A 1153433-nucleotide genomic window follows, 5' to 3' on the forward strand; every position below is an offset into this window, starting at 1 on the left:
TATTCCAGCTTACTCCTTGAGGCCTCTCTCACCATCCCAGCCCACAATGACCTCTTTTTCTGATTTCCTAATTTTAACAATTTATTCTTACTGTGTTCTTAATTGTGTATGTATATTGGAGGAGTGGGGAGAGACACTTTTAAAGTAACAAGACTGGTTTCCATCACACACAAACACACACACACACACACACACACACACACACACACACACACACCTTGAGGGTAGAAACTATGACTTTATTGCTAATGCCAAACACCAAGGCCAATATGGATTAGATACTCAATAAACATTCTTTGTTTTCATGATGATGACAAATCAGACTAGGACTTGTACAGGGCCTTCAGCTTCAGGATCTTGCTTCTGACACCTGAAAAAAGACTGAAAGCACAATGTTTTGATATCAACCAGCAAAATGGTTATAGAAGGTTGCAGAGCTTACCCAAGTCTTAAAAATCTATGACTAGGGCATTACTGTTGTACAAAGTCACTTATTATTCTTGGTTTTGATCCCTAAATTTAACATGGCTCACTTTTTCTTTTTTTTTTTAATATTTTTTCCAATTACATGTAAAAACAATTTTTGACATTAATTTATGAAAAATTTTGAGTTCTTAATTCTCCCCCTCCTCTCCCCTCCCCACCTCTGAGGAGACAAGCAATTTGATATATACTATACATATTTCAACATGGTTCCTTTTTCTTTTTTGGCATTAAAACATTTTCTCTACTGTATTCTCTTGCATGAGGGACAAAAGAACATTGCTTTATTTTTCATTTAAAAAGATTTATCTAAATTAGTTTTCAGGTCCACAGGGGTATGGAGGTCAAAGGAGAGAAGAGAGAAAGGATAACTGTGTCCATTGCTTGGGTGTGGCATTTAATGGAACATTGTTCACTTTCAAGTGATTTTGTGATTTTAGTTTAAAATTTTTCTTTAAAAGGAAATTACATGCTGGTGAGTACTTAGTGAGGTATTACTGAGTTAAATTCATCTCACTTTAATGTTAGCAGGAAAAAACCCTTTCTATCCATGGGTCTTAGCTGCTAGCTTTGATTGATGCATAGTGCTAGTGCTATATTTTCAAGATTTTTTCTTTTGTTTTGTTTTTGAGGGGTGGGAGTTTAAGAGGGGAATATATATTGAAGCGTGCCAGTTATTACTGGTTTGAGCCTTGAATATGTTTGGTGTTTATAAAGCTATTTTCTGCCCTTGTATTAACCTATTTGATTAGCCCTTAGCTTAGTCAAGAATCCAAACTTCTATAATTTGAATTGAAAAAGGTTAAATAGAAAGACCTTCATTTAGGTGAGCTTTTGCCCATTTTTTCATTTATTGAAGTACTCATTGTAAAGTTGTCTTCCACTGTGATGCTGTAACTATATTTGCTTTTGTCATGCATTCTGCCTTTGTCAGTTTAAAGAATTACAAATGATCGTATTTTTAAGCATACAGAATGAAGCTAGGAATGCAGAATACTATGTCCAGAATCACAGGGCAGATGGGAACCTCAGGATACCCACACCCTGAAGGGTTATTAGGAGAGTCTATGCTTCGATATGGGACAGAACTTGGAGAAGACTCTATGTTTGGTGAGTGTATGCCAGGCATCTTTGAATAGCTAAGTTTATCTTTTCCTGGGAAAGATAGTATTATATTGCTTTCAAGTTAATGCACACAAATTTGAAACACTGAAGGTAAGCAAAATTGATTTTGAAGGCACATCAGTATAGTGTATTAGTGTATTGTCTTTAGAGTTCATATGCAATGCAGGTAAGGAATGCAACGTAACATACTTTGTGGTTAACAATTTATATTTGTTGATTTTTAATGGTGTTTACACATTTTTTTTAACATGCTGGCAAAACTAATGGCACAAAACTTAAGTATGGTTCATACAGATTCCTTAACTCTTTGGTTTCCCAAGCAGGGTGTACCAACCCTATAGTGCATGCACAAGATGAGCCGTGGGAATGTGGGAGGTCATTTCCCTTATTAACCCCTCCTTTCCCTCTCAGTGGCTTTGAAAACTAGGAGGAGGCATATAATGCATGGGAAATCCTTGGTAATTCACAGAGGGGCTGAATATGCTTAGAAAGTGGGGCTGGTTTGGGCTATAAGTTGCAAGCTTTTTATACTGCCTAGATTCCATATTCACTTTGTTCAGATGGTTCTGGCAATTTCATAAACCTGGGCTGGCCCCTAATTAAGCAGGATTGTTTGTATCCATCTCTGCCTGCCTCAGTGATAGAAGGAAGAGATCTGGATCTAGAATGGTTTCCTGGTCAGAGCTAGATGGGCTTGGCTCCACATGCAGCTCTTGCTGGCTTCAGGTTGTTTGGTCCACCCAGCCCTCTGGCTAGAAAGCATACACACAAAGTTGATTTGCAGCCGCTAGGTTCTGAGGAGTTGTGTCTGATTTGAGGGTAAAAAAAAAAAAAGGGCTTGTGAAGTTTCTGGATATGAACTACATTATGAAAACCACAGCTTCCTTGGGTACATGCTGTCTTGATCACTCAGCACTCCCCTTCTCTCTCCCTCACTCTGCTCAGGCTTCAATTCAACATGCTTTTATTTGAGCCCCTACTATTATGTGTCAGATACCTTAGCTTCAAAGACAAAATCAAAACAATTCCCAGGAGTTTACTTGGGGAGGAGGACAAAGATCCATTTTAGCTAAAAATGACTGTAAAAGACTAAAGGATCGAAGATAGAGCAGTACGTTTTATGCTAAATCATAAACTAGTGGTCTCTAGGACAGTAAACGGTATGAGATGTGATCCATGTAGGTAAGGGAAGAAAATAAGAGAATTTCTATTTCAGATCAGTTTTTAATCTCAAAGAAGAAATTAAGGTTTGTTGACATTCATGATTGATCCTGATGCCTTCACTTAATCTCCATATGTCTTGCGATCATGTGTCACATTAGGTGCCACCCCCCACCTCCCCTCTTATTTCTGGATATATGAAAACAGGTAAGTCCTGTGCATAATAAAGAAGGGGATATAAAAAGATAGATGCTTCCATTTTACATTCTAATTTTGTGGGTGGAGAGGAGGCTGCAGATGGAGTACTAACACCAGGGCCATCTAGAAAAGCCTCTTATAGGAAAGTGGTACTTCTAAAGGATTAAGTTACTTTTTTTTTTTTTAAGATTAGGAAGTATGATATGGAGAATAAAAACAATAGTTTTCTCTGTACCAGCCACTATAATTACCTTTAAGAATAAATCTTTTATAGGGAACTATATAGTCTGTAAATCCTTCCCATTTCAGCTCTGGCAGCCATTAAAACTAAATGTTGAAATAAACTTTGAACCAGAACTTGTAATTGCCATATCACAACATATTATTACCCATATTCATATTGATTTTTATAAAATTATTATCTTTTTAGTGTGACAAAAGAGTTTAGATGCTGCTAATAAATAAAATTGAAAGTATTTTTAAAATTTCATTTTCATCTCATTCTTTCAAAATTTTTTTCATTTTTGTTTCATATGTATAACATTGGTAATTAGTACATATGCATGATTTACAAATTAATTTGTGTTTTGAGTATATTTGCTCAAAAAATGTTTTGCTGATAGCAGTGTATGATTAAGAAGAGTTAGGGGACCACTGCCCTACAGCTTGTGAGTACTAAAATCCTAATAAATTTAATTGCATTTGAAACATGGGAAAGAAGCATCATGTTCAAGAGGGGAAATACTAGATGAACGCAAGCTCTCTATTTCCATTTTGTGCTCCTCTGTCACTGATTGGACATAAATCATGTGATTGAAGAGGGTATCTTGCTTCCATCTGGGAGAGAGAGAGAAAGATTACAGGAAGTTCATAGGATTTAGAGCTAGAAGAATCTTAAAGACCAGCTGATCAATAATAACCACCTAGTGTATGTCAAACACTTTGCTAGGCACTAGGATACAAAGAAAGGTAAAAGGCAGTCTGTGTACTCAAGGCGCTTACAGTCTAATGGGGGTGACAACATACAAACAACTACATTAGACAAGCTATGTACAAGAATAGATGGGAGCTAATCACCAGAGGGAAAGTACTAAAGACTGGGAAGGGCTTCCTGCAGAAGGTGAGGTTTTAGCTAATTCATCTAATTCAACACTGTCATTTTGTAGAATTAGAATATAAGGCTCAGAGATTAATGTGCCACACCAGGAAGTAACTGTTGGAATCATTATTCAAACCCGTGTCCTCTGACTATACACCTTATTCTTTCTACAACACTATGTTGCCTCTTTAAGAGAAGGAAATTTAGCCTCCCATAAAAAGTGCAGTTTGTGGGTTGGTTATAATGGAAAAACAGGCAAGTTTTAGTTTTAAATATGAACTGAGATCTCCACTTAATGTCAGGACCTCATTTAATTGGGGAACACAGGCAGAAAAGCAGCCCTGTTTGCACTCAACTGTAGAGAGGGAAGGGCACCAAGAGAAGAAAACTAAGGGAAGAAAAGAGGAGTCATTTACCTAATTGAGATTGGGCACCTTTGTACAGGCTAGGTTAAAGCTAGTGAAGGAGAAAGGAAGAATGAGGCTTTTACACTTCAGGAAGGATATGGACATGCCCATTTGCAAATTAATCTAGTTTTAGGTGGAGCAGGCCTTAGGGACTTAGGAGTCAGATGAGAAGTGGGCTCCCTTTCCAGTAAGTTGAGGAAATCCTTATTTAAAGAACCAGCACTGATATCCAATGAATAATTTCCATTTTGATTCCTTCAGGGCAAACCTGGGAAGGAGAATTGGTCCCTGGGAGAGAGAGCACTGGTTTGCTCAGAAACATCAGCTGCACAGAAGCTGAGATTATAAGTTTAAAAATAGATGTCTGGATGAATGTCAGACAACACGCAGGCTATTTGAAAATGCTTACTGCAGTTTAGCCTTTTGAAACTTTCTGCATAATGGGGAAAAAGAATATTAACCCATTAAAAGCACCTGTTTGACCTTTGTGTTTTGTGAGTTTGCCTGTTGCTCTGTTTAATTCATAGTCATTTTTGGATATATTATCCCTCTATTCCTACAACATCACCACCAAATGAGGCCTTCTTTGTAACAAACATAGTCAGATAGATATGTGATCTCACCGATATGGAAGTGCCCCTCCACAGATGCACATCACAGCAGCAGTTGCCGGTCCTGTGTAACTCCAGTGCATGTTCTTCTGAAAGCTCACCACCAGGTAGTCTAGCCAGTGTGCTGGAGTCCTCCCTCCCCTCTTCCTGACATCACAAAGGCATAGGTAGAGCACCCCTGCTGTCCATATTTTCATCCTTTCTTCTTGTGTGTGATCAGCTCACCTTCTCTTGGTATCATGTAATTCTTTGATGACATTCTTTACTTCTTTTTTCCAGAGTTCCTTGGTGCTTAAATGCTGTAGACTGCTCACACCCACCACATAACTCTCATTCACTTTTCTGTGTGATACTTATCATAAGTTTTTATTCGGGTGATCTAGGTCTTGAAGCCATAGGGCAACACTGGTAAAATGTTAGTGTTGAAAAGAAGGGCCTTTACTTTCATGGAAGGCTTGGGGCTAAAGGGCTTTTCAATTTCTCAAAAGCAATTGAGCCTACTTGCCTTCTTCCTTTTGAACTCTGGAACCATCTATACTGTTTGGCCCAGATATACTTAGCATTAGACATGTTATATTGAGTATACATCCAAATTCATATTGAAATCTTGGCAGTAGGCAGTTTTTTTTCAAATTAAATTTTACTTTTTCAAGTTAAAAAGCACTTTTTTCCCCTCAGCCAACCTTTTTCCTCCTCCCACTAAAACAAAAAGGAAAAACAAAGCCTTCGTAACAAATAAGCATTATCAAGCAGCAAAACAAATTTCCAAGTTGGCCATGTCCAAAAATGCATGTTTTAGTCTACGTAATAATCTTTTACCTCTCTGTCAGAAAGTGGTAGCTACCTTCATCAGTCTGATGGAATTATAATCAGTCATTGCATTGCTTAGAATTCTTAAGTCTTTCAAAATTGATTTCACATTGTGGATGATTATAGTATAATTTTTTTCTCCTGGCTCTTCTCACTTTGTTCTGTATCAGCCCATTGAAGTCTTCCCAGGTTTTTCTGAAACTGTCTCTTTCTTCATTTCTTACAGCGTATCATCATTTCATTACATTCTTAAACCATAATTTGTTAAACCTTTTCTAAATTAATGGATGCTCCTGCTATGAATATTTTTGTATATATAGGACCTTTCCTTCTTTCTTTGATCCTATTAGAGCGTAGGTCTAATAGTATTGTTGAGTCAAAGGGTACGCACATATCAATAACTTTCGGGACATAATTCCAAATTGCTTTCCATAATGGCTATACTTTTTACAGTACTACCAATAGTGTATCAATGTGTCTGTTTTTCTGTAGTCCCTGTAACATTTGTCATTTTCCTTTCTTCCAACTTTGTGATTGACTATGAGCTGTAACCTTACAGCTTGCTTTAATTTGCATTTCTCTAATTATTAGTTACTTGGAACGTTGTTTTTCATATGACTATGGGTACCCTAGATTTTTTCCCTTGAAGACTATCTTAATGTACTTTGACCATTTATGAATTGGTGGGGGGGGGATAGCTCTTATTCTTGTAAATTTGAATTTATAAGAGAACCTTTTATTGGAGAAACTTACTGTAGGAGCTTACTTATCCTCCCTCCCCCCAAAATTATCTGTTTCCCTTCTAATCTTGGTTGCGTTGCTTTCATTTGTACAAAAATTCCTCATTTATCCATTTGGAGCTTATCTTGGTGTACATATGGTATGATATTTTTGATTTAGATCTGCCAGATTACTTTGCAATTCTATCATTGTTTTTTTTTCTTTTCAAATAATGAATCCTTACCTCATTAACCTGGAATCTTTGGGTTTGTTAAACATTTGGCTAATTTTTTAACCAGTACCAAATTGTTTTGATGAGTACTGCTTTGTAGTAGAGCTTATGATCTGATACTGCTAGACTTTTTCTTTCCGCTTCCCTTTCCCCCCTTACTTCCCTTGAGATTCTTGATCTTTTTGTTCCTCCAGAAGACTTTCCTTATTATTACTTTACTACTATAATGTTATCCTTTGTTGATATGGCATTGAATCAGTTAATATTTAGGTAGGACTGTGTTTAATACTTCAAAGGTTGTTTTACAATTGTATTCATATAGTTTCTTTTTTATATCTCGGCAGATAGATTCCTAGGTAATTTTATACACTATAGTTGTGTTAAATAGAATTTCTCTGTCTGTCTCTGTCTGTCTGTCTCTCTTTCTCTTTGTGTGCTATGCAGAAATGATATGATTAGTGTGCATTTAATTTATATCTTATAATTTTGCCAAAGTTATTAACTTTGTTAACTAAGTTAAATTGCCTTGGTTTTTCTAAGTACACTATCATATCATCTGCAAAAAGTGATAGTAGGGGCAGCTAGGTAGTGCAATGGATAGAGCACCAGCCCTGGAATCAGGAAGATCCTAGTTTAAGTCTGGCCTCAGACACTTGACACTAGCTGTGTGATCCTGGGCAAGTCACTTAACCTCTATTTCCTTGCAAGAAAAAAAAAAGTGACAGTTGTTTCTTCTTTGTCTATTCATATTCCCTCCTTGTTTTTCTTGTCTTAACCCCATAAACTAGCATTTCTAGCATCATACCAATTGCTGTTGGGGATAGCAATAGGCATTTTTCATCCACTTGGTTTTTTCTGAGTGGATGGACAATGCTTCAGACCCCTTTGAGTGATTATAGATCTCTTCCAGGAGGCTTTGCAGTCAGTGTCTTACAGGAGGAAATAGTAGACCTCACCATCCACAGGGAGTCCTCAACTTGAACTCTTTGTTGGCTCTCTTCCATTAGAGGCAAATATCTTTGGGGAGCATGTGGCAGCTAGGCAGCACAGTGGATAGAATGCTGGGCTTGAAGTCAGCAATACCTGAGTTTGAGTTCTGCCTCAGACACTTAATAGCTTTGTCACCCAGGACAAGTCACTTACCCTCTCTAAGGGACAGTTTCCTTATCTGAAAAATGGGGATAATGATAGCACCTCTTTACAACCCTGTGAGAATTAGTGACATGACATATGCTGTAAAGTCCTGTTCAAACCTAGATGCAGGCTATATTATGCCTTTTCTGGTGTTTATTATCTGAGGGTCACTGAACGGGGTTGTTGCTACATTTTCCAAGGAATCTTGAATGATCTTATTGCATGGATGGCATTGAGTAGCATTTTGCTCTACCAAATCAAATGCATTTTCATAATCAGCAAACAATTCAATCCAATAAGCATTTATTGAGCACCTACTTTATGCCAGGCTCTCTATTTTATATTCTCTATATCTTTTAGTTAACTGTGAGATGATAAGGATCTGGTCCTCCTCTGTTGACTACCACTTGGAAAAATCTGCTTATTCTCTCTTCTTACATTTGTTAAGAATGCCTTCAATTCATATATATATATATATATATATACACACACACATACACACATATGTATGCATTTATATATACATATATATCGTCAAGATTTTGTATAGATTGGAGAGGAGGCATTTAAACATGGTACTTTTTGATGTTCTCTTGGTTACTGTTTTTTGGGAAGGGGGATATTAAAAAGGTCCAATATTTTTTTCCATCCTGTTGGTATCTTCCTGTCCTTCAGATAATTTACAAATTGGTCCCTAAATATTTTCCCAATTGTATTGTCTTCAGTATAGATCTCCACTCTTTATACTTGTTCCAGTCTGACATCTTTATCCATCTTTGTTTGTTTTGTTATTCTACCTCTTTACAGCACATCAAACTGAGGTCTATTAGGGTCCACGTGTGGTGGTTCCACTGTTCTTTGTGTATTAAATGGTCTGTTGTAATGTTTTATTTTTTTAAACAAATCTTTTTCATTTTTCTTTCTGTTATACCACACCCTTCCTCCCCCTGCCTTATTTCCCTTCCCCCCCTTTCTTGATTGTTATCCTTAAATACCTTTAGTATGGCTTTGTTCGGCTAATATCTTGCCAAAAAACAAAGGGAAGCACTGAAGGATAAAAAAAATTAAAAAAAGTTCAACAAGATTTCTTAGATATCAGATTTTTATTTGAGTTATTTGATAACAAAGATTTCCCTCTTATTTACATTTTTAATACTTTCTGCACTAGTTTTATTCATGTATAAGCCTTTTAGTTTTTTGCGGTTTAAGTTGCTTATTTTATTTTTGTGTTCTCTATCTTGCATTTGACTTAAGAATTTGCTCTCAGGTATAGTCATGAAAGGTGGCTTCTTCCTTTCTCCTCTTAATTTTTTTTGACATTTAGTTTGTGTGTCTCCCTGAGGCTTAGGCAGTCGGCTGGTGAGAGTCAGTTTTCTGCCAAACTTTTCCAGCATCCTATTCGTTCTTGTTGAACAGGAAGACTTTCCTCCAATAATGTGTCCTTAGTTTTGTCAAACATGAGATGACAGAGGTCAGTTAGTTTTGCTTCTTACTCATCTAGTCTGTTCCATCAATCTTTGGTGATTAAGGCTTTCTTTTATAGTTTGAAATGTTGAAAGCGTTACGCCCCCTTTGTTATTACTTTTCTTTCGTCATTTCCTTTGGGATTCTAGACCTTTTATTCTTTCAAATGATTAAAAAAATTGTGGAATTCTACCAAATGATTCCTTGGTAGTTTTTCATGGTATGGAATCTACAATTTAGATGATGCTGTTGTTTTTGTTGGTACGGCACCATGCAAAGCTACAAATATCCCTTTACTTATTTAAATTTTTCTTTATTACTATACAGTGTATGTAATTATTCATATAACTCCTAATTGTGCCCTCATGTATTGTCTAAGATATTTGGTGCATTTTGTAGTTATTTTGAATGGAAATTCTTTCTAGCATTTGCTCTTGGTTTTTATCGTTGCTAAATAGAAATGCTGATGATTTTGTAGATTCATTTAGGTTGCTTTTTTATTGAAGTGCAGAGTCTAATGAGTTTTCTCAGTAAGCCACCTATAAAAAAGGAATAATATTGCCTTCACAATTTCAGTGTTTATTATACTGCCTGTTTTTTAAGTGTTAACTTAGGAAAATAAAACAAAATGAATAAGTACTAGTATAATGTAACAAACAGAATGAGTGCTTAAATCCAAAGTTGCCCTGCTATAGCATTTCGTATGATCTGTGGACATTCAGCAAATATTAGGCAAAATATAACAATAGATAAGAATCTTTTTTATTTCGGGCTATAAAGCACAAAGTCTAAGAGTAAGCAATATGCATGCCACACAGTCAGCCCGAAACTCTTTTTAAAGGACAAAATGAAACAGACTGTTCTTCTCTGGGAACCCAGAGAACATTCATTGCTGAGCTGACTCTTTCTTTTCTCTTCTCTTAGGACAAGCATTGTTAGATTTTGGTGAATCGATGACATTGATGGCTGACGTGAAAGACTCTCTTCATATCAATGTGAAACAAAACTTTTTTGATCCACTACAGTTATTACAAGAGAAAGATCTAAAAGAGATTGGGGTGAGTTCCTGAGCAGGAAACATGGATTTATTTTAAAATGATGTTTTCATTTAAAGTCATTAACTTTTATTTAGTAGGAACTTGGTCAAAATATCATTCTTTCAAGTACCTAGTGGCAATTCAGTCAAATCGAACAGTTTTGGGAGGAAGGTAAACTTGAAAAAAAAAAACTCTTTGTAGGCATAGAATTAAGTCATCTAATAATCTAACAAACAAAACCCTATATCCTAGTCTTAGTGCCCTACTTGGGGCCCATTTACCTACCATTTTAATATCAATCCTGTTGGACTTTCCTTATCTTTATATGGTGTTGGCTGCTTTTCAAGTGTTGTTTCTCATTTGTTGTTTGTGTAGCATAAGATTAGAAATGTATTAGAAGGAAATATATATCATTGCTTCTAGCTCTTTAGGTCCAGCTGTTTAAACAATTCAAAGTGTACCTCACAACTCTATTGTAGCACACATTTCTCTTTATCCTTCTCTTAAGAAGAGCATTGCATTGCAAAGATAGCTAAACAATACATGCAGTATTTAGTATGCTTTGCTAAAATATAGGTAAACATATCCGTAGAATTTTCCTGATCTATCAGTCTCATAAACTTGTTCCATAAAGTAAGTGAAGTCAAAATGGAATCAGAATAAGAGTTAAGCAGCCCTGCCTTCTCACTACCCTCTGGTACAATAGCTCTTTCCACTTTGAGGAGTGTTTCCATCCCTTTTCCTTTAAATATAGCTTGAAATAGCCCCCGTTTGGGGTGTTCTCGGCAGAGACACTGGAGGGGTTGGCCATTTCTTTCTCCATTTCATTTTACAGCTGAGGAGACTGAGGCAAACAGGGTTAAATGACTTGCCCCAGGGTCACACAGGTAGTATGTGTTGGAGGCCACATTTGAACTCGGGAAGATGCGCCATCTAGGCTCTTAGGCTTTAGGAATCCTCCAATCCAGACTTATTTTGTAGATGAAGAAACTGGGGTCTGAAAAAGCTAGGCAATTTTAATTTTTGATCCAAAACTAGCCTTGGTCTCTTGACTTTATCATTGTGATTATGACTTACTTGTACTCTGTCATTTTAACCTGATAAGAATTGAACAAATGAATGCCTAAATTTCATTTCAAATCAATTAAGTACATGTCTGTTAAGTTCTTACTGTTTCCAAATCACTATGCCAGGCACTAGTGGTACATAGTCTAAAACAAGGCTGTCCATGCACTCAAAAGCCCTTACATTTTAATGGAGGGTACAACATGTACACAGATCAGTAAGTCCAAGATAATGTGAGGAGGGAGAAATGATTAAAAACCTGAAAGACCAAAGAAGGCTTCATGGAGGAGGTGGCAATCAGAGTCTTGAAGGGAGACAAAGGTTGAAAGAGGTGAAAGTGATGAAGAAGTACATTCCAATGGGGGAAACTAATAATCTGGATTTTTCAGGTGCACTAGAAGAGCCCTGAATTTGGAGTCAGAGGACCTACACACAAATTCCAGCACTAACACTGCTGGTGAGACTAGGAAAATCACTCAGTCTCTTTGAGACTCAGTTTCTTCATCTGTAAACAGAGAGGGTTAGATTAGATGACCTTGAAAGTCGCTTCTGTCTCTAAATCTAGTCCTGCTTAATGATTGGCCCAATATAATATTTAACAAAAATGTTTCAGTTTTTAATTTACTGTGCTTATTTGGTTAGTAATTATCTAGAGTAAAGTTTCTGCATATCAGCAAAACTGGAAAGAAATGAGAAGCCCTCAAAATAGGATCTCTGGACAAGATTTTCTCAGATGCTCCACTTTTGTTGGATGCCAAAAGAGTCTAGCTGCTTGTACTTACACATACATATTCAATTATTCCATAAGCATCATTGTCCCCTTTGTGCGTTCCTCTATGCTAGGCATTGAAAGGGAAGGATCATGCCATCTGTGGTTTAGACTTGGGAAAAATAATTACCATTTTCACAGAATTGTAAAAGCAGTCTTATAATTCTCTAATTTTTCTCTCAGTTTCACTTGAAAAAGCTGGAAGGCCGTCGTTTGGACTATGATTATAAAAAGAGACGACTTGCTAGGATGCCACGTGAAGAATTACTAAAAGCAGTAAAGAAATTTGAAGAGTCAAGGGAGTTGTCTAGAAGAAACATGCTTAATTTGTTAGAAAATGATGTAAGTATGACATTCTAACTATTTAAAACAAACTAAGGGACTCTTAAAACAATAGAATTTTAATCCTCATGAACACAAAGCATATAGTACATGTTGGTGGTTTGGGGTTATTTCTCTCCTGTGATCAGTTCTTGTAACTTCAGACTTTCAAGAAATCAGAGTATCTTTGGAAGCCCTTGCTCAGAAGCAAGATTATATTAGATATCTATTCAAGGTCATCTGTAGGAGGTGAGAGCCAGGGGAAAATCACCGTGTATTCCTTTCTCATTCTTCTGTCTCTAGTTATTTATGGATAAAAAGAAATTAAAAGAAGTTCTAGGGGTGGCCTTAAAAGGGAAAAGAAGTTACTGAAAGTCAATTTGCTACTTGAGAGAATGGACAGTTCCACTATGTTTGGGTTGGTGTAGACAAGAGCTTCAGGCCCCCTCCTTTGTCTATTCATGGCCACCTGGAGTCATTGCATTACCCTTTCAACTAGCGCTAGAAGTTGAGGATCCAAGGTGTTGTACCAGTTCTCCAAAACCGAGAATTTAGAATCTCTGGTTCCAATACTGTGTGTCCAGTTTGCTTTTAGATTTGTGGAACAAGTGTTTTTTTTTTCCCTTTAGGATGTATAGAAATGCCATTTTTTGACATCAGCATTATACCATCAGAAATGGAGCATTCAAACAAAATGATTTATTTTATTAAGTCAAGCCAACAAGCATTTATTAAATTCCTACTCTGTTAGACACGGTGCTAAGTGCTGGAGTTTTGTAGAATGGCTTTGCCTACTGTTTGGACTACTGTCAAGTCAGGAATCTTATAATGAGTAAGCCAAGTTCATATAAATCCATCACGTGCCAGGAAGGAGAGCACCCCCTTTATCTTTAAGGGACAAAAAGACAACTTCCTCCCCATGTCCTTGTTCATCAGGGTTTCATGTTTTTGTTTTGGATAACAATAGTAACAGCTAATATCACTATAGCACATTGAGGTTTTACAGAATACTCTTCTTTTCCATATCCTGTGTGATATGTAATACGAACATTACTATTCCCATGTTACCGATGAGGAAACAGGCAAGTACTGCAGTGTCAGATGGAGACAGCAGGGTGTAGTAGATAGAGTACTGGATTTAGGAAGACCTGAGTTCAAATCCTAATCTCACCCACTTACTTAGTCTTTGACCCTGGGCAAGTCACAACCTCTCTGTGCCTCGGTTTCCTCATCTGTAAAATGATGGAGTTGGACTTAATGGTCTCTAAGGTCCCTTTGAGTTCTAAATCTATGATCCTATGTTTTCAAGTCCAACAGTCCTTTTTCAGTCGGTTACTGTATCACCTGTCCTCCATTAAAAAGTAGCTTGTATTGTGTTGGACCCAGCATACAGAATGTTTCATTTTTGTTGTTCACTCGTCTGACTCTTCATCACCCTGTTTGGGGTTCTCTTGGCAAAGATGCTGGAATCATTTGCCATTGCCTCCTCCAGCTTATTTGACAGATGAGGAAATGGAGGCAAGCAGGTTTAAGTGACTTGCCCAGAACCACACAGCTAGTAAGTATCTGAGGCTGAATTTGAACTCAGGTCTTCCTGAATACATAGCTAGCATTGTGCCACCTGCCTGTCTGGAAAATGTTTCATATCACAGAATTATTAGCTAAGGTTCTTGACTTGGGAAGACACGTTGCTTTATAAATGCTGCCATCTAGCCTGTGTTAGGGGCAGGCCCATTTAAACAGAACAGTGTATGAATTATCTTCTTCAGAGAACATCATTAGTGGGTTTTTGCAAAGGCCTGCATTTAAGATACACATAGTTGGTCACTATTAAATTTGGCTTGGCAATTAGCTCAGCCTGTAGAATTTCTTCCTTAATTATCAGTAAAAAGCCAGAAGTGGTTGTTTCATTAACAAATTTAGTCATTCATTTGCAGTTTTTTGAAAATGAAGTACACTGCTGTCTGAGACAGGGAGAATTCCCTTCCCCACTGTGGACTTGTAGCTCTCCAGATTGGTTTCTGGTGAAACCCTCCTTGAATATTTATAGGGCAGCCTTAATTTCTCTTTTTTGACTTCTAATAGAGAGTGAGTGATAAGCCCTCAATTTCCAGTACTTAGGCCAGGTAATCTAGGTTTTTCCCCATTTAATTTTTGGCTTACTTTCCTTTACTGTAACCTAGGGACTTTGACACTCTCACACCTACTAATGTTGACTCTTTCAGGCGGGCTTATCCATAAGCTTCATTAGAACGTATAGAAATTGGATCTCTCGCCATCCTTTGTCTGGTTTCTTTGAAAAGAGAAAAACCAAAACAGAGTAATTACTACATAGCCACTTAATGGCAGGTCTGGAACTAGAACCCAGGGCTCCTGATCTAGTATTGCTTCTCCTAAACCACCCAGTTCATCCATTAGAAGGAGAAAAGTGAGTTGTTAATAAACGTCAGGGGTATATGAACCTTCTTTCCCTTTCTTCTTGATCCCAGTGCATCCTAAATAGAGGGCTTTCTAGGCAAGCCTTTCTTCTTCTTAGAAGACCAGATTAGGGACATGATCTCCAGGCTTCCCCATTCCCATGGGGGTACTTACCTTGTCTTACTCTACTTTGTCCTCTTTGGCCATGTTTTCCATTTCTGCCACTATCTATTTTAGAGAGCCTTGGACACGGGAGAGCTTGGAGGAAAACCTTTGTTGGGTTATGGATGGTGTTTGATGGGGGGATATAGGGCATTGCCCTTTTGTCAGTTTGTTTTGTCCCTTTCAGCTTTCCAAAATAAGATCCTTGTCAGTTGCTGTTGGTAGACCTTAAGAGAAATGCCTGTAATTTCCCTGTTACCTATAAACATTTCTTTTATGAGATGATACACTCCATATTATTCAAATCCAGTTTATCAACCAGTGAACATGGCTTCATTAAAAACAGAAACCAAAAAAGATCTACTCTCAATACTTACCCTCTAAACACAAATTGTAGGAAGAAAGACATTTCAGTTTCTACTATAAGGATACTAGAACTTTGATTGATAAAAAAAAAGTATTGGGGGATTTGGGGACACAAAAGGGAGATATTCTGAGGTGGACAATGATAGGAGGCAGAAAAAGGGCACTAACATTTTAGCACATCAGAGACCTTAATGACAACACAATGCTTGAGTCCTGGCTATTGATGCCATTTGAGCTACACTGTTGAGACTGGCTATTATCTCCTCAAACCCATGCAGCCCAGGGTTTTATCCTTATCGTTGAAAAGCAAGCTATTGTTGGAGGAAGGTAGGCATTCTGTCATTACATTTATAATTGAGAAGTAGAGACCCTGCAGGGTTTTTTAGCAGAAATTTTTTTTTAACTTTTTAAATTATTTAACTTTATTACTGTTGCACCATTTATACAATTACATATAATTTCAATGCATCCATTGTACATTTCGTTTTTTTTCTTGTTTTTTTTGTGTATTTTTTTCATTTTCCAATGAGTGGTGTGTTGGTGTCTGTGACACAGAATGGAAGAGAAACTGGAACTGCAATGAACGCAGATTTTTTTTTTCATTTCCACTGACCAATAAACAGAACTACAGGTGCACCCAACCACGGACATGCATTAACTCGTCATGAGAAATCTAGGTAGGCTAAGTAGAATGAGAATGTTTGTTACTCCCAAAAATATCTGGAGAGGAAGAATGGAGGATTGGCATTGAGAAAAAATGTGGACAGCTAAGTGGGTACTGTCTGAAAGTTGGCATTCATCCACAGCATTAAAAAAATATCAAAATAAGAAAGGCTGTAAATAAAAAAAAAACCACAGAAAATACTGCTTTCATAAAGATCTGATTGCCTTGGCACAGGCCCTGTGGGCAGAATCAAACACATCACTCCCAAACCCTATTACAGAAGAAGAAAAGAGATTTTGATATATCGGTGGAGTGCATCTAATAGCAGTTCAGGTACAAAAGATGTATTGTACTTTCAGACATCCATCTTTAAAATCCAGGACTTATTTGTAAAGTTGACTGAAGGTATATTAGATATTTCCCCACAAAAATACTATTTGGATTCTCTCCCCCACCCTCTCCCTCCCTCCCTTGATGGGAATATCCTTTTTTGGGGGCAATACATATCGCTATTTCAGATTTGAAACAAGTTAGTATAGCTGGGGGGAAAAAAGAGAGAGAGAGAGACACAGGTTGTTTTTAAGTGATTATTATTAATTATCATCATCATTATTATTATTACTTTTTCACTAGGCTGTCCATGTTACTCTTTCACTGCTATGGTTTGCTCCGAATTCGCGGTCGAAGCCTCAGAAGGTTTAACCTCTTCTGCTGGGGCTGCAGGTTCCTGGGCCTTAGGTGTAGAGCTAGGGGCTTCCGCTGCTGCTGGGGTCTCCTGGGAAGAAGACACAGCTTCGCTGCTAGGTTTTGAGTCTGAAGCCGGAGCCACTTCACTTTTAGTTTCTTGGGTGACGGGAGCCTCAGTCTTTTTGGCTTCCCCTTCCTCTTTGCTCTTGTCATCTACTTTACTAGTTGCTGTGGCTTCTGAAGACTGGGAGACCTTTGCCTCGGTGCTAGATACCGAAGTCTTAGAAGCATCACTACTGGCCGCCGGGGCAGAGGCAGGAGCCTGCTCCGGCTCAGTATCCTTCTGCGGCTCCACCTTTCCATCAGGGACAGCCTCTTGTTTCTCAGGCTCTGATTTCGGAGCCTCTTCTTTGCCAGCTGCTGCATCTTTCTCCACTTCCTTATCTTCAGTCTTGTTAACAGTGACCTGCGAATCTTTATCGGCCTTCTCCTCTTTGCCCTCCTTCACGTCTGTGGTCTCTGCCACTGTCTGGGCCTCATCATTCTCCTTGGGAGTTTCTTCTTCCTCTGCACCGGCTCCTTCAGCCTTCTTGTCTTTATCCTTGGCTTTCTCATCATTAACGTTGTACCCCTTCTTCTTCTTGCTGAGCTTGCCTCCCATCTTTGGAGTTCTGGATTTGTTCTCTTTTCCGCCCCCTCGGTGTATGTGAGGTGCGCCCTGGTGTCACCAAGAGAGCTTCGGGGAGCCTAGGGTCTGCTCGGCTGGGGCTGGGTGGCGGGATGTCTCTCCCGGGCTCTAGAGCGGAGACTGGAGTGAGGGGAGCCTATTGGAGCAATGCCGCCGCTGCTACTGCCGCCGCCGCCGCTGCTGCCTCTGCCTTTTAGCAGAAATTTGACTCCACTTCCACAACTACATTTATCATAGAGGGAGATAGTATTTTTCAGCCATGTTACTCCACCACATATCTTTCCCTTCCTGAAAAAATTCAGTCTAAGAGCTTCACCAGCAAACTTAAGATCATGACTTTGGGAAGAGCCAGAAAAGTTGAGGTACGATGAGATCTCATCTCACTGTGCAATCTCAAGAAACCACCTGGAACTTCCAGGTTTCCAAAGAGGACTCTTAGATTTTTTTCTTTCAGTACCTTATACCTTACTTCTGATACTTGGGTTCTTTCAGTCTGTTGGAAGGAATACTGGACCTGATTTTAGTTCCATTCTTGCCAAGAACTCTTTGTATAGTCCTCTGGGCAAGCTGCTTCTATCTCAGTTTCATCATCATCTGTAAAACTGTCTCTGCTTCATAGAGATGCTGTGAAGATCACAGAAAAGAATGGAAATGCAAGTAGCACAAAGTACAAAGTGAATTGGATTGATTTCCTTTCCAGAGTAATTTTCTTGAGTCACCTATGGTTTACACCTGTGAGTTTACGATGTAGGAAACTCTGATTAGGAATCTCCTTCTGCTGATGCCCATTAACACCTGCTACCCCTAGTCTTAGAAAGTTGCAGAGGTTATCACTTTTCCAGTGTCATACAGCTAGATGTGTGGAAGGAGGAAGGATCTGACAGAGGTCTCACTCACCTGAAGCTAGTTTTTTATTAACTATGCCATACTGCCTCTTTCCCAAAGACAGAGTTTTAATTTAATACTTGACTACAAACTACTATCTGATAGCCTATCAGCAGACTCCAGTGTCATTGGAGATAGCTGGTGTCTTTTTGCACGTTTTTCAGAGATATAGTTTGCCCATAGGCCAACCGATATTTCTCCTTTGCCTTGAAAATTATATTACATTTAAAAATTGATGTTAAATGAATTGTTAATGGATAATAATAATGAAATGGATATTGAAAGACATTTAATGGATAGTCATAAAATGGATATTGAATTAGAATTTAGCTAAGGGCATGAATGTAGTTTCATTTTAGTTTTTAAATCTTTTATATTTTCCAATTACATGTAAAAGCAGTTTTTGACATTAATTTTTAAAAATTTTGAGTTCCAAATTCTTTCCCTCCTTTCCTCTGCTTCTTTCCCCCCTCACTGAGAAGGCAAGCAACTTGCTGTAGATTATACCTGTGTAGTCATGCAAAACACATTTTTCCATATTAGTCATGTTGTGAAAGAAAACAGAACTCCCCCCCCCCGAAAAATAAACAAAGTTAAAAAAAACATACTTCAGTCAGCATTCAGGCTCCACCAGATATTTCCTTGGAGGTGGATAGCATTTTTTATCGTCTTTCGGAATTGTCTTAGATCGTTGTATTGCTGAGGATAGCTAAGTCATTCACAGCTGATCATTGTATGGTATTGCTATTATTGTGTACAAGATTCTCCTAGTTCTGGTCATTTTACTTTACATCAGTTAATGTAAGTCTTCCCAAGTTTTCTGAGAGCATCCGGCTTGTCATTTCCTATAGCATAATAGTACTCCATCTCAATCATATACAGCAACTTGTTCAGCCATTCCCTGCCTGATGGGCACCTCCCCAATTTCCAGTTAGTTGTCACCACAAAAAAGTGGCTACAAATATTTTTGTACATACAGGTCCTTTTCTTTTTAAAAAAAATCTCTTTGGGATACAGACCTATTAGTGGTATTGCTGGGTCAAAGGGTAACGTACAGTTTTATAACATTTTGAGCCTAGTTCCAAATTGCTCTCCAGAATGGTTGGATCAGTTCCCAATTCCACCTAGAGTGAATTAGGGTCCCAGTTTTTCCACATCCCCTCCAACATTTGTCATTTTCCTTTTCTGTCTTATTAGCCAATCTCATAGGTATGAGGTGGTACTTTAGAGTTATTTTAATTTGCATTTCTCTAATCAATAGTGATTCAGAGCAGCTTCAGATAGCTTTGATTTCTTCTTCTGAAAACTTGCCTGCTCATATGCTTTAACATAAATGTAATTTTATGATAACAGTAGCCTGTAGAGAACCATATAGTAAATTTTTTCTGTCTGTATCTCAGGGCAATGGAGCAAAAACTTCTCAAAATATATCTATAGAGATGAGTCTATCATGAGCATCTTATAATTCAAATATGTGGGATTGGCAAGATACATAGAGGCCCAAGCTCTGAAAATCAAGAAATTCTGCTGACTTTGTGGGTTGAGAGGCCACATTGTGTGTTCTTTTTTAAGGTTTCTGGAAATTTGAAACTTGACTAGGACAATTTTTACAGTTTTTTTTTTTCAAAAAAGTAACTAACATGATATTTTTAAATTTTGCATCTTCTGAATAAGTTTTGTCATTCATGGAATACAATTACCATCTTCCATACATGTTGAGATCCAAAACTTAGGAACTATTGGTAATGTAGTTGTAGAGTCAATGATTAATAATAGCAGAAAGGGGAAGGGGAAATTAAGGTATAGGCAACCAAAGAAAAACTTTTAGCAGAAAACGCAGACAGGATGGAGGATCAGTCAAGCAAAGAAATACAGGAATGGCAGGACAAAAGAAGTGCTGAGAATGTATAAACGAATACACACACATGCATACATATGTATATGCATATATACACATGTGTCTATATATGTGTGTGTATGTACTTTTTAATTTAAAAAAGCCTAAAGAGAAGAATGAAACAGGAAGGCCTTAGACTGTATAGGATTCCAAAGTGGAAGTTGCTGTCTAATGATAGGAGGAATTATGGTGAATCTTGGAATATCTGAGCTAGAAGGGGCATCACATCCCACTCCTTCATTTTACAGGTGAGGAAACTGAGCCCAGAGGAAACAAAATTCTTTTTTCCACAGTCACACGGTTAATTAGTAGCAGAACCAGAACCAGAGTCTTCATCCTCCTGATTCCCAGTAGATAAAGAATTGTAGCAGCATGTTGTCTAATAGGAAAGATTAAAATACCAGAGGTAAATAAAGAGAAGTACTGAGTATTAGGGATGCAACTGAGAAAAGGCTTCTCCTTACTGAATCTAGACTAGCTACCACTGCCTAATTCGAATCCGTTGTTTATTCATTTTCTCCTCATCTCTAAATCTACAGTGTAAACATCGAATAGCCTTTACAAGTCACCTGATTTACAGATCATTAGTAACATTTTTATTTTTCCCGATAAGCTTGATTGTGGCTAAGCGAGAAGGGGAGGCCAGAGGAGTTAAGATCCCTAGGGTTAGCAGATACTATAACTTTGGAACATTGCTAAATTAGGGCATTATTATTAGCATAAAATCTTTGAATTGGAAGAGAGGTTAGCAGTTTTTTAGTCCATTTTCTCACTCAGTGTGGAAATGAGTATCTTTTACAGAATCCCTAATAATGGTTATCCAGCCTCTATTTGAAAATTCCTATGATGAGAAGTTCATCATTTAATCAGGTCTATTAAGTGCCTCATTGCTTAGTCGTCCCCTTTTGGGATTGCTACAAAGTTCTTACTCAGAAACCAAACCTCCCTCAATGTAACAGCACCACCTATTGGTCCTAGTTCTGCCTTCTAAAAAAATTTAAAATAAGTCCATTTTCTTATATATGACAACTACTTAAATATTTAGTGACAACTTTAATGCTCTTCCTAAGTGTTATCTTTTCCAGGCTAATCATTTCCAGTTTTTTCAATTGTTGAGTGTGTGACAAGATTACTTGCCATTCATCTTAGTAGTGACAAAGTGGGTGGTCTCTAGTATGTAGTATGTGCCAGTGCAATGAATGTACTAACTCTTGAAAAGGGGGAGAAGTTGGGCGGTTAAATTCTGTTCATTTCATTTAGTTGTACCAGAAAAAATATGTCATCTCCATGTCCTAGGGACCATATGGATGGGACACCCATGAATCTCTTTGGTCACATAATTTTTCATATTTCCCCTTTTCTATTTGAGGATAGGTTAATATATTTTGTTCCTGCTTCTGCTTAGACATTAAGTACCTGTAGAGAGACTTACAGTATACATCTCCTTTAGCAAATTTAAATAGCATTTGTAAGCTGGAATGCCTTTTCATGCAGTTATGTCCATGAGGTTTATAGATTAGAAACCTCCTGAAAATATCCTCTAATTTGAAAAACAGGCATTTTGTTGGGTTTACTATTAAATTAAATTCACAAATCATGAGTGTACTTGAATATATCCTTACAAAGTAACCAGGAATTGTAAGGTATTCTAACCCAGACTAGTATTTAGGGCTGCAGGATGATGTAAGATATGCCTGAATCATGCTGATTACCTGATGGGTTTCCTTTACAAATCATTGTCCTTTTTGCTAGTCTGATCATTTTCTGTTCTTGTCTCTGAATCTGATATACCATAAGACTCCATGAATAATTCTTCTCTTCTGCTACAGATAGAGCAAGTTAGTCAGTTGGCAGTATTTATAGAAGCCTTGCTAGACTACCACAAACAGTCCACTGACATATTGCAGGAGCTGCACAGGAAGTTACAGCACCGGTAAGAGCTGACTAATTAGTTAAAAACCTAAAGCCTAAGATGTGCCACTTTTTTTCTTTTTCAATATTTTGTTATTTTGAGAAATAAATATTTTCATATGTGGTGGAGAGGGGAACCCTTTTGAGAGGATCTGCCCCATGTACCAGAGCTGTTCCACTTGTTCCTTTTTCTACCTTGAGGGTATCAGGTTGTCCATTTGTTGCCTCTCTTCCTCATTACCTGACCAGGCCCACTCTAGTTATCCAGAGTCTCGCTGATGTCTTTATTCTTCTTGCACATGTCCTCTATTCTAGTAGGCTAGTCTGCTTTTTAAACCTAACACTCATCTTTTCGTTGCCTTTCGATTTGTTTGTAATTTTTATTCTTTCTTAAATATTCCACTGTGTTCCATGAGTTCTAGACATATGGTCATTACCAGGATGTGATAATTGTGATGATGGTGATGATAGTAATCAATCAGTAAGTATTTATTAAGCACTTACTATATGCCAGGCAATGAGCTAGACACTGGAGATAAACATATAAAAATGAAATAACCCTTACTAGCAAAGAGCTCATGTTCTAATAAATTTTGATGTGGATATGGTACTTTATAGTTGTATGTGTGCTTTTACATATATTATCTCATTTAACATTCTCATATTGGTTCTGAATTTTATGTGGTTAACTTTCTTGGTTGAGTGGACTGAGAAATGTACCTGTGGCTAGAAGGACTGGGGAAAGGGATCTGAAGCATACCTCCTCCCCCATTTTTTCTTTTCCTTTTTTAATTAAGGCTGTTTCACCACCTAAGTGTCTGACAAACAAACACAAATTGCTTATTCTTTCTGCTCTGGATTTGAGGTACCTTGGTTCTATTCCTAACATGGTTGCTGACTTGCAAAATGACCTTAAGCAAGACATTTAACCTCTTGGGGATTTAGTTACCAAGTCTGAAGAATGGGGAATACCTTCTCTGGGGAATGTTAAGAAGACTGAGATGACATTTGGGAAGTAGTTTGAACTCCAGAGAAACTAGAAAGATATGCCTGATTTTTGCCAATAGAATAATATTATATGTTTATGAAGACGATTCTGGGCTCCTTCCAGATTCTGAAGTTTCATCAGAATTGCCCACCAAAGATTAAATACAGTTTGGTGTAGCATTAAATATTTTTTGTTTCTTTGAAAATTAGTGATCTATGTATAATATATGTGGTGATTCTCAATGAAGTCAAGTCTTGATTAACTACAGCTCTTCATTGTTGGATCATGTTGGATAACAGGAAGCTACTGATGAGTCTATTAATGGGAATTTATTAAATATCTGTTTATTAAAATCACTTTCACTCATAGACACAGTGTGTGTGTAACTATACATATTGTACATATATATGCATACACATAATGTATTTCACTGCATAATTGTCACAGATTTTATCCCAACTTTTCCATGAAAAAGTGGGGTGCGACCATTATGTGAAATGTTAAAAAATTCGTGCCGCTATTACTTGTCTTTTAGTTTCCGCCAATCTTGCACCAACTCTTTACTCACTGAAAACTGTCTTTCTGCAGCTATGTTTCCATGCTGTTCAGCGAACACAGTCACTTTCAGCTTGAAACCTGAAGAACAGTTTTTATATTTACCCATAATCAGAAAGAAATGCTTCATACATTAATGTGTCGCTGGCAGATGGACAGGACGATGCAAGTCTTACCATACCACATGACTTGCTCATGGTTGCTTCACCTGCCTACTCCCCTTACACCTCAGCTTTTCATTGGGTTGAATGACAATACCGTTGGTACTGCAGCACTCTAAACAAACCTTGCAAGTTGTCTTTCAGAAATATACTAAATTTGTATCCACATGCCACTGGTGAATACATTGCTGCTCTGATTACCTTTTAAGCGGCATGGTGAACAGAGATTGTACTATGAAAAATTATAAACCACATTTTTGGACTTTTAAAAAATGGTGCGACAACGATTATGCAGTGGTGACGATTATGTGGTGAAATATGGCACATACAATGATTGTGTATGTGTTTATATACATACATATACACAGTTTAAACACAATATAATTTTGGGGGGAAGGAACTCTTCAAAAGATTAAGAATAAATTTGAGGGAATTTCTACTTCAAACTGCATCACACAGTAAAACATTGATATTTTAATTATTGACTAATTTAGGAAGTACCTTCTTTGAGAGACACATGGTTCTTGTTAACTTTTAGTAGTCCTGCCTATTCAGGAGACACTCTTTCTTTAAAGACCAGTATGACCTAAATGAATTCTGATAAACAGTAGAAAGAACAAGCTTTGGAATTTAGTGTCTATGAACCCTGTCAACCCAGCTAACACAGATCATTGGAGGATAGCATTGGTTTTTCAGAATAAATTTGCCCAATCTTTTCCTGCTCCCTACCTAAATCTATAATTAATGTCTGAATAGAATTAATATATTCTTAAGGTCCTCTGTTTTCAATGATCATATGTTTTATATATCTTAAAATATATGTTACAGAATACGTATATCAACTACTTTCTCTAATTATAATTACAAGCCAAAGACTGAATTCAAGACTTTTAAAGTTGGCGATAAGTACAATCAAATTTCATTCAATTCTCCAGCAAATTCAGGTAAGGATGCAATTATGCTTACCATTTGGTTAAGTCCAGAGAATAAACTGTGTAAATGTTAAGCAATGCTTGCTTTATTCTTTAAGTCTTAATATGGTGGCTGAATCCTTCTCATGTCAAAGGAAAATATTTACACATTTCTTCTAGTTTAGAGGTTATTATATGCTTTATATACTATATACCTACTATATGTATACTACATACTCACACACAGTTATATACTTTAACAAATTAACAACAGGAGGTAGGTCTTAACTTATAGTGCTCTGGGGCCTTTCGATATAGAATAGACATCAGCTTTTAAAGTCAGGCATACAAACAAGGGTATTGTTTACATTTGACCTAGACTACAATAGTAGTGTTTAATTTCTGAGTTCTCAGAAGACATAGAGGATTTCAGAAACAGAATCTAGGGAAAGCTATTCATGTGATCCCAAGGTTCAGGGAAGGGTTACTAACTCTCTATAGCAGTGTGTCTCAAAACAGATTATGCTGCAGACCAGTGAATTATCTCAGTTCTTTATTAAATTCTTTGAATTGAACTCTAGCCTTTTCATTCTCAGGGCCAGGGCTCTCAGCAGCTCAGAGGACAGAGAATGTGGAGAAAGAATGGAGATGCAGGGGAGAAAAGAAATAGGAAGAGGAGAAAGATTGTAAAAATTGTATAGAGGTTAAGAAGTAAGGACCTTTGCATATCTGTAATCCCTGCTACCAGAGAGACAAGTTGGTGGATTTCTTGAGTTTAGGAGTTTTGAGCTGCAGTGGGCCAAGCCAATTGGATTTCTGCATGAGGTCAGCACCATTTTGGTGAGCCTCCAGGAACAGGGGGCAACCTAGCTCAGGTCAGAAGTGGAGCAGGTCAAAGTTCCCATGTCAGTCCAGTCTTGGCAAGATCAGGAGACCCAGTCATCCTCCCCCCCCCCCCCCAAAAAAAAGGGAAGACAAAGACATCTAATAGTAAAGACTTTTGGACCAATAAAAACTTTCTACATACTAATGGTTAGAAAACAATGCTTTATAATCCTGTACCTAGTGTCAAATTAGGGGCATCTTAGGAGGATATACCATCTGACCTATGAGCTTGGCCAGGACATAAAGTCCTTTGAGCTTCATTGCAAGTACAACATGCACTCAAGCACACGCGCACACAGAATAAAGTAGAACTTGGTGCCCCATAATTCACCAATTTTTCATCCTTATCTCATTAAAAAGCAAAGCTGTTTTTCCAGGACACTGCTAAAGGAAGTTGTAACTAATGTATACCAAGGGGCCTTCCTCAGGTGGTTGGAAATAAGCTTTTTTCAGAGAACATTAGATTGCTGAGTTGAGGGGAGGCCTTGTTCTGCTTTATGGCCCCAGGCAGATAGAGATTGCACTGGAAGTAGGCTGTCCAGTGCTTCTTCACAGAGACCACAGTTGACATTGTTTTTATTACCTAGATTCACTGTGCAAGGGATTATTTTTCAGGAGGGCCTGGGGCCAACCACCAGAATCATCATCTGCTATCTTCTGCCCTTCTCTTATGTACCTCGTTTTGTCCTATGACTTTAATAGACTGCCTCCTGAATCGCCCTTGGCAATGGCAACCATTTAAAAACCAGCACATTTCACATCCATTTCCATTGGTCACGGCTGGAATGTGTGAGGTTGAAGGGGGCCTGTACTGTTTGTTTCTCAGGAACAGTTTCAGATGAAAATGACATTTTATAGTCGGCTTTAATGGGAAATTACTTTCCATTAGGATTCTGAATGATTTCCACAGAATGTTTATAAAGCAAAGAAAAAATGTCAAGCATTTCACTAACAATTCAAAGCGAAGCTGATGGGACCCTGCCAGAAATGGACTCCAAGAACATTTTCCTCATCATTTCTTCTTTCTAAGGAAAGAAAAGAATGTGGCCAATTAGGCAGTATGAATCCATCATTATAGCGAGATGGGATCATTGATAATATGAGTAAGCAGGACTGAAATGAAGCCTCCGTGTTGGTTAGATTATGAAAATGAACAGAGCATGACAAAAAAATGGAGAAATCACATCTTGTAATGATGGATTGCAGGCAAAAGACCAGGTTAGGACTTGGCTAGGAAAAATGACCTACTGTCCAGACTCTGAGAGCGTACAGTCATGTTTGCCTCATCAGCATTCAGGAGGATTTTTGTGCCAAACTTGAAGAGAAAAGGGGGAGGGAAAGCTATTAAGGTGTAATGGCTCTTTTTGCCCTCTCCCGAAAGAGCCCAGAAACCCTGTGTTTACTTCTCCTTCTACCTAGGACTTTAGAAAAGAAAATAACTTAGGAGCTTGTGGACTACACTTCCCTTATTCCACAAATATGTAGGTTTTTCCAGGCACTTCAATATTCACTTCCCATATTGTAAATTTAGAATTGAGTCTTTGTGACACAGTGGAAAGAATACTGAATCAAATCAGAAAACCTGGCTTCAAGCGCTGAGCCACTGATTAGTGGTGAGATCTCGAGTAAATCACTTTATTTATCTCAGCATCAGCTTCCTCATCTTCTTACCTGTCTATACCTTATAGGGTTGTTTTGAGGTGATATATAGGAAAGTGCTTTGAAAACTGTCAAGCCCTTTACAGATGTAAGGTATTATTGGTTATAGGATTAATCATGCTTTTTGGTTAGCCCATTTGTTCTCAAAGTTTTAAATGGTTCCCAGAATATATCATCTTCACTATATCTTAACAGATTAGAAAAAACTGACTAACTCGTATGACTAGTAAATCAAACATACTATATGAGAGGATAAACATTGGGCTCTTAAGTGTGTGTGGTGGAGTGAAAGGAATGCAGAACTTGGAATCACAAGGCATGAATGAGTTCAGATCTTGACTCTGCTATGTAATGCATTTCTGAACCTCAGTTTCTTCATCAGTAAGATGAGTGGATTAGACTAGATGTCCTCTAAGCTCTCCTCATGTTGTTATTCTCAGAAGATTTACATGGTAGAAAAAGAACCAACAATACAGTGAAGGTTTAGAGACGTTACAAACAAATCATAATTAGGTTGCAGAATAATTATAGGATGAAAGAGGTTTAAAAAGATTAAGTTGCTATAAACTGTTTAGTTTAAGAATATTCCAGCTGGAAAGGCTTTCCTATATGTGGCAGTCTTGTAGGTCATCTGAAAGCAGCATGGTATGATGGAGAGAGCACAGCACCAGGAGGTGGGGAACTCTGCCTTCTAGTCCTCTCCCTGCCACTAACCAGCTGTGTGGCCTCTCTGCCTCAATGCTGCCTCCCCTAAAGTCAGGGAGTTGGCCTGGGTGATCTCTGAGGTAGTTTTCAACTCTAAAACTAGATGATTCTGTGTCTGTCACAATCAGATGCTTCCCAATGTTACTAAATATTTTTTTGGCCCTTAATTTCCCTGCCTTTCTCTTCTTCCATTTTTAAACAGTGGAATTAATTGTTCATTGAGCTATCTAAATGAGCAAATTTCTAAAATATACACTTAATAACATATATTTATACATAAGCTATAAATATGTGAATATGCATTCATAAAATACATACTTTCTTTTTTGTTAGGTGTGTTTTATGTGGGAAAAGATAATTTATTGAACTTTATCATTCCTAGTAGCTAGCACAATGCTGGGCACATGCACTACTCAATAAATAATCGTTCAGTGATATTTAAAATGTGTTGTAGACTTGCCTAGGTAAGTCCCAGTCATGCAGCAGCACTACTGTGGAATAAGCTCTGAATTTAGAGGGCCTGGGTTTAAATCTTGCCGGTGCCATTTACTACCTGCGTTATTTATGGCAAGTCCTTTGTTTTTTTCTGGCTTTAGTTTCCTCCTCTGTATGGTGAGGGAGTTGGACTCTATGTCCTCTGGGGTCCTTTCCAGCTCTGAGGTCCCATGATGTGGTGGCCTCAGAGATCTCTTCTAGCCTCAGAGCTATCATTTTATAATTGGCACACGTTTGTTCTATGGACTACTTAGGGACCAGTATATATCCCCTCACACTCCATCACTTTCACACTTGTGGTCTGTTCATCTCTTCCCTGCCCCTGGAAAACTGAGTACTCGAGATTATGCCAGTCAGATGTTTATCTGTCTGGCTCTTCATGGTGCTCTCCAGTGCCGATCTGTAACCCCTGTGAGGACTGGGAACTGATCCACTCTTATCCTGTGCTCCCACAGAGCCATAGGCCCAACTCTGAGTCTGCCAAACCTAACAGGTTTCACACCATCCACTTTTATACTCACACCAAATCATCAAGCTGGTCTCACCTGAACGACACTTAAGGGACATCCTGTCAGTCTCACTGCCATATCCAGACACACTGGCATGTGCAACTTCAGGGCTTAAAACATTACAGTTTCCTATGGGCCACAATTTCATTCTCAACATTAATCTCTCAGCATTCACACTGACAAGAGACACAGTCTCAGATTGACCACACAATGACGAGCTTCCAGGATTTCCACCAGCCGTCCTCTGTATTCTGACTGTCTTCCCACAATGAGAACAGATAGCACCCCCCAGAGACGCACTAACAACACATTCAGCATTCTCCATGTCACAGAGACTCATCATTAGCTTGTTCCCAGGGCTTTAAACTACTTCTCCTTCTAGTTAGGAGCTTCTCTTCCCTCGAGTTAGGGCATCATTCTTTCTCCCCATTTTGGCCCCTTTTAGAAGAATTTACATGGTAATAGCTAGTCCAAGACTAAGCCTGCTATAGAATCTTCACATCTGCTCTCTTCTTAGATTGATGTGGCAACAAGACAGTATGTGTAGTACAGAAGAACCTGGGAAATGGAGCCCAGCAAAGTAGGAGGGGAATTATGATATACAAGTCTCTGTGGGCAAGGGTTTAAGACCTGGGAGATCAGTTTGGGCCAAGAAAGAATAGAAATATAACTCTAGGCAGTGAGGTCAGCGTTAGAAGAGTGGCGCCAGCAGGGGACAGAAGGCATTTGTTCTCTCTCCTGTTATATACCTTCCTGGCTATAGGTTATACCCTAAGTATTGACTGTAGGCAGAAGGATCTCACAGGTTTATAGGGAAATCTTGCCAGAGACTGAGGTAAAAACAAAGATGGCAGGTAGTATTAGCTCACACCTGCCTGCATTTTGTTAATTCCCTCTGACTCGGTAAAGTATTTGTCTTTTTAATGAACACTTTTTATTTCCATACAACTTGGACAGGTCCTCCGATTCTCCTGGATCACCCATGCTGTCGTGCTCTCTACGACTTTATTCCTGAAACTGAAGGAGAACTTGGATTTAAAGAAGGGGACATCATTACGTTAACCAGGCAAATAGATGAAAACTGGTATGAAGGAACATTCCAGGGGCGATCCGGATTCTTCCCCATTAACTATGTCTCTGTGCTAGTGCCTTTGCCTTAGTAGATTTGTTGCTCTAGCTGTGGACCTCACCCAAGTGTTCTCTCAGTGTGGCATTCTGTGAAAGCCCTGATATATTTGACCGACTAAATGACTTTTGTATGTGTGTCCTCTTTTTAATGAGTTTTGTATTTGTATAAATATTTTACCTTTTTGGCCACTTGGAAGTGCAATTTTCATTTTTTTTTTTTGCTTTGTCTCTTCAAGGTCACTGGTTAGATGTGTGTGGATCCTGTTTTGTTTTTTTTATATTATATCCATTGCAGAAACTCTTGCTGGTTTTCATTGTCTATTAGATGCAGTGACTCTTAAAAACATAAAATATAAAGCTTAAAAAACCAGTGTCTCCAAGTTACTGAGGTCATTGAGTCTTTCATACATCACGATGTAGCTTATCTGTTAACAGGCTAATAAATATTCTCATTCTGTGTTGTCAAAAGTCAGAGTTTGATGTCCTCAGTACTAAGATGCTTTTGTACAGAATATAGTCTTCAGGTTGAAGCCTATTGTAGCTTACTGAGGCTGACCCACTTTAATAAATATTAGAGAAAACAATGCCTTTTCATCATTTATGTAAGTGCTTTTAAATGATTTTCATTTGCAGATCCAAGTGGATTTGGGAATGCCTGTGGGTCTTTTTTTTTTTTAATCACCCTTTACCTACCTAATCCAGTTATTATAACTTTTTCTTTATACTTTACAGTGAGTGAATGGGGAAAAGGCTTCCAAGTGAGGCATCCTGAACTGGGTATTGAATGGGCTTGTGGGCAGAAGTGTTGGAGTGAATCAAATAATTGGGCGCAGATGTAGTTTACCGAGGAAAGCTTCAGGAGGGGAGGGGTGTCTTAAGCATGGATTTGAATGATAGACAAGAATGTGGCTTAGCACAGGAAGGCAAACTCAGTGTCCTAAATATTGGAGTAAATAAGAAGTAGGGAAGAGTACAAAAGATTTTTCTCATGAAAATAGAGAATTCAGACGTTGTTTTAAGGGGAGATAAAGGTTTTGGAGTTAGTGGAGCTGAGGAAGGGACCCAGTTCATGGAGGACCGGAGGTCCAATCCAATGAGCGCTAATGATGCAAGAAGCAATTAGGAATCCCTTTAGGTTTCTACCATGGAGTGGCATGATCAAAACATTTTTTATCAGAGGTTCTTAACCTGGAATCTTTGAATAAATTTCAGATTTTCAGTTAATCCATGATTTTTTTTGTTTAACATTTTGATAACTTTTTCAGTGATTATTTCCTTTGTAATCCAGTATAGTTTATACATTAAAAAAATATTCTGAGAAGGAGTCCATTAGTTTCACCAGATTGCCAAAGGGGTCAGTGAAACAACAACCAAAAAATGGTTAAGAACCCCTGGTTAGCTGATTATTTAACCTATGTGTAAGATAAATTGCAATGTTGAGAGATTGGAGTAATGTAGTAGAAAGGGCTCTGCTCCTTCCTGCTTCTTTGATCATGGGCAAGTAAGACACTGGCCCTGCTGAACCGCTGTTTGAGAGATCTAACATCTCTGTGGTCCCTTCCACTTCTCTGTCCTATAAATATTAGTGTGTACCCGCCCTGCCCATCTAACAGGGTCTTGGGGAGCATCAAATAAGTTAATGTAAATGAAAAAAGACCCTGCAAACTCTGAAGACAAACCAAATGTCAAAGGCATAAAAGGTTATGACAGGGAGGGGTAAGCTGCAAACCCATTTAGGAAGATGTGAGAGACTGATGCAGTTACGATTTATCTTCACAGAGAGATGAAATGAACTTGTATCTTTTCATTTTTAAGAGGGGAAGAGATTGGTGAAGGGAAAAACATTAGTTTTCTTAGGATGCATGAAACACTCATTTTGATTTTTATGCCTAAGCTGCTGCAATTCATGAAGCTTCACCGTCTGCCTTGGTTACCTATCTGTTCCCTATGCCATCTAGTTGCTAGCTAGCCAACCCAAAAATGTGGGAGAAGAAATACCACTTTTTTTTCCAGCACAGCTTTTGGTTCTGGCACTGCCAACTGTCGACTTCTTCCCACACCTAGACATTTCCACATTTGCGGGTGGTGTGAGACAGATGGCTACAAGTGTACGTAATGGAAGCCATAGCAGTACTGCTGTGGAATAACAAGGAAATGGACTGCCTTCAACTTCACACTTGCAAAAATGCCTTAATTTCTTTGAAATGAGATGCTCCAAATCAAGTCACAGTTCACACTTAAGATGCTTGAATTGTAAAGGTTTATGCGAACTGTCTCAAACCAGTCCGCATCCTCTGGGAGCAGAGCAAGACTGCAGGCGACTTTCCCATGCTTCAATATTTAAACTTTTCTTCTTGACCTGGTTATATTCTTTATGGCAAGTGGGAAAAAAAGATAGGTAAAAGACATGGCTGTCAACACAGACAGCCCAAATGATGAAATGTTTCCTGATTCATATTTAATCTAGAAGAGTATTTGCATCTGCACCCGCTTTATAACCTTCAGCATCAACAACCAACTACATGAAGAAGTCATCGATGACTAAAATGCTTCCTCATTACTCCATGTGATTGCAGGAACATCAAGCCCAGAAATGGTTAAAGAAATAATTTGTTCCTTAGAAAATGTAGATGAGTTTACATTAGATAATAATGAAATTTTTATTCTAGTAATTTTAAATTGAAAACCTCAAAAAAAAACAAAGCTCTTCATTTTTCATGTGGTATAATGAAAACGCCTTACCAGGGGGAAGGTGGCCCAAGCCAGTTGAACTCTCTGGATCTCTTCTTCACCATCTGTAAAATGGATGGGTAGGACTAGCTTGCATGAAGTCCATGAATTTATTTTTTAAAATTGATTTTGAAATATGTGTTTCAATACAATTATTTTCCTTTGTATTCTTACACATTTTGTTATGCATTTAAAAAGATTATTCTAGAGAAGGGGTCTCTAGGCTTCACCAGATTGCCAATAGGGCCCATGACACAAAAGTGGTTAAGAACCCCTGGACCAAATGGTCTCTATGGTTCCCATGCTAAAATCTATAGTTATAACTATGAATGTTCTCAACATTGAACAACTACTACAGATAGCTTTGTCATGCTTTTTCATGCCAACCTAGTTTGTTATTTCTGGATTTGTTGCTCATGTAACTCTATGCTATTTAACATTTTTATAAATAATGTGAAAGTGAGTTTGAAGAGTCCAGTATCTACTTTTCCAGATGAATGGCTAAGGTCTCTTGGGTAGTGAAATGTGAAGTCGATGACGATATTCTGCAGGATGATCTCACCAGGTAATGTGAGTAGGCAAAGAGTAGATGAATTTCAGTATGGATAAATGTGGTATGATATGGAGGATTTGGAGGTAGATCTGAGACAGAATCCTGCTTCTGACACTATCTCTCACACAATTTGAGAGTTGAAAGAGATCTGAGAGCCCACTTAGTCCAACCTATACTCAGAAGGAATCTCCACTATAGCATACCCAAGCCTCTGCCAGAAGACCTCTAAGGAGAGGGAACCCATCGCTTCTCATGACCATGGGCAGGTCACCAAGTCTCCGAGCCTCAGCTTTTTCATTTAATCAGGGAGTTGGACTAGGTGATCTCTGAAGAGGACCCTTTGCCTGTCCAAATCTTATGATCCTATGAGTATGAGGTAATGCATTTTGGGGAAAAAATAACATAAACCCCATTTGCAAGATGATGGGCTCTGGATGACTTTAGGAAACTAAAGAATCTAGGAGTTTCTGTAGGTTTCTCTAAGGACCTCAATTAGCCTAACATGCAACTATTCCCCTCCTCCCTGCCAAAAAACCCCAAAATCAGAATTTGGACATCATGAAAAAGTAATGAAAAGATAAGAGGAAAAGGGTATCTTAAATTTTCACAAAAATTTAAGTCCAAAGACCTGTGATTTCATGAGTATTCCCACCACCAAAATTGATCACAGCCCACCCTCACCCCTTGTTCTCTTCCTTTCCTTCCAATATATTTTATGCATTTAAAAACATTTTTCTGAAAAGGGGAAAATGGGCTTTATCACACTGCCAAAGAACAATTTCTTTTTCCATAATCTGCAAAAAGTTGAGATCCCAAGGCTAGAAGTTGCTCTTCCAGAATGCCATGGCTGAAAAATATATCACTCTCTGGACAATCTAGTGATCTGTTTTTGGTTTTTGTTTTTTGTTTTTTGAACTTGGGCTAGTCCTGAAACGACAGACACACCAATCCTCATCAAGACTCGGAGCTCTGAGCTCACATCCAGCTAGCATAGCCTTGAAGAATCCAAGATTACTACCACTTGATGCCACCTCAGTGTAGAATTAGGGGGGGGCATACCAAGTAGAAATGGTCAGTCTTAAGAAACTTCTGTTCTTTCCTTCTAGAAACACCACTCTTTTGGCTAGGTTAATCATTGCAATAAAGCTGCTAAAATATATTTAAAAGGAGAGACAACATACTTCTAAGTTGATCTCTTAGATGGCGAAAAAAGGTCATAAAGGTCCTTGGATCACTGGGGGAGAATATTGCATTTTTTAAATGACTATAATCTCCCATCTCTCCCTGAGCCATAATTAGGAATGTTTTCACTCAGAACAAAAACAGTTTTTGGTTATTTTTTTTTAAAGGAAGGGGAGAAGGAAGATGGGAGACAACAGAGCCCAATCTTGGATTCAGTAACATAAAGACAGGGGGTGATCTACCTGACTTTCAACTACTCAGAAGTTAGTGGGGAAGCTGGCACCCCAGAAAAAGGAAGCTCATGGGCTGTAGTGGTCCCTGGTGTGCTTCCTTGTGGTGTGAGGTCCGCAGCAGTGGACTGTGACCAAATCAACTTCCAGATGTTGGTGCCCGTGGGGCACCGACTGTCCTCCATGCCTAGAATGCATTTCTACCTCAACTCTATCTCTGAGAGTTCTTGTTTCTTTTGAAACTGCTCAGGTGACACTTTCCTCATGAAGTCTTTCCTGAGCTCGCTCTCTCTCCCTGCACCGCCTCCCCACAGCTGCTAAAGCCCTTTCCTTCAGAAAAAATTATTTTTTAAGTTTACAGTTATTTATGGCTTCCTCTATAGAATGTAAATTCCTAGAGAGCAAGCATTGTTCCACTTTTGTCTCTGTATCCCCAATTCTTGGAATAGGGCTTTGCACATAATAGATGCTTAATAAATGCTGATGATTGATTGGGACAAAGCTGTCAGATATTCTAAATTTTCTCCTAAATGGAAGCCTCGCTTCATGGAATCCTTGTAAAATCTCTGGTTGCCTGTGCTGGCTTTTTTTTAATAAAACATTTAGGTTTGGGTTTTTTTTATACTATCCTATTGGTCCTATAATAGCAAAGATAACAATACTTTTTAAAATAGCAAAACTTGAAATGTAAAGGAACTTAGGCTAGTTATATGTAAACAAAAAACTTTTTGCAAAAAGTGCTAGTGTAATTAAGTTTTGTTAAGTTATAGTAATATGACCTCATTTTAAGAAGGGTTTTGCCTTTTACTTTCATTATTCGGACAGTATTTGCACATCTTTATAATAAATTCCAATGGATTATTAAGACTCTGCAAGTCACTTTAGCCCATAAAAAAGCCCAATAAATGGAAATTATGCCCAAGTAGAATATGTAAGAACATTAATATTTTAAGTTCCAGGGGTAATATTTGACAAATATTTGTATTCTCAATCAATCAACCATTCCATGGTTTTGAAGTATAAAGAAGTTTATTTTTATACACTGTTATATGCACACTGCAGGAAAGGTGGAGAGCCACCGGCCCATGTTCTGGATTGGCACTCAGCTTAATTTCATCTAATTTGTGTAAAGTTTTTAAAATTAATTATCTCTTGGCTACCCCTGCCCCTCACTTTTTGAGATCAACCAGTACAGTCATGTAGTTTTGTCCTTGTAGTATTCAATCTATGAGCATTTATTAAGTGCCTATGGGCTTCTGATAACTTCAGACTCCCTGCCTCCCTGTTGACTCTTCCAAGTTATGGTCCTCTGCTGATCTTTGGCTGCCTACTGAATCTAGTCTGGATCCTACCTTTCATTCTGAGCCTTAATATGGCTCCCTAGATCCTGATTTTTTTACATGTGTCTGTGACCCATTCCTAATAGTCTCATCCTCATAGCCTTTCTGTCTCCCTCCAACTGTTTTGGTATTTTCTCCCTTTTTCATTGTGTACAGGGTATAAACTATTTGTGTCAAAGGAAGGCAGCATGGTGTGATGGAGTACATGGAATCAGGAGTCCAGAGAACAAGGTTCTAATCCCAGCTCTGCTAGGACCTTGGGGGAACGTCACTGCTTCACACAGGATCGTAGATTTAGAGCTGGAAGGGACATTAGAGGCCATCTACTCTGACCTCTTCACTTTATAGAGGAAGAATTCCTGGGCTAGAGAATGATTTGGTCAAGACTACGAAGACAGCAAGAGGCAAAGCTGGGATTCCACCCAAGTCCTCTGACTTCACTTCCTTCTCATCTGAATTATATAATCTCTAAATCATATGCCAGTTCATTGTTTATAAAACAATCTTTAGTGTGGGGCCTTGTCCAAGAATTTTTAAGTCTATGTCCATTGGCTTCTTGTTCCTATGTTTTATTAGTGTTCTTCGAAAACGCTGATCTACCAGTTAAGCAACATTTACCCTTTGAGAGATGGTTTGGCATCCTAAAATGCAGAGCACTGGCCCTGTAATCAAGACAAAGGTTCCAGTACCACCTCTGACATTAACTGTGTCAAAGTCACCAAGCCATTCTGAGCCTCAGTTTCTGCATCTGTAAAATTAAAATTAATAACTCAAAAGTTTGCTATGGTTTCAGGAGATAATGTATGTAAAGTACTTTGTAAAAGCAAAGTAATACAAAAATGCCAACTATCATGTAAGAAGGGATATTATGGTATTTTGTTTTGCTCCCACAGAAGTTGTTTGGAGATAATATCTGTGAGGAAGCTCACTTACTAAGACAATGGCCATCCTGGCTAGGCTGGGACAACCAGTTCAAACCCAAGGGGTCATGCTCTGGTCAAGTACTCTCACTACCATGCCTACCTAATCTGTATAATCTGCACATGTAATCTGCATAAGTTAAGAAGGGAATGTAAGGAAATGAAGAATCTAATCCTACCTCAAGCAAGGAAGGTAGAACTGGTTAACCTCACTCCTGCTTCTGTATCCTCACTACCATGCCTATGTACACTACATAAGTTAAGAAGGGAATGTAGAGAAACGAAGAATGTAAACTAACCCTAACTCAGACAAGGGAGGTAGAAATGGTTAACCTCACTCCTGCTTCTGTATTGGTGTGGGTGTTCCTAGTGAGCACAGCACCCGCGCTCTCATGAGAAGTGTGAAACGATTTCCTCTGCCCACTCTGTTTCTGATTTCTTTTGGTGAGAGGGGGCTGTCACATGGATCTTCCTAAGGTTATGCAACCAGGAAAGCAATGAGCTTCGAAAGCATGTCTCAGGCTTTCTTCCTGACTCTGTTTAAGGAGTCCTGTGATCCCCACAGCCATGTTAAGGGGCTGTCATGTGGGTCTTCCTCAGGGTCTGACCCTGCCTAAGGAGTCCTGTGATCTCCACAGCTGTGTTTCTCACAATCATCATTATTATGATTGCTAATAGTTTATGGTATTGGAAGTGATCTTCCCCTTGATTTGAAAATGACAAACTTTTGATGAGACTTACTAGAACTGGAATCCACTGGAGATCATGATGGTGTCAAAAGTGAAAAGCACTGAAAAGATACCAAGAATTTTGATCTTGGTTAAAAGTTAATGTAAATGCTCAGATGAAAACATCAAAATTATTTGTTTATCCTAGGCTACTGTTTACCTGGTTTTACACACCAATTTTTTTTAAATAAAAGTAACTTACTATGAGAACATGATTCAGATGTGTCCCTTTTAATGGAACAAACATGTCTTCCATCCTAAGTGCTATTTAGTCTGTGGTATCATGAAAAGGTTTCTATTCATATTCTAACATTACCTACAAATTTGGCTCTTAGAATTTAAAGTGGAAAACATTTTGTCCACAGCACACTTAAATATGTATGTATTACATACTTGAGGCAGTATGGTATAGTTGATAAAGGCTTGGAGTCAAGGAGGCTTTCATTCAAGACTTGACTCTGAGACAAATTAACTCTGTGACTGTGAGCAAGTCACTGAGCCTCACGCTGTCCTGAGCAGCTCCTTTAAGTGACAGACAAGTCCTGGATCTTCATGAGTACAGAAGTGTCTATACTGATGAAATCACAGGTTTATACAGATCTCTTCCCTTCTTTGTGTTCTCAGATTTGGGGAGTTTGTTTTTCAGTCCAAACCTATGTCCTCATTTAGAAATAACATAACTTGCCAGGAAAAGTGCCATTTTCATATTGCAAAGAATATGTTTTTATTTATTCCAAAAGATTATACTTTTCTATGTTCAGAATCTCTATGTATCACTCTTGAGTAGTAGGCTCTCATATTTTTCCTGCTTGCCATCCTGTGAGGATTTGTGAGAAAATCCACTTACAAGTTTCTGATAATGCCTTCAGATTGTTCCATCCCCTACTCTGAGAAATACTGCCTGGGAGTGAAAAAAACTTACTAAGTGTGAATTCAGTTTCCTGGAAGTAAGAAAGCTAATGGGTCATGTGCATTATGTCTCTCTTTGTAAATAAGGAATAAAAGTGCTTTATTGGCCATCAGCTATTTCAAGTGCCTGAGCTGAGTGTTTTAAAATGGTAATGCATAGAAATGTTTTTATTGAATTAAAATTTGAAAACACACTTTTCAAGTATTCCTTTGTGGTGCTTCCAACCCAAATATTGCAACATTGAGGGCATAAGAAACAAGTAGGAAGACAGACTAAACAGACTGACTTCGTTTTATGGGCCAAATTGAGTGACATGCGAAAGAGGAACGGGATAAAATTTATTCTAAACCTTGTTTTTTAACTGAACGCCCATGTAAGACAGTGCGATGTTTATCCCAACAGGATCCCTTCTGTATATAGTATCCTTTCACTTCTACTGCTGCGAATGATGTAACACAACAGTCAAACCCCAGTCCGCCAGAAACCCTTGGGGAAATGAGTCATTTGGGAAGGCTGAGTTTTCCAGATAGTTGAAGGCTTTTCTCTTCAAGCGCCAAACTATTATTTTTTTTCTTTTATTGGGCCTTAAGAAAAAATCAGGATACTCTATTTGGTCCCTTGTTTTTTGTTTTTAGTCTCTACACCACCGTCTCCCCTCCATTTGCTTATTAGTTTAACAATCAGATTGCTCTTGTGAGTTTGTAAGTTTTCTCTCTGCAGGGATCATTTTCCCTCTGGAAGCATGTTTTTAATCATGAATAAAGTCCTTTCAAACACCTTTAAGGTGTTTTTTTTTTTAAGTTGGAGAGGAGGGAGGTGGGTGAAGAAACAGATTTTTCTTGGGTTATACTTTTATTTACAAAGAAATTATTTCAACCTCACAAGTAGTTCACTTAATTCTCCTTTCCCTAGGAGTGTGCTAGACATAAATTTAATGGGTAATAATGACGGCTCACATTTCTATCATTAATGTTTGCATTATCTCATTTGAGCCTCGAAACAACCCTGTTAGGTAGCTGCTATTATCTTCATTATACTGATGAGGAAACAGGCTCTGAGAGGTTGTGACTTGTCCAAAGTCACTTAGCTAGTAAGAGTATGAGGCAGGATTTCAGGTCCTTGTGATTCCAAGGTCAACAGGTTCCAGCCACTACGTAATGCTGCCCCCAGGCTCCTCGGAGAATAGCTTTCTCCATCTCTGTTGCCTTATGCAAGCCTGGCCAAAACAATCTCCACTTACCTATTTCGGCTTCCATCAAAGGGGCATTGCATGGGAGGTTTAGGGATAACAGCGGTTCTACCAGTGGGACGTACAGTTAAGTAGTGCAGACAATGGTGTACATCGTGACACAGCTACCATCCTGTCCTGTTCCTTTATCTCTCACTACACAAATTTTGTATTTGGCATTCTCGTACATACCCTTGTGTTCTGCTCCCTCCCTTTATTTGTTTTGTTTTGCTTTTTGCTCATGCTATTTATTCCCCTTGCTTCTCTAGTAGTGGGTGCAATTCAGCTTGGCGAGGAGTGGGGAGTTCTCTCATTCTTTTAACTGGGTAAGCCCACAGTAGGATGCCCAGAGAAGAACATGATTGAGTCAAGGCACCGGAAAGAAAACGGTACCTGGCACCTAATAGATACTTAATAAATGCCTACTGACTCATTGATATTAAGAAGTAAACAGAAAAACTTCCAAAGTGAATAGGGGAACAGAGGGCTCCTATCAGTTTCTTTTCAACTTAATCATTTTTAGAGTTGCTTCGGGCACAGAAAGTTAGACTTGCCTAGGGTCAGGGGCAGAACTTAAACCCAGGCTTTCCTGGCTCTAAAGTCAGCTCTCTATCCACCTAGCCACCCTGCCTCTTAGTAATGTAAACACACAGCTACAAATGAAAAACCTTCACAACATCTGGCAAAGAATCCCAGACTCCGTTTAACCATCTTTTACCTTGTTTATCCGGTCCACGTCGCAAGCTGACTCCTCGGCCAGCTCTAGGAGTCTTGCTCGTCCATCCTGCAGCCCAGTTAGGAGCATTTGTTCCACTAGAGAGCGCTCGGTTCCTAGCTAATAGGGAGGCTGTGTGCCCTCGCGGAAGTGTGAGCAATTTGGAAAAGTTTCCAACTCAGCATATTTTAGCAAGCCCTTCATCGGTTATGTTTAGTTCATACTTTCAGTGCACATGGCACACGTACAATAGCAAGGGGTTTTAACTGTCCTTGTCTATTTCATGTACTCAGTGCGAGTGTCCTCTGGGCTTTCAACAGAAGGACGAGGGGAAGGTAAAGGTATTTTAATAGGCTGTGCCCATCACAGCCAAGGGGCTGGATAAAAAGTTAGCCACTAGGGCTTTCGCTGTTTTGGATATTATACCATGGCATAAAGCTCTAAAGTTTTACAGGCACAAGACAGATGTTAAAGGTAAAATTCTATCCATTAAACCTCTGTGCGGTACTTGAGTATGTTTTGATCTCTGGATTTATTATTCCAGATTCTACCTTGCCCTGAATGCAGCAAGGGCTCTGAGTTTGTTTTGCAACATATTCCTCCTCCCCACCCTTCCCTCGCATGCTGGTTACGTTTTGTAACGCTGCAGCATTTCCACCATAACAGCCCGGGGCTGCAAGCCCTGCCTTTGGCACGACACCTGGCAGGAGGCATTGGGCGAGGAGTGACTTCCAGCACACTCGGACTAGGAGGATTCTGACCAAGTCTCCTAGCCTAAGGTATCTTATTCACTGAGCAATCACCTGCCCCCAGGGAGAGCAGGGCCTCTGGACAGTTTTCCCTAGCTCTTGGCGTGTTTGCCCCTGCAACTGACTGCGTGTGATGGAAGGAGAGATGCCTTGGTTATGCGAGGTCGTCTTGGAGGCCAAGCTCCATCCTGGGGCAGTGGGCAAATGGGAGGTGGGGGGAGGTCTTCGGTGGGGGTAGGGCGCGTGGACCAGTGCACTTGCTCCGGTGCTACAGGTGGCGGCGCGCGCGCTCTCCCGAGTCTGGCTCCCGCAAGTGCTCCGCGCCGGGGCAGTCCCAGGAGTGGGGATATGAGCGGAGGGCGGGGGTTGGGGGGGGGGGGGGTGGAATGGAGAGGTGGGGCAGCCTCGGCTCCAGCACCATTTAACATCTTGGCGGCTGCGACGCCGCGGGTTGGAGGCCGACGTGCAGTAAGGTCATGCTTCTCTGGGCTCCGAATGAGAAGGCATCATCCCCAGTGGTGGTGACGGGATCGCAACTGCTCTCTTCGGTGCCTCGAGCGGAATTGGAGCGGTCTTTGGGTGGAAGAGACAGAGTACAGGTCATCGGTGCAAGGTGAGTACAGTGGAAGTCAGGGCAAGTGGAAAGGGCAAGGGAGCCCGCCTGGGAGGGGAGCGAAGGCTTCGGATTCTGGTGGCACTAAGGTAAAGGCCAGAGCTAACTGAGCGGCGGACTAGAAATAGCCAGGCAGAACAGAAGTTGTCATCGCAGCATGTTAGGGGACTGATTTTGGCCCTAAGGGAGGGGGACAGCATGCCCCATTTATGACATGAGTTGAAGAGGGACGGGCCCACCCGAGCGATCCCGAGGGATGGTATACAGAACTGTCACCCTGCCGGCTGCGGCAGCTTTCTGGAGAGGAAAGGGAGTGTGTGTGTAGGGGTGCAGGTTCGAAAAAACTGGGGCCCATTCAGGGGGATTGAGCGAATGAGTGTGTGTGTGTGTGTCTGTGTGAAGGGGGATGGGGGATACGGGTGACGAGCCACTTGCTGGGGCTGTAGGCTACTAGACAAGGAGAGAGCACGGAGCAAGGGGTAGCGTCCCGGGGACTTTGCATCACTTCGGCCGGGCGCTGGCGCAGAGAAGTCGCGACAGGTCGGAAGAAGCAGCACATTTGCGGATCGCATTAGGTCGGGTCCCGTTAATGCTTTCTCCAGATGAGTGCAAAGCCATCCATCCACCCACGGACAGAGCGGCTCTGCATCGGCGGGGGCGCTGCACTTCCCAGCTCCGCGAAACAGAAGTTAGGAATGACCACGGTCCATTACAACACGCCACTTCTTCAACGTCATCCTTTGCCTATTTCCTGAAACTGAAAGGAAAATATGCAAAAAGACACCCATCCGTAAGCTGCCCACTCTCTTCTCCAACTCCCGGTTGTCTGAGATTCAGGGTCGCTTCGACCAGGCGCAACTCCAGGGCAGACCAAAAAGTTGGGGTTGCTTTGGCTACCTCCCAGTTTCCGAGTACCTGTAGGCACTCGGGTCCCGGGGGCGTCCTTAGCTTGGCACGGGCGGACGTACAGGTGCAGGGCCTTGGGACTGGGGAGACAGGAGGGAGAGGTGGCTCTTCTTCAGGAACTTCCGGGTTTGCAAAGAATCCCGCGGCCGTGGCAACTGGCCGGACCCTTCGTCTGTTCGGACGTCGCGCCTGGGTAGCTAGCTCCAGGAGGACTGACTTCTCTGGACTCCTCGTTCTGTTTCTGGACGGGTTCCACGTGGAACCTACACCAGAAAGCTTTTGGGCGGGCACGTGCCAAGCCTTGGCTGGAGCGTCCTAAGATATCTGGCCTCTGCGTTGCGCTCCCGGATTCTGCAGGATTGGAGCCTTGGAGTCGGTCGGGCTCCAGTGCAGTCAGAGGCTGGCCCCCGGGGCAAGGCGCCTCGCGGCCCCACCCTGCCGAATGGGAATGGGAGAGGTGGGGCGCCCGGGCGCGGCAGTTCTTCACACGTACACGCACGTGCGCTAGCAAAACTTGCAAATACGTATCTTTTCCAAATTCTATGTGCACACACTCAATCCGTACTACACATACTTGCTACACCGAGGCTTTGCACTTTGGCCGGGTCCAGACTGATCACGGCATGCTGTGCCCTCAGTCAGCATCTCGGCCAGCACAAACCTTTGTTGTGTTTGGGTTGCTCCGAGTCCAGTGTCCAAGTTCTAGGCCGAGTCGGGCTGAGTCACCAAGCCTCCAGAGGGGTGAGGGACGGTAGGGCAGGAGCATTCATTTGAAACCGTTGTTCTCTCCGACAGGAGGAAGTCAAGCCCTCTAAAATCAGGAACTATGGTCCTGTCAAAGACCTTCTGGTGGTTGGGCATCTGGATTGCCGTCCTCTTCTGTACAAGCTTACAGGTAGGTGGCACGAGGCTGTGGCCAGGTAATTCTTTTAGTACCATAATTAAACAATAACATCTCCAAACCTTCTGCATTGTTACGTATTTTGAAGAAAAGAGGATCACCTAATGATGCCAGCTGGTATTCTAGTCATAAAAAACAGCAAACTTTTCCTTCTGAAAAAGTGGATTTTAAACAACCTTGTTATTTCTTTTCTTTTCTAGTTAGGATAGATTGTGTTCTGGAGATAGAGTAGAAACCTGTTATTCATCCATGCATTTGAAAAACAGTGAATTGTTCAAGATAGTATTGTAGGTGCTAGAAAAACACTAAAATCCAATGGAAGACATAAACTTACAAATAACCAATTTGAAATAGAACCAACAGATTGGTGTAGTAGAAAAGACAGAAATTTGTTTAAATCTTTAGCAAGCTATTTTATCTTTCTGGGCCTCATCTATAAAACGAAGGAGCTGTATTAGACTATTTTGGTAGCTCATTTTAGCTGTAAATCTCCTAATTCTATGAATATGTGCAGTGAGAGATATTGCAGTCTACTAGAACCAGGGAAATCTTCACGGAGGCCTTAGAGCCTAAAGATATAAAATGGAAAGCATTCCAGGCATAGACATCTATAGGTGAGAGAGGGGAAATTCAGGATATTTGTGGAGATGCTAAGTCGTGTTGTTGAAATAAAAAACAACAGTATTCTGTGTTGAGATGAAGGAGAGAGAATAGTCATAGTTATCACCAAAGGTAAAAATAGGGAAGGATGGTGTTATAATGGACAAAGATGGGTAAATCAAAAAGAAAATAAGGTATTGGCAGTGAGATGTTGAATTATGTTTTAAACACATTGGGCTTACAGTGTCTGCGGGAGATGGTTGACAGATGGAAAACAGCCTGGAAAGAGGCTGGGGCTAGGTTGACAGATTTGGTAACTATCTTGAATCCAACCTTCTCACATTTGCCAAATTGATACTCTTCAGGTCTGGCCAGGTTTTCATTGTTGTTGTGCAGCCGTTTTCTGTTGTGTCAGACTTTTTGTGACTGCATTTGGGGTTTTCTTGGTAAAGATACTGGTGTGGTTTGACATTTCCTTCTCCAGCTCAGGCCAGGGTCAGACTTTGGCAAAAGAAGCTTTGCTGGCTCCCCATTTCCTTAAGGATAGTATAGGAGCACCTCTGTTTAACATTTAAAGCCGTTTACAATCTGACTGAAATCTACATTTCTAGGCTGATTACACATATACTTCATGCACTCTTATTTTTCAGCCACTGGCCTACTTGCAATTATTTTCATGTGACATTATCTCCTGCCTTGATGGCTTTGCAGAGGCTGTCTCAAAAGCTTGGAATCATCCATCTCCCTCCTTGCTGCTACTTCTTATAACTCCTAACTTCTCTTGAAACTCAGCTCCAGTGTCACCTGCTTCAAGAAACCAGTCTACCCCAGACTATCCCATCTCTGTGTATCTAATTTTTATATATTCTGTAGCACTTTGCAAACCTATATACAGACTAAATATTTTTATTATTATGTAAGTTCCTCTAAGGCAAAGACTGTTTAGTCTCTGTATCCTCAGTGCTCAGCATGGTGTCTGGTACAAGGTAAGTGCCTAATAAATACTTTTGGAGTACTCTATTCACCTGAACATGATTAATCAAAATTTGAGAATTGATGTGATCCCCCAAAAAGAGAATATGTGTGTGTTTATGTATATGTATATACATGTGTGTGTACATATATATGCATAGATATGTATATGAAGGATTGAGGACAGGTATTTAGGAAATTTCAATTCTCAATTAAGGAGCAAATAAAAGAAAGGCCAGGGAACAAAAAGTTAGAAGGTAAGAAACAGTATTGCTGGAGTCAAAGCAATCAGAAGGTCAGAAAGTAATCACTAGAGTCTGTTTACTGAAGAAATTAGAATATATAACAAAAAAACCAAATTGGTCCGCTTTTCAAGAGACATGTGTTCTAGTCTGAACTCTGCCACAAAGAGGCAATTACTTAAATTCTGTGAATCTTATTTTTCTTCAACTGTAAAATCAAAGGCATGGATGATATAATGTATCTGAAATCTTTTCTTGCTTTCCAATTCTGTTGTGTTCCATTCTGTTGTTCAGGGCAAACTGTGTAAGAAACTGCTGGCCTCTGGAGAGATGCAAGAGTAATCAAGATATGACTCCTGTTCCTCAGGAAGCTTGCACGTCTAGCAAGGGAGATAAAACACATAAACAAAAATACGATATTCATCACAGTTAAATTCTGTAGAAAGTAGTGTGCTAGGGGCAAGTGGAGGGGAAAAGTTGATTCACAGAACAAAATGGAAACGTCTTAGCTTGATGTCAAGGAACTTGGGTTGTTCTACTGGGAGCGTAGGTGTATATAGAGCATGGGCTGAGTTTCACCTATCGGTGGGGATATAAAACATGTTGACAGATTAAGGAGTGAGAAGGCACTAATTGGGAAGGCAAGGGAATTAGGGAAGGCTTCTTGGAAGAAGTGGCCTTGAAAATGGGGATTCAGAGAAAAAGCAGTGAGGATGTTACACAATCCAGGCATTGTGCAAAGGTAGAACCAGGAGATGGTATGAAGAGTATAGGGAGTAAGTCCAGCTTGCCTAGCCTATGTATAGTCTGTGTAAAATTGAGGCACTTCATCTTACAACTCCAATATGTAGTTTTTTGAGTTATTTTTATTCTCTTTCAACAAACTAGCACTAGTAAGTTTATAGTTTTTTCCACCAAAAAGTGTAATTTCACTAAATTTTATTTCCTTGGCCGAAAAAGAAACTTTATTTTAAAATTTTTACCTGTGCATGCGATCATCTTGAAGATATTCCTCTTAGGAGGAACATTTTGTTTTTAACTCTTAGTATGGTCACAATTTAATATTACCATGAGTACTTTAGTTGTTTTTTTCCCCCGTTCTAGTGACTCTCACAGCTCTTTTGAATGGATATTGCCATCCTGTTCAAAGTAACAGAAAATGTTACTGGAAAAGGAAATGATACTGATGCTTTCTACAATAGGATTAGAGCTAGTATTGGGGTGGAGAGGGAAGACTCAAAGATAGCTAAAGGTATGACCCTCAGTGATGGGGAGAATTACAATAGTTCCAAAAGAAATACGGAAATTTGAAGGACAGGCAGGTTAATGGGATGGTTTGTCTGGAATGGTAGGTTGGATCCAGATTATGGAGGCTTTTAAATGCTAGACTGAGGAGTTCATAGTTTATTTTAGAAACAGTAGGTTTAGGATCCTATGATTTCATTTCTATAAGGAACTCCCAAGCTAGGAAATTCCTATGAATGCAGGTTACCATCTTCTTTGCGATTTATAGGTTGGAAGAGTTGCCTAGAGCACACTGAGAGGTTAAGTGATTTGCCCATTGTCACACAGTCGGTATGTGTCAGAGGCAGGGCTTTCTGACTCTGAGGCCCCCCCCTCTCTTCATTATGTAACACTGCCTCTGGCAGGCTAGATACATAGTTAGGTATCTGACTCTGAGGAGCTATGTGGAAGATGTATTAGAGAAGGGAGAGACTGTAATCAGGGAGACCAGTTAGGAGGCTGTTATAATAGACCAAATGAGGGTTGATGAGGGTCTGAATTAAAGTGTTACTGTGGGAGAGGAAAGAAGGGGACAAATATAGAAATGTTTGGGAGATAGAATCAAAAATGATTTTGCAACTGGATGAGTGGGAGGAGGTAAAGGAGAGGGAAGATTCAAGGACAGCTGAGGTTAAACATGGTGAGGAGAAACGTGATGTTATCAATAAAATGGGGAAGTTTGAAGAAGGAGTAGGTTTAGAGGCAGAAGATAATCAATGTTTACTTTTACACAAGTTGAATTTGATATATGGATGGAGCATTCAAGAAGTGACATTGACATTGAGTACAGAAGGTGAGAATGTAGGGACTGAAGTTCGGGAAAATGATGGCAAATAAATAGACATACACACAATGCAATATGCATATATATCCACATACATCTGTGCGCACGTATATGCATACATACATGCATAATATACGTATAGACATGTATATGTGCATAGGTATGTATATGTGTGTATGTATAAGTCTATATAGAGAGATTTGGAGGATTATACGTAGAGATGATTCAAGCCATGAAAGCTATCAAGATCACTAAGGAATAGGGTTTAGAATGAGAAGACGAGAATCTGAAGACAGAGCCATGGAGCACGTGCATACTTAGTAAGTAATGGATGATGATCCAATAACTATAAAATAATTATACAGTAAAGAATACAGTATCTGTAAATGCAGAACAGAATATATAGGAAGATGAAAGACACAATGTGAGTCCAGGGTAGGGGAGATTATTCTCAGATGGCAAGAGGGAAGGCAAGGAGGAGGAGAGGGAAAAGCTATACTGAGGAGCCAGACTTCAGATTATGAGTAGAATTTCAAAAGGCAGAAATTTAGTTCAATTCAACAGATGTTCATTAAGGTTTTACTCTGTGGAGAGAAAACTGTGTAATGAATTGAATAGAGACCCAAACTTTATGTGTGATGCAGTTTTTAGCTGTTATAGAGCTTACAATCCAGTGATAATGGGGAGGGCATGCTAGTTATAGGTAACTGTGAGCAAAGTCACGGTGGTAGGAGTGTACCAGATGTGGACTAGGGACAGTGAGTAGTCCAGTTTGGCTGAAACAAATATTACAAGTTTGGCATGAGAGAAGGCTCGTAAGGGGGGGCAGCAGGTTATATGGGACCTTAAATGCCAGGTTATGGAGTTTGGGCTTTATTTTGGTGGGTAGTGGGGAGCCTTTGCAGAGTTTTGAGCAGAAGAGTGACAGGAATAGATCTGTATATGAAGAAGATGAACCTAGCAGTTATAAGAATCATAGTGTAAGGGAGGATAGATTAGAGAATGTGGGACTAGAAATTGCATTACATGAGAATGTATATTTAAAATAACTCCAGACAGTATAAATATCTAGGAGTACACCTGCCAAAACAAACACAGAAACTATATGAACAAAATCATAAAAAAACTTGTTTACAAATAAAATTAGATTTAAGTAATTGGAGAAATATTTGTTGTTCATGGATAGGAAGGGCCAGTATGACAAAAATGACAATTTTACCTAGACTAATTTATAGTCAATGCCATCCTAATTAAATTACCAAAACATTATTTAACTGAGTTAGAAAAAATAATAACAATTCATTTGGAAGAATAAAAGGTTAAGAATATCAAAGGAACTAAGAAAAGAAGTACATGAAGTAGGTTTAGCAGTACCAGATCTTAAACTACATTATATGGCAGTAATTATCAGAATTATCTGGTACTAGCTTAAAAATAGAAAGGTAGATCAGTGGAACAGAGTAGACGTACAACTTGCATCAGCAAATGAGTGCAGTAACTCTGTGTTTGACAAGTGTAAAGATTTAAGTTTTTGGAATAAATTCATTATTTGGTGAAAATTGTTGGGAAAGCTGGAAAACAGTCTGGCGGAAATTGATCATAGACAAATGACTTACACCATTTACCAAGATAAGGTCAAAATGGATACATGACCTAGATATAGAGATATTACAAGAAAATCTGAAGAACATGGAACATACTGTCTATCAGACTTAATGGATAGGTAAACAATTTATGAATAAAAAAGAGAGAGTAGTGTGAGGTATAAAACAGATAGTTTTGATTATATTAAATTAAAAAGATTTTATACAAATAAACGTAGACAAGATCAGAAGGAAAACAGAAAATTGGGAAAAAGATTTTATAAACAGTTTTGCAGATGAAGGTCTCATATCTCAAATATACAAAGAACTTTGTCAAATGTATAAGAATTTGAGACATTCCCCAATTGATAAATGGTCAAAGATATGAACAGATAGTTTTGGAGAAATCAAAACAATTTATAGTCATATGAAAAATGCTCTAACTCATTTTTGATTAGAGAAATGAAAATTAAAACAACCTCGAGATATCATGTTATATCTATCAGACTGAAGGTGAAAGCAACAAATATTGGAGGGCATGTGAAAAATTGGGACACTAATTCACTGCTGGTGGAATTATGAATTGATCCAACCATTTTGGAGAGCACTCTGGAATTATGCCCAAAGAGTTATTAAACTGCCTATACCCTTTGACCCATCAATACCACTACAAAGTCTGTTTTCAAAGATGGTTAGGGAAAAAGGAAAATAATCTGTGTGTTCTAAAATATTTATAGCAGCTCACTTGATGGTGGCAAAGAACTGGAAATTGGGGAATGGCTGAATAAGTTATGGCACAGGATCGTGCTGGAATACTGTGCTATAAGAAATGATGAGCTCGATGACCTTAGAAAAACATGGAAAGACTTGCATGAAATAATGAAGTGCGAAATGAGCAGAGAACCAAGAGAACATTGTCTATAGTAACAACAATATTGTTTTAAGAACTTAAGTGACTAAGTCATTTTGACTCTTATAAATACCCAAATTAACTACTAAGGACCTATGAAGGAAGATGCTATCTGCATTCAGAGAAAGAACTAATAAATAGAAGTATGTATAGAATGACTTTACATATATGTGTTTGAATATATATGTATAGATACATGTGTGTCTAATGCTAGCCATTTCTAGGGAGAGGGGGAGGGAAGAAAAAAAGGGAAAAAGAAAGTTACATGATAACTTTTATATATTTAAAAGGAATAGCAAGTTATACAAAATAGATTTGCAGTTTGATGTACAAAAAAAGAGAGAAAGTATATCACTGATGGGGACAGAAAATGGAAGTGTTCCCCACCCTGCTAGAAATCTCTGGTGCCTAGTGATAGATTTTTCAGCTTCATGTACAACCATCTTTTAAAAATTACACTATGTTATGGAAATGTTCGTTCTATTCCATAAAGTAAAAATAAAATAAATTTTAAAAAAGAAAGAAAGAAGTCTCTGGTGTCTTGGAGAAGTTGGTGTTAGGGCAGCCTCCAGTCTTGGAGATCAGCTTGGTAAAGCTTCGTGATCTGCCAGTAGATTACAGTCCTATTGATGGTGGAAACGCTAAAGGTTTTTGCTTGGTACTGTGACCTGATAGAAGCAGTGTTTTAGGAAGATTAATCTCATCTCAGCATGGTGAAATGGACTGCTCACTGGACTTGGAGGTAGAAAGACATGGGCTTGAATCTTGCCTCAGACAAATGTGTCACTGTGGGCAAATCATTTAACTTCTCTGTACCTCAGTTTCCTCATTGGTAAAATGAGAGGGGTGGACTTAATGACCTCTTTAGGACCTTTCCACCTCTACCTCCATAATTCTGTGATTATAGGGCAGAGGACTTAGGAAAGTAAAGGGTCTAATTGATCTTTTGCAGTTATCCAGGTATGAGTTGATGATGGACTGAGTTGGTCGAAGTGGGAACTCCTAGGAAGAAGAGATAGATGCAAAGAACTTTAGAATATTACGTGAGTTACAGCATCACTTTAAATGTCATTCTGGTGCCTGCATGTGAGATTGGAGTAGACATATGCTCTGGGGAATGCTCTTGTCACTTTTATGCACACTCCCTGTGAAAGCAGAGAGAAAACAGTGTGTTTGGTTCTCATAGAATGGAATCTGGCCTTGGCGTTATGCCCTGCTTTCCACGTAGGGTTCGATCTTGTTCTCTTTATGGGATGTTTCTATTTTTTAACATAGACAGGTTGAAGTAATCAACTAGTCATTGTGAGGAGGTTCCTGAAATTTTTACAGTATGCCACATTTGGGGCCCCCAAAACTTGACCTTTAAATGTTTTTTATTCTTATGCCGTATAAAGCCTTATTGTCTTGACCTTAACTACATGGGAGGCCTGTGTGCTTCATTTATTGATTTTTTTTGTAGTCTCAGATGAATCGTATTATCTCTAATGTGATTTGATTGCAGTATTTTTGCATTCTTGGAATCATTGTATCTTCTGTTTAGCTGGTTGGGGAGATAACCCATAAATAGCATTTATCCCTAGTATATGTACCGTAAGTTGCCTAACTTTCTGTTGCAGAGTGTTCAGTTCAGTAATTTTTTGAGAAGCTGTGTGTTAGTGTGATAGGTATTAGAGGTGTTAGAGATATAAATATAAAGTCAAAAAATAGTCTTTGCCCTCAAGGAATTTGCATCATACTGGGAAAAAACAGTGAGTATGCAGATAAGCAAAATTGTATGTGTATTTAATGCAAAGAGGCAGGCAGGGAGGGAAAGCGGTACTTGAACTGTTGTGCTTTGTGGAAAACTAGGGTTTTTACGCAAGGGTTTTTCAGATGCCTGGACCTTTTACTGAGTGGCATTTGGAAACAGTATTGTAAGGCAGTGGCGTGTCCCTTGGGAAGAACGGATTCATTTTACTCAGAGAGAATAACGTAGGAAGGAGGAACCCTGCAGTATGGAATACATTAAGAAAAGCAAGCTGTTACTTAGAAAATTCATAAGTTATTATTTTTTTGCAATTGAGAAAATTCTCTCCAACTGTTTCTGGAAATTGGATGTTTCTATAACTTGACAACATTCGATTCTGATTCTCATAAGATTTCATTATCATATTTCAGTTTAAATTTGAAATCAGCTGAATGAGATATTTAAAGGATGGGCTTTTGTGTCAGGGAGCACCTTGGGATTATGGAAAGTGCTGTACTGTTTCCTAAATGCGTTCTAGTCTGCTCTCTCCCTCTCGTTCAATATGTAGCACCACTTACTGTCCAGCAACAGTAACTGTCCACAATATACATGGCAGCTGAGTGGTATAGTGGACAGAGTGCTTGCCATGGGATCAAGAAGACTTGAGTTCAAATCCTACCTCAAACACTTATTAGCTGGATGACCCTGTGCAAGTCACCTAACCTGTCTATCTCAATTTACTCATCTGTAAAGTGGAGATGATAATAGTACCTACCTCCCAGGGTTGTTGTGAGAGTAAAATGAACTAAAAATTGTAAAGCATTTTGCAAACCCTACAGCCATAAATACTAGCTATTATTCTGATCCTTATTTGTTATTTATGAACTGCTCATCCGGCTCCGTGTTATGAGCAATAGACATTCCTCTGTCATTTATTTTTTTCTTCTGTGGCTTATTAAACAGAACTCTTTTGAATGGCCCTGGTTCTCATTGAGAAGGTTCTGTAGTATTCCAGATCTTGATGTAATTAACACATCAGCCACAAACTGAAGCATCTGGAGAATATAACCATCTGTAGGGAATTTCTTTTCCATTTGGACTTAATGCAGGGCGTTCTTTGGCTAGCATCCACCACCCTATTTTATGCTTCAATTGATAAAAATTATCAGAGGATCCTTGAATAAATCTTTTCTCTCTAGGACCAGTATTTTCTCTGATGCCAGGGCAGCAGAGAGAGGCCAGGTGGGCATAAGTAGGCAGCAGCACAATGACAGTAATGACAGCTTTCACCAAGAAGTGGTGTCTGAGATACCATCCGGGAAATGTGTGATCAGAAAAGGAGGTGGGTTGCTTATGTAGTGAGGGATAACAGATAGGTTTTCTGAGTGTTACACTCATACCCACACAATGTGAAAAAGACACCCCCCAGCACCTTGGTTAGAGCCTCTAATGCGGAATTATGGGGGCAGGGAGCCTATAGATGAGAATTGAACTAGATGAGAAGTCGTATTAGGATTATCATCTGCACTGTTGGTGGGGGAGGGGGATGAATACCCATATTAGCTGAGATCACCGAACCATCTAGCTATTGAAGTCGAAGGCCATAAATATTGCGTTAATGAGTCCTCCATTTCTAAATCACAGAGAATTCTAAATCACACAGAATCACAGCTAGCTTCAGTTATAAAGAAGCTGATGAGAAATTAGGCTTAAGACTAATATTTTCAGCCTTTGCTCCCCTTCACTTTGGTCTGGACAGGCCATAGTGGATAGAAAGCTGCAGTTGGGGTCAGGAAGACTAGGATTAAGTTCCTGCCTCTGACTTGTACTAATTGACCATGAGTAAGTCATTTATTGTCTCTGCTTTGACAGCTCCTCATGACTGTCAGTTACAAAGGAGTTATCTCTCTGCATCAGTGGAGGGATTTCCCCACACTGATGATATCCCAAGTTGGACTTAAAAATGGAACAAAACTGGTCAGTTGATGTAGCACTTAGTAAACTTTAGAGCACTATGTAACTATGAGCCATCATGATTAGCACTGAATTCATGAGGCACTTAGATGTATCCGTATGAAGTAATTAGTATAGCAACCGAAGACAGTACCGTTCCTGCCCAAGCCAGCTCCTCCCCATATTCTTGTCTATCATAGGCACCATTTTCTTATTACCTAAACTCAACACTTCAGGGTTGTCTTATACTCCTCCTGTCTCCCTCCCTCCTACAGCCATTCATACTCCAAATCCTGGCAATTTTACCTCCAACATACTCCTGGGTTCCATCCCCTCGATTCCGTTCCTTGTTACTACCGTCATCTTATACTTGAATTATTATTGTATTAGCCTCCTAAAAGTTCTCCCCACTACTAGTCTCTGGTCTGCTCTATGTATTGCTCTCAGATTCATCTTCCCAAAGTTCTGCTCAGATCACACTGTTTTCCTCTCTCACACCTTTATTCTTTCCATCACCTATACGATTAAATCCAAACACTTTATTGGTTTTTTCTTCATCATCTTCTAGTCTTCCTCTGCATTTCCATCCATGTCTTCTCCCTTTCTCCTACATTAGTATACACTTCAGACAAATTGGATCATGCACTGTTACCTAAACATGTCCTGAGATTGTCTTCCTTCTACCCACCCTCACCCCTCCTTACTCCATCTTTGTTCAATCTGATTCCTGTGCCTGGAAAAACCTCCTCCTACCTCTGCTTGTCAAACTAACAATTCTTCCGTATTACCAGTTTAAATATTAACTCTTTTATGAAGTTTTCCTTGATCACCTTAATCAGGAGGCAGTGTGGTACAGTGGAAAGAGCACTGGCTCTGGAACTATGTTTTAGATTTTACTCCATAGTTACTATTTTTCTAAAAAAAATTGAATTTTTATTTATATATTTTATTTTTTTCATTAACTTCATTTCAGAATGGATCCTTGCACTCTCCCCTATCCAATAAGCTAACCCTGGTAACCCACAATCCACAGGAAAAAGAGACCCAAAAGCAATTTAGCAAAGCTAACCAACTTCCCAAATCCAGCTCGACAGTACATACAATGTTCTCTATATTTATCCTTTTCTTAGGCATAGTGTTGTATACATTTCATTACATTCATCCACTTCACTTTGGTTAGCGACTCCCTAAATGATGAGAATCTATTTTGATATCAGTTCTTAGCTACCAGAAAAGTACTGCTGTTAGGAATATTTTGATGTGGGGTTTTCTTTCTGTTTTTCACTTCTTTGAGGCATATACCTACCAGTGACATTTCTGGGTCAAATGAATCACTCTTTAAAAGAATAATTCCAACTTGCTTTTCAGATTGGTTGTACCAATTTTTTTCCCATTTTATTTTATTTATTTATTTTTTATTTAAATTTATTTTTAGTTTACCACACACGGTTCTACATAATTTTGAGTTCCAGATTTTCTCCCCTCCCTCCCCTCCCTCCCCCCTCCCTCCCCAAGATGGCATGGAATCTCATATAACTACCATGTATAACTTCACATTGAATTAATTTATACACTAGTCAAGTTGTGGAGAAGAATTATGACCAATGGAATGAATCATGAGAAAGAAGAGACAGAACCAAAAAAAAAAAACCCAAAAACAAAAACAAAAGAGAAGAAAAAAGGCGAGCATGTAGTACGCCTCAATCTGTATTCAAACTTCACAGTTCTTTCTCTGGATGAAGACAGTATTCTCCATCGTGAGTCCCCCGGGGTTGTCCTTGTACCTTTCGTTGCTGAGAAGAGCGAAGTATGTCAGGGTTGGTCCTCACGGAATCCATATATCTGTGGTTGTGTACAATGTTCTCCTGGCTCTGCTCCGCTCACTCAGCATTATGTCATGTAGGTTTTTCCAGGTTGTTATGAAGTCCGTATCATCCCCATTTCTTATGGCACAATAGTATTCCATTACCTTCATATACCACAGCTTCTTAAGCCATTCCCCAATTGATGGGCACCGCTTTGATTTCCAATTCTTGGCTACCACAAAAAGAGCCGCTATAAATATCCTTGTACATATGGGTCCTTTTCCCGCTTGTGTGATTTCTTTGGGATACAACCCTAGAAGTGGTATTGCTGGGTCAAAGGGTATGAACATTTTTATAGCCCTTTGGGCATAGTTCCAAATTGCTCTCCAAAATGGCTGGATCAGCTCACAACTCCACCAGCAATGTAACAATGTTCCAATTTCCCCACATCCTCTCCAGCATTTATCATTATCTTGTTTTGTCATTTTAGCCAATCTAACAGGAGAGATGTGGTATCTAAGAGTTGTTTTGATTTGCATTTCTCTAATCAGTAGTGATCTAGAGCATTTTTTCATATGCCTATAGATAGCTTTAATTTCTTCCTCTGAAAACTGCCTGTTCATATCCTTTGACCATTTCTCAATTGGGGAATGGCTTGTATTCCTATATATTTGGCTCAGTTCCCTGTATATTTTAGAAATGAGACCTTTATCAGAGATACTAGTTGCAAAGATTTTCTCCCAATTTTCTGCTTCCCTCCTAATTTTTGTTGCATTGGCTTTTTTTGTACAAAAACATTTCAATTTGACATATTTAAAATTATCCATTTTGCATTTTGTAATGCTCTCTATCTCTTGTTGGGTCATGAATTCTTTACTTTTCCATAAATCTGATAAGTAAACTATTCCTTGCTTTCCCAAATTACTTATAGTATCAGCTTTTACTCCTAAATCATGAACCCATTTTGACTTTATTTTGGTATATGGTGTAAGATATTGGTCTATGCCCAGTTTCTGTCCTACCATTTTCCAATTTTCCCAACAGTTTTTGTGAAATAGTGAATTATTAGCCCAGAAGCTGGCCTCTTTGGGTTTATCAAAGAGTAGATTGCTAAACTTGTTGATTTCTCCTACTTGTGTACCTATCCTATTCCACTGATCCACACCCTTGTTTCTTAACCTGGTTGTACCAATTTACAACTCTTCCAGTAGTATATTAACATGTCTGTTTTTCTATAGCCCCTCCAACACTGACTATTCCCATTCTTTGTCATCTCTGCTTATTTTTTGGGTGTAAGATAATAACCCAGAGTTGTTTTGATTTGCATTTCTTTTATTATATGATAATTTGGGACAGGCTTTCTTATGGTTGGTAATAGCTTGCAGTTCTTCTTTGGACAACTATTAGTTCATAACCTTTAACTAGTTTTTCCATTAGAGAAAGGCTCTTTGGTTATATGTTTTTGTTAGTTCCTTGTATTTCTTTGATAGCAGACCCTTATTAAGGATACTTGTGGCAGAGATTTTTTTTCCCCATCAAATACCTTTTCTTATTATTGTGGTAGTGCTGAGTGTGCTGATGCAAAAGCTTTTCAATTTCATGTAATTGAAAATTTTCTATTTTAGCTGTTGTTATTCTCTGTTTTTTTTTGGTTTGGTTAAGAATAGGCTCCACTATCCATAGCTGTGAAAGTAAGTGATCTGGTTTTCTTCTGTGTTATTTTTTAAAAATTTTAAAAATTGGTACGACCTGTGTTATCCGCATCACGTATTTATTTTGAGCTTATATGGTGTATAAGGTAGAATGTTGGTTTAAAAAACTCATTTCTGCCAAAAATACTTCCTAGTTTTCCCAGCAGCATTCTTCTCTAATACAAAGTTCTTTCCTAAATAATTTGTCTTCTGAGATTTATTGAGTACTGGCTTATTAGTTGATACATTTCTGATTCTTTCTTATCTAGTTGGTTCCACTGACCTACTTTTCTATTTTTAGAAATGAGATCTAAATAGTTTTGATGATTTTTGCTTTTTAGTACAATATGAGGTCTGTTACAACTCACTCTTTCCTAAAAATGAAATACAGTAAGTCAGTGAGGCCTTCTGTTTTGAATTCTTTTCATAATACATTTTGCAGTTTTGCTTCTAGATTCAATAAACAAACACAGGTTTTAAGAAGGAAAGTATGAGCAATAATTTGTTCTTTAAGCTGTTTGACAGTGGTAATTGACAACATATATTTACTGCGGTTGCCCAGCACAGACTCATACCAGAGACCAGTTGCATAAAATAATTTGTGAAGGGATTGCTTCATGTTTCCATGTTATTTATGATATTTAACATTTTTAGGAAAAGTAAACAATTACAATTATAATCTTTGAAATGTGGTTTCCAGGAAAGACTAACTTGTAATACTTTGAGTTTCATTAAGAATCGTATTCAACAGCGCCCACTTTAATTTTGTCTTGGCATAAAAAAATGGCACACAACATAGTCATGTACACAAATGTTGTGGGAAGCTAGGTGACACAGTGGATAGAGCGTCTGGACTGGAGTCAGGAAGCCCTGAGTTAAGATACAGTCTCAATATACTTACTAGCTGTGTGACCTTGGACAAGTCACTTAACCCTGTTTACCTCAGTTTCTTCATCTGTAAAGTGAGCTGGAGAAGTATCTTATATACTTCTTATATACTTAAGTATCTTTGCCAAGAAAATCCCAAATGGGGTCATGCAGAGTCAGACAGGACTGAAAAATGGCCAAATGGCAAATATAAATGTTGGACATACCTCAAGACTAGAGTTCCAGTCTTGGCTTTCTAAGTTAGTGGTTATGTGATCTGGGGCATGTCACTATGTCACTGGGCCTCAGTTTCCTTCTCTGTAAAATAGGGGTAGTAAACGTTTGAACTCTGTCTAGAGCACACAACTGTAGTGTTCTAAGAATCAGAATGATTGCTCAGTGCTGAAAAGAGAGGTATTTGCTAGATACTTTATAGAGTCTGTGTTTGATGTGGTATGGACCTTAAAATATTTAACTGCCCTTCTTTTCAAGTAAATTTACATATAGATGGCACAGAATGAACTTGAAAAGCCGATCATCCCCGGTTGCTTACATATGATTTCCTCTCATACTCTAAAGCAGCTAGGTGATACAACTGACAAAGCACTGGACCTGGAGGCAGAAAGATTCGAGTTCAAATGTCACCTCAGATACTTACTAGTTATGACCTACGGCAAGCCATTTAACTTCTGCCTGCCTCTGTTTTCACATCTGTAGAAGAGGGATCGCAATAGCACTTAGCTCCCAGGATTATGGTTGAAATAAAGTGAGATAATATTGGTAAAGCACTCTGTTACTGCTAGTTTTTATTTGTTAGTTGTTGTCCATAGTCCAGCCAGTCCAGCCTGCTTGCTATTCCATCTGCATAATTGTCCATCTTCCACCTCAGTGCTTTTGCATAGACTGTCCCCTCCCCTTGGATGCTCTCCCTCCCTCATTTCACCTTAGTTCGTTTAGCTCAAATGCTTAGCACCTTTAACTTCAAGAGGTATTTCGGGATTCCCCCTCCCCCCTTTAGCGCTCTCTCCTCATTTCATACTTACTTTTAGTAACCTTCAACTTGGACTGCTTCCACTGGAACTGGTAGATTGGGATGCTAGACGGTTGTTGATTATTTCCTATTTCATGTTCTTTCTTTAGGTAATCCTGAGGGATTGAGGTTTCTAACATGTTAAAAACACATAGATCCAGGGTAACTTCTTCATTCTTAGCCCTAAGAGTATTATTTTTTTTTCCATATCAGGGATCCTACCCAGTTTGTTTTGGTATGGTATCTCAGTCGGATGAATTGTTCCTATGCTCATCTGGGCTAGTTCCCTGAAGGATGTACTAGTCCTGGCTAATGGATCCAAATACTGCTGGGCTGGGTCAAGCAGGGCACTCCTTAGGGCTAGGTTTTCACTGGAATCAGCTCTGGTTGTTTCTGCAGCCAGATCTGGTTGATTAGAGGAACTCCAGTGGCTCTTCCAACCTTTCAGAGCTCATGAGGTTGCAACTTGCTCAACTCCATCTCCAGATAGTCTTTCACAGACTGTAAAAAAGAATTAACACAAAGGAGACAAAATGAACAGGGGCACTATGTGTACATGTATGCCTAGTGGCTGGGTAGGAGACATGATGAGTGTCCTCTCCCCCAGCCAGTGGCTCACCTTAATTCTCTGCAATCAAAAACCATCAGGAAAAAGAGAGGTTTGCTTAAACCTTTTAAAAGCAGTTCCTATTCTGAGAAGACTCTGTCACCATGGTGATGTCACCTCAGTCACTCATTGCTAGCCAGAAGGCTTACCAAGCCTCTATGTGTTGGATTGAAATCGGACAGAGAAAATTACATGTACCCTGCATACCCCACCAGGAAGGGTAAATCTACACGTGCTCTAAGAGCTGGGACCTCATTGGTCGGTCCCCTCATTCTGTTTATATATCTTGTACTTACTTATCTATGAACATGTTATGTCCCCTCGTAGAATTCAAGCTTCAAAAGTGCAGATTTGGTGTTACTTTTGTGTCTATATCTCCAGTACCTTGTACCTAGAAGGTTCTTAATAAGAATACTATATATTGATTGATTACAGAAAGGCCTCCAGCTTTGTTGGACAGCTGAAGAAAATGCTGTAGAAAGTAGTGATGAAAATTTAAAAAAAATAGCGATGAAGGCTGGCAGTGGCCAAATCACAGTGGCACGAGTGCTGTATTTTCACTCAAAGAACCTGAGGTTTTGAGACCTAGCTGTTACTGACTTTGTGACTCTTCTACATAAGTCACTTCTCTCTGTGCATGAGTTTCTTCTTCTGCAGAATAAAGGGTTTAACATGGATGACTGCTAAGGTTCCTTCCCAGCTCTGTATTTATTGTAGGCTATACGAGTGATTTGGGTATGGGCTTTTTTTTTGGAGGTGTTCTGTGATGACCTGTTATTGTGGAAACCTTAGTTGACTGAAGGAAAAAATCATTAAGTCCTCTCTTCTACTTAGAGATTTTAGTATTAAATATAAGCACAGAAAAGTAGAATGTCTTTAAGGCCAGGGACTCTTTCTTTTTCTGAGAAGGGAGTAGCATTTCTAGCATCTAGCGTAGAGCCTGGCACATAGTAGGTGATGAATAAATTCTTGTTGAATTGATTAGGAAAGAAGAGGATCTTTAGATCTATAAAGAAACTGGTTTAGTAAAGCAGACACTGGCTATATAGGTTTCTGCTAAACACTCCTGGCTACTGGTGAACAATACTCAAGAAGTTAAGGCCTCTAATTGCTGTTTGATGAGATGTCTCCTTCTTTCCTTTCCTGGCGTATGAAGGGAAGTTGGTATCCTGAGGCATAGGTGGCTGACCTTAGAATCACACCACCAGAGTGATCCAACTGGCTGTTAACTATGTGGTAAAGATGGACACATTTCTGAAGAATGCTTCGGCGATGAAAATCGAGCTCTAGTCTTTAGTCTCTTAACAAGGTGTTAGGAAAAAAGAGAAAGAGCTGGTGCCATTGAATACCTTGAATTCCCAGAAAAGTAGGTTCAAATGCCTTTATTTTCCCTGGACCCACTCCCTCCAAATTGAACATACAGTACCTTCTACTCAGATATGTTTGACTCATCTACCAACCAGTAGGGGAGAAGGGAAGGGAATAAGCATTTATATAATGTCTATTATGTGCCAGGTGCTTTACAGATATTATCTGTAATCTGTTTGATTTTCATAACTGAGGTAGGTGCTGTTAATTATCCCAATTTTTACATTTGGGGAAACTGAGGCAAACAGCTACTAAATGACTTGCCTAGAGTCACACAGCTAGTATGTAACTGTGCTGAGATTTGAACTCAGATCTTCTTGATTGTAGGTCCAGGGCTCTATCCACTGCACTCTCTCCCAGCACTAAAATTAAGTCCTTCTGTAGTCAAAACTAGATTCATGTATTCCTTGGATCACTAATGGGAATAGGTCTCTCTGGTCTCAGGAAGAAGTACTGCATGTACTAGGGGCGTATTTGGAGTTTCTGTGAGAGATGATCAGTGTCGTTGAAGAGGTAGCTATGACTAGATTAGTGTATTCAGACCCCAAATATGTTCTCAGAGTTTCTGCCTTGATTGAAATAAGTTTTAGTCTCTTTGGAGCATCTTATGTGAATGTTAGGATGACCCATCCAAACCTTCTGTGCTGATGTATACAGTAATAATAACTGGCATTTATAGAAACACTTATTGTGTGATAGCCACTGTGCTCAGTATTTTACAGATAGATCATCTGGTCCTTACAACAACCCTGGGAGGGAGGTGCTCTTATTATCCCCATTTACAGATGGGGAAACTGAGTCAAACAGAAGTAGAGATTAAGTGACTAGCTCTAGGTCACACTGGTAGTAAATGTCTGAGACTGGATTTGAACTCAGGTGTTCCTGACTCCAGGCCCAGCAGGCCATCCTTTACCCCCTTTAGTTGCCTCATAATAGGTAATGCCTTAAGGTTTGCAAAGCACTTTATAAATATTATCTGATCCTTACAACAACCCTGAGAGGTAGGTGCTGTTCTTATCTCTGTTTTCCATATGGGGAAACCGAGGCAGGCCATGGTTAAGTGACTTGCCCAGAGTCAGACAGCTAGGGAGTATCTAAAGCTGAGTTTGAACTCAGTTCTTTCTGACTCCAAGCCCAGTGATCTATCCACTGTGCCACTTAGCCTCCATTTAAGACATGTAAGAAATAAAGTGCCTTAGGAAATAAATGGAAGAGGCCCCTGAAACATTTGTCTTTGGGATCTCTAAAGTGCTTAACAAAGATAAAATCAACGAATAAAAATACCCCCAAAACTCAGTGCCTGGAGCAGGGGTGTTTTCTGTGAATAGAATATAGGAGGAGGAAGATAAGCCAGACACCATATCTGACTTCATGATCCTTGACTCTTTATAAAACGCTGGCCCAAGATTTCCCTCAGAAACCGAAGATCCAACAAATCACATTAAGGAGTTAGGGATTAAAAGAAAGATTATGAAGTCCTTTAGTTCTTAGGCATCAGCTGTGATGTTAATGATACAAAAAAGAGTGGGGAAATTAAAATATTTCTGGACTACAGACCACTAAAGGAATCGGAATGGTCCCAAGCCTCACATTTGGTGTTAGGTACACAGTGGGCACTGCTTGACTCCCAGAGCAGGTGAATTCAAAAGGAATTTCCTATATCCAGGGGCTTCAACCGATCCGAAGTATGTGCCTCCAAGAAATCTCAACAGCCCCTTGTACCCACCATTCAGAGCCTTAAAGGGAAGAGGGGGCAAGGACTCCAACCTGTTTTGAAGTTTTGATCTACTTGGATAATCTCGTTGTGTTTAAGATGACCAAACAAATAGCAGGTGTTGAAGGTAACAGATAAGTTTGAAGTTGTGTTTGGGATGATACTATGGGAAACACAAGAGCAGCTATTTTAAAGCTGTATGTTAACAAAAGTCTAATCTGTAGATTTTCTTCTAATTATGTAGGTCACCTAGTGTCTCCAAAGGGAGATAAACACTGACCTGGAGAGAATCGTGGTGCTGAGCACATGACCACATCCAAAGTAGTATAATGGACTCAGACTTTCCCCAGGGTTTACTAGATATTACTGAAGGTTTGCTCAGAGTTTTGCTACTATCACCGAATCCCCAAATGAACTTGCGTGTGGATACCAAGTTGGAAGAAGACAAAAGAGAGAAAGGAGAATAGGAAACCAAAGCTCAGACAATGACAGGTGAGGAATTCTGATGCCTTGGAACCAGTTGGAGGCTGCTGGACTCAGAAGCGTGGTCAGCTTTCAAAGGCCTTGTTCGCTGTCCAACTCACATACCGGTGCTCATTTTTGCAGACCCAGACAAGTCCTTTGTGTTGTACTTAGATGCAAGCCTGGATTAGTTGAGATTTATCTGATCCATGCCAAGCTCCCTACCTGAAGCGCGTCAGTGAGTTTAGGACTTCCTGACAATGAGGTCTGTTATCCTGGCCACAGGTTGGAGTATTTGGCACAGAGATAGGTAGAGTTAGAATGGAGAGTTTGAGTACTAAGTCCATGTCACTCAATACACATTAGTTTTACACAAGAAAAGTTAGAGCTCCTTAACTCTTACTGTAATATGTACTCTTTTCTCTACTACCCCTTGTAACCAACCTTCACCAAGTATAGTCACATACTCCCTAGCATTATGATGGATTCTTCCTTTTTTTTTTCCCTTTGGGGACGAGGGGCATGGTAGGACAGAGAAGGGAGATCTTTGTTTTACGTGTTTCCCTTCAGCGATTCTGACACTTTCTTTTTTACATTAGATTACTGAAACAGAGAATCTAAGAGTTCAAAGGTTCCTTAGCAGCTGTCTAGTCCAATCCATAACTTCAAAGGATTCCCACCGTGCCTGACAAGTAGTCATTTAGCTACTGTTCCAAGATCTCCAGTGAGGAGGAATCTTCCTCCCCAAGATGCCCATTTCACTCTTGGACAGTTCTAATGATATTTTTTTCCTGGCTTCAAGCCTCCATTTTTATCTTTTGGTAATTTCTACCTTTGCTCCTGGTTCTGCCACCCAGAGCCAAACAGGATGAGTGTACTATCTTTTCCATATGACAGCTGTTCAAATACTTGAACACAACCATCATCCCAGCTTTCCGAGTTATACAGCTTTATATATTTATTACATTACAGTATATTATACATGTCATAGCGTCTTATATAGCACCTTAAGCGCTTAACAAGCAACATCTTATTTTATCCTCAGAACAACCCTAGGAGGTAGGTACTAATTATTATCTCCGTTCTACAGATGAGAAAACTGAGGCGGGTAGAGATTAAGTGACTTGCCCAGGGTCACACAGCTGAGTGGCTGAGGCCAAATTTGAACTCAGGTCTTCCTCACTCCATGTTTAGCAGTCTTTACACTATTTTTCTCCTTGTCAGTCATAACATTCCAAAATCCTTCAATCAATCCTCCTCTGACGTGGACTCGAGACTCCTTACTATCCTTTGGGTGCTCTACAACTTACCACCATCCTTAAACTGCAGTGCCCAGAGCTGAGAGCAGTATTTCAGGCAGAATCTGAGTAGAGCAGAGTATGTCTTCTTCCTTGGAAGCTGTGCCTCTCTATGTTGTCTAAGTTTGTGAGAGGTTAGCTTTTTTGATTCGAATTGATGACTTGTACTGAGTTTTCAGCGCCCTAAAACCCCCAGATCTTTTTTTTTTTGGTTGTTGTTGACAAACTGCTGTCTGTGCTTTCCCCTTTCTGAGCTTGGGAAGTTGATTTGTTTTTTTAACCAAAGGAAGGACTTTACACTTATCACTCATTCATCTGATATTTTGGCTTTTGACACTGGCAAAACTTGCCTTGTGGCCATGGGAACCATCCTTTGGTAAGCCTGAGTTCTGTAATGTTTTTCTGAGTATCTTTGGAAGACTAAAACCCTTTACTTTGATCTCAACGATTTGATGCCGTTGACCTAATTTTTGCTCTTGAATGATATTCATGGCATAATAAGACAATGGGAATGAGTCCCAGCAAAATCAATCTCATATGATTAATGTGTAGAGTTTTGTAAAGTTGTGTGCTTGATGGTGAGGAAACTATAAATGTCTTTTATTTAATGCCAGGAGCCAAACATTAAATACATCTTTGGTCCAGTGGGATTAAGTTGAAAAATTAGAGAGCAATTAACTTAGTGGGGAAACACAATTTACTTTGTATTGTGAATAGAACTTTAAAAATCCAGAATATTTTAAACGATAGAAAAAAGAAGAAAAAACTCAACATTTTTTGAGAGTATAAGAAAAGAGAGATTGAACTTTAAAAACAATGGGAAATATATGCAGTATTTTCATTTAGTTCTCTTAGCAGAATTAAAAATGAGGAATATAAAAATGTGCCATATATAACTTGATTTGTTCCTCAAATGAACATTAGCTATATTTGAATATGTGGAGGCCCAAAAAAGGAACCATTAAGATCCTTGGGACAAAGGCTTTTTTCAGAGTGTTTGTCCTCTGGTTCTTCACTTCCTAATCATGACACATACTGTGCCTTCCCTCTCTACCTTTAGTTGATTTTTTCACATGTAAATATCTTCCTGGTTTCTGGGAGATTTTTGTCAGTATTTCTGTAATCTACTTGACATATATTTATTGGGGTGGGTGGTAACAGAGAGAAGTAAATATCTAGTCTGTACTCAAAGAATTTACAGATTAGCTAGGGAGGTAGGATTTAAATATAGGAAACAACCAGATCATCCAGATGGTATATCGAAAAGTGTTAAAATGTAGCCAGGGGGCTGCTCTCCCAAACTTCTTTGGAACTAGTAGACTAAGTTATCAGACTGTGGCTACTACATCTCCTCAGGGCTGTGGAAGTAGCCCTGAAAAATTGGGGTATGGTTTTCTGTTGTTTTATATTGCATAAGCTTCAACTGATGTGCTTCCTGCCATGACTGATGATTGTCAACTGACTTAGTTAGCTAGACTTAGTTGGCTTTTGGAAAGGAGTTTTTATTGAGGTGGTCTTATAAAATAGTCTCCCAAAATTTTATGAATACTCTACCACAAGTATATCCAGTGTCCCAGGGAAAATAGGATCAAGCTTAGAGAAGACATGGTAACTCGTAGCTCCTCAAGATGTCTGCTCAGATATGGTAGTTTCCTGGTGGGCTCTTGATAGAGTTGTGAATTTATGTCCAGTCTATTCTTGGCTCATCATACAGATAGCTGATCCAAGGATGCTTCTAGGGTGGTATTGGGAAGATGGGAAGTCCTACAGACCTCCAGCGTTCACGAGGTACTTCTTTTGGTCATGGGGTGGGAAGAGAGGAAAACAAGACCGAAAACAAATCCCAGAGCTCTGCTCCTTCCCCAATTGATTCCTTTTCAGGATTTTTAGCTAGAATGTTCTCTCCTTTCAACGTATTTGAATCTCTGAGCAGGGGGGTAGAGAGATAGAGTAGATTGAAATCGGATAGCATAAATCAGCAATATGTTCTTCATCATCATCTAATAGTGATTAGTAACCAAAGAACCGAAATGTAAAGATTAGTCAGTAGGGAGGTAATATAGGGTTAGTTATTGAGGCAGGGGCCCAGCAGAAGTTCATGGCTTACCAGGGAGCCAGAGGTGCCCATGAAGTCTAGTATATACAGCCAAAGGGCAGCTAGTGGCCTGAGTGAAGTGGGAAAGTTTGTGTGATCAGAAATCTGGGATGTAGGTTGAGCTGGGGTTGCTGGAGAGATGCTAGGTAAGGATGTTGGGGTTAGATCTTGAAAGTAGAGCAGGGTCTTTTTATATTTTCCAATTTTTAAAAACATTTTTACTTAAAGTTTTGAGCTTCAAATTCTAACCCTCCCTTCCTCCCTCTCTCCCCATCCCTGAGGCGGTAAACAATCAGATATAGGTTATTTTCATGTTAGTCATTTTGTACAAGAAGACTCAAATAAAAGAAAAAAAATGAAAGAAAGTGAAAAATAGCATGCTTCGGTCTATATTCAATCAATATCAGTTCTGTCTTTGGAGGCAGATAGTATCCTTCATTATTAGTCCTTTGGGATTGTCTTGCATCATTGTATGAGCAGGATCTTTTAATAAGAGGTACAGGGTGATGCTGCCTTTTGAAGATGGAAATGATGTTAGCTGAAGAGGATAGAAAAGTTAAAGACATTTCACTTCTACCTTTTCTTTAAAAATTTTTTTTTACTGATAACTTATTTTCGTACTACCCTCATTTGGTAGTCTATCCCTGCCATTGTATCTTTCAATTGATTCATACTTTGTAACAGAATAAAAAAGAAGGGAAAAAAGTAATGCAGCAAACAGCACAACAACCAGTCTGATGGTATACCATAGTGTTCTAACCCATAGTCCCTCACCTCTGTAAAAAGGGGAAGGGAGCGGATTTTCTTATGTCTTTTGGGGAAAAGTTTTATCATCATAATTATACAACATTCAATTTCTGGTTTTTGTTTTGCTCTTCCCATTTAAATTGTAGTCATTAAGTATATTGTTTTCTGGATGCCTACTTGTTTGCTTGTTTCTCTTCATAGTCATCATTTCTTATGGTATAGCAATATTCCATCATTTTTTTTAAATGGTAAACTTTCGAGGATAAAGTTAAGAAGGGTTCTTATTATTATTCCTGACTTGTCACCTCATGAATATGTTGCTAAAAGAGATGAGCACGCAAACTACATGACTTGTTCATTTCAATGTCTGTAATTCAAACTTTGTATGTGTGATTTTTGGATATAGTGAGAGGGACTGAACCTCGTATAGGGAACTCCTTCTACACATGCCTCTTGATGGATTTTCCCCAACTTAGAGTCTTCTTTGAGACCTACCTAGAGCCCTGAGAGGTTGAGTGACTTGTCCTAGGGTCATACAGCCAGTATGTTTCAAAAGTGGGACTTGATCATAGCTTCAGAGGTCTTCCAGTCTTTAGTACCAGCTCTCTAGCTAGCACACCACACTGCCTGTTGAGATTTTTTGATGTTATAAATTGCAAAATGTAAATGAATTTGCTGATTTACAAATTGAGTTGCAAAGTACAAATAAGTGTGCTGATAAAGGGTCAATTCTTGATTATCCTGTCTGTTGTTGGAGTGGAAATCCAGGGTGCAATGTGTGGGAAAAGGGACTAGTATGGTTTTGTCAGTCGTAGGAAATAGGAAATGGTGTATGGAACTCAGAGGAAGAAAGCTTCCCTGGGTCCTGGCGGGTTCTCTGAGTACTCCTCCCATCAAACTTCTTGCAGAACAAACAGTAACAACACTGTCAAACAAAAGCTTTTTTTTTTTTTGGAATCCAAACCTGCCCTGGTGATGGAGCATTGGAGAGAACAAGAAGACAGTAACACTGTGTTTGCTCTCCTGCCTCATAGCCTGGCCTGCCTCCAAGGGCATTCAGGCTTCTACTTGGCAGCCTGTGGGATGACCTGCACTTTTTATACTGCTAGAGGAGTGAGTCAGGAGGGAGGGAGCAGGAATGGTTTGTCACCCCTGGAAACTCTGCCTCGTATCATGGCTTCATGGGAATTTGCCTGACTTGTTTTGTGGAGGTCTTTGGATGCTAATTCTGTTCTCTGTTCCAGACTATGGCTATCTTCCTAGTGCATAGTTCTAGCTGGAAACAGGCACCTAATAAATACTTACTGAATTTCATGGAAAAACTTCCATTGTTAGATTGAGGAGTGTCAGTGTATGGAAGAGTGCCCATGAGGAAAGGCTAATGAAGGTGGGGCTACTTAATCTGGAGAAAAGAATGCTAAGGTGGAGCCTCATGATTGTTTTCTCATATGATAGAAGTTATACTTTTATTCTGTTGATTGAAAAAATATAGGTAATGAACAGGGTATCTCTTACTTATGTGCCCACAGGTCCTAGGTACTCTGTGGACCATGGTCCTCCCTAAGCTATAACTCATGAGCCCCCACCAATGTGTTTACTTTTAATCATTAGTCAGAGGGCACATAGTTCACAACAAAGGCATTTAATGAAATAGTGTAACAACAGAACATTTTCCCCCTATAAACTCGGTTTGTATTCTCCTCCAAACAAACTCAAAGGAAAAAATGAGCCTTTATAGTAATCATAGGTACATGTGGGGGAACACCTGTGGCTAGGCTACTGACAAGAAGAAGAACACACAGAGGGAACATGTGGCACATACACACACACCCGCTATGAGTGAAAATTCCAATGACTTCTAGCAGTGTGATCAAGCTACTCTCCAGTAGATCTTCTTCCTGCCAGGAGTTACATAACTGGTATCTTCAGGGTCACCTAATAACTTAGCCCAACCTCCACTAAGAATGCATCGGGGTGTAGGCCTGTCCACCAAAGCTCTTAAAGCCTGATTTTTTAAAAATTTTACTCTGACATTTACTATGTCATAAAAATTTACTATGTCAAAGGCATGGTAACCTTTATCTGAGGTAATATCTTCAGAGCTACTTGCTACTCTGTCCTCCATCTACTAGAAGCACTGTGATTATAGTAAGTCTCTTACATACAGAAGAGGCTCAAATATTTTGTTAACTATGTCAGGTACTGTCTGTGAAGTTCTCTTAAGCTCTCCAGAGTCAGTTCTCTTGGCTAAGAGGCTCTCTTGAGATCTCCACAGGCAACCCTTTTAGCCAGCACCTAAGAAGCTCTTTGACTAAATTAAGCTACAACGGGGGTGGGGTGGGGGAGTGGGGACAGACCTTCCTCCCTTACTCCTTTCTCTTTTTCTTTTTCTTCCCAATCCCATGGAGTTATTGTGGATTTGGGAAAGTGTTGGATTTGGAGTCATAAGCCATGGGTTTGAATCCTGGCGTTGTTACCGACTAGCTACATGAGTTTCTATTTCCTTACTTATAAATTGAGGACAGTCGTATTGGCATAACTTATCTCACAGAGTTGTTGGGAGGAAATTTGTTTGTATACATTAAAGTACTATAGAAATGTGAATCATTACAATTTTTCCTCTCCTTCCCTTCTTTGTTGGTTTGTTTCTTTTTTCTTCTTTATGCTTTTCTGGACCTGACATTGGTTAATCTGTTTAGTGGCTGTTGAGGGAAGACTTCTGCAATGAGTGATGCAAGAAGCGCCTACCAGGAGTAATTTAAAGTACAAGGAAAAATCTGGTTCACTATCTGTTTACTTTTACAGGGAGATGAAGTAAAACTGTGCTGTAAATATTGCTACCTGGCTTTTCCCCCGGCTTGAGGGAATCATTTAATTTTATTATGGCGGTCAGCTGGCATCATGCGATGTTTCTGCAGCTGTTAGTTTTCTTATAGTGGAGTTGTGTTTATTTCTTCATATAAAAATCTAAATGATAATTTGTCTGTTTATGACCCTTGTAAAATTTGAAGGGAGTCCCACTTTCTTAAGGTCAGTTTTTATCAAGTGTCACCGAAGAGCGTTTTCTCAGGTGTGTCAAAATGTCTTTGTTGGCAAGAATATCTCTGAAGTGCTGTGGAGGTAAACATTCAGACCAGCCCTTAGAGCTTGCATGCTGTTTGTATGAAGGCTCGAAGCATGACAAACATGGATATTTATTTGGAAAGTATTTGTTAGGGTTTCTTTTTTTTTCCTTTTTCTGCCATGAATGAAAGTTGAAGCACTGTTTTCAATGTTCTTCCATTGAGTATTAGGGAAATAATAAATCTAGAGTCATTAAGAAGAGAAACTTTATTAAGCGCCTTCTGCATGCTCGGGCATTGTGCTAGGTGCTGTGGATACAGACAAAAAAAGCCAAAGTTTCTGCCTCCAAGGGGCTTATATTCTATTGGAGGACAGAACATATACGCTGAAAATTAAAATACAGGCTAGGGAGCAAACAAAATCTCTGGCATGGAGCTTTGAGGGTGAAGAACAAATGCATTAATGACTGGTGGTGGGCTATAGGAAGTCTTCGCATAGGAAATGGCAATTGGGAGATCCTAGAAGGAGGATAAGGAATATGAAAGGCAGGAGCAAGGGGTAAATGCATTCTGGGTTTGGGGGTATGGCTTGTGACAGTGCATAAAAGCAGAAAATGGGAAGTTCATTGGGAGTTCAGGGATGAGTTACTGGGCCACTTAGGCTGGAAGGTAGAGTATATGAGAGAGAATAATTTAATAAGATTGTAAAGAGAGTTTGGTGCCAGATTACAGTAGGGACTTACTCAATGTCCATGACATTATTTATGACTATTAAAATGGTCAATAGTTAATGCAATTAGGGTTTTCAATTTGACTAGTTGCTTTTCCAAGATAGCACATCGAATCAAACCAGCAAATATATAGAAATGCTTATTCTTTTCCTAGTACTGTGCTAGGCACCCATATGAACTGGGGCCCCTTCCTTGATGGAGCTTACAGTCCAAAAAGGGAGATAAAATATCAGTATGAAGATCTAAATTCCAATACAAGATTTAAACAACAGTAGAAATGATCAGCACATGATTAAATATCAAGTAAGGCTCATAGAGGTTCATTTCTGGGCTAGAAGATGGAGAGAGGGAGTTTTATGGAGATAAGATCTATGCAAGATGTGTCTATAAAGTAGAGATTCAACCTCATGTTTGACTCTTGGCTATTGGTTTAATTATTTTGTAGGCACACCACAAACAAATAAAATTTATATGACAGGACATTTTACATGATCAATGTCCAGTGGGTATATGGACTATGAGAGTTATGATATTATGGGAAGGAAGTGATTACTTCAGGCTGTTCTAGTTGCCCAGGAAGTAGGTGAGCTATCAGTGAGGTTTAAAAGTTTGGGCAGGATTTTAATATCTTAAAGGGAATTGTACATTTTATGTGGTTTGATTTCTTTTCTGAACTTAAGAGGGAGTTTGGGATAGATGCTGTCTGAGGTTCCTTTTGGTTCTTTCTTTCTTTCTTTCTTTCTTTCTTTCTTTCTTTCTTTCTTTCTTTCTTTCTTCCTTTCTTTCTTTCTTTCTGCAGGGCAGTTGGGGTTGAGTGACTTACCCAAGGTCACACAGCTAGTACATTTGGCAAGTGTCTGAGGCTGGATTTGAACCAGGTCCTCCATACTCCAGAGCCGGTGCTCTACTCACTGTGCCACCTAGCTGCCCCAGTTCTATATTTATGTATTTATGGTCCTATGTTTAGAGATGTAAAATTTTTTTAAAAAACATGAAGCTGATGGAAAAATATTTCATGTGTGTTTTTGGGTTGGGGGTAGGACTCGGGGGGGGGTGGGCCTATGAGGGTATGTTGGGCTATGGATATGGAAATTTTAGGGAAAATTGTAATATGAGCAATATTTTTAAAGTACCTTCTTTAGCTCTAAAAAGTCATTTATTTGTTTTGAGAACGTAATAATTTATTATGTATAAATTGGGGTTCTGGACTTTTGTAGAGGTTATGGCCCTGGGATTTAAAAGAGGCTTTGCAGAAAAATTATCCTATCCATTCAAAGCAAAGGAGTGAACTTTAACTGGAGACACCTAAGTTTGGGAGCATGAAGGAAGATTAGGCGAGGGCAACAACAAGGGGAGACCACTAGAGTGGTACATGACACCTCCAACACAAAGGATAGAGAAGGCTATGGAAGGTGCACAACCAAGAGCCTCAGGACATGGTATGAGAAGGAGGAAGTCCAGGATGATCCTATGAAAGGTAGCTTCCTTAACTTGGCACATGCATGATTAGAACAAATTCTCAATACCTCTTAAGAGGGGGTTAGAGGAGAAGCCCAAGTCCTTCATTACTTGCTTTGTCCCAGTTGCTTGGTAATGCTGCAGGAACCCTAGGTGTTTTATATCAAGAGATGAAGTCTTTTGATTGGCTTCCCACTCTGAGAGTCATAGGCAAGGAGCTTGCAGGGCTATACTATGGATCATGAAAGATTCTAGTGTGGAAGGTAGCAGGCATGGAAGATTCCATAAAAGGGAGAGGGTGCAATCCAGAACAGAGACAGCTCATCACAAGGAAGATGAAGAGGACTTAGCATTAAGATGGTAGCATGAAAGGTCATAAAGAAACAGCACTCATATACATATATATTATATATATATATAGTAGCAATTTGGTACCACTTTGAATTATGATAAAGAAATCCAAAGAGAAACATTACTAAGTGCCTTCATCCAGGCCAGGCGGGACTGCATAAAAAATTAGCCAGAAACCACTAGTGTTGAAAGAAGGGCCCTGCCAAGAAAGCCAGAAGGAGCTTAGCTAAACAGGTCAGAAGCCAGTAGCAGGGACTTGACTGAGGAAGTCTGCAACAGCATCTGGACCAAGGAGGCCTTGGGGGAGGGGGATGTGTAGAGGGCTGAAGTGGTGCCATGACTGAAGACAGCTAACCACCGAACTGTAATTAAGAACATTGGACATTTCCAGGGTTCTGAGCATATAAGGGAAAATAAAAACTAGTAGAAGGAACTAAGGAAACTAAGGTCAAGACCAAATAGGTCTGGCCTTCGCACAAAGTCCCAAATTAGAAATTGAGGCTGGAGATATGAGTAAACAGAGGAAGACACTGAACACAATGCAGAAATATTATGCATGAAGAGATGCCCAGGAGGTAAACCCAGAGGATGGTAATTCCACAACAGTAATAAGCAGAACTTCATTTAAAAAATGCCTTGGTCACAAGAACTACAGGAGTATCTGAAAGGAGTGAATCAAGAGATAATAAATGAAATAAGAACTCTAGAGGGAAAAGATGGAAGAGTAATAAATAGTTGAGAACAGAAGGCAGAAAACTTTAATTAAAATAGATCAAGTAAGACTTGATAACTACATGAAACAAGAATTATTATGAAAGAAGCAAAATATTACAACAAAAAGAAGAAAGTAAGTCAGGTAAGACAGGGAGCCCAACAAGAAGGCTACTGAGTAGTCCAGGCTGGAGGTGATGAGGTCCTGTGTCACAGTGGCAGCTGTGTAAATGGAGAGAAGACATATAAGAGAGATGATAACTCAATCCATGAGATATAATATAGAGCAAGAAAAAGGCAGGCCCAGAAAAGAGCTTTGGAGGATACCCATGTTTAGTGAGTGTGATCTGGATAAAGATCTAGGAAAAGAGATTGAGAAAGAGCAGTGAAAAAAAAGGCATCCACCTGTCACCTCCTGAAAGAAACGCCAAAATGAAAACTCCTGGTAATGTCATAGACAAAGTCCAGAGCTCCTAGTAAAAGAAAAAGATACTGCAAGGAGTGAGAAAGAAAGAAGTCAGGTAACAAAGCAGAACCACCCAAGGCTTGGCAGTAACTACTTTGAAGAAGAGAAAAAAATTTGGAATAATACATTCCAAAAGCAAAAGATAAAGACTTGCAACCAAGAATAACATACTCTGTAAGTTAAGCATTTCTAATGAAAATATAAGTACTAAATAGAAATTGACTTCCATACACAGGAGTCAAGGGAAGCGTAGAAAATAAATGAAATTGAATAGTTGTAAGACTTTAAACAATGAAGTATTTATATTATAGTGGGAAGAGAAGGGAAAGGTTTTTTTGTCCTTTTTTATATTCTCAGAGGAAATAACAGGAAGGGGAAATAAACTGATGTAAATTGATGCAGAACAAAGTAAGCAGACTCAGAGGAACACTTAAAATTAAAATATTAATAAAAAATGACAAATTTTGGAGACTTTAATCAGATGAAGACAGAACCAAGAGACTATTTTATACAGTAACAGCAAAACTATAAAGATAACTTTTGAAATCTGTAAGATCTATAATGACTATTTCGACCACCCTTGATTACAGGGGATGATGAAACATTATCCACCTCCTTGAACAGACGTAATGAATTTAAGGTACAGTGAGACATTTTGTATATGAACAATAAGGGAATTTGTTTTGCTTGACTATGCATATTTGTTACACAGAATTTTTTTCTTCTTTTTTTTTCAATGTGGTGAGGGGGGAGAAAATGAATTTTATTAATTAACAAAAACAAATAAAATGGAGAGATGGGGATGTTACAGATGTAGAATATTGCATAACTGTGAGGTGAGATCTCTATGCTATTAATTTTACTTGATTGTTGTACTTTTTAAAATAAAACAGAGTGGGGTAATCTGTAAGTGTTTGTCATATAAAAACAAAGCACATCAATAAAAAAAAAACTTTAGAGAGAGGGGCAAAATTTAAATTCAGGCCTTCCAGACTGCAAGTCCCGAGCTTCATCCACTATCCCATCTAGCTGTCTTGTTTGTAGACAATAGGAAAAGTCTTGGCTTGTTAAGAAACATACCAATCAATGAAAAAATGAATCCTCTCTAATGAAAATAGAATTCTTCATAATAACCCTAAAATATAAAATAATTATTAAGACTTCAGTACCTTTGCTTGACCTTATGGGGCCTGCCTGACCAGACATAGAATTCTGAGACCACAGAATCACAGTTTGATGAGTTGGAAGGGAACGCAGTGGCCAGCTCTTACAGCGCACATCTGAAAAAGATTCCTCTCTTCCACATCCCACCAAAAGCAGCACCTGGCCCTTAATGTGGGAGAACTTGTGACTTCCTAAAGTAGACCATTCCGCTTCTGGATAACTCTTCTTGCTAGGAAGCTTTTTCTTGCATGGAGCTAAATCTGTCTTCCTGCAGTTTTTACTTATTGCTCAAAACAACCTAAATCAAATACCTAAACAAGCCTTTCAAATACTTGAAGACAGCTATTATCTCCTCCCACTCTGGTCTTCATTCTTTTCATCAGGAATATCTACATGCTAAATGTCATGATCTCTTTATCCTTTATCATCCTGGTAACACCCCAGCTTATCAATACTTTCTTTAAAATGTGGTGCCCAGTGCTGAGGTCACAGTCCCAGATGTGACCTGACCAGCGAAGAGTACAGTAGTACTGTCTTCTCCTTAGTCCAGAATTCCAAGTCTTTTAACGTAGCTGAAGGTCTCATTAACTTTTTTTTGGCTCCCATAGCGCGTTGTTCAACATATTGAGCTTGAGGTCCATTAAAATCCCCAAATCCTTTTGAAGGGAGTTATATTGTCTTCCCCTTCTTAATTCTGCTCTTCTCTAGCAAGATATCCTCAGTTTTTTCCATTAATCATCATATTTTATGACCTTGTGACTCTTCACCATCCTGAAAGAATATTTTCCAAAGAATCAATGAATGTCCTTTCTAAACTTTGATTCTCAGTCCAAGAGGATCAATAGGAATTGTGATGTTAGTAAGCCAGTGCTTTCCCGTTTTCCATCTGATCCCTTTTTAGTAATTTATTTTGATAGATGTGGATCAAGATGAAACATTTCTGCTCATTTAGAAAGTTCCTAAGTAGCATTTTGTAAGTGATCTATGGTGACCATCAAATTGGCAATATAAAACTGAGAATTATAAGAACTTAAATTTCTATAATCCTGTGATAAATTTGAGATTTCAGAGCCAGCCCAAGCAAGGAGATTTTGTTTTTCCTAAACACTCAGGTTTTCTTCAGGGATGGAGAGGTGAAAACAAAATAAAAAAATATATATTAAAAGATAAAAATAAAAAATAGATTAGGACAGGATCTAGCCACTGATATTTTATCCTATAAATATTATAAACATTAAAAACTAAAGCTAATTTTCCAATCACCAATTGGTAATTAACATGAAAATGAGATACCATTTAAAGTGAGTAAATCTCAGTACTTTACCAACGAGACTCCAACTTTTATCACTGTTGAATCTGACTTTTTCCTCTATTCTGTTTTCTTCTTTCACCTGTTTATAAAATATATCTCCTGCTAACTAACACCAGGCTATCTTAAAACAGAATTTGGCTCTGTGTGTTTCAAAAGGCATTAGGTCTAAACAAACATTACAGCTTGCTCTTTGTTTTATTTTGTGTTTTTTGGCAGTGTTAATCTAAAATATATTACTTACTGACTGCTTAACTATAAACATAAAAAGGCATGAAAAATGTTCGCTAGACCTTGTGTGTGTGTATGTGTGTGTGTTTGCATAGTTAACTTTGTCAAACAAACCCCATATGCTCTTTTGTCTTAGGGCTCTTCCAGTCTTTGCACAGCCCCCAGATGCTTCATTCATCCTGTTTCACCTGTTTGGGACTTGGTTTTAAAAACCCATAATCACCCGCTTGCACTTTATTCCATGGAAGATTGTTGCCTTCTGGGCATTCCCCATTTAGCACTCAGGACTTCTCTCATCTCGTTTGTTCAGAAAGAGCAGCCCAAGCAAGGAAGAGATCCTAGCTTTGATGATGTTTTCTTTCACTTTCTCATGTCTGTTAAAGCCCTGAGATGTTAGGCAGTAGGTAGCACAGTAGACAGCTCTCTGAGCTCACACTTAGGAAAACCTGAGTTCAAATGTGAACTGAGATGCTTACAAGCTGCGTGACTCCGGGTGAGGTGTTTAACTTCTGTCTGCTTCAGTTTCCTTAACTGTAAAATGGGCTTGGTAGTAGTAGCACTGAGCTCACAGGATTGTTGTGAGGATGAAATATGATAATATTTGTAAAAAGCACATAGCACATAGTCGACAGAGTCGGCACCATGTAAATGCTTATTCCCTCCCTGATGATCTCCTTTTAGTCAGAGGTCACTTTGGCACCCAGATGGACCTCATTTCTTCTTCCACCGGGACTTTGCCGAATTTCCATAGGCTGAGACTTTGTTTTTGCTGTTGTTCAGTTGTGTCTGACTCTTCATGACCTCATTTGGAGTTTTCTTAGCAAAGACACTGGAGCGGTTTGCCTTTTCTTTCTCTGGCTCATTTTCCAGATGAGGAAACTGAGGCAAACAGGGTTAAGTGACATGCCCAGGGTCACACAGCTAGATTTGAACTCAAGTCCTCCTGACTCCAAGCCTAGCCCTCTATTCATGGTGCCATTTAGGTGCCCAAAGGATTCTTTACTAAGCACAATAGTAAGCGTCTGACTCTTAGTCATCCATTTTGGGCAATTTTTTCCAAGGATGCTTCTCAAATACGCTTTAAAAAATTAAACAGAATAATTTTAAATAGGGATATATAAATATATAGACATTCATTCCTTCTAATTTGAAGCCCTCTGGAATGTGGGAATGATGATGATAATCTGTTATTAAGGATTACTGGTCAAGAACTATCTACAAATGGCTTAGCAGTTATAGTCCAGAGGTTTTCCAGTGTCAGAACAGGTGCTGTTATTAAAGGAAAGATCAGGAAACAGTTTCATGCCTGAGGCTGATACAGCTTCATAAATACAACATTGATCTTGATTTGTGGCTTCTTATTCAAGAGGGACAGTTTCATCAATATGATAGCCTGGTGGGTTCAGCTTCAGTTTGCAATGAGAATGTTTGTGTTTTCTGATGCATTTGTGGCTGGATTAAAGCCTTTCACCCTGCCCTAAAGCCGAGGAGCATTTTCATTAGGTTTGTGTAGACTTGTCAAATGTTTAGGAATGGGTGACCCTTCTCTTTGATAGATGGAGGCCTTATTTGGCTTTCCTAGCCATAATATTGTCCATGGAAGCAAAACCAAGTGTTAGATTTTCCTAGGCCATCATTTACTTATCTAAAGGCAGTCTTAGAAACTGGTTACCTGGTGAGACTTCACCAGCTAGGGGTAGTTATCAAAGACTTCAGCAAAAATCACTTGTCTTAGACAGATCCCAAGCTATTTGGTTCCTCTCCTCAGTTTTAGGGAGACTTGAATTCAGATCTTACTTTTACCTCTTGCTAGCTGTGTGAGCATGGCAGGTCGCTTAACCGGCTGCTTAGGCATGTGTAGCACAGGTTACCTTTAGCTGGTTTCCTCTGTATCAGGCACAATTGGACTGAACTGAATTAAGTCCCTCCTCCACTCCCTCACCCTTGGGAGGAGGACTGAGGCAGCACCTTGGAGTTTAATTCTCCCCTAGTCTGGACAGAGGGAAGGGTAGGCCCTCCTCCTAGTCCTCTGACAACAGGTCTCATATCGTTCAACTTTATTCTAACAAAAGCTTAGCTTAACTAAACTTTAAGTGCTACACAAATAAACTGACTTGGTCTATCCATTGTTTAATTTGCTCTTTTTAAATCCCTCAAAGTAGGTTTTTAGATTAGGAGGTCAAGTTATCATGTGGTTTTTATATTTTGAAATTTGTACAATTTAGCACCGAAATTCTGTGCGTGATAAATTTGGGGCTGATTTTAGAGTGCTAAGCTGCCCAACCTGTTTTAATATCCCTTGTGTCCAGCGAGCGGTCACCCTTTTAACTACTTAAGACCTTTTTTAATGGTTTATTTCTGGAGTCTTATTTCAGGCAAAGCAAGCTTCTTTTTTGTGCAAGCCTTTATTGTTAAGCCTGAAATTGAAGCTTTATTAGGATTAAGTGTTTAATGGTATAATTTGCTACATCTGTTGCAAGCTGAGCTCTTTTTGAATAAATCCTCCTCAAAAATAAATAAATCATTGTTTTAATTTTACATGGATTTACATTCAATATGTTGTTATCTCCAACTAAAGGAGATTATAAAAAAGGGTTGACAAAGGATGTTTTATTCCCTGACCTCCATTCTTTCAAACTTTTCCAATTCAAGGTAGAAAAATAAGGTTGTTTTTTTTTGGCTGGAAAAAGAGCCACAACATTGCTGTACTAATTTTTGAAAATAAGTTATGATAGCTTAGAATTGACCACATTGAGCATTTCTGAATTCATAAGAGTTGGTATTCTGTTCACTAGAAAGTGGTGTTTTTCACCATCATCTTGCTGAAATCTGACTTCCTCTTATGGGTTCTAGTTAGTGCTGCTGGAAAGCTACCTTTCTCCATTTCTTGGCAAGGACATGAAAAATTATCCCTTGATTTGCTTTCCCCAATAAATGAAAAAACTATAAGGTGCCTATGGCTATGTTTTTGGATTTTGAAGATATATGCTTAGCCACATGTACTTAAGGAATCAGACTATGGTGGTACATTTTTGCTAGTTTAGATCGTTTCTAGGTACACTTATATACACGCTTGTGCACCTTAATTCCATGGATAATTACATCTTGCTCATGTAAAGGATGGCATAAAATATGGTAACTATTCCGTATGATTCTAAGTACAGCAGATACTCATGCCCAAGTTGTACACAAGAACGGAAATCAATTGTTTCTGCATTTGAGGATTTACAGACCTTTCTTCAAAGCCCAACAGCTTGTGACCATATTGGTAAAGATTTGTAGCTAGTTATGGGACTTTCTGATGAAAGAGCTGTACATCTGAGGCAGTTACTTGAATTAGAAACCTTTTCATATTGTTTATTTTTTTAGAATTTAATCGTTTGTGTAAGAGGTTTTCATTGACTGCCATGGGTCTAGTCATGGCATAAACAGTGGCTTGAGAGATGAACAAGAGCAAGGGCTAAAACCATGGAACACAGTAGGAAAGACCGAGTAGGACCAGAAGGGACCCCATGGCCATCAAGCTCAGCTCCCTAATTTTATAAATGAGAAAACCTAAAAACCTACTCTGAGGGATTTAAAAAGAACAATTAGTTAAACAGTGTGTAGTCCAAGTCAGTTTATTTGTGAAGCACTTAAAGTTTAGTTAAGCTAAGCTTTTGTTAGAATAAAGTTGAATCATATGAGACCTATTGTCAGAGGACTAGGAAGAGGGCCTACCCTTCTCTCTCTCCAGACTAGGGGAGAATTAAACTCCAAGGTGCTGTCTCAGTCAACCTCTTGGAAGGTAGGGGAGAGGAGGAGGGATTGAATTCCGTTCAGTCCAGTTGTGCCTGACGAAGAGGAAACCAGCTAAAGGTAACCTGTACTATACCTGCCTAACCGTGTAGAAGGTTAAGTGACCTGCCATGTTCACAGAGTTAGCAAGAGGCAAATGTGATATCTCAACACAAGTCTTCCTAGAACTTCCACACATCAAAGTCCGGAGAGATCAAGTGACTTGCCCAGGTCATTTCTTATAGCACAATAATATTCATTTACATTCATGCACCAAAATGTGTTTAGCTATTTCCGCAGACAACGGATATCTACTTGTTTACTATTCTTTGCTATCACAAGTAAGGCTGCCATAAATATTTTGATATTTAATATTCTTTTTTAAAGTAACCTCTTTGGAGTATATGCCTAGCACTGGATTCTTTGAGCCAAAGATATGGATGTTTTAGACTCTATTTGTATAATTCCATTTGAATGTCTATATGAATTCATAGCTCCACCAACAATATTTTTAGCATGCATGTCTTTCCATAGTCCCTCCAATACCGACTAGGTGCTATTAATTATTAATTATTAATCATAAAACATTTAATAAAAGGAATACAAAAGCAAAAATAAATATAACAATAGCTCATCCCTAAACGTGGATCATATTCTCCGTGAATACACACAGTATCCATGAAGAATGTGCCCAAACTTAGAAACCCATAGCATGGAGGCAAACAAGTCATGACACCCAGGTACCCAGGATAATTCCTGACTCTGGACTGCAGACCTTGATGTTGTTGAACTATTCAGAGAAAAATTGGCACCAAAAGTTACCAGCTAGGTAGGGTATCTTTTCTTCTGGCCACTCTACTCAAATGTTTCTTCGGCTAGAGTTTAAGATGGAATTATGCCCTTTTAACAAAAACAGTTCCCTTGAGCCTGGGATCTGCAGACTATTTAAGTTGACTCAGCTGGACTCTGAGGAGTTTGCCTGTAAAACCGTAGGTGGAAGTAAAAGGCACGGCCTCTCTAGCCCGTTTTGGTCTTCGGTCAGCTCCAGGTTGCAACACCTTCATTCAACACAATTCACTTGACTTTTCATTTAGCTTACCTCAGAGCAATAGAGGCTAAGCCTACCTCCTTCCGGTGAGTCCAGGGTACAGCGGCAGATGTAAAACTATATCTTCTTCCAGGAAACGATGCAGGAGGGGGTAATGCAAATCCCAATCTCTTCTCTCAGTCAGTTACTTTTCAGTGGTCCGTCATTTCTGCTGAACTTGTCTGAACTCAGCATTTTTTCAAGCAGCAGGGGACAACCTCAACTCTTCTGTTTTAGTCCCTCCTTCCTTGTCATCTCTTTTCTTTTCTTCTGGTCACAATCTAATTCTTTTATTGCTAATTGACTCCTGCTTCAAAGTAAAGTCTCCTTGTGAGAAGCGATGTGACTCACCTCTTTCTTAGAATGAGAAACTGAAATTTGCATTTATGCCAAGTTCTTAACAAATCGGCAATATACAATTGTCTCATGATTATCAAAAAGTTCTAATATCAGAATTTCATGAGTATCGATATCAAAGTCTTCATAACAGTCTTATGTAAACTAGCTGTTGGGAAATGATACATTTTGGCTCTCTTTACCTCCTTTGAGTACTTCTCTCTGAGGGCTGATTCTCTCAAGTCCTCTTTCAACAATGTCTTTCCCCAGGTAATTTTCTCTTTCTTCTGCTTTCTTAGAGGTTCTCTCAGAACTATCTGTGTTACTGCTCTTTTCCAGAAATAAAGTCATCCAAAGCTGCAAAGCTGCATTTTGCATTGGGAAGAAGGGTAGACCTGAACTCAGCAAGAGACTTTGCTGACTTTTTGCTTTGTTTTGGGAATCCTTCTCTACTTACAGAAATGATGATTATATGTATATCTATATATCTATATCTATATATATATATCTATATATATCTATATATCTATATCTATATCTATATATATATGTATATGTATCCAGAGCAGGCAGCAGAAAGCTGTTCTAGAGTTATGTGCTGGTTGTATGGTGATATGGAGTCATTTGCCCATACTGTATCTTGTCTAGAGCTCTCTTTTCCCTATTTGAACCATGAGCACTGACCCTAGCAAATACTTGGATTCTACACTTCTTTATTCCTGTTCCCACCTGCCTCTTTGAATCTCTGGATACTGACCCTATGTGGCCTACTCATATTCTATACTCCTTTGATTCAACTTACGCTGTAAGTTCTCTGTTGTAAGCACCATAAAGGTAAGGGCCATGGTTTATTATTATTATTCTTTTTATCTTAGTGCCTAGTACAGCCCTTTGTACATAGTAGGAGCATAATAAATGATTTCTGAAGAAGGGAAATATCAGTTCTGCCCTTATGGCCCATGGCTCATCTTTCTGAATTAACTGATTTATGGGTCTCAGTTGTGACCTTTTGACTGCATTACATTTGGCTGTTCCATGTCACAGTGATCTAGTCTGACTTCCTGCTACTTGCACCACCTGCCCTGTCTGTCACTTTTCAACCCAGTCTAGCACTACACCAGGTTATTCTGACAATCCATCAAAGTTTTATGAAAACAGGAAAGAGTGGCATAGATGAATGTTTAGAATGTATCATGAGCATGGGACTGGGATTTAGGGGACCTGGGTTGGAATTCCAGATATGCCACTAAGTATCTGTGTGGCCTTTCCTCTTCCATCACTAGCTGGAAGCTCTTAGGGCTGTAATTTCCTCATCTGTAAAATGAAGGGGTAGGATAAAATTTTTTCTAAGGTCCATTCCATCTCTAACAATGTATAAATATATTAAGCTGAAATAAATGAGTATTGAGTAGATATGAATAAGAATGAATTCAAAAACCTAGTTAAATTCAAGGTAGAATGTATAGAGAAGGAGGAAGGATGTTAATACCTCCAATGTTAAGTGGTGAATTTTTAGTAATTTTTTTGGAGTGATTGTGTATTTTTGCCTAGAGGCTCCCCTTCCTAGAAATATAAATATAGATATACATATCTATATACATATATACACGTATACGTATATGCATATATATATACACACATATACACATACACACATACATATATATATATATATATCTTGCTATGCAATAGAGGTCTTAACTAGAGAGAAAATTTTTTAAAAATACCTTACTTTGCTTCACTTGTTAGGACCAGTCTTATATAAATTAGCTGTTGGGAATCTACCGTCATTCTTTCTCTGCAGACAGAGATACAGTGGGTTTTATGGAGGTGAGTTGACATCCTCTCCTGAAACAGTATCCCTATTCCATATTCCTTTACATTCTTCTGCCATACTGCTGTAGATGCCTGCCCCCTGCAGGTAGGAAAGAAGTTGAGCCTTCTTTGACCCTTAGTTGGCTTCTCCTGGAATGTGATAAGAAGGATTTAAGCCAACTGAACACAGCTTTGTTCAGTGATTGCTATATTCAAGACTTTGTGTGGGGCCCTGTAAAGGATCCAGAGATGGACAAACGTATAGTCTGTGCCCTCAAGAAACTTACAGTCTGATAAAAATGAGACACGGACACAGTTAACTTCAATGTAAGTCTTCATGTAATTAATGCCAGGAGAGAAGTACGGATTCATATGGATGGTAGGGTTATAGGTCTAGGGCTAGAAAGGACCTTTTAAGTGATCTATTCCAATCCCCTCATTTTACAGATGAGTAAATAAGGAAGTAAGTTACTTAAAGGAGCATGGGAAATAAGTGGCAGAACTGACATTCAGAGACTCCGTATTTGTCACTCTTTTCACTGCTCCTTGCTGCCCTTCCAAACAAAGAACAGTAATACGTGTCTGTGTGGTGGGGGGCGGATCAGGGAAGGCTGTATGGAGGCAGTGGCAATTGAGATGAGCTTTGAAGGATTGGTTGTTGTAAAGAAAGCACTTTATGAACTGGAAAAGTGAGCTGCTATTAGAGTTATTTTCATCATCTAGGAGGGGCATATAAGTTCTGATCCTCTAATGATCATTCACGTATGAGGTTGCATGAATCAGGAGACATACATCAGATGGATGGCCATTTCATCTATCTGACTGATCGACAAATTGTCCAGCAATCAGTCTTTCTGCGTGTGTTTTTCTTCTAGCATGTATTGCTAATGCTTGGGAGTTTTAGGTTTCCGTAACCTGGAAACCATAGGTATCAATCAGCCCAAAGCTGTAGGAATTGCCTTGGAACATATGATGAAATAATTAGGTTCATCATATACATATGCTTCCATTCAGTCACCAAGCTGAATATTTAATCACCGGTTTGAAAACTATGTTACCATCTGGATGTGATAGCTATTTTAAACGGCTTTCATCTGTATGTGACAGATATGATGAGGAGCTGCCTGAAGGGAATGCCCCCCTAACAGTAGATATTGTTCCGCGCAATTGTTTCTTAAAAACATGGAAGACAAAATACGGTAACACCTCATTTATCTGACATCATCTGGGAATGAGTTGTACTACGTAAGTGAACTTTCTGTGTTGCTGAAGCCTATATCCCTTGGCGCTGAAACTTAAAAAAAAAGTGTCCATCTTGGATGAGGATCTTTCTAAAATATATTACATAACAGTAATCAACATTTATATAGTGCTTTAAAGTTCATGAACCACTTTATGATAATTATTCCATTTGAGCCTCCCAACAATCCAATGATGTAGGGGCTGTGGATAGTATTGTTTTACAGATGAAGAAAGTGAGGCCCAGAGGGTGAGTGACCTCATATCAAGTGGGATAATATTTATAAAATGCTTAGCACAGTAACTGGCACATAGTAGGTTAATAGATTAATAGCTTAATAGATGTTTGTTTTCTCTATTTGCACATTCCATCCTCATGGTCACACAGCTGGTAATTGTCAGAGGCTGGATTTGAACCCAGATCTTCTTGACTCCAAGTTCAGTATCCTAACATGATATACTCAAAGTGTATTTTCAGAGAAGAAAAGAAAAAAGAGCTCTCTGCTCAAAGCAGCTCTATTTGCAGTCACGAGGAACTAAACAGCACTAAATATCCAACAGCTGGGGAATGGCTGAACAGGCTGATCAGTGTGATGGAGTAGCCCTATAATATAATTAAGGATGATAATGTAAGGGTCATCAATGTATAGAGTTTTTGCAGAAATATGAAGCAAGTGGATAAAGGGACACAGAAATAGGAACAAATTAGCCGTTGGGGATATCTGTAAATAGAAATTCTTTGTAAAAAAAAGTTGTAAATGTGTATTTAGTTTTGTTATTTTTCAAGGCAAATTTATAATAAATCATTAAATAAAAATAAAAGGCATTATGTGTTTTCCTGCCTCCTTAAGCATAGTCATCGAGGCAGAATAGAAAGATGGATTGAGGACACTTACTCTCAGTGTGGCCCTGGGCAAGTCTGTTAATCTCTCAGAGATTCAGTTTCCTCATCTCTAAAGTGGGGATAATCATTAAGCCTACCTTTCAGGGACATAAACCTTAAATATTATGCTCTATAAATATTAGCTGTTATTATTATCATTACGAATATCTTGGTTTCATAAGATTTAGAGTTTCAAGCGGGAGATCATCGGATTCGTTGCCCCTTTTCAGTTGTTTTTCAGTCATACACGACTCTTTGTGACCCTATGTGGGGTTTTCTTGGCAAAGATACTGGAGTGGTTTGCCATTTCCTTCTCTAGCCCATTTGACAGATGAGGAAACTGAGGCAAACAGGGTTACATGACTTTTCCAGGGTCACACAGCTAGTAAGTCATATTTGAACTCACATCTTCGGCCTACATCTACCTACTGTGCAACATAGCTTCCGTCGAGTGTTATACAATTCAGTAATATTACAGTGATGGCTTCAGAACCTATTAAGAAATGTGTATGTTCCCTGTACTGGAATTGTTCCAATTATAGTGGACTTTTTTTTGACTTTTGGACTTTTTTCTGCTTTTTGGAGTTTTTTTTTTTATCTTTTGCCTTTTTGTCAGGGAATCTGAGGTCACTTCCCACTATTAATAGTGTACCTGCCTGCACCAGATCCTTTGACCTTACCTAATTGGGGGCTTTAGGCTAGAAAATGAAATGACCATAATGCATTGTATGCAAAATAAGACTGAATGGGGGCTTGAAGGGCCCCTCTGGGAGTAAGTTGCCTTAGCTTTGCTACAGTCTTTGTGACATTTGCTTAATTTCTAGTCTTGATTCAACCAAGAGTTATTAAATGCCCACTCTGCAATGTTTTTGTTGTGCTAGGCACTGGCGAAAATAATAATCATTAATAACAATATAATTAAACTTGTATTATTAGCCATACGGGATAGCTAACTAGCAAAATTATTATTCCGCCTTTACAGATGAAGATACTGAAGCTCTGAGTGTTTAAGTGTATTTATTCCTCATAACCGTGAAGCCCTGGGTGTACTATCAGGTGTACTGTAGTCCAGGAAGAGTTATGAAATGTGCATGTGTTCACCACCAGATAAGTTCTCTGAGATCAAATCAGTAAGGACACATTTCCAGCTGGGGACATCAAGGAAGGTTTCACAGGGAAGGTGCTCTGTTGGATTCTGGACAGGCGAGGCTGCTAGATAACGTCTTCTAGATAACTGAGATACTTCAGTAATCGGTTTCTATATGGAACTTTCATACCTGGAAAGTAGCATGAAGACTGAGGTGTATGTATCTTGTGGTACTTTCTCTGGCAAATAAGGAACCTTCCTCTAGGAGTGGGTCCCCTTTCACTCAGGCCACTTCCTCCCCAGCCCTTCCCCCCTTTACCCCCTTCCCTCACTCTCAGTATAGCTAATGGGAATGAGTAAGTTGGGGGGAGGGGGGAGGCAGTGCATCCTTCTATGTAGCAGTAAAAAGAATAGTGTTTTTCCCCTTTTATTCTTTAACTTGAGATCATTTCAGACCGTGAAAGGAGCCCCTGCTGTATTTTTTCCCCCAGTTAACCTTGACTTTATGAACTCTGTTGCCGCTACTTGCAAGACATTTGATCGGGGCATTATCATTGTTGTGGAAAGGCAACACCAAACGAAAACGGCAGGAGTTAAAGACACAGCTCAGTTTCCAGCTGCCTTGGGAGCTGTTACTAATCTTCACATCTGTCTCCAGACACCCACACAGAATGAGCACATAATGTGCAACAGAAAGGTCTTCCACATGCAGATGGGGGTGACTGCCAACCCCAGATCTTGGATGTGGTGGCCAATTTCCTTGGTTTGTGTCATAGTACATACTTACTCAAGGCAATCTGGCTTGTGTCAGTTCTTAGAATCAGGAAGAACCCCTGGTGGGCTGCTAATTGGTAAGTAATGGAATCCTAGATCAGCTTTTCCTGCTTACGCTGTAGGGCCGTAAATAAGGACACATATTAAGCCTGTTGCTCATTCACTGCTGGTGATCAGTGTTACCCACCAAAGCCTTGGCCCATGTCACCATCCCGAGCCCGAGTCCAACACGTCCATAATGAAGTTGCCAAGCTCACCACAATAATTATAAAAAAAGACACATGATATGTTACAAATGCTCTTCAGCTATCTGGATACATTGGGTGATACATTGCCCTGTTATTCTAGGTACCCTTCTCCCTAAAAGTTTATAACATCCTTTTTGCAGGAAGTGAACAGTAGAGTGTAGTCAGAAAGCCTGGAATCTAGTCAGAGAGAGTGGTGGAAGTTGACTCATCAAATGTAGATAAATCAAAGATAGGAACACTTTATCAGAGTTGGAAATGACACATAAAGTACTAATCATTCATACTAATGGAGAAAAAGGATGATGGAATTCTTCCTCTCCCCCTTTTTTTGGCCAGCTCTGTGATTTTCTTAATATGGGGAAATCTTGGTGAGGATAATCTTACCCATTGATGATCTGTGGTTTTCTTGCAAGTCATAGTCTTAGAATTGAAGTGACTTGTCTAGGACCAAATAGCCGGGATGTGTCAGAGTTGGAACCTGAAAAATAATAACTTTTAAATATAGTTTTATAGGAGCAGCTTACTACAATAGGGACCATTACTTCCTTTGCTATTTTCTATTCATGTAGCTTAAGGTTGTTTTAGCTTTTTTGGCGACTTATATTGTTGACTCACGTTGGGTTTGCGGTCAGTTCAAACCTTTAAATATTGTTAATATAGGTTACTGTCTCATCATGGCTCTTTTAGTGACTGAGTTTTTGAGCCTAAGTGCAGGACATTGACATTTATCCCCAGTTAGTGCCGTTGTGTTAGATTAGCTTATTTCCCCGGCCTGTGGAGATCTTTTTTTTTCCGATTCATATTCCGTCATCCAGTTCAGTTCCTTACTGCATCGTGTCATCTACACTTTTGAAAAGTGTGCCCTGTGTGTCTTCAATCCAAGTCATTGATAAAAATATTGTACAAAATAGGGCTAAGGACAAAGGTGTGTAGCACACTACAAGGGAGGTAGCAAGTCGTGGTTCAGTAGGAGGAGAACTGGATGTGGGATTATAAGACCTTTGTGACCTTAATTAAATCACTTCACCTGTATGCTCTATAGTCCCTTTATTTGTAAAACAAGGGGACTAAATAACTCTAGGGTCCCTTCTGCTTCTAAATTCTAATGTACCATGACCCTAGAGTCTTCTCTCCAGATCAGTATTGATCCATTACTCAATACTTTAAGTATTTTCATTCCATTTCAATTCAGTACAGCATATTTGCATTAAATAGCAAGACGCTGTACATTGAGGATAAAAGGGGAAAAATCAGTGTTTTGGTCCTCTTGAGCGGTTAGTGGGGGGAGGGGAGAAAAACACAAGATGTACAGAGTACATATCTGTGTGTGTATGTGTGTGTGTGTGTGTGTGTGTGTGTGTGTGTATGAGGTAATATAAAGTAATTTGAATAACAATACCGGAGGAAGGGGGGGGACAAGAGAAATTCTTGGGTAGGAAAATATAACACCTAGCTGTGTTTTGAAGGAAGCTAGGGTGTCTGTGCAGTGGAAGTGGGGAAGGAGTGCATTCCACATTTGAGACAGTACTTGCTTAAAGTCATGGGGGTGAGAGATGGAATGTTGTTTATAAGGAATAACTAGCAGGCCAGTTTCACCAGGATGTAAAATGCATAAAGGGGAGTAATATGAAACAAAGCTGAAAAGTTAGGTGGGAGCAAGGTTGTGCAGTGCTGTGGGTTTTGTATTTTATCCTTGAGGCAATAAGAAACTCTCGAAGATTTTTGAGTGGACGGGCTAACAGGGTCACATCTGTATTCCGAGAATATCAATTTGGCAGTTTTATGGAGGATGTATTGAAAAGAAGGGAGACTGGAAGGAGGGGGAGGCCATTGAAATAGTCCGAGTGATTGGCAGGGAGGGGCTGGACTTGGTAGGGTCTCTGAGAGTGGAGAGAAAGGGATAGATGAAAAGGATGCTGTAGATGTAGGATTGTTAAGATGTGTTTGCTGATTAGATGTGAGGGTTGAGGGAGAGGGAGGTATCCAGAATGACTCTAGGATTGTAAACTTGAGTGACTAGAAGGGTGGTAGTGCCTTCCACAGAAATGGAAACATTTGAAGGAGGCATGACTTTGGGGAACGATTCGAGCTTAAGTTTGAATGCTTACTAAACACTCCGGTAAAGATGTCTAGCAGGTGGTTTGTAATACTGAACTAGGTTTCAGGAGAGAGATAGAGACTGGAATGTAGATTTGGACATCACCTTCACTGATGTGATAATTGTCTTAAAAGCAAGTCATGGGAGAGAGTATAGAGAAAGAAGAGAAGAAGGTCCAGGGCAGAAGCTTGGGAGACAATGATGCTTAAGTTTGGAAGAAGAAGATCATGAGCCTGTGAAGTAAATAGAACCAGGAAAAACAGTATATGATGACTGTGAGAATGTAAAGGGAAAGGACATTAAAATAAAGCCAAAGGCTGGGTGATTGTAATGGTCAGCTTTGGCCCTGAAGAAGGAATGAGGAAATGTACCTCCGTCCTTTCCTTGGAGAGAGAGAGGTGGGGAGACTGTCTGGGTTCAGAACTTTGTGTGCAGTGTTGGTTTTATCCTTCCCTGTCTTAATATCATTCTCCTCAAAAGAGAACTTAGTCAGTCCACTTCCTATTTACCTGTCAGCCTTATACCATCTCCTCAAAATATCCGTACCATTCTTTCCTTGTTTTGTTTTGTTTTTTTTTCTAACTGGAGAGGCAGCATGGCAGAGTAGATCAGGAGGTAGCCTTGACTTCGGGGCTATCCAAATTCAGTTTCTGCTTCTGTCACATACTGCCTGTGTAACCAACCATGAGCAAGTCACTTAATCTCAGTGCCTCAGGCAACTCTCTCAAACCACTTGTCAGATAGTTACAGTGGATATCCCTTTTGTGTTTAGCTTGGATTAGATGGCTGCTGCTGTTCCTTCTAAATCTCAATTTTTTTATTCATTGTGGTGGTTGCCAATATGCATGCATTGATAGAGTGAGCTTCCAAAGACAATAGAATCATAGATCTTGACCTTCCTTTGCAACTCTCTCCCCCTACCCCAATAACTCAAATTTGTACTGCCTTCTCTAAATTGTTATAAGGAAAGTATCTTGTAGATCCTCCTGTACTATATAAATATAAATTGTAACTTAAAGGAAAACCAAAAAACTTTGCTATTTGTTGTTTGGCTGGCCGTATCAGGCCTAAGAATTTCCAATAAAATTTGCGATTTCTTGCCCCCTCCCCCAAATCCCAACTTAAACGTGAATTTAGCAAACCATTCTGAGCTTTAGATCTCTTCACACTATTCTTACATGCTTATTTCCTTTTCTTTGGTATTCGTCCTGATTCATCATATATCAAGGCAGCACAGTGTAGTGGAGGGAGTACTGTAGATAAGGGTTCCAGTCTTACTTCTGACACATAGTGCCAGTGTGACCCTGCAAAAGAACCTCCCTGGGTTCTAATCATCTCTCAAAGATGATAAGTAGTACAGCCAGTGCAAATCTGCCCTGAAGGAGAGAATCTCATTTAGGACTTCCCCTGTAACCCTAAAATTGCAGGTCCAGATTCTTATCTTGTTTATATATCCCTCCTTCCATTTTGTCTATCTGTCTTCTAAAAATACGAATTCGTCAAAGAGCTCGGTGTGTGGTCACATAAGTCTCTTTACCTGCCTTCCTCCTTTCTTTCTCAATGGGATAATTGGCAGTTTGTACCATCATAGTTTTGCTCTTGATATCTTTCCAGCCCCCTTGAGCTGCAGCTCAGTTATTGAGTTATAGCTATCGCCCCTCTGAACTTTTAGGTTGTACTCACCTTATTGTTAGCAGACACAGCTGTTGACCTGCACTTTAAAGTGGGTAGGTTCTGTTGGCCTAGTTAGCACTTTAGCTACCTCTCTGGACCCTGACTACCTTGCATTTAACCTGGATTCCTAACTACCTTGAATGCATTTATTTGTATTTATTCCCTTTGATTTATTCTCTATACACTTATATGAGAGACAGCATGGTGTTGTGGATAGTGAGCTGTCCTTGAAGCCAGAAGAACTGGATTCAAGTTCCATGTCTGACACAGAGACTGTGTGATCCTGGGCAAGTCACTTCATCTCTCCGTGTTTGAGGCAATTCTCTAAGACTACAAGTTGCAAAGAAGGTATAGACCTGCATTAGTAGAGGGAATGTCTTCCCCTAGGAGTTCTCTACATCGCTGAAGTGGCAGATCCAGTCTCCAGTACCTATTCACTTATACAAGGTGTCCCCAAAGTCTTTTGTGGAGTTCTAAGTTTTAATAGCTTAAATTCAATTTAAATAGCTCAGTTCAGTATAGCCTATGTGACTGGGGGCACAAAGACAAAAATCAAAGTCTTGGCCACCGGGGGAGTGGGAGGAAGGGAGAATGACACCGTATATGGAGTTAAGCAAAAAGTATATAGATGAAGTAAATACAAATCAATTTGAATAACAATATCTGAAGAAGAGGAGGGAAATCCTTGAGTAGGAGAGGGCACCCAAGCTTCAATAGCTTAATGCTAAACAAAGAAAGCAGGAATTGTTTCATTCTTTGTATTTGTATTTTATTGCTTGGCACATAGTAGGTACTATGTCAGTTGATCAGTCACATGCAGAGAGCCCTAGAAGAGGAAACCGAGCCATCACTGTAACTGCCTACAAAATGTGTGTATCTCTGTGTATGTATATCACAACACATACGTATATGTACACATACATACATACACACGCACTTATCCGCATGTGACTTTATGTTTTTGAAGACACAAAATCTTTTCCATCCTCATAGATCTATAAGCAGGAGAGCAAAGTTGACCAGCCTACAAGGGCCCAGCTGGCTCCACCGCAGAGCATTTATAAACGTCTGGCTTTCATAAGAGCTCCCTCTGCGCAGCACCCCATATAGGTCAGTTTGATCAAAACTATACATTCCAATCTGTACATCTGACTCTTCTGAATATCTTGGATAACTGAAGGTCTGAGTGGAAATTTTGGTCCAGCTGTTCCCCAGTACCCAGGGATGCTTTTATTCTGGCCATACACAGCCACACTACTTATATTTCTGCACCTTGCTATGCTTTTTCTCTGATGATTCTGCGTTGAATATTCATTTTTGATGTGGGTGCAGGCACAAAGAAATTGACAAGACCAGGCTATGGACTAATTTCTATAAAACCCACTAAGTGAGCAAACATATGCTTAATCTATAGTGTAAATGCAATGTCTTCTTTCCTGAGCTTTAAAAAAATCATTTTTTTTCAAAGAACAAAAATCTGTTTCTCTTCTTCCATTCTCTCCCCTCCCCTTGGCAAAAGAAAAGAAAAAAAATCTGTGTAACAAATATGCATGGTCAAGCAAAACAGATTCCCTCATTGGTCAGGTGTAAAAAATATGTTTCATTCTGTACCGTGAGTATATCAGTTCTCAGTCAAGAGGAGAGTAGCAAGCTTCATCATTAGTGTTTTCAAGTTATGGTTGGTCATTACATCAATTAGAATTCTTAATTATTCCTTAGCTATTTGTCTTTGCACTATTTTTGTTATTGTGTAAATTGTCCTCATGGTTCTGCTCTCTCTACTTTGCCTAGCTTCATTCATACAAGTCTTCCCAGGTTACTCTGAAGTTGTTGCTTCCATAGTTTCTTATAGCAAAGTAGTATTCCATCCATATCGTATATCCCAGAGTAGGTTTTCATTGATACTAAGCCATCTGTCTTACCTCATATATTTTTGTTTGATGTCTGGAGGGATTCTCTTTCAGCTCTGGTTGGTACTTTGGCTCACCTAGATTGTGTCTTTGACTTTAGGTTATCTTATGTGAACTAAGCAGATAGATGTGTTCAGTAACCTCTTCTGCCCTCACTAGAGGTCTCCCTGGCTCCATCCTTTTAGAATCCTCACTTGCCCTGACCCTATCAGGGTCATTTTGCATAAATGAAATTCAACCATTTTTGCTGCCCCTCCGCCCTCCTCCACCAGGGCTGTGTAGGCAGGAGCTTCAAAAGGTTGAGAAGATTTGGGCAAATGATGTTAAAAACCAGAGCGAAGCTGAAGGCCATTGAGTAAAGAAACCCCATAAAGAAGCTGCCTTGATTTAAGCTAGTTCTCTGTGTTCCTAGTTCTTAATTTTCCCAACCCTAACCTTGGGACCTTTGTATGGACTTCTGGTTTATTGAATTCAAATCAGATACCCAATTCAAACATTATTTTAAATTATTCCTGGACTTCTTGGCTCGAGGAACCTACTACTTTCTGTTAACCCATTGGCTTATCCTATTGGCATCTTTGGGTCATAATTATACTTTGTTGATGTGTTTCTGGTTTAAACCATAGGCTCTGCCCTTTAAGTGAAGCTTGACTTCATCACCTTTTGTTCTAAGCTAATAGCTTTGTCCAGTTCATGTTTTCTCTTGATGATCTATGTCCTTGAGTTTGTCAGCATTGTCTGCTTCTTCTCTACCCTACAGTAGACCGTCTTCTTTTCAGGTTCAAATCCAGCATGCCCTATTGTACCTCCTACTAAATTCTCCCCAGGGTCAAGGATACCTTGAGTTCTCAGCTCATTTGCAGAGAAGAGATCAGGCTGTAGACAGGTTTGAGTCTAGAGAACAGTTTTTCTGCTCCACTACCATGTAATTCCCCAGAATGGGGCTCATTCTTCAAAAGCTCCCCATTCCTCCAGAGCCTTGATACTACAAGTTTAACAGAATAATAAAAATAGGTAATTTTCACTAACAGAAAGGAAGGGTAATTTTTTGGCAATTGGTTACACTTGCCAACCTTTGTCTGTCCACATCTATCATAATATACAAGACCAAAGCAAAGGGAATGGATTGGTTACACTAGCATTACAGATATCCTTACCTGAATCCATTTCTTTGATGAGTCTTTCCTGGTTTGGGGTTTCCTGCGATAATCATTCTGTTCCAATCTAGATCTTTTGGTTAGGATTTGTTATCTGGCTTTTCCCACCCAGTTTGCTTGATCTTTCATGTATTGACCTCAGTATAAGTGTTTTAAGCCTGTTTCTTGCCTATTGGTACCCTGCCTCCTCCAAGTTGCACTGCACTCACAGTTTTCTTCCTAGGACGACTGAACTCTTAGCCATGACTTTGCTTATATAACAACTAAGGATCTCTAGTATCTGCTAACCTAACTGGACTTATGAAGGTAGCTTCCCATCCCTGTGGTTAGTCCTGCTTTGTATCTGCCCATGATTTAATATTTAACAGTCTTAAGCACATGACAAGGAGTAGCCTCTTGAGACAGATCCTTCAAGTAGCCCTTCCAGTTGGAACAGGAGACCTTTATCCGTGCCACATAGCTTGAAAACAATGATTAGAGAGGCAACAGGAGATGTAGAGAACAGTAAGAAGCTAGGGAAAAGGGAGATATTAAATAAGTGGGGAAAAAGAGGGGAGTAAGTGTGGTTAGGGGCAACTAGATGGCACAGTGCGTGGAGTGCCAGGCCAGGAGTCAGGAATACTTAAGTTCAAATCTGCCCTTAGACACTCACTGTCTGTGCCACCCTGGGCAAGTCACTTAACCCTGTTGGCCTCAGTTTCCTCATCTGTAATATGAGCTAGAGAAGGAAATGGCAGACCATTCCAGTATCTTTGCCAAGAAAATCCCAAATGGGCTTACAAAGAGTCGGGCATGACTGAAACGACTGCACAACAAGAAGTGTGGTTAACCAAATGAGAAATAGGATCCAAAATGATGGTCAAGCCAGGAAGATTAACAGTGGAGGTCAGAAAACACAAAGAGACCAAGATTAAACCACAAGTAGATGGCAACCTATCTATTCCCCCTCCCCACTTTGATCTTTCATACTTCTAGTTTTGTTTCTGGAGAATGCCGGTCTCTGCTTTATATTCCTGTGGGCAAAAGCACCAGATTTGGAGTCAAAACACCATCCTTCAAATCCTCCTCTACTACTTAAAGAAATACCTCTTTTGACTTTGAGGAAGTCACTTTACCTTTCTGGAACTCAGTTTCCTCATATAAAATAAGTGGGTTGTTCTAGGGCAGGGGTTCTTAAACTAAGGTCTGTCAGTTGTTAAAAAGATTTGGATAACTATATTTTATTATATTCATTTAAAAACACTATTCCGAGCAGGGAGGCCATAGCTTCTGTCAGTTTGCCAGAGGTTTCCACAACACACAGAAAAATTAAGAACCCTCAGTTTAGGTGATCTGCTAAGGCCTTTCTAGTTCTAAATCATGTGATCTCTCATGAAGTGTATCCCTTTTTTTCCATAGGAAAGTACCTAAGCCTTTAAGATTGAGTTCTTAAAACAGTGCTTGTTTAATTTTTGCCATTTTTCTCTATGTGATACCTTTGTACATCTTCCTGGTTAGTGATAGACTGAGCTGCAGATGGCACAATACAAGTGTGTGAAACACTGGTATATCTCACTATGGAACTTCTTTTATAAGAGGAAATACAGACGCTTTGATTTAAATGGAGAAGGGGCCATGACAGGTAAGATTTACTATGTGGTTGGCAACTGAATAGTAGCTTGGTGACCATATTCTCAATTTTCCTCTCATTTTGTAAATATCTCATCCTCAAAATCCTCTTTTTTGTAAATAGGAAAATTGAGACCCTGCAGAGTGAAGCAGGTTGCCATGCTTGGGCAGGGGTCACACAGCTAATCTTTACCAGAGATGTGGGGAAACTAAAGCCTGTGATTACTACAACAGTAGCACTAAGAGCTGACAATTATATAGTTCATTAAAGTTTGCAAAGTACTTAAGAAGTCATCTCATCTGGTCTTTACAACAACCCTGTGCGATAGCTGCTGTTCCCCCATTTTACAGATGAGGAAACTGAGTCCAAAAGAGATTAAGTGACTTGTTCAGGGTCACACAGCAGAGTTATCCTGATCAAAGAGGCAGAGCAGTTGATATGTGGGACAGTAAGGCAACAGCTGTTTCTAGTAGTCCTTAAAATGGGACCAACCTTTCTCCCACTTTGGGACCATCCATAGGCAGCAAATACAGAGTAAGGGAAGCAGAGGCCTCTGCTCTAGTATTTAATCTGGATCTTTATAACATGATGGTAAAATTGTGGAGTTGTGTGTTTCGGAAGGGAGTTTGGTTACCTCCATGGTTTCCCTTTTTTTTTGGACTCTCTGTAGAAGCTTCTGAAGATAGTCTTATTCCTTGGGCTGTGCCATAAGTTGCCTGGGGTGTAGAAAACATCAAAGGCATTTGTGACAAAGTTGGTTTTTTGTCACAGGGTCAGTGACAGCTACGTTCTTGAAAAGACCTCTTTTCTCTTAGGTGTTCCATTCTCGGTAGCCATGGAGTGGGTCCTAGGACACTGACAGTCATTATTCTATATATTCACTAAATCTGGTAAAGTGCATTTTAATGTTAAATCAACATGAAGTAATGTAAATTACTGTTAAAAGCAACACCTGCCCCACCCCAACTCTAAAGGAAATTAATTTTAAATTCAGTATGAATATCACATTAAGGTTGTGTCTCAAAACCAAAACCATAAGGACATTTTAATTCAAGAATCTCATGTCACCCCTAATGGGTCCTTCTTGGAATGAAGAGTTATAATTTTCTTTCTAAAATGTAATAATTTTTCTTCATAATGTGCTTTTAAATGCACATTGTATTTTATTGATATTGTATTTTGGTAGTTCATTTAATTAATTAAATATTAAGTTCCTATCATGTGCATTGGATTATTTTTGGTATAATTTTAGCTTCTTTATAAATGACCATGACAACAATCATAATGATGATCCATATTTATTTTTTTCATTTTTTTGGGCAGGGCAATTGGGGTTAAGTGACTTGCCCAAGGTCACACAGCTAGTACATGTGTCAAGTGTTTGAGGTCACATTTGAACTCAGGTCCTCCTAACTCCAGGGCTAGTGCTCTACTCACCTCACCACCTAGCTGCCCTGACAATCCATATTTATACAGTGTTTTAAGGTTTCTAAAGATGTTACCTTTTGCATCTAAAGAATCTTTCATGTTGGGTGATAGGCATGAGGACATTTTTGATTCTGTGCAGGACAGAGAAGTTTCCATTAGCTGTCTTCCATATGTGAAAAATAATGCTCTGACTCTAAAATTAGTATCTTACAGTCTTACTTGTTGAGGCACTCTAAAATGGATGAACTTCAAAACTGCAAGTTTGGCATAGACTAAAACTTGTTCTTACTGAAGATTTCCTGCTTTGCTAAGCTTATAAAAACAAACTAGCTTATGATTAATATAGCTGTTGGTATGTGAAGATGTTTTTCAGAGCCTGTGTAAGCAGAATATTTCTATCTTTTTCTTATCCTGGCAGATTACATAATTTAAAATCTACACAATTGTATCCACTCAGATTAACTCTATCCTGAAAGAAATAAGGTCATGCATGAGAAAAACCTAAATAGAAATGAATACACTTAGCAGAATGACACTGCACCTTTGCCTGGCCCCTCATGCTCACTTGGCATTAAGTGTTCCATTGATAAATATGGGAAGGCTTGCTTATTTTCCACTGCTGATAGAAGATAAATTTATAAGTTAGGAAGCATCAGTTTAACAGCTACTTAGCATATCCATTTGATCTAATTGTGCTTTTAGCAGTTCTTTTTCATGATAACTGGAAATCCTTTCAGCTGTATCTATTTAATCACATATTCCGTGCATTATTGTTGAGTGCCTTCTATGTATAAAGCATTGTTCTGGGAGCTGTGGGAAACATAAAGAAGAATAAATAAAGCATGGCTTCTGGCCTTAAGGAGCTTGTAATCAGTTATTACAGGGTATGGGCAGCCACAAATGAGAATTGAATAGGAGGGGCCAGGATTAGGGGCACAGCTGGCAGATGCAAGGTAGAGAGTAAGATGGATGGAAACCAGCTAAATAGGTGCCATGAGTTTAAATAGGTGCTATGAGTTTAAACAGGTGGGATCCGGAGTCTAGGAGGTTAGAGCAAAGCAACATTAGCATGCAAAGCTGATGACTTCTGATCTTATGGGGCATGCATTTGGCTTTCTGCCTCAAAGAAAATAGAAAGAGCAAAGGACTTGAGTTCAAATGCCACCTCTGACACCTTCTACCAGTGTGACCATGGGCAAGTCACTTAAACTCCTGGAACCTCATTCTCTTCATCTGTGAAATAAGACGGTTTTACTAAATGGCTTCCAAGGTCTCTTCCAGCTATAGATCTATGATCCCACCTTTTATATAGAGTTTAGACTGTGAAGTATGGGATTGACTGATCTTACAGATATTAATTGCAGTCAGAGAGAGCTAAGAAGACTTTAGATGAAGCCTCAGTCTGATTGAGGCTTAGCTGTGATCCCATTAGATTCTCACTCAGTCTGCTTTGGGAGATGATAAAAGGAGACGGTTTATGATGTTAACTGTGAGGACCAGACATGATGGTGCAGTCTAGTGGAGAGATCACTGAACTACAAGACTTGAAAACCTAGGTTCAAACCTAAACTCTACCGTTTTGTGAGCTTGGAGAAGGGCCTTAACTCCTGTGCATTTCAGGAGTTCATCTGTAAAAGAGGAAGTTGGATCCTTCCTGTTAAATAAAGCAGTGACTCAATGTAAGTGTGTGCTGTGAAAGAGCAGAGTAGGGAAGAGACAAGATGGTGGGTCTGAGTGGTCAGGGAAGACTCCGTAGACATGGGGAGGGGCCACTGAAGCACGGTGTTAGCAGGATCTTTGGCAGCAAACGTAAGGAGGAAGCAATGAATTTTGGTGTGTTGAAAAGACAAAGATAAAAACAGCATGATTGTCATTAAGGATTTCTGAAATTGTAGGAAGTGATGTTTGAAAGATTGTAAGCTCCTTGAGGGCAGAGACTGTCTCACTTTGTTGTTGTATCCCCAGCACCTTCATAGTTTGAGTGGCAGCATGAATAGAGAGCCAGCCGTGAAGTCGGGAAGATCTGGATTCAAGACTTGCCTTCCACACAAACTATTGTGTAACATTGGACAAGTCACTTAAACTCTCATTGATCTAGGTTAGAGGGGTAAAGCACTCAGCTCACATGCCTGAGGGTGGCCTGAGCCAGATAAAAATGTAATTGGGAAATATTTAACAGAATAATTAAAAACAGAGTAAAACATAGACGGCAGCTAGGTGGTGAAGTGGACAGTGCATTGGGCTTGGAATCAGGAAGACTCATCTTTATGAGTAAACCTCTTTTTGTTAACTGTTCAACAACCTGCAAGTACTTTATTTCATCCTAATATCAAATTGAACAAAGAAAGTGCTGTCATTAGAGTCACCTCCGTTACCTATTCTGGCACTTAGTTTCCCCATCTATGAAGTAAGGCTTCTTGGTTAGATAATCTCTAAGGTCACTTCCATCTCGAGAAATTACAATCAATCCACATCTCATCCCGGGTGATTCTTATCCATGTTTTCCCATGAATCCTGTAGATCATTTAATGTGCTGGAATACTTCCTACAGTTTGTTTCCTATTTCAAACCTGTTTATCATTTGTCAAATATGTTATACTAGGGATTCCTGCTTCGATCAGGGACTGAAGCTGATCATGTTGAAAGGATCCTTCTAGCTCAGATGTTTTTCTAACTCCTTTCTAATGAGTTTGGAGAATCAGAGAAACACTTGAGTTCAATTATGCTTCACTTTCCTTAATTTTCTTAAAGGCTCATCTCAAGTGTACCTCCTACATGAAGCCTTCCTGATTCCCATACACCCTCAGCTGTAAATACTCTCCCTGTCTAGAAATTACTTTATATTTTACTTGTCTGTTTATATTTACTAATCTGTATACATATTGCATTCCCACCAAACTCTGCTAAGCTATTGAAGGCAGCTGGGTGGCACAGTGGATAGAATGCTGGGCCTGGCATCAGGAAGACTCATTTTCCTGAGTTCAAATGTGACTTCAGGCACTTACTAGCTGTGTGACCCTAGGCAAGTAAGTTAACCCTGTTTGCCTCAGTTTCTCGTCTCTAAATGAGCTGGAGAAGGAAATGGCAAACCACTCCAGTATCTTTGCCAAGAACCCCCCACCCCCGCCTGCCCAGAAGGGATTATAGAGTTGGACACAACTGAAATGACTGAACAACAACAAAACAGAGATAACATTACATTTTAAAAACTAAGCCAATATGAATACTGCAGAGATTGTTATGTACAGTTTAGTGGACCCTATTTCTGTTTGAGCTTGATAACACTGATCTAGGCAGCCTTCTATGACTACAAGATGAAGAGAGAGAACTACGTCTGGAGGAGTTTCCTTATCTGGGAATTCCCTATACCAAGAAACCATTAGTCCAATCTCTATCCCTAGCAACAACATAGTGCCTGGAACATAGTAGGCACTTAGTGAATGCTTACTGATTAGTTGACAAGTTGGGACTACATTGTAGTTTTTAAATGTTGTGCTTCAAGTGATGGCGAGTAGAATTTTCTGGCAGGCATTCACAGATATGAGACAGGAAGGCAGAGTGAGAAGTCAAGGTGAGAGATATTAATTTGGGAGCTGTCATCTGCATGGAGGTGATAGCTGAAGCCATTAGAGTAGATAGGGTCTCCAATGGAGACAGACAGGGTTGAGAGAGATTGACACTGTGTCATTATGTGACCTTGGGGTAACAACTTCCATGGGCCTCAGTTTCCTCATCTGTAAAATAAGAAAGTTGACCTTCTGTGATTCTTTCCATCTCCGAATTTATGATCCCATGATAGAGGATGTCTAAACCCTGAGTTTAAGGGGATAGTAGGATGAAGAAGAGGAGACTTTGACCAAGATCATGTCACCCTTTTGATTACAAATTTTCAGTCTTGAAGCTTTCCAAATAAAATCCAAAAATCTTTGCCTAACTTTCCAGGCTTTTCACTTTTCTGACCATATCTCATACTGTCCCCTTCACTGCACACAGACTTCAGCTAAAAAATATTACTTGTTGTTCCCAGAATATTCGCCATACACTCCTTCCTTGTGCTTCTCTTCTCTCTATCTGGAATACCCTGCATTCCTCTCCCTCAGGATCTGCCCAATGCCTACCCATCCCTCAGAGCCCAGTTCCAATGCTCTCTCCTCACTAATGGTGATAATATATTTTCTAAGGCATTTTATAGTTTGCAATTGCTTTTTTTCACAATAACCTTGTGATACATGTAGTGAAAAGATATAATCTCCATTTTACAGATGGGGAAACTAAGGCTTGTGACTTGTATACCATCATGCTTATAGTGAGTGCTAAAACTGTGTCTTTAGCTGACATTATCAGACTCTAGATCTTAAAGCCACACTTGACTCCACAATCTGAAGCAGCCTCTCCTCTTTATCTCAGTGTTTTGTGTCCTTTATTGCATTTTCAAATTCAATTTTGTATTATAGTTTTGTGTAGGTCTCTTATTTATCCTACTACCAAATAGCAAATACCATGAAGGGATTATGGCTTCATTTCCTTTGAATTTCCATCAAACTTAGCACAGTGCTTTATGCATTATGATCCTCATTGAATATTTATAGAATTTTTGTTGTTTGAGGTCAAAGAAGGAGTGATCAGAAGGCTAAGAAAGAGATTCAAGATAGTGTAGCATTATGTAGTCTGAAGGAGGTGCTTATTTCAAGAAGGAAGGGACGGCTAACAGGTTCACCTTCCATAGAGAGGTTAAAAATGACGGCTAAGGAAAGGCTACTGGAGTGGGCAAGTAAGAGATGAAATTGATGACATTCCAGAATGTGCCTTAGTAGAGTCCTTTTAATGGAAACTGGATGTGTTAAGAAGTAAATGGGTGGTGAGGAAATGAATGGAGTAGGTTTAGCTCACTCGTTTTGGGAGTTTGATAACGAAAGGAAGGAGAGAAATAGCACAGTAGCTTGAGATGCTATCATGATAAAGCAGATAGAAAAGATAGAGGTTCTTGTGAAGGTAGAGAAGAAACCAGTACAGATGTAATAGTGGAAGGGGTGTGTGTGTGTGTGTGTGTGTGTGTGTGCGTGCACCGCATACACACACACACACACAGAGAAAGAGAGAGAGAGAGAGAGAGAGAGAGAGAGAGAGAGAGAGAGAGAGAGAGAGACTATGTTGGACATTGGGGAGAGCCATTTCTTGGAGATACAAGCATGAGTCCTCGGAGACTGACAGGAAGTACTACCAAAGAAACAACTCTTGCTAACCTTGTGATACTGTCTCTTTGATATTCTCTATACCCCAGTCCTCAGTGGCAAGGCCAAAACACACATTTTCCCTGGGGATAAATATAATAAAGAGAAGACAAATGTATACCCAGGTAAAATCATGTAGGAATATTCAGCCTTTATAGCTGTACTGTGCCGTGGTGATGAGGGCCTATTTGTCTCATTCTAGTTTCAGGGAGTTCAATGCTTGGGGAAGGTTTACCATCATCTGTTCAAAGCTATTAATTATCTTTGACATTTCTTTCCTTTCTTGCTGTAATTTCCTTTAACATTAAACTTTGTATCATTTGTTTCATTTTAGGTATTTTTGTAGTCCTTCTGGCTAGTACATCTGTGTTTTTCTTTTTGAGGCTCTATTTGGAGTTTTTGTAGGTTCTTCCTCTTTTTTCTGGGTTCATTCCTTGAGCTTCTCTTAGTCCATAGTATTTCTTCATGGTATTCTGCATTTTCTTCTGTTTACTTGTATCTCTACTCTCAGTTTCTGGATTGGGGTTTTGTGCTTGGGTCAGACTCTGCTCTCTCCCACACTCTTGAATAGTGTGGCAGTAGATGTAGGTCCTTCTTGGTCCTAGATTCAGAGGCTGTGTAATGAGGGTCCACTTGACCATCTCTCATTCTTTCCTCTCTTAGGAAAAACTCTGTGCTGGCAGTATGATTGACTATCCTTCAACCACAAGGAGAATGTTTCCCCAAGCTGTTGTTTATTGACTGTAGAAAGCCTCAGTATGGGTGATTGGTTAATGCCTCCCTCAAACCCACTGGCAGAAGCTGCTGAATTCATAAAGTCATAGCTCAATTGTTGTGATGTAGGTAGCAAGAGTCCAGGAGACTACCACTACTTTACTTTTTTAGAAGTAGTATCATATCAACCCAACTCCTCCCTCTTCCCCCACCCACTTCCTTCTCCATCCCCAAATGCAGGGAGAAAGCCAGAGGCAGAGTAGGAAATGTGTTAGAGATTAGCAGACCTATGTTTTAGCCAGGGTATAATTGGAAGGGCCCTTAAGTAAGTCAATAAGCTGACATGGTTGTTAAGTATGTAAACAAGCCAGCTGGGATAAAGTGGCTTCATACATAGCCAGGGAAAGCCAGAGAATTCATGGAGCAAACTTTAAGGTGGGCACAAAGTCCAAAGCCTGAAAGGCCAAAAAACCAGGTACCAAAGCCAGAGGCTAAGTAGGAACACACTTTCAAGAGTTGAAAAGCAGTGGGTCAAGAGTTAGGGGCACCAAAACTAGAGCAAGAACAGGAAACAACACAGGAGGCAGGTGTTGAGGACAATTTGCCTCACTCAAAGAAACAGCTCAAGGCAGTTGACATTTTTTAATGGCAGGCAGCTGAAGGAAACGCAGATGTGGGCTTGGCTGGGTTGGTGCTTCACAACCGTGTTCTCTGACACCAGTCTACCCAGACCTGGCTAAGAATAATTCTTATCACCCAGCCCCAAGTCAACTGAAAAAAAAAAAAACAAGCAGTGATTAAGCTCCAACTACGTGTATGGCACTGTGCTCGGTGATGCAGATACACAAAATTAAAAAAACAAAACAAAACCATAGTTCCTGCTCTGAAAGGGCTTCCATTTTTCAGGAAGTGGGGACATGTCATTATATGTATACAGAGAAGAAAAGGGAGACATCCAAAATGTTGTAGGGACGTTTTAGAAGGGAGAGATCACTTTCAGAAGTGGGAAAGCTACAGTGGAAGATGTGGCATTTGAGCTGAGCCTTAGTAGAAGAGAAGGCTTCCGAAGGGTGGACTTAATGAGGGATTGTGTTGCAATGAGGGGAGATGGCACAGAGTGGGAGATAGCATGTCAGGTTTAAGCAATGGTTAGTAGCCCAGTTTGGCAGCAACATGGTGAATGGAAGGGAGAAATCTGAAATAAGTCTGGAAAGGTAGATTGGAGCCAGATTTAGAAGGGCCTTCAATGCCAGTTTAAGGAGCAATCAGAAGTAGGGCCTCTGAAGGCTGTTTGTGTTTTTTGGACCAGACCTGAGGTTGCAGTGCCGTAGGGGAGGGTTACATTGCTGTAGGAAATACCTTGGGAGGAAACGCCCTCTGCTAATGGTCTGCAACTTAATCTTAAAGAGTTATTTGGAACTCTGAGAAGGGAAGTGATTCACCCAGGGTCATACGGCCAGTCTTCTGGAGGTGTTGGGTGGTGCCACGGGCATGCCTGTGTCTTATGGAGGATTGTTTTTGGCTGCTCTGTGGAAAATTTTTGAAGAGACAGAGTACAGGCAAGACTGGAGGCATGATCTTCAGTAATTCGACAAGCTCTGGACCTGCTTCTAATCCTGCCTCCTCTTGTACAGAAACAGATAATCAGGATCCTGCCATTCTCTCCTGAGTACTGCAGATGTCCCATGAACCAGTGCCCTGCACACTGGCTTGTAAGGAATTACATAAGCTCACAACTGAGGTTGTGTTCCACAAGGAAGGCAGGACTGGTCCCTGAATGTTGCAGGGGTGGAATTCTTCAGCAGAAGGTGCAAAAAGGGTTCATGGATGCTGTTTCACCTAGAGGTTATTTGTCCATAACCTGGAGAAGACTCTTGAGCTGAGTTTTATAGCTTCCACCATAGAAGGTTCTGGGTAGAAGGTATGACTCCCATGGGGGCATATTGTGAAGTGGCCTTTATCAACATCTGAAGCTATGTACATGGGCTCATGAATGGAGGTCAGCAGCTCAGAACCATTGTAAGAATCTCTGGCCTTTGAGGAGAAGAGAATGAAAGGTAGTCCATTCAAGGAATTGTGGGGTAGTGGTCAACATGGTCCAAGCAATCAACAAAAATTTATTAAGTGCCTCCTGTATGCCAGGCATTGTAGTGAAATCTCCATCTAAGCTAAGTATCAGGAGAATGGTTTTTCCACAATACTTTGCTTGGATCTCTCTTTTGGTCACATAATTTTCTCCCTTTTGGTTGTGGTTGTTCAGCTGTTTCAGTTGTGCCTGACTCTTCATGACCCCATTTGGGGTTTTCTTCATAAAGATACTGGAGTTCTTTGCCATTTCCTTCTCCAGCTAATTTGACAGATGGGGAAGAGAGGCAAACAGGGTGCAGTGTCTTGCTCAGGGTCACGCAGCTAGGAAGTGTCTGAGGCTGGGTTTGAACTCAGGTCCTCCTGACTCCAGATCTATCCTCTCCACCACTCTGCTGCCCTTATGTTTCACTTATTTATCCATCCTATCCCTGCTAATAGATTGGAAATTCTTTTACAATAAAGAATATGCCACTGATTTTCCTCTTTGTATGTCCTGCACCTTGTTTTGTTGTTGTTTAATAAATTGTTACTGAATGAATGTCACTATATTTAAGAAGACTTGTCTATTTAGAGAGTTAAACTCTAAATTCTTGAATGACTTCATATAACCCAGTAATTTTCAAGCCTACTGAGGCCATTACAGCTTTGCTATGCTAATGACAGAATAACCATTTTTACTTTATGTAAACAATGTTACTAAAAAGGTCCCATCATCCTCAGAAATAAAATCTTGTTCATTGATTATGATGTGATTTGGCTGTGGAAGAGCCCATTCATAACTGTGTGCTATAGATGCAGCATGTCTGCGGCTAGTCATGGACTTGGTGCCAGGAAGACCCAAGTTCAGATGGCGTCTGACCACTACTAATTGTATAATCCTGAGAGAACTGTCTAATCATTCTGGGCCTTAGTTCATCCTTTGTAAAGTGGGGACAATAGTGTCCAATTTTGAGGTTTGTTAGGAGACTTGAATGAGATAACTTATGTAAAGTGCTTTGTAGACTTTAAAAGGTTGTCTCTCTCCCTCCTTACTTCCTCCCCCACCTCTTCCCTTCCCTCCTCCCTCTCTCCCTTCCTCCCTTCCCTTCCTCCCTTCCTCCCTCCCTTCCTTCTCTTCCTCCCTTCCTTCCTCCCTTCCTCCCTTTCTCCTCTCCTCCCTCCCTCCCTCCTTCCCTTCCTTCCTTCCTCTCCCCTCCCTCCCTCCCTTTTTTCCTTCCTTCCTTTTTTTTTCCTATTACTAAATGATTCCTAAAAGAGTTAATGTGCTTAACTACTTTAAGGAGTCAGATACTGAACTGATACTGGGGAACAATTCTGAAGGGGGGATGTCTGTTTAAAGTTTTCCTGTTTGAAAAGCAGACAAACTGTCAAAAAAACCCCAACAAAAACAACTCTAAATATTTTCTCACAGTATTCCACGTTTGTGTTGTTCACCCAATACCCACTTTAAAAAGTCAAGTTATTCATGAAATCCATCTTTTTTCTTCAGTTTCTCTTCAAGGTATTTTGAGAGAAGTTTTTATCTCTGTGGCATTTTACAAATTGAGGCTCTTTGCAGTGGGAGAATTTTATTTCAAGGCCTACCAAAAATGAAATCTTAAATAAAATTGTTAGGGAGAAGGCTCAAGGGGGAAAATAGCTAAACTGTATATATTGGCAGGGGAAGTCTGTCTTTCCTCCATCCATACAGAGTAATAGTCTTGTTTTTAAATAATCCATTGTGAAATGCCAACATTTTATTCAAAATTACAGCCAAAACATTTTGGTCTTCCTGTTGGAAGAGAGTACATTCACATGTCTCTCATGTCAAGCTACATGTGGAAGGCGGTGCCTGCTTCTCTTAGGTGGTGCCTAAAGAAAGGTCTTGTTGGACGTGATTTAATTCCTCCAGTTGTCTTTTTTCCCCTTTGCAAAACAAGATGAGCTTTCTCCTCTGGCTACTAGCCTTTCACGGGAGAAGTTTAAGCTATGTTTTCCATCTTGGTTCTACCTACTCATACAAGTTTAAAATGTGTGTGTTGCGGGGTGAAGTTTCCAGGGCAAACGGCATAAATAAGCACAAAATTCCTTTTTGTTAAAAATTGGTATTGAATGTGACAAGTTTGCATTTTAGCAAAGACTTTTAAAAAAGCAAACAACTCATTTCCAGGGTGTAAAAAAGAGGAACAACTTAGGGAGAGAAGTGTAAGGCTCAGGTGCTCATATTTCTTTTGGAAATTTGCATCAGAACTAAGGTGAACTTTTTTAAAAAAAATTCCTTCGCATTTTGGCTTTGCTGTTGTAGAGGTCTTTTAGTGAAATGTTAAATGTTTTAGCCAAACTATATCAAGAGAAAATACAATTAGTCGTTGATAAATATCCAAAAAGTTAATCACTGGGATAAATTTTTTAAAAGTTCAGAAACATTTTAAGATTCATTTGATCTTCTGCCCACAGTACCAGTCCTGCCAAAGAAAATGTGTTTTATATTTATCAGAAACATATATTTTTTAAACATAACTTTAAAAAAACCCTTCAGAGTGACGACAGTGCACTTGAAAAAAGTGAAGTGGAATGTTTCTTTTTTAACCTAGGTTTCAGGTTTAGGAAATGAAGCGTATGTTATGTCTTTTGGAGAAGAAAAAGTGTTAAGTAGCCTGGTTAAAAATAATAATAAATGACTAGATTTTCCTTAATGGATACAGGTGGGTGCTAGCAGCAAACTCTCTTGGGATTGATTGAGGTGGAGGTTTTCTTAGGACCTTGCTTCTTTTAAGTCCAGATCCAGAAAAGGCTACATGACTACTGCAGAATGTGCCTAATCCAGTAATTAACTTTGGCTGGAGAGTATGAACAGTCGCTCTGTCTAGAGCATGATCAGCATGATAGCATAGGTGCTTTCTCATCTGGAACATACCCTGGACCATGGTCCCTTTATTGTTAGGGCCCCATAGTACCTAGGAGGAAATACAATCTGGACTGCTAACCTCACAAATCTCTGTCTGTCATGTGATGACATGTTATAGCGCCTGTAGACAGCATAGAGTTTGGAGTTGGAAGGGACTTTGGAGATCATCTTGTCCAACTTCCTAATTTCACACACGAGACCCAGAAAGGTTATGTCACTTACCCAGAGTCACTAAGTGATAGAGCTGGGACGTCAAACACAGTTTTTCTACTATTACTACATGGATTACTTACATTATCTCTGGATCCAAAGATGCAGCTCAAGTGTCTGCCTGTGCACATTGGGGTGATGAGAAGAATAGAGCTAGTTATAGGTTATGTATAGTTGGAGGGGATTTTAGGGGCCTCTCACCTCACACAGGAATTCCCTCCACAATAGTCCAACAAAATTATCCAGCCTCAGCTTCAACACTTCCAGTGACTACTTGGCTCGCTATTTATTCTAAGTGGCTCATTCCCTTTTTGGATCCAGAATAGCAGAGTTGGAAGGGACTTGAAGGTCATGGAGTCCAAACTCTATTTGAACAGGATTCAGCTGAAGCTCTACCTGCACAGGAATTGATGAGAACAGACATTTCTAACTGTTCAGAAAATTTTAACTTCTATTGAGTCAAAATCTGCTTCATTAGGATTTTGCCCTATTATTCTTAGTTCTGTCCTCTGGAGCCACATAGAACAAGATTACTTCTACACCACATCCGCCTTTCAAACATTTGAAGACATAGAACATGCTAGGTTTTCTCTTTTCTAGGCAGAACATTAACAATTCTTCCAGCAGTATTTAATATCTTTCTGAATTCTAATAATTAGGAGTCCATCAATGTCTTTTCATCTGAGGATGAGAGGAGACCCACAAGGACTTGATGACCTGGCCATAGTTCTCTTCAGCAGATACAATGCCGAAGAGGGCTACAGACTCTGTTTTTAAAAATTTTCTAAGAGCCTCTTGTTCTCATATTTGACACTTGTATATGGAGAAGAGCATATTCCTTTTTTTCTTTTCTAAATTTAATTGATATCTTCTGTTTTTTACATCATCATAGTTTTCCATTGTAGTCCTCCCCCTCCTCTTTCCACTGAGTCATCCCATATAACAAATAGTATTTTTCAAAGGGATAAAAGAAAATGAAGAGGAAAAAGTCAATATAGTGCAATAAAAATTCTGAAAATCTGTGCAATGTGCAACACCTGTGGATCTTCCATTTCTACTAAGGGGTGAGTTGGGGGTGTTCTCTGATATTTTTTCATGTTCCTTTTTTTAACAAAAAAAGCATTCTTTTTATTTCTTCTACCTTCTAGGAAATGAAATGAAATTGTTAGCAAGGAAAGGTCAATTATTTATCTGATCCTTTAATTGTAGTAGAATTAGATTTCCATAAGATGTAAAGATGATTGAAGTTACCATAATCTCCTTCGTATCAATTATTTTTTCAGTTTTATGAAAGCATCATCTACATTTTCTTTCTGGTTGAGTGGTCTATAGCAGTGGTATCAAACTCAAGTTGAAACAGGGGCTACTAGTCCATACATAAGGATACTTTAGTTTTAAAATACAATATTTATCTATGTTTTTTGGCAGCAAGGTGGTACGGTGGACAGAGTGCTGGGCCTGAAGTCAGCAAGACTCATCTTCCAGATTTCAGATCTGGCCTCAGACACTTGTTAGCTATGTGACCCTGGGCAAATCACTTAATCCTGTTTGCCTCAGTTCCTCATTTGTAAAATCAGCTGGAGAAGGAAATGACAAAGCACTCCAGTATCTTTGTCAAGAATACCCCAAGTGGTATCACTAAAAGTTGGATGCAACTGAAACAACTGAACAACAAGAACAATTATCTGTATATTATTGTATTATTGTATATTTTGTTAAATATTTCCCCCAAACATTTTAATCTAGTTTGAGCCATACTCAGGAGTGTTGTGGGCCACACGTTTGACACCTCAGGTCTATAATATATTCCCATGAAAGTATCACTTTTGTTTGTCCTTTTACCTTCACCTAAACTCTACCATGCCTTTGTTGTCAGACTTGTATATATCTATGCTCGTATCTACCTTCTTACTTATCGATCAATCAACAAGTATTTATTAAGTGCCAGACACTGGAGATGTAGTGGAACCACATCATCCCTTCAACTAGATTTATTTCTTTTAAATGAAGCACCCCTGTGGGTGCCATTTTGCATCCAATCCCACTAACTCTTGGTTTAATATATTTACCTCCTTTAAAAGTTAACTTCTTGTGATAATAACATTTGTAATAACTTTATGTAAATAACCTTTACAAGTTACCTCCTTGTGATCACATTTCAACTTTTCACTCTTTGTTAACTTATACTGGGGCAGCTAGGGGGTACCCAGCCTCAGACACTTGACACACTTACTACCTATGTGACCTTGGGCAAGTCACTTAACCCCAATTGCCTTGCCTTCCCCCCTCCAAAAAAAACCTTATTGTTTATACTGTGTGCACTGACATCTAGATCCATAACTCTCCTCCTTCTCTGTCTCCCAGTGGAGCAATGTCATCTCTGTAGTAGCCTTGCTCTTCAGGATTGGGGAGAAAAAAAGAGAAAAATAAAGTTAAGCTGAATGAGTACACAGTTGTTTTCCTTCAGCAGATGTATGCTCTAATGGTAGTAAAGAATCTGCCAGAATTGAATATGTTCACAAGCATCCTTTCTGGGCGTGGTTCACAAACTCTCCAACTGGGGAACATTGTGTGTTCAGCCAACAGTTAGCCTTTATTCACTGCTAAATTGGGGTGGTGTTTGTTCTGGTTTCAAAACAGAGTGGGATCTGGGAAACAGCTGGCATCTAAATGCTAGAGATTGATGGGATGTGAGAGGTCATCTCCTTCACCCTTCTACCAGCGCAGGAATCCATTTGAGGGAATGCTGTACAAATGATCTCAAACAATGGAATGTAATAGGGGAAATCTCTAATGGCTATTTGCTTAATTTTGGCAGTTGTTGGGGTGAAATATCACAGAGGAAGGAATAGGTACAGGTAGTATGTGGTCATGGGCCAGAAAGAACAGTTGAGGAATTGAGGACTCCAACCTTGCATGATATAACTTACATGTTGCTATTCTTTATGAGTGCTTATACTTTATTCCATTTTAGATAAGAGTACTTGGTTTTAAAATAGCTGTTTTGTGGTAGGGCATAGAAAGGCACGTTGAGACAGTCACATCACTAGGAGACAAATTTCAGCTCATATAAGAAAGCGCTTTCTAAAAATCAGAGCCTCCTAACAGTGGAATGGGCTGTTTTGTGAAGTGGTGAGCTCCCTGTCACTGGAATTGGTAAAACAGTCTGGATGATCTTCTTTCACAGATAAGGTAGGGGCAGCCTGTGGCCTGCAGTACCTTTGACTACAGCCTAACCAGTTTAAAAAGTAATTGGGAAATATTTAACAAGATAAACAAAATACAATAGAACATAAATGATATTAATATATGGTTTTCTAAGTCACTATGTATCCCATAGATGTCTTTATGTATGGTTTCATGAATTTGACACCACTGATGCTGAATACATTCTTGAATTAGGAAGTACATTGGCCTATATATGACTTTTAAAGTTCCTTCCAACTTTGATTCCATCATTGTATGTACTTAAAATTAACTACAATGGATTTGGAGCCAGCTAACTTGGATCTGAGGATCATATAGCTTGTAAGTGACTGAGGTCACATTTGAACTTGAGTCTTTCTGTCTCCTCAGCAACTCTATCTAACCTACCGCCTAGCTGCCCCGATGAGTTGTAAAATGGGAGTATTGGACTACAAGACCTTTAAGGCCCCTAAATGGATCATCTTATTTGTGTAAATTTAGCACCTGAATACTTGTGAATTTTGAGAGGATCCTAATTAGAAGATAATTTAGACTTGAGTATCTTCATTGTTGTGGTGGAATTAGACATGCAACAAAATGAGAACCTAAAGGACAAGGAGCTGAATGCCTCTGGTCCTAAACAGAGGAGGCAGGATTTCTGTGCATCTGGGATTTAGAGAAGGCAGATTGTCATCCCTAGAATTACTCCAAATACAGGATTAAGGTTATTACAGAGATAGCACCAAACTGGGCCTTGAAGATTAAGGGCCAGGGAGAGTTCCAGCGGTTGGTAAGAGCAGGAATGTGATCAGGTTCTAAGCTACAGTCTTTGCCAGGGTGGTCAACCTGGAGCATAGGGAGGGAGTTGCCGCCAAAGACGCCAAGAGGGAGTAGACCAAATTGTTCATCAGAAGACTCATCCTGGGATTCAGGAGCCTCAGGGAAGTCAGCAGTTTGTTGGGACCAAATTTTACTGGAGTTTGCAAAAGGCAAAAGGACTGTTCTGCTTTTGTTTTCACTTGGAACCCACTGTGGGTTATTCATGCTCCAACTACACAGGGTTGTACTTGTCTAAAAAACCCTGGGGCAATAGTTAGACACAGAAGGTGATTAGAGCATGGAGTTGAGAGGAAGTTCTAGAAGGAATTCATTATTTCACAAACAGTACCAGGTTTAGTGCAATCAAATGTAAAGAAAGTTAAGTCCATTAATTAGTTAGAAATAATTTAAATTAATTAATCAGAAATAAATGCAACTGCCTTACTAATACAGAAATGGGTTTTAATTACTCAGAGGAAATGTGGTGGAGAAAGTACACCAGATGTAGTACACCTGGGATCTAGTCCTGACGTTGCAATCACGACTTCCTTGGGCTTTTTAGCTTTTTTGTCTGTAAAATGAGGCTGTTCTCTCAGTTGTCATCCCTCTATAAAACTCAGAGGATCTGTCCATGATCTTCCTTCCTTCCTAGCTCTTACGCATGTCCTTTGATAATATGGGGCCAGATTTGAGATCATGTGACCTGGCTTTCAAGTTCACCTGTGCCACTTATATGGATTAATATGGGCAAGCCTCTTCATCTCTCTGGGCTTCTGTTTCTTGATCTGTAAAATTAAGTACTTGGGTCCCTTCTATCCCTAAATCCATGATCTTATGATCATATTCTTTCTTATTTGCCTACTTCCATCCTATTTCCTTGTTAACCTGAATCTTTGTGGTTAAGGTTAGCTTTCCCTGAACATTTCTACTACTGCATACTTCTTATGACATGTATTCTCTGTAGAACAAAGATTTATTAACAAAATAGGAAATGTATTGAACAGGAAGTATGTGTTCTAGTCAGAAGATACAGTCTCTTGAATTGAATATATAATAAACAGTGATCAGGTTTAATAAACCAATGGTTATTTTCAAGGCAGCAACGGGATTTTCTTATTTTAACATTATACACTGGACAAATATATTCTTCCTCTTTCATTCTTTTGGGGAAGAAATTCAAGTACCATGTCATGTTTATTTTGCATATTTTTCACCTAAATATTTCATCCATTCACAGTTTTGAGAATTTAAAAAATACTCTCTACTTATTAAAAAAACATTCCTTTCCTACTTTCCTACCTGGCAAGGTTGTTATTCATAACACCACCTTGACAGGATCTTTGACTTTTTGTAATCAAAACTGAATGTGATAAAGTTGGAAAGGCTGGGAGGAAGGAGAACTGGGCTGTAGTTCAGACTGTCACTAATTAGCTGTGTGAGTCATGTTAGATTCTATGCATCAGTTTCCGTATCAGTCATGTCAGTCATCAAGCATTAAACATCTGCTAACTAAGAGGCACTGTGCCAGGTCCTGGGGATATGAGGACAAAAGCAAAACCTGCCTGTCCTCAAAGAGCTTACCTTATATCAGGGGGAAGCTATGCACTATATACTTTGTGCCAGACAGATGCAAGGTAATTTGGAACAGGACAGTGCTAGTAACTGGGAATGGGTAGGAAATGGGTCAGGAAAGAATTCATATAGAAGGTGTTCTTTAAGTTAAGAATCAAATTTTGAAGAAACTATGGATTTTAAGAGGTGCAGGGGAGGAAGAAGTGCATTCTAGATACTGGGAATGGTCATGCAAAGGCCATGGGGAATGGAAGTGTTATGTGTTAGGAACAGTTAGAAAGACAAACTGACTGGACCATAGAATACATAAAGGGAAGAAATGTGTAATAAGACTGGAAAGGTAGATTGAGGTCAGGTTGTAAAGGACTTTAAATACCAAATAGAACAATTTATGTTTGTTCTTAGTGATATTAGAGAAGCATTGAAATTTACTGAATAGGTCAGTGACATAGTCAAACCTACACTTTAGGAAAATCACTGTGGCAGCTTTGTGTAGGAAGGGAGACCAATTAGAAGATTATTGTTGTGATCTAAGTAAAGGGTGAAGAGGGCCAGAACTAGGGTTGTGGCTGTATAAGGCTGTGAGAGGTGTTACAGAGTTAGAAATAATGAAGTTAGGCAGTTGAGTGGATGTGTGGGGTGAGGGAGAGGAGGGAGAAAGAGATGGAGAAGTTAAGGCTTAAACTAAGGGTATAAATCAGGCTTACTGGGAAAAATGGGGGTGCCCTTGATGGTAATAGAAAGGGGGTAGGTTTTGAGAGAAACACACTAAGTTCTGTTTTGGACATGGTGAGTTTGAGATGCCTGGGGGGCATCCAGTGTGAGGTGCACAAGATCCAAGATCAGAGAACCTGGATTAAAATTCTATCTCATGTTTTATTTTCACCTGTGTGGCCTTTAACTTTCACCTTTAACTTTGCTGGGTGGGCTTCAGTTTCCTCATTTGTAAAATGAAAGAGACAGAGGAGAGACAGAGACAGAATGCATCTCTTAAAGAGCTCACCACCCAAGGTCCTGGCTTGTCATTTTGCTATGCTTTTTTGAAGTGTTTATTGGTTTCAGGAGGATCATGACAAGCTTTGCAGCCTGAATCTCTCTCCTTCCACCCCATAAGGTAAGGTTAGTAAGGTAGAATTGTAGGACTCAGACCTGGAAGGCATCTTCAGAATCACTTGCCAACCCCATCATTTTACACATGATGAAACTGAAGCTCTGAGAAGTGGTCAAGTGACTTGCTTAAAGTCACAAATGGAACAAGTGGGAGAGCCAGGGAATTGAACCCAGATCTCTCTCATTCCCAAATAAGGGCTCCTCTCAAAACACCGTGGTAGTTTGCAAAAGCAAAAAAAAAATCATAAAACCATAAGACCAGGGCTCTGTTTAGGATCTGAGTGTTTTATAGGCCAATTTGTCTAGAATGTAAAATGGAAAATAAAAAGAACATGATGCTCACTGCAAAGTTTAAACAGAGTTAGAGATCACCTTTTCAGAATTCAGCACAAATTCATGGAATGCTGGAAACGACATTTTATTGATGCTACACAAGAGAGTACAGATGGGAAACCATAAAGATGAGTGAGAATGTCTTATGTAAATATAAAGTATCTTTCTGAAGCAAGACTTGACTGTTGTTGTATGGGGTAGTTATCTCTGGTATTTGAAGGCATTACTGCTTATGTTATTTCCAGGATAAAAGACATAACTCCATGACCATGTTGATGGTAGGGATTGGGACGTGTAAAAGCCACCCTTGATGTCTTACTTTATAAGTTATAGAGTAGACAATACAGTGTAGGGGAAGGGTCATTGTAAGAAGAATCAAGAATCTTGAGTGCTAGTCTTAAATCTGCTTCAGTTAGAAGTTTTCTGGGCCTCCTTCACTCATTTTAGTATTTATGTCTGTGAAGTTAAAGGCTACATTCATTAAATGATCTCTAAGGTTTTTCTGAGTAGTTTGATGCAATAAAAAACTAGTCTCTAACTAGTTACAGCAAAGTAATTGCTAACGATTTAGCTGTTCTCAGTAGCTGAACTTCAAAATGTTAGTTTGGAGATGGGAAAAGAGGAAAAAAGGTATGTGCCACTGGAGGCTATAAAAATTCTCACTTTTTCCTCCCTTAACTAAAGGTGGAAACAGAAAAAAAAAACCTATTATGAGGTTACTGGGGAGGAGAAAGGAGAGTGCTTATTGCTGACATCAGCCTGACCTCAACCTGGTCAGTGGATGGATACCTGTTATTTTTCTGACTTTGGAAATCCAGAGGTTGTCTCCTGTTGGACAACTTTGAGGTCCATGACCCCATATGGATATGCCGTCTGCCTCTCTTCCAGTCAGCTGCAGATGGGGATGCAAAAACGTAGCTGTGAGGCCAAGATGAGACTTGTCATCATTGGTTTAATGTGCCTGCTTTGCAGGTGAGAGTAGGGAGTGTCCATGCTTCTTTGCCCTGACTACTGAGCTTCATTTCACCGTTCAGGGATCCCATTTGATAATCTCAGGGGTACAGAGAACCCCAACTAAGGACTATGTGATTCATAATTCCCACATCAGAGGACCTTAGTTTATATCCCACTGCTACCGTTTGCTATCTGAATCAATCAGTAAACATTTATTAAGCTCCTACTATATACCAGGAACTGTATTAAGCACTGGGGATACAAAAAGAGGCAAAATGCAGACCCTTATTGGGGGAAACAACATGAAACATACAAATATACAAAGCAAGCTACATATAGGACAGATAGGAAATAATTAAGTGAAGAAGGGTCCTAGAATTAAGAGGTGTTGGGGAAAGTTTCCAGTAAAAGAAGAAATTTTAGTTGGGACTTAAAGGAAGCTAGGGAGTTCAGTATACAGAGCTGAGGAAGGAGAGCATTCCAGGAATGAGGGACAGCTAGAGAAAATGCCCATAGCTGAGAACTAGAGTCTTGTTCATAGAACAGCCAGGAGCCCAGTGTCACTGGATTGAAGACTACATGCCAGGAAGTAAGCTGTAAGAAGACTGGAAAGGTAGGTGGGGGCTAGGTTATTAAGGACTTTGAATGTTGATCCTAGAAGGAAGAGGAAGTCACTAGAATTTATTGAGTGGAGTGGAGTGACATGGTTGGACCCATATTTTAGGAAAATAACTTATTATTATTATTTGACTAGACTTATAGTTTTATCAACGTAGGGAGCTCTGTGTGAGGGATTTCTCTTGCCAGTAGGGAAAGGCATTTGCTCTACAATATACGGACTTAGATCAGGGGTTCTTAACTCTCTTTGTGTTATGGACCCCTTTGGCAGCCTAGGGAAGCCTACAGATCTCTTCTCATAATAATAGTTTTAAATGCATAAGATAATAGGATTGCAAAGGAAATCAATTACATTTAAATAGAATTATCAAAATATTGAAAGTTCCAAGTCCATGGACCCCTTGAGGGTTAAGAAGGGAGGGTAGATTGGAATGAGGAGAGATTTGAGGCAGGCTGACCTAATGCAGGAATCCAGGCATAGGGTGATGAGGACCTGTATCAGAATGGTGGCAGTGTCGGAGCAGAGAAGGGGGTGAATTCGAGAGATGTTGCAAAGGTGAAATCAAGAGGCCTTGGCCCCAGATTGGATATGGGGAGTAAGAGATAGGGAGGAGTCCAGCATGGCTTCTAGGTTGTGAGTCTGAGGTACTGGGAGAATAGTGTTATCTTTGACAGTAATAGGGAATGTGGAGTAGGGAGGGAGAGGGTTAATGGGGGAAGACAATGGGTGCAGTTTCGGATATGCTGAATTTAAGATGTTTACTGAACATCCAGTTTGAGTTGTCCAAAGGGTGGACGTGCGAGATTAGTAGTCAGCAGAGAACTTAGGGCAGGATGGGTAGATTTAGGAATCATCAGCAAAGATGCATACGTTGGTAGCTTCTATGATCTTGGGCAACTTATACCTTCCCTACTTATATTTTCTATCTGCAAAACGAGGGATTTGGAGTACACGGCCTCTGAGGTTTTCTCAGCTCTCGATCTTTTATCCAGTCACTCTTCTTCTTTCTTCCTCCTCCTTTCCCCTTGTTCTTTCAAGTTGAAGCTACGGGAGCTAACTGCCTTTCCCACTCCTCTTAGCCTCAAGATCAGTGTTAATCATGAAAGAGGTGGGTATAGGAACCAGTGTGGTAGAGCATAAAGAACGTTAGAATGACTATCAGATGACCTGAGTTTGAATGCTCTCCCCTCCCTTTACTACTTGGTATGATCTTAACCCTTCTGTTTATTGAAAATACCGTTAATAAATTTTTGTGGATCTGTGATACATCTGGATGACTGTGGAGGAAAGGGCTTGATTTAGCATCTCAGGAAAATGTATGCATAACCCACTTTTAAGTTTAATCTGAATTATTGATGCCTTCTTAAGTCTAGACAAATCAACAAAGGAGTAAATCAAGCCCCAATTCCCTAGGTGTAAATGCTCACACTAAAAATTTAACAGTTTACTCTCCAGAGCTGGTTAGAACTGGCTCCAGCACATCCCTGATTATTATTATTATTATTATTATTTGACTAGACTGTTGGTTTTATCAGTGTAGGGAACTCCATGTGAGGAACTTGCTCTTCACTTTACGGACTTAGATCAGGGGTTCTTAACTTTTTTTGTGTTATGGACCCCTTTGGCCACCTAGTGAAGCCTATAGACCCCTTCTCAGAATAATGGTTTTAAATGCATAAGATAATAGGATTACAAAGGAAATCAATTAATTTAAATAGAGTTATCAAAATATTGAAAGTTCCAAGTCCATGGACCCCTTTGGGGGTTAAGAACTACTGTTTTAGAAAGTTGCCTGGGTCACTGAGAGAGATTAAGTTACTTGCCCGGGTTCATTTGGTCAGTATATGTCAGGAGTGGGATTTGAACCTGACTCTGAGGACGCCCTTTAATTGACTGTGCCAGCCTGCCTCTCCTTGTTTTTGTTTTTAAGTATTTGGAGAGTGGCTTGTGGAAGAGGGACCAGGCTTTGCTTAGGCTTAGAGGGAAGAACTGGGGGAAATGAGTGAAAATTGAAAAGAAGCATTATTAGACGCAACATAAGGAAAACTTTCTAACAATTAGAAGTATTCCATAGTGAAGTGGGCTGCCTCTGACAAGCAGTGAGTTTCCCCTGCTTAGGAGTCTTAGGGATTCTTGTTCAAATATATAGATTAGACTAGTTGGCTTTGGAAGTATTTCTTCCAATTCTGAGATTATAGCAAGTAAGATATAAACATGAAAAATAATTACAATTTGAGGCAATGGAAGAAAAATACCAAATGAGTCCTGAGTACTTTCATGAGGTAGAGGAAGGAGTAGCCACTACTAGCTTAATTCTAGGGCTGCCCCCATGCCGGGAATGCTCTCCCTCCTTATCTCCACCTACTGGCTTCTTGGCTTCATTTAAGTCCCAACTAAAATCCGATCTTCTACAGGAAGTCTCTCCTAACCCCTCTTAATTCTTTTACCTTTCCTCTTTCAATTATTTCCTCTTCATCTTGGATATAGCTTGTTTATACATGTTTGTTTGCATGTTGTCTCTTCCATTTCGTTGTGAACTCTTTGAGGGCAGAGACTGTCATTTGCCTCTTTTTGTATTCTCAGCCCTTTGCACATTGCTAAATACACAGTAGGTGCATAATAAATGCTTATTGACTGACTAGACTACTCAGAGAAGGCAATGTAGGAGGTAAGATTTTTGCTGAATCTAGAAGGATGGATGTTGAGAACCATATCCTGAAGAGCTTTGAATGCCAGATTACATGGTTTCTCTATAAGTTAAAATATAAAGATTTTTAAACAAGGAAATATGGGGACAAAAGTGTTGTTTTAATAAACTTAAAACAACCAAATAGATTAAAGATGGTCAGGTTCCCCATTTAGGAGGCAAATGTAATGGTCTAAATAAGAAGTAGAGTGTCTAGACTCTGGTGGTGCCAGTAAAAATGGAATGGATGGGAGAAAACATGTGGAGGAAAAATTGGCAAGATTTGGGGAGTGATCAGATAATGGAATAATGGAGAGGAAGGAGTCAAAGATAACCAAGATTTTGAGTTTGGGTCACTGGCAAGACGATGGCAGCCAGCCAATGAGATCCTGCTTAGTGCTGCTGATTTAATAGAATAGCTTTGGAAATAAAGTGACTTGCTGTTTGATTTCAAGCAAATCAGATTATCTGCAGACTTGGAAACCTATTTCATTGAGCATATGAACCATCCAGAGATTAGAATGAAAACCATAGCAAAAAGAACTAATGTTAGGCAACAGTGCAAAATTCATTGGAGTGGCGGGGCAGTGGGGGAGGGTTGAGGAGAAAAATACCTCTCTGATCTGAGTCTCTGAAATCGGGAGTTTGGAACAGAGGCACCTTCTCATTCTGACAGTCTGTGAGCTTCTAAGTGTGTTCAGAAGACAGTCTGTTATCAAGAAAGGGAGGGTGGTAGAGTGCAATAGTGTCACACTCAAACAGATCCCTGCTTGCTGTGTTTTGACATAGAAAGCCACAAATTAACATTAACTATATTGTATTATACTTTTAATTTTTGTTAAACATTTCCTGGTTTCAGTACACTGGGTCAGGGAAGGGAAGGAAGTTTGGGAGATGCTTTTGGTGTAGAGTACTGAACTCAGAACCCTCTGAACCCAGGAACACCTAAGTTTCTATTACACTGTGACCTGGATGAGTCAATGAACCTCTCTCTGTCTTAGTTTCTCTATCTGCAAAATTAAACTGTTGGACCCAATGGCCTCGCTAAGGTCCCTTCCAGCTCTGAATCTATGATCTCAGGATCCAAGTGAAAATGACTAAGTGCTGGGAGATCAGAGGAGGAATATATTTCTGGGAGCAGCAGGTCACAGAAATATTCATAAAATTGATAAACTGGAGATAGGTAATAATAATTATAATTGATATATATATACATAATTGACATACATATATATATACATATATATACACTAATGCTTGCATAATGCTTTTAATACATTTTCTCGTGTGATTTTCACAACCTTCTGAAATAGGTACTATAGCTATTATCCTCCCATTTTACAGAGGAGGAAACAGTCTCAGAGAGATTAAGTGATTTGTCCATGGTCACCTAACTAGTAAGTGTCAGAGGTGGAATTTGGACCTCGGTCTTCCTTACTAAATATAACTCTGTTGCAACTACTCCATCCATAATGCTTCTCAGTAGTGTTAGGATTGGTGGCCTAATGACTAATCCAGGAACAAATGCCCTCTCTGCTTATCTTCCTGCCCTTGTATCAGCCCTGTTCATATTGACATCAATTCATTCCTGGCTGAATTTCCTACTACTCCTCTCTGTTGTTCTCAGACTTGACCCCTATTAGTTATACAGCATCCAGGCCCCCGTTCCCCTCCCGTGACTCCAATCCACTGCTTGCCAAACATCCCCTCCTGCCAACTAATATTTGACTCCCTTTACTGTGTCTGATTCTCCCCCCGACTAGTTCTCCTATCCTCACTTTGCTCCCTGTTCATGAGAGAAAACAATTTTCCCCTCATTCACTCCCTGCCCATTCAGACATGTGGTGCCCCTCTCCCTCTCAGCAAGTGACTGTCAGGAAAAGATTGGGGTTTGTTGGATAAACAAGTGACTAGAGTTGGGGGAGGGGTAGAGTTTCTTAGGTGTTAAGTAGGAGGACCAATGTGGGAAATGAGACTGTGTCAGCAGGGAAGCAGACTAAGGGAAACATAAAAATTTTAGGACATAGGAAATTAGAAATTTGGAAGGGAACATAGGGGCCATCAAGTTCAACCCCCTGATTTTAGAGACAAAGAAACTGAGGCCCCACAGAGTTAAAGTAACTGATCCAAGGTCATCTAGCTAGTTAGTGGCAGAGCCAGGACTGGGATTTGTTAAGCCATCAGTGAGGGCTTGCAATGGATCATCACATAGTCATCTAGTGTTTTGCAAAGACGTAGTTTATTGTACAGCATTTAGCACAATGCCTTATCCGTAGATGTTCAGGAAATATTTGTTTTATGTATGTATGCATGCATGCATGATTGAAAGATGCTTCAGACTCTTTTGGGGGTGGTGGTGGGGAGAGAGTCCTTTATGTATGTATCATTCAATTCTTTGTCAAAATGACAGTTCCATGTTTATAATAATCATGATAAATCATTTTCAGGTTTATAAAATACTTTCCACATAATAATCTTGCAAAGCAGTTACTCTTAGAATTATTAGTTCCCATTTTATTGACGAGGAAACAGACCCAGAGAGAAGTGATTTACTTATCGTTCCCATGATAAGCTTCAGAGCAGGGCGTCCAACCCCGGTTCCCAGATCTCTTGTGGCCCAATGGGAAAGGTGAGTCCCCTAGTAGCACAGGGAGTCTCAGGAAGGAGGCAAGCCAGGAATCAGGAGACTTGTATCTTTATCTCAGTTTGATGGGAGTAGGCTTGACTTGAGTATCAGCTTTTTTGTAGCTTCTCCCTTCTGAGAAAGTAAGACTTTGTATTTCCTTAGCTGTAAAGTATCTTTTATCCTCCAGTAGAATGTAAGAGACTTGAGGGCAGAGATTATTTTTTGGTATCCAAAGCATGTATCACAGATGCTTAATAGGTGCTTATTGAACAACATTAAATTGAGTGAAGTTAACCCTGTAACTTCAAGTCAGGGCTGGGCCACTTCACATACATAACCTCTCTTTTGCATTCAGACAACTGAGTAGGCTACAGAAGTGAAAAAACAAGGCATTGGAAAATGATTATCAGGAGGCAAGAAACTGGATCCTACTGGAAAAAAATTATGGGTGGCTGAGTTTGGAAGATCACTGTAATATAGGCAACGAGTAGTTTTCATTTTTCTAGGCTCTATAATGTTTAATTTCTTGGAGATCGTTTGCCAGACAAATGCTATGCCTGCTTTAACCGGGAATCTCATTACTGCCATCTTGTGGCTGGCAATGAAAATCTTCTCTCCTGTTTCCATAGAGCCTTTCCACTTAAAGGCATCATCTATACACGATTCATTTTGGAATGTCTTTTCCCCATGTTTCCATCATCGTTCACATGGGTGGTGTGATTCTTGAAACTTGAATGTGACTGGGGTGATCTTTTCCTTTAGGTAAGAGCAGAGAAGTCTCCAGGGGCATACTTCCTGCCTGAATTTGCCCTTTCTCCCCAAGGAAGTTTCCTTGAAGATACAACGGGGGAGCAGTTCCTCACTTACCGTTATGATGATCAGGTGAGTAAAAGATATAATAATAATTGGACCTGGGTTGATTGTGCAGGAATTGAAACTGAAAATAAAATCTCCTGCAATAAATCCTACTTTTCTAACTTCTTCTTTCTGGTATAGTAAGGACCCTGCCTGATACATTACCCGAATCATGGAAAAATGGAAGATCATTTGTTGTTGAAATATTACACAAACTTACATTCATATATGAAAATAATGTGTGAAAAGTCATTTAAAATATTTTTATTTGGGGCTGGGGGAGGGAGAAAGAATACTTCTATAAACAGATTAAGTAACCCAGTTCACATTTTTTGAAATGTGTCTGCCTGAATAGGGTGCAGTGGTTTGTTACACAGCCGGGAACCTTTCACCATGTTGGAATTTTACTGGTGTTACAATTTATAGCTCTAGTTAATCCAGAAATCAGTGATCCTACACGTTTTAATATGAGAACTTCAGAGAAACTAATTGAGAGGGGGAGTAAGGTATAAAATTGGGTGTCTGGAAAATAACAAGTCATGCATCTTATAATTAAAGAGTGGTAATGACTTCTCCAGTTCTCTACAGATACATTATATTTAGCATAACAACAATATAAAAAGATTTTTTAAAATGAGAAAGAAACCCCATTAATCCAGGGGAAAGGGGCTAGTGCAGAGCTGGAAAGTGTGTGGCATACAGTAAAAGTTGACTCAAAGCACATTGTTTTCCAGAAGCCCTATTGAACACCATGTGTGATCTACTAGCATGACATTCATAGGTCCTTAAAATATGTTTCTTTTAATTAAATGAAAGGAATAGGGTAAGTCTCTCATAGAACCAGTGAGTAAGAGCTACAGCCCCAAACTTCAAAGAAAATATTTAAAAGATCATTTTGCCCAACCAGGTAGACCTGATGTATGTGGAAATCAGCAGTTAAGTTACTTTTTTAAGTGGAAACATTCTAAGCAGATACAGAGAGAGAAGAAAGGTACATATTTGGGGTTGAGAATTTTACGTCTTGGGAATCTTTGCCATTATAGGTCCCCCAAGCTTCTTTTATCTTACTCCTCCATTCACCACAGAAAACTGAAAATCCAAAATTCATGATAACTCCTGGATGCTACTCACAGTTTTTTGGGGAAGCTGGAGAGCATTGCCACATATTACAAACAATGATATTTTGCCTTCTCAATCTTATATGATGGAACTACCATGGCACAAAGTTTAGTCCTTGTCAGATCCTGTAATGGAGGAGGAAAGGAAATATATCCTGTATGATCTTCCAAGTGAATGGGGCATATTCAGGTGATGGTTTTATATAAAGAATGGCAGTTATATTTTCCAAATTCAGATACTCAGGGAAATATACAGAGATGTGGGTACCAGTGACCCTGCTGGACCTAAGACAAAGTGGACATGCACACCAGGGGATTCTCTAGCTCAGTCCCCTTATTCTGTTGATAAGAAAAATGAGGCTTAGAGTGTTAAGATTATTTTGAGGTTTTCAGGGGATTTTCAGGTTGATTTCCCTAAAACTGAACCATGGCCATTAGGAATACACAGAGGAGCTGTGATTTCATATGTATGACCTCCCCTTATGAATGCGTATCTGCAGCCTGTGACTTAGTAGATAAGCCCAAAGGTGGTACTGGGGGCAGACAAGGTAAAGTAGTTTGCTTAGGGCTTCAAAGCTATTGAGAATCAGAGGCAGAATTTGAACTTGACTCTCTCTAAGTGGTTACTGTATCCAGTTATAACATGCTGCTGATTGATTTATCCCATGGAAGAGAAATCGTAATGAACCTTCAGTTATTCCAAAATGAGATAAAGATAACATGGGACCACAATAGGTGCTGTTTAAGATGATAACTTGTTTGTATAAGCTCATGTCTGACAAAGAGTATTGGTACCAGAGGTATCTCTGAGCTAACTCAGAGGATGGAAGCTTGGTAGGGGTTCCAGAGACAAAATTCAAGGAAACCTGCCTCCTGAAGAAGCTTTAGGAAACAGGAAAGCGTTCTTTAGGACTGACAGAATTAGGTGGTGGTTTGAAGTGTGAATCTCATTGGCCAATAAACGTTCAAGCTAGAGAGGTAGTGTGGCTTGGTGGGATAGACTGAGTTTGTCAGGAGACTTGCCTTTGTATCCCAGATAGTTGATAGCTCTGTGGTTATCAGCAGTTTCCTAACCTCTTAGAACCTTGGTTTTCTCATCTCTAAAAAGGGCATAATAGTACTGTACTACCTTGCCTATAATGCTGTTGTGAGTAAAGGACTTTCCAAATCTTAAGGAACCACATGAATGGGAGCTATTATTATTTAGTATGGTATAATGGGGAGAGCATGGAATTTGGTAAGGGAACTGCTCTAAGTGTCAGCCCTGACACTTAGCCATGTGACAAGAAACAAATCACTTGACCTCTGTGAGCCTTCTCCAGGTCTGTAAAATAGATGTGACATATTCCATCACTATCTACCTCTTAGCATTTATGTGAGAAAGTGGTTTATAAATCTAAAGGGCTGTGTAATTGTCTCCATCATGGCACATTAGAACTGGAACCTTTGAGATTATCTGGTCCAGTCCCCTCAATTTGTTGATAAGGAGACAGGCTTAGAGTGTTAAAGCTATGGGAGACCTAGTGTTTAAGTGGGGAGTGCTGAACTTGGACTCACAGGACCTTAGTTTGAATCCATTCAGTAAATACGAAGCACCTACTATGCGCCAGGCACTGTGCTGAATGCTGCATATACAAAAGGAGGCAAAAGGCAGTCCCTGCTGTCAAGGACCTCACAATCCATTGGAGGAAACAATAAGCAAAACAAGCTACATATAGGAAAAATAGGACATAATTTAAAGAAAGAGGAGGGCTGTAGAATAGGTTTCTTGTAGATGACAAGATTTTCTTTTAGACCTAAAGAGATCAGGTCATCTACTAACCTGTGTGACCAGAGACAGCAAGGTACAGTGGAAAGAACACCAGGTTTGGAGTCAGAGATTTAGGGTTCCAATCTCATCTCTGGTATTTACTAGTTGTGTGACTCTGGGCAGTTCACAGACTTTCTGGCTTTCTCAGCATCTCTCACGTAGGTACCCCTCTTTCTACCCTCCCAGGAACAATCCCAGATCCAGCTGTCTTCCCTTCTTGCCTGGACTTTACACTAGCCTCTGAATTGGTCTTCCTGCTTCAGGGCTCTCCCTGCTTCAGTCTATTCTCCACACAGATAGCTGCCAAAGTGATTTCCCTAAAGTGAAGGTCTGACAATGTCAATCCCCAACTTAATTAACCCCAGAAGCTCCCTGTTACCTCTAGTGTCTTTTGTCATATAAGGCCCTTAAAAATCTGACTTCATTGAGTCACCTAACATTTATTAAATACCTGCTACATGCCAATATTATGTTAAGTGCTGAGCAAATAAAGAAAAGCAAAAAGCAGTCAGTCCCTGCTCTCAAGGAGCTCACCATCTAAAGAGGAGAAAATATGTAAAAAAAAACACTATGTTAATTTCAGAGGGAAGGGAAAGTCCTTTGAAAATGATCAAATACTCTGTACGTGTGTTGGTTATTACCATCACATTGTTCCTTCTTACTATACAGTCTAACCAAGCTGACCTTTGTATCATTCCTTAAACATGATACTCTACTATTCATCCCCCAACTCCATGCCTTTGTACCAGACATCCCCCTTGCCTAGAATGAGCTCCCACCTCATTTCCACATTGTAGAATTGGCTTCCTTCAAGACTCAGTTCCTGTGTTGTCTGATCCTCCCTCCTATGGGTACCTTCCTTCTGGAAATTGCCTTGTATTGATTTTATATATGCCTATATACATGTATATGTTGTCTCCCCAATAGAATGTAATCCCCTTGAAGGCAGGGACTGTTTCGCTCTTTTCTTTGTATACCTAGCACCTAACAAAGTGGCTGGTACATAATAGGCACTTAATGCTTATTGATTGACTGACACATTAGCTACAAAAAGGAAGGGGTAGGATGAGATGGCCTCTAAGGTCCCACCTAGATCTGAATTCAATTATCTTGTGATCCACTGAAGTCACTTCGCTTCTCAGAGCCCTCAGTTTCCTCAGCAGTGAGATAAGGGAATTGTACTAGATGACTGCCCAAATCCTTTCCTGCTTTAGTTCTGTGATCTGCAGTCATTTGCCTAGGGCCACACAAGTGGGTTAGTGACAGAGCTGGGAAAAGAAACCTAATCATATCATACTAAATGAGAAGATTTCCATAGCTGTTCCCTTTGACTACAAGAAACTTTCTCAACCAATATATGGACACTGCTCAGGTTGTAAAGGTGTGTCTATCTGGCTGTTAGAAGAACAATTTCATTATGGGATTTAGTCACTAACTTTAAAACAGAAGGTAACTGAGGAGGGTTTCTTGGAACCATCCCAGCACCAGAATTGTAATTTGTTGCGAAGAAAAACAATTAGAAAGTGTATTGATATGCTTTGTATGCATATCTCTTAAAGAGTTTTAAGTGTTTTTTTCATAAATGCATTAGTGAGAAGACATTCAGTTCATCTCAGGATGTCTCCTAGATTAAACATCTGGAAAACTAATAGCGTAAGAAATAGTAAAACACAGCTGCAATGTGGGCTACATTTAACAAGACCTATAAAAAAAGCCCAATACAGATTATGCTTGGGGGTGAAGCAGTTTCTGTTGAAGGAAGCATTTGTTGAACCTAATTGAATAAATCCAAGCAGAATATTCTTCATTACAGAGTATTAATTGGATGATTTTTCTTTACTAGGATAGCCTCAGTGTGTTCCGGCTCATTCATATAACAAAATACTTGAAGAGTAAATGAATTTCAGTGCTGGAGAAAACCTTAGCAATAACCAGGTCCCTCTGCTTCTTAAACATGTGGAAACTGTATCCCAGAGTGTTTAAGTTTCTTGCCTAAAATCACCCATCTAGTTAGTGGCAGAGGTGGGATGATAAGTCAGGATTGTAGACTTTACTCTGTTATACTTCTTTCCTGCATAAACAAATTGAAGTCCTAAATTTTCTTTTGTATAAAATGAATGCTATGTGTCCTATTGTCTAAGAAAGATTTGAAGATTGAAGAATAGTGGACTACTTTATTGGGTTATTCTCAGCTCCTACCTAGAATTAGGAATCATGTCAATTACAGATATTCTGAGAATTATCCAGACATATTAATCCTCCTACTCTAATTCCCATTTTAAAAATGTTAGGATATTAAAATTCAGTATTAATTATGAAAGTACTTACTTTCCATGAAATGAACATACACTTTGAAAATTTAATCCATTTAGTACCTAGTAAAAGCCATTTCAGTGAAGTGCTTATAAATTTCTTCCTTGACTGGTGCAGAATTAAAATGACATTTGGGTAAAATAGTGGTTTGGCACAGAATCAATAGATTTTTGGAATTGCTACTAAATTGAGATTGTTCTTCCATTAAGGCTGCATTTATAAGTAAACAGTTGAATGTTGGTAGACTTAGAAACTCTCAAGTTCAGAATTTTATTTTCTGTTCTGTTTCAAATTAGAAAAGTATTATTATGGGTAAGCTTTCTAATGGTTCACTCTCCATTTTTGTAAACTGAGATCAGTGGGGGTTTTCTTCAACTAAGATGATCTATTTAAGGCCTAAATTCAAGTTGATAGGAATAAATGTAAAGTATTACACCTGGGTTCAAACAATCAATTACACATCTACAAAGTGAAGGAGGCATTGTTAGAAAATAATTCCTGAGAGAAATGCTTTCAGATTTTAGCAGACTGTAATTTCAACATAACAATGGTTAATAGACTCTCAGGCTACATTAATTGAAGCATAGTGTCCAAAATGAGGGAGGTGTAGGCTAACTGTGTCCTGGTTAGATCACATTTGGAAAATTGTGTTCAGTTCTAGGTGCTACATTCTAGACGCCACATTTTAAATAGCACATTAACAATAAACTGCAGGTAGTTCATAGGAGGGAAGAAGAATTTTGAGAAGACTAAAATCTCTGTCATACAGGGATCTGTTAAAAAAAAAACTGGAGATGTTTAGGCTGGCAAAGAGAAGACGTTTGGGGGGTGCAGGGCAGGGAGAGGGAATGACATGATTGTTTTAAGTATTTGAAGGGCCGTCATATGGAAGAGGGATTAGATTTGTTTGGTTTGGCCCCAGAGGGCAGAAATAGGAGTAATGGTTGGAAGTTTCAGAGAGACAGATTTTGGCTCAATATTAGGAAATCTTCCTGAAAAATTAGAGCTATTCAAAGATAGAATGGAGTGTCTCAGGAGGTAGCAAGTTCCATATCACTGGAAGACTATGAATACAGTCTGGATGATGACTTGTCAGAGAAGTCATAGATAGGATTCATAGTTTTTCCAGGAGGTTTGATGACCTCTGAGGTTTCTTTCAATTCTGAGATTCTGTTATTCTTCTGTGTTTCTTTTGCTTCCCTCCACTGTACCTAGATCAAGCCTGGGTAAATAGGTGTTTAGGCAGTCTTTATTAATTGATTGGGAGTAGAGCAAAGGGGACATTATTAAGATTTGGAGCTGGAGGACCAGGGATCAAATTTTTGGCTCTGATAATTAGTACTTGTATGACCACAGATAAGATGCTAAATTTCTTTGAGTCTCAAGTTCCTCTTTAAGTTGAGGATAATGCTTATACTGCCTGTGCCACAGAATAATAGTTGAGAAAAATCAGTTTGTTAGTCGTAACACATCATACAAACGTGTCACCTTTTTATTTTGATTATAAAGACTTTCCTGATCCCTGTGTTATTTCACTTTTGCCTTTGAAATGACTTTGTATTTATCTGTATACGTGTTGTACCCCTTTGTTTGAATGTAAGCCCTTTGAGGGAAAGGATTTTTTTTCTTTGCATTCCCAGTTCCCAGCATATTGCTGTGTATATAGTAGACACTTAATAAATGCTTGTTGTTAAGTTGAATTATAGCACAGTTTGAGATACTTTATTTTTTTGGCAGTGTTCCTTTATTCCTCTTCATCTGGTGAAACTTACTGTTTTCCTCTCATTACTGGATACCTGTTCTCTTATGGCTATTCATTACTCATAAAGTTTCACTAATCCATATGCAGATGTTCATTATCAATATCATAAGGATCATAGGATTTACAAATAGAAGAGACCTTGAAGGTTGTTTAGATCAGCCTTCCATTTGAGGAAACTGAGGCTCTGAGAGGTAACATGACGTGCCCAAGGTTACACTGGTAGAACCAGGATTTGAACCCAGACATTCTACCAATCCATTGTGCTTTCCATAGTACTCTGCTGCCTCTTAATTCTGTATCTCCAGTCCTAACTTCTGTTCCATTCTCTTGTCCCACCCTGTACTATAAATGGTCCCATTGTTCCCTCCCTCCTACCTCCTGCTTACCTTTTCCCCTAACAATTCATCATCTTCTTTCCCACCTCTATTATCAATGCTACCAACCTTTGAATGATCCACTATCGGATCCATGGAGACAAGTAATCCAAAGCAATAGTTCTGCTTTCACTGGCCTCTATGCTTTTGTCTAGGTCTGTTCTTTGTCCTCAACTGCTCCCTAGGCTACGCTACCAAACTTTGTATGACAAGCACTGGATGGGGCTCAGCACAATGTAAGTTCTTAATAAGTGCTTGTTGACTGACTCATTGACTGATTCCATATAACCACTCACATCCCACTTTTCTCTACATTTCCCAAATCTTACCTCTCATCCAGGTTCTCTCCTTCCTTTTAAACTGTTGTCACATGTTCTTTGCAGTCTACTTTCTTCCCATCTATTTATCCTGTGGTACATCCTAAATTTGGTGTCAAAAGAATCTAAAATGCTGCTTTAATTTCATCACTTCATCATTCACCCCAATATAGAATCAGAGAGTTGGAAAGGACTAGAGTGGTCATTAGTTCAACCCATTCCTGAATAAGAATTCCATCTAAATTATTATCCAACATGTAGTCATACAACTTTTGTTTGTATACTTCTAATTTTATGAAGTTCCCCCCACCCTCTTACCTCTAGATTACATTTGTGTCTTTGCAACTTCCACCCATTGCTTCTAGTTTTGCCCTCTGTGATCTAACAAAAACTAGGTCATCATTGTTCCAAGTGAACTCAGTTGACCTCTCCCTTGGTCAACTCTGAAAACAAAATCAAGAAACTCTTATCCTTGGCTTCAAGGAGTTTTACCAGCTTGTAATAGCCCATTTCAGAGATCTGATTATGGTATCATGGAAAGACCAATGACTCTGTAGCAAGAAGGTCTGGGTTCAAAAGTCACCTCTGGCATTTCGTACCTCTTTGACCTTGGGCAAATCATTTAACCTCCTTGGGTCTCATCTATTACATAAGGAGGTTGAACTCTGACTTCCCTTCCATTCTAACTAGTTGCAACTTTGTTAAAAGCATCACTCCTTAAAACTTTGTCCACATTCTCTACAAGATCTAGTAAAACAAGTACCCGAGTTTCTCCAGTGAAACTTTTGAAGGCCAGTGCTATTTTTAACTACAAGTCTTTTCAGCATTGATCAATAGAATGCTTGGCAGACTGAACCCCACTGAATAAACAGATGATTTGGCTGACAAAAGAGAAGGAAAGAAAGATTTAATGAAGAATAATAAGTGCATGAACTTTCAGGGAAATTTCTAGCCCAGTACATAACAAAAATCAATCAAAAATTAAAAATGTAATCCTTAACAGTAACCTTAATGATAGAAGACACACAAGCTTCCATATAAATAGGGTGGCATTAGATTACCTCTTCTAGGACCCGTGGAACCTCAGTTGATATGAGGCCACATGAACTCCCCCACTCTAAACCAAGCCAAGAGTGTTGAGGGATAGAAGGGTGGAAGGGTAGGAGAGAGAGAGATCCAGAAAGCAAGGGAAACTTGGTTTTGAGTTCTCCTCTGCCTATAAGAGAAACACTCCTGCCTAATCTGTTGACATACATTTATTAAGCAACTACTATGTGTAACACAATGGTAATATGAAGACATATGCAATAATTCCTTTTCTAGGGTACCTTACATTCTCTCAGGGAGATAACGTATAAATATATAAGTATATCTTCATGTCTACATAGGGAGAGAAGGCATTATCAACTAATGACATCAAGAAAGACTTCATGTAGCCAGCAGGGCTTAAAGATAGGTTTTCTAAGCTCTTCTAGGGCAGCTAGGTGGCCTAGTGGGTAGGGTACCAAGTCTAGAGTCAGGAAGACTCATCTTCCTGAGTTCAAATCCAGCCTTAGATACTTATCAGCTGTGTGCCACTGGGGCAAATCATTTAACCCTGTTTGCCTCAGTTCCTTATCTGTGAAATGACCTAGAGAAGGAAATGGCAAAGCACTTCAGTATCACTGCCATAAGAAAATCCCAAATGGGGTCACAAAGAGTCAGACATGACTGAAAAAATGACTGAAGAACAATAAAGCAAGCTTTTCTGCTGGCTACTTCTAATCTAGTCAAGCCATGTGTAAATTATTTTCCTTCTTTCTAGAACCTGCTTCTCCGAATCTCCTGAGAGCTCAAGGAAACATCATACCTCATGTATTCCAAACTCTGTTGCCAGAACTGAGGGTCAGAGAAGACCCTCAGGGAGTACTGTTTCCATTTATGAACACTCCATTTTAAGAGGAACTTTTAAAAGTCATTGAATCCAGAGGAGGACCCTTATGATATTGAGCCTGGGAGGCATCTCATAAGATCAACAGTCAATGAAGCTGATATTTAGCTTGGAAATCTTAGGGAGACATGATTGGTATCTTCAGCTATTTGAAGGGCTGGCATTGGAAGAGACATTAGATTTCTTCTACAATACATGGGTCTGGTGAGACAGAAATAGGAATAATGGATAATTCACTGGCCCAGTTTAAGGAAGAACTTTCTAATGATCAGAATTGCACAGCAATTCTGATTTTTGCTTTGTGAAGTATTGAACTTTCTGTCACTGCTATGATTTAATAAATGCATTAAATTGAATTCATTTATTAAATTAAGTTTAATAAATGCCTCTTGATCTAGTGATCATTGCTACTAGTATGACTGGACAGATATGTTATAGAGAGATTTCTGCATTGTATGGGAAGTTGAACTCACAGTATGGTTTAGTACAGGAGTGGGGAATCTGCAGCCTTGAGGGCACATGTGGCCTTCTAGGTCCTTGAGTGAAGCCTTTTGACTGAGTCCAAGTTTTATAGAACAAATCCTTTTATTAAGGGCATTTGTTCTGTGAAGTTTGGATTCAGTCACAGGGCCATACTTGAGGACCTACAGGGTCATATGTGGCCTTGAGGCCGCAGTTTTCCCACCCCTGGTTGAGCAGATAGAATCCTAGACTTGGAGTGAGTAAGGTTAGAATGCTTTTTCAGACATTTTCTATCTGTGTGACATTGGGCAAGTCATCTGACCTCTCAGATCTTTAATTTCATCTTTAAAAGTGACTCTTATGAATGACTACGATTGTCCTCTCCCATGAAACCTTTTTGAACTATTAGAAATTGGTTCCACCAATCATTTACTTTTCTACCTTTTTTACAAGCCATTTATATTCCTTCCCATATAGACATATACATTTTTGTATCTGTGTATGCGTGTCTTTACTCATATATTTAATCGCTAGCACTTCTGTAGCGCTTTAAGGTTTGTGAAGCACTTTGCAAATGTTATCCCATTTTATCTTACCCACAACCTTGGGATATAAGTCCTATTATTACACTCATTTTACAGATGAAGAAATCGAGTCAGACAAAGGTTAAGTAATTTGCCCTGAGTCACAAAGCTAGTAAGTGTCTGAGGCCAGATTTTAACTCTTTCTTTTTTACTTTAATCACTTATGGCCTACTGTCCACTCCTTTGTGGGGACGATTTTGAATTCCCCACTTAGAATGTAAGTGTCTTGAAGTAGAAACTGTGTCTTTTTCCTGTTTTTTTTTTTTCCCTTTTCAGTTTGAATGCTCACTCCCCTAGTGCCAGAACCATACCTGCATAGGTACCTTGACGCTAATGATATTTTTTCAAATACCTTGTCCCATGACTAGCAGATGAGAAATAGCAAGTTCAAATTGCATATGAAGAATATGGTACTTCCTGAGGTTAGTAAACACCGGAGCAAGAAGTCAGAGATCTTTAAATCTAAAAGAGTCTGAAAAGGTTTCAACATCGCACTGCTTGGAGGCAGATATCTGGGATTGAACTAGATAACCTTTTCTGTGTGTTTTGTGGCTTTGTGAGTTGTGTAATCACTCTGTTCTTGATCTTAATTTAAATGCTTTGATAAGAGGAGGAGTTTAAATTTTGACAATGAGATCCGATGATATCTTATACGAAGCTGGATCCATGACTTCGTTGAAATTTCTTCAGTTTCCTCATCTGTAAAATGGGGATAAATAGCACCTATTTCTCAGGGTTGTTGTGAGGATAAAATGAGACAATATTTGTAAACTTCTGTGACGACCTTAAAGTACAATGTTAATATTATTATCAATATCATCATCATCATCATTATTATACATGGGCACTCTTTCCATCAAAGCAGATTGCAACCTCTCCGCAGCCTTCCTTTTCTGTGTCTCTTGTCCATGTTATCCTATATGGGGGGGGTGACCTGAGACACTGGAGGCTGTTTACCGCCTCTCTTGAACATGGCATGGGTACCACTAGGGTGGATATGTTGTCTGTTATTTTGACTAGATTCATTCATTCAACAAAATTTATTGAGCAGCTATTATGGACAAAGCACTGAAAATACACAAATAAGATACAACTCCTGCCTTCAAATAGCTGGCTATCGCGTGCAGGAGGTAAAATAATTATACAAGTAAGAACACCACAAAATATAATAGGGAATGCCATATTTTAACTTGATCAGATCAAGGTTCAACCATTTATTATTATTTTCCTAAATTTTTAAAGTTTTTTTTTCTTAGACTTTTCATGATGAATTCAAGTTTTCATTTTTAATGATTGATTTATAAAAGGAAGAAATATGAATACATTATTTTGCAAGGTAACTTTCTTAGAACTTTTCATGAGTGTCTTGGCTAGAATGTGCAGTTTGGGCTAAATTGTTGGCAGACATCAAACTATTGCATGAGTCTTCCAAGTTATCTGTGCAATAGTTTATGGCTTGCCCTGCGTATGCTTACTTCTGACATTTACATTACAGGAAGCTATATGCAGCCGTACATTCTCCAATGTGCTGTCATCTTCCCCACCATCTAAACTTAGCTTCTTTACAGATTCCATACATAGAAATGTCTCAGTGTTGTTTTTGGCCGATGCCTATGATAGTTTCAAGCAGCGAGCCACTTGAATCTGGCCCATTCATTCCTTTGTTAGTGAGTAATCTTGCTCAAACGGAGTTATGCTTTTTAAATATTCAAGAGCCTTAGACATCTAAAAAGACAAGCTCACAATCTGACATGAGAGACAAGTAAATAGTAATTGTAACAAATTGATTTCTGCTCCTAGCCCAGGCACATACATTTATATTATATATGTCATACAGTACATTTTTTCCTAGTATGTCCCATAGAAAGATTCACTGAATTTCATTCCCATTAAACTTGTTCCAGATAGTTGTTTCTTGGGCAGAGATGAGACACAGTCAGCTCTGTTATCAGAGCCCAATTACCTAGTTATTTTTTTTAAACTTTTGAGACCATTTGTTGCTTTTATTCTCTTTTAATTAATTAATTAATTTTTTGGTGGAGGACTTTGGGACTTATAATTTTCTATGCCAGAGGGGGGGAAAATTGGGAGGAGACATGCAGTAACAATTACAGTAACACATTTATACAATGATTTAAGATTAGCAAAACTTAAATTAATGCATTGGGCTATTTGTTTGCCACTTTTACAAATAGTTTAATAAGGGGGGAGATTGAAGCTGTTAGAAAAAATGAACTCTGGGGTTATTTGGGTTTTCATATATTCATGCTTTGGGGAGCATCCCATTTCTGTTGAAATACCCTTGTGAGAGTATCCCTCTGGAAATCTTACAGCCAAAGACCAAATTTTGTCTGATGTCAAGACTAATTACAAAAAGCTCTAACCACCAAAGAGCAGTATGACTTAGAATAGTAGTTCTCCACATTATTATCCCTAAATTAGCTCATAAAAAACAATTATCATCACTTAGGAGGTTTGAATAAGTTCAATTCATTCAATAAATGAGTCAATAAACATTTATTTAAATGCCTACTATGTGCAAGGCATTGTAGCAGGAAAAGCAAAAGACAGTTCCTGCCCTCAAGAACTTAATATCAAATGGGGGAGACAGCACACAAAAGAAAAGTGGGGGATGGTCATGGGAGGTTGGGGTGGCAGGGGTGGGGGGGGGGAGAATCCCCAGTAGGGAGCAGGATGGAGCAATGGAGAGGAGTGCAGCTGGGTGTGGGAAATGAGGCCATCACTCTTCATTAGTCAGGCAATATCTACTTTACCTACTTTGCATTTTAGCTGTAACAGTTACTTGCCAATAAACAATTTATCATTGCTAAAAGGAGGGAGTAATGGCATGAAGAATCTAAAATGCAGCATAATAACATGCCATAAACACTATTTATTCTTGATTTTGGAATTTGTTATCTAAATTTTTGTCGTATGATATCCTAATTATGTTTGGTCTTAGTTCCTTTAAAAAAATTACAGTACATTCTCTGAGTATGTACCAAGTTCTGCTAGAAGAATGTTGCCCTAAGAAGTAAAGGAAAGGCAGCCTGGAAAAATAATTTGCTTTGGGTATTCTACACACAGATAATTAAGAGTTGACTGTATATCACTCTATTGGAATTTTTAATGCAGTAGTTTGTAATTTTACAAGGGATTTTTTAAAAAAGCAACTGTATATCTAGTGAATTTTTTTATGGGTAGTTGCACAGTTATTTTTTCCCCCCTAGAATTCTTCTGTGTTCTCAATCTGGAGAAATTTAAAGTCTGTCAAAGGAGACAGAATTGAAGCATTTAAAAGTTAGTTAGACCCAGGGTTAAGTGAAGTGTTTCACAGAAGAGGCGGTTTAACTAAATTGCGGCACCTATATGTTATATAAAGTTACACCAGAGTTATCCAGATGTCAGATTTCCAGCAACCCCAAGTCCCTGGAATGATGCCGAGCCCTTGGAGGAAGGGGGAAGAAAGGAATGAAAGCTTCTTAGGCAGCAAAGAGGTGGCTCCTCAGCATCCAATACCAACAGAAAATAGGCAGGAAGAGACTCAACCTCAGAGATTATGCTTGATATGCAAAGATTGTCCATTCTGTTGACCAGAAAGAAAGGAATCACCCTCACTAGTTGACAATGACTGTAAAAAGCCAAATCATTAGGTGAGATAACTAGAAGTAGGTGAAAAATAACAGCTGGAAAAGAGAGAAGAGGAGAATGAAAAGAAAGAGAATCACAAGCAGAAGCAGTCAGAGTGGTTAGGAGTGGCAACAGGGATGATGAGTGCCTGACATTTTGACAATAAAAAGGAAGAAGCCATCTGTGCCCACATCGCAAGAAGTCAGTCACATTATACTCTGCACCAGCAGTATCACGTCTGTTCTATTCTCTTCTGTTCTGGGTGTCGCTTGTTGAAAGGGACAGTAAGAGAATGGAGCATAACTGCAGAAGGATTGTTGTTGTTCGTCCTTTGGACCAATGACACCACAGGGTGATGTCCTCACTGATGACTAAAGTGGTGAGAGGTGTGACAATGACATGACACAAGAGGAATAGTTTAGGGAACTAGAAATGTTTAACAAGGTGTTGAGAAGTCTAAGGAGAAATATGTCTTAAATCTATCAACAGAATTCTTCTCTATTTATAAAACTAACTACTTAGTTCAGGCCCTCACTACCTTTTGCCTTGGTATCCTAATTGGCTTCCCTGCCTCATCTCTTCCTACTCCAGTCCATCTTCTACACAGTTTTCAATGTGATTTTCCTCAAGTGCAAAGTGTATTTGACAAAGTCACTCTCCTATTCAATAAACTCCCATGGCTTCCTGTTGTCTCTAGGATTAAATATAGAGTCATCTATTTATCTTTTAAAATCCTTTACAACTTGGCCTCAAACTCATTCCATCCTTCTTATTCGTGAGTCTTATTTCTGCTCTTTTGGGTACAACTCAGCTGGCCTCTTTACCGTCCTTCACACGTAACCCTTTACCTCCTACCTCCACGCTTTGCAGTGACTGTTTCCTATGCTTAGAGTGCTCTTTCCCCTTATCTCCATCCGTTGCAATCACTTGTTTCCTTCAAAACTCTGCCCAAAAACCACTTTCTACATGAAGCTTTTCCTGATTTCTGTTTTCTTGCTTCCCTCAGCTGCTAGTGCCCTATGCCTTACCAAAAAAAAACCAGCATAAATTTATTTTGTACATATCTTATTCTACATACTTATTATTGAAAGTTATGTAAAAGAAGAATTGGAATGGGGATAGATGAGGCAGGGAAGCCAATTAGGATACTGTGGCAATAATCAAGGCTTATGATGGTGAAGGCCTATGCAAATATCAGAGCAGCTAAGTGGTGCAGTGGATATAGCCCTGGGCCTGGAGTCAGGAAGACCCAAGTTCAAATGTGAGCTCAGGCTGTTGCCATCTGTGTGATGTTGGGAAGTCTCTTCACTTCAGTTTCCTCGGCTTTAAAATAAGGATCATAATAGCACCCACTCTTAGAGTTGTGAGGATCAAATGAGATGTCTATAAAATTCTTGGCACATAATAAGCACTATGTCAATACTATTATTATTATTAATGATCGATTAAGCGGCTTGCTCAGGGTCACATAGCCAGCATGTGCTAGGTCTTCCAGAGTTAGTAGGATTATGATCTAGAATCCCTTCTAGCACTGACTCAGGCATGTTAGTTTGGAGCTTCAAAGGCATGAGAACCATTCCTCCTCTTTGGGTTCTAGGGGTAACCTTGAAGAGTTTGGGCTTCTGATAGTACCTTCTAGAAGCCCCTCTCTGGTGTACCACCCTCCAGGATCAATCAACCAGTTACACTCTTGGTTTCTAGAAAGGGTATTTACTAAGAAAACATGGCAAGAATAGTAGATATAAAAAATTCCCCCAACCTGGGGTCATTTCCCCCCTTGCAGACCCCCTAGGGTGAGTGGGCTCAAATTGAAATTACAAAGGGTGTGAGTCACGCTCATAAAGAACACATGTGGCCAAGGGGTACCTTGTGAATCCTAGATTCAGAAATCTATTTTCCCTTTGTGAAGTCCTCATAAGGTTCCCCTTAGGTGTAGTTCTCTGCCAGGCTCCTGGGATCAGTACCTGCCTATGGTTCATAGACTTCTTGGTTAGGATGCATCACAATCACTGAGGCTACTGCCCTCATCAGGAGGCAGGCTTTCCACCTTAGTATGCAGGCCCTTCCTGTGTTACTGATCACTATCCCTCTGGTGGACTCAGCTACCTACTGACTAGGGTTTCTGGTGACACCTTTCTGATGACTTGTATGTATTTCCTGAACTCACTAGTGGCCTGAGCACCCTTACCCCCATCTTCTTAAGTACTCACGCATGTACTAGAATAAATACAAAACAAACAGAAGAGGCATTAACTTGAGGGAAGAGGGAAATGGCTTGCTTCCCCAAACTCTACAGGTCAGAGCAGTCATTACTCAGCTGCCCTCAAGGAAGAGCCTGAGACCTCTGCTGGAACCTTTTGTATGCATACTTCCTCCAGCTTGGCTTTTTCTGGGTCATCAGTCTTTTTTAGCTCTTCCACCAACCAACTAGAAGTCTTTTCCTCATCACCATTTAGCATGAGCCCCTCAGTTTCTCATGTCCACAAACAGACTCAGCAAGCCTCTATGCAAGGGATTGGAATGAGGCAGGGAATATTTGTGTATACCATAGGAAGGACATCCAAGCGTGTTCCCAGGGCTGACTTCTCATTAGCTAGTCTCTCCATTCCATAGGTTTAGATGTAGATTGGTCCTTGGAGCCATCAAGTCAAACCTACTCACTTTACAGATGAGGAAAATGAACCAGAGAAAGTTTAAGTTACTTTCCTAGGGTCATGTAGAATAGCAAATGTCTGAAGTGGGATTTTAAATCCAGTCTTCTACACTTCAATTTCAGGGTCCTCTCCAATATACTACATTCTCTGATGTAGCATTCTATGGTGTGATTTCACATTGAGCAGTAAATACATAGAGTGTTCCATAGATTGTGCAGTTTTCTAGCACTGAAATACATTCATTTGTTAAAAATGTTATTAAGAAGTTTCTTCTTGTATACCTTGGCATGTCATACTGTACTGTAGGTGATGGCATTCCCAGATCTTGACCTTTCTCTTAGAACGAGAGTACATCTAGCCTAAGACATTGTCTTATGATTTAGATTACAAATCTCAAGTGAACATGTTAGAAGTTGCCTTTGTCTTCCTTGACTTCCCCTTGTCCCAGCTCTGCTCTGGGGTCATTGCTGTGCTTTGGTAAAGCTGTACGGGAGATATAGTATAGTGGTTTGGTGGGATGATTCACTCACTGTACAGGAGTGGCAAATTAAGTCATAATATAATAGACTGTTATAGAGATTATATAAGCAGCAGAAGAGAGGTAGATGTATCATAGAAACCATCTGTCCTAGGCAATATTTGTTCTATTTAGTCCCTGGGTCCTAAGGAGTCGAATAGGCCATGTGGAATTAAAGATTTAAAGTATAAATGTGGATAGGCTGAAGTCATTAACGCCTACCTTGTGATGAATTCTACATAAGTTAATATTGATAAGGAGATTTAATTCTTCCTATCCTATGGACTTTTTATTCCTGCAGAGGTTCAGTTATGACCACCCTGAGGGCATCCCCTTGGGTGGGGACCTGGAAAGACATAGTTTTCAATGTATGTCATTGCCAAGCATTTGTTATAGTAAAAGAGGCTTTGGTTAATTTTTACCTCATAAATTTGACCCTGTACTTGGGACAGGGGTTTACCTGGCCAGAGACACTGTCTTATCATGTGGTTTACAGACCTTGTCAGGTGGACAGATGAAAGATTAACTCCTTCTCTGGCACAACTGTTCCTGAGAAGTCAGAGTCATATGATGATCAAATGTAGTTAGTTGACTAAGCTATTTGTATTTTTAGGAATGGGACTTAGGCATTTGAAAATAAGATATAGAATTAGAACTCTAGATATAGTTGGATGTCAAGTAACAGATATTTAGTAAGTGCCTACTATGTGCAAAACACCTTACTGGATGTGGGGGGAGGGAGGTGATAGAGAAAAAATATTCCTGGCACATAATATCCCTGTCTATCTAGGAGCTGTGGGTGATTAATGGTGAATAATATCTTTTTGGAGAACTCATTTTTGAGCCCAGTCTTCTCCCCGTACTGATGTATGACCCTGTAGGATGTGGCCAGCATTCTGAGAAATAAAATACTGAACCATATATTCCTTGAACAGATTGATAGGGTGGATGAAATGGTTTTGTTTTGGCAAAGCATAATTCACTTCTAGTTTAGTACTCGCTGATGAATCAAGCCCTCCAGGGATGTAAGCAGAGTAAGGATAGCCCAATTGTCCTCACATGTCCTAATGCTGTGGGCTTCCATAAAATAAAATGAGAAATTGGCAATTATCATCGATCGAGAACTTCAAAAGAAGCAATACCGTTGCTTACAAAGCACAAAGTAATACATGGATAGATGGCTCTTGGAGACAATCTGACGTAATGGAAAGAGGTTTGGGTCACAGCCAGGGGAGGTAGACCTTGAATTTTGGCTCTTGGGCAAGTCAATTAAATCTCAGACCTCAGTTTCTTCATCTGTCAAGTAAGAGGATTGGATTGTTGGACCACTAAAGTTCTTTCCAGTTCTAAGTCAACAGTCCAAAAAACTCCTTTTTTCCCCCTTGTTCAATTGTCATTTGTACATTTAATGAAACATTTCAGGATATAGGCTTATTTTAAGCACAGAAAAAGTATTTTGTTATCAGGCAACTTTAGGGCTTTACTGTGAAAAAATGCTATTAGAGTATGGAAATATTTTAATCATATTCCTACTTTCTAGTGTCATTTCATTGATTAAAACTATAGACAACATTCAGAGTAAGAAATGTTATTATAAAAGATTTCATAAATTAAATTTTAAAAATTTTACAAGCATTTAGTATGTTCTTACCATGTGCCAGGCACTGTGTTCAGCACTTTTACCAATATCTCATTTGATACTGACAGTAACCCTAAGAGGTAGGTGCTATTATTATTCTCATTTTACAGATAGGGAAACTGAGGCAGTTAACTGTTGAGCAACTTGCTCAGGATAACACAACTAGTAAGTATCTGAGGCTGAATTGCAGCTCAGGTCTTCCTAACTCCAGGTCCAGCACTCAGAACATTGGTCTTGCCTTAGAGGATCATGCAAATTCCCGTCCTTCTTTCTGTCTTTATGAGAGAGATCTAAATGACCAGAATACTGTAACTTTAGGGTTTTACTTAAGAAAGTGAGTTTCAGAAGGAGTCATTCTCTATTCATCCCTTTTGATTCCAATGGTACTTTCTTAGTAGAATAACTGAAGTTCATAATAACTCCAAATATTAATGATTTTAATTTTGAAAAGCTAAATCATGTGCAGCATACTTTTTAAGAAGGCAAGGAAGTAGATCGTTGGTTAAAAAATATGTCCCTCAAAAGTCTTATTCTGAGCTCCATCTTGGCATCATTATGACAATAGGGTCTTGAAACTACATTTTCAATCTTGGACAAGTCAAGGCCTCACGTTTTTCTTCTGTGAAATGAGGTGCTGGACCAGATAACCTCTCAGGTCCCTTCTAGCTCCTAATCTGTGAGCTTGTGATCCTAAGGCTACAGTTAGAGTTCGAGTGGTGACAGGCCTTAAATTTTTTGGAAGGGCTTTCCTTCTGGGCCTAGTGATGACTGCATGTTTATCCAAGGACCAGCCCAACTAAGTTCAGAGAGGCACATTATCAGAAAGTTGGCCACTAGGTGATGATTTTTTTTTCCTATGGCAACTCAGAAAAACCACTTAACATCTGGAGAGGCATGGGATACCCCACACCAGTGAAATCGTGGATCTTTGATGTATTGGGGTATACATCATGGCCAAAATACCAAGGGCCTATATGGCTTGCTTGGTTGGGGGGAAAGGTACATACTCAGACAAGAATCCATCTATATAAGTCATAGTTTTATATTTCTAAGACTCAGAAAGATTACAGAACTAGTAAGTTTCAGAGGAGGGATTTGAACCCAGGTCTTCCTAGCTATAAGACCAATAAACTATCTGTAAGGCTTTACTGCCTCTACTATTGATGCATACTTCAAAAGCCAAATCTACAATGAAAAAGCCAGTGCTCAAAAGGTTAAACTTTGATCAACTGAAAAATGAGCTTATCCCAAGCACTTCATTCCCAATGATGCCAGATATTTGCAGCATCACTGTGTCATGTTCTAAAAATCCCTTTGGATCAGTGTGGCTTCTATATAGTTTATATGTTGTGCAGAATTTGGCATATCATAGAAAGTTCCTTTTCCAGTAATTACAGGACTTGAAGAAAATGCTAATTATGATTTTATTTCTGGAATTTTTTGAAAGAAAACAAAGGAATTTTTTTTCAAAATACAAAGTATACTTTATAATAACAAATGGAACATTTCTAAGTTTGGGTAGATTTGGGGTTGGGGAGTGGAGAGCCAGTTGCTTTTTTACCCTTTACCTGTAACTATAAGAAAATCATCCCCTCCTCCAACTACAAATAGTACTGGAAATGTTTCTTGAAGAATTAAAATGTTTTCTGCCACTTGAGCCTCTGCTTCCAAGTCTAAAACCGTTCCATATGATGGCCCACCAACGAGGACAGCGCTCATAATGGATTTGGGTGAATTCTTCTCTTAATCCCTTCACTGTTGGATTTAATTCTAACAGAAAAACAGCGCTAGAATGGTTACTATTTTTCCTTTTTAATTAGAAAAAGGCAAGACGTTTTATAAGATTTCTAACCCACATTTTTTCCCTTCCAAGAGGATATTTGAGTAGAAATAACTGAGTTGAGTTGTTAAGTCGTAGATTCCCAGAGTGTCAGAAACTAGCTTAACCATGCAGAGAGAAACAAAAAATATTATCAATTTATATTATACCAATAACACACCTCATTTTTAGATTTATAAAGTGCTTTCCAGCAACAGTCCTCTAAGGTAGATAAGGTAAATATTATTTTCATAGATCAGAAAATGGGTGCTATTGTGGCTGTTATAAAATAAGAATTTGAACCCAGGTCTCCTGATTCTAGGTCATGTGCTCGTTCAGCTATACTGGAGGACAGCTAGATGTTGCAGCGGTTAGAGCCACAATGGGATCTGCAGTCAGGGAGACCTGAATTCAAGTTTGGCCCTAGACGTTTACTAGCCGTGTCACTCTGGGCAAGTCACTTAACTTTTGTCTGCCTCAGTTTCCTCATTTATAAAATGCGAATAATAGCACCCATATCCCAGGGTTATAAGGATGATATTTGTAAAGGGGTATGTAAACCTTAAAGTGCTTTGTAAATTCTAGCTGTTACTATCACCACCAGCACTACTGCTTCATTAGTACTTACTATACTGTAGTGACTCTATCTTAAGAAATTGACTTAAGTCAGAGTTCACAAACTTGGTAAAAAAAGTTCTTATCTGCATAAGGGATAGATAGGGTCTCTTTAATTGAGACAATTTGTATTTGAACTTATTTATATCTGAAGCCTTTTTTTCTTCTGTAGGAATATGAACTCAGTGGAAAAACAAATATTCAAATCAATAAACATTTTGTTGTTGTCAGTCCTGTCAAACTCTTCTCTAAGAGGAGGAAAATGTGTTCTATAATCAAAGTTACCCCAATTATTCAGTGTTGCTTTTATTTATATTATTGTAGTCGTATACATATGTACATTGTATATACGTGCATATGTATACACTTATATGCATTGTATACATACATTGATTACTATGCATCTGTTTATAAAGGTTTTCTTAAACTTCTTTGAATTTCTCGTATTTCTTAATTCGTATGGCAAAACATTCCATTACATTCACAATCCATAAGTTTTTGAGCCATCCTAAGCTGTGAGCACCTACTTTCCCCTCCTAGTTTCCTTGCTGACATAAAAAGTGCTGCTTTGAAGATAAGGTCTTACCGATTCTGATCTGCCCTAAAGAGATTGCTGGGACAAAGGTTATAGACGGTAAAATAAACTTTCTTATAATTCCATGCTACTTTCCAGAATTATTGGACTAACTTATAGCTCCTCTAATATATCTCTTCCCGCAGGCCTTCCAATATTGACTTTTCTGTCTTCTGTATTTTTGGATAGTTCTGATCATTGGGAAGTTTTTCTTGATATGAAGCCTTAATCTATTTTTGTGAAATTTCCACACATTACTCCTACTCCTGCCCTCTAGGGCAAAGTATAATAAATTTAATCACTCTTAAAAATAAATTAAAGTATATCAAAACATTTTGTTTTTACATCAAAGTTCTTTTCAGATTTAGCTTCTCACACTGAATCCTTCATTGTAATAGAAAAAAAAATATTTAAGCACAACCAACCAATGAAGTGACAGTGTCTGATATTGGGTCAGATTTGTATCAGAAAAAAACATCAGATTTACAATAAACACAAAATGTGAAAGGTTAGTTAGCATATTGGATAGAAATTAGGATCCGAGTAGATCTTAGCAGACTTTAAGCTTAATATAATAAGAAATTTAATAAGAGCACTTGTAAATAATCTTATGTTCCTGTTTAAAAATAAAAATAGCTTCAAAAGAACCGGATAGAGGAAGTGTGTCTAGATGGTAATTTCCTCGAAAAAGATGTTGCACTCTTAGTGGACTTCCAGCCAAAAAAAAAATCAACACTATGATATGGCAGTGAAACAAGCTATTGTAAGCCTAGGCTACATTAAAGGAGGCATGATATCTAGGAAGAGGGACATGGTAGGCCTCTCGTCATCTGTCTTGATTAGACCACATCTGGAGGCATAGTGTTCCGTTCTGAGCACCACATTTTCAAAACAACATTGATAAAGCTGGAGAGTTTCCAGATGAGAATATCATAGTAGAGAGAGTGCAGGGTCGAGGAAATTTGAGCACTCATCCTAACTCAGAAATTTCTCGGTTATGACCCTTGGCAAGTCAAATCAACAAGTTCCAGGCACCATGGTAAGCACTGGGCTACAAAGAAAGTGCAAAATAGTCCCTTCCCTCAACAAGATTATATTCTGATGGGGGGGTGGGGAGGAAGGACAACTATGTACATGCATATAAGATTTGCACAAGGTGAATTGGAGATTATCTCAGAGGAAAGTCACTGGAATGGAGGAGAAATAGGAAAAGATTCTTGTAGCATTTGGGATTTTCTCTCAGACTTGAAGGAAACCAGGTCATATAAGCTTTGGATGCCTGGGTTTTCTTTTCTGTCAAATGAGAAATTTGGACTCTGAGGTGTTTCTAGCTCTATTCAATTCAATTCAAGAAACATTTATTAAGGCCTGATATGTGCCTGGCGATGTGATAGGTGCTGAGGATACAAAAAAAATGCAAAAGACAGTTCCTGCCCTCTAGGAGCTTACAATTTAAAGGCTGGTAGACAACATGCAAACATATATATATATAGACACATACAAAGCAAGCTGTATACTGGATAATCAGAAAATAATTAAAATAATTAAAAATTAAAAGAAAGCACTAGAATTATGAGGGCTTAGGGAAGGGTTTCTGTAGAAGGTAGAATTTTAGTTGGGACTTGAAGGAAGCCAGGAAGTTTAGAAGTTGGAATGGAGGAAAGGGAGTGTTCTAGGTATGGAGGACAGCCAGAGAAAATGCTTGGAGTTGAGAGATGGAGTATCTTGTTTGTGGAATATCCAGGGGGCCAATGTCACCGGATCGAAGAGTACACGTTGGGGAGTTCGGTGTAAGAAGACTGGAGAGGTAGGTGGGGCCTAGAAGTAATAGGGAACAGCTGGAGTTTATTGAGTAGTTGGGTGACATGATCAGACCTGCCTTTTAAGACAATCACTTTAGAGGATGAATGGAAGATGGATTAGAATTCGAAGAAACTTGAGGCAGGCAGAGGCACACCAGCAAGCTTTTGCAGTAATTGGGGCAGTGTCAGAGCAGAGAAAGGAGAATATTCAAGAAATGTTGCAAAGGTGAAATGGGCAGGCTTTAGCAAGAGATTGGATATGGGGAGATAAGAGATAGAGAGGAATTCAGGATGGCTCCTAGGTTGTGAACCTGAGGGACTGGAAAGATGATGTTTTTTCCCTACAGTAATAGGGAAGGTAGGAGAGGTTAGGGTTTAGGGGGAAAGATAGCAAGTTTTGTTTTGAATATATTGAGTGTAAGATGTAAAGACATTTGGAGATGGTAAGATTAGAGTCAGAAGGGAAACTGGGACAGGAAAGGTAGATTTGAGAATCATCAGCACAGAGATGGTAATTAAATCCATGGGAGTTGGTGAGATCACCAGATAAAGTAGTATAGAGGGAGAAGAGAGAGGACCTAGAACAGAACCCTGATGAGTACCTACATTTAGAGGGCATAATGTGGAGGAGGCTCCAGCAAAGCAGAGAGAGGAGAAGCAGTCAGAGAGATAGGAGGAGAACCAGGAAAGAGTCATGTCCTCAAAACCTAGAGAGAAGAGAGTATCAAGGAGGAGTGATTAGCAGTGTCAAAGGCTGTAGAGAGATCAAGGAGAATGAGGATTGAAAAATGCCATTTAATTTGGCAATTAAGAGGTCATTGATAACTTCGGAAAGAGTAGTTTTGGTGGAATGATAAGGTCAGAAGCCAGATTGAAAGAGATTAAGGAGAGAGTGAGAGGAGAGATAGTGGAGGCGCCTACTATAGATGCCCTTTTTGAGGAGTAGTGCCCAAAGGGCAGAAGAGATAGGACTAAGATGATGAAATACACACATGTACATATATGTATATGAATGAAATAAACAAGTATTTCCATAACATATATAATACATGTATACTATATTTAAAAATATATAATAAAGTTATCATGCAAATTTCTTTTTTTCCCTTTTTTTTTCTTCCCCCTCCCTTGCCCCAGAGATGGCTACCATTAGACACAAATGTGTATATGTGTAAAATCATTCTATACATGCTTCTGTTTATCACTTCTTCCTCTGAATGCAGATAGTGTCTTCCCTCATAGGTCCCTTGTAGCTAATTTGGGTATTTGTAATAGTCAAATTAACATTCACTCAAAGTTGTTCTTAAAACAATATTGCTATTAGTGTATACAATGTTTTCTTGGTTCTGCTCATTTTGTTCTTCATTATTTTGTGAAGTCTATCCATGTTTTTCTAAGATCACTGAGACCATCATTCCTTATAGCACAGTACTATTCCATCACAATCACAAACCACAACTTGTTCAGCCATTCCCCAACTGATGGTCATTCCTGCAACTTCCAGTTCTTTGCCACCACAAAGAGAACTGCTACAAATATTTTAGAACATATAAGTTCCTTTTCTTTTTTCTCTAATCATCTTTGGAAATCTGGATCTTGAGATGAACATACCCAAATGAGAACCATTTGGAAACATTTATCCTAGGTATTTAAGACTAACGAGGGAATGTGACAGTTCTTTTCAAGTACTTGGAGGGCTGTCATGTAGAAGAGGGATTAAATCTACATTTGAATACTTTGAAGAACAAATCATTAGCCCCAAATCAATCTACAGCAAGCTTTTATTAAGTGCTGGCTACATGTTAGGCACTGTGCTAAGTGCCAAAGCAACCCAATTAAGATGAACATTATGTTTTTCTTGTTCCCTTTAGAATGTATGTTTGTGAGGGGAGGGGAGGGCCATGGTCATGTCTGATTTGTTCTACTTTTTTGCCGTGTGATTCTAGCACATATTAAGATTCATCATATTTTAATTGGTGCTAAGAATGATTTGAAAGCTACACTTTAGAAAATCGTTTAGGCTTGATTAATAAGAAATTTCTTTTTTAAAATAATATTTTATTTCCCCCCAATCACACCTAAAAACCATTTTAAACATTTTTTTAAAGTTTTGAATTCCAAAATTCTAGCATTCTCTCCCTCCTCTCCCCCCTCCCTGAGATGGTAAGCAATCTGATAGAGTTTATACATGTGCAATCATGTAAAACATACTTTCATATTAGTCATTTTGTAGAAGAAAACTAGAACCAAAACAAATGAAAGAAGGAATGAAAATGAAAAAATAATGTGCTTTGGTCTGTACTCAGAAGCCATCAGTTCTTTCTCTGGAGGTGGATATCATTTTTCATCATGAGTCTTTTGAGATTGTCTTGGATCATTGTGTTGCTGAGAATAGCTAAGCCATTCACAGTTCTTCATTGTACAGTATTGCTGTTACTGTGTACAGTGTTCTCTTGGGACTGCTTACTTCATTCTGTATCAGTTTATGTAAGCCTCTCTGGGTTTTTCTGGAATCGTCCTCCTCGTCATTTCTTATAGCACAAAAATATTCCATTTCAAACATGCCACAACTTGTTCAGCCATTCCCCAATTGATGGATGTCACCCTAAGAAGCAATTTCTTAATACTTAATAGTAGCTGGCACATATATAATGCATTAAGGTTTGCAACATGCTTTACAAATATTATTTTATTTTATCACAACAACTCTGGATAATATCATTATCTTCCTTTTACAGATGAGAAAAGTGGGGCAGACAGATTAAATTCCTATTGCTTAAGACAGTGCATGATATATAGTAGGCACTTAATAAATGCTTATTGACTGACTAATTTGCCAGGATCATACACTATGTTCTGATGTAGCTCATTCAACTCTTAGGAAGCTAAGTGGCATGGTAGTTGGATCCCTGGACCTGGAGTCAGGGAAACCTGTCATCATTAAATTAATCACACAACTTAAGAGGTGGACGGAACCTAGGAAGTGATAGTAGCGTAGATTTAGAAGTGGAAGGGACTGCAGAGACCAATGAGTCCACTTTATGCATTTACAGGTGAGGAAACTTGGACCCATATAGGTCAAATGACTTGCTTAGGGTCACACAACTATTAAGTGTTTGAGTCAAGATTCAAATTCAGATCTTCCTCATGTAAGGTCCAGGACTATATCGATAGTACCCCCTAGGTAGGTCATCTAGTCTTATCTGCACCTGACAAACTTCTTTATTTTTATGTGTTCTATTAAATAACCTTTGGGAGGCAGAAGGAACCACTTCCTTCCAGTTCTTGAGTCTGCTGTACCTCCCAGTCTTTGGGGGTTCTAGGATTCCTGAGATCTTCTGGGCTTTATCTTAACATTCCAGCAAAGGTGAACTTAGTAAAATAATTTCAGTTTTGCTCTAGAAAGGTATTTAATGGAAGTCATCAGCATGTATGTTATAGGGAAATTCTTAGCTCGGTAATGAACATAGACATCTATTTATAGTTTACAAAACATTTTATACTAATGATCTATTTTGCTCTTCAAGCACACAGACCATCCATTGAATCATTAGCTCAGCAACATACACATTTATCAGTAATGACTTCTATTTAACAAGAATAGAATCTTAAATCCTCAGAATATAATACATATAAATGAGGTTGCCATAGATTATAATCGATACCTGTCTTAGCCTAGCATCAACTGCCTGGATATGAGAGCACCTGGATGTATCAGCTCAGATGTGAGAAAAAGGTGGAAGAGAGGAAAAAGCAAAGGAAAAAGCTGTACAGTTGTACAGCTAGGCCTCTGCCTGGTAACTCATGGCCACTTGGAAGGAAAAAGAGGCTGCTGATTTTATCCACAGGCAGAAGAGGGTTAGAGAATAGCTCTTGGGGGGCAGATGGGCAATGAACAGAAGTACGTATGGACTAAAAGCAAAACTTCAGAAACCCTGTCTAGAAAGCAGCTCCCTCAGTTCTGTGTGTAATTGAAGTTTTCTGTACTGGCAGCAGCTAGGTGGGGAGGGGTGGTGGATCCTGCTGCTTTCCCTCAATTGATACAACTATACTGCCAGGAAGTAGGGAAGGGGGAGGCAGGTTTTATTTACCCCTCTTCCCCTCTGCATTCAGGTAAGCTAGCAAGAGAGAGGGGGGGAAGGAGTAGGTTATTCTGCCTTCCCATCACCAACTGCAATAAAAAACTTTAGAAAATGTTAGCTTTCTTTTATAGTTTTGGAAGGCATAGCGATGCTGAGACACTGCCATAAAGCATCAGATATTAACTATAACATTAGCAAAGGATATTAGGATCTGGCGACACCTCGTAACATTCCTCCCTCCCCATCATTGGGTGGAAGATAGAGATTGTTAGGCCAACCACATTACCATGTATAGGAGAAGCTGAGGACATGCTGGAACAGTTCTATCTTAATTCCTTATTTTAATTGAAATACTTTCCCCAAAACATTGTCTGGCCTTGTGCCACCATCATTTCAAATCTGACACATCCAAAACTGAATTAATGAATATGCACTGACAAACCGGCTTATCCTCCTGACCTCAGAGTTTTGGTTACTGGCGCTTTTATTCTTTTTGTTACCCAGTCTTAAAACCTGAGAATCCTCTTCTGAGTCCTTCCTCTCCTGTGACCCTCACACACAAGCAGTTGCCAGATTCTGATGATTATTCCTTCAAAATGTCCCTCCTCTTCATCATTTTCTTTCCATGCCCACTGCCAACATGGTAAAGGCAAGATTGGTAAAGAGCAATCTGTGGGACTGTTGACTCTTGGGAAACCACCATGTTGCTACAAGTGCATAAGCTTGTATAACAAGGAAAGAAAGATTTTTTAGACCGAATAAATAATACATCTCACACCTGCATGTGTCACTGTTTTCCAAATGAGGCTGATGGTGTCATCGATAAAATACAAATTGGTTTGTAATTCAAACTCTTGTGAAAATCAATGCTGAAAACTAAATATATTAAATAAATTAAATAAACTAAAAAAAATGTTATTGAATCCATTTTAGCCTTTTGTTCTGATGCATTTTCTTAGTAAATGGTAATTAATAGCACACCTACAGTCATGTGAGGGTTTGCAAAAAGGGGTATTTTTAGGTAATCTCACTGGTCTCCCTCACTGGTCTTCCTTCAGTCCATTCTGTGCAGCAATACCACTAAACTAGTCTTTTTTAAAATAATATTTTATTTTTTCCCAATTGCATGTGAACACAATTTTTCACATTCATTTAAAAAAATTTTGAGTTCCAAATTGACTCTTTCCCTCCCTTCCCCCCTCCCTGGGATGGTAAGCAATTTGATACAGGTTATACATTAGACTAGTCTTTCTTAAATACTACTTTTATATAATTTCCTGTTCAAGAGTCTTCAAGGGCTCCCCATTTCCTTCTAATATTTAAAGCTCTACACAACCCAATCCCAGCTTACTTTTCCAGTTTTGTAGACATTCTTCATCCCTCTTCCTTCCCCCGCCCTTTGATCCAGACAAAAAGGCTTTCTTTCTGTTCTTCTCATACTGCACTAATGTGCACAGGCATGGAACGTACTCCTTCCTTACCGCCACCTCACAAGGTCTCTGTCTTCCTTTAAGATGCAACTTGGGTACCATCTTGTGTATGGAGCCTTTCCTGAGTCCCCTAACTCCTCCTAGTGACCCCTTGCCAAATTATTTGATGTTTAATTGCTTTGGAAGTGTTTATATTTATTTACTTTCCACTTATTCTGCATATGCTGTTATATGCTACATGGCTGTCTCTCTCGTTAGAATGTAAACTCCCTGTGGGTAAGGGTTATTTCATCCTTTGTACTAATATCCTCAGCACTTAGCATAATCAGTGGTACATAGCAGGCACTTAATGAATGTTGATTTAAGAGGCAGCTAGGTGGTGCAGTGGATAGAGCACCAGCTCTGGAGTCAGGAGGACCTGAGTTCAATTCTGGCCTCAGACATTAGACATGTATTAGCTGTGTGACCATGGGCAAGTCATAAGAACTCTGATTGCCTCACCAAAAAAAAATGTTGATTTATTGATTGATAAAGCACAGAGAGCCCAAACCTTGCACTATAAGTATAAAAAAATTTTGTGAGTCAGCATGTGTGTGTCAGATATAATCCTTATACTGACCATTTCTGTCTTCTGTCTGTGTTGAATTCTTAGACCTTCTTGTTTCCCAGTTCTGCAGTCTCTGGATTCCTGGATCCTGCTGAGTACATTATGCTTTCCTTCTGGTCCTGTGGCATTTCTGTCAACACTTTATAGATTTAGGATGGCGATTTCAGCATTCAATTATTTATTTCCTCTTGAAGCTTCAGCCTGTAATTTGAGGTCTCTGCTGCCAGGGTATGGCCATGCAATCTGAATAGCCAAGCTTTGGCTAGGAACTAGTTAGCAGGGAATAATTAGTGGATTTTTCCAAAATGTTTTTAAAGATACAGAAAAATTCTTATTAGAATAACTAATACTTAATAAATAATAATATATTTTAAATGGAGAAGCATTTATTAGAAGAAACTTTTATTCAATTCAATACCTAGGTATAATTTGTTACCTTAATAACTAATCTTTAACTGGTATCCACTACAATTTATTTTAACCGAAGTTCTTGCCAGGCTTAATTAAAATATGTTATTAGAAGTCACCTTGGAACCTTATCTTAGAGTCTAACATTTTCTTGACATTTCTAAGACTTTAGGTCATTATGTATCAACTGTTCTTCTGCGTAGTTTGCAGTTAAACTAACAACTCAGTAATGGTAATCAGGTCAGGATTTTTTGCTGTTCTTCTCTTTTGGGGTGCTAAGGCTATCAAGTGTGTTTAATGAATCTGGCTTTTGCTTGAATGGGGCCGGCAAAGTGGGATCTTTTTGTCTTGGAGTGTTTCTCAGCACTAAGACAATGGGGAATCATCGATTGGAAACAATGTATACAAGATGTGGTACTAGTGATTGACTGACTTTCCCACACCTTGGTGTTAATGATTGAAGAACTAACTTTCCCACACCCTAAATGCTTAGTTGGCCCCAACCCTCAGGGTCCTGAACAGGGTATAAGTGCTCTGAGGTTGGCGTTTGACTTTTGGGGGTACACTCTTTGAAAGGATGACAAGACTCTGGGCAAGGTTGAAATAGCACCCCCGGCTTTGATAACCCAGATGTTAGTGCTTCTCTGGTGACTATATATTGCTATGGATAGACTGGTTTGTGTTATTTGATCTGTTTATATAATGTATATGATTTGTAATTTCTATTTGTATTTGTCCTGAAGTTCAGGGGGCTGATCTTTTCCTCCCGAACTAAATGAATGATGTTTAATTAAACTGATATTGTCAATCCCTTAAAGTTGTTTTCCTTAGAAAAGCAGATCAAAGAATCTGTGCTAGCAGCCCTCCTGTGTTGTTCATCTTGTTGTTCATCTTTTACAGCCATGGTAGCTGCTAGCCAGATTGTCTAGGACTGCCTTTAGCTACCCTTCTTTCAATCAATCCAAGTATCTCTGTGTCCTTTTCTGCCTACCTGTCCAGGTCAATTAAGTGAACCTTTATCGAGCACCTAGTGTATGCAGGGGAAGCACTGTGGTGTGATGGACAGAGGGTTGGTTTTGAAGCCAGGAAGTCCTACGTTAAAGTCTTGCCCCTGACAAATATGTAACCCTGTGTGACCCTGGACAGATCTCTTAAACTCCCACTACTCTAGGCAACACTTCAAGATTGTCAGTCACAGAGAAGGTGCCAGCCTGTGTTAGTAGAGGAAACTTGGTCATTTGTGAGTTCCTTATATCAATGAAATCACAGGTTCAGTCTCTATTTCCACCACATACAAAGGTATCAAGTAATATTATGGATAGTAAAAAGATGAAGAATCATTCCTGAGTCCAAACTGTAGGAGAAACACCACAATAAAGAATAGCATGTGAAAAAACTGTAGAAGACATTTTGTCTAAGTCTAAAGGGAATTCAGAGGAGGCAGATATATTTTGAACTAAGGCAAACAGAGCAGCTTGCGTTGAGGAGACAATGGGAGGATCCATGATTTCATCAGTTGGAAGTATAGGATAAGAGAGTGCCTCCAAGGTATTGGTAGTACCTATATAAAAACAATAATTTTTGCTAATAAGCAAAAATCCAGAAGTAGGAAATTGGAGGATGTGTTCAGTGAGTGATGAATAGTCCACATGGGTTAGAGCATAGGTTACATTCAGTTCAGTTGACACTAAGTGCATGCTATGTGTAAGGCAGGGTCAGCTAGGTTGTGCAGTGGATAGAGTGCCACTCCTGGAGTCAGGAAGACTCATCTTCCTCGAGTTCAGATCTGGCCTCAGATACTATTAGTCGTGTGACCCTGGGCAAATCATTTAATCCTGTTTGCCTCTGTTTCCTTATCTGCAAAATGAGCTGAAGAAGAAAATGACAAATCCCTCCACTACCTTTGCCAAAAAAACTCCACATGGGATCATAGAGAGTCAGACATGCCTGAAAACTAACCAAACAGTGAGAAAGGTTAGAGAAATCATTTCCTGCTGGCTTCTTTTTTTCATCTAGAGTAGTGGACAGAGAGCTGCATCTGAAGTCAGAAAAACCTGGCTTCAAACACCACCTCAAGTACTTCCTAGTTGTGCGACCTTAGGCGAGTCACTTCACTTCTGTGTCTCAGTTTCCTTATTTGTAAAATGAGGGGGGTCAGACTTGATGGTTTCTAAGATCCCTTTCTGCTCTAAGTCTGTGATCCCACAGTGGCAGCAGAAAGAGTTTGTAGTTGTTTAGCATGAGGAGAATGGTATATAACATAGTGGAAAGATCACTACACAAAGTTTTAAGACCTGGCTTCCTGTACAGGCTCAATAATTGCTTTGTGATCTTGGACAAACCTTAATCTTTCTAGACCTCAGTTTCTTCATTGACAAAATGAAGGCATTGAAAAAAAATGTTCATTCCAGACGTTACATCCTCTGATGCTAAGTTCCAGGTCTTTGTGAAGAGCTGCTTCTGAATTTTACAATCGGGAAAGAACTCTGTTCCATTGTCATCGGAGAAGGAAGCCTCTTTCCCAGGAGGAATCTAGGTATCAGCTGTGGTGTTTACTGATAGCTGCACCCAGTGCTGGTCTTTTCAAATAAGGAAGTGAAGTCCCCTAGCAAGCATCCTTATGACCCACACTTGTTCACTGTCTCTTTCACATGATCTGATATACCCTTTTTCTTATGTCACATTTATGTAATACTTTGTGTAGTTTTGAAACCATGCCAAATATGCCAAAACATAGTTTGATTTTTACCAATATCTTTCATTATTATATCACTTTCATTTCCATATATGTACCTCCCCTTACCTAGAGTGCCATTCCCTGTAGTAAAGGATTAAAAAACAGAAAGAGAACTTAATAGCTTAGCAAAACTAACCCATACATCATACAGGCCCAACAGTATTTCAGTGTGCTTATATATTCATAGTCTCTACCTCTGGGAAGGAAGACAGGAGGTATATTTTCTCATTTTCAGTGCCAGACTTAATCATTACAGTTATACTGCATTCAGTTTCATTTGCAAAGCATTCTTAAAAATTTAAACTGAAAACTTAACAAAATTCAAAACAGATTTACCATATTTTCATTGCAATGAGTCATAGCAAACATGATTTTTTTGTTTGTTTGTTTGTTTGGGGGTGGGTGAAACTAAATTAAAACCTTACAAGGTGTTGAAAATCTGTTCAATTTCTAGCATTCATTCATTGTTTTTCCAGCGTTGAATATTTCAAGGACAATAGTATATTTAAATTTTTATTTATATAATTAATTCTCATGTAGACAACTATTATAAAACATAGTAACTGCGGCATAATAGTAACTTGAAAATTAGCTTAGAGTCTAAAAATGTCAGAGTATTTCTGTATTTTTGGGGGGCGGACATCTGTTGAACTGGTAGAACTTGAATTTGGTTATTATTACAGAGAGGTTTCCGGTGAGGTAATCATATTGCATGACAAAGCTAGGGCCAGTATGGCTATTGGCCCCCATGCCGGGGGTGGGGGGGTGGGGGAGAGGGGTGTGTCTACCCCACTGATCTGATAGAATTAGGTAACCTCTCAATGTAACATTTGAGCCAGTTCAAGGATTCTTTTGATGCTTCTGTTCCTAGCACCTTCTCATTGCTCCCAAACCCATGTCATTAGCTCCCTTGGAAACTTGGATCCTGCCCGGACTATGGAAGTCTGACTTTAGTTACCCTTTAGGCAGCTGGGGGCACAGAGAATAGAGGGCTGGACCTGGATTCAGGAAGGCCTGAATTCAAATGCTGCCTCATGCACTTATTAGATGAGCGACTGTGCAAGTCACTTAACCTCTTTGCCCCAGTTTCCTCTTCTGTAGAATGTGGATAATAATGGCACACAACACAAGAATTATTGTAAGGATAAAATGAGATATATATTTAAAGCATTTTGCTAGCTAGAAAGTTCTGTGTAAATACTAGCTATTATTACTGGCTTAACCTTTTCCCTGGTATATGGCTCCACCTTCCCCAAATTGAGAAGAAATGAGACATTGTGGAAAGAGAATAGAACCTGGAGTCAAAAGACTCACATTTAAAACTTGACTCTGACATTCTACAATCCTGGGGCCAATGTGTTTAACTTCTCTAAAATTTAGATTTCTCATCTGTAAAATGGCAGCAATAAAACTTGTACTGCCTAGTGGAAGGAACACTTGATTTAAAGTCAGGGGACCTGTGGTCCCATCTGGGATCTTCTGTGTCCTTCCTGTTTGCCTGTGGGTGGGGCCCCTTGCCTGCTCTCCAGCTGAGCTCCCCCATATGTAAAATAAGGAGCCGAACTGGATGGTCTTAGAAGGCCCTTCCATTGCTTCGATTCTGAAATCCAAGGCGATGCCTGGAGTTGTGAGTAAAGGGGTAAAGAAATGGGAATGACTACTTTCTGTTTTTCCTTTCTGTCCCTCACATTTAGCACAATGTCCAGAAAAAAAACCCAAGCATTTCATAATACATGCTTGTTGGTTGGCAGCTACTCAGCACAGTGGATAGAGTGCTGGATGTGGAGTCAGGAAGACCTGGGTTAAAATCTAAGCTCAGATGCTTCCTAGCTTTGTGACCCTAAATAAGTCATTTCATCTGTCTGCCTGAGTTTCTTCAGCTGTAAAGTGAGGATAATAATAGCATCTACCTCTCAGGATTGTAGTGTTAATAGATGTAAAGTGCTTTACAAACCTTAAAGCACTATACAAATGCTGGTTTCTTCTCCTCCTCCTCCCCCTCCTCCTCCTCCTCTTCCCCTTCCCCTTCCTCCTTTTTTGTCTCCTTTTCCCTCTCCTCTTCCTCTTCTACCTCTTCCTTCTCCTCCTTCTTTTCTCTCTCCCTCTCCTGCTCCCCCTCCTCCCCCACTGGCTTGTTTCTCTTACGTAGTATGTATGGTAGATAGAGTATTCACTAGAGCCAGTAGTCCTGAGGTCTGAATCTTTCTCTTGCATTTAATCACTTCATCTCCTTGGGCCTAGTTTCCTCATCTATGAAATGAGGGGTTTGGACTTGATGATTTCTAAGATCCCTTTCAACTCTAGATACGGGATCCTATCATTGATCAATGGTTTTACATGGCTCACTAAAGCCGTGGCTACTGACTCTTTCTGTTCTAGGCGGCTGGTTGCCTCTCTGTCAGCCTCGGTGTTCTCCTCCAGCCTTGTCAAGGTATCCTGTACCAATAGAGATGGACCATTCTAATGAAACTGCACTTGAGTTATACAGGGGTTGGGCTAAGGATGTAGAGAAACATGTCCTGCCTTCATAGTGAGTCAGCGGTTACTTTTCACGCACTGCCTCCACTGCCCAGAAATGTAAGCTCAAAATACATGTGGCCCATCAAAGTGACCTCTCTAGCAGACAAAAATAATTGAAATTATTCAGAACGCCTACTGCAAATATGGCAAAAGTCCATGAAAAGGTTACTCTCGGGCATTCTCTGAGGTGATTTTTGAAAGGGCAAATATTGAATGTGGCAGACGGCGTCTCGTCCTGGTATAATGAGACATTATGGATGCTTATTTCTAACTTACTGACGACACTTTTTTTTGCCACTTAAAACATGCATTTCGTTCCACATTGCTTTAAAAATAATTGTCAACATTGCCAGAGAATCTGATTTATTTCCACTGGCTCTGAGTCTCCAAGAACTATTTGGCCACGAAGAAAAGGATTACATATGCTAGTTACAGTTCTTGGCGGCATGTGCTGAAACACTAAACAGAGATGCTTTAGTGGGCCCTTTCCTTTGTGAATTAGTTTAGAGGTTGTTGACAAGTGTTTGTAAATGCTGAAAATGTGAACAAAGGGGCTAAAATTACAAGAGGCACCAACAGTTGCATTCGGCATCTTTCAGGCCAGTCATAAACTATACCCAGGTTTTGGCAATGGCAGGGTTCGATTCAAATTAACATATTAAAAATAGGTTAGTTTTGTTTTTCTTTGTATCTCATCCTAAAGGAGCTTTCCCTCTCTTTCCCTTCTGCAATTAAATAATAATAATGCAGCAATATGTGAAACAGCTTACTGCCTCAAATTTGACCCAGTTTAAGACATTCCCTGTTGGACTTAGAATGCCACAAACTTAGTGAAAACTTCTAATTAAATGGCTTAAAGCATACTTTCCTAGGTTGGAAGACTTTTTTTTGAAAAGTTCCATATTTAGCATTTTTATGTAAGAAAATGATTTTATTATTACATATATTGTTATTACAGTTATAATAAAGTGAAGCTTAAAAGTTAATGAACAAAACATTTTGGTCTTTTAAAAGTTCAAATGATGGGCACGCTTTTATTTGCATGAAGGGAAAATCTTTTGACCTTCCATCTCTGTTAATCAGTTTTTTAAGGGCTGAGATTTATGTTTAGAAACAAATCACTAACAATTTAAGTTAATAGGGTCAGAGGCTTCTGGGGTTGGCACCATTTTTAGAAACTATACAATATTTTAAAATGATTGTGAGAAAGAGGCCCTGCTACTGCTCTTAACTCTTGCTTGACTGAGGGCAGTCCCATAACTTCAAGGTAAGGCCTTCTGTTAAAGGTGAAGGCAGTTTATAGATTCTTAACCTTAAGTGGTGCAAGACTTTTTTTCTTCACTAAACCCATTTCTTAGGCCTACATTCTTGTTACCACAGTTCAAGACGATCAAAATTTGCACACCCAGGTTTCTCCCTATCATCATTAACTGAGAGTACCTTTCTACTTATCATAACATTTTGCATTTTCTTTATATGAAAATTAAATTTCTCATGAAATATAAAGCTAGAACTCTATTCAATAGGACATAAATGTAACCAAAACGTCTTCACCATAAAACATATATATGACATATTGCTTTCAAACCAATCTGTCCTGGCATATATAATTTTTCTTACCCTAAAATTTACTTTCACAGCCAAAATAACCTTATTCTCAAGCTTTCTTTCTCTTCATCTTTAGGATTTATTTGTCTTAAACTTCTTTCTTTTTCATAACCCTTATATTATTTAAAAATATTTAAAAGCTTTCCCCCCTTTTTTGTATCACCAACACTTCTCAGTGACTACCTTTTCTCTTCCCCGACCCTCTGATTCCCTTGCTTGGAGTGTAGGGAAGCAGAACAAGTCAACACATTGGCCATGTTTGACAATGCGTGCATCATTCTTTGCTCTTCCATCACCTTTCTGCCAAGAAGGAGATGATAATGCTTCACTGTCAGTCTTCTGAAGTCATGATTGGTCACAGAATTGACCTCCAATCCATCCTTCACACAACTAGCAAAAGAATTTTTTTTTTGCATAGCTTTGACCACGCAAAAACTCTATTTACTCAAAAATCTTCAGCCCCTCACTACCTTTACAGACTTATTTCATATTATACTCCTTCACATACACAGCATTCCATCAAAGCGGAGTACTAGCTGTTCTCTAGGATTGACATTCCTTTTCTTTCCCTGGAGCTGGGTTGACCTGATTGGTGAGGTTTCATATAGCTAGCTGGCCCCAGATTTGTACCTTTCTTCTGGGAACTGTAGTTAATCAATACAACCATTGTTTCTGAAAGGAGTGGATCACCTTACTCCCCTATTGTTCCACTCATCATCCCTTTGATTGCCTAGACCAAAACTCCCTTCGTTGGGCACATTTCCCTCTGTGTATCATGAATTCCTGTTAGAATGTAAGTTCCTTAAGAGCAAGGATTGTTTCATTTTGAGTATTTGTGTACTAAATGCAGTGACCAGCACATAGTATACACTTAATAAATGTCCATTCCTTCCTTCCTTCCTTCCTTCCTTCCTTCCTTCCTTCCTTCCTTCCTTCCTTCCTTCCTTCCTTCCTTCTTTCATTCCCATCTCCATTCCTTTATGCCAGCTGCCCCCAGTTCTGATATGTATTCCTTTCTTAGCTCTGCTATTCAGAATCCTTATTTTTCTTCAAGGTTCCACTCAGATGTCACCTTTTCTGAGTGCCTCTTGCTCATCCTCCCAGTTGTTAATGCTCTATCTTCCCTCAAATAACCTGTTTTTTTCTTAAAATCAGTACACATGATATTTCATGTGCCCCTCCCCCACCCCACCCTGTAGAACTCTAGAATGTAACCTTCTGATGCCAGGAATTGTTTTGTTTTTACCTTTCTGTGTTCAGTGTCTAGTTTGGTTAGTGGCTTACACATAGTAGTCTTTAAAAATATTTGAATTGAATTGATAGAAACAATATAATTCAATTCAGTGCTGTGAAACAAATGTTTATTGTACTCTGCACTTAGGATGTAGTAATGAAAAAATGATACAGTCTATGCTCTCAGAAAGCTTACAGTTCAATAGGGGGCTTGTGCCACGTCCACAAATGTTTTAAGTATTAGGCAAGGTAGAATAGGAAAGGGGCAAAGGGACTCTCCATACATAGCGACACCGAAGAAGCTGGGTGGCACAATGGATAGGGCTTTGGACCAGGAGTCACAAACACCTGAGTTCCTATCTTGCCTTAGTCAGTTCCTTAGCTTTGTGACCCTGGTTAAGCACCTAACTTTCTCAGCCCCAGTTTCCTCTGGGGATAATAAATAATGGTGCCTACCTCCCAGGATTGCTGTGAGGATCCAGTGAGCCATTTGTAAAGTACTTCTCAAACCTTAAAGCCCTCTGTAAATGCTGTCATCATTGTCATCATCACCACCACCACTAGCACTACCACTACCATTATAATTCACAAATTTTAAGGAAACAGAGATTACTTTCAGCCTGAAAGATAGGGAATGATTTATGAAGGAGGTGGCCGTTAGCTCCCCAAGCCATGTTGCTGTTTGGGTCTTCCTTTACCATACATCATTTAGAGCAGGGTTCTTTAGCGTTTTTGTGTCCCGAACCCCTATGGAAGTCTAATGAAGCCTAAGAACCCCTTCTCAGAATAATGTTTTTAAATGCATAAAATAAAATACCCAGGATTACAAAAGAGGTTAGAGGTTAGTAAAAAGAGAGATATAATTTTTTTCCATCCAAGTACATAAACCCCTTGAAAATTATTCATGAACTTCTAGGAAGTCTGTGAACTCAGGTTAAGAACCACTTCTAAAGAGGGTTAGGGTTGAGACATTTAATTTTGCTTCTCAGGAAGCCTTATTACCCACCCCAGCCTGACAAAGCCAGGGAAAGAGGATGCATAGCACTATATCCAGTTCCCTGGATAGAGGTGTGACCTTGCCTATACAAAGTTGTAACTTTGTAAATCCTCAAGACCTGCTCCTATGATGCAGTGCTCCCAGGTCTTCCTGTCACAACCCTTGTCCCACATCACAAAATCACTCTCCTGTAGTAATTGTTTCTAACTTTGTCCTGCTTTTTTGTTCATGCACCTCATTCAGTAATTTCTTTGCAGAAAGGGTATCAGGAAGATAGATGGAGAGAGCCTATGTATTACTATGGTGATCTTTGTATGGGTATTTGGTGATTGGTTTTGGGGAGTCCCGTAGCCAAGCCCTAAGGGCCATCTTGTGGTGGTTGTTTTTTCTCCAGTGCATCTGTTTAAAATTGTACATTTCCATAAAAACAGGTGTAAGAACAGATGTCTCCTGTTGGCCTGATAATTCTTGGGAACTCACAATATAATCATGGAGCATAATTGAGTCCCTTTTATTAGTTCCTCTAAAGGTGGCAATGAGCTGGGCCCACCAGCTGGGGGTGTGGTGTGGCCAGGGAAGGATTGATGAAAGAAGTGGCACCTGAGTTGGACCTTGAAGGAAGAGAAGGGGAAGTCTGTTCTAGATATGGGTAGAAGGGGGTATCAGCATAAACAAAGGCACAAAGACAAGGTAAAGTTGGATAAGAGGACAGGCAAAGTATAGTCTAATTTAGTTGTGAAATAGAACATATGAATGGTACTAATGTGAGATAAGCCTGGACAGGCAGGCTAGAACTAATTGGGCTTCAAATGTCAGAATCAGGATGGTGCTAAGAAACAACAAGTGGTTCTTCATGTCAGATGCTGAAGACAGGTCAAGGAGAATATGGGGATTTTAAAAAGGTTATTGAATTAGTCAGTAAGGAGGTAACTGGTGAACCTAGAAAGAGATGTTTCAGTAGAGTACTGAAGACAAAAGTGAGATTGCAGATAGCTGAAGAGAAAATTGGTGAGGAATTGGAGACATTGTGCATAGAGAACTTTTGTTGGGAAATTTAGCAGTAAAGAGGAGAAAGATAGGAGAGACTAATAAAATCAAGGAAAAGGTCCCCCCCCACCTTAGGCTAAAAGGAGGCTTACACATGTTTTTAGACTGAAGAGAATGTTCCAGTAGAAATGGCAACATTGAAAATGCATAAAAGAAAGGAGGTGATTGATGCGAGTGAGTTCCTGGGGGAGATAGGAGCAAATAGGATTAGAATACAGATAGATGGGGTATTTTGGCAAGGAGGAGGGCCACTTCTGAGACTGGAAGGAAGGAAGAGAAGATTGAGGCTATTGAAAAGTTTAAGGGAGCAGAGGAAGGGAGTTGAAGGCCTCATGTTGAATGGCCTCAGTCTTCCTTGTTAAGTAAGAGTCAAGGTCATCTGCAGACAGTGAGGGGGAGGGAGTTGAGGTGGAGGCTTGAAGAGAGAAGTCATTAGTTACAAGCTCCCTCATCCACTTTCCTCCTTTCCTCCCTACCTCAATTTATGTTTGTCTTCATCCACTCTGTCTTCCTTTCTTCTTGTCTCAGAGGAAGATATATCCTTTACTTCCAAGACTAAGCCTCTGCTACATCCTCTATAACATTGTTCCCTCAGTTATTCTTTCTATTCCCTGCATTTTCAGTCCTTACCTCTCCACTAGTTTCTTCTCAAGTCAACTATCTTCAAAACCCTCAAAATAATTTTTGATTTCCTTGTTTCTCAGTCTTCACATTCAAGCAGTGACCAAATTTTATTGCTTCTCTCTTCACAATGTCTACATTATCCATTTATGTGTCCTATCTTTTCTGTTCCTTCTACCATTAAAGTATTTCAAACCATTGTGGCATCAAGTTTAGAACATGTTCAGTCTCTTCTCATGTTCATCTATACATTGCATGCACATTCTTTAAAATCATTGCTTCCACCATGTCACTTTCTTATTCAGAAATCAAAAGCCCCCCCATTGTTTCAAAAATAAAATCTAGACTTAGACTGCCATGCAAAGCTCTCTAAATTTTGACCTCTATCACTCCTTTATAGCTTCATCTCTAACTTATAACTTTTTATTCTTTTCTCTGTTGTAGCCCAAATGCTCTACTAAGAACCCCTGAAGACATAGCTGTAACTAGAGTGAGGAGTCTGGGCCTTTATTCTGTGATACTGAAATTTAGGTGCCATTGGCAACATTTGCAGGCTTTCCACAGAGTAGAAATAAGTGAGTTAGTACCCAGTTAGAAAGAATAACTAGTTAAAATAGGAAGCTTCTAGATGGTGCCCTTGCTTCCATTGGTAACTACATCTGAAGTGAGAACCTTCCCACCCTGGCTCTGACCTGATTTACCTTTTTAACCAAATTTGACTTAATTTTTTTAAAAAAAACTTTTGAACTGCATTATTTATTTATTTTTATGTTCTTTAAAATTTTTTTTTAGTTACAAATTCTTTCCTCCATCCCACCCTCCTCCACCCACTTAGAAGGCAAGCAGTGTATCAGTTATGCATATGCAATCATGTAAAACACATTTCCATATTAGCCTTGTCACAAAAAAGCAAGAAAAATAAAGAAAGTGAGAAAATTATATTTCAATTTGCACCCAGAGTTCATCAATTCTCTCTCTGGAGGTGTTTAGTATATTTTTCAGCATGAATCCTTTGGAATTGTCTTGAATCATTGTTTTGATCAGAGTGGCTTAAGTCTTTCATGGTTGACCATTTCTCACAGTATTGCTATTACTGTGTACAATGACTTCCTGAGTCTACTTACTTCACTTTGCATCAGTTCCTATAGGTTTTCCCAGGTTTTTCTGAACCCATTGCCTGCCACTCCTTCCCCCAATTATTTAACAATTAACAAAAGGAGCTGTACTAAGCTATATAAGGGGAAGGCTAGTCAACAAGATATGCATCAAGGACTCTCTGAGTTGATTCATATGTGTAGCTCCTCAGCATCTGAGTTGCCCCTGGTGGTCTAGCAGCCAAGCATTAAAGTATGCATGGAGATCATCTTCTCTGTTCTATGTTCAGGTAACTAGGAACTGATGTCAACAGCAGAACAACCCCCTTAAAATATGGGAATGTATGATGTAGTGATGTTAAACCATGATTACTGAGTACATGAATAGAAAACATAGCATTACTAGTGCTTCTTATAGCTATTTTGGCAAAAAATTCAGCATCCTAACTTTTTTTTCTCTTTAAGAAATAGTTGATGATGAAGATTTGGGGGGCATGTTTAACTTTTCTGAAAAATCTGTATGAATTCCTGCCTGACATCTCATTAACTTAGTTTGTCAGTGTACGAGTATGTATGTGCATATGTATGTGCCATATGTGTATACATATGTGTTCTCTCTATCTGTACACCTTGAACAGGACTGCAGATGGACAACAGTCAATCCAGAATTGAATAGGTGGAAGAGATTAGGTTGCATCACATCTAATAAATTATATGGTAATTTTAGCGGCCACAAACTTCTCTCTGTTTAAAACCAATATTTTCTTAGGCATGCCTTATTGTTATAGAATATCATGATTTCAGTAGAATAAAAATTACACATAGCTAAAAGACCAATGCCTGGTGGTATCAAGAACCATGTGAATGAATGGTTCTACTAGTAATAAGAGGAGAGATAGGAAATAGCCCTGTGATTCAGCTTGTGTAAGGAACTCCTTAGTGAGGGAGACTCCCTCTTCCAATGCAGAATTGCACTTTATGTGTAATCTTAGAGATCAGATTTATTTATGGGAACTTTGAAGGATCATCTTTTGGGTATAAGGCAAAACCTTTGCATGTTTTAATTTGTGTTTCTCTTATTAAGAGGCAGTGTGGCATAGAGTCAGCCTCTGAGCCAGGAAAAACCAGGTTACATTCTACAAAATTCCAGTAAACAAATTTCAAAGAAATTAGAGCAACACTCTTTTTTTTTGTAATAGCATAGAATTGGAAAGAAAGAAAGTGCTTAATGATTTGAGGAATGGCTGAAAAAATTTATATATATATGTATATATATATATACATATGCAATGTAATATTATTGTATCATAAGAAATTGTAGATATGAAGGATTTAGAGAAATTTTGACACATTGGCATGAATTAATGCAAAACCAGGAGAATAATTTTACTCCTTAGATAAAGGGTTAGTTTTATTTGAATAAATATAATTTGCTTATGCCACTTGTTTTTGCAAATATAGTTGAGAATCAGAAGAAAGAGGGAAAAGACCTTCAGGCAGTTAGCATTGAATATTTAATAACTCCATTAAGTCAAGTTCATGTACTTTATTGACTACTTGACTATGATTTTATAGATGCAATTGCAATATTTTTTGTGATCTCTTTTCCCCGTCTATACAGGTTAGAAACCATTAGAAATTAGGAGGTAGAGGAAAGTCTTGGCTTTGACAAGAGCAAGAAGTAAGGTGAGCATAGAGTGTGCATAGAAAGAAGTATTTTTAAAAAACCCAAAACATCCTTTGAAAATGGCAATGGTCTTGGGTCATTTAGTGTAGGACCAAAGAAATCTGCCCAGTACGATAGCCCCCAAGGGATTTGCTGGAAAATTGTTCTAGAAATGATAAGAAATGTAACTTTTGTGAAATAGACCGTTCCCTTAAGATTGGAACTCTATTTCTGTGTGCTGTCTTTGTGGGTATTTGAGATCTTTTTCGCTTCTGACATAAGTTTTCATATTTTTATTTCTAAGTCCTGAATGCCTGATTTTTTCATATTGAAGAGATTAATTTCCTTAGAAATGGAAAGCTTAAGATATACTAAATGGGATTTCAGTTAGACTATACTGAACACAGGTAATAGCTATTGTCATGTTATACTTGATAAGTGTCTTTAATGAGGAAATGTCAAATTATGATATGTAAATTACCTCATATGTAAAGTGAGCCTTGTGTGGATTGAAGAAAAGCCTCTTAGAACTTCCAAGCTGGTACTTGTTACTACTGGCCCCTTGAGTGATTCTCCCCACTGGTATATTTTTAATTTGTTGAGATTTTAAAAGTTTTCCTTCCTTCTTTCCCTTTTTCCTTTTTTTCCTTCTTTCTTTCTATCTTATAACTATGTAGATATAGATGGATATATACATATATAAAAAGAGAAGAATAGAAGCATATACATATATATGATGAATGGAATGGAAAATGTGTGAAGTCTCTTTCAACCTTTTTAAAAATTAAACAGCCTAACTCAACAGAGCTTCATTTTAAAAATGATAACTGTTTGTAGTTTGTAGGGGAATATTGTTACAGCCAGCTCATAGAATTACAGGTAAAGATTGTATAAGGATGTAAAACAAAATCAATGTTGGAACACATGGCTTATTTTCTAGGACCAACTGTCCTATAGCAGTTCAAGGAGGTGATAATCATGCTGTATTCTGCCCTGGTCAGTCAGTTAGAAGGGGCACATTTTGGCAAGGACATAGGCAAGCTATAGCATATCCAGAGGGTATGACCAGGATGATTAGGAGACTGGCTAAATAGATTATGGCATATGAATGTAACGGGAAATATAAGTAGAGTGTATGGACTGATGTAGGGTGAAGTGAGCAGAATTAGGGAGAAATGTATACAGTGACTACAATATTATGAAGGAAAACAACTTGGAAAGGCTGTTCTAACATGACTCCAGAACACTTATTATGACATGATTCCTACCTCTTCACAGAGGTGATGGATTAGATTTTCAGAATGAGAAAGACATTTCCAGACCTGACCCATATATGAACTTATTTTGCTTAAATAAACTTAACTTGTTACAGGGTGGGGGGATATATTTTCAGAGCAGAAAGAAAAGAGCATTAATGAAATATTGAAAGAAATACACAAAACAAAGTAAAAAAGAGTTCAGTAAGGGATACAGGCAAGTAAGGCAGGTTGGTGCTACCATATTAAATTTAATATATACTTTGATAAAAAGATGTATATAAAAGACTCATGGTTTCTTTTGTATATTGAAATGTTCATGTTTGTTGATATCTGTCAAGTTCATATTTTTTTAAAAAGGAAATTATGTAATTATTTTTAAAAAAGGAAATTATGTAATCTAGTAATTGGAGGTCTTCAAACTGAGGGTGGATGACCTCTTATCAGGAATGTTTTCAAGAGGATTTCTATTGAAATATGGATAGGATTAGATTACCTCCGAGGCCTTTTCCGACTCAGAAACTCCATGATTCTGCTGATTATGATAACTATTCCTGGATGTACTTTTAAAGTGTATAGTTTTAGGTAGTTATGCATATGTCTAAATATGTATAGAGGCATTCTGTACTTTTCACCTGGTGAATTCTTGAAAAGTGTATCATAAAACAGTTTTTCCAGAGGTTTTCCTTTTCAAGTCCAAAGAGGGGTTGTTGTAGAGGGGAGAGACAATGGTCACATAGCATTAGTAATAGGAGTGGCATTGTTTATAGGCTGATTGTATGACTTTGATCCTGTGCCTCCTTGAACACCAGCTGGAGGATATACCTCTTCTCCCAAATTCTCCTGCCCCTGAATACTTAACATCAGTAACAGAGCTCCTGTGTTGGAATCCAACTATTTGAAAGTTGATGGGAACATAAAGTCAAGTATAGCTATTTGTCAGAGCCTGATAAATGGAATACTGACGGACTGCTTTTGCATTGAGAGACAAACATCCAAATCCAGATGAATGAACTTAATGTGAAGTAATCTGTTTTCTGAATCTCCTATGACCCATTGTTCTTAACTCATACACTGCATTCACTTAACCTCTTGGTGCCTCAGTTTCCTTATCCATAAAATGAGTATGTTTCACTAGATGATATATGTAGTCCCTTCCAGATTTAGAACTATGATCCTATAATTAGATTTTAAAGCATTTAAGTGTTTATATGTGCTAACTCCCTGTGAACTTTCCTGTTCATCCATCTTACCTCTGTTTACTGTATGTCTGAGTCCATGACATTCTTTGCTTTTAGTAAAAAGCCTCGTGAAGATTTCTTCAATTCATTTTGACAGACGTTTATTAATTTCTATGTGCTGGGCATGGTGGTGGCCATTGGGGATGCAAAGACAAGAAAAAAAGTCACTTTCTTTCCCCATGGAGCTTACTTTGTTCTAGGAGAAACATACCATGTCCTGAGATAAGGATAATACAAGGTAATTTGAGGAGGGAGAGCACATGAAAAACCAAGAGCAATCATGGAAGTTTTCATAGACAACGTAGCGCAGGAGATGAACCTTGAAGGCACATAAGCATCCTGAGGGATAGAGGTAAGGAGGGAGTATGATGCAGCTCTAGAGAGGATGACTTGTAAACAGAGGCCAGAGTTAGAATGTCAAGGTTCAGGAGCAGCTTTTGGTCCAGTTTGGTGGGAATGCAGAAGAAATGAAGAAGAGGAAGGTGGTGAAATAAAACAAGAAAAATAGGTTGCAGTCAGATTGTGGAAGGCTTTAAATAACAGACTGAAAAGTTTGTATTTTATCCCAAAGACAATGGTGAATCATGGAAGACTTTTGAGCATGAGAGTAATGGGTCCATTTTTAGAGTTAGGAATATGTTATTCTGATAGTGATAAAGAATGGATGAAAACAAAGAGAAATTGCTGGCCAAAAGACAAATTAGCAGTCTAGGACAATAATTCAGGCAAGAGGGGATGAAGGTCTGGACTAGGGAGGTGGTCATATGACTAAATTGGAAGAGGACTGATGTGAGACTTGTGGAGGTATTGTTACAAACTTGTCAACTGATTGTATGTTTAAGGTAAGGAAAAAGCATGACTCCAAGATTACAAACCTGGGCAAATGAGAGTATGATGCTATTCTGAACAGAAATAGGAAAATTTAGAGGGGAGGGTGGAGTAGATTTAGAGGAAAAGATGATGAATTCTGTGTTGTGTATGTTGAGTTTGAAATACTGATGTAACATCCAGGTGTTGATATTCATCAGGCAATGCATGATACATAGGACTGGAATTCAGGAATTAGATGAGGGCTGGATCTGTAGATTTTGAAGTCATCAGCTTAATGATAATTTAATCCATGGAGCTGATGAGATCACTGAAAGAGAGAGTATTCAAGATCATAGGATCAATAGGCAATTTATCTTCCATTTGGACCATATGCTGGGCATCCCCCATGACTGGCAAATGCTTTTGGCAAGCACACATCTTCCTCTTTCGTGCCTTGCTCGATATTTATGATCAGACATCCAACAAAGCCGTCTCTCGTGTTATATCTTTCAAGGAATCTGTAATGGCTTTAACACATGCATGGGAGATACCTTGTTGGAGAAGAACCTTTAAGGATATATCTTTCTCTACCAAATCAAATGCTTTTTAAAGTTCAGAAAACAGTAATCACAGTGGGATCTTGTATTCTCTGCTAGTTTCAGAAAATCAGAAGTGGAATTTGTCACTTGTCACAGCCTGCCACTTCCTGTCTCATACCTTTATTAAGTATGCACTTGATACATAGGTAAATTTTTTGTTGTGATTAAAAACTAAATCCGTGGGCCAGTAGTTAATATTTTCTCAGTTTCCCCTTTCAATAATAATAATGTTATTTATGAACATTAATTAGTTCGTGAAATGCTGAAGTACTTGCAAGTACAGATGTCTGGTTGATTGAATTTGAGGTAGGAGAGAAGTGAATCAGTGGTGCATCATTAGATTGCTGTGTGCTGTTAGGGAGTTATCTCTTGTAAGAACCTGAGTGTAGATTAAAAATCTTCCTTTTCTTCACTGCATATTTAGAGAATGGCCCTTTACTGACTCCTTCTCCTCTTTACTTTTATGCATCAGGAATATGGTATATAAATTAACATGCCTTTGGTGCCAAGTTTATACTTTAAAACATCTTTGTTTAATCAATTATCTCTTCCTTTCTTTCTATTTTTCCTTTTTCTTCTTTAATAATGCAGTTGGCTAACTGGCCTTTCTATACCTTGGAGGCTGCTTGGTGGATTTTTTACAGTCCTATGCAGACATTTAAAATTGGAGTCCAATTCTCTTCTTTAAATACGGGCTTTGTTCCCATTGTTGAGAGTCTTACCTTGTGGGAGACACACAGATGGAAGAAGGTGGTTGTAATCCTTTACTTTGTAGATGCTACAACTGGATTCTAGAGTGATTGATGAAGAAAACTACTAGAGTTAAGAGATAAGTTCTAAGGAATTTCTGCCACTGACCTGCTGTGGCACTCTGGGAAAGCTACTTATTTGTGTCCAACTTAATTTAAACTTGTGGTTTGTTGATGGTGTTCATATTTCTCAGAATAACTTCCTATTTTTCCTATTACAGAGAAATTTTATTATCGGTATTTAGGGTAAGGAAATATGATTGGCATTTGTCACTGTGTAGGCCAGAGAGATAATGTGGCTAGGTGTGATTAATGCACATTTTGTAAATCAGGGAGAGATTTGTGAGGCCTGAGGGCTTTAAAAACTCCTTGCGGTGCTTCCCTTAAGTACGTTACAACCTAATGCAAGAAACCCAAATGACTATGTCATATTTTCAAAGTCTGCTCTGATGGAAACTGGCCTATTGTCAGGAGAGAATTGTATGGATTAAATTTACAGTGGTATGATTTAATTTAAAATTAACTTATGGTTTGTTGACAGTGTTCATATTTCATAGAATAAGTATAGGGTGGAAGATTTTGTATTTCCTATGAGTAAAAATTATTAATTCTGACATCTGTTTTTAACACTTTCGCTCATATATTTGGCTTTGTTTCCAGTGAAAGCAGGAAAGTGACTAAGAGATCAACTCAAGATGGCCTCAGGGCCCATTCCCAGCTGGTAGCACATCTGGAATGTTATATAAGGGGGATACATTCAGAGCTGCAGTTTAATAAGATTGGTATTCAGGCATTCTGCCTACAGCAGAGGAAAGGACAGTTCGGCTGACAACATGCCCAGGGAATAATATGTCAAGGTGTCTGAAATATAAATTATTAGAGTTTTACTTTTATTGTGGATGACCCTTTTCATAGTTAGATATGTATTCTGCTAGTATCACTTTAGATATAAAAGGCTATGAAGTCATCCTGGCAGAAAGTGCAGACTTTTATCTTCTTGGTAGCAGTTTATGATACATCTGTGTGGCTTCTTTTATGGAAAAAAAGTGTTAAAGTCCAATTTTTATGAGTTGACCCAAAATAATTCTCCCCGTGGATCTGTCGGCTCAGGGTGACTACAGCCATTAGTGAAGATTTCATTGAATCATATATTATACTCATTTGAGTTTGGAGGCAGCATTCATATGTTATCAAACTTACATGATTTGCAGCATAAAAATAGATTGGTTTATTTACCTTTTCATTCCCAAGCTGTCCTCAGTGGATTTCATTTATGTTTATCAAGTACATAGCTGTGTCATTAGTCTGACTCCTGAACTTGTGCCAAATAGTTTCCCAAACAGCTACATTTAATAGTCTGCAGTAATTATCATTATTAACCATTGCGTATTGAAGCTATATGATATACAACAGTTAAGTATTTATTAAGCACCTATTATGTGCCCTCAAGGAGTTTACTTGGGTGTGTGAGAAATAATATACACAGAGGAGTCAATACTACATATACACCAAATAAGTAAGGAGAATTTTTTGGGAGGGGTATTTGTGGGAAATGTGGACAACTGGGGATCCACAATAACTTTGTAGAAGAGGTAATAGTTGAGCTAAGTGAGACTTAAGGCTAGGGATTCTAAGAGAAGGGGTAAGGAAGTAGTATATTTTAGGAGTGAGGTCAACCTATGCAAAAACATAGAGGTGGGAGATGGAATGTTGTGTATGGGAGTCATAGGATCTGGGACTAGAAGGGACTGTAGGTGACTCCAGTCCCTTATTTTACATATGAAGAAGCTGAGGTCCACAGAGGTGAAATGACTTCCTCAAGAACAGATAGGTACTAAGGGGATAGAGGAAGGATTTGAATTCATATCTTCTGACTTAAGCGCCACTGCTCCTTTCCCTGTACCACAGAGCATCTTTGTTGGCCAATTTGGCTGGAACCTAGAGTATATGAGTGGGGGGACGTAATGTGAAATCAGTCTGGAAAGATAAGTTGGAGCCAGATTGTGAAGGTCTATAAGGGCCAAACAGGAGTTTACATTTTGTCCCCAAGCCAATACAGAGCCACTGTAGGGAAAAGAGCCTTGGCATTTTAGTCTGAGGACTTTGTTTGGAAGGAGCTTCTGCTCATTATGAGCTCTGCTACCTATGGCAATTACTCAATTCTCCCAAAGCTCACGTTGTTTACCTATAACCTAAGAACTGTGATGCTTGCGTTATCTCATCTCAATGGGTTGTTTGCAGTTTTGAACTGGAAAGTGCTAAGTAAAGGTCAGTTATGATGACTGTGATATTTTAAGGTCAGATTATCCATTTCTCCTGATTACAACTGTCCATGCATTTATTCCACAGGCAGCTTTTAAAGGAGATGCTCCACTAATACTCTTCAAATTAATACGTGTGAGAATTCAAGCACAAACTGATTAGAGAAATTTCTCTGAATCCACTAAGTATAACTTAGTGTAGGAACTTAGAGCTGATGTAGAAAAGTAGTTGATTTTTTTTCTTGGAGAATAATCATCTAATTTATGGATTAACTAGGTCTTTTGCTTCTTAAAGAATTGTAGAATCATAGGCTCAATAGAGATCATCTATTGTAGTCCTCATAAAAACTCATAAAAATTGAACTTTAACACTAGCCACACAGATGTGTCATGTGTAATCCCTCTACCTAGGATGGGCATTTACCTTGGGGCTTTAGGTAGAGAGAGAAGCAGCTTCATGTCAGGTCTATATCTGCATCTGTTGATGCCGTTAGCTTCTAAAGCACATTAGAGCAACTGATACCCAATATAGAATTTCTTCCACTGTATCCTTAGCATTTATTCAGTTTCTTCTTGATTAAATACTCCCAATAATAGGGAGATCATTACGTTTTAAGACAGTCTGTATCTCTTCCACCATATGCTTAGTTGCCATTTAACTACTACTTAGTATCTTCATCAGAAAGGAGGTTTAAAAAGTAAAGCAATAAGGTAAAGTTCAGATATGTTGGATTTTCAGCTCATTAATACCACTGGTAAGAAGGTTGATAGTATAGAATAATTTGAGTTCTGTAGAGCATTTGTAGATTTCCATTATTCATCCTCTCCCTATGTCCCTTGATAGACCATTGAGTTGGCTGTAGAAGAGGTAGTGGTGATTTACCTTCCTCTCATCCCTTTTCTTAGAGCCAAGCTCATTATGGAGCAGGAGATGACTCTCTGAGGGGCTGAGTGTTGTATCATTACATACATTTCCTGAGATACAGGGATGGCAGCCATACGGCCTATGGCTAAATCATTGGAACTGTGTATCCCATGAGGTTGTGTAGGCTGAAAATATAAACACTATTCTAGAATTTCAAGAAGGTGAATGATATACCTTAAAATTCTGAGCCTTTGGCAAGTGGGTTCATACTCAGTGACTTAGAAGGTGCTCTGTAAACCTTTGATAAATGAATGAATGAATGAAACAAACTGTTTTTTCCAAATTGTGTAATAATAATAATTCACATTGCTATAATTCTACATAAAGTTTTAGGAACTCTTACTTATATCTCTTGTACACATATAGTCTCCACTTGGATTCAAATATCTGGCTCTATGTAATTGGTACAGCCAGTCTCAAATTTATCCTTGTGTTCAATTTTTGCATTTTGTATATTTCATGGCATCCATTGAATTCCTCTCATTTAGCTTGCATTATTGAAAGTTAACTCACAGATTCTGACCTTGTCTGTCTTTGCTAGCTCTTCCTTAGTTCCTGAATTAAGTAGCACCACACTATAAAGAATTCCTTGTAAATAATCTAGTACAAATCTCATTTTATAGATGAAGAAAATGAGATTGAGAGGAGTTACTTGCTCAGGGTCATTCAAATAGTAATTAAAAGAATGAAGAGTCTTCTTCGAGGTTAAGACCTGTTAAAATGCACCAAACATTTAGACCTGTGATCTTTTCAACACAAGGTAGATCAAAGTCCATCTATAAAATCTCCAATCAAACTGTGGGTGACCCATGGGCCAGTGGAGTGTGGCTATAAAGAAGCAGCCTTTTTAATTATGATATCTTCTTGCACACAATGATGTCTGGTTCATCAGAAGTAGAATAAGAGTGAAGAACTGTTCTAATCTCTAGCAGTATTTCTGCCAGTGATATAGATCACAATTCACCTGTGCCTATCTGTCCATCCAGATTTTTGTCCATGTCTTCCCTGAATTTACCACAAGATCCACTTGACATTTTGGAGAGCTTCCTCTCTTTTGCCTGGGATCACATGTTGATTATTAAAATTTTTTTAAAAGGGAAAAAAAGCATTTGAAACCCTAACATAATGTCTTTCATTCATGCATAAAAATTATGCATGAGCCTTGTATCTTATATGATACCCTTTAATCCCTGCTACTGGAGGAGACTGAGGCAGGTTCTTTGAGCTTGAGAGCTCTAAGCTGCATTAGGGTTAAAGCTGACTGGAGGTCCACATTAAGTCTGGCCACAACATGGTAAGCCCCTGTGAGAGAGAGCTGCTAGATTGCTTGAAGAGAGGTGAATTGGCTTACATCAGAAACAGAGCAAGTCAAAGCTTTTTTCATTGATTGGCAGTGGGATCAGGCTTGTGAGTATAGGGAAACCCAGTTTAAGAAGGAACAAAGGAGGGAAGGAAAACCTTTTTTTGATGCTCTGATCATTAATATTAGGCAAGACATTAACCGGTAAAACATATTCTCACCAAACACATTCACTACTGTCATGAAGGAGAGCCATTGCCAAATCCAAATTTAAGAACATTTCCCTATAGATAATGGGGTCCTCCAGATGCTCCATTTTGTGAATGACATCCGCCAGAATGTTATAGAACCTGAAAGAGATCTGAAATCAGTCAAGAGATCTTCTGTTACAGTAGGGGAAAAACTGTCTGTAAATTTTAACAGAATTAGGTGTACCTACTGCCCTCTCTTTGAACACCTTTTTTGGACCTATTCACTTAATGTTTTGTCAAACATTAGCCACCTACTATGTGCAAGGGACAAATTGCTCTGAGTATTTATGGCAATGACAGATTTTCTGTTGAGGTAGTTAATTATTTTAAAAAGATTAGTGGAAAGTGTTTATATCACATGTGGAACAATTTTACATTGGTAGCTGATCTGAGGAGGAAAGATGCTATCCAGGGAAAAACCTTTGATCTTTAAGCCTTCAAGAAAAGTTCTAGTTTTAAAAGAATGCAGATTTTTTTAAAAAAATTGAGAATATAATCAGTGTTTTAGCAGCTACGTTTTTAGAGAAACTTTTGGTTAGTGTTCATTCCCTACCTATATGCTTTCATCTGAACTTGGAGCTGATCTACCACTTAAAGGCCCATGGCAGTGCAGCGAGCAATGTGAATGATTGTTCTGGGGTATTGTGTCTGTGGTGGTGTTGGCTCGCTGGAGAGGTAATACAATAAGGTCAAATTATACTTCTAAGAGAGGAGGTAGAATTTAATGTGAATGTCTCTATGACGTTTTCCACTGGTTATATGATATCTTACATTTAGAGTATCTTTCATCCCAGGAGGTCTCAGAACACTTGTAAAAGTTTATCACTCATATGGAATCATTGGATCCACCAAGAGAAATGGCGTCAGCCCAGGAATGGTACATAGCAACTGTTGAATGACAACAGGGTACTGTTGTCTGTAGTGTTAAGTGCTGGTCACTTCTGTGGGAGGCACATCTCCATCATGCAGGACTCCCCTTGTAGGGAAAGCGAGGATTCATTTTAGAACTGGAGGGTATCTTGGGGACCTAGCCCGGCTACCTCCTTTTGCAAATGAGGTCCACAGAGGTTTGAAAGGGACTTGCTAAAGGTCACACAGGGAACACTCATAGGTATTTCAGCTCTAAACTCAATATTCTATCCACTATTGTGTGTGTGTGTGTGTGTGTGTGTGTGTGTGTGACCTAAGTATAAGAAGCGATAGTGGAGTCCACAAAGCAATGGATTTGGAATTAGGGGTTCTGGGTTCAAATCCTAGGCCTATAACTGCCTAGCTTTGTGACCCTGAACAAATCCCTCCACTTCTATGAGCCTATTTCCTCATCTGTAAAATGATAGTATTGGATCAGATGATATCTTGGGTTCTTTCCAGCTCTAAATTTATATTCCTTTGATCCTACTCAGAAATACATTCTTTGTATGTGAAAACTGACCATGTATTTTACCTCTCTGCATTTTGTTCTCAATCTGTTAGATCTAAGTAAAAACGGAGGAATTAAGAGGAAATCAGTTATTCATTCTCTTAGTTCCTTCTTTGTTGACAAGCAGTAGAAAAACCCTTCACAAAAGTCTCCCTCCCCAAACAAACCAACCTTCCATAAAATCTAAACAGTGCTTTATATGAATCATTTCATTCTTTTCTGTAGTGGGCAAGGGAAGGTAAGAAACCATGATCAAAAGCAATAGGGAGGTGACACTGAAAAGGTGTGGTGTCATTGACCATGACTACCTCCCTTCTTTTCCCCCCACCAACAGATACATGAGGTTTCTTAATTCACTGTTATCCCCACTTCCATATTCCTTTCCATCCCACTTCTTGGCTTGAGTTCATTTAACTTTGCTTGCAGGTGAGGATACATATTTTCCCCTTTTTCCCTGCTCTGCTCCCTGAAAACAGAACATCACTATTCTTTGAATTATTATGGATTTGCCTAAGTACTACAAGGACACAGGGCCTTAAAATAATAGCCAAATGAGGAAGTGTATGAAGTGATGCAGTCCTCAATAGTGATTGTGAAATTTATATGGAACTAGGTCTTAGTCTTGTTTGGTTCTTTCTTTCTTGTCTAAATGAATTTCTTTCTGATTTTGCCCTTAAGAACCAGCCCTTCTGGATTCTACCAAATGAGATAATGTTTATAAAGTGCTTAGCATAATGTTTGGCACATAGTAGGTACTTAACCATCCTCCCCACCCCATCCAGTTTTATCTCTGAGTATGAGAACATTAGGCAGGCTCTTTCTTTTCTCTCTCCCCACAGATTATTTCTAACCTTTAGGCCACCAAAGGCCTTGCTTTCCTCATCCTTGATCTTGTTGACTGAATCCTTTCATACTCACTCCCTAGCTCACTGAATGATAAGAAACCTTTTCTGTTGGACCTCTAAAAGTTGTTCCTGGGCAGTTGACTTCATCACCTGATTACAGAATCTAGAAATGTCAGAGCTGGAAGTATTACAGAATCAAGAAATGTCACTCAAAGTCAATAAACATTTATTAAGCTGCTACTATGTATCAGGCATTGTACTAAGTGCCTTGTAGATCATCTGGCTCAACCTATGGTTTTTCATATGAAGAAACTGAGATCCTGGGAGGTCAGATTGCCTAAGGTCATGCTACTAATTAGTTGCACACCAAGGATTTGTTGTCACGTCTTCTGACTTCCCATCCAGCATTCTTTTTGCTCTGGCTTTTTTCTGGCTATCTTAATGAATTCAGTCCTTGGAATTTCTCTCTCATGCTTGACCCTTCCTTCGCATGCACAAAGTGTTGCCAGAATCAGCTTCATTGGCTGGATATTATGGTTGGCTATGCCATTTAAATGAAGTTTTGGTTTCTCTGACTGGCACCTGGGCCCCTGTAACAAATAAATCCTATGCCTCCACCATCCCCATCCCCTTTGAATAAGAGGGGAGCATTGGGGTCATAGGGCAAAATGGGAGACTGGCTTGAACTGTAATCTTCTCCAGGGAGGTTGCCCTGGCTGGAGATCCTGGTTACTTGTACCTCATAGCTTCTGAACCCTGGTAACCCATCTTTACCTCCTTCTAGTGTTTATTCCTACATTTCATTCCTCCCAGACCTCCCTGGAATCTCCTCCCTGGGTCAAAGGATCTATCACCTCCAGCATGAAGCTGGAGGAAATCCTACTTTGCCTTGCAGTTGAGGGGTGGAAAGGAGTTCATAATCTCATCACCCCCCCCCCCCTCCATGGGACAAGGAAAGCAGAAGAATAGCATAGTTTCTCCCTAACCCAGACTGGAACCCAATGTATTTTCTCATAGAATTAGTGTTACACTTGGTGGTTATTTCTCTACAAGTTGTGCTGTCCGTCCCCGTCCCCCCCACAGCCCCCATACATGGATCCTGGTGCATATATACTGGCAAGCAATTGATGCATTCTGACATATGTCAAAAATTACAAATCTGCTGGTACGTTGTATATTTTGACTCTAATGGATGTCCATCTGGGGCCTTACAGACTTTTCCCTATAGACTATATCTCCCCAAAAAAAACCTTGTGGCAGAGAAACCTGGGGGCCATGGAGGTGATTTCTCAGTCATCCGTGTGCATGGACATCACTACGTGCCCAGCCTTACAAAGTGAAAGGCAACTAGAACTAGACATACTCAGACACACAAGTGTGGCAGCAGTAAGAGGGGATTGTACTATCACTTTCCATTGTCCCCAGCAAAGAGTTGTCTCGTTTTTCTAGTAGACGTGAAGAGCAGAGTAAGCCCAGTTCCTGTATCTGAGATGATGAGGAGCAGAACAGAGAGGCAGTTGGTGGGGTAGCAGGGCTGGGAGAGATTGAAAATTCAAGGAGTCAGCCAATGTGGAATGTGTGAGTGTCTGATACACATTCCCCCTCCCTAGGCTGGCCAGAAGTAGAAGGTTTCCATGAAGCACCTGAACAGCTGTAGTCTTCACTCTGAAGCAAGAGTCATGGAGATGGTCATTTTGCTCTGTGTGAGTGGGAGGAACAAGATTGCTGCCTTTTTCTGGGATACATGTCTGTTGCTTACATTTTATTATTTTTCTTTCTAATATAATTAAACTTCCTACTTGGATAGTGAAACTTGTATAGTAGTTGATTGTACACTCAAAGTCCTCTGAAGTAAGGAGTGCCAAGTAGAAGGGGACAGAGCTGAGTGATTGATTGATATACATACCAATAGAACAGGGGAGCTTAACCTGGAATACACAGAACACCAAAGAATCCATAGATAGATTTCAGGGGATCCATGAACTTGGATGGAGAAAAAACGAGAGCTCTATTTTCACCAACCTCTAATTGAAATTTACCATTTCTTTCTATTATGAATATAGGAAACAAACATCATTCTGAGAAGGCGTCTGTAGGCTTGACCAAATTGCTGAAGAAGTCTAGGGCACCAAAAAACATTTAAGAGACCTTCCTATAGAACCACAAAGAAGAAGCATAGGCCCAAGATGAAATATGAGAAGACACCTATCCTTCTTGTTTTCAGAGGTGTGAGGTCCATGAAGGTGGACTATAGCATATATTTTCAGACCTCTTTAATATATCTTTCAATTTTCTTTTTTTTTCCCTTTTTACTCTTTTTTAATTTAAAAATATGCTTTGTTATGTGGCATGGCTTTCTGTGAAGGGGGAAGCAAAGGGATAATGGAAGAGATTTAGATGGTAGAAAACAAAAGCTATCAATAAAAATTTATTGGATAAAAGAGCCCCTGCCCTACATGATAAAAGAGACATAGGAAGCCGGAGCCAGGGGCTGGTTATCAGTTCTTATTCATATGGGTTCTGCTGACTTGAAGCTAAAGTTGAGCATAAAATGAGGTATGGATGGATGTTTCAAGTTCAAATAGCCTTGTTATAAAACATCTTTTTATCAGAAAGCTCCTATAAATCAATAACTGGTATGAGTTCAATGATGGGATGATATAGTTTTTGTTTTGTTCACTGTTTATTTTGGTTTGGAGTTTTTACTCAGCTTCTTACATTGTAGTTCAGTTATTTCCTGTTTCTCTTCTATGACAACACAACCCTTCCTTTCCATAGTAGACAGTTTTTGTGAATTGCCTTGAATATATGTGTGTGTGTGTGTGTGACACATACATATACATATATATATTATACACACACACACACACACCTACTAGTGGCTAACTTGGGTGATAAACTTCTCCAAAGGTAACTAGGCTATTCCCAAGTATATTTGTAGTCAAAGTAACTTGGATAATTTATGAGTTAACTAGAATTCAGTGGGCTGACCAGAAGATCACCATGTAAAATGTTGTTTTTGTGAAAGAATGCATTCCAAGCCCTAAACAACTGACTGATAAATGTTATTTTGAAATATAAAACTAGAATCTGAGCTCCTTGAGAGCAGAGACTTTTTGATTGTTGTTGGCCCCCCTCCCCCCGCATTTCTTTCTGTCCCTAGCACTTAGCATCTGGCACGTTAATAAATGTTTATTGACTTAACGACCCATTTTTAAATTGGGCAGAGTACTTTGCTTTCTCATTCCACACACAGTTCTCTCTGCCACTTTTTGTTTTGCAACTGATTATTTATCCTATCAAGAATAATGGAACAATGGACTCCAGCCATGCCCATGTTATACTTAAAATTTTCAAGTCCTGTTGTTTGTAAACCTTCACTGAAAGAATCCTGTGTTGTAGTTAGGGTGGAGAGTGGAAAGTGGGATTTCTCTCCAATAAGTTTTTTCATCAAATAAATGATAGTACTTTCACCTCATCCCTCCAGGGTATATGAAAGTTTTGTTATTAAAAAAAATTCCCTAAGACATGCTTTTACATATGATTTCACAGATAGAACCAGTAAGTGCAGTTGTAGGAGCATTGAAAAGCTCTAAAAACTCTTGGTTTACATTTTCTTAAATATTCAACAAAACTCATATAAGAAGTTTTTCAAGGCACTAGTTCCGGAAAACTCAATGGGAAAGCTCTCAAGGAGAAAGGAACTCTGGGTAAAGAAGGGGAGGGTTGAGGACAGGGAAGAGGAAAATTAGGAGATGGAATCTTTGAAAGTGCATTTTATTACAGATATAAAAGCTATAACCATGCAAAGGTTAGCAGCATGAAATTTAAATAGTGATGCTAGATTTAAGAAAATAATACCTCCTGTTTCTATCGCCCTCTGTGATATTCAGAGCTCTTTCTTACACAGCATTTCGTTTGACCCTATTAAGACTGTGAGGCAGGAAGGGTGGATGGAATTATTTCCATATTATAGAAAGAGAATCTGAGGCTCCGAGGGACGGAGAGCAATGCCCAATGTCTCCTAGCCACTCAAAAGTGAAACCAGAACTAGAATGCAGGAGGTCTGGCCCCTGGTTTAAGTCCCCTCTCCATCACCCCATGCAGACTCCAACCATTTTCCCCACATATAGTTAAAAACATATTTTGCAACTACAAAAAAAAAAATCAGGTTTTAAATTATAGTTAATTAGCAAAACATTATGTTGGATTATAGGTTTATGGTATTCACATGTGTGTGGGTATATGTGGGTAGGTGGGTTGGTGTGTGTGTGTGTGCGTGTGTGTGTGTGTGTGCGCGCGCTTTCTGTTCATGGATGTATTCCAGATGGCTGAAGCTACCACAGGTCTGGCTTCTGGAAAATCTGACTGTTCCTATATCTGTGTTCTTTATGTTTTGCTAAATGGACATTAGAAAATGGAAGGTTATTTTTTGTAAAAGGAATTCTTTGAGCTTATATGGGGTAATGAGAGGCAATATGGTATGGTGGAAAAGATTCCACTACAGACTTGCTGTGTAACCTTAGGCAAACTGCTTCCCTTCTCTGGGCCTTGGTTGCCTCATCAGTAGAATGTCAAAGAGAAGACTGATGAATGTCTGAAAAGAAAAATGGTGAATATGACTGGCCAGCCTGGCTTCATTAAGAACAGTTAGACCATATCAACCTCATTTCATCTTTTGGCAGGCTTACTAAATTGATAGACGAAGGGAATGCTGTGACTCTATTTTCCTTACATTTTGGGTAAACATTTGATAAATGTGATCTGAGTCTTGTGGAGATGGAGAGATTTGGATTGGATGGATATAGTACTGGTTGGAAGACCTAACTCTAGAAAGTTATTAATGGTCCATGGTGAACATAGTATGAAGGCCAAAGATCTGTATGAATTTTTTATCCATGATTCGTATAAAGACAGATGGCATATTCATGATATGACATTGAGAGGGGAAGGTTAGCTAATAGATTCTTGTATAGAATGTAGCATTGAGCTGAATCTAGCAAGGTGAAATTCAGTAGTTGTTCAGTCATTTTCAGTCATGTCCAACTCTTCATGACCCAATTTGGGGTTTTCTTGGCAAAGATACTGGAGCAATTTGCCATTTCTTTCTCCAGCTCCTTTGACAGATGAGGAAACTGAAGCAAAAAGGGTTAAGTGACTTGCCCAGGGTCACATAGGTAGTAAGGGACTGAGGCCAGATTTGAACTCAGAAAGATGAGTCTTTCTGACTCCAGGCTTGGCACTCTGCTGTGTCAACTAGCTGCAATTTCATTAGGGGTAAATGTAAAGTCTTACACCTGGGTACAGAAAAAAAAGTCAGTTTTGTAAGTCCACAATGAGAAAGGCATGGTTAGAAAGCAGTTGTTCTGAAAAGGATGTGGGGGTTTTAGTGGAGTACAGGTTCAACATGACTCAGCAGCGTGGTAGGGTGGCCAAAGAAACACACATGAGCTTGTGTTGCATTAAGAGAGCTGTAGCTTCCAAGAATTGAGAGCTGATAGTCCCACTGTCCTTATCAGACCTCATTCTAGAGAACTGGGTTCACTTCTAAGCTGTGTGTATTTTTATAAATCAAACAGTGGGAGAGTGGTGAAAGCAGGGCTTCTTAACCTTTTTGGGGTTATGGACCGCTCTGGCAGTCTGATGAAAACCATGGACTCTGTCTCAGAGTAATTTTTTTTTTAAAACAAATCTTTAATTGAGGGAAATGCTAAATTTCAGTTAGAGATTAGTGAAAATAAAGATGCCGGTTTTCCTACCTAGGTTAACAGACCCCCTGAAATCTGTTGGAATCCACGGACCCCAAGTTAAGAATTCATGATTTAGGGAAGGCTACCAGAATAGTGAGGCATGGAGTCCATGCCATATAAAGATCATTTGAAGAAGAGAAGACTGGGAAATCAGAATGTTTAAAGATGTTTCATGTGGAAGAGGGAGTACATTGGTTTTGTTTAGCCTCTGAGAACAGAACCAGGAGCTTTGGTTTAGGATTGTTGTCAAGGAAATCTCCCTAACAATTAAAACCGATCCAAGAATAGAATGGGCTGATTCCAAAGGTCAAGGAGACCTTTTCTTGGAACTCTTCATGCAGGGGCTCATAGGGCTATGTTTTAGTGGAGATTCCTTTGGTTAAGATCTACATGGCCTTCTAGCTCTCAGATTCTGTGAAAATGAAATGAGCTTCAAGGTCTTCTTCTCTAGCTCTGATGTTCTATGAGTCTGTAATGTGATGTTTCACAAATTAACCGTAACTGAAACTCTAACTCTTTTTTTTTACTTGCAAAACTGGCTAAATGTTTTCAAGATATGCAGGGTAAATGATTTCCATCAATAATAGCGGAAAAAAAGAGTTGCTTGCAAAAGCCTTGCAGAGATTCTTGGGAGAGACTGCCTGGGGTGATGGGACATGTACCATGCTAGGAAAGGACAGCCCTTTGCTCCTCAGTAAGCCCAGAGGCCGTGGGTCTCTTACAAACTATAATAATGGCTTTTTACAATGAGGATGAGTTATTACTTCATAGATTGTTAAAGCTGGAAGGGAGTTTGGATGGGTATTAGATGGGTATTTCCCAATCCTCTTATTATACAGATGAGGAATCTGACACCTAGGGAGGTCAAGCATTGTGCCCAAAGTCACACAGGGCCAGGATTCAGTCACAGATCTCCTGACTCAATAATAGTGATAATAGCCGATATTTACATAGGACCCTCTGTGTGCCAGGTACTGTTCTAAGTACCTTGTAATTACTATCTCATTTGAGCCTCGATACAACTCTGGAAGGGTAGGCGCTATCATTGTCCGTTTCACAGATGAGGGAACTGAGGCAAACAGAGAAGTCACCACAGCTAGTAAGTATCTGAGGCTGGATTTGAACTTGGGTCTTCCTGTCTCCAGGCTCAGTGCCCTATCCACTGTATCACCTAGCTGCTTGTTAAATGTTTTAGTTTTTCACTACTAGGTTACCTTGTTATTACTTTACATTTATTCAGCAGGTTACAGTTTTTATATTTCCCTCCCAATAGATTGTAAGCACCTTGAAGACAGAGGCTGCTAGTTTTCAGTCTTTATCTCTCTAGCACTTCACACAGTGCCTGGCATCTACTGGGTGCTTATAGTCAGTCAATAGTCAATAAACACTTATTAGGTGGCTATGGTGTTCCAGGTGCTGTTGCTAAGCACCGGGGATATAAAGAAAGGCAAAGGATAGTCTTTGCTCCTAAGAAGCTCACAGTCTAATGAGGGACTGTGTGTAATGTGTATATAAACAAGAGATGTAAAGGATAAACTGGAAATAATCACCAGATGAAAGGCACTAGCATTAAGGGGGATTGAAAAGGATTTTTTTGGTGGAAGGTGGATTTTACTAGGACTTGAAGAAGAGGAGCCAGAAGAGATGAGGAGGGAGAGAATTCCAGGCATGGAAGACAGCCACAGAAAAGGCCTGGAGTCCAGAGATGGAGAGTCATGTGTGAGGAGTAGCAAGAAGACCCATAGTCATGGGATTGCAGAATATGGGGTGGGATGGGGTGGGGTGGGGTGGGGTGAGTAAGGTATGAGAAGACTGGAAAGGTGATGTGTGTGTGTATGTGTGTGTGTGTGTGTGTGTGCGTGCACATGCGCACTGTCTTATGTAAGTAAATGTAGTAAAAATGCAAATGTAGCAAGTATTTAATATAGTAAAAAATGTAGTAAAAGCTCTTTCATATCCATTGTCTCATTTGATCATAACAAGAGGCTTTGGAGGTGAGTTGGACAGGAATGATAGCTAGGTTTAACAGATGAGGAAACTGCCTCAGATTTTCAAAGTAACTTGACCACAATCAAATAACTCGAAGGTGGCTGAGCCAGGATTTGCTTTTGCATACATCAGAAAAAGTTAAATTATTGGGAGTACACACCATTTAAGAAAGCAGGAAAACATGTAACACATATGAAGGAGATTTCCTTCCCAAATATCTAAGAAAGTTTTAGCTCTTTAAGGGACAAAGGAAATTCAGTTATCTGGAAAAATCACCAAGGTAGAGTGGTTTGTTCCCTAACAATGCTGAGATAAACGAAGTGTTCCTATAAAAAGATGGATTTGGAAGCATTCTTAAATGTTTTTATATATAGATTTATGTTCCCTACAACCACAATTTATTTTTACCACACTCACAATTGTTAACCTTTTTTTGTTGAAAGCAGATTTTTTTCCCCACTAAACTAACATACCATGGATGATAGGTAACGAAGAATCAGATTTCCAGGAGGCTTGACCAGTGAGTAATAATGGTAAAACCTTCAGATACCAGTTAGCTGATTTGGCAGCTGGACTGAAAAGTACTGAACTTTTATATGTGTATATGCCTTATAGTAGGACAGCTCTTAATGTTTTTATGTGTTGTCTAGTGGGTAAATTTTTTTAGTATGTGAGGCTGTCTGGATCCATTGTAAGGTATGAAGTATGAAGCTAGGATGGTAACGCCCCATTTATCTAGCATCATGGGGGAATTGTGTGGTCTGGATGAGCATCATTTCCAGGTAGATGAAACTTTATTCTTTAAATGCAAACTTAAAAAATTTTTTTGAATATCTTTATGGAACTGGAATTGGAACCCAGGTGCTTTGAATCCATATCCACTGCTTCTGCCACTACCCTCTGCTTGCCTATAATTTAACCTTCTTGTGATTATGGATAGCAGTTATTATATGAGGCTGTAATACAGTGATTTCCTTAGAGATTATTTATGTATACATGCATATGTGCATGTGCATATATAAATAATCTCTAAGGAAATCACTGTATTACAGCCTCATATAATAATTGATATCTTTCTATATCAATATGCACATATACATACTGCCTAGAAATTCAGAAGAGATGGACTGGATGGGTTTTATTCTGTACCACAGCAGTGAGGTGAGGGACCACCTGGTCCTGACTCCCAGGAGTCTGGTAGTCTTGGGGGCTGTCACTTGCTCGGGATGTCCTCATTTCTTTGCTTCATCATCAGAACCCTTTATTTGCATGCTTTCCCTCTGCTGAGTGCTGTTAGCTCCTGGCCCTGGCTTCCTCACCAGTGATGCATACTGTCCTTTCATTGTCTCATCCTCCTTCTGCCGTTGGTTATTTCTGTGAGGAAGGAAGCAGAGGTGACGGAGGAAGTGGTGATTTCCTCCATTGGGCAGGTAACTTTCCTATAGTCAAACATAAAAAGGCTGTTACCGTATTTGCCTTTGAGCTCACCCGGTCACAAAGCTGCTTTGTTCTGCTGGTAGCAAATCTTCTCACTAAGACTGTATCTCTATATGTTCCATCCTCTCTATTCCAAAGTTGTTCCACTTGATTGTTTTCTAATAATTCAGGGGGATGGGGCATCATTTCCAGGACCTAGGATTTCATTGGTATAGAAAAGTCTCCCAGATAAGGAATCTTTCTTTACTCATACAGTTCTCTGAATTTCCCCTTCTCTGAAATTTATGGTATTAGAGAGTGGCCTGCAGTCTCTGAAAACTTAAGTGACTTGCCAAGAGACACATAGTCACTGTGTGTCAGGTGTGAGACTTGAACCCGGTTCTTCCTGGCTTTGAGTGCAACTCTTTGTCCACTGTACCATGTTGCCTAAATTGTTAGCAAATTGGAGAGACAACTTGTCATGAGAAAGGACTTAGACTAAAGAAATAAGCCCTCGGTCAATTCCCACTTCTGACCCTTCATACTAGTATGGCCTTGGCCAAATCATTGACATCCTTGGGTCTCAGGTTCTCATTGTAAAATGGGGTGATTGGGACCACGCACAACAATCCCTAGTGAGCTATGTGTAGGCCATATCCCCAGAATGAGATCTCCTCAAAAGGAAGACTATAGGAAGATACATATTAATAAGCAATACCAGTTACGGGCCATACTTGAGTTTAAGCAACAGTTTGGGGGAAAAGTGCTGCCTTTACATGGGCCAAGCTTCAGTTTAATTCAAGAAGTGTTTCTTGAACAACTGCTACTGTGAAAGGCATTGGGAATATGAATACAAAATTTTAAGAAGTGCCTTGCACATTAGCATATAATAATGCGATGTAATAGCATAAAAACAGTACAATGAAATACTTGTAGAATTAAACTGAATCTTAGTCCAAGTAAAGACAGCACTTCTCTGCAAGTTCTGACTTCTGTGAAATCTGATTATGCTATCACTGATATTATGTAATTGGTAGTAATTATTTCTACAAATATGGGATAAGAAATTGAAAAATGTCTTTGAAAAGGGTACATGTACAGTGGGGCAGAGGAAGATATCCGGGTGTACCATCCCTTCCCCAAAACTAAAAATCTGTTTGTAAGTTCTCTTTTCTCTTTCTTTGTGATTCAGGGAAGAATCCCAAAGCCTTGTTAGGGAGAAAAGTTCTCTCTCATCTACAATAGTGATTTTAAGCCCCGTTCTGTGGCAGTCCAGAATCTCAGGGCTGGGGTGGGGGGTGGGGTGTGTGTGTGTGCGCGCGCGCACGAAGTGAATAAATCCTTAAGGCCAAATAAATTTAATTTTTAAAAAATGTAAAATATAAACATATGCCACAAAGACCTTTAAGACATAAACATGTGACATAAAGGGCAAGGCTAAGAGTGGCCCTTGGGTTTGTCATAAAATCACACAAATAATGTTAATGTCATAACTCCAAATTGGTTGTGAAGTACCATACTCAACAGATGTTTCTCTCATATTGGTACGTTTCCTCCAGAATCATCTGTTTTCAGTGACCTTAACCACAAGCTTTTCTCTTTTTAGCAAAGATCAACTATGATCATCTCAAGGTGTTATAACTCCAACAACAAAAGAGGCCCCTGAGTCATAGGCTCATGAGACCAGAAGGAATCTTGACAGTTTCATTAGCATTTTCGTTTGTATTCAAGCGGGGCTACATCTAAACCATGACCAATGGCTGAAAAGTTAATTTAGTGTCCTGATCCCTACGACCTTCAACGATGATTAATTACATTAGCTAATTTTGGAGCCTGCTCTAATGTGTTGATATTCTCACCATTAAGCAAATTATTTTCATATATATAGCATCCTGTTCTAATGAAAAAACAAACAGCCTCAGAATCAGTAAGACCAGTGTTCGAATCCTATTTCTGAAAAAAAAAAATTAGACATTAAGTGTTTCATCCCGACCATTTCTATTTAAAGGAAATACAAATGACATAAAATTACAGAAATGGGTTATAAAATCAGGCTACTTGGGAGGGGAAAGAAGCTTTTTTGCTATTTGGGGTAGGCATCTGTGTCTCAAATGGTTTATGCTAAAGCCCGTTGTTTTTCCTGTTTCTGATAGCTGACATTTACATAGTGTTTACTGTGTGCCAGGCACTGTGCTAAGCACTTTACAGCTATCACCTCATTTCATCCTCACAACAGCCGTGGGAGGTAGGTACTGTTATCATCACCATTTTACAGATGGGCAAACTGAGGCAAATTGATTAAGTAATTTGCGCAGGGTCACACAGCTAGCATCTGTGTCTGGATTTGAACACAGGTCTTCCTGACTTGAAGCCCCACACTGTGCACCCTAACTGTGAACTCTAGGTTTCTGCATTTCAGGAAACTGAAGCTAGAATGGGGGGGGGGGGTGAACAGAGCCTAACCTGTGATGAGTGTGATCTTTGAAACATGTAAAAATGAAATGTCTCCTATACATACAAATGCCTGTTGGTGACACCTAGTATCCTCAGCTTTGGTGGTGGAAAGAACAGTGAAACTGCAGCCTGTTGGAACTGATCATTAGCTATGTTAGGCCATTTTTCTAGATAAGGAAAATGGGACCAGAAAAGTTAAATGACTTGCCTTATGTCATACAAGAAGTAAATGGCCAAACCATAAATGGAATCATGGAAAATCTCTCTTTCTCTCTCTCTCTGTCTCTGTCTCTCTGTCTCTCTGTCTCTGTCTCTGTCTCTCTGTCTCTCTCTCTCTCTCTCTCTCTCTCTCTCACACACACACACACACACACACTAAACAGTTTTAAACTTTTAATATATTTTGTTGAAATGTCTTTTAAAAACTATTTTGGTACCCTAAAAAAAAGTCTGATTATGAGGAATCCCTCATTGCTTTGAGATGATTTGGGTTCCTGAAGGCTATTCCTGGAGAACATAAGTGCTGAAGGTGAATTCTGTCTGTCTTTTGAAAACCCACCTACCTATTTTAAAGGAAGCATATCACCAGTCCCTTAGCTATTAATCCATTCTGCTTCTTCAGATGTTCTGGGGTGGTTTTTTTAAACATCTTTTTGTGCCATCCAGCAGCTTGTAACCTCTTTGAAGGTGAAGGCAGTCGCTCATTTGTTTCTGTATGCCTAATTCCTAGTGCCTTGCACATAGTAGGGGTTTAACAAGTGCCTGCTGAATGATATTGAAAAGGTTCACCACTAAGTGATTAATGCTTTTTGGCCCCTTAAACTTATGAAACAATCTACTGAGACTCGTGAGGATTACCATCTGCCTTGTCGATGAAAGGGGTACCCCTTTGGATGAAATCACAGCCTTTTGAAGTATGGAAATAAGAACTGTGCTCTGGTATCACTAAGGTTTTTGTTAACTCCAAGCTGTAATCCAGAGCAGATGTATCTGATCTTGTATGTGTGATGGTTGCCATGGAAATGACTCTATGTTAATTTGATTTCACACTGTACCCTACTAAACTCTGTATCAAGAGAGAGGGGAAGATGCTTGGAGCATCAGTCCCCTTCCCATACTGTTTCTGCTCCCCTTCTTTCCTCATTAAAGTTCCCCAAAATGACAGTGAGGAAGCCAGAGGAGAAGCTAGTCTGAATGCCCCTGCTTACTACAGAGAAATTTATCAAGAGGGAAAAAGATGGCATCAGCTCAAATATTCTTACAGAGCTTGTTTTTAAAGGACCTGTACTTTGCAAATCATCCTCTAAAGCCCTTCCAGATCCTAAGAAGACAAATAAAATTATTGTTTGTTAGATGTCTAATTATATCTAGCAACCATATTAATTTTGGGTCAAATTTATGCTATAGGTAATAGAATTTTTTTTACCTTCTGCATGAATTCTTTATAATTCACTGGGGCCCCTTGTAGAATCACTGCATATAGGACATGTAAGCCTTTTTTATGGGACTTAGAGCATCATTTTACTATATTTAGAGAGTAAAGAAGTTTTTAGCTGTTGTATCTTTGCTTTGATGACATTCTGTTGGTTATATCTATGATTTATGTGATTGGTCACAAACTCGAACCCTCATGATACTCTTTATTCTTTGGGGAAATTAAAATCTGCCTTCTGTTGCAGTTTCCTAGGACACATTCATTGTTGCAAAAGGTGGGAACAGCCCATTGAAGGGTTAGTCATCCTGGCAAAAGTTTGTTTAACCGTTTTAATGAAAAGATCTGTTTTAGTTTTTTTTCTTTAAATAAGCACAATTGAATGGAAAAGTCTGGTAATCTTTTTTTCTCACTTAACCATGCCGATGAGAAACCCAAGTGCTCTATGAGGCTGTAACCAAAGTGAAAGAGAGGCCATGTGGTAGAACATAAAGAACAGGGAATTTGGAGTCTAAACCTATTTCTCTACCACAGCTAGTTCTGTGACCTTGGACAAAGCATCAGTTCTTCTTCAACCTCAATGTGGGTGAGTTCTCAATTTTGAAAGGTGTGAAATGGCATGAGACTTAGAGCCCTTGGGTCTAAATCTTGACTCTAACCTCTGCTAGGTATGCAACCTTGATCAAGTCACCTAACATCTTTGAATCTCAATTCCCTCATCTGTAAAATGGGCATAGACAAGAATCACCCAGGAGGAGACTGACTAGGTGTCCATCTACACCAGTGAATAGAATTACAGCAATCAATACCTATTATAGAACAGCTTGTTTGAAGGCTAAGCCTTACTAAATTTGGAGGAGCTAGTTAGCAGAAAAGGTGATCACCCCAGGTGATGATTTTTTCCTTAACCAGTGCAACACATGAAGAAAGCTAAGGTATGATGAGTTTGTAGTCGGTAAGAACAGATTGAGTAACCACTAATGAAATCATAGACCTTTGGAGTATGAGCTGTTGGAGTAAAACTATCCCTCTAGTAGCATTTTACCCTAATTACCAACCAAATGCCTGGCAGAAAGTGAATGAGGATTGGTAAATGTCACAGCTATCTAGCCATGAAGTTTTTAAGAGTCCTTTTGGGTAGACTCTTTGTAGAAATCTGGAGAAGGAATTCTGGGACACATAATCCAGCATCATTGTGTTTAATTTCACTGGGACTGGGGTCACCATGGTAGAAGGGAGGGATTGGAATTCTGTAATGACATTTTGACAGTATGCAGAGTCCTGGGACAAACTAGGTCAGGATTCACCAAAGGAACCTGGCAACATAGATCATAAAGAAAACCACAGAATGGAGCCAGGAGCCAAATGGCCACTAGAAATGAGGATCCCTGTAGCAGGAAAAATACTGTGTGTGTATGGAGCCAACAAGGGGGTGAAACTGCCTGGAGCTGCTCCTCATCCCTTGGACTTCCTTAAGATAAGAAAAGATGTGCCTTTCTCGTTGGTGTTGGTAGTACCTTGATGAAACCTAACCTTTGACTGTATTGAAGGAGTTGGACAGAGAGCCAGTATTTATATGGACTGAGCCAATTGTATTTTAGGAGTATTGAAACTATACATAGGAAAGAGTGAGGGAGTTTCTGGAACTTGGAGTCTTGGCAGTTGTATGAAAAGAAGCAAAGTCCATTGTGAAAATTAGTGCCATGTGAATACTTGGATCAACAGCCCTAATGGGAGTACTAGGGGAATAAGTGTTTAAAAAAAAGTTTGTGTGGCAGAAGGTTGGGCTATAATCTGTGCCCTAGTCTGCCTACCTGGATCCCCTGTCACTACCAGCTTTGGGGATTAACGTTGAATGCTCACCAACCAGATTTGGTCTTGTGCCATTATATTAGAACCTGAATTTTTGAGCCCCCTAAACTCTCAGCATAGGAAAAGAGAATCCCCTTGGGGTAAGGATTCAGGTAAAAGTGAGCTCAGCTTCAGAAGTGAAAGCATTCAAGTAGGTCACTGACCACAGGGTCTGTAAGTGCTGAGTTGGAGTGTCAGGGAAGGTCCGGAACTGAGGGTGAATGAAATACAAATGTTTAGGAGCAAATACTGGCCTGGTTGGGATGAACTGTTATTCCGCTCCAAGCTGTGGTAAATGGATGCAGATTTTCCATCCATGCTGACCCTCTCTTCCCCCCATGGGGGCATAATAAGCCAGCTGGCCCAGGCTGCCTTACATTTACAAACTAGTAGAAATATATAACACTTTTTGGTTACAAAGCACTTTCCATAGATTATGGCATTTGAATTTTACATATTTTGTTGTTGTAGAACAAATTTTATTTCTAATAATGTTATTTTCATCAGTTTTTTTAAAAAATCTCTCAAGAAGAATTGGTGTTTCTATCACATAATACAGCCAGTCTGCAGTTCAAAATTGTTCCTTTTTTTTTAAACTCACCTTCTCAAAACCTCTAATGGGTCTGAGAATCAGACTGGATGTTAGTAAATTCTGATTTATCATCCCTTGTGGAATAATATGGAACAGTGGGATCACAGAAAGTAAATATTTGCTGCACTGGTATTAGAAAACACCCAAATTGAAGTTAACTCTTTGTGGTAGCGCAAGATATAGTGGAAAGGGTAGTGAGTGACCTCAGAGTCCGAAGACCTAGGAGTGAGTACTGACCATCTGACCTTAGATGAAGCACCACTTGGATCTCAATTTAACGTCATAGAAATGAGGGATTAGAGTGTCATCTGAGAGGTCCTCTGACCCAGTGCTTTTATTTTGCCAATAATAGGCCTATAGAGGTGAAGATCAAAACCCCTTCCCTTTTCTCGTCCAGCTAACACTTTAGTTCAGGTTTTTATAGCCTCACAACTGGACTATTGCAATAGTCTCCTACTGTTTCCTTGCCTCTCTTGGAGGCAGGTGGGTAGCACAGTGGGTAAAGCACTGGACCTGTAGCCATAAAGACTGGAGTTCAAATTCTTCCTCAGATACTAGCTATGTGACCTTGGGCAAGTCACCTAACCACTATTTGCCTCAGTTTCCTCAACTGTAAAGTGGAGATAATAATAGCACCTACTTCCCAAGTTTGTTGCAAAGATCAAATGAGATGTGTCCAAAGAGCTTGGTATGTAGTAGGCACTTTACTGCTTTTTCTGTCCTCTCCAATCCATTGTCCACACAGATGCCAAAGAAACTTTGCTAATGCCAAGATCTGACCATGTCACTCCCCAGTAAACTCCAGTGACTGACTCCCTTTTTACTCTAGTATAAAATCACAAATTCCTCTATTTGAATTTTAAAGCCCTACACAACCTAGCCCCAACTTCTCTTTCCAACCTCATGAACCTACTTCCCCTCTGTGAGTCAGCCAACTGGCCCTTCTCTCTGTTTCTCAAGCATGGTATTCCGTCTCTTGTTTTTATGCTCTAGCTCTGGCTGTCTCCCAAGCCTAGAATGCACTCCATCCCCACTTCTGCCTTATAGAATTCTTGTTTCCCCTCAAGGTGGAGTTCAAACACCACCTTTTCCATGAAGCCTTTCCTAATCCTGTCCTTCCCCAACAACTGCAATGGCCCCCTTCTTGACCTACCTGAATTTAACTACTTACTATCATTGTCTGTATCCTTACATATATACCTCTTGTCTCCCCAGATAGACTTGAGAGTAAGAATTGTTTCACTTCTTATTTTTGTATCCCCAGCACCCACCACAGTGGCTGGCACATATTGGATGTTCAATAAATGCTTGTTGATTGATTGATTAAGCATCAGAGCTGGGATTTGAATGTAATTCCTCTTATTCTTTCCAGAATATCCTCTATAAAATGAGGATGCTGGAATAAATAATCTTCAAAGGCCCCTTCCAGCTAAACCACTTTATGGTTCTTTGACCCTCTGACCTGGCTCATTGCCTCATGGCAGACCTATGAGAATACTACTAGAGCTCATGGATATTTATTCTTGGGAAAAACACGAATGACAACTACTAAGCTGCTCATTATGATTCCCCAGGTACAGAAAATCCCTAGAATTTGATTTCACTTTACAAATAGAATTTACATGTAACCTAAAACCCAGATAGGTTAGAAGTTTTAAAAAGAGAGGTAAGAAAAACATTCTTTTTACCTGTGGGCTGTGGATAATTCAGACTGTCCGTCTGTTAAAAAAAAAAAAGGTTCAATGTGCTTCTCTTGACTTGCATCTCCATTAACTGCTGTCCCCCTCAAGTTGGTTCCTCTACGGGGGATGTTTAGGCTATTTCAGGGTTTTCTTCCCCTTTCCTACATTTTCCTTTAGCATTCCTTCCTATCTATCCTGTTTGGCTCCTCTGAATGTCCTCACATCCTGCACACCTTTCATTTCCTCTCTCTTCACTTGGACAGAATGTTGAAATAACATTTCAGTCTTTTGGCACCATGAGTCAGCAGTAGAATCTTCGCTTTAGATTAATTCTGCCCTGGCGAGGTTGAAAACTGGATGACTTATGGAGAAAGTTTTTCCATCTCCAATTCTTCAGATTTCCTTTTGGGTATTCTGCCAGTTGTGGTTGACCCCAAATCTGACTAAAAGTGTAAAAGAAATGTCGGAAAATCATCTGAAATGCTATATATTGTTGCCTTTCTTTGAGTGATTGTAGAAATGTGGCAAAGAGTCATCCTGAAGGTGGTCAGTTCTTCCCCATTCCCTTGCAGAGCTGGCTTTTCTGCTTTCCTCTGAAAGATGCAAGGGTTTATCCTGCCAATTTAGGAGACTTAAAAGTTTCCCAGAGTTTTAAGGCTTTTCTCCAAGCCATTCAGCCTTGGCTTTTGTTGGCATTTCATTTTGATTAATCAAAAGGCAAGTTTTTTAGTTTAGCTTTGTATTTTGAGTCTAAAAAGTTGCCTCCCTTTGAGATTCTACCCTGTTCTTTAGATATAGACTTGAATATAATCTTCTTGAAGTCATTTCTGTCTCTCCCCTGAGCCTCCAGAACTGCATGTGTCCTTTCCTTTAGCTGATCTTGTAATTTCTCTTAACTGCTTATTATATTTTAATTCATTAGGGTCATAGCTTTAAAACTGGCAAAGATCAAGGAGTTCATCTAGTCCAGATTTCTGATTTTACAGGAGAAGAAACTGAGGCCCTGAGAGGCTGGATGATTTTCCCCAGTTCACACAGGTAGGAGTAAGTTTCCGAGCCAAGTTTTGAACCTTTAACTCCAAAGTCAGCCATTGTTAATGTTGATATACATCTTAAAACCCCTACTAGATCATTAGCTTCACCTTCTGCTGCCCTGTTGTACCCCTCTCTTCCTACCTTTGTACATATCAAGTAATTAATAAATGTTTGTCTAGTAGAATGAGTAAGTGATTAAGTCCAAGCACAAAGACCCCATTAGTTAACTTTACATGGCCTCTTTGTAGGGAAAAGCAACAGTCTAGATTGATCCATGGCCACCAATGCCTTAAAACGTTCCCTTCCCCCAGATCTAGATTCATGGTAATTGGTTCATTAAGTTATGTTTTTCCATTGATGTTTTGAAACAGGAGAGTTAACTGGGCAAAAGACTAATGGGCTCATTCAGAATGGTGATGGACACAAGTTCAGACCTGAGAACAAAGGCCAGAACCAGGACTAAGATTGAGATTAAGTGGAGTAGTAGATCTGTTAGTCACTACAGAACAATATTGGCCAGTGTTATTCATTATTTTTTGTGAAGAGAAAATGTTAGAAGAAATATCAAAGCGGACAGTTAGTTCTATGCAAACAATTTTATAGATGGAAGAAAAATTCCTAAGTAACAAAAAGGCCTATTCAATCTAAGATGGGAGAAGGGAAGATGACATTCTATTTAGTTGGAAAATACCCTTTCCTTTTTCCTTTCTGGAAGCAAGAAGAGAAAACCCTAAGCCTGCACAACTACCATTCTCTGTTTGTTTGAACTTGCCCCTCCTCACTAATCCAGAGGGCACAGTGACTCTCCAAGGAAAGATAGGGGAGAAAGGACACAGTGGAGTTTGATTCTGATGCATTAGAGGGCTCACTGTAAAAAGGCACTATTATGAAACAACAGCATTGCTTGGCACAAAATGATGTAAAGTATATTGGTAGGTATGCTTGCAAAAGACCAAGAAAGTGTCACTTGCTGGCCTCATTGACTTCTTTGAACAAAACTCTTTGTCAGTTGACTTCTTTCAGTGTTCTTGACAAAGATAACACTAACCTCCTCCTCTCAATCCATCTTCAGTTTCAAATCTGCCATGAGGGAAGGTTGATTCTTAAAGATCTCTTCTTTCAGAGGGGGATTCCATCATGATATTGACTCAGACTAAAAGTAAGTGTTTTGAATAATGGTATTGTCAATAATAAAAATTCAGTTAATTTTATAACCTCATAGGGGTTGTACATTTCAGTCTAGAAACTGTTCCCCCTAAATTTCTCCTTTTTTGATGCCCATCTTCCCTCCCTTCCTGATGCTCATAAGGGTCAGGGCTAGGATATGAACCCAGGGATTTTGTCTCCAAGTCCTTTGCTTGTCCCATTATACAGTGCTGCTCTGCGAACTTGGACAAGTCACTTGTGTTCTCTTACCACACATGACCTACTGAACACAGTTCTTGTGAGGAAATTGCTTTGCAAACCTTAAGACAGCATAGAAATGTGAGTTATTATTATACCAGGTATCTCTTCAATATGACTTTCTAGTTGGTCACCATTTTGCCTGCACAGATTCAATTTCCCATGAGTCTTTCTGAGGTTAAATTCCCTATTGCTAGTCATTTTCTTCTGGTGTTCAGATTGAACTCTTGGGTCAGCTGTGTAGTCAACCTAACCCAGTAGTAGTTATTGAGCCTCCTTTTGACAAATCTGGGGAGGCTATTTGTCCTAATTTGAAAGTCCCTTCAAGCTCAAAAATCTATTGTTCTCTGATCCTCTAAATAAATGGTGATCAGTGATCTAGAGAAAGCAGAGGATCAATCACCTGTAGACACTAAAGGTGAAAGCTGACCGAAAAATCTGGCCTTTGGGTTGCTCTTTTCTAAGTTCCATAGGATTCCAGGGGTGAGATCACCATGCATACAGGAAACTGTGCTGAGACTACAGAATGAGCCAAGGATTGCAAGGAATAGGGTTTTTAGCATGAATGTTGAAGCTGAGCCAGGCTGTGTATACAAACACCAGCAAGGATTAAGATAAGAAATGGTGATGCCCATAATTCTTGAAGCTTTAGGGGGTGGGAGTGGAGGAGGGGAACATTTTTTTATTCTTTACCTATTTTTTAAAAATGGAAACCTTCACAAGGAGAAGGCATTGATTTCAATAGAATTGCAATAACCCCCAAAGTTTATATATCGGAAGGATTACTGCGATCCACTTTTCCTATTTTCACATAAACCGATGACCACCAAACATTTCATGTAATCAGTGAGAAGAAAACAAAAGTTACATTTATAACTGGCTGTCTGAAGATGGAGAAATGGCTCCAGTTTCAGAGCATTTGTCATTCTAGCTGGAAGAACGGAGCTGGTTTAGCCGTATAATCATTAGGTCTGACATACCTAGACTCCCTGGCACCACAGGTTCATAATCCAGCAATGGTCTGCTTAGTCCTTTTTCTGCTCTGAGGGAGATAATTGGTGCTGTGTATAGTTTTCCACATGGGGAGCTTTCATTTGAGATCTTAATAAAAATGTGGGAAAAACACTTTGCATGCTTTTCACAGGGTAAGAGAGGCAGATGGCACCTTCTCTGTGAATAAGCTCTTCTCTTCCATGCCTTCCTCATCCCCCTGATAGTGTAGAGGAAGACTTTTATCCCTTTCTTTTTGGGAAAGAAGCTTTCAGAGCTTTAGGGGAGGCTGAATACTCAGAGAAGTTTTCTTACATCATTATAAAAAACAAAGAATAATCTTTTCTTGTGTTCAGGGATGCTGCTCTAGGCGCTAAGGTTAGCAGTATGGTGTTGTGGAAAGAAAAGCGGACTTTAGAGGCAGAAGAACTGAGTCCAGCTACCATCTTGGTTACTTATCACCTTTGACTTAGGGGAAGTCATTTCCTCCTCTGAACATCATTTATTTCATCGATGAAATGAAAAGGCTAGACTAGAGAATCTCTGAGGTCCTGCCCAAATGTAGATTTCGTAATCCCATGAGATATACATCATTGTCCTTGCTGTGAAAGAACCTAGTTTAGACTTTCATAGACTCCTTGCCTAGATTATTGCAGCATCCTCCTAATGGAGCCCTGGAGTATCAGCAAATCAATAATCACGATATAGATGATATTTGTCAAAATGCCTATGTGGTTCTGTATTGCAAAATATATGAGGCTTTCCATATGGAAGGTAGAAAAAGTAAACCATTTATTCAGTCACCAGATAACCAGATCCCAAAACCAATATGCCCAATCCATCACAGCAGCAAAGAATTCAATACACAGCATTATTAATGGATGGGAAAGATCTTCAAATCTAAATTGCTCTTACAGACCCCCTGCCTCGTCTCTCCCTACCTGATTCCATCCTGCACACGGCAGCCGGAGTAATCTCTCTTAAGAGTATTTCTGACCATGTGACTCCTCTATTCAGTCAACTCCAGTCACTTCCTCTAGAATCATGTGTAAACTCCCCTGTTTAAATTTTAAATGTCTATATAATCTGGTCTCAAAGCATCTTTCCAATTTCATTGGATATTATACTCCCCTGCCCACATTTTGCAGTTCAACCAACTGGCTTTTCCTCTGTTTCTCACACACAACCCTTTATATCCCTCCTATATTTGTGCCTTTGTGATGGCTGTTTCCCAGGCCTGGTTTGTACTCCCTCCTTACTTCTACTTCAGAGTTCTTCTTCCTTTAAGTTAGAGCTCAAACTCCACAATCTACATGTAGTCTTTCCTGCTCTCCCTATCTGCTAGGACCCTCTTTCCCAAACTACCTTGTATTTAACTACTTTTTTGTGTTTCTTTTTTAACTTTATATTTATGCCATGTATATTTTATATGAACTTGTCTCCTTTATTAGAACATATATTCCTTGCAAATATGGGCAGTTTTGTTCTTTATATGTGTATTACCAGAGCCTAGTACATTGCCTGTCATACGGTAAGCACTTAAGAAGTACGTTATGAGTGATTGGTCTTCTTTCCTGAAGTCTCCCCCAATCCAATCTCCATATAGCCGCCAAAATGATTTTTCCAAAGGGAACATTTTTCCTTGTCAACTCCCCTCCCCCATATATATACCTCATAAACTCTTGTGGTTCCTTATTGCCTCAAGGATCAAATATAAATTTTTCTGTTTGACATTTAAATCTCTTCATTACCTGGCCTCACTTTACCTTTCTAGCCTTCTTATATATTACTCTTACCTCCACACCTTGTGGTCTAGCCAAACTCATCTTGCTTTTCCTCAAATGAAACTTCACCTTCCCTCACTATGTCTTTTATTTGGCTATCCTCCATACCTGGAATGCTCTCCCTACTCAACTCTGCCTTGTGGAATTGCCATTTTTTTTTCAAAACCTAGTGCAAGCATCACTTTTTACACGAAGGGAAAGGGAAGGGTAGGGAATGAGCATTTATGTAGCACCTTTGATGTACCAGTCACTGTGCTAAGTGCTTTTTATAGATACTGTCTGATCTGATCCTCACAACAGCCCTGCAGGGTAGATGCTATTTTATTTATTTATTTATTCATTCATTCATTCATTCATTTATTTATTTATTTATCTATCTATCTACCTATCTACCTATCTATTTATTTATTTATTTATTCATTCATTTATTTATTTATTTAGTTGTTTATTTATCCCCATTTTATAGTTGAGGAAATTAAGGCAAAGAAAAGTTAAGGGACTTGTCCAGGGTCATACAGCTAGTAAGTATCTAAGGTTAGATTTGAACTCATCTTCCTGATTCCAGACCCAGTGCTGTATCCAATGAGCCACCATCTGCCTCTGTCCACATAGGAAAAAAAATGAAGACTGTGTATTATCCAGACTATGAAAAAAAACACCACCACTGAATTGAAGCCAGAAGACCTGAGTGTGAATCTTGACTGTGCTGTTTATTATTAGTGTAATCTTGGACAAGTCCTTTAAATTTTCTGGGCCTCAGTTTCCCAATCCTTTAAGGATAAAGTATTTAAGGACAAGAAGTGGTTTGTTTCTGCCCCTAAGCAAGGCAACTATGTGCTTGTCAAAGGTGTTGGCCACTGTCATGGGAGTTCTACTAAAGAGATTCCCTAGAGATGGTGAGGTCCTTCTTGATGTTCTGATGATGGCAATAATCGGTGGAACATTGCGAAGTCTCCTAGATCAGACTTGTAACCATTCAAAAGGATTTGGCCTATCTGGCCATGAGGAAAAAAACCAACTAGATGAAGTGTGTCATCTAGGAAGCACAATGGGTAGAACATTGGGCCTGGAATCAGGAAGAGTTCAGATTTGGTGTTCGATATTTACTAGCTGTATGACTCTGAGCAAGTCATTTAGAACCTCTGTTTACCTCAGTTTCCTCAACTGTAAAATGGGGATAATAATAGTGCCTACCTTGCAGGGCTGTTGGGAGGATCAAATTAGATAATATTTGTTAAAAAAAGAAGAACAAGCTTAGCACCATGCCTGGGACAAAGCACATGCTATGTAAACACTTATTCCTTCCCTCCTTCCCCTTCCCTTTATCCAGACTGTGATAGGCGGTTGGATGGAGAGTTATACTATGTAGTTGTCACTACACAATTCCAGAAAAGACATTGCAAATGGATGGTGACCTAGGTTTAGAATTGTATGGCTGTGAGTCATGAAATACTACATCTCCAAAGAATTAAAGAAGATTGAAGTCACTCAGAGGACGATACAGAGGTTAGTGGTGGAAATAAGTGAGCAGTAAGCCATTACAAATGAGAAATTTTGCAAAAGAAATGGTGTGAAGGATGCCAGCAGACAGATGAATGATTGGGGGAAAATTGATGGGCCACTCATTGGGGAACAAACAATGGACAGCTCCAGTGGTATTGACCCAGTATCAAGAGAACATGATAGACTCTTCTAGAACACTGATTGGATTGACTTCCTTCTCTTGCATTCTTTATGGTGAATCTAGTGGAAAACATTGATGAGAACACTGTAGGATAAACTTCCTTCTCCTGCATTCTTTATGTTGAATCCAGTGGAAAACATTGATGAGAACACTATAGGATGGGTAGGCATGGACAACTTGCAGTTTTCAGTGTCAGAGGGAATATATCAATTAGCCTACCTAGCCCATGACTTTGAAAATAAGCAGTTAATAAATGTTTATTGAATTGAATTTTTTTTGAGGGAGTTTGTAAAATTTGTTGATCACTAAGGCCCCTTCTGGTTTTAAATCTGATGAGTTTTTAAATTAATAGAGGGCTTAACATAGCCTTTCAAAAATTGATGATTGATGGATTTTGTTATTTTAATCTGTAACATGGGAAGTAGGCATTTTTAGAGGCTAATAAAGCTTTAACATTCAGCGATTCTAAGTCAGGGACATCTGTTAATCTGGGCATATTAAACTTAACAAAGACCATGGGGAAAGAAATGAAGGATAGTGTAATATGAAAACAATGTTGTTTTAAGGTCCTCTTTGGTTTGGATGTTCATTAATTCTCTCCAAAAACTGTCTTATATTTCTATGCAAGTATCAAAACAATTGCTTGTAGGTGGCCAATTGATGATCCAGAGAGAATCAGATTATTACTAAGTTCAAGTAGTGAGAGTCATGGATCACTTATTATAGACCTGAGGGGGGAGGTGGGTTATTTTCTTATTCTTTTCAAGAATATCCAGTAACTCTTAACCCAGATCCAAAGAAAAATGAATTCATTCTCTTTACTGAACATGGATGGAATGCCTTTATCACCACTCCTTTTTAAATACTAATGAAAGCAGGATTAACACAGGGAAAAGGGAAACTTTGCTTTGAGGGTCCATTCTCTGCAAGGTTTAGTGAAAACTGAATTCTCTCTCCTAGGGACTAACAATCATAGCTTCTATTAAATGAAAACAAAAAATTTACTTGAAAATTAGGGCACACAGCCCAATGTGGAAGAATTTTCTCTTCCCAAATGGCACATACAATAAACAATTTGGAGAAAGGCTGTTTCTTGTGCAATAAAGCATTGAATCAAGACACATCAAGATTTGTTCTTCTGGCTATCATGGGGATTAGGCACATTTATCAATGTAAGTATAAACTTCATTGAATCTCAGGAGTATATTTATTTGCTTTTCTGCCAGAGGGAGGATAAAGTGAAGGCTTGTTTGGCACTACTGCATAGCAGCTGAAGTTTCCTCTTGAACCTCCATGAATTTGGGAATATGGGAGATGGATGACTCCATGGATGAGGCACAGGATCCAAGACTTTGACCCATAGGTCATTGAATCAATTCCTGTCCTACTTCACAGTGACTAAGAATTGTCATAGACTACCTTATTTAACATGTATCCGCCTGAAAGAAAATATTAATCTGCATTTAATTTTTAGTACTGAGCAATAGGAGAATTATAGGCAGGTCAGGTTAAGGTGGCACTCAGGGCTGCTGAGTTGGCAGAGCCTAGACTAATACTTAGAGAATTATATTCCTTTATTTTAAAATCAGCTTAAAATGTGGCCCCTTCAGGGATAGGATTGAGTACTGTGGAGAAACCTGGCCTGGATTGTGGCAGTGATTTGCCCCTTTTGTGAATAAACAAAGACTCCATTTTCCATTTGACATTTTTATGAATGCTACCTTCACTTAGAACGATAAATTCAGGGGGAAGAGATGAGGGCTAGAGATAGGGATTTGGGAGTCATCTACTGAGAGGTGATAATTGAAGCCATAGGAGGGCTGAGGTAGCCAAGGGAAAGAGGGGAAGGTATGGAAGTGGGGAAACATGGGAGAAAGATCCATTTGGCTGGCCATGCATACCAATTCAAGCATTTTGTTCTAGGTCTCGCACTTTAAAAAAATTCCACTTAGTCTTAACTGTGTAGGAAAGCCAAATTCTAGGTGATTCTTGCCAAACAGGCTTTCAGATGACATAAGACTGGTGTGGCCATGAATCTGTCCATCTCCCTTGGCCTTACTTTCCTCATTTGTGAAATAGGAGGGTGGCAATAAATGATGATCTCCTAAAGTTTCTTTCATAGGGACTAGCTATATCCATTTTTCTCAAGAACTTGCCTTTATGAAAAACCAGACTGCTCTGGCCCCACAGTTAGAGCCCACTCAGCTAGGAAGATGCTTAATAGAGCTGCAGGTTTGAGGAAAAATTTATAACTGAGTAGTGAGGACACATGGTATGCAGAATGGTGTTACTGATTACAATAATCTTCTGATTAGCTTTCCTAATTCCAGTCTCTCTCCCTCAATCCATTTTGCCCACTGCCACATATAACATTTTCCTAAAACGTTTTTCTTCTGATGTTACTTCTCTGCTTAAAAATCATTACAGGCCTATGGGATAAAGTGTGCTTCTCAAACCTGGGTTCAAGCTCCTGCTTAATTTTGTTCCCATCCTGACTTATTTAATATGGTGGGAATAGCCTAGAACATATAAATTGGAAAGCGATGTAGTACAGTAGAAAAAATGCTGCATATTATATGACTGTAAATCATGGAATAACATAAGATCTGAAGAATCAAAATTGTGGATGACCCAAAGGGCAATAGAGACATGTGTGGCTAGTATAACAAATAGCATATTATGAATAGTAATTGTGATTATTAACAGCATAAAATATGTCACAGAGGAATACAATATTAGGAAAGGAGGTAAGAGTGAGAGATAACAGATAGTCTGCATCCTAAAATGGTACCCTCCAATGTCAAGAGATTATACCAAGTCACCCAACAGATTGGATAAATCCCCTGTGGAACATTTTTTTGAAGACATGGACAAAAATACAGGGCAAGAAGATGTGAATGGGTTGCAATCTGTATGACTGGAGAGAATATTTATCTCATTGAGATCACAGCTCCAATGACCTACTAAAATATTCTTCTTTTCATGTAGCCTAAGTTTGCTTAAGTTTTGTTTGTTCGTTTTGGCTTCTAGGCCACACTGTTGATTTATGTTGACCTTGCAATCCACTAAAATGTTCAGGTCCTTTTCACTACTATTACAACCACTATTATAATCCTTTACCTACTACTTGTATAGTCTATTTTTAACAAAAAAAAATTTATATAAGACTTTTAAGGTTTGCAAATCATTTATATTATCTCTTTTTATCCTTTAAAACAATTCTGGGGGGTAGGTGCTCTTATCACACTCATTTTAGAGATAAGGGAACTGAGGTTGACTTGACCAGGATCAAACACTTAGTAAGTATCCAAGTAAGGATGTGAACTTGGGTCTTCCTGACTCTAGGTCCAGGCAATGCTCTATGCTCTCTGGCTGCCTAATACCCAAGTACAGAACTTTAACTATATCCTTAATATTTCATCTTATTATATTTAGCCTATCTTTTAATGAAGATCTTTATGAATCCCAAGTCTGTTGCCCAGCATCTTGCCATCCCTTACAACTTTGTGTAATCTTTAGGGCTGTTAAACATGCCATCTATTTGTTGTCGTTTAGTCATTTTTCAGTTGTGTCCAACTCTTCATGACCCCATTTAAGGTTCTCTTGGCAAAAATACTGGAGTGGTTTGCCATTTTCTTCTCTAACTCATTTTGCAGATGAGGAAACTGAGGCAAGCAGTGTTAAGTGACTTGCCCAGAGTCACGTAGCTAGTAAGTGTCTGGGGCCAGATTTCAACTCAGGTCTTCCTGAATCCAGGCCCTGCTCTATCTTCTGCACCTCCTAGATGCTTCCATCTATACACTACTTCTACTCCTTCAGTAAAATCACTGATAAAAATGTTAAATAGAAAAAGAGACAGATCTCTGTGTTGTCTCACTATAGCAGGAGTTCTTTTTAAAAAAATAATATTTTATTTTTCTCCATGTACATGTTAAAACAATTTTTAAAACATTTAAAAAAAGTTTTGAGTTCCAAATTCTTTCCTTGTCTCTCTCCCCTCCTCCTCCCTGAGATGGTAAGCAATCCATTATAAGTTATATATGTGTGATCATGTGAAACATTTCCATATTAGTCATTTTGTATAAGAAGATTCAGAGAAAGGAAGGAAGGAAGGAAGGAAGGAAGGAAGGAAGGAAGGAAGGAAGGAAGGAAGGAAGGAAGGAAGGAAGGAAGGAAGGAAGGAAGAAAGAGAAAGAGAGAGAAGAGAGGGGGGTGAAGGAAGGAAGGAAGGAAGGAAGGAAGGAAGGAAGGAAGGAAGGAAGGAAGATAGCGTGCTTTAGTCTGCATTCAGACAGAATCAGTTCTTTCTCTGGAGGCGGACAGCATGCTTCATCGTGAGTCTTTTGGGATTATCTTGGATCATTGTATTATATAGCAGGAGTTCATAATCCTCCTTGGAAGTATATGGATTGATTTCAGGAGGTCCATGAACATGGATGGGAAAAAAATTACATCTTTATTTTCATTAACCTTTAACTAAAATTTCCAGTTTTCTTCAAGTATTTAAAAACATCTGAGAAGAAACTCATTGACTTTACCACACTGTCAAAGGAGTCTGTGACACACAAAAAGTTAAGAACTCTGAATTAGAGAGTCTTTGAATCTTTTCAGTTGACATTGATTCATAAAATTACCATACTTGGAGTCCAGCTGTTCATATGGTTCCAAATTCACATAGCTGTACCATCACCAGGCAAGCATCTCTCTTGTCCGTTATGCTCTCATGAAAGACTTTTTTGAATACATTACTGAAATTCATTTATGCTATGTTTTTTAAACTTTAAAATTATTGATTTCATTAAATATTTCCCAATTACATGTAAGAGAATTTTTACCAATTTTTAACATATTTTATATTCCACATTCTTTCTTTCCCTCCCTCCCCTCCTACCTTTTTCACAAGGCAAGAAATTTTCTTTCAGTTATACATGTGAGGTCATGCCAAACATATATCCATATTAGCCATGTTGTAAAAGAAAACACAAACAAAACAAACCAATAAAAGTAAAGAAAGTTTTTAAAAAGTATGCTTCAATCTGCATTCAGAATTCATTAATTCTCCCTCTGAAGGTAGGTAGCATTTTTCAGCTTGGGTCCTTTGGAATTGTCACGGATCATTGTCTTGATCAGAATAGCTAAGTCTTTCACATTTGATCATCTTTATAATATTACTATTACTTTGTACAGTGTTCTCCTGGTTCTGCTCACTTCACATTGATAAATCTTTCCAGGTTTTTCTGAAACCATCCTGTTCATCATTTCTTATAACACAATAGTATTCCATCACAATTGTATACCACAACTTGTCCAGTCATTCCCCAATTGTTGATAAACCTATGCTTACTTGTAGAAATCACACCTTTCCTTTTACTCACAAAGTATTCCTTCAATAATGTATTACAGAATTTTGCTAGGGAATCAAGTTAAGTTACCAGTCTATATATACTGAAGAATCTCCACCTTCTTCCTGGTTCTGGGTTGTGGTGGTTTTTTTTTTATTAGAACCATTTTCCCCATCTCTGGTCCAGTGACATTTCTCTCATTTTCTGCATCTAAAAAATACCTATTGACAGTGGCTTAGCAGTCTCATTCACAAGTCCTTTAACTACCCCTGAGTGATATTCATACAGATGTGGTAAATTTATTAAATATAGCTAGATGTTCTTTTATTATCTCCCCACTTATTTTGGGCATGAATTCTTTGTTGGCCATTTTAATTTTATCCTTTGCATTCTGAAAGTCATTCCCTTTAGTTGATAAGCCAAAGGCAAAATAGATGTTTGGTACTTTGGCTTTTTTGCTTTAATCCTTTATTATCATGAACTTTCTTTTGCCCCCAAATAATTCTTCTTCCTCCTCCTCCTTTTTCTTCTGCTTCTGCTCCCCCATCTCCTCCTTCTCCATCTCCTTCTTCTTCTTCTCCTCCTCCTCCTCCTTCTCCTTCTTCTTCTCCTCCTCCTCCTTCTCCTTTTCCTCTTTCCCCTTCTTCCCCTTCTCCTCTTTCCCCTTCTTCCCCTTCTCCTCCTTCCCTTATCCCTTATTACATATTAAGAGCCTTTGTTCCTTCTGAGCTTTCACAATCTTGATGGTATTCTCCCCAGAGCATGCTATCTTTTTTGTAAACCTCAGTCACCTACTTTTGTTCCCATTAGTAGCTCTGATGTCCCCCAATATAAATCTTGAATATAGTGTTGGGCAGAGATACTCAGAGATTATCCTGGAGCTTTAGATAAGTTACTTTGATGTTTTGGGGAAATTAAATGACACCACTCTCTCTCAAAGGAAATAGGCATGAAATGACTAACAATCAGTTTTGCTTTTTCCTATAGAAATCTACTTATCACTAAGTAATATGAAAATTGTTTATTAAAAGCCTTTCGAAATCTGAAGGTATGTGGAGTATCCTCATATAAAGGGCAATGAAATAATACTGTGACTTCACTGTGCTTTTGCCTCTGATATTTTAGCCATTTGACAAATCTACAAAATAACCCTGTGTGGAAAGCTTATCCCTGAAATCCAGCACTTCCTACATCTTCTAGACCCTCCCCTCTGATGACCAAGAAACTTTTAAACTATCCCCTTTGTTTTCCACTTTAAAAAATCTTTCTTGCAAAGTCATTTGTTGACCAGCTTACCTGTTTAAACTTAGAAAGATAGTCTGTCACAGAATCCCATTTGGGGAAAAAAACTCTTTCAAAATACTCTTAAGGTGGTAACAGTTAGCCGTAGCTGGCTTTAATGTTGGCAATTTACAACCAATAAACAGTTCATTTATTTTTAGTTCTTTACAGTCACAAAGGTAACTTTTCATAAAGGTTGGCGTCAGATGGAAAACAGTCAGAAATTTCTCTTCTTACCTGGAATGATCTTGCCAGTATCTTCAATATACAGCTTAATTATGGCAATGAAGAAAGAGCCCTCATTGCTTATGGGAAAGCCAAATATTGAAGCATAACCATTATTTATAAATATTTTTGAATGAACCAATTAATGCAAATTCAGTCATTTGTTCTTTTCTGTTTCAATAAACCATTACTGTTAACCATCAGATCTATAAAAATCAATTACTAGAAACAGTACAAGTTACATTACATACATCACAAAAAGGCAGGGCCTTTCTGAACTTGTTGAGTGGAAACACTTCTTGGTTGAAATATTGGGTGCTCTTGGACAGGGTGGAACCCTGGTCAGAGAAGGCAAAATTTACTTGGAAAAAGGGTACTGGATTGTTTCCTATGCCATTCCCCTCAGCATATAGGAAGGAGCAAAGGCATGACAAATATCTGTCATAGTTTGAAAAGTGTGCCATTTTGGTGTTACTGCCTATTATTGCCTTAACTCTAATGCAAGCGATTTCTCCTCAGACCCTTACTAGTTTTATGACCCTGGGCAAGTCATTTAATCTCTATTTTCTTCAGTTTTGTCAACTGTAAAATGGGGACAATGAGGTAGGGGGCACCTACCTCAAAGGATTGTTGTGAGGATCAAATGAGATAATATTTGTAAAGCACTTAGCATTGTATCTGGCACTGCATAAATGCTAGTTGTTAATATTACTGTTATTATTATGAAATAAATGCTTATGCACTCCAGACAGCAGAGTTTTCTTGAATAAAAAGTATGTGTAGGAACAGATACTGGAGCTGTGATTTCATTGGTATAGGGAACTCCTGGGTAAGGCAACTACCTCTACCAATTCAGGTTGGCACCTTCTCTGCAAATTATAATCTTAAAGCGTTTAGAGGATTAAGAGGTTAAACAACTTGTTGCACCCCATGTCTTTCTGTCTTTTTAATGTACATTTACACAAAGTAATATTAAGTATCTCTCATAGGAACACATGAGAGGAAGCACTATGGTATCAAGGAAATAACATAGGGCACCAGACTTTGAGTCAGGAAGCCCTGGGTTTGAGGTAGACAACCCTATGTCAGATACTTGTTAGCTGTGTGACCCTGCAAAAATCTCTTAACTTCTCTGTGCCTCAGTTTCCTCCCCTGTAAAATGAGGAGGTTGGACATTATAGCCTCTTAGTGGTCTTCCAGTTCTCAATCTGCGTTCCTATGACTTTTAGAACTGGAAAGAACTTAGAGGTGATTTCATCTACTTCTCTAATTTATAGATGAGGAAACTGAGGCACAGTCAATAAACATTTACTAAATGCCTACTTTGTGCCAAGAAGTACTATGTGCTGAGTACACAGAGAAGGGAAATTCCTTGCTTAGGGTCATTACAGTTGTGGGTTAACAGAGCTGAGATTTGAAGCCAGGTCTGACTCTAGACCTAATGCTATTGTATCATGCCATTTCCTTGAAGTCCCCCTGAATGTCACATTCTTGGCAAATCTTGCTTGCTTACCCCCTGGAGGCATCTCTAAGAAGGGGAAACCTTTTGGAAGCAGGCTTGGTATATACTGACTACAGTCCCAGTGAAGGATAGACTTTTGGTTGGGAGAGAATGATTAATTCTTGGGAGGTAGAAAGAGATTAAGGACAGGAATTCATGATTCGGAGACTCTGCCATCAACTCCTCTGCAGCCCCTGTCTGTTTCAGTGTTTGCCTCCTTGTCGAAACATTTTCTCATATTCCCTATTTTTTCTAAGGCTCAGCTGTGTTATGAATCTGGAACTTCCGCCTCTCATTTTCACTCCTTTCCTTCTCAGCAACAGGTTTCCTTCTTATACTGTCACTGAATTAGGGTTTTTGTATTAATGGGTGAGCTGACTTAACATAGGGCTTTGCTTCACATGTCTTGGATTTAAGGTGACGCATATGGTTACTGAACAAGGAATCAGGCAAGACAGATGGCCTGAGCAATGGTTTAGTAAGGAGGATTGATGCACAGAATGGTGTGAGGAAAGGCAAGGGGCCAGGTATCCTTTTGAATGTAATCAAGAGGTAAGATATCTCTCTGTTCTGTGGGCAGGAGGCCAGCGATCTCTCCTTAGCATGGACAAGATGCCAGGTGTCTGTCCTTAGCATCGAGGAGAGGCCAGGTATCTGTCCTTAGGGTGGGAAGAAGACCAAGGATCTTTCCAGAATGTAGGCAAGAGACCAGGGATATGTCCCAGGGATGGGAAGAAATCCAGGAATCTGTCTTAAGTGAGGAAAGGAAGGCTATCCGGAGGGGGCAGGAAGGCTGACCAAGAGAGAGCAGCACGTTCCTACTACAGGATAGAAAACACTTTGACTCTAACACAGACTGTACCATGTCATGTGGAGTAACAAGTTCCATTCATTCATTGCCTGGTTTGTAATTGCTCTTATCTTATTGATGGTTCATCCTGCCATGTTTTTACCCTTGTCTTATTAAGGCAAAGTAAATTACAACCCATGCCTATTTACTAGAATGATCTCACTCACATATGACCAGATTACTGATCTGCTTTCTTTTGGAGAGGTGCAGAGAGACAGAGAGAGAGAGAGAGAGAGAGAGAGAGAGAGAGAGAGACAGAGAGAGAGAGACAGACAGAGAGAGAGAGACAGAGAGAGAGAGACAGAGAGAGACAGAGACAGAGAGACAGAGAGACAGAGACAGAGAGACAGAGACAGAGAGAGACAGAGACAGAGAGACAGAGAGACAGAGAAAGACAGAGAGACAGAGAGAGACAGAGAGATGGAGAGAGAGAGTCAGAGACAGAGAGACAGAGAGAGAGACAGAGAAAGACAGAGAGACAGAGAGAGACAGAGAGACAGAGAGACGGAGAGAGAGAGTCAGACAGAGACAGAGAGACAGAGAAAGACAGAGAGAGAGAGAGAGAGACAGAGAAAGACAGACAGAGAGAGAAAGCACCTGAGGATTAAATTGACTCACCCGTGGGTTTCCTGTGTTGTCCTGGCATCCTGACCAGTACTGGCTTGACTCTTGTTTTGACTTGTGACTCTGGTTTTGGATTCTAATTCTGGTACAGCTGTATACCTGGAATCTGTAACTGTGGTTGCTACTTGTTTCATTACTTAAAATAATAATAATAATAATAATAATAATAAATAATCATAATAATTCACATTTCTATAATAATGGTAGCACACATGTCTGTAGTACTGTAAGGCTGACAAAGTACTTTTCTTACAACAGCCCTGTGAGATAATGAGAGCATATCTCTCTCCTTTTTATAGTTATCCCATTTTATAGATGGAACTGTGAGGCTCAGAAAAAGGAATCAATTTGCCAGGAGTTATAAGTCTAGTAAATGCCATTGCTGGCATTCAGCCACAAGTCCTCCGAAGCCAAGTCCAATCATCTTTTTTTCCTGAGTTTTCTTTGATTCTTTCTAAACATGGACCTCTGTCATGGACCTTGACCCAGGTGTAACTATTGTTCTCTGGCAGGGTCTCAGAGGTCTCTGGCCCTCATTCCATTTCCTCAGCAGTGCCCAGCTGTGATCCTTGGTAGTAAAATATCCATTCCTTTTGATCTGTCCTATCTCCCTGGTGTCAGATTCTCATGAGATAAAGGGCCTGCACAGCCTGCGAGAGGATTCCTTACTCTACAGGCTTGGTGTCCTGACTCAGGCAGCCTAGGATAGGCATGTGATAATATCCTGTACTGAAAAGGAACCTTTGCCTATAGCCAGAGAGTTCATTGTATTATGGAAAAAAAAGGGAAAATTTTATTGAAAGACCAAGGAACAACACAAAGCAGAGCCTAAAATAGAATCCTTGGGAAACAAATGGAAAAATGCTAGTGAACAGCTTTCTCCCAAAGACATATTCCCAACTCATATTCCCAACTATGTATAGTCTTCTCTCTCTTTAATTCTAGGTTAGTCCCCAAAGATGTTTCTTGGTCCTCCATCATTACTCCTCCCACAGGTACATATTTTTCCCAGCATAAAGTTCTTCATAGCATTCAATAGGGGTCCCAGGTACACTTCTTGCACTTACTCTTATGTATCCTGTAAAGCTTTTCTGCCATTGAGCAGAAAGAGTATGAGACTTGGAGTCAGGAAAACATGAGTTGAAATTCGCTCTCAGATACATACTAGCTGTGTGACCCTGGATAAGCCACTTAACCTTTTTGTCTCAATTTCTTCATCTGTAAAATGGAGATAATAACAGCAATAACCTCCCCAAGGTTGTTGTAAGGCTCAAATCATATCATATGTGCAAATGACTTTGAGAACCTTAAAGTAACCAATAAACATTAGCTTATTATCATACCTTTTATAATTTGATCATCATGAAGTCATTATGAAGTTGGTGGTGTTTGTATGATGTCCACTATTGAGATAAGGAAACATACTAAGACCATTTGAGCAATGTCTAGGGCACACAGCTCAACAGTGGCAGGGCTGGTTTTCAACCCAGGATTTTAGTCTTTGAAGACAGTAAAATTCACCATCTATTGTCCACTCTGGGTAAGGTACTGTATTATTCTTTTTTTTAACCATGATAAACAGTTTTTATTCAGGCAATGAAACATGAAAAAATATATTGGTACTTACAATAATTTCATTTGTGTAAGTATAACTCTTATAAATATTTACTTGACATATAAAAATGGAAATTATTATACATATAAAATTTATGTAGAGGATAATTACATATGCAGTGCGATCCTGGTAGGAGTCAAGCAGCTTTTACTCCTCCCTGTGGGAGGGCAATCAATCACTCACTGTATGGCAGTCACAGGGGCACAGAGGAAGCAAGTGTGCAATTAGGGTGGTCACTTGTTGGCGCCTATGTTTCTATATATGGAAATCTATTGGCAATGTACTTGAGGCACTGTATTACTCTTGCCACAGTTGGGGAGGTTAGGGCAATTGTTTCATAAGGTGACAAGAATGAAAGCTTGGATAATGAGAGAGAAGAAAGAAGAGTCAATGATGACTTTGCCATTTCGGATTATGGGCAGCTCAGTGAATCATGATGCCACTGTAAAAGATAATAAGTTCACGTTTGTTCATGTGGAGTTTGAGTTTGGAGACATCCAAGTAGAGATATCCTCCAGTAACTTGAGAGATACAGACCTATTAGAACTCCAAAGTTAGGGCTGAAGATACAGATTTGGGAGTCATCTGCCCAGAATAATAATAGCCAACACCTATATAGCATGTTAACGTTTGCAAATATACTTTACATACATTATCGAATTTGGTCCTCACAATAACCCTGAGTCATGGGGGCAAGTATTACTCCCCTTTTAGAGATGAGAAAACTGAGGTTTGCAGAGGTTAAGGTGACTTGATTAGGGCCACCTAGCTACTAAGTGTCTGCGGCTTTCCTGACTGCAAATTCTAGCACTCTGTCCACCATATCACATACCAGCATCCACTATAGAGGAAGTTGTTGGAGCCATGGGAGTGAATGAGAATGCCAAGTCAAAGGGTGTAGGCTGAGATCTGGACCCTGGAGATCTATGATGCTGTGTTCCTTGTTTTAGCGGTAGAGTGCAGCTAGCAGTCCAAGGAAGAAGTAAGGAGGAGAATCAGGAGAGTGTAAAGCATCTGTGAAGTCAGGGGAATGGGCAACAGTGTCAGCTGTTGCATAGAGGTCAGGGAGGATGAAGAATGGATAAAGGCCACTAGATCTGGTGATTCATTCACTAATGATCTTTGAGAGAGCAGTTGTAATAGAGTGACAGTATTGGAAGTCAAATTGAAAGGGGGATGAGGAAAAGAATAGATGATAGAGAAGTAGCAGCATTGGGGGTAGACAATTTTTTTTCCAGAAGTTTGTCAGTGAAGGGGAAGAAAGAACAGAATGATAACAGGATGGATGAGAAGGGTCAGGGAAAGGCTTTTCCTTCGAAGCAGATGGAAGATCTGAGATTTGCAAAGGAGCACCCAGAGGGAGGAGAGTCTACTGTAGACATAGGGGACATCATGAGCAAAGGCAGAGAGTTAGTTAGGATGAAGCACATTTCTTTCCCTTTGTCTTCTAATTTTACTATTATTTACACATTTGGAGATTTCTCTGTGTGCTGTCTCTTCCACATTATTTATGAAATTGCTAATTAAATAAGACACGTCCTAGCATTGGTCTTTCACTCACATATATTTTTTTTCTTATGGAGTATTTATTTATCTTTACTCTTTATTTCCTGTCTCTAAGTCAGTTCCCTAGCCATTGCAAAAGAGATCTTCAAGCCCAAGCTGACCCCATTAAAATAAGAAGTCTTTGTTTTGGAATTTTGTCAGTCTTTTTGAGAAATATGTGTTCTGGTGCTGCTTTATCCTCATGCTTATTTAGAAAGGGAAAAAACACCTCTAGATGAAGAAAGTATGATTTCCCCTTGAAAATCCTGTTGCTTTTTCCTTAGTGCCTCATGAACCTCAGGAGGCACCGTCAAACGGGAAAAAGTGCTGGCTCTGAGGTTAAGGGATCTGATTTGGGATCGTTCAGGCTTAAGACCTGTGTAATGTTGGGCAACATGCTTAACCTTCCTTGGCCCCAGGCTTCTTCTTTGTAAAATATAGGGGTTTGAATTAGATGGCCTCTGATATTCCTTCCACTACCAGGTTATAGATACTTCATTTGACCCAGGTTTAAATCTAGGCTCTCTTGCATACTATCTGTGGGCTTTTGGTTGAGTTGGTTCATTTCTCTGTGAATTGAGGGTGAGAGAGAAAAAGTGGTTGTTCAAAGATCACATATGTGTGTATATGTCTGTGTGTATGCACACAGGCCCACACACACATATCTATCCACACATATATGTGTTTGTATGTATCTACTGCCTATTGTCTCTCACTGTCTCTGCCTCTCTCCCCCCTTCCTCTCTATCTCTCTTTTCTCCCTCTCTCTCCCCCTCCCTCCCACCCTCCACCCTTTCTCTCTCTGTCTGTCTGTTTCTCTCTTCCCTCCCTCTCTCTCCGTCTCTCTGTCTCTCTGTCTCTCTCTCCCCCTCTCCCCCTCCTCCCGCTCCCCTTCCCCAGCACCCCCCCCCTTTCCTGTATATAATAGAGCCAGGACTAGAATAGAGACCTCCAACCAGGCATACCTGTGTGTGCTGGTAAACTGGATCCATGCACTATTCAATCTATGCATTCGCTCATCATAATTGGGGCAGTATGTAGCAATATAAGGATATATACTGGATTCTCGTGAGTCATCTGAGTACACTTTTTACAGAATTATATGGGTAAGGTCAAGGCCTAGGAATCAGGCCTCCTAAATCTGGTTTTGTCACTGACTGACTTTTGAGCTCTGGGCAACTTTGGGGAAGTTATTCACCCTTTCATTTGTCTTTGAATAAAAGGATGATAGTACGTACTTACCTTCCCCTCAGAGGACTGTGTTGGGGTCCTGCTTAAGAGGAGATCCGAAACACTTTTCTTGAATTTGAAGCGCATTGTGGAGGGGGAACAGCTGTGCACTGCATTCATTCTATTAGCATACCTATTGGTTTGCCTTTTGAAAACATATGGATGGACATTTTTTCCCCCTCCACTGGGCTCAGAACTGATGAGAGGGTACTTAGAAGTACTTTTTCTACCCTGGTGGTTTAAGCAGCTGCCCGTGCTTCAGAACCCCCAGCCCCCCTTCCTTGCCTGGCTTGGTAACAACCAAGAAGTAGCAGGAGCTCAGCGACACCATTCCCCGGCAGGAAACCAACCCAGTCTAAAGCCCCTCCAGAAAAGCTAACCCCATGACTCCAAGGCTCTTTCCTGAGCTGCTAAGGTAGCTGAATAATATAAAATATGCCTTACATTTTCACTGCTATTCACCTTTAAGTGACTTTTCAGCTTTTTCCATTAGGAGCTGCTGTTTTCATTTGGCTGGAGAAACCTACTCAAACTGAAACTTGGCATTCAAGGGCTCAGCCTGGCAGTCCTTCTCTCTTTTCCGTTCGTTCATTCATTTTTAAAATTCAATTAAAACCAAACCCAACCAAATTTCTATTTGGTCCTTCTGGAATTGCTCTCCTCCTTCCCAGCCCCTATCTTCCACACTCTGCCCCACATACAGATGCACACACACGTGCACACACACACACAAGTACACATATACATACCACCACTAACACTACCACCACAAGTACATAGAATGGTGGAAAAAAAACATACTTTAAAATGTTGATTCCTTTTAAAATTTATTTTTATACCAGTATTAAGCCACATATTACTTTCTGTTCCAAATTTTACCTTCACTTTAGTTAAGTGATCGTAAGTGCCTAAAGATATTATAAACTATATTACCCCTAAAAACTTCACTATACTCATTAAAAACTCTCTGGAAGAAGTGTTGATGTTCGTATGGTCAGCCAAAAAAAAAAATCAGTGTCCATTCCCTTGGGAATCCATAGTACCAGTTGTGGTGAGGGTATTTGTACCTGGCCTGACCATTGTTCTCTTGGGTAGTTGTTGGCCTAGTTAAATGTGAGCTTTGGAAACTTACACAGATAATAGTGGGTTGTGGTCAGCAGGAGTAAGCCAATTGCTGCTGAGGAAGCAAATCCCTGGGCTGAGTCCCATCGGAACTCTTCAAGTTTGGAGTGAGTGAGGGGGCCAGGTCCAGCTTGGATCTGAAGAGTCTGCAAAGGAAGCTTTGTTTATAGGGTTCTGTCTGCAGAACCCTTCCCTCCCCCTCCCCACCCCCAACTTTCCTTTATTAAGCATACTCTGGCTGGGTAGCAGGAAACTTTCGCTTTTTATTACCTATATTCTGGCTACAGGAAGCCCTTTTTTCCCCTTTCTTGCCATTTTGGAACAGATCTTTGAACGCAAAGGTTTTAGCATCTGGCAGAGTGGCTCACCTGACCTGTCCCACCCACCTGCTGTTTTCAGTTGTATGTCACAGACTTCAGGAAGCCTGGCATTCTCTGAAGCACCTATGGGAGCGTGTCCAGACTTGGAGCTTAGATTCCTCTGGATGCCAAACAGTCAATCAGTCCACAAGCATTTATTAAGTACTCGTGCTGGCTCTGGTATTAGCACCCTGCCTTTCTTTCCAAGATGTTTATATTTGGTCGTGCCTCCAGTAAAGCACCAAACATAAATGACCACAGGTCCATTTCTTACATCCTTAAGTTTATCGCCAGGTAGATACAGCCAATTTTCTGTGACTAAAATGAAGGATTAAGTCCTATTTGTTTTGTCCACTGATGCCCAGTTGTTAGGAATCTCTTTCCTGGGATTCTGACCTGTCTCAGAAAGCAAATTGCTAAGTGAAGCCTATGTATATTCTTGTAAAATAAGTGCTGACGATCCAGCAATTTGGGCCGTGGCTTTTCTACCGTGGATTTTCTTACGGAGATTCAACTCAGTCAATTACTATTTTGTTTTTGTTTTTAAGGTAGAAATTTAAACTTCATAAACATTTTAAATTGGATTCCAAATAGCATCTTGAATTTTTCCTATTTTTTTTCTTAACATTTAGAAAAGGGATTCTGTATTGAAATATTCAGTGCTTCAGACAGACATGGACCATGGGGTAGAAGTCACAAAGAGACAAATTTAGACCTTACTCCATAAGTGCAACAAGCCTTCTTTTTAGGGAGTTGGCTCCCTCCACTGGAGGTCTTTAATTGGAGGCTGGAGGACCACAGGCTTAGAATTCAGTCCCTTTTTACCTCTGAGTAAGAGTCCCCTTTGAGATGCTGCTCAAGCATCTTTTTCTGCATGCAGCCTTGTCTAATCCCCCCAGCAGCTAGCACCCTCCCTCTCAAATGACCTTGTACTTATCTATTTTGTATATATTTGTATTAATCAACGTTATATTTATGCTGTATGTATTTTATATGTACTTGTTGTCTCTTCCCTTTAGAATATGAGCTACTTGCCAAGAGAGACTGGTTGGTTCTTTGTACTTGTATTTCCAGTACCAAGCACAGTACCTGGCACATTGTAGGTGGTTAATAAATATTTGCTGATTGATTTTTTTCAGGTATGTTGTAGTGTAATTCTTCTGGGTGATACAGTTCAGATTCAGTGGCTGCTGAGGTCCCTTCCCATTCTGAAATTCTATGATCTTGCAGGGTTTTTTTTTATCAATATGGATACTCAATTTAACAAGGCATATTGTGATGTTAGCAGATGGGTTCGTGAGTGGCTCTTGCCAAAAATATATATATATATTTCACTGGGGCTACGTTAATGACAAGCTTCTCTGAACTTAGCTAGCCTTGTTCTTGAATAAAATGTCATTACTGGGCTTATATTTGACATCTTTCCAGTTTATTAGAACATTGGAACTGTTGGAAAATTAGGAACCCATGAGTGGGAATTCATTGGAGGATGTTTTTAATATAAATTTATATTGGTTTTCTCCTAAAGGCCAAGCCTCAGTTGCCTGAAGAAAATGCTATGGGCATCATCCCCAACTTAACAATAGTCAGTTTGTCCCCAACTATCAAAAACCAACAAACCATTTAGCCTAGATTTATCTGCCATTACCTAGGGAGATGATTGCTGGGTCCCTTCTTCTCCCTACTGATGGAACCAATCAAGATTCTCCTTCCTTCTCTTCTATGCTTCAGTACTACTTGTTTGCCAAGGCTTTTTGGAAGGCTGGGTAGGTGGATTTGGGAATTACCCTATATCCTCAGCCAGATGGACATCATAATTGTTATTTCTATTACCTTTTGTGAACAGGCAGTACAGTAGCACTCCTGGGGACAGAAAAGGTGGATACCAAAAAGTTCTGTTCTCCTCCTACCTTAGGTTATGTCTCCTCACTGTTGATCAGGGTCTCTTCATTCTAGCCTACTATAGATATTCCCTTGTTTGGGGATTAGACAGTAGTCAAGGGCCCTTAGTCCTCCTAACTTTACTTCTTGATGAGGGTTTTGAATCACCAGTCACACAGAAGACAGCATAAGTCATGCTCCAGCCGCTAGACTCTGGCTACAGCCTGTATCGCTGAAGCTTGACTTTGAGTAGTATGAGGACCTTGGGACCCGAGTCCATCAGTCCAGTTCCAAATATAAAAGCCATGAAGTTCTTGTAAGGCCTGGGTGGAGGGTCTGAGCATTACTTTCACCTGGCTGAAATCTGGCTTTCAAATCAAGATTATAAAAGAAAGAGAAACTAAATTCTGAGAGAGACAAACTCAAGTAAACAAGCATATAAGACAAAGATCTGTTTCCAAATAGACAAGTGGTCATAGTTAAAAAAATTAACAACTATATAGAAAAAAAATGCTTCCAAAACATCAAAGTACATATAGAAGTTTGGCTAGAAAGGTTATCCTCTGTTAATTGAAGAGAAATAATACTATGCTCTTTGGGAAATCTTCATAGTCACCCCACAATGTCAGCCAAACCTATTTATGAACATAGCAGCTTTCTAGAATCTGTCCTTTTGGTCACTGCCATAGTGATTGGCTTTATAGATTTGGCTGACACCATCCATGTCCCTTCCTGACATCCTCTCTAAAACAGCTTGTACTTAGATCCATATGTTTCTGTCTGGGAATCCACTTAATTAAAAGCAAATGATCTTGTTTATATTTGAAGATCATTTTCCCTCAATAAATCTTTCCTCTGCCTGTATATCCTGTGACAAAATTAATTAGAAATGACAAACTTAACATGAAATTCAATAGGGTGGAGGAAAAACTGTTTAGTACCTATAGTCTCTAGTTTCATAACCAAATAACCTTCACTGTGGACTCTTTGTGTGCTTTATCACCTAGAAAGGAGAGGAGGTGCCTTTCGTTTAGGCCAGTATTGAGCATTCCTCTGTTCTTTTGACTTGTGCTATTTGCCTTTAAAATTCAGTCTGTATTATTTCTTCATTTAAATTTTTTGGGTCGACTCTGATGGAGTCATGTTTTTTATTAAAATTCCATTTAACTCCAGCCAGAAAGTCATTGTGTTTCGTAATTGTAAAATTGTTCCTTTACATCTTCATCATAATGTTGTGTATTTGACATTAAATTAAAGGGTAAATTTTATGGCACATTTGCTCACTTTTTTTTTTTACAGTTTATTGGGGTAGAATTGAGATAAGAAAGTAATTTATAAGGTAAATAATTTTGAAAAGGAGCTTTAGGAAGATTTTATTTGAAGAGTTAGTTACCTATCAATTGGGGATATAGGGTAAGTCAGCCAGCTTGTTCCAGGGACTAGCTTGTAGGTCCACAGAGCTGGACAGTGTGTAGATGGATCTGAGCAGAATTCTCAGGGGAGAGTGATTGCTTATAGGCTTTATAATGGAGGCCTCACAGCCCAAAAATAGTCAGTGATTTTGCACCAAACTTGCATATCCTAAATATGAGACACAGGGGAACACAGGTGCCAAGGTCCCTCCAACCTCTGACACTGGCAAACTCAAGAAGGTAAGGAAAGTTTAGAAGGTGGTGTCCAGATTGTAGCTGTTACTAATCTTATAACAGAAAATTATTGTTTCAAACCCTTGCATTGTTTCTGTTTTTTAAAATTTTCCCATGCTCAAGTCTTGGGGCAGTTTAAACCATGGTCTGGCATATAAATCTTTGGGGCACATAAAAAATAAAGGAACAGAAACAGATACACAGGGAAAGACATCCAGAAATACCAGATGCCAATTCTATTACCTCTGTGCTTCCATTTTGCCATTTATTTTTCACCTCTTTTATCTCTTATCCCTTTTTAAGCACAGTTTGTAGCAACAATTCAGCTAGCAGCTGCTGTTGAGGTGTAAGACCTACCAAGACCAGCAACAAGAGCTGCTAGCACAGGTTCTTTTGATTTGCTTTACTAAGAAAAGTAACTTTAAGGGGTTAACAGTCTCACTTTAATCCAACATACAAATATCATTCATTTAGTTCAGGAGGAAAAGCCAGCAACCTGAACTTCAGAGCAAATACAAACAAATTACAAACATACATTATAAACAGACCAAATACAAACCAGCATCTGGGTTAGCAAAGCTGGGGGGTGGGGGGTGGCAGTTACAATGGCTTGCCCAGAATCACTTGCCACTTTTCCAATGAGTGAGAGGTACTCCCTGCCCCCCACCCCCCAAAACACCAACCTCTAAGTTTATTTATCCTCTTCAGGGTCAAAGGGTGTCACAACATGCGACTCAAACCCATGTGACCTAAAAGCTTCTGGTGTCACAAACATGTGACTCAAACCCATGCAAATCAGGCTTTCCCTTGAGGCAAAGAGATCATCAAAGACTCCTGATCCAATCAAAGAAACAAAGGCCAGACTCTTCAAGGGCACTTGATTAAATAAGTGCTAAAAGAGAAAACAGTAAAAGAAAAGTCCCACCTTAATTACTAATACACAGTTCTGTAACTACAATTTAATAGTTTAATCTAGAACATTATCCTAGAGTGTTGCAATTCATTACCTTTGCCTACAATCAATAGAGTGGGTAAAAGGCCATTGTGCCCCTGGTAGGGCTGTTGAGAACAGTTGCTTACTTCTTGCCTTCACAAATCAATTGTTCTGCTTTCTTGATTTTGTTGCCAGTAGACTTTAATGTGGAAGACTTACATGTTCATGCTCATTTGGAGTGGATGGGGAAAATCCTGTTTTTGCCACATTCATGTGTTTTCCTTGACTCTTTAGAAGTTTTTTGTTGACAAGATCAGACCCATAGACAGTGTATCTGATTTTCTCTTGGGGGAATAGCTTCTCATCTATGGGTTCAATTGTCATATATGTGCAGATGACTCATTTCTATGTATTCAGTCCTAGTCTCATTCCTGAGCCTGCATAGCCCATCACCTATTAGATGTTTTGAACTGGATGTCCCAAAGACACCTACCTCAAAATCAACTAGTCTAAAATAGAACTTATAATTTCTCTTAAACCTTTCTATTTCTTTAGAAGGTGCAACCATCCTTCCAGTGACCTAGGTTGCAGCCCAGGTGGCATCCTCAACTCCTTACTGTTACTCCATATATCTATTCAGATGCCAGCCTTTGCCATTTCTATTCCTCCAGTATTTCTTTAATGTATCTCTTTCTCCCCATTCCTATGGCCATCGCGCTAGGTGAAAAGTGATCATCATACCCGGACCACTATACTAGGTTCCTTTTTTATCTTCCTACCTTGAGTGTCTCCACTCTCAAATCCATCCTTTACACAGCTGTCAAAATGACTTTTGTAAAATATAGGTCTAAACATATCATTCTCCTGTTCAACAAACTCTAGAGGCTTCCTTTGCCCCTGAATCAAATGTAAACTCCTCTGTTGAGTTTCCCAGCCTATTCCTTTCCTTACCATTCCAATTTCCTTATCCCCTCTCTCCTCCCCACACTGTATTTCAAACATATCGACCCATGTGGTATTCCACATATACAAGGCTCCGTTTCCTCTTGCTGTACCTTTCCACTGGCTGTCTACTATGATTAGAAAGCTCTTTTCTCACCTCTCCCTCTTAGAATTTCTGGTTTCCTTCTAGCTTAACCACCATCTCCTTATGAAGTCTTTCCTGGCTCTCCCAGGTGCTTGGTGGGTTCCCTTTCCCCACACTACCTGTATTCATTTTGTGTGTATTCTGTATTCTCTCATATGCATGTGTTGTCTCCCTTATTAAAATTTGTAAATTTCTTGAAGACGGGGAATGTTTTATTTTTCTTTTGTGCCTTCAGTGCTTATCACTGTGTCTTGCATAAAGTAAGTGCTGGATAATCAAATGTTTGTTGATCGATTGGCTTCTGTCTCTGCTATTTCCTCACTTTAAGAACTTCTGACGTGGAAACTCCCTCAAATCTGAAACTCAGCTGAAGCTTATGGTCTTAAAGAGGGGGAACTGATAGGTTAAACTCAAACTAGCGTTTGTCAGAAATGGAATTTGAGTCTTCATTACTCCTGTGTCAGTAATCTCATTGGGGTATACGTGGTCCCGGTAGTGGGACCAGTGACTTAGAGGGTATTCCTATTGTTACAGCTCCACTGTATAATTCTACTTTGCTTTCCTATAAAGTCTGGAATGATTTGCTACTCCTCTGGGGGTATAATAACATTGCATGAGCATTGTGTTTTCTTGTTTATGATTGTGTCTAATTTGATGGAAGAGAGAATCTGAGTTTTTAATATTTCCATTTCTCAATCTTTAGAGGTTTTGAACATTTCCCATATGGTTGTTCACATCTGAGAACTGGCTTTTTATATTTTTGGATCACATTATCTGTCAGAGAAGAGTTTTAAATTTTGTACCTATGGGTCAGTTGAATTCAACAAATGCTTATTAAATGCCTACCATGTTCAAGATATTGCCCTGGATTCTGTGGAAACAAAGAAACAGTAATAGTAAAAAAGGCCCACAATCAAGGAGCTTCTGCTTCACTACGAAATGCAACATGTACATACATAAAAGAATATAGGAGTGCTTCAGTCTGAAAAGAACACTAACACCTGGTGGAAGCAATCAGTCAATGAACAAATCTCTCTCTCTCTTCCTCTCTCTCTCTCTCTCTCTCTCTCTCTCTCTCTCTCTCTCTCTCTCTCTCTCCACACACACACACACACACACACACACACATATTTACACACGTACACACACATATGCATCCTTGTGATCTAGGTGATAAAGCACACAAAGAGCCCACAGTAAAGGTTATTTGGTTATGAAATTATAGACTATAGGTACTAAACAGTTTTTCTTCCACACACATGTATGTATACACACACACATATGGATCCTTGTGCCTTTCTGTCTCTATACTTACCTTCTGTTCAAGGCTCATCTATTCTACAGTGATGCTCCCTCAATTATCCTTTCTCCAACATATTCACTTTCTCCCATTCAACTTTTATCCAAGTCTAACTACAAACATCTTAATACAACTTCCACTTATTCTCACTTACCACTTCCAACTGTACTACCCTATTTCTCATCTTCCTTCAACAGCCAAATTTCCTAATGACCATGGCCATTATTTATTTTTGGTTTCTAATTAGAGTTTTTAATCTGTTGATTTTCCAGTTTTTTAGTTGCATGTTCAACTTGTTGATCTGTTCTCTCTTTTATTGATGAAAGTGTTTAGAGATATAACTTATCCTCTTAAGGATTTCTTTGGTTGCATCCTTAAAATTTTGATATGTCATCTCATTGTCAATATGTTTGATGAAATTATTAATTATTTCTATGATTTGTTCATCATCCCACCCATTCTTTAGGACTGAGTTGTTTGGTTTCCAATTGATTTTTAATTTTTCTTCAATATTTTTTTCATTTTGGTCTGTAAAAAATGCGTTTAATATTTCTGCTTTTCTGAATTTATTTGTAAGGTTTTTATTCCCTAATACATGGTCAGTTTTTTTGTGAAGATGTCATGTATATCAGAAAAATAAGTGTATTCCTTTCTATTCCAATTGAATCATTTTCAGTGGTTTGTCATATGTAACCTTTCTGAAATTATATTAATCTTCTTCACTTGTTTTTGGTGTATTTTGATTAGTTACAGCTAGGTCTGAGATAACTAAGTTGAGGCCCCCCACTATTACTGTTTTCTTGTCTATTTCTCATTTAACTTTTCCTTTTAAGTGTTTTCATACTACGACACTTGTTGCATGTGTGTTTAATATTGATATTAATTCATTGTCCATTGTACTTTTTAGCAACACATAGTTTTCCTATTTTTCTCTTTAAGCCTATGTTTATTATTACTTGTTTGAGATTGTGATTGCTGGAGCGGGTAGGTGGTACAGTAACAGAGCACCGTCCCTGGAGTCAGGAGGACCTGAGTTCAAACCCGACCTCAGACACTTACTAGCTGTGTGACCTTGGGCAAGTCACTTAACCCTAATTGCCTTGCCTTTTCCCCTCCAAAAAGAGAGAGAGAGAGAGAGAGAGAGAGAGAGAGAGAGAGAGAGAGAGAGAGAGAGAGAGAGAGATTGTGATTGCTACTCCTGCCTTTCTTCCTTCAGTCAAAGCATAATAAATTTTGTTGCTGTTCTTTATTCCTGTGGTCTTGCCCAGATTGGAAGTTCCAGCAAACTACTGCTGGTCTCAGCCCCTTTTAGTAGCTAGAATGTTCCTGCAGGTTTAGAGTCACAGAACTGCAGGCTCCTCTTTGGTCTTAGGTTCTTGATCTAGTTGTCCTGCTGCTGGCTTCAGGCTGGGCTGGAGGCTTCAGCTGAGACTCCATTCAGCTCCTGAGATCAGATCTTCACTCTTTGTTTCTGAACTAGCTCCATGTTCAGTATTTGGCTTAGAGCCCATAGGACCACTCCTCACCTGGGAATGCCATCCCTAGGTGCAGGTCTCTTTCTCCTTCTGCCCTAGATCTGTGACCTAGGACTTGAGGGTGAATAGCAGAGCTCCCAGTTGGCACCTCTTCCTGCATCCTGGACAAGGTTGGAGTTGCACTTTATGGGTCTGGTACCACTTTTCACCCTGGGACATAGTCTTGGTCCTCTTTCAGTTTCTAAGTAAATGCTCAGTGTCTGTAACCCCGACTAGACTCCGTCCCTAGTGTCCACAGACTTCTTTGTTTGTCTCCTTATACTGATCTAGGCTGGTAATATGACTCACTGTGATTTTTTAAATTGAATTTCCCCATTAGAACTCAGTATGGGGCATTTTCTAGATCTTCATTAAGGAATTATGTTGGGAAGTTGAGCTGTCTTTCTGCTGTTCAGAGATTTTAGCTCTGCTTCCATGTAATTCTGTAAGTATGCTATTTGTATTTTAACCAATGTAGTTTAAAATGTACAAATTAATTTGGAAAATGTTGTAACAGTGACTATATAAGCTTGTCCTCACTTTTGAACATTGAACATCTTACCAATTATTTACTTTCTTATACAAATAAAAATTTTTCTAGAGATGAATTTGTATGAGCCCTTTCGGTATGTTGGTAGGGTAATTTAGGGATCAATTATGTAGTGATGATAACTGAATCCTTGAGAGCTGATGTTGCCATCTAAATTTATTGATAATACATAGAAATGGTGATTTGAGAGGAGTGGGAGAGGCAGCATATCCTGCTATTTTGCTTATTTCTATGATTTGATTAATGTTTTTGGTGATTCAGTTGATTTTCTAAATAAATAAAATACTATTCACAAATAGAAATGACTTAATATTTTCTACCAAATCTTTTTTTCCCCTTTACTTTCCTCTTACTGTATTACTGCTATTTCTTTTTTAATACTGTGATGAATAAAAATGGTGATAATTGAGTCAAGGGAAAGGGAGCCTTTCTTAACCTCTGTTCTGAGTTAGAAAGGCTATATGGTTTTTCTTTTACATATAGTGCTGCTGCTTGAGTTTGAATATTTGCTTCTATTAACATTAAGGAAAAACCCCTCTTTTCTTGTGACTTTTACTATTTCTAACATAAATTGGTATTGTATTTTATAGAAACTTTTTTGTTTATTGATATAATTATGTGATTTTCATTATTTTTATTGTTATATTATCCTTTCACTTCCGGTATAAATCCCACTGGATCATAAGAAATAATTTTATATACTACTGCGTTCCGTTTGTCAGGATTTTATTTATTTTTTGCACTAATATTCATTAATGGTGTTAATTAATAAGTACCCAAATACAAGCACAGGATTATTAGGCAGTAGTTAATGTGAGAGAGACCTTGGGACTTCAGTGGAATATAAATAAGCTTAATAGAATTCATGTGACATAGCAGCCCCCCCAAACTAAAGCCATCTCAAGCTGCATCAGTAGAACTCTGATGATCAGTTCAAGGGAGGTGACAGTCCTGGTGTATTCTTCCCTCATTAGCCTACCACCAAAGTATTGTGGCAGATTTGTGGTTCCACATTAGAGGAAGAATATTGACAATCTGTACAGTACACAGTGGAGGGCATGCAGGATGATGAGAGTGAGGCAAAGCTTTGTTAGCATTGCTTTGAGGAGCTGGAGGTATGTAAATCAAAGAAGAGAAGACATAAAGGGGATGTGATTTACTATCTTTAAGAATCTGAAGGATTATTATATGAAAGAAGGATTAGATTTGCTTTCTTTTTTTTTAATCTATACGGGTAGAATTAGAAGCAGCAGGTAGAAGTTGCTGAGGATATCAAGAAAAACTTCTTAATAAATAGAATTGTCCAAAAGTGGCCTAAGTTGCTTCAGTAAGTAAGAAGCTCCCCGTTTCTTCAGAAGACTGGATGACCTTTTATCAGGGATATTGTTATGGGACTTCCTGTTTGAGTATGAGTTAGACTAGATGTCCATGGCCATTAGGAAGTTAGTGGTGAAATCTGGCTGTTGATGGAAGATGAGAAATAGGGTAGTAGCTAGAAGGGGTCAGTGAGATCAAGTTGAAGTTGTATTAAGATGTTTGGGAAAGTTGAATGGGAGAAATTGAATATGTTGCCGAAGAGATAATTGAGGACGCATCACTGTTTTAGAGTAGATGGGATAGAGAGTAAGGTAGTGGGATGAACCTTTAAAATAAGGAGAAGATTGAGTATAGAGACAGAATGGCACAAAGATCCACATTTTTAGTCTCTAAATTGTCAGAAAAGTTCAAGATAAGATAATCTTATGAAAGCAAGGCATGTGGAGATGGGATGGGATTCTTGAAAACAGTAGAGAAGGTCTAAACCATTTTGCAAGAATGTGCTGAGGGAATAACCAGTAAGAGATGAATAAAAGCATTTCTGATCAGCTATAAGGATCGAGTTGAAGTTGAAAGTTAGCATGAATTTGTAGCCTAAGGAATTTGCAAGTTTTCTAGTTTGCTCTCAAGTAATATTCTGCAACCTTAGAGTAGTAACAGAGAAAGACAGTTGGAGTAATCCAGGGCTATGTATTTGATAGAAAGTCAGTAGTCCAAAAGAATCAGTGGTTTTTAACGTGGGCTATTTTGAAGTGATTCCATAGAATTCAGGCTGGTCAGGGAGTCAAGTATAGCTAGGAGAGTTGAATAGGAAAGAATTGTGTGATAGAGAGCTCTGGTTAAGGGCTGAGAATTTGTTTGGCCAGGGTGCAGAAGTAGGAGAGAGGCAAGCTAAGGACATTGGAGAGTGTTGGGTCTGAAAATAAATTCCTAAAAGTTCCAACTGTTTGTTTTACCCACACTGAGTAAAAGCTTCAGAATTTCATGACAAACAAAACTTTAATCCCAAACCTTTTTATGAGTAAATGCTCAAAAAGTGAAAAAGGACTCCTGATATTTGAGAACAAACTTTAGATAGCTACTCAGAATTTGAAAGAACTCTGATAAGAAATTCTTTGCAGCTTATAACAATATTTGGATATAGCTTCTTAACTGTAACTAAGAAATTCAGAAACTTATCTTTAGAAATATTTCTTAGAACCCTTTATATTATAAAGTACTAAACTAGATCAATCAGCTTGCACTGATATTTTTTGACGCTACCTCCACACCAACCTGGGGTGTTGGGGTGGTTAGGGAAAGGGATATGTGTGACATAAAATGAAAAGCAGAGATTTCAGTCCTCTGGAAATTAAGCTTCCTTTGATAGCCACTGATAACATTGGGACTCAACAAGGTTGAAGAATTTTTAAAGAGAATAAATAACTAGTTCCCGACACCGTCACTCTGGCTCACATAAAGCCATATAGAACGTAATTGTCCAAAAAGCTCTAAGACTCTAAATCTGTGATTACAAAACATTAATGTCTAAATGAGACAATAATTATCTAACAGGAAAATCCCATCTATGTTTTAGTAGTTGAAGTGAGAAGTTTCAAGGCTTTATGCCAACATTGCATAGAAATTCTGAATATAAATGGCCCCCACTTCTTTTTCTTCACCAAGCATGATATGCCATCAACCAAAGCCCCTGTTGAGTGAAAATCTACAAGCCAAAACACCAGAAGTGGAGATATGAGATAAAAATAACACACTGGGTTATTTCATTTCTTCATTTCTTTGCTGTCAGAGACTATTCCTTGCAGGAGCTTGTTTAAAGACTTTGCCCTGAAATTTTGGTCTGGGTAATGTTCTTGATGATTTTTTGGCACCAAACCTGTATTTTTCTATGTTAAATAGCTGACCTGGAATGGGCGTAAATCATAACGAAAAGTCAAGAGAATTTTTTTTAAAAAACTCCCTATCATTAAACTAAAAAAAAAAAACCCCGAAAACCCAAGTTTATTTTTTTCCTTAGAAAGAAAAGTTCACTGTGGATTGTCATATATTAATAGTTTAAATGTGGTTCAAGGTATGTTTAATTTAGAAGGACTTTCTAAAGAATTAATCGTCCTCAATATTGGGCAGGTCTGGAACAATATATGTTAAAGCCTAGTAAAAATGTTTTAAAAATCTCATACAAATAATTGCAAGGTTTTATTTTGATAAAATGCTGTCTCTGCTCGTGGATAAGCCAGAGAGCATTATTATAGCTTTGTCTAAAGAACAAAGTTTATAATCACTTTTGTTGTTGTATGTCAGTTTAGAAAACAGAGATCGTTGACCTGGAATGCAACTCATTGCAGGGGGGGAAAGGCAGTTTTCTGTCATATACATACAATCATTTTAGAATGTTTTTGAGCTTTTAGGAATCTTAAGGGTAGAAGGGAACTTGGTATTATCTAGCCCTAATCCCTGGCAGTAGAATTTATTCTTTAAACTATAGGTCACTTTCCTGGAATCTATTTATAAATCACCTTCTAGGGGGTGCCAGTCATTGTGTTGGTCTTTTTTTCCACTCAGAATACAGGGTACATGTTGCACAGCAGGCATTTCAGGGTGGCAGAAAGCCTCCTGGTCTGTACTTGAGAAGATCTCTAGTTGTTCTGAGGTTTGGGGTCATAGCAGACTTGAGTAGTCTGACATCAACTTTGTGGATCCTCTTTGGATCTTGCCTAGCTCCCTGTCCCCAGAAGAGTATGATTAAGAGACCCCAAACTGTATACATTATTCTATCTGAAGTCTTAAATAAAAGGATTACTTGAAATTTATATTCTATGTTCTTTCATAAGTTGAAATAAGGGAAAAATAAATACATAATCTTTCTTTTCTCCTCCCTCATTCCCTAGATTTTGCTTTATGGAAGGTCTGAAATTTGCTATCACCTTCATATTCTTTCTTCTGAATTATGTTCTAGATAGAATTCTTGAATCCATTAGTCAATAAACATTTATTAAGTGCCTAGTATGTTCCAGGCACTAAGCTAAATTCTAGAAATGCAAAGAAAGATAAAAGACAGCCCTGCCTTTCAACGAGCTTATAGTCTGAAGCAGGACACAATACACCAATAACTCTGTACAAATAAGCTATATACAGGAGAAACTGGAAATAATCAGCAGAGGGAAGGCACTAGAATTAACGGGGATCAGGAATGGCTTCTTACAGAAGGTGGGATTTTATTTTTTTTCTTTTTTTATTTAATATATTTAGTTTTCAGCATTGATTTTCACAAGAGTTTGAATTACAAATTTTCTCCCAATTTCTACCCTCCCCCCCACTCCAAGATGGCGTATATTCTGGTTGCCCTGTTCCCCAGTCAGCCCTCTCTTCTGTCACCCCACTCCCCTCCCATCCCCTTTTCCCTTCCTTTCTTGTAGGGCAAGATAAATTTCTACACCCCATTGCCTGTGTATCTTATTTTCTAGTTGCATGCAAAAACTTTTTTTTTGTTTTTGAACATCTGTTTTTAAAACTTTGAGTTCCAAATTCTCTCCCCTCTTCCCTTCCCACCCACCCTCCCTAAGAAGTCAAGCAATTCAACATAGGCCACATGCGTATCATTATGTATAACCCCTCCACAATACTCATGTTGTGAAAAACTCACTATATTTTGCTCCTTCCTAACCTATCCCCCTTTACTGAATTTTCTCCCTTGACCCCGTCCCCTTTCGAAAGTGTTTGCTTTTGATTACCTCCACCCCCATCTGCCCTCCCTTCTATCATCCCCCCTTTTTTATCTTCTTCCTCCTTTTTTCCTGTGGGGTAAGATACCCAATTGAGTATGTATGGTATTCCCTCCTCAGGTCAAATCTGATGAGAGCAAGATTCACTCATTCCCCCTCACCTGACTTCTCTTCTTTTCCTACAGAACTGCTTTTTCTTGCCACTTTTATGTGAGATAATTTACCCCATTCTATCTCTCCCTATCTCCTTCTCTCAATATATTCCTCTCTCATCCCTTAATTTGATTTTATTTCTTTTAGATATCTTTCCTTCATCTTCAACTCACCCTGTGCCCGCTCTCTCTCTCTCTCTCTCTCTTTCTCTCTCTCTCTCTCTCTCTCTCTCTCTCTCTCTCTCTCTCTCTCTATATATATATATATATATATATATATATATATATATATACACACATATATATATGTATATACACACACACACACATACATACTCACATATACATATATATACATAAACATTATATATATATGCATATTACCTTCAGCTACCCTAATACTGAGGTCTCATGAATCATACACATCATCTTTCCATGTAGGAATGTAAACAAAACAGTCCAACCTTAATAAGTCCCTTGCAATTTCTTTTTCTTGTTCTTTTTCTTGATTACCTTTTCATGCTTCTCTTGATTCTTGTGTTTAAAAGTCAGATTTTCTATTCAGCTCTGGTCTTTTCACTGAGAAAGCTTGAAAGTCCTCTGTTTTATTGAAAAGTCATATTTTGCCTTGGAGCATGATACTCAGTTTTGCTGGGTAGGTGATTCTTGGTTTTAATCCTAGCTCCATTGACCTCCAGAATATCGTATTCCAAGCCCTTCGATCTCTTAATGTAGAAGCTGCTAGCTCTTGGATTATTCTGATTATGTTTCCACAATACTCAAATCGTTTCTTTCTGGCTGCTTGCAGTATTTTCTCCTTGATCTGGGAGCTCTGTAATTTGGGGACAATATTCCTGGGAGATTTCTTTTTGGGATCTATTTGAGGAGGCAATCTGTGGATTCTTTCTATTTCTATTTTGCCCTGTGGCTCTAGAATATCAGGGCAGTTCTCCTCGATAATTTCTTGAAAGATGATATCTAGGCTCTTTTTTTGATCACGGCTTTCAGGTAGTCCAATAATTTTTAAATTATCTCTCCTGGATCTATTTTCCAGGTCAGTGGTTTTTCCAATGAGATATTTTACATTGTCTTCCATTTTTTCATTCCTTTGGTTCTGTTTTATAATATCTTGATTTCTCATCAAGTCACTAGCTTCCACTTGCTCCAATCTAATTTTTAAGGTAGTATTTTCTTAGGTAGTCTTTTGGACCTCCTTTTCCATTTGGCTAATTCTGCCCTTCAAGGCATTCTTCTCCTCATTGGCTTTTTGGAGCTCTTTTGACATTTGAGTTAGTCTATTTTTAAGGTGTTTTCTTCAGTGTATTTTTCAGTATTTTTGGGGGAGTCTCCTTTAGCAAGTCCTTGACTTGTTTTTCATGGTTTTCTTGCATCCTTCTCATTTGTCTTCCCAATTTTTCCTCTACTTCTCTAACTTGCTTTTCCAAATCCTTTTTGAGCTCTTCCATGGCCTGAGACCATTTAATGCTTTTCTTGGAGGCTCTTTGACTTTGTTGACGACTTCTGGCTGTATGTTTTGGTCTTCTTTGTCACCAAAGAAAGATTCCAGAGTCTGAGACTGAATCTGGGTGTGTTTCCGCTGCCTGGCCATGTTCCCAGCCAACTGACTTGACCCTTGAGTTTTTCAGCGGGTATGACTGCTTGTAGAGTTAAGAGAACTATGTTCCAAGCTTGGGGGGATGTGCCAGCTCTGCCACACCAGCACTCCTCCTTCCCCAAGAACCCCCAACCCAGACTGGACTTAGGTCTTCAGCAGGCTCTTCACTCCTGCTCTGATCCGCCACTTAATTCCTCCCACCAGGTGGGCCTGCGGCTGGAAGCAACTGCAGCTGTAGTTCTGTAGCTGCCCCACCTCCACTGCCCCAAGGGTGGTAGCTGAACCGGGAACTCCTTCCACTCCCGCAGCTTTTCCCACTAACCTTCTCTGTTGTCTTTGGTGTTTGTGGGTTGAGAAGTCTGGTAACTGCTGCAGCTCACTGATTCAGGGTGCTAGGGCACTCTCCATCCGTCTCCTGGTCTGGTTGGTCTGTGCTACCCATGCTGGGCTCTGCTCCACTCTGAGCTCCATGTGGGATAGACCTCACCCAGAGACCATCCAGGCTGTCCTGGGCTGGAGCCCTGCTTTCTTCTGCTATGTTGTGGGTTCTGCAGTTCTAGAATTGGTTCAGAGCCATTTTTATAGGTTTTTGGAGGGACTTCGCGGGGAGCTCACGCTAGTCACTGCTTTCCAGCTGCCATCTTAGAAGGTGGTATTTTAGCTAGGACTTGAAGGGAAGTAGGGAAACCACAAGGTGGAGATGAGGAGGGAGATCATTCAGGGCACGGGGTAAGGTCAATGCAAATGCTTGGAACTGGGGAATGGAGTTATCTTATTTGAGGAAAAGCAAGGAGGTCAGTATCACTGGATTACAGATATGCATGTAAAAAGGTTTAACAGGTAAGAAGACTGGAAAAGGAGTGTGTGTGTGTGTGTGTGTGTGTGTGTGTGTTTGTGTGTGTGGAGGGGGAAGGAAAGCAGGTTATGAAGGACTTTGAAGGCTAAACAGAGGATTTTATATTTGATCCTGGGGATGATAGGGAACCACTAGAGTTTACTAAGTGGAGGAGTGAGGGGTGAGCATTTGGAGTACAGAAATAAGATTATTGCATTTGGAGCCAGAGGGCATGGATTCGAATCCTTGTTCTCCCATTAAACTATCTTTGTGATTTTGAACAAATCATTTCGTTTCTCAAGGCTTCAGGCTCCTCATCTTTGCAAGGAGAGGGTTAGGCTCAGATAATCTCAAAGGCCCCTTCCAGTGCCATGTCCTATGATCCCATGACTCAGAAATGATCATACTTTTGGGGGTTTTAGGTGCCCGTTGTCCCCATTGATTCCCTTAGCTTGCTCACCCACCAGTCATTCAATCAACTAACACGCATTTATTAAAGCCTTTCTGCCTACTGTTTGCCAAGCAGGCACTTTGCTAAGGATAAAGAAAGGTGAAGACATGGCAACTACCCTCCTGGAGCTCAGGAATTAATGGGGTGGAGAGTGAGGAGGAGACAATATGCAAGTTACTATTTACAGTATAAATGCTAATTTTGGGTAAGTAGGACCCTAAGGTGTCTGTGTCTGACACTCAAAGAGTGTCCTGAATTTCTTAAAAAAAAAAAGAAAAGAAAAAGGCATGCATTTGTAGACTTGGGCAATAGATTTAGATGGGTTTTTGCCCCTGCCTTCCTGCTTGGAAAGCCTCAAAGACCTGAGACTTCATAAAAGGCCATGAAAAGAAAGATTTTCCTGAGGAAAGTGCAGTGGAATTGAATCAGAAGAACCGAATCCACATCTCACCTCTTTTATTTACTGCTGTGTGTGACCTTGGGCACATCACCTGGTATCTCTGGGCCTGTTTTCTCATCTGTAAAATGAGGCTGTTGTATTGGATGGTCTCGAAGTCCCCTTTCACCTTGAAATCCATGGTCTTATGAAACTCTCATGTCATCCTTTCAGATTGCCAGTATACTTGCCAGCAAATTTTAGCTTTATCTCCTTCACCTTCTTAGCCTGTATTCCCTGATTGTTTTACTCTATTAGAATTGTAAAAAACTATTTTATGTATATGACTTTTTCATATTTTATTTTATGAAACACTGGTGGGCTTTGCTGTGGAGGGTTGGCTCATCGGCACTCAATCCTTTCTGCTCCCTCCTAAATTTTAAAATATTTTTAATATACCTTTTCAACATGTAATATATGCATACACACATATTATATCTTTCTTTATGTCTCTATCTCTGTCTCCCCTTGAGTGCTTCTAATTGAATCCTTCGAAGCTTGCATTTTCCCCAAATAGATAAATAAAATAAGAAATAGTGAACGAATATGAACAGCGAACAAAAGTGAATAACAGTAACTTCCTGTTTGTTAAAAGAAAGAGCAGATATGTGCTATTGTTTTTTTTTAATCTTTCTTTTTAATCTTCTTTTCTTTGAATTTGTCGTTTGTTATTCTTTATGAGGTGATAATGTTGCACTACGTTTGTATGCCATTGTTTATTTAAATGTTCCCCAGTGATTAGGGATATAATTTGTTTGCTTTTTATCCTCTTAGAAATAGGGATGGTGATCCCCACCCCGACATATAGATATGTCTAAATGTTATTAATACCTCCTTTGGGGAGTAAATTAAACAGTTATATCATTGGGTCAAAAAGTAAGAACAGTATCGTAACTTGTTCTGCATGATTGTTATCCAAAGAGATCTGACCAATTCAGAGGGCCCCCAGTAGTATCCATCCTTGTCAATGTGCATTTCTCCATCTTTTAATATCTTTGTCAAAATGGTGATGAAAGTGATGTGATTTGCATTTCTCTGATTATTAATATTTAGCATCAGTGTTTATCAGTGTTGTTATCGTGTAGTTCTCTTCCTCTGTGACTCAGATATCTTTCTTTGCTGTCACATATGAAGAGATGTCACTTTTCCTTGCAAAGAAAGCCCTTCTTTTTTCCGTCTCCCGTTCCAAGTGATTCCATTCCATCTCATCTTCTCCAGATTACCTCCCTCTATCATCCCTACTCTCTCATTTATTCTCAGTCTTTTCATATCTATTGACTGCTTCCCTATTGCCTACAAACACGCCCTTCCTCTGACTTTCCCCACAGAACTACCTTGATCCATCCACTCTTGCTGTTATCCTATATTTCTCCTCTTTTGTGGCTAAACCCCTTGAGAAGGCTGTCTATGATAGATACCTCCATTCCCTTTCCTCACACTCTCTTTGTAACTCTCTGGAGTCTGGCTTATGACCTCATCATTCAACTGAAACTGCTTTCTCCAAAGTTACAAAATGATCTCTTGCTAAATCTAGTGGCCTTTTCTAAATTCTTGTCTTTCTTGACTTCTACAGGCTTTGACACACCAGGTCACCCTTTTCTACTTGATACCATCTTCTCTCTGTGTTTTTTGGTGCTTGGTTCTCCTTCCATCTGTCTGACTACTCCTCCTTTGCTGGATCTTCATTCAGGAAGCCCCCACTCACAGTGGATGTTCCCCAAGGCTTTGTCATTGGCCTTCTTCTCTTCTCTCTAGAAACTATTTTACTTGGTGTTTTCATCAGCTTTAAGTTAGAATCTCTATGAAGATTATTATCAGACCTCTTTATCCAGCCCTAACCTCTTTCCTCACCTAAAGCCTCATGTCTCTAATTGCTTATTAGACATATCAAACTAGGTGTTCCTCAGTTATCTTAAAATGAACATGTTAAGTTCCCGAATGGAACTAATTATCTTTTCTTCCAACTCTTCTCTACTTCTTAACTTCCTTAGTTACTGTTGAGGGTACCACCATCCTCCCAGTTACCCAGGCTTGAAACCGAGGTATCATCCTCAACTGTCTCTCTTACCCCGTGCATACGGTGAACATTGTCAGGGCCTGTCAGTTTTACCTTTTTTCAACATCTCTCATATATGTCCCCTTTCTTTCTTTTGACACTGATATCATCTTGGTACTCATTATCTCAGAACTGAACTACTTCCAGTAGCTCTCTGGTTGGTCTTCTTGCCCCAAGTTTCTCCCTACCCCAGTCCATTCTCTACTGAGCCGTCAAATTGACCTTCCTAAAGCGCAGATCTGACCACATCAACCCCCTACTCAGTAAACTGCAGTGACCCCCTGTTACCTCCCAGATCAAACATAAAATCCTCTAGCTTTCAAAGTCCTTCATAACTTGGCTCTTTCCTGCCTTTCTAGTCCACTTAAACACTTTACCCTCACCTGCGCATGCTACAATTAAGCTGTATTTGTCTCATTGCTGTTCCTCAGATACAGCCTTCCATCTCTTAGCTCAGTACATTTTCCTGGCTGTCCCCAGGCCTAAAATGCTCTCTCTCCTCTGCCTCTGGCTTCTTTGAAATCTCAGCTAAAATCCTACTTCTCCAAGAAGCCTGTCCTAGTTCTCCTTAAGGCTAGAACCACTCTGTCTATACCTTATATGTAAATAGTTGTTCGTACGTTGTTTCCTCGATTAAAATGTTCACTTCTTGAAATCAGAGACTGGGTTTTTTTTTTTGCCATTTCTGTGTCCCCAGTACTTACCCCGGTGCTTAGCATGTAGCATGTAGCACTTAACAAATACTTGTAGACTTGGCTTTCTTTTACTTTTCAAATCAGCACCAAACAGTTTAGATGATTAATGATTTATGATATATTTTGAAGTCTTGAGATGCTATTTCCCATTCATTACTCCATGTTTCACTTTTCCCCCTTTAGATTATAGATCTTTTGTTCCTCTAATATTTTTATTATTATTGTTGTTTCCAAGTCAAAAAGACACTTTCTGGGTAGTTTGATTGGTAGTGCATTAAATCTGTATTTTAATTTAAGTAGCATCTTCATTTTTATGATATTGGTGAAGTGCGACAATGAGCAGGAAAGTACCTTCCAATTATTTTAGTCTTAAATTTTGCTAAGTCTTGAGTATGCCTTGGGAGATTTAATCCCAGATATTTTATCTTTTTCATAGTTATTTTTAATGAGATTTAGCTTTTCCTCATTTCCTTTTGGCTTTTTATTATTGTCATAAAGTATATGGTACAATAACAAATAGCTATATATGTATGTCTATTTATATATATATACACACTTGTACTTCTGTGATTTTATGGTTTATTTTATATGTTGCTACTCATCAAAGCTATTAATTCTCAGTCAGTTGCTGTTCTTATTCTCTGTCTTCTGTAAGTAAGCCTTCACGTGCTCTGTAACAGGGACAAATTTGTCTTTTCTTTGCCTCATTTTCAGCCTTAATTTTTTTTCTTGTTTTATTACTATTGTTAGCATCTCTTGAATTATTTCAAATAATGGTGGAGAGATAGGACATCACTACTTTTCTTCCCTTTATTCAGACAGCCTAAATAAAGCAGACTTTTAGACTTAGATATATAGTTTTATCATATTAAAAATGACTCATTCATCCCTATGCTTTTTAGGGCTTGGTGACTTTCTAGAGAGGCCTTTTTCTTTGTGCCCTGTCATCCTCAGCATCTGCTAATAAAATAATAATAATCTGCTTTATTATTTGGTGTTCAGGATCAAGAATGTTTGCCCTCCTTTAAATGTTCCTTTCATTCCTGTTATCGGAATCATTATGTGCATTGTTTTTCTATATTATGAACTGATTAGAACTAGAAAACCAATATATATAGGATCTAAATTAATGGAAGTGAAAGGAGTACTGAAAAAAATAAAATGTTCTACATGCACCCTTTCCCCCTCTCTCAAAACCCCCTCATATTCATTTGTCATATATTCTCTATATCCTTAAATAAATACGTGCCATCCCACTTGTTAAGCTTCTTGGGGCAGGATCTGGTTTACTTTTTTTGTCTTTGTATCTCCAGTGCCTGGCAAATAGTAGATGTTTAATGCTTTTACAGAGGAAGGAATACTGGCTTTGGGATCCAAGGAGTGGGGTTCACATCTTACTTTTGATGCTTACACTTCTCTGATTTTATTTTATATGTTACTACTTCTCAAAGCTATTAATTCTGTGTAACTTTGGGCAAGTCACTTAACCTTCTCTATGCCTTAATTTCTTTATCTATAAAATGAGGGAATTGGGCTAGATAACCTCAGAGGTTCCTTTCAGCTCTCAATCTGTGGTTCTAGGATGGATTAAAGCAACTGCGGATGTTTAGCATGAGACAAGAAGACTCAATAGGGTGACGCTTCCCAAAAGTAGGGTGGGCTCCTCAGGAGGTAGTGAGTTTTCCTTTCAGCTGAGCTCTCCAAATGACCACCTGCTACATATTCTGTGGAGGAAATTCTTGTTCAAGTACAAGCTGAGCTTAGCTTCTGGGGTCACACCAGTCCTGAGGTCCTGTCATGCATTATAAAAACCAAGGAGATAATATGATATTAGAATATCTGAGATTTGGAGACCCAGAAAAAAATATGCTCCCACCTCACTTATATTAAATTTGACTTGAGTCACCACTCCAGGCTTCAAGCTCTCTAGAGATTTTTAATAAGAACACTGGACTAACTAAAGGATAAATAACTAATGGCCTTTTCCAGTTCTCTCATATTTTAGGATTTCAATTCTGTGGTTCTGTGTTTTCATAATTAGTAAACTATAATATGCAATGTGTAGCTCAACCTGAAGGCTTTATGCTATTGATGTGAATGATGGCATAAACAATTAGATGTGAACCAAACTCAGTTACTCTGGTAATAAAGAGTAAGTTGTGACCAGTTTCTCTTCCTGCGTTTTAGGGACCTGTGTTGTTTCATTCATATTCACCCTGTCGAGTTGTGTTTATAGAAGGCCTCAAGATGTATCATGTTCTAATACCAGGGACCACATATCAATCATCTTACTACTCCCACAGGGGCCTGCAGTTATATATCAGTGTCAGTGTCAGATCTTTTTTTCATCTCTGTTTTGTGAGTGAGATCTTCTTTTCCATAGCACCTTATTTAGTGGACGTCTCTTAGGCACATCCCAAATTAAGTTCGAGGCTTAAGCAGTGTTTGTGGATTGCCCACTAAGAATAGAGTACAGTCTTTCCTTTTGATTTCTCAAAGCTGGGAAGGACCTCAGAGAATCTCTAATCCAGCCCATTCGTACTAGATGTGAAGAAATAGAGGGATCACACAGGTGGAATGGTTTGCTTAAGGTCACACATCAAAATAGTGTTAAGGGCTGGTGCTAGATGCCAGGTCTCTTTGTTCCCAGGCCTGGGCTCTTTTCGCAGCATCAGGATGGTTGACTTGTGAAGAGGAAGTTATCATGAAGCAAGGAGGATGGAATAGATGGTTTCTGAAGTCTCTTCTAGCTCTTAATCATCAACAGATCTAGAAGGAAATCTCTTCTGCCGCTGGATCTCTGTCCAGGCCGGCTGAGACTAGCATGGTGCTAGATTGCCACAGACACTAACTCCAGTCTAGAATGCCCCTCCCCCAATCATTTTATGATCTGAGCCATGATCATTGTTGAGTGGATTTAGTAACGTGCAGACTGTAGGGAATTCCAAGGTGGCGGAAGGAACAGTCTACGTTTCAGTGCTTCATCATAAGAAATCATTTTTCCAAATATAATTACTTTATATAAAAGAGTAACTATTTTTAAAAATCATCCTGGTGTGGTAGAAAGAACCCTACACTTAGAGTCAGAATACTTGGGTTCAGTTTCAAACTTGGAGACTTTATTAGCAAAGACTCAATTTCCTCATCTGCAAAATTGGGCACAATGATAAAGGTACTACAAGTGCCCTGTAAATTTTTAGTATCATATAAATATGAATTAGTGTTATGATTGTGAATTTTTTTTTTAATTTGGGGATTTTTATGTTCAGATAAAGCCATTGCTGAAATCTGAGAAGAGACGTTGCTTAGTTGCTTGACACCCCTACTGACATTTGTTTTTGCTCGATCTGGTTTTGTTTTTGACCTGTCCAACAATTATGACTTTGGGGATTTAGGAAAGAATCCTCAATGTACCTCCAAAATTAGACAGCAGCCTATGAAACTAGGGACTTTCACAGTCAGTGAATTCATGAATAGATGTTGTGCTAAGTGTCCATGGAACTAGATGTGAATACACAGTTTGCCTGCTTCCTAGGAAGCTGATTTGAAAATTTTCAGTATGATGATATCTCACTTAACACATTTTGTAGGAATGAAATGCCTTTGTAGTAAGTAAAAGGTTTTTTTTAAAACCATAAATTGTTCAAAGGGAATAATATGTGTTTGAAGCTGAATGACAAAAATATCTTCTTGCTTCTACCCATTTACCTGAGGCGTCCCTGGAAAAATAACGTGGTCTATAACCTGAGGGAAAGGATGGTGTAGTGGATATAGTGGTATACTGGGAGTCAGGAAGATCTGGGTTCAGCTCTTGCCATGAGTTCTTAATAACTCTGTAACTATGGACAAGTCACATAACCTCCATGAGGCTGTTTCCTCACCTTGAAAAAAGTTATTATGATACTGATGATACCAACCTTTCAGGGTACTTAGAACAGAATGACTTAAATGAGATTTATGTAGACAGAGTGCTTTGTAAAACCTACATAAGTGTCAATGCTTATTATTGCTTATTTTGTTTCCTTTCCCCCATACTCCCAAGTCTTCCTCCATCCCCTCCATTTCAGATGCCCTGTACTTTCCTATTCTCAATAAATTCCTCACTATGAAAACAGGGAAGAAGCTGATATTAGTTGTTTGTACTTGTCGTAAGAAGGATTACACATTCATCCTAAAGTATTACCTCAACAATTCATTTAAATCTTAAGACTTTTATCTGTAAATATGGAATCAAAGGTTTTATCTCTGGCTAAAGCGATTTTAGACTTTAGATAAAGCAATTCATAGTTTTAATTTTAATTGATGTGGTATTATATGCTGAATTATATTGGAGTGTTAGTTTTACTTTTAGACGCTGCCCCCCCCTCCAAAAGATCATCTATGTAGTTGTTCACATTTCCTTTGATTGATTGGAAGGACTGGATAACATTTTCACTGCTTGACTGTATTTGTGAGATTCCCGGTCTGTATTTTTGTCTTCTGCAATCTGTCAGAGTTTCCCTATTTATGTGTTCATTTCCTGCAATCTGTTGTCTTTCCAAGTAAAGCCCAAACCTGGCTCAGATTATGCTAGACGATGAAGGTTTTTGGTCCATTCTATTTGTGGTGTTTCTTTAGTGGAAGTGAAGTAAATTATTAAGTGACAATCTGGGTCCTGTCCGTACCACTCTATTAAAATTGCACTTGAGAAAGTTGCTGATCATCTACTTGTCAAATCCAGTGATTCTTTCCTTTACACTCATTCTTCTTGACTCCTCTGTAGCATTGTCATATATGAACCACCCCCTCCTTCTGGTTACTCTTCCTTCTTTGACATCTCTGGTCTAACACTCATCTTCCTATCCCTCGTAAGGCAATTCCTCTGTTTCTCCTCCCTCTTCCCTTTCTCTAAATGTTGATTTTTTGCAAGGCTCAGTTCTTCCCTTCTTGCTACACTCTGTCCCTTAGTGGTCTCATCCACATGCACAGGTTTAATTATTAACTTGAATGTGAGTGATTGAAATCTTTATCTCTGGACCAAATTCTCTCCTATTCAATCTTAATTCCCGTTGCTGGCCTCTGCTTTCCCATATTTACCAGCTCACTTTTATCCCCACCACAACTCACTTCACATGATCTGTATACCCTCTGAGGACAGGAAATATATTATTTTTAAAAAAAATTTAAATGTATAGCAATGTACCTTGAACATAATAGATGCTTAGTAACATGATTAATACATGATCCTGTTTAGAAAATATTACATGTATAGAAGAAATAGAACAATAGAAAAAAGCCCAAAGGAGTTATGAAAGGAGGGATCCTTTCTAGCTTTGAAGATCAGAAGGCATCCTGGAGAAGATAGCAACTGCTCTGGGCTGTGATGGAGAAAAAGTGTGTCAATAGACAACGATGAGAACGGAGTGGAGAGTTCATTACAGGCATAAGGGGCAATGTATGTTAGTAAAAGGAAGCATGAATGGGCAGAATGAGATCAGAGAACAATAGAAAGGGAGAAAGATGATGTAAGACAAGTCAAGCAAGATAGGTAGAAGCTACATTGGGAAATACTTTGAATGCCTGGTTTCCTTTAGGCTGTGCAGAACCACTGAAGATTTTTGGCCAGAGGAATTCTATGTTTAGAATTGTGCCTTGTGAAAATTGCTTCAACATCTCTGTAGAGGATTGGTAAGAAAGACTAGCAGTAATGAGATCAATTAGGAATCTATTTAAATACCTTAAAAGAATTTTGTTTTTTTTCTTTAGGCAGTGGGAAACTCCTGAAAGTTTTTGACAGAAGAGTTCCATGTTCACACCTGTGCCTTATCAAGATTCTTTTAGCATCTTCGTGAAGGATGGGTGGGAGCAACTACAGGTGCTGAGACCATTTAGGAGGCTCCTACAATAGGTCAGGCCTGAAGTAGTATAACAGGGACAGGAGTAGGAAGAAGAAGACAAATATAGGATACGTTTTAGGAGTAGTATCAATGTTGTTGTTGTTGTTCAGTCACATCAGAAGTGTCCAACTCTATGACCCCATTTGGGCTTTTCTTGACAAAGATAATGGAGTAGTTTACCACTTCCTTCTCCAGCTCATTTTACAGATAAGAAAACTGAGGCAAACAAGGTTAAGTGACTTCCCTAGGATCACATAGCTAGGAAGGGTCTGAGGCCAGATTTGAACTCAGGCACACTAAGACTCAGCAATTGATTGGATATGGGGGGGTAATAGAGAAAAAAAAGCAAAGAATGACTTTGGCAGCTTGAAAAATGATGATGTTGTTAACTGAATGAAGAAGTTAGAAAAAGGACCAGTTTTGACACTCACTTCTGTTTGAGACATGTTGACTTTGAGGCATCAGTATAACAGCAAGCATAGGACTGGAGCTCTACTAACAGGACTGGAAGTCAGGGGAGAAGTTGAGGCTACAAAGCCAAGCTCTGCCATTAACTAGTTGGGTATGACCTTGGGCAAATCAACTCTCTACTCAGAGAGAGTTAGACATGTTGGTCTCTAAGAGTCCTCTTAACTCAAACATGCTATGGTGAGATTGCTGATGGAGTGTGTGTGTGTGTGTGTGTGTGTGTGTGTATGTGAGAGAGAGAGAGAGAGAGAGAGAGAGAGAGAGAGAGAGAGAGAGAGAGAGGGAGAGGGAGAGGGAGAGAGAGAGAAGGAGGGGGAGGGAGAGGGAGAGGGAGAGAAACCAGAAGGGGGCTGATTATAGAGCCATATAGGACTTCCTCACTTAAAGGGTAGGAGGAGAAAGACAATCTAGGGCTCAGCAAGGGAGAAAAATGTCAAGAGCACAGAATATGAAAGGTAAGAAAGAAGAGCTGAAGGGGGGGAAAAACCAAACCAAAACAACCTAGGAGTGTTAGCAGGGTCACAAATGTAAGTCTTGAAGTTGCCAAGGATGATGACAGATGAAAGGGAGGAGAGGAAAATTCTAAGCCAAGAGCTGAAGTCATTGAGGAAGGTGGGAGGGCATCTTGGAGGTCAATAACTAACGGTGACAGGGATTGGGAGATGGTTATATAATTGGATTACATAGCTTTCAAAGGAGAGGTAGTGGTGGTAGAAAGGGCAGGGAGGATGGAGTTGACAGTGGGGAGCAAGAGGTGAACCAAAATCTCCTCTCCTGGGCCTAGTTCCTAATCTGTCTTCTTCACAAATTTACTGCCCCCTCCCACCAAACACCCTGCCCTGCCTCCCCCACAGTCCTTTCCTCAAACCCTTGATTCTGTTCCTATTCAAAATTTTATCTTTGATCTTCTTCCCATAGCTTCGGTAATGACTTTTATGTGGCTGACTTCTAAATCTCTCTCTCTTGAACTGTAGACCATTCTTAATCACTTCTCAGACCTCTACCTGGATAGTCTATACTCATTATGTCCAGAATAGAATTTACAATCTTTTCCCCAGAATCTACTCCCCTCTCTGACTGCTCTGCTTCTCTCATTAACCTTTGGCTCTTCTCTGTCCCCCAATCTCTATTATCACCTATTCTTTTTTGCTAATTCCTTTAAATCATAACTCCATAATATCTCTTGGATCAAGCAAGTCACCTCCTTTCTACTGTTCCTATGTGGCTGGCGTAGACTACCATAACCATCTTCCTGGACGTGACCTTTTAACTGGGCTTTCCATTTTTATGTTCTCCCCCTCCAATGCACTCTTCACACTACTTCTACTTTTTTGTCCAAAGTTTTCAATGGCTCCTCCTTAACTACTAAACAACGTCTAAATTCTTTAGCTTCTTGTTCAAGACCTCCTATAATCTGTCAGCATTCCATAGCTCTAGCCTCAAATCCCTACTGTCATCCATATGCTTTAGGTATTGGCCAAAACGAACTTTTCTTTGACCCCCGATTGTCTTAGCACAGTCCCATTCCTCTGCCTTTGCTCATGCCAGTCATTCCCTGTACTTGGAGTATCTCCCATTTATCTCCATCTCCTTGATTATTTCCACCTCTGATTTCCTGTGCTCCCTTCCCCATTTCTGAATTTCTCCTTTTCTTTTATGATTTGCTTTTGTTAACTCTATCCCTGAACTGTAATTGCTACTCTGACTAGTACAACCAGAGTAATGTTGCAGGAAGGGCCAGAGTTCCTTCATCTGACAGCCAAGCTCACGTGATATATACTTAATAAATACATATTGGTTTAATTTTTTTCTCTTTGCATGATGAGAGCAGTGAGTTTTCCAGTCTATGTGGAGTTTTCATATTAATATCCATAAAGTACATGTGAAGGAAAATAGATGTCTTAGACAAATTCTGCTTTTTAAAAATCTCTTTTGTATCCTGTTTAAAACCTTTGGTTGGAAGTCCCAATGGAAGAAGATTTGACAGTTTCAGTTTAATTGTTTTGTTTTTCAGAAATAGCTTAATCTGGCTTTAGCTAGGTCATTCAGTCATGATAGCAAACAGCTTTCATTCTTTGCCTGGACCCCTGTAGAGATTGCACATACTGAATGGGGAATGCTATCTAGGATTAGCAGACATAAAGGAGGAGGAATTGCTGCTTGATTTTCTGTCATATTAACATATTCTATGCCTGACAATCTGAAATGGACGTTTTTGTACAGAGTATCTAAAGTCTTGTCTTTAATTTTTTTTTTAAATATCGGAATTTTTGCCTGTAAGTGAATGTTTTCACTTTGAAAATAGTCACCTCAGGGGGCTTTATGCTTCTTTAAATGATTTTACCATAGCTCAAAAACATCATTAGGAAATGTCTTTAGAAATATTTAAAAGGTGGCTGCTTCTTCAGCATGTTTAATCATTGCACTTACTACTCATCCTTGAAGTCTGAGATGACAGTTTGAAAACAGAAATTTCTCATGGAGCCCTGCTACTTGGTGGAGAAGACAAATAATCCTTAGGGTTTTATTTAGACATTTAGATACATATTATTATTTTGTTTCTGTTTAAAAGAATCCCTTTTGTTTCACTGGTAAGTAAAGTAAGATTTGATAGAATGTAAGTTCCTTGAGGGCTGGGAAAGTTTAGTATTTTATCTTTGAATCATTACTGCCCAGCACATGACAGGAGCATAATAAATGCTTGCTGAATCATTGTTGCTTGGCATTCAATTAACGTTTGCTGTTTGGTTTAGTCACTGATTGATGCTCAGTTTTAAAAATTATGGTGAGGAAATTCCTTTGTTCTATTAAAACTAAATATGTGCCTAGAAAAGGATTGCTTTGAGGATACTGCACTTGTTTGCATAACTTGATTGGCTGAATATTCTCATCTATCAAAGGATGAATTGAATTTTAGAAATTCCTAAGTTTTTTGATGGGGAGGGGGAGCAGTGTTATGCAGTGGAAAGAACAGTAGGCTTCAAATTTTAAGAGCATAGTAAAGTCTTGGCTCTGCTACTTACTAGTTATAATATTATTAATTTTTATGAGGTCTCTTTCCAAATGTGTTGATGCTGTGGTTGGTGGTCTTATTACTAAATTGAAGATTTGTGGTTGCTAGAGAAGTGCATTTCTTAATGCACAGCTGAAATTGCATTCCTGAGGTGAGTTCTCTTAAGGTAGTGGCTCCACCCTTGGCACTTTCCCCATACAAATGGATTAACCCATAATCAATCAGAAACTTTGCTTAATATTGGTTTTCTCTAAAGTAACAAAGCTTTAAAAAAACAAAAAACAACCCTCAAATCCCTAACATACCAAACTTATTTTGCAAAATGGATCTTGTCATTCAAAGTTGCACCCTTGGGAGACTGTATACTTTTTCCGACAATGTCACCATTGCTCAAAACATTTGGAAATCCTCTTTAGAATCTGTCTTTGGAGTCTGTTTCTGAGTTTCACAAGAGAATTCTTCATTACTTTTTAGTTTGTTTGTGATTCAGGTGGCACATCCTAGCTTGATATATTAAATTTTAGTAGTTCTTTGTGGTCAGCCTTTGCTATTTATCTCTTTTGGTAGCAACCCAGGGAGACAAGTAGCCCTGTCTTACAAAGAAATTGAGGGGCAGATAGGTTAAGTAACTTGCCCAAAGTCTCACAGCTAATTACTAATAGCATTAGGGCTGGAATCTAGGCTTTTAACTCCTAACACAGTGATACAAGCTGTTGCCTCAGGGACTAGTTGATTATGATAGTACTATATAACATTGGGTTCCATTCCTCCTTAAGAGGAATGAATTATGAACTTACAGATGTTGAGGAATGTGTTTCACCTTTCAGATTCTTCGAACTCTTTGTTTTCCTTTCTTCTTTTTCTGTCCTTTTTATCTTGCCATGTTCTCATTCCTTCCCTACCTTCTCTTTACTTTTTGTCTCTATTTCCCAATCTCCCCTTTTATTCTTCTCTCTTTGTCTTTTCCTCTTCTATTTCTTACCCTAGAGGAGAGGCTGTTGCCAAATTTTGCTAAGGGGCTCAGAATTTAAATTTAAGCCATTTATCTAGTATTTTATACTGGCAAAGAGAAGGTTTCAGAGACACATATGATAGATATCATCAAATACTTGAGTGAATAGCACATGAAATATTGCTTTGGATGACAGCTAGGAAAAATATGACGACTGAATGGTGTAGAGAGAATATTGGGAATGTTGTTTCAAAAATCCGTCTAGCAGCTTCTGTGGGGGGTGTAAGATCCACCCACAGCCAGCACCCAGAAAGCTGCCAACAGCACAGGTTCTTTTGATCTGCTTAACTAAGGAAAGCAAGGTGAAGGGTTTGGCAAACTTACTTTAATTCATCACACAAATATCATTCACTTAGTTCAGGGGAAAAATCCAGCACACTGAACTTCAGAGCAAAATACAAACAAATCACAAACATCAACAGACAGACCCAATACAATTCATAGTTACCAACATCTTGGTTCAGCCCGGGAGCTCAGAACAAGGGCTGGCCCAGTGTCACGCTCACCACCACTGCTGTGGGGAAGAGCTCCAAGGAAGAGGGGGCCAACTCCTGGTTTTATATCTTTTTCAGCGTTGGGGTCACACATGCGACTTACCCACGTGACCTAAAATCGTCACAAAGAGGCGACTTAAACCCACGTGGTCTAAAAGCCTCTGCTCTCCCAGACATGTCACTCAAACTCATGTGTAAACTAGGCCCTCTCCTTAGTTAGCCCCACCTTGGGCCCCACCTTAGTTGCCAATCCACACCCACATAGGTTTTACACCTAATAGGGGTTTCGGCCTGGGGCTTAGCACTTAGTAAGACTCAATGAAACACACTGAATTACTCAAAGCAAACAAAAGCCAAACTCTTCAAGGGCACTTGTTGAACTAAGTGCTAAGGAGCCCATTTTGCTTACCAACACAAATGTCAGTCTATCAGGAGCATTTATCGAGTAATCAAGTAAATCAGGTGATAATAGCAACAACAACAATAACACTGAGGTTTGCAGTTTGATTTACGCATAGTATTTAAACCTCATAACAACCCTGTGAGTTAGGTACTATTATTCCCTTTTTATGGATGGAGAAACTGAGACAGCAAAATTAAGTGACTTAGAGTCACACAACTAAATATCTTAAGCCAGGTTCAAACTCAGGTATTCCTGCCTCCAAGTCCAGTACCTCTACCCCCCACCCCCCACTGTGCCACCGAGCTACCTCAATGGGTGTGTTAAATACCTTGAATGCTTAAATCTAGTTTATAAATACTTTGTATGATTACATTTTTTCTCTAGTAAGAAATAAGTAAGAACATCCTTATGTGGGGAAGGATGGTGTATTTCCTTTTTTCCTGAAGTCTATATAAATCTCAAAAAAGAATTCAGAGATTTTCCAAGAATGAACATTATGACAAGCCAAATCTTTATCATGCAACATTTAAGAGCTGAAATGCAAAACCTGTCTTTCTTAGGAAGGAATACATACATATATATATGTATATTTATATATAAAATATATATATATATATGTGCGTGTGTGTGTGTGTGTGTGTGTGTGTGTGTGTGTGTGTGTGTTATATATAAAGAGAGAGAGAGAGAGAGAGAGCTCCCAAGCAATAAAGTAACGTATGTGATATCTTTTTATCAACGGGGCATTTTTATTGATTGCAAGATTTGGTTTTCATCATTAAAGACCTTACAGTAGTTATAACCTGTAAGGATGTATTTACTATTAGCAGCATCTGGGTCATTTGTGGTTTCTTTAAACAGCTTTTAGTGGTAACTTTGGCGCAAACTTTTATTTGATATTTGGGAGGTAACATCCCAGTGGAACTTTATTTTCCTTTGGATTGTTTTTAATACGGGGCTGTTAATAGAGCATTTCCATTAACTGACCTTCTCTGTGAGATCTGCCTTTAATTACCGGTTACTAGTGGTGAAACTGACATAGTATAAGCGTAGCAGAACTGTACTGTTTATTATGAGTCACAGGTTTAGGCAATTGTCAAGAAAATATTTTCAGATATGATTTATGTGTGTGGATACAAGTAAGGCAATAGCTACACCAATCTTTATGAGATGGTGAACACACTTAATCTTACAATATTCTTGGCTTTAGCGAATGCTATTATATAATAAGGAAACAATGTCTTTTTTGTATTTTTCATCCAAAACATTCCCCAGTGAGAAATCTACTTGGCAAAACATATAATTTCCTATGAATAGATCTTTTTTTAAAACAAACTTGATTATTTTAGCCAAACTATACAAAGTATATTCAACCTCCCCAACATGTTTTTGTAGGTATCTCTTAAATATACTTTTCTGGCGTTTGGTATGAATTTGGCAAGATCTAGCCAGAGCTATGGTGCCATATTTCCCATTCTTCCCAGCTTAACCTGCCTACCATCCCCACTTCCACCTGCAGGCCCTGGGCAACACACACCCAGAGTTTGGCTCCAGTGCCAGTAAAATGTGTGTGTATGTGCATGTGTAGATACACATATATACATAAGACCGACTTGTCTGATTTCTAAACCCGCTGTCTTGCCTTGAACTCTGGAAACCCTATTCTCTGCTTCCTGACTAGAGCTGTAATGACTCGACAATGGAAAGGCAAACAAAACGGGAGATAAGCTTTTCTTTTTCCCCCTGAAGACTTTTTCTTCTTGCCTAAGTGGAAAATTCTGTAAATTTCATTTCCTAAAAGAAGTGCAGAAAAGTACAAATTACAAAAGCTATTTCATCATATATGCTGCCTTCAAGAGGAAGAGAAGGTAAAGACTAAAATAGTACAAACTCTAATATAATCTGTTAAGGTGGAATAGCAGTGTTTTATGAGCATTTGGTAAGATGCTCTTCAAGAAAAAGTTCAAAAGGATCATCTTAAAAATAGCCAGGTGCCTCCTTTCCTTCTTTGCAAAATCTGGGGACTATAGTTATAGAACACTATATCTATTGTCAGACGTTTTTGATATGTTGGTTAATTTTGCTGTATTCTTTTTTCTTTAATTTTAAAATTCTTTGTTATAAGGAATGACTCTCTGGGAAGGGGAGAGGAAGTGATATATTGGAAAATATGGATGATATCAAAACAAAAGATAGCAATAAAATTCATAAATTTACAAGTCAGGTTGGTAAGGAATATTTTATTTCTGGGGTCAACCACAGATCTTTGAATATTGTAAACCAGCTTCTTTAGGACTTAGAAAGGACATAGGAATTAGAAAGTGCACTTCCATCCAAAACTGCTAGTCAAGTATCCTAGCTGTTTTGTGAATATCTCTGCTTATGAGGAAGCATAGCAAGTAATGTGAAGGACTTCATTGAGAAAAACTTTCTCAGCCGGTTCTTTCTGCATCAAATCTCTTGCCTCTGAGGTTGAAAGAAGACATGTAAGCACTATTTCAAGATTTGAATGGTTTACAAGGAATACACTTAAGACATGGAGTTAAAAGGATACTTTCAAATGCTGCAGAATTAAAAAAAAACTTCACATCTAGAATAGTTCAGTCTCTGGTGAGGGGGTGGAGAAAGGGGAGAGAGGAGGAAGAGAGAGAGGGGGAGGGAGAAAGAGAGGAAGGGAGAGAGAGAAAGGGAGAGAGAGAGGGGGGGGAGGGAGAGAGAAGGGGGATAAGGGAGAGGGAGAGGAAGAGAGAGAGAGAGAGCGCGAGCAAGGGAGGGAGGGAGAGAATGTCTCCTCATCCTGGAAAACCCTCATTTGATTCTTCCATCCTCACTAGGTATCACCAGTCTCACAGAGGTGCAGTGGCTAAAGCACTCTTTCACTTATTTTCAATCTCTTCTCCTTTACTGGTTCATTTCTTAACTGCCTACAAACATGCCCATGTCTCCCCTATCCTTGAAAAATCCTCACTTGATCCTTCTTTCCTTGCTAATTATTATCCTATATCTTTTCTGCCTTTAGTGGCTAAACTAAACTAAAATACCCTCTGCAATAGATGCTTCCACTTTTCTCTTCTCTCACTCTCTTACAATCTGGCTTCCAGTCTTATCATTCTACCAAAACTGCTCTCTCTCTCTCTCCAGTGATCTCTTAGTTGCCAAATCCAATGGTCTTTTCTCTTGACCACCCAGCAGCCTTTGATATCATTGATCACTCTCTCCTTCCTGATACTCTCTTTTCTTTAGGTTTTCCAGACATCACTCTCTCCTGGCTCTCTTTGCAGGTAAGTGTCAGTAGAGACCAAATCCCAAAACCTGAAATAGTTTTAGAAAGAATTTTATTAGGTCATTGGCAAAGGAGAGAGCTGGGAAAAGGTATGGCTCTTTCCTCAGGTCTTTGGGAGAATACATATAGAATTCAGACAACAGCCTAAGGATATTTGCCTAGTTGGCAGCATGTAGGCAGTAGGCAGTTTTCAGAGAAGGGCAGTGAGATGAATAGCAGCAGGTAAGTATAAACACTCAAATTTGGGGAACCTAAAACACAAGCTTTGGATGGATCCAAAACAAGACTTTCATGGCATCTAAGCATTCCCTGCAGCTACAAAGCTTACCCTGGAGCAGGGGTGGTGAACCTGCAACCTCAAGGCCACATATGGCCTTCTAGGTCCTTGGATGTGATCTTTTGACTGAGTCCAAGTTTTACAAAACAAATCCTTTTATTAAACTTATTTGTTCTGTGAGGTTTGGATCCAATCAAAAAGCCTCACTTGAGGACCTAGAGGGCCACATGTGGCCTGTAGGCTGCAGGTTTCCCACCCCTGGGTTACAGTAAGCAAAAATGCTTACGGTTTTTGGGATCAGCCATGATGAAAGTCTGAGCATGGAGAGCAGAGGAGAAGTAGACAGCAGTGGGGAGGCCTCTCCTGGGCAAGAGGATCAAAAATGAAGATGTTATCAGCCATGAGACAGATGGGCTCAAGACTTGCTTGGCTGAAGAGGCCTGCTGCTTAAGGCCTGTCATTTTTATCCTCCTCTTACCCCAACAGGGAACCAATCCCTGAGTAGGAGCTTCCTGGAAACTCACAGGTAATGCTAATTGAAAACAGGTAGAAAGTATGGAGCAGACCCAGAAACTGTTCCTGACAATAACCTAGATGTTAGTTCTATTTCCTGAAGCTAGCGTAATGGAGGGGGTCTCCTGATAACATGGAGGCCTGTGCTGCATTTCTATAGAGGAACCCTGTCATTATAATGTGAACATCAAAAAAACTTCAGGGCACTGAGGATATTCAATTTAGTTCTGTAAAATCAAGTCTAATTGTGTACCTGTGGTTTTGGTCTTCTGTGAGTAGAATGTGATACACATTTTTGACCCTTCTCATACCACCTTCGACTACATGCCAAAATAGTGCTGTAACTGTTTAAAATACAGGTATGCGCATACAAACAACATGAACTAAGAATGGCCAGAAAGAGAGAGAGACACGGAGAGAAATTTTTGAGGAGAGAGAATATACAGCTTCTAATAATCAGTAAAGACTGAAAACCTTGGAGACTTCTCACAGATCTATGCCTGGGAGGGAACTCGAAGGCCATTTCATCTTATTTTAGAGTTAAGAAAACTGAGACCCAGAGTTGATGTGACTTTTCCTGAGGCCACACCGGTAAAGACAGGCAAAAGTTGGGAATACTTGTTCTTTACTACAAAGCAACCAGGTGATGTGGTAGATAGAGCACAGAGATAAGGAAGAACTGAGTTCAGACCTGGCCTCAGACGCTTACTAGCTTTGTGACCCTTGGCAAATCAGTTAATCTCTGTCTTGGTTTCCTCATCGATAAAATGGGGATGATAATAACAGGATGGCTGTGAGGATCCAGTGAGATAATATTTGTAAAGAATTTAGCACAGTGTCTGGTGCACAGTAGGTACTTCATAAATACTTATTTCCTTCCTTTTCATTATACTGTGCTGCTACTGGAAAACTAATATAAAAAAAAATTAAGGTTTTTTTCTCCCCTGGAAAAATTCCTGATTTGTAGTTCACTGTACTTTCCAGTTGACCTTTTATGACCCCAACTATTTCCATTACAAAATTTATCTCTGTACAATTGAAGATAAATAATTGGAACCAAGGGGAAATGGATGAAGTTTTTAAAAAGGTTGATGCAGTAGATACCTTCATCCCCAAGCCATAGGATCATTGATTTAGGGCTGGAAGGGAACTTAGAGGTCATTGCATCCAACCTCCTTGTTTTACAAATGAGGAAACTGAGGCATAGAGAAATTCGAGCAACTTGTCCAAGGTCCCAGAGCTAGCAAAGGTCTGGTATAATATTTGCACTCATACATTCCTAACTCCAAGTCCCACTACAGCCGTGGCTGGGCTTGAGTCAGCTAGAACAACCTAGTCATATTCGCCTTAAATCACTTCTTCTCCGGGAGAAACCCCACCAAGTCCTTTAGCTATTCTTCATATGACATAGCTTATAAGCTATACATTTTCCTGTGGGCCCTCTAAGGTCTGTCACTGTCCCTCTTAAAATTATTTTGCTATCGTGCATCTAAAATTAGGACCTCTATCATACAGAAGTCCTTCAAAGACTTAAAAGTCTGTCATATCCCCCTTAGATTTCTTCTCCAGGAGAGACACCATTAGTTCCTTTACCTATTAATTATAAGATACAGCCTCTAAACTGTGCATGGCATTCTCCTATGGACCTTCTAAAGTCTATCAACATCCCCCTTAAAATGATGACGTCCATACGGCTTCGATGCAGTTTCCGTCCATCATTCCATCTTTTGAGATGTTTTTGAACCCTGATACTTTTATCCAATGTTTTTGATACCATTAATTAAGATTCTGCCTCAGAGCAGAATATGAAAACTGAGTGGATGAACTCCCTCAGTGAGGGGCTGGGACATGAGGTATGGGAGGAGGGTCTCTATTTCAGGTACAGAAAAAGGGGGCATCAACAGGGCAGACAAGATGTCTGTACCACATGATGCATGGGCATTAGCATAATAAAAGACTTTTGCTTCTCCAATGTTAATAACTATCACTAATGTTGAAAACTGTTAAGCCTCCTACCTCTGTTTTTCTTTCTCAATCTGTTTCACAGTAGCTGAGGGTTCCTATGAAAGTCGGCCAGTCTGTAAGTTAAATATAAATTGATAGATAGATAGATAAATAGATGGATAGATAGATAGAACTTTTATTAAATGCTTAATATGTGCCAGACACTGCCTTAAGCACTGGGAATACAAATAGAAGTAAGCAAGAGAGTTTCTGCCCTCAAGGAGTTTATATTCCAGTAGGTAAAGAAAATGAAAGACTGAAAAAGCATTTTTAAGGACATATTCTAGGCCAGGCAGTGACTCTGGAAACAAAGGACTGGGTTCTGAATCTTATCTCCTTTATGACCTTGAGCAAGTCAACTCAACCCTGGGCCTCCATTTCCTCTTTAAAATGTGAGGACTGGACTGGATCACCAGTGAGGTTGTTTTTAACCATTGAGCTATGATCTTAGAAAGACAGCCTGATACACTGAGTGGATAGAAAGCTGGCCTTGGAGTCAGGAAGGTCTGGGTTTAGATTTGGCCTTGGACACATAGTGTTTTTGTGATTGGAGCAAATGGCTTAACCTCTCAATTCTCAAGACAACTCTCTAAAACTATAAATAGAGGAATATGTGCAAATCCCATTGGTAGAGGGATTTTCCGTACTGGGAGTTAACTAATCCCCAGGACTTTTCCAAAATCCAAGAAAAGCAACAACCCAAACCACCATAAATGTTATTAGATGTGAATAATCGGAGGCCCCTAGAATTCTCAGCTTTTAGTAGGTATTGAATGAATGTTTGTGACTGATGGTTAACTTTGTATTTAATTTCAACAGTCAATTCTCATCATGGATAATTAAACTTCATTGTGGCTCATGAGTCATGGCACTTGGCTTGTGCCTTTAAAACAAAATTGGAGTGGACATTAAGAAAATTCTATTGCATTATGAAGTAGGATCAATATATTCATTCATGACTTCTATGAAGGGAAGGGAAAGGGAACAAGCATTAGTTATGCACCTATCATGTGCCAGGTACTGTGCTAAATGCTTTATAAATATTTGATTCTTACAGCAACCCTGTGAGTTAGATGCTATTCTTATCCTCATTTTACTGAGTCTGAGTGAGGGATCCAGTGACTTGCTAATAGATGTCTGAGGCCAGATCTGAACTCAGATTTTCTGACTCCTAGTGCTCTATGCACAGCTTCAATTAACCACGAAGATATAGAAGACAGAAAACATATTTGAGATTTGTGGATGAAAGAAAGCTGGGTGGGATAGCTAATGTGTTGGAGAAAAAGAATTGGATTCCAAAACATCTCAGCAGGATGGAATGATGGACAGAAACTACAGTGAATCAGTATGGATATCATAATTGTAAGAGATACATCGATAGACTTTAGAAGGTCCATAGGAGAAAGCCATGCACAGTTTAGAAGCTGTATCTTATAATGATTAGCTAAAGGAACCAGTGGTGTATCTCCTGGAGAAGAAGATATTTAAAGGAGATATGGATTTTTAAGTCTTCGAAGGACTTTTACATGATAGAGATCATTTGATCCACCTCCTTTATTTTAAAGATGAGGGAACTGAGGCCCAGGGAATTTAAGAGATTTGGTCTAGATCATGCAGCTAAGCTCAGGGACTTCAGGTCAAGCAGTCTTTCCATTGAAACATGCTGCCTTTGAATTTAGAAGGAGGTAGATGCTATTCACTATGAGGAAGAACTTTCTACTAACTTCTTCTGTCCAAAATGGAATGGATTGCCATGCAAGTAATGACCTTCTCATCACTGGAAATGTTGAATACATATTAGAGTGGTTTGTTATTTCCTTCTCCAGCTCATTTTATAGATGAGGAAACTGAGGAGGCGAACAGGGTTGAGTGACTTGCCCAGGGTCACATAGCTAGTACGTGTCTCAGGCCAGATAAGAACTCAGGAAGATGAGTCTTCCTGACTCCAGGCCTGGCACTCAGCCACCTCGCTGCCCCTAACTTTAAGACACTGTGTTTATAATGAAATTGCCACTTGTTAACTTCAGTCATCAACATACTTTTGAGAACTATTTTCTTCTCTAGTTCATGAAAATTAAGCTAGCCAACAGACTCATGACCAGCTAATAAGTCTTGATGAAACTTTCTTACCATAGGCCCCAGTATTAAAAGAACAGTGTTGCCTGATGATTGAAACTGGCCTGAAAACCAAGATGCAACTCTGGAGAATGGATGAGGAAAAGGAAGTACAGGGTATTCCAGATAAATCTGTACCATATTCATGTACAACGATAGAAGAACATCTTTAGAAGAGTACATTTGGATGGACCACTTTGTCTCTAATTATTCAGATACTGTTAGTTGAGGCATTTGTGGAACTACTGAAAGACCCATTAGAAAAGAAGAAAAAAAATCTATACATCTACTCTGTAAAAAAATAAAAAGCTGGATTTTACTCTAGACCTTTTAGTGAAGAAAAGAAGAAAAATTATTCTAAAGTAGACCTGATTGACACAGCAGTTCAGTTTCTAGCTATAATAGAAATGAAAACAAATTAAAGCCATGTTATAAACCACTCTAAGTTTTCAATTTTAAAAGATATTTGAGAATATTTTTTAAACTATCATCTGGGTGAGTGTACATAACAGTCCACTTAGTGAAAATAAATTATTCAGCATCAGCTTTATATATTTGATACTTTATCTCCATGATTGGCAAGAACAATCCAGAGTCAAATCAATTTAATAACCTACTGATTGTATGTTTTATGAACGAGAGCTCACTGTTTCATGTTGTTCAGCATGATAAATCTGTAGGATGCAGATATGTTGGGTATAGTGCTGCCAAATACATATAGAAAAACTGAAGGGAACGTGGACCTAATTGGAACAGTAAGCAGTCTGGTTTTAATTTGTCTTTATTGCTGATGACAGACTGGGTGAGCTGCCAGGTACTGATGCCTTACTTTCTGTGACTTGCCTTATCATGACGTTGATAGAAGTATTGTGATCACGTGGACTGCTGACTGTGTGATATATCTGGGCATCTCAGGTTCAGTCTTCAAAACCCAGGGACTGAGGGGAGCATTGTGGATAACATGCCACTTTTCATCTTTTTACTCAGATATTAAGATACCAGGTCCCTTTGAAACTAAGGAAAGAAATGAAAAAGAAGTGAAAATGCATGTTAAGGCCCTTTTCTACTCACCCAGCTGTTATTCTTTGCTACTGACAGTCTCCTCTGGAGGGACGTTTATGGTTGGTTTTTAGTTTTTTTTCCTTCTTCCCTTCCCTCTCCTATCCCCTCCCCTCCCCTCCCTTCCCTTCTCCTTTCCTTTCCTTCAACTTAGGAATGAGGTTAATTGGCAAAGGAGAATATAGAAACCTGTGGCCTGAGTATGTAGTTCACTTGCTGTGGTTTATTCTTCTGTTACACTTTCCCTCATAAACCAACTCCTAGATTCTCAGGAGGTTGGACTTGAGGTTGGACTTGAGCCACCAAGTAATACTTCTTCCCAACCCTCCCTTCAAAACAAAACAACCCACCATCCTTTATAGAGAGGGTCTCAAATTTGGTATTGATTCTTCACAAATTAGGATATCTTAAAATGTCAGAGTGCCAACAGGGTTAGGTGCCATTTTAGGTTTAAAATTAATAGATCTGATTGGGGAAATTGGCTAGGATTGTGATGAGAACCGAAATTACTTGTCTGAAGTTTTAGGATCATAGATATGGAATTGAAGGGAGCTTAGAGATAATCTAGTCTGCCTTTTATTTTACAGATAAGGAAACTGAGGACCTGGAGAAATTTAAGTGATTCCCCCCCGCCCCAGATGTTAAATGTCAGGGGCATGGTTTGAGCTCACATTTTCAGACTTCACAGTCAATTAATGTTCTTTCAAATATGTCATGTTGCTTTGAATCGTGGGTTGATTATTTTATTTGTCATCCTTAATTCAGTCAGATGCTCTGCAACTACTGGGAGGTCACTTTGTTTTTGTTTCCAGTTCAACAGAGTTAATTGCTAACAGTTGAGATGGTGTCATGCTGGGGTGTGAGCAAAATGAAATAGAACTGAGTGGGAGAATCCAAGAAAACTAAGAGTTCTCCCAGGAAGAAGTAACAAATATCTCCTGTGGGCATATTAGGGGTAAAGCACAGGTAGGCAAAAACAAGAAGACAGGTAATTATGGGTAAAAAGTAATAACAACTGACATTTGTGTAGAGCCTTAAGGTTTACAGAATGTTTTACAGGAGACTCACAACAATCCTGTAAGATAGATATGGTTTTGTTACACTAATTTTGCAGATTAGGAAAATGAGGCTTTGAGAATGTGAGTTTCTCAATCACACAACTAGTATATGTTGGAGGCAGGATTTAAATCCAGGTCTGCCTGACACTAAGGGCAACCTCACGAGGAAAGTGTGCCATCATAAAAGGCAGAAGGTGGATCGGGCGGGAGAAAGGAATAGTATTCTAGTCAAGGAGAATAATGAATCCTGAATATAATTCCAGTTCATTTATACGGTGGAGAATGAGGTATTGAAGAAGTTAATTTTTCAAATAACAGAAGCATAATCTTCAACTGTCAAAACCTGTTTTATTTTACCCATCTTTATGGTGATTTCTCCCAAGTATATTACATGTCCCTGCCTTCTTCTACAGAGTTTAAACACGAGCTGCTATTGTAAGTGAACTTTCCCTTGATGACTCAAAGTCATCATTATGAATGTTACACATTGTTCAAGCAATTCTCCATTACTACAGGTATAGGCAGCTTTGTAAGGACCCTAAACATCAAAATGATGTTAGTTGAATTTGATTTTTCCACTGAAGCAGTGTTTTGGTAGAGGGTTTTATTTCTGGCAGACTGCTTGATGCCTAGCTACTCAATCAAATAAATGTCTGATTTATTAAACACAAATTATGTACACATATTACATATATAATACCATATAGTATAAAGTTTTCACACACACACACATACACACATGTATATATGTATATGGAGAGAGAGAGAGAGAGAGAGAGAGAGAGAGAGAGAGAGAGAGAGAGAGAAAGAGAGAGAGAGAGAGAATGTGTGAAATGAAGGGGTTGGGGGGGATTTCTTCAATATAAGGAATTTCTTTTGAGGAAACTCTATATCAAAGCAAACAGAGGATAGCCCTGCAACTTTATAGCTTCAGAAAATCAGCTAGGAGCAATGGGAAATGTATATCAGAGGTGGCACTCAAATCGAGGTCTTCTAGCTCTGAGGTGGATCCTCTATCAATTAAACAGGTCAATATAACAATTAGTCATTTGATTCATAATGCATTAATTCATCAAGCACTTGAGGGCTATTTTTTGCAAGGCACAGTGCTACTATAAAGTTATCTTCCTTCTTTTGACTATGTCAGATTGGAAAGCGAAGGAACACTTTTGTCAGGGTCTTGGAATTCAGGGTTTTTTAAAGGGGTGGGGGTAGTATTGGCAGGTGTTTCTGAGGAAACTTTTCTGCAGGGGAGATATGTGACTTTTTCCAGACTTGGTGAAAAATTCATGGGATATTTGTTCTCTTACCTTTGTTTTCATTGCAGATTTCTCTGTTGCAAGGATGAGCATTATTACTTATTGGCTTTCTGCTCTGTCTGAGATTGCATCCATTTCCTCAGAATTGTCTGGAAGACATAAATTGATTTATGTGTAGCCTGCCTAAATATCCTAAGTAAAAACTGTGGATGGAAATGGTAGGATTCTGTCTGTGAAATCACCTTAAGCTGAGGATTACCTATCCAGGGGAGGGAACCTGTGGCCTTGAGGCCACATCTGGCCCTCTAGGTCCTCAAGTTCGGCCCTTTAACTGAATCCAAACTTCACAGAACAAATATAGTCAAAGGACTGACTACACTTGAGGACCTAGAGGGTCACATGTGGCCTTGAAGCCGTAGGTTTCCCAACGCTGTGATGCCCTTGAGACTTGAGTGCTACAGGGGCTCTTTAATGATCCTAGTCAACCACAATTTTGTCCATGAAGTAGGGAGAGACTCGAGTCCAGGAGACCAATTAGGAAGATATTAAAGTTATCTACTTGTGATTAGCTTCAAAGCTAAGGTGGTAGCTATATGAGTAAGTGAGAAGGAGCTGGAAGCAATCGAAGCTGTGAAGGAAGAAAGGGCAAGGTTTGGATTGGTCATGTCAGGTACGGGAGAGTGAAGAGACCAGGATAATGCTGACATATGAACCTGGGATACTAGAAGGTTGGTTGTGCCTTTGACTGAAAGAATGAAGTTTGGAAGGGGAGAGGGTTAAGGTGGAAGTGTGGGGTGGAGAGAATAAGTTTAGTTTAGACATGTTGAGTTTGACATGTATTTGAGACATACAATTTGAAATGTCCAATAAGCAGTTGGTGGTATAGGACTGAAGCTCAAGGGAGAGGAGGTGGTCTGTATAGCTATATGTAACCTGAATCCATATTTGATCTATCTATGACCAAATCTATATCTTTATATTCTATGTGTATATATATATATATGCATGTGTATATGTACACATGCATATACACACTGTCTCTGATATATGTGTGTATACATGTATATATGCATATATATATATATATATACACACACACACACACACGTGTATTGGAGAAAGAATTATGTACATATACAGCCCATCTTCTCTCCCATGTTACCAGTTGCCTGATATTTTGAATTTTATGGCTTGTAGTCATCTCAAACTCAACATTTCTAAAACTAAACTTATCTCCCTGCCTCCAAGTATATATATATATACACATATACATATTCATATGCATATGCCTATACATATGCATATACACATACATATGTGTGTACGTGTGTGTCTGTGTGTCTGTGTGTGTATAAATAATTTGCATATAGTGGATTACATGATGTTTCTTTCATCAGACTATGAGCTATTTGATAGCAGGGATTGGGGGCTGGATTTTGTTTTCTCTTTTGGGGCTTTGCTTCTCCAGAACTTTGCACAATTCCTGGCACAGAGTAGACACTCATTAAATGCCAGTTGACTGATGACAACTTGTTAGTACCCTAGCAACTAAACCTATAAGTTGAAGGGAACTATCCCATTGGTAGAGGGCCTCTATTTCAGAGTTCCATAGAGAAATGAAATAATATGCCAAGTCCCTATCTGTCTCATTTGTCTGCAAGCATATTTTGGGAAGGTTGAAATACGTATAAATTGAAGAGGACAGGTATTATTGTAATAAAAATTATGATGCCCATTCTATAGTGATATATTTGAACTTTGGCACACATTAAGACTAGAATATCTGTTTTTATAAAAAATTTCAACAATAAATATGTTAAATCTATTACAAATAGAAAAAACCCTATTTTTAATTTCAAAAAAAAAATCTAGACTTAGAATCTAGGTCTTAAGGATCTTCTATTTTGTAGCTCACTGTGCCAAATTTACTTAGTATTGGAAGGGCCATTTTATCTGTCCTCAAACTTCTTTCTTCCCTCTGTGAGCCTGTCCTCTGTGTACAGACTCCTAGAAACAGTGAACTGAAGCCATTAAGCTGGAATCAAATGAATTCTTTTGGTGTAAGGTCAGCAGTGTCACCAGGCATACATAAGGGCTTTTTAAAATCTGCATTGTGCAGTGGACTCATTGATGATTACCTCTTTGACTAATTCATGCCCTCAGTTAATTCTTTCTACTTTCATCAGAACTCTTAGTCTTTTTTTAAAATTAATTTTGGACTTAAGTACAAAAAGACACACCCAGAAAAGAACCTTTCCATGTACACAGCACAACATAAAGAGGATTCCTGTATAAAACCATGAATTTCCATTTCACACTGTTTACTTTTTTTTGAACTATGTAATAAATACTATTCATCATTTTCAAAGCTACCCTGCTTTTCTGTGTTCCCTTCTAAGTTTTCTTTTGTTCTCTGCTGTACTTCTTTTTAATCCCTCCCTCCTAACCCTGCCCTAGAGAAGGCTACTTTTAGACACAAATATATATACATACATGCATACATGCATGCATGTATGCATGTAAGTATGTCTGTATATATATGTATATATATATGTAAAACCATACTATACATACTTCTCTTTATCAGTTCTTCTCTAGAGGTGGATAGCATCTTCCTTCATAGGTCTTTTGTAGTTGATTTTAGTATTTATGATACTAAAAATGAATTAGTCATTCAGAGTCATTCTTATGACAATATTTATGTTGCTGAGTACTCCGTTCTCTTGGTTCTGCTCATTTCACTTTTCATTATTTCATATAAGTCTTTCTATGTTTTTCTAATATCAACCAGTACAGCAAAAAGCTCTCAATCTTTCAAAGCGGGGTGGTGCCTAGAGAGAGGTCATTGAAGAAGCAGCTAGGTAAACCAAAGTTAGTAGAAGAGGCTCTTGTGGAGAAGTCAAAGGAATTGAGATGATTAAACCTGGGGAAAAGAAGGCATATTTCCCCCTCCCCCTCCTTTTTTTCTGTCTAGATATCTTATTTTGTTGGTGTAGTAAACTCCATACGATTTTCTACTGATGAAGATTGGCAGCTGGCCCATAACTTAGAGTTTTGGAGAGTTTCTTAGGGGCACTGAGAGTGGTCACACACCAGCTATCTGGTGTTAGAGAAAGAACTTGAACCCTTGCCTTGCTGACTCTGAAGCTAGCTTTCTCTCCTTGTGTATGGGAAGGGTTTTTTTGCTGGTAGGGGGTAACTGCTACTATTTTTCTTTTTTATTATTTCCATTAATAATAAACTGAAATTTTTGCAGGAGCTGAGGGTTAAAAATAACTTGAAATAGATGATGCCAAATATTAGAATGCGTTAGCAAGAGAGGTTCAACAGTTGCTTTCCCGCGGGATAAAAATCATCTGTCCACAATTTACTCAGAGTAGTGGACCCAATTGAAGTGTGCGCCTTCCTAGAGGCAGGCCACCACCCTAGAAAGTATTCAGCTTGGCTGCTCTAGTGACCTATCCCTTAACCACAGTTGACATCAGATCGGCAAGCATGTTGTTCAGACTGCTATTTCCAAAATTAGCAGCCCCTTAATTTTTTTTTCTAGTTGATGAAGAAAATTAGGCCCAGAGAGGTTTGTCATCTTGACAGTATCACACAGCTACTTAAGAATAGTAACTAGGTCTCTTCTAGATAAGTGTTTGTCCTGTGACACCTGTACGGACTATAACTGCTAAAATAATTCAGAGAAAACCAGAATCACTGGGGATGCTATCTCCTGGAGGAGATGAGCCTTGATCTTGGTCCTTTAAGGAAGTGTAGGATTTGGATAAGCAAAGAGAGGAGGGCATTCTAGGCAGAGGGACTAGCAGAAGTGTTGTTGTTTGTCCTTCATTCTTGAAGATGATCAGTGACATCAGGAAGGTGATGTCTTGACTTTCACATGAATTAGATTTAAGTGAGTCAGAGCTTAGCAAAATCTTTAGCCTCAGTTGCTCCTTCAGAGGCATTGAAGTCCAGTGGCAAAGAGTCAAGACAACTACCACCAAACTATGAGGCAGCATGGTGTGGTTGAAGGAGCACTGGTTCTCTGGTCAGAATATCTAAGTTGGTTCAGGGGAGTGAGGAAGACTTGAGTTCAAATCTGGTCTTGGACACGTAATAGCTGTGTGACCTTGGACAAGTCACTTAGACTCTGTCTCATTTTCCTCCTCTATAAAATGATGATAATAATAGCACCTCCCTTGATGGGTTTGATGGGTTGTTATGAGGATCTAATGAGATAATATGTGTAAAGCACTTTGCAAATGTTAAAGCTCTATATGAATGCTAGCATTGTCATCATTATGGTTATCATTGCCCTGCCTCTGACACTACCTATGTAAACTTGAAGAAAAGCATTTTACTGTCCTGTGCCCCAATATCCTCAGTTATATATGAGGGGGTTGACCTAAGCAACCTCTGAGATTCAGATCTTGGGATACTATGGTGTGTGTGAACTACTAGGGAAATAAACTTTACCTGCTTGGAGGGTCTGTGTTGGGGATCGATGGGACATAAGGTTGTACAGGTAAAATGGGCTGGTGGTGAATAGCGTTGAAGTCCAAGTTTAGGTGTTTGCACTTAGGAGCACACGGTCAGGTAAAGTAAGTTGCACAGGGCTCTTGGAGCTGCTCACACCGGGATATGACATGATGAAAGAATGAGTTAGCCTGGCTGCAGTGTGCAGGATGAGTTGAGGCCAAGTTGGAGGACAGAGGGAAAGACAAGAGTGAGGGAGACCAGTAAGAACCTGTCATCCATTGTTGCATAGTTTGAAAGAAATTATGAGGTTGGGAAAGAGAATTGTTTTGGAAGAGAATTTTTGTGGTATTTTAAAAATGCCAATGGGAAGAAAGAAGAGAGAGAATGTCAAACATTTCAAAATCAAGTAATGATATTAGGTAAATGAGACTCCTTTCATTTTAAAGTATTGCTAGGGGACAAATAGCAGGATTCTCACTTTATGGTCAAGAAATAGTGAAAATTAAAATGCTGTGTTTTAGTCAAGAGTCAGAGGCACTCCTAGAATACAAAATAGGTCTATTTGTACACATCAGAGTGTATGTAGTCTGTGAGGTAGCCAAGGTGGCACAGTGGATAAAATATTGGATTTGGCGTCACATAGACCCAAGTTAAATCTTGCTTCCTACCCTTACTTAGGATCCACTTCACACTGAGCACTTCACTCAGCCTCTTTCAGGGTGTATCCTCATCTGTAATGTCACAGTCATGTCAGTTATGTCTGATTCTCTCTTGGTAAAGATACTGGAATGTTTTGCCATTTCCTTCTCTGGCTCATTTTATAGATGAGGAAACTGAGGCAAACGGGGTTAATGACTTGCCCAGGGTCACACAGCTAGTAAGTGTCTGAGGCCAAATTTGAACTCAGAAAGATGAGTCTTCCTGACTCCAAGCCTATCACTCTGTGCACTATGGCATCTCCATCTGTAACAGCAGGAGAATAATAGCACCCATTTCACAGGATTGATATGATCGGGTGAGGGAGCTTATGTAAAGTACTTCGCAAACCTTCAAGTTCAGTGTGAATGCTATGTATCAGTAGCAGGAACGTTTGAAGCCACTTCTATCCCTACAAACAGACCTATTTTGTATTCCTGACTCATTGGACTTAGACACATCATTTAAACTTCCTTGACTTTAAAGTAGATATTTTGTTATTCTCTTAAGAACACTTTTAAATGCTAGTGGCCTTATTCAGATAACATAATTAACTTTAAAATGTGGAGCACCAGAGCTCTTAAAAGGCATTGTATTAACTTAAGGTATTACTATTAACTAACATCAGCAGTCTTCTCTATTGGATTTGTCTTAAGTTCCCTGTGGTTACTGTGGGTAAAATTCTTGGAACAGGCAGATCGATGCAACAAGTAATATATCACAGCCTGGACAAATCCCCAAGCTCTGAAAACCTACTGCTCCAAAGCTGAAGGCCACACCCTGCTCTTAGCCTGCTGAATGACCCTCGGCATTTCCTAGAAATAGCCTCAAGACACAAAACTGGGAGGGATAGTTAATCGGCTGGATTACAGGATAGAATCAGCATGCCGAAACATTTCCGAGGCCTGGAATGATGGACTAAAACTAACAAGAGAAAACTCAGTAGGGAAGAATAGAAAACCCTGCATTTGGGTTAAAGAAAAATTACACATGACCTTTAGCTTAAGTTAAGTCTCTTGAATCCTGAGACTTAGTTTAACTGCCACTCATCTGAAAACAACATCAGGGTTTTAGTTGAATAAAAGCTAAAGTCATTGTGAGTCAACCACTCTGAACTGGTTGAATCTAATGAGCAGCCAGAACGATGGAGGTAATAATGTACAACATCTCCCAAAAGTTTTGATGCAGTTTTATTTTTTAATAGAGCATGAAAGTGCCAGCCTACCTTCCTTTTAAACTGGAACTCCCTTCATTGGGTCAAATCAGACCTGAGTCTCATCTTCAGTCCTGCCCCCCCCCTCCCCCATTTTAAGGAGGGCATTGAAAAAGCTGGAACAAGTTTGGTTTATGAAAGATAGTAATGCCCACAGGGGTCAAGACAGATACCTTCACCTTTTTGCAAGGTTGTCTTGCATAAGACATTCTTTTTAGCTCTGGAACGAAGATCAGGATGCAAAAGTACACAGGAAGGATGATTTACGATTGTCCCCAAAAGAAAGGATTGTTTTGTGTGATGTGGTGACCTCCTTCTGTTCAGAGGCATCCTAGATGGGGACCTTTCCTCACATGTGCATGGAATAAGGTCCCTATCATTGGATAAATTATCCAGCTATTTGAATACAGCACTTAGATTTGCCCTGACTCTTTTATTCAGACTAAATCAATCAACAGGCATTTACTAATCACCTATTTTGTGATCCATAAACTGGGAAAGAACAAACATTTTTGCTTGGATTACTCTTCAGATGCCTTCCCCCTCCATTAGAATTTCTTTTTAAAAATTGTTAATATCTTTTGTTGTTATAATACCTAAACTTCTCCCTATATTCCTTCCTCTCTCTTCTCCTAGGGAGCCATCCTAGAAAACAAGAATTCTTAAAAAGAGAAAGGAGAGAAGAAAAAGCAAAACTGACTTAGGAATCTCTAAACTCTCTTTAAGCACAGAGAAAGCGGTGGTCATTGGCATGGGTCTGCTTTTGGTCACTAAACTAGGTCCCAATTGAGGGGCCTTCCCAGAGTAATCAATCTGAGGGCTACAAGTGTCCCTGAGAAGAATTCACGTGGCTAAGGCAGTTATGTGGATAGCCTTGGATTCCTTGAAGGGAATCTGGTATCCTTTGGGGAACTTGGGCCCATTTCATTTCCCAGATCTCTGTGGTCAGCCTGGGCAAGAGGTAGACCCCTGTCATAGCTCAGTGAAAGATGAATGAAAGCAGGTGCTCCATGCTGTCCTTGTTCAGCTTGAATTGATTAGGGTTTATTAATCAGATATTAATCAAATTTTAATCAGATAATCTTTATAGGCTGAGCAGGACATAGAAAACTGAGCCAAAGGTAAGTCCAGTGTATTGGTGTGTCATTTGATTGACACAGGATGGCTAAATCCATAAATGCTCATGGATGAATTGATTGCCCAGCATCCTAGTATATAGTGATAAAAATGAATCTATTCTTCATTCAGCCATTAAAGTGATGTTCCTAAAATGCAAGTTTGATCATGTCACCTCAGCCCCTCCTCCCAACCTCAGTCCCCCCCTTCCCAGTAAACCCCAGTAGCTTCCAGTTGCCTCCAGGAGCAAATACAAAATGCTCTGTTTTGGCACTCAAAGCCTTTCATAACCTACTCCCTCCTCCCTTTCCAGTCTTCTTACACCTTATTCCCCATCACATACACTTGGATCCAGTGACACTGGCCTCCTAACTGTTCCATAAATAGGACACTCCATCTCTCAGCTCTGGGCATTTTCTCTGGCTGTCCTCCATGCCTGGAATGCTCTCCCTCCCGGGCATTCTTTAAGTCCCAACTAAAATCCCACCTCCTTCATGAATTCTTCCCTAACCCTTCTTAATTCCAGTACCTTCCTTCGGTTAATTATTTCCTATTTATGCTGTATTTCACTTGCTTTATATATGTATTTATTTGCATATTCTTTCTCCCTCATCCCCATTAGATTGTAAGCTCCTTAGGGGCAAAGACTGTCTTTTGACTCTTTTTGTGTCCCTGGAGCTCAGCACAGTGCTTGGCAAGTTGTAGGTGCTTAATAAATATATATTGAATTGAATTGGATTTCAGGAGCACCTGTGCTTGTGTGTGTGTGTGTGTGTGTGTGTGTGTGTGTGTGTACTTTGTTAAAGAGCTGTAACTCTGGGCTCCTGCCCTCCTCTAGATTCCTTCCTCCATATGTCTATCCACAGTATTATGTGGGGGCGTGTTCATATTTAAAGAACATAAACTGATGCTATTTTCGGATTTTGGTAAGGTCTTTCAGGAGGTGGAGGTGGGCGTGACACTATCTGCTCACAGGAGAAGCTAACCTTGTTTTGATCTTGTAACTTGATCTGATGGATTTCCAAAGTACAGCCTTGAACCTGGGACATGCAAAGCTGGGGTGATGGCTTGGGGGAAAATTGCCTTCTTGAATCACCTCACCTCCCTCCTTGACCTCCAGGGAGCATTCGCAGGGGAAGATCTCCGTAGAGCAGGTAGGGGGTGTGAGCACACTGTACCTGCTGATTTCTCCCACCTGTGCTCCTTGTCATACTTGGGTGATGGATTCCCTGTGGCAGTCTTGGGGCCAGAGTCCCACAGGATGAGCAAGCACGTAGGGGGTGTGAGTTCCATTGTGCATGTGTGTTTGTGTGTGGGGAGCTTTTGAAGTGATGAGATCCTTTTGGTGTTTCATAGCAGGGAAACTGGTGCCAGCTCTAACTCTCCTCTGGGCCAGATAAAAGGGAACATTTCATCTAGTTCGGCTGATCATCACACACATGCAAGATGCTTCATTTATTTCAGATTCCTCCTCCATTAGCCCTGCCCTGGCTTTCTGCACCACCACTCCTGCCTAGCCCCTCCACAGTCTCCTAGCCTCAAGTCTCTCCACCCCAATCTATCCTCCACTCAGCAGTCAAAGTAATCCTCCTAGGGAGAATCTGATCCTATCACTGCTCTGCTCAGTAAACACTAGGTTCTCCCTACTGCTTCTAGGATCAAATGTAAAGTCCTTTGTTTGGCATTTAACATTCTTCACAACCTGACCTGCTGTCCTTTTCCAGTCTCATAGCCATACTCTCCTCCTTGCTATGCCTCACACCCCTTGCTCCATCTTTTATCTTTGTACTTTTGCACTAACTGTGCCCTAAGCCTGAAACACTCTCTTTCTCAACCTCCAACTCTTAGAAACCCATCCTTTGAGACCGCTTAAGCACCACCTCCCCTACAGGGTCTTTTCTGCTCCCACCCCATCTGCTCATGCCATTTCCTACTTCTAAGGTTACCTTCCTTCTACTCTATATTTATCTTGTAGGTTCTGATTTCTATGTGTCTTCTCCCTCATTAGACTACAAGTGTCTTAAGGGCAAGTGCTATTTTTACTTTTTCTTTCTTTGTATCCTTGGAGCTTAGGATTGTTGTCTGGCACACAGTAAGTGATTAATAAATGCTCGTTGATTGATTGCCATAATGACAGCATTGCCAGTACAAAATTCCTAAAGAATGCTTGAAACAACATAGGATTTTATAAAGACTAATGTGTTTGTTGAATTTGGGGGCATGCAGGTGACTTGACAAGCCAGGAAATTAATGGCGTGTCACATTTCCCATTGCTAGGAATTCTTTCTGTTCTTACCGAGAGGGCATGTGCTGTCATCAACCTCTTGTACCTATTTTCCTCATCAGATTCACCCTCCATTTGAGGTTTATGCTGGTTCCATACATGGCCATCAGCTAGAGCCTCCTCTGATTTCAGGGTAAGTGTCATTTGGGAAGGTGAAGCTCACCAGACATCTGGCCCCAGACAAGCCAAAGTCCAAGGCAAATGTTGCTAATGCAATTTTATTTTTATTCCATGAACTATCCCAGAGTACACGTTGGAAAAATCTCAATTTAGGCCCCCTGGTTTACTAATTCCAATTTCCATGGCTTGGTTGATTTAATTTACAATTCTGATGCCCCTGCGCAGCCAGTTTTTAAAAGCTGTTTTTATTATGGTGTTATTATTAAAATGTTGAAGCAGTTAAATCTACAAACCAATCCAATTTCAGAAAAACCAAGCAACCTGGCGAAAACTACATCTAAATGCAGGGATTTGGGGTGGGGCCTGGGGGTGGGGGAATGGGCTCTTACTGCTACTGGCAGAATTCCATTAGCATGGCCTCCATTCTTCCTAAGTCAGCCAAATGAGTCCTCAAGCATGCAATTGGTTCAGATTCTAGCGTCAAAGAATGGGAGACAGTTGGTTGTCTCCCCTGTTGGAGACATTCTAGAGGAGGAGATCTCAGGGCTTCCTTCAACATTTAATTATTCTTTTAATTAACCTTACTATCAATAAGCTTCTCCTTTTATTCTTGGATGGACCATAAGTTTCTCCTTAGGAAGACACTACTTTACTTAAGATGATCTAATCCCAATTGAACTTTACCCAAAACAAGAAAATTCAACTGTCCAGTTAGTATTTTGATAAATAAAGGCTGTAATCGGTTTTTATTTTAACTTGATCTTTCATTAATTCAAGGTGTTAACAAAGTAGATTATTAACTATGGGGCTTTGCAGCTGCAGTGTTCATAATCTAATATCAACAATGAACAAGCTAAGTCTGTAAATTGTGAAATTGTGAGCTTGTATACATTCTTTTTGTTCTTTTAATGTATCTGGCTTTTATCCAGCCATGATTTAATCTAGTATGATTATGAAGCTTTCATTGTATTATCTTTTCTTTTTTTTTTTAAGCCAGTCTTCTTGGGACAAGGGGAGAAAGGGTTAAGTCAGCTTTTAAATAGAATGTCAGAATCAGAAGAGGATCTGAAGATCATCTAATGAGCCACTTTATTTTGAAGCAGAGGAAACAAGGACCTGAAGAAGGCACTCAGCCACAAAGTGGCACTTCTAAGGCAAAAATCCCAGGTCTCCTGGTTCCCAGTCTAGTCCTCAGCATTTATGCCCCTTCTTTCCTATGCAGATAGATCCAAGAATGACACTAGTGAAAACTGAGGCACAACTTCTCAGTGTCTAAGAAAAGCCACTTTGAACACTCCCCTGACCCTGAGAGTCTCTGCTAAGTGGAACCATATTAATGTGTGTTTAGGTCTAGAAGTAATTCTCATAGGTACAATCAAGATAATGTGATGGAAGACAGCAAAAGGGAATGATAGAGATGTTCATTTATATAAGGGAAGCTACCTCTCACGCGTGGTCAAGGGAGTTCTGAATGGGAAATAGTGAGGAGAGTCACTGCTAATCATTAGCAGCGCAAGTCTTAGAACCCACATCTCCTGATACCCACTCCGATCTTTTTTTTTTTTTTGGTGACCATCCCTTATGATGTACTTTGACTGTCACATGTTTTTGGTTCCTTCTGGACTGTGTTCTCTGTTTGTGGGTCTCACTCTACCATTAGTACAAAGGAGGATCATCATTTCCAGTACAGCTTGTGCTCTTGTAACAGAAAGAGGAACCAATTTCCTTTCCTTGGATGAAAAGAAGACCTGAATTTGAGCTTAGGAAATTGTTTGTTCTTTCTTAGGCCAGGTCAAAGGTGAGATGGATCAGTAAATGAGATTTGGCTAGGGATGTCTCCCAGAACAACCAGTACGAACCTGTTCTAGTATTGTTTAGTATCCTCATTATATTTGCTTTGGAATGAATTGGGAAGTTGACCCACAGAGATTCTAAGATTTTTTTCTAAGGATTGAATTTTGTGACGGTGAAAATTGCCAGGACAGACCTCACATAAAAGGGTTCTAGAAAATTCGTAGAATGGACCAAGCAAACATCTTATCCACCCTTTGTCTCCCACTCTTTCTGCTCATGTGCTTGATGGATGATTCACTGTTGCCTAAATGTGTCCCCTTGTTTTCCATCTCCACACTTTTGTTACCTATGTGCCAGTATCCTCTCATCACCTCTGCCTGTGGGCTTCCTACCCATCCCTTGAAATTCACCTTAAATGGCACCTGCCCTATGAAGTCTCACTTGATTCCCTTATTCCCTGTTAAATCTGGAGTTCTTTTCTTCTGATTGCAGAGCACTTGTACACTTACCAATTTTTCGTTTGTATTGTAATATTTATTTGCATAAGTCTTATCTCTCTTTCTAGATTCTAAGCTTCTGGAGTCCAGAACTGTGTCTTATTTATCTTAATATCTCCTCCAGCTCCAAGCACAGCACATTTATCGCACATAGTAAGCGCTCAGTAAATGTTTGAACTTATGTTCTCTGGCCCCAATTCTTGGGTATTATAAATGCATGATTAAAGTGAACTACTGATTGTTTTCAACCTAGATTTAGAGCAGTATCTCTGCCAAGAGTGCCGATTGGAGGTACTGTTTCCTGTGTATATGGTTGGTTGTTGTCCTTCATTCTCAGAGTACCAAAATGATGTCACTGTGTTGGGGTCAAGGTACAGTGTGTCTGACTGTGGTCTATCAGACCCATACAAGCTCAGAAGGCTCTACCACAGGTCAGGCACAAATAGTCCATATGAACATTTGGAGTGGAGATGTCTCTAAATTTGCATAGCGCATGTTTCTTTTGTTCTTTTGAATGACTACAATTCCACTTTGCTCATAGAGCACAGCACCTTCTTTGATGCAAGCACACCAGGCTGGGCCATCCTGTGCCAGTGTCTCCCATATCTCACAATCAATTCCAGAGTTCTTGAGAGTGTCCTTGTATTGCTTATTCTGACCTCCACGTAAGCGCTTCTCTTGCGTGAGTTTTCTGTTAAATAGGTTTTTAGGCAAATGTACATTTGCTAGGTGGCACAGTGCTGGGCATGGAATCAGGAAGACTTGTCTTCTTGGGTTCAAATCTAGCCTCAGACATTTACTAGCTGTATGACCCTGGGCAAGTCACTTAATCTTGTTTGCCTCAGTTTCCTCATCTGTAAAATGAGCTGGAGAAGGAAAAGGCAAACTACTCCAGTATGTTTGCCAAGAAAACCCTAAATGGGGTCACAAAGAATCAGACACGACTGAACAACAACATATACATTTCTATATAACTGCATACATCCTATGTACATACAAAGCAACTATTTGTTGCTTTCAAACAACTGGTTTATTTGATACTCCCTAAATTAACGATTCTTAAATTGTTGAGAGTCAGTTATATCTAAATAAGAAAGATATGATTTTGATTTTTAAATTCTTTATAATATTCCAGAGGTGAACAACATATTTTACAGGTGAGGAAACCCACTACTGAAAAGGTTAAACGACTTAAACCAAGATTATTAATGACTTATTTAGCCAGGATTGATGATGATGATGATGACAACTGATATGGATAGGTCACCTGACTCTGAAATCAAATCGTCTTTTGTTAAACATCACCTAGAAGAGCCTGATTTCCACCAGCCAAGTCTGTTCACTCCCAAATTGTTGTTGGCCAGGACTCTTGAGATCTATTTAAGCCTTGGTGAGAATGTACCTATAAAGGTGAGCCCTGCAAAATAATGATACAATTTTGCTATAGAAAGAGAGATTGTCTGTGAGATATCAGCACATAGAGAAACATTGTAACATTGTAGTGTAATGGATAGAGTTGGTATGCCCTGGAGTCAGGGAGACTGGAGTTAAACAGTGTGACCATAGGCAGGTTACCTGGCATCCCAGTGTCCTAGCCAAGTCTCTTAGACCGTTAAGTGACAGATGAGTTATAGATCTATATTGGTGAAAAGAGTTTCCATACCAGGAATTCTCTCCGCTAAAGAAATCACTGGTCCAGACTGCTTTCTACCCTCTCCCAAAAGAATTAGCACATAGACTTTAAGGAATTCTCAGCTCAGTAATGAACATACCAATCCAGCTGAAGCACCACTGCCAAGTACGTGGAAAATAAGGGGAACTATTAACTCAGTAATGCATATACAGATCTAGTAAAAGTTGAACTATATAATGAAAATAAAATTCTTGACAGTAATCCTAAAAATATACAATATACATGCATTAGTCTGTTGCAGCTTTTTTGGGGGGTGGGGGGGAAGGTTGGGGAGAGCACTTAGAGATTTCCACAGAAGAAGCAAACCAGCCATTAATGCTTAAAAAAAATAGCAACAATCCTTTATTTAAATTGCCTTGAGCCAAAAACAACAGAAAATAATTTGAAATACCTGGAGGAGGGGGAGTGTGAGAACAGGAGCAAGGGAAGAGAAGATTTCTTGGGGGGTCACAGGTACCTGAAAGATAAAGCTACAACTGAATGTCCAGAGGGGCTGGATACATCTGTAACTTTATCAATAGGAGAATGCAAGCAGATGATCTGGAGTCTGTGGTTGGAAGAGGAGGATTGCAGACCATATGAGAGGCACTGTCTGGACCAGGCGTCTCCAGATTTTCATTACTCCTTCCTGAGTTGTTGCAGGTAGTCCTGGCTCACTCCCACAGAACTGAGCTGTTTGAGAAGAGAGCCTGGTGAAATATATATATATATATATATATATATATATATATATATATATATATATATATATATATATATATATATATATATATATATATATATATATATATACACACACACACACACATATATATATATACATATATATGTATATGTATATGTATGTATATATATGTATGTATATGTATATATATGTATATATACACATATATATGTATACACACACACACACACGTAGGAAAGCTTTGGTGTGCAGGCTGTCTGCTGTCATATTACAGATAGGTAGGAGGTTTTAGACAGGAAGTTGAAAGTGCCCAACAAGGAGAAATCCACAAACGAGGAGTGGTCTGTATGCCTGTGTTTGTTTGCATCTTGGGATTAGGAAAATGCGAATCACTTGTACTAGGTGTGAGCATCTAGAACGATAATAAAGGACATCATCAGAGATGTGTGTGATTGAAAATGATGATTGGCTGGTCACGCGACAAGAACAAAGATGACTAATGGACAGCCAGTATGTTCCACAGGTATTCTTATGAAATCAAGAAAAAGGAGGAGGGTGACCCTGGCATCCTGGGTGCTCCCCTATGATGAACATATGGGAAGACATGTAAAAGAATAGTAGAGGATGGGACAGTGAGGGTGGGTTGAAATCTGCTTTGCTGGTGGTTACACCCAAATTAATAAGCTACTTAACTATTAGCAATGAGTGCTGAGCCTAGATTGCCTCATAACACTTTACACAAAACCACATTGACTTACCAAAAGGTTACTTAAATGGTCGGAACACCTCTTGAATTTAATTTTCGGCCTAAACAGAAACAATTTTCACCCGTCTTCAGATCTAAATCTTACTTAACAAAATATAAACAAAAAAAATTTTTATATGTATGACATTGATGGGAAACAGGCCTTGAGCTAAATCAGTTAATTTCACTGTTCCACTGTTTTCTCATTTCCAAAATGAGATTTAATGAGCTTAGCTTCCTGTTTGGTGTAGGTGGTATAGTAGAAAGCATGTTGAGACAGAAAGACCCTTGGGTTTGAATCCCATTTCAGATACTTATCTAACTGTGTGACCCATGGCAAATCATTTATCCCTCCAACCTCAGTTCCTCATCTGTAAAATGGGGATAAATGTAGCACCTATTTCACAGGGTTTTGTTGTTGTTGCTGTCCAGTCATGTCTGATTCTTTGTGACCCCATTTGGGGTTTTCTTGGCAAAGATACTAGAGTGGTTTGCCTTTTCCTTCTCCAGCTCATTTTACAGCTGAGGAAACTGAAGCAAACAGGGTTAAGTGACTTGCCCAGGGTCATACAGCTAGCAAGTGTCTGAGGGCAGATTTGAACTCATGAGGATGAGTCTTCCTGATTCCAGGCTCGGTGCTTATCCACCTGGCCCTTGAAGGGTTTTGGGGAGGGTCAAATGAGAGAATACATGTAAAACACTTTGTAAACATTAAAGTATTAAATAACTTTAACAATTGATATCATCATAATATTAACTATAATAAATGCAGTAGTTATAAATTATAATTGTAACCATAGTATAATAACATGATATTATGATGTATTATAATTAATATTACTGTTATTTATTATCCATGATTGTCTCTATGTTGAATGCTTGGTAACCGCAGGTATCAGATTTTCTCTTCTCCCAGCCCCACTTGAAGTTAGGGCCAGAGACATAGGGAGACTGGGAACATTTCATTATTCTGGCAGAGATGTTATGGGCCCTAGTTCTGTGGACACTAAAACTAGAAAGAAAAAGAAGATCACCCACCAGACAACCTGAATTCACAAAGGGTCGGAGGCAAAGAAGTAGGTGAGAGAGAGAGAGTAAATTGCCTAGAAAGGGCCAGAGGCCAAAGACTGCTCATGTTATTATGGTGAAGTTGCATCGATAACCTCTTAGGTCCTTCCCAATCTACAAATCTACAAATAGGATCTGAAAAAAGGGAGAAGTAGTCCAAGGTGAAAGTAAGGGTCAGCAAAACTGGGGCAATGGGCAGGTCAGAGGAGGGCCTGAGCCTAGACCTAGACAGAGTTATGATTTGTCTGGCTCCATGAGTGGACACACCTGTGGCCTTTTAAGCCTAGGTGTGTGGGCTAGTCCCTGCCCCCAGATGAACTACAGCTGGGATCAGCTCATGCTCACCTCTGCTCCCTCCAGGATGGGAGACAGCTGTGTTGAGATGACAGCGGACCCAAGCAGAAAGTGGGCTTGACCTTTGGAAGAAAGAACTCCAATTTTCTTAGTTTAAATGGTTATCAGAATGAATGAAATCCATGCAGACTTCAACAACACCCATTCAACATATGTCACTGTTTAGGTAATACTGAAGCACTTACTTCTGATAGAGTTTCTATATTTTGTTTTGGTAGAAAACGAATTTTGATTGTGTCATGTATTTTTAGTTTACCTTGGAAATTGTAAAAGGTGTGATGCAAACCCTGGTTATATATTTGTCTGGGGGCCAGGAACCACTTAAAAACTTCTTTCTCGAAGATCCACAATGATCCAAATCCTATGACCTCTTTTTTTACCCTGATTCTCCTCAAACTCTCCAGAGTTTTAAACTGAACACACCCTCCTTTCTGAACCCAACCCCCACCCTCACCCCACTTAGGGAGCAACTCAGCCTCCTTACCTCCCCTCCCTCCTTCAGCATGACAACCATTCAAACATCTGGAGATGCTATTTTGTCTCCCTTTAGTTTTCTTGAAGCTAAACATCTCCAGGTCCTTTGGTCAATCTACTAAGGATTCTAGCCTTTTCCCCACCCTAGTCACCCTCTCTAGACCCATTCTGTTGTAGCAAACATTTCTTATTGCCTTAAGTATTGTCTCCCTCCTCTGAACTCTTATAGCAATATCTTTGCCATTATCTGCCAAATATCTGTAACATCTCTGTCTACATAATTCATTTGGCAAACACTTGGCTTTTGTCTTTTTAATTCTCTTGAACTACTAAATTCCTGTGTCTGTCTTTTCTCTCCAACTAGATTGCAAACTAGGTCACAGGGGTCTTTGTCTTATACTTCTTGGATTTTCTCAGTGCCTAATATGGCGCCTTGATAGTAATATTGTGTGGTCCAGAAAGGTTTCATAGACAAGGCAGAATTTGAACAGTGTCTTTAAGGGTGAATATGATTTATTTTGGTAGAAGAAGGCATTCTGGGAAAATGGAATAGTCCACACTCAGTGAGCTTAGTTTGAGGGGAGGGGGCAACAAGTAGCAGTGGCTATGTGCTGTAGTTTAAAGAGTGCTCCACGAAATGAATTGGACTCCCACTGCAAAGACCATCTCAAGGAGAAGCCCTTTGGCTGACCGCTGATGCTAGCCTAAGTATCAATAATCCCAAGGCCTACTCTCTTGCCAACACTATATACTTTTCCTTATGTGTGGTAAGAAGTAAGACTTCATATTTTTCTTTAGGATCAGGCACATTCTGGAAATGAGCAATGTGCACCCCAACTACTTGCCTTCTTCAATTATATTGAGTGTAGCCCAGAGTCAAAAAGGAGAAATGACATTTGAGCATTTAAAATAAAGAACATGAAATCCATGCTCTACAGCTGCTCCTCCTCTTGGCTTTTGGGGGCACCTTCAGACTCTTGCTTAGAGCTTTTTTTCCCAGTTAAAGTCATACACATCTCTGCCAAGCTTAGAAATCATGTTCCCGAGTCCACGGAAGATTAGCAGCAATGCCTTAAAAAAGGGAGGACAACTAAATGTAGATGATGGTATATTAGTAAGGATGATATTACTGATTTCCTGAGCCTGTACTCTTCAAAGAGATACTAGAACAATGAAAGCAGCAAGAGATAACAGCTGGCAGCCTAATAGCAAGGGAGAAGAGAGAAAAAAAACCTCTAAAAATCAGAAACAATTCATAAAGCATAATAACCCGGAGCATTTCCTACAGGGTAATACACCCCATTTTGTAAATTTGTCTGTGAATATCTCACAAAAATAATAATTGATAGAACTGTAGAATTTTTGAGCTGGATATGTACATTGGTTATTCTTAGTTGAAAAGGTTAAATGATGTTCGCTATATGCTGAAAGGTGGTATAGAAGAGTAGTGGATAGAGATCTTCAAGGTCTGGAAGTCCAGTCTCTGATGCATACTGGTTGGATGATCCTGGGCAGGTCACCATCACTCAGTACTTTAGATGAGTAGAAAATAGAAAGAGTGGGCCACATGTTGACTTGTTTTTCTGTTGTTTCAATTTCATCTGACTCTCTGACCACATTTGGGGTCTCCTTGGCAGAGATACTGTTGTGATTTGCCATTTCCTTCTCCAACTCATTTACAAATGAGGAAACTGAAACAAACAGGGTTAAGTGATTTGCCCAGGGTCACACAGTTAGAACATGTCTGAGGCTGGATTTGAACTCAGGTCTCCTTGACTCCAGACTCTGTGCACCACCTAATTGCCCTTCAAGTTGCTTTAGGAACCCACAATTCAACATTATTGTATTTTAATTTGTTAAGCATTTCCCAATTACATTTTAATCTAGTTTGGGCCAAATTCTGGAGTTTTGTGGGCTGTTTCTGGCTTGCAGGCTATGAGTTTGACTCCTATGATCTATGCAATTCTCTTAAGACTATAAATTGCCCAAAAGGTGCAGACCTGCATTGGTAGCATTAGTTCCTCACCCTACATTTCTTCCCTGTATTGATGAAACCCCTGGTCTAGCCCCTATCCTTTTATCCGCAACCCTCTACGCCAGGAAGCCAGAAAGTGTAGACTTCATGGACATAATTCATAGATTAAAACTAGCAGAAAACTCAAGGGTCATCCAGTTTTGACATATTGGGAAAATTGAAATGCACAGACACTAAGTGACTTGTCTAAGGTCACACAGCTACTTATGTACAGACCCAGTTCTTGAACCTAGATCCTCTGAACTGCAAACTCCACTACCTCCCCCACCACTCTGCCTCCTCATTTCCATCTAAAATGATTAAACTGAAACAAATCCTGGTGCTTAAAGGGGTAAACTTCATTTGTCTGGAAAATTCATTCCTGTGGAATTTCCATCCCCAGTGGAGATGGAAAAATGAAATGTTACTATGTTTTATTTGGGTCCAGTGTTTTCTCCCTGGGGAACACATGTTTGAAATTACAATGTAAATCTCTGGGTGGCAAAGTATAATGATGCCCTTTACAAAAATTCATTTTACAAAAAGCTCCAAGGAGCATATTTCTTCAGTCAAATGAGGTACACCTATAACACCTCTTTTTTCCTTCTTTGCCTCAGAGATATGTTCTAAGGGAAAATAATTTGGCCTTAATCAAATTATACTACTCATTGCTAGAACGCCCCTAGGTTCTGATAGTTATTTTCTGCCGTCATCCTCTCATGAGAAAATAATCATTTTAAAAGTTAAACATTTCAAAGATGTTTCACTTCCTTTGGATACCCATAGGAAAAGATGGGAAGGGCGGGGAGGACCCAGAAGACTTGAACATATTTACAGGAATTTTACATTCTATTCCTTGTCCTTTTTTGCCCTATTTGTAGACATCAAGAATTACACGGTCAGATGAAGAGAAGGATGGTGGCTGGGATGCCTGGGGTGCCTGGAGTGATTGTTCCCGGACCTGTGGAGGAGGAGCATCCTACTCTCTGAGGAGATGCTTGAATGGAAGGTCAGTAGCAGGAATGAAGTTTCTTGAAAATGAAATGGTAGTGTCTTAGGAACACATTAGCATATGTTGCAAAATCAAATATTGTAACTCCACTATCCCGTGCCATCCAAAGGTCTGTGTAATTATGATGCAATTCGACAGACAGTTATCAACTGTCTACTGCGTGCAGAGCACTGTGCTGGGTGCTATGAAATGGAAAGATGAATATTACGTGGGCCCTTCACTTAGAAATTTTCTAGTCCAGTAGAGAGAGGAAAAGATATTGTCCAAGTAACTAAAATGAAAAATCAAATGTGATAGGTGAGAGTGAAGCATAATGTTAGACTTGAATCAGGAAGACCAAGGCTCAAGATTCCTCCAAGCTCTGTTAGGATGGGCAACTGATTTAATCTCTCGACCTGAGTTTCCTTATCTGTAAAAGATGGAAGTTAATCCCTGTACTAGGTAGTAAGGGCAGCTAGGTTATACAGTGGCTAGAGTGCTGGGCCTGGAGTCTGGAGTACCTGAGTTCAAATGCAGCCTCAGATACTTACTAGTTCTGTGACCCTGGACAACTTAACACTGTTTGCCTCAGTTTCCTCATCTGTAAAATGATCTGGAGAAGGAAATGGCAAGACACTATAGTATCCCTGCCAAGAAAACCCCAAATGGGGTCATGAAGAGTTGGACATGATGAAACAGCTGAGCAACAACATAGTTAACAAAGCACTTTTCTCATACCAACATAATGAAGTTAGTGGTACAAGTATTATTCTGCCCTCCCCGCCCCCATTTTACTGTTGAAAAACAGGTGAAATAAAGCTATAAATGCACATTTCTGCTGACCTTGAATGATAGACAAAGGAATTTGGCTCTTATTCAGTAGGTAGTATGGAGCCATTGAAAGGGTTGGAGCAGAGGAGTAATATGATTAAAGCATTATATTAAGATTAGTACTTTGGCATTATTGTGTTAGATGCATTGGAATGTGGAGGTTTCCAGGTGGTGATAGTGAACCACAAGTTAATGATATGTATTTAAATGAGCTCTGAATCCAAGACCCTGTGGCAGTTGTCTCTGTCTTCCCAGGAAGCAAGGGATGCAATGATGAAATTGAGGCACAGAATATTGAACTGACCTGCCAAAGTAGATGACGGTGTTAGTTGGGAATTCAGGATTAGAACCCAAGTTTCCTGAGTCTTCTTCTTGGGTTCTATCCATTGGAATTAATTTCTTATTAAAATACTATGAATGACCCATTTATTGGAATAGAATACACTCAAGGTTTGCCAGAGAGAAATTAACAAGATTGTTTTTCCAAGTTTTTTTTATATATTAGAAAATGTAAGTCTTTTAAAACATAACTCTAGAATGTGTGTGTATATATACATATATAAAAACTTGTTTTTTTTAAATCTCTTAATTAAAAATTAAATTATATTTGCAAAATATGAAGTTTGCTCTTAAATTTTTTTGAATTCTTAACTAGGCTTTTCAAGTCCCATAAAAATAGATTAAAAAGGGATTTTGAAGAGACACAAAATATAATTTAATGCTCCATGGATTTATTTTCATAAAGTTAATGTTTCAAAGATGTATGTAAAGGAAGGAGATGATTGGCATTGCTACTTGTTGCAGAGACAATGAGGAGGAGAAATATTAGCAAACACCATGGGATTTGATTTGATTACGGGAGGGAGGGAGAGAGGGGGAGGGAGGGAGAGAGGGGGAGGGAGGGGGAGAGGGGGAGGGAGGGGGAGAGGGGGAGGGAGGGGGAGAGGGGGAGAGGGGAGGGGAGAGAGGGAGGGAGGGGGGGAGAGGGGAAGGGAGAGAGGGGGAGAGGGAGAGAGGGGGAGAGAGGGAGAGAGAGAGAGGGAGAGAGAGGGAGAGACAGAAAAAGATAGAGAGAGGGAGAGAGAGAGAGAGGGAGAGAGGGGGAGAGGGAGAGAGGGGGAGAGAGGGAGAGAGGGAGCGAGGGAGCGAGCTAGGGAGCACTAAAATGGGACTCAGAATGCAAAGGGTTAAAAAGGGAGTGGATGGTCAGGAATTAGAAGCAGCTGAAGGGATTACAGATATGATACCCTAGATACATGGAGTGGGTGGGACCACTGTGCTGGTCCAGAGGAAGCTCACAAACCACCTGAACCTTTTTAGCTGACAGTTCTATCTACATTTCTATTGGATAGATTGCTTGTAGTGGAAAAGAGCCTTTAAGGTGGGAGGGGGAGATGTCATAAGTTCTAGTTCTGGTTCTCCCTAAACTAGCTGTGTGACCTGGCTCATTTTGTCTCACTGAGACTCAGTTTCCAAAAGCATAAAATGATGAGGATGATCAGGCAGCCTCTGAAGTCCCTCTCAGCTCTAATACTTGATGTTTGTGTGACCCACATTCACCATCCCTGCCCAGCTTGACCAAGCTTCTGACTCATATTCCCTTAGCTCTCTTTGGACTATCCACTTCAGTTTAATCTCTTTTCAGTCCCCAGCTTACAGTTACATTGATTCCACTCTGGTATGTGGTTATACTTGTCTTCCTCATCAGAAAGGGAGAAAGCAGTGTGGTCCCCTGAACATAGAGTCAGAAGACCTGTGTTCTGTCACTTGTTCCCCCTATGACCTTGAGCAGATAATTGGACCCCACCCTCACCTTTCACCACCTCACTTCTTCAGCTGTAAAAAGAGTTTGAACTAGGTCCACCTGGCTCTAAATCTCTGAGCCTGTGTGATGCAGTGCCTCTTACCAGAAGACCTTTCTGATCCACATTAATGCTAGTGCCTTCCCTCTGTTGATTATCTCCAGTTTCTCATACAAACTTTCTTTTTTTGGTACATAGGTTTTTGTTTTTTGTACATAGCTGTTTGCATGTTGTCTCTCCCATTAGACAGGGAACTCCTTCAGAGAAGAGACTACTTTTTGCTTTTTTTGTATCCCCAGTGCTTAGCACAGTGCCTGGCGCATAGTAGGTGCCCAGAAAGTGCTGACTGACTGACCTCCAAACAGATGCCTGCCTTCCTCAATACTTTGCTTCCCCTGTGGTTTCCATACTTCCTGGACTGTCTGGGCCAATCTCTTCCTGTGTTTTCCGGTTAGTTGGGCTCCACTGCTCTCTGCTGGTTTCCATAATGTTTGCAGGGTAAGCTGACCTCTTGTCACCAGCTGAGGATCTTGATAAAAATAATTTATTTAAAAAGTTTAGCAATGAAAGGGAAATGGGATGGTGGTAAGAGAGAGACAGAAGTCAAGTGAAGGTTGTTTTAAGGGGAAATCTGAGTGTTTTTGTAAGCAAGTGGAAGTGGGCCAGTGAAGGAGAGAAGGAAGATTCAAGAAGAAATAAGGAAGGGAGCAAGGTCCTGAATGAAGCAGCAGGGAGATAGATGAGAACAGAGGTGGGAGAATTCTTCTTAGGAAGGAGAAGAACTACTTCTCTTTCTCCTTATTTGCACTTTGTTTATATAACTTTATCCACTGACTTAGGTTCCAGAGAGAATGGAGGCAGGTGGGCTTCTACTGAAATAGTGGTTGTGTATGTTTGATGAAAACTGCCATAAGAATAAATTAGGGACCGTAAATTGCTGCTTTCACCTTATTGTAAGTCAACCAAAATAGATACATTTATGGTTTTGATTTATTAAAAATTATACTGACTCTATCCAGAATGTACTTTTCCTAAGTGCTATATATGCTTCTGGGATTTGGTCCAACACCCCTTCCAGACTATCCAAGTAGCTACCTAGCCTTTAAAAGCTAAAAAACCACTGACTTCCGATACTAGTGACCTATCTAGGGGAAAGGTAAGACTTTTGCCTGATGAATAAGCCACTCCCCATTCTCCATTCCCTCCAAACTGTCTAGAAGTGGTAAATTCATATAACTCATTTCTGTTTTCCAGTGGGTCATTCACTCTCACTTCATACGCTTCTGGCCTCATGGCTTTAGTGTGCTAGGACTGGGATTGAAACTTGGATCCATCAGATTCACATATGGCTGTCTTCATAGCGAAACCAGTATTTTGGGGTTCTTGCCATGTGCTTAGTCATATACATTTGGCAAAGCGTATAAAATAAATTTTGGAATTGATGCACAGAAGCATAAAATATTACAACTGAAAGAGAACTTAAGATATAAATGATAAGTTTTGGTTGTTTACGTGATTAAGAAGGTGCCCAGTGAGATGAAGTGAGAAATGCTAGGATCATACAGCCAATTTATGATGGAGCCCCAGTTAAAATCCAGGCTTTCTGACTTCTAGTCCAGTGCTCTTCTCACCATACTGGTTCTCTCTGCCTGTTTCCATATTCCTGTTGGGTGACATGTTGTCCATGGGAATTCCTATAGCTCTAAGGTAAATGTTTTTAAAAGGCAGCTAGGTGGCAAAGTGGATAGAGCACTGGACCTGGAGTCAAGAAGACTCATCTTTCTGAGCTCAGATCCAGCCTCAGATACTTACTTGATGTGTGACCCTGGGCAAGTCACTTAATCCTGTCTGCCTCAGTTTCCGCATTTGTAAAATGAGCTGGAGAAGGAAATTGTAAACCACTCTAGTACCTTTGACAAGAAAACCCCAAATGTGGTCAGGAAGTCAGATGTAACTGAAACAATTGAACAACAACAGATGTTTTTAACTTTTTGTATGTTGTTTCCCCCTTAACAGTCTGGTGAAGTCTAAGGACCAATTTTCAGACTAATGTTTTTGAATGCATAAAATAAAATATATAGAATTACAAAAGAAACCACTTATATTGAAAAACAGGTATCACTTTTTTTAAAAAAAAAAGTAAATAAATAATCTTCAGGTTAAGAACTCCTTTTCTAAGGCTATATGAGTTAGACTAATAGATGTTTTCTACCCATTCCAGAGGACATTGACTAGAAGTGGTATGGTTAAAAAGCAGTCAATCAACAGTTGGATTTTTTTTGTTTTTAATTTAGTGCCTACTATGAATCAGGAGACGGCTAGGTGTTAAGTGGATAGATTGCTGGGGCTGGAGTCAGGATGTTACTAGTTCAAATCTGGCCTTAGACACTTACTAGCTGTGTGACCCTGGGCAAATCACTTAACCACTGTTTTCCTTAATCCATTGGAAAAGGAGATGGCCAACCACTCCAGGATCTTTGCCAAGAAAACCCCATGGACAGCATTGGCAAGCTATTGTCCATGGGGTTATGAAGAGTCAGACATGACTAATGTTCAGTCGAATATCAGCAACACGTGTCAGGCACTGGTGCTAGACACTGGGAACACAAGTACAAAGAATGAAACAACCTCTACTTTCAATGAACTTACATTCTAATGGGGGATACAAGTACATATAGAAATATATAAATGTAAAATGAATAAATAGAAATTTATGCAAAGTAGTTAAATACCAGTTTCTTTCAGAGGAAGGGCACTAGCAGATGGTGGGATCAGAAAAGGCTTCATGGCAGAAGGTGGAGGCTGGAACTTCATCTCAAAGGCAGAGGGGGCTTTGGGGAGGCAGAGGTTAGGATGAAGTTTCTGAGTGAGGGAGGAGAGCTATAGGATGGCAGCTTGAGTATATGGTAGAGTCTAGTGAAAGTTTTAAAAAAATTAAGGATGATGGAAATTTGGGCATGGTTGTAGGAAGTAGAGAAAGCACTAGCAGAGGTTCAAGATTAGAGAAAGAGAGGGGATGGTAGAGGATGCAATGATCTGACATTACAAATTTGTAATGTGCCCAGTCGGCTCATTAGAGACTTTCTCCAGCTTTGTTCAACAGTTTTGTCAGTGAGGTGGAGGTGGTAAATGGAGGGGGATCCAAGGAAGAGAGAGACAAGAGAAGTGGGGCAACAGGACAGGAGGGCACAAGGCATTCAAGAAAGCGTTGAGTTGAAATGGCTAATTCTTGGTTTGAGGTGGGAGAGGAAGGAAAGTATAATCAGAGTAGGAGTAATGGCCTAAGAAAATAACAAGGGATAAAGAGAATGGAGATCTCAATGACAGCAAAAAAATAAGTGCAGGAGGGTGAAGCAAAGGAAGAAGTAGAATGAGTCTAGGTTCAGCAAGTCGATGTCCCTCCCTTCTTCCACAGGGTAGCTGTTGTAGGAGAGGGAGGCCACAGTCCTCCAACTAGCAGAGGGCACAGGTTGGGAGCCTGAAAATAAGGGAATGGCTTCCTGGACTTAAGTCAGAAGTTTGAGGGTTGAATCCCAGCTCTTATATTACTAGCTGCATGAACCTTGGGAAAATCATAATACAATCTAATTCAATAAGCATTTATTCAAATATCTACAAGGCAAAACAAAAACAAAACCAGTTCCAGGCACTGAGGAGCTTAGATTTTATTGGAGATTGGAGGGTAGGGGTGGGGATAAAACACTTAAACAGATAAATCAATACAAAACAATTTGATGAGGGAGAGAAGACTGGCAAAGGGGGGAATCAGGAAAGGTTTCCTGTAGGAGGTGCCATCTGAGCTGTGCCTTGGAGGAAGCTAAGGATTCTGAGAGGCAGAGGTCAGAAGAGTGCATTTCAGGGAAGGTTGTTCAGTCCTCTTCAGTTGTGTCTGACTCTTTGTGACTCCCTTTGGTGTTTTCTTGGTAAAAAATACTGGAGTGGTTTGCCATTTTTTTTCCTATAGCTCATTTGACAGATGAGGAAACTGAGGCAAACAGGGTCACAAAGCTGGTAAGTATCTGAGGCTAGATTTGAACTCAGGTCTTCCTGACTGCAGGCCCAGCAGTCTATCCACTGTGCCACCTAGTTGCTCTTTAGGAAAGGTGGAACAGCCTAAATGAAAGGAAGGTATAGTATATGGAATTGCAAGTTTGGAGAACTCCAGATAGACCCAGTTTGGCTGGAATATAGAGTTTATGAAAGAGATTATTGCAGAAAAAGTCTAGAAGGGTAAGCTGAGGCAAGGGTGGTAAAGATTTTGAAATACCAAGCTAAGGAGTTTCTACTTTATCCTAAAGGCCATCAGGAGCAGTGGAAGACTAGAGAAGGAAATGATATAGTTAGACCTGTGTTTTGGTGAGATTATTTGGCAGCTGTGTGGAATATGAATTGGAAAGGGGAGAGACTGGAAACAGGAAGAATAATTAGAAGGCCTTCAGTTGTGTGTGTGTGTGTGGGGGGGGGGAAGTGACTGTGAGTGAAGAAGAGGAGATAGATGAGACAGATGTAGAACTACAACTACTGGGGCAGCTAGATGGCACAGTGAGTAGAGCACTGGCCCTGGAGTCAGGAGGACCTGAGTTCAAATTTGGCCTCAGACACTTCACCCGCTTTTACTAGCTGTGTGACCTTGGGCAAATCACTTAACCCCAATTGCCCTGCCCCACCCCCAAAAAAGAACTACAACCACTAAGACTTGCTAACTGATTGGATATGGCCAGGACAGGGATAAGAGAGACTGAAGAGTCAGGATAATCCAAGTGAATCTGGGTGACTGGAAAGCTGGTGGTGCCCTTAATAGTAACAGGGAAGTTGAAATAAAGGAGAGTTGAGAGAGGGTCAGTCATGGGTTACATCCTGGACATACTGAATTTGAGGTGCCAGTGAGATATCCAAGCCAAAAGGTATGGCAGACTGCTGACGGTGTGAGTTTTCAGTACAATATAAACTTTTGAAAGAATTACTTTATTGAGCCTCCTCAAGGAGCCTTGAAGAGATAAGAAAAGATTGGAACAGCTTCTGTGCGGAGATCAAGAGAGAGATTAGGGTTGCAGCTGCCTAGAAATGATAACTGAAATCCATGAAAGCTGAGCATAGCCATGGGTATCGAGAATAAGAAAAGGGCCCAGCATAGAAACAGTCTTAAAGTGAGCCAGGGTGAGAGGGTAAGTGCTGGATAGGGATGATCAAATAAAGCAGTTTGATGAAGAGTGATGAGAAAGGTAGGAGAACTGAGGTGAAAACTGGGTTGGGGCGGGGTGGAGAAAAGACCTTTTTATTTAACATTTAAGGAATCTTTTAGTTATCTTGGAGAAAGCAGCTTCAGTGGAGTGTCTGAGTCAGTAGATACACTGCAAGGATTTGAGAAGAGACAGGTGAGGAAGGCAACCATATAGATAATTTTCCCCCCTTATAATTTGACTGCAAAAGGTTATAGTTTAATAGCTTGAGAGTCTGGCAAGGTTAGATCAGTTGTTTTTTTTTTGTGAAAGACTTTTGCAAGTAAATGATTGGTTTTGTACATAAGCAATAGAAGATGAATTAGTGGATAAGAAAGGGTTGAAAACAAATTATAGAGGATGATCAAAGGAGTGCATTCCCTTAGGTGATATGAGGAGAATGTAGTCAAATGCATAAGTAGGATTAGAGGCTTAGGGCTAAAAGAGGTCTTAGCAGTGACCTAGGCCAACCCAGTCATTTTAGTGCTGGGAAGATTAAGGCCCAGAAAGGTTAAATTGTATGGCCAAATTCACAGAGGCACTAATTGGCAAAGGTGGGATTATAGATTGTCTGACTCCAAATTCAGTGCAGTTTCCATTGAATCATGCCTTGGCAAGAAGAGCCATTCTTGGTCAGAGGCTATAGCAGAGATGAAAAAAATTGGGAGATGTGAAGGGTATGATGGAGAAAGGAGGAGGGCTAGAGGGAGAACAGAGTGTAGAACAGACAAGAAGAGGGAGTTCAAATAGCTAGGAAGTAAGAAGGAAGTTCCCCTTCCTTCCTTCCTTACTTTCTTCCTTCCTTCCTTCCTTCCTTCCTTCCTTCCTTCCTTCCTTCCTTCCTTCCTCCCTCCCTCCCTCCCTCCTTCACTGAAAGAGGGAACCAAGGGGTTCCCTATTTCAAAAGGGAAGGGATAGGAAGCTTGAAGAGATAAGAAGTTTGAAACCACGGCTGTGAAGAGTGTGAATGTTCCCAAAAGAATAAAAGTATTGCAATATAGCAGGGAGTGCTCAGTTGAAATTACATGACATGAATTTGCACTGAACCTGGTCAGCACAGTTGAATAGCTCAATTGGAAAATACCTAATTTAATTGGAAATCTCCTAATTTAATCCTCTTAAAATTTTTTTTACATGTGAAAGAAAAGAAATTGATGCCCAGAGAGAGTAAGTAAAATAAAGACAATATTTTTGACCTATCTACCTCACAAGATTATTATGAAATTATGATGTATATAGCTTTAGAATTTATAGAACACATTCATGCCCATTACTTCTAGACTACTGAAGAAATGTGTGTGAGCATACTTTGTAAATTCTAAAGCAATGTAGATATATATGTTATTATAGTTATTAAAACATCCAGTGTCTAAATCTTGTCATTATAAGATGCCAAGATATTCCTCTGAAAGTGATTAGAGAATTCGATTCAACAAATACTTAATAAGCACCCTACTGTGTGGCCAGTCTTGGTCCAGCACTGTCAGAGTTACAAACTAAACAGGGCACAGATCTGCCCCTGCCAGTATGTGCTTACTTTTATTTTTTTAAATTAACTCCGCCACAAATAGGGATTGTTAGACCCAACTGGTATTGGAAAAGTTGGATTTGGAGGTTTTGGAGTTAAAGTATTTAAATGCGCTGGGTAAGAACAGGAAGTGTAGAACAGAATGGGACAATTAAGTAAAGAGAGGAGCCACATGAGAAAAGAAGCTCAAGTCAGGATTTAAATCCTATTTCTGTGAACAAGTGGCAGCCTGGTTGGGCCTCACTTAACCTCCCCTACAAAACTAGGGTTTTGGATCAGATGGATAAGAGTGATTTTTCTCTGAATTTAAAGAGATTTGATAGTAGAGGGGTGGTGGATGGAATACAGGAGGAATTACCTGCCTAGTTGTTTGCCTTATGTACTCTATATGGGGTATGTGGATGGAGGACTAACATCTCTGGTGTGAGGACTTGCCGAGCCGTTTTCAGGGCTGCTTATCCATCTTTGGTGTCTCCAAGAAGCTGTGGCATGCCCATCAGCGATACTCTAGTAAAACTATCTTGGGCTAAACTTGAGAAGATGGGCTAAAGCAGCTTGAGGGTAACCAACAGGCCTCAAACCTGTCGGTGAGTTAGTGGGGTGTCTACCCCAAGTACACGAAGACTTCTCCCACTGGAACGGGTGGACAAGAACAATTTGTTCTAGCAGCCACGAAGGCAGCTGAATCAGGTGCTTTGGGGCGCTTAGAGTTTGGTCAGACATCAAAGATGCCAAGGTCATCCACTGCATCCCGGGCCATCATCAGTTGTCTTGACTTTTGTCTTGTCACTGGACTTCAGTGACTCTGGGAGAGATGAGACTGACGACTTTGTGCAACTCTGCCTCACTTGAATCCAATTCATGTGCAAGTCAAGACATGTGATGTCACTGGTCCTCTGAAAATGAAGGCTGAACAACACACAACAGCAACATGTAATATAGATAGCTGTCTAACATAGAAAAACTGGTCCACATGTAGTATGGACTTTTATTTAGATAGAAAGTGTCTGAGACTTGGCCACCCTGACTCTGGAAAGGCAGCTGGACTTGGAGTCAGGAAAACTTGAGTTCAAATTTGGCCTCAGACACTTACTAGCTGTGTGACCCTGGGCAAGTCACCTAATTTCTCTCAGCCTCCCTTTCCTCATCTGTAAAATTGGAAGTAGTAAGAGCACCTTACCTCACAGGGTTATTGTGCAGATCAGAATAGGTAACATGTGAGGTGTTTTGCAAACCATATAGCATGATATAAATGATAGGTATATTTTTATAGCCGGTGAACCATGGATACCACCACCTAGTAGAAGAGGGGCAAGCAAAATCCAAGACTTTGGTAATTGGGCTGACATTCCTTCTCTCTCTTAGTTACAAGTTGGTTTTGGGCTAGAATTATATCTATTTACTACACAGGAGATAGCTGGGTGGCTCAGTGGATAGAGCACTGTGCCTGGAGTCAGGAAGACCTGAGTTCAAATCTGGCCTCAGACACTTACTAGCTGTGTGACCCTGGGCAATTCACTTAACCTCTGCCTTAATCCATTAGAGAAGAAAATGGCAAACCACTCTAGTATGTTTGCAAAGAAAACCCCATGGTAGACATGGTAGACATCGAGAGTCAGACATGACTGAATAACATTACACATCAAGTATTACTATATCTATGGTAGTAGAAAGAGGGCTGTTTTTGGAGGTAAGAAGACATTGGTTCAAATCCCATCTTTCAGACACACTGTGTGACCCTGGATAAATCATTCAGCTTCTCAGGTGCCCTGGGGAAGCATTCTGAGACTATAAACTGCAGAGAAGATTGAAATCTGAATTGATTGTAGAAGTGTTTCAGTGGAGGCTATCAATGAAATCACATTTTTATCACATTTTTTTTATATTTTTACATGCTCATTTTAAAAAAAAAATGTTATTTTTGGTTCCCTAACTCTATCTGATTTTTTTTGATAGAGAGCAACAATATAGGATGAATTTCTTCATTTAACCCCCACTAATGAGAATACATTTTAGATATATAGAATTCCTAGCTTAATTTTCAGGTACTGCTTCGGGAGACTGATTAATGAGTTCCTTATCAATTGTTAAATAAGGGTACCAGGGTCCATCCTCTCTTCATTGCCTAACACAGGACAGAGTGATTGGTAAGGAGATTTATCTTTTAGGTTGTTGTTATTCATTTAATCATTTTTTACAGTCATATCTGACTCTTTGTGACCGCATTTGAGGTTTTCTTTGCAAACTACTGGAGTGGTTTGTCCAGCTCATTTCACAGATGAGGAAACTAAGGCAAATCAGGTTAAGCAACTTGCCCACAGTCACATAGCTAGTAAGTTCCTGAGGCTAGATTTGAACTCAGGTCTTCTAGACTTCAGGCCCACTATTGAGCCACCTAGCTGCCCACTTTTTTTTTCCTTTGGATTGCTGTTGGATTAAATATCTAAGACCCTTTCCAACTCTAAAGTCTACAATTCCATGACCTCTTCTTCTGAGGTGAACTCATCTAAGCCTCAGTGTCAGGACACTTACCTATTCCTTCTGAAACTATATAAAAGCTCTTCAGAAACCATAAAGTATTCTACAAATGGAAGGTATTATCATCATCATCATCATAAAACAGAAGTGTGGTCTGGTGGTTAGAACAAAGACCAAGAATGAAGAGACTTGGGTCCAGTGCCTGGCTTACTCAGAAACATGCTGAAAGCACGTTGGCAGATCTCCTTGTCTCGCTGGGTCTCAACTTTAGAAAAGAAGGCCTCCTTTTTGCCTGGGTAGGTTGTTGTATGTATTTGCCTAGAGTCAAAGACTACTAGAAATAATTGAGCAGGATGAGCCCTTAATAAACCACAGTGCCTAGCTCTCCACCTTTAGATATGGTCATATTTAAATTATTCCAGACCCATTCCAGTGTTTAACAACCCTCCCTATAAGTCTGGGAAGTGCTTTGAGATGTTGAAAAGAAACCCAGAGTAGTATCACTTACTTCTTTTGGAAATCTTATGGCTGCTCTCTATCCCTGAACAGCCTCAGAGACTTATAAAGCCTTTATAAATCTTGAACCCTTGTGGTCAATCCCTTCTGGAAGAAGGGTACTGCTTGGGAAATTACATTCAAAACAAAGACGCCCTAGAACTTTAGAGAGTATGTATGTGCCTCCCTTTAAATTCAACATTTGGGGAATTTGGGTAGATATAATTTTCACTTGTTAATTTCTTTGTGAATTGTTATTTTAAAAATTCAATTACATTTAATACCTTTTGGCTAGTTTGTGTTTTGTACAGTAAGCCAGCCAAAAAAATCCCTTTCTCTTGAAGAACTTGTAATGTGATACTCTAGGCAAGTACCAGCAATGAAAAATACAAGGCTTAAGTTAGCTATTATTTTAGAAGTTAATATCTTTTTCTTCTACAAAATATACACTAGATCTTTAATACACTAATATTTGAGTCAAGGTACACTACCAGTATACTAGCAATTGTGAAGTGACCGCTATAAATTGTAGCAGTATAAACTCCAGAGCAATTTTAATAATATTTTTAATGTATTCCCATGTGGAGACAACATATGTTTTCTATGCACTGATAAATTTATGGTTTCAAAAGTATTCTGTATCAGGTTATTATGATTGTTGTAATGAGTAGGAAGTACATAGTTGTGAAACAACATTTTCAGATTCTCATATACCCTAAGAATCATTAGCTTTCACAGTCATTGGAATGAAATTATAAACGTGAAGGCAGTACTTTTGTATTTTGGCTACCATGGGTCAAGGGAGTTATTTCTAGAGTAAGCTGGCAAATTCCTGTATAGGAAATTTAGGCTCTCGTGTCCTTAGCTTTTAAATAACTTGCATTTCATTTTGTGCCTGGTTCATAAAGTGGTTATTTATGTACATGTTAAGAGACTATAGCATAAGCTTGCCATACCAAGTGAGGCCAGCCAAGGGATTGACTAAGTGTTGAATTTGAAAAAGCCTGTGTTTTAACATAAGCAAAATGAAGTAGTGAAGAAGAAGAAATCTTCCAGAACATTTAAGGGTAGAGAGAAAAACCCTTTCTATTGATACAGCCAAATTTAAAGGGCATCCTAATATACTTACTGGGGGTTATATTGAATAAATTTGTCATTTGATTTGTTGTATAATTTGCTGAACTCTCTCTCTCTTGGTTAGAATTTGAGTAGTATTTGTTTTAGTGGTGAAGCATTGCTTTGTATTTTCACTTGTTTAAATTCAGGACTCTGTTTTATTTTTTTCTTTCTCTACTCTTTTTCTTATAGTTAGGACAAGCTGCCATTAAGTGGTGATGGTACCTGAGTTATGGTAATGTGGTCCAATTAATAAGCTTTTGTCAAAGGCATACATTTATCTGATAGACAAATTAGCTTCATCTTCCTTTAAAAAGTATTATTAAAGTAACTGAACTCAAAGCTATATAACAACAAAAGTCTTTGATATAATTTAGTACTTTTCTCACTTTTAGCTAGTGTAGTAACTGCCTATTCTCATTTATAAAGCTTAAGCAGACAACTTTCTTGCAAATTATCATGATTCTATTAATTTAGAATTGGTGGACAGGGGTGGGGGAGGAACCTCTAAAGGACCTGCAGAATTTCATCAGTTCAGAAAGGAGTCCCAAGTTCTTGCATTTCAAAACCATCATGTGCCAACAACTTTCTAATTCTGGAGAAAGTATCATTTTCTAACTGTTCTGAACTGATAAGAAGACTTTGATTTGCCTTTTCTCCTTCCTTCTTAGCCTTTTACTTTTCTCCAAACATGAGACTAGGTGTTTGACATTGTTACGCATGGGTATCTGCTTTCTTTTTGATTGGAAGGGAGAATTTTCAGAGAGAATGAAAGAAAGAGGAAGAGGAGAAAGAGGAAGAGGAGAAGAGGAAGAAGAAGATGAAGAAGAAGAAGAAGGAAGAATAAAGGATGAAGAAAGAAAGGGGAGAAAGAGGAAATTTAGTTGTTAAAAGTCTAGCTGTTTTCCTTGAAATTCGCATGCAATGATTACTTCTAATGCAACTTCAAATGAAGTTGTAGCTATTGACTATATAGAGCTCTACATTTCTAAAAACATTATATATTCATCAGGAAAAAATATTTTAAAACAATAATTTAAACATTTAACAAGTTTTTAAAGCAGTTCAGCCAAGGCGATTTCATCACAGTTATCCAAAAAAGTAACTAGATTTTTGTGACTTGTTCCCTTACAAGAGGATGTTTTACAGGGTATTTTTTTCTTGTTGGATGAAAAAAGAGACTAGTTGATACAGCTAGATAATACAGATCTTCTCCGGAGGGAACTAAGTAAGCCCTGTGCTTTCAGAATAGCCAGGATACAGAATTTAGAGTCAGAAGTTGGATTTGAATTCCAAATCTGCTGCTTACTTGGACTGTTAATTTAAACCTTTCTAGATTTTAGTTTTCTCATATGTAAAATGAGTAGATTGAAATTCTAAGGTCCTTTGCAGCTCTGCATCCTGTAATCTGTGACCTAGACTGAAGCAGAGTAAACTTACTTTACTAGGTTCAAAATAGCTTTCATTTATCCCTGCTACAGTGCAGGGGTTAGGGACTCTGTGCCCCTGTGATCTAGAAAATCTACGTAAAATTTTTTGTCTCTTCCTTTATTACCAGAGAAATCTGAATTTTTTCTTTTTCTTTTATAGGGGTGTTCACAGTATTAAAAAATAAAGTATGTTGATATTATACAATACTATACATATAATTTATGCATTTTTGAGTATCTAAATTTTTTCCTGTGTCATCTGCTGGCCTTCATGTATGACAAGCTTCTGTAAAACTACCATTAATTTCTTATGCCAGCCTGCGATATATCAAAACTGCAATGGGGAAAGTTGTGACATGGAAGGAATGACTGTATATAGCACTCTAAGGTTTGCAAAATGCTTTACATTATGTTATCTGATTTGATCCTCATAACAACCCTATGAAATATAGATTCTATTATTACATCCATTTTAGAGATGAGGAAACTGTCCATGGTCACACAGCTAGTAATGCCTATGATGGAATTTGAACTTGGGCATTTCAGATTTCCAAGTCCAGCACTCTATCCACTGTACCACCTAAAAGATCATTTCTGATGAAAGTTATTGAAGCTCTACATTTGGCTTTTGCTCAAGTTGAAGACTAATATGATATGTATATGCAATGTATGTTGGGATAACCTTTCCATTGTTCTAGACAGGTAATGTAAATAAGATATAGATTTTCAGGTTTAAATGAAAGAAAAAAATAATTCTTGTGTTACTTCTACACTAGAGATATGGGTTCTGATAAGTTATGACTCTTACATTTGCTTGCTTACCTCTTATAGAGAGGTGTTGGAAGGAAAGTGGCTAAAGCCCAAGAGAGAATTAAGGAAAGCGAAGAATAAGGGAGAAAATTTATGAGAATTTGTGATCCAAAGGATCATAAGAGAAGATTGAGGAATAGTGAAAACTTCTGTTTATATATTTTGTTGTTGAGTTGTTTCAGTCATGTCTGACTCTTTGAGACTCTCCATTTGGAGTTTTTTCTTTGCAAAGATACTAGAACAATTTGCTATTTCCTTCTCCAGCTCATTTTACAGATGAGGAACCTGATGCAAACAGGGTTAAATGACTTGCCCAGGGTCACACAGCTAGTAAGTGTCAAGTGTCTGAGGCCAAATTTGAACTCAGGTCTTTCTGACTCCAGGCCAGGTGTTCTATCCACTGTGCCACCTAGCTGTGCTGGTTTATATATTTAACATCTATTAAATTCCCAAAGATAGTTATGGTGGTTTCATCCCTAGACATGTGTAGAATGGGTACACCTGAAATACACTGGGGTTAATCCTGAGATAGACTGGATGTGTTTTTAGAAATCCCTCAGAACTGTGGTTATTATAATAAAAATCAACTTATTAATTTAAGAGAGAATTTGCAAGGAAATGTATCAAGTTCAAAAAACACCTAGAGCTTCATTATCACATGTCCCACTATAGCAAGATACTCACCTTAATGCAGAATCATCTTGGGGCCTATTCAGGAAGTTTTGTTACCAGATGATCCTTTCAGCACTGGTCTCACCTATTACACAGATTGTCAGCCTATAGAATGGGCTGGGGAAAGAGGTAGGTGGAGGTGTATATAAGAATTTATGGGTTAAAAATGCAGGCAGATATCTTAGAATTTCAATTGATTTCAATTATTGGATGAATTTGTGAAACCTACTTTGTGTTTCCTGGTTTAAAATAATACTTTGGCATAAACTTGATGTGACAACAGAAGAGGAGGAGTTTTGCCAACTAGAACAGACCATCAAAATCCTACCCTGACAGAAACCCCACTTTCCTCTTGAAACCTTCCTCCCTGTGTCTCCCCTTTCCCTTAGTCTTCTGACCAGATCTGACCTTTCTCTCCTCTGAACTCCAACAGCACTTCCTTTCTACTCTCAGACACAGAGTGGAGTCATGAATTGAGGGAGCCTTGGAGTCAGGATTTTGTGGTTTCAAATTCCATCCTCGGACACATACTGGCTGTGTGAGACTGGTCAAGTTAGTTACCCTCTCAGTGCTTCTAAGTCACTTCTCTAAATCTTAGTGTTGAAACAGTTGCCTGCATTAGGAGAGGGAGCTTCTTTGTCTGGAATCTCCCTTTATGGCTGAAATCACAGGTTGAGGCTTCCCTCTCCACTCCTCCAAACAGACAAAAAATATGGCACTTAATTTCTCCCGCTTTGTATTATCTCAGTATTTACATATCTCATATCACCGCAAACTATAAGCCCTCTGAGGTTAAGGATCATTCCTTAGACATTTTTGTGCCTCTCTAAGTCATAGAACTATGCCAGATAGACAGAAGGACTTTATTAATTTTTTTGAATGAATGAATAACATCCTTCCCACTCATCCACCCCCAAGTTCTGCCTTTTAGGTGACTGGCATGTCTTTCCATATACTCCAGACTAAGAAATATTTAAAATTATTTGAAATTGTGAAGAATTTTAAATGAACAAAATGGGATTTAAGACAGAAAACAGTTCCAGCCCCTCCCAAACAAGCAGACTCGTGGTTTCCCTTGACCCTGGGTTTTCCCTGGTGAAAGCAATGCTCTCTGAGATGTGTTTGGCCAGCCGTCAAAGGAAAGGGAGAAGCCAAAGAGGACAACCACTCACTGCTCATTCCCACTAAAGAGGAAGGAAAAAAATAAAAGCTTGGCCACATCATCCACTTCTAGACAAGGTTTACATCATAATGAGTGACATATTTTAGAGCATGCACAGAGGCAGAGAGAGACCTTGGACCCCTTGAGTTCCCTTCAAAACAGGATTTCTTAACCTTTGTTGTATTATGGCTCCCTTTGGCAGTCTGGTGAAGCAAAGAGCCCCTTCTCATAAAGATGTTTTTAAATGCATTTACTAAAATTCATAGGATTACAAAAGGAACCAATTATATTGAAATAGTTATCAAAATACAGGAGGAAAAAACCCACTAGTTCATAGGCCCAAAGTCAAGAATCTTTGCCAAAAGAATTATAGGATCATCCTGTCCAAGACATTAGAGAGAAGGGAATCCTCTGGGGGGGAAAGGTCTTAGGGGACACAGAAAATGGAAGATATTCTATTTTTGAAAGTCTTTAGTGGAAGTGAGATGCTGTGGAAATAGATAGGTAAGATTTGTCTAGTGCCATCTCTAATCATACCTTCTTTAGTTCTCACCATGAAGGAATTTTCATATTTATTTTGTCCTGAATAGTATCTCCTGCTTCCACTAAATCTTACTCATCATGGTAAATTGGTGGCTGTGTGTTCTTGAAGGTTATATCAGTCAGAAGAGAGTGAGTTCTGATAGGCCTTATACAGACTGGAGAGGTTTTAAGAGTGGATCCAGTGACAGGTGGTTGCTCTAAGATCAGAAAGTCTTATTGGCAAAAGACTACCACTATGTAAGGAATTTTTTGTCCATGTAACTCATGATAAAAGACTTCAAAGTCCCTGAAGCCAAGTTTTTGTCTTTGTATTCCCATCCAGTACCAAAGGACCCTGCATATGTGTGTTGCATGGCACCTCGCATGTAGTAGTGGGCACTTAATAAATGCTTGTTGAATTGAATCGAAATTGAAACATCTACTGAGTTAGGGAAAAGCTATAATTTTCCTTAATGGAGGGCATACTCATGTCAGAGAAGTCACAGATATTCTCCAGGATTGGAGCAACAGTGTGGGGAAGAGGGTAAATTTGAAGTCTGAGAATCAGGAAGACCTGGCTTCACAGAACACCTCAGAAACTGAGTAGTTGTGTGAGCCTAGGAAATCAAAACCTCTTTTAGCATTAGTTTCTTTTTTAAATTTAATTTATTTAATATATTTAGTTTTCAGCATTGATTTTCACAAGAGTTTGAATTACAAATTTTCTCCCAATTTCTACCCTCCCACTCACTCCAAGATGGCATATATTCTGGTTGCCCTGTTCCCCAGTCAGCCCTCCTTTCTGTCACCCCACTCCCCTCCCATCCCCTTTTCCCTTCTTCTCTTGTAGGACAAGATAAATTTCTACGCCCCATTGCCTGTATCTTATTTTCTAGTTGCATGCAAAAACTTTTGTTTTTGTTTTTGAACATCTGTTTTTAAAACTTTGAGTTCCAAATTCTCTCCCCTCTTCCCTCCCAACCCACCCTCCCTAAGAAGGCAAGCAATTCAACATAGGCCACAGGCATATCATTATGTAAAATCCTTCCACAATACTCATGTTGTGAAAGACTAACTATATTTTGCTCCTTCCTAACCTATCCCCCTTTATTCAGTTTTCTCCCTTGACCCTGTGCCTTTTTGAAAGTGTTTGTTTTTGATTACCTCCTCCCTCTATCTGCCCTCCCCTCTATCGTCCCCTCCTTTTTTATTTCCTTCCTCCTTCTTTCCTGTGGGGTAAGGTACCCAATTGAGTGTGTATGGTATTCTCTCCTCAGGTCAAATCCAACGAGAGCAAGATTTACTCATTCCCCCTCACCTGCCCCCTCTTCCCTTCCTACAGAACCACTTTTTCTTGCCACTTTTATGTGAGATAATTTACCCCTTTCTATCTCTCCCTTTCTCCCTCTCTCAATATATTCCTCTCTCATCCCTTAATTTGATTTTATTTCTTTTAGATATCATCCCTTCATATTCAACTCACCCTGTGCCCTCTGTCTATACATATACATATATATATATATATATATATACACTTACATATATACATACACACACACACACATATATATATGTGTATGTATATATATATATGTGTGTGTATGTATATATATATATATACACACACACACACATATTCCTTTCAGCTACTCTAATACTGAGGTCTCATGAATCATACACATCATCTTTCCATGTAGGAATGAAAACAAAACAGTTCAACTTTAGTAAGTCCCTTGTGATTTCTCTTTCTTGTTTACCTTTTCATTCTTCTCTTGATTCTTGCATTTGAAAGTCAAATTTTCTATTCAGCTCTGGTCTTTTCACTGAGAAAGCTTGAAAGTCCTCTATTTTATTGAAAGTCTATATTTTGCCTTGGAGCATGATACTCAGTTTTGCTGGGTAGGTGATTCTTGGTTTTAATCCTAGCTCCATTGACCTCCAGAATATCATATTCCAAGCCCTTCGATCCTTTAATGTAGAAGCTGCTAAATCTTGTGTTATCATGATTATTTTTCCACAATACTCAAATTGTTTCTTTCTGGCTGATTGCAGTATTTTCTCCTTGATCTGGGAGCTCTGGAATTTGGGGACAATATTCCTAGGAGTTTTCTTTTGGGGATCTTTTTGAGGAGGCGATTTGTGGATTCTTTCAATTTCTATTTTACCCTCTGGCTCTAGAATATCAGGGCAGTTCTCCTTGATAATTTCTTGAAAGATGATATTTAGGCTCTTTTTTTGATCATGGCTTTCAGGTAATCCAATAATTTTTAAATTAATTTAAATTATCTCCAGGTCAGTTGTTTTTCCAATGAGATATTTCACATTGTCTTCCATTTTTTCATTCCTTTGGTTCTGTTTTATAATATCTTGATTTCTCATAAAGTCACTAGCTTCCACTTGCTCCAATCTAATTTTTAAAGTAGTATTTTCTTCAGTGGTCTTTTGGGCCGCCTTTTCCATTTGGCTAATTCTGCCTTTCAAGGCATTCTTCTCCTCATTGGCTTTTTGGAGCTCTTTTGCCATTTGAGTTAGTCTACTTTTTAAGGTATTGTTTTCTTCAGTATTTTTTTCCATTTTTGGGGGGTCTCCTTTAGCAAGTCCTTGACTTGTTTTTCATGATTTTCTTGCATCCTTCTCATTTCTCTTCTCAATTTTCCCTCTACTTCTCTAACTTGCTTTTCCAAATCCTTTTTGAGCTCTTCCATGGCCTGAGACCAGTTCATGTTTTTCTTGGAGGCTTTTGATGTAGGCTCTTTGACTTTGTTGACTTCTTCTTGCTGTATGTTTTCGTCTTCTTTGTCACCAAAGAAAGATTCCAAAGTCTGAGACTTAATCTGAGTCCGTTTTCGCTGCCTGGCCATGTTCCCAGCCAACTTACATGACTTGAGTTTTTCTTTGGGGTATGACTGCTTGTAGAGTAAAGAGTACTTTGTTCCAAGGCTGAGGGGATGTGCCATTGATTTCAGAGCTATTTCTATATAGCCAGCTCTGCCACACCAGCACTTCTCCTTCCCCAAAAACCACCAACTTGGACCTGACTCACATCTTCAGCAGGTTCTACACTCCTGCTCTGATCTGCCACTTAATTCCTCCCACCAGGTGGGCCTGGGGCTGGAAGCAACTGCAGCTGTACTTCTGTAGCTGCACCACCCCTGCTGCCCCCGGGGCAGTGGCTGAAACAACTCTTTTCACTCTGTCCCCTGCAGCTTTTCCCACTAACCTTCTCTGTTGTCTTTGGTGTTTGTAGGTTGAGAAGTCTGGCAGCTGCCACAGCTCACTGATTCAGGGATCTAGGGTCTTTACTGCCTGGCTCCTGGTCTGGTTGGTCCTGCCGCTGCCCACGCTGGGCTCTCCTCCCCTCTGCTCCCAGCTCCGTGTGTGATAGATCTCATCCAGTGACCATCCAGGCTGTCCTGGCCTGGATCCCTGCTTCTCTCTACTATTTTGTGGGTTCTGCAGTTCTACAATTTGTTCAGAGCCATTTTTATAGGTTTTTGGAGGGACCTGGTGGGGAGCTCACACAAGTCCCTGCTTTCCAGCTGGCATCTTGGCTCTGCCCCCCAGCATTAATTTCTTTACCTGTTAAGCTGGACCACCTAACTTGAAGGGGTCAGGAGGATTAGAGGATGTAATACTTGTTAAGTGACTTGCAGACCTTAATATACTATATGAAATTGAAAAATTGTTATCATTATTAATGACTATTACTTAGAGTACTTATAATAATCTTGAATTATTTGATAATATAATACTTAAAATAACATTGAAATAAAATCTCTTCATGCACCTAATTTTATGTGATAAAAATGTGCTAAATGAGCATACTATTTATGTTATAGGTATACTTGCAAAGAAATAATATTGCATGTGTGTGCAACCAAAGAGTTTATTATTGATGTAACAGATTAATTGGAGAGCAGTTTATTTTGGAGATAAATATAGTGGCTGACAAATAGAGCATTAAGGTTTATGGAGTACTATGAATACATTGTTTCATTTGATTTGGTTTTGGCCTCCCCAGCTATTAGTGCCTTCTCTTCAAAAGATACCTTCCCTGAACTCTGTATTTATTTTCTATATAATGAGCTATGTATCCGTTATTACCTCCAATGGAATGTAACCTCCTTGAGGGCAGGGACAAGTTTTTGCTTTTACTTTGTATCCCCAGTGCTTAAGAGAGTGCCTGGCATATAGTAAATGTTTGTTGATTGAATGACAATGTTTAAAGCTAAAGTCTTTGAAAAGTGAAGTGAAATGGGCTGGTAACAGGATTCTAGGAAGAAATTAAGGTAGAAAATAAGCATTTATTAAGCACCTACTATATGCCAGCCACTGTGCTGAGCACTTTACAAATATTATCTTATTTGATCCTCACAACAACCCCAGAGAGTAGGTACTATTATTATCCCCATTTTATAGTTGAGGAAACTGAGACACTCAGAAGTTAAATGGCTTGCCCAGGGTCACACAGCTACTGTCTGAGGCCTGACTTGACTGAGGTCTTCCTTGGCTCCAAGCTCAACACCCTATCCACTGTTCTACCAGCTGTCTTATATATCGATAGAAGAGTATGGTCATAGATTTAAAAGTGGAAGAGGCCTTGAAGATCGAGTAGTTCATCAGTCTCATTTGAGAGATAAAGAAACTCATGCCTAGAGAGATAAAGTGACCTGTCCAAGGCCATGTAGGTAGTTTTTACAGAAAATCGTTATCTGGTTTTGCTTGTGGATAATCATGACTTCTTTCAGAATCTTTATTCTCTTTTCTCCACCTAGGAGCTGCGAAGGGCAGAATATTCGATACAAAACCTGCAGCAATAATGTAAGTCTTGTAATGTAAAAAAAAATTCTAATGAAACTTTAAAAAGACATATTATTGTGGTATGTATTTGAAAGCTAATGGCACATAAATACTCTTTGCTCACTCTCTTGTTACCCATTTAAAGAGATTTGACTGTTCGCCTAATTGACCACAGATTTAGAATTTGCCCTTGGTGAATGTGTGCCTTACTGCCAAATTGGATACAAAATATTTCATGTGAATTACAAGGAAGTTACACATTTGGGGAGAATTCGTAGGAACTTATCCTAAATTGTTCAACATTAAGATATTTTAAAAAGATGTTTAAGACTTCCTTTTACAATTTTTTAAAGCAGTAAAGATCAGAAAGGATAAAAGCATATCTATCCTTCACACAATCTGCTCACCAGTTGAAGAGGATCATTTGACTTCTACTACTTAGATTAAGATGATAATTTTGAAAACTCTTCAGTTACTTTCTGTTTAGTCTGGAGTTGTGGGGATACCTTCATTCCAAATGGAATTTGCTAATACAAGCAGTAAGCTTAGCAGAGGTTGAGGCTATGACAATAAGAACAGAAGAGAAAAAAAATTTCCAAACACGTGTAACAGGCAGTGCTTCTAAAGTTGCTCTTGCTAATTGCTATTGTTTTTTGCATGAATTCTTCAGAAGTTCTAAAATATCTCCATATTTGGAAATATCTCCACATCTGTCCAGGACAAAAACCTTGACTAAAGCCACACCTATGTAAGTGTGGTTAAATTAAACCAAACGAAAAAATTCATCCTGGATTGAGCTACCTTCTTACAATGGGCTGGGACATTTTTCCTCTGCCTGGCCACAGAATAGAGTGTTAATAATGAAGTGATTTCATAAAATGAAATGTGACTTTTTTTTATGATTAAAGAGACTTGAAAGAAAAAGCAAAGAAAATAACTTTTCAGGAATCTTTTTGCAACTGCTGTTTTCTCCACTGTCTCCTTAACCAGAAAGAGTCACTTTTCCTTAGGTGTAGAGATCTAGAGACTGCTAAGGTATAAAAGAAGACAGAGAACATTCACTCATCCATTCAGTCATTCAGAGAGCATTTATTAAGTATCTTCCATGTAACAGCTACTACTACTGTTCTAGGGGCCGAGGATATAAAAGCAAAATTTGAAGCCTCTGCCCTCGAAGAACTAACCTTCAAATGAGGGAGTCAATATGAACACATATTAGCATTATTAAATATATACACAATAAATGTAAGGTAACTAAGGGTGAGGGGAAGACCATGATAACTGAGGGAGTGTCAGGGAAAGCTTAAAAAGGTGGCAAATGAGTTGACTCTTGAAATCAACTAGGAGTTTGACCAAGTAGGAGTCTATTGCAATAGTCCAGACTTTACTCTACAATCAGGCAACCTGAGATAAGTTCTGCTTTTTGATACTGGTACTAATGAAAAAAATAAACATAGGATTTTAAGGAATAGATTGTCTTGACTTCCAGAATCTAGTTATTTCTCTACACCTTGCTGACCTCCTGATTGGGGCCCTTAGGAGCCCCTTGGCTAACTGTACTAGATCTTGCTACAAGACTGTCTTTTGATGCTGACTTGGCTTGTGTTCAGCCACAGCAGCTGCCTAACCAATGCAGTCTTGTTGCTGTTCCACGTGCCAGCATGATAGAATCTGAAATTTCCTGTGCTCGAAACCTAGGAAGCTGACAGACTATCAGAAATCCTACTAGTTTCCTTTTGAGTGGTTTCTAATCAATCAATCAACAAGCATTTATTAAGCATTTACTAATGCCCTGGAGGGTAGTTAGAAGGCACAGTGGATAGAGTACTGGAGCTGAGGTCAGGAAGATGTGAATTCAGATCTGCCCTTACATGCTTACTAGCCGTATGACCCTGGACATCATTTAACCCTGTTTGCTTCAGTTTCCTCATCTGTAAAACAAGCTGGAGAAGGAAATGGCAAACCATTCCAGTATCTTTGTCAAGGGATTCCCAAATCAGGTCATGAAGAGTAGGACACCACAGAAAATGACTAAAATAAACATGTGCCCTGTACTAGGCACTGGGGATACAAAGACAAAAAATATTGGAAGTCCCTGCCCTCAAGGGACCCCAAATTAAAATATCCTAAAGGCCATTGATGGTAAGCAGTTATCTCCATCAGTTCTGGAACTATGGACTCTTTCTACAAGTTACATCCACAGTGGTTTGATTTAATTCATTTATTATTTATCGAGTACCAATAGCCTAGCATGGTAAGGAATACAAAAGAATTATATAGCATCCTCTCTGGATCACCTACTAGTGCTAGGCACTTTGCTGGGCGGATGGGAAACAGAACTCCCCAAAATGAAATAGTTCCTGCCCTCAAAGAGTTTACAATCTATCCACAATAGTTATATCCACAAAGCTCAATTCAGTTCACCGATTGCTTATTGGGTACATAGGCTTAGTACAGTGAGGAATATAAACAGATCATATGAACACAATTCATGTCTTTAACTACTATCTCCATGTGCATAGGTAGAAGAATACATTGCTCCAGTCCTGACTTAGATATCTATCTCTTGTCACCAATTACCATTAGGATATTTTTACTTTCATGACACATCAAAATCACCCCAATCAGAACTAATCTTTCTTTTCCTTTTGAAGCTTGGTCCCTTTCTCTATGCTCCCATTTCGACAGAAGTCATCGACCTTTCTCCTAATCAAAATCTAGGCGTAATCCATGTTCTTCTCTATCCATCATCATCTCTATCTTATCTGTAACTATTTCTGTCAAGTGTTCATTTGGAATATTTCTCTGAGATATGTTCTTCCTTTCACTCCATTTCTACTCTCACTATTTTATTCTAGAAGACTTATTACCTCATGTCTTGACAATAATCACCTCCTACCTGGTCTCTCCCGGAGATTCTTAACCTGGTGTCCTTAAACTTTTTAAAATACATTTTGATAGCTGTATTTCACTACAATTGGTTTACTTTGTAACACTATGTATTTTATTTCATGAATTTATTACCATTATTCTGTGACCAGGTTCACAGGCTCCATCAGCCTGCCAAAGTGGTCCAAGGACACAAAAAGGTTAAGAGCTTCTCCAGAGTCTAGATTCTAGAGTCAGTGGCTCCTATCTGTGCATACTGTCATCCAACTAACCTTTCTTAAACAGTTTTCAGCACGTCACTCTCCAGTTTAAGAACATGCAGTTGCTCCAAAATGCCTATTGTCTTTTTACTCTCTATTAATCACATTTGCTTAACTGTTCTCTCTTCACCAAAAAGGAGAAGGTCTGGACATGTTTGAAGGCAGAATGGATAAAGACAGAGAAAAGGAAGAAAGAGTTTCTCCATATTTCTAATGTTGTGCTTTTAGATAGAATTTATTAAGGACCCATTTTGTGCCAGCCATTGTGCTAAAGTCTAGGCTCTGAAACAGTTGTTGTATTTGTTGTTGTTAAGTCATTTCAGTCAGGCCCAACTCTTTGTGACCCCATTTGGTGTTTTCTTGGCAATGGTTCTGGAGTGGTTTGCCATTTCCTTTGCCATCTCATTTTACAGATGAAGAAAGAGGCTAAGGAAAACAGGATTAAGAGACTTGCCCAGAGTCAAACAGCCTACTAAGTGTCTGAGGTCGAGTTGGAACTCACAAAGGTGAGTCTTCTGACACCAGACCTGGCAGACTATCCATTGTACCGCCTTGCTGTCCCATTATAATATTATTTGTTTCATTGTATTTTTATTCATTTTGTTAAATGTTTCCCATTTACATTTTGATCTGGTTTGGGCCTCACTTGGGAGTGTTATGGGCTGCATACGGTCAGTGACTAGCTTGATTCCTCTGATCTAGGTAAAAGGTAATGAGGGTCTGAACTAGGTTGGTGGTTTTGTGAGTGGTGAGAAGGGGATAGTTATGAAGTTTTGTGGTAGAGGTAGAAACAACTAGATTTGACTATAATTAGATAAGTGGGATAGTGAAGAAGACTGAGGAATTAAGGATGACTCTGGTCGTAGACCTAGGTGATTCTTGGCAGAAATAGGGAAGTTTGGAAGAAAAGAAGAAACAGGGAAAAGATAATGAGTTCTGCTTTTGTTGCATTGATTTTAAGAGGCCTATGGGACATCCAGTTTGAAATACCTGGTAGTTAAATTGGTAATGCACAACTGAAACTCAGGAAGGAGACTAAACCTGAAACTTTGGGAGGAAATAGAATTTACTTTTGTCATATATAACTACAACTCCATTGCTATGGATGTCGGTGGGGCTCTTGTACACCCAAATGATGTGCATAAAAAGGGAGGAGGGAGAAGTATGATAAAACTTGAATGAGGAGCCATTCAAATTTGTTTGTTCAGTTTAAATGCATGGATTGGTCTATAGCAAATATAACTGATATGGGGTTTTTGGTGACTTTATTTTAAGAATATGACACTTTTCTTAAAACATACAAAGCCAAGAGATTCTTCATTAGTGTGTGTAACACATACCAACATGGCCTAGTAGAAAGCACACACTTGACTAGGACTCAGGACATCTGAATTCTAGGTGCTTAATTACCTTTTTGCTTCTCAATTTACTCATCTATAAAGTAAAGGTGTTAAAGTAGTTAATCTCCCAAGGCCCCTTTCAGGTCCAAATCTTATGAACCTTTGATATTCCATTAATTTCGTGTGACCTTGAAAAAGCTATTTCCCTGGTCAGGCCATCAATTTCATCATCTGTGGATTTATGGTGTTGGATTAGGGCCATGCTTCCCAGACTGTTCCATGGAGCCCTGGTATAGTGTGAATAGGGATTCTGAGAAAATTTGGAGGTTAGTGATACGTTCCCATGAAACATTAAATGTAAAATTATATATTTATACAAAATGCTTATAATGTGCAACAATTTCTTGGTATGAAAATAAGCTTAATTTTCTTTATATTACTCCAAAACTTCTCCAACCCCATTTATCCTGGCGTTGTTCCAGACCCCAAGACTCCTCAGACCTATATTTATGGGTTTCATCAATATAGGTCAAGTTCCAAAGCTTTATGTGGCCAAATTAGTTTGAGAAACACTGGATTCTAAGGTCTCTTCAGGCTTTAACATACTATGATCCTCTATGATTCCATTAACATACTTAGAGTGACGGTCAATCAAACTGCAATATGTAAATCCTCTTTTCCCCCCTCTCCCTCTACAGGAAATATTTTGTGGTCTGTTTGTGCAACCACAAGTTAAAGCTATAGGTACTATTTGTGATTTAAAAGTATATGAAGTAAAGGTCTTCAATAAGAGTTGACAGTTTGTGTTATACAATTTTTAAAAGGAATTTTCAGAGGTCAAGAAATTGGTCATTAAAATGCATAAGTTTTACTCAAATATATTTAAAGACCCTCAGTACTTGTCAAGCTATGTAAGTCTCTTTAGCTTGAAAAGTGAGTGTATTTCATCTTATATCCTGTATATGTAAGGCTTGTTTTAACCCCTTGAAAGATGCTGGCTGTTTTTGTATAGCCTTGTACACGAGGTGTCAGAAATGGACTGTCTGTAAATGTCATTTTGCCATATGATCCATGCTACCTCTGAAGCTTGTATCGAGTACAGATGAAGCACGACTTCATATGTCACTTCTATGAAAAGAACAAGAGTCATTTGACCATGAAATTGGTTTCATCTGGATTTGTAATCGAATAGCAGGAGGTTCAACAAGTTTTAGCTAAGTAGTTCTCGGCACGATATTTCAGGCAGAAACGTGTAACTCAGAGTTTCCATAAATGAAAAGCATGTGAATTTTTAATCTGTGATTGACCTTTTTAATTTTGTGAGGCTTTTTTTAAAAAACCACAATTGTCTTGGTTCTGATTTTATAAAAGGCAGGCATTTCATAGGTTTTCATAAACACTTTGAAAAAATAAACTGAAATAAAACATTAGATCCTTCATATTTTTTCTATTAAAATTTTTCAGGTTTTCAAAGTGTCCTCTACCTTACATCTGCTTCTTTCTTCAGCTCTTTCAATCACTCAGTCAGTCAAGCAATAATCATTTGTTAAATGCCTACTGTGTGCCAGGTACTATGCTCCTCAATAGCTGGGAATATATAGCTTTTCTTTTTTTCCCTATTCCTCACAGTCTCCAAACACCCTGTACATGAACATTGCTCAGTATTATTTGGTAGGCTATTAATGACATTCAGATGCCATGCTGCTGCCCTCTCTAAAGAAATAAGAGTAAATCATTGTGCAACAGTTAAGTTTTCTCCTATTCTATTCTATTTAAAACATTCAGAAGGAAAAAAAAGGAGCCTGGCTCTTTTAAGCAAAAGAAGCAAATCTCTGGCGGAGATAAGTTTGTAAACTGCTACAAAGCCTGCTATAGTTGTTAGTTTGCATAAAATTACATGCCACACAACATCTAACTTCTTCAGAGTGTAGGGAATTAGGTGGGAGATGTGGATTGCAGAGTGAGAATATCTTCTGATTAGAAAGACTGTCCTAAGAGTAGGATCATTAGTGTGAGGTACTATGGATATGCCTCTGATGTTCCCCCCCACCCCCTCTTGGTTAGTGGAGCTATGTAGAGCTGAGAAAAACCATGTGGAGCTAAAACCATGTGCTCTCTATAACCAATAAACATTTATTAAGCATGTACTATGTGTCTGCTACTAGGTCAGATGCAAGGGATGCAAAAGCAAAATTCAGATCATCTTTGCCATCTAAGAGCCTGCCTTTTGTCAAGGAAGATGGCATCTACATGTCTAAATCCAAGGTGATTTATTGGGGTGAGTAGGCACTAATAGCTGTGGTTAACAAGAAAGGCCTCATGTAGAGGATGAACTTCGAAGCAAACTAGCAATATTAAGGCAGCTAGGTGGCTCAGTGGATGGAGCACTGGGTCTGGAATCAGGAAGACCTGAGTTCAAATCCAGCCTCAGATAACTTACTAGCTGTGTGACCCTGGGCAAGTCACTTAACCTCTGCCTTAATCCACTGGAGAAGAAAATGGCAAACCACTCCCAGTATCTTTGCCAAGAAAACTCCACGGACTTTATGGTCCATGGGATCACAAAGAGTCAGACATGACTGAACAACTGAATAGTGACAACAAATACTGAGAAGCAGGGAGTTTATGTCACACAGAGGAACAAAGCCTGTGCAGAGACACAGAAATGATATGTGCAGAGCACCAAGAAAGGCCAGTTTGTGCCAAAGAATGCATGTCGGGGAAGTAATGGGCAATGAACCTCCAAAGGTAGGAGGAAGCCAAGCCATGAAAGGCGTTAAATGCTAGAGAGAAGAGTTTTTAGGTGAACTTCACAGTTATCGAGTCACTGAACTTTTTGAGCAGAGTAGCCACATGGTTATGTCAGAATTCAAACCCAGGCCTTCTGACTACAACTCCTGTATTCACCATGCTGCCTCATTAGGCTAGTTTTATAAAAACTTTGAGATTATTCCCTTAAGACCTCATTGTACAGGTACAGCTATTTAAACGATTATTTAATATTAAGTCATTCAATTCAAGTTTATCCTTCCTTTATTTAATGATTGCCAACCAATATCAACTTAATGGGTTTTGAATCTCCTAGTATTTTTATTACTCATAGGTTCTTAACTTTTTAATTGTCAGAGTGTGAACATTTTCTTAATTGGCTTCAAGGAAGAATCCTTATCTATGAAATTTTTATTGTTGAGTAGTTTCAGTCATACTGGATTCTTCATGACCTCATCTGGGTTTTTCTCAGCAAAGATACTGGAGTGGTTTGCCACTTTCTTTTCCAGCTCATTTTACAGATGAGAAAACTGAGGAAAATAGTTGTGACTTGCCCAGGGTCATACAGCTAGTAGATGTCTGAGGCTAAATTTGAATTCAGGAAGATGAATCTTCCTGATTCTAGGACTGACGTTCTATCCACACACTACCTAGTTACCCTATCTGTTAAATTCCATATATCTTTTAGAAGGAAATGCTATAAAGCCATAGTCATCAAACCCACTTGATATGGGTTAAAACAATACAGAAAAAGCTCAATGAAACAGACTAGACCAGGGAGAATCAGAAATAATGGAATTCAATAGCCCAGTGTTCATTAAACTAAAATACATAAATTACTGAGGAAATAATTCCTTATTTGATTAAAAACTATGGGCAAAACTAGAAAGCATTTCTGGCAGAAATAAGACTCAGACCAGCATCTTATCATTTTCCACAAAAAATTCTAAATGGATATGTGACTCTAATATTAAAGATCATACCATAAAAACATTCAAAAAGAAGCAGATAATATGCCTTTTATAGCCATAGGTAGAAGATGTATTCTTAACTAAAAAGGGAATAGAAGCAATCACAAAAGATAAAATTGGTCATTGATTGGATGAAAAAGAACTTCTTCACATGCAAAATTAACACACAAGGGAAGTAGTCAAATGGGAAGGTCAAAAGGGTTTGGTATCCTAGATATATACGACTAGCAAATATGTGGGTGCCTATGTGTGTATGTGTGAGTATAAGACCAATAGCTATTTTCCAATAGACAAGTGTTCATATCAAGATATGAACAAGCAGTTCTCAAAAGAATTACAAACTATTAACAGCCCTATGAAAGAATGCTCCAAATCACTAATAATAAGAGAAATGAAAATCATAACAACCCTGAGGTTTTACTTAGGTCAGTCCAGCAAATGAGCAAAGATGAGAATAGCCATTTGTTAAAAGGATTATGGGAAGATAGGCCCGTTAGTGCACTGTTGATGGAGCTGTGAGTTAATACATCCATTTTGAAAATCAATTTTTAATCATGAAATAAAGTGACCTTTGACCCATAGGCACTACTGGGTATATACCCCAAGAACATTATTGATAAGAAAGTCCTCGTATACACCAAAATAGTCATAGTAGCGGGTTTTTTTAGTAGCAAAGAGTTGGAAAGAAAATAGATGCCCATCAATTGGGGATTGGCTAAACAAATTGTGGGACATGAATATAATGAAATATAACTGCAGCTGAGTGGTGCAGAAAGAGAGCTAGGCTTAGAGAATAGAGAGCTAGGCTTAAAATCAGGAAAGGCTGACTGTAAATTAGACCTCAGACAGTTGCTAGCTGTGCAGCCCTGGGCAAGTCACTTAATGCTACTCAGCCTCTGTTTCTCCAGCTATAAAATGGAGATGAAAATAGCACTTGCTTCACAGGCTTGTTGTGAGGATCAAAAGAGTCAATATTTGTAAAGTGTTCAGCCCAGTGCCTGGCATTCCCTTCTTTCACTTATGTATAGTACATCCTTATTCAATTATTGTGTTTTCAGTGTTCTTTCATTGATCAGTAGAAAGTGCCAAAGAAAAAAAATATATTAATGCTCATAACATAGTAGCAATTTAGTCTCAAATCTTCTAGAAATAATTTAATTTAACATTAATCTGTATCCAAGCCATTTCTGTCTTGGAAAGAGATGTGAAAACTGGCATAGTCCCCCATGCTGTCCTACATGACTCTGCCCCCAAAACAATTTCAGATTAATACTTGTAGGAATCTTGAATGAGGAAAAGATAACTTAAAAGTTCAGTCTAGATTAACGTTCCAGAATCCAGCAGCCATATCTCTATCATCCTTCCTCCTAGGCTACTCTCTTCAAGGAATTAATGAGGTTACTCCTACAGTGTGTCTTAAGAATCTAAATTGAATAAAAGGTAATTTGAGTGCCTCCCCTTAGATGGAAGCGATTACTTCCCATGGGATGAAACAGTTTAATCTCTTCAAGGGACAGAGAGAAGAGAGGACCTTTAGATGGGTTAATATCAAGTCATATAGGGGGGAGAATGAGCGAAGTTCTTATCTAGTCAAGAGATTTTTTTTGCTTAGTTTCTTGTTATCACCTTTGATTTATTTCTGTAATGAAAAGCCATTTTTCCTTTGATTCTGACCTATCCCACCCACTTTTCCAAGGGGCTTTTCCCAGGGGTCTGGAAAGACTTTAGAAAAAATTATTAATTCTTATAGAAAAACAAAAATTATGTTGTTAATATGCTTCCATAATAACTTAATATTTTTTCATTCTGCACATCCTTATTAAACATTTGTTATGTGCAAGGCTGTGTACCAAATAGATTATGATGGAAATGCAAAAGTGAATAATACATGGGCTCTATTTTTATTGAGCTTGTAGCTTAGTAGGGAAGGGATAAGGCATATACCCGAATAAGAACTCATGTTTTTATGGTCCTTTAAGCTTTCCAAATTACTTTCCTCTTAACAACTCTTAGCAGAAGAAGGTATTAGCATTATCGCTCCCCACTTTAGAGAGTAATAACCTGGAGCGATCAATCCTTGGTCTTGTGCAGTTTAGCATTTCATCAAGGGCTTACGTAAAAGCATAGAGATTATGCTTACCCAAGTAGCAGAGGAAACAGTAGGAATGACAAAATCAAGGTTCAGTGAAATTGTGGTAAGCTAAGAATAATGAGCGGACTCTAACGAGATAAAATTTAATAGAGAAAAAGATAAAATCTTGCATTTTTTGGTTAAAAAAATCAGCTTCATGGGTACAAGATGGGCCACCTGTAATTAGAGCTGTGCTTATTCCATGCCTGCTGTCCCTCCTTCTGGAGGCTAAAGCTAATGGATTGCTTGAGCTTGGAAGTTCTGACCTGGAATAGGACTACTGTTAATTGGGTGTCTTCACTAAGCCTGGAACCAATGTGATGAGCCCCTGGAGGGCGAAGTGGTGGCCAGCAGGCTTCCTAAGGAGAACCAGTCGGGGCCAGAAACAGAGTAGGTCAGTGGTCCTGTGACTGGCTGCAGCATATCAGCCGGGGCAAGATAGGGAGATCCAATCTCAAAACAAAACAAAACAAGAAAACAAAAGAAAAAATCCTAGATAGGTTAGGTTAGTTAGATTATAGTTTATTAATTTTATTATAGAAAAAGATCTGGAGGTGTTAGCAGACCCTGCACTCATGAAGTCAGTATACAACAATAGTGTGACAAAGCAGCCAATGAAGTTAATGTGATCTAGTATCCAGAAATACAAGATGATGCTGTAGCTGCCCTGTCCCCAGATGAGATCACATCTGGAGTATTGGGGATCTGGTCTGATTTTAGGAAGAACATGTATATGCTGGAAAATGGACAGAGGTAGTTAGCCCCTGTGAGTAAGAGCCTAAGTAAGATTAATTGGGAATATTTAGTACGAAGAAGGGGAGACTTAAAGGAAGGATGATAGCTGTCTTCAGGTATTCTAAAGACTGTCACATGGAGGAAGGGTTAGCATTGTTCTGTTTGATTCTGGGGGGCAAAATTAAGAATAAAGGACAGAAGTTGCAAAGAGATAAATTTAGACTTGATATGAGAAATGCCTTCCTAATAATTCAGTTGTTTCCATTGTGTCCAATGCTTCATAATCCCATTTGGGGTTTTCTTGACAGAGATACTATAGTGGCCATTTCCTTCTCCAGCCCATTTTACACATAAGGAAACTGAGGCAAACAGGGTTAAGTGACTTGCCCAGGGCCATATAGCTAGTAAGTGTCTGAGGTTGGATTTGAACTCAGGTCTTATGACTTCAGGCCAAGCACTCTATCTACTGCACCACCTATTGTCCACCAAACAGAAGGAGAATCGGCTACCTTAGGAATGGGTTTCCCTTCATTAAAAATCTTGAATCACAGGCTAAATGACCACTTGTTAGCTGTGGTATAGAGAGAATATTTGTTAAGATATGGATTGGATAAGATGGCCCATGAGGTCCTTTTAAATCTGAAATTCTGTGATTCTCAGTGGTGTAGTGACTTGTCCAAGGCTATAGAGAAATGACAATTCCATGACTATAAACCTTGTTTTCTGACTTTAAATTCTTTCCTCTGTCTGTGGCATCATGCTCTTTCTCAATAATCTAATGTAGAATGGGGAAATTCTGCAGATACAGAGCTATAGAGTGCTGTGTTGGTTGAGAGAAGGGGAAAACCACATCTGGTTTCAAAAAAAGAAATCCAGATGTGTTGCTCACCTCATTGGGGATAGTTTTTTCCACCCAATTTGAAAAAGTGCTATAAAATGCACTGCCCTTTTGACATCTGGAGCGCGTTCATACAGTGGGGCCTGAGCAATTACCATGAAGCAGTCAGTGGGCAATGACAGTCCCCACCTTTGAGCTTTCTGTATCGAGGTGAGAGATGTTTTGTCTCGGTATCAGTTCTACACCATGATGAGACGCAATCTAGAATCATTGCATCGGAAGAGACGTAACAGATGATCCAGTCCAATGTCTCTTCATTTTACAGATGAGCCCTAGAGAGGGCTTAATTGATATGTTCAAGGTTGCAGAACATACACAGCCCCAGGGCTTGATCCCAAGTCTCCTGGCTCTCAAATTAATACAGCTTGAATGCAGCTAATAAAACTTCAGTCTGCATTCAGACTTTTGGACTCCCTGTGTACCTTCCACAACACCCCAGTCCGGCTGCCGTCTGCAAGTGAATGAGTCTTTTCATCGTGATAATTTGGACACTAAGAAGTTTAAGCATAAAAGGGGGAGTCTTACAAGATCTAGTGGATTCCAAGTTACATGCTTGCTGGTGATTTATGACTTATATGGGCCACATCACTTGGAAATATAAGTCACATACGTTTTACAATTGCCTAAATTAAGACAGACAGTGTGGACTTTAAATTGAGGGATCTGGGTTTGAATCCTGTCTCCTTCTATGACGTCCTGGCTTTGTGACCATGAATAAGTTGGGTAACTATTCTTTGTCTCAGCTTCCTTCTCTGTAAATATGTGGGCACTGGACTCAATAGCCTTTAAAGTCTCTTCTAGCTCTAACTCTATAAGCTAATGACCTAAGATCATAAGTGTATGATTCTCTAATGGTCATTTAAAGTGACAAAGTATGAAATGGGCAGCTAAGTGGCTCAATAGAGTGCTGTGCCTGGAGTCAGGAAGACTCCTCTTCCGCACTTTAAATCTGGCCTTAGGCACAAACTAGCTGTGTGACCCTGGACGCATCACTTAACCCTATTTGCCTCAGTTTCCTCATCTGTAAGATGAGCTGGAGAAGGCAATGGTAAACCATTCCGATACCTTTGCTAAGAAATTCCCAAATGGAGTCATGAACTAAACAACAACTAGCATGAAATAGTTTACTGGAGAGATGTGTTTATAAGAACCATTTGTAAACCTCTTCTCTGTTAGTTCAAGTCTGTGAGGAAATGGTATTTTAGCAGCTTCTGCTGGACTGTCCTACACTGAGATCTGGGCCCCCCATTGTTCCTGCCTCATTTTCCAGCCCTTCTAAACAGAAAGCAGTGTCCTAGATCATCAGTGCTAAATGGTGTTGTTGAACAAGTGTTTAGTGTTCAGGATAATCGTAGGGTGTGTTAGATCCTAAAGGTACTTTAAAGCTCATCTGAGAAGCCCCTTGCTTGGAATTTCTTCCCTTCTCCTTTCCACCTTTTGGAATGCCCAACTCCCATTCAATGCTCAGCTCACATAACATAAAAGGTCTTTCTTGATAACCCAAATGGTATTGTTCTTCCTCCCAAAAACCTTTCCCCCCAAATACTTGGTATTTGCTGTGTGTATATATTTTGTAATCACTTCTCTGTGTGCATGTAAAGTCACCGTTGGAAAGGTGGACTTTTTAGGGTGAGGGAAGATTTTTTTCTGTTTTTTTCTATTCTTAGCACTGGACACTTAGCAAGTGTTTGAGCGCTCACTGGATTGAATTGGAATGGTTTGGTTTGAATTGAATTATAACTAAGGCCCTAGAAAAGGGGCCCAAAATCACCCAGCAAGTTAGTGGCTGAGGCTGGGCTTAGAACTAAAGTCTTCTGATTCCTACCCAGTTCAATGCTCTTTTCTTCTGTTATCCATTTATCTATGAGGGCACTCACATTTTCCAGCCAGGAGTGAAATCCTGCCACCTGAAGGGATTGATGTATCATTCAGGTGCAGCCTTGTAGTTTGCCACTTAGTATCCCAAGAGTTTAGATGACATATTAGGGTCTTTGGCTTTTCTGTCCAATGAAAATACAAGCCAGTGTTTGTTATAGTCCAGATGTGAGACCCATGTGTGGACAGAATTCTGGGAAGACTGTGCATTCCATCTTGCACTGAGACTATTTGACATTGGACATACTTTCCTTTGTAAGTAGAGTCTTTAGTATGTCAAAAATTGATGTAGTATATCTTTTGTTGGGGACTCATAAAAGTAACTTTCCTGTAGAAAAAAAAACCCTAAGAAATGCAGGAATGTTTTTAGAGGGATGCATCACCATCCCTGTGCTTAATTTAGTGTTTAGGGTTAAGCTTAATTTTTGATGGAAATTTTCACCTGGAAAACTAAGATTTTAAGAAGCTTCTTGTTTCAGCCACTTTCTCCAGGGAAATGTTGTCCTTCTACATGAAACAGGAAAGGGCTTTAATTTTAGGGGATAAAAATATGCTAGGCTTATCTGTATTCTGGAACAAAACCAGAAATAGAAACAAAAGAGTATAACAGATTAAGAAAACAGTTATTACTTTTTGCCCATACTTTACTTCCCATGGTTAATAAAGTATCTGTTCCCAACATTTGAAAGTCTCCTTGATCTTCAGGTGGAGTTAATTTAGATCAAATAGAAGAATGACTCAGTAACCCTCACTTCCATCAACCTCACTTATCCAAAACATTGCAGAAACCAATGAGTGAAACATGATTTTGAGTTATCAAAAGGTTCATGCATTTTATTCACAAGGAGCCTCTCAAGCCCTCACTCAAATCCTTTTTATTATTAGTTTACACACAGTTATGACAAGTTTACCATTGAGTTTCTCAGCTCACTGTAGTGCAGAAGCAACAGATTAGAAAGGAAGGGCCAGTTAGAGGCAGGCACACTGACAAAAATAAGAAGTGACAGCTGACAAAGAAGAGACATAAAGAAAAAAAACCCAGAATGAAAAGGCATTTTTAAACCACAGCATCATTGTGGCATTTTATTGTAGAGATAAATAGCCCTATGCCTTTAGTAGCTCTAAAGAGAATCGCTGTCATACAATTTAGTACAGGGGTGGGGACCCTGCAGCCTTAAGGCCATAAGGCTGCAGGGTCCCCACCCCTGGTTTAGTATAGTCATCAGGAAAATACTTAAGCCTGTTCAATATATTCTGGAGCTAAGCGGCTAAGAGAGCAGGAGCTAAGAGAAAGCTTGTTGGATAGAGTGCTGGATGTGGAGCTGGAAAGACCTGAGTTCAAATCTTGCTTCAGACACTATCTGTGTGACCCTAGAAAAGTCATTTAGCCTGTCTCAGGAGGTAAAATGAGGACAGTGATAGTAGCTACTTTGCAGGTTTGTTGTGAGGATCAAAGGAGATAACATTTGTACAACACTTTGGAAACCTTGAAATGCCATAGAGGTGCCACACTACTTACTTATTGCTCATGCTGTTACTTTCATGGTTACTACTACTATTGTTTTCTTCCTGAGAAGTCAGGCGAGTATAAAATGCCTTTGGAAAGGGCTTTCCAGTCAGAGTGGTAAAAAAAGCAAGTTTTAGAGTTTAATGGGGGTAAACTTCAGATGTCTTGAAAGTTCATTTATGGTGCCCTTCCTTCGGCGTGGATGATGAGTAAGTGATATGTTAGAGTATAGCATATTGCTACCAGTAATCAAAGGTCAAATGGATTCTGGTAATATCTCATTTCTGTAAGAAGACTGACAGGGTAATCTCCTTGGAAAGAGGCCCATATGCAGTAGCAGGCCTTTCCAAAGCCCCCTGAGATTGTAAACTCCTTGAGGGCGAGGACTGTGTTTTGCCTTTTTGTATCCCCAGCACTCAGCATAATGTCTGGTAGACTCTTAATAAATAAATAAATGATTGATTGATTGATTGATTATAGATTCAGGAACCTAGAACTAGAAAGGATCTAAGAGGCCATCTAGTCCAACTCCCTCATTTTATAGAAAATGAACCTGAAGCCCATTGTGGTTAAGAGACTTGGTCAAAATCGTAACAGTAAGAAGTGCCAGAGTAAAGTTTCAAACTTGACATCCCAGGACTCCAAGATCCCAAGACCAGTACTCCAGCATGCCCCATTATCTCGAATGAACCATCTTCATCCTTAAGTGTACCTGTTTCTCAAGGGAATGACATGACTCTTTCATTGATTATAGGACTGCCCTTCTGATGCTGGTGATTTCAGAGCTCAACAGTGTTCAGCCTATAATGATGTCCAGTACCAAGGACACTACTATGAATGGCTTCCTGTCTACGATGATTCAGCGGCACCCTGTGCCCTTAAGTGCCAAGCTCGAGGGCAAAACTTGGTTGTGGAATTGGCACCCAAAGTTCTTGATGGAACTCGCTGCAACATAGACTCCTTGGATATGTGTATCAGCGGCATTTGTCAGGTGAGCCAAAATTCTTTTCTCTGCCTCTCCTCCTTGATTGTATACTTTATAAGTGAAAATCCTTCTTTATTCCCTATACACACCCTGTCAGAGACAAACATCATTAGTTCAGAGGACTATGCTAAAAAATAAGGTTTGGATGTTGTCCCATCAGCTGTCCCCATCTTTTTCTAACTAAAAACAGTGTCTGTATATACACGTGCAGTTTAAGGCTCTCTGTCACATGGAGAGGCAGGGGAGAGTAGAATCTCACTGCTGACCCTGTCATAATCAAATATTTTATTATTTCCATTGCTTCTGATAATCTTTTAGATGGTTGACTTTGGCAAGTTTTCTGAGCAAAAGTATCCCCTTTTGTATTATGCATAAGGGTCTTGTTCTTGAAGCTGAGCCAATAACATGTTTTGTTTTGGGCTTTTGGGGGGGGATGTATAAAAGGGCACTGACCTATTTACTGATAAATCTCACTCCTGTAGTGTTCCATCACCTATTTTGCTGTAGCCACAGTAATTGTTGAGTTTTGTCACACTAGAGCTTTAGAAGGAGGTGGGACTAATGTGTGAGTCCCAACTGTGTGTCATGAAGGAGGGTAGTGGATGCTAAGGGCTTGTGAGTATTTAGAAGATGATTGGGAGATAGGGAGCAAGGCTCAGGGTTCAAATTCACTGACTACTGAAGGGGTGGCAAAGTTGTGTTTATAAGTTAGAATGATAGAATTTCAGAGCTGGAAGGAACATTGATTCAAGCCCCTCATTTTATCAAGAAGAATGAGGTCCAGAAAGGAGAAATATTTAGAGGGTGTATATTACCATGGAGAATGTGCTTATTCTTACTGTTTTGAACATACATACTTGCCACTCGTTACCTGGGGACACCACTAAAAAACTTGAATCTCTTCATATTGGATATGGGGTGGGGGTGGAAGAAGAGAGGAACTCAATTTGCCACGCTGGCAATATTTTGAAGTGCTGAAGTAGATAAATGAATGATGCAAAATGACTCCAGAAGTATTTCACATTCTGTGCAATTCTCATGAATCTTCCATAGATGATGTAGCAAACGACAGCAGTGATTCCACTTGCTTGCCACTAAGTACTAATGATACAACGAACATCATTTTAAGAAAAACATGATATTCCAAGCCAATTTGGAAGAGATCCACCATTTTGTGGGAAATGAATATTCCTAGCATGAAATTCCTAAATGTGGCCTGCTGGGAAACACTTAAAGGAAAGCCACCAGACTCAAGAATATGTATGTCATTCAAGGATTGATTGAAGTAACTGGGGATATTTAATCTGAAAAAAAGAAGACTGGGGAGGGTGGGGCATGAGAGCTGTCTCTGAGTACCTGAAGGGCTAGCAGAAGGATGAGGGGTTACATTTGTTCCGCTTGGCTGCAGAAGACTGAACTAGGGCTGGTGGTGGAAGTTTCTAAGAGGCGAATTTAGACTTGATATGAGAGAGAAGCTTTATAATAATTAGAGCACTTCAATAGTGGAATTCACCAATCAATTTGTAGTTTAAAATACTGAAGATGGAATGAAGGATAAAAATGAAGACATGCAGCATAGTCTCGTTTGGCCAGTATAAACTGAGAATAGCTGAGGTTGCCCAAGAGAGATTAAGAACGTGTGTGTGTGTGTGTGTGTGTGTGTGTGTGTGTGTCTGTATTAGCTATATTGAGGGAAAAAATAGAATCAAGAAGAGTAGAACCATTGCTTAGGTGGATAAGTCATCGTTAATTGATAACAGAGACAGGGCAGAGTTTCTCAGTTCTCTTCTATTTTCTCTGCCAAGGAAATTGATCTTTGAAAAGAAAGGATAAAAAAATGGGTGATTGATACCTAAGAAGAGCTGGGAGAAAATAAGGAAAGTGCCCAGATGTCCTGGATGCTAGCTGATCCAGAAGAGCTACATCTTCGTACACTAACAGAACTGTCAAATGAGAAGCTACGCCACTGTCAGTGATCTCAGAAATATCTGAGAGAAATGGAGTCTGCCAAGGATAAACCAATGAGATGGATGTCAATACTGTCACAATTCTAGAATATATTACTAAGGGAATGTTATTGTGCATCTAGAAAAAGCAATAGTGGTCACTAAGGGTCAAGCAGCTATGTGGCTCCGTGGATAGAGTGCTGGGCTTGGAGGCAGGAATTTGTTGTCGTTCAGTCATTTAGTTTGCCCAACTTTTTGTGACTCTGTAGACCATAGTGCATCAGTACTGTCCATGGGGTTGTCTTGGCAACGACACTATAGTGGTTTGCCATTTCCTTCTCTAGTAGGAATCGGGAGCACTTAAATTCAAATCAAACCTCAGACACTTCCTAGCTGTGTGACCCTGGGCAAGTCACTTAATCTCTGTTTGCCTTAATTTCCTCATCTGTAAAATGGGGCTAATAATAGCATCTACCTTCCAGTGTTGTTGTAAGGATAGGGGAAGACAGGTTGTTATTATTTATTATCGTGACTTCCTCAAAAAGAAGTCATGCCAAACTAAAATTTTTTAAAAAATAGGGTTACTAGAATATTTAAGTTCTATAGAGGAATTCTGTAGATATAGTTTCCCTAGTTTTTATCAAAGCATTTGGAAAAGTCTCACTTGCTGTTCTTTAGGGAAAATTAGGATAGCAAAATTAGATTGATTTGGAACTGATTGAGTGCCTAGATTTAGTGTGTAGTCATAAAAGGTTAACTTGGAAGGAGGAGCCCCCTGCAATGCTGAAAAGATCTGGCTTGGCCCTGAACTCTTTAACATTTCTGTCAGTGACTTGGTTAAAGATATAGATGAAATGCTTATCCAGTTTGCAGAAGACACAAAGCTCGGGGAGATAATTAGTATACTAGATGACAAAAATTGGGGTTCAAGAAATCTCGACAAGATTCAATTCAATAGGAATAAAAGCAGTTATTGCATTTAGTTTCAAAAATCAGCTTTACAAGTACAAACTTTGAAAGAAGTGGTGGTGTAGTACTTCTTTTTTTGCGGGGGGTAGGCAGGGCAATTGGGGTTAAGTGACTTGCCCAAGGTCGCACAGCTAGTAAGTGTGTAGAGTGTCTGAGCCCAGATTTGAACTCAGGTCCTCCTGACGCCAGGGCCAGTGCTCTATCCACTGTGTGACCTAGCTGCCCCTGTAGTAGTTCTTAGAAAAAAGGTTTTGGAGGTTTTTGAGAATTACAACCTGGTGGGTTGACAGTGTGATATGGCAGCCACAAAAAAAGCCACAAAAAAGTCCTACATTATGTTATAGGAGGCATCGTTGCTAGAATGAGGTACATGATGGTCACGCTATTATTGTTTGTTCTTCATTCTGGATCCCTTTGAGTACTTCCTGAGCTCTCACTGTACAATGCTCTGGTCAGACTACATTTGGAATATTAGTTTTAATTCTAGTTACCACATTTTAGGGAAGACATTGATAAGCTGTAGAGACAGTCAGCTAGCATTTATTAAGTGCCTACTATGTGCTAAGTGCTGAGGATATGAAGGAAAACAGAAACAGTCTCTGTTTTCAAGGATTCCGGGGTTTAGTATACTATATATATATATATATATATATATATATATATATATATATATATATATATATATATATATATAGTACAAACAAGACGTACACTGGATAAATGGTGGTAAACTCAGAAGGTAGGCACTATGATTAAGGAGGACTGGAAAAGACTTAAAAAGTTGTATTTTATTTTTTCCCATTACCTGTAAAGACAATTTTTAACATTTATTTTTAAAAGAAAATTTTGACTTCCAAATTTTCTCCCTGCTTTTCTCCCTCCCCCAGGATAGTAAGCAATTTTATATAGGATATATATGTGTATATATATGTAATATATATACACATATACACACATATGTATATATACACATATATACATATAATACATATATAGACATATATGTATATATCTATACATATTATATGTGCAATCATGTAATATACTTATTATTTGTTATATATGGCAATCATGTTAAACATATTTAGGATAGACTTCTTATCAAAGGTGAGACTTTGCTGAGACTTGAAGGAAATGAGGGAAGCTAGGAGGTAGAAATGGAGAAGGAGAGAGTTCCAGGCACAGGGAACAGACAGTGAAAATGCCCAGTTGGGAGATGAAGTGTTGTGTTCAGGAAGGAGGCCAGTGTCACTGGATTGTAGAGTAATTGGAGTGGAGTAAGATGTAAGACTGGAAAGGTGTGCATTTAGGTGTGGGGGTGGGGTAGAGGACAGCTTATAAAGGGATTTGAATGTCAAATGGAGCCATTAGACCTTATTGAAGGGGAAAGCGCTATGGTCAGACCTGTGCTTTAAAAATATCAATTTGACATTTGAGATTGTGTAGAAGGTAGAAGGCAACCAAATCAGTGAGGGGCTTTGAGAGCATGTCATATAGAGGGATTTAGCTTGGTAAAGAAAGACTTTGAATTAACATGATACCTGTCTTCAAATATGTGAAGGACTAACCATCATGTGGAAGAGGGTTTACATTTGTTCTCTTTGGCCCTAGAAAGAAGAAGTAGAAAAAGAGACAAACTTGGGGCTTAATGGATGGGGAGAAAAATTTCTCAGGAATTAGAGCTTTAGATGGCATCTTCAGTGAATTCCCCCTTACTGGAGGTTGCACTGCTTTTAAACAATCCAAATCTGCTACCTGGTACAAAGACCTATTTTCCCCATAACACACTTTCCTAGTATTATTGTATCTATGGCTATTAATCTTGGACAATCTCTAAGAATTCTAGGTTTCAAGAGACCCAAAGGGCAATAGAGAGACACATAGTGGATGTGGAAAGAGTGTAGCATATTTAGGATGATGACCTAGGCTCAAGAAGTGATCTAACAGACTTTATAAATAAATACCTGATTAGACATTTGGAAAATGAGAAGTGGCAGGGCTGGTCACATGTTAGAAGTGAGAGGTAAAAGAGGAGTAACTTGAATATTCCATTGGTACTCTAAAATATAAAAAACCCTAGAACAGAAGAAGCTCTTTATTTTGAGATCCACAGATAGAGTCCATGGATAGATTTTAAAGGTTCCATGAACTCGAATGAGAAAAAAAATCTTTATTTTTGCTAACCTTTAGCTGAAATGAAGTATTTCTTTTAATTAATAATAATAATAACAGTCTCCCACAGACTGCCAGAGGGTTATAACAAACAAAAAACCCCAAATAGTTAAGAACCCCTTTCTTGGAGAGTCTTTTTGACTGTCTACAACATTAGGTGGTTTTTTATTAAACACCTGCCATGTTTTTCATAGCACCTTGCTAATCATTGTAGGGAATACAAAGAAACTCCTGTCCTCAAGGAGCTTATCATTTCCTTGAAAGACATAAAAAGCAAACCAACTATACAAGAGTTTCTTGGATTCTACCCCAGGCAACTCGTCCTTCATTAGAAGGGCTCTTCTAAATGGATCCCTGTTCTTGGAAAGCAGAAGATCAAATAAGGTGTTAGTGGGCAGGGCCTCAGACTTAATGACTTCTGGTTGGAAGACCACTCACCTTCCTAAATTTGGCCCTGGAACTAGAACCTTCTTTAAGCGGACTGACATAAAGTACAATTTCCATGTAACTCAATGATATTAATGTCTTGGTGGAATTTAATGGGCAATGATGATTTGCGGCCATCATTGAGTGCTTTTTTGGCCAGGCCACTCCTGTAAAACAATATTAAAAAAGAGTAGAAGCTTCCTCAGAAGCTGACACAAATGCTTCTCCGGGGCAGCTCAGAATCTTGCTCTATGGAGGAAACAGTTCCCATAAATTCCCTTTCTTGTAAAATGTGGCTACACAGTCAGCAGCTGTTAGGATGAGAGAGTAAACTTTGTGATTACTTGCAATCACCATTGCAAAAACATCAGTCTTTTGAGCTCTGACATTTACTTGGCATGGAGTATAACGAGTTTGGCAAGTGTTTTCCTGGTTAACTCATCTAAATAAACATGTTGCATTGTTCATGTGGCTGCCTTTCCACTTACCAGAGAGCAGTAGAGAACTCAAGAGGAGAGATCCTGTCTGATTGACTCTTGCTCTGGGTACTGCTACTTCAGCTGTTTTTTAATTTTATCTAAAGGAGGCCCTACTTGGTAACCAGCTCTTAGCCTTTAAAAACAAACAATTTGATCTTCATATAACATTGTATCCCCTAGGGGTTATGGCTGTGGAAAATCTACCTTGTCTTTTGTTTAAAAAGTTAATTCCCTCCTCCCACTTAATAGTATTTTATTTTTTCCAATTATGTGTAAAGATAGTTTTCAACATTCACTTTTATAAGATTTTGAATTCCAATTTTTTTTCTCTCTCCCTCCTTCCCCTCCCCCCTCCCCAAGATGGCAAGCAGTCTGATGTAGGCTATACAGGTATAATCATACTAAACCTATTTCCACATTAGTCCTGTTGTGAAAGAAGAATCAGAACAAAAGGGGAAACCATGAGAAAGAAAAAAAACAAAGAGAAAATAGTAAGCTTCAATCTGCATTTAGACTCCATAGTTCTTCCTCTGGATGTGGATAGCATTTTCCGTCATGAGTCTTTTGGGATTGTCTTAGATCATTGTATTGCTGAAAAGAGCTAAGTCTATCACTGTTGGTCACTGCACAATGTTGCTGTTATTATGTCCAATGTTGTCCTGGTTCTGCTCACTTCATTCAGTATCTGTTCATGTTAGTCTTTCCAGGTTTTTCTGAAATCTGCCTGCTCATAATTTCTTATAGCACAATAGTATTCCGTTATATTCATATACCACAACTTATTCAGCTATTCCCCAATTGATGGGCATCCCCTCAATTTCCAATTATTGGCCATCACAAAAAGAGCTGCAATAAATATTTTAAAAGTTAATTTCTGATTTAACTGAGACTGGCAACTGGAAAAGGGAAATGGTCCCTTTAAAAGAAACAAGTTCTTTTTGGAGAAATTCTATATCTGGAACAGGCAAATTGTCTGAGAGCTTTGGTTGATAAGGGGACCAGAGGTATCAATAGAGGCTCTCCCCTTGCATGGAAATATAGGGTAAATAACCAAAAAGGAGAACCAGCCAGATCGAAGGAAAGAAGGAAAGAAGAAGAGAAAAAAGGATGGAAAGATGAAAGGAAGGAAGGAGAGAAAAAAGGAAGGAAAGAAGGAAGGAAGGAGAGAAAAAAAGAAGGGAGGAAGGAAGGGAGGGAGGAAGGAAGGAAGGAAGGAAGGAAGGAAGGAAGGAAGGAAGGAAGGAAGGAAAGAAGGAAGGAAAGAAGGAAGGAGGGAAGGAAGGAAGGAAGGAAGGAAGGAAGGAAGGAAGGAAGGAAGGAAGGAAGGAAGGAAGGAAGAGGTTAGGAGGCATCCTGCTGGTTAGAGAAACCCCAGTTATGAAACGCACATTGAGAAATATACCCAAATGTATATATTCCCTCTTTCCCTCCCTCCTGCCCCCCATCTGTCTCTGTTTCTATATCTCTCTCTTTCTCTGCCTGTCTGTCTCTTGCTCTCCACCTTTCTCTCTCAGAAAAAGGTGGCATTTGGGCTTAACCCAACATGACTTTGAGGGGAAGTCATCTCAGGAGTCTTCTCTGGGATTGGCAAAAAGCAATCATAGATAAAGATCTACAGTAATGAAGGGAACTACAGAAAGGGGACCATAGTTACAAGTGAAACCAGAACCCCATAGCAGGCAGACTCTGAGCTTTCAGCACTAAATTTAGTCAAGAGCAGAGGTGGGGGGAAGGTCGGGCTATCTGTCCGTTGAATTGGGGTACAACAGAGAAAATAAATTGGCCTCAATGATTATCTGGTAGCATGTTCCTTGTCATTCTGCCCACTGTTTTGATTCAGGTAGCATGTTATTGTGAAGACGAAGAGATTTCATGTGAAAGTTCATCGTATAGGATTTTCAACCTTATTAAATTACTGCAAATGTAATTTAAATTTTTACTTATACCTGGAATTTTGCTAAAAATCAACACATTGAGGGGGAAATTACAGGAAATCCTTGTCTTTCAGGGTTTAACTCAGATGCCACCTTTAGTTTTCCTCAGTTCTTAATCCCCAGCCTCAGTTGGCTTTATATTTACTTATGCATGTGCTCTTTCTCTCCCTCTAGAAATTACGCTCGTACAGCACCAGGACTGTGTAATGTTCACCTTTGTTCCTGTAGTTCCTAGCAAGGGACTGTGTACATAGTAAATTAGTAAATATTTGTTGAATTTAAATGAATTGAATTTGTGACGTGATGTTCCATTTGTGCCGAATGATGATAATGATGATAAACTTGTAAACTTCGTAGCATGTACTCCTCAAAGTAGCCTACCACAATTCTTGAAATTGGGAGAGATACTTCTTTTCTATACCTCATCTACAGACTCAGATTTAGAAAGATAAAGGGGTGGATCAGTCAGTCAGCAAGCATTTATTAAAGATTATTATGTCCTAGGCATCATGTTAACCACTGCAAAGAAAGCTAAAAGCATGACCCTGCCCTCAAGGTGCACACATTCTAATGGGGCAGACAATCTGCAAAAAACTATGTATAATCAAGATGTATACAGGGCAAACTGCAGTCAGTCACAGAGGAAAGGGCAACTTCAATCTTATAATGAAGTGGCAATGGGCCACTTGTTAGTGTTGCAAAAACCATAGATATCTTGAATAGTGCTAGCAAGTCAATATGACCATCGACTTTCTACAATGCAGGAAAGTCACTTGGAAAGAAATGGCTTCAGTCTTTCATTCAGTGATTAGTTTTTTATTTTTTTTCCAGAAAGACAGCTGTGCTAGCCTACCCAGTAGCTTTATGTAGCTCTACATCTCACACGTCACTTCATGAGAGCAATATAAATAACCAGGAACTAACTAGCATCAGAAACACCTGAAAGTGAGTTCCAGTGCATTTTGGGGGATCATGAACACATCTGCAACATGTCTGGAGATAGAATATCCCCCTTTTTTGAGCCAAAATCTGGCCCTATGAAGGGGAAGGTTGGTTCTATTAGAAGAAAAGACATTGCTGATGATGAAGTCTCTGAGTAAGAGGGTAGGGCGATCTTGCTGCTGAGAAGGGAATTCCAGTAGGCTAAGAAGGTAGTGGAGAAGAGAATGGATTCTAACCAAACTTTTTCATTTCTCAATTGATCCATTATATCAGTGTATCCAGTCCCTGCCTATTATTTTCTCTGTGTACATCTACATTCATATCATAAAACAGTCAATGATAGCTATAATATTGACCCGTAAACACTAAGAAAGGGTTAAACCATCTTTGCTGTACTATTGAGTAAGGCAAGGAAGCATTTAACCCATTTTACAAAGTTTCCAGGAAGAAGATTAAGTTAATTGAATAGCAAACATTTGTTAAGTGCCTAATAAGTGATTTTCATCTCTATATTTTCTCCCTTAACTATCTCATTCCCTCCTACATATTTAATGATAATAATGAAAATAATGTTGATAATAAGCTAGCATTTACGTAGTGCCTATCATGTGCCAGGCACCGTACTAAATACTTTCCAAATATCTCAATTGATTATCACAACAGTACTAGAAGATAAGCACTATAATTCTCATTTTCCAGTTGAGGAAACTAAGGCAGAAGTTAAGAAATTTGCCCAAAGTGACATAGATAGTATCAGAGGCAGGATTTGAACTCAGGTCTTCCTGACTCAGGGCCCAGTACCCTGTCCACTGTACTGCTAGCTACTTTAACACAAATGACTTCCATATCTCTGTCTCTAGTCTAGCTCCGACTTCCCTTTTGAGCTCCAGATCCATATATCCAATTGCCTACAGGACTCTCTAGCACTTCAAATTCAGCATATTAGAAAGCCTTTATTACTTAGAGCTATGATTGGCATCTCCAGAGCTTCTACCCATTGCTCCTAGTTCTGCCTCCTGGGGCCAGGCAGAACAAGTTTAATCCATATTCCACAAGAGAATATTTGCAGTACTTGAAGCCATCTGTCTTTCCTCCTTCCTGTAAGTCCTCTTTTCTTCAGTCTCGAAGTCCCCAGCATTTCTAACCAATCATCATATAGCATGAACTTGAGACCCTTATTGTCCTGGTTGCCATCCTGGGGACACTTTTTAATTGATCAATCTCCTTTTTAAAATCTGTGGGCCATACTATGTAAATAAGTTCAATGCTGTAGAATCTATATCGGATTACATGCCATCTTGGGTGGGGGGAGAGGGAGAGAAAATTTGGAACTCAAAAACCTGTGGAACTGAGTGTTGTAAACTAAAAATAAAAAATAAATTAAGAAATAAAATAAAATATGTGGTCCAGAATTTAACATAATAACTCTGTCCAGGGCAGAGTCTCTGGGCATTTTCTCTGGCTCTCCTCATACCTGGAATAATCTTCCTCCTCATCTTCACCTATTGGCTTCCAGGTCCTGCTTTAAGCCCCAGATAAAATCCCATCTTCTATGGCAAGCCTTTACCAACCAAGCCCTCTGAATTCTAGTGCCTTCTCTCTCAATTCTTTTTTTTCCTCCTGAACATAGTTTGTTTGCTCATCTTCCCCATTAGATCATGACCTTCTTGAAGAAAAGAATTGTTTTTGCCTTTTTTTTTCCTGGTGTCCCCAGCACTTAACACAGTGCATGGCACATAGTAGGTACTTAATGAATATTTATTAACTGACCGACAGGTTGGCAGGACTATCACTTCCTTAGTCCTGAACACAAAGCCCCTCACAGTGCAACCTAACAGGAATGTTCTAAGCCCTTGTGGATTGATTGATTAATTAATATTGTTTTAAATCCTTATCATCAAAGATTTTGTCCTCAGAAAGAGGACTTGAAATGGTTCAGACAATCCAAGTGAGTTATCATTAATGGTACTAGGATTCAACTGATTGAATTCAGTCCTCAGTTTCAGGGTCAGTCTGATTTAAACCACTCAAGCACAAGCCTACTGGGAGTTCACAGCTATTACTTATTTCTGACCTTTTTCATGTACTGCATTTTGGCTGTGAAATTAGCAGAGTGAGCTGTGTTTTTTAAAATGTGAATTAAATATGAATTCATGGGGTTGAAAACTTTCCAAGATCTTTTAAGCCTATAAAAACCCTTCAGAACAAGCCCAACCTAAATTCTAAGCTCACACCCTTCCTGGCAAAAAAAAGAAAACAGAGGAATGTTCACTTTCATGAAATGTTAATTGGTAGGGGATGGTGAATTTATAAGGACACAACTTGGCCAAGACAGTATATTTTGCTAAGTAATGGCAGAATTACCTCTGTCGGAGAAAGTTGCTCTAAGGACAGGTAACCCATGAATCTAATTCCCAGGATTTCTTAAATGATTATTTTTTAATTAACATAAATCCAATTTCTTTCCCTCTCACCTCCATCCCATTGATAATAAACAAATAAATGTCTTGTAAAATATACTTAGTCAAGAAAAACAAAATCCTCATTTATTGTGGTTTTTTTTAAAGCTTATTTTATACTTTAAATTCATTACCTCACTGTCAAGAAGTAGATATCATGCTTTATCACTGGTTTTATGGAAACATGGATGGTCATAGAAAAAATTACCTATCATTAGATCTTTGGATAGAAGAAAGGTTACTTAGCAAATAAGAGATAGAGAGTATAACAGAAGATAGAGTGGAATTTTCATTACATAAAATTAAAAAGATTTTGCATAAGCAAATCTAGTGAGATAAGATTAAAAGAGAAAACAAATTACTGGTGAAATATTTGCAATATGATAAAGGTCTCATTTCCAAACTAAGTAAGGACCCAATTCAAATTTTTAAAAATTAATTAATTTATTTATTTTTAGTTTTGGTTTACAACATTCAGTTCCTCAAGTTTTTGAGTTTCAGATTTTCTCCCACTCTCTCTTCTTCCCCCTCCCCACCCAAGACAGCATGCAATCCAATGTAGGCTCTACATGTACCTTCACACTCAACATATTTTCACAATAGTCAAGTTGCAAAGAAGAACTACAACCAATGGAATGAACCATGAGAAAGAAGAAACAATATAGAAACAAAAACAAAAAAAGACAGAGAGCAAATAGTTTGCTTCAATCCGTATTCAGACTCCGTAATTCTTTGGCTAGATCTCTTTGACTGAATCACTTTTCCATCATGAGTCTTTTGGAGTTGTCTTAGAACCTTGAATTGCTAAGAAGATCCAAATCTATCAAATCTATCAAAGTATCAGAAATAACCGTGTGTCTTCAATCATGTATAATGTTCTCCTGGTTCTGCTCCCCTCACTCAGCATCAGATCACATAAGCCTTTCCAGGTTATTATGAAGTCTGTCTGCTCCTCATTTCTTGTAGCACAATAGTATTCCATTATATTTATATACCACAACTTGTTTAGCCTCTCCCCAATTGATGGGCATCCCCTTGATTTCCAATTCTTTGCCACCAAAAAAGAGCTGCTATAAATATTTTTGAACATACAGGTACTTTTCCCACTTGTATGATTTCTTTGGGATACAGCAGAAGTGGTATTGCTGGGTCAAAGGGTATGTACATTTTTATAGCCCTTTGGGCAAAGTTCCAAATTGCTCTCCAGAATGGTTGAATCAGTTCACAACTCTACCAACAATGCAGTAGTGTTCCAATTTTCCGACATCCTCTCCAGCATTTATGATTTTCCTGTTTTGTCATGTTAGCTAATCCGACAGGTGAGATGTGGTACCTCAGAGTTCTTTTGATTTGCATTTCTCTAATCAATAGTGATTTAGAGCATTTTTTCATATGACTATAGATATCTTTAATTTCTTCCTCTGAAAACTGCCTGTTCACATCCTTTGACCATTTATCAATTGGGGAATGACTTGGGTTCCTATAAATTTGACTCATTCTCTGTATATTTTAGAAATGAGGCCTTTGTCAGAGACACTGGTTGTAAAAATTCTTTCCCAGTTTTCTGCTTCCCTCCTAATCTTGGTTGCATTGGCTTTGTTTGTACAAAACCTTTTCAATTTAATGTAATCAAAATTATCCATTTTGCATTTCATAATGCTCTCTACCCCTTTTTTGGTCCATAAATTCTTCCCTTCTCCATAAATCTGACAGGTAAACTATTCCTTGCTCTCCCAGATTGTTTATAGTATCAGCCTTTATTCCTAAATCATGAACCCCATTTTGACTCTATTTTGGTATATGGTGTGAGATATTGGTCTATGCCCACTTTCTGCCATACTGTTTTCTAGTTTTCCCATAAGTTTTTGTCAAATAGTGAGTTTTTATCCTAGAAGCTGGAGTCTTTGGGTTTATCAAACAGTAGACTACTGTGTCTTGTGTAACTAACCTATTCCACTGATCCACCACTCTATTTCTTAGCCAGTACCAAGTAGTTTTTGCTTTATGATACAGTTTAAGATCTGGTATGGCTAGGTCACCTTCCCTAGCATTTCTTTTTATTAATTCCCTTGATATTCTGGACCTTTTTTTCTTCCAGATGAATGTGGTTATTATTTTTTCTAGTTCTATAAAATAATTTTTGGTAGTTTAATTGGTATGGCACTAAACAAGTAAATTAATTTAGGTAAAATTGTCATTTTTATTGTATTAGCTCAGCGTAACCACAAGCAACTGATGTTTTTCCAATTATTTAGATCTGACTTTATTTGTGTGAAAAGTGTTTTGTAATTGTGTTCATATAGGCCCTGGGTTTATTTTAAATGGAATTGTTCTTTCTATCTTTTGCTGTTGGGCTTCCTGATACAAATTTATAAGAATAAGAGCCACTCCCCAATTGATAAATAGTCTAAGGGGATATGAACAATCAGTTCTCCAGAGAAGAAATACTGGCTCAGTATTTTGTATATGTCTTTTTAAATCCTACCTCTCCACTTTAACAAGCAAGCAAGCATTAAATTGAAATCCTGCTTTGTTCAGGGCACACTGTACTTGGGCTAGGAACATAGAAATAGCAATATAATTAAGAGTTCCTGGTGTCAAGAAATTTACAATCTTGGGTGGGGGAGGGAGGAACACATGTTTACAAACAAACATAAAACTGTAGACTGTAATGGGTGCTTAAGGGTGAAAAGTGCTGTATAAGAAGATGCTGAAGAAATCATTTTTGGTTCTAGGATTTTGGAAAGATTTCATGGAAAAGATATCATTTGACTGAGACTTGAAGAATTGGTAAAATTCAGTAGGAAAAAGATAGGCTATGTTGGAGGGAGGGTAGTCTGGGAATGAAGAATATCATGAGAAAATATAGTCAGTCATTCAGTCAGGAAGCATTTGTTAAGTGCCAAGCACTGTGCTGGGTGCTGGGCTTCCAGACATAAAGGTGAAAACAATCACTGCCTTTAAGGAACTTGCAGTCTGGCTGGACAGATAAACATATACATATATAGATATATACAAATATGTATAAAATAGAAGTAAGGTGATATTCAATCAGTGGTGAATAATTGAGCTTGATTTGAGCATAGACTTTGTAGGAGAGAAGAATGTGCAGCAGAGCTGGAAAAGTAGGTGGGAGCCAAGTTGTGGAGAAATTGAATTTTAATCTAAAGAATACAGGCTTTGTTCAGTAGGAAATGGGAGGTTATTAGTGTTTTTTTGAGCAGTAGAATGAATGGTATGATCAGGGGTTGCATGTACTGAAGAGAATTTAGTATTTTCCTCATGATTCAGCATCATTATTATGAACATCATTCATTATAACATTGCAGAACATAGTGTGTGCACACTCTTTCTTCTCTACCACTGTCTCCCTAATATGCTGCAATATCATGATTCATATCCTCTACAAGATTCCAGTTTTAACCATTACAGTTTTTTTTATTTTGAGCTTATTCAGCTATTCATTTGATTTTCCTTCTCCTTGGAGGAGACAGGCTTCATTCATACATACTCCACATCACTTTGCAGCGTTCCAAATAATTTTTGGATGAGCTGGTTGTCTATAAGATTCCCGTGGAAAGTCCAACAGAACATCATTAGTGGTTTCCCTACTGTTTCTTCACAAAAGGTTTTAGGGTTTTTTGTGCTCTCAGGAAATATGTAGAGCTTTTTCTCAGTGATTGACTTGTTATGAACAGTAAAAGTAACTGACAACTCCATCCCAGGTTGGGATCAGGAAGTAGAATATTCATTTAGGAGTGAAGACCATTTATATAAATTTGTGTAAATGGCACTTTCCCCTATCAATCTGCCCTCTAATTTCATGTAATTTTTATGTTGAAAAGGATGAGCATACTCCAAATACACAATGGGAGAAATGCATCAAACTGGTAAGTGCAAATGGAATGAGCACATTCCTAAATCATGGAAGGCATCATTGCAGCTCTCCTTAGGCTGAGCTACAGGAAAAGGAAAGGAATATAAATATGTGTGCTTCCCTAGGGCCTCAGGAATCATTTCTATCTCTCCCTGGCACTGTCTCTGTGTGTTGGGACCATGAGACAGTTCTTCCAGCTGTCTGGACAGGACTGGAGCTTTAGGGCCACAGCCGTGGATTATCTAACACTTTTCTTCCTCTCTATACTCTGCACAGATGAGTTGGAAAACTCATGAGAACAGCAAGTTTTGAATATTTTCTCTTTGTCCTGGAGGAGGAGGTCAGGGACACCATGAGAACAGCCTTTGGCACGTTCACTTCTGGGCCCAGCTGGAAACTGGCCGTGGGAGGAAACTTCAGAACATTTATGATTGTCCATTGGGTTCTGAAAATAGGCAAGGGTTCAGAACATTGCCTTGATTAAGTCAGTATACCCTTTTTGTTAAAGAAAAACTAATATGGGAAGATTAATGTATACAGGTAGTTCTATATTTTTATGATGGGGAATAACATAGGTGGTGGTCAGTCTTACTGAAGCTTTTCTTTCCATCAAGATGTATTTAGAATTCTGGATGCTGAGAGGATGAACTGGCAGATACATGAGGGCTTAATCTTGGCTTAAAGGCTGTGGTGAATGAGTGGTATATTAGGTGTTATGCTATCTATGTCCATTTAGTTGTGTACTAGGAAGGGCAGAAGTGGTGGGAAGGCAGCAAAATCAGATGAACAATAAGTTTATTTTTGTGCAAAAGGAGGGAATCGAGTTACTTTGAGCTTTTAAAAACCACAGTAACTCTTTTTTTCTGTTTCTCCTTTCCTTAGACCTTCATGCTCACTACTATCTGACAATTCAATTTAGGTTGCAGCAATGAAAATGATTCCCAGAAAAGATGTATAATCCTCATTGTTCTACTCTCATTGACTTCCTGTATTATTCTCCACAGTGACCATCTAAAACTTTTCAACATAGTATAGTAGGAAGAGCTCTAGATTTTGAGTAAGGAGCTTCATCCATTCCCTCCACCTCTCCTCTTTCACAGAACACTTCCCTTGTACTCATCATGAATTATTTGTATTATTTTTTTCTGTATACATCTATCCGTTTAATAGTTTATGGGCTCCATGGGAGTAGGGACAGTATCTTATCTGGGCTTAAATTCCTGGCAAAATTCTAGATCGTTTGATAAAAAGGGATTCATGAACATCTTGAAAAAATAAGTGATCTCAGAACAACAGTATGGATTTATAAGAATATGTCATGCCAAATTAACCTTATTTTCTTTTTTGACTAGCTTACCAAATTGTAGATTAGGGGAATGATAGATGGAGATATTGTTCTCTCTAGAGTTTAGGAAATCATTTAATGAAGTTCCTACTGGAATTCTTAGAGACAAGATGGAGAGAAGAGGGTTAGATGACAGTCCAGTTGGTTCCTTTTTAAAGTTCCTTCATTTATGTGAATTCAGAACTGTCTCACTAAATGTCTGATTGCCTTGGAATATGAAGCTATCAGACTGCCCTAGGTATCTGGTTTTTTTTAGCATTTTTTGTCAATGATTTGAATAGAATTTATCAAATTTGCAGATGACACAAAACTTGTGAAGATAATTAATACATTGAGGAATAATTCAGAGAGATCTTGACAGGCTGGATCATTGAACTAAACAAATGAGGTGAAATTAAATAGAGATAAGTGTAAAGTCCTATTGTTGGGTTTTAAAAAAATCACTTCACAAGTAAACGATGAAGTAAATGTGACTAGAGAGCAATTCATCAGCAAAAGTCCTGGGGAGATTTTGTAGATTACAAGCTGAATATAAATCAGGAGGGCAGAGTGGCTTCTAAGACAGCTAATGTCGTCGGAGGCTGTATTAAGAGTGGAATCAAGAGGTAGTGGGATTTACAATGAACAGACTCCATCTCAGCTATTGTGATCAATGCTGGACTGCGCACTTTAAGAAGGATGTAGATACACTGAAGAGTGTCCAGAGGAGGGCCTTGAATTTGTACCATATTTGAACTGGTTGAATAACGGAGGGAGAGGTGTTTATCCTGGACAAGAGAACATATAGGTAGGGCCTTGTTGGCTGTGTTTCAGTATCTAGCAGGCTGTCCCATGGACTAGGGATTAGACTTTTTATTTCACCCCAGTGGGCAGAACTAGGGACAACAGGTTGAAGTTATAAAGGAAAAAAAATTAGGTGTGATGAACAAGAAAACTTCCTAACAATTTGAGCTATTCCAAAATAGAGTAGGCTACTCAGTTGAGAGTTTTATATAGATGTTGGATGGTCATTTGTCAAATACGTTGTGGAGGTTATTTTTTCGGTAATTATTGAACTAAGATGAGGGTTGGTAACATCTGTTTCAGCTTGAAAATTCTGTGATTATGGTCATCACAGGAAGACACTTCCTAGGCTGGCATTGTCCGTGGCAGGGAGAAGCATTTGTGGAGCTAAGTGGAGAGGCCCGGAGAGGGAATAAAAGAGACCAGTTCAGAGCTTAGAACAACTCAGCCTTTTGTGAAGCCAAGTGTGCTAGGCAGCAAGAATGGAGAGAAAGATGGCCAAGTCTAGGGCTGGGCCAAATGTAGTTAAGCTGAGTACAAAACATTCTGGATAGCCTGAGACATGGGGGAGGGAGAGGTAAAAGTGGGTGCCATACAGAAACCTGATGGAAATATTGAGCACAGAAGAAGGGTCTCAGCTGAGGCATGCTGGGTAGGCTGGTCTGGTTTCTGATGATTGACTAAAAGAGAACAACATTAAAGCAGAGTCCACTGTTGTTAAAGTGAGATTTGTTGATAGTTTGCTAATGACATTACTATGGGGGAAAAACACTGGACCCCCAGTTAGAAGATCTGGTTTCTAATCCCAACTCTGACACTACTTATATGACCTTGGGTAAGTCATTTGACTGCTTGAATTCTAGTTTCCCCATATGTAAGATAGGAGTAATGTTACTTGCAGTCTTTAACTTATGGGTTTATTATGAAGAAAGCATTTCGTAAACTTAAAGTACTATATAAATGTTATTATCATTAATAAACAGTATTGATTGAAACAGTGTTATATTGGGTATGAATGTAAAATATTGTAAGAACTGGCCTGTGAACATAAATCTGAGGACTAGATGCTTCATTGATAGATGTTCATGTGTTTTCTGCCTGGATATAATAGGTTCTATTTTCAATTGTTCCTCTCAGTTTGCAAAATTAAATATTGAGATTAAAATATGAATGAATATGATAAACATAATGTCCATCACATGGATCTAGAACTCTCTGATATATGACCAAGGAGTCTAGCTTCAACGAAGAGATGGGAATGGAATTATCTTAATATACGACATTTTAAAGCCTTAACGCTGAAAGAATCTTAGAAGTCATCTAGTCTACCCTTTTACACAATGTAAGAATTTTTTTCTTCAAGATTCATTGAAATCCAGCCCCTGCTTAATAACTCCATTGATAAGAAAGTCTTTAAGATTACCTCCCTTTTTCAAACATTAATCTTATTAATGTAGCCTAAGATTGTATAACTTTTTTTGTCGGCCATGTTACACTCTTGGCTTATACTAAACTTTTATGGTTAGCTACAACCATCCTGTTGTCTTCATGTGAACTACTTTCAAGACCAGGTCTTGCCCACTCTGAAATTGCACAGTTTATTTTAAAGATAGAGCCGAACTTCACGTTTCTCCTTATTAATTTTCATCATATAATTTTAGATTGTTTATTCTAGGCTCTTAGAATTTTTTTGAATCCCAGATGTTGGCAGGCACATTACCAATATCCTACAGATTTGTGTCATCTCTACATTTGATAAGCATGCCAGCTACATCTTCATCCAAATTCTTAATGAAAATATTGGTTAGATCAAGGCCAAGTAAAACAAACAAACAAAAAAACCCAATTCTATGGCATGCTGCTAGAGCAGGGATTCTTGACTTGATATCTGTAAACTTGTTTATTTATTTTTAAACTATTTTGATAAGTGTATTTCTCTGTAATTGGTTTCCTATGTAATACTCTATTTTATTCTATGAGTTTAAAAACATTAATCTGAGAAGAGATCCCATAGATTTCACCAGTCTGCCAAAGGGTTCAGGATACACAAAAAAGATTAATATGCCCTGCACCAGAGATTTCCTTCTATGTTGGCATCTAACCATTAAACAGCATGCATATATATATATATATATATATATATATATATATATATATATATATATATACACACACACACACACACACACACACACACATATATATATACATATATATATATACATATATATATATACATATATATATGTAAATACACACACACACACACACACACACACACATATATATATATATATATATAATGCTGTGTGACATTAGGCAAGTCACCTTACTACTTCATTTCTCCTCTAGTGTATTCTTTATTATATGTTGTACCTATAGCCACACATATCCACAAAAATCCCTATTCCCTCACATGGAATGGAGTGGGTCCTGGCTTCTTAAGGATTATGGCAACATAACACAAACTTTGCCAAGTTCTACCAAATTGGAAAGGGCTCAGGGAGGAATTTTTTGGCTTTGGTGGTGACTAATAAAACAGATAATAATATAAAATATCTTTCAGTCACCTGTGACCTCTGACACCTTCTTTTGGTTCTATAGTGGCAGTGACAAACTGGTAGGAAAGGAGGCAAAAAGTATTGGGAATCATATAAGTTTTAGAGTATCTACAAACATTAATTTAGCCACTGTCACTCTTCATGTATGACTTTTGTCCATTATCTGGTGAGTTTATGTATTATTGGAGAAAGTCAATATTATTAACAAAACCCATCAAAAAGAAATAAAATTCATTTGAAATGACTACAGAATGTATGAAGTAGCTGGGGGTACAACTATCAAAATATACTTGACTTGTATAAATACAGTTACAAATACTCATTACAGAAATAAAGAAAGATTTAAATAATTGGACAGATATTAATTGCTCATGGTTAGGCAGTATCAACATAAAAATACAAATGCTACCTAATTTAATTTTGTGGATTTAATGCCATACTGATTAGCTTACTAAGGGATTAATAGACATAAAATAATAACAAAATACATCTAGAGGAACAAAAGAACCAGAATATCAGGAGAAATAATAAAGAAAAATAGGAATAAGGGGACCTAATAGTAGCAAATTTCAAAATATAAAACAATAATAATAAAAATAATTTGATCCTGGTTAAAAAATAGAAAAATTGAAATAATCAAGCATTTATTAGGGGCCTACCACGTGTAACAGCCAAGCCAAAACAAAGTCACTAAGATGGCAGATAGTGTGCTGATTTGGTAATATTGATACATGGAGGTGAGAAAGGTTGAAACCAGAATATGCATGGTTTTAAAAGGTAAACAGAGGAGTTTTTATTTGATCTTAGGCAAAAGAAAGCCACTGGAGTTCACTGATGCCATGTCACTAGGAGTGATGACATGATCAGACCTACACTTAAAATAATTTTGGCAGCAGTCTGGAAGATAGATTGGAGTGAGGAGGCACTTGAGGCAGGGAGTCCAATTGGAAGGAGGCCATTTCAATAATCTACATTAAAGATGATGAGAGCATGAACTAAGGTGGTAGCTGTATGAGTAAAAGGAAGGGCTCAGATGCCGTGGATGCTATTTATGGAGGTAGAGACAGCAATATTTGTAACTGATTGGATTTGAGGAATGAAGGGGAATAAAGAGTTGAAGGTAAGACTGAGTTAATGAATCTGGGAGATGGGTAGTATGGTAATATTTTTCACCTCCATTGAAGAAATTAGGAAGTTTTTAAGAAGTATGGGTTTGGGGAAAAAGATAATTAGAGTTCTTTTTTGGACACAATGAGTTTGAAACATTTCTGAGATGTCATTCGAAATGCCCAATAGACAATTGAAGTTGTAGGACTGAAGTTTGCAGACATATTGGGCTTGATATATAGATCTATGAGTTATTTATGGAGTCCTTACTCCAGTAATTGGTATTTGGGTTTCTCAAACTTAATACTACTATGTTCAGTCACTTCTGGGTCTTGGGTACTAAATTTATCCCTTGATCAACTTTTGTACTTTACACTGCCCTCCCCTCTGTTGGATGCTGTCTCTTCTCTGGGTTATTATAACACCCCTTTCTCCCTCTGTCTCTGTCTCTGTCTCTGTCTCTCTCTGTCTCTGTCTCTGTCTCTCTCTCTCTCTCTCTCTCTCTCTCTCTTTCTCTCCTCATCCAGTCTAACTACTCCTCCATTTCCTTTCCTGGTTTATCATGCATATTACACTCCCAAGCTGTGGGTGTTGTCCAATGCTTTGTCCTAGGCCCTTGGTGACCTCATCCATTGTCATTTTACAAAAATTGCCTGGAAAACTAGAAAGCAGTCTGGCCAAATTTAGCACCAGGCAAGCATTTTATGTTATATACTTTAATAAATATCAAATGGATAAATGAAATAGATATATCATATCATAAAAAAATTGGAGGACAAAAGAAGGACAACTCTGGCTTGGGGTGAGAATGGGGGTGAATTCTTATTTAAATGAGCAATAGAGATAATCACAAAAAAATAAAATGGAGAATTTTGATTGAATAAAAGTTTGAAAAGCTTTTAAACAAGCAAAATACAGTTAGAATCAGGAGGGAACAAATAACTGGGGGAAAAATCTTCATAGCAAATCCCTCTGATTAAGGTGTAATATTAAAATCAAATAGAGAATCAATACAAACATATAAAAATAAGAGTGGATAAGTGGTTATAGAATGTGAATAGGCATTTCTAAATGAAGAAATCTTAGCTATCAAAATATGAAAAATGTTCCAAATTAATAATAATGGCTGATCAATGCTATATAACTTTAGAAGATTAATGATGAAGCTTGATCACTACCCCACCCCACCCCAACCCAAGAGAGAGTAAAGAAGTCATAGTCTACAGGTACATAATGAGACGTTTTCAGACACAACTAATGTGTTAATTTCTTTTGTCTAACTACACTTATTTGTTACAAAGGACAGTTTCTATTTAGGGTGTGGGAAATATATGTGCCAGGAGCTACTGGTTAGTGGTAGTGATGGAAAAGAAAGAAAAGTGTTAATGAAACATTTTAAAATACATAGAGACAGTAGCAGGAGGTTCAGAAGGGGACATAGACAAGCAGAGCTGTTTTGTTATTATTTTTTCAAATTTAACATATACTTTAAAAAACAACCTTTACCTAATAGAAATTTCATAGATTAATACACAGTACTATTTTCTGCTATTGGTCCGATGAAGTATTAAAATTTGTCATGCTTGTTAAGTTCATATATACATACATATACACAGTGTATATTTTTTTACACCCTTGTTGTCTCTCCCATTAGCTCCTTGCAAATAGAGATTTTTTTCGTTCTTCATACTTTGTACCTAGCATCTAGCAAAGTGCCTGGCACATGGGAAGCATTTAATTAATACTTTTTAATTGAATTGCAATTTAAAATTTTTTTTTAACACTTAGCATCTGATGACTTATTTTGGGTCATCATTTGAACACTTCTTTTCTATGTGATTGAGGGTAGGTAACAACCTCTTAAAGATTATTTTCTCATATTTAAAAATGGAACATGGCTTCAAGTATTTACTTCCCAGGGCCTTGTAAGGAAAGTACTTAATAAATTGTACAATGAAGTATAAATGAGAACTGCTGTGGAGTCAGGCTGTGCCCCATTTGGGCCTGTTGCAATACTATAACAAATGGATGTCAGTTGAATTTGTAAATGAAAGGATGACATATATTGAAATTGCTCAACCATCCATTTTGCAGCTGGGCAGATTTGGGGTGGGGAAGACAGACTGTGTGAGGTTGCACCAATTGCATGTGATTAAATATACATTTATGGTTTATATAGTCTTTATTTAAAAAAAGAAAAGGACTCCCAAGGCTGTATTTTCAAATGAGGACCTCATGTGTAGTTGCCAAGATCATTCTACGTGCATGCATGCATTCAGTTGTGAATTTTGAGTTCATGTAGGGTACAGTGTAAGAGAGGAGAGATCCAATTCGCAGATGCAAAACAAGATCCAGATGACTGGAGCATGAATGAATAGTAAATAAAATTTAATTCAATTTCTTTCCTCTTGTTTTGCCATTTTTTTAGATGTTTGAGATGACCAGTACTAAGGAAATGCATTTGTCATATCCTGCTTTTATTGGCAATATTAAAATTCTAATTCTTTTTGTCACCTGACATATTGTTTTTGCCATAGCTGACCATATAATTTTTTTTAAAAATTCCATATTGAAGTATAAAACAAAAAAGGTAATCTTGGAATTTTACACTGGCTCTTCAAAATAGCCAGTGATTAACAGTAGCATTTAAATCAAGAGAAAAATTTAAAATATGGTCTAAAAAATTAAGCCTTATTATCTTCTAGTTATCAATAGAAAAACTGATACTAAAAGATTTTTACTTCCATAGTGACCATGACTTTCGTATTGAATAGAATGTTCAAGATTAGAAGAGTAGCTTGGGAGAGTTGATTTAAGGCAACAATACCAAAGTTAGTGATAATTTGAGCATTTTTAATACTTTTCACAAGCACAATACTAAAAAAAATGGCTAAAAGATTTTGTCATGTAACAACTTTTAGCATGCTCTCACTCATGGTAAATAGATATAAATAGTTTCACTTTATTTAACTTGTATCAACTCCTCTTGCTTTCAAGTCTCTATGCAGAGGAAAGAGAAATCTTTGTTATTGTGTTGTCTCCTGGTAAAACATAATTCCCTGTGTGTCACTTAATAACTACATGTTTACTTTTTACGAAGTGACACTTTCATTTTGATTTTAGCCTGTGATAACATAGGTTGCACAGTATAGTGAAAAGAGCACCGGATTTGGAGTCGGAAGACCTGATTTCAGTTATATGTGCCATTTGTTACCTTTGTGACCTTGCACCAATCATTTTAGATTTCAATTTAAGCAGCATTTATCTTGTATGCTTTGCACTCTGAAGTGTGAGGGATTGTATCACCGATGAGATATGAGCAGCTGCTACGAATATGCAGATGTATTTTAAGGATCGAATCGCCAGATATAATAGGCACTCCTCACTCAAGACTGAGCTGTATAACATTTATTCCGTACACTAATGCCAGACAAGATATCATTATGGAAATACAGGAGAGCAAAGCTTAACAGGGCAACAAAAGTATTTACACATATTGCCATCTCAATTTATTTTCACACCCCGGAGGCTCCTTGATAACAGCTGCTTAAAAAGGTCTTAAGCTAATTATCGTCCTGGTCCTTCCCATGGGCTAGTCCCTCCTCCCGACAGTCTCTGCCCTTCAGGGAGTTTTGCTGCAAGTCTTATTAAAGCTCAGTTGCTCCATGTTCGTTTTTCTCTACACTCTTTATATATACAGTTCTACTTGTCATCTGATTGGCTTAGCGAAGAGAGGCAAGAAAGCCCACCTGCTCAATCTCTGCAGGGGTTGTCAAAGACATCCGTGATTGGTGGGGTATGGTCACATGAGTCGATTAGTGGATGGGGAAGATCTTCCTATTCCATTAACTCTACAGGTACAGGGAAGACTTATCTTAAGGAGCTTATCTTGTACTGAAGATCAGGATCATAGATTTAAGACTCGAGGGGATTTACCTGTTTGGGGCTTGTATCCCTCTTGTATAGAAGGAAGAGATCAAGCTAGATGTCCCATAAGGTTCCTTCTAGTTATAAAAATCCCAGGATACTAGACTAGTCATGATAAACTTAATTTATCCGACATTGTTGGCTTAGCACGTTGCCTGGCACATAGTTAGCATTTTAAAAAGCAGTGCATAGAATTAGTGAGATGCAAAGTGAACTTGGGCAGCTAAGTGGTACAGTAGTAGATAGAACACTAGGCTTGGAGTCAGGCAGACTCATCTTTCTGAGTTCAAATCTGGCCTCAGATGCTTAGTAGCTGTGTGACTGTGGGCAAGTCACTTAACCTTGTTTGCCTCTGTAAAAAAAGGATGGAGAAAGAAATGGTAAACCACTCCAGTACCTTTGCCAAGAAAACCCCAGATGGGGTCACAAAGAGTTGGACATGACTGAAATGACTGAATAACAACAACAGCAAAGTGAATTTGGAGAAAAAGGGAAGTTATTTCACATTGTTCTTCATACATTTAGTTTACTGGGTGCTCCCCAAATTCAGCATTCCATTTCCTGTCTCCCGTTCAGTCTATATTGCTGGAATTCATTCCTCACCTCTACTTCTTCCAATCCCTAGCTTCCTTTAAGGCTCAGCTCAGGTTCCCAGTTCTCTGTGAATCCAGTCTTAATCACCACTATTTTCAATGCCTTTTTTCTCCTTAAATTACCTTATTTGTTCTTATTGGCATTTTCCTCCTAGAATGTAAGGTACTTGAGGACAGGGGATATTTTTCTTACTTATCTTTGTATCCCCAGCCTTTGAAAAGTACCTGGAAACACAGATTAGGCACCTAATTGCCTACCCAATAAATACTGTTTTGAAAATACAAATGCATAATGTAGTTTCATTTTTGGTAACATGAATCAGGAGCACAAAAGCAAAAAAAAATCACTTAGCAGCAAGTGGAAGAAATTTTTAATGAATTTGAATTCAATTCAATTTGAATTGAATGTATTACAAACTACAGTAGTATCCCAGACTTATAAATGATATTAAACATTTTATTAAAGTTGTTTGTTTTGTTAACATGCCAAATGCTGTTTTCCAAAGGGATTCTAGAAATAGTTCCAGCATGTTTTCCTTTGTTTTTAAATAACTAGAGCTACAGTTGGAAAAATATTAACTGCTCATTGGTAGGCAGAGCCAATATAATAAAAATGACAGTTCTACCTAAATTAAATGTCTTATTTGGTGCTATACCAAACTACCAAAAAATTATCTTGTAGAGCTAGTAAAAAAATAATAAAATTAATTTGAAAGAATAAAAGGTCAAGAATATCAAAGGAATTGATTTAAAAAAATGCGAAGGATGTACCAGATCTCAGACTATATTATAAAGTGGTAATTATCAAAATAATCTGGTACTGGCTAAGAAAATTGAATGGTCAATCATATAATATTATGATTATGATGTTATAATAAATTAGGTATATAATATTATAATTATAATTATCATATTATATCATAATAAATTAGGTACACAATATATTATGGTAAATGACCATAGTAATTTCATGCTTGGTAAACCTAAAGATCCAAGCTTTTGGGACAAAAACTCATTATTTGACAGAAACTAGGTATAGACCCTATACCAAGATAAAGTTGAAATAGATACACGATTTAGACATAAAAGGTGATGCCATAAGCAAATTAGGAGAACAAAGAATAGTTTACCTGTCATTTCTATGGATAAGGGAAGAATTTAGGACCAGCCAAGATACTGAGAGCATTAGAAAATGTAAAATGGATAATAATTGTGATTATATAAAATTAAGAAGTTTTTATACAAAAAACCTCGGTTCAACCAAAATTAAAAGGAAAGCAGAAAACTGGAAAAAAATTATAGCAGATATCTTTGATAAAGGCCTCATTTCTCAAATATATAGAGAACTGAGTAAATTTATAAGAATTTAAGGCATTCCCAAATTGATTAAATGGTCAAAGGATATGAACAGCCAGTTTTCAGACAAAGAAATCAAAGCTATCCATAGTCTATGAAAAAAAATGCTCTAAATCACTGTTGTTTAGAGAAATGCAAATTAAAACAACTCTTAGGTACTACCTCACACCTATCAGATTGGCTGATAAAAAAGGAAAATGATAAATGTTGGATAGGATTTTGGAAAACTGGGGGACTAGTGCAGTGTTGTTGGAGTTGTGAGCTGATCAACCATTCTGGAGAGGAATAACCCAAAGGGCTATGAAAACTGTGCATGTCCTTTGATCCAGCAGTACCACTGCTAAGTCTGTATCCCAAAGAGATTTAAAAAAGGGGGAAAGAATCTATTTGTACAAAAATATTTATAGCAGCTCTTTTGTGATAGCTAAAAATTGGAAATTGGGGGGATACCTATCAACTGAAGCTGAAACAATTGATGGCTTAACAAGTTTTAGTATGTGATTATGAGGTAATATTGTTGTGCTATAAGAAATGACAAGCAGGATGATTTCAGAAAAACATTGAAAAACTTACATGAATTGATACAAAGTGAAGTGAGCAGAACCAGGAGAATATTGTGCATGTAACAGCAGTATTATATAACGAAGAATTGTGAATGACCTAGCTCTTCTCAGCAATATAATAAATAATGCAAGACAATCCCAAGGTAGTCGTGGTGAAAAATGCTGTCTCCAGAGTTCTAGTTAATAGCTCTAAGACTTTTTACCAGTGTGACCTAACCTTGAACAAGTTACTTCCTGTCTCTGGGCCTCTGTTTCCTTGGCTATGAAATAGAGAGTAAATAAGATGATCTCTACTTAATAGTTTAATTCCCAATAATACTTTATGGTTCTGTGGTTTTAAACGAACCATAGAAATTGAGCTCAAGTTTGCACTACCTCTCTTGTCAATACAGGTTTAACCAAACAGTGAGTTTGGGCTGTGAAAAATAAAGGAATACTCCATGTCATAGCAGTTGCCCAAAGAAATTATCTTCCCTCTACATTTGGAAGATGTTTTGTGTGAGTTTTGTATGATAAAAATCATATGAAGATTAGATTTTGTACCCCTGGATTTACTTATAGCTAACAAATCCATGTAGCTTAATTTAGATACAGTGCCAAATTATTCATATGAGCCCCCCAAGGTAGCACTTTTTCCTCTAACACCCTGCTTTTCTTAGACTGAACTTATTTTTAAGGTGGCCCACAGGCTTGGCTGATCATTCACACAGCCAATGGCTAGCCACCCTAGAATAGCATCAGGTTCCTAGGGTTGATTTAGGAACTTGTTTGCACCTTCTTTACACAGGCCCATCAAAGTCTGAAAGGGATAGACCTGTACAAGCTCCAAATGGGACACAATTCTGAATCTTTTACATTCTTCCAATAGATAACTCAGGGTTTCATGCTTAATTGCTCTGTAAATGAAGTCACCCAAAGGCAAAACCTTAATACCTAATTTACGGTTTTCTTGTATCCTGTAATTTCAGAAGCAAGATGCTTGGGGGAACTTGTTTGGAGTTTATCAGAGATGCTTTGAACAGCATTCCACCTCACAATAATAATCCAATTTCTACAGTCCTTAATAGTTTTGAAATGCTTTTCTGAAGATAATCCTGAGGCATTGTAGCATTGGTATTATATGTTTATTTAACAAATGAAGGAACAAGTTCAGAGAAACTAAGTAATTTGTCTGCGGTCACACAGCTAGCAGAGTGTTAGTCCCAGTCTCTCGATTCCAAACCTAGCACTATTTCTTCTATACCATTCTGGATTTTTTTTTCTTTATTGAAACTTTCCCTCCTTCATCCTTCAGTATATACCAGGTGTTCTAAGTTCACAGATGTTTCAAATATTCCAAAAGCCTGGGAAACACCGATCTAGGGAATCATTCACTCAGAGGATGTGATAGAGTTCTGAGGTTCATCAAGGAAGTGCAGTAACGTTACTCATAAGTAGTTCTGGAAGGAAGCACAACTTCCAAATGGATTTGGAATGCCTGTAGTGTAGTAAAGAACCCAGCTGTAGTGTCCAACACTTACAGAAAGTTATGGTCACCAAAAGCCAACATCAGCTTCTGAATAGCAAGAGTTGTTATATTGCCAACAAGAAAGAACTTTCTGACAATTATACTTGTCCATAAATGGAATGAGCTGCCTCAAGAAATCATGAACTCCCTATCACTGCAAATGTTCAGGCAGAGGGTGAGTGATTGCCTGTCAGGGATGCTGTTGAGGGGATTCCTGGCCTGGGCGGGAGAGTGGACCAGATGACTTTGGAAGGCTCTTTCCCACCTAGGTTTCTCTGAGTCCATAGTTCTAAAATTCAGACTCATTATCGTTTTTTCCTGACAATATCTCCGGAATCACGTCAATATTCATTAGGGAAATTAGTTAATAGACATACTAGGGGAGCCTGGAAAGCTCAGACATCAGTTCTTGGAATGATACAGGAGAAATGAAAGACAATCCTTTACAATCTAGTTGGAAATAGAAGACATACACACACAAAGCAAGAGGAGAGCATACAGGTTGTATATAGCAAAGTCATGGAGACCAATTAAAGACACTAGTGATATTTTAAATATAGCCTATGAGGTAGAACTAGATTTGGAGTCAGGAGACATGAGTTGAAAACCTGACTTTACCATTTACTATCTATGTCACATTGGGCAAATAACTGGCCTTGGATTCCACATACAGCTAATGATCCCATTTGGGGTTTTCTTGGCAAAGGTACTGGATTGGTTTGCTATTTCCTTCTCCAGCTCATTTGACAGATGAGGAAACTGAGGCAAACAGGGTTAAGTGATTTGCCCAGGGTCACACAGCTAGTTAGTGTCTGAGGCCAGATTTGAACTCACAAAGGTGAGTCTTCCTGATTGCAAGCCCAGTGCTCTATCCACTGTAGTACCTAACTACCCCTCCTTCTTACAGTATACTCCCCTCCATCTCTAGTAACCCTGGTCTTGCTGGTCTTCAGACACAATACTACTCCATCCTCTGACTCCTCTTTTCACTGGTTGGCCCTCATGCTGGAAATGTCCTCCCTTCTCACTTCTGCCTGCTTTTTGGCTGCCTTCAAGATTCAGCTCAAATCCTGCCTCCTGCAGGATACTTTTCCTCTCCTTCCTCTCACCACCCTCCACTACTGAAGCCTTCCTCCTAAGATCATCTTACACTTCTACCTTATATATCATATCTGCGTAGTTATTTAGCTACAAGTATTTAGTGATAAATCATGTAGCTTTATTAGAATAGAAGTTCCTTGAGGCTAGGGATCATGTTTTTGCCTTTCTTCCTTATGTAAGCAGATAGTAAGGGCTTAATGAATGTTTGCTGACTGACTGACTAGAGGGGAATCCAGACCTGTGATTTCTTTGGTACCAAGAACTTTCAGTGAAGAAATTCTATGTACCCATGAAGGCTTGCAACTATTCTGTAGTTTTCAATTTTGAGGTTTCCTGGGGCAACTGAGAGGTGAAGTGACTTGTAAGTTTAGAGAGCCTGGTTTCAAATCTTGGCTCTGCTACTCCTTTTGGTGACTTCGGGCAAGTCATGTCTTCTTCCAGGGCTGTTCTGTCATATGTAAAATGAGGACATTTTACTAGATTCCCAAGGTACCTTCTAGCTCTAAATCCTATGATCCTATCTTGTTGACATTTAAAAAAAAAGATTTTGGCTTACTCTAATCTAATGAGAGCTACAATTCAAAGCCAAACTCCTTGAGTTAGGGAAAGCGTGAACCAGCAACAAGTTTGTACAAAGCCCCGCTCTGGCTCAGACTAGTCCTTTGAATTAATCCACAATCTATTGGGAGTAGAAAAGAATATAGTTAAGATGGGAAAGTTGGTGAGTCAGACCTTAACAAGATGATTTCAATATCTTGTTTAGTGCTGTAAATCTTATAACATCAGAGACATTCATATTTAAGTATAAATATAAAGCATTTCCAAAACCTAATATAAGTAATTTAGAAATTAACCATACCAGAGCCCCTGACCTTTAGCTAGTATTATCAATATTTCAATGCAGGACTAACAAATTGAAGAGATCAGAGATTGAAAGATAAATCTGAGTGAAATGGGATTAATCAGGGAACACTTCCTGGAAGAGATACAATTTGAGCCCTATGTTGAAAGAAGAGGTATAGCCACTGAACTTGTTAAAATAGAAGTCAGGCTGTGCTTATAGTTTGAACGTAGTGTGCATATGAAACATCATTAATTATGGCATAAATGATGGGTTGGCTTTAAGGGGGCTAAGTGATAATAATAAGAATAACATATAATACTTTATAATTACAAAGTGTTTGGATCAAAACACCCTGACAAGGTTGCAAATTATTACCTTCATTTTACAAATGAGGAAACCTAGACACAAAGCTCGGAAGTGACTTATGTATGCAATCCAGTTTTACAGGGGATGGGAACCTGAGAGGGCACATAGCCCATAACCTTCATTTTAAAGACGAGTAAGCTGATGATCAGAGAAATATGGTGACTTACCCTTGGTGACACAGCTAGTAAATAATAAAGTCAATTAATAACAAAGTCAAGACATATCCAGATGCTTCCTTATTATCCAAGTCCAGTAATCTTTCTACCATCTCACACCATCTCTTCTAGACATAGAGCATGTGTAATTGCTGTGTTTAATAGCTTTTATTTGTAGAGAATCATGGGATTTAGAGCCAGAAAAGACTTTAAAAATCATTTAGGCCACCTTTCTCTATTTAAAAATCAGGGAAAGAGGAGGTTGAATGAATTTAGCATTTGTTAAGAGTTGGAATGTGCCAGCCACTGTACAAGGTGCTGGAGTTATAAATACAAAAGTGAGACAGTTCCTTCCCACAAGAAGCTTAATAGGGAGAGACAGTCCATATTAGAGAGTAGTAACTGATGAAGGGCGTTTTGGTCTGGGGAGGTACTAGGATTGTTATTGTAGCTATAGGGCAGTGTCTGTTGTCACAAATTCTATAATAGCAGTGATAGTATTGGGTTAATTACTGTTTCCAGAACAGGCAAGACAGGGGTAGGGAGATAATATGTTCATGCTTGATCCAGGCAAGGGGCAAGATGTCCGATAGACTCGGGTTTCCTGGGACTTGGCTGGATGCATACAAAGCATGGTCTGGGGATTACTAGATTGTGAATTAGGTGAACTGACACTCACTCACCAGTCAGCACAGCTGAAGTCTAAATGACTTACCCAAGATCACATGAGTAGTCAATAGCAGAACCAAGATTTAAACACAAATATCTGACTTCAAATCCAGTGTTCTTCCAAATATAGTACACATATATTTGGTGTGTACAATATATAAAATATAAGTATGAAAATTCATGTGTATGGATTGCAGGATGATTGATGTAGAGCTGGAAGGAACATAACAGACATCTAATTCAGCGCCGCCATTTTATAGATGAGGGAACTGAGGCCCAGCAAGGTTGAGTGAGTTGTCCAGAGACACACAGATCATAAATGGAAATCCAAGATTATCTGTGACTGAAGTTTAAAGATAGAATTACAATATTGTATGTACCTAGGAAGAGTCACTGTTTGACTCTTCAAAGAGAAATTCACATTTTACTCCAAGGTTAGATCATAGACTCATAGGTTAGACCGTCATTTTATCTATAGATCTCATACCATTTCATGTATCATTTTGTACCTGTGGAAGGAATTGTACTTGACCACAGGGTTTCTTTTGGATGTCAACTCATGGATGAAAGCCAGAGAGAGACCTCCAGCGCCCAAGAAGTGTGGTTATCCCAACCATTCACATTCTCTTGAGAGTAATATAGCCCCTTCTGGAATGGGAAAAAATAACATGAAGCAGTCCAGGGCTCTGCAGCTGTTGTCTTATAATTGTATGGGTGGGAGTATGTTTTTCGGCTGCTGCCCATTTCCTAATAACATTTAAATGGACATATGTGCTTAAGAACTGAAGGGTTTTGAATCTAACATTTTAAATTGACCATGTCAAAATGAAATTAGACTTTCTCTATTCCTGTTTTTCATTTAAATCTTGTTCCTTGGCCAAATACAAAGCACAGGGAGCAGGAGTGATGGAAGCATCTGTGGAAATGTCCAGAGTGTGAGATGAATGTTTGTGAGATGTTTATGGACCTCCATCAGCATCTCTTGGAATCCAGTGGCAACCTTACCTTTCCCCTGCATGGATGGGTCTGTGTCTTCCACCTAGAGGAGCGCCACTGCATGCTCCCCTCTGTTTCAGAGTCTGCTTTTCATCGTTCAGAACCTAGACTATGACAGTTTGTCCAGAGATGTTCAGTTTCTTGTGCTTTGGTTCATAAGAATTACATTTTGTGGATGAGGAAGCTCAGAGCCAGAGCAGGAACATGCTAGAAGTCACCAAGTTAGTAAAGGCAGAACTAAGATTGAAATCCAGGTCCTCTGACTCCAAATCCAGTACTTTTTGCACACTGTACTGTGTGCTTTCCCAAAGCATGAGAGGCTCTTGTAGGTCTGGAGCTGGCATCTAGACCAGCTTCCTTATTCTACAGAAGAGAAAATGGAGACCCAGAGAGATTAAGTGAATAGCCTTTGGAAGCAAAATTCTCTCACATTCCACATGTTTACTTTCTCTTATTATTCATTGTATTATTCATTCATCATCATATTATTCATTCATTATTGTTCATTAAATTCAGTTAAAAATGAGGAGTTGTGAGGTTTCCCAAAACCCTAAGACAACCTCTCTTTTTGCAACCCATTCATTTGTTCATTGATTCATTCAACAAACTTAAAAAAATAAGTACTGAGCCCAGGGGAAGGAAGAAAATATAGATAAGACTTGGGCATGGCTCTCATCAAGCTTACAGTGGTGTGATGGGGCAGGAAGATATTGCTGAGGCTGTCTAAGCCAACTCATTAATTTTACAGCTGGGGATACTGAGGTACACAGAGAAGATGTATCACACAGGTAGTAAGTAGTAGATATAGGGTTCAAACCCAGGTCTCCTGACTGTGATCTTTTCACTAAACCACAGAGTATTCTCCCTGGCTGTACATACCCCAGATCAAGAATGATTTCTCATAGCTAGCTGATACCAACCCTTTTTTTTAATCACTAAAGTAGGTAGGGATAGCTAAGTGGCACCATAGTGTACAGAGAGCTGGGCCTGAAGTCAGGAAGACTCATCTTCCTGAGTTCAAATCTGGCCTCAGACATACGCTAGTTATATGACCCTGGGCAAGTCACTTAACCTTATTTGCTTCAGTTTCGTCATCTGTAAAATGGGCTGCAGAAGGAAATGGCAAACCACTCCAATGCGTTTGCCAAGAAAACGAGGTCATGAAGTGTCAGACACAACTGAAAAGACAGAGCAACAACAAAGTAGGTAGACAATCTTTTGAGACTATCTTAAGGATTTTAACTGTTAATAATGAGGGAATAGAATAGTGATAAAATGGCAGTGGAATTGTAGATTGATAGAGTGATGCAAAGCTTTCATAAGCCTCCCAGAATTCTCTTTGACCTCTTCCTTGTGTGTTCCACTCAGCCCTGTGATCTAGCTTAACTACTAATGAGGAAACTAAAGGGCATGGTGGCATAACTAATTGGTGGTAGAGTTGGGGACAGGACTCAAGTTCTACTGTCCAGGAGATAGGCACAGTCATTCTCATCCCATCCTTATTTGGGGAAGAAGGAATTACCTCCTTGGCAGGCACCAACACACAAATGTTTTTGTGCTGGATTTTCAACTGCATTAGGGCTGAAGTGTATTCATTTGGATAGAAGATCTGTCTTCTTGGAGTCTCCCAAAGACAGTTTATGCTGGGTATTTATCTGACAGTTCTCTCCTAGTATTTGTTGAGGGAGAAAAAAAAAACCTAAACAAACACTTTTTGCACTTTGCTTTTGTGATAACAATCCCAATTAATCCACATTTTACAAATAGAGGGACTGAGGCTGAGAAAGTTAAAGTGAATTGCCATGTGTCATAAAGGTAGCACATGTCAGAGCCAGGATTTAATCTAAGTCTTCAGACTCTAAGACTACAGCTCTCTTCACCACTCTGGGTTCTAGTCCTGGCTCTAAGACCAGCTGTACAGTTTTGAGCAAATCACAGAAACTCTTTGGGCCTCAGTTTCCTCTTCTGTAAAAGGTAGAGATTAGACCAAATATTCTCTAAGGTCCTTCTTAATTATAGGATTTTAGGTGTCATGCTGCATTCAGTATCTAATTTGTCTGAATGCAACAGGAATTGAGTATGACGTGATACTTTGTGAAGGCAGATTCATAGCTTGTTGTCAAATTTTCCCCAAATATTTTAATTAAAAATTTCCATATCCTGAATATTCTACTGTAAACATTTTCTGAAATGGGAAAAATGAGTCATGCCATCTCAGATGCTGTTGTTTAGGAAGTCAAGCTTCTTGTATGATCTACTTATTCCCCAACCTTCTTCTCTCAAATTTACTATTTTAGTTTTCTGTTTAGGAAAATCATGCGCTATAAAGTTTACTGACTCTATTCATTTAAAGTTACCTCTGAAATTTGTCTTATGGGGTTTCTCTCAAACTAACTCAGGACATTTCAGATTCAGTTCTAAATTACATCTTTTTTCTGTTGTTATTTTTCCTTTATAATGAGAATTTAGCGTTAGAGACAATTTCTGTCTCTGTCTTCCCCATCTCTGCCTCCTTCTCTTTCTCTCTCTGTGTCTCTGTGTCTGTTTCTGTCTGTCTGTCTGTCTGTCTCTCTTTCTCTCTGTCTCTGTCTCTCTTGCTTACATTCTCTTCTCTCTAATTTTTTTTCTATTTTCTCTCTCTCTAAATCTAATTATATAAAAAAAAACCTTCCTGTCCTTCCAAAAGGATGCATGGATGAAATTGGCATGTGTGGGCAGATGTGAGGTCATAACTCCATTTGATGACTTGAGTATGCCTAGACCTAATTCTGTGGCCCTGGGTAAGTTACTGAAATACTCAGTTACTCTCTAACACTATACATTGTAGAAAAGTGGATAATCTGTTTTGTAGAAGTTTTCTGAAAAAAAGAAAGAAAAATAACAAATTCTAAATTTCTCAATCAATCTAGTAATGTCACACCCCCCCAATTAAATCCTGTATATGTTTGGGGAGAAGAGGTGACAGGAGAAGGAGAAGTGGGGACAGGAACAAGACCAGACCTAGGATTTTATTGTTGTTCTTCAATTTAGAGAATTTCTGGGAGCCCTAAAAGAGATTAGGGGATTTGCTCAGGGTCACATAACTAGTATATATCAGAGTTAGTACTTGAATCCATGTCTCCTAGCCTCTAAAGCTGCCTTCCACAGTATCTGTTAATATCAAAGTACGATGTAAATGGAAAGAGCACTGGACTGGAAGCCAAGAGATGATAATAAAAATAGCTAACATTTATATAGTGTCTACTGTGTGTCAGGTGCTGTGCAAAGCACTTTAAAATATTAACTCATTTGAGCTTCACAATAACCCTGGGAAGTAGGTGCTATTATTATCCCCATTTTATAGATAAATAAACTGAGGTTAGGTGGCTTGCCCAGGGTCATATGACTTGTAAGTGTCTGAGGCTGGATTTGAACTCAGATCTTTCTGACCCCAAGCCTGGCCCTCTATCCTGGTACTCTACTTAACTGTCCCTGGATTCTAGTCTTAACTCTGCTACTACCTCTGTGACCTTGGACAAGTGACTTCCTCACTCCATGTCTGTTTCCTCATTTCCAAGCTAGTGGTTTTTGAGCAGTCCTTCTTTAAGGTCCCATCTATCTCTGACAGTCTAGCATTTCAGTGTAATTAGTTTATATCTGAATGCTATCTACTGTTTTGGATATTTTCCTAGTCTATTTATAATGATTGGTTCCTTTTCACTCTGAAAAGAGCTGTCAGTGGGGAGGCTAATAGCCTTCATGCTGTCTTCATCAGAAAATCACCTGGCTAACTGCAGCAGAGACCAGAGATCAGAGCATAGGGAAGCAAATGGCCAGAAGTAAGGGCTGTCTCTTTACATGGTCCTGAGCCCTGTTGTATAGCTGGCTTTTGATCATTTCTCATGCCCTTCTTCAATCTGGAGCTTGTTCACATAAAATGTTACCAGAGTAAATTAAGACTTGTCGTCTTGGGCCCTGAGATAAATGCCACCTCATGAATCAGTCAGCAGAGGGTGCTCCATTGCAAGAAACTGCCCTATCTTTAGCCTAGAGCCTATATATCCCGTATGGGAGGCAGATGCCAGCACTTGCCTGGAACATAATCATGAAATGTATCCAAAGGAATGTTAAAGAAGACTCTCAGCTGACTGTTTGCCTTATTATTAGCTAAAGTTCAGCATAAGCCTCACCTTCTCCATAAGGCATTTCCCAATCTGTAGCCCCTCCTGCCCAAGCAGCTAGCATATTCCCTCCAAAAAAATGCTGAATTTATGTATTTATGTTGTATAGATTTTGTGTATACTTACAAAAAATACATGCAGTCTCTCCTATAGAATGTCAGCTCCCGTAAGACAAGGGCTGTTTCTCTTTCCTGGCATATAGTAGGTGCTTAATAAATACTAGTTAATGGGTTGAGTATCCTCAGTGCCCAAAGGTATTTATGATTATTTTGTCCCCACTATGTTAATGGGATATCCCCTTAGATAATCTATAGAATGAACATCTTTAAGGATTGGTCTCAAGGTCCATATTCAGTAGCTTAGCTGTTCAGTGGTACATTCAGAGTGTTCTGTGTATCAGATTTAGAGTGTTTTTAGTTTTGTAATGTGGGGTTTGTAAGGAATGGTATCTTGTAACCTATAGCCAAATACCTTTGCTTGATTCTTTGCTTCCATTACTGGAGAAAACAACAGCTCAGCCGTGTCCTCATACCAGCCTCCTCTAACCACATATAGAGTAGGGAGAGATTCCCTCACCTCAGTTCTTTATTTGAACAAGGAATATGCATAAATAGAGAATTTCTCTTAAATTAAAGGCTAATGTATCTACACACACAGTCTTCATGTTTAATTTTAAGCTATGCTTTAGAAATGACAGAATAGGATGTGAATCAGCTTCAGTGGTCCACCCAGGAAAATATCAGGGCATGTGCTATTATTAATCTCACCTTTATCATGGTTGTGACTATAGTTTGGGCCTCCTATATATAGACATAAGTGCAGAAGTTCCAAGGAATAGGGTATGGAAGAGTGGAATTTCTATTTAGCTTTTATTAACCTATAGAGAGATCCACACCCCCCCCCCAGGGGCTATGTTAGTTTAGTTTCCAAAACCTTCCCAAGAGGTTCAGAGGTCAGGCTGCTATAAATCTATGGAGGAAAAAAAAAACTTCACCTATATTGTTTGCTTTACTTGAAATTCTCTCTTATTCCCTATCCTACTAACCTTCCCTTTAGGCTCCCCTGTCAAAATCCTACCTGCCATCAAAGGTCCAAATGAACCTTCCTCTAAGATGATTTCCCAGATTTTCCCAACCAGAGATCATCTCTCTTTCTTTTGCAACCTCAGCGTACTTTGTATCTCTTTTATAGCAAACGGGACATTCTATCCTATACTATAGTTACTTGTATCTGTCTTATTCCCACAAGAAATTACAATCTCCTTGAATTCAGAATACATGTCTTATTCATCTTCAAATCTTCCCCATTGCCTAGATCAGTTCTTTAATAAATGTTTTTTGAGTTGTTGAAATCCAAAGATTTATAGAAGTGGGCTTATGTCTCTTCTCTCCTCAGGTAGAGTAAGAGATTTTTGTTTACAAAGAGTGCCTGCTGTAACTAAATGATCCTTTTTTTTCCTAAGATATACCGTGTTGGAGTTGACCTTGACCCTTTCTTCTCTCTTCCACCCCATATCCAATCACTTGCCAAGTCTTATCTCCTTATTATTTCTTAACTAGTCTAGTCACTTTCATGACACAGCTCAAGCATCACCTTCTATATGAAGTCTTTCTTGATCTCTACAACTGCTAGGGCTCCTCCCTCACCTAAAAAACCTTATATTAATATTGTTTACTTTTCTAATATATCTATATATGCCCTTGCTGTTTCTGCTGATCTAATGCAGCCTCCTTGATAGCAAATGCTGTTTTCCTTTTATCTTTGTAGACTAACATATTACCTGGCACATAGTAGGCATTGAAAAATGATTGATTGTTGACATACATCCTCTTCCCTCCCCTCATAGCCACTATCCTACTTTATTCAATTGATCAATAGAAGTTTATTTATCAAATACCTATTATGTACCACAGTACTAGTAACTGAGGCTTCAAAGACAAAAATGAAGCAGTACCTGCCCCTCTTGGAGCTCACATTTTCATGATTTCTCACAGAGACTTGCAGAAGCCTTGTTGCTTTCAGGGGCAGCTGGGAGGCGCAGTAGATAGAGTACTGGGCTTAGAATCAGAAAGACTTGTTTTCATGAGTTCAGATCTGGCCGCAGACACTTATCAGCTGTATGATCCCAGGCAAGTCACTTAACTCTGTTTGGCACTCACCTGTAAACTGAGCTGAGGAAGGAAATGGCAAACCACTCCAGGAGCTTTGCCAAGAAAGCCAAAAGTGGGGGTCACGAAGAGTTGGACATGACTGAACAACAACAGTGACAACCTTGCCTTCAGTCTTTTCTTTCTTTCCCAATCCATCCCTCAAGTACCTACCAAATTAATATTCTGGGGTTCTTAACTTTTTTTGTGTCCCTTATGCAGTCCAGTGAAGCCTATGGGGTCTTTCTCAGAATGTCTTTAAATGCATAAAACACAGAGAATTACAAAGGAAATCAATTATCTAAAAATAAAGTTATCCCCCCATTTTTTAAACTATGTTTATGGATTCTTAGCTAAGAACGCCTTTTATAGAGATGTAAGTCTGATAATTTGACTCCCCTACTCCAAAATCTTCATTGTCTTTAGGATGAAATGCAAATTCTTCATCTTGTCTTTGGAAGCAATATACAATTTTGCCCCTTTCTACCTTTCCAGACCTCTCTCTCTCTCTCTCTCTCTCTCTCTCTCTCTCTCTCTCTCTCTCTCTATCTTTATCTCTCTGTATATGTATCTATGTGTATATATATATATATACACACACATATATGTATATATACATACATACACATATATATGTATGTATTTTAAAATCTCTCCCTCCTCTACTAAATGTAACTTTGTTCATTTCAAGGGCTGTATAACATTTTATGTTTGTATCTTCAGCACCTAATAGTGCTTTGCACATTTTAGATACTTAATAAATGTTCGTTAAATTGAATTGAATTGTGCCAGATGCAGAGGTGATGACAAGGTTTCCTATACCTATGCTTACATTAATAAGGTAGATAAAAATTTTGACCGTTTTTTCAGTGCTTCAAGATAACTCATCCTTGTGGTTACTCTTTCCATATAGATTCATGCAAGTTGCAACCTTCCAGGTCTTTATAGTTAGTTCTATGAATTGCTCTGGTTTAAAAAAATCACCTGGTAGCCAACCATCTATTATCTTCTTCAAACTTAACTAGACTATTGCTCACAGAGCAGACATGCAGTCCATTACCAGGCCGTAATTTGAGGTAGCACCATCTCATTAAGATTTGACAGAGTTTTTACTTTGCCATCACATAGTCCCTTAGAATCCAGAGTTACCTGTGGCAGTTACTTAGCCAAGGTTGAAGAAGATATGTATACAGATTCCTATAAAACGTTCATGGCATAGTAGAAGGAGCATGAATTCTAGGATCAGAGCCCTCAGGTTCAGTTCCTCCTCTTATACTACCTTTGCAACCTTGAACAAGTGGCAACTTCCATCGGCTTGCTTCCTTATCTGTAAAATGAGGGGTTTCAATCAGGTGGCATCTGAAGACCTTTCCAATTCTAGATCTATGATCCTAATGGATTAGAATGTGATTATTTTTATAAGAAACTTAAAGAAAATAGCCCCACCTGGTGTCATTAACTGAATCCCCAAAAGCATGTTATTAAGAAAAACATCATTACAAGGAATAGTTTGTTTCATAGGAATGGAACCAGAGGTGTCAGAGTAGGGAGTATTCAGCCAATGGTGCAGGGAACAGGAGCCAGCACTACCTGGGAAGGTGAACCAAAAGACATTATATTGGGATTCAGGACATGATGGTGGCATATAGTTACAAGGTGTTAATGATGTTATTGCAAAGCAGTGTTGGTCAGGGCAGTGTTATTCAGGATATGCCTGTATAAACAAAGTGCTAAGAGAAGGCTCCATGGAAGGGGTGGCATATAAGCTGAATCCTGAAGGAAAGCTAGGATTTTAAAAGGTGGTGAAGAGGAGATAAGGTGTTCAACAGAATTATATTCAACTGACATTTATTAAGTGTACTGTGCTAGGTGTTAATGATACTTAGACAGAACCGATGATCCCTGCCTTCAAGTAGTATGCATTCTATTGGAGAAAGAAAACACGTGCATAAATAACTATAATACAAGGAAAATTGAGAGGTGATAGGAGGTGGGGAGAGAGAGAATGAGAACTAATACTAACCAAGGAAGACTTCATGGAGGAGGTACTGCCATAGTTGATCTTTGAAGAAATCATAGATCCTGAAAGGTGATGATAAGGAGTGAATACATTTCTAGCATGGAGAATAGCTTATGTGAATGTACAGGGGCAGGCAGGAGCATATTGAGTTCAGAAAATGGCTAGTAGTTCAGTTTGGGAATGTAGAGTTTATGAAAATTTGTAAAATATGAAATAAGGCTGAAAATTTAAGGTTGGAGCCAATATAGAGGGCTTTAAATGCCAGGCCAAGAAGTTTGTATTTTTCTCTATAAGTAACAGGAAACCAGTGAAGATTTTTAAGCAGAGAATTTACATGGTTAGTTGTTTGCCTTCAGAAGATTATTTTGGTACTTTAGGGAAGCATGGATTGGAAAAGAAAGAGAATAGAATTAGGAAGACCTGTTAGGAGTCTAGGCTAGGCTATGGCTAGGTGACACAGTGTGTAGAATACCATCCCTGGAGTCAGGAGGACCTGAGTTCAAATCCAGCCTTGGACACTTAGTAGCTGTGTGAACCTGGGCAAGTCACTTAACCCTGTTTGCCTCAGTTCCTCATCTGTAAAATGAGATGGAGAAAGAAATGGCAAACTGTTCCAGTATCTTTGCCAAGAAAATCCCAAATGGGATCACAGAGAGTTGGACACAGCTGAACTCAGGACTCATCTACAAATAGGAGGCTATTATTAGTAGTCTAGGCCAGTCCTTTCTTAAACTATGGGCCATGACCCCATTTGGGGTTGCAAAAAATTTGGAAACAGTAAAAGGTTTCTGAATGTTCAACGACCAAAAATTAATTAAAAATCAAACACATTATGATTCCAAGGTGTTTCTGGCAGAACTTGCTGGTGTCCCATCCGGCAACTTCACTGAAGCCTTGGTTCTGAACACAAAGCATGCACATTTTGCACTGCACATGCCCTCAGGCTACGCAACACCAAGGAACCCTTTCAAGTGGAAGAAGTTTAAGAAGCCCCAGTCTAAGCAAATGGTAGCAAAGGAGGGTGGTGGTTGTATGAGTAAAGAGAAAGGTACGGGGGCAAAAGGTGGATGGACTAGGGTTGTGCTCTGTGAATGAAGAGCATGATATGTGACATTGGAAATAGTAAGATCTAGCAACTGATTGAATAAACGTAGTGGGTATGGTAAAAAAGAGAATCTAGGGTGACTGGTTGCAAGGTTACAAATCAGGTTGCCAAGAGGATCATGGATTTAAAGCTGGAAAGGATCTTAAAGATTATCTAGTCTGACAGTCTGATTTTACAAATGAGGAAATGTAGACCCAGAGAAGTTATTTGTCCGTGGTCACGTAACTAGTAAGTGGCAGAGCTGGAATTCAAATCCAGATCATCTAACTCTAAATTGAGCATGTTTTCCACTGTACTAGAAAAAAAGGAAAATTTAGAGGAGAGCTGAGTTTAGCAGGATAAAGATTGTTGGTGCTATTTTGGACCATTCAGTGCACCAGGAAACAGTTATTAGGTACTTCCTATGTTCCAGGCACTGTTGAATATGAGACATATTGAATGTGAAATACAGGTCTTTCAGGCAGTTTTGTACAAGCAAGTCATAGAGGTGGTCAGTAGTGGGTCAGATTCAGGGAAAAGCAAGTAGCCCAATTCCAATGGCATATAAAGAATGTCATATGTGATGTTGCTTCATAGGTAGTCATTTTGGAGTCTTATTGTAAAGAGTCTTGAATGCCGGGTTACAGAGTTTAGACTTGGTTTCGTAGGTGATGAAGAACATGTGAATACTTTCGAACAATGGAGTGACATGATCCATACATAAGGAAAATACATAAGGTTTCAAGAATGGAAGACCCAGAATAGTGATACTATTCACTGAAATAGGATAGTTAGAAGGAGGAACAAGTTTTTAGGGAAACATTAATTCAGTATTAAATATATTTGTGATTTAGATTGCAGTAGGATTCAGGGTGATAACAAATGATGATTAAGCAGTTGGTTGAACTAGAGAAGTAACAGACAAGAGTCACAAAATCCAGGTGGAAAGCTAGAACAGTAGAGTAGGTATGAGATGCAAGAGCCTAAAATATGATACGGTAGCTGTAATGGGCTTAGAAATAAAGAAATGGCTAGATTCAGGAGCTGTCGGGGAAGAAGAAGAATACACAGTACTTAGCATCCAGTTAGAGAAGGAGGGGAAGGGAGATGAGGATGTGGAAGAATCAGACATTACTCTGAAATTTTTAGGTTGGATGACTGGGAGGAGGATGGTCCTGTCAAAAGAAACAAGTTTAGGGAAGGGTCAGGCTTAGAGGGAAAATACAGTGAACTTAGATTTTTGTATGTTGAATTTGAGGGACTGGTGAGATAAGTGGGTTAGAAAAGTCCAGCAAGATTGAAAATACTCTCTAGAGTATCTGGATTAGAAACCAAGCCTTGTGACACCTAGTCCATCACTATTTCCACCATAGCATACCACCTTCTGACATGCCTCACAGTTCCTTTTCCCTGAAACCCAACTGGTTCAGGGCCATGACTTATTTCCCATGGCAATGTTCCCAGCTGTAGGCGGTAGGCCTGCTGCATCCCTAAGCCAACTTTGTATATTTTTAGGCATTTTAAAATTATCTGTAGTAACGTCAGTTTCCATTTATGCAAATATTCAAGAGTTCACTGTGTTTTTAATTATTTTGTGAATTGAGAGGAAGAGTTTGAGTCATCTTATAGGAAGTGACCTTGATATCTCGTTAAATTACCTGAATATGTCTTATATAATTTATTTTCTTTATATTTTGCTTTAAATGAACAATGTTCAAATTCAAATCACTTATGCATCATGTGCCCAGTTCCCAATCCCCAAACACATATACACAGATTGTACTGTTTAGAATTAGAGCAAAGCAGTGCAAGGAAAACAATCTGAAAATGAAAACATGTTTTCCTTTGTTCCTGTACGTGAGTAGTACACTCTGAAGTGCTCTTGATTTCCTTCTACTTTGATTTTTTTTTAATTAGTCTGGTCCACACTGTCATAATATGGTGGCTGAAACTGGCAGACTGTTTTTAGTCGAGGCCTCACATGTTGCTACAATTTTTTTGGTTCCTGTACAAGCCCAGGATCTGGTATGAAGGAAAATAAGGTCAAAATTACTTTTTTTTTATCAGTTCAGGACGAATTAGATTCTGATTCACTGAGACTATTCTCTCTCTCTCTGTCTCTCTCTGTCTCTGTCTCTCTCTCTCTCTCTCTCTCTCTCTCTCTCTCTCTCTCTCTCTCTCCTGACTTATAGACCAGAATTCCAATTTATGTGCCAGGTCCAAAGACTCGGTCTAATTGTTTGCCCAGGGCACTCCCTTTTTGGTGGATAGGCCCACTTAGAAAACCAATTTACAGACCAGATGGTCCTATACTGAGTGAAAAATCATAGCATATGGTCTTTAGAGAAGAAAAGGATGAGGAAGTGTTTCAATAACCTAGCTAGCAGCTGCTGTGGGGTTGTAAAACCAACAACAATCAGCACACAGAATGCTGCAAAAGCCTAGGTCCTTTTGATCTGCTTTACTAAGGAAAGCAACGTTAAGGGGTTAACAATCTTAATTTAATCCAGCCTACAAATATCATTCACTTGGTTCAGGGGAAAAAGCCAGCACCCTGAACTTCAGAGCAAAAACAATCGAATTACAAACAGACCAAATACAATTTGTAGTTACCAACGTCTGAGTTCAGCTGGGGAGCTCGACAATGGCTGGCTCAGAGTCACGCATCACTACTGCTGCAGCTCAGAGCTCTGAAAAAAGAAAGCCAACCCCTGGTTTTATATATCTTGTTCAGAGTCAAAGGTGAGTCACACATGCGCCTCACCCACGTGACCTAAAATCGTCACAAAAAGCGACTTAAACCCACGTGGTCTAAAAGCCTCTGATGTCACAAACATGTCACTCAAACCCATTTTGATTGTCAATATGGGAAGTAATAAAACAATATGTTTTCTCAAGATAGGGGAGGTACACATTTTTAGAAAGGTAAATTCTGTAGAGAAGTAAGGAATAAATTTGAAATACAATTTCCCGAAAGATACAAGAAGGGATAGGATGCAGGTCACAGGGTTTAGAGATAGAAGGGGCCTTACTCATCATCAGCCCATTGTAGAGATGAGGGAACTTGGAGCCCCAAAAGTTAAGGAAATAAAATAACAGAACTAGGATTCAAACCCAAGCCTTTTGACCCCAAATTCACTTTTTTCATTACACCATGATAGAGATGAATTCTCAGAAAGGAGGAAAGAAGGAAACAAGCATTCATTAAGTGCTTCTATATGCCAGGCATTGTGCTAAGTGCTGTAGCTACAAAAAGAGGCAAAAGAGAGTCCCAGGAGGTAGATGCTATTAGTATATCCATTTTTTCAGTTGAGGAAACTGAGGCAGATAGGTTAAGTGACTTGTCCAGGATCATATGGCTAGTTAGTGCCAGTAGTTACATTTGAATTCAGGTCTTCCTGACTCCATCTGCAGTGCTTTTATCTGACTGTCTTTGGAATGCTTCTTTTAGGACTAATCAGGAAACTGAAGAATTATATAGATTAGGCAAACCAATATTGACATGAGAACAAGGGTTAGTGGCAGAATTACCATTTATGAGCAAAGAAGCTTGTCTTTTAGTTTTCATGGGCTAAATTTTCAGCAAAACATTCTATGTTGCAATAGCCCCATTGATATATTTTAGTACCCTAATTGACCGGCCTTGACCTTTCACTCATTTAATTTGCAGTTCATGTTGTGCCTCAGTTATGTTTTCTGACAGTCTTGAATCAGTCTTGTACTCCTGCAATTTTGTTTCTCTCTCAGAGCTCCAACTGAAATTTGCATGCATACTCTTCACATAGGGAATGATGATAGGGAAAAGATTAACAGAGAATTTAAAGCCAAGATAAATGAAGAACTAAGACGAGAACACCTAGCTATTTTCTCAACAGTGCTGGCCCTCTGGACCAGAGATCATTTCCTGGGACTCTTAACTCTTTTAGCCCTGGAACTCCATCCCTCCTTCCCACCCCCCAATCATCCTGATTGTTGAGTGCTTTACATGGCCCATTACATCTCTCTAGTCCCTTGAAATTATTCTTAATTTAATACCTTCTTGCCTACATGCTCAATATGCCTGCCCCAATCTCTCACTCTTACTTTCCAACTCTGGAATCATAACATTGCTATTGGAAATGAAATTTCAGTGTATTTCCTTATGGCTTAAGCCACCATCCCTGTATCTTTCCAAGCCAAAATACCCCATCCAGGCCACCATTCCCCTATCTGTGGTTTCTCCTATGTATGCTTCTTGAAGGTAGGAACTGTCTAGATATTGTATTTATATATCAGTAAGTTAGCACCATGCTTATTATCACATAGTTAACACTTTAAAATGCTTTGGCATTCATTCATTAATTCATTCACCAGACCTAAACAAACTAAAATCCTAAGTACTGGTGAAATTAGTGGGTATGATTATCAAACCACTATCAGTGATCTCTGAAAAATTGAGAAGAATGGGAGAGATGTTATTGGAGATGGGCACATTTTATCAGACTTCTAAAAAGTGGGAAGAAAGTGGATTCTTTAAACTATAGGCTGGGAAACTTGACATCAAACCCTAGGAAATTTTCAGTGTATTTTTAAAGGAAAGATGGTCTCTTGGGAAGAAAAATGTTGACCAGTAAAAGTCCGAATTAGGTCATTAAAGACAGGTTAAGCCAAGCTGTTCTCATTTTTTCTTCCTTTCTTTTCCTTTTTTTTTCCTATAAGGTCACTGCTCTGGGATATCAGGGGATGCTATAGACATATTGTGCCTAGAGTTCAGCAAATCATTTGACAAATAACTTACGATATCCTTGTGAACAAGTCAAGATGTTCATTTTATTGGAATACAGTTAGCTGTTTTGGGAACTTTTGAATAACCGCAACATTTGAGTAATGTGTGAGCAAAATGTTAAACTAGAGGGACATCTTAACTTGGAGGGAATATCCCAAGGATCTCTCTTTGACTGATAGGGGTAATTTGGTATAATAGTAGTCAGTGAAAGAATCAGGAAGATGTGTGTTCATATGTCACTCTTGAGACTACCTTGCTGTCTGATGATAGGCAATTCACTTAATATATCTAAGCCTCAGTTTCCTCATCAGTAATATGATAACAGCATTTAGAGTGCCTACCTCACTGGGTTGTTGTGAGTCTAAAATGAAAAAAAATGTATACTATGTACTTTTTAAACTTTAAAGTCCTATACGAATGTTAGTTATTATTCAGCATGTTATTGATTTAGATGAAGTCATAGATGGCATGCTAATCATTTTAAAATATTCTAAAATTCAGTTTTATTTTGTTTTTAGTTCCAACTGTTTTCCCTTCCAATCCCCCACCCATTGAGTAGGCAAGAAAAACAAAACTCATTACAAATATTCGTAATCATGAAAAACAAATTTCTGCATTAGCCTTGTGTGTGTGTGTGTGTGTGTGTGTATGTGTATGTATGTGTGTGTGTGGGGGAATACGTTTTCATCTGTACTCTCTCTTAGCTCTCTACTCTCTATGTGTAGGTGGATAGCATGTTTCATCATGAGTCCTTTGGAATTGGGATGGGTTATTATCTTGATGAGTTACTAAGTCTTTCAGAGTTGATTATGTTTACCATATTGCTCTTACCCATTTTCTTACATCCCTCCAGCATTTGTAATTTTCCTTTTCTGTCATCTTAGCCAATCTGATGGGTGTACAATGGTACTTCAGAGTAGTTTTAATTTGCATTTCTCTATTAATTAGTGATTTGTAAAATTTTTTCATATGGCTATTGACATTTAATTTCTTTCTCTGAAAAGTGCCATATCTTTTGACTATTTATCATTTGAGGAATGGCTCTTCTTGTAAATTTAACTCAGTTCCCTATATATATTAGAAATGAGACCTTTATCAGAGAAACTTGCTGCAAAATTTTTCCTTTCCTTTCTTCTAATTTTAGCTGCATTGGTTTTGCTTGTGCATTTTGTTGTTGTGGGATTGACTGAATATGGGGGAGGTAGAGAATGAAAGAATGCAAATAATTGAGGATGAGATGGTGATACCTTCAATAGAAATTGAAAAGTTAGGAATAGAGATTGGTTGAGGGGACAAAATAGTGAGTCTTCTTTTCAGCATTGAATTTGAGATACCTATTGAATAGCTAGTTGAAGATAACCTAGCAGGTAGTTGGTAATATGGGACTAGAACTCAGGAAAAAGATGAGGGGAGGTTATGTAGATTTGGGAGTGATCTGCATATAGGTAACAAGTGAACACAAAGGAAATGATATAATCAAGAGAAAATATAGAAAGAAAAGAACTCTGGATCTAGGGTTCCAGCTAAAGGCATAAAATAAAAAATAAGACCATAGAACCGTAGATTTAGAGCTGAGCAAGACCATTCAAGTTATATTATTTAACATTCATTTACCTATGAACACACTGAGGTTCATAAAGGTTAAATGGCTTATACAGGGTCACATGGATAGTGAGAAAGCCAATGTTCAAACTTTGTTCTTCTTACTCCAAATTTCAACATTCTTTCCACTGTGCCACACTGCCTGCCCCCAACAGAAATCTATACATGAGTTAGTCAGGTCATAGGTAGAAGAATCTTAGATGCTGAGAGAAAAATAGTCTGTGACACTTCATCTGTGGCCACTTATCTACTATTGGGATTTCAGGAATTTGAATAGTAGATCTTAATTTCAAATGTATGAAATATTCAGTATGCAGAGCCCCAGACCACATACTTGGGAAGTTGCCAAAATGGGAAATATGACTGTTGTTCATGTGGCAAGGACTAAATGTTATAATTACTTTGTCTTTATTAGTATTCATTAAGCAACATGGTATTATTAGCTTAAAGAATGGGGTGCCAGACACCCTGAAGTAGTGACACTGTGTTCAGGACCTTAGACAGATGCTTTCAGAAAAGTGTTCTTCTGTTACCCCCAATTTCTATATATAGCATAATCGTTCCCCATAGGTTACTTGATTGTTATTTAACTTTGATTTTCCATATTCTTAATTGATTTAAGAAAATAGAAAGCCCTAAAGCAACAACTACTTATTCTGGATGTTGTAATGTCGTAATGAAATGTTTTCGGTTGATTGCCCCTATACAGCCCCAGATGGCTTATAGGAATTAATTTCTTTTTTAAAGCCCCAAAACTTAGATTTGAAGGTTTTATTTCCTTTTCATATATTTTTGATGACTCAGTTCTGGAAGATGTTGCTATATTATTTTACTAAAGCAGACCATAGAATAACTGACATAAATTAGGTAATGTACTAAATAAACATTTATTGTACAGTAATAGTCTGGTTACCAAATTCTCTTGATACAAAACTCCTTCACAAAGTTTTTGACCTTAGAGTGTGTCATTGAAACAAGTAATTTTTATTTATAACCATAGTGGTGGTTTGTAATTTCTTACAAATTAACCTTTTAAGAATAAAATATTCAAGAGAAAATTTACCCTGCTTCTCTTCCTAGTGAAGAGTTTAGTATTGGAATTTGGCCATTTAAGCATTGAGAAGAATAAGGAAAACAATTCTTGAATATTGGTGCAAAAATACTTTAGTATATTTAATCATTATGACTTTTTCATGAAAATCATGGAAATGGCATCACACTATAAAATTTTTCATGGTTCAGAGTTATAAAGATGTATGCTGAACTAACAAAAAAGAGAAGGATAACATCATAAACAAAATATTTCAGAAACCTGACCATGTCTACTACAGCTTTGTCTTACCTCTGACTGATGTTGCTGTTGGCAGGCAATAGGATGTGATCGACAGCTTGGGAGCAATGCCAAAGAAGACAACTGTGGCGTCTGTGCGGGAGATGGATCAACATGCAGACTTGTGAGGGGACAGTCTAAGTCACATGTTTCTCCTGAAAAAAGTAGGTTTCAAGATTAATCTGATGTTCCATTGTAACAGTATGTTCTTTGCAGTGTTGTTAATATATCACCAGCATGTGCTTAGTCTTTTTTGTTTAGCGTGCGCATACAACACCACTGGGTTCACTTCTTATTAAGATGCTTCATAGAATATTTAGACTAGATGGAACTACTTGAATTTCAAGAAAGCTATCCTACTCTGGGACATAAAAAGGAAAGAGTTAAAAATGTGCATCCTATTGTTGGTGATAAGGTTGTTTTGCCTCTCTAACAAACTTAGGGATCTGCATCTTATTTGAAGGGAAGTCCTTCTTTGTGCTCTAATTTTGTTGCATAGTTTTATAGCCACATCTTTTAGAATCTGGCTTGCACAAATCAGTTGAATGCCCTTTAAATTATATGGCTAATTTGGCAAGTGATTTGTTTTATTTGAAATCACTATGCCTTGCCCTCATAGCTCTCAAAACAGCAAACTTCCCTAGAAAGAGCAAGCTAGTAAGTGTTTGGGGTTTATCCCATGCCCAGATGTGGCATCCGCTGAGCTGCCTCTGTCTGACATCTGTGAGAGAGGCAAGAGACTGCCTCACAGAATCATTCAGGTTCTGCTGGATTTGGGATGAATGTAAAAAAGGATCTCTGTGGTTTAGCAGTGCTTGTAATGCCCTGGGCAGTAGGAGATGACAGCAGAGGTAAAACATGTGGGTTCCAGTTTGTTTCATTCCTACTGCCTGCCTAGCCTAACAGGCAACGCATTTTGAAAAAGACTCCCCAAAGACATGTGTTAGGTCTAATCTGGTAGCCAGAGTATTTCGTACTGATCTCATGATTTGAATATGAACATGACTTGTACAAAGTATGTCTCCCTTGTGGATTGCAGACACATTTCTTAACATTTTTTTTAAATTTTAGGGTTAAAAAAAAAACTTCAGTATGTGATAAGGTAAATTGATTTTGGGAACAGTGGGCCAAAAAAAGCCCAGCTATTTTATAGCGATTTTCTTTGTACATTGTCATTTTCTATGTATCCAAGGTATACAGTAGTCATATTTAATTAAGCTTTAAGGCATAGTTTCATGGAATTGAATAATTGTTTAGGATATAGCCAGATACTAGAAGGGTATTATTTTGTGTATGCCAATGCACATAGGCAGAAACAATATCTGTTTCTTTCAAAATTCAGTTCAGGTGCCACTTTGAAAGTAACCTTTCCCCATCCTTCTACCTGATAGTGTCCCACTACTCCTCAGAAAGTCCCCAAAACTCTTATATTTATTTTGTACATATTTTGAATGAGAAGCAACAAGGCATAGTGAAAACCTGCTTTCAAGTCCTGACTCTAATGTAAGGCAGAGGGGTCTTGTGGACTGAGAGGCAGCCTTAAAGCCAAGAAGAGCTGAGCACAGGTCTTACTTTTGACTGCCTAAGTGACCCTGGATGAATCACCTAAGTTCTCAGTGCTCCAGGCTACAGATGTCAAACATGAGGCCAGCAGGCTACCTGCAGCCCAGACCATTCCTTGATGTGGCCCAAATCAGATAAAAATCTTATGGGAAAATATTTAACAAAATAAAAATACAATAGAGGATATATAATGTTAACATATGGTTTTCTAAGTGATCATATGGCCAGCAAGTATATGGATTTACTTGACCTCCTTTCTATCTGAGTTTAACAAAAGTGCTTTAGGCAAGTCTGTAAGAATTCAAGTTTCACAGAAGGTGCCAACTTACACTGGAAGGAGTTTGTTCATTGGAGAGTTCTGTGTAGTAATGAAATCCCAAGTCCAGTCCCTATTTCTCTATTTTGAATATACTTATATATATGGTATCTTCCCTGGTAGCATGCAAGATCCTTTCAAGGATAAAGTTTCATCTGTCTTTTTACTGCCAGAGTCTAGCCCAGTGTCTGACTAAATAGTAGATGTCTAATAAATGAGTAGCGATTGATTGTTTGTATAGTTGCACAGATTATTTGGTGCCTTCCTCACAACACATTTGAATACAGTTTTCTGTGCCAGGAAGAGCTGGCCCAGACCTTAGGAATCATCATTTCCAACCTTCTCCTTTGATAGAAGGAACTGAATGCTATAGAGATGAAGAGATTTGCCATGCTAACACAGTAAGGGAGTGGGGCGAGTGTCTATATCTGGATGAGAGAGTATTCTTCTTTTGGGGTAAATAGGCAAGTAGGTTATAGGTAGGGTTATACCGTTAGCAAGGACCTCAGAGGCCATATAGACCAACCTCAACATTTTACAGATAAAGAAACTAAAGGACACACAAGTATTAATTAACAGTCAAACTTTTTAACCCAGGATTACTGGAATGCTCTCTCCTCCACCCTGCTCTGGCTTTGATTGCTGACCTCCCTGGCTTCCTTTAAGTCCCAACTAAAATCTCACCTTCTACAAGAATCCTTCCTTAACCCCTATTAATTCTAATGCCTTCCTTCTTTTAATTATTTCCTATTTCTTCTCCACATCCCTCACTCCCTTAAATCCAATTTATTTGCAAGTCATAGCATCACCTTCCTGATGCTGTGGTCCTCTTCTAGAACAAAGGACAAATGACAGCAACAACATTTATTCTATATAAAGCTTTCTTTGTGTATATTTGTTTGCGTGTTGTCTCCCACATTAGATTGTAGTTCCTTGAGGGCAGGGACTGTCTTCTGCCTCTTTTTGTACTCCCAGCATTTAGCACAGTGCCTGGCATATAGTACACACGTAATAAGTGTATATTGATTGATTTATTAAGAAGGTAGTTATAACCACTGACTGACTACTTTTTAATCTCTACAATATATGGGGAGTGATCTGTACATATATTGAGGGTATCTTTGAAAATATAAGAAAGGAAAAGAGAGTCTGCATAAACAATATTTTACTACAAACTGCCCCTTCATAAAATCCGGTGCTTAATACAGTTCTTGGCACATAATATGTGCTTAATAAATGGTTATTGACTGACTGATAGGTACAGAGAATACATGTTCCTACCACACTTATTGTTTGTGAATTATAAGAAAATAATGTGACATGTAGCAAAATGCAGCCATAGAAGACCTCCTCCAACAAGGTATCTCCCAAGAATACTCTAAGACAGTACAGGATTCCCTGAATGATAACTGTAAATATTACTTTGCTCAACAGTTATTTTATTATTAATATCAAGTCATAACACATGGAAATTCATGTTGATCAAAGAATGCTCATGATCATGAAGAATGTCTATGCCAGGATCCAGATGGACAAGGAATTCTTTATTCTTGGGTCCTGTCCTCCAAATGTTTATTTTCTTGGTTAACATTGTGTTGTGTACATATCAAGTCCTAGTATATCATCACAGCTCCTAACTGAGGCCAATAATCTCTCCAAATTATTTGGCTAAAAACGAATATATAAATAATGTGTTTTACAGACTATGATGTCCAGTTGATGGATAACCCATTAGGCTAGTCCATAAGTTTGTATTCCTTAGAAATATGGTGCTGATGAACAATGAATTAGGCCCATAATTTGGTAGGGGAAGAGAATAGGGTGGAGTTTACTTGGGAAATAGAACTTTCAGCCATCCCAAAGCCATTCCTTAAAATGAAAATGCATCTTTTTATGAAACAATGAAATAGTCTGTCAATCACCATTAATTACAGGTATCCCAAGAGGCAAGGGAGAGAACATGATGGTTGGAAATAAGCTGATGCATATTGCCAGTGATGACTTGCAAGCAAAGAAATGATATAAAAGGAACCTAGGAGATGTGATTGGAAAAGGAGGTGAGCTAGTTGCATAGAAAGGATGAGGATAAAAAGGATAGACAGCTTAAGTGTTGCATTTTTCTTCATGTGATTTTAAAAGACCTGGTGAAGGCCTCTAGCATGTTGGGTAGACATGGGTAGGAGTTGCACAGTGTAGGAAAATGACTTTGCGCCATTAGAGGGAGAACCCACACCAAAGAGACTATAGATCCATTGATATAATTAAGTATTCAGATATGCAAAATATTTATAATTTCATCAGCATGAAGAACTCCTAACATGGGAACTCTGTCCACTAACACAGATTGCAGCTTTTCTATGACATAGTAGATATCTTCTAGGGAGTTCCCTGAGCCACATAGAGCCTAAGTGACTTGTTAGGGTCACACAGTAGTCATATTTAATTAAGCTTTAAGGCATAGTTTCATGGAATTGAATAATTGTTTAGGATATAGCCAGATACTAGAAGGGTATTATTTTGTTTAAGGGTATTATTTTGGGGCAGCATTTGAACCCAAATCTTTCTGACCTTAAGCTCCAAACACTATCCATTATGCCATGGTGCCTCTTAATACTGCTAAATAAAATTTATTCAGCCATTCCCATATCATTTGACATAAAGGCTTTTCCAGTTTTTTTGCTCTCATAAATAAAATTCCTCCTAATGTTTATCCCCCCCCCCTTCTAATACATTCTTTAGATGCAGTCCTGGTAGTAGGATAACTGGGTCAATAAATATAAGCATTTGTAATTCTTATTGGATATTACCCAACTATTCCCCCAAAAGATTGTACCAGGTCATAGTTCCAACAGTGCAATAGTATTTACTTGTTGTTCTACAACCCTGCCATCACTCAATTTTATTGTTTTTAATTAACTTAGGAATGGGCCTATCTCATACATTTTACTAGTAGAAATCCTGCACATTCCTCAAATATCTCTTCTATAAACCTTCCTTGATTACACTATGCCTAGCAGAAGAGATCTCTCCTTCTGATAAATTCCCATTTCTCCTTTTTGGAACCTCTCTCATATACTTTGACCCCCTGTGTTGTATTTTTATGTAAACGTGTTGCATTATATCTTTATATAAATATTTTTATTCTTTGTACCAGACTATCATCTACTTAATGGCAGGGAACATACAACTTTGTATATCTATCAACACCTCAAACAGCAACTTTTCACATATTAGGAATTCAGTAAATGTTTGTTAAATTGAATTAAGACCACGTGAACCCCTCACTGTGGTGGTCCTTCGGCAGCTGTCCCTTTTGGCTAGTGAATAAAGGGGCTCTGTGTGGAAACCCTAATGAATCTGCTGTCTTCATTAGCACTGAGGTTCATGCCTACAGCATTGATCCTGTTGGAGACGTTGACTGTGTTAGGTTTGGCCCTAATTTTTGGCCTGTAGTCTCAGGAGATTTCCAATCTAAAGGAAAAGTTGAGGGGTTCAGTCATCTGAGCTCTCTGCATTTTTCACAGTAACAGGCTAACCTCCAAAGACTTGGTAAGATCCGTAAAGTTAATTTTCCTTCAGTAGGGTCTATGGGGCTTAATGTAAAATACCTAAGGTGAAGTTTTTTGCTTTGTCTAGACCTATGATTTTCTCAATGTGAGGATCTTTCCAGTGTGGAAACTTCTTCCAGCGCAGATCGAATGATTCCTCTGTAACTTGCAGTCTTAAAGAGTTGTTTGGGGGTACTTAGCAGTTAAATCTATAGTCACACAGCTAATATATGTCACAGATGAAACTTGAATATCAAATTTCTGAACCCCAAAGCCTGGCCACCCTCTACTGAACCATGCTACTTCTCACGCTGGGACCATAAGCTAGCATATACCTAGGCCCATCTACTGTTGCCACTTTGCTTGGTAGATATAAGATATATCCTTTTAAAAAAATTAAATATAGATCTATGCTTCAAGAGAGACAATCTGTTTATCTGTTTAGGAGTTATTTGCTTCATTGTTCTATTGAAAATCTCATAGAAATGCACCTAGTATGGTCCCTAGTATGCATTCACATTTCATTGTAGGTCTACAAGTCTCAAAAATTAATGGCGTTCTTTTATGTGACAGTGTTAATTTTTCATAAGGGTATATTATAAAGGTAGTCTGGTGTGACAATTAAATGTGGAGGCTGGAATCAAGGAGATATGGGTTCAAATCCTACTACTTCCCTACTACTACTACTTATGACCCTGGGCATGTCACTTAACCCCTGTGTGTCTCAAGAAACTCCTTAGGATTTAATAGATAAACCTATGTGGGTAGATCTTTGAAGTTCCCACACTGATGGAGACTCCCAGAAGGAGTTTCCTACAATGATGAGATCACAAGATCTCCTATCCACATGTGTGTACAGTTACAGGATGAGAGAAATAACACTTCCCCCAGGTAGGATGTAATCTCCTGCAGAGCATATGCCAGTTTTTTTTTGTCTTTGCATTCCCAACACCTAGCCTGGTATCTTGCATAAAGTAGGTGGTTAATTTTTTTTGTTTGCTTCTTGAAGACTAGAGGGATATTAGTCTTGGATATACCATAAGCTAGGTTTATGGTCTTAAACAAGTCCCCTGTAAGATAAATGATGTTAGACTGTATGATCTTCCTGCTATAAAATGGTACTACTCTCAGAAAAGAAGATGCCTCTTTTTTGACTAGTTTGAACTGTAACAGCACACAGAACAATCTTTAATCGTCCTCCCTCAAGTGTGTGTGTGTGTGTGTGTGTGTGTGTGTGTGTGTGATAGAGGCAATCCCAGTGGAATATGGCTTTAGACCCATGAGAGGGAGGAAAGGGATTTATTTGAGCCACTTGCTAAAAAGAAATACACAGCCTTGTGTCTCTCTGTCTTTTTGTTTTTTTTTCCTCTATATCTCTCTGTTTATGTCTCTCTGTCTGTCTTTCTGTCCATCTCTCTCTGTATTTCTGTCTCTCTGTCTCTGTCTCTCTCTTCAAGACTTCTCATGAGGGTGGGAATGGATTCCTCTCATTAGCAGCTATGGTGGCTGCTCACCCATAGAAGTTAGCCTGGGTGTTGCTACCTCAGAATGGACTTTATGCTGCCTCTTCTGATTATGCTTCTTTCCTCGGCATAGGAGACCAAATAATAATCCAGTATTGGAAGTTTCTGTCCTCAGAGGCAATTTTGTGAGTTTCAGAAGTTTAGATCTCCTGTCTCCTTTGATCAGTGCCAGCTGCAGTATGGAAAGTGCTCTGTGCAGTTAGTTAAATCCCATTTTTAAGAGCCTACTATGTGCTAGGCCCTGTGCCAAGTGCTGGGGACAAAGGCACACACACACACACACACACACACACACACACACACACACACACACACATAAACACTAAGCCCTGTTCTCAGGGAGTTCATAGGCCAATGGAGGAAACACCATGTCAACAGCTATATATGAAATGAATTGGTAATAATCTCAGAGAGCGGCACTAAAATTGAGGAGGACTGAAAAAGGCTTCTTGCTGAAGGTGACATTTTAGCTGAGATCTGGAGATGAGGAGGGAAAACATTCCAGGCATGAAGGGTGGCCATCTGAAACATTCAGTGTCAGGAGACAGAGCAGTGTGTCCCCAGATCACAGCCTATGTGGAAGAGAGTGAGATATATGAAGACTGGAAAGGTGGGAAGGGGCCAGGTTCTGAAGTACCATTCAGTTACATCAGCTCTTCTCAAGAGAGTTGATAAGATGAGCCCAGCCATGTTCAGACTTTCCAAAACACTACTAGTGTGGAGCTGAGGTCAGAGGTGAAACAGCTGCTTCCCAGTCCCACAAAATGTATCATGTTTTGATATTTTAAGTATCAACCTCCCAAGACAGTATAATAGGAATTATGGTTACTGTTTCATATTTTTAGTCTTTCACAATGTTCATTTATGAGCCTTTTGAGTATTAGGCATTTCTTTTGTGTGGATGAATGCTGTCCGATATGGGATTTACATTGTACATTGAGTATCTTCCTATTCCCTTTTGGGGAAACCCTAGTCATGAGCCAAACCAAAGCTTTCTTTAAGTGGATTTTCTCAAATCATTAGAGAGTAAAGAGCTAGAGTATGCAGGAAGTGGGAAAGGGGGGAAAGAGCCTGATCCTTCTTTTTAGAGGCCAGGCACACCTAGGACCAAACCCCAGAAATAGAGCCCCTTAGTGAAACAAGGAGTCCCAGTCACCCTCCCCCCGTCCATGTCAGGAGGTTTATTGCTACAAAGGGCATCTTTTTATTCTAGTAGGTGAGACATCTTATGATCAGTCCATATAAATGAAGGTGTTTGTAAATATACACAAGTTCATTCATTAAATGAATGAGCAAGTATTTATTGAGGGCTTTATATGTGACCAACACTGTGCTAAACACCAGGAATACAATTTCAAAAGTGAGACAGTTTCTGTTGTTGTTGTTCATCTTTTATTCTCGAAGAGGATACCGCACCACACCAGAAAGGAGTGGAGAGACAATGCATATGTGCAATACATTTATTAAATGTTTCCGATATCCAGTAAATGTTTTTCGGATGTATGTAGATTGTGCTAGGCACTGGGGGAGATTAGTGAAGTTTAGCCAAGAGCAGGGTCCCATCCTTCACTGAGCTTACATACTGGTAGAGGCATAAGACATAAACCTAGCTCCAAATACATTGGAGAGTTACAAAACCAAGCCAAAGTCCTTTTGAAGTCAGAAAGAGAAGATCTTTGCCGACAGGGATTCAGGGTGACTTTGTGGGGATTGGAAGAAGCCTTTCACTTAGGCTTTAAAGGATAGGTCAGTAGTTGAAGAGGGAGAGTATAGGCATATTTAGGACAACATGAACAAAGGCCGGAAGGCCTGAAAATGCAGGGTTATTTCAAAGAGCAGAAAGCGGTCCATTTTTACAGTAGTGTAGAGCTGTGATAAGGAACATTATATTAAGTCTGCCATTGTAGAGTGTTGCCAAATTCTGGAAGTCCTTGAATGGCAGACAAAGGAATTAGCACTTTAATTGGTAGGCAAAAAGTAGTCCTTATACGATTTTTGATTAGGAAAAGGACATGACTTGATCTATGATTAAAGCATTCTTAATGGATAAGCCATCCCCTCAGAGTTTATTTTGGAGGAAGTTCCACAAGGAATGAAAAACTTGGACCCAGAATCTGGGAATGAGTCACAGAAATGTGAGTAACAAGGACAAACCAACCCTTAAGAAAGTTTAGACTAGGAGTAGGAGGAAGACAGTGTATGGTGCAAAAGGCTAGTTTGGGAAGACTTTTTGGTAGAGAGAGTAGAGGGGAGGTCAAATAATAATCATCATAATAATAATAACTGACATTTATATAGTGCTTTAAAGTTTTCATAGGGCTGTTGGGGAATTGCATGGAATTACATTTATTCCTGAACCCTAAAGCTTGTGCTTAGAGAATATGCCAGAAGGGACCTCGTTTTATCCAGGGCCAAGAAAGAGAACTCTAGCTGGACCTAAGATAGAGGGAAGGAGGAATTGGGAAGAGAAAAGAAACTTCTTGGAGAGAGAAGTAGGGTGAAAAAGGGGCTGTACCGTATTGCTATACTACCTACCTATGAGTCACATACCTGTTTGTAGATCCCCAATAGCCAGCTGAGTGGACTGGGACTCTTGACTTACTTCTGAAGGATAGAAACAGAAAAAAAGAAAAGTTTTAAGCAGGAGTATGCTGGGGTCAGCTTTAATTAAAGCCTACTGTTAAATTTTCAGTATGAGCATTTGCACATCAGAAATCTTCAAATGCTTTAAATCAGGGATCGAGTTATTGTTTTGTTGATTTTTCTAGACATAAGAACATGATGGACAAAATGTTAATAGTGCATTACATTTCAAAGTGTACCTTGTATACATTTTGGGGTGGGGGAGAGCCAGTTGTTAAGCATTTACTAGTACACTCCTCGTTTCAATATCTAGAACTTCTTCAGGAAGGAATGTCCATAACATTGAGTAATGTCTGCAGAAGGGACTTTTGGCAAGAAGAGAGAGTGTCCTGTTTTGGGTGCTCCTGGCATTCCATTAGATCTTATATGCATGTACCTGAGTAAAGGCTAAAAATAACATGAATCTGCTACTTCTATGAATATAGAGTGTTCCCATTCCTTAATTTTTAATATGGTTTGTTCATGTCTCTGTTTTTCTTGCTCTGAATCTGGCAAGACAAAATCCATATTTGGCTAAGATTTTCCACATACCATATGGAAGCACTTCTATGTAATCATGCTCTGTGTGAATGAAATGTGGAAATGAAGCCATGTCTCCCTTTTTGATTGTGTATCAGTAGTGCCTGCAGAATAAGTACCGTTTTCTGGGTAAAGGTTGCCAAGTGATTGTTCATATCTTAACTTGGATTCATACTGAGTCAGTGTCGAAATAAGACAGTATTGGCACATCCCTTCTCAGGAGAAAGTACACAAGGTTGTGAACAGGATATCATTTCCATCATATGCTGAGGCAAATTCAAGGTGCAAGAGTACAGATCCAAGATCTTCACTATGAGAAAAATGAGACAGTCGTTCAGCTGTAATATGCAAGTGTTCTACTCAAAGAAGGAGGAAGAGAGAGAGGCAGAATTAATAAGAGCTTTCCATGGGTGATTTGGAGCGAAAGCAAAAGATGCAAAAGACATATATGTACTAATGAGATTTAAAAAAGCAACAGATGGACCATATTCTTGCGACACAGACAAAACAGCTAATTGAAGAGTTGGGCATATATATTTAATTTTATTCCTACTGTGCCACTTATGGTCATATTCACCTAAAGAAAATGGTGTTGGGGTATAGTGGAACCATGGATGGGTTCCTTAATCCAAAAACCAGTGCCCTTACTATTACGGCTTCTTCCTAGAAAACTACTTTGACACCACTGTCAGAAACATTATACCTGGAGGGGTAGGCCATCAATCTGCCTCAAATAGAACTTCTTGTCTCCTAAGTGGCTTGGTGTTTAGAGGGCTGGGACTAGAGTCGGGAATGCCTAAGTTCAGATCCATCATCAAACACTTATTAGCTGTGTGGTCCTGTACAATTCATTTAACCTCTGTCTCCCTCAATTTCCTCATCTGTAAAATGAAAATAATAGTAGCACCTATTATACGGGGTTCTTGTGAGGATTAAATGAGGTAATGTTTCTAAAACAATTGGTACAGTCCCTGGCCCATCGTAGGCATTTGATAAACACTTGTTCCCTCCCTGCTCTCTCACTCTCTCTCTCTCCATATGTGTGTGTGTGTGTGTATATATATATATATATACACACACATATATATATATACACATATATATACACATATATATATAACTGGTTTCTCCTTTTTAATATAAGTATGAAGAAATCAACAAAAAAGAACTGAAAGCTACATAAACAACATAATCCAATCAGATGTAGTAATGTTGCTGAAATTGTCTTTCTAACATTAATGACCCAATATTCATCTCCTTTTGTATTCCCACATTGAATGGAAAAGGGTGGCCCCACCAGGAGTGTGGTACATCAAAGTATATCCAGATCAGCTACCTGGTTCATTTTAAAGGTATCTCAACATTTATTTAGTTGAGCTCAATAAGGAGGGCAACATGGTGTAAAGACAAGGAGTCAGGAGACCAGAGAGCTGAGCCCCATTTCCAGCTCTGGTATTGTTAACTACCTATGTGACCTTGGGTAGGTCACCATATTTTCACTGTACCTTGGTTTTATGATCTCCAGCATCCATTCTAGCTCTAACATTGTATAAATACATTTGTAGTGAATTCTTGGACTTTTTTTCTCCTTCTTTTAAAAATAGGTATAGAATTGAGGTAAGCTCAAAGAAAGAAGAGCTTCTTGAAGGATTCTCTGTTAAGTTCTTAATAGAGCAATCAGACAGTTAATAATTGATACTTTCTTTTTTGTGTGCTAGAACTCTCAGAATATCCAAAGAGGCTGTTCAGCACAGGCCAATTGCCAGGAAAAGAGGTTCATTTTGGGACAAGTATAGGATCTTCTGTTATTTATTAGAAAGGATAGTAGAAAGCCCTGACATGATGCTGTCATGAACAGTGAAATGCATTCTTAACTCTTGGAGTCATAATAACAACTCACATTTGTTTAGCGTTTTAAGGGTTGCGAAAGGCTTTCTTCATAACAATCTTCTCAGATACTAAGTGCAAGCATTATTACCCCTGCCTTACAGACAAAGAAACTGAGGCTGAGGAAAGTTAAGTGACTAGCCCATGGTCATACAGGTAAATCCTGGGACAGGATTTTGAACCTAAATCTCTTGACTCCAGGTCCATAACTCTATTCAGTATGCCATTGAATTCTACCCAATTTAGAGGTTGCCTCTTCCAGTCTGTGTTGATGGGTTCACTCTCATTGCAGCAGCTCCACATTGTCTTGAGCAGATTTTTCTCTTGGAGTGCCCCCTGGGTTCTTCTGTACTAAGTAAAGGCAGAATCCACCTAAGAGCCGTATTTCCCTCCCAAACACAACTTCAAATGGAGCAGCATTGAATGGGGGCTAGTTACAATTATCAGTAATGTCATAAGTGGGAAATGCCTTCCTGGCTAGCCAAAATTTAAACTATAAAACTGAGGTGAAGCGTCGAGAGATTATAATTTTAATGGTAACATTGGCACTCCACAGCTTGCTACTTCCTTCCTGTACATCTCGGGGTTTCTTACCTGATGGGTAGGGATAAGAGGAGCTGCCAGAGACTTTTTCTTTCAGGCTTGGGGAGAAGCATCACAGAACATGTTGCACTGGGTTCTCAAAGCCTCATCACATCTTTTCAACTCCCTCCTCTCTTGTTAGCACTGCAAACTCAACCGCTCTGGCTAGTTCTGGGCTATACTCCTAGAGTCAAGTCAAGTCATGTCAAGCCAAGTCAACTAGCACTTGTTAAGTACTAACTATGTACCAGGCACTGTGCTAAGCACCAGGGATGAAAATACAAACAGAAAGTCTCTGCCATCAAGAAGTTTACATTCTAATGGGAGAAGGCAACCCACAAAAGGGAACTTGGAAAGGGAAGTAGGTAGTGAAATAGAAGGTACCAGCCTCCTGGGCATTGAAGAGAAAACCCAGGAGGGTCAGAATTGCAGCCTGCAGAGGAATTAATACACGGCTGCCCTGGGGATCCTCCTTAAAATGGAGATTCAGGGAGGAAACAGCTGACCAGAGACAAAGACTACAGAGGCAGATGGTACTTCGTTGTGTGCAGTCCAGGGGTGGAATGAGCTTCCAGAGTAAAGAGGTTTCTGGGGCAATGTAGAGAAATTCCAAGAGAGTTACTATGCTAGGGCCTTTCCACAAAGAGGAGATCACCACCTTCTTGAAATTGGTCTTAGCAGAGATTCAGTCATCTTAAGACAAGTATTTGTTATAAGGTATTCATGACATCCTCTTTGATGTCAAAGAAAGTTTGACTGGGGCAGCTTTTTGTGGGGTCAAGATGCCCAGGGCCACATCTCATTAGTCATCCTAAAGAAGAAATCAACACAATTTGAATACTTGTGGTTTAAAGGGTTTGCTTGCTTTCTGTTTGGTTCACTAAGCTCACACTTTTACTTATTCCTTCTTGACAACAGCACTGAGTGTAGTCTCATGGGCATTATTTTCTTTAGTCTGTTGTACACCTGCTTTAAGCTAGGCACTGGGCATCAAAAAAGGGTCCCTTCCCTTGGGACTTCAGGCTTCTTAGGGAAGGGGTGACTTACACAGAGATTAGTAACCACAGCAGATAGCAGAGGCTAAGTGTCAGATGAGCATTTGGGGCAGTAAATGTTCCAAGAGGAGTTTGAAAGCCTCTTCCTCAGTTAAAAAGGTCTGGGCCTCACCCTCTGGGCTCCCGGCCAGACTCTGATCAACAGGAGGGACTCATCTCCTCTACTTTTCCCTCACCAGCTTTCTCAGTCACTAAGGGAAGGGAAAAAAAGGGAAAAGAGGACCCAGCCAGATGTAGAGTTCTATCCTTTCTGGGAGTGTCAAACCTCTTGTCTAGCTTTTGCCAAAAAGAGGTTTTTTCTACCTTTTTGCTTTTTTGCTTCTCTTCTCTAAAAAGGGAAGAAATGTTCCAGATCCCTCCCATCTGCTTATGTTATTCTAAAGCTGACTGGCTACTTTTTCTTTTTTAAAACGTACAGTGCTGGTTTACTAAATTAACAGGCCTGCCTGGAGGTTCCTTTAGAAACTGCTTCAAAAACAAGTTTAAAGTGTCAGTATCTTTTACAACACCCCAGAAAATGAAACAGACTCCTGGAGAGAAAAGCAGCTGCTTCACTCCCAGCTCCCTGTATGGTGTATATCTTAGATCACTTATTTCTTGGTGTGATGGAGATGGTATTATTTATTTCCACTATAATAAAATCAGTCAAAAACTTTCTTAAATAAGAGGGCACAACATTGTAATGCCAAGGTTAATTTGGGTCACAGAGAAAACCAAAAACTTTTAAACACTCAAATTGAAGGATTATAGTGGAAAAGCTGTCTCTTATCAAATATTGGCAGTTGGTGTGTTTTTAGTGTTCTAATTAAGTACGGCAGTGGTTTTTCCAGCACGCAACTGGCTATTTTGCATTTTCTCCACTTCCTATGTCTGAAAAAGGTTAGGGGAGTTTCCTGGGACTGGGTGTACCAAAGATTGGCAAGTGAAGAGGCTATGCTGGCAGGAGAGATTATCTCCTCGATATCTGGGGCAAGGTGGTACAGGAAAACGAAATACTGCTGCCAAGGTCCTGCTGATAAGTTGGGGCAGGAAATAAGTTTTAAACTTATAGGCCCTGGAAATTTACATCTCTTGTTTGGGTTAATAGGATTTAGAAGTGAAAAGAAAGCTGAAGATCATTTAGTCCAACCTCAGATGAGGAAACTGAACCAGAGAAGGGAATTGATTTGCCCAAGGACACCCACACAGTCATTCAAAACTAGGTCTTCAGGTTTTCCATCCAAGTTCTTTCCATTACACTACTCTCTCTGGGGTGAGTGACCTTGGATTCTTATTTTCTGGATAAGTGGTGCTTTCTGATGGTCACAAGGCCACATTCATGATCTGTAGGCCTCCTTGCTTTACCATTTGCCTTTATCATGTGGATTGGCTGGATTTCTAGCTGGATCCCTGATATGTTTCTTCCTGCGTTTTTTTTAAGTTGTATTAGGTGACTATAGTACCTGAATGACATAGTATGAAGACTCAGTTTACCTGTACAGAATTTCATGTTGTGATCAAACAGAACTTAAAGTTAATTTGACAAGAATGTAACAATATAGGAAACTTAGGCCACATAAATTTCATAGTCAGTAGAAAGGATACTACCAGGGTACCCAGGCAGAAGACCTGGGTTTGAACCGAGACTCTGCCTCTTTTTAGCCTTGTAGTGTTGAATAAGTAATGTTATCATTCATTTAAAATGTGTGTGTATGTATGTATGTGTGTGTGTGTGTGTATTCAATTCCATTTTATTTTCAAGTCTATATTCTTTCCCTCTCAACTTTTCTCCCTCCCCCTTTCCCTTTACTGTACTTTAAATATGGTAGCCACTTAGAGTTTTTGGATAAATAAATGAATAGCAGACAAAGTTGCTGGAGGGCTCCTGGATCATTGAAAAGCTCCCAAATAGCTCAAAGATGAAGCCAGGGATACTGTCCTGTTATGTCTATCAAAAAAAGTTTTAAGTATCAAAGTTTTGATTTTAGTTAGACTAATACGGTCATTATTTTCATTCTGGATTCTGGATCCCTGGGTCTCTCAAGGATCCACAAGACACCATTTGGAATCAGTTTTCTAGTATGGTTTAGTGCACTGAACTTAGAGTCAGGAAAACCTAGTTTTGGACCTTGCCTGATAAATGTGTGATCCTGGGCAAGTCACCTAACTTCTGTACCTTAGGTTTCAAATCTGTAAAATGGGGAAGGGCTGGAGCTGATGGCCTTTAAGATCCCTTCCAGCTCTTAATCTATGATCCTATGACCCATAAACATAACTAGAGAGAAGAGTTTAGAGACCACAGACACTCCTGAAATTCTACCAAGGATTTATTCATTTGGGTTAACATGAAAACACTCCTGGGAAGTTTAGGGGGTGGGAGTAGAAGCTATCAAAGAATCATGCCTAAAGGGTAGTACTAGGCTATTAGACTAATGTGGGTAGTCCCTCCACTAGAAAAGCAGGTAATCCAATTAGTGTGGCCGTGGCCAAGTCCTGACTCTGGAATTAGAGGGCCTGGGTTTAAATTCTGCCTCTGGCATGACCTACATGATTTTTGGATAAATCATTGGAACTCCTTGGACCTCATTTTTCTCATCTGTAAAATGAAAGAGTTGAACTAATTGGCTTTTTTTAGCTCTTGATCTAAAATCAATTTTAAAAACTAAACTAGAACTAGAGAAAGGCTTGAGTAGATCCTCCATGAAACAGTTTTTAAAAGAAAGGATCTGATCAAAGAACACACAGGATGAGGAAATATACTTTCATCATAGCCTGCACTAGCAGAGGGAATATCCTCCATGGCTAAGATCCATTGGAGGGTCAGAGTCTAAATGTTTGTTGAATGAATAAATTATATAAACTAAATACAACAACTAGAGAACTTCATGAGTTAAATAATATTTCATAAGATAGAGATTGCATATGAATATTTCATAAGATAGAGGTATTATATATTCATGCATCCTTTTAAGTAATATATAAATGTCTCCACAGGTTGCATGCTATCTTCTAGTTGATTTCCTTGCCGATATTCTAAATATAAGGTCAATCCTTAATTTCTAAAGAAGAGTTGAACAGTAAATCACCCATTTATCATCTTTCCATCATGCCAATTAGAAAACGTTTCAAGCATCAGCTATCCGTGAAATCTATCGAGGTTTTTGTTCAAATATGACAGGGATCAAGTGATAGCATCCCTTGCCAAACTAACACCTGAAATGGTTAATTACATCGTAGTAAATCATGACCAAGACAAATTAATGTTCTAACAAAAACATATCTAAAATGCAGTTACTAACCTTGTAAAGTTATTTTTTGTTACTCAGATATTAGAGAAAAGATTTCAAGAGGTCTGTTTATTTCATCCCTCTACCAGCAGTGACAGTTATGTTCATGTTCCCTCAGAGAAATGGAAAATTATCTTAGGTTTTGCTTGTTGTTTTGTTTTTGCTTTTTCCAAACTGAGAGGGGAAAAAATCCATATATTTATGGAAAAGGACTTGTGCGTTTTCTGATGTAACCAGAGCCCTTGTGCTGCTCATTATTGACCTTCGGAGCCAGAACCACAGAATGACAGTAAATGAAAGCAAGCTTTAACTTCACTCTTGAAGGATTTCCCCTTCATATGGCTCTATGATAAAGCAGCAGCTTTAGTCACACTGTACCCGGGGAATTACTGGAAATACCACTGTGGTTATAGCCTTGAAGGGAGTTTAAATAAAGTAATTTAAGTTGGGGCTGTAAGGCATGCAAACCCTATGTGTAGGAAATATAATACATAGCATGTGCTTCACAAGTAATAGTCAATATATGTCTATTGAATGACTGAGGCACCTACTGAAAATGAGGTACAGTACTAGGGATACAAAAAAGATACAAAGATAAAGTCCATCCCCTTCTTCAGGGAGCAGATCAGATGCTTCCCATCTCAAGAGCCTTCTCCAAATCCTTCCATCCCCCTTTCCCTAGGTGAATCAATGAGCAAGCATTTATTAAGTGCCTACTACATACCAGCCATTATTCCAGGCACTGAGATTATAAGAATAAAAATGAGAAAATCCTTGATGTTAAAAAGTTTATGTTTTTCCAGGGAAAATGCTATATAAATTTAAGTATATTCAGAATAAACACAAAATAAATATATGGTAGTTTAGGGAAGGACACCTTTAGTTGGGGGGAATCGTACGTAGAAGGTGTTACTTGACCTGAAGGATTCTAAAAGGTAGAGGTGAAAAAAGAATGCATTTCAGGTGTGGGCAACAGCCAGTACCATGACCAAAGTGTGCTGAGAGTAGGTGGAGTTGAATCAGCAAGAAGACCATTTTGGCTGGATTATAGATTCCGGGAAAAAAAGAGTACAGTAAAGTACAAATGAACAATCTCTTCATCCTTGAATTTTTCATTGTGTTGCCTGGACTTCTCTCCCACATTTATTTCACTTTTTCTTGTATCCTAGCTATTTGTCTTTCCTCCATAGTGCCTCAGATGAAGAAGTGCCCTGTCTTGAAGTGAAAAATGGTGCCATCACTGTCCTCAAGAAGTTTATAGTCTAATAGGTAGAAAAAAACACATATGAAAATAGCTTTGGTAATATAATAGAAAGTTAATAAATCCATAGATGAGGTCAGACCAAGCATCCTGAGAGATTCAAGGAGTGAGGGATGAAGCTTTTACTCAGTGTGAAGTTTTGCAGCTGTGGTGCTGCATAACACAGTATTATGAGATGCTGTGTACCACATCTAAGGGAATACCTTTTTGACACAAGTTAAAAAAAAACAACAAAATAAAAAAAAACAACAAAAAAGTAAAATCAGGCAGTTTGTCACTTTAGCAGAGCCAACTCTGTTTTGATGAATTGACTGGCTCCAATTAAGACCTTTGTTATTAAACAAATTGTCATATTGAGAACAGCCTTGTCAGCACTGCCATAATCTGCTAATCACTCATGACAGTTAATTAGTCCTGAACTTTAACTGTGCAATATCTTCAACACCATCCTATGGCAACTTATGCCTAAGGACCAGTTTTCAGTAGCAAGAATGTGCAATGTCATAGGAACATAGATCTAGAGTTGGGAGATGCTTCAGGAGTCAATCTATTTCAACCCCCTCATTTTACAGATAATGAAACTGAGGCCCAGAGAGGTTAAGTGACTTGTGGGAGGTCAAGCAGGTAGTAACATTAGAGGTGGGATTTGAACTCAGGTTCTCTGACTAGAGCCATTGCTTTCTACTGAGTTCCTCTTCCAAGGGGGCACATTTACCTCCAGATTGACTTTCAATTATTGCCACAGTCACAGCACCCTTCTCAAAACTTATAAAACAAAGGTCAAAATTATGGTCACCCAGTTAGAAAGGTTACCAGTCCCTATATTATACATTCATGAAATTCTTTCCTAAACAGACAAACTAAAAGCTATTACTTTTTAAAAAGAAAAATTATTTTACCAGGATTTCTTTCAAAATGTTTCTTGGGGGTGGGGATAGTTCTTTCTTTGTTCCTCACTTATTTTTAGTCATACCCATAGTCCCAAGAGCTAGAAAACAGGAAAATAAGGAGTGGGTTGAATGAGAAAAAAGAGCATGAAAATCAGCTGAGAGAAAGCCAGAATATGAAAATGGGGCTAGGTCTGTAATAGATCAGAGTGAGAAAAATTCAGAAATGTTTCCTTGTTTGGGTTAACTTTATACAGGTGGAGGTAGTTTCAGGGTGCATGCAAGGCAGGGTTTATTGCTAGGAGAAATGGCCTGACATAAATTTCTAGATCTAAACCAAAGCATAATAATTAGTTAGTGTTGTGTGGGTGATTGATTTCCTATGCATCTTGCTACTTATGCTGTGATCTGTGACGGGAAATGAGGTATTGGGCAAAATATGATGGAACAGCTGGACTGGTTGCATTTATGTGTGGGAGGGAATGGAGTGAAACAAACTAAGCAGATCCATGAATCAGTCCAGAGATTGCAAAATAAATTCAGATGGAATCCATAGAATATAAATATGTAACTAATTTGTTCTTGATATTTGAGTTATTTGAGCTTATAAAATTTAATTTCCCACTACTCAAAACGACTTCCAAGGTTGTTGTTGCTTGTGTGTGTGTGTGTGTTTCCAAAACAACTTCATTGCTTTGACTGTTAAAATGGGACTAGTTGTAGAATGATGATCTTTGAGCCAGAAGATGTGGTTTTTCTTCTTACTTGTCATGTGACCATAGGTAAGTGCACTTTACTTCTCATTTCATTGTCTCTGTGTTTGACCCTTATGACCTTCAACTCACTGAAGTCGAACAAGGGGACACTCCAAAATATGCGTACGTGTGTTATCTCTCCCAGTAGATGAGGTGAGGAACCTGCACGCTTGAGGCCATGTGTGGCCTTCTAGATCCTTAAGTATGCCACCCTCAAGGCCACAGTAAGTCTCACGAGGGCAGGAAGCCTTTCATTCTTGTCTTTCTTTCCTCCTAGGTGTCAGTCAGTGCAGGGCACATAATAGGCAATGAAAAAATACTTAATTGCTTGATTAATTATTTTGGAATGAAATATAATGAAATGGAATACCACAAAAACCTATTTGAAGTTAAAATGTGAAACCCAAGAATGAGTTTTTGATTAAGTTTTGTGTTTTAACATTGCTATCACACTCTGTTCTTACCACAGCTCTCTTGTTGTTTCTTCCTAGGGGAAGAAAATGTGATTGCCGTTCCACTAGGAAGTCGAAGTGTGAGGATTACTGTGAAAGGACCAGCACACCTCTGTAAATATCTCATTTATAAGATGTGCGCCTTGTGTTTATTTCCCAACCAGAAGAGAATGAAATCCCTCTTTAAAAAAACCCACACCCTTGTATTATTTACATCTGTGGAATATAAAGAATGCTTTTCGTAGATGTGATACTAACCAGTGGGGGATGTAGAAAGTAAACAAAGTCCTTGGAACCATTCTAAGAATTTTCCATCCAGATTTGTTGTGTTGGAGTTGGAATCAGATCCTTAAAGTATCTCTGGCTGCCACACTGTGAGCCTAAACCCCTGATGGAGCACAGGGCTCTCTTTGTTTTAAGGTGAAAAGCAGCTTTTCCACATTGCTTCACTAATCACAAGAGTATAAAGTATGCACTTTAAAAAACACAATTAAAAAATGTGGGGCTATATATATTAAGTTTGCTAGTCTGCTAGCAAATTGATGAGCTTCTTTCCATGACAGGATCTGTTTGTTCTGGTAAGCATTACTTCAGAACTTCAGGGATCTATGATTCCATCAGTGCTGATGAACCCTTCATGGACCACAACCTGTCTCCTACAGGAGTAGCTGTGGAATCCTGGCCAAGTCACTTCATTTGTCTGAGCTTTGACTTCCTCATCTAAATGGGGATAATAGGACCTACTTCAGGGTTGTTGAGAGGCTCAAATGAGTGAATGTATATAGAGTGGTTTTCAAATCTTTATAGCCCTATATAAATGTCAACAAGTTAGTAGCAACGGTGGTGGTAAAAGAAGATGGTGAAGAAGTGAGACCAAGAACAAGATGATGACAATGATAATCCTCAGTAGGTTTAATAACCAAAAAATTTCATCACTGGTGACCAACCCTTCTGGCTAGAAGCCACTGTGAATTTAGACTGGTCCTGGGAGAGGAAAAGCATAAAGGACATTGCTAGGTACTTATCTGAAGCCTTTTCAGTTTGGTAGCAGTTTCCAAATTTGTACTAGCCTTTGATAGTGCATGGTAAGGGTGATCCTTGTTGATTGAGAGGCAGAATGGAACATTGGAAAGAACACTAGATGTGGCATCAAAAGACCTAGGATCACATTCTTCCTCAGTCCCTTAAGTGACTTTGGGCAAGTAATTCAGTAATCATTTATTAAGCACCTAGTCTGTGCCATGCAGTGCGCTAACTGGACCTCCTTAGTCCTCAGTTTCCTCATATGTAAAACAAAAATGTTAGATTCAATATCTGATGTCTGATAGACTACTCTTACTGTTATGTAACATATAATTATTAGGTAACATATATTATTGTATAGCCCTTCTGGGAAAGAGGCTTCTCTTTACTCTCAAAATGAACACCTCCAAAAATATATCAGGACCTGTCAGAGATCCCAGGGAATGTTATAGTATAAACATCATAGCTCTCTAGTCTCCTTCATTTTCTCTTCATGGAATGCAGAGCCTTATAGACCCTCAAAGGAGCTGGGGCGGTTAGGACAATTTCAGCCCAAACAACCATCCTCAGAGTTTCAGTCCCTATTACCAAGAGGAAAAAAAATCGCCGCTTCGGGGTTACCCACATTTCATTCTTAGGGATGAGGAATCATATTCATTTTTAAGTAAGAAGTCCTGTAGTTAAGGCTTTTTTTCTGGGTCATCTTTTATTTGATTTTATTTTTCTAAGTAACTTCTTACAAGGAGGAAAATCCTTGGTTGCTCTCTTCTTAGTGCCTTCTAAATTCAGTGGGATTTTTGGAAACCGGGTTCAACTTCTGAAAATAGAATTGCCCTTTGTCAAAGGTTTCCATTTAAAGTGTTTCACTTAAGGTTCTCCCAGCTGCGATCCCGTCCTTTATTAAAACAGTAGGGAATTGTTAGAAAGCATTTGAAGGCAATAATGAGGCAGTTAATGAACTGGAAGAGGACTTAAGGAAATCCTGTATGTGGTATAATTTAAATTTGGAAAGCAAGAGAAATTTAATGATGCTGGCGGCGTGAGCAGTGAATGGACCAGAAATGCCTTTCACACCTTTAGTTTCATTAGACAAACTGTTATTATAAAGCCATGCAGTTGCTTTTGTTAAACAAACAAAATTCAAACTTATATCCAAGTAAGTATCGTTGCTCTTCCAGGAAGTCATCTTCAGAGGCTATACATGCTTATTCTGTTGATTCTACCTTGTAATTGGTCAAAGCATTTCCGGAACTCCCTTTTGAGAATTGATTTTAGAGGCTAGAGCAGGCCAGTATCCTCATTGCTCTTGGAAATAGCCAAAAGTCATTTAGAGACAAATTTATCCAATGAGAGGAGGCAGTAACTATTAACTACAATCGTCTGCATTCATTTAAAACAGTAAAGTGATGCTCCCAATCCTAGAAGAGCAATATAATTATCCCATGTGCATTGATTATTTCAGAGGTCCTAATTACTTGGAAGACAGTATGGTCTTGTGCTGGTCCTGGACTCAAGATTGATCTCTGACATTTGTTTCAGCCATAGCAGGTCACCTAATCTCATCTATAAATTGGAGATAGTGATACATACTGTGAGTTGTCTGTCCTGAGGCTGAGAGAAGATAATGTATGTAAAGTGATTTGAAAAATTTAAAGGGCTCTGTAAATGTCAGCCAAAGTTATTAAGAATGCACAGAATAATGTGCATTTGCATGTGCAAACATAAAGTATTTAGGGGTTAAAATGCAAAGTGTGCCTATAAAGTAATGAGAGATTTTCTTGTGGCTTGTAAACTGTAGAGTTCCTATAGAGAATCAAGTAATGCCCATGACATTGAAATAAACATCTAGCCCCTTAAGGTGATTATTTTGAAGGATAAAACTCATTTGGATATTTATAACCTCTTATGTTTGTCTGCTGTCTCAAGCAATCTCTTTACCTTGTAGTCAGATGCATTTGGGTTATACTGCCCTGCACACAAGGCTCTAAAATGTTCCTATTTCATAGCCCGAGAGCTGAAATGGAACTCAAAAACCATTTAGTTCAATGCCTTCATTTTATGGATGAGAAGACTAAAGTCCCATTGGTGACTTGCCCAAGGTCATATGGATGGTAAGTGTAAGACACAGGACTTCCAACTAGATCCTCTGACCCTAGAGCCCATGCTGTTCCACTCTATTGCCAGGGGTGACAGTTAGACCCCTTTGCTTAAAAAGACCTTTGTTGTGGCTTATCTTGCATTTCCCCTACAAATGTTTATGGATATTATGCTTTGGGGAATACAAATAATCTGCTGTATGAAATGGTTTAGAAGAATTTCTAAACTTCTAAATAAAGGAGTTTTGTTGTTATCATTGAGTTGTTTTACTCATATCCAACTCTTCATGACCCCATTTGGGGATTTCTTGACAAAGATACTGGAGTGATTTGCCATTTCTTTCTCCAGCTCATTTTATAGATGAGGAACCTGAGACAGACAAAGGTTTAAGTGACTTGCCCAGGGTCACACAGCTATTAATAATAATAATAGTAATGATAAGTGTCTGAGGCCAAATTTGAACTCAGATCTTCCAGACTCCAGGGCTAAAACTCTATTCACTGTACCACCTAGCTACAAAAAAAAGAAGGAAAGAAAGAAAAAAGAAGTAGGTTTTTATTTATTAAACTTTTTTTTAGCATTCATCTCCACATTCAGTATTTCTTCATCTTAATTTATAGATGTAGTTTTTTGTGAAGTTAGCAGCTGAGAGGTTTGCTTCTGTGTGACTTAGCTGCTGTCCCTTTAATTAAGAGCAATGCTTCTCCTGGAGAAAATACATGATTTTTGCACATGGGTCAGCATGGATCTATAGAACAAACAGTGGCTTTGAAATCTGAGAATTGGGGGTCAGATTTTACCTTTGGCACATACTGTATGCATGATCTTAGGCAAGTCACTGCCTCGGTTTCCTTGTTCAATGAATGGATTGGACTAGATGGCCTCTTAGGTCCCTTCCAGCACTAGATCTATGATTCTACAATGATTTCTAATAACAGCAATAATATTATAATGTTGTAAATCATAATATTATAATTATAATAGCAATAATATTGCTCTAACGCCATTTGCCATAGAATGGGTTTAAATATGAGGCAGTACCATTTTGAGTACCAGCAAAGAGTGTCAATTACTCCTAATGATGTTCATATAATCTCACAAGAACTAAAAAAAGGTCCCCAAGCACACTGAGTAGAGCTCCTATGAAAATTTTTTGGAAGAACATGTATAATAGGTAGGAGAAAAGGAAACAGATAAATTTCAGCCGGTATTATTGGAGACAGTTGCTTACACTGACTACATCACAGATCTATCAAAGTAAGTATTGGAGCACAGTTACTGAAAGGCTTTGTTTTAAGGCAGATCCCTTGTAACAACTAACCAGTGTATAGTCAATTCTTCTCCACCCTCCTCCCAAGCACATTGCTTAAAGAGAGTCACAAACCATAATCTTTTCCATAGGAATACTATTGAGAGAGGCCACATATCATGGTGGATGGAGATCTGGCTTGTTGTCAGGAAGCCTTGTGTTCATGTCTTTCTCCTGATAAATAGTGGCTGTGTTACCTGGATAAGTCACCTTAATTTCTCAGTGTCCCAGGAAGCTCTCCAAGACTAAGTTGAGTAGCAGTCGTGGACTGCATTGGTAGAGGGAGATTTCTCGCTGGGAACAACCCTAATATTATCCTCGTTTTGCAGATGAGGAAATTGAGAGTGAGAGGAGTTAAGTGATTTACCTAGGATTATATAGCTAATAAATGTCTGAGGCAGGATCAAAACTCAGGTCCTCCTAAGCCCAAATCTAGTACTCTATCCATTGAGTCACCTAACTACTCCAACACTAAATAAATCATACAGTCGATATTATGAATAATACATCATTAAACCAAAGGGGCAATGATGATGTGCCTGTGTAATCATCTATACCTTCACTAAAGTCCTACTTCTATTCCTCATTGTGGGTTTGCAAAGACCGCATCAATGGAGCACAAAGTCTGACAGGTTCCACAAAGCTGGAAAGGATTTGAGTAGAGGCACAGCCGTAATGTTTGAGGACCAGCCCAGATAAGTCCAGAGAGCCTTATGAACAAAAGGCTACTCAATGATAAATTTTCTTGGCTATATCAAGTACTCACAGAGATGACCTACTAAGGCCCCCAAATGAAAACCTCTAAGTTTGTTTCCCTAGCTTTTCATTTTTCTTTTTCTTAGCAACTCAGTGCCAGGATAGCCTTTTGTTTTCCTTCCTTCCTTCCTTCCTTCCTTCCTTCCTTCCTTCCTTCTTTCCTTCCTTACTTTATCTCTCTCTCTTCTTTCTTTCTTCACAAAATCTCCAAAGAAGAAAAATAAATTACATTCTACCAGTCCTAAAATGTCAGAGCTAATAAAGAATTTTGAGATCATTTAAAACAATTCCCTCATTATACATAAAAGTTACCCTCTGTGTTGTTGAAGGTAGTGCCCACACCAGTGAGCCATACGTCCTTGATGAATTTAAGTAATGATGATTTTGGAGGCAGCGTGGTACATAAAAAAGCACTACTGGCTTAAAATCCAGAGGATCTGGTTTCAAATATTCATTAGAAAATAAATAAGATTATCTAATTAGAAACAATTTTACTATAATCATAGAATACAAAAAGGCCTTTTGGGAAGGATTTGTCTAACCCATTTCTCTTAGCAAAGTACTATGTACAGCAAGTTTGAAGTGATAATTTCTTTGTCTCTTTATAAATAATATCTCTACAGCAAGGAGAGGCCAATTTAAATTATCCCATTTATCATTTTTTAAAATGCAGCTATTTCAGCACATAAATATTTGGAAGCCTAACTAGGGACTTCCTTGAATTTAATCTTCTAGTTTCTCTTTTTTTTCTCTCTCTGTTTTTCTCACCTACTAGTCCCCAAATCCCTCTTTCAGCAACACCAAAGGTAGCAAGGGTGAAAAGACCTTGTGAAAGGGAAACCTGAGAAGTGTGGATAGGGGGTAAATGGAGGCGTAATCACTCATTTGCCTACTCAGGGGAATTTATGGGCTGATTTTATGTGGATTTTTACTTCTTGATATTAGCTAGAGAGGCTGTGTTCAGTTTGCCCCTCTTGTCATCTTCCCAAATCACTACCTGGCCCCAGTAACATAGGTCCTTGACTCTGGAAACTAGCTAAAAAGTGAACATGGGGGTGAGATTGGAAGCAGGGACATTAATTGAAATATAAAGCCTGGGAAATTCGGGTGTGCCTGGATCTAGTAAAGTAGAGCCTCTTGAGTGTAACAGTAATCTCTAGGTCTTCAATTCAGATTTATTATAAAAAGCAATCTCATTATTAATTACAAGGGGCTAGGGATCTGCAAAATTGCCACCATTAAAACATATAGTCATAGGAAATCTCATCTCAGCATCTGAATTGCTTTAATTCCTAGTGAAATGGTTTTATTGAGCTGAATTGCCTGAGTAATTTGCATTCATGACCTCAGTCTGAGAGAATCTGAACAAATAATTTCACCCTTTGACTCAGCTTATTCATGAATATAATTGGGAATCAAAATTCTACTGCCCTTTACCTAATATAGAGAGCATGAGAGTTTTCATGGATGGAAAACTTTGGGGTTCTTTGGCACGGAGATACTTCCCTTCCACCCCAACCCAATGAGCATAAAGCAGTCCAGTGGTCTGTGCCACTGATGAAGAACAGCAGTGTGCCTGTCTGCTTGTCTCTGCTTACCTAAATTGGGAATGTGCTTTAGTGCTCACAATTTCAATCAATTCTAACAACATGCATTTATTAAGTGCCTACTATATGCCTACCAGGAACTATGTTTGGCACTGGGGCTACAAAGAACAAAAAGAAATAGTCTTTGCCCACAAAGAATTAATGAAGCCAAACAATCAAGATGAAACAAAAACTGGACTTAGGTTACAAATTTCACAGCTCTTTTCTCCCTACTCTTTAAAGCACCCCCTTCACATACCCTCAAGTAGTGACTTAAGGGGTGTGTGTGTGTGCGTGCGTGTGTGTGTGCACGTGCATGTGTGTGATATAAAAACATTCAGTGAACTCAGCAAAGTACGCAGTCTGGATGTTGTCTATCACCTATTTGAGTAGATTTTGGCTGAGTCAACAACTGAGTATTTGCACATTTTGTAATTCTAGTTAGATACCTAATTTTGTCTGAAGGCTGTTTTCTCCTATAACCTTTTTTCCTTTTATGGACATTCTTCTTTATTAGCCTTTTCCTGTTTTTTTCCCCTTGAACCTAGTCTCTGTATTAGCTTTTCTCTTATTACATTTTCAACTAGTAGGGTGGTATCACAGAAGGGAGGCAATCTTTATATTCAAGTCATTCCTCTGACATTGATAGTCCTGTGACTCTTGGCAAATTTTTAACCTCTAAGGCACCCTAGGCAACTCAGTGAGACGGTAAGATACAAAGTACTCCATGCAGATAGTTTCTGTATCCAGACTTCTCCACATCTCTGAAATCACAGGTCTAGAAAAAAAAACCCAAAGCATTTTAATGTCAGTTAATTGTCTTTTAAAGATAAGAACATATTTTTGCATTTTGTGTTTATTAATTGCCTTCCCCTTTCCCCTGCCCCAATCTCATTTGATCCTCACAACAACCTTATGAAGCAGGTAGTACAAGTATGATTGTTCCCATTTTAGAGATAATAAAACTGAGATTCAGAGCCAGGTCCTCTATCACTAGATTTAGAACATTTTCCACTACATACATCACCATTGCCTTTCAAGGAACCTCATGGGAAGTAGGAAAAAAGTACATTGTCTTCTACTTTTCAAATATCTAATATGGTCAGGGCTTTATTCCAGACTTTGATTTCAAGGTCATTGCCTCAAAGCAGCTGGTTCTTGTGTGCTTGAAAGTAGCCAGCATACTTCATACCCCTCTAATAAATTCTCCAAATCAGTAGCTCACTTCTACCCTTGACTTTTCCCAGAAACATTCTCTGCCTTTCTGTCAGTGATAACCAGCGATGCCTGCAAAAGGTTACAGTCTTTTATGGATTTAGCACCAAGCTCTCTGGAATTCCTGCAGCAGCCACAGTAGCAGAGAGAAAATCCAACAAAAGAAAGAAGTATATAAATGCAAAACCTTTAAGACTGTATTCCCATCTTTTCACTTTTTTGTATCCTAGCAACTTAGTTATAGATGTTAGACTTGGTATTTTTTTTTGTCAAGATCTCTAAGGAATAGCAAAATTACATTCAATCAGTCATAGAAAGTCAAAGTTAGAAGAGAGTTCACTTATTCCAATATGCTCATTGGAAGCCTTAAGAGGTCATGTGACTTGTCCAAGGTCATGTAGCACATTAATGGCAAGAGCTAGAACTGGAACTCAGATCTCTTGGTTCCAATTCCAGTGTTCTTTCCCCTACCCCATACTACCTCTCTCAACTTTAGTCCATATCTATGAAGTGAAATGAAATTAAGAATAATGGCAATCATCTGGATGAGAAAAAGCAAAAGTCCTCTTTCTCCACAATTTCAGGCAATTTCAGACAAAAAGCTTATTCTGGGCTGATCAGTCTAGGTAATTAAGCTTATAAGGGTGTGCTGAATAAATAAATTGTTGTCACGTCCAACTCTTCATGGTCTCATCTGGGGTTTTCTTGGCAAAGATACTAGAATGGTTTGCCATTTCCTTCTCCAGTAGATTAAGTCAAACAAAGGTTAAGTGACTTGCCCAGGGTCACACAGCTAGCATGTATCTTGGGCCAAATTTGAACTCAAGTCTTCTTGACTCTAGGCCCAGCTCTCTATCCACTGTACTACCTAGCTGCCCAAAAGTTTAATAATCATCTCTACAGGAGGAAAATGTAGTGGGACACACTTTTAGATTTAATCTGCTTTATTAACACTTTCTCCAACACTTTGCAGTCATCAAAAACAAAAAAATCAAGCCCTGACTTGTAGAGCTGATTTCTAAGGCATAAATACTCACACTGAAAATTTTAACAATCTCTTGAACTACTTTGAGCTGACTCTGGCACATCCCTGATGGCATCCGTGACCCAGATTTAACCAGGTAAAAGAGAAGGGTTCATAACTGAAAGGCTGCCCCATTTGGGATGCTCTGCCTTTTTGTCTCGTCCTCCACCACCAAATGCTCCCTAAAAGTAGCTGTTGAAAATCTCCTGCATTTGTGTTCTCTGCACAAGTGTTGTTGAAGGGAAGAAGTTGGTATATTAGTTCATCCAAATGCTATGTTATATTATGTTATGTTATGTTGTATGTCATGGGCAATAGGTTGAACTAGAGGAAATTGACAGGTACTTGGTCTCTTGGGACAGTTCTCCACATTTTGCCCTTTTCTATAGCAGATCTCCCTGCATTTATCTAGACTAGGGTTCTTCACCTTTTTCATGTTATGGACCCCTTTGGCAGTCTGATGAAGCCTATGGATCCTTTCTCAGCAAAATGATTGTTTCTTCCGTCATAATTTAGTGAAATGCTAAATTTCAGTTGGGGTTAGTGAAAATAACAACGGATAGCATTTATAAATCCCTTTAAGTTTTCCAAGTGCTTTACAAATATTATCTCATTTCGTGCTCATATCAACCCTGGGAGGAAGGTGTTATTATTATCCCCATTTTACAGGTGAGGAAACTCAGGCAAACATATTGTTACCTGCCCACTAAGCATCTTAGGTGTGATTTAAACTCATGGCTTCCTGACTTCAAGGTCAGTGCTCTGCCACTTGGCAGTATTTCTGCCCCCCCCCCCCATCCAAGTTCATGGTCTCCTTGAATTCTGTCATTCAGTAGACCACAGGATAAGAATCCCTGCTCTAAAAGCAAGTTCTAGATGGGGTATCTAGAGCATTTTCCCAGTCAGTCTGCATCATGACTATTACATCATAACCTTGTTGCAATTATTATTATGATTGTTATGTTATTTATGGCCATGTTCATCATATGTATATAATATGTATGTACATACACCATCAACACACTACACTGAGCAACACATTATACTGACCTCTTCCAGTGCTTATTGACAAATTAGGTAACAGATATCTCTAAAACAATGAACCAACAAATAGACTTCAAAGAGGAAATTGTTCACGTATAATCAAAGGAACAAACCCCCCAAAAGACCAGAATATACATATTTATGGGCATGGCACAGCTCAAGGTTTATGAATGTGTAATTATTTTCTGGATAATAACATAATCTCACACAAACAATTATTAATTGCTGTCACTATGCATAAGAAGCCATTTTAAAACAATTTTAAAATCATTTGACTTATTTCAATGTTTTCTTTTTAGTTATCGAGTCAAAAACCCTTCAAGGAAGCAAAGGAGAGCACAGTTTTGCTGCCCCTGGAGTTTTTGTTATAGAAAACACTACAGTTGAATTTCTGAGGGGGTCTGACAGGGAAACTTTTAAGATTCCAGGACCTCTGGGAGCAGATTTCATCTTCAAGGTAGGATGAGTCTATTTGTGAATGTCTCAACATAGTTAAGGCACAGTACTATATATTTTGGAATGTCAAGCAACAAATAAATCTATTTGAGTTGATATTACATGTCTCTGTACATGATCAGTCTGCTTTTGTTACTTGTCAGCTTATTCCTATGGAAAACCAGTCAACCATATGTATTTGTTTAGTCCTAAAGCCCTTGTGGACTATGGGCAATTTTCTGTTATAGGGAATGATTTTTATCAAACACTGCTTTTTGATTTCATGTTCAGTTGAATCGCTGTTCTTATTGTAGTGAAAATAGGTTAGCATTGACTCATTCGCATAACAGACCTTTAGTAAGTATCTAATGTGATGGCTGGGCTGCTAGAGGAGATACAAAGTTTAGATGAGACCCAGTCTGCTCTCCTGGAGTTTATCTTTCAGTAGGGAAATGAGACACAAACACAGGTAATTTGAAGATATAGTATTATATGATAAGTTAATTAGAGAGATAAAAAACAAAAGGAGGTCAGTGTGAAAAGGAGGGTTCAGGAAAGCCTTTAAGGATGAAGTACTATCTGAATTATACTTTAAAGAATGGGCAGAAAGTCAGTGGCAAAGAGTGGAAGACTTTTAAAAATAGTTATCCCTTCCACATCACGACTTTCCCTATTACGGTTTTGATATATTGTGGATTGGCATAAGAAATTAAATGGGAATTTCTGGGAAGTTTTGTGGAAGCCACAGATGATACGTGAAGGCCAGTAAATGATGCAGAAAAAGTTTAAAAACTCAGAAAGGCATAAAATATATGTGTAGTATTGTATAATATCAACCCAAATTTTACAATAAGGTACTGTAAACACCTCATAAGAGAAAAAGAAAAAAATTCAGACTTTTTTCTGGTATGAAGGGAGGGCCAAAATATTTTGCACAGATTTTCCAGATCATGGGGGCACTGCATCCCTAGCCTCCATGATGTAGAAGGGATAATTGCATATATGTTTATATGTGTATAGATATATAATACAGATATCTCTGTAATGACATAAATATATTTTTCCTAGATTTTAGTAAAGCATTTTATAAATTATCTCACACTGTTGTGGAAAAGACAGAAAGATGTATACTAGGCAATAGTGTTGTTAATCAGAATCCAGACTGGTTAAGTGTCTAGTTTCAACTTGAAAAGAAGTCTTCAGTGGAGTGTCCTAGAAATCTGTCCTTGTTCCTGTGCTATTTAACATTTCTATCAATGCTGTGGACATGTGATGACATGGTTATCAGATTTGTTGATGATGCAAAGAGGGTAGAGCTTGGTAGTACACTCAATAGGAGAGTCAAGATCATTTGGTCTTGACACATTAAAACATCTGATCTAACATATTATCTTATCTAATAAAACAAATTTCAGAAGGAATACATGCAAAGTCTTAATTCAGCTTGAGCTCATTGAAGGCATTCGGAAAATCCAGGTGGCTACTTCTTGGTCTTATGATAGAGGTGTTTTTCAGGTGTGGATTGGGCAGATGATGACAGAGGTCTCTTCCAACTTTAAAATTCAGGGATTCTTATTCTGTGTTTTTTAGAAGATATCCCAGTTACAATATAGGGAAGAGCAAAAATAAAGGCACAGGAGCATGAGATTGTAAGAAATGTTGAGGGGGTGGGGCATATGGAATAGAGTAGGTTTAGTAATACAGGTTAGCTAGCATGTAAACTATATGGAAGGGAGTAGTATGAGATAAGTTTAGAAAGATAGACTGAAATAGGGGTAGAGAAGGCCTTAAATACTAGGAAGAGAAATTTGAGCTTTACTTTGGGAGGTGTGGAGCCAATGATGATTTTTAAGCAGAGGAGTGACAAGATCTAAGAAAAGATTATTCTGGCATCACTATGAGAAGTAGATTGAAGGAGAAATGAATGAAGGTAAGAATATCTATTGAGAGACTATTTCAATAGTATAGGTAAAGTAGTAATCAAGGTCTTATTTGAATGTTGGCATAAAGATGGGTACATGTCACTGAAGTACAATTGACGGGACCTTATAATTGGCTATATGAAATGAGGGGAAAAGGAAGATTCAAAGATAATTCCCAGGTTTTGAACATCAGAAACTGGGTGAATGATAGTGACATAATGTAAATATAAAAATCATAAGGGAAAAATGTAATGAGTTTGGTTTTGGATATGTTGAATTTGAGATATACGGTGATTGAGAGGCGGCAATGCTAGTAGACTTTTGGAGATATAAGCCTAGGAGTCTAAACTGTGGTCAGGACTGAAAATAAAGATTTGGGAATTAGTTAAAGAGGTAGTGTTAGTCAAAGATGTTGAAGTCAGTAAGGTAGCCATGTGAATGAAAATAGGAGAGGGCCAACCATTCCCCAGTACATAAGTGGCCCAAGTACATGAACAAACAGAACTCAAAAGAAGAATTGCAAACTATTAACAGCTATGAGAAAGAATGCTATAAATCACTAATAATAAGAAAAATATAAATCAAAACAACCGTGATGTTCTGCCTCCTCATACCTTGAAAATTGGCAAAGATGACAAAAGTGTTGGAGGATTCATGGGAAGATAGGCACACAGTGATGCATTGTTGGTAGCACTTTGGATCAGTACAACTATTTTGGAATGTAATTTGGAATTAGGCAAATAAAGTAGCTATAATGTTCATGCACTTCAGCTCAGAGATTCCATTTCTAGGTTTATACCCTAAGTATGTCATTGATAAAAAGAAACTCTTTATACCAAAATATTTATAGCAGCACTTTTTATGATAGCAAAGAATTGGTTATAAAGCATATACCCATCAATTGGGAAATGATTGAACAAATTGTGGTACATGAATATAATGGAATATTACTGTGCTGTAAGAAATGAGAGCTGTAATGAATACAGAGAAATGTCAAACGATCTGCATGAACTGATGCAAAATGAGGTAAGCAGAGCCAAGAAAACAATATACGCAATGATTATAACAATATAAATGGAAAGAACAACCACAGAAAAGTGAATAATTCAAAATTTTAACAAATAAGCATGGTTCGCAAGAAGAGACATGAGAAGACATTCCTACCCCACTCATCTGCAAAGGCAGGAGGTCAACAAGTGTTGTACATTGCATATACTTTCAGACTTTTTTATAATTAAGATTTTTTATTTTTAGTTTATAATGCTCAGTTCCACATAATTTTGAGTTCCAGATTTTCTTCCCCCCCTCCACCCAAGACGGCATGGAATCCGATATATCTTCTACATATAACTTCACATTGAACTTATTTACACAATAGTCAAGTTGTAAAGAAGAATTATGACCAATGGAATGAATTAGGAGAAAGAAGAAACAAAACCAAAAAAAAAAAAAAAAAAACAAAAACAAACAAAAGAGAAAAAAAAAGGAAAAAAAAGGAGAGCAAACAGTGTGCCTCAATCTGCATCCATACTTCATAGTTCTTTCTCTGGATGTAGATTGCTATCTCCATCATGAGTCCTTTGCAGTTGTCTTTGCACCTTGTATTGCTGAGAAGAGTGAAGTCTATCAAAGTTAGTCATCACAGAATACATATATCTGTGGTCGTGTATGATGTTCTCCTGGTTCTGCTTCTCTCACTCAGCATTATATCATGTAGGTTTTTCCAGGTTATTATGAAATCCGTATCATCCCTATTTCTTATCGCACAATAGTATTCCATTACCTTCATGTACCACAACTTGTTCAGCAATTCCCCAATTTATGGGTGTCCCCTTGATTTCCAATTCTTTGCTACTACAAAAAGAGCCGCTATAAATATTTTTGTGCATACGGGTCCTTTTCCCACTTGTGTGATCTCTTTGGGATACAACCCTAGAAGTGGTATTGCTGGGTCAAAAGGTATGAACATTTTTATAGCCCTTTGGGCATAGTTCCAAATTGCTCTCTTGAATGGCTGGATCAGTTCACAGCTCCACCAGCAATGTAACAGTGTTCCAATTTTCCCACATCCTCTCCAGCATTTATCATTTTCCTGTTTTGTCATTTTAGCCAACCTGACAGGAGAGATGTGATACCTAAGAATGGCTTTGATTTGCATTTCTCTAATCAATAGTGATTTAAAGCATTTTTTCATATGCCTATAGATAGCTTTAATTTCTTCCTCTGAAAACTGCCTGTTCATATCCTTTGACCATTTCTCAATTGGGGAATGACTTGTATTCCTATAAATTTGGCTCAGTTCCTTGTATATTTTAGAGATGAGGCCTTTATCAGAGACACTGGTTGTAAACATTTTCTCCCAATTTTCTGCTTCCCTCCTAATCTTTGTTGTATTGGCTTTGTTTATACAAAAACTTTTCAATTTAACATAATCAAAATTATCCATTTTGCATTTTGTAATGCTCTCTATGTCTTGTGTCATGAATTCTTTTGCTTTTCCTTAAATTTGATAGGTAAACTATTCCTTGCTCTCCCAAACTGCTTATAGTATCAGCCTTTATTCCTAAATCATGAACCTATTTTGACTTTATTTTGGTATATGGTGTGAGATATTGGTCTATGCCCAGTTTCTACCCTACCTTTTTCCAATTTTCCCAGCAGTTTTTGTGAAATAGTGAATCCTTAGCCCAGAAGCTGGATTCTTTGGGTTTATCAAAGAGTGGATGGCTATAGTTGTTGACTACTGCATCTTGTGTACCTAACCTATTCCACTGATCCATGACTCTGTTTCTTAGCTAGTACCAGGTAGTTTTGATGACTGCTGCTTTATAGTACAGTTTAATATCTGGTATGGCTAGGCCACCTTCCCTAGCATTTCTTTTCATTAATTCCCTAGATATTCTAGACCTCTTGTTCCAGATGAATTTTGTTATTATTTTATCCAGCTCTGTAAAATAACTTTTTGTAGTTCGATGGGTATGGTGCTGAATAAATTAATTTAGGTAAAATTGTCATTTTTATTATATTAGCTCGGGCTAACCATGAGCAACTGATATTTTTCCACTTATTTAGATCTGACTTTATTTGTGTGAAAAGTGTCTCATAATTATGTTCATATAGGCCCTGGGTTTGTCTTGGCAGATAGACTCCCAAATATTTTATAGTGTCTACAGTAACTTTAAATGGAATTTCTCTGTCTATCTCTTGCTGTTGGGCTTTGTTAGTAATGTATAGGAATGCTGAGGATTTATGTGGGTTTATTTTATATCCTGCAACTTTGCTAAAGTTGTTTATTACTTCAAGTAGTTTTTTACTTGATGGGGAGAGCACTTTTTCAAGAAGTTCACCAGCAAAGAAGAAGAGACGGGATAATAGCTTGATGGGCTAGAATGCTGCCACTAGATTTCTGCATGAATTGATGAACTCTTTCTGATTCTTGAGAAATGGAGCTCATGTGCTTGCCTGTGCTCATCTGTGGCTGAAGTTTAGGCACTCTTTGCCTCCATTCATCATTTCTGATTAGTCTGGTATATTACAGAGACAAATCCAAATGAAAAACACATTTATCATCATGCAAGCTGTTCAGCCTCACATCTTATTCATTATTCCTTTTCCTTATTCATTAACCAACAGAAGTTGTCTAAAGATGAAGTAGTAACAGAGTCCACACAGAGGAAGCGGGAAGGGAGACCCGCCTTGTCTTTGTTGCATTAATTTGTGTTAGGAGATGCCAGAAAGGGCCCAGGCACAAGTTCTAGCAGATATTTCTTCCTTTCATCTGGGGAGCTTGACAAATGAACTGTTGAGAACTATGTCTCACTTGTTGAGGGAGCGAGGGACCTTACCAGAGCACTGTAGATACTTCAATTAGACACCCTGAGAATAGAGAATTTATCTTCTTCCGAATACTCTACTTAGCAATAGAATAGAGATGAACGTGAAGGGGTCAGTGCAGCCTCAGATCAGCTTGTTACTATAGAGTCAATGCTCAAATATATTCTTAGTATTAATAACCTCCTTTTCCAAGAAAGGAAAATAACTGTGCAAATACTTGAATTTAAAGATGTGTATGTTGTGTGAATAGGTGGAGGCATTTATATGTAAATGATTATTAGAAAACAAATTTTTGGGGCTTTCCTTTGGATACTGCCTCATCAATTTCCCAGGTAATTTGGGGGGTGTTTTTCCCCTCTTGAGCAGAAGGGCTGTATTTCATTTGATCTTTTCCTTCTTGCACCAAGATGAAATTAGGACTATCTTTCTTCAGTTCGATCATTCATGGAAACTATCATGTCTCTTCCTCTCTGCTCCTGAGTTTTCCTGAATGGCTCATGTGTTTCTCCTGTGATGCTTCACAAAGCTCTCCTGAGATTAGCACTTAGCGGAGGAGTGGGGAGAGTTTACCGCTGTAGTCACTGCTCCGACAGTGTGCATACGCTGCTACCAGATAGCCAAGAACAGGCCAGCAGCTTGAGCAACAAAATATCAGTAAGGCAGTCAACAAGGATTATTAAAGAAGGACCAGGCTTGTTTTGATGCAAAAATTTGCTTCGTCCTTCTAGTTATTTCCAAATTTCAGCTCTTCCAGTGTTTTAAACGTATTTTAAACATGTCCAGGCACTGTGCTAAGGAATAGGGATTCAAAGAAAGACAAAGACACAGCCCCTGTCCTCAAGTGACTGGGGAGATGACATACAAATACCAATAGGCACACATGCACACACACACGCGCGTACGTGTGTGTGTGTGCACGCGTGTGTCCGTAAAATCTCAGAAGGAAGGCACTAGTGGTAGCAAGGTGAAGGTTGAACAGGAGAGGCCTCCTGCAGAAGGTAGTATTTGAACTGAGTCTTGAAGGAAGCCAGGAAAGCCAGCCAGGAGGTGTAGGTGAGGAGAAAACATTACAGACATGGGCAACAGCCAGTGCAAATGCATGGAATCTGGAGGCAGATCAAAGAGTACGTGCAAGGGAGTAAGCTGTATGATACAGAAAGAAGGGAAAGGGCCAGATTGTGAAGGGTTTTAAAAAGCCAAGGAGAGGATTTTATATTTGATCCTGGAGGTAGAAGGGAGTGACTACGGTTTATTGAACGTATGTGGGGGAGCAGAGGGAGGTGATGTGGTTAGACCTATGCTTAGGAAAATCACTTTGACAGCCGAGTGGAAGATGAATTGGAGTTGGAAGAAACTTGAGGCAGGGAGCCCAACCAGAAGGCTATTGCAATACTTTAGGAAAGAGGTTATGAGGGCCTGGACTAAGGTTGTGATTGTGTCAGTGGAGAGAAGGGGATGTATATGAAAGATGTGTAGAAAAGACAAGATTTGGCCAATGACTGCATATTTGGGGTGAGTGAATGAGGACCTAGCTGAGTGGGGGGATAGAAGTAGCATTGACAGAAACAGAAATGTTGAAGTGAGGATTTGGAGGGAAAGATGAATTTTTTAATATGTTGAGTTTCAGATGCTTATAGGTCATCCAATTCAAGATATCCAAAAGACATTTGGCTACCTTGAACTAGAGTTTAGGAGAGAGATTAGACCTGGGTGTGTAGATCTGGGAATCAAGAATAGAGATGATCATTGAACCCACAGGGTGTGATGAAATCACCGAGTCAGATAGTATATAAAAAAGATGAGGACTCAGGACAGAGCCTTGAGGGGTACTCATGGTTAGTGGGCATACCCTGGATGAAAAGCCAACAAACAAGAAGGAAGAAGAGCACTCAGGAGAATTGGGAAGGAACATCTTAAAACTACTATGACTTCAGTAGTTGGTACAAACATCATCTTAGTATGATATGCTTTAGAGCCTAAATCTGATAACATTTCCTTCTTTGAAGTCTGTGCTATCTAACTCAAAATGACATGGCATTAAACTCAAAATACTGTACCTACATGGTTGGCAAGTCTCATTGTTTTCCCCTCCACAGTATCTCTCTCACATCCGTTCACTTTTCTATCTCCCCTGCCCCTCAATAAAGCCCTTCATCTTTTCTCTCCTAGACTGCTCCGAATATTGACTGGTCTTGTCTCTCATCTATGAACTTCATTGTTTGTATGGCTGAGTTTTCTCCGAAATGGCATTGTTCAGTCACTTCAGTCTTTTACCATAAAACTTTGTTGATTCCTTTACCAAAGAAAGAATAAATTGCTGATCATGGTATCCAAGACCTTCCTCCATCTGCCCCCAACTTACCTTTTCATTCTTGTCTCATACTCATACCCCTTAAAGTTCTCCACCTTCTGGCTTAACTGGACTACTCTTTAACTCTTATCCTGAACCTTCCAACTACTATATCCTGCCTAATCCTGTGTCTGGAATGGAATCCCCTTCTAACCTCCCATTTCTATCTACTGAAGTCCTTCCCTTCCTTCAAGACCCAACTCTAGATATGTTAAATCTTGGTTCTGTCTTGTGGGTACTCTGAAGAACACTGCTATTTTATTTTATCAGTTGTTTTTTGAAAATTCTGAGGAAATTACTTTCCTAAGTTCTCTGGAATATCCTAATGTTGCTGCATTGCAATCTGTCCTCCAAATCTGTCACTTGGGTATTGTCTTCCAATAGTTTGGATAATTGATTTTTTTGAGGCTACATTATTACCAACTTCTCTGTGTCATGTGTAATTTTGCTTTCCACTATAATAATGTCTGCTGTTTTTCACTTGAATGGATTTAAAAAAAAAAGTTTTTCTATATATCAGCCATCTTCATTATTTTCACTTCTTTTGTTTATGCCCTTTAATTCTTGACTAATTTTCTTTCATTCTTTGAGCTGATCTTCTGTTCGGCTTTGTGATTTTCGTAGTATTTCCAGTGCTTAACTAATGACTCTGACCCTGGCTTTTAGGCATTTTTCTGATAGCTCTGAGTATCTTTCCTATCCTCTGTGGGGGCTTCTGGGGGTTTCAGCTTATTTATTTGTTGTACTGTGTTTTTAAAATCCCGTCAGCATCCTTTGCTTTGATCCTCTTGGGGGAGGTGTAAGAGTTTTACTTTCTTTTGTGTGTGTTTTGTTTTCTGCTATTTCTTTTCAGTGTTTCTGTTTATTCTTGATTGCTATTGTTGCTGTTTAGCAGGGTTGCTTCCATGAAGCAAGTCTCTTCAAGGGCTATTTCTTGTGCTACTTCTTCTATGAAGCCTTTCCTAAGCAGCCACTCTTTTGCACAACTGAAAGTGATACCTGTCTCATCAGATTTCTCATAGCACCTCATGCTGCTCACACTCTCCACTCTCCTGTGTGTCATTGTTATCTGCAAATGTCACTCCATCTCCCCCCTCCATTAGGTTGTAGGTTCCTTGCATTCATCCTATATCAGAACATACCCTGTATCTGTCTTGCCTAGCAGGGTTTTGCACACAGTGGGCCCTCAGTAAATGTGTGGAATTAAATGGAATAAAATAAAATAGGAAGTGTTTTTTCCCCAAATTTAATACATTATTTTTTTTCTAATTAACAGGCATTTATTTTCTCTCTCTTCCATTTCCTCCCCATTGAATAAAAAGGAAAAGAAAAACTTTATAAAAAATCTGTATAGTCAAAACAAATTCCTACATTTGTCTTGTCCAGAAATGTATTTCTCATTTGTCATTTTAAGTCCCTCACTTCTCTTCAGGGAGGTTGTGTAGAGGGTTTCGTCTTTGGAACTTTGAGGCGCTGGTGCATTGATCAGAGTTCTAAAGTCTTTAAAAGCTATTTTCTTCACAATGCTGTTGTCATGTTCTGGTTCTACTCACTTCACCCTGCATCAGTTCCAAAAGGTCCCCAGTTGGAAACTGCCCAGTTCATCATTTCATGCATTTCATCATATTTCACTGTATTCCTAGTTTGTTTAGTCATTTCCCACAGGTGGCTACACCTTTTAGTTTCTAAATACCACAAAATGAGCTATTCAGCTTTGTTTTCTCCAATTTTTTATTGTCCATAGTCTTAGACTTTTTTTATTTTAATATCTATACCCCCATTTAAAAGAAAGCTTTCTCTTCCCTTTACACATATTATAATACTTTATATCAAACTTAAATTGTGTCAGATCTTCCACTTTTAGGTCTATTTTCTATTCCTATATTCAGTTCCCTTCTTAGGAAATCATTTGTTGCTGACTTGGGCATATTTCTGATTCTCTCACCCAGGAGAATTCTCTGATTCATTCCCTGGTTCCTTCCAGGTAGTAGATCTTATCTTTCTCTAATCTTTCCTAACTAAAGTTCTAATAGAAAAAACTCCCAAGTTTTTCCAACCAAAGGTATATTTTCCAGTACTTTAGAACTTGGTGTTACATCACTTCTCAGAAACTCAAAACACTGTGTCTTAACTTCCCCTAATCACAGGTTGCCTTCATTTCTTTATCCGTTGCTTTTGTTTTTGTTTTTCTAGAAAGAAAAGCCACTTAACCCTTCTCATCAGAGTTCTGACCTTTTTAAAGATCTATGATGCTGATTTGATCTGTTTTCACTCACTTGGCTTTAAGCACCCACTCATGAAATCTAGGAAAATGTATGCAAGGTATAATAAAACATATTGAAGGTTAGCATACTGATACTGACTTGAAAGAATATAATTCACAATATTAGAGAAAAAGTATACACTTTCTGAGTGATCAAGGAAAATAAAATATATTCCAAAAATAGAACATTTAGAAAACCTAAACCCCTTGATGATGCTTTATTGGAAGGCATAGTTCTAGGGATATATCTTCCTTTCACTAGGACTGTTTCCCTTTTCCACCCGCCCAATTGTCCTTGAGCTACACAAAGCCTTGTTTAGGGTTTAGAGGCATGTCATTTTCAACCTCCAGGAGAATTCCCATCACTAACTCCAAATTCAGCTATGTTATAAATCTTGAGGCTCTTTATCTCTGGCAATTTGAAAAAGTATCCTCTATTCTCCACATGTTCAGGGATTGACAGCACTCCCCAGTTTCTCCCTAATATTCTCTTTTAAGCCACTGGGTAGGATTTTTAGAATTATCCTCTCTATCCCTATCTGTAAAATTAGAGGGTTGGATCTCTAAGAACTTCAACAAGGAGATTTTCAATACTATACTCCAAGGTGGTTAATACTGCAGGTATCTGTTACCAACCTTGTCTAAAGTGAAGTTCTGTTGTTTTCATCTCCTCCAGCCCTGATTCTAGGACCCTCTGATCCTGTAAGCCTGGTCCATAAGGCTTTGCTCAATACTGTTTATTTTGGAAGAAACGGAAGGAGAAAGATCCTAGCACCTGATATCTCGATTTACATTTACCGGTTTCCACTAGAAACTGCTTTAAAATCTTGAGAGAAAAGTTCAGGGTCCTACAGCATCTTAAGTGAAAGACATTCTGATTTATTCCCCTTCAATAAATTGGAATATCTTTCACTTAAGATGCTGTATAACTCTGAACTCTTCTCATCAACCTCAATAGAAGAAGCATTCAGTTTTTCATTATCCTGTCTTCTTATATAATCTCTTTTGTTGTTCAGTCATTTCAATTGCATCTGACTTTTGTGACCCCCATTTAGGGTTTTCTTGGTGAAGATTCTGGAGTGATTTGCTATTTCCTTCTCCAGATCATTTTACAGATGGGGAAACTGAGGCAAACAGGGTTAAGTGACTTGTCCAGGGTGACATAGCTAGTAAGTGTCTGAGGCAAGATTTGAACTCAGGGAGATAAGTCTTCCTGATTCCAAGCCCTGTGCTCTATCTACTGAGTGACCTGGCTGTCCTTATATAGTCCCTATAGAGAAGTAACTCACTATGACTAAATGTTTTTAAACTATTCACTTAACTGTGCATTCAAATAGTACCTGTAGCATGATGATCACAGAAACAAACTTAGCCTACTTATACTAAAGGCTAAAAATAAATAATTATAAAATAAAGTTTTCTTATTAAATAAGTTTCTGTATAGGTAAAATGACTAAAAAATTGGGTAGATTGTTTAAATATGTAACTATTCTAGTTAGCGCTATATAAGGTGTCCCAAAAGTCTTAGTGCAGTTTTAAGCTTTAATATCCTGACATATCAAATTTAACATATCCAAAACAGAATTACCTTTCTGCCTGGACCTGCCTTTCTTCCTAATTTCCCTGTTTCTATCAGGGGTACTACCATACTTTCAGTCATACAAGTTCACCACTTATAAGTCATTCTTGACTCTTCCCTTTACTTCTTCTCTTGTATCAAATCAGATGTTGCGGTTCTTATCCATTCCATCTGCATGGCTTCTCTTGCATATGTCCCCTTCTCTACACTCACATTCAGGTGCTAGGTTATGCTCTCATCATCTCTCAGTAGATTACCTCCAGGCTCCCCCTTCTCTATCCCAAGTTTCTGCTTGTGCACATAAGAGATGCCTTCTTTCCTGTCTTTTCCTATTCTGTTTGTTAGTATGTCTGGTTATCTGTAAATATTTAATCTGTTTGAGAGGCTTCCCATTGGGGGTGGGGAGTTTATAGTTGGTGGTTTGGTTCCAGTTTTTCTTTCCCCAGAATTGGATTGAGAAATCACATGAAGAGTTTAGATGTACATCTTGACACCCTTTTCTGGAGAATTGGCTCAATTTGTGTTTGACTTGTAAACCCAGCCGTCAGACAGTCATCATTGTCACTCGCATACTCAGAACTCTTCAGTGGTTCCCTGTTTACTCAAGAGTGAGATAAAAACTGCCTCTTATTCAGTCATTTTCAGTTGTGTCCTACTCTTTGTGACCCCATTTGGGGTTTTCTTGGCAGAGATACTGGAGTGGTTTGCCATTTTCTTCTCCAGCTAATTTTTACAGATAAGGAAACTGAGGCAAACAGGGTAAAGTGACTTTCCCAGAGTCACACAGCTTGTAAGTATCTGAGGCAAGACTTGAACTTAGGAAGAGGAGTCTTCCTGACTCCAGGCCTAGCACTCTATCCAATACATCACCTAGCTTCTCTGCTACTATAACTACAAAAGTTTCTTAATAATGAATGTCTGTTGAATTGAATTCATGGCCTTTTAATATCTCAAAGCCACAGAGTCATAGAACATTAGGGATGAAAGTGACCAGATCATCTCATTCAACTACCCCATTTTACAGATGGAAGAATAGAAGCTAAGGGGGAGACCAACCCTTTGTCCAAGGTCACATGAGCTTGTTAGTTGCAAAGCAAAGGTTAGAACCAAGGTCTCAGTCCTAGTCAAAGGCTCTTGTCATGACACAGTGTCTGACAGTGTCCATTGTCAAAGGCATAGTGAGTTTAAGAGGTTCAACTATACCTATACAAACTCCATGTTAGATCTTGAAAGTTACTTCTTCTCAACCTCTCCAATAAATTACTGATACCACCTTCTTTGGTTCTAGCTTGTAAAAACTGGTTTGTGGAATTTGAGATTAGGGAATGGGGGAAACTAAAACTGCCAGTTATTTATGTTGTCAGGTTATTTGGATGCTGGATAAATGGTAGTTTGGCATATGATTATTGAAACAATTTGAAAGTAATTTTAAGACTTTTTATTGTTGAGTCATTTTTCAGTTGTGTCCTACTCTTTGTGACCCCATCTTCCAAGTTTTCTTGGAAGAGATACTGGAGTAATCTGCCATTTCCTTCTCCTGCTCATTTTACAGATGACAAAACTGAGACAAATAGCGTTAAGTGACTTGCCCAGTCACTGTCTGAGTCAGGAAGATTCATCTTCATAAGTTCAAATCTGGCGTCAGACACTTACTAGCTGTATGACCCTGGGCAACTCACTTCACCCTGTTTGCCTCAGTTTCCTCATCTGTAAAATGAGCTGGAGAAGGAAATGGCAAATCATTCCAGTATCTCTGCTAAGAAAACCCCACATGGGGTCACAAAGAGTCAGAAATGACTGAACAATAACAATTATGCTCTTTTACATGAACATATTGTAATTTATTCAACCTTTCTATAGTTGTTGGCTATATTGGTTGTTCCCTATTGCTTGCTATTATAAATAGGAGCATCATGAATATTTTACATAGATTTTTGTATGTGGAATTAAAAGTCCCTTTATTTCCTTTTTCTGTTGGGCTTTGCAGATAAGCAATTGCATGGTTTGGTGATTAAAGAACAGGCCTTGGAGTCAGGAAGAGCAAAGGTCAAGTGCTGCCTCTGATAGAGAGTAACTTTGTGACTCTAGACAAGTCACTTAACTTTTCCATGCCTTTAGGGAACTCTCTTAGGCCAGAAGTTCTAAAATAGTTGTTGGTAGAGAGCATTTTCTCACTGAGAGTTACCTATAACCAGTATAATTCTGTATATAGACCAATGTTTTGGAAATGGAATACTGGAAATGGAGCCACTGGGCTGCAAGGAATTATTTTTTTGTGACTTACTGAATATTACTCTTCAAAATTGCTCTACAAATGTTTGTGCCAGTCTGCAGTCTCAGCAGTAATCTCTTAGAGTGGATGTGTCCTCATACTCCTGCCAACATTAGATTTTATCTTCTGTTTCCTGTTTTGATTTGTATTTCCAATTCTTAAGGAGTTCGAGCATCATTTCATGTGGTTATTAACAGCTTCTATTTCTTCCTAAGGAAATTATTCATGTCCTGTGACTCAAGTAGGGAGTGTGTATTTTTAGTCCTATGTGTCATTTATATATTCATTGTTGATTTTTAGAAATCTTGCTAGAATTTCTTGCTAGACTGAATTTTTCCTTCATTAATTTTACTGTAGTATTATTAGGAGCAAATACTGAAGATCGACATAGTCTCATAAACTATTAGCATAACATCATGCCCTTATCACTTTTAATATTTTCTTATTTGATTTCAGCTTTGGCTGTCTGACAGCATTAGACAGCTTTCTGTCTTGACAGAATTGGTAGCAGCAGTACGTAGCAGTAGCAACAGCAAAAGTAGTCATAGTAGCAGTAATAATAAACTCTTACATCCATATGGAGTCATAAAGTTTATAAAATGTTCTTTTCAGAATTACACCATGAGGCAAGTGTTGCAGGCACAATCACTATGACCACTGATACGGAAACAAAGTTGTGATAAGCAAAATGATTGTTCTAGTGTCACATAAGCCATTGAGTGTTTCAGGCAAAGTTCAGTAGCCTGGTAAATTTTAGGTCGTTCTTTAATATTGAATCTGTTTAGGTCCTTTTGGATTAAAAGTGTTTTCTATAAGCAGTATTCTTGAATTCTGCTTTTCAGTCCACTCCATAACTGTTTAATTTTGTTGGAAAGTTTGTCCCACTTATATTTCATATTATAAATATTAAGTTTATGTTTTTGGAACATTGTCTCAGAAAGGAATTTAGCTTTCTTATTCATTTTATTTTCATTATTCATTTAAACAGCTGAATCCTATAAACAAAGTTTCTTTGTCTTACATTAATGAATCTGTCAGTTACTTTGGGCTTCATCACTACTCGAGATAGGAGCATTGCCTGCTGTTTTTCTTCCCCAGCTTGTTTTCCCCTCCTCTCTTTCACTGAAACACCCTCATAAAATAGTGACTTAGTAAAAAGTTCTCACACCATGTTAACAACTGTTTCTCTTAGTTCTTTTTAGTACTTACTTTTCTCTTGGGAGACTTTGTTGTTGAAGACTTCCTCAGAGGGATAGTATGAAGCTAATATTTGAAAGTCAGTTTCTCAAAAATTTATCTCCTATATTCATTTTTGTAACCTTGGAGTTTAATTTTGATGCAACTGAACTCAAAAACCCCAGAGTTTGTAATTGTCAGGGTCTTCTTAATTATTTCTATTTACATCTTTCTTGTTTTCACTGAGAATCTCTTTTTCCTTTGGGGGGAGGATGGATAATAACACATTCAATTTTTTTTTACTAGCTAACTTATGATTGATGCAATATATTCTTTCCTCCAGGACTCTGACATGGGTATGAATATTTTCTAATATTTTGACCAATACAGTAATTTTTTTGAGTCTCAATTCTGACTTCGCTACATTATGTGTAATTATAGCTTCCACTATTCTACATCTACTGTTTCTTGCATTCATGGTTTTTTAAAAAAATATTTTTGATTATGTTTTCTGTGTTGATAATTTTTATTAATTTGACTTGGATTTTTTTAAAAAAAATCTTAATTTCTTCATCTGATTTCCCACTTTCTTTAAGCTTTTTATTTGGTCTTATGATTTCCTTGACATCTCCAATTCTTGCTTGTTTTCTTTGTTTTTCTATCTTTTGGTATCTCTTGGCATACATTGTATAGCTTCTTTTTCTACTTTCATTACCCTGGTTATTTCAGTTGATTCACTTCTTCTAAGGCTAATTTTAAATGTGTCCAAACTTTAGTTTTTGTTTTGGTTCATTGATATTTTTGTATTTTAAGCTGTTCTGCTTCTCCTTGGTGTTTTGATTGTGAAGATTGTGAAGGTTGTGTTATTATGTAGATAATCACCTGCAAAATCCTTCCTGTTCCCTTCTCAATTTTCATCAAGGATATACTTGATACAGGCTATATGTAGGTCATTCTCATAAAGATTTTATGAAATTGATAGAAATCATGTCATTACTAGTTGCTTATATCTTCTTTTGTCTTCTTGGGGGAGATAATATGTTAACTATTGTCATTAAAATTATTTTGGAATCTTTTAGATATTTTTAAAATTGATCCCTTATAGTCCTTACATTTACATCATCTATAGTATGGATTCCCTCTCTCCATGGTTGGTTCTGTCATCTTTTCTGACTTCATTTTTCTGAGTTCCATTCCATGTCTTCACGTAATGTATTAAATACTAACTTAGGTGTCAGAGACCAAATTTAGCACTTTTACTGTCATCAGTGATGTTGGTAGACCACTGCATATATCCTGGCTGATCAGTTTCATTTCAAATATATTTGTTTATCTTCCACTGCCATTTATAAGTACTTTGGGAATGGTCTGGATTAGTTGGATCTCACATTTTCCTCTCCTGCTTTTCTACTGCATTATATAGCTCATTAAAGATTGTGAGGTTGGAGTTCCAACACAGTGGATAGTGATGGAGAAAAGAGTTAGAGTTGTTTTCTCCGTTGTCATCATCACCGTCATTGTCATCTCATTCTTCTCCTCCTCCTCTTCCTCCTCTTTCTTCTCTTCTTCTTTTTTTCCCTCCTCCTCCCTCTTTTGCTTTCTCCTTCTTTTCTCCTCCCCCTCCTTTTTCTACTTCTTGTCCTCTTCCTCCTCCTTCCTTATATTCTACTGTCATATATTTCAAGAACTCAGGGTTACATCTAGCCTACTCTGTATTAATAGGGTGGGACTTTGTGCAGGACAGTAAAATTTATTAAAAGTATAATTTATTCAGAGAAGCAGCATGGCCTAGTAAATAGAGGACTGGCCTAGGAGGCAAGATGGCCTGGCTTCAAGTCCTACTTCTGACTTATATTGACTGCATGACCTTCATTTAACCTCTGAGTACTCCAGGCAACTCCACAAGACTATAGGTTAGAAAGCAGATACCCCCACCCCCAGCATTGACAGAAGTTCCTCACTGAGAACACCCTGCCCAGAAGAGTCAAACTTGTAGCTCGACCATGAGACAAGTAAAACTCAAAACAGATTAAAGTGTAATTGAGAAATGTCTAACAAAATAAATAAAAGTACAGTATAACCTAGATAATGTTAATTTGTGGTTTTCTAAGTGAATGGGAGGCCCCCACAAGGATCCTTTCTTTTTGAGTTTGAAAACTACTACCCTATTCCACTGAAATCACAGGCCCAGCTCCTATTTTTATAATTTAATCACTTGATTATTGTGAATTTGCCAATTGGATTTGATCTTAGATGAATTTTAATTTTTGTTACAAATGGAGCTTTAAGCTGTTGAACTTTATGGAATCCATTATTCCTTATGTTTTTTGCCAACTAATGAAAAGCAGGCACAAATTTGAGATCAGAGACACCATCAGCTTAAGAGCAAAACAAAATCATCAAGTTTCCCACACTTCACAGTGTCAAGCAAATACACAAAAAGTCACTTATAAAAGGAATTAAAGAGAAAAAAGAAGAATGTGGAAGAAACAAAATTCATGCATAAAACCCCAAACTTTTGCCATATAAATTAGATGAATTTTGTTTTCCTGTCAGCAGTTTCTGCTTTGTTTTTGCCATCTTTATGAGGATTATGGAAACTGAAAACTTGAGATGAACTTCTCTACCCTTTTGTGCATGTTTATTTATAGATCTGGTAAATTTCTCCATATACACATTTTGCAGAATACAGTACAGTAGCTGGAAGAACTAAAAGCAGGTGAGAAGCAAGAGGAGTCCAAAGTTGTGCTGTACAAAATCCTTCCTCAATGTCACAGGAGCTCTTTGCTTGGTAGAATACCAGCCTGCCATCCTGGATCAAGCAGCTAAAGAGTTTCTTTTTCTGCCACATTTTGAAAGTGCTTTCCAACACCAGTCCTCAGCATGCAATTTATTTTGTAATACAGTCCAGCACAGTGGCAGTACTAGCACTGCCTCCATCTCAGTCTATGCTGTCTGGCTCATATTAAGAAAGTAAATGGATAGCTGAGGTCTGCAGAAGACATTCTTATGAAGTATTTTGTTTTTTCTTGGGTATCTGAGGATCTTCAACTGACACTGCTTCTTAAATAGAAGTTTTGTTTTTCAGTAAATGATGTCAAAGAATGTTAACAGTTCACCCCACGCTATTTTATTATTGTCTAACTGCCACTCCTTCATGCTTGTTGTCGTTGAGTTGTTTTTCAGTCATGTCTGACTCTTCGTGACCCTGATTTGCCATTTCTTTCACCAACTCATTTTATATGTGAGGAAACTGAGGCGAAACAAGTTAAAGTGATTTGCCCAGGGTCACACCTCTATAAGTGTCTGAGGCCAGATTTGAACTTAGGAAAATGAGCCTTCCTGACTCCAAGTCCATCACTGTGCCACTTAATTGCCCGCATCTCCTTCACACTGGGCATTCTTTATGTATTTTAAATGTTCCACAACTTTTTTCATCTTTTGGAAAGTGTCCCACTTTCATGGGATGGCCAACATTTTGCCATCCGGGGATCATTCATTCATTCTGTCCCAGCTTTTACCCAGGTTGATTGTGGTATTTGAATTGTTAGTCTACAGAGAAAATGTTTTCCTACTCCCATTTTCTGTAGGACATTGTGTCTTATAAGTGATTCCTCTGAAAATTATCTCTTTTTACTGTGTTTTTTAGTGTCTTACAATTCATCTCTCTAAAATTCGTCTCTTTCGCCTTATTGTAGTACTTCAGTTTAATTAAAGTGACTGTTGGAATTCTCGTTACTGCAAAGTTTATGCATCTGAAGGGACTTGCAAAATATACTGCTGCAATGATTCTTTCTTAAATATTTAACTTCATTATATCTTTGCATTCATGAATACAAAGGACATACTTGCACAAAGATTGTCTGCTGGCCAACCAGTTTGATGGTTTTTTGTAATTTAAGCCAGCATGCATTTTCAGTTATTGACAGATGCCATCCAGTGGAGACATTTTGTCCGGAAAGAAAGGCAACATGACGTTCTATATATAAAAATGATAATAATACATAACAACAACTAGCATCTATATGGTGCTTTGAGTTTTGAAAAGAGCTTTACAAATATTAGCTCATTTTATCCTTACAAAAGCTCTGGGAGGTAGGTGCTGTTATTTTATCCACTTTACAGATAAGGAAACTGAGGGAAACAAAAGTCTCCATCATTGCTTGCAATATTTGGAAACTGGAGGGTGTTGGTGGGGCACCCCCTTGTGCTAATGATGAAGAAGGCATGAACAGGACACTTCTTACCTGAAAGAGCGTGTTTGCTCATCCTAATAACATTTGGAATTTTATGCTTCATTGGGCGGTATTTGCAAATCACATATCTTTTTTTAACCCCTCAGAATCATTTGCATTGGGAAATTACTTCCATGTGTTAGGATTTAGTCTTAACATTTTATTGATTTAAAGAAATGTAGTTTAGTGAGCAAGCAACTTGCATAGAAATACTTACTGAGAGCATGTGAAACCTCTCCTCAAATTAACTCTTTCTCAAGCCTCATCTGATTACTTGGCTAGCTAATTTTGCTATGGAGCACTGGATTGGTAGGAATTCAGTTGTGACTTCATGAGTCATGAAAACTCCCTAGAGAAGCTAAAATAAAGTTTAATATTCTGAATTTAGAATAAAATTATGTCTTAAATTTCTACCAAAAGGTACAGTTTCCCCCATCTTCATCATGTTACAGGACTGAGAAGAGCTGTTTTCAAATTTCTATCTAGCTACAAAACCTTTTAACTTTGATCACTGTCAGCCCCGAGCCTTAGATTCCTAGATTTAAAACTGAAAGGGAAAAAAACAAAACTGAAAGGGATCTTAGAGATCATCTAACCCAGCATTCTGATTTGTGGGTGAGGAAATTTAAACCCAAGGATATTAGAAGCTTTTTCCAAGGTCACGCACAGAGCCAGAATTCAAACACAGGTCCTTTGACTCCACATTCAGTACTCTTCCCAGTGGAAAGAGAAAGAGTTTCAACTGAAGAAAAAGAAGAGCAGTTGTCTGGAGAAACAGAAGAGAAATCTAGTTGTGGCAGATATAAAAATGTGAGACATTGGAGGAGACAGTGAAAAGGACAATGGAGTAGAGGGAATTAAGGGAAAGGAGGCTGGTCCTATAGAGGGAAAGGGAACAGGCCCCCATGAGGTGAAAGTGAATGCTTCTGTTCCAAGGGAGATGGTGTGAATCCATAAAGGGTATCACAAAAGAGATCATTCGGTAAGGACCTAAAAGAGAAGAGAGCCATGATGGCTGGTGATCACCTGATGAAGAGCTATTTTTAGTCTACCCATCAAGGTCAATGTCTTTTGTGATCCTGGGGCAGATATCCAGGACGTGATAAAGAATGTCCAGCGTCTTGTCATCTCTGCTAATTCATGTGGGGACGTATGATCCTGTCAGAAGGAACCCAGGTACAGATGGTAAGGTCTAGAGCAAGGACCAAGTTTCTGTTGGTGCAAAAAAGATGCAAAGTGTAAACAGTGAAGGATAAAATCTGTTAGAAGAGACTTTGTTCAAAGTAGAACTGAGGGAGGAGTGGGTCCAGAAACTTCAATGGAATAGGAAGGTGGAGGATATGAACCATTGACTGGAGAGGTTGAGGTAGATAGGGTGGAGTCCCTAACTCTAATTGTGTTAGGGAGAGATAGGACAAGGAGAGGATTTTGTCTTAGCCGGTCTTGACTCTAAATCATAAGAATAGGAGGGGCAGGGAATATATTAGCTCCGCATGAAAATAGCCATCATGGTAAGACCCCTCAAAGTCCTTCAGTGATTGAACTCATAGTCAGTGAAGACCCTCAGTGTCTCTGACTCCCTGAAACCAGGACTTTTTATATTTGGCTTACATACTGTAAAGCAGAGTTATCAGTCACCAGTTTGTGGGACTCCAATGCAGCAGAATCAGATTAAAACATAAGTAGGAAACATTTGACAAAATAAAAGCACAATAGAACACATATGATGCTAACATGTGGTTTTCTAAGTCAATATGCAAAGCTACAAGGATCCCTATGTAAGGTTTAGTGCCCTCCTTTCTATATCAATTTGACACCACTTTTATAAAGGACTCAGTTTTATTTATATCTCAGGAAATTTCCTACTGATCATATCCATCTCAAATGCTTTTTTCTTCCTAGGGAAAACCCATATTGAGTCATTTGTTATTACCTTTAGACTTTGTTTCTTTTAAATTTCATGTTTGAAGATTATTCTTTTTAACTACCATATAGAACATTCCTTCAGGCAAGAAAACCAATCAATAAATTAGTAAGCATTTATTAAACACCAGCCAAGCCTAGGAGTTTATAAGTGAGGAGGAAGAGCATGACAGGCATGGGGAACAGTCTGTGGAAAGGCATAGAATTGGGGAACTTGTATATAAGGAACAGCAGGTTTGGCTAAAAGCAGGAGTTCTTAACCTGGGAGCTAAGCCATGTTTTTTTTTTGTTACACATTTGATAACTGCATTTCAATATAATTGGGGTCCTTTGTAATCCTATGTATTTTATTTTAGGCATGAAAAGAATTAATAGGCTTAGTCAGACAAGCAAAAGGTTCCATTACACATACATACACACACACACACACACACGTGCACAACTGCAATTAGCCTGGAAAGATTGTCGCCTAATCGTGAAGAGTTTTAAATGGCAAATGGAGGAGTTCGTCTTTTTATCCCAGAAGTAATAGGGAATCAGTGAAGCTTCTTGAGTTGGAATGATATGGTCAGACGTGCTTTAGGATATCTATTTGATAACTGTTTGGAGGATTGATTAGAGAAAAAATACCAGATGGAGGAACTCTAGTTAGGTGACTGAAGGGAATGGTAAAAGTATGGACTAGTTTCTTTGTGGTATGATTAAAGAGAAGGGGGCAGATGAGAGAGATGTAAAAGTAGAGTAGGAAAAATTGGCTATTGTTTGAATATGAGAGTACATCAAGGATATTAAGTTCTGTTTTGTATACATTGAATCTCAGATGTCTATGGGACATCTAAGTGGAGATGTCTATCAGGCGATAAGTGTGGGACTGGAACTCTGCAGAGAGATGAGAACTGAAGAATCGTGTGAATAGAGATTAGAATTTAATTCATGGAACCTGACAAATTAACTAAGAGAGAATGTATAGAGAAGAAGAGATGAGGGCCCAGGACAGAACATTAGAAGTAATCTGTAGAAAGGGGATAGAGCATGCATGATAATACTTCAGAGGAAACTAAAGACTGGTTCAGTAACTGGAAGGGAAGTAGAATAGAACAATGTCATGAAAATTCAGAGATGAGAGAATGTCCAAAATGATGGGGTGCCAATGTCAAAAGTGAGAGAAAAAAGAGACATAGGATAATAACCAGAGGTAATGGTAGACTCAACTGAAGGTTTTTTAATGGATGTGGAAGTACTGGGCTTGTTTGAAGGCACCAGAGATGGAACCTGTGGATAAAGAGAGATGGAAAATTGGTGAGAGAAGAGGGATAATTGAACACGTTGGTTTCTCAGAAGCAGCAAGATGACATAGGATCAAAAGTAGATGTAAAAGGCTTGGTCTCATCCTTCAAGATTAGATCAAAGTGGTGAAGGACAAGGGAGAGAAATGATTCTGAGGTGATTTGAAGTCTGGAATTGAGGAGGACATGGAGCTTGCTATAGGAGACCACAAAATTTTTAGTGAAACATGAGACATGGTCCTCTGTTAAGAGAGGGGTGTTAAAATGGGAATATGGGTGACTTCAGAAGAGGAGGTTTGGAACAGCCACTCTGGGTACTGTAGTACAGGAACAGTGAAGAATAAAAGGACCAGGCAATTATTTGAAATCTCAAATCCCATCTCTAGTCACTCCTCTGAATTGAGGAGTTGGGGGCCATTTGGGGGCCATAGCCCTACTGCTGCAAGCCAGAGGAAGGAAGAGGAGAGGGATGTAGGACATCTGGTCAGGTGTAGAGGATGCAATGCTGCCCACCTCACAGCAGTCAACATAGCAGCTTCCTGAATTTAACTCTGAGTGATAAATATAAGCAGTTATTTCTTAGAGAAATGTTTGTTGACAGTAGCAATTAATATTTCCAAATTTTAAAAAATGTAAGGTTGGGAGAACATTCAGGAATTTTTCAGGGAAAATATTTTTCTTTGTTTCTTTCTAAAGTATGGAGAGAATATTAATTCTGGGCATGGGGTTGGGATGTTGAGGGAGAGGAGGTAGAATATACATAAATAATTCAGTTGTAGCCTCATATGCAGAATAATTGGGATTTTATAAAGAGACTGAATAGAGGCTGGCAAAAAAAGAGACTGGCAGATGCTCTCAATTGTCCCCTACCATGTACACTTACCAACCTTGTTACCACATTCAAATTTGTATAACTATTCATATATATATATATGCATATATATGTATATATACACATACACACATGTGTATAAGATATATATATGTATATATATATGTGTGTGTATGTATGTGTATATATATATATATACATATATACACACACACACACACGTACACACGCACACACACACACACATCTCTTCCTTCCTGGATTATAAACTCCTTGAGGGTAGGGACCAGGTATGTTTCATCTCACCAGCACTCAGCATGTCATACACAGTAGGTACTTTAAAGTGTTTAATTAAATGTGTATGTCCCTGTTGCACTTAACTACTTAATGTCTCTTGTGCTTGAATATAGCAGGTAGTAAATAGTAATTTTCAGTGAAGTAGAGTGGAAATGATTCATCTTTTCATTGAAATATAGTTAGCAGTTATGTTCTTAATTTGTTCAATGAATGAATATGGTTGAGCTGGATAATTTGTCACCAAAACTCATGTTTCTTCTAAATTATCCAGGTAATTTAATCCAAAGTAGACTGAATTGTCTAGAAATTATAGTTTGTAAAAAATTATCTCCAAGATGATAGTAATATGGTTGAGAAATTGTTTATGTGTCCATAGTAGTTTTCTTTTCCCAGCACAATCACTCCTAGTGATCTGGAAATTCTGTAAGTGATATATGAAAGTTGTGTTCTTTTAAGTATTCCTGAGCTGATAATACTTTGAAAATGACAGTTCATGATTAATGACTGCTCATTGCGTTGTTTGTTTCTGTGTACTATAATTTCTTATCTATGAGTATGTGGTTCGCATAAAGTACTGATGCATATCACTTATATATTGAAACATTGGGAGAGTATTGACATAAGTATGCAAATGTGTTGTAATGAACATTTCTTTAGACCAGGTATACCACCTCCAGAGACAGCGTGGTCCAGTTCTTCTTCTACCAACCTATCAGTCATCAGTGGAGACAAACTGACTTCTTTCCCTGCACTGTAACATGTGGAGGAGGTGAGCACACATTCACCCGTGAATTAGAAATGGCCAGTTTGCATGTCTAAAATGGTGAATTAAAAATTAATACAATGAAATAAATATGAATGTGAGAAATATAAATTTAGTAAAAATTAATACAATTAGAAATTAATACAACTTACATGAGATGCCTTCACAGCTATGAGCTACCCTCATGGTTATTGATTCATCTGAGCTTTAAAACAACTGTGTGAGGTAGATGATATATATATTAGCATCCCCATTTCTGTTTGAGAAAATGAAGGATCACAAAGGTTAGGTGACTCATGAGAAATCATAGAACTAGTAGTTAGCAGCTGTATTCACACCCAGGTCTTCTGACTCTAAGACCATGATGCCAAAATTCCTAATTTGTAATTGTATCATTTCTTACTCTCATCACTATAGATATACTATGGGTTTTTTTCTAACTCTTGAAAATGAAATTAAAGCTTAGATTGAGAAAGAAATTTTTTTTTACTGAGAGCTTGGGATCCTTTCATGCACGTGATTACTCTTTTCCTCTATAACGTCTCAGTAAGGCATGAGTTCATATCTCCACGTTCCCCATAGAAAAGCAGAGAAAGTAAGAGGCTTTCTCAAGGCTAACAAGTTAATGGATGAGTTAGGCAAAGCAGCAGATGTCCTAATGCCCTCTCCCCACCCCCACCTTATCCGCCAGTGTTCTCTCAGATAGACCATGCTGTCTCCTTGGACAAATCCTTCTAATTAGAAAATAATAGCCAGCATTGCTAAAGTACTTCATAGTTACAGAATGTTTTACTTCATTTATCTCATTCGATCTGCATGAGTATTATGATCCCCATTTTTATACATGAGGAAACTGAGCCTGACAAAATGTTAGTGACTTGCCTATGCTCATGTGGATCGTGTCAGAGGTCATATTTAAACCTAGGTCTTATCAAGGCCAGTGCTCTTTCTACTAGACCATGCGGCCTCCATGTTTGTGCTTATTAGAAGATAGCTTTCATTTATCTGCCTCTTGAAGAGATTTGAGTTTGTCTTGAAAGCATTTCCATCGCTCTCCACTCCCTCTACCCTCCACTTCATATTTCTCTGTCTGGCATTTTAAATTACATTAGTATAATTTCCAGCTAAGCCCTCCAAATTCTTGCTTTGGGGCCTGTCTAATAAGCTCTTGGATCTCCTTTTAGAGTTTATTCCATTCTAACTGCCCATGGTGTAATACTCACCATCCCGATCATGTGGAGAGTATATTCACCATCCCCATCACGCTGAGGTGCCTTAAAATAAATTTTCCAAAGCTCTTAAGTTAACCTTGTATTCTGTAGTTTAATGGTCCGTGCTATACTTTGTAAGTTTTCTTCAACCAACTAGTGAATTTATACTCTTTAGGTTGAGTGAAATATATTTCTCTTGAACCAAAAAGACTTTTCTTCATAACAAAAGGCTGAAAGAAGAGTGAAGCAATCAATGACTGGAACAATTCAGGCAAAAGAATATTCATTCTGAAATGCAATTTAGAAGCAAGAGAAATAGCGTGAATCTAATTTCAAAATGGGGACCATGATTTCATTCTTAGAATAATTCTTTAGGGAACATTTTTTTTGAATTGTCTAGATGACTTCTTTTACCTTTCCCTAAGACCTAACAGGTAGGCTTAGGAGATAGTCTTTATTTTTTCTTGATAGGGTCATGAGGAGGGAGGGAAGAAGGTCCTTGATGCAGGCTAATTATGTCAAAGAAAGGGAGCAAGGATCTGTGCAGATAGACAGCTAGAGTGAATGGGGAGTTATCTTGTGTGTGTGTGTGTGTGTGTGTGTGTGTGTGTGTGTGTGATTCCAGCTCACTTTGTCTACCTTAATTTAAAATCCATTAGCTTCCCCTGCCCTACACACACATATATAGTCCATTCAGGCCTGGTGAAGGCCAGTTGCTAAGCATTTATCTACCCATGACATGCAAAATCGTCATTTGTTCAAATCAGATCAAAGATGGGACTTAGTGATAGAAGCAGAGCATAAAGCTCACACCTGCCTTCTACCTTTCTGGTAGGAGTACTTATGCCCACTAAGCTTATTTGGGCTACCAGTAAACTTTAAAGTTGGATCCAGGAGCAGCAACCAGGTGGTACAGCGGATAGATAGGTCTGGATTCAGGAAGACCTGAGTTTCAGTCTGGCTCAGACACTTAATAGCTGTTTGACCCTGGGCAGGTCTTTTAGCCCCAGTTTGCTTCAGTTGCTCACCTGTAGAATAACAGTAGCACCTACCTCCCAGGGCTGTTGTGCAGATCAAATGAGATGATAACGTAAAGTGCTTAGTGCAGTGCTTGGCACGTAGTAAGTACTATACAAATTTTAGCTATTATTATTTTTATTATCAACTGCTACTGTAAGTATGAGACTGTAATAGCAAGTTTTTAATATAGAGCTTTTTGGTTAGGAAAGTGCTGTATATAGGTTATCTCATTTGATACTCACAGTAACCTTGGGAGGTAGGTGACAGTATTATCTCCATTTCATGGATGAGGAAACTGACACTGAGTGAGGTCACCCAGGATCATATAGCTAGTGAGCATCTAAGATAGAATTTGAACTCAGGTCTTCCGGATTCCAGATCTGCCACCTAGAGGCCTCACAGTATTCTTTCAATTCTCAAAAGCTGGCCACTATACCCGTTTTATCAAACAAACAAACAAACAAACCCTCTCACACACATATATAGTGTTTAACATTCCACCGTTGGACTTAAATTACCTTGGGTTAAGACTTTACCCTTGTCAAATATCTCCTTTCAAAATGCAGACACCCTGGGGAGGGGGAACTAATATAGTTGTACCTGAGCTCCTCCACCCCAGTCCCCCTGACTGGAACTGTACATTGGTATAGAGAAGTTTCAGCGAAGAAACCCTCACTGTCAACACAGATCAAGGCCTGCTCTGTAGTTTTAAAGTAGCCTGGGCTCCTTTACTGGTTTGGGAGGTTTGATCAGGGTCTATTCCAAGGCTTCATTCACTGCATTTCTGCAGTTAGTAGGACCTTTTTATCAACTGGCTATGTGCAGTGCAGCTTGCTAGCTTTGGATTAATTCAGGATACCTAGCTTCTGGACTTGACTCTGCAGCTGACTCACTGCATGAAATCCTGGGCTAATGACTTTCTCTCTGGGCCTCAATTCCCTAAGTTAAAAGGATTGGGCCAAATGGTACTAGGGACCATTCCAGTCCTAAAATTCTGGTTCAGTGGGGTATGGCCCTTCAGCTGGAATCAGAAACATCCGAGTTTGAATCTCGCCTCAGACACTTATAAGCTGGGTGACCCTGGACAAGTTGCTTAACCCGTCAGTATCAGTTTCTTCATCTGTAAGATAGAGAGAATAGTACCCTGCTCACAGGGTCATTGTGAGGGCCAAATGAGGTCGTGCAGGTGAAGTGCCTTACAAAAGTGCCTTATAAAGGCAATATAAATTCAGTTATTGGTGTTACTGTTGTCATTCTAGCCTACATAGGAAACATCCACCTCCATCTTTTCTGTCTTCCTGAGTTTGAGAATCACTTGCTCATATCACAGCATAGCGCTGGATTTGAAATCCAGGGACCTGGGTTTGGACCGCATCTCTGCTGCTAGCCTGTGGGAAGCTTGACAGGACATGTAACCTGTGGGCCTGTTACCTCATACCTAAAATGAGGAGGTTGAATAAGATGACTTCTAATTAGTTATAAATATATGGTCAGCCAATCAAGAAACATTGATTAAGGACCTACTGTGTGCCAGCATTGTGTTAGGTTCTGAGGATACAAATACAATGACCTAAGGTATGAATATTTGTTTGTGGGGCAAAAAATTACCTTTAGGTTTTTTTTTTAAACTATGGACTCCCAAGCATACTGCAAGGGGAGGTCTTTAAAATATAGACCTCTGTCTGGACTGTTTTAGACAGCATGCTGCTTGGAGGCTGGATCAGATGAGTCCACAGATTCCCTGCTAGTTCTGTGATTCAGAAATTCTCAGGGCCAAATCTCTTCCCTGAAATTAATACTCAGAACTTTATGCTTTCTCGTAAATGCTGATACATAGTCAGCAGATGCATAACTGACCTAATCCCCTCAGGTCCGTCCAGGCTCCTGGCATTCTTCTCTGCGCCCAGGACAAGTTACCAGATGTACTTGGGTGTGACTCACTGGCCTGCCATAAAGGAATTGTTTGCATAAATTAATCATACCTACAGATTTGCGTGTCCAAGCTTTGCACATAACAGAACCTCAGCATAAATCTTCTCAAAGTACCATGATCCATGATCAAAGTTAAGCAAAGGAGATGATCATATCCTTTGAAAACAAAGGAATCACTGGCTCTAGAGCTGAAAGAGGCTTTAGGTATCAACAAGCATAGTCTCTTTTATAGGTGAGGGAATTAAGGCCTAGAAAGGTGAGATAATTTACTCAAGGCCATATAGCTAAGGGTCAGGGGCTAGGATTTGAACCTAGGAACTGTCTGCTGCAGATGTACCATGCTACATTGCCTCACTGTGGAATGTGTGTGTATGTGTATTTATCATTCTTTTCTAGCAGGAAAACTTCTCTTCCCATTCATTGCATGAATATGCACTAAGACCCTGTTAGGTCAGTCAATCAAGAAGGATTTTTAAGCACTTATTTATTATATGGCAGGACGTAACAAAAATGCTACTTGCAGCTGCTGTGGAGGTATAAGGCCAATAACATCAGCACACAGGAGGGCTACTAGCACAGGTTCTTTGATCTGCTTTTCTAAGAAAAGCAACTTTAAGGGGTTTACAGTATCACTTTAATTGAACATACATATATCATTCACTTAGTTCAGGGGAAAAAGTCAGCACCCTGAACTTCAGAGAAAGCACAAACAGAAATTACAAGCAGAAATTATATAAACAGAGCAAATAACACAAATCAGCAGACAGGGCTTCTGTTTGTCCATAGCAATACATACATAGTTACCAGAGAGAGAAGCACCAACATCTGGATTTTCAAAGCTGGAGGTGGAGGCTCCTTAATGGCTACCCAGGGTCTCGTCTGGCCAAGTCCCAAGAACATTCTTCCAATGAGTGAGCCCCCAAAGCAAAACGCTAACTTCTGAGTATATATACACTTCTTCAGGGTCAGAGGGCATCACAACCATGTGACTCAAACTCATGTGACTTAGGCTTTCTTATGACTTAAGCAGGTCATCAAAGATTCTTGATTCAATCAAAGGCAAGACTCAATCAAAGGCACTTGATTGCCTTAGTGCTGAGAACTAGAACTCCAAAAGAAAAAACAGCAAAAAGTCCCACTTTGCTTGCCCTTACACAGGACCTATGCCAGGTAAGATACAGTAAATCAATAGTAACTTTCACATTTGAGAGTTGCACTTAGAAGTGGGATTTGGCTAATTACTATTAGTTTGATTCCAAAGACGGTTCCTAAATTTACTTGTTAAGTCATAAAAAGTCAGCAAACATTACTGAAATCTTAGAAAGGAGCATGAGCATCCTCTAGGGCTCTTGCTGCAGAAGCTAGTCATCAGATGTGCTAAAGGTTATGAGATTGTTATGTTAATAGAAGGGGATTGTGGGCTACTCTCTGTACAGCTTAGGGAACATTTGTTTTTCCTTTTTTGGTAGAAGGATTTCATCTTTAATCCCTTCCATATTTGTATTAGTAGCAAGATTTTAATACTATAATGTAATAGCTTATATGTCTATGTGTGGCTTTGCATTTCATCATACTATTTCTCACATTCATATGGTGCTTAAAGTTTTATTAAAAAAACCTTATTGCACTAGACTGTGAACTCCTCAAGAGTAGACATTGTCTTTTATTTTCCTTTTCCCACTCTGTGCTTAGCACAGAGTAGGTGCTTAATAAATGCTTGATTGACCTTGTCTCATTTGATCCTTATAACAGTCCAGTCAGATAAGTACTCTTGCTAACCCTGTTTCACAAATAAGAATACTGACAGTCAGTGAAGTAGTGACTAGTGTCAGAAGCTAATAATAATAATAATCTAGAATACCAAACTAGATATTCCTGACGCCAAGTCTAGCACCCTAGCTACTGTGTAACACTGCCTCTGACTGCTGCCTTCACAACAATCTGATAAGGGATCCAGCTCAAGTAGGAACGTCCCCATTCGATAGATAGAGAAGCTCTGGCTTTGGAAGACTGCACGAGTTGTCCATCTCCATATGGCTAGTGAGTGCTAAACCTGGGGCTTAGATCCAGGTCTTCTGACTCCCCAGTGCAGTGCTCTTTCCATTATTCTTCGATCCTTACTTTAACTATATATGGGAGGGTCAACAAATAGATTTCACATATATATATATATATATATATATATATATATATATATATATACACACACACACACAAATATACATATATATACACATACACATATACATACACACACATACACATATACACACATATGTGGGTGCATGTATATATGTATATATGCATATAATATAAACATATATATTAGCTATTTAACTCCTAAAACTCTTTATAATTAATGAGAAAAAGCAAAGACAATTTCTTTCCTCCAACCTCCATGCCACTTCATAAACATACGTGTGCTCCCTTTCTCATTTTCTTATTTGTGTTTCCCTTTAGAACAAAGGTACTTTCTTTCCTGAAAGACCATAAACTCATTTAGTGCTTTGTTGTTTTGTTTTGTTTCTGAAAAAAAAAAACCAAGTATGATTGTTCTTGTTCTCTAGTTTACATGATTCGTACAAATGGCATTTTTCTGGGTCCCTTGGATGATTAAGAAAGTTAGCTTATTTGCCTCTGAGGTGCCAGAACCATTTAACTCAATTTTATTATTCCTGCCATCCAAAAATCAATGTGGGGATGCTCTTGATGAGCCAAGGAAATGGGCAGAGGTTGCCATCGATATCTGATATTTTAGTCCTTTCAGTAGATACTGGCACTAGTACCACAGTCATATTTTATTGACTCCATTTGGATTTTCATTCTTGTGGTTTCTACCTTGTTTTTTATAATGCATACCAGTGCATCCTTCTCCACTCAGTTTACATCCAAGCCATTGCTCATGAATGCCTTTCCTCTCTTTGCCAAGAAAGCAGCCCAGTGGTTTATAAAATCAAATTCACTCTCAGTAATCAATCCTTTAAATAGAATTTTAGACCAATTAGATATGTTTGGGTTTGGGGCCTTTTTGGAAGAAAAGGGGCTGAATAATTGATGATGTTCATGAAAAATTACTTTGAAAAAATGTTTAGCAACACAGCACTTGTGTAGTTGGAGGCAAACTGGGCCAAACCTTCCCAGAAATAAAAGTACCACTTTTCTTCTTTTTCTTCATTTGCTCTCCTCTGTTTGGATTATACCTTCCAGGCATTTGCTTTTCTCATATAATTAGTTAGTTTGCAAATTATTTCCTCTTTTTAGGATACTGAATCTCCAATAGCATACTGCCAATATATTTACACCCCCCGTTGGGCACTCTATTGTAATTTTTCAGTTACAGACTTGCAAGGTAAAATGATGAGAATGAAAGGCAGCATGGCCCTAATGGATAGGGTATTCTACTTGAAAGACACCAGGTTCAAATATACCTCCGATACACAAAGACTGAGAATGTGGAGATATCACTTAACCTGTCAGCCTCCATTTCCCCATCTATTTAGAAGCAAACACACAAACAGGATAGTGACACAGCTGGTAGCTCCCTCATAGAGTTGGTTTGGGGCTTAAATGAGATAATCTTTGTAAAGCACTTTGCAAACCTTAAATTGCCATAGAAATATTGTTATTGTTATCTACAGAGTCTGGGTAGAAGAATGGCATTGGGAAGGGGAGTATAAAGGAACTTTTTTGACAACTCAAACCAGCCCTAGCAAAGATGACTTCTGAGACCCCTTTTAGCTCCACATCTACAAAAGTGATACCATTCGTGTACTTTTATTTTTTCCTACAAGGGTATCAACTCAACTCTGCTGAATGTGTGGATGTTCGCCTGAAACGTGTTGTTCCTGACCACTATTGTCATTACTACCCTGAGAACACGAAGCCGAAGCCAAAACTGAAGGAGTGTAGCATGGATCCTTGCCCTTCAAGGTTTGTGTGCGTTGCTTGCGTTGTTACTTGTTGAGGAACAAACAAACCAGTGTTAGCTGATACCGATTGTTCATTTATCCTTGAGCCAGCTTCTTTCTTGATTCTTGCCTTTGGAAGAAGAAACGCTGATGTTTGGCGTTGTTATATTTGCAATTTAGGTCTATCTATCTCCTTGGCCTTTAGTAAGGGAACTTAAATGTCTACATGGCAGGTCAGGATAACCTCCTCATCTCCTAATCATGGTCTGCATCTACTTTTGATGTGGCTATTAAAACTCATGAACACATGAAACCTGGCCAGATGCCTCTGCTCCGTGAGGTGCCATATATGGTATCAAGGATTTCTTCCTCCCGAGTTTCCAACTTAATTTATCCTTCTGCCAGTCACAGACTGTGAAAGTGGGTCACTTATTAGCGTGTCGTGGCTTGAAAAGTAATCATATTAAATGTGGTATGAATTGTAAATTTGTGCAAAGAACTACCAAGTGTTAATGCCGGAGTGTAGAGAAGCCCTGCAGAAACTATAATGTTGCACAATTTAGAACCAGCTTACTTTTGGACTGCTTGAAGCGGTTTCCTGGCAACATTACAGTATCTTAAAATAACATCACAATATCAAGTCCCAGAACCTCACATAAATATGCCAGCTGGCGGAGGGAGAGTTATAGGCAAGTGGAAAAGGAAACATTCTCGGTGGATTTCATTTCCTATAGCTAAACTGTCCATTTCCTTTAATCCCCGTTGGACATCACCATTAACCATGACCTTTACTGAGCACAAATACCTGAACTAAAGACCCAATTAATAGGAGAGTGTGCTATAATGGTTGTGTATTTTACCAGAGTAACCTATAGTAGCAGGCACGTGACATGACTAAAATTTTCTCTAGAGGAGAGCCCGTTTTGCCTGCCAGAGGCCAAACACACCACCTTTTGGTCATGGAGGATAATTTGTATTTTTCATCATCTAACTTGCCCGGGGTTCTGTGAAATACATTCTCATATTCGAAATGAGGTTAGATGGTAGTTTGTGTCAGGGATGTTTCTGAAATGGAGAAAAAGCAAGAGAAAACCACAGAAGATTAAAGAGATGAAGTTGGCAGAACACTTGGGAAATAGGAGTATGTCACACTGAGCTGTCATTGGAAAAAGGGGGGCTTCTCTTGGGAGGTTTGTGCTACCTGAAAATGTCATGATGTCAAATGTATCAGTCATCTAAAAGATAAAATAACATTGTGCTAATTATATTATTCATAGTGATGGATTTAAAGAGATAATGCCCTATGACCACTTCCAGCCTCTTCCTCGGTGAGTTCTGATTACTCTTAATTTTATTTATTGTTTATTTTCATTAAACACAAGTAGCTTGTTGGGCACTGAACAAAACGTGACCAGTACCTAATATAGGTGGTTGTTGGGATCAGGTTTGCCACTCATTCAGATGTTCTCATGTAGCTTAAACATATCTTCACCAATAAATCAGACACTGATATTGATTAAATTCACTGGACGTTTATAAAAAAGCACTTTCTCTGTGCAGATTACTGTGTGAGATGCCAGAAGATATACAAAGATTAAGACATGACCTCAGCCCTTTTTAACTTACAGACTAATGGGGAACATGACACATATGAATCTGATTTCAAATAGAATGCTAAAAGTCTGTATATGCTAAGTACAAATAAAATACTATGTAAGGTTTGAGAAAGAAATAATCATGCTCTAGTATTAAGGGAAGCCAGGACATTAATTCAAAAATCCTGATCTCCCCAGCTCATTTTACATTTTAGCACTCCTGACACTGCTTGTATTAGTCGATGCTTCACTTTTGAATTTATCCTTTGTTGTTATTGTAGTTGTTTAGTTGTTTCTGAGTCATGCCTGACTCAGCAGTATCTTCACTGCTTCCATCTTTTGCACACCTTTTTAAAATTGGAGTTGGTAGAAGAGCTCCTCCTGCATCCGCATTGGTCCATTCAATAGCTTCTACTTTCATTTTTTCCTTGGAATTGTTTCTTTTTTGTGTCTTCAGAATTTTATTTTTGAGCGCTCCCATCTTTTATAGGCTGACTTCTCCTTTAGAATTTTCGAGCATAGGATCCAATTTATCTTTTCTCCCAAATCTTGGAAATCTGCTCTCTCAAAACTTAGGGTACGTATCTGATTATACCTGGCATTTCTTTCCTTCTTAAGGCCACTACTAAGTGGCACAGTGCATAAAGCAAGGGATGTGGAATCACAAAGATCTGAGTTCAGATGCAGCCTCAGACACTTACCAACTCTGTGATCCTGGGCAAGCCACTTAACTTTCGTCTGCCTTAGTTTCCTCAACTATGAAGTGGCAATAGTCATAGTACCTACCTCCCAGTGTGATTGTGAGGACCGGATGAAGTCCTCTTTGTAAAAATCATCAGCAGAGGCTGGCACATAATAAGTAATTATTAGACAGCTAGGTGGTGCAGTGGATAGAGTACCAGGCTCAAAGTCGGGAAGACTCATCTTCCTGAGTTCAAATCTGGCCTCAGACACTTACAAGCTGTGTGACCTTGGGCGAGTCACTTAACCCTGTTTGTCTCTTGGTAAAATGAGTTGGAGAAGGAAATGGAGAATCGCTGTATTATCTCTGCCGCACAAACCCCAAATGGGGTCCCGAGGAGTCAGACACAATTGGAAAATGAATGAACAGCAGCAGCAACAACAAAACGCTTATTCTCTTTCCCTTTCCGTCCCTTTAGTTATAAACTCTAAGACAGAAAAGTCACATTCCCATTAAGTTCCCATTATTTTTATCCCAGCAACCAGTTCTTCCTTTAGGATGAGAATACGACAGAGGATAGTAATTCACTCCTATCTTCTTTGCCTTTTAAAGGATAAAATTTTCGTTTAAGTAAGCCGAATCATTGCGCTGGCAGAAGGAGTGTGCCAGCTGAGTGCAGATAACTGCGTTTTCTTGTCACTGTTATATTATACCTTTGTGCCAGGTTGTGGCACTGAATAGTTGATGAGCCTCTAGATAGATAGCATTTTAAGGTTTGGAAAGTGCTTTACATATGTTATCTCACTGGATCCTTACAGTAACCCTTGAGGTAGGTTGCTAGTATTAGCCTTGCTATTTAGATGAAGACCCTGAGAATGAGGGGTTAAATGACTTTCCCAGAGGCACGGTAATAGAATCACTGTCCGCTGCGCTACCTACTTTGCCTAATACTATTGTGACAATGTTACTTCCATTTTCCTTTGCATATCTTTTCTCCCGAGCTCAGATCATCCCTTTGCTCTTGAATTTTCTCACGTGGGCATGCCTTCTTCTATTCTTTCATCCCCTCTTTCAAAGGCATGGCCATGGAGTGGGGAGGAAAGCCAAGAAACTACCTTCTTCTGGCCAGGCAATTAATCAGTTTTCCCCAAATTCCAATGGCTTAGATTTTGCCTGGGAGAGACTTCCCAGAGTGCCTCAGACCTTATATTTGAAGAAGCAGACAGAAGCAATGCAGTCAGGTAACCTCTACCAACATGCCAGTCGTCTCCTGGTTGTGCCTCCACCATTCCCTCTTATGTCTGACTCTTAGATGTTTACCATATCTTCACACCACCTAAGACCCAGAGTAGCAAGGAGAGATAGAAAAGAACACTCTGGGTAGTTTTTCTTAGACCAAGTCCAAAACCACAAGAGCTTAAGGAATCTTAAGAACACCACCCATTCGGTAGGACCTCGCTTTGTGGGTGGGTGGGTGGGCCCAAAAGGCAGGTTACAGTCTTAATATGTGATGCTTTTCTCCCTTTGTACCCCTTCCTTTTAGTGTATTTTGTTCCTTTCCAAGAAAGTATACTCTCTGAGAGCCAGATTTCCCTCATAGATGAAATCCTAACACATCTCAGTGATGGTTTGAAATCGAATTTGTGATCTCCTTTTGAGACTGAAAGTATACAACTAAGAGTCAGGAGGTGATTGCTTTGTGATAGAGGAATCATGTGCGTTCCACTTAGAGCACTAGATGGATCTTCATGAAATCGGGGGGCTTAGGCTCAGATCTCAGCTGTGCCACTAACCGTGGTCAAATCACTATCTCCTGGGCCTCACTTTCCTTGTCCATAAAGTAAAAGGGTCAGGTTCAGTGCTTCCTAAGGTCCCTTCTACAGTTAAAGAGTTAGCCTATATTAGGTCTCTGCTTGCAACACAGTTTCTGTTTCAAAGCAAAATAAATAGATAAAGTGAATGAGAAGTGGGCATATGGATTGGTGTATGAGAGGAAGAATAATTTCTTGATTCTACTGAGGATGACTAGTACACTACTTCAAATATAGTAGCTGCTCCATAAAGACTTTTCAATTTTTTTCATTTTCATTAATAGTGATATCATTTTCATGAATATTGATGCTAGCGCGTTGTTAATACTATATTGCACTTATCAGCACTGATGGGGGGGTGCTTATAGATGCAATCAGGTATCTAGTTGGTATGGTGGATACAGCACTGGTCCTGAAGTCAGGAGGACCTGAATTCAAATTTGGCCTCAGACACTTACCAGCTGTGTGACCCTGGGCAAATCGCTTAACAGTGTTGGCATCCGTTTCCTCATCTGTAAAATGAGCTGGAGAAAGAAATGGTACGCCACTCCAGTATCTTTGCCAAGAGTACCTTAAGTGGAGTTGTAAAGAGTTGGACATGACTGAAATGATTGAATAAAAACAGCAACAGTGACAAGAAATAGATTCAGTAGAGGGAGCTGGAGGAGAAATATTTTCCTGGAGTAATTGGGCAAGAGTTTAAAGAAAAAGGGAAAGGAAGAAATGTTTAAGAAATAGACATACCTACACACACATATATGTGTGTGTGTATGTGTGTGTGTGTGTATAATGTGTGTTTATGTCTGTATTTGTGTGTATGTATATATTACATACATATGAATTCATGGAAAGTGATGTGTTATAGTGGATAGACCACAAGCCTTAGGGACAGGAAAAGTCCTGCTTCCGATGCGTACTGACTCTTTGACCCTGGTCGAGTCACTTAACTTCTTAGTGTCCCAGGAACTTCAGTGAAGTTTTCTATGACTCGATCTATAAAATTCATTAAACCTTCTATTTTTCCTACAAAAAATGTTGAACAAAGAGCCTACAAAAAGACAAGATACACTTTTTGTGGTTAGATAATTTTAATTTAACTCTGGACATGCTTGGAGTTGATTAGAATGGGTTAGGCAGCACTTACAGGTCTTAAGAATATCCTATTACTTATAAACCAGAACATGTTTTGAAACAAGTTGCATCAGTCTCGTGGTCATTCGAAGTTGGCTTAAGAGGCTTTAGCAAGCTGATTTATGCATCTTTCCATTTCATCATATGCTTGGGAATAAGTGAAGAGGCCACTTGGAATATGTTTCTCTGATCTTTAATATTAGTTGTGATGGCCTCAAGTATGAAACTACACTCTTGAGATGTTTAAAAAAAGTAACATCTTCTTTTTAAATTGTTTTTGCTCCCGAGCTGGGAACATAATCCTTGGACAGCATGCTCGGTGTCCTGTGGTGGAGGGATCCAGAGGCGGAGCTTTGTTTGTGTAGAGGAGTCCATGCACGGAGAAATATTACAAGTAGAAGAATGGAAATGCATGTATGCCCCCAAGCCCAAAGTGATGCAAACTTGCAACCTCTTTGATTGTCCCAAATGGATTGCCATGGAGTGGTCTCAGGTAAGATTGCACGGCATTCCTTTTCCTCCCGATATCCAGTTTTTTTGGCTCTATAACAAGGGGATTATGAAAGTAGCATCAAGCCATGGTCTACTGCTCCCATGTAACTTACAATGTACTTCAAGAGGCAAAAAAACAACTGAAATCCAAGATACTGTTGAGTGCCAAAATGTGGGTGGTACAGACAGTAAGTGTTGTGTAGGGTTTGGGAATGACCAGAGTTTAAGCATGAGGAAACAAGGGCTATGCCTTGGCACCTGGGAAGGATTTAGAAACATGAAGATATTATTGGCAGGAGATATAGGATAAACAGAAGTATGACTGTGGGAACAAGCCTGACATTTTTGGGATAAAGGGAATAAATCAGTTAGAGGAGAAGTATGGACTTTCAAATAATAAACAACAAAACTGGACAGATAAGATAGAATCAGACTGTAGATATTTGAATATTCAGCAGGAAGGTATAACAGGTTCTCCATTATTGGAGCAAAGATATAGAAGTAATATTCCTATAAGATAAATCCGGTACTGCTGTACAAGATGAATTATTGCAATACTTCGGGTATGAGGCCTTGAAAGCCTGAACCATGGAGGAAGAAGTGGGAATAAACAGAAAAGAATGAATCTGGGATAGATGGTGCAGTCGCAGAATGCCATATTTAGAGTCAGGGGATTTGGGTTCAAATCCCAATTCTTTATTTTCTACGTTTTGTAACTTTGAACACACATCTCTCTCTCTCTCTCTCTCTCTCTCTCTCTCTCTCTCTCTCAAGCCCAGCCTTACTCTCCTTTTGTATAAAATGAGAAATTTGGACTCTAAATGACCTTATGAGTCGACAAAATAGCTTAATTAATTAAATCCCTCTTTGAAATGAATTTTATATATCCACTGGCAGAATCTTTGGAGAGTCCATGGAAAGTTGAAGCTCTACTAGGATTAGCAGAAATTGAAGAACATTATTTTTTAAAATGTCCTATGGGCCTTAGTCTTACTCTCACAATTCTTAAATAATTTTATATTTAATTTTTATTGTATAATACATAGTGGAATATAGATCCTATATCTCATTGTGTTATGTTAGGTATTTGTATAGTGAATTACTATATTAATTTACTAAATATCTTAGTGTCTTCTTGAATGAGATAATATGTATCATATATAAAAATGGTTAAGTCTGATCCAGGCAGATTTTTTTTTACCAAAAAAAGTATTGACCATCATAATTCCTTATAAAATACAAGGACTTGCCTTCTATCTTGATTTGCTATTTTTTTAGTAAATGATTGATAATATTAGTTATTATTATTCTAGAGGATTTACTAAATGTAAGGTATGACTCTAAAATTCACTTTAAAATAAACATCAGAATTTACATAATCATGTGACAGTCATCCTTCAAAGAACACACCTTAGAGGCTGTGCATGAATATGTTTGGACTTAATTGTTTTCATGGTGGATGTTCTTACTCCAGATATTTTTAAAACCCTCTTGAGAATTACCTTCAGAGCCAATTTACAAGAAAGCCCCTCTTATTACTTCACAGACACCCTTTGTTTTTGATCCAAAATTATAATAGCCAATAACTGACCTATTTGTCCTTGATTGACTTTTGGCTATTTCCAAAAAAAAAATCACATCCTTTTTCAAAAGACAAAGATTAATCACTGCCAGGGATATTCTAAAGGGATATCGATTCTCTCTCATAAGTTACAAATTACTGTTTTTTTGTGTAACCTTTCTTTTCTTTTTTAAAGTGCACAGTGACATGCGGTCGAGGGTTAAGATATCGAGTTGTCCTTTGTATCAACCATAATGGACAACATGTTGGGGGCTGCAATCCACAACTCAAGTTACACATCAAAGAGGAATGTATCATTCCAGTCCCGTGTTATAAACCAAAAGGTAATTTTTTTTCTTTTTTATTATAATTCTCTAAACTTCTTAAGTCCTGCATGAAGATACTTTTGGTTCTCTTCCAGGGTATCATGGATAATAAAAATCATCCGTGCCTTGCACCCTTTGCATAGATGTTTCTCAAGATTCTGTCCTGGACTTTCTTCCATTTTTTCTCCATATCCACCCTTGTTGATCTCATAAGTTTCTAGGAGTTCAGTTATAAATCTCTTATGTAGATGACTCCCAGATCTCTGTATCCACCCCAAAACTCTCTCTCTTGAGCCCCAGTTCTATATCACCAGTGCTTATTTGACATCTACAAATGGATACTTCACAGACATCTCACAATCCATATGCCAAAAAAGAATTCAGCATCTTTCCCTGAAAAGGCTCTCTTTTTCCTAGGTCACCTATTTCCATCGATGGCCCTACTGCCCTTCTACTCACTTAGCTAAGTTCACAATCTCCCAAGCATCCTGGACACTTTCTTCTCCTATATTCAGTCAGTTGTTCCCTCTTATATCTTCTTCCTCCACAGCTTGCTGTGTGACTACTGTTCTAGTTTAGGACTTCCTCAGTCTTCCCTGGACTATTGCAGAGGAGCCTTCTCATTGGGCTCCTGGCATCCAGTCTCTCTTTCCTCCCTCTGATCTGTCTTCCACAGTTACCAGAATGATCTTCCTAGAGCATAAATCTGGCCATGTGATTCTCCTGCTTAGGGGCTTTTAATTATTTCTGTTGCCTCTAGGACATGATATATGCTCCTCAGCTTGGCATTTAAAACCCTTTTCTATTAGCTCCAGCCTCCATTTGCAGGCTTGATTGGCACTGTTTTTCACATACAAAATTCTAGCCAAACTTGCCAGTTTGTTGTTTGTTGAACAGGACATTCCATACCTGGCCTTCATGCGTTCATGCATGTCTGGGATGCACTACATCCTCACCTCAGCCCCTTAGAATCTCTAGCCTCTGTCAAGGCTTAGCTCATGGTCTGCCTCCTTCAAGAAGCCTTCTATGATACCCCAAGTTGTTAGTGTTCTACCTCCTCAGTTAATCATGGATAGTTTTACAAGCTTATATATTGTATCCTCCAGAAGAACATAAGCTTGTGGACAGGACCTGTTTTATTTGGTCTTTATATCCTCAGTACTTTATATCCTCAGCACTTACATCCTCAGTACAGTGTCTCACACAGAGTAAGTGCTCTATAAGTGCTTGTAGGGCTAGTTCAGATTAATCAGGGGTAGGGAACCTGCAGCCTTAAGGTCACATATAGCCCTCCAGGTCCTCAAGTGTGGCCTCTGAGTCAAAGGGTCACATGTGGCCTTGAAGCTTCAGGTTCCTACCCCTGGATTAGATTTTGATTTTGTCATTCAATGAGAATTCATCAGTATTCATCAACTTTTGTACTGAAGAATCCAAGTTCTCTGCAGCCTTGGTATTTTTAATATACTAAAATAAATGTAATAGCAATGTCAACTGAGATGCAGTCTTGAAAAATACATATACATATATATGTATATGATTTTCTCATTTAGGAAAAATGAGTTCATTTTAATAAGAGGAGTATATTTTCATATGTTGATTTATTGATTCTTTGATTTTGTAATCTCTGATTCTGTAGCGTATATCCTGTAGAGGACAAAAAAGGAGCATATGACAGAACTCCTTCCTTAAAGATAGTTATATATTTGTAATAATTAAACCAATTTTTAAAAACTTAATGTTGAATGGGATCTTAGTGGCCATTCAGTCCTAATACAATAATTCTTTGTACAGCCTTCCCTGCCAGAGATCATCCAGTCACTGCTTAAACACTTTGCCGTTCAATTTAATTTAAATCAACAACCATTCATTGAACATCTTCTCTGAGTAAGACTCTGTGCTAAATGTTGACATGTGACGTCAAGAAGCTTGACTCAAGACCGTGTCCTCAAGAAGCTTGCATTCTGCCGGTAGCCATGGTGGGGGTGAGGGGCAGAATGCAATATGTGTACAAATAAGTAAATACAAGATAATGCAAAATAATAATATCAGATGGAAGAGAGCAGCTGGAGGGATAGTTGATAGTCAGTAAAGACTTATGAAGTGCCTTCTACATACCAGGAACTGTGCTCAGTGCTGGGGATATAAATTAAAAAAAGAAGACAGTCCCTGCCCCCCAAGGAGCTTATATTCTAACGGAGGGAGGGGGGAAGGTGACATATGGGGAAAGACCTTGCTTTGAAGGAAGCCGGAAAGTCTATGAGGCACTGAGTGAAGTGCATTCATTCAATCAACATGCATTTATTAGGTGCCTACTATGTGCTCAGTCCTGTGCTAGGTGCAGAGACAAAAATTAAATATATCACTTGCCCTCAAGGAGCTTACTTTTGGTGGAGGGCTTGGGAGGGCAAGAAGGGGAGATGAAACACCTCCTATAGATGTAAGAATATTCAAAAAAAGTAAATGCAAGGTCATTTCAGTGGGGAGGTCCTAGCAGGTAGAGAGATCAGGAAAAACTTTTGGAGAAGGCGTTGCTTGAGCTGAGCTTTGAAGGAAACTAGGAATTCAAAGGAGAACATTCCAAGCTGAGGGTGAGGAGGAATGGGGAGACAGCCTGTCCAAAGGCTTAGAGAGATGAGATGGAATGTCAGGTGTGAGGAGCAACAAGGAGGCTAGTTGGGTTGGAGTGTGAATCATGGGAAGGGAGTAATATGTAATACACCTGGAGAGGTGATCTGGAGCCAGATGGTGAAAAATGCCAAACCAGAGTAGATATTTGATCCCAGAGGCAATAGGGATCCAATGGAGATGGTCCAAGGGGGGAGTTACATGGTATGATATGTACTTCAGCACTGTCCCTTTGGCATCTGGATGGAGGATGGAACAGACATGGGTATGACCTTACAAAGGCATGGAGGTGGAAGGCCGAATGTTGGAGAAGGGAACAACCAGCTGGACAATGTGACCAGAAAAGTGAATGCCAGTAGGAGAGTAATACAAAATAAGACTTAAAAAGCAGCTGAGGGTCAGATTGTGGAGGCCTTTTAATACCATCCTGAGGAGTCTGTAATTTTCCTTTTAGTTAATAAGGAACTACTGAAAATTTTTGAGAAAGGGAGTGACATGGTCATAACTGTGCTTCAGAGGCATCAGCTTAGTAGTATTTTAATGATAGGGAGCTCAGACCCTTAGGAGGTAAGTAACTCTGTTACTCTGTTCTGGGGCATTGGGATTGTGGGAAAAGCCCTGAATTTGGAGTCAACAGATCCAGGTGTGATCATCATAGTTAACTACCTCTGGGCAAATTACTCTGCCTCTTTGGGCCTCAGGTCTGTTGTCTGTAAAATGAGGGTGTTGGCTGAGATGAACTTGAAGCTCAGAATCACTGATCCTTCCTAATTATTACTTTGAGTAGTAATAACTAAAACCCTGCTTCTCCAGTGGTCTGCTTGTACTTTCTGGAGCAGCATGGAACAAGCCCTACTTCCTGTTGCCTATCACCTTCCTTAAAATGTATGTGTGAGACAGCTCAGCTAGACTGAGGGTTAGTGTGGGGCAAGTCTCCTCCAAGTCCTGGTCTTGCCAGGAAGTTCACTAATAAGGGAAATGGGCCAGTGATAAGTATGAAGAAGGGAGTGAGTGGAGCATTACCAAATCTGAGTGAGAAGCTTTTGCTGGATTCAGTCCACAGCATCAGCTGGGGAATACTTATGTGTCAAGCCAAGATTAGACCAGGAGTGTGAACCGATTTGCCAGACAAAAGTCAAAAACCCCCCAGAGACAGGGCAGAGGAGAGACTGCAAAGGTGCAGGAACCAAGAAGATAATTGCTCACCCATATATCTCTTCTTCAAGCCCACCTCACCTACAGAGGACTGATGGACATCAATGGTCAGGGACATTGTAGGAAAGTTAAATGCCATTATTCAAGCCTATGCCTAACAGTTCCTTACTTTCTTACTTTTTGCTCCCAAAAAGCTCCTTGGTGCCCACCTCTTCTATTTCCCATCTTCCATTTGATTTGTCCTGCTGATTATGGGCCATATAGGGACTGGACCTATGATCTCATTGATACAGGAAACTCTCTCTGTAAATGCAAGTCAGCACCTTCTTTGCAACTTAGGGTCTTAGAGAGTTGCCTAGGGCACAAAGAGATTAAATAACTTGCCCAGAGTCACACACATAGTAAGCATCACGAACACAATTTGAGCCCACATCCTTTGATCCCACAGACAGTGATGTTTCCATGGTACCAGCTACACGAGATCACAAACCCTTTGTCTATAAGATTACAGCAGTGTCAAACTCAAATACAAATAGATCTTTACAGGCCACATATTGACTTAGAAAACCACAAATTAACATTATCTATGTTTTATTGTATTTTACTTTTTTGTTGTTGTTATTAAACATTTCCCAATTGCATTTTAATTTGGTTCCCTGCACTTGGGAGTTTTGCAGGCTGATTGCAGCTGTGGCTGTGAGTATGACACCTCTGTCTAAGAAGATGGTCTTTGTAAGTTACTATTGTTTTTTTTTTAAATTGTCTTCTAGGAGCCAACCTTCTAGTGAGGAAAATGAGCTTTTGCTTTCTAAACTTAGCTAAACTGGTCCTTGGATGACAGACACAAAGTCCATTGCTGAGCCCATATTCAAAGCTTTTCCAGCTTGGCGGAACTTGCCAAAGCATACAATCTCCTGGCATAGCCTTTGAGAATCCAGAGTCTTCCATACACCACAGTGAATGCCCCATCAGACTTTAGTGGGGAAATGATCCTGAATAACTAACTGAAAATGCAAATGTTGGAAACAATACCAAGAGCTGATATCACATTTTAGAAGACATTTTATGGTAATTCAGGGAGTATATCTAAATATTGGCCAGAGAGTTTTCTTCCCTGTTTTGCTAATTTGTTGTTTAAAAAAAATACAACTGAATAGAATTTGAGCTAATTTTTACTCCAGAAACCACTTGATGAGCTGTGTTTAAGTGAAACCACTTGAGTCTACACCACTTAATCTATTCTGGTGAAAAAATTAATAGAAAACTTGTGTATATTGAATATGAATCCTTAATGAATTAACAATAACCAAAGATTGTTCCTATCCTAGAAAAAAATCCAGTGGAAGCCAAATTACCGTGGTTTAAACAAGCCCAGGAGCTGGAAGAGACCAGAACAGCAGCATCAGAAGAACCAACGTGAGTTCATCATCTTTTATGAGCCTAGAAGGGAAGCAAGCTCTTCAGTGGGCCTCTATCAGTTTTTTCTCATTTGGGAGTCTTTTGCAAGAGTGATCTGAATTTTTCAGACTCAAAAGATATCCCAGCTGTTGTCAACTCTTCTCTTTTCACAACTCCTCAACATGCCGGTTTGGGCATCTGTCTAGGGGAGCACAGAAGATGGCAGTTTGTTTATCCTAGGGCAGGCCAAATGTCAAATTATGGTTGCAACTTGGTTCACCTTGTAGATTATTATGTATTCCTTGGCCATAGGCGATCCCACTGTTTCTTAGATAAACTGATCATATCAAGGTCAGTTCTTTTTAAAAAAAAAAAGCTAAAGTAATGGCTGATCATCACATAGTCAATATAATTCAAATATTTAAAAACTGAAATAATTTGAACTGAGTATTTATTGAATTTATTTCTGTACATAAACAGTGGAGAAATCTGAAACTATGTCCAGACATGGTGACACACAGCTGTAGTCACTGCTGTTGGGGCAGCTAAGGCTAGTGGAATGTTTGCACTCAGGAGTACTGAACTGTAGTGAGGACTAAAGCCAATTAGGTGTCTCTACCAAGTCCACCACCAATATGGTGAGCCCCCAGGAGCAGCGGAACACCAACATCCTTAAGGAGGGGCAAATGGACCATGTCTCATGGTCTCTGTGTCAATCAGCAATGAAATTGAGCCCATAAGAGGCTGCTGGACTTCCAGCCTGGGCAAGATAGGGAAACCCAGTCTTCTCCTTTCCACCTAAAAAAATATGTAAATCGTGGATTTTTAAAAGTTTACACACAAGTCTATTTAAAATGGAAATAATGAGTCACCAAGGAATTGGAAAGGGAGGGGAGGTTTTTTCATGGTAGAGAACTAGTTTAGAAACAAGGGAAAACAGGGTTGGGATAAATCGCCACTTTTGTGGGGAACATGAATGATGAGGTCACCTAGTGGACATTGTCAAGACCACTTTTGTTCAAGGTTTTAAAAAATTAGCTACTTTTACAAGAATCCTTTTCTGATGTCTTTCCATGAAAAAGAAGAGACCTTGGGTTCTAAACAACCCTCCTTGCCAGAAACATAATATTGCATTGGGTGACCTATTAGATTAGCTTTTAATTTCTTATGGATTATGCATACAGAGTTTTCAGCGAGTAACAAACTCTCCCAGACTATAATCTCCAGCATCATTGCCAATTTGCGTTGCCTCCTTTTGTATTCCTAGCTCTTAACACAGTGCCTGGCACATAGTATGTGCGTAATAAATATTGATCAATTGATCAGTAGTAGAAGGAGTTTCCTCATCAAAAACACAGGTCCAGACCCATCCTCACCAATACCTCTCCCCTTGTCCCTTCAGAAAAAATTCTATCAGTGAGAATATGTTGCTAAAAATCTTGGAAAAGTATAGTATTACAAGAATTATATGTACATGTGACTCAAAGAGGAATATCAAGACATATGGTACATGTAAACAAGCTATAAGATGTTGATAATGTTGATAATTTACATGTGAGAAGGTCAAAGACCAGAAAATAACACAGACCAGTTAGGGGCCTGATAACATGATACGCCAAAAGTAATTCTGCTCTTCCCAAAATATTAAAATAACCAGAGGAAGGCCTCCAGTGGTTTAGGTGGATCCTGAAGGGAGGATTTACAGAAAGATGCTGATCAGAAAAGGCAAAGTTGAGAAGACATGGGTGGATTATTCTCAGTCCTGCTGGAGGGAATACTCATACCAAGGTGGTCATGGATCCACTGACTTGTCAGAGAGATGGAAGGAAGGAAGGAAGCAAGCAAGCATTTATTAAGTGCCTTTTGTATGCCAGGTACTATGCTAAGCACTTTACAGATATCATCTCATATCCTTATAGCAACCCTGGGAAGTAGGTGCTATTATTATCCTCATTTTACAGTTGAGGAAACTGAGGTAGACAGAAGTTTAAGGGACTTGCCCAGAGTCCCCTGGCTAGTAAGCGCGTGAGGTAAAATTTGAACTCGAGTCTTAATGACTGCAGGCCTAGTGCTCTCTCCACTGCATCAGTGAGCTGCCGTGTTAATGACCCTATTGGATCAAAGCTGTGATGATCATAGACAGTGAGGTGATACATTGGATAGAGCAGGGCTGTCGAAAATGCGGCCCGCCTACGAGCATAGAAATTTACATAAATGCTTTAGTGAACAAAGCCGCGCTACTGCAGAGCTCTCACTAAGATGGGAAATCAAAATATATCATCTGTTGTTTCAATAAAAACCTAAGGTTGGGCAGCCCTGGGATAGAGCACAGGATAGAGTCAGGAAGACCTGAGTTCAAATCCCGCCTCAGATACTCCCTATCTGGGCAAATCAGTCTCTCTGTGCCTCAGTTACCTCATCTGTAAAATGAGGGTATTCATAGCACCTGTTTTACATCATTGTTTGTGAGGATCGAATGAGTTAACATATGTAAAGTGCTCTACAAACCTTAAAGCTCTCTGTCAAGACTAGCTGTTAGCTATTTAACGTGCAAACTGCCACTATATTAAGAAAAATGCATCATGGTGAAATGTTTTGTGTTACGTAGACACAAAATCGTATCTTGATTTCTCTGCAAGTGAAACAACAGTGCTCCAAATTCTATCTTCTTAGGGGTCATCACTTGTATGAAAAATCTTTGGGGAATCCCATGGATTACGTGCTCAATATAATTTAATAATCTGACATGAGAGATTAAAAAAATGAATTCAGTCCTAATCTACATTACATAAGACAAAACAAGGACAGTGATGGATAATCCTACTGACCTTTTTCTTGGTTCATCCACATCAATTTTGAGCAGTCCTGTATACCACATTGTAGGAAATAAGGCTAGAGACCAGACCAAGTTGGAATCAACTGAAGGAACTAAGGATGTTTACCTTGGGCAAGAGGATTAGGGGGTGAAGGACGTGATCATTTACCTTCAAGTATTTGAGAGGGATGTCATGTGGAAGGGGAAGGAATTAGATTTGTTCTACTAGTCTTAGAGGACAGAGTTAGGAGGAAAGGGTGGAACTAATGGAGATGTGGGCTAGACAATTCTACTTTAGTTGCATTCAGTACTAGTTGAATCACAGATACAAAATAAATGTAAATAGATGTTTCAGAATCTAATTGAAATAATGGTTCCATGGCTTATTTGGAAGGATTGTAGTGGGGTATCCGGAGGATATGTACTTAGTCTTGTGCTACATATTTAAAAATTTTTTGTGAAGTTTGACTAAAGGCATAGGTCACATGCTTATCACATTTTTCAGAGAACCCAAAGGTAGGAGCAATAGCTAACATATCAATGATAGAACTAGGTTGCACAAAAGATCCTAGCAGACTAGGACATTAGGCCAAATTGAATTAGATGGATAAATATAAAGTCTTATAAGTAGATTCAGAAAATTAATGTCAAAAGTACAAGATGAGGGCCGATTCATTCAAGATGAGCCAACAGAGCAACGTGACATCTAGACAAGCCAGCACCATTTTGGGCTCCATTCGGAGAGTACCACGGTCCAACAGCAGGAAAGTGATAGGCCTTTTCTCTTATGCCCTGGTTAAAGCACAGCTACAGAACTGTGTACAGGTCACCTTTTAGAGCATGGAGAGGAGGGCAGCCAGGATAGTGAACTACTTTGGGATCATACACCATTGAGACTGAAGGAATTAGGGATGTTTAGTTTTAAGAATATTAAGAATAAAAGTGTTTGAAGGACTGTCATGTGGGATACGTTTGTTCTGTTTGGCCCCAGAGGGAAGAACCAGAAGTAATGAATAGAAGTTACAAAGAGGCGTATTTAGGCTTGATTTAAGTACAAAGTTCCTGACAATTTGAGTTTTCTAAGAGTAGGTGAGGCTGCAACAGTAGAAAATAGATTTCCCCCTTCTGGGAGATCTTTAAGCTCAGGCTGACTGAGGCTCACTTTGGGAGCATATTGTAAAAGGGAACAGGTTGAACTCTCTGGAGAGCTCCTAAGGTCCTCACCCTCTTTGGGCATCACTTTCCTCATCTACAACATGAAGGAGTGGGACTAAGTGATTTTGGGGGTTTCTGACAACCCTTGGAGCTGTAATCCTCTGGTCTTTTCCACCTCTGAGTTTCTCAGATTCTCTCAAGTTGCAGAGACTTTGTGCTTGATTTCAGAGCCGACTTCCCAACATGGAAGTTCTAAGTGTAATAGACTTCCCTGGGAGGGAGCGGATTTTCCCTCACTGTAGGAATTGCAGCAGAAGTGGAATGATCGCTTTTCAGAGAGTTTGTTGAAGCAATTTTTATATGAAGGAGACAGGAAGCCACATTGAGAAGTTTATCTTGGGGTATTCTAGAGTTACAGGGATAGAGAAATGAACTGTGGCAGTCTGCTGTGCACTCAAATTTTGTAATGCTTCTTTTTTACCTTAGTCGAAGTTAGCTGGTACAGTAGATAGACCAGTGGACCTGGAGTCAGAAAGATATGGCTTCAAATCCAGCCTTATTCACTTGCTAGCTGTGTAACCTGGGGCAAGACACTCAACCTTAATCTGCCTCAGTTTCTCCATCTGTAAAATTCGGGTGAGAATAACACCACCTTCCCAGGGTCATTGCAAGGATAAAATATTTACAAAAATGCTTTGCAAAACTGAAAGTACTATAGAAATGCCTACTATTATTATTATTAATATTATTATTATTATTTATAGATTGCAACCCATCCACATCTTTTTGTCCTTTGAGATTCTTGTCTATATCTTCTCAAAAATCCTTTTGTTGTTGTTCAGTCATTTTTGTGATCCCATTTGGGATTTTCTCACAGAAATTATGGAGTGGTTTGCTATTTCTTTCTCCAGCTTATGTTTACAGATGAGGAAACTGAGGCAAACAGGGTTAAGTGATTTGTCCAGGGTCACACTGATAGTCAGTATCTGAGGTTGGATTTGAACTCAGGAAGATGAGTCTCCCTGACTGCAGGCCTGGTGCTCTATCCACTACACCTATCCACCTAGCTGCCCCTATAAATCCTTTATAGATCTATTTCATGTAACAGAGGCCTTCCTTTAGGCTTTCTAACATTTGCAGGGTTACTAGTTTAGCACACAGACTGTATGTCATACCTTGCTCTCACTGCAGACTTCTTGCCTCCTCTTCTGATTATACATGTGCTGAATAATATATCCCTGTGCTATTTCTTCACAGAATCACATAGTCTCAGAGTTAGAAGTGACCTCAAAGTCACCTTAGAACAACTTATACCTGTATAATTATCCCCTCTACAATATCCACCAACAGTGTTCATCAGACCTTCACTGGAACATCTCTGAAGAGGGTTAGCCCACTTCCCGATCAGCCCATCCTACTTTTGGATAACTCTGATTTTTAACAAATTTTTCCTAGTATCAAGCCTCTTTGCCTTTTCTCATGTTCCTATTATCATTGGCGATATTGTAGTCAGCTTTATCCTCCCAGATTCCGTTTCATTCCCCTTTGGTTCATCCACAACTTTTATTCTTCGGAAATTGTGATGTTTAATGATGTGGCACTGCCAGGAGTATATTAGTGTTTTTAAAAATTTCAAGGAGTTGTTTGGGATCATTGAAAGCACTGGTAAATTTCCCAACTGTTCTCATGCCCCTCTTTAAATGATGTGAGTATGGTTCACCCAGGGGCCTTTTTAAATGGATAAATTGGACATAGCTCTTTAGATGTGGCCTAATCAACACAAAGTACAGTGGGATCACTACTTCAGGTATCTAGACATTAATGCTATTGATGTAACCTAAAATCGGATTAGTTTTTTGGACAGCCACATCATCCTGACAGCTCGTGTTTAGCTTCTTGTCAGCTAAAATTCCTAAGTCTTTTCCACATGATCTGCTGCCAAGCTAGGTTTCTTCCATCTTGTATTTATATAATTGATTTTTTTAAAAGAATCTAAATACAAAACTTGTACTTGTTGCTGTTCAGTTTCATTTCACTAATTTCTGCCCATGGGCCCAACCTGTCAAGATGATTTTTAATCTGGATTCTGTCACATATGGTAGATGAGCTGTTCTTACTTTGATAAGTAGGCCTTTCTCTGTCTTTAAGGATACCATATTTTTCCCCATGTGCATTTTTCCCAAATTAAACTTATTTTGAAAGGCTTTCAAGTATGAAAGGGATTTTTGCTCCTGAGGGCAGCATTAAGACATGTGATCAAGACTTTTAAGGAAAGAGATTTCAGAATAACGTAAGAAAGAACTTTCTAACAACATCTGTTGCTGTTCAGCTATGGAACAAGATGTTTCATCACGTTGAGAGGTCTGCTGCATAGAAAGCGCTGAAGTGTTACTCCTGATTTATAGGAGGTTGTAATAGATTACCTCTGAAATTCCTTCTGGCTCTTAGGATTCCATAATTGGATACTCAAATATTCAAGAGAATCTGGGATCTCATTGGTTTGGCTTGCCCATCCTATGTAACTCTTGTCCACTCTTTTAGTTGGCCAAGAGCATTACAGTGGAGCACTCTGGCAATCTACCTGTGCCTTCACCCTTGTCATGTGACAAGCCCATCTTCCCTTCCTGTCATACAATTTATTGATGATGCCCATTACTCCTATTCTTGACAGTTCCTCATTCGTTATATGTTGCAACCAGCTCCTACCTCCCACATCTTTCTTTATATTATTATTTTCTCCAGATGTATTTAACATATGCATTTTGAAGTGAAAAAGTTTTCTAAGTGTTATATGCCCTTAAAGGGCCCTTTTCCTGGGCCTTTCTACTTTTTTTCCTGTTCAGTATCCTTGGTTTAGACATAAAAGCCTTAGCTGTTGTTGAGTCATTTCAGTTGTGTCTGACTCTTCGTGACTACATTTAGAGTTTTCTTGGCAAAGATACTGGAGTGGTTTGCCATTTCCATTTCTAGCTCATTTTGCAGCTGAGGAAACTGAGGCAAACATTGTTAAGTGATTTGCCCAACATCACACAGGTACGGAGTGCCTGAGGCTAGATTTGAACTCAGGAAGATAAGGCTTCCTACAGTAGTAGGTGGAGTTTGATAAAAATCATAACACCTCTCCTGAGTTACACAAGAAACCTCCTGCCCCACAGATGTTATACAATTCTTCAAGCAGCTACCAGACTGATGAGTACAGCCGAATGTCATCCCTCTTGTGAGAAATAGCCTAAAGTACTAGACCGATGGATGTCAGTGTGGAAAGATCAGGTGTTGCCAAAACAGACCATGCCCATCTGCGAAATGGCACAGCTCTAGCTGGCATTCATGCCATCTTTTGTGCTGCTCTCCTTTGCCTTTCAATAAAAATATAGCTCACTTTCACATCCTTAAGGCAAAAAAATGAATATTGCCCCGTCCAAGGAAAGTCCAAATTACTCAGTAAGTTTACAATTAGTCAAATCTTTGTGTTACTTAAAGTAATTCCTTAATAGCCCCTTACATTTGTATAGAATTTTAATTTAACTCAATGGATATGTTTTATTTTTACATCACCCATATTTCCCAATATATTCTTCCCACTGACAGAAAAATCTCATAATAAGGAATAAAAAGAGAAAAAATCAATTCAGAAAAACTAATAAATATGTTAAAAAGGTGTGACATAGCATGCAATATTCCAGAGCTCTAGTCCCCTAACTCTGCAAAGAAACAGGGGGAGGTACTTTGTCATATCTCTAGGGCAAAGTTCAGTCATAAAATTTTCACAGCATTCAGTTTCAATTTTTTGTTCAGCTTTGCATTTATCTTTTTATAATCCTTGAAGGTATAGATGGTTTCCTTTTATTTTATCTGCACAGCCAGTGCCTCACACAGTGACTGGCTCATAATAGGCACTTAATAAATAATGGAATTTACTTGATTGACAGTCATTGTATTCATCTCTTTCCTGATTTTGCTTATTTCACTTTGTATCTGATTGTATCTTCTCACACTTCTCTATCTTATATTCATCATTTCTTATAACACTGTAATATTTCATTACATTCATCTACCACAATTTATGTATACATTTCCTGATTGATGGCATCTGTTTTGTTTTCATTTCTTTGCTACTGAAGAGAAGGAGGACTTTAATTTTTAAAAGAACTTCCAAACATTTAACTCATTTGATTCTATGAGCTCTATGAAGTCTGTAATCTGAGTATTAATTGGAATCTAAATATTAATTTTAGTTGAGGAGTGTGGTATCTGTACCTGTGGCTTTATTAGTAGACAGATCTCCTTGAGTGAAAACTTGCTCAACCTATAATTAGAGGATTGACTGATGGAGAGATTTAATGGCTTGTCCATGGTCAGTCAACTAGTATTTAATAAGTGCATTCTATGTGTGAGGCACCGTGGTATGCCTTGGGTAGCTCATTTATTATGTGTCCAAGGTAGGATTAAAACCCAAGTCTTTCTGATTGCAAGATTTATCCTTTGTCCATGTCCTGTGCCATGATGTTTCTCTTCTTGTTTTACAGAGAAGGAAATCTTTAGGGGTTAAATAACTTGACCACTCTCTCATGGTGGGTAAATGGTAGTAGTAGGACTGAATGAAGGAATGAAAAAATAGAGCATTTATTAAGCCCTTACTATGTACAAAACACTGTTCCTTGGTGGGACTCAAAGATAGGTCTTCTGATTCCCAGGTCCAGGGCTCTTTTTCCTGTACCAGGTTGGCTCCATAAACTTTTCTGTGACTCCTTAGGAGTGTCAAAGCACTTTTATAGACATGATTTCTTTTAATTGTTATGTAGTAAAAAGATCCCTAAATTTCATCTGGAGTTAGATTCTAGAATAGCCCCAGCCCTACTGCAGACTAGCTGTGTGACTATAGGCAAGTCATTTTCCATCCCTGGTCTCAGTCTGTGCATCTGAGCCATTAAAGAGTTGAGCTTGAAGACCTCAAGCTCTCAGGTCCTTTCCCACTCTGAAGAGTATATAAGTAATAAAATTCAGGTCTGGTTGAGGTTTCCGTGCCCTCAGGTACTGCTTTACCTCCTGAGATTTTTCTATTGAAAGTCGCCTCAACTTTCTTGCCTTTTTTCCCCTTCTCTTATGCATATAAGCAAGCAGAGCAGCCATTCTCTTTGGTCCTTTAAGGATTCAGCATCTTTGCTACAAAGCCATGTAATATAGTGGGAAAAGCACTGGCTAGGGCAAATCTGGGTTGAAATAACTCTTCTGCAATTGATTATCTATGTGGCTTTGGTCAAACCACTTAACCTTTCCAAGCCTCGGTTCCTTCATCTGTGAAATAAGGCAGTTGGACTAGATGAACTCTAAGACCTTCTCATCTCTCAAACCTAAAGACCCTGCTACCTCTAGTCATAAGAAGGAAAAAGCTATACTCCTCCATCTGAGGCAGCTAGATGTTATGGTGGATAGAGTGCTGCCATGGAATCAGGAAGCATGAAATTGACTAGCTTTTTGACTCTGGGCAAATCAGTTTGCTTGTCTATGTGTCAGTTTCCTCATTTCTCCAAGGGGGATAATAGTAGCATCTACCTCATAGGGTTGTTATGAGATTCAACTGAGATAATATATGCAAAGTACTTTGCAAACTTTGAAGTTATATAATATGCATACATACACTTACGTGTGTATCTATATGTATATATGCATACATATAGCTGCACATATGTTGTTATTTTATTTGCTTAGTCATGTTCAACTCTTCGTGAGCCCTTTTGGGTTTTTCTTGGCAAGGATACTGGAGTGGTTTGCCATTTCCTTCTCCAGCTTATTTTACAGGTGAGAAAACTGAGGCAAACAGGGTTAAGTGACTTTGGCCTAGGGTCACAGATCTCATAAGTGTCTGAGGTCACATTTGAACTCAGGTCCTCCTGACTCCAGGCTCAGCACTCTAATCACTAGTTGCCCATGCATGTCCATGAGTGTATGTGAATATGTATGTGTACATATATGTACATACACATACATATATACATATGTATACATATAGTCTCTTTTATCTTTATCATCATCATCTTTGGGTAAGGAGATAGGGGAGTTCAGAAGATGATCAACCATGTATAGTAGGAAACTGCTTCTCTCCCACAAATGTAGACCCTTTCCTATCCTGGCATGGATTTGATTTTCCTTTTGTAATTCATGTTGCCTAACAGTCTCTGGCCCACTTCTGGTTAGTGTGGGGTTTACAGTTTCCTTGGTAGGCTGCCACAACGTTTGACTTTATTCATTTCCTAGTTTTCCAAACAAAACCACAACATATCTCAGCTTCTAGTTCATCCTTTTATTACAACTGTCTTCTGTGGCTCTGAGCTGCGTGTTAGTTGATAATGAATAAGGGAATAAGTGTAGCTGTGTTTCAAAACCCCTAAACACAGGCATGCCAAACCAGTTTGTGGAAGATAAATATTTCAGCCTCTGTGGTCTACCGTGGCTGGGGTTCTGAATTTACATAGAGGGTGAATGTTCAAAAGACATTTTTTTTATTAGGAAAATAAAAAATTACAGCGTGTCAAGCTAAGCCAAGAAAAATGTAGGTTTGGCCTTTTGAGTTTTCAATTGTGGAATGTGATGACAGTTGATACGCATCATCATTTTAAAAGTTCCTCCCTGGAGCCATCTGAATTTCTCTGGGATTCTCAAAACTTCAGCAAGGTTTTACATCACCATTGCCATCTTCTCCTTTCTTCCTTACCTTTTCCTTTTTGTTTTCATCAAAGGACCAAAGAAATTTTATGAATTTAGAATGCTTGGTATGTTCACTCTAACTGACACTTAAGCCTTTTCCATTTATGGATATTTAATTTGTTAAAACCAAGTTGAAGTATGATATTTCAGAGATTCGTAACCAGGGTATTTCTGACCAGTTTTCTCAAGAACCATATAACAATGAAAAATTATGTTCAGTTCTTCATCTTACAGTTTACAAAGGTCTTCCTAAAAATGTTGTGAGATAGGTAATGGAAAAGTAATCTCACTTATTTTATAGAAGAAGAAACTGAGTTTCAGAGACATTAAGAAGTTACCCATGAATACATAGATAATAAAAGTCAGAGCCAGAATTCAGAACAGTCTCCTGACCCTGACTAACACTGACTGATTCTAATGCTCCACTAACTCTTGGATTACTCTTCCCCATTCCATTTAATACATCCATTTCTGTTTTTACTACAGTTCTATGCTGTTTTCTATTGGTACAATGCAAAGCTGGTGGTCTTTTCAGAACCCACATGAGAGCCTGGGCTTGGTGGACTTCTTTTAGTGCCAGAGTTGAGGAGGCCAGGAGACCCTTTTGGGGCCATCAAAATCCATCTCCCTTCACACAGCCCACCGTGAGAGTTAGCTGCTTCATAGGATTCCCTAGGCAGCATTCTGAGCCTCTGTTCCATCCTGGTCCATATTCCTTTATGACCCATGTTCATCCTGACTTCCTGTTTCATACCTCAGTTCTCTGCTTTGGCATCCTGTCCTTCTTCTGACCTGACCCCTTGCCTTCCTAAGAACTGGCTGACAGCTAGATTCTGCTTTACTTGACCCTTATTTAAACTCATATTCCTCACCTCTCTTTGAGTTTTCCACCGTTTTTAGTCCTCAGCCTTCAGGAGTGACAATAACCTCATATGTCTGCTGACCCTAGCAATCACCTAGTCATCATGGCTGCTTCATTACTAGCCTCATTTAACCTCTTGGATCCCAGCTTCTCTTTGCTTTACAGTTGGTCTTTCCTTATTTTTCAATGTTATTGATACAGTTTTGGATAGCTTTCATTACTCAATATACTTGTAATAAATAATTTTTTAGAAAGTTCAGCAAAGCCAATCAATACTTCCACTCATTGTAACAGCGTATATAATATCCCACACTCATAGTCATCCACCCACATAAAGAAGAGAAGAAAGTGTTTTCTCATCTCTTCTCTGGAGCCAGACTTGGTCATCATAGATTTTGTTTGTTTCCATTTATATTGTGGTCATTGTGTACCTTGTTTTCCTGGTTCTCGTTACTTCATTCTCCCTCAGTTCATATAAGTCTTTCTATGCTCTATTCTCTTCAACATTTCTTATGCTATATTCCATTATATTCATACACTGCAATTAGCTTAACCATTTCCCAGTGAATGGACATCTACATTGTTTTGCTACCACAAAATATACTGCTATGTATATTTTGGTATGTTGGGGACCTTTTTTGTCTTTGATCTCCTTGAGGGATACCCCTAGCATTGGCATCTGTGGCTCAAACTTAGGTTTTTTCATGATGGAATTGGTTTTTAATGATATTTGAAGTTCTGGTATGGTCCATCTTTCTTCATAATTGTTCGTCATTAAACAAGAGCAAATATTAAGGACCTTTTTCCACAGTATGTGTGGAGCACTCTACTACACATTCAGAAGTGACAGAATTTAGATTGTCCCTGTGCTTAAGGAGCATAGGTTCTAACAGAGTGATAAGACATGAATACAAATATTCATAATATTCATTATAACCTGATAAGTTATATCAAAGAGATACAAAACAAAAGGCTATGTGTGGCTGGAGGGCTACGATCGTTGACCAGAGAAGGAGACCTTGATGGCATTTGAAGGATGTCATTGGAGTTCAGATGGATAGAAACTCAACTAAGCATTCTAGTAGGAAGCAGTCCAAACTAAATAAGGCAGAAAAACAGCTCAGAAACCAGAAATGCAACATATACCATTTAATAGTTGTAACCATTGTCCTCATACTTATGAAGAATATGCCCATTAGCTACTTGAACCTGTATTCCAAGTTTTTTTTTATTTTTAATTAAGTATTACAGATTTAGAGAGGCAGAAATGAGGTAAGAGGTATTTCCAGTAAACCAAATGACTATATTAAAAGTGCCAAGTTGGGAAAGTGGAAGGCATGCTAAAGATACCATAAGAAAACCAGTTTGAGCAGAATTTATAAAGAATAGTGGGAGTGAAGTACTATCAAATTCTGATTGTTATAATCTGGAAATAAGTTTTTAGGAACCTTCATTAGTTCAGAGCAGATTATATTGCCTTGATTTTTTTTCTGCCTAGCTCATGACTCTTCCTTTTTTTCTCTGTTTCTTCTCCATTATACTGGGATGTAAATCCTTCCTAGTTTCTAGTTTCCTGGGTATGGCTAGAGCTCCCCACTAAATTCCTTTCCCAGCTTATTTTTAAATTTTACATCCATCACCAAAATATCTTTGTCTTTCTCTGATGCCAGTTCTCATGAACAGGAAAGGAAAGAGGAAATATATGATGAGGTGGTAAGATCACTGAATTGAGCATAATGAGACTGAGGTGAGAGGTGGTAAGGGCCCGAGCTAGAGGGGTGGGGGTGGCAGTGGGAATGGAAAGGAAGACTTTTTTATGGATTCTGCCCATAAAAAAGGATAATATAATTTTCTTCGGAGACTGCCACATATACACACTATACTCTTTCATATCATAAAAATGAAATACTTTGGGAGAGGCTCTATCTTGAGCCTTCTTGAGTTCTCTACTGTTTTGTTTGGTACCATGAGTTCACTTATCATTGATATGAGGACCACTCCCACATTTGCATATCTATCCCTAATCTCTTGAACTCTAGTCCCCCATTACGCCATCTCAACCTACATGTCCTGTAAGTATATTAATCTCAACATATCTAAAACAGAACTCATTTCTCCCCAAATCTGTCCCTCCTCTAAACTTCACTATTTTATCTGCTGGCATCTTGCCAGTCAACCAGTTTTACAACCTTTGACTTGTCTTTGTCCCTCAACCTCCATATCCAATCAGTTGCTAAATCTTGTAGCTCCAATCGCCACATCTCTCAGATCTCTTCTCTACACTCATGGGGCCTCTGCTGTAGTTAAACTTACCATATCTAACCTGGACTACAAAGTAGCCTTCTGATTGACCTCCCTGTCTCTCTTTTCTGACCTATCCTTTGCACAGCTGACAAATTGATATTCCCAAGACTCAAATCTGACCCCATCGTTCCTACTCAGACATCCTCAATGGCTTCCTCCTTATGCAAAGGACAAAATATAAAACTTAGCCTGGCATAAAAGTCTTCTACCTACCTTTCCAAGTATTAGTTCATAGTTTTCCATTTCATGCAAACTCTGTTCCAGTTAAAATAGCCAAATAGCTGCTTCCCATACATGATATTCCATCTCCCACCTTCATGCTTTTGTATAAATTTTTGGAATGCACTCCTGCTCACTTCTGGCTTGTAGAATTCCTCCAAAGCACAGCTGAGGTACCACCTCCCTACATGCAACCTTTCCTGATTCTTCAGTTACTAGTATTCTTTCCTTTTAAAATTATATTGTTTTTATTTACTAATGTATATGTTGTGTCCTCACTCTACCAACCTTATCCTCCCAGTAGCACATAAGCTCCTTAAAAGCAGGGATCATTGAGTTTTTGCCTTTGTATTCCCAGAGTCTAGCATAGTACTGAACTCATAGTAAGCATAGTAATTAAATGACCAGGTGAGTTACTTGGTAAATATCTTTTATTAGGTTCAACAAACAGTAATTAAAAACCTGTGTGCAAAGCACTGTGGTAGGCATTGGGAGAGCTAGAAAGTTTAGATAAAACCGTGCTTTCATAGAACTTACAGTTGAGTGAAAAGATAAGACACAAAAGAAGAAAAATATGTATCACATTATTTTATAAGTGTATTGGAGTGGTACAGAAAAAAAAGTATTATGTGAAGTCCAAGGAGAAAGGGAGTTACTGGCAGGTGGCATAAAGGTAGACTTTATGGAAGAAGTATTTGAGCTAGATTTTTAAAAATGGGTAGGAATCCAGCCTGTGAAAAGAGATAGGGTAGATATTCTAGGCACAGAGAGCAGTAGAAACAAAAACACAGAGACACAAAATCGCACACTATTTTTGGGGGGAAAGTCCAGTTTGGTTGGATCAGAGGAATAATATTAGATGAAGATGGAAAGATAGAGTGGTATGTATCATGTAGCAGTTAAAGTACTGGACTTGGAATCGTTAAGACCTGGAATAAAATTATACCTCCCAAAACTTAGTGTGATCCTAAGCAAATCAGTTAACCTCTTTGTGACTCAGTTTCCTTATCTGTAAAGTGAAGAGGCTAAATTATATAACTTCTAAGTTCTCTTCCATCTCTAAGTCTGTGAGTCCATGATCCTGTGAAATTGTGAAGGGCCTTGAACACTAGGCAAAGAGTTTGAAATTTACTTATTGGGTAGGAAAGAGGTGTTGAAGATGTGAACAGAAGAGTGATGTGGTCAGATTGGTAGATAAGGAAGATTAATCTCTCATTGGTATGAAGGCTGGACTGGAGTGGGGAAAAAGTAGTAATGAGAAGACCTACTAAGCTATTGTAAAGGTGGCCATGAGAACAGAGAAGATGATCAACACAAGAGATGTTTCAGGAGTAGAACTGATAAGATTTGAGAATCGGATATGAGAAGTGAAGATGAGGGAACTCTCCAAGGTAATCTTAAAGTTTTGAACATAGGAGGTTGAGTCTCACTGATACAAATTGTGAAATTGGAAAGAGGAGCACATGGGGTAAGATAATACAATCACTTTCAGATGTGGTATATTTCAGGTGATGATACTGACATCCACATGAAGAGATACTGGAGGCAGTTGGGTAAATGGGAGCTCAGAAGAGGCTAGGGCTACAGACAAGATTTGGGAATCATTTGCACACAGGTGGTCCATGCAAGGGAATGAGGTTACCAAGAGAAGGAGGAAAAAGAAGGCTGAGAACAGAGCCCTGGGCAGTAATTGAAAAGAGGAGGCAAGCTTAGTTTTCTCACTTGTAAAATGGAATTTTTGGATTAGAAGACTTCTGATATACCCTCCAGCTCTAAATCTGTGATCCTATAAGGATGGTATATGTGAAATACACAGTAAATTGTAAAACATTATAAAAAGAGGAGGCAAGGCCAGCAGTGGAGACAAAGAAGAAGCAGTTAGAGAAACAGGAAAATAATTCAGAGAGTGCAATATCACTGAAGCCAAGGAAGGAGTTAACTGGTAGGAGGGAACATCAAATGGTTTCTGAGGGGTCAAGAAAGATGAGGTTCTGAAACAGAGCTCATCAAATTTGGATGTTAGGATGGTAGTGGCTTGTGAAGACATATTTAAGCGTCCCCTGGTGATTTGGAAGAGTTAATTGACCTCCAGGTGAGTACCCAGCTGTCTCTAATTTTTAGGATCAGCCTTAGGTTCCCCTATCCCTTATTAATAGCCTTTGTCAATGATTCACTGGAACTCAAGAAAGATTTTCTCTAGAGAAGAAAGCAAATAAATTGGGCCTGGAAAGTGCATTTAATTTTAAGAAATAGGAGCAACATCAATTTCTGGGTTTTTTTTGTGTTTTCATCCTTGGACTTAAACTCTGTTTCAAGGTCAATTTTCCATTCCTGTAAAGCCATTTGGGACATTGGAATTGATCAGAGGACTAAAGGATCCAAGTATTCTGTGGATTCTAATGCTTTAAGGAAATAATAAAATATCTTGTATCGTTGTGCTCTGAATGGTATTCCATGAGCCAGCAACTGGAGAAACTATGGCGAAAGTCTTCTTCCCACACCAGTGTTCTTCCTTTTCATTGCTTGCCTCCTGTTACTACATGCTGCTGCCTTTTTGGGGAATAGGAAAGGATATAGTGCAAGGAACAAATAGAAACATCCTGAAGTTACATAATTCAGATTCCTAGGAGATAGGTGTCAAGTCCCAGTTCTCTCTCTAGCCATTGGTATGACTGGATAAATCATGTACAGGGAGTCCCTAAAGTCTGGACACATAGGCAAAAATGCATATTTTGAAATATTTGGAATAAAAACAGACCTTAGCCCCCTTGACTTCTTTTTCTGGGGTATGCTAAAGGAGAAGGTGTACTCAATGAAAATCAGATGCAACACACTTGATTGAACGCATAAAGAGTGAATGTGCTAAAATTGATGGCAATATGGAGCTATTGCATCAAGTTCACGTGAATCTTGCAAAGTGCATCAACCTTTGCATCACAAATGATGGAAATCATATTGAAGATGTTATTTGTTAATATTCCAATTAAATAAAATGTTGTTGAAAATTTCATTCATTTCATTTCTTGAAAATAGGCATTTTTGCCTATGTGTCCAAACTAAAGGGAACACCCTGTAGTTTCTATAGGCCATAGTTTCTCCTTAGCTATAAGATGAAAGAATTGGGCCCACGTTTTTCAGTAATTTTCTGTTTTCTTTCTAGATGAGCATATTACACTTTATAAGAGTAATAATAGCTTAATGTCATTGTAACTGGTAATATTTACATTATAATTTAAATTGAAAGTCACTGAAAGTTGTTGACTGTCTTACAAAGCACACAACAAATACCCACTTTTTTCACACACTTATTCATTTACATATTTATTGAGGAAGTAAGTGCTTATGTTATATGTTGTGTGAAAATAAAAAATGAATAAGATTCAAGACTCTGACCTCAAGGAACAGGAGATACATTATGCATGAGATAGAATGTGATAAATGCCACAAGAATGCTACAGGAGTTCAAAGAAAAGCAAAGTCAGGTCTGGTGAGAGGATCAAGGGATGCTTCCTGGAGGAGGAAGCACTTGACTTTGATAACCTTGAGAAATGGGTAGAATTTCAGTAAGCACACCCCGTTTAGGGTCAGGAGAAACTCTCACCTAACCTTTGCCTGTTTCCTCAACACCTTGGAGAGTGCTCTTCACATGGTAAGCATTTTAAAAAATGGATTGAATTGGGAAGGAAAGAAATCTCAAGAAGGAAATGTATAAGCGAAGGCTAGTGGGAAGAGAAGCTTATGAGCTGTCTAATGTGATTAAGTTTCGTAATGCATAGGGCAGATGATATTGTTTATTATAACTGTCTGTGTGTGTGGCATATATATTTATTAAAATATAAATTTGTTGAAGACAGGGACCATGTCATATCTACCCCTAGTGCTTAACATAGAAGGCAATGAATAAATGGTTGTTGAATGAATTAGTATGTCTTTACCAATTTCTCACATGAAAATAACATACAACTGCTAATAGAAAAATATAGGAAAAAACACTTTATAACATAAAAATGCTATTTTCTGTATTCCTCTATTGATTGGGTATATAGTACTTCTTTGATTTTAATGTTGTCTGGTCCCTACTAGTGTTGTTTTTAGCTCCATTTGAAAAACAACAAAAAACTTCCACAATAATCTGTATAATAATGATGATGATAATAACTTGTCAATGGATTAGACGTATATCCAGAAAGTGAGGAATTAAGGATGACAATACAGTTACAAATCTGAGAGGCTAGACAGATGGGGTGCCTTTTTCTTATTTAATATTTTATTTTTCCCAATTACATGTAAAAACAATTTTAACATTCTTTTTTTCTCAAATTTTGAGTTCCAGATTCTCTCCCTCCTTTTTTTCCCTCCATTGAGAAGGCAAGCAATTTAACATTGATTATGCACGTGTAGTTATGAAAAGCATATTTCCATGTAAGTTATTCTGTTAAAGAAAACAGACCAAAAAAATCACAAGAAAAACAAAGAAAGTAAAGAAAAAGTATCTTTGATTTGTATTCAGGTTCTATCAGTTCTTTCTCTGGAAATGGACAGCACCTTTCATCCTAAGTCCTACAGAATCATCTTGGATCATTGTATTGCTGAGAACAGCCAAGTTATTCATAGTAGATTGTCATAGAATATTGCTGCTATTGTTTAGAATGTTCTCTTGGTTCTGTTCATTTCACTTTGCATCAGTTCATGTAAGTTTTTCCATGTTTTTCTGAAAGCACCCTGCTCGTCATTTTTTAAAGCACAGTAGTATTCCATCACAATCATATACAACAATTTGTTAAGTCATTCCCCAGTTGGGACATCCCCTCAATTTCTAAATCTTTGCCACCACTAAAAAAGCTGCTCTGAATATTTTTGGACACATAGTTCCTTTTCCTTTTTTGGAATCTCTTTGGGATACAGACCTAGTAGTAGTATTGCTTAGTTAAAGGGCATGCATGGTTTTTGTGCCTTTTTTTTTACCATTTGGCTTATTCTGTTTTTTAAGGTATTATTTTCTTCGGTATTTTTTGTACCACCTTTACCAAGCTGTTGACTCTTTTTTCATGATTTTCTTGCCTCACTCTCATTTCTCTTCCCATTTTTCCTCTACCTCTCTTACTTGATTTTAAAAATCCTTTTTTAGCTCTTCCATGGCCTGAGACCAGTTCATATTTTTCTTTGTGGCTTTAGATGCAGGAATTTTGACTTTGTTGTCTTCTTCTGAGTCACCATAGTAACTTTATATGGTCAGAATTTTTCATTTGTTTGCTCATCTTCCAGCCTATTTCTTGAATTTTTCCTTTATACTAAAGTGGGGCTCTGCTTCCCAAGTGGAAAGTGCACTCTCCCAAGCTTCAGGTTTTTTATGCAGCCATTTTCAGAGGTAATTCTGGGGACCTGTAAGTTTTTGACTCTTCCAGGGTAGTCTGATCTAGGGAGATGTGTGTTTACTACTCTCCTGTACTGCGTACTGGTTTGTGAACTACCGCAAGTGCTCTTTCCAACTCTAGAACTGTGACCAGGGTCCCTATTCCCCTGTGGCTGCAAGCTCCACCGCTCCTCCTCACACTTAGACTAAGACCCAGGACTGTGACCCAGATCCAAGTGTAGGCAATGCAACAGAGTCCTGCCCCTGGACCCCTGTAAATCTCCTTGTCCAATCCCCTTACCATCCGTGAGCTGAGAGGTCTGGAAACTGTCACTGATTCAATTAATTGCTCAAGGCCTGCTCCTGGTTTGTTGGAGCTGGCACAGCTTGGGCTGGATTGCACTCCTCTCTCACCCTGGTGCATCAGATGTTTCCTGCCAACCTTCTAAGTTGGACTGGAAAATTGTTTCACTCTTGTCTTTTTGTGGGTTCTGCCACTCTAGAATATATGACATAAGATAGACATGACATGAGGTACATGAAATAGAGAGGATCACAAAATTTAAGAAGTTTAGCATAAATCCAATCTAAATAATACAGCTAATATTAAAAGGAAAATAACTGAATGGGAAGACAATCTTTGCAGCAAGTTTCTCTAATAAATATCTCATCTCTAATGAACTGATTCAGATTTATAAGAATTAGAGCTGTTCTCCATTTAGTAAATGGACTAAGAGAAGAAATCCATTTTCATATTGCCATATGAAAAAATGCTCCAACTGCAAAATAAAGCAGTTCTGAATTTCCGCGTCATATACATCATTTTGACAAAGATGCCAAAAAAGGAAAGTAAATTCTGAAGGGACTGTGGGAAAACAGGCCTGTTGCTGCACTGTTGGTGAATCTAACAATGGGTATAATCATTCTGGAAAGTAATTTGGAATCACAAAAAGTTATTAACCAGTAAATGCCCTTTGACCCAGTTATACCACTGCTTGATATACTCACTAGAGATCAAAGTAAGAGTATGAAGTCATATATATACAAAATATTCAGAGCAGCTTTTTTGTGGTGACAAAAAGCTGGAAACTAAGGAGATGCCCATCAGTTGGGGAATGGCCAAATTGTGTTGCTCTGTAAGAAACAGACTAGTAGATGATTTCAAAGAGACACACAAAGACCTGTATGAACCAAGGCCGAATAAAGTAAGCAGAGCCAGAAGGACAGTTTGTGCTATAACACCAATATTGTAAAAAGGAACAATTTTGAAGATGTTACAAGTTGAGAAAGAATTAAATGAAAAGAACTAGGAAAACTGTTTTTATAATAACAATGCTGCAAAGACAAACAGCCTTGAAACCTTTAAGAACTGTGATCAGCACAATAACTATCCCTTATTCTAGAGGACTGATGATAATGCATACTGTATACTTCCTGACATAAAAACGATGGATTCAGGGTGAAGAATAAGATATACACATATACTTACATGTACACACAAATATATTTATGTGTATGTGTGTGTGTGTATGTGGCTAATGAGAAAATTTGTTTTGCTTGACCATGAATACATGTTCTAAGGAATTTGTTGTTTAATGGGGAGAGGTAGGAGGGAAAGAAAATAGATTTCTGTTAACTAAAAAATAAAACTTTACTAAAACGAACAGTTTCTAAAAATATAATTAATACTTGTGTATTTGTGTAAGACAGAATTACATGATCAAAAGAATACTGCACTTAGAATCAGGAAGACTTGAATTCAGATCCCACCTCTGACACTTATCAGTATGTCATCTTAGGCAAGTAAATTAACCTCTGCGTGTCTCTAACAATTCTCTGGAACTTGTCTACTACATCACAGACAGTGGAGATCTTGCCCTCTCTGGATGTCTCAAACTGAAATACTAAGTGTTATACAGGTTCTACCTTCCTCTCAAAAGCCGTACTCTTTGTGTTTTATCCTACTAGATAATGTTAGGGGCATATTGATTGATAAGAAGTATATCATTGGAATGCCTGAATTCTTATACAACCCATGAAATTATTATGTACATTGGTTGATCAAACCTTATTTACTCATGCCAAGTGTATATTCCTCATATTTATTTTTTTAAACTTTAATTTATTTAATATATTTGGTTTTCAGCATTGATTTTCATAAGAGTTTGAATTACAAATTTTCTCCCCATTTCTACCCTCCCCCCACTCCAAGATGGCGTATATTCTGGTTGCCCTGTTTCCCAGTCAGCCCTCCCTTCTGTCACCCCACTCTCCTCCCATCCCCTTTTCCCTTCCTTTCCTGTAGGGCAAGATAAATTTCTACACCCCATTGCCTGTGTATCTTATTTTCTAGTTGCATGCCAAAACTTTTTTTGTTGTTTTTGAACATCTGTTTTATAAAACTTTGAGTTCCAAATTCTCTCCCTTCTTCCCTTCCCACCCACCCTCCCTAAGAAGGCAAGCAATTCAACATAGGCCACATGCATATCATTATGTATAACCCTTCCACAATACTCATGTTGTGAAAGACTAACTATATTTTGCTCCTTCCTAACCTATCCCACTTTATCCAGTTTTCTCCCTTGACTCTGTCCCTTTTCGAAAGTGTTTGTTTTTGATTACCTCCTCCCCCATCTGCCCTCCCTTCTATCATTCCCCCTTTTTTATCTTCTTCCTCCTTTCCTGTGGCGTAAGATACCCAATTGAGTGTGTATGGTATTCCCTCCTCAGGTGAAATCTGATGAGAGCAAGATTCACTCATTCCCCCTCACCTGCCTACTCTTCTCTTCCTACAGAACTGCTTTTTCTTGCCACTTTTATGCGAGATAATTTACCCCATTCTATCCCTCTCTTTCTCCCTCTCTCAATATATTCCTCTCTCATCCCTTAATTTGATTTGATTTCTTTTAGATATCATCCCTTCATCTTTAACTCACCCTGTGCCCTCTCTCTCTCTCTCTCTCTCTCTCTCTCTCTCTCTCTATATATATATATATATATATATATATATATACACATACATATATACACACATACACCCACATATATACATATATATACATACACACAGATACACAGACACATACACACACACACATATATATATATTATATATATATATATATATATATATATATATATATATATATATATATATTTATATGCATATTCCCTTCAGCTACCCTAATACTGAGGTCTCATGAATCACACACATCATCTTTCCATGTAGGAATGTAAACAAAACAGTTCAACTTTAGTAAGTCCCTTGTGATTTCTTTTTCTTGATTACCTTTTCATGCTTCTCTTGATTCTTGTGTTTGAAAGTCAAATTTTCTATTCAGCTCTGGTCTTTTCACTGAGAAAGCTTGAAAGTCCTCTATTTTATTGAAAATCCATATTTTGCCTTGGAGCATGATACTCAGTTTTGCTGGGTAGGTGATTCTTGGTTTTCATCCTAGCTCCATTGATCTCCAGAATATCATATTCCAAGCCCTTCGATCTCTTAATGTAGAAGCAGCTAGATCTTGGGTTATTCTGATTGTGTTTCCACAATACTCAAATTGTTTCTTTCTGGCTGCTTGCAATATTTTCTCCTTGATTTGGGAGCTCTGGAATTTGGCGACAATATTCCTAGGAGATTTCTTTTTCGGATCTATTTGAGGAGGCGATCTGTGGATTCTTTCAATTTCTATTTTGCTCTGTGGCTCTAGAACATCAGGGCAGTTCTCCTTGATAATTTCTTGAAAGACGATATCTAGGCTCTTTTTTTGATCATGGCTTTCAGGTAGTCCAATAATTTTTAAATTATCTCTCCTGGATCTATTTTCCAGGTCAGTGGTTTTTCCAATGAGATATTTCACATTGTCTTCCACTTTTTCATTCCTTTGGTTCTGTTTTATAATATCTTGATTTCTCATAAAGTCACTAGCTTCTACTTGCTCCAATCTAATTTTTAAGGCAGTATTTTCTTCAGTGGTCTTTTGGACCTCCTTTTCCATTTGGCTAATTCTGCCTTTCAAGGCATTCTTCTCCTCATTGGCTTTTTGGAGCTCTTTTGCCATTTGAGTTAGTCTATTTTTTAAGCTATTGTTTTCTTCAGTATATTTTTCAGTATTTTTTTGGGTCTCCTTTAGCAAGTCATTGACTTGGTTTTTCATGGTTTTCTTGCGTCCTTCTCTTTTCTCTTCCCAATTTTTCCTCTACTTCTCTAACTTGCTTTTCCAAATCCTTTTTGAGCTCTTCCGTGGCCTGAGACCAGTTCATGTTTTTTCTTGGAGGCTTTTGTTGTAGGCTCTTTGAATTTGTTGACTTTTTCTGGCTGTATGTTTTGGTCTTCTTTGTCACCGAAGAGAGATTCCAAAATCTGAGACTGAATCTGGGTGCATTTTCGCTGCCTGACCATGTTCCCAGCCAACTTACTTGACCCTTGGTTTTTCAGCGGGGTATGACTGCTTGTAGAGTAAAGAGTGCTATGTTCCAAAATTGAGGGGTTGCGCTGCCACACCAGCACTCCTCCTTCCCCAAGAACCCCCAACCCAGACTGGACTCAGATCTTCAGCAGGCTCTTCACTCCTGCTCTGATCCGACACTTAATTCCTCCCACCAGGTGGGCCTGGGGCCAGAAGCAACTGCAGCTGCAGTTCTGTAGCTGCCCCACCTCTGCTGCCGGTGGCCGAACCGTGAACTCCCTCTTTCACTCTGTCCCCAGCAGCTTTTCCCACTAACCTTCTCTGTTGTCTTTGGTGTTTGTGGGTTGAGAAGTCTGGTAACTGCTGCAGCTCACTGATTCAGGGCGCTAGGGCACGCTCCGCCCAGCTCCTGGTCTTGTTGGTCCGCACCGCCCACACTGGGCTCTGCTCTGCTCCACTCCCAACTCTGTGCGGGATAGACCTTACTCAGCAACCATCCAGGCTGTCCTGGGCTAGAGCCCTGCTGCTTCCCTCCGCTTTTTTGTGGGTTCTGCAGTTCTTCTCTGTTGTCTTTGGTGTTTGTGGGTTGAGAAGTCTGGCAACTGCCACAGCTCACTGATTCAGGGCGCTAGGGTCCACTCTGCCCAGCTCCTGGTCTGGTTGGTCCAAGCTGCCCACGCTGGGCTCTGCTCTGCTCCGCTCTGCTCCCAGCTCCGTGCGTGAAAGACCTCAGCCAGCAACCATCCAGGCTGTCCTGGGCCGGAGCCCTGCTTCCCTCTGCTATTTTGTGGGTTCTGCAGTTCTAGAATTGGTTCAGAACCATTTTTTATAGGTTTTCGGAGGGACTTGGCAGGGAGCTCACACGAGTCCCTGCTTTCCAGCTGCCATCTTGGCTCCGCCCCCTATTCCTCATATTTAAAATAGTCCCAATAGTAAAAATAATGCTATGTACCACATGAGGTTGTTCTGAGGAAATTGTCATATTAATGTGAACCACTATTACCATCAGTGTTATTTGAAGAGAAGCATTTTAGAGGCCTTCACTAATTCAATCTTTTTTTTCTCCCCTGCTTTAATTTTTTTTAACCCAGTTCCTGACTTTTCTCTTCATTGCCACTCCTACTGGGATGGACACCTCTCCTTGCCTTTCTCATCCTTGTTTCTAAATATAGCTAAGGCCCACCAATATAGTCTTTATTCATCTTATTATTTTATTTCCACCACCAAAGTACTAATTCCTTTCTCTGCTGCCATTTGTAATGAACGTCAATCAGAGAGGCAACAAAGTGTAATATGAAAGTTCTGGTGTGGAGACTTGGATTGTGTTATGGGCTCTGCTCCTTACTAGCCATATAATCCTGGGTGCAGCACTTTATCTCTCAGTATCTCATTTTCATTATCTGTAAAACTAAAAGGATAGACCACATATAACCCACAAACAGCCTTTGTGAGAAAGATCTGGGGTTTTAGCAGATTCTAAGCTCAAGGTGCAGTGGTGTGAGATGATGACCCAGAAAAAGCCTGCATGATCTTCAGTTGTGTTAAGAAAGGCTTGGGTCCAGCATAGGAAAAGTTCTCATCCCTGCCCTGCTCTGTATTCTGCCCTGGTAACACCATGCCCATGCCTGTGAAGCATTCTGTTCAGTTGTGGGCTCCTTATTTTAAGAAGGGCATTGATAAACTGGAGTACATTCAGAAGAAGTAATGTGTGAGCCGAGGCATGGAATTGAGGAAGCACAAAAAAGGCGAAAGGCCAGCAGTGAGAGGGTTAAGGAGGCATAGTCTAGAGAAGACAGAGTGTGGGCTTCCAGGGAGAGGGGGCACTTCAAGCATGTGAAGGGCTTTTGGGTAGGAGGATTAGTCTTGTGTTCTGCATAAACTCTGAGAGCAGACCTAGGAGCAATGAGTGAAAAAGCTCCAGAGATGCACATTTAAGTTCACTTTCTAACAGCTCTTTGAAAATGGGATGGCATACCTCTGGAGATGGTGAGTTACCTAGTACTGAGGACCTTTCAACCAAGACCACATAATCACTTGTTTGACGGCAGCTAGGTTGCTCAGTGGTTGGCGTGAAATCAGGAAGACCTAGTTCAAATCTGGCTTCAGAAACTTACCAGCCGTGTGACCGTGGGCAAGTCACTTAACCTCTGTTTGCCTCAGTTTCTCATCTAAAATATGAGGATAAATAATAGCACCTACTTCCCAAAGTTGTTGTGAAGATCAAATGAGATATTTGTAAAGCACTTAGCACAGTGCCTGGCATGTAGTAAGTATTATATAAATGTTAATTATTATTAATATTGTTAATATTCATAGTGTTTAAAATTAATATTATTAACATCATTAATCAATATATTAATATAACTGTTAATTATTAACATTAACTATATTATTATTAATATTAATATTGTTTAATATTATAAATATATGAGATTTCTCTTGAAGTGGATTTTAAATTTAAGTATCAGCAAGATGGACTCAGTAACACTGAAGTTGCTTCCAGTCCAGAGATTCTATGACCAGTAAGGTCACCTTATACTCTAACATTCTGTGATGCTTTATCTAACTTAATCAGAGGAAAATCCCTAAGTAGGGGAGGAGGAGTGATTTTGGCCTCCTGAGAAAGCTGAAAGTACAAATTTAAACTATAATAAGAATAAAAAGTATCCTGTTGTTGCTATCTGGTCATCAGGTTAAATTCTTCTGTTTCTGAATCAGCTTCTTCATTTTGTCAGCTGTTGAAATGAGAGAGGAGCTACAGAGAAGCAGATGTGGTTCCTATTGACAGTTTACATATAGAAAATCCAGGGGTTAGAGGGAAGGGAGTATTGTATCAGGGCCAGAAAGAATAAATTTACAGTGTTGAAGGAATTCTGACCACCAAGGAAGAGGTAGAAGAAAAGGGGAAGATAAAAGCCTACCTGCCGTAGGATAGGACCAAAGAAAGATTTAGGGGGAAAAGAAACATGGATTCAAATCAGAGTAAGGTATTAGGATTGAAATGGAAGAGGGCTGGATGGTTAGCAGGAGAAACATATGCTCAGAGTGGGAAATGAAACAAGATTCTCAGCATCTGGCCTACTGAGTAGAATCGGGGATACAGTATAGTATAGAATGGATGAAACTTAGAAATCATGACTGATGTTCACAGGAGTCATTTGTTCAAAGCATGTTTTAACCGGAAAGAAGTTACTGAAGAGTTGCTGCATCCTGCAAAGAGTCAGGCAGGTGTAAAACTTTGGGTTGCCAGGGTCATTTTTGTCCAAATTCATGCTTAAGCAGTGGCAGAGAAGGCTCAGACTTTGAGTCCAAGCAGATCTACAGTGTTGAAAGGGCTGGGGACCTGAATAAGGGAGCAAGGCATTCAATTATCAAGTCATATAGGGATGTTCATACGAAACTGGGAGATCAGAGAGGGAATGCAGAATGTTCAAAACAATTCCAAGGTTCAGAATGTCAGTCTGAGAAAAGGTATGGCAGGTAGTCAGTGGAGGTACAAGCAAACAAGTTAGTAGAGATAATCCAGCAATAGGTGTCAGGTTCTCAATCACAGGGAGACTAGGGGTCAGGAGCCCAGCATGAACCAAGCCACTGAAGAACTAGAGCAGAGAACAGCAAACCCCATGACTGGGGATGTGGGTACAACTCAGACCCTGGGTACTGAGAGACTGCATAGGCACTTCATCACAAAGGAACTGGGAGACAAGGGCATGAGATGAGAACAGGATCAGCTCAGAGTTTGCTTCTGGCTCTCTAGCTGTGTGACCTTGGGCCTGGTACTTAGCCTCTCAGTCCCTCAGGCAGCTCTTCAAGATTCCAAGTTATCAATGACTCTCCTGACCCTGGAAGTTCCCCACACGAGTCCAGACCAAAACCTATGATACCAAAGCCACCTCCATTAAAAGTCACTCCCATTTACTTACCATTTTTAGTACGTCTTCTACCAGAAAAGGATTCGAGGCAGCCTACTAGTTAAATTCATTAGGACAGCGAGGTGGTGCAGTGGATAGAGTGCTTGGCTTGAAGTCAAGAAGACCCCTCATCCTGAATTCAAATCCAGCCTTAGACACTAGCTGTGTGACCCTGGGCAAGTCATTTAACTCTGTTTGCCTCAGTTTCCTCATCTGTAAAATAAGCTGGAAAAGGAAATGGCAAACCTCTCCAGTGTCTCTGCCAAGAAAACCCCAAATGGGGTCGTGAAGAGTCAGACATGACTGAAAAACTGAACAACAATTAGTTAAAAATATTGTTAAGCTGGGACATTTAAGGATAGAAACAGGAGAGGGACCACTTGAGGAACACAGAAAGAGTAGAGGCTACCACATAATAGAGATAATTTGATTATTATAATTAAGTTTTAAATTTGAGGCTTTTGATGGGCTAAAAAGGGAAACAGATCATATTATAAAATTTTTATTTTCCAACAAAAGAGAGCAAAAAAAATTTCTCTACAGAGACAAACATTTTCCTGGAATTAAATTTCATCAGGAATTTAGTTCTGCATGAGTCCTTTTCTGAGCGACATTAAGCCATACAGCAAGATAATATTCTCAAATACAATTTTTTAAAACTTATAGAAATCTTATTTAAAGAGAATCCTTGCCCTATCCCACTATAAAGGCAAGGGATATCAAATTCAGTTGTAAGTTGGTGACAGAGATGTTAGTAAACCACCAATTTATAAAACCTTGACAGTCTCGGATTGGGACTTTTAAATGCCATTTGCAATTTTTTCATTTTGCCATTTGAGATTTGAAAGCAGATACCAATGTTGAACAGGAAGCCCTAATTGCAGTATATAGGTCTGCTATAAGTCAAAGAAAACTGCTTATGATTTTTGAGTTTATTAATAAATCTGTGGTACACTTTAGCCTTTTCTTCCAAACCAAGGAATAAAAGGCTTCAGAAGAATGCACCATAAATTATTTTTGGATGCTCGAAAGAATTCATTTGGCTCTATACAACAACAGGTCTAATTTCTGGTATGCTGCTATCACACTTGAACCAAACAGGCCACTTTTTTTGGGCCTGGGTATACTATTAGGATAGTAGCTTAAGGGATTTTTTTAACTCTAAAAATTCAGAGAACTATTTCACCAATTATATAGACTGACAAAAGAATTAATGTACTTATACTCAGAAATTGTATAATGATGATGCTTCAAGGTTTACAAAGTGTTTTTCCCCCTCTCTCGGTAAGCCTAGGCAGTAGCATTAATTCTTTAATTTATAGATTAAGAAACTCTGGCTAGTAGAGGTTGAGTTCAGAGTCACATAATGAATGTTGAAGACATGAATTTTAGTGCAAGCAGTTTTATAGGCCAAAGGAGGTTTAATGACTTTATCCAGGGTCACCCAGATAGTTGACAATTGGGATTTGAATCCAGGTCTTCTCACTCTGACTAGTATTCTCTACCCCATACCATACTGACTTGAATTTTCTTGTGTATAAAAAATCAGTATTTTGTTTGCGCTTTCTATATAATCCCCTTTGTCATATTGTTGTTAACCAGTCTTCTGTGAACAAATCTTTTGAGGGTCGTTACTCTTGGAATTTTCCTACGCATTAGCTGGTAGAATACCTGGGGAGCTGAATGACACTAAATATGCACATATTTTGCATGTACAGGTAAAAAAAAAGAAAAAAAGCATTGCATGAGCATTTCTCAAGCATATGGACTTAGAGAGGAAAATTCTCATTTCTGTGTTTTTTCCAGGGTTGTCCCTGGGCCAAGAATGTATTTTATCCTTATCTCTGCCTCTAAGAATTCTTTAATTCCTTCCAAACTCAGATGAAGTGGGACTTCTTACTTATCTTTATCTCTCCTCCACTTCTCCCCCAAAAAGTACCTTGTGTCTCCTTTGTATACATGTGTCCAAGTTCATTCCCCCCAAATAGAATGTAAATTCCTTGGAGATGGCAATTGTTTTGCTGTTTGTGTCCCCAGTGCCTAGCCTATCATACTCTCTAGGCTCACTTTCCCAATAGAGAGTTACAATTCCTGTAGACAGTTTGGATCCCCAGTTTGGATCCCCTGTTAACCACTTCTCCCTACTGGATTCTCAGGATTCCCTGCAATGGTAGTGTCAAACTCAAATAGGAGTGGATCTCTGGGGCTGCATATGGACTTAAGAAAACCACAAATTAACATTATTTAGGTTGTTAAATATTTCCCAATTACATTTTAATCTGGTTCTGACCCCGCTCTGGAGTTTTGCAGCCTAGAGGCTGCAAGTCTGAAACTTCTTACAAAGGATGCAAATAAGTTTTTTTTCCACCTTTAAAAAATTTTTTTAGATTTTTTATTTTTAGTTTACAATACCCAGTTCCACAAGTTTTTGAGTTCCAAATTTTCTTGCCCTCCCTGCCCCTTTTCCTCCCCCAAGACAGCATGGAATCCAATATATGTTCTACATACACCTTTGCATTAAACTTATTTACACAATAGTCAAGTTCTAAAGAAGAATTATGACCAGTGGAATGAATCATGAGAAAGAAGAAACAAAACCAAAAAAGAAGAGGAAAAAAAAGAGAGTGCAAATAGTTTGCCTCAATCTGCATTCAGACTCCATAATTCTTTCTCTGGATGTAGATGGCTCTTTCCATCATGAGTCCTTTGGAGCTGTCTTTGAACCTTGTATTGCTGAGAAGAGCCAAGTCTATCAAAGTTAGTCATCACAGAAACAATATGTCTGTGGTTGTGTACAATGTTCTCCTGGTTCTGTTCCCCTCACTCAGCATCATATCATGTAAGTCTTTCCAGGTTATTATGAAGTCCGTATGTTCCTCATTTCTTATAGCACAATAGTATTCCATTACATTCATATACCACAACTTGTTTAGCCATTCCCCAATCGATGGGCATCCCCTCGATTTCCAATTCTTTACTACCACAAAAAGTGCTGCTATAAATATTTTTGTACATACGAGTCCCTTTCCCACTTGTGTGATCTCTTTGGGTTATAGCCCTAGGAGTGGCATTGCTGGGGCAAAGGGTATGCACATTTTTATAGCCCTTTGGGCATAATTCCAAATTGCTCTCCAGAATGTCTGGATCAGTTCGCAACTCCACCAGCAATGTAATAGTGTTCCAATTTTCCCACATCCTCTCCAGCATTTATCATTTTCCTGTTTTGTCATTTTAGCCAGTCTGACAGGACAGATGTGGTACCTAAGAGCTGTTTTGATTTGAATTTCTCTAATCAATAATGATTTAGAACATTTTTGTCATATGCCTATAGATATCTTTAATTTCTTCCTCTGAAAACTGCCTGTTCATATCCTTTGACCATTTCTCACTTGGGGAATGACTTATATTCCTATAAATTTGGCTCAGTTCCCTGTATATTTTAGAGATGAGGCCTTTATCAGAGACACTGGTTGTAAAGATTTTCTCCCAATTTTCTGCTTCCCTCCTAATATCTGTTGCATTGGCTTTGTTTATACAAAAACTTTTCAATTTAACATAATCAAAATTATCCATTTTGCATTTTGTAATGCTCTCCACCTCTTGTTAGGTCTTGAATTCTTCCGTTTCCCATCGATCTGACAGATAAACTATCCTTTGCTCTCCCAAATGTGTCAGCCTTTATTCCTAAATCATGAACCCATTTTGACTTTATTTTGGTATATGGTGTGAGATACTGGTCTATGCCCAGTTTCTGCCCTACCATTTCCCAATTTTCCCAGCAGTTTTTGTGAAATAGTGAATCCTTAGCCCAGAAGCTGGATTCTTTGGGTTTATCAAAGAGTAGATTGCTATCAGTCGTTGACTACTGCATCTTGTGTGCCTAATCTATTCCACTGATCCACCACTCTGTTTCCTAGCCAGTACCAAGTAGTTTCGATGACTGCTGCTTTATAATACAGTTTAAGATCTGGTATGGCTAGGCCACCTTCCCTAGCATTTCTTTTCATTAATTCCCTAAATATTCTAGACCTCTTGTTCTTCCAGATGAATTTTATTATTATTTTATCCAGCTCTGTAAAAGCAAATAGTTTTTAATGCTGACACTGATGAGCCCCCACTACCGTGTTCCCAATTGATTTTCACTTGAGATAATGCCAAGGATGGAAGAATAGACAGGTTCCTAAAACTGTCCAAGATCATAAAATCATATATTAGAGCTGGAAGAAACCTTAGAAGCCAACTTCTCATTTTACAGATGAGGAAACTGGTTAAGTGACTTTCCCAAGGTCACATAGGTAGAAAGTGTTAGAGTTAGTATTTGAACCCAGGTCCTCGGACTCCAGGTCCAGCATTTTTGTACTACATCACATTACCTGAAATGGCAGCTGCCTTCTGTTTCTTTCATTTTACTGTAAGAGTAAAAAGTCAAGATATGTGGATATAAGTTTAATTCTTCTAAGCATCCAAAAGTTAAGATGTTTACCTAAACCTAACATAACTAATTAGGTGCACCACAAAATTTATATTCTGATATTTTATTGGGCCTTGGAAATGATCCTGGATTCTCAAAAGCCTATATATTGGTTTAGCACAATTTCTAGAATGTTCTTCCAAGCTGGAAAACTTTAAGTATATGTTTAATGATGGACTGAGAATGCTTATTGAAGACAAACCTACTTAAATATAGAGAGGGTCCTGGCCAGCAGGTTGGCCACTAGGTAATAAATTTTTTGGCTATGGCAGCCCGTGAAACTAAGCAAAATTAAAAGCAACAGTCAGAACCACAAGACTTAGCATTGGAAAGGACCCTAGAGATCATCTCTTCCAAATCCTTTATTATACAGATGGGGAAACTGAGGCATAGACATAGTAAGTGATTTGTCCAGGTAGCAAACCGAGAGAGGATTTAAACCCAAGTCTTTCGAGTCCAAAACTAGTACCCTGTCTGCCCTTCTTACACTGCTTCCACCACTATAGCACACTGTAGTTCTGTGTTGTCTCCTTTTATTTTCACAGCAAAAACACTATGGCAGTAAAGAGAGAGGGTGCTGAGAATCACATAGTTAGATTGGTATGTGGTACACACTGGCAATCCTTGCTTGCTACCGTGGAGACTGAGACTGGTGGATCTGTCGAGCATGGAAATTCTGAGCAGCAGTATGGTCTATAGCTGATCAAGTGTCTGTGCTAAGTCTGTGTAATATCAATTAAGTTGGGTGTCTTTGATTGAGTCTTACTAGGTGCAAAACCCCAGGCCCAAACCCCTATCTACTAGGTGCTAAGCCTATGTGAGTGTGAAGCCCTCAGGGTCCTAAGGGGAGTTGGTTAAGACCAGAGCCAATGGTAGGAGCCTAAGTTCTGTTTGTTCAGATGACGTTTGATGGCGGCTAAAGAGGGTATAAAAAGAGAGAGCAGAGCTATTTGCAGGGGGAGGTGGGTGGTCTCGTTCTTGGAGGTGTGCTGATGTGGAGACTCTGGGCAGCTGTAGTTAAGGGCCTTCTAGCTTATAAATCTGGATGTTAGGACTTTGTTAAACTCTGCTAACTATGCATTGAGATTTGAATCAGACAAGGTCTGGCTGTTGATGTTCGTAATTTGTTTGTACTTGCTCTGAAGTTCAGAGTGCTGGCTTTTTCCCCTGAATTAAGTGAATGATATTTGTATGCTGGATTAAAGTAAGATTATTAACCCCTTAACGTTGCTTTCCTTAGTAAAGCAGATGAAAAGAACCTGTGTTGGCAACTTTCTGTGTGCTGGTTGTTGGTGGGTTTTACACCCCTTCAGTAGCTGCTAGCAGATTGTTGCGACAGTCTCACACCAATATGGTGAGCTCCTGGGAGTGGAAGGCTACCAGGCTTCCCAAGGATGGTCAAACTATCCCAGGTTAGAAAACGAACAGGTAAAAAAAAACTCCCACACCAATCCAAGCAATATCAGGCTCATGATATTCCTTGCACTGTCAAGCCTGGGTGAGATGAGACCCAGTCTTTTCGGTTTTAATCACTTCATTTTTCAGATTTCCTATAAATGTTTATTTAAATGAAGCCATTCTAAACGTGAGATCTTTGTCCAATGTGAAAGAATTTGATGTACTACTGGAGAAATAGAACTCCATTTATATTGATGTTCTTGCTATAAATGAAAGACGTAAAGAAGTCACCGCTAAATAGAAGGATGGCTCAAAGACTCTTCTGGGCAAGGCAAACAAAGAAGTTTGTTGCCAAAAGCAACATGAAATATCATTTAATAAGATACTTGATCATCTTGTCTGGCAGGGTGCATGATGAATAGGCTAAAAGAGACCACCATGAAGGTATTTTAAGGTTCTGTGCCAACATCTGTTGTGGAGGGTGAAGAAGTAGAGAAATTCTAGGAAGAACTTGACCAGAGTCTCCAAACTTAGTCAGTAGACATTACCACTCAGGCCTTTTTCTCAAATACTAGGTCATTTGTTGAATTGAGTGACCAATGGGCCAATGATAATATAGAATTACTTCTATCAGAAAATTACCTGGGAGCAAATCTCCTCTGCACCAAGTTGGCCTGAGCTTAGAACAGGCCAGAAAAGTTCTGGAGTCCTCAATTCTGACCCACTGGTGACCATGGCTGACAAAAGGAAAGCCGTGGCATGGCAAAGGGTATAGAACTCTTGAGAGGAGTTTAGGCCTGAGTCCAGCAGCTCTTAACTCAGAGTTCATAGACACCGCCCCCCCCCCCACACACATATCAGTGTGGTCTATGGGTGGATTTCAGGGAATCTATAAATTTGCATGGGGAAAATAATTGCATCTTTATTTCCACTGACCTCCAACTGAAACTTAGCATTTCTTTCAATTATGGTTTTTAAAACATACACATGATTCTGAGAAGGCATCCAAGGCTTCCCCAACTACTAAAATAAAAAGGGACTCAGTGACACAGAACAGGTTAAGAACTTTGAGCTCAGGTAAGTGTTGCCCTATGGGGGCATGCACAGCCCCACCCAGTGGGTTCCTAGAAGGTATTATCTGTGATTTTACCCTGTCCCTGGGGGTGTCTCTAAGCAGGATTAGTCTAGGAGAGGTTGAGAATCCCTCATGTAAGTTGAGAGCAGTAGGGAGCCATAGCCACCTCTTTTGGGGGAGATTTTTATTTTCCATAAGGCTAGATCTGAACGTGTCCCTTCCCTACTCCATCAACTCCAGTGGTTCTCTATTGTCTCTAGGATAAACTATAAACTCCTATTTTTGTCTTTTAAAGCTCTTCAGGACCTGATCACAACCTATCTTTTTAACCTCATTACTGCCCTTCCTACGCTCTAAACTCTCTGATTTATAAGGTTTTTTCATACTCTAATGTTCTGTGATTCACTGTAGTCAAACTGGTCTTCTCTCTGTTCTTCAAATACAACATGCAGTCTCCCATCGCCGTGCTTTTGCATTGGCTGCCCCCAGCCACCATGCCTGGGATGCACTCTTTCCTCATATTCCACTCATAAAATCCTGCTCTTCCTTTAAGATGCAACTCAAGAACTGCCTTTTACATGAAGCCTTTCCTGATTCCTCAACGGCTAGTGTCCTACCTCCCTAACTACAATATATTTATTTTGTATGTGCTCATATATGTATGTATGGTGTCTCCCAGTAGAATATGAACTCCTTGAAAGTAAGAAATGTTTCATTCTTTGTCTCTTTATCTCTAGGCTCTATTACAATGTCTGGGAAAGAGTGGATGATTAAGAAATGCTTGCTAGTTGATTAGTTGATTAAAGAAGGAAAAGAGTGCTTGGCTAAGGGATGGGGATCCATGTCCTAGAATGTACCCCTCTTCTTCCAATATTATTTCCATCTCTGGTAGTGACATGTATGATAACAGTACATTATTGAAATGCATTTTTGGTTAATAGTGGTATCACTATATCTACATTTCGATAATGTTTTTTCTCATCATTATTTGGGGATGCAGCCCAGAAGCTTACCTCTTGCTTGTTCTGAATTGTTGGCTAATCTTTGGACAAAGAATTTCTTCCTCCTTGAAGAGCCTCTTGCTAATGGCAGGTGAGATGAAGGAGGCTTTTTGGCAGACTAGCCAGTCCTAGAAAGGAGATTATGGTGACTACTTCCATACATCGTTAGCTTCTCAGGTTAGCAATAGTCCTTAAAGCAACACAAATTTTGTTTCTTCTAGGTTGCATCAAAATGCCAGAATCACAAAGACTTAGAGATGAAAGGACACTTAGCATCTAGTTATCTTCTTCATTTTACAAAAATAGAAACTGAGGTTCAGAAAGTTGATATGACTTGACCCAAGCTCCTACAATTAATAAATGGCAAGACTAGAACCCAGGTGTCTTTATTCCCAGGCCAGTGCTTTGTGTCTTGCCTCTAATATTTAGCAGATAGCCCAAAACAATAATAACCTAGTCTACAAATAGCTAAACCTGTGCTTTCTCTTCCATTTCCTCGGTTACCATTTTCCAAAAAACAAACTGTTTTGACCATTGGTTTTTTTAAAGTTTAGGATTTAGTTTCCCTCTTTCCCTAATTCTCCTTCCTCCCATTTCCCCTCATCCCTACTTCATATTTTTTTGTTTTTTTTTGGCAGGGCAATTGGGGTTAAGTGACTTGCCCAAGGTCACACAGCTAGTACGTGTCAAGTGTTTGAGGCCAGATTTGAACTCAGGTCCTCCTGACTCCAGGGCCAGTGCTCTACTCACTGCACCACCTAGCTGCCCCACTTCATATAATTTTTAAAATTGATGTTTGTTTCTTTGGCATCAGAACAGTGATCCTCCTTTGGTTAGAGAAAAAGACAATTTCTGATGCTAAAAAAAATTTAAACAATCATTTCTGGAGTGTTGGCAACCTTTCTGAGGCACACTCCTATTATCCCATTACTATGAATTTTCAGTTGTGATGACTGACTTAGGTGTATATTAGTGTCTTATGAAATAGCTTGATTCTACCTGTTTTGTCTATTTTAAAAATTCATTGCTTCTAAGGCTTGAGAGAGAAAATCTTAATAAAATGACAAATCATTTATTCAGCCAGAGTATATAACTGTTTTAAAGGACTGAAAAAAAAATCCAGGGACCTTACACCTTTGTCTACTGGAAGCCAAAAAAGATACCTCCCACCATCACTTAAAGTTTAATTTTTAGAACATTTTAGTAAAATGGTTTTAAAATCCTCTTCTCTCTGTGAGAACATGTCAGTCAAGAAGCATTAATTAAGTTCCTATTGTGTGAGGCATTTTGCTAAATAAGCACTGGAGATACAAAGAAATATTTAAAAAAAGGCAGTCACTGTTCTCAAGGAGCTCACATTTTAGTGAGGAAGAAAACATATGAACTAGGTACACATAGGATATATATAGAGCAAATGAGATAATTTCAGAGAGAGGGCATTAAGATTAAAGAGGACTTAGGCTGCTTGTAGAAAAAAGCTGAGGTTTAGAGGAAGTTAGGAGGTGGAGAGAGGGGAAGGAAAGTCCTATATTATTGTCTATTATTATTAAATCTTAACGTAAAGCTTCATAAAGATTTATTTTAAAGGGCTATAAAACAGAGCTTCAGTAATCAAATGGCCATTTTCTATGGTGGAAAATACTCCTTCCAAGCAGCCCTGCTGCTAATGTGATGTCGGTACAGTGGTTAAATATAGCAAATCATTGGCAAGACAAATTGAGAGGAAGTCCATTAAATGAAGCTGGCTATGCATTTATCCTCGTTTTTCCTTATTCTGTATATTAAAGGCATTTTGGTGCTTTTCCTATATGTCTCGACTGAATGTCTCTCCCCCCGCCCCCGTCCCCCTCTGGCACATCTCTTGATTTCTGTAGGTTTATTCCTGAGCCTTGGTCAGCCTGCAGCACCACCTGTGGCCCAGGTATCCAAGTCCGAGAGGTCAAGTGTCGGGTCCTGCTTACATTCACTCAGACAGAAACAGAGCTGCCTGAGGAAGAGTGTGAAAGCCCTAAGCCATCCACAGAACGGCCTTGCCTCCTGGAAGCATGTGATGAAGTCCCTGCTGCACGTGGACTGGATTCCTCTCGGCATGAAAAGGACAGTGAAACGATTTATGATTGGGAGTACGTTGGTTTTACTCCTTGCTCAGCTACATGTTTGGGAGGTATTTGACACTTTTCTTCTTCTATGGTGCTTATTTCTTGGGTAGCCAAAGCCATGTGAAAAATAACTTGGTATAAATTAGAATGGGATTGAAAGAAGTTCTGCCAGTGACTTAAGAGATAATTAGTAAAATACTCTGCCTTTTAAATCTCTTACTCACAAGAGGTAGTGCAGAGAGAAAGAGATGCCTGTGTTCTCTGAGCCTAACAGTGTGGTCAGCAGGAGTAGGTAGTGCCTATGGGGGAAGGAGGAGAGGGAATGTGAAAACAGGGAAAGTCCCCTCAACTCTACCGTTTAGGACCTTTGTGGGCTTGGTGAGTGATATCACCTCTCTGCACTAAAATTTCTTTCTTTGTTAAATGAGGGAGTTGACTGGGGACCACCTTGGGAAAAATGTAAGAGGAGCAAAGGTGGGTTTTGTAGCCTGAGAAGAATTTTTGCAGGAACTCATCCTAGAGACTAAAGGGACCCTCTAGATTTCCAGTAGTCTAGCCCTTGATTTTATAGATTCCTTGAAGGGTTTTATTGGATGCAGCAAAGCCTGCTTCTTTAATACATTTTAACATAGGACTACGAAGTCATCCTCCAAAGATTGACTTTCTTCTTTGTTAATTTGAATTTTGAACAGTATGTAAGAATTTCATAACCTGACTTCTGGAAAACAGAGGATTTCCATCTGAAAAAGGTTGGCAGCTGTAGTAAAAAGCCATGCTGAGAGAAATACAATTTTCCGCTCTTAACATTCATGGATCAAAGTCATGTCTCCCATGGAGAAGAAATATTGAATATAAATTAAGAATTTAAAATAATCAACCCCATTGCTTGGCATCCTTGAGATTTTGTTTTAACCTGTAAGCTTGTACATCCATCATATATGCACAGCCCAGCAAAATTGTCAATGGGCAAATTATTTAGTCTTTTCAGCATTGACACATTCAGAAGTTTAAGTGAATCTTCTCTCATGTCGGTGTGGTAACCACAAGTTAACCTTTCTGTCTGCTGATCTTTCTGCAATCATTAAGGAGCCAGACACATTCTTTTTTTCAGCTTCCAGAGCAGATAAACCAGGGGAGTCAAATCTGTATCTTTCAGGATGCATGCATCTCTCAGCTGAATTTCATCTGACCTGTGGGAAAACCTGTGTGGCAAATTTTTAAATCAAGGGTCTTGTTAAGCTCTTCCTCCCTACGTTCGAAACTTATTTTTGCCTCTGTTTGGCAGCTATAATTGTGAAATGCAACACCTTTTAGCAGAAGTATCTTAAAAATTTAGTAAGTAAGAGATATTACTCCATCAAGGAAGACCTTATTCTCTTCAACTGAGCTATTATTCATGTAACTAGAATGAGAAATAACAGATGAGCAGACCAATGACACATTAGCCTTTAGAAGGAAAGGCCCTTGTAAATTGTAGTGTTCTCTAAATGTCAGTTATAACTATTAAGAAAATAATTACTCAAAGACCTTTATGTTACTAAGTAGATTCCTGATGAGGGATTTATGGAAAAACATGGACAAGAATTGCATAGAGTGACCATGTGAGGATTGGGAGCAGCATGAGTGAAGAGGCTGCCCTCATCCATGAAATCATGGTTCTATCTAAGTATGATTCATAACTCAGTGAAATTTACCATCCTAATAGGAGAAGGAAGACTAAAGAGACAGATACTATTGATCAGTTCTTGAAAAGGCAATTGTCATAAAATGAAGGTATTCCGAAAGTTTGAATGGTAGAATTCATTCACAAGAATTCTATAAACTACTTAAAAACATCTCTGTGATGGTACCACGGCTTAACTCCATTCTATTCAAATATATTTTAAGTTTTTAATAAGACAAAAACCATATGCCCAAGAAACAAGTTGTCAAAAACTGTTCAATACAGGGCAGAGTATAATTAAATAACCACTTTCCATGAAAAGTAATTGATTGATTAAGCAATCTTACAACTTTCCTTCACCACTGATGTAAATCATTTTCTTGTACATTATTTCTCATCAATGTACGCCACTTTCTCATTTTCTTGGGAAAATATTGCTTTTAGCCCCTTGCTGATGAATCTGTGTCCACAATGAATTGCACGGAAAAGTTGAATCCTTTGCGAACCAGTGTCCAGAGTAATGTCTCCACAAGCCATTTAATTCAATTTAAAAAATGCCTACCATGTGTAACATGCTGTGTGAGGAGCTAGGGATGTAAAGATGAATAAGAAGCAGTGTGGGGAATAAGAGAGGGACAGAAAGTTTTATAATATAAATTATTTTATTACATGTTTTATTAGAAACTTAACATTGAACACCTAAAGAACTAAACTTGTCTAGTAATTATGCACCATTTAGTGCAAATAATGAATCCTATGAAGTGGTCACATGTATTCAAATTTAAACTATTCGAAGTTGTAATAATATAATTTATGATAATTGGGTCCAGCCCAATTGATTCTGCTTTTTTCTCTTTGCATTGTTTTATGAAGATATTTCCAGGTTTCTCTTTATTCCTAAGACTTGTAGGTCTTAATTGCATTATTGCATTTCATCAATGTACTCAATTTATTTAACTGTTCCCTACAACTGCAAATTCTTAAAGGGGTTAATGCTCTCATTGGCCAGACATTGGAAAATTAGATTGCTTCTACAGTCCCATAGGTTCATAGATTTTGGCTAGATCTTAAACGTAACTATTTACTTAGCAATGAAGAAAAATAACATCATAGACATTCCTATATTAAAATAAATTTTAAAATATACATTACAATCCACATATATACATGGGCCACACTCACCAATGTACTCGCTGTCTGTGGTGAAGAGTAGACACGCACTTGCAGAACCTGGCAAGGGAGCATGTGAAGAGCAAAATCCTACGTGCTTGGGATTACTTACATAAGGAACGTAGGCTTTGATATCATTGATCCATTAAAGAACATCTAAACTAAACAAAACTGCTTCTCTGTTAACTGTTTGTCTTTTGGTCCTTAACACTCTCCAGGTAGATAGAGCCTCTTCCCCTTTTCTCTGCCATACGCTTAACCAAACACAATTTCTTTCAACTTACAATCACCCTTAAAAGGCAGTTAGAAACTACCACCCCTTAATGTGAAGAAACAGCAGTCCATTTTAAGCCAAAGAACTACACAGGTCATCAGCCTAGGTATCTGGTCTATAAGGACCAGCCCAGCCCAACTAGTCCTCACCCAGATGACCAATCATAACAGAGGTCACACACACAGCAAACGACTCAGGTTGACTCTGGACAAGGAAAACCAAAACTAACCAGCTCTTTCTAGAGAGCAGCTGAAGTATCTGTTTGTCCTCTTTCTTCATTTCCTTCTCAGGCCAGAGGAGACAGGAAAGGACAACATATGCTTCTGAGGATTTCACCAGTTAGAAATCATAGAGCTGAAATCTTCTGAGAGCTGTCCACTCTTGCGGTTGGTCTCTTCAAACTTCTCCAACAAACTGGTTTTTCCAACCCTCAGCTATTTCTTCCATCTTCACTTCTTAGGTTCCTTCCTCCCATTTTTCTGCCTCAGCCTCCAATTTCTTATCTCTCCTATACCCCTATATCTTTCAGTGGATTAAATTAAAGCCTCCCGGATTTTGGTAACTCACCTTTCACCACTTGTCACTTTTCTTCTTTGAAATCAATAGCCCTTCTAAAATCACATCAACGTCTCTCCATATACTTATATGAGTGATTTTTGAAGTTTTTTTTTTCTTTAGAGACAGCTAAGTAGAGTTAGTGGATAGAACACCAGGACTAGAATTTGTGAAAAACTTGAGTTCAAATCCTGCCTCAAATGTCTATCAGCTGTGTAAACCTGGACAAACTACTTGATGACTGCCTCAGTTTCTTCTTCTGTAAATTGGTGATAATAATAACACTTACCTCTAAGAATTATCATCAGGCTAAAGTGAGATAATACATATATATATATATATAAAAAATACTTTGCAGACCTTAAGGTGACATATAACTATTAGCTATTATTATTATTGTCATAAAACAGTTCTAGGCAAATAAGATGAGGGACCATAATATTCAACAAAACATTGTCTCCAGGGGCAGTTAACTGATTTTAGATGTTTACCATTATTCTGTGGGTAGTATGTGAATGTGCGTGGTCCTAGAGTGGACCTTGCATGGCTGAGTCTGCTACTTTGTCAAAATATCCATTTTCATTCTTTTTATTGTCCCTCTCTACTCCTGACACAGCTGTCACACTGACAAACACAGGTCTGACCATATTGACATGTCTACTAAAAAATCTTTGATGCCTATTGCATGAAGGATAAAATATTAAACCCTCAGGCTAACCTTTAAAGCCCTCCACCACCTGGCTCCCCACACCTACCCAGGCCTAGTAAATTTTGCTCCCCTAACACGTTCTCTTCTCTGTTCTAGTCAGACTGGCTTGCTAGCTCGTCCTTGGCACTACACTCCATCTCCTGCTTCTGCTCCTTGCATAAGTGGTGACCTGTGTTTAGAAGGTACCTCTTCCTCTTAGGGACCCTACGGAGTGTCCCCTCCTGCATAGGAGAAAGCCCCTGTCTTAGCTTGGGTGTCCTTACCTCACCTCAGTTCCCTCAGCTAATAAGTACCCATCCAGACGATGGGCGTAGCCTCCTTAGGAGTCTGGGACCTGTGCCACATGGACTGGCTCGTGGGCCTGGCTAGGGCATACTTGTAGAAACTGCTCCATCACCCCCTTCTGCAAGATTGCCTCGGCCCTAGAGGTCTCCTTGCAGCCGGTTCCTTACTGATTCCTCTAGGGCCCTGACCATTTCACATTCTGTCTTACCAGAGGCTCCTATGTGCTCCTAAGACCAACTTTTCCATAGGAAGTTTCTTCCTTCACCTGAATCATATCAAAGACAGTCTTTCCCATCTTCTGGTAGAGCATGTGGCTCTCTCCACTCCCTTAGGAGCAGAGCTCTATGCCAGTGTGGAGGCCTATTGCCAGGTAATTTATAAATTCCTAAAGAAGGAGAGGGACTTGGCCCTGAGAGCCTTCTTTCCTTGACATTCCTATAGCACTTCATCTGAATCACTTATATTAAAATGCCTTGTATTTTTATTCATATTTGCAAATGTCTCATCACCTCTCCTATATTTTAGGGCAAAGACTGCTTCATCCTCCCTTTGTATCCTGTTTGGCACCTAATAAAGTGCCCACCATTTAATGGGGGCTTTTACTTGTAGAATAAACTAATAATAATTTTTTTAAAAAAAAACCCTCCCTTTATTTGAGATAGCATCCATGAAGATAATCAGATTTAGAGCTAGAAGGAACCTTAAAAATCATCTAGTCTAGTGCCTCCATTTTACAGATGAGAAAAACTGAGGCCTCAAAAGACCCAAGTGACTTGGCAAGGATCCCATGCATAGCAAGCAGCAGAACCAATATTTGAAGTCCCACGTTTTTGCACTGTACCTTGTATTGTCACCGTCTTTTAAAACAAATTCATAAATCAAAGCCCTGGGGGTTAAAGTGACATACTTAAGGTTACCACATATAAAATTATAGATGGAATTCTATTTTATTCAGCTTCCAGCTATCCATCTTATCTTTCAGTTGTAGAAAAATCTGAATAAGATGTCATTCGTCCTTGCACATCCTCTTTGCATTTTAATTGCTACCAAACTTGTAAAAATTATCAGGTCCGCGTAGGAAGAGGACGGATGTCTACTTACGTCCCTTATTCTCATTTATTCCCTTCTGCCCTGAGAAGTCAGGTGGTACACTGCTCTGCGAATCAGAAGACTTGGGTTCCAACTGGCCACGTGACTGTAAACAAATTACTTAACCTCAGTGGGCCTAATTTGCTTCATCTATAAAGTGAGAATAACAAGGCTTGGATTATTCAGTTTGCATGGTTGTTGTGGGGAAAGTGTTTTATAAATTATAAAGTTCTATTTAAATATGATCTATTATTAGTTTAACCATTGTTCTTTTAGAGACTATCTAGGCACACAGTTGAATGCTAGGTCACAGCTGTTGTTAGGCCAAACACAAACACATACGTGCACACACACACATAACATTCAGCCCTTTTCAAACCTAGTCAAAACAATTTTACAACAGAGCCTTCCTGAAATTAACCACTTGGCTTATGGTACCTACTGATGCTAAGGAGAATTCTGGCATCCAGGATGTAGGTACACATCCTGTCTGACTGTTAAGCACGTTACATACAAGGACATTTAATATGTTTGAAACAACATGATTAGGTCAGGTGTCAGACTAATGGAAGATTGCAGCCTGATTTTGAAGAATCCCAGATATTGAATGCAATTTTTTTTTGGTTTGTAGTGAGAATGTCCAAAAAATTACAAGGATCTCATAGAGGTTTCACAGGGACATAGAGGTAATACACACATTCAAAGTAGTGCACCTGAACTAATGAGCAGCGTGGAGGGCAAGCATGCCTATGCTTAGAGTGATGTTTAATCCAGGAGTCTGCATTTGGGGCAGGAGGCAAATGGTGATTTTAATACAAAGACTAGAGGAGAAGGCACTGTGGTTTTGTGGAAGGAGGATTAGGTCTCAAGTCAGAAAATATGGGGTCCAAATCCCAGCTTTATTACTTTATTTGAATGACTTTTATTGTACCACTTAAAAATTAGACCTTAGCTTCTATATCCTTTGAAATGAAGGGGCCAGACTAACTCTCTAATGTTTCCAGTGGTAGATTCTGAGATCCCATATGGTCAGGTATTGTGCATGCTGGTCACTTCAGAGAAAAGTGAAACTAATAGTAATACTTTAAACATTCACCAAGACACTCCAAAGCAGGAAGGAAAGATCACAGAATGGAATAATCCATAGACTTCCTTCAAATTCTGGTTCTATCACTTACTTGCTGTGTGGCCTTGAGTGACCTCTAGACTACATTTTCCTTATCTCTAAATTGAGGGGATTGAACTGAATCATGGCTCAGGTCACTTCCAATTCTGACCTTCATGTTTCTGGGCATGAATGAGTGAATATTCATGACTGAATAAATGAATGAAAAAGAATTCATTAAGAGCCTGCTAGGAGCACAGGACTGTGCTAAATACTGAGAATACAAGGGGAAAGGCAGAGACAGTCTGCCCTCAAGGAGCTCACCTGAACTGGGGAGACAATCTGACCTCGGACACTAGTGACCCTTGAACAAGTCATTTAACCTTGGTTTGCTTCAGTTTCCTCATCTGTAAAATAGGGTGAATAATAGCACTTACCTTGTAGATTTGTTGTGAGGATCAAATGAGATAATATTTGTTTTTTTTAAAAACTGTTTAATACAGTGCCTGCACGTACTAGGTGGTTCTGTATACATGCTTATTCCTTTTCCTTCCCTCCCCTCCCCTCTCTTCCCTTCCCCTACTATTCCCAATGATCTTGAGCTCAGGGTCTGTAGTGTTAATGTGATTGAAGATCTTACCCACCCATCAGTGGGCCTCAGGTGGAGCCCGTTAAGGGAAACTTGATTAGATGAGGTTTGTTTTGTTGGAAGGCCCATACTTTTTGCTAATTTCTAATTAGGCACTGGGTCATGTGGGTTGTAATGCCCTCTGGCTCTGAAGAAGTGTATATATACTCTGAGGTTAGCATTTTGCTTTGGGGCTCACTCACTAAAAGAGTGTTCCCTGTGATTTGGCCAGATGAGACTCTGGGTAGTTAAGGAGCCCTGGCCCTGGCCCTGGCCCTAGCCCTAGCCCTAGCCCTGGCCCTAGCCCTAGCCTTAATGTTGATGCTTCTTTCTCTGGTAACTATGTATGTATTACTATGGTCAGACAATTAGAAGCCCTGTCTGTTGGTCTTTATTTCTGTTTGTAATTTCTGCTTGTAATTTCTGTTTGTATTTTCTCTGAAGTTCAGGGTGCTGACTTTTCCCCTGAACTAAGTGAATGATATATATGTTCAATTAAAGTAAGATTGTTGACCCCTCTAAAGTTGCTTTCCTTTAGAAGAGCAGATCAAAGAACCTGTGCTGGCAGCCCTCCTGTGTTCTGGTGTTATTGGTCTTACATCTCCACAGCAGCTGCAAGTAGTATTGTTGTTACAGGGTCCTGTCTCCTTTGGAGAAGGAAGGCAGTCCTCAAGATGGTATCAGTGGCTTAACTCTCCTGCGCCAGGAGGCCACCTCTTTCTTCTCCCTCAGAATGCTTTACCACCTCAGTTAGACTAGCTCGCCTGACCTTTGCATGTAAATTGGTCAGTGTGCTCTAGGGACAGATGCAGTTGCCCCTTTCTTCATTGTAGTTGTTTCCATGGATAAAGGTTTTGGATACTGGGTTAGAAGCAAGACTGGTGAGGGAGGAAGAAGGGAACAGTCCCATTCCCAAGACTCTTGGGCTTACCTTCCCAAACAGGCAGTTGGCCGTTAGCATCATCAACCTGAGAAACCATTTTCAAATGAATTGTTGTGTTAGTAATCAACAGTAGTTGTTGAGTCAACCATAATCAAAAGTTTTAAGCTGTTCGTGGTTACAAGGTTTATAAAGTTCCAAATGTCACGATCCTTTAACTGAGTCAGCAAATATTTATCAAGTCCTGACTCTATTCCAGTCATTATGCTAAGCACTGGGGATCCAAAGAAGGTCAGACGTCACAGTTTTATCTTCAAAGAGCTTCCATTCTAATGGGCGAGATAACAAGATATATAAAGAGTAAATTCTTAGATGTCAAAAGGAAAAAATGTCATAGCTAGAAAGAGAGGTCCAATAAAGTCCCAAGCAGGCCCACCTGCTAGGGTAGGTCATCAGCAGAGCTGTTAGGGGAAAAACCTCTGGAGAGCAAAAAAAAAAAGTGTTGGGGCAAGGCAGGAAAAATGCAAAGGGAGTAGAAACAGAGGAAGTTGCCCCGCCCATTGCATAACTGCAGAGGAGACTGAACCTGCCCACTGAGTGTGCAATGAAAGAAAAAGCCCCTTGGGAGCTGCTTTCTACAGGGGTAAAATGAATCATTTTTTTCTCACCACCATTTTAAAGATGCTATAAAAAGTTGATCCATCTAGGACTCTGTACTAGTGTTAATTCAGATTGCTTGTCCTTTCTCACTGGTATTCTGAAAGTTATTTTCTAGCTATTAAAGACAACTAGGTTGTGCAGTGGCTGGAGCACTGGGCCTGGAGTCAGGAAGACTTGAGTTCAAATTTGGCCTCGGACACTTACTGTGGGACCCTGGGCAAGTCACTTAACTTCTGGCTGCCTCAGTTTCCTCACCTGTAAAATGGGGATAATAATAGCACCTACTTTCCTGGATGGTTGTGAGGAAAAAAATGAGATATTTGTAAGTGTTTAGTACAGTGCCTTGCATATAACAATGCTGTATAAATGTTATAGTAGACTTGAGAATCATTCAGAGCCTTGGCTCTGGGGGGACCTTTTGCCCACAACTATCTGGATGTGTCTTCCTGGATAGTTTTTCCCCGGGGTGTGGGCCAGCTAGTCTATCCCCATAGGCCAGATTATCCCCTGGTCTTTCTGTGGATAAAAGAGAGAATGAAAATGCTCTAGTTGAGCATTTTCTGAATATCACTATCTGTTGCCTTAAAGGAAATACCAGGGCCTGTCTTGAGCTGACTTATTTTCTGAGACAGAGGCAGTGATAAAATGTGTGTTTTAGCCTCCATTAAGAGACATTGGTGAAGTGTTTTCTGAGGTTTCCTCAGGGAAAAGAGTAATGAGCATAAATACAAGTATTTAATTCAGCTGATGCAGCTGAGAACTAAGGAAAAATCAAAGCAAGAAAATTAAAAGTATGCCAACCGTGTGCTAAAATCATACTACTAAGGGTCTGTGTACTCTAACTTTATACATAATTCTAACAAGCTTGATTAGTCCCACAGAAGATCTGAAGTAGATGATTAGAATGGAGGAGAAGAGTTACTATCACCAGACCTAGTGACAAATGCTGAGATGTTACAGGTGGCACTCCAGCAAGAGAGGACACACATGCGCGCACGCACACACACACGAAAGAGAGAGAGAGGAAGGAAGGAAGGAAGGAAGGAAGGTAAAGGCAAATAGAACTGTATTGTGTGGTATAGAGGAATTTTTTTGTCAGAATGCTAGAGTTCAAATTCTGACTTTGCAACTTCTGTGACCTTGTTCAAATAATTTACCCTTTTCAGGCTTCAGTTTCCTTATCTGTAAGATGAGGGTTGAACTAAATGACTTTCTAAGAGCTCTTCACTTCTAAGCCTATGAACCTATAGACTTCAATAATTCCTGAGTTTATCTCTGTTTAAGCCTAGAATAATACCTGGTATTGATAGTGATCAAGTAATGGTTAAATTATGACCAGTGTAACCTGTGTAAAAAAGTCAGGAAAGTATATGATGCCATTTAAAAAACTGTCTTTAATAATATTTTTTAATATTTAGCTAGCTAGAGACCTTAACTGGACAGAATATTAATTCCCTAAGAGTTCTGGATGGGTAAGGTTTAATTGTATATTTTAAGGAATTCTAGTTACAAATCAAAATACACATAAATATATATTTATGTGCACATGTGCATATAGACATGTACATATATGTATATATATATATATACATATAAACTTTCGCATAAGAAAATAAATGTAACTGGCTAGGAAAGGAATGTTTATAGATATTGCAAATGACTAGGGGAAATTTTACATTTGAAAGCAAGAAGCAGAATTAGTGTGTTGTGACAATATTTATTCTTGTGTATCAGGTGAATCAGTTTTTATTAAAGGTTTATAATTAGCTGGCATTAAATTTAGCACTATGTATTACTATCATTAAGCATATGAAATTGCTAATGAAGGCAGCAGGGGCATTACAGAAAAGGCAGAGGAAAGAGTTGGCCTTTGTAAACAAATATTATGTATATACAATTATCTCCCTTTTTTAAACCATTACTTCATTGGAAAACTGCTGGGCTGAAACATAACAAGTGTTTATTTTAGAAATCCACCACACCATAAAAAAGGATCATGACTCTTTCATGTGAAATTGAATACATTTTTATATTTCAGTGTCTTCTTACTCTTAAAGCTTTTACCCAACAGTTTCCAACACTTTGTGGTAATTCTCATGTTTAAAATTTTATCTTTTTCATTCATTCAATTCATTCATTCTGCAAGCATTTCTCAAGTACCTACTATATGCCAACCAGTGTGCAAGGTACTGAGGTACCTCCAGAAATGACACAGTTCTTGCTTTTAAAGGAACCTCCCGTCCATTGGAAGATAAACATTTATAGTGATAAGTAAATATGCCTCTGTGTATCTGTATATCTATAGAGACATGTATGTACCCACATATATCTATACCTGTCTATTTGAGTCTATGTAAATATGCATATATGTACACATACATATACAGATACATGCATATATACTCTATATATACATATATATATGTATATATATGTATGTATGTATATAAATATATAAATATTTATGAAGTGGAAAGCACTAACAATCTGGAGAGATCCACCAGTTTAGGAGATCACACTTAAGCTAAACTTTGAAAGAAGTTAGGAATTCTGTGAGGTAGAATTGAGGAATAAATACATTCAAGCCATAAGAGAAAACCCATGTAAAGGCACAGAGAAAGATGGGAGGTGGAATGTTAAGTTTGGGAAACAACAAATTTTGCCTAAAACATCGAGTCAAAGAAAATCATGTCCAATTATCCACAAAGGTAGGCTAAAATCCAATTATAAAGGGCTCTAAATGCCAGATGGAAGAGTTTATACTTTATATTAAAGGTAACAGGGAGCCACTAGAGTTTTATCCTCTATCTGAAATGCTTTAGACTTTCACTTTAAGAATATTCAATTGGTAGTTGTTTGGTGGATGGATTGGAGAGGGTAGAGATTGACAGTGGAAACCAATTAGTAAACTATAGCAATAGTCCAGGCTAGAGGTAAAGAGGACCGAAATGAGAGTGGTAGCTGTGCAAGTAGAGAGAAGGGTTTAATGGGAAAGAGATTGTAAAGATAAAATTAAAAGCACTTGGCAATGGATTAGTTACGGAGTTTGAGGGAAAGGGCAAATGAACAGCAACTTAGAGGTTGTGAACCCAAGTGACTTGTGGTAGTACCCTTAATAGAAATAGGGAAGCTCAAATGAGGGGCAGTTTTGGGAGAAGAAGTAATGAGTCCTGTTTTGGGCATGTTGAGTTTGAGACGCCTCCTTGTTGTACAGATGGAAATGTCAGAGATTCAGTTTCAGACATAGCTCAGGAAAAAGACTGCACAAAAGTGCTTCTGTGAAGGCACATCCATTCTCCTTTGCAGAGGAGGGACTATGAGAATGGAACACGGCATTATAATGTTGGACTTCTTCCATGTTTTGATTAGTTTCACTAAACTACTTACTTTCCCCCTTTTTTAAACTCTTGGTCCTAAGGGATAGTTCTTTGGGGAGGAAGGAGGATATATTGAACCTAGCACTATAAAAACAAAAGATAATTTAAAAAAAAATTCTCAGGTGCTTCATGGAAGTAATTCTGGGTTCTTAAAGGTTAAATCAACAGAAAGAAGGTTCTGGAAGGCTCTACCAAAGTGGAAGGACTAAGAGTACGCAGTCTGAGCAACAGGCTGAGTTTATTATTCAAGAACCCGACACACAGAGAGACTCACTATCAAATTAGCTACTAGGAGGTGAATTCTTTGGCCAAAGTGACCTGAAAGTAATAAAGAGAGAAAATAATAAGTTGTCCTATGCAGGACCTTTCCACTTCCACAGTGGTGGAATATTGGGAAAAGTAGGAGAGAGCACTAAAAGTCACCTAATTTTGTGCTGTCTACAAATAGAAAATTAACTGCTGATTCTCAGTATGTGAGTCCTTTATGCAAAGAACCCTGAGTACCCACTAATACTCATGACTATCAGCATCCCACTGATAACATGACTAGAAAAACTGAACCATATCCCTATTGATAATTTCACTATAAAGGAAACCAGGAATCATAAAGTTGTAGCCAAATAGAAACTTGGCTCATAGGTTCTCCCCCAAGAGAAGCTAAGAAAGAAGTCTGTTAAATTAGATTCATTATGTGCAGCCAACAGCAACAAGAAGCATCCTTTCATGAGACACTTGATCATTTCTCTTTGCAGTGGTTATTTTAAGTATTGAGGATCATAGTTAAAATAATTGCAGCACATGTTCAAACACCTGTTGCAGAGGATAAATATGTAGGGAAAAATCTATTTCTGTAACTTGATGAGATCCTCTAAATTAAGTCAATATTTACCCTGATACCTAGTGACTTCAGTGTGAAGGTAGACACAGGGGAGGATGCTGGGACTATTTTTGGAAAATATGGCTCCAGATCAAAGATTGAGAGAGGCTACAGGCTTCTAAACTGCTCAGAAACCTCACATCTGTAGATCACAAATACTCTCTTCAAAGAGAGAACTCAAGGTGCCTGGAGTGGAGAGAACACTAAACAATATCATAAAAACTGAAATTGATTGTATCTTGACAGGAATTAGCTAGTTATGCATGATGTGGGAATAATTTTCCTGTTGCTCCATAGTCAGACACAGTTAAAGAAAATAAACACTAAATTAAAAGAAAAGATAAAGATGAACAGACATTATGTGATTTCAGTGGCTCCAACTCAACATATTTCAACAATTTGTTTACTCTGAAAGATGGGAAATGTACCAAAGTAAATATTTTAACTCTCTCACTATTTTTAGAAGAGTTTAACTGATAGAAAATAACCTCCAAAAGAAAGAGGTCAAAAGACCCCAGAAACCACCTCATCAGCCAGTAAATATTTCTGAATCGCCTTGATAAGCAGAGAGACATGGAAGCCAAGGGAAACATCACTTTAGAGTATAAATTGATTGTAAAACATTATAGGGATGAAAGGCTTAAAAATGTGAAAAGCATCACGTCACCAAAATCTGAAAAGCAGAGGACTAAGGACTACCTAAGCCAGATTAGGTGAAGATCAAAGGAAAACAACAAGTACGTATGAAAAAGAACAGATTTATTGCCATTTTTCAGACAGTATGTTATCCTCAGTAGTAAATGTGAAGGCCTTACATTTTTTTTCTACCTCCTTGGTTTCCAATATACTATATGTAGAAGTTAAAATGATAAATGTGAAGTTGAAAATGGAAAATTCAGATGGACTATATGAAATACACACAAAACAAATTAATACTGACAGAAACACAATTTACAAGGCATTTGAGATCAATTTTTCAGTATGTTTCAAAAAGATAAGTGTTGCGAAAGAGTAGAATAGATCACGGATGGTGCTGTTACCAACTTTTAGCGGTGGGAGGGTGGTGTGGCGATCAGCTGTTCAAGTACTCCTGTGTGCCTCTCACCTTGGTACTAACTCATTGTCCAGATGTGTTTCCTTGTATAAACTCTCCTTCTCCACTCTAGGAAGTAGTATCAAAGGATTTTGAAATTCTCTTTATCCTTTTATTGGTAACAAGCCCCCAGTCAGAGACAGCGATTCTAGCAAAACACTTCAATGTATTTTTGTGTCTTTTCTCTGGGGACGTATCCTCTTCAGTTGCTTTTTCCCACCTGCATTTCTAATAAGTACACCATGAGTAGCAAAGGCCTGTGGTCACCGCTGTTTATAGACAAATAAATGTCTAAAACAAAGAAGCCTTTCCCTATGTTCAATGGGTAAGGTTTTAGTCTTCCATGAGAGAGACTAAGAGGAGAACAGAGATACAGGATTACCATCTTTGGGTCTATAATCTGTTAAGCAGCAGAGCATTTTTCCCAATATTTCATGTGCCCAGGTGATCCAAGCAGCTTTGTTCCCAAGCTCTAAATCAATAATTTTGTGAAGTGTCCTATGTTGTAGATGTATTAACTTTTCCTTACTAACCAGACTCAGATATAAGTCATCTTATATGGTCCTTTGACATGTCTTGAGTTATGTTGACTTTAAGTTCAGCCACTGAATAGACTCAATTGCTTAGAGGGGATAAATTGAACACCTCTCAAAAAGAACCCAAATAATAGTAGCTGCCATTTATATAGTGCAGTAAGGTTTGCAAAGTGTGTTACAAATATCATCTCGTTGTATTCTCACAACCACCCTGGGAGGTAGGTGTTACTATTATCCCCATTTTACAGAAGAAGAAACCAAGGCAAACAAAGGTTAAGTGATTTGCCCACAATCCCACAGCTAATAACGATCAGAGGTAGAATTTGAACTCAGGTCTTTCTGACCTCAGGACCAGCACTCCATCCCTTGTGTCACCTAGCTGCTTCAGTGAGCTGGAGTCTAATAGCAAGAGGAACATCTGAATGAGGATAAGCATAAGTCAGAAAGAGAGTCATAGAAAAGTCTCCAAGAGTGGGCTTAGGACCTTCTGGGTTCCAAGTTTCACTTCTAGGGCTCTGAGTTACAATTCTAACACCGATGAAAAGTATCTTAAGAAGAAGGTGGTAATTGTGTAATGTGGGGGACCACCCAATAAACCATGGGGACAGATTGCTTCAGATAGCTACTCTGGAACTTTGACCTTTGAGAGCTCTGGAAACTGTGCCAGTCGGTGAGTGAGTCCCCTAAATACTTTAGTGGGGAATTCTGAAAGAAGGTCCTTTACTTCATCTAAGAGAGCAGCATTTTTTTCAACTCTAATGCTAAAACAAAACTATGAAGAGACTTTGTCATTTCAATACATACATACATTCATATGTGTGTTTGTATACACATATATACATACACAAAAATACATACAGTGTGTGTATAGTTGAGTCATTTTTCAGTCATGTCCAACTTTTCATGACCCCATTTGGGGTTTTCTCTTAGCAAAGATGCTGGAGTGGTTTGCCACTTCCTTCTCCAGCTCATTTTACAGATGAGGAAATCAAGGCAAAAGGGGTTAAGTGCCCTCACTTTAAGGCTCCATCCACTTGGTGCAGAGGAAAGCCCCAGTGGAGCTTTCCCCTGTGGAATGGCTGCCACTTCCCCCCACCCAGGCAACACCATTTCAACTAGAAACACGCATACATGTCACTGGTGGCTTCTCTGACGTAGCATCTTGGCTTTACTCAAGACAGATGATGTCTAGGGTCCCTTTGCCTGGCCTAGCATTAGCATTCTTCATCTTAGGTAGTGTGATGGCTAGAACACTGACTCTGGAGTCAGAAGGATTTGAGTTCAAATCCAACTTCAAACACTTAGCTGTGTGACCCCGGGCAAGTCACTTAACCCTGTTTGCCTCAGTTTCCTCATCTATAAAATGAGCCAGAAAAGGAAATGGTAAACCATAATAGTATCTTTGCCAAGAAAACCCCAAATGGGGTTTATGACTGAAAAATGACAAAACAACAATCTTTACATTCATACAGTTGACTAGGGGAATATAAAGAATATGAAATTCTGGTATGCTTGTTGTTCATTACAGAAATTAATTTCATTTGATGGAACAAATCATAACCTTAAATGCTCTCTTGCAACTAGGTATCTCCTCTAGATGTGTTAAGATTATACGCGATTCCATGATGGATAGTCATAATGATAGTTTTATTTGACAATCCCGTGGGTACAAAAGTCAAGTGAAGCGTCACATGAGAGACACATGCTCACATTGATGTTTACCACTTTCATAGAGGATATTCTGGCCAAAATTATTGACTCATAGAGGAGTTTCCTCTTGAGAGAATTTTTCAGCTGCTTCTGTTTGCAAGTGATATATGCCAATTGAGTTGATCTCTGTCACACTACAGGTTATTCTAAGTAAGATCTATGCTCACTCAAAAAAAATAGGCTTAACAGTCAATTTTCTGTTATAAGCCTTACTTGTATTTTCTCCCAACTGGAAAACTAGCCCTCTTCCACATGGAGGTGGATCCCAAGGTTGAATCTGAGTTGGGTCAATACTTTAATCAAATTTGTAAATCATAAAGCTTTGCATAAATCTGACATAATCAATGTAAGCTAATTTAACAAATTAAATTTATAAATCATAAAGCTCTGTATAAATCTGACATGAGCTAATTTAACAAACTAAGAGAGAGAGTGAAAGAGAGAGCAAGAGAGCAAGAGTGAAAGAGAGAGGGAGAGCAAGCACACGTCTACACGCTAAAAAAAAAAAATAGGAAGATGAAAAACACTTTATTTGAGGTGCTAAATTTTCCTGGGCCTTAATTTCCTTATCTGTAAAGTGAAGGAGTTGGACCAGATGACCTCTTCAGTTCCTTCCAGCTCTCAAACTGTGATCCTATGAACATATTGCCTGCGTTATGATATGTAGTCATACAGTGCCTATCAGTTAAATTTGTTTACAGGCAATGGATAGACAGTGAGATGGGTCCAGGAATAAATAGAGATGGAGATTAGAATGAATCCCAAACTCCATTTGGACTTCTCTGATGAAATTTCTCTCAGCTTTAGACTTTCTTCATTGCCTTATCCTCTTACTCACTATGTAAATATATCTGTGCCCGTAATTTACTGTTTTTTAACATCTTAAACATAGTAGACATTAAACAATGTTTTTGTATTTATATGTTATTGTGTCTTAACTCCTATTTAACTGGTTTTCTCTTTGAATGGTAAACTCTCTACTCACTTCTATTTCTTTTATATACCCTCCCCAAACCTAGTATATACCAACCATTACATACACCCTGTAGATAGCTTTACATGTTTCTGGTTACCTGAAACAATATAGATTTTACTGTTCAACAAGTGGAGTGCAGAAGTTTACTATTTCCACAGATTTTCTTTGCCAGCCAAAATACAGTCATTAGATCGGGAAATACTGTTTTATTTTCTCTTTACTCTAGTCTATAATTTACATCTTATGTTTTAGGCCAGGATTTAAATTCCAATCATTCAGTTTTTTTTTTTTACCTCAAATGAAAAGTATGTTTATAAAAGTTCATATTTAAGTCAGGAAAAACCAATGCAGTGAAACTCTAAACAATAATTAAAGTTGTAATAATATGTAATTTATAATTAAGTTTTAATGGGACATAATTTAAATTTATAAATGCAGTATATTCCACACTTTTCCACTTCATAGTATTTATACTAATGAACAGGGAATACTCTTTTCCCAACCTCTTCCTGTATAAGTCTGACCCAGCTCAAATACCACTTTCTCCATTAGACCTTTATTGATACTTTTTTCCTTCATTAGACTCAACATTGCACTTGTACTAGTCTTATATGCTAGACATGTTCATTTTATATTGTAGTTATTTGCATGTATATTCTATCACCTCATTCTAGATCAGAAGTTCTTATTTTGTGTTGTAAATATCTTTGGAAATCTGGTGAATTCTATAAACACTTTCTCAGAAAAAAAATATTTTAAATGCATAAGACAAAATAAGTAGGATTAGAAAGGAAATCAATTAATTAAAATATAGTAATCAAAATTAAAAAATAAGTTCACGGACTCCACATTAAGAATCCCTGTTCTAGTTGGTGAACTCTATGATTGCAAACTCAATGTATTATTTTCAGTGTTCCCCAGAGCCTAATGGATAGTAGGCACTTAATAAATATTGTCTTATTAACATTTTTTTGCTACCAAGCAGAAGCAGAAATGCAACTTCATACTGCTCTACTAAGTTGTTTAATTAATAAGACTTTCTTTTCAAGGGTGTTTAGTTTTTAATCTCTTGTCTGATTTTATTTTTTCACAGCAAATTCCTTTATCTCATTTATGGTTTGGATATTTTTTTTAAACTAGGCAAACAAGAAGCCATAGCTCGGTGTCTACACATCCAGACACAGCAAGCTGTCAACGACACACTGTGTGACGAGGCCCATCGTCCCCCTGCAATGACTCAGGGTTGCAACACCGATCCCTGTCCTCCAAGGTATGTGTAGGATGTGGTACTCCTGGGACTCATATGTCTGGGTCTTAATCTTTTGCTGTCATCAGCCCTCAGAAGCTTCTGAAAGCAGCAGTAATGGAGCTGGGGTTTGGGTGCCTGCATACAAAAGCCGGCATACAGTCACACTGAGAAAGCCAAGCCAGTCTGACTGTTTTACTCTCTAGTCTAGGGTCTTGTGCTTCCTGCTTGCCTTATTGGCACCTAGAACTGATTGAAAGGTATGGTGAACACACAAGGTCAGCTTTTTGTACTGCATACACAGAGCTACACAGGACATGAAGTACTTTTTATACCTGATTTCTGTTTACTCCTCTGGCAGATAGAGGTAAACAGGGCCAGTGAAATGTATTTCCCATCTCCCTTTTTGCTCCTCCCCTCCCCCCTTTTAGGGTACATCTTCTTTCCCCTCAGCCTTCTTAGGCTCCCTGTACTTTCCTGTTCTCTAACCCTACATCCTTATTAAAATAGGAACATCTCTGATGTTGTGGTTTTTAATCTGAAACTCATATGTACACTTACTAAACTCTCCCATTGTAAACCCAATAAATGGCTTTCTCTACTGTTGTATGAAGTTTAGGCATCATTGAACAGATAGATAGGGGAAGCATCTCTTTGAGCAAGAGACCTTTATTCTGACCCTAAAATCATAATCTCTGCCTAAGCCTAATTGGAAAGGTAGCCTGCCTCAGTGAATTTAGGGAGCATGGGTTGTGGGGAGAGTTGGGTAAGAAGGGAAGGTAGGAGGGGTTCCCTCACTCCATCACATCATAAAATTATCATCCACAGTCACATATTCTCTGTGTTCTCAGAGAAATCAAGAATTCTCTTTCCTAAACTGCAAAAAAAAGCTTAGAAAATACCTCCATTTAGATGTGTTGTAGCCTTTTCTCAATATTCTTTCTGATGGTCCTTGTGCTGAAGGGAAGAAGGGACTCCCTAATACCCTTAATAGATCCAGCTAGAGTCTAACCATCACCCCTACCTCCCTTGAAGATGAGGGCATACACCTGTCCCTCCTTTCTCATTCAACTGTATAGCATCCTCAGGATCTGATACCCTAATACTGGATCACTAGATGGCATGTCGTATATATACCTGGCCCGAAGGCAAGAAGGCGAGATTGAATACCGCCTCACACACTTGCTAGCTGTGTAACCCTGGGCAAGTCACTTAACTTTCCTTAGCCTGCTTCAATTTGCTCATCATTAAGATATGAAGAATAATAACATTTAGCCTCACGGGGTTATAAGAGTCAAGTGAGGTAACAATGTAAAGCGCTTTGTGAGCTTTAAAGTAATATCTAAATGCCAGCTACTACTGTCATTATTAATTCCTCACTGCCCAAGGGAGACTGGAGTCAATCTGCAGCCTGGAGAGAAATGTACAATAATCCTGGAAAAATAGATTGGAATCAGATGGCAAAGAACTCTGCGTTACAAACAGAGAAGTTTGTACTCTATTTTCGAGGCAGGGAATCGCTGAAAGTTTTTTAGCAGGGAAGTGACATGGTCGCACCTGTGCTTTGTGAATATCAAGCTGGTAACCGCATATAAGATGGAGTAGTGAGGAAAGAGCCTGGAGGGTAGGCAAAGGGTGATGATCGCTTGAACTAGGTTGGTTTCTGTGCGAGTGGACAGAGGAGAACCCACATCGGAAGGGTGGCGGAGGTAGAATTGATGAGAATGGACTGGATTTTGGAGATGGGAAGAGGGACAATTTTGAAGTTAGTAAAAAGGGAAGTTAGTAAAAGGAGCAGATTTGTGAGGAGAGATGATTTCTGTTTTGGATAAGTTGAGTTTAGACGACTACAGGATATTCAACTGGAAATGTTGGAAATGTGGTTGGTGATATAGAAGTGAAGTTTAAGCGATTACTTTGAGAGCATAGATGAGAAAAGGCCCACAACAGAGGCTTAGAGGTGCACAACCTGTGTGTGTGTTGGGGGGGGGGGGCGGTAATGGGACATGGCTGATGATCCATCTAAGGAGACTGAGAAGGAATGACTATACAATTAAGAGAAGAACAAGGATAGAACAGTGTTAGAAAAACCCAAGGGGGTGAGACTTTCTGGAAGGAGAGAATAATCAAAACAAACACTTCAGAGAAGTCAAGAAGGATGAGGCTTGATAAAAGACCATTCTGTTTAGCAGCTAGGTTAGTAATCCTTGAGGGAGCAGATTCTCTTGAGTGATGAGGACAGAAGCTGCATTTTAAGGGCTTGAGAACTGAGTGTGATGTAAGAAAGTAGATGTTGTGAGAGTGCACAACTCACAACTTTATCTGAGTTTGGCTATAAAAAAGAGAGGTATAAGATGATAGCATGATGAGTTGATAGGGGTCAAGGGAAGGATTTTGTTTGTTTTGGGGTGAGAAAGATGTGGGTACGTTGACAGGGATCAGGGAAGGAAACAAGAGATAGAGATAGAAAATTAGAGAGAGATACAGGGGGAACAATTGTGAGGACAAGGTGCTATTGCTGGGTCAAGAGAACAAGGAGAGAAAAGTTGGCCTTGGCAAGGAAAAAGGGTCACTTTATTCATCAAAGATTAGAGGAAAGTAGGAAAGGACAAACTTAAAACAATATGGCCAAGACCACCTGTAATTGTAGTTTAATGGATCATCCTCACCCTGGCCAAGATGGCCAGTGGGCTCCTACAAGCTAGATGGTTCACAATAGAAGTTGTTAGGTCTCTAAGCCTTCCTATACAAAAGCAGAAATGAAGCTTAAAATTCATGTCCTCCTTCCGATGCACCCAAGCATAATTTCTCTTAACTGTATTTCACCCCTTTATATTTCACCACTGCCAGCATTTTATAGGATTCTCTCTGTTCCCTAGCCCTTCCAAGAATAGTTAACTCAATACACCCACCTGTGTTTCCATACCTATGGAACAAACCAAGATGTGGTCACCTTCCCAAAATAGAATTAGGTGATCATTGAGGAGAGTACTCATTCCCAACTTAGATTCTTTATTGCCTAGTATTGCCATAAATCTTTTCTTTCTGCCTTATGAAGTCGTATGGATTTGTTCCTTGTTTAGTTTAGTAGGCAATCCTTATCCCCTTATGGCCAGATTGTCATTTATCATCTGGTATATTAAGTATGCACTAATAACTCATAGATCAAAAGGGTTATAGTGATAAGAAGAAAGGACTGGTGGGTAAGAGTGCATGGGCAAAGATTAGGGAGACAGCCTTGAGATATGGATAGGGAAAAGTGTTTGGGAGCAAAGGAAACTTAGTTGTTAAAAACAAGGTCCAGAACTATTTGGTTTTTAAATGTATGTGTTTATGTTCTTATATATGTGCACATGGAGATGGTAATTAAAAAGTATTAGGAAAAACTCATTATTGAGGTAGATTCTACATGCTGGAGAGCTAAGATAATGAAGAGTAAAAAACTAAGAATTTGTTGAGTGAGTTTGAGTTGTTCGTATCTGTTTCTTATTTTGAGAATTTTAGGGTAAAGATCCAGAAGGGTTGAAAATCCAGTGCAGGGTTGAACTTAGTCTACACTGTGGGTCTTTGCTCACCAAGTCAAATCCGGATTTAATAAAGAGCCAGGAAATTGTTTCCTAATGATGCTGAAGAACGTTTTCATTCTGTCTCTTGTAATAACTTGTTGGTTTCCTCTTGTAGTAGCCTATGTGGAGTATCTACCTCAATACATCTCAGCACTAGACCTTCTAAGTTATCCTTCTCAGGAATTCCATATCCTGGAGCCCCGGAGCTAGGAATAATTGGGCAGTCAGAATGTGTTGATTTCTTTGGGAAACTGATACTTTGTTTTTGTACAGAGGGAAATATTATGCCTCATTTCAATGATGCAGATTTAATAAACTTTTTCAAAGAGTAGGGATTCGATTGGAAAAAGGACATAGTAGAGACAAAGGTTGAAGCCAAAACAAAGGTAAGTTTACGGAAATGTTTGAGGTTCTAAAAACTTGTGGTTGTAGAAATAACAGGAACAGGGTGTTGGATAATATTTTCCGTACAAATATTGACTGGCTCCAAGGGCAATGGCTCTAAAACATCACCCAAGGGTAGGGCTCCTTGCTGAGATTGTGTTGCACATCCAGTGGGGCTGTTTTTACCCAAAGGCAGCTTTCTTTGGTTTCTTTGCTTCAGCTTTGCAAGGCTGAGAGCTGCATGTTTGATTCACCCTTGCGGGTTCTCTCCTGATGGATGAAGATCATCACTGCCAAGTTTCTACCTCTTCCTGGATTACTGTCTCTGGGATGGAGTCAACTGTTTATAAAAACTTGTAGGTGATGTGGTATATGATGATTCCTGAGGGTCTTAGAGGAGCCCTTTTCTCAAACAATCTCAGTAAAGGGATAGAGAAAGTCATTTGCCAGGTAGGAAGAGAACAAGAGGACTGGAATCTTCACTGGTATTGCATATTAGTGTCTTGAACCACTTGGACCAGTAAGCCAATAATAATAAAAAATATTATTACCAGTTTCCCAAATAAAAGAGCTCCCTTACTCAATCTAGTGTTGCTATAGTGATTCTTCTGGCTGCCCTCTTTCTAGAAAAAAAAATAAATGCCCTGCAAACACTCAAAATTGAAAAGATAAATTTAAACTGGATTGCTTAAATGTGTAACACAATCTTCCAGTGAATTTATTTATAATCCAACTTCTATCAAAATACCCTCTATTGCCTTAAAATGAGAATTTCCAAGGCAACAAGTCAGGTAGGCAGGTGAAGATACGGTTTTGATGTGGTTGTAGATGAAAGTGATGTACCATATGAGCTCAGGTAGGCTATACATGAAGTAATTGTCCCTCCTCTCTGCCATATTTCTCTTTCTTCATCACCTCTCAGATGCTTTGGATATAGTAAGTACTTAATGAGTAGTTTTGGAATGAATCGAGAAAATGTTTTGATCAAGGTATAGTCCTCATCAGTCTTTATAGGATTTCTGCAGTTGATCTAGAGTACACCCTCATCCAGTTCACCTATTGGTTCTCATTAAAGACCTAGAGGGAGGGAAAAAAACAAACAAACTAGTATCGTCAAACAGAGAGGATGTTGGAACATGCATTCCAACCCCTTCTTTTCATGGATAAGAAAATTGAAATCTAGAATGACCAGGTGACTAGTTAAAAGTCGTACATTGTGTTAATGGTAGTAGGAGGACTAGAACTCAGGCCCTCTGGCTCCTTATCCAAGGACATAACCACTTTTGTATTGTAGAATCATAGCATTTTAGTGTTTTAAATGACTTTAGAGACCATCTAGTTCAATGCCCTCTTTTTTGCGGATGAAGAAACTAAAACCCATAGAGGTTAAGTGACTTATCCAAGGTCAGACAGATAGCAAAGGGCAGGACTGGGTCAGAGTCAAGTGTTCTGACTCCAAACCCAGTACTCTTCCCCCTGCACCAAATGGTCTCCAAGTCCCTAATGTGACTCTAAAAGTAGCTTGCTTACTCAAACATCCCCAAGAATGCCTTCAGGAAAAGCAGTATGATAGTCTGAGTACTTCAACCATTTCTTGAGAGCATTTACATCAGTAACTGAAGTAACATGGAAATAAGTAAGACATCTGAAATTTTGTCAGCATTGAGAACTATTTGTGTAAGAACTCTCCATCAAGGCAGATCCCAGCCCTTGCAAACTTCATAGGAAAATCCTAGAGAGTTTCTGGAGTCAGGGGTTAAGGTTAATGTCATATAGCAAGCAAATGTCAAAAGGCATGACTTGACCCCAGGTCTTCCTGATTCCAACCCTAGCACTGTGTCTACCACACCATTTTCCTCTTCTAAACAAAAACACTGATATTGAAATAATAATTGAGGCTGACATTTATATAATATTTTAAATTTTACACAGAGATTTAAACTATATTATCTTTCTTGGTATGTCACAAATGTATTTCAGAAGCACTGCTAAAGAATAAGTTTGCTTTAGTAAGAGCTTATATTCTTGAAAGTTCCATTTGAGAGAACCGGCATTCTTAACAAAAATTCTAGGAATCCAGAGGCTCCTCAGAAATATGAGGGTCACCTTTTCTGCCTGACCCTTTCGGTGATGTGGGACTTAAATCTTTGTTGATAAAGATCCTCATGCCAGTCATGTGTAATGACCTATTCATGTGATGTTAGGTACCAGAAAAGCAGGAATCAGGCTCCATTGGGGTGGATCCCTAAGTATATACAATTACTGTTCTTATACAGCCACAGATATAGCCCTAATTTCTTTTTGTCTTCTTGATCTGCCCTTTGTTTTTATTACTGTAGCTTATTCCTAACCTTTCTCAAAAGCCACTCTCATAACCAGGAGTGATTCCTACTGCGTGAGATAGACATGCAGAAAAAGATACTGATATTGAAATAACCTGAAATAAAGCTGAAATCTCATTGAGGGAGCTAGGCAGCACAGTGGATAGAGCTCCAGGCCTGAAGGCAGGAAGACTCCTCTTCCTGAGTTCAAATCTGGCCTCAGATACTTACTACCTGTGTGACCCTGAGCGAGTCACTTAACCCTCTTTGCCTCAGTTCCTCATCTGTAAAATGAGCTGGAGAAAGAAAAGGCAAACTACTCCAATATCTTTGCCAAGAAAACCCCAAATGGGACCACGAAGAGTTGGACACTTCTGGAACAGACTGAACAACAGCAACAGCTTGTTACCAGGAGTCAAATATAAACCAGACTTACATAATCTAGTAAAAGACTGAGCAAAGACTCTAGGGTTTTTGCCTTTGGGTGCTGTTGCTTAGTTTTGTGCTCTTTATATGCCCAAATGTGTGTGGAATACTCGACCTTAGAAATCGTAGCTTTAATCATCTGCCTCTCAGATGGTTGAATGTCCATTTGACTAAGCTTGTTTATGATTTTACTGGCCTGCTATCAAGCTAGAGAAGAACATGTGCCTAACAGGGAAGCCTGTTCTGTTTTGTATTACATATCCCATGTTTCTGAAGAGAAATTCAGAGGGTGGAATGTCCTCATTTTTACAAATTGCTTTAGATTTCTATCCTAACCTTATTTTATTAAAAGTATTTTGATATTTGAGTGTAGGATATTTAGGCTGCAAAGGCCAGATCATAACTCTTGTTACTCAACTGGATATGAAATTACCATTCAGATGCCTAATAGCTTGGTTAAAGTTTTCTTCATCTTCAGAGGTTTAAAAATTACTCCATCAAATCATAAAATCCCAGACTTGGAAGTAACATTATTTAGGTAAGAGGGCTTACCTAGTCTGACCTCTTCAGCAGTGTATGAATCCTTTCTGTGATATCCACAATCAGTAATAACCAATAAGCATTGTTAAGTGCCTGTTATGTGCCAGGTACTGTGATGGGTGTGGGATGTAGATATGGGGGAGGGAGTTGGAAAAACTATTCCTTCCTCTCAAGGACCTTTTCATTCTTAGAAGGAATCATCCAGTCTTTTTTCAGCAACTCTGTTGTTGCTCTATTATCTCACGAGGCATCCTGTTCAGTTCTTGGAATATCTTGCATACTTGGAGATAAAAATCTTCCTCCCAATTATTTTTGTCCATTGGTTCCAATTCTGCCCTCTGGAACTCCACAGAGTAAGTTTCATCTACCACTACTTCGTTATTTGAAGACAGCTATTCTGTCCCCACCTGTTAGAGCCTTCCTCCCCACTCCAAGCTAATATTCCTCTGTTCCTTCAGCCCATCTTCACATCTGGTAGCCTTTACCTTCTTCACATTCTGGTAGCCTCACCACCTTGGCTGTCCTCCTTTGGACATCCTTCAGTCTGTCAGTGTTCTTCCTATAATGTGGCACTCAAAGCTAAATATGTAATCTAATTAAAGTCCATCCTCCCTCATCCTAGATGCAGCTTTTATTCTTGCAGCCCAACATCTCAATTACTTTTTTGAAAGTTTTGCCACTTTGTTGAGTCAGTGTTTAGCTCAAAGTCAACTAAAACCTCCAGATCTTTTTCCCATCTGGTACTAATGATATCAAGCCACCCTTACCTCCTTATCTTGTACTTATCTTTGTCACATACATCCTTATCAGATATCTTTTCTTTATCCCACAGCCAGCGTATATGGAATTGCATACATACCTCATTTAAGAGTGTTTTAAAATCATTTTCCCCCTCAGAAAACATTCTTCCCTATCTAGAAGTTTGTCTCCCAAGCCAGAAATAATCTCTCCCTTTTTTGAACTCCAATAATATTTTGTTGGCATGCCTTAAGCACTTTTTTCCACATTTTACCTTTTATTCTAGTTATTTGTAAATATATCTTATATATACCCTAGACTGTAAGCTCCTGGAGGGCAGGAATTATATCTAATTTATTTATGCTTGCCCCTTAATGTCTAAGGAAATATCCTATTCATTGCAGATACATAATGAATGTTTCTTAAACTAAATTTGTAGAAATTATGTCAAGGCTAAAGTGTCTTTCCCTCCCAGATTGATTCTTTTATGAAGGCAAACTAGGCCATCTTTTGCCTCAATTCTTACTTATCCTTTAATTATTGAATGGGCATTACCTCAGACAAACCAAGACATGGGAAAGACCTGAATTTAAAAAGGCCAAGGTCCCTCACTGCATCCTGGGCCATCACTAGTTATCTTGCTCTAAGTCCTGCCACCGGACTCTGATGACTCTGGAGGAGAGAGTGAGGCTGAAGACTTTATGGAGTTCTGTCTCACTGAAATCCAGTTCACTTGCAAGTCAAGACAACACCCTCTTGACATAATTGATCCTTTTTGAGAATGAAGGACGAGCAACAACAACAAACAACAGCAAAGTACAGCAAGTACAAATTTAGCAGAGCTCTTTATTTTAGTTACTTGCTTTCTAATTCTATAGGCTTCCCTTTCCTATGACTTTTAGGTACACTATTTTGACATAAAACATTAGAGAAATTCTATTATACTTTGCATTGACTATGAAAATATGTTCATCCAACCAAAATATAGTTTAGCATTTTGAATCTAGATACATATAAGTTTCTGCTTTGTTTGTTTCTAATAGAGAAATATAATTTCTTGCAGTTCATTTGTGAATCTCAAGGTCAAAGAACTAGGAAGATGTTAGGATTCTAGGATTTAGAGCTAGAAAGGGCTTTAGTTGCCACCCGGTCAAACCTTTCCATTTTATAGAAAAGAAAACTAAGGAAGTAGACTAAAACCCCTTTTTCTCCAAAACCCTCTCTGCCCTGATGCATTTTAGTAAGCAACATAGTGAAAAAAATATGCTCATAATATCTATGAAGATGAATGAATGCTACTGCCAATCTCCTCAACGCTCCCAGCCTATGGAAGCTTAGTTGGGAAGATGGGAACCTCTAGATTATAAATCACCAAAAGGATTCTCACAAACCAGGGCAGCACTACATCTTTCCTTCTCTTGTGAGAATGGCCCTATAGTGGAGCTCAAAATGCATCCTGCTTTAGAACAGGGCCTGTCCAAAGTGTGCAGAAAATGTGATTGTGAAAATTGTGAAAGCTAGCTTTCCATCAAAATCATACTCGTTGCATAGCATTTAGAATTTGTTTGGGGGAGTAAATACTAGACCAAATATATATGAATGCCATTCCTTAAAATTTTATTTATCATTCTAAAAATGAACACTACAACATTTTTTGGGGAAACGAGAGTCCTTGGGAAATGACAGAAAAAAAACAAACTGTTTTTTCCCGAATCTTTCCGTTTGTTTTTTTTTCCCCAGGCCTTCACATCTCTATTGCCAGTTTCCCCTCCTTGGATTATGCTTGGTAAGCAGCTGTCCTGGTTTTTCTGTTTATTTGCAAATATTTTTAAAAATATATTTCATAAGAAAGTTTCATTCACCCAAGGTTTTACCTGAATTAAATCACATTGACCTAATTAATGCTTTATATATGGTCTCACCATAGGAGGAGAATAGTTTTGGAGTAATCTAAGTGAATTAAGACATATGCCTGGAAGATTTCCTGAAATGGGCTTTTTAAGCATTTAAAATTGCTTTTAACAATCATACACATCATCCTTATCTTTGTGTTCTTTTCAAAAGGAAACAAAAGCTTCATTAATTATAGGCTAGCCAATCAGGACTTGGCGTTTTTCTTGTGTTTTTCTTTTGTCTTTCTGAAGGGCCCTCCTAAATGGATGGGATTCTTCATTGAGAAGCATCACAGACATTTCTTGTATTAAAAACAATCATTCTGTATTTTGTGTGTGTGTGTGTGTGTATGTGTTACTTTTGTTTATTGAGATTTTTGTGGCTCTTGAGATTTTGCCCTGAGGATGAAGTGTGTCAGACAGGTAAAGAGAGCTCTGAAATCAGGAGAACTCCCATTCACTGTTGCCCCTGGCATCTGAACATCATTTCCTAGAACATGCCTGTATCCCTTTATGTTTTGGCACAGGTGGCAAACAGGGTCGTGGAGGCCATGCTCCGCAACTTGTGGTGTGGGAATACAGACCAGAGACGTGTACTGCCTGCAGCCCGGGGAGCCCATTGTCCCTTCTGAAGAGTGCAAAGATGAAAAGCCTCATGTTTTGCAAGCTTGCAACCAATTTGACTGTCCCCCTGGCTGGCACATAGAAGAGTGGCAACAGGTACAGCAGCAGACCCTTCGCAACACGCAGGGTGGTTACCCCACACGAGAAGACAAATGCAAAGTCAGTGATGCTGGCCTTACCCATTTTCCCCTGCCCCTCTCTCTCAGTGTTCTAGGACCTGTGGTGGAGGAACTCAGTATCGGAGGGTGACCTGTAGGCAGCTCCTGACGGATGGCAGCTTTCTGAACCTGTCAGATGAGTTGTGCCAAGAACCTAAAGCATCTTCCCATAAGTCTTGTGCCAGAACCGACTGTCCACCTCAGTTAGTTTTAGGAGATTGGTCCAAGGTTAGTGACCTATACATAGTAAGAGGATTTTTCATACTGTATTTTTGCGTGAATATTCCAAGGAACTTCTAAAAACAAACTAAAAAGGCTTAGTAGTGTTTTGTACAAAGAGGAATTCTACTTCATGATATTAAGTATATTTCTTTATCACGTTGAGATTGGCATATCATATTTCTTTCAACTACCTGGTGAGGTTGGCACTAGAAATATTATTGTTGCTTTATACAGGTGGGGAAACTGAGGCCCATAGTTGTCCATGGTCATAAAGCTAGTAAGTGTCCTAGATGGGATTTGAACTTTGATGTTGCTAGAGCAGGGCACTGAGAGAGTTGGGAGACAGGGCAGGGCTTATCTCCCTCCCTTCACCACAGGGTAGTAAGGCCTTTGAGAAGATGCTGGAGAATCATGTCTCCGGATGCTATTTCAGGAAAGTCTGTTCAGGTATGGCTTAGAGGAGATCACTTCTGAGATCCTTCCAGACTGTGTGGTTCCATGGTTTAGTGATTTTTCCACCAGCTAGTTCTCTGGCTTTGTTTTAAGGGTCTCCCCAGCTCCTTTCTAATTACCTCCCTCAGGCAGTATCTGAATGAGAGACTCAGGAAGACTCAGCAACCTGATTTTTCAAAGGCAGCAGATTATTTTACAATACACAAAATGTTCACTCACTCTATATCATAAATTTAAGAAAAACTGGCAGATGCTGTGAAATACCTCTATGTAGTAGAAAGAACATTGAATTAGGAAGTAGGAAACATGGGTTCTAGTACCATCCCAGCGTTTACCACTGATTAGCTTAGTGGACCTTGGGCATGGTATTTTATCCATGTAGGCCTCAGTTTCTCCTGTAAAATAAGGGAGTTTAGATGACCTTTAAGGTTCTTTGTTGAGTTATCTGAGACCTCATTCTGTATCATTCCATAGCATTCCATTTGTGTAACATCGTTCCTCCCAACTAATTCCTCTTGTCTATTTAAATCTGACTTTTCTTTGAAGGCCCAACCATTTCCCCTGAACGGTTTTCTGTGACTGCTCTAATTCTAATTCATTCTTATTTTCTTTGAATTTCCTTAGCTCTTGTGTCTATACTCCTCATTTTAGCACTCATAGTGTATGATCTAAATTGTAAGCTACTCTCTTGAGTGTATGTTTTGTCTTCCCAACTAGACTGTAAGTACTGATAGAGTAGAGAGCGTGCCTTTCCCTTCTTTTGTGGCCAACACAATAACTTGTACAGTGCTGAACAAGATACAGGTACTTCAACAAGCAAATGCCTAATTAAACTGCATTTTATCAGGTGGAAGTGAAACCTATCTAGATGTCTTGCGAGCCACTTAGGAAAAGGAGATTTTATGCACAGAGGCAAAGTGACCTAATGGCCTGGGCTCTTGTGGTCTTGGTTCATGGGCTTCAGTTTCCACATTGACCAAAAAGTCAGGAAATGTACTGGAGTCATTTGTGAAGTCCTTTGCAGGTGCAAAGTGTATCTTAAACATAAGCTAAGTAGAGGGTATATCTGTAACAGAGCTGCAACCTGCTCCTGCAAAGGAGTTAAATCACTTTTGGTGTGGAATTTAGGCTGCACACTTTTATATTGAAAGCAAACCAAAAAAGGCTCTTAACCTACCTGAGTTTTTGGTAGGATAGGCTGGTTGCCAAGACAACAAAATTCATTAAGGTGCAAAGTGAGCACCCAGGTCAGCCTAACCCCATCAAGACACTCAACCAGGCAGACCATATTTCTATGTGAGACCATTAATAGGGTGTGAGCAAGGGAATTGTATACATATGATTTCAATTTCAATCTCTCTTTCAAAAACAAAATTCTTACTGGGGTTCAGAAACAACAGGATGCATATGCAGCTGGTAGGAAAGGAATTTAACATTTTTGTAGCATTCTTGTTTTCTCTTTTCTGCTGAAATTTCCTCTCATTTTGAAGTCGTTTTTCTTCTTCTTTCTTTGGCATAGAGCTTGACACCTAATTGCTGCCTGTGTCTAAGGCTGGGTGGGTGCCTGCCAAATCCATGTGCCAAGGGAGTTCTCACCTTAAAGGCAGCTAGCTATTCACTATAGCTTCTGAATAGCTCCATTGCAAGATTATAGCAAACAGTTTAGACCTGTGCATTCAAAGGTTAGGAAACAGGTGATGGGTGTCTGCCCTTCTAGCCATGACCCTTCCCCAGCCTGTGATCACCCTACACTCACTGAAATTGGCTTCATATACCAAAAGTTTCTTAGAATGCTAGCATTATAAAGGCTCTTACAGAGCATCTAACTCAGCCTCCTCATCATTGAGCTGAGGAAACTTCATCCCAGGAAGGGGCAGGGGGTTGAATAATATACCCAAGGCCATACATGTCAACTCTATTTCTTTCAGCATTGGTAACTTGAACCAGTACTGATAATAACTCCTATTCCTTTAGTACTTTACAGATTATAAAGTTTCTATCCAGTAAACTGGTGAGATAGGTAAGGCAAGTGTTATTTCCACTTTACAGATGAGTAAACTAGAGGTCAAATTAGTTAACTGATTTAAGCAAGCTCATAGAGGCAAGATGGAATGCCAGGTCTTCCACCTCTAAATACAGTAACTTTTTCCACTGAATTTTGTATATCTTACAGGAAAGAGAAATAAATGTCACTATCAAGTTTCTAGATTCCTTTTTGGAGTTAATAGATGAATACCTATGTTTACTGCATTTATTTCCTCACCATCTATGAGAGGCAGTGTGGTATTGTAGGAGGTGTTCTGGATTTGAAATCTGATGACAGGTTTGAATCCCAACTCTACCCCTCACTGCCTGTGTGACCTTGGGCAAATCACTTCTCTAGGCCTCAGTTCTTCATCTGTAAAAGTAGGGGGTTGGACTGAATGGTCACCGAGGTTCCTTCCAGCTCTAAATCTAATCTGACCATCTTCTCCCTTGATGTCTGTACCTTCTAGTCTCATCCTAATGAAACTCCCACTTCGTTTTTTCCACCTCTAGTGAATTTGCTCTTCTTCTATCCAACTGCCTTTTCTCAGTCTTCATCTCCATTACCTTTCTGCAGAATTTGACATTGCTGACCACTTCCCACCAGCTGCTCTTGCTCTCTCTTCTCTACCCTTCTGTGTCTCCTTTTCTAGCTGCTCCTGTTCACTCCCGGAGGTTTCCCGGAGGCTCAGTCTTTGCACTCTTCCTGAGTCAACTCTCATGGCAGTTGCTGTCACTTCTGTGCTTATTGTCTCTGTCTCTGATTTAAATAGAGACCACTTGTCACTGTTCCTGGCTTTTTCATATGTATATATCCAGACAGGAAACTCCCAGAGATCATAGACCATGACTTATGTTTACTTTATATGTTCCTCATTGCCTATCAAGGTATTAAACACATATTTGGAACAGGGTCTGGACCAGTGATTTCATTGGTATAGGGAACAACCAGAAAGAAAACTTCATTTACCCATACAGGTCTGCACTTAGAGAACTGCCTGATTAGAGCAGCAGTTCTTAAAATGTTGTCCAGGAAACCTACACACCTCTCTCTCTCTCTCTCTCTCTCTCTCTCTCTCTTTGTCTCTCTCTCTCTCCCTTCCTCTCCCTCTCCCTCTCTCTTCCCCCCTTCCCCCCTCTCTCCCTCTCTTTCCCTCCCTCTCTTCTCTCCTCTCTGTCCCTGGCTCTCTCTTTCTCCCTCCCTTTCTTCTTCTTCTTCTTCTTCTTCTTCTTCTTCTTCTTCTTCTTCTTCTTCTTCTTCTTCTTCTCCTTCTCCTTCTCCTTCTCCTTCTCCTTCTCCTTCTCCTTCTCCTTCTCCTTCTCCTTCTCCTTCTCCTTCTCCTTCTTCTTCTTCTCTCTCTCTCACACACACACACACACACACACACACATAAACACACACACACACACACACACACACCCCTCTCTTTTAGGGACCCATGGGTTTAAAACCATTTTCATACCAACACTAAGACATTTTAATATCTAACACGGTAAATGTTGCTAGATAAATTGCACATAAAGAAAAGCTCTTCGGAATCATCAATAATTTTTAAGAATGTAAAGAGACCCAAAAGTTAAGTTTGTGAATGCCTGGCATAGAGCCCTGAGAGAATAATACTGGTAATTAAAAGACTATAACAATAAATATAATGATTATAACAATAAATAGTAATAATAATAAACACTTCTGTAATGTGTTAATATTTGTGGAACACTTTCCATGTATTATTTCATTGGATTGTTCCAGCGCTCTGAGTATCATCATCCGTGTTCTCTAGATGAGGAAGCTGAGTCTGACAGAAGTTAAGTGCAGCTAGTATCTGAGACAAGATTTGAACTCAGGCCTTCCTCCCTCCAAGTCCAGTGTGCTATGCTGCCTCACAGGTTAAGCGATTTTGCCTAGGGTCTCACAGCCAGTCAATGCCAGAGCTGGTACTTGAGCCCAGGTGGGTGCAAGACCTGATCTTTATCTACCACTCGCTGCTACTCACAAGTTGAGTTGTTACTGAACAGATGCTGAGACTTCTAAAAGTCACTCCGTTCTTTATAGTCTACTTCTTCCTAGACTTTCATTGATGAAAGAATCACAAACTTTTAGGCTGAAAAAGATTTTAAAGATCCTCTGATTCGACCCCTTTGTCTTACAGGCATAGAGACTGTAGCCCAGAGGTGAAGTGATGGTGTGTGATTTGGGCTCAGGACAACTTGAGTTTAAATCCCTACTTAGACACTTCCTGTCTTTGTGACCCGGGACTTTGTGACCCTCTCTTGTTTAAACGCTCTCAACCTCCATTTCTTTCCTCTTCTATGAAATGAGAGGCGTAATGGTATTATTACTGGGTCAGTGAGGCTATTGTATGGGGTAAGTGAAGCTCAAATGAGATAATATAGGTAAAGCAATTTGCAAAGCTTAAAGTGCTATATAAACTCCACTATTATTATTATTATTATTATTATCGTAACTACTGCTGCTGTTTCACCAGTTACCTTAATAGTGACACACAGAGGCAGAGCCAAAGTCTCTTAACTCCCCATCCATTGATCTTGATCCCATTCTGTCTACATAAGAAAAAAGTAAAACCATCTTGAGTAAAAGTTACTTGAATGCACTTACTTTAAAAATAATTAGAAGCCAATTATTACTATGTACAAGGTGATTCCCATGACAGAAGCCATTATGAGAAAAAAAAATTGTGAATTCTGAATAACAAAAATCCAGGAAGTGGCCCACTCACTTGAAACCTTACATTTGTGAAATTCCTATACATCTCTAGAGTTTATACCTCCCATAAAATTCACTGTAACTGGGTTTGACATGGACCAGATTAGAATCTTATTTGACTCCATTGCCTCATCCCTTTTACAGTGTTCTGTAAGTTGTGGTGTTGGGATTCAGAGAAGGAAGCCCATCTGTCAAAAGCTGACCTCCAAAGGTCGCAACATCACGCTCAGCGGGTCACTGTGCAGGGGCCAGCTGCATGCCCCTCTCGTAAGATCTTGCCGGATGACGATGTGTAATAGTAAGTATGGTACTACCATGCCTTTGAATGAAATGTTTAACCTATTGCTCTGAAATATTATCTCAATATTAAAGTACAGAACTTGTGTAACCACCAAATGATTTTTTTCTCCTCTTATCAGCATATTTCTAATCAATGGATGAACCAAGCCCGTTAAAGTCGAGAACATTCACAGAGATATTCCATGCTAATGGAGTCTATAATGCTGCAGTCTGTTATTAGCTTTCTTGTCTTTTCTTGCATTTACAGCGGCTGCCTTTTGGATTTTGTTATTTTTTCCAATTTTTAGACGCCCCCCCCCAAATGATTCCTTTCTTCCTGGTTTTCTAATATTTGGTGTTTATGAATGTTAATTATGTAACTGATGTTGAAATTTTTCCTATTTTACTTCATAGGATTTAGTGCTGGAAGGGACCTAGTGAGTAACTAGTCCAACTCTCATTTTGTAGAAGAGGCCTAGAGGAATAGAATCACTTACCCAAACCCCACAGGCAGTAAAGAGCAAAGCTGGGAGTAGAACTCAATTCCTTTAACTCCAAACCTAATGTTTTTACCACTATGCTCATAACATCGTAATATTTGTGCTGTTAAGGGAAGAGCAAAAGTTTAGTGTTTTTATTACAGTGGACCAAAGTCAGAATTGAGTTAAAAAGTGAAATGTTCCTACATTTAAAAAAAAATACAAAATTTAGTTTGAACAGCTCTTTAGTTAAATAAGATAATAAACTTGTTATAACTTCTTAGAGAGATGTAAAGTACTGCTCCTTCCAAATGCTCAAAACAATAACAAAACTCTAAATACACATATATTTCAGGTGAGGTTATTTGAGTTTAATGCCTAGAATTTAATAATGAAGACACAGGATGATCCTGGGAATATATTACTCTGCTGAAAGTCAACGGTTTCTCAGATCTCTTCCTCACTCTCCTACTTCTTGATACCTTTATATCTTAATCTGCAAAAAAAAAGTGGGTTTAATTATATTAAGGTCCCTTGTGGAGGATACTGTTAAGAAAAAAGTCATTATAAAGAGAAATTTAGTCTGATAAGATGAAAGGTTTGGTTAATGCTATCTAAAATCGTCTGCTTATACATAGCTTTCTCAGTCACTCAAAAAAACAAAATAAGAAATATAGTAATTATTGGTTCATGCATCATTTGAAACTTCTTTTATTGCACGTCTTATAAGTTGACATTCCAAAAGTCTGAGGTTCCAAACATCACTTAAATAAAGCCCCAAGGAATTCTGGAATGTCCTTGGCATGTGGTATAATAAAATATTTTGAGCTGCATATTTATCTGAATTTTATTAATTGTGGATAGTTACATAGCTGTGTGGCTAGTCTGTAAACTGCTTAGAGGAGAGTCTTGTTAAAGTAACACTGGCAGCTTCCACTAAAATAATATCGGGACAACATGTGGGAATCTGTAGTAGTTATTAGGGCATGAAATGGGGTACAGGGAGAAATTATAAGTTAGCAAAAAAGCCTAAGTAAATGCCTATGCAGATTGTAACCCCCCTTCAGCTCTGCAAACCATACTCATCATGGAATCAGATAAAAATGTGCAGTCTGTGTCTAGAGAGAACTCCATGCTGCTGTTGTCATCCCCTCAACACTGCTCCAATTTCCCTGGCAGATCAGACTTTATCGACAGACCCTCATCTTGTGTAGATAGAGCAGCTCCACTAAAATCAGCTTTGTGGGTCACAACCAGATGGAGTGGACACCTTGAAAAGCTTTAGGGCTTATTTCCTTGTCAAATATTTGATATAGAAAAAGCTATAACAAAAGATAATAAACTATTTAAATCTGAGAGGTTGCAATTCCTTTACTACTTTTTTTTCCTGAGGAGGGTACTTTTCTTTCCCAAAAACCTGTCATAGGATTTAGAGCTAGGAGGGACCTTAGAAATTCATCTGGTCCAACCCTTTCATTGTACAAATGGAGAAACTAAAGCCCAGAGATGGAAGTGATGCGCCCTAAATCAGTCAGGATTCAAGCCGATGCCAGCACCCACTGCTATTTCCACCCCACCACACTGTCTCCCAGGGGGCAATACCTGGGCCTGAAATTAAAGTATCTAAAGCACAGTAAAGGATGGGATCCTGTCAGGGCTGGAGCAGGTTTGCCAGCTGTTTGTACTCCTTTCTGCAGGGAATTTTAACAAACTGTGGCAGAAAAGGAAGTGAAGAGGCAGCTTTGCAGAACTCCTGTGAAAAGCTTTATAACTCTCCTGAGACTAACATGAACTGATGCATAGTGAAGTGAACAGAACCAGGAGAATGTTGTACACAGAAACAGCAATATTGTGCAATGAAGAACTGTGAATGACTTAGCTATTCTTAGCAATACAATGATCCAAAATCATCCCAAAAGACTAATGATGAAGCATACTGTCTACCTCCAGAAAATGAACTGAAATTGTTTGAATACAGACTGAAGCATGCTCTTTTTCACGTTCCTTCTTTCATTTTTTCCCTTTTATTCAAGTCTTCTTGTACAAAATGATTAATATGGAAATGTTTTACATAATTGTACATGTATAGCCTATATCTGATTGCTTACTGTCTCAGGGAGGTCAGAGGGGAGGGGAAGGATAGAATCTGGAACTCAAAACGTTAAATAAAAATATTTTTAAAAATTTCCTGATTGATCCCAAGTATCAGTTGAGCAGCACCCCTATTCTACCATAATCAGGATTTCAAATATTTCTGACCTGAGACACTTTCATTGCAACAAATGTACTGGACCGTAATTAAAAAGAAAATAAAACAAAAGTTACTATATCAGTGCCTACTCTAATTTGTATTTTATAAAATGATGAATTTGAAAGCCATGCAAGTGGATAGAACTGTTTACTTAGGAACTGGGTAAATGAGGCCAAGATAATCCCATGAGTCAGAATGAGTTTCCCCTAACCATAAAATAACCACTGTAAGCATTTCGTATCTACTGAGCCCTAGAGGCATTTAGCTTCCTGTCTCCTCCACCCAGTGTTTTGCAGTATCACTTGCATGTTTGTTCAGTGTGTCTTCTGACTTGGGTTTTCTACTGCTGAAGTAGTGCATAGGACTTGAAATGTATCCAAACACTGTAAAGATGTACACTAAGCCTGGAGGTTATGCCACCTGTCTTTGTGTATTTGCAGGGTTGTCATGTGGGAGATGGATTAGCTTTGTTCCGCTTGGCTCCAGGGCACAGAACCAGGAATAGTGGGTGGAAGTGGCCGGAAGCGAATTTGGGCCTGATGTAAGAAAAATCTTCCCCACATTTAGAGCTGCCCCAAAGTGGAATTAGGCTGCCCTAGGAAGCAGTGAATTCCGTACACTGTTTTAAAGCAGATGTAAGATGACCACCTGTTGAGGAGGATAAAGAGGAAAGGCTGAGGTTCCTTAAAACCCTGAGATTCTATGGTTTTATGATTCACCGGTGTTTTTATCCATGTACTTTAAAAAAGTAAACTAAAAAATTAAATACATATATAAAAATTGATAAGAATATTTCTGCTTTTAAAAATTGTTTTGTTAATTTTTTCTATTGGTTTTTGGGGGTTTTTTTGCAGTGATAAAGCCAGAGGTTATACCAAAATATGGTGGCCAAGGTCCTCAGATCCTTGGCATCCAAAGAGTCTACATTCAGACAAGAGAAGAAAAACGTATTAATTTCACAATAGGTGGAAGGGCCTATCTACTTCCCAAAACATCTGTGGTCATCAAGTGCCCAGTAAGAAGGTTCCAAAAATCTCTCATCCGGTGGGAAAAAGATGGACAGCGTTTGCAGAACTCCAAAAGGCTTGGCATAACCAAGTCAGGTTCAATGAAGATTCATAGTCTTGAAGCCAGTGACATTGGATTGTACCGGTGTATTGCAGGGCCTGTGCACGAAACATTTGTTCTTAAGCTAATTGGTACTGACAACCGACTCATAGAGCCCCCAGCCTTCCGAGATCACCCCTTTGAACATGGCAGAATAGACCCTAATGAAGCCAATAGTTTGGGAGCCACATGGCATAAAATGAGACAAATATGGAGTCAACAAAATGAACTCTTCCTGGATGATGGTCAAGTTAGCGACCAGCCACTTTTGAGAGCTCTCGTACACCATGGCAGTAATCCAGCAGAAACTCCCAACTCCTTAGAATTCAAGGATAAGTGCTTAGAAGCAGCAGTCAAACAAGGATCCTACAGTATGGACACTGTACAGTTTGAAGAACTAATAAAGAATATGAGTCAGCTTATTGAAACTGGAGAGGTGAATGATGACATTGCCTCCCAAGTGATCTATGAGGTGGTTGCCGAGTTAGCAAAGGTACAACCTACAAGGGAGAAATGGAAAGGAGCCCAAGTGGAATCTTCCACCACAAAATTGAATATGAAAACTCAAAATGTGTCTAGAGGTTTCAGCTCAAAAAACCCAAACAGGCCAACCATCAAGCAAAAAGGACTTGCTCTTATGAAACAAAGCAAATTACCCCCAATTTCATTGAATAAAACAATAAATTCGAGGATTGGAAGTCCAGTTTTTATTACCCAAAGTACTGAAGTCATCAACTTGTTCTGTGACCTTGTTAAAACTAATGAGGCTAAATATGAATGGACCAAAGATGGAGCAGCACTACAGCCTTCAGAAAAGTGAGTAAAATGTCTATCTTAATTTAAGTAACATGCTACTAATGACTCTTCAGATAGTTTTGACACACTTTCAGATTCCTTCATCTGAGTTTAGGTTGCCAGTAGGGGAAAAGATGGTACTATCAGTTCTGTTTTTAATATATGTCAGTATCAATGAGTTCTTTATATTGTCAGATCCAAGGATGGAAAATGTTCTTTGGGCAAAGCAGTGGGGAAGATGCAAAGGTAAACCATGGTTCCTATTCTCAAGGATCAAGATAAAATATGTCCCCCAATAAATATAGAGCACAAATTCCAGGGTGATATGTGCACATAGGAAGTACAAGAATCATGTGGAAGAAATCACTTTGGGGTAGGAGAAAGACTTTATATAAGCAATTGCCTTTGAACTAGGCCTTGAAGAATGGGTGGAGGGTTACCAGGTTGACGTGGTTGGAGTGGGTACTCTAGGCACACATAAATATGCCAGTGGTCTGTGACTTTGTCCATCAATGTTAGATAGCAACCCTTTTATGACTTAGTAGATCATTTGGAAGCAGTTGCCTGAGGTACTCATAGACTTTGAGAATTAGAGACAAGTTAGAGAGCTAGTAGATGTCAGAGATAGAATTTGAATCCAGATCTTTCTGACTCCAAGCCCAACACTCTACCTGCTCTGCCATTCTGTCTTCATTACTCAGGGCATAGAGTAGAGTGTTAATCAAGTGCCCTCATTGGTGTGGCACCATATAAAAATGGAGCTTCAACAGGTTAAATCCTTCTACTTTTAGAGCCTAGATTCGAAAGCCCTTATGAAATGGTCACCGTCTCTAGTTTTGTGCCTTTGTTTTAAGAGATAAATTATGATTCAGTAGGTGATATTAGCCCCTTTAAGGCTGTCTTACTAAGATGAGAATTAGATCCAAACTTGGAGAAATGTCTCAATTTTCAAAAATGAGAACAGTTTGCAACTATAAGCCATTAGTTCTATGATACATTTTCAAACATGAAAAAAAACTAGACCCAAACATATAGCAAAGATATCCCTATTCTAGCAGCATCTTCAAAGTCCCTTATCAGACCAATGAATGTGAGTCTTGATAGCCTAAGGGGAGATTAGTGGAAGTTGGAAATCAAGAGTTCCAGGCACTCTCCTAATCTTAGGGGAACTGTATCCCTCTGGGAAATTCTTGAGGAGGAGGCTTCCGAACTCCCAAGAAGCTTAGCCCTGTGGAAACTGTATGTGTGTTATAAGTTAGTACCATTCACCCATAAACACCTTTTCCTTATAGTATTAGTATTTGTGTCTTATATTTCAATAGATCCCAAGTTCCTTGGGGGTCATGCACACATTAGACATTTAATGCATATTTATTGATTAATTAATTGCATATGAACGATAAATGTAACATGTAACATCTAATAAAATTAACAAAATAATTGCCCATTTGGTCACTTAGTTGCCTTTTTTTAAAAAATACTAAGTGATTTTTCCCTTTATCTTTGAATCAGTGATAAGTATGAAAGTGCTTATCAGCATTTCAAAATCCTCCTTAAATGTATGGTACTGTTATTGTTACCGTGTTCTCATGATCTCTTCCAATGACAATGCAGAAAGTAATTTAGAGCTTTCTCTTACTATGCCCAATTATTCAGCGTAAAAAAACCCTAAAGGTTTGTGAAATTTTTTATATTCTTTAATGTCTCTAGCTCTTGCCATTTGTGAATAAAAGATTATAAACTACATACTTAGCATAAATTATTCTCAGAATGTTTCACATGGAAAGAAAAATAACAATGATTATTTTTTAGGAATTAAAAGAAAGGAATATATTAGTCCCTTGCCATCCCCTCAAGCTATCCTCTTATATCTCTCCTCCCATAGCCAAACTTCTAAAAAAAAAAAAGCTGTCTCAACTCCATTTTCTTACCTTCCACTCACTTCTCAACCCTTTGAAGTCTGGCTTGTGTTCCTACCACTCAGATTAAATTTTCTCTTTAATGTCACCAATGTTCTGTTTACTGCTAACCCAGTGGCCTTTTCTCATTCCTCTATGTAGCATTTGCTGCTGTAAACACCTCCTGAATTTTCATGATACTGCACAGTCATGGTTTTCTGCCTTTCTGGCTAACTTTTCTTAGTCTCCTTTGCTCAGTCATTATCCTTGTCTCACCCCCTCTGTGTACATACCCCAGGACTCTATTCTAGTCGATATTTTTGTACCTCCATCTATCTCTTACTGTCTCTGTGTTTCTGTCTCTGTCACTTTCTCTTCTTTTTTCTTTCTCCTCCTCCTCCTCCTTCTTCTCCCTCCTTGTCTCTCTGTGTCTCTCTGTCTCTCTCTCTTCCACAGCCCCCAACTCTCCATTAGCTGCATTTTAAATGGTTATCTTCAATTAGATATGCCACAGGTATTTTAAACTCAAGCACATCTGAAACTAAACTCGTTGTCTTTCACCATAAACCCAGCTGTTCTCTCAATTTCACTATTTCTGTTGAGCACTCTACCATCTTTCTGTAACTCAGTTTCATAAACCTGGAGGTTTTCTCAACTCTTTACTCAGTCACCTTACGCAGCTCCACATCTGGTCAGTCACAAAATCTTTTTATTTCAACCTCCATAATAGCTCTCCCATCTGTCCCCATCTCCCCAGTTACTCCGCAGTCACCCTTGTTTGGGGCTCATCACCTCCACTCACTGTTGAGGTCCTCTCCTAAAATCCAGCTCCTTGATCCACCTTCTTCACAGCTGCCGAATTGATTTTCCTAATGCCCACGTCTGAGCGCATCCGACCCCTGACCTGGAAACTTCATTGTCTCCCTCTTGCCTCTAGGATACTCAGACTGACATTAAAAGTCTTTCACAATCTGACTCCAGCCTAGCTTTTCAAGCTAATTACACATTATTCCCTCTCCCAAGCTCTGTTCCAGCCAAAATGGTTCTGTGTGGTTCTTCATTCTGTTCCCCACCCCTTGCCTTGGCTGTCCTTCATGCACATGTAACAGATGTGTGGGGTTTTGACACACGGTAGGGCCTCACTTCTCACAGGCAAACACCTGCTCCCTCTCTAGGCTGGTTCACTCACTCCATCCTGCGCGCATCCCACTGAGAAGTATGTTTCATGTAGAGCCCTGAGCAGACAACTCAGCACCAGGCTATTCCAGGTAAAATGGCAAATATGTTAATGAATGGTACTTTACACCTGGAATCCTCCTTTTCCTCACCTGGGCCTCTTAAAATCCTCAGCTCTCAGCTCATGTGAGGGTTCTTTCCTGATTCTACACCTGTCTCCTGCCTTAAATCACTTTGTACTGATTTCACATTTGTCTTATATGTATTTTTTCTGTACATAATGAACCCCTGCAGTAGAATTTAAGCTCCTTGAGGGGAAGGATTGTCTTGTTTTTGCCTTTGTATGGCCAGCACCTAGCATAGTACCTGGGATATAGTAGATGGCTAATAAATATTTGTGGAATTGAATTTAATTGAACAGGAAATATGAAAAAATGTTTTTCCCATCTTTTGATTTCCTCATGCTAGACATGTATTAAGAAAATATGGTGCTTCAAATAAAGGATTGGAATTGTAGAGACAGAAAGGACCTTCTACATCCAGTTTCTCATTTCATTAATGGGGAAACTGAGGCCCTGAGACGTAAAGTGACTTACCACCTGGCTAACAGGCACTCAACAAATACTTGCTAATAGGATTTGATTTGCTGGCCCTAGGAAACCACCAGGATTGAATTAAAGTTAACTTCCCAGGCTGGAGTCTCGAGGAATTATGATTTGGCCTTGAATTTTGAAGGAGAGTTTCTGAGATTATAATGGCTTATTTGGATGTGACTCTACATACTTCAGTGATTAGCACCCTTGCCAAAAAATAAGGTCATTCTGTGTGGCTATCAAAGTGTTTTAAATAACATCCTTACAAGAATTTAGAATGATTTTGAAGTCTCTCTTACTACTGCCAGTTATTGGTATCACGTAGAACATACTTAATTTGCCATTAACTGTAGTTTTCCATGATTATAATCTCAGTTTTTATCTTTAGATCTGCTTTTTCTGAATTACTTAAATCTTTCAGGTCAAATAAATTAGAAATTATTTAATTTTGAAACTGAGAGAAGTGTTGGTCATTATCTAATCCAATCTCCTCATTTACAGGAGAGGACACTAAGGTACAGATATATTACGTGACCTGCCAAAGGTCACACAGCTAGTTAGTTTAGTTGCTAGGAAAGCCAGAGCCAGATCTGGCCGGTTTCCGATTTCCCAAGTTCAGGGGTCTTGCAACTGACATTTTCCCTCTTATAATCCAGGAAGCTAGAGAGAGTGAGCTAGAAAAAGGTTGTAATAATGCCTCACTTATCTGAAATAGATTCGTCTTACAAATGCAATTATTTAGAATAAAATCAAGAATCAGTAATTAAACAATGAAAAAGTCTAAATATATAACATAAAATTCATACACTAATGTTCATGTATTGAGCACCTCACTCAGAATATATTTATTGCTATTTTACAAGAAAATCTGGATTATCAGGTACCCTGCTCTATGATAAAAACAGTAATTCACATTTCTATTGAATTTTACAGTTCATAAAGCACCAGCTATCAAAAATTGCTCTAATTAGCTATTTTTTCATTTTGTTTGTCACATGTATTGATCATAAGCTCCTTTGAGGATCAAGACTTTTGTAACCAGACAGCCAGTGTACATGCCCTAAATTTTCATTCAATAAAATTAATGTACATGCTTGATTTCAGTTCAATTGAATGCAATAAGCATTAAAACTCCTACTATGTGCAAGGCATCAGAACTTTAAAAAAAAAAAACAAAACGATTTTTGCCCTCAACCAGGGTCCCTGCCCTCAAGTAGGCCCTCTGCCTACATTTTCTTGGAAGATGTAATGTATACACAAATAAGTAAATTCGAAATATACAAAGTCATTTCAAGAGCAAGAGAATGCTAATATTCTCTCAGGAAAAGCCTTGTGTAGAAGGTGTTGCTTGAGCTTTAGGGGAAAGAGTGAGGAGGGAGTGCATTCCAGACATAGGATACCACTAGTATGAAGACACAAAAGAGGAACATAGATTCATAGACAGAAAATGGCCAGTGAATCTGTTTGACTGGAACAGAGAATGCAGAAAGGAGAGTGATAGGAGATAGGATTTTGAAAAATATGGTGGAAACTGTGTCCTGGGAAACTTTAAATGCCAGACTGAGGAGTTGTCCCACAGGCAACGGAGAGCCACAGAAAAATTTTGAGTGGGAAAAGGACATGTTCAGATCTGTGTCTTAAGAGTATCAGTTCTGCAGCTACGTAGGGGGTGGATCTGAGGTAGGAGAGATTAAAAGCAGTCAGACCAATTAGGAAGCCTTTGAAATAGTGCAGGAGAGAACTGGTTAAGAGTCCGGACTAGAGAGGTGTTTTAGGTATTTTTGTCTGGCCAGTGAGATGGCTGCAGTGTTGAGCAAAAACTTCAACTAAAACCCAGGACTCTTCTTTCTTCTTCCTTTTCTCACTCCACGCTGATACAACCTCAACCTTTTATTTTGAAAGGATGGGCTTGCTTTAATATAAATGATGAAACAAGAAATCTAGTTGTGCCCAGGGAGAAATTACATAACCACTGGGAAAAAAACATTGAAATGACTTTCTGCTAGAAACTCAGATTTGCTAAGAAAACATCTAATGTAATTCTACATCTCTTAGAACTAGAGTAATTGTCAAGCCTGATTTTTAAAGATTGAGCAATTATCATTTGTACTTCAGAGAGATTCTTGACATTATTCCATTTTTGGAGTACTAGGAGTGAGGGAGAAACAGCAGCCTGTTATGCCATAAATTCTGTCTACTGTCCAGGATCATGGGAATGTATCTGATGTATTGTAATAACCGATTGAATTTTTTAGATAGATAAGATTAACGTGCAGTAAATGGGAGGGCAGGAGTTGATAGGTTTTAAAATGGTGGCAGTAGCCGGGCAGCAGAGGCCTTGTTTAGAGATGGTCATCAGCTGGTTACCCTCAGCCGTGGCCAAAGTTGCATGTTGGGTATGAGGAAGGGAGGGAGAGATAAGAGAGAGAGAAACCACATGAAGATATAGAGGCACCTAGAATCTAGCCAAAGGGAGGGAGGAAGCTCAGGACCAAATCACTGAGGTACTTGACAAGGGTCTGAGGTCGAGGTAGAGTCCCTAGTCAGCTGGGCTTAGCAGGATTAAGTCAGAGAGCAAGAATGAAGAATAGGTCAAAGGTCAGTTTACCAATTTGCAGTTCAACCTGTAGGGTGTGAGTACAAAGGAAAGCATACCTATAGCATGTCAGAGAGAAATTGAAGACTGAAAGGGATGGTCTAGGACTCTGGTTGAAAAGCAAACAAAAAACCAAAAATTTACTGTAGAAGAAGGAAGCCTAGACACCCCAGAATAAATTGGGTCCAGGAGAAGATGAGAGATAATATGATATATTGGACATACCACTAAACGTGGAGTCAAAAGATTGGAATTCATATCCCTTTTCAGACATTTATTTGCTGTGTAGCACTGGGTAAGTAGCTTATCAGAGCCTCAGTTTCTTTGTCTGTAAAATGGGAATATTAATACTTATACTTCTGTGGTAAAAGTTGTCTAATGGTTCATCGATTAAGTAACGCTATCGGTCACCAAATCAATGATTCAGAGATAGTTATCTGCAGAGTTTTATTATGCTTGGAGCTCATCTTGTATATGTAATAATAAAAAGTCAGAGAGCCCAGAGCATCAGCTCCAGCAACTTTATGTAGAATGGGAATATGTATACGACACAGTAAGATGGAATTTTACAGAAATCAGGAGGGGAAGATAAGAATGTACATGTCCAGAAACAAGTAACAGAAGGGGGAAGATAGGGCCACCTGCCAGGCTAGTCAAAGCAGGATCTGTAGCTTCTTTCCCAGCTTTGATTCTGTAGATTTGGTGACCTTCAAGCATCCAGGAACAACGTCTGGAAGCTCAAAATTGCGACTGGACAGTTACCTCTTCTCATGGTAATGGCAAGAATGAGCCAGAGTCTGTTTCATTATCACAGGTTTTCTCTTCTCCTGGTGGCAGCAAGAAGTCTGAGCCCCCAATTCTCTTGCCGCACTTTAGGTGCAATATAAATGTGAGCTGTTAGGTTAGATATTAGAAAGGGAAAACATTGAAATAAGCAAAAGATAGAAAAAAAAAAGAATTGTACTTAACAATCGACCAGTAAACATTTACTAAGGGGCCAAATGCTACACAAGGTGCTTGAATTCAATACACAGTGATTACCTTAAAGCTCCTTTGGTCAACCTTTAATTGTCACATCATATGATATAATTTCATTAATATAATTTTTGTGCATTTAATTTTAAAACACAAACAAAAATAACTAAACATACATTCACAACTTATTGACATTTCAAAAATTCATTTCAGTATACAAATTGTAAGTTTGATGTTTCCTCTATTTTCCTTTCTTCTTTTTATATATTCACCTCTGTATTTGTGTATAGATTTCTCTTTTTCCTAGCATCTATATAATCTTTTAGTTCTTTTCTCATTTTCTAGTTTTGTTGTTTGGTTATTTCAGTCATACTGACTCTTCATGACCCCATTTGGGGTTATCTTGGCAAAGATACTGGAGTGGTTTGCCATTTCCTTCTCAAGCTCATTTTATGGAAGAGGAAACTGAGGCAAACAGGGTGAAGTGACTTACCCAGAGTCCCACAGCTAGATTTGAGGCTAGATTTGAACTCGGGAAGATGAGTCTTCCTGACTCCAGACCCAGCACTCTATCCACTATGCCATCTGGCTACCCATTTTTACACTACTTAGTTGTCAATATATTACATTTTTAAAATTTCCCCTACATTCTCGATATTTGTCATTTTAATAACAGTATTATATTCTATTATATAAATCATTTACAGACTTAGATATGGAAAAAAACCTTCTAAACTCCTTAGTATAATTCCCTCCTTTGACAGATGAGTAACTGAGGCCCAGAGAAGATAAGTGGCACTTATCCAGGGTAGTGAAGTAATAGAAGCAGAATTCAAATACATGTCCTCTGACTCATTCAATGTTCTTTCCACTATATCATTTTTTCTTACCAACAGTTGAGTATTTCCATTTCTTTGCAATCACAAATAATGCTGCTATACATGGCTTTTAACAAATAGCTTTGATTTTTATGACCCTCTGTTTATTCCTAATAAGGGGATTTGGGGGACAGAAGATTTGTTTATATGTGTTATTCTTGTTGCATATTTCTGAGTTGCCCTCCAAAAAGGTCCTACCAACTTTCAGTTCCACCAAGAATGTATGAGCAAACTTGTTTCTCCACAACTTCAGTAGCTCAAAATTTTATCACATTTACTTTTAGTACCTGTTTGATAAGTATAAAATGGTACCTCAACTTTTTTTGATTTACATCTTTATTATTCTGATTATTTAAAATATTTTAAAGTAATTCTTTACAACATGAATATCTTCTTTTGTAAATTGTCTGTTAATATCCTTTGGCCATTTATCCAATGAATAGCAAGTATTCTTCTCCCTTTATTTTTTATTTGATTTTAAATATTAGATGTTAGGTTTGCATATGTTGACCACAAATATTTTTTCTAATTTGTCAATTTTCTTTTTATCTTGAATCATTTTTATTATGCAGAACTATATTTTATATGATCAAATTCATCTGCCTTACGCTCATAATTTTCTCCTGTTTGATTAAGAGACAACAGATCTTCCCTCTATAATTAAAAGGAATGTATACCATTTTCTTCTGACTTTTTATATTTCAACTTTTACATTTGATTCTATGATCCAGATAGAATTTATTATGATACATTAATGTAATATGAGGGCCTACATTTATTTTTGGCATATCATCTTACAGCTTCTCCAAACAATATTTTATATTATAATGAATCCTTTCCCAATGATTCATTTTTTATAAGTTTATCAAACAACCTTCTTTTGTATATATTTGGTTCTATTTCTGGTATATCTGTTCTATTTCACTTGTCTATTTTTTAACCTAGTTATCAATATTTTTTATAATAATTACTGTATAATATATTTTGAAGTCTAGGAATGTGAGAATACTTTGATCTACCTTTTTTCAAATTAACAGTTGATATTGTTGCCAGTTTTACATGTAAATTTTGTTATTTTATTTATTTTTATAAAGAAATTCATTGAAACTGTTGTAGACCCATTTGTTCTAACTTCCTCCTTAAGCTTTGGGTTCACTTGGACTCTTTTTCTCCCAGTTTTCCCTACGATACATTCTCCATAATCTTGCCAATCGGGTCCTCAGCAATGTGCCATTCACTTGCCCAGAAGAAATCAACATCTCTTATCATTTCACCACCCAAACTAGTATTATTATCTGGGAGGACACTAGAACCCAGAGTGTCCATCACAGACTGGACTGGATGGGCTACGTTATATCAATCTCAGCTATGTCCAAGTACCCACTTTCTCCCTACTCCCTAAATCAAGCCACATGTACAGCTTTGAAGGGCTTCAGTTCCTGGACACATCCATACCTTGATCCTTCTTTTCTTACGTTCCCACTATTATTCTCATTCTAGCCCCTGTTCACTCTGATTGCTGTTGGTCTCCCTTCCCTTCTCACCCATGCTTCTGCTTTTCACTAAGTTATTTTGGCCACGATGCCAACTTGTCATCCCCTCATTTCTTCACCATAGCCTGGGGCTAATTTCTCCCAGTCATGGCTTCTAAAGCATCAGTGTCAAAAAGAATATCTCAACACTACTAATTAGCTCACAGTATTGTGTATGGCCATAATTGTAACATGGCTTCCTGGGCGGAGGTTTCTGACCTTTCAACCTTGAGTATCCCCAGAGTATAAGAGGTACTTTTATTCATGTTGCATTCAATCTGTAAATTAATCCAGTGTATATTGGCATCTTTTACTCCTATTTTTCTTCAGGGTTCCTTATTGATTACGTTTCAGCCTACTCAAGTCCACCATGAATCTCTCCATTGCTTTCCATGAGATTCTTCTGAGACCATTTATCCTATGTCTCACTGCCAGACAGAAACACTGTTTGAATATTGGTATTAAGAAGACAAAAGCTTTAAATGTCAAGCTGGAATTTATATTTTATCCTGAAGGATAGGATCTTAGGGAACCAGTGGAGCAAATTAAATACTGGGGTCACTTAGTCAGACCTATGCTTTAGTTAAATCACCTTGGTGATTCAATGGATGAGACAATTAGAAGGGGAAAAGATTAGAGGTAAGGAAATGAGTCTCTGTCTACTCTAATCCATCCAATATTTAGATTCCGAGGTAATTAGTTGGAGCCTATTATAATGGTCCAGGCAAGAGGTGATGAGGGCCTGGACCAGAGATGTAGCTGTGTGAATGGAAAGAAGGGAACATATATGACATCATTAAGGGAGCTTTGTACCTTCCCAAAGGCAATCTTGTCCTCTCTCCCCATCTCCTGGTCAACTTTAGGCCCAACTTGTCGTTATATGCTATCTTTCTCAAGTATAAAAGCAATGGATGTGTTCCTTAAGTTGGCCATCCAGTTGCATGTGGTAATCTGGCAATAGACATTCTTCATCTTTTTTTTGCCCTTTCTTGTATGGTTAGGCTAAAGTCCTTTGAGTGATCATGAATCTCTTCCAGGAAGCTCTAAAATGTTCTAGGGCTTGATGCATTCCGTGCAGTGTCGTTCATAAATAGGAGCATCTGAAGGACCTCACCAATCATAGGGAATCCTTCTTCAACTTGGATGATGTTCTGAATCTGTCCCATTATTGTGGCAAATGCCTTTGGCAAGCATAGAGAATGTGGTGTTGTGTCATGGAAAGAATGTGGGACCTGGAATCAGGAGAGACTGTGTTCTAATCCTACCTGTGACACAGATTAGTTATATGACACTGGGCAAGTTGTTCAACATCTCTGAGTCTCAGTTTCCTCATCTGTAATATGGGGATGGTGCCTATAAGTACTTCATAGAGATGTTGTGAGGATCAAATTTATGTGTGTGCACATGTGCGTGTATATCAGGCCTGCACAACTTGTGGCCCGAGAGCCGATTATGGCCTTCTGGCTGCTTGCAGTGTGCCAAAGGTTTTTGGGCAGCCTGTGAAAAAATGTAGAGGAGAATATCCTTGTATGTAAAGGAAATCCTTTGGTGTGCTACAAGCAGCCTCTGGGCTGCAGGTTGTGCATGCCTGATGTGTATACACACACATATATGAAAACCTTAAAGTATAATACAAATGTCAATTGTTATTGCTAATGGCTGAACAATGTGTGGCGTATTAATGACATGAGGTATTTTTTATACTGTAAGGAATGCGAATATGAGAAATTCATAGAAACACAGGAAGATATATGAAACTGATACAGATTAAACAAATTAGAACCAGGAGGAAAATAAACACAACTGTAGTGATGTAAATCAGAGGTGTCAAACTACACACCACAACACTCCCAAGTGTTTCAGAACCAGATTAAAATGTAACTGGGCAATGTTTAACAAAATATACAAAATTACAGTAAAACGTAGGTAGTGTGAATTTGTGGTTTTCTAAGTCAGTATGCAGCCTGGCAAGATCTGTTTCTGTTTGAGTTTGATACCACTGTTATAAATGATGTAACAATGATCAATGTTGAGTCTGGAGAAGTGCTGTTGGAAAATACATCTTTCCAGTCTTTAGAAAAGGAATGAACTATAGTTGCGGAATGTTAGTTATTCTTGTTACTCGTGGTGACTGTATCACACAGTTTTTGTAACCATTTTAGCTTGTTTAATTTTGTTGTTGTTTTGTTTTATAAGGAAAAGTATGGGAGTGATATTGGGAAGTGAGTGTGGTCTGAAAAAGTACATTTAGAAGATGTATTTTATCTTTTATTTCAAATTTTACCAAAGAGGAGAATAATCTTAAGAGAAAAAAGGGCAAAGGACAGAACCTTAGAGAATGCCTGTGTTTAAAGGGTAGGAGAAGAAGAACCAATGTAGTTTTCACAGATAGATCTGTCAGAGGAAAAGAACAATTTAGAGGATGGTGTTAGGGAAATAGGGAAGGAGAGAAATTTCAAGAAGCAAGGGCTAATTGAGTATCAAATGGAACAGATTATTGAGAAAGATAATGGAGAAAAGGTTAATAGATTTGACAGCCAGAAGGTCACTGGTGACCTTAGAAAAAGCAATTCCAGTAAGTTGGTGAAAGTAAAAGCCAGAGTGCGCAAGGCTGAGATATAAGTAAACTAATACTTTTAGCATTTCAGCAGTGAAAGGAAGGTGAGATTTGGGACATTTTCTAGGGAGGATCAAGTCTGGGGCAAGGTCAAGAGTCCCAGAGACTCACTGGGGTTGGTCCATGACAAACAAACATGGTAGAAAAGTGCCAAGAGAGTAACAAGCAGAACAGTGGCGTAAGTGATTCAGCCAGGGCTCTGAAGGCCAGGGGGCTGGAATGCTAGGAGGGTGCCAAATGAAGGTGTCTAAGGGTGAGCCAAGTGAACCATAGAAAGGCAAGCTGGCATCCCAAAAGGGGTGGGTAGATTGTGGAAACAGAAACCCAGGAGACAGGCAGAGTAATTCAGGAACTGATAGTTAATCATCTGCTCCCCTTTTTGTATAGCTACACCTCCCCCATCTAATCTTCATTTGATTTTTAAAGGCATGAGCAATGGGATAGGAACCTGAGAGTAAAGGGGACAGAGAGAAGTGTTGTTGTTATGGCTGTTGGCTAGGAAAGCAGAGACTTAAACATCTTTGTAGTCAAAGGGGAAAGGAGCTAGTGGGAAGGAAGAAACTGGGTATATTGGAGAAAGGAAATTAATGAAATAAGAACCTAATGAAAGTGTGAGGAAGTGGTCAAGGGTACAGGCAGAGATTATTGTTGAGATGAAGGATGATTCCATCCAGGGTTTACAACTTCAGAATGACCCTCAACTCCACTCTCTCCCCTTCATTCTCCATGTCTGATCACAGCTGCCAAGTGTTGTAGATTCTACCACGACATCTGTCCACCCTTGCACCCATTACTCAAGTTCAGGTCCTTATCACCTCTCTCCTAGACTATGGCAACAATCTTCTAATTAATCTTGCTTCTAGCCACGCCCTCCTCCAATTCATCCTCTGTCACTACTAAATTAGTAGCCTTAAACTGTAGTCAATTATATCCTTACTCAGAAATCTTCTGTGGCTTCCTAGAAACTCCTCAGCTTGGCATTTAAGGCCCTCCAGAATATGGTTCTCCTACATTTCCAGAATTGTTGCTCATTAGTATCCTTCATGCCCTCTGTGCTGTCATCAAATTAACTTATTATCTATTCTTTTAACTTGACAGTTCTATCTTTTTCCCCCAGATAAATTGTGTCCTCCATGCCTAGAATGCTGGGGCACTTCTTTCAATCCCTAACATTTTTCAACACCCAGCGTCCCCTCCTAGGGAAACATTTCCACCCTACTGCCCCATTGCAATTGTTCCCTCTCCTACCTAAAATACCTTCTTATTTACCTGTCTATAAAAAAATTATATCTTCCCATTAGAACATAATCTCCTTGAGGGCAGGGAGATTGAACTATTTTTTGTTTTTGTATTACCAGCATCTAGCACTTGGTTAGTGCTTAATAAATGTTTCTTAATTTGAATTAAACTGTTTAGGCAAGAGGTTGATGACAGCCTGAAGTAGGGTAAGTGAATGAATGAATGAACAAATGAATTTTAAAAAAAAATGATTAAGTATTTACCATGTGCCAAGCACTGTGCTAAATGCAAGCGATAAAGATAGAAAAGCAATGCGTTCACTTCAAGTTCAGTAAATTCACATTCTAAGTGGGAGAGATAACCAATATAGGATGGCTAAGCTTCAAGGCAGATGAAAGGGTTTGCTGTCCCTAAAGGTACAGCTATAGAGGAGAGATGGCCACCCAGAGTTCTTTAAATTTAATTGGCAAATAAAAATGTCAGTGACTTAGAATCTAGAGGGCATAGTTGTAGGACAGATGGTAAGTTTCTCTTCCCCTGCCCATCTCCTTTCTTATGAGAAAGATCCCTGATTCCCTGCTTTGGCAGAAAAGTGAGGGGGTGCGGTAAGGAGGGCAACTTCAGATGCCTAATTCCCATTAGGCCCACGGAGACCCACATTAATGACTCAGTAAGAAACAGTGTGGCTTATGGACAGTGATCATGGAGGGGAAAAGCAATTTAAAGAAAGTTTGGGGAGGGAGGAAGAAAATTTGGAACACAATTTTTTAAAAGTTAAAAATTATTTTTGTATGGAATTGGAGAAAAATAAAATATTGTTTTTAAAAAAGAAAGTTTCATAAGAGATACCCCCTCCAACTAAAGTCATCCCAAGGATATTTAAGGATGAAATTGGAAAGCAGACAGCAAACTGATGAAAAGTGAAAAAGATGTACAAATATTTTTACAACAAATTCTATTTACCATAAAGTGAAATCACTCATTTAGATTCTAAGAACACAATCCCAAATGAGCTCATAGGGCTAATGTAAATGGCTTTGAGATCAATAAACAATGATAGGAAAAGCAACTAGACTAAACCAAATATAGCATGGAGGAGCTGCATTCTGGGGGCGACAGCCTTCATGATATTGAGGGATAATTTCTCAAGGTATCTGAAGAGGAAGATACCAAAAGTTTTGAAAAAAAAATTAAAATTCTTTTAAAAAAGGTAATGTAGAGAATATCAATTACGAATCCATATGCCTAGTTTTCTATCACATAATTTTTGAGAACAATTTGCACACGTTTTTAGAGCATCCTTGATGTAAGTATTAGAAGGGAATATTTAGGCTTTTGAAAGGATATTCTACAGCAGACTATATATTGACATATCACAACTGATCGAAGAAATAGACAATACAAGATACCACTGTTTTATTGCTTATTAACTACAAAATTCATTAGAGCAAAATGCTGCCTTAAAATTTCCCCTCCAACATGTTTCTCATGATATGCTAAAATAATAAAGAATTCCATGAGAAATGTGACAACAGAACTATTTGCTTCTCTTTTTTCCAGATTGTCCTTCCCTTTTATGTGTTTGCATTCCCAGTAACTTAATTCTCTCTTTAGTTTCTTTGGTGAAATTTGCCACTGTGGATTGAGGTGTTTTTTTTAGTCTGCCAATTATTTCTGCTATGTGATCCATAAATTCTGTCTTTGTAATTCTCATTTCTCTTTTAAACCATTTGAAAATATCCATGATTTCTTGGGAATACACAGGGTCCTCTACCTCATCAAATGTTGATTCATTTTCCTTTGTCTTGAAATATTTATTTTCAGAAATCTGGACTTTTTAAATTGATGTGGAGGCCTTATTTCCTTTTGTTTTTAATATCTTCCCTATTAGATTATCTGCTTATGTTCAAAATTTTTAATTTAATCTCCTCCTGAGATCTTTGGTAATTTCAGTCATTTTTTTTCTCCTTTGATAACAGTTTTTGTGGGCAGGAGACCTCAAAGCCACCTCAGTCTCATTCCATATCAGGCAGTTCAGATTTCACTAGCTTGGTCTCTGACCCAAATGACTTTGGGGAGGGGAGGAAGTGGAGAGACCTGGCCCCAGGTGGATACTGGGCTCTTTCCATCAAACTTAACATGGTGCCATGCAGTCATATACGAATGTTGCCCCATTGCCCATTGTTCCTGTTCTCTGCTGCAGCACAGAGCTGCTATCCCAGCCCAAGAAAGCTTCTGCTTTTTGTTTTTTCACAGTTAAAATGAGTTCATTTGCAAGTCCATGGGTCAGCTTGTGCAGCCCTGCTATAGGAACCCGATGAGCAGTAGGAAATGGGATGCTGAGTGAACATGTTAAGCGTTAAGGATTAGCTTTCTCTGTTGTTAATTCATCAGAGTTAGGGGGTTCTTGGTGTCCTAGATTGTGGAGAGAGCTAAAATTGTTTTAGCACTTGTATATAATTCCTATTCTGTTTGAGAGGTTTAGGAATAAGAAAAAATATCTGGTCCTCGATCTTGTTGAAGATGGAAGTTCATCATAACAACACAGATACCCTACTTTGAATACCTTTTGATCATAAACATCAACTGAATCATTTAAGAGAAAAACATAATAGCCAAAAGTGTTTGCTACTCATTAAAAAAACTCTACAGAGTCCATGTCAGGGAGAAATTCCCCAAAGATAGTGAGATTCTTAAGATATTTCATATATGGTGTTGAATTAATCGAATTAAGGAACATTGGAACTGTGTAGCCCCTAAATGAGGTCCATAATTACTCAGATGAGTTTGGCCAAACTATCCATGTAGAATAAATCAAGTTGATAAAAAATGTTTGTCTTTGAGGCTGATATGCAATTGCACCAGAAAACCTAGATGTAGTGAAAGGTACACATATATCTTGTTCAGACATTGCATGTTGACAGCATGTTGAGCCCAAAATTTAACAGGAACGGGAGAGTAGGCGGATTATCTTTGGGAAATTTCAAAACTCTTCTCTTGACCAAAAACTCCTCCCAGAAATAAAGAACCACCTTTTAAATATTAGTGATCTTCTGGTATTGTTGTATGGCTACAAGTTATGGAAGACTATAATCGATGAAGAATTTAAGTTGAGGATTACCCAAAGGGTAATGGAAATGCACATATTAAGCATCAGCAGACTGAAACCCCATACAAAGAAGGAGCAAAGAAGGAGAAATAGAATAAATAAACGTTAAATTATGTTAAATAAATATATGACTTAAAAAGATGGACTGGTGACTTGGCCAAAGTAAAGCACAGCTAATAGATAGCCCCTGTGTTCCACTGGCATTTTCACAGTGCTGAAAGAAAGTAAGGAATGCTCCTGCCATATTGGATTGACGTCCTGTGATGCGCTAATGGGAGGACATGGACTAGGAGTCAGCAAACCCAAATTTCGGGCTTGGTTCTGATATTCACTTCCTCTGTGACCCTGGGAATATAATTTCACCTTTATGAGACTCCATTTGATTAATGATAGAACTGAACTAGATCAGAGATTGAGAATTGAAAGGGAGCCTTAAAAGTCATTTAGTCTAATTACCTTGTTTTTCAGGTGAGAAAACAAGCCCAGAAAGGTGAAATTATTTGCCCATGGGGCACAGATGGTAAATGGCAGATGGATGATCTCTTAGGTCTCTTAGAGTTTTAAAAAGCCTGTGATCCTACAACTACAAGGAAAGGAAGGGGAGGTTCAGGCAGGGACCATAGACAAGGTAATCCCTCGAGGACTCTTCTCAGAGTCCTAAGCAGAATAAATAGGGCTTTGCTCCAGGGTACCAAATTTAGAGGGTGATGACAAGCGCTTAATTAGAAACAAAAGTTAATTAAAATATTAAGCTACCAGATGGAGGACTGGAGTAAGCTCCTTCCTCACCTCCCAGCAGTGGTTCTCACACTAGTGTCCCGGGGGGCTTTGTCTCTCACCGCATTGTACCATTTCCTTTACCACAGTTTGTGGTACTTGCAACAGACTCAAAAATTCCTGGTCATAGGCTTTTTTATTAGCGTTAAAATTCCATAGTCCAACATTCTTAAGTGTTATATATGGCTTTCCTTAGTAAATATATTTATTGAGTGAATACACCATGTTTCTTACTGTTCTACAGAATAATACTGGATGGCACCAGAAAAGTACAAATTCGGAATCCTACAAGGGAAGAACAAGGTGTATATGGATGTACTGTGGTTAATCATCTTGATTCAGAAACAAAAACTTCCTCAGTGTTGTATGCAGGTAATGCCTAGTGAAGAATTTGGAATTTTTTTCCCTCTACAACTAATTCCATATCTTGCTTCCTATGGAAATATGAAATCATTAGAGTTGTTTAACGTGGCTGCGCTCAAAGGTGGTCTCTAAAGCAGCCTTCATCCTAATTATGGATATTTATTTCCTACATTGCTGAGTTCATATTTAAAGTCCCACTAAGCCAGAGAAGGGGATATTTTTAAGACTTGTCTTTTTTTAATACCATAATATATAACTATCTGCCTCATTAAGAACACTTCAAAGAAGCTTGAACTTAATATAGCTATGCAGATGTTTTATGATTTCATAAATCAAATCATATGAGGCAACTGGGTAGCAAAATGAGTAGAACGCTGGACCCAGAGTCAGAAAGACCTGAGTTCAAATCCAGCCCCAGATATTTACCAGGCAAGTCATTTAACTTTTCTGCCTATTTCCTCAACTGTAAAGTGGGGGTAATAATTGTAAAGATAAAATGAGAATGTTTGTAAAGTGGTGGTGTTATTGTTGGTCAGATTGTCCAACTCTTTGTGACTCCATTTGGATTTTTCTTGGCAAAGATACTGGAGTGATTTGCCATTTCCTTCTCCAGCTCATTTTGCACACGAGGAAACTGAAGCAAAGAGAATTAAATGACTTACCCAGGGTGACACAACTAGTAAGTGTCTGAGGACAGGTTTGAACTCAGGGCTTTCTGATGGCAGGCCCAGAGCTCTATTCATTGTGCCGCTTAGTCAAAGCATCATATAAATGCTGGCTGTTATTGTTTCACAGGCACGTATAAAACACTCAGGGGAGGGGAGTGGGAACTGTCTTATTTTAAGTAAAAGTATTTTAAGGGAATATTCTAAAGCATTATTGTTTTATCACATAGTTGCCTGGCTTTGGAGTCGGTAAGACCTGAGTTTCCACCCTGCCTCTCATACAAAGTAAATCTTTGACACACTTAACCCATCAGTGTCCGTAGCCAGCTCTCTAAAACTATAAATTACTGGAGAATTACATTGGTGGGTGAAGTCTCCACTCCGGGAATTCATTGTGTTAGTGAAATCGCAGAGGAGAAAAAATGTTTTGTTAAAGTCTTTCTTATTTCAAGCATGCAGAGATGAAAGGAATTACCACCAGCACCAGCAGTGGTTTCTGTTACTGCTTCCCCAAACCACAAGTGAGAATCAGATGTAGGGATTCCAGGGTGGGTGGGAGGGTGGGAAATGTTTGCAAAATTGCTCTTTGGGGAAAGGTCACAGCCAAGTGCAATAAGTTGAGAAGCAAAATGGTAAAGGAGAAAAAACATCATCTTTGGAGTCAAGAGCATCGGTTCTGGTTCTGGCTGTGCAGCTAACGAGCGCTATGACTTTGGGCAGATCTCTTTATCTCTCCAGGTCTCAGTTTCTTCATCTGTAAAATGAAGACCTTAGATTCGATGATCTCTGAGTCACTTCCAGTTCTAAAATTACATGGTTCTAAATATTCCTTGAATGCCCTTTTAAGCGTTCAGCCTTCATCTTAGTACTGTAGGGGATGGAAGAGAAATGTGAGACATGCCTTTTAGCCACAAAGAATTTACATTCCCCTAGGGGGAATAAGACAATATGTAACAGTGAGCTGGAAGACTGGCATAGTTAGCAATGAGAGGTCTTGAGTAGTCATCTGGGCTCCACCGCTGATTGTTTGACTTAGAGAAAATCACATCATCTCTGTGGGCCTGGGTTCCTCACCTGTATAATGAAGTAATTGGTCTAGTGTTCCCAAAGGCTTCTTTCCATGCTGAAGTTCTAAGATGCTAAGCTCCCCACCCTGATATGTTACCAGTTCTGTTGGATTTCATCTTTATTCTTCACAGCCTCACATTAGATTATTTTTAATAAGCATAAGGGCTTTCCTGAGGCACCTCCTCCTATTGGCAATAACTTTGGGGGTCACAGTTTATTCTAGAAAAGTATCTTGGACTAATATGGAAGTGTTTTGCATGACTAGACATGTATAATCTGTATCAAATTGCCTTCTCAAGAAAGGGGAGGAGAGGGAGGAAGTAGAGCATATGAAACAAAAAAAACTTTAAATGAATGTTAAAAATGTTTGTTTACATGTAATCAAGAAAAAATAAAGTAAAAATTATGTGTAAAAAAAAGAAGAAAAAAGTATCCTGCAGGAGTAAAAAAGCTTCTTTCCTTTTTGGGCCCACAGAATTATAAAACCCTAGAAGTAGAAAAGAACATGAGGCCATCTAGTCCAAACCGTATATACCTGAACAGAATCCCAGAGTTCAAAATGGGGCCCAACCTATATCTGAATAAAAATTCTCACTACATACCCGAAAAATGATAACATAGTCTTTAGTTAAAAATGTCCAACGGAAAGGAACCAATGCTGCCCATATTATTAGCAAGTTTTCCCCTACATCTACCTAGCTCTGGAACCAAGAAAAACAAATTTAATGTTTAGGATTAAAATCTTTGTTTAGGATTTTAACATATAAGAATACATGTATAAGAATATGCTATATAGATATAATAATAAAATTCTTGTTTAGTATTAGACTAAACCAGGAGTGGGGAACCTGAGATCTTGAGGTCACATGTGGCCCTCTAGGTCCTCAAGTGCAACCCTTTGACTGAACCCAAATTTCACAGAACAAAAATTTGGATTCAGTCAAGGGGCCGCTCTTAAGGACCTAGAGGGCCACATGTGGCCTCGAGTCCACAGGTCCCCCACTCCTGAACTAAAACATTCCCTCTTCCCTTCTTCGCCAGGTTAGGCATCTTCAACCAGTATGTCATGATCTCAACACTCTTAATCATCCTATTCACCTTCCCTTAGATGCATTCCAGCTTACCATTGTCTTTTCTCAAATAGAGAAAGAGACACACTATTCAACACACACACTGATCAGGACAAACCCCGTCCCGGAGTCCTAGATCCCATAGCTCCGCTAATACTGCCCAAGATTACAGTAGCTGTCTCCCCTGAATCACACTGAGCTTGCTGTCCACCAACGCTCCCCAGATCTTTTTCCCCCCATCACAAATTGATGTCTAGCCATGCTTCTCTGGTTTTGTGCTTGTGAGACTGATTTTCTTAACCAAAGGTAAAACTTTATATCTATCCCTATTAAATTTCATCTAATCATAGTTGGCCCAGTGTTCTATCCTCACAAGATTTTTTTGGCTCCTAACTCTGTCATAACAATTTGTTAGCTGGCTTTCTGTCACCTGCAAATTAAATAAGCACACCGGCTGTACTGTGATCCAAGTCACTGATAAAAATCGTTAAATGGTCCAAGGCCAAAGCCAGATGCCTGGGGCATTTCCTGGGAGTGCCAGATTCACCAGGAACCTGCCATTCAGCATTTGTAACTTGGTCATTGAGGCCTTGCCGGAAGATCTTCAATGAGTCCTTTGCTTTTCTTTCACCTCCAAGTGGACTATTGCCTCAGCTTAGTTTCTCTTAGCTTCAGGCCAAAGCAGTTATCCTGGCATCTGCTGCCCTGCCTCATGATTTGAGTTGGTATTTATTCAGGCTGTTCCTATAGGTCAGGGATTCTTATTCTTGTTCATCTCATAGACCCCTTTGGCCATCTGGTGAAGCCTATGGATCCCTTCTCAGAATCATATTCTTCAATGCATAAAATAAAATACATAGAATTACAAAGGAATCCAATTATGTTGAAAAACAGATATCATATATATATGTATATATATACATATATATGTATATATATATACACATTAGAAGTTCATAGACCCCATCTTAAGAAACCCTATTCTGGGACTATCAGATATCAATAAAACTATCATATATCAATATATATTATATACCAATGTCATATATCAATAAAATATTATTTAAGAGTGTAAAAAAACATTCTTGGTTCATGGAAAACAAGTGGCTAGTAGAATTTGGACCCCAGGTCATAGTTTACTGATTCCTTTTTTCTCCTAGCCTTGGGTATTCAGACCCTTTCTTGATTTCTCATAACGAATTGACCATCTTCATCAGCACATTCCTACCAACTTGTCCCTTCCTGTTTTCGGAAAGTGCCATGTGGTGGGTCTAGACTGGCCTTGGGAGGGGAGCCTTGTTTACTTTGTGGTACTTGGCTCTTTGCCTGTCACCATCCCTAGGGGAGCATTTTTCTTAAGGCAGGAAATGTTAGTGTGAAGCCAGAGTTGTCACTGACCAACACATTCTTTATTCTTTCCAAACTTGAAATATTTTTTCTAGTATTGAATTTTTCCACTTAATCTGTTATGCAAGCACTTGTTTCAGAATAATCAGATACTAACTTGTAATTTTATTTCACCATTGTTGGCCATTTTTTATTAAATTAAACAGTTTTATTGGTCACAGCCACATGTAACTTTGCTATTGGAGAGCTATGTTAGAGTTGGCCAATTGAAGTTCACGTTCCATTTTAAGACTTTCTACAATTTAAATGAGTTCTTAGTATTATAAGTTATTTCAAGAGCAGCTCTTCAATCTGAATTGAAATTTGTATTAGATGAACTTAAGACACATGAACCTTAACAAGGTCAGATAGCACAGACAATCTCAGAATCTGAAATCTAGAACGCTTGGATAAGATCAAGTCTCCTTGCAGAATCCCTGAATTTTAGACTTATAAGGGCCTCCAGAAGTCATCTGGTCCTACTTATCTATGGAAAAGAATCTCCACTATAAAATTCCCAATAGACTTCATTCAGCCTTTTCTAGAAAAACTCCAGGGGGACAGGGGGACCCACAATCTCAAGAGGCTACATCTTAGGAAGTTTTTCCTGACATCAAGCCTAAATGCCACTCCTTACAACTTCCACCTGTGTCTCTTGGTTCTTGGGGCCAAACAGAACAAATCTAATACATTTTCCATATGTCCTTCAAATCCTCAGAAATCATTATTATGCTCCTCCCTGAGCCTTCCCATCTCTAGATTAAATATCCTTAGTCCCTTCAATTAATTCTTCTATATGTTAATTTGGCTGTATTTTGCACATACTTATATGTGTATATGTTATCTTTCTCTTTTTTTATAATAGAAGCTCTCTGAGGGTTAGGAAGATGTCAATACCTAGCACAGTTCCTGACACATAATATGTGCTTGATAAATACTTGTTCATTGATTGGTTAATTCACATGGTATAGACTCAAGGCCTTTCAGCATCCTCATTCTTCAGACGAGGAAACTGAAGCCTAGAGAGATGAGTGGTTTTGCACAACATTTCGGATGATTCATAGTATAATCAGCCAGCCAAGAGACATTAAGTCCCTACTATGTGCGAGGCATTGCTAAACACTGGAGGCACTGTTCTAAGTCAGGCTTAGAACACAAGTTGCCTGATTGACAGTCTATTCCAGTATTTTTTTGCCTTTCTTTGTATCCCCAGGGCTTAGCACAGTGTCTGGCACATAGTAGGGGTTTAATAAATGCTTATTGAATAACCAACTACACTGCTCAAACCCATGATTCCAAGAATTATATTTTCTTGGTATTTATGGTAAAAAGTATGTAAAAGTAGACATTAGAAAAAAATTAAGTAGAAGGATTACTTCTTTCTCTATTTAGAGTTGATATGTGAGTAGCACCTGGGTTCAGGCATTACTTCTGATACATACGGGCTGTCCCATAACCTTTTGGTACCTCAGGCAGCTCTCTAAGACTGTAGACTGTGGAACAGTTGTTCATATGTATTGGTAGAGTTTACTTGTATTCCAGTGATATTACAGGCCCAGACATCCTGATCACTCCCACTCCCAATCGCCAATTAAACTTTGGTGCCAAAATTGCAGTAACTAAAACTTTGCTGTGCATGTTTGCTCCATATCCATCTGCCTACCACCTTTGGTCATTGCCCTGCTACTTTGTTAGCTATCTGGAGAAAAGAAAAAAAAGACTTTAACCTAACCCAGCTCTATATTTCTTTTTAATTAAGAGGTGCCTGTCATCTTGACTGTTGCAAGAAATTTCACAGAATTGGAACATGGCCGTCTGACTCTAATTATTGGTGGCACTGCCAAGGCAAGAGTGGGAGCCAACATCACCATTAGGTGTCCAGCAAAAGGTAAGTAAGAGCATCCATTTCTGGCTTGAATCTTAGGATATGCTTAGATGTGACCTGAACAACCAAAAGAACTATGAAAATGATTGTGGCCGTGCTTAGTCATAGAATGAAGGCCACACTTTTTTTTCCCCTAGGGCTTGTGATTAGTCCTCTGTCTGGGGCACACCCCGGTATAGGCATCCAACATTGAAATGTCTTCCTTCTTGTAATGGCCTATTGCCAACCATTCCTCCAAGCTGCAAGGGAGCACTCTCTTGGCTTCTCAACCAGTTGACCTATTGGTCTGGAAATCTGCAAACCCACAATGAGTTGTTTTTCACCCCCTTTGAAGTTCTTAGGCCATCTGGCCTTCATAGACCTAGACTTGTAAAAGACATCTCCAGCAACTAACTCGATTCCACCACTGCCCTCGCCCCTAAGGGGGTGGAAAAAAAACCCAACGCAACTTTGAGCCTTTTGGCAGTACAAACCTACCCATTATAGTCCGGACCAGCATTCTGTGGCTACAGCAAGGAGACGAGCGGGATTACACTTCTCAGATGCCAAGCCACAACTGTCTGGAGCTTCTGCCATCCCGCACCTGCAGAGAGGGACTTGTGTATAACAGAATCAATGCTTATTAAGGGGAACCTCATCGTTTCACCTTCTTTTTGATTTCTGATTTGTGCAGCATTTCTAAGTAGCAATTTCATAATGTGATCGATTTAGAGGTCACATTTTTAGATAGACTTCGGGGAGAATGACAGATGAATAATTGGCTTCAGTGGCAATTTTGTCTGAGAAAAGGCTGGATGATTGGCCCAAGTTTGGTTATCTGCTGTCATTAACAGTTTCTATAAAAAGCTGTTCAAGTATTGGGTCCAAATTTTATTCTTTTGCTGGCACAGCTTATGTTGGAACTGGGTCCATGTGAGACACACAGGCTTAAACAACCCCTACCCTTGCAATATCTGAAAACTTCTTTTAGTGTCCCATTTGCACAAACAATGCCAGCCCTGTTCATTTCTGAAGGTACCAGCATCAAGCTCGCATATAGCCTTAAAGCTACTACAGGCTAGGCTTCTGGCTTTATTAGAACTCAGGAAATTTGGTCATATTATTGCCGTCAATCCCCTGCCTCTTGTCCAAGAGAGATAATGAGAAATATGCTTTAAGATTGGATTCTATCCCCAGAGGAATGAGAGCATTCAGAGGATCATAGATTTATAGGGGGAAGGGACCGCACAGGTCATCCAGTCTACCAAAACCACCACCAACCTGCCCCCTTAACCCATCCTAGTTTTATAGATGAGGACATTCGGGTCCAACCAAGTTAAGTTGCTTGCCCAAGGTCACACGTGGTAAAAAGTCATAGGTGAGACTTAAACCCAGGTCCTCTGGGAGATAGCATGGCATAGTAGCTAAAGAACTTATTTTAAAGCCAGTAAGATGTGGGTTGAAGTCCTACCACTGACATAGTAACTGTGTGAAACTGGACAAGTTACTCAACTTTCCAAGCATCTAAGTTGTGGAGAAGGTGATGACTTGCATTGGTAGAGTTTCTTCCCTTGGCCCTTCCCTATTCCAGTGAAATCACAAGTTCAGTCCCTATCCTGGAGTCAAGAACTCCCAAACCACCATTGAAGGAGCACCTCAGCACAGACATCTCCTTTTTGGCTGCACTATTTTGGGACTTCTCCACTGGGTCCCTTCCTCAAGTACCTTCCTCCCAGCTTCCTTTTGTGTGAGGTCTTCCACCACTAGATTGTGAGTACAGTGCCTGGCCCATTATAGGTGCGTAATAAATGTCTATTGACCAACTTATTGATTATATTGACCCTATAGCCAACACTCTTGAGTTGTTTACATTGTGTATCTTGAATAAACCTGTATAGAATTAATATATATAATATATTGATATACACAATGTATAATAACATAATTGATACATAGAGAATAGATTTTTTTCCATAGGTAATTCCTTCATGTAACTGATTTTTTTTTTTGGAGTGGGGAAGGCAGGGTAATTGGGATTAAGTGACTTGCCCAAGGTCACACAGAGTAAGTGTCAAGTGTCTGAGGACAGATTTGAACTCAGGTTCTCCTGACTCCAGGGCTGGGGCTCTATTTACTGTGCCACCTAGCTGTGCTGTAACTGAATTTTAATGTAAGACCATCTCTGTAGGAAATGATATAATGAAAAATTAACAGAACCTGGAATCCTGTATTCTTGTCTCAGTTTTGCCTTTGACCACCTGTGTAACTTTGAGCAACTGCTCACCCACTCTGAGCCAGAATTTCTTCACTTTTCAGATAGGGCTAAAATATTCACCCTCATTTACTTTGAAGATTTGTTTTAAGGCCTGAATGAGATAATGTGTGTGAAAGCGTTTTTAATACTGTGAAGGGCTACACAAATGGGAGAAGAGAGAAGGGAACAAGCACCTACTGTGTGCCAAGCACTGTACTAAGTGCTTTCCAAGTATTATCCCATTTGATCCTTACAACAACCGCATGAAGGAGGTGTTACATACCTTTGTTTTATAGATGAGGAAACTAAAGCAGACAGAAGTAAAGTGACTTACCGAGGGCCACACAGCTAGTACGTGTCTGAGACTGGATTTGAACTCAGGTCTTCCTGACTTCAGCCTCAGCACTCTAATAATGCCAACATTTTCAGATAGTACTGGAAAGGAGATAAACGTTCAGATGAAGGAATATGATTAATGTGGTAACAGTAATAGAGACCTACCATTCAAAGGACCTTATTGTGGCCCCTAAAGATTCTTCTAGGTATCGATCAGGGGTTGTACCTGTAACAGTATGAAATTACCAACAGGTAAAAAGTATATACATACACACATACATACATATGCATATATACATATATGTATGTGTGTATATATACATATATATGTGTGTATACACATACACACACACATACACACACACACATACAGTGGAAAAAAACACAGGTCCTGGAGCCAGGACACCTGGGTTGAATTCCCAGCTCTGAGTCTTTCTAGCTGTACGACCCTGGATAAGTCATTCTCTGAACTTCAGTGGATTGGGTATCATGTAGTGCTTGTACTCTCTCTCACAGGGCTGCTATAAGGAAAGTATTCTGTAAATTTCACATTGCTATAAAATCATAGACTATTATTATTATTTTCAGCAATGAGGTTGAAATATGTGTTGACCTTTTTTTGCAGTCACAATTTTAATCGTTGCTGCTTTTGAACTTTGACCCTTCCATCTTATTACTTTTAGTGAATCTTTGGTGTGGTTAAGTGTCTGTCTGTCTACACATATGTTGCTAGATAATCTGTCCAAAGATCAGCCTAGGTCAGTGTGATGTGTGTTGTAATTCAGTCCCTCTCTGAGGAGTATTTAGACATCACACCAGTAAGTCCTTGGGCAATGGTCTAGGTAGATGTTATTCATTTTATGAACTGCAAATCACCACGCAAAATGATCACCATAGTTTGACATATGTGAATAAACATCTGGAATTGTCCTTTCTGAGGTGAACTGGAAGAGTTGGTTTGTAAGCAGAACTCAAAAGGGGAACCATGGTCCATGGGTGGTTGAATGAGTAACTGGACTAAAATACAATATTAGAGATAGAAGACACTCCGGGTATATTCTAGTTCAACCTTGTTCATTATTTTGAAGATAGGAGCACTGGAGTTGAGAGGTGATGTGACTTTCCCAGAGATACCACTCTGTACTTGAGATCACCCGTGCACCATGCTGATGTATTCTCGTGGTGTGAATAGGGCTATGCTCCCCAGCAGTTCCTAGCAGGCAGGTAACAGTGATGACTTTAACTTTTCTTAATTACCTTATAACTTATGAAGCACTTCACATTAATTATTAAATAAAGTTCTTTGGATTGTCAGTTTCTTGAAAGCAAGTTTATAAACCCCAGTGTTTACTTAGCACAGACCCTGGCACATAGTAGTTGCTTAGTAAATACTAGTTGACTAACTGAAAATCCTATGATGTATGTAGGTAGGGAAAGTGTACTTTACTCATTTTATGAGGATGATGAGGAAACGGCTGCCCAGAACAGCTAAATAGCTTGGCCTGGATCACATTACTAGGGCTTCTGGCTCCTCAGTCCAGCGTTCTTTCCCTTATACCATAAACTATGCCTGAGTTTCAGAGATGGAAGGGGCCTTAGAGGCCATCTAATCCAACCCATAGCCTGAAGGAGAATCCTCCCTACAAAATTCTCAACAAGTTGTCCTCCAATTTTTGCTGATTTAGAGTAAAGAAAACTCACTACTTCCCGGGCAAGCCGTTGTTCTCTGGGATAGAATTAATTATAATGAAATTTTTCCTTATGTCAAGTCTTAATATACCTTTTTTCAACTTCTACCCCTTGCTCCCAGTTCTGGCTTCTAAGCAAAAGAAGTTCAGTCTCTTTTCCACATAACAGCCCTTCAAAAACCCCAAGATAGCTATCATGTATTCCCCTCTATACCTACTCAAGTCTTGTAGTCTCCAGGCTCAATATCTCAAGTTTCTTCTACTATTCTTAAATGATATGACGTTCAGGATAACTATCCTTGTGGTCTCCCACCCCCTTTGAATGCTCTCCAACTAATCAATATCTTCCTAAAACATAGCACCTAGAACTGAACTCAGTATATACCAAGTGTAGTCTGACCAGAGCAGATTGTACATCCTTTTTAAGCAATATAATTCATGCCCTGTAATCTTCCACAGTTTTTTATGCTGCATAATACCATAGGCTGTTAAATTAACTATAGCTTACTCGTGCTAACTTTACTTAATATTATCAAAGCAAAAATGTAGCCATGTGTTTAAAATTAATCAACACAACACATTCTTTTTCCTATCCAACTGTTTTATTTCCTGGATTTTCCTACCGCACTCACATAAATGTTTCCATTTTCTAATCATCAGCTTCATATTATAAAATTTACAAAATAAAATATCCTAATGAGTAACATATATGGAGAGGTTGAGAAATGGAATGCTTATTTATATTAATTCATTGGAAGCCACTGGTATAAATGCCTATTTTCATTTTAATTAACTCTTAAAACATTTTCCAATTAATTATAATAAAATCGTATTTACAAGATTTTATTATGTTCAAGAGAGACCCGTATTTTCATGTCATGGACAACTACTGTTCAGTCAATACATATAGTATAAACGTCCATAGCAGTTGTTTCTAATTGCTCTTGAATAAAATTTACTGCATTTGCAACAATCTTTTTAAAATTAATACATTAAATAAATAGGACATCTTGAACTCTGTGTACTCTTAAAGCTCCAGAGTTCTAGGATTTAGTAAAACAACGGCTTTGTCCAGTTGTTTGCCTAAAAAGTTTTACATCAGAGAGGTAAACTCCTGCATTTGGCATTAAAAGACCTGAGTTCGAACTCCACTTCTGCTGTTTATTTACTGTTTAATCTTGGGCATATTGTTGTACCTCTTGGTCCTCTTCTCTAAAATGAGGGGATTGGATTAGGTGATCTCTCAGGTCCTTTCCAGCTCTAATTCCTAGGATCCAAGATCCTGTGCAAGTGAGGGGAAAATGAGTGTTTTCTGCCACCTTCTGGTAAGAAAGCAAAACTCATCAGAAGAAAATGAGCAATTGCTGTAAGTTTTGTTTAATTGATTTGATTTGATTCTTATACTTCTCAAAGTACGGGCTAGTGACATGGGACATTTTTCTGTTGAGTATATGCCCTGTCCTTCCTTTTCCTTAAACAAATATTATGACTGCAGGTAGCAGTCAATCAACATGCATTTATTAAGCAACTACAGTGTGCCAAGAGCTGTGCTAAACACTGGGGATACAAAGAAAGGCAGATAACAATCCCTACTTTCAAAGCGTTCACAGTCTAATGGGGGAGGGAGCATGTAAACAACTATGTGCAAAGCTAGGTGGCTCGACAGATAGAGTGCCAGGCCTGCAGTCAGGAAGAGTTGTCTACCTGAGATCAAATCTGGCCCTAGACATTTAGTAGCTGTGTGACCCTGGGCAAATCACTTAATCTTGTTTACCTCAGTTTCCTCATCTGTAAAATGAGCTGGAGAAAGGCATGGCAAACTACTCCAGTATCTTTGCCAAGAAAATCCCAAATGGGGTCCAGTGAACAATCAGACACGACTGAAAAACAACTGAACCACAAATGTACAATGGAGATATAGACAGGATAAATTAGAAACAATCAACAGAGGGAAGGCACTAGAATTAAGGGGGATCAGGAGAGGCTTCCTGTAGATGGGATGTTAGCTGGGAATTGAAAGAAGTCAGGGAAAACTAGGAGGTGAAAGTGAGGAAGATGAGCATTTGAGGTTGGAACTGAACAGCCGATAGAGACTTCAAGGTGAAAATGCCAGGACTTAGGAAAAAAATGCCACAGCTTAATTAATGAATTTCCTGACAAAATACAGGACTTTAAGCACAACACCTGATCTCTCTAAGTTGTAGTTTCTTATCTGTCAACTAGAGAAGCCAAATGAGGTGATCTCTTAGGTCTTCAGATTCCAGAACTTCTCCCTTAATTAACATAATTTTCTGCCATTGTGATTGCTTAGCTCCATCAGAGATAAGATCTTTCATGGCCATGGACCTTTACCTCTAAATCCAAGAACTGTCCTAAACCAGCATTTTAAAAATGTTTTGCTCTTGCAGAAAAAACTGGGTCCCTTTCTTTTATGTACAGTGGAAGCTCTGGGGCCCCTCATAGGCATGGTTCCACTCCAATTAACATGAGATCTTTGACCACAGCTAGTTTGTCCCTTCTCAGGCAACCTGTTGGCCCTCCATTCCTAGGGGTTCACCCTACCAACACAGAACTTAGTGCAGACACTGAATCTGTGTAGCTCACTACAATTCCAGAGTCCAAAGCTCCAAAGATGCAATAGCCTCAGCCTCCCTGATAGCAGAGACTACAAGAATCTGCCACGACTTCTGGCTTAAACAAACATTATTTTGTTAACAAACCATAGACTTCATCAGAGTGAAGGTGGCTCAACTCAGCCCACCTTCACAACAACAACAAAAAAGAAAAATAACCCAAGGCATTCATTATAATGATTCTGGTCCTGGTGCCTGTCATCCTCCTGGTTAACAAAGAAAGCCTCTTCCCTTAATTGCATTAAATCCAGTTTCTCCAAGAAAGGATTCTAGGACATAAATGACATTGAGGTAGAGAGAAAAAATGGATTAAAAAGGGCTGGATAACCAATTGGAGTTTGGTTTGGGTACCCTAGGTAATAACAAGAAAATAGGTCAGGTGAAGAGGTCTGGAGTAGTATGTGTCAGTCGGTCAGTAAACATTTAAGTGCCTACTATGTGCTAGGCACTGTATGTAATACCCAACAAAGGGAAGTTTCTCTAAGGTAATGATAGTATATTATAAATGGTAATTGACATTCGTTTGACACTTTAATGTTTGAAATGCACTTTTTATAAATAACCCCATTTGATTCTCATAACAACCATATGATATTGGTACTATAGGTATTATCATCTTCATTTTTTGCAGATGAGGAAACTGAGAGGTCAGAGGAATCAAGTGTCAGTGGATGAATTCAAACCCTACTCTCTCTTGTTCTTTCTAGGGTATCTTATTGCGGCCCCATAGTGTCTGATTCTTTAAAGCTAAGCTTTTCCTCCAGACACTTACAGCTCCTACAACATAACTGGGTGTGAGAGAGGAAAAATACTGCCCTTTCAGCCGGAGAAGTTAATTTGTCCTTGGTCATTTTGAGAATAGTGTGAAAGAAGGCAGGGGGCCAGGATTGAGTTACCAAAGTGGCTTATGAGGCAACCTGTAATTTTTGTAACACTTGAGGTCTGGGTGAGGAAGCAGCAGTGGTTCTTTCCCTCCCCACAAAACTCTTAGAAATTGGCATCATCAAAATTGGTCTGTTTGAATGAAAGCAATCAAATGCTGTGGGAAGCCGATGAAAGAAAGAATTTGGTTTCAAAGAATCTCAGAATTTTAGAGTAAAAGGGATTGGTCAGGAGAGTTTCTGATCAATTTGATGACTTCCTCCAGTCAATTTATAGGCTCTGCAGCCTTGTTTTAATGTGTCTAAGCCACTGGTGACTTGGTGATGAGACCAAAGATGATCAGTAGACTGAGGTCCACGAGGACAAACTCCTGCAGGAGGAGTCAGCTTCCCTCTGTAGTCTATTAAACTGAACTAAAAGACTAGCTTTGTCTCTCACCATCTTTTGGACTTTTAGGCAACCAGTGGATAACAGAATGCACCTCCCCTCTGGGAGGAGCAAAGATGAAGGGAGAAAAGTGGAGACTTGTGTCTATGTACATTTTCATCATCTCAAGAGCAGTGACTTACATCAGGAATACACAGTAGAAAGTACATGTGTACTTACACATAGTTTGAGAATAGAGCTACCAAGAGTGGACTTTCCCCACTCGATAGATGGTAGTAACCCTTCCACTTACAGATTTCCTTCAGAAGCACACGGAAGAGGTAGAAGTGTATGACTGTTCATTAACGGTGTTTGTCCTATGTGCAGGAGGGAGTATTTTAAATTTCCTACACAGGGTGACCCCACAATAGAACCTTCTAACCAAAGCAAGGACAATGCCTAAGTACAACCTTTGGACAATCCTAAATATGAGATTTCCCAAATTTGCATTTGGGGTTAGGGCTTTCTAGAAAGAGAAGGACATTTTCTGATGAAGTATGCTCATTGGATAGAGAAAAAGATCATATACATAGTTCCTTATTGTGTCCTCCTTAGAGATTAATACCAGTTAGTTGCAGGTTTTATGGGCAAGGGATTTCTTTTTCTTCAATCTCTCCCCAAAAGTATTTTTACTTTTGAGGGGAGACCCACAGGATGTTGTTATACCTCTTGGGGACTATAGGATTCTATGAGAAAGAGACTCACTAGAATGTTAAGGGGTGATTTTGAACACCCCAAGTTTACTTTCCTTTTTGAGGGAGGGGCAAAGTATTCTTAGCAAAATCCTTAGTAGAGTAGATGCTTAATATGCCACATAAGATGCCTAGTTTATGTTGGTTGGCTGAATCATTGTACTATAGAAGCAAAATTTATAGTGGGAAGAGCACTCTCTTTGGAGTCTCTCAAAGGTTACCTTTGCCTTTTACCTTTGGTGTTGAGGCATTTTTCTGAACCTTCCTGACTTACCTGCAGCATTTCTTACCGAGCACCCTTAGCTTTTGAATACTCTCCCTCCCCTAAGCTTAAGATACCACACATTTGGTTCTCCTATCTCTGTTCTTTCTTTGTTTCTTTGTCCTCTTCCCACCTTCCTAGGATGGGATTTCTCTAAATTGGTTCTCACTTCTTTATATTCACTGGACATGGAAGTGAAGTTTCCCTTTTGGTTTTTCTCATGGAATTAATTTCTGAGTCTAGTGGGTAGTAGGGAAGGTACTGAACACAGGAGGAAGTCTAATTTCACCCCTTTCTGTACTTATATCAATCTGTGACCTCACTCATGTAGGTATTTGCTCTGGTATTGCGGATTGAAACTCATTCATGCCTGCCATCCTATGCAGCTCTTCTCCAGGTATGTCAGTGTATTCATCATATGGCATGCATCCAGTTTAACCTCCCTTTCTTTCTTTCGACATGGGAAGGTACAAGTAGCGCATACCCAGGCTGACCTTTGGTTTGCCCCTGTATTCACCATATCAGTAGTTCATCTTCTTTTTTGGCTCATACATTTCTTTAAGGACACGTTTTAGGTAGCTCAGTGGATAGAGTATTGAACTTGGAGTCAGGAAGACCTGAGTTCAAATCTTGCCTCAGAAACTCATTACTCTATGACCATAGGCAAGTTGCTTAACTCTGCCTTAGTTTCCTCACCTGTAAAATGGTGGTGGTAACTGCACCTACCTCCCAGGGTTATTGTAAGGATAAAATGAGATGATATGTGGAACTCTTTCTAAACCTTAAAGTGCTATAAACATGCTAACTAGAATTATTCTCATTATTACTATTCTATGTGTCCTTCATAATTCCTTGTTTATAAGGCCAGTCAGTCAATAAGCATTTATTTATTTTAATAGATTTTTATTGATATCTTTTTATATCACTTTAACAACAGATTTCTACTTATATTCCCCTCTTTTTCCGTAGAGCTGTCCTTAGAACAAGAATTTTTAGATGATGATTAAAAAAATCAACAAAACAAGTTTATATATCTAAAAAGTCTGACATTATTTGCGATGTTCCACACAGGTGGACTCCCAATTCTGCAAAGGAGCAGGAAGTATCATCTCAAATCTCTTCCTTGGGAACAAGCTTGGTCATTATAATTTTGCAATACTCATTTTCAATTATTTGGTAACTATCCATTTACATTGTTATGACCATTGTCTGTTGTTTTTCTTGCTTACTTCATTTTTCTTCGACTCATATAAGTCTTCCTATTCATCTCTGTAATCATATTTGGCAGTTCTTTTATAACATTTTTAAAATTTTTATTTTTTTCTTCTCAATTTTCTCCCTCTCCTTCATCCATTGAGAAGGCAAGAAATACCATTCCCATTATACATATGAAACCATGCAAAGCATTTCTACATCAGTCACATTGAGGGGGATGGAGCAAGAAAAATAAGTTAAGAGAAAAAATATGCTTCAGTCAGCACCCAGAGCTCATCATTTCTCTCTCTGGTGGTGAATAGCATTTTTCATCATTAGTCCTCTGGAATTGTCATGTATTACTGTATTGACCAGTGTAGCTAAGTCTTTAACAGATGACTATCATTACGGTATTGCTATTACTGTTTACAATGTTCCTTTAGTAAAATTGCTACACTAATGCACTGTTGGTAGAGTTGTGGACTGATCCAACCATTCTGGAGAACAATTTGGAACTATGTCCAAAGGGCGATAAAATTGTGCACACCCTTTGACTCAACAATATCACTACCATGTCTATATCCCAAATAAATTTTAAAAGGTAGAGGAGGGAGAGAGAACCTATTTGTACAAAAAGGTATTTATAATAACTCTTTTTGTTGTGGCAGCTAAGAAATAGAAATTGAGAGGATATCCATCAATTGGGGAATGGCTGAACAAGCTGTGGTATATGATTGTAATGGAAATACTATTATGCTATAAAAATGACAAGTAGAAAACCTGGAAAGATTTACATGAACTGATGCAAAGTGAAATGAGCAAACCAGGAGAACATCGTACGTAGGAATCACAATACTGTACAGTGATCAACCGTGAACGATTTAGCTGTTCTCAGCAATACAGTGATCCAAGACACTTACAAAGGACTCGTGATGAAAAATGCCATCTACTTCCACAGAAAGAATGTATAGAATCTGAATGCAGTTTGAGGCATACTATTTTTCACTTTCTTTATTTTTTCTTGGTTCTTTTTGTCTGTTTTCTTTCACAACACGACTAATATGGAAATATGTTTTGCATGATCGCACATATATAACCTATATCAAATTGCTACCACTGGGGGGTAGGGGAGGAAAGGAGGCTACCTATGTGGAACATTGCAAATAATATCAGACTTTTTAGATATATAAACTGATTTTGTTGATTTGGAACTCAAAATTTAAAAAAACCACAAATGTTGAAAATTGTTTTTACATGCAATTGGGAAAAAATAAAATATTGTTTTAAAAAATGTTTCCCTAGTTTTGTTCACTTCACTTTTCATTGATTCACGTAAGTCTTCCCAGGTTTTTCTGAAACCATTCTGCTTGTCATTTCTTATAGCATAATAGTATTCCTTCACAATCATGTATCTCAACTTGTTCAGCCATTCCCAATTGATGAGCATCCCCTCAGTTTCTAATTCTTTGCCACCACAGAAATTGCTGCTGTAAATATTTTTGTACATATAGATTCTTTTTCTTTAGTCTCTTTAGGATATACACCTGGTAGCAGTATTTCTGGGTCAAAGATAAGCACAGTCTTTTGGGCATCGTTCCAAATCGTTCTCTAGAATGTTTGAACCAGTTCACAGCTCCACCAACAGTGCCTTAGCATACCTGTTTTTCCACATCTCTTCCAGCGTTTGTCATTCAATAAGCCTTTGTTAAGTTCCTACTGTGCTGCAGGCACAGTTACTGCTTGCTCACATAAATCATGTACCTCTCCATTACCCTCTAAGTTATTCTCATTTTCACTTCATCAGAGACTCTAATGTTCCATATAGCATACCACGGCCATTCAATAACACTGGCAGAATTTTGCTGTTAAAAAATGGAACTTTGTTTCAGGGAGAAATTAGGGGTCTTTAAAAGAATTTTGCAATTTCCCAAAGGTGAGTGAAGCTGCTCAATCCTATCCTCGTCCTGTCCAATTCTTGACCCAACTCCTTGTCCATTTGTGGGGGGTTGGTGGCACAACAATATAGTTCCTATAATTCTACTTTTCTCATTTTGGGAAAATTTGTTGGGGTTGTTTCCATGGCACACCAAAAAATAAGTACACGGGAAAACAAAGCACAGAAGGTAAAGGATGAGGCATAAAAAGGAAGGCAAAATATTAGAACAACAGATCCTATGACCGTAGCTCTTTAGGACTTATATATTGTCTTCCTTACAACAATCTCATAGGATAGTTGTACAAATGTTAATATCTATATTTTACATTCTTTACAACTGATGCAGCTGAAGGCCATAGAAGTGAAATGTCTTACCCCACAATCACACCTCTGGTATGTGTCAGAGCAGGGATTTGAACCGAGGTTCACATTAAGAAAGAACACTAAAGAGCTGGGAGGAGAAGCAGGAGAATGGCCTCTGAATCCTGGGAGAGGAAGAGAACTTAAGAGTCAAGGGCACTCAGCAAGACAAAATACCACAGGTCAGTTAGGAATGTTGAGAAAATGCCTGGTCACCAAAGGCAAAGGTGACTTTTGACAGAGAACTTTATGAACTCTGATGCTAACAGTTCTGTTATAAGGGGTCAAGGAGGCAGTGAATAGTGAAGAAGTAGAAGCATTGCATGTAACTGGTTTTCCAAGAGTTTATTAGGGAAAAGGAGGAGAAGGACCAGACAGTCATCAATAATCAATCAACAGACATTTGTTAAAGTGCCTGCTATGTGTCAGGCACTGTTCTTAACATTAGAGATACAAAAAGAGACAAAAGACAGTTCCTGCCTTCAAGAAGATTGTAATCTAATGGGGGAGACAACATGCAAACAAATACATACAAAGCAAGCTATATACAGGATAAATAGGAGCTAATTAACAGAGGGAAGGCACTAGATTTGAGAGGGGTTGGGGAAGGCTTCCTGTAGAGGGTGGGGCTTTAGTTGGGACTTAACCAGAGAGGTCAGTACTCTGAGTGGAGAAGCAAGATCATTCCAGGCATGCGAGACAGCCAGAGAGAATGCCCCAAGCTGAGAGATGGGAGTGTCTTGATGGTAGAACATCTTGGAGGTCAGTGTTGCTGGTGTGAAGACAGGTCAAGAGGGAAGAAGTCTTGTTAGGATTTAGAGTTGAGCATGTCAGCGAGCAAACAGAAAGCAGCCAGTGGCGAGGGAGCAGTTGTAAATGCATGAGTGAGGGAAGAGGAATGGCGGAGTCCAAGTCCTGGAGGAGTTGGGAGAGAAGATGATTCAGGGCCCAGGTAAAGGGGTGATCCCCATCCCCCTGAGCCAGGTGGGAAGGAGGAGACAATGAGGAGTGAGGTTGTGAGGCTTTTGCAGTGACCTTACTTCTTCCTAGTAAATTATGGAGGACAAATCATCTGCTTTAATGGGAGAAAGAGCTAGGAATGTGATGGGGCAAGAAGAAAGGTTTCCATTGCTTTTGTTATTGCTTATTGGTCTAATTGTATGATTGATTTCACTGGCAAAGGGAACTTCTGGTGAGGAAAGCCCCCTCTGTGAATGCAGATGGGCACCTGCTTGGTCTTCGAGTATTGCTTGGAGCACTGGAAGTCTTGCCCAGCATGTGAGACTCGAACCCAGGTCTTCCTGACCATAAGGCTGTTCTCTTTCTACTATATCTTGCTGCTTCATAATTCCTTGAATAATAATCACTGACATTCATATAGCCCTTTAAAGTCTACAGAACACTTCACATAAGTGTTCTCATTGGAGCCTCCCAACACCCCCGTGAGGCCAAGTATGACAAGTATTATTATTTCCACTTTAGAGATGTGGAAACTGAGGCGTAGAGAGGGTAAGTGATGACCTTGGTCACACAGTATCAGAGGCCAGATTTGCACCCCAAAGGCCAACCCACTGTCCTCTGCATCACCAACGAGTGTTGGGGTTTTATGGTTACGGTTACAGTGGCCATTACATACCTTTGTCTCCGGCAGACAACAACCCCCACAGAGTCATTCAGGTATTCTAGGGTGCTTATTTCACAGATGAGGAAATTGGAGCATAGAGATGTTAAGTGTCTGGTCTAGGGTCAGAAAATCAGGGAGTTGTAGATCTAGACCTCAAACCCAAGGTCTTCTGACTCTAGTCCAATGCTGTCAGATAGCAGAAGATGATACAGTGTTTTGGACACATTCTTATGGATTAGAGCACTTTGAGCCCTTCTCTCTCTCTCTCTCTCTCTCTCTCTCTCTCTCTCTCTCTCTCTCTCTCTCTCCCCTTCTCTCTCTCTCTCTCTCTCTCACACACACACACACACACACTCACCCCATTAAAAAGTTTTGCATCATCAGATTTATTTCAGCATTTGCAAGCTGTGGAATATATCCATGAATCCTGTTGAAGACTTATTGGATTCTATTCATTATTAACTTCCTCCACTGGTTTTCATAATTTTCTCCCTTTCGATGTGGTCTTGAGAAAACATTTATGGTGAAGCAGAATTCTATGTGGTTAAATTCCTAAACCTGAATCTTTTCTCCTTCTACTTTCCACCCTTTTCTCCATGAACTCTATTGGTTCATATTATATAGAAGAGAGGACTAAGGTTTGAGTCTTTGGGGCTCTGGACTGCATCCCAAATAAAAGATCACTCCTTATTCTTGTTATTCCAGAAAGATATTGCTTAATCTATGTTCCTTGACTCTTATTAAAATCTTAATCTGCTCTTTGAACCTGATTAAAATTAATGAAACAATCAAAATAGACTTTTAAAAATACTATGTTTTCCTTGACATATCTAAAACCAAATTCATAATCTTACTTTTAAAACTAACTAACCTTCCTGACTTTCTCGTTTTTCTCAATGATATCAGTGTTTTTCTTCCTCCAGACTCAGGGGTGATCTCTGATTCCTTGTCCCTTTCCCCAAGCCTCTGCTCAGCCACCAAATCCTGTGTGTTTCTTCCTTCCTTCATATCTCTTGCTTTCATTTCTTTGTTTTTATTTCCATTGCCATCAGGTCATTATCATCTCATATCCAGACTCTTGCTTCCTAATTGATCCCCACAGCTAGTCTCTCTCCATACCCGTTAACTCTGTGCACGGCCGATGGATTTATCTCCCTAAAATGCTTCTTCTGTATCAGTTAGATTGTGTGACAAGTGTGTACAGGACAAGGTTTGGAAGGATGATAGTGTGGCCTGCCAGAGGACAGTGCTACATGTGCTGATCTTCGTGATGAACTATCTCAACAGATCCATGTATGGGGAGGATGTATTTGTATATGTGTATATATGTATGTATATATTCGTGTATATATGTGTGTGTGTATATATATATACATATATGTGTGTGTGTGTGTGTGTGTGTGTGTATCCAGACATAGAGATAAAGATAGAGATGATAGAGATAGATGGTGTGCAGTGGATAAAGTGCTGTGCCTGAAGTCAGGAAGACTCATCTTCATGAATTCAAATCTGGCTTCAGACACTAGCAGTGTTGCCCTGGGCAAGTCACTTAACCTTGTTGGCTTTAATTTCCTCATCTGTTAAAAAAAAATGAGCCAGAGAAGGAAACAGTAAACCACTCCAGTATCTTTGCCAAGAAAACCCCTAATGAGATCATGAAAATTCAGACACTAACGAAAAACATCCTTTGGAATGCTTGGGTAAGCAGGTGAATATATGTTGCTATCATGTCAGACGACCTAAAGATAAAGAATTATTATCGGTTTACGTAGGACATGGCCTCTACCGCTGCAACATGGCTTCCATCTCGCATAATTCACCTCCCCTTCTCCACTGGCCTGTCCTATACCCCAGAAATTCCACTTTCTCTTTCTCTAACGTTTTCCTGAGCATAAAGTTGTTGGTAGGACCAAAGGACAGGACACATACGAAGTGCTCTGCAAACCTAAAAGCCCTACAGAAATGCTAGCTCTTGTTTGTCGTTACTGGTGTTGTTTTTTCTGGTCTGTCCAATAACTGGTAACGATCCGGGCAATGGAGGACAGCTCAGACTGAGTGGGGGGGAGGGGGGGGGCAGGGCAGGAGTCCAGGAGTACATGGTGGTATTATGGAGATAAAGGACTGCTTCCTAGTATAGTGGATTGAGGAACCACCAAATTCGTGAACCTCTAGAGACTGCAGAGGCCTTCACAACCCTGAGGATAGAACTGATTATTTATACGGGTTATGCTCAGTCTAGGAGGTGATAGCCATCCCTTCATCTTTATACCTAGCTCCCATTGTATATTTCCTTAGAGGTCCAGTTTGGTTACCATCACCATCCCTTTCCAACTGGTCCAACTAAGTTGGTATCAGAGATGGGGGTGAGTGGATACAAATTCTGGATAATTATTAAATTCAGGATTTTGCAATAATTGCAGAGTTGTAACTCTTCATTTTTCTTTTCATTAAATAGAATTAAGGCTCTGACAGAGATGGTGAAGTTCCTTTTGTTTCAAAGGTTTTTCCACCCAGGAACTCCCAAAGGGCTGCCATCTCTGCACTTATCAACTAGTTTAAACTGCCTGAGATTGAGGTCCCCCAGACTTAGGTGGATTACATAGCCAAACAGCCTTCATGGGGGCAACTTCTCTGCCTCAAATATTTTAAATACATCCTGATAGTCTTCCTACTGGAGCAAGAGCTTTGGCTAAGGGTCATCCCTAGGGTTGTGGCTGAAATAGATTTTCCGCGGATCTGAAAGTTCTTTTGACCTTTTTCAAATTCTGTTGTATTATTTATTTCCAGATAACCAATCACAAATATTTCTGTGTCAATCTCCTTCTCCCATCAGAAGCTCTCAACAACTCCCTATTGTCTCTAGGTTTAAATACAAATTCTTTCACCTGACATTTAAGGTCCTATATAATCTGGTTCTAATCTACTTTTCACACTTATTTCATATTGTTTTTCATTCGTTTAGTTTAATGCTAGATTGGATTACATTATTACTTAACTTTATGTTTTCATATGTGTTTGCCTTGTCTTCTCAACAGGATTGAGTTCTCTGTGATTCCTAGCTTTCCCCCTACCAAGCAACTAGCAGCCTGATAAATGCTCAGGATGCATCTATGTAATATGGACATAAGGCTCAGGAAACATAAACTGTGGCTTCACACGCCTCTTGGACTTTCTTGTCGAAAGTGGCTATGCCTCAGGTTTAATGAGTCATATTCATATATAAGTGCATTCATGGCCCCTTATTTCACATATGGAGAAAAATGTAGGCATCATAATGAAAGGAAATCATCACTGAATGTATCCAGAACCAATTTATTTCCATCATCATTGTTACATGGGAATGCAAGGTCATTGATAGTCATCATTCCCCTGGGAGGATGGAAGGACTAGCCATATACATTGGCCCTTTTCAACTCACTTGTGTGTGCGCTCTCTCCCTCTCCCTCTCTCTCTCTCTCTCTCTCTCTCTCTCTCTCTCTCTCTCTCTCTCTCTCTCTCTCTCTCTCTCTCTCTCTCTCTCTCTCTCTCTCTTCCTCTCTCTCCTCTCTCGGTCTCTCATTATTCTTTACAAAGGCCTAATGATCACAGATAAGGGAGACATCTGAAGGAAAGGTATTCAGACATCATCTGCAGGACTCATAAATTTTGATTCAAAAAACAACTTTTGGGTAGGCAAAAATGGATATTTTCTTGAAAACATGGAAATTCTTCAAAGGCCCAAACTTATATGACCATATGGTCTCAAGGGTGTCAGGAATACAAAGGAGGCTAATTTAGCTAATCTAAGTGTGCTGGGTCAACAGTGTCTCAGCAGTATTCTGAATCTCATTATTTCTATTTCATCCATAGCATACTGGGTCGCTTCAATTCTTATGAAATCACATTTTTTCAAATATTCAAACAAGATATAACTAATAGAAGTATCAATCTCACTGTCTTCAGTGAGAAATACAGACAACTTTGTGAGCCTACACAGCTGAAGGGGGAAAAAACTCTGTCAAAAAAACATCCAGTATTTTAGAGCAGTCTGTGAGTAGGCCAAGATTTTTTTATAGTGTGGAATATTTCATGGGCCTTTCAAGGTTGGAGGAAATTTGTTTTTAAACACTGAATATTTTAAAGGCACCCTATAGTGCAGACTTTTTTAAACACATGTTTTGCAGCCCCTCCAGACCTGAACTTTTTTTCCATAACATTTGCTGTCCAAAAGCTACTTTAGGATTGTGGAAATTGAACACTAGATATTTCAGAACTGCTGTAAGGCTGGAAAAATAGCCTACCTTTTAAGGTCAAATAAATAAATTTAAACTATTTTTGACATTTTGTGGTTGTTTCCACATGGAGCAAACATTTATTTTTCAGTTGCTTTCAATGCACCAAACAAACTGTGATCATTGGTAGAAAAAAAAATTTGACTGAACTTCTTTTATATTTTCTGATCTTTTGAATGCATAAAATTCTGCCTGCATGTCTCTGTAGCATCTGAATGATGAGTCTTAAAGTCAATTGCTATCTATCCATGGTGGGATTTATCTTAAAGTTTTGTCAGATATATAACTGGCCCAATTTTCTTTCAGGAGCTCAGTGTATACTAGATAATATCAGTCAATCAGTAAGCATTTATTAAGTACCTACTGTGTGCCATGCACTGGGCTAGGTGCTGGGAATACAAATACAAAAAGTGAAACAATCCCTGTATCATCTAGCTTATGTCAGTGGCCTAGTACTGAGTCAAAGGACACTTAGGGTATGGATGTATATGCAAATATATACCCAGTTATCATTAGCTAAGCTCCACATTGGATAAAGTACTAGACTTGGAGTCAGTTGGACCTGAATTCAAATCCTGCCTCATCTGCTTCCTTGCTGGTGACCCTGGGCAAGCCACTTAACTTCAGTTTGCCTCAATGTCCTCATTTGCAAAATGGAGATTGTAGTACCTATCTCCCAAGGTTGTTGTAAGGATAAAATAAAATAATTTTGTAAGTAAGTTATCTTTCCAAATCTTAAAGTGCTATATAAATGCTAGCTATTATTATTATGGGGCAGCTAGGTGGTACAATGGATAGAATCAGGAAAACCTGAGTTTAAATCCAGCCTTAGGCACTAGTTATGTGATCCTGAGCAAGTCATTTTAACCCTGTTGGCCTCAGTTTCCTCATTTGTAAAAAAAATGAGCTGGAGAAGGAAATGGCAAACCACTCCAGTATCTCTGCCAAGAAAACCCCAAATGGGGTCAGGAAGAGTCAGACACCAACAAATGAACAAGAAGAAGACTCATCGTTGCTATCGTTTTGTGAATCGTGTTGGTATTCTTTCCCATGATACAGATCATAACTTTATCCCTTCATGGTCATCCTGTACAGTTCTTACCTGATGGCTTAAATAAGTTTGCCACAAGGGCTCCACCCAATATGTTGTGAACCTTCTTTTTGTCCTTTTGACATCGCAGAGGTGTCAGTGGGCTGTTCGTTGACCACCTTTGCTCTTTCCTAGTGACCAGTTCATCTTTCAGTTCACTTCATCTTTGTATTTCATTGATGGCCTCCTTTATGCCGTTTCTCGTTCATCATTCCTTGTTGGTAACATCTTGCAGCTACTCATATCCGTGACAGGCCTCTCTGTCATCCTTTGAGGGTTTGCTTATTCTTATTAAATTTACATATCAGATGTTTGTATGTTCTTATTACATTTTCTTCCCGAGCAAAGTCCTGACACTGTACACGCTTTTTAGCTGGGACTTGATGGAAGCCAGAAGGCAGACACAAGGAAGGAGAGTATTCCAGAGCTAGGGGATAGCCGGTGAAAATGCCAGGAGTCGGGGAGATGGAGTGCTCTGTTTAAGGAATATCTAGGAGGCCAGCGTTCTGAGATTGCAGAATATGTGGAGGTAGGGGTGAGGTGGAGGTTAGAGGATGGGGGAGGGGAGGGTGTAAGATATAAGAAGACAGGAAAGGGGAGGGGGTTGGAGTGTGGGGAGAGTAAGAAGGGCTTTGAAGCAACAGAGCTTAGAAACTAGTTAGCAAGAAGAATTTATTTATATGATAGGCTACTAGGTGGTAGATGAGAATGAACTCTTCTCTTCCCCCATTCTGTTCCTTCCTCTCCCAGCCACTGATTGTCTGCACAGTAACTTTGAGCCAGTTTTCTGGGATCTGTTGTCTCTGTCCCAGATCAGTGTTCTGCCCTCCCACCTCTGAGGGTGTTCCTTGTTCCATTTGCCCTGAGGTGGAGAGACATGGAGATGTGGGGAGGTAATAGCCCTGTAGGCCTAGGTCCAGACAAAATAAAGTTTATGATCACTGATCAGAGCCCAGGGTCCAAGGAGAGGGAACTAGAGTTCTAGAGTAGAGGTGGAAGCCAGTCCTTAGGTACAATGAGAAAATTGGAAAGGATCTTAGAGACTATTGTATTCAGCCCTCTCATTTTAAAGATGAGGAGCAACAGACCCAAACAAGATAAAATGACTCTCCCAAGTCCCATAGTTAGTGGTTGAGCCAAGACCAGAATCCCTCTCTCCCAACACTCACTTCATTGTCCCTTCTGCTACATAGCGAAGGGCCTGCCACAAGTTTCTTGTGATCTGGTTGAAAAGACAAGTACAAATGAAGCAATTAGTGAACATGACAGTATGATCATTATAATTACTCTGTACAGTACAGTTCCTGTTTGTGAAATACCCTTGGGAAATGGTAATTTGATTCTCTTAATCAGCTAATTGGATGAAAAAAGAGACCTATGGAAAGTGAAGTTTGGGTGAACAAACTTCTGAATCTCATAGCTGTTCTTCGGTTTGGACTGAAATGGGTATTGAATCCCCCAGGAACTTGCCTATAATTTACTGTGATTATCCTTTGTTGAATCAGCAAGCCCAGAGCCCCAGATACTTGCTGCTTAATCTCTTGGGAGGCCAAGTCCTTAGTAGACTTAGCTCAAGTGGGCACTTAAGCATAAGTAGGGCTTTTAGAGGTCTGCCCTAGAAATTCTAAGGGGAAAAAAAGTGAGAGTGGTTAATAAGCAGGTTGTTCAGAAACTGATAGGAAATGCGCCTTCTAATTAAATAGAGATCCAACACTTTGGGGGGGATCATTACATCATAGACATCCTTGAGTCTGATCTCCTCATCATTTACTTTTTGTTTTGGTTTGGGTTTTTTGTTTTGTTTTTTGCACTGTGGTGTTTATGTAAACATAAAAATGTCGATGGAAAACTCAAGTAGTGTTTAATTAACACTTTCACTGACTCTAAAATCTGACATCTTTGGAAAGAGCTATTAACTTCAGGGCCATGGGTGAGTGAAAACCCCTTTGAATCTCAGTTTTTGCATCTGAATAATGGGGACAATAATCCTCATCTTTCTGTTATAAGGATTCAGACCCATGTCCTTTCGGCTTCAGATCAAGTGCTCTTTCCACTACACTCTGCCTTCTACCCAAACATGGGAACTGACAGTTCAGCTACACTCTATATGCTATTAAAAAAATTATCAGGAGTTGAAATAAATAGCACATCACAGGAATATCAGAGTTCCCATTAAACATTTGTGGGCAGTTTCATATCCTCACAATTTAACAGTTTGCTGAATAAAACGTTGTCAGTGAGATCTGCCAAGTGATTGGCAAAGTCCATAATATTATTAGTTATTATTAAGCCTTAAGTGAGATTATCATTTTGAAAATGCACAGAAAGTTCCCACTAGCACCATGTGTCAAAATCTTAGTTCTTTAACATCTCACCTCCTCAGGGGCTTCAAAAAGGGAGATCTTCCCTAACAAGAATGACACATTCCTTTAACAGCAGAGAAAAGGAGGCAAATCCAGAGCCGTTTTTGAGATGCTGCATCCTGTGGTTATCCATACATGGCACTAGATCAAAGAGACTATCCCACTCAGACCCTAGTGGGGAAAGAGACTGAGGCGATGCCCCATCCTTCACAAATGTTGCTTCTGAATAGTGGGAAAAGTTGAGATTGCCCTTACTGCTAAGTACCTTTACTTCTCTACTATCATATCCAGGAGCAACCTCTAAGTGTCTTTGAGGCTAGAGGCACTATTTGGGCTTTGTCCCTCAGTACCTTGCACATGGTAGACACTCGATAAAAATATGTTGACCAAATTATGAAATGTGATTAGAAATCTGCAACTATACTGCTATACCATACTATTACCAGTTCAGTGCCATTCTGTTCTAATACTGAAGCTACACACAACTGTTGCTCATAACAAATCCTAACACCTCATTGATTTTTTGATTCAGTTCAGTTCAGTTTGATTCAATTCAGTCAGTTTTGATTTTATGATTCAATTAGGCATCATTTTATCATCTTAAAAATCCTACTTTTCCAAGATTCTCTATCTCCCAACTCGGGGTGTTTTCACTGTCTCTTGCTGTCTGGATTTCTCTCCTTCCTCACCTCTACCTTCTGGTTTCTCTTGCTTCCTTCATGGCCGAGTGAAAATCTCACCTTCTACAAGAAGCCTTTCCCAAACCCCATTCACACTAGTGCCTGCCTCTCTCGATTATATCCAATGTATCCTGTTTACACATAGTTGTTTACATGTTGTCTCCAGCATCAGACCATGAGCTCCTTGAAAGCAAGGACTGTTCTTGTATCCCTAGCACTTAGCATAGTGCTGACACATTGTGTTGTTGTTTTTGTTCACTCATTTCAGTTGTGTCTAACTCTTCACGACCCCATTTGGGGTTTTCTTGGCAAAGACACTGAAATGGTTTGCCATTTGCCATTTCCTTCTTCAGCTCATTTTACAGATGAGGAAACTGAGGCAAATAGGATAAAGTGACTTGCATAGGTTCACACAGCTAATAAGTATCTGAGGCAAGATTTGAACTCAGGAGGATGAGTCTTCCTGACTCCAGGCCTGGCACTCTATCCACTGGCCACCTAGCTGCCTAGAATGGGAGTGGACTTTTCTGACCCCCTGAGGCTCAACTTCTTCATTTGTAAAAGGAGAAATAATAATACTTTAATTACTAATCTTTCAGAGTTCTTGTGAGAAAAATGCTTTGTAAACCTAAAGTGCTAAATAAATGAGATAAATTCTAATGATTATAATTAACATGATTAAACTATGGGAAAATTAAATGAGAATATTTTTGCTTTCAAGTACATTTAATGAGAACAAGAAATAACAGGTTGTCACTCTGAGTACCACGTTGGTGCCTACCAAATGTTAAAAAGCCTAGAAGAAGGTCTCTAGCATAGTGGAAGGGCATAGTCAAAACTTTCCCTAGGATAAAAGAATCTTGGATGGGTTATATACATTCTGTACCCATGGCAGAAGTGGCCACATGAGTGAGATTACAGATCCATTCAATTATGGAATCAGACTTCATTACTGGAACTTGGTTAACAAAATATGGGTCCCACTCTTGTTGATAGATAAATGCTTTAATAATGATATATTAATTTTTACATGTTTGGGAAAGAGTTGAGTGGTTTGTAAAAGCTCCTATAGGAGAGTTTGCTTTCACAATTAACTTGTTTGACAAATCCTTTCTTCACAAATAGTCCATGTGACCGCAGATTCTAAAATAGGAATAAATGAAGGGACTTTTGCCAAAATGCTATTATTTTTGCTGTAGGAATATCAGTGTATACCATAAAGACATGCGGATTTGTCATTGGGATATAGCATTGTTCTTTTCCATTAGGTTTGCATTATTAATTACCGGTTGTAGAAGTTCATAGGAGAACTAGTCACGAATTTCTCAGTAGATGCTGCTGGTCAGTGAGAGAAGGTAGCTCAGGAAAAGACTACATAAAGCAAGAACGGCTGACTTTGGATTGAAAGTGTATCCTTGGATAATATAGGAAGGAACTAAAACAAATACCTCTATGTAGCCCTGAGCTGGAAGGGATGTCAAGATCTCATTTAGTCAAGCCCATTACACTTAAAATTTAGAGTTTAGACCGGGGTAGGAAAGCTGTGGCCTCGAGGCCACATGTGTCGTCTAGGTCTTCAAGTGAAATTTGTTCTGTGAAGTTTGGATTCAGTCAAAGGGCCATACTTGAGGACCTAGAGGGCCACAAGTTCCCTCCCCACCCAGGTTTTAGACAAAGCTAGTACTAGTATCTCTTTTTTTCCCCTTGGCAGCTGAAACCCAGAGAGGCCATGTGACATGCATGTATAACTAGCCAGAGGTGGAGTGAGTACTAGAACCCGTCTCCAGGCTGCTAGTGTAGTTCTCTTTCTGTATTGCCCCAGGTCCCTTCCCCTTTAATTAAGACTACACCAGATTTGGGTTTTGAAGTACGAGCTACTGTTTGGGATTTCCACATTTTGGGGGGAGATTTGCACCTTTCATGTGGAAAAAAAAGCTATGAATTGTTTCTACAATGCAGATTAAGCATTTGGAAGTTGATAATCATTTTTAATACCATAAAACTATATAAACATAATACATATGTGTATATGTATATATATATGTATATGTGTGTATATATGTATATTATAGTATGTTGCAAAGTATTTGATGTATATTGATGGAAGGAGATAATGAAATGTTAAAATAGAAGTGCCCTTAGAGATTAGAGATCAAAAGAGACCAGAGTGGTCAGGGAAGTTTTCATAGAAGAGAGGTGAATCAGGCTAGGACTTCAAGACAGAAAGGGAAGCAGGGGAAGCAGTCTAGGTTAGGGAAACTCAAAGTTATGTGTTAGTATGCAGTGTGTGCACCAGAGTAAAGAGCCATGAAAATCGTGACTTTTTTTCATTATTCTAAACCAGAGGTTGGCAAACTCCAGCCTACGCACCAAATCTAGCTGCTCAGACCATGAGCCATACAAAATCAGATGACCCATGAGGGCTGTACTAAACTGTTTTATAAACAAATTCCTAGAGAAAAGAGGTCTCCATTGCTCATACTCAATCCTTAAATGTCTATGGACTTTTAGCCATAATACCTAATAGTCCAGGAAATATGGAAACACATTTAGCTCAGTCATGACCTTTGAAAGGATAGCAGAATGAACCAAGAATGAACCAGAAAGTGGCCTGGACTGGTTTCATCCACATCCACACATTGTAGAACAATAATGAAGTGCCCAGAAAGATCGGGCAGAAGTTTCCAAGTCTGCAATACTTCTTGTAGTGATCTACTCATCAGAATGTTGACCTCAATGAAGAGCAATGCACAAAAGCTGATGGTCACTCCACATGGAATCCTCTGGTATAGTCACATGGCACAAATGTAGAGCTCTGCAAAAAAAAAAAAAGTCCATGGGTGGCAGATGAATTAGAGATGCTGAGTAGCTTCGGACAGATCATGTGTCAGGGATGAGAAACAATAAATGGACCATCTGACTTACAGACTGGATCCCATGGGAACACAGCCTCCCAACAAAGAAGCTAAAAAATTCGTAGGATGAGCCAGTGGTCTGGTTGTTTGGACATAAGGAGAAATGGCAAACACAAGCTCCTAAGTTATGGAATCAATCCATCAACAAGGATTTGTTAAGTACCTACTACTTACTTGCCTGTGTCTCCTTGAGCAAGTTACTTTACTTGGGCCTGACTTTCTTCATCTGTGACATGAGGGTCGGGCTAAATTATCTCTAAATCTGATTTCATTGCCCTCCGTGCTAGGCATGGGGTATTTGGTAGCCCTGGGTATTTGGTAGATCTGTGCTCTCATTGTGTCAGTGACAATGATTGAATGATTTGGCACATTATGGTCATTGATCATTAAAGGGATATTTTGGGCTTGTTTATTTTTGTTTTTAAGGTGTTCCTCAGCCTAATATTACTTGGTTAAAAAGAGGAGGATCCCTGAGTGACAATGCTTTCTTGCTTTTCAATGGGTCCCTATTGCTGAAGAATGTTTCACTTGAAGATGAAGGGACATATGTGTGCACAGCCACCAATGCCCTTGGAAAAGCAGTGGCATCATCTGTTCTTCACTTGTCAGGTAAGTGTATCATTTTCATTGTTTTTCATGCTTGCATGACACTTAGGATTTTTTTACTATAAGGGGGAGTTGTATTCAGTTTTTATCCAGAAGTTTGGGAGTGAGAATCGAAAGGCACTTTATTATTGCAGTCCTTGCCAAATAACCCACCTAGCTCTTATGCAGTGTCTGAGGAGCATTTCCTATGGACATTTTACCTGCTCTCTTACAGGATGATGCTTTTGGCATGTTGCTCCTCTGCTTCTTGTTTACTGAATCAAGTCTAAAACTCCTGCCTGGTTCTCCAGGCCTTTCATGATCTGGATCTATCCTAGCTCTCCTGCTTCATTTGCCACTACTCTCCAAAACAGAAACTCTACTCCATTTAGGCTCTTTACTCTGGTGCACACATTGCATACTAACACATAACTTTGAGTTTCCCTAACCTAGACTGCTTCCCCTGCTTCCCTTTCTGTCTTGAAGTCCTAGCCTGATTCACCTCTCTGCTATGAAAACTTCCCTGACCACTCTGGTCTCTTTTGATCTCTAATCTCTAAGGACACTTCTATTTTAACATTTCATTATCTCCTTCCATCAATATATGTCAAATACTTTGCAAAGTACTATAAAATGGTAGCTGTAATGATAATAATTGCTTTTATTGTTACTGTGTGTTAGTATCACCACCCCAATTAGATTGTCACCTTCATGAGGTCAGAGACCTGTTCTCAGTCAACAGTCAGGAAGCATTTATTAACTAAACAATCAATCAATATTTATTAAGTACCAGGCAGTGTGCTAAGTGTTAGGGATACAGGGTGTGGGAAGATAAGTGCCTGATCTTAAGGAGTATACATTTGAATGGGAGGAACAACTAGTAACTAACTATATAGGTGGGGAGGGAGGGAGGGAAGGGGAGAAAGAGAGAGAGAGAGAGAGAGAGAGAGAGAGAGAGAATGAATGAATGAGAATAGAAGGTGATTTGAAAAGAGAAGGCATTAGCATCTGAGACGACTGAGAAAGGTCCTTATACAAGGGAGGCTTTGAGCTAAGTCTTGAAGGAAACCAAGGAAGCTGGGAGGCAGAAGGTGAGAGGGCAGAGCATTACAAACATAGAGGATGGCTAGCAGGCAAAATTCTTCTTGTATCCCTTAGAACACTTAACATAAAGTAGATCCTGAATAAATACAGATTAAGTCTTCAAACCTCCTTAATGTTCACGTAAGAACTATTATCTGTATTTTACACATGAAGAAACAGAGACAGGAGAAAACACCAGGATGGGTCACTTTTTGAATGAGTGACTTAAGGTGGCATTCAATCTCAAGGCTAATGAGTTGAATGGAATGTAGTGTGAATTACCAGATCAAATTGCTTTCATTCATGACAGCAGGCTAAGCTTAGGATACAGAGAGGATAAGAGACAGGTAAATTGTGATAAGATGAGGAAAGAAGAAATGTTCAAACCATAGAATGTTGGCTTGGGGAAGGGGGAAGCCTGAGGAGAGCTCCACTGTATAGAAGAGAGGGGTGCTTCATAGAGGCAGAGGACAAAGTACTAACTATCTAGGTACTTGAGGTAGGAGAAGGAGACAGGTCATTAAGGCTATATGTAGCAAAAAGGGAATGTGAGAAGGGGCCACCAAAGACCCTTAGCCAGTTTCACAAATTGGCCAAGGACCTTTCCTGTCCCTGATTTTGTTGTTTCACCTTTACGTTGTTCTGCCTTTTTGTATAGGTCCATCTTCATAAAGGGTCTCTTTTCTCTTCAAACATCCTTCTTTTCTCTGTATATATGTGTGTAATTCTTATAATCTCAGGCAAGCGAAATGTATTTTGTAAATACTTAACACTTTGTAAATACTTAGACTGATTCCTTACTCCACTTAAGAAAATGGGTGTGTGGGCTGAGATGCCAAATGTTCTCCATTCCCCCAATCTATACATAACCAATAATAACAGCCCACACTGACATTTAAATAGTGGTTTAAAGTGTGCCTTATAACTATTAACACTTTCGGACCTCAAAATAAACCTTTAAGGTAGGTACTACAGGTATTATTCTCTGCATTTTATAGATGACGAAACTGATACTCCAAGAGGCTAAGTGACTTGCCTTTGGGCACACAGTTGGTGAATGTCTGAGGCAGGATTTGGACTCAGGTCTTCCCGATTCCAAGTGTAGCTGTCTACACACAATGCAATACTGACTCTTAGACAAGTCACAGTATTAAATAGTCTGATGTGATCCATCGCAGGGGCTCTCACGTTCAGCCATGGATAGAGTTACATGGTTCATGTACATTTATAGCAGTTTTCCCATACAAACCACTCCACCCCACTTGCTGAGGACAGGGATTATTTCATTTTTATTTCTGTATCCCTAGCACATAGCATGGTGCCTTGCATGTAATAGGCACATAATAAAATGCTTGTTGAATTCAATTGAAATAAAATGCCCAATGTGTATAACACCCTATACTAAGGATACAAAAGGGGACAGAAAAGGAAAAATCTGTTCCCTAAAGGAACTTGAACTCTGTTGGGAAGAATATTTGGAAAATATGCAATACTCTGCTGCCAGAGTCAGCATCTAACCCACATTGTGTATCCTTTCTCATGCCTAGTGTATATGGCACCATGAACTAATGGGTGAGTTTTCTGTAAATGTTCAGAATAATCAGTAAAGGTGGTTATCCAGCAGGTAAGTAGAGTAAGAATTTCAAGCTAGAATAATACATTAGCAACATTTCTAGGAAAAAGTACATTTTATTCTTCAGAAACAAGGTATCCAGACATGAAAGCTAATTTGCCCAAAGGGAACAAGAAACATGTTCTAATGGCATCCAACATCAGTACAACTATCAGTGTGACAACTGGACAGATGCTCCATATAAGTGAGTTATTTTTATTCTTAGCTCTTTTCAGCAGGGTGTTTTCAACCAAAATTACATTTGGCTAAAAGACCCTCATATGTATTTAGCATTTAATAATGATTAAATAATAACAGAAAGTATGGAATAGTGGATATAGAGCTGGCCTTTGGAGCCGAGAAGACCTAAGTTCAAGCATCATCTCTAACACATTCTGGCAGTGTGACCCTAGACTAGTCATTTTAACTTCTCAGAGCTCTAGGCAAGTCTCTAGAGCTGTAACTTACAGAAGAGGTACTGTCCTGAATTGATTGAGTTTCCTCGCCCAAATCATAGGTCTAATCTCAATTCCTACCCCTAAGTAATAATTGACTTCTATATAGTGCTTTATGATCACAAAGAGCTTTCATACCCATTTTCCCATTTGATCTTCACAACAGTCTGAGGACATAGGGGTAAGAATATTTGTACTGTTATACAAATCAGGAAACGGAAGCTCAGAGACATAAACAGCTAATAAGTGGTGGGGCCAGGACTCACATACAGGTCTTCTGATCTCAAAGCCAACATAGATGTATTGAAGTTGACTCTAAACCTTGATTGCCTTTCCATCCATCAAAATCTAACTCTTCAGCCTGATTTTCTAGGATGAAGTTTTGGACCCGATCAGCAATATCTTTATAGCAAATTTCAGCAAACAAGTGGTTTTCCCAATAAATGAGACTACTCACAATGAAGGATAAGATTCACAATGAATGTGTGCCCACTGATTTCAGGTTAAATAAGGCTACTGTGGAAGTGGAATTTTCTTACAAATTTTAACATGAATTAGTGATGGATACAGTCTTTAACAACATGTATTATCTGCATATTTCTACATCTCCTTGGTGGGAAAGATATATTATGATGTGTTAATCGCATGAGAGCATATTGATGACATGGTAGGACAGGGCCAAGTAAAGGCATTTTTTCCAACTGACTGCGGAGAAGGATGCTTCTTATAGTACTATCAGTGATACTGGTAAGGCACTAGAAAGTGGATGGAGCTCAGGGATGTGCAGAGGGTTAGGGAATAACTTGGAAGAAGAGAGCCATAAGATGCCTTTCTCTTAAACAAAGATAGTGGTCTAGTCTCAAAAAGACTAGATCCTCTCCCCAGCTTGATTCAAGATGAGACAATTGGCAATTGAGTACTCAGGTTTCTTGTGCCTCGTTTTACATGTTGTAGACTTTACTCTCCCATCTTGCAAAGGAAACGCAGACTAAGACATGTGGTTTGGCAGCAAGGGCCTGGGTAGTACAAGGAGAATAAGAATGTGAAAGGGTGTCAAGCTATAAGAGTAGTCAGTTCAGTAGGGCTTTGGGTCACATAGGATGTCATAAAGTCTTTTGGGAGCTATGAATTCAGTGGGATTTGGGGGGTCAGGTATATTGATTGAAAGCAAAAGGAGTAAAACAGTATCTCTAGTGACCATTTTATGAATGATAGAAACAACTGTTGAACATCTCTGTTCTATGATAAAATTAGGTTTCTGTGTGGAAGAATGCATTGCACTAAAAGAGAGGAAGAAGATGTCTAGAATAGTGACCACAATCATAAATATCTTGCAGTATTGTTGGGTTTTGAGGCAGTCAAAGAAACACCATTTGTTGGTTCTTCAAAGACTAACCCATTGAGAACATCAGGGACGTGAGGGAAAGTCCCTTGGCTAGGGTTCGGCCCTGGGAGTGACTTTTGTCTCTCGGTAATTCGCTGGACAATACAAATGTTGGTTGTTCAATGGCTCAAAACCATTTTCTGCTTAGAGAAATGTCAGCGTTGAAGGTTTACTAAGAGATGCATGCCCTACTCTCTTACTTCTTTTATTTACAGTTTTTCCCCAAACACTTTCAATTTCCTACTATTATTTAAGGAATGATGGATTTTATAAGTACCTTAATTTTCTCCTCTGAACATAATTGGAAGACCTAGCTGGGTGACATAGGATGGGTTAGTTTGCTTCTCTGACTATTATTCCATTATGTAAAAAATCATTGAATTGGATACTTTATGGCATGCAGAAGACCCAGTCCATTAGCTCATTTCATCCTCACTATGATGCCAGGTGAATTAGGCAAATGTTTCTATTTTTCAGGTGAGGAAGTAGGAACTTGGAGAAATTGTGACTTGCCCAAAGTCACAAAGCTAAGAAATAGTGGAACTGAGGCTTCATTCATTCATTCACTAAGCATTCACCCATTATGTGCTAGGCACCCAGCATGCAAAGATAACAAAGGAGCAACCTCTGTCCTCAAGGAGCTTATATTCTAATGGGGGAAATAATAGATAAGTCTGTACAATTGATTGGTTAATACAGAGTTAATACAAAATAATTTCATTGGTTGGGGGAGGCCAGTAACAACTGGAGGAATCAGAAAAGGAGTTAGCCCTTGATTGAAAGAAGAGCTGTGTGAACTCCAAGCTTTTCCACTGTCATACCTTGCCTTCTCCACATGATTGTTGTGAGGATCAAATGAAATTGTGTATGTAAAATGTTTGTAACCATAGGTGTATCATATATGTCAGTTGCTATTATTACTACTACCACCACTGCTTATTAAGAAGTGAGAGAGGGGAAAACCCACCTCAGTCCATTTGGATTGTTAGTATCTCTGGTAAGAGGTTTGAGATGTGAAATCTCTTGGCTACTCTGAAGATTCTAGTTTATTTGGGTATTAAATTTATTTGTTTTACCAGATAAATAAAGAAAGGGCTAACTGTTCTTTAGACAAGCTCAGCATCCCATACACGTGTATCTCTTATGAAATATAAACACCTTTTTGCTACCTTGGAGCTTTTAAATGATAAGAATACCTTATGTTTTCCATAACTATTTTAATCAAAAGGTTAAAAAAATTTTAAAGGCACTACGGCTAGTGCAACTGTGCTCTCTAATCTCTTGGTCATATGGTAGTAAGGTAGTTCAGAACACAGCAGTCTTCAGAGGCCTGCTTCCATGAGCTTGAATTCTGAGGCTGTCCTTGATAGCTCAGATACTCCCTTAGGAACTGTTTACCAAAAGTAGAAGAAAATATACAATTGTGTTCCACCTTACTCTCCCTCTGGCCATGTCCACACTGGACCCTTGTGTGTACAGCCCCTGTAAATTAGGTATTTGCTGCCCCCCAACATTTCTGAAAGGGGCCCCTCATTGTTGTCCCCACCACCGCCACCACCACCACCACCACCACTACCACCACCACCACACGGACATACCCCTTCCCCCATCTCCTTATTAATAATCACTAACCTCTGAACTCAACCCAGTCCCAAGACACTGTGTAAACCAAAGCAAGCAACACTTACCCCCTCTCCTCACCCACACCTCCAAAACGACTCCCCTTCATTGAGACTTCTCAACTAGGTATTGATCTGATTAAAGCAGCCTTGACTCTAAGGTGAGAATGATACATAGATCTGACACTCCAGTTTAGTTGATCCCAATTAACCTTCAGTTGGTAGAATGTGCTAGGGAGATGATTTTGATCAGAGGCTCCTGCAAGTCCCTGCCTCCTCCTTCACACCACACCCCCTGCTTTTCTTCCCTCCCCAAACCAAAAACCAAAAGCCCCAAACCTAATCCTCCTGGGAGTCAAATCCTGGAATCTTTGTTGCAGGTTCTCGCCCCTCCCACCCCTAATGTCCAAAGACAAACAGCTAGGTTGCAAAGATCTCCAAATTCCTATTGTAATACTATATTGATGGGTAATTTTAATAAAAATCCTTGGGTTATTAATACTTATAATGATGTACTCTGACCCCTCAAATGGCTCATCATTTAAGAATTTTTAAAGAGATGAGGAAACCAGAGAGGGCCTTGCCAAAAGTGGGCAAGGCAAAGGGACTGCCCTGTCGGGACCCAGGTGCTGCTGTACTTAAATAAACAATCTCCAGGCCACAGTGACAGTCAATAAATTTAACCATTTCTACTTTGCAAATAGCCCTTTGTGCAGCTTAAAACAAAAAACTCAGAACTAAGAAGGAAAGCCTGAAAAACAATAAGCTAAAGAATTCATTATGTGCTGCTTGAGAGAGACTGTGGACACAGCTGGTAGCTATCAATTATTTTGGGTTATTACAGCTAAATCTGGCTCCTTCTGTGATCACATAAAAGTCTGTCAACATCATGTAGTACCTCATCTGTTACCAAGTGTCAGAAGAGAAGGGAAAAATCATTTGGAATGGTGACTGACTATAAGAACTATAATTATTAGAAGTGATTAGCATCTAATTTCTAAAGAAAATCCCCATTTTCACCTCATTTTGCTCAATGTTCTCAATGGCAAATTATTTAGACACTTTAAGGCACAAAATCTGTCGTTTAGATTAGGAGTGGCTGGACCGATCTGGCAAAAGTAAGATTTGAATTGAATTGTATTTCTGCATATCCCTGGAGTCACCCTAATTATCTGGTCCTTCTTTCTGTGACTAAACTCTCATCTTATGAAATTAATGATGTCAAAATGAGCACTACAAAGTAGAATATAAACTCTTTGAACCTAGGAGCTGTCTTTGTGTGCTCAGTGCCTAGCACAGCGGCAGGCTAGACGTTTCATCAATGCTTTTTGATTCACAGGTCTTGAGAGGGTGTTAACACCAACCACTCCAACCACCATGGACATTCATTCTGGTTTTCAAAGATCCATTAGCCAGCATTCAGCTGCTAATTTAGAGACTTTATCAGTCTGAAAATATATGAGCCTTTCTTAGTTTGAATGTATATGTGTATACTGGTGATGTCACACACAGACATACCTAAGCTTACAGAGTCACTGCATTCATTCTTATGAAGTCCATTAGTTTGGGATGGGTGGGGAGAATACATATTCCTGGGCATATCAAGGAAAAATGAATATAACTAATTTTTAACAAAATGCTTCTGGGGGTAGGCCCCTTTCTCTGAGTCTTTCTAAGGTTAAATGAAACTTGAACATCCCCAACAATGAGGAATACTTACACTGCTTCTGGTTCTTCTGTGCTGGAGTTAGCTTTAAAAACCTTAAAATCCTCTTAAAATAGGAACTGTTGTTCTTTCAGTTAGTTTTTCTCTCTCTGTCTTACTCGCTTATGGGCCTAGTAGCCAGTGAGTCTTGGCCTTGCTGCGGTCTCCTTTTCCTCATATCTCTTCTGATGTTCATCAGCAGTCCCTGATCTTAACAGATGCTCTCCATGTCCAGCTCTTTATTTGTTACTAAGCTAGGGGACACAGTGGATAGAGTGCTAGGCCTGGAGTCAGGAAGACCTAAGTTCAGATGCAGCCTCAAACACTCACTAGATGTATGACCCTGGGCAAGTCACTTAACCCTCAGTTCCCTCATCTGTAAAATGAACTGGAGAAGGAAATGGCAAACTACTCCAGTATTTTTGCCAGGAAAACCCCAATTGGGGTCACAAAGAGTCAGATACAATTGAACAATGACTAAACAGCAACAAATTTCCAGTAGACCTTTCACATAAGCTCACTACCATAAACAACACAAAATTCACACAATCTTTCATACTCCTGCTTATTACTTCAATAGGAATTAACTAGTTTTAAAAATGTGTTCCTATAATTATTTTTCAATCCACTAATGTGAAGCTCATTTTAGTTCAATATTAGAATTATCATCAGCCTGCAGTCACTATTTCTGGTAAATCTATTGCCTGTTTAAAATGCCCCACAATCCTCCTCTACATGTTGGCCATTTCTGAAAGTCAAAACTATTTAAAGCATCCTCTGCAGAAAGGTTAGGAGCCTGCCAGTCTCAAGTACCCTATGACTGCCACAGAGTATTCAATAGTGTATGGTTAGTAGCCACCATTTCTCTTTTCATAATATAAATAAGGATATGTTTGCCTTTTAGAGTTTTTATAACCATAAGTGTCATGCTTTATGAATAGAAACAAATTCATATTGCTTGAAGGAGACTGTATACATTCATATAAACATTTATACATAGCTCTATTGATAAACTGAGACCTTTTTCTGCCTAATATTAATACTCTTGTGAAGTTTAGCCTCTTCCCCTTGGCAGCGAGCTAGCTGTTTACAGATTAAAGAATGTTGAGATACTCCACTTGTAACTTATGGTTTATTCTACTTGCCTGTGTAATCTATTGCTTGTCACTGTTTTCTCTGGTAACCCCAACTGCCAAGATGTCTCTGAGTTTCCAAAAATTATGTTAATGTCCCTCTCAACTCAAATGAAATCAAATCAGCAAGCATCCAGGTAACAAGCATTATGTGTCAAGCACTGGGATACATAGAAAGGACAAACACTTTCCCTTCCCTCAAAGAGCTTACATTCTAGTTTGTTTAAATAGATCAGATTGGAATCACTATAATTTCACCTGGTGGCTCCTTTTCACTTTTATCTTCTAGGTTGATATTTACTTTGACTTTTGTTCATATTCAGGATTTATTAACCTGGGGTCTATGGATATATTTCAGAGGGTCCATGAACTTCGATCTGAAAAAAAATTACATCCTCATTTTCAACAACTTCTAAGTGAACTTCAGTTATTCACAAGCATTATTCTGGGAAGGGATCCATAAATTTTACTAAACTGCCAATAGGATCTCTGACACAGAATAGTTTAAGGACCCCTACTCTAATTAGTCAATGAGCTTACATTACATGGCTAACTGATTCTTAAATTATCATGCCTATATTCAGTCTTTTTCCCACTAAGTTACAGTCAGTTTCACTTTTTATGATATAATATGGTACTCTCTGAGTATCTCCTAATTCTCTTCAATCAACCAATTGGTAATCAGCTCTTAGGTGACTACTATATTCCAGGCACTGTGTTAGGCACAGGGTCTACAAAGACCAAAGTAAAATAGCCCTTTCCCTTGAGGAGCTTAAATTCTGTCAAAGTCATTTTATTCTTGAACATCAATAGAATATAGATATGGATCCTCTGAACAGTCTATGTGATTTGATCTCCTTTTTTCTTAATCCTGAACCATATACTCAAAAACAGTGTTTATTCTTCTCCTGTTGGGTTGCTTGGTCAGAATACTGAAGTCCCTGAGTTTCAAGGAATATGTTGATTTAATTTGGAGGATCTGGTCAAGTTCTTCATAAAATGGAGGAGTTTTGTGTAATCTCCTCCTAGTTCCAATAGATAATAGGTCTCATCACCCTGAATAGAGTTGAGAATGCTGAGCAGTGTGATCTTAAAGTCTACTATCCTATCTAACTAATCACTTCCCTAGAATCCTTGGGAATTAGAAAATTGAAGCATTTCTAATGGTTATCAGATGTTGAACCTCTTCTGAATAAATGGCAAAAGCTATGGACTCATCTTTGGTGCTGTGACCCCTATGAGCCGTGTGGGACCTCCCCTTCCCCTAACTAGTTAATCCAAGCCTACACGGCCCTGTACTGCCCAGATGGCTAGTAGAGCCCTAACTCAAGAACCAGAGGAACCAAAGCAATACAGTCCTTTCTCCAGTTCTCTGAGACTTCTGCTTGCTGGGGGAAAACCAACAAAATTCATTAGGAGTTTTAAGTCCTATGGGTTGTCTTGTTTCTTTCCTCTCTGGGTGTGGCAGATAGTTTTTCATCAAAATACTCATTTAAGAGAAACTGCTATTGAATATAGAAATTAAAGTGGACAAGATATTGACCAATTTCACTTTTATATAGATCTTAAAATAACCCTATCTCCGCAATGTGGTAACTATCAAATGATAAATCCTTACCCTTAACTTCTTGGCAGGCCCTCAATTCCTCCTGCCTGGACTATTGCAGTAGCCTTCTGGTTAGTGTCCTTGTCTCAAGTCTCTCCCCACGCCAGTACATTCTCCAATCGAATGCCAAAGTGGTCTACCTAAAGCTCAGCTCTGACTATTTCATTCCTCTACTTATGAAATTCTAGTGCCTTCCTATTACCTCCAAGATCAAATTCTCTTTTGGGGTTTTAAGCCCTTCCCAATCTGGTCTTCTTACCTTTCCAGTCTTCTTCTACTTTGACTTCTTTCCATGTACTCCACAGTCCAATGACACTGGCCTTTGAGATACTCCTCTGATACAACACTCCGGTCTCCTGACTCACTGACTTTTCACTGGTTCTCCCTTATGCCTTGTAGAATCCTTGTCTTTGCCTCCTGGCTCCCCTGGCTTCCTTCAGGTCTCAGCTCAGACCCTCCCTTCTGCAAGAATCCTTTCCTAGTTCCCATCAGTGTCCTCCTTCTGAGATTGCATCCAGTTTACCCTGTACACATCTTTTATATATACTGTGGCTTGCCCCATTAAATTGTGAGCTCCTTGAGGACCGAGTTTTGCCTTTCTTGTATCCCTAGTGTTTAGCCCAGTGCCTGGCACATTGGTATATAGAAAGCACTTTACAAATTCATGTTGACTGGCTGACTGATTGATCCCACTTAGCTCTGGCCAGAACAGTAATTCTGAGAAAGGATGTTGGGATGGGGGTGGAGAGAAACAATAGTGATTCATGTGACTGGATTAAGGAAGAAACTTTCTATTATTAATGTGTTGGACCTCATTATTCAGGGCACAACACCTTTACAATAATCTTCAGATTGCAGAACATACAATGCAGAAAGGATGGTTTTATTTCCATTACTCAGGAGAGTGGGGAGTGGGGCATAGCAGACTATATAGAGAGTCTTTGGAAAAAGGGAAGTAATTAAACGTGGCCTGACTAGTCCTGAAGTAGTAAAAAGGACTTGAGGATGTAGACAGAGGACTCTAGCTCCATTCTTTCAGCGTTCTCTCCCCTCCTCTCTCTTGAGAGGAAGAAGAGTCCCCAGCAACCTTTCACTCCCTCCACCCACCCCTATCTCTTTCTCCCTCCTCTGGAATGAGGAGCAAGCAGTAGCCTTTCTCGATCTCCTCTTTCCTCTTCCTTTCCCTCTCTCTGAGCTTGGTTTGGATCTGGGAAACCTGTGTGGCCTTGTGTCAAGCAAGGTAGGCCCAGCTGGCCTGAGGAGAGATGATTTCATTCCATCCTGTTTGTAGAAATGCTTATGTGCCTGTGTCTTTAGGATTACTGTTAAGAATTATATCCTTGATTTATACACATTATTTTTAATGGATTCATGCTGCATGTTTGTATAGAGCTAGAAGTCCCCCAAATTTTGTATTTTTTGAGGTCTCATTAATATCTGTTGCCCCCTTATAAGCCAGATTGTCTCTGTTGATTCAGTGGACTTTGGCCAACCTAGAGTCCTATTGTCCAATGCTTAAAATCCTGAGAGCTGTTGGCTAAGAAGGTGGGATTTGCCTCCAAATCCTTCCCAGGACAGTGGCTTTAACAGAAGTTGCAACTCTCTGGTTTTTCCCCCTTCCTGTGTTCTGACAAGATATCTGAGTAGGAGGTCCAGTGGTTAATAGCTACACCTTCTGGGATTTTTCTGGGACATCTGGTTGGCTCACCACAGTCCCTCTTTCCCATTCTGTGGTAATAGAACATGGATGTCTTCCAGTGGGCCCCATTTGGCTCCTGCACCTGACTCCGTAGATACATGAAAGCAGGGGAAGGAGAATAATATTGAAAATAGCCCATTGCATTGTTGAGGGGGAGGAAAGATGTCTTTCTTTCATGGATCCTTAAGACTCTATTGTGTAAAGGAGACCGATAGCCATAGCACAGGGAGCCCCCAGTCACTGGTTTTTTTTAAGTTGAGTTTGTGGCAACATTTTTTTTCTTTTTCTTTTTTCAGCAGAATATAATTGGGAGCCTGGTGAATGGACATACTGCTCTGCTACCTGTGGCAACCTGGGAAGCCGCATTCAGAGACCCCAATGCATGACGCCAAAAAGACAAAAAGTCAATGAGACCTTTTGTGATCACCTCCAGAAGCCACAGAATCTGGTGCAGCCCTGCAACAGGCGAGACTGCCCTCCAAGGTGCATCTACTCTTGTGTCTGTTAATCTCTAGTCTTCACTCTTTCTTTTAAAGAGCCTCTTCAGGAAGCTCTCCCACTCCCCCCCTCCCCCGCTCCCCACACTGATAGGCTCCAGGACACAATGTAAATATGCGTCTTTTTAAAAGCTCAATTTAAGAATGAAATTACCAGGCAATTTGGCCACTGGCAGGATACTTTAGAATGTTAAGGTGGACATCAGCTTAGCTTCCTTCAAATAAAAAAGGAGAATCTCGGTGCTTTTATTTCTCAGAGAACCAAAGCCACTTTTCTGCCTTCATTTTTCACCATTCACCATCTGATCCCTCGAGAGGCCTATTTCAACAAAGCTTGATCTGCCATCTTTGCTTTGTCTTTTCTCTGTTCCCACCCTACTGATCAGATCATCTTAGAGTTGAAAAGGGCCTCAGAGGTCATCTAGTCCAGGCCATATCTGAGCAAGAATTCTTTCTGGAACATCCCCGATAGCTTACCCTTTATCCTTTGTCTGGTGACCCCCAGTGAGGGGGCATCCACTACTTCCAGAAGTTCTTGCCACGATTCAGGGAACTGGTGAACTAGAACTGACTGTAACTATCTGTTTGGTCTTAGGAGAATAGCTTTACCTCTATGGGTTTTTGTTTCACCACCTGGCAAAAGGGTTGGACCAGATGTTATTTCTATACATACTTTGTCTCTCTTACTAGAATGGATACTCCTTGAGGACAGGAACCAGTACCTTATTTGTCATTGCATTGCCTTAAGTTTCTAGCACAATACTATGTATTTAGTAAATGTTCGTCCAGCATGTCTTGAAGTGAAATTAATTTCTTGACCCTTCATGCCCTTAGAGTTACCGAAATACTCTTAGAGTTTCTTCTGAAAATAGTAATGTTTCATTCTGTAGCCCTAGTGCATCCTTTGCCTCCATACTAAAATGTTTTGTCTCATATTCCCTAGGTGGCTGACAAGTAACTGGTCAGAATGTTCTGTGTCCTGTGGTAATGGATTTCGGCATCGTCAGATAACTTGTGAACGAGTAAAAGCCAGCGGCATCGTGCAGGCGATGTCTCCAAATGCTTGTGCCCATAAAGATCGACCTTTGGGCAGAAAACGTTGTTTGGGTCAAGCTTGTGGTGAATGGGCAGTTCAGCTCGGGAGCCAGGTAATCCATCCATTCCCTCATGACTTCGTGTCTGGTTAACACATCATCTTTAGAAATCAGTATAACAAAATGAAAAGTGAAGAGAGTGTTGAGCTTGGAGTCTTCTATGGCTTATAGGTACACATATTCATATGTGTGTATACAATGTGTATTTTTATGTGATGTAAATAATTATATGCATGTATGATGTCTACATACACATATGTGTATGCATATATGTATTTAAGGATATCTATATTTATTGTGGAATAAATTGTATATGGTATAAATATATACACACATTACACATTCACACATGTTGCTGTGTGTATACATGTGTATATAAGCTTGGGAACATATATATGACACGTGTATATCTATATATATACATACACAACACGTACATATGCACATAAATATATATTTATATCACACAAGTATTTATTTACTTCTTTATTTAGACATACCCCTCTAAAGGGATACAACAGTAAAGACACTTCTGTGCAGGGAAATTTTCATCCAGCCATTCTCTTTCCCCACTTCCAGTTCAAGGCTATGCAGCTCGTAAGACAAACTGCTTGTTTGTATATTTGTACATTGAATATTTGTGATCATCTATTTTTCTCCAAGAAGAAGGGACAATTGGGATAAATATATTGTGTCTACAGTGCTGATCTAATATGAAACCCAGTGGACCTTGTATGATGTAATTTGAATAATTTCTAGCACATATAAACTCAGCCCAAACAGCTAACCAACACACTAGTAAAGGGTTAATTTGCTTTTACCTTTTTTAGGACATTGCTTATTTTTCCATTTCAGTGTTTGTCTGGACAGTGTTTGGGCCGTGCCCAAGAGATGCAGCGTCTGCCTGTGCTCTGTCAGCATCCCAATGGGTCAGCCGTATCTGACCTGGACTGTGATCAAAGAAAGAGGTATGAGCCATGGGACAGGACGGATCACATCTCTTCTCCCTGGTGGAGTTCATCATTGTCATAGGAGCCTAGTTTAGAGCTAGAAGGGACCTGAGAGATCATCGAGTCTGACACCTTCATTTCACAGATGAAGACACTGAGGTTCAGAGAGGTGTCCTGTGCAAGGTCACATGGGTATCAATTGACAATGTTAGTCAATAGCTTATGAGTTTTCGAAGTTTGAGTTTCTCTTCAGAAATCAATGGGACAAAGTGAATGGAGTCCTGGACTTGGAGTCGTCCAGAGCTTATATATACACACACACAAATATACACACCTATGTATATTTGTATGCGTGGTATAAATATATATCTGTTTATATGTATGTATGATATTCATGCATGCATATTCCCACATGTATACATATATACACACCATATATGCATGTATGTACGGGTATGTTATATGTGTGCGTAGAAAGAGGTAGAACAGAAATTCAAAATCATGCCCTCTGGCTCCCAAAGCCTATAGTACCATGGCTGAAATTTAAGCGATTTAAAGTTGCTTTATCTTTCTATAATACAAAGTTCATACTGAACAATCACTTTTTAGAATATTATTCTCCATTCCTTCAACAGCAGTTTCTTTGGGTATTAAAAGAGATACAGAGACCACCCTGTGGGAATTATCACTTCGATAGGCCCATTTCAAAGTGAATGTGATTCAAGCCAACAAGCATTTATTAAAGGACCTCAGTTGTATTCTGGTTAAATATGAGTTTTTAAAATCTGTCATGTGAACACTCTGCCTGCCCCATTGTTGTGGGTTGCCCAGGATGTTACTTCAAGCACTGAGGATGCAATTTGCACTTTGACACAAATTCTAAGTAATAGTGTTGACTGTAAAGAGCTCAGGTTAAGAAAGTAGAAAATCATCCCCTACTGACTGGGTGGGCATGCACAAAAAAGACAATTACAGGGTTTATGCTTGTAAACATAGAGGCTCAATAAATGGCATTTTTTTTCCTGCTTCTATCTATGTATGAGAGGCAAGCAAAGCTAAGAGAGGAGAAGCAGCATTAAGAAATACAGGCTATTGGCAGCCCCGGAGCTGAGGCAGTCAAAGTAAAAGTCCAACTATCACTGAGGAAAAGCTTCCTAACATCCCCTCAGTTAGCCAGGTCTTCATTCCCTAAGGTGCTCTCCCAGGCACTAGTCAGATCACTTCTCTGGGGCTCAATTTCCTTCTCTGTGAAATGAGAGGGTTGTACGATACCTTCTAAGGTCTTCTCCCTCTCCAGTCCTAGGTGATAGATCTGTGATATATCTGCCCACTCATACTTAGGCTGATTTCACTTATGCCCTGAGCTCTGGGTCTGCCTGCTCCCTTCCCCTCCCCCACACTCCTTTTTCCCCATCTAGAAACTACAGCTCCTTCAGAAATGTGACGTTCAAATATACAGGATCTATTGGGACTTTTTTCAGCCTCACTCTCCAAGTGATGTCATTATGTGAGAGGCAGAGCCATAACTTTCAATTTTTTTCATCTGGGGCAAGCAGTAGAAAATATTCCCTCAAGACATTTTTTAAAGAAAAGTTTAGATTAATAGGAGACACCAGGACAATACCGTTTCCTCAGTGGGGGTGGAGGGATCGTGGCAGGGGAGGGAAAGTGGTGTTTGACAGCAATGTGACCCTGGACCATGGAGGATCTCCTATGGAGGTTGCTCACTTTCCTAGTTTAATTGTTAACTAGGTGCTAGGCTGAGTTGTTTTTGCATGGCTGAAGGACTGTAAGTAATGTTTAGAGGGTGTTTCCTCTGCATTTCAGCACCCTCGGGACAAAGCCTTAGTCATCTTCACCCTAAGTTTCATCACCCACATCATCTTCCTCAGTCTTTAGTGCATACTAGACTACTTCTTTTGGTACTTGTCACATCCCATCCTGTCCAGGTTCATTCTTCTACGGTAGAGCCACTCATATACAGTTGCTGCATACTTCATCACTCTCTGTCTGCCATATATAAAGCTGCTTTCCTAATCTCACAATGACTCATAGTCATAACATCCATTCTCTCTCTCTCTCTCTCTCACTCTCTCACTTTCTCTCTCTCTCTCTCTCTCTCTCTCTCTCTTGCTCTCTCTTTCTCTCTCTTTCTCTCTCTCTCTCACATACACACACATGCACCACCAGGAATCTTCGCACTAATGTTATTCAAATAGGGAACTGTCTCACCTGCCATGCCTCCTCCCAATCACCATCATTAAGGCAACATCTTGATACTTCTGAAGGTGCCCAGGGACTTATCTATAGTTGAGAGCTGTTGTGTCCCCACGTAGCCTTTCAGGTGCACAGCTCTTCCCTCTTCCTTTGTCAGAGTCGCCAGTGTCTAATACCATACAGTAAACTTGCTTTAAAGGCAAGCAAAGTTCTTAGGAGAAAAATCAGTAATCTCTTTAGAACTGACCTGGAAAGCCAAACCTATAAAGTGATAGTGAGCATCACAGCTGTAGGTCTTGATTCCATGTTTATGACTATGTGGTCTAGTTCAGGTGTAGGGAACCTTCGGCCTCGAGGTCACATGGCCTCTAGGTTCTCAAGTTCAAACTTCTGTGAAGTTTGGATCCAGTCAAAGGGTGGCACTTGAGGTCCTGGAGGGTCACATGGGTCCTGGAGGAATCAAGAATCAAGAGCAGCTCGTACTTTGGATTCATGTCCCCTTCTGTTAATTAGCAGAGAAGTTACCTAGATCATATTTGAGTAGAAGAAGACAGTTACAAGGCCAGTATTAAGAAATTAGAAGGACCATGACAGAGTGAAAAGAATATTGCATTTGGAATCAAAGACCTACTGCTCCTTACTATATACTTTGAGCAAACTACTTAAACCCTTTGGGCCTCATTTTCCTTATCTTTAGAAGGAGGCTATTTGTTTAGATGGCTTTTAATCAGGGGTAGGCTGGTAAATGTTAAACAACCAGCTCTCCAAAAAGTAGGGCTCAGTTTTAAGTTTAATCTGCACTGTTAACATTTTCTCCATCACTTTCTTAAGTCTAGATAATCAACAAAACAATAAATCAAACTGTGATTTGTAGAATTTGCTGATTTCTTGAAAATTTAACAAGTGGCTTTCCTAAGCTATCAGCTTTCCTTTTAAAGTACCTTAAGTCTATGACAGTATTCTCTTGTTAGTATGAACAGGTAGGGGCTTGGCTTTTACTGAGAAACAATTATGAACTTGTCCTAATAAGCAACACCACCAGGACTTTGTGGCAGTCTGTTTTCAAAGAGAGGAGCTTCAATGGGGATACTTAAGTTTAATTAAGTGGACACTGTTGTTTCCAGGTAGATGGTAAGTTTTTGTTATTTGCTTGTCTGACTCTTTGTGATGACCACGTTTGGGATTTTCTTGGCAAAGATACTGCCATTTCCTTTTCCAGCTCATTTTACAGATGAGGAAACTGAGGCAAACAGGGTTAAGTGACTTTCCCATGGTCACCCGACTAATAAGTATCTGAGGTCACATTTGAACTCAGGAAGATGAGTCTTTCTGACTTCAGGCCTGGCACTCTGTGCACTATGGCGCCACCTGGCTTCTCTGATTGTAAACTAGAGGGATAGGTATCATAGGAGACCAAGCAGGCTGGCACTGAGATTCCTAACGCCTTAGATGATTGCCCCGAAGGAAACCGTAATTGCATGTATTAAGAGCTAATCACTGCAGTATGTGTTTTGCTTATACAAAGTTGTTCCTAATGAGAATGTAAATATGTCTAGCTTTTAAAATTGTAAATGCCTGCTCCTTTTAATGGAGCAGTTTTCTAATCCTTTCTATATATGCTGACCCAATGCACAGTCGCCATCTAGTGACAAAACAGGATAACTGTTGCAATTGATTCAGTTCTGAAGTAGTCCAGGACTTCTAGAGCATCGATCATTATTCCTTTTAGCTTTTACAAAAATATAACTTTTTATTAAAATAGAGTAGCACAGTTATTCACAGAGTGATAGATATTATAAACGTATAAGCATTAGCTATGAGATGAGGGAAAGATTCTTTCCAGAAAACCAAATGCAGTGTTTCCTGACCTCTCTCTGGCCTGAAAGTGATCTCTACCTCCTCTGAATTTAAGCCTTTTGTACATCTTATATTCTGTTTTGTATTATACTTAAATTGTACACATTGTCTTGTTTTCTACCTCCGATTGTACACACCTTGAGGAGGAGCAGCATTCTTAAACTTCTCTTTGTTTTCCTGCATTGTCCCTTAGTGCCTAGCAGTGTGCCTTCCACAATAAGTATTTAATACATGTTTATTACATATACCTTTGGGACTGGCTTTTTTTTTTACAATTACAACTCAGATCTGACATTGATCTTGTCTTCTAGATTGATTAGAACACTTGTTTCTAACTCACTTAGAATTCAGGTCTTGGAGTTCTCTTCTTTCCCAGTTGGTCTATGCCTCCACTATTTAAGCTGAAAGTCTTCAGGCTGCCTTAGCACTAAATGCCCTTCCAGCTTCTTACAGGCCCTTCTGAGCCTTGGTAGTAGTGGTCTTTTCACCTGACTAAACTATTTGAGCTACCCAGAGGTGAAGTAAAGAAAGACAAGCCCAGTGGACCCAACAAAATTACTGAACTCTAATGAGATAACCACTGTCAAGGATCTATCTGGTCTTCAGTTTTTCAGTTTCAGGTTTCTATTTTATTGATTCTTGTAGGAGTGATCTACTGGAAATACTCTTTCATCTTAATTTATTAGCAATGTTTATATAATACTTTATAATGTCAGGGCAATTTAAGGATCATCTTATTTCCCAATAGAGAAGTGGTCAAAAGATATAAATTTAGAGTTCTCAAAAGAAGAATCACTAACTATTAACAGCCATGTAGAAGAATGCTCCAGATTACTAATGATAAGAAATGAAAATCAAAATAACCCAAAGAATTAACCTAATATCCAGCAAATCAGGAAAGCTGACAGAGGATGGAAATAGGCAATGTTTGGAGGTGTTATGGAAAGAAAGGCACATTAATCATTGTTGGTGTACCTATGAATTAGTATAACCAATCTGGAAAGCAATTTGGAATTATTCAAATAAAGTCATTAAAATGAACATATACTTTGACCTGGAGATTCCACCACTCTTCATAATCCCCTAGGAGGTCACTGACAGAAAGAAAAGCTCCATATTCGAAGGAGGGGTAGACTAAGGGAATAACAGTGAATTCTGTTTGGGTTTGAGATACTGATGGGACATTCAGATAGAAATGTCCAACAGGCTAGACCAAGTGATACAGGAACTGAAGGTCAGGAGAGAGATTACAGTTATGTATACAGATTTAGAAGGCATCTATGTGGGGTTAATAATCATGGGAGCAGCAAAGATCACTGAGAAGTTAAAGAAAGAAGAGAGGGTGTAGAACAGAGTCTTGGGGAATAACCGCATTTAGGAAGCATAGGAGACTGAGAAGTAATGGTTAGGCAGGTAAAAGGAGGACAAGGGGAGAGCTATACCACATAAGCCAAAGAAAGAGAGAATATCAAAGACAGAAAGGATAACTGATAATATCACAAGCTGCGATGTGCTTACAACGGATGGCTTTGTCTCCATAAAACAATCGAGTTCTGCTGAGAGGGAGTGGTGGAAGGGTGGCATTGGTCGGGGTGGGGGTGGGGGGCTCAAGGATAGATGGATTCTCATAGTCAAACCTTTATGTAGCAGGGAACGGGAGAGGGTCGATAAAGGAAGAATAAGTGAATTGTCATGCAGCAGCGAGGGTTCAGCTGAAGTCACATTGTGTAAATACATAGTAGCTTCACTCAGCATGGTTGAGTGTTTTCTTCTGACAGCATTCAGCAGCATGAGAATAGGAACAGAGAAGACTGATAGAGGAGGGGGGAGATGGGTAACCCAAACATAGGCTTTAGCTGGCTTATGAAGAGCAGTAGGACATAGGAACAAGGGACTCAAAGATAGAGAAGAATTAGAATATAAATTCCTTGAGGGTAGTGACTGTTTTTGTCATTTTTTTAATCCTTTGGTCTAGCGCAGTGCCTGGTGGGTAACAAATTCTTAATGTTGTTTGTCCTTCAAAGCAAAGAGAACCATGATATGAATGATATATGCAAGTGAATTGGATTTAAGTAAGGGAAGGCTGTGCAAAGTCACCAGCCTCACTTTTTCCTCTGGAACCATAATAAATGCCTTTTGTATGAGTACAGTATACAGTTATCTGATCAACTCTAGAAACCAAACCTTGATGAGAGAAAAGGTGATAGACTGGGATAAATGTTGTTGTGACAACATTTGTTGTGACAACAAAGAATAGCTTTAGGAGAAATAAAGCAGAGAAATGGAACCGTTATAGCCCTGATGAGAAGGGATTTTCACAATTCCTGGAGAGAGCACAACTGTGGGTAATGGTGAGATCTAGTTGTAGCCAGGCCTGTGGCTGGAGTGGAGTAAAGTCCATGAAAGTTGAGTTTTTTAAGTGGGAGACTAAGGGGATATCAGTGTGTATCTTGAAATCTCTAAGTATCCTAAGTATGAGGGCTTGAGTTGGGATGGAAAGGAAGACTCTGAACCAGTGAACCAGGTACTAAGCTTCTTCAGAAAGGATTCTAGAGAGAGATCCAGAGGCCAGTTTGTGACCTCACTAAGAATGATTTACTCAAATAGTATACCACAAAGAAGGAGAGGCCGCTGAGTGATGGTGCTAGAGAAAGGTTCTTCAAGTTCTCACGAAGAGCTAAGAGTAGGTTTCCTTCTCTTCCTGGCTCAGAGTTTCTGGAGGTTGAGAGAAGAAGCAGCCAGGACTACAGAAGGTGATCAGGAATGCCTTGTCTTTCAGAGGGAGCTGAGGTTCCATGAAGTAGTGTGAAGCAAGAAGCAGAAGGTGAAGGAAAGATTAACTAAATAATGGGATGATGGTGCTACAGAAGGCACAATGGAAGGAGAGGCAGAGAAGGATAGGGACAGGGAAGGGCTAAGGATAAGACAAGTAGGAAAGAGAGAGAGGGAATGATTAAGGGGCTTTGTTTGTTTGTGTGTAGCCTCAGCAGATAGTGGCTGAATCATAGGGAAGAGAGTGGGAGGAAGTGGAGGAAGCACCAGCTGACTTCCATGCTTACTCCAGAATCTTGTGATAAGGATAGGCTTTATCAGTCTATTCATCTCCCTTCATTCCCCAAGAAAGTAGTGGGCTAGTGTGATGGAGCCAGCTCAAACTGGCTCCTGAGAGTAAATTATTAAATTTCTGTGTGAGCATTTACTCCACAGAAATCATCAAATGCTACAAATCGGGGCTTGATTTATTATTTTGTTGACTTCTAGACCTATGAAAGTGATAGAGAAAATGTTAATAATGCAGATTAAATGTAAAAGTTTGCCCTGCTTTTTTGGAGAGCCTATTGTTAAATATTTACGAGTACATCACTGTAGTTGATGCGGTGGAGTGTTTGGATTGGTAAAATTGCACTCGGTGTCATTTCTGACACCCCAAACAGGGAATGATGCATGAGAGATGCCTCATACACTTAGCATGTACTTGGTTCTTAATCAGAACTAGAATCGAAGACTCCGAACACAAACAAGGTCATGGCAGTGAGAACAAGGTTAGAGATCAAGCAGAGAGAGGCCTGATGTCTGGGTGCCGGAAGGGGGAAGGCGAAGGTGTTTTTCCCAGAGAGACCTTCACTTCTCCCAGACCATCATCCTTCTTCCCATCACAATCTTGTACATTTGGCCGTACATACCTGTGTACTGCATTTAACAATCATCAGGTGTTTATTAAGCACCTAATATATTCCAAGCACTGTGCTAAACACTGCCGAGACAAAGAAAAAGTAGTAACAGTCCTGAACCTCAAGGACTTCATATTTTAATTCTACTCTATCTTTGAATCCCTTGTTCCTTTGTCCCATCATTGTTCATAGTCAGCTAAACTTCATACCTCGGTTCATTGGAGTAGGGAAGGACTAGGTATTGCCTTCACATGTGACACTAGGTTCTGAGACAAGAGGCCTCCACATCCATTATCTGAAAGAGACTGGGGTTAGGGGCACACCCTTGCTACTTGAGCAGGAGCCTTGGTGTCCAAGTTAGCCTCTCTGTGGGCACTTGGTAATAGAATGCTGAGGCATTGTTTTCTCAGGAGGTTTTGTTCAGATGAATGTAAGCTCTTTGAGAACAAGGACTCTTTCATTTTTGTCTTGTATCCCTAGCACAGTACCTTGCACATAGTAGGCACCTAATAAATGCTGATTGGCTCCAGTAAGAGTAGGTATAGCCTCCATGCATGGAAGTAGGTTCTGAGGTGAGGAGGGCTCCAAGTCTAGTCTTTGAGAGGCGCTAGGCCTGGGGCAGTGGCTAGAGGGTTAGACTTGGAGACCTGAATTTGACTTCGGCCTCAGATATTTACTAGCTACATGAGGCTAAGCAAGCTATTCAAACTCTCTGAAACTGTTCTCTCGTCTATAAAATGGGAATAATAGTACCAGCCTCCAAAGCTGTGAGGTTCAAGGGAGCTAACGCATATAAAGGGCTTTCCAAACCTTAAAGCACCATATAAATGTTAGCCACGGTTATTATCTTCTCTAGTTGGTTGATCTGGGCCATTCCTGCCAGGATCTACTACCCCCAAATAGATAAGCTGAAGAAATATGTCCTGGATGATAGGAAGCTTGTGAACTTCTCTAAAGATTGGTGTCAGCTTGAATGGAAACCTTGAGTAGCATGCTACAAGCACTGACTGAGAGATCAGAAGGGAAAGCCGAGAGGATGCATTGCAGAATCAAGAATCAAAATGTTCTCTGGGCTGAAGCCAACAGTCAATCAATGAATAAGAATTTATTTATGCCAACAAGAAGAATCTTATTTGTGCAGCAGCTGGGGGCTCCCCCCAACTCACACCTGGATCCCCAGATTCAACATACTTCATGGGTCTGCATCAACTCAGACCCATAGTTTATGAGTCTCCACCAATGTGTTTGCCTTTATTCCTGGTCCAGAGGATGCAGTTCAAATCAAAAAGTATTTAATGATATAGAGCAGTAAGAAAAGTAACAATAAAATATCACCTCTCTAGATCCTGGGCATAGCGTCCCACAAATAGTTCATCTCCATGCACAAGGTCACCGAGGCCTTCAGGTGATAACATCACCTTGCCCTGCTGGACCTGCTCCACTAAGGGTTCTAATAGCTCCTAATCTCATATACACATATGCATACATGTGTGTGTATGCATATATATGTACACATATATGTGTATATACATATATCCACATACATACCCCAAAACACACATACATACATATAGTGTGTGTGTATGTATGTATGTATGTATGGCACAAGTATGGTATGGGAAAAGACCTAACTTGGGAGTAGTTCATGTGAAAAAGACCTGAGAAATTTAACCACAAGTTCAACATAAACAGAAAGTATGATGTGGCTGCTTTAAAAAAAAAAAAAAAGAGGGGTAGCTAGGTGGCACAGTGAGTATAGCACCGGTTGTGGAGTCAGGAGGACCTGAGTTCAAATCCGGCCTCAGACACTTGACACACTAGTGTGACCTTAGGCAAGTCACTTAACTCCAATTGCCCTGCCTTCACCCCCCGCAAAAAGCCCACACTGTCTCAAACTATCTTAATGGCAGCATCCAGATCTTGGCAGTGATCCCTGTATTCTGCACTGATATGACCACATCTGAAGTATTACGTTCTGGTTGGACATCAGATTTCAAGAAGGGAGAGATTCGCATTTAGAAAGAGCCTACTATGTGCCAGGTACTGTGCTAAGCACTTTTGCATACATCATCTCCTTTGACCCTCACAACAACCCTGGGAGACAGGTTCTATTATCACCCTCATTTTATGGTTGAGAAACCTGAGGCTCTGCAGAGGTTAAGTGACTTGCTACTAAGTGTTTGCTGGATTTGAATTCTGGTCTTCCTGACTCTAAGTACAGCATTCTATCCATGGTACAGTCGTCTGCTAGAAGAATATGAATAAATAAATAGAACAGAATCCAGAAGAAAAACTACGTGATCTAGGTTATGGATGACATCATGCAATATTTTGCTTGGATAAGAGAAAGCCAGAGACATGATAACCATCTCAGGATATTTGAAGGGCTATCATTAGGAGGAAGAAGTAAAACGATTCTGCATCGTTCCAGTGAGCCGAATCACTTGGGTAGAAGGTCTGTGATAACTTTGACTAAAGAGCTCCATAGAAAGCTCTCCCCACTCACCAAATGTGCTACCTCACACAGAGGAGACGTTTGGTTGGGAAGTGGACCTAAAAGACCTCAAAGGCCTCTTCCAACTTCCAAATTTCCTGATTCTCCAACTAGCAAAATTCAAACAAAGAGGATCTTGACTGCAGTGATTAGAAGACCCAGTCTGACTAAGGGCCTTTCATGGCTGAACTGGCTCAGAGCAGAAAGTTTTGATGCCAAGCCCTGATTGTTCAAAGCTTCAGAGTAGGCAGAGCAAGAGTGGGGAACAAAGAGTCCACAAGCCACCCTGAAACTTGAACTAAGCGACACCCAAAAAGGTATCAGTTAAAAGGTTTCTTCAGAAAAGGAAGAAGCAGTTAAAATAAACTGTAGTAATTACTACAAAATTGAGTTCAGTAAGAAAAGTACCAAATGCCCATATGTGTTGTATTTCTTTAAACTGTGCCTTCTATGAGTTAGAAAATAAAGTATTTAGCACTTAATTAATTGTGTGGGTTTTTTTAAATAAAGAAAATGCTTTAAAAACAACAATAGCATGTTCCCTTAATTCTTCCTTTCTCTGAGTTATCCAGAGAGGAGGTGTGGTACAGTGGGTGGAGAGCCGGTTTGATGCCTGGAAGATCTGGATTTAAGCCCCTCCTCTGATACAGACTGGCTGTGTAACCTTGGGCAAATCACTTGATCTCTCAAGGCTCTAAGCAGTTCTAAAAGTTGCTGAGAAGGTGTTGACCTTCATTGATGGGGAGAATTTTCTTGACTGGGAGTTCTCTATGCAAATGAAATGAAAGGTCCAATACCTATCCCTTTCTCAGGATATGTCTTTATTATATATTTGGAAATGCCAAATGATTACTCTCACGAGTGATCATCGAACATACAAAATTAGATCCCAGGCACCACCTTGTGGCACGTGCTGGAATTACAAGTCTAGTGCTTATCAGTAAAAATGGTAGGTCTTTGCTATAGAGTTGGATTTGCATTTCCATACCTAATTACTCGATGAAAACTTCGCAGCTTCGGTCTCAGAGAAGCACATTTTCCATCTTTATCCCCAGCTTACTCCTGGGGTTTGGATTTCTTTGCCTTCTGGATATCAGTGAGTTGGGCTTTGTTCATTTTCTGGCATCTAAGGATAGCCGAAGTATGGCTGGTTTAGACTGATCCCCTCTGACTCCCCCATATCCTCTCTCCTCACAAGGCTGCAGCAGAGAAAGAACAATTACAACCACGTAGGGTACCTCTGCACTCTGACGCAAAATCTCAAAACTTCCTTTTTCTAGTCAGAAAGAAGTAACTTTCCATTCCAAAGATAAAGAACCAGGAAATATCCCTTCTTGAAAATAGTGTTTTCAAACTGTTTGAAGCATCATTTATGAAATTTAAGTTCTCTTAACAGTCAAAGCTGCCCATAAACAATTTGTATCATTTACAGATGAGATTTTGAATCTCCAAATGTCAAAATTAAAAGAAAACTCTGAGACCCTCAGACCCAGACCACACTAGAGAGACAGCATGGTGTAGTGGCCAAGGCAGTAAACCTGGAATGGAGAATATTTAGTTTAAATCTCACCAAAGATTCTTATTATTGGTGTGACCCTGGGCAAATCACTTTAACCTCAGTGTCTTAGTTTCCTCTTCTGTGACATCTTTGACAAGTGGTCATTTGGCTTTTGCTTAGAGATCTCTAGTGAAAGGGAACCCAACTCATTACCTCTCAATTCCCTATTTCATTTCATTTTTGGATAGTTCTAATTATTAGGAAGTTTTCCATACCATTGTTCTTGGATCCACAATCTGTGGTCAGGCAGAAAATGTAAAATCCCTCTCCCACATGACAGCTCTTCAAATGTTTAAAAGCAGTTTTCATGGCTTCCCCTCTCCCCAACCCCCTTCTCTCCTCCAGGCCAAACATGCCGTTTTCATATGTCATGATCTCAATGCCTTTCACTATCATTTTTGAAATAGTCTTTTGTTCATAGAGCTTTCAATCATAAATAATAGTTTTCACCAGGCAGTAAGTCAACAAGTACTTATTTTTTTCAGCCTGAACAACTTGTGGTATATGATCATGGTGGAATACTCCTATGCTATAAGAAATGATCTTAGAAAATAATCTTAGAAAAAGATGGATTGACTTGTGTGGAATAATGAAGAGCAAATGAATAGAATGAAGGGAACATTGTATACAGTAACAGCAATATTCTTTTAAGAACAACTTTGGGCAAATAAGTCATTTTGACTGGTATAAATACCTGAATTAACTACAAAGGTCATAAGAGGGAAAATGCTATCTGCATCCAGCAAAGAACTGATAAATAGAAGTATGTGTATATATGTGTACACATTTATGTATACATATATATACCTATTTGTGTCTAGCCATTTGTGGTAGCCATCTCTAGAGTGGGGAGAGTGGAAAAAAGTAATTTACATGATAACTTTATTTTATATATGTATATATATATATATATATGGAATAGCAAGCTGTACAAAATTGATTTTCAGTTTCATGTGCAATCATCTTTATTATTATACTATGTTATGAAAATGCTTGTTTTCTTCCATAAATTAAAAATAAAATTAAGTAAAGTGCTTTACTCTTCCTTCTCTGCCAAATCTCCCTAATTCTTCTACTTTTTTCCCCTCTAGATCCAACCTGAGGAGAAACTGTTCCTCTGAGCCATGTGATGTATATTGGCACGCTGGCCCTTGGAGACCCTGCACAGCAGCCTGTGGCAATGGATTTCAGTCCCGGAAAGTGGAATGCATACACCGGAATAGTAGTCGACCAGTGGCGGTTCACCACTGTGGTTCTAGACAGAGACCAGTGACCTGGAAGCACTGTAATGTCACTTCCTGCGGTAGTATGTACCCATTTTAAGTACTTTTTATGGTGTTTCTCAGCATGGTGTAGTGAATGTGACCAGGACTCAACTTGTCACTAAGTTGTTCTGGGTTTGAATCCTACTTGCTACTATATGATTTTTATGGTAGTTGGCTTTTGGGGTTTAAGATGATCTGAGTGATATGATAGAAAGTAGTGGCTTTTCTCTCTATAAGGGACTCCCAAGGTAATGTACAATATTTCTTATAGCCTCTCCGCTCTAAGGCTACCATCCGTCTACTTTTTTTGTATCTCTTGTCAGTCTATTGATTTACTTGTTGTTGCCTCTCCATTAAAATCTAATGAGGGGAATTGACTATTTTTGGCTACAGGCCAGACTTCAAACTCTTTGGAGGAAAAATCCTGATAAACCCTCAAGTCATGTCTGGTTCACTGGCCTGACTGCTGTTATTCTGTGATCTTTGGTTTTACTACCAACAATGGCCAGGCTTTCCAAAAACCTCCATTCCCAGCACCGAGAAGGTGCTTCAGCTGTGAAGAGACTGCTGCAAGCGCCCGCATAAATAATTGTTCCGTGCAGCAACCGAAGAAGTAAGATGTGGCCGTTAAGCATGACCTTTTTTAACCAAAAAGAGGCCAGGAATTCAGGTCACTGCAGAGGTGAAGTACTTCTTTAGTACTTGAAAGTACCAATGACCACCATATGGACGAGTAACTACAGAGTTTTAATTATGTTTATTCTGTGTTGACTAGTTAGATGAAAGGTTTATAGAAATACCACCCTTTAGAACTAGAGTTTTTAAATGTCTGGCTTATCCATCAATTACGCATTTATTATTTAATAATGAATCACATTACTAAATGCACACAGGGATAGGGATAGGAATATGAACCAGACTTGTGATTTCACTGACTTGGGGAAGTCTCAGGTTAAGAAACTGCCTCATCCAATGGAGTTCTACCCCTTCTCTGAAATGTTTGGTTTAAGCGAGTTGCCTAGAGTGCTGAGCCCAGGGTCACAGTCAGAATGTATCAGAGACAGAATTTGAACCTGGGTCTCTCTGGATTCAAATCTAGCTCCCTATCCATTGTGACACATTGCCTATTAATACCTTTAACTAAAATGTTCATGAAAATGTTTCCCATTGAGAGGTAGTGTGTTATAGTAGAAGACCCATGTTTAAGCCGTTCTTCTGACACATACTGACCCTAAGTAGGTCAGTTAGCCTCTAGAATTCCCAGGCGATTAAGACTGTAAATTAGTTGTTGCCAGTCTGCATCCCTGAAGAGAGCTTCTATGTTGGGAATTCCTGATGCTGATGAGAACATAGGCTCGGGCCCAAAATAAATAAAATTTTAATACAGTTAATTAATTGATTGTTATTTTTGCAGAAGGAGAATGCAAGGACACAACTCACTACTGTACATTTGTAAAACATCTAAACTTGTGCTTGATAGACCTCTACAAACAAAGGTGTTGCCAGTCTTGTCAAGAAGCATAGTTCTGTGCAGAGTTCATGGTGCTGCTATGAAGAGGAGGAGGAAGTTCTTTGCATGTAGCTGGTTCCAAAGTATGTATTCAGTGTAAGACTCCAGGCTTAAAAGTAAAATGGATGTTGATGCAGAAACACCACAGTTAGAATTATATAGGGTGGAATTTTTTCCTCAATTTTTGGTTTGTTTTTTTTTTTGCCTTGATCAACATTTCCATGGTGAACTTTTAACACTTAAAATTTTTGTTGTTGTCGCTGTTCCAGATTTTAAAATACCATAGCACATAATCCATTGAACTGAATAGGCCCTTGTCACATGATTGTAATCAGGAAAACACTATTATCACCGGTCCATCAAATACTGCTCACTTCCTGTGATTTGTAGGAAATGATAGTAGATTAATACATCCTGAAGACTTGGGAAGTGCAGCAACTGATGACTGTTTCTCAACTTCCTATTTTTAGTGTTTTTTTGGAATTTACAAGGTACTGAAATTTCAGATGCTCTGGCCAGTCGATATTAGGGTGGTGGTTGTGTCATTGATTGCATTTTTCATAGCTGGCTTTAAGATTGGACTATAAGGCAAACTCTCAGGACAAGTTTTCTCAAGATTGGCTGGTGGCTGGATACACAGTGTGGGAGAGCATCTCACATCCCTAACCAGTGTTTATGTACCAAATGGGAAAGAGCATTCTTGACAGTCTTGCCATTTTCCACCGCAGAAATCTGTATTTTTTTCATCAGAGGAGGCACTGCTTGCCTTGGTTCCTATCTTCTTCCACTCAGATTGAGATATGATCAGAGGGAAGCTCTGCTTAGTTTTTTTCTACTGACTTTGAATTAGACTCAACACTTCCTTAGAAGAGCTGTGAATGACACTTTGGTAAGCACTATTCTCTTGCACATGACCAAATAGGAAATCTAGGCTTTATCTGGCCCAGTCAGTCTGTGTCAAATATCATTCCTCAATATTTTATTTTTTTCAATCCTGAATCAAAATAATAAGGAAGTGGTATTCTAAATAGGCATCTTAATAGTGAAGCCATTAGTTATTTTCATATACATTGAGCTTCTGTCACTCAAAAAAGGAACTCAAACTTGCACGTTATAAATTCTAAAACTAACATTGAAAGAGACTTCTCTACCATCTTCCTATATGTATTGCCAATTCTAAGCCTGGTTGACCCAAAAAAAAAAGTTAGGGAAGTGGGTTTGCTGGGAGAGAAAAAAAGAGTTAAGGATTCAGCATTTGGCTGTCTTGGCAGTCTGAGGAAGGTGCCACAGCTGCTCCGTTTACTTACAGTATTTTACCCGTTTGTATCAATGATGAAGTCAGAGGAGGAAGCACATCTCATTGTTTCTTGCCTCAGTGCCCAACAGGGGACGTACATTTTGGCTCTTGATTTCTTGAAGGACAGGAGCAGTCCATAGACTTGGCACATTGGAATTTGGAAAGCCACAGGTCTCCTAGGCCATGATTTTTAGCATCACTGAAACTGAGATGAGCACTACTGTATCCCAAGGGCTTAGAAGGCACAGCATTTGGTGGCTGTGTGGGAGAGGATATTCCAGATGACAAGCTTTTTTTTTTAATCAGTAATGGGTCTTGACTGTTGAAACAGGTTTTTAAATTAAAAAGGACAAAGAACATTTGTAAGATAACTTTTGTATATATTTATTGTATGATTCTTAAAGTGCAATATTTTGTTTTGTACAGTGTGTAATAAAGATTATGGAACATATATTTTTCTTATTACCAAGAATTCATATTAAATTACTTCATATTTGTATTTAAACTTTAAGAGTTAACATTAAGCATTTCTTGTTTTCTATCATACCCTTTGGGTTGGGTTAAGTATATTCTTGCAATAAGGAAGTTGTGTTTATTACCATCAAAATGACATGCCTGTGTAGTGTATTGACTACTGTTACAGTAACAAGAAGTGTTCACTATATATCTTTCATAAAAACCGCTTCAGTAATTCAGAAATAAAATTGACTTTGGTTATTCAGCTGCACCATCATTTATGGAAAGCATTTCTTTTTGTGGCTTCTCTTGTGGCCTCTCTGTATGGGAATATCCAGGCCATCCCTGTGGTGTTCAACGCCCCAGACCCTCTGGGGGGAGGGAAGGGCAGTCTCAGAGCAAATCATAATGTGTGCCTCCAACTCTCTATCTCTCCCATCCATCCAAAGCATCTTTAATACAGGTGAAATGGTATTAAAATGAATATCCAATGCAATTGGGAAGTGGCAAAAAGAAGTTACAGATACCATACAACCTGGGTTGAGGGTAGGACATGTGGAAGGAAGGAGGGGCCTTGACAAGATGGAAGATGAGGAAAGTTACACTTACACACACACTCACACACACACAGAGTTATGTCTATATCTATACATGTATGTAAGCCTCAGGATACCTTTTGTCCAAACTAGGGGAGCCATCTTCCCCTGGCTAATTACATTTGTTGTCTGTTGAGAAATACTCCAGTGCCTAGGGTCAGAGTAATGACCACATTTGCCATGCTCTGGGAATGGCTCAATTATTGTGATGTCTTTCTTTGTAACTAGGTACATTATGGCTCTATTATAACTACGTATTAAAGGACTGCTGCACATAAAACCTGTTGTCACTTATTTGGGGAAGGCTTTGATTTTGAATCTAAAGCCTATTCCCAATTGTATACTGAACATGGAAAGATAATACTATAGTTTAAGTAGGCTTCCAAAAATGCATATACTTCATCAATGATAATCCAGGCCATAACTGCAAAAACACTATCTTACCATTTTATAAGGTCTGTTAATGATGGAGAGAAATACTCTTGATCCATGGAATGTTAAGCAAAAAGAGATCTTAGAAATTATCTAGTCCAACCTTTTTATTTTACAGGTAATGGAAGTAAGACTCAAAAAGGCAAAGTGATCTGTCTACCATAACACCAAAAGTCAATGGAAGAGTTAGCTGGACGAGAACCCATTTGTCCTGATTCCCCAGTTGCTGGACAGTGATATATGGTTTCATTTCTGTGGCATTTTACATAATGTTTCACAGACATTACTTCCAGGAGTGCTTTTTTAAAACTACTAGGACCATCTGTTATGTTAAGGATAATCCTATTATCCAATTTGAGTATTATTCTTCATTCCCCTCCTGCTTTGTTAAAATGCGTCCCGGAGCACTAGAAATATAATTTTATGAAATTAACACCAACATATATATCAGTGCATCTCTGATCTCATCCATGCTGGGTATTCCTTCTTTCAGTACAGATGGCAGTCCATCTTCTCATTTGATCTTTTTCCATGATTTTCCGATATGCGAGATTAAAACAGTCTGTGTACACCAAATAGAGACATTAATGAAACCATATTGATAAAAGTGAAGTTGTAGGAACCTTGATAAAAAGACTTGGTCTCTCTTCTGTTCTCTGAGCTGTTAAATAGGTCATGCGAAACATTCAAAAAGAGAGGCATGACCAGATTACCAAAGACATATTCAAACCTCAAAATGGGAAAAATAACTAGAGGTTTTTCAGTTCTTTCTGACTCACATAGTCAGAATTCATATAGAAAAGAGAAAAGGCTACTCACCTCCAATATAGAGTCAGCTACTCGACATCATTTCCCCCAAAAATGAGCCTTATTTTTTAGGGAAAGATGGAAGTCTAAGTCCTTTGTTATTCTTTGATCATGTGATACTACATAGAGATAAAGTTTTAAGTACCATTTATAATTTTACAATCATGTATACAAATTTAAATTCGTGTTAGTAAAATTAATCACAATAATTTAATAGCAAGTTTTCAATCCAAAAATTATGTGACTGGTTCATTCTAAGCCTCAAGTGATACACATTTAATATAGATTTAATCTAGATACAATAAAAGGAGGCTAAAATTCACTCCATATTAAACATATTTACTCAAAAAATATTTTCAGTAACTTTTATATTTCTGTAGGAAATTATGGAAATATCTACTACCAATTTCTTGCTACTCTATTTACTACCAGAATCCTTTTCTTTTCCTTTTTTAGCATATATTTTATTGCTAAACTGGAGGAGGCAGAGAGTGGGAGGAAAATGATGTACAGGCATAATCCTAGATTTTATGACTGAGTCTGTCATTACAACTTTACATTACATCTGGCTACTGTTGTTACTTATGGGGGAACCTGGGAACTCCCACCAGTCCAACCAGAACATACCTAACTCCATCTCCCCAAGAACCCTGAAGACTTTGAGCAATTAAGTCTTTGTTGATACATCTTTTATAATTTTTCATAATAATCATAACCATAACAACTGACAGTTCTATACCAGCCATTAAGATTTACAGGGTAACCTTGCAACATTTTTTTCATTTGAGCTTTATAATAACTCTGTGTGCTAAGTGTGACAGCTATTATCCTCATTTTTATAGTTATATGAGGCACAGAGACTCTCACACATGGTCACACAGCTAGTTGGAGTTAAGAGGCAAGATACTAACTCAGTTCTCCCCTTGGTTCCAAGTCCTATACACTTTCAATGCCTCAATTCATCATGCTTCACTTTCTCTTCAGCAAACAGTATCATGCGGACTTTTTTCACTGCTTAGTCTCCTATACTCCCTGTGAAATACTTTTCTTAAGGAACTTTTGAATTTCAGGAAGGCAAAAGCATTCTCTCACACTATGCTCAGAAGTGTCCTGTTTAGGAAATCAAGGAAAACTTGGACCATTGCTCTACAATCTTTGTGATGTACTTTAAAAGTATAAAGCAGACAGCATTATCAACCCCTGTCTTAAAGATAAGAAAACATGAAGGAACACCTCCCTCAACCCAAGTCAAAGTAATCTCTCCCTCAGTACATTTCTCAGTCCTTTTCCTGGACTTTCCCCTTGCATCTGTCTCACACCCCTTTGTTTCACAATTCACAGAATCATACATTTAGAACTGGGATTTTAGAGATCTGCTACTAGCCCAAACTCTTCATTGTACAGGTAACAAAAGACCTTTTGCAGGAAACAAGGGCCTTTGTGGAAGAGGTGAGGTGCCATGGGAAGAACACTGGTTTGGAGTCTGAGGACCTAGATACAAATTCCACCATCTGTATGATTTACCACTTAACCTCCTTCGGCCTCAGTTTCATCATCTATAAAATAAAGAAGTTGGACTAACTAGATATCCCTATTATTGTTCAGTCCACTCTTCATGACTCCATTTGGGTTTTTTTGTGGTTTGTTTGTTTTTTGACAGAGATACTTGATATTTCTTCTCCAGCTCATTGTACAGATGAGGAAACTGAGGCAAATATGGTTAAGTGACTTGCACAGAGTCACACAGATAGTATGTGTCTGAGGCAGGATTTGAGTTTAGGAAGATGAGTCTTCCTGATTCCAGGCCTGGCACCATATCCACTGAGCCACTTAGAAGTCCCTTCTATCTCTAGGCCTATGATTTAACAACCCAGGGAGACTAAATATATTGTCCCAAATCACACAAATAATTGTGATTTTCTCTTATGAGATTGTAAGCAGCTTGAAAGCAGGGTCTATATAAAATTTATCTTTGTATCCCCACCAACAATACATTAACAGATCTCTTTAAAGTTTGGACCTGTGGAGTACTTGTTGAGCATTTGTTAAATTGAACTGAACGAATGTGGAATAGAGATGGTGCAATTTAATGCCTTACACGTTTCTCCTCCACAGAGGTGCTCCACAGTTTCATCACGGAGTAGATGAGACCTCGTTAGATTGTAAGCTCCTTGAAGGCAGGGATTGTCTTTTGTATGCCCGTCACCTAGAAGTCAGATTAAGTAATCTAGGAAAGGCTGACCACCAATAGGCTGGCCACCAGTTAAGGCATTTGTTTGCCCATTGCTGCTCCTGAAGACTGCTTACTCTTGTTTATAGGGGCTCCGATCTGCTGTGGAAGAGAGATCCTTGAAATACAATTGTAGCATTTCACATCCATTTTTTTCACTTGGTCCTTAAAAAAACCTGGTGAGGTAGTCAGGGCTGGTAATAGTTTCTCTATTTTATATATAAAGAAACAAAGACTCCAATATGTTAAATGACTTGTCCAGAGGCATAGGACTCCTATGCATTAGATGTGGGACTACAATTAAATGCTTGTCCATTATGCCCTACTTCATTCTGCCCTAGTAAAGAGAGTGAATCATTAATTAAGCACTTCTCTTGTGGCCCCAGCAGATTCTATGCCTTAGGTTATGTTAGTTTTCATTAATTACTCTGGAAAGAAATTATATGGTGCTCTGGTAAAAATGAACACTACAGTATTTCAGAAGCTGTATTCAAGATTCTTTGGTATTCAAATACACTATGCCTTAATGTCACTTATTCACCCTTTCCCCGTAAAAACAAAAACTGGGGGTAGTTAGTTCCATAGAAAGAGAACTAAGTGGAGTCTAAGCTGCTGGCGTAGAGTGGGCTGAGCTTCCTGAGCAAGGGAGGGAGAGCAGGAGCCATCCAAGGCAGAGGCTAGTTTGATTTTGGCACAGATTAGATATTTGGGATGGTAAGGTGGCATGTGGTTATACTGTCAACATGAGAGGCAATAGAATGGTAAGAGCACCAGTTTTAGAATCGGTGGACTTGGGCTTGTTCCTCTGGCTCCAATATTCAATAAAAGGAACGTTTATTTAGCACCTGTTGGGTGCAGGGTATTGTGCTAGATGCCAGGGGAGGTAAAAGTATAGATAAAAAATAATTCTTAAGCCCATGAAAATTACAGTCTAATAGGAAGATAAGGACTTCAACCCAGATGGCCCATAATGCATGAGAGGACCGCACAACAGTATTATGGGAACGTTGAGAAGGGAAAGTTATTGCCAGATTTGTTCAATCAGCATAAATTTCTTGGATGATGTGGCATTTTGTGGGGGGGATGCAAAGGTAGTTAGTTCAAAAGGCAAACATGGGAAAGGAGGTCATTTCAGGCCTAAGGAACAGCCTGAGCAAAGATACAAAGGTGAGAGAGTTCAGTAGCTGTAACCTCTCTGCACCTTGGTTTCTTTATCTGTAAAATAGGGATAATAATAATGTCATACTATATAATTAACAGGATTGTTATAAAATACTTTGTACATTGTAAAGCACTGTACATAGTCATTCGATAAGCATTAAGCATCTGCTGTATATAAAATGTAAGTTGTTATTATTGCAACATGATATTGGTTGGGTCAAAATTATGTGGAATATGCCTGTATTTGAAAAAAAAATCTAAAAATACTCAATAAATTAGCACAAGCATAGGAATGACCATGACTGCTAGAGTCTCCACAAGCATAATTTATATTAAGAATCATACTTTATATGCCAAATTTGATCTGGGTTTCATTTACTGTTTGCTGAATTACTATATTTCATAAGCAGAGTGACATTAATGACTGAACAGCTGGACACCTGACTACATCATTTACACATAAAAATGTCATAATTATATAGGATCACAGAATGAGGACCAGTTGTCAAACTGTATGTTAGGAATAATAAGTTACATTGGGAATACACATAGTAAAATTGTTACAAATGCATTGTCAAGAAAAATGGGCTAAAAATGTCAATGTTGATTGCATTAGGCTCTTTTTGTACCCTACTCTTAATGCCTCTTGATGTCAAGGAGGTGATCTTGGGTTCTTGGAGGCTATGCCAGCAAAACACAGGCTTTGGCAGGTGTCACCACGCTGGAAAGTCTATGAGTACAAGCCTGTCAATGATCTGTCTGTCTTCTAAGTATCAGCCTGGCTAAGTTCAAAAATGCTCATAAACAGAGGGGTGGTAATTTACTGATGATTTTTTTGAACATAGCAACTTACGAAGAACTGTCTCTTGAGGCATGGAGGGGTTGTGATGTGCTTTGGTGGAAGGAATGTCCATACTGGTTTGATCATAGACCTGTTGAAGTGATTATATCAGCAGACATATTGATCTCTCTTAGTAGATCTTCAAATTTCCTTAGGTTAAAAAAAAATCCAGTTCGAACATTTTCCTATGAATCCTTCATAAGATCAATCTTCCACTAAGATTTTTCTCTTTATCACCTAATTAAAATGTACTGATTCTCATAGATCTATCAGCCTAGGAAATCTGGTTTCTCACAAAATCCATTTATTTGGAAACCTTATCAGTTAATGGGGAAAAGTCCTTTCCTGAAGGAATATCCTTGCGGAATAATTTGTGACCATGGGAATTGGTATTTTCAAATGTATATCCTGGAGGGGAAGTATAGCTAGCTGGACATGTCTCTTGTATCTTTGCTGTATACTGTGTAGAGTACATTGTTGTGTCATCAAATGGTTCAGAGCTGTGACAGACAATGGGGACAGGTTTGAAACTCAGTGTTGGAATTAACTCATGTGGTATATAATGAGATCTAAAAGTGGTCAAGCCTTCAAACTTCCCAGATGGATTGGGAATCTGATTGCTGGGCTTAATCATTCCTAGATGACATGGTTTGTCCCATAGTTTGAAATCATCCTTTGTGGTGCTTCTTGCTTGAAAAGGAAACTTAGTGATACGTGAATAAATTTGCTTTTTGGGAGCTCCTGTGGTCATGTGAGTTGAAATATAATCTTGATGGATTTTGCTACTTTGCTCCATGTGACCTGCTGAGGGGACATACTCTGTTAACTTTCGAACCTTGGGCAATGGAACTTCCCATGACTGAAATTTATCCCGGAATTCCGTGTCTTCCCTAAATGGAGCATTTTTTGTCACCTTGGTGATTGATGGTCTACAAATCTTTGCAGGTTCTCCAAAAAGGCCTTTGTAGGCATGGCGGTGGGTTGTTAAATCATCAAAAGGTTCCTTGTTTGGCTTGTAAACTTCTTTTGGTCTTATAAATTTGGGTTCTAGCTGGTGAGGCACATATGATGAGCGATGGCTTGTAATAGCATTAAAGGGAATAGCAGAATGAGAGAGTAGGTTCACAGGTTTAAAGTTTGACCCAGGACGAAGCTTTTGAGGACTTAAGTCATCCTGAAATGTAGATTTCTCAGTAGGCAGATGTTTAGCAAGTTCACTTTTCTCAGTATTCCAAGGTCTGAAATCATCTTTAAGATAAGAAAGTCTTTAAGCATAAAATGAAAATTCAAAGACTTATTGATTCTTAAATAATTATTCTATTAATATTACTCCTTTCTGTCACTGCCAATAATCCTCCTATCTTTAGAAATCTAAACAACTTCTAGCTCCTGTTCCCTGTAGCATTTATTCATTTGGCAACTAATCACAAATTGTCTTGTGATATCACTTAGCTTATTGAACTAAATCTTTTTCTTTTATTATTTGACTTTTCACATGTATACATGCATGTCTTGTCTTCCCTTGATAATAAACTCCTTATGGGTAATGGAAATATTATTGTACATATTTGTATTCTCCATAATGCCTAGCTTTAAATATAGTAGGTACCGAGAAAATATTTGTTGGGTGATTAATTATTATCCACTGTGTCTAGAAATTAATAGTTTCTTCAAACAATAGATCTGGAATTGGGATTCACATTAAGAACAAGCCTGCCTATGGAACAGGAAGGCAGGGAACTTGAAGGGAACCTCACCTTTAAGAAATTGAATCCAAAATCTTTGCTTTCTATCAAATGTGTCAAAGAAAATAAATGTATGTGTGTTTGAGAGAGAGAGAGAGAGAAGAAGAAGAAGAAGAAGAAGAAGAAGAAGAAGAAGGAGGAGGAGGAGGAGGAGGAGGAGGAGGAGGAGGAGGAGGAAGAGGATCTAACTATACATGGCATCATGAAAACTCAACATTGATGTTATTTATATAGGTCCTAGAAAATTCAACAAAGAGAAAAATTACGACAAAATGTTAGGCATTGCAATGGTGCAGGGGAGGGGGAAAGCTTTCTGCTTGAAATCAGAAGAGCCAGGTTTGAGTCCCAGATCCTTCCACATGCTCTCTGTGTTTCCCTGGGTCATGATTCACTGACTCTCTCTGAGCTCCTCAGTTTCCTTAACAATAAATCCAGGTTACTGATTATTGTACTACCTGCTACCTCACAAGCGGGTCGTAAGGAAAGTATTTTGTAAAGAGCTGTATAAATGAGTTAGTATTAGTATTCAATCCTGAAAATGCCCCATGAGAAGCTATAGTACTATGTATCAGTAAAGGGGTTTTAGTAATAGAAGATATCTAGATGGGATCTTGATGTTTTGATAAATATGTATCATATTTTCTTTCTAAATATATACATATATAATTATAATGTTAATAAGAAATAACAAATGGCCGATTTAACACTAAGTAAGCCATTTCTACTTCTAGATCTCTACCCATGTAAAATGATTTTGCATTCACTCGCATTTTTAACCACTCACAGTTTAATATCTTTGCCTGAAAGGAGAAGGGGGAGGTAAGAAGGTGAATGGGGGAATGTGACTAAAAATCACTGACTAGTATGAAATATGGTACAATTAGGATAAAATTTATCCCAATTTTCTACCCATTGATTCCCTGTCTCATTTCCCCTTTGTCACAACTATTACAAACCTCTTCTCTCTCCTTAGGCACCTAAATGTGCCAGATCAGATGACCTAGCCCCTACTTCCCTGAGATTTAAAATGAAATGGAAACTCTCTCAACTATCTTTCTCAGAACTTTTCCACATGGTCACTCATTTCTATCTCCTTCCCTCCTGTCTCAGAGAAAGAAGCAATCTAGCTTACTCTGTCTCTGCCCTTGATCTCAGCCTTCCTGCCTCCTCCAAGACATTGACTCATCCAATCATGCCTGACTCCTTCTCCATTGGCTCCCTTATATCTGCCTACAAACACACTCAGGTTTCCCCAGTCCTAAAAAAACAGAACAGAACAAAACAAAACAAAACAAAAACACCTCCCCTTGAACTTTCTACCTTACCCAGATCTCCTTTGCTCCTAAACTTTGTGCAATCAGCGAACAGAGATGTCCAGAAGTCACTTGGAGATGTGGGTCTGGGGCTCAAACGGCAGATGAAGCCTAGATATGTAGATCAGTTTTTTCTGCTTATTTCTCTAACTGCTCCTTCTCCATCTGTTTCTCTAACTCCTCCTTCTCGTAGACCCTAGTACAAGCCCTCATTACTATTTTCCTGGGCTACTGTATCTTCTTCCCTTCTCTGCTCTAACCATTTTTCACCTGGCTTATTTTCTTCATATACAGATGAATTCATGTTATGTTTTTGCTCAATGATTCTCTTGTCTCTCAAATAAAATCTGGGATTCAAGGCCTTCTACAACATTTCTAGTATCTTTCTCCTTCACTTTACCCCTTAGGCACCATCTTCATAATAGCATCCAAACTGGCCTTCCTACTTGCATTCTCCCCTCTCTCAAATCCATCCACCACACAGCTGCCAAAGCAACTTTTCTTTCTAAGGTGCAGATATGACTAGGTCACTCCCCTCCTATATAAAGATGAGCTGCCAAAATGTCTTTGAAAGCATATATATGGGGGTAGCTAGGTGGCATAGTGGATAGAGTACTGGCCCTGAAGTCAGAAGGACCTGGATTCAGATCTGGCCTCACACATTTGACACATATATTAGTTGTGTGACCATAGGCAAGTTACTTAACCCTGACTGCCTCACCAAAAAAAATCATATATGTGTGTGTTACATATATATTACATATATCTGTTACATATATACACACATGTATGCACACACACCCCTATGTGTATGTGCATAATCTTGGTTACAGGATATATGTGGATGTTTATATGTGTAGATATATGCATACACATATATGTATATATGCATGTGTGTTTATATCTCCATATATATTTCCTTTCAAAGGCATTTGAGAAGCTCATATTTGACCCAACAAAGTTTATGGAAAGTATCTAAAAAATCACTATAACATGACACTAAAAGTAAGTGCTGGTTACATGTTATGCCTTTGAAAAATGTGTGCTATTACCTTTATAGGTAGGAAGAGTATCCAGCTTTTCTTTTTTAATAAGGTGTCTGTCCAGAGGCCTCATTGTTTCAGCAGGTTGTAATGGGTAAAAATTAAAATCCTGCTTATAGGTGGTTGTCATATCAGTGTCCACCATTTTTGTCTTGTATTCTTCTGGTGCATGAACCATTTCTTGAAATGTGTCACAGGGAAGGAATTCAGACCTGAAATAACATAACATGGGACATTCCATAAAGGATATGTATTTTTCACTTCATGAAATATGGGTGCTGAGGGTGTTTGGCATTTGAAACATGGAACATGAAACCAAGCACTACTTATAAGAAGTTCAGAGTTAGAGGTAACACTTGTACCATGTATAGCACCTTTTCCTTGTCTCCACAATCTCTCAAAGATCATGAGTAGTGGCCCCACAATCATTTCCACTGTCTTTCTTGCTACTTGATGTCCCTCAGAGTTGAAAATGAACAACTAAGTCCTATCTGTTCAGAGCAGACTTCCTCTGAACTTTAGAAATATGTTAACTCCTGGAGGGGATAAAGAAAATTCAACATCTACCAAGTTAGTGGTGTTTTTGAGAGATATATGGTACCATGGAAAGTATACTATCTTTAGAGTCAAATGTCCTGGATTCACATCTTGCTTCTGTCCTTAAGTACTTGTGCTAAGAGGGACATCAGTTAACTTACTCTCACAAAGACAGGGCAAGAGATAACAAAGAGTCGAGTAATGAGTTGTAGACTTAAGCCTACTCCAGAGTAATAAAGGGTTCCAATCCTCCCCAACTATGAGAGAAGATGGGGCACAGATAGCATAATTCTTGCATTTTTGTTTCAATCCCCAGCTCCCTCAAACTGATCCTAACTGCAGCAGGCAGTAAATTTTGGCCTGGTGTAGTATCAGGGCAGAGTGTGGGAAGAAGGGGAATAGGTGCTGTTGGTGGAGCTATCAATTAGCCCATGGAAAATAGTTTGGAATAATATTTATAAAGTCACTAAACTACACATAGCCTTTTGCCTGAGTGATGCCTCTACTAGGCATATACCCCAAGAAGGTCAAAGACTGAAGGAAAAGTCCTGTATATAGAAAAAATACTGTAACAGCAAAAACATAGAAGGCAAGTATGGAGTCCATTGATTTGGAGGGATAACTGACCAAAATGTGGATTATAATGTAATGCAAGAAGTAATGAACATGAAGAATTCAAAGGAACCTAGGGAGACTTATATGATCTGATGCAAAGCAAGGTGTGCAGAGTCAGAACAATTGACATATGACCACAAGACTGTAAAAGATAAACACATTAGAACTCTTATCAGAGTATTGTCTAATTATGACCAATGGTGACTACCTGTGACCAAGACAACACGAAAATGAAGCATGCCTCGGGACACTTAGCAAAAGGATGGTGGATAATAGGTGTAGAATAAACTATACATTTTCAAACATGGTCAATGCATTGATTTGCTTTACTCAGCAGAACTTGTTTGTTGTAAGAGAAAGTTCTATCGGGTGGGAAGAGTCATCAGGAAGGGACAATGATGTCATAAAAAATAAAACACATCAATAAAACATTTTTAAAGGCCAGAAATAGCTTTACCCCCATTGCATATAAAATGCAACGTGGACTATCTACTTAAATGTTGTTATTTCTTACGTTCTGCCACCATCGGCTCGATGTTTATGCTTCAAAGAGTTAATATTTTGTGGAGGAATAACATTTTCAAAGCTGGTATATTTTTCTGAATATTCAGTCATGGGGCAACTCAAATCTAATTCTTCGTAAATCCTTGTAGGCCTCCGAGGACAGCGATGGAGCCTGCGTAAACACAAATAAATGAACTGAAATGTGGTTTCAACTTTCAAAAATGTTTTGCATATCCTGAAATCACTGTACTGTATTTCATGATACTTTTACCCAGAAATCCCCAACATACTTAGGGATCTTCACTTGAGAGCAGCTTTATTTTCTTCTTTGTTTATGTTATGTGTGAGACTTTTCTCAAGGACCAATCTGACATGCCAAGCTGGCCTTGGATTACCTACACAATGAAAGAAAAACCTGGGGTGTAGGTCTGAAATCTTGACCCCTGCCAGAACTAGAATAAAGTCAAGAAAACACAGATTAAGTGCCACACAGGGAAAGGCGGATACCTTGAAACAAGATACTTATGCTCTTTAAGAGACTATCTGATTTATAGACTCGCAGGATCTCAGAACTAGAATAGCTGCTTATCCAGTCCATACCTAAACCAGAATCCACTCTACAATATGCCCCTTCAACAAAGGGCTTTTGCTTGAGGACCTCTCAAAGTAATGCATTCTAGTTTGGGATAGTTCTTAATCGCTAATTGAATTCAATACAAGTTTAAGTGCCTGCTATGTTCAGGGCAATGTGATAGGGATAGAAGGAAAGAAATGAAACTGCCCTTGCCCTCAGGGAGCTAATGTTTTCAGAAAGAGAATTTCTCCTTATACGAAGCCCAACATTTTCCTCTTTTAAGTTCCACCCTTTACTCCTAGTTCTGCCTGTTGGGATCAAGTAGAGTTCCATCTTCCATAATGGCAGCCCTTCGAATGTTTGAAGACAGTTATCTGAGGCACCTTCCAGCTGCAAAGCTTGGGATATTATGACATAAATGTTTTACCTGTCCCAGTGCTTAGCATTGTTCCCTTCATTGGGGAAGCACTTAGTTAACATGCTGAATTAATTATTCCCCTGCTCTCTTATGCTCCATGATTTCTCCTAAATTAACCAATATCTATAGTGTGTGTAGCCAAATCAATTCATTATGTTTTGTGTTAGACCCTGGGGAATTCAGACTTGAAAGATGAGTGTGTTGAAGGCGAAAGGGATTATAAGCTATTCACGGTTGTCTCTCTGCACCCCCAGAACATAAGGGAATAGTGAGATATAGGAGTGCCCTTGGGTTTTTGGGAATATGTTGGAAATATTAAGGACATGGAGATCAGTTGTGCAGCCATAAGCATATCAATGAACATTAGTGGGAGACTGTGATGAGAAGAGATTGATTGGAGAGTTAAAAGTCTGTAGAGAAGCACTGTTAGTGTAAATGGTTTGTAGGTGCTTTTGGCTGTGGTTCCCTGGCAGACTGTGGGTGAATCTGGCTGTAGATCCCTGGAGGGCTGACTTTGGAGTATGGGGATGATATTGATTTAGGGTAGCTGGCAACATTCCCCCAGCTTGTGAATTTAGCTTATAATATGTGTTCTGTGTTTTAGTTCTAGGTTCTTTGCACAGAGTAATTTCAATTTTCTGGGAACAATCATGAAAGAACTCTGTTAGATGTGTCATGTCTTAATGGCATAATTCTGAATCCCTGATAGTCCCCCAGATGGGAAAATAATCATCATTGGAGTGTAAATGGGTCCACAACCTGGAGTATAAACAATATCATAATCTTGTTCTACAGTAGTTTTCTCTGAATAATATCTATGTCACTTAACAGATGCAAAGTGTTTTCTCTATTGGAAAGATATTTTCTAATCACTCTGTATTCTCTGGACATTCTCTGCCTTTTTCTGCACAATGAAGAAACATAATAATAACTTCTCTAATTCTATGTTCATCTAAAAAGCAGAACATGTTATAACGCCCAGAATGGGTATTTCTTATTAGACTACATAATTCTGAGGTCCCCTTTCATTCTGAGAAACTGTAATTCTCAGATGACATAAAGATTTAACATATTTATGTAGCACTTGGAGGTACCCCAACTCACAGGATTGATGCCCTGGAGCAGTGGTGTCAAAGTCAAATAGAAACAGATCCCAGAAGGCTGACTATGGATTTAGAAAACCACAAATTAACATTATCTAGGTTGTATTACATATTTATTTATTTCATTAAACATTTCTCGATTACATTTTAATCTGGTTTGGGCCCTACTCAGAAGTTTTCCAGGGCACTTGGTACAGCAGGCTGGGAGTCTGACACCTTTGCCAAGGAGCAGAGCCACCCTAGGTTTAAGGTAGTTTGTGTGGATCTGCACCCTTAAAGCTGTAGCTCGCAAGTCCCTCGCTGATCTGTTTAGCTTTCAGTAATCAGCCAGAAGACACTACTAGCTCAAAGTGAAGATATTTACTTAAATGGCATTATAATACAAGTAACAAAAAAAATTCCTTCATAAAGCTGGGACACACTCTCCGGTAAATAAACCCAGCATCAGCAGGAAGAGCAGAGATGCATAGATATTATAAGTAGAGAGTCAGACACCTAAGGAACATGTGCTTTGGGGTTTGCAAAATGCTTTACAAATATCTTCTTTTATCCTCACAACAATCCTGAGAGGTAGGTGTTATCATCCCCATTTTACAGATGAGGAAACTGAGGCAGATAGACATTAAGTGACTTGTTCAGGGTTACATAGCAAAGTGTCTGAAGCTGGATTTGAACTCAGGTCTTCCTGATTCCTGTTCTAGCACTCTTTCTCCTGTGCCATCTAGCAGTGGTCTAGACAAAAAATTGTCTCTTGGGTCCCTGTAACTGCACTGGACATGCCAAGTGGAGCTTCAGACTTATACCATGCTAGGACAGGCAGGCAGAAAAGTTCCAAAGAGCTGTAAGTTTGAGCACTCGAGATTTCTAGGCTATTGGGAAACCTCATCCTATGACTTTGTGATAGCATAAGGATCTCAGAAAACCTCTCTTGTACCACAGTAGGGCAAACAGTCTACATCTGCTCCAAAATTAACTCCTGAACATAGTGTGGATGAGCATCACTGGGTGTGCTCTCAGTATAGTTGTTTCTGAAATCATGAGGCACTCCTTTAGCTAAGAGCCCTATCTGTGGCTTGAGGTACATTGCCAGGCACCAGTATTTTAGGGACACAGCATCCATATTATTCATAATTTACATTAACCACTTTAGATTTTTCTTGAAAACTTTTTCAAGTCCTTTTCATAGGAGAATGAACCAAATTTGTCCTTAATTCCCACAAAGTTTTCAGCTTAATATTGCTTATGATAAGAGATTCTAACATTTTTTATCTACTTCAGACACTATAGAAACTTCTCTTATTCTAATTTTTCTAATTTAATTTAATAATTATTTTTCTAATTTAATTCTAATAATTCTCTAATTTCTCACATTATTTGGCCTAGCGGTACCTACTTTGACTATATTCATAGCCCCCTAATTAATCTCCAGCCTTTCTTTCAATCAAATCCAACCTATCCACCTTTGACAATGTAATATTGGCTTTCTTTGCATTACTGCCCTATCTTGGGTCATGTACTCAGAAATGGGCCAGTTGTTCCTCAGGGAATTGTTTATAAAGTGCTCACGATCTCTCCTTTTACTCAGCAGTATTTCAGGACACTCTTCCCCCGCTTTCACCAACCCTGCCTCCAAACTAATTAGTGGTCAAGTGCTACTGTTTCTGCCCTCATAACATCTTTCTTACATCCCCTGCTCTCCTCTGAGCCTTCATCACCTTAGACCTGGCATATGGAATAGCTGCAGTGGGGTGAGGGGGGGACCTGGGGGGAAGTCTCTTCTTTTCCATCCAATCCATCTTCTACTCAGGTATCAAATTAATCTTCCTAAAAAGCAGGTCTGACCATGTCACACACACCCACCCCCTTTTAATTCTAGTGCCTTTTCTCTGTTGATTATTTTCTATTTATCCTGTATATACCTTGGTCATACATGTTAGCTTGCTTATTGTCTCCCCCTTAGACTAGGAGCTCCTTGGGGGCAGGCACTGTTTTGCCTCTTTTTGTATCCCCAGCACTTAGAGCAGTGCTTGGCACATAATAGGCTCTTAATAAATGTTTATTGACTACTGACTAAATTAAATTCATCATGCCTCCCTGGAATATAATCAATAGGATCATATGTCTGAGCAAATTCAAGAAACTGTGGTCCTAGTGTCTAGTATTCCCAACAGAGCTATAACTCTTACATCTGTACCCCTCCCTCCTCGTCCCCCCAAATAGTTCTTTAAGGTTGTGGCAGGCTGTGATCACAAGCTCAATTATACTGCAAAGTAGAAAGTACTTTTCTGTTGTCTCTTGACCTTAGTGTACCTGAGCTGGCCTAAATGTGATAGTGGTGGCACATTGTAAATTAGGACATATTGCCATTTCAAGAACCTTATCTGCCCACATTAGTAACAGGTTTTCTTTGAGAATCTAACTGATTCACTTTTGGAAATAACTGGTTACCTTTGGCATTTTCTTTTCTTCTTAGTTATAGGAAGTCACAGGATCCTAGTTCTAGACTTGGAAGGGGACCCCTTTAAGGCCTTCCAGTCCAACCTTCTGATTTTCTAGATGAAGGAGCTTGAAACCCAAGAAAGTTAAGTAACTTACCAAGAGTCATATGGGTAGTAAACACCCCAGCTGTGATTAGAACATAGTACCTTTGACTCGGGTCTGTGCTCTTCCCTTTTTCTCCTTCTCAAGTGGATTTTACTACCTCTGTGGACATTTTATAGCCATAGTTCATACTGTAAGCTTATCAGTTAATTATGTCACTTGGACTACTGATCCTTTATACCTTGTTTTCATGCTTACTTGGAAATTATGTAGTAGAATTAGTCTGGGCTAAATCATCAGGTATCTGTTTAGGGGCACCCTCCACCTACATCATTACTATTTCTATTAACTTCAATTTGGGTTATAAATTCACTTTGGAAAGAGGTAGAAGAGGTTTAGTTTTTGATTATTTTTTTAAATAAGAAGGATCCAATATAGATATTTATGTATAACTCAAGAAATAGCACCCTTTACCTCCTGACATTGTTTTATATACTTCAGGTAATTTGATTACTACTATGCTTAGACTACAGGAAATCTTGCTTGGGGATACCTCAAGCTTGGAGATGCCTTTTAGGTTGCTTGCTTGAACGGATATAGAAGGATGAAAATTTCTGGGGTAGTCTTGAGTGGTTTTTGCTACTTTTGCCATAGTATTTCTGTCTCATGCTCTATGTATCTCATTTCATGCTCATAACATGTGTTCTTAAACTTACATTGGTCCTCTTCAGATTGGTGCTGATCCTTTTGACTTTGAAGTTTCAGATGGAACCACATCCTATCTACACAACCTTGTTTCCTATTGTTCTCCAATGTATCCTGTGCTGTGGTCATTCAGGTCTCCTTACCATGCCATGGATGATCCATATTCAATGACACCTCAGAGCTTTTATTTATATTGTTCCTTTCATCTGGAAAGGTCTTCCTGATTCTCTATGTAGGCAAATCCTACTTATAGTTCAAAAAGCCAGCTCAAGACTTCTTCCTCTATGAAGCACCACCTGCCTACTTCAGACTTCATTATTTTCCCCATCCTCTCATCTTAAAAAGCATATATGGTCAGTTTTTCCAATTTCATATCTGTAGGGTCATATAGTTTAGAGCCGGAAGGGAACTTACAAATTATCTAGTCCAGGGGGCAGCTAGGTGGCACAGTGAGTACAGCACCGGCCCTGGAGTCAAGAAAACCTGAGTTCAAATCCGGCCTCAGACACTTGACACTCTTACTAGCTATGTGACCTTGCTCAAGTCACTTAACCCCCAATTGCCTTGCCTTCCCCCCCTCCAAAAAAAAAGAAAGAAAGAAATTATCCAGTCCAGACTCATATTTTACAGAGGAAGAAACTGAGGATGGTCAAGGTCACTTATAGTAGTAGAGCTGAGGCTAGTTAGTCTTGTGCTTTTTTATAACTTGTTGTTTTGGATATATAGATTTTCTCTTCCCAACTAGATTGTAAGCTCCTAGGAGGCATGGACTACATATGCTTATATGCTTCCCAGAACATAAAATAAAATAAATCGGAATTTGTTGGTTGATTGAATCTGAGTTATTCTATATGACGGAAAAACATCTGGATGAAACTCAGTTAATCTCCAGATGTTTAGCCAAACATAAAGATATTTGGACTCATTCAGATATCTGGCACTCTGCAGAAAAAAAAACACATCTGGATGTTTAATTGCCATTTTTATTTTTCAATCAGATATTCTGGCATCACGTCTACAGCCCAGATCTGATTAATATTATTTCTTTCATATGCTTCTGTTGCCTGTTGCATATGTATTCAAAATCTCCCAGGAAAATGAAGCAACTAAATGAAAGAGATTATAATGGCATCAATTCAATCCCACTTGTCTAAATCAGCTAAACATTCAATTCCTTCAGTATCTTGAGAAAACTTCTCAGTTGCCACCATTAAGCTGTAGTATAATTCAAAAGGCAAGAACCATTATTTAAATGTATTCTGCATATTTTAATCTTCTCTAAATCTAAGTTTTGATGTTAATTTCCCTATTTTAATTGCTCTCACAAACCCGGTTCTGGTAATGAGGATGTTCTGCATATGTTCTATGTTAGTGAGTAACTGCTTCTACCAAAACCCGGCCCCAAAACCCAGCACTGGAGTATTCTTATACTTGGTAAAAAAACAAACAAAAAAAAAAACAAAAAAAAAAACAACTAAACAAACTGTTTTCATTATTTGAATTGACTATAGTTATTTAAGTAGTTTTCTGTCATCTTCAAATTTGATAAACATAATATCCATGCCTTTAAGTCACTGATAAAGAAAGTTAAACAGGGAGCAAACTACATTAAGTTATTACCTTAATCATCAAACTAACTAAACAGAGACTTTATACAACATCTAGATAAATACACTAATCATGTAACCAGATTTGCTTAAATCAGTAATGGTAAAACTCTGAGGCCTGTTTTGGAAAAATAAACAAAACCAAAACACCCTCAGGCCCATATGGCCCCCTTCGGCATCTGCTGTGACCTTGGCAAATGGTAGAAAGCAGGCCAGAAAATGCTATGAATCATAGTTCTTAAGACTTTCTATAAAACAAGAATTTAATTGTCGGCACTATGAACGATAGTTCAGTTCTTGTATTCTGACCAACAAATGAACCTATTCCTGGAAAAACTAAAACGTGTCAATCTTGACATTCTTGCTACCAATGAAACCAGAAGATAAAAAGTGAAAGAGTGGTTTGTAGGTTCTCCTATTGAAATAGGGAATGAGCCCAGGATTACTTTTAGTGTCTGCCCAAAAGCAACAAGAAGCATCATGTTATGGGATACTTGGTTATCTCATATATCAGGATTCAAGATGAACATCTAGAAAAAGACTACCATAAAGATAATAGAGGGTAATGTACCATGATCTTTTGCAGAGAATAAGGAGATAGAGAAAATCTACTAAGAATTCAATAAAAATCTCCAGATTAAAATAACGTATAATTTCAATTTATTGGTTTTGATGTAAATAATAAAGGTGGACATAGAGAAAGACACTGAAAATATATTGGAAAACATGACTCAGGAGCAAGAAATGAAATATGCCAAAGGCTTGTCATTTACATAGAAGCCTTATACCTATAAATTATACATTCTTTATTCAAGAAGAAAGAAAGAAGGTGCTGGACACTGAACCAGAATTTTAGAGTTGGAAGGGACATGAAAGGCCTTAAGAGATATGGAGCCATCTAGTCTATCCTGTGTGAATCAGAACAAGTTAAACTGATCCTCCAAGAGACAGCCCTTCAAATACCTGACGACAGCTGTTACATCCTCAACAACCCTTTCCCACCCCCAAGTCTTCTCTTCTGCAGGCAAAGCATCCTTCAACCAATCCTAGAGAGGGCATGACTTTGAGTACCTTCACTATTCTGACTGTGCTCTTCTTCATAGTCTCAAACAAATCAATCTCCTTAAAAGTTGGTGCCCAGAATTAAACACAATACCTTATTTTTATACTTATTTTTTGCAGTTATTTTTAGTTTTCAACGTCTACTTCCACAAGATTTCGAGTTCCAAATTTTCTCCCCATCTCTCCCCTCCCCTACCACAAGACAATGTGCATTCTGATTACCCCTACCCCCAATCTGCCTTCCCTTCTATCACCAACCCCTTCTTTTATCCCCTTCCTATTTTCCTGTAGGGCAAGATAAATTTCTATACTCCACTGCCTATATATCTCATTTCCCAGTTGCATGTAAAAACAATTCTCTCCCTTCCTCCCCATACCCTCATTGAGAAGGTAAGCAATTAGATATAGGTTATACATATAAACACCATATTTTAAATACGGTCTGACCAAGGCAGAAAACAGGATTATTACCACCTTAGTCATGGACATATACACATACACATGCACATGCACATACACACACATATTAGGAGAAAGGAAGAAAAACACTTCTAGATGGTGGAGATTAAAAGTAAATTTTTAAAAGTATGGTAAATAATTCACAGGGATAATCCACATGTAAATAATTAAGATGTGACCTATCTAAACCTAAGACATCATATTTTATATAATCAGTGATAATAAGTAAAATAAATGAGTCTCTAATTCTCATTTGACAGTCATGTTGCTCCTTACAAAGGGAAAAGGACACGGGAAGGAATTTTGATAATATTAATTTTCATAATGAGATGCAAGAAGCAAATAGTCACAGGACAAGTCGAGAATGGAAACGTGATATAATAACAATGGGGGACTTCAATTATCTGTAGATATGTAGACATGTAGAACTCTATCCTTCTGCCAAAATCAGAACAGTTAATAATTTCTTGACTTGGCTAAATGATAATTACAATTTCTTTATCCTTGGAAAGATGGAAGAAGCAACAAGGGAAAATATTCTATACCTGATTCTTAACAGCAAATAAGAACTTGCATGGAAACACTGGAACCTTAGGGGAAAAGTGGCCTTAGAATTTGTGATAAGAGGTGAGAAGTTAGATATAGTCTGACATACACTCTTCATTTTGGGAGAACATGTTTTAGATTATTCAGAAAAACTCAGACTGATTGAATGGCTGGACTCAAAAAATAATCACTATGGACTGATCCAACCATTCTGGAGAGCAATCTGCAACTATGCGCAAAGGGTTATTAAACCGTGCATACCCTTTGATCGAGCAATACCAGTACTACGTCTATATACCAAAGATATAAAAAAGGGGAGGAAGGATGTAATTGTACAAAAATATTTTAGTAGCTCTTTTTTGTCGTGGTTAAGAATTGGAAATTGAAGGGATGCCCATTAACTGGGGAATGGCTAAATAAGCTGTGGTATATAATTGTGATGGAGTATTATTGTGCTATAAGAAATGACAAACAGAATGATTTCAGAAAAACTTGGAAAGACTTATATGAACTGATGCAGAGTGAAGTTAACAGCACCATGAGAACAGTGCACACAGTAACAACAATATTGTAAGATGAGGAAGGAACTGTGAATGATTTAGCTATTCTCAGCAATACAATGATCCAAGAAAATCCCAAAGGACTAAAGATGAGGCATACTATATGCCTCCAGAGAAAGAACTGATATTGTTTGAATACAGACTGAAGTATGCTATTTTTCACTTTCTTTCATTCTTTTTTTATTCAAGTCTTCTTGTACATAATGATTAATATGGAAGTGTTTCACATGATTGCACATGTATAACCTACATCTGAGTGCTTACCATCTCAGGGAGGGGGGCTGGAGGAGGGACAGAATTTGGAACTCAAAACTTAAAAAAACCCAAATGTTAAAAAATGGTTTTAACATGTAATTGGGGAAAAAATAAAATATATACTAAAAAACAAAAAAAGTAATCACTATGGGCAATGGAAAGGATGAAAGCCATGGGACTTTACTTTCAGTCTCAGTTCTGCGACTTACAATTACTGCCTTTTGAATCTGGGTAAATCCCTTAAACACTCTGGGTCTTAGTTTTCTCATATGTAAAAAAAGGTTAGACTAGATGACCTTTGTAGCTAGAGATCTATGACCCTATGATAATAACTTCAAAAGGAGTTTTAGTAGATTGCTTCAGGAATCTTTGATATTTAGCATTTTTATCAATAACTTGGATAAGGTAAAGATGACACCTGAAGATGATGCAAAGCTATATGGCTAATTTACTGGATGGCAGAATCCAAAAAAACTTGATAGTCTAGAACACTGGGCTGAATTGAGGGTGAAATTTAATAGGACTAAATTACACATAAGTTAAAAATTTCAATTTCACATGTACAGAAAGGGGAAGGTATGGTGGGCAGGAGATTGCTTACCAAATGAGTCTTCACTTGGGGAATACCTGAACAAACTAACATATGCATATCATGGAATATTATAGTGAAATAAGAAACAGCAAATATGAAGAATATTTTTTTCCCAACCAATCAATGCATAAGCATTTATTAAGCACCTACTTTATGCCATGGACTGTAGTAAGCTGGGGATAAAAAGACAAAGCAAATTAGTCCTTGCCTTCAAGGGCAATCATTCTATTAAAGTCACATATATAATATAAGCCGATATACACACACACAGTGGGAGGACTGGGAAAGTTCTCATGAAGGAGGTAGAATTTGAGTTAAGTTTGGAAGGAAGCTAGGGCTTCTAAGAAGCAGAAGTGAGAAGGGGGGAATATTCCAAACACTCTATGGTCTAGCTGACTTGACCTGCTTTCTGTCCCTCACACACAAATTCTATCTTCTGTCTGTACCTTTGCAGTGGAGAGGGTTGGTCTGTGGACTGGGAGTAATTGGAAAACGATGATCTAGGCTTTCTTCTTATTTAAAAGATGAGGAAGCGAAGGCACAGAGAGGTTAAGCAACTTGCCTATGGCTGTACAGCTAATGGCAGAACCAGTACTGGAATCCCATAGGTTAGTGTATAGTCTGCCAAAGCACAGTATACTATACTATCTCATAAACTCTCTCTCCTAGCTCTACTCCTGGCTTTCTAGACTTCACCATGTGGCAACCTTTTTACCCTGGAAGACACCTCCAGCTTCCTTTCAATGAAGCCCCAACCTCTGATTAGTGAGTTCCTCCCCCAAACTGCCATTTCAGGAAGTACCCAAATCACCAGTTACGTTCCCTCCACTTCTCTCCTTTGTACTTTTCTACTCTGGGTCTCTTCCCTCCCCCCCAACCTCAAAAATCTAGCTCCAGTCTCCTTGGCATGTTCAGTGATCTCCAAATTCCTAATCCTTGAGGAGAATCAGAGAATTTCAGAGTTAGAAGGGATCTCAGGACCACCTGGTCCAACCTATACCTATAAAAGAATCACCACAACACACTCAAGAAATAGGCATCTAACCTTTTGAGGAAAGTCCCACTACCATCTGAGAGGGTCCATTCTGTCATGCTAGACAACTCCAGTTTGTCAGGAAGCCCAAGTCTGCCTCTTCGCTAATTCTACCCATTACTTTTACTTGTATTTGCTGGGGCCAAATAACATGTTTAATCCCTCTTCCACATCAGTCCTTCACATACTTAAAGATAGTTATCATGTCCTGCAAAGATCACTGATTCTGGAGCCAAAGGCCTTGGGTTCAAATCCCATTTCTCAATACTACCACCCATACAATATTGGATAGGTCACCCTGAACCTCAATTTCCACATAGGCAAAATGGAGGACTAGAATTAATGACCTCTAGGGTCCCTTCCAGCTCTAAATCTATGATTCTATAATCCTCCTAGGCCTTTTCTACTCTGCACTAAACATCTCTAGTACCTTCAAAAGATACTCATATAACATGAACTTAAGGCCTTTAACCCTTTTGGTTATCCTGCTCTAATCGCTCTCCATTTTATAAATGTCTTTCAAGAAATCTAGTGCCCAGAACTGAGCACACACATAAAAAGATGATTTTGAGCATAACAGAGTACAGTGGAACTAGTTGTTAGAGTCTGACCAGGAAAGATCACATTTGAACCATCTTAACGTGGCCCAAAATTGCATTTGCTTTTTTGCCTACTATATAGTTTACTGAAAAAAAATCCATTCATGAAGTACCTACTATGTATCAGGCACTGTGCTAGGTCCTGTGGACACAAAGACAAAACGAAATAGAACCTGTCCTCAAGGAGCTTACATTCCATTGAGGGGAAACAACATAAAAACGCATAAGCAAGTATAAATATATACAAAGTAATTTCTGGGAGGAGGGGACAGATCTAATATGAAGGCAATTTGTGAACAACAGAATGCATGGCTTTTGGAGTGCACAATGCTATGAAGCAGCAGTGAGTGGTGGTCAAGGAAAGGATCTTTGTACTAGGCAGTGTACAACTCAGAATCACACACCACACTGTTCACTCATTGATTTTGCAGTCCCCTAACACCTTCAGATCTTTTTTTTTCCCCTCCCATTCCCCTGCTTAGTAATCAAGCCTCCCCAATATCCTATCCGGGACAGATTTTTTGAAGGCAAAGCTAAAATTTGTGTGTTCAGTTCTGGGCACTATATTTCTGGAAGGGCATTTTTAAAATGGAGAGCAATTAGAGCAGGATAACCAACGTGGTTAAAGGTCTTAAGTTCGTGTTATGTGAGTATTTTTTGAAGGTACTAGAGATGTTTAGCATAGAGAAAAAAAGGCTTAGAAGGATCATAGATTATATTTCACCTTGTTAGATTCAGCTCAATTTTCTTGACTGGCAATATCTTTCTGGACACTGACTTTGTTATCCAGTCTGTTAGCTATCTTTCATAGCTTCATTCAATCTGTTTATTTGATAAGGATTGCCATCTATGCCTTTATCCAAATCATTGATTAAAATGTTACAGTATAGGACCCAACTACAGATCTCTGGTACACACCACTGACAACATTCTGCTCTTCTTACATGTTAACATCAAACCATTAATGATTACTATGTAAACTATATTTATACTATTTCTTGTGTCCTACCATAGTTGAGAAACCCTGTTGAAAAAGGAAATGCTTGTTAGGCATGATTTTTTCTTCTTGAAGCCACAGTTATCTGTGATTATGAATTTCCCTAAGTCACTAAATCTCTCTCCAATAAATAAGTTTTAGAGTACTGCCAAGAAGTTCACTGTACTATGGTTTGTATTGTTTTATTATCTTCCCTTTTTTGGAAAAAGGGACGCTTGCCCTTTTCTAGTCCTACAGCATCTCTCCTGTTCTCCAGCCACCAAGAGTGGTTCCCCGTGGAATCATGTGTGTCAATTCTTTCAGTACCTAAGAATGTAGTTCATCTGTCGAAGGGAGCTGCTCCTGATCATCCTGTACCCACAGAACATTCTACTCTCAATTACTTGCTCCTGAGTCATTTGTTTCTAGCCAACATTGGCTGAAGGGTGGTAGTAGATGCAGAATCTGGCAGTGAGAAAAGATGGACCTTGGACTCTCAGGGAAAAGACTGAAAGGGTCAGTGGGCCAGTGCACTGTTATGGGAAGGAGCTCCTAGGATAGTAGCACCCTGGGAGCAAAGCCATAGTTTCCTGCCTGCTAGTTAAGGCTCTGAAAAGTAGTTCCTCCTATAGAGCTTATATACTTTCATTTCAGCAGTGACAATGACTTTAATGGATTGTAACTGATGGAACTGAGATTTCTTCTCTATTATGTATCTTTTGCTTTTTTTCTCCCTTCTATGCTAAATCTCAATATTCACTTAGTAATTAGCTCACTGATGCTTTACATTTATCTTATGGAAATTTTGATTAGACTTATTACAATATTCAGACAGAGTTGAATCTCTCTAAGAACTCCAGATGATCTTCATTTGGTCAATTTAAATGAAATTTTATAGCCCTTTTGCAAAATTTTGTTTGTATTTTGGGATCACCGCTGCTGAATTTTATTCAACATTTCAGGAATCTATATTTTCATCAGTCTGACATTTCCTTTCACCAAAACAGAAGTAACTTTGATTTAATAGATGGTCTTCATGAATTGTGGCTCCCCCAAAAAATCACCTGATGTCGTAATGGGTATGTAACGGGTAATGAGCTCTGCAAAATTAGATATGCTGTCTTCAAAACAGGAGACCCAGTCTGCCCCTGGATCCACATTTGAAGCCACTGAGTACAACGAGATCTGCTTTATCTTGTGTTCTCCTGGCACAGCTTGTAGGAATACCAGGCTACCTCTATGCCAGCATGAGATATTCCAGAAGACTCTGGTGGAGGTGCAGCAGAATACCTGTATTCAGGCTTTGGTAACATTAAGGTGCCCTCTTGTGATGGTTGGTGCTTTGTAACAAACATGAACTAGGATTTTAATTGAAGATATATAAGAGGAGCATATTGAGCCAGAGAAGTGGCCTGCTGAATCGGATAGCTCAAAACATCATTATCAAGTGCTTCCTATAACCGTGATGTGGTTAGTTAGTAAAATTTATACTTACCAATTCCTAGGCTAAAACATTGAATTCTATTGTTGCAAGCATTTAACTAGTGATGAAAGGTTATTTAAAAATTCACAAATATCTATATGCATTATTTTATTCTTTGTAATATGACTTTTGAGGGAATCAAGTCTCTTGCTCATCCTTATCTAAAACTTCTACATGATCCCATATTTTAATGCTTATAAACAGATGGAAACACATAGAATTACAAAGACATAGTTTTAAAGGAAGATAAATTGACAAATACATACAAAAGAAGGTAAGAAAAAGCTGAGTATTTATTGCATTTTTTGAAAAATGAAATGTAACAACAATTTCCCAGAAGATACTTGGTAACCTTGATTGGTGTAACCTAAATAATCGTTGGTTCACTGTTACTTTTAACTTTTCTGTGAGAACCAAGCTTGTGAAAAACCATTTCCCCCTAAAATGTCAGTGTTTTCCCTTTGGAGGCAGTCATTACTTGGGAGCAGAAACAATAAACTGAATGGCCTATTTATAATAATGTTTATTTAGTACATGCTGATTAAGACCTTAGGTAAATAGTGGGGAGAGAGCAACTAGGAGACTGTGTTTGTTTGGCATAGGAAGTTGTTAGGTGGGACCTTGGAATTTCCACAAACTGGAGGGAAATTTTTAAAAAGCATTGAAAAGGTGACTCCAGAGAGATATAGTTCAACCTTTGTATCTGAGTGTTTAAAAAAAACCACCCTTCATATGTGAACTAAGGCAAGAAAAGTACCTTTCCTAGTCTATCTGAATATGATTGGGAAAAAGTGAACCTTTAGAGTCAAATTAGTCCTTAGCAGAGAAAGGTTTCAAGAAACTCAGGAAATAGAGAAAACCAAGAAAACTACATCAAATCTGAGTGTTCCTGGAGAAGCAGGTATAAAATTGGAAATTTGGGAAAATGAAACAGGAGTGCTTGAAGATATAGGAAGCTCAGAAAGGAGAATGGGCTGGATCCATGGAACTAATGGCTACTGAAAAATATAGGAAATTGGGAAAGAGGTCTTGTCCACAGGAGACCCAATGTGTGTAGGCCTTCAAGAAATGCAATTCCACAAACCGTTTTTATGTGAAAATGAAATAAGTCCTAGACCTCAAAGAGCTTACATTCTACAAGAGGAAAAAATGGAGCTGGATGGAAGAGTGGAACTGAAAGGTGTAGAGGCTCAGGAAAGGAGACAGGGGCCCTGGAAGAGGAGAGCTGATGGGTGAGGAAGATCAGAAAGGGGACAGGTCCCTTGAAGATGTGTGTGTATGTGGTGGGGGGAGGGGTTGGATCCCTAGAAAAGAAGAGCCACAGGGTGTGAGGGGTCAGGAAGGCAGAGTTTTGGAACAAGAGGGCTCAAGTGTATGGGAGTCAGGAAGTGGGCACTGCCTCCCAGGAACAGGAAAACTGAAGGCCACTGTGGTAACTCAGAAAGAGGAAAGGGAAATGAGTTTTTGGAACTTGAGAACTGAAGAGTATGGGGTTCAGAAAGAGAGGGCATGTTGGAAAACTGAGTTTCTGGAACATAAGAGTTAAAGAGAATGTGGCCTAGGAAGGGGAGTCTGGATCCTTGGTACAGGTGAGCCGAAGGCTATGGAGGCTGAGAAAGGGGAAGGAAAGTGGGCTGGATCCTTGGAACCTGACCCCCACGAACTTCAGCAAAGGGGTCTGGGTCCCTGGGACAGGAGAGGTGAAGGTAGGGGGTGAAGAAAAGGAAAACCAAAGGGTATGGGGCTCAGAACAGGGGCTGGGCTGGGCTCTTGGACTACGAGAGCTGAAGGCTGTGGGGCTCAGAAGGGGAGCTGGAATCCTAAGACGGGAGAGCTGAAACCTGTGAAATCAGAAAGGAGTCTGGGTCTCTGGAACAGGAGAGTTTAAGGGGCCAGGAAAGGGGCTCGATAATGGGAAACGGGAAGTTTAAGGGTGTGGCTGCGGAGGAAGGGGGTTAGAATAGGTTAAGATGGAAGATGTGAGGCTCAGAAAGGGAGTTGGCTTCCTGGAGCAGGAGAGTTTGGAAAGGGGGCTAAGTTCCCCAAATGGTGGGGACGGGTGGGGCTTAGACATGTGGGCTCAGAAAGGAGGCTTAGTTCCTGGACTAGAAAAGCTGAAGGGTATGGGGCATAGGAAGGGGCTAGCTCTCTGGAAAGAGAACTGGAGAGGGTGGGACTCAGGAAGGGAGCTGGCTCCCTGGAACAGTGGGGCGTCAGGAAAGGGGGCTTAGTCCTTTGAACAGGAGAAGCTTAAGGGTGTGAGCTCGGAAGTGTTCTCCGGCTTCCTGAAGGGTGTGGGGCTCAGGAAAGGGGCTGGCCCCCGGCACACGGAAGCAGAAGGGACTCAGCCCTCTTGAGAGGGAGAGGGCAAACCTAAGAGTGTGGGGCCAATGAAGTGGACTAAGTCCCTGGAAGAGGAAAACTAAAGGAAGTGGGAAAGGGAGCTAAATCTCTGAGATAAGCGGGGGGCTGAAGGGTTTGGGGTCAGGAATAGGTCTAACTCATGGAATAGGACAGCTGAAGGCAGGGCGCGGGTGGGGAGAGGAGAGGGGTTTGAGACCCTGGAATAGCGAGAGCTGCAGACAGCGGTGTCAGGAAGGTGGGGTGAGATCCTGGAATAAGGGTCTGCAGCGGAGGGCTGCAAACTCAGGAAGGGAAGGTGAGACCCTGGAATGGGCGGGGGGAGGTGAAGGCGGCGTGGTCAGGAATCGAGGCGGGGGGATGAGACCCCGGAATAAGGGGAGGTGAAGGTAGTTGGGTCCGGAACGGGCTGGCCCCACGCCAGAGCACGCGTGGGGCAGCGTCCCGGCAGCTCGGAAGCACGCCGAGGAGAAGAGGGAAAGCCGATTCCAGAGGAGGGATGGAGAGGGCTCCGTTGGACGATCCCGGGCGGCGGAGGAGAGGGGCCCGCACACACCGCACGTCGAAACGTGCCTTACCCGCAAGTGCAAATCTGGCACAGACAGAGGAGCGTCATGGTCCCGCCGAAGCCTTCCCTTGGGCAGTTTCTAGCACTCTAGAACCGCGGCCGTAACCACGGCAACGCTGGGGCTGCCTAGTGACGGCCGCGGCGTCCTGTGAACGGGGCGGGCTTCCGGTGTCGTCACAGGGGGCGGGCAAGTCGAACGCCGCGGTCCTCGCCACGCCCCCTTATCCCCTCCTCCCCCTTCCCCAGCTCCCCCATCCTCGAGTTCCGGGTTTGGAACCGCCTCCTCCTCCGCGTCTCCTCCGGCACGCGTGGTGGCGCCTGAGCTGCTGGGCCCGACGTTGGCTCCTTGGCTTCTTCTGTCATCCGTAACTGAGTGAGTGGGTGACTTGGGGGATCTCAGGAGGCAGGTGGGCAGGGGGCTGGAACGACTCCTGGGTGACTGCCTCCGGCGTTCTCCTTCTAGAGCGCTTGGAGATCGGCTTCCCCCGGCCGCCGTCACTCGCTGGGGTCAGAGGTCGCGCACGCCCAGGTTGTCGGAGCTGGAAGGGGACGAGGAACGCTGGGAAGTTGGGAGGTGCAGGCTCCCCGCGTGCGGCTCGGGGCGGGCTTGAACCCGCATCTCCCAGTTCCCCGCGGGCCTCCTCCCTCGCCTCTCTTGGCTGACTCCTCTGTGCTCCCCCCCCACGCCCCCTGGATAAAGAGACCATCCGGAGGGGCCGGAGGCGAAGCGGGCTCGGCAGCCGGGGCTCTCGCGGCCCCAGCTCCGGGGAAGGGCCGGCGGGAAACCTGGGCGAGCGGCGGCCTCGAAGCGCTCCCTCGGCACCGAGGAATGTGCGGAAAGCGGAGCGGCGTGGGGGGTCCCGGGGGCCTGGCTCTTCCCCTGCGGACTTTGGACCGAGCGTTCCGCTCGCAGAGTCCCGGTTCCCGCATGTGTAACATGAGCTGAATCAGGAGTCCTTAAACTTTGCAGGGGAGTGTAGGGAGTTCATGGACCCCTTGGCAATGAGCCCCCTCTCAAAACAGTATTTTTAAATACACAAAATTAAATCACAGGATTACCAACGAAACGAAATGTATGGAGAAAGTTAAGCCGTATTTAACATACGAGTCTGTTTATATACGTACCTGTGTGCTTATACACATGTACATACAAATGTATTTATAGATGCACATACACATATGTACACACGTGTGTGTATTGGAGAGGATTAATGAGATAAGGCTGGAAATGTGAACATGTCGAAGGCTTTGAATGCCAGGCAAAAAAAGTGTTCAAACTTTAGTGGGTAGGCAATAGTGAGTCTTTGAAGCTCGTTTTGAAGAGAGGAGTGTGATACAGCCATTCAATCAACACTCATTGACAAAATGTATGTGCCATACATTTTCTAAGTGCTGGAGATGCACAGAAAGTTATATATACATTTGTATATATATCTATATGTGTGTATATGTATATATTTATGTGTATAGAGTTCACCAGATCCCAGATTAAATCATCCTGGAAGGATCTCTAAGGTCAGTCAGCAAGCATTTATTAAGAGCTTACTATATGCTGGGACACGGTCCTAAGCACTGAGGATCCAGAGACCCCTCCCCACCTCCCCAAAAAAAAGAGACAGAGAAAGACAGACAAGAGAGAGAGAGAGGCAGACCCTGCCTTCAAGTTTACATTCTGCTTGTCACTTTGCCATACATAGCTCCTCTCCCTAAGTTACAGTCCACTCCTCAGCAGGTTGCTTCTTTCTTAGTGGTAAGGACTTAGAACAGAGTAGTTAAACATATAGTATCAGGAAGTTGACTTTAGGAATCGACAGTGTGGTCCACAAACTTAAACTTGCCTTTTTGGGCTTTGTTGGCATCATACAGATCATTCCAAAGGGCTTAGCATGCTTGTAAGCATTGTTACTGAAGTTTTAAGCTAATAAAGTTTAAAGACTTTGGGTGTGTCCTGTGTAAGTAGCCCTGGTTCTGCACTTAACTCACTGCATGGGCAAGTTACTTGGCTCTTGGGCCTCAGTTACTCATCTGTAGAGTGAGGATGTTGGGTTACATTACTTCTAAGATCCCTTTCCATTTGGTAGTTAGGGCTTAAATTGAGAGTTGTAAGGGTCTTTCTGGTTCTTTGGGTCCAGCTCTTCATTGTACTGTTAAGCAAACTGAGTCCCAGAGAGTTATTAAGTGACTTGAAAGATGGACCAATTAAGATTGTAAAAGGTTTTTTTTTTAAAGTTAAAAGCTACAGCTGTGGAAGTAAATTGTTGAGTTATTGAAAATGCTTAAGGTCATTTTTGTTTCACCTATGTGGGCATTTTTAAAAAACTTGTTTCTCTTGTTTCTAATGACTCACGTTTAAAGATTTATGTAAAGGTCTCTAGGTAATGATCAATTAGTTTCTAAATCTAGAATATTTAAAAGGAGGCAAGCTAGGTGTCACAGTAGAGCAAGTCATGGATCCGGAATCAGGAAGACTTGAGCTCATATCCAGTCTCAGATACCAGCTGTGTGACTGGGCAAGACATAACCCTCTTGGCCTCAGTTTCCTGAACTGTAAAATAGATATATCACCTGCTTCCCAGTGTGGTTTTGAGGATAAAATGAAATCGTATTTTTAAGTTTTTTTGTAAACCTTAAAGTGCTGTATAAATAGTGTATTCAGTCATTTTTTTCAGTTGTGTCTGACTCATCAAGGCCCATTTAAGGTTTTCTTGCCAAAGATACTGGAGTGGTTTGCTGCCGCCACAGCGTTGAAATAGCCGGAGATGGCCGAATGCTGTGGAGAGTGAAAAGAAAACACAGGCCAGGCAAGAGAGTAAAGAAAGCTCAGTTTATTATGCAGAGGGAAAGGGCTTATATATCTTTTAGGCAAGCAGAATCAACAAATCCACATTTGCATAATGTATGACTTCCTCCTGCTTTTGTTCCCCTTCTGCTGTAAACAATACTGTGTTAATAGCTCACGGGTAGGAGTTTTGGAGAGAGCACCTGTATAGTCCTGAGCAGCAAGTGTATGCTGAGGGAGGGATGGAGAGCCCAAGTTATTAGCCCAAGGGCAAGAACAGGCCTCTGGCCTGTATCTTATCCCAGAATGGAGTTTCTCAGAGCTGGCCCTCTACATCTCCCCCGTATTAATTAAGATGGAGCTTAAGCTAATGATGAGTCAAATAATAACTTGTAGAAGATAGGGCCTTATGAGACATAATAGTGTCAGGAAGGCAAACAAGGGAAGAAAGTGGCAACAGTGTTGCTTAACAGGTTGACTTGTTTAAGAGTTGCAATAACTCATTGGTAATGCCTTCAGGATTAGGGCCTAGGGCCTTGCTGTGTTCAAATAGGTGGGTGATAAATTCTAAGTCACTTATATCTTATGTCACATTATGATTATGTCATAAATTTGTGGATACAAAGAAATAGGGACATGAGAGACAAGCTTGGATGAGCTTGTACATAGTAATCCCCTTTTAAGTAAATATGGGAAGGATTGATCTATGCATTGACAAATCCAAGGGGGCAGTCTCCTTTATGAATATAGATACAGAAAGTCAAAAAACAATTGTCTCTTTAAGATTCAAAAAGTCCTTTCTTATACAGCTGTGTGGCAAGGAACATTGTCAGCAAAATCCTCCGGTGCTTAGCATCTGTTCCAGACACTGCATCTCAGCATCTTCCTCTTCTCTTCTTCTAGAAACCAGCTTTCTGTCCATTCTCCTACAAGAGTGATCTTAGCACAATTCCAAATTGCCACCTCCAGTCTCCATAACCCTGATAAATTCACATCAGCCTCCATTATTAATTTCCTCATCAGGAGGATATGATGTCACTTAAAGAATTAATAACAGGCTTTAGTACATACATAAATACATTAGTCAGTAATGCATATAGAATCTTAACCTTTTAGTCATGTCATGTTTCTTTGATGGCATCCACAAAATAAACCACAAACCATTTTTCCTTTAGCATCATTAATTGTAACAAGACTTTAGAGTCAAATAAATAGCATTCTCACATTGCTTAGGGAATATTTACAAAGGGAGCCCTAAGTGGCTTGTATGCATTTCTACTGTTTGTTATTTGCTTTACTAAGTTGGTAATAACAAAGTGTCTAGTTACTGCAGAATTCCTACATGTCACAAAGTTTCCTACTCAAATAAGGTGTTGTAATAGAATCTCACATTGGTAACAGTAGGACATCTTAAGGAGAGTCTTAAGAAGGTCATATAATTTTTTGCACATGTTCTAGTTCTAGATAAAAATATTATTAGATTGCCCAGTAGGATAACACAAAAGAGCTCATCAGACCTCCACCTGTTAACAGTACAGGATCACATTCCCTCTGAGTAGCTTGTGACATTTCGCTCAGATACTGATTTAATGCAGACTCAAACTCAAAGCAAAATTAGTTATGGTCCCAAGTGAGCCAGGTACAGTTGCTTTTAGTTGCAATAAGCAACAGCGATTTGCCAGGACTCACATACATATGAAGGATTTAATTAAACATCTTTCCTTAGCAAATTTAAACTTGTCCTGCTGATAAAAGCCAATCATCAGAATCGTTTCTATTTGTACATAAATCTGCAATTTCCCAGCAAGCCAAGTTCATTGTTAGAATTTACATAACTCAAACAAGTTCTTTTCCTGGGGCTGATGACCTCCTTGCCCATGCAGATAGTTTCCAGGGGCCTTGGCAATTTGCAAAATAAGGAGAATTAACATGGACCCCAGGAAGAGGTTAATACTGGTGCCCCTTGCCTGCTGCCCTCCGTACAGGAGGACTGTTCTGAATGGGCCAAACCAACCTTCTTCTTATCCTTTTTTCCTGCCCACCTCCCCCTTTCTTTTGTTTCTCTAAGAGAATTTTAATGTCCTTGTTACGTCTTTCTGTAACGGCCTGTAGCAAATTTTATTTGGGCAGTCTCAATATGTTGGATTACATAGACAGCATATTTGCTATCAGATATAATGTGAAGTGGTTCAGAAAAGTCCCTTACTGCAGCTATTATAGCATACGGCTCATTTTGCTGTGTAGAGGAAAATGGTGTAGTAATTATTTACTTTACATTTGGTGGGGAGAAATAGCATGCTCTTGGTGCTGAGTTGCTTCAGTGAATACTGTCCTAGAGGACTTAACAATTGTGGGAAATATGCATTGGTACCTTGATACATCATTAGAAAAATTTGCCAGTCAAGGTCATTAGCCAGTAGAAGTTTGAACAGCATATGGTCTATTCCCTGTCAGCAATGTGACTCTTTTTATGCTTTTCTGAAGGAGTTGAGCAACCATTTGAGGGTAAGGAAAAATGCTTCTTGAGGCTTGAAATGGCATAAATCCATTCTGTGATGTTATTTTGTTGGTGTAAAGCCCCAAAAGGAATTTTTTGGTGTAGGGAAGATAGTAACTTCTAGCAAATGCTTGGGATCAATCCTATATGTTTGGCACTTTTGGAGAGCCACCTCAACTTTTGTCAGTTGCTGTGAGGCTTGTGGGGTCAATTGTTGAGGAGAACTGGGGTGTGGATCTCCCTTTAAGATCTTGAATAATTCTTCCAACTCTTGGGTACATATTTGTAGGTGAGGATGAACCCAATTAATATCTCCAAGCAGCTTTTGAAAATCATTGAGTGTCTTAAGCTTTTGTCTACAAATGGAGATTTTTGTAGGTGTTACTGTGGGACTCAGTGTCTGCCTTAAATATGAATGTGGAGGAGCAAGTTGTGTTTTGTCTTGGGCAATGATGAGTCCGTAACTTTTTAATTGTGCCTCAGTTTCCTGTAAAATGAGGCTCAAAATCTCTGCCTGTGGATATGAGCACAGTATGTCATCCATGAATGAGATAAGCTTTGGGATACTTTTCTCCTACAGGTTGTAAAGCTTGTGCAACATATTGTTGACACATGATGGGACTATTTTGCATCCCTTGTGGCAGGACTTTCCATTGGAATCTCTTGGGAGGTTCCTTGAGATTAAACAGAAAGCAAGGAGAAAGTGAAATATTTATAATCTGTGGGATGTAATGGAATAGTATAGAAACAATCTTTTAAATCTATGATCCACAAGGGCTAGTCCTTGGGTATCATGTTAGGTGTGGGGAGTCCTGGTTGAAGATTTCCCATAGTTTCCACTGTGTCATTAATTTTTCTCAAATGGGTAAGCATTCTCCATTTTCCAGATTTCTTTCTTATAGCGAAAATAGGAGAATTCCAAGGACTGTTGAAGCTTTCAATGTGCCCCACCTTTAACTGTTCGTAAACAGTATTGGTATAAGGACCTGTAGTTTTACTGATGTTAAAGGCCATTGTTCGACCCATACCGGGGGCCCATCCTTCCAGGTTATCTTAGGTGTCCTATTCTTAGAATTTATGAGAGCAGCCCTTATTAAAAATTTGGTGGGGGCGGGGGGCAGTGAGATTGTATAGTGACCTTCATATATCCCAAGAGGTTTCTCTCCCATAGATTTATAGGTAGACGTGATAAAACATATGGTCTGAATTTTCCTCTGTTTCTCTACCTCCCAGCTTAACCATCCTACAATTTATTTTGGGATGATGACTGTCTCTACTCCTTGCAGTGATGTATCACTTGTTATTAGTGGCCAAGCTTTTGGCCAAAGTCAGTCTGTGATGATTGATTTGTCTGCTCCAGTATCTATCAATCCTTCAATTTCTATGCCTTCTATTTTTATTTTCAAAGTTGATCTTTTTACTGTAATATCTAGTACTCAGAAAGGTTCTCTTCCTGTGCTTTCAAATCCTTGTGAGCCCTGAATCTTCTGAAAATGATTCCCCGTGGTTTCATATTTTATCAAAATCAATTGTGCTATTCTCTCCCCTTTTCCTATATGTATGGGATGTGGCCCCTATTGTTTGCTGTGGCCAGGGCTGGCCCCAGGGCAGTTTCCTGAATTCAAATGGCATTCTGATGGCCAATGGTTCCCCTTTCCACACCTAGGGCAAGGTGTGGTTGATCAGGAGCTGGAATTTTTCTGTATCCTTATGCATGGTGCTCTACATTCCTTTTTCATGTGTCCGGGCTTTCCACAGAGCATTTTAAAATGGTTTTTGGCTGCTGTTGATTAAAAGCAGCAGCTACTACCTCAGCATGGTATGCCAGTGTGCCCACTTTTTGGCATCTTTGAATCATCTCAGAGATGGTCATATGAGGTCCCCCACCTAACAGGGCTCTCTTACAATCTGCATTACAATTTTCAACTGCCAACTTTTGTAACAATATATTGTCAGCTTCCATGTCCCCTGCACTCCTTTGGATGGATTGTGTGAGTCTATTAAGAAAAGCTGGAAATGTTTCTGTTGCCCCCTTTCCATTGTTTTTCTAAGAGAATTTTAATGATTCTAATTTTTACTCAAGTAGATTTCACTTGTGTATTCACTCCTTAAACTTTTTGAGAGTGAGAACTTTGAATTTGTCAGTCAAGGTGAGTGGGACTCTGGAAAAGATCCAGTGGTGCCTTGTCCCTTCTCCTTGTACTGAGAGACTCAGAGTGTCTCTTTTTGAGATCTATGCATTTTCCAAATTTGCCTTAGTGCCAAATAGTATACCAGATTCTGACTTCATTTCACTTAGATTCGAGGGAAAATTTTCCCACTTTCTTTCTTATCTCTCTTCACATTTCAAATTGGCCAGATTTGGAATGGAGGGAGAAAGAAAGAGCATTTTTTTCCCAACTACTTCCCAAAAGTTTTCAAACCTTATTTTTTTTCTAATTTTGACCTGATACTTCCCCAACTTGCCTTTTCCATAAAAAACAAAAAACAAAACAAAACAAAAAACCAACTAAACAAGAAAACATTTTTTCTCTCTAGAGATAATGGACATTACAGGGTGTTAGATTACACACTCCACACAGAAACACAAATACAGAGACAGGAAACACAGAGGATTTTTGAATCCTATACACAGATTGCTTGGCCTTCAGGAATGTAATGGAGGCCAGGTGCTATTCTTTATTATGGTCTTGAAGACCCTGCTTTTTAAGATGACCTGGGACAAATCCCTGACCGCAGGGGAAATGTGCCTGTCACTGCTGTCTCTAAAAATTCTTGTAGTTTGGGTAGTTATTAAGAGACCTTTTTCCCTTACTAGCTTCTTTAGAACTTCTATATAGTATTCTCGGTCTCTTTTTGCCCCATTTCTGCCTGGTGATTGCCTTAGAATAGGAAAGTGAAAGTAAAGGAGAGAAAAGATTATCACCCTCCCATCTCCTTAATCCCGTATAAGCCTGGTGAAAAAAAAAGGAAAGTGAAAAGGAAAGTGAGAGTTTTTAGTAGCTGAGAAAAGCTTTATTGCCTTATACCTTAATTGACTGTGTATGTCCAGGGCGTCCCTACTGCAGGAGACAACTCTTTCAGAGTCTTTGTCCTCCAAACCTCTCTGCTTCAGGTTCCTCTGCTTTGAATCTGTGTTTGCCTGGGGTCTGTCTGCTTTGGGTTTGTTTGCTCGAGTGTCCACCTTGGGTCTGTTTGATTTGTATTCCTCTGCTTCAGGTGTCCTTGCCTCAGGGTCCCTCCTTTGAGTGCTAGTTGCTGCCAGCAGCCCTGGCATCCGAAGTGGCTGAAGAGTGAAAAGAAAACACCGGCCAGGTGGGAGAGTAAGGAACAACGAAAGTGCTTATATACCTTTTAAGCAAGCAGAATCAACAAATCCATGTGCGAGGCATTTGCATAATATATGACTTCCTCATGCTTAGTTTCCCTTTGCATGACTTCCTCCTGCTTTTGTTCCCCTTTTTGCCCTAAGCAATATTGTGTTAATAGCCCACAAGTGGTATTTAGCACATGTACTGTGGGGGTTTTGGAGAAAGCACCTGTGTACCGAGGAGGCTTGAAGGGCCTTCATCCTGCGCAGCGCATGTATGCCAAGGGAGGGATGGAGAGCCCCTGTGCCCAGTTATCAGCCCAAGGGCAAGAACAGGCCTCTGGCCTTTATCTTATCGCAGAATGGACTTTCTCAGAGCTGGCCCACTACAGTTTGCCATTTCCTTCTTCAGCTCATTTTACAGATAAGGAAACAGGTAAACAGGGTTCCAAGTGACTTGTCCAGGGTCACACAGCTAGTAAGTGTCTGAGGTCACATTTGAATTCAAGAATATGTCTTCCTGCCTCCAGGCTTGATTTTCTATTCATTGTACCACCTAGCTGCCCCATATATAGATATAAATGTTAGCAACTATTTCCCAAGACAAAAAAAGAGATAGGAATGAAGGGAAAGGGAAGCTGTGCAAAACTGTCATCTCTTAAAATGCAGTACAATGCACGTGATATATATTTCTTCTCCTTAGGATGTGACTGTCCCAAAATGGGTGTGACTTTACTTAAGTATAAACAAATAATAAATCTATCTGATCCTAAAAAATTATTATATGCATTAAGCAGTGTGCAAAAGACTGAAATTCTGCATGCATGTGGCTTTGACTAACTAAAATGATTACTGTCTTAGTACTTATAAATATTCAAAACAGAAAAACTAAATAACAAGAAAAGTTGTTCTGTGATTTCATCTGCAAGTTATTGAGGTATAATTGACTGAAATGTCATCCTTGAACTTGCAGCAGCCTGTTTGTTCGTTCTTTCACTTAATGGTAACTTTTGAAGAAGTTAACTGATCAAATTTTTAAAAAATTCCTTATTGAAAAAGTTTATAAAGATACACTGAAAGGTGAATTTTAAGATCAGCAGCTCCAACCTGAAACCAAATCCTGGGCATTGTTTTTAAATGCTTATGTGAAAGTAATTCTTTTTTGTTTTTTTGTTTTGCAGGGGGCAAGGCAGAGCAATGGGGGTTAAGTTATTTGCCCAAGGTCTCACAGCTAGTAAATGTGTCAAGTGTCTGAGGCCGGATTTGAACTTGGGTACTCCTGACTCCAGGGCCAGTGCTCTGCTCAGCTGCCCCAATATGAAAATAATTCTTTTTTTTTTAAAATTTGTTTAATATATTTAGTTTTCAGCATTGATTTTCACAAAAGTTTGAATTACAGATTTTTTCCCCATTTCTACCCTCCCCCCACTCCAAGATGGCGTATATTCTAGTTGCCCCGTTCCCCAGTCAGCCCTCCCATCCCCCTTTCCCTTCTCTTGTAAGGTAAGATAAAATTCTGTGCCCCATTGCCTGTGTATCTTATTTCCTAGTTGCATGCAAAAACTTTTTTTTTGTTGTTGTTTTTGAATGTCTGCTTTTAAAATTTTGAATTCCAAATTCTCTCCCCTCTTCCCTCCCCACCCACCCTCCCTAAGAAGGCAAGCAATTCAACATAGGCCACATGCATATCATTATGTAAAACCCTTCCACAATACTCATGTTGTGAAAGATTAACTATGTTTTGCTCCTTCCTAACCTCTCCCCCATTATTGAATTTTCTCCCTTGACCCTTTTCGAAAGTGTTTGTTTTTGATTACCTCCTCCCCCCATCTGCCCTCCCTTCTATCATCCTCCCTTTTTTATCTTCTTCCTCCTTCTTTCCTGTGGGGTAAGAGACCCAATTGAGTGTGTATGGTATTCCCTCCTCAGGTCAAATCCAATGAGAGCAAGATTTACTCATTCCTCCTCACCTGCCCCCTTCCTACAGAACCACTTTTTCTTGCCACTTTTATGTAAGATAATTTACCCCATCCTATCTCTCCCTATCTCCCTCTTTCAATATATTCCTCTCTTATCCCTTAAATTGATTTTATTTTTTTAGATGTCATCCCTTCATATTCAACTCACCCTGTGCCCTTTGTGTGTGTATATATATACCTACATATATACATACATAGACACACACATATGTATATATATGTATACACATATATATATATGCATATTCCTTTCAGCTGCTATGATATTGAGGGCTCATGAATCATACACATCATCTTTCTATGTAGGAGTGTAAACAAAACAGTTCAACTTTAGTAAGTCCCTTATTTCTCTTTCTTGTTTACCTTTTCATGCTTCTTTTGATTCTTGTGTTTGAAAGTCAAATTTTCTATTCAACTCTGGTCTTATTCACTGAGAAAGCTTGAAAATCTATTTTATTGAAAGTCCATATTTTGCCTTGGAGCATGATACTCAGTTTTGCTGGGTGGGTGATTCTTGCTTTTAATCCTAGCTCCATTGACCTCTGGAATATCATATTCCAAGCCCTTCGGTCCCTTAATGTGGAAGCTGCCAGATCCTGTGTTATCCTGATTGTGTTTCCACAATACTCAAATTGTTTCTTTCTGGCTGCTTGTAGTATTTTCTCCTTGACCTGGGAGCTCTGGAATTTGGCGACAATGTTCCTAGGAGTTTTCTTTTGGGGATCTATTTGAGGAGGCGTTCTGTGGATTCTTTCAGTTTCTATTTTACCCTCTGGCTCTAGAATATCAGGGCAATTCTCCTTGATAACTTCTTGAAAGATGATATCTAGGCTCTTTTTTTGATCATGGCTTTCAGGTAGTCCAATAATTTTTAAATTATCTCTCCTGGATCTATTTTCTAGGTCAGTGGTTTTTCTGATAAGATATTTGACATTGTCTTCCATTTTTTCATTCCTTTGGTTCTGTTTTAGAATATCCTGATTTCTCATAAAGTCACTAGCTTCCACTTGCTCCAGTCTAATTTTTAAGGTAGTATTTTCTTCAGTGGTCTTTTGGACCTCCTTTTCCATTTGGCTAATTCTGCCTTTCAAGGCATTCTTCTTCTCATTGGCTTTTTGGAGCTCTTTTGCCATTTGAGTTAGTCTGTTTTTTAAGGTGTTGTTTTCTTCAGTGTATTTTTCAGTATTTTTTTGGGTCTCCTTTAGCAATTCATTGACTTGTTTTTCATGGTTTTCTCGCATCCTTCTCATTTCTCTTCCCAATTTTCCCTCTACTTCTCTAACTTGCTTTTCCAAATGCTTTTTGAGCTCTTCCATGGCCTGGGACCAGTTCATGTTTTTCTTGGAGGCTTTTGATGTAGGCTCTTTGACTTTGTTGACTTCTTTAGGCTGTATGTTTTGGTCTTCTTTGTCACCAAAGAAAGAATCCAAAGTCTGAGACTGAATCTGGGTGAGTTTTCGCTGCCTGGCCATATTCCCAACCAGCTAACTTGACCCTTGAGTTTTTCAGCGGGGTATGACTGTTTGTAGACCAAAGAGTTCTATGTTCCACGTTTGGGGGGGATGTGCCAGCTCTGCCACACCAGCACTCCTCCTTCCCCAAGAACCCCCAACCCGGACTGGGCTTAGATCTTCAGCAGGCTCTGCACTCCTGCTCTGATCCGCCACTTAATTCCTCCCACCAGGTGGGCCTGGGGCTGGAAGCAACAGCAGCTATAGCTGCCCCACCTCCGCTGCCCTGGGGCGGTGGCCGAACCTCGAACTCCTTCCACTCCCACAGCTTTTCCCACTCACCTTCTCTGCTGTCTTTGGTGTTTGTGGGTTGAGAAGTCTGGTAACTGCCGCAGCTCACTGATTCAGGGTGCTAGGGCCCACTCCGCCCGGCTCCTTGTCTGGTTGGTCTGAGCCGCTCATGCTGGGCTCTGCTCTGCTCCGCTCCCAGCTCCCAGCTCCATGTGGGATAGACCTCACCCAGAGACCATCCAGGCTGTCCTGGGCTGGAGCCCCGCTTCCCTCTGCTGTTTTGTGGGTTCTGCAGTTCTAGAATTGGTTCAGAGCTATTTTTTATAGGTTTTTGGAGGGACTCAGCGGGGAGCTCACGCTAGTCCCTGCTTTCCAGCCGCTATCTTGGCTCCGCCCCCCTTTTGGAGCTCTTTTGCCATTTGAGTTAATCTATTTTTTAAAGTGTTGTTTTCTTCAATATTTTTTTCAGTATTTTTTTGGGTCTCCTTTAGCAAATCATTGACTTGTTTTTCATGGTTTTCTTGCATCATTCTCATTTCTCGTCCCAATTTTTCCTCTACTCCTCTAACTTGCTTTTCCAACTCCTTTTTGAGCCCTTCCATGGCCTGAGACCAGTTCATGTTTTTCTTGGAAGCTTTTGATATAGGCTCTTGCACTTTGTTGACTTCTTCTGTCTGTATGTTTTGGTCTTCTTTGTCACCAAAGAAAGATTCCAAAGTCTTAGATTGAATCTGGGTGCGTTTTCACTGCCTGGCCATGTTCCTGGCCAACTTACTTGACCCTTGAGTTTTTTGTCGGGGTATGACTGCTTGTAGAGCTAAGAGTACTTTGTTCCAAGCTTGAGGGGATGCGCCGTTGATTTCAGAGCTATTTCTATATAGCCAGCTCTGCCACCCCAGCACTCCTCCTTCCTCAAGAACCACCAACCCGGACCTGACGCAAATCTTCAGCAGGGTCTTCACTGCTGCTCTGATCCGCCACTTAATTCCTCCCACCACGTGGGCCTAGGGCCGGAAGTAACTGCAGCTGTAGTTCTGTAGCTGCACCTCCCCAGCTTCCCCTGGGGCAGTGGCAGAACCTTGAACTCTGTCCCCCGCAGCTTTTCCCACTCACCTTCTCTGTTGTCTTTGGTGTTTGTGGGTTGAGAAGTCTGGTAACTGCCACAGCTCACTGATTCAGGGTGCTAGGGCCTGATCTGCCTGGCTCCTGGTCTGGCTGGTCCTGCTGCCTCCCACGCTGAGCTCTGCTCCCCTCCACTCCGTGCGCAATAGACCTCATCCAGCGACCATCCAGGCTGTCCTGGGCTGGATCCCTGCTTCCCTCTGCTGTTTTGTGGGTTCTGCAGTTCTAGAATTTGTTCAGAGCCATTTTTTATAGGTTTTTGGTGGGACCTGGTGGGAAGCTCACGCAAGTCCCTGCTTTCCAGCTGCCATCTTCGAAAATAATTCTTAAAAGAAGTTTAGTAAAATTTTATGTAAAGTACAGAGAATGTATTTTATACAAAGTACAGAGATAAATGATTTCCATGGAAGAATTCTTATGATTAGTCAATCTGCTTATAGACTGCATAAAGGAAACAGTAGTATTTTTGCCCTGTTTAGTACTATTAATTTAAACAAGGAATGGTGAAGACTACTGACTTATAGCAAAAATAAAGGGCCACAAGGTAAAAACATTTTTTCCTTTCAAGAAATAATAAAATATTATAGCTATCTGCTTTTTAAATTAAGGAGGATAAAAGCTTATTTAAAACAATAAAGGATGTTTTTAAAAGTTCCATATTATGCTTAGTTTAAGGAAGAGAGACTTTATTTAAGGTCTGCTTTTTCTTAATAAGCTGGATAAAATTAGAGTGAGGGCTAATTTTTGCCCAGAACCTAGAGTTTATGTGTTGCCAGGGCCTAAAAGTGAGGCTTAAATTTTGTAGACTCTCTAGTGTATTATTTGAACTAAGAGCCAGTTTAGGAAGTGGGGAATAGGAAATTTGTATTTGTATGAAACGAAACCAAACCATTAAATACCCTATCAAAAGCTCTTTCCCTTCGGCTGAATTTTTAGCTTTATTGAAGGATAAACTACTCATGCTCAATTTTTATTATCTCTGTAGCTTATGTTTCACTGCTATCTTAAAGCTAATACTGCAGAGATTTAAACTCAACCAGTAAACCAGGAGATGAGCTTTTTTGGCATATATTTTATATCAAAGTGTCTAGTGTGGACATTGTAGATAACAGCTTCTAATTGATTTATGCAATCTGGCATTCAAGGCTTTCTATCACTGGTCCTTCCTATCTCTCACTACGCCTCAGCATAGAAATCCTATCCATCTAGTTGGTCCTTAGTCCCATAATCCCTTAAATGTAACATATTTCAATACGCATACCTTTTACAGATGCCTTCCCTGGCCCCTATTAACTCTAATACCTTCTCTCTGCTAATTATTTTTTATTTATTCAGTATATATTTGTTTATATGTTCTCTCCTTCATTAGACTGTAAGCTCCTTGATGGCAGGAACTCTCTTTTTCCTCTTTTTGTTTCCTCGGCACTTAGCACAGGGCCTGGCACATAGTAGGTTCTTAATAAATGTTTATTCCCTGACTATAACCTTGCCGAATGCTGGTTTTTTTTCTCGTGTAAAATATGCTTCCCCACACTCTCAACAGTATTCTAATTGTTCCTCTACCATTGAGAGTACAGGAGAGGACTTTCCTTTTCTAAGACTTGTACCTCTTATCTCACTATCTCTTTCCTCCAGTTGTCTTAGAATACTTATTGTCCCTACTTGTGGTCTCCAAAGTGTCTCCTCATCCACATGCTGGGCTTTGGCATGACCTCAGCGTATATAACCAAGTGAAGGGTGGGATAGGAAGATAAATTCCCAGTCTTCCCACATAACTGATTATTAGGCTTGTCTCTAATACAACCCATCACCCCTTCACCTCTTATCTTTCAGAATCCCCTTTCTACCTGCTCACTCTGCTAAGGGCCTCTTGTGGCTGTGTGAGCCCCAGCCTGTCCCTGGACTGAGATGATAGGCTTCTCAAAGGGGATAAACACAAGTTGAAGGCAACATTCTCCCTTGTCACCCTTGTACCTACATGTTGTCACCCCCGATTATCTATGGCTGCTGCAGGTGCTTCACACTCCTAGATAGAACCCCAAGATGTGAGTGAGTCTCAAAGGATGAGCTGGTACAAATTAGTAAGTTGTTATCTGTATTTCACATCTTATTATGATATTCTTTTTACCCCTAACCTACCCCTTTTTTGACTTCCCAATTTTTGTTAAGGGCACCATCATCCTTCTAGTCACCCAAATTTGGAAGTTCAGTTTCATCCTCCTCCCTCTCCCTGATCCCATATATCTAGTCAGTTGCTGAGTCTTGTTCATTCTGTCTTGACATTATATCTCATATCTATCCCTTCCTCTCCACTCACATGGTTGCCAACCATTGAAGGCTCTCATTACCTCTTGCCTGGACAATTACAGTGGCCTCCCTGTCTTAAGTCTTTCCCCATGCCACACAGCTACCACACTGATATTCTTAAATCACAGGGCTGAGTGTGTCATTCCCCTACTCAGACCAGCAAGATAATTTGTCCATCTCTAAGAAGGCAGCATTTAACTCCATCAAAAGTAAAGTTCAAGTGAATCTGAGAGAGATGCAGGATTCCTGGTACACTATGAAGGCAAATGAAATTCGGTTTTACTCTGATAGCAACAATCTAAAGCACTTTTATGTTGCCCTAGAGACTATTTATCAGCTGAAGACCTATGATACATCACAACTGCTCCTCTCTGATGGAGCCACATTGATTAGTGATAAGGACGTGATCCTGGAGGGATGGGCTGAGTACTTCCATAATGTTCTCAACAGACCATCATCAACCAATGCTGAAGCCATTGACTATATGCCCTCTCTAGCTGAACTTGAAACTGAAGAAGAGGTTTTAATGCCATCAGGCTCCTCTCATGTGGCAAAATGCCTGGTACTGATTATATTCCAGTTAGGATTTACAAGACCCTGGGAAGGAGGGGTTGGTGTCCAACTGCTCAGACAAAAGCTAATTGAAATCTTCTTGGTTATATGACAAGAGGTAGTTATCCCCCAGGACTTCAAGGACACCTTCTTTATAGAAATCTAAAGAAAAAGAAAATAGGTTGTCCTGTGACAATCACAGGGAAGTCTCTCTCTAAGTCACTACTGGCAAGATTCTTGGCAGAGTCCTCCTTAATAGGCTGATCCTTCACCTTGAAGATGACCATCTATCCAAGAGCCAGTGTGGCTTCATTAAGGGTCAAGGAATGGTCAGCATAGTGTTTGCTGCCTGACAACTCCAGGAGAACTGCCAGGAGTAGAACAGAGGTCTATATACAGTATTTGTTGTTCTGACCAAGGCCTTTGATACTGTCAGGAGTGAGGGTTTATGGAAAATCATGATCAAATTTGGTTTCCTGAAGAAGTTCATCAGTATTGGATGCCAGTTCCATGACAGCATGCTTACGTGGGTCCCGGATGATGGCCTATGTTCTCACACTTGTCACCAATGGAGCGAAGCAGGGCTGTGTGCTTACTCTCATGCTTTTTAACATCATGTGTTCAGTGATGTTGTCAGATGCCTTCAATGAAGATGAAAATGGCTTCAGAGTCACTGACTGCACTGATGGTAAATTATTTAACTTGAAAAGGCTACAAGACAAGACTAAAGTAGAGGGAGAGTTGGTGGGCAATGTTTTGTTCACAGATGATTGTGCACTCAATGCAGCCTCTGAGGCTGAGATGCAACAGAGTATGGATTCTCTATTGCTTGTGCTAATTTTGGCCTAACAGTTGATACCAAGAAAACAGGTTCTCCACCAGCCAACACTACACCATCCATATGTGGAACCATCAGTTACAGCAAATGGAGAAATTTTGAATGCTGTGGATAAGTTTGCTTACTTTGGCAGTAAACTTTACAGGGATGCTCACACAGATGATGTTGATACATGCATTGCCTGAGCTAGCTCAGTGTTTGGGAGGCTCCAAAAGAAGGTGTGGGAGAGAAGAGTATGTATAAACTGCCTACCAAACTGAAGGTCTGCAGAGCTTTTGTGCTGACCTTGTTGTATGCCTGTGAAACCCAGACAGTATACTAGCACCATGGCAGGAAATGGAATTCTTCTGTTTGAATTGTCTTAGGAAGATTCTAAAGTTCATCTGGCAAGGTACTGGACATCGTTTTTCAAGCTAAATTGCCAGGCATTCAAACTCTGTTGCAAAGGGTGCATCTCTGATGGGTTGGTCATGTTGTTTCAATGCCAAACCTATGTTTGCCTAAAAGATTATTTTACACAGAAGTCACACAAGGCAAGCACTCACAAGATGCTCACAAGAACACTCTCAAGGTCTCTCTGAAGAGCTTTGGGATTGATTGTGAGACATAGGAGACACTGGCACAGGACAACCCAGCATGGCATGGCCTCATCAAAGAAGGAGTTGTGCTCTATGAGCTAAGTGGAATTGCAGTAGCTCAAAAGAAATGTGTGATACTTGAATTTAGAAACATCACCACTACAAATGTTCATATGTGCTATTTGTTCCCGGCCTGTGGTAGAGCCTTCTGAGCTCATGTTGGTCTGCCACAGTCAACACACTGTACTTTGACCCTATCTTATGATGTCATTTTGATCCTCTTTCAGCAGAAAGGACAACAACCCGACTGCAAACTCCAGGGGCTCCGTATTAATTCTAGGATCAAAGGGTTCATTTTTTATTTCATCCTCTTCTTAGTTTAATTTTTATGTAAGTTTCATAATATAAAGAATTATTAGTATATAAATAAGTAAATATGCATGTGTTGGGAGTGCATGCTTAATTTTTGCTGATTTTTTTTTATTTTTACTTTTTACTGATGGAGTGTGTGATAGTTAAAAGTTTGGAGACTATTGTTCCATACTTTGCTATTTTATTGTATACTACCTTGCATTTGTTACTTAACAGTTTCCTGGAGGGGACGGCACTATGTTTTGTGGATCTCTTACATCCCTTAGCAGAGAAATACTTTTTGAATGAATGAATTCAGCTGAAGAACACAGATCCAACATTGTTCAGAGCTTTGATTAAACTTACAAGTCACTGATGAGCAATCAGTTCAGTTTTTAGTGGATAAAAATATTTGAGGCAATTTAAAATGTTGGTTCTGATGATTGGACACAACTTAACAGATTTATAATTTGCCTAGAAGTGTTTGTCTTGGTGTGAACACACATTCGCAAACAAAGAATGGAAGAATACTGTGATGATTTTACCCATATAAACCAGAAGTTGCCCATCTCAGTGATTGTTTGTGTTTGTGTAGCCCTTGGAATCCTGGCAGCTGAGCTGTGTTCCCTAAATGGCCACAGTGTGCTGTCACATTAAATACTAACACTGAGCTTTGATGTTGATTACTTGAAGGTGTATTTGACAATCTTGTCAACTACCAACATTTTAATATTTTCCTTAGCCTTTATCTTTAGCTCCATTTGTAATAGAATGCAGTTTAATTTTTAACCACAGGGGGAAAAAGACCATGGTGCTCAACAGTTTGGATAAGATGATTCAACTCCAGAGAAATACCAGTAACATCAGGAACATCTGCATACTGGCTCATGTAGACCATGGTAAGCATCATGTTTGAATTACATTATTTTGAGTAATAAAAAGTGTGTGAGGTAAGAGTGATGCTGTGGGCAGTTTACAGGGTCTTAATTTATATGATTAGATTGAGTCATTTTCCATGATGTAAGAGAAATCTATTGCAAGGCAGTTTCATCCGGTCTGAGCTCTCTGACCTGTTATCATCGTGGTTTAAAGTATTGTGAAATCATTGCCTGGAGCAGCTGGGTGGCACAGTGCATAGAGTGCTGGACCTGGAGTCAGAAAGACTCATCTTTCTGAGTTCAAATCTGGCCTCAGACACTTACTAGATGTGTGACCTTGGGCAAGTCACTTAACCCTGTTGACCTCAGTTTCCTTGTCCAATATCTTTGCCCCCCCGCCCCCAAAACCCAAATAAGGTCAGTCAGACACGACTGAAATGACCAAACAACAACAAGAAACAAAAGGATTATTACCTTAGAACTGAATGAGATCTCTGAGGCCATCTCTAGTCTATGCCTCTGATTTTTGTAGATGAAGAAACAGAGCTACTGACATACTAAAGGGAGATGAAATGGTTTTTACGAGGTCATGGAGAGACAGATAGCACCAGAAGGGGGATTTGTATGCAGGTCCTCTGACTCCAGAGTGGGTATTCTTTTCACTTTACCAGTCTTATCTTTTTTTCCCCTATTGGACCACAGCTCAAGGATTCATGGAAAGTCATGGACAAGTTCTTTTTTCTGTTATACAGAGAAAGTTTTCAGAATATTTCATAATGTAACATGACTGGTTATTTTTAGTATTATACTGTTTTCTTTTTTTCTGCCTTCTGTGGGGACATCTTATAGTCTAAACTACCTAGTAGTGCATTTTTCTAGGTATATTGGAAATTAGTTCTTCCTTGCATAGTGTCTAAGACAGGGTTGGGTGATAAAATTTTGCTTTAGCAATTCCAAGAAACCATCACCTAAGTCTGGGGGACTTGACAATCTTTGTAGTTGGAGGAAGTATTGGCAATGATAAAATTACAAATCCTTCTATTCAAGAATATCTGTGTTATTATTTCTGGGCTGTTCTCCTGTTCCTTTGGAGATTGGTAAGGGTTTGTCATTTGTAGCTGCAGTGCTTCTGCTGAGTGAGAAGAAAGTAATGATCACCATAGTCTGGGTAAAGGAACGTTTGGAGGTGGAAAAAGAAATCCTGATGGTTCATATTTCTGTAGCACTTTACAAGGGATAAAGCTCTTTCCTCATAATTATGAGGTGGGCAGTTCAAATATTATTATCCTCTTTTCCAAATGAGGAAACTAAAGCTCTTAGAGTTGAAATGACTTGCCAGTTATTGATGGTGCTGGGATCCAAACCCAGGTCTTCTGATTTCTGAGTCCAGTGTTCTTTCCATTATTCTGCCCTGGAGAATGTATCAGCCTTGTATGAATTACTTTTCTGCATTCTTCCCAGAGTGCTGATGAACTTTGTGCAGGGTTCCTTCTGTCTTTAGATGGTCTTCTAAAAGACCATAACTTGATTTACCTTTCAGGTGGTGGTGGTGGTAGTTGTAGTAACAGAACTCTAAGTTAGTTTGCAAAGCAATTTACAAATGTTGTCTCCTCTGATTCTTACAACAACCCTAGGAGGTGGGTGCTGTTATCATGTCCATTTTACAAATAAAGGAAACACAGATTGAAAGAGAAATTAAGTGATTTGTGCCCAGGGTCATACAGCTAGCAGATGTCTGAGGCAGGACTCAGATTTAGGTCTTTTTGTGTCCAAGGCCAACAGTCTCTCCACTACCATCTAGGCCATTTATTTTATTTTATTTTATTTTTGGAGGGGGGAAGGCAGGGCAGTTGGGGTTAAGTGACTTGCCTAAGGTCACACAGCTAATAAGTGCGTCAAGTGTCTGAGGTCACATTTGAACTCAGGTCCTCCTGACTCCAGGGCTGGTGCTTTATTCACTGTCCCACCTAGCTGCCCTGGGTGATTTATCTTAGGTGCTAGATTTTGGTCTAACTTCACTTAACAGTAAAAGCTATGGAATCTTTCCTAAGCCACATTTAGTGGTCAAACATTCAGCTCTTAGACCCTCTTCTCTTACAATTTTACTCCTTTTTTTTTTTAAAAAAAAAAAAAGAATAAGTGCCCTTTAATTATTCTTATTTATAGGGAAAACCACACTAGCAGACTGCCTTATATCTAGCAATGGAATCTTCTCCAGTCGCCTGGCCGGGAAGGTAAGATATTCCTTTACCATGGATGCATGTTCATCAGGCTTCTACAATTCAGTTCAGCAAGTATTTATTGAGTATTTACCATAGGCTAGGGACTCTGAAGGTATGAAAAGTGTCTAAAACATGGTTCTTGCCCTAAAGAAGTTATGGTCTGGTTAGGAGATAGGCTGGTATACTCAGAAAACAATTACATAAAAATAGGAGGAGGAATTTGATTTAAGTACAAACATAAATGGTACAGATAGTTGTTGCCTTGGAGCTTGAGAATGGTTCAATGATTAAGAATTACATTGAATCTTAAACAGTAGGCCTTGTATTGTTGGAACACTGGAGAATAGGTTGATGGGCCATATGACCAAAGGCATCCAACGTAGTTTATTTGGAGAACACTAAAACCATCTTGCTGAGAATGGAGTTTCTGGGGGGAGGTTAGTATTGTGGGGCTCATATAGAAGATGGCCTTGAAAGCTGGTTTAAAGAGTTTCAACTTCCAACATACTCAGTTAAAAGCTTTTGAATATGAAAATAACAGATGGAATTAAAGTTTTAGGAAGGTTGATCTGTTGATGATGTTCTCCTGGATGGATTGCACATGTGGAGGGAGGGGCCTCTTAGGATTTGTTTTCAGTAATCAGGGCATGAAAAACTGAGAACTAAGGTGGCAGTGGTAATGGAAAGGAAGTTTCTGCCCTTAAGGACCATGTTACTAGGAAGACATGATTTGGTAACTGACTGAATGTTGAAAGCCAAAGGAAAAGGGAAGAATAAAAGGATGCAAAAGTTTGGGGTCTGGGGAACTCAGTAAGAGGAATAGAAGTACATAATAAATTAGGTTTTGTAAGAGTTAAGTTGGAGTGATACACATCCAGTGGACAGTATCCAGGTAAAGTCAGGGAAATGCTGTATCTGGCTTCACACGTTTAATATACTTGGTATTGACCAATATCTCTTATGAACTCTTTCTTCTGCTAGAATCGGTGGCAAAGAATAGTGTGATTGAAGGTGGGGAGGTCAGGTGAAAGGTCAGGACTATAGATACAGAAGACATCCATAAGAGAGGATTCTTCTCTGTACCAACGCTGCTTTCAGTGGTGATTTTACTCTAAGCCTCTTGGACTGCAAGACCATTTGTAAAGAATTATGAAACTATTACATTCCACTATTTTCAGAGGACTCTAGAATCTGTCCTCACAGAATGACAAGAATCTCCTGTGTAGCTTTGAAAATATCATCATTCTAGAGCTGATTGTTAAAAGCATAAAAATGTGTCAGCTCTCTGAGAAAGAAAACCTAGAAAGAGAGGAAGGGTGGACCATGAAGGGTGGACCATCAAGGATTTGGCCTTAGAGATTGCCTCTGTTTACAGTTTGGAGTGGCCAGAGGAAGTAGCTATGGGAGTTTACGTGGTGATAGTAGAATCACATGAAGCACTATTCTTTGCCACTGATTTTAGCAGAAGAAAGAGTCCGAAAGAAATATTGGTCAACATTAAATGTGTGTGAAGCCAGATATAGTATTTCCCTAATAAACTCAAACATTTGCTTTAAAACTATTATACTGGGACCAATACCAATAATGACATTGAATAATAGAAGAAATTCTTCTGTTCCCTGATTCTGTATGTTCGTATGTATAAAATTGCTCACATCAAGTATTAGAGTAAAATGGAAGATTACAATTAATTTTGGGGAAATGTGTAGTAAGTACAAATTTTTTTCCCCACTAGTAATAGTAAAGTTTTACATACTTCCATTTGTTTTAATTGTTAATTCTATTAATTTTTAAAATTCCTGAATTCAATTTAAATTATGTAGTTAAAAAACATTTTATTGTAAAAATCCACCATTCACGAAATCAAACTTTAAATCAATGAGATGAATGCATACATACACATACATACATATATACATACACATATATGTGTGTAGCTTCTGTGTATGTAAGCTATTGGGGTTTTTTTGTTTTTTAGTTAAGATATATGGATAGCCGAGAAGATGAGCAGATTCGAGGAATCACCATGAAATCCAGTGCCATTTCCCTACACCATGAAAAAGGTAAATCAAAGGTTGTATTATAGATCACATAATTTAGTCTCTTGCTTTTTTTGTTTCCCTTTTGAATTAATTTGTTCATTAAAGCAATTCCTTTTTTAAAAATTAAAACACTTTAAATTGATGGTTGCCTCTTGAAGTGATCTGTTTCTCAATACTCATTACTCAGTGGACTTGTGGGGCTGTTGTCATGCTATGAAATCTGTAAAATAACTATAGTGTAGCATTGAAGACATAAAACTAGAATTTTTGGCAAGTGAAGATGAGAAAGAGGAGGATATTAAAGATGTCATCAGAAAACATAGGGGAAGAGTGATAAAGTACTTTTTGGTGGTCATTTTCCTATACATTAGCACTGTATAGCACCTGTAAAATCAGATGCCTACTTCTGTTGAAAGGGTCCTTCCTGTACTTCTACTTTATGGAATATCTGTATGGTCACAGATAAAAACTAGCATATGTATTGGTCATGAAAGGAATTAAGTCTTTTACAGTTATACTGTAATAAGAGACATCAGTGGATAATGAGACTTGGGTTCTGGTCTTACCTATAACGCATTTTGGGTCTATGACTGGAGACGAATCATTTAACCTCTTATAACTCCCTAAGACTGACAAATTGAAGAGCAGGTGGCAGCCTACATTACAGAGGAAAATCTTCACTCTAAGTTCTCTACACTGATGAAGTTACAAACACTGTCAAAAAAAATAGTAAGAAGGCAGAAGAGGACAGAAGTTGTGGGACAAATTCTAAGTTATCTCTTCCCATCATGGAAGACTGATAGGAAGAGGAGAGTGCTGCAAAGAAGCAGCACTCTTTTCTTTCTTTCTCCTGGGGTTTGTCACTCCTACTGTGTATTTCAGAGACCACATCAAATCTTACTTTCCCCAGTCTTCCTTCCTTCCTTCTTTCCTTCCTCCCTTCCTCCCTGTAGAAGTACAGGAAGGACCCTTTCAGCAGAAATCAGCATAAATACCAAAATTTGGAAAGGAAGAAGAGGAAATTAAGACTCAGACTTTCCCATGGCCACAGATTGTAAGAGGCTAAGTTGAGACTTGTAAGATAGGTCCTTTCTTTCCAAATTTTGAGTGTTGTGTAAGAAGACTTTCCTGTTAATGATAATGGGGTAAATTGAAATTATGTATAAAAATATTACGTGTGATAATTTTATGGGGTACAAGGCTTAATGACCTCTAATTCTGAATAGTCCACATTCTCCTGTTGGTATTTATGTTCTTGAAATCTTCTGAAGAGTATTTAGAGTTTTGTCAGACTATTTCAGGCCAAACTGACTTGCAAAACTCTACTTAGAAATGAACGCGACTGTGGATGAAATAAACAATTTATCTAGTGTTGTCCTCGGATTTGGAGTTTGGATTCCATCAGACAGTTGAACAAGATGCGTTGTAGACTCTTAAGCTGGGGAGTGACATGATGGAAGTGATGTTTAGTATTGGTGCAGTATGTGCTGGGGTTAGAGGGAAGAAGACAAGATTAAAGCCAGGGAGGCCAACAGCAAAAGTGTGGCAGCATTCTAAACATCTTCACATTTGTGTAGTGCTGTGTAGATCACAGAGTGCTTTACAGACATTTTCCTCATTTGACCCCCATGATGACAGTCTGAGAAGAGTGTCATGTAAAGGATCTAAGACTTTGTCCATGTGGGTCTGTCTTTGGTATAACTTAGTACATGGTCTTAGAGTCATAAACTCAGAGAGTATGAGTGACTTGCCCTCTTCTCTCCTAAATTATGATCTCTGGAAAGCTATCTCTTTCTGATTCCAGGCCTATTATTCCATTCATTCTACCCTGCTGTCTCTTTATAAGCTGAGGAATAGAACTGCTCTTTCCCCAGTTTACAAAAGAGAAAACAGTCAAGTGGACAGTCAGTTGGCTGGGCTGGGATTTGAACTTAGGCTTTAAGACTTTGAATCTTGTGCCCATTTACACTTCACAATGCCAGTTAGGACCTGCTCCAAGGGTATAGCTTGTGCCAGCTTGCATCAAGTGCCCAACAACACTTTTATAGTAAAGGTAACACGTTAGCTTAAAAGGTGTCAACATTTTAAAATGTTTATTCTTCACATCAGCATCTAAAACAGATGCAGGTTTCCATTTCATACCTTCTTGTAACTGTATTCTTAGCCTGTCAAAGTATGAGCATGATGCACAGATGTCTGTTCTCTAAAAAGTTTTCATTTGCAGGATTGCTACGTTAGTGCTTTAAAAAAGAAACAACAAATTCCTTCTTTTTTCTAAAGAGTTCACATTCCCTTGTCTCTAAGTGTAGAGAAGGCTATGGAGGACTCACATATATCTGCCAGACCCATGTTCTTATCTATCCTTTGAACCTTCTCATACTCAACATTCTCATACTGAGAATAGGATGACCAGCTGAACCACATTTTCTATATTGGTTCCTTTTTATAATAATTGGGAGTTTTATTGGGGGCCTTTTGCTCCTGTTTTTATGACCAGGTTCTTGGGTCTGCAGCTTGGTAATTCTAAAGACCAGGTTGGGGAGGTAGGTTGTAATTTCCACAGTGACAAACTCATTGGGCAGTAGTTGTGGCCTGTCCCGCTCACCCACCTTCCTTACTTTAACAGAAGGAAAAAAAGTTCTATGCATGCAGTTCTTGTTTCCATTTGTTTAAGAGATTTTGTCCAAGATTGTTATGGTATACCCAAGATGATTCATATCTTTTGATAAGGAAACTTTAGGATGAAGAAAATTTGAACAAAATAAGGGACATGCATTGCTTTTATCAGATGTTTTGTTTTCACCCTTTAAAATTAAGGAAAGAGGTAACTGGCATCCTTGTGTCCTCTTAAAAATGAAGGCAAAAGTAAAAGATAGGACTTACTATTCTCAGTAGACATGGCTGAATACTGTGCTGAGGGCTGTGGCTACAAATATAGCAAGACCATCCTCTCCCTCGGGGAACCCACATTCTAAAAAAAAGTGATGGCCAGGGAGGGTGATTTGGTCTGGAAAATATGGTTCAGGTAATTGATTGACAGCCTTTTCTAGAATTGTAGTGTCGGTTTGGTTACTTTGCCTAGAAGTACAAAGGAGTATGAACAAAACGTTATGGTCAGTGGGATTTCTGAGACATGCTGCACATGGTGAGCTCTCACCAATCAATCAGTTAGTCACCAAGGAGAAGCCCCAGGCTCCAGGGTGGGACTTAGAGCAGCGGGTCAGAGACTCAGGTTGGAGCACAGCTACATGTCAGAGAGGTGGGTCTACGAAAGTCTAGAAACAGTGAACTCTTACCAATCAAACCCAGGGTGTTGAGGAGGACTGACTTGTTCACTTCTCTTTATTTTAAGAAAGCCCTACTTGGATGGGTGTCTGTGTTTAATGAATAGTGGTGGTGATAACTTTTTAAATAATTTCACCTCATTTGAAATGGGGAACCTTCACCTCATCATTTTACTGGTCACAGAGGAGATCTTTGGGCTGGTGCATATGACAGATGAACAGGCTCCTTAAACGATTCTCCATGGCTTACTGAAACACCAGAGGATACTTGGGGGAGAGTGCAAGATTCTTTTCTCTTAACAACTTTCTGTTAGTAACAGAGAATCTCATCTGGAAGGTATTGCCGTTGGATACAGTGGTCCCCCCTCCTCGCATTAGCTGTTTTTTCTTTTGCCTAGAATGTTAAAATTGGCTTAATGCTTGTGGTTAGCTTGTTCCTTTGTAATAGAGAAATTGTTCAAACAGAAGAGGGCAGAGATTTGTTTCTGAATGCTATAGCAGGAGTTAATGCAATCAATTTGGAACTCTCAGGGTGGTGTTGGAAACCCTAATACACTTAGCATAGTTTAAAATTTTGTCTCCCCCAAAATGTCTTCTATATATATATATTCCAGGCTAGCTACTGTAGAAGAAAAGATACACGTTCTGGTCACTAACAAATAAGTTTTTTATGTTGTAGGTTTTTTTTTTTTTTTTACTTAGGGAAAGGAAGGAGGAAGGGAAAGAACAAGCATTTATTAAAAGCTTACCATGTGCCAGACACTGTGTCAAGCATTTTATAAATATTATCTCATTCAGTCCTCACAGTGATCCTGTGAGGTAGGTGCTAAATTATTCCCATTTTACAGTTGAGGAAACTGTTGCAAAGAACGATTAAATGACTTACTGGCCTGGAGTAAAAACACAGTAAGTGGAAGTTGGATTTTTACTCTGGTCTTCCTGACTGCAGGCCCAGCACTCTATCCATTTAGCTGCCCTCCCCTAGGCACAGATAAACTTGAACTATAAACTTATTTAGTTTTCTGTTACTTGGTGAGGAATAAAATCAAATGGACATTGGATAAGGAATTCTAATCCAAGACTATCACTAGTTGTCAGAGCTTGGGCGAGTCACTTAACTTTGAACGATTCCTTTACGCGGGTGACTTTTAAAATCTTTATCTCTTTCCCTGAGGTCTCCCCCAAACTCCAGTCTTCTGTTTCCAACTTTTTGCTATACATCTCTTCCTCAAATTCAGAATGCCTAAACCAAAATTAGCACTGTACCTCCTCACTTTCCATTCCCCCAAACCCTAAACTGACATCCCACTTGCCCCAAACAATTTTCAGCTCTCAGAGCCTCCTCCTAACCTCCCTCCTGTTAATGACACTGTTTTTTCATTTACACAGGTTTGAATTTTTGACTGTCACCTTTGACTCTCCTTTCTATCTCACTCTCATGGCCAATTTATAGTCAAGTTTTATAGATTTTAATCCTGAGTGTTTTTCTTATCCTTCTGTGGTTCCTGTTGCTTACAGAATAAAATCAAAACTCCTCAGCGTGACTCTCCTTCCTTTCCAATTTGATTCCTAAGCTGTCTTTCCAGTCTTATCTCCTAGTACTCCCTCATGTGAACCCTACCTTACTGCTAAGTCAAACTTGGATTAGCCACTGCTCCTGCTGGGTCCTGTGCTTCATTCTTCTCTACCTCTGGCGTGCTATTTCTGCTTGCTAGAATTCCCTTGTCTCTGGTTGTCTGCCTGTTCAAGTCCTGCCCATCAGCCCCCCAAGCCCAGATGCCTCCTCTTCCATCCATATTCTGTTATGTCTCCTGATAGAAATGTGATTGCTTCTTCCTTCAGAACTTCTTAAGGGCAAGTTGTATGCTCCTCTCCTGTTATTTATCATATTGTGCTTTGTATTGAAGGCATTTGTATATGTCTTTATTTGTTCTATACAATTGTATGTTCCCCAAGGGTAAGGACTATGTTTTATTTATTTTTATATACTCCAAAGCACCTGACGCAATAGGAGAGTACCTGATAAATACTTGTTCAGTTCAAGTAACATTCTGAGGCTAGTTCCTTCACCTATAAAGTGAAAGAGTTGGACTGGATGGTTGCTTGGTTCCCTTAAGCATCCATCCTGTCAAATCCGTGCAATGTGAACATGAAGTAATGAGATTCGTTTTCATGCAGTTTGTAGAATTAGTCATTATTTTGTTGTTTCATCTAACAGCAGATTACATTTGTTTATTTATTAGTTATGAATATACTTTGTTGCACCATTACCTAACTTGAATTTTTTCTTACCATCATTTCCAGAAACATAACATTATAGATTTTGTCAAATGCTTTGTTAAAACTAGATAAACTCTATATTATTCCCCTTGTCATGCTGTTTAATAGCTCTGTTAAAAAAACCTTTAAAAAGGAAATAAAGTTGTCCCTTATGAAATATTTTTAATGATTGGATCTTCATGATCGCCACTGCCTTTTCTAGATGTGCACTGACTATCTCTTTAATAACTAGTTATAGAATTCAAATTGGTTGGCTTTTAGCTGGCTGACTTTGCACTCTTTTCCTTTTATCAAATGAAAGAAGATCATTAGACATTTTCCAGTCCTGTGATAACTCATTCATTCCCCTCCCTCTCTCTCTCTCTCTGTCTCTCTCTCTCTCTCTCTCTCTATATATATATATATATACACACATACATATACACACACACATACACATATATATGTATATATATATATATATATATATATATATATATGTTGATATCTTTTTATCACTTTGATTTCTGAATGTTTTCCTTCCCCTCTCTTCAGATCACATTTCTATAGCACTTTTAAAGAAGTTTGCAGATTGCTGGTACATATTCACTGGTATTTGTAGATGGGATTAGGTGTTGCTTCTCTTTAAGTCTGTCATCTGTGTGTAAAGCGTTCCCATTATCTTTACTAGTGCAGCATTAACTCAACTATTCTGTGAAACCCTATGAAAAATCTTGCCTCATTTGTCTTCATATTAATGCTATGATTAGATACCAGAATTTTATTTAAAGCTACCATTTTTTTGGGTCAGACTTTTGAAATTGATATTGGGGTTCATATGTATGAGCTACCCAGGTGTCTCTAGACAAATGTTGGAATTTGAGAGAGAGATCATGGAAAATGGATAATGGGAAAGAAATCCTGGCCATGAAGTAGTTAAAATATTTAGTTGTACATGGAGCCTCTTGCCTACTATGTGATTCAGCCTTGAACATTAAAAAGTTAACCTTTAGTTGTTAAGCAGTTGCTATAGAGTGCCAGCAGGTATAATTCATAGAAATCCCTCCATTTCTGCAAGTTGTTGAAGGTGTGGAAGGAAAATTATATTTGTGGAGCTTACTCCCCAAGATCATTGTTTAGAACACTGTATTTAAATAAATTGAGTCTCTCCCTGGAATAGCATTATCTTGGGACTCAACTAAAATGCTCTCCTAAGTAGAGACATATTTCCAACTTTGAGACAGGAATGTATTGTTTTGCTGTTAGTAGCCAAACATTGGAATCAGAAGAACCAGCCACAGTCAAAGATTGGCCTAATAAAGTGTGGGAAGTTGTGTGAAAAAGAGCTACTGTTTGATTAATTACTGAATAAAACACCTTTGTATACGTGAAGTGTAATAGAGATTTCTCAGAATTTTGGGTGATGAGAATTTGTTACTTTTTCAAGTAACATGTATCATATAAATGTAACAAAAGAATCAGGACAAAGATATGACATAAAGTAAATTGAAATGTAACCATGTTTACTATGCTCGTCATTATATGTTACGATGCAGAGCAGCTTCTGGAATTTCTGAGTTCTGTAAAGCAACCTGGATTGTATTTATTGTAGTTATTACTGAAGAATATGAAAGAGGTTTTTTTAAAGGTAAATTTATCTCTTTTTAAGTTTTATGAATTTGGATAAAATAAAATAAATTTGACAACAAATAATTTTTATCAAAGTTGGCTTAAAGTGAGTGAACAAACCCAAAACTCCTCCTTGTGATTGATTATGAATGCACATGAGGCTTGAGTATAAAGTTGGGAGATGAGTTTCATAAGCCATATGTGAAAATAAGTCATATGTTTGATCTTTCAGTAAAGTCCTGTGGTTTTCCCTTTTGAAAAGAGATCCCTGAGAAAATCAAATGAGAAGGTAGGGTGATATTGAAGAGCCTCCAATTGAGAAGTAAGAAATTTGAGCTCTTCCAGTTTTATTACTAACTAGCCATAAGGTATTGGGCGTATCACCTCTCCTATCTAGGCCTCGTGTTCCTCATTTACAAGATCAGAGGTAGAACTAGCTGTGTGACCCTGGGCAAGTCACTTAACCCTGGTTGTCTCGAAAAAAACAACAGAAGTTGAAACTAGATGGTCTTGAAAGGGCCCATCTTATTTTAAAACTGTGATTCTGTTAATCTATGATCTTATCTCATAAAAAGATGTAATTTGGAGGTAGTGCTGGCTATCATCTATGATATGGGAGCTGAGAATAATGGTAACCTGCATATTTAGTTTCAGTTTTTTTTTTCACAAATTTACACAGTCACCACTTTTCTTTTTTGCTATGAAATCAGAGCCCTCATGGTTAATTATGACCAAAGGACAAATGTGAAAATTGGCAATATGAAACTTGTTCATAAAGGAAACTTAAAAGTATGAGTGATTCTTATCTCAAGTTGTCAGGCCTTGGAAGCTGTTCAAAGCATAAGACTACAGATTTTGGAGCCACCTATATTTCCTCTTTAGATTTCCTCAAGATTTTAGACTTCAGGGTTTTTGTTTTAGGATGGTTCTTTTAAAAAATTAGATTTTTATTTTTAGTTTACAACACTTCGTTCTACATGATCTTGAGTTTCAAATTTTCTTCCCTCCCCTCCCCCCTCTCCTTCCAAGACAGCATGCAGTCTGATATGGATTCTATATAAACCTTCACATTAAACTTATTTACACAATAGTCAAGTTGCAAAGAAGAATTATGAACAATGGAATGAATCATGAGAGAGAAGAAACAGAACCAAGAAAGAAGAGAAAAAAATAAGAGAGCAAATACTTTGCCTCAATCTGCATTCATATTCCATAGTTCTTTCTCTGGATGTAGCTAGCTTTTTCCATCATGAGTCCTTTGGAGCTGTCTTTGAGCCTTGTATTGCTCAAATACAAGAGAGCCAAGTTTATCAAAGTTAGTCATCACAGAATCAATGTTCTCCTGGTTCTGCTCCTCTCCCTCAGCATCATATCATGTAGTTCTTAACAGGTTATTATGAAGTCTGTATCTTCCCCATTTCTTATAGCACAGTAGTATTCCATTGCATTCATATATCACAACTTGTGTTCAGCCATTCCCCAATTGATGGGCATCCCCTTGATTTCCAATTCTTTGCTACCACAAAAAGAGCTGCTATAAATATTTTTGTATATACAGGTCCCTTTTTAGGATGTTTTCTGTCAGGATGTTGGTAGGATACAATTTCAGCCAATCTCTCTACATTCTTTTTCCTTTCCAGTTTATCATGGCCATTGAAGTTGTGAGGGACCTGAACTCTGTTATCCTTTTAAGTTCGATTTGTCATATGTCAAACAGGGACTTGCCCCATATGGAATGCTAGATAGATGGGAAGAGATCATCCCATTTACAGCTAACTTTATCTCAAGAATTAGAAGTCTTCAATTTGGTACAGGGGATGACAGCAACTGAACTTGGGGTAGGCACAGGTCGGTAGGTTCTGATTCAGGGCTTTCTGTGGAACTGCTTTTATTAGTGTGGAATTTCTTTGCTTTTGTGTATAAGCACACCTGCTGTGAAATCCTCTACTCTGCGTGTTTTTAAAATACATATATTTTTAAAACTTGATTTCAGACGATCAGGAGTACCTCATTAATCTAATAGACTCCCCGGGACACGTGGATTTTTCTTCTGAAGTATCAACTGCTGTCCGAATTTGTGATGGCTGCATCATTGTGGTGGATGCTGTGGAAGGAGTCTGCCCACAGGTGATGTACAGTGAGAAGCTATTGCATTTACTGGAAATAACAGAGGAAATAATGAACCTTCAGGAAGATCAGAGCACTAACTCGCATTTATGTAGCCCCTTAAAGGTTACAAAGTGCTTTCTTAACAACAACCTTGTGAGCAAGGTGGTACAAGTTTTACAACCCTTGCCTTTATAGATGAAGTAGCTGAAGCCCAGAGAGGTGAATTAATTTCCCCACGGTCACAGTGCCCACATAAGTGTCAGTCAGCCAGGGTTTGAATTGAACTCTTCTGACACCAAGCCCAGGGCTCCTTTTGCTACCTCATGACTGCTTCAGTCTGCTTTACACTCTTGCCTAAGGATTAGCACGGTGTTCTGGATCAAGTGAATTATATATAATATTTACTTGTATAGAGGATATGCCCATACTCTGATGTTAGAACTGAAAGGATTTTAAACATCATCTAGCCCAACTTACTTTACAGATGAGGAAACTGAATCCCAAGTAGTTTAGATTAGGTCCTGGACCTTAATTCCTACCAACTGCCTCATTTTCTGATTACTTTAGGGAGGCAACTTGCATAGATAGTCATTGGGGGAGGTGGGATTAAGACTCAGGGCTCCTGAGCCACTGATTGGCATTCTTTTTATTCTTCTGTACGGCCTCTCATAACAAAAATTTGAAATCAAGGAAAAAGTAGTCAAAAAAATTCATTTCTCACTCCTGGTGCTTCTTAAGTAGTTGTCACATTCTCAAAGGCAGCTTCTGAACTAAGCAGCCCTTCTGCAGAATAAGAAATTAGGGGTGCATGGATGATATGAACAGAATATTTCCTTTGGGTCATGCTTGTTGCCATCGATGGGGATCTTGAAGTGAATGCCAATGTGGCAGCCTTGCAACTGAGCATACTGCTTTGGAGATCTGAGGCAAACAAACCACTTGGGCATTATATTAAATGAGCTGTTTGTTTGTTTTCTCTCTTTTTAACAGAAGATTATCCTATTTCTTGATGGGTAGATTGATTCATAAATGTGAAATGATGAAAGGAGCTCAAGATTGCTTTTTGTCCCCCTTGGAAACAGTACACTTGTGGAATACCTCCTGTGGCTAACCCTTCTTATCTTTGGAGCAGAGAGTCTGGAAGTGAGGGGGGAAGTTAGGAGGCCCCGGCCCTACTGAAAAGATAAGGTTCTCTACTAGGTTAGTGACTGTGGGCACGGATAGAAAGTGACCATGGGGGGAGCAGACCTGAAAAGGATGACTCAGTAGGATAACTGAGGTGGAATGCTAGGGAGAAAACCTGGCACATAATTTTGAAGAATGGTGGACCCAGAGACACAAATGAGAGTTTGATTTCCAGTGCTGAGTTAGAGGTGGTAGTGCAGCCATCCTGTGGAAATTTGAGCCATTTTTCTGTTCTTGGAGCTTCATCCATTTCACTTTTTATAGTTTTCCTGGGGCTTCCCGGGGTCTTCTTTATCCACTATAACTCCTTCAGTGGTTTCTTCCAATTAATTTCACCCTGCTTGACTTCCCTCTTCTCTTGTTCTCTTTCAGTCTATGACTTCCGTCAGTAAGACTGGTCGTCTTTGGTTTTGTGCATTTAGTCCTTTCTCACCCAACTTTGAGACCATTGCTTTGATTGTCCTTTTGCATCAGGACACTAGTCTTAAAATTGGATTTTGGTTCAAAACCTGATTCAGCCACTTACTGTGACTGTATCATTTAAAAGCTGATTAAAATGTAATATAACATATTGTCTTCTTTGCAGATTTTTGTCAGGATCAAACAAGATGATTTGCCCAAAAGCACTTTGTAAACTGTAAATCATTTTATCACTGTGAGCAGCTGTTATCACTAATGGACAATCTCTGTAACCCTCTCCCCCTAAATTTGTCACTCGCTCTAATTTTAGCTCAGTATTCACTTCAGAAAAATTTTCCTGATTAACCCAGTCCCATGTTTCTAACCTTTCTAGCAAGTGCCTAGTAAATGACTCAGTAATCCTGTGTATACCCACTAAGCAATGTATTTGCTGACTAATTTATGTGGATAGGATGAAATGTATTGATTATTTTGCATTGAAGGTTTTCTTAATGTGGTTTAATTCTATCAAACCATAAGCCATATTTGCATGTGTGTTTTTGTTAGACGCAAGCAGTTCTTCGACAAGCCTGGCTAGAAAACATCCGCCCAGTTCTAGTGATCAATAAAATAGATCGTTTGATAGTGGAACTTAAATTCACCCCTCAGGAGGCCTATTCTCACTTGAAGAATATCTTGGAACAGGTACTGTATCAAATTATACTTTTGTTACCAAACTGGGAAGGTCACAGGAAAATTTAAGAGGGGCAGTTCCTGAGGTAAAAGTTGATGTGATGGACAAGATAATGTCAGGAAAACTAGGTGAAGCTTTCTTTGGAAAAGATCAGAATTCTGAATGTATTTGTGGGCAATCATTTCTGAGAGGCTTTTGCTTCTCCATAATGGGGAGGGTACATGGCCTGGGAGGAAGGCAACAGAGTGGTGGGAAGATTGACCCTGAGTTTTTTAAAGTACATTTTAAGATGTTTTTCTATCATTATCATTTAGCCCTGTGCTTTATATATAGTAAGTGATTAAATAGATGCTTATTCATTCATTAAACACTTTAAAGTTTGCTATGCAAAAGTCAAAACCAAACCGAATCCAAAAAAATTATTAAAAAATCCTCCTCTACTATCTGTAGGTCGTAGGTCATCATTTTAAAAACAATATGACTATAGTGAAGCAATTTGTGCTGTCAAGTTTATTAATGAGAGCTGCTATTTGAGTGTGTTGGGAAATAAAAATGAAAATTTGCTAGAGGATTTGTATTAAAATCACAAAATGACCCTTCAGAATACCTCTGATTTGGTTTTACTATGTACAATTCAAACTTGATAATATCTTATTCTAAGTAAGATCAAGAATATCCTTGATCAGGCAAGGTAGTCATACATTTTCTTCATGAATTGAATATGAATTGGCAGCATCCTTTCGTTACTTCAAAGGCTAGCTACCTGGCATTAGAGAGTATATACCCCACAGTGGATATCTACAGTGGCCATTTCTTACCATCTGGATGACATTTTTGTATTTTACCTGTCTTCCCTAGATTAATGCACTCACTGGGGCTCTTTTTACTTCTAAAGTCTTAGAAGAATGGGCCAAAAGAGAAACCGAATCCCAAGAGAGTTCAGATTCTGTACCAGGAGAGCAAGTTTATGACTGGAGTGCAGGCTTGGAGCACACAGATGATTCTCACCTTTACTTCTCACCAGATCAGGGAAATGTGATGTTTACAAGTGCCATAGATGGCTGGGGCTTTGGGTAAGTCTGTTTGAATCCAGGAGAAGTTATAGTCATCAGAAAAATAAAGGCTTTTCAACATCACTATCGTTACTACATTTTCTGCCACACCAGGAGGCAGTGTGGCATAGTGGAAAGAATGAGAAGAGGCGCGGGTTAGAACGCTGGCTCTGAACACTAGTCGTGTAGCTCTGGGCAATCCAGCTCACCTCTCTGGGGCTCAGATTCTTAGTCTGTAAAATGAGAATACTAATACCTGAAGTACCTATCTAAGTGAGATGTGAGATGGTCTATGTAAGGCTCTGTACATATCAAGATTGTTATTATTACACTATTACAGTGTGAGTTAATCCTTTTACAATCCTTTTGAGACAGAAAATAGTTAATTCTCCTTGAACTCTTTTTAAATTTCATTTGTAATAAGTTTTGATTATCCATGTTAATACAGGGGAGGGAAGGCATGGATAAACCAAAATGAATGTTATCTGAAAATACTTTATATTTGATTTTGTAATGCATCTTGCAACTTGGTACAAGCCAAGTTATAATGCATTTTGAGTAATTATGTTTTCTTCAGTCAAATAGCAGTAGAATTAAGTTTCAAAGAATACACTGGAAAAGAAGGTTCTGTAATACACAGCTGTTTTGAGGCATGTGGTCTAGAAATGTTTTGCTGATTTTTATAATTTTATAAATTTGTTTTAATAAAAATATTTTTGAATCCCTATCATATGAAAAGTGAAATGAATAATCCAGTGCATATGCTTTTTCTGGTTCTTTTCTCTTTGGCGTCTCGGTGTTTTGACCTTGATTTTATACTGTTTACCTCGTAGAACAGGCTTCGTGATGTGAATTTTTTAATACTTTTGTCCAACTCCCCTTCAGATTCCTATCCCAAACTATCCCAAACATTGCAGCCATCTAAAAAAAAATTCCAGTGAAATTCAAACCATCCTCTAAAACAAGAAAATATACAAAAACATTGAAGAGCTGGTAGGGGAAAAAACACCCTTTTGGGTTCAAACCACTTCTTTTCCCTTGACAATTGATGGGAAAGAGCATATACTGACTTTTATTTCACCTAGTCTTGCAAAACTAGTCCTAAAATTCCATTACATAAAAATGGTTACTATTTCCTGTAGCATTTCTTAACTAGACTTAAATTAGTTTGCCTTCCTAGAGCACGTCTCAGTTGATAGTGATAGAGAGTAGTGGGAGGAGTAAGATGAGAAGTAACTGGGAGAAACGAATACCAGAGAATGTGGGTATGAAAAGGTTTTTTTCTGCAAAAAATTTAGGAAGTGGATTATCTTCATATGGATAATTCTGGGTTAACTGTCTGAACTTCCCACTGTTCAGACTTCGGTGCTTAGGCCTTTTTCATTGCTATGAAAAGTGAAATGTTAAAGTGATGGTAGGAATCTATCTGTATTTGTCTACAATCATGTTCCAATCTAAGTAATACAGGCATTATTACATTGCTTAATTTTTGAGAAACTGAATAAACAGCTTTTTTTTCCCTCTTAGTGACTTTTGCCACCAGTAAAATAGGTTATTTAGAGATAGTGAAGGCAACATAGAATAGTGGATAGAGTGCTGATCTTGAAGTTAGGAAAATCTAGGTTAAAGTTATGCTTCTGCTATGTACTAACTCTGTGATCCTGACTGAGTCACATAATTTCTCAGTGACTGTGGACTCTTTATTTTAAGTAATATTTTATTTTTGCCCCAATTACATGTAAAGACAATTTTTAACATTCATTTAAGAAAAATTTAAGTTCCAAATTCTCTACCTTTACCCTCTGTCCCCTCCCTGAGGTGGTAAGCAGTTTGATATAGGTTATTTATACATGTGCAGGCATGCAAAACATAGTTCCATATTTGTCATGTTGTGAAAGAAGACACAGACCCAAACGGGAAAAAAAAAACCCTGTGGACAACTTTTTAAGACAATACTGAGCAGAATTGCTGTAGAGATACATTGGTAAAGCGGGCTCCTTCACCAAAATTTCCATATACCAGTGGAAGTATAAGTTTGAAACAAATGAACAAATTAGGCCAATAATTGGGCAGGGCAGGGGGGTATTTTTCTTTGCAATTATACCTCAAAGAATGAAAAAAAGAACTTTCCAAAAGAATGAAAAAGATCATGGGTAGTACTATTACTTAAAAAAAAAGGCAACCCAAAGAGATATTAGTAGCTATCAACCCACATGCCTATTTTCTCATCTCTTTATGAGGATAGTCTATGCATTTAGGAGTACCAGTGATTGAAATGAGAAAGGCCCAGGCAAAGCTTCTGCAGAGAGTTCTCTCCAGTAAACTGTGTCTTTGTGGACACATAATTGAGAAGGGGCCATGTTCTATTATTTTATTTTTTGCATGCTTTTATCTATGTATCTAAGGACACACATTTTATTGCTGGACCCCTCAAATATCTCCCATAAATCTTTGCTCCTTCTATTGCTGTTCTTCCTAAGCTGTAACTTGCTCTAGTATCTGAACTTGGAAGAGTTATACTGGCAGCAGAACCCTCAGCCTGGTATCCCCACCAATGGTCTTTTATGGTCTTTTGAAATCTCTTTAAATCCTGCATATAGAATTAATTCCTTTAAGGTTCTCAAGCACCGTATTCTGCATGACGTCTTTTCCAGATCCCCTGAACTATTAGTGCTTCCTCCTCTCTGCAACTGCCTCATATTTAACTTCTTTGCATTTATTTATATTTATTCATTTTATATTTATGCTATGTATACTTATAAATATACTTGTTGTTTTCCTGTTAGAATGTAAACTCCTTGTGAGTAGGATTGTCTTATTTTTTATCCCCAGCTCCTGGCACCATGCCTAGTACGTAGCAGGTTTTTAATAAACATCTGTTGATTGTTTCCAATTTATCACCCAGGTTGTTATTGGCTTGCCATTATGATGTGTTTCATTGCCATATAAAAAGACTGATGGCAGTTTTTTTGGAGGAAGGGTTCCTAAAACATGTTATATCTTGATTGATTATGATGTCAATTCCCTTATTTGAAGCCTCTCTATTCTGCAATACTTCATTATATCTAAAAGTTCAGTTGGTTCTTTTAAAATGATTTTTGAGTATTCTGCCAACTGGCCACAAGATGGGGATCTTGTCTTTTTCTTTCAAGGTTACTATTAATGTTTCATGTTTGTTTAGTTGAAATCTTCGTTTATAAATTATGTAAAGATAATTTTGTCAGGGAGGTTTGTGGGTGGAGAAAGGGCAAGAAGATGATGTCTTTACCTGATTAAATGTAGCTGACTTATCTCTTTGAGCTCATGTGTTTGGCTTTTTTTTTAAGCGATATAAATCTCAGTCAATAACTGAATATTTCACATACTTAGATAACAATCTTGGATGTGTTGTATTGGCTGCTTTCAAAAAGCTCCCTTATGATCTGGTTTCCATATGGGGAAAGTTTAAGTATTACTTTTTTAAAAAATAGAAGAAGTAGCAAGATGGAGATTTCTAAAATCTGATTATTGGGAGAGGATAAAAAGTAGGAGGAGAGGGTGCAAAATGACTGGAAATTGAATTCTTATTTGAAATCCCACTCAAAGAAAACAGCAGTGGGCAGTTTCTGTTTGCATTGAGATTTTGGCAAGAAACTTTCAGTTTCCAATGATATTAAGAAAAAAACGCAGGAAGCTATGAATAAATAGCCACCAGCTTAGCCAACAGGTGTCTCATTGTGGCAGTGTGCCATGAGAGAACTGCCATCAAGAATGACAGAGTACTGAGGCTTTCTTTTCCTGTAACTATGGGGAATTTTGCAGTGACCAGATCACGTGATGCACTAATGTTTCTGTACTGCCAAGTAACAGAAATAGGTGAACAAAGTACAGATTGGTTTCCCTTTTAGAGTAGTAAGGTGAAAGGGCTGGAGGAACTCTTCTTTATAACTTAACAGGGATAATGAAGTATCCTTTGAAAGAAGTGCTTTTTGGGGCAGCTAGGTGGTGCAGTGAGTAGACCACCGACCCTGGAGTCAGGAGGACCTGAGTTTAAATACAGCCTCAGACACTTGACATACTTCCTAGCTGTGTGACCTTGGGCAAGTCCCTTAACCCCAATTGCCTTGCCTTCCCCCCTCCAAAAAAAAATCAAAAAAAAAAAAAAGAGAAAGAAGTGCTTTTTGAGAAAATCATCTGGGTTCATTTTTAAATGTTACTATCCTGCATCCACTATGTACTTGTCACTATGCTGGAGACTAAGGATACAAAAACAAAAAATGAAATACTTGCTGCATTCAGGGAGCATATATAGTTTACTGTGAAGCTTTAACACGCACACCTGTGTTCAGCATAAAAGAGCATTGGTGAGGGTAGCTCAGGTTGAGGCTTCTGTTGCCAGTATAAATCTTCCAAGTCCAGGTACTAGAGCAAGTTATAGCTTAGGAAGAGCAGCAATAGAAGGAGCAAGGTTTATGGGAGATAATATTTTAGGGGTCCAGCAATAAAATCTGTGTCCTTAGATACGCAGATAAAAGCATGCAAAAAATAATAATAAAGCAGGGACTAGCCATCCTGATATGAAAAGAAAAATTGGACCTAATAAGTAATGTATTCCTAAGAGTAGGTAGAATGGGTTTAATGCCTGGAATGTGGCCATGGGAGGGTACATCTGATTAAAAAGATAGAGAATATGTAAAAAGGCCAGTGGGATAAAATTACATATTTTTTAATTTAAAATTTTATTTTCAATCCCAAATCTCTCCCTCCACACCCTCCCCTACCCATTGAGAAGACAAGAAAATAGCATAGTATTTTTAGAAGCTATATTCTTGTGATAAAATCCAGCAACTGGAGAACGTGGTGAGAGATCATTGGAGTAAGAATCAATGGAGGAAAAAGCGAATTTATAGTCTCTATCAGTGTGTACTATAGACAACCTGAATAAAAGGAAATAGATGTATTTAGGAAATTGCATCAACCTGACATGGTATTGTAGAGATGGGAATTTAAGTTATCAGGACGTCTGCTGGAACTCTGTCAGAAGAAGGTCTGATACATTTTCATGTGTCTTTGTAATCATTTCATTCCTTAAAAGGTCAAGGAAGTGACTAAGGCATCTGCTTATTCCATACCTGATTCTAACCAGCAAATGGCTTCTGAAATAGAGCTGATGAGAATCTTGAGGGAAGATGACCATTCCATCTTAGAATTTCTGATAGAGGAAGAGAGTCAGCCCATAAGCCTAATCTTTGTTGTAGATTTTGAGGAAAACAGATTTTAAGCAGGATTTCAAGGGCTCATCCTAGAGGGCAAGTCAGTCTAGGACAAATGAGAAAATCATGAAGACAAAAAAGAGAGAATTAGGGAGGAAAAGAAGGAGCTGCCAGAGATGGCCATGGGGCTCTATAGGGAACTCATCCATAGAGTTATGTTTATGAGAGTGTGTCAGTACAGGGAACTTGTGCACAAAGGCATGTGTAGAAGCTTGCAGCAAGGGAAAGTGTGATAGAGGGTGAATCCATGTGTGGTAAGAGTGGTATGTCAAATACTCAAGCCCAGAATCAACTCAGGGTAGTGGCAGGTGCTCAGAATAACAGAACTTTTTGCCTATATTTAGGGGCAAGAGAGATGTCAAATAAAGTGCCACTGCAAGAGGTGGATGGGATGATAATACACAAGGGAAAGAAGGTAAAACTACTATCATGACAGTTTTAGAGCTATAAGGGGCCCTCAGAGGCCAGAGTTCAACCACTTCACTTTATAGATATCTCAGGGAACCCTGCTAAATGGATTCATATGCTTGAATGGCTGTCATCTAAACGTTACAGCCTCATTGTGCTTAATTCGCACTCTCTCATTTTGCAAATGAGGAAACTGAGGATTCCAAGGGATGTGTTAAATGTTTTCATGTATTTGAATGGCTGTCATCTGGAAGTTGGATTCGACTGGTTCCACTTTACCCCACAGGGCAAAACTGAAAACCATGAGTGGAAGTTGAGGCACAGATTTAGAGCTGGCATAATGAAAAACTTCCAAAGGATTCAAACTATGTAAAGGTTGACCAGGTTACCTTGGGAAGGAGGGAATTTTATTCATTAGAAGTTTTTAAACAGAGGCAATATGTTCAACTGTCCAGGACGTTGTAAAAGGGATTCCTTTCTGGGTACATAGTACATTGAACTAGACATCCTCTGAGGCTTTTTAACAGTTTCAAAATTCACTCATAAGTTGTGTTGATTTACCATTGTTAAACATGCCTTGACATTGGTTGTAGAGTCCTTTTCTTTCTTAAGATTAGTATCATCAGGAATGGTAACTTTGCTTGAGACTTTTTATAAATAAACATATATCTACATATAAATATATTTATATAAATATACACATATGTGTAAATGTAAATTATATATACACATGTATATCCACAGATGTATGTATATATGTTCATATATGAACACAGTTTTTAAAATAGCATTTTTATATATACTTTGAAATATCAGTTAAGTAGAATTGTTCAGGGAATGGGGTGTACTTATTAACTGAGGGTCATTTCTGTTCAAATCAGAGCAGCTAATAAATTCTTGACTTGGCTTACTGGCAGTTTCATCTTTGAGAAGGTGGAGGGTGAGATGAGGGTTTTTCTATTTTGCCCTTAATTCTAGCCAGCAAAGGAGAGCTTCTAGAAATGTGACAGTGATAGAAGCTGTGAGAAATAATGACCGTGTCCTCTAAAGCCCATGATTACCAAGAAAGGGAACTTGTGATTGTTATTAGACATGACCATAGGTTTTAATGGAAAAAAAATAAGGACGTGGGTCTTTGGCTAGAAACTTTGAAAGAAAATATTTTTTCCAGGAGTTAGGAGTCTCTAAAAAGTGAAATTCTGACAAGATGATTGAAAATAATCCCAATGGGGGAAAAGTTGGAGAATGTTATGTAAGGTAATCTTTTGTACTGCAGAAAATTTGTTCAACGTTAGAAAGAACTTGGACAAAAGATTGACATAAGAATATCAATCCAACTGCAAATAGAGTGGTACGACCCCATAAGAAGAGTGTCAAAATTAACTGAGATTTGCCAAAAATACTAAAGACAAATAAAATCCTTTTTTGTTATATCTGAGCAAGAACAGCAGGGAAGAGATTGGTTAGAGGAGATGGTGTAATATTAACAGATGACAAAAAGAAGGCAAAACTGCTTATCTTCTCTTGTTCTGTGTTCTCTAGTTGGGAAGAAAGAGTTTGCAACTTGGAAAGGGAAGGAAAAAAAATCTTAAAGGTGGAATTGAAACCCAAGATGGGTTAGGAGATAAGAAAAAAGTACTAGGTAGCTTTAAATGAATTAAGAGTGTCTGGGCCCAGACAAATTACAATCCAGGGTACTGAAATAACTTGTACATGTTGTCACAGAACCCCTGTTGAGTAGTCTAGAGAAATAATTGTGAGTGGGAGAGGTGTCAAAGGAATAGAAATAGACAGATATTGTCAACATGGATGGATACTAGAAACTTAATGGCTAAGCATTGTGTTGTTTCCTGGCAAAAATCTAGATTAGATTATTAAATCAGATTAAGATCTATGTGAACATTTAGAAAACAAAAAGGTATAGTGGATTCACCGAGAAGTCACATACAACTAATCTAATTTCCTTTTATTTTAAGGTTACTAGACTGATAGTTTGAGAATGCCACACACACAGTTTGTCTTGATTTTAGCAAGATATTTGACAGAGTCTCTTGTGATACCTCTGGAAAAGATGAAGAAAGCGGGATGAATGATACCACCATTAGGTGGATTTACACTATTTTAATATGTGAATTTAGAATAGCTTTGATTAATGAAGTTAATCAGGCTTTCAGCCTTGAAAAGTGAAGTCTAGTTTGACACAGCATTTGTTTTTGCTGTGTTAAGACGTTTTAATCAGTGATGCAGATGAAGACATAGAAGTAAATCATTTATTGCAAATTTTCAAATATCACTAGCCTAGGAGTAGCAGCTAATGTGATAGATAACAGAATCAAGACTCAAAATGATCTTGACAGGCTGGAATGATGGAATGAAAGCAATAAGATGAGAATTTACAGACCTAAATCTACCATCTTTCATTTATGCTTAACACATCAGTTGAACAACTAAAGGGTAGAAGCCACCTAGAGTGACAGCGATTCCCACAAGAAAGACAGTTGGTTCCTTATGTTCTTTCAGTATCAATAAGCAGTGAGATGTGCAATCTCTGGTCACTTTAAAATTTAGTGTTTAAATTGTGGAGGTTGCCATCCCACCGTACTCTGTTTTGGTTGGATCTCGTATGAGTTACAGCGTTTAGATTTGGGCTACATTTTCAAAAGACAATGACAAGAATACATTCTGAAGATAGTAACCAAGATGGTGAGAGTTCTGAAAACCCTATCGTATGAGGAAAGACTTGAGAATGTTTAGCCTGAAGAAGTGACTACTTATGTGGGGCATAACTGTTGTTCTTTGGTATTTAAATGATTGTTTTATGGAAGACGAATTACATTTACTCTGTGTAACTCTGAAAGGCAGGTTGAGAGCTAGAGGATAGAAGTTATTCTGAGTTATGCCTCTGGAACCAGAGGCCCTGGATTCATATCTCTGGTTTTGTGCTTGTTAATTTAATCTTTTTGTGATTAGTCAGGATCTTGTAGCACCTTAGAGGGATTATTATATATATTGATGATTGTGATACTGTATTTGGCATATAAATGTAAAAGATTAGGCTGATTCTCTTAAGCCAAACACTTAGCCTAGAATTTTAAAGAAATGCTAAGTAATTCTTTATTAATTCCACCCCCCTCCCCCATTTGTGCCTTTTAAAAGTGTTGTGGCTTTTTTTAAAAGGGATGGCTCTCTGAATTAAGGGAAGAAGCAAGGGGTATCTTCAGAAATTAAATATCATGTAAAAACAATTTTTAACGTTCATTTTTAAAAATTTTGAGGTCTGAATTCTCTCACTCTCTCCCTCACCTCCACCCTCCCCTGACACGGTAAACAGTTTGATATAGGTAATACATGTGCAGTCATGCAAAACGTGAAAACAAGATTTTTGAAAAGTGAAGTACATATAAGAAAGTCCAATTAAAGTGAGGCTTTTATCATACATCGATTAAAGGTAAGACTTGCAAATAATTTCAGGCAGCTGGGTGATGTAATGGATAGAGCCCTGTGCCTGGGACACATCATTTAATCTCTGCCTACTTCAGTTTCCTCAACTGTAAAATGGGGGTAATAACAGTACCTATCTCTCAGGATGGTTGTGAGGATTAGATGAGATAATATTTGTAAAGTGCTTTACAGTGCCTGGAACATAGTGGATGCTTAGCAAATGCTTATTCCTTTCCCCTTCCCTCAATTTGGGTAGGCTCAGGTTTCTTGAAGTTCCATTACTGCCCTGACTCACAGTGATTCAATTCCTACTCACTAGTGCTGCCTTTTTCTTTTCTTAGTTGGTTTCCAATTCCTCCAATTTCTCCCTATTTATTATAAAACTGAAAGATTAAGACCTATTGACCAGTCAGCAAATTAACAAGTGTTTAATAAGTGCCTGCTATGTGTCAGGCATTGTGCTAGGTGTTGGGGAAACATAAAAGTGAGCTACTGTCAAAACTTCTTAAAAAGAGAGCTTTTTTAAAAAATCCAATCTTTTCTCATACCTCTTGGCTTATTACAATTTATAATTTGTTTGTCCTGTGAAGGCAAGTGTCTTTATTTTACCTGCTTTGTCTTGTCTAGTTTGAATAGTATGTGTAGTCAAGGGTATTAATTGGTTATGGTCTCCATTTCAATAATAAGCTTTTTAGATAGGCTACTCTTCTCAGAGGGAAAAGAGAGTTTTTATTTTTAATGCTAACTAGTCTCCAAGAAGGAGTCCAGATCTCATAGACTAAGAACATTCAGGCTAAGAGGACCCTTAAATTGTATGCCCCACAAAACAGTTAGGTGGCATAGTCGATAAAATATTGGACTTGGATTCAGGAATACCAGAATTTAAATCTTCCCTCTGATACTTATTGAGCTGAATGACCCTGGGTAAGTCATTTAACCTCTCAACCTCAGTTTCCTCATCTACAAAATAGGGATTATTATATCACCTACTTCCTATGGTTATTGAGTCAAAATGAGATAACACATGTAATGAACTTTATAAACCTTAAAAAAAAAAAGATTATATGTTCCACAGTAGGAGCCAATGTGTGCAAACACTTATGGCAATCACCAAGGCTGGAGGAAAATCCCTACCTGAGGAGGGCTAGGTAGAGTTAGAATATTAGATCCAAACTAACATCTACCAAAGGCAAGGCCAGATTGGAACCAGGACCTCTTAGAAGTCCTGGACTCCAAAGGGTTAAAACAGAAGTGGGAAGCTAGAGGCAAGAAACAAAATTTTTGAATGCACAGGATTAAGAGGCCAGCTGCCAAGAGTGTTCCATTCTGCCCCCTCAAAGCTTTAGACTTTTACGGTGGTATTCCCAATCTCGGCTTTGTACTGATGTATTGATGTGGATATAAGCCACCCTTAGCATGTTCCCTGCAGACACAACCATGCCATCAGGCCACAGACCCAAGCGTACACATCGCTTTTAGAGTGAGGACACTTAGGCCTAGATGGGATAGAATTTGTTTGCCTTGTTGTCACACATCTAGTTAGTGGCAGGGCCGTGAGTAGAATCTACATTTCCTGATTCCCAGTCTAGGACACTTTTCAATATTCTTTGGTGTTTATCTCTTTTTCTTACTAAAATATTGTTTTATTAGGGAAGGGTGAACTAGTAATTGCTATGATACATAGAAGATACCTTAGAAGTCTTCTAGTGTCTTCTTCCACCCAGTGCAGGAATCTACCCTTGTACACCCATGACAGAATTGCTGATGCTTTCTGAACTTCTTCCATGTGCTTATGGGAAGAGTGAGTGAAGTTTAGATGGTTCTATTTTGGATCAAGTGCTGAACATAGCACATCTGGGGTTCCCATATAAAATCCATGTGTTGAAAGGGTGCAGTCAAACTGTATATTAGCAATTGCAGACATCAAATGAATCATAAAAGTCTGAGTTTTATTGCCTTTGGCTTACTTTCAGAAAATGCTGGCATCTTTTAAGATACTGTCTGGAGTGCCATGCTTTTTGAAACATTACTTTTTAGGATGTTGTTTGGAAGAAATGACCATTGTAAATGTCTCTGGATTCCTAGGTCAGATGCTCACAACTAAACTTAAGTCTCTGAAGAAATAAAGTTCTCTGAGAAACAGGAATATTTCTTTTTTTTTTAATTTTTGTTTTTTTGGCAGGGCAGTTGGGGTTAAGTGACTTTCCCAAGGTCACACAGCTAGTACATATGTCAAGTGTCTGAGGCCGGATTTGAACTCAGGTCCTCTTGACTCCAGGGCCGGTGCTCTACTCACTGCGCCACCTAGCTGCCCCAGGAATATTTCTTAATTCAGCCTCACAAAGATAATTCAGCAACTGTACACAGATTTCCTAAGTAAGCTGTCTGTTACTTCATTGCAAGTTGCATGTTGATAAAAAGCTCATTATTTCTTGTTTGACTTTTGGGGGCCAGCAATGTATCCTCTACAAGCAGTAACACAAAGCATACCCAAAAGAATGTAGGACAGGAGACCTGGATTAGTCTCCATCTTGCAACTAACTCACTGTGTAGTCCTGGGAGGGTGACTTAATCTCTTTGAGAATGTGGCAGCTACTTAAGAAGCACCAAGAATGGAATATAAAATTTTGACTACTTTTTTCTTCAGTTTCCTATTTTTGTTTTGGGAGGCAGTATAGAAGAGGACCATAGTACTTGTACTACTGAGCTCACAGGTTTGCTGTCAAGTTCATGTAATACCTGTAATAAGGCATGTAAAGTACCTTCTAATTGTAAGGTGTTACATCCATGTCATTTGCTGCTGTTATGGTTGAAGGTGTGGGTCATCAAAAGCTATGATATTGAACAACAGCTCTGGCATGTCTAGAAATTTAGAAAGACTTGGAGTGCAGGCCAAGCAGTGGATTGTATGTCTGGTATTTGAGTGCAAGCCTCATTTCAAGGAGAATCAGGAGCAGATATATTGGCCACCAAGTGATGGAAATTTTTAGCCACATCAATTCATAAATCTACCTATTAAGAACGTGGAGGGGCTGTGTATAGTCTCTATCAATGGAGGAAATTCACTGATGAAATATCACAGCTCTTTTAATGTATAGAAGAAAAAAAGAACAGAAATGTATACTCTATGTATACCCACCCTACATCTGTGGAACTACCCTACTTAAAATCAAGGTGCTTGGGATATTTTTCTAGGAAGTTGGACTCATTTTAGTTTGAGATTGGGAAGGGCGCAATGACTGAGTTAGTATTGATAAAGTAGCGGCATCTTTGAAATCCAGAAGACCTAGGTGCAAGTCTTGACTACAGTACATATTTATCTGTGTGACCACAAGGCAAAATACTTGACTTCTTCATGCCCTAGGCATCTTTCTAAGATTAAAAGCCACAGAAGAGTTGATTTGCATTGGTGGAAGGATCTTCCATGCCAGGAATTCTCTACACTGATGAAATCGTGGAGGCAATGAATATACTCTGTCTATGGTTTAAACATCCCAATTCCCATCTGATCCTTAGGTCAACTTCCCTTCTCCTTCTTGCTTTACTTATGAAATCAATAAAGTATAACATATTTTGCACAATTCATATTGCTATGGAAAATCACTTTCTTTCAGGATTGAACATTTTGCCAAACTATACAGCCAAAAACTTGGCATCAAGGCCGATGTTCTTTTGAAGACCTTATGGGGAGATTATTACCTAAATACAAAATCAAAGAAGATTATGAAAGTTGACCAGGTAAATACATTAAGATGAAGAGGCACTTTGTAGTGGGATACACTATTGATGTATTAAAGAAAAATAAATCTTTGAAGTTTTCTACCAATAGATATAAGTAGTAGCTGATATTTAATGCTCTTCATTATTCAGTGTAGCATGGAAATTATGACCTTAATAAATTTTTCAACACATGTAGCACAAATACCAGTAATATTCTTTTCATGTAGGTTCATTTATACCATTTCACAAATTTCTCTGGATTTCAGAGATGAAGTTGTAATGTTGAACATTGAAGAAAATTATGTCTGTATTCAAACAGTCACAGAAAGTGTGGCATATAACATTTTGATATTTAGCTGTATTCTTTCCCTTTGAATATCTTATATCATTTAACAGCTGTAATGGACTTAGTTCATCTTTCATTTATGCTGCTCATGTCATGAAAGTTTTTTACTTTTTGAAATTGGTTAACACTTAAAAACTTTCTTCCCCAGTTATTGTGCTTAGATAAGAATTTTTATTGGCCTTTAAACTTAGATGGCATAACAACTCATTTTCTCATAGTTTGGAGTGAAGAGATTCAACTTCAAGTCCTGATTCTTGTGACTTCCCCTTTCTGGCCTCTGTTTTTCTGTGTCTCTATAAAGTTAGAAGTCTCTTATAGATCTAAAAAAATTATTTTAAGGTTACTTAGCTACACAAGAGCTCTGGGGAAATGATGGAGAACCACACATTTTATATGTCAGAGATTGTATATTTGCCATTTACCATACATGTCTCAGCAATCTGGGGCCACTTAGTGTAGTGGCAAACATTCTTTGGCATTTCGTTGGTCCTGCGGGACTCTGTGTTATAATGCAATACAGTATTTACTATTCATAATGACGGCCCCGAGCTATAAAGAAAATGTTAAGTTATGTTTAGTATACTCTGTATAAGAAGTAGGGAAGTGGGCATGACATCGTAGAAAGAGTTCCATATGAAGGGGCTACTCACAGAATTAAAACTGAAACCACCTTGGCTCCTTTACTAGGGTAGATGATGCCTCTATTGAGCATTTGTGGCAAGAGCAATGGAAGTAGCCATAGAAATTAATGTTGTTTGAATTGAATTGAAATGGAAGCATTAACAGTGGGACAGCTGCAACAGCAGGGTTTCCCTTTTTCATTGTTAAGTATTATTTGTGTTACTGTTTGCCACCATTGGTATGGATAATTGAAATTTGGCTCTGAATGCTGAACTACAGGTTACGCCAAACTGAAAATTATGTTGAGTAAATATTTGCAAACTGATGAGACATATAGTTGATAAAGAATCGAGTGTGAAATTAAATTGTGTTAAGACATCTGTCAAATGTTTAAGATCTCAAGAGACAATCTGGTAGAGACCAGAGAGCACAGGAATCAGAACACTTGGGTGGGAATTCTGGCTCTAGCACTCGCTAGATTATGACCATGACCAAGTCAGTTCACCTCTTTACACCTCTGTTTCACCTGGAAGATGGGGGTTGATTCCCTTTCTACATTATTGGGACCGTTTGTGTGGAAAGCCTTTTGTAAAACATAAGTGCTATATAAATGTGAGTTATTATTCCAACCATATATGTATTCTTTCTTACAGACAAAAGGAAAGAAACCGTTATTTGTACAGTTAGTCCTGGAAAATATATGGAGTCTCTATGATGCAGTCTTGAAAAGGTAAGATTATGATACAGTGCTTGATATTCTGGTCAGTTCTATTTAAGCAATATGCTAGTCTTAGGTATTTACCATGCTTCAAGAAGAGTGTGGTTGCAAAGGAAAGGGGATAGCAGTTTTCAACAGATTTGCTTGCAGTTGGTGAACCAAACATTACTATTAATATTCAGCCCAAGTAAAATCATGGCTAATGGGTGTAATTAGCCAGGATTGTACAAGGTGGTATGGTGGTGGGATGATGATAATAGCTATGTGTTATTAACAAGAAAGACAAGGCTTGGGGTCATTAGAGTCAGTTTCTGTGAAAAAAAATTGACATCCATTCCCATTTTAGGATTAATTTGATAAAATTTGCCTGCAACAAGTAGAAATTAAAGTTAATTTTATTGTTATAATTACGTTATGAATGACAGGTTAGTAATTTTCTTTTATTCCTTTTGCAAAAGTATGTTGTTGGTAATGTGGTTTGTCATAAAAGAGTTTTAGAATCTCCCATTTTTAAAATTAAAAAAAAAACAGAACAGGTTATTTTTTGCACTGTGGTAGGAATACCCTTCCAAATATTTATAGTCTTTTATTGGAAAAGTAATAATGGGAACCAATAGCTAATTAAATTTTACTTCTGTTTCAGTGCGTGTAGAAATATAATCTTGTGTTTTTGTTTTCTTGAAAAATTATAGAGACAAAGAAAAAATTGATAAAATAGTGAGCTCACTGGGATTAAAAATTGGAGCCCGAGAGGCACGTCATTCTGACCCTAAAGTTCAGATCAATGCCATTTGCAGCCAGTGGCTTCCAATATCAAATAGTGTTCTTGGTATCCTTTTTGAAATTCCCTACTATTGATGAACCATGAAGACCGTTGAAAATAAAGCTGTCCATGCTGAAGCTTTTTATGGTAATGTAATGAGCTTTTTCTAAGTCCTTGCATATGATATTTGTTTTTCCCTGTAGGGATTTCCTTTTTTCCATAACACCTCTTCAAACTAAATCTAACATGTGTAGGGAAGAAGGTGACCTAAATTTATCATAGGTGACCTACATTTGTCATATTTATTATCTATAGTTTAACAAAATACATTTTACCCCCCTTGGGTATCACTGGTTAATTTGAAAGTGGTTTCTGCTGGGAATTTGGTTCCATTTGAATATCACTGTTATCTTCAGCTGATCACTGTTTCCTATCCTAATGGCCTTTGTTCACTTGTCTATTCTTAACTGAGCTAGTTTATTAAATACATTTAGAGTGTTTTCCTTTTCCTGGGACACTTTAGTTGTTCACGCTGTGTATGGGCCTGGGAAACTATATATATTTGAATATTTTTAAATCAAATCATCTTAATTGCAATTATTAATGAAGATGGATGTGTAAATGTTTTAAAATGTAGGTAATGAGGCTTTTAATTTTTTTAAGTTCATATTGTTTTGTATGAGAAAAGTTCCTATTCTTTAAATGAGAAGCAGTTACATAGTAGCTAGAGAGTTAGCCTCAAGGTCAAGGTCATGGAGACTTTGCCCTCAAATTCTGCCTCTGACTCCTGGCCTGGCCAAGTCACCAGGAGCCACTTTACTTTCCAATGCCCCAGACAACTCTCTAAGACTAGAAGCTGCAGAATAGGTGCCCATTTACGTTGGTTTTCCATGAATTCCCAATATTTATTGAAATCATGGGTCCAGTCTAGATAATTTTTTTTAAATTATTTAACGATTTCTTTAAATTAAATTTACCCTCAGCTCTCTTCATTATTACAGGACCAGTTCTATGTTTGAGAATTTTGCTCTCTCTGGGGATTATCTCCCAGAAATCTCTAGCTATAAGTATCAATATAGTAGTCACCAGAGCCCTTATAATAGAGTGAAGCCCTCTACCAATTGCTAGTATTTGTTTTTGCACTAAAGAATTAAAAATGAAGCTTTTTATTTGTTATACAGGAATTTTATGCGATATCTATATACTATATGAAGTTTAAATACTCCATTTGTACCTTGGGCAAATATTATACAAATCTGTAAGTTTCAGTTACAGTTTCTTTATCAGTCAGGTGGGGATATTGTTCTGTCATACCTGCCATATTGGATTGTGGTGAAGATCCAACATATTCAGTGTGCTTTACTGACCTTACATTTACCCATAACCTGTGCACGATTACCATCTCTTCTAATCTGCTGATCTTCGTCTATATCATTTGATAATGATACCTTTTAAAAAGCTAGTACAAAGAATTAGGGGCAAAGTCTAGCCCATTGGCTTTGAATCCTTAATGGTAGATTTTAGACATGGTATGTCAGAAACTCCCTAGTCCTCTTGACATCTCAGCTGAGCGGGTGGAGAGGCTGCTGTGCACTGGAGCAAGGACATTTGATTCTCTTCCACCAGAAACTCAAGAACTAAAGACAGGTGAGTTAAACATGAACAAGTTAACTTAGAAATGACTAAAGCCCATTTTGACACTACAGATCCAGTATTTGGTATTCTGGTCATTAGACATTGTATAATTTCAGCTTTGGATCTAGCATTGGTGGTGATGGTTTTTAAAATTCAATTCACCATGTATTTGAGCTTCAAAACTAGGATTGGGACTACTGCATTTATTTCTTTGTCTCTCCAGCACCTACCACTGTGCGTGGTACATCATAAGAACTCACTACATGATTGTTGATTGATTGTGGTTGAACCAATGATATTCATTCTAGTGCAGTACTCTTGTCAGTTCTGTTTTTAAATGGATCTTCTCTCTTTTACAGTAAACACAAGGTCTGAAATCTTATGGCATTTTGGGCCTATACACAAATAACACAGCTATGTCGATGGATGTATAATAAACTTAAAATATGATCTGCTGTCACTAAAATAATGTTAAAGCTGCTCTTAAGAAACATGTATGTATGGCAGCATTTAACCATAGCCTGTGGTGAGCCAGGGTTCCCAAAACAGGTATATTTAGGCATGCTGAGTGAGTCCTCAGGGAAATTGGTTTAGATTATCCTTGGAAAGAGAGCTTTATCAGATTGATTCTCACTTTGGTTTAAAAATGTAAGGGCACTTTGCCAGGAAGGAGTTTGGAAATGTTCAGTGGCAGTTTCCTTAAAACCCCATTTAAACCCCAATATGCTCTTTCTTCCTATAGACAACAATATGTTGCTTTGCTGTAATATGAAGTTAGATAATGTTCTTAAAGTTTTTAGGTGAAATCCATCAGGCGCTTGGCTTGTTAGGGTCTAGTCTGGTGTCATGAAAAGTAAATTCTGAAGTCATGTAAATGTTGCAAGGAATCATTTCTGAAAGGGCATAGAGAAAGCTGACTCTTCTCATCACCATCCTGCTCTGGAGTGCTAGTAGGAAAAAAAGACTATTAGGAAAATCACAGGGCACAAACTGTTTATAGGCAGCCTATGATTTATGTTTGATTACATATTTGATGATTGATCACATATTTGAAGAGCATACGTAGGAATTCCTATGCCATCTCCAGCTTGGGAGCTGCTACTTCTGGGCTGTTCAAACCCCACCTTCTCACATTGGCATGAAAATTCTTCAGTTCCCAAAGCCTCTCCCAACACCAGCCCCATCTGCCATTGGCTTCAGAGCAGCTAGGGAAATTGGTTCTGGAACGTTAAAAGAGTTATTTTTGAAACTGTTTCAAGAGAGTTTGATGGTATTTCCCTATTAATAATATTCCGCCATCGTTGTATCTCCTAGTATCCCTTGGATATAGAATTGTAGCATGGAAGTCATAGGATCATAGTTTTAGAGCTGGAAGGGATGTGTGACGCCTCCTAGGCTTCAAATACTGTAGCTTGGATTACTTAAGATTTGCTAAGTTTACAGGTTATCCCCCATCCCTGCTGTATGGATACTTGTTAGCTCTTCTCACAGAATGTATCACTTCTCTGGCTAGAATGGCCTGCCCTCTCCTAACTTAGTATTTCAATTACTCCTACATCTTCAGGGGTCTTACTCTGGGGCCTGTAGTCCAACCACTCACTGCAAATAACAGGCATACAAGTCAATCATTACAGATTACATTGATTTTTTTTTTCCTGAGTGAAGAAGGGAAGCATTTTTGTTCTCTGGAAAAGCAGTCTTTTAAGTGGAATTTTAAAAATAATCATTAAAATCGTAGCTTAGTTTTACCTCTAAGTGCTGTTTTGTCTTAAATCTCATTTGTCCTAAGGTTTTTCTTGCAGTAGATAAAGAAAAAGGATGACTTTTGTTTTTTATTTATTTAGCTTTTATGAAATGTGGAAGTGAAGACACAGCCCCAGTGATCATCTTTGTTTCCAAAATGTTTGCAGTTGATGCAAAGACTTTACCTCGTAACAAACCGAGGTAAGGCTCAAGGAGATATTAGAGATTTCTCCTAGTGGGAGTTAGTGGCAGGTAGGTATATGTGTACTGGAGATTTTAACTGGTGGAGTTAGTAGAAGGTGAGTATGTGTGTCCCAGAGGTGGGAAGTAGGGTTGTAACTTTTCCTGATTACTCATAGTTTATGACCACCAAGAATAAATTAAGGTTCATTCATTCTCAATGCCAGTTTGTTCCTTTGCTTGTAGCATATTCCCTTTGTAGTTGTGCCATGTATAGGGTACTATATTAATTAGCAGTTTCCATTGATATGCTGCTGTTTATATGTGTCTAGTTATTTTGTGTGGGCTTCTTGCCTCCCTAATCATCTGTACATATGGAACCCAGAACTGGAACAATGTGCTTGTGTGCCCTGGATAAGCTTGTACAGTTGTTCTTCTTTGAATTTAAAAAGATGTCTCCTGTGTGCTTCTTTCTACTGGAGGTTTCGAGTTGTCAACCTAGCACATGTGACTTGACTTTCACAGAGTACCTACATGCCACAGAGAACAGAATTATCTCTCATTAAAAATGTGTGCTTTTATCATGTTACCAGGATTCATGACCTGTGCTTTCTTCGGTGCTCCATGGTCTCATTGATTAGAGCAGCCTTAAAGTAATTCAGTTAACTTAATCTGAGGCCCCTTTCTTCTCTGATGTCCATACCTCTAGGATGGAAAACAAAATCATCCTCAAACATAGTGACAAAAATTGTGACCAGTAGCAACAAAGGTATTTATTGGATCTTTTAGCTGAAGTTATCTTTTCCTATATCTGGGAGGAGTAAAATTTGTTCTAAGCTGGGCAGTTGACTGGACTAAATTGGGATTCGCCCTGGTTAGGATCAAGACAATCAAATGTTGTGTCTGTTTACAGTAGTGATAGAACTATTGATTATGTAAAAGTTTTTGCTGCTCAAATTCACTAATTTCATTTTTAAAGAATGAAAGTATTTCATAAGACTCTTGTTCAGGCAGGTAAATACTGTTTTATAATTGCACAGTCAATTTGAATGTGAAGGAATACTGAAGTTTTCTTCTAGTGACTGGCATTTTATCATTTTAATTAAAATAGTATAATTTCTCAAACTATATTAGGCAGCAGCTGCTGAGAATTTCAACATTGTGATACAGTCAGACTAGGTCTTTGATCCCAGTGAGCCCCTTGAACATGTGAAATGGAGTTTTAAATGGGTTTGACTTCTCTAGCAAATGATCCCTTCACATCCGTGGTATCGTGAGTATTTTGACAGGTCTTTGGTGTGCATTGAAAGTAGATGCTGTGTGACATTTTGGAAAGAATTTGTTTCCTCTCACTAAATGAGGTTTTTTTATATTAACTTGGTCTTGAAGCCAGCTCAGAGCCTCTTGGTTTAAGTTTGTATAAAGTTATTATAGCATTTAATATTTAAATCTAAAGTTTTTCAAATATGGAGCTTTGTCAGTGAAGGTCCACACTTGTACTTTGGCATAGATTTTACATTGAATCATTGATATTTATAGTTACACTACAAGAGATTATAACATATAGGTATGTCACTCTTTATTGGCCAATACCTATGGACTTTTATATGGTAAAGAACATTTTATATTCTTCATTTGTTAAAGGTATTTTTAAAAATTTATTTATTTTTAGTTTTCAACATTCAGTTCCACAAGTTTTTGAGTTTTAAATTTTCTCAGCCTCCCATCCCTACCCCATCCCTCAAGACAGCATACAATTTGATATAGGCTCTACATATACATTTGTATTAAATATATTTTCAAATTAGTCATATTGTAAAGAAGAATTAGAACCAATGGGATGAACCATGAGAAAGAAGAAACAAAACAAAAAGAAAGAGAGAGAAAATAGTATGCTTCGATTTGCATTCAAACTCCCAAGTTCTTTCTCTGGATGTGGATAGCATTTTCCATCATGAGCCTTTTGGAGTTGTCTTAGAACCTTGCATTGCTGAGAAGAGCTAAGTCTGTCAAAGTCAGTCATCGCATAGTGTGGTTGTAACTGTGTACAATGTTCTTCTGGTTCTGCTCACTTCACTCAGCATCAGTTCATATAAGTCTTTCCAGGTTTTTCTGAAGTCTGCCTGCTTATCATTTTTTTTTTTTTTTGGAGCGAGGAAGGCAAGGCAATTGGGGTTAAGTGACTTGCCCAAGGTCACACAGCTAGTAAATGTGTCAAGTGCCTGAGGCTGGATTTGAACTCAGGTTCTCCTGACTCCAAGGCCAGTGCTCTACTCACTTTGCCACCTAGCTGCCCCCCTCCCCCACCACTCATCATTTCTTACAGCACAGTAGTATTCCATTACATTCATATACCACAACTTGTTCAGCCATCCCCCAGTTGATGGACATCCCCTTAATTTCCAATTCTTTGTCACCACAAAAAGAGCTGCTAGAAATGTTTTTGTACATGTGGGTCCTTTTCCCATTTGTATGATTGCTTTGGGATACAGCCCTAGAAGTGGTATTGCTAGGTATGTTCTTCATTTTTTAAAAAGACAATCTTGTAGTTCAGTGAAGGAAGATTGGGTTTAGTCAGAAGACTTGGCTCAGCAATTTACTGTGTCACCTAGGGCAAGTCATTTAACTCGGGTTCGGTTTCCTCATTTGTTAAATAAAGGAATTAGTCTTGATGGTTTTGGCATCCTCCTGCTTGGGTGATGGCAGACTGGCTGGAAAGGCAGTGGGATGTGTAAATATAGTATCAGACTTTGAGTTAGTTTAAATATGCATCTTACAAGTTCATTTCACATCTATCTCACTTCAAAATAATGATAAAACAATAACAATAATAATCATAATAGCAGCAAAAACAGCAATAGCTAGTGTTTACACAGTACTTCAAGGTTTGCAGAGTACTTTTTAAATATCTCATTCATCCTCACAACAAGCCGTATTATCCTCATTTTACAAATGTGGAAACTGAGGTAGACACATTAAGTGACTTGCCCAGGGTTAGTGAATGAGACTGGATTTGAACCCAGGTCTTCATAACTCTAAGCTCTGTGTCACCTGCTTGCCTCTAAAAGAAGGGTAGAATCATAGAATACCAGAGCAACAAGGGACCTTTGACACTCCTGTAGCCCTATTCCTTCATTTTACAAATAAAGAAATGAGGGTACACACTGTAAAATGACCTATCCAAGATCATATGGCTAAGGGGGCAGTAGGTGAGATTTGAAGCCAGGTATCCTGACTTCTTATTTACTCTACCCTAGATAACATTGTCACTCCCTACCTCAAATGATTTTACTGAGACTCAAATCAGTGAGCATTTATGAAAGTGCTTTGTAACTGTAGAGTCTGCTAGGATCCCTAAGTTCTCTTGTTCCTTTTTCTTTTCTTTCCCTTCTACTGCTGACATCTCACTTGTATGCCTCAATATAACTGAGAATCACGAAAAGGTGTAAATGACTGACATCAGATCCTTTTCATAAGAGCAGATTTTGATAGTAGAAAAAAGTGACACAGAATAGGGTCATCTCAAAGAGGAAAGAAAGGAGGCTTCAGATGCCAGTGATAATCTTTACACATTTCATAATTTTGCCTTAGGCTAGCTTGTGGTTTGTTGGAGCTGGAAGAAATCTTAGAGATCATGTAATCCAGCCCTGTTGTTTTATAGGGGAAGGAACTAAAAGAATCAGAGAGCTAGGTGGTATGTTGGATAGAGGTGGGCCTAGAGTCAGAAAGACCTGAGTTCAGATGTGGCCTTAGATACTTACTAGCTGTATGGGCAAGTCACTTAACCTGTTTCTGCCTTCATTTTCTCATCTGCAAAATGGGGATGATAATAGAACCTCTCCCCCCTCCCCCCAGGGTTGTGAGGATCAAATGAGATAATATTTGTACAACACTTAGCACAGGGCAGACCTGGGACTAGAGTTTTACTCTCATGAATCCCTGGCTATTGCTTTATAAACTGTAATTATCAGTAATCTTAGAATGGTATGCATGCCCTGTGTCCTATTGTTTTCCCTATTCATTATTAGAATATTCTGCTTAAAAAGCACAACACAGTAGACCATTAGTATAGCTGCTGACTCTTGAGCCTTTGAGAAGTGGGTCATTCATTATCGACAACTTTGATTCTTTTAGGCAGATGCAAGATGACAGGTTTGGCAGGTATGGCAACCAATCATTGACTTTGGGCATCTGCGCACCAAGGAATGCTGCCATCATAAGGCCATGTGGTAGTCTGGCTTCTTTTTCGGGTTTGTTGGATCTGTTAATATTTCATTGACCAGTGCAGATTACAAACTATTCATGCCTTCTTATCTAGTATTATTATTTTCCTTATTTTTCTGTAAATCTTCCCTAAAAAATGCAACCAGTGTATTGTGGGTTGTCTTCTGTGCAGCACTGTGTGACTGTCTATCTGTTATCTCTTAAGACAGCTGCTGCATGACCAGCTTACTACCTTCCAGGCCAGTCACCTCTGGTAAAATCCTGCAACCTCTAAAGATCCGTAGCTTCCTGTTATTTTTCGGGTCATCTGCAGTCCTGGGATTATGTTGTTTCACAAATGTCTTGTTCCATGGCAGCATTCCTGGGATTTTAGACTGTCAAAAAACGGGACTTTTGCGGCAGTGAGCAACTCAACAATTGTCGAACCATTTCTCCAGAGTGATTAGCTTGACCAGTTCCTAGTCAGTTCTGGCCCTGATTCATTGTCCATCCACAGTGATTGTCCAGGATACATAGAGTGCTGGATTAGAGTCATTGAACCTGGGATTACTTCCTTCCTCTACCACTTGTACTTGTGGGACTTTGGTCAAGTCTCTTCACCTACTTAGAATTCTTTCCTTATCTCTAAAATGAGGAAGTTGTGCTTGATGACATCCAAGGCATCTTCCAGCTATAAATCTGTGATCGTATATACATACTGCAGTAATTGAGGGACTAATTTAATGGCCTTCTGCCTAGCTGCATGTCATAATCTGGGAAGTAGTCTTCTGCCTGCCCCATTTTTTGGTCCAGACTTGTGATTTCATTGGTTTAGGTAAGCAGCTCCTTTGATGGGGACACTGAGACCTTAAGTGACTTGCCTGTGTTCTGACAACCAGTATGCCTCAGAGGCAGTACAGGTCTTCCTAGCTCTGAGAGCCAGCTCTCTGTCTGCCTCTCACATCCTGACCATTATGTGCTACTAAATCACTGTGTGACCTTGGGCAAGTCATTTTACCCCCTTTAGAACTAGTTTCCTCTCAAGTCAAAAGAAGAGGTTAGACTGGATTATTTCTAAGTTCCATCCCATCTATTAGATTCAGTGTTAGAGCTTCATTAGTATTCTCTCAACATTTGCCATGTATGTTATCCCTCTTAAGTAGACATTTCATACCTGAACACTATATGTATATTATATGTGTGTTTATATATATATATATGTGTGTGTGTGCCTGTGTGTGTGTATACACACCTACATAGTTATATAGTTATATGTATGTGTGTATATACCTATGTCTGTATATATGTTTGTATACACATACAAATATGTGTATACGTATATTTAAACAGGTAATAATTGGATGGAAAGTTAAAAGTTGGAAAGTATATTAGTTAATATGTATTTGACCATTCATTTTTGGCTCTTGTTTTAAGGCCCCTAAAGTTAAAATGAACACAAGCCTTTTCACGATGGGCCTGTTGATAGTAAACCTGATTAAAGTCACACAGATTTAAATGCCTTGCTGCCAAGGATTTCTTTTGGAGGCTAGCTGGGCAGGTGGTTTTTTTTTTTTTTTTGATTCCTTGGGCTAATCTTATAAGCCATCTTAAGAAAATGGCCTACCTGGCCAGCTTATTCTGTGATCAAGTATCTGTCTAAGAATTAGTCCATGTCTAACATAGTTACATGTCGAGAAAAGGGAGAAGGAAACATTTCTCTACCTTGGCCACCAACCCTCACATGATAAAACTTAAAGTGTCCTGCCCCTAGGCCCATAGCCAGTTATTTGAAGATGCGAGACTGATGGGCACAAGAATCCTTTACACTTATTTAACCCTTTATGGTTTTAAAAGCCTTTTCATATATAACCTCTTATTTCATCTCTACAACCCTATGGAAAAGACTGGTGGGGATTTTTATGTTCATTATTTAAATTGAGGGAATGGAAGCTCAGGCATTTTGACTTGAGCCTGGGTCTTTTTGGTGCCAAATTCAGCCCATCCTGACTCCCAAGTTTTGGACTCCTTTTCCTCCCCACACCATGTCATCCTTGCTTTAACAAAAGTATTGAGTATGTAGTTCACCTAGCAGGGAGTGGCTGATTCTGGGCAACCTGGGATGGGCCTGATAAATGCTGATAGCCAGAAAAAGGGAATCCAGACTTTATTTTATACTGAGGAGAAAGTCAATAAGTAAAGCATTTTCTGAGAGCATACTTTGGTAAGGGAGATGAGGGAAAGAGGAAGGCAAGTCTTGGACCCACATAGAGATTTTGACAACTACACTGCCGCAGCTGCGTCTGGATCTTATCCTCTCGTTACTCTGTCTTATGTGCCCTAGGTAATTAATTTAATTTCAGGGCCGCTCTAGTCTATGAATTTTTTCAAAGCCTATTCATTATTGTACAGCAGGGGCAGTCTGTAATAGTGGAGAGGCTGCTGGACTTGTCAGAATCAGCACTCCCTGGCTTGGAATCCTGCTTTTAGCACTTAATAGCTATGTGACCATGGGCAGTCCATTCCATGTCTCTGAGTACCACCTACCTCACACCATTGTTGTGAAGATCAAATAAGGGAATGGATGGGAAATGCTTTATAAGCTTTAAAGAGCTGTGTAAATGTTAGTTATTACCTCTGCTTTGGTCTGCCTATCAATAAAGAAGGAAACTTACTAATGGATTTTCTTTATTGAGATCACCTGTCTGTAGATTTCCTTAGGAATTGTGAACAACAAACCTGGGCCATAAAGAAGTTTATATATTCTGCCTCTCTTATTTATTTCTATTTAGAGTTTGTATAAATGGTGCAGATTTGCTGGAACCCCATGCTTATGTTTTCCCAAACTTAAGAAGAGCATTAGGGTGGTTTTATTATCAAAGAGAGGAGATGGCATTGATAATTGTCGCAAGGAGAAGAATTAAAGTCTCTTAAGTAATACTTCTGGGTTGCACTGAACCAGTAGACTGATCATATAGATTTTGAAAATAGAAGTAGCTATCTATAAGTCAACTCAATGCTTCAAGAGATGAAGAGGTGAAATGAGGACTAAGGACAAATAGATCATTGTACCAGTGAGGCTTGAAAATTCCCCAAGGAATTTTGTGCATTGAGAAAAAAAAAAGACCCTGGAATTAGTTCCAGGCTGATTCACCAGTTATCAAAAGTTATTGTAACTTAAAAACAAACAAACAAACTTAAAAAACCCCAAATATCTTAATTTCAACATCTGACTTCTCCTAATCTAAAAGCATACTAAGAGTTCACCCTATCTTCCCTCCTCACCCCGCTCCCCGCCATACACACACTAAGACAACATGAAGTAGTTACTCTGAAAATGCAGTCAAAATAGATTTCAGGATTATTTGGATTAAATTGTCATAGATTTAGAGTTATAAGGGACCATAAAAGTACCCCCTCCTGTTACAGATGAGAGAATTGGGGTCCAAGGTGACACAGGGAAGTGGCAGAGCCATGATTCAAATTCAAGGCTTCTGACTCTAAATTTAGTGCTCTTTCTGCTGTACGGGAGCACATTTTGAGTATAAGTGCATTCCAGGAAAAAAAAAATTATTTGACCTGAATTTTCTGAGTAATTGCTTCAATTCTTTATATTGTGGGAGCAGATACTAAAATAGCCTAGATAATTTATTTTCTTTTTGACCAGAACAAAATGTACCAGAATCAATGAGAAAATGAGATATTTGTAATGCTTTTCCTTATAGCACTGTATAAATGCTAGTTATTAGTATTGTTAAGCCACTTTTCCTTCTAATAAAATTGCATGCTGTTTATTTTTGACCACATCATGTACATATCTTTATTTGTTCTTTATATGTATTATCAACTCTCCTATTTCCTCCCCCATTCCAGCTTGGTGTTCCTGATTGTGGCTCTACCGGTAGGCTCGAGCCCTCTGGCCTGGTTTAAGAGTAACTGGCAGATCCTTTGTTGAATTAAAAATAGTGCTTACTATTTATTGGGCTCTATGGCTATTACCCAAACCTTTTGCCTAGATCTTGCTCCATCTTTGACAAGGTTTTTTGGCCTGGGTTCCTGGCTTCTTTCTGGTACCCCAGACATTTTTGTGCCCCTGTCTATTTTACCTGATTTTAGTATTCCCACTTGCATTAAATCATAGGCTCATTCTTACCTCCTTCCTGTCAATAACCTGCTCTTCCAGATTGCACCCTGCTTAAAGCCCAGAAAAATGTTTTTCTAGTTTTTTTTTTTTGTAGCCAAACAAAACAGAACGTACAAAAAGATTTCACCTTATCTTTCTTAGTGGTTTATAGTTTCCAGGGTTTACTTTTCTTTAGGTAGTTGACCAAAAATTTCATTGTTAGTTGGGAAAAGGTGATTTTGTAATTAATTTTTTCCGCAACTGAACTGGTGTTTGCTTGGCTATGACTTGCCTTTCACATGGTCATTGCCATCTATAGGATGTTAGTCATTCCTAAAGATACCTTTGTTTGCTTGAAATACAGGTGCTCCCTGGCCCTACACAATTCATAGATAACAAATAGTTCCTCAGTGATCAGTTCTTTGATTCTGTTTCCTTCAAAATGGAGTAGTACTTTAAAAATTTTACATAAAGCATTCCTACTTATTCTCTTTTATAATTTAGCTTGCAAAATCCTATCAAACTGAAATTTTCTGTTTTGCATATTTTTCAGGTTTGTCATTTTTTTTGTCATCAAATATTTCTGTTTTTATGAGTTCACCTTGTTTTGAGGAAAGATGGTCTACTTGTAATAATGACATGTTCGGAGAACACTTACATTTGATCATATTTGGACAAATAATATTCTCTATGATGTCTCTACATTCTTGTGGTGAGGTCTGTATGTGCAGAATTTCTGTTATATCATAGCTAAAACAGTTAAGATTGTAGGCTTATTGACAATACTAATAACCCCATTAAATTTACTTTTCCCCTTCGTTTATATCTTTAATGGAAATGGAATACTTTAACAATGGAAATAGTATTCTCGTTTTGTTCAGATCACTCAGATATATCTGGCTGGGGGAGGAGGAGATGATTTATTCTGTTTTTATCTGTCATTTATCAACTTGAGTAGAAGACTCCCTAAAGTGTTGTAACAGAGATCTTTTAAATAAGACTAGAACCCAGCTTTCCAGGCCACACCTAAAATACAAAAACTAGTTGACCTCTCTTGAGTTGTCAGTTAGTGACCCAGATTAGTTTGTCTGTCTAGCTACAGTTTCGTCAAGATTAGACTTCCATGCTGTTCCCTTGAACTCGTGTTCAACTTCTTCAACTCTGGGTATTTTCACTGGCTGTCCCTCATGTGAGCAATGCTCTGCCTCTTGGATTCCCTGGTTTCCTTCAAGCCCTCGCTAAAATCCCACCTTCTCCAGGAAACTTTTCCCAATCTCCCTAATTCTAGTGTCTTGCCTCTGTTGATTACAGTTTATGCTTCTGTAACTTGTTTATTCCTAGTTATTCACAGTTTATTCCTAGTTATGTCTCCTCCATTAGATTGTGAGCTTCTTGAGAGCAGAGACTGTCTTTTACCTTTCCTTCTGTCCTCGGTGCTTAGCACACTGCCTAGCACATAGTGGGTGCTTTATAAATCTTTATTGGACTGACTTCCCATAACTCTAGCCATCCAGAATAGAGAAATGAACTTGGCAGCAAGATAAAGACCGTGTGGGAACCTTGAGAAAAGTAGTTATCCTATAGCCCGTGTATTTATACCACGAAAGAGAGCCTTAGAGTCACTGACCTCTAGTCTTTACTCAGATTATTGTATGTAAAAAAGAGAACATATTTAGATTGGAGTCCATGTTGACACCAGTAATAGATGACAAGTGACACAGAAAACAGAACACTGAGAAAAGTTGAACAAGTACAAGGTGTCCCCAAAAGTCTCAATGCAGTTTTTAGTTATTTGACCTTTTGGGCTTTAGTAGCTTGAAGCTGCACCAAGACTTTGGGGACAACCTGTTTTAAAAAAAGCCTCAGTGGTTGGGGACTTGTGCTACTGAGGAGTACAGCTCAGCATTGGAATAGGCATTGCTGGGGCAGCTAGGTGGCGCCATGAATACAGCACCGGCCCTGGAGTCAGGAGGACCTGAGTTCAAATCTGGCCTCAGACACTTGACACACTAGCTATGTGACCTTGGGCAAGTCACTTAACCCTACTTGCCTTGCCTTCCCCCCTCAAAAAAAAAAGGAATGGGCATTGATGTCATCCCTCTGTTTCAGCATGTCTCTAACATGACCCCAAGTCATTAACACAAGGTGTGTCTGTGTTAAGTTTGGACCATTGGACAAGTGACCAAGCCAGGACCCTGTAAAACATCGAAGTTAATGTGGCTGTGGAACTAGTGGCCAAGCAAGTAGACTCAAGTCAGGGAGACCCAGTGTCTGTGGGATAGGGCAGAAGGGGGCAGAGAGGGTCTGACTTCAGTGCCAAGAGCGGACCGGAAGAATTGAAGGCAAAGCTGTAGACACATTGCCCATCAGTACATTCAGCAATCCCAGAAACTTTCCTGGGGTCAAGGCACCCAGGAACAAGAGAGGTACCTCATCTTCCCCACCCTTGGGTGTCTATTCCCTTTGTACTTACACTGTGCTAAATATGTTATTGGAAGATTATATTTATCTATGTCTATATCAATAGTGATGTAGACAGATATATACACATGTATATATGTATCCGTGTGTATATATGTTTGTGTATGTTTATGCATATATATATGTATATATGTTTGTGTGTGTTTATGCATGTATTTTATAGAGAGAGAGGGAGGGAGGGGCAAGTGTGTGTGTGTGTGTGTGTGTGTGTGTGTGTGTGATGTATAGATTGCTGGGGAATATAGTAATCTATATCTAAATCGACTTATTTCATTCTAATGAATATTCCTGAATACGTGTGTTACATAAATATATATGTGTATATGTATACACATACATATATGCTGTGCTTCACTTGAGGCAGAGCTGTCCCTCTGGCTCCAGGTTTGTTCCTTACATAGCCAACTCTCTCCTTGATTCCCTCTCTTTCCTCCTCCTTATAACTGATGGCATTAAATAGGCATTCATCAGAGAGGACAGGAGATAGAGAAAAGAAACATCTTTTCCATCCTTAGGACTTGCGATGAATAAACTAAGCATCTCTCTCTCTCTTTATTTTTATATATATGTGTGTGTGTGTTTATGTGTATATACATATATGTATTTATACACATATATACAAATACTTGTATACGTACACACATTTATTATTTATAAGGTGCTTTTACATATATTCTCTCATTTGAGCTCACAACCACCTGTACAGCCATGGACTGACAGAGAATTGGCGTGCATCAAAATATTGCAGTCTGTATGGCCGATCGGAGAGAGTACTCGTATTGATGAGAGTGCAGAACCATAGAGGTTATCCCATTTTACTGATGGGAAAACTGAAACTTAAGGAAATCAGTTTTGCAGATTACAGCCTCAGAACTTGAACCCTATTCTTCTGATTCCAGTGCCTGTGGTCTTTGTACTATCTACATCATGACTGCATCTGCCTTAATCAGGGCTGGTTTCCCTCGAGCATTCTGCCTTTTTGACAGCAGCCATTGCCCTGGGAGACTGTGGTTGATGGGTGGTAACTGAAAACAACCAGCCATAAAGTGAAAGTGAGGGTGGCAAACAGATGGAGTTCTTTGGCAATCACACTGGAATTTGGCAGTAACAAGGTCACAGTCTCAGAAGTGTCTCTAGGATTGATAGCCAGGTTTCCTAGGGAATTAAGAAGGAAGAAAGACAGGGAAGCAGCAGTTAGCACCTGATAGGTCTCTTAAAAAAACCCAATCTATTATTTATTTTTAGCATTTATTCATTTTAAATTTTGAATTCCAGATTGTGTATCTCCCTCCAGTCCTTCCCCCATCCATTGAGAAGGCAAGCAATATGTTATCAATTATACATGTTAAATCATGTAAAACATTTTCATATTAGCCACGTTGCAAAAAAAAAAGCAAGCAAAATAAAGTGAAAAAATTATACTTCAGTCTGTGCCTCACACTTTATTAGTTTTCTCTCTGGAAGTTGATAGCATTTTTAATCATGAGTCCTTTAGAATCATCTAGGATCATTGTATTGATCAGAGTAGCTAAGTCTTTCACAGTTGATCATTGTTACAACATTGCTGTCACTGTGTTCAATTTTCTGGTTCTGCTCATTTCACTTAGCATCAGTTCATATAAATTTTCCCAGTTTTTTTAAACCATCCTATTTGTCATTTCTTAAAGCATAACAGTGTTTCATCACAATCTTATGCCACTACTTTTTCAGCCATTCCCAAATTGATACTCATCCCCTCAATTTCCAATTCTTTGCCACCACAAAAAGAGCTACTAGGGGCAGCTCGGTGGTGCAGTGAATAGAGCACTGGCCCTAGAGTCAGGAGGACCTGAGTTCAAATCCGGCCTCAGAGAAGACACACTTACTAGCTGTGTGACCTTGGGGAAGTCACTTAACCCCAATTGCCTTGCCTACCCCCCTCCAAAAAACCACCACCACCAACAACAAAAAAGAACTATTGATAAATATTTTTGTGTATATAGGTCCTTTACTTTTTTTCTTTGATCACTTTGAGATACAGACCTAGTAGTGGTATTGCTGGACCAAAGGGTATGCAGTTTTATAGCCGTTCGGGCATAATTTCAAATTGTTCTCCAGACTGGAATAGTTCACAACTCCACCAACAGAGCACTACTTTCCCAATTTTTCCATATCCCCTCCAACATTTGTCATTTTCCTTTTCTGTCTCAGAGATGTAATTTGCATTTCTCTAATCAGTAGTGATTTACAGCATTTTTAAATGTAAATAGATAGCTTTGATTTTTTTCTTCTGAAAACTGCCTTTGTGATAGTCCACTTCTTCTCGAAATTAGGGAGTTAAACCAGGAAAGGAGTATAATAGATGGAAGGACCACAGCAGAGTTCAGTGCGTTTTTTTTTTCTTTCAAGAGAAGAAATAATATGAATAATACTTTTTAAAAGGATGGATACTTAAAGAGGTTTCCTTATACATAAACATGAAAAATACTTCACTTCCAGAGGCAACATGGTATAGTAGAGAAAGAATGCCAGGCTTGAAATCAGAAGAATTCTGGGTTTGAAGCAAACCTCCTTTTTAAAAAAAAAAATTATTTAATTTATTTAATATTTTTAGTTTTCAACATTGATTTTCACAAGAGTTTGAATTACAAATTTTCTCCCCATTTCTACCCTCCCCCCCCCCACTCCAAGATGGCATATATTCTGGTTGCCCTGCTCCCCAGTCATTCTCCCTTCTGTCACCCCCCCCATCCCCTTTTCCCTTACTTTCTTGTAGGGCAAGATAAATTTCTATGCCTCATTGCCTGTATTATCTTATTTCCTAGCTGCATGCAAAAACTTTTTTTTTTTCAGCATCTGTGTTTAAAACTTTGAGTTCCAAATTGTCTCCCCTCTTCCCTAGCCACCCACCACCCTCCCTAAGAAGGTAAACAATTCAACATAGGCCACATGTGTATCATTATGTAAAACCCTTCCACAATACTCATGTTGTGAAAGACTAACTATATTGTGCTCTTTCCTATCCCATCCCCCGTTATTCACTTTTCTCCCTTGACCCTGTCCCTTTTCAAAAGTGTTTGTTTTTGATTACCTCCTCCCCCTATCTGCCCTCCCTTCTACTGTCCCCCCTTTTTAAATCTCCTTCCTCCTTCTTTCCTGTGGGGTAAGATACCCAATTGAGTGTGTATGTTATTCCCTCCTCAGGTCAAATGCCATGAGAGCAAGATTCACTCATTCCCCCTCTCCTGCCCCCTCTTCCCTTCCTACAGAACTGCTTTTTCTTGCCACTTTTATGTGAGATAATTTACCCCATTCTGTCTCTCCCTTTCTCCCTCTCTCAATATATTCCTGTCTTATCCCTTAATTTGATTTTATTTTTTTAGATATCATTCATATTCAACTTACCCTGTGCCCTCTGTCTATATATATATATATATATATATATATATGTATATGTATATGTATATGTATATGTATATGTATATGTATATGTATATGTATATGTATATGTGTGTATTCCCTTCATCTACCCTAATACTGAGGTCTCATGAATTATACACATTATCTTTCCATGTAGGAATGTAAACAAAACAGTTCAATTTTAGTAAATCCCTTATGATTTCTCTTTCTTGTTTACCTTTTCATGCTTCTCTTGATTCTTGTGTTTGAAAGTCAAATTTTCTATTCAGCTCTGGTCTTTTCACTGAGAAAGCTTGAGAGTCCTCTATTTTATTGAAAAATCCATATTTTGCCTTGGAGCATGATACTCAGTTTTGCTGGGTAGGTGATTCTAGGTTTTAATCCTAGCTCCATTGACCTCTGGAATATCATATTCCAAGCCCTTTAATCCCTTAATGTAGAAGCTGCTAGATATTGTGTTATTCCTGATTATGTTTCCACAGTACTCAAATTGTTTCTTTCTGGCTGCTTACAGTATTTTCTCCTTGATCTGGGAGCTCTGGAATTTGGTGACAATATTCCTAGGAGTTTTCTTTTTGGGGTCTATTTGAGGAGGTGATTGGTAGATTCTTTCAATTTCTATTTTACCCTCTGGCTCTAGAATATCAGGGCAGTTCTCCTTGATAATTTCTTGAAAGATGATATCTAGGCTCTTTTTTTGATCATGGCTTTCAGGTAGTCCAATAATTTTTAAATTCTCTCTCCTGGATCTATTTTCCAGGTCAGTGGTTTTTCCAATGAGATATTTCACATTGTCTTCCATTTTTTCATTCCTTTGGTTCTGTTTTGTAATATCTTAATTTCTCATACAGTCACTAGCTTCCACTTGCTCCAGTCTAATTTTTAAGGTAGTATTTTCTTCAGTGGTCTTTTGGACCTCCTTTTCCATTTGGCTAATTCTGCCTTTCAAGGCATTCTTCTCCCCATTGGCTTTTTGGAGCTCTTTTTGCCATTTGAGCTAGCCTTTTTTTTTAAGGTGTTATTTTCTTCAGTATTTTTTTAGGTCTCCTTTAGTCAGTCATTGACTTGTTTTTCATGGTTTTCTCGCATCATTCTCATTTCTCTTCCCAATTTTTCCTCTACTTCTCTAACTTGCTTTTCCAAATCCTTTTTGAGTTCTTCCATGGCCTGAGACCAATTCATGTTTTTCTTGGAGGCTTTTGATGTAGGCTCTTTGACTTTGTTGACTTCTTCTGGCTGTATGTTTTGGTCTTCTTTGTCACCAAAGAAAGATTCCAAAGTCTGAGTCTGAATCTGAGACCATTTTTGCTGCCTGGCCATGTTCCCAGCTAACTTACTTGACCCTTGAGTTTTTCATTGGGGTATGACTGCTTGTAGAGTATAGAGTACTTTGTCCCAAGCTGAGGGGCTGCACTGTTGTTTTCAGAGCTATTTCTACACAGCAAGCTCTGCCACACCAGGGCTCCTCCTCCCCCAAGAACTGCCAACCTGGACTGGACTCAGATCTAAGCTGGCTCTGCACTCCTGCTCTAATCTGCCACTTAATTCCTCCCACCAGGTAGGCCTGGGGCAGGAAGCAACTGCAGCTGTAGCTCTGTAAGCAGCTTCAGACCTGCACCACCTCTGCTGTCCCCGGGGAGGTGTCCAAACTGAGAATTCCTTTCACTCTGTCCCAGCAGCTTTTCCCACTAACCTTCTCTCTTGTCTTGATGTTTGTGGGTTGAGAAGTCTGGTAAGTGCCACAGCTCACTGATTCAGGGCACTATGGCCTGTTCTGCCTGGCTCCCAGTCTGGTTGGTCCAAGTGCGGCCCATGCTGGGCTCTGCTCTGCTCCGCTCCCAGACCCTACCCCGCGACCATCCAGGCTGTCCTGGGCTGGAGCCCTGCTTCCCTCTTCTATTTTGTGGGTTCTGCAGTTCTAGAATTTGTTCAGAGCCATTTTTTATAGGTATTTGGATGGACCTGGGGGGGAGCTTAAGCAAGTCCCTGCTTTCCAGACGCCATCTTGGCCTGAAGCATACCTTCAACACTTAATAGCTGTGTGGCCATGAACAAATCACTTAAGTTCTTTGAGCCTTAGTTTTGCCATCTGTAAAGTGGGGCTAATAATTCTCATAGCAACTATCCTCAATGTGTTCTTATTAGAATCTGTTGAAAATGTGTTTGCAAACCTTACAACTTTATGTTTTAAAAATAACCAGACATTCTAAACCTAAAACATTCTTTGGAGGAAAATAAATTTTTTCTAGTCATTGTTTTCTGTCGGCCAGCAGATACTCAAAGGTCCTATCTTACCTTCTGAGTGATTTATGGTTCCAAGATTTGCTTGATTTAAAGTATTTACATGATGCCTATGTTACTGACCATAAATTTAGTTGTTAATTGAGAAACCAAAGTGAGTATGTTTAATTTTATGGTCTTAATTGAGTAAAGGTTTATTTCTTTATTCCTAATTTTAAAAATGTGTGGCTCAAATGTTTTCTATTTTTCTTTTAAAACAACAAGAACTAACTAAAGTCAGTTTCGTTTGGCTGGCCTCAGTTAATTATTTTCCCTTGTGGGTCAGTGCCCCTTAATAGAAAAAATGATTTCTTACCCTTTACTAAGTAGCTAGAGATAGCTAGAGATCCCCTTGCACACAATTTGTACCCCTCAAGCCAACAACATAATAGAAATGAGAGGTGATGATGAGAAAAGATCCAGAAATGTCATTTTCTACTCTGTCCCTTCACCTCCTGTACTTGCTGCCATTTTAGATTCCAGGTAAGGAATAAGGACACAAAATAGACAGTGAAAAAAGATAAGAATTATGGGAAGTAGAATAAGGGAATGACCAGAGCAGGAGTAAAGGAGAAACAGTCACAAATTTCTTTTCACTTGATTTTGCAAGTGATATTTTGGATATATGTGTCACTTGGTAGGATTTTTAAGGAAGAGTGAGAAATGATCTGTAAAATTTTTTACCATTTTATCTTTCTGTGTATGATAGAGCTGCAGAATTGGGCCCAAATTAAGCCTCCCAGTCATAAGACCACATCGGGTCCCTGAGTTACAAAAACCAATGAAGAGAAGGCCAGTTTTCCAGAATATGATTAGGGTAAATGGAGAAAGGTAGAATCACATGATGTTTTTATTCTGTGCACCCAGAAGTGGAATGAATCATGAGTATCTTTTGAAGGCACAGTCTAACATGTTTATGACTTACTTGGTCAGTTGGTCAGCATTTACATACCATCTGTTTTGAGGTAACTATCTAAAAAATGCAGAAGTAGATGGTGAATATTTTGCAGAACATTAATACTTTCATGGCATTTTCAGCAACATGAGGATGAATTCATCAGTGTCTCAGTTATCCAAATGTACGGCTACCTCAAGCATAAAGATTTGGCCCCTAAGAGGCAAACCTCAAGCAGCCATCAGATGTCTGACAAAAATGCTGTTCAACAACTTACCTCTGACAATCTTTCTAGTAAGCTCCTCCTCCATGGCTGGGAGAATAGGATCCTAATGAATCAGGAGATCTTTTTGTAAGATATCAGAAAGCTTTACTTCATCTTCTGTACATTGAGAAGAGTTAGTTTGCTGACCAGGAGGAAAGATTATTCTTGCCTGTTTTCTATAAAAGACATGAGAAATGCAGAGAGGAAAAAGAAACAGAACTGAGAAGGGGGGGAGGTACTGTTGGTTGGGGAGGGAGCTTGTTGAAGGAGGACGAGATTGGCAAAGTGAAGTTGCTGTCCATGTTAGGAGCAGTGAAGAGTAGAATTGGCCACTAGGGTGGCAAAATGCAGGCTCAAACTGCAGAAGAAAGCCTGTTATGAAAAGGCAGAAGTAGTACAGCTCCTCAGTTGTTGGGGGCAATGAGCCCCGTAGATTTTAGCAACCCCTATAGAAATCATTGTCTTATACTGGAATCCTATCAATTGTTGGTGCTTATCTAGATCACTGGAATCCCTAAGAATACCACTGTGTCATGTGTGAGACAGGGGTTGTATTGGGGGAATTGAATGAAAGGGAGATGTCAAGATCTCTACACTTTTGTGGCCTCAGAGGCCTTCCAAGCGATCAGGGAATACCATACTTACGGCTCATAAATGGAGAAAGCTAATTCATTAGTGCAAGAGTTACACTGCATTTTCAGGCTTGTTATGACATTAAAGATACAGATTTTAGTGTTGCTTGGGCCTGGAGTTATGTAAGTCACACATTCATGAGAGCTTGGAGAAAAAGGGAGAAGGGAAGATGTTGTTACATGCACATGAGTATCATTTTTTCTGATGATAAATTTTTAGCCGTTGGAGCCGTTGGACCTAGCCAGATAACCTAGTACAGAGTTCTGAAATGAGGTCCTTTCATTCTTTTGTCCCACCCCATCTATAACTATTATATCTGTAGCTACATCTTGCAGGACAGTATACTCGCAGCAACAAATTCAGTGCAAATGAGATAGAAAAGTGGATACCAATCAACTAGGAAGGCCAGTGGCATGTTGTGTTAGTGATACATAAAACTATGCAGTGATTTTAGAAGCAGTGTCAACTAGGTATGGAATTAGGAGACCTGGGTTCAAATTTTGGTTCCACACTTCAATTATTCCTGTGACCCTGGACATCTCTGAGACTTATAAATTGGGGATGGTACTTCTTAGACTTGTGAGGAGGATGATACTTCTTAAACTACCTATATCACAGGGTTTTTTGAAAGAAAAATGCTAATTAACCTTAAAAACATTTTAAAAGAATTATTATTACTGTCCTGCCCAAAAGGCTGTGTAGCTGTATATTCTTCATGCTACCTTTTACAAGAAGCCAAATGACCATAACTCTGACACTGGGGACTTTTTTGTGACTGCCAGTTTTAGGGCAACTTCTGAGTTCCTTACTGTTTCAACCCTTTGTCCTATCCCACTTACCGTAACTGCATGTGTATTGATGCAGGAGTTATAAGAACTTCTAGTCATATATTGACGACCATGAGATGTAACCTAATTAAATTAGTTTAAATATATTTTGAATTCAAGGGCACATGAAATATAGTTTAAAAAAGATTTCCATTGGGAAAAAAATGTTAAATGGGGAGGAGTCCTGGTATAGCTTATGGAGAGCCTGCCCTTGAGTTAGAAAGATCTGGGGCTTTGGCACAATCTGGCTGCGTGATTGGGTGGACGCTTGAACTTCTGAATGCCCAATAGTTCTCTTGGATTGTAAATTGCAGAGTAGGTGCTAACCTGCATGGATAGAGGGACTTTCTCCATGGGGAGTCACTAAAATCACAACTGTCTTCCTTCCCAAATAAGAAATAAATAACTTCAATTAAATAAGTGATGTAGTTTTCAAAATTGAGGGACCTTAAAGATCTTCTGATAATAACAGCATACATTGTTATGATGCTTTATAATTTGCAGAATGGTTTTCCATGTGTTTCCTTTATTTGATTCTTTTAACTCTGTGAGGCAGATAGTGCAAATGCCTTCATTCTTATTTTACAAATGAAACTGAGATTCTGAGAAGTTGAGGGACTTGAAAATGTTCGTACAAGTGAGTACAAGGCAGCTCAGATTCCAAATCTAGTGCTCTTTCTTCTGTGCCACAAATACTGTCTCCTTGTTTTGCAGAGAAGGAAACACCTACACTTGAGTGGTTAAACTTTCGTTATCAAGAAGAACACCTCAGTTTCTGATAATTCCAGATAACTGAAGTATCACAGTGTTTCATCTTTTAAGTTATAGTTTTCTAGAAAAAAAATCACAGAGTAAATGTGTTCACTTGTTTGGTTTTAAAATCTTGAAAGAATAAGTGTCCTCCCCTTGGTATATAGTTTATTATATTAAACAGAAATTTTGGAAGGGTGGAGAGGATATCATAAATAATATTATTTATTTGCAACTCACCACAGCTTGAAAATGAAAACTTAAAATGCATTTAAGAATAATGTCTTTCATTGACCAAATCATATGGCTGCCCAAATACTTTTAACAGACATTTTTAGAAACTGTCTGAAAGATTATTTTCTTTTGTCATCAGTAACATTTCTGACTTTTAAAGTTCTGTAACTTCAGCAAAAGCTAGTTTTGCTTTGCCCTTCTGACATCTAAACCATGCATTAAGAAGTTTCTTTAGTGAAAATTTCTTTTTCTGTGTGCATGACTCTTGTTCATTTTCTTTTTTAACTTTGGCTTACTTACTGACAAATTTCTTGGAACTTAGTGGTTCTGTTTGGTACACACCCCTTCACCCTTTTTGTGGAGTTGTAATCTGCCTTGTACAGATAAACCCTTTCTACTTTTCAAAATTTGTTAACTCTTTGCCTTTAGTTCCTATACTTTACTGAATCTCTCTTTTGAGAATCAATTCTAAACTAGAATTGTAGGAGATACCTAGTATATTCCTATCTGTCTTTAGGGGACTCAAGTTGAACAGGTTCTTGCCTGTTTTCTGATAATCTGTAGAATAATTCCTTCTATTTGTCTTTTGGTTTTAACCTTAATTGGAGAAGTGGTATATGTATATATTCATCTGACTATAGGCCATACTTTTTTCTCAAGTTTGGTTTCTGGAAGATCTGAATGTGGCCTAGAATCATATGCTAAGAGAATTGCAGTGGAAGCAGTAAAAGGTGAGAAGAGAGTAATAACAGAATTGTTAGGAATTTTTTTTTTGGAGGGGGGAAGGCAGGGCAATCGGGGATAAGTGACTTGCCCAAGCTCACACAGCTAGTAAATGTGTCAAGTGTCTGAGGCCGGATTTGAACTCAGGTCCTCCTGATTCCAGGGCCTGTGCTGTACTCACTGCGCCACCTAGCTGCCTCAGGAATTTTTTTTAAGGAAATCTTTCACAGTAAATAAACATATAAATGGTAATATAATGCATTTATTTTTCGATGTATATCTTTTTTTCCCCAAAGAGATCTCATTAAGGGATGTGGCCTATAGTCAGAACAGTACTGTATTTGTTTGTTGAAGACAGCTTCACATCTTTGCTTTTCCTTTTAAATTCATCATTTGAATTTTCCCTTCAGATCCATCTATCCATAAGCAGTAATACCTGGTACATGTCTCAGCATTTTATTTTCCATGTTCCACAATTTCATGTGATATTGCAAAACTAAAGTATTCTCAATTGACTTACAGAATTAATGGGGGAAAATATATGCAAATGTTTATTAGTTCAGTGAGGAAGGGAGGATAACAACTGTGAAGGCAAGAGTGGATTGTGTTGGGGGCTGTGGTTGTTATAGTTAAAGTGTTATAGTTCAGGTTCAACTAGTATGGAAAAGAGAACCCTGTGTGATGAGTGTGTGTGCTTTGCCACTCAAATGATCAGTGCATCCTGAAGCCTCTCCTATCCTTTCAGTAATGCCATCAGGGCTAGTTAAGAAGAATTAAGAGGACAGAGTTGGGGAGATCAAAGGAGGAATGATGAACACTGGGAAATTTGACTTCTGAGAGGGGACTTGGTGCCTACACCCAGCCATTCATAATGACTCTTTCATGAAATTGGAGAATTCTGTAGTCAAACCCTAGGGGTTTCAGATGCACACACACTGACTTGCCTGAGGTTGAGGAGCTGAGATTTAGTGTCAGTGAATTTAAAGAACTTAGGTTGCCTAACTCTTGATTTCCGGCCAACAGCTCTTTCTATATGTGGCTGCCTCGCTATGGATTCTGCAACAGTTCTATCAGAATCCCAGAAGCTCCGAGAATTCTTTTCCCTCTGATTGATAGACTTTAGATATCCCCTTTACATTGTATACTTTTCTTCTCAATGACATGAAAAATATTTTTCTTCTCTGCATGAAATCAGCACCTTGCCTTAAATGTTACCATAAAATTGACACTTTGTCTTATAATACTGCATGAAATTAGCATAATAATTAGATCCTTGGTTTTTGTCATGCAGCTCGTTTGCATGTGCTAAAACAGCATGTTAGTTTTATATGTCATTTGATAACACATTTAAGTTTCTTTGCTTCTCTTTTGGAATGCTTGCATGTAAAAAGATGCATAAACAAATTTGATTGTGCTTTGTCATGATTCATATTTTGATGTGATTATTGTGTAAGGCGTAATCGTCTATAAAAATAAAATTATTACTTATTACAGTAAAGGCATCACCTGTAATGGGCATTGTATTTAAAAATCAAATTCTGAACTGCCTTTTTGAGTACAAAAAAGTATTTTGTAACTGAACTATTGTATTAATCAGTTTATTAAATAGAAATATTGATAGTTAATTGTGCATAATTTTAAATGAATTCTTAATGAAAAGGTTTGATATTTATGTAATTTATGAGCTTTATAATTTTGGTCTCTCAAAGGAAAAATGCATATAGTATTATTTCCTATATGGAAGTATATCTCTTTTGGGGTTCAAATGAAACATATGGTACTGATTTAAAGTAATAGCTTTTACATATGTGTGAAATTTGGATCTCTCTGTGGCTTTTACATAATTGCAAGATGGCAAACAAGTATTAAAACACGGTAGAAATGCCTCAACAATACAGTAATGTGAGAGGTTGGGCATTTTTAGTTTTTGTAATTGTAAGATTGCTCTGATTTATGTATTTTAATTTTAGATCAGTGATGGATAATCAGTTGCTATTTGGATAGAACTTTTAAGTCCATGATTGATATGATGCCAGCACTCGCATGGTTTCCTCACCTTTTGTTGCTATTATGTCCTACTCCCTGCCCCCCCAGTCTACATTGGACTTGGAAGGAATCTCATAGATCTTCTTTTTTAAAAATTAATTTTTATTTATTTCATTAAGTATTTCTCAATTACAAGTAAAAAAATTTAACAATCATTTTTTACACTTTTCCAGATTTTCTCCCTTCCTTGAGAAGGCAGGCAACTTGATTTCAATTACATATGTGAGGTTGTGCAAAACATATATCAATATTAGCTGTGTTGCAAAAGAAAACACAAACAAACTAATAAAAACAAAAGTTTAGAAAAATAGACTTCCATCTGTATTTCAGAGTTCATCAGTTTTTTCTCTGGAGGTGGATAGCATTTTTCATCATGGATCTTTTGGAATTGTCATGGATCATTGTGTTGATCCTAGTAGCTAAGTCTTTCACAGTTGATCATCTTTATAATATTACTGTTATTGTATACAGTGTTGTTCTGGTTCTGCTCATCTCACTTTGCATCAGACCATATAAGTCTTCCTAGGTTTTTCTGAAACCATCCTGTTTGTCATTTCTTATAGCACAATAGTATTTCATCACAATCATATGCCACAGCTTGTTTAGCCATTCCCCAGTTGATGGGCATCCCATCAATTTGTAATTCCTTGCCATCACAAAAAGAGTTGTTATAAATATTTTTGTACAAATAGGTCCTTTTCTGTTTTCTTTGATCTCTTTGGGATACAGACCTAGTAGTGGTATTGCTGGGTCAAGGGTATGAACAGTTTTATAGCCCTTTGGACATAGTTCCAAATTGTTCTCCAGAATGGTTGGAATAGTTCACAACTCCACCAATAGTGGATTAGTGTCCCAGTTTTTCCACATGCCTTCCAGCATTTGTCATTTTTTTTTTCTATCATGTTAGCCAATCCGATAGATGCATGATGCTATCTTAGACTTGTAATTTGGATTTCTCTAATCTGTAGTGATTTAGAACATTTTTTGTGTGATTCTAGATAGCTTTGACTTCTCCAGAAAACTGCCTGTTCACACCTTTACTATTTATCAAGTGGAGAATAGCTCTTATTTTTATAAATTTGGTTCAGTTTCATATACATTTGAGAAATGAGACCTTTATCAGAGAAACTTGTTGCAAAAATTTTTTCCCAGTCTGTTTTCCTTCCAATTTTGGCTTCATTAGTTTTGTTTGTGCAAAAGCATTTTGGTTTCATGTAATAAAAATCATCTATTTTATTTCTCATAATCTCCTCTGTCTGGTTTGTTCGTGAATTCTTCCCTTAACCATAGATACATTGTACATAAATACATTTTTCCATTTCATTGATCTTCTAGTCAAAGTACTAGCTTGAATGGGAATTCCCTTTACTCTGCCTGGTTAATCAGTCTTATGACTTCCATGTGAAAGCCCTCTTTGTAGTCCACTTAATACTGCTTCTGTCCACCTCTAGTCTTCCACCCAGTTGCTGCTGTTAGACCCTTATTCTTTTCTTTAACTCTTTGCCTTATCTAAATCTTGGCTTTCTTGATGTGCTCCCACCCATCCTGTAACTCATGTTCCTCTTCTCTTCCCCTTGATTTGGTGGGAAAAACAATATGCCTTCTAGTAAAACGTTAATCTAAAAAAACATTATTCCCATCTACCACCATCGAGGACTGACTCCCATGTTCTTTGATTATTTTATCATGCATTTCCTTCATGCCACTTTATTGCTGTCTTCCTCAGATTTCACCATCCATCTAACACCCTCATCTTGTAGTTCGTTGTCTTTGACTCTTCTACCCATCTCTATTTCATAACAACCATGAATAAGCACCTCCACACCCTCAGTCTTAGCATCATGTTGAATTGATCTGTTGCTAAGCTCATGAATTTGGTTCTCTCCCTCATCTACCACAGTCTTCTTACCAATTACCTAGTCACACTTCACCCAGTTCATTGTTTAACTTCTGGCTACAGTTGATTTTCCTGCACAACATGAACTACATGGTCAGATACTTCGTTGCTTCCTGTATTAAAATTCTAGAGTCACTTTCCCCACTGACTTTCTATTCCAACTGCCCCCTCATCCCACTCTACTCCCAACTTGCCCCTCTCCCATACCCTTTGGTCAAAGGCAGTTGTTGGAGAGAGCTAAAGAACTGTGTAGCTAAATCCACTGCATATTTATCCTACCAGCTTTTGGTATCTGGCAGTCCTTTTTAACATTTTAGCTCATTTCTCCAAATGGTGGCAGAGCTTCTATAAATTCCCTTAGGCTCCCCAGTGCTACTGTATCCTGTCTCTTCTCAAGTTGATAATCTTTAATGAGAAGGTCATGGCTCAGTTCTACCTTATATTAAACCTGAAAATGCCTCTCACTTAACCCATCCTTTGATGATTTCCTCTTTTTTCAGAGGAAGAGTTACTCTTCTTTTCCAAGCCTAACATCTATCCTATATATAGCTGATTTTTAGCACAGCTATGCAAATTAACCCTTTGACATCAAGTTATACCTGTTCAATTTGTGTGTTTAGTTGAGCTTCGAAAGAAATTTCTCTTTGGAGAGAAAATACAAAAGATACAAAAATACATATGCATTTGGTGCCCCTTAAGTTATACTGTCCATACTACCCCTAATTTTCTCTATATACTTAAAGACTGGTATTCTCCTAGTTTATACTTACAGTTTTCTTTGGAATGGCAGTAAAACTAAATCATCTAACATCAATTCAAGTCCAGCCGTCTGTCTGCTGGTTCACCTCTGGAGCTGTATGTAGGTTGAGGGCTGATCTCACCTTAATGGTGGTAATTAGGCCTATAACTAGCTTAGCTGTCACTATTTACATAACAACGGAAGGAGTAGAGACCCTCTTTTTTTCCTCCAAAGTGATTGCATTCCTATGTTTTTCTTAGTTAAAATTGGAAGAGACTAGTAATAACTCCAGTGATTCTTAAGTCACAGTCAGGAAGTGGTCCTTCCCTGATTTTGCTTCTTCTGCATCTCACTGTATTTCTCTGTCTGGTATATACTAACTATGCTTGAAGGCGTCCTTTGTTTTCTGCACCTTGTGTCCTGTCAAGGTTTATTACCAAACAATAAGGACTTTTGGTAAGCTCTGTATCTAGGAAACCTAAAAGTGTCAGTCTCAAAGACCTCCTTTTTGTTGCCAAAAAGACAACCAGCACTTATTACTGAAATAAATTTTTTTACATGTTTATCATAATAAACCAATACACAAATGGAGGAGACAGTGTAACATAGTGTAATTAGGAGACCTGGGTTTAAAATCTGACTTGGCTATGTTCCGAGCCTCAGTTTCCTCATCTATAAAATGAGGGGGTTAGACTAGCAACTTTAAGCTAATTTCCACCTCTGACTTTCTATGATTTATACAATTAAAGCAGAAAGAAAACATATAGTTTAATAGAACTGGCACATAGCAGGTGCTTAATAAATGTTTATTGAAATTGAAATTTGCCCAAGGCAACATAGCTAGCAGATCAGTTAGTGGTAGAACAAAAGCTGGGGAGCCTAGATATTATAATTCCTAGTCTGATACTCTTTCCATCTACTGACCCTTTAAATAGCATTGTTTTTCCCACAGAAGTTCAGGTACTCACACACTTAATTTACAGAGATTAGCATGCGTACTACACAAACTTAGTCTTGTTTACATGTCTCCAAAATAATTGGTCAGTTTAGAGTTTAAAAAAACAGCTAGTAAGAAAATTCACTTAGATCATTCATACTCATTCAACATACATTTATTAAGAACCTTCTAAAGGGTTTGGTATCCAAGATATATAAAAAAATTAACATATATGACTAATACCCAATCCCCAATAAATAAATGATCAAAGAATATGAACAAACAGTTCTCAAAAGAAGAATTACAAAGTATTCACAACCACATACAAGAATATTCCATATCACTAATAATAAGAAAAATGTAAATCAAAACAACCCTAAGGTTTCATCTCACACCCTGCAAATCGGCAAAGATGACAAAAAATGACAACAGTCAGTGCTGGAGGGGTTGTGGGATAATAGGCACATTGTTTGCAGAGCTGTGAAAACTATGGAATTATGCAAATAATCACAAAAATGTTAAGTAAATACATAAAAATAGAATGTTCATGGCTTTTGACCCAGAAATTCTATTACTGGGCTTATACCTCAAGGAAGCAATTGATAAGAAGAAAGTTTCCATATATGTGAAAATATTTATAGCAGCACTTTTGTGATAGCAATCAATCAGTAAATGTATATTAAATACTTGTTATGTGCTAGGACTCTCAATAAATTCTTGGTGAGTTGAATTTTTCCAACAGAAGAATTGTTACACATGGTGTTTATACTCTATACTATTAATATAAAACTATAATTCAGATGACTACTAGGCCAAATAGACCTTGTGGGCAGATTTGACAGGCCTAGTTACCATGCATAATATTGTTCCTGTGGCAAACTGTGTTTTGGATTCCACTTAACCAACTTATAACACATTCATAAAATTGTTGACAACTTTGGAACAGCTAACATTTTAATTTTTTCCAAGTTTAAACAGATAGGTTTTTTTTTTGTCTTTATCAAAGGAAAAATCCTTCTAGCAAACAGTTTTGTGAAAATCAAAAAATACTAGGATGATTGCACTTAAAATGCTGGTGAAAGGCTGGTCTAAGTGATTTTTTCTTGGATGATAGAATATTTATTATTCTTTTCTATCATATGTACACCAGAACTTTGAAAGTAGGCAGTAAGTGGATATCTTCCTCCAGTGCATGATTTAGACAGATTACCAAAGTTTTAGCTTTTAGCTTCTTCTCTGATAGAGAGTAAGAAGGATGTATGTTTCAGTTTCAAGCCCCCAGATAACCCCAGAGTGGGTAAAATTTTAATTTATCTCAAAAGAATACAGTCATATATGGTAATTGTTTTCTTCACATTTCATGTTTAAATATGTTGTCTTCTTTAGTCAAATTGCTGTGTTTTACACTTTTCTAAAACTATGATTTGTTGCTGTATTGTAGTCATACACAGGAGAGCAAACAAGGGGAAATTGAATCCTTCCTGTTCGTATAAAAGTAAGGTTTTTGTGAAGCATATTGACCAAGTTTATGTTGTGGTTGGGTTTAACATGTGCCCTAGGTGTCTTATAGATTTGAGTGTTGTTTTTGAACATTCTCTAGTCTCCTGGAGAATTTATGAAACTTCTTCCAAAGTAACTAATTTTTCTTGCTGTCAGGTTGTCTAATAGCCTCACCAGTGGGAGAACAGAGAGGACGCTACCCTGGGGACGTGTGTGGTTTATTCTTGGCAATGGCAGAGAAGTTGAGGATGTTTGGGGTTGCAACCAAAGAGTTAAAGTCTTCAGGTTAGGATTTCTAGAGTCATGAGACCTCTTTCTATTACAGGTCTTAAATAAGTTTAGGAGAAGGGGCAGAATACTATCTAAAGAATGCCTTTTTCACTCTGGTAAAGTGCTTCAGTGTAAACTAATCTCTCTTCCCGGGTGTCACGTCTATGGTTTTGGGTTATTTTTCCCAAATAAAACAAAAATGACATGCTTTTATATAATATGGCTGTCTCATTTTCTCTTGGCTGAAAGTTTTGTTCTCTCCCCACCCACCCCCAAACTCCCTACAAACCCATATCAAAATGAAAACACTGCCCAGTCTTATCATCTTGTATATACCCTACTCTAGAGCCTTCATGCTTCCAGTATCACCTCTCTTTAGCATGGGAACAAATTCTTTTCCATTTGTATAAATTCTAACCTTTCAGTTTGTATGAGTTATTTCTTTTCCCTACCATGTGTATGGACCTTCAACTCCATCTTACTTTGCTCAGATATCAAAGTATAATGGAAGGAGCCCTAGATTTGAAATGAGTACTTGGGTTCAAATAAATCCTGGCCTGGCTGCTTATTATCTGAGTAGTTTTGGATAAATTGCTTCATCCTTCTTGGCCTTCGGTTTCTATCTGTAAAATGAGATGATATCTATGATCTCAATTCCTTTGATCTATTACTCATTTCTTTTGTATCTTTTAGCCAGTTTGATCGAACCCTTTTGAATTCTTACCTCAACTTGTTGTCTGTGTCACACCAATTTGTGCTTGATTATGTACCTAAGAGCCCTAGAATATGAGTTAAGAAGGAACTCAGAGGCCACCTAGTCTAACTGATACCTGAACAAAAGTGTTTAGAAATAAGATTTACCTATTCCTAGATAGATTGTAAAAGCAGGAACTGTGTCTGAAAGTTATTTTGTATTCCCCATAATAAATGTCTATTAAGTGCCTAACAAATGCTCATTGATTTTCTCCATCCCTTCTGCTTTGTTCCATCTTCTCTCATATTACTATATCTTGATGGATTCATGATCTCAGTAGAATGGGCACTTTTTCTCTTGGTGTCAGTTGCACCCATTCAGGGTTTCCCAACCTTGGTTCTTGTTCATGTTCATGTTCTTTAAATCCTCTATAAGGGATCTACTCATTGCTAAAGACCTTCTTTTGGTTTCTTATATTTCACAGATACCAGAGCACAGTTGAGGCTGCCCATGTATTATCTATCTCTATATAGCTGAGCCACCACCTTTTCTTTTCCTACAAGTTCTAGTATCTTTCCTGCCACTTAAACTCATAGATTATTAGATGTTAGGGAATCATCTGGTACAACTTCCTCCTTAAACGGACAAGGATAAGGAGGGGCTGAGAGCTTGTAGTTTGCCTTAAGTAGTGGTCCATGTGTACAGTCATAGTTGGTAAAATGCTGTAGCCTACTTTATCTACCATGCATCTTTCTGTTGCCCTTTGCATTACATACAAAATCAACTCTTTTAGATTGTGATAATCCCTTTTCTGCCTTCACATCTCTGCCTCTAGTTCTGAAGCCCTCCATACTTTCCACTAAATCCATGGTCTTAAGATCCCTTCATGCTCTAAAGTCTTATGAATATGGTACCCATTCTAGTATGTCATACTGCTTGTACGTTCTACTTAGTCATGCTACTGTGTCACACGATTTTATAATGTGTATTACATGACATACTGTTGCCATAGAATCAGTCAATCAGTAAATATTTATTAAGCACCTGTTGTGTGCCAGGCCCTATTGTAAGTGTTGAGGATAAAAAAAAGAGGCAAAAGCCAATCCCTGCCCTCAAGGAGTTTATAGTCTAAGGGGGTTGGGGGGTGACAATGTGCAAACAAATATATACAAAGCAAGCTATTTATTATTGTTGTTCAGTTGTGTCCAATTCTTTGTGACCCCATGTACCATAGCATGCCAGACCTTTCTGTTCTCCTGAAGTTTGTCCAAGCTCATATTTGTTGCTTTCAATGACACCCAATGAGTCCTGTTTTTTCATTTCAGTATTTAAGCTTCAGCTTCACTATTTGACCTTCTAGTGAATAGCTTGAAGTAATTAAGTATTGACTGATTTGATTGCCTTGCTTTCCAAGGGACTCTCAAAAGTTTTCTCCTGCACCAGAGTTTGAAAGCATTCATTCTGCAGTGCTCAGCTTTCCTTACAGTCCAATTCTCACAGCCATACATTGCTACTGAAAAAAACAAAGCTTTGACTATATGAACATTTGTCAGCAAGGTATGTCTCTGCTTTTTAGTATGTTGTCCAGATTTCCCAAAGCTTTCCTAATAAGGAGCAAGCATCTTTTAATTTTATGGCTGTAGTCCCTCTCTGCAGTGATCTTTGAGCCCAAGAATATAAAAGCTGACACTGCTTTCATTTTTTCTTCCTCTGTTTGTCTGGAAGTGATGGGATAAGTTGCCAAGATCTTGTCTTTTTTTAAGGTTAAGCTTCATGCCAGCTTTTGTACTCTCTTCTTTCATACTCATCAAGAGGCTTCGTAATTCTTCACTGTCATCAGAGTGGTAATGTCTGCCTATATGAGATCATTGCTCTTTCTCCTTGCAACCTTAATTTTGGCTTTTGAGTTGTTCAGGTTGGTATTTCATATGGTGTACTCTACTTATAAGTTACATATACCCTTGTGACAATGTCTCCTTTTCCAATCTTAAACCAATCAGTTATTCCATGTTTGGTTCTAACTGTTGCTTCTTGACCTGCATATAGGTTCCTCAGGAAACAAGTGAGATGATCTGGTACTCCCATCTCTTTGAGGACTTCCCAAATTTTGTTGGGATCCACACAGTCCAAGGCTTTAGTGTAGCCAGTGAAGCAGACGTAGATGTTTTTTTTGGAACTCCCTTGCTTTCTCCATAATCTAGTAGGTTTTGGCAATTCGGTCTCTAGTTCCTCTGCCTTTTCGAAAACTAGCCTACTCTTCTGGTAATTGTCAGTTCACATATTGCTGAAACCTAGCTTGCAGAATCTTAAGCATACCTTGTTGACATGTGAAATGAGTACAGTTGTTAGGTAATTGACATTATTTGGCATTGTCCTTCTTTGGGATTGGGATGTAAACTGATCTTTTCCAATCCAATGGCCACTTTTAAATTTTCCAAATTTGCTGGCATATTGAGAGCAGCACTTTAACAGCATCATCTTTTAGGATTTTGAATAGTTCAGTTGGAATTCTGTCACTTTCACTAGTCTTATTATTGGCAATGATTCCTAAGGTCCACTTGACTCCATTCTCCTCTCCAAGATGCCTGGCCCTAAGATTAGTAACTGCTCCATGGTGGTTGTCAGTGATATTAAGATCTTTCTTGTATACATACTTCTTCTATATATTCTTGTCACTCCTTCTTACTCTTCTACTTCTGGTTAAGTCCCTGCCATTTCTGTCTTTTATCATGCCTATTTTTATATGAAATATTCCCTTGAGATGTCTGATTTTCTTGAAGAGATCTTGTCTTCCTCATTCTATTGTTTTCTTCTTTTTCTTTGCATTTCTCATTTAAGAAAACTCTTGTCTCCTTACTGTTCTCTGGAATTCTGCATTCAGTTGCATATATCTTTCCCTTTCTCCTTTCACTTTCCTTCTTTCCTCAGCTATTTGTAAAGCCTCGTTAGAGCCATTTTGCTTACTTGATCTTCTTTTTCTTTGAAATGTTTTTTTTTTTAATTGCTGCCTCCTATATAATATTGTGAACTCTGTCCATTTGTTCTTCAGGCACTCAATCTACCAGAGCTAATCCTTAAATCTCTTCATTACTTCCACTTCATATTCAATATATATGTTGGATAAATAGGAAATAATTAACAGGGGGAAAGTACTAGAATTAATAGGATTGGAAAAGACTTCCTATAGAAGGTGGAGTTTTAGTTAGGACTTGAAGCCAGGGAGGTCAGTTATTGCAGGAGAGGAGGAAAAGGGCTGTGGGCATGGGGGACAGCCAGAGAAAATGTGTGGAGCTGAGAGATTGAGTGTCTTATTTGTGAAGAAGTCAGGAGGCCAGTGTCATTGTATTGAAGAGTACATAGCAAGGAGTGAAGTGTAAGAAGACTGGAAAGATAGGGCGGGGCTAGCCTATGCAAGGGTTTGAATGCAAACAGAGCATTTTGAATTTGTTATTGGAGGCAGTAGGAAGCTGCTGGAGTTTGAGTGGGGGAAGGGGGGGTGACATGATCAAACTTGCCTTTTAGAAAATCTCTTTAGTGGATGAATGAAGGATGGATTAGAGTGGGGAGAAACTGAGGCAGGCAGGATTCCCCTCCCCCCCCAAAAAAAAACAACAAGCAGGCTCTTGCAGTAATTGAAGCATGAGTAATGAAGGCTTGCACTAGAGTGGTGGCAGTTTCAGAGGAGAGAAGGAGGCATATTTGAGAAATGTTGTAAAGGTGAAATTAGCAGGCCTTGGCAACAGCTTGGCTATGGGAGCTGAGAGATGGCAAGGAATCCAGAATGACTCCTGGATTGTGAGCCTGGGACTGGGAGGGTGATATCGCTCTCTACAGTAGTAGAGAAGGTCTGTGTGTGTGGAGATTTAGGGAGAAAGATAATGAGCTCTGTTTTGGACATGCTAAGTCTAAAGTGTCTATTGGATATCCAGTTCAAGATGTCTGAAAGGCATTGGGAGATGTGAGATTGGAAGTCAGCAGAGAGATTGGGGCAGGCTAGGTAGATTTGAGAATCATCAGCATAGAAATGGTAATTAAATCTCTGGCAGCTGGTGAAATCACCAAGTGAAGTAGTATAGAGGGCGAAGAGAAGGTCTAGAGGGACAGCTGTGGATCTGGAGGAGGATGTAGCAAAGGAGAGAGAGAAGGAGCCATCACATAGATAGGAGTAAAGGCTGGAGAGAGTGATGTCCTGAAAACCTAGAGAGAGGAGAGTATCCAGGAGGGGGGAGTCATCAGCGATGTCAAAGGCTGCAGAGAAGTGAAAGAGAATGAGAATCGAGAAAAGACCATTGGACTTGACAGCTAAGAAATCATTAATAACTTTGGAAAAAGCAGTTTGTGTGAAATGATAAGGTTGTAAGAAGAGAGTAAGAGGAGAAAAAGTGGAGGCACCTATGGTAGACAGGTTTTTTGAGGAATTAGCTGCAAAGGTCAGAAGAGAGATAGGGTGATAGTTAGCAGTGAGGATTTTTTCAAGATAGGGGAAGAGAATCCCTTTGTACCTCCCTTGCCATACTTTCACATTCCCTTTTGTGTTACAATTTTTTGTATACTTGTCTGATCTCTTTTCCTAAATTTTAAGCTGTGTGAGGTACTGTATTTTATTTTTCCTTTTATTCTCCTTACACAGAGACTAGTACATATTAGGTGCTCAATAAATATTTTTTAATTGAATTTAGTTAGCTTATGTGGATAATTTCAGTTCACCTTTTGAGTTCTATGACCCCTAATCTTGGCTTGACCTGTCCTTGTATCTCATAGGAGGCAGCTGACTGTGATGGTTTTTCTTTTTTTCTTAATTTTTTTTTGATGGATGGGGAGATATAAAAACCAAGTTACTTATACTAAGATTATTTCTTGCAGATTGTTGATGATAATAATAGTGATAGCTTATATTTATCTAGCACTTTAATGATTATACAAACTGCTTTTCTTACAACAAACATGCCAGGTAGGTAGTTCGTATAGCTATTATTATCCCCTTTTTATAGATGATGTTGGCTTGTGCAAAGTCACACAACTGGCTGCTGTCAAAGCTGTCACAATTCTAACCCAAGACTCCTGATTCCACATCTACATACAGTGCTTCCTTGGTAGCTAGTATAGAATCCTGAACCCTCTCAAAGTTTCTTAATCCTCCATGAAGGCTCTTCTTGGGCCCTAAGAAACTTAGTTACTTTGTCTAATCCTTAAGTGGGATTAGGAGCCAGAGAAAGTGCTGTTGTAGGTACCATCCAGGAGCACGAGTCTAGTAGCTACCTCCTCAAATTCCAAACACATAAGGACAAAAAAAAGCCTTATAAAAAGCTTTGAAATGGCTTGAGAAGTCTTTATCCTTCAACTTCTGCTGGGGTGGTACACCTTTAATGAAATAAACTTGCTGGTAAATGACTGGAATTTAGCCCTACCTCACCATGGTACAGTAACAATTCTTGTTTCTTTGACTGAATTTATTAGAAGTCTCATGTTGTTTCCAAATGTTGACAATTTTGTAATGTTATGCAGGCCTCTAACTCCAGAAGAAATTGCTCAAAGGCGGGAGTTTGCGAGAAGAAGGCATGCTGAAAAGCTGGCTGCTGCTCAGGAACAAATGGGATTGGAACCAACCCTGGCTGGAAATGCATCTGAAATCTCTCCAAAGGAAGAAGAGACAAAAAGTATTGTTGTTGTTATACTACTCTATATTTAAGAAGATTTGTGGGGTTAACCGGTTTTCTCCCATAATTTGAAAAGCCTTATTTGGAAATAAAGCAGCCCTTACATCTAACCTCTACTAAGGATGTATTCTAATGCCTTGACGTGGTCATGGAGGTAGCCCTGGGGTCCTAAATGCCTTATGCGTAGGGCCCCAACTTTGGCACATTGTGTCCAGTGAGAATGGTTTGAGTACTTTTCTAATGAGGGACTTTAATTTATGGCAGGCCATGCATCAGCTCCACTAAGTTCAGAAAGCTGATAGCCTGGTGCATTTTTCCAGCCATAACAATTCAAAAAGAACATCTACTGAGGCACAGAGGGCTTGCAGTACTTCCATAGAGGAAATCCTTCCTCCTTCCATGGAGGAAATGTCCTTATCAATGAGGTGACAGGTTCTGAAAATATTGCTATGCATAGCATTTCGCACTTTTAAGGAAGTCTTGTATGTATTATCTCATTTGATCCTGATAGTCCTGTGTGATATTTTCCTCATCTTAGAGTTGAGGAAACTGAGGCTGATACCTTGCTTAAGTCACACAATTAGTGTGAGTGGTGGAGACAGGACTCCCAAGTTCATTGGTCTTGCCATAAACTGCCCTGGTTCTCTTCTTATGTATGACGACAAGAGTTATTTAAAATGTGAAATGCACAGTTTTTTGACTTTTGGGGCATTGCTAATAGGCTGTCAGCACTAACCTCACTTCACATGCAAAGATGGGGTCTGTTACATCATTTTAAAAGCATGTGCTCCTTCTTGATGTGGTGTGGGACTTTTGGCCTTCTTGAAACTTGGATCATCCTCTGACTCTCTTATTTTGGTTAAGCCCTATCCATTGCACTGCTTTTTTCCTAAATTTTCTTCCTCTTTTCCTTAACATTTCTTACTTGATGGTTGATCAAAATGTGTAGTTACTATTTCCTTTTGCTCTTCCCCTGCCATTCCTTTATGATAAAAAATAATATTTTGTACCTTTTTTTCCTTTAATTAGATGATGAGCAGCTGACCAGTCCAGTTGACAGTATCACCTTAAAACCTGTAATGCAGGAAGAAGAGGACAAAGATTCTTTCATTGCTTTTGCTCGGGTGTTTAGTGGTGTGGTTCGAAGAGGACAGAAAATTTTTGTCTTGGGACCCAAATATGATCCTGCTGAATTTTTGCAAAGGGTAAGAATTGGGGCTAAACTTTTGTTCTATTGTGTGGTCCTTTTTTCCAAATGTCTCAAATTGGTTTGGGGCCTGCTAAAAGTTGAGACCATGTTGTCTTTAAGAAGTTAGCCTTGAATTTGGAAATGGGTACCATCATCAGAGAGTGAGCCCAGGACACATTGGCCTCCACTCCAAACCAATACCAGATTTCTTCTGTAACTTCAGATTTGGTATGTGTTACTTATCTCTCCTTGTTAGATCTGTTAGAACAGAAAGTCACATGTGTTAGGCAACTGCAATTTTTCATTTAAATCTTAGACTCTTTTTCTCTGAGCTGTAGATTTTTTGCAGAATGAATCAATTGCACTTGAGAAGAACAATAGAGGGAAACTACCTCCTGTATTGACAATTAAGGTGGGACTTTTTACTATTTTAGAATGCCAAATTAATTGTGTCTTTGATTGAGCCTTAACAAGGGACAAAGCCCCTAGCCCAAACCCCTAATTACTAGGTGCTAAGCTGATGTGAGCGTGAAGCCCTCAGGGTTCTAAGGGGAGTTGCAAAGACCAGAGCCAATAGTAGGTGCCTGAGTTCTGGTCGCTCAGATGATGTTTGATGACATCTAAAGAGTGTATAAAAAGAGAGAAGAGTTGCTTACTTGAGGCTCTCACTCCTGGAGGAGTGTTGGTGTGGGACTCTGGGCAGCGGCTCTAAGAGCCTCCCGACTTGTCGACCCAGATGTTGATGGTTTCTTGGTTACTATGAATTGTGATATGGTCTGTTTATATTTTATATATTTGTAACTTGTTTATATTTGTTCTGAAGTTCAGGTTGCTGACTTTTCCTCCTGAACTAAGTCAGTTTATATGTATAGGTTGGATTAAAGCAAGGTTGTTAACCCCTTAATGTTACTTTCCTTAGTAAAGCAGATCAAAGAACCCGTGCTGGCAGTGTTTTTGTTGTTGGGCTTGTGTTGGCCTCTCACCCCCACGACAGCTGCTAGCTGAATTGTTGCTACACCTCCTGAGCAAATTAATAGCAAAACTCATTGTTACTCTGGGTCTGTGAGATGTGGCAAAGTGTTGAAAAACACTTTGGTTTACTAGGACTAAGACAACCCAAAGCAGGCATTGTGTGGCCATGGCCAGACAACTGACAGTGGTTACATAACTTGGAAGTTGAATTAGATAGAGCAGTATCAGTGGATGGACACTGTGGGATTAAAGAACAACAGAGGTAAAGAAAAACACAAGATTTAACTGTACTTTTGAAAACCAATCTGTATGTCTTGTTTGCATCTAGACAGGCATGCTTTATCCCTAACTCACACCCCAAAGGGAGTTTGAAAGAGACAGAAATAGGAAGCACAAGTCACTGTCATATCACCTTGATGCTGAGCCATGGTTCTGGATCACCCAGACAATTTTATAAGTTTCCTCTTAAGATAGTAAAACTGATTCCTGGCAGCCCAGGGTCTATAGAGCAGCATGGTAAAGGAATGTGGGAGGGTAGAAGTAGCAACTTAACGTGGGTCCTGCCAATAATCTTGACTTTATTTTTGTATTGAAAATATTTTATCCATATTAGTTCGATGTATATACCTCTCAAATTATAAAATAAATTAGAGGACTCTTGTTTTCTGCATACCTTGATTTAGCAAGAAGTACTTTAAATGTGTGTGTGTGTGTGTGTATGTGTGTGTGTGTGTGTGTGTGTGATTACACTTTTTGAATTGTTAAATGTTGGGTGGTGAGATTTATGAAAACCCATTTGTGATTATCTTAGTGGTTTGGTTTGCATATAAATTTTATGATATAATTGTAAATTCACATTATTAATAAGTGTCAAGTACTTCTTTTAAACCTTTTTTCACAGTAATATCTGAAAGCTAGAAATTTGCCTAAATGACTAAGGGATTTTTGGTTTTTTAAAAATCTTGATCAGGTGTTACAAAGATTATGGCCACCTCAAATCATTCCTAGTGTGCGGTTTCCTATTACTTTGGTACTATTACAACTTCAGTGCCTCCCTGACCTACTAAATGAAATATTCTTGGAAATTCAGATAAGGGTGATTGAAGTTTGTATGTCCCACATAAGAGAAAAATAAAATTAACTATTCCCCTCCTCTTACCAGCCAAGTGATAATCCTAAAGTTCAGATCTGACCCCACCCCTAAGCACAATGCCTAATATGTAGTAAACATTTAACAAAATCTTGTTGGCTGACTCTCCTTCTCCCACTCAAGAAGTTTTATGGATCCTTAGTATTTCCAGGATCAAATACAAATTCATGTTTGGCATTGTAGAGCTCCTTTGCCCTAACTCCTCCTTCCCCAAGGTCTCAGGTCTCCTACCCCTGTACCAGGCTGATTGTACATTACTCCCCATTGGACCTCCACTCTGTTCTACATCCCTTGGTACATTCTGTCCCCCATGCCTGTAATACTCTCACTCCTCATCTCTGCCTTTTGAAACCTATAGTTCCAAGGATCAGTTCAATTTCCACTTCCTGCAAGACCTTTTCTGATTCACTTGTTAGTCCCTACCCTGGTTCCTTCCTTCTTCCATTCTAACTCTCATAAATTACTTTGTGTTTCCTCCAGGGAGAATGTTTTCATTTTTGTCCTCATATCTCCACACCTAGCACAGCAGCTAACACATAGTAAGCATCTGATAATACATGTTTAATTAAATTAATTTCACCTTTTCAGACTCATCACATTCCTAATCCTGTGTTTAGCTTCTTCAGAACCCCATCCATAGGAGCAATATGTATAGGTTGCTTTGTTGGTTTGACCTGTGTATGCACAGGGTCATGTTATATATGTGTATGTTCACAGAAAAGGTAAGTCAACAAGCATTTTTTAAGCATTTACTCTGTGCCAGGCAGTGTGCTGAGGATACACAGAAAGGCAAAAATAATCCTTGCCCTCACTGAGTTCACATTCTAATAGGAGAGACAACATGTAAATTACCAGATACCTCTAAATTACATACCTAGTAGATGGAAGGTGAGATGAATAAAAAAACCAAGAGACAGAGTTTCTGGATAATTAATAATCAATTTATTAATTAGACTAGTTGATAATTAATAAATTGATGGTTAGTGGTTTCTCTTGGTAACCAAAAACAAAACCATGGAGATAACTGAACGCTTAAATGCCTTTGGAAAAGGAGGTGCCCCTGACAGGTGAAAATCAGCCTTGATTGGTGAACAGTTAATGAGGGGGTGGACTTTCAAATGAGGAGGTGGGCTGAAAGCCTTCAGCTCCTCCTGCTGAGAACCCTGACTTCATCAGCTGCCTCCAGCAATCTGGACAAAGGAGTCCATCTCTACCCAAACCACTCTGGTTGGTTTTCTCCTTCTTGAGATGAGTTACGCAGACTCCAGTGGAGGGTTGCAGGGACGTAGACTTGGTGTTTTAAGGCTGGAATTCACCTAGATTAGGTTCTATTTACATTCTAAACAGAAGTGAGGTTTCCTAGTTGGATTGGGTCTGGCCCAATATCAGGGAACATGTTCCCAGAGGATTTGGGCAATCTCATCTATCAGCATTCAGTGTCCTCCAGAGACTGACTGACTTACAGGGACTGGTTCCTGGATGAGGAAATAGAAAAAGCTTTAATCCTAATTTAATAATCGGTTACTAATATAATAGAAAAAAATAATTTCCCTCAAAGGGGAAGGCACTAGCAGCTGGAAGAGAGAGGGGGGGAGATCAACCAAGCAATGGTTATCATGCTCGTGGATTGACTCCACATACGGAGATAAATACTGTTTTTCTGTACTTGGTTATCTTGTTTTTCTCTTTTGGCGTATTCTTGCTTTATGCCTCTTACAGACTGAAATAGGATTACTTACCTATACAGTAGACCTTTGGGAATTTGTCTTTCCTAGGCAGCTAGAGATAGAGTACTCTCTGGGCTTGGAGTTAGGAAGACCTGAGTTCGAATCCTTGCTTATGAGCTGTGTAACCTTGATCAAGACACTTAACCTGTGTTTTATCTCAGTTTCCTCATCTGTAAAACAGGGAGAATAACAGCACCTACCTCCCAGAGTGGTTGTGAGGATAACATGAGGTAACATCTGTAGAGTGCTTTGCAAACTTTGGAAGTAGTATGTAAGTGATGGCTGTTATTATAATTCTCAAGAATCCTCTAGACTAATAGCTCTCTAGATTTTCTGGCTTCAGTCATCCATTTTGACCCAACATCAACCCAAAAATCATGACCTCACGTGGCATCTTTATTTACAGCTTTCATCAAGTCACTTCCCTGCTCAGACTCCTCCAGTATTTCCTACTCCCTTCAAGTTGATGTTAGATTTCTTAGTTTGGGCTTGAGGTCTTCTGAAACAGGACTGCGACTTTTCTTTCCAATCTTAAGTCTTATCATTACCCCAGACCTTTTCCTCTGCTCCGGCTAGAATGGCTCACTCACTTTTCACGGGCTGTACTCTGTGGGTCTTTGTTCATTCTTTGCGCTGTCGTTCCGCTCAGATCTTCACTGTGCTGTGAGACTTAACTTGTTCATTTGAGTCCTACCCATACTTTATGATCCTTTCCTTTGCCGTCCCCACCCCTACCAGGCCACAGTGAGCGGTCCTTTGGTGGAAGAGTTGATTATTTGTACCGCTCCTTGTCCCCTACTGTCATGTGTTGTTAGCCATCTTTTTATGTGAATGCATCTTGTCTTTCCAAATATGTTATAATCTCTTCAAACTGAGGGACCTTTTTAAAAATGATTTCATTATACTGCTTGTTGCTTCTACCACAGTTCTTTTCACATAATATGTTTTCATAAATTTGTGGGGTAGTTGATTAGAATGGGTGCATTTTCACTTTTTATGGAATCATTCTTAGTTTATAAAATGTATGTTCACCATCAGTCATTCTCTTTGACCAGGTACCTTCAGGCTTTGCAGCTTCCTCAGATGATCTTCCACCAGTTCCTCATATGGCTTGTTGTACTTTGGAAAACCTCTACCTTCTGATGGGAAGGGAACTAGAGGAGCTACAGGAAGTACCTCCAGGCAACGTATTAGGTAGGACAGTGCTTTTAATTTCTCTTATTTAGCCAATAAATAGATAATACATTTAAACATGTAGGAACATCATTCTGCGAGATAGTTCTCCTTCCTCACAGTACCACTACCCTCTTTTCTCTGGAATCGGAATGGTCAGCTTTTTAGAAGACCTGAATTGCCTGGAAATGTTATTTAATGACTCATTTAAGTTATTTTCTTTCTCTCTCTCTCTTCAATCACCATTTACCTGCCTGCTGTTTCCTCTTTACCTGTGGCTAAACTTATCCATTCATTTCTATGAGTTTTCTTCCTTATTACTTAAATGAGAAATGTCTAGTCATTTGGTACTTCTTCCCTGCTCATGATTTGTGTGTTCACATTTAAAATTATAAATGGAATGTTGTTTTCCATTAAAACATTTCTCAATGTGAACTTGATAGACTTAGATTTTCAGGTTTTCCTTCCTTACCTTCATTGCACCTGGAATGTGTTGAAGGTAATTTCTTTAGTAGGTCTTTGTCCTGAACTTTTATGTTATTAAGTTATAGGGCCCTTCACTGTAAATTACTTGAATATAGCTAGTCTTTTGGTCTTGAGATGCCTCTCAGTGTCAGTAGACATGTGTCTGAATCTCAGAAGAGCTAGTTTAGAAAAATTTCCTGTAATATTTTGACTTTTAGGTGCATAAATACACACCTGCTTATGAAATTAAGCACAGTTGTCTAATTTGCTTATAGAGCCATGTCTTTTCCCATGCCATTTGAAGCTTGCTTTTGAATGGCTGTGATCACTTTGGCATTTTTATGGACAGCAGCTGCTAACAAACTGATGGGCATTAAGAACGGGATTAGAAATAAAATAGAAAGTATTATTCTGCCCTTGTACAAAACCATGGGAATTTTGCATCTGTATCAAAGCCTCCTATTGTTGCAACCACATGTTAACATAGATAAGATGGAACTGGAGAAGGTCCGTAGGTAGTAATTTAAAAAATCAAATGACTGGCTGACCTGAATGTGAGGATAGTGTAACAAGATTAAGATTTTTTTACTTTGAAAAGTCAAAAATGAAGCTAAGTCTATAGAATTGTGAACAATGTGGGTAGGATAGGTGAACACGAACTGTTTTTGTCATAGTATCAGTACTTGCATGAATCCCAGTTATTAAGGTCCAGACAGACAGTATAGTTTAGTAAAAAGAAGCATAAACTGGGTTCAAGTCTGGGTGTTTCTAGTAACTAGCTGAATGACCATGAACAGATCCTTCCACTGGCCTGGGCTCTAGTTTCCCATTTTGCATAATGAAAGAGACAAGCTAAGTGATCTTTAAGTGTCTTGCACCTCTAGTGTTCTGTGAATCTCTCTGATCTTTTGAGAAATAATTGTACTCTAAGTAAAGTAGAGTCAAAGATCAGATTTCTCCCTCCCTAGGATGTTTTTGAAAGATCAAAAAACAAACAGGTTTGTTTAGAGAGGATATTTATTTAGTAACTATGCAGAGTTCTTCAGCCATTGTCACCAAACCATCTTGAACAGATGGTGTCTCTTCAAAGCCTGCAAGTTACCTAGGCCATTTCACTTGTTCGTCAAAGAACACAGTGATCAGGAAAATTTGCCACGTGTGCAGTAGTCGTGGTAGCAGCATCCATGTCTGAAGTCAGGACACAGTGGCACCTAATAGAAAGCAAATTTCCAAATTTAGGGGTAAGTTTAGTCTAGGGCTGAAGGGCAGGCCATGCATTCTGGTGTATTATGAGGTGGAAGGGGATAGCACGACCCAGAAGAGAGACAGCAGCAGCTCAAAATAATGAATGCTGGGATGCCAGCCAGTAGTATGTTGGGGTGAATTTTATTGATACCAGATGTGTGAGCATAGTTTTATCCACTTAAAAATGCTTTATCTTTTCACATGTGGATATGAAATGGAAGGGAGTCAACTCATAAGTTGGCTAAATTTGGCCTACAAAATCCATTAATCATACATATTTTGTTTTCTGTTTCTTTTTACCACGTACATGGCAGGAGCACATTTCACAAGTTAAGCAACAGGGGTTCTTATTTTGATTTGGACAGACCTGAAGGCTCCACCTCCCTTTCCTCTCATTAATTAACATTGTAAAAGGTACCAATTCACTTTTTAAAATGCAAGAACTTTCAAAATGAGATTGATATGACCATTACCCATATGCTTCTCATCAAAAATGGTATACAACATCAGATTTATCCGTCCCAGATGTAAATTTTGTTGAAAAAAAAATGAAAACATATAACTTACTTGAACACTCTGCATTTTATAGACAAGAAGCAAAGCAGAAATTTCTTTGGCTTTTAAAAACTCAGGGATTCACATTCGGCTTCTGCTAAATTCACCTGAAGATCTTGTAATGAATGATTAGTCTACAACAGTTTTTGTTGTCTGGAAACAGTTGATTTAGATTTTTTACTTCACCTGCTTGCTTTCTGACATTTGTGTGGTTAAAGATGAGGGCACAGAGGAGGGCTTTGGGTTTCTAACATGTTTAGTATACACTAGCCTTTTGTTATATAAGTTTGCTATTGCCTCTTATTAAAATTTGTGGGAAATTAAATTAGGTTTTCAAATCTCCAGCTTTTTCAGGGAAAGTTTTCAGATCTGTTCCAGATGGTTAAAGTTCCTTTAAAAGTTCTTGAAGAAATATTCTCAAAAGCAACTTGATACCTCTTTCTTTTTCACCATAGCATCAAGAAAATAATGAATATTAATAAGTTCCCTTCTGAATTTGTTTTGCTTAAGTTCTGATTGGTCACTGGGCTAGAAGGTCATGGTATGTTGAATGAGCTAACTCTGTGATGTATTGGTCATATAGTATGATGGAAGATCAAGAAACTTTGAAAGAGTTTCATTAATGAATTGAATTTAACATTTATTTTGAACAAAATATGAATAATTTCATGGTTTTTACATCTTTAGGATAACCTGTTGTCTAAATAGTGATTAATTTGTCCCTTTATTCCAAGCATTTCCCTTTGGATGGGGAGGATTTGTTTTAGTTACAAATGATATTTGTTTTCTGTATTATGTCTTCATTTAAGTACTTTAAAGTGTTTAAAATAGTTACTTTATTAGTTCTTTTGCTGAACTTGTTTCTTAATCATCCTGGATTAGGCCCTTTCTCTCCAATTAAAAGGCTATCCTTTTTATCAAAAGAAGCAGTGTTGCTTGCTTTAAGCTGAGGATTGTACATTAGTAATTTAAGCAGCAATTGAATTGTTTCTATTTGAAACCTGTGTGAAGTAACCCCATCTGTTTCTCAGCTAAAAGAATCTGTAATATAGGGAAAGATTATTTCTTCCTATTTAATTCATAGATTAGGTCAGCTTAGCCAAAGTATAATGGAAAGGCTGTGCAAGTATTGTGAATTTTTTTCATTCTAGACAAAAATAGAGCATTGGGGATTTTTGCCTGAATGATCCAAGTATTTGCATGATCTTCCACTTTGTTTTGGCTATATGGAATATAGTTGTTATGAAGGAAGTAGTTACAATTTGCTTGTTGTTTCAGAAAATGGCTAGGCTGGCAAAATTTATCTGTTAATTTGCATTTTGTCCTCTCAAGCTATTGGCTATGATTACCCAGATTTCCTCATAGCAAGTGGCTCATACAACCTTACATTCACACAGCCTCATGTAAGGTCATGGATGCTATGGACACATTATATGAGAACAGAAGGGCTGCCTGATGGGGAGATGTTACTGCAGAGCTCCATTTTACCACCTGCCAGTCAAATCCCCAAGTACCAAACAGCTGCTCTACTTTGAGCAGAGTGGGTATTGGGACTGGGGAGAGCAGCACAGTGCCTGGGAAGAAAAAGTGTAGAAGGACTGGGGGAAAATGCAAACTGTTATCTTGGCAAACTTTGGTCTCCACATGGTTTCTTTTATTCATTTTTGCTCAGGTTTGTTATCTTGCTAATGATTTTGTTCTGTTATTACTATGGTGATTACCTTGCTTTGTTTTCCCACTTTCTTTTTTTGCTTTACAGCTGTTCCTGGTGTCTTCTTATCTTCTCTAAAAAACCACTAGCTGCTCTGCTTCTGTTCCACCAACAGAACAATGACTGTGTTAACCTTCAATTCATTCACTTCCAGACAGACCTCGCTTCTTTCTTACCTCCCCTGCCCTTCCACCACACACAATTTCTCTCTCATATGAGCCCATGAACCATGTCATTAGTGTGGCTGTACCTACAACTAATGCCAGCTGCCATCTGGTTGCACCTAAGATAGTTTTCCTGAGTTTATTCAACTAAAACAGTTCCTCATTTGGTGATTGATATTCTGGTGATGAGCTTCTCATGATTTTACTAGGCTGGCACAAGGTGCATGGCCAGTACTCTAAACTGTTTACCAGTTTGATACAGAATGTATCAGAGACTCAACTCTGCCAGCCTGGCCCATAGTGAATTTCATGCTATAATGAAGTGCTGGAGTAGGCTTTTCATGGAGGCTAATACAGCAAGGAAAACAAATGCAAGGAATGTAAAGAAATAATAGAACCTCAAAGTAGGAGACTGGGGTGCTCTTTGGAACTTCTGAAAGGAACACGTATACACAAATACAAGAGGTGAATGGACAAAAAGCAATGGAAAAGGACAAAGGAGAAGGATATAATTGATAGGTTGGCATAGTTATCTGTATGTTGAAGTCTTTATTAAGTTTGATCTATTACTGTAAGAGAGAGAGCACTAGCCCTCAGGATGGCTGCTAGCACAGGTTCACTCTTGATCTGGTCAGGCGGGAAGACAGCTTTGAAGGAGTTAATAATCTTACTTTTTTCTAGTCTAGTCTTCTCACAAGGGTTGCTGATAATGGGAGCACCAAGTCCTACAGCATTCCCATATCATCCTTCTCGCAGGAGCCGGTGAGAAGCGGGGCAACTACACCTACATCTCAATGGGGTCAATCGAGACAGCTTATGTATTCCCCTAAATCCCCTCAAGCCTCAATGCGGGCTGGTTGAGGCAAACACAGATATCCCCCCAAGTCTTGATGGGGGCCGATCAAAGCACACACAGTATTCCAGCTTGTGTATTCAACCCTAAGGGTTCCCCACCTGCTTTATAGGGTAACAGACAAAGAAGGCATATAGCCAGCAGTAGCCTCACAAGTGTACATCACCTCATCCCTGTATCTCACTGTGCAGTCACAGTAGATATTTACAATTTAAGCACAAATATTTATATTATTTATCATTATATAATGCTGTGCAAGCATGGTGGAGATGTTTTGAACCATAATCGTGAAAATTCATATCTAATACCTGGGAACAAGAGATTGTTATGGCTATGGATCCTGAGAAACTGAACTCTAAGAAATAATAACAAAAATCCACTTTATACACACTAAAATCCACCTTACGTACACTAAAATCCACCTTACTTACACTTACAAATTAAACTTTGGTCTCCACATGGTTTCTTTTATTCATTCTTGCTCAGGTTTGTTATCTTGCTAATGATTTTGTTCTGTTTTCCTAAGGTCTGTATTCAGTTCTTAGTTTTAAAAGTGAACCATTGCAAAACATGGTGAGGAACCACTGCAAAATAACATCAGATATTGCCTACATTTCAAAGTATATGTACATTTTTTTCTTCATTCTAAAAAACAAAAAGCTTCTGTAGCCCCTAGTAACTGAATGGAGATCAGCATTGTCAACATGGGAGCTGTATTAGCTGAGACTTAACAGTGCCTGCAGTAGTAATACAGGGTGTTCCTAAAGTCTAGACACGTAGGCAAAAATGCATATTTTCAAGAAATGAAATGAATGAAATTTTCAGCAACATTTTATTTAATTGGAATATTAACAAATAACATCTTCAATATGATTTCCATCATTTGTGATGCAAAGGTTGATGCACTTTGCCAGATTCATGTGAACTCGATGCAATAACTCCTCATTGCCGTCAATTTAATTAACTCTTTATGCGTTCAATCAAGTGTGTTGCATCTGTGATTTTCATTGAGTACACCTTCTCCTTTAGCATACCCCAGAAAAAGAAGTCAAGGAAGCTAAGGTCTGCTAATACTCCAAATATTTCAAAATATGCATTTTTGCCTATGTGTCCAGACTTTAGGGACATCCTGTATATCAAAATCACTTTTACATAATACTTTAAAGTTGACCAAGTGTTTACCTCATAGCAGGTCGGTGTGGAAGATCTTATGAATATTATAATCCCTATTTTACCGAAGAAGAAATTGAGGAAGCTCATGTAGGTTTTAATATCTCTGTTTTTCAGAGGAATGAACTGAGTTCTAGAGATATTAAGTGCCATTTCTTTCCCTCTTGAGGGCATTAGGGAAAGCAAAGCATGACAGCAGTCTGCATGTCTCTGAGGTCACCTAGCTAATAACTGTCGGAACTGATGCTCAAACTCAGGTTTTCCAAATTCACATCTAGTATCCTTTACTCAACATTACACTTGTTTCCAAAGGTAACTGCAGAACTAAGCTTTTTGATGTATATAGTGTTGTACCCAGTAATTAAAATGTAGCATATCTGAGGTCAGAGTTTTGTTTGGAGCAGCCACAAAGCTCTAGACTGTAGCATGCCTAAGAATTTATGAGCTTGTGAAGCTCCACTAGTGAGTGACCAAAATAGAATTTTGCATTAGATGGAGAAGGATTTAAGAAAGAGAACCTATTGCAGTAGTATAGATTTGAAATGACAAGGATACAAGAAACATCAAGGGAAAAAAGTCAACAAGATTTGATGATTGATTGAATGTGGAAAGGTGATGGGGAGTCAGCAGTGATACCCCAACAGAATTTTGCTTTGCAATTATCTACATTTAAATATATGAATTTTGTCGCATAAAATGTCTATAGCAACTTATTCATATTTGATTTTCCTTTTTCTGTACATTTCTATTTTTCATATACAGATCTGCCTCTATGTAAATTGGCCTCCTACTCAAGCACCCAGATTCATTTCCTGGAAGTCACCCTTCACTCTTTTCCTCATCCTCATCTCATCAGTTCTACCTCCATAGCATTTCTCTTGTATTTCCCAAGTTCTCTACCCAAGTGGCCAGCACCTTACTCTATATGTTTTCTCTTCTGAACAAACTAGATAACTAGCCGTCTCCAGATGTAACAGTCTTATCTCCTGCTTCTATACATTTGTAAAAACACCTCACCTCTTAGGATCCTGATCTTCCTTCAAGGCTTAGGGAAGATGTACTCTTTCCTGAAGCCATCCTTGCTCTCTCTTCAACATGCATGCCCCTCTCCACCAAGTTGTTAATGCTCTCTCCATCATATTATTTTGCATTTTCTTATCTGTGTACAACTTCTAACCCTATTTTATTTAATCTCCTTGGGGGAGGAGATGGAAGGGACATAAAAACTTTTTTATTATTGTGTTTGTTTCTCTAACAGCCAGCACTGTTCTGTATATACTTAATAAATGTCGATTCCTTTGTTGGGCTTATACATACATACACACACATTTTTTCCATTTAGTAGAGGTCAGGAAAGTTTTGAAGGGGAGCAGGCCTTGGTAAAAAGATTGTGAATTTGGTTTCAAATATGCTGAGTTTGGGATGGTAGAACACCTAAATGCAAGTGGCCCCCTGATAGTTAACGATATGAGAGTGTATCTCAGGGGAGAAGTCAGAGCTGAAGATGTCAATTTGGGGCTTATCTCATGGTGATATTAGTTGAATCTGTAAAAATGGATAAAATATTGGAGAGAGCAGCAGGTGTCATCAGGATTGGTCTGGGTTTTATACAGACTTTACTAGATGAGTGGAAGGAAATATGAAGGAAAATATTGCCCAGGTACCAAATTTTGGTTATAATATCAGTATGATGGATTTTGCTAGAAACGTGCCTTCATTGTGCCAAGCATAGTTGGAAGATGTCTGATGGTGTAGCGTGAACAGAATCAGGTTGGCCAGTGGTCTTCTGCAAGCAGCACTTCTAGTATCAGAGCTCTAGTTACTCGCTGCTCTTCACTGTTTCCCTTCCTCATGCTTCTCCCTTCTTTTCAGAACTAGTTTTCCTAGTGAGCTCATCATAGATGCTTGAATTGAAAACACTTGACAGATGTAAGACATCGTAAATAGCTATTTAGATATTACATATTGAACAATAAGTGCTTAATAGGTCAGATTTTAGATGAATTTTAGAAAAATACTTGTGACTTCTGTGTTTATTACTGCCCGCATATGTCACAGTAGAATTTAGAGGGTCACAGCACAAGAGAGACAAAGGTTTAGACAGGAGAGCACTCTTGAGTCATGTGGGCTGGAGGTTGAATTCCGAAAGACTAACCCAGGTAGAAAGAAATAGGTCATGTTGGCTTAGGCTTGAGTTCCCAAGCTTTGCCTGTTAAGGGTACAGCCAGACTGTCCAGCTATGTACAGCTGCTGTTTGTATATATGGTTGAAGAGCAACTGGTTTTACACATACACTGTCAGGTACCCTGCTCTGCTGCTGTGCTGTGACAGTGGCCTAATGATGATGATGGTGCTAACTTTGAATGGTCCTTAGTCTGCACCAGGCTTTGTGCTAAGTGCTTAACAGCTCTGATCTCAGTTGATCCTCACAGGGACCCCGAGAAGTTGGTGCTGTTATTATCTCCATGTTGCAGATGAGGAAACTGAGGCAAGCAAAGGTTAAATGACGTACCCAGAATTACATAGCTATTAAGTGTCTGAGGCCAGATTTGAACTCAGTTTTTTCTGACTCCAGGCCCAGTACTACACTACTGAATTTGATGTAAGAAAACTGGATTTAAACCCTGCCTTTTCTACCTGTGTGACCTGGGCAAGTCACTTAACATCTTTGGGCTTTAGATTCTTCATCTGTAAAATATAAGGGTTGGATTAAGTGACCCATAAGCAGAGCTTTGAAGAACAGGGAAAGACCTATAAGCAGAGCAGAGAAAAACTAATGTGGAGCAACCAAGGATTTATTCCAAGATTTCAATAATTGGGAAAGCATACACTAATTTTTTTTTTCTTGGACAACAGTATCTGGTGGGATAGCCAAGGACTACCATACTGTCCTTACTCCATAGAGTCCTGTCTTTGCCATGCCCTTCTCCCAGGATTTCCCTTCTTCTGCCCACCAAACTGTGATTGGAATAGATTGCCTGCCCCACTCCCTGGCACACAGGATTCCCAGGATCAGTAGCACCCTAATGGTCATATTGTGCCTGTCTTGGACTGTCCTGGGTTGTCCCTCCTTCCCCCACTCCCTGAAACCAGACGTTGTCATGGCTCTCCCCAAACAGGACAAGCTGCCTGTTTGCTCCTTAGGCTAGGGATTGGGCTCTTTTTCTCCACACCCTGAATTCTTCCCTCGTTGTAGCATTCCCAATTAGAGTCCTGTCCAGATGAAAATCCTATGGTTGTCAGGCAGGGTGGAGCCAAATGCTTTTTAAAATAGGCAGCTTGTCCCACTAGAAGGAGGGTGAGACAGTCAGGAAGTATCAAAAATGCTGAAGGAGATATGACCAGGCAAAGGCAAAGTGAAGGTTCAAACAAAGCCTGGCATCTCTATCAGTAGGTTAGTTGTGCTAAGCTGACTGATCCTCCCCGGGAAGGGCTGATTTTTCACAGATGTCTCTGTGCCTTTTGGAAGTCCTTTACTATGGAAGAGTGAGTCTGCCCTGGCCCTAAAAGGACCTGGGTATAGCAAAGGTCATAGCATCCTTAGCACATTATTTTTAATTTCTTTATTGCAGGGATTCTCCAAGTTGGACTTGGATAGGTGTGCTACATTTTTGTTGTGGACAGAGAGCTCTTTCCCAGCTAGGGTTGCAGTGTCTTCTGAATTCCAATTTTCTTCCCAGGGAAGTTCTTGGAGTGCCTTTTTTTTTTTTACTTAGTGGTTTAAGGTTTTCTTTTTTTTTTATTGTCTTTTTTTAAATTTATTTTTTATTTTTAGTTTACAGCACTCAGTTCCATAAGTTTTTGAATTCGAAATTTTCTCTCCCTTCCTCTCCTCCCCCTCCTTCCCCCCAAGTCAGCATGTACTCCAATATAGATTCTACATATACCTTCACATTAAGCTTATTTTCAGAATACTCAAGTTATAAAGAAGAATTATAACTGGAATGAACCATGAGAAAGAAGAAACAAAACCAAAAAAAAAAACTAGAGAGAGCAAATAGTTTGCTTCAGTTGGAGTGTCATTCTTTGGCCATTGGTCTATACCCTGGACAGGTGACATAGGTCCAAGAAAGTGAAGGATCAAGCTCAGAGCTAGAAGAATTCTGAACTTAGAATCATGACATTTGGATCAGTTAACATCCCAGAACCTGTTTCCTCATCTGTAAAATTGAAGATAATACTGACACAACCAATAAGGTAGCACCTTAAAGAACTGTGTAAATGTGAATTATCATCAAGGATCCAGGCTCCAAGCCTGAAGAAAGACTTAGAAACTGGATCTAGGCAATCAGCACTCTCTTCGCCAGTGGAGTTTAATAGAAAGTTAGTCTTATGCATTGTACTTAGGGCCACAACTATTCCCAGAGTGTGAACAGATTTGAGCCTTCAGGTCAAGGTAGTTGGAGACACATTTGGCTAGAGAAGGGGAATTGAGGGAACAAGGATTAAGACCATTTAATGACACTTGTTAAGATTAATATAATGGTTCCCAAATAGGACTATGCCTTTTCCCCTTTACTAGGAATTTGGGGTCTACTGAAAGCAGACATTAAAAAGATCCTTTTACCCCATGGCTAATTGGGAAGATTAAAAATACTTCTCACTTCTCCATCTTCCTCACTTCCCTTGCCCTAAATTAGGCATTATTTGAATGTTCTTTAGGCCTCTGACAGAGTTCACTGGCAGGGACTTGCTCTCTTCAGCTAGCTGTTCTTGACTATCCGTTTCCACTTAGACTTTCTCCAAGTAAATCAGTTTCAGGGGAGTAATCAGATTTCCCTAAATGGTATTTGAAAGGCATAGCTAAAGTTCATATTATATAAAATATGGTGCCTTATGCCTCTGTAACACTGTAAATAGTGAAATTATGAGAATAGCTTGTCTCCAAGGACTAGAGGAGGGTTGAACATTTTGGGGCCCTTTCTGTATCTCTTACCAGAAACCTTATAGGGGCTGTTTATTCCTATGCAAGGTGGTGGTTCATGGACACTGCAGAGAAAGCCTGAGTGGTAAAAATAGTCACAGACTCATAAAAATTAGCACTGGAAATAACCTTCAAGATTATTTACTGATGAAGAAGAAGGTTGATTTACTTGTTCATTGTGACCTAAGGGCCCTGCTATTGTGAGTAGAGAGGCCACTTTGTAAATAACCCTTTATTTTTTGTTTGTTGTTGATAGGAGAAGGCTTATACTTGATGGTGGTTTCACACCAGAAGGAAATGTTGAACCCAGTAGGAAAGAAAGGGAAATGCTGACGTTGACATGTTTAATTTCAGTACTTTTTGTTTTCTTATGTAATTAATTTCCTAAATGAAAGAAAACTTACAATGGGTAATGTAGAGTATAATTACAATGGTTAGATCAGTATTGTATATTACTATTTGCTTAACAGATGAGAAGGCTTTGAAAATTCATCAGCAAGTTCATTTTTGAGTCATGTAATTAACTTTAGGAATCATCTAGTCCAACTCATGCATTTAACAAAAGAGGATGCCGAGCTTCAGGAAAGTTCAGTGTCACGTTCAAAGTCACACCACTATTTTAGCCCAATTTGGGCAGACCTAGGACTCCTGAATCTCATTCCATCACTTTTCCTTAAATACCATTTTAAAAAAAATCTCCTCCTTATAATCTACATAATTTTTTTAAAAAGAGCAATTCTGAAATGCCAACACTTTCCATCTAAAAGTGGCATTTGTTGATGGTTCCCAGCATTTGAAAAGTTAGAAGGAAATAATAGGGGTAGATTCCCCCCAGGGTCAGCACATGCATGACTGCTTTTTTTTTTTTTCAAATTTATTTATTTATTTTTAGTTTGCAACATTCAGTTCCACAAGCCTTTGAGTTTTAAATTTTCTCTCCCTCTCTCCCTTTCTCCCTCCCCAAGATGGCATGCAATCTGATACAGTCTCTACATATACATTCATATTAAACATATTTTCACATTAATGACTGCTTTTAAGCTACAGGATTGATTGGGGATAGGAACCTCGATCTGGAAGTGATCTTAGAGGTCATATATTTTAACCCCCTCATTTTACAGAGAAGGAACCAGAGGGTCGGGAAGATTAAACAATCCCAGTGTCTCAGAACTCTAATAAGTAGCAGAGCGGGGATTCAAACCTAGGGCTTGTGACTCCAAGTTGAACGCTCTTGCATTTATACTTTCCCCAAAGCCTCAAATGCCAACATTTTAGAGGATGAAGTAACCTGGGTCTAGAGCCTAGGGACAGTTATTCACTGCTATGGGAAAGGTGATTGGATAGATTATCCAATTTGTCTGTTTCATTTGTCTAATATAATGCAATCCTGTTTGATACTGCTAGTCTATAAGTAAAAAAAACAAAACAATAAAACATCATTAATAGAATGGCTTAACTTCAGTTATTTATAAAGGAACTAAAAACTTTACCTCCAAGTTCATTTGCTTCTTTTCCTTTTTAAACTTATCCATGTTCCAATATTTATTTACCTTTTCTACTATCATTGTGACTTATGAATAATTCAGTGAAGGAATGTTATATTTTCCATGTGAAAAAAGCCTTTAATAATGATTCTAGTAAGAAACAGTGATTTTCTTTTTAGAGGCTTTTTTTCTCTTTACTTGGATCCTTATGAGGAAATTATTGGTAAATTATTTAGCAAATTAAGGAAGTTATTCAGATCACAGTGATTTTATTTTTGTAATGAAATTATTACCACAAAGAATACACAATTAATCTTAGAATCATAGGACTTTTGAATTAGAAGAAATTATAAAAGATCATCTAGCCTAATCTCATTTTGAAGATGAGAAATGTATGAGTTTTCTATTTTTGCAATGACTTGTTACATGGTATAATTTTTCTCCCTACTTTTAATTGAGGTTTGGTATAAAGTGGTTTCTAATGATGCTGTGTGCTAGGTTCTAATAAGTTTCTTTGATTGAAAAGAAAAAAAACTTTTAGTCTAGACCCGAATTGGGAAATTGATATCAATTTATAATACACTAGTTTGAAAGTGTATCGTTTTAAAAAAAACACCACCAATTTCAGTGGTTGAAAGAGAATGTTATTAGTTCAGCAAGGCTTCATAGTGAGTCTTTGGAGTCTAGGAACCTAGTAATTGCTTCCTGGAAGACTTGAGAAGGCATGAATGTCCTCAGGTTAAGGCCATTCTCAAAGGTCAAGGTAGGTGAGCTCAAGAGTCCAGATCCCCTGAGGTAATTTGAGGTAGAAGTAAGTGAAAACATCAAATTGAACTGCATATGGATGTGGGTCTCAAATGTACACTGGCACCAATAGGAAGAGTCAGAAACTTTCAGGTACACTGTGTTCTTGATTGAAAATACAGATTTGATGGTCATCTACAAATGAAAGTAGTAGAGAAAGAAAAAATAAGGGAAGGAATGGAGTAGTTGGAGGGTTGATGTCTTCAATAATATTAGGAATGAGATTAATTTTTGAGAAGAGAGGCATTTCTTTTTATAGGAGGGCAGGATGAGAAGGTCTGTATAAAGACAGGTCTTTAGAAATGGAAACAAAGAAATGGTTATCAGCGTTGATCACAAATGCTTTAAGTTTCTAATGATCTTTACATACATTACCTAATTTTACCTTCATGGCAAACCTATGAGGTAGGTGCTATTTCTATCTCCATTTTGCAGATGAAGAAACCAAGAAGCTCCCAGTGATTTCCCAGGTAAAGTAAGAGGTGAAGTCATCTGCTGAAAATGTCAAAAGGGTGGGCTTGAGGGTTCAGACCGAGTGCATAAGGAGAATGAAGGAAGTGTCATAGCTGAATTTTCCACCAATACATGAGGTCCAAGTGTTGGAAGCACATATATTAATCTTAACATTCTTCCTTTTTTTTTTTTAAGTTTACAGAAAGAGAAAAATGATTTCAGTAGTTTTCCCTTAGGTCAAAGAAAGTGAAAATGATTGCAGGCTGAGGTTTAAGTACTAAATCATTTGGGCCAAATGACTAAGTCCTCTTACTGTCAAAAAAAGAAGGGGAAAAAAAAAGAGGAAACTGCTATTGGGTGCTTAGCTACTGCTAAAGTGTTCTGGCTCCAGTCATTGGGTTGTTATTGCTATCTTAATTGTAAACACAATGCTTTTTAAAAAATTCTTTGACTTGCCTTGGCAAAAGTGAAAATGGATGTAGTCCTTTTTTAAACAAACTATGAAACTTAGGAGTTTATTTTTAAAGTAGAACAGGGTACTGATACAATGTTGTTTATATAATGAAGCCTAGTGAAACCTCAGGAATTTCAATATGGTCACTGAGGAATGAACACTTTGGGATATTGTTAATGAGAAAATCCTACTACCATACATTTACAAGATATTTTCCTTTTGTCTTTTTATACATGAGGCAAAGAAGCAATAAGTTTGTCAGGTAATAGGAATGATAGTAGAGTTAATAATAGAGGTGGGCAGAGTTACTTAGAGGGCAATGCCAGGGGAGCATGAAGTAGGCCACTTTGTAATTTTACTTTTAAAAAATGCCTATATTTGTAATGCCCAAAAATGCTTTCTGTAGCACATGTGGTTAATTTTGTACCAATTTGAACTGTGCATTAAAATAGAGGTTCAAAACTTAAACACTTTGTGGAAGACATTTTCAAACCTTGACTTGGTGTTTTGATGGAAGAATGTAGGAAAGCATAAGCTTTGTTGAAAGGAAGTAAAGAAATGTTGCTTGCTGGGTTATGGAAATGGCATATATTTGGGGGTGAGCAGCCTACTCCAAAGTGCATTTGGATTGTAGATATGTGCTAAAAATAGGTCATCTTAAAGTCTTATCTTCAGGATTCCTTCCCACACCAGTTTACTACTACCATGAAAATTTGTCCAATTACGTACTTGCTTTGAAGGATTAGCTTAAGTCTTATCAGTATTGATGGTGGATTTAAAAAAAAAAAACCAACTCTTGCACATGTCTCTCCCCTCCCTACTCTATTAGTGACTCCATTAATCAATGCCTCAATATATTCCTCATCACCAACTATCTAATTGGACATCTCCATCAGACATGTTGAGATGTCTATACAGAATTCATTATCTGCTGCCTTAAGCCCACCCTTTTCCCTACCTTCCTTATTTCCTTCCAAGTTACCATCAATCTTCCAGTCATCCAGGTTTGCAAATTTGTCATGATCCTTGACTCTTAATTCTCTCCCACTCCCCACAGCCAATCAATCAGTTCCCAAGTCTTGGCATTTCTACTAGCACTACATCCGTCACATCCATCTCCTCTCCATTCACGCACTCACTACTCCAGTACATACCCTCATCACCTTTCTCTTCCTAATTGTCCTCCTGGTTTCTAGTCCCTCCACTTTCCAATCTACCTTTGATATAGCTGTCAAAGTAATCTTACTAAAGTGCAGGTCTGAGTGTGTCACTGCCTTGCTCCAGAAACTTCAGTCATTATATATTGCCTCTAGAATAAAATATAAACTCCTCAGCGTGGAATTGATGTCTCTTCATTATCTATTCACCTTCTTGCTCTTCATAAACTGTACCTTCTAACTAGACTGATCAGTTGCAACATGCAGAAGTATACAACAAACAAGATTCAAGAAAAGAACCGGTAACAAAACTTAACACCTCAAATGTCTTTATGCAAATGGACAGAGTATAGCAAGCATTTGGAACTAGAGTTTTAAGGCAAGGAAGCAAACTTGATCTCGTAGCTCTCCCTGAGACTTGGAGTTATGCCACATGTGACTAGATTACAATTCTGGGAAGGTATGTGCGTTATTCAAAAGAAAGGAGAAAGGTGACAGAAGTGGTATGTATATCAAGAAGATACAATCATGTGTGCATATCCTGGAACCAGAGGAAGGAGGCAAGGAGGGGAGTATTCAGGTAAAGATGAATGGAAACAAATGATGGATATTGTCATCTGTAGACAACCTAGACAGAGAAAACACATGAGAAGTTTGGGAAACACACCACAGCCCTAAGTCGTAGTCATGGTATGTAGAAATAATGAGAGACTTCATTTATTTGGACATATGGTAGAAGTTGTGTGTCTGCCAAAAGCAAAGCAACTAATAATATTTTGATTTACCCTCATGATAATTTCATTCTTCAAAAGTGTAAAATGAAGGAGTTGAATTAGATGACCTCTGAGGGATCTTCTTGCTCTAAATCTGTGATCCAGTGATCTCTACTTGGAGGATCCAAGAAGGGGAACTACTGTTAGATACCAGATTCTCACCCATAAGGAAGATGTTGTTTTCTGGTATAATATTAGGGATGGGGGAGTGACTACTTTATTTTAGAATTTTTGACAGAGGAATAGAAAAATAGGCATTGTCTAATCTTTTAGGCTTTGGTAGTATCAAATGCCATAGTGGATAGAACATTAGACTTGGAGCCAGGAAGACCTGAATTTGAATCTGGTGGCAGATGCTTCTTAGCTGGACAAGTCACTAAACTTTCCTTAACCTCAGTCTCTTCATTTGTAAAAAGGGGATAATAATAGGATCTCTTTCACAGGATTATTGAGAATCAAATGAGATTTTATACACACACACACACACACACACACACACACTTTGCAAACCTTAAAGCATTTATATAGATGTTGGCTAGCTCTTATTTTGGGACCACAGATTTCAAATATTCAGAGAGAAGATTGCATAAATTAAGTTCTGCTCTTGGGATTAAGTACTGTTATATATTTCCTATAACACCGATCAAACCGCCCCCCTCCACACACACACTACTTCTGAGATTATCGGGAGTTGCTCAGTAATTAACTTGGTAAATGTAATTTATTTTTCTCATGAATTTTTACTTTATTTTTGAGAAAGGAGGAAAAAAATGTTTTGATCTACTTGGGAGAAGGTTTTTCAATTCCATTTTTAGAGAGGAAAAATATTTTTCCCATTCTGTCGGGTAGTCAATTTTTGCAGCCTTTGAGGAAAAATAACTTGTGTTTCACTATTGAGTAGGTTCTTAGATCTCGAGCTAGAAGGAATCTCAGGCCATCTAGGCCGGGCCTTTGAACTTACACAGCTAATAAGAGTCCGAGGTGGGATTTTAACTCAGGTCTTTTGACTCTAAAGCTTTCAGATTCACTACATTTAATACTTAGATTTCTTGCTCTAAATTAAGTATTATTCCTCCACAATCTCACCTAATCTGCTTTGAGCAAACCATTTAACCTCCTTGGGTTTCTTTACATGACAATTTGGGGAAACAACTGATGGTGTGGCACACATGATTTTTAAGGTCTCTTTCATCCTGACATTCTATGACTTACTCTAACATTACTTTATAATTCTGACTTGGGAGAAGGTTACTTCCTACTGCTCGCTACATAAACCTCCTTTCCCATTACTTTCCTTAGAAAACATCTTGTAATTTCTTGTGCCTGTTTTATTCCTTGCACTTGGAACATCCTTCTCTGCTTATCTTCTAACACTTGATGAACACTTATCTAATAATACTTGATGAAGTGTTATAAAAATCCTTCAACTCATAGTGAATTCCTCGGCTACTAAACTCAGAATTCATATACTGCATTCCTTTATCATTTTTTTCTGTCATTGTATGTTTTATATCCTAACTAGATTGTAAACTCCATGAGGGCAGGGATAATATCTTATACTCTTTTGTATCCCCTACCTCGTCTAACACAGAGGCTAGCATGTCTGCTTAGTAAATATTTGTTGATTGATTGATACAGACATTGTGAAAAGAGAGGCTACCCCTGCTAAAAACACTGCTGCATGCCCAGTAGGCATTTTTTCCCTTTGGGGATTTCTTGTAATGATTTGGGAGCTTTTTAATAAGCAGGCTCTGCTTAGCACAAGGAGCAGCTGCAAGTGGTGGTGCCATTATAAGGGTCCAGAATGGCTTTCTAGGATTGATGCCAACTCGCAAGCGTTAACACCTTCTCTGAAAGCCCTGTGAACAGTCCTGCTGTTAAACCAGCCTTTTATTCTGTGCAAACATTTGGTGGGCTAATTTTGCTCTCTGAATCAGTAATGTGATTATAAAAGTAGCTGGCTTAAAGTAGTTCCAGCTGCATCCAGCTTCCTAGCTCCATCTCGAGGTGAACACAGGAGGGCAGTCTTTCTCACATTTTTCTTCAACCAGTAACTGAAAAATAGTTATAAATAAATAAATAAATAAATCAAAAATAAGGAGAGAAATGTTTGGAGAGGTGGAGGAGAGATTCACTTAACATCTAAAATTGTTGGTTTGAAGAGTAATTAATTGCCTTACTATTAATGCAAAAGCTGAATTATTTCATTTACCATTTTAAAAAACAATATTAAGGAATTGGGTAAAATGTATGCACAATCAGATTTCTTATTGAATGGGCAGTTTTTTGTAATGCACAACTCTGTTGCTCTTTGTTGGTATAGGCAGTTATCACCCGCCAGAGGCCTACTCAACACTGCTTTACACATAGTTAATGTTCAAATAAATATTTGCTGGTGGTGATGATGACATGACCAGATGTTTAGAGATGTCAGTCTGTTAAACTGGTTGAAGTGGAAATTCTTTTAGTTACTATCAGGACCCAAAAGAGTGATCTTAAATCAGCAATTTAAATCTAGGGTGGCACTTCCTTCCTTTGTCCCTCCCACTTCATTCCTGAATACTAGGGCCATTGTCTTAGTTGTATATTTTTACTTCAGTTCTTTCTGAGTCTTCTGAAATTGAGTTATTACTCCTTTGGTTATTTCTAGTTTGAAGTAGCTTTATTATGGAAATATATGCTGCTTAGTGAGCAATGAAGCAGAATGCAAAACATTGCTAATAACCTGATATCCAATGCAATTAGGAGCATATTGTCACTAGTTTTGTTTTATGCTTCCCAGATGACTGTTTGTTAGTTTCCACCAGTTCAGCACATAATTCCATTGATGATCGTATTTCAAAGGATTTTGGTTTATTGATTCAAGTGCTGAATTGAAGAAACACAGTTATTATTTCTTCACTATTGTATCTAATTTCATCATATTATCTGACTATAATGGAAGAAAGAAATCAGATATTCTGGAACTCAAAGACAAAGTCTATTTTCCTCTATCAAGAAATACTTTTGTAGGTCTGTACAGAAGCAGCAATTAGTAGATTTGTTGTATGCTTGTCATTTTTCTTCAATCTGATTCTTTTTAAGTGTCAACTTTTAAAGTTTAGTTTTATAATAATCATGATCAGTTGCATTTGCTTTATGTATTTATTTTGGCATGTGACATTTCTAAAGGAATATATAAGTATATTTAAGATTAGGTACATAACATAGTAGCTTCAATTCTTATACACTTATTGCTGAGATGATATGACTTTATGTGTTAGAAAAAAGGTTTTTATTATATTATTCTTTATTCTGATTTTATGTCTACCCCAGGAGCTTCTCAAATCCAGTGTTGTAGTGTTAGGGAATTGCCTCAGTGAAGATGCCATGATGTAGCTGTGTTCAGAAACTATTCTGTTACTTTACAATGTGTTTAAAATGTTCGAAGGGAAAAAATGGTTTACCTTAAACATAGATTGGCCAGTCCAGATTGTGAGAAACAAAGAAATTAGCTGTAGGCTCAGCAACTAAGTGATTCATGTGAATTGTGATAAAGAAGTAAGGAAGGAAAGGGGAAGAATTTTGAGTGACTTAAGAGTTCGATTAACATTTTCCTGATTGGGTAGACATCATTCTGAGTTTGAACACAGATTTTACATGCAGCTGAGAATTCAAATAAACAAATATTTATTAAGCATGTACTTATGCCTGTTTGTAAAGTATAGACAGCTCTCCATCCTAGCAAAATTTCTGGTCTAGGGGTGGAATGTAAAGGAAATGGGAAGGGAAGGGGGGAAGTTGTCTTTCTGGAGAAAGATTGTAGATTAGAGAGAGCTAGGGATTGTTAGACTTAAGATGCCCTCAGTGTAGCCTGCCCAGAAAGCCCCTGTAAAAGCCACTTGCTCAGAGACCTTGGAGACTATTTAAAACTTAGGCTTTTCTACTCATGAATACTGTGATCAAATATTGATTCTTCAATTCTTACAACCAGTGTTACATCTAGTTTGTACTTTTATTGCGTGGAATATGTCATCTGTCCCATAGTACCTGATTTTACTTTTATTTTTTAAGTTTATATGGGTGTATGCAAGTCCTTAGGGATGTGGTTTTGTTGACAGGTTGTGTGTTGTTCCAACTCTTATGCTTATGTTATTTCTCCCCTAATTTGGAAAAAACTTTTGAGACCATTCGAAATTATTAGCTTTATTGACTTAGATTTCTAATTAGCAGGAAAAACAAACTTTTGCTCCCTTATATGGTGATTTTTCCCCTTTTTTCTTACTAAAAAAAAAAATCAAGTTCTCAAAACTTGAATGTCTGAAGTACATTCCAGTGTTTTTCATTGTTTGGTTTATTTCACTTCTCACAGTTCCAAATAACTTCACATCTGTTTCCTAATGAACCTTTCTCGAAATGTCTTTACAGTTTCTGTTTGTTTTGAATGGTTGACTAGGTTGGTGACCTCACTCATGGTCAGACACATTTATCTGCAAATAATCCAGTTTCCACAAATTGGAAATACTACAATATGTTTTTTCATCAATATCTAATTTTAAAAATAATTTGTCTTAGTGGGTGGCCACAGGTTAGTGAAAGTATTGGCAAATGAAGTGTGTGCCACTTATGTGCAGATGATATTCTTCTGTTGAGTATTGTTTTTCTGTATGTTGAATTGCAAAATCATCCATTTAAGGCAAAATACCAGAATGATTATAAGACTTGGCTATTTTAAAGACATTTCAGCATTTATTTTTAAATAACATGTAAATATGCAGAACTGGTCCATTATAAGGTAAGTGGTGGCATATTATGAAACCAGGTGGCAAAGGACAATTTTGTTTAAAAAATAAAATAAATATTTCTGTTCATTGTGTTTACAGTCTGTATATCCTCAGATATTCTTGGAAGCCTGTGGAGTGAGAGGATGCCCTTCTCTTTTCTCATTCTTACTGTTCTATGTTCTCTGCATGGATAGTGGATTCTGTTACAGGAGAATGACTAATAACCATTTTAAGAGCCCCTTTTCCTCAGAAGGTTAAATATGTTTTTGTAATGGTGAAATTGACTCTCAAGGGAAGTGATGGGAACTCTCTTAGGTTAGGTAACTCTAAACTGGATAAGATCAAGCTTTAGAGAGTGTGCATTTGAGGGAAACAATCTTGCATTTGTAAGTGGAGTAGATTAAGTGACCCAGTAGGTCATTTAAAAAAATCAAACAAATGTCCTTTGTTCTACCTGTCATGAGTGTCATTCATCTTCTGAATGATCCGATTTCTTTCCATCACAAATTCCAAAAAATTAAAGTACTCTATCATTAGAAAAGAAAGCTTATTTGCTTCCCTTTGGGAGTTGGAGGAGTTAGAGAAGGGAGAAATCTGTTCATCTCTATTCAAGGTATATTAAGACATTTAAGTAAATTAATAGTTTTGTGGTTAGCAATATTTTTTCTCAATTATTTTTCTCAGTAACAGGTTTACGCCAAAGATATTTATTTATTTAGATAATAAATTTTAGATTTTTCTACCTTCTCTGTGAGGAATTGACTCTTCTGTACCCCTCCCCATTTTTCTTTCTCATCCAAGTTGATGGTTTGTTAATACTTTGATCACCAAAAATAACTGTTCCTTTCTTTGGAGAAAGAATGGGAAGAAACAAGAAAATGGCAAATTCCTTGCCATCCTTTATATTCATCATGTGTTAAAAATCCTGTGTTAATAAGAATATGAAAAGGAAGGGATCAATGTTTTGTTTGTACCTCCTAGAAAGAAGCAGTACTATTCAGAAGAACCGAAATTTAAAAGAATGCTGTAGTTGATAAGATTTAAATACTTTTTAACTAACTGAATTTCCTAAGTACTTCAATTTAGAACCTTCACAGATTTAAGGAAAAGAAACTGAAAAAGGAAGAATCAATATACTGCTCGAGCTAGCAGCTTGGTAGTTCACCAGATAAGAGTACTGTACCTAGAGTCAGGAAGATCTGGGTTCAAATCCTGCCTCAGACACTTACTAGCTACCTGACTCTGGACAGGTTACTTAACTGCTGTCTGAGGTTTTAGTTTCCTCATCTGTAGGATGGATATAATAATAGCACCTACCTTCTAGGGTTGTTGTGAGGACCAAACGGGGTAATATTCGTAAAGTGCTTTATAAAACTTAAAGCTGTATAGAAAGAGTAGTAGTAGTAGTAGCAGCAGCAGCAGCAGCAGCAGCAGTAGTATGTAGACTAAAAAATAGTAGATGGTAGTAGGTGTGTTAGGCCATAAATTAATATAATCATCCATGGTCCTAGTAGCATTTGTTAAGCACCTATCATGTCAGGCAACTGTACTAAGTGTTGAGGATACAAGGAAAGGCACAAAACTACCCCTTATCTTAAGCAGCTCGTGGTCTATTGGGGAGACAACATAAACACCACTATGTACAAACAAGATTTATACAGGAGTAATTGGACATAATCTCAGAGGAGGGCACTAAAAATAAGGAGGTCTGAGGCTTCTTGCAGAGGGTAGAACTGTAACAGAGACTTGAAGGAAGCTAGGAAAGCCATAGAGCCGAAGAAGGAGAGAGTTCCTCCAGGCATGGCTGTTGGCTAGTGAAAATACTCAAAATCCTAGATGGAGTGTCATGTCCAAGGAATGGCAAGGGGGGGCCAGTGTCACTGAAGTGCATGGAAGAGGAGTGAGATAGAGGAAAATTGAAAGGGTCAGGTTGGGAAGGGCTTTAAAGGCCAATCAGAGGGTTCTATATTTGATCCTGGCGGGGTTAGGGAGCCGCTGGGGTTTATTGAATAGGGGAGTGACATAGTCAGACTCGCACTTTAGGAAGGTCAGTTTGGCAGCTGGGTGGAGAATGGACCAATGTCAGGGGAGACATGAAATAGGGAGACTGACCGGCAGGCTGTTGCAGTAGTCTAGACATGAGGTGATGAGGGACTGTACCAATGTGGCAATAGTGTCAGAGGAGGGAAGAGGGTCTCTACAAGAGATCTTAAGAGGGTAGAAACAATAGAACTGGGCATCTGATCAGATGGGGAGGAGGAATGGGAGAGAGTGAGGAGTTGAGGATGGCATCTTGGTTTTGAGCCTAGGTGACTGGAAAGATGGTGGTACCCTCAGCAGTAATAGGAAAGTTGTGGGGGGAAAGTTGCACTGCTTAGGAAAAGTTATTTTACTGTTTAAATCCAACCTTATGAAATTAAAGGTTACCTACATCCAGAATGTTACTAGGAAGGCCAGAGATGGCTATAAGGTATTTCTTATTCCCACAGGCCCTAAATCCACCCAAAGCATTCTTGTTTTGGGTTACTACATGGAGGAACTACTAAAGGTTCCATCCCAAGCTTCCATTTTAGGTGCCCTTGTTTTTTAGCTTCACTCAAATCATATTGAATGTTCATAGTTACTCATCTCTGTCTCAGTCTGCCTTACTTTCAGGCTACCTCTTAGCAAAATCGCTTAACTAGGTACATGGGGTAATGGGGAACCCTTGTCAAAATCCTATATAGCATAAATCTTCCAGACTCTGGGGAGAGGGAGCCAAACCTCATTTCAAGCTCATTCTCCTCTACCAAATGACATAATAATATTTTTTCTATAAAATTATTTCAGATTTTGGGATCTGTTCTCACAAATACCAAAGTTCAGAAGTGAGGAGGGTTTATGGACAAAGATATACAGTTAAATTTTAGACATGTTGAGTTTAAGATGTCTATGAAACATCCAGTTCAAGATGCCCAATAGACAATTGGAGGTATGAGTCTAGGGGGTCAGAAGAGAGGTCAGGCCTAGCTAGATAGATCTGAGAATTATCTGAATGAACATAATTGAAACTGTGGGCATTGATAATATGACCAAGTGAAGTAGTGTGGAAGGAGAAAAGGAGAAGGCTCAGGACAGAACCTTGGGGGACAACACACTGTTAGTGAGTGTGACCTGGACAAAGGTCCAACAAAGTAGACTGAGAAACAGTGATTAGACAGGGGGGAGAGTAAGTAGAGATCTGGGTCACAGAAGTGTAGAGAAGAAAATATGAAGAAGAGCATAATTGATAGTGTCAAAGGCTTCAGATAAATCAAAAAGGATGGGGGGGGTGGAGACCATTAGATTGGCAATTAAGAGATCACTGATAATTTTGGAGAGAGCAATTTGAGTTGAATGATGAGGTTGAGAGCCTAACTCGAAAGAGTTAAGAAGAGAGTGAAAGGAAAGGAAGTAGCATTTAGCCATAAGAGAGAAGGTGAGATGTAGGATGGTAGATAGCAGGGATGGATAGATCAGATGGATGTTTTTTGAGGATGGGGAGAAATGGGCTATTATAGGCAGTAGAGAAGCTGCCAGTTGATATGAAGAGATTGAAGACAGGGGTGATAGAAGGGCCAATGAGCTGGAAAAAATGGGATGGAAAAGGATCAGTTGTGCATATAGAAGGTTTAACCTTGGCAAGATGGCCTGCCTCCTTGTGTGAAACGGGAAAAGGAGGAAATAGAACAGAAAGCTCTTGAGTCATGTGAGATGAGGAGGAGAGCATCGTCTAATGGCATCATTAGATTCCTCTAAAACAGTGGTTTTCAAAAGGATCCTCTGTGGGGACTGTGAGGTCCAAACTATTTTTATGATAATACTAACATATTTTAATTTCCAGTATGTTAAGTATCAACAGATAGAACCCACATAAAAAAGAAAGCTCTTTGAAGAGACTTCAATAATTTTTAAGAATGAAACTTGAGAACCAAAAATTTGAGAATCACTGCATTCTGGCCCAGTAGCAGTAAAGTGAGCAGTTACTTTCATGTTCTTCAGGTCATGGTGCTCCTTACAGCAGAGTTTCACAGTATTTATAGTTGTGGCCTTTTATTATAATGTATTAACTAAGTTATTGATTAAAAAATTAGGAGGGGGAATTAGGATTTGATTAAGCCGTCCTCTTTGCTTTCCCCAAATTTTGGGGCGACTGCAGAGGGGAAAAGTTCTATAAGCTATGTTAATCCTAAAAAAGAATCAATGCTAGTACCTTCCTTCTGAAATTGCTTCCAATTTACTTTGTATAGTCTGTTCGTAATCGTTTTCATGTCATGACCTTCTAGAAGGCAGGGACTGGTTTTGCTTTTCATTTAACAAGGGCTTATTGACTTGACTTGATATATACCTTAAAAGAATAAAAAGAAAAGAACACTATTAATTGAAAAGGGTGTAACTATGAAAGTTTTGATTATTACCTCATATAATATGATACAGCTTCCCCTAGTTCATAGGATTGCATAAGGGGATCTCAAAGAACATCTCTTCAAATCTTTTCCTTGCTGTAATTCAAGTCATGCCATATTCTGTATATTCCTAAATTAGATAATTTATATCTAATATCAGTAATTTATATCAAAAGATAATAATCTTTTGTGAAGTTAGAGAATATCTAAACCTCATTGACAAGTTATGGGATTTTTGGGTCAAAGGGTATGGAGATTGTAGTCGTTCTTTTGCATAATTCCAAAATGGTTGTACTGATTCATATTTCCACTGATAGTGCATTAGTGTGCTTCTCTTCCTGCATTCCCTCCAGTATTCACTATTCCCATCTTTTGTCATCTTTGCCAATTTTCAGTCTTTGAAGTAAAACTTCAGGGTTGTTTTGATTTGCATTTTTTCTTGTTATTAGGGATTTGGAGTATTATTTCATGTGGTTGTTAATAGTTTGCAATTCTTTTAAAAATTATATCTGTCCTTTCACCACTTATCTTTTGGAATGGCTTTTGGATGGATATCTATATCTATATATCTATACGTGTGTGTGTGTGTGTGTGTGTGTGTATGTATAAATATGATACGAAATCCTTATCAGAGAAATCAGGTACAAAGAATTTTTTTTTTACGTTTGATTACTTCCCTTTTAATCCTAGGCATATTAATTTTGTTTGTGCAGAAACTTTTCAATTTCATATAATTAAAGTTAGCTATTTTATCTTTTATAATTGCCTGCCTACATCCTTTGTTTGGTTCAGAATTAATCTCCTGCCCATCGCCATGAGAGGTATATGATCTTCTATTTCCTAATTTTTTAATAGTTTGATCTTTAGTATTAAGGTCAAATATCCATTTAGAAGATATTGTAAAATATCACGTAAGGTATTGGTTTAAACCTGATTTCTGAAAGACTGCAGTTTTCCCAAGCAGTTTTTATCAAATAGGAAGTTCTTTACTAAGTACTTATGCGTTTTCTGGTTTATTGAACCAGTGTTCTTTCTCGGGTACCATATTGCCTCCTTATTTGACTGACTGATCTGTGGAATCCCATCTTCAGTGGTGGCCAGAGCCATTTCTTTGCTGAGACTATTAGAGAAGATATTGGCAGTATCTTTTGGCTTGCCTGGGAGTAGATGTTAAGGCTGTAACTGTGAGCAGAACCAGCATTAGAACCTGTACTTCCTGATTTGTAGTTTAGTGCTCTTTTCAACAATTGACTAGTTACAAGCAAAGATTTAAAGTAGAAATGGAGAACCCTACTTTGCCAAGAATGTAATTAAGCTGCTGTTGGGAAAGACTTTCCTACATTGGAATTGAAGTATTCCAAATGTCAACCATTAAAGAGAATAGGTGGGTATTGTGGGAAAACTCAATGTCACTGTACCAAAGCGTGATCAACTTGTTTGAGTTGGTAGAATGAAATGTGATCAATTGTGATTGATTTTCAAGATACATTCCTAATGAGATTCTTAGCAGGACCTAGTTTAAAGTATTGATAACTCCTACCTTTTCTTCACCACTCAGTAAAGTAGCCAGAATGGAAGAGGTTTGGATTTCATGCTGTGATCCATTTTTTAACATCACCACTGTGTGTTTGTATAGTGCTTTTATACTTTTTAAAATGCCTTACTTAATCTACAGTATTTGATCAGTCCAATCTGTCTTTTTTTTTTTTTTTTTTTTGCTTCAAAGATTTGTGCTGATTATTTTGGAAGTAATACTTATTGGGGGTGAAGGATTTGAAAAACAATAACAAAAAAACATATCAGACAGTGGATATTCCAGGTTTGCTTATTTCAGTGAAACAGCTTTGTTTTTTGGTAGGGTAAAAGTTCACTACTTCAAATTACCTTCTTGAAGGTTAGCAGTCCTAGTGATTTCTTATTTTCGTGAATTAACATCCTGTTGATGGGGGCAAATATGTAAGGGCACAGCTATTAGCAGAATAGAATCACTTGGCCACGATCTAATTGAAGAGTAAAGCATTCTCATACTATAGATATTAAGAGAAACTTCCTTTGAGGAGGAGAAAGGAGGGAAAGAAATGTCATAGGAATTCCCAACAGAAAGGTTTCAGCAGAGAAAGTTGTCACCATTCCACTCATCATTCCTCAAAGATTCTGCATTGAAGATGGAATTTCAGAAACTACTGGAATTACAGGAGATAGATTGTGAAAGCTCAGGCTGGGAAACATTTAGAAATGATTAACAGAAAATCAAAACCTAAGAAACAAATGAGGACATAGTAAGAGAAGCACCAAGCTGCGCTTGTTGAATTCACCAGGCCCAGACAAGCTTCATCCCAGGGTACAAAAATAACTCTGGAGCGTGATTGCTGAGCCCTTCCACTAATCTCCTACTGTAGTCATTAACTGGAGGTTAAATTATGACGAAAAGTATTTCAGGCCTGGTGATGGACAAATGTCGCAATTTTCAAAAGGGAGGGGGCATGTTTCTCCCAGCACAGTGATGAACTCAATCTGGCAAAAGTTTGTGACAGTAATAGAAGGATGATTTCTAAAGCCTTAGAAAGGAAAACAATGATCCCTAAAGCTAATGAATGCCTTTATCAAGAATAAGTCATGCTTATTTCCTTTTTGGATAGGGTTACCATTTAAGGAGAATGCCAGACTTTACCAAACCATTTGCTGAAATGCAGATCGAATAAAAACTGCCGTTTATATAGTGACTTGAAGCATTTGGTCCTCACAGCCATCCTGTGAAGTAGGTACTACAAGCATTATGATTTTTATTTTACAGATGAGGAAACAGCCCCAGGTTAAATGACTTGGTCATGGCCACACATCTAGTAGGTATCGAAGGCAACAATTAAACTTCAGGTTCTCTGATTCTGTCTACTATGCCATGCTTCCATATTATATTATGTCTCTTATGATATGCTCATAGATAAGATTGAGAATTCTTGGCTGAGTGTTAGTATGGTTAGGTAGATGGCTAAATGATTGAACCTAAAGCCTGGTCATAAATGGATTAATGTCAGCCTGAATGGGGAAGTTGCTAGCACAGTTTTCAAATAGAGTTGACCTTGATCTAGGAATATTTTTATTAGTGATATGGATAGATAGCATATTTAGCAAATCACAACAACTTGGGGAGGGCTAGTTAGCCTGTTGGAGGACAGAACTGGGCTCACAAAAAGATTATGATAAGTTCGAATAATAAATTGTATAATAAGATGAAATTGTGTATCTACAAATCTGAAGTCATAGATGTGGTTTAAAAAGTATATTGCACAAGTATAGGATGGGAAGGGGACATGTCTTGAAAACAGTGCATGTGAAAAAAGACCTAGGGATTTTAGTGGACTACAAATTTAACAAGGGTCAAAAATATGACATAGACAAAAGCTAGTGCAGTCTTAGACTCCATTAGTGTCAAAAATAGGGGTTGTGATAGTTCTGTTGTATTCTTCCCCAGTCAAGTCACATCTGGAGTAAAATTTTCTATTCCAGGAATCACGTTTTAGGAAAAATATTGATAAAGCTTAAGTAGGATTGCAAGTTGACTAGAAAGTAACAAGAATTAGTTGAAAGAACTGGGAATGTTTTGTTTTGCCCTCAGGTGTCTTACTGAAATTTTTATTAAAATAGCCAAATAGCAGTTCGGAGAAATGGTTTCTTAACTGCTGGCTGTGAACTTCATAGTGAAAATCTTTTGACTACATCTGACTTACTTTTTCTAAGTCAGTATTCTCACTATATAACATCCCAGTATTTTGTTTTGTTTTGTTTTGTTTTCTGTTTTAGAAGAACACTGTTGAGTAGGAGAAAGACTAAGACTGTTTTCTTTGGTGTCCCTTTCTGAAATGCTTTACAGTTTCTTGTTTTCTATACATCATGACAGAAATACAAAGCAGTTACACTCACCTAGGATATCTCATACATAGCTCACACTGGTACTCTATAATGCTAGAAAATGTTTCTGCCCCTTCATCTTTAACTGGGTATTTTTGTGGATGTGTGTATTGGTAGTTATGGGGATTTTAAAAAACCTTCCCCTGTTTTTTGAGCAGTATCAGAGTCATGTCTTAAGTGAACCTAAACCTGAATATAATTATTCTTCTTGCTACCCAGCAACTTAACTTCTCATCAGAGATGGAAGTCACAGAAATCTGTTTATTCCAAAGCCTTTCCTAAAAGTGCCTTTATTACTTGCAGAACAAAAACACTGGAATAAGAACCCTCAGTCAGCTAACAGACATTAAGGATTGTGCTAGGCTGTGGACTTGGCAAGACAAAGCTGAAGAAGTCCCTGCCTTCAGGGAGCTAACATTCTAGGAGAGACTACAATGTATGCAGATCCAGGAATATATAGAATACATAAAAACAATTATAAAGTACTTGTGTGGGGAAGGTGAGTAACTGGTGGAACCAGGAAAAAAAAAAGTTCTTATGTAGAAGGTGGCCCTTGAAAGAGGCCAGGGAGACTATGAAGCAGAGGTGAGGAATCAGGCATGGCCAGCGCAGTGGCATTGAGATTGAGTGTGGTGTATGAGAAACAGCAGCAAGGGCAGTTTGGCTGGACTGGAGAGTAGCAGGAGGGGAAGAATGTGTGAGAAGGCTGGGCTCAGTTGGAAAGAACTCTAAATGCGAAACAGAAGAGTTTATATTTTAGCCTATAGATAAGAGGGAACCACTGGAGCTTTTTGAGTAGGCAGGTGGTAGGGTCAGACATGAACCCTTTTTAGGAGTCACTTTGTTGGCTAAGGAGCTTTATGCAAAAGATACAGAGTAGTTTCAACATAGGAGGAAAGCAACTTTAAAATTATTTTAACCTGCCTTGCTCCTTTCTTCTCACCCTCCTAAAGTGCTCACTCCCATGTTAAATTGAGTTTTTCCTCCTAGCTCTCTCAAAATCAGCTTGATATACAGCTAACTCACTAGCGGTTGATACTGCCTCCTCTAGCCGGCCAGTCAATTGGCACTTATCCTGCTGGGCATTATATTGTAGAAATAAAATAACATAGTTTTATATAAGTTGAGGGAAAGAAATTAACCCAAAGCTGTCCAAGGATGGTAGAAATTCAGGCATACCCTGAAGTCCTTCAGATTCTTCTTTGTCTGTGAGTGAAAATGCAAATAAACCAAGGCTCTTCTACAGGAGGACATAACTACCAGGCTCCATAGCAGGCATGTTCTCTTCCTTTATTATTTTGCACCAAAGCCTAGAAATCTGGCCTTTCTACCCCACCCCCTAGACTCTTGTTTATATTCACCTTTTACTAGACTGTATCTTTTTAAAAGCACACTCCTTACAGGAATCCTTACCTCTTCTATCAATCCTGGAGGGAGGTAAGATTGGTTCTCTCTGCTGGAGCTCTTCTCATTTCTGTACCCCTAGTTTTGTTTGGTCTGCTGACTCTGTTCCAAGTTCTTTGATAATCTCAGAACCATATAGAAACAGCTTTTTAAAAAAATAAAAACCTTTCCCCCTTATTCCATTTTCTTTCCTTACTAAGGAGCAATGGTGCTTTTTAATAAGCATCACAGAACTCTGAGGCTATGTATATGTAATTCATCCTCCATTCTTCCTAGCTCCTCTTGTTCATGTGCACATCATTTAAAGATTGGTCTTTGGGGCCTGTGTTGGGGCAGAGTGGAATGTTTTTGGTGGAGGAGCACATTTTCCCCTCAACCCCTTTTTTAGAATACATACAAAATTGCAGATCATGGAAGATACTTGAAGAAGAAAATTTAATTATATATCATGTGTCACCATGCTTAAGTTATCCTTCTGTTGCTTCTTATTTATCTTTCTGACATAAAAGCATTTTAAGATTTTTAAAACTGTTCATCTGCTGCACAGTAAACATCAAATAAAATATCCTCAACCGAATACCTCTTTGGACACCATGTCTTCCTGCCTTGGTGTCACTGTATAACTTTGGAAAAATTAGCTAGGAGCTGAGCTGACCTAATTCGTGGTCTCCTGTTACAATTTTGATCTAGTTTTTGTGAGTCAGTGCGGTTAGAGGCCTATTTTAATGAGCTTTATGGGACAGCAAAATTCCATACTGTATTAAAACTTCATTAAGACTAGAAGACTGTTGCCTTGGTGAAAAAGGAATACACTGAAATGTGTGCTGGTGTTTATTATTTTTTGGTTAAGTATTCTATTTTTAAAAAACCAAACAAACAGGTAGAGAAAGTGATGAACTGGGCTAAGGTTGAGATGTAGATTCTGTTTCTGACCCTGACACTGTATAGCTAAGTGACCATGAGGGACTCACTTTAACTTTCTGGCCCTCATTTTCTATATAATCAGGATATTGGGCTAGATGATCTCTGAGGTCTTGACAGCTCTAAAATCCTGTGATTGTCAGTGGTCTGTATACACTGTATGTGAGTAGTACAGAAATTATTATGTGGGGACCTTTGTGTAATAGAGATCACAAGCCAATTAAGTTCAGCATTTTGATGGGAGAAGGGAAGTCAAATAAAAGCCACTATTATTGAATTTTAGAAAATGGATATATGCCAAGTGAGGCTTTGGGGAGAAAGTGAAAGAAATGCTTAATAAAGTAAATAATTCACAGAAATCCTGTTGACTTAGAAAATTTCTGCAGAAAGATTGAGAAAAATGTTTACCAAGGATACAAATCAATAGATGCTCATAAAACAACTCTACCTGGCTAACCAGGAGAATAAGGAAATCATCACAAGAAAGAAAGAACAGAAAAATTAACAAAGTGAGGAGAAATTAGTCATGGATGATATTTGAGAAGGACATTTCAGGGGACACCAGGGCCATTCAGAATTTATTTAAATGCTTAAAAAGCAGGATAACTCATGGAGAATACGTTAGGACAATTTGACGAGCAAGATAAAGATGATGTATGGGAAAATGCAAAAGAAAGGTGACTCAGTGAATTCTTTCTTTTGGGCTTCACTGAAGAAGCTGTTTGGGATATTGTAACAACAGTGTGGCTGGCAGCTGCTGTTGAGGTATAAAACCCAACAAGACCAGCAACAAGAGCTGCTAGCACAGGTTCTTTGATCTGCTTTTCTGAGGAAAATGGCTTTAAGGGGTTAACAATCTTACTTTAATCAAACATACATATATCACTTGCTTAGTTCAGGAGGAAAAGCCAGCACCCTGAACTTCAGAGCAAATATAAATAGAAATTATGAGACAATATAAACAGAGCAAATAACACAATTCAGCAGACAGGCTTTGTCTGATCAAGACATCACATACATAGTTACCAAAAAGAGAAGCACCAACATCTGGGTTTTTTCAAAGCCAGGGCCTCCAGCAGCTACCCAGAGACTCCACATCAACATTCTTCCAGTGAGTGAGAGCCCCAAACAAAACACTAACCTCTGAGTTTATATACCCTTCTTAGGGCCTGAAAGCTTCATACCTAATCAGCAAAAGGGTGTGGGCTTTGGGCTTTGCACCTAGTAAGACTTAATCAAAGGCACTTGATTACTTTAGCATTCTGAAAGAGAAAACAGTAAATAAGTCCCACCTTAATTACCATTACAGGTATTCATGCTCCCAAATGTTTTTTTTTTTAATCAGATTTGAGAGAGTTATTGGACTAATCTAGTGAGAATAAATGATTTGCCTAAGATCGCACAGATCTTAGGTTTCAGAGCCAGGACTGGAATCCAGTTTCTTTGACTTGAAATCTTATGCTCTTTCTATTGTATCACATTACCTTGTAAAATCATGAAATTTTTGGTCAACATAATAAAAATAGTAATAATAACCATTTTTAGATAGTATTTTCATAAAAGTTTAAGACTCACAGAGTGCTTTACAAATATCTCATTGATCCTTACAACTTTGTGATGTAAATGCCATCCATCATTGTCCCCATTTTATAGATGAGGAAACTGAGGTTAAGAGGTTAAATGACATGCTTAGGGTCACATGACTCAGAAATGTCAGAGGGAGTATTTGAACTCAGGTATTCATTTATTTTTTCAATAAAAATTTATTAAGTATCTACCATGTGCCAGGAACCATGCTAAGTGCTGGCGATACAAAAAGAGGCAAAAAACATTTCCTTCCTCAAGGACCTTACAGTCTAAAGAGGGAGAAAACATGCAAACAAATATATACAAAGCAAGCTATGTATAAGTAGGAAATAATTAACAGAGGGAAGGTACTAGAATTAAGAGAACTTGGGGAAGGCTTCCTGTAGAAGGTGGAATTTTCATTGGGGCTTAGAGGAAGCTAGGAAGTCCGAAATGAGAAGGGAGAGCAATGCAGGTATGGGGGACAGCCAGAGAAAATGCCCAGAGCAGAGAAATGGAGTGTTTTGCTTGTGGAATAGCCAGGTGGCCAGTGTCACTGAATCAAAGAGTATATATCTTGAAGTAAGGTGTAAGAAGACTGGAAAGGTAGGAAAGGTAGGAGGGGGCTAGCCTATGCAGGGCTTTGAATGCAAACAGAGCATTTTGTATTTGTTCTAGGAGGCAGTAGGAAGCCACTGAAGTTTATTGAGAGTGTGTGTGTGTGTGGGGGGGGGGGGGTGACATGATCAGACTTGCATTTTAGAAATCTCTTTGGTGGATGAATAAAGGGTGGATTAGAGTGGGGAGAAAATGAGGCAGGCACCCCTCCTCCCCCCAAAAAAACCCCAGCAACAGGGAGGCTATTGCAGTAATTGAGGTAATGAGGGCTTGCTCTAGAGTGGTGGCAGTGTCAGAGGAGAAAATGAGGCATATTTGAGAAATGTTGGAAGGGTGAAATTAGCAAATTGGCAACAGCTTGGACATGGGAGTTGAGAGATAGCAAGGAATCCAGAATGACTCCTGGATTGTGAGCCTGAGGGACTGGGAGGGTGGTGTTGCTCTCTATAGTAATAGAAAAGACCTGTGTGTGTGGAGCCAGACTGTAAGGGGTTAAGAAGAGAGAGGGGAGAAAGAAGAGAGTTATAGACAGGTTTTTTTGAGGAGTTTTGCTAAAAAGGGCAGAAGAGATATAGGATACTAGTTTAGCAGGAATGGAAAATTTAGGTGAAGGATAACAGAGGGAGCAAGTTTCTGGAGGAGAGAAGATGGAGTGGGACTGTTTGAACAAGTTTTCTCTAACAAATTGTCCCCTCTGTTATCCCCACTCTCACTTATTTTCAATCTTTCCTTCTCCACTGGCTCATTTTCTACTGCCTATAAACTGCCTTGTGAAACAGGCATTCCAGAGGGCACAGTGAAAAGGCTTGGTGGAGTTAGGATGAAACTTTGGCTTGGGAGATGAGGATGGGGAAGAGGAATTAGGTGGTGGAGTGGGGAATTAGGGTTTAGATGGTGATCTACTGGAGTTTAAGAGTTACCAGGATGTGAAGGATATGACCATTTGTGACAGTGTTCATCAGTAGGTAGAGAGCACTACTTCTCTACCCTTAAAGGACAGGTGTGACAGGAGATGGGCAGGCTTCAAGCCCAGTTCTCTATACCAAGCCAGAAAATGTGTCACTTTTTCTAGATATTCCATTTAAGAGAAGATTTCTAGATTCCAGTGTTCAGTAGGATATAGTGCAAACTACTGTCTAGGGAATCAAGAGATCAAGGTTCTAATGCAGGCTCTGTAAAGGCAGACCACTTAATCATTAGGGACCTCAGTTTTTTCATCTGTAACATGAGGAGATTCAGTTTGATTCTCTACTTCTGTCAGGTTCAGTGTTCTGTGATTCTAAAGCCGATTCGGAAAAATGCAAACTAGTGACTCTGAAATCATTAAAAAACAATATATCTTATCCACCTTCTACTCCTCAGTTTAAGATACTTAAATCCTGCGGTGACCATGCTATGGATAGAAAGGTAACATTATTTCTCTGAGGAGAATTTTTCTTTGAAGACTCTATCAGAATTCTTTGACATTAAAATAAGTCTTGTAGACCAGATGGTTCCCATGAAAAGAACACTGATCTCTTAACTTGAGCGACCCTACCTCCTGCATCTTCACTCCTCCATTTCATCCTGCATACCTATCCTCTTTGTCCCAGGATACTTTTAGGACCCCAGAACCTTTGGAAGCTGCCACTATACCCTAACTACAGTGCATAGTGGCCTGGTATAATAGAAAGGACAAAGTACTAGAAGTTGGGAAATTTGGGTTTTGAACCTCCTCGAGGCTGTTAGCATGAGTAACACATCTAGCTGCACGCATCGGCACCTCAGAACCTGGGTCTGTAAAACAGGAAACAATAAGACTTTTGTCTAGCTGTGTGAGTTGTGAGGAGAGCATTTTGCAAGCCTATTAGGGCTATAGAAATATGAATTACTATTGTTATCCAGTTTCCCCCAGTTTCTCTCCAATATTTAATGCCAGAACCTTTATTTCCCAAATGCACATTTAAAGGATTTATACATGCTCACCTGTACGCATTTGTTCTATCAGTTTAGTCTGGCCTCATCCCTGAACTTATATCCAGGGAGATCAGGATGACATTTAGGAAGCTGAGGAGAGTTGTAAATGGAGTCACTGTCTCCCAAACTGTTGAAGCCACACTGCCATCTGTAGCTACCTTCCCACAGCACTGTTCCTGATTCAGATTCATTAAGGCCATAACATGAACTTGATAGCTTTGAGATTAGCTCCTCTGGGCCCATGGCACTTGATGTATTCAGACTGGGGTGGGGAACCTGTGGCCTGCTAGGTCCTTTAGTGTGGCTTTTTGACTGAGTCCAAGTTCTATAGAACAAATCCTTTTATTTAGGGAATTTGTTCTATGAAGTCTGGATTCAGTCAAAGGAGCTACACTTGAGGACCTAGAGGGCCACGTGTGGCCTGGAGGCTGCAGGTTCCTCACCCAGATTTAGACCCTCAGTCAAATGCTCCCTGAGCAAGACAATGAACCTGGCAATGATTGAATTATTTTGAAATAAAGAATTAGACATTTATTGTCCAAGCTATATGTGGTATTTCAGGTCGGAGATTAGTTTTTTTAAGGGCACACTAGTAAATGAAATAATTATCTATTACTATCATAGTTGTTGTTTTTGTTATATTAAGAATATTTTCATTAAGAAATAAGCACCAGGGGGCGGAGCCAAGATGGAGGCTGGAAAGCAGGGACTAGCGTGAGCTCCTTGCCGAATCCCTCCAAAAACCTATAAAAAATGGCTCTAAACCAATTCTAGACCTGCAGAACCCACAAAACAGCAGAGGGAAGCAGGGCTCCAGCCAAGGACAGCCTGGATGGTCTCTGGGTGAGGTCTATCCCACATGGAGCTGGGAGCTGGGAGCTGGGAACTGGGAACTGGGAGCGGAGCGGAGCAGAGACCAGCGTGAGTGGCGCAGACCAACCAGATCAGGAGCCGGGCAGAGCGGGCCCTAGCGCCCTGAATCAGTGACCTGCGGCAGTTACCAGACTTCTCAACCCACAAACACCAAAGACAGCGGAGAAGGTTACTGGGAAAAGCTGCGGGAATGGAAGGAGTTCGAGGTTCAGCCACTGCCCCCGGGGCAGCGGAGGTGGGGCAGCTACAGCTGCAGTTCCTTCCAGCCCCAGGCCCACGTGGTGGAAGGAATTAAGTGGTGGATCAGAGCAGGAGTGCAGAGCCTGCTGAAGATCTAAGCCCAGTCTGGGTTGGGGGTTCTTGGGGAAGGAGGAGTGCTGGTGTGACAGAGCTGGCGCATCCCCCCCAAACGTGGAACATAGAACTCTTTAGTCTACAAGCAGTCATACCCTGCTGAAAAACTCAAGGGTCAAGTTAGTTGGTTGGGAATATGGCCAGGCAGCGAAAACTCACCCAGATTCAGTCTCAGACTTTGAATTCTTTCTTTGGTGACAAAGAAGACCAAAACATACAGCCTAAAGAAGTCAACAAAGTGCAAGAGCCTACACCAAAAGCCTCCAAGAAAAACATGAACTGGTCCCAGGCCATGGAAGAGCTCAAAAAGCATTTGGAAAAGCAAGTTAGAGAAGTAGAGGAAAAATTGGGAAGAGAAATGAGAAGGATGCGAGAAAACCATGAAAAACAAGTCAATGACTTGCTAAAGGAGACCCAAAAAAAGACTGAAAAATACACTGAAGAAAACAACACCTTAAAAAATAGACTAACTCAAATGACAAAAGAGCTCCAAAAAGCCAATGAGGAGAAGAATGTCTTGAAAGGCAGAATAAGCCAAATAGAAAAGGAGGTCCAATGGACCACTGAAGAAAATTCTACCTTAAAAATTAGATTGGAGCAAGTGGAAGCTAGTGACTTTGTGAGAAATCAAGATATTATAAAACAGAACCAAAGAAATGAAAAAATGGAAGACAATGTGAAATATCTCATTGGAAAAACCACTGACCTGGAAAATAGATCCAGGAGAGATAATTTAAAAATTATTGGACTACCTGAAAGCCATGATCAAAAAAAGAGCCTAGATATCATCTTTCAAGAAATTATCAAGGTGAACTGCCTTGATATTCTAGAGCCAGAGGGTAAAATAGAAATTGAAAGAATCCATCAATCGCCTCCTCAAATAGATCCCCCAAAAAAATCTCCTAGGAATATTGTCGTCAAATTCCAGAACTCCCAGATCAAGGAGAAAATATTGCAAGCAGCCAGAAAGAAACAATTTGAGTATTTTGGAAACACAATCAGAATAACCCAAGATCTGGCAGCTTCTACATTAAGAGATCGAAGGGCTTGGAATACAATATTCCGGAGGTCAATGAAACCAGGATTAAAACCTAGAATCACCTACCCAGCAAAACTGAGTATCATGCTCCAAGGCAAAATATGGATTTTCAATAAAATAGAGGACTTTCAAGCTTTCTCAGTGAAAAGACCAGAGCTGAATAGGAAATTTGACTTTCAAACACAAGAATCAAGAGAAACATGAAAAGGTAATCAAGAAAAAGAAATTGCAAGGGACTTACTAAAGTTGAACTGTTTTGTTTACATGTCTACATGGAAAGATGATATGTATGATTCATGAGACCTCAGTATTAGGGTAGCTGAAGGGAATATGCATATATATATATATGTTTGTGTGTGTGTGTGTGTTTATGTATGTATGTATATATATATACATGTATATATATGTGAATGTGTGTGTGTGTATATATATATAGAGAGAGAGAGAGAGAGAGGACACAGGGTGAGTTGAAGATGAAGGGAAGACATGTAAAAGAAATAAAATCAAATTAAGGGATGAGAGAGGAATATATTGAGAGAGGGAGATAGGGAGAGATAGAATGGGGTGGATTATCTCACATAAAGGTGGCAAGAGGAAGCAGTTCTGTGGGAGGAGGGGAGAGGGCAGGTGAGGGGGGAATGAGGGAATCTTGCTCTCATCAAATCTGGCCTGAGGAGGGAATACCATACATACTCAATTGGCTATCTTACCCCACAGGAAAGAAGAGGGAAGAAGATAAAAAAAAGGGGGGGGGGATGATGGAGGGGAGGGCAGACGGGGGTGGAGGTAATCAAAAACAAACACTTTGGAAAGGGGACAGGGTCAAGGGAGAAAATTCAATAAAGGGGGATGGGTTGGGAAGGAGCAAAATATAGTTAGTCTTTCATAACATGAGTATTGTGGAAGGGTTATACATAATGATACACATGTGGCCTATGTTGAATTGCTTGACTTCTTAGGGAGGGTGGGTGGGAAGGGAAGAGGGGAGAGAATTTGGAACTCAAAGTTTTAAAAACAGATGTTCAAAAACAAAAAAAAAGTTTTTGCATGTAACTAGAAAATAAGATACACAGGCAATGGGGTGTAGAAATTTATCTTGCCCTACAAGAAAGGAAGGGTAAAGGGGATGGGAGGGGAGTAGGGTGACAGAAGGGAGGGCTGACTGGGGAACAGGGCAACCAGAATATACGCCATCTTGGAGTGGGGGGGAGGGTAGAAATTGGGAGAAAATTTGTAATTCAAACTCTTGTGAAAATCAATGCTGAAAACTAAATATGTTAAATAAATAAATTTAAAATAAAAAAATTTAAAAAATTTAAAAAAAGAAATAAGCACCAAATTTAGCTTTATTCTTCTCTACAAAAATAATGTTTGCAGAGGTTTTTCACCAGGGATTAATTGTTCAGAGTGTTTTTCCCTCACATTACATAATCATGCCATTTCCCAAATACACATTAAAGAACAGTGCCCAGTTCCTCCACCCCTGGTGCCAGCTTATAACATTCTAGAAGAATAGACTATCCTATTACAGGCATTACTTCACAGCTGATAAAGACATTAAGGTAATCCAGTATGACAGGGCTCTTCTTTTGTGGGAGTGAAAGGTATCTGGGCTTTGCTTTTATACCCTATTTTAAACTCAGATGTTCAGATTTCTAGCCCACTGAAAAGGAGCTGACACTCTAGTTGGATTTTTTAAAAAATGTTTTTAGTTTGCCCTCGAGTGGGAGCAGGCGAGCTCTTGCTGTTGCTTGTGGACGACACATGATCCCAGGTTTGTGGAGCACTTTGTTTAGTCAGCAGAATACTAGCCAGAAATGCTTTGTTTCTGAGAGACCTTTGGGCTGGAGGGGATTCATGGAGACAAATTAGCTTGTTTCATTTCCATAAGGTGTTTGCTCCACATGCTTCATGGATGAAAGGAATTGAGACCTCCTCATTAGTTATACAATGAACTGATTGTTAAACCTGTGCTGTAGGTTCCTGCAGTGTTTCCTGAGACCCAAGGTCCGTTAGTGAGGAAGTTCTTGTTTTTTTGAATATTGTTTCTTCTTTTAGAATTATACAGATTTTGGCTTCATGTCTACTTGCTTCCCCCTGTCATTTGAGAAACTTAAGAATAAATGCTTTTCTGCCTGTCTGTTCTAGTATGTTTGGTTTTTTCTGGTTCTTTCTGAATTCTCATCAATTTCTCGATGATTTGATCTGGATGGGACCTTAAAAATTATCTAGACCAGTGGTTCTCAAACTTTTTATGCCCAGGACCCCTTATACTCTTAAAAATTATTGAGGACTCCAAAGAGTTTTTGTTTATGTGAGTTTTATCTATTGATATTTACCATATTAAAAATTAAAGCTGGCAAATTTTAAAGTAATTATGTATTAATTTATTTAAAAATAATAATAAAACCATTACATGTTAACACAAACAGCATATTTATGAAAAATAACTATTTTCCAAAAAAATAATAGAATACAATTGGATTCTCAAATCTGGGTTGGATTTATTGCTTTGTTGATTGTTTAGACTTAGTGAGTGATAGAGAAGATGTTAACAGTGCAGTTAAAAGCTGTGTCATGTGTATTTTTTTTTCTGGAGAACCTGGTCAATAAACTTCTACTAGTGCACCCCCTATACCAAGTCCACCACTATTCACTTCATGATCTGGCTGACCTTGGAGATCAGTTTTGTCAAATATGTTCTCTCATTCTGATCCACCTCTGTTCTTCCTCTCCCAAGACCTCATCCAAGTCCTCTCCTTCGCCATTATGCCCTTTTGGACCTCTGTTTAATTTTAGGCAAGTTTCCATTTGTCTTATACTCTTCATTTCATAGCCCTTCAGTCTTATACTCATGGAAACATGGCTTGCCCCAGAACACAATGCATGTATATCCCTTGACCACCCTCTCTAACCCTGAGTACCCTTTCTCTCACACAACACAGTGTTCAAGGAAAAGCATTAAGCTTACTCCCTTTGTCACTATCACTGAGCAGCATCTCCTTCTTTGAGGTTGACTGCACCCAACTAAATCACCTTGTCTCTGTCTTGTTCAGTAGAATAGGGATCTTACAGCCCCTAGGTCATTTTGTCTGAATGTCTAGGAATTCTGCACCTGAAGAGTCTGTCTGTCCAATCCTTTCGGGATTTCAGTATACATGTTGATGTCCCCTCAAACCTCTTGGTCTTCTAATCCATCAACCTTTTCAATTCATATAAACTGTACACCTTCATTACATGTTAGCCTCACCCAGGAGTGAACATTCCTTGATTTCCGCATCATTCATAATTGTCATTGTCCAGAATTCTGAAATTCCTTTCTCTAACCATGACCTTCTAACTCTCCTTACTCCTCTTCTGTCCTCACTGAGACCTATAGTCAGTCTGCCCCTTCCTCATCTTCCAATCACAGAACCACAGAATTTTAGAATTGGAAGGGACCGTATTGGTCATCCAGTCTTATGCGTAAAAGGAGTCTTCACTATAATATTCCCAGCAAGTGATTGTCCAGAATCAGCTTGAAGATTTCCATGGAGTAGAAACATACTGTCTCTTAAGGAGAGCCATTCCACTTTTGGACAGCTGTAATTGTTAGAAAATTTTTCCTTATATCAAGCCCAAATTAACCTCTTTACAGCTTCTACACATTATTCCTGGTTCTGTCCCAAGGACTAAACAGAACAGTTCTAATCCCTCTTCCATAGAACAGCCTTTCAAATACCTGAAGACACTTAGCACATCTCTGAGTCTTTTCTTTTCCAGGATAAACATGATCAGTTTCTTCAACCAGTCTTCTTAACTTAGCACAAAGGTTTTCATCAGTTAGGTTGTCTTTCTCTGGACACTGCAGCTTCCATTGTAAATTTGTTATCTAATTTTAACTGGTCCTTCAATTCTGTGTGATTACTCTTTTTTTCTTTTGATTGACTCTCTTTCAGATGGTTTCCATTTCTCAGAACTCCTATACCATCCCTTGCCCTCTTCAGCAGAGAACTTTGCTTCTTACTTTGCTGAGAAGATAGCACCTATATGTCACCGCTTCCTTCCTCTCTGTTTTCAGAACTGTTCTTCATCATTTTCCCTTCTCCTTGACAGCTTTGGTTCCTTTTGCTCTGCTGTACTCTTGATCCCTTTTCTTCTTGTCTCTTCTCTGAGTTTGCTTCTGTACTCATCCCCTCTCTTTTTTACTTCAGTCTCTTCTAATACACTGAATTCTCAGTTGCCTAACAAACCTGATCTTCCCATTCTTAAAACAACAACAACAAACCTTCCCTTGACCCTGAAGCTTTCTTCCATTTTCAGCAGAGTCCCCAATACCCTATACTTATTGCCTCCGTTTCCTCATCTCCTATTCACTTCTGGACCACTCAGTTAAAAAAACTCTCTTCACAAGTTACCAATGATCTCCTACTTGTAAACCCAGTGGATTTTTTTCAGTCCTCATTTTGTTTGATATCACTGTCAGCTAACCCCAGCAGCAGTAGCAGGGATCTTCCCAGTCACTCTCCTTCTTTTACTTCCTTGACACTAGTCTCTCTTGGTTCTCCTTGCACCATCTGTGACTCCTCCATCTGGAGCATCCTTTGATAGATTATCACCTTTCTTCCACCCACTAATGTGGGCAATTCTCCAAGACATTGTCCTAGGCCAGGTGTCTTTATATTCTCTCCCTTGGTGATCTCATCAGCTCTGGTGGCTTCTTCTTTATGCAGATGACTCCAAGATCTGTAAATCCAGCCCGAATTTCTCTCCTAAATTCCAGCCTTGCCTTACCAATTCCCTACTAGACATCTCCACTTAGGTGTTCTATAGCCAATTCAAACTCAGCCTATCCAGATGGAACTGATGATCTTTCTTCACAAACCCATTCCTAATCCTCACTTTTTTATATGGAGGGCATAAGTATCTTTACTTTCACTCCGATCACAGTCTTGGTGCCATTCTCCACTCTTCCTTCTCTTTCTCCCTTTCATATTCCCTAACTTGCCAAGGCGTATCAATTCCCCTTCCACATTCCTCATCTCCTTTTCCTTGTCTTTACTCAAACAGCCTCCATACTAGTTCAGGCCTTCATTGCCTCTTACCTGAACTGTTTTTGCAGTTTCCTGGTTGGTCTCAGCTTTTCAGTCATCTTCCACATAGCTGTCAAACTGATATTTCTAAAACACATTTTTGGCTGTTGTGAAAAATCTTTGGTGGCTCCCTATTGCCTTTAGGATTAAATCCAAATCTTCAGCTCTTATTTAAAGCCCTCTGGTCTACCCTGTATATACCTTTAGTCCCATTCACATTCTTCATTTCAGTCAAACTAGCCTGCTAAATTTTCCTTGAAGGGGATATTTCTGTCTTCTGGCTCCATATCTGCCTTTTATCATCCCTAGCTATAGGAAGCCTTTCTTGATTTCCCCAATTGTTAATGTATTCTCTCTCTTTTGTGGATTTATGTGTATTTCATGTTTACTTACATGTACATGTTTTATTTCCTCAGAAAAAGGTAAATTTCTTGGAGGTAGGACTGGCATTTTTATTTTTCTTTCTGTCTTTCTACACATATATATGTATATACATATATGTCTGTGTACTTATATGTATATATGTATGTTTGTATATGTTATGTATATTCATATATGTATTCTTGAGAGAGTAAGCGCTTAATAAATGTTTATTGAATTATGCTGAATTGAGTTGGGATGCAGAATTAAATTTTCTTAGACAATTCTTCAGCCATAAAATTCCTTGGATCTGTTCTCTTATGCACATGTCCTGCTATTCTATATAAAATGTCATGCAAAACCTCTCTAGGCTAAATTGCTACAGGTCAATCATTAGAATAAATTTGAGAGGCCACAGTGTTCAAAAGGGAGCATAAGTAGTTGACAGAGTCCTTGATTTGAAGTCAGAGCATTTAACCAGATCTCTGTGCACTGTGGCAAGTCATTTAGCTTCACTGAACCTTAGTTTTCTCATCTGTAAAAAGGGTTGAAGCAAATGATCTCTAAGATCCTTTCCAACTGAAAATCCTTTGAACCTTCTGTCACTGCAAAACCCACAGCCAAACTGGGAAGAGGAAGAGGAAGACTTACATTTGGAAGGTAGGTCATCATTGAAGCCAAGAGCAAAGATGATAATGATCTTGGACTGGGGATGTGAGGAATCAGGATTTGATAAAGAAGGAGCTCTCTCTAACATTAGGAACAAAGAAGAGAGAATCCTTGGGGAAGGTACCATGCTCAGCAACAGAGACTTTTAGAATTAGTGAGCCCTCTGTTAATAATGTAAATTGCAGTAATACTTTGCTTTCAACCTAGTAAGGTAGCCTTTTGTTGTTTTTCTGGGCAGAGTTCCCAATGTCTTCCCAGTTTCAGGGAATTCTGCTTTGAAGTTTTATTTTAATGGTGGCTTTTAATAACTCCCCAGGAAAGTGCACCAACTGCCAATTGACTCTGCTAACAAATATAGGAACACAAGGGCCTATTGTAAACCCAGTGATAATATGCAAAACTGGTTAAATGCTTAGTAGTGCATTAGGATTTAAAGAAAATTATTTTGCTAAACCATTCTCTGAACCTCTCTTATTAAATTTCCTCCATCACTGCTCCTCCACACACAGATGCTTCTGTGGGATTGACGCTCCAGGCCTCTTATCACTGAGTGACATCTGCAGGGAGAATGACATATTTGTGGAGCAATAGTGTGATGTGCTTAATAGTGCAGGGACTGATCTGTCCAACTGACTAATAATAATGAAATGTGCCCTAAGCAGTGTTTTGACACAGACTCTTATGGGAGAGAATTATTTTTCCCCTAGATAATAAGGCTATAAACTGTCAGAGGAAATAAGCACAAAATTGACTTGTCTAAAACAGAACTTCAAATTCTAATTTACTGGGTGCTTTTTTTTCCCATGGATTTATGAAGAATTAGGCAGCTTTGCTCTGGAAAATGGAGTTTTTTTTTTTATTATTATTACTAATGATATCAATGTACAGAGCACCTAAACAGTTTTGTTTTTTTGAGCATTACATTCAGCTAACCCTGCATTATGCTCTTTTGGTAAGTTCCCCTTCTGTTTCTTTTCTGCCATATTTTGAACTTTGTTTTCTTGAGCCTGCATGCGAGAACCCTTTCTAGTGAATAGTAGATACTGTATCAAGTTAGATGTGGAAGGAGATAACTCAGAAACAGTATTTTGCTCTCAGATGTCTAGCACTGAGCTCAAGTTAGTCAGATTAACAATTGCTACTACAGCAGATGCTCAGCCCTCCAATCAAATTCTCCTTTGTTATGAAAGTGTTTTCTGTTAGTAAAGTCAAAATTTCTTTACCAGATAAACTTTCCTATAAATGTACAGTAAGAATTTTTAAGTAAGCAGGCAAAGATTTATAAAAGTGTTTAGGATAGTGAATATGCCATTCTCTATGGAGCCATGTGGAGGAGAAACAGGCAAGAAGACAAAATGGTAGATTCTAGGTAGATTATGGAAAGTGTTGAATATCAAAGAATAGCAAAATAAAAGTAGTGTTCTAAGAAATTAGTCTATATGTTCTATATAGGAGGAGCGAGAGACTGGACATAAATCACTATAGTATATAGTAGAGGGACCACTGGTCCTAGAGTTAGATGGTCTTGGGTTGAATCCCAGCCCTATGGCCTTGGGAAATCCACTAAACATTTTGAAAATGATGGTTTCTATGGTTCCTTCAAGTAAACTTTGATCACATGAGTTAGTTAGCAAGAGCAAGCTTTCATCCAAACATAAAGTGCATAAGGCTGAACTAGGATAGTATCAGTGGCCATGTAAAATAAAAGACTGGGTGGTCTTTCCAAGAATGAATTAGCAGAAGTAGAATATGAAAATTGAGGAAATGAAGGTGGGGGGGGCGGTATGGAATGTGGATCAAAAAACACTAAACATGAGGATCACAAGCTTAACATGAATTTAATAGTGTTAGTGGTAAAGTAACTACTGCAATCTTTAGCATAGAGTAATGATTCTAGTCTCCTTTGCTGGTCAGACCATATTTAGAATATAACTGTTATTTGTGGAGGCAGCACTTTAAGAGATATTGGTTTAAGGGCTATTGGTTTTAAGAGATATTGATCAAGAGATAGGCTTCTGGATGAAGTTCCACAAGGATGATTAAAAATAGTTTAGAAGCCATGTCATATGAGGAGCGACTGAAGGAATTAGTAGTGTTTTGTTTGGAAGGTTCTGATAGTGAATTGAATGAATGAGTGAAAAAACATTTATTTAGCACCTAGTGTGTGTCAAACACTATGCTAGGCATGTCTTTAGTTATTTGAAAGACTCGTATAATAGGGTAACAGATGCGTTATTTCAGAAGGTAAAAGTCAGGTCAATAAGTAAAAGATTAAAAGAGGCTGTTTTCTTCCCATCATAAGAAATATTTTTTTAATAGTTACATCCATCAAACAGTGGAACAGGATGCCTCATAATATAGTATACTTCCTGACACTGAAAATGTTCAAGAAAATATTCACTTAACTGTCTCCTGGGGATGAGTTCAAGGTAAAAATTATCTTTGCATGCGTGGATGTTTAGACCACATGGACCTCTAACATGGTTGTCAGGTGTTAATGATTTTTAAGAGCAAATGATAGGGTTTGAGGGTAGAACCTTCCCTGATAAGAGGGCATGGCTCAAATCACAAATCAGAGTAAACTAAAGATTTGCCAAGTCAAACCAGAGTATATCTGGACCACCAAATTCAAAGGATGTAGAAGGTGAGGATAGAATTGGTCTTCCTGCTTCCTGACTATCCCTTCTCCTATGTATCTTTCCCATAGCTGCCAAGTAGATATTTCTAAAACAAAGATTTGCCATATCACTTTTCTAATCAAAACTCATCTCCCCCCTATCTCTAGGAAAAAATATAAAGTTGTCAGCCTGATGCTCCAAACTCTCTACAGTCTGTCCTTCCTACCTTGGTAGTCATTTCCTATTTCTCCCCTTAAAACACTCTCCGTTCCTGCCGCATTGGTCTACAGCTGTTCCGTGTGTGTAACATTCCCTTGCCTATGTCCACGCCTTTGCATAGATGGTCCCCATGTCTGGAATGCATTTCTACCCCATCTTTCCCTCTTAGCCTCCTTAGCTCCTGTCAAGGTTTTTCTCAGTTGTTACCTATACCAGGCCATTCCTGATCCTTTCTTTGTAATATACTTTGTGTTTACTTATCTATGTACATGTTACACCCCCAATACAATGTAAAGTCCATTAGAGCAAAGATGTTGTCTTTATCTTTTATCTTCGGCACCTAAGACCATGTGGTGTGATGCTTAATAAATATTTGTTTTTGAATACACAACAGTGGTTCCAAAGCCAGGTAGTCAACTGGAAGTCTTTGGGGACAAAAAGATTATAAATGGGAGCAACTGGCCTCACTGATATAGTCCAAATACTACTTATCTTATTGTAATCTTTTTCTTAATAATGTTGTTACCTAACTCTTTTGATGTTGAGAAAATTGGATTATTGGAGATCCACAGGATATGTGCCTGATGGCGATTTTTCTTTAATCACCTTCATTATATAGGATTGATCCCTATAACTCACTTTGACCATTTTTATAACTAGAAGGACTTTAGAGGTCATGTAATTCAACATCAACTTACCCCCTAACACAGCCTTCAATACAGACTCAATTTGTCTGTTTGTCATTGTCTGAAGAACCAGGGCTTGAAACCTCAGTCGTGTTTGCCTTCTCCTACTTCTTTTTCTCCTGAATCATATCTTATAGGAATGATGTGGAAATCACATTAAACAATATATATCAACACATTGTTTCTATTTGGCAATATAGGTGTTGTAATAAGCAAATGAAATGATCCATGTCCAACACTTCAAATTTTAATGTGCTAGTTAAATGTCAGCTATTATTATCTAATGAGTCACCAAATCTTACTTACAGTTCCAGAACCTCTTCCATCTGCCCTCTCTCTTTTATCCAACTGCTACCATTCTAATTCAGTTTATTACCTCTCACCAGAACTATTTTATTAGCCTCTTAAATGATAACCATGCTCTGGTTTCTCTTTTACTCCAATCTATTGTACCTACTCCTTCCATTATTAATATGGTCTAATTTTGCTCTTCCACCACCAATATTACTACTTCGGTGGTTCCTTATTCCTACTAAAATCCAGATTTTTTTAACCAGACTTTTTAGCATCTCCTGTAAGTCTTGTGACAGTGCACCTTTCCAGCCATATCTCTCACTTCTTTCTCTTATTGCAGCCAGATTGCACTACATGTCATTCCTTTAACCTAGAATGCCTTTTGCTTAAGTCTAACTAACAATCAATCAAAATTCTGCCCATCTTTCAAGTGCTTGATCAGAGACCAAGCTGCTGCCTTATACCTTTCTTGCTCCATGCAGAAGTTATCTTTTCCTCTTTTTGAACTCTTAACAATTTAATTGTATGTCTTCATTAGCTCTTCTGTTCTCTTTTCTGTTGTATTCATTTGGGGACTTGATTTGAACACCTACTAGAGTGTAAGCTCCTAGGAAGCAGAAATGTATATTATTCATCTTTGCACATCTCCCAGCACCTTGCACAATGCTCTGCGAATAAATAGTCAGTACTTAATAAATCACTGTTGACCGAATTGGGGTATGTTCCAATTGTAATAGATAATTTCTAGGTTATTCTTTTTAGAGATTTGTAGTGAATAACTAGCATACTGTCCTTTGTGATGTTTGATGATTAACAATTCAAGGAGTATGCTTTAAATTCATGTTTGGGGGAATTCAAACGCACAATACAGTAATACAGGTGAGCTGAAATCCTGTTGGGTTCCTAAAGATTAGCTTAGCTTGATCCAGCTCAAGAAGGAGTACTCTGGGAAATTTGGGTCCTTTAAAGATCATCTAGTCCAGGGGTGGTACCTATCACAGGTTCCCCACCCCTGAATTTTAGTCCAAGCCTCTCATTTTAGAGAATAAGAAGTGAGGGCCCTGATAGGTTAAGTGGCATTTGAAATTTTGGAACGTATTAGAGCTGAAAAGAACCACAACAATTCTCTATTACAGCTCAGAGTAGAAGGTTTCCCCAATTTTGTATTAAAGTATATTTTCCTAGAGGTTTTATTTTATTAAGTCTCTAGACTTCTTATTTTGATAGTAGATTTTCTAGACAATTAGGTTGTCAAATCTAATAAGACAGAGTCTAACAGATGTATAGCTTAAATGAATAACTTGCAGATTTATAGCCCAAAGACTTCATTGATTTTATTGCCACTTTTTAATCAACATCTGGCAAAAAACAGATGCTAGTTTTTCATTTTATATGTATATGGATGTATACAGGTGTATCTGTCTTACTTTAATCATGCTTGACATAAAAATGCTGGAAATTAATTGATTAGTCATTTAACAAACTAATACATAGTGGCATTCCTTTAAGTAGTAAGCTCTACTAATGTGTTGGAAATAAGTAGTATTTGATTTTTAAAAATTCATTTCATACATTACATTTTAAGAACCCATCTGTTATTAGAAATAAGGTGCATCTGAATGTACAACAATGTTGGTTTCTTAGGTCCTAAAATGTAATGTATTTCAAGGATGTGTGATTTCATCGTTGTGGGCTTTCCCTTCGCTAATGTAGATTGCAAACTCTTTGTGCTTGAGTAAATGATCTTGAGTTGCTTTGCCAAACAATTCATTACTCTGTAGCCACACTGGTATTGAACTTTTCCAAATTTACTTAGGCTGATCACTATATGACTGATAAACAATCTGTCACTGGGTCTATGCAGAGGCTTTCTAGTTTGCTAAAAACTGGATCTAAAACTACAAAGGATGTTAGAGATAACCTGTAAATCCTCTCAGTTCCTTCCCAGGCTGCCATCCCTGCACTGATACACTCTCCTCCTCCCATTTTGACCCCTTAGTGAACCAGTTCAACTCTGTCCTTTCCTCTTCTCTTTCCTCTTTTGCCTCTTACTGATCTTGTTCATCCAAGGGCCAGCCTTGGAATACTACCACCATCCTTCACCTTCTCTCGTATTCAGCTGATACTAAGTGAAGCTGGAGAAAGTCATGAAACTGTATTGAGTCTGCTGCAAACTTGTTACATAATTTCAAACGGGCCTTCATTTCTGCAAGACACTCCTTCTACACTTTGCTAATTGATTCACTGTCCCACAAAGACCACTGAGTTTTCCCAACCTTTCTATCCCTCCTCAGATCTTCCATAATTCTTCCTTCTCCCAACCTCTTAACTGAGAACCTTTCCTGGTATTTCATATGAAAAATTTGAAGCACTCACTAAGAGCTCCCTCCTCTCCCTTCTTTTTTTTCACATCACTGAGATGCCTCCTGCCAGCTTCTCTTTCACTCCTGTCTCACATGAAGAGGTGGTCCTGCTCCTTGCCAAGGCAAACCCCTCCACATGGACACATGATCCAGTTCCATCCCATCTTCTCCAGCATATTGCCACCTCTATCATCTCCACTCCCTTATACTCAATCCCTGTCAACTGGCAGCTTCTCTATTGCCTTAAAAACACACTCACATCTTCCTGATACCAGCCTTCTCTTCCTCCTCTTCTTCCTCCCTCCTCTTTCATCCTCCTTTAACCTCTTTCCTCCTCTATCCTCACTCCTTCTTCCTTCTTTTTTCTTTCTTTGCTCCTTTTCTCTGCACCTCTTCCTCCATCCTTCTCATCCTCTTCATAATAGTAAAGTACTTATATATTATCTCATTGTTATAGCTTTCACAGAATCTCAAAGTTGGAAGGCAGCTCGGGTTATCAAGTCCAATTTGTACCTGAATAAGAATCATTCTATGACATACCATATCCATTAAGTAGTCATCCAGCCTTTGCTTGAAGACTTCAAATGAAGGGGGGAACTATCACCTCCAGAACAGCCTGTCCTACTTTTTGGACAGTTTTAATTGATAGGAAGTTTGTAATTATGTAAATCCTAAGTTTGATTCTACAGCTTTTACCCCTTACTCCTAATTCTCCATTTTGGGATCAGTTATCGTATTCTCTACTAAATTTACTCCTTAGGAGGATAAACAGCCTCAGTTCCCTCAACTCATTCCATTATGGACTGTTCTTGGGACCTGGTTGTCCTTCTCTGAATACTCTCTGGATCATTAATGTCCTTTCTTAAAAAGTGATGGCCAGAAGTGAACACAATACCTCAGTTGTTTGAGTACAACAAGATTCCCAATCCTGGATCTTAGGCCTTTTTTTAACGCAGCCTAGGATCACATTCCCTCTGAAGGCATCCCTTGATATTACCTAAAACAAAGTCTCTTTCATAGAAGCTTAGAAGTACCTTCTCCCCACTTGAAATGGTAATATTCTGTAGCCTTAATAAGGGTCCATACCTTCTCTTGAGCTGTTTCTCACTACTCAAAGCTAGCCTACTGATATTTCATTTTCTCCTGCCGCCCATGCTGACGCAGAAGTGTACAAGAGACTAAGACTTGATCCTTATGGAAACTCTTATGATTCTGAGACTTGTGCTTTTGGCACAATTTATCTATCTGTAAAGGTTTAGAATACAAAGATTTTTTTGGTTTACATGCTTTTGCAATAATTAGAAACATAAAAACGCTAATATCTGACATTTATAATTTTGAGAGTAGCTCATTTTTGCTGTTCATTCACATCCATTTCAGTGAATTCTCATAGTTTATCTCTATTGAACTGATGAAAAACTGGCTGAGAGCAGTGAAATAACCTGCCCCCCAAATTCCATGTGACTGGTAGCGTAGGAAACAGAACACTGTGGGCATAGTCGACTCTATCCATTGGTGTAATCTCTCTTCCTGGTAATACCCTTGTCTCCTGTGCGCTCCTGCCAATTTTGGGCCCTCCATAAATACTTACTAAATTAATGAAGTAAATATAAAACGTCTCTTCATGTTTGTCAGCCCAATCTCATAGAGTCAAAGTAGCCTTGGTGTCGCTGAGTTCTCAGCCTGGGGTTCCCTGACAGCCCAGGAAGAATCTCATCCTCCTGCTGATCCACATGACTAGGGGTCAAATAGAGTAGCCAAACTGAAAGAAGAAGAAATGTATGAATTCCCTAAGAAATGATACTTTGGCTGTAGCAACTTTAGCTACTTAGTGGCTTATATATCTTCTTCAGTCCTGCTGGAGACATACTACCAATCAGCAACATTCTGCAGCATTTCAAAGAACCAGTGGGATCTAGTCTGTCAATATTGGAAAACTGGTCTGAAGGTTTTAGTAGCTTTCTCAGGGTGCAACATTTTGTATGTGTAAGGGTATTCAGCCTTAACTACTTGTTGCATCAGGTTTGTTATTCAGTCTGTTGAAGAAAAGGGGTAATTCAGTGAGGTTTCCTGTATTTAGGCTGCTGCAGAATGGTTGGGAGGGAAGGCAGGGAGATCGTTTCAGTTAAATCAAACATACAGATAACAAATTTGGGTTTTTTCCTCTCTCCACAGTATTTATTGTGGAAGTCAATAACTAGAAACTACATTTATTCAACAATCATTTATTGGGTGTCTGTAATATATAAATCCCTGGTCTCAAGGGTGGTCTTATCTAGTCAATGAAGTTAAGCCATGTAGGCAAAATAATTATAATTCGTTCATCTCTAGGTAAGGTGGCAAATAATTGTGATTCCTTGCTTTCAAGTCTTCTTCTGGGCTAGAGAGGAGATATTGCCAGAGGTCATAATTAAATAATTTGTTAACCTGTACTCTAATTTTATTCACCTAGTAGCTACTCTCAGGAGAAGGACGAACCTGCTAATTCTTAAGCATCTTCTTTTGAAACTTCATGTTCAGGAAGCAGAGGCAGGTGTGGATTTTTTGGAAACACACTCACAGATTCATAGACCATTAGAGCCAGAAAGGAATGAAATCTGGGCCAACACTCCTCTTGTTACAGTTACAGAAATCAACCTAGAAAGGTGAAGTGATATACCTGATATCCTATGTCTCTTCACTCCTAATCCAGTTTTACTTATTTTTCTGGAAAAAAGAGGCAACTAATAACCAAAACAATAGGAGTCTCCTTTAGGCTTTTTATTTTACTTGAAAGAAGTATACAAAAAGACCCAATACAAACTGTGTAGGTCATTACAAACTGGCCAGCATGAGAATAACATCCGTCAAATGAATAATTAGACCCTTTGTTTGAGAACAGAAGTGTTAAGATTTCTGATTTTAGGATTTGATGTATTGACATGCATATTTTGGGGCAGACTGGAGAGATGTGGAAGAGAATTTAAATATTGAAATTACTTTGTTTTCTCGCTACTCAAAGCTAGCATATTTCATCTTTCTAATTTGATGGGCCTTTGCATTAGACAGTGATAACAAGGCTTCTATTTATTAGATGCATTTGAAGGTTTCCTTTCAGTCCCACTAGAGTTTGTCTTATTTTACTCTAACATGAATTCTTTTGATTATATTTAGTTTTTGTGTTTTGGGGAAGCTACCAAGTCTGTTTCCTCATTTATAAAACGAGGAGACTTGATAATCTCTGAGATCTTTTTCAGCTCTAAAAATTTTCTGACTGATTGTATGACAAAGTTTTATCCATTATTGGTGTTGATGACCTTTATGATACTGATTAATTTTTTTTTAGGGGAGAGTATCAAATAGCTATATGTTGCCTACTTGGATTATGGATAAGTGGTTACTGCAGCCTTAGTTACTCCTTTTCACTTGGATGTAAAACCGAGTGTCTGTTGGTTGCTCTCTTCATTGAGAAAGCAATGTTTATAGGAAACCTTTATGTTGGCTATATCAATAAATATACCAATAAACCCTTAGCACTTTCACACTAGTGTAAAATCTCAACTTGTTGTTCTAATGTAAACTGTAATTAATATTTCACTTTAAGTGTCTTCTAATTGGAAATAAAATGTTTAATCAGAAATGTTTTCATTGATTATGCAATAATGAGGCAGCTAGGTGGCTGCCACTGAATAGAGTTTCAGGCTTTAGCACAGTGCATGCCATATAGTAGAAACTTAATAAAAGTGTATTGATTGATTGGAGTCCAGAATATCTGAGTTCAAGTCCAGCCTCAGACAGTAACTCAGCTGTGTGATCCTGGGCAACTTACTTAACCTCTTAGTTTCCTCAATTGTAAAATGGGGGTAATAATAGTACCTACCTGGCTGGGTTGCTGTGAGGCTCATTGAGATAATATTTGTAAAAGTTTTAGCCTAGTACCTGGCACATAGTAGATACTATATTAATGCTTATTCACTTCCCTGATTACATTGATCTGGGGAGTGGCAAAGAAAATAGGAAGTTTTCGTGATTTATTCTTAGTCTAGATTAACAGAGTTACTTTGAAAATTGCTTCAGAATTTGGAAAACTGCTAAAGAGCTAGGAGGAATTAGGGTGCCGGATTAAGTTGAAATACCGATCTTCATACTATTATAATTTTTAAAATAAAAAAATAGTCACATGATTTAGTGGTTAACAGTCCAGTGTTTTTTCTTTACTATTTTATAGTCCTTTTTCTTTCATTCACTCATTTGTTCAACAAAGTGTCTAAAGAGAAGTACCATCAGAATACTTTGAGAATTCTGAAAAAGGAGAATACTTTTTCTTTTTCTAGATTCTCTTATGCTCTTATGCTTCTTGAAATTATAAGACCAGTGGGTCAAAAGTCATCTTTCAAGGCCCATTTTAGGTGGTATCTCCTCCATGAAGCTTTTCTGACACAGTCCTGATCCTTAACTACTTCCTCTTTACATCTGTTTCATTCTCCCTTGTATCATAGTCACTGTGTACACTCCTCTCCTCTCCTTACTCTCCATGCCCATTATGTTATAAGCTCTTTGAGAACAGGGGCCACATATCTTACCCATTTTTGTATCCCCAACAGGCTTGTGCATAGTAGCATTTCATTAATGTTTTTTTAAAGTTAATTTGGATCTTAATATTTAGCTGAATTCTTGATTACCTTTGGAACCTTTTTCAAAGCAATGCAATGTAATAAAAGCAATGTTCTCTCAATAGATGGGGAATAAATACACTAAAAAGTCTTTTAAAAAAAATCCACAGACACAGTAGCTATCTGTACATGCCTATAAATTGTGTTGAATTTATAGGATGCCAAATTCTTAATTCTTCAGCCACCTTTGTATGGGAAAGTGTGCATCATTAGAAGAGTGGGAATTTTTAAATAGAGATCATGCTTAAGGAAATAGAGGTGAGGACCAGGAGATGCACAGTGGTTTGGAGTGTTTTTCCCTTTCTTTAGTATTGCTGATATAGAGCAGAGGTGTCAAACTTGAGGCCTTCGAAACTCCCTAGTGTGGCAGGAGGAAGATTAAAATGTAACTGCGAGATATCTATCAAAATAAACAAAAATACAGTATAACACAGATAGTGTTAGTTTGTGGTTTTCTAAGTCAATATTCCACCTTCAGGCTTCTCTTTGATTTTGACACTAGTACCGTAGAGGTGTTCAGTATCCTTTCCACTGTGAGCAACACTTAGTTTTCACTCTTCATAGTCCTGAGGGCTTCATTACACCGTCCACAGGTACTGTACTGTGCCTTTTTGAGAGCTAACTGTATATAGAGGTGGGTCCATTTGAGAGCAAGAGTACATTGTTCATTGTTAACAGAGTTTCTTTTCAATGTCCTGTTAACCACCACTCGAAGCTCAATATGTTTTAAGAACATAGAGTATGCAATTTTGCTTTTAGTCAGAATCAGAAATCCTGAGGTCATTGGACCATGGATCTAGGAAAGGAAAGGTCCTCAAAGGTCTAGTCCTGGCTGCAACACTCAGTGTGGGACCTCGGGCAGGCCACCCTTGTCTGACCTCAGTTTCCGTATCTCTTAAATGAGAGCATTGGATTAGATGACTTCCGAGGCCCTTTGCAGCCTTGACATGTTTGGGAACTTGTGATTTCTATGAATCCTTTCATACTGAAGCTCTAGTGAGACTAATTGTATCTGGCAGTGTAGCTGACAGACATTGGGAGTGTTTTTCCCTCCTTCTGATGAGAAGCTAATGTGCTTCCTACATAAAACTCTTGCTTTACACTGGCTAATTTTTCTCCAAATCTCCTTTTGTGTGCTTTTCCCATTAATTTAACTATAGTCTTTAAAGCAACTGATCTGTAAACTCTATTTTCTGTCTCACCGATCTGACTAAAATTACTTGCCAGCTTTCCTCCCTTTCTTCTTTTAACTGTAGAATTTATCTTCATTTCCACATACTTTAAATTTCTTTCCATTGCTTCTAATTACTTTGTTTTCTCTCTATACTTCTTTTAAGCTCTTCCTTAATCCCTGCCCACCTCCCCATACTTTCTTCATATAGTTTCAGAGCCCAGAGAATGAGTCCCTTCCTCTTTTCCCAAGAGATAGACTGACCCTAGAAGTAGGTTCTCAGTTATGTTGTTCCCCCTGGCTCCTTGACCTTCTAACATTCTCATTAAGGGCCACATGCCTTAATTTAATTGGTTTTCATGATCCCTGACAGAGTCAGAAAAATGTGGGCTCTGGGGTGTAATTAAAATATAAATATATATGTGGCAAAGAGTAAATAAACTGTGTGTAATCTTAAAGGTGCTTGTTTATGTTTCTTTACTTGCTTTGCTTGCTGGTTGAAAAGATAACCATGGATGCATCCAATTTATTATCACTTTAAAAAAAGGTATTCTTTTCATCTGTTTCAATTAACCTCTTGGAGTTTGGTTTTTCAACTGTAAAATGGGGAAAATAACACCAGCAATGTCAGCCACATGAGGCTATTGGGAGGTTCAAATAAGATAATGTATGCAATAGCACAGTGGAAATGGTAATGGATTTTATTATTACCATGATCGTCCTTTTTAATAATAGTAACCAGGAAAGACTTCTTTCTTTTTATGACCAATAAAAGAAGGCCTTTGAGAGTCTGCTTATTGCCTAGTTCTCTTGGCTGGAGGAAGCGCTTTAGTACTGTCCTGTAGCCACGGATCCTGTTGATGCCTAAAATATCCTACCTCTAAAACTTGGTGTGTCCTAAAATGGGAGTCTCACTGCACTTATAGTCAGAGAGAAGTGATGAAACTGTTGCTTATTTAGAAGTATATTCCCTTAGCTCTCTTAACTTTTCTTTGCTAACTTCGAATATCAGTCAAAAGCATAGCAAATGCTGCCAAATAATAACTCTGTGACCATGAGCCAGTCACTTCTCCCCTTCTAGGCATCAGTTTTCTTCTCTGTAGAAAGAGGGTTTGGACTAGAGCCCCTTCCAGCTTTAAAAACCTCCAGTGCTGTGAGTCTTAAGCATTTATTCCCCAAAATTTCTAAGTGATGTTATCGTCAGTAAACAGAGATAAATGTATTTAGCACTGACTGACTTTGGTTTTTTTTTTTTTTTTAACCATGTCATTGAAGCTAAAATTTGAACACTTCTTAATGAATATATTAGTTGTCAAATGGCCAAAAAAAAATCCTTTGTTTAATGGATTAGGAGTTATCCATTGTTTGTTGCATTTTTTTTTCAAGCTTTCAGACAGACTTTGGAAAAGTTAGTTCTTTGAAATCCAGACAAGAAATTAAATACTGGTTTCTTATAATTGATTTTAACTTGTATAAACCCAATCATTGCAACTTTGATATAGTTTATTTTCCAAAGTTGGCTGGTGTTTCTCTTGCAGGATTAGGGTTGAAAGTCTAATAGTGAATCATACAGTCAATATTCATCAGAAAATAGTAATAATTTGTGTTTTATCTTGTGTTGAATGTGTTTAATTCCTGTGTAAAATTCTAGAAACATTTGTGTTTGTGTTTCTCCCAAATGAGGTTGAACAAGATGCTCTTTAAAGTTCCTTTCTGCTTCAAAATGTTATTATGACCCCTAGCATTTTAGAATGTTTTTTAGTAGAATTAGTTATAACCGAGTTCCACCTTGGTCCCCATGCCACAAAGTATACACTACTCGAGTTCCAAGAGAACCTCTATGAGTATAAGTTTATTTTCTCCATAAGCAGTCTCTGGGTTGGATGGATTCAGCTATAACGAGGTTCCAGGGCGCTGTCTTCTACTGGTAGCACTTTTGAGGAGCTTAGAAAACCTGTTTCATCTGGAAGCCACCATTGGAATTATGAACATTTTCTGCCTTTTTGTTCCTTGTTTACTTGACCAGTAAAATAAAGAGGAATCTTTGCTGCTAGGATGGCTGGGTGACCTTCATTGTGAAGGGTTAGAAGTTATCATTTAGGAGACATTAGGTCAATTATGAAGGAGGCCACTAGAAATATTCTTCTTTGGGGTCATCATCACTCGAAGAAATCACTGAGGAATCTGAAGAGATTCATACTGTAGTAGTTCAGCTTGGCACTCTATCCCTTTGGCTTCCATGGATTGCTCCCTGTGGCATCCGGCTATTCTCGATTCAAAGTGTTTACAATCCCTAATCTGAGAGACAAACTCTCACTTTAAGTGTTCTCATGGCAACAGAAAATGTACTGAATGTCTTCAAGAACACACTTTCTTTTCAAGTTTTGTTAATTTTAAAATCTGGTTGTGTGTAATGTTTTTTAAATTGTGTCAAATATCACATATACATTTATCTCTTAGGAAAGGTTTAGTTTTAGGTGGGAAACTTTCTTTTTAAAGTTTATAAAAATTTCAAATGTGAATTTATAGCTCTCCATGGAAATATGCAATGACATTAAAATACTTAGGTTTGAGTTTAAGCCATTTACTTATAAATCTTGATTGAGAATCATTTTTGTGAGTACTTGAATTTGAAGGACAAGAATGTACAGTTTTAATACTGGTAATTTGAACTAGCATGATATTGAAAAATATTTTTAAATCTAAAAATATTGAAATAAAAGTACTTTTTTATTACAAATTTGAGTATATCAGTAGGTGGGTTTGACACTAGTATATCTTGACCTAAAGAAGTGCATAAACACTCTACAATATTTTTTTTCTAATCAGAAGGGAAGTGGTCTTTTACTTTATGCATAAAATATCCTAGAGTTCTCCATTAAGTCATATTCCTATACTGGTATGTAAGGTGTAAGAGCATGGGAATAACTGAGTTCTCAAGGGCTGCGCCATTGTCAATCAGGAAAGGTTTTGAATAGGAGCCTAGTGATAAACTATGTCTGTTGGCCAAGGGTCAATCTAACCAAATTAGTAGAAGCTTGTCATTAGGTTGGTGATTTTTTGGCCAAATTCATGAAAACCATCAAAGAAAGATTGCAATCTGCTTTGGTGAAATGAACACCCACACTGACAAAATTTCAAATCCAAGTTTCAAAGAAATATATACATATGTGTGTATGTATGTGTATGTGTACATGTATTTTTATGTATACATATGCACACATTTGCCTGTCTGTATCTCAGAGATCATTTCATATCCACACTGTATTTCATTTGCAGGTAGCCTTTCTTTTCTTTTTTAATTGAATTTTATTTTATTTTCAGAGATCAGCCTTTTCTCTCCTTTGCTTTCCTCATCACCTCCCTCAGTGGGAAAGCAAGAAAAATAAAAGACCTGTTACAAACACATATAGTGAAACAAAACAGAAGTTCTCATTGTCCATGTCTAAAAATATGTCTCTCAATATTCAGCCTGAATCCATCACCTCTCTGTCAGGAGGTAGGCAGCATGTTTCATCATATCTCCTCAGGAATTGCGGTTGACCATTATGTTGATAAGAGTTCCCAAGTTTATATACACAGGCAAAATGGACTCACTGAATTTTTCTGGATTTCCTCATCAGAATTCAGTCTGGTGCATTTTCTAGATCAGTTAGGAGGAGTTTGTGAAATGGAGCTCACTACATTCCTTCCTATCACTTAGCCATCTTGGCTCCTCCCTGTTCCCCTCAAGTGACCTTATCAGAAGAAATTTTTTTGTGCGGGGGGGGGGAGACTCCTCTTTCCTTCCCCAGGCAAGATTGGTTGACAGCACCAGCAGAGAAACAAAGATCTCAGACACCTAGGTCAGTTTATTTTTTGTTCAGAAGAGAGCCACTGATGAGAGTGGAGTACTCCAGAGTAAGAACTCAGGCAAGAAAGCCAAATTAAGAGCTGTTTACACACTGATGGAGGACAGAAAGATTCAGGACTTCCATTTCAGGCTCCTGTAGATACAAGGAGTAAAACTAGCAATAAAGCAAGCAAACCTTGAGAAGCAGAATTAGATTAGCAAATTAGAGTCAGATGTTGTTGTGAAATAACTGATATTCTTTTACTTTTACATATCACTCTTTATTCCATCAGGTGACAGGTGCATTAAATTGCTGGCACAGGGTCTCTTTAGGTCTAAAGAGGGTGTATTCAGCAAGTTAACCTTTTTTATTGTCGTCAATCTTCATAAAAGTTTGATTTGAAAGTTGGTGTATTACAGGATACTTTAAACATGTGCTCAGAGGAAACCGATTGCATAAAATTATAGTATTCATTTGTAAAAATTTCTATTGAAATGGAAACCATTTGAAAGTACAGGAAACTTCAATCTTAATACCCATCCTGTAGAGTAGAGCAGGGATTTACAGAATTTGGGGCATCAGGCATTTGCTGCTTCCTATCTGCACAACCCTGCATCACCTCTCTGGGGTTCATTTGCCTCTTCTGTGAAAAGGAGGTAACAAACTAGATGATTTCTTAGGCCCTTTCTAGCTCAGAATTCTGTGATGTTTTGTATTGTCTCTTCAAAAAAGACCTGAAGAACTATTTTCAAGCAGTATAGTTTTAATGACTCATATGACACAGTGATTATAAAGCAATATTCTTTTTTTATAATTAAGATTTTTTATTTTCAGTTTACAACACTCAGTTCCACATAATTTTGAGTTCCAGATTTTCTTCCCCCTCACCCCACTGCCCCTCTCCTCCCCAAGACAGCATGGAATCTGATATATATTCTACATATGACTTCGCATTGAACCTATTTACACAATAGTCAAGTTGTAAAGAAGAATTATGACCAATGGAATGAATCACGAGAAAGAAGAAACAAAACCAAAAAAAAAGTTCTTAGCAAATTTTTAAGCCATTGTATAAAATAAGCACCATTATATTATTGAAATTTATAAGTAAATATCAGGGTAGTAGGTAAGGATTTGGAGAAATTTTCATAAAATCTGTTCGCTTTTTACATCATTCCTCTTCTAAGTCATAACAAAAATAAAACTATTACACTTTCTGCCTCAGGTAGGACACTTGTACTTTTTTATATTCTGGTATAGCCTTTAACTAGGAATATGTTTTACTACAGTGTGAAGATGGAGGCAAATAAAACTTTAGGAACTGTGTTAGTGATAAGGGCAGAGTGTGGTGATACACCCCTGACATCCCTGCTGCAGTAGCGCAGCAGGTGATCTTGTGTCTACATTAAATCTGGCACCAATATGGTGAACCCCTGTGAGCTAAGGACTACCAGGTTGCCCAAGGAAGAGATAACTGACCCAGATCAGAAAAACAAAGCCTGTTAAAGCTTCCATGCCAGTCAATATTGACATCAGGCTGGTGAGTGACCCTTTCATTTCTAGCCTGGCCATACTAGAGAGATCTAGTCTCAAAGAAAGAGAGCAAAACAATAACTTAAATGAGTGATTGTCAACTTAAAATTGAACACCATTATAACTAATTGAATATGCTTAGTAATGTCACATTTGAATTCTTTAATATGAAAGCATAGGATATTCTGACAACTTTTTAGTAACTTCTAAGTCTCAATTAGGATTCTTTAGCTAATCTGTCTCATTCATTTTGCCTCATATGAGGTTGTAATTAATGAGTCCTCTCTTCTTCTGGGCAATCAATTTATCACTAAACATTTACTAAGCTCTTACTATGTACCAGGCACTCTAAAGATACAAAGAAAGGCAAAATCACTATCCCTACTGGCAAGGCACTTCTCATAGGGGAGACAACATATAAATAATTATGTATATACAGAGTATAGATAGAGTAGAGAAGGGGGAAGGGGAAAACTGGGAAAGTTTCCCTTCTCCTTTCCCTTTAGTCTTTCCTTTGACCTTCTCCTTCTCTTCCCCTTCCTGGAGGCACTTAATAATTGGAAGAAAATTAAAATTTATTTTTAAAAATAAAAAAAATGATGCTTTTAAAACAGATTTTAATATGCTTTCAACCCCATAATAACTATAAGGTAAGTATTATTATCCCCATTTTTCAGATCAGAAAACCAAGGATCAGAGAGATTGACTTATCTGTGATCATGCAGCTAGTTGGTGGCAGGTGGGACTGGTACTCACATTTCCTAACTTTCTCCATTAATTTCATACTATCAGTTACAAGGCAGAAAATTCTGTAATTTTGCTTTTAGGAGGACTAAGTGTTAGGATAAAGATCAAATTGGCTAATATATAAAAGAAAATACTTTGCAAACTTACAGCCCTCTATAAATGTTCTTTAACCACTTCTGTTATTATCAGCATAGATTCCTAGCTGCTATGTAAGAGACTTGAAGTATAGATTCTGGCAGTTAGAGTGTGTGGTACAGAAGGGACGTCATCAGACCTCTGAAAGAATCTCCTTGGGAAAATGTCAGAGGAGCTGGGCACCCCAGCCAGCTATTAGCTCCATCAGTGCCCTTCTATTCCCTTAGGCATAAACCCATCTGTGATGGAGACTTCTGCCAAACCATGTGGGAGAATCCAGTACGTTTAAGACTGGACTTGTGATTGTTGGAATGTTTTAAATGTCTTGTTACTCATATGTTCAAGTATTGCCTTGAGTATGAGCATGTTTGAAAAATTAAATCCCACAACACTAACTTGAAAATCTTCTAGTGATTATCTGCTCCTGATGTAGAAGAAGTGCATTACTGGTTACTGTATAGGTATACAATACTCAATGACTAAACTTAGCTAATCGTCGTTTGGCACAAACTTTTTTGTTTTTGCATTCTGTGTGTGGGGCACTATATACTTCAGGATTATGCCAAGATTGTACAAGATCCAACTAGTCCTACCAAACTCTAGGCTAGACTTAGAGCATGGCTATCTAGTTAGGTTTGGAGAGCCTCATCACTCATTTATTTGCTCAGTGATGAATTTTTTGGCTATGACAGTGCCCAAAGACTACACAGAGACGCTGAGGTCTGCATTTGGTGGTGGGAGACCCCACATGCAAAAAAATCACAGAGCCTTACAGTAGTGAAATAAGGGAAGAAAGGATTTTTTTTTGCCGTATTTCTAACCTTAGACGTTCTGATGGGTACAATCACATTTCCCTTACTGCCCCTAGAAGCAAGGGACCGATGGAGTTATTCAGCTGTCTTATTTTCACACTGCAGGGAAGTCAGTGGGGCTGATGTCTGCAGTAGACAAACCTTTCTGAAATGATACATATCCAAAATGGAACTCATATTTTCCCCAAATGCATCCCTCTTCTACATGTCCATAAGTGTGTTGATCATATCACCATTATTTTAAGTTACTCGGGTTGACCATCTCATAGTCATTTTTGACACTTAGTTCCCCTTCAGCCCCTCTATCCAGAAGCTGCCAGGTCTTATCCCCTCTCTTCCATCTAGCCCTTTGTGTTCATTCATACAACCTCTATCCTTTTCCAGCTTTTGTCACCTCTCCCCTAGACTATTGAATGAGCCTTCTTATTATTCTCCTTTCTTCCAGTCTCTTCCTTCTCCATTTGTCTGGTGCTTAAAGCCCTTCACAGTTTGGCTCACAGCCTCCTTTCCAGCCTTATTTTATTTTACTCCCCTCATGAATTTTTCATTCCATCTAGACTTCTAGCCTTTTGTCCACGCCCAGCAGTCCACTTTCTGTCTCTCTTCCTTTGTGTGGGTGGTTCCTCATATCTGACATTTACTCCTAAGCTCTGCCTTTTGGAATCTTGACCCTAGCCCTGGTCGCAGCATCCACCTGAAGCCTTGTCTCCCTTCAAAATTACTTTGAATAACTTTGTGTATACTTGATACTTGCTATCTTTGTAGGTATTGTATCTTGCCCACCTCCACCCTACCACCCCCATAGCCCTCCCCCACTCCCCTAATGCATTGTAGGCTCCTTAATGGCAGGCACTGTTTCTTCTTGTCTGTTTCCCTACCAAGCACACTGCCTTGGCCACTGTGCATACCTAATAAATATTTCTTGTTGAATTGAATTCAGTATTTCAGGAACTCCTTGATTTTAGAGTTATCGCAGATACAAATCATAATCCCTCTACATAATGGACGGGTGGCATATGTTATTGTTGTCCAGATGAGTCACCTGGTGTCTTGGTATGTTGATTGTTTTCCTTCATTCTCGAAGAGGACCAGAATGACATCACTGCATTGGGGTGAAGGTACAGTGTGTCCGACTGTGGTTCATCAGACCCACATGAGCTCAGAAGGCTCTACCACGGGTCTGCGCAAATAGTCTATATGAACATTTGAAGTGGAGAGGTCTCTAAATTTGTGCATCTCACCTTTCTTTTGAGCTAGTTCAATTCTGCTTTGTTCATAGAGCACACTGCCTCCTTTGACATAGGTGCACCATGCTGGATGACCTTGTCACTGTAGCGCCAATGCGATATTCCCAGTGGCTATGATTATGCCGGCATAGTTCTGAATCACAAAATATAACAGACTCTCCACATGGAAGACAGAACCAAATCATTTATCCCAACATCAGAAAGCCACATCCATCATAGCAACAAAGAAATCTACATACATTAGCAAGGTAGAGGGCACCTATGTCCGCAAGCCTTCCCTCTCTTAGGGCCTTCCCACAAAGGAGCACCCTCAAGCAAACTCACTCCCTGCCTGCTGCTCTCTCTACCTGCCTCCTGCCTCTCCAAGCTGCAACTCCCACATCTCTCTCCCAGCTCTGACTGACTTCCTCTCAGCTCTGCTCCGCCCTTCAGCAGACTCCTCCTACCATAGGCTTCATGTGAGTCAGGCTTCCATGTGGCTTAAGCAGGTCACCCAGTGGATTCGAGTTCTTTGGAGAGACCTTGAGGGTGTCCTTGTATCACTTGTGACCTCCGTGTGAGTACTTGCCTTGTGTGAGTTCTCCATAAACTAGTCTTTTAAGCAAACTTAGGTTTGGCATTTGAACGACGTAGGCAGTCCATTGGAGTTGCACCTCTGCAGTAGATGTGAATGCTCGGCAGTTCAGCTCCAGATCTTCAGACTCTTCCTACGACAATTCATATGGAACTGGTTCGGCTCCCTGGCATGGCGCCGGTGCACCGTCCAGGTTTCAGAGGCATACAGCAATGAGGTCAGCGCAACAGCGCCATAGATCTTCAGTTTGCTAGGCAGCCTAATACCTGCTCTCTCCCACTTTCCTTCAGTGCCCCACACATTGAACTAGCTCTGGCAATGCATGCATCACCTTCATCATTTTTGTGTACATGCGTGGAGAGTATACCTGATATCTACTTGGGAATGGACCTCCCTTCCTACACTCCCTGTCCCTAAAGACAAGTTCATTTTTGGAATATGCACACACAGTGTCAGGCTCCTGGTAGAGCTGCTGTAGCTTAAGTTCACCTCAACACTGTGATGAGGCACTAGGGGAGGGATTCTTAGCCTATGGTCTGTGAGCTTGGTTTTTGTTTTGTTGTTATTGTTTTAAACAGATAACTGTATTTTGGTGTAGTTGGTTTCCTTTGTAATCCTCTGTATTTTGTTTCATGGATGTAAAAAACAGTCTTCTGAGAAGGCATCCACAGGCTTCACGAGACTGCCAACAGGGTCTTGAAACAAGAAAGGTTAAGAACCCTTGTGTTAGAGGATGACACAAGGGGAGAGTTGTACCATGTAGTCCACAGAAAGACATTCTGCATTTATTAATTGTACTTTACGGTCTCAGGAAAATTATTTTTACAATTTTAGTTGGCTTGTGATCATAGTCTGATAGTAGGGCTGGAAAGAGCCATACAAATCTTCTAGTCCACTCCCACCCCCCATTTTATAACTAAGAAAACCAAGGGCCCCAAAGATGGAAGAATCTGCCCAAGGTCATAGAAGGAGAGCTGAGATTTGAACCTTGGCCTTGTGACCAAGCTCCCTTAAATTCAAGTGCTCTTTTTACTATGCCACCCTTTTTTTTTAACCCCACCCCACTGTGCCCCCCTGAATATGATGATAACTCACACTTAAGCAGAATAACACCAGGGTAACGATTCTTAGATACCCTTATATTTCAGGCCTGCTTCAAGTTAAATTTCTATAATGGGAAAATATAGTCTTCCCGGGTCTTGAAAACTATTTCCTGTACCTCATGAAATGTTAAGATAAGGATGCACATGGATGGACAAAAATTTTTTTCCTGATTCGTGCCAGCGTACTTTTGAATTTGTAATAGGAAAACATCCTCAAAACAAAGGTTTTCCTAATGGCAGTGGTGTTGTTCTATTAGATATTTATATAGTGTATCCTCAGGAAGTAGCATTAGCTGCTAAGAGTTTTGCCATCTTGCTGTGTGCCAGGGTTGCCTCATTGATTCCCAACTATGGACTGATGGGCTGCTGAGAGTGGGAGAGATGCTGTATAAGAATGCTGATCCATCATATAGGTGCCATATAAGACTTTTAATAACAATAATAATAGCTAGCATTTATATAGTGCTTTATGTTTTGCACAGTACTTTACAAATAGGGATTAGCCCATCTGCTGAGATGGTTTTCCTAGGGGGTGGCTGCTGCCCATGCTGCAGCTTCTCGGAGCCACAGGTGAGAGTTGGGTGATAGGTGGACACCAAATGCGGATGAGCAGCCCTGAAAAGGGCTCAGCAAGCCCTCGTGCCGGAGGTGCTAGTCCTCCTTGATCACCCCACAAGAGAACATACAAATTTAGGTGTGGAAGGGATATTTGAAATCATTTATTTTACTACTGTGACCGTGATCTCCTATAGCTAGAGGATGACTCACACTGTTCAGCTGCTGTGGGAGCCTCTCCAGGCCCTAGGCTGAATGGTATAGCCGAGCCTCCACTGTGAGTTGCCCATCTTGCTGCCAGGAGCACAACCTGTTGCTGACCGTGCTTGAGGAGCTACTGCGTGGGCCTTGTGGTTGGTTGCTTTGATGTTTGTAAAACTGCTGGTGACTGAGCCCCCTCCCCATTCCCCATCCCTGGGGCTATGTACAGAGCATAAATGTTTATTTAAATAGTCCCTTGTGAAAATAATAATAAATAATTTATACATAGCCTCTGTATAACACTCTAAGTTTTGCAAAGTGCTTTCTTCACAACCTTCTACCCTGCAACATGAACGGAAAAAATAATCAAGTGCATTTTGCCTGACCCTCTCTTAGTGCAGGTCAGAAATAGATCCACAGGACTGGGGTATCCTGATCAGGCTGACACAGCTGCTGAGGGGCGTAAGCGGGGACAAAAACCCTCCGTGCATTGTTCATTTTTTACTAGGAGGTTGAGACGGTGTGATTTACTTTAATAATTTAATTGAATTTATACAAATATGATTTGAATGATGAACATCATGCTCAGTGATGAATTCTAGTCAGTTCGTGCAGTCCAAAAGAAGTAGAAGATATAACCCTTGCCTTCAAATGGCTTGCCATCTAGTATATGTGTATATGCACACATTTTAATTGTGAGTGGAAGGGATCATCATATGGTTTGGAGTTAATAACCTGGACAGTAGAGATCTCCTTTTAAATTCACAGAAAAGTCAAAATTGAAAAGTCTTGGGAAACACCACAAGCCACACTTGGGAGGAACCGTGTTGTGTTTTTGTAAGTTTTCAAAGTTAAGAACTACTGCTGTTAACTTGTAGATTTCTCATGCAAGGTATTCATCTTATCCTACCCTACTGCAATTTTTTTTTTGTGAGCTGACTAATAAAGCTTCTTGGCACACTGATATTGGGGGCAAGCCATTTTTGTGCTAGACTATTGTCGTTGACCCAGGACTTATCAAGTAAATTGCCTTTCCTATAAAGACCTACCATAGCTGGAAGTACTCCTTAAAAATAGCTAATATGGTGCGTATTGAAATACCACCCCATTAGGACATTGAGAGTGGTTCTGTCTAAGTTCAACAGCGTGGCAACTGATATAATGATGTATGACAGCAAAGTAAATTGTACCAAACTGAAGAAGGAAGTGTTCAAATGAATGGTCTCATCTGTCAGCCAAATGTACTACATGGCCTAAACAAGTGAATTTGTCTAATTTCACTTGGCATTTAAGGAAGAAATGGGAACAGAGAGGAAGTAAGCAATTTGCTGTCAATCACAGTAAATTTTTGGCAACTACATTAAGAAGGCCTAGTATTTTCTGTGCCTAGTTCAGTGCCCTGACTGGTGGACTCTTTTTTTTTTTTTTAAGAAGGGGCTATACCCCCAGTTATCTTATGATTTTGATGAAACTGAGTGAAATAAAAACCACATGAATTGAGAGCTGCTTTGTCAAATTACAGCCTAAGGCAGGCTAAAATGGTCAAGTTGTAAATCTCACCAAAAAAAAATAACAACTAGGCTATTGGTGGCAAGACTAATGATGGATTTGGACCATCACATGTTACTGTGGTTTGGAGGCATCAATTTATCGGCATTCTGCCTCAGCTGTGACACAGAAAATCTGAAAAGTTTGCTTCCTCCCATCCCAGAAATGAATGAGCTATTGTCATCTTAATAAATCTAGCTGTGTCTGACTAGAAATAGTAGATTTGGTGACTTAAACTTTGGGCTCATTTTATGAAATGCAAAGGAAGAAATCACTATGGCATATGTAAAAGTTTCTTTTATTAGCTATAGAAGATGAAAATATACTGACCATCTGCAGATCGAGTGCCTGGTGAGACAGAGGAAGGACTACTATTTGTTTCTCATTGAAACCATATGTTCTCTTAGCAAAAGAAGTAAGTGCAGCCTGGTCATAGTTCAGAGATAGGATGGCGTTTGGAGGCCAGCTGTTAGTTCAGGATATTCCTGTACTTCTGGCCTTGTTGGATATTCTTTTATTTCTAATTGGGAGGTAGAGTTTCTAAACTACAAAAACTGGTAATCATAACATTTCAAGCACAGCAGAAAATAGTCTCTTCAGTTATTCCCAAATGGCTATAGATAGTGGGTACCCAGCATTCCAGCTTTTCTGAAGTTCTTTTGTGCAAGCAGATGAAGCCCTGAATAGTGAGAAGAGGAAAGCTCTGGTGATTAGAGAAATAGAGGGAAAATGTGCACGTATGTGGTCAGAATGATTCAGGGAAAGGCATGCTTGGTTTTTGTTACTAGATTTGATATAGTAAAAGTGAAATTCTGTTCAAATTTAATATAGCTGCATGTGATTGTCACTTAAAATATAATTTGAATGTTCTTAGTGGTTTTCTGCTTGGCTTTGATCTGTTTTATTTTTAAGACAAAAAAAGAAAGATGACTGTATGATAGGGAAGTAAGCCAGCCCTAAGCTAGTTATGTGATTTGCAGGTTTCTTATCACTCTGCCTCTCATTTCCAATCTGTAGGATGAAATATTTTCTCATCATAATATGCAGATAACTCCACATCCTCAAAGCCTTATACTAGTGGGGTGTAAGCTGTGGCAGGTGCTACTAAGTTGGATAACCTGGAAGTATGGTCCTGGGAATTAGACTGTCTTCTATCTTAGGACCAAACTTAGCTAATTTTATCAACAAAAGGATAGCCACTAGATGGTGAATTCTTTAGCTGGGGAAACTCATGAAATAGAGAAAAATACTAAATGAGCCTCGGTCCCATGAGGCCGCCTTCTGCTTCCATATAGTGATAGTGTCACAATGTTTAAAAGCTATAGACATTAATTTAACTGTTTCGTATATTCTAAATGTGAGAATTTTTTTTAGCGACCATTAAGTTTTAAGTTACATTACTAGGAGAACTAGATAATATCTCTGATTTCTTTTCCAGGTTTATTTTTTATGTCTGCTGACTTATATTTTTTCTTTTTTAAAATCTTTTTCTTTTGTTTTAATTTTTTTTTTTTTTTTTTTTTTTTTTGCTATTGGTGGAGTCATTGATTTCTCTTTGGTCTGTTCTTGTTTTTAGGGAGTCAATTTCTTGGGTGAGGTTTACCACTTTCTCTTCTAAGCTTACTTGTCTCCTGAGGAACCTGTATGTAGACCAAGAAGAAAGAGTTAGAATCAAACATGGAGCAACTGATGGTTTAAGATTAGGAAAAGAATATGACAAAGCTGTGTGTTACCTTATTTATTTAACATAAATAAGCAGAGTACATCATGTGAAATGCCAGCCTGAACAAATCAAAAGCCAGAATTAAGGTTTCTGAGAGAAATATCAACAATCTCAGATATGCAGACAATACCACTCTGATGGCAGAAAGTGAAAAATAATTAAGAAGCCTCTTGATGATGGTGAAAGAGGAAAGTATAAAAGCTGGCTTAAAGCTTAAAATAAAAAAAACTAAGATCTTGGCAACTGGTTCCATCATTTCCTGGCAAACAGAGGGAGAAGAAATGGAAGCAGTGTCAGATTTTATACTCTTGGGTTCAAAGATCACTGCAGAAGGTGACTGCAGCTGTGAAATTAAAAGAAGCTTGTTCCTTGGAAGAACCATTATGGCACATCTGGACAGCATACTAAAAAAGAGAGACATTACCTTCCTGACAAAGTTCTGTATAGTCAAAGCTGTGGTTTTTCCAGTAGTAGTGTATGGCTAGGAAAGTTGAATTATAAGGAAAGCTGTGTGCTGCAAAGTTGATGCTTTTGAATTGTGGTGCTGGAGAAGACTTTGGAGAGTCCCTTGGAGAGCAACGTCGTGGTTTGTCCTTCATTCTTGAAGAGGACCATGACATCAGGAAGATGATGCCATGATTTGTAAGTGAATTGGATTACAGTGAGGGAGGGCTGTGCAAAGTCACCAGCTTCTCACTTCCTCTTCCAAAGCCATCTGGTTCCAGTGGCCAGATATGAATCAGGACAACTGGAGATGGCCCAGGCCCAGGATACAGTGAGAGACCTTGGCCTTTTTAAGCTAAGGTCTTTCCAGATTCTCACTCTGACTAAGGCAATGCCCATTCAGTGATTAGGGCTGTATAAGAAATGAGTCAAGGGATGACCCCTTTAATAAATAAATTAATTAATGAATGAATGAGTGAGAGTGTGTGTGTGTGTGTGTGAGAAACTGGGAGGGGGAGACCCTCGGGGTTGTTTTCGGCCAAAAGAGAAACAATTACTATATTTACATTCACTCTGAGCCATCAGGGCCCAAAAAATAACCATTAAGCAGTACTTGGGCAGGGGCCTGTTGTTGGCCAGTCAGTGAGAGAATGAATTGGGTTTCAGGCATGGTCTTTAGGTAGAATTCTAGCCAGTAAAACCCACAATATCAAAGTAGGCTTCAGCCATCAAAATTCACCTTCCTTTGAGCAGAATACCCTCAGGCAAGGGCATGGACCCTTGCATGCAGGGAGAGGGGAGAGGAGGGAAAGGAGAAGCTGAGTGGCTCAAATCAGTCAATACATAAAGAAATCAATTTAGGCTATTCGCTGGCCACATAAATGAGAAAACAGGACTGATGTTGGGAAAGATTGAAGGCAAAAAGAGAAAGAAACAGCAGAGGATGAGATGGATAGATAGTGTTGTGGAAACAACTAACTTGAACTTGAACATACTTCAAGAGATAGTGGAGAATAGAAAGACCTGGTATCCTTTGGTCCATGGGGTCATGAAGAATCAAAGATGACAGAACAACAAAAATAACTGAGTCAAGTCCTATCTTCCCACTGTTGTTAGCCCAGTGCCCTAGCATACTGCCTTGAACACAGTAGGTGCTTAATAGATGTGTAACTGTCATCAAAGTTCCCATCTGATAATAAATAAATGCCCTATATATTATTCCTGACCAATGACCATGCAGCCTCTGTTACACTTCCAGTGACAGTGAACTTTTAAAAAGGCTATTCTATTTTGACATAGCTCTGATTTTTTATTTTTTTAAATTTTCTTCCGAATATTGAACTGAAATCCAAAGTTTTTCAACCTTTCAGCCTATTCTCATCCTTTGGAGTTATGTAGACTAAAAAATTGAGTTTTCTTTTTTCTACAAATATATGACATGGTTTCCATATTCTTGACTATATTGATAGCTTTCTTCTGGAGGAACTTAAGCTCACCAATGTCGCTTATAAAATGTGATGCCCAGAACTAAATGCAGTATTCCAAATGTAGCCTGACCAGTACAGTGGGGTTATTATCTCTCTTGTCTTGGACATTATGTTTCTCTTAATGCAGCCTTAAATAGCATTGGATTTTTTGTCAACCACATCATGACATTGGTTCATTTTGAGTATGAGCACTCTTCAAGCCTGGGAAAAAACTAGGATTAGACTAAAGATTATTTGATGATATTTAAAAATCAGTAAGAGGATACCTTCTGATCACATCTAGATTTTGTATTAAAACAGTAACTTAAATTGCATATCTTATTTAAAATAGAATGTTCATTAACATTTATACTTAATTGTTTGAATAAAAACATTTTCAATTTCACTTTTTGAAAAATGATATAATTTTTTATTCATATAGTCATGTTTGTGTAAAGTTTAGGTGTTTCACTACAAGACCAGACCTAGGCACCATCTATAGGAGTACTCTAATTGCCCCAAGAGGAAATAAATTGCTTTCTGAATATTGGTCTTGCACACACAAATACCTATAACATGATTGTCGACGTCATAGTTCCATTTCAACTGAGCTGTGAATCACAGCTCTATTTGTGATTTTTGGCTGCTGGTTCTGCCAGTGGGGTTGTAAAGGTGGTAGGCATGTGTCTGCCAGAAATAATTGTGGGTTTCAGTTGCAACACCATTTGACTCAGGTTAGTGTTATATTAAATGGGAAGCTAACACTTCTTGCTGGCACTCAGTGTGCACACGTGTATATGTGCGCATGCATGGATGTGTGTACATGTGTGTTTACTGTCTTGCCTAAATGGATAAGGTATAATTGGAGAATAAGATTCCAGTTCAAGAAATGCTGGTGGTTTCAGGGAAATTGTCATTTCTCCTGATACAGAACCACCACCCATTTACACACAAAAGGAATTCTTTCTGTGTTTAGGCTTTGGCTCTCCTTTTGCACTCTTTCTCTTTTTCTGTCTGTTTTCTTCCTCAGACCCCTTAAATGTGGACATTCCTCAGGGTTTTATCCTTTGCTTCCTGCTCTTCTCTCTCAGAGAAAGCTCTATTCTCATTCACAGCTTCAACTATCATGTTATATGCTTGACTTCATCCCTTGCATCCCTTCCAGCCTTTTATTTCATTTTATTCCCCTGTCTATACGCAGTATTTCCTTTACCACCTCTTTGCCTTTGCAGAGTTGCTCCTCTCTTGTCTGGAATGTATTATTTTATAACTTCTTGGAAAGTCCAAGTTTCTTCAAATACAATATGGCTACTTCCACCTGTTTGAAGCCTTTCTAGATTCCCCACCCTTTCCACAAGTTGTTAGTGCTTTTTCCCTCTTGAAGTTGCTTTCTTAAATATTATATATTTATGTAAATATTTATATTTACTTAATATTAAATATTTTTATATTAGAAATCATAACTATAAATATATAATTATGTAATAATTAATATTTAATATGTGAATATTTATATATAAATTATTCACCTCTGTACATGATACTTACTCCCACCATAAATAAACTCTTTGATAGCAGGGACTGTTCTTTGTTTTTGTATCCCCAGCACCTAGCATGATGCCTCTTATGGTAGATACTTAATAAATGTTTCTTAAATTGAAGTATATTGAATAATTCCTGAATCTTTGTGTCCATCTGTGAGCTTTCTCTTAAGTTCTGGTTGTACATTTCCAATTGTCTCTGTAATCTCCACTTATTGTTCAGCAGTTATGTCAGATTTAATATGTCTAAAACCCAAGCCATCTTCTTGCCCCAGCCCCATGAAATGGTTCCTTTTCCCTAATTCCTTGTTTTTTTCAGTGTTATCACTTTTCTCATCAACCAGATTTGAAATCTTGAAGTTATTATTGACTCTTTCTTCTCTTCTTAAAATTAATCAGTTGACAACTTTTGTCATATGTTCCTTCACAGTCTACCTCTCATCTGTTCCTAACTGGTATCTCTACTTTTATTTCCTTATCTCTACCTTTCTACTTCATTGCTGTCAGATAATTTATATAAAAACACTATTTTGATGAAGTTGTCTCTTTGCTCAAAAATCTTCACTGACTCTCCATGACCTCAGAACACAAAGGGTAAAGCCTTTTATTTAGCATGCCAGGTCCTCTGTAATTTTAATTCTTATTGTAGCCTTCACTCACAGTACTTCCCTAAATGAACTTTCTCAATTCCCTCTAAACTGAAATTATTTCTGTCCCTCCAACATGCTTCTTCATGCTCCTAACACTCTGTCTTCTGATTGGATTGTCTTCTCCAACTCTGATTTATTGAATCCTGTTTATCTCTTCAAGGCCCAGGTCAAATATTGTTTCCTCCATTAAAATATTCCTGAACACTGTGCCATACCATATAATCTTTCTCTATATGCCTGTATAATCAGTATCTATACCACCCATATTGTAGTTACTTGTGCGCATTTCTTGTCTCGCCTCAAGACTGTAAACTCCTAAAAGGGGAGGGGGTGCTATTTCCTATGTCTTTGTGTCTTCTACAGTGTATAACACAATGCCTTATACATAGTGTGTTCAATAAATGTTTGTGGACTTTGAGGTACTGTCTCACCCCCATCAAATTGACAAAAACAATCAAAAACCATGAAATAATGCTATGAGCATTATGACTAAATGGGAACACTCATTCATCGATGGTGGAATTGAAAACTTCTCAGATCTTTCTGAGAACAACATGGCATTATGCGGTAAAGTTTGTAAAGATAACTACTCTTTGACCCAATAATTCTTTAGTTAGGCATGTACCCTGATGGTGTCATCATAATACAAATAAAAGAGCTATCTGCTCAAAGATTGTCATAGAAGCCTTCTATATAATCGTGAGAGAGAAAAAGATAAAGCAACCTAAATATTCAACAATAGAGGAATGGTTAAAGTGTGGTACGCTCATACAATGGAATACTCTAAAGTAATTAAGATACAAACAAATCTAGAAAAATCTTTATTAAATCACAAAGAGTGGGAAAAAAAAACCAGAATGGAAAGTATTTTAATTCTATCGTATGAGGAAAAGTGGGTGAAATAAATCTGATTGTTTGAGGAACATAATTGAACAATCATAATGGAGACTTAAGGATAAAACTAAAAAAGGTGTTAAGAAAGTTTATGCATTTAAACCAATTTAAATATGAATCAGTATTAAGCAAACGCAGTTTGTATTGATGTTTAATGTTGTTTCTATTAAAACCTTTAAAATATTTGTTGACTAAATGAACGATCAGCTGAAATGAGTCCACTTAATTAAAATTTAACTTCATTTCTTATTAAAATATCTAATAAATCTATAATTCCATTGTTGTAGTCCTGCATCCCTTTATTGCAGGTGATAGCTTCTTTCTTCCTTTTGTCGCAGATGGTCTTCTTAAGTTGCTGGCAGTAGCCAGAAGAACATCCATGACCAGCCTTGGGATGTTCTCTTTAAACTTAGCCAGGCTTATCTTTGAATGGTAGACATCTTAGGATCTCTCAAGGTTGTGCTTCTCTGGCATAGCTTTCAAAAACCCATGATCACTTCTTAAACCACAATGAGCTATGATAGTAGGATTTGAATGGAGGAAATCTTCCTGCATTAATGAAATTAATTCTCTGTTACAGAGAATTCATCTTCTACATTTATTCTTAAAAAATTAAGGGTTATCTATAAGCATGATATATGTAAATCAATATTGGAAGGACAAGATATGTTTGAGTAATGCTGGATGCCAAATTGGAGCCTGTATTAATCCTTTATGATACAATAGAATATTAAGATTTGGGAAGCAGGGGCAGCTAGGTGGCACAGTGAGTAGAGCATCGGCCCTGGAGTCAGGAGGACCTGAGTTCAAATGTGACCTCAGACACTTGACACACTTGCTAGCTGTGTGACCTTGGGCAAGTCACTTAACCCCAATTGCCCTGACAAAAAACAAACAAACAAACAAACAAAGATTTGGGAAGCAGTGACAGGTGTTGCATATCAATAAAAAATCAATGTGCAAGCCTATATCATTTTAAATTAGATTAGACATTGTCCTTGTTCGGTTTTCGGTTGTAAGTTCAAATTTTGTCATTTATTGATATTTTATACCTTTGTTTCTTGTTCACTTAGTTTTTGTTTTTGTTTGTTTTTAGGGATAGGAGGTCTACAAGAGTTTGTCCTGAAGTCTGCAACCCTGTGTACCTCACCATTTTGCCCACCCTTTATCCCACTCAACTTTGAAGCCACACCCATTGTGAGAGTTGCAATTGAACCAAAACATCCAAGTAAGACAACTCTTTGTCTTTCAGCTCAGTTCTGCAAACCTGTATTAAATGCCTACTCTGCAAAACACTTGTGTAATGGGTACTCTTTGTAATGGGTACTAAATATTATACTTTTAAAAAATGCTTGTCTTTAGTATTTATGGACTTTGTAGTAGTCCCTTCTGTCTTGCTGGTAATTGGGAAGAATTTAATGAACCTGAGGGTGAATCAGAATCACAGACTTTTACAATTGGAAGACACCTCAAAGGCCATTTAGTCCAACTGGCCCCTAAAAAAAATGAGCCCTTCTACAACGTAATTGATAAGTAGCCTTCCAGCCTTTATTTAAAAAACCTTTAGTAAAAGAGAACTCACAGCCTTGTGAGGCATTTCATTCCACTTTGGATAAGTTTCACTTTCTCTCTATCATCATTTATCGTTGCTCCATTTGTCCCAGGTGAATGGGACAAATTTACTTCTCCTCTTTAATCCTCTTCTTTTCCTTAGTTCAGTTAAAAGAAACAAATCTTTTTTTTTAAATCTCCTGTGCATCCAAATTAGTCTTTCAGACAACTCCCCTTTTTTCCTCCTCATCATTAGTCTTTCCCTTTGGTTATCAGATATATATTCTTGATGGCTTTCTATGCCTCCTCAGCTGAATTTCTTTATAGATTTATAATCTATAGAATCCTGCTTATCATTTCAGTGAATCCTTTGAAAAAAAAACTTGTGGGTTAAAGGGGCAAGATCTAAATTTTGATATAAGAAGATGAATATAATGCTATACTCAAGGAAACCAAAGTTCACAGGATAAACAAATCCAAATGGCTGGTCAGGAGTCTGCAGTGGTCCAAAGTTGTGGAGAGAGGACTAGGTCAGAGAAGAATCCCCAAAAGGAGTAACATTGGCTGTTGCCAAATTGACGGTTATTTTCATGAAAGGATTCATTCTTACCAAGTTCTCTTTTATGGCAGCAGCATTAGCCACAATTTCTCCCTAAAATGCCTCGCTGGCACTCAGAAGTGGGCTTGGTGGTATGGTGTTGGTCAATAGCCTGTATAAACTTTGGGTAACAGTGGTTCCCATGTTCTCTCCAGGTTTCTGTAGCTCTTCCAGTCTCGTAAGTGTTGCCATTGCCTTTAGATCTTCCGGGAGCTGCGTCCTTCTTGCTTGTCCATAATGGCAGGGGGCGGGGGGCAGTTTGCAAAATTTCTTTGGCCATAATTTGAGGTCAGAGTGGTCCCATCACAACAAAGACTGACCTGGGAAACACAAAATAGGGTACGTAATCAGAAGAGTAATCCTAGTCATTATGTCCTGGGACTTACTACCTGTGTGATGAGGAAGTAGCCTTTCTTCCAGTCTCTCAATTCTGGGAGGATTTCAGGGCAGTCATACTTAATCTTCTATGCCTACATAATCCCCAGGAATGATGTGTTGGTTCAGTTTATACTAAATTTTAAATATCCACCTGACATCCAAGTGAAAAATGTCCAGTAAGTAAGCTATTGGAAATCCATGACTGAAGCTTGGTAGAGAGATTTAGGATGGATGGATGGATAGATAGGAAGGGAATGATAACTAAAATCATGGGAGCTGATACATCAACAACAGAGAATCAATTCAAAAATAAGTCAAGAGGGCCTTTTTTCAAATTTTTGGGGCAGGCCATGATTATGAGGTAAACTGTGACACAGGTAGAAAAAGAACCAGGAAGTGTCACGCAAGCCAAGGGAAGAAGGAAGGTGCAGGAGAAAATCTTACTCTTTGTGCTTTTTAGGCCAGACCTTTTCTAGACCACATGTTGACCCGCACCATCTGATTTCTGTTTTTGCTTCATTGCAACATCTTCCTAGCATCTTTACAATTTCAGATCCTATTTTTGATTCAGCATGTTTTCAGTGGTCTGGCTTCTGATTGTTCTAGGACAGCTTCCAGGAAGGCTCATGTCATCCATTTGTGTGGATTCCTGTTAGTCTCACAAAGTGTTCCTTTTCTGAGTCTCAACTATTTTGCTTTCTCCTAATTACTGATGTCCACTTTGGGAACTGCCTCAGCCACTGGCCACATCCTACATGCCCTGCATCATAGGATCAGAGAAATGTGTGCTGGAAGGAACTTTAGAGTTCAGGTCCACCCAGTTATTTTGCAGATGAGGAAGCTGAGGCCCAGAAAGGTTAAGTGACTGGACTGAGGCCACACAGGTAGTTAAGGAGCAAAACCGGGGTTCAGGTTCAGGTCACCTGACTCTAAATCCTTCACTCATTTGACTCCACCGTGCTATCATTTCAGGTTCTTTGAAAACACATCATTTTCCTTTATGGAATTGGTAGAACTATGATGGCTGAGATTTCTGGGTTGGTCTCTAGAATACAAACTTTTTGGGGGTGTTGTTTGTTTCTTCCAGTTTAAAACAGGAACAAGACCATATGTTAATATAAAATACTTAAAAGTCTGTTTTAGAGGCTGCAAGGATCCACACCCTAAGCAGTCACTCCAAAACCAGACTAGGATTCCATAGCCACTCTGTGGGCAAATACACTCATTTGGTAGAATTCCTGTTGAGTCAGTAAAAATGTGGTTATCTCCAGGAAGGAGACTTTTGCAGGGATAGCCTGACAGGTACTCAGGTACTGCTATGCAAGGGACCCTCCTCTGATGGCACTCTAAGAAAGCTCCAAAGTGTTGCTCTGCATACTATATATCCATGTAAGAGAAGAGGCCTTTAGAGAGTGCTACAAGACTGGAAAGATGGCTTTTAAGGCAATAACTAATAACTTTATCGAGATGCTAAAGCTGATACTTACAGAGCAAGTTTTGGGCCCAGAAAAATCCTGATTCTAATATAAGCGGTTTTACAGATGGCTTGAGTTTTTCCCTGCTGCAACAGCTCTGTAATAGCTATTTATTCTCATCTTTCTTTTAGCTAGATTCCACATTGAATCCTTCCTTTGGTTATTAGCTGCCTATGTTTTATCTTTAATTTGGGGGGAGATGCCTGTTATATTCCTAGCAATTATGTCTATTGAAGAGTTCAAGTGGTACTACAGACTAACTATGGACTTCACATTGCATACTTATGAATGCTATGGCTGAAAAATGTGTAAAACTGAATTTTAAGTGATAAGTTCACACGTAAGTGTAATTTTTGTAGAGGCTTTTATCTAAATGGGTTAAAAAAAATTAGGAGCTTCAGTACTAATGGATTTCTATTCTTTCCCTTGGGGGGGCGGGTAATGGTTTTGAATAGTCCTCTTTTTGCTGTATTTTTAATAAGCATTTTCCATTTGGTTTGCCTAGGTGAGATGCCACAGTTGGTTAAAGGAATGAAGCTTTTAAACCAAGCTGATCCGTGTGTGCAAGTTTTAATTCAGGAGACTGGAGAACATGTGTTAGTTACAGCAGGGGAGATCCATCTCCAACGATGCCTGGATGACTTGAAAGAAAGGTTAGGAAGCAAGGGTGTTGGGGTTATATACCCTATATATGTATAGTTCAGTGGGTTGAGTGTTCCTCAGTTATTGAAACCCATGACTGAGGTTTATCTTTGGTGGGTAGCCAACGTCTCCTTATGCAAGAATTTTGCTGCAACTGGATCATACATTTAAATTTTAATAACTATAAAATGACTACTGCCAGGAAATGTCACTTACTTCCTATTTTCTTAAGGCTTTTTATTTTAATGTTATTTTTCTACGTTAGTCATAAATTGTCATTTAATGTTTTATATAATAATAGTAAATGACAACATATGTTGCTTTTAAGTGCTTTTATATAATTATCGGGTAATGTTTTAATAAAAGTTTACTTAGAAACAAAGAAGGAAAATCTTAGTATCATTTGATTGTGCTTGTGAACAATTTAACTATTCCACCAATTAATTCCATATAGTGTTTTTCTATTTTGATATCTTCATTTTTGTGTATAAAGCTGAATGGCATGTTAGCTAGTGTTATAAAATAACTTTTGCAATTTGATTTTTGTCTTCTCTTTTAGATACATTTTAATGAAATTACATATTTCTTCCTTTTCTCTTTTGTAAAGTCATCCTCTGAATCATTTGAAATAGGTTTTAAATTTTTATGGCTTTTAGATTAAGAATTTAGAATTTTAGAACTGAAAAGGACCTGCCCCTGGTCACAGAGAGGTGGTGACAAGAGTTAGGAGTAGGCCCCAGAGCTTCTGACTTCTGGTCCTCTGCATTGCTTCTCCTTTACCTCCTTTGATATCTCTACATTTCTTTGTTTAAATTGTCTTACTAATTATGGAAAGCTTCATTAGCACTCGGAGAATCACAGAGCATAATTTCTTTTAAAAGAATGAATATCAATAACTTTCAACAATTTTTTTTACTTAGAGAGCTGTTTAGTTTATTATCTTTAGATAATCTTTGAGTCCCTGAGGAAAAACACTTCTGTTTTTGTATTTGCAGACTCCTGGTGCAGTGCCTGACACAGAGTAGATACTGAAGCAATTCTTATAAATGTGATAGATGACGTATTTCTTTGAACAGGTCCCTTAACATCTCTGAACTTTAGTTTCTTTATCTGTGAAAATAAAGTGTTTACTAAGATTACTTCTAAAATTTCTTGTAGCTCAAAATTCTATACTTCTCAGTAGTAATTTGAAATAAATTCCCCCTTCACATTAAAATCAATTTAAAATTTTTTTTAATTCTCAAACCATTAGTTTCCTCTCTTCATAATATCATGAATCATTTTTAACTTAGAATTATCCAGCAGATACTCCCCCCAAGTGTATGTTCTTATGCTTCAGTGAGTGTCTGCGCCAAGTCATCTACTTGTATCTTAGGTGTGTATTCTTTGCATTCACTGATGTTTAGGTGCACTTTTTTTTCTCGGGAGAAAAAAAAATTACATTTACAGAAAGAAAAATTGATTTTTTTTTTCAGAATGTGGCCTTGACATGGTATTAAAGTATTTATAGAAAACCAGCTCACTTTGAAAACCATTCAGTGTGAAAGCTACTGGAAAGATCAATGTTACAGCTTATAAACATCATCAGAAATATACACTGATGCTGAATGAAAGGAGCAAAGTAATGAAAACAGAGGCCCCTCAGCCGTCTTTGGATTTATGTTCTCTAAAAAGATACTTTAAGCATTCTTCTCAAGTGCTCTTAGGGTTGCTCCCTGTGGTTGCTGGAGACACCTGTTTCTGGAGGTGATAAAACTCCATTCTTTCATAGCTCAGATTCTTTTTAATCACAAGATTTAGAGCTAGAAGTCATGTCGCTCAATGCCATAGTTAATAAACTAAGATGAGGCAGCTGAACCCCAGAAAGGTAAACTTGACTTTCCCAAGGTCACACAGGTAGAGGTAATAAGTAGAAGAGGGAGGATTTGAATCTAAGCTTCTGGCTTCAATTATACTGCTCAGAGGATGATTTTTAGGAAAAAGAAAGGAAAAAATTATGATTTCATTAAAATTGATCCAAATAGACAAAAATCAGATTGCAAAGATTTTATAATGCTAGCTAACTTTTTTTTTGATGAGGCAAAAGAAAGAAACTCAAATGAGACAGCCATATGTAACCAAATATCTCCTTTTCCTAGTTTTCCATGTTTGCTGTGAGAACAAAGAGTAGACAAGAGGAAATAGGCATTACTTATGGGTCCTTGAATACAAGCGATGGAAACGATGAAAAATGAAACAGAACCTGGAATAATCAAGGCTAAAGGGAAGAAAAGAAAAAGCATTCACCAGTAACTCTCCTGTTGGGAAAGCCCTGTTGGAGCTGGAAAGACTTAGCCTGATGTCTTTATTTCACAGATGAGGAAACTTAGACCCAGTGATTTGTACAAGGTCATGCTAGCACTAACCAGGATTCAGACCCAGGTTTCCTCTCTCTCTTACAGTTCAGTGTTCTTTCCATGTTGCTACATTACCTCTTCTGTTGGAGGAGAGAAGTAGAGAAAAGTGACTCAGTGATGATGGTTAACATTCATATAGTGCTTTAAAGCAAGCCTGTGAAGTAGGTGGCGTTATTACTCCCATCTTACAGATGAAAAAACCGAGGCTGCGTGAAATTAAGTAATTTGCCCAGCATCACACAGCTGGTGTCTAAGGCAGGATTTGAACGCAGGTCTTCCTGACTCCCAAATCCAGCACTCTATCCACTGTACCACCTAGTTGCCTTCGATACTAGTTTAGTGCATTCACATACTGTGGTGAGCTAAGACTGCCTTCGTAAGAATATTGGGAATTCTATTTTGATGTCTCTTTTGGGGAGTATAACGTCACTTTGTTTACTTTATTTAGTTTTTGGCCAGGGCTCTTCCTGAGGAAATCCAGGGGTGTATTACTACCACTGGTTGGTATATGTTGCTGTTGCTGTTTCCTGGCTAGAAAAAGAAAAGTTCCCCACAGTTCACAGGAACTTAGAAAGTGGTCCTGAAGCAGTCTTTTTTCAGCTGACCTAAGCTAACAACACGACAGAGATTTTCCCCTTCTGCATTTATGCCACAAACTGCTTTTGGTCTTATGATGTCATTGGAAACTAAAGATAATTCCCCATAGAATCCATTTTGTTATATTTAAGATATCATTCCTATATGTAATAATATATACTTCTTAGTAATTGAATGTAATGATTAATGTTTTTTTTTTGTTTTTTTTTTTTTTTTACAAATAATAGACTGAGTCACGAGACTTGGGCCCTAGTTCCACCCGTTTCCTCATCTTTACATTGGAGTTGAACTAAACTGATGTCTAGTATCCCTTCCAGTTCTAATATTCTGTATTCTACTTAGAACTATAGGATATTTTCCCGTCATGTGTCTTAGTAAATAATTTGGTATTCTTTATTTTCTTTAAACACACATTAGTCAAATCTTACTACAACAAATACTTTCCAAGTGAAAACATATGTAATGTGATAGCTAATCCAAGCAGGTAACCTTTTTATTTTAAATAATAGCACTATAATGCAACTCTAGCTTACATACACAAAAAGAGTTTGGGTACTCCCCTTGAAGTGTTATTTTTTCAAAAAGAATTTTACCTTTTTAGCCTGAAATTAAAATGAGTTTTACATTCGGAGTTTATGAAGCAAACTATTATCAAGTTCTGAAAGAAAAAATAACTTATTTTTTGACAGGACCTGGCTCACACAAGTGTATGGTATTTTTTTATTGTACCATTTTCTAGGTCATTGTCATGGTCATCATCATCATCATCGTTGTTTCTGTTGGTTTCATTTTCAGGTTTGCAAAGATTCAGATCAGTGTATCTGAACCAATCATCCCGTTCAGGGAAACGATTACTAAGCCGCCCAAAGTGGACATGGTCAATGAAGAAATAGGTAAACAGCAGAAGATTGCAGTCATCCACCAAACCAAAGAGGATCAAAGCAGACTCCCTGAGGGAGTCCAGGTTGATGCAGATGGGCTCATCACAATGATCACCCCAAACAAACTCGCCACTCTCAGTGTCCGAGCCCTGCCTCTCCCGGAAGAAGTCACTCAGATCCTTGAAGAAAATAGTGATTTGATTCGTTCTATGGAGCAATTGACTTCTTCTTTAAGTGAGGGGGATAATACCCAGAAGATTCATGAGAAGACCCAGGCTAAGATCCAGGAGTTCAAACAAAAGTTGGAGCAAAACCTACAGGGAAGGAAATGGAGGAATATTGTGGATCAGATCTGGTCATTTGGTCCTAGGAAATGTGGACCTAATATATTAGTAAATAGATGCATAGATTTTAAGAGCTCTGTATGGCAGTGCCTTGAGAGCAAATGTATTAAGGAAGCAAGTAAATACAGAGATTTTGACAATAGCATCATCAGTGGATTTCAGCTGGTAACATTGTCAGGCCCCATGTGTGAAGAACCGCTCATGGGTGTCTGTTTTGTTCTAGAAAAATGGGACCTAAGTAAATTCTTGGGTCAAGGAGCAACTGAGAAAGCAGAAAAAGAGCTAGACAGAGATGAAACTGCTTCTGACCAAAGCATACCTAAAGAATCACCCACTGAAAATGAACAGGTTCAAGATAACTGCCCAGAGACATTGGAGAAAAAGAGCAAGCATAAAGGGGAAGCATTGCTGGCTGACTGTTATGGCCCTTTCTCTGGTCAGCTGATTGCTACCATGAAAGAAGCTTGCCGCTATGCACTGCAAGTGAAACCCCAGCGCCTAATGGCAGCAATGTATACCTGTGACATCATGGCCACTGCAGAAGTACTAGGTAAGGAGTACGTGTGTGTGTGTGTGTGTGTGTGTGTGTGTGTGTGTGTGTGTGTCTGCGCACGCGTGTATGTGTGTGTGTGTGTGCGCGCACGCACGCGCATGTGTTTGCATGTGCATGTGTGCGACTTACAGTGTCTCTGCATTAGCTCTGTCTTCCAAGAAAGAATCAGGAGGGCAGTGGTGACTTGTGGGAAGAGGGAATCCAGTCAAGGAGTAAATCAGGCTGGGAGTGACAGTGACACATCTCTGAAGGTTTCATGTAGGTTAATGGAGACAGACTTCTAGCCCAGGACCCAGAAGATGCACTTGAGGAAGTCATTGGTGTAGAAGTGATGCTTGAAACCATGTTTGTATGAGCAAAAAAATATGGAACTGGCTGTTAAAGGGTCACATTTTGTCTAAAGAGAAAGGGCATTGGATTTAGGCATCAAAAGACCTACATTCAAATCATGACTTCTGTTTAGCTGCATAACCTTAAGTAAGTCATTTTTAAAATCTCTGAGCTTTGATTTTCCTCATCTGTACAATCACAGTTATACCTCAAAGGGATGTTGTGAGGATCAAATGAGATGATGCATGTAAAGCCTTTTGTAACCATAAAGTTACATAAATTTGAGTTATTAATTGTCATTAATCTGATTGCATCTTGCAATCAGTCTGGCTTCTGAGTCTACCACTGAACTGAAAGGACTCTCTCCAAGGTTGTCAGTGATTTGCTAAATCCTTTGGCTTTTCTCAGAACATATGATTCTTGACTTCTCTGAAGCCTTTGACACTGTTGACACCCCCTTCCTCCTGGACATTCTCCTTGTTTTTAGGGTCATTTCTCTCTCCTAGTTTTCCTCCTGCCAATTTATCTGAATGCTTTCAGATCTACTTTTCGTAAATTTCTTGTCCAACTATATGGAACATTATCTTTCCTTTAGTATTTGACTATCCCCAGACAGGTCTCATTTGTTGAGTATTTTTCAGAATGGTATTTTTTTGCCATTTCTTTCCTTTGCATTTTTAGTAAGTCAGATACAGAATTTATCAGATACTTTGCTTTTAGCAGAGTAACATTCATCTGATGTCAGAAGAGTTGAATATTTTGCCTCTGTCCTAGTTTTAGCATCTGTGTTCAGAAGGCACTTATAACCAAATGATCTGTTGTGTAACAATATTGTTACATAACAATATTATACTTCTCTTTATCTCCCCTTTTATTCTCATTCAGAAGGTCTCTAACTCTATGTGCGTTCAAGTTTGTGGGTTTTGAGTTAAAGTTGTATACTGTTATATTCTTCTGCCTTAAAAATAAATCAGATGTTAGTTTTGTATAAAATGTCCCCTGCCATTATCATATTCCAGATATGAGTCCACCTTAACACGTCTCAGTGAGTTCTTTGAAATTGTATTTGACATTTTGTATTAAAAGCTTCAGGTTTATTTTGGTTATTTTATTCAATTTTAATATAAATAGAAAACTATTGCAGCTCTGTGGGTTGTCACAGAAATATTAGAAAGCACAGTAATTTTTCTGATCTGTTTTCCTGTTATTTTCAACTAACAACTACTAGGCACAATTTCTATGATGCTGCTTCTTTCTTGGTCAAGTAAATAGTCCTATATAGTATCTTATTTCACTCTTTTATCTGAGTGGTTTTCTCCTTTCCCTCAGAATTCAGCTAAATGCCCTTTTGATCAGATCTTGCCAAATTAATTTTTCCTAGTCCTTTGCCAGGAACCTGTTGTTCTAATATCATAGGCCATGAAACTAAATCCTGCTCTTTGACCTCATCTACATAGTCAGCTATTTGTTCCTATACCCTTCTTTTTCTTCTAAAGTCATAACTTTGAACTAGAGGAGATAAAAACTTTGCCAGTTCCCCCCGAATTTAAGTTTCCTACCCAAAATTTCAGGATGTTTTAGGGCTACACTGGAGACCTTCACTTATGTGAATCAGCAAGATTGGGTAGTGATTGGTAGGTTTATTTAATCTTTCAATTAAGCGAATGCTTAACCTGAGTCACACCGTGATGTAGTGGTTAGAGAGCTGATCTCAGATTCAGTAAGACCCAGGCTGTAGTCCTGCCTTTGACCCATAAACTGGCTCTTTACCTGATGCAAGTCCCCTTAACCTCTTAGCACTCCAGGCATCTTCAGACATTGCAGAGAAAGTACTGACTTGCATTAGGAGAGGAAGTTTCTCACCAGGATCTCCCTTGATTATGATTATAAGCTAAAAAAAACAGCAAAAAAAACCCAAAAAACCTAATCTGTTTCTTCTAAACAAGGTCTTAAAATAGTAATTTATTCTATAGCTGTTAAATTGCTTTTTCCCACTCTTATACAACAGAATTTTCTGAAATCTCAAAATAATTAAATTTCATCCTCTGGAGAAATACTTTAAGAGAATGGCTATACTTTTCTGCAGAGTTCATTCAGAATATACTTCCCCCAAAAGGGTTAAAAGATGAAATCTTTTACACTTCTTAATATTATTTCCATCTGTATTCATATAGAATTCCTTTTTAATAAATACAACTAGCCATAAAAATTTTCTTAATCAGTTTTGATATAAATGGAGACCTATAGCTACAATTACCAGTCAGTCAATAAATGTTCACCAGTTGTTGGGACACATGGGTTTTTCCCTCCTCAAATGCCAAATGTATGCTTGCCAAAAGACTGTTTTAATGGAGAACTCACACAGGGCAACTGCTCACATGGTAGTCAGAAGAAGCAATATAGGGACACTCAAGGTTTTTCTTAAGAACTTTGGAATTGATTGTGTAACATGGGAGACACTGGCATAGGACTGCTCAGCATAGAGTGCCCACATCAGAGAAGGTGCTGTGCTCTATGAGCAAAGAAGAATTGAAGTAGCTCAAAAGAAAAATAAGATGTGCAAATTTAGGGACATCTCTACTCCAGATGATCATGTGGACTATTTGTGCCTGACCTGTGGTAGAGCCTTCCAAGCTCTTACTGGTCTAATCAGCCACAGTCAGACACAGTGTAATTTGATTCTCTAATATAGTGATGTCATTTTCGTCTTTGGTCTTTGAGAATGAAGGACAACAGCCAACTATAAAACCTTTGCTCAGAATATTACCCAGATATTTTTGCATTTCTTCTAATTCCAACCCTTTAATTTTCATTGATAAATCTTTTTTTCATCTTTTAATTGTCAGCTTTCTGCTTGTATGGGAATCACTTTCTCCTGTCTCTCTTCCCAGCAAAGCTTAAAAAAAAAAACAGGACACACCTATTTAGCTTTTGTAAACTTGTTAGGTTTTCAAACAGTTTTATATTCCATTAAAGTACAATTATAGTAAAGCAGCATCTTCCATATTGAGCTTAAATTATATATAGATAGAGTCAAGTGGAGACATCTATTAAATTTGTTTTTTTTTTATATTTTAAGAGAAATGCTTATAATGTTGATTTAAAAACAAACAAACAGAGGAAAAACACCAAAACAGTGCTGCTCTGGGCTGTGTACAGAGAACTGAAAATATTCCTTTTACATAGAACTAGAAATTATATTGGTCTTTACTAATATGGAACTTTACGTCTATCCCGTTGTGCTGGAAGCTTGCTTTAACGTGAGTCTTGACGGTCCTTGCCATAAAATCATGTTGTAAATCACACAGTTTTGTAATAGACTCCTAGTCCTTAAATTTAAGGGATTCTTCAAGCAGAACTTTGCAGAGCCTTCCCTCTCCAGCCTTATTGGTTCATGCAGTTTGAACATGGCAGGGTCTAATTTATATTTTTGCTGCTGCCAAAAATAAACCCACATTGGATGGGAGGGTGGGGTCAAAATGAATTCCTGTGTTACTATGAAAAGCCTTTGCTTTTAGTTAGTCCCAGCTCCTCTCATGTGAATCTGGGTCATAAAATTAGATGTTTGAAAATCTCAGAAGAGAAGCAAGGAAAGACTTAAATGAACTGATGCAAAGTAAAGAGTCAGGAAAACATTATGTATAATAACTACAGGAATGTAAGTGGAAAGAACAGCCATCACAAAATAATCTTAACTGAACATTGGAAAATTATAAAGAACAAATGGAATCCCAAAGAAAAAGATATGAGAAAACACTCTCCCTGCCCCTTTTGCAAAAGGTTGGAGTCCATAGATGTGTAACATTACATGTAATGTCAGAGTTTTTCAATGTGTTGTTCAGTTTTGCTAACTTTTTTCTTTTAAAAAAATTATTATAAGGGATAGTTTTCTAGGAAAGGTAAGGTTATAGGTGATACTAAAACAAAGTACAGGATTAATAGGAAATAAGACTGAAAAGGCACTAGAATTAAGAGGTTTGGGGAAAGGCTTACTATAGAAGATGAGATTTTAGTTGGGATTTAAGAAGCCAGTAGGAAGAGATGAGGAGAGAGAGCATTCTAGGCACAGGAGACAGCCAGAGAAAGTTCCCAGAACCAGGAGGTGGAGTGTCTTGTTTGTGCAACAGCAAGGAAGCCAGTGTTACTCTATGGAAGAGTATGTGGCAGAGAGTAAAGTACAAGAAGATGGAAAAGATAATAGGGGGCTAGGTTATGAAGGGCTTTGGACACTAAAAAGAGGATTTTACACTTGATTCTGGAGGCAATAGGAAGCCACTGGAATTTAGTGAGTTAGAGGGGTAACATGGTTGGACCTATGCTTTAGGAAAATCGCTTTAGGGACTGAGTGGAGAATATGGATAGGAGTGGGGAGAGACTTAAGGAGAGCAGACCTACCAGCAGGCTATTGAGTAATCCGGGTGTAAGGTGATGAGAACCTGCATTCAAATGGTGGCAGTGTCGGAGGAGAGCAGAAAGCATATTTAAGAGTTGGCAGGGAGCCAAGATGGCAGCTGGAAAGCAGGGACTTGCCTAAAGCTCTGCCCCAGAACCCTCCAAACACCTATAAAAACGGCTCTGAACAAATTCTAGAACTGCAGAGCCCATGGAATAGCAGAGAGAAGCAGGGCTTCAGCCCAGGACAGTCTGGTTGGTCGCTGGGTAAGGTCTATCGCACCGGAGCTGGGAGCAGAGCAGAGACCAACATGAGCAGCACCTGGACCAACCAGACCAGGAGCCAGGCAGAACAGACCCTAGCGCCCTGAATTAGTGACGTGTAGCAGTTACCAGACTTCTCAACCCATAAACACCAAAGACAACAGAGAAGATTAGTGGGAAAAGCTGCTGGGACAGAGTGAAAGGAGTTTGAAGTTTGGCCACCGCCCCCAGGGGCAGTGGAGGTGGTGCAGCTCTGAGGATAGAACTACAGCTGCAGTTGCTTCTGGCCCCAGGCCCACCTGGTGGGAGGAATTAAGTGGCAGATCAGAGCAGGAATGCAGAGCCTGCTTAAGATCTGAGTTGAGGGTCCAAGTTGGCAGTTCGTGGGGGAAGAGGAGCCCTGGTGTGGCAGAGCTTGCTGTGTAGAAATAACTCTGAAAACAACAGCACAGCCCCTCAAGCTTGGGACAAAGTACTCTCTACTCTACAAGCAGTCATACCCCACTGAAAAACTCAAGGTTCAAGTAGTTGGCTAGGAACATGGCCAGGCAGCAAAAACGGACTCAGATTCAGACTCAGATTTTGGAATCTTTCTTTGGTGACAAAGAAGACTAAAACATACAGCCAGAAGAAGTCAACAAAGTCAAAGAGCCTACATCAAAAGCCTCCAAGAAAAACATGAACTGGTTTCAGGTCATGGAAGAGCTCAAAAAGGATTTGGAAAAGCAAGTTAGAGAAGTAGAGGAAAAAATGGAAAGAGAAATGAGAGTGATGTGAGAAAACCATGAAAAACAAGTCATTGACTTGCTAAAGGAAACCCGAAACAATGCTGAAGAAAATAACACCTTAAAAAATAGACTAACTCAAATGGCAAAAGAGCTCCAAAAAGCCAATGAGGAGAAGAATGCCTTGAAAGGCAGAATTAGCCAAATGGAAAAGGAGGTCCAAAAGACCACTGAAGAAAATACTACCTTAAAAATTAGATTAGAGCAAGTGGAAGCTAGTGACTTTATGAGAAATCAAGACATTATAAAACAGAACCAAAGGAATGAAAAAGTGGAAGACAATGTGAAATATCTCCTTGGAAAAACCACTGACCTGGAAAATAGATCCAGGAGAGATAATTTAAAAATTATCGGACTACCTGAAAGCCATGATCAAAAAAAAAAAAAAGCCTAGATATCTTTCAAGAAATTATCAAGGAGAACTGCCTTGATATCCTAGAGCCAGAGGGTAAAATAGAAATTGAAAGAATCCACCAATCACCTCCTCAAAAAGATCCCAAAAAGAAAACTCCTAAGAACATTGTTGCCAAATTTCAGAGCTCCCAGATCAAGGAGAAAATACTGCAAGCAGCCAGAAAGAAACAATTTGAGTATTGTGGAAACACAATCAGAATAATACAAGATCTAGCAGCTTCTATATTAAGGGATCAAAGGGCTTGGAAAATGGTATTCCAGAAGTCAATAGAGCTAGGATTAAAACCAAGAATCACCTACCCAGCAAAACTGAGTATCATGCTCCAAGGCGAAATATGGACTTTCAAGCTTTCTCAGTGAAAAGAACAGAGCTGAATAGAAAATTTGACTTTCAAAAACAAGAATGAAGAGAAGCATGAAAAGGAAACCAGACATTTGGCAAGCCATTGCTGGGTCAACAAGAATCTTTGGAGCATCTCAGTAACTGCCCACAAGGAGTTTACCTGGTGTCTCTGAATGCATTCCCTTACTTCAGTGTGGTCCAATTTTAATCCATGTCCATTGGCACATTCAAGTGGTAGTCCCATATATGAACTACTTTAAATAGAACAATGTGAGTTTCCCTTTCTAGGAAACATTGTGCCTGTGAAAATCTGATTCTACAGTTGCTGGATGTACGGAGCATAATGAGAAGACTCCATAGCTACTATCAGCAGTGATACAAGACTCATGGCTTCTTCTCTGTCTGAGAGATGGGCCCCAACATTGTCCTGGGTCTTGTCACAATCGATTAGCCTTTTGCCCTTCAGCATTTTTGTTTCCTTGGAAATATGAGTTCTTTGCCTTATCCTGGTTATTTGGAACTTGTGACAGTACCCTACACTATAACCAATTCAAGACAGTTCATAAACCTAATTTATACCCTTGGCCTTGGTCTTTTAAAGTTTTTTTTACTTTTTCCCCAGTGATCAGATTATCTATTTTCTTCTCTACCCCCATGCCCACTGGGGAAAAAAAGTAGAAGCAGCAAAACAAAACCTTTGTAACAAATCTGAATAGCCAATCAAAATAAATTCCCCCACTGCTCATGTCCAAAAGGTATTCTATCTCCATCTGCACTGTGAGTCCCCACCTCTGTGTTGGGCGGGGGTAGGAGGAGGAGCATTTTTCATCATCAAGAATTATGGCTGGCCACTGCATTGATCAGAATTCTAAAGTCTTTCAAAACTGTTCATTTTTACAATATTGTTGTTATGGTAAAAAAAAAAAAAGTTGTTGCAAAGGAGAAAACGACAGACCTTGGCAAAAGATTGGATGGAGTTAGGAGGTGAAAGAGGAGAGTCGAGGATGTCTCCTCGGTTGCAAACTTGAGGAACTGGGAGCTTGATGTCACCCTCTACAGTAATAGGGAAGATAGGGGATGGGAGATTTTAGGGAGAAAGATGATGAATTTCACTTTGAATGTGTTGCGTTGAAGATGTCTGCTAGGCATCCAGTTTGATAAAGGGCTAAGGACTCAAGGGAAGTGGACAATGTAGAATTGAATCAGTTCAGCAAAGGGTAAAGAGGAGAGTGGCTAAGTATAGAGGAAGTAGCCTGGGAAGGAAGTGAGGGGCCAAGGGATTGGTCACAGTGAGGATAAAGGGTGGAGTTATGTAAACGAAGGCAGAGGGAGATGTGGAAAGCCAGTAGATTGTGGTTGGAGAAGAGGATTTCAGAATTCTTGAACTTGGAAGCAGTACATTTGTGGATGATTACAAGATCAAGGCTATGACTGTCTTTGTGTGTGGGTGAGGTAGGAGGAAGGAGTTGGTCATGGGAAGTGAGTAGGCTGAAGAATTGAGTAGTTAGGAGTTTAAGGAAACTAGAGATAAAATTAGTTAAGATGGGACCCACCATGAAAGACCTTGTTAGAAAGAGTAATCGGACTGCATAAGGAAGGAGTATCTGTAGGGTATTCTTGATTGAATAATGTGATGAAATTGCGTTTTATGAAAATAATTCTGTCAGTAGTAAAGAATAGATTGAAACTAGGAGAAGCTAGAGGTTGGGATGCTGGTGAGACCAGAAACAATGAGGGCAGCCTGAGTTAGGATAATTTCAGGAAGGATGGAAAGAGAGGAGCAATGAACCTGGGGAAAGTCAAAGGTGATTTCAAAATTTTTTCTGAGTTATTGAGAGGGCAGTGTTAGTATTGATAGGAATTAGAAATTTGAAAGGTAAAATTAGATTTATAGGGAATATAAATTAAATTTTGAGCATATTAATTTTAAAGTGAAGGTAGGATATCCAAGTGAGAATGTCTTGGTAATAGAAGGGCTTGGAGATCGAATCAGAGCTGGAGGTAGAAATATGGAAGACAAATAGCAATCAAATACACAAAACATAGGCTACTTAAAGCTTAAGTCTACCAGAGAGGACAAAGGACTGAGTTTTGGTTAAAGCCTGCAGTTAAAAGTTAGGCAGAGAGAAAAAGGAAGCATCAGAAATCTTTTGGAAGGATTGAAGGAAAACCGGGTTAATGTGGTTGATGACCAAGAAGACAAGAGAGGAGAAAGTTTCAAGAAGGAGGCTGTGGTCAACAGTTTTAACTGGCACAAAGAAGTCAAGGAGAATTAGGACCTAGAAAAAAACTGTATGAAGGCAAATTGGCCTACTTGGCAATAAGGGAGTTATTAGTAAACTTCAAAAGAACATTTTCAGTAGTGTTGAGAATGGAAAATAGACTTTAGGGTGATGAAGAGGGAATAAATTAACATCCTGGATAGATCATTCCTTTGATAAGTTTTTTGGGTGGGGGAAAACTGGAAGGGGCAATGAGATAAAAAGAAATAATTTCTAAGATAGGGAATATTCCCTGAATATATTTGAAAGGTAAGAAAAAGGCATTAGAGCTAGAAAAATGGAAAATGTTGAAGAGAATAGCGATCAATGACAGCAAGTTTCTTGAGGAATCATCCGCTCTTAACCTGTCACTTGTTTGTGGCTTATCTCTCCTTTATTTTTCTTAGTCCTTTCTATTCCTTGTTTAGTAATTTCATTAACACCACCACCAGGGGGCAGGCAGGGTCAGGAAGAGCAAGTGAGGCTAGCCTGATTTGTTCTTTGTTGCCGTGTCTCATCAAAAGTTACACAAAAGAAGTGACCAAAATTGAAGTTTTGGCCAAAATGAGTCTTTAAGATTGTGTATGAATTTCGTTTATCCATACTATTTACTATGGATAATAAGCATTAACCACCCTTCTGGGATAAAAATATACTTTCTACATAAATACTCATGTATGTGAAGATACTTTTATTGCTTTCCAAGTATATGAGATAATGATAATAAATAGGAAAAGCTTTGACCAGAAAAACTTGTTTGATTTCTATGTGACAAGAATTGTTAGGGGACATAAATAACTTACAAAGTGTCAATTTTCCAGGGCTAATAATCTCTCATGCTCATACTTTTTAGGAGAGTGGATTAAAGAAAAATATATAAATAAATATGCCCTTTTTTCTTTGGCTCAGAAAGGTTGGTACTCCAGATGCCTCCAATAATTAGAACCATGTGATCAATATCCCAGGACTTTAGTATAGGCAAGTTAATGCTATGAAGGCCTTTCAGAAGACACAGATCGTAGGAGATGACATTTGACAAAGCTACACATTAGGGCAGATCATTATAATGGACATTCTTAAGTATATGTTTCTTTGCGGCTAAAAAGTTGTGATAAGTTCAGCCAGTTAAAAAGACTTATGATTTTGCAGGTCGGGTCTATGCTGTCCTGTCAAAGAGAGAAGGTCGAGTGTTGCAGGAAGAAATGAAAGAAGGGACGGACATGTTCATTATCAAAGCTGTGCTTCCAGTAGCTGAAAGTTTTGGATTTGCTGATGAAATAAGGAAGAGGACAAGTGGCCTCGCCAGCCCACAGTTGGTGTTTAGCCATTGGGAGGTAAGAACAAAACAGCTTAATATTTATTTTTTCTCTTTGGGGGCTGGGCTTCCTATAGAGGTGCCATATGAGGCGGAAGGAAGATATTGCTAAAATCAAATTGACTCATTTTCTAATAGGCCAAATGGCAATGTGTTTTGGTCACATAGAACTTCATGCTATGTACTATATGTCACTTTAGCTTATTAAGAATTGCTGCGTATGGTCATTGACAACACAGGGTGACTTCTGTATAAGTTCTGTATTGTTACCTTTTACTTTTCTGGTTATACTACATGCTATTATTATTAGAAATAAGTTTTTTTTAAATCAAATTAAAATTTTCAGGCTACAGAGGAATTCCCCTATTTTCCACTGGAGGTGATTTTTAGATTTGCAAAAAGGAAGTCTAGTTCAATGAAAAAGCTGGGTGATTTCTGGGAATCAACTTTTTTTTTTCTAATTAAACTTGGTTTCAAGGAACTTTTCTTGAAAAGAGGACATTTTTAGCATTTCATTAATAAATGAAAAAGTTTTTAAAAAATAATATACTCTAGGAAGACACAACTGAAAGAAATAGAATGGACTACATATGCTATTCTTTTCCATCCTGTTGGGCTGATTTTCCAAAGGATCTTGGATTTTAGCTCTTTACTCTTGGAATATAATGTCATCAGGGGACTCTAAGGGCAAAGACAGGCAACAAAAGTTACTGTATTTGTAATTAGCAAGCCAATGGGCTTTAGTGTTGAAGAAAAGGAGAAAACATTTCGGGCATTTTTTTTTCTTTTTAAAAAAATGGGCATTAATTTGGATTTTTTTTTTTTATCCAAAGGCAAAAAAGAAAAATGAAACATTTTTCCAAAAAGAATGCTAATGATTCCATTTTAGTAATTTTCATTATATTATCAATAAAGATCACAAATTCCTAATCTATATTCAACTACCTCATTGTAGAGGTAATCCTAAGTTCTCTGAGGCCATGCTGGTAGAGCTAAATTCAAGCAAGTTATACCATGCTGGAAAAGCTTCAACAACTATAGTCTGTGGGCCTGCCTAGCTACCAGTGGAGAGGCCTATTATAGTAGGCTGACCACTCCTAATGAAATTTTTGGTCTGGATAATGCATGAAACAAACAAACAAAAAAATGCAAAATAGTAGCCATTCCTGAGTGGCCATCTTCCAGTTTAGTGGTGATGGTGATGGAGTAGCACAGAAGGGGACAGAGGACTATACTGAAAAAGAAAACAAAAGACAAAAATGCCAAATGTTAGAGAGGATGTGAGAAGACAGGGATACTCATACATTGTTAGTGGAACTGTGAATTGGGCCAGTCATTCTGTAAAGCAGTTTGGAATTATGCTTTATGCTAAATCATACGAAATCTTTTCCTGCTTAATGTCACTACTATGCATATACTTATATTCCAAGGAGGTCAGAGATAGAGGAAAAGGTTGGTATAAATATATAAAAATATTTATAGCAGTACTTTTCTGCAATAGCAAAATACTTGAAAAAAGTGGGTGCCCATCAGTTGAGGAATGATTGAATAAATTATGGTATATGAATGTATTTCTGTACCATAAGTAGAGATAAATAAAAAGAATTCAGATAAACTTGGGAAAACTTGTATTAGTAAAGTTACAACAAAATAATTAGATATATTGTCTTTCAGAAAACAGACTATAAATTTGTAGGTAGCTAGGGGTAAATCCAGCTGCCAAGGAAAAACATCACATGCTAATTTTCAGCAAGTCATAGCTGTTTTGGGAGACTTGATGTCCCTTATTGTTTAAAGAGAAAAGTGGAAAATTACTGTCTTGTGATTGGAAAGAGACAGTCACTGGCTGCAGCTGATATAAATATATGCTTATGTTAGTATAGTTTCCCTCTTTTTTTCCTGCACTGTAAAAGAGGAATAACTCCTAGAAAATGATTGCTAGAGAAAAGATACTTTCTTTTTCTCTTTTTTACCATCCCCATACAATTCTGCCTCTCATAGTTGAGTGAGGAAGAGATTGAAATAGCACATACTTGTGAAAGAGACTGTGGGAATGGGGGACAGTGAGGTCAAGGAAAGCTCTAGAACTGGCAAAAGCAAATGAAGGCATTTTGACTCTTGAGCTGACATCCTTACAATGTATACCAGCTGTGAGAGGAATCTGAGTGCAAGGTAAAGATTCCAAGTGATATAGCATTCTAGCCAATTGGTGCATAACACCAAGATCAGATTTTAAGTGTTTGTTTTTAATAGTGGCAGACTTTATTGTAATGTTGAACAGGCTAGCTAGAGGCAACTCAGATGATTCCAATTTAGTTGACAATAGTAAAAGGATCATAATCTGAGGAAAGTTGGACCCAGGCTTTCTTCTCTCCATCTTCTCTCCATACATCTCATACAGCTTCTTTGTGGCCTGCTTTGTCTGATGATGCCAACACATTAATGTCTCTGATGAATACCAGGGTGTTGAATTCTGTGAAACTCGATGATCACACAGTGATCTTGTTATTCTTAAGAGTACTTTTCCCTGGCTGCTTGTGAAGTCAAAGTGTCTTGGGTCTCCATAAGGCGGGGGATGTTTGGGTTTTCTTATTTTTGTGATTAGGGGCAGCCTTTAACACTTAATTTCTTGGCTTTCAAGACTTTTGACTTTCTTTCAATATTGGGGAAAGTGACTTCCTTCTTTTCCTCAGCACCCTCTTAAGAGAAAGACCAGATAAAACATTAAGGAAAAATTCCCTAACACTTAGAGATGAGTCCAAAGTGACGTGGATTATCTTGGGATGAAGCGGGGTCCCACCAGCGGTCTTAAAGCAAAATGTTGGTCAACTCAGGCGTAGCTTGGACTAGATGGCCCCTGAGGTTCTTTCCAGCCATGAAAATCTGTGATTCTGTAAGTGATGATGGATAACAATTATTATTTTCCACAGTAGTGGAACAGGTTCCAGACTAAGTGTGTAGTTGTTTTTTCTTCAAGTGTTACTCTTTATGTGTATCTTTCTGTACTGTTAATATTAGATTGTTAAGTCCCTTGAGGGCAGGGACTGTCTTTTGCCTTTTTTTTACCTGCAGAGTTTAGCACAGTGCTTGCCACATAGTAAATAGGGGCTTAATAAGTGCTACTTGACTGAATATTTTGTTTAACTGTTTTAATGAAAATTAACATTTTTATTTTTAAAAGAAAAGAACTTATCTTCCCATCAAGTACACTGGCTTCAGGACTAGCAATCGGTGTGGCACAGTGGAAAGGGCACTTGGATGCATAAAAACCCTGCATTCAGCAGCTGTAGCATCTCGGCTGCACCACTCGGCCACTCTGAGGACGAGTTCTCTCATCTGCGAAAGGAAGTGATCGTACCAGGCATTTATTAAAGTTGCTCCCAACTCGGTCAGTTTGTGACTGTGAGTGAGCCTGCTGTTGACAGTGTGGTGCTTGTAGCCTCTGCAGCAGTTCTACACTTTAACAGCCCACGCTAAGTTCAGCCAGGTGGCTGGGAGGAAATAGAATGGCACTGGAGAGCTGAGCTTACAGTCTCAGCCATATCAAGTGACTGTGGCAGACTGTGGCTCACTGTTGTTACCTGTGATGGGGTACCATGGTGGGGGGGGGGGGAGGGGAGGGAAGGAGGTGTTTAGTATAGAGGTAATGATCATCCTAGTGGGTTTTTATTGTCTTTGATTTTACATTACATCCAGTCTGTGTTAAAAAGCTTGAAGGAAAATTCGGGTTTAGTGATTAATTTACCTAACACATGTTATGCTTTTATTTATAATTTTATTTTTATAGCTCACATTGTGAATAGAACCCTGCATTGGTGCTCTAAGATAAATAAAAATGTAAGAAATTGGAGTACTAGGATAGTACTGGTCTGCCCAGGGTAAAGAATATGACTTTCTTATTTCTCATTCTGTACACGGAGTTGGAAACCCCCCCCCCCTTTTTTTTAAACCATCGGCATAGCTATTGAAAGTATTGAGAGATACACATTAGGAAAAAAATATCACAAATAACTGTAGCTGGTTTTTTTTTCTAATAAGAGAATATCATGAGATATTCTATTTCCCTTTTAAAATTAAGAACGTGAGCCATAAAAGTTGATTTAATAACACAGCATACAATTTGAAATATGCTTCATTTCCATAGTCTGTAGTTAAGGAAACAAGCAAGATAGAGGGAAATTAAGATGGAAAGAAAAACTTTAAAAGGGAGGAAAAAAACATGGAAAGGAAGGTAAGTGAGGGAGAGATAGCAGAGAAAAGGAGGGTGGGGAGGAGGGAATGCCAAAGGACAATAGGGCATGGGGTGAAGAGGGGAACAGAGGAAACAGGGAAAATGTCAGAGAGAAAAAAAGCAGCATCTGCCTGCCTGACCACCTATCACTCCCTGTAATTTCTCTTGATGCCCCAAAGGGGTGTCTTCTATAAAATGAAAATACAGAGCATCAACCTCATAGAACTGCTGTGGGCATCAAATGAGAGAACTTCATATGAGAAGCGCTTTGCCAGTCTTAAAGCTCTGTTCAAATGCAAACTCTGCTCATCATCTTCATTATTATTATTATTAATTCCAAATCCCTCCTTTCCCACCTATAGTGCTATAGTCCAGATCATTTTCCCCAGAGTTCTAAATTATATGCATACATATATACACCATAGAAGCCCCACGCCCTCTTTACCAAGAGAAAACATTCCTGTCCAGCTTTCACTTCATATTTGTCCCACCCTCTGGGTCAACCCTGGTGACTACCATAAAGACAGGATTTTATTTTCAAGTTAAAATCTAGCCCACGTTTCCTATGACATTCTAGTCTTGTCAGGGTTGTTTTCTGTCAAGTCCTGCTCCTTTTTTCCCCCAGATGGTTGCTTTTGAGCAAGGAGGCTTATGTTTTAGAAACCCCGCTCTGGTGGCCTTAGGCCACCATGGCTTCTGCCTGCCCCTGCTGTGGCTTTTGTCAGTCCTGGGTAGTTGGATAGAAAATTTTAAAATTTGATTGGTTCTCAATGACAGGTGAAAATTTCTTTCTCAGACGCAAATGCCCAGCTGATATTGGTAGTGCATGACCTTGTCACATGCATACCTACTGCCAGATAGAAAGAGTAACAAAAGGGACGACTTTAATCCGGGGGTAGATGACTGAAGTCTGAATCAGGCTTTATAAAATTATGATAGAAGTGGTGGTAGCAATTCAGATTAACTCCAGTAAGTAGTAATGGAAAAAAGATGGGTCTTACCTTTAAGCCTTAAAGGTTGGTAGGCTCTGTCCAGTCAAAAGGGGAAGAATATTCAGACATTTCATGTTTTTCTGATTGCTGCTGCTAATAACTTTTCTGCATTCTGTATTGCTAGACCCGCCAATCTGGTTACTTAAAGAAGGGTATAGTGATTCCAGAGGACTCATGATAAAACCTGCGACCCAGTCACAGTGCAGATTGAGACATGACAAGTGCAGGAATTTGTTTGGCTCGACTATACCTGTTTGTGACGGGAGAGTTGTTTTTCCTTCTTTCTCAATAGAGAGGAAGGGAGAAAGAGTAGATTTTCATTGGAAAAAAATTAAATTTAAATTTTTCAAAGGCAAGGATATAACTATCCTCCTTGACATCAATCTCAAGTATTGTAACTGTCACATAAACTTCTGTTTTTCTTTAGATCCGTTGTAGATCTCTGTATCATGTGGGTTCAGATCCCAGCTTTACCACTTCCTCCCAGTGTGATCTTAGGCATGTCAACTTCTCTGGGCCTCAGTTCTTCATCTATGCAATGAAGGGGTTGAGGTAGATGGCACTGAAGTTCTCTTTCCAGGTCTAAATCCAGTCTAACCCAATCTCTTTTAAAATATATGTGTACTTGAAGTCTGGAACAACTCTTATCATGGTATGATTCATAAATATATTCTGTGCTATGGGGGCAGCTAGGTGGCTAGAGAACAGAATGCTGGGATTTGGAATCAGGACCTGCATTCAAATCCTGCCATAGATACTTGGTAGCTGTATGACCCTGTGCTAGTCACTTAACCTCTTGCAGTCTCAGTTTCCTCGCCTGTAACTGGGATACTAATAGCACCTGCCTGGAAAGGTTGTTATGAGGATCAAATGAGATAACATACATAAAATGCTTTGCAAACCGTAAAGTGCCGATGTTGTTGTTCACTTGTCTTTAGTCGTGTCCGACTCTTCCTGACCCTGTGTGGGGTTTTCTTGGCAGATCCTGGAGCGCTTTGCCATTTCCTTCTCCAGCTCATTTTACAGATGAGGAAACTGAGGCAAACTGGGTGAAGTGACTTGCCCAGGGTCACACAGCTACTAAGTGTCCGAGGCCAGATTTGAGCTCAAGGAGATGAGTCTTCCTGACTCTGGGCCTGGCACTCTGTTCTCTGTGTCAACCAGCTGTCCTGTAAAGTGCTGTATAAATGCCAGTTGTGATGATGATGGTGACAATGATGTGGTTATCAGAACAGTATGTTCTTTTATTTGCTTTAAATGTACCTCTCAAGCTTCAGGTGGTAGTCTCTAATTCTGATTTGCCAGAATTTGATGAAATAATCCATTTTACCCCATCAATGTAAAAAGTGGTAGTTTTTTTGTTAGTATCATGACTTTATATATTAAGAATCATGGTATTTAGAGATGGAAGGACTTGGAGATCATATGGTCATAGACAATAGAACTAGAAGAGGCCTTAGACATTGTAGAATCCAGTATCTCCATTATACAGGTGAAGAAACTGAGGCCCATTGGCAAAATCTCTACTCGGGTCTTATTGACTTCCAGTCTAGTGCTCTTTCCACTACTCCCCACTAACAGCAGGTTTTCTGACTCAGCCACTACTTTCCTTCCTCTCTTTTTTTCTAAAGTATTGATTTCAAGGCTGTCTGCACAGCCTTTTTCATATTCCACTTGCCATTTTAGTTGTTCATCCTCCAACCTTTAGTGGGGAAAGGCAGTGTGCTTATAAGTAGCTCTTCGATATTTTAAAGCTTTTCTCCTATTAACCTTTTGAAGCGGTGCTAACATAGTGTTCTTTAAAAGCTAATTGTGGCCGTGGCATTTACATCACCCTCTGGTAATATGTGCATGTATAACCACAGTGGCATCTCTCCCTCCCCTCCCTAGTGTACTGTCATGTTACCTAGTGACCAGTCAGCAAAGCAAGTCATTGGATGCACCCAAGAGTTTACATATGTTACAACCCATGCTGTCTGCAGTGCACCTGCTCACTGCCATCCCAGGGCTCTGGAAGGGGAAAAAAGATGAAAGTGAAGTTACCACATGGCTTGTGAAAGTGTGAGAAGCCCGTTTACCTTTCCAAAACATATGAACGTGGGCAGCCATTTGATCATCATATTTTCTTACTCCCTCCATTTGTAACTATGTATGATGCGCTCTTCTAAGATGATTTTTTTTTAAGATTAATGATTTAACAGTATCAAGAAAAACAACCCATGGTAGCATTGCATTTCTTACTGGTTACAAAGAGCAGATTATAAAGAGAAGCCAAAGAGACAAATCCAAGTTTTATAGAAAATGGGAGTAGGTATACAAGTTGATCCTCCCCATGCTTAAATTACATCTGAGGAAGCCTGCAGGATTACGATACACTTCACTTTTGGCTGAATAAAATGTCCTGCAAGACACACAAAAGTTAAAATGTTTCCTGTTTCATTAAAGTCACAGCCTCCAAATTAAAGGGAAAGTCAGCTGTGGTAGACTCAGAATTCTGCTTGTAACACAATCAAGGCATGTGGAAATGTTTTTGGTTTCATTTTCTGGTTACCTCAATAACTGCAAGCAGCTTCAGTGTAACTTTTTAAAATTGCTTCATTTATTGCCAATGGTCAGAACCTGTTATTTGTCTAAACAGAAGGTTAGTCACAAAGAATAGTACGTTGTGATGTCTGAGATGCTCCCCCAGGTGCCCCATATGCTGTACTAAGGTTTCTGATAAATTGTGTATATTCTTTTATTTCTATTGAGTAAACAATTTACTCATGTTATTTAATTAACTTACACTACCTGATTGATGTTAACATTATAGTAGCTTCATTGTTCCCATTGATTCATGTGAAATTTTTTATTTTTTACAGTGACAGGTGAAAGGCTAGGTGGTATAATAGGTAGGGAGTTGTCGTCAAAGCCAGGAAGAGATAATTTCCCCCATTCTATCTCTCCCTTTCTCCCTCTCTCAATATATTCCTCTCTCATCTCTTAGTTTTATTTAATTTTTTTTAGATATCATCCCTTCATATTCAACTTACCCTGTGCCCTCTGTCGATAGAGTTGTTGTTATATAAATTGTTCTTCTGGTGCTATTTTATTCTGTATTAGTTCATGTAAGTCTTTTTCTCTTTCGTTAAATCATTTATTTCCTCATTTCTTACAGCACAAATAATACTCCATCACATTCCTATACCACAATTTATTTAGCCATTCCTCAATTGATTGGCCTCCCTTTAATTTCCAACTTTTGCCACCACAAAAATAGCTGCTGTAAATATTTTTGTACATATAAGATCCTTTCCTGCTTCTTTGATTTCTTTGAATATAGGCTAGCAATGGTTTGGCTGGGTTGAAGGTCATGTACTGTTTAGCAGCTTTTCCTGTATGATTCCAAATTGCTTTCCAGAATGGTTATACCCATTCACAGGTTCCCCAACAGTGCATCAATTTGCCTGTTTTCCCACAGCACCTTCATCATCTACCATTTTCCTTTTTTGTCGTTTTTACCAATCAGATTGAGGTAGATTCTTGGAATTACTTTTATTTGCCCTTCTTTAAATATTAGTGATAAGAGCATTTTTTCATATGGCCATAGTAGCCTAGATTTCTTCCTTCAGAAGTTTTTGTTCATACCTTAGTCTATTTATCAATTAGTGAATGACTCTCATTCCTATAAATTTGAATCCATTCCTTAAATACTTTGGAAATGAGACCTTTATCAGAAAAACTTGTTGCAGTGTTTTTTCCCCTCCTCAGGTAATTGTGTCCCTTTTAATCTTTACTGGATTTGTGCAGATTTTTTTAATTTTATGTAATTAAAATTATCCATTTGATTGTCTATGATCTCTGTCTCTTATTTAGTCATGAGTTTTTCTCCTATCTATAGATCTGATAGGTAGGTTCTTTTCCCCATATTTCCCTAATGTATTTATTTTTTTTCCCTGATTTATTTATGATGTAATCTTTTCTGCCTAAGTTACGTCTCTTTGGAGCTTATCTTGGTATAAAATGTGGGATATTGGTCTGAGTCTAATTTAGGCCATCATCTGAAAGGGTAGCGAGGAGAAGGTACCATGGTAGGCTTGAGGAGAGAAGAAAGGGTTTGGAACAGCCACTGTCCTTAAGTGGAAAAGAAAATCAGAGTAAAATGAAAGGAAATCCTTGTTGTATTGAGAGCCTTCTTGAGATTAGCTAGGATAAATGCATATGTCTGTGTGGGGTGAGGGAAAGTAAAAAGTGACAGTGTCAGTGACTGGATTACGAAGTTCCTATGGCTCCATTCAGCAGCAGGAGAGTAGGAAGTTATGACTAACCCAAGATTATACAATTGAATAATGACTAAGCTAGCAATTGTCTGTTCAGTTTCTCCTCTTCTCCCCATTCCTTTTGGGAATGAGGCATACCACTATTCAGTCAACATGCTTTATTAAGTGTTTATTATGTGCCAGGCACTGTGCTCTAAGCATACTACTACAAAGAAGGAAATTGTCCCTCCCTACAAAAAGCTTATGTTCTAACAGGGGAGACAGTAGGAACATATCCCATATAAGTATATACAGAACAAATATCGAAAGAATAAATACAAAGCAATTAAACAGAAGGGACCATCTGGATGGATGCAATTAAGGAATTTTAGGATCTGTCCTAGGCTCTCTTCTCCTCCTCTTCTGTTACCATTTCACTTGATGATTTTATCAGCTCTCATGCAACCAATTATCTCCATGCAGATTAATCTCAAGTCTACTTATTCAACCCTAAACCACTTTGCTGACCTCCCTGTTGCATCTCTGTCTATTAGATATCTTGAACAGCATGTCTTATAGACATCTTAAACTCAACATATCTGAAACTAAACTCGTTATCTTTTCCCCCAAGACCGCCTCCCTTCCAAACTTCCCTATTACTATTGAGGATACCACCACCTCCCCAACCCTGTTTCCTAGACTGTCAACATTGTGTCATTTGGACTCCTCACCGTCTCTCATCCCACAACCCCTATGTCCAATCTATTGCTAAGACATGTTTATTTCACCTTTGCCGCATCTCTCCGATGCTCCACCTTCTCTCCTGATCCTGCTGCCATTCAGGCCTGAATTGTCACAGGAGCCTGCTGCTTATTCTCCCTTCCAGGATCAAAGATAAAATCCTCTGGCATTCAAAGCCTTTTGTAACCTATTTCTTCCCCCCACCCCCTTTCTAGTCTTCTTATATCTTCTATGCCTCTTCCCCAGGTTCTCTTCAATCCAGTGACACTGGCCTCCTTGCTGTGCCTGGAACAAGTTAGCCTCTTGGCTTCCCTGGTTTCCTTCAGGTCCCAGATAAACCACCCTCTACAGAAAGCCTTTCCCACTCTCTCTTAGAGCCTTCCCTCTGCTGATCACTTCCTATATATCCTGTTCATAGCTCCTTTGTACATAGGTGTTTGCATATTTTCTCCCCCATTCAACTGTGAGCTCCTCACAGAGACTGTCTTTTGCCTTACTTTGTATTCCTGTCTCTTAGGATAGTATCTGGTATATAGTAGATGTTTAATAATTGTTTACTAACTGACTGACAACCACACCTTCTGTGAACTTTCTTTTTATTCAGTCTTTCTCCAGGACTTACCAAACAATGTTTCTGATTTCTCGTATTGAGAGTATAAGCGTCTATACCTCCAGACCCAAAATCATGAAATATTTAGGACTGAACATCATCTAGGTCAAACTCCTTATTTAAGCAACTAGGGAGCTAAGTGAGTTGCCCAGTGTGGCATAGTGATAGAACAGGAACTAGAACCAAGGTCTCTTGGCTCTCTGGCCAGTACACTTTCAAAATTCAATTTCTCTACTCTTCATCAAGCCCTTCTTGCATTGTTTCTTTAGAGAATCTTTCATTTCCTACTAAATTGACTTGGTGAAACAGCTAAAAATTATCCCTGTATTTCTGAGCAAAGCTTGCTGTGACAAAGCTGTAAGTATTGCAGTACTTCTTGCCAAGCCAGGCTCAGCCTAGTTCTAATAAAAGGACAGGTTTTCCTAAACAAACATACTACTTCCTAGCTGTGTGACCTTGAGCAAGTCACATAATCTCTGTTTTCCTCAGTTTCTTCAACTCTAAAATGGGATACTTCCCAGGGTTGTTATGAGGATCAAAATGTCATAAATATTGATAAAGTACGTAGTGTAGTGCCTGACACAAATTAAGTGCTATAAAAGTGCCAGCTATTATTACTGTTATTAATCCACCCACAAGAGTGTCGATCCTCTAAATAGTCACCTGGGAAGATGTGTTCTTATTCTAGGGATTTTGCCATTACTTAAAAGTTGTTTAGAAAATTTCCCTTTGGGGAATTATCTTTGGAACCGGCAGCACACTCTTTTGAATGTCCTTTATATTGAATCATCTTTCATTCCTTAAGAGGGAATTTGATATCTAGAATCAGCCGGGAGTTGGTTTGAGCTAAGTCTGGTGAATCAGGCAAGTAAGCCAGCTTGATTTAATAATTTAAGATAAGAAACAAGGTATGATTGTAAAATATTAAGTATATATTCTTGGTGGCTTGAAAGCTTGCTCTGATAGCAGTTCCAAAAAGCATTCCAAAAAAAATTTGAACTATAATAGCCTTGATGGGATAATTTTATATATTTGGGTATATAAGTTCTGGTATGCTTATTTAAAATAAAAACAGAATTATTGCTTTACATTCACACTTCATTTTTTTACAGTAATAAAATTGCTTTTAAGGACAAAAAAATCTGTGATTCAAACTTTGTCATTTCCATGTTGGTGAGGTCCTAGAGGAGACAGGAGGAAACAGGATCAAGGGTGCAGGTAGCACAGATTTAGCCTTAATGAGGAGCAAACTCACCTCTTTTTCTATAACTAGAGGTCGAGAAGGAAAAATGAGTAACAATTCTGGAAAGTTTTGCAGAATAGAGGAAGGGGAATTGAGGGAACTTAGATCAAAAGGTGTCAAAATGCAGGTGTGGAAAGGAGGATGTGTTTGTGGGGTGAGGAGGACCAGAGCCTTCAGAAAACATTTGGAATAATTGTCTTGGGTGATGAGATAAGGATCAACAGGGGTAATGGGGGTGGGATGTGTTAAGAGGGCCTGTAAAAGGTCAGGTCAAAGAAAAGAAGCTCTCCATTTGCAGGCAATGTCACATTGGAAGTTGGGCTCTTTAAAAAAATCTCTTAGAAGAAAAAAAACTTTTTAAATCCTTTTTTGAAGCCTTCCCCACTTTCTGTGGGCCCCTTCCCATCTGTCACCGTGCTATTTTCAAAAGCTTAAAATCTTTAGAAAACTTGAAGCAGCAAATTGTAATTAAATATTGTTGATCGACTGCTTCCTGATTCTGTAGGTTCTTCCCTTCTCCCAGTGAGCTTTTGAAATAACATAATCCTTGCTATCTCACGTCAGACATTTTAAAAATCTTTTATTATTTGTGTCCTATCACACTGTAATTTATAATCAAGTGCTTTTGAGAGGAATGACTTCAGAAAACAGAGAAAATAAAATTACATGCATTTTCCGTGTGGAAACCATTGAAAACATTGATGTCTTAGAATTCCTTTCTATGTAGTATCTTCATATGGGGAAAAAGGGAAAGGAACTAGATACTACCTATGTCTTAACAATATTAATCAATCAATGAACATTTATTAAGGTCTTACTATGTACCAGGCACTATGCCAAGAGCTGTGGTTACAAAAAGAATCAAAAGAGAGTCCCTGCCCTCAAGGAGCTTATAGTCTTATGAGGGAGATAACATGCAAACAGATATCTGCAAAGCGAACTATATGTAAGAAAGATAAGAAATTAACAAAGTGGAGGCACCAGAACTAAGAAGGGTTAGGGAAGGTTTTCAGTAAAAGATGGGATTTTAATTTTGACTTAAAGGAAATGAGTGAGGTCAGTAGTTGGAGCAAAGGAGGGAGAGCATTCCAGGCATGGGGGACAGCTAGAGAAAATACCCAGAGCTGAGATAGAATGTCTTGTTTGTGGAACGGCCAGGAAATCAGTGTCACTGGATAGAATAGTACCTGTTGGGAGGAATAAGGTATAAGAAGACTGAAAAGTTAGGGAGGGGGTTAGTTTATAAAAGACACTAAATGCCAAACAGAGCATTTTGTATTTGATCCTGGAGGCAGTAAGAAGCCACTGGAATTTATTGAGTAGGGGGTGTCATGATCAGACCTGTGGTTTAGGAAAATCAGTTTAGTGGCTGAATAAAGGATGGATTGAAGTGGGGAGAGACTTGAGGTAGGCAGATCCACTGAGAGGCTATTGCAGTGACTCAGATGTGGGGTAATAAGGGCCTGTACCAGAGTGGTGGTTATGTCAGAGAAGGGGCCTATTTGAGAAATATTGCAAAGGTGAAATCAACAGATCTTGGCAACAGATTAGATATGTGTGATGAGATATAGTGAATAGTCCAGGATGACTCCTAGGTTGTAAGCCTAAGAGACTGGAAGGATGGTGTTGCCTTGACGGTAGGAGGGTAAGGGGATAGCAAGTTCCATTTTGTACATCTTGAGTTTGAGATGTCTACTGGACATCCAGTTAAGATATATGAAAGGCAGTTAGAGATGTGAGATTGGATGTCAGCAGCAGATTTGAGAATCATCAGCATAGAGATGGTAATTAAAATCTATGGGAGCTGATGAGATAGTATAGAGGGAGAAGAGAAGAGGGCCCAAGACAATACCATGAGGGACATTTATAGTTAGAGGGTGTGATCTGGAAGAGGACACAGAGAAGGAACAGTCACATAGGTAAAAGAACTGGGAGAGAGCCATGTCCCAGAAACCTAGAGCAAAGAGAATATCAAGGAGGAGAGAGTGATCCAAGTATCAGAGGCTGCAGAGAGGTCAAGGAGAAGGAGAATTGAGAAAAGATCATTGGATGTGACAACTAAGAAATCACTGGTAACTTTGGAGAGAGCAGCTTCTGTGGAATAATAAGGTAGGAAGCCATATTGTAAGGAGTTAAGAAGAAAGTGAGGAGAGAAAATGGAGACATATTGTAGATAACCTTTTCAAGGAGTGTAGCTACAAAGGACAGAAGAGATATAGGTTGATAGCTGGGATGGAAGGATTAAGTGAGGATTTTTTTCAGGATGATGGATGATGGGCATATGTTTAGGCATCAGGGAGTAAGACAGTAGACAGGGAGACACTGAAAATAGATGAAAGAAGGAGCAATTTTTTGGAGGAAGTGAGATGGAATGAGGCCATTTGAACAAGTAAAGGGATTGGTCTTGGTAGAGTGAGGCCTCTTCATCATGTGAGAGGTGAAAGAGGAGGAAGTGGCAGAAGGCATCTGAGTGATAAAACATGGGAAAGAGGGGGAAAAAAGAGGTTGCTCGTGGCAAATGGCTTCAGTTTTTTTCTGTAGAATGTGAGGCAAAGTTCTCAGCTGAGAGAATGGGGGAAGGAGAGAGGAGAGATGAAAAGGTTTGGAAGAACCCTTGTGAAGAGTGGGACAGTGAGTTGATAAGGGGATTATAGTAGAATTTGCCTAGCTGCAGGGAGGGCCCAGTTGAAGTTATATATTGTAAATTTGTAATGAACCTCAAAAAAACAGTTGCATGATTTTCTCCATCTTCATTCAGCAGTACATATCTAGGAGTGAAGGCAACAAATGGTGGGAGTAATCCTAGGCTTAAGCTTGGCTGAACATAATTGACAATGTGATAAAGGGGATAGGATTCAAGAGAGGAGGACATTGTGGAGTAGAATTGGTTCACCAAAGGATCAAAATGGAGAGAAGGAAAGAGAGTGGTTAGTTCAGGGGAGATGGCCCTGAGTGGTTAGGGTGTTTGAGTAAGAGTTACCATGAATGTTGAAGTCCTCTAGTATGAAGTCAAGAGTAGGGGAGGAGAGAAAAATTATGTGCCAGATACCAAACTCATTGAGAGGGAAGGGGAGTGACCTGGGGGTCTGTAGATAACAGCTACCAGAATTTTGATTGAGTGGTAGATATAAATAGCCTGAACATCAAAGGAAGAGAGGTTACTCAGTGATAGAAGTGGGGGGAGAATCCACAAGTGGCAGTGGGAACAAGGAGTATTCCAACTCCCCTGCCTCAGCCAGTGAATCTAAGGAGAATGAACAAAGGTGCAACCAGTACTGGAAAGAGTGACCAGGGAGTCTGTATCATCAGTGGGGAGTCAGGCTTCAGTAAGAACTAGTAGATGGAAGGAGCAGGAGAGCAAAAGATATAAGATGAAGAGAAGTTTATTGCCTATGGAACAGGCATTCCAGAGGGCACAGTGGAAGAGCTAGGTAGAGTTAGGATGGAACTTTGGGGTAGGAGGGTTGAGGGAGATGGGAATGAGGAATCAGGTGGTAGGGGTGGGGAATTGGGGTTTGGATAATGAGTAATGTCAGATGGCTAAAGTTAAAACTGAGAAGGAAAACCTAACCCTGAATGCAGTAGCAAATCTAAAAACCAGGAGGGAAAAGTGCTGAGCATTCTCAAGACTGCTATGGCATTCACATGGTGGTCTGCCACAGTTTGGGAGTCCCAACTGCTCAGCTAAGTGTTGTAGGAGTGGGAGTGGGGGACCCATGCAAACTTTTTCCTTTACACTTTATTTGGAAAAATGTAAACCCCAAATAGTTTTCTTGCCCTAGTTGGGAGCAGTCCCTGCCCTGCCCAGATTCAAAGGTACAACTAATGTCTCTTTTTCACCTCCATTCATTAAGCCTGTCATTTTTGTGGTCATTTGCCAAAGTTTATTCAGCTGTGCACTGGGAGAATGAATATAAATAAGCCAACATCTCTGCCTTCCAGAGCTTTTATCTTATCAGGGGAAAAACAGGAAGGACACAACAAATAGTACTAGTTGGTACATGATGTATGCTGTGAGAGGAAGTTTAAAGTGCTTTGAGGCTCCAGTTGGCAGAGGTTTGAAGTGCTTTGATGACTCAGAGGAGGTGGGGACAGCCATCTGGTTGGGGTCCTGAAGGAGGTGGCATCCATACTATGAGTAGGATTTTGACAAGCAGAGATGTCAGGGGGAAGTCCTTTTGGGCAGAGAGCACTGTAAGCAAAACTCTGGAGGTTGGGACAGCCCAGAACGTGCTCGACACACAACAGAATGCCCAGTTTGGCTAAAACTTGAGTTCTTGTAGGGCACCAGTGAATTATCAAGCTAGACAGGTCAAGGACATCCTAGAGACCTAGGTCAAGGACATCCTAGAGACCTAGACCAAGGAGTTGGCCCTTTACCTCATAAGGCAAAGAGTTGGTACCATACCTATGAGCCATCGGGAGTCTTTAGAAATTTTTGAGCAAGAAAGTGGCCTGGTTTTGCCCAGACAAGAAATTGTATTCTGCCGCTTATATGGACCTTGTAGAAAATCTAAAATTTGCAAACTTTTCAAATCAGCATGAGCTGATAGCCTTTACCCAAATCCTTTTGGCATTTGGGGGCAGTATTAATCAGATAATAGTACTAGATAATAATTATGATAAGTGTGCACTCCTTGTTTTTAGATGACAAGCTAGCATTTATATAGCACTTTATATATGTTAACTCATTCGGCCTTCACAACAATTCTATGAGGAAGATGCTATTAATTATTCCCATTTTATAGCTAAGGAACTGAAGCATAGAGAAGTTAAGTGACTTGCCCAGGGTATTGTCTAAGGCATATTTGAGCTCAGGTCTTCTTTAGGTGGTTTTAGTATAGGAAGAAAGGAAGGAAGGAAGAAGGGAGAGAGGGAGAATCTAGATTAAGCAACTAAGCCATTACTGCGTTCAGATAATAAACTGAAAAATAAATTGTTTAGTCTCAATCATTATGGATTCTAGGTCTTCTGTTATACCTACATTTAAAAAACAGAATGAAGAGAAACAGAATTAATTTATTGGTTTGAATTTTGCATAAATTTTTTGTTTTTTAAACATCATGTTGTTAACTCTCTTCCTCACCACCATGTATGTATTCCCCATCACCATGTATGTATGCTCCTTGGGGACAAGGACTATTGCATGCCATATGTAAAACCTTCTTAATAAGTGTTTGTTGATACTTTAGTTTTCTTGGATTTAAAAATATTTTTTTAAAATGCTTTAGGTCAGTGTAACTTACCAATACAGTTAGTCTAGTCTGATCAACTAAATTGGCTCTTTTCTGTTAGCTTATAAGGTCCATGCAAGCAAGGGCCTTTTCTTACTGGGATGTTTCCCTAGCACCTAGAACAATGCTTTAAACATAGGGGTTCAATAATGCTGATTGAATCATTGAGTAGTTATGATCCTTCTCTGCCCTTACAAGTTGTGCCAAAATTCCAAAGACTAATCTTCATTCATTCCTTGCCCCTCCAACAAAGCCTTCCCAAACCACATGAAGTTCTTCTGGCCCAAACCCCTCATTCCCAAAGTTGATTTTAGGCTAGCTGTTTCTCCCCCCTCACCCTTTTTTGGTCAAAATAAGTTATAGGATGGAACATTAGCTAAAAGTGGTTGCAAATTCCTGATCTGTATTTTTAGGTTGTAAGTCTGCCCCCTTGTTAGTAAGATTATATGGCTAGAATGAAGATTGAGACATCATCTGGTCCATTGCCAGGCAGCGCTGCTTCTAAATCAGTGGTGGGGAAAACATTTTTTTCTATGAAAGGCCAATGGCCCACAAGAAAGAAAAAAAAAACCTTTTTTTCTTAGCAAAATATAAATTATTTGACTCACCTGCTTGAAAAAATAAAGGCATAAATTTTGACTGTGCTTATGATACAAGGGGTCTTTTTAATTCATTGGGTGGAGTGAGTGGAAAGGAGAAAAACAATTGAGTGATAATTGGAAAAAATACAAATTTAGTTTTTAAAAATAGAATTTAAAAAAGGTCCCCAAGGGCTCTAAAACTTTTTGAAATGAAATCAGTTTAAATGTAAATGGTCACTCTAAAAATTTAGTTATTTTTATTGTTCAGAGTTCAGTTTTACTAAACAAAATTTTTTTCAAATACAAATAAGGTAAACTTTATTAAAGTTAAATATACTAATTTCTACATTGTCCCCACATGGTGAGGAATTAAGAGAGTGGGGTGACAGGAATTACAGGAAGAAATTAGAAGGGAGATGGAAGAAAAATAGAGGAGAGAGAAATGAGGTAGGGGAAAAATAAGGAGAGAAAATCAATGTGGAACATGGATGACTAGAGAGGCACCAAGAAAAGTAATGATCATAAGCCTTTTTGTCATACCTTTCTCTTCACCTGGTGTTCAAATAAGTCATTTAATTCAACGTAGTTAAATTAAGGGCCTTCTTTGTTAGGTGCTGAATGAGATACGTAGTTTAGATGGTGGTAATAATAATGATTCACGTTTATATAACACTTCATGGTTTGCAAAGGACTTTCCTCACAACAACCCTACAATTTATGTTTCTACTTTTCTAATAAGAGAATATGACACATACACTAATAACTGTGCTATACAATGATATATAAATGAATGAGAGAGCTACAAGTAAAGTGCTTTATAAAATTAGAAGGGTCATTACCAACTGTTAAGGTAAGTTTTCCTGAGTAAGTTGGGACTTGAGTTGGATTTTAAAGGATGAGTAGGAATTCGGCAAAGTGGAGAAGGCATTCTCCATATGGGGGAAAGCATGCAGCAAGAAAAGAAAGTATAAAAGAGAATAACAAATGGTCTAGATTAGCGTAGAATGTGTGGAGGGGGAAATGTTAGGAGATAAGGTTGCAAAAGTAGGCTAGACCCAGATATTGGGGACCTTGAATCTTAAGAGGCTAGGAAAGGGGGAGAAAAAAATTTTTTTAAGTAGAATGATTTAACCAGTCTAGGGAATAAGGAGCCATAGAAATGTTTGAAGTAATCAGATCTATGTGTAAGAATGATGTCTGACTGAAGTTCGGAGGAATATGTGGAGGGGGGAACACTGGTTAGAAGGTTCCTTAAATAATCCAGGCAGTTGGTAACAAGGTGGGCCTTCTGAAGGTAGTAGCAGTGGAAGTAGAGGGGAGATGGCTACAGGTGACATTTCAAAGGTGGGATTAACAATACTCGGTAATGGATTGGATTTGAGAGATGAGGGAAAGGGAAATTCAAAGACAATATCAAGGTTTTGAACTTAGTGGTGTCACAAACAGAGATAAAGTCAGAAAGAGAATAAGGTTTTTAATAAAAGAGTAAGCTGTGCTCTGGCCATGTTGTAGCGCCGGTGCTGGTCCAGGTAGAGATCTCATAGGAAGGTGTAGGTATGGGTCCAGATCTCAGAAGAGAGGTCAGGTCTAGAGGATAGAATTTTTGCAATCATCTCAATAGAGGTAACAATAGTTGAAGCCATGGGAGTGAATGAGATTGCCGAGGGAAAGAATATACAGGGAGATAAGGGAGCTTAGCGGTGAAGCTTGGGGAAAACCTACCTTAAATGGTGAGCAGCAGGAAAAAAAGATACAGAGAAGGGATAGTGAGTAAGGAAAACGGGAATGGATCCAGTGGTTAGAAAGTCATTGGTGACTTTTTATGTGGGAGCTTTTTCAGTAGTGTGGCAGAAAAAGAAGCCAAACTTTGGGTTGAGACAGTAGGTAGTTATCATTTTCCTTTGAAATTTTCATTAGGTTTTCACAGGTTTTTAACTGAGTCCTTGAATTTTAAGAGACCCCATCTGAATGTGAAGTAGCTTACCAGGAAGAAATTGTTCTTTGGATCGCAGCCAAAGCAATGCCACCTCTTCTTGTCAGTTTCCCCACCATTCTAAATAATACAAGCCAAATCAGTCCAACCTCATTGACGCTCAAGCTTAAATTTGAGTTTTAGAAACAACTGGAACAGATTGTTAATTGATTCCATTTAGAAGGCAGCTCAGGTGTGGTAATATACAAAACAATGAGTAGTACAAAAATTATTCATATTTTACTTTTGACTGAAATATAATCCAGCCAGCCGCTGCAGTAATTACATACACATACATACACTTTATGGCAGAAATTCACACATTCACCCCCTCTCTGTGTGTCTGACAGTTTTTAATTGTTCATTTCTGCAACTGTTCATGTCCTAAATTACATATACTTTTAGGACCATAGGATTTAGTCCTGACAAGCAGCTTAAGAGATCACCTAGTCCAACCCTTTCATTTTGCAAGGGAAACTGAGGCCTACTTGAAGAGAAGTAGCCACTTACCCTAAATCATACCAGGAGAAGAGCCAGCATTCAAACTCCCATCTTCTGACTCAAAATCCTTTGTTCCTCCTGATGCTCCACACTAAGTACTGGTTCACAATAAAGATAATAATAAGATTTTATAGTTTCATTCTTAGAAGTATGTACATGTGCTTAAATAAGAATCTTAATTTTAAATTCATTTATAGTTGGTTTTCAAATTGTGTAGAACCATACAGTTTTGAGAGACCTGCAAAATTAATTTAATTTGTCCAACACCACCCAGGTTCTCAGTAAAATTTATTTTAAAAGCTTTTCAATCAGATGGCTCTTAATGTGATTCTAAGAGATCTCAAGGGAAACAGATTTCACCTCCCTCTCTGATGAGATTTAGTGTTTAATGCTTTTTAGTGCCAAAATATTTTTCCCCTAAAAACTTAAGGCAGCTTAATTGAGCAAGTTGTTTTTCCTTTGTCTTAATGTTGATTCCATTCAGCAAATAATTATTAAAAGCCTGTTATACATGAACCACTGTGCTTGGTACTGGAGAGACCAAGACAAAACAAACATTGCCCTCTGAAAACTTACTTTCTACTTGGGGCAACATAGCATATACACAGACAAGTAAATATAAAGTGATTTCAGAAGAGGGAGAGTACTAGCAACTAGGGGAATCACAAGGCCTCCCCTAGGTAGGGCCTTGAACTGAGTCTTGACAAAGACTAGAGATTCCAAGAGGCAAAGCCAAGAATTACAGATACACGCCAAGCATGGGGAACAGTCTGTGCTGAGGCATGGAAGTAGAAGATGGATTGATGAAGATGGCAGCTGGAAAGCAGGGACTTGCTTAAGCTCTCCCCCAGGTCCCTCCAAACACCTATAAAAATAGCTTTGAACAAATTCTAGAGCTGCAGAACCCACTAAATAGCAGAGGGAAGCAGGGCTCCAGCCCAGGACAGCCTGGATGGTGGCAGGGTAAGGTCTGTCTCATGGAGCTGGGAGCGGGGTGTAGCAGAGCCTAGTATGGGCCGTGCCAGGACCAACCAGACCGGGAGCTGGGTGGAACAGGCAGTAGGGCCTTGAATCATTGAACTATGGCAGTTACCAGACTTCTCAACCCACAAACACCAAAGACAACAGAGCAGGTTAGTGGGAAAGACTGCGAGGACAGAGTGAAAGGAGTTCGCAGTTCGTCACCCCTGGTGACGGAGGTGGTACAGCACTGAGGCTGCTTCTAAAGCTACAGCTGCAGTTGCTTCTTGCTCCAGGCCCACCTGGTGGGAGGAATTAAGTGATGGATTAGAGTGGGAGTGCAAAGCCTGCTTTGCCCTTCCTGTATCCGGGCCACAATCCTGGTTGGCAGTTCTTGGGGGAGAAGGAGCCCTGGTGTGGCAGAGCTTACTGTGTAGAAGTAGCTCTGAAAACAGCAGTGCAGGCCCTCAAGCTTGAGACAAAGTACTCTCTACTCTACAAGCAATCTTACCCTGACAAAAAGCTCAAGGGTCAAGTAATTGACTGAGAACATGAACAGGCAGCAAAAACGGTCTCAGATTCAGACTCAGACTTTGGAATCCTTTTTTGGTGACAAAGAAGACCAAAACATACAGCCAGAAGAAGTCGACAAAGCCAAAGAACCTATATCAAAAGCCTTCAAGAAAAATATGAATTGGTGTCAGGCCATGGAAGAGCTCAAAAAGGATTTGGAAAAGCAAGTTAGAGAAGTAGAGGAAAAATTGGGAAGAGAACTGAGAGTGATACAAGAAAACCATGACAGACAAGTCAATGACTTGCTAAAGGAGACCCAAAAAAATACTGAAGAAAATAACACCTTAAAAAATAGACTAGCTCAAATGGTAAAGAGCTCCAAAAAGCCAATGAGGAGAAGAATGCCTTGAAAGGCAGAATTAGCCAAATGGAAAGGGACGTCCAAAAGACCACTGAAGAAATTACTACCTTAAAAATTAGATTAGAGCAAGTGGAAGCTAGTGACTTGATGAGAAATCAAGATATTATAAAACAGAACCAAAGGAATGAAAAAATGGAAAACAATGTGAAATATCTCACTGGAAAAACCACTGATCTGGAGAATAGATCCAGGAGAGGTATTTTAAAATTTATTGGACTACCTGAAAGCCATGAGCAAAAAAAGTCTAGACATCATCTTTCAAGAAATTATCAAGGAGAACTGCCCTGATATTCTAGAGCCAGAGGGCAAAATAGAAATTGAAAGAATCCACAGATCACCTCCTCAAAAAGATCCCAAAAAGAAAACTCCTAGGAATATTGTTGCCAAATTCCAAGAGCTCCCAGATCAAGAAGAAAATACTGCAAGCAGCCAGAAAGAAACAATTTGAATATTGTGGAAACACAATCAGAATAATACAAGATCTAGCAGCTTCTACATTAAGGGATCAAAGGGCTTGGAATATGATATTCCAGAGGTCAAAGGAGCTAGGATTAAAACCAAGAATCACCTACCCAGCAAAAATGAGTATCATGGTCCAAGGCAAAATATGGATTTTCAATAAAATAGAGGATTTTCAAGCTTTCTCAATGAAAAGACCAGAGCTGAATAGAAAATTCGACTTTCAAAATACAAGAGTCAAGAGAAGCATGAAAAGGCAAACAAGAAAGAGAATTCATGAGGGACTTACTAAAGTTGAACAGTTTTGTTTCCATTCCTACATGGAAAGATGATGTATGTATGAGACCTTTCTCGGTATTAGGGTAGTTGACGGGAATATACATATATATATATATAGACAGAGGGCACAGGGTGAGTTGAATATGAAGGGATGATATCTAAAAAAATAAAATCAAATTAAAGAATGAGAGAGGAATATATTGAGAGGGAGAAAGGGAGAGATAGAATGGGGTAAATTATCTCACATAAAAGTGGCAAGAAAAAGCAGTTCTGTAGGAAGGGAAGAGGTGGCAGGTGAAAGGGAATGAGTGAATCTTGCTCTCATCAGATTTGACTTGAGGAGAGAATAACATACACACTCAACTGGGTATCTTACCCCACAGGAAAGGAGGAGGAAGGGGATAAAAAAGGGGGGATGATAGAAGGGAGGGCAGATGGGCAAGGAGGTAATCAAAAGCAAAGACTTTTGAAAAGGGACAGGGTCAAGGGAGAAAATTGAATAAAGGGGGACAGGATAGGAAGGAGCAACATATAGTTAGTCTTAACATGAGTATTGTGGAAGGGTTTTGCATGATGATACACATGTGGGCTATGTTGAATTGCTTGCCTTCTTAGGGACGGTGGGTGGGGAGGGAAGAGGGGAGAGAATTTGGAACTCAAAATTTTAAAAGCAGTTGTTCAAAAAAAAAAAGGTGTTTTTGCATGCAACTAGGAAATAAGATATAGAGGCAATGGGGCATAGAAATCTATCTTGCCGTACAAGAAAGTAAGGGAAAAGGGGATGGAGGGGAGTGGGGTGACAGAAGGGAGGGCTGACTGGAGAATGGGGCAATCAGAATATATGCCATCTTGTATTGGGGGGGAAGGTTGAAATGGGGAGAAAATTTGTAATTCAAACTCTTGTGGAAATCAAAGCTGAAAACTAAAAATATTAAATAAATAATAATAAGATTTTTATACAAAAAAAAAAGAAGATGGATTGATGTGCTGGGGACTTAGAACTAGCAGGCCATTTTGCCTAGAACATAGAGTACATGAAAGATATGGCAAGAAAAACGTCTGTAAAAATAGACCAGGTCCAGATTAAATCCTTAAATACTAAACAGGAGTTTGTATCCTCTCCAGGAAGCAATAGATAGTCACAGATTTCTTTAGCAGGGGCCTAACCTGATTAACCTGTGCTTTCAAGATTATTCTGGCCACCAAGTGCGGGGATGAATTAAAGAATTGTGGAAGCAGGGGGACTAAGCAGTTGGTAAAACATTGCTTAAGCACCTACTTAATCTGCCAGGCACTATGCTAGATCAATTTAAAAGGCTATAGTGATAGTATAAGAATGCCAAGATATTATGACCTGAACTATGTTAGTAGCCATGTGAATGGAGAGAAGATGATGGATGAGAAAAAATAACATTTAATTTGAAAGCCTATTGTGTGCATCGTGCTATGTAGCATAAGGAGGAATGCAAAAGAGCTATAACTCACAATCCCGCTCTTCTGGATGTTACAGTTATTTGAAGATTAAACTTTGTAAATGAACAATCTTGATAGTTTAGCTCAGTTAAAAAAAATAGTAAGAAATGCCCCTGTTCTTCTACTGAAAAAGTAAAAATTATAATCATTCAAGAATTTAAAAGAGGATGATGGTTTTTAAAATTAGCTTTGTGATACTTCCTGCCATCATCATCATCTTGAGGAGAAAGAATACCTTGTGATTTTGGAGAGCTCTATCTTCAACAACTTTAAAACTAACCAAATTTTAGATTCTTTTTTGTTTATTTGTTAAATGAGTTCATTGGACTGCAATATAGACTTCTCCTACAGTTCCAGGTTGGAATATAAATTTGGTCCTCTCCTCTTAAGGCCAGAATTAAATTTTGTTAGAATTCAAGTAAACTTGGATTTTAGATAAGGAGGACTTTGCAAGAATTGAAAATATAACCAGTAGCTTGGGAATTTTTTGTCTCTATTCTCATTGACATCAAATGTGATTTTATATTTTTACTCCCAATGTTATTCCAGTGATGGTCACTTTCATTGGATCATAGTACCAAGAGCTGGAAGTGACTTTACTCTAGTCCAGTTATTCCCCCCCTCCCTCATTTTTGAGATAAGGCAACCAAGGCTTTGTGGAAAGACGTTTGGGGGGTGACACAACATTACTACTTGACAGGGCTTGGTGTTTCTCATATCACATTAATGTTAGAAATTGTTAGTTATTACTGTTGTTAATCTGTGGGATGAGTTGATGACCCTTGGGGTTGCCAATTTGAAATTGAATTTGGAAAGATGAAATCACAGGTCCAAACAAAAGGAGAGGTACCGGTAGCCCAAAGGAATAAATCTTATGGTTGGGATTTTAGGGCCCTTCGCAAGGTAACAGGGATAATAATCTGTGGGTAGATGGATTGTCTGGCATCCCTCAAGTCACATAGGCGTGGGGCCTGCATCTCTAACATTCATTACAGAAACAAATTCTAACATTGTAGAGTCTATTAAAGACTTGCCACTTATCTTTACAGACTTGTCATTCACACGGCTTTGAAAATGGTTGTACACTGAAACATTTATATGTATTCTAAATATTGATTATGTTCTCAACAGTGTTTTACTTGGGGCATTTGGACTAATTTATTGGCTTATTAAAAATATGTCACCACTGGCTGATTAAACATCGCTCTATATTTACAATTGATTTGTGTTTTTAGAGTGGGAGTCTGAAAGAAAGAGCTTAACCATTATTCTCTTTTTATGTTCCACCAGTATTTTATTGTCACATTTATCTTTAGTAGAAATCTAGCCAGAATGATGTGGGTTAAAAGGAGGGAAAATACCTTTTATCAGTTTTATTAAATATATCAAGCACAAAATCATTAAATGACCATCTAAAAAGATTTCTCTCATAAGAAGATTGTTTTACATTTTAGTTATGAGATTTGACTGATTCCTAGGGGTAACCAAACACAATCACCTGCCTTTCCAGACTGTTTGGGTAACAGCCTGTTGATACAAAAGTGTTCAATGGGCAACTCAGAAGCGGTGTACTCAAAATGGTTTTTGCATCAGTTACCAGACAGTTAAGTTCGCTAATCTTCATCACTGTTTGTAGATTTTGGTAAGTGGTACCTGATAACCAGAATAGGTACATTCCCAGAAAATTTTTTATAAAACAAATATCTGTATATGGAATCCTATTTTTCCATTGGTTTTAATGGTTTAAATCAGTGGTGTGTTCTTGAAAAAAGGGAAGAGTGTGAATTTTATCTCTAAGATATGTTATTTAACAATTATATCAGACAGGAAATGTGGCATATTGTAAAGAACATTGGATTTGGATTCAGAAGACCTGGGTTCAAATTCTGGCTCTGCCACTGGGTCTAGTTATGGGAAGGGGATAGACAGTTCATTCATTTTTCAGAGTTCAAGCCATTAGAATTCTGTCTCATGTGTTAGTGCCTGAAAGAGTCCATAGAAGAGTTCATTAAAGGAGTAGAGCCAGAGGGCTTCCGAGGTCTTTTCCACCTTTAAATCTGTGATCCTGTAGAAATGATACCTAGGGCATCCATTAAATTAGCCAAGTATGGTTTCTATTAATGACCATTGTGTTTTTGAGGCCTCTTGAAAAGCCTGCTTGGTAGTTTAGAGCAAGAGGAAGTCTGCCTGTTGTTCATTTGTTTGAAGATTTGGTCAGCAGACACTTTTTGAGGATTGTGGTGAAAGCACTATGCACAGGAATTCTGAGATCAGTGTCCTGATCCCCTGAACTCACAGACTAGTAAGACAGATGAGGCACAAATCATTATAATAGGAGGTAGAAAGTTAATGGCAATAAGAGATCTTTCTCTGTGTTCAATCCTTAAAAAAAAAAAAACAGGATGGTGTTTCTCAGCATGTTTGTGCTACTCCAGATCATGCCCTTTGGGATTCTGTTCTTAATTGCTATTTTTATCTTCCCCAAGTGGCAAATGCAGAGACCCAGTTACAATGAAATATCTCATTGGGTAGATTATTTACTTTTTTTGCTATTATGTAGTAACAGCTCTGATTCTTGTGGGAAACCTGAAATCTGATTCTAGATTATATGATCATAAATAAGGTATTTACTGTCTCTGGATCTCAGCCTTCTTATGTACAGATTGAGGAGATTAAAGTAGGCTATCGTTTTGAGGTTAGTAATATATGAAATGGAGCTCTAGAGGTATTACCTTCAAAAAATGAATGATCTATCCTCTTCCCATCTTCAGACTCAGACTTATGAAAGACCAGAGTTAAATTTAGACTATGTGACTCTGAGAGGACAAAAAAAGGGACACATTTAAAATTCAGGTAGGTTTTAAGGAAGCTTAGGGGACATGTGAGGAGGCAACCCATTAGGAAATGCCCAAAGTATAGTGTTCTCACAAAGTACGAGTTACTTCGAGAAGAGCTAAAACAAAATTATATGTTCTTTTAATAATGTGAAATAGAAGTGTCAGTTTCTTAAGTATTTGCCTGTATTTCATTCTTCACTTTCATTCTCAACCTTCCAACAATATTCTGGTCTATCTGCAGTAGTCACTTGTTGTAGACATCGATGTTTGTCATCAAAGCTAAAAATTTTAAGTTCAGTTGAAAAAAATTTGGACACAAATTACCTAAAACAGGCTCTCAGTCTTCCTTGCATTTTTTCCCCCTGAAATAATTCTCAAAAAGTTTTGTGGCATAGTGGCTTAATGGATTGCTTAAGAATGTCATAAAACCATACTGACTAGGTCCACTACAAATCATGCTTTGCAACTTTTCATTCCATTATTTGCTTTATATCACATTCATTACAGTGTTCTCTCTTTCACCTCAAGTCCTGACTCCACTCTTTGTCTTGCATCCTACTTTAAGTTGATTGAGGCCATCCAGCATGAGCTGCTTGAGCTCCCTCCACCTACACCTCAAAACAGACTCTTCTGTTTTGTCTCATCTATTTCCCTTGGGTCTTCAAGGATAAGATAATCCTTCTCACCAATGCTAACTCCTTCACTTGTTTTCTTGATCCAGTCTACTTATGGCTCCTTTGACATCTAATTCTATCCCAATCATCACCTCTCTCACGTCTTCAGTTTTTCCCTATCAACTGAAAATATACTGTTATTGCTAAATCTCCAAGGAAAAGGTTGTAGTCATTGTGAAGCAAGTAAAAGTGCCAGCCTCCTGAGACTTAGGAAAATGCCTCTGTAGTGCCAAAGGATAGACCAGTATTTTACCCTCTTTAGCAATATTAGTTTGTGTGTTTTGTTATGTATCTTGACAGGAGCTGCAGGGCTATGGGGGGATGGGACGGGGGAGTGTCATATATTTTCTTCAAAAAAATAGCATATCCTACCACTTTTTTGCATTTGTTTCTAGGCCCACAAATCTCATGGTCCTAAGTGAGTTTCTTTTTCTTTGGTCCCAATAAGTGTACTCCAACTTTTGAAGCAACCTGATTCTTTTCTTTTTAAATACATACTGTATGAATCAAGAAGTTCTGTAATGTCTGAAATAGATTAAAAGCCTGACATATTCTACTATTTTCTTTTGAAAAGATAATATCCAGTGATCCATTCTGGGTTCCAACTACTGAGGAAGAATATTTGCACTTTGGGGAGAAAGCTGACTCCGAGAACCAAGCTCGAAAGTACATGAATTCAGTACGAAAGCGAAAAGGACTTTATGTGGAAGAAAAAATTGTGGAACATGCAGAGAAGCAAAGAACACTTGGCAAAAATAAGTAACTGCCTCTGTTTTCGGTTCTGTACACTGGTAGATTATTTTTTTCTGTCTTTAACAGATTAAAAGCATCATTAAGGATTTGCATTTTTGACATTTTTCTTTCTGCTGCAGAATTTGTTCATTTTTAATAAATGAGCAAGTGTAGTATATTAAATAAGGTTATTCAAAAAGGATGTTGATAAGGTTTTTTTCAAAGACTGATTTTATTCTAAGGCAAGTATGTCTTAACAGTTATCTAACCAATGACTTGTCAGTTTTCTATGTAATCTTAAAGATTCCAATACTAATATTGGGTAGGACAAGATTTTTAATACAGGGACATTAAATTATGAAGTCTTTGGTTTGTGTTTGTTGCTTTTTCATTTTGTGCAAAATCATCATGGTTCTACTCTGCATCCTGAAGTTTTGTGCATCCCTTTGATATACTCTATAGAATGAAAACATTGAGGAAAACATCACCCACAAACTGGTGGCAAAACATTTTTAGTACGTGAAAGTCAAACCATACCTGGCACATTGTGTGGAGATCATGTGTCTAGTATAAAAGTAGCCATTTTAAACTCAGGGTATAATTCATCAAATTTCAAACAATTACAGTAGATTCACTTGACCACATTGTTTAACAGAATGTTTTATTATGTGTAATATGCCAGTAACTTACCTTGTCAGCTAACTTTTTGAACAGCCTTCACTGATTACTGTGAACATCCTCTTAAATTCCTTGAAATTGTAATAGGAATAATAAGTCACACATATATCTTAAAAATAATGTTACCATCATGGTTTTCCTGTGATTATTAAATTGCTTATTTCCCCAATTTTTCAGAAAGAATTTTAACCAAAGTGCTATTTATGCTAACTTTTAGCATAAATAATTTTTTTTTTTTTTTTTTTTTTTTTTTTTTGCCAAATCTCAGTTACTATCTTCAGAAGAATTAGAATTTAAAAGGGGTAAAACCAGTTTGGCTACAGTATAGACTTGGTAGTCCTTTCTATTTTAATAATGGTTTTGAAAGTTACTTGAAAAAAAAAGATTACATTTTGTTCGTTTTCTTCAGTGTTCTGACTAGACTGTGTTTCAGAGTGTTTTTAACAGATGTCCTTGAAGGCCTTCCGCGGTCATTGTTAACATTGAATGAAAACATTTGTTGTTTTCTTGCACCATGGCCTTGGCAACTTCTGGGCCATTCTACTTGGTAGAGACCAGATAGATACTACACTAACTGTTTCAGTGCCTCAGTTTAACAGGGTTGTAGCGACCATCAGTTTGTTTTCATGATTAGGGCAATTTGGGGGTATAATCATGCTTAATCCTAAATCATATGGGAACCAAATCATAGCAGTTGGGAATAATGGCATTTAAACTACTAGATGTGCCAAGTGCGTTGTTTCAGAGCTATGCAACATTATTAGAACGTATTGGCATTATTATTATTGAACAGTGGAGCAGGCCACAACATATAACCACTGTGGGACTCCAGAGAAAAACAGGAATAAAAACATATCATCAAGGAAATATATGGGAGAAAAATAAGATTGGATTGGCTGGCCCCGCGGTGAGTATAAGTCATGAAAGGTGACACCAGACTGCTCCCCTGCTATCCTCCTGATGTCAAAAGAAAGCGAGGAAGGCCTATAAGCCTTTTGGTCGACCCTTAACAGTGAACTTATTGAAAGACGTGGACAAGAGTTGTGTAGAATGGACAGGCATACATAGGTTGCTATCCGGATATTTGGAGGAAACATTCAAATTGATGAGATTACAGAACAATATTAGTATTGTTGAGAAGAAACACCAAAGAAACTACCTTGGTGCTCCGCATAATGGAAGGAAATGGCCTTCTGTTGTTATGTACTATTGTACTCTTCGGACTCTGCTCCCGACAGAGTTGATACTGAAACATACATTTTAGTTTCATTTGTTCTCTGTCTCTCTTTATTCCTCACCTTTTTTAGTATAACTCATCATGGAAGAGCATTAATAGAAAGCACTGTCTTTAAAGAGTCAGGGCATTAACAAGATAATCTCTAAGGCTTTTTCTAGCTCAAAGTTTAGGGTTAGGACTTAGGGTATATATAGGCTTTGTAGCCCCAACCTGCCCTAGCTGTGCTGCTTACAACACAACCAGATTACAGTTAGGACTGTCAGGTAACTCCATGAAAAACCTAAGGTATCAAGGCCCCTGTTGCCTGAATGGAGTTGAAAGGATTAGCAGATTTGGGGAAAGAAAAAGGTATTTGACTGTGAAGTGGCCGACTTTGCCTCCCTTTTAATCAACAAGCATTTTTTTTTAAAGCACTTACTACATTACAGGCCCTCTCAGAGGCCCTGGGAATACAAGATCTATGGGGGGAGACAACATGTACATATGTAAATACATACAAAACAAATACAAGGTAATTTGGGGTGGGAGAGGCAACTGTATCTAGGGAATCAGAATTTTTATTAGGTTACTAAGTATTTTTAAGTATTACAAATAAAATAGCAAATCTTCAGGAGCAGAAGTAGTGAAAGTCCAAAATTTGAATCAAGTTTTAAACATATCAAAGACATCAAGAACAGTAGAAACCCAAACACAGATACTAGGATTAAACCAGAAATTTTAAAAGTCTTCCCTATAGCTTTGGCTACAACAGCAAGGAAAGCCTCCTCCTTGGAAGGCTAATTCAAGAGCTGAAGGAAGCCAGAAAAAGCAGCCCACTATTACCCATCTCTAATTCCTCTTGATCTTCATGTGACATGAATTTGAGTCCCTTCAACCATTTTGGTCCAGTGCAATCCAATAAGTATTTATCAAGTGTCTATGATGTGCAAAGCACTGTTAGGTGGCAGTGATATAATGACGACAATTAATTCCCTGCCCTCTTGAAGTTTACATTTTGTTTACATACATGTAATCATGTGTATGTGTATATATGTACATACAGAAGATCATTTAAGGAAGGGTGAAAGAATTAACAAGTAAGGGGATTGGAAAATCAGCCCACCTCACATTGGAGTCGGCGTGTGAGCCGACCCTTCGAAAAAGCTAGGGATTCTAAGAGGAGAAGGTGGTGCCCCCTGGAAACATTCTAGCTTATTAATGTCCTAACAAACATTAATGTCCTCCCCAAACAGCACAGTGCTCTGTATGTGTGTTCTGACTACATCAGACCGCAAAGGGGCAACCACATCTCTAGTTCTGGACATTCTGGCTCTTAGTGCAGCCTACGATTACGTTGTTGTTGTTCAGTTGTGTCTGACTCTTTGTGACCCCATTTGGGGTTATTTTGGTCAGAGATACAGGAGTGGTTTGCCATTTCCTTCTCCAGCTCATTTTACAGATGAGGAAACTGAGACAAACAGGGTTAAGTGATTGGCCCAGGGTCACCCAGCTAGTAAATGTCTGAGGCCAGTTTTGAACTCAGGAAGATGAGTATAACTCCAGGCCTAGCACTCTATCCACTATACCGTATAGCTGCCAAGATCACATTGGTTTTTGCCATATCTCCTGGTTGACTCATGTTGAACTGGCTTCAGAGATAATCATTCTAGGATCTTGGGCATCCCAGCATTAAAGGGGGTCAGGTTTGCATTGCCCCTTCCCTTCCAGTTTTCATGTTACCTTGAAGCCTCTGGTATCCTGGAATTTCTATTAAAGGTTGCAATAATCCTAAAGCGCCACAATTTCAATTAACAGTTGGCATCTTATGAATCAGTTCTGGAAGTATTTGGGAATATGCTAGGGAAGGGAAATTCTGAGTCCATGATTTATGCATGCTTCTCCTCTGTACTAGCTAACTTTATTGTCTTGGGGTTTTTTTTTCTATAAACATATACTAATGGGCCACAGCTACCTCCTGTGCTAGTTATTCTGCATAATTAGTTCTCCCAAGACCTCCCCCTTTAATGGCAGCTAACAGAAGACTGTTTAATAGAATCACTGAAATTGAGAGGTAAAAGGGATTTCAGCAGCCTTCTAATCCAACCCATATGCGATAGGAATCCCACTGTAATATAATCAACGCTTGAACAAAAGCAATAATGTTTACAATATTGAATTCCATTCATTTACCAAATATAAGATAACAGTATGTGCAGTATGTGGCATATACGTAGGGCTTGAAGGTGTTTCAAGTCATTTTTTTACACGTTATCCTATGTGAATCTCATCATGACTTTGTGATGTAGGCAGGTATTTTTGTTCGCATTGTATAGGTGAGGAAACTTAAACCTGTAAGTGCCAGTGTGGCATCTTACTGCACATCTTTGCTGATTCCAAGCTTAGCACTTATTGGTATTACATTCATTATATTCAGCAGGATCAGGCCTGTTAGGGATGAATCTCTTTGTATAGTTTGTCCTCTCTGCCTTCTCCTCTCTGCCTCTTGGAATCTCTAGTTCTCTTAAAAGCCCATCTCAAATGCCATCTTCCTCAAGAGGTCTTCTCCGATTCCCCCAGTTGTTAGTGTCTCCTACCTGAGATGAAATTATTTTATTTTGTGTCTACTTATCTGTATATAACTTGTATGTCTCCTGCTTCCCCCACCCCCAATCCTGAACCTAACCTCCTTGAGTACAAAATCTGTGTTCAGCTTTGTTTTCACATTCACAGTGCTAAAGAGGGAGCAGAGTGTAGGGCATAAGAGAATGATCCTTGAAGCCAGAAAAACTCTAGTGCAAGTTCTGTCTCTGAAACTGAGTGTGAACAATGGGAACTGAGCCAGTGAACACCTCTCAATTGCTCTAGTCAACTCCATTAAGATCTTAAGTTGCTAAAAATAGATAAATGAATGAATGATTGAATGCATCAGTAGAGGGAGTTTCCTCACCCTGGATTTCCTATAAGATTGAAATTACAGCTCCCTGTTCCTAGTACTAGGACACATAAGAGGTACTTAATAAATATTTATTGGATTTTTTATCCTATTAGTAGAATTATGACGATGAATTTTGTTATTAGTACACTTTTAATACACAATAACTATTTTATTATGAATACACTTTCCAGGGTCCTATGTAAATTCATAGGATTTAGAGCCATAAGGGGTCTTAGATATAATCTAGTCCAACTCCCTCATTTTATAGATGAGGGAACTGAGGCCCAGAAAGATTAAATTGCCTTGCCCCAAACTCTGACAGATAGTAAGTAGGAAGAAGAGCAAATGTAACCATGTCTTGCAGATGAGAAAGCAGCAGCCCAGGGAGGTGAAGATGTTTGGGCAAGATTTCATGACTATTCAATGACCAAGCCAGGCCCAAGATCCAGATGTGCTGGCTCCCAGCCCAGTACTTTTTCTACTCTGTCTCCACTCTACCCTCAGAGCCTCTTATCCTTAGGTAAAATATTCCTACAGTCCCTTCTGCCTGCATTAGCAGGATCTGGCATCTCAACTGGGCTATATTGGGGCCTGATGTATGCAACATTTGGAGATTAGGTGTTTGTTCTCAGAAACAATTTGGAATCAATTTAGCAGATTGAAGCAGAAATACAAATTCATCTTCTGTGGTATTGGAGGTCAGTGACATTTTTAAAAATTAAGTGATATCAGCTGTCCTGTGGATTTCCTACCAGCTTATCCTTTTTTAAAAGAATAAATAGGGAAAAGGACTGTTTATTGAGATTCCAAGATTGTTTTCTAGAATCCCATTTCTCCATTTCTCACGGTACTTATCTGTGTCCCTTTGGGACTGACATAATGAATCACTGTGTTTATTGTCAAGCTTGAAGGGACATTTATCAAGGTATAGTAAAAGCTTAGATGCTGACCAACAAAGTAAATGTTGGTCAAATTGGAATTTTTTAATTAAATGCAGGTATACCATAGATATGGTCTTATTTAACATCTCTAAAGTTTTGCTATTATTAAAGCTCATAACAACAGGTAACATATGATGCTTGAAGGTTTACTTTTCCTCACAAGAATCCTTTTAATATCCTCACTTTACAATTGGGAAGACTGAGGCCCAGAGTTTGTGAATTGGCCATTATCACAGATCTACTAAATGCCAGAGCTGAGCTTTGAACCTGGCTCTCCTGATTCCAAATCCAGAGGACTTCTTCCTATTTTGTGCAGCCTAAAATCACGGTCTTAAGAATGAGAGAGATCTGGGGGTCATCTGGTCTCCCTTTTGCATGAGTAGACATCCTCTCTACAGTGTTTACTAAGTGACTATTCAGTCTTCACTTGAACACCTCTAGTAATGGGAAATGATCTGTTTTTCAGGGCAATCCATTCCACTTTTAGATAGCTCTAATTTTTAGCAATTTTTCAAGCCAACATGTGCTTCTTCATCCTGGCCTGTTGCTCCTGGTTCTGTCCTCTGAGATCAGACAGAACGAGTTACAGGACCACAAAGTGAATCTAATCCTTTTACACAGATACTTGAAGACTACTTTTTATGCTTCCCTCAGCCCCTTCCAAGTCATCTCATCTCTGAGCTAAATATACCCAGTTCCTTTAAATGATCCTTGTACTTTCCTGTGCCCTCACCTTCCTGGTTATCTTCCTCCTTGTCAATGTTCTTCCTGCAATATAGGACCAAGCACAGAATACTGCACAATTGTGCAGAGTAATGCAATCATGATCTGGCCAGGGCAGAGTACACTGAGACTATTACCTCCTTTGTTCTAGACACTGTGTTCCTATTAATGCAGTCAAAAATTGCCCTATGGTTGTATTTCCTGATTTTTGAAAGAGAGGAAGATAGGGGAAATGACTGGAGAAAAATTACAGATAATACTATTTTTTTAAAAAAGATTGGAAAGATGTATCAAGGCTGCCCTTGAAAATGTGAAAGTGGAATGGCTGGCTTTTGCTAACAGTTTTCTACTGCAGACCAGATTTTTATCATCACATGATTGACTGAATATTATAGAAGATATAAAATCCCACTGTTTTTTTTTTGTCAGTAAGTTATTTTTGAGAAGTATTCAACTTAGAGATAAATGTAGCTTTTGAGACTTTCCTCCAATATGGCATCTCCTGTGCATATGTTAAGATCTTAACAAGGTTCCTTCGTAGATGGCACTCCAGAAGTAACTAAAAATCCTTTGATTATCGATATCAAGCACAATCTCTTATAAGAGAAATGTATGCTTGCCAAAGGTGGCCACAGCTGTCATGGAGAATGCCCCATGCAGAATCCAAAGCGGGGAGAGAGATTCCTTATACGTGGGAACCTCAGTTACCTTATCTGTAAAATGGGAACAGTAATGCCTGTATTACTTAGTTCTAATTGTACACATCCAGAAAAATACAAATAAACCAAGATACTCATTGTCTGGACCATGGTAGGCAGTTGGATGAGAAGCCCATTGACCTGGTCCATCAGTACATATATTTTGGATGGGCACTACAAATGGACTGGGTCCTGAACTTATTAGGAAGGAGGGAACAAGTTGGATTGCATCTGGAAAATTAGGTAGCTCTTTCAATGATCCCAAGCTGCTCCCTGACACAGAATCCCATAATTTTAACTCTAGTGTTCTCCCAGAGACGTTCTGTGGCTGAAAATCTTTATGTGCTAGATTCTCCAAAGAATCAAAGTTGCACATGGATCCCAAGAGCATGGTGAGTATAAATAGGCTGATGACAGAGGCAGGCTAGTCACGTAGCAGAAGCAAAGGATTACAGCTAGACAGCTCGAACATTGCGCTGGTACTCCTGGAATTAGGGTTGGAAATTCTCCAGTGATCTTGTATGGAAGATTAATGAGAAGGTGAGAATCACACAGGATTAGAAAGCACAGATGGGTTGTGATGTGCCCTGCAAAGGGTGTATTGATAGTGATGAAATCAGATCCATTGATAACAGTATCTCAGAATTAGAGGGGACCTCAATTCTTTCTACATTATACCCAGAAAATGGTCATCCAGCCTTTGCTGGAAAACTTGGATTAAGAGTAGAACTCTGAAAGCAGCTTGTGCCATTTTTGTCTCTTTAATGCATTTTTATTACAATAGTCACTTCCCAATAATCTCTCCACAGTATCTCTGTGACAGCAAAGTTAAACAAAACTATCTGATGCAGCAACCAAAGGTGATAGAGTATTTACACTCATTACCTGCAGCCCACAACCTCTTTACTGAGAGGAAAGAAGAGCATTCCAGAACCATTATTTGAAACCAGGATCAGTCATGTCACTCATTTTGAGTTTTCAGCTTTTGTTTTTTCCTTGATTTTAAGTTAAAGACCCTCTGTCCTATTCTCTAGGTTCTGTTTTCTTCACTAGAATGTAGAAATGATATAGGTATTAGTTCACACAAATTCTTCATATGCATAATAATAATCCTTTACATTCACATACCACAGTTCTTTGCTCCTACAAAAAGTGTTACTATGAATATTTTAGCATATGGCACCTTTTTTTTTTCATCGACCTTATTGTATGTTCCCAGTTGTGAGATCACTGAGGTAAAGGGTGTGGACAATTTAGTAACCTCTCAAATAATTCCAAATTGATTTCCAGAATGGTTGTATCAATCCACAGCTCCACCAATATTGTCATATAAGATTGTGTGAGCTTTTCTCTCTGCCATGATATTACTAACTCATATTGAGCTACAGTTCACTAAAACCTTTTTTAGTCTTTTTTTCCCCACATAAACTTAACTCACTATGTATCCCCTAGCCCATGATTCACTTCAACAAACATTTATTCAGTACCAAGCACTGTGCTAAGTGCTCAGGGTACAAAGACAAATACAGCCCTCAAGGAGTTGAAAGTATTGCTTTGTGCAGTTGACTTTTTTTTAACCCAGGTGTAGGACTTTTATGTATTTTTTTTTATTTTAATTTTTGGAGCTGGGGGAAGGCAGGGCAATTGGGGTTAAGTGACTTGCCCAAGGTCACACAGCTGGTAAGTGTGTTAAGTGTCTGAGGCCAGATTTGAACTCCTCCGGACTCCAGGGCCAGTGCTCTACTCACTGTGCCACCTAAGTGCCCCAGGTGTAGGACTTCTAATGTATCTCTATGGCATTTCATCTTCATAGATTGAGTCCATCATTCTGACCTGTTGAGATCTTTTTTTTCCTGATTGTCATCTAGTATTAATTATCCCTTCTCTGTGTCATCTGCATGTTTGATAACTGTGCATCTAAGTCTTCATCCAAATTATTTATTAAAAGAGTTCATCTGTATAGAACTAAGACTAGATCCCTGTATCACCACTACCACTATGTAGCATAGCACCTATCCAGCAGCCTCACCTGTTCGAACACAACCACAAACCAGTACATCAGCCAAGAGATAATCAGTATATCTCAATATCCATGCATTAACGAATTCACACATTACATATAGGAAAGACCTATATCTCCCCATACAGTGCCTGCTTACTTTGATCTGATACATAATAAAGTGGTTTCTAAGCACACAGCTTATTAGAAGCAATAAATTAGAAAGGCCTGTACAGGTAGATACTATGGATTAGTACACTGTCAGCAACAGGAACTAATGATAAGCAATCAAAAGAGAAGGAACATAAAAACTAAAAATATGCAAGAACTTAGAGCATGACAGTCTAGGGCCATTTAGTTTAGAGATAGGTAACACAAGACATTTCAATGCATCCTGAAGGCATCACTGGACTACAGTATAATGATTATAATTAGGTTAAATAGTTTCATAATTAGGTTAAATACTGTTTGATATATTTTATTTAAGAAGGGGAGTGTATGATGCATTTGAGAAAGATTTGCATCCAAGGTCATTAATTTTAAAAGTTTTGGTGCTTAAGTTTGTCTTCAGAATACCTCTATGTAGAACAAATGATTCCACAGGATTTGGGGGAGCCAAGGTGTTACTGTACTGCAGGATTTCTTTAACTGTGTTTCTGTATTCCTATTATAACTTCTTTTCTAGACAAGACAATAAAGTGTTGAGTTTTGACCTATGTAGTCTCAGAATTCTTCTGTTCTTTTTATTATTAGTCCGTCAGAGACAATCATATACATACAGTGATCTGAAAATTGCATCCAGTTCCTTGCAACCTGACATGTATATACATGCCTTGTTATTTGTTCCCAGCAACCTTAGATCTCTCTCTACAGCTTTAGATCAAGCAGCTCCTCTCACCCATGTAATGAATCTGTGGAGAAATCTCCCTTTAAGAGTCCTGCCTCTGTTAACTCTTAGTTTCCAACCTCTTCTCTTCTTCAGTTTACCTCTTCCTAGTGTTTCCTGGATTTTGCCTAAAAGCAGAAGACAGTGGCCTTTTTTAGTCATGATGTTTCCAACAGTAGGAATAGATGGAGTTAGATTCAGGGCCAGCTTACAACAAAACAAGAATGACCAAAAAAACTAACAAAAAACTCAGCAACCTCCTTGATTTGTGTTTTAATACTCTCAGACTCTTGTTTCTTGCAGGTCTTGGCCCCCATTGGCCTGCATTTGACTGACCTGGCTTTCACATTCAACCTTCTGTTCTTCCTAATTCTCTCTTCTAGTTTACCAACTGGGTCCCCTTTCCAGTATTTTGTTCAGAACTGGGAAATAGGTTCATTTCCCATTTTTTCTGATCTTGGTTGAAGGTATAGATGGCATCTAATCAAATTTATAGGTGGCATGAAACTTGAAAAGAATGGGGATTCATAGAGTCATAAGTCTAGAGCCAGAAGGGATCTCAGAGGTCATCTAGTCCAACCCTTTCCTTTAGTAGATGAGGAGCTTGAAGCCCAAAGAAGTTGGTGACTTGCATAATAAGGTCATAGGTAATGAGCATTAATAGTGGCACTATGAACCCAGGTTCTCTAACTTCAAAGTCTGCTGTTTCACTCCAAAAGCACCTTGTTTTTGGATGATAGAGCTGGGATCCCAAAACACCTTGACAAGTTAAAACTATGGGTTGAATCAAAAAAGATGAAGTTTCAAAAGGATATATACAGAGTCCTACATTTATATCAGAAAATCAATTGCATAAAGAAGAATAAAAGGAGAATATATATTTAGAAATTCATGTGAAAAGGGTTTGGGAGTTGTAGTTGATTCCAATCTCAAGACAAATCAAAAGTAAGAAATGGCATGACGGTGTAATGGAAAGAACAGTAGACTAATAATCCCAGACCGGGATCCAAGGCCCTATTCTGCTGATTTAATTCGAAGAACATTACGCATAAATAAGTAATTGTGCTTAGCACTGAGGACACCAAGATTGATATGACACAGACACAGACAAATAACTGACCTACATCTGTGAGCCTCAATTTACTTCTTATAAATGAGGATCGTGATACTTTGCTACCTATCTCACTGGATTATATCAAATGAGACGATGGTCATAAAGTACTATGTAAGGATGAAGTATTTTTATCCAAAATATTCAGGGGAGATAGTTGTTTATCCTCTTTTATTCAGGGTAGTCTCTATTCTGATACTGAAAACTGCATTCTGGTCTGCTGACTCATGGTAATTTTAGCTCGTTTTCTCTTGTCGCTTCTTTTCCACTGCCATCATCCTAGCTCAGGCCCTTGTGACTTTCACTTGGATTGATGCTATAACCTATGAAGTTCCATCATTCATGCTAGCCACAGTGTCCAGGGAAGGACAGACTGGTAGGCTTGTCCAAGTTTGAAGGTTGATAAGGTGTAGGAGGGGAACCAAACTGGGAGCAGTCAGAGCAGTCACCACAGCACCATCAAAGCCAGAACCTAGTGTTGTGAGGAATAACAGGGCAGAGGGAATTGTAGGCACCAGTGGATGTCAGGATGCCAAAACCAGGTCCAGATAAGTGAGTGAACAAATGACTAAAAGAGTCAAAATGATGGAGGAACCATTCAGGGATGAGAAGCTTGGGACAGAGATGGCAAGTGAGGAAGTTTTCCATGTCTGGCCCATTCAGCACTCATTTTCCTTTAAGGGTGGACCAGCTTGTGCCAGAATATCCCGTCTTGTTCCTTAAATGGTTCACCTCTTCAGAAGTTGGAATCTAGATACAGTTGGACTGAATAATTATCACTTCCTCTAGTCTCATGGCCTTCCACTGATTAATTCCAGGTTAATCTTCCATATATGCTATGACTGATCTAATCATCCCACTGTTCAAAAGGTTGCACATTGTCCACTCAAACTTCTTAGCTAGACATTCAAGGCCTATGGCATCTGGTGGTCTTGTAATGGCTGCTTACATGTAATCTTTGCTGGGTCTCATTCCTCGTACTAATTTCTAAACTTCATCTTTTTAGGGCCACCTGAAGATCATCACAGCCCCAATGTAAAAGGGTCTCAGGAGTGGGGAACCTGCAGCTTCAAGACCGCATGTGGCCCTCTAGTTCCTCAAGTGCAGCCCTTTGACTAAACGCAAACTTCACAGAATAAATCCTCTTAATAAAAGGATTTGTTTTGTAAAACTTGAACTCAGTCAAAGGGCCAAACCCAAGGACCTAAAAGGACACATGTGGCCGTAGGTTCCCTACCCCTGGTATAGTGATTAGGACCTCTATCTTTGATGAGGGGAGACTGACAGCTTTTTAGTCCCAGCAGTCATGTTCCTCTAAGAAAAGCCAAGCAGAGCATTCCCAGTCTTTTCATTAGGTCTTTTCATTTTAACCCAGTCTCTTGGTCTCAGTTCACAGTCCTTTGTCCTATACAACTATTGGAGATAGGGTTAGAAATTTCTGAAATCCTCCCTGGCTTGGTGTGCAAATAAATATATGAACTAGAACAAAAGACAATCCTAAGAGGCAAGGTCATTGTTCTCTATCCAGCATACCTGCTAGGAATGGTAGTAGATAATTCTCCTGCTCAGGCCAGAGGTCGGGGTTCAGTTCCCCACTGGGAAGCCAGGTTACTGGTTGTGAGTGTATCTTTAGATGATGCTGACAGTGATGTCTTGAAAACTTTATACTGCTCTGAGAATATATTCCCAAAGAAACAACTATCAAAGATGCTATCTGGGAATGCTAGGGTGTATAACTGCTTCAGGCAATGTACCTGAATGTACAGTGTACCACTACTGTTTCTACATCCCCAAAATACAAAAAGCCTGCATAATCAATAAAAATCCCACCGCCATCAAGAATCAAAACCTTCTGAGGGTCAGGGATGGTTTAAAATAGAATCCTGGCGATGCTCCCTTGCCTTTGCAGTTCACAAAGGGGATTAGCACAATCCTGGAGGAAACTACCATCGAAGTCCCATCCACTCAGTATTTAGACATCACTTCCTGAATAGGAAACCACCACTTCCCCCTTTGGGCAGTTTTCTTCCCCCAAGGGCTTTCAGAAGTAGCCTGTGGTTACTCTGACTTGGCTTGCCACATCCTGCATTTCTTCTCCCACCTGGATCATAGGTCTAATCATAAGCAAAAGGAATTCACTGGTCCAGGTCTGTAACTATTCATGAAAATGTTGGTGATTTGCCCAGTGAAGGATACCTGAACCCCTTAAAAGAAGTCAATAGTTACATTATGTGTGTGTGTGTGTGTGTGTGTGTGTGTGCTCATGTGTGTGTGTGCCTTATAATTAATTCTGGGAATTAATTAATGTAAAATGGCCCTACCCTCCAAATAGAGTCTTCTTGCCTTAACCTACTAACCTCACCTAACCCTTGACTTCAAAACCTAATATTTTTTTGTAATACAGAATGCTGTATCTGCTACATCATGTTGCAGTACTAAAAGGAGCCAAAGGCTTTCCTCCCTGACCCCAAGGTCTAAGGTTATCCTAGGCAAGTTAGTTCTCCTCTCTGAGACTCAGTTTCCAGATCTGTAAAATAGGTAGTTGATCCCCAGAAAAGTAAGGAAATTGTAAGAGAGCACGTATATGTTCTTGAATATGTCACCCAGTCCAGATGAACTACATCCTTTAATGATAAATGGCAGGTTTGAACTCAGATCTTGATGATGATAGTGGCCAAGCCACTATCAGAGAGTTTTGAATTTTCATGGAGGAGTAGTGTATCAGAAAATGACTACTAGGTTTATGCCTCAAAGAGAACAAAGAAAAGGGAAAAGGGCCCATATATACAAAATTTTTTGTAGTGGTGAAGAATTGGAAACTGGGGGGGTGCCCATCAGTTGGAAAGTGGCTAAACAAGTTATGGAATATGAATATGATAGAATACCATTATGCTGTAAGAAATGAAGGAGGTAGTTTCAGATAAACTTAGGAAGACTTATATGAACTTACGCAAAGTGAAGTAAGTGGAACCAGTTTATACAAGATTGCTGAAAGACTTAGGAATTCTGTTCAACACAATGACCAACCACAATTCCAAAGGACTTATGATAAAACATGCTACCCACCTTGCAAAAGAGAAGTGATAGAATTCAGAGTGCAGATTTTTTTTGGACTTGTCTAATGAAGGAATAAGAAGCAGCTAGGTGACTCAGTGGATAGAGCACCAGGCCTGGAGTCAGGAAGATCTGAGTTGAAAGCTGGCTTCAGACACACACTAGCTGAGTGGCCCTGGGCAACTCACTTAACCTCTGTTAGCCTTAATCCACTGGAGAAGGAAATGGCAAAACCACTCCAGTGTTTTTGCCAAGAAAACCCCATGTGGGATCAAAAGAGTCAACAACAAATGAAGGAACGTGTTTTGCTTGACAATGCATGTTTGTAATGGGTTTTGTTTTCCTTGCGGTTTTTTTTTGGGGGGGGAGGGGGTGGAAGGGAGGAGAGAAGTAGGAATACAGAGCTGAAAATAAATTTTAAATTAAATTTTTGAAGCGACTACAGTATAAAAAACAAAAATCAGAAGCAAAATTTGCATAGATACCATGGCAGTAGTACATAAGGGCTAGGCCTCGACATCAGAGAAACCTCATTGAAGTTCTTACACTGATACATACTGGCTGGGAACCTATGGGCATCACAGGGCCTCTCTGTGCCTCCCAGCAATTCTCCAATATAAAATGATAGCTTAAACTCTGAGGAGTTAGCTACATTAATAAAATCACATGTTAGAACAAAAGAAAATGTGTAATATTGATACTATAAGAGGGGTTTGAGATGTGACTGGAATTCTAGTGCTTGTCATTCAGCAGAATCAGCATTGTCTCCAAACCCTGAGGTATTTGGACTATGCACCTATTTGAGCCTAGAGGCAATTTTGAGTCATGCTGGGACAAGCAATCTCAGGTCTGGAAGGGAACATTTGCCCCAAGGAACTACAAGTTCCAGAATGCTAGTTACTTCTTGAACACCATTGCATTGATAATATTATGGATTTCTTTTCTCAGAATTTGGACATATGTAGTTTTCTTGGGGAAGCTATGTGATGCATTGGATAGAATGCTGAGCCTGGAGTCAGAAGAACTCATCTTTCCAAGTTCAAATCTGACCTCAAACATTTATGAGTTGGGCAAGTCACTTAACCCTCTTTGCCTCAGTTCCCTCATCTGTAAAATGAGCCGGAGAAGGAGTGGTGAATCACTCCAGTATTTTTGCCAAGAAAACCCCAGATGGGGTCACAAAGAGTTGGTCATGACTGAAAAAAAAGACCAAACAGCCACAACCATTTCTGCTGTCCAGGTCTGAGTCCCTGCATGCTGCTGATACCCCAACCTAAGCATGAAGCCTATCTGTTACTGAAGCTATCTTCCTCTATGTCTCTTCCCCACTCTGGTTTATTTAGTACACTGCCGACACGTTAATATTGCTTTGCTCAGATTCAAAACACTCTGAGCTGAACAGACCTTGCTGTAGTGGGGATTCATGTCTCTTCTGATTGTGAAATTCTCTAATTCCATCATTATTTCTTATTATACTAATTCCAAACTCCTCTGTCTGGCTAATGAGCATCCTGTTTAGACCCAGCACCCTCCACCCCTCTCTAAGTAGTTCTGGTACACATACGTACAACTTGGGTGCAGCAATCATGGAAAATAAAGCAATATTCAGGAAGTCCCAGAACAGCAGTTCTATAAAGAACAGTAGTTCCCAGGATGCTTCTATCAAGAGAACTTCTGGAAAGGGAGTCATCTGGCAACTCCCTAATAGTCTGTAGCTGGCACGTGCAGAAGGCTCACGCCTCCTAATCCTTGATAGCTTCCAAGAAAGTAGCCCTGTTTCTTCTCTATTATGTTAGTTTAAGACGAGGTAATGGCTTGCCCGTTAGCTATTGATCTTTGTGGGCACATTGGATTGAGTATCTGATTTAAAGTCAGGAATACCTGAGTTTGAATCCTACCTTAAACACTAGCTATGTGACCTTGGGCAAGTCACATGGACAACGTGTCTGCTTCATCTTTCTCTTTTTTTAGTTTATTTTTTATTTTTAGTTCACAACACTCAGTTCCACATGTTTTTGAGTTCCAAATTTTCTTTCCCTCCCTCACCTCACCCCCCCACCAAGAAAAATGGTCAAAGGATATGAACAAGCAGTTTTCAGAGGAAGAAATTAAAGATATCTATAGTTATATGAAAAAATGCCTAAATCACTATTGATTAGAGAAATGCTTCAGTTTTCTTATCTGTAAAATGAGAATAATGATAGCACCCACCCTCCCAAGGCTGTTGTGAGGATAAAATCAATAAACATTTATTAAGTACCTATTATATCTTGGGGCAGCTAGGTTGGCACACGGGGACTGAGAGCTCTGGACCTGGAGTCAGAAAGACCAGAGTTCAAACTGGACCTCAGAGAGGTACTTGTTGTATTGATGAGGGCCCAGTCTCTGGGAACCCCCTTGAATCTGGAATGCAGTCTCTGGGAGCCCCCTTGAACTGTCCTTGAATCTTCCAACTGGATCTGGCCTTCCCCTAGGGCCACAGGCCTCGAATTATCATTGGGCCCAGGTCTCTACCTAGCCTTGCACTTTGTTGTTCAGCTACTTCCCACCCTTAATCCCATTACCTCACCTTGCCCTCCTTGGACTTCCCCTCAAGACCCTCCCTAAACCCCTCCTCTAGTCACCCCAGACCACCCCTCAATCCCTCCTACAGTCTTTGTGTATATAATCTCCATCTTACCTCCATGAAGGGGCCCAGATTCAATCTAATTCAGTAGGTTGAATCTGGCCCGCTTGTGGAAACAGGTGTCACAAAGGGGGAGATTTCTTAAGACAGCCTATTATGGTGAATCCCTAATAAACTTTGTCTTTTCCCTTGGCTGAGAAGGCTTGAGTTGAATTCTTTCGGCAGGACCCGGTGCGTCAATATTTCGGGGTGCCGAGCACCCCTCAACCTTTTACCTCTTCTTATATGGTGCGTTGGCCGGGAATGACTGCTAATCTCAAGTTCTTCTCCAGCCAAGACTGGAAGGTAAGCCTCTCCCTAACCCAAACTTTCTTGCTCTCCAAGCATTTTGGAAGTGCTTTTTGGGCCTGACTTTCCAGGTACCAGTAGGTCAGACAGCTGCTTGCTGTCTTGGACTCAGCCTGACGCTCTCAGTTCGGTCCAGTGGTTTATGTTCAAGGCCATGGACCTGGGCACACCTTCTGAAGCATAGAGGACAAGGACGGACGCCCTATCCGGAAGTGCGCCCCCAATTTTCCCAATTCTCTCAGCGCTAGGGAATGGGAAAATCTCAGGTACCTTTTTGTGTTTGTTTTTTTCCTGTCTTGCTTTGTTCCTTTTTGAGGCTTACTTCCAGATCCTCCTTGCAGAGGAAGGGACTTCCAGCCCCCTGGGCACACAATGGGTCAAACCTCCTCGATTCCCAAAAATTCGCCTTTAGGCTGTCTTTTACAAAATTGGAAAAAGTTTAAGTTCTCTAAAGAACTTAAAAAGAAAAAGCTGATATACCTTTGCAATACTGTTTGGCCACAATATCGCCTAGAAGACCATGAAGAGTGGCCTTATTTTGGGACTTTACAATATTAGTTAAATTTATATTGTCAGCGGGAAGGAAAATGGACAGAAATTCCTTACATAATGACCTTCGTGGAGCTCTCTCAGAACCCTGTTCTCAGAAAAGATTGTAAGATGCTCATAGCTAGAGCCCCCCCACAAAGGGGCAATGAGGGTCAACAGGACATTTTGGATAACCCCTTCCTTATGGTCCCCAGGGCTTCAGCCCCAGCCCCTCCTCCTGCTCCCCAACCTCCCCAGAGCACCCTTGTTTCCTGTGCTCCCCCTTCCGTGGCCATCCCCTCTTTCTCTTGGGTTCCTGTAGTGCAATCCTCCTCTTATCCTGCCTCCTTCATGGTCCAAGTCTCCTACCCTGCGTCCCTTCCCATGACCCCTGCCCCTTTGGCTACCCCTGCTCAGGTCCCAGCCAAGGGTCTTGTTGAGGTGCCTCCCTCTGTGGCCCCTTCCCCTGAAGGGACCCCTACTCAGGTTCTGGCCTCATGGCCTGCCCCTATTTCAGGCCCTGCAGTATCTACCACCATGGGCCCTACCCCCGAGGCAACCCCTACTCAGGTTCCAGCCTCGGGCCCTGCCCGCATGGCAGTACCTCCTCCCCTGGCCCCTCTCTCTGAGGTGGCTCCCACTCAGGTCTCTTTGGTATCTCCCTCTCTGACCCCTACCCCTCCTCAGGTACTAGCTGATCTTCTCCCTTGCCAGCCAGATGCCCTGGCCTTGCAGTCTAATCTACCTCAGTCGGCAGCTCCTAGCCCCTCCCTCACCAGAAGCGGGACTTCCACAGCGCCTTCAAGGCTTTTTCCCCTGAGGGAAATGCCTGCCTCCCCTGCTGGGACAAGGAGAGTGCATGTTCCATTCTCCATTTCAGATCTCATCCAAATTAAAGAAAAACTGGGGAGATACTCAGAAGATCCCACTAAGTTTACTGAGAGTTTTAGGGATCTGTCCCTGCAATTTGAACTTTCTTGGTGTGATTTGCATATCCTTTTCTCTACCTGTTGTACCACTGGGGAGAAGAGGCGAATATGGGAACATGCCCAAAAATTTGGGGATAGTTTGGCTAGCAATAACCCCATAAAATATTCCCCAGGTACAGCTGCTGTTCCCACTAGTGACCCAGGATGGAATTATCAAAGGAGGATAGAGAAAAGAGAGACCATATGATAATTTGCCTGTTAGAAGGCCTAAGAACTGCATTTCAAAAGCAAATAAATTTTCAAAAAATCAGGGAAGTTACTCAGGGAGAAAAGGAAAACCCTGCCCTTTTCCAGGCCCGGCTAGTAGAAGCTATTAAGAAGTATACAAATTTGGATCCTGATTCTGTTGAAGGGGCAGTAATACTTAACATGTATTTCATTAATCAGTCTGCCCCAGATATTAGGAGGAAACTGCAGAAATTGGCAATGGGACCCCAAACACCTCAGGTCCAATTGCTGGAGATGGCTTTTGGAGTTTTCAACAATAGAGACCTGGTTGCAGCAGAGGAAAGGAAACACAGGAAAAGAGCTAGAGACAGAGAACATGCTCAATTCTTGGTTGCTGCCATGGCCAGGAAAAGACCCAAGGAGCACCCCTCCAGGGAGCCCCCTTGGAAGCCCATTGGCTTGGGCAGTGGGGAAACCTGCTTTCGATGCCACAAGGAGGGTCACTGGTCTAAGGAGTGCCCCTCTAGGGCACCCCCCTGGAAGACGCCTCCGGGATCCAGGCCTCTAGGACCGTGCCCAGCATGTAACCAGGAGGGACATTGGAGGTGTCCCTGAGGCTGGAAAAGTGGTAGAGCCTCCTCCCAGTACCCTGTCCTCCAGTCTTCTCAAGACTCGGAAGGAGGGGAAAGCCTGGGGCTTGGCTGTGCTCCCACTTTCTCCACCTCTCTCGCGGAGCCCTGGGCAAAATCGAGGCAGAAGGTAAAGTTACTCACTTTATCACGGCTATGTTCTCTTGCTTTAACTAGTGGCTCTGGCCCCACATGCCCCTTGACCCATCAGGTCATGGGCATCAAGGATCTGTTGTCTGAACACTCCTTCTCTGGCTCTGTCCCCTTGTTGGGAAGGGACCTGATGGTGAAATTGGGAAGTCAATTTTCTATAGCTAAACCTCATAACTCCCTTTTCCCTCCATTTACCAGACCTCCCCATGTTCCCTCAGAGGTGTGGGAGAAGGTTGAGCCAATTGTTTGGGATCAGGGAATTCCTGGGCAAGCTACTTCTGCCACCCCAGCCATAGTTCCCCTCCATAGCCTTCAATATCCAATTAAGCCCAAGGCTTGGGAGGGACTGCAACCATTAATTGGCACTCAAGGCCCTGACTCACTCCCTCTAGAGTGGGGCCCCTACCCAGCACAAGCTTTTGGGACTTTGAAAACTAAACTGACCACCACTCCAGCATTAGCTTTACCTAATCTAGAAAAACCTTTCACTCGGTATGTTGATGAAAGGAGAGGACAGGCTTTGGGAGTCCTAACCCAGTCCTCTGACCCCAAGCCTGTTTTTCAAAACAATTAGATTCTCTGGCTGCTACAGCCACTCTAATTGAGGAAGCTTCTGAACCTCTAGCAGACCAGCCCCTAGAAGCTCTGACTTGCCAGAGCACCCTGGAAGCAGAGGGCCACCAGTGGCTGGCTAACCACAGGCTCACCACATATCAAACCTTGCTCTTAGATACCCCCGACCTAATTTGGATGTGCTACACACTCGTGAACCCCGAAGCAGAACAAGTGGTTAGGGGAGCTAGGTATGAAATAGTCACCTTTAATTCCCACCAGGGATATTGTCCTTTCTCTGTACTCCTGTACTGTCTGTTTTGTTTGCTTAACCTCCTTGCCAGGTTTGTGTCCTCCAGGCTCCAAGCCATCAACTTCCAGATGACCGCTAAGACCTTGTACCCCTTGAACTGGAGCCATCGAGACCCCTTGAACTGGACCCATGGAGCCGGGAACAGATCTACACCCCTTGACAGCAGGAAGCAGTTTCAGAAGCTGAGATCTTCATCCCTGACCCCAAAAGAATTTGGGTCCTATTTGTTTGAGGGAGGAATGATGAGGGCCCAGTCTCTGGGAACCCCCTTGAATCTGGAATGCAGTCTCTGGGAGCCCCCTTGAACTGTCCTTGAATCTTCCAACTGGATCTGGCCTTCCCCTAGGGCCACAGGCCTCGAATTATCATTGGGCCCAGGTCTCTACCTAGCCTTGCACTTTGTTGTTCAGCTACTTCCCACCCTTAATCCCATTACCTCACCTTGCCCTCCTTGGACTTCCCCTCAAGACCCTCCCTAAACCCCTCCTCTAGTCACCCCAGACCACCCCTCAATCCCTCCTACAGTCTTTGTGTATATAATCTTCATCTTGCCTCCATGAAGGGGCCCAGATTCAATCTAATTCAGTAGGTTGAATCTGGCCCGCTTGTGGAAACAGGTGTCACAAAGGGGGGGATTTCTTAAGACAGCCCATTATGGTGAATCCCTAATAAACTTTGTCTTTTCCCTTGGCTGAGAAGACTTGAGTCGAATTCTTTCGGCAGGACCCGGTGCGTCAATATTTCAGGGTGCCGAGCACCCTTCAACCTTTTACCTCTTCTGTATGACCCTGGGCAAGTCATAACCACTGCCTGCATAAAAATCGGAAAAGGAAATGGCAAACCACTCCAATGTCTTTGCCAAGAAAGCTCCATAGACAGTGCCACCAGTGACAAAGAGTTGGACATAACCAAACATCTCAACCACACATGCTGAGCGCTGCAAATACAAAGAAAGACAAAAGATGGTCCTTGTCCTCAAGGAGCTCGCAATCTCATGTGGAGAAGAAGAAATGGAGGATGGGGAAGGGGAGGAGGCATACCATGAAGACCTTAAGCTGGGTAGGCAATGTTGAGGTGGCTGCACTTGGCCCCATCCTCCAATGAAGGACCCAGGAGGAGCTCTCTGATGTCTACCCATCCATCCTTTCCTATCAGAGGTACTGAGAAATTAATTTCAGAGTTGATTCAATATTGTTGGAAGATTGACTTGATATTTGCAAAGACTTTGTAAGGCTTAAAGCACTATATAAATTATATTATATTATTGTTGTTGTTATGGTTATTACATCATTAGAGAGGCAACAGTTGGCTAAAAAAAAAGTTTGTCCCTTCCTTGTGATTTCATACATTATTCCTGAAGCCTCCAACTTCCTGGAATTTTTAGACAAAGTTTCAAATCTCAGGAATAACTTTAAAAGACAACATTTTTCGTTAACAATAAATGCGGTCATCAGTCTATCAGAAATGTTAATAAGTTGAATCTCCTTTTCCACTAGAAGAAATTGCAGAGTGTAGGGGGCAGGTAACTGAGACAATGAGGTCTAAGATTTTGCTGCCTTTGGACTCAAGTAGTTGCATTTGCAGGGTCTAAGGGGCAAATAAAGAAAGGGAAATACTGAGGTGTACCCTTTTCAGGCTTAGATTAGTCTCCATTTGCACCTTTTAAAGGGTGTTCCCTTTTCAGCCTCTGATTGGATTATTTACATATGAAAGGACCAGGAAACTCACTGAGAGTTGGCAGAGAATGGACTTTCACTTGAGCAGGGATAGCCTCACAGACAGTTTAAAAGCAGAGAAATCATGCTGAAGAGCCCATTAAGAAGAGAGCCAACAATGGAAGGCCAACACAGATCTTAAGAGTCTGCAGTTCACCTTTTGGTTTGTTCCTCTTGGAGAGCACAGCAAGGGAGGAAAGGAAATTTCTCTGTCTTCCCTTCCCACCCTTCCATCCACATTGGCTATTGTAATAAGTACCACGATGCCATCTTGCAGCAGCAGAAGCACATTTCAGTGTCCTGTAGACCAGATGGTGCAGCTGTGGAGGCCAAATCATAAGACAAGTTGAGATTCAGGTGCCTAGAGCTGAAAACCCACTTGGGAGATGGCAGGCCCCAAAGCTGAGAGTCCTTCTGGTACTCAGGTATGGGTTCATAGGTACCCTATGCCAAGATTTCAATCATAGTAATAATCTATGCCAAGCTGAACCCAAAACTACGGACAATAGGGATTGTGGCCAAGCAACAGCCATTCTCCTAGCACAGGAGCAGGCCAAGGGGTCAGGCAGAGCACCTAACCCAGCAAAGAGGCGGGGTCCCAGAGGGGCAGCCTAAGGACGTTATAAGAAGACATCAGGGTTGGGTCAGTGTCGGAGCAGTAAGTGGTCCCTCTTTGACCTTTGGCCATATGTTCCTTATGTGTGTACACTCTTGCCTTTGATGCTGACATTCTATGGGAGAGTATATCCCAGGTTCATGGGTTCCATCTCTTAGGTCATTCCAGAAATGCCTTTATTTGAATTATGTCCTCTGACTATTGAAAAAAAGATGACATTCCTGTGAGCTCTTGAGTTTTAGGAATGTGAAACTCCAGAGTACCTTAAGCCTTGGGCAGTGGTCCCCAGGGTGACCTGATGTCTGAGCCCTTATTGGGGGGTAACTCAAGGGGATACTACATTTGCGTTGCAATACTTCCCCAGAAACCATCAATAAAATGGGTTGCACTGGCTCTGTTTGGCAGCAAACTGCTGGTAACTCCACTCTGATAGCCTTCTGATTGGTCCTATGGCTATTGTATCATTTAACCCTGCCTGCACCTCTAGCCTTCCTCAGCTCTACCCGTCCCATTATCAGCTGCACTCTTCCCGTAAAAAACAAATCAGCAAAGCCTCACTATTGAGTGTGGCCACAGCCACAGCTCTCACAACCTCTTTTACGGAAAGGCATTGAAATGTCTCTTCTTCCCCACCTCCCCCAAATCCCTGTCACAGACAGTAGTTAGTATTAGGGATGGCTCTGGTTACAACACTTTCAAAAGGATAAGGGAGGGATAAATATGCAAATACATATTCTTTCATGATTACATATAATGGGGTTTTCTTCAGCTTTTTGCTAGCAGAGTTATCCTGCAATTAACTAACCTCACTATTATGCTTTCCTGTCTGACATGCTCCATTACAAGGTAGCTTGCTTTCTTCACCCTTTTTTATTAATACCTTTTGTTTTCAAATCATCTTTATTTCTAAAGCTATCCCTCTCCCCTCCCCCACCCATTTTAAAAAGGAAAAAAACCACATCTACTCATATCATAGCCTACTTCTACCTAGTCCCTCACCTAGTCAATTATAGGAGGGAATTGCATTTTCTCAGTTCTTCTCCTGGGCCAAGCTTGGTCATTATAATGATGCAGCATTCATATTCGCTTAATTGTTTTTTTTAATTTACATCATATTCAATCAACAATTCTTTATTAAAGGTCTGTGTGTGTCCTTTCACTGTGTTTGTTGTTACCCTAGTTCTGGCAACTTCACTTTGCATCAATTCATAGGTCTTCCCAGCATGATTTTCTACAAAAACAGATCATATAATCACGGAATCTTAGCCTTGCAGATATACTGGGATCTTTTTACTTTTTTTTTCTCTTTCACTCTCTCTCTCCAATGGGAGTAATTGTAGAGAATAAGGGATGTTTATCTGAAAATATACTTGGCAGAAAGTAGGAATTATAACTGATTCTTCTTGCTACAGTATACTATTTTGTTAAAAGTCCTTGCTTTGAACTAATTGGGTCCTTTTGCTTTCTAGAGGAAAAAAGTAAATACATCACTGGGGCCTCTTGAGCTATCATGTTGAATGGATGTGAACTTGCAGAACACCTTGAATCTTGGATAAAACTATCCAGGGGACCCTACATTTGGGGCGAGGAACAACAAAGGTTCTATATTTGTAACTAATATTTGAAAAGAAAAAAATCAATTAGCAAAACCAATTAACTTAATTGATTAGGTCTGACAGCATATGGTGTCTTCTGCAACCATAGTCTATTAACTGCAAAGAAAAGAGAGAGGTCCATTTTTTTCAACTCTTCTTTGGGACCAAGCTTGATCATTAATTATAATCATACAGCATCCAGTTCCATTGCTTTGTTCTTCCCACTTACATTGTTGTGGTCATTGTCTATGTTGTTTGCCTGTTCTGCTTACTTCACTGTACATCAATTAATACGTCTTCCCATGCTTCTCAGAGTCCTTCATTTCCCTCATTTCTTAAAGTACAGTGATAGTCCATTGCACTCACAAAATAATATCCCATCATTAACCACTATTTGTTTAGTCCTTCCTCAACTGATGGGCACCTACTTCATTTACATTTCTTTTCTACTTTAGATATATATTAAAACTGAAATACTTCCCTGCAGTCCACTGTTTTGTCTTGAGTTCTGGTTTCTAAAACAAATGAGGGTAGCAAGTTTTTATTTATTAAAAAAATTTTTTTTCATCTATGAAGGAGATTATTTAGGGAGCTTTCATTGTGAGAAGAAAAAAAAGTTTCCTGATGGAGAAAAAAAGTTACCACTCAATGGTGTTTTGCCTTTGAATAGTGGAAGTTGAAGAATCAGAATTGGGACATTTAAAATATAGTTTAGGGAAGAACATAGATCACATTCAGTAATAATAGAGAAAGTGTTTATATTACCAACTCAAAGACTGGACACACTTATATACCCAGCGGTTTATTTTTTTTTTTAGGAGAAAGAGATACACCAAACTGTGAAGGTTTATTTGAAAAGCAGAATAGGATGTCAGGTGTCCTACCTCCTTCCCTCACCCCACTCCTCAATTTATCTTATGTAAGAGCTGGAAAGGACCTTAGCAATAACCCTTTTTAACCCATTCATGGGTTAAAAAGTCATTTAACCCATGACTTTTAGAGTAGAAGTGAATAGCCCAGGGACATACAATTAGTGACAAAGCAGAGTTCAGCCTAGTTCTCCCTTCTCCTACTCTTGTGCTCTTCCTAATATACCAAGTTGCTGTAGTTCCCTTTAAGGTGAATGGGGGAGAAAGTGACCCTAAGATGCCTCTCAGATTTCTTTGTTCCTTCATTAGCTCTTAAAAAAACCCACAAAACTCTAGCAATTAGTTGATAAGACTAATAACTCAAGTGATTTGAGTTACTTCCTTTTGTGTATTTCATAGGAGTGTAAGGCAATAGAACTGGGTTCTAATCAGCAGCTTTGTTAATAAGTTTACTGCTGGGCCTCAGTTTCCTCATTTGTAACATAAAAGGATTAGGTGATTGGACTAAATGACTTCTTATAAAAGGTATGCAATTGTGTGAATCTCCTGGTGATCTTCTAAAACAGAAACTACTATCCATGTTGGAATCATTGCAATTACATATATTCTCACCTTTCCTACCTCTTAAAAAATAAGGAAAATGGGTCTCTTTACTGTAATGGCATGAATGTAAGGCAAAGGTTGCCAGTTCTTTTCCACCTCCTTCTATGTTTGCCTCCAAAGCTTAAATATAAGTTGAAACTCAACTACCAGGGGAGCCTAGAGGACTTCCCTTCCCCACACCAACCCTCCAGAAGGAAATGAGTGAGGTTTGAATGCTGCCTCTAAGGGGCACTTTTCGGGCTAGTCAGGGTGGCTGTGGACTTCAGATGAGGCAAATTAACAGACATTTATTAAGCAACTACTATCTGGAGGCACTGTGTCAAGCGCAAGGGATACAAAAAAAGACAAAAAGCCCCTGTTCTCAAAGGGCTAGCCCACATGCAGACAACTGTGTACAAACAAGATATATACAGGATGAATTGGAGAAAATCTCAGAGGGAAAACACTAACATTAAGGGAGATCAGAAAAGGCATTTTGCAGAAGCTAAGATTTTATCTGGAACTTGAAAGAAACCAGCAGAATCCCACTAACCAAAACTCATATCTGGATTAGCCCCCAGGCATGTTGGTTAGGGGCAATCTCTTAAAGAGTTCTAAGACTCCCTTTGAGGAAGAAGCAGCCCCAGCAGCAGATGGTCCAACAGATGGTAGCATCACCTCCACTGGGAAGAAGGAACCACAGTAGCAGATGGCACCTTCCACAGATTGGAACAGCAGTTCTATGAAGAAAGATCCAACAACAGCTTTAGAGGTAGAGGAAAAAAGTATCTGTAGGCCCGGAATGAAGCAGCTCTGAGACATAGCCAGTCGTCTGGAGATGGAGTTTGAGAGATGCTCCAGTCATGACTAAGTGTGTATTGTCCAAGGAGTGTTCTCTCTCCCACCAGCATGAGAATCTGCAGGAGATGTTTTCACTGTGGGAGGGTAGACAATCCTTAAACTGACTTTCCTTTGTTCTTCACTTTTCTATCCCTTTCTAATAACAAGTTTTGCTATTTGATTTATGGTTCCCACCTAGTTTGTTGGTAGAGAAAATATGGATGGGGGCTTGAGCTTAATTTGCATAATTGTGAATACCCAAAACATCTCTCACTGAACCTAGAGGTGTAAGGGGTCCCATAATTGAAGAAGTTACAAAATCTATAAGAGAGTTTTTAAAGGAATGACTAGGAATAAAATTAGACATGCACACACAATCTATTTTCAGGGTTTTTCAGTTATTATTTTTTAAATCTTTGGAATTAAGCAGTGAGAAAAGTTGCAAAGATATAAATTTAGTTCTGTTATAATGAAAAATTTCTTAATAATTAGAGCCTTCCAAAAGTGGAACAGACTGCCTCAGTAAGTAGTGATTTTCCTCTTACTGGGCGGTCTTCAAGCAACACTCTTGTTGGTATTTTGTAGAAGAGATACTTATTTAAATATGCATTGGACTGAGTGAGCTCTAAATTCCCTTTGGACTTTGGTTTTCTATGAATTTGTGATCTGCCCTACAAGTCTGTTGTGTGGAAATTTTTGTAAACCTTATTGTGTTGCATGAACATGAGCTACTATTATTAGGATAACTTCTCTGAGAAGTTTTCTTTGAAAGGTAATTCAACTATTTAGTGATTTAAAAAAAATTTAAATGCTGGCTAAGAGAGAATAAATTAGAGAATGTTTCTCTTGGTCTACTATATGCCACTTTCAGTATGGTGGAAAAAAAAACCTGTTTCATTTTAAATTATTGAAAACTTATCATCACTACAGTATATTAACTGTATGCATTAAGCTCTTGTCTTCAAAGAAAAATTAAGGCCCAATCGTGAAGTCACAGAATGTTAGAGCTAGGAGGAACTTTGAAGATCACCTAGCCTAATCCCCATATTTTACAGATGAGGAAATTATTTGGAACACAATTAATAGGCATGTAATACATGTTTATTTAACATGTGATCTGTTTGGTTTGTTGTCTGGGGTTGTGCATCTAACTCTCAACTGTAAATGGAGCTTGAGATCTGGTCCTAGGTTCATATTCTGCTGTTACATACCAGTTGTATGACAAATCACCACCTCCCCTGGGCCTATTTCCTTACGTTGAAATGAGGCAGTTGGAACAGATTGCTTCTGAGATTCCTTCCAGGTTTATATCTGTATGATCTTATAATTGGATCATGGCTCAGCTCCCTTTCCTCTCTATAACATGTGTGTATATACATACATATACACACACATACATATATACATACATACAAGCAAGAACTAGTCTCACCTCCTGCTAGAAGCCTTTCCCTACTCCTTTTAGTGCTTACGCCTTCGCTCAGAGATTATCTCTAACTTATCTCCTCTGTATCTTGTTTGCATGCTGTCTCCCTCGTTAGACTGTGAGCTCCTTGGAGGCAAGGACTGTTGTTTTTTTTTTTCATTTCTATAACTCTCCATCACTTGGCACAGTTTTGTTGTCACCGTTGTTGTTCATTGGTTTCAGGTTGTCTCTGACTCTTTTTGACCCCATTTGGGAAATACTGGAATGATTTGCCATTTCATTCTCCAGCTTATTTTTATGGATGAGGAAACTGAGGCAAGCAGGATTAAGTGACTTGCCCAGGGTCACATAACTAGGAAGTGTCTGAGGCCAGATTTGAACTCAGGTCTTCCTGACTCCAGGCCTGGTAGTCTATCCACTGTGCCAACCTGACCTGTCCCCATTTGGCACATAGTAGGTGCTTAATAGGTGGTTATTGACTTGATTATTTTAAGCTGCTGTCAAATGAAGAGGAAAGTCTTATAACTTCAGAAATATCTCTAGGGCTAACTCCCTCTCCTCACCACATCTCTCCATTTAGCCATGGCCATGCTAATCATACCTTTGGCACTGCTCTTTTTCCTAGGCTCAGCTTTCCCCCTTTTTCTGGAAGAGATTCAGATAATGCAAGAGCTTCAAGGCAATAGAGATCACCCAGCTTAACCTTCTAATCTTACATGTGGCATTCCTCTGAGAGGCAAGGGATAATACTGAAGGCCTGTGAAGTGGACAGGAAATGCTAGCATTTTGGGGTTGAGGGCTTCTAGTTTCCAGTGATCTTGGGGGAATGACAAGTTCTAGCCCTGAGAGACCAAGTAAAGCTTGTTGATGGGCAGAGAATAGCAGATAGGAAAGAATCCCAGTTAGAGTTCGTACGCTAAACTTTTCTGTTTTAGCCCTACAGCTTGTTCCCCAATGACAGGGTCGGCCTAGGAGCCAGAGATGCACGTTCCAGATCCTTTCACCAACTATCCAAGATGCAGGATTAGAGTTTGTTGTTGGGACAACTTTGAAGATTCACCCTTCACTTTCCTGAGGGCTGAGATTCGTTTCCCTCGTTTACTCCCTTGTGCTACCCATTCCCTAAAAGAGTGTGGATGGAGGGAAAGCCAGCCAGCCACATGACCTCTTCTTCCCTCCTCCATGTTGTGCCCCACCCCCCATTGGGGCTGCTAACTGTGTCCACATGTAAAGCTATTATCTCTTTAAATTGTAGTACATTAGCAATACACCAAGAAAACAGAGGTTCTCCACCAGCCAGCACCACCCCATCTATACATGGAACCATCAGTTATAGCAAATAGAGATGTTTTGAATACTGTGGATAAGTTCACTTACCTTCCTTAGCAGTATACTTTCCAGGGATGTCCACATAGATGGTGAGGGTGATACACTTATTGCCAGAGCTAGCTCGGTGTTTGGGAGGCTCCAAAGGAAAGTGTGAGAGAGAAGCGGTATTAGGCTGCCTACCAAACTGAAGATCTGCAGAGCCATTGTGCTGACTTCATTGTTATATGCCTGTGAAACTTGGATAGTGTACCAGCACCATGGCAGGAAACTGAATCACTTCCATTTGAGTTGTCTTAGGAAGATTCTGCAGATCACCTGACAACATAAGGTATTGGACACTGAAGTCCTTTCTCAAGCTGAATAGCCAAGCATTCAAACTCTGCTGCAGAGGGTGCAACTCTGATGGGCTGGCCAAGTTGTTTGAATGCCAAAAGTACATTAAAAGACTATCTTATGGGGAACTCGCACAAGGCAAGCACTCACGTGGAGGTCAGGAGAAGCGATACAAGGACATCCTCAAGGTCTCTCTGAAGAAGTTTGGAATCGATTGTGAGACATAGGAGAGACTGGCATGCCCGCATCAAAGCACTGTTCTCCATGATCAGAGCAGAATTACAGTAGCTCTTTGTGCCATACTGGTGGTAGAGTTCCAAGCTCATATTGTCTGATCAGCCACAGTCAGACACACTGTACCTTAACCCCAACATTGTGATGTCCTCTTCAAGAATGAAGGACAACAACCAACCAACCAAGTGTTTTCTCAGTATACATGTGATGATGTATTAAAATCTTTACAGCTGTTTAAATTCATGCCAATTCTGCTTATTCGAATGGTAGCAATGAGTCTGGGAAAAGGGGAAGACAAATCCCCAAGAGAAGCAGATTTAGATTATTCAGATTTCATAAACCCAATTTGTATTTGCAATTGCAAACTGGCTAAGGGTTCGAGCCATATATCTAAGTGAGGTTAGGGTGTATTATGGGGGGAATAGAATAATACCTGGGGCCAGATTTCTCTCAAAATACTTGCCAATAATAAGCTCTACATTTCAAGCAACCAAATCAGGAGTAATTTTACTTTCAGTTCCAAACCTCTGGCAGTTGTCATTTTAGTGTGCTGGTATTTTGAAAGAAGCCCTGCCCACAGGAAGACAAAGGAAGGGAAGTAAATTACCAGGAAAGTAAAAATGATGACCTCAGGAGAGGATTAAACTGAAAGTCTCACCTTCACACATCGAGGAAGAGCACAGTTCTCCCTTTAGCACATGGTCAGCTCAGCCTGCCTTGCACACTAGTACAACCTATACTGGCCGGCTAAATATTTGATACTCAACACCCCCTTAGCTCCTCAGTGGCCTCTTGCCCTCTGATTGGAGGGTGGGGCACTAAGCTCCTTCCAAGGCCTTCCTTTATAGCAGGCTCCAAGTGACTCTCCACTTTCCATTAGTAGTTCTGCTTGGTTTGGACACCTCGGTTCATCATGGAACATCATTCCCCACCCTAATCCCCCCTGTCCTCCCCTTTCCAGCTTCCTTTTGGGTGTTGTGTTTTCCCATTAGATTGTAAGGTCCTTGAGGGCGAGAACTGTATTTCTTTTTCTTATTTTGTATCATTAGCACTTAGTACGATGCCAGGCATGTAGAAGGCACTTAATAAATGTTAATCAAATTGAATACTTCTATTTAGTTGGGGAAACTGAGGCTCAGTGACTCATCCACATATAAATAGTGTGGGCATAGAACACATAAATAGTGACTAAGACAAGACAAGCTCTTCTTAATAAATTTCTTTCCCTCTGTCTCTTGTCTTCCCTTCCCAGCCCTGAACCTAACTAAGATAGTCCCTGCCTCCCTTTACCTTATAGCTTTATCCACTTTTCTCTGTATTTTTTGCTAGCTTTCTGCTGGGAATATTTAAGCAGTCCATGAATGGGAGAATCATGTTGAAATTGTGCTTCATTTAACATAAGGATAGAGAAGACTGAACAAGACAGCCTGCATTTTAAAAATCATTTCAAAGGCTTAAACATGTAATCACAGATTTCTTAAATGTTAAGACTTGTTTTAATTAGAAATTATGAATTTGGGAAAGGGAACAGAGCTGAGAGAAAGGAAGGAAAGGGCAGATAGAGTTAATTTAATAATTGATCAAAATAAAAAGAGCCATGAATGAATGTTATAAGTTTCTTTTTTTTTTTTTAGGAAAGGAGGTTTTTTAAAAAAGATTGTCTTTTTCTCTCCCACCCTAGATCTTTTTCAACCCCCACTTCCAACCTCAGCTGTGAGATATAGTTAAGCATTTTAGAGGAAACATTTTCATGTGAATATGTTTCAATTTGGTCTCCAAAGTTAAATGAAACTCCCACGTGCTGGGTGCTTGCTAACTAAGCACAAACAGAGTTTTTGGTTGTTCATTGGCTTCAACCAATGGGTTCCACTAAAGCCCTGCTCTGATACCTCATCATGGAGTCAAAGTGACCCTGTGTTCCCAGAGGCAGTGCCAGGAGAGCTGTAAGCTCTGATAGGTCTTATAAATCTGGAAAAGCTTCTCATCGAAGCCTGGTGATGATTGTGCGTCCATCATAAAAGGATCTGTCCAGCTGAAAAAGAGGGTTCTGTCCGGGCATTTGGATCAGGAAATAGCTTCTTTCCTAATCTTCCAGTGAAGCTGAACTGACAATAGAAGCCACTTTCCTAAATGGCAGAGGATGAGGTTCACCCAGAAGTTACACCTGGTGTGTTTCGGGCCTTCAATTCTCAATCCTCAAGTCTTCAGGGAGCACAAGTTCCCTAGGACCTTTGGTGTCTACGGCTTTGGATCCATGATTTATGTGAGCTTCCTTTTTAGCAGGCTCTCTGCTGCCTAATTATAAATTAGTGTTATGATAAGAAGAATCCAGCCAGCTATTAAATTAGCTATTCTGGGGCAATATTTTAATTAAAGTTGTAATTAATTACAATGAGTTACTTTAGAATCTGGACTTGGGAGTCAGAATGGAGTCCTGAGTCTGCTATTTCCCAGCTGTGTGACCTTGGGTAAGTCATGTAAAACATACAAATGAATTGCTAAGCATTGGTTGAACACTACTTTATGATAATCAGGTCCTGAGAGGTTCCAAATTGGATGGTTGAAAAGGACATTATTCTTGAGTCACATGACAAGAGAGACACGACACCATCCTATGCCTGGCCAAGTAGAAAAAAAAAGGGGAGAGGAGGAGGAAGGGGGGAGGGAGAAGGGGAGGAGAAAAGGAAAAGGAGAAGAAGAAGGACAATAAGATCATGGTGGTGGCGGCAGCGAAGAGCACAGTCTCATAGACTCTTAGAACTTCAAGGTACTTAGAGATTAAAGTAATCCTCTAATTCAGCCCTCTTCCTTCCCAGGTGAACAAGCTAATGCCTAGAGAAGGTAGGTGATTTGTCCAAAGAACATTAGTTAGCATAGAGTCAAGAAAAGGACCCATATATAGGAATATAGGAAAAGAGCTGGGAAGCACCTCAGAGCCCATCTAATCCAACCCCTAATTTTACAAATGAGGAAACTGAGACCCAGAGGTGTTCAGTGACTTGCTCAAAGTTACATAGGTGGTGTTCATAGGTGGGATTCAAAATAAGGTTTTCTGACTTCAGTCATTATCGAAATTTCAATAGTTGTATTTGCTGCATTATTTTACTCAATCCTGATAAGCATATGGTACTAGCTCATCCCATAATCAGCACAGTTTATCTTGGGGGATTTCTAACCTTATTCAGTGATTTGAACTTCTGGGAGAACAAACACTATTATTCATATCATAATGACAACCTCTTTTCTATAGATTGTAAATCAAGGAAGTTAATTCCATGTTACTAATACAATGCTTTTCCAGTGAAAAGAAACATAAGCCTGGTTTAGATGTACTTGTAGGATTTGAGAGGTAGACAGGACCTTGAGAGGTCATCTAGGCCAAAGACGTCAGACACGTGGCTGGGCCGCATTTGATCAACAATGCACTTGAGTGTGGCCTGAACCAGATTAAAATGTAGTTCCTCTCTGATTTTAATGTGTTGATGTATTATTAAAAAACAAAACAAAACATAGGTGTGGCTTTCTAAGTCAATATGCAGGCTATGGGAATCCTTATGTATGGTTTAGAGGTCCCTATTTCTATTTGAGTTTGATCTAGCTCAACCCTCTCATTTGCTAAATGTGGAAACTGAGGCCCAGGGAAGTTAAGTGTCTTGCCAAAGATCACAAGGTAATAATTAATTTTTATTTAACAAGGATTTATGAGACACCTACTATATGCCAGTTATCGAGGTAGGTGCTAAAGATATAAAGATAAAAATGAGAATTCTGATCCTCCTCCTAAGGAAAAATATGTATACAGATGAGTAAATATAAAATGGCAACAGGGCCCATCCCATGGAATGTATGCTGGTTTGCCCAGGCTACTTCTGAGAAAACATACGTGCCTCTGAAAGACTTGTTTCTCTGGGATGATACAACAAACCCTGGGTATTCCTTTGGCCCTTTACTCTATGAGAGCTGAAGGGGGGAGAAGGGAGAGGTTGTGTCAAAGCTTCATCAGGCAGGATTGTCCATGAAAACAGGAATGACCCGCTCAGTGGACCTTAAAAAGGGAGTGACTTTACCCTCCGCCTCCCTTCCACTCTCCCGTGTGGCAAGTAGCTCTCCTTCCCAAGACTTCCTATGAGGGAATAGAGGGAGTTCAGCACCATTTCCTCCATCCCAACAGTCTGGAGAATGCTCCCATGTGAAGGTAGAACAGAAACTACATGAGCTGAGTCTGGCTCCTGACCATCTTTCCCTGAGCAGAGATGACCTAGCAGCAATAACAAGATGGAAGTGTTTAGACTTGGAGGCAATTTTTTGGCTTGGGAAGTATGGAAATTCTTTATCTAAGTGGATGAGCAATAACAGGGAAAGATGCTCAACTCCCAACTGTAATTTCCAGAAGACGCAGACCTAGAAGAAACTGTTTGACAATACAGAGCTGAGGTGAAATATAAAAAGTCTAGTCAGCAATTCCACAAACTGCATTCTGTCTTGATGTTTTGAGTATCAGCTATCTGGGAGAGCATCATAGTAGTTATAAATTACTGTTTCTTTGACTTTCTATCAATGCATGTTTGTGAGTCTTGTGTGTGCTAAGAATTTCTTTTGTATAGAAGAAATATGTAGCTGTCCCATCTGATCTGCACTGTACATTTAATACATTTTTACTCCCCCCACTCCTACCCCAGGAGACCCTACATAAAATAGCCAAACTACAGCTATAAGTAATCTTCATAATTCTCTTATTAGAGGCCAGGCTCTCCCAGGATTGAACTTGGTCTGCCTGCATGAGTCTAGAGCTAAGAGAGGCCACTTAGTGGAGAGGGGGGGATCTCAGGGCCCTAGTCCCCTGGACCCATCAGTGATTCTTTATTGATATATTACATACAAATAAATGGAAGAAATAGAATTGAACCCAGATTCTCTGACCCCAGAACCATTGATCTTTTCACTAAACCATGTTTAGTTTTTGGAAGAGTACCTGGAAAATCTCTGCCACTCAATAAAATTAAACTATTTCCTCTTAAGCTATTTTTGATACAGAGTTCTGCTGATATTAATGAAATTATTCCATGGGAAAGTACATAGACTCATAAAATGTTAGAGAATTTAAAGATCAGAGAGTCCAACCCCCTAATTTTACAGAAGGGGAAACTAAGACCTAGAGAAGAGAAATGCCTTTCCTAAGGTCACACAGTTGTATTTATTTGAAATTATCTGTTCCTTAATTTTTAACTTGAGAATTTTTTTTAAAGATAGTCACAGATACTTCTGAGGACTGTTTGAAAATGCCCAGAGTTTTGTCCTCTGTATAAAATTCTTAGTTCTAATTTGACCACCATGGTATGTGCACTTTCTTTCTTGTTTCCTTCTTGGGTCATAGTTGTTTGTGTACATGTGATTCTCGCCTCCTCCAACAAGACTGTAAATCTCAAGTGGGCAAGGTTCATACTTTATTTCATCCTTGTATGGACAGGAGATAAGGTGAAGTAGAAAGGATGATAGACTTGAAATCAGGAAGACCTGGATTCTAATCTTCCCTCTGATATTCATTAGCTGTATGACCGTGGGCAAGTCACTTAACCACCCTAGACCTTTGTAAACTTAACCACTCTAGGCCTCTAAAATAGTGATAATAATGCCTGTAACACAAATGTCAAATGAACATTGGATAAATGTTACTGTTTATTATTACCAGCTTGGTGGCTTGGTAAATAGTTATTTAACTGAATTAGGAAGAACTGGGTGAACAGTAATTTCCATTTTTGGTGGTGGATGTGGGGACACTGGAGACTAGGAGGTGTTAGAACCATGTAAAGAAGTTCCTTAATTGATGTGGTCCATTCACACACCCTGCTTTTGAACCAGTACTAAACTACTTTTTGCTGTTGTTGTTGTTCGATGCGTGTAAAGGGCCAGCCCACGTTCTTTGATGTTTAAAGGTTCCTTTGTGACAATTAGCACATCATATTGATCTTGCATACAGGTTTTGGATAGGCCACATATGGCGTTCCAGGCTACTCCAGGGTTCAGGGAGCCTAGATATAGCTATAGGAAAACTATAAATGTAGTGTTGATTTATGAGTTATCATAGTGAAATAACTCAATTTTTGTAGTTCCTAGCCCCCAAGTAACTTGATGAGAATACAGGGTGTGGACTCTGTAATAGGCATCTGAAGGGCTCCTTCCATGCATATGGACCATACCTTACTGATTGGGCTTCAGACTGGGGCTGCCTCTTGATGAGGGATTGATCGAAGCTCAGAAGATAGATCTTTTTCAGAAGGGCTCCCCTCTCTGGGGTTTGTAAGATCAAGCTGTGAAATTTTCTGGAGACTTTTTCTTGATGAGAAGGCGGGAGGGGGAGGAAAAAAAGCAACTTGCAGGAGAAGCACATAATGAGTGGTATGTGCTTGCCTAGGTGAACCTGGGAGAGGGTCAACAGCTCCAGACGTTCTTTGGCCTTTCTGTTTCCTTTTTGGAACAGAGATCTGAGCCTTGGGATCATGAGAATGGATGTTTCCAACCTTCTGTGTACCTTGTGGGTAATCCCGAATTCAAGAGTTCCTGAGTTTTAGAGCTCCCAAAAGATCAATAGTTCCTGAATTCAAGAGTCAGGCAAGAGATTAACTTGAGAAGGTACCAATCAGAGAAGGAAAAAGACCGCTACCAGAAGATACCCCACAGTTACGGGATTAAAGACATGCCAGGATAAGGCAAGCTGGACCTTTCCAACTCTGCTATTGTGGTGAATTACTAAGATAGTGCAAGGCAGAAGTGGGAGTATTTGCGCAGCAGTCCCACAAAGTGCTTTCACCTTCTGGTGGTAGTCTAATGAGTCCAATTGGGTGTTTGAGATAATATATAATTTAATATAGTAATATAATTAAATTATATCTGTAATATTGGTACAATGCCTGAAACATGTTCAGTCATTTCAGTCATGTCCAACTCTTCCTGACCCCATTTGGGGTTTTCTTGGAAGAGATACTGGAGTGGTTTGCCATTTCCTTCTCCCAGCTCATTTTACAGATGAGGAAACTGAGGCAAACAGAGTTGAGTGACTTGCCCAGGATCACACAGCTAGTAAGTGTCTGAGACCAGAATTGGACTTTGGAACATAGTAGGCCCTTAATAAATGCTTATCCTCTCCCTCCCTATTTGAGTGCTTTGTTTCTGGTGTTTATTTTTCCCCCAAAGGCTCTTGTGAGTCCTTAGTATCTCATCTACATTTTTCTGTAGAAAAGGAAATAAAGACCATTCTTGATCACCATATTGTATACCGAATATCTATATAAGAGTGGAGCCTCTATTATCCAGTTTGAGGAAAACCTAGACAAGAGCCACACCAAGGCTTTATTCAGATTTCCCCCGAGTCTTACTCCAGACTGGAGGCTAGCCAAAGAGAGAACATGACCCTTTCAGGTCAGACTCCCAGGATCAAACCCAGCCTATGTCAGTGTAAAGTCCTTGGGGTCCTGTGCTGTGGGATATAGAAATAGTAGCATGTAGCATAAATCTTCTGCCTCTGAATCCAGTCCCTCTTCACTTAGATTAGGGCTCTACAAATCCATACTTCCTCTCATCCCCAGAAAACTTGAATCTCACCATCACAGAGAAACAGGAGATGGAAGACTGGTGCTAAGATAGGTTCTATGTTTTTAATAATTCACATGATTTTGCTTCAGCAAACATTTTTCCATTCTCAAGAGGTGATCTATTTCCCCTGATACGTGCTTTCCCATTGCATTCTGGGACCTGTTGCATTATGCACAGATGTCCGTAAATGGCCACTGAATAAGCAAAGTATTGATGTTGGGGGGAGAGAGAAATGATCTCTAGACCACAAGTAATTATTTGGTTGGAAAAAGAAAATACTTTCCCTGTTGCTCATCTTTTGTTTTTCTAGAATCTTGCTTGCGTGTTGCCTATCAAAGGATAACCCCCTCCTTTGTGTCACTGGCTCAGACCTCGTGGATGCTAGCTGAAATCACACATTAAGTCTCTATCAAAACCGAAGACGATATGCTTTTCATTAACATCCTTGGGCTACAGCCAGTTCAAAGCAATGTGAAAATAGACAAAAGTGGCAGGAACTGTAAATAGATGTCTGCCCTTTTTCCCCCTCTTTTGTGCAATATTTGTAAACATATGGTACAAATTAAGGAAATCAAGATGCTTTTCAAAATGTAATTTATTACACTGACTTTGAAATAAAGGAAAACAAGTATAAAATAGGGAACAGCGTGATCTGTTCTGCAGGGTGGAAAGCTTTAACTGGAGTTGTTGGTCTAGCCTTTTACCGTGTGACTGTGAGCAAATCACTTAAAGCTTCTTGCCTCAGTTTCTTCCTCTGCCAACATGGCGTGATCATGCCCCCTCCCTCACAGAGAGGCTGTGGTACACTACAGTTGTTTCTCTTTGGGTCAAGAGCTTGCTGTCAGCTCCTTGGGTAAATGGTGTCACTTAAGCTACTTAAGATGGTGAGATTAGCGCTGAAAGGGATTCCTCTTTCCCAAATTTTAAGATTCTCTCAGATGTCCTAATTTGATCTAAAGACACTTATAATAACTGACATTTCTACAGCTCTCAGAGGTTTAAAAATTATTTTCCACCCTGTGAGGTAGTTAGTGCATGTGTATCATTATTACTGCTACTTTACAGATGAAAATAATGGAGACTTGGAGAATTAAGTGAATTGTTCCCATCGCTAATAAGTGTCAGAGCTAGGATTCGAACCTAGGTCTCCTGACTCTTTGCAATATTTAATGCTGCCTCTATGACATTTATACATAAAGAGAGATTCCAAACATCAGTGGCTTTCCTATTCTTATTATCATGTTCTCATTTTCTTCTCATCCTTTAATTTTAGAAGTATCTAGATGACACAGTTCCTAGAATGTGGGACTTGGGGTCAAGAAAGACCTGAGTTCAAATCCTGCCTCCCACATGCACTAACTGTGTGACCCTGGACAAGTCTCTTAACCTCTATCTGCCTTGGTTTCCTCATCTCTGAAATGGTAGTAATGATAGCACCTAACTCCCAGGATTTTTTGAGGATTAAATGAAATAATAATTGTAAAGTGTTTGGCACATTCCCCGGTGCCTAGCAGGTGCTATATAAATGCATTATCATCATTGTTATCATCAACACCATGAAAATCTACTTGGAAAATCTTTTGAATATCCTGTTACCTAAGACAGTGCTTTTGCCAGTCTTGCTACAGGCCGTATCAAGGTAAATTCCCTTAAGGATGTTTGATTATCAATCAATTTATCACTTGAACATCTGTCCTTTTGAGTTCTTCACCAGGGTTTTAGTCTTCAAATCTCAATAGCCTTCTGACTCAAAACCCAAAGTTTTGTCCACTTAGACAGGGATTCTAGCTAACTACACTATGTTACATCCACAGAAAATATGAATCTTGCTATCATGGGAAAAAGGAGTTCAATAAACATTTCCTACACTCCCTACTGTGGCTCCCTATGCCGATGTTCCATGAGAGAAGAATAAGATGAAGGATAAGACCATAGTCCCTGCCTTCAAGGAGTTTATAATCTGATGGAAGAGACAGATCCTATGCACGTGAAACATTAAGTAACAATACATTAATACCTAGGGCAGCTAGGTGGTGCAGTGGGTAGAGTGCCAGGTCTGGAATCAGGAAGAACTAACTTCAAATCCGGCCTCGGACACTAGCTGTATGACCCTGAGCAAGTCACTTAACTGCTCTTTGCCTCAGTTTCCTCATCTGTAAAATGAACTGGAGAAGGAAATGGCAAACTGCTCCAGTATCTCTGCCAAGAAAACCCCAAATGGGGCCACGAAGACAAAACGATTAAACAACAAATACTACTACCTCAAGGATCTATGATTTTATTGCTGTTTGTTTAGCAGATAAGTCACTTGGAGCCTCAGAAACTCCAAAGCGACTCATCCCCCATCACTTAGTTGATAAATGCCATAGACGGGATTTGAACAGAGGGTCTACGTGACTCTAAACCTGGCACTCGACTCATTCTTCTTTAAGCAACCAAATACATGTTAAATAATACTGTTATTTAATGGCACTATTCCAAATTTATTCACATGGTGATAGTACAAGAGATGTCATAAAGTGGTAGGCATCTCAGGAATCAACAACCATAGCGCCGGTGGCCTCCTGCCTTTTCTGAAACCCTTTCCCTCACTTGCCCCAGCTAAGTTAGAGCTGTTCTGAAGCAAAATGGGCTGCCTTGTAATACACTGAGTTCCCCGTCATTAGAAGCATTCAAGAAGAGGCTGGATTGTTGGGGATGCTCTAAAGGGGATTCCTGCATCATATGAATGTTTGACTCAATGAACTTTGAGCTCCTTTTAAACACTCAAATTCAGTTATTCTCTGTGGGCCTCAGTTTTCACAGTTGCAAATTGAGAGAGTTGGTTTAAATTATTCCCGAGGTACCTTCCAACTCTGACAGCCTGCAATACTAATTTATACTGAGGCGGCTGTGAGGCCATTAGCATGCTGGACTTGGAATTGGAGAGCCAGGGTTCAGAACATGACTCTGATGCTTCCCAGTCGTGTAACCATGGACAGGCCCCTTAACGCTTGTGAGCTTCACTTTCCCAGTCTTTAAAAACAAAGCTTACAATCCCTACGGCACTTACCTCACTGGGCTGTTGTGAGGCTCGAAATGAGAGGTGCATAGAAAATGTTTTGCAAATTCAAAAGCTCTTTATTTGTCATTATTAGTGATAAAGACCACACCTGCGATTTTATTGATATTAGGAACTTCCAGATGAGGGAACTCCCACTACCAAGTCAGTTTGGCATCTTCCTTGCAATTTACTTAAGATTAAAAGAGTTTGCACCTGCCCTGGAGTTAGGAGGACCTGAGTTCAAATTTGAACTCAGGCACTTACTAGCTGTGTGACCCTGGGCGAGTCACTTAACTGATTGTCTCAAAAAAAAAAAGAAAAGAAAAAAAAAGAAAAAAATTAAAAGAGTTTCCTATGGCACTGAGACGTTGAGTGACTTGTCCAGGGTCACACAGACAATATATGTCAGAGACTGGAGTTGGACCAAGGCCTTCCTGGCTCTGGGGCTCCCTCTCTATTCACTGTATTGTCATTATTAATCATTATAACCCTCTGGCCTCTCTCTGATTCAATCCATCCCCCACACAGTTGCCAACTTGACTCTCCTAAAACTCACACCTGATCATGCCAGTCTCTTGCCCAAGATACTTCTGTGGTTTAAGTTTCCCGGGGGTATATTTGTTTAGAAGAGAAGGTTGCAAACTCAAGTTAGCCTCTGGTTGGTAGAATATGTGAGAGGGCAAAGAGGCCTTCCCAGGACCCTTTGATTGCCCCCAAACTACTTCCCCTAATCCTCACAGCCTTGGAGAGCAGGAAGCTCCTGCCCATCTGGGAGCTAGTTAATCCCGGAGGCCTAGGACAAAGTGTAGAAATGCTCTGCATGCAAGGGTGGGAGAGAGCCCCACAGATTGTGTAGCTGAGGAAGGATTCCTGGCAGGAAGAAAGAAGAATGGAGCTGGGCCATCGAGGACGAGCGAGCGCTTGCCTCCATCTGACACCAAACATAATTTCGCAGGATTTAGAGCTGGAAGGCATTGCAGAAACCAACTTGTCCAAGACTTTTACTTTATCGATGAGGGAGCTGAGGCCTGAGAAGGCTGAGACCTTAAGTGGCCCAGTGGTTAGTGTCCTAGACCCCGGAGTCAGAAAGGCCTGAGTTCAGATGGGGCCTCAGACGCTGATTCAGCCATATGACCTTGGGCAAGTCATTTAACCTGTGCCCACCTCAGTTTCCCCATCTGTAAAATGGGGATGACAATAGCCGCTGCCTCACAGGGCTGTGGTGCTGATAAAATGAGATAATATTTGCACAGCACTTTGCAAACCTTAAAGTGTTAGCTATTTTCATTTCTATTACTTCACCTCTGTCCGCCTCAGCTTCCTCGTCTGTAAAATGAAAACGGTAATGATAGCACAGGGTTGTTACAAGAATAAAATACTTGCACAGGGATTTGCTGTTGTTGTTCAGTGGCATCTGACTCTTCGTGACCCCATTTGGGGGTTTTCTTGGCAGAGATACTGAAGCGGTTTGCCATTTCCTTCTCCAGCACATTTTACAGATGAGGAAACTGAGGCAAACTGGGTTAAGTGACTTGCCCAGGGTCACACAGCTAGTAAGTGTCTGAGGCCGGATTTGAATTCAAGGAGGTGAGTCTTTGGGGCAGCTAGGTGGCTCAGTGAGTGGAGCACCGGGCCCTGGAGTCCGGAGGACCTGAGTTCAAATCTGCCCTCTGACACTTGACACACTTACTAGCTATGCGACCTTGGGCAAGTCACCTAACCCCAACTGCCCTGCCTCTCCCCCCCACAAAAGGAAAAAAAGGAGAGTCTTCTTGATTTCAAGCCCACTGCGCCACACAGCTGTCCAGTGTGATTTACAAACATGGAAGAACTCTATAGATTGTAACCTGTTCATTCTCTCTGTACGGCATCGAGCCAGGAACCACTGAAATGCTTTTTGCTTCAACGCTTTTTTAAAAAAGTGATTCCAGTGATCACAGACTGCGGGCTGTAGCATAGACTGAACTTATCCTTCATTTCACAGACAGAATCAGAAATATCAAACGACTTGGGAAGGAGGAAAGGAAAGGATGAAGCATTTATACAGCACCCGTTATGTGCCAGGAACTGGGCTAAACACCTTACAAATAGGGTCTCATTTGGTCCTCACAACAGCCCCAAGAGGTAGGTGCTGCTATTATCAGCATGTTACCGCTGGGAAAAATGAGGCAGAAGGGGTTAAGAGTCTTGCGTAGGGTCACACAGATAGTAAGTGTCTGAGGTTGGATTTGAACTCTGGTCTTCCTGACTCTGGGCAGCTAGGGGGCATCTTGGATAGAGTGGCCAGGCCTGGAGTCAGGAAAATTCATCTTCCTGAGTTCAAATCCGACCTCAGACACTCTCTAGCTGTGTGACCTTGGGCAAGTGTAATGTTAATGGAATTTGAAGATCTTCCCCATGCATTGGGGGAGGGACTTGCCTTAGGGAGGAAGCTTGCAAGTAGGAAGGCTCACACCTTTTGCTAGTTTCTAATTAGGCACTGAGTCAGGGGCGTTGTGATGTCCTCCGGCTCTGAGAAGGGTATATATACTCTGAGGTGAGGTTTTGCTTTGTGGGCTCACTCATTGGACAGATGTTGCTGTGATCTGGCCAGATGAGACTCTGGGTAGCCGTTAAGGAGTGCGCCCCACCCCCCTTGGAAACCCAGAAGATGTTGGTGCTTCTCTCTCTGTCTTGCTTCGGTCTGTGCTATTTTCTGTGTATTTTCTCTGCTTGTCTCTACGTTCCGGGTGCTGACCTTTACCCTGAATTAAGCGAATGATATATATGTTTGATTAAAGTAAGATTGTTGACCCCTTTAAAAGTTATTTTTCCTTTGAAAACAGATCAAAGAACCTGTGCTGGCAGGTCATCCTGGGTATGCTAGGGTACTTGCCTTTACAGCAAGTCATTTAACCCTGTTTGCCTCAGTTTCCTCATCTGTAAAGTGAGCTGGAGAAGAAAATGGCAAAGCACTCCAGTATCTTTGCCAAGAAAACCCCAAATGGGGGCAGGAAGAGTCAGACACGACTGAAACAACGATAGCTTCCTGACTCTGGACTCTAAGCTCAGATCTCTGTCCTTTGTGCCATCAATTGCCTTTCTTGGCCACCTTGGTCAAGGTCTTACAGGTAGTGAGTGGCACCAGAGCCCAGGTTCTCAGCTTCCAAGTTCAGTTTTTATTGTTTTTTTTTTAAATCTTTTCACTATACTATCTTCCATCGCTTAGAACAATTCAACCTGCCAGGTGTGTTTGAACATGAAGTTAAGCTGTGACCTGTCCTCTTGAATCTTCCATGACTCACGACCTAAAAATGTAATGATTCTTGGACAATTTAAAATCATCTTGTGGTATCTCCGGCTTATACTTCTGATTTCTAAAAGTATAGAAACATTCAGTTCCCCCTTTCCACCTGGAGAAGATTCTGGCTGCGTGGTATTCCTGGTGGTTGACCATTTCTGCCTGTCTTATCTAGTTAAATTATTTAAATCCAACCTAAACTAAACATGTGCTATTGCCTCCAACCAACACAACATTTCTGGCAGTGTCTGGATTTGGGTTAGAGAAGATCTATTATGCTATTTGGATCATATCAAAGTGGGACCAGGTGTTGTTTGCATGGGATTGTTATATCAGAGAGAGATTCATCATTAGGATCAGGGTAAAGGGAAATGGGGGGGGGGGAAAGGTTTTCATGGAGAAGAGATACTATACTTATTTTCTGTGGCTCCGGAGGACAGAACTAAGACCAATAAGTGGTAGTTATACACATGTAGACTTCATTCAGCTCAAAATGAGGAGGAATTTAATGATAATTACATCTGATCACTAAGGGGCCTGGATGCTTTCTTAGTTAGATAGCCTCCAATCTCTGGAAGTATTCAAACACAGGCTGGATATCATCTGTCAGGGAACTAACATTTTCCAGAAGGGGAATAAGTTTCCTTGGGGAATATATGCCTTGGTGGATAATGGAGTTCCCCTTTTCCATCTTTCATACAAAGTATACATGATCACTTGTCGGTACAAAAGAGGTTGAATGGGGAGTCCACAGTCATTCTGATGAGTTTTCCAGTAATCATGATGAATTAAAGAGGGTGAACCTTTAGGGGCATTGGAGAAGTACCATCTTATGGGGGGCAGGGGAAGGCCATCTGACACCCTGCTAAGAGGACACAACAACTCCTGAGACTCAGTTGCCTCAAATGTAATTGGCTGATTGGGACTCAGGGGAAGGGTTATCATTAGAGGAAGGGTCCTGCTCTATAGAAGTGAGCTGTGAGCCCAGATTGGTGAATTCTCTCTTCTCTCCTACCCCTCTCTACCTGTTCCCATACACAGTTTCCTTCCCCAACTTCAAGACAGTTGTGACTCACTGCAGAGGCGCATGGCTGAGATAGACATATGTTCGCATGTAACATGAGAAGGCAGTTCGTGGACAGTGTTCACTCGTGAATCCCAACTCCCATCTGGGGAGGTAGATTTTTAAATTCTTGAAAGAACATGAGCTGACAATGTAGACTTACAGCCGTGGGAGATGAATGTTTAGGGAAGCACCACCTTTGAGAGTTATCTCATGAATAACTCCATGTTTGAGGATGTCCAGGTTCAGGAGCTCAGAGATCATGTCTTTTAGACAGTGAAGGGGATTTATTGATGCATCATTCTCTTTAGAGAAAGAATTGTCCACATAGTTCCTATATAGCCTCCTACTTGGACAGCAGAGTCAGTGAATTACTCAGACAGGGCAGGTCTCATAGGAAGGAGAAGCCTCAACAGCTTCCTGCGCCACCCCCCAATATATCTACCTTCTGCTAGGAGTCACTAGATGGTATTATGAATCTTAGGATGGGGTGGTGGTGTATAGCACTCCGTATGAAACAAAGCTTCACTGGAATGTCCAAGGGTTATCCCTTGGGCAACTATGTTCACTTCCATTTCAGGGACCTACTGATGGGTTATTTGGGTGTTTATAAGCCCCAATGAGTTGTTTGCATCTTTTTCATTGTATATGGTATGGAATAAAGACTGTGCTATACCTGAAATGCATTTACTTATCTTGAGTGTTAACACAGGAACTGAGACCTCTTTTACCGATATTTGGGGAAACATACATATGAACTCTATGATGATTATATTAGTAGGTTTTCCTGGAGCAACTCCAGTTAGGGGCAAAATTAGGCATTTTATGTTTTTTGTTTTTTTCTTTTTTGACAAGCTAAAGAAAGACAATGATTGTTTTGCAATCAGCCCTGATGATCAGACTTGGGTCCATGTGAGCCTAAGAATCTTTTGGTGACCCTGGGCCATAAGTAACATCTGGTGTGTCATAAAGAGAATTCTTGGTCAGATGGAGATTAGCCTAGGTGACAACTGAGCTTCTTCCCAGTTCTGAAATTCTAAGTTGTTGTGGTATTATAGTATTCCTTAACTGGGAGTGCGCAGAAACTGAACTAGATCAGAAATCTCAACCTGCCTGAGTGAACCTTGAAGATTACTTATCATTTTGTTGGTCAGTTGTTTCAGTTGTGTCTGACTCTTTGTGACCCCATCTGGGGTTTTCTTGGCAAAGATACTGGAATGGTTTTCCATTTACTTCTCCAGCTTATTTTACAGAAGAGGAAACTGAGGCAAACAGGGTTAAGTGACTTGCCCAAGGTCACACAGCTAGTAAATGTCTGAGGCCACATTTGAACTCAGGTCTTCCTGATTCCAGGCCTGGTGCCCTATCCACTGTGCCACCTAGCTGCTCTACATCTTACACTACTGGACTCCAAAACCCCACTAACTCATATTCTTCGGCTTTGTCACTCCTTTGTCCTGGGGGAGGCTTTATCATAGTAGTAATGCTTCTGTATGAAGAGAAACAAAGATTAAACTGGAAATGTAAAAGGAATGTACAATTTGAGTGTTAATCTATTGGACTAGATGTTTAAGATTCCTCTCAATTCCAGGAGTTTTAGATTATTTTTCTTCTAGGGAAGAGGATCATAAGGGATCGTTGTTCCATATTATAAATCCATGTGGTATTTCACAGTACAATGGGTTTATTGCACATCTCCAATGGCGATGGAAATCTGTCTGCTTTTGTTTTGAACATATAATGACTTTAATCATACAAAATAAGATATTTTATTTCCAATATCTCAAATTAAGCAGGGTGAATTTCCTAGTCCTTTCTCACTGACCCAAAATCAAAAGGTTAGCACTAGGGATTATGTAAGATTACCTTTTGCTATAATCCAGTATTTCCAAGAATCAATGATTTTAATGAAGTGAGTGTTCCCTCCAAGGCTGCAGATAAGAGCCTATCCTAGCCTTCTGTTCTAGTCTGATACATTCAGCATGAACTCGCCAAGTCAACACAAGCCAGTATGATAATGTTTGGTACAAAACATGATTGATTTTTTCCGATACTGATTCTAGCATTTTCTCCATTTTAAACTTACCTTTTTGAGTCTTTTCCTTGCTGTTCTGTTTCAAAAAGTTTGCTGTGATTAAAAGCAGTTCTCTTAGGAGAAATTAAAAGATTGGTCTTTGGTAAAGGGGAGGGGAAGCCTCAGTTAAAGCAGGAAACTTTGACTTGAGGGCTGTGCACAAATGCAAGGACTTGGTGGACCATAGAGCCTTTGATTATGAAAAAAGATGAAATCCTAGATTATTTTCTAGATGAAATTCTAGCGTGGATGACCTGTCTCAGTCATTTGTGTTCTGAGTTTCTATGATTCTATGGTTTGGAATTGGAAATCTTAGAATGACTGACATGGTTCGTTTTCTTCCCTTATTTACCCTGGCAAGGGGACTAGGTAGCAGAGACACACAATGGACCAGTGGAAGCCAGGAAACTCTTGTATTTATTCTTGTCTATCCTACTTGAATAACAAAGAAAGAACAAATATTTCATATCAGTATAGCAAAGTATATGTATTTTATTTCTCTATTATGATGAAATCTGGAACAGGACTCAAAATGTACAGGCACTAATTTTTTTCCCCAAATCTGAGATTTCTTAGGTTTAGGGAACTCCCTAGTGTGAAAAGTCCCTCTATCATCGCAAATCATCAACTTCTCTGTAACTTAAAATCTTGGAGAGCTGACTGGAGAATTAAGACATTAAGCCACTTACCCATAGCCACACAACCAGTATGTGCCAGAAGTAGGACTTGAACCCAGGTCTTCCTTCTTCCAAGGCTGGCTTCCTATGCATTGTGTTATACTCTTTCTCTCAATGGGTATAAAAATGTTAATTACTAGATGTAATGTGTATAATTTTTTAAGATATGCATGTTCTATTTTCTTAGTCTGTGATTTTGTTCAAAGTTCTTTTTCTGTAATTTTGTTCAAAGGAAAGAGAATATATAGACTGAAATAAATACTTTTTTAAAAATTAAACTGCATTTTATTTTCAAACAAAGATTTACCTTCTTTCTTTCTCTCCCCTTGCCAATTGGGAAAGCAAGAGAAATAAGATCCCTGTTACAAACATGAAAAGTCAAGCAAAACAAATTATTGAGTTGACTGTGTTCCAAAAAATATGTCTCAATCTGCCCTCTAAGGCCACCACCTCACTTTCAGGAAGTGGGTGGCATATTTCATGGGTCCTTTGGAATTGTGGTTGGCCATTATGCAGATCAGACTTCCTAATCTTTCAAACTTGTTGGCCTTTACAATATTGTTAGTGTTGTATAAATTGTTTTCCTGGTTCTGCTCACCTCACTATATGTGAATTTACAGAAATACTCTTGCTTTACACTTACAGGGCAGTCTTTCAATCACAAAGCCCAGACAAAGGAGAACTCACCCATCTTCAGGGATGGGAAAACAGACAAGTGACTAGGGAGGTTGTTGTCTTTTTCAGATAGAACTGAGGCAGTCTGTGAGGGTGAAGACGTTGGCCAAAGTCACCCACCGATTCTCTAGCTAATCTAAATCTAACAGAAGAGAGGGAGACAGTTGTTAAATCTTTGTTCATTATTTCAACTCTTGGTCCTGGCATTTGTGTTTCTCAAAATGAGTTGGTTGTTGCAAGTCATCTCTCCCAATTCCACGAAAATGAAATTGAGACGATTTCCTCTTGAGTGGCAATGTTATGATTTGGATTCATGTGTATATTAATGCAGAGTAAAAATAAGGTGTGTTTTGTCTTTTGGTGTGATTTATACAGATGTTATCAAGATGCTGACAGCAGTGGTGTTTCCCTGGTTTTGAGATTCCCAAGCTGGGATAGAGGAAATGTCAAAGGAAAGAATAGATGGAGAGCTATGAACAAAAGCTCATTTTTGCTGCATTCCATTTCCTAATGAGTTGTTCAATATCTATTTTTATTGTTCCACTTAGCAATATTGAAGGAGTGTGTGTGGTTTTCAGATTTGCAATTTGGATTGTAGTACAAGAAACAGAGGAAGGGTGAAGGGTGGGGGTGAAAAACCAGGCCAAAGACCCTGTCTTGAAATAGTCAGTGATGTGTGATCTCTCCCCCCTGCCATTGTTCTAACATATATTAAATTCAGCCCTGACTCTGGGCTGGAGCCCATTTTAAGCAGAGAATTAATACATAGAATTCATCATCTTGCTAGTTGAAGGGCCATACTGTTTTCTTTTCTCTGTCAGACAACAGCTACCATATGGACTGAGCTCAAGCTAGGCAGCTACTAAATTACAAACACTCCTTTGACTGTGAATTGAATAGAAAAAGGATGTCAGTTATTGCTTTCCCCCTGTGGCCACACCACAAGTGCACCTGCAGTAAGAGACTGGTATTCACCCTGTGAAAAGCATCAAATGCTTCTATTGTTAGACAGGAAAAACACACACACACAGTCTAACCTTGGCTTTCCTTGCCCAACTCCTATCAGTTAGATTATAAGGAGATAAGAGCAGCCCTCCTAGGTTTACGAGTGAGTTGCTTAAAGTCGTGCATTTAAGCACTGATCAACAAGCCTCACTGTTTTCAATCAATGAAGAAAAATTGGCTCTGGAAGATGGAACAATACAAAGTGGTTCTTTTCCCTGTGAGCAAATTCACTGGTGTCAGTTTACACTGTGTTTGTCATTCCAAAGAAGTGGGATTGCTATTCATCATGACAAAAGCATAACTCGGGTCTGGGGTCCTGTACCCAAGGGTCCCTAAATGCACCTAAAATGATCCAATCAGAACTGCCAAAATGGAACAAAAGGATGGGTTTTTTTTTTTTGTTTGGTTGGTTGGTTGGTTTGGGTTTTTTGCTTCTTGTCTGGGCAAAGAAAGAACTATTACTTATCTTTCTTTCCTTTCCTCCCCCAGGCAGGTTTTAACTAGAGACTTCACTCAAAGGTGCAAAGAGGATGATGGGGGCAGGGGAGGCAGGGGTGATGGTGGATGGAAGCAGAGAGACTGGACAGTCCATTAAATGAGACAGCTGTGAAGTTCAAACTTCCCCAGCATGGAGAATGACAGCTGGGGCAAGGATCAGGCTGCATGTTTGCCTGCAGCTGCTGCTGTCGAAGTCCTGCCGTCCATTGTGTTCAAGGAGCGTTGGCGGGAATAGGCTTCTATCACCCATCTGCGTTAACTCTTCTGTTTCTTGGTATGGCTCTGCTCATTAAAGAAGGCAGAATATTTTGTCTCCCATATATTAGAATAGACTGAATAATTAGGAATCATAGGGTCATAGTGATGGGACTAGATGGGCTAGATCTTAAAGGTCACCTAGTCTAACATCCTTATTTTACAGATAAACTGAAGAAACTGAGACCTAGAAAAGTTAAGTGACTTGTCCAAAGTCATATAGATAATAAGCATCAGGAATGGGATATGAAAGCAGCTCCTCTTTCTGCAAAGTAAATGCTCTCCCTATCCACCTTACCACACTGAATCAGCGCCTTGGTCTGTCTTTAGCAAAATGGTGTAGCTGGTAAGTTGCATCCATTCTTCTGCCCAGTCCTCTGGTGGATGGATTTTTTCATTTCAAAAATACTGTCTTTATATTAGAAAAATACTTGTCTTAATAATTAAGACATTTGTGGTGAGTATGCAGTTAACGATGAATGCTTCAAGACATTGTTTGTCCTTATCCTGCTGCAAGACGGGGGGAGGAATTAATTCTTTACAATGATATCGTCCATCCATAAGTTCAGTGTAAAAAGAAGTCATTGCAGAGTGCAGAATTGTAATCATCCCTTATATTATACAGCTCTTTACAATTTAAAAAGCCCTTTCATGTAGAATGTCATGTGATCTGCACAACAACCTAGCCATGGAAGCAGTTTGGTATACTATAAAGATCGTTGGAATCAATAGTTGGGAGACCAGGGTTTGTGTTACTTATTGGCTTTCCCCTCAACCCCCTACTCTTCTTAAATTCCCTGTTACCGTCAAGGGCACCACCACCCAGTTACTAAGTCTTGCAACCGAGGTGTCATCTTCAACTCAGCACTCTCTCTCACCCTGTCCCTTCCATGTCCAATCTATAGTTAAAGCCTGTCAATATGACCTTCATATCATCTCAAATGTAATACTCCTTGGATTTCAGAAAAAAAAAACCTGGAAAGACTTACATGAACTGATGCTGAGTGAAGTGAGCAGAACCAGGAGAACATTGGACTAGGTAACAGCAACATTATGCAATGACCAATTTTAATAGACTTAGCTTTCCTCAGCAATGCAATGATCCAAGACAATTCCAAAACACTGATGATGGAAAATGCTATCCACCTCCAGAGAAAGAACTATGGATATTGAAAGCAGATTTTCTCTTTTTTTTTCTTTCTCATGGTTTTTCCCTTTTGTTCTGATTCTTCTTTCACAGCATGACTAATGTGGAAATATGTTTAATATGATTGTACATATATAGCTGTATAGCCTATATCAGGTTGCTTGCCATCTTGAGGAAGAGGCAGGAGAGGGAGGGAGGGAGAAAAAAATTTGGAACTCAAAATCTTATAAAAATGAATGTTGAAAACTATCTTTACATGTAATTGGAAAAAATAAAATACTACTGACTGGAAAAAAATTAAAAGAAAGTAATCCTCCTTCTCTCCTCTGATGTTACCACCACGCTGGTACAGGCCTTCATCACCTCACACCTGGTTTATCACAATAGCCTACAGGTTGGTCTCCCTGCCACACTGCAGCCCATCCTTCACTTGGTTGCCAAAATGATCTTTCTAAAGTTCGGGTTTGATACTGTCCTTCCCTCTACTCAGTAAGCTCCAGTGGTTTCCTATCACCAGTAGGTGATGGGTATGTGTGTGTAGTCACACATATATACATACACATGCATATATTCATCATGACAAAAGCATAACTCAAGTCTGGGGTACTGTATCCAAGGGTCCCTAAATGTGCCTAAAATGATCAGACCAGAAATGTACACATACCCACCCACACATACACAGACCCACACGCACAGACATATACACCTACACATATATATATGTCCCTAAAGTCTGGACACATAGGAAAATTGACAGCAATGTGGAGTTGTTACATCGAGTTCACATGAATCTTGCAAAGCGCATCAACCTTTGCATCACAAATGATGGAAATCATATTGAAGATTTTGTTAATATTCCAATTAAATAAAATGTGGTTGAAAATTTCATTCATTTCTTGAAAATATGCATTTTTGCTTACGTGTCCAGATTTTAGGAATACCCTGTGTGTATATATATATATATATATACATATATATACATATACATATACATATATACACACACAAACACACACACACACACCTATTGATTGGTGTTCAAAGCTTTTCATGGCCTGTCCCCCTGCCTTTCCCTTCCCTTTTCAATCTTCTTACATTTTACACCCTTTCTCCCTTCCTGCAATCTAGGAACACTGCCCTCTTGGCTATCCTTATACAAGGAACCCCATTTCCCTACTCTGGCATTTGTCCTGGCTGTCCTCCATGCCTGGAATTCTTTCCCTCCTCGGGCTTCCCTGGCTTCCTTCAAGTTCAAGCTAAGATGCTTCCTTTTACAGGAAGTTTTTCCCCATCATCCTTTAACTCTTCCAAGGATTATCTCTCCTTCATCCTTCACATACAGCTTGCTTGAACATCATCACTGATATGTTACCTCCCCCATTAGATTGTGAGCCCCTTGAGAGCAGGGGCTGTCTTTTGGCTTTCTTTATATTGTAGCACTTAGCGCAGTGCCTGGCACATAGTAGGCACTTAGTAAACGTTTATTGACTAACGTCGTTGATTGTGGAAAAATTATTGCATCCTTTTAATTATTAATTATCATATCCTCTATTTGAGGAGGACTGATTGGAGAACCCGGAGCAAGTCACTTAACCTCTGCCGGCTCCCAGGTAACTCATTAAGACTATAAATTGCAAAGCATATACTTATCTACACTGGCAGAAGGAACACCTCACTCACTGAGAAGAGCCTTTTATTCTGATGAAATCCTATAGGAGGCTTTAGTTTCCTTAAGGATAAAATTGCACTGCCTGCCCTACAGGGTTGTTTTATGAACAAACTGCGATGTAAATTGTAAAGTGCTGTATAAATGGAAACTAATTGCCCTTTTATAGAATCAGTCCACAAGTCTACGTTAAAATTCCAATTATGTGTCAAACACTCTACTAGGCAAGATAAAAGACAATCTCTGCTCTCAAAAAGTGTCCAGTCAATTGAGGAAGCAATGAGTACATGTATAAGTGCATGTAAAAACTATACGAAATAAAGGGGCATCCAGGTGGCACAGTGGATAGAACACCAGATCTGCAGTCCGGAAGACCTGAGTTCAAATCTGGCCTTAAGACACTAGCTGTGTGACCCTGGGCAAGTCACTTAACCCTATTTGCCTCAGTTTCTTCATCTATAAAATGAGATGGAAAAGTGAATGGCAAACCATTCCAGTATCTTCAGCAAGAAAACCTGAAATGGGGTCATGAAGAGTCGGACACGACTGAACAAGTCCAAATTGAGGCAGAGGGAAACAGATTAGGGTTAAGGCAGAGCTTCTAGTGATGTAGAAGGTGAAGTCTGAGATGAGATTTGAAGGAAGCTAGGGATTCTAAGAGAGAGAGACTAGGAGAGGGTACATTCGAGATGTGAGGGACAAGGCAAGGAGACAAGTGATAGAGTGACATATGTGAGGAACAGCGGGAAGGCCAATTTGTCTCGACCATAGACTGTAAGATGGTGGATAATATATTTATGGCTGGAGATGTAGGTCAGATTATGAAGGAATTTAAATGCCAAATAGGGGAATCTGTACTTAATTCTAGAGGTTTGATTGTTTATTTGTTTGTTGAGTGGGAGCATCCTAGAAAGGTTAATTCACTTGCACAGTTACACAGTAATTAATGACAGAATATGGAGTGGAAGGCCAGTGTTTCATCTCATTATATAACAATGAATCTTCACCCAGAAGAGGTACTAGAGGCAGTCTTCACAAAGGTACAGAGTCCCACCTAAACTGAAGCACAAAATCTTATCTAAGTCTAATCCAAACCCATACAAGAATCCATATTTACCAGATCCCATTGACAACATTGCCAAGAAAAGGGCACTTAGTTTCCGTTGGAAGACTTCCTCTGAAAGGGGGGGTCCTACTACCCCCTGAGGCAGCCCTCTCCTCTTTTGGCAATGCTGTATGTTAGGTTGGTTTTCCTGAGGACCTCTCAGGGTTTGCTTCATTATCCCAAAGTGCCAAGTCTTTCACAGCTGACCCCGTGTTTCCCCAGAAGTGGCCAGGGCAAAGGCCCAACATTCCATGGGGTGTGTTGGAGCTAGAGCAGACCAGGGAGATCTACTGTTTACCTCCATTGACCACAAACTTGCTAAACATATCATCTATGTACTTGCCCAAGTCATTGGTAAGAATATTGAACAGGATGAGACTGAAAACATACTTCTGTGTGCATTCCACAGTGACACAAACCCCTTAACCACTGTTCTTTGGGTCTGATCATTCAACCTATTGAAAATCTCTTTATAGTTAAAAGTATTTTTGTCTTACATACTCACTACTCTCCTGCATGTTAGAATAGGCAGGGTAGATACTTTATCTTCATATGGGGAACCTGGGGCCAAGGAAAAGAAGTAAGGTAAGCTGCTTGGAGGTCATTACAGCTAGTAAGCAACAGAAATGTCCTCTCTCAGCTCACTGCCCTTTCTGCTATGCTATATAATTTCTCTAGGTAAATTCACCAAGCCGCTATAAAACAAAATTAATCTGCCACCTCTGGAGTTCTCTGTTTGATCTCTGGTCAGGAACTCTCATGTAGCATTAGCTGTGGCTATGACTATTGGCTGTAAACCCCTCACCTCTCCCAGGAATCGTGAAGACTCTTGACAAATGGCTTCTTGCCATTCAGCATAGGTTGGGTTGTCCTAGGAGAGGATGGTGCTTTGTTTCCCTATGAGAATTGTTTGCAGTTTGCCCCCTTGATAGTAATTCCTGTCCCAGCAATGCCTGCTGAGCCAAATCCAGGACCAGAACACCACAGCTGTTATCAGCCAAGAGATCAATATATTTAATTTAGCAAAACCCTACACAGTTAAGCATACCATTAATATTCTGAATGATTCATGTTTGGCTTCACTCATTTCAAAATTTCCTTCCTCTCTATAGTGTAAATGAATTGTGGACTCCCCTAGGGAGTGATAATAATAAGAAATAGTGATAATAAGAAATGCTACTAATAAGAAATAGTTTCCAAGGGGTGACCCTGATTTCTGGGACAAACATTGGCATGTGATTTTCTCTTGCATGCAAGGGACAATGTGGGTTAATGGTGATTTTGCTTATATTGATAACTGCATTCCTCTGCCCATCTCGCTTTGGAGATAGCAGTGTATATACACCTCTCAGGAAGAGTTTGCCCACCGGAAATGATATCCTTGATCTTGCCCTGGGTTTTCGGGGGGGAGGGGTCAGGAAAGAGGATGCAACCAGGCAGATTAATGGGTAGGGTCAAGTTCCACATTACAGAGATCATAACATCCCTTGTGGTCTGCAGTTGGTGAATCATGATCTCTGTATTATTCTTGGCAAGAAAGCCAGTGAAAGGAATGGCTTGGCCCAGAGAGGATTGGCCCATGACTTATGTTAGTGGCCCAGAGGTACAGATGATACTAACCTAGGATCTATGACATAGTTATACTTAGATGTGAGTAAAGTTTTCTTCATTTTCAGTTTGCTTGGATGGTAAGAAGTTGGTTGGAAGATAAATTTGGTGTGAAGGGTTTTGTCCTAAATGGGGGACCTTCCAAAAGCAGCTTATGCATGATGGAAACTTGGCTTTTTTAGTGACCTACCCCAGATGGACGTGTACCATGATGAGTGTGCATCCACCATGTCACTGTCACTCTAATGCCTATCAGTGCAGACCATTGTATCTAATCCACTTCTCACTCACAAGATCTGAGATGAGAAGGACCCTAGAGGCCAAATAGTTCAGCCCAAGCTTGAACAGGAGCCTCCTCATGGTATCCTCAACAGTGAATCATCCAAAGCTACCTCTCACGGAGTAGAAAGGGCATGGCTCTGGGAGATGGGAAAACCTAGGTTGAGATCTCCTTACATCCTTCCTCTCCCCCAAATTATGTGTTTTTATTGAGACCATGATTACCCTTTTAGTCTCCCATGCTCGAAATCTCAGTCCTCTTACTCTCTTCCTTCTCCTTCATCTCTCATATCTAATCAGTTGCCAAGTCCTGTTGGGTCTACTTTCATGACTTTTTTTTCATTTACCCCTTTCTCTCCATTCACCTTCATCACCTCCTTGTTTATGCATACCCAAGAGGGTAAATAATTAACACACTCTACCTCATCATTCCCTCCCCATCTCAGTGATTTTGAACCCATGGCTGCCATTGTTCCCATCTTGTTCTTGGTCCCTCATTGACCACTCTCTTATTCCCAACCCCCTGTTTCAACAATCCAGCTAGCAGCTGCTGTGGGGGTGTAAAACCAACAACAACCAGCTCACAGAACACTGCAAGCCCAGGTTCTTTTGATCTGCTTTACTAAGGAAAGCAACGTTAAGGGGTTGACAATATTACTTTAATCCAGCATACAAATATCATTCACTTAGTTCAGGGGAAAAAGCCAGCACCCTGAACTTCAGAGCAAATACAAACAAACTACAAACATCAACCGACAGACCTTGTCTGATTCAAATCCCAATTCATAGTTACCAGAGTTTAACCAAGTCCAAACATCCGGGCAAGCTGGAGGACTCTTAACTACAGCTGCCTGGAGTCTCCACATCAGCCAAGAGTGAGAGCCCTAAGCAAATAGCTCTGTCTTCTCTTTTTATGCACTCTTTAGCCATCATCCAATGTCATCTGAGCGACCAGAACTTAAGCTCTTACTATTGGTTCTGGAGTTAGCACTTCCCTTCATTGGCCCCACCTGGAGCCCCACCTTAGTTACCAATTCACATCCACATAGGCTTAGCAACTAATAGATAGGTGTTTGGGCCTGGGACTTAGCACCTAGCAAGTCTCAATCAAGGACACTTAATTAATCATTTTAAAACAGTAAGAAAGTCCCAACTTAATTGATATTACACCCCCTCAACCCAACCCCACCAATGTCCTATTCTTAAGCTACTCATCCCTTTGGCTATGTTCTCTGGAATGACAGCTCCATATCACTTCTCCTTTTGGAGGATAAACTCTTTGAGAAGACTGTTTATGATCAATACTTCTACTTCATTTCTTCTTATTCTTAAGTTTCTGGATTTGGGTTTTCAACATCATCATTCAACTGAAACTGCTCTCTCCAAAGTTACTAATGATCTCTTAACTCCCAAATCTAATCACTTTTTCCTCAATCTTCATCTTTCTTGACCTCCCTGCTGCCTTTGGCACTGTTGATAACCCTCTTCTCCTTGAGACTCTCTCCTCTCCTCTCTAGGTGTTCATGACACTGCTCTCTCCTGATTCTCCTCACATGTGTCTGACTGCTCTTTCTTGGTCTTCTATGTTGGATTTTCATCCAGGTCAAGCCTACTAACTAGGGGTATCCCTGAAGCCCCAGACTCTCTTCTCTATACAATTTTATGTGGTGACCTATATTATTAAGGCAGAATTCATGACTTCAAAGATAACCATGAATATGCCTGAATGGTCCAGAATCACAGGATATAAGGAATTCTCTAAGTAGAAGGCAAAGGAGTTAAAGCATTTATTGAAATTCAAAAGTAGCAGACCCACGAAACAGTGTCCCCAATTCGACATCCTGGCAAGAACCTTACAAAACCAGTATGCCCATCTCATGATAGTGACCAGGAGGCCACAGAAAAACATTATGGCAGCAAGCCAAGCCATACTGGTGCTTCCCCGCCAATGCCATGGCCCTTCAGCAAGAAGACCACCCACTGGCCTCCCTGCTCAGCACTCTCTGGTCTCCACGAGGGTCAGTCCTACTTTTTTGTAGCACCTGCTGCCGCTTCCGCTGCAATCTCCAAGCTGTGTTCCAGCTAGCTGACTGCTTCCTCTCTCCTTCAGCTCTTAACTGCTCTCACCAACTGCCTCTTAGCTCTGCTCCAACCGTTCAGCAAGCTCCTCCTACCACAGGCTTCATGTCATCACATGGAGCAGAACTCAGGCGCCTACCATTGGCTCCAGTCCTAGCCACTCCCCCAAGGACCCTGAGAGCCCCGCCCCCAAAGCCCACTCAAATGGGTGGGGAAGATCTCCCTGTTCACTGATTGCTTTTACATGACCTTATCAGCTACCATGGATTCAACTCTCATCTCCGTGTAGGTGATTCTCAGATCTATTTGTCCAGTCCTAACCACTCCCCTGACCTTCAATCCCACATCATAAATTACCTACCCGATATCATAAACTGGATGTTCTGTAGATAACTCAAATTCATCATGTCCAAAACTGGACGAATTATCTTTCCCCTCAAAACCTCCCCTCCTTCTAACTTCCTTTCTGCTGCCAGGGGTCCCATCATCCTCCCAGGCACCCAGGATGGGTATCTAGGTGTCATCATGGCTCCTCACTCTCTCACACCCACCACTCTCTCTTGTCTAATGAGTTGTAAAGTCCTTTCATTTCTACCCTTGTAATATCTTTCCTATATACCCCCTTCTCTATTCTGACACTGCCACAACCGGTATTTCACCCCTGGATCACTGCAGTAGCCTCCTCAAGTCTCTCCCGACTCCAGTACTTAGCTAAGCTGTCAAGTACGTGTCTCACCATGTCATTCATCCTCCCTTCAATAAACTCAGGTGCCTCCCTACTTCCTCCAGGACCAACTATAAAATCCTCTACTTAGCCTTTTCAGCCTTCTATAGCCTGGCCATAAGCCTTCCATAAGCTTCCCGACCTTTCCAGTCTCCTCACTCCTTATATCACCTATTCCTACATACTCTGTGATCCAGTGACACTGGCCCTTTCGCCATTCCATGTACACAACACTCCATCTCCTGATTCTGGGCATTTTCACTGGCTTCCCCCCAAACATGGAACTCTCTTCCTCCTCATCTCTACCTCCTAGCTTCCCTGGCTTCCTTCAATGGTCAGCTAAAGTCCCACCTCCTACAAGAAGCCTTTTGCAGTCCTTAATCTTTGTGTCTTCCTTCAGAGATTATCTCCAGCTTACCCTCTACGTATCCTGTTTGTACATCGTTATTTGTATATTATCTCCCCTGTTAAACAATGAGCTCCTTGGAATGATCTTTTTGCCTTTCTTTGTATCCTTTGCACAGTGCCTTGCAGTGAGTGATCATTTAATAAATGTTTGTTGCCTGACTTTTCGCCCGAATTGTTGTAATAGCTTTCTAATTGGCCTCCCTCTCTCCTTTCTCTCTGCAATCCATCCTCCAAGAAGCTACCGAAGAGATATTTCTAAGTCACATGTCTGCCTATTTTATCCCCCAGCCCAAGGAGCATCGGGGCTCCCCCCTACCTCCAGGATCAAATTAAAGCTCCTCTGTGTGGCCTAATTTTTCTTTCCAGACTCATTACATTGGTCCTTTTCTTTACAAATTCCAGCCAAATTAACTTGCTGGTTCCCCCCCCCCCCCGTATTTGACATTCTATCTTCTGTCTCAGTACTCTTGCGCAGAGTATTTCCCTCTGCCTGGAGTATATTCCCTGTTCACCTCTGACTCATAGACCCATAGCTTCCTCCGAGGCTCATCCCAGCTATGTCCTCCTGCATGAGTTTTATCTTAATTACCTAATCCCCTAAAATTGCTAGTGCCCCTATCAATTATTTTCTATGTATAACCAAGGGCTATTCTTCACATGCATCATGAAAGTGTTAGTGTGTGGCTCACAGAGAGGCAGAATGGACATCTCTAGCCTCTTCTCCACACCACCTTTGTCCAAGAGAGACTATTTCCTTCCAGGAAGGGAAGTAGGAAGTCGGGGCCAGAAACTTGGCCACTCTGCTCTCCTCAGAGAGAGGAGGTACCAGGTTAGAATTATAGCTATCTGCTCCCTTAAATATTGTTAATCTAGGGGATATGGGTTTCAAGTTCAAGCTAAAGTCTCTCTTAATAAGGAAAGGAGGACCCTAGGCTTTAAATCCAAGTTTTGACTTCCTTCCCACCAAACACCAGTTCCACAATGAACACATGTAGGAAGTAGCAAGGAAATCCACTTATCCAAGTGAATAGCAAAGTAGAAATCAGAGAAAGTATACTTCAGATAATACACACCAGGCAATACAGAATGAAGGAACTCTCCCACTGGGAGCCTGGTAAGTCAGCTTGACCAAGACAGAGAGTTCTGGATCTTACCCAAAGAGAAATTCCCTAAAGTCTCTAGTGAAGCAAGCTGAGGATAAGGACACGGTGGAGATTGCTAGCTCCTTTCACGTCAGCTTCTTCCTGGAGTCTTATTTTCCCTTCAGCAATCTGAAATAGGATTGGTATTGTCTACCTTCTCTCTTGAAGCTGTAACCCAGGAATACCTGAAGTGATTGCAGAGCCTGAAAAGATTCAAGATGGGTTGAAAGGGCCAAGAGACTGAATCTCTCTTCTTTTTTCTCTCCACTTCCATCCTGCCCTAATGCTGTTATGAGGCATTCATCTCCACCAGTAAGAAGAAAGTCCCGTAGCAATGGGCTTTTGGACTTGGGTTATATAAATATACATGAGTGTATATAGATATGTATATATGTTTATATATACCTATATATGCGTATATATAATATATTTGTATTTATTTGTCTCAGTACATGTTGCTATTCCTTTAACATCCCCCTCCACCTACCTCTCCCACCTCTTAAATGCAGGCTTTTTGAGAACAAGGACTATTTAATTTCTGTTTTTATAGTCCAAGTACCTAGCAAGTTGCTCATTATATGGTAAGCACTTAATAAATGCTTATTGAGTGACTGAGTGAATGGATGAATAAATATTCCTAGCTCTATTTTATATGTTCGAGGCTGGTAGATAGGGTAGGATTATGGGAAAAAATAACCAGACCTAGTGTCAAAAGATCTGGATTCTAGCTCCATTTCTTACTGTAAGTTCCTTTCTTCTCTTACTGTTGTTCAGTCATTTCAGTCATGTCTGACTCTTTGTGACCCCTTTTGGAGTTTTCTTGGCAAAGACACTGGAGTGGTTTGTCGTTTCCTTCTCCAGCTCATTTGAGATGAAGAATTGAGGCAAACAAGGTTAAGTGACTTGCCCAGAGTCGCACAGCTAGGAAGAGTGTAGAGCTGGATTTGAGCTCATTAAGATGATTGGCGACTCTGAGTGAACGAGTTTCCTGACCCCCATGATGAGCATGTGGGCCTAGATATTTTTGAATGTCCCTTTCAGCTTTAAGATTCTCTGGAAATGTTTGTGCTAATGTTCCTTATCTTCTTGAGTCTTTCCAACAAACCTCCTTCTGTTGTTTTGTTTTGAGCTAAAAAGCTATTTTTTGTGTTATAAGACATTTAACCAGAGAAGGCTGGAGTTTGGCATAAGACACCAAATCTGTAAACATTAATAGTTGTTTCCTTCAGTGATTCATATATTGCTTATGTCTGCACAGTACAGAATTTACTTAAAAGTTTTTTCCATTGGCTTAAAATTCACTCAGTCTATTTCTGAGGGGGTTGGGGAGGAGATAGGAAAAAGAATGGGGGTGGGGCAGGTGGACCTGTGATCTCACTGGCAGAATCAGCTCCCAGTGTGGAAATTCCTTCTGCCAATGTAAATTGGCAAACTAATGATAATTTATAGTCCTAGAGCATTGCTAGGGACATTGAGGGGTTGAGTGCTTTGCCCAAAGTATATGACAGAAACAGGACCTAAACCAGGTGTTTCTGACTACAAAACCAGCCCTCTAACCACCACATCATGCTGCTCCTTGTAATGATTTTTAGAGCATTTAAAAAAAAAAACTTAATGTAGCTTCTTACTTGTATAGTGTAAGTATATATGTTATTATCAGGTGACCTATTCTGGTACAGGTCGATCTCATTTTGCACATTTGCTGAGTTTCTGAGTAGTTGTGGGTGAATTGAATGTGTATATATAAATAAAATCATCCTTTTTCCATTGACTTCCATTGGGGGTGGGCAACAAAAACCTCAGCCCCAATGAGTAATGAAAGCATTTTTTACCTCTGTTGAAATAAAGTCTATGTGTAATTCCTTTATGTACACAGCCCCTGTAATCAGGTAGTCAAACAGAAATCTGGGACTAATGGAAACTGTTCTGGTAAGTAACCATTTTTAACTCCTACACTTGTCTGCTGATCCATCTTGTAGATGCAAGAAACCTCCAATGTATAAAGTACTAAAGAAAAGCCCAAGTGAATGTTAACCTTTCTGATTGGTCCATATTAAAGAGCCTGCTTTAAAGCTTGGAAAGTGGCTTGGAAGAATTAAGAATGACCACATTTAGGCTGTGAGCTTAATGGCATTTTTTGTTGCTATTTCCTATCCTGAGCTCTGGGATTGTACAGATAAACACTGTCTCCCAGACACCAGCTCAAGGCCAGAAAAGCAGGGCTCCATCTCTCTGGAGCAAAGAAAAAGTCACATGCTGCACCAGTCTCTCTCCCATCTCGCCTCTTCTCTTTCTTTCACTCTTTCAACCAATTGTAAACCTCAAAACCCCTAAAGCACCAATTTGGAGGCAATGGATGACACTGTGTCTTCTGGTCAACCACCGCTATTGTCACAGGGTAGAGAGAAAACTGGAGAAGCATCTCCCATGCGTGGCAGAGCCGGGGATTATTCTGCAGAGAATGAGAAGCCCATTCTTGTGTGCCTGTATCTTGTAAACTGATCTGGGAATGCTGCTGCTGGTGTGGCACAGATGACTGGCATCCGACCTGGGTCTACAGGTTCAGAAAAATTCTCATTCTTTTCTTTACAACTGCCTAGAAGAAAATGCAGTCCCTCTGTCTTGAGTTTTCAATGTTATGGTCCAAGACACAGTCATTGTAACCTCCAAATATCCTTCGGTAAATTCTACAAGGAGACATAAATTTTGTGCCCAGTCTGTCTTTCTATATTAGCTCATGCAGTGGATAGAGTGATAGGCTTGGAGTAGGGGAGACCTGAGTTCAAGTCCAGCCCCAGACATGCAACCTTAGCTGTATAATGTAGGACAAGTCACTTAACTTCTGTTTGACTCAGTTTCCTTAGCTGTAAATCGGAGAAAACAGTAATTACCTTGCAGTGTTGTTGTGAGGACTGAGATAATTGTAAAGTGCTTTGCATAGTGCCTGGGATATAATAGATGCTATGTGAATATTTCTTTCTTTCTTCTTCCTCCTCCTCCTCTTCTTCTTTTTTTGTTCTTTTTCTTCTCCTCCTCTTCCTTTCCCTCCTCATCCTTCTTTTCTCCTTCTCCTCCTTTTCCTTCTTCTCCTTCTCCTTCGTTCTTCCCATTATGATGGATATTCTACAAATACAGAAGTTTTCCATACCATGGGAAATTCAAGCCTGGGTGTCAGAAGAGCAGAATCAGCCTCCCAAAGTGTTTCGTGGGAACCATGACCAAGACAAGGACGGTACAGTAGAAAGACCACTGACTCTGGAGTCAGAGGACATGAGTTCAAATCTCACCTCTGAGGCTTACAAATTGTGTGGCCTTGGGCAAATCACTTAACCTCCTGTGAAGTGTCTCAGTTTGCTCATCTGTAAAATGAGGGGATTGGATGATTCCCTAGGTCGCTTTCAGCTCAAATTCTATGATACCACGCTGCCACAACAACTTTTAATTTGTTCATCTCCTCATGTATGCTTAACAGCTGCAGTCTGATTTTTTAGCACTCTGGCCTTTTCATTTGGCACTTTGGAGAGGAAGGAGGCATATTGATGGAGGGGAAAGAGAGGAGGACTAGAAGGCATTTTTGGCTCTAATACTATCTGTGTAGTGTCAAACAAATCATTTGACCTCTGTGGTCCTACCTACTGCAGGACATTCTCTCAGACCTGTAGGATCATAAAACTAGAGGTGGAGTGGGCCCCTAGTCCAGGCCTTTAGTTTTACAGATGATGAAGCCAACTCCCTGAGATGTTAAATAGCTTACCTAAGGTCACCCAGTAGCAAGTAACTGAGCTGGAATTTGAACACAGATCCTTTAACTCCAAGCCCATCACACCAGGGTGCCTCATCTGCGATTTCCTCTTCTGTTAAAGGAAGGAGCCGTACTTACTCAAAATATAACCTAAGACTATTTTCATAAAGGACAAAAAAAAAGATATTCCTGCTCTGTCTCTGTCTTTTTCATTCTGTCTCTCCCCAAGGAACCTAAATATTCAACAGTTGGTGAATGGTTGGATTAACTATGGTATATCAATGCAATAGAGCGCTGATTAAAATGATAAATACATAAAGTATAAAGAAATTTGGACTCTCATATGAAGTAATATGAAGCAGAAGCAGAAGATTATTACACGCTGATTACAAATGTGTATATAGAGATATACATATATAAATAATATATGATTATATATTTTGTAATTATATAATAATAAATGTACAGTTGTATCTATGTATTACGGTTTTAAAAGGAATTAATAAATATTGAGATAAAAAGCAGAAGGGAAGGGAGATTTAGAGGAAATTGTTAATAAGCTATTTTGGACATACTGCTTCAAAATTAACTTAAACGTATAAATAATTGTAATTGTATATACATATGGCTTTGTTGGGTTCTCAGTTGAGTGCATAATCAGTTATTTTTGGCAGTTTATTTGGTTTTGTTGGATTTTCAAGTTAAGTGCATAATAAATTGCTTTTATAAATGCATAAATAAATAATAAAAAGAAAGTTTGGACTAGACAGTCTCCAAGGTCCGCTCCAGGGTGCACATTCTAGGATCAGAGAAGGGGGAAATGAGTGATACGGCAGCAGAAATGAAAAGAATGAGGATTTCTCAAGTCATTGAAATTCACTTTGCATCTAAAAACCTGGATTTGAGACAGTATAACTGATATCCATGTGGCAGATTTCTTCTTTCAAAGGCAATTTAACAACCACATGGCACAAACTCCATTAACACTGAGACTCACAGGTGGACCTGTGTCCTTTGGGGAGTTTTTACAGTTCCCGTATATAACCTCTGCTCCAGTCAAGCTGCTTTCTTTACTTCTTCCAATGCCAACCATGCTCATTTCTGTTTCATACACCTGGATTATTCATACACACCCGCACCCACACACACCAACCCCTTTACACCAGTCCAAATTTTATTTTCTGTTGTTGTTCAGTTGTTTTCAGTAATGTCTGACTCTTTTTGAGATTTTCTTGGCAGAGATGCTAGAGTTTGCCATTTTCCTTTTCAGTACATTTTACAAGTGAGGAAACTGAGGCAAACAGGGTTAAGTGACTTTCACAGGGTCACATAGCTAGTAAGTGTCTGAGGCTAGATTTGAACTCAGGACTTTTTGACTCCAAGCTGGTACTCTATTCACTGTGCCACCTAGATGCCTATTGTTGATACTGGTTTCTGTCAGTCATATAGGAGCTTTGGAGCCTGCTTCTGTTCATGTGAGACTCTGGGTGAACACTTTGAGATATTAAAGAGTTCCCCCCTCTCGCCTTCAGAGCTAAAACGGCTGATGGTTCAGTGGATATTGAAAAGGCAGTGACTTCCATCTTGGCCTACCTCTTCCTTTCTAACTTTGAATAAGGACTGTTTTGAGTTGCTTCTCCAGTAGGAGTTTTGGAAGGGTTGGCTTCCCCCCTCTCCCTCTGACCACTGCCCAGCCTTCCTGTGGCCTTAAGCACATGACATCTGAAATATATATCCAGCTTAGGCAAGCTTGAGTCTGGGTTTATTACTCTGTCTTTTTTCTATTTATTCTTTCCTGATCCTAGAAAACTTGAGTATCTTACCAGAGATAGAACCTGGTGGAGAGTATATCTCATATGTTACTTTATTTGCCTTGGTGTTTAATTAAGTGTTTTAGTTTTGAACTATTATGTCCTCCAACTGGTTGACAAAAGTAAACACATAAGTGGAGGTTCATAGCTGAGATTTTTGTGTGAGTTCTGACCCATAGAATGCTTTGAACCTCAGGGCCCATATTAAGAATGGTGCTCCAGGGTGCCAATGGGATGGGCACGTATGACTGAATCTAGGAAGTTCAGACTTGAGATTTTGTTTAGTGATGTAATCAAACATTCAGAAATCCTCAAGTCTGTAAAGGCTTCTCTGTCTCTTCATCCTAGGGTGAAATAATTTTGTTTAAGAGAATTTTCACATTCCCATTTCATAGACTTCTCTTCCTAATCAAAGTCTGTGCTGTTGAGGAAATGGATCTGAGACCTTAGACTAGTCCTTTTTAGACTAAGAGCTGGAACTCTCCTGGGGGTGGCCAACTTGTAGGGATGAGCAGTGTAGGGGTTCAGTGGTGGCAGCAGAAAACTGGAGCCTGGATGAGGAGCTGACCTTTTCCTCGTGGGCCAGGTCTTCTAAAAATGCCCAAGGGCCAGTCCTAGCTTGGCCACCTACTAGTTGTGTGACCCTGGGCAAGTATCTAAACCTCTCTGGCATCAGTTTCCCTATAGGTAAAATCAGAATAATGTTTGCATGATTTATTTTACAATGTTGTGAGGAAAATGAGATGTAAATGTCATTTATTACTCAATGTCCTCTGCTACGTCAAAAGGGAGATGAGCTGTAAGCTTCCTCTACCATCTCCCCTTTGGGGAGAGAGACTTAAGAATTGCTGTTCATAACTATACTTACTAGGAGATAGCTAATATTTTTCTTAGAGACAAGAAGTTTGGTATAAGGGGAAAAAGCATGGAGTCAGGAGACCTGGGTTTGAGTTCCTGCCCCTCCTACTTATTAGCTATGTGACCTTGGGTAAGTCACTGAACCTTAGTTTCCTCCTCCATAATGTAGGGGGTAATACCGGTCTTACTTACCTTGCAAAGTTGTGATGAGAATTAAATGAGCTAATGTCTGTGAAGTGCTTTGAAGCTCTAAAGTATTGGGCAACTATGAGTCACTGTTCCTACAAGAAAAGGATAATGATTCATTTAGAGAAAAGAACCTGATATTAAACTAACATTTCCCTTCCCACCGATTCCTATCAACTCTACCTTGTAGGGAATCCAAACTTTTTATGAAATTTTCGTCTTTTTAACCCAATAATGAAGATTTTGTGATACCTATTTACTAGGAAAGAATCAGTAGGGTGAGAACAAAGAGAGAGAATCAGGAATGATTGCAATGATAGAAATAAAAAGGTTGAACTCAGATTAATTGAGATGACCACTCTTGGGCCCAGGGAGCAGGTGGTGAAACATGTTGGGAGACAACAGGTATGGAATATTGCAAGCAGAGTCAAATGCACTCTTATGGTTAGTTGGGTTTGGTTCATTGGCTTTCTTTGTTGCAGGTAATGGTTCAGTATGGGGTGGGGGCTAGATAATGGGAAATGACTGTGGTTTTTTAAAAACCCAACAAAAAGGCATCAGTTTTTAAAAATTGGCAAGTGATTTTGAGTATGTGTGCTAAAGGGAGGAGAGGGAGTTGAGTATATTATCTTGGGGGTTTGTCCTGAGTTTTGCCAAGTCCTTGTGTTGTCTCCTCAAGTAACTAAACTCACTCCAATAACAAAAGAGCTAGAACTTTGAAGAAAGATGACCTAAGAGATTATTATTTACAGCAATCCATCTGCTTGCCTTAAACACAACGACTTCAAGAGAAGTAATAAGCAGCAGGAACAAATGAATTTATAAAAGAAACCCTCGAGTGGCCCATATCCAACAAATGTCCAGAGAAAAGAGAATTCAGGAAAATATGATTGTGAAGCAACTTGGATGTAAACAGACTGTTTTGCCGAGGTTTACAAGAGGTGTCAGCAGCTTGCTATATAACTTGGCACAGTCACAAACCACAATCCCAAATGAACTTGGCTGTGGAAAGTTCACCACAGGAGCCAGGATGGTCTATCCAAGAAACTGTCCTGGAGAAAGGAGAGGATCGCCTGTCAAAGTCAGACTCCACCAGGAAGTAGGACCTCATCTCTTATTACGATCCTCATTCCTTCACCTTTCAGCATCGGTCTCTGCTTTTTGGTATTTTTTTTCCCTGCACAGCCCACCCCCATGGAGGAAGAATGACAGTATTCCCACCCGTCCAGTGAGAAAGTAGCTGAGGAACAGTTAAGCAACTGTGAAATGAGTCACGGGAAGAGCTAGACTTTATTATAACAAGTTAATCACTAATATCTTGGCTTCAAAATTTGTCGTCTCATCTGGGGTGCTCAGACTTCTCAAAATATTGATGTCTCACCCTTTACTGACTTAAGTGACGTGATATATTTATAACATCCCCTCCGAGTTACTTGGTGGCACTCGAAGGTCAGGTCGGCAGGTTGGGTAATGTGGTGGTGGGGTGGGGTTCTCCACCCCCAGGTTCAAAGGTACTCTGTGGGTATGTGCTCCTAAAATTATAGCTCATAACCCCCCACTGGTGAATTTACTTTTAATAGTCAGCCAGTTAGCTCAAAACAAAGGCATTTCCTAAGAAAGCAAGAATAGTAGCTATTAAACATTTGTCCCATAAATCTGGGGACTGCTCTCCTACAAATGCACACAGAAGCCGTCGGTAGAGTGGGCACAAACTTATATTGGACTCGTAGTGAGGCACACGTGGGGAATACACGTGACCAAGACGACTCATGACTCTCTATGGCATCGTCCCGCTGCATGCCGTGGGCAGGCTGCTCAGTTGTGCTCTCTGGGTCTGCCCTTCTCCTCAGGTCAGATGCACCCTTGAGTTCAGAGCTGGCTTTCTCCTTTCCTGCCAGGGGTGATGACCCTTGCAGCTGCTTCCTGCCTTGAAATACTTAACTGGACTGACTTCAGGGTTGGCAGGCTTTGCTTTTTATTGGTCATCAAAAACCTAGCCAATCTTTAGCCAGCCAGTACTAAAATCCTCTTCCAATTTAGTCAGAGAAAGTCTTTCCATATTTCATAAGGAGATTGACACAGCTTTGTACTTCATTGACATCAATGCCTCCTTGCCTCTTTTATCTGCCCCTTACTTTGTGGAAGTCAACTGAACTAAGGGCATGGATGGATACACACACCCTTTCCCCACTGTCGTGGAAAGAGCGATTCAACTCCATTCGACAAATAACTCTTCGAGGTGGGTAAGGATGTTATTTTAATAATGCTCATTTTATAGATTAAGAAATAGGTGCTCAGAGAGGGCGTGTGATTTTCTCAATGTCAAGATCTCACAGCTAAAATCCATCAAAGCCCGGGTGTGAACCTAGGATTTTCGTGATGCCAATCAGTATTCCTTTTATTGTATCACTCTGCCCACGATGCCAAGTCTACTGCCTTTTCTGATGAATCACACCACTCTCATCTCTGCCTGTTGGATCCTGGGTGTCTTTTCCAGATCTGGCTCATCTATTACCTTCTTCATATGGTACCTCCCTAGTTCCTGGAGCAGAGTGAACTTTGCCCATTCTCTTCTCCCATAATGCTTTCTATACTATGTCTGTATGTTATCTCATTTGACCCTCACAAAAACCCTGTGAGGTAGGTGCCATTATCACCCCATTTTACAGATGGAGAAACTGAGGCAAACAGCGGTTGCAGGACTTGCCCAGGACCACACAGTTAGTAAGTATGTGAGGCAGGATTTGAGCGCCGATCTACGGTGACTCCAAAGCCAGCACTCTGACCATTGTGCCACCCAGATTCTTGATTACTCTCCCTTGCTCACTCACTTCAAATCTTCATCTTCCCAGGTGTTAGCCATCTCTCTCATTTTATTGTCACTTATAACTTTTGTGAGCATATTTTCTAGTCCATTATTTAAGTCATTGATTAAAATTTTCAAGTAATATCATGTCTTCTTCTTGCCCTCCCTTCTCTGATTGAAAACAGGCCTTTGGGTCTGTATCTGAGCTAGCCTATTTATTCTCACTAATGCTGGGTGGTATGGAATAAAAACCCTAGTGATGGCCAAAAAATTTATGTGCTGTTCTTTTTTTGTTCTCTTCCCTTGAAGGCTTAACACTGGAATAGGGGACATTAAACTGTCCTGACAACATTTATTTTTTCACACGCTGCCTACTGTCCAATCTGAGACTCCTTTAGGTCCTCATAAAGATACTGATCATTTATTCTAGTACCTCCCCAGGCTTTAAAATAAAGTTGTGTCATCTCATTCCCAGTTTTATCATTTTGCCTTTAAATGGGCACATTTAAAAGTGTTCCATTTTCTAACACTTTTCCTTTTCTCTACAAGGGGTGGTCCCCCCAAGACCAGTGCTTCACTGACACCGGACACTTGAATATTTTAGGATTGCTCATCTTCACCCAGCTTTTAAAAAGTCAGTCGTTCAGCAAGGGTTAATGGAGCACCTGCTACCCACCTAGCTCTGTGCTGATAAACTCTGTCATAGGATGCAAAAGGTAAATATGGTTGCCTTTAAGAGCTTAGAGTCTTCGGTGTGAATCTTGTAAAACAAGATTTGCACATTTGAGAAAGTTTGAGAGGGAGATAATTTTCTCCCAAAAGTACTAAATTGTGTGGCATAGAAAATATATAAAGTCCTCTCCAGGCTCTGTTCCTGAATCTCAAGATGTCTTTACCATGCTTCTCACCCTGGAAGATCACTCTGCCTCCGTGGCCCCTTCCTCTGATTGGTCAGTTCTTCCTGGAACCTCCATTTTAAAGAAAGTGCCAAGCTAGTCATGTTCACTCTTTTATTCCTCTTGGGGCTCCATTCCTGATTCTCTGGATTTCTTTTGCCACTGTGCCCCTACATGGGTACCTTCTCTCTCCTCCTCCTCCTCTCCCTTAACTTCCTTTTATATATTATCTTTCTCCATTAGAATATAAGGTCCTTAAGAGCAAGAATTCTCTTTTTTGCTTGATTTGTGTTGCTAGTGCTTAGCAAAGTGCCTGGCACACAGTAAGCGCCTAATAAATGCTTGTTGACTTGACTTAAATCATAGATTCCTAGAGTTGGAAAGGATTTTAGAGGTTCTCTAGTCCAAAAGGCCATGAATTCTCTCAACATCTCCAACAAGTAACCATCTAGGATCTGCTCGATTGCCTATTTATTGCCATGCCTCAAGAAGGGGCCCATTCTCTTTTTGACAACTCCAGTGATAAGGAAGTTCTGTCTTATATCAATAATTTTGTTGTTCAATCATGTCCGACTCTCTGTGACCCCATTTGAGGTTTTCTTGGCAAAGATATTGGAGTGGTTTGCCATTTCTTTCTGCAGCTCATTTTCGGATGAGGAAACTGAGATAAATAGGATTAAGTGACTTGCCCAGGGTCACACAGCTAGTAAGTATCTAAGGCCAGATTTGAACTCAGGTCTTCCTGACTGTAGGCCCTCTATCCACTGTGCCACCTAAGTGCCCCTATATTTACTTTCAATTAATTAATTAATTAATATATAATATTATATATATTTTTTATTTATTGTTAATTAATATTTATTCTTAAGATTTACATGCAACAGCTCATCTGATCCTCCCAATAGAGCTATGAAGTAGTTACAGCAGGTATTATTATCCCCATTTTACAGATGAGATAACTAAGGCTAAGAAAGGCTGTGACTTACCCACAATCATATAGCAAATGTGTGGTGGTGGTAGGATTTGAATTCAGGTCCTCTTGACTCCTAGCTCTTTTCACTATACAACTCTGCTTTCTAATTTTCACCCACCGGCTTTTGTTCTGTTCTCTAAAGTTAAATATAAGTCTGCAGTTTCTTGTATAAGACAGCTTGTCTCTGTTGCAGAATGTAATGAAAAAAAAACCCAACCCAATGTTAAATGAGGTGTTGGGTTCAAATGGTGACCCTGATGGTAGCTGTGTGACTATGAGCCAAGTATAGAGTCATAAGATTTCAAGTTGGAAGAGACTGTAGAGATCAGATCACCTGGTCCAATCCCTCCATTTTACAGATGAAGAAATTGAGTCCCAGAGAGAAGTGACTCATCCCAGGTCATACAGGTAAACAGCAGAGGTAGCATTCAAATCCAAGTTTTGTTTTTTTTTTTTCACTTAAATCCAGTGTTTTGGAGCAGCTAGGCGATGCTGTGGATTAGAATACCAGCCTTGGAGTCAGGAGGTCCTAAGTTCAAATCTGGCCTTAGACACTTGACACTTACTAGCTGTGTGACCCTGGACAAGTCACTTAACCCTAATTGCCTTGCCAAAAAAAAAAGTCCAGTGTTTTTTCTAATATATCATATTGTTTCTTCCCCCTTGACCTCTCTGAGCTGCAGATTCCTCGCTTAGGAAATGAGGTTATTGTGAGGAAAGTTCTTTGTAGATGGTCGGGCATAATATGAAAATACGTGCCATTAATGCCAGAGTTTTTATTTGAACCTAGAGGTAATAAAGAGCCACTAGTGTTTATTGAGTAGAGAAGGTAACCTGGCCAGACCTCCACCTTAGCAAAATCTCTTTGGTAGCTGGGTGGAGGATAAATTAGAGTGAAGATAGACAAGGTAGGGAGACCAATTAAGAAGCCATTGGAATCATTCAGATGAGAGGTGATAAAGGCCTGAACTAGCAGTAGCCGTGGGAGGGGAGAGAAGGAAGAGACTTTTGTGGAGATAGAAACGGCAAGGTTTGGCAACTGGTGAGAGAAAGCGAGGAGCCAAGTGAGGCAGTGAGATGATGAACCTGGGTGGTTAGGAGAATGGTGTGGTGTCCTTGAAAATAACAGGGCCATTTGGAAGAGGGGTGGGCTTTGGAGAAAAGATGAATTCTGTTTTGACCATGTTGAGTTTGAGATGCCTACGGGACGTCCAATCCAGAATGCCCAATGTGCGTTTCATGATAGGGAATTGATTCTCAGGAGGGAGAGGGGGGCTAGAAAGATGTAGGCGTGACCTGCATAGACATAAAATAAATCAACCCATGGGACCTGATGACATCTCCAACTGAGGGAGTATAGAGAGAAAACAAACGAGGGCTTACGGAACAGCTAGGCATGACGTAAAGACCTGGCGAAGGAGACTGAGATGGAGGAGTCAGTGGGGTCGGAGGAAACCAAGAAAGCCATGTCATGGAAACTCACAGATAAAAGAGCGTCTCCGGAGTAGAGTCCAACCATGTCAAATGCTACAGAGAGATAAAAAAGGATGAGGACTGAGCAAAGGCCATTTGAGCTGGCAGTTAAAAGACCATTGGTAGCTTTGGAGAGGGCAGTTTTGGTCAAATGGTGAGGATGGAACTAAAGCAAAAAAGTCTTAGAAGAAAGTGAGGAGGAGTAGAAGTAAAGGGATGAGTGTAGATGTTTTTTACATCAGGGAAGGATAAGAGAGATATAGGATGGAAACTAATGAAAATGACAGGACCTGGTGAAGACTTTTTCTTGGTAGTTTTGACTTTTCCGACAATGTCTCTAAAAGCTCATGGAATTTTTAACATTTTCTTTTGCTTAATTTTTTGTGTTTTGCAGTCTCTCTCTCTCTCTCTGTCTCTCTGTCCATTTCTCTTTCTCTCTCTGTCTGTCTCTCTGTCTCTCTGTGTCTCTCTCTTTGTCTCTCTGTCTCTGTCTCTGTCTCTCTTTCTGTCTTTTTTGTAGTGGAGTGATGTGAGCACTAGATTTATTGTCAGAACATCTGGATATGAGTTTTGACTTTACTGCTCACTAGCTGCATGACCTTGGGCAAATCATTCTACCTCTATAGGACTCAGGTTCCTTATCTGCAAAGTGGGGATAATCACACCTTCACCATCAACCTCATGGGGTCCACATGACAATCAAATGAGACCATATATGTGATCATAGGTTAGAGCTTGAAAAGGTCTCAGAAGTTATCCAGTTCAATCCCTTCATCATATTTAAAAATTTTTTTCAAGTAACTAGTATTATAAAAAAATTAATCTGTCCCTCCCCCTCCCCCTTCCCTCAAATTCAGAAAATTAAAAACAAAAACTAAATCCCTCAATAGCTAGCTACATGGTATGGCAAAACAAATTCCCATGTTAGCTGTGTCTGAAAATGTATCTCTCCACCTGCATTCCAAGCCAATCTCTTCTGTCAGAAGGGGCGTGTTCCTTTGGGCTCGTGGCTTACCATTGCACTGATCAGAGTTCGAAAGTCTTTCAAATTTATTTTACACTGTATAAATCGTTCTCTTGTTCTGATCACTTCCTTTGCATAGGTTCATGAAGGTCTTCTCAGTTTCCTCTGAAATTGTCTATTTCATCATTTCTTTTGGCACAATCATATTCCATTACATCTGAATATCACATTTTGTTTTGCTGCTGCCTCATTGGAGGACACCCCCGTAGTTTTCACATCTTGGCTACCACAAAAAGGCTGCTCTGAATATTTTTGTGTATATGTGTGTGTATATATATATATATATACACACACACACACACATATATGTATATATACATATATATGTATATGTGTGTATGTATGTGTGTACATGTATATGTGTGTATATATATATATATATATATATATATATACAACTTTTTCCTCTTTAAAAAAAGTTTTTTGGGGTCAACCCTCTCATTTTATAGACGAAGAAACTGAAGCCCAGAGATTTGTGACTTGCCTAGGTTTGCCCACTTTGTAAAAGGCAGCGCCAGGATTCAAACTCAGCATCTGTAATTCTAAATCTAGTTCTCTTTCCACTGTCCCAGGCAAAGTGTTTAGTAAGCATAAAGTACTGCATATGTTCTTGTTATTGCATCTATTTTAGGCTTTTGGGTTTCTTTTTTCCCAGCCCTAGAAGAAGCAGGAAAAAAAACCAGGCTTTTTACATCATGCCTCATAAAACCATGAAGAAGTGTGGCCAACAACGGAAGTAAGCGGTCCAGGGAGTCTGGAGGTCACATGGAGATTGTTTCTACAAAGGAATCCAAGCCAAGCTGGTGTCCCCTTTCTAATATCAGTGGCTCACTTATGCCACCAGAGGCCTCATGTGACCACACCACAAGGCTTTTAAATATACTGCCACAGATATTGAAAAGAAAATTAGTATGTATAGAAAATGTGCCCTCAACTTAACTTTTAAATACCCACTTTCTTTTGCCTTTAGCCTTTGCCTGGATTTCCCTTTTGGAAATGAAGCCCAATGTCGATTCTTATTGCTCTGAAGAACTGCCTGGCATTGTTAGTCATCACTGGGTCCAGGTGTGAAGGTCTCTTCTGCGCTTTTCTCCTTTCCCTCTCTCCCACCCCTCACCCATACCCCCTGGGAGGTGGCAGCTGAGTGTGTGGGACAAAAGCAAAAACACCCTAGCCCCTTTTTGCTTTCTTTTGCAGATTTCAGGACCACAAGTTCTAGAAACTCTCTGTCATGTAAAGATGGGTGTATTATATCAGAAAGGAGCAGCTAGCTGGGTGGTGCAGTAGATAGAATACCCATGGGGCCTGGAGTCAGGAAGACTCATCTTTGTGAGTAAAAATGTGGACTTAGATACTAACTGTGTGACCCTGGACAAATCACTTAACCCTGTTTGCCTCAGTTTCCTCCTCCGTAAAATGAGCTGGAAAAGGAAATGGCAAACCACTCCAGTATCTTTGCCAAGAAAACCCCAAATAAGGTCACAAAGAGTCTGACACGACTGAAAAATGGCTGAACAAAAACAACATATCATAGAAATCTAGCACTGGGAGGAACTTTAAGATCCTCTAGCTCATTCTGCTCGCTTCTCCCCTGCTCATAAAGGAGAAGACAGGCCCAGAGAAGGAAAGTGATTTGTCTATGACCACACAGCTAGTAAATGGTAAAGTTAAGACCAAGAGTGGTGGTTCTTAACCTGGCAGGGTCAGCGAAACTATTTAAATACTTTGATGACTGTTCGTTGTTGTCATAGTTCAGTCATTTCAGTCACATCCCACTCTTTGTGACCCCATTTGGAGTTTTTTTGGCAAAGATACTGGGCTTCTTTGCCATTTCCTTCTCCAGCTCGTCTTATAGATGAGGAAACTGAGGCAAACAGGGTTAAGTGACTTACTCAGGGTCACACAGCTAGTGAGTGTCTAAGGCCAGATTTGAATTCAGGAAGATGAGTCTTCCTGACTCCAGGTGTGGCCCCCATCCACTGCATCACACAGTTGGGAACAATTCCTCCTGAAATTCTCCTTCTGCTCCTACCACAAAAAAAAACAAAACCCAAATCAAGTTTACTTTCAGAAATTGCCTTGTAAGTGTGATTCCAAGCATCTCAAAATTCTACCTCCCCACCTTTTCAGGGTTCAAATGCTTAAAATACAGATGTCTTACTGAGGTTACTTAGTGAAAACACAGAGATGCCATGGAAATGAGGCACTGGGCTAAGTACTTTACAAATATAACCTCATTTAATCCTCACAACAACCCTGAGGGACAGGTGTTCTTATCATCCCCTATTTTATTGAGGACACTGAGGCAGACAGAGCTCAAATCACTTGCTCAGGGTCATGTTGTTATTAAGTGTCTGAGGCTGGATTTGAACTCAGGTCCAGTGCTCTATTCACCGCACCACCTAGTTGATACTAAACACTAAAAGGTTGAGTCGATTCCTACTCTGTCGTAAATGACTCATCACTCCAGTGCTTGGTGTTTAATCGATTATTTTGAATAAATGAATTGCTGACTATCAGAGAAGGAAGGGACCCTAGATACCATTTAGTCTCCACCCTGCCACCCCCTTACCTCCCCTCACTGGCCCCATTTCGCTGCTAAACTGTGGCCCTGGGAGGTCAAGTCTTGCCCCAGATATCACATCTTTTCTTATTTTGAAAGGGAATTAGAGAGAATAATATGCCGGTAAATGTTTAATTACTGGCTCTCCAAAAAAAAAAGTGCCCATGAGACCGTTTAAAGTTTAATCTGCATTATTAACATTTTCTTCATAACTTTCTTAAATCTAGACAATCAACAAAACAATAAATCAAGCCCTGAATTGTAGCTTTTACTGATTTCCAAGGGGGTAAAACTCCCACTAAAAATTTAACAGCCTAATCTGCTTAGGAGCAGGTTAGAGCTGGCTCTGGTACACCCCTGGATAGGGTACCTGGAGTGAGGCTGGGAGCACAACCAAAGCAGAAACATTAGGGCAGAGATTCCCAAACTTATCCGACCTGCTGCCCCTTAAGAAATTTATTCTGTGCCCCTCTGGATGTCTACTTTCTTTAACCCTTTAATGGTTTTTTAAGAATTTGTGTCATTTCAAAAAAAACATCAAATTAAAAAGAAAATGATTCATCTTAAATTTAACAATTTATTGCAAATTTGTGGTTTTTTCCTGCATTGAAATTTTGATGATGCAATATTGTGTCATGTAACTGTACAATATCATATTGTAAACCCCTCATTACACACACATATTCCTGCCAGTGCATGCTGGACTTTCTGACAATATGTGACACATTCACCCGCCAACTCTTGTTTGTTAAGACCTGTCGATGCACTTTGCCACTGATCGGTTATAACTTGCATTTTGTGTGTTTATTTGGGGAAAAACTGTAATCACCATGACTTTAACAACTCTGTTACACAACAGATGAAACCGTACAAAGGGTGTTTCAAAATTTTCTTCTCTTCTTTCCTTATGCTTCCACTGCTGCTCCCCCCCACCAGGGGGTGGTATCACCCACTTTGGAAAGATCTGCTTATAGGGTGGAGAAAAGGAAAATTTTGTTGACTTCGCAGTTTATCTTCCCTTGGTCTTATTTACCTTCGTTGGTGATTGGACAAACAGCAGCTAACCCATATTTATAAAGCATTGAAAAGTTTATGAATCATAATTTTTTTTTTACATATACATCATTTGATCCTTGCAACAACCCTGTGTCGTTTGTATAACAGCTGTTATTATCCCCTTTTTCCAAACGAGGGAACTGAGGTTAGGGAAGGTTTGACTTTCCAGTGGTCCCACAGATCATAAATGTCAGGAGTAGGATTTAATTCCAGGTCCTTAGGTCCACAACGACTCTGAGACTTAGGTTGGGGAAATATTATTATCATCATTAAATGGGGAAACTGAGTCTTGTGCAGATAATGTGTCTTGCTCCTGATTACATACTCAGTTAACACTGGAGCTGGTATGGGAATTCAGGCATTCTGACTCCCAAACCAGCCTGGTTTCCCTGCAGCCGAGGTGTCTTTCTGAAAGATGAGTTTCCAGGTGTGAGCAGTTTGCCCCATACCTGTGATTTACAGAAACTTTTGGGTTTTGTTTAAATAATGTAAATACCTCTCTAAAGAAGCGTCATTCCTAGAAGTTCCATTAAGTGGGGATGAGGAAGTCTCCATATTTTTTTTTTTTTGGCATTGACACCTGCCATTTTTAATAAGAAATCTTGAGGTCCAGGATTGTATTTTTCTGAATCAGGAAGGGTTTCAGCATCTGCTGCGGCAGCCATAAACATTGTTACATCAGGCCATGGCCTGTTCTGTTTCAACTCCTCAAACAACTCAGCAGTTGCATGTGGTGAGGGGCACCAAAGGATACGGAGTTTTGGGAGATGAAGAGTAAGTTTGGAACCACTATCATTGCTGGAAATCTCCTGATGGAGAGATCCTCGAGGAGTAAGAGAGAAAGGTTTACTGGGATCAAAGTCTATCAGAACTACTGGCCGCCTATAATATCGAGACGTGGAGATGCACTGATGATTGAGAGGATCATTATTTAAGGAACCAATCAAATCGCTAATACTTTTCCTCCCCACACATATTTCTGGAGTGAGGATGTAATCTCCAACTTCTAAAGTAACTGGTTCAATGTCAATTCCTTGACGATGAATCAGAGATGGAAGTTTACTTCCAAATTTTCGCATGTCCACAATTATACTTTGTTGTAAATTAGTCTTTTCCTGGCCACCTGCTTTTCGAGTGTCCGTGGAATCATGTGAAGATGCAGCTTCCCTTACCAGGTCTAAGTTTGTTTCATCTCTGCCTTCTCTTTCTTCAGGGATAACCGTGCTTGCCTTTTCTCTAACGAGTTTTTCAGAAGCTTCTTTTTCTTTCCATAAAGCAGTAAGATAATGTTGCTCTTCAGCTGAACCTCCATATGTAGGAAAATAAACCCTCATAGGCTTCCCAGGCCTCCATATTTTCAGGGAATTCCCCAGCCAGCCAAAGTTGGAACATCGGTTCAAGACAATTTTCATTGACTTAGTAAGCCTCCAGCAGGAATGGCCAGAAGAAGACTATGCTAGGTTTAGGGATTGAAGGAGGGTGAGATAGAACTGTGGCCTGTATTCTGGCTGCCCTCTCCACTCTGGGAAGTTCAGAGGTGAGCACCGCCCAAGCTAAGGCCTGGAAGTATGCAAGAAATTGTGTACCAGTAGAGGGCATGTGCTTCTCACTAAAGAGAGCAGCACAATGAATGCATTCAGGAGGAAAGGGAGAAGGAGGAGGAAAAATCCCCCAGTTTGGACACCCAATTCGGAGACACAAAGCAGGGAATGATAACTTCTCCTTCCTGTGATCTCTTGGGGAGGTGGAAAGGTGGCACTCATGAGATAACCCTCTTTTTCATCTGAGCTGTGGAAGTGTGACTCAGGGTGCAGATTTGTGCTGTGTCTGATTGTGGTTGTGAGTCAGGCTGACTTGACAAATCCCAGGGTTCTTCTCTGAGCTGCCCTCCTTCCCCAGCTCTGATGCTCAGGGTCAGTGACTCTCAGCCAACTGTTAGGACGTTAAAGCTATCTTTTACAAATAGAGAAATGGCAGATTAAAGCGGGTTCTCAACCTCAGTGTGAAGGTCACGCACATGGTCACCCATTCAGGACTCAGCCAACAGGTCTCTTGACTCCTGGGTTTCTTTCTACAACACGTGGATAGTTTAGCAGTCTTATATTTACTTCTTTGGGAAAAGTACCAGGAATTAAAGTGTAAATGTTTTACTCATATTAGGTGAAAAAGAAGCAAAAGACATTAATTGGTGTTTGCCACCAGCCTCATTCCTTCCCTGAGCTAATAATAATAGACATTTATATAAACATTTTGCATCTAAATCTCATGTGAGCTTTATCGCAATCTTGTAAGGTATATACTAAAAATATTTTTATCTCCATTTTACAGACAAGCAAACCGAGTTTGGAGCTGGGTAACATATATGATTTCATTTGAGCCTTAGAGCAAGCTTGTAAAGTATGTACTAAAAATATCTCTATTTTATAGATGAGCAAATTGAGAACAAGTAAATCACTTGCTCATGGTTTTAGTTAGAAGGCTTAAAAAGTGGAATTGAAACCTCTATCTTCACGTCTGTAATTCCAATGTTTTATCTCCTATACCCAGGGTGGAGAACCTGGGCCCTCAAGGCCACATGTGGCTCTCTAGATCCTCGGGTGTGGCCCTCTCGATCCTCGGGTATGGCCCTCTGTCAGAATCCAAACTTCATAGAACAAATCCTGAGGTCCTTGGGCGCGGCCTTTTGACTGAGTCCAAGTTTTACAGAACAAATCCTTTTATTAAGAGGATTTGTTCTGTGAAGTTTGGATTCAGAGAGAGGGCCGCAACTTGAGGACCTAGAGGCTGCAGGCTCCCCACCCCTGTCCTACACCACGATGCTTTCTAGAGAATGCTAACTTTTCTGAGGACAGAGCTATTTCCAAGGCAGGGAAATCCCCTTGATTGCTGCACGCTGTACCCTGCTAGTCTCTCCAATCCTCAGCCCAGGCAGCAACTAGGTGTCTGAGAAATGAGTCAGGAAAAAAGCCTTGGGGTGTGGGTGTTGGGATAGTCATAACAACTCCCAATTCCAAAGGCTTCAAGGTTGACAAAGCACTTTTCTTACAAGAACCCCTAGGGCAGGTAGTGTGAGTATCACTTCCATCTTACCAATGAGGAAACCAAGAGCCAGAGAGGGGACTGACCTGTGGGAGAGCCACAGCTGGTGAGACCCGTCCTGGGCTCACGGGTCCAAGTGTTGTCTCTGCTATTCAAGACCTATATGACCTTGGGCAAATCTCTCTGAACCTGGGCTTCCTAATCTATAAAAAGTGGACTAGGGGATCTCAACATTCCATAGTACTGTATTGTATTGTATTGTATTGTATTGTATTGTATTGTATTGTATTGTATTGTATTGTATTGTATTATATTATATCACATCATATTATATTATGTGATATTACATTGGTTATATTGTATTATATTGTTATATTATATTATATTATATTATATTATATTATATTATATTATATTATATTATATTATATTATATTATATTATATTATATCATATCATATATTATATCATATCATATCACATCATATTATATTATGTGATATTACATTGGTTATATTGTATTATATTGTTATATTATATTATATCATATCATATCACATCATATTATATTATGTGATATTACATTGGTTATATTGTATTATATTATATTATATTATATTATTATATTATATTATATTATATTACTCTATACTATATCATACTATAGGTAATACTATAAGTACTCTAAGTTCATCAGACTCCTTCCTAGGTTAGAAACTCTGAGGCTCCCCCCGCCCCGGGCTAAACCTTCTGGCCACAAACTCACAGTGAGTGGGGGCTGCTCTCCCTCAAGAACAATCACAATAAAGGCAGGCAGCACATTATTTATTCCTGGTCCTCTGGGAGGTGCAAGGCCCTTTAGTTCTAGAGGAAGGCCCGTTCAATACCTTGGCCTCCTGCCAGGAACACAGACATGCAAGTGAAAAGAGACTGAGCCAGATTTCCTTCCTTCTTAGAATGTTGGCGCTGGAGCTGGAAGGAACCTTGGAGAAGATCTGGTCTGATGCCTTCGGTTTACAGGTGAGTAGGCTTTCTTTGTACCTGGCTGCCCAACTGGTACCTTACCTTGAGGTCTCATCTTTCTAGGGAGCTCAGGAGCAGGCAATTCTTTCATTCATGCAGCTTGGCATCGGCCTTCGAGAGTTACCTGGGAGGGGCACTAGAGGTTCAGCACAGGTCGGAGGCAGGAGTTGACCCGGGGTTGTTCTGTATCCAAGTCCAGCCTCCTCTCCACTCTCTAATGGCTGCTTGCTTGGTATTTAACAGTTCTCAAATGAATCACTTTCACATTTGTTTATTATCTTACTTCATCTTTACAACAACCTAAGGATGGGCTAGGCTGAGTATGGATCATCACTGGCATTTTATAGACAGAGAAACTGGGGCTCGGAGAAGTGACTCGACCAAGATCATATCACTGGTAAACAGAAGAGCTGGAACTAGAACTCAGGTATTTTCCCTCTCGGTCTGGTGCTATACCACTCTGCTTACCATTTTATGAGACCCTGAATGAAGAACTAGAAAAAAGCCCCAGCTCTTTCTCAGCATAGAAAATGAAGCTAATTAGCTAATGACCTGGTTGGATGCTTAATGAGCCCAGGGCCTCTGAAGAGCCTATTGGTACTCCCTTAGTGAATCAGCTTTCCGAATAGTCAAGTGCTTTTCCCTTGTATAGGGTGCTGCCTCTAGGGAAGCAATTTAGATGTGTATTTTTTTTTAACTCTGAGAAACTCAGACTCCTTGAGGTTGATTTCAATTAGGGAGGCACTTAAACCCTTTCCTTTCAAGGATACTGAAATTTGAGGCCCATTGTCTGGTTCTCACTGCCTGCTTCTTCACTCTTCTGAGTCCTCTGGATGTCATCCCGTGTATTTTCAGTATTTTCTACTCCAGGAAAGCAGTCTTGGAGCAGAATTCAAACGACATCAGAATCTTTTGCACCTGCGAGCACAAAAGCAATAGCAGGAAATGGAGCAGGTGATGGTACCATTTTTTCCTCTGTGCCTTAAGGATCCTCTTTGTCAAACAGCATTTACTTTTCTTTCCACTAACTTGGCTCTGGAAAAACACCCTTAATTGGGTTAGAAAATGCCTATTTTTGCCTCAAGTGGGGCTGGAGTGTAGCAGTGCTCACCAGTGCCCTGGGCACTGGGGTGAGCCAGGGTCTGAGCTGTGAAGTAGTGGTGTTCTGATAGTCTCTTTGAAGTTTTGTGTATCAGCTGTTGTGGAAGGGGGTGGGGTGTGGTGTGGCTGAGCTTCCAAGAGGTTAACTGAATGACCTGGTCCCATTGTGAGTAGGTGGGCAGAATGGGGGGACCCTACCTGAATGGTTGACATCCTTCCCTCCCAATCCTCTGAGGGCAAAAGCCTCCAACCAATCAGCTAGTACTTTCTGAACATCTCCCACACGTCATCATTCTGCCTAATGGAGTGGGAGGTTAACAAAGAAAATGCTAGCTGATAATTTTAGAGCACTTTTATGATTTACGATGTTTTCTTACATACATTATCTCATGAGAGATAACCCTTGAAAAAACCTTTTGAGGTACTTGGTACAGGTGTGACTAATCCCATTTTATGAATGAAGAAATGAGGCACAGACTTCAGCACCCTTGAAAGGAAGGGGTTTAAGTGCCTTTCTAAGTGAAATCACCCTGAGGGAGGCTGGACTTCTCGAAGTAACATATATATATATATACACATATATATATACACATATATATGTATATGTATATATATACATATGCACATACACACATATAAATATACACATGCATGTATACGTACACACATGCATGTATATATACACACATGAATGTGTACACACATATACATATATACATACACCTACACACACATATACACACATATAGCCTAATTGCTTTCAGTTAAGTGACTTGCTCATTGGCACACAGTTAGGAAGTGTCAAGATTTGAATCCAGTCATCTAATCCAACCCCTTTATTTTGCATATGAGCACCCTGGGGCAATGACTTGCCCAAGGTGACACAACTAACTAGTTGCAGAGCTGGGACCAGAAGCTGGATCTCCCTTCTTCCCAGTCCAGTGCTTTGTCTACAAGGTACAGAAAGCTTCAAACACCATTACCATGACCCTTCATGACTTTACAATCCAAGCAGAGTCAAGGCTAATCCACAAAAGGAAAGGTTAGTGCACACGTGATTATTCTTGTAAGCCCTAGTCTAGAAGGAGATCGTGTTCCCCAAATTTGTTAGTAACCCAAACCTTGCAGCCCGTCTGTATGGGACTCTCCTCATGGGTGGAGAGTGATTATTCAATGACCTGTGCTTGTGTAAGGGTTGGAGTGGGTGAGAGCTGAGATGAATAGGGATCCTGGTCTCCTGGCTTGCAGCTTTAAGAGAAAAGATGTCGTTCCAGACTTTGGGTCCCTGGAGGGAGAAAGACTCTGGGTAGACATCAGCATGTAGAGGAACAGGCAATTCTATCAAGTTTCTATTCCCAAATTATGACACTAGAGACTCGGTGTAATTTCCTCTTGGGTGAGATCTGAGACTCTCTTTCTTGGTTGAGCCGAGTTATCTTGCTCCCAATGGGAGAGCGCTGTGATTGTCTGTTTATTATCAGGTATATAGTCTCATACTTATATTTTCTCTGATTCTATTTGCTATCTGTTCAGATAAATGGGTTTATTTCCTATTGGCTACATGTATTCATTGTGGAACTGGCATCTGGTAGGAAGAGAATCAAGTCTTGCATATGTAGCTCAGCGCCTTTCTTTCCCATTAAGGAATAGCAATCAAGATGGCAATTGGAACCTAAAAATTATTTCCCCTGGACTCACAACATTTAAGGGACCAGATAGATATGGCCTGGTATGCCCTCTCTCTAAGGAGAGCAGAGTGGCTATCCTCTGGGCCCAATCTCCTGTTTCTCATCTTGGCAGGAATCAGTCTCCCTTAGAGAATGATGGGGAGAAGAGACTGTAGAGGTACCTCTTCTTTCCTCCCTGTGAACCACATCTTGTGATCCATGTGAACATATATAACCTGCATGGATAACACAGCACAAAATACCACAAACACACCCCTTATATCTGGAACTCTGAATATCTTTCCCATAGAAACAATATTATGTGGGATGCTTGGGGTCCTAGGCCAGCCCACAAAAGCCTATTTAAACCCATGTTTATTATACAAATTATCCTAATTTATTTATTATACAAATGATGCTGATTGTAGAAAGCTGAGTTCTGGGTCCTTGGAGCAGGGGCCACATAGTTTAAGGAGGAGGAGGTATACAGGTGTCTTGGGTATAGGGGAAGAGGGTCCGCTCCATCCTTGAATTTTCTGTCTCCTTTTCCTCTTCTACTTCCTACAACCTTTCTCTCTAGGACACTAAATGTTCAATTCTCTCCCATAGTGCTAGTCACCTGCTTTGTCTCTCAAAGTTCTTGTTACTCCCAAATGGCCTATTTCCTATCTCCCGAACCAAATAGCTAGTTTTCCCTCCACAGTGGCTCTCATCCTGAGCTAGAAGTGCTAAGCAACCTGAGTGAAGGTATTCACACTAAGGTATGAATTCACACTTAAGCCCCCTTAGCTTCCAAATCCCACCCCTCAATTGATTTTTTAAAAGAAAAATCATAATGACCCAAACTAATTGTTGATTGATGTAATTTTTTTGTTAGAAGTAATAGGAGATCAGGGTAGGGGCTCGCCTTACTTTTGTTGATCCATGTCAGCGGTGGGGAACCCATGGCCTTGAGACCACATGTGACCCTCTAGGTCCCCAAGGGTGACCCTTCCACGGAATCCAAACTTGACAGAACAAATCCCCTTAATAAAAGGATTTGTTCTGTAATACATGGACCCAGTCAAAAGGCTGCACCCAAGGACCTAGAAGGCTACATGTAGCCTTGAGGCCACCCCTGGTCTATGTAATACCCTGGGTGAGAAAATTCCCTCTACCAATGCATTTCTGTGCCTTCTCTGCAACTTACTTTTCAGAGACTTTTCCAGGGTCATGCAGTCAATATTTCAGAGGCAGGATCTAAACTCAGAGCTTCCTGACTATATAGTCAGGTCTTAATCCTCATTGTCTTTCAGTTGCAGAAGTAACAGAGGGAAATGAAAAAATGCAATTGATGTGGGGGAGGGGGAAGATACTTTGGTGGGTAGATTCTGTAGGCAGACCAGTTCTGCTTGGCAGTGTGTCCCTGAGGTCAGCCTCCCCCCAGCTATTTCTGGTTTTAACAGCTACTTCCTTTCCTCTGTTTCTGGGCCAGCAGTCACAGGGTTGGTAGGTGAAGGGGGTAGAAATAGGCAGGGAAGAGGGTCAGTGGCCCAAGATGGGTCCTTGGTAGGTATAGGAGATGCAAACAGTGGCCTGACAGATCTTTAGGACGGGCCCAGATTATGGTGGTCTTCAAAAATGGAGCAGAGGACTTTAGGTTTGCCATGTTTAAAAAAATAGGGAGCAGATGAAGATTTTTTTTTCAAAAGGAAGGGAGTCACATAGTAAAAGTTATGTTTAAGGAAACTGGTCTGGTAGCTCTATGCAAGAATGGAATTTATGGGCACTGTTGCGCAGGACTAATGCAATGATATGTCGCATTAATAGTTGCATGTATTTAGAGTGACGGATGTGAGCATACCTGTATTCCCTCCTAATCAGGCTCCATCTGGATTATTGTTCCTAGTTCAGAGTGCTGGGATGAATTTCTTGGTAGGGAATAAAGCTGAAAGTAATCACTAGCAGATCATTAGCAGGGGTCTTGGAATTGCCTTTGTTATAGGGAAATTTGAGTTGCAGGGATCTTAGGTATAAAGAAGTAATTTGTTCCGATACCTTATCCTCACAGATATTTCTACCAGGATCTGTAGCAAGGGCCCAACTATGTGCACTGAGCCTTGAGGGGGTTGTCCAAATTCCAGTCTCCGCCTGTGTTCTCCTCCCAGGTTCGTAGGATACTTACTGCAGCTTACCTGCTTGGATCTGGTACCTGCCTATTCTCTACAGCTTGGCCTGACACTCCAAACTCTGACCTTGGGTTTGTTCTTTGGATTCCTGGTACTGAGCCTCCTCTTTTTAATCTAAAACACTCTTCAGGGACCTTTTGGCCTGTATGCCCCCTATTGTATACCATGTTGAGAAAGGCAATGGTTTAGTGCCCTAATCTCCAAAGTGGGGGCCGTCCCCACTCCCCCAGGTATTTAAGATGAGGCAAGAAGAACAAACCTCCCAGGGCCTCCCTGGTCCCAGAACCATTTTATCCTTCCTCTCTATTCCCCTATATCTACCCTCTATGACCTGATATGGTGGCAGCATGTGAGAGAAGGGAGGGCAGCAGCAGTGTTCCAAAGCCTGGATCAGGGGTTGAGTCTGAGTTGAAGGAGGGAGGTGATGGAGGCCCAGGCTGGACTGGGTGGGCTGGGACTAAAGTAGCTGTGGGGGTCAATGAGAATGGGAGGGAAGCGTGGGCCCAGGAGGTAGCAGTTTCTCTTCTGCCCTTCCTTACCTCCATCCAGACACTGAGCAGCTGCAGTAAGGAAACAGGCTTCTTAGGGGTGATGATGCCATTGGTAGTAGCAGTCAAAGAGGCTATGTCACATGGGGCTTCCTTTGGGAGCAGCCCTACAATGGCAGAGAGTTTGGGTGATGGCAATCAATAAGCTAGCATTTATTAAAACACCTACTATGTGCCATGCACTGTGGCAGACACTGGGGAAATAAGTTAATTTCTGCCTCTGAGGAACTTACATTATACTGGGGAGAGACAATGTGTACATATCAATAGGCAAAATAGATAAAAAAAGATACTCTGGGGAAAGGAAGGCACTAGTAGCTGGGGAAATCAGAAAGGCCACAGGTAGAAGTTGGTGCTTGAGTTGAGACTTCAGGAAAATTAGAGTCTAAAGGGACAGAGATGAAGAGGAAGTATGCTCATCATGAGACAGAGTCTACAAAGGCCCAGAGATGGGAGAAGGTGCACTAGAGTGGTGAGATATCAAACCCTCAGCCCAACACTGTCAAGTGTGGTGGCTACCAGATTATAATGTCATTGGGGAAAATTTAACAAAATAAATAAAAATATGATAGAACATAGATAATGTTAATATGTGGTTTTCTAAGTCAACATACAGCCAGCAGGGATCCTTACATACTGTTTAGCAGTCCCCATTCCTATCTGAGTTTGACAACACTGGTATCATGCCTGAGGAATAGTAAGAAGGCTAGTTTGTCTGGTCAAAGAGTATGTGAAGGGAAATTCTATGTAATAAACCTGGAAAGATATTTTGGTAAATAAATTTGTTATTTACTTTTAACATTCTTCTAAAAAAATTTTGAGTTCCAAATTTTCTCCATCCCTCTTGCCCGCCGCCACAAACCATTCAGAAGGAAAGCAGTACATCAATTTATGTATGTGACATCGAGCAAAATCAAAATATATTTCCATATTAGCCATGTTGTAAAAAAAGAGGAAGAAGAAAAAAGTAAAAAAAACCTTACAGTTTTTGGAATTGTCTTGGATCATTGTATTGGTCAGGGTAGCTAAATCTTTCACAGTTGAGCATCATTACAATATTGCTATTACTGGGTACAATGTTCTCCTGATTCTACTGTGAAGGGTTTTAAATGCCAGAGGACATTGATGCAGAGAAACCTATGAAGAAGAGAACAATGAATGGGAAGTGCTTAATAGAAAGATGGTCTCCAGGGTTGGATATCAAGATATTAAGAAAAGGGCAGCAAATAAAGGTGAAAAAATACCTATGAGAATGTAATTCAGTGCAGGTGACTCCTCCCAGGTTCATTTTGTGGAGGGAAAAGAGTGAGATACTGAGGCTAGGTCTCCTAAACAGATCTTAGACTTTCATGGACTGTGAATCATTGGTCAAACCCTCCAGATAGTGCTTTGACCATTCATTCTAGCTCCTTGTGGCTGTCCAGTTTGACAGCCCCTCTAGACCTCTCACAGATGAAACCAAAGAATAGGGAAGGTGGCAAGGGTCAGCAGATGTAGATAAGATGGCCCTTGGGGCCAATTCACTGATCTAACTTCTGATGCTGCCAGCTGTTGAAAGCTGGGAGGTAAAGATGAACTCAGGCCATGTTCCCTGAAGGCTTTGCAGAAAATCCCTCCCTAATTGCAACCAACTGTGGACCATATGGATGAAGATCCCCTGCTAAATTTTAATGCTTCTATAAAAGAAGAGGAAAATAACAACATGCCTAACAGCTTAGATATCTTGGGACCCTAAATCCAAGAAAAAATGAGAAGATGGCTCAGGAGATAGAGTGTTTCTGCAAAATACTCTGTGACTAAAGAAGTCAGCATGGTGTAGTGGATTGGGCATTCCACCTGGAGTGTGAAAGGCTGGGGCTCAAATTCTGCCTTAGATACATTCTAGATGTGTAACCCTGGGCAAAAAATAATTAACTTCTCTCTGCCTCAGTTTCCTCATTTGTAAAATGAAGCACTTGATTTTAATGGCCTTTAACATCCCTTCTACCTCTAATTCTATAAGTCTATGCAGAAAAGAGTTTGAAATCTGAGCAACCACCAAGGACACCTAAAAGTGTTCCAGAGGAAGAGCTTGAGTGCTGGCCAGAAAAAAAGAATATTCTAAAGGGGGGAAAGGTGTTGGAAAAATTTCTTCCGGGTGGGTTAAGTGGGGTGAGGGGAGGGAGGGAACACGGAAAAAGTTACTATTCAGAGAGGAGCTATTTATAAGGACACCTCAAATCAGTATTCCAACATGGCCACCGTAATTTGCCCACCCCTGTATTTCAGACACCAGGTGACATAATAAATTAAACGGGCTGATTCCAATCACTCATTCTTGCTATCCTAGAATTCTAATAACCCGAATTCCTTATGCAAGTGAAATGCTGTCCCACATACCTTGTACTCCCCACCCACCACAAAGAAGGTCCAGGTTCTACCTGGCAAATCAAAGGCTGCTAATTAATTAACAAAATGTGATGAGTGCAACATGTGGCTGATGCCTGTGTCCATTTGGAGAAAACTAAATAATCAATTCAGATACAATTTTAAATAAGAAAATAGTTTTACGAATAGTTAGTGTATGGACTGCCATTGACGCCTTCACTCAGTCTGTATCTCAGATAGTCAAAAGCTATCCTGAGGGAAGGCAGGGAGTTCCGCAATACAGCAAGTTGCCATCACTCATTCATTCACTTTCAGCACTTTGGGGTATGTTATTGTATCAGTGGCAAGCCAAGATTTTCAAAAATAGTGAAGCACATTCAATTTGTTGTTGTTGTGGTTCTACCATTTTTCGGTTGCGTCTGACTCTTCATGACCTCATTTGGGGTTTTCTTGGCAGAAATATTGGAGAGGTTTTCCATTTCCTTTTCCAGCTTAATTTACAGATGAGGAAACTGAGGCAAACAGGGTTAAGTGACTTGCCCAGGGTCACACAGCTAGTGAGTGTCTGAGGCCGGATTTGAACTCATGAAGATGAGTCTTTCTGACTTCAGGCCTGGCACTCTATCCACCATATCACACCGTATGACATTGCTCCAATTGAAAATATTACTGGCAATAATATTATAATGAGAGTAAAAAAGATTTTTGAACTGTTAAAATTTTTAATGATTATTTTCTTAATCTCATCTTTTCAAATGTGTATTTTGCATATATTTTATAAGATATACAATATATTGGTAAAATAGTACATGTAGAAAAATATATATTTATTATCTTGTATAAATATTATATTATTATATAAAATATTATATTATCACATAAATATTGCAGTGTATGCTCAAATTTATTTTTTCCCAAATAGGATTTTATAATCAAAAGAGTCTGGAGACCACCAATGTAGTAGCCAGAGAGTCAGCTATGGAGTTAAGAAGATCTGGGTTCAGATCCTGCCTTTTTCACATACCGGCCGCACTACCTTGGGCAAATAACTTTCTAGGTGCCCTAGCAACTTTCTAAGACTATAAGTTGCAGAATAATTACCTTTCTCCATTGGTAGTGTTTCCTCACTGGGTGTTTGTTGTACCAGTGAAATCAAACATAGCTCTAGTCCAAAACCCAAAAAAACATTGTGCTGGGTCCCAACTCTTCCTGGACTGCCCCCAATGATTTGTTAAGTCACTTAACTGGTAAATGGCAGGCCAGGAATTCAAACCCAGCTTTTCCAATTGTACAACCAGTGTTTATTTCACAAAACAGAACGGCCTCTCTACGCGCCTTATATAATGGAGAGGCCGGAGACATACACATGCAGCCAGCATAAGAACTTGTACAATGCCAGTGTAAATTGACATAGCAAACAAATACCTATGCCTTGGGTATGAGGTCAAGCCTTCTCTTTACCCAGCTACTCAGAGGGCAGCTTTCCATTTGTCAGGCGCACATGGGAGTGGACGTACATGCCAAGCAGATTGCTGGCATTCGGTGAATGTTAATCATTGTGAGAGCATGAACTAGCTTACAAAGCCGAAATACAAGTGGCGGTCTAAGGCTCTGCTTCCTGAAGACCTGCTGAGAGTTTAAAGAGGTGATAATGAGTGAGAAACTGTCCTGGTGCATGCTCAACCCTGGATTGCTTAATTAAACATCCTCTGTGAGTCTGTGTGCTTGTTGTCGGCCCATCTTCCTTAGTCGGATCTGCCAGCTGTACAGTCAGCCAGTGCCCACCAGCAGAGGAAATCAGATAAAACTCTAGACCCCAGAGGAACTTCCTTGGTAGGGACCTTCGGGGATGTTTCGAATACACTAGAAGCCAGTTAGTCATTGGACTCTTCTGTGACAGTGTGGACAGGGAGCATGGTCTAATGGATAGAGCAATAGATTTGGAATCCTGGGTTCAAATTTCACCTTAGATGCTTGCTAGCTGTGTGACCCTGGGGAAGTCACTTAACTTCTCCAGCTTAGTTTCTTCGTGAAGATCATAATACCTGCAGTGCTTATCTTAAGAGGTCATGTGATAATGGCCTCTTAGCACAGAAGATGTGAGTTCAAGCCCTGCCTCTGGCAAATACTGGCTTAACTTCACCTCTCAATGCTCCCAGCAGCTAGGACTATTGTAGTTCAGTTCATAATTTGCACTAGATGAGGGAATTTCCTCCCTATTCTAGTAAAGTGACAGGCCTGGATCAACACAAAAGTGATACTTCACAGGGTGGTGGTGAGGCTCAAAGAACATATACAAAATGCTCTGTAAACTTAAACTATTATATAAATACCAGTTATTATGTTTGTTATTCTTATCCATGGAAATTCTACCCAATGACTAGGTATCATAGCATTTTGCCTGACTTATTTGAAGAGAGTTTAAAAATTCCTAAGTGGGGGAATGCTAGGACTGGAAGGGATTATCATAGGACAGCTATATATAATTAATACAAAATAGAAGTACTTCTCTAACTCCCCATCCTGAAGGCTATGCCTGCAGAGCACAAGCCAAGCTCTAGAAGGTCCTAACGAGACAAGAAGGCCTCAAGCATGTATGTGGTGATAGACTGATCTGCCATCCTCAGTCCAGACTAGCTGTATTCTGAAGGCTCAACACCAAGTTGGCTCCACTATGATGAATTTTTAGCCAGAGCAATTTTTGAAGACTTTCTACTAAGTCATAGGGGAGTTACAATCCGTTTTAGTGGAGTGAGTGAATACTCCCACAGATCTTGGGAATGTTGAAGTATTCATAGGATTTAGAGCTGGAAGGAGGGAGAGATCATCTGGTCCAACCCTCTTGTTTTATAGATGTAGCAGGTGTTGCCATGGAGATGTCACCCAGAGTCCATCAGCCAATGATGGATTGGAACTGGGACTGCTGGAAAAAGTTTAGAGTTTAGCAGAGAATTCTGGGAGAAAGTCACTAGAATTGAGAGAGTTAGGAGGTAGAGGTCCTTGTTTGTGTGGCATCCTCCATCTTGTTACCATGTGGGGAGCTGCCAAGCACTGCAGCCTTTTGTCTCTTCCATCCCCCAACTCTGCCCTTTCAGAAAGACCAGGATGAACTACTAAGGACTAACTACTGCTTCTAAGGCCAAAGAGAATATTTGTTGCTCTAGTAAGGACAATGAATGGAGCTCCCTTCAGGAACATTGCCTTTTCCCCCTGCCTCTGAATCAAAGAAAGATGCTATCCCTCTAGCTGAGCAGCTCCTCCAAGGCCCATCTCTCCCTCCTTCCCACAGAGAAGAAGGAACCTAAGCAGAAAAGCTATTTTTCTGCTCTTCTAGACATAAGTGCCTGGTACTGGCCATTGTATAGCCATCCAATGAGCTGTACCTCTTCACCATTTTGCTCTCTCTTTCCCATTTATTGTGTTTTCTATTTGCCTTTATACAAAAGAACTTAAGTCTTGTTCTATAATCAAAGCTAGTGTTATGGGTAGAGGTTGGGGAAGCCAGTCAGTCTGGGAAAAATGGGAGATTGCCTCCAGCCTCTAGCAAGAGGCATGCAAGGAGGAAGCTGAGTTCCTTCACCTCCTCCAGGATCCTGATCACCAAACTTTATGGTCACTCTGTGATTAAATATTACCCAGGTTGAAGGTGATTTATAGGAGAGAGTGCAATTGGAGAAGAATTAATAATCCAAGTGAATCAGAAGTCTCCCAGGAATAAAAACAATACTATAAAGACAAACAACTTTGAAAGACTTAGGAACTCTGAACAATGCAGTGGAACCAAGCACAGCTTCAGAGGACTCATGAAGAAACATGGTATCCACCTTCAGATAGAGGTGATGGACTCAAGAGTGCAGATTGAAGCACATACATGCATATATACATAAATATATACATACGTGTATATATATATATATTGGACATGACTAATATTGAAATTTGTTTTGCTTGACTACTCTTCTTTCTCTCTCTATATATGTATGTATGTATGTGGATATATATGTATATATTAATGAGTTTTGGGTTTTTTTGCTTCTTCAATGGGTGATGGAAGGGGAGGTAGGAGTGAAAATTTTTAGAACTGAAAATAAAATAAAATTGAATTAAAAAACTCTCCCAGGGCATATGCAAGCCAGATGAGGACAAAAAAGGGGAGACAGAATTGCCTTCTGGGTACACCATATGAGTGAATCCCTTTGGATTCTTTCGTCATGCTGATCCCCTATATTTCCCTCCGCCACCATCAGCAGCTTGTGATTGGGTGAGGATATTAACACAATGATGGACTTTCCTGAGTCCTCTCACTCATCATCGTTCTACCAAAATTTATCCATTAGCATCTTTTTACCTGTGTTCTTACCTGCATTGCGTGAAGAGGCTACCTCCCATGGAGCAGATAGCCTTTAATCCAAATTACCCAGTTGAGGAAACTAAAACTTAGAATACAATGACATGCCCAGAGTCATATAAGCCAGTTTGCAATGAGGGGAGAAATGGCCCACATTGCCCATTATCACCACCACCAAGTGCTGACCAACTGCCACCAATAGTCAGACAGTCACAGGAGCCCTGGGAGTAACAGGACTCTCCAGATCATTAGTCCTGCTTTCCATCCAAGCCTCAGAGCCATTCTCTGGGGAGGCAGCTCCTTTGGAGAAGGGATCGACCATCCCTAACTGCCAACCAATTGTCATGTACGGGCTGGGCCTGCCAGCCTAGTTGAAGTAGCAGGGCAGTTTGAGGGGCAGGCAGGAGGCATCATGTACCAAAGCAAATCAAACCAACCACTGCCACCTTGACCAGCACTTCCTTTCAGACCCTGATGGAGAAAGTCTAGGCCCTGAGCATAGGAGCCTTGGGAGTAGTGGTACCCTTTGGGCCACTAGACTGTCTTCTAGTCTGGCCCCGGTGGACATCATTGAGGGGAGAAAACATTGTGAAAGGGGACCCCACCTCCTTGTTGCTGCTGCTGCTGCTGCTTGCTGACCCAACAGCCATCACCAATCAGATGAATACAGAAGCCATAGGGGTGACAGCACCTCCATATCCTGCTTCCAATCCTGCTCTTAGGGCCATCATTTGGAGAAGTGATTCCTGTGGAGAAGGGGCCAGCCTCCCCATTCATCGCCTGTCAGCTTTACACACAGGGTGGGCAGATCAGCCTAGTTAAAGCAGCAGGAAACCTAGAGGAGACACAGGAGACAGCATGTGCCAGGCAAGTCAAACCACCACTGCCACATCGACTGCCATCTTCTTTTAGATCTTGATGGAGGCAGCCCAGGACCCTGAATCCAAGAGTCTTGAGACTGGCAGCGCTTCCACCCCAGTGCCCCCAGCCTTCATCCCAGGAAGCAGTCCCTATGGAGATGTAGCCTGGCAGCTGCTCCTGATGGTGATGGATCCACAGCTACTGAAAGCCCAGAAAATGAAATTCTTGCCACCAAAATCCTTAGCACCGTCCAATGACTCAACATGAGAAACTGATACCATTTTGCCCATTGAAATGACATTAAGGACCACAGAACCTTTCCATCTGATTTGCAAGTGAAACCTTCCATATGTGTTGTCTCCCCCATTAGATTGTGAGCTTCCTGAGAGCAGGGACTGTCTTCCTTTTCTATTTCTATACCCAGTGCTCAGCATGGTACTTTGCATAGAGTAAGAACTAAATAAATTCTTCATTCATTCATTTGCAGACAGGTTCTCTAATCCCAGATCCAAGGCTCTTTCCACTAATGTGCTGACTCCCATCTTCTCTACTCACTTTGTTGTGGTGCTTCAGTCATTTTTCAATTGTGTCTGAATCTTTATGACCCAATTTGAGGTTTTCTTGGCAAAGATACTGGAGTGATTTGCCATTTTTTTTCTCCAGCTCATTTTATAGATGAGGAAACTGAGGCAAACAGGGTTAAGTGACTTGTCCAGGGTCACACAGCTAGTGAGGGTCTGAAGCCAGATTTGAACTCAGGTCCTCCTGACTCCAGACCTGGTACTCTATCTTCTGTACCACCTAGCTGCCCTTTCCTACTAACCTTAGAAAACACCTAATTCAACTCTGTCTCTTTTAAAGAGAGGAAATTGAGGACCAGAGAGGGGAATTTCCTTGCCCAAAGTCACAGAACTGGTTAGTAGCAGAGGAAAGAATAGAAGCCAGGTTTTCTGACTCTTGAGGGTTGTCTTCTTTCCATGACACCATGATGCTTCCCTGTTGCAGAAGAGGAGACACTGTTTCTGGTGGCAGCCACGAGAGCTCTCCCAATCAGTATAGCTCCCTGCATTCATCAGGAGCTGGGACAGAAAGCTGGAATGGGACTCGAGGGCCTAATGCAGAAGACTAATCCAAAGTAGGCAAGAGGGACTGAGACGTGCCAAGCCTCTGTCACTGGAGGTTCCAGGGAAATTGCCTTGGTCCTAAAATGTTTCCTAAGTCTGCCTTTGCCCACAAGCCTCTCCTTGGCAGACTTGGGTGGAAAGGATTACTTTCAAGAACACTTAAGAATTCAGTGCTTGATTCCCTTCTGATGGGAATTCTATTGGGGCTCTTCAGGGGTTGGCGATTAATGGCATTCATGCTAAAGGTGGCATGAGGTGAGCAACTTTTTGGTGGTGCAGTAATCAAGTAAGTGTATGTGGGAGAAGAACAAGATTGTGAAGGTAGGGAAGGAACAGGGCTATAGGGCAGAAGACCCAAGGAGGAACCCAGTTATGGTAGATTCAATTACAAGGCATCTAGTACAGTGTACTAGTACCTAGTGTACTAGGTACAGTGAAGAGAGAGGTGGCCTTGGAGTCAGAAGGTTGGGTTCAAATTTGACTCTAGATGCATGACCCTGGGCAAGTCACTTATGCTTTATCTGCCTCAGTTTCCTTATCTGTAAAATGCAGATAATAATAGCATATACCTCCCAAGGTAGTTATGAGGATAAAATGAGATAAAATATGTAAAGTGCTTTGTAAATCTTAAAGTGCTATATAGATGCTAGCTATCATTATTATTTATTGTATGTCTTGGGGAAAAGGTCATAAGGACAAGGAAAGAATCCAGTTACTGGAACCAGTGGATAAGGCCAGGGTGGGACTAATATAATAGCAAAGGTGAATTGGCATGCACTCTAGCTTATAGATCTGTGTACATCTCCTCTGCCTAAGAGCCAGATTGATCTCAGAGGTTGAGATGGACCTAAGACTGTAAATGGGGGTTAATTGGTTCCAATTTGGGAAGTTTCAGGGCCCTTAGGTTAACTCTTTTCCCCTGCCCCAAGGGAATAATTAGAAAAAAAATCTTGGCCTGATTAATTTAGAAAGGTTGGAAAAGGACCTGACCATAAAAGGCCATACTATAAAAAAAAACAAAACCAAAAAAAACCCAGAGAATAAGAAAGATCAGGTACCTTTTAGAGTTGTGACTGGGAGGAAAATTCTTAAAGCTTGCCCCACCCCCAAGTTTAGAGGCAAATACACATGATAAAATGGATAATTTGAATTACATGAAACTTACAAACTTTTGCATAAACAAAAATAAATCATCTAGGAAAATATGGGAAGGTCTTGATTAGGATAAAAATGTTCGCATTTCTCATTTCTTACATATAGGACACCTCTCCAATTTCACTTGAGTATATCTCTGATATAGGTCTGGTATCCAAGATATATGTAGAGTTAACGCAGACATATAAAACACAGAACCATTCCATAATGGGTAAGTGGTCAGAGGACACGAGCAAACAATTCTCAAAAGAAGAGAGGTTCACTATTAATAATTTTATGAAGGCTTGCTCCAAATCACAAGAAATAAGAGAAATAAAAATAAAAACCTCACAAAGGGAGCAAGTAATCAATGTTGGAAAGACTGTGGAAGGATAGCCACAGTAACACTCTGTTGTGGAGCTGTGAATAGATCTGACTGATGAGGGTACAGTCTCTGGGAACCCCCTCGAACCTGATGGGATACAATCTCTGGGAACTCTCTTGAACTCTCCTTGAATCTTCCTACTTGATCTGGCCATGAGCCTTTCCTTATCGCTAGGACCAAATCTCTACCTGGCCTAGCTCTCTATTGTCCAGCTACTTCCCACTCTTAATCCCATCAAAATCCCATTCTCTTGTTTCCTGGAGTCACCCCAGTCCCATCAAGATCCTCCTTAGACTCCTCCTCTAGTCACCCCAGACTACCACTTAACCACCCCTCAATGCCTCCCACAATCTTTCTGTATATAAGCTCCATCTTGCCTCCATGAAGGGGCTCAGATTTAATCTAGCTCAGTAGATCGAATCTGCCCTACTTGTGAAAACAAGCGTCACAAAGGGTGAGATTTTGTAAGACAACCCATTACGGCAAATCTTTAATAAACTTTGTTATTCCTTGGCTGAGAAGGCTTGAGTCGAATTCATTCGGCAGGACCTGGCGTGTCAGTATTTTGCGGTCTCGAGCACCCCTAGAAACACATGGTTCCCTACCATCATCATTTTTCTTTAACCTCATCATAACCATGCTGGAGAACAATTTGGAATGACATATCGAAAAGTGACAAAGATTCATGCCCTTTCACCTGGACATCCCACTTCTAGGCATATACCTGGAGGATGTTTAAAGACAGAAATAAAGGTCTCATATACACTACATTATTTATAGTAATCCTTTTTATGGTAGCAATAAACTGGAAACAATGTAGATCCTCTCTGATTGGAGAAAGGCTAAACCAATTATTGTACCTAAATAATTAATAATAATAATATCTAACATTCATATAATGCTTACTATATGCTAAGCACTATGCCAAGCGCTTTGTAATTATTATCTCATTTGATAATCACAACAACTCTTCAAGGTAGGCGCTATAATGATCCCTATTTTATAGATAAAGAAACCTAGGCAAAGAGGTTAAGTAACTTGTCCAGGGTCACTCAGCTAGGAAGTATCTGAGACCAGATTTGAACCGAGATCTTCCTGATTCTAGGCCTGGTACTCTATCTACTGTGTTCCTGTTGTTGAGGACCAACAAATCACAGCATTATGTCTTGACTTGCTTGTATTTAAGTGAGGCAGAACTGTGCAAAGTCGTTGACCTCAATCTCTTTTCCAGAGTCATTGAAGTCCAGTGGCGAGTTAAAAGTCAAGATGATTGGTGACGGTCCAGGATGCAATGGATGATGACCTTGGCATCTTCAAGGTCTGACCAAACTCTGAGTACTCCATAGCACCTGCTACAGCCGCCTTCAGGGCAGTTGGAACAAATTGTTCTCATCCTCCCCATCCACTGGGAGAAGTCCTCACATGCTTGGGGTAGATGACCTACCTCCCCAATGCGTTTGAAGCCTGTCAGTTACCCCCAACCTGGTTTAGCCTGTTTGCTGAGACAGTTTTACTGGGGTGTGGCTGTGGCACATGCTACAGCTTCTTGGAGCCACAGGTGAGAGCTGGGTGACAGGTAGACAACAAAGGTGGATGAGCAGCCCTGTAAAGGGCTCGGCAAGCCCTCACACCAGAGGCGCTAGTCCTCCCAAACACCCCATACATCTCACTGTGCCGCCCAGCTGCCTAATGAATGCAATGAAACATTACTGTCCCACAAGAGATGAAAACTAGGAGAAACTAAGAGAAGACATATAAACTGATGCAGAGCAAAGTAGGCACAACTAGGAAAACCATATAAAAGATTGCAATAATGTACGTAGAAAGAAAAAAGTGAAGCTGAGAGCTGTGGAATCACCATGACTAATATCGGCCCTGGGGAAGAGTTCATGAAATGCACTCGCAGTAGCAGGAGGCTAGGCCATATGGAATATTTTGTGACTGTCAAATTTAGTTGATGTGCTGTTGGTTTTGCTGAACAGCTTCCCTCTTCCTCACTTTTGAAAACTTTGTTACAAGGGGCCCCTTGTAAAGTCTTGACTCTCAAGGAGCTCATGGTCAAATGGGGAAATAAATTTGCAAACAGCTATGTACAAAAAATACGTATATACATATACATGTATATATACATATATGCATATATATGTATATATATGTATATGTGTGTTGTATGTGTATATATGTATATGACAAATTGGAGGTAATCTCAGCGGAGGAGGGAAGGCACTAGCATTAAGGGTTATTGGGAAACCAAAAATAGAAGGAGAAATTCTATTTAAGATGACAACAAAATGCATTAAATATCTGAAAAGTAACCTGCTGGGACATGTGTGGGATTTAAGTAAATACAACTATAAATATATTTTTAAAGAAATAAAATACCCAAGTAACTGGAGAGATACTCAATATTCTTTTCTGGACTGTGCCAATATAATTAAAAATGGCAGTTCTAGCCAAAATACGTTACACATTTTGCAATCAAATACCAAAGGAATACTCTATAGGTTTAGGCAAAGTAATAATAATGTTCATATAAAGGAATGAAAGGTCAAGAAAAACAAGAGATATAATAAAATGGTATGATAATGGGTAAAAAAAATTAGGAAAGTAGATCTCTGGAATAGACTAGAAAAATAAGACGTATAAATGTGATAAATCTAAAAACACAAAGTACTAGGGAAGGAACTCAGCAAAAACTTCTGGGAAAGCTGGCTTATGTTAGCTTTATTTACATAAATACCTTATGCCTTATAAAATGATAAATGAATAAACAATTTAAATAGAAAAAAAGTACATATTGAAAATTAGAGAATAGCAAGTTATGGATAGGGGATAAATTTTTAACTAGGCTGAGAGAGATCATAAAAGACAAAGTAGACAATATTAATTATATAACATTTGAAAGTTTTCCATGAATAAAACCAATTCCGTTTGAACTAGAAGAAAAAAATATAGATTGGGAAAATAAATCTTTGCTTAAAAAATTCTGATTAAGCTCCAAAATCTGTAGGGAATTGACACAGACATATAAGATGAAGAGCCATTCCCCAAATAAAGTAGTCAAAAAGCATGTTTTCAAAAGTTTTTTCTAAAGTTTTTTTTCAAAAGTTTTAAAAACTAAATAAATACAAAATATAAAGCAAAAATTGTTCAAAATGGGTAATAATCAGAAAATGACCAAATCTAAAAACCCCTCACACCTGTCAAACTAATAAAGTTGGGGAAACATTTTTGGATAAGTTGTGGTGAAGGCAGGCTTGATTCACTGCTGATAAAGTTAAATTGGTTTGATCATTCACCATGGAGGTAGCAGACTAGAAACAGAATACCTGTGAGTCTTCTGACCTGGGGAGCAGGACCCTTCAGTTATGTATTACGCTTTCGTAGAATCAGGCTCTCCAGCCTCTTCCACATGGGCTGGCAGCAGGTGTAACATATTGTCCATTGCTAGACATTTGTGTTTTCCTTTTAAATAAATAAAGGAGATTGGAGTCAATGCCTTTGCATGTTTTGAAAAGTCAGGAGAGTACACTACCCTGAAGTCTAAACATAGAGGCCATGTCAGAGCTTGAAGGCAATCAATCCAGGGTTCCAAAAAACAGACTTTGTGGCTCTACTTCACTAGAGCATCTCTATTTTCTTTCCCTCTCCATTGCTGTGGTGATTGTATATATTGTTCTGATTTAATTCTATATCACTCCATACAGGCATTTCCATTGCATTTTATTAGTTGGGGTATGGTGGTACTATTTTTACTATTTTAATGAGCGTGAGTTATTATTTTAAAATTGTCTTGATTTGCATTTGGTTGTTGTTATGTTAAACCCTTTTTGGATGCTTTTTATTTTTTATATTCTAATCATTTCTAAATATTGTTCTTTCTTGTCCAGGAAGCTTCCCTTTGAAAATTTTTTTTATTGATATCATTTGTTTTTACATTACCTTCTTCCCCAATATATCCTTCTTTCTACATCCCAATAAACTGTTCCTTATGGCATTCCCTAGAACACTGAAGGGAGGAACAGTCACCTACCCAATGGGGACCCCACCTGCCCGTGTGCAGGTAGAGCTTGGGAGAGTAAGCCCAGAAAAGATAACGGATTTAAAAAGAAAATGAGAAAAAAAATCCAATTACTAACTAGCCAGCATATTAACGAAATCTAACAGTACACACAGTTTTTATACCCATGATTACCTAGTGCTGCAAAGATGGGAGGGAGCCCCATTTTCTTATCTCTGCTTTTTCAGGGACAAGCTTGATCATAATTGTGCAATATTCAGGTTTTTTTCCATTGTCGTAATCATTGTACATTTTTTTTGTTGTACTCACCTTCACTTTGTATCAAATTATACGGCTTCCTGTGTTTCTCTGAATTCCTCATATCCATTCTTTCTTAGGTATAATAATAGTCCATTATATTCATGTACCACAATTTGTTTAGCCATTTCTCAGTCTATGGGCATCTACCTTATTTCCAATTTTGCTACTATAAAAAGTGTTGCTATAAATATTTTAATGTATGTTACATCTTTCTTTTTTTTTATCTTTGGTCTCCTTGGGGTATAATCCTAGTAGTAGAATGTCAAAGTGTATAGACATTATTCCAGAGCAATTCCAATTGCTGTAAAGAATGATTGGACCACTTCCCACCTCCATCATCTATGTATTAGTACCTCCTTGTGTCTTCCTCCATTTTAACAATGATCTTATTTGTCACGTAGCTCATGCCCCCTTCCACAAGAGAACGCCTTCCCTGGAATCATGTGAATCGGTTTCAGGTCTGGGGAAGCCTGCCTCCTAAAGAGAGGAATCGGGTCTTCCTTGTAATCTTAGACTTATTATGCTTCCTACCCTGAGTCCTAGAGAAGATTTTTTAAACAAAACTTGGACCTGGCCAATGTCTGAGGTCTCCCTACAAGTAATTAGCAGGTTCCTTTCTAGAAAAATTCCTATATGTATACAGTAGTAGATATCAGTAATAGGTCGGTTATGTATTTCCTCTACCTCAAAATAGATTCCTGAAACACAGAAGACACATGAGTACACATTGGCAAATGCTTAAAATGCAAGGCACTTTGTGGGATTGCTTAAGAGATACTTAACTTTCACCACTGACTTACACTGTCTGTACAACTCACAAGTTTGGATCTCTCCGCAGGCCTGGTTATAGCTTAGATTTTTGCCCTTGAGCCTCAGAATCCTCTTAGTGGTTAATTGTAGGAATCACCTCCTGCTACCAGTCAATACCCAGGAACCCCTAACCACTCAGACATATAAGGTTACTATCAAGGTTGAAAACAAACATCTCAGTATTCCTGTCACTTGTGTATACAGAAAGATAACCAAAAGAAGAGGCAGCCAGGGATTTGAGGAGCAGTCCCAAGCTTGCCCAGGTAAACACATTTTTTAATTGCCCTATGTGTAGCTGCCATCATTGCTAGGAGGTGAGAGAGGAGAGTGATTCTATCCCCACCCCTGACTAGACATCCAAAGGTGAGCTGGCTTTGACTGCTCCTCAAAGGAGACTGAAGTTCTAAAAAGAATCCAGAAGCTATTGCTCCTCATGATCGCTGGAATGGATGGCTCTTTCTGGCTCAGTTGCCAATCCTCTTTGGCACACCCCCTTAATCCCCTGCCAAGTCATAGGGACCAGGGGGTCAACTAAAACCTTCAGCATGGTATTTAGCAAGGGACCAATGCACATGTGAGCCATCCCATGGAACCAAAGTGCACAGGTTCAGCTCCATTAGAAGAGCTCCAAACCAACCCTGGGCTAAAATGATATGACTTGGTTCTAGTGGTATGCTGGTAAATGTTTTAACAACTGCCTCTGTGGAAAAAAATGTAATCACAACACACTCTTAAATTTAATTTGCATTGTTACTTTCTCCATCACTTTCTTAAGTCTAGACTAGGGCTGCCCAACCTTAGGTTTTTATTGAAATAATAGACAATATATTTTGATTTGCCATTTTAGTGAGAGCTCTGCATTTATGTAAATTTCTATGCTTGTAGGCCGGCTGCATACGGGCCCATGCAACCCTCAGGCCACATTTTGGACAGCCCTGGTCTAGACAATCAACAAAACAATGAATCAAACCCTGATTTGTGGCTTTTATCAATTTCTGAGATGTAAATGTTCACACTGAAAATTTAACAATTGTCCCTTTAGCACATCCCTGCTGGGTTCCCTTACTTAGAGTAAACTGCATGGGAGAATAGATTTACTGCAGCTGGGTATCTAGTTATCTTTGCCCTGGGCACAAAATCCCCTTCCATTCTAGCTGGAGCTGTGCCACTACATCTCTTTCACCTTTGTTCCATACATTTCCAATCCTTCCCATGACTCCCCACAATCTATACTTTTTATGTAGAGTACCTCCTTGGATGTCACTCTCACAACTCCTCCTAGCTAGCCCTGGTCCCTGAAGAGTAGCTAACTTCTTCATCCTTCAGAGTCCTAAAGGTCATCCTGATGGACTGGGTGCTTTTTTTTTATTGTTCATGTTGTGTGTTCTCTATTGATTTATCCTGTACATATCTTGTTTGTACATAATTGTTTGCACATTGTCTCCTCCATTAGACTGTGAGCTACTCAAAGGAAAGGTCTGTCTTTTGCCTTTCTTTGTATCCCTAATGCTTAGCTCAGTGCCTGGCACATATCATGTACTTAATGAACGTTTATTGACTGACTGTCAGTTAATAGCAACTTTCAGACAGAGGTATTAAGATAATATCTTGAAACTACCCTCCCAAAAGTTGGAGACATTCTTTTCTTGCGTATAGAAGGTCCCTGGGGAGAGTGGGTTCAAACTAAGATAGCTTGTATGACCAAAGGTAAATTCAGTTCCTGATAATTGGAAGTCCTTTTCTCCCTAAATGGACTCCTCATGACATTCTCCTCAGACTCAGCTCTATCTTGGGCTCCAGCAGTCAGTTCCCTTTGTGTGTCTAGTTTTTCCTCATCATGGCTCAGCTCCCGATGTAGACACTTACACCTTCCTGGCACACTGCTACAGACACTGATGGGAAATCCAAATCTACAAATTTTTGAAAGTTTACTCAGTCACCCTCTGGTCAGTAGAGAAGAAAGGAGAAGATAGATGCAATCCTTGCCTTCCCTCCCCTGCCCCCAAACTGTTCTTCTCTCCACTGGCAAGGAAAGGTCTATCTCCTCAAAGTGCTCCCAAAGTTAGACAGCTTTCCTACTTTGATCCCTTGTTCATAAGCTCCAAAGTGTGTGTAATTCTCTTAACCCCTCCCAATACATTTCCTATGCATCATCATTCGATTTCATCCAAAGGCTCAAAAGTATTTCACTCTTCCCATATTGATTAAAAACTTATTTGCATCTTGTTTAAACCTTTGATTAGGGCAGCTGGGTGGCACAGTGAATAGAGCACTGGGCCTGGAGTCAGGAAGACTCATCTTTGTGAGTTCAAATCTGGCCTCAGACACTTAGTACTGGGTGACCCTCAGCAAGTCACTGAACCCTGTTTGCCTCAGTTCCTCATCTGTAAAATGAGCTAGATCAACCAGAGTGACAAAACTGTGTTTGGATTGGCTAAAGGAATTTGGTGAGTTTTCTGTAACATATCAAGCCAATGTAGGCTGAGATATTTTGAATGTCTGGTATCAAAGAGAGAAAGTGTTTCTTAGGGGAAGGGAGGAAAGTACCTTAGCCTCCCCTTATGTATCCTCCTACACTCTTGACCAGAGGACCTTTTAAGTTTGGTGGTCCAGAGTGCTTCCCCATCTCCCATCTCCATCCTAGCAACATCCCCCAATCAGTTAATGGCGGCTGATTGCACTGGGAGCCAAACACAGACTGGAGGAAGGTGCTAGGAAGAGTCCAGAGAAAAGCTATAACTTATCAAAGGGCTTTCCCTTTTTCTTGAGAACTCTGGAAACAAAGGACTTCCTGGAGCCGTAACTTCTCCTTTTGCCACATGTGTTCTCTAAGCTTGACCCCACTTTGTCTTAGACTCTGTATGTACTTGTGAGAGGATGTATCAAAGACTTTTGGCAGGGTATTTTGTACCATCTGTTCAGCTATCCTACTATAACAAAATACCCCTTTCTACAAGTTAATAATCCACCCATAATCATGCCAGGTAGCACACCTGTGTCAGGGAGGTAGTACACAGGATAGGGCAGCAGACCAGGAGTCAGGAAGCCCTGCATTCAAATTTAGCCTCTGCCTTCTTAGCTTGCTCCAGTTTCCTCATCTGTAAATGGGGTTAATAACGGCACCAACCTTATAGAATTGTCAGGATCAAATGAGATACTATTTGTAAAGCTCTTTGGAAACCTTAAAGAACTATATAAATTATTGTTGTTTTCGCTACTACCTACGGGGGATCATGAGCTACCCTTAGATCTTCCAGTATGATAGTGAGTTGGGAGAGTAAGTTCCGAGTTTGTTTCTATACATACATCATACGTACATACATACATACATACATACATACATGCTGCTGTCCACCACCCTTCACTCCATAAACTTCTCATGGGCAGGCATTGCTTCAGTCTTGCCTTTGTGTTCCCAGTACTTGGCACATAGTGAGAGCTTAATACGTGCTTGTTGATTGGTTGATTTTCCAATCCTACTCAGAAGTTGCAAAATATTTTCATGGCTTTAGAAGGACGCCTATTCATTTTTAAGGCTATATTTAGCTCCTAAGCTTCAATTTTGTATTTTTGGTGTTATGAAAAGCATCAAAACCACAGTATGTGCTGTGAAGGTGAACAACAGACAACAACCTCAGAATGTCGAGCTGCTGCTCTCTTTAGGAGGGAGGTTGAACTCGGTTCTGTTGGGAGTTCTTTCCTGAAGTCATTAGGCTGCAAACATTCTACTCACCCCACAAAGGCTGCTCTGGCTGACCCGTATCCATCCCTACCAATGTCTGTCCACCCCTCCTCCTGTCCATCCCCCATTGCCCATACCTCAAACTGGAGCGTATAAGTCTGTGGCAAGCACCCTCATAAACCCAGATTCCTGATAAACATAGGTTCCCAGTTAAAAAATAAACCACAATATAAAAAGGAAAGGCACAGGGTATTACAAAGGTCTCCTTTGGTCTTCTGCCTGAATATTTTTTTAAGTGCATCGGCTAGTCTTGATTTCCTTGGCATTGTTAGTACAATGCTTTCTTGAGGACCTAGTTAGTATATACTCCTTAATCTCAAGAAGACTCACCTAAGGGCAGTTTTGTCCATGGTGCTGGGCTGTTGTTGTTTTTGTTTGTCCTTCATTCTGGAAGAGGACCATGACATCAGGGAGGTGATGCCATGACTTGTAAGTGAATTGGATTTAAGTGAGGAAGGGCTGTGCAAAGTCTCCTTCTCTTCTCTGGAGCCATCTGGGTCCAATGGCTGGATATAGATGAGGATGACTGGAGTTGGCCCAGGACTTAGTGGGAGACCTTGGCCTTTTTAAGTAAGGTCTTTTCCAGTTCTCAGTTTGACCGAGGCAACTTGGTGCTTGGCTGTTAATGGCTGAGAATCAAATACACGATGCTAGTTTGCTCTGAATTTGCTGAACTAGTCAGACCACATCTAGGCTATCATGTTCAGTTTGGGGTTCTGTGTTTTAAGAGAGTGGATAATAACATACTACAGCATGTCCAGAGAAAGGTGAACAAGATTGTGAGGGAATATGAATCTGTTTTCTACGGTTGATTGAGGTTTCTGATAAAGATGGCTGAGCAGTAAGAAATCCAGGGGGCCAGGTCTTCTTGAAGTCCCTTCTTATCCCACTAAGATCACTGAGGGAAGAAACAGAACAGAAATATAGAAAAGTCAAATTGAGAGAAACACCTAGAGTCAAGAAGATAATGTAGTAATAGCTGCTGCTTCTGGAACCTCATGGTCTGGTATTCAATAATGTATATACACACATGCGCACACACACACACATATGCATGCCATCCATCTATTCTCTGGCCTCTTCCTCTCCCCTTCCTAAATGTAAGCTCTTTCAGGGCAGGGCCCATTTCGTCTTTGTACCTGTATTTCCAGGGTCTATCATAGTGCCTGGCACTATGCTTAGTAAGTAAGGGATTCTGGGCTTTTCCCCTCTCTGTCCATTCATTTGGCCTCAAGTTCTAGCCTCAGATCCAGAAGCATGGTTGCAGATAAACCCTGACAGTGGAGTCCAGGGAATCTGGTTTCCCAACTCAACATCTAGCCTGAGCTGAGTCCCTGACCTCCCACCAGAGGTCTGGCCAGCATACCAGAGCTTGACTAAGGCTTGAGGAATTGACTCAGCATTCCAGAACAGCCATGCCTGAGAACAAAGGTGCCTCTTGACCTCATCCAACCCAATACCAAAGCCCATGGTGTTCCTAAACTGCTTTGACCCTCTTACCTCAAAGGTGACTCCTCCATCCCACTCACCAAAATCCACCCATATCCAAGAGCAGAAAGTTGTTGCTAGTTTTCCTCCCTCCTCAGCCTCTCCCTACCCTCAACTTTAGCTAGAGGCAATATTTGGGAAAGGGAGGCAGAGGCAAGGCCTGGGGCCTAAACTGTGGTTCCTTTTTGGATCACTCCAGAAAGTAATATTGGGCTCCCCTGCTGAAATCCCACCTTATACCTCTGTTTCCTTTCCAGAAAAATTACCTCCTTCTCTGATCCCACGCAAGCCTCAAAGCTGAAGAGATTCTCTGTCTCCTCCATTTCCCTACCAGCAACACCATAGTGATCATGTTCTCATATCCTCCAGGATGACCAAAGCCTCCAACCTGGTGTAGTAGCTGTGACCAAACCCAGAGTACTTTTATAGTTCCCAGCTCTGAACTATTGTAGTATGTCAAAGAACACCTGCAGCTCAATGCAGAAACTCTGCAACATGATAAACCTAAAAGATATGATTCCTCTAAAAATCCAGTCTGAAGCTTTAGCGGATAGGATGGAAAAGGTATCAATGGAGAGATTAAAGTGGATAATAAAAATATTAGTAAAGCAAAATTCTGAAAGTTAAAAACGTAAGAATTGGAGCACTCTTTAGGAAAAAAATGATATCCAAGGTCTAAAAACCATCTATGGAAGCATCCAATAACAGAACAAAGTAAATCAAACAAAGATCAATGGACAATAAAATAAAATTGGATAAGAAACTTAATAAGAAAATTGAAAAAGCAAGTAGTGGATATGCAAGACAAAATAACAGGTGTGGAAGACAAAGCAAGAAGTACTATATTAGATTAATTGAAGTCCCAAAAGACTCTGAAAAAGAAAAAATTCTAGATACTATAGTCAATACCTAGCATTGTCAAAAATTAGAAAAGAATTTCCTTAATTAACCAGATCAGGCAACATGTTGGAGAGAAAATACATAGGACTCCATTGGGGAGAAATCCAAACTTTGATTCACCAATCTCCAGGAAATACTATAGCATTTAAAAGAAAAATTTCTTTAAGTCTAAAGGCATAAAGAGAAATTACATATAAAGAAATATCACAGTAATATAAAATTTTTCAAAAACAAGGAACTGGAAACAAAGTAGATATGCATTGATCTGAGAAAAACCAAATAAATTGTGGTTGTTATTGTTCAGTTCTTTTGGTAGTGTCCAACTCTTTGTGACCCTATTTGGGGTTTTCTTGGCAAAGACACTGGAGTGGTTTGCCATTTCCTTCTCCAGTTCATTTTATAGGTGAGGAAACTGAGGCAAACAGGGTTAAGTGACTTGCCCAGGGTCACACAGCTAGTAAGAATCTGAAGTCAATTTGAACTCAGTAAGATGAGTCTTCCTGACTCCAGGCCTGGCACTCTGTGCACTGTACCATCTGGATGCCCCTTTATTTTGTAAAATATTATTGTCCTGTAAAAAAAAAATGAAAACAGTGATGGATACAGAGAAGTAAGGAGAAACTTAAAATATACTGATGAAAAGTGAAGTATAGAGAGTCAGGGAAACAGAATACACAATGACTAATGATAGAAAAGACAACAACCAAAAAACAATTGAAACTGAATACAATGAAATTATAAATAACAAGCTTGTCCTTAAAGACATCTCCTTTGTAGATGTTGGGATTCATAGATCTTGAACAGTGACTAAAATGTATTTTTTCAATGTGTTCTCTTTTACCAATTTTTCCCCTCTCCATTCTCTTTTAATTTTTTTTTTTTTGCTTTTTGGCATGGCAATTGGGGTTAAGTGACGTGCCCAAGGTCACACAGCTAGTACATGTGTCAAGTGTCTAGGCTGGATTGGGCTAGTGCTCTACATGCTGTGCCACCTAGCTACACCCCCTTTCTCTTTTTTTCCTTTCTTTTAAAGAAAATAATCTTTGTTATAAGGGACTACTCTACAGGAGAGGGAGTAAGAAGGTATAGGGGGAAATCTAGGTGTTGTTAAATAAAAGATATCAATAAAAATCTGTTAAAATATACCTGCTATTTTTTTTGGCAAGTTGGGCAAGGAGCTTGTACCTAAATGTTTCAGTATAAATACCAATGAATTTCAGCTGGATAAGAGACTTAAATACAAAAAATAAAATTGCAAATATGGAGGAAAATAGGATAGTGAATTTATCTCAGTTGTAGAGGGAAAATAAATTTATTTCACTTCAATAAATTTAAGGAATTATTGCATACAAGATCAAAGTGCTTGACTAGATTAAAACTAATGATTTATATCCAACAAAACCAATATAGTCAATATAACAGAGAAGAAAATACTTATGGAAAATATGAGACAAAATTTTACATTTAAAATATATAAGGAGCTATTTAAAAACCAAAGGGGTAACTCCTGGTCTATAATGTCCAAATGGCCAAAGGACATGAACAGATAATTTCCAAAAGAAAAAAACACAAGTTGTTAATAATCATTTGAAAAAAAATGGTCAACCATCAAAGAGATACAAATTAAGTAACTCAAGTGCTACCTCACATTTTTCATCTTGGCAAAAATAATTAAAAACATGGTGCGGTGAAAAGAACATTGGATTTGGAGTCAGAGGACTTTAGTTCAAATCCTGGCTTTGAACTATGTGTGCAACATGGACAAATCATAATCTCTCTGAGATTCGGTTTCTTCTCTAAATTTAGAGAGTTGGACCTTAGAGAGTTAACAGTTCCCTATTGTTGGATATTTAGGTTGTTTCCAGTGTGTGTGTGTGTGTGTGTGTGTGTGTGTGTGTGTATGTGTGTGCACGCGTACACACACACATAGATAATATATATGTATACATTATATATATATACACATATACATTCACATACATACATATACATATATACGTATACACACACACACACACACGCACACGCATCTTCAAGGTCCCTCATAATTCTAAATCTACAATCCTGTGTACTTAATGAGCCTCACATAAAAATCAGTACTGGAATGGGAGGAGAAATGGAGAATGAGGTACACTTATTCATTGGTGGCAGAATTGTAAAACTTAAAGAATCTTTTTGGAGAGGAACCTGGCACTATACAGGAAGGATTACAAAAATAATCCTATCCTTTGACTGAATAATTGCTTTTTTGATTATATCCTCTGAGGTGTTATAGAAAACAAGAAAATCAGTTACTTGTTCAAAGTTTTCATAGAAGCCATATGTATGTATATATTGTATATGTACATATATATTATACCTATGTAGATATACTATATCTACCCAGATATATATCAATTTATGTGTATATACTATATTCATAATGTTATAGACATATATCATATGTGAGTATACACAGGTATATATTACACATGTATATACATATATAACACATATGTTATATATGTATATATTACATGTATATATACATATATTGCATATATGTATGTATACACACACAAACTGGAAACAACCTAAATATCCAATAATAAGGGAATTGTTAAATGAACTGCAGTCCGTTAGTAATAATGCTATAATTCAATTAAGACTGACTAGTACAAGGAATACAAAGAAATATTGAAAAGTTCATGAAATAATGCTACAATCAAAAAGAAAAATCAGCATAATGAACATATAGTAACTACAACCACATAAGAAAAATGAATGAAAATGAATGAACATGCTAAGAATTCTGATGAGGACTTTGAAGAAGCAACCAAAAAATTGTTAGGAAACTGTAGAGCTTTCTATTCATCAATTTAAATCTAAAGAGTTACTAAAGAATCTTAGGTTGAATTGACAGTCACTGGAGTGTACAATAAATATTCAATTAAAAAAATAATATCAGGTTGAAGGAAGTGGAAATGTTTAGCCTGGGAAAGAGAAGATTCAGGCGACCATGATAGCTGTCTTCAAGATCTGAAATACTGCCGCATGAGAAGAAGAAGTAAACCTGTTATCTGTGGGTCCAGAAGACAAATGGGTTGACAGTACAGAGATACTTGGCTTACTATAAGGAAAATCTTTTGAGATGGACCATGGTATGATGGATAAAATGCTGTACACGAGAAAGGAAACAAGCATTTATTAAGCACTTACTATGTACAAAGTACTGTGCTAAGCTCTTTACAAATATTAGCTCAATTGATCCTTACAACCACCCTGTCAGGTGAGTGCTATTATTATCCTCACTTTACAGTAGAGGAAACTGAGGCAGAAAGTGATTAAATGCCTTGTCCGGTTATTGGCTGCCGCCAGGTTCAAGATACTGAACTTTCAGAATCTTGGTTTCCCCAAGTCAGTGGAGATGACAAAACTTGCCTCATAGGGTTATTGTGAGAACCAAATGACCGAACATATTTAAAGCATATCTGGCTTCCCCAATGTTTGAGAAACCCACGGAACTGATGTTTTCACAGCTGCATTTTGGTGGCCTATCAAAGACCTCTCTCCAGTATAATTCTTCTCTCATATGTCATCAAGGTAGCAAGTGACCTTCATTTTTGGAAGTGATGATTGCAAATGCTAGCAGGTCCTACCTACCAAATGAGAATCTCTGAGTACAGGCCCTGGTGACTGAAAGTCTATTGCCTGAGTTAAGACATGTTTGTAGAGGCTCATCACCACAGAATGAGTCACCAAGGATGTTTTGGGATTTTCTTCTCTCTTTTTTAAGTCTTGGAAACCCAGGATTGTCCATTATGTGCAGATGGACAATGATCTGGATAAATGGTTAGAGTACCCACACTTTTGAAATAATGGACCCTTGAAATATTGAAGTGAGTCAAAGACATGGCTCAAGATAAAGAGAACCCCAGTGTATTTCCCTTTTTATATATCTGTAAGATATATGGAGGGAGTTGGAAATCAATCGATCCTACTTTTTTCCCCAGAGAGATGAAAAATCTCTAGCTTAGTATTCCAGGCCCTCCTTGATCTAGCTCCAACCAACATTCCCAATGATGTCTCTTACTGAAAGACTACATGAATGAATGAAATATATAGTAAGCGCTTACTATGTCAAACACTGCTAAGTGCTGAATTTACAGGTAGGGAAGCAAGAATTCCTACTCTCAAGGAATTCACATCCTTATAACACAGGAGACTTCAGCTGTAAGTCAGTATTAAAGCAAAAGCTAATGAACCTTCTTTTGTGTTATTTCCATTAATAAAACCACATCTATTTCTGCTATTGAACCATTTGACAAGAGTCAAGAGCTTTGGTGGTGAGAACTTCCTTTTCTTGGTCTTCAATATCTGTGGCTGCTGAAGAGGGGGCTGCAGCACCTGCAGAGATAGTTGCCAGATTGTATTTCCAAAAGGCTGGTCCCCCTGGATGGTGGCATTGGTGACTGGGCTGGAAGCAGGAACAGTGGCCTGGGGATGGGGCACTGCTCTTCCTGGAGCTCTTTAGCTTACCTGCCTGTTGGTGGCCGTGGTCCATGGTTGATGCTACTAATGACTGGTATGGGCCTCCCTTCTGCACAAGGTTTGCTCCCTTTGTTGATGACTGTATGAGATCAGACTGGAAACAAGCCTAGTGTTTTATGGGGCTACTCTCCTATATCCCAGCCTACTTGAGTCAATTACTATTTTTGAAAATATATCTTGCTATAGTGCCTATGCTTTTTTCTGCAATTGTTCTATTTAAATTTAAATACTATCCATCTTTTGAGATCCAACTCAAATGCCACCTTCTTCAAGAAATCTTCCCTGATTTCCCAACATTCCCCTGCAATTGGTCCATCCTCTGGACCCCCATAATACTTTGTCATGTACTTTTGTGGCATTAATTTCAAACAAACAAAAACCCTTTGTTTTTTGTGATTAATGTCTCCCATCAATCGACTATATAGTAAGCTCTTACTGTGTGCCAGGTACTATGCTAGGTGTTGGGTTTTAGATACAAGTAGAAAGGATGAAACATTCCTACTCCCAAGGAGCTCACATTCTAATAGGAGAGACAAGTACATAAATAAATATGTACAGAATAAACATAAAGTGAATACATAAAAATGTATACAAAGATATACAAATTAGTTTTTGAGGGAGGGCATTTTATTTAGGGGGTATCTTCCATTTGAAAGGAAGAGAAGGACTTTATAAGGCAGAGGTAAGGAGAGACTACATTTTAGATTTGGGAGAAAGCCAGTGAAAAGGCATAGAAACAGATGTCATGTGTGGGGAGCAGAGAGGAGGCCAGTTTGGGTAAGTATCATGGCTTATACATCTGTGTATCCCTTTCGGAGTGTCTTGCATACAAGTAGGTGTTTAAATATTTGTCAGATGAGTGACTAGATCTATTTTGTATGTCTTAACACTGATCTTTTTAAGTCGTTGCCAGGGCTTAATAGCTTTTTGTGATTAACTGTTCAGTAGCCAGTCAAGCTACTGGAGATTAAAAATCATTTTATGACAAGGCAGCAATATTTATGCATAAGACAAAATGTTCCAGTTTGGGATTTGGGTAAAAACCATTCTTCTCCTCCTTTCCCCCAATCCCCACCTCCTTTTACAGAAACCAGGAAGGTTAAAAGGTAACTTTGAGGGGTAGCAGATATCTTTGAAAAAAAAAAAAGCTATGGATGTCTCAATTTTAAAGCTACAGAAATACCAGCACTCTGCAACTATGTGGGTAAAGTTTTGAAGAAATTTTCTAGGATGATAGGTAACTTGAAACAGAAGCAAACAAACAAACAAAAAAATAGGTTGTGTTATGTGCAGTTTATGGTTAAGCTCTCATCTCTGGGTTCTGTGGTCGCAGGCCACAAAGCATGTGATTAAGGACCTAGATGGAGAACCTAGCTGTGAGTCAGACCTTCTGATTTTCCTTGGCACTGAATCTGCTGAAAACAGAATCTGGTAAACTGTCTCTTCTTCTTCTCCGTCCCTGCCCCTCCCCCTCATCCTTTACCCTGAAAAGTGAGGAAATTAAAGGTACACTGTACCCTCAACGGAAAAAAAGAAGACCCAAACCTCTTTGCCTACTACTTTTCCTAGGCCCTTGGCTACCCTTTTGTGATCAGAACCCCTCATCTTTGGCTAGGGGCCTATTTCTGCTCCTCAATCCCTCCTCTGTACAGTTTGGATACCAGAGAAGGCTGATTACTCATGAAGGGGAGGAGGGAGGAAAAATTTGGCTGTCCTGGAGCCCTCTGCTGAGTAGCTGAGATCAAAATATTAAAAAGGAAAGGAAAACAATAGGTGTCTTCAACACTCCCATAGGGAAACCAATCCCTTTGGGGAAGCTGGTCCTAATTCTCTTCACTATCTCAATCATGGGACAGTTTTGAACTCAATTTCAAATGTTTTGGCAAAGGGTTAAAGTTAGCTTTAAACCTGATTAATTTTTAATATTTGGTGTGGAAAACCAATAAAAGTAGTTATATTATAATACTTGGTTTTTCCACTTAGGTATCTTCTGATTATTGTTCCTGCTTCAGAAATTCATACAAATATATGCTCAGACCTTGGAGGTCCCATAGAGATTATTTATAGAAGATGAAACTGTATGGAGGTGTAGTATACATAACCTACCTTAACTTTCTGAAATTTACCCTTTTCTTAAAAAAACTGTAAACCTGTATTAGAATAGGCAGCTCCAAGTATACCTGATGCAGGCAGAAAGAAATGGGTGTTTTCTTAGTGATAAAGTATTGAAGGTGAGGGAGGGGTATCATTTGTATGCCTGGGCAAGACTAATTCCAGTTTGATAGTTGATTAGAAATCTCATTATCTCACAGCCGTATCAGGTAGTAGAAGCTGGGAATCAGCAGTCTTGGGCTTTAGTAGTATCTGCTATTGACTCTCCTTGTGATTTTGATGAGAAATCACCTCTTCCTCTTTAAATTCCATTGAAAATCTACTCAGGCATCTCCCCTGCCCCTTCCCCTATATAAGGTCATTCCCAATCCTCTCAGCTGTTGATTGATCCTCTTTTGCTCATGAAATGTCTTTCATAACTTTGTCTGTACTTTGTATTGACTTACCTGTGTTTGTGCTGCATACCTTCAGAAGAACATAAGCTCCTTGAAGGCAGGCACTGTTTTATTTTGTCTTTGTCTCTTTTATCCTAGCGCCCAATCCAGCGTCTTCCTTACATGACTAGAGCTGTATCGAAGAAAACTGAATTCACCCTTTCTGGGACGGACTTTCCTCATTAAGGCCCATGTTGGCCCAGTGGCACTAAAAGATCTCTAAGACATGTTCCAGCTCTAAAATTCCATGGTTTTAAGTCTGGGTTCATGTGCTGAGTATAATCTTTCTCCTCTGTCCTACTTTTAGGCAGCTATGATGCAAGAGACCTGGGTGTGTAGTCAGACAACATGGATTGAAATCTCAGTCCTGCTACTTGCTGCCTATGGACTCTTTGGTAAGTCACCTCAGCTGACCGGATCTCAGTTTCCTTCTTCTGTAAAACAAGGGGGTTGGATTACATGATCTCTAAGCTCCTTCCTGCTCTAAACCCTGGGATCCTATAGCCCTCCACTTTACCTTTTTACCTGTTTATAAATCCCATTCCTCTCACTTGGGCTTTAGAAACAAACCTGAATTGATATGCTCATTCCCCCAGGGGAACAAAGGAAGGAGGGAAGGAAGGAAGGAAGGAAGGAAGGAAGGAAGGAAGGAAGGAAGGAAGGAAGGAAGGAAGGAAGGAAGGAAGGAAAGAAGGAAGGAAGGAAGGAAGGAAGGAAGGAAGGAAGGAAGGAAGGAAAGAAAGAAGGAACGAAGAAAGGAAGGAAGGAAGGAAGGAAGGAAGGAAGGAAGGAAGGAAGGAAGGAAGGAGGGAAGGAAGGAAGGAAAGAAGGAAAGAAGGAAGAAAGGAAGGAAGGAAGGAAGGAAGGAAGGAGGGAAGGAAGGAAGGAAGGAAGGAAGGAAGGAAGGGATTATTGACAGACATAGTTGTTGAATCATTTCAGTTGTGACCCCATTTGAGGTTTTCTTGGCAAAGATACTGGAATGGTTTCACATTTCCTTCTCCAGCCCATTTTACAGATGAAGAACTAAGGCAAACAGGGTTAACTGACTTGTCACATAGCTAAGAAGTGTCTGAGGCCAGATTTGAACTCATGAAGATTAGTCTTCCTGACTGTACTGCACTGCCTAGCTACCTTAAACCCACATTTTCAGACACCAGATTCACTGGTCTTTCAATAATAACTTTGGGCAAATCACTTAACCTCTGTTTGTCTCAATTTCTTCAACTATAAAATGGGGATAATAATAGGGCAGACTTCCCAGGATTATTGAAGATCAATTGAGATATTTGATACTTAGCACAGTGTGGCAATACACATAGTAGGCACTATTTAAATATTATCATTATTATTAGACACAAAGATGACTAAAAGTACAGCCCTACCTACCCTCAATGAGCCTACTGCCTAGTAGGGGAGCTGCCATGTATGCAAATAGCTATGATTCAGAATAGAGGTTCAATGTGCTATGAGAATTCCAAGGAAGGAAAGAGAATTCCAAACTGGGAAGACCATGGCAAGGCTAACATTTGTCCTTTGTCCCATAGATTAGGTCGAATTTTGACAGGTAAAAATAGGGTGTGGTGGCTGGGTTGGGGGGGCAGTGATTATGAGAGAGAAGACATTCCCCTTGTTTCAATATAATATTAACACTGCTTTGCTATTTAATACAATAATGGAGAACCACATTGTCTTAGATTCCCTGGGTTGGATTCTTTCTTGGTTCTCACATCAGCCAGTAAGCGGTTTTTCTTTTTTTTTTTCTCCTATTTTCTTTTTGTTCACTCCATGCAGGTCTTCCTTGACTGACTTTCCCTATGAATAGCCAGGACATCAGGGTAAAGAAACCATCCTTTCCATCACATTCCTCTCAGCTTTTTATAGTAGGGGAATATGATACCACTCTGTCTTAGTTATTTCTGAATATTCCATTTGGAGTCTTTTCAACATTTTTCCCCAGCCCTCCACTTTCACCAGGTCTCCCCCCCTCCCCACCCCCAAGTGTGTGAAGGAATGCTTTTTAAAGGGGCAATCTTCATTTGAACTACACCCAACTTAGGTTGAATATAGTTAAGCCGTTTAACACAGCAATTCTAAGTAAGACCCATCTTTTCACTTGGTACTGCTTCCTGAATTTCTGTGTTCAGATTAAGAAGGATATTTTGTTCATTGCAAGAGTAAATTATTCCCTCAGTTATGAAGGCCAGAATTAGTCATAGTTCCCTCATCTGTAAATTAGGGATGTAATACTATGTACCTCCCAAGGTTGTTGTGAGAATAAAATGAGCTAACACATTTAAAGCACCTTTCAAACCTTAAAGTGCTACATAAATGCTAGCTATTGCTGTCATCACCACCACCACCACCATCATCACCACCTTGACTAGCGTCTTGAAGATTGAGACTGGGTTTATCCACCCACTCTTCCCCCAGTTTAGTACTTTGCATTTACTAGGTTTAAAAATACACACACTTGTTGAATTGAATCGAATTGTGTTACGAAAGGGGCAGCTAGATGGTGCAGTGGATAGAGTATCCTGCCCGGAGTCAAGACTCATCTTGCTGAGTTTAAATCTGACCTCAGACACTTGCTAGCTGTAAGACCCTGGTCAAGTCACTTAATTTTGCCTCAGTTTCCTCGTCTGTAAAATGAGCTGGAGAAGGAAATGGCAAACCATTCCAGTATCTTTGCCAAGGAAATCCCAAATGGGTCAGGAAGAGCAGAACAAGACTGAAAAATGACCAAAGAACAATAAAATAGAAGTTTCCACTGTTAGAACGGGAGAGGGTCAGGAGAGAGAAGTTTGACAACTGGGAAGGAAAAGTGGCGATGTTGCCTAGATCTCTCTCCTCCTTTTCTTCTTACTGTCTGTGGGGCAATTACATTAATATCTTAAGTGCACCCATGTGCCATTGGGACTGAAATGCTATTACATGCTCTCTGAAGCTAGAAACAGTCTTTATGCTTCAGATCTGACATTCCCTTTGTCCAGAAAGAGTCAGCTTCATCTAAAATAAAATGGACAAGTAAGTGTTTCTCTTGTGTCGTTGGAATTATAGATCACTAGTATTCTTCCCTTTAGCTTGGGGCATGGGTGATAAGGCCCTGTAAAAGGGTTTCATGCCAGTGTTGTGGAGGATTTATTTCTTAATAAGAAAGTTGCTGCAAAGAAACTTTAGCCTGTGTGCCCATGGCTTAAATGAAATCAAGGCCAACCTAATGAAAATCAGGCAGAAATTTAATATCCTTTGCCTTGCTTTCTGCTACCTTTTCATTTGTCTTTTATGGGAGCTGGTGTGAGAGGAAGCCTCAGGAATATTTTGCTCCAAGCTGACGCTTGTATTTTTTTAACCTACAGATATTGGTGAGATGGAGGTGGGTGGTGATAGGGGTGGTAGGAGGGATAACACTGACTTGTGGGCAGGGTCCATATAGATTATAGAGACAGAATAGAATTTGTGGCAAATAACTTGAAAATAAAATTATGGTAACATCTCAACTACCTGGAATCTTGGAGTAGGAATCATTTTGCAAAACTGAGTTTTCCAGGTAGCTAATCCAGCCAGCCCTAATTCCTCCAGTTCATCTGTGTGGAGGGTATTTTCCAATAAGTATACCTTATCTGACTTAAGCCTTTCACCCCAATGTGAATCCAGGGACTCATACAGTCAGTTAGGGTCTAGATACAAAGTCATTACCAGCCAAACAGAAACCTGTTTGTTTGCCCTTTTTGAAGGGGACCAATGACATCATGAGGTGATGTCTTGACTTGTGAGAACTAGATTTAAGCCTGTTAGAGCTGCACAAAACCATCAGCCTTACTCTCTCTTCCAGTCATTGAAGTCCAGTGGCAGGACAAAAGTGATGGCCCAGAGGACAATCCCGGGGTCTTTGATGTCTGACCAAGCTCTAAGCCCTCCACAGCACCTGCTTCAGCCACCTTTGTGACCGTTGGAACAAATTGTTCTCACCCACCCATTCTGCCTAGGAAGTCTTTGCGTACTTGGAGTAGACGCCCCCTAACTCACCAACAGGTTTTGAGGCCCGTTGATTATCCTAAATTTGGTTTAGCCGGTTTTCCAAGATGGTTTACTGGGGTGTGGCTGCTACACATGCTATGGTTTCTTGGAGCCACAGGTGAAAATTGAGTACCAAGTAGGCACCAAAGATGGATGAGCAGCTCTGAAGAGGGTTTGGCAGGCCCTCCTTGAAAACCCCCATACACCCTGATATCTATAGCATAGAATTAGCATGTTGTTGAATTAAGTGTCCTGTTTTTCCCAATTTGTAGGTGGGGGATATTGGGGAGATGAGGGGACAGGAAAAGAAAAGGAAAATGTATTTGTTTGAGGAATCGTTGTCGAGACTGTTTCTAATAGTTTGTCTAATTTTATTTTTTACTTTATTTTCTATTCCACTTAAAATGCTTTTGCCAATCCTATGCTATCAATAGCGAATGCGTTTGCTAATCCTATGCTATCAGAAGTATAGAAATAGCAAAAGCATGTACTTGGAACAGAAAATAAAATGAAAAAAAATTAAACAAAACATTAGAAACAGTCTCGACAATCATTCCGCAAACACATTTTCCTTTTCCTTTCCTGCCCAACCCCCATCTCCCCAAGATTCTCCACCCACAAATTGGGGAAGACAGAACAACTTCTCATCGGTAGCCTTGAGTACCCAGGGCTCACATCTCTCCGACTTTGCTCCTTCTCCTGCCTGCAGATCTTCAAAGCCTCCCCATGGCACTGACAGACCTTGGCTGACAGAGCTGGCTCACCTCTCATATAGCCTGGCCAGCAGCCTGATCCTCCAGCCCATTCACGGTTCACATTCCTGTTTGGCTCCATGACTTAGGGCCTCCCGCAGGCTCTGCTGTGTGTGTGACTCCTTCTAGCTCTTTCTTTGCTATGATGACTTCTCACTGCCATCCCTGTTTCCCGTGGGAATTTGAAGTCTCAATCCTCAACCTTCAGGCCTGAATCTTGAGGCCTCATTGCTCATGGAATCTACAGTGGGGATGTGCCTGTCATAGGGCCCACTGGGAAACAGGCTTCTCCTTGTTGGACCCCTGGTACATGAACATCAAAATTTCATCAGTCATTTTAGATGACAAGTTTTCTAAAATGTAGTCTTCCCCTACGTGCCTGAAGCAGAATCTCTGGGACCTTTTGTTGATGACTTAATATCTTAATTCTGAATACTAATTATTGTGCTGGGGGTCCCCCAGAGCTAAATAGGGCTTTTTGCCTCTACTCTAACTGGCCTCAGACTTCTAAGCCTTTTGAAGTTCTTGGACTGTTTTTGATAGACTTTTTTTCCCATCTTCCTTTGCTTTCCTCTCTCACTTCTCATTGCTGTTCAGAAGGCCCACCTATGGCAGCCTCTGGTCCTCCTCTGGTTTGTTTTTTCTAACCTGCTGTGGGTGAGAAGAGACTGTAGGTAACCAAGCTTTCAGATTGTGTGTAAAATTAATCAATAAACTTTGAAGCCTTAGGACCTCTCCCTGGGGCGAAGCCCATGAACTTTAATGCATGCTCTTTGATATTCATTCATTGTGGCTGCTCAGCAGATTTTGGGGGCCTTATTTCTTGATTCTCAGCCGCATTCCAGATAGATGAGGTTACTGATAGCTTAATTACAGATAGGTGAGGTGATGTTGTATTTGTAGAGTTAATGAAAGTTAAGTCTCAGGTTCCTAGTAGCTTCGGCCAGATACCTAAGAGTCAGTGCGGTATAGCAGAAAGAGCTGGGCACCTGGAGTCCGGTGACCTGAGTTCAAATATTCGTGTCATAGTGGACAGAACACAAGACTTGGAGTTATGAAGGTCTGAGTTTGAATCCACCAAAGCCTGAAACACTTATTAGCTTAATGATCCTGGGTAAGTCACTTAATCTCTCTGTGCCTCAGTTTTCTTATCTGAAAAATGGGCACAATGATAACAGCGCTTACCTCGTAGGATTTTGTGAGGCTCAAATAAATTACTGTATGTAAATCACTTTGCAAACCTTAAAGAACTATATAAATTCTAGCTATTATTACTGTTAGGACTACTACAACCATTGCTACTATAACCTGTTAAACCTGAAAATTTGGTTGAAGGAAACAACAAAGCTAGGTGATAGAAAAATCCATGTTGTTTATTATTTTCCCTTAAAGCATAGCTAGGCTAGCTTACTTGTATGTACAAGGAGTCAGAGCATAAGCTCCGGCTGTCTGAACAAAGGAATGAGAAAACTTATATACATTATTTTAGCAGACCTAGCAAGCCTGTATGACCTCATTTTTTATGACCCCCCACGTATGTTTAACCATGATACAAGAAGAGGATTTTCCTTAATTGAATAGAGTTGTAAAGGATGTTGACTTGAAACTACAGCCCAGCGTCTCATTACATTCCATAACATAGTATATACCTGTAGAATATTAAGCAAGGTGATCTCTCTTGGGATTAGGGTCTCATCCTTTAATGACTAACGAGGGTCAGTCTAATCTGGCCTAGTTGACAGTGGTAAGGGTATTGCCTGAGCAAATTTTAGAGAGAACAAAGAAGCCCAGGTCCTGGATCTTCATCCAGTTACTTATTAATTCAGGCTCTGGGTCTGGTTGAAATTAGAAATGACATAAAATAGTATAATATTTTCCACAAACCATTACCACTGCCACTACCATTACTACTACCTATTTACTACTACTACCACTACTACTATTAGCAACCCCACTGACACTACTACCACCAACCACTTCTATTACTACTGCTATTACCACCACCACCACCACCACCACCACTACTACTACTACATAATTGATGACCTTGAATAAATAACTTTTTGAGCCTAAGCTTCCTCATCAATAAAATACTTGTACAAATAATTTATAGGGTTGTTGGGAGGGATGTTTTATAAATATTAAAATATTACATATGAGTGTGAAAGGCATATAATTATCAGAGATTTGGAATTGGCAGTAAGTATAAGGAATATTTGCATATAAAGCAGGCTATTAACATTTTTGGTTTGGGGTGAGGTAGCAGAAAGAACATTGAGCTAAAAGTCAGGAGACCTGGGTTCTAATCCTGGCTTTTTGAGTAATTAGTTACATAACATTGGACAAGTCATTTAACCTTCATAGACCTCAGTTTCTTCAAGCCTTCTAATTCTGAAGCTCTGATTCAAGGGGTCCTACTCTGTGGGCTGGTGAGAGCTGGTCCTGCTCTGTGGTCCAGTGAGAACCAGTCTGCAAGTCAAATTCAGGGGAGGGGCAATTCCTAGTTTTGTGATGCTTCCGCTTTTGATGATTTCCCACAGCTGAAAAGCAGATTCGGTTGATTTTTCCTACTGAAGCTCGTGGACGAATGTCAAACCTAAAACATTCAGAATAGCCTCCGGTTGGCAAGAATCTGAACACGCAGATCTATCAATTTCCATTTTCAGAAAAGGAGGAAGTGACTTTTCCAGACACTGATTTTGGTCCTTAAAACCTGGAGAGGCAGGCTGATGTCATGGAAAGAACACTGAGATGAAGGTAAGGAATCCTAGTCCCTCTCCTCCTCTCATTTATTGTGTGATGTTTGATAAGTCACAGCTTCTGGCCTGTTTTCTCATCTGTTAAAAAAAAAAAAAAAAAAAAAAAGGGCGTTGGGTTAGATTATCTCAGAGCTCTTTTTCTTATTCTAAAATGATTCTTCATAAGGGGCTAGAACTGATAAGAAATACTTAAAAGAACTCTCTTCTCTTTTTTCTTCCTTTGCAGTTTGATTCTACATCCCTGTGCTACTCTCTGTAAACAAGGCCCAAGTATCACTTTGTAACAGCAAGGAAGAAGCATTGTCTGTTCCACCCTCCCTTCCCCGTTGATCCCCATCCTATTCTGCTCATTGTCAGCTGCAAGGACCAGCTATGGCTTTTGTTGGTTCTCAGCTAATCAAATGGAAAGAGGTGACCCACAGGCCCCTTTTACCTCTGAAAGGTGATGGAATGGTGGATGAACATGCTTCTTTAACCTCTGATTTGCTTCTCTCTTCACCTCTCCTTCCCCTTAGACACTAAATCTGCTGTCTGAGCTTGTGAGAGCCTCCCGAGGGGGCTTAACATGCTGCCTCTGCCTTAGTCAGGAGAAAACTATGCAGGGATGTCGGTCACCACAATCCTGAGATCTTGACAAACCCAGTCCCATCAACACCCAGGAGGGAGTACAAAGGAAGACAAACAGGAAGGAGCTTCTGCTTTGAGGTAGAGAGTACTTTAGCATCTCCAGCCTGCTCCTGTCACCATCCCTGATGGCAGATGCTGAACCTGACTTGTCCAGATATTTGAAGCTTAATTGATTCTCTTAAACAATCAAAAAATATTTATTGAGCAGCTGTGCTGGGTGCTAGAAATAGGAGCACAAAGAGAAACATCCCTTTTTGTAATGACCTTACATTCAAACAGGGAGACAAGTTCATATAACCACAACTATATATATATATATATAGTTTTCGGATATAGACTTCTGGGTCATGTGATAAGCAAGACAGAGCACTAGATATTTTCTCTGATCTCTCAACCTCTTTAACCTCTCCAAAACAAAAATCATGCACCAAATACAAAGGCATAATTTAGGATAGCTGGAATCCAAGAGGTTAAAAATGAAGAGCCACCAAATAATGTCTACACTGTACTAACTCTGTACCCCTCCTTCACACCCCACACTACCAACAATGAGGCTTTGCAAGCTGACCCACAGCTACAACAAGAATTACAAGAATAGAACTTATAGCCTGCAGAACAAAAATAATGAGCAGAATAGAATCAGAGAAGGTATAAATAGGAGAATATATACAACATAATGAAATGTGAGGGAGCACTCCCATTGGGAGCAAGATAACGCAAGTCAACCAAGACAGTCCAGATCTCTGCCAAGGGGAAGTACCCCAAAGTCTCTAGTATAGCAATCTGGTGATAGAGACTGCCAGCTCCTCTCATGTCAGCTTCTTCCCAGAGGCCTTTTTTACAGCAACCAGAAGTGAGGTTGTGTGTTGGTGATCAAAATGGGCTCTTAGCACTCAGTTCAACCAAGTGCCCTTGAAGAGTTTGCCCTTTTTTTCCTTTGATTAATAAACTGTCCTTGATTCAGTCTTATTAGGTGCTAAGCCCCAGGCCCAAACCCATATCTATTAGTTGCTAAGCCTATGTGGGTGTGAAGCCCTCAGGATCCTACGGGGTATTGCTAAGACCAGAGCAAATCATAGGAGCCTAAGTTCTGGTCGCTCAGGTGACATTTGATGACATCTGAAACTGTATAAAAAGAGAGAACAGAGTTATTTGCTTAGTGGTGTGCTGATGCAGAGACTCCAGGCAGCTGTAGCTAAAAGCCCTCTAGCTCATAAACCCAGATGTTGGGACTTTGTTAAATTCTGGTAACTATGAATTGGGATTTGAATCAGACAAGGTCTGTCTGTTGATGTTTGTAATTTGTTTGTATTTTGCTCTGAAGTTCAAGGTGCTGGTTTTTTCCCCTGAACTAAGTGAATGGTATTTGTATGCTGAATTAAAGCAAACTTGTCAACTCCTTAATGTCACTTTCCTTAGTGAAGCCGATTAAAAGAACCTGGGCTTTTGCAGCACGCTGGTAGCATGCTTGTTGTTGGGCTTGTGTTGGTCTTTCACCCCCCACAACAGCTGCTAGCCAGATTGTTGAAACAGGTTGGCATTTTTAATTTTCTCTCTTGGAGGTGGAAGCTAGAAATGCCCAAAGTGACTGCAAAGCCCTAAGAGACCTAAAGAGACCTGAAGAACCTGGCAGTCTCCCTTCTCCTATTCTTGCCAAATCTGCCCTGCCTCTCATGCAGGTGCCAGACATTGATCTTCCTTAATGAGAAGAGAATCCCATACCAATAGGCTTTGGGATTCTGGTTACAATGAAAATAAAGTATGCTCACCAAGCAAGCAAAACATATTGATTTTCAAAATTGATTGCAATTATAGACAGACAATTATAGGTCTCCCGGAAGACACAAAACCTTAACATCATAATGGAGGAGATAATAGAAGAGAATTGCCCAGAACTTTTGAACATAAAAAATTAAATGCCTGTTGAAAGATTGCCTACAGAAAAGGACCCAAGGCTACAAACTCCAAGACACATAATGGTTAAATTGAACAATTTGATTCAGAAACAAGTTCTGTAAGTGATCAGGAGAAAAACCTTCAAATTCAAAAGAAAGGGAATTCAATGCAAGACTATTCTTCAACCACCAGCAAATGTAGGGATAAATGGAATAATGTGTTCCAAAGAGCAATACAGCTCAGGATGCAGCTCAGGTTGACCTACCCTGCAAATGTGAGCTTAAACATAAGTGAAAAAAGATGGTCATTCAATAATAAAGAGGCATTTGAAACAGTTTCATAAAGGAAACCAGAACTGAAGAGATTACTTTCTTCTTGAACACACTAAACAACAAAAATGCAGGAGGAGTGAATACATGCAGCAGCCAAGGACAGCAACAGCAGAGAGATCAGTGAGAGACTTCTTTCTAAATGTATACAAGGAGATGGGGGTAAAAATGGGAATCTGGTGGATGTAACAGGGAAGAAGCTGACCTGGAATATTCTGGATAGAACCTGGCAACACCTTGCTACAGGTGAATCAATTTTTTTTGAGGGGGGTGTTTTATTTTCAACTACATTACGACATGAAAGGGTACGTGAAAGTGGGGTAAGGGAACCAAGAGGATAGAGAGGAATGTGTGATGTTCCTGGGTCAAATCAAGGACCAGCAATGACAGATTGGTGACCTTTATGGTCTCAGTAAGAGAAGGCTTACAGGAGAGTGGGTGAGGAGAGAGGGTAAGTATTGAAAAGTAGGGGGAAAGGAGGCCTTGCTTTGGTGGTGGGCGGGAGTTCTGCTGATGAATGCTCCTACAGGTAAAGAGAGATGGTCTGTGATAGAGGATGGGGATTTTGTATTGGGTGTGGTCTGAGGGACTTGGTACTTGAAAAGTCCAAACATTCTACATTGGCAGGGCGGGAACTGGAATTCCTGAGGGCAACTGGCACCTGGTGGTGTGGATGAGATGGCATGGACCCAGGGAGGAAATTTTGAGGCAAATGGATAAAAAATGATAACCAGGAAAAAGTATAGATCAGGGGTGGGCTAACTAATCAAGGAAGTGGTGAGGTAGGGGCCCAACCACGAGGTGTTGTCCTTTCTGACACCTGCAAGAACTGTCACTGTTCTGAGAGTGAAGCACAATGGAAAAGGGGAATCAGTGGGCAAGCTCTACAAGGTAGTTGCAGAAACTACCTAGAGGGAGAACCTAGGATGGAAACCTTAGAAGTTTTGATTATATGAGGAATACAGAGAATGGGGAGGACTAGATAATTATAGGAGTCATGAAGCAGAAAATGAGGGTCTAGAGCAGATGGAAAGAGAAGATGGATGACGAAGAAAGTGAGAAAAATCCTTTTTAGAAATGAAATTTAAAAAAATAAATGAACAGGACTAGTTGAAGGGGAGAAGAGGAAGGAGGAAACTACTTGACTAACAGAGAAAACAAAAGAGAGAAGAATTAAATCAGATAAAAGAAGGGGAGAAAAAGGCACTAATAAGCAGAACCTCAAGGAGAAAAGAATAATACACAAAGGGAAGGGATCAAGAGTGAGAGGATGAGAGCCAACGGGAACAAAATCACCTTAAAAAATTAAGATAAAGTAACTGGAGGAACACAGTATTGTGTTTACAGAAGAAGGGGGGGAGGAATCATAACTTTACCACCCCCCCAATCTTAAAGACATGGAGGAAAATGTAAATCTAACTATCATAACTTTAAGTGTGAACGGATTAAACAATCCGATAAAATGAAAAAAAAAAGTGACAGATTGGATAAAAACCCAAAACTCTACAATCTGTTGCCTACAAGAAATAGATTTTAAAAACAAAGACATATGCAAAATAAAACTGAGGAGATGAAAAAAACTTACTATGCATCAATTGAATCTAAAAAGCAGAAATGCAATCGTACTATCTGATGAAGCAAAAACAAACATTTAAAAATGAAAAGGGATAAACAAGAAAACTACATTATGCCAAAAGACAACAAACCAATAGCAGCAATAAACTTACACACCCCAAATCCTTGAGCATCCAAATTCATAAAGGAAATATTATTTGAGCTTCAAGAAGACATAGTAATACCACAGTGACAGGAGACTTCAATATCACTTGCTCAGTTTTGGATAAGATAAACAAAAAAGGAAAATATGGAACTGAAAATTTTTTTTTGAGAAACCAGACTTATAGCTTTTTCTAAATGGTACTGCAAAAGAATATACCTATTTCTCTGTACCACATGGAAATTTTACAAAAACTGATCATGTATTAGAACACAGAAATATTGCAAACAAATGTAGAAAGGCAGAAATAGTCAATCTATCCCTCTTAGACCATAATTGGTTCAGGGACCAAAGACAAAAGATACAAACCCAAATGGAAATTTAGCAATAAAATCCTAAATAATGAATAGGTCAAAGAACAAATCATAGAAACAATTAGCTATATAAAACAAAATGATAAGAATGAAACAAAATGCAACAATGCAGCTAATTCAGTCCTCAGGGGAAAAATATACTCTCTAACAAATATACATTTTGAAAAAAATAGAAAAAGAGAGGATTAATCAACAGAATGCACATTTTTAAAAATTGGAAAGCCAACAAATAAACAAACCAAAAATGAGTTAGAGGAGATAATAAAAGTTAAAAGGAAAATAGATACATTGGAAACAAAAACCCCAGAAAAATAATAAAAGAAAAAGCTGTTTTTTTTAAAAAAAAGACTAACAAAATTGATAAAGCCTTAACTAATATGATTAAAAAGAAAAGAGCAAAAAAATCAAATCAATAAGATAGCAAATAAGCAAGGTGAAATCACAACAAAACCAGAAGAAATAAAAAAAATAATCAGAACATATTATGCACAGCTATATGCTAATAAAACTGAGAACATGAAAGAAATAGAGAAATGCCTTCAAAAATATAAAATGCCTATCAAACTATCATAAGACCATACAGAGACCTAAAATAACCCAATCTCAAAAGAGGAAATAGATATAGCTGTAAAAGGATTGCCAAAGAAAAATTTTCTGTTGGATCACAGAATTCCATCAAACTTTTATAGAACAATTAGTAACCCTAGGTGGCAGAGTAAGCAGTAAATCACTGAAACTCTCCCATATTCACCTCCAAATAACCATAAAATAGCTCCCCCAAACAAATCCCAGAACAGCAAAATGAGCAAAAATAAGGGGTGAAACCATCTTTTAGCTTAAGAAACTTGAAAGATCAACAAGAAAGATTGGTCTCACTTGGGTAAAAGAGGAGTGCAGTCCAGGACAGGAAGCATCCCAGCAGGCCAGCAGGAAGCCCCACCTCAGCAAACTAGTGGGAGATCCTGAACTCCAGTATGGTGGAGCAGGTAAACACCAACACCAGGACCCACCTGTGCCTTAGCATAGCCAGGGGAACTGGCAAACTCCAAAGAGAGCCACCACTTGCTTGAGTGTAGCCCCAGGCAAACAGGAACCCTGCAGCAGCTAGACCTCCATGTTCTAACTTAAATAGCTGGAAGAATACAGTTCTCAAGGTTAGATCATGCCAATATCACAAAAATAACCATACTACCAAAATTAACTTACACTTTTAATGCTATATCAATCAAGTCATCAAAGTGATACTTTTTAGAATTTGTAAAAATAATATGAAATTTAAGGGAACTGATGAAACGGTATAATGATGAAGGGGGAATAGTAGGGAATTCCAGACCTCAAACTGCATTATAAAGTAATAGTCATCGAAACCATTTGGTATGGTTAAGAAACAGAGAGATAGATCAATGAAGCAGATTAGACAAGGGAGAATCAGATTCAACAGAAATTAACAACCCAATACTTGATAAATTGAAAAACATATTACCTGGGTGGGGGGAACCTCATTATTTGATAAAAACAAACTGCTGGGAAAACTAGGAAGAAGTCTGGCAGAAATTAGACTTAGACCAACATCATATACCATATTTCCCAATATATTCTATATGAATATGTGAATAATAATAAAAATCAGATTACATACTTCTCACAATTATGAGATGTTCTTAACTAAACAAGAGATAGAGACAATTACAAAAGATAAAATAGATAACTTTGATTACTTGAAACTGAACTGCCCAGACGAAATGAATGTATCTAAGATAAGAAGGGTAAGTGGTCAAATGGGAAAACAATCTATATCAAATTTTTCTAATCAGGTTTTGCTGTCTAGGATACATGAATAATTAATACATATGTATAAAACTAATAGCCATTCCCCAATAGATAAGTGATCAAAGAATATGAAGTTCACAGCCATGTTAAAAAAAAATGCTACAAGGCACTAGTAGTAAGAGAAATGCAAATCAGAAACTCCTGAAGGTTTACTTCACATGCTGCAAATTGGCAAATATGACAAAATATGTCAATAGTCAATACTGGAGGGGTTGTAGAATGATAGACACACTAATACATTGTTGATGGAGTTGTGAAATGGCACAATCATATTAGAAAGCAATTTGAAACTATGTAAATAAAGTGACTAAAATGTTCATAGTCTTTGAACATGAGATTCCATTACTGGGCTTATACCCCAAGGAAGACATCAATAAGAAGAAAGATGGGTGAGTGGAGCCAAGATGTGAAAGGAAGGGACTACTGGAGCTCTCTCACAAATTCTGTCAGATACATCTAAAAAAGTGAATTTGAGCGGATTTGAGAGAGTTGGAAGCCACCAGTAGACTGAGAGGGGCAGGAGCACCAGGCACATGGAACAGCACCAGACCACACCAACCAGGAACAGCAGAGGAACCGCTGGTCTGGGAGAGGACTGGGCTAGCTAAACTCAGGAACAGGAGCAGCCTCAGGGTGGAAGTACTGGCTACAGCAGCCATCGAGCCCCAAGCCCCAGGCTTCTCAGACCAGGACAGGAGTCTGTCCGAGCTACTGGAGATGCCAGCACAGAGCCTATGGCCATAGGAGCAGATACCCTGAAGGCCTCCAGTCCACACACAGTCTAAAGGTTTGAAACTCCCCTTCTTGAACTTCCAGGAACCATAATGGCCAGGGAAATCAGCTCTCCTTCCCTCCCCCTCCTCACTCAGAGAACATTACTTCAGGAGAAACAGAGAAGCCAGAAGGGGGGCTGCAGTAGCAAGAGAAGCTGGGGAGAGGGCCCTTCTTGTGGTGGCAGAAGGAGACTAGTGCAGGAAAGGAGGTGTCCCAGCAGACCCTCACCTCAGCAGAACAATGAGAGTAACTGAGCCCCAGGGGGGGTGGAGCTTACAAATGTCAACACCAGGACCCCAGACATGTCTTTGCACATCCAGGGGAAGTGGCAGACACCAGCAGAGACAACAGCTGAGACCACCCATGCTGTAGAACAATCCTGGGGAAGAGGAGACTCTCAGCAGCCAGACCACTCCTCCCGCACAGCTCACCAAACCAGAGGCCATAACACATAAAGCCAGTGAGCAGGCCCACAGATCCCAACACAAGAAACTTGGGACAGAGCCCTCTGAGCCCCAGAAGCAGAGAACCACTTTAAAAGCCAGGAGGAAAAAAAAACCCATGAAAAAGCACACTAAAAATCTTTCAAAGACCATTGATTCCTATTATGGAGACAGGGAAGATCAAAACACCAATTTAGAAGAGGACAGCATGGACACTATACTCACATCTGAAACCTCAAAAGGGAAAGTGAACTGGTCTCCAGACTAAAAGGCATTCCTGGAAGAACTCAAGGAGGACTTTAAAAACCAACTTAGGGAGGTAAAAGAAAAATGGAAAAAAAAATTTCACTGATGAAAACAAATCTTTAAAAAGTAAAATCAGCGAAATGGTTAAGGAGAATCAGAATATAAATGGAGAAAATGTCTCACTGAAAAGTAAAATTAAGCAAATGGAAAAGGGGATAGAGAAGCTAAAGGAAGAAAACAATACATTAAAAATTAGAATTGGGCAAGGAGAAGCTAATGACTCTATGAGACATCAAGAATCTGTCAAAATCTAAAGAATGAAAAAATAGAAGAAAACGTAAAATATCTGATTGGAGAAACAACTGACCTGGAAAATAGATCCAGGAGAGACAATCTAAGAAGTATTGGCTTACTGGAAAGCCACGATGAAAAAAAGAGCCTGGACAGTATCTTCCAAGAAATCATTAAGGATAACTGCACTGAGGTCCTAGAACCAGAGGGTAAAATCATCATAGAAAGAATCCACCAATCACCCCTGAAAGAGATCCCAAATTAAAAACTCCAAGAAATATTATAGCCAAATTCCAGAACTACCAGGTCAAGGAGAAAATACTGCAAGCAGCTAGAAAGAAATAATTCAAATATCATGGAACTACAGTCAGGATCACGCAGGATCTTTGAGCTTCAACATTAAATGACAGGAGAAATTGGAATATGATATTCTGAAAGGCAAAGGAGCTTGGACTACAACCAAGGATCAACCACCCAGCAAAACTGAGCATAATTTTCCAGGCAAGGAGATGGACATTCAATGAAATAAGGGAATTCCAGACCATACTAATGAAAAGGCCAGAGCTCAATGGAAAATTTGATCTTCAAATGCAAAATTCAAGAGAGACATAAAAAGGTAAATGGGGGAGGGAAAAACCCTTGTTGATCAATAAGGCATATTAGTTACATCCTTATATAGGATTATTTTGTTTCATATGTGTTTTATATATGTCAGTCTTGAGAATAGTACAGTTTTTATGACAGTTGAAAGGGATATACATAGACTGTGGGTGTCAGTATAAAATAACTGATATGATGATAAAAAATATAATTAAGAGATATAAAGGGATGGTTCTGGGAGAAGAGGTAAGGAGGTAGTAGAAAAGGGTAAATTATATCATATGAAGAGGCACAAAATCATATTATAGTAGAGGGAAAGAAGGGAGGGAGAAGAGCAGTATTTGACCTTTACTCTCATAGGATTTGGTTCAAGAAGGGGATAACATACCCTGATAAGTATAGAAATCAAACTTGTCTTACAGATGGTAGGAGGGTAAAGGGGAAAGAAAAGGGAGGGGGGTGGTTAGAAGGGAGGGAAGAAGTAGCAAGAGGAAAAAGGTAAGGTAGGGGAGGGGAATTAAGAGGGATGGGAAACTGAGGAAGGTAGCGCTCAAAAGCAAAACCCTGTTGAGGAGTGGAAGGGAGGAGGGAGAAATAAAAGCATAAACAGGGGAAAATAGGATGGAGAAAAAGATACAGATAGTAATCATGACTTTGAATGTGAATGGGATGAACTCTCCAATGAAATGGAGGCAGATAGAAGAATAGATTAAAAACCATAATCCTACAATATGCTGTTTACAAGAAACACATCTGAAACAGGGGGATACACATAGGGCAAAGGTAAAAAGCTGGAGTAGAATATATTGTGCTTCAGCTAAAGTAAAAAAAAGCTGGGGTAGAAACCCTAATCTTAGACAAAGCAAAAGCAAAGATAGATCTAATTAAAGGAGATAAGGAAGGACATTATATCCTGCTAAAAGGCACCACAAAAATGAAGCAATATTATTATTTAACATATATGCACCAAGTCGTATGGCATGCAAATTTTTAGAGAAGTTAAGGGAGTTACAGGAAGAAATAGACAGCAAAACTATAATAGTGGGGGACTTCAACCTCCTCCTCTCTGAACTTGATAAATCTAACCTCAAAATGAACAAGAAAGAAGTTAAGGAGGTGAACAGAATTTTAGGAAAGGCAGATATGATAGACCTCTAGAGTAAACTGAATGGGGATGAAAAGGAATATGCTTTTTTCTCAGTGGTATATGGCACATACTCAAAAATAAACCATGTACCAGGGCATAAAAACCTCACAATCCAGTGCAGAAAGGCAGAAGTAGTCAAAGCATCCTTTTCAGATTATGATGCAATCAAAATTATTTGTAATAAAGAACCATGGAAAAATAAGCTAAAAATAAATTGGAAACTAAGTAATCTAATTCTAAAGAATGAGTGGGCCAAAGAACAAATCACAGAAACAATTAATAACTTCAATGAAGAGAATGACAATAATGAGACAACATACCAAAACTTATGGGACGCATCAAAAGCAGTTCTTAGGGGAAGTTTTATATCTCTAAATGCTTGCATGAATAAAATAGAGAAAAAAGAGATCAAAGGAATCAATGAAAAAGCTAGAAAAAGAACAAATTGAAAATACCCAATTAAATACCCAAATTAGAAATACTGAAAATCAAAAGAGAGACTGATAAAATTGAAGTACAGAAAACTATTAAATTAATAAATAAAACTAAGAACTGATTTTATGAAAAAACCAATAAAATTGATAAACCTTTGGTCAATTTGATTAAAGAAAGAAGAAAATCAAATTACCAGTATCAAAAATGAAAAGGGTGAATTTGCCTCCAATGAAGAGGAAATTAAAACAATAATTAGGAATTATTTTGCCCAACTGTATGCCCATAAATTTGACAACCTTAGGGAAATGGATGAATATATACAAAAATATAAATTGCCCAGGTTAGGAAAAGAGGAAGTAAAATACCTAAATAACCCCATCTGAGAAAAAGAAATTGAGCAAGCCATCAATGAATTCCCTAGGAAAAAATCTCCAGGGCCAGATGCTTTTATGTGTGAATTCTAGGAAACATTTGAAGAACAATAAATTTCTATACTTCATAGACTATTTGGGAAAATAGATGAAGGAGTCCTACCAAATTTTTTTATGACACAAATATGGTACTAATACCAAACCAGGAAGAGTCAAAATGGAGAAAGAAAATTATACACCAATTTCTCTAATGAATACTGATGCAAAAATTTTAAATAAAACATTAGCAAAAAGATTGCAGCAACTTATCAGGAGAATAATACACTACAGTCAGGTATGATTTATTCCAGGAATGCAAGCTCGTTCAATATTAGGAAAACTATCAGCGTAATTGATCATATAAACAACAAAACTGTCAGAAAACCATATGATCGTCTCAATAGATGTAGAAAAAGCCTTTGACAAAATACAATGCACACCCCTATTAAAAACACTAGAAAGAATAGGAATAAATGGAGCCTTCCTTAAAATTATAAATAATATATGCCTAAAACCACCAACGAGCATTATTTGTAAAGGGGATAAGCTAGATGCATTCCCAATAAGATCAGGGGTGAAACAAGGATGTCCATTATCACCCCTACTATTCAAATTGTTACTAGAAATGTTAGCTGTAGCAATAAGAGAAGAAAAAGAAATTGAAGGAATTAGAATAGGCAAAGAAGAGACTAAATTATCACTTTTCGCAGATGATATGATGATTTACTTAGAGAATCCTAGAGAATCAAGTAAAAAACTACTTGAAATAATAAACAACTTTAGCAAAGTTGCAGGATATAAAATAAACCCACATAAATCCTCGGCATTCCTATACATTACTAACAAAGCCCAACAGCAAGAGATAGAAAGAGAAATTCCAGTTAAAGTTACTGTAGACACTATAAAATATTTGGGAGTCTATCTGCCAAGACAGACACAGGGCCTATATAAACACAATTATGAAACACCTTTCACACAAATAAAGTCAGATCTAAATAAATGGGAAAACATCCGTTCCTCTTGGTTAGACTGAGCTAATATAATAAAAATGACAAATTTACCTAAATTAATTTACGTATTCAGTGCCATACCAATCAAACTACTAAAAAAAATATTTTACAGAGCTGGATAAAATAATAACAAAACTCATCTGGAAGAATAAGAGGTTCAGAATATCTAGGGAATTAATGAAAAGAAATGCTAGGGAAGGCGGCCTAGCCATACCAGATATTAAACTGTACTATAAAGAAGCAGTCATCAAAACTACTTGGTACTGCCTAAGAAACATAGTCATGGATCAGTGCAATAAGATAGGTACACAAGACACAGTAGTCAATGACTATAACAATCTACTCTTTGATAAATCCAAAGAATCCGGCTTCTGGGCTAAAGATTCACTATTTCACAAAAACTGCTGGGAAAATTGGAAAATGGTAGGGCAGAAACTGGGCATAGACCAATATCTTACCCCGTATACCAAAATAAAGTCAAAATGGGTTCATGATTTAGGAATAAAGGCTGATACTATAAGCAATTTGGGAGAGCAAGGAATAGTTTACCTATCAGATTTATGGGAAAGGAAAGAATTCATGACCCAACAAGAGATAGAGAGCATTACAAAATGCAAAATGGATAATTTTGATTATGTTAAATTGAAAAGTTTTTGTATAAACAAAGCAAATGTAACAAAGATTAGGAGGGAAGCAGAACACTGGGAGAAAATGTTTACAACCAGTGTCTCTGATAAAGGCCTCATCTCTAAAATATACAGGGAATTGAGCCAAATTTATAGGAATAAAAGCTATTCCCCAATTGAGAAATAGTCAAAGGATATGATCAGGCAGTTTTCAGAGGAAGAAATTAAAGATATCTATAGGCATATGAAAAATGCTCTAAATCACTACTGATTAGAGAAATGCAATTCAAAACAACTCTTAGGTAACACATCTCTCCTGTCAGACTGGCTAACATGATAAAACAGGAAAATGATAAATGCTGGAGAGGATGTGGGAAAATTGGAACACTGTTACATTGCTGGTGGAGTTGTGAGCTGATCCAGCCATTCTGGAGAGCATTTTAGAACTATGCCCAAAGGGCTATAAAAATGTTCATACCATTTGACCCAGCAATACCACTTCTAGGGCTATATCCCAAAGAGATCACACAAGTGGGAAATGGACCCTTACGTACAAAAATATTTATAGTGGCTCTTTTTGTGGTAGCAAAGAATTGGAGATCAAGGGGGTGCCCATCAATTGTGGAATGGCTGAACAAATTGTGGTATATGAATGTAATGAAATATCATTGTGCTATAAGATATGCGGAAGATACGGACTTCATAATAACCTGGAAAAATGTACATGATGTAGTGCTGAGTGAGCGCAGCAGAACCAGGAGAACATTATACACAACCACAGATACATGGATTCTGTGATTGATGAGGGCACAGTTTCTGGGAACCCCCTTGAATCTGGAATACAGTTTTTGGGAGCCTCCTTGAATTCTCCTTGAATCTTCCAACTAGATCTGGCCTTCCCCTAAGGCCATAAGCCTTACATTAACATTAGGCCAAGATCTCTACCTGAGCCTTGCCCTCTATTGTTACTATGGAAATGCATGCCTTCAGTTACTTCCCAACCCTGATATTCCTTCACCCACTTCCCACCCTTAATCTCATTCTCTTGGTTCCTGGACTCTGACCTCATCTGGTCCTCCTTAGACTCCTCCTCAGGACTCTCCCTTAAGCCCTCCTCTAGTCACCCCAGACCACCCCTCAATCCCTCCCACAATCTTTGTGTATATAATCTCCATCTTGCCTCCATGAAGGTGCTCAGATTCAATCTAGCTCAGTAGATTGAATCTGGCCCGCTTGTGAAAACAGTCACAAAGGGTGGGATTTCTTAAGACAATCCATTATGGTGAATCCCTAATAAACTTTGTCTTTTCCCTTGTCTGGGAAGGCTTGAGTCGAATTCTTTCGGCAGGACCTGGCGTGTAGGTATTTTGGGGTCTTGAGCACCCCTAGAAATGTATGGTTCCCTACCATCATCATTTTCCTTAAACCTCTTCATGATGACTAACCTTGATAGACTTGACTCTTTAGCAATATAAGGTTCAAAGACAACTTCAAAGGACTCATGATGGAGAGAACTGTTTACATCCAGAGAAAGAACTATGGAGTCTGAATGCAGATTGAGGCAAACTATTTGCTCTCCTTTTTTTTTCTTCCTTTTGTTTTTGCTTTTTGGTTTTGTTTCTTCTTTCTCCTGATCCATTCCATTGGTCATGATTCTTCTTTACAACTCAACTATTGTGTAAATAAGTTTAATGTGAAGTTATATGTAGAAGATATTTCAGATTCTGTGCCATCTTGGGGGAAGAAAATCTGGAACTTAAAATCATGCAGAACTAGTGTTGTAAACTAAAACCTTGATTTTAAAGACAAAAGAAGAAAGACCCTGAATACAGCAAAATATTTGTAGCAGCACTTTTTGTGATAGCAAAGGATGGAACCAAAGTAAATGCCTATTGTTTGGATAATGGCTAAATAAATTGTGGTAGATGAATGGAATGAAATATTTCTACATAGTAAGAAATGATGTGTGTGATGAATACAAAGTAGCATGGAAAGATCTTTATGAAGTAAAGAGTGAAGGCAGCAAAGCCAAGAAAACAGTATACACCATAACTAGAACTGTGTAAATGGAAGAACAACCATACACTAAAAAATAAAAGTGAATATAACAAAATTATAAAGATCAAGCAAAACCCCAATGAAAAGATATGAGAGGACACCCCCAACCCACCCCTTTGTGGAAATGGGAAAATCCACAGATATTACACATTGCACATCTTTTCAGGCTTTTTCAATATATCAATCAATTGTGCTGATCTTTATTTCTTTTCTAAAAAATATTATTTGTTATATGGGGTGGTTATATGGGGTGGTTCTCTGGGAGGGGTGGAAGAAGGATATTTGGGATAACTATGATGATATAAGAATCAGAAGACATCAATAAGCACATGGCATATGGATACAACTTATATGTGATACATTTTTATATGTATATATATATATATATATTTATTTCAATCTCTGTCTCTATATAGTTTAAATACAGATGTCCCCAAAATCTTAATCTTTAATATCTTAAAACCACACTAAGACTTTTGGCTCACCCTGTATAAAGTGAATAAAAGCATATACATACCAATTATTTAAATACAAAGTAATTTAAGAGGGAGGGCACTAGTAGTTGGGGGAATCAGGAAGGACTTCATACTGAAAGTGGTCCTTCCTAGGATCATAAGATTTAAAACTAGAAGATGCCTTGGAGATTATATATTATGACCCATTAATTTTACAAATGAATACACCAAGGTCTAGACAGGTTAAATGACTTTCCCAAGGTCATAGGGCAAATAAATAGCAGAGTTGGGATTTGGTCCCAGGTCACATGGCATAAATTCTTGTGCTCTTTCTGCTTCCTGAAACTTACTTAATAACTTCACAACTAACTACCTGATGCCCCTAGCTTTGTCTTTCTCCTTGTCCTTGGCCAATTTCATGGATTAGACAGCCCTCCTGTCCAGCCTGATCTTGATTCTCCCTAGTTAGTTGCTGACGATGAGATTACTGGCGTGCTACTGTGGTAGTTATTCAATTCCTCTCAATTTTGTTGAATATGAAGGATTACTTCCTGTGAAGTTATCATTGCTTTTTACAATTCATTTGCTCCTTCCTTTTATCTAATAGAGTCCCTCTCTTTAAGTCAAAACTTAAATACCTTCTTCTATGGGAAGTCTCTTCTGATCTTCCCTTTCTCCTCTTCCATAGAACATTGTGTTTAATTACTTTGTATATATGTTCATTAATTTTTTATTTATGCTGCACATACTTTTAATGTACTTTTGGTCTCCTCTAGTAGAATTCAAGCTCATTGGCATTAGGGATACTTTCACTGTATCCCTAGCATTTAGCATAGTGTCTGGCACATGGCAGACACTTAATAAATATTTGTTGAATTGATTGATTGATAGGGAAATCTGTTTCTTCAGTATGTTCCTGATTTCCAGCTTGCCTCCCGGAGACCGCTAGAATGTACTTTCTTGGGCGACCTTGGGTTCTTTCTCTCAGTTTGAGCTAAGATCTTATCTTGCTCCTAGCTAAAGCACTCTGCACCTTGTACCTCCTCAAGACATTCCTTGAGATTCACTGTTGAAATCCCTTCTCTGATGTATAGAGGTCCAGAGATGTGTCTAATTCTTTTAACCGATCCTAATTAATTTCCTGTATGTTATCATGTGAGTTCATCCAATGACTCAAACACTTCATTCCACCCAAATGGATTAATGACTTATTTGCACCTAATTTACACCTTTGATTGGTAGATTAACTAGTGTCTAGGGTTTTTTCATATTTAGTTTATACTTTTCATTGACTGAGACATTCTTGCACCATAGAGCTATTTAGTCATTTTCGTTGTGTCCAACTCTTCATGACCCCATTTGGGGTTTTCCTGGCAAAGATACTGGAGTGGTTTGTAATTTCCTTCTTCAGCTCATTTAACAGATAAGGAAACTGAGGCAAACAGGATTAAGTGACTTGCCCAGAGTCCTGCAGCTAATAAGTGTCTGCAGCTGGATTTGAATTTAGGTCTTCCTGACTCTGGGCCTGGTGCTCTAGCCACTGTGGCACCTACCCTGTAAAGGTACATACACTATGTATGTATATACACACATACGCTAATTTGAGTTCAGAAGTGGAGGTGGGGACATTCCTATTACAGAAATGAATGTAAAAATCAGAGCCAGTATGGAGTGGAAGACAGAGTGTTGGCTTTGGAATCAGGAAGACCTAGCTTCAGGTTTTACTCCAGACACATGACCAAAATCACTTGACCTCTCATTGCCTTCAGGCAATTCTCTAAGACTATGAATTTCAGGATTGCTCATCGAATAAATTGCTAATCTGATAAACTGCTTTTTTTTTTATCAGAGGAAGGCAGGTCAAAGGTTTTAGTTTTTGTTTTAAAGAAGTTCAGTACTTCCTCCCTTCAGATTGAATGTAAACTTCTTGAAAGCAGGGGCTATTTAATTTTTGTCTTTGCTTCACTGGTACTTGGCACATAATAGGCCTTAATAATGCTTGCTGATTGATTGATTCCTTCCTTTCTTCCAGATTTGTCCAGGCTTTTTGTTTTTTTGCTACATATTCATTTCTGCATATCCCAACCCTCTCCCTTATAACAAAGAGAAACAATTAAGTGAAATCAGCAGACCATGTGTGACACTCTGTCCCTATAGTTCCCTGCCTCTGCAGAGAAGAAAGAGAGAAGTGTATTTTCTATCTGTTCCCTGTGAAAAACCTTCGGTGTTTTTTTTTAGTTAGTCAGAGTTTATTTTCCTTCTAATCCTCTTTTCACTTACTGAAGTCACTTTGTATGTTGTTCCATTTCTTCTTATTTGATTCTGCATCAGTTCATAAAAGTCTTCCCATTTTTTTAATTCCTCGTGTTCATAATTTCTCATTGTACAAAAATATTCCAGGATATGGGCTTTGTTTCCAGTTCTTTACTACCATGAAAGGAGCTGCCACAGGCCCTCATTACCTCACATCTGGACCACTGCAGTAGCCTGCCAGTTGGTCTCCCCGCCTCCACTTTCTTTCTGCTCCTACCCATCCTCCACCATCCAGCTGTCAAACTGAGCTTCCTAAATCGTAGATCTGACCATGTAACTATCCAATAAACTCCAGCAGCTCCCTATCACCTTCAGGATAAAATGGAAAATCCTCTGTTTGGCTTACAACTCCACCCTTTCCAATATACTTTTCCAGTCTTCTTATACTTTGCTCTTGTCACATTCTCTGTGATCTGGTGACACATTCTTCCTTGAACTGGATATTCCATCTCCTGACTCCGGACACTTTCATTGATTGTCCCCTATTCTTGGAATTCTCTCCATCCTAGACTCTGTCTCCAGGTTTCACTGGCTTCCTTTAGATATCAGCATAAATTCCACCTTCTACAACAAGTCTTTCCCAATTCCCCTTGATGCTGGTGCTTTCTCTCCCTTTTCCCCTCTGATTATTTCCCATTCGAAGAGCTAGGTGACACATGGATAGAATACTGACCTGGAGCCAGGAAGACTCATTTTAGTGAGTTCAAATCTGGCCTCACACATTTACCAGCTGTGTGACCCTGGGCAAGTCACTTAACCCTGTTTGCCTTGGTTTCCTCATCTGTAAAATGAGCTGGAGAAGGAAATGGCAAACCACACCAATATCTTAGAGTTGGACATGACTGAAAAATGACAACTTCCCATTTATCCTGTATATATCTTGTTTGTACATAGTCGTTTGAGTTTTGCCTTCCCCGTTAGGTAGTGATCTCCATGAGATCATGGACAGGTTTTGTTTTTCTTGGTATCCTCAGTACTCAGCATGGTGGCTGGCACATAGTGAGTGTTTAATAAATGTTTGTTGACTGACCAACTGACTGCTATGAATATTTTGTAATTTATTGTACCTGTCTGTCTTTTACTGCTTGTGTAAGGCCTGCACTGCCTTTACTTTCTTTGTCTGTGCTGCATAGTGGGATTGCTGGGTCCAAGGGTGTGTATATTTTCAATACTTTTTCTCCATGTTTATTAGTTTTGGTCAGATAGCTTTCCAAAACCAGTGGCCCCCTTCTCAGCTCCACCAACAGTATATTAATGTGCCTGTCTTTTTGCAATATCAGGTGAAAGCAAGCAAGACCCTTCTAGCATGTTTGGCCTGATTTTCGGGTCTAGAGCCCCACAGGATGGGCAGCATGGATGGGTAATGATATATATGGTACGTATATAATGATAATGTATTAGATCACAGATTTCACTTGAAAATATTCAAACTATTCAGCACCTCCAAAGTTTATAGTTTCATTTTTTGGTTTTCTTTTCAACTCTGCTCTCAGGATTTTTTTTTCTGATGGACATTTATACCTAGAATGATCTTTTTCCGCAGTTTTACCAATTGGCTTCCTTTTAGCCTCAACTAAAATCTCACCTTCTACAGGAAGTATTTAATTCTAGTGCCTTCTTTCTGTTAATTATTTCCTACTTATCTTTGATATAGCTTGCTTTGTATATATTTGTTTCCATGTTGTCTTTCCTATTAGACTATAAGCTCTCTGAAGGCAGAGATTGTCTTAACTTTTTTTTTTGTATTCCCACAGCTTAACACAGTGCCTGGGCACATAGTAAATGCTTAATAAATGTTGATTCATTTATTTTGTTGGGCACGAATTGAAACAAGATACCTTTTCTCAGTGCCTCAACTTTTATTTTGTTTATCACAACTCTGATTTTATACATAGAATATTTTTTTTAAAGATTCACACTTCTTAGCTTAGAGTTCCAAATCCCTTCCAGACATCTATCCTCAACCTTTAGTTCTGATACTTGTTAAATCTCTTTCATTGCCATCAATGACTTCTTTCAGCCTTAGCCATGGCAATCTGTTCACTTCGTTTACCCTGATAATCAAAGGGAAGGCCTTAGTTTGCCTTTCTACTGCTTCCTGATTTCAGAGCTCTTTTTTTCCCCAAGAGGAAAAAGAAAAGAAAAAAAAAAACCAAACCACCCACACAACTAGATAGGGCATCTTGCCTTTTTCTCCAATGAGAAAGTTATTTTCTCCTTTCCTTTTTTTTCCTTTCCCAGAAAATCACTCCCCCCTCCCATCTGTTAATTGAATTCTTTAGCTGGAGTTGGATGTATCTTGAATCTTCATAAAATACTTGTTTGCTTGTCTTTTGGTTGCTACTAGCAATAGTTTTAACTAAAAGTGTTTTCATTTAAAGGGACCCAATGGAAGTGATCATTTTGAAGATATTTTGGCAGCAAATTGAAACATGATTTTAATTGGGTTCATTACATGGAATGTCACTGATGTGTCTGTTTGGGATATTATCTGAAACACTTTCTTTACAATAAAGATCTCAGTGAACCAATCAGGTAACATTTTAAGGGACTCCCTGGTTGACAACATGTCTGTAGAATATTTTAAAAATTAGAAAATACCACAATGTGTGTGACTCAGATTTCATCCAGGCCAGCATCCAAGGATTAAATTATTTGGAAGATTCAGGTCACTGGTCAGAAAGCACTGCTTTGATCTTCTGACTATTAACATGAACTGAGAACAGCCATATAAACTGTTCAAGTTTTCCCCCAAAGAGTGACTGGAACTCCTGGGGTTTATGTTGGTTACCCACAAATGTGTGGACTCACTTAGGTCTGCAGTGTAGCATGGCCAGTCTTCACCTAAGTGCCATTCGTAGTTCCAGGTAACCACATGCAAGCTGTGTGGTGGTGATGGGGAGAATTTGATTTATTATTGCTGACAAGTTTGCATTGTGAGATGATGGTGAGTCCCCTTGTTGGCTAGAGTTAGAAAAGCTGATGATTCAGTGGGTGTATAAAAGGAAGCTGCCCTCCCCTTCTTCGCTTCTCTTTGTTTTGACTTTCCTTGTATAGGAAGGTGGGGGGACAGGCAGGGTTCTTTCCTCTACCCCAACAACCCTCCTCTTTGGAGCATGGGCTTAACTAGCATTGAGCTTATGCCTGGGTGTTTGCCAGACATCTCCACTTTGTGTTTTCTTTCCTGAGAAGGTGACCCGTTCTCAGGGTGGATATGTCCAGGTTTGGAGTTTTGAGGTCATGAATCCAGTGAGGAGAGGTTGGTTGTGGCAATAGCAGGAGTAGGTTGTTGAGAGGATGGCCACCTATAGGAAGATTGGTCTAAGTCTGGCCATTCTACCAGAAGTTTCTGGCCATTCTACCAGAAGTTTTTTGGACAGTGCAGAGTTGAGGTGAAATTTAAAATGCCTAATTAGCAGTCCTGTGAACTTTATTATCTGATAAGGCAGAGATGCGTTGGAGCCAGCTATTACCAGCTCTTAAAAGCCAATTGTTAAATTTTCAGCATTTACATTTTGGAAATTGGCAAATGATATAAATCTGGACCTGTTTATCTAGACTTAAGAAAATGGTAGAGAAATGGTTAATAATGCAGATTAAACTTAAAAATGTGTCAGGAATATATTTTTTCTCAGAGCTGATTGTTAAACATTGACCACCATGCCACTGGGGTAAGGTTAAATATTAGATTCTGAGTAGGTTTTTTAAAAAAGAATTGTCTATTTTGTTCTGAGCTTTATTTTAAGAGTAGTTATAAGGTATCATTGAATATTGTTCTGTTAAAAACAGGCTTATGAGTCTTCTATGTTTAGGTCTTTCTTGCATGTATAAGAACAAATTACCTGTTCCTTACCTGATTCATATTGAACATTGAGTGCTCCATTAATTCCTCACATTTTTTAGGGGGGGCCTAGAAATGAGCCGCAAATAAAATCATTCCTGAGGATAAAGTGGGGAACTGGATGAACTGAAGAGCAGGAGAATGGGGGAGCCCTTCAAAAGAGTCAAGGTTCCTCAGGGTTGAACTCAATCAAAACATATACCTGGGCATAGAACAAGGATAGGTCCAATACCTCCAACTCACCACATTTCATCCCTATACATCCATGGGAAAATTTGGTACCAGTTCTCTTTAGCCTTAAGGGTCTGCCTTCCTCCTTTTCCTATCCAAATGGAGTCGAGAAGTGGAGATAAAGTCTCAGTGTTACACCCTTTCCCCGAGTGGGATTAGCTAACAGGTCATCCCTTGAAAGCCACTGCCTTTGGCACTGAGGTAACTGGCTCCTTGAGCCAGGACTCCAGCACACTCCTATAGAATTTTAACATTTGGAACTGCTTTTGTCATGAACAGTCCTGTGAGGTGGGTAGGCCTCTTTACCCAATCCAAAATTGGCCCAGGATCTCTCCAATAATGTCTCTATGCCACAGCCTTCTCCTCATCCAAGGAATTCAAAGCTGAGCATAGCTAGAGTAGGAATGGGAAATCTACTTTCTACGAGGATGAGTTTCCACTCCTCCCCAGGTTCTAGCCACTAGGCTCCCTGATCCTCCCCTTTTTCCTTAAACAGTGTTGTTCAGTGGATCATTGGGGGTGGGGTGGGGAAGAAGAAAACTTATTGACCTTTGAAAAATTCCTACCATGGATTTGGACTGAGAAGACACTGAGACTACCTCCTCATTTTACAGGTAAGGAAGCTGAAGCTAAGAGAGATAAAGTACTATTTGAACTTAGCTCTTCCTGACTTCTATTATCACACTTTTCACTATTATCATCCTTTTCTCTTCCCCTTTCCCTTCCCTTTCTCCCTCCTCTCCCTGTTCCCTTTTCCCCCTTCCCTTTCCACCCTACCATAGTTCAGCTCCTAAGGAGCTCCTTAAGTAGCTTAAGAAGGTGACTTAACACTGCTTGGGCAATATGTTGTTGTTCAGTCATGTTGGACTCATTGTGACCCCATTGGGGGTTTTCTTGGCAGAGATACTGGAGTGATTTGCCATTTCCTTCTCCAGCTCATTTTACAGATGAGGAACTAAGGCAAACAGGGTTAAGTGACTTAGTAAGGGTCACACAGCTAGTAAGTGTCTGGGTTCAGATTTGAACTCAGGAAGATGAGTCTTTGTGACTCCAGGCCCAGCCCTCTGTGCACTATGGTGCCCCCAGCCACCCTTATATACATAGATGCATAAATACAAACATAAGAGAAAATGCTGCCCAAGCTGTCCTGGTCCCCACTTTAAGAAGGCAAACAAAACCCTCCACATTTACAAAGCAAATTAACTAGGGGATGATTTATTTGCATGTGTTGATCTCAACCATGATCTCACCAGTGCAGGGAGGTGCCTAAGTATTCACAGAATTGAATTCCTGATGAGAAAACTCCCACAGCAAAATGAAGATCCTCCACTCCTCTGCAGTTTGTTGTCTTAGAGTAGTGATTCGCAACCTTTTTGCTCTCAGGACCTCTTTACACTCTTAAAAATTATTGAGGATGCCCCCTAAAGAGCTTTTGTTTATCTGGGTTATATCTAATGATATTTATTGTATTAGAAACTAAAACATCTTAGTATTATTATGAAAATAATTTTGACATCTTAGATGCCCTGAGTCTCAGGGATTTCTAGAGGATACCTGAGCCACAGGTCCTAGAGAATTGCCTGGGGGTACTGTGAGGATAAGTGACTTGACCAGGGTCACACAGCCAGTGTGTAGGTGGACCAGACTTGATCCTAAGTTTCCCTTGTTGTGGTTCACCCTTCTTTCTCTATGAGGACCAACAACATCACAAGGATGATGACTTGCAAAGTCATCAACCTTACTCTATCCTCCAGAGACATCCAAGTCCAGTGGCAAGACCAAAGTCAAGATGACTGGTGATGGCCTGAGATGCAGTGGATGGCCTTGGCCTTTCTAAATTAAAGTCTTTCCCATGCCTCAATTTGTCTCCAAATCAGTCCCTATCTACTATTCTGTGCTGTCCCCCAGGCAGGTAATTATCATCTACCAGAAGACTCACCATAAATAAGGAATCCCCCTCCACCAACCCACTGATGCACTTATAATACATGATTCAAAAGAATTTGATTCATATAAAACTTTGCAAGAGCTTATCTATTGTATAAAGTGAGGTCCAACCATAACTAAAGTAAGGTCATCAGGCAGGTGGGATTAATTAGAGAAGGTGGGGCAAGTGTTTGAAAGTGGTATAGAGAGAAGTACCTTGTAACCCGCCATGCTTATTTATAGTAAATTAATTTATTCTGATGGTATTCAGTAAAACAAGTCTATTTGGTCATGACAGAATCATAGCTCTGCCTTATGACGTTCGTAGGTTTGGATTTTCAGAGCTGGTATCCCAGAGGCAGGTTTTTTTTTCTTTCTTCAAGTTATTTGGTTCCAGGAAAGTTGGGATTAGGCATTTGTAGACATCTACAGAGAAGTTTGATGGAATGACTGGTTGCTTGATTGATTCATTCATTGTAGCCAAGGTGGCTCTGTCCATTGGTTGCAACTATACAGGTACTCAATCGATATCAGATAGTTGGGTTTAACAGATGGCACTCCAGTCCACATAAGAGACTGTAGACCAGTGAGCAAGAAGCCTTTGGAGACTTTGCTAAACCACTGTACTAGTGTCTGTGTCCTCATTTATCCTTGTTGGATTCTCATTTGAATCCTTTTTTGCTTTTTGAATATTCTATCATTTGCATAATTTCAAGTCAAACTCTGAGGGTTACTTCATTCAGTAATTGAGAGGACTAGTGAGATTAAGTTGGTGAAATATGACAGGAGCTATAGCTGGGAGATGGGGTACATGAATTTTATTTCTAACTTTCACCAACTTTTTTCTTTTTTATAGAGAGCCCCGCTCTCCATAATGTGGGATCATATTGCCACAAACCCAAAAGGAGGTCACAAAGACATTATCAAACAAAAGGAAATGCTTTGAAGCAAATTTAATCACATTTTTAAGTGTCTGTTACCTGAAGACTAGCTTAGCTGGGTGCAGAGAAGCTGATCATCAACTCAGCTGCAGGGAAATGAATTCTGGGCCCAAGCAACTCCCAAAGACTAAAATGAAGGCAAAGAAGAGTTCAAGTTTGCACTGACATTGGTAACAACATCACCCACCAAATCAAAGGTCCTTGAAGTATTGAAGCTTTTCTAGGTCAGGCTTCCCATATTTTCCCAGAGTCTTACTTATTTGCTTGTAAACTGCCATGGAGTTATTAGAGGATTTCCATCATGAGAGGTCTTCAAAAGGCTTCCAGCCATATGATGCAGATACATTTCATGTTCAGAAAAGACTTCTGAGGAACCATCCAGTGGGAAGATTTGTATGGGTGAAGCATATCAAAATTTGATGGGAAAAGATTCGTCCATTATAATACTAAGCTATATTTAAAGAAACAAGGTAATCATCCTTCACTCATGTCTTTTTGACCCCCTTTTGGGTTTTTCTTGGCAAAGATACTGGAGTGGTTTGGCATTTCCTTCTCCAGCTCATTTTACAGAGGAAGAACTGAGGCAAACAGGGTTAAGTGACTTGTCACACAGCTGTTACATATCTGAGACTGGATTTGAATTCAGGTCTTCCTGACTCCAGGCCCATGCTGTATCCACTTCACCACCTAGCTGCCTAGTTAATGTGGAGCACTTTAAGCCAAGAGAGCATTGATATGTGAAAAGGGATTTAAGATCTAAAGATAGAAGATGCAGTATAGATTAAAAAAGAATTCAGCTTGGTCACTGTCATGGTCATGGTGTCTTTGCCCTCAGAATTAGGGTAGCATACTGAACAGAGGGCTGCCTTCAGCCCACTGGAGTCAGCATCACCAAGTTCAAGTCTAGCCCTTGACCCACAGTTCACAGATTTGGAGCTGGAAGGAAGTTCAGGGATCATCTAGTTCTTCCCCTTCATTTCATAGATGAAGAAAAGTGCTTTGTCTAAGATCCCACAGGTAATCACTGAGAGAGTATGACCTCGAAGCCAGGTCTCCTGGTTCCAAACAAAGCCCCTTTCCTATGGACTATACTGCCTTTCATGGATACTGACTGTGTGATCCTAGATAATTCCTTTAACCTCTCAGGTTACTCGCTTAATCTTATTAAATTGCAGAACAATGGCTGACCCACATTTGTAGAAGCAGCTTCCTCTCTTGAAAACCCAGATGCTGCTGCAATCACAGAACCAGAAAACAAAACCAAACCAACTTCCCTACTCATTTTGGCAGAGAAATGCCAAACAGAGGAATTTGGATGTCATCTTTGAGGTAGTAGGGAACCACGGGAATGTACTGGTGTGTGAAGAACGATGTGGTCAGACCTGTGCTTTGGGAATCTCACTTGGACAGTCCTGTGAAGAATGGTTTGGACTGGGGAGACACTTGAGACAGGGAGATAATTTGATGTCCAGGTGAGAGGTGATGATTACCTGGAATAGAGCGGTCGCCATGTGTAAGGTAGATTTGAGAGATGCCGTGGATGCAGAATTTATACTATTTGGCAACCTGTGGAATGAAAGAGAGTGAGGAATTGAGTGTGACCTTGAGGCATTTTAGAGGTCATTGAATACAACCTCTAGGTGAGGAAATGGGGTACCAGGGTGGCTAATTGGCTGTCCCAACGTAACTTGGCTAGTTAAGTTTCTGAGGAAGGATTTGACCCTAGGTCTTCCTGACTCCACTCTAGCGCTCTATCCACTACACCAGGGCTGGGAAACCTGTGGCCTCAAGGCCACATGTGGCCTTCTAGGTCTTTGGGTGCAGCCTTTTGACTAAATCCAAGTTTTACAGAACAGATCCTTTTATTAGGGGGATTTGTTCTGTGAAGTTTGGATTCAGTCAAAGGGCTGCACTTGAGGACCTAGAGGGACACATGTGGCCTTGAGGCCACAGGTTTCCCACCCCTGCACTACACTCTCTGGCTGCCTAGTGTTTAGAAGGGTGGTGCTACCCAGAACAGAACCAGGCAAACTTAAAAAAGAGATGGGATTTAGGGAAAATTTAATGAGTGCTGTTTTTGTCATATTGAGTTTGAGATATCTGTGGGACATCATTGATGAATAATTGAAGCTTAGGAGAGAATGACTGGATGTATAGATATAGGAGTCATCTGTGGAGAGATAATAAGTAAACTCCCAGGAGCTCAAAGAACAAGAATTATAGCATCTACCACGTGCCCAGAATTATGCCAGGCTCTGTGGGGTATGTATGAACTATGTAGTCTCTATTGAAAGACAGCTAAATACCCATGAAACAATTAGTGGATTATATACTCTTAAGACTGTATATAATTCAGTACTAAGTTGCATGATATAGAAAGACTTCCAGTACTGTGGTTAAGAAAAATGATCAATTCATTCACTCATACAACAAATATTTATCAAACATGTGCAAGGCATTGTTAGGCACAGACAACTGTACCATAAGGCAATATATAAATGTTTTATGAGTGGTACACGTGTTCTCATTGCCAAAGATTTGTGGGACTCCATAATCTCCGAAAAACAAACATTTAGGATAATCCAAAGGGAAACAGAGGCATACATAGTAGGCATAAATAAGCTACAGTATATTACCAATGATTTCTGTGTGTACTCCATGGCCTAATGGCCTCTCATAAGGAACTCTGGGCTCATACAAACCTGGGTTCCATCTTGCTACCCAGATCCCCAAGGGGGTCAGATTTTCTTTGACTCTCTTTCTACTCTGGAGAAAACCTTTAAGGAATCTCTAAAATGAGGTTCTTAACCTTAGGTTCACAGAGCTCCAAAGGATGTATGAATACATATCAGGGGTTTTATGAACTAGGATGAAAAAAGATACATCTTTATTTTCACTAACCTCTAACTGAAATTTAGCATTTCCTTTAATTATTTATAAAAACTCTTCTGAGAAGGGGTCTACAGGCTTTACCAGATGGCCAAAGGGATTCAAGACACCAAAAAGTTTATAGCTTTAGGTCTAAAACAGCAGTTCTCAACTTTTCTGGTTTTTAGGAAATTTTTATACTCTTAAAGTTTTGAGGACCCTATTCCAAGAGTTTTCATTTATGGGGGTTACATCTATCAATATTGATTATATTAAAAATTAAAATATCTTAGTATTGCTATGAAAATAGTATTGACATTGAAGACCTCCTGAAATGATCTTGGGGACCCTTAGCAGTACCTCATTTTGAGAACCACTGCTCTAAAACAAAGTTTGGATATAGGTCATGTTTTCCTATAGGTGAGTAACAGAGTCCCTGTCTACAAAGGTACTCAATCTTTGGTATCAAGTATAAGATAGATTTTATTTCTTCCATGACAGAATGAATGAATGAAGAAAGTATTTAAGTGCTAACTATGTGTAAAGTAGTGTGCCAAGTGCTGGTGATTCAAATAGAAAAGTCTGATAGTCCCTGCTCTCAAGGAGTTCAGACTCTAGTGGAGGAGACAATCTATGGAAGATTTCAGCTGCAAATCAGATAGAAAAGTCCCATGATCCTTAGGGTACAGTGGCAAAATAGATGTTAATGCCTCTTCTTTAATGTAACTTTCACTGGGGATAATAATAGGACTTATGTACCAGGGTTGTTGTGAGAACAAAATGAGATAATATTTGTAAAGCACTTTTCAAATCTTAAAGTACTATGTACATGCCAGCTATTATTATTTAAAAAACCCATAAAGCATGCAAATCGCTCATTAGGCTGTTCTGGAAATTGAAGGCTGAACAGATGAGAAAGCTGAAGAGATATTTTTCACACTCTGTAGATCTACACTGACTAATTCACAAGAATGGCCATGGAGGGTTAGCCAAGTCCAGAACTCCTAGCCAGCCATGGCATGACTTTAGTCCATTAGTTATAGCATCCTTCCATTGCCAATCCTCTCCTCCTCTGAAAAGAATGCTGTTAAGGACATGTCCGTCTGGGCAGCTGATGCCCAAGTCCCAGCTCAGGAACTGTAACTCCTAAGACTGGAAAGGTCCATTTCTCAGGATAGTTAGGTGCTGACCTGTGCTCAGAAAAGGAAACAGAAGAGCAGAAGAAGGTAGCCAAAACCTAGGAGATACAGTACTTGGTCACTCCCCATATTAACAGTCTTCTGTGAGGGCACAGACCTACCACCTGCCTTGCTGTTCCTAAGTTCAAAAAAAAAATTAGGAAACAGAAAAATGAAAATAATCCAAATAACTAATAGCAACAAATTCATTGAGAGGAAAAGGGGAAAAGCTATATGCTTTCTCTCCTGAGAAGCAACATCTAGCCGCAGATGAGCTCATAAGGCATCAGGGTTTTAGCACCTGGAAGTAACTAAAAGTCACCCCCTCACTCTCATGTGAGAAGCCAAACTATCCAGGGTAAAAAATTCTTCAGTGGGTACCTATAAAACAGATGACAACCTGTAAGTTTCTCCAATGGATCTCTGCAATGCATAGGGCAATCCAAACAGAAGACTGGATGAGATTCTCCAGGGGGTCCTTGAATCACTTAGAATACCCAAAATTTCTCCAGTGGATTCTTGCAAAAAGTAGGGTATCCAGATGGAGATCTGGACTCACCCATGATGGAACAAGCAGACTCGATCAAAAAGAAATCAAACAAATTCAGATAAATTCCAAAGATCTGTAAGGTTCCCAAAAAAGAGAATTTGGGATTGATTGGAACCCCTCAGGGTTAGATTTTATCCTGGAAGCCTGACCTGAAGGGGTTTTCTTTTCTTCCAATCTCATGCCTCAATCATTCTCAAGGCAGCTCCAGTCTTTAGGGGCCAGTCAGAGGAATTTTCTGTGTCCTCCCAGTAAGGGGTACCCTTCTAACCAAGGTCCACACAATGCAATCCCATCAAATTAATTGGTGGAGTCATTAAATCGAGCAAGAGTTCTCATCATCCCAGCTACATCTACAAGAAATTGCATAAAAATATTATCCAGGAAATGCATGATAGGCACAGGAGGTGGGCTAGTCATATAGTGAGAGTGAGGAGTAGCAGATGGATAGTGCTGCCCAAGGACACACAGAACGTTAAGCACCTAGAGGAAATTCTCCATTGTGTTGGGCATGTGATGAAAAACTGAAGGGTCAAGTAGTTGGCTGGGAACATGGCCAGGCAGCAAAAATGGTCTCAGATTCAGACTCAGACGTTGGAATCTTTCTTTGGTGACAAAGAAGACCAAAACATACAGCCATAAGAAGTCAACAAAGTCAAAGAGCCTACAATAAAAGCCTCCAAGAAAAACATGAACTGGTCTCAGGCCATGGAAGAGCGCAAAAAGGATTTGGAAAAGCAAGTTAGAGAAGTAGAGGAAAAATTGGGAAGAGAAATGAGAGTGATGTGGGAAAACCATGAAAAACAAGTCAATGACTGGCTAAAGGAGACCCCCCCAAAATACTGAAGAAAATAACACCTTAAAAAATAGACTAACTCAAATGGCAAAGAGCTCCAAAAAGCCAATGAGGAGAAGAATGCCTTGAAAGGCAGAATTAGCCAAATGGAAAAGGAGGTCCAAAAGACCACTGAAGAAAATACTACCTTAAAAATTAGATTGGAGCAAGTGGAAGCTAGTGACTTTATGAGAAATCAAGATATTACAAAACAGAACCAAAGGAATGAAAAAATGGAAGACAATGTGAAATATCTCACTGGAAAAACCACTGACCTAGAAAATAGATCCAGGAGAGATAATTTAAAAATTACTGGACTACCTGAAAGCCATAATCAAAAAAAGAGTCTAGATATCATCTTTCAAGAAATTATCAAGGAGAACTTCCCTGATATTCTACAGTCAGAGGGTAAAATAGAAATTGAAAGAATCCACCTATCACCTCCTGAAAAAAATCCCAAAAGGAAAACTCCGAGGAATATTGTTGCCAAATTCCAGAGCTCCCAGATCAAGGAGAAAATACTGCAAGCAGCCAGAAAGAAACAATTTGAGTATTGTGGAAACATAATCAGGATAATACAAGATCTAGCAGCTTCTACATTAAGGGATCAAAGGGCTTGGAATATGATATTCTGGAGGTCAATGGAGCTAGGATTAAAACCAAGAATCACCTACCCAGCAAAACTGAGTATCATGCTCCAAGGCAAAATATGGATTTTCAATAAAATAGAGGACTTTCAAGCTTTCTCGATGAAAAGACCAGAGCTGAATAAAAAAATTTGACTTTCAAACACAAGAATCAAGAGAAGCATAAAAAGGTAAACAAGAAAGAGAAATCATAAGGGACTTACTAAAGTTGAACTGTTTTGTTTACATTCCTACATGGAAAGATGATGTGTATAATTCATGAGACCTCAGTATTAGGGTAGCTGAAGGGAATACACACACACACACACATGTACACACACACATACATACACATGCACACACGTGCGCACACGCACACACACACATGTATATATAGACAGAGGGCACAGGGTGAGTTGAATATGAAGTGATGATATCTAAAAAAATAAAATCAAATTAAGGGATGAGAGAGGAATATATTGAGAGAGAGAGAAAGGGAGAGATAGAATGGGGTAAATTATCTTGCATAAAAGTGGCAAGAAAAAGCAGTTCTGTAGGAAGGGAAGAGGGGGCAGGTGAGGGGGAATGACTGAATCTTGCTCTCATCAGATTTGACCTGAGGAGGGAATACCATACACACTCAATTGGGTATCTTACCCCACAGGAAAGGAGGAGGAAGAAGATAAAAAAGGGGGGATGATAGAAGGGAGGGCAGATGGGGGAGGAGGTAATCAAAAACAAACACTTTCTAAAGGGGACAGGGGTCAAGGGAGAAAATTGAATAAAGGGGGAGAGGATAGGAAGGAGCAAAATATAGTCAGTCTTTCACAACATGAATATTGTGGAAGGCTTTTGTATAATGATACACATGTGGCCTATGTTGAATTGCTTGCCTTCTTAGGGAGGGTGGGTGGGGAGGGAAGAGGGGAGAGAATTTGGAACTCAAAGTTTTAAAAGCAGATGTTCAAAAAAAAAAGCTTTTGCATGCAACTAGGAAATAAGATACACAGGCAATGGGGCATAGAAATCTATCTTGCCCTACAAGAAAGTAAGGGAAAAGGGGATGGGGGGAGTGGGGTGACAGAAGGAAGGGGTAACTGGGGAACAGGGCAATCAGAATATGTGCTATCTTGGAGTTGGGGGGAGGGTAGAAATGGGGAGGAAATTTGCAATTCAAACTCTTGTGAAAATCAATGCTGAAAACTAAAAATGTTAAGTAAATAATTTTTTAAAAATAAAAATAAATAAAAAAAAGAAATTCTCTCTACAACACCCCTGACAGGTGGTTATCTATCTTTTGCTTGATAAAGAACCATAATGAGAAGAAATTCTCTTCTCTTCTCTTAGCAGTTGGCTCTAGTTGTTAGAAAGTTCTTTCTAATAATAAGAAGAGATCTGCCTCCCTCTAATAGTCAGGGGTGGGGAACCTGCGGCCTCCAGGCCACATGTGGCCTTCTAGGTCCTTGGGTGCGGCCTTTTGACTGAGTCCAAGTTTTACAGAACAAATGCTTTTATTAAGGGGATTTGTTCTGTGAAGTTTGGATCCAGTCAAAGGGCTGCACTTGAGGACCTAGAGGGGCACATGTGGCCTTGAGGTCGCAGGTTACCTCACCCCTGAGGTCTAACTTCTACCTGTTGAGCCTAGTTTTGCCCCTTGATCTGAATGGAATAACACAAATTCTTCTTCTACATAAGAGTCCTTTAAACTGCAGAAAATTTTGTCATTTAAAAAAAAATCAAAATGGAACATGTCCATTCCTTTAATTATTTCTTCTATGAAATGGCTTTCAGATTTTTCAAAACCCCTCCCCACCCATTTCTTCACCCTAGATATGCCATAGGAATAGAGACTGGTTCTTCTTAAAATGCGACCCCAGGATTGGAGGCATGGCATAGTGGACAGAAAGCTGGCCTTAAAGCCATAAAGACTTGGGTTCAGATCCTACCTCTGAAATATACTGAAACATGATTCTGAGCAAACCACACAGCAAAATCACAACTTGGCCCCAGTTCCAGCAAAGCAGTCCTTTCACACCTCCTTAATTATCTCACTTTCCCACTCACTGTAGCTCTTCCAAAACTTTTTTTTTAATTGCTTCTCAAGCCTCCCACCACTCTCTGTACCTCTCTGCCTCTTAGCTGAGAATCTTGCCTCATATTTTACTGAAAATAATGGAGGCCATTTCCTTAGAGCTCCCTTTTTTCCTCTCCTCACTTCACATCATCCAGAAGCCTTCTCCCACTATCTCCTCCTCCATTGCTGTCCCACATGAGAAGGTGATGTAGAGAGCCTTCTGCATGTACAAGTGACCTCATCCCATCCCATCTCCAGCATCTTGCCTCCTGGCTCATCTCCACTCTGTCACTTATTTTTAAGCTCTCCCTATCTACTGCCTACAAACCCGCCCATATCTCCCTCATCCACATCACCACAAAGCCAACCGAATTCAACCCAAACTGCTCTTTCCAAAGTTATTAATGATCTCTTGATGGTCAATTCTAAAAATCTTTTCCAAATCTTCACACACCCCTCCCCCTACCTTGACCTCTTGGACATTACTGATCACCTCTTTTCCTAGATTTGCTTTTCTCTCTGGGTTTTCATAATACTACTCTATCTTGGTTCTTTACCTTTCTGACCTCTTCTTCTCTGTCTCCTTTGCTAGATCATCACCCACACACGAAAGCTGACTGTCATCCAGGCTCCACCTTTGTTCCTTCTCTCTGTTCCCTATAAACTACTTCACTTGTTGATCTCATCGGCTCCCATGGTTTCAATTATCATCTCTCTGCAGATGATTCTCATATCTACTTTGTTGTTGTTGTTATTCAATCATTTTCAATTGTATCTAACTTTTTAAGATCCCCCCCCTTTGGTTTTCTTGGCAAAGATAGAGTGGTTTGCCATCTCCTTCTCTAGCTCATTTTACAGATGAAGAAATTGAGGCACATAAGGTTAAGTGACTTGCCCAGGGTCACCTAACTAGTAAGTATCTGAGACAGGATTTGAACTCAGGAAGATCAGTCTTCCTGACTCCAGGCCTGGCATCCTATTCACTGCACCCCCTTCCTGTCCGCTACAGATCTACTTGTCCATCCCTAATCTCTCTCCAGACCTCTAGTCTTGCATCTCCAACTACCTATTAGACATCTTAAACTGGATATCCCATAGACATCTTACATTCAACATGTCAAAAACTGAACTCATTATCTTTTCCCCTAAATCCTCCTCTCTTTCTAACTTACCTGTTGCTACTGGGGGTACCGTCACCCTCCCAGTCACCCAGGCTTGCAATCTAGATATCAACATTGACTCCTCACTCATATCTCCAGATCCACCAGCTGTCAAGTCCTATTATTCCGACCTTTGTAACATTTCTCATATATGCCCCCTTCTATGCTTTGACACTGTCACCACCTTAGTCTAGGCCTTTATCCCCCAATGCCTGGACCATTGCAATAGTCCATTAGTTGGTCTCTCTGTTAAAAGTCCCTATCCCCTTCAGTCCATCCTCCACTAAACTATCAAATTGGATCTTCCTAAAGTACACCATATTACTGACCATATTCTGACCATATTCTCTCTTCCCTCCACCCTGACATTCAGTCAACTCCAGTGACTCCCTATTACTTGCAGGATCAAATATATAGCACTTTGTAATCTGATCCCTTCCTATCTTTCCAGTCTTCTTACACTTTACTCGTTTTCTACGTGCTCTATGACCCAGTGACACTCATCTCTTTGTTATTCCTCCAACTGGCTGTCCCCCATGCTTGGAACTCTCTCCCCTTGTATTATTGTATTCTCATTGTGTGGCTGTGGAGAAGCCACCTAACCTTTAAGAGCACCAGGCAAATCTCTAAGGCCATAAGCCCAGAGCCGTTGGTCTGCATCATGCAGAGTTTTCACCCTAGATGTTCCTTATTACTGAGGAAATCACAGGTCCAGATCCTCTTGTAAACTCCCCCTGGACTTAAGTGCTGGAAGTGGTGACAGAGAGGAGTGGGTGAATCTGAGAGACATTTCAAAGGGAGAAACAAGAAGCTTTGGGCACAGACAATATAGGAATAGAAGGAGTGGGTGGAGACAAATTACTTTAAGGCTTTTAAACTTGAGAAACAGGAAGAATGTTGGGACTGGTGACAGAAATAGGGCATTTGATGCGGGAAGCACCTTAGGGAGGTGGGAGAGCACTGGCCTGGGAGTCAGGAAACAGGCGTTCTGATTCTTGGGCCTTCTGCTATGTTTTGAAATAGGGGGAGTTTAACAAAGTAATGTCTAAATTTCCTTTCTGCTCCAACATTCTTTCATCTCATAGGATCATAGATTTATAATTAGAAGGGACCCTCAGGGGTCATCTAGTATAATCCCTTCATTTTGTAGATGAAGAAACTGAAGCCCAGAGAAATGAGGGGACTTGTTACTGTCACACAGCTGAAGGGCCAAGATTCTAACTTCATTCAGCAATGGATGCATTCAGGATTTTCCACTGAACTACTCCTTTCCCAGGGATGTATGGGGTATTTGGGAGGACTAGCACCTCTGGTGTGAGGGCTTGTTGAGCCCTTTTCAGGGGTGCTCATCCACCCGTGGTATCCACTTTTCACCCAAGTCTCACCTGTGGCTCCACAAAACTATAGCACGGACAGTGGCCACACCCTAGTAAAATTGTCTTGGCATGTAGGCTAAACCATGTTGAGGGTAACTGACAGGCCTCAAACCCATTGATGAGTTAGGGGAATGTCTACCCCAATCATGTGAATAACTCCCCCAAAGGAATGGGCAGATGAGAACAATTTGTTCCAATGGCCATGAAGGCAGCTAAAGGAGGTACTGTGGAGCACTTAGAGCTTGGTCAGACATCAACAATGCCAAGAGCATCCACTGCATCCCAGACCACCCCTAGTCATCTTGACTTTTGTCTTGCCACTCAACTTCAATGACTCTGGAAGAGAGACTGAGGCTGATGACTTTGTGCAGCTCTGCCTCAGTTAAATGCAATTCACTTGAAAGTTAAGACATCACCCTGTGATGTCATTGGTCCTCTTCAAAAACGAAGGATGAACAACTCAGTTCCCATCTCAGTGGCATAGTTCACTGTAGGAAAAGTCAGTGAAAACTTGAAGGGAAGAGGACTTTTTAGACTGGTCTTCATTGACCTGTCTATCCTTTCATGATTGTTAACAGCCTTAATGTTGGATGTGCTACATTACTCTCTTGCTAGTTTAATTATGAGGACCAAAGTAGTTTTGAGGATATTTTATAACACTAGCTCAGAGGGCTTCTTAGTAAGTCATGGCTTATAAATATTTCTGGTGAGAGTATAAACACAAACCCTTTGGACACTAACATAGCAGAGCCAAAAGAAGCAGAAGTCTGTAGTGTGCCCACACGAAACAAAACAAATAAGGGAGCTGGCTGCTCAGTGACATGCCTTGGCTGTGTTTTGGAGCTTACCCTAGACCTGCTTTAAAAAAACAAACAAACATCGGCATGACTCATCTAAAGGACCCATCCTCTTCCAAATTCTCACCTTATCCAAGGGTGGATGTATGCCCATTTATTCATTCATTCAACCATCAACATTTATGAAAGAGCTAGTAAGTGCCAGCTGAGCCATAAGTAGGGTGGCACATCCAGAACTTTGATCTAGGTGCCAACATCCAGGGCAGCATGCTTCCTCCCTATGATGGTTCAAAGACTGCTGCCCTTGTACCTAATGACCTATAATCTTTTATTGACCTATGGCCCTAAAAGGCATGGGGAGGAAGGCATGCTCTGGGACAGAGCATTGGAATGGAAGTTACAGGCTTCTGGAAGACAGAAAGATAGGTAAAGGAGGGTGGATTGTCCTCTGGGCTGCTCCTGGTCTTCTCCACCCTACGCTGTTCTCTGCGCCTCTGCTGCCTTCACTGTTTTTGCCTTTGGTGGAACAATTCATTCTCATGCCTGAAACCCCTGGCTCAAAATCCATTTGTGTGTGATTATCGTCATTGGTGTGGTTGTTGCTTTCTGGTTGAGTAGCTAAGGGAAGGCTTCTTGGAGGAAGGAGAATTTGAGCTGGATGCCAAAGGTTAAATGGGGATTTGATGAGTAGAGAAGGGGGTGAAGGTGGAGAAGATGGCATTCCAGGCAGAGGAAATAGCATCGGCAAAAATGTACAAGTAGAAAACTGCAGGACTTATACAGGGATTGATAGACAGTACAAGATGGTGGAAAGGTACGTTACTATTTTTTTAAGTGAGAATAAGGCTTTTCACTAAATAATCCTTTTCACCTGACTAACATCCTTTGAAAGCAAGAACTGTTTGATATTTTTTGTCTTAGTATCTCTCCCTAGCACATAGTAGGTACTTAATAATTTCTTGTTGATTAATAGGTTTATTGATCCTCCTGATTTCTGGAGCACTGGGGTCCCTGAATCCTGCATGGAGGATAGAGCTCCTCCCCATCCCCATTCCTCCCTCTCCAGGCCATACTCTTGAACTAGTCACCCCACCACCCCCAGATACAGAGCAGCTCCAGCTGGGCACTTCTAGAAAAGAAAAGGATTTCTAATTCCAATCAGAAGGAGAAAGCTGCATTGCAGGAGCATCTTTCCTTCTCTGAGATGATTGAGACAACTCTGCCGTGTAGCTGGATCTAGCGTAGCCTTCTCTCTAGTTCATAAATCTATGTCCACGCTCACAGTTGAGGGAACCGGGAAGGACTCTTGAGGTGACAGCATTGTTAGACCGAAAGATGGAGGAGGAAGCTTTGAAGAGTGTGGCTATTCATTTGCGCACTACCTACCACTGTTACAGGAGGCATGGGTGAAGCACACCTGTGCTTTATAATATGCCCATTAGCATGGGCAGGTTTGATAATAGTCAGGGTAAAGGGGCCTTTCATCGTAGGGATTAGAGCTGACCTTTACATAGCTCTTTCTCCATATAATTTTCAAAGCCTTTTCCTCGTGACCTTGCAAGGCAGATAGTTTGAGTATTATTATCAGTAGTAGTAGTAGTATTATCCCAGTTTTATAGTTGAGAAAACAGGCTCAGAGATGTGACCAGCCCGTGGTCATGCATTTTAGTAAATGGAAGAGCTGGGACTCAGAGAAAGGAACCTTGTTGTTGTTGTTGTTCAGTTGTGTCTGACGCTTTGTGACCCCGTGGACTGTACTGCCAATGGGGTTTTCTTGGCAAAGATACTGGAGTGGTTTGCCATTTCATTCTCCAATGGGTTAAGGCAAGCAGAAGTTATGTGACTTGCCCAGGGTCACACAACTAGCTAAGTGTTTGAGGCTGGATTTGAATTTGGGTCTTCCTGACTCTAGGCCCAGCGCTCTTCACCAAGCCATATAGCTGCCTCAAAAGAGATCTTAGGGATCATGCACTCCAACCTTTTCATTTTTACAGCAGAGGAAGGTGGTATTCACAGAGGTTCAATAACTTGTTTCAAGTCCTCGAGCTGGCGAGCAGAGAAGCTGGGTTTTAAACCCAGTCCTTCTGTCTTTAAGCCCCATAGTTTTCCCACTAATTCACACTGCCAACGGTCAACACTTTCATCATCTCATGGGGAAAGACTTTAGCTATATCTCCAAAGATAGTAATGGCTGAAAGGAAATGCCCCTGGCCATGTTGAGCAACAAATTTGCTTGGCCCCAAGGAGACAGCAAGAGCTCAGTTAGAGGATTTCATTAGCAGTTTGTCTACACTAATGCAGGAATGTATGATCAAGATGCCCAATGTGCAGGCCATAGAGTATAATGGAATAATACTGGCTTTGGATGCAGAAGACTAGGGTTCAAATCCCAGTTCTGCTACTTAGTACTGTGGTGAATGAAAACAACATGAGAACCAGAAACTCTGACTCTGGGTAATTAATACTCAATTTATCAATTGTGCTAGCTAATAATCAGTAAATTTATGGTCACTGGTTTCTCTCTGCAACCAAAGACAAAAGGCATGGAGAGCCTGCAAGTTTTAAATAATCCTTGAAAGGGAATTCCAGTGAGAACTGAAAATCAACCTTGATTGGTGGACATTTAATGAGTGGGTGGCCTAGGAGTCTTCAGCTCCTCCTGCTGAGAATGTGGCTTGATCACAAGACTCAGCTGCCTCCAGCAATCTGGACAGGGGAGTCCATCTCCATCCAGACCACTCTGGTTGTTTTTCCTCTTTCATGAGCTGGGTCACCCTAAACTCTAATGGAGGGGCACAAGGACAGGGGTTCATTTTCTTGGGCCAAGAACTCACTTAGGCTGGATTCTATTTATATTCTAAACAGAAATAAGGTCTCCTACTTGGGTGGGGTCTGGCCCAGGATCAAAGAGGGTTAGCATTAACCTCAATCAGCCACGTCCTTAACAGGCTGACCTTCCACAAGAGCTGGGCCTCAATGAAGAAACAGAGGAGAAAATGCCTGGATCCTAATTTAATAATTGGTTATTAATATAATAGAAAAATAATTTCTCTCAGTACTTGTATGACTCTGGGCAAAATCACCTTTCTGGACCTTACTTTCTTCCTCAGGGAGTTGGATTAGATCATGGCTATGGTGGCTCTATATTCCAGGTACTGTGCTAGACACTGAAGAAACAAATACAAAAATGAGACTGATCCTGCCTTCGAGAAGCTTTAATCATGAGAGAAGGATATGACATGTGCGTACCAGTATCAATACCATCTGTAGCTATATCTCATTTACCTCTCTATCCTCTCTTTATATTTCTTCTATATCTATATCCTGCGTGTTGTTGCTGTTCAGTCATTTTCAGTTACATCTGACTCTTGGTGACTCCATTTGGGGTTTTCTTGGTAAAGATACTGGAGTGATTTGTCATTTTCTTTTCTAGCTCATTTTACAGATGAGGAAACTGAGGCACGCAGGGTTAAGTGACTTGCCCAAGGTTACCTAGCTAGTAAGTATCTGAGGTGGGATTTGAACTCAAGGAGATGAGTCTTCCTGACTCCAGGCAGGCCTGGCACTCTATCCACTGTACTGCCTAGCTTCCTGTGTGTGTATGTGTGTGTATGATATATCTATTCCTACATACACATTGTGTACATATACACATATAATGTATATATAGGCATAGGAGATAGATATACAAACAATAGAGTGATAGGGGAGCAATACGAACTGAATGAAGGCCTCCTGTCACAGGCCTACCCTTGAGTTAAACCTTGAAGGGGACTTGGGTTCCCAGAGGCAGAGGGAGGGAGAAGGGAGAGCATTTGTGATGTGGAACCCTTTTCATGATTTGAAGCAGTTTGGTGGTGCAGTGGATAGAGCTCTGGGCCCGGAGTCAGGAAGACCAAAGTCCAAATCCGCCCTCACACACACACACTAGTTGTGTGACCCTGGACGAGTCACTGAACCTCTGTTTGTCTCAGTTTCCTCAACAGTAAAATGGAAATCATAAAAGCACCTACCTCCCAGGGTTGTTGTGGGGAGCAAATGAGGTGATAATAATGGTTATTATTGTTTATTTATATATTTATGTAGTGCTTACTATATGCCAGGCACTGTGCTGAGCATTTTACAATCCTTATCTCATTTGATCCTCAGACAGTATTTGTAAAGTGCCTAGCACAGAGCCCGGCATATACAGCAGGTGCTTTATAAATGCTCGTTTCCTTCCCCTTCGTCTTCCCTTTCCCCCCAGTCTGCCATTCCAGTAGGGTCCTTGGGAAATGTCTTCTCTTGTCATCCACAAATTGGGGATTTCAAGTCAGTGTCCCCAGCAACAAGAGTCTAAGCAGGAGCTTGTACCCTTTGCCCTTCAGTTCAAAGGAAAAAAGACCTATGTTTGACCTAAATGTCTCTGGATGTAAATTACTGTCACCTTTACACTAGCATTGCTTATATTCAAATAAGCAAATATGCCAAGAATCTCTAATAGGTTATGAAGCAATGAAACACCTGAGAGGTAAGTACACCCCACTAATCGTCTTGTTCTCTGCTTCGTGTCTTCTTTCTTTCTCTTCTTTCTTCTTCTTCTTCCTCTTCCTCCTCCTCTTCTTTCTCTTTCTTTCTTTCTTCTTCTTCTTTTTCTTCTTCTTCTTCTTCTTCTTCTTCTTCTTCTTTTTCTTCTTCTTCTTCTTCTTCTCCTTCTCCTTCTCCTTCTCCTTCTTCTTCTTCTTCTTCTTCTTCTTCTTCTTCTTCTTCTTCTTCTTCTTCTTCTTCTTCTTCTTCTTCTTCTTCTTCTTCTTCTCCTTCTTCTCCTTCTTCTTCTTCTTCTTCTCCTTCTCCTTCTCCTTCTTCTTCTTCTTCTTCTTCTTCCTCTTCTTCTCCTTCCTCTTCTTCTCCTTCCTCTTCTTCTTCTTCTTCTTCTTCTTCTTCTTCTTCTTCTCCTTCTCCTTCTCCTTCTCCTTCTCCTTCTTCTTCTTCTTCTCATTCATCTGGGATACCACTGTGATTAAGTTGAAAACTTGGCAGCTTCTGGCTTATTAGTAAACTCTTTTTTCTTTAGTCAGCACTAGAAGGGATCTTAGATACCACTAAGTCATAACAGAGTTGGAAGAGACCCCAGAAGCCATATGGTACAACTGCCCCATTTTACAGATCAAGAAACTGAGGTTCAAGGAGATTCCCAAGGTCACATAGGTAATTAGCCTTAGAGATAACTGGGATTTGAACCCAGACATAGTGCGTTTTCCATTGTACCACCCTCTCTCCCATGGTCCAACTCCCTCATTTTACAGGTATGGAAAATGAGGCTCAGTGAGGAGAAGGGGCTTGCTTCGGTTCCCACAAGCAGAGCCAGGTTTGAATCTATGTCAATCCCAGGGTTCTTTTCTACTCCATACTATGAAATATTTTGAAAATGTATGATACTCAAAATTGTCTGGCCTGGTTGTTAGACATGATGAGTTTTAATCACTTGAAGCATTTTCTCCCTTGATCAGTAAGCATGAATGGAACTGTGAGAAGTCACTTATTCTAACCAGAACTATAACTCTGCTGCTCTCAGATGTCCCATGGAGGAGGTTCCAAAAGATTATTTTATTGTAGAAGGCATTTACATCCAAAATCTTCTTATATGATGGTTTTAAACTATCTTGCTTATTGCCGTTCTTTGCTGCTGGAGGATCGCTTTTCACACAAAGTCATTCTCAGATACCAAATTCTAGTACAAATAACCATTTCCTTTGTAAGCATCATTTTCCTGAGTAAACACAGTTTCCTTTACAAACTGAAATCTTCACCATTTCCCCCTTTTATTCCTCTTTTCCTATCACGTACATTACCTTTGGTACAGATTCACTGGCTGCCTCATCCTTTGGAACTGGTCCTAATCATCCATGCCACATCAATTCCAACATTTCAGATGTTTCCCTATGCTTTTAAGTCTATCATCATTATCCTCTTGCTTTTAGATAATGCTAACCAACCACAATTCACTTCCCAGAGCCCTAACTAGGCTGGGGTGACTAGGGCTTTGCCTCAGGGCATCAGACTTAGAGAATGCTAGCAGCACTTACAATCCATCAGTGGCATAAAAACAACAGAGTTTAGCACCTAATAAGGAATAGTCAAAATAGGAAGTTAACAGCTGGTAGGCTTGGGATGAGCTCTTTTTCATTCTTTTCCTAACTTCTAGACTTCAAAATCATGTCTTTGCTATTATCTCATCCTGAAATTCCCTCAGCTCCTGGAGGCTCCCTGTACTAGACCAACCAGTTACCCAGATAATTTCTCAACCTGGACTATGCCTCCAAAAGGCCCACCCCTCGCTCCTATTGGTGAGTTCCTTCTAGGGCCTCTATTTTGTAGAGGGGTCTGAGCTAGCCTTCATTTCCTTCCTGGAACTATTCCTGATGTACAGACTTCAAAACCATACCCTCATATTGGGTACCTTTGTCTCCAGCCTCTTCCTCCCCACTCCCATTTTTCAGCTCCTTGTTGTGTGTTCTTTTCCCCCATTAGAAGGCGGGGACTCTCTTTCTTTTTGCTTATTTTTTGTCCCTAGCACAGCACCCAGAAGCTAGGTGGCACCAAGGATAGAGCTCTGGGCCAGGAGTCAGGAAGACCTGAGTTCAAATCTGAGCTCAGACACTTACTAGTTGTGTGACCTGGGCAAGTCATTTCACTTGTTTGCCTCAGTCTCCTCATCTGTAAAATGAGCTGGAGAAGGAAATGGACAAACCACTCTAGTATCTTTGCCAGGAAAACCCCCCAAAGGATCACAAAGATAGGGAAACAACCGAACAGCAAAAACTACAGAGCCTGGCACATAGTGAGTAAATGCTTAATAAATGCCTATTTCCTTCCTTCCTCCTGCTCTATCAGCAGTAGTTTCCCATAGTCTCTGGTCTTCCCCTCCCCCCCCCCCCATTTTGATCCATTTGCCATGGAAGTGGGTTGTGATACTTGCCCAGGGTACAAAAATTCCTAGTTATCGTTCTAAGGCCCTCCCCGCCCCCAAGATTTCTCTCTTCATGCTTTTCTCTCAACTGAACCATTTTCTACACGTAATGCCCCTCCGTGTCATTCTGGATTTGACTGCAACGAATCCCCAGCTTAGCACTGAAGGTCTTCTACAGTCTGGCTTTGTCTCACTTTTCTAGCCTCATCTTACACTGTACTCCCCCATAAACCTACACTTTGGTATCAAACTGGACTCCTTTCTCTTTCCTTAACATGCACCATATTTTTTTTGTCTTTGCTGATGCCAGAAATATCCTCCTCCTCCATCTCTTTTCCTGTTGAAATCTGCTAAGGTTGAGTTCAAAATGTCACCTATTTCGAGAAACTTTTTGCTGTTCTGATTTCTGGTTCTTCCTCCAAGCAAGAAGTGATATTTTCCTGAATGGTCTTTCTTAGCACCTTCTTTGTTCCTCTCTTATACACTTAACAGATTCTCTTTTGGGTAGTGGTTATTTGTGTCATCTCCACTACTAGGCTTTTGGCTCCTTGAAGGCAAGAAATGTGTCTCATTTATCTTTGAATCTCCCTAGAGAGGCAGGATGGCATTGTGGATAGAGAACTGCCCTCAGAGACTGGAAGATCTGGGTGCAAGCCTTGCCTCTGATCCAGACTGGATAGTGACTTAACTACTCAGTTCTCTAGGAGAGAGGTATCAAATATGCAGCCAGATGAAGCCTATACTACTCCTGGGTACAGCCTGAACCAGATTAAAATATAATTGGGAAATATTTAGCAAAATAGATAAAAATTCAATAAAACATAGATAATACGTGGTTCTCTAAGTCAACATGCAGCCATCAGGGATCCCTATATATGATATTCACACCATTTCTATTTGGGTTTGACACCACTGCTCTAGGCAACTCTATAAGAGTATAATTTTCAGAGAAGGTGCCTGCCTGCACTGGTAGAGGGAAGTGTCTCAACTGGAAATTCTCTATATCAATAAAATGGAAGGACCAGTACCTAGCTAGCTTCTCTATCTTAGTACCTAGTACAATGCCCCACATTTGCTAAATGTCTGAGTGGTTGAATCAAGAACTGACAAAAGATGATAATAAATGTTATATTTTCTGATCCTGTAATGATCACAGGAAAATTAATTGTGCACAGGGCCTTAACAAATGTTGCCGGGCTTGAATCGAATTTCACAAATGTAGCAAAACTTTCCAAAGGAATTTGGAGGCCAAACCCTGAGCACGAAATATATAAACAACCATGGCAGGAGAGATGGTCAGGGGACAGGAATATGTACTCCCTTCTGGATGTCAGGAAATAATGAGATATTTCAAATAATAATTTTTTAAAATGGACATGAAAGCAGCAGGAGATGTTGGTGCTGCAGCCTCCACTGCTGTGTTTGGGCTTTGGAGGCTGCAAAGAACAGGAACCCAGAAGATCAGCTTCACACGAAGGAAGCTAGTGCCAGGTGAATCCAGCCACAAGAGTCTGTACTACATTTACATGACAGCCATGCAGAACCTCCTGATAAGACACAAGGGATTGGCTCACAGACATCTTCATTGCCTCATCCACCCTCAGACATGAGGGGATGGTTTCTGAACTCCCATTTAAGTTTTTTCCAGAAGATTTTTTTTTCTTATTTAATGTATTAGGAAGTATAGGGCTACAACCATTTCTTTATAAGGAGGGCAAAGAATGATTGTATTGTCTGATTATTTCTCCTTATTTATATATTTTAAAAATTTATTTATATTTTTATTTATGCTTGAATAGATTTTATTCTATTTTAATTTATTTATATTTAAAGTTAAGTTTTAAATGCTTTGCTATTGGACTTACTTGTGGCAGTTTTTGAATGGAGTTGTGCCGATACATATTTGAAAAATTAGTTATTCCGACTATCACACGCTGAAACTAGGAAAGGTAACAAACGGTTCTCAATTCAGAAGTACCCTTCTTATAGATTTTTTTTTCCCTCTGAGACAATGTGTTTCATTGCATCTTGGAGACCATTGAATTATTCTATCACTCTAAAGATGAGGACATTGCAGCCCAGAGGGGTTATGACTATTATGTGATCTTGAACAAGGTAGCAACAAAATAAGAATTAAAATCCAGGTGTCCTGATTCCTGTCCTAATGCTCTTCTTCTACATCACACCAGGGGAAAGGGGAAGGGAATAAGTATTGATTAAGTGCCTACTATGTGCTGGGCACTATGCCAAGCACTTTGCTAAAATTACCTCATTTGATCCTCACAAAAACCTTCTGAGGCAGGTTCTGTTATTATCTCCACTTTACAGTTGAGGAAACTGAGTCAGACAGCAGTTAAGTGACTTGCCCAAGGTCATACAGGTAGTAAGTGTTTGAGGCCAGATGTGAACTCTAGTCTTCTTGACTCCAGTTCCAGTACTCTGTGCATTGTCAGCTGCCTCTGCCACTGCTCCCAATAACTCTCCCCTCCCCCAATTCAACAAACACCTAGTGAGAACCCACTACTTGAAAAACACTGTGCCAGATGTAGTAGGGAAGAAATAAAATAATGAGTAAGACCTAGATCCTGTCTCATGAGAGAAATAAAACATAATATTTAAGGGTCCTTCTTGCTTTAGGTCCTAAAATCCTGTGCATACAAATAACTATGTAGTTTTGCTAAGCCTGAGGGAGGGCTTTGGGTTCTGATAAGTCTTACCTACTTCAGGTCAGCTGAAAATATCTGCTTCAGTTTCCTCAACTTACTACCTTGGTCAAAATATTCTACCTCTCTTGGCCTCAGTTTAATTATCTGTAAAATAGGAGGATTAGACAAAATGGATTCAGTGGTCCCTTCTAGCTCTGTTATCTATGGTCCTATGGTAAAACATGGATACCGTCAAAAGGTAAAGTTGGCCAAGTGCCCGTGGCTGGCTCAGAGAGTAGGGCAGGCTGGAAAAGTAGGAGGTGCTCCATTCACACACCTAGTATCTGTCCTATCCTTTGGAGTCTATATGGACTCCCAGTTCTGATCTTAATGGTCTTCACATAGCCCCAAAGGGTGAAGCAGAGTCTAGAAGTCTGAACATGGAAGTACGGCCAGAGCATCTGTTACTCTCTGGATGGGCACAGGGGACATAAGGACAGACGGAGGAGCAGATCGTCTGAGACGAGAGAGAACAGATGATACACAAGAATTGTCAGCTGAGTTCATAGCAGAGTTCAGGGCTTAGTCTGTGCAATCAGGGGTGGGACAGATGGGAAGTAAAGGAGTAAGCTGGGAGAGATAGCCTCTAGGCTCAGAGCTCAGTGTCTACGATTGTGGGCTGGCTGCAGCCGAAAATCCATGTGGGTAGGCAGATTGCCAAAGTGCCAACACAAATGGTGTTGGCTAGAGCCCAACTGGGAAGGCACACTGGTGTCCAGGGGATCCCACAGCAGCCGGGTCTAAAGGACCTGACAATGGGAAGCCGTGTCACATAGACTGGGTCACCAGAGTTGAACTCCCAGATGGTGAAAGCCTGGGACACAACAGAATCAGCAGCAAGACTGCCTGGATGCCGAGTGAGGTAACTGCTGAGCTAGGTAACTACCGAGGTAGGGCATGCTATCTACATATGTCCTGCCGGAATTGGGTCAAGAATGTTGGGTAAGGCTGAGTCTTCATAGAAAAGATAAATAGGTTCTGTCATTAGGGTTAAAGTTTCAAAGGAAGAAGGAACCTGAAAGACGTGGGCAATCTTCAAGTGTAATAATGTAGGCGGAAGAACAAAGCAATGGCCACTCATCTCATTTCCTTCTTGTTCCCTCCACTTTCCCCCTCCTTCTCAGCCTTAGAGTGACAGAATCACAGAACCTTAGAGTAGGAAGTTACCTTAAGGGTCATCTCATCTCATTGTTTGCCCAAGGCAGGAAATCCCCAAAGCACATCCCTGACACTCTCTTCTTTTGAATGCAGGGGACCAATCGTAGGAAGTTCACTGACTTGGGAGATAGTAAGAACTCTAGGTCTTTTTCATGTGACAAATTCCATTTCCATAACATGGAATATGACCGTCCCATTGAATTTAGGCAAACTGTCCCCAAATCTCTGGACTTCTTGGAGAGATTATTTAGAATTCCAGGTATTCTAGTAAGAATTTCCAGCTTCTGTTATCAGCAATTATTTTACTCAATTCAATAAGCTTTTGTGAAGTGTCCCTACTATCTAGAAATCCATTCTAGGTGGCTGGATGCTGAGTTAAGATAAGATATTGTCTCTGCCTTCATCGAGCACTGAAATAGCCTTTATTAAGTGCCTACTATGTTCTAGGCACTATGTTAAAGGCTGGGGATATAAATACAAAGATAAAGCAATTCCTTCCCTCAAGTAGCTTACATTATAAGGGGAAGAATATACAAGAAGATGAATCTAGTAGTAAGATAAGACATGACTCCAGAAAACTATAAGACAAATCTTACACGACAAATTCATTAGAGAGCTGCAAAACAAAGAGAGTTCTTAAAGGGGAAGGAGTTATTACCAACTGTGGGAAGATCAGGGAAAGCTTCCTGAAGGCATTGATTAGTCAAGTTGAGGCTTAATGGGTGGGCCAAAATTCAACTCTTAAATGAGAGGGATGGCACATTTTAACCTTAGGGCACAACATGACAAAAGGCCTGGAGACAAGAATACCCAGAACATACTTAGGGGCAGAGAGTGATCCATTTTGACTGTAGGGTAGAGTACGTGATATGGGAGAGACTTGACAATGCTAAATCTAGGTATTAAGAGCATTATTTTGGCAAGGGCATGAAGCATGAATCTAAGGAGGGAGAGAGGGTATGGGAGACCTGGTAGAAAATTTTTGCTGTAGTCTAGGTGGGTAGTGTTAGAAGGTGACGGGGGAAGAGAACAAGGATCAGATTTAGGAAATGCTGTAGAAGGAGTATTGATAGGGTAAAAGAAGTGAGGGAGAAGGAAGAATCAAAAATGGCACTGAGGTTTTGAACATTGGAAAAAACTGGGTGAATGGTGGTGCCATTGACAGAAATAGTTAAAGCAGGAAGAGGAGCTAGGAGGTCTAGAAGGAAGGGCAACGACGGTTTGGATACATTGAATTTGAGGTGCCCATGAAACATCTAAGTGGAGATGTCCTATGTGCAATCAAGGGTGCAAATCTGGAAGTCAGGGGAGATGAGGGCTGCATGTATGCACTGAAGAGGCACTGCACAAAGGTAGTAATTGATTTGGTGTCTGTGAATAATATTACTAAGGGAGAAGGAAGGGAGGATAGCCATACATTGGGTTAAAACAGTGATGGCTAATGGTTTGATATCAATCTAGGAAAACCCTGCAAAGACATAAACTTGTTGTAAATGTTTGTTGTTGTTTTTTAACTGTATTTCAACCTAATTGGTTTCCTTTGTGGAAATCCTAGGTGGTGTAGTCCTGGATCTGGAATCAGGAAGATACCTTCATGAGTTCAAATCTGGCTTCGGAGACACTTAATCCCAGGTAAGTCACTTAACCCTCTTTGCCTCAGTTTCCTCATCTGTAAAATGATCTGGAGCAGGAAATGACAAACTACTCCAGTATCTTTGCCAAGAAAAGCCCAAATGGGGTCATAAAGAGTTGGATACAACAACAACAACCTAATTGGTTTCCTTTGTAATCCTATTTATTTCATTTTATATATTTCAAAACATTATTCTATGAAGGGCTCCATGGGCTTCACCAGACTTCCAGAGGGGCTCATAACACATAAAAGGCAAAAAATTCCTGAAAGAAAGAGATCTCTGTTGGAGCATTATTATACTCCAATATGTATAATTATGCCACAATTATATGATTACTATACTTATTCTTTTTTTTTTTTTGGAGGAGGGAGGCAAGGCAATCGGAATTAAGTGACTTGCCCAAGGTCGCACAGCTACTGTCAAGTGTCTGAGGCTAGATTGGAAATCAGGTCCTCCTGACTCCATGGCCAGTGCTCTATTCAATATGCCACCTAGCTGCCCCTACTATATGTAAGCTTATCAGGGACTTAAGAAGACACAGATTGTATATCTATCAGATTTCAGGGGGGCATGGAGCTAGGGCTGGGTGGATGGCTATTATGTTGGATGAGAGGAAGAGGATCCAAAAACATCTTAAGAGATTAGATTAATGGGCCAAATCTAATAAAATGAAATGTAATAAGTCTTAATGCAAAGCCCTATAATTCTGTTTTTTTTTTTATAAATCAGCTCTGGTATGGAACATTGCATGTACTGCCAGTCTCAGCTGATACACTGATCAATTTTATTGAACTACTTCTCTCTCTCTTTTAAAAAAAATTTCTCTTCCAAGTATACTTCTCTGGTTAGGGGAGAGTAGGTATGTTTGAGAATAAAGGTGATGTGAGAAGAGAATATATCAAAAAAATTTTTAAATGAAAAAAATCAAAAGTCTGAAGGCCAGTGGTCCTGATAGGCATCTTAAAGTATCTGAAGACTTGCAGTGTGGGAGAAGGATTAAACTTATTTGGCCTTTCCCCCAGGACAGAACTAAGAATAGTGATAGGTGGATGTTGAAGAGAGGCAGGTGAAAAACTTCCCCAAGAATTAAATTTGTAAAACAAAAAAGCATCATCATAATTAATGATAATAGCAGCTAGGGCTTGATAGTTTGCAAAGCACTTTACAAATATCATCTCATTTTCTTCCCATCATATCCCTGGGAGGTAGGTGCTGTTATTATTCAAATTTTACAGATAAGGAAACCGAGGCAGACAGAGGTTGTGGCTTGAAGTAGTAAACTTCTGAGGTGAGATTTTAATCCAGGCTTTCTGACTCCAAATACCATTCCTTGTTCCTTTATACCACATTACCCATACTAACGATGGATAGGTTTCTTTGTTCCTTCCCTTCTTCCATGCTTCTCTCTGAATTATCTCAGGCTGGGGAAATAGCTTTCTAGGCTCCAAGTTTCATAGCAACTTGGAATAAACAGTGCTTCTAATAACCAGGGTGGAGTGGTCACCTAAGAGGTTTGAGATTGTTCCCTGAAGAGCACATTTGGAAAACATTTGAGAAAATGAAACATTTGTGATGGGACAGTGAGGACAGGATAGGCTACTAGGGTTATCACATGCTGTTTGTTGACATTCAACTCTTGGCCACTTTCCACCGGCAGAGTAAACACAGATGACTCATTGTGTAAGAGATGGGGGATTTCTCTTCATCACTCTGAAGTGCAGGCTAATTGCATGAAATGTAGGTTTATTGACTCGGATAGGAATGATATTTCACAAGGGAGAAGAGCACCCTGGAGAATATCCCCTAAGAGTGTTTAGCGAATTACAACCATCAGAGAAAGGGTGAAGCAGAGGGTTTGGGAGGGAATAGACCTGTTATTCTACCTCCTTCATAATTTTGATTCTCTCACAGCATGCAATTAAGTGTCCTATCCATAGCTGATGTTCTCTAGGATTTGGCATGGAAATACTGGTGTAGCAAGTACTTGTTAGCTTACTATTCCAGAGAGAAGCTGCTACACCTTCCATCTTGGGGTTCTACAGGGTACTCTGAGGGGTTGGGATGTTTCTTCTCTAATTCCATTAGTTCCATCCCCCATCAGTTGTATTCCCCTTCTCTTAGGTTTCAGCGAATATTCTCCTTAGTTCTAGTTAACACCGAATAGCATTTTAAAATGACATTTATTTCAAAGATATAACAAGAACAAAAGTACAAATATTTTCCCCCAATGCCACACTCTCTCCTATATCAGCTTAGTTTCTGGGGAAGAGTAGTTTAGACTTAGCATAGTTTCTACATAGCATTGATCCCACCAAGTTTATGTGCAAAGGCAGCATAGCTGCCAGATAAATCCTTGTCTCAGCCATTGCTGAGTTCCTCAAGTTCACTCCTAAATGTCACTCTTTGCTTCTTAGGACATTGATGCTAAGCTGGTTGTACAACCCAGATGCTAGGGTGCTATGATATGCTCCCCTGCCCTTTCGAAGCTTGCAAGGTTGGAGTATCCAATCCTTTCATCTAAAATAGAAAAAACCTAAAACACAATGCAGAGGTAAAGGATGGAAGACCATTTGATGGAGCCACTTTCTGGCCTCAGTGGGGAGAAGGGCCATGAAGTCCTGGCTCCCTTCATAGCACTCATTCGTTAGATGCTATTTGGGAAGGAGTCAAGATATAAGTAAGTGGCTAAAGAGAGAGTGACTAAAGAGGCTTTGGTCTTTAGGGCCTTAATGAAAGTGCTGCCAAGTCTAGCCGTGCAGCTGATCAAAAAAAGCTTTTTCTCCTAACCATGTAATTAGTAGAACAGAAGCAGTAAAGAAAGAATGTCTACACATACTACAAGTTCTTTCTAAGCCACTCCCATTACATGTAATCATGACTCTCTTGAAAGCAGGCTCTCTGCCTCTCCCACATGGGCAATTTGCATCTGTCAAGCTTGATGATGCTCTCTGCCCACCGGTGCAGAGGACTGATACCAGTCTCTCTTTATACTAGGCAGGGCAGAGGCAGGGTAGCATTGAGTTCTTCTCTTGGTATGATGACATTTGACTTGTCACTCCAAACAAGTGCCTATCATTAGTCTATACAGGTAGGTAGGATCTACGGAGAAGAGGGAATTTTAGCATGTAGAGTGGTTGCAGAAGCGCTAGTTGTACTGGAGCCCAAATCTTCTGAATTGGCCCAGGTGGCCCAGTGACAGGTCTCTTGCAGAGAGCTGTAGTGAAACTTGAGATAAAGGCAATGATTGAGTCTAGGAGGGGCTAGTTGGGATGCCACCTTGACATTTATTTGAGAGCCTAAATCTTTCAAGTAGAGTGTAAACTCCTCGAAGGCAGACTCTTTTTTTTGTCTTTGTATTCTGAGTATGTATCACAGAGGACTGCACATAGTCAATAAGCATTTACTAAGCCCTTACTATGTGCCAGGAACTGTGCTAAGTACTAGGGATATAAAGACAAAAGTTGTACAGTCCCCACCCCCAAGAAGCTGACATCTAATGGGGGAAGAAATTTTGTATACGTATACACACACACACACACACACATATATATAAAGATATATATATATATATATATATATATATACATACATATATACATATATAAATATAAAAGTATAAACCTACCCTATACAAAATAACTACAAGGAGGTAGTTATAGAAGGACTGGCACAAACAGCTGGAGGAACCAAGAGAGGATTTAGCTTAAGTGTCACCTTCTGTAGGAGAAAGAAAGACTTGAAGAGAAAAAATGGTGTAATGTTAATGGGATATGAAGATCTTCCCCATCCATTAATAGGCCTATGTGACATACTTTGAGCTCTGGCTCAGCTCACAGCTGTGATACATCCTGAGTCATAGAGCCCATTCGGGGAGGAACTTGCTTAGGGGAGGCTTGCTTGTAGGAAGGCTTTCATACCTTTTGCTAATTTCTAATTAGGCACTGAGTCACGAGGGTCATGATGCCATCTGGCTCTGAAAAGTATATATATACTCTGAGTTGATATTTTGCTTTGGGGGCTCTCTTATGAGAAGCACCTTGTGATTCCCTGGTTGAGACTCTGAGTAGCCATATATTCAGGACCCCGCCCCCCGCCCTCCCCCCCCACTACTTAGATGTAAAGACTCTCTCGATCCAGTGGTGTATGCAAAGTATATAGCGATATTGCTTTGATTCAGGCAGTAAGAGCCCTGTCTGTCAGTCTTTCTAATTTCTCTGTATTTTCTCTAATGTTCAGGTGGCTGACTTTTCCCCTGAACTAATGAATGTAATTAAAGAAGATTGTTGACCCCTTTAAAGTTGCTTTCCTTTAAAAGCAGATCAAAGAAGCTGCTAGCAGGCCATGCTGGGTATGCTAGGGTGCTTGCTGCTACACATGTTTGGAATAACCTCTATGGAGAATAGCATAGAAAGTGAATTAGAGAGTAGTAGAAGGATTGCCTTGCTGCAGTGAGAACTCAGTTGAGATTGAACAACATAAATTTGCAGTAAGACTAATTAGCATGATTACAAGGCTTCCTCCAGTTCCATCCAACAGCATGAAAGTAGGAACAAAGGAGATGAATGATGGGAGCAATCAGGTTTGGCAAGGTGGGACTGGTAGTAGGACAAGAGAATCAAAACTAGAGAATAGAGCAGAGTCGAGCCAGCTTTCTGAGGAGTTAAGATCCAGAACGGAGAACAGTGTAGCTAGAGTAGGTGTCATGGCTTGGCAAAATACAATGCATAGAGAATTTGTAGGTCATCGACAGGATGAACAATAGGTTTGGTAGGAGTAAGACATAGAGAAATATGTAATAATAGGAGACTGTGATTGGACGAAGGCATTTTTCTGTTATTGATTATGGATATGGAGCACTCTTGGATGATGGCAAGGAGTAGGCATCTTTATGTGTGAGATGGAATAGAATAGATCAATGCAGTTGAGTAGATTGAGGAACTGGGAGGTTAGGTTATTTGAGGGAACATGAATATATGTGTTGAAATCCATTAATATGAAGCAGAGGTTGGGGTATAGAGGAATAGAATCATCGATTTAGAGTTGGAATGGGCCTTAGATACCAAGTCCATCCCCTTCTACCTTGCACATGAGGGAACTAGGGCACAGATCAGTTAGTTGACCTGCCCAAGTTTACATGGTGAATGGCTAATTTGAACTCAGATCTTCTGGACTCTAAATCCAGTGACCTATCCATATTACTGTGAGTCAGGTACTGAACTAATTGAGAAAGGAACAAGAATATGCTAGTGGTTTTTAGATAATAGCCATCATGATCTGGATTGAGTGATAGATTCTGAGCCTCAGAGAAAGAAAAGTCACTAACTGATGATGCTAGAGGGGAATCCGGAAGTGACATCTGGGGGCAAGGAGTTGTCCGACTCTATCTTCAAGGCGTTGAGGGCTGTGTGAGAAATTGTAATGAGCACTTGAAAGGAAGGCCTGAGATGCAGTATCATCTGGAAGGAGTCAGGTTTCACTGAGAACTGGAATATAGGAGCATGAGAGAAAGAGGTATAAAATGATAAAATGAAGGGGGAGTTTGTTAACTATAGAGCAACATTCCAAAGGGCACAGTGGAAGGAGAGGGCAGATAAGGAATGAAATAATGGAAGGAGGTAGCACTGAGGTTTACGGGGATGAGAGAGCAAGCAGCATGGGTTGGAAAGTGAGTTTTTCTTCATTCGTCTAGGATGCAGTACTACAGGGATAGGGAGAGTAAGAGGGGATAAGATGAGTCCAAGCAGCATCAATGTAAGGGAAGAGCTCTGCTGTTGTTTCTCTGGTCTCACATCAGAAACTCGCTGTTTCTCATGCCTCTAGTTGAGACCTAGTGGTGTGGATCTGTGGTGGGAGGATGGGGATGGGGTGGGGATCCCTCTTGCTGTTAGGAGAACAGCAACCTTCTAATGTAGACAGGCTGGGAACTTAAGTCAGAATTCAATAAATATTTGTTGAATTGAATACCAGAACATGCTTGGTATACTTGAAGCATCCCAGGATGCTTTTACTTATTGCCTTGTCTCTGTCTTTTCCCTCGGTTACTGGCAGAGGATTGTTATCAGAGGTGTATTGGGGAGTGAAGATGAGTGGGATCATCCTTGCTCAAACCATTCCAACTCAGCTTTGCTCTCTCATTTGCTAGAGTAAGTGGATTTAAGTGAAAATGGGGTCTATAGGGTCTACTTCAGGCAAAGACAGGTTTCTTCAGGATGCCACATTTTATGAAGTATTTTGACTAGATGCAGCATGTCCAGAGAAGGATAATCAGGGTGGTAAGGGTACTCGAGGGAGCTACATAAAATGGCTGACTAAAGTGGGTGAAGAAACTGGGAAATCTGAACCCAAAAAAGTTTGGGAGGAGGGAATGTGAAAGCTGTTCTCAAATATTTGAAGAACTGTCAAATGAGAAAGTTATTAGATTGGTTTGCCTAGCCTAGGAGTGGGGAACTTGAGGCCTCAAGGCCACATGTGGCCCTCTAGGTCCTTCACAGTGAAGTTTTGAATTCAGTCAAAGGGCACACTTGAGGACCTAGAGGGCTACATGTGGCCTCAAGGCCACAGGTTCCCCACCCCCGGCCTAGCCCTAAAAGGTAGAGGTTAGAGCAAGAAAGGAAGTTGCAGAAAGACAGATTTTGGCACAATACAAAGAATAACTTCCTAACAATTAAAACTGTCCAAAAGGAGAAGAGGATGCCTCATAAAGTAGTGAATTTCTCAATACCGGATATATTCAGATGGAGGTTAGATGACTTCTTGTTGGAAATTTTGTAGAAAGAAATCCTGTTCGGTCATGGATTAGACTAGAGGATCTCTGAGGTCCCCTCCAACTATGATGCTAACATTAGAAAACAATCTAGAACATCATAACTAGAGGAATGTCAACTCATTTTCAAAGCTACCTTGAACCCAATTCAAATAACTTCAGCGGATCTATGATTTCAAGTATATGGGCTCTCTTCCTTTCAATGGAGATTAACACTCTTTTTCATCTTATGTGATTCTTGTCCATGTAGTCCTATAAATTCTTTTCAGTCAATCACTGAGCATTTATTAAGCATCTACTATGTACCAGGCATTATACTAAGAGCTGGGGATACAAAGAAAGGGGAAAAAGCTGCCCTTGGTCTCAAGGAGCTCACAGTTTAATGAGGGAGAAAACGTGTAGACAATTATGTACAAATAAGATCCATATAGGATAAACTGGAGATCATCAATAGAAGAAAGGCATTAGCACTAACGGGAAGGCTTCTTGTAAAAAGGATTTTCACTAGAACTTAAAAGAAGCCAGGGAAGCTAGGAGGAAGAGCGTTCCTGGTATGGTAAAGAGTCCCTGGAAAGTCTGGATTTGGAGGAGCAAGAGGTTAGCATCATTGGATCACAATATGTGGCAGGGAGTCAGGTACAGGAAGCCTGGAAAGGTAGCAGGGAGTCAGGTTCTGAAGGGCTTTAAAGGCCTAATAGAGGACTTTAAATTTAGCATGGAAGATGCAGAGAGCCACTGGAATTGATTGAACAAGGGGTGGGAATCTCTTTGACAGCTGAGTGGAAGGTGAACTGGAATGGAGAGAGGCTTAAGGCAAGCAGACATATCAATAGGCTATTGCAATAGTCCAGGTATGAGGTGATGAGGGCCTGTACTAGGGTGGTGGCAGCGTCAGAGGAGAGAAGACATAGGTGAGAAATGTTTCGAAGGTAAAATGGACATGAGGGGGTAAGAGAGAATGAAAAGTTGAGGATGACACCTAGGTTGCAAGCTTGGGGGGTTGGGATGATGTTGGTGCCCTCAACAGGAATAGGGAAGTTTAGAAAGGGAGAAGGTTTGAGAGGAAAGAAAATGAGTTCAGTTTTGGACGTGTTGAGTTTCAGACATCTGCAGGACATCTAGCTTGAGATGTCTAACTGGTAGGTGGAGTTTCACAACTGAAAGTTAGGAGAGAGTTTAGGGACGGATAAGTAGATCTGAGAATCATCAGTGTGAGAACCAATGAAATCACCAATGAAGTAGTATAGAAGGACAAGAGAAGAGAACCAAGGACAGAGCCCTAGGGGATACCCACCTTTAGTGGGGGTGACCCAGATGAATGTCCATCAAAGACGACCGAGAAGAATTGGTCAGATAGCTCGGAGGAAAACCAGGATAGGGTGTCTACCCCGTGTGCTTTTAGTATCTTGTTCTTTTAGCATATTCATGGTCCCAATGTGAAATTTAGGCTGTTTCATCCTTATTTTGTGACGAATCCAATTACTTTTCTAGCCACACGTGTCCTATCCAATGTAATGCCCTTGCCTCACTTTGTGAGTGCAAGTCATTATTGGTAAAGTGCAGACACCTTATTTGTTAGCACCATGCATCTTTCCATTGCCCTTTGGGTTGTCATTTTTATTCTTATGAGATCATGGTGTTCTATGATTTATAGCCAAAACACTTCCCTGAGAGAATATTGGTGCTGAGTTTTTGCAGCAGTGAGTCCATCAAAATAATTGAAATCACTGTGTGAATTTCCCAAATATAGTCCATCCCATCCAACTCAGTTCTGGGCCCAGTTCATTACACATCTATAGCACTGGTCCAGGATACATATACTGATGAATTAATTCAACAGGTTATCTATCCAGCAGCGTGCTATAATTCAGTATATTTGTGCTTTATTCTTTTTATTGAATACAGAGTCAATCACTACCCAGTATCTATGGGCACCTGTCCATTTGCATTATCCCAAGGCCACAAATTCAAGGAACAGGTGGTATTTCTGGTGGTGAGGGCTCCAGGACTATTCTGATTGGGTTAATCCACATTTAAACTCACCACTGGCTAATGAGCACAGCCACCAAAGGCAGGCGCAGCTCAAGGAGAGAAGGTTGCCCACCCTCTGAGAACCACAGAGAACTTAGCACTTCGTTGGCATTCCCTGTGAATCTGGGTTGAGTTCATAAGCATTTCGGTAAGCACGAGATGTCCCAGGACCTCAGACTTTTTGTGACGAGGATCACATTAGTCACTAACAACACAACCTGGTAAATAATAGCTTATGAAAAAGAGGGAAATCCTAACCATTCTCGTTACTTAGTTAGGATCCAGAAGGCCTAGTAAAAATTATACATTTTTGGAAACACCAAACTGGATGGCATATTTGGCAGCAGGAGCAGAGAATCTGCTGCCTAGTTTAGACTTCATACCCAATTTCTTAGCATAAGCACCAACAAATCAAATTAGACATAAGCAATAAGGCATGAATTCTCCTTGGAACATGTGCTGAATCTTGGAAAATGAGGGTTATACTATCACAGCACACAACTATAGTGATGAATCATTACTTTAAGAGATGATAATTTGCACTGGGAAGCAACATGCTAATTTTGTGGAAAGTATCATTCGAGTGGCAACCTGGCATAGCACAAAGAGAGCTAGCCTTGGAGCCAGGAAAACCTGGGTTCAAATCCTGCTTCTGTTATATCCTGGCTTTGTAACCCCTGGATAAGTAAGTCACTTAAGCTCTCAGTGTTTTAGGCACCTCTTGAAATCTATAAGTTGCTCAAAGTGGCAACCTTTATTTGTAGAGGGAGTTTCTTCATCTGGGGAGTTCCCTGTATCAATGAAAACACAAGTCCAGACCCTATTCCTCATTTTAGAATGTAGAGTTAGTATCAACATCAAGACCACTGGGACTTAAGAAAGAAGATTTTGGTTCAAGTTATTTTCTAGGTGGATTACTGTGGATATGTCACTAAACCTCTTGGATTCTTGACTTCATCTATAAAATGACTTCATCTATTAAAAATATTTATGCTAACAACCTCACAGTTTCAATTTTAGAAAAGCACTTGGCAAATATTAAAATGCTATATAAATCAGAGTTATTATTATAATTAACATGAAAGTACTTTTTATGTTCTAGGCAATGGGGATTTGGGGTGGAGGGGTGGAGAGGAAGAAAACAAGCATCTATTAAGTATCTGCTATGAGTCAGGCACTGTGCTAAGAGCTTTACAAATGGTCCTTGACCTCAAAGAGCTTATAATCTAGTCGGAAAAACAAGACACACACACACACACACACACACACACACACACACACACGGAAATGATTGACAATATTAGGTACATTGTGAGTGGAATAGACAATGTGTGCTATGTAATTTCAAAGGACAGAAAAGTCTCTCCTTTGACCATTCCTTGGTTCTGTAGTTAGGTTTAGTGGTAAGTCAGCACTATAATCTAAGACTCTTGACTGACCATTAAATGCTCCTTCCACTACATCCTCCTGTTGTTTTCCATGTGGTGCTTATGAGTGGCATGCTTTTTTGTCCAGCTTCTGGACATGGGTTGGTGTGGTCAGGAAGGAAGTGGAAGGATCTGGGCTGTCACAGAACCCTAGGACTTACGTTAGTGGAGACATGGGAAAGGGCATTACAGGCCATAGGAATGGCACAAGCAAAGGTTTGGAGGAAGGAATGTTTGTGGTACGTTTGAGGGACAATGAGTAGACCACTTATTATGGGTCTATCACCAGTTAGCTTAGTTGGTTCAGAACACTGGGCTAATTGATGCTAGTTCCCATGTGAGACAGTTGGCTTTGCTTTAGTCCATGGTCACAGATTGAACACTAAGTCCCTGTCAGCTGACTTCACAAATGCGAGCTCTTAGTCATATGAGAAACTGGACAAAAGAGTGTGCCACTCATGACCCCCACATGGAAAACAACAGGATGATGTAGTGGGAAGAGCACTTAATGGCCAGCCAGGAGTCTTGGATTATAGTGCTGGCTCCACCACTTAATCCAGCTACAGAAACCAAGGCAAATTGCCTCTTCTCCCCAGCTTTCATTTTCCTCTTCTACAAAGTGGGGGTGGGGAGGATTATCTGATCTCGAGAGTCTCCTTCACTTCTAACATTCCGATTCTAAACAAGCAGAGGTGCATGTTATCACACAGAGACGCCAGTTTTAGAAAGAAGCCTCGAAGGATCGCAGGGGGATCCCACGGGGACCCCCCCCCCCGTGGGAGTGCCCCCACAGGGCATCTGATCCAACTCATACCTGAACATAAATCGCCTCTACCAAATACCTGTCCACTGAGTGTTGAGCCTTCATTTTAAGACTTCTAGGGAGGAGGAACCCATTACCTCCCCAGGCAGTTCGTTTGGCTTTGGGGTAATTAGGATCATCAGGAAGATTTTCTTACATAAAAAAAAAATCTAAATTTTCCTCTTTGTAACCTCTACCCCTCGCTCCTAGGTCCACCTTCTGTGGCCAAGCACAAGAGGTTCACTTCTTTTCCCATAAGCATTTATTAAGCACCTACTGTGTACCAAGCATTGTACTAAAAGCTAAGGATACAAAGAAAGGCAAAAAACTATCCTTGCCCTCAAGGAACTCACAGAGAGCTCCTTGGGTTGGGGAGACAACAAGCAGTCAACTAAGTACAAACAACATATATTCAAGATAAATGGGATATAATCGATATTTTTGGGAAGATAAGATTTTAGCTGTAACTTGAAGGAAGCCAGGAAAGCTAGGAGATGGAAATGAGGAGGAAGAGAATTCTAGGGATATGGGGACATCCAGCAAAAATGTGTAGAGTTGGGAAATGGGGTGTCTTGTGCAAGGAACAGCAAAGAGACCAGTGTTGCTGCAGTGAAGAGTATGGGGGTGGTGGTAGAGTAAGTTGTAAGAAGACTGGAAAGGTAGGATGGGGCAAAAGTTTTCAAAGGGCTTTGAACACCAACAGAGGATTTCATATTTGATCTTGGAGGTGATAGGGAAGCACTGCAGTTTATTGAAATGGGTGGGAAGGGGGATGGATGATATAGTCAGACTTTCACTTTAAGAAAATTATTTTAATAGCCGAGTGGAGGATGGGTTAGAATGGAGAGAGACTCAGAAAGGGAGACCAAGCAGCAAGCTCTTGCAATAGTCCAGGTATGAGGTAATGAGGGCCTCCATCATGATGGTAGTGTTGGAAGAGAGAAAGGGGAATATTCAAGAGACATCACAAAGGTAGAATTAACAGGACATGGTAGCAGATTGGATATGGGGGAGGGGTGAAAGATTGAGGAGTCTAGGATGATACTTACGTTGTGAGCCTTGGAGACTGAGAGGATGTTGGTATCCTTAATAGTAATAGGAAAGGTGGGAAGAGGGAAGGGCTTGGAGGAAAGATAATGAATTCAATTTTCAAGTTTCAGATATCTACAAGACATCCAATGTGAGCTATTCAAAAGACAATTGGAGGTTTGAGATGAGGTCAGGAGAGAGGTTGGAAAAGTAGGTCTGGGAATCATTAGCGTAGAGACTATAATTGAATCTATGAGTTCTGATGAGATCACTGAGATGAAAAAGTATAGAGGGAAAAGAGAACTTAAGACAGAACCTTGGGATGGAGATCTAGAAAAAGATATTGGAAAGGAGTGGTCAGAGAGGTAGGAAGAACACCAGGAGAGAATACTGGCACAAAATCCTAGAGTAGATAGAATCAAGGAAAAGAGGGTGACTGATAGAGTCAAAGAGTGCAGAGAAGTCAAAAAGGATGAAGATTAAGAAAAAGCCGTTAAATATGGCAGTTGGTAACTTAGGGAGCAGTTTCAGTTGAATGATGAGGTAAGAAGGCAGACTGCCGAGTGTTAAGAGAGTGAGAGGAAAGGAAGTGGAGGCATTAATTGTAGACAAACCTTCTCAAGGAATTATGGAGTTATAAATGGCAAGGTGTGAAATTTCATCATTCACAACCAAGAAAGAAGACAGTCAGGAATATTTAGAGTGAAATGAGTGTTTTTAAAGAAATACATACTGAATACTCATTCTTAGACTCTTAACTCTATCTTGGATCTTGGAGATCATCAAGTCCAATAACAAAAAAATAGGACTTTGCTTATCTAAATAACTAATGATGAATAACTGCTATTTTCTCACTTCCTAGGCACCATTCTGATTTGGTGGAGAGTGATGCCTTTTTTACTCTCCCCACCATGGGTAGTATATAGTGTCCCCCTCAACTGAGGGTACTTGTCATGCCAATGACCAATGGCGAGCTCTGCCACTCACCTGAACACACACACACACACACACACACACACACACACACACACACACCCATTATTGGTCAAAATCAAGGCAAAAACATCATTCAGTGTCCTGAGCATTTTTTTTCATCCTTGAAAATGCATTTTGACCTGTGCTTATCAGCTTTTCCCATTGATTCCACCCATCTTTCTCCCGGTCACACATTTAAAGAAACTTTCCCTTGGAGTAGGGTCTTCCCAGAAATAAAACCTTGTTGGTCCACTCTGCCAATAGCTAGGGTTTGCCCTAGATCTGTGAATTACATATCTACCACGTATCAAAAAGAAGGCAAGCTGTGTTGTAACACACAAGGTATCAGAAGTACTTGATTGATTCTCAGATAATTTGGGCTCCATTTTGAGCCAAACTATGCTCATTTTGAGGAGTTCAGGGGATGTGCTGCTTTCAAAATACAAATGCCAGAGGTGCAATTGCAACAAGAATTATTCTTCTGTAGCTGTAGACTGCATGATGCCTGCGCTCTAAGACGCCACAATTCTTTTCCCCTTTGCTGTACATCAACAGCAAGCATGAATTTGCAATACTTAGGAAAGTCATGTTCTCTTTTGATTCTGAATTTAAGCACGAACATTAGGAAATGAGAAAGCTAATTCTCCCATACTATCTCATTCAGGCCTTAATCATTGCTCTGAAATAATGGAAAGAACACTAGACTAGTAAGAGGAAGACCAGGGGTCTAGGCCTGGCCCACTGATTTCTTAACCATGTGCCCTTAGGTGAGTTACTTCCCCTTAGGAGCTAGAGACGGTTGAGCGGCATAGTAGATAGAGCTCTGGGCCTGGAGGCATAAAGAACTAGGTTCCAAGCTGGATACATACTTCTTACTTGTGTGACCCGTGGCAAGTCCCTTAACCTCTGTGTGCCTCAGTTTCCTCAACTGTACAATAGTTGAACTGTTGTATAATAACTGGATAATAATAGCATATACTTTCCAGGATTGTTTGTGAGGATCAAATGACATTATCATTGTAAAGTGTTAAGGACAGTGCCTGGCACACTTGTTTCTTCCCTTCCTTCCTTCCTTCCTTCCTTCCTTCCTTTTTTCCTTCCTTCCTTCCTCTCTTTCTTCTTTCCTTCCGTCCTCCCGCCCTCCTTTCCTTCCTTCCTTCCTTCCTTCTTTCCTTCCTTCCTTCCTTCTTTCCTTCCTTCCTTCCTTCCTTCCTTCCTTCCTTCCTTCCTTCCTTCCTTCCTTCCTTCCTCCCTCTCTCCCTTCCTTCCTTCCTTCCTCCCTCCCTTCCTTCCTTCCTTCCTTCCTTCCTTCCTTCCTTCCTTCCTTCCTTCCTTCCTTCCTTTCTTCCTTCCTTCCTTCTTCACTAGAGCTCAGTTTCTTCATCCACAACATTAGACAGTATAATGACTCCCTCACAGGGTTTGGGAGATCCAGGAGATCTCTGATCCAGCTGTTCATGCCTTCTGTCCTGGGAAGCTGGTCTAGCTACTGCCAAATAACTTTGTCAACTTCTTTCCCAAATTTCCCATTCTGTACTCTGCCCCCTCATCAATGGTCTGAGTTGGCCCTGACTCTGAAAAGAGGGATAGGGATCTCCATTAGACAGCTTTCCTTTTAGGGAAAAGATCTATTTCAGTAGTGTTTAGTTTGTTTGGTTTCCATATCAGAGGCTTCTTTCCAGAGAATTTGCACTCTTTTCAGAGTTTATTGTTAGGAAAGTCTCTGGAAGGTCACACTCTTTAATCACAGAATCATTGAAATGACTTTGACTTCATCTCTGACTCTGAAAAACTGGTACATGAAGGATTCCCTCATATCTTTTCTCATGCAGTTAAAACCATGTTATTCATTTGCTCAAGAAACTCCCATGCCTTCCATGTGAACCCTGCAGTTTGATAACTTAAAGTCCTTCACAATCCAGCTCCATCATATTTTTCTAGGTGGATTTCATATCACAGCCCTCTCAGACACTCTTTATTCCAACTAAACTGGTTTACTTAATGCTTCCCAACATTGGGTTCCATCTCCTATCTCTGAATCTTTCCATAGGTCATATCTATAATTCCTTCCCTCTTCATGTTTACCATTTGGAATTTCTAGTTCCTTTCAAGGAAAATAACCAATTCTCCATTCTACATGAAGACTTGCCTGGTTCCCACAGCTACCAGTGCTCTTTCCTCTACCTTCATCTGGGTGATTTGTATATATTTTGTATTATTTTGTGTACATGGGCAGCTAGGTGGCACAGTGGATAGAGTGTTAGGCCTAGAGTCACAAAAAATCATCCTTGTGAGTTCAAATCTGGCATCAGACATGTACTAGCTGTGTGACCCTTGGCAAGTCACTTAACTCTGCTTGCTTCAGTTTTTTTATCTGTAAAATGAGCTGGAAAAGGGAAATGGCAAACCACTTCAGTATCTCTGCCAAGAAAACCCCAAATGGGGTCATGAAGAGTCAGACTCAGCTTAAATGACTTAGCAACAACAATAGTTTGTGTACATGGTGGCATACTCCAGCTCCAGAAAATCCAATAAGATCTATCTACCTCCTCACATAGGGATAATGGAATTAAAGTGCTGGATAAGAGATAAAGTTTTGAACCTGGCAAATGTGTGAATATGTTTTGTTATTTATTACAAGGACCATTTTTTTCTTTTTTTCACTTGGGGAGAGAGAAGAGCTAGTGATATTTTGGTTTCCTTATTTTCCCCAAGCTTTCTCTCTCCCCCTAAAAAAGGAGGTCACTGAAGAATTTAAAAATTTACATAAGGGAACATAAAAGAGTTCAGAAGGAAACACAGATGAGCAGGATATATTTCAAAGTGACATATTGAATTTATATACTTTATCATAGACTGGGACTAACTCAGACCATTTCTCTAGTAGTCTAGGTCTGATCTTGGAGTGAAATGAGATAACCTTGGGTCATTTATCAATAAACAAGGAAGGTTTACTTAGTTTAGCAGGGGAAGGACATTTATGGAGGGCGCCATATTGATTCAGCTGAGGGCACCTTCCTAGTGTCAGTCATGTTTCCTTGTTCTTGTTTGTCCTTTGTTGTTGAAGAGGACCAATGGCACCATGAGGGTGATATCTTGACTTGCCCATGAATTGGATATGAGTAGGGCAGAGCTGAGCAAAGTCATCAGCCTTACTCTCTCCTCCAGAGTCACTGAAATCCAGCGTCAAGATGACTGGCAATGGCCCAAGACGTCAAGTCATGTTTCAGTCCATGGTCAGAGGCTTCAGAGAAGGAGCTGCAACTCCTTTTGGCTGTTTGTATTCAGGCAACCAGAAAGCCACATCAACAACTTGAGACCCTTTCTTTAGCCAATCAAGTCTCAAGAAGAGTTTTAATACCTCTGAAGGAAAAGAAGGGACCTAACCCATGTGTGGGGCAGGGTGTTACAAAAAGCTAGCCCAACCAATATGTTGGGAACCTAGTAAATATTCTTATCACGTACTTTAAGAAAAAAAAAGGAAGCCGTATGTAGTGGAGAGTCACGGTTTCATATATAACACTCTTTTCCTGTTCTACTTTGTATGTGAAAATGCCCTTTTTCTTAAGAAGTGTTTTAAGTTTAGAATTTTAAAATAAAACTAAAAAAATGTGAGTTGAATTGAGTTGAACTGAATGAAATAGTGGATATGAATGAACTTTAAAAACTTCCAATGATAACTTAGAAAGTAACATGTTAAGATTTATATGAATATGTATACATACATACACATATATACATAAATGTGTGTCTGTGTGTATCTATGTATATATGTGTCTATGTGCATGTGTGAGGCAGCTAGGTGGCACAGTGCCTAGAGTTCCAAGTGTGGCATCAGGAAGACCTGGATTCAGGTCGAGCCTTAGACACTTACTAGCTGTGTGACCTTGGGCAAGTCACATGATCCTGTTTGCCTCAGGTCTTCCTCTGTAAAATGAGCTGGAGAAGGAAATGGCAAACACTCCAACATCTGACAGGAAAACCCCAAATGGGGTCATGATGAGTCAGACACAACTGGACAACAACAACAAATATGTGTATACATACACATATTTGTTCTGACTCTTTGTGACCCCGTGGGGTTTTCTTTGCAAAGATACTTGAGTGGTTTGCCATTTCCTTCTCCAGTGACTCCTTTTGTCAGGCAATCAGAGATTAAGTGACACCCAGGGTCACACAGCTAGAAAACATCTGAGGCTGGATTTGAACTCAGGTCTTCTTGATGCCAGGCCTAGTGCTCTATCCTCTGAGCCACCAGCTGCCCCCCCACCCCCTTTCTATATACATACATACATACACATATACATGTTTATGTATATATGTGTGTATGTATGTATATATACACATACACACACACATATATAAAGTTATGTAATAGAAATTTGTATTTTTACATACAACCTTCTTTTTCTGCTCTATGTTGTATATAGAAATGGTTTTTTTGGGTGTTATACTCAGAATTTTTAAAAAATTAAACTTCAAAGTATACTCAAAGTCATCAATCATAAAAGCAATGTAAATTAGAAAAACTTGAGTTTCACCTTGTATTTATCAAATTGGCAAAGATAGTAAAGGAAAAAAATACTTAACGCTGAAGGGCGATAGAAAGTCAGGCATGTATATTGTTGATGGCGCTGTGAGCTGGTCTAGCTCGATTGGGAAGAAAATTTGGAATTATGTGAGAAAAGTCATTCAATTACTCATTTCCCTTGACCTAGTGACTACACTCCTGGGTATATATCTCTTAAGAGGTCAATGATTAGAGCTATGACTAGGAATTTTTGTTCTTAGGGAAAGCATCCTCTGAACTCCTTGATATGCACAATTTGCACAAAATGGTAATTGGTTATCAAATGCACCTTCAGTTGAGTGGAGCGCCAAACACAACTCTTTATTGGAAGAACAGAGACTCCAGGACACCTAGGAAGGCCAGGATCCAGGAAGAAGAGGGTGGAGTGGGGGAGATCACCCCAGCACATCAAAGGCCTGAAGCACTATCAGGGTCTTTTGAAGTCAGTATCCTAGGAAGAACCGCAGTTTGTCCTGCCCAGTATGGTTTTGATAATAACAGAAAGAAATGTGCACATATGTGTGTGTGTATACATATACATATATATACATATATATACATATATACATATATATATACACACTAAATTATTCATTGCAATGCTTTTTGTAGTAGTAAAAAACTTGAAACAAATTGGGTGCTAATCACTTGGGGAATGGAGGACAAGAGGTAGAATGCGACTACTATGGAATTTTATTGTGCCATAAGAGGTGACAAATATAAAGAAATCAATCAAGAAACATTTAAGTTCCCACTATAAGCCAGGTACTGGGAATACACATATAATAAATGAAACAATTCCTTATTAACCAGGAGCTTACAGTCTAATGGAGGGAGACAACAGGGACACAAATAAATATTTACTATAAATATAACATAGAACATGCAAATAAATATAAAAATAAATAAACACAAGGTAGTTTGAGAGACAGGGAGCTAGCAGTTGATAGGAGCCGGAAAGAATTCACAAAGAAGCTGGTGCCTGAGCTGTGCTTTGACGGAATAGAGGGATTCTTCTCTAAGTTGGAGGCTGGGAAGGAGTGCATTGTAGGCATGGCAGACAGCTGATCCTATGGCACGGAAATGGGAGATGGAGTACAAGCATGAGGAACAAGGAGATAGCTGGTGTGTCTGGATTATGGAGTGCGGGAGGCTGAGGAAGGTGCAGTGAAGCTGGACGTAGAGGTTGGGGTAAAGTTGTACAAGGCCGCTGTAGTTTATTGAGTACGAGAGTGAAGTGGCCCTATCTTTGGCAGCTAAATGGAAGATGCATTAGGGGAGGGGAAAACTTGAGTCAGGAAGACCAGATAAGAGGCTGCTGCAATAATCCACATCAGTGGTGTCAAACTCAAATACTAAACCACATGTAAGGAAGCCTATAGGCAACATATTGACTTAGTTTTAAAATATCTATGTTTTATTGTATTTTTATTAATTGTGTTAAGTATTTCCCAATTACACTTTAATCTGGTTTTGGCCTCACTCAGGAGTTCTGTGGGCCTCATGTAGCTAGCAGTCTAAATGAGATGATGAGATAAGCCGCGTAAGTAGATAGAAGGGATGGGTTATGAGGGATATGGTGGAACACAAAAAGGCAAGATTTAGCCTGTGGGGTGAGGGAGAACAAGGTGCCTAGGCTAACCCTGATGTTATGAACCTGGAGGAATGGTAGTGTTTTTGACAGAAATAAATAATTTTGGGAGAGGGGTAAGTATTGGGGGGAAATTTAGGGCCTTTTAAGTTTGACATATCTCTAGGACATCCAGTTTGCAATGACTAATAGACCATTGGTGATACAGAAGGACAACTGAAGCTAAAGACAAGGACCAGATTCACAGATGCGAGAAATCAAGGAAACCAGAGACATAGAAAGTCGTTAAGTCCTTTCAGTTGTGTCTGACTCTTCATGACGCTGTTTGGGGTTTTTGTGTCAAAGATGCTCCAGTAGTTTGCCATTTCCTTCTCTAGATCATTTTACAGATGAGGAAACTGGGGCAAACAGGGTTAAATGACTTGCCCAGGGTCACATAACTAGTAAGCATCTGAGGCTGGATTTGAACTCGGGTCTTCCTGACTACAGGTCTGATGCTCTAACCATTGCACCACCCAATATACATATATATATTAACAGACCTTGATATCGCATTTTAAAGTTGCAAAACACTTTACATTTATTTTTTCATTTAAGTACTCAATACTCAGATATTTTTTATTCCCATTTTACAGCTAAGAAAGTTGAGGCATGCACACACACACACACATATATTTACTTGTCCATGTTCACACAGCAAGCAAATGTCAGTGATATAATTTGAACCCAGATTTTCCTAAATCCAGTTCCAGTAGTTTATTTACTATGCCGTGATGCTTATTTTAGAACTGATCGAAAAGTAGATCCTGGAGAGCAAGAGGAAACACTAGGATAATGAAAGGAAGCAACACATGTGCCGTAGAAGTGGCTCTGGAGTCAGAGGATCTGCATTCAAATCCCACCTTTAACACTTACTACCTGGGTGACCCTGGTTAAGTCATTTTACTGGGCGTTAACGTGCTCATATGATATATGAAAGGTTTGGACTAGATGTCTCCGGAGGTCCCTTCTAGCTCTAAATCCATATTTCTGTGACCTGACGATAACTACAATAACGTAAATGCTAACAACACAAGATAGCTCCACTCAGTTTAAATACAATGGCCAATCTTGGTTTCTGAGGATTGCTCATGAACCATACTTCTCAAGGCTGCATATGCCATCCAATACGGTTGCCACGTTGACTGGCTTTGCTAAACTGTGCTCCTTTGTTATAATGGAAGGTTAGCTGGGGATATAAACATGAAAAGGAAATGGCCCCTGCCGTCAGTGACCTTGCATTTCACTGAACAGTATTAAGAAAGAATAGTGAAAAGTATTGGTCACTGGGTCCAAAAGAGTCCTTTGAGTTCAATGAATTACACTCTCAGTTCTCTCCTCTACCTCCCTGGAAGGATCTGAAGGTGGTAAGGGGTGATAGAAATCTCCCTGGGCTTCCAGACGTTGGCCAGCATCTGGCAAGACACTACTCTTGTGTTGAAGAGATCCCATTATATAAGCAAACATCTTTACATGCTGCAGATGGTCCTACCATTTTCCAGTAAGGGAGAATGAGTCATTTGTGATACTCTTCCCACCAATGTGTGGCCTGGAATGGCATCTAAAGAGGTCAGATGTAGCTTTCACCAATCAGGGCCAAGATAGAAACCCAATTTGCCTTTGCAAAACAGTCCAAAACTCAAGACTTACCCGAAGTTGACACTCGAGGCACAAGGGCTTGGCCAGACAGGCCCTGACCATTGACTCATCAAGGCTGGCACTCTTTCTCTGGCAGCCTCTCATGATGGAACATTCAGGGATGTAACCACACTATGGCATTTGGGGATATTTCCCCATTTGGCAATGCCTAAGCCCGGCTGAAAATCTTCCCAGGCCCCCCCTTTCCCCTATCTGTGCCCCCTCTCCCATGTTCGTGTATCCCTTATTATTGCTGGAGCTCCATTAGTATACAACTCCTGCTCAGGACTTGGGCGTGGTTTCAATGAACTTTGTCTGGAAAAGGTTGGTACAAATCCCCTCCTCAAGATGTAGAAACTGAGGTCCAAAGAGTATGAAAATGACTCGCTTTAAGGCCCTACCCCTAGTTCTTGGAAGACATAGAACTAAAACTCAGGCCTCCTCATTTCAGTCCAGTGTTCTTGCCACTACGCCAAGCTTCAGACTGCCCTAGGCACCTTCCACGGGAAACCAAGGTGGTGTAGTAGATAGAATGCTGGATTTTAGCTTAGGAAAGTCCAGGTTTAAATCTTGCTTCGGATTCTCCTACTAGCCATGTGACCCCTCCAAGCAAAGTCCCTTAACTTTCCTCAGCCTCAATTTCTTCATCTGTAAAATAGGGGAGTCATAACAGCCCCTTCATCACCAGGTTGTTGTAAGCAACAAATGAGATGATCTCTGTAGAGCACTTTGCAAAACCTGAAAATGCTCCATAAACGTTAGGTCTTATTATTCTGTAGTCTGCTCAGGCACGAGGAAATGAAGGTTAGGCAAGGAGAGACAGCCTGCTGAGTATTATTATGTTGTCCTCTAAGCCTTGTGGTGTACTCTTTAATTTTTGGGCTGTTGTTCCTCCAAAAGCACCGTCAGCAGCTTTGTCGACAGGGGGAGGGGAGGAGGGACCTGCTAGTGTCTCCAGCCTAGGAGTGTGGAGGCCTGCTAGAGTGGTTTTGAGTGAGCATTGGCTGCTGCTCTGGTATTATGTTATCAAAGGGGTGCACGTGCATGCTGGAAGCCCCCAATCGAGCGTGTACCAGACTTCAGTTTTCAAAGATGGCTTTAGAATGGGAGCAGAGTCTATCCCCTCCTTTTCTTTCTGTTTCCTTCTTTCTTTTCTTCTCTCCTTTTATTTTTCTTTAACCAAAGAGGGCTGATTTGCCTCATAAATCAATGACGGGACCAAAAGTCAAACCCATGACTCCTGAGTCTCCTATGTCAATGGACTCGAGTGGCAGTTGGAGAAAGAAAGCTAGATTTAGCGCCAGAGGCCATGGGTTCAAATCTTTGTCCAGCCACTTTGTGTGTGTGTGTGTGTGTGTGTGTGTGTGTGTACACACACACACACACACACACACACACACATATATATATATATATATATATATATATATATATAACCAGAAAGGTAAATATATATATATATTATATATATATGTGCATATATATATATAAAACCAGAAAGGTTTAAATATATATTATATATATATATATGTAAAATACATATGGACTTCAGTTCTTCATTTATAAAATGGCAGGGTTAGGTGTGGTACAATGCAATGAACTCTAGCTCTAAAGAGGTTGTTATTTGGATGTTTCAGTTGTGTCTGACTCTCTGCGACCCCATTTGGGGTTTTCTTGGCAAAGGTACTGGATTAGTTTGCCATCTCCTTCTCCAGCTCATTTTACAGATGAGGAAACAGAGTTAAGTGACTTGCCCAGAGTCACACAGCTAGGAAGTGTCTGAGGCCAGATTTGAATTCAGGTCCTCCTGACTCCAGGACCAGTGAGCTAGAGATTTACCGCATCACCTAGCTGCCTAAAATAAGTCCTGGTTTCAAGTCCTGCCTCTGATGCTTGTTCCCTTTGTGACCTCTAGTAAGTCACTACTTACCTGCCCTACCTGGGCCTCAGTTTCTTCATCTGTAAAAATGAGGGCCACAGATTCCTCTAGCTCTAGACCTATTATATCATTATCACTAATTAATCTCTAAGGTGCCTTAAGCTCTAGGACTGTCATATAATAGACATTTATTGTGTCCCCCACAAGTGCATATAGTACAATCCTACCCATTCTTTTATTCAACAAAAATTGTCAGGGGCTTGCTATGCTCAGAACCAATTATGAGATGCTATTTAAGTAAGAGACTGCCCTTGTGGAGAGGACTGTCCACTTTTCTATTTGAATTTTCAGTGTACTAAGTTAGTTAACATAGTGCTTTGCACATAGTTAGTAGTCATTTATTAAGTGCCTACTATGTGCCATGCACTGTGCTTAGGTCTGGTGATACAAAGAAAGGCAAAAGACTGTTCCTATCTTTGATGATAAATGTTTAATAAATGCTTTATTCACCCATTAATTCGTGATGCTTACATTTTAGTAGGAGAATAAGAAACACCTACAGATAACTGCAATCACAAGTTTTTGGGTAGATATACTAGACAGTTGGAAATAAAGTCCTAGGTGAGGTCAAAGGCATAAATTATGCTTTTGTAAAACTCTAATCCCTCCTTCATGCCAGAGAAGAACAGTTTACAAAGGCCCTAAAAAAAAGTGTTGAGGATGCCCTATTTAGACTAAAGTCAGATTAAAATTAGGTGCTAGATGGTGCAGTGGGTAGAGTGCTAGGCCTGGCGTCAGGAAGACCTGAGTTCAAGCCTGGCCTCAGACACTTACTAGCTATGTGACCTTGGATAAGTCACTTAACCCTGTTTGCCTCAGTTTCCTCATCTGTAAAATGAGCTGGAGAAGGAAATGGCAAACCATTCCAGTACCTTTTGCCTAGAAAACCCCAAATGGGAACATGGAGAGTCAGATTAAAACAAATTAAAGCAAGTACCATAGGACAGAACACTGTCCTGGGAGTCTGAGGATCTGAATTCTTAACCTGGCTCTAGCATGAGCTAGCTGTGCAATCTGAGCAAGTCATTCCTATCAATTTAATGCAACATATTTATTAAGGGCTCTCTTCCCTGCCAGACCTGTGTTAGCTGCTGGGCATACAAAGAATGCAACACATTTATTAAATGACTCTTCTCTGCCAGGCCTGTGTTAGCTGAAGGGTAAACAAAGGCCAAAATGAACTCTGCCCTCAAGGAGCTGACATTCCACTGGGCCTCAGCTTTCTGATCTCCAGAATGTTAGTGCTTGAAGGGGCCTGATTGAAAGAGAAGAGTGGGACCAAATAAATTTCCATTTTAAAGGATTTATCCGACTTTTAGCATTCTAATTGTAGGCAGTGATCTTATTTCTCCCTCTGCTGTGGTTAATTCCCATTAAAATTAATGATATTCATGCGAACATGTCTTGGGGAGCCCGAGCCACTAAGTCTAAAATTTCAGTCCATAGGCCATATTAGGAAATGAAGATCTAATTCCCTTTTGCTCTTGTAGACTTTATTTGATGTGCTGTGTCAGAGAGCAGGCTCAAACATCAAGCCAGAAGGAACCTCAAAGAAGCAAATGTCCTTATCTGAAGTGAAGAAGGGATGAGGGAAGGGTAGCAAGGTAGAGATTATTAAGGATTTTAGCCAAAACAGAATACTTAGAAATACTCATGCAGCAGTCAGGATATCCTGGCAGAAATGCTGGGCTGAGAAATTAGAGAATTAGATTCCAGTTCTGGTTCTGCCACCAGCTGGCCATAGTAACTTTGGACAATGCATTTTAACCCTTCCAAGACTCAGTTTCTTCCGCATTAATAAATGTTCACATCTACAAACACTTTAAGGCTACAAAATGCTTTCACATCCACTGAGCCTCACCACCCTGCAATGGAGGCTGTGCAAATATTATATATTAAGGCAGCCCATTTCCCTGCTATCCTGTATGAAGGAGCCTGAGGGTCAGACAGCCTGAGGTCTCATGACTAGTAAGAAGCCAGATCCCAAACCCCATGTCCAAGTCCAGTTGTCTCTCCAGTATAAGAGGCTGGACAGTGTGATCTCCAAGGTCCCTTATAGCCATGGAATTCTTAATCCTAACAAGTCAACAGTGCTACACATAGCTCATCACAGGGTCCCTTTCTAGGGAGAAGGCAATTAAGTTTGGTCACAAATGTGTCTTTTAGTATAATCTGTAAGATACCCCTGAATGCAATATGGTAGAATAAAAGAGCGCTTGCTCTGTAGCCAGGGGATCTGAGTTCAAATGCCACTTCTGATTTTTACTGCTTGGGGGAAGTCACTTGAGGCCCCTGGGAGCTCATTTTGTTAATATGTAAAATGAAAGGACTGGGTTAGAATCATAGCCTCTGAGGCCATGTTCTTGCCCTGGCATCCTACGATTTCTTTTTCATGTACTGTGCCCTGGCCCAGCTTAAGACCCAAATGCAAACACTCACATTACACAGATATCCTGGGAAATACCGATACACCACAATCTCATCTCGGGCAGCCTCTCCTTGAGGATCAGCAGCCAGGACCACGAAGAACAAATAGAGAAGTAATGGCAAAGGAGCACTAGATGATGGTCCCTATGCCACTGCAGGCTCCCTTCCTGAGCTGTCCAAGCCTCCAGTGTCCCAGGCGATGCTCAGGGAAGCTCCAAGACTGAGCCGGCTTTGACAATCAGGTATCAGGGCTGATTGCAGCCTTACTTTCTCTTCTGTGTCCCAGGTGTGGGTGGCACTCATGAGCTCATCCCTGGCCATGGTCCCAGCTCTCTTCCTTTCACCCTCTCCCCTCTCCTGTTACCATTTCCCTCTCTCCTAAGGTCCTTCTCCAGCCTCTTCCTCAGGGTCATTTGATCATGATCTCTTTCTCCTGCTGTTGTTGTTCAGTCATTTCAGTCACGTCTGACTCCTCGTGACCCCATTTGGGGTTTTGTTGGCAAAGATACTGGAGTGATGGTTAAGGGCTCCAAGTCATACTCATCAAGTGCCAAGAGGATCTTTGTGTGGGTAAATTGTAGTTGTTGTTCACTCATGTACAACTCTGTGACCCCACTTGGGGTTTTCTTGGCAAAGACACTGGAATAGTTTGCCATTTCCTTCTCCAGGAGGAGACTGAAGCAAACAGGGTGTAGCCATAATGGCCTTTGTTTTCTTTGAATGACTCAGCTTACCTCATTGAGCCTCTGGACACTGTGGCTTGCTCTTCCGGGGCAGGACCAGACAACTTCCTGTGTGAGGAGTCATGGGGCTGGCTGAGGGGAGGTGTTAACGGCTATGCTAGGGGGAGGGGCCAAGTCAAGAACCAATCGGCCCTGGTCGTTCAGGCGGTGCTTGATGATGTCAAAAACTCTATAAGAGGGGAGAGGACAGCTTGAAGATCCTCTCTTTTCCTTTTCCGGTTGGAGCCAGCGACAGTTACAACGACAGTTACAGCGACAGTTACGGCAGTTACGTCAGTTACAGCCACAGCCACAGACACAGCTGAAGCAGGAGCTGCCAGTAGCAGAGCTGACCTACGGGAGAAAGCTGAACAAAGACTTCAGGCCAGTGGGTAATCTTATTACCATAGAGGGGGAAACATGATTTTGCTTTACGCAATCATGCTTCTCTGTAGCCTCCTGGTTACTCTTTCAAGGCGTACTTATTGGGCCTGGAAGCTTTTGATCAATATATCAAAATGGGGTTGCTGGTTCATGGGTTGGTTACTGTGGAGCCTAAATAAATGTTTTGATTCTTCTGCCTTCTACTTTGAGAGTTTCTTATATCCGGCGGTTCCGAACGTTTCAGACATGTTTATGATCCTATTTGAGATTATAAACTCTGCCCTCCTGATACACAGGGTTAGGTGACTTGCCCAGGGTCACACAGATAGTAAGTGTCTAAGGCCGGATTTGAACTCAGGTCTTCCTGACTCCCAGCCTGATGCTCTATCCACTGTGCCACCTAGCTGCCCTATGTCTGTGGGTAAGTATGTGTGGTCTTACTGGATCTAGCCTCTTTGCTTTAGCCTGGGATCGTCCAGTCAGCCTGTTTATACTGCTATGATTGGGCCTGCCTTTGCTATCTTGCCAGGGGTCTTTTCTGAAATACTTATTCTCTCCCAGTAGTTGCTGAATATTTGGAACATCTACTAGATAAGGATGCAAGGTATACCCATTGGTATCACGTCCCCCGCAGGGTCCAATATGTGTCAGAAATTAGCAGATCGCTGGGACAAGAGCAAGAACGTCATTCTGAGAAATGAGGAGCAAGTTCTGAATTTAAATATGAGAAGGAAAAGCTGGATCCCATCAAGTACCTGAGTTTCAATTTGGAACTGAAATTCAAAGGAGTGCAGGGACAGTGAATAAGACATGGAGTGCAGGGACAGACTTGCAAGCCAGGAGGTTGGTAATTAGTTTAGGAGCACCAGTGACCCAATCATTTGTCTGAATCAACCAGACTCCTTTGGGGCTTTTTATGGTGGATATGTGCATTCTCTGTCTCCACTCAGTGTTGACCTGTTGGTGTGGTCATGGACTGGATCTTCGACACTGCCCCCTGACTCGGTCATACCAGCAAGACTGTGGGTCTGACCCATGTCTGTCAGGGCTATTTCTATTACTGCTATCCTTCTGTTCATCCAGGTTTGTACCTCTGATATCATTCGTGCCTCCTTATTCTCCTTTATCCCACATATTCAATCAGTTGCCAAGTCTGGTTGCTTTTACCTCCATATTTTTCCTATTGATTCCCTTCCGTCTGCTCACATGTACCTTAGTTCGGGCCCTCATCATTTCTCACCCAGACTACTGTTGGTTGTTGTTGTTGAGTCATTTCAGTCATGTCTGACTCTTTGTGACCCCATTTTGGGGTTTTCTTGGCAAAGATACTGGAGTGGTTTGCTATTGTTGTAACTTAATTGGTCTCCTTGCCTCAAGTCTCTCTCTACTCCAGTCCATCCTCCAAACTGCTGCCAAAATTATATTTTTAGAGGGCAAGTCTCATTATGTCACTCCCTTAACTTGATAAATTCCAGTTCTTACTGCGTTCTACGACCGAAATTCATTTCCTTTACCTCTGCCCTTAGGATCTTCTGTTTCTTTCAAAATTCAGTTCATATACCACCTTCTATATAAAACCTTTCCTGACTTCTCCATCTGCTAGTTCCTTCTCATATAAATTACTTTATATTTATTTTGCATGTGCATATATATATATGCATGTTCTCTCTCCTGATAGAACAGAAGCTCCTCGAAGGCAGGGTCTGTTTCATTTTTGTCTTTGTATCTCTAGGCCTTATCACAGTACCTGTCACAGAGCAGATACTTAATTGTTTATTGATTAAAAACAGTCCCTCCCCCAAATAATGCCTTGGTAATATGTCTTTGGTGGTAGATATCTACCCCTTTGGCCGTATATACATTGTCGGCTGACTCTCATATCTTTTCCTTGAACCCATACTCCTGGCTAGATACCAAAGATGGTTGTATTGAGAATATGCTCATAGGATCAGAAAAGAAGAGCTGAAAGGGATCTCAGAGGTCATCTTGTGTAACTCCCTTACTCTTCAAAGAGGAAATGAGGCTCCAAAAGGTTAAATGACTTGAGGAGGTCCCACAGGTAGTAAGTAGTAGAGCCAGGTTTAGAACCCATGTCCTCTAACCCCAAAGCCCACACCCTTTTCACTGAACCACATTGCTTCTGAAGTCAATTGTTCCTGCTTCTTATCCACAATTAGTTTGGGGGGCTAAGGTTTGGGAAAGTGTTGTCTGAGTCTGAAGTTGGAGCACCATGACAAAACCGGTGGAACGCAGGCTGGATGTGGAGCAAGGAGGGTAACAGGCTGGATGGCCACAGGGTTTGCCAGAGAAGTGATGGGGAAGAAGGCTCACACCCTTTTGGTAGTTGTAGAGGGGGACTACGGGGGCAAAGGTTATGTGAAGATAGATAGGTTTTATTCTTTCTGCTCAAGAGTGTTCTGGAAGTGTAATAATAATGATCAGCCTTCTTTAAAAAAAAAACAAAACCAAAAACACTGTCAGTACCACTTGTTTTTATGTAACATTCAAGTGCTAATAGAGCCTTCCCCTTTCCCGCCCCAGTGAGCCATTCTTTGTAACAAATAAAAAAGAAAGAGAACAGGATTAGTTCACCAAAACCAGCCAAAACATCAACCATACTGGACAGTGTATGCAATATCCCACATCCCGAGTTCCCCTGCATTTGCAAAGAAAGGGACAAGGTATATTTTTCAACACTTCTCTGAATTTAATCATTATAATTTTTAAAATTTTCATTTTGTTTTATTCTGAACTTAACAAGCATCAATGCAAATGTGCATTTTCGTGTACATAGTGGAACAAAAGGAGAAGATTGTCCTTGAAACTGTGAATCTCTATTATATAGAACTCGCTTTTCTTTTAAAGTATATAATAAATCCAACATATAACTTTCAAAACTGCTCCAGTTGTCTGTGCTTTCTTCTGGCTTTCCTTCTGTTGTTCTGTACATTTAAAAAATACTTTAATGGCCCTCTTTATTTTTCTTTCTTTCTTTTTTTTGGTGTACAACTCGAACCTTTGGTCCTACCTCCCTTGGTGGGGAAAACAACTCTTAAAGCAAACATAAATCTTACATTGATCATGTCTGAAAATGTTTCTCTCATGCATCTTGAGTCCATCATATTTCTTTCGGGAAGCAGACAGCATGCTTCATCATTGGTTCTCTGGAATTGTGGTCATTATAATTAAATAGTCTTCAATTGGTTTTATTGTCCTTTGTGTTTTTTTGTTTTCCTAGTTCTGCTTAAAATTACCTTGCATCGGTTCACGTAAGTTTTCCCATGCTGCTCCGAATTCTTCATATTTGCTATTTCTTTCAGTAAAGCAATAATCTGTTATATCCACATCCACCATATTGTTTAGGCACGACTTTCCAATTTGTATATGCTGGGCTAGGCTATGGATGATGGCAATGTGGTCTCTAAAAGGACAGCCACAGTGAAGTTGGCTCAGTTGGCCTCTATGATGAAATATTTTTGCAGATACAACTGAGATCTGGGGCTGAGGTGACTCAGCTCTTTGGGTCATCAAGAACATTTCCCACTGGTGTTGACTAGAAAGTATTGGTGGTACTTTAGTAGATTATAGAAAGGATCTAGAAATCTGGGGGTTTTCCTAAAGCCAGTACCTGGCCTTTGGTCATTCACAGGATTATTCATTCCTGACTACACTATGGCCTTTGCTTTGCCTGTAGCCTTATGGAGTCCCCACCAGCTTGTTATCTGCTCCAAGAACCCCATTTCCTTCTTAAATAGTGATCGGTGACTGCTGGCACTGAAGGACAAGCTTGAACCAATCTGGTATGCTGGGCAGGATCTGATGATGAGAAGGCCCTTAAAATAAAGTGCCACTTGTAACACAGAGCTTGAAACCTTGATTCAGGAGCCTGTGAAGGGAATAAGGAAGTAAGCATTTATATGGTGCCTACTCGGTGCCAGGCAACTGTGTTAACTGCTTTTACAAAGATGACCTCATTTGGTCTTGACAATGACCCTGGGAGGCAGATGCTATTATTATCCTCATTTCACAGTTGATGAAACTGAGTCAAACGAAGGTTAAGTGACTTGCGCAGGGTCACATAGCCAGTAAGTGTCTGAGGCTGGATTTGAACTCAGGTTTTCCTGACTCTAGGCTTCGTACTCTATCCACTGTGCCGTTGTCTGCCTTTGAAAGAACGTAAGGTAATTTCACAAACCAAATGGCATAATATGGTGGTCATTTAGGTTGTAACGGATTGAGAAAATTGCTTTCCATTTTTGTCCCCCTGTATCTCTTTCAGGTCGTATGATAATAATAATAATAACAACAGCTAAGATTTATATATCACTTATATTGGGTCAGGTGCTTTACAATTATTGTTTGATCCGATCCTCACAACAACCCTGGGAGGGCAGTGCTATAATGATCCTCCTTTTACAGTTGAGAAAACTGTGGCAACCAGAAGCTAAAGGACTTGCCCAGGGTCATCCAGCAAGTAAATGTCTGAGGCTGGATTTGAACTCCAGTCTTCCTGACTCTAGGCCAAGCACTCTATCTACTGTGCTACCTAGCTGCCTTATGGGGAAATCATCACCCCCGATAACCTAACTCATCGTAGGGGTCTCTAGTCCCAGGTGTCATAGGAGGGGCTCTGAAGTGATGAGGATCATAATTTCCTGCCTCACAGAATAGGGTAGTGAAATGGCTGCTACACTGGGCAGGGGTTTTGGGGTAGGGCAGACTGCATGGGTTCCAATCCCAGCTCTGGTACTTACTGGTGATGTGACCATGAGCAGAACATCTAATATCTCTAAACCTGAGTTTCCTCATTTGAAAAACGGCAACAATACATACCCACTGTGCCATGCTGTTATGAGGAAAGTGCTGTGTCGTCCTTCAGGTACTATATAAATGTCAGCCAGCATCAGGACTCCAACAAGGGAGGTAGAGGGCTGCATGAAATCCTTCTTTTGGTTCTTTTCCAACAACTCCCACAGGACTGCTGTCTCTGGCCTGTTTCGCAAGTAGATCCAGCTCATTGAGTCCTGATAATCTCAGTACTGAGGACAGAGCCCTCCATCTCTTCTGGGTAATGCATCTGGTGGGACTCAGATTGGAAGGTCACCTTCTCTGAGATGCACAAAGTGGCTGAATTTGACACCATGCATCAAACGGTCTGCAGCACCAGGAGAAACGCTACCATATCCCATCTCTTACCTCCACACATCTGCACATCCCCTCAGCCTGGGATACTCTCCTTCCTCACCTCTGCCTAAAAGAATCCTGGGCATCTTTCAGAGCACCCATCAGAAGCCACCTCCTAAATGAGGTCTTTGCTGATTCCACCAGTTGTCTGTTAGTGCTCTCCCTTTAATGGCTTTTTATTTATACTCTCTGTATTGTGTATATGGGCAGCTAGGTGGCACAGTGGATAGTGCCAGGCCTGGAATCAGGAAGACTGGAGTTAAAATCTGGCCTCAGACATTAACTAGCTATGTGACCCTGGGCAAGTCACTTAACCTTGCTTGCCTCAGTTTCCTCATCTGTAAAATGATCTGGAGAAGGAAATGGCCAGCCATTCTCGTATCATTGACAGTAAAATCCCAAATGGGGTCATAAAGAGTCAGATGTGACTGAAAGAACAACTACAACAATACTGTATACATGCTTACCTGTACACATGTATGTCATTTCCTTTCAGGAATATGTATACTCTTTGAGGCATAGGGACTGTTTAATTTTTTTGTCTTTGTAACCTGAGTGCCTAGCACATAGTAAGAAGTCCATAAATGTTGATTTGAATATTTAGGCTCAATATCTTTGTAATCTTATTTATTTTATGCATTTAAAAACTTTTATTTTGAGAAGAGGATTATCGGCTTCACCAGACTGCCATGGACAGCTAGGTGGTACAGTAGATAGAGTGTTGGTCTTGGAGTCAGTAGATTCCTCTTTGTGAGTTCAAATCTAGCCTCAGATACTTTCTAGCTGTGTGACCCGGGGCAAGTCACTTAACCCTGTTTGCCTCAGTTTCCTCATCTGTAAAATGAGCCGGAGAAGGAAATGGCAACCACTCCAGTATCTTTGCCAAGAAAAGCCCAAGTGGGGTCACAAAAGAGTCCAACACGACTGAAAAATGACTCAATAACAAACAACAACAGATTGCCACAGGGATTCGTGACACGGGGCTCAAGGGGTTCAAACTGTTTTAAGGGAGCTGAAATGATAGGGTTGAGAATAATTGGGATGTCAGGTGCAAGAGTGGAGATAAAAGTTGGGCAGGTGAGTACAAGCCCAGAAGACAGGTTACTGAGACTGTCCTTGAGATGACTGTATGACTCAACCGGTTTGCCTACAGCTTCAGCTTTTTACGTTATCTTGCATGCATTCCTTTTGCCACGTGACCCTGGTCTGTGAGAATGGTCTTAGGATGGATTTGCTATAGCCCCTCCTGCCTGAGTGGCACAGGTATGTGAGCATGGTCATAAACCCTCCTGATTCAGCTGCACTCGAAAGCCTGGGCTTGGACAATATACAGCCTAGAATGGGGGTGCCCCAGGCATCGAATGCATTCTGTTTAATTGCAAGGAGTTTGACTCCTTGCACAGTGCCTAGTTACACTGCAGGCTGGAGATACAGTGTCTTGGAACTGTTGAGATCTCTTAGTAAGCCCGTTCTACCTAACCTTGTGGGTTAAGGCTCAGCTGGGTGTTACAATGGCAAACGATGGGCTTGGAGCTGGGAAGACTTGAGTTTGCATCTTGTCTCAGACACTTAATAGCTGTGTAACCTTTGGCTCCGTAGAGCACTCTGTAAATGTTAAAGCACTATGTTAGTGGTAGCTATTATTAAGTGGGTGGTGTATGCTCTTATTAAAATTCTCTTTTAGTATGAACAATCATCAACAAACACGAATGTTTTGATAAACTAGGAAAAAAGGTTGTATATGAAAGCTTCAACTTCTGTTACATAGTTTTAAAAAAAGCATACATTTAACACGGTAGTAGCAATGCTCCTCTGCCTGTGTGTTCTTAACTTTTTTTGTTTTCTTCTATGTATTTAAAATGGGTTTTTTGATGTTCTTTTCTCCTTTTTTGGTAACTATCAGTAATCAATAACAGCCCACCCCAAAAAGATGTTCTCCATTGTAACATAAGTATAGTCAAGCACAACAATTCAACACATTGGCCAGTTCTGTTTTGAGGAACAACTGAACTCCAAGTTTCTTCTGGGAAACTGTAAAAAACTGTAATTCTTTACCCTCTCTTCCCTATCCTACCTAACTCTATTTGTGCTGGAAGCATTTCTAATTTGGCTGTCTTCTTTAAGAATGACCCTATCATTTGAATATGAGAAGACACTATGTAGAGAGAGGAATTTTGGACATGTGATCAGGTAACCTGTTGTCGAGAAATAATCTACAGTAAGAAAAACAGCCAGGTAATCTCAGAGTGGGAAGGTAAGTCTGTCACAAAATCTATACCTACTCAGAACTAAGGCAGAGTGGGAACTGATAAGGGTGGTAGAAACTCCCAATGGTTTTCACCAGTAGGGCCACAACTAAGATGGAACAGGCAGGCCTTTTTTACCATGTGCTAACATCTGGGGAGGTGCTACCCACATCCCCCATTATTTGTGCTTCATGGTGTTCTAATGGCCTGGGCTTGGGATTTAAGGGGGAAGGTCATTTGAAAGAGAGTAAGAAAACAGATTTGCTGGATGTAGGTGAGAGAACAAGGGGTAGCAATGGGCTGCTTTTCCTCTCACAAGTGCACCTATGCCCTAGGGTCCATTTGCTTTCCTCTTACCTTTGAACCTCCATCCCCTTGTTTCCTTCCCTTACACTCATCCCTATCCTAGGCCTCTCCAGTTCCCATCCTACAATGCCCCTTGGGACCCTCCTTTATTGTCAATACACTCTCCTTTGTCCTCTGTCTCTTTTTTCTCATATTCCTTCTACCCTTTGGTTCTCACTGAAATCTAGCTTCTTTCTGAAGTCATATCATCTCTTGTTTCCCTTTCCAAGTCTGGCTACTCTCACACCCCTGACACACATGATTGAGGGGAAAGTTGGCATCTTCTCCAATCCTAGCTCCCAGTTTCAGACACTCCCTCTGCCACCTTCCCTCAGCAAGAATCTTTTCTCTTTTAAAGTTCATGCAAACCTAGATCACTTTCTCTCCTCCCTGGAAGGCTCATTATCTGTGGCAGTCTTATTTCCTTCCACCCCCAATCCCTGTGCCCTTTGAACATGGTGGCTCCAAGTTCCTCAGTCTTTTCAACTCCCATGACCCCTCCATCACCAGTCTACCTCGGAGTTAATACCTTCAACCAGCCCCTCTCAGTGTTTCCTCTCCACACCCCTTTTAAGTTGATGGAGCAAAAGCTCCAGGTGCTGCAATCCCCTAGCCACATTTCTATTCTTGGTAGGCTGGTACCCATTGCAGCTTTTCACATAAGGCCAGGTGCCACACTCTAATTTGAACATTTCTGTGCAGATTTTTCTTTTCTTTTTTTCCTATTTATTATATTTTTAGGATTAAAACTCATAGAACTTAGGGCTGGATAAAATCCTAGAAATGGAATCGTTAGGTCAGTTTTATGATTCATTATATATTGCCACATGACTATCCTAAGTGTTTATACCGGATTTCAGTTCCAGAAACAGTGTATGAGAGTTTTCCCATAACTATGCCAACACTCAAGTTTTATCTCTTTTGAGACTATATTTGCCATTCTAGTAGGTATAAGACAGCATCTAATTTTTGCCATATTAGGTAATTTGACAATCTTTTTATATTTTGAAAATAGTTGTGTCCTTTGCTTAATTGGACAATGTGTATTGTGCTAATTGATATATACCAGTTCCTCCTCTATTCTGAATGTTAGACCTTTATTTGATATATTTACTGTGAATATTTTCCTAGTCTAGTCTTTTCTTTTTATTTTAGAGATGTGGTTTTTTGTTGTGTGAAAACACTTTTATCTAAAAATCTAGCCCATTATTTTAGCTCAAATGATTTCTTCCATTTGTTTGATAAATGTGAAGTTAGATTCCTTTTTACTTCTAGTCTTTTACATTTTAAAAACTATTTAAGCCACTAATCCATTTAGAATTTTTGTGGTATATACTATGAGGCGTGGATCCAAACTCATTTTTCTCCATACAGTCATCCAATTTTTCTGACAGGCTTATTTTTTTATTGAATTATGATTTTGCTCCTAATTGTTTTTAAAAATATAAACTTTGTTTTTATTTCCAGGTATTTAAACATGACTAGAAGCATAAGGGCAACTCTTTAAAGTTCTGTCTGGATTTCCCTTCAGAGACTGCGCTATTTAAGGCTGTCATCTTCTGATCCTGTTAATTTTAGTTTTCTGTAGATAATCATTCACATCCTCTAGGTCCTCAAAATAATGACCATAGCGCTGTATGTAATAATGTCTGGCAATATTCTTGATTTCTTTAGCCCTTATTATGCTCTCTCTGTTCTCATTTCCAATTCTGGTGATTTAGCTTTTCTCTCATCTTTTTTAAAAAATGAGATTTGTTCATTGTTTATCAATTTTATTGATTTTTAAAAACAGCTCTCGGCTTTATTTGTCATTTTGATTGTTCTCTTATATTTTCAATTGTAGCAAGCTCTGCTCTAATCTTGGTTATTTTCCCTTTTCCGTTTTCTGTTGGCGTACTGTTTGGTTGTTATTCAAAGTGTTTTAGTTGCACACCCAATTTCTTAATCTCCTTCTCTTTTTGTTGTTGATATGGGCATCCTGCTTTATAAATTTACCACAGAGTACTGATATGGCTGTATCTCATGGATTCTTATATGTAATAACTGAAAAACACCATTTTAAAGTGTACCTTTTTTATAATTCCCTTTTAACCAGGCATTCTTATATTTTTTCTATATGACAAAATATGAAAAACTTTTAGGTTGATGGGGAACAGATCTTCAGGAGAAGGTATTTTAGAAGATAAAGTTAGAGGCACATGACAGGTACAAAAATAAGTACACAGACCAACTGAGTATAGTGAACTGAGATAATACTACACAAGGAACTTCTGGTGATTGGCTGAGAGGATAAATCACTCCTCCCTTGGGTGGGTGGGTGAATGGGGGCCCAGTCTATATAAAAAAGAGACCGGCCATCTCTGAGATATGGGGCTCTGGTGATTGAGAAGACAGTTTGATATGGAAGAAGAATACGGCTCCTAAGATAGCTCTTCGCCTTTCCTTTAACACTTCTTATGGAGCGTAGCAAATCAGGGGAGGAGGTTTCTTTCTTCCTCCATGCCCATCAGCAATGGCATCTTGCATGTAGCCTGAAAGAAGAATTCAAGAGTATTATTGCCTAACCTTCTAAACCCCCTAACCTTCTGTGTAAAGGTTGGGGGATTCCGAATTGGCGCATTCTAAAGTGTCCTATAAAAAGTCACTTTGAGTAATTAGAGAAAGAAGTTGAGAGTTCAATGAGCTGAGCTGGGATTGTGGCAGGCTGTAGGCCTGAGATCTTCTTGGTCCTCGGTGTGGGCTCTGGTTCTCTCCAAAAGTACACAATGGTTCCACCCCTGGCCAGGATGCCAGATGAGTCCAAAGCTGAGGTACCAGTGCCTAGCCGGGTAGTAAAGTAGCATCCAACAGGGGCTGTAACATCAAGATCAGAGGGAGCAGAGTCAGGATGGTATCAGTAGCCCTGAAGCATTACAGGTATGACTGGCCCTCCTCCTGGACACCGTAGACACACGTGTTCCTTCTGTATGTGCCTCTCTACTAGTATACTCTGTGTGTGTATCCATTCTTCCCACTGACTCTGTGTCCATTTGTAGGTGAGTGGGCCCCAGGCTTATCGGGAAAATATTTTATAGCTACTGTTCATTCTACACCATTTTAGTAAATACCTTTACTTTGCTCTAACTGTATCAACTGGATGACTACTGAAGGTAAACCCATCAATGACTGTGCACCTGAGAATTCTTTGAACTTGGAGTACTCGTCTTCTAGGGAACTCAACCTGTGAATATCAATTGGGAGTATAATCATCCTGAAGGGGCTACTATGGAGGTCCTAGTACCATGGAGATAACTTGGTCCCTGACTAATTATGGCAACCCAATTCTGATGTCAGTCCTGAGGACATCTCTGTATCTGGCCAAGGGCTCCCGCCTAAGGAAACAACGTCATCGTGTATCTGTTTCCTCATTCGTTAAATGAAGGGGTCAGACTAAGTGGCTTCTGTGGTCTCCTCTAACGTCTCGGATCTTACATAGTATCTCAGATGAGATAGATAGTGTATATAAGGCCATTTGCCATTTTTTAGTGCTATATAAATATTATGACGTTGTTTTTGTTTTTGTGGTTGTAATCATGGCAATCCAAACCCTACCCCAAACATATTCATAATGAATACTTTAAGGAATATCAATATTTTACCACCCCGACTTCCAGATGCATGGAATGGTTTCATTCTACTCCGTGTCCCACCAAAGTTCTACCTTCTGACATTAAATGTCATCTTCTGATGGAAAGGCTATACCTCTCTCCCAGTATAACTCCCTGATGTGCCAGAATCTAGTAACACTTTCCTTTTTCCAATTGGCCTGTCCATGATGCCCCAAGAAGAAAAGAATGATAATGGAATCACTCCAAGCTTCACTCCTAATATAGAGGGTTCTATCTTCCCCCCATATGAGCATCTCATTCCTTGCTGCCAGGCTGATTCCCTGCCTTTGGAATACTTCCTCCCTTACTATATACCACCCAGGGAAAGATAGAAAATGATTGACAAGCACTGGGGCTGAGGAGGCACAATCCTTACCTATGGAAGACAAATGGGGTCCAAATCATTATCTAAGCAAGGGTCAACTAAAAGGCTAAGCTGTGTTTGTCCCAGGACTTCCTTAGAGTGCCAAAAGAACTGGGTTTAAGAAGAGAATGGAAAACCAGATGCAGAAGCAGTTTTGGGTCAAAAGGTCAGTGACAGATCAAAATGCAACATACAGATGGAGTCGACCATCAGGTTTTATTCATCTCCCTAAAGCTCTGGCCTTCAGTGGTGGCTGAATGCATTTCTTGGCCCTGCCCTTGCCCTGCATAGGTGGTCCTATTGTCATGGTCTACCACGTCTCCTCCTGATGCAAATGTGCCAGTAAGGCCATGAACTTGGACATCCTGAAATGCTGAGTCATGTGAGTTGGATCACTATACCTTAAATAGTCATGGGTCATCCTAGCACATCCTAAAGACCAGGTGACCAAGGACTCCTCTTAGCTCCCAGATGCATCAATGTCGGGCTCTCCTGCTCTGCTTCTGTATGCATTTGGGGCTCTTTTTTTTTTTTTTTTTTTTACAAAATTCTAACTCCTCTGCTCCTCCAATCTGCCACTAAGCTAAGCCATCTGGACGATTAGCCCTTCTAAGTCTTTGGGTCCCACACGCCTTGCTAACTGATCCTTGAGGTCATCACTTAAACTTCCGAAAATCTCAGTAAGACTGCCTCCTCCTGCTCCCAAATAAATTGAAATTAATTCATATACCCAATTAATGGCTTAGCAGTCTGTTTTAAGCCCAGCATTAATGTTGCTGCATCTGTCTTTCTCTGCATGTACCCCCAAATCACAAGGAACTCATTTTTGAAATGTGGATAGTTCCCTAGCAAAGGCTTTTGCCAACCCATCAGTAGTATTGCTTAATCAAACACCCTCCTTTCCTTGCAGGTATAAGGAGAATTCCCCCTTGGTGGAGGGATATCCAATGACTATCCCTTCCTGCCCAGGAAGATGTTAGTGAGAGCCTAGAAGAAGGATGCAATACACAGGAATGACTCCTGAGATGTACTTAATACTTTTTCAATGATCCCTATCAATGGAATTCACTGACAGGGTCAGAGATGATGATAATGACAGGGAGATGATAATGGAAGGAAAGATGTCATTGCTTAGGCAGAGTCCTTTGATATTAGATAAAGTATGCAGGTTGACGTAATTGGGTTAGGTCATAGCAAGGGACTTGGGAACAAAGTGTTCAATGTAGGCTTTTCAAGAGACAGCATCCTCTATTATTTGGTTATGGGTAACTTGAGAGAGAGCTAGGGAGTAATATAATGTTATATATACCCAGGGTAACATATTACTTCAAATTTCATCACACATTTCACTCAATTTCAACAAACAGGCAAGAGGGTCTTAAGAACTGCTCAGGTAAGAGCCATCTTGAATAGAGATCTCAACCACTATCCTCTTTCCCCACTTTGACAGCAATACATATATTGTGTGATCAGTGGCAAAAGTATAGGGTCAAATTTTAAAGGCGATATGATATGGGGCAAGAAAAGCCAATGTCTTTTTACTCTACCCCCTTAAAACTGACTGCGAAACTATTGTGAATATCTACGGTTATTTGGGAGATGTGTAACTCTAGGGGCCATCACTGCAGAATTGCAATACAGGGAACTTACAGCCTCTATAAACACTACTATCATCTGTTTATCACTTAGCCCGAGGTGACAAGGAGATGGGGAAAAGGGCTTCTTCTAGGACTGTTATATTGCCACAGTCATTGCCTGCCACTGGGCACACTTTCTAAGAATAGAAGAAGTGAGTGGCCTCAGATTGAATGAGAAAGACAGGTCAGTGTGATACGGATTTCCTCTTTTTCTTCCTCTATGTCCTGGCCCCAGAACTACATGTGACCTGACTATGAATTGACATATAGATACCTGGGCAACACAGACATCATACTGGCTCCTGGATGCCTCTCACAGAGGGTTAGCATCCTGAGACAAACAAAGAAAAAATTCTCAGAGGGAAAGAGGAAGATGTACCACAGCAGTGCAGCCCAGTTTCTGCAAGCCCCCTAGAGCGGTTCTTAGCCTTTTTTGGGTCATGGACTTCTTTGGCAATCTGGTGAAACCTATAGGCCCCTCCTCCAGATGTTTTTGAATAATTGAAGAGAATTCTAAATTTCGGCTTGAGATTGGTGAAAATAAAGATGTAATTTTTCCTATCCAAATTTATAAACCCTATGAAAATCAGTGTATTCTCGGTAAAGAACTCTTGACACAGAGCCTTACTTGTCTGTCCCCATGCTCTCTCACAAAACTTTAAAATATTATATAATTATCAGCTATTATTGCTATTATCATTATTATTATCCTATATAAAAACTCCACACCTTCCTGCCTCCCTGTGGTGGTAGATTCTTCTTCATTGGAGGCTTTCAAGCAAAGTCTGAATCCGTTTTTTCAGGAACATTGTAAATGGGATTCCTGTTCAGCTACAGGTTGGACTTGAGGGTCTCTAAGGTACCTTCCAATTAGGACATTTTATAAACTTGGGGCATGAATTTAGAAATGGATGAATGACCTAACTCATAGATTGATAGATTGCTCTCAACATGGAAGTACATCTTAAGTGGAGTACTATAGGGTTCTCTCCTCATCAACATTTGTTTATCATTGACTTTGAAAAGATATGGATGAGGAGCCTATCAGCCTTGCGGATTCCAGAAGCACAAAGGGATAGTTAACTTGTTAAATAAATCATGATCCAAATCTATTTTTTACAGGATATAACAATGAATTTAATCCATCAACAATATAAAACGTAATAGGGATAAATGTAAAGTCATGCAATTAGTAAGATATTTTGTAATCATGTGGAAAGTACAAGTACTGCAAGAACATTTACCATCACTGGATTGGGGAAGGGTGTGTTGCAAGTGCTGGCTCCACTACCTATTGGCTGTGTGACCTTAGGAGAGTCACTTAAACACTCAGTCTCAGTTTCTTCATCTGTAAAACAGGAATAATACCTTCCTCCCCTGCCTCAGGGAAGTTGATTGTGAGGATCAAATGAGATAAACGTATTTTCAAAGGACTATCCAAATGTCCAGTGACAGGGTCATGAGTCCTGGGAGTCAATGAGTGGAGGAATTTCACTTTTTAGACATGATTCGCCTTCCCTCATTACAGTCTGAACATGCCGTACTCATCATTTCTGCAGCATAAAGTTGACATTTTTGTTCATGTTCCTTAAAGCTTTCTAAAGATATTTTGATGTTCATCTTGTTTACTGCTGTTCTCTTTCCTTTCTTCCCCCTTTGTCTTCTTCTTCCTCTTCCTTATTATGTATAAATTATATTTTCTTATAATGATATGTTACTAGGAGTGGAGCATGATTGCCATGTTATCTCCAATTTGAAATGAACACTTGGAGTGTGATTGCTGATGTAAATGCTTCACACCCAATTAGAAACCATGTGATAATTATGTTAATTCTGAGCTTTTTTGGAGCTGAAGAAAGTTCACTCTTTTTTCCTGTGAGAGACAATGAGTCAAGTAACCAAGTGAAAACTGGAACAGTAAAGCAGAATCACTTACAATATTTTCATTCCAAAGAATCTTTGTGCCAAATGGAATTTTAAAGGCAACAAGAGTTAAACTGAAACTTCCTTAGGTCCAGGTAAGAGCTGGCCCATTACAAAGGCAAATGGAGCAGCCATGTTTGGCTGACCACAATTTAGACCTTGTAAGCATTAGAGGAAACTGATCTTGATCAGAATGCAAGGAAGTCCCTCATATCAAGGAAAGAGATAGATATGACAAAAGAGTTAATGTTGACAGGGATATAGAAAAATGGGCACACAAATACCCTGTTGATGGAGTAAGAGATTGTTCCAATCATTCTGGAAAACAGTTTGGAATTATTTTTTCTAAGTGACCAAAATGCCCATATTCTTTGACCCTGACATTTCATCTCTAGGCATAAACTGCAAGGGGGTCAATATCAAAAAGAAAGATCCCATATATACCAAAAGATTTTTAGGAACACTTTTTATAGTAACAAAAACTGGAAACAAAGATGCCATCAGTGGGGGATGGCTAAACAAATTGTGATATGTGAATATAATGGAATATTATTATACTGTGAGAAATGATGACTATGAAGAATACAGAGAAGCATCGGAAAAATCTTCATGAACTGATATAAAACAATATAAGCAAAACAAGAAAAATGATATACAAAATGACTATAACATATGAATAGAAATTACAACAAAACAATTAATAATAATATCTCTTAATAACTTTAGCAAAGTCCTAGGTATAAAACAAACCCACGTAAATCATTAGCATTTCTAAATATTACCACGATAGTCCAGAAGCAAGAGATAGAAAGAAAAATTCCATTTAAAACAAATGTAGATAATGTAAAATACTTGAAAGTGTACCTGCCAAGACAAATCCAGGAACCATATGAACACAAGTATAAAACACTTTTCACATTAATAAAGTCAGATCTGAACAATTGTAAAAATATTAATTGCTCGTGTGTGGGCTGAGCCATTTTGGTTAAAATGACATATCTACCTAAACTAATTTATTTACTGCCATACCATACCAATCAAATTACCAAAAATTATTTTATAGAGTTAGAAAAATAATAAAATTCATCTGGAAGAATAAAAGGTAAAAGATAGCAAGGGAATTAATGAAAAAAATGTGAAGGAAGGTGGCCTAGCCATACCAGAACTCAAACTGGTAATCATTAAATAAAATAAAATGAAGTGATAATGATCAAAACAATCTGGTACTAAGAAACAGAATGGTGGATTAGTGGAAGAGATGAGGTATACCATGCACAGTAGTAAATAACCATAGTAATCTAGTGTTTGATAAATGCAAAGATCTCAGCTTTTGGGAGAAGAACACACTATCTGACAAAAACTACTGGGAAAACTGGAAAACAGTTGGACAGAAACTAGGTATAGATCAACATCTCACATGGTCTACCAAGATAAGGTCAAAATGAGTACATGATTTAGACATAAAGAGTGATACCAAAAGCAAATCAGGGGAGCATGGAATAGTTTACCTGTCACATGTATGGATAAAGGAAGAATTTCTGACCAAACAAGAGACAAAGCCCATTGTAGGATGTAAAATGAATAATTTTGATTATATTAAATTTAAAAAAATTTCACAAACAAAACCAATGCAGCCAAGATGAGAAAGAAAGAAGAACTGGGGAAAAATACTTTACAGAAAGATTCTCTGATAAAGGCCTCATTTCTCAAATATGTAAAGAACTGAGTCAAATTTATAAGAATGCAAATCATCATGAACAGGCAGCTTACAGACGAAGAAATCAAAGCTATCTATAGTTATATGACAAAATGCTCTAAATCACTTTGGATTACAAAAAAGCAAATTAAAACAACTCTGAGGTACCACCCCACACCTATCAGATTGGCTAACATGACAGAAAAGGAAAATGACAAATGTTGGAGGGGATGTGGGAAAATTGGAACACTAATGCATTGTTGGTGGAGTTATGAACTGCTCCAACCATTTTGGAGAGCAATTTGGAAGTACACCCAAAGCACTATAAAACAGTGTACATCCAGCAATACCACTATTATGTCTATATCCCAAAGAGGTAAAAAGCAAAAAGGTAAAGGACCTATATGTACAAGAATATTTATAGCAGTTCTTTTGTGGTGGCAAAGGATTGGAAATTGAGGGAATGCCCGTTGATTGGGGAATGGTTGAACAAATTGCGGTATATGATTGTGATGGAATACTATTGTGCTATAAGAAATATTAAGCAGGTTGCTTTCAGAAAAACCTGAAAAGATTTACATTAACTGATGCAAAGTGAAGCGAGCAGAACCAGGAAAATGTTGTTCACAGTTACAGCAATGTTGTATAATGATCAACTGTGAATGACTTGGCTATTCTCAGCAATACAGTGATCCAAGGCACTTTATCCACCTCCATAGAAAGAGCTAATGGAGGCTAAATGCAGATAAAAGCAAACATTTTTTGTGGGTTTTTTTGGCCTATGTTTTCTTTCTTAACATGACTAATATCAAAATATGCTTTTGCATGAATTTATATGTATAACCCATACTTTTAATATACAACCTATACTAACTATTGCTTTTCATCTTAGGGAGGGAAAGAGATGGGAAAGAATTTGGAACTCAAAAAACTAAATGTATAAAATCTTTTTTTTTTTACCTCTAATTGGAAAAAAATGTTAAAAATTAAAAAAATAATAGCCAACATTTATATAATGCCAACCACTGTGGTAAGAGCTTTACAATGATTTCATTGGTTCTCACAACAACCCTGGGAAGTAGATGCTATTACCATTCCCCTTTTCACAGAAGAGGAAACTTAAGTAAATAGACTTTAAGTGACTTATCCAGGGTCACATAGCTAGTGTCTAAGGTCACATTTGAACTCAGACCTTCCTGACTCCAGGCTGGCCGCTCAAGCCACTGCACCACCTAGCTGCTCCCATTCAACTGAAACTGAAAGCTTCAAAATTCTTTTTTTTTTTTTTTTTTAATGCAATTTATTTATTTAACATATTTGGTTTTCAGCATTGATTTTCACAACAGTTTGGATTACAAATTTTCTCCCCATTTCTGCCCTCCCCCCCCACTCCAAGATGGCGTATATTCTGGTTGCCCTGTTCCCCAGTCAGCCCTCCCCTCTATCACCCCCCTCCCCTCTCATCCCCTTTTCCCTTCCTTTCTTGTAGGGCAAGATAAATTTCTACGCCCCATTGCCTGTGTATCTTATTTTTTAGTTGCATACAAAAACTTTTTTTGTTTTTGAACATCTGATTTTAAAACTTTGAGTTCCAAATTCCCTTCCCTCTTCCCTTCCCACCCACCCTCCCTAAGAAGTTGAGCAATTCAACCTAGGCCACACATGTATTATTATGTATAACCCTTCCACAATATTCATGTTGTGAAAGGCTAACTACATTTTGCTCCTTCCCAACCCATCCCGCTTTATTGAATTTTCTTCCTTGACCCTGTCCCCTTTCCAAAGTGTTTGTTTTGATTACCTCCACCCCCATCTGCCCTCCACTCCATCATCCCCCTGCCTTTTATTTTTTTTTTTTTTATCTTCCTCCCTCTTCTTTCCTGTGGGGTAAGATACCCAACTGAGTATGTATGGTATTCCCCCTCAGGCCAAATCTGATGAGAGCAAGGTTCACTCATTCCCCCCTCACCTGCCCACTCCCCTCCTCTCCTAGAACTGCTTCCTCTTGCCACCTTTATGGGAGATAATCCACCCCATTCTATCTCTCCCTATCTCCCTCTCTCAGTAAGTTACTCTCTCATCCCTTAATTTCATTTTATTTCTTTTAGCTATCTTCCCTTCATCCTCAACTCACCCTGTGTCTGCTCTCTCTCTTTTACATATATATATATATATATATACACATACATACACATACATACATATACACATAGATACATGCATACATACACATTCACTTATATATATACATAAACATATATATATGCATATATATATGCATATTCCCTTCAACTACCCTAATACTGAGGTCTCATGAATCATACTCATCATCTTTCCATGTAGGAATGTAAACAAAACAATTCAACTTTAGTAAGTCCCTTGCAATTTCCGTTTCTTGATTACCTTTTCATGCTTCTCTTGATTCTTGTGTTTGAAAGTCAAATTTTCTATTCAGTTCTGCTCTTTTCACTGAGAAAGCTTGAAAGTCCTCCATTTTATTGAAAGTCCATATTTTGCCTTGGAACATGATACTTAGTTTTGCTGGGTAGGTGATTCTAGGTTTTAATCCTAGCTCCATTGACCTCCGGAATATCGCATTCCAAGCCCTTCGATCTCTTAATGTAGAAGCTGCCAGATCTTGGGTTATTCTGATTGGGTTTCCACAATATTCAAATTGTTTCTTTCTGGCTGCTTGCAGTATTTTCTCCTTGATCTGGGAGCTCTGGAATTTGGCAACAATATTCCTAGGAGATTTCTTTTTGGGATCTATTTGCGGAGGCGATCGATGGATTCTTTCAATTTCTATTTTGCCCTGTGGCTCTAGAATATCAGGGCAGTTCTCCTTGATAATTTCCTGAAAGATGGTATCTAGGCTCTTTTTTTGATCATGGCTTTCAGGTAGTCCAATAATTTTTAAATTATCTCTCCTGGATCTATTTTCCAGGTCAGTGGTTTTTCCAAGGAGATATTTCACATTGTCTTCCATTTTTTCATTCCTCTGGTTCTGTTTTATAATATCCTGATTTCTCATAAAGTCACTAGCTTCCACTTGCTCCAATCTAATTTTTAAAGTAGTATTTTCTTCAGTGGTCTTTTGGACCTCCTTTTCCATTTGGCTAATTCTGCCTTTCAAGGAATTCTTCTCCTCATTGGCTTTTTGGAGCTCTTTTGCCATTTGAGTTAGTCTATTTTTTAAGGTGTTGTTTTCTTCAGTGTATTTTTCAGTATTTTTTTGGGTCTCCTTTAGCAAGTCATTGACTTGTTTTTCATGGTTTTCTCGCATCCTTCTTATTTCTCTTCCCAATTTTTCCTCTACTTCTCTAACTTGCTTTTCCAAATCCTTTTTGAGTTCTTCTATGGTCTGGGGCCAGTTCATGTTTTTCTTGGAGGCTTTGGTTGTAGGCTCTATGACTTTGCTGTCTTCTTTAGGCTGTATGTTTTGGTCTTCTTTGTCACCAAAGAAAGAATCCAAAGTCTGAGACTGAATCTGGGCGCGTTTTCGCGTCCTGGCCATATTCCCAACCAACTAACTTGACCCTTGAGTTTTTCAGTGGGGTGTGACTGCTTGTAGATTACAGAGTTCTATGTTCTACGTTTGGGGGGGAGGTGCCAGCTCTGTCAGAGCCGCACTCCTCCTTCCCCAAGGACCCCCAGTCCAGACTGGACTTAGATCTTCAGCAGGCTGTTGCACTCCTGCTCTGATCCGCCACTTAATTCCTCCCACCAGGTGGGCCTGGAGCCGGAAGTAACAACAGCTGTAGCTGCCCCACCTCCGCTGCCCCCGGGGCTGGAAGCCGAACCGCGAACTCCTTCCACTCCCGCAGCTTTTCCCACTAACCTTCTCCGCAGTCTTTGGTGTTTGTGGGTCGAGGGGTCTGGTAACTGCTCACGTATTCAGGGCGCTAGGGCCCCCTCCGCCCGGGTTCTGGACTGGATCGTCCACGCCGCTCAGGCTGGGCTCTGCTCCACTCCGTTCCCAGCTCCCAGCTCCCAGCTCCCAGCTCCGTGTGGAATAGAGCTCACCCAGAGACTGTCCGGGCTGTCCTGGGCTGGAGCCCTGCTTCCCTCTGCTGTTTTGTGGGTTCTGCCGTTCTAGAATTGGTTCAGAGCCATTTTTATAGGTTTTTGGAGGGACTCGGTAAGGAGCTCACTCTAGTCCGTGCTTACCAGCCGCCATCTTGGCTCCGCCCCCTCAAGCTTCAAAATTCTAATGATAAAGCATGGTCCCAAAGAAGGGATATTTCCTTTTTTCAGGTGGGGGATTATGGGTATGGAACAATGCATATGTCAAATTTTTTCAATATATTGATCAGTTTTGTTGAACTGTTTTTTGTCTTCTTTATTTCTTTGTCATACAGGATTGGTCTCTGGGAGGGAAGAAGAAGATACATTGGGAAATGCAGGCCATGTAACAACAAAATCTATCATTAAAAATTTATCCAACAAAAATACACAGGATCTTCTTCACAGGAGGCAGTTGGAGGTGATCTGAACAAGTTACCAGTGGCTAGAGATTCTCACAGGGGGCTGAAAATGTGGTTCAAAAGTCAAGACATACAGAAAAGTGACCATGAAACCAGGGAACTTCTTAGAAAAACAGTACAATGATTGACTCAAATGGCCCACAGCACACTAGTCTGTTTGCTCTATTAGCCTCCTACTGGACACTTTTATCTTCTTCTCTCCATGTATTCACTAAAATCACAAAAGCAGCTGAAGATGCATCTTGGCACTACCAACAGCTCTAGGCCCAACTTCTGCAGGAAGAGTTCATTTGCAGACATGTCTGATTCATTCAATTTGAGAAAAATGTATCATGAATCATTAATTATATCTATCATTAATCACACCCAATGTGTTTCTTTAGCATTAGTTTGGAATGAAAGTTTTGGTTGATGGGGAGAGAAAATGAGGGAGGGTCCTCTGGAGTCAATTAAAAATAGTCTCAGCAGGGTGAAACCCAGGCCCTTAGAATCCTAAATGTAGAGTAAAGTGCTCCTTGGGTTTGTGTGATGGAAAGAAAGTGCAGAATAGTCATCCCCACTACAGCTGGCCAGTATGGTATGTGTGTCGCCCTGGTGAGGGGCAGGGTGGGACCAGCCGGTACACAGGGGAGCCCTTAGTAGCTATTCAGAATGCATAGGGAGCTGCTTGTTAGCAGAGGCTGCTGGCTCCTGCTGCGTGATTCTCTGTTCAAACTGTGCTGTTATCCCTTTAAGCAGACACTCTGAGAGAGATGGGGGAAGGGTTTTACCCTTCTAAATGGTGTGTTATTGTGTCCTACAGAGCCAGAAGAGGAGAATCAATGAGAATGTATTGCTTTTTTTCTTCAAGTCATACCCAAAGGTGCTGGAGCCCTCTCCTCCAGCAGCACCTTTCATTAAAATGGGTGGGACAAAACTGCTTTTTTTTGAAAGGTTGAATGACAGGGAAAAATTGAGAAGAACAAAAAAGTATAAAGACAACTTAATTAAGATTTTGTTTTGCTTAGAGATACTAAAAAAAACCGTTTTCCTCCAGGTTCATTAAATGTGGGCACTCTTGAAATTCAGGCCTGGGTCCTTTCCTCTTCTTGTCATTCTACATCGGCTACATGGTAGAGGAGGATAGCCAGATGTGGGATAAAAATGTGGGTTCAGATCTTGCTCAGATTCCTTATCTGGAAAAGGGGACAATAATAGGACCTGCTTTACAGAGTTGTTGCAATGATCATCAGATAATGAAGGTGCTTTAAAACCTTAAGGTGCTGTATAAATGTGAGCTATTAATGACATCATCTCAGGGCTTCAGCACCTCTATGTGGATGGCCCCAACCTTCGAGTCTTGCCAGGACCTTCTTCTGAGCCCCAGTTCCACCATCAAATGAAGTTTTCCTCTTGGATGCCATCTTTTTACTTTAAATTCAACATATCTAAAACTAAATATTTTCACCACTTACTCCTTTTTCTCATGTCCAGTCAGTAATCAAATCCTGCCAATCATTTCTTCTCTAATTCAACTGGACAAGTATTTAAGTGCTTACTATATGAAAAATGCTGTGCTAAGAACCACAAATACAAAGACAGAAGAAAACCAAACATTTCCTGCCCTCAAGGAACTTCTATTCTCCTGGGGAGATGCAGCTCTGACACAGACAAAAAAAATACAGAATAATTGAGGACAGGGGGAGAGAGTATTAATAACCAGGGGGATCAAAAAATGGTTCTCTTAGGAAGTGACAGCTGGGCTGAGTTTTGAAAGATTCTAAGAGGTAGAGATAAGGAAGAGTGTATTCTAGGCATGGGGAATACCTGTGCAGAGGTATGGGATTTTCCATTCATCCTTTTGTATTCAACCTTATTACCACCCTCCCCCGCTTTATGGAGGCCATTCTGCATACCACTGCCAGATTAATCTTGTTCCATTCATGCCTTCTCATTTTGTGCAATTCTTACCCATGTTCTCCCATAAATACCAGAACTCATACTGGCCTATAACAATTCTCTCACTAGTCTCTCTATCATTAGTCTCTCTTCCCTCCTTCAATCCATTCTGTACACAGCTGCCAGACTGATCTTTCCAAAACAATGTTTTAATCATGCCACTCTCCTAGTGAAAAACCTGATCCCTATAAAATTAAGTCAGGACTGCTTAACTGAATCTGACTCCAACCTGTATTTCCAGTCGTATATCTTGATGCTTCCCTTCCCATGAGCCCTGGGCTCCTGCAAAAGACTTCTGTACTTTCCCAACTCTGTGACTTTGCTAATGCCATTCCTCTGCCATGGAATGCCCTACCCCTCTTTTTTTTTTTGGCCCATTCAGATATTTCAAGGCCCATTTCAGATCCCATCTCCTTCCAGGAGCTTTCCCTTACTATTCATAATAGAAATGAGCTTATTCCCTCAAATAGGAAGCAGTATAATACACTGTCTGGGTTTGATGTGGCCCTGATATTTGACTGCCTTGTTCTGTTAGCTGTCTTTTTCAAGCGTATGAGGCTTGTTTCTACACCTCTCTGAGGGCAGGGGATGTACCTTAAGCTTGCTTTCCTCACAGTGCATAGTAGTTGTGGATTTAACAACTATTAAATCACTTCAACTTCCTTGTTCTTGAAATTAGGGATAGCATAAAAGGTTATTCACTAAATATAACAGATTAAAAAGGCTACTTTAGTTTAACTGTCTCTTTCTTTTTTTCAGTTTGAGTTTTCTTTCACAAAATGACTAATATGGAAATATGTTTTACATGACTGCACATGTATAACCTGTATCAGATTGCATACTGTCTCAGGGATGGGGGAGGGGAAAGAGGAAGGGATAGAATTTGAAACTCAAAACTTAAAAAAGAAAAGAATGTTAAAAATAGTTTTTGCATGTAATTTAAGAGAAAATAAAATATTAAATTTTTTAGAAGAAGGCTACTTTAGTTCAATAAAAAGGAAAAGTCTGGGGAGGGGAGAGATGAAAGGAAGTAAACATGTGCGTGTCTATATATGTGTACATATATGCAGGAGTAGGGGGAGAAGATAGAAAGTGAGAATTAGTCCACAGGGGGAGGGAGAAATGAACACAAGAAGAGAGAAAACATAGAAAGTTTCAGAATCATGGAATTACAGAGTTGGTAGGGACTTCAGAGATCATTGAAACCAACTCCCTCATTTTACAGGTTAGATAAATGAGGTTTTTCTTTGATTCAGTTAGAAAATGAAGAAGCTAATATCCATCTAGTAAAGTAATAGAGATACAAAATGCTAGAGATGAAATTGGAATCCAGGTTTTCTGACTCCGTATCCAGTTCTTTCTCTAATGCAGCACACTAGAAAAAGTCCAGAGAAATTATTTCCTAAGCTGCAACACAAGAACTTAAATCATGCAAACATCTTGACAAAATCAAGCTGAGGACTGAATTTGACCCTAGGACCCTGGGTTCCTGCTCTCATCCATTAGAATGGTATGCATAGATATCTTTTTGTTATTCAGCCCATTCCAGTGCTCTTCAGCTCTGATTGTTAGCAAATAGCAAGTTCTTTTTTGTGTCCCTAGGCTTAGCACAGGCTGGCACAAAGTAATCGATTAATAAATTTTGGTCGATTGATTTATTATCTGAAGCCCCATGAACTCTGCAGTTTCCTAGGTGGGGTGGGGGTAGGAGAGGACCCTAGGAGTAGCCAGGAGCTGTCCATAGCTGAAGCTCTTACAGGAGTGATAAGGCTTGAAGGGGCAGGGTGATGACAGCTTTTATGCCCAGTGAATCAGACTAAAAAAAAAAAGAAAACAAAAACACTTGTATGACTTCAGACCCGTTTGGATGCCAAGTGCCTTAGATTCTTGCCTGCTCTCTGACCAATCTGTTGCCTTATCCTCTGGATCCCAAGTTGCTAGCCTCTCTTTTCTAGCCTCCTGCCTCTCTTTGCTCGCTGTCTTCCTTTAGACCCTGATCTTTAGAGCAAATTATCACCTTGGCCTCCAAAATAGCTTCTAATTTATGAGAGTTTACCATACACATCTAGCTGGGCTTAGATCCCAGTAAACTACTTCTGGGCATCTTCTTGCCAAGCAGCCTTGCTCAGCCCTCTTTAACCCACCCTCCCCTCCTTCACCCCCATTTTCACTTCTTGCTGTGGGTATAATAATGAAAATCATTACCAGCCCTAGAAAGGATGTGCCTGTCAATTGCCCTATGACTTCACTCACCAACTCTGTGACTTGCCAGATCAAAACATGCCCCCCTCCTCCATCCCCACCACTTCCCTTAATGTGTTATTCCCGCATTAGAATGGAAGATGCTGGAGAACAAAATTTTTTCTATTTGTATCCCTAGGTCTTAGCACATTGCCTGGAATATAGTAAATACTTTAATGGCTTTTGCCAATTTATTTATTAATTCACTCATCTTGCCCCCTTGTTGTTGTTTGTCCTTCGTTCTTGAAGAGGACCATGATATCAGGAAGGAGATGTCATGACCTACAAGTGAATTGGATTTAAGTGAGGGAGGGCTGTGCAAAGTCACCAGCCTCACTTTCTCCCATAGGTCCAGTGGCCAGATACACATCAGGATGACTGGAGATGGCCCCAGATACAGTGGGGGAGGCCTTGGCCTTTTCAAGCTAAGGTCTTTACCAGGTCTCAGTTTGACTGAGGCAACACCCATTCAGTGATTAAGGCTAGACAAAAATGAGGCAAATAATTTTTTTTTACCTAATCAAAAATATAAAATTGATCTGGAAGGGCAAGACCCTTTGGGTTTCTGGCCAAAACAGAAACAATTGCTATTTACGCTCACTCTGAGCCAGGTAGAGGGAACCTGTGACCTTGAGGCCACATGTGGCCCTCTAGGTTCTCAAGTATGGCCCTTTGACTGAATCTAAACTTCACAGAACCAATCCCCTTAATAAAAGATTTGTTCTATAAAACTTGGACTCAGTCAAAAGGCTGCACCCAATGACCTAGAAGGCCATGTGTGGCCTCAAGGCCAACAGTTCCCTATCCCTTTGAGCCATCAGAATCCGAGCAATGACCAAATCAGGCTTGGGCTGGCACCTATTGTTGGCCAATCAATGAGAGCCAGAGTGATCTGGACTTAAGGCATGGTCTGCAAAAAAGAAATCTAGCCCATAAACCCCAAGATATCTTGCTAGGTTTTGGCAATCAAAATTCACATTCCTTTGGGCAGAGTACCCACAAGTAAGGGTATGATTCCCTATGTGAACAGAGAGAGAGGAGGGAGAGAAGAGACGACAAGAAGGAAGGAAGGAAAGAGCTGCATTGCTCAACTGGAACTGGCCAGCTGGGTCCCCAGTGGAGCAGCTACTACTACTGTTTATAATTTTAAATTAAATTTATTTATAAAATTATATTTTATAATTTATTTATTCATTCATTCATCTTGCCCCCTTACTATTCTGATGAACTGATGCTCCTAGCTTTGTACCTACTTTTTATTAAAACAAACAAACATTTAGAGATTCTGTTCTGAATGGAAAAAGGACAATGATTCACCAATTAGGGAGCTTATTCTTTGGGCCCCAGGTGGCCACAATAAAATCACTTAGTCATATTTCAAATAAAATCAAGCTGAAGTCTAGATCTTCTTGAGAATATGAGGTTCCATACTCTTCAATTCAAATAGTGTATATATGGCTTTCCTTACTTTTTTTTTTCTGTTTCACTTTAACAACAAATAGTGTTTTCCCCTTTTACACCTTTCTCAATTTTGTATTTCATTAGATGATGACCTAATCCAAACCTTTAGTGTCCTGTTATTCATGACCAACTCACCTCCTCTTCTGATCCCCTATCTTTTGGAAGATATCTTTTATATAAGTTCTTATTAGTAATATGCTACAGCTTCCTTATGCCGATGATATGTCTGTCCTTTGCTCTTTGGTTCACCCACACTGTTGATACTTGGGAGACTGTGATTTTCCATGATTCTCAGATATGTGGCATCACAGAAAGGATACTGTTGTTACAAGACTATGGAATATCATGGAACAGCTTGAGATCACTGAGAGCACTTTACAACTTCCAAAACAGCATAACCCAAGATGCTCTTTCTCCTATTTGATTCTGGGCCCAGATCATTGTCCATTTACAGAACTTGTCTAAGATATATGTACTATGAATTAACTCAATGGGCTGACCATCCTACTCTAAGTCAGAGTTTGAAAATTAAGCATTCTTTATTTATTCGTTTTTTTCCAATGTAGATTGTTAGGCTGACTTCCTTTGAATTATTGTAAAGCACATTAAGCAAATTCATGCATGTGTGTGCAACAATTTATATAAAAAAATCTAAGTTAGGGGTTGGAAAATGATGGCTCTATGGCCAAATCCAGCTTGCCTCCTGTTTTTGCACAGTCTGCAAGCTAAGGATTGTTTTTACATTTTAAAATACATTAAAAATTCATTTATATGGCTTTAAATAAAACTTTCATTTTATATGGCCTAGATTCTAAACCATCTGGAAACAGCATGGCTTAGGGAAAAAGAGCATCAGGACTTGGGTTTGAATCCCAGCTTTGCCACGCACTAAGTGATGTTGGGCAAGATCTCAGTTTCCCCCTCTGTCAGAAAGGAATTCAGCAGTTTAACTGAGTATTAAAATCCTGTAGTGTTCAAGGCGTTATGATTGCTGATACAAAGATGAACCTTATATAAGTCCTGGCCCTTGGGAAGCTTACAATCTAACATGTACATTCCTTGCCTTATGGGGCTATTTTAAGGATGGGGCTCTATAAATTATAAAAGAACAATACAGAAACTCCTCTACTTTCTTAGATAATGATGAGAGTTGGAAGGTGTAGTTTCTCATCACCTAAGAGAGATTTACCTTTCCCTGTCTTTCATCTGACTCACGTGACATATTAAAATAACAAACTGGGTAAAAAATGTTTCTGTTATCTGTATAAGCTTAGAATTCAATTGTGGCCCTGTGTGTTTTTGTGATAATACTATCAATTTTGAGTGGAACCAGGGAGTCTCTTATGGGTAATATGAATTACACAGAAGGCATCATGGTGTGTATTAGACTATCCTTACTTTCTATGGGTACTGCAAAAGGAACAGTCAATGAAGCAGCCATAATATAAAATATATTGATAGAATTGAGGACATGGATAGTCTTACTTTTTGTTTGTGTTCCCAATACCTAGCACAGTACCTGGCACATAGTAGGCAGTTAATAAATGCTTGTTGGTTGATTTGTCTCTCCCATAGGGTCAGTTGTTATGATGGATAGCAGCTTTTTTTTTTCCTTATTAGAGGGACTGTAATAAATCTGTATTAGGCTATTGATTTCAAGCTTCTCCCCAGTGTCCTTTACAACAGACTCAGTCAGTGGTTATATTGCCTCTGTGTGAATACTTGTGGTGATGGGAAGCTCACTACCTCACAATGAAGTTCTTTCTTCCATTGTTACCACTAGCTCAGTGGAAAACTGGTACAACTGATTGAGGACTGTAGCCTGGACTATATATAGCCACCTCTCTGAATTCTCATAACAAGGAGAATTTCCAATGCGTGATATATGTAGGCTGTGGTCAAAAGCTAATGACTACTGCTTTGTGGTCCAGGAACATCAGAATCTGAAAACCATGATAGCTACAATGAGAGCTTACTTCAATACTAGAAGTTCAGGTAAAGCACTTGAAATCCCCAGAAAATAAGTCAGTGGACTCAAGTACACCAAAATATTTATATCAAAACTTGCTGTGGTAGCAAAATACCGGAAACAAAGTAGACACCCACCTATAGCATTGGGGAATGGCTGAACAAATTGTGGCATGTAAATGTAATAAAATATTATTGTAATAAAATGTAAAAAAAGAATTAAAATGTGATAAATATTAAGAAATGACAGATATGATGAATACAGAGAAACATAGGCTTATATGAACTACGTGAAATGAAGTAAGCAGTGTCAAGAAAACAATACGCACAATGACTATAACAGTATAAAAGGAAAGAATCACAACCACTGGGGGAAAAATTAAATTTTACAGAATTATGAAGGCCAAACATGGCCTCAAAAGTGCTATGAGAAGATACCTTCCCCTCCCCCCCTCCATTCCTTTGCAAAGGTGAGAGGTTCACAAATGTGGAACATCACACATTTTCAGACTTTTTCAAAGTACAGATCGGTTTTGTGGATTTTCCCTCCTTTTTCTTTTAAAAAATTATTTGTTATATGGGATGACTCACTAGGAGGGTAGAAACAGAGGGACAGTGGCTGAAATTTAGGTGATGTGAAAACAAAAGCTATCAATGAAACTTTATTTTTCTTTAAAGTCAGTAGTTCGAGAAGACATTTAGTTATAGAGTTTTGGGCTACAGCCCTGGCTCTTTGGGAAAATGGCAGCAGTGCCCAGGGTAAGGCCAATATTAGTACAACAGAGAGATATACTGGTGTCACTTTAGCCCATGGAAGGAGACAGGAGCCCAAGGAGTACTTCCCGACAATTTTCAGGGGTTTCCCTAAACACAAAAGTCCTACATCAAGCATTCCAAACTCTTCACAATCCTACTCCCACCTGTTCTTTCAACCTTTATATTGCTCCCCTTTATGCATTTCCAATTAAATTGGCCCATTAGCTGTTCATTGTACAGGACATTCTGTCTCTCAACTTCACCCCCCTAGTGTAGGTGTCCCTCCATGCCTGCACTGCCCTCCCCTCCCCCCACCCTGCCTCCTTCGAGCATCCATTGTTTCTTTCAAGAATCATCTCAGGTGCCGTCTTCTACATAAAGTTTTTCCCGGTTCCCACAGTTTGTTAATGCGCTCACAAAATTACTTTGTATTTCCTGTGTGTGAGTATATTTATATAGAATTTATTTATTTATGTATGTGCATGTTGTGTACCCCAAGTGTAATGCAAGTGCCTGAGGTTGAGGGCTATTTCATCTTTGTCTTTGCATCCCCAGGGCCTACCACAATGCCTGACACAAAAATGCGGCCTTTGATAAACGTCCTAGAATTGGATTGCCTCTAAAGGAACCTTCTAATTCTGCCATTCTATGGCTTTGTGTGAATACCATCATCATGAAACGCTGAGCTTCTAAATGGGAAGTTCCTAGAAAACACACACACATATGTACCAGCAAACATGTATTTTTGACACCCTAAATGAAGATCTTCAGTTCCTGATAAATGGCGTCAATTAAGAAAGGGAATTTGGGAATTTAGGATTCTCAAACCAGTTAGGAGGCTAACTGCTCCTGGGGTTGGTGTGAGCACTTTTAGAAGGTTGTCATTCCCCTTATTCCTGCCCCTCTTCCGGGGAGTGGGACTAAATGCACACCACAGATTTCTGCAAGTAATAGTGATTTATACACATTGATTTATAGAACCAAATTGTGGCACTTGCATTCATTTATAGATAAGGGGAGAGGAAGGGAGATCACTTGAAGCACTATAGATTAATATTCAGAAATTTAATTAATGTGACAGGTAGTTTGGATGGGTTAGATGTAAGAGAGCCCCACCTGTATTGTAAGCGAGGAAACACAATGCGTTAACATGCTTGGTCAAAATGTTTTGTGGGAAACCATATGCCTAACAAACATACCAAGGTCTTGTTATAACACTGTCCACAATCCACTAATGCACAGGATTGCTTGAACATTAGACTGAAATGCAAAAGAATCCTAGGTCAATAGGAAGTTTTAAAAGGTTATAATCTCCACTCCTCTCATTGAGTGTGTGTGTTGCCTTGTACCTTATGGATGCCCAATCAAATAGCTGCTTGAAATGAATTCAGCACGTTTGAGCCAAGTATCTCTGGATTTGGAGTCAGAGCTCCCAAGTTCTCTTACTATCAAGATCTTACCATTTCTGTGATCTTGAGCAAGTTATTCAGTTTCTTTCGGCCTCAGTTTCCTCAACTATAAAATTAGGGGTTTAACAAGATAATCTCTGAAGTCTTTTCTAGTCCTAAATCCTATGATTCTGTTTTGGACCCCAGTCATAATATTGTATTAGCCTCTGTATAGAGAGGGCAATATGGCGGCAGTTGAGAAGGACACTAGTTCTAGTACCAAAAGATCTTGGCTTGAGTCTTGGCTTTGCTACTTAACTATTTATGTGACCTTGGGCACTCAAGTTACTTCACCTCTTTAGGCCTGAGTTTCCTTGTTTGCAAAAATGAATCACTTGGAGCTAAAGCTACTTTACTGGTTATCTTGTCACATCAATAAGCATTTACTGAAAACTCCTATGTGCTAATTTCCAGGGAAACCTGTGGAAAGGCAAACAAATAAACAAAAAGCCAGTTTCAACTGATGAAGAAACAGAGACTGGGAGAGAAGGAGTGACTTGTCCAAAACCAGGTAAGTAGCGTCAGAGTCAACATTCAAAACCATGTCTTCAGACCCCAGTTCTGGTACTTCTACTGCATCAGGGATTGGCCTAGATCAGCAGTTCTAAGAGGAAGGCCTCGGGGACCCATGGGCATGCCTGAAACCGTGTGTGTGTGTGTGTGTGTGTGTGTGTGTGTGTGTGTGTGTGTGTGTATCTTCATGTTAGAACTATTTTCCCAATAATACTAAGATATGGTTAATATGGTAAATATCAACAGAGAGAACTGACATAAAAAATGTCTTTGGGTGGTCTTTGATAATTTTTAAGAATGTAAAGGAATACTGAGACTAAGAAATTTGAAAACCATTGGCCTAAGTAATCTTTAAGGTGCCTTCCAGCTATAAAATCTTACAATTCTTCAAACACTTTTTTTGTAGCATGGGCTCTAAGGCCAGGGTTAGCATTTATTTGGTGAATCAATAAAATGTTAGAGCTGGTTTTTTTTAAAAGACACCTGAAGATCATAGGATTAAAGTTCTAGTTAGTTCAAACCATGAAGTGGATTTTAGTCTTTTTACCTTTCTGAGAAGAAATGCTGACCTGGGAAAAACAGGTTCTCACAGAGAAGGAGCTATAATGAATGTTCTTCTTTGAAACGAAGTGAGCACCAGAACTGATGATTTTTGTGAATGTCTGATGATTGAATGCTGTTTCCCTTAGAGTGACTTTCAGTGGGTTCTTCTTTTTTTTCTTTTACCTATTTGTGTATTTTGAATATGCTTAAGGTTCAGCTGGCACAGTAATGTTAAGGCGATTTAATTTCCTTGCAGATGTGGCTCTGGGAGGACAGTACTGCCTCTGGTGCTTGAAGCCACCCAACATCTGCCAGGGCCAAAGCACATATGGTATACTAACTCCAGCCGCAGATGCAGCTAATGCAGGAACAGTGGTGTCTGTGGTACGAAGATTCCCCTCCCCTTCAGAAATACACAACTGTGCAAACAGTAGTATCTGTGTTACTTAAAACTTGCCCAGTATCTGTTGGAACAGTTATGTCTATCTATGACCATTGCATCTGCTGGGTCTATTTGTCAGGCACCCTGAGGTTGTGCTAGATGGGGTAGGACTAAGGAGGGTTGGGCTGGCTGGATCTGGGGTGGGGGGGATGGGAAATGAAAAGGGGAGCAGTGAAGGAAGGGATATTAGGTCTCATGGATCATATACTTAGATCTAGAAAGGACCTCAGAGTTTACCAAAGCCGACTCCTTCATTTTATAGATCAGGAAACAGGTCCAGGGAATAAAATGGGTTACCCAAGGTCACATGGGATGTGAGCATCAGAATGGGAGTCTGAGAATCTGGGTGGGGGGAGGCTTAGAGGGGAGGATGACTAAGGTAGATTTCTCCTCTCTTCCCTCTTCACTGTATCTGCTTTCTGGATTTTTCCTCTTCCTCTTTCTCCCTTCTGTTCTGCTGTTCTCAACTTTCTCCACAACTCTGAACTTTGAAAATTTTTATCAGATTTTGAAGGGGGAACTCCAAACTCTAGTTATGCCCCTGGCTAAAACAGAAGACTGGGGAAACCTTGCACTGGGCCCCTCCCTGCTGCTTTGTAACCTTGACCAAGACAGTAATTTCTGCATTTCTGTTTCCTCACCTGTCAAATATATTATCATTCTCATCAGCGACTTGCTTGTGGATGTTGGGTGGATAAAGACCAAGATCCTGATGCTTTAGATAAAAGAAATTTTACGCTAGTCTTGGGCTAGATATTTATTGCCTGGAAAGCAGCCTGGCAAAGTAGAGAACATGTTGGATTTATAGTTTGAGGATCTGAATTCAGGTTCCAGCTCTGCCTTGTACTACTCATGTGACCTTGAGCAACCTATAAAATGGGAAAGTTGGATTAGATGATCTCTAAGGGACCTTTCAGCAATAAAGTCTGTGATCACATGATCCTTCCTGACTCTGATTTCTGCTGGAACATCCAAACAAAAGCAACCCATAAAAAATGTAGATAGTTATTTAAATCATAGATAAATTTTCCAGAGAGAAATGACGCAGAATTGAGAGGCAATCAATTACAATGTAGTGGAGTGTAAAATTACTCTATAAGAAATATTCACAATTCAAAAGGAGCTCTCCCAATTTATAGCTTCCAGGAGTGTGTACTCAGTCTGCAGGATCACACAGGATATTCTAGTTAAAGTGGGCTCATAGCCAACCTTTAAAAGAACAATGGGCCAATTCTAATGGAATCATTACTATTTCTTGCCTTTTGTGGCTTCTCCAGTGAGGGACACTTGAATAAATTTTGTGTAACTCACACTTTCAGTCATCAGTTTTAGGGAAGTAAACTTAAAAACAAAGATGCAGGGAATTCTGTCTTTTCTGTATTGTTTTCTTTCCTTCGGCCTTAGCGTGTGTTTCTGGTATTCTGTCTTTTGTTTTTTTCAATGAAAGGCACTTTTTAGAACGGGCTTGCTGACTATGCATAAACATGGCACTTAAGTGCTGAAAAGGTATTTCAATCCTCTCTAGGGGGTGAATTTCATGGGTATTCGACTACCTCTCTGAAAATCTTGATAATATTAAGTAAAATGATAGAGGCTTTCATGGCATTTAGAGACCCATACTACTAATATGAATTGCCCAGTGTACTTTCTAGGATTTCCCCTCACAGATATATTGCTATTTTAAAGGAATGCATTTGTGTCTATTCTGCAGAAATCCACGTGAAGAAGAGGGTTAACAACTTAAAAGTTTTCATTAACATATCTATGGGAGTAAGTAGCCCAGGGACAAAACCCCTACTTTTTGCCAAAAGTGATTCCCAACTGAGCTTTTGTATTGATGTGACCACTACCCATCCCCCACACCTTAAGCTATTTAGAAAGCTACTTGGGGTGGGTGGGGAACTGCTCAGAGGGCTGCCTTCATTTGAAGAAATAGTCCAGTCCAGGAAAGATGTAAGAAAACTAATGAAATATGAGATTGTCTTTTATAATTATTACCTTTTCTCTAGTATAACTGATAGAGGGGTATCGATGGAAAACTTCTTGAAAAGTGCATGGAGATCTCCTGACATTCATTTCCATGAAAATCTGATCGACAGATCATGGAATGAAAACCCTAGTTTCCATAATTGGAAAAGTAGCATCGTCATTTTTTTTTTCCTTGAAGTGGTTTGTAAAGTTGTTCCGGAGCTATAGAGAGTGAATTAATGGGACTCCATAGTGTGCATGCACATAACTGTATATGCTTATATAATGCATGCATACACATACATGTATGCATACATATGTGTGTTTATGTATACTCTAGCAACACTTTAAGAAATGGAGATTTAGGAATGAGAACGTGTATAGAAGTTTCAATCCATACTGACAGAAGTAAATCACACCAATGAAAGCTATCATATAAACAAAGAGACTACAGGATTTGACAAATGAGGGGGTACAATGGGGTAATGGAGAGAGAAAAGTTCAGGATGATTGAGATTTTGAGACTTGGGTCACTGAGGAGGCCAGTCAGTGAGGCTATCAACAGAACCAGGAAAATTGGTAGAAAAGACAGGTCTTTGTGGAACTTGATTGTAATGTTAATGGAATAGAAAGATCTTCCTTGTCCATTAGTCCATTAATAAGCTAATGTGACCAAATGTGTTCAATCACAATGTTTTGTGGCTTTAAAACTCCAGCTCACAGTTGATACATCCTGAATCACATAGAGCCCATTGGAGGAGGAATTTAATTAAAGGGAAAGCTTGCTTATGGAGAGGCTTGCTTGCTTGAAGGCTTTCACACCTTTTGGTAATTAGGCACTGAAACATGAAGGTTATGATACCTTTTGGCTATATATATATGTTCCGAGGTTGGCCTTTTGCTTTGGGGCTCACTCATTGTTAGAATATTCATCTCATTTGGTCCCATGAGACTCTGGGTAGCCATTAAGAAGCCCCCGGGCTTTGAAAACCCAGATGTTGGTGCTTCTCTCTCTGGTAACTACGTATATACTGTTTGGTCAGACAATTAGAAGCCCTGTCTGTTGATCTGTGCTAATTTCTCAGACAGTTAAAAGCCTTGTCTGTTGATCTATGCTATTTTCTCTGCTTGTAACTTCTCTGTATTTTCTCTATGTTCAGGGTGCTGACCTTTTCCCCCCTGAACTAAGTGGATGATTTATATGTTTAATTAAAGTAAGATTGTTGAAAGCTATTTTTCCTTTAAAAGCAGATCAAAGAAGCTGTGCTAGCAGGCCATCCTGGGTATGCTAGGGTGCTTGCTGTTACACTGATGAGTATTCCATCACTGAATTCCAGTGGGGCATACTTCCAATTTCAGTTAATACTACCACCTTACTCCTAGTCACCTGGATTTCAAAGCTTCCACCTTACATCCCCCCCTCTCCCCCAATAATGAGCTGCCAAGTCCTGGGATCTTAGATTCAGTGTTGGAAGAGACCTTAGATGTTATCTAATTCAACTCTCTCATTTTATAGAAGAAACTGAAGCTCAAAGACTTGAAATGACTTTCCCAAAGTAACAGAGATAGTAACTGACAGAATCAGAACTGGAACCTCTGACTCCAAATCCAGCACTCTTGTCACTGTACCGTACTGCCTGCCATAGAGAATGTTGGCAAGCCCATTTAGTCTATCTTGGACATATGTTATGTATCCATACCCAAAAATCTCTCTTTATATAGGTACCATCTTAATGTGGTATCTATATAACCTCTTCACCTTAACCTTAACTACTGAACTTGCCTTCCATTTCTTACTCCTCCAATTTATCCTTTACACAGCTGCCAAAATAATCTTCCTAATAAGCAGGTCTGAGAATTCTACTCTCCCATTCAAAAGCAAATTTGACTATAGGCTCCATTTGTGTAGGGAATGTGTCTTATCTAAACTTGTCTGTCCCTCAGAACCTAGCAGAAGTGCTTTCTATGCGTGGTAAGTGCTTAATAAATGTTTGTTGAACTGAATGGAATTGAAACCAGGTGGACTTGTCCAATAGACAGTTGGAAATGTGGGACTGGCTCAGAAAAGAAACCAAAGCTTGGTGTTTGTTTTTGCATGTTAACCTGCATAGAGATGAGAGTTGAAACCACAGTAGTAGGAGAGCATGCAAAAAAAGAGGAGAGAAGAAGACAGAAAGTTGGGAGACTCTCACACTTAGGTGGCAGCAGGAGAAAATCCAACATGAAGCACTAATCAGGCAAAGTAATAGGTGAAGCAGGGAAGTATCACAGAAATCAAGGGAGAAGAAAACATCAATTACAAGGAACTGATCCACAGTGTCAAAGGCTGCAGAAAAGCAAAGGAAGCTAAATGCTGAGAAAAAGCCATTGGATTTGGCAATTAAGAGGTCATTAGTGACTGGAGAGACCAATTTTAAAAGAGTAGTCAGGGAAAGAAGCCAGATTTCAGAGCATTGAGTGAGTAGGGAAGAAGAAAGAGTGAGCAAAAAGAAGGAGCAAGTATATCTATCTATCTATCTATCTATCTATATATATATATATATTGGTTTTATATTATATATGTGTGTGTATAAATATATATACACACACATACAAAGACACATTCACATATATACACACATACTTTGTATATAAATGATATAAGTGCGTGTGTGTATATACACACACATACAGCTTTAGCTTCAGATACAGACAGAATCAACAGGGGAGATACAACGATGCAATTCAAGATACATCGAAGCACTTATTTCCTATAGATAGGACAGAATTTTCAATTCAGCAAATATTAAGCTCCTAGTGTATGCAGAATATTGTGCCAACTACACTCTAGGAAGATACGTCTAGATAGATGCCCAAGGTCCCTGTCATCGTGAGTTTTCATTCTAACAGGAATGCTACACATTCTAATATAATTGCCACATAGCTATGATATAATGCATGAAATAGAAGGTCATTCACTATTATTAAGAGTTGGGAAGGCTTCATGGAGGAGGTAGCATTTGAGTTGGTATTTAAAGGAACTTGAGAGGCAGCATGGCACAGTAGACCTCTAAGCCAGAAAGTCCAAGGTTCAGTCAAGCCCAGCCATTGAAATGTACTGGCTGGGTGACCCCAGGCAAATCACTTAACCTTTCAGTATGCTAGACCACTGGCTTCAAACTCAAAGATTAATGCAAGGACTAAACAATACATAAGGATCCCTGTGGGCTGCATACTGACTTGGAAAACTACATAGTAACATTATCTGTGTTCTACTGTATTTTTATTTATTTTGTTAACTATTTCCCAATTACATTTTAATCTGGTTTGGTGGCACTCTGGAGTGGGGTTTTACACCCCTGACCTGGAAAACTCCCTAAATCTGTAAGCTACAGAGAAGATGTTGACCTACATTGGTAGAAGCAATTTCTTTAATTATAGGAGTTCCCTAGACTGATGAAATCACAGGTCCAATTCCTATCCCTTTAAAAGAATTAGTAGGAATTGAAGGGGAATGGTAGAAGCGCAGGGGAAGGAAGAGGGAAAAGGCCATTCCAGGCATAGGGAAAAGCCTGGGTATTGATACCTTTTGCCTCCTCTCTGAATAATATAACCACTTAAAAGTTATCCCAGTTTATAATATTAGTTGTTTAGTCTAGTAATCCACACATCATAATTTACCTTGAGGAGGTGAAATAAGTTGTGGTTATATTGTTTACAAAGTGAGGCTCTCTGCTACTTGCTTTGAAGAGATTTGTGAAAATTTAAAAGCAAAAACAAGCAGAATGTCTGTAAATCAGAACTCCTGAGGAACAGAAACTACACAAAGTATCATTATTATTCTCTTCATTGGATCTATTGCCTTTTGTGAAAAAATGGACTTTTCTTTGAGATTATGTGTCAAATGAAATACTGCATCACATCTAAAACTCCACATTGAAAAACTCTAGGTATATATGGCTTTGTAAGCAGGAGAAGCCTTGTCTCTGTAGTCATGCAGAACTCTGGGAAGGACAGCAACTGAACTAATGAGGCACGATGTATCATCACCTTTTCTATTAAGAAAAAGAGAAAATACAACACAACTAAAGAGCATCAATGCCATTCAATAAACATGTATTAATTAAATCAAATTGAGCATCTGGGACAAATTTAGTTCGCTAAAGGATGCAGAATTGGGCCAGATAGTACCTTTGACATTGGTACTTCAAAAAGTGAAAGAGACTGCTGGATATTCTCGAGATGAGGCCTTGACCAATGGACAATCATACCCCAAATCATTAGGTGTCAGTGTCCATGTCAATTTCCTAGGGGGCAAGGGCACTGAGAGAACTGAGATGCCTAAGGCAAAATTTCTCCAGAGTTGAGTTTTAATGAAGATTTTGGGAACTGGGCGAGTCTTAGGCACTCATAATGACTACTTTACTGTTTACCAAGTGTCTCCACATATATCATCTAATTTGATAATGTTTAAAACGAGGAAAGCAGTTTCGGAAATTGCAACTTTCTGTCTTTCTGATAATATGGTCCCCTTAAAGTCACTCGCTGACCCACATCTCTCACTGCCTCCTGCTCTTCCTTCCTCCTTTGTTTTTTTTTTCCCCTCTCTCCTCACTGCTCCCCTTCTCTGGCCCCAGGCCATTTCCTCCCTGGTTGCAGTCATACATAATTTCAGTTGTACACTTAACTCTCCTAGTCCCATAAGTGGTACTCTTTTAGGTATAGATTCTCAACTTTTTATATCTAGGATTCTTCAAGGTTTAGCCAGAACTTGGTGTCTTATTACTGTGGTCTGGAAGGAAGCGTTTATTCCTACCTTTTCCACCCTGCCCTTTAAATCCAGGAGTGAGAAGCTGTGTAAAAGTACTCCTTGACCCTCCCCTATGGAAGGAGTCTGGGTCCTCTTTATCTTGAATTTGCATAGAATAATAATAGATTTAGAGTTGGAAGCAAGCTCCTATGCCTTTTAGTCCAATCCCTTCTTTTAACAGATGAGTAAACCGAGGCCCAGGGAGTTTAAGCGAATTTGATTACCTTTGTGTAAATCTAAGTAAAACCTTTTCACCTTGGAGATTTAAAAAAAAAAGTTTGTATGAATATGAAAAATTGATCAAATAGGATATATTCAGGAACCAAGCACTTCCTAATACAATTCGGTACATAATTTGTCCCCAGGAAATAACACTGCAAACCTTTAAAAAAATTCAAATTTGAAAAACTTTTAAAATTTCTGCCAACACACTTTCGTTGTCGGGGTTGCATATTGTCTTTTACAGCCCAGGAGTAACACTAGTAATGACATCTTTATTTTATCCTGCCAGGACCCTACATTGGGCAGTCAGAACCCATTCATCTCAGCAGGAGCCTAGAGATAACTGCCTTGGCCTCATTCCCTCAAGCTGATAATCAGTTTTCTACAACATTTGGATTCTTTTCTCAAAGATGGGGCAAAGGGATATAAACGTTTCCCTAGCAGATTTTTTCTTTTGGCTGTGGTTTAAAACTGAGGTTTAGGCAACATTTTTCTAAGAGCCCAGGACCTGCAAGCAGCCCCTTCGGAGAAAAACAAACAAACAAAAAGAGCCCATTGAAACAGATGTAAACATCCTGGAGGAAATGGCAACAATAAATAATTACCTGTGACTTGTTACACTTAATTCCCTCAGGGGCATTATCAGCACCCTACCCTTTAAATCCGCTCTCGAGTGGACTTCCCTTCGAGATCCTATCTCTACCCGGCGCGATGAAAAGAAATTAAGCACTTTATCCCTCCAGGAGTAAGGTCTGGGAAATAACAGAATTCTCATTCCTATGATTATCATCTCTACTGCTACTAATATACCTTGCTGCTAGTGGATCGCTTGGTACATTTCAATGCGATTATATATTTGCGATCTTGGAGATAAGTAAAACCCTCGTCATCACAAGGCACTGAAAGATGGATCATTTCAGAAAGAAAAAGTCTGAACCCTGGAGGCGATGAGGCAATTGTGAAGTGAGGGGCTGACCCCGGTGGGAGGAAAAGAGCCAGGATATTAAACAGCAAAGGACTGAACAAAGGGAAAGAGAAATGGAGAAAAGCGCGTGTGTGAAAACGGGTGTCTGGCTCCCAGGTCAGAAGCCTGGGAGGACGCGAGTGGGGGAGGGAGACAGCCGAGTTCCCGCCCGCGTGAGAGTGACACGAGGCTACTTGAGAGTTCGCGTCCCTCCTCCCCCTCCCCCAGCCAATGGGTCTGCAAGTCCTGGTCCAACCGCCCCACGAAAGCGGTCCAGACCCCTAAGCGGTCACGCCTTCCTTCCCAGCCTGCCCCAGCCACGGCCCCGCGGAAGGCTTAGAGAGCTGTCAAGGGGCGGGAGGGATGGAAAGACCGACCGAAGGAGGGACAGAACAAGGGAGGCGGGCACCACTGGACTCCCTGCCTGCCCTTCCTCCGGCCACGGTTCAACAGCCGTTGCTTGGGGGATGGCAGGTTTTGTGGACTGCCGTCCAGCATCTGGACCAGGGACGGGGACAGCTTTCTTGCCTCGAAAGGGTTGGCTCCTTCCTTCTCTTTGCCTTTCCTGAAACCCCAGCGAGGATACGCGTCCTCCTTCGCCCCACCCCCAGCTCCCACCGGGGACCTAGATCCCCCACCTCCCGGGAAGGCCTCCAATGTCTCTTCAAGGGAGGAGGACTGCACAGCCCAGCAGACCCTGAGTGCGTCCACGCGGCGGTCAGCCTGCCCGTCCCATCCTCCTCCCTATCCCCATCCTCAATCCCGCAGACGGCACAAAGACTGAGCATACGAGCTCTGCCCCGGGAGGACGCGGCTTGTAGCTGCAGACTGGGGGTGGGAGGAGGGCAAGGCAGGCAGGAGGGCGGGCGGGCGCACGCACATCCCAGAGAGCCGAGCTGCTGCTCCCGCCGGGGAGGAGCCTGGGGCGGCTGAGGACGACTCCCGGGTCCAGCCTTCTTTCCGAGTATGCAGCCCCAGTCTTAAAGTGACAGCCCTCCTCCTTCCACTTAAACCCAGGGGGGCGGCACACCGCGCATGCCTCGCTTGCTCCAGGCGACCCGGCGCGCATGCCCCATTCACCCGAATTGCACTAGGGCAGCTTTGCATTTGTCTGTGCAAGCTGGGCGATGGTCTGTTCCGCGGGAGTCCGGAATGAAACCGATCAGTTTTAGAAACTGATTATTATTCTTCGAGCAGGCAGGTGCTCCTTCTGACCTTATAAGTGCACGCCCAGTCCTATCGAAGCGGAGTCAAAATGGGTTGAAATGAAATAGTGATCACCGTTGCGGGTTGTGTGTGCGTGTGTATGTGTGTGCGCGCGTGTTCGTGGGCGCGCGCGAGTTCCGTTGCAAGCTGCTTCTATTGTCATGTGCATTTTTTTGTGAAGGTAGGCAGCCTTCCAGGCGGCGTTTCCGATTACCCTTTCCCTTTCATCTCTTAACACTTGGCCAGCATAATTCTGCCCCCACTCAAGTTTTCTTTGTCAAGGCTTCTGTGAGGAGCGTAACGCCGAGTTGGACAGACAATAGGCCTTCCTCCAAGACGCACCTTTCCTCTTTGAAAGTGATTTACGAGGAGCAGGAAAAAGTAGTTTATGGGAATCGGTCCATTAGACTCCGGCCCCTTTATACAATTACTAAAAAAAAAAAAAAAAAAGTTCAGCACGTTTCCCCCTTTAAAATAAGGAACAGCGAGGGGACACATGGAAACAATGATTTATCCCTGGTTGATAGATACAAACAAGTGTCTCGAGTCTTTATTGTTCTGCATTAGACAACAAAGAGAGGCGTTTGCGGCGGGGGGGGGGGCAGGGGGGAGGGGCGAGGGAAGGGAGGGGAGAAGGAAGGGAGGACGAGGGCGGGGGTGGGGAGGGGGCGAGGAAGGGAGACTGTTAAGACATCCTCCTCCCGCCCTCTCCGCTTCCCGCCTGTCCAATCGCCTCACACAGCGATAGTGTCAGTAGCATTGTAGTGTCAGCTCCTGCCCGTGACGTTGCGGTTCCCTTATCCCCCTCTAGTGCCGTCTGGCTGCAGTGGCTCAGACTAGAGGAGGGGAGAAGAGGAAAAAACGCTGAGTGAGTGAGTGGAGCCGGGGAGGGGTTCCTTAAAGAAACGCTACCATCTCTTGGCATTGTGGCCAGGCAGGAACTCCGGGGGAAATCTCATCCTCTCCATTATTACCCCCACCCCACCCCTCCAGAAAATTTGGGGTGGGGAACCAGGTGGGGGGACTCTGCAAGCATTTTATAAACCGGATTGCACTGAAAGAATAGATAATAAAGGCAAAAAACGGCAGCTGAGCCATCTCCAAGCAGCCGCCCTCCCTCCTCTCTCCTCCTGGCCATCTGCCTTGGGTTTTTCTTTGTGTCTGATCTTTTACTACTGAACCGAGTGCAGGAGGAGGAGGAGGAGGAGAAGGAGGGTGCAGCACACACAGGGGAACTATGCCCAGTTCGCTCTTTGCAGACCTGGAGAGGAACGGGAGCGGCGGTGGCGGCGGTGGCGGTGGTGGTGGAGGAGGAGGAGGCGGCGGCGGCGGCGGCGGCGGTGGTGGCGGCGGCGGAGGTGGAGAAACCCTGGATGACCAGAGAGCCTTGCAGATCGCGCTGGATCAGCTCTCGCTCTTGGGGCTGGACAATGACGAGACCGGCTCCCTGTACGACAATGAGCCCCGGAAGAAGAGCGTGAACATGACTGAGTGTGTGCCGGTGCCCAGCTCGGAACATGTCGCGGAGATAGTGGGAAGGCAAGGTGGGTATTTGGAGGAAGTTGGGTGGGCTAAAGAATCATAGAGAGTGGAAGGAATTAAAAGGGGGGTGCTTTCCATGCTGGGCGGACATGTGTGTTGTGATGTGGGGTGTGTGTGTGTGTGTGTATGTATGTGATATGCGACACTAAAAGCTGAAGTGAACTAGCGATGCTATTACGGGCAGTCCCCCCAGACAAAGAAAGTGCAGATGTGGGTTTTCCTGGAGCCTTGCTGCACCAATGCCAAGATGCACTTTCACCCACTAAAATCACAGCCCATCTCGCCCACCTTTCCCCTCCTTCGCCCCGGGAAATTTAATTTAATGGGAAATGCATTCAGGGGGAAAATGTGGTCCCTCCTTTTTGAGAGTGTGGGGGGAGGGGGAGAATCAGGGAGAGGAAGAGAAGTCAGGATTTCTAGAAACCGAAATGGAGCATAGAAGAGGAACAATGGGCACGGGAATCAAGACCATCCGCATTGGGAGGGAGTGATCTTCTTGCAGCCACTCTCCTTTCCCCCTCCAACTGATTTACTCTGAAGGAATGTGTGTTGGGCACTAAGTGTGGATCAGCATTTTTTTCCCCCAGCTGACTTGTATTCGATTTTGCTTTTGAGCCCATGGCAACTGCCGTCTTTTCGGAGGGCTGGGGATCGGATGGGGCTTTTCCTCGAGCTCCAAGCAAACCCGTCCTCCCTGCGAGTGCCCCCGCTCCAGAGTGTATGCATGAGGGAGGAAACGCCAAGTCGCCCCCCATCCCGCCCCGCTTCCCGGGTCTGCAGCCGCTGACCCCCCACCTCCGCGGTTATGCCCGGATAATCGGTGTGTTTCTTTCTCTCTTTCCCTGCATCCCGGCTCCCAGGTTGTAAAATCAAAGCGCTACGGGCAAAGACCAACACTTACATCAAGACCCCGGTTCGCGGGGAGGAGCCTGTCTTTGTTGTGACTGGCAGGAAGGAGGACGTAGCTATGGCCCGGAGGGAGATCATCTCGGCCGCGGAGCATTTCTCCATGATCCGCGCCTCCCGGAATAAAAACACCGCTCTCAATGGCACGGTGCCCGGGCCGCCCAACCTGCCTGGCCAGACCACCATCCAGGTGCGGGTGCCCTACCGCGTGGTGGGGCTGGTGGTGGGACCCAAGGGGGCCACCATCAAGCGGATCCAGCAGCAGACCCACACCTACATCGTCACGCCCAGCCGGGACAAGGAGCCCGTGTTCGAGGTGACCGGCATGCCCGAGAACGTGGACCGGGCTCGGGAGGAGATCGAGGCGCACATCGCCCTGCGCACCGGGGGAATCATCGAGCTCACCGACGAGAACGACTTCCACGCCAATGGCACCGACGTGGGCTTTGACCTGCACCACGGGGGCGGCGGGCCCGGCCCCGGGAGCCTCTGGAGCAAGCCTACTCCCAGTATTACGCCCACCCCGGGTCGCAAGCCCTTCTCCAGCTACCGCAACGACAGCTCCAGCTCTCTGGGCAGCGCCTCCACGGACTCTTACTTTGGCGGGGGGACCGGCGGCAGCACCAGCGCTGCGGCCACCCCACGCCTGACGGACTACAGCCCACCCAGCCCCGCGCTCAGCTTCGCCCACAACGGGAACAATAACAACGGCAACGGCTATGTGTACCCCGGAGGAGAGGCGGCCCCCTCCCCGGACTGCTGCGCGGAGCTGCCAGGCTTCGATCCGGCGCCAGCCCCGCCGCCTGGGGCCCAACTCATCTGGTCCCAGTTCGAGCGGTCCCCCGGCGGGGGCCCAGCGGCTCCGGTGTCCTCCTCCTGCTCCTCTTCCTCCGCGTCCTCGTCCGCCTCGTCCTCCTCCGTGGTCTTCCCTGGGGGCGGCGGGGGCGCGTCCCCCAATGCCAACCTGGGGCTGCTGGTGCACCGTCGGCTGCACCCCGGCGTCAGCTGCCCCCGCCTGTCCCCTCCCCTGCACGGCGTGGGGGGCGAGCACCATCTGGCGCGCCGGGTGCGCAGCGACCCCGGCGGCGGGGGCCTGGGGTACCCCGCTTACGCCAACGGGCTGGGCGCTCACCTGCCCGGCCTCCCGCCGTCGGACTCGTCTGCCTCGTCTTCCTCGTCCAGCTCCTCGTCCAGCTCCTCGTCCTCCTCCTCGGGACTGCGGCGCAAGGGCAGCCGCGATTGCTCCATCTGCTTTGAGAGCGAGGTGATAGCGGCTCTGGTGCCCTGTGGGCACAACCTTTTCTGCATGGAGTGTGCCAACCGCATCTGCGAGAAGAGCGAGCCCGAGTGCCCAGTCTGCCACACCGCAGTTACTCAGGCCATTCGTATATTTTCATAAAGGCAAACACACCCACACACACTCTCCTCTGCCCCTGCAAACACACCCTCTTTTCTCTACCAACCTTACACACTCCCGAGATCCAAGATGAGCTTTTAAAGCTGTAGTATCTGCACATTTTTTTTTAATTTAAAAAATTTTTTTAAGGGACTTGCCAGGATATTTGCATCAAGTGTACTGTAGCCTGGGGAAATCTCTATACCATCTAAAATGCATGCTATAAAAATAATAGAAGCAAGGACATTCTATTAGTAATTGTTTTTACACTGTACTTTAAAGTAGGAAGCCTCCAAAAGAATATCTCCCAAAGTTTTTTTCTTTCTTTAAAGTAGGAAAAGTGAATAATAATAATGATAATAATGCCTATATCATGTGTGGACTTTGAGTAAGTATGTCCCTCTTGCTGGTGAGTCCCCTAGAAATGCTTATTCCAGAAATACAGTGGATACTTTTGGAATGTTCTTGAAAGGCAAGGAATGCCTGTGAAACCATGATACTGCAGCTTTATTAAACTTAAAGAAACTGTAACATATCTCTTATATATATTAAAAAAACGTTTAAAGGTTTTAAAAGAGAAATTGCATTAATACAGATTGAAGTATTTTATTCTTTTTTGACTTGAAAAATTATATTTCATATTGCAAAGATGTTTACAAGTATTTTAATTTAAGTTCAGTGAACTTTTTTGTAGCTGGGTTAAATCTTTTTATTTTAGTATGGCCTTATGGCAAAGAACACTGTATTATTTTAATATCACACAATTGTGACAGAATTACAAACCATAAAATGTGTAATGCTTTGAACAGTATTCTGTTGGGATGGAGATTTTATAGGTTCAGAAAAATCTTTTAAATCTACTTCACCCAGCATATTTTCTATTCAGTGATATAAGACATATTTTATTCTATATTATTACAAAAAATGGAAATGTTTAAACATGTCAAAAGGAACCGTTGACGCTTTCTAACATTTGTATAAATAGAATTCAGTGGAAGTTACAAAAATTCTGTTGCACCACTAGTTTTAGTATTTCTATTTTAATACATTTGTTTACCACTTGTTTATGTATATGTAGGTGATGTTACTTGAGCTTAAATGTACTTTACTGAGCAAAGTTTAAAAAACAAAGTATATTTTATTTTATGATAAAGGGCCTTTAACCTCATGGTCAAATACTAATATTATATTTGCTGAGACAAGATTTGAAATTGTATCAAGAGTTTTATTTTTCTGACATTTAAAGTTCTACATAATAAAGGTAAAACTTAAGTAATGGTGCTACTTCATTTTTTAAGTATTTCTATATAAATAAAGTAAAATATTACAGAATATGAGTCTCTTGTGGTGATTTGACTCTTTTTTTTTTAAGAACCAGGGAGTGTAATATTCTAGAGGGAACTGTCCCTCTCCTACTTTTAAGTGTTTGATGTAGGCTAAACAGCAGGTAAGTTAAAAATACATTGACTTTAATTGTATAATTTATGCACTTAATAGAAGTAATGAACTTGAGAGGTAAGAGTTATATTTGGCACGGTGTAGCCCTGCCTTTAGGTAAAGGTGTTTTCTCTGAAATGTGCATGGCAGCTGGTCTTAACTTTAAGAGTGGTTTCTTTGTGATAAGTAGAGATGATCAGTCTTATTGCCTTAATACAGACAGGGAGGGGCTCTCATTTAATCTTGATAAATTATGAAGCTTGTTTCCTGATAGGTGTCTGGTTGAGGGGCAGGCTAATTGGCTTTGACAGGCCTGGGGTGTTAACTGTTTGTTGTTTTAGGGAGTTTTTGTTTGCTTTTTGACTGTGTACACCTGCAGGCTGGGCTGGATGGCTTTTGGTTTGGCGCTGAGTGTTTCTGTGCCTGACATCAGCAATGCCTCGAGAATTGTGTTGTTCTTAGGATTCTCTAGATTGTTGAAATGCTCTTTGAGCTGCTACCCGGGAGAAAAGGAAACCCAAACACAGGCTTTTCTTCTAATGAAGGGTGGATAACGTGGAGTATCTCCACAGGGAAGTCCAAAAATAGAGATAGACTATATTCTACCTGTTTCTCCTTCCCCCTTTATCAGAGGTCCCTTAAGCCAGGAATGGCCAGTTCAAATCTCTGCAGTAACTGTCTTTGTGTGGCCGTCCCCATTGTTTGGCTTGTCTGCTTTTTATGACACTGTGATGGATAAGGTTCTTGTAGATGCTAGTCAGTAAGGGTGAGAAAATTATGTTAAAAAAGAAGAACCCGGCCAATACTGGCAAGTTTTAACTTTTTGCTTAAATACAGAAAAGCTTTCTGACATTACCTAACATGTCCTTTTAACTTAAGGTACCTTTTAACATATACTTCCTCTTGTGGTTCATGGTGTTCCAAGAATAAGTTCTTGCCCCTCATTTAGCTGTTTTTAATTGCTTTGGCCACGACCAAGATCCCTTTTTGTATAATCAGCTTTCCCTACTGGTGTACTTTTTATCATTTTAAGAAAAGGGCTCTCAATAACAAAAAAAAAAATTCATGAGTGCTGATTGAGTTTCTATAGGCTTCCCTTAGGATTTTTGTGGTAGGTGTTTTTAAGGCTATTTTAGAGGGTGAGAAAAAGGTTTGATTTGGAGACATCCGTCAGACTGTCCAGTGAATCATATTTCTGGAGAATGAGGGCCCTCTCTTTACTTACTCAGAGTGTTGAGATGGATCATCCCCATTTGGTAGAAGGCATCCAGAGGATGGCTTTTGTCCCATATCCCAAGGGTGTGCACGAGCTGGTAGCAGGGGGCTGTGGAAGGAAGGAAGCAGCTTCTCAGTATCAGGCTTGGCAGTAACAAGAGATTGTGTCTGCAGCAATTCCCCAACCCATTTCCCACTGCTGGAGGCTGTCTCTGCAGCAAAATACCTTGAAAACAGTCCTTCCTTCATATGTGTGTGTCTGTGTGTGTATGTCTGTGTGTCTGTGTGAGTGTGTCTAAGTAAACAAAGAAAATACCGTTTTCACAGCTGGGGGTGGGGTGGGGAGCAGGCTAAGGAGGATTTGAATTAAACCCCTACTCTGACTCTTGCAGGATGTCTCACTTAAATACATAGGCATGCTAACTGTACCTGCCTTACTGCATGCTTCTATTCTTGGAACATCTCTGGGACCTTCTAACTTTTGTGGTTAGGAATATTGGAAGGGAAGGAACCAAGAGGTAATATCCTCAATGTAGAAGAGAACAGATCTACAAAGGAAGCATTTTCTTTCTAACCAAACAATTGTAAGTAGATAATATAGACTTGCCGTACAGTTGATTTCTGTAGTGCTAGGGTAATTCCTGGTTCAAAATTGAAAAGGAGGTCAGTCTCCCTTCCCACTCCCCCCTCCCCAACGCTCCTTTCTGTGCCTTTCTCTTTTTTACCCCTTAAGAGGCAACTAGGTTGTTCCTTGGATAAGAGTTCTGGATTTAGGACTGAGTTGGAATCTTACTTTGGGGCATTTATTGTTGTGTGACAAGTCACTTAACTACTTAACCTCACTTTCCTCATCTGTAACATGGGGCGGGGATAATAATAGCCTATACCTCTGAAGGATATAGCGGAAGATATGCACAGTGCTTTGCAAACCTTAAAGGGCCATACAAAGACTAGCTGTTATGATTAGTGGTCTCTCCACGATTCTTCCCTCCACCTTACCTGGACTGACAATCGTAGACCTAGAGCCTCAGAGACCATGTAGTGTGACCCCCTTATTTTACAGGTGAGGAAATTGAGGCCCCAGGGAAGGTTACAGGTAGCATCACAGGTGAGATTTGAGCTGCACGGCAACTCTTTCCACTGTTTGCCCCCTTTGGCTTTGAATCCTGCAGTCTTTCTAGACTGCCTCTTCTATATTTATACTCCACTTATCAGTCTCCCCCCTCTAATCAATTTAAGTCAACCAATACTAGTAGCACCTATTGTGTACAGAGCCTTGTGTGTTGAGGATAAGAAAATGAAAAATTGCCCAACCCTGGTGGAAAGGAGTCCTGAGAAAAGTGAATTCTAACAAGGTTGTGGATGAAATGCCAGAAATTCCTTCAGTGAGCCCTTAGAAGGAGGCTGCCTCCTTATGAAGAACACAGATTTTTAGGTGTGGAACACAAATACTTAGAAGCACCAATGATTCTAAAACAAGGTGGCAAGTGATGGGTCAAAGGAAAGATGATGACAAAATGTTTTAGGAAAACCTGAGAGATCCTTTTCATTTGTGGGGGAGAAGATCTGGGAAGACCTCAAAGAGAAGGTATCACCTAAGTTGAACTCTGAAGGTAGAAGATTTCATTGGATTGCAGGTATATGGGAGCCCTGGGAAACAGACATCTAGGAGTTCACTTTGGCTGGAATATAGTAGGTGAGGAGCATTGAGGGGTGCTCTTGGAGAATCTGATATCATAGGAGCATTGCATTTGGAGCTAGACCTTAGCAATAATCTCGGACTAGACTCCGTCAGTGTCCAAAGAAATGTAGTCACTGACCCAGTGTTGATATCTATGAGTTAGTAACAGGTCTGGGATTTGACCCACACCCTATCAGTCAGTTGCACAGTGGTGGGAATTTTAGTCCTTTTTTTTCGTTCCCCCAGAGATTAGTCTAAATCTCTACACGTGGATTAGAAAGCCAGTTATCTCCTGCTGAAGGAACTTCTTGCATTTTATCCATATAGTGGCCAGAATTTGTTTTCTTCAGTGCTCTTTTCAGGCTGGCCAGCCAATTATCTTTGGTACCCTGTCTTTTGTTGTTACTATTATCCCACTAGGTGGCTTCCCCATCCCCACCTGCCCTTCGTGCCCAGTCTCTGCAACTCCCTTCCTAATTAAAAACTGCTCTCAAGACAATATTGAATTCTATTCTCATCACATTTTAATAGGAATTAAAGCCTAAAGCAAAAGGGAATGTCAGTGGAATTTGAATCTTCAACCAGCAGGTGGGGGTTTGGGAGTGGGGGCAGGAAAGAGCCATTTTGAAGGAAGTAGTTCTTCCTTGTACCCCTGAAATATCACCCCTTTGTAGGCAATTGTCTGCCCACCACAAGGCCTGTGCTGCTTTCTGTTAATTGTGAAACAAGAGGTGTTAAGGGTTTTTCCTTAAAGGAGGCAGTAAAAGCATCCTGAAACATTCAAATGTTTGCTTCAGACAAAACTCACAGGAGGGAATAAAAGAAAAATTGAAGACTTTATTCCTATTTCTCTAAACTTAACTAGATTTAATATAAAACATCTAGTTATGGGTAGATATATATGTTAATTTTTTTCCTGTCAAGGGTAATTAGTATGAAAAACTGAGGAGTCTACAACTGTTAGGGAAACTGTTGTTTGTATCAATACTATCAAAGAACACCTCGAAGTGGAGAGAGTTACTTTTCAGTTCACGCTCGAAATTGGATCAAATGACACATTTTTTAGTGTCACTTCCTCATTCCCCCATTGGTGATGATGAAGTGACTTTTAGTGGCCTTTTTGGACCCCATTTTAAGATAATTTCTGGACTGATTTAGTTTGGGCCTAAAAGACAACAAAATAATTACTTGGAATATGAATGGTCATTTATCTGACCTATGCAACATCTGAGGGCAAACAGAATTGAACAGTCAATGTGGTTTGATTGAAGACTTCCTTTTCTCTTAATTGATTTTTGGTGGAACAACTAGAAAAGAATTACCAATTCAGTTTAACTCAATAAGTGTTTATTAAGGACTTGCTATGTGCTAGGTACTGGTCTAGACCCTGGGGATACATATAAAAATGAAAATCAGTTTCTGCCCTCAAGGAACTTAAATTCTACCATGGGAAGGAGTGGGGGTGGGAAATATAGCTTATATTCAGATAAGTGGAGGAAAGATAATTTGAGAAGGGAGTGAGCACTGACAACTAGGCAGGTGAGAAAAGTTTTCCCTTAGGAACATGGTACATGAATTGAACCTTCAAGAGGATAGAAGTTCCAAGAGGTAGAGATGAGGAGGAAGAACATCCTAGAGCTAAAAGACAGTCTGCGAAAAAATCATGGAAGTAGGAAAATAGAATGCTATTTACAGGGAAGAGCAAGTAGGGCAATCTGGCTGGGTCTCCTATCCGAGGGAGAGTCAAAAGAAATCAATCGGGAAGGATGAGTTGGAGTCAGGTGTCAAAATGCTTTAGGGGTTACAGAGAGGAGCTTATATTTAATCCTAGAGGCAGTTAGGAGCCACTGGAGCTTTTTGACAGGGAAATGATATGGTCAGACTTGTGCCTTAGGAATATCACTTGGCAACTGTTTGGAGGATAGACTGGAGAGGGGAGAGACTTGAGGCAGAGACTCAGGAGGCTATTTGAATGGTCTCATGAAAGGTAATGAAGGTCTGACCTAGGACGGTAGCCATGTGAGTGGAGAGAAGGGTATGAGTGACAGAAATATGTGTGTGTGTGTGTGTGTGTGTGTGTGTGTGTAATCTCTGAGATTTATCAAGCAATTAAACATAAGAGAAGTCAAGGGTGACTCCAGTTTCCTGAACCTGGGTGACTGGAAGGGTCCTAAGACCACAAGTTCATAGATTTAGGAAAAAAAAAAGAAAAAGAAAAGGAAAGGAAAAAAGGGCCTTAGAGGCCATCTACTTCAAGCCACTCATTTTACAACTGAGGTCCATAGAGGCAGTCTTGCTGAAGGTCACACAGATAGTGACAGAAGGAAGATAGAACTTATATCTTTTTTAGTTGTTGCTGTAACAGAATAGGGAGTTTTTGAGGAAAGGCAGGTTTAAGGAGAACAATAATGAGTTTTGTTTTGGATATTTTGAATTTGATCTCCCTATGTGAAATCCAGGAGATGTCCAATGGTCCGATGGTAATTTGAGGCAGGAGCTCGGGAGAAAGATGAGGGCTTGATAGAGAGATTTGGTTGTCATCTGCATGGAGGTATAATTGAACCCATAAGAGCTGATAAGATCATTGAAAGAGATGATGTAGACAAAGAAAGGAGGGTCTAGGATAGAGCCCTGTGAGACATTCGTGGCTGTCTGAAGGGACAGGGATGTTGATCTGGCAAAGGAGAATAAGAAATAGGAAGATAGGAGAGCAATGTTGCAGTATCAAAAGCTGCGGAGCTTGAAACAATCATGAAGATGGAGGAGAGAACACCAGATTTAGCAGTTAGGAGAATGATGGCAGACTTGGAGAGAGTAGTTTCACGTAAAAAGATGCCAGAATTTTAGAATTCTGCGGCCAAAGCCAGATTTTAAAGGGTCTAGAAGTGAATTGGTAGGTAGGAAATAGAGGTAATGAGTGTAGATCTATAGTGTCAAATTCAAGTAGAAACAGGGACCACCAAACAAATTTATTGTAGAGGCAGTTAGATGGCTCAGTGGATAGAGTCCTGGGCCTGGAGTCAGGGAGACCTGAGTTCAAATGTGGCCTCAGAAGCTTACTGACTGAGCCACCCTGGGCAAGTTACTTAACCTCCATTTGCCTTAATCCGATGGAAATGTCAAATCATTCCAGGATCTTTGCCAAGAAAACCCCATGGATAGTATGATCCACAGGCTCATGAAGAGTCAGGCATGACTGAACAACAAGACAAATCATAGGTAAGGATCCTTGCATGCTACATATTGCCTTGGAAAACCACATATTAACGTTATCTATGTTCTGTTGTATTTTCCTTTATTTTGTTAAATATTTCCCAATTACATTTTAATATGTTTGGAATACTGGGGAGTACCGTGAGTGTTTGACACCTCTAGTGTAGATGATAAGGTGACTTTCAAGGAGTTTGACCATAAAAGAAGAATGAATATTGAATACTAGCTCATGGGGATGGAATTATACGTAGATAGTGGGCTCCCATACGATGGAAGTCTGATTTCCACTCACTCTAGTTCTCTAATTCTGATTCTCACTTGGGTACAAATGTTCACTATAGCTGTGATTGAAACTATAAGGGTAATGATGAAACACTACTGCATGGTAGTGTCACTGAAAGTTCCGATAAAGCGTCTCAACTTCAGTTTGTATGGGGGTGTGAGTGTGTGTGTGTGTGCGCGGGCGCGTTAAAAACCAGGGCTCTAGAGCAGGACTTCTTAAACTTTTTCCACTCCCAACCCCCCTCCCCTTTTTTTTTGGAAGGGGAAAGGCAGGGCAATTGAGGTTAAGTGACTTGCCCAGGGTCACACAGCCAGTAAGTGTGTCAATCCCAACCCCTTTTGCAACCCCTTTTCTCATTTTTTGGCAGTGTTCATTAGCATCGCATGGCCTAAGGGCATGCACGGTGCAAAGTGTGCATGCTTTGTATTCAGAAGCAAGGCTGCGGTGAAGTTGTCTATGGATGCAACATAGGCAAGGGCTACCAGAAACACCTTGCATTCATTACATGTTTGATTTTGAATTAATTTTTGGTCACTGCAAGTTCAGGGGTCTTGACCCACTGTTTAAGAAGCAGGGCTCCAAGAGATAGGTCAATACTACCACACAGCCTTCTAATCAGTCAGTCAACAAGCGTGTATAATTAAGCTGTTGCAATACCGTAGGTACTGTGCTTAGCACTGGGGATACAAAGAAAGGTCAAAACATGATCCCTGACCACATTAGAATGAGGAAGACAACATGAAAATAACTAGTTATATACAAAATGCGTACAGTACAAGTGGAAAGTAATCTGAGAGAGGAGGCAGCAGCAGTAGCAGCAGCAGGGAAGACTAGGAAAAGCTTCCTGCAGAAGGCAGGATTTCAGCTGAGTCTTGAAGGAAGTCAAGAAGTGTAGGTGAGGAGGGAGAGCATTCCAGGCCTGGGGGACAGCCCATGCAAAAGTTGGAAGATGAAGAATCCTATGTGAGGAACAGCAAAAAGGCCGGTACAGCTGAATTAGAGAGTGAGTAGAAGAAGACTGGAAATAAACTAGGCCAGGTCACATAAATGCCCAGCAGAAGACTCGATATTTTATCCCAGAGAATAGACAGTCACCAGAATTTACTGACTAGGGCGAGTGACAGTCAGACCTGTTTTAGGAAAATCACGTTGATTACTGAGTAGATAGAGGATGGATGGGTATGGAAAATTATGAGGCAAACACCAATTAGGACAAGAAAGGAGGAATGAGGGATTGCTTAACTTTCTCACAACCCTGAATTCTTACAGGAGTACTGCATAGATCATTGGGTAGGTAGTTGCTGTTGCTTGTCCTTAGTTCTTGAAGAGGACCATGATATCAGGAAAGAGATGTCATGACTTGCAAGTGAATTGGATTTAAGTGAGGGAGGACTGTGCAAAGTCACAGCCTCACTCTCTCCTCTGGAGCCATCTGAGCCCAGTGGCAAGATATAAATCAGGATGCCTGGAGATAGCCCCAGATGCAGTGGGAGGCCTTGGCCTTTTTGAGCTAAGGTTTTTCCCATATCTCAGTTTGCTTTAGGCAAACTGCTCATTCAGTGATTAAAGTTAGTTAAAAATGAGGTGAAGAATGGCCTCTTCTATCTAGTAAAAAAAAAAACCAAAATCAAATCAATCTAGGAGAGGAAAACTCTTGGGGTTTCTGGCCAAAACAGAAACAAATGCAATTTACACTCTGAGCCATCAGGAACCAAACAGTGACTACTAAGTGGGGCTTGTGCTGGGGCCTTTTTTTTAGCCAATCAATGAGAGGCAGAGTGATTTGGGTTTAAGGCATGGTCCATAAAAAAGAAATCTAGTCTGTAAACCCCAAGATATCTTGCTAGGTTTCAGCAATCAAAATTTATATTCCTTTGGGCAGGGTACCCACAGGAAAGGGTATGATTCCCTATGTGGACAGAGAGAGAGGAGAGAAGGAAGGGAGAAAAGGAAGGAAGGAAGGAAAGAAGGAAGGAAGGAAAGAAGAAAGAAAGGAGGGAAGGAAGGAAGGAAGGAAGCAAAGAAGAGAGGAAGGAAGGAGCTGCATTGACTAACTGGAACTGGCCAATTGGGTCCCCAGTGGGGCAAGTGCTACTACTCACAGATTGTTGTTTGTCCTTCGTTCTCAAAGAGGACCATGATATCGGGAAGGTGATGTAATGACTTGTAAGTAAATTGGATTTAAGTAAGGGAGGGCTGTGCAAAGTCCCCTCTGGAGCCATCTCAGGTAGATAGAGGACCTACCTAAAAGGAAGAGAGTTAGGTTCATTATTTACAGGGTTGGGCATGAGTCTTTTGCCACTTTTTCCAGGCTAAATAAAAAGCTGCTCTATATTGGTATTTTGTTAACTGAAGTAGTATTTGCATGGGAATCGAGGGCCTTTTTTTTTTGGTAGAAGTTTAGATGTGAGCCAAATTCTGATGTTCCCAGGGAAAAGCCTTGGTGGGGCAAAATGAGTCATTGAAAAGATTTGTCAGAGATCCTCAAAATGAACACGGTCTCTGCGACCCAGAACTGCTTTTCCATTGTGATATAGACCACAGTTGGGAAGAAACTAAGTTTATTTGCCTTAAGAAGAAATTTACTTTTTAAATTTAGTGGCAAGAGCAGTGAAGAGGTCATTTAAAAGGAGGGAGATACACATGGATGGCACTGATAAGTTAAAACTGCACCAAGACAAACCTTTCAGACTAGATAAAAATTTTTTTTTTCTGGGTCAAGTAGTGACTGCCATAGTCCTTTGCATGTGATAAACACTCAATAAATATTTGTCGAATGAATAAATGAACTTTCAAAAGTTTATGACTATATTAAGTACACAAACTATAATAATACTAATTAAAATAGTATCTGCTTACATTTCTATTTTCCAAAGCATTTCCTTTTGACATAGTGTCTTGTTTGGTCCCTGCAATAATTCTAGGAGATGGGCAAGTCACTTTTGGTAAGATAGGAATAACAAACTTACCCCACTTTAAATGGGCATGAAAAGGCAATGGATAAAGTTGAGACTAGAACCTAGGTTTGCTAATTTGTCCCTTTTCTCACTAGATCCCATTATGTGCAGATAGATAGTAAACTCTGCATTGATTTCTGCTCGCCTGTAAGGTTATTAATTGGTTTTACTCAATATATGATTAGCTCGGCATTATTGTAAACAAATGAATTTTCATATTTTCTAATAATTAAAATATGAAAAAATATACTTTCCATTAAAATTACATTGCATATCATTTAATCTTTCTTTTGGTGATTTAGAAGGCACTTATGGATCATCAAGATACTATTATGAACTATTAAAGCTTAGAATTGCACTGAGACTTTTGGAATGCCCTGCATATGTTACCTGTGACCCAGGACTATTACTTTGGACTTACACAGCCATGTTCATTCCGGAAGCTTTTCAATTGTCATCTATCTTTGGCTTATCCTGTGACCTTCCTAGGTATACACATATAATACCGCATATATACATATGTTAACACATATATACATATATATTAACATAAAATAATTAATATTTATGTTAATAAATATATACTATTTGATAAAATAAGTATTATCAGTTATTTGGAGCATTAATTATTATTGTTCATAATTGACAAAAAATCAAATTTCTAGTTCATTTTTAGACTCTGTATGGAAGAGAATGTGGCTGTGTTAGATCCTTCCAGTATGGAAAAACACTTAGTGTTGCTAGAACATCAAGTGACCTTTCCTTTGAGTGAGCCCTACATTCCAGGGATTTATATAATTACCTTCAAATTTAAAATACTACTCTATTTGAGGTTTTCCTATTTGGGGAAAGTGCTCAGGGCAACTTTTCTTTAAGCTGAGTTCCTTCTTTTTAAAGACACATAGTTCTCCACAGTTATGGATTAAGAGTCCCAGAAAAAGGGGGGAAAACTTAGATCTGATAGAAAGTTGACCCTCCCCTCCTCTTGACTGCTATCACCCACATAATTCACAGCACTATTGCTCTTATCATGGCTCTGTTTCTCTCTGTTCCTTGGCTCCAATGACTATTTGCTGATCTTTCATGGGTACTCCTTTGATGGAGCAGTGATCTTTTCCCTTCTCTGGGGGCCAGGTTTACTCTGTGTGAAGTCCATGTTTCCTCTGCTTTTATCTCTAGGAGCTCTCCTTTTAAAGACTAAGTCCAAAGACTGGAATCTAGTGTGAATTTGTTTTTTTTTTTCACCCCTGCGAGGTTAAGTGACTTGTCCAGGGTCCCACAGCTAATTAACTGTCTGAGGCCGGTTTTTGAACTCAAGTTCTCCTGACTCCAGGGCTGGTGCTCTATCCACTGTGCCATCTAGCTTCCCCCTTGAGTGTGAATTTCATCAGCAATTTTATGTCAATAGGGCAACAAGTGATTTTGAACTTGGTGTTAATCCATAATACTCATACATATAACCATATCCAAGGAGACACCTTTAATGATAGAATAAAGGCAGCATTGTTTGACTTTGCTAACCTTGCTAAGAGTTAGCCATTATTATAGACTTGTCTTGGGGGAACCTCTATAACTTGGAACATCAGTTATCATTGTTCAGAACTTCCCTAAAAATCAACTTCCTAGGTTTTTTTTTTAAGAAGGGATATGGCTTTTTGTCACTCAATAGGGTTGAATTTTCAAAGTATGGTTCCCCAGAGACATATCTTAGGAATTATTGATACAATTTGGATAGCTGCCACTAGGTAAGGAGAGGTGTCTGTCTAGGATAGTTTGACATATTAATGGTATGGATAAATGAGACAGATGCAATGTATCAAGTGAGCATTAAAAAAAAAAATCCGAAGTTAACCCATAGTAGTTTGAAAGTATAAATATTGGTAAAACTATAAAATAAAAGTACAAAATATGAGATATAAAATATGGAGTAAGATTTAAAGAAATACGACCAGATAAGCACCAATTAGTACCTTCTCTTTATTCTCAATTATTACCAATCATTGTTTATCCAAACCTCTAGTGATCTAAGTTTCAAATTTACTCTGATTTTTTTCTTAGGGTCAAGAGAAGCCTCTAGGCTTTGCTCATTTTGCATACTGCCAAGCTTGGCAAGACCGGTTAAAAAGCATCTTTACTTAGTTTGGCTAACTACCTAACTTAAACAGGCCCTCAGGTGTTTTTGTCCCTTTGCTGTTGTGTGTTCAGGAAAATTGCACTTAGCTAAGCAACCCCTCTCCCTCCCTCCCTCTTTTCCTCTCCCCCCTCCTTTTCTCTCCCTTTCTTCCTTCCTTCCTTCCTTCCTTCCTTCCTTCCTTCCTTCCTTCCTTCCTTGCTTCCTTCCTTCCTGCCTTCCTTCCTGCCTTCCTTCCTTCCTTCCTTCCTTCCTTCCTTCCTTCCTTCCTTCCTTCCTTCCTTCCTTCCCAGCTCTTGGCAGTTTATGTGTCACTGTAACTATGCCTTATTTCATGATCAGGACAATTTTCCCAATTACTTAAGCCACAAAGCTCCTTTTCTCCCTCTATTGATGCTGAGTTTGCATTGAATACTTCTGTAACTAAACTCTGATTTCAAATTTTCTTTTTCAGTGGCAGACTGTTTCTTAAAGGGGCTATGCCTCTCCTCCCACCCTCATCTGCTTTCTGACTATTTCAAATCCATTTGAATGAAGACATCTGATTTAAAACAGTTATCAAGGGGTTTCCTCAAAGGGATTTGACTACTATTGACAAAATGTGTCTTCTTTAAGGACGGGATTTGTACGCACTTGGTTGATTATAATCTGAAAACTTTGAGGTCCCCCATCAGTATGGTTGTTCTCTTTCCAATAGGTTGTTATGTCCCTTGATTTTTTTGGACAAATCATTTTGGACTTTCAGATAATATCCTGTGTTTAAGATGATGTCCTGTTGGACAGCTCTGGCTTGCTGTTAATTTTGAGAGAGAACAATTAATTGGACATTGCTTACAAACAAAAATACTGCCAAACAGTATTATCTTCTGCTTAGAGAAATTAATTGCACAATTAAAGGTGAGTCTGAGAAGTATCACCATTAGATATGACATTTTTCTTGAAAAAAACTGCAAGACACAATAGAGAAAAAACTTTTCACTTTCTTGTCTGAGCCATCAAACTAGGAAGTGGCGTTTACTTTTGAACATGCATGGGTGTAGTGATATACACATGCTCCTAGGATGATGGAGAAGAATTATTTTTGAGTATGTAGAAAATCCCTAAAATGTAAGATCAAAATTATTCATATCTGTCTTCTTCCTTCTTGTAGTAGACAGGACAACTGGAAGGACTTTTAAAAAAATGTAGTCTTAAAATATGGGCCATGATGATATAAAATCTGATGTTTCCCAAGGGCCAGACCAAGATCTTTAGCTTAGTTTGGTTCATGGAAAAGAGTAGATCATCCTTGCATCTAATCTTCTCCAGGAGAATGAAGATGCTACAGAATCTATAGCAATACTTATCAGATTTCTGGTCTATGCTACTTCCAAGCTAGAAAGATGACATTTTGTAGTAAAAAGAGTGCCAAAGTTGGCTATAAAGAAGGGATGAGAAGACATTTCTTTTGTAGAGGTTTGGGCAACAGGTATGGAATATTGCATATAAGATCAGATTTTTTAATGTGTTGATTGGTTTTGCTGATTTTTGGATCTTCCTTCTTTTTTGGAATTCTTTGTTATGAATTATTGTATGTGAATGCAGTGGAAAATTATTATGTTTTAAGAAATGATGATGGGTATGGTTTCAGAGATACTCGGAATGGATGCAGAGTGAAGAGAGCAGACCAAGAGAATAATTTACACAGTAACAGCAATATTGTAAAGACATACAACTTTGAAAGACTTCTGATCAGCATAATGACTAGCCATGATTCCAGAGGAATCAATTGTGTGTCAGGAGGTGGATAGGTAGCATGACTCAAGATGCAGAATGAGACCACTGTTTCGGACATGGGCAATGATAGAATTTGTTTTGCTTAATATCTGTCACAAGTACTCTGTTTTCCCAGTGGGGAGAGATGGAAGAAGAGAAATTCAATTCTTGTTAATGAAAAAATTAAATTTTTAAAAAAGAGCACTGAATTTTAAACCAAGAGACCTCAGATCTAGGCTCAATCGTGTCACTAGCTATGGGAACATATTATCATCTCTCTATGGATCAGTTTTTTAATATGAAAATCCTGAAACTACACTATATGATCCTTAGGGTCCCTTCCTGCTCTAAAGTTCTAAGATTATTTCCCAAGAAATAGTAGATGATAGTCAGGGCCAAGAAATAGTAGTAGTTAGTGCCAGCCTTAGCTCAAATTGTAAATTGGGTAAATACTGGATTTCAGAAGGACTGGTCTTTATGGCTTGTTCTCTTTCTCTTCCCTTCCTTCCTTTTCTCTTCCTATGTTTCTTCTCCAACCCTTTTATCCCACCCCCCCACCCCATTCCCTATATCCCCATGCTTTTCTCCTTCCCCATGTCATAAACCACTCTGAGGAAAGGGTAAGGCAAAGAAACAGGTAGAGTCCAATCCCTACTCTAAGAAAGGAATGGGAAAGCATTAAGTGCTTACTATGTTCTAAACACTGGGTAGTGATAGGAATACAAATAGAAAAGCAAGACAGACTCTGATCTCAAGGAGTTTACGTTCTGATTGGTTGAGACAACACATAAAGGAAGATACAGTTTCATGGCAGATGGGAGGGTCAGGTGGTTCTTAAGGTTTGGCAGACAATGTAGTAGAACAGATGTCAAGCTCTGATCACCTTGGGGAACAATGGCAGGGCAGATGGTCCTGAGCCAATGATCATTGGGAAGAGGGTACTAGGTCCAAGCATTGGAGTGGAGTGGGACTCTGGGTTGCCTCAAAAAGAGGTAGAGATTGGAGGGTTAGCATCTTGCCAAGAATAAACATCCATAGCCTGGTGGGAATTTGGTGATGGGGACTGGGATGGTAGCTGATGGTGGTATTGTCAAGTCATCTATTGGTGGGTTGGGGTAGGGGATAGAGAAGCTTTCTGGCTATCCTTTAGGACCTCCATGGCTGGCGCAGGCCACATGTTTCACTTGTAGCCCTTGAAGTAAGCAAGAAAAAAATGGCAATTAAGAATTATACTCTTGCCAAGAAAAGTGATAGTACGTCCTGTGGTAGTATATAAGTGGTATTATAATACAGAAACAAGACTGATTTAACATGAGAATAATGTAACCCGAAGCTCAAAGCCCTCTTGCATGGTTCTCTTCACTGATGAGAAGATGACATTTTGCTCTGTGTCTGTATGAGGGCTGGAGTTGTCGAGAATTTGAGAGAGGAGAGGTATTGGTTTTTTGGGGTCCAGCTTTAAATGAGAAGATACCTGGTTCCGTATTCTCTTTAGAGAGATGTCCATGAAGTGAGATAAAGACTCTGGGAAGAAGTCAAAGTGTAGAAGGGAGCTAGCATTTCAATTACATCCCTATCTTGAATTTGTTTCACTAGAAACTTCAGGGAATTTCCCCTTGCATGAGATTTTGGATTTTCTCTTTATTAGTTGAGCTGAGTTATTTCAATTCCAGTGGGAGAGCTCATTCATTCTGTGTATTATCTGGTACATTCTTACCTCTTCTGATTTCTTGCCATCAGCTCGGTTAAACTGGTTTATTTGCTTTTCACTACGTATGGTTTTTGTGTAACTGGCATTTGTTTGGAAGGGAGTCCCAAATTGAATATTTAGCCACTACACAATTTGATACATAGCAAAGGGCACTCCTTTGTTCTTAAGGGATCAGGAGCACAGCTTGAATTAAGAAATTTTTCCCCATAGACTAACAATATTTAGGGGGATGGATGTGAATCTAGCCTAGTACTCTTTATCTGCAGAGAGTAGAATGGCTAGCTTTTGGCCCCAACCTCCCACTTCTCCTCCTGAAGGAATTAAAGTCTCCCTTGTAGAAGGATGGGTGGAAGAGACTCTAGAGATATCTTTATGCCTTCCTGCAAGTCATATATAGACAGACTCATGTGGATGCACATAACCTACATGGACAACAACAACCACCACCAACAACAGTACACACACACACACACACACACACACAAACACACAAATCCTACAAATAATAAGGGAATGATGACAAATGTAAATACTTGAGTTCTATTCAAGAGACCTGAGTTCTAAGAGCCTGACTTTTGCCACTAACTGTTTAAACTTAGTCATGCTAATCTGTAAAATTAGGGTGGTAGAGCTGATATCTAGGGTACTTTTCATCTCTTAACAGTACAATTTCATAGGTCTAATAAATGAATTAAGCATTAATTATAGTTTGAAAAAAATGTTCCTTTTGAAACAAAAAAGTTCCTTTAAGACAAAGTAATGATGTTCCAATTGTGGAATTTCAGGATTTAATCAGCTAAGTTGAAGATGAATTCTTCGTGGCCAGTGAAAACTTTCTCCTGAAATGACAACTTATCAATTACTGTGCTCTCTGCTCATTTATTGTATTAACCCTAGTGATGGCTGTGTGGTTTGTCCTTGGTTCTTGTAGAGGACCATGACACCAGGAAGATGATGCCATGACTTGCAAGTGAATTGGATTTGAGTAAGGGAGGACTGGGAAAAGTTACCAGCCTCACTTTCGCCTCCAGAGCTATCTGGTCCAGTGGCCAGATATAGATCAAGGTAACTGGACAGGTGGCCCAGTCTCTAGCAATGGACCATATGAATGAAAGAAAAGAAGTTCATAAAGCATTTACTACGTGCCCAGTGCTTGGCTGGATGCTAGGGATATGAAAACAAAAGTGAAACTGTTTCTGCTGTCAAGGAGCTTACATTCTAATAGGGAGATTGGTAGTGAAGGGAGGGCAATTTTGGTCTGGAAAGTTGCAAGGATGGTGAATAAAGCTATAGGGAATGCTATGACACATCCATTCCACAGTAGTGGCAGTATTAATACGATTATGTTTCCAAATTTAGAAATTGGAGAGATGGTGGGAGTTCAGGCTAGGCATGTGGCAGCACGATGGGCAGGAGTCTGGTGAGAAGATGGTGGGAGAGTTAAGTACTACTTATGTACCTTGCTGGGCTGGAGGAAAGTGCAATTGTCCCATTATAATTGTCCCAGGACTCTGCTTGGTAGAACGGATGCAGATAGGTGGGGTTAGTAGAGGCAAAGCCTGTATTGGCTTTATGAGGGTTCATAGGCTGAGGATGTCAGAGCTATAGAGGTCCTTAGAAATTATCTAGGACACTACTTGTACAAAAATATGTATAGCAGCTCTTTTTGGGGTGGCTAAGAATTGGAAACTGAGGAGATGCCCATCAATTGAGTTGTGCTATATGATTGTAATGGAATATTATTGTGCTATAAGAAATGCAAGTGGGATGATTGCAGAGAAACCTGGAAAGACTTACATGAACTGCTACAGAGTGAAACGAGCAAAATCAGGAGAACATTGTTTATAGTAACAGTAACATTGTGTGATGAACAACTGTGAATGATATTCTCATCAATACAATTATCTGAGACAATCCCAAAGGGCTCGTGTTGAAAAATGCTATCTACCTCCAGAGAAAGAATTGATGGCATTGGAATACAGATTGGAGAATACTATTTTCACTTTCTTTTTTTTAGTTTACATTTTCTTCCACAAAATCACTAATATGGAATTGTTTTACATGATTGCTAATGTATAACCTATATCAGATTGCATACCATCTTAGTGAGGAGGGAAGGGCAGAATTTGGAACACAAAATTTTAAGAAAACCTGAATATTACAAATTGTTTTTACAAATAAAGTAAAATAATAATATTATTAAGAAATTATCTAGTTCAACTATCTTATTTTGCAGTGGAAAACCTGCTATCTTAAAAATCCAGTGATTTTCCCAAGTTAGTAAGCTGTAGTTGTTCATTAATCAGTGTTGGACTACCCCAGAAGGCTCTTGGACCTTTTCCTCATGGTCAGTTGGTGCAACCGACCTTTTTTTTTTTCATTTTTCTAGTAGTTGTGGGGAGGGGCCATGTTGCCACTCAGAAATCTTGCTTAGTGGTCCAGCATCACAGGCCTTCCTCTGAGGATATTTTTTTTGTGGTTACTCCTCTTTAGGGTAGGCTTACCTCCATCACTGTAGCCTGAGCTGTGAATACTCAGGCTACTTCAACTCCCATCCTATTGTCCAACCATCAAGACAAAATCTTGAACAGAGTAGAATATTCTGGATGATTAAAGGTATATCTTCCCTTCTTCCTTTCTGTGTCTAGAAGAGTGTACAATTAGTATATGAAGATGAGAATGGAGCACTTAATGTTCCATAAGGACCAAAAATGGATAGTAGGCCACTGAGTTTTTTTAAAAAAATTCTTGAGGTTCTCCAAGCGATCTCACTTAAAACCACTGAAATATCGATGCATTCTCATAGTCACTTCCGACATCGGCAATTTTAAATAATTCCCTCTCTGAGCCCCAAGGGATGAGACTCTGAATAATTTAGTATAATTTCATGTGTTGCTTCTTCATATTGATTTATAATATAGAATTAGATATATCACATATCCATCTGTTCATTCATTCATTTATTTATTCGTTTATTCATCTATCCATTTAACCATCTGTTCATCTATCCATAGCTTCAGCTGTATCCATAGGATATAGAATCAAGATTAATAATAAGATATGAATGAATATTAGGGTAAATATGTCCACTCTTGACCAATGCTGACTATGTTGAGCTTTGTATCGGAGTATTGATTCGCATGATGAAGTCCATAAAGGAAGCTGGAGGTCATCTACTATGATGAATATCTATGGATCTAGACTGCTAAAATTCCTATTGCTGAAGCAAGATAAGATTTGTGCTAATATTTGGGGTAGTCTATGTTTACTATTTAATGTGAGTGCTTTGTCATTGGAATCACTTTTTTTCTCTACTGAAGTTCACATTTGAATTGATATGACGTAGTAAAAATTTTACATGCATGGAAATGAGACAATATGAACAAGAGAGGGGATGAGTGCATTCAATTAATTAAAATTTGAATGTGTACTTATCCTTTCATTTTTCTTTTTATTAGTATTTTATTTTTTCCAATTACATGTAAAGATAAGTTTTAACATTTGTCTAAAAAAATTATTTTGAGTTCCCAATTTTTCTCCCTCCCTCCCTTTGGCTCTCCCTAAAATGGTAAGCAATAGGTTATGTATGTACAATCATGTAAAACATATTTCCATATTAGGCATGTTGTTTTCCATTTTTCCTTGCAGCACCTTCAAATTTGTCTCAGTTTAGTGGCTCAATTGGTTGAATGATGATAATAATAATTTACCTGGAGCTTTGCAGCTTAGAAAGTACTTTCTCATACACAGATCTCACTCGATTGTTATAACAACCTTGTGAGTGAGGCAAAGCAAATATTACTGTTTCCATCTTACATAGGAAGAAACTGAAGCTTAAGAAGTTTCCTTCTTTGTCGTTGTATCCCAATGCTTGCTGCATGGAAGGCATTTAATAAATGTTATTTGCATTTAATTGAATTCCCTGACTTGCCTAATGTTACCCAACCTGGAAAGGGCAAATTTAGTTCTCTGATTCCAAGTTGAGAACTCTTTCCATTAGGCCAGGCTATCTTTCATAATTAGAAATTATCATTAGCAATAGGAATAAGAAGAAAATATTCATTGCCAGTAAAATGGTAAGCAGGTTTTAAAAATCTGAACTGAATATAAAATTATAGTTTCAGAGTTAGGAGGGATTGGGATTAGGATTGTATCAATATCTTTCTAAGTCATAGGCCATCTTTTTTTTCTCAGTAATTTCTGGACATGAACATTGGTGGCCCAAGAAATGGGTCATTGAGGAGATGAATTTTAAGGGGCTTGAAATAGGTGAGTTAAATTCCTTGCTTGGTGGAAAATAGAAAGTGGTTTCATGTACATTGGGAACCCCCTAAAGAGTGTACAGAAGAAGGCAAGAGAAAAGGAGGCAAGAAGAGGGATGTTTGTTCTGAATGGAGTACAGAACAGAGAATTTAACCATCTGGAGTCACTTGGGAATAAGTCACTTTAGAGAGCAGCATTTCTGCAGTAGTTTAGGGTTTGCTCCTTTAAAGATGAAAACTTTGACCATATGGTATAATATAAAGGTTCCACTTCTTAGAGTCAGAAGACCTGCCTAGCCCTGACATTTACCTAGTTAAGTCACTTATTCTTTGTGTCACAGTTTCTTCATTTGTAAAATGAGTACGACGATTGCTATAATACCTGCTTAACAAGGTTGTTGTGAGAGCTATCCATAATTGGAACTATGGATAAAGATGCCCAAAGAAACCCTGGTTGATTTCCTAGGGACAGCAAGTTTTTAACTGGGGGAGAATATAAGAGTGGAAGTCAGGCCCTGACCAACTGATTTTCCCAGACAGAATGTAATCCCAAATGATGAGGGATTAGTGTATCAACCAGATATTAATGACTTTCCTTTTATGAAGTGTGAACACTCTTCTCTAATGAAACTGGTTGGGTGACTTGGGATTGGGTGGCTAAAAATTGGCCATACTCCTAGAAAATCCCTAAAAAATTGAGTTCCCTAGCCCTGGAACCATCTTAGGTAGGAGTTGCCAATTGAGGAAGCATCAAGCTCCTATGATGGAGAAGGAAATCTCTATTTCTCTGTCTCTCTTTCTGTCTGTCTGTCTGTGCTCTGCTCCCTGCTTCTCCCTCTTCCCCTAAAGGCCATGGTGCTTTGAATGAAGCTATTCAACCAATAGGAGACATGCATTCTCTGGTCAGTCGTAGTTACAAAGAGGCATCCCTCAAACAACTGCTTTAACTGAATTGGCGATATATACCTTAACAACTGAGAGTCAAACTGAAGAGAAAAGCAGAACCTGGGAGCCCAGCTGAGTGATCCAACCAGCAGAGACATTGTGCCTAGGGGGAGCTGTGTAATGGTAGGAGAGAAAGAATATCAGTATCCTACAGTACAAAGGATATGAGTTGCCTTTGCTGTATGTGTTCCCTACATGTATATGTTATTGCCATTATATCCTGAGTTTGTGCCCATTTTTACCTTGTATGCTGAGGTTATTTGTGAGAGAAGGCAGTTTAGGTATGAGAAGAATATTTTGTAGCTGCTAGTCTTACTATGCTATCTAAGCAAATGCTATATAGCTTTGAGCTGATCTTGTCAACTGGCTGACTATAAATGGAAAGTACACTGATAGGGGCTCAAGAGCTATTGTAGTAGGAATCTGAACCCACAGGGTAACCTTGAAACTGTGTAAGTATCATTAACCCGCCAGACGTAGCCTTTGAATGTGAGTTCAAGTTGGGGAAGTGGACCAGAGTGGGGTGCTCCATATATTCTATCTCATGTGATCTTCACAATAGTCCTGTAACATAGGCACTCTAGTGGTTGTTATTATAATTGTTCTAAATCAGGACCTGAATTTAATTTGTATAAATAATTTCTGGTATGGGACTCCCCAGTAATGGTTCAGATGGTTGTCGTTCAGTCGTTTTAGTTGTGTCCGACTCTTCATGACCCCATTTGGGGTTTTCTTGGTAAAGATACTGGAGTGGTTTGCATTTCCTTCTCCAGCTCATTTTACAAATGAGGATCCTGAAGCAAACAGGGTGAAGTGACTTGCCCAGCGTCACATAGCTAATAAATATCTGAGCTGAATTTGAACTCAGGTCTTCCTGACTCTAGGCCCAACACTCTATCCACTGCACTGCCTAGCTGCCCCTCAGATGAAATTGCTTCCCTTTAAATTTAAGTCTTATATTCCTGGGGCCACTGAGAGATTAAATGACTCACCCCTGGTCATGCAGCTATGATGTGTTGGAAACAAGATTTGATCTTTGGTCTTCCTGCCTCTAAGGTCATCCTCTTTCCATAATACTACTCTGCCTCTCACTCCAGGTGTTATCCCCACTTTACAGAGGAGGAAACTAAATCTCCGAGAAGATAAATGGCTTACCCATGGTAACACAGCTTAATTCGTTCTAGGGGTAGGGTTTAAACCCAGGTCTATCTGACTGAGTCTTAGCCCTCCAGCACTGACTTTGCATTGCTTCTCATGAAGATTTGCCAAGGCCCCTAGGATATGTTTGTAGTCAATAGCATATACTTAGTCATGTAGAGCTGTGTTAGGATCCCTCAACCCTGTCCCGCCATCATTTTCCATTGACTGAGTAATCAACTGAGGGCCTATTTCTCTCCGTTCATTATTCTACGAGTATGAGCGAGCATCTTGAAACAAACGCCTCTCAAACTGTTGACAATAACTTCAAACCAAATGAGAAACACTCTTAAGTACAATGACTAGGGATTGTGGGCTACTTGAAAGAAGTGCTTTAAGTTTATCTGGATTATAAAAATTCTATCTCCATAGTATTGTGGCAAAGTCTGCTTTTTAGAGGCAAAGACAAGGTATGAATATAAAAGAGAATTCAGTGTTGTGGAAGAGCCATAATAGGCTTGTTCATTTCAAAGTAGGATGTATAACTAATTACGGTTTAATTAAATCTCCAACATCGACAGCTGTTTTTAAGGGGTCTTTTTAAGGTACATTTCTTTTAGTATTGTTTGAGATCTTCTCTCTTTATGAGTGTCTATATTAACAGATTATGGCCTTGAATTTTTTTTTTCTATCTATGGTGCAACAGTGTGGGTGTGAATTAAGGGTGAATGTCAGCAACAGTCCAACAACCTCTTTTCAAGGAGGGATCAAAATAGTGCAAAAACACTCAAGCAAAACTTACAGTTTAGTAAAATAATAATAATAATAAAATCCTTCTCAAATTTCAGGAGTAAATGAAAAGTACTATAAAGTTTCCTTGAAATCTGAGATGAAGGGAAGGTGAGGTAGTTGGCAAGATTTGGAATTTGTCACCCAGACCTTCCTCACTTCTCAACCCTTTATATGGGGACCTGCGGGATAAATTCCCCTTCATATCAAGTGCTAGGCAAAAGTTGTTTTTCCAAGTGAACTTGTCTGTCTTCTTTTATCTGACAGGGAGAGTTGAAGAACCAATCAACCATCTTTTTTCTTTTTCTCTTTGTTTTAGCTGGCAGGGCGCATCAGGTAAATTTAGTGCTCAAATGGCAACCAATCGGGTGCTTGGTCACATGTCTTTGCTTTTTGGGAGGGAGTTGAGATAGTTGAATTTTTATCACCCTATTTTATATGTACATTTGTTTCATCCCAAGTCCTTTTCAGACTATAATGATATGATCATGCCATCATAGATTTAGGACTGTAAGGGACCCTAGAGGTTGTCTAATCCGTCCCCTTCATTTTATGGATGAAGAATCTGAGACCTCGAAAAGGCAAATGACTTGCCTAAAGTCAAAGAAAAGCAGTTCTAATTATAATATCTTACATTCATATGGTGCCGTGCATATTTATTTGATTTGTCCCTTATAAAAAACTGTAAAGTAGATAGTATAAGTATTATTCTCATTAATTTTTTCTGACATTAAGGAGGCTAAATGACTTGCCCAGGTCATAAAATGAATAAATGATAGAGAGCTGGGATGAACACAGGCTTTCAGGCCTAGAAAGCTGGATTGCTTTCATTGTTGTAATAATATTAACTAGTATATAGATAATACTTTAAGGTTTGCAAAGCACTTTACAAATATTATCTCATTTTGTCCTCACAATGACCTTGGGAGGTAGGTGCTGTTATTATCCCCGTTTTATAGGTGAGAAAATTGAGGTGTTCCCTGGATCACACAATAAGTATCAGAGGCCAGATTTGAACTTGCATCTTCCTGACTCCAGATCCAGTGCTCTAACCACCCAGGTGCCTTTTAGTGAAGTAATTGGTAGCACTGGCCCTAGTCTAGAAGTATGGTAGGAGGTGGGGTAGACAAGGGCTGTTAGGACTACAGACTCCAAATCTTGATTCTTTGCTCCCAATCTCCAGCTCCAGAAAATCTTTATAAGAAAGACAGACACTTTGAAGATGGCATTTTCTACATTACACTGAAATTTAAAGTTAGATTGTAAACCTCTTTGTAAACAGAGCTTTGTAATTAACCCACCAGTGATCACTAGTGAAGCTCTGACTCAGAGTCTGTTTATGTGATGTATAACTTATGAGCTTTGGTTTCTAGACTAAGAAAATATTTGTAATGCAACAGATAATATTCTGTGAAGCAATTGCAAGGAGGGAAAAAAAAAACAACTTTCCAAGCTTGTCTCCTAAGGAAAATCCAGTTAAAAGACAGGAGCGTTGTTGAAACACAATTTTATCCATGCCATGATATTATTTATATCCTGATTTCATAAAGAAACAAGACATGTATTTCTAGTTAACGAGATCTGCAACCTGGCTTTTGAATATTAACTGTCTGCCTAATTCATTAACTGTCTTTGCCTTCAGTGCTCAAGCTCAGACTCTCAGATTGCTTTATCTCCAATCTTGTATTTAAATGTAAATGTATTTCTCTGTCTATATGACACAAGAACATCCAGTCCATTCAGTCAAAAATCCAATCATCCAGATGTTTTGGCTACATGATGCCTAACATCTGGTTTAACTTCATTTTTTTTTCTTTTCTTTCTTTCTTTTTTTCTTTTTTACTAAATTGAATGGATGTTTTGGCATGTAGACACAATCTTAATCTAAAGCATACACCCTCCATGGAATAGACAATGTGCTGCCTTCTGTACTGTATAGGCTTATTATAAACCCTTTTCTCCAGCATGGGCCTATTGTAAAGAGGTGAGGTAAGTGGAATAGTTGGAGGGGCAAATGAACAGGAAGAAAAATGGAGACTGTCATCTTGTGAGAACTCCGTGCTTGGGTTGCTTTTTGTAAAACCTAAAGTTGGCAAGCACTGGTGACCTTGGGGGTATTCATGCACTCTACAGCAATTCACAGTTATGGCGCTTGGTCAATTCATTCATTCAGTAAACATTTACCAAGTGCCCACTCTGTTCAGTGCTCTGTGTTAGGAACTGGAGGGATGTGGAGAACTAAAACAACAGCACTCATGCTTGAGGAGCTTATAATACCCATATTATTACCTTCAAAAGGCAGCTTGCAAAGTATGTGGCCCAGTCAGTCTGATCACTCATATCCTGGAACAAGTTAGGCCTTATCTGGGCTAAGAAAACTTATTCCAGCCAGGCACATCTCCTTTTCAGAGGTATCTCTAGTTTATAGCTTCAGGCAACGCTCTTGCAGTATAGGGGTGGGGAATTGTCTCTCTGGTTTTTTCCTCAAGGCTTCATAGTCCTTACCTTGCACCCCCACCCCAATCCTACATTTGCTGAGATTTAATATTTAATTGCACAAGAATGCTGTTTCTCTCTCTCTCTCTCTCTCTCTCTCTCTCTCTCTCTCTCTCTCTCTCTCTCTCTCCCTTTTTCTCTTTCTTTCTTGTATATCTTGGGTGATTTGTTACTGCATTGCCACGATGGATTAAGTCATTAGCATTTCTCAAACACCTACTATGTGTGCAGCACTGTATACTAGGTGCTAAGGAAGATACAATGATGAATAAGAAACAGTTCCTGCCCTCAACGAGTTTATAGATCAATCAAATTAGATGCCTTTTAGAAAACTGTATAATAAATAGTCTACTGCCATACATTTGTGTGCCAAGGCGGATAGGTGGCACAGTGATTAGAGCATTGGTCGCAGAGTCTGAAAGACCTGAGTTCAAATCCACTTACTACCTGTGTGACCCTGGGCAAGTCACTGAACCTTGACCTGTCTTAGTTTACTCTTGTTTACAAAGTAGATAATGATTGCCTGTTACCTCTCAAGACTGTTGTGAGGATTGAATGAGATAACATTTGTAATTTGTTGTTGTTTAGTCTTTTCAGTCCTGTCTGACTCTTCGTGACCCCATTTGAGGTTTTCTTGGAAAAGAGACACTGGAGTGGTTTGCCATTTCCTTCTCCAGCTCCTTTTACAGATAAGGAAACTGAGGCAAACAGGGTTAAGTGACTTGCCCAGGGTCGCACAGCTAGTAAGTGTCTGAGGCTGGATTTGAACTAAGGAAGAGTCTTCCAGACTATAGGACTGGTGTTCTATCCACTGTGCCAATATTTGTAAAGTACTTTGCAAACCTTAAAGCTCTACAGAAATGCTAGCAATTAACTGTCATTATTTATGGTTCATTAACTGGTTTATTATGTAAAGTAATAGTGGCAGTTTCTTTTTAGAGTTGCAAATCAGATCGTTGATTAGGAAGGCAGCCCCCTATAAAAAATGCCATTCCTATTGAAAAGTCAGCTGGGTATAAGTGGGATGAACACTGGATTTGGAATCAAAAGGCTTGTATTCAAATCCCACTCTCCTGCTTAACTTGCTGTGTAACCTTAGGCAAGTGCCTCATTTTATTTATCTGTAAAATAAGAGAGTTGGATTAGTTTCCTTAAAGTCCCTTCCAGCTCTGACAGTCTATGATTGTATTTTGATGTGGAGTACATCTGCCAGGGACAAAACCATCAGGGTTTCAGTAACTTGCACCTGTGAAAAGGTCACAAGATCTTGAGAAAAAGCTTGAATTGCATACGGTTTAGTTGGAGTGTCCTACTGAAAACCAAATTCAAAAATTCAGGGGATGGAGGAAAGAAATAGGTAAAAAGGAAGTAAGCTTCGGTGCTCCCTATTATTTTGTAGATTTGGATTTGCAAGACCAGCGTTCAGGTGAATGATCTTTTCCTCTGTCATCCTGGGCAGGTGTGACAACAGGTTGATAACCAGGGCTGTGAGTTAGAATCAGACAGGGAGACCAGAGTCAAGGGCAAGCATGAAGAATGAGGGTGGGATGACGTCCTCCGAGAAGCAGGATACAGAACTGTAGGGCAGAGCGATGTATGTGTGTGGGGTCCTTGAAATTCCCGATGATCAATCAGGAGCTAGGTTACCCGAGCAAAGACAGATACAAGGCACCCAGAGCAAGATGGAGCTGGTGATTCAATTAGGAAGAGTCTTTTCAGGGTAATTGTCAATCTCCAAGTATGCCACACTTGAGACCTTCAGGTGGCGGCAAGTGGGAATACCTGACCAGGTGAATGAGAGAACAGGGAGCCAGCTCATTATTCATAGCTAGCTTCTAATATCCTTTTAGGAAATTTGTCTATAATTAGTACACATCAGAAGTGCCAAACTCACCCCCAGTCCACAAGTGGGCTGCAAAATCACCCAAGGGAGCCAGAACTAGATTAAGATGTAATTGGGAAATGTTTACCAAAATAAATAAAAATATAATGCAACATAGATGATAATTTGTGGTTTTCTAAGTCGTACTGCCCACAGGGTCCCAATCCAGTTCTATTTGAGTTGGACACCACTGGTATATACTATTACCAGACAGCTCATGTAGTCCTTTATTATGGTCTCCTCTAACAAGCTTCTCAAAAGTGTGTTTAACAGATTAAGAGGATGAGAAAGAAGGGGAAAAAAGAATCTATTAATTGCCTATTCTGTGCTAGACGCTGTGTTAAGCACGTTACAAATATTATCTCATTTGATCCCTACAACAACCCTGGGAGATGGATGCTATAATTATTCCTATTTTACAGTTGAGGAAACTGCAAAATACAAGGTTAAGTGACTTGTCCAGGATCATATAGCCAATAAGAATGTTAGGCAGAGCTTGAAATCAGGTTTTCCTGGCTTGAGGTGTAGTGCTCTATTCACCGGGCCATGTAACTGCTCCTCATGCCTATGACTCAATTATAAAATTAAAAAAATATGGAATTCTTTTTAATAAATACCTAAGCATGCCTATTATTAAATTCATTTCAATTAACATACATTAAGTGCTTATTATATGCCGGGTACTGTGCTAAGCTCTAAAGATATGAAAAGAGTCAAAAGACAATCTTTGTCCTTGAGAATCTCATGATCTCATGGGAGATACAAAATGTAAACAAATATATACAAAGCAAGCTATAGGATGGGGCAGTTCGATGGCTCAGTGGATATAAGCCTAGAGTCAGGAAGACCTGAGTTCAAATCTGGCTTCAGATGCTTACCAGCTGTGTGACCCTAGACAAATCACTTTATCCCATTTCTCTCAGTTTCCTCATCTGTAAAATGAGCTGGAGAAGAAAATGGCAAACCACTCCAATATCTTTGCCAAGAAGACATCAAATAGAGTCACAAAGATTCAGCCACGACTGAAAATGACTCAACAGCAAGAAATATATAGGGTAAAAAGGAAATAATTAATAGAGGGAAGGCCCTGAAATTAAGAAGGGTTTGGGAGGGTTTCTGGAGGTCAGATTTTAGTTGAGTGTTAGCATAATAACTATACAAATAGATGCTATAGAAGTTAGAGCATGATTTAAACCACTAGGCAGAATCAGGTACTTTATTAACTAATCTTCAACCTTTCATTGCTCAATCAAATTCTCCTTCCAAGTTTGAGTAGAACTAACTCATCTTCTAGCTATGTGATCTTGGGTGAGTCACTTAACTTGTTTGCCTCAGTTTCCTTATCTGTAAAATGAGCTGGAGAAGAAAATGGCAAACCATTCCAATATTTTTGCCAAGAAAATCCCAAATGGGGTCATGAAGAGTCAGCCACAACTGAAAACAAATGAACAGCAACAAAACTTATCTTCAGCCAGGAAGAGTAGTATAAGCTAGAAAGTGTTTTGGACTGAGAATCAGGACATTTGAATTCTAGTCCTTACACTGTCCACTAACCTGCTGTGTGACTTTGGACAAGTCATTTAATTGTCCAGGGCCTCATCTCTAAAATTCAGTTTAATAATAGGCAGCTGGGTTGCATAGTGAATAGAGCACTAGAACTGGAGTCAGTTTAAATCTGGACTTAGACACTGTGACCCTGGGTAAGTCACTTAACCTCTGTCTGCTTCTCTTTCTTCATCTGTTAATTAGGGACAATAAATAGCACCTACCTCCCAGAGTGTGAGGATAAAATGCAATGTATTTATAAAGTACTTTGCAAACCTTAAAATCCTAAATAAATGCTAGCTATTTGGCACTGTTCTAGGTGTTGGCTTGGCACCTGAACAAACGGAATTAGCTTTCTAAGTTCCCTTCCATCTCTGAAATTCTCTGATTCTCTGATATTTTTCTGGATTAGAGCTCCTAAGGCTTATCCATAGCCTGGGACCTCTAGCTGGCTTTACATCAAAAGCCCTTACTGACATCTTCACTCAAGCTTCTGATCTGCTCCCTGGTGAGAGGACTCCCATATCCAGCTGTCTGTTTATGGTTGATCAGAGGAAAGCCTCCGTTTTGCCCTTCTTTTAGTCCTTGCTGCCTCTCAGGTGGCAGAAGCTGAAAAAAAAAACCAGTGAGCAATGTGAGGAAAGCCTATGGTTTGACTTTCCAATTAGGACATTTTTCTCCTTTTTGTGCATTTTTGCTCTAACTACCGTCTCCTTCTCAGGTACTTTGCTACCTATTGATGACTCAGAAAGAACAATTTACTGATTGGTTGGCATCAAGGGGTCCCTTAGTAACCATCATTGACACTGAATTCTAAACAAAACTGCTTTTCGATTGTAACCTGTAGTTATGCATCTCAGAGCATAACTTAAGAAATATTTAAATAGACCTTACAGACATATAATGGGCTTTCCCCCACATGAGCTATGTGGGAGAAAGATAATACCCTCATTTGCCAGCCTTCCCTTTTTCTTCTCCTAATATTATTTTACTAAGGACTAGCCACTTCCAAGTCTGGGATCCTGTGATTCTGTAAAAAAAAAAAACAAACAACCCCCCCCCCCCCAAAATAAACCAGTTCTAGTAGGAAAAAATGAAAAATGAAATGTATTATATTTACATCTTGAGTAGAGTGACTTTAAGTCAAGTTTTATTTAAATCCCTAGTTAAAAAAGAACTCAATGAATCAATATCTTCTACCTCTCCTAACCTAAAGAGTATATTCCCATAATTTATAGGATATACTTTTTTATTCTTTGCTAAAGTTCTCTACTGCCTTATTATGGCTTGGAGTTCTGGAGTTCTCAAGGTTTTGCTGTCAAAGGCTTTGACTAAGCCTTAGCACATTCTACCAAGCTAGGCAGGAAGGACTTGGAAATAGACTTGGCTTTCAAATCCTACCTCAGATTCTTATTAGCTGTGTGACCCTGGACAAATCATTTAAACTGAGTATCAATTTGCTTACCTGTAAAATGTGTATAATAATGTCAGGGGCAACATGAGGGTCCAATGAGATAATGTAAGATTATACACACACGCACACACATATACACACACACACTATGTATATACACATACATATATATGCATATATAATGAGACAATGTAAGATTTTATATGTGTGTGTATTTTTATGGTAATATAGATATTAAATGAGATATTGTAAGATTTTACATATATTTATATCTGCGTATCTCTCTGTGTGTATATGTATGTGTATATCTATGTACATGTGTGTGTGTATAGTCGTTTGCAAACCTCAAAGCATGATATACATTTCAGATGCTATCATAACTTTCATCATCATCATTGTCATCATCGTCATCTTCATCAGTTATCAGAGTGCCAGTTCAAAGGCAAATCACCCAACAACTGGTTCCTAAGTAATGAATTCTGTTGGCCATTTCAACTCATAATGGAAGATCTGGGGTTTGTCTATGTCAGGAAATAAATTTCCAAGCTGATGGAATTAGAGCATAACTTTCCTTTAGAAAATTTTTTATGGTGCTTTCTTTTAAACTTCTTTCTCACTTTCCAATGACTCCTCCACCTCCAAAAGAATCCTCCCTTGTTATTCATAAGGGCATCAAGCAAAGTAAATTGACACACATCGGCTGCGTCTGAAAACATATGACTTACTCTGCACCTATGGTCCATCACCTCTCTTCTGAGAGGTGGGAAGCAACAGTATAATTTCCACATGGATTCAACATTGTTCAGAGGTAGAAGTGAATTTAATTTTTCTGGAGATACATCCTATTTTAAAGCAAATTTTTTTTCAGATGAATTTTGTTGTGACTAGATGTAGAAAACTACATGATATTTTTTTTATCAAAATGACCAGAAGCTGGATAGAGAATGACTTGGGCTAAGGTCATACAAAAAGCCCAGGTCTTCTGAAGATACATCCAGTGTTTTTTTCTATTATATCATATTAGGAGATTGTAGAAACAATTTGGCTAGTGGCTACTGTGGCTGTGTAAAACCAACAACAACCAGCACACAGAAGGCTGCTAACACAGGTTCTATAATCTGCTTTACTAAGGAAAGTAATCGTAAGGGGTAAACAATCTTACTTTAATCAAACAGATATATATATATATATATATATATATATATATATATATATATATATATATATATATATACATATACACTCACTTAGTTCAGGAGGAAAAGTCAGCAACCTGAACTTCAGAGCAAATACAAACAAATTACAAACATACACAATATAAACAGACCAAATCACAATTCATAGTTACCAGGAAAGCATCAACATCTGGGTTCACAAGCCAGGGGGACTCTTAAACCGGCTGCCCAGAGTCCTGTCACAATGTGTGACTCAAACCCATGTGACCTAAAAGCATCACAAACATGTGACTCAAACCCACGCAAACCAGGCTTACCCTTGAGGCAATGAGGTCACCAAAGATTCCTAATTTAATCAAAGAAACAAAGGTCAGACTCATCAAGGGCATTTGATTAAATAAGTGCTGCAAAAGAGAAAACAGTGAAAAAGTCCCACCTTAATTAATATTACAGAGATGAATGAACACTCCATTTCACTATGTCTCTCATGAATGGGATTTTTTTTTGCCAAAAACAAGAAATGCTTTTTTTTTTTTTTTTTGGCAGGGGGGAAGGCAGGACAATTGGGATTAAGTGACTTGCTCAAGGTCACACAGCTAGTAAATGTGTCAAGTGTCTGAGGCCGGATTTGAACTCAGGTACTCCTGACTCCAGGGCCGGTGCTCTACTCACTGCGCCACCTAGCTGCCCCAAAATGCTTTTTTTTTTTTTGACAGTTAATACAGTGAGCACATTTTTGATAACTTTCTTCAGGAGCAAACATGTATGCTTATTTTTTAATAAAGTTAGTATACATTTAAACATTACCTGGACTCATAATGGGCTGATAGACCCCAAAGGGAAAGTACAAGTCATCTAGTTCAACCCCTTCTTTACAGATGAATGAAAGCGGTCCAGTGAATGGAAGTAAGTGATCCACCCAAGGTAGGGGGGAGACAACAAAACTCAATGTCAAAGCCAGGATTCAAATACAGGTCTCCTTTTGATCCTTTTAATTTAAATGTAAAATTAAAAAGATACAGCCTGGTCAATAAGAGTAGATTAGAAGTATTTTTCTCTCAGCCTTCATCTGCTTTCTATTTATTCATAGACTGGAAAACAGACACAAACCTTCCTGAATGTTTAGTTCTCAAATGATTTTTCAATGCAGAATAGAGGACATTTTTCTTACACCTTTCTAAATACTCAATCATGGCAATATCAAAAGATTATTCCATGGTCTCTTGCGATGTTGTGACATTTGTAAACTTTTTTTAAAAGGTTGTATGTTTATCCCTGTTTTATGATGATATAACTGAGCTCCATGACAGGAGACCGTAGCTCCATGATAAAAATTAATACTATCTTTGTAGAGGCCTTTTGTTAATTTTACAGAGGAAGGTGAGGGGACTTGTAATCAAGTATCCTGGGTCTGAGTCCTGATTTCACCATTTATGAGTCATGTGATAATAAGCAAATCACTAGACTCCACGACAAACAACTTTAAAAGCTTTGTAATTAAACATCAAGAAAAATATTAAAGTGATTAAAAAATTAAAAAGAATCTCCACCTAACTTGGCATTTTGGGAAATCTTAGAAGAAAAAGATTCCATGTAAACTTGTGTCTGAAGCAAGGATGTTCTCAGAGTTCCATATACATTGGATGAGTATTTGAACTTGGCAGTTATATGCAATGAATATTGTTTGTAGAATTGAAAGAAAGCCTCTAATTCATCACCACCATCTTTATCATAAAAAACCTATTTATTAAGCTCTTACTTGTGGGTGGTGCTGCCCACCCTGCTTTAGAATCTGGCTGGGCAGATTGAGTGATAATTTTAGGCTTCTAAAATCATTCTGTGTCCCCTCACTCCCATGATGTCATAAGCAGCTGGTGTTGCCTTGGCAACTCTACAGAATAAAAGTGCTGCTGTCTGTGTAACTTTATGCCATGTGACTGGGGATCTGGAGCCGAGTATAACAGGCCAAAATCATTACTTGCTTCTTCAGAAAAACTGAGATGGATTCAAATAAGGAAAACCAGATTCAGCAAGGCACAACATGAAGGCTGATACCTGAGTAGCTTATTTACAACGCTATTATCTGGCAGCCAGTGTTTAATCTATCTTTGACTTCCTCGCCTGCCCGTACACTTGCCCATTCTTTGGAGTCCCTCTAGAACCAAAAACACAGGTTATCTACTGTGTGACCTAGGGCTGGTCAATCTATGAAAGGCTTTTAGAAGGGAAACACAGAATTCTATCTGTTCCCCACCTCTCAATCCTGATGGTGAGAGGCTGTGCTTGTATGTTGGTCTGCAAGAAACCACCATGAGCAGCAGAAAAATGAAAAAAAAAAAAAACAAAACAAAAATCCAATCATCTAGTTGTTTAGTTTATACGAAGGTAAACAAACAATTTGCTTAACTTCCTAGCATTACCCCTTCCCTCTCCCTCCCCTGCCTTCTCCTTTACCCTCTAATGGATTGACTAAAATAGCAAAACGTGCGAAAGGTTGTCAGGGGATCCAAAACAAGAGCTGGAACCTCAGAGGTCATCTGGTCTAACCCCTCTCATTTTACACAGGGAAACCGAGGCACAGTGATTTTCTCAAGGCAACACACATATTATATGAAAGAGGCTAGATTTGAATCTAGGTCTTTGTACTCCAAATTCTAGTGCTCTTTCTGGGGTATACTCCTAGCATAGGGGATAGGGAAGAGTTGAATAGACAATTAATCTGGTGTAGTGGAAAATACAATGAACTGGGAGAGAGGAGGCCTGGGGTTTAGTCTGTCCTCCTTTACTAAGAAGCTATATATGCACCAATGTCCTGTGATTGGCCAGTGTTGGAATTTCCCATTGGTATCTTCCTCTACTAACACACTGTCACCCACAGATAGTGTTAGAGAGGCTAAGTGACTTATTCATAGTCCCCCTAGCTAGTAAATATCACAGACTATGTAACACTGGGCATTTCTGCCCACTGTTGTTTCATGGAAATAAAGGCTCTCAGAGATGGAAGTGTTCTCAGAAGCTAGCCTATCCTCTGTCCTTGAAGCGGTCGCCTCTCTCCTTGAAGCGGTCGCCTCTCTGGGTCTCAGTTTCCTTCTCTGTAAGGTGGGAGAAGTGTGATTAACTGGTCTTTGAAGTCCCCTTTGATTCTAAATTGTGATAATGGTCAACGTGAGAAATCTTTCTAAGTAGCTTGCCCAGCAGACTTTTTTAAAAAAATCAAATGCTTCCACAGGCCAATATAAAGGTATATGTTTCTCCAAATAACGCATAGGAAATTTTATTACAGAAAAGTGGAATGGAGTTGGAAAATTGGAGCTATTTAACCCTTCTGAGACTTAGTTTCTTTACCTGTAAAATAAGGAGATTGGGTTAAGGGATCACTCAGGGATCTATCTGCTCTGTGGGTTTCAAGATAATTTGGCAACTCCTTTTGAGCCAGGGCTAGGCTCCACAGCAGGTCTTTATAATCAGACATACCGATATGAGAGTACAAATACAAACATATCTCTCAAAGCCAAATATGAACCTTTATTAGTAGGGCAGTTAACAGTTATAGTATAGTTGGGGAAGGAAGGAAGGAAGGAAGGAAAGAAGCATAGAAGGAAGGAAGGAAGGAAAGAAGGAAGGAGGGAAGGAAAGAAGAATAGGACAGAAGAAAGGAAGGATAGTGGGAAAGCAGTGGAAATTGTGACTCTGGATTCTAGGCAAAGATTACAAAGCATGGTGACATTAGAAAGTCAAATAGGGATTTAAAAATGAATTATCTTTATTATCATAATAGTCTTACATTCAGCAGACCAGGATTGGAGACACACGGGTGCTATTTCTTAGCTATGTGACTGTTGAACGCTTACTCTTCTGAGCCTGCTTCTTCCTTTTTAAATGGGGATAAGAGCACCCACCCTACCTACCTTATAGGGTACACGTGAGCCAAGCCCTTTGTGAATTGTAATGTGCTTTATAAACATGAGCTATATCATTGTAAGTGGGAGTTGACTATGCAAGAAAATCCTTCTATCATATGGTACAGTAGAATGTGTGTTGGGACAGGAGTTAGATGATATAGGTTCAGATGATATGGATACAAATGATATGGGTACAAATCCTCTTAACACCTGTGTGACTTTTGGACAAATTACGTGAACATTTGTTCACCTTTAAAAATGGGGCTGAGGGGAACATATTAGATGGGCTCTGAGGTCCCTTCTATCTTGAAATCTATAATCCCAAATTAATGTTTTGTAAAATGCTTGTATAAAAAAAGACCAAAGGCTTAATTCATTCAGCTGTTTACTTTGGAGAGCTCTTTGTTTTGAATGAATTAGGTGGTACACGTTCTTGTTACTGAAGAGGAGTTGTCTGTTTGTTTTGTTTTTTTCTTTCTAAAAGCAGGAATCAAAAACACCTTTCAAAGAGAGAGTGCCCACCAGGAGGAGGAGAGAACTTGAGCTCCCTGCTTCTATGAGGAGGTGATAGGCTGAGGTTGTGATTTTAAAAGTGATTTTTGCTTCTGAGCTCCCAAGAAACCAGCTAGCCAATTTACTGAACTCGTGGAGTCGTGGTCCCCAGTGTACCACTTCCCTCAGGACTGGGATGAGGAGCAAATCCAATTTGGGAAGTAGCCTGAGACGGCCTAATTGTTCAGGGACTTTTCTTAGTATTAGTGACAGAGGAGAAAGAAAGTAGCTCATGTCAGATTCACCTAACGAAAAAACAACAACAAAACAGAACAAAATTCAGATGTCTTTATTTCACACCTCAGAATCAGCTTTTCCCTAGACGAGCCCTATTGCTGGAAACATGAAAAGTCCTCCTCGGCTCAGATCTTCTTCCTGAGGACATCAAAAGAAAAGCTGTAGAAAATACTGTAGCCAGTGGTCCACCATGGGGCCCTATATTGCCGAGAGAACATAGTATGTGTAGGGTGAGTGCAGGACCGAGATCTATGTGTGATCTGCTATGATAATACAAAGTCGTTGCATTCAAAGTCCTGTGTAGAAAAATGTTTGCACATAACTCAGTCCTTTCTTCCTTCCTTCCTTCCTTCCTTCCTTCCTTCCTTCCTTCCTTCCTTCCTTCCTTCCTTCCTTCCTTCCCTCCTTCCTTCCTTCCCTCCTTCCTTCCTTCCTTTCTTCCTTCCCTTCTTCTTCACTCCCTCCCTCCTTTCTTCCCTCCCTCCTTCTTTCCTCCCTCCCTCCCCTCTCCCTTCCTCCTTTCCTCCCTCCTTCCTTCCTTCCTTCCTTCCTTCCTTCCTTCCTTCCTTCCTTTTTTCCTTCCTTCCGTCCTTCTTTTTTCCTTCCTTCCTTCCTTCCTTCCTTCCTTCCTTCTTTCCTTCCTTCCTTCCTCCCTCTCTTCTCCCTATCCTCTCCCTCCCTCCCTCCCTCCTTCCTTCCTTCCTTCTTTCCTTCCTTCCTTCCCTTCTTCTTCCCTCCCTCCCTCCTTCCCTCCCTTCCTCACTTCTCCCTCTCTCCCTCCTTTCTTCCTTCCTTCCTTCCTTCCTTCCTTCCTTCTTTCCTTCCTTCCTTCCTTCCTTCCTTCCTTCCTTCCTTCCTTCCTTCCTTCCTTTTTTCTCTTTCCCCTTCGTACTCTCTTTTTCTTATTGTTCATCCTTTGTTTTCAAAGAGAACCAATGGCATCATGAGGGTGATGTCTTGACTTGCTTGTGAACTGGATTTAAGTGAGGCAGAGGCGGTCAGCCCCCCTCTCTCCTCACCAGAGAAAAGTCACTAGTAGGATTCCTGAGCAGGAGTGTGATCCAGTCGCACTCATCCATAAGCCTCTCAGTGCACATGTGGGAAAAATGAGAAAGGATTCTATTTGATTTCTAAATCTAAAGTCATAATTCTAAACATTTTTAGCAAATACTTCTTTTGTTAGTAACTATATATAAGCATGATATATTGTTGCTGTTATCTTTATAAAAAAATTATAGCGCTGAATCGGAAGCTAGGGGATTTGGATTGCATGTCCGGCTCTGTGCTTACAGCCTGTGTGCTTTTGAGTAACTCATTTCCCTCTGTTTCCTGGTCTCTAAAACGTGGAGGATATATGAGTAACCAATAAGGTTCCTCTCTGACTCTAAAGCTTATAATACATGATCCAGGAGGGCTCTGACTGTGTATTTGACATCTTTGCACTCTCTAGTACATTGACTTGCAGGCAAGACTGTAAATCTGGAGATAGAAGGGAAGTCATCTACTCTGACCCCTTCATTTAACATGAGGAAACTGAGGCCCAGGGAAGTTAAGTAATTTTCCCAAAGTTACAAAGGTAGTAAGTGTCACAGGCAGGATTTGAATCCAGGTCCTCTAACTCTAGGGCCAGTGCCCTTTTCACTGTACCATACTCTTACCCAAGGGGCAATGAATCAGTAGTTTTTATTTAAATTCAACAAACACTTATTTGTTGCTATTTGTTGTTCAGTCATTCATCAGGTCTGACCCTCTGTGACCCACTTAGCACTTGGTTTTGGTAAAGATACTGGAATTCATTTCCTTCTCCAGCTTATTTTACAGATGAGGAATTTGAGGCAAACAGGATTAAGTGCCTTGCCCAGTGTCACAGTTTTAGTGTCTGAGGCAGGATTTGAACCCAGATCTTCCTGATTCCAAGCCCAGTGCTCTATGCACTGCACCACCTAACTGCTCAAATGCCTTAAACATTTATTAGGCATCTATTACATGCAAGGCATTGTGCTAAGCACTGGTGATACCAACACAAAAAGAAAAGCAATTCCTGCCCTAAAAGAGCTTACATTTTAATAGGGGATATGTGTATAGAGGCAGCTATAGTGGATACAGGTTTGGAACTGGAGTCAGCAAGACCTGAGTTCAAATCCTGCCTCAACTACTTAATGAGCTGTGTGACTCTGGCTAAGTCACTCAAGTTTTCAAAGTCTCAATTTTCTCATGTGTAAAATGAGGATAATAATTGCACCTACCTCACAAGGTTGTTATGAAGATCAAATGAGAAATATATATATATATATATTATATATATATATAACACACACACACATAGCTTTGCAAACCTTATAGTGCTAGATAAATGTTATACTTATAATACTTATTGTATTGTAAGTTTTGATTTATGGTATTGTATCATAAGTATTATTAGGTAATACTGCTTATATAATAATACTTACTATTTTCTTAATGATGATTTGATGCAAGAGAACACTAACCACCAGAAGGATGAAGTGAGTCTCTGTGTGTAGAAGACAGCACCTGAGCTGAGCCTTAATATGAGGAATATGAGGATTCTAAGAGGTGTGGATGGAGCGGGAAGGGGAGGAGAGAAAGAGAGAGAGAAAATTCTAGACTAGGGTTAGCCTGTGCAAAGATGTGGATGTAAGAGAAGGAATGCCTAGTTTGGGAGAAGAGGAAATAGACCAGATCAGTTGTAACACAGAATGTATGCAGAGAAGTAATGAAAAATCAACCTGGAAAGGTAGGCTGGTTTTCCATTTTATTCCTACCTAAGATAGCCTTTGACATTTTGTACATCCTCTTTTGGGTCTCTGAAAAGCCACTGATTCATGGATCAGAAAGAAAATGAAGGTTTTGCAAAGGATGCTGGTATGTTTGTTTTCTTGATTTTTCATTTATTTGCAAAGAAGAAATTGATAAAACTTAGAGATAGAAGTAAGCCTAATAATAGTTATGGGGGGAATTTTCTCCATAGATGTATGCTATAACCCATCTGTCCCTTAATGGAAAATGGTCCCTTACGGCATTTTCTCTGCTATGCCAGGTTGCCTCTGCTCAGTTATGTAGTTCTCTATAGCTATGCTTCATATATGTAATCAGGAAGCTTCCAATGAGGAATGGAGGCCGGGTTTGGGCTGATCTTTTCATCTTCTCCAAAAGCTCTGGAATCATCATTGGGGATTCCTCTTGTTGTTGCCATTCAGCTTTGGCTAAAAAGACCCAGGGCCTGGTGAGTTCACAAGGTTGTCTCCAAGTCTAGATGCATCTGTCTCAGAATAGATACCTGGTTGTCTAAGATAAAGAAAGAACAAATAGAAGAGGAAGTAAAAAATTCAGGCTCAAACCCAGGACATATATATATATATATGTATATATATATATGTATATATATATATATATACACACACATATATATATATACACACATATACATACATACACATACATACATACATACACATACATACACACACACACATATATATATATATATGACATATATCTGATATATGTTCACGACCACATGGCAGCCAGGGTAGGGGAATAAGGCAATCCACCATTCCCCTACAGTTCATAGAAAGTGACTCAAAAATAATCCTGATAGAACTCAAAGTTGGGAAGAGAGCACTGAGGGTGGGGTCATTCCATTTTAAAGATACACTGAATCATTTATTCTTCCTGCTCAGCAGCCAATAAGCACACTGTCACCAAGCTGAGTAAAACACGTGCAGTTGGCTGGAAGCGTAAAGGTCAGCTTTGCGCATGGTCTATTCAGCTCATTACACACTGATAGATTGACTCAACGGACCAGGTAGCCAGTTGCATGTCATAGTCTAGGCAATAGGCATTTTTCATGATTTTTTTTCCTGTGATGATTGTTATTCTGATCTTTTCTTGATGGCTATTGATCTCACTGAAGAGGCTCTGGAGCATTCTGGAGAGTGTCTCTAAGTAATCTCTTTTCCATTTGTATGCTCTACAGCATAATTTTCCTGATAGGAGTGAACAAGTTTAGAGACCATTCATTGCCTTCGATCTACTCTATAACTTATCTTGTATTTACCTTGTGGTTTACATGTCTCCTCTATTAGAAGGTAAAGTCCTTGAAGGCAGGGACTATAGTTTTGCCTTTCTTTATATCTTTAGCACATAGCATGATACCTGGCACATTGCTTAGTAAATGCTTATTGATTTAACTTGGCCTGTTTTAGGTCTCCCTTGATACTGGTAAGCATAGGGTCATTGAACAAAAGTTTCTCTGATTGCAACTATCAAGGAATCTTTCTGTCCATCAGTTCCTAGCTCATGTTTTCATCAAGGATATTTTCAATAAGTGCATGAAACATTGGCATAAAGATTTTATAGAGATCAAAAAAGTAGGAATGAAGGTTGGTAGTTGTAGAAGTTTTACCACTCAATCAATTAATAATATCACCCACATTTTTTTCCTACTCACTTGGTATTTTCCCAACTGAGATATCTTGAAAATTGATTCCTTAATGCTTTCCAAACTCTATGTCCTTAAGCTCAGATTTTCTCTGTGTTTGGTCAGGTGCAGCCACTCTTTCTTACTTTGTCTAGTTATAGGCCATTGCTATACTGAGTTGGTAGAATCTAAATGTAGTGATTTCAGTGATGTTGATATGGAGACTAGAGCTCTGGGTAACATTGATGCTGAGAGTAGAGCCTATAAAAACACTGATAAACCAGTTCTATTTTCCATCTATTGTCCTTTTCCTCAGAATGATTTGGCTTAGCTGAATTTCATGTTAATTTTTCTACACACTCATTTTTTTCTTTGCTGTTTTTTGCTATTTTATGAGTCAATACTATTCATGATTTGCATGTATGAAGCTTCTGAAGTTGGCTGTGTGCCTTTGGCCTCTTTTGTTTTTATTTTGGAACATATTTTACATGAAATAAAGACAATTTATATTTTAGATGACAATAATTAAATATTAAGGCAATAAGGTCAGAGGTGAACTTTGGGAGGTTGCAATAAAATATCTCATTCATCTATTCATCTAATGGCTTATTCATTCAACAAACAAATATTCTCTCTTTTCTTTTTGTATTGCTCCTTATCTGAGTCTGATAATATAAGCATCTAAGTTTTATACCTATAGGTGATATAAAACTTGCTCCATGCCTTTTGTGGTGCAGGATTTTGATTGTCCTTGGAAACTAATGTACCTCTTCAGGATGGTGAGATTTCATTAGTATAGATACTCCCTTTGTCAGTGTAGATGGTGAACTCTCTCTGATTTAGTGGATGCTTTTTGAGAGTTGATATGGTCAATCTGGTGATGAACCTCCCCAAACTTAGCTATGTAGATCCTGAGGCAACAGACATACTGTCCTTTATTAGGATCTTACTCAAAGCCTTTTTAGCTCTCCCTCTCTCTTCTTCCTTTTCTTCTCTCTCTTTTCCTTCTCTCTTCTTCCGCTCTTTCCTCTCCCCAGTCTGTCTTTCTCCCTTCTCTCTCTCCCCTTCCCCCACTCCTCCTTCTTCTCGTTCTCCTTCTGTCTCCCTGCTTCTTCTCTCTCTCCTTCTTCTCTTTCTTTTCCCCCATCTTTTTCTTTTCACATCCTCTCCACCTTTGTCTGTCCATCTTTCCATCTGTCTGTATTCCTCTCTTTCCTTCCACTGGCAAAGTCTTTGAGAATAGACGGTCACCTCTATGCCACACTGAGCTTTTGGTGTAAGACTACCTTGGAAAACCAGACTTCCTGTTTTCCTCAGCCTGCCCCTGAGGAAGTACTTCATGTAGTTCTGAATTTTAATTTTCCCTTGGGGCTTCAATCAAAACCTTGCTTAAGTTGCATGAGTCATCTGGAGAGTAGGGGAGACAAAGATGGGGGTATGGTTCCTAGAGTTTGGGAGAGGGGTCTTGGTTATAGTGTTGTTTTCTGAAATAAAGCTATTGATGGTACACTGTCTACTGTCCAAGTCCCTCAACCACTGCTGAATCTACAGGTGGGTTCTGAGAATGTCTTTGAAGTACCACTCCCTTTCTTCCCAAACTAGGTTTGGTTTTTCACCAGCTTGGTTTAGCTTTCCATTTCTTTCTCTTAAGTTCAGATCATACTCTTATTAACTGTTTCCTTTTAACAAAGCAGGAAAACATCTAAACTCCACCTTTTTTTTTTTTAAATCTTGACACAGGATTAAAATATGAAACAATTCCACAAGTCTGTCCACACACATCTAAGACCTGATTCTCCTTGCCCAATGCCCCATGAAACTCTGGCAGGTTTCACACGAATTCTCTGGCTCCAAAGAATATTTTCTGAAAAAACCACCCATCCTAAAATAAGTCTGTGCTGCAAAAGGAAAACACTGAATTTTGTTTGAGAGGACCTGTGTTCAAATGCTGGTTCTCACAGAATCTGGTTCTTACTGCCCATGTGACTTTCGGCAAGTCACTTCCTCTCTCTAAGGCTAGTCAGTCAGTGAACATTTAATAAATGTTTACTATGTTCAAGACACTGTGATAAGATAAAAAAAGCTAAAAGTCTTTGCTCTTAAAGACCTCAAAGCTTAATGAGTGAGAAAATTAAAAAAAATAAGTATTAATGAGCTATATATAGGATAAACTGGAGATGTAAGAGGGTGTCAGAGCATGCCCAGATCACCTAATATGGAAACACCCTCCTTCAGGGAGAAGACATCCTGCATTCCCCCATTACATGGGTAGCAGCATTGACTGTGTAGCTAGAATCATTTGAGTTCATAAAAAAGTGCTAAATGAGAACACAGGCTCTCATTCCTTTGTGGTCTTTCCTGCTTGACAATCCAGAGAGGTGAAAGTTCGTCTACAGGGCGGACACCCCAACTGACCTGGTGAGGAGGTAGAAGGGCTACTTTCTCCTCTTCCCTATTTTTTTTACCCAGTGGCCCTAAGAAATGGGTTTGGGATGTGGAGGTATTTTGTTAAGTTTTATTTGTTCTCAATATAGGCTGTGGAATCTCCACTGAACCTGGAAACAAGCCATAGTGACTTTGGAGCCAGCCCAGTAGAGAAGTCCCAAGAAACCAGGGTGTGTGGGACTTGAACTCTTTGGGGGACTTTGAACTTGGAGGTTGGGACTGTGCTACACAGGAACTGAACCAAAATGGGAACCTAATACTTTGCTCCTCTCCAGAGTATGAGGTGGTGCGGTGGGGGGGTAGGGTGGGGGGGTGGATTATGCCTGACATGTTCAGTGATATATCTGTATATTTATTTTACCCTTGAAGTAAATATCTGTTTAAAAAAAGTCAACCAACTGTTTAGTGGCTAAATGGAACTAGGGTGCAAGGGGACCCCTTCCTTATATTTGAGAGAATGCCATCGGTGGGGGCTGCAGCCAGTGGCCGAGAGCCTATTCACCTCCAAGCCCCTTCAGGGTACCAGAGAACCTTGGGGGAGGGCTGAAATGTGACACATCCAGCCCTCAGGAGATGGGAGCCAGGAAAATAGCTGTTTCAGAGGTAATCTAGGGAGGGAAGGCACTAGAGTAATGGTGATGGGGAATAAGTTTCCTGTATGAGCTGGAATTTGACCAGGGACTTGAAGGAAATCAGGGAAGCCATGAGAAAGAGATGAGGAAGGAGAACGTTTCAGGCATGAGGGACAGCCAGCAAGAATGCCCCAGCTAAGGAATTAGAACGTCTTGTTTGAGGAACAACAATAAGACAAGTCACTGGATTGCAGGGTATGTGTGTGTTGGTGGATGGTGGTGTAAGGCTTAAGAAGACTGGAAAGGTTGGAGGAGGGGCCAGTCATGAAGGGCTTTGACCAGCACACAGAGGATTTTATATTTGATCCCAGAGTTACTAGGGAGCCACTGGAGTTTGTTGAGTAAAGGGACGACACGGTCAGGTCTAAGCTTTAGAAAGAACACGTTGGCAGCTGAATGGATGATGCAGTGAAGTGAGCAAGATGCCTCATTTGGAAAAGAAGGAGTTTAGACTCTGACTTCTAAAGCCTCTTCCAGTTTTAAATCTATGACCTATGTGAATCATGGTATAGGAGTTATGAATTGAATCCTGGGGAAGGTATAGATGGCCTTCTCCATACACCTCCTCCTCACTTGCTTTTTCTGTACGGTTGCATGTTTCATTAATGAATAAGAGATGTAGTGGGAAAAGGCCCTGGGATGGGAGTTTGGGATCTCAATTCTAGGCCTGGTCCCTTTGCGCACTCCCCTCATTTCTTTGGGCTTCTCTTTCTTCCTCTGTAAACAGGGGCAGTCAGAAGACAACCTCAAAGGATCTTCCACTGTTCGTATGCTCTGATTCAGTGATCCTGGGTTTCACTGGGGTTTATCAGACCTCACTTTGGGAAATGACATCAAATCTGAGCTGTGTGGCTTATTTGTCAGAGTGTGGCAAACAGTAAAGCAGGGTTGAATCACGTGGGGCGGTTCCCTCCCCTGAAGGCTGCAGCCCAAAGGAGGAGGCTTGCACAGAGGTAGCGGTTTCACCTCTCTGGCAGTGTTTCATTTGCAAATTAATGATGCACCCAGTCATCTCTGTCAGTTGACTCTCAGGGAGCACCCACTGAGCAATAGTATTAGGTGCTGCTCAGTGCACACTGTTAACAGGGAGCTCCCGTCAATTTTCATGGTGTGGCTGAACAAAACAAAATGCCTGATTACATTTATTTTTGCAATTATAGTCAATATAGGGCATACCTGGCCCAATTTGCTGTTCTAGCCCTTAGGTGATGGGTAGCATAACATTTAGAAGCTCGAGTTTCCTTGGGATTTTTGATTTCTTTTTTTCTTCCTCCTCTTTGTGTGGAAGAAGAGAATGCATTTAAAATTGATATCGGCTCCCAGGAGGTTCCTGCAGGTTGCTGTGGGAAATTCAACTTTTAATTGGCTTTGCTTCAGATAGAAACAACATCAGATAGGGTCATGGAGCACTAAATGCACTTTATGTCAACTCCTTTTTCAACTGGTGTGCTTGCTGAAATGTTTCTCTGGGATGGTCATTAGTAGCTGAGCTGGCTCTTGTTTTCCTCTCTGTCTCAGCTCTGAGATGGAAGGTGAATGTGCCTACTTTCTGGAAGGGTGTCTGACATCTGGGCAATCATTTTCCTGCTCACTGGTGAAGGGACAATGGCTCCTAAGTTTTGGCATGTTGAAAAAAGGATGTAGCTGGAACCCAGAGGTCAGCGTGCTTATTCCCAGAGAGACTTCTTTATGAGGCCTTTGCTGAGATTCTGTCAGTCATATGGAGAGGTATGTGAAAATTCACACAAGCAGTCTCATTTCATTAGAATCATAGGCAGAAGGGGCTAATCAATCCATCAACACAAGTTTATTAAGTGACTACTCTATGCCCAGACCTGGGATAGGCTAAGAGGTCACGAGCAAGTCACAGTAGAGCTTAGTTATTTTTTTAGGGGGGCAGCAGGAATTTCTAAAAGCAAATGTTCTGTTTGCAGGCGGACCCCTGGAATGCAGAATCAGCCTTTTTGCTTCTGTACCAAGATGGAGACTATTCACATGAATTAAATCTGCCACAGTGAAAAGCATGTCATCCTTGAAAAGACAGGTTTTTTTTTTGCCATTATATAAACTAACCCTGGCCTGCTCACAAAACAGATGTGCTTCTGAAATCACTCACTTCCAGAATTCAACAAGAGGTTTTTAAAGTGTCTATAGAAAATTCATCATGTACAGAACATTTAGGTGGTTTGGTGGATAGAGTTCTGGTCTTAAGGTCAGGAAGACCCAGGAGCCACACAGAGTTATGATGAAGGTCAGCAGAGAAAACATATGTAAAGCACTTAGAAACCTTTAAAGCACCATATAAATGCTCCCTATAATTAAATGCTGGGGTAGATGCAAAGCTAAATGACAAATAATTCGAAGCAGCTAGGCGCTACAATGGATAGAGTAATGGAGCCTGGAGTCAGGAGCATCTGAATTCAAATCTGACCTCAGATATTTATTAGTGGTGTAACCTTAGTCAAATCACTTAGCCCGTCTGACTCAGTTTCCTCATCTGTAAACTGGGTATAATAATAGCACCTATCTCCCAGGGCTGTTGTGAGGATCAAAGAAGATAATATTTGCAGAGTGCTTTGTAAACATTAAAGAGACACATAAATGCTAATATGATCAATAATTATTAGTAACGATGGCAGTTATATAATTATAATATCTGTGCCACTGTACAAATTGTTATACCTCTTCATCTCATAGCAGGAACATAGTTGTTGTTAAGATCAACTGAGGTGTGTAAAACACTTAGCAAGTCTTACCTTGAAGTACCATATAATTAAAATATATAATTTTATATCCTATATTATATTAATAATAATATATTATATAATAATATATCAATCTATCATATATACTAATATAATGTTATTATATTAATATATTTAATTAGGGCAGCTATGTGGCGAAGTGATTATAGTACTGAGCCTGGAGTCAGGAAGATTCATCTCCCTGAGTTCAAATCCAGCCTCAGACACTTATTAGCTTACATGATCCTAGGCAAGTCGCCTAACAACCCTGTTTGCCTCAGTTTCCTCATCTGTAAAATGAGCTGGAGAAGAAAATGGCAAACTGCACCAGTATCTTTGCTGAGAAAACCCCAAATGGTGCCACAGAGTCGGGCACAGCTGAAATGACTGAATAGCAACAACATATATTTGATAATAATAACAATAATCAACAACCCGTAGCTCCTGTCCTCAATGAGCACGTGGTCTGAGCTATTCGAGATATGATAGGATAGGTGAGGTATCTGAGATATGACAGGATTACGGCTCTAATATAGATTAGTATAATAGGATGCTGGAGGTGTCGACAGTATGCATTGCCTTCCAACGTCCTATTTCATTAGAATATGATAAGTGCGCAGGAGAGCTATAAGCTAAGTATTAAGGCACATCCAGGAGGAACAGATCTCTTCTGGCTGACAGGCTAAGGGAAGGCTTCATGGAGGAGTTGGCATTTGACTTGGGTCTCCCAGGATGGTAAGGAATTCTTCAGGTAGAGGTGGAGGTAGAGTGAATTACAGGCAAAGGGTCATAGGCTTGGAAGGATCCACCATGTGAGGCAACATAATGTGGGGTCATATTATAGAGGGCATTGAATATCAGGCTAAGAACTGTGGACTGTATTCAATAGGTAATGGGGGATCATTGAAGGTTTTTGAGGAAGGCAGTAACCTGCATATCTGAAAAATTACATGGCAATTAGGGATCAAAACAAGGAAATACTGAGGCAGAGAGGCCAATCAGAAGGCTATAATTAACACTTTCTAACAATGCAGAAATTTGTTTTGCTCCACTCTACGTATTTGTTACAAGGGATTTCCTTTTCTTTCTTCCTACCTTCCTCCCTCCCTCCCTTCCTTCCTTCCTTCCTTCCTTCCTTCCTTCCTTCCTTCCTTCCTTCCTTCCTTCCTTCCTTCCTTCTTTCCTTCCTTCCTTTTTATCTCCAATTTGAGAGGCCTGAGGTGGCAAGTATAGAGTATCAAGAAAAAAAAAGAAAGCGTGTTAATGACACATTTTTTTTTTAAATGCAGAGATGAAAAAATGAAGGAAGATCAGAAAGAAGCACAGACAAGCAAGATAGCTTTGGAAAATACAGGTTAAACTTATATACTTTTTTTTAAAAAAGCAGGCTTCTCATGATAGAGATCTGAGGTTTCATGTACAAATCTCTTTATTTTCCACTGTAACTATGGAAATGTCCATTTTATTTGGTGTTTATTAAGTACAGAATAAAAGTTTTTAAAAAATTTAAAAGAAAGTTATTACTAGGAAAATTCTTCAAATACTACTCTTGTTGGATTTTGTTTTCCTCAAAGGATATGTGACTAGAATATGATATCTTTTTGAAACAAAACATTTCCACACCTTACTCAGAACTAGTAAGTGAGGGAAGGGTTAGGAGATCACCAGAAGGTTTGGATATCTTTCTTTTCTTTTTTTTTTTTCTAGAAAAACAGAAGCAATGAAATTTAGAGGAAAATCCTCCACTTTTGGCAATAAACTTTTACAGATAATTTTTTACTAATGTTTCCAGTTTCTTATGTAATCACGGGTATTCCAGACATCTCCCTTCCCCCCATTCCCAGATAGCTGTCCCATATAACAAATAATAAAAATTACAGCTACATTGAAAAAGTCCCCAAACATGTGTACCATCTGTGGAGTTGGGCAGGTGTTCTTAGATCTCTTCATTTGAGTCCTGCTTGATCTTTCTAATTTTGTTGCACTCAATTTTGATTTTTTATGTGTAGTTGTTCTTCTATTTACACAGTTGTAGTTATTACACATATTGTTTTTTTGACTCTGCTGACTTCATTCTGCATCACTTCGTATAGATCTTTCCATGCCTCCATGTCTTCATTCCACATATAATTTCTTATACATGGTGTTCCTAAAGTCTGGACATGTAAGCAAAAATGCCTATTTTCAAGAAATAAATGAAATTTTCAACGACATTTTATTTAATTGGAATATTAACAAGAAGCATCTTCAATATGATTTCCATTATTTGTGGTGCAAAGGTTAATGTGCTTTGCAAGACTCACGTGAACTCGATGCAGTAATTCCACATTACTGTCAATTTTAGCACATTCACTCTTTATGCGTTCAATCAAGAGTGATGCATCTGTGATTTTCACTGAGTACACCTTCTCCTTTAGCATACCCCAGAAAAAGAAGTCAATGGGGCTAAGGTCTTTTAATATTCCAAATATTTCAAAATATGCATTTTTGCCATGTGTCCAGACTTAAGGGACACCCTGTAGCATAGTGATATTCCAATGGATGGGCATCTACTTTGGTTCCAACTCTTTGCTATCACAAAAAGAGCGGCTATAAATATTTTGGTGCACGTGGGTTACTTTCTTCTTATTGTAGGCTTCACTAGAGTATACGTCCAGTAATGGAGTCTTTGCTTTAAAGGGCATGGACATTTTAGTCACTTTATTTGTATAATTCCAAATTGCTTTCCAAAATGATTGTACCATTTGACAGTTTCATCAACAATGGATTAGTGTGGTACAACTCCTCCAACATTGACTATTGCCAGATTTTTATCATCTTTGCCGGTTTGCAGGGCGTGGGGTCAAACCTCAGTGTTGGTTTGATTTGCACTTCTCTTAGTAGTGTTTTGGAACATTTTTTATGTGGCTGTGAATATTTTGAAATTCTTCTTTGAGAACTGTTTGTTCATATCCTTTGACCAGTTATCTATTAGGAAATGTCTTTTAGTCATAGGTGTATACATGCACACATGTGTACATACACATGTGTCCATATAGGTCAATACATGGATGTGTATGTGTGCGTATGTATACATGCTCATATATACATAAACATATAGATATATCATATTATACTTATATATTATTTGTTGTTCAGTTATGTCCAACTCTTCAACCATTATAAGGTTATTAATTGGTCCAATTTCAATATTACGGTGTCTCAGGAAATAGGGGAGCCCAAGAAGAGGGAGACAGGTCTGTTGGTGGAGCAGTCAGTACACACACACACACACACACACACACACACACACACACCATTTATCGATTAAGTTCACCATCTCAATGGTTCATGGCAAACCAAAACAATTCCAACAGCAACATCAAAGATCACTGATCACAGCTCACCATAACAAATATAATAACAGGTTTGAAATATTGCAAGAATTACCGAAATGTGACACAGAGATACAATGTGAGCACATGCTGTTGGAAAAATGGTGCTGATAGCCTTTCTTGACCCAGGGTTGCCCCAGACCTTCAATTTGTAAAAAAACACACAGTATCTGCAGAGCTCAATAAAGGAAAGCGCAATAAAACAAGGTTTGCCTGTATGTCATACATTATACTATTTATACATATATTAATAATGCATTGAACAGTTTAATCTTAAATCAATCACCAGTTATTAAGTACCTAACACATGCCAGGCATGGACCTATATGAATCCTAGAAGACCATGTTCTCTCTTTGGCTCATTCTCCCCACGTTAAGTGTACTATTGGACAATCTGTAAATCATAGGCATGTGTAAAGCGTGGGTCATATATACTGGCATACACTGGGGAAGTATGCCCATTGGCCACCTCTTTACCCTTAGAAGTAATGAATGGTGTGCTAGACCTAGAATCAGGAAGACCTGAGTTTGAATCCTGTCTCAGACGTTTACTTGCTGTGTGAGGCTGGGCAGGTCACTGAATCTCTGCCATCATTTGCATGGTGCAATGGGAAACATGGTTGATTTGGAATCAGAGAACCTGGTTTTCATTATATAAAAAATAGGAATAATAATAGTACCCACTCCGCAGGATCTTGGGAGGATTAAATAAGGTGATATATATATATATATGAAAATATAAAAATTATATACACACATACATTTTATATATCTACATATTTTTGCAAACCTTAAAGTGCTATGTAATGGGGGGGGGTCTGGTGCATATGCAGTCAACCAGTCAATAAGCATTTATCCATTATGTGCCAGGCACTGTGCCAAGCACTGGAGTTATAAAGAAAGCCAAAGAATTGTCCCTGTTCTCATGAAACTCATAGTCTAATGAGAGACAATATGAAAATTACATGGAAACAAGTTATACACAGGATAAATTGAAGATAATTAACAGAGGGAAGGCATTAGCACAAAGTTGTTGTTGTTTGGTTATTTCAGTCGTCTGACTCTTCGCCACCCCGTTTTGGGGTTTTCCTGGCAAAGATACTGGCGTGGTTTGCCATTTCCTTCTCCAGATCATTTTACAGATGAGGAAGCTGAGGCAAATGGGTTAAGTGACTTACCCAGGGTCACACAGCTAGTAAGTATATTTGGACTCGGGAGGATGAATCTTTCTGATGCCAAGCCCGGTGCTCTATCCACTGCACCACCTAGTTGCCCCATTAATACAAAGAGGGACCAGAAAAGGTTTCTCATAGGAGATGGGATTTCAGATGGGACTAGAAGGAAGCCAGAGCAACTAAGAGGCAGGCCACATCAATTTTTATGAAATGGCATCTCCATGTGGAGGACCCTAGGGAGCTGCTTCCAGAGACTGGAGCAGAGGTGTGAATTCTGTAATCGGGTGTGGTTGGCCTATCACATGGTGGGGAGGAGTCTCTTTCTACTGGCCATGTAGCTAGAACTACCAGCATTTTCAGAGGACAAGAGTCAGCTTTGACCACCTTTCTTTGCTGATCTTTGCCTCGTTGTTTTCAGCTGCTTTCTTGTGGTGTGATGATATCCAGTGAAAGACCATACTTTAAGAAGAAGAGCCACGGGCCTTCCCCCTCTAACACCATGGCTCCTGAGAAAGAGTTTCTTTGGACTTTTCATTGACTTTTTTCCTATTCTAGTTGCTGAGAGTAGAATCTCTGACCCTGGAAGTTTCAGAGTCCAGGAGAGCAAACAATAGGAATCTGGGAGTTGGAATCCAGGCTGGTTTTTGTATTTATTACAACATTAATAACTGAGGGATAAGGAGCAGAGAGCAAGGAGCAATCTTTGGGAGAGACCTTCAGGATTCCAGCCCTGTGTCAGAACCCATTTGGTAACGATAATACTTCTGGGTGTGAATTTGGTGGCATGAAGCCTAGGTAAGAATTGACCTAATTCATATTTCTGGGGAGGGGAGGGGAGGGAGAAGGGATGGATAATGCTCCAGGTACTGGGAAAAACATTTGCATGTTTGTTTTTGCTATATCTTTGAAGTATATATGTCTCTGTAAAAGCCACCAAGTGTTAAGTGATTAAATCCTTCTAAAATGAGAAAACAGACTTTATTGCACGAGAATAGAGAAGGGTCATTCCACAAAGGCCTCAGGGTACCCAAGAATCTTGGGACTGGGGAAGATGTACACTGCTGTAGATCTGCCCTGACAGAGTGGAGCCAGAATATACTTGTTATTCTTATATAAATATCAGCTATTGTCACCATTTTGCCCTGAAAGGATGCCCTCCCCGAGAATCTTCCTTCTAAGTTGACTTTGAGTTGGTCTACCAGGTCTAATTCACCTAACTGTGTTTTCCTCCAGTCCCCATCTAGCCATCTTCTTCCACAAGAATAGCATCAGAGACTGAGGGCAATGTTGCCTGAGGGTGTGCTGGCACACACAGTCTATGGTCTATGTACACCTAAGCTCCAAGTACAGCTGAGATGTAGCTCATGTCTAGGATTCCCCAAATAGAGGTAAAAGGAGTCCTCAGCTCCCACCCAAGCAGTCAAGGTTATAAATACAAATTGAATGGGGGACAGCCTTTATTTCATCCCACAGAAGATACAGAAGATGCAGAGGACTCATAGGAGACCAGAAATAAAAGACACATAAGGCTCTTAAAAGATTCATAAAGTCTCATGTAAGTAGATAACAGGAAACATAAAGCACTCAAGAAGGCCACAAACTCTCACTGTGGGTAGACAATCATACATTGGGACTACTTAGCGAGCAAAAACCCTTCTCATTGGACCTATGCTTTTGGAGGAGCTGACTCTGGTAGCTGGGGCGGCAAGATCCAGCCCTCTTGTATGTATCCATCCAAGATGGATCTATATATGTATCCTGGCTTTGTTCTCTAGCTGTAGGATCTATGTGGAGTGATCCTTTTTTTTTCTTGAGGAGGCAACGTGGTTCAGGAAATCCCTTTTTCTCCCTAGGTCTGATCCCTGAACTATTGTTCTTAAGAACTTCCAAACGTGGGAACTCTCGAATTTAGTATCATTCATGAGATGGCCCCAAAGGCTGGTACTGACCAGGTAATCTTTGTTTCTCCAGAGAAGTCTAGATTCTGGAATCTGAAATCCCCTATATGCTACTCAGGTGCTAGGGCTCATGAAGTGTGCTCATGAATTTCCATCATAGCATGAATGGGTCCTCTCTTGTCTGCTCCTGCCATGCTTTGTCAGGGAGTTCTATCAGGGCTTCAGTTTCTTCCCCCCACATCCCCACCTTGGGAAGACCTAAGGGTGTCTCCTCTCAAGCCATTTGGCAAGCACATTCAACTCTCATGTGCATCTGCCCCAAGGCAGCCATCTAAGGGGCTGCATACACAAGGTTGCCCATTCCTACCTTTAGGAACACAGGACTGTTTTGCTGTGCCCTGTTGTTCTTTGAGTTGGGAAAAAAGTGAAAAGGCTGGAGGGCTGGGAGTGTGGTCTTTTGCTTTCTTTTATATGTGGCAAAGAAGCTTGGCTATTCTGATAAGAGTCTGTATTCTTCTGTTGCTGCTAGTCAGTCATCTTAGGAGTAGCCACAGTTGCTGAAAACCAATCCAGAGTATTTTGTGATCTCTCATCAAGGTAACACCGCACGTA

At 39.4% G+C, this 1153433-nt stretch overlaps 6 protein-coding genes across 8 annotated transcripts; 4 read left to right on the top strand and 2 right to left on the bottom strand.

Annotated features, from left to right (window-relative positions):
* Positions 1-1454: 1454 nt before the first annotated feature.
* Positions 1455-30342, top strand: SH3GL3 (SH3 domain containing GRB2 like 3, endophilin A3). The gene is made up of 6 exons (XM_036769486.1): positions 1455-1593; positions 10369-10502; positions 12499-12657; positions 22233-22336; positions 24847-24962; positions 30140-30342. The coding sequence occupies exons 1-6, from the start codon at positions 1458-1460 to the stop codon at positions 30340-30342; spliced, it is 852 nt and encodes a 283-aa protein (XP_036625381.1). The 5' UTR covers positions 1455-1457.
* On the bottom strand, positions 16577-17698 carry LOC118859065 (brain acid soluble protein 1 homolog). The gene has a single exon (XM_036769485.1). It carries the CDS (start codon positions 17592-17594, stop codon positions 16890-16892), a length of 705 nt encoding a protein of 234 aa, XP_036625380.1. The 5' UTR covers positions 17595-17698; the 3' UTR covers positions 16577-16889.
* Positions 30343-42071: 11729 nt separating the features above from the next.
* ADAMTSL3 (ADAMTS like 3) lies at positions 42072-605693 on the top strand. The gene is made up of 29 exons (XM_036737163.1): positions 42072-42208; positions 43910-44009; positions 124156-124275; positions 282756-282883; positions 305706-305751; positions 321860-322096; positions 372313-372439; positions 392572-392646; positions 402886-403043; positions 427648-427759; positions 435708-435846; positions 437102-437152; positions 441332-441536; positions 443293-443440; positions 448531-448618; positions 486153-486442; positions 505105-505234; positions 515605-515797; positions 515908-516087; positions 521429-521582; positions 525148-526216; positions 543830-543957; positions 549897-550025; positions 576034-576216; positions 588785-588971; positions 589929-590133; positions 590935-591047; positions 603918-604132; positions 605506-605693. The coding sequence occupies exons 1-29, from the start codon at positions 42072-42074 to the stop codon at positions 605613-605615; spliced, it is 5157 nt and encodes a 1718-aa protein (XP_036593058.1). The 3' UTR covers positions 605616-605693.
* Positions 605694-613725: 8032 nt separating this feature from the next.
* SAXO2 (stabilizer of axonemal microtubules 2) lies at positions 613726-622393 on the bottom strand. The gene is made up of 4 exons (XM_036736562.1): positions 622230-622393; positions 619189-619350; positions 617532-617734; positions 613726-614669 (listed from the first exon to the last, which is right to left on the bottom strand). Exons 1-4 carry the CDS (start codon positions 622391-622393, stop codon positions 613726-613728), a joined length of 1473 nt encoding a protein of 490 aa, XP_036592457.1.
* A 14521-nt stretch (positions 622394-636914) lies between these two features.
* On the top strand, positions 636915-855751 carry EFL1 (elongation factor like GTPase 1). 2 transcript variants are annotated; one of them, XM_036735928.1, is made up of 20 exons: positions 636921-636993; positions 655471-655574; positions 657720-657787; positions 659754-659838; positions 668983-669116; positions 671250-671387; positions 672235-672449; positions 685144-685267; positions 686870-686946; positions 687627-687763; positions 689222-689344; positions 691177-691276; positions 725654-725805; positions 726835-727010; positions 731899-732037; positions 808262-808393; positions 811673-811820; positions 815598-816577; positions 826519-826703; positions 855218-855751. In XM_036735928.1, the coding sequence occupies exons 2-20, from the start codon at positions 655484-655486 to the stop codon at positions 855404-855406; spliced, it is 3393 nt and encodes a 1130-aa protein (XP_036591823.1). In that variant the 5' UTR covers positions 636921-636993; positions 655471-655483; the 3' UTR covers positions 855407-855751. The 2 variants fall into 2 exon arrangements, with proteins under 2 accessions (XP_036591824.1, XP_036591823.1); XM_036735929.1 differs by lacking the exons at positions 655471-655574; positions 657720-657787 and having other exon boundaries at positions 636915-636993.
* Positions 855752-1096786: 241035 nt separating this feature from the next.
* On the top strand, positions 1096787-1099537 carry MEX3B (mex-3 RNA binding family member B). Of its 2 annotated transcripts, XM_036736993.1 has the most exons (3): positions 1096787-1096853; positions 1096908-1097093; positions 1097952-1099537. In XM_036736993.1, the coding sequence occupies exons 1-3, from the start codon at positions 1096787-1096789 to the stop codon at positions 1099394-1099396; spliced, it is 1698 nt and encodes a 565-aa protein (XP_036592888.1). In that variant the 3' UTR covers positions 1099397-1099537. The 2 variants fall into 2 exon arrangements, with proteins under 2 accessions (XP_036592888.1, XP_036592887.1); XM_036736992.1 differs by having other exon boundaries at positions 1096787-1097093.
* The last annotated feature ends 53896 nt before the right edge of the window (positions 1099538-1153433 follow it).

Source organism: Trichosurus vulpecula, chromosome 8 (assembly GCF_011100635.1).
Source record: "Trichosurus vulpecula isolate mTriVul1 chromosome 8, mTriVul1.pri, whole genome shotgun sequence".
Lineage (NCBI taxonomy): Eukaryota > Metazoa > Chordata > Mammalia > Diprotodontia > Phalangeridae > Trichosurus > Trichosurus vulpecula.

Excerpts from the sequence above, each read along its gene's own strand:
- SH3GL3 (XM_036769486.1), top strand. The coding sequence starts at position 1,458 with ATGAAGCTAGGAATGCAGAATACTATGTCCAGAATCACAGGGCAGATG. Across the intron at positions 10,503-12,498 it reads AAGATCTAAAAGAGATTGGG|TTTCACTTGAAAAAGCTGGA; the intron begins GTGAGTTCCTGA and ends TTTTTCTCTCAG. Across the intron at positions 22,337-24,846 it reads CACAGGAAGTTACAGCACCG|AATACGTATATCAACTACTT; the intron begins GTAAGAGCTGAC and ends TATATGTTACAG.
- LOC118859065 (XM_036769485.1), bottom strand. The coding sequence starts at position 17,594 with ATGGGAGGCAAGCTCAGCAAGAAGAAGAAGGGGTACAACGTTAATGAT.
- ADAMTSL3 (XM_036737163.1), top strand. The coding sequence starts at position 42,072 with ATGCTTCTCTGGGCTCCGAATGAGAAGGCATCATCCCCAGTGGTGGTG. Across the intron at positions 392,647-402,885 it reads GAAAGGACCAGCACACCTCT|TTATCGAGTCAAAAACCCTT; the intron begins GTAAATATCTCA and ends TTTTCTTTTTAG. Across the intron at positions 516,088-521,428 it reads TTTTAGGAGATTGGTCCAAG|TGTTCTGTAAGTTGTGGTGT; the intron begins GTTAGTGACCTA and ends TCCCTTTTACAG.
- SAXO2 (XM_036736562.1), bottom strand. The coding sequence starts at position 622,393 with ATGGATGCTGTGTCCCTAAAATACTGGTGCCTGGCAATGTACCTCAAG. Across the intron at positions 617,735-619,188 it reads CGAGCCGATGGTGGCAGAAC|GTCTGAATTCCTTCCCTGTG; the intron begins GTAAGAAATAAC and ends ATGTTATTTCAG. Across the intron at positions 614,670-617,531 it reads TACTCTTCCTACCTATAAAG|ATGATTTCAGACCTTGGAAT; the intron begins GTAATAGCACAC and ends CTTATCTTAAAG.
- EFL1 (XM_036735928.1), top strand. The coding sequence starts at position 655,484 with ATGGTGCTCAACAGTTTGGATAAGATGATTCAACTCCAGAGAAATACC. Across the intron at positions 689,345-691,176 it reads AACTCAAGAACTAAAGACAG|CTTTTATGAAATGTGGAAGT; the intron begins GTGAGTTAAACA and ends TTATTTATTTAG. Across the intron at positions 816,578-826,518 it reads GGCCACTGCAGAAGTACTAG|GTCGGGTCTATGCTGTCCTG; the intron begins GTAAGGAGTACG and ends ATGATTTTGCAG.
- MEX3B (XM_036736992.1), top strand. The coding sequence starts at position 1,096,787 with ATGCCCAGTTCGCTCTTTGCAGACCTGGAGAGGAACGGGAGCGGCGGT. Across the intron at positions 1,097,094-1,097,951 it reads GGAGATAGTGGGAAGGCAAG|GTTGTAAAATCAAAGCGCTA; the intron begins GTGGGTATTTGG and ends CCCGGCTCCCAG.